This window comes from Pezoporus wallicus, unplaced genomic scaffold, assembly GCF_028554395.1.
Source record: "Pezoporus wallicus isolate ANWC-B61680 ecotype Strahan unplaced genomic scaffold, APGP_CSIRO_Pwel_v1 contig_6428, whole genome shotgun sequence".
NCBI lineage: Eukaryota > Metazoa > Chordata > Aves > Psittaciformes > Psittacidae > Pezoporus > Pezoporus wallicus.
Window position 1 is genome coordinate 28,956 of NW_026639269.1, and position 1,152,271 is coordinate 1,181,226.

At 37.8% G+C, this 1,152,271-nt stretch overlaps 1 protein-coding gene across 1 annotated transcript; it reads right to left on the minus strand.

Moving 5' to 3' along the window:
• Positions 1 to 74,244: 74,244 nt before the first annotated feature.
• On the minus strand, positions 74,245 to 651,833 carry LOC130601751 (CUB and sushi domain-containing protein 1-like). The gene is made up of 6 exons (XM_057414031.1): positions 651,206 to 651,833; positions 430,372 to 430,588; positions 312,243 to 312,355; positions 87,234 to 87,428; positions 74,842 to 75,049; positions 74,245 to 74,281 (listed from the first exon to the last, which is right to left on the minus strand). The coding sequence occupies exons 1-6, from the start codon at positions 651,270 to 651,272 to the stop codon at positions 74,245 to 74,247; spliced, it is 837 nt and encodes a 278-aa protein (XP_057270014.1). The 5' UTR covers positions 651,273 to 651,833.
• Positions 651,834 to 1,152,271: the final 500,438 nt, after the last annotated feature.

Genomic DNA, 1,152,271 nt, shown 5'->3' on the forward strand with positions numbered 1-1,152,271 from the left:
CAGTGGACACTGAAATAAGAAAGACTTCAATAATAGTCTTTGAGAACAAAATTAAAACCCCAGAAATAGACCCAAACTGGCACATGACACAGACTCTGAACAACACAATCCTGCCAGGGCTTCCCTGGCTGCTGGCTCCAAGTAGCCTCCATTGACTGGCCATGGTGGGTGCAGTGTAACACCTGGTAAGGGAGCCTGGACTGCTGCCCCCAGCTACCTTGGCACTGGGACATCATGGATGGAGAGAGGCAACCACAGAAAGGTGGACCATGATCCAGGAATTACTGCTTGCTGTCGTAAAAGTCTTCTCCTTGCTCCTCCAACTCAACCAGTTACCTACCTTTTTGAAGTATCTCCTTTTCCCTTCCTGAAGCCCCACTTACAGGTACGCTGGATGGTTTTGATAAATGGTATCAATTATTAACAGAATTTCCATGTCAAAAGGAGTGATGCTCTATTATGAGAAGAGCAATGCTAAACTGAAACATTTAGGGAAGCAGTGCCGTTTGCCAGGAGGGTTGGTAGAAACACTGTCAGTAGTAAAGGGAAGACAGAGGAATTGCTGCTGGTTTTAGATAATACACTGAAGATGAAAGCAATAGTTAAGACTTACCTGTGGAAGACATACCGAGAAAACAAGTTTTACCATAAAAGTGATTGAAAAACAAGAACTTGGTAATAAGGATGAAGAAAATATATTTAAAGTTATATCTTCTGTTACCATGGTACAGGTGAATGTACTCCTGTTTCACTTGTTTGGGGTTTTATCTGACAAGTGGGAAAAGCATTCACATGAGTGATTTACGACATAAAAATATTGATTACAAATATATTGGAAAAAATATAGAAAGTGAGAGCCAAAAGAATACAAACAAACAAAAAACCCCAACAAGAAACAGGAGCAGTTACCAAGGATTTGTCCTTGCCGGTAAAAACTTATTTTTTTGTTAATAATATACATGTTTTCAAAATCACTTGTCTAATTACATTATCATAAGTACAAATAGCACCGACTCCAATAGCTTGCTCTCATTACCTAACAGTTAATTTTTTTACTTTCTCCTTCTGTAACCCAAATACATAGATTCTCCAGTGTTCTTAAGTATAAACCTGTATATAAATCCAAAATGGGATACTGTTTGCAGAAAGAGAGCAAGAAGACATATAACAGGCATTACTGTCACTCCTTAATGCACTAGCTGATACCTAGAATTTAACAAAGTCAATATATGGAATGTAAGAGTTTCTAGAGAGTATTAGATAACATAGAAAACCCAAAACTGAGTGCCAAGAATGAGAAAAATTTGTTTAATAGTGCTGAAATCTTTGAAGACCAAACACTGGATGACGTCATAAGCTACAGAGTTTTCACTGCTTCCATGACGATACACACTCATCATCATACAATCTAAACATTTTTATGGAAATAAGGCTGAACAGCAGTAACTACTGCACTTCTGCTCACAAAGATTTGTTCTTTAATTTATGTGATCTGGAATCAGAGAACTTTTTTCAAATAACATTATTTTTTAAATGTATTTATTTAAAATGATAAAATAATACTAATTAAAATATTCTACAGTATGTTATGACACAAAACTCAACTACTTCTTTCAATATAAGGATTAATATAATTGATTCTCTGCAGCCTTTCTTAGGTGAAGCCATAATCCAAATCAAAATGTCTTTAATCCACACCTCACCATTTCCAGGGAAAATGATGCATGTAAATGACAGAATTCCAAGTATTCATTATGAATGTATAATGCCCCAGGCCTCCAAAGGCGCGCACATGTACCTACATCTACAATACTATATTAAAAAAAATATTCACCAAATTTATATTTCTATAAAATATTTTAGTTATTCCCTCACACCTATTTAATTGTTTTTGACAGCTAACACCCCTTAGATAAAACATCTATCCACTTCAGCAGTCCAGGCTTCATTAGCTCAAGATGAGTGACTTTTTAGGCATTGACCTCTAAGCAAGCCATACGGATTGGGAAAGTACCTCATAAATGTAAGGTAGGAATCATAAAAAGACTTAAGCTGTGCATCTGAAGTAAGACTTAATCCATTAATGGGAAATAAGCCAACTTTCTTCTCTAGTGTTATGGTCATATATTCTTGTTTCATCATTTCTAAACCCTTGATCCTCAGGGAGGAGCTTTCTGTTCCTTTTTGGCTACTAGCCCAATCTCTTGCCTTCGTTTTAACTGCTCCCACAGTTGTTGGATTACTCTCCCATTCTTAATTTATTTAATTTTAATTATTTTTGCTTATGTATCCCTGAGTTCACACCAGTTAATATGAATCATTTGCCAGAGGGCTCTGCCTCACTCTTTCACGTGTTTGATGATGGGGAACAAGGGTGTAGTGGCAGAGCATCTGCTTTCAGAGACTGCTCACGCACAACACAAAGCTGAAGTGAGACTCTCACCATCCACTCATTAGCTGAAAACTTTTCATATGCTACTCCAGGAATTTACAAGTGATTATTATATACATTTAAATCAAGATAAATTCCTAGGCAATTCACACAAAGGGGAAAAATACTGCTTTCATAATGAATATTATTAAATGTAGCTCCATTAGCAACGAGGGTCAGAAAAGTTTTGAAACATTCAAAAAGTGTCAAACTGAATACGTAACATCTACTTTAAACGGACAGGAAATATCCTTAGGGTTGAACAGTATGTTATGAAGGCTACTAACACTAAAGAAAATGGCTACTGATGAAAGATCACACTGAAATGTAACTTGTTTATAACAGTACATGTTTTTTAATTAAAATATTTCTGTAAAACTTTTATGAGGCAGATCTTATAACCCCTATAATCTGTAAATATGGAAAAGATGCATGAAAGCATCTTCCACAAATTACATCCCACATCTTTTAAAATATAAACAGATCTAATGGTCTTGAAGTCAGACATTTTCTGTGTTCTTCAGATATGCATCTGACAAATCCTTAAAATATTTCAGATATCACATTAGTAGTTACGCTGAAGATGTCTGTAGGAAATTGAATTACCAGGTCACCCACATGGGTCACTTGCAACCCACTGCACCCACAGGCCTGGGCTCTGGGGAGAAGTCAAGGCACAAGAGTGGCATCACACACACAGTGAGGTGCACTTTGCAAGAGTGTTTCAATTTGCGTGCACACAGACATAGACTACTGTAAGGCTCATAAGGGACTGACACCAATGCGTGTAACTAGTTGTAAGACATAATTTGCTCTCAGCAGCAGCTTTCACTGGGAATTGAAAGTGCTCAGCATCTTGCAGGTCTGGACACTGAGGCTGCTTTTGTTAGAACACATGTAATATCAGAAGGAGAAGTGACAAGCTGTGCACAGAGTTTTACCATAAAATTTACACAAATCCAGGATTGGTTTTAGGTATTCTGAGGACAGCCTTAAATAGATCATATGTACACAGAGAATATGGATGTCTAAACTGCAGTAATTTCATTACTGTCAGGCATTAACTGATCAATTTGCTTGCTTTTTCCCTGACAAAATAATGCAAAAATAATTATTTTAGGCATAGTCTACTACTGTAGCATGGTATCATGGAACTAATGGTATGTGGAGCTGTGACACTTCCCAGAGCTAGCCAAAGGCATACCATATGGAATACCGAGGCAATGCAAGAAAAACTGTAGTGCAGGGGAAAAAAAACAAAAAAAAACAACACACACACACAAAAAAAAAAACAAACCCAAAATCCAAAAGATCTACCTAAGATAGAATAATGAAACATTGCTTTGTTGTATCTTAATTTCATCTTTATTAAAAGAAAGGAAATAATATACGCTAAAATATTCCGAAATGCATAGGTTAATCCTCAGCATACTGGGTGTCTACACACGTACTTTCAAACTGATAAGAAGGCCTCAAATATTTGTGACAACTTCTGGGGCAAGCCATTTTTTGGACTGCCAAGTCATCAGCATAAATCAGAACGGCAATTTTCATTTATAATCAGTATTTTAAACCAGGAATTCTCCAAAATCAGGTTTAAAGTAGTAATGGGAACAGGGAAGGCCTCCACCCCGGGATGGAGAAGGGAGAAGCAGGGGATGCCACTTTCCCTCTGTGTCACTGTGGCAACGCCTGCAGTCGCCTCCAGCAGGCTCCTCTGCCTTCTGGGTCAGTGACTGGAGGCAGCCAGGCCCCTTCCAGTAGTTAGGAAACATTTCTGGCAGAGCTCCCTACAAAGGTATCCACGTCACATAAAAAAGGGGGCCCAGCAGCGGTGTGTCAGTGTAGGCATTTCCCAAATAATGCTGCTCATTAACAAGCAACCAAGAATCCTATTAACGGCTGTGCCCTAGGACAGGGAACCTTGTTTCTGCTTATCATATGGCAGCTTTTTGAGGAAAAGGTGGTAAAATGTGTAAAATTTCATTTAATTGTGCACAGAACATGCCGTCCAATCTTTATTTCTCATCTCACACTGTCTTCATGACCTAAACGTTTCCAGTAGAATAAACTTGCAGGATATGAACTTATCTAATACAAAATTAATGACAATGATGTTTTGTTAAACTGCATGCATTTAAGCTTCATCTTGACCACATAACAAAACAAAAGGAAAGCAAAAGGACTGTCAAAAACAAAAGCAAAAGGACGGTCAGATTCTTGGTACATAAGACACACACTTGAAGCTATCTACGTGACAAAAATATACAGATTTTAATTTCTGAGGAAAACAAATGTATTTTTATATACGGTAATTTCAGTCACCTACTGATTGGAAATGGCACTAGCAAATCTTTATCTGGCTTAACTGGTATTTACTGTTTTGTATTGAAGAACTAAGGTATACAGCTGCTCTAAGCAATTATGCAAACATGAAAAAATGTTCTCAACTGTGCTCTTTAGACCCCTCTTACAAAAGATTAGCATATATAATAACATTAATTAGGAAATGTCAGAATGTTTTAATGCTAACAAAGATGAAATCATGTAGCAGAATCACTGTACTATAAATAATTTACTAGAGCATTTTCATTTTTGTTTATATGTCATTTTTTTCTGGTGAAATTCGTGGGAGGGCAAACATCTGATCAGTATTTTCTGCTAGCTTGTCATCCAGAACTGCACAGCCTTGGAGAGGTGACAAATAAATAGTTATACATACACACAAAAAATTAGCAAAAGTATTGATTGAATTTAGATCCTTTTGAGGCTCTTCTGTTTCGATTTAAAGCTGACAGGTTTTTCTATTTCAATTCTAAGAGGTTGTACTACCACCTTCTCAATATCATAGGAAAAAGATGCAGCTTAACATTTAGCTTAATATTTAATACATAAATGTATTAACTGGCAAGCTCAGTTCATGAAGACTAATAAATATGCCTTGAATTTTTTTTTTTTTTTCATGTATATATATATATAAGTACACATTGTGCATGGAATACTGCAGTGCATGATGTTACAACTGATGGCAAGTGACCCATTTGTTTAACAGCCATTTCGAACTTGTTGACATGAAAACACAGTATACTGTTTATATATTAGTTATAAATTAGTTTCTATCCCTCCTTATCTTGAAAAAATGTATCAAAGACACAGAAGACATTTTTTTGTTTCTTATATGAAAAGTTGTTTAGATAAATGAGCATGTAGGAATTGGAAAACACTGCTTTCCATGTGTATAACAAGAAATTATAAGATTGAATTGTATTTACAGTATAGGAAGAGGTATTTCTCGATGGAGAAATAAACTATTCACTGAAGCTCTTGATCATATGAGAAGAATGTCATTTGATATGTATTTATAGAGTAAGAAAAAAGATTTCAGTGGGTTGCTCCAGAAGCTCAGAATAGTCTGTCATCAAACACAGCAGTAATATTGTCATGACTGTAATGCTCTGAGGTTATAAATCAAGAGAATGCATGTATGCACTGAAAGATACTATCTTTTATGACACAGACTATTTACAGAAGAAGCAGAACTTTTTTTTTTATATATATGATTCTAAAGCATTGAATTTGATATTACATAGAAGTTGAAAAAAATAAAAATGGCCTGAGTTTAACTGTTACGTCAATTGGTTCAACAATTTGAAAGAAAAATGTGGCCAAGAGGTATGAAACAAAAGAGGAAACTAAGGACTGAGGTGATGCTATTTCTGCAGAACAGAAGGATAGGTAAATGCTAGCTCCTGAACTTTGAGGTATGACGCACCATGATTCTGTCAAGGTACAAATAGTTCTCCAGCCAGAGAAGTGCAGAATATAGTGGCAAAGATTTTGCATCCAGTCCTGCCCCTGCTACTGTAGACAGCTTTTCTTAAGTTAATCAACCTGCTTCCGAAAACTAGCTTTTTTTTTTTTCTCATTATTTTAATATTCTGGTACTTTCTTTATTTGAGGGCTCCAGAACTTCCACTGATTTCCAGCCAAAATTTAATTATGGTATGCTTATGCACAGTTCTTAGGTTGCAGTAGATTATGCCTCTATTTGGTGTTTTTACCTCTGATGCATTTGAAGAGCCAGAATATAATTTATTATTATGTTTTCACTGTCTTCTGGTAAGCTCTACTACACTGGTCACACTTCTGGAAAAAAAAACGCAAGAAATAACTAACACTAATTGGACTTCTTTTTTCTTAAACATGTGAGAACCAAAATACAAGATTCATTCTAGACTGTTACTGGTGCATTTTTCAGTGGTTCAGCTTTTCCACCGACATCACAATTGTGATCATCATAATCTGCATGAAACTAGTTCTGAGGATAGAATAGTTCAGGTAGGCATTTTCCTGTATGCTCAATATTTACTTCCATTACATGCAATGATCTCAAGTCACTGGTGCCTACAGACCTTGTCAGATATTAGATGCAGGATTTGGTTACTGAAACATACCTGGCTAATTCATTTACAATGCTCCACGTTTGCCAACATAGGCATGCAGTCTGCCAAACTCGACACAAGACTGATAGGAAACATTCTTCTTTAAAAGATTAGTCCAGTCACCTAAACAGAGACATCTAACATCATTTCAGATGCATGGGGTTGACAGGATATTACAAAGAACCTGTGAGAGACCAGCATGTGGTGGAGTAGCACCTGGAGACCAAGCAGGATATCCTAGCATATCTACAGTAGCACAAAACTCCTATTCAGTTTGGGGGCAACTGAAGCTAAGATCTCTACTGCCTACAAGACCCTAGATACCTACCATGTCTATAAAATATAGGTAGAAGGTACATTTAGGTAACCTAAGTCTCTGCTTCCTACCCCTTAGTGACTAATAATCCAATTATTTCATTCTGTATGGTTGTTTTCAATTTTCACTTTATAGCCAATAAACTCTGTGACCTTGAACATTTACTATAAAACTATCCTGTTTCTATTAGTTCAGTCTTCAAGGTCATGTAATTCTTCCTCAAAGTTCTTTTTAAAATTCCTGTGCTTTAACATGCCTCCTGATTTTTGTAACATGAACAGATTTCAAAACCATAGTGATGCATTTTGTGACAAGGTACTTCCTGAAACTCATTACCAACATCAGCCTTAAGTTTTTTGAGGAATTTCACTAATAATACATCCTCATCTAGACAGTTCACTTTTAAAGTGGCATATTTGCTGCATTTACTGCACACCATGAGTGTGTTGTGCCCACAGTTAAAATCAGAAGCCATTACAAAATAGAAATGAAAAATTATTGGCCTCTAGATCAGGCAAGGTCATAATGCTCCTTGAAATTACTTCTGTATCAAAAGGTTTTATTTAATGTGCAATGATTTATATTCCAATAAACATGCACTGGTTTTTATTTTCCATTTTGAACCCAATGTATTTCATTATGTTTTCTTTCAACATGTATTCACAAAGTTGAGGCTGGACTTTGGAAAAATAGTCACTAAAATCACTTCAAAGCATGCGTTTAAATATGGGCACTGCATTTCTTATTATTCTTAATGGTTTCATCCCCATGTTAATAGATTAATTAAAAATCCATTTAAATGACCTGAGATTTCATTCCCTAATTGTAGGATGGAGATTATTTTGTCCCATCCTACTTTGTGAACATTAAACTCTATATGAAGAGTAAGCAAAATTCAAAGTCATTTCCATTTACACATTCCTATTAACAGCCTGCATTTTTCCCCATACTCACTATCACATGAAATAGAAAAATGTAGCTTAATCTCTTAGGTCATATCTAAATTCACAGCAAGCAAGAGCCTTACTTAATAAGGATTTTTTTTTTTTCTCTCTCCCATTACTTTTAATTAGTTTAGCTATAGCAAATATCAGCTCATTCTGATAACTTTCATTTTGGCTCTGTTCTCTCCAACCTCAGTACCATTTGGAACCATGACCAAATAGAAATATTGTCATTTGTGTTGATGCATAGAGCAAAGCAATTGAAATTAATGAAAATGCAGGACAATTTTCTCTTTCTCTCGAAATATTTTTAGGATAACTCAGAAAGTTTATTCCTGTGTAAGAATAAGTAACCAGAAAATAACCTAGCTAGCTACACCACACCTGAAGCCAGTTTATAGATACTGCCCTTTAAGCTTCTTTGTTCTCCTTCAGTTAGTATTACTCACTGAGGAAAAGGGTTTTGTAACAAGAAGGCTGAGGTTTTAGTGGGTTTCTCACCACCTTAATGTCTTTGCTAAATTATTCTACTGTGGATTTCTTTTTCCTGTTTCTTTTTTCTTTGTTTTTTTTTTTTTCCCTTTGTTTTTATTTTCCTTTACTGATTCCTCCTTTATCTTTTTAAAATATAATGAGAATGGTTAATCTACATTCTCAGTGTGATGATGCTAGAGACCTACTTTCACAGATAACATTGAAATAATTAGTACAGATTTTTATATATATGTTATAGCTGCTTCCATTTAAGTTAATAGGGCTTACCCGAAAAGGTTTATACCACCCATTTACTGGAAAATAAAACAATATAGGTCCCACATTGGGATAACAGAGATCCACAGAGAGTATTATTTGTGTTGAACCCCACTAAAGTAAGATCATTTCTCACTCCACTCAGTCTAAGGAAAAAATTAAAGTCTAAAAGAAATAAAAAATAAATAGCAATTTCTTTTCTTCGGTGTTTTGTTTTTTGTTTTTGTTTTTGTTTTTTTCTTCTCCACAGTTATTGCTGGAGGAGGGATTTTTTTGAGGGGTGTTTTTTTTTCCTTAGTATTGCCCAACAGTTACATGTCTTCTAAAATACAATGTAACTTTGCAATCACTTTGATTTACACATATTATTAGCTCCAAAACTGTTTTAGAGGTTTTTTTTCCTAGCAGGTGGGCAGAAATACAGATATGCAAAGTGGACTGTGAAAAATTGAGAAAGATATAAAATTAGATTTTACAGGATCTACTTTTAATCTAGATTTTCCAACTGAACCAGTTTGGGTTGACTAAGTACAGGGTACATGAAAACATCAAAAAAAAATTAAAGCGACTTAATGTTATCCAATGGTTAATACTACAGTGTCACAGTTGAAAAACAAGTTTATGACAATTCCAACCTAAAAAATGTCATTACTGTACTGTTTGCTAGTTCCATTGCTGGAGTAAAAACTTGGGTTTGTTTTTTTAAAACATTATGCATTGACACATTGAAACCAAATCTGTTCTAATGGTTCAAGGATATCGATAATTAGCCTTTTCAGTACTCAAACTTAGGCAGCATATTCAGCTGAGAAAAGTCTTGCTTCTATTTCTCATTCTTTCAGAATTTACTTATTTTTAATTAGGAACATACTCCTGAAAACTAACTTGTGTAAAAGCTTTACACCTGAGCACACAGGTCTTAAAGTAATGAATGATTTCACTCACCTAGACAATTTCTGTATCTATATGGCTTCTCCCTTATTATTTTCCTGTTAGCTCTCCTGCAAAAAAGAGTTTTTCTATGATAACTTACACTTTGGGGAAAGGAATAGATGCAACTAAAACACAGTACTTTAATTAGTTTACTTTGAATTGCAATATGGCCGCCTAAATTGATTTGAAATAGCACGGAAAAACATCAGGACCAGGAGAAATAGCATCCTCATTTAATGCTCGATTAATAAGAAGCACTGATTTAAAGTTCCACTGCAGCTTCTGTCATGGTGCCTCTTACAACCATGCCTGAAGAACAGTTTAATTTCAAAACAAATCTAGTTACGACAATGAAAACTCTTTAGTGAAAATGTTCTTAAACAGGTTTCAACTTTGCTGCAAGGTATAAATTTCAGACACTAAGCTAAATAACAAGATTTGATCCTTGTCTATAAGCAGAGATCTACTTTTTAACAAGTGTTCTTTTATTTGTGCCTTGCAGGTTGATAAAATTGGATTTAATCTCTCTCTGATGAAATCTCTCTCTGATGAAATAGAGATGGATTAAACCTAAGTCTTTGGCTTCTAAATTAGTTTGAAGTTTTATTTCTTGAACTGTGTTTTCTGTGCAGAAGAAAACAGTCTCTGTAATAGACAATATTTTGCAAATACTGCATAAATGAAAGCAAGAGTCCTTCTACATTTGAGGAGATTCAAAACTGCAGAAGTATTCTGACTTTTGTCTAATTTTTAATATTCTCCTGTATTGTAGATATTCACGTTTCATACATATCCAGCCATTAAACACACTTGCTGAAAGTAGTGCTTTCCAAATGAGATAACCTTAAGGTATAAACCAAGGTACTGCCATAGAAATCATACCAGTATCTTTCACAATAGTATAAATCTGTGTGCTGTTAGAGATACAAAAAGTATCACAGGGCTCCCATTTCAGAGAGCATCATCTTCCAACTCTAAAAATTCTCAGTTTGTGTAATTTTGGGCCTTTCAGTCCACAGCTAGGTGTTTGTGCCCACCCTGCCAAGAATGATGAAAACTTAGGTCAATATAATGGAAAACAATACTTAGCAACATTTTTTTATCATTATTTTAATATTACTGATGTCTGAGTTTGAGCATTTTGTGTAATTCCATCGAACATAAAGTCAACATCTCTTTCACCTTTTTCATTCCACCAAATATGCGGGTGGAAAAGGGATCAATGTGTCTAATAGAGATTGAAATGAATCTGACTTTTTGGTTTAATTCCATGTTTTTGTACTAAAATCCACAACACACACTAATGAAATAAAGACATAACAACTTCCTATTATGGGAATAGGATTTGTAGATGTCATTGAATCAACTTGGGGAGATGAGAATAAGCTGCTAGAAAGTATGACAGGTTACAGGGCTGCTTTGTTTACTCTTCCCCAAATCTTGTTATAGTGTTAGGCAAGAATGAGAGAGCAAAAAAGGTACATGACAAATGTTACAAGTGAAAAATTTGTTCTTAAATTGCAGTACAAATATTTTATATGGCATGTCATACTAAACAGCCTTTTGGGCAATCAAAGTAGAACAGAAGACTACACATTTATCATTTATGAATGCACAGTCACAGCATAAGCTTTTCAAAGACTGAGGGTGCTCAGGTAGGCCAGGTTTAGGAAGTTCAGAAGATGCAGGCAGGCTGCATAGATCTGGAAGTGAATTAGGAAAACTAGTACATCTGCCTGTCACTGGATGAAGACCCATGGCCAGGCTTCAAAGGTGACGGAAAGGGAAGATTTTTGTTTTCAATGAAGAATTTTCAAGAATTTATTTCAACCGAAGAAACCACTGAAGAATGCTGGACTGAAAGGAATTACTGTGAGGAAAGGCTGTCTTGCTAAAAATAAAGGGAGTGGATATTTTTCTCAATACCTAGTCTTCCTCATTCAGAAGTTCCAGGTTTTCCCTGTTGTCCTGGGTTCAGCAGTAGCAGTCATTTTTCTCCTTCTTGGTAGCTGGTGCAGTGCAGTGTTTTGACTTTCAGCTTGGGAACAGAGCTGATAGCGATGTTTTGGTTTGGCCAAGGATTCTGTGAGCCTCATGCTCTGCCAGGGAGGAGGGGAAGCCAGGAGGAAGCAGAGACAGGACACCTGACCCAAACTGACCAAAGAGGTATTCCATACCACAGCACGTCATGCCCAGGATGTAACAGGGAGTTACCCAGAAGGGCTGGGAGACTGCGGGGTTGGAGGAGGTATGGGTCGGTGCTTGGTCGGGCTGGGGGGGGGGGCAAGTTATCAGTCGGCTGGTGCTGAGGTGTTGTATTCTTTTCCCTTGTTATTTCCTTTATCATTGTTACTATTGGTGGTAGCAGCAGTGATTTGTGTTATACCTTAGTTACTAAACTGTTCTTATCTCAACCCGTGGGAGTTGCATTCTTTTCGATTCTCCTCTCCGTCCCACCGGGAGTAGGGGGAGGGCAAGAAGGGGGGGAGTGAGTGAACGAGTTACCTGACTGGGTTTAAACCTGTTTACAGTATGATCTTACTCTATTTTACCACTTTGTATTTCACAGAAATTGAAGTTTTGGAGATACTTCACCTTCAGTATAATTTAATATGCTAATTTGGAAAGAAAGGGATGGGCACAGGCAGCACCCAGATAAATCAAGGCTCTTTGTGACGTGGAATCTTTTTGTGGGCAGTTCTCAGTAATCTAGAATCACATGCTTCAGCTCAGTAGCAATTCAAAACTCTTTCAGTCATTGAGTATTACAGTATTTAGATAATATTGTATCATATTTCCTCTGCTACAAAAATTGAGAAAATATCTGACAGTTCCTCTCCTCTTCTCATGCCTTCAGAGTAATTCCCAAATCATGAACCAGCAAAACATTCATTAGGTATAAATGAATACACCTCAAGAAGAAATGGCATTTGACCTTTTACATTAATGTTCATAAACAAAATCATTGTTTTGTTAATGTATTTATACACAAACATAGAATTTTCTCTGTTGATAAATGCAGTGTATTTATGATCATGATCATGACAGTCATCTGACACACTGAGAGAAAAAAAAATTGCAAAAATGCATTATTCAAGCATTGCTATTTCTTACCAACAGAACACTTAGTTTACTTGCCAGTTAAAAATCGCAACATGGCATATGCAGACCTTAGAAAACCATATATTTTCAAGTAACTTCCCAACAAATTCCTTAGAAATTTAAGTATAACCATGTAAGACTCTCTCTCTCTTAACACCCGCTGTCTTCTCTAGGCCTGAGAGAAATGTAACAATCATAGATGCTGGTTTCAGCTAGAACAGCATCCGAAACAAAAAAAGTGCAAATCTCTGTTCAGTACATAACTTCTAATTGTAGACTACATTATGAAAACTCACTTACCTCCTGAAATGTTCTGTGACATCCATATTAAAAGATTCTACAAGTGGACAATAGACATTTTCTTGTATTTTAAAAATATGGCACTTTTATTGAAACTGATTTAATGTTCTGCATACTAACCAATGTTTAAAACAAATGGTTAAAAGGATGCATTCACTGTTTTGCATTCAAAATTCATACAAAGTCATGCATTCAAAATTTACTAGTTTTAACCTTTACAAGCTGAATGTTTTACTGACATACCCTTTGCAATCATATTTTTTTATGTTTGTAACCAACCAAAACAAAGGAGTTTTCCATCAATCTCAGCACCCTTAGAATTATATTAAAATTCCACTGTAGAAACTGCCAAGGCAACTGCTGATAAGAACCAGTTCAGAAATGGGTTTTTAATATAAATTTCTATTCATCAGAAATTAAATTAGTACCAGGAAATTACACTTCTTTTTTCAGAGATTTTTTCATAAAAAAAGGCTTTTAGAAAGTAAAATTGTCCATTAAAACAAAGGAAATGGAAATGTGTTGCTTCCCATTAAAAAGTGACAATACAATTAAAATTTTATTTGGAAACAGTAATATTTTCAATTTACTAAACCTAAGACTTGGAACACATACAAAAATTGGTTTCACTTTCTTTTAAAATGTAATTTCCTAACACCTGTATTTTCATAATACAGGTAAATCCCCTTCTTAAGGATTTTCAGCTTTCAACTCTCCATCAATATACACAATTAATGATAATCATGAAACTCTGTATCTACCTCTGCTAAATGTCTAATATGATTATTAAAAATTGGAGAAAACACCACCCATTTTTTTTGGTTTATTCCCCTGAACTTATTATTTCAAATACAGATTCAAAGTAGAATATCAAATTATTTTATCTTTTCTTTTTCACACCCACCAGCATATTACTTCTGATTTAAATAAATAAGTAAGGGTAGGGAGAGGAACATTTCTTTCACACAGACAGCTAGCTATTCAAAGCACATGGGTTGTCATTTAGTAGAAATGTTTTGGAGAATAACACTAGTCCCAAGGACATAAAGGTAATCGATAAGCTTGCATATGTTTAAGTAAGGGAAATTCAATAGAAACTAGGAAATTAAATTAACACTGAGCAAAGATAACAGTTGGCTTTTTGAATATTAATTTTTACATAGCTGCTATGATTTGGTGCGACTACTACTCCTAGATAAATACTTCAAGTTGAATCATAATCGCAGATCAAAACTCACAGCTTTTATAACTCAAGAGAATCAAGGAACATCTTCCTGATTTTACATTTCTTGCAAACAGTGCAGACTGAATTTAATAGTTGATGAAAGGTGATTAACCACACAAACCTTTTCAGTACATGTAGAAAACAATCTGCTATTTCATTACATAGGTACACTGGGGGGGGTGAGGGAGTAGGGGGAAGAAATACCTTCTCTGTTTTGTGTGGAGCAAGTAAGTTCCTATTCTAGAGTGGTATCATAGAATCACAGAATAGTTAGGGTTGGAAAGGACCCTAGGATCATCAAGTTCCAACCCCCCTGCCATGGGCAGGGACACCTCACACTAAACCATGTCACCCAAGGCTCTGTCCAACAGGGACCTGAACACCGCCAGGGATGGAGCATTCACAACCTCCCTGGGCAACCCATTCCAGTGCCTTACCACCACAGTAGTTAATTGTGCAATGTTAAGATTAATAAAATTTACAGAAATAATGTAATTAAAAGGATATAGGCATACACAAGTTGTAGGGTAGTGGATCTATGTTACTCTTGGACACCTCCTGAAAGGCCAACACTCCCCACACTGACCTGTGTGGCACAGTCGAGTTCTCAGGCAGTGCTTTTTTTTACACAGCAAATCCCCCAAATTCCTAAATGAAACCAGCAACAGCAGCTGTCCACAGGTTGCTGTAATCTAGATAGTAAGTTTTAAAAATTAGTTTCGCCAATTAGCAGGTCAATATTCAGATGTTGTGAACAGGGCTGATTAGGGCAGACTGTCACAACAGTAACAAGCATTGCCTGCTCCACATGCAACGGGCAAAAGCTGTTGTTAATTCTTTAGTTTTCTCTGACTACTGGCTGCACTTCATGCTGAAGAGGACAAATCTTCCCTTGCATTTTCCTTCTCTTTTTTTTTCAGTCATGTTTTAGTACTGTTTCATTATTAAATGGTATCTCTTACAAAGTAATCAGTACAAGAACAGAGACAGAACAGCTATTATACTAACAGCTTCTGAAACAGCCTTGATCATCTGCTTTCCCAGACTTTTTCCTTATCTTTTCACAAAGTGTTGTTAAGCTGGAAGTGCAGAAATAACTGATTACATTGAACTCTGCCACCTATATAAGCTTTTAACTCTGGCAGTCAAGACGACAAAGGTAAAAGGTTCATAATTATACTGAATATCTAAGCAACACGGGTATTTTAAATGTACACACTAAATTAATGAAAAAAAAGAGTGAAATTGCTAATATATGTTACTTCAAAGTAGAATATGCATTCAGCACATTATTACAGATAGTGGAAGAACAGTGAGATGACTGTTTTCCACCACCTCAATGGACTTTGATCTTTACACCTAAGCAAACAATTTAGATCTTCCTCTGTGTCTTACAAGAGCAAGAAACAATTTTTTGTTCATTATATAAATAAATGCTTGGGTTGGTTTTTTTTTGTTTTGTTTGTTTGTTTTGTTTTGTTTGTTTGTTTTGTTTGGGTGGTTTTAATCTATACCTATTTATTGTTAGTAAAGAACCCCCAAGCTAATTTTTCTGACAAACAGGATTAATAATGTCCCTTCAGTTCTGGACACTTGGACCCTTACAGAGATAATTTTAAGTTACATGTTTAATCAGAGATATGCTTACTGAACCCTGAACCAGAGACTGGGGCTAAAAAATTCCATGTTCAAGACAGTGTTCCTTGCCTTCTTCCATTTCCCAGGTGTTCTTAAAGGTCTTTTGTAATTTATAGTAACAATTAGCAAATGAAAAAAAGGTGCATATTAACGAACAAAGAAATGCTGATCCCAGATGCTAGGTCTCCAAAGAAATGGAAAATTTGGTGAAAGGGAAGAAAAAAGATGCTCTCAATTCTTCTAAATAGGCTCCAGTCTATTCACTATTTTTTTCCATATAGAGGCATGAAAATAGCACACTTTAGTGCAAACCATATTGCAACCCACCATTCTTTAGCACTGTTTCAAATTTTAAACACATTACATCTTTAAAAACGTTAGAAACCGTAAGTTAAAAATATTATGTATAGCATTTAACTAGGATTTTAAATTAAATTATTACCAGGTAATTTTTAAAAACAGATACTACCTTATTTACTTGGAGAAAAAACCTGTGTGCAACAATTGACACAACAATTGCCCAGCATGTTAGAACTCCGCATTGCACCACTGAAAAATTTCTGGTGTATTTCTATCTTGTCTACTCGCCATGACATGATGATATACAATAAAAATCAGAGCTCTGAAATGGAACTCAATGGAGACCCAAACACCATGGTATCTCCTGTACTTATTTTTGCCATTACCAGTGTACTCTAAATTCCAAGAAACCCTCTAATCCATAGTCCTATTGAGAATGTGTTTTCCTCTAATGTCACTATCTTCCTGTCCCTTCAAAACTAGCACTTTCCCTTTCACAATCTGTTTATTTCAGTGGTTTCCAAAGATAAGCATATGCCAGCTCAGACCTGTTGACTGTAACATTTTCTGTGTTCACCTAATAGCTAGGGCTGCTTCTAAGGCCTCAGTTTTGGCCAAGTACATGCAGCTGCTAATGGGGCACATTGGATTCCACTCTTCATTCTTCAGGTGCGGTCCAGCTTGTAAAGGAATACAGAATCACAGAATCATGGAATCATATAACAGTTAGGGTTGGAAAGGACATTAAGATCATCTGCTTCCAACCTCCCCACCATGGGCAGGGACACCATACACTAAACCATCTCACCACAATGTCAGATGCATTTTATTTCATTAAGATTTTTTTTTTTTCCCAAAGAGAAATGAGCACTTTATTTTTCCATGAGTAAGACTTCTGACTACGTTAAATTTAATATGGGAATTCTTGTTTCTTTTATGGGCATTCTCAAACTTTTTTTTTTTTTTAACTCACTTAAAATGATCAATGCAAATGTTACACCTATTAAATACAATTTAATTCATTTTCCGCCATAAATTCGTTTACAAATGGTCCTTCAATGTTGTTTACCTATTATCTTTTTAGTACAAAAAAACCCAGCATAGTATTACTTCTAACGAATAGGGAAAACTGCAAAGGTATATCTTAGTGGCTTTACAGATTTGCTCTTTTTTTTTACACATTTTTTTCCCACTTAAACTATATTAATATTAAATGGTCTGATTTGCTCTTCAGAAACTGGTTTTCACTTTGTCCCTTTTGTCAAGCACTGCCTCATGTAAAAGCATTTTTGATCCAAAAGTGATTCTGGTGCCTCTGAGGCTCCATCTCTTGCCTACTAAATTAATCAGGGAGAATATCAAATAGTAAGGTACAGACCTAAAACATGGCACAGGTCTAAGATGCTGACATCCAATCTTCCATACCATTATATTGTCAGGGCAGGCAATAAATCTGGCCCTTTAGTGGGGTTTACTTCTGGAATGAAAAAATTGAATAAAAAAAAAAAAAGAAAAAAATCACCTCCTGTACTGATAAATTTACAAAATGAAATCAAACTGAAGCAGTTAAATTGATGTGGCACAGCAGAATTTACAGACAGATTTTATCACCTCTGGCCAGGGCTTTCTCCTTGAGCACAAATTTTCCACAGAAATGAGTTCTCACAAATATAGTAGTTCATAACACATCTATACGTGCTGATATTAACAAAAGTTGGCTAAGAAATTATGCAAAACTGTCCAGTTTGCATCAGATGGATTGAAATTGTCAATTTTAGACTATAATCTGGGCAGGGTGGGGTAAAGCTTGTGCTCAAAATATTTTAAAACAGAATTCTCATTTTCTATATTTTGAATGAGGAATCATGCATCAAAGTGATTCTTAGATATATGTAAAATAAATAAGAGAACTACTGCAAGCTTTTAAAAATAATCTCCAGAAAACTTTGCAATTCAATTGTATTTCTTTTAAAAAGTCCTAAGCATTTACACCTCAAAGTTCTACAGGAAAAACACAAAACTAAGAAGGCCTTTCTTGCTAACATATTTGCTTCCCTGAACTGTTTCATTGAATTCCTTTGGAAAATAAGATTTTAAAATATCCTAATTAAATATTAAAATGTTTGTCTGTTTCCTCATAACACAATTTATTAGGTTTTGTTAGAAGCTCTTCACCTGAGTGCTGTCACTGAGGAGAATGAAAAACATGAAAAACAAAAGGTGCTTGGTGACAGCCACCATGGCTTCACTAAGAGCAAATCCTGCCTGACCAATTTGGTGGCCTTCTATGATGGGGCTACGGAACTGATGGACAGGGGTAGAGCAGTTGATGTCATCTACCTGGACTTGTGCAAAGCATTCGACACTGCCCCACTGTCTCTCTAAATTGGAGAGACATCAATTTGATGGATGGACCACTCGGTGGATAAAGAACTGGCTGGATGGCTGCACACAAAGAGTTGTGGTCAATGGCTCAGTGTCCAGCTGGAGACCAGTAACGAGTGGTGTCCCTCAGGGATCGGTGTTGGGACTGGTCTTGTTCAACATCTTCATCGCTGACATGGACAGTGGGATTGAGCGTGCCCTCAGCAGGTTTGCCGATGACACCAAGCTGTGTGGTTCGGTTGATAGGCTGGAGGGAAGGAATGCCATCCAGAGGGACCTTGACAGGCTTGTAAGGTGGGCTGATGCCAACCTCATGAAGTTTGACCATGTCAAGTGCAAGGTCCTACACCTGGGTGGGAGCAGTCCCGGGCACAGCTACAGGTTGGGCAGAGAAGAGATTCAGAGCAGCCCTGCGGAGAAGGACTTGGGGGTGTTGGTTGATGAGAAAATGAACATGAGCTGGCTTCAGTTTGCTCTCGCAGCCCAGAAAGTGAACTGCATCCTGGGCTGTATCAAAAGGAGAGTGACCAGCAAGTCAAAGGAGGTGATCCTGCCCCTCTACTCTGCTCTTGTGAGACCTCACCTGCAGTATTGTGTGCAGTTCTGGTGTCCTCAACATAAAAAGGACATGGAACTGTTGGAACAAGTCCAGAGGAGGACCACAAGGATGATCAGGGGACTGGAGCACCTCCTGTATGAAGACAGGCTGAGAAAGTTGGGTCTGTTGAGCCTGGAGAAGAGAAGGCTGCGTGGAGACCTCATAGCAGCCTTCCAGTACCTGAAGGGCGGCTATAGGGATGCTGGGGAGGGACTCCTCATTAGGGACTGCAGTGACAGGACAAGGGGTAACGAGTTAAAACTTAAACAGGGGAAGTTTAGATTGGATATAAGGAGGAAATTCTTTCCTGTTAGAGTGGTGAGGCACCGGAATAGGTTGCCAAGGGAAGTTGTGAATGCTCCACCCCTGGCAGTTTTCAAGACCAGGTTGGACAAAGCCTTGGGTAAGATGGTTTAGTGTGAAGTGTCCCTGCACATGGCAGGGGGGTTGGAACTAGATCATCTTAAGGCCCTTTCCAACCGTAACTATTCTATGATTCTATGATTATCAGTGACCTGTTTTGTTTAAGAAATCCAATTTTGAAGAGAAATATTTTTACTGTGTTATTTCCAATGTAAAAGTTTTCAAATATTGGACAGTGTCAATGTCATCATAAGTGCTTTTCCCAGCAAATACTATTTCTGACACAAATTCTTGGCCATAGTTTCTCTCTGGTCTGTTTGTGACGAGTACAAGAGGGCATAGTTGGGTCATGACTTCTGAAATGTCGAAAAGAAAAGGGAAAGAAGATACTACTTCCAGACTTCTTGATCCAACTAACCTCTACAGCAGAAGCATGTACCCACGTGCAGATTCATTCTCTGCAACTGTGAAGACTAGACAACCCTGATTTAAATCTTTACAAATGTAAAAAAATAGGAGAGACATTCTAAACATGTACTATTGAAAAAAACACACAAAAGGTTATACAACTCTTAGACTGGACCATATAATCAACTAGGCAGAAAGTAAGCAGGAAGTTCACGAATATCTACTCACAACAGAGAGTCTGAAAAGCAATTCTTAGAATTAGCATTATGTTTAGCTCCAACCAAAAAAATAAAACACCTCAGCAGTGCAAATTTAAATAAAAGTTAACACGACAAAATGCCAAAACCATGTGCAAGAGGTAAGAAATGATCACTGAAAACCCCAGCAACAATGTGCACTTAATACCCACAACTGCAGTTCAACAGACATAGGAAGACAAGGCTTCAGGTCTCCTAATGCAGGGAACAGTATTCACTTTTCAAGTAATTTGTAAAAATCCTGGTAGACATTGCATAGGCACTTGGGACAGAACAAAATCATCCTGTATTTAAATCTGTTTAAGAGAATATTTAGTCTGTTCTCATAGCTTATATAATCAAAATGTCAGACCTGAAAACCTGAAGGGTAACATATAATTGTTATTTCTTGCTGAAAATAGTACAGCGAATGAATCAGCTCAAGGTTTGAGTGATTTTATTCTCTCCAGGGTAGATGAAGCAGTGTTCATACATTAAGGGAAACTTACAGGTCCTTCATCTATCTTTTCAGGTTTGCTATGTCTCAGATACAAAATTCATAATGAACACAAAGGGGAAACAATTATCCATTTGATTAGTTATTTATTTTCCTGAATGGATGTATCCTTACTAACCATGTAATCATTGACTAAATTAAATAAAAGCTACCAAGCAAAGAGATTATATAAATACCTTAAAAGAGATCTTAAAAAAAACCAAACCAAACCAAAACAAAAACAAAAAAACACCACAAAGCAAAAGCAAAACCAAAACAAACTGCAATTACTGGCTAATTTTTGAAGTTTCCTTTTAGTTTCTTTTTCTATAACATGATGTAAGAAAAGTGTAATAAAAGTTGTAACATCTGTAATCAATAGTAATAAGCAAACACACAAACATATATACACATGCTAGAGGCCTATATTAAAGGGAAAAAAAAAAACCAAAGTTGCAGAAGCCTGATGGAAGGCTCTTTATTTTAAAGCACTCACACAAAACCTTGAGAAGCCTTTAGCATTAGACAGGTATTTGAGTTATAGAACCAATCTGAACTTTTCAGGTATTTGCTGGTATTTATTGGCACTCCAAGTGACATTTATATTGTTAAATGAAAAGCTAAATGCCTGAAGCTGCCAATGGAGTAGTTATGAGGACTACTGATCACAGAATACTATAAATTACTTGACCATAGCTAGGCTACAAAATTCAAGATCTCCTAATGATCACACTATAACCTTATTGTCTCTATAGTCAATACACAGAAACTCTTCACTGAAACATCTTTATCTGACTAATTCTAAAGCGAATTTCTTCAGTATTTTTTAATCTGCAGTGACTCTTATTCTGCAAAGCCTTAATGAAAAAATCACCAATGCAACAAATAGAAACTATTAGTCTACAGGTCTATGATCTCAAATTTATGAGATTGTTATGTTCTATAATCTTAATAATTTTAGGTTTAGTTATAAATTGTATTTGCTTCTATTTTACATTGCATTTCTTGCAATTAGTATGCTTGATACCTTTATTTTAAATAACATACCTAGCGGTGTTGAAGGCCAGGTTAGACAGAGCCTTGCGTGGCATGGTTTAGCGGGAGGTGTCCCTGACCATGGCAGGGGGGGGTGGAACTAGATAATCTTAAGGTCCTTTCCAACCCTAACTATTCTATGATTCTATGATTCTATGATTCTATGAACTTGTTAAGCTTTGTAAATTAGCAATCTTTAGTATCAGAATTGATGATCTAAGCGTACAGTTTTTAAAGACTATAAGGCTCAAGTCCACAAGGGTCCTTACTGCACATTTTATGTACATCTGTGTTAGTGCAGGACAACTTTCAGCATCCCCATGGCTTGTTATCAGCTGGCAGCGGACTCATTCAGACTGCTGCACACCAGTATGAAATAAAGGGAACTTGGAAGTTCCCCTCTTCTACAAGACAGCGTTATTTTTAAAAGAACTTCAACTGAAATTATGCTAGGTGAATATCACTACCTCTGAAATGGAAGCAACGCTTGAATTAATGTTATTAAAATAAGAGGGAAACTAAATTATGAGTTACATTCACTTGCACAAGCCAGGAATGAAAACCTCTTAAAAAAATATTCACAACAGCAATACAGACAACATTGGTGCCTTGTCTAATCTGTCCGTTATCCCTCTTAAATGGAAGTCAGTTTAACAACATAAATTCCTCTCGCATTTTGCATCATTACATATTAAGAAGTTATTTTTCCCTAAGGTTGTTTTTTTATTTAACTGCAGCTCAAAAAAGAAAAAAAAAGGAAGTGACTGCATTAGTTGTGGGACTAGAGTTTGGGGTTTGAAAATGATATTCAAACAGATATAATGGAAATATAATCCACCTTAACAGCTAAATAAATATTTATGTACATACACTGGCAAGCTAACACTATTTCTTTCCTAGATCATGTTTTGGTTTTTGTTTTCTTTATTATTATTGCAAAATAATTCACTGCCATGAAAATCTGATACATTTTTCTGCTCCCAGAGCATGAAAGAAAACTTTTTTTTTTTTTTTGGCTGTTATTGTAGAAGAACCCAAAAGTAAAACAGTTTTACATCAGCTATTTTTATCAGGTATTTTTAAACAATTATACATCACACTTTCATTTTCTGTGTTTCTTCATTTCCTCAAGGTCTCCAAATGGTAATTCCACACTAGTGGAAGTATGCCTGTCCTTGCATTATTTCCAGGAAGAACTAGACTTCTCAGGTGAATATCTGCTCCATGCAATTTCAAGCCCTCAAAAAGTTCAGAGGTTGGAATAACAGAACTCTGTAATCAAAGGCAGAAGTTTAGCCAGGCATGAGCAGACTCATTAAAGATTACAGCCCGAATGTTTGTCCATTTCTTCACAAATTAAAATCTAATCTAACAAAAATTACTGTCTCTTCCTAAAAGAAAAATAAATCATAATGTGCTGAGCTGATGCTGTGGTTTCAGCAATGGAAGCTATCCTGTCTACATTACTGAATGAACCCTTAATCACTTAATTCACTTCAACCAAGAAAAAAAAAAATACAACAAAACAAAACACAGTCTTCCACCCACAACATCTAAATTGAGTGGTTTTTTTTTTCAGGTTTTCCAGACTGCTAGCACATTAAGATGAAATACAGTATTTGCCATGCTGGAATTGCAACAAAAAAAAAAACCAAAATAAATGTTTTTCCTTTGTCCCAGAAGATGAAAAAGAAATACAGCTGATGAGGAGGCTAACAGAATTAACAATGAAACTTCTGCATGTATTTGCAACCAGCTAACTGGTCTCATCAAGGAATAATACTGAAAATAAGAGACAAAATTCATTATCAGAGTGATAATGAAAACTGTCTATAATCTCGTGTATTACTGACAGGTTAAACCTTTTCCACATAATACAGTTTTCATAACCAAGTTAGCTCAATCTATTTTGTTCTTTAAAAAAGGCACATCCATTCAGTAACCAATACTGCTCCATCCAGCAATGCCAATGTTGCTCTGTTTGGCTTTCCCCTTATCAATTATGTGCAGTTCAAGAAAAATGTAACGCCCACATAGGATTTGCCCTGCTGATTAAATAATACCCCATGATTAACAAATTGCTCAGATTTCAAGATAAATCAGAAGAAAACCACAGGCAAAGCTGTTTGTGCTTGCTTTCTCTGCAGGGATCCTAAACAAAAACACCTGCAACAAGAACGACTAATTTTATTGGCCCAGTCCAATGACAACCATACTGTCATCTCTAACAATTTCCCAACTGTGCTGTATTTAATATTCAACAGAAATATAAAAGAGAAGCAAAAGCAACTTTCTGGAAAAAAAATACACAAAAATAACGCATATTAAAAATCACAACAAGATTTCTTCCCATCAACTCTGGCTAGGTGAGGAAGGCATTTGATACCTCAGCCCTTTCCATGTCGTCTCTCAGCAGGTTCCCTTCCCCATGCACCAGTAGGTCCACGGTTTTCCCTGGTCTTTCTTCCATTGTACTTCTACAGACCTTTCTTGTTGCTTTTATTATCCCACTACAGACTCAAATTCAGGTGGGCTTTGGCTTTCCTAAGCCCACACCTGCATGTTCAGCTAGCATCTCTACACTCCTCCTGGATCCCCTGTTTCCACCTCTTGTATTCGTCTTTCTTTTCCAGTTTATGATGAGTTTTGTCAAGAGCATTTTGTTCATCCATGCAGGCCTCCTGCCATGTTTCCTTGAGCTTCTGCTTATCAAGGTAGCCTGAAGAGTTATTCTTTGAAAATCAGTCAGCTCTCCTGAAATCTTATTGCGTCCAGGACCACATTCCATAGCACAGCAAACCAAAATCTGCTCTTTCAAAGTTCAGGTTTGAGACCTTGTTATATGTCCCACTGTCTCCTCCAAGTATTCTGAAACCCACCATCTCACATTTGATGCAGTTAAGACAGCCCCTGACCTTCACAACCCTGACTAGCTCTTTGCAAAGCATGAATTTTAGCAGAGCATCCCCCATTATCAGCCCCTCAGACATCTGTATATAAACAATGAAGTTTATTGTTGCTCCTTTCTTGCAAATGGACTGAATGACTTAAATATAAACCAAATTCAGCTGCAGAAAATTCTTTAGCTAAAACCAGACAGGGGCTGGAAGACCAGAGGGGGTACATTTCCCATATTTTTGTCTTTTCTGACCTTTCCCTAAGCATCCATTCATATCTAATGGGATAAACAAGACTCTTGCTCTAACCAGTATAAGGAATTTTTATGTTCTTATACTTTTTCAAAGCTGAAAGTTGCAGAATTTCAGAGATTTCTTCACAACCCACTTATGTCTGTGGAAAACTGAGGAATGCTCAAAAGCCTCTGAAGTTGAATCAGTGTCCTCTGGGATTCCTCAAACAATAGAAGAGGCAGCAAGGCAGTGCATTGTCCACTACTGAATTAATTTATTCTCTGAAATGCCAGGAATTCTCCCCCCTCTACCACCTCCAAATACCATGAATCCTAAATGGGTATTTTTCCTTCCCATATTTACGGATAACCCAAGATGAAGACTATCCAGACCAAAATTATATGGAAAAATATTTTCTGGTTTTCTAATTTAAACATAATAGCTTTCAGTACAAGTTTAAAAGATAATTTATAAGACATTAAAATGTGCTAAGCCTCAGGAATAACTAAGAATGGAAATAAGTAAGAAATTGAAAATGTTAGGGCTTTTTAATATTTCTGAAAACAATATCATTTGATTTAAAGAATAGAACTAAAAAAAAAATTAAACTGGTGCATTTTCAGTAACAACCCTTTGAAAGTATTAGGACTGCAGTAAATTACTAAGGAGGGTCTGGTCTGATGTTGAGCTAAATAAACAGGACAAGAGAAAGTATGGGACATGATATAAAATACTGGTGGACCAAATTTAAGGCTCAGACTGTGAAGGATGGCTGAATTTCATGGGTAGTTAACAGAAAGTTCTGGGTGAAGCAGCTGGACTTAAGAGACACCTGAGGGGAGACCTGAGGACGTTTCTCGAAGTATGGTCTTCTAAGGCCAGCAGTACATAGGCAACCACATCAGCTCTACCATGTGAAGCCAAGACTACCTCTGTATAGGAAAAAAACAAACAAACATAAGCATGGATACAGCAAAACTTAATTGTTATCAGGTTGTTTACACCAGAGGAGATGGGGGTGGAAAGAGGTGGGAGGGCATCTGCCAAGCAGCCTTGTACTTGACCACTGCACCCAGAATCAGAGAAATGGACTAAACCCAGTACTCTGTGTGTGTCACATGAGTAGATCTACTTCTGTGGTCTGAGGAGGGAAGGCAGAGAGAAAAGGGGGCAGCGTGTTTTCCTTGGTTAACAAGAGAAGGACAGATCAAGCATCCTGGTCTCAACATGTTGGTGCCCGTTTCAGCCTGATGGTGCTGGCATCTACCAACTGCTTTCTAACACAGAGTGCTAAATTCATTAAAAGTGAAAGAAATAAATGCATATATCAAAGAAAAAATATTTTGGTTGGGTTTGGGGTTTGGATTGCGTGAGATTTTCACGTCAACTGCCCTATTTTCAGCGAAATTATTTCTTACTGGATAAATGTACTACTTAACATATATTTTTAGACGTTTCTGTCTCAATGAACTGAGAATGTCTACAGTGTAAGTGTAGTGTCAAGTATGTGAGTTAGCTACCCCAAAATGCTTTTATAGTCAATGGAGAACAGGATATTTTTGATTATGACTCATATGATTTATTTTCATATCTACAGTAGGCAAGGTGAATCACAACTAGGCATTTTCGGTTTCCCTTTATTACCTGTAAAGGAAAACTGAAGAGATTAAGAGATTACCTCAGCTATAGACCTTTACTACACTTCAGTTGTCTACGTTTGGATAGATGAATCATACCCTAAGTGTCCTTACTTCTCAGAAAAATACCACAAATGAACCAGTTTCACAAATAACTTCGTTATGTTGGAGATCCCTTTTTACTCTTCTCAATCCCTTTATATCCCACCTTTTCCCACAACCCTATCAATTTTTTTTATTTTTTTTATTTTTAATTCAAATGCTTCATCTGGAAATGGGTGAAAAACTAAAAATAATAGTAATTTACAGATAAAACCCTTCCCACTGCTTCTCTTTCTTATAATGAAGAAGAGCTAAATCTATCTGCTTTAGCCATCAAAAATGTTAGTGTGCCTCAGGAACATAATCACACATGTAGACCAGTGATGACTGTAAATATTAATTTCAACAACTCAAAACTCCAGAATCGCTTTTAATACGGATGTATTTATCTCTAAACAAAGCAATAATGACCACACAATGTACAACTAGACTTACAAATGAACTTACAACCATATGATTACACATAGGGTCATACAGAGATATGGAAAAGCACCTAGGAAATTAGGAGCTGATCACCAATGGAGGTCCCCGTCTGCCTGTCTCAAAAATCCTACCCACAACCTGCAGTTCCTAAACAAATTTATGTTTTTGACCATAATATCAATGAATCTGAACCTGTAGAACAACCCACAAATGCGGAGACAAGATGCCTCAGTCACTGTTCTCCAGAACAAAGCTTTTGTCCGTACACTGTTCTCCAGAACAAAGCTTTTGTAAAGGACTTCAGGGTGTGCTGGGAAGAACATATATCTGCGACCAAATAATTAAAGTATCCAGGTTTGGATTCTAGCTCCTATCTCAGGTATTTTTTGATACATACACTGAAGGTTTTATATATAATTAGCCAGTCCTATGAGCAGAGACTGGAAACCTCAGTTTTGGGGTCCTTATGTGAATTATAAAACATAAACTAAAGTTGTGTTTCTCCTTTCATCTTTTATTGCCTACTGAAATAGGAACACTGTACAGTGGCAAAGCTTTAGCAGAAATAGAATGCATTTCCACTTTGAATGGCCACAGAGAGGCCATGTCAGGTACCTGGGAAGTAAGTTTTAGTTTTGACAGCCTTAAGCAGAGGAAGAAACAGAATCTGATTTTCCCGCAGAAGTGGGTAAACCCTCAGCAGTCAGCTAAGCTTGACACTACTACTTACTCACTTCCCCCACACTCGGTGGGATGGGGGAAGAGGAAAGGAAGAGTAAGAACAAGAAAACTTGGGGGTAAAGACAAACTTCTTCAGACAATAAATCTTAATGATGCCTGAACTGTCTATGATGTGGCTTTTAGTTCTACGATTAGCAGGGACTTCCCTCTTCGGTGTGCTCCTATGAACCTTAAAGAGAGAAGTGAAATACTGGCTTAGTAGACATGAACCATGAAATCTTTTCCAGTTGCCCCACAAACAAACAATCTATAATTGACATTGCAATATTGTTAGAAGCAAACGCTTTCTCAACTGGAAATTACAATTGGCAGCACTGGCTTCAGCAAACTCTGTTTTAGAATTATTAGGAAAGGCTTGTATAAGCCCAGCTGCAGCAAATGCCCATACTCTGATCTACTTACTACTTGTTACTGCTTCTCACAGAGACATTGTCTTTAAGGTTAGTGAGGGATTGAGGATGCCATAGCAACATGTGAATCAAAACTGAAAACACATCTTTTAAAGTATTTACATATTTTGCTGTATGGGTATCTTCTCAGGTCACAGGAATGTTCACTAACAGACGCTTCCATTTACAGACATTTCTTTTTCATAATTTCATTTTACCCAGAGTAGGATATTTTTTTTACTGTACATACTGAACTCAGGAAGTGAAGAAAAGCAATTTAAAAAAAAAATGAATGATAGGGACAGTTTACCGTCTCCCCATGAACTGCAAAGAGAATGTTTGCTTTGGTGTGTTTCATCACAGCCTTTCATGATATACCACAGAAACTGATCAGGACATCACAAAGGATACATATTAATTTCTGTTCAAGACTCCTGTTCAAACAGGCACACATACAAAAGTATACACATACTTAAATTTAATTATGCATCCTTTATGCCCCATAAACATATTTCCTGAAGCTGAGAAATCTCTACTTATTTCAAAATTTGGAAAAAATAGTCTGAATTCTCGACATCATTCCCAACTGCTCTTCAATGCAGTGGATAAAAAGCAAAATACCACAATTTTGACCAAAGTTAATGTATAGTCTTCTATGAAGAAGCGAGTCTTCTATGAGATTAATAATGCTTAGCCAACATGTATCAAAAAAAAAAAAAAGTTCCATTTTAGGGTTCAGTTTTAATATCTGTAACACCTTCTTAGTTGACTTGGTATTTTTATTAAAAATCTATCCTGGTCGGACACATCCTGATTGCTTAAGCACCCTATTTTTCCAAACAGATTTGCATATCCCTCATGCCCTTGGTCATTGTGCTTGTAGTAAGCGTGGTTAAAGCCCTTCTGTCCTGGGTTCAGCAGTAGCAGTCATGACTGCTACTGCTGAACCCAGGACACCTTCCCAAATCTTTGCTCGCGAAGCCAAGCCATCAATCAATCTTTTACACTTGAGCTTTAATACACTTAATCCTAGTCTAAAACTTCATTAATTTACAATTAGAGATATCATCTGAATTTTTGACTAGATCTACAGAATAAAAATCTAGACTCATCAGCCACACCTAAAACTCCACTCTGCCAGCATCCTCTCAGCTCACAGTATATTGCCCTCCAGAACACAAACACATTGGGAAAAGTAAAAATTTCTGTCTACCTGCTGTGCTCCCTAAGGTGTAAGGGCAAAGTTCTTAAATGGGGAATTTCACTATATTCACCGAACCAAAGCTCCTACTAACATATGACAGGCACTGAGGGTACAGTCACACAGAAACAGTAAAGGTGAGGACTTAAGAGAGGCTGGAGGTAGGAAGAAGTCAGAATGACTTACCTGTCAGGAATGAATACATTACATAATCGCTTGCAAAGCATTAAAAGGAAACTCTTATTAAAAAACAATAAGTAGTCACACTGATTACTGTGACATTATTCATATGTGACAAATCATCAGCAAAGCTTTTTGTTACCAAGCTTTAAAAATCATATTTCTAGGAATTAGAATTCTAACATTTAACCAAAGAATTTAATCAGAATTTTTATTTTGATTAATCAAAAGATGTCATTTTTCCCTGTAATACTGACCTATCTTTGATCTTCATGAATTCAACTCTTCACATGCAGTGTTAGATCAGAATGTATTAAAAGTCAGTATGGAGCGGAGAGACAGTAATCTTGCTGTAATCAGGTTCTTGTTAGTGAAATATTTTGAAGTATTATTTTCAAGGTTACTTTTGGGAGGATTACCTACTTACCTATCCACCTTTCCAAAGGAAAAATCAATAATAATAGACTCACATATACTGGAGTATATCAAAGTATTTCAGTAACAACTAAAAATACATGAGGAAGGCTCAGATGCATATTGATACATGATCTGTAATATACATTTTGTATATTATATATATATTACATGTATATTACAAATGTGTTATATTTGTATATTACAATTGATGTACAAAAGAACACAGACTGAATGACTTGCCCAAGCCTGCGCAGGAAGACTGTGATAATCAAATCCAGACTTGACTGTAATGCCTTTTTCTATGTCGTGAGTCCACTTGTGAATTCTTTGAGAGACAGACCGACTTCCTTGGAGACCCAGCCTACCTTCTGCCTCTCCAGACTGCCAAAGCTGACCAGCTGCAGGAATCAGTACACCTCCTGGGAGACAAAGTGCTTGAGGGATTTGTACTTCCTCCAACTCAGTAAGAGTTGGAATTAATGTGAATTAATGTGAAATAAGAATGCAATCTGTCGGTCAGTGTGTGCACACAACTCTCACACACAAGGATATGCATTTTCTAAACTTAAACAAAGAATTAATAACTTTTCTGATATTACTTCCAGAAAAAATGCCTAATGAAATGTAAAGCATTATATGTTTACATTAATAGAAATATATATATTAATTTCCATTTTAACAGAAAAAAATAAATTTACCATTTAATAAAATTATATATAAAGCATCTTAAACATCCATAACACCTACAGTCTTTATTACTGTTTGAATTCTGAATATATTTCAGGTTTAAATGTGCAAAGATAGGGAAAAAAAAAATCAGTTCTTTATTTTACAATCCATACTCCAGCCGAAAAGCCTCTTTGTTACACTAAATTACTTCCCAATACTCAGTACACCAATAGTTCTGGTGCACAATCATGACCAAATTCTATTTTCAAAACATCTCTGATGAGTTAGCAACATATGTGAAGGAAGCTGTAACGGATGGGTATTGGAGAATCTTGACCCTTTCTTTTTATACTAGAACACTGACTATGTTTTAAAGTAAGTCCATTCTTTATGAAATCAGGAATCTAAAAGTACAGTAAAACAGTAACAATGGCTGCTGCTTCTTGTAAGCAGAGGGACACAAAGTACATGCTTAGCTAATAGGTATTATTTATATTGAAAGAGGAAAACAGACATTAAAAAGTATAACTAAACAGAAACAGGCTTTAGCATGACAATATGTCAACTAAAGGAAAAAGTAAGCCTTTCAGATAGATAAAAAATCAGAACGCAGAGAGAGACTTACAAAACATGTTCTGGCCCACTTGCATGTTGCCTCTGATCAGAGACTGAAGGGAACTGAAGCACTTGAAAAAACAAACTTTAATCAATAATGAAAATCATTTGAGGTATTTCTATGTGCCTTGGAAAAAAAAAATAAAAAAATACGCTATATCTGAAATAAATGAAGTGCCCAAAGCAGGCTTCATATAGGAAACCAGTCCAACTGTAACATCTCTGCCACCACACTGTGATGTATCACAGTCACTATGATAAAGAAAGATCCCTCTGAAAAGCCCTATGCTCTCTGGTGCACACGCATGACCTAGAGTACTAGAAAATTGCAGACCAGCTATGGAGTGTGTAAACACGCAAAGACCAAAGAGAGAAAAAGAACAATGAAAAGACAGAGCTAACAGACATCAAAGTAAAAACAAAGCAAAATAACCTTTTTCCATCCCAAACCAAACTACGTTGTTGTCCTAGAATAACAGTGAGATTGGTAGGATTTAAGCAAATAGTTGGCTATCACCACAGGATCACCCTGGAGAAAGCCATGAAGGATTTCAGCTTCTCTAGACCCTTTATAGCTTCAATCTGTGACTATATTCATCTGTGCAATTTTGTCAAGAAAGAAAAAACAGTCATCCTCATATCAACATTATGCTGTATGGAAACACGCTGTTGTAATTTTATCACTATCCTGTAAGTCCCAGTTTCTGAGATTAGATTGTTTAGTTGTATCGGATGAGGAAAGGTTGCATCTACCTTGTTTCAGTTCCATAGTGTCTGCCTTTAGGAGGAAGCATAAAACTCACAGTTAAAAAAAGTCTCCCATATCGCTATCAACATAAAAAACCCAGCTCTAATTATATGTCTGAACCTTTATGACCTACATATTTCTTATTTAATTTCCTGCAAAATCATTTTTCTCAAGTTTGATTTATGAAGTGTAATCACTTATAGACAGGATTCAGGTTGCAGTTCTCAGGTACTAAATGCCTGATACAAATAGTCAAGTTTCATTTGGCATTTGATATACAGTTCCCTCTAACAATAATGACTGAAGCCAAAGTTTATATTATGTTCATTTCACACAGATTGTTTTCCTACCACTCTCATCCAAAATCTACAGATATCTTCTATCATGTCTCCCAAAGCAGAGAAAACCTTTTCCTTCTCTTTTCCTTCTCTTTTCTGTCACAGCCTGTTAAATGCTACCTCTTAGAATTGCTCAGTAAGTTCACAAGCTGTAGAATAAGGAATGACTGAATCTCAGTGATAATTTTCAATTCTCTTTTGGTGTGTCCTTACTTGGGAGTTATTATCTTATTCTGTACAGTAGTCCTACTGACTAAAAACAAAACAGGCTTACAAAACACCTAACACTGACTGTAAGCTAGTAATTATATATAAGCAAAAATTTTACAAACCTATGCCAATATAATAACTCTCAATTAAAAAGGGTTTTTCAGAGAATTATCATATAACCCACTAGTAGCAATATCTGTACGTCAGTGCTAATAAAAAAGGCAAAGTTGCTTTGGAAACTGGCATCATTAAGATTCCAGAAAAGAAAGCAGTAAAATGTAAGACAATTGATCCTTTCCCCAGCACTTCTCTCATATATATTATATATATGCTTTATATTATATTTGACATCAATCAAGTATTTGCTCACACAACAACTCTGCTCAGCAGTGCTGAAAGAATGCCACAAAAGATGGTCAAAAAGGATGGGAACCATGACATGATACCATGACAGAAACCTTAGAGACATCACAGATGTTACTCTTTAAACAGTTTAAATGTATCACATTCCCAAAAGCAGTAAATGTGTATCACCAAGAGTGGGTATAGGTTTCATCAAATCCAGAACTGTTTCTTCACTGCAAATGAAAGGCAAAGCCACAAACATAGTGATAATTATACAATCCTGAGTCTTAATTATGAAAATTCAGCTGAAGCATAAGCAAATTACTGCTAGATACTGGAAGACAAGATACGCCACAAAATACACACCAGCAAACAAATATAGTAGAAGACAAACAGGAAAGATTTTATCAAATATCAAAACACAAATTCACCCACATTACATGGTAAAGAAACAGCATAACTGATCAGCAAGTAACTACTCTGAAACAAAAGAAGTGTTTACATATATACAAATGTGCACCTTGATACAGATTTCATGGGTGAAGAAGTATGTTAGCAATATCATATAATGTTAATGCCACATGCAGTTTATGTATTTTGATTTACATTTGCTCCCATTAAATATATGAAAGGGATATGAGTCTAGTTTTTTTTGTACAGGTCCCCTTAATATGGGTGGTGAAAACGAGTAGCATATAGGAAGCCAAGAGTAATGTTGTGAACTGCCTCAGTATTCACTCTTCTACTATTGCTAAACTGAATGCTTCCTACATGTTGAAGGCATTTGTACCTAGATACGTAAAATCCACATACCTACCATGAAACATTTTTTTGAAGGTATCTGTTCATCACTCCCTAGTTTTTGATACTTCAACCACTCTTCTCTATTTCAATTTGTCCTCGTATTTTTATATACAGTTATAGCTGTAAACTTTGGCACCATTAGACAAGACTTGGCTTCCTGTAAAGCTTTTACAGAATCACAGAATGGTTTGCCTTGGAAGGGACCTTAAAGATCATCTAGTTCTAAACACCCTGCCATGGGCAGGGACACCTTCCAGTAGTCCAGGGTGCTCAAAGCCCATCCAACCTGGCCTTAAACATTGCCAGGAATGGAGAACACATGACCTTCCTGGACAACTTGTTCCAGTGCCTCAAACCCCTCACAGTAAAGAATCTTATGTTTTATTCCTTTAAGGTATTAATTTCTCAAAACCTTGAAATATCTTTCTGATGTATCTTTGAAGTCATACAACTTCTATGCCCACTATGATTCTGATTTTACTCCAGCAGTGATTTCATAAATGGCCACAAATCTCTGTCCATGACTCACATAACAAAATAGTAGTAAGATATGAATAAGGTGTGGCTTGTTCTATCTGTGACTCATCTAAATATAGCAGGGCTTTTTTTGTATTATTGTGGTAGTCTACAACTAAGTTTTGAAGGAATTATTCCAAATATACTGGTGTTCTGGTTTTAATATGGAGAAAGACAAATTATTTTAATATACTGCTGTTATGGCTAGTATGCAAGCAGCTCAATATTGCTAATTAAGCTATTTGTCAGATCCTCTGTTCCAGTTTTATTATATACGTGGGCATTCTGTTGTTTTTTAATTGTTTGTTTTTTTTCCTAAACCATTAGGAATATAAAAACAAATCAGGCAATGTTCTGTTAGTACACTATTTACCCCAGAGTACACTATTATGAATGCCGTTAGCTAAGTACAGGATATGAAAGGGTCTCTTAAAAATTTAATTTAATCTAAATGTCTTCACACATGCACCTTTTGTTTGAGCATACCACCGGAGTAAAGTATGGTTCCAGGTATATTGACCACCTAGAAAATACCTTTAGTAATTCTGATTATCAGACAGATATAAAAGAATTTTAGTAATAACTGTAGATTATGAAAGGTCGGTGTTGCTGGCTTTTGTTTTTTAATTAAAAAAAAGAAATGTCCTAGAAAACAAAACCCAGTAATTTTCTATAGCAATATTGGGTGCTAGGATTTCCTACAGGCAAGGAACAAAATTTTAGAATGTAAAAAACTATCAGAAATTTACCTGTTTTCTCATATATATTAGTTGCTGGATAACCATCCCGGTTAAAAATAAAACCAAATACATTTGTAAAGCAGCAAACTAGGTTTATTTGTTGTTTTTTTTTTTTTCTCTAAATAAGTTGTAGTGATTTCAGTGAAGCTTTGCCAAAGATAGCAATAAGTACCCAATTTCTCTTAGTTTTAATGAGGGTGGCAAGGCTGACTTCTTGCAGTTCATACAGAATACTTATTTCTAATGGTCTATACTATACTCAAATCAGGAAATAAGTTCAGCACTTATTATTAAGTGATTAACACTTTTAAGGTCAGTTTTCATGCTTTGTCATTTCTTTTATATCTCACATATTCTTCTTTTACAGTAATTTTTTAAGTTTCTTTCCAAATTATCTATAGACTTAAATGTGACAACACAAAATTTGCAGGAAACGTATAAGCTCTTTCACTGACACAATATATCACTGCAAAGTTGCCATTCCATAGGACAGAAGCCTACAGGAAATAATAATACACAATAAAAAGTACATTATAAAGAATGCAAACAATTGGCTAATGTTTACAGTAAGCTGTAGATTTTCTTGAAACTTAAATTATATCAAGGTTTTGGATTGTTTAGGAGCTTATGTGTACACACAGCTCTAAGGGGAAAAATATATTTTCTGTGAACTAAAAAAATTGTTTAGTATATATATAAAAATAGTGAAATACTACTTATTAATAACACTTATTAGTGTTAATACTTATTAACACTTATAATACCAGTTATTCACTGGTTACACTTATTTGACCTTTTTTTCATCTGAATGACTGAAGGTAAAAAATTTCATCCTGTAGGTACATGGCCAGAAGATATTAGTATCATTTGATGTTAGGCAGAAAAAGTATCAAAGGCGACAATACTGTTCATGCAGCAGATGCTAATTTTCTTTTCCAGTGGCCATTTTTGCTAGGCAGCACATAAAAGAACCAAAACCATTACTTATTGTATTACAGACTGACATAGCATAGAGTATATCTAATCTACTTAAAAAATTTCTCCATAGATAGCAGCATCAGTCTGCTTTTAGTAAACAGAACACTAATACCCTTGTGAAAATGCAGTGATTATTAATATATGATAACAAAATTAGTATGGTTTTGTGCATCCACAAACAGAATGCAAGACGAACAGTTCCATAGCAAAAGTCTGTAAAAGTTTCCCCATTTAATCAATATGGTCTCAAATACCCTTCCCTTCCCCCCACTCCCCCCCCCCCCGAAAAAAGAAAAAAATCTAGATATTATAGCTAGATTAAACATTTGCCAATAATTGGCTGAATTCTATCGTCTGCCGTTCTAGTTAGGTGCCAAAATGCCAAACTCAGCTTACAGACCCCTTGGAATTCACAACAGTCCTAAGGATGGCAATAAACCGTGATGTAAAATGAATTCCCAAGAGCTGATACTACCGATCTCTGTCAATGGCATATCTTTAGCTATTTCTCATCCTTTTCTACTTTTTCACATTATAGCATGTCCATGTTGAAGAACCAAAGTCTGTGATCTTGCCCTGCCAACTCAACACTGGCTGAATGTGTCTGTTTGGTGAGGACACCCTTACATGCACCTAGCAAGCTGCAGCGAGGACTTTGGTTTTTACTTATTTACAGATTTATTCCCACATTCCATTAACCTAAGCTATACAGAGAAGCAGTTAAGAAGCAGAGAAGCAGGTGTTGATACCTTCTTTTGAAAGACAGAAGGTGAGCAGGCATATCAGAGTTCAAATAAATTTGCTTAACTTATTCTAGTACAATTGTCACAAGCCTAGCTTTCCCTTTTTTTTTTTTTTTAATATATCAAACACCCACAGACTGTAGATTTTTAATGGCCACCATTGTCAAAAATTAAAATAAAACTGTTGTAAGCTATTAACAAAAAGCAATATAACATACAGAGACAGCAGTCTTCATTTAAAACTCTCTATGTAGGTAGGAGGCAATGCAAATGGTCAGCTGCTGTCAGTCAATGTGAGAAATTCATTGCTTCAGCCCTTGAGACTTTTTTTTTCTATTGCCATATTCTAACACAAAATGATACACAATTCCATTCCTTTCATATATGCTCTGCTGTGACTTTTTAGTGCATTTTTCTACTGATTCATTTTCTGTTTCTTCAAACTAATTTCCACAGTTAGTCCCAATGATTTATTTCCATACCACCCACTGCAATTTCACTCATTTATTTTTAATCATCTTTCTACTCTTTATTAACCTCCCTTGCTATTTATCTGTTATAATCTACCTTTGTTCTAACTCAGCTTCAGTGATTTGAACCTGAATTAGTTTTCAGGATTTTTAATAATCTAATTAAGGCACCAGTTTAACTTAAATGAAATATCATCCAAAAGTAGTACTTGTGTTAGAAGTACTTGTGTGATATGAAAAGTATCAATAAAGCACTATGTAACTTTGCTTAACCTCCACTCTGAAATTCAGAAACTTACACAAAATTTTCAGCTTGCATTTATATTCATGAAATACTACTACTTAATTCTAAATGCTATTTGGTTTACTATATTCCAGAAATGCTGGAACCACCACAGGAAGTGGTTATGCCTGAGCAGTTCTATTACCCCAGTATAAGTAATAAGATGTACAGTTCACCTAGCTAAGTGCCCTGTCTGTCAGTTGTAAAAAGCAGATGTCACACAAGCAGCAATTTGAGGTTCAGGTTCTTCCAAGACCAAGATAGCTTCTTTGTATTTATCAAAAGACTACACAGTGCATAAAAATAATAGCAGTTTAAGGCACAAAATAAGTCTAATTCTAGTATTTTTTCCTCTGATCCTAGCAACAAGTAATGTACAACAGCAGGGCTGGCCTCTCTCTCTCTGCCTGCATTTGCAACTATTATTCATGACATGAATAATTTCAATGCACTTTACAGGCCATAAAATGCAAATTCACCAGAAATTGGAGAAGAAAAAAAAAAAGAAGTCATATAGTTGGCAATGTCTTGTAGTGTATTTCAGTAACAATTTCTCCTCCATTCTTATTCAGTTAAAATTTCAATTTCAACTAGAAAAAAACAAGCAACAATACTGTTAGGATTGCATTACATTATTAAAGGGTTGTGAGTAACTTTGAAATGCTACAGGTTAACTACAGTTACATTTTCATAGCATTTCTGGGTGATAAATACCACCTGGTGTTACCCTGAAGTTGTTATGAGACAATATCCAAAACATTGAGTCACTTTCAGCAAATCAGCACAGTGTGTACAGTGTCTTGGTGTGAAAACAGACTGTTCTCCGAAGATGCAGCTCTGTTTCAGAAATATATTTTAGTATGTGAAATACCAAAGGATTTAATTTGTTCTGGTTTTAATTCATTACTGAGAAAACAACTGGGGAAAAACCTGGAAAATTGAGGACAAGAATGGACCAACCAACTCAGAATTATATCTCAATTTGAAAACAAATCACACTGCTATCTCAAGAAACTCTGAAAAGAGCAGTATGTTTTTAGATAGATTCACACATTCATGTTCTACTGTGAGGTACAGAAAATGATATAAAAGGTACAAGAAAACAATCTACTTTGAGTATATCTGATAAGCCATGTGATATCTCCATAAAGAGAAAAAGACCTATTAAGAATATTTCATCTATTATGGGGAAGCAAGTGAGTCTGGCCAGTCAACATACCATTCCAATACACAGTTTATAAAATAATAATCCTGTCATAAGGAACTTCAAACCTAATCAAGTCCAAGTAAAGAAAGTATATCTAACACAACAGGTAAATATACTGGATAGAATATAAAGAGAAATGTATTTGTAAGCATAAATATAATTTATGCAGCATCCACAAGCTACATGAAAACCTACCAGAAGATTCCAAAGGCATACAGCATGCATTTCACTAAAATGAAATTATAATTTAATTTTAATAACACTGTGAAGCATACACAGTTTAAAATTTGACAGATAATACTTATTCCAAATGTAATGCCCAATAAGTACCCAGATGTTATAGTAGAATATACTGAAAAAGGGTTTGTGCCCTGATCTATTTATGTATAAATTTCTGAGTTACTGAGATACAATTTGCTTCTGTTCACAGGAGACTTAGTCCTTATATCAAAGGACTTTATCATTCTTTTCTTTCCTTTTTTTCTTCAAACTCACAAAATTTTGTTTGCATGCTCTCTGAACTGTTTCTAAAATGAGAACAACAGACTGAAATAAAACAGCTTTTTTGTAGAGTGAAGAGATTTCTTTTGCTAGTTTAAAGTGCCAGGGAGTTTGCAGGAGGGAGGCAGAAGGTTTCTCAAGTTGAACTATTTAAGTTCTTAGAAGGCAGACATATGCTTTTATATTACAATGCATCCATAAAAATAAATACTGAAGTCATTCATTTGGGAAATTAACCTACGCTACAAATCCATCACTTTGTGCTGAAGATTCCTGTGGGTGTGGTTGTCTTTTCCTTTTTTGTTCTGTGTAATCCTTGGCACCAATGTCAAGTGAAAAGATAAAAAAAGCTAGTCAACACACTTACAGGATTTACAGAGTATCTGTGGATAACAAGAAAATCTAGGGAGAGGCAAGCTAATGAACTGTCTCATTCCTGAATCTCTCTCCAATTATGCACATGGATTATATTCAGTAAGGGAAGTTTCTACATATTGCTCAGCAATAGGAAAGAGCTTCTCATTAGATTATCCCTTCATCCCAGCCAACTCCTTCCTGTGTATCACTGAATATATATAGGCATTAGATCTTAAAAAAAAAAAAAAAAAAAAAAAAAAAAAAAAAGGTCAAAAAGAAGACAAGAGATACTACAACAATTGCAGCTAAGCCTCTATGAGGGGAGCTCTCTAGGACAGATTTGGTAAAAATGGGAAAAAAACATCCTTCAAAGCGAGGATGAAGAAACTGAGTCATAGCATCTGTGGCAGGGCAGGATAAGTAGTAAACTGCGTAAGTTATGTAAGCTGAAATTTAAGTTAAATCATTAGACTTTTAATAGAGTAAACGATGTGCTTGTTAGAGTATTCCTGTAGTTAGGCTCCAGGAAATGCAATGTTGTTATGCTAAAACTTTCATTCGATTTGAATAGTATTAAAACAAATGCAGTGTCTGAAGATGCTTTGCTATAGTTTAATGCAGGAACTTTCATCTGCAAGTTACAGCTACTAAGATTTTGTGAGTGAGCACACAAAGGAACGCAATACCATAACCTCAAAACAAACAAACAAACAAACAAAAAAAAAAAGACAGTGAAGTGTAGACTAAATGGTAGTTACAGATGCTGTTTTGCATTCCTACTTTCCAGTCTCCTACCTTTATTGTTCCAAGGGAGAAACTGAGCAGAGCCAGGAGTGATCAAGCCAACAGTGGATCATCACTACTCCTGGTTTTGCATGAAACAAAATACGAAAACAGGAAAGGAAAATTAAAATACTTGGGTTTACACTACATATTTTCTGTGGGTACCCAGAAGCCTTTAGGAAACAGTATTATTCTGGTATTGCACACCCTCTGCTAAAGGCACTGCAAGCTACCTTCGCCGGAACTTGTGACAGAAATTCTGTGCTGTCACTGATGGCTGAAGGACCTTAGAAATATTACTCTTTCCTGAATTTTCCATTATGTCACCAGTAAAGACAAATAACACCATTTGGGGACTTTTTTTAACTTGAAACAGATGCCAAAGACATTGACATTTCCTGTTGGTATTTCTCACTAACAACAAATCTTGAGCCTGGCAGCAGGCTCTTGATATGTAGTGTCTTAATGCTAAACTTGCTGAAAGTGACAGATGTTAACCTTATTAAATCAACCCGTTCACATAGTTACAGTTCTGCTCATTGCAGCTTCATTATTAATCTGTCTAGCCGGAGCCTAGATACAATATCAGTTTGCACTGAAAACGTTTTGTAAATTAAGGAAGTGACTGATAGAACGAAGTTACAATGCGTAGCTGACATTACTGTATGTTCTTAAAATAGAAAAGATGCAATAAACTGGAAATAATATATACTTTGAAGGTGTTGTTTTACTCCATTGCTTACGTGAAAGTATGTAAGCTGGTTTTATAGGTCATGATCAATTCTAAGACACATTTTTAAATTTATTTTTTCCATGAAGAACATAACAAAGGATCAACACCGCTCTGTCTCTTAAACAGTTTTGTGTTCGATATTCATACCAGCTAAAAGGTTGAATATTTTCTTTTAAAAACATTTATTTTCTTAGTTTCACTTTGTTTTGAAAATTCTACTCAAACTTCATCAGCGTCCTATGTCCTGAAAAAATATGAAAAGAAACTAGGCAGGCAATGGTTATGTCAAATTATAGTGTGCTAATTACTGAAGTTGTAACTAACTATAAAATTACAGAAGAAACTTTAAATTATTGTGTTCTGGACAGAATAACCTATCTGATTAATTTAAAAATGTAGTTTTTCCTCGCATCAACTTCCACAAGTGCAAGCAAGAATTTGTGTGTGTGTGTGTTTGCTCAGTATCACCATATATGTTGAGGACCACTGAAATTTATAGATTAAAATAATTAAGATACTGGTCCATCTGTAGCTGACACAAACACATTTTAGTGCTTGGTTTCACATAGATTTCAAGTGGAGAAACCAGTCCTGAAAAGCTAAAAATCTTTATGTTAAACATCCACCTTATTTTCATAAAGTCATTCAAAATTCTGTGCCTGCAGTAGCAACCTCTGCTCTATACAGGTGATATGTCCTAATAATGTCTGCAATGATGCTTTAAACGCAGGGAAAGGTAAACACTGTGACCCCTATGAAATTAGTAACCAAGTAAACATACTGATGCTGCTTTTGTCTTCCTTCCTGTTCCATTTCCCAATGTTTTCTACACCAGCAATTATGATCCAACACTTAGTTTTAGTTCAGACTTCACTTCTTACATGCATATTTAAAGTTCAGCAGGTGTCAATATGTGGTATCTAGCTCACAGATGATTTCTAATTTTCTTAAGTCTTGCAAATTCAGGATTGCCTCCATTCCAGGCGATTTACTCCCATTATAATAAAAAGTTCACTGAGAGATTTGAATCAGATTTTATTTCTCTGAAGACATTTTAAATTTTTACACATTTCATGCCAGTTCTTTCATTAAGCAACTCTAAAATTTTCTTTCCAGAAATAACAAAGAGTCGAAATGTCTTAATTTTGGTGGTTTTGTTTCTATTGCTTTTTTTTTGTTACTGTGTTCAGTTTTCTAAGCTGTCTTACCTGAGGAACAACTTTTGCAGCCAACATGTTCATAGGCACCATTAAGTGCACACACGCACAAACAGTTTAAAAAGTCACTGGCCTCCAACAGATGTTGGAGAGGCCCAGTAGAGCACAAGGTGTGCATGAACTTTTATAGCATGATTACACTCTGACTTAAAAAGAAACCCCACAAACAACTAACACACCCCCCCCCCCCCCCCCCCCCCCCAACCAACCAACCAAATAAAGAAAAGCAACCCAATGAGAACTCTATTAGCTAACTTCTGGATAATATTGACAATTGATAAAAATATTTCCAGTTTTAGTTAGTGCAGGTGAACTGAAAATATGCTGTCCAGAATGCATTCACAAATGTAAAAGCTTCATATTACTTAGATATACGTATTTCATGAAAAATCTGTTGGTTTGCTGCTCAATAGAACGGGTATCAAACTGAAAAGCCGAGTGAAAGGCCAATAAGCATTTTAAGCACTTGCGAGCCAAAGCTAAATACTTACTTGAGAAAATTAATTGTGCTCATAGATAACATAGATTAGGGAGAGAATTTTTATAAATCCTAGGTATACACAGAGTTCCTTAAACCTAATGAGAAATTAAATTAATTGCTTCATTTAATAAATATTGAAATGTGGATCATAGTTCCTACTATTTTGCTAAAAGTTATTAAAACCAGCAAACAAAACAATCTTCATTTTCAATTCAACTTTCTAACTCTGAGGTAATTAAAATGCTAAATTCTCCTTCCTAATTTGCATGGTAGATCTCCAGCTTTTCTGGTTTCTCTACAACTTTTTTTTTTTTTAACAAATTTCCAAACTCTGAAAGAATTAAACTAGTCTTAAGGAAAAAAAAAAAAAATAGATTGTAAGTATCCCCCTGCTACCAGGCAATGGGATTCACCCAACACTATTTCTGTCAGCCAAGACATCAGATTTGTAGTGAGTAAAATAATGAAGAAATAATTATGACTGAAATAATTACTGAGTAAATGTTTAGCATCTTAGCACCTATCACTTTCCATGCCACAATACAAAGAAGGATAAAGGCAAAAAGGAGGCAGAAAAGATCAGAAAAAGAATATATTTTTTAGGCATATTAATGGGCTATGTATCTAACGGACTTCCCTCCTCACTCCATTTTCAGTTGGGCTGGAAGGTACATATGGAATCAGGGTGGTAGGTCACTGAGAGCAGCAGCTGCCACAGACAGAAGCAGTAACTGGTTGCTGCTCCTTCTCACTTTCCCACAGTTCAACTATCTCCTTCATGGCATAGATCAAGAGCATGTGATTCATAAGTAACCTGGCAATTTTCAAATACATTTTTTAAAAGAGGAGGAAAATAGTAGGTTTTCTAAGCAGAGTGCTTTGGTGACTCCACAGACGGGCAATAAAGAGTAATAGATGGACTAGATGGTGGATAAATTCAGCAGAAATGGTGGTCCACTGGGAAGTAGCCACAGACATAAAGCACAAATTTCCATGACACTGTGAAGGTCTTTAACTACACAAACACTGGTTCAGACTGCAATTTCTGAAGACCAACAGAGAGCAGAACCCTGCGCTGTGAATAGATGTGCTCCACTGAAATGGAACACCACAGCGAACTTCAATCTGAAGTGTTATTTGTGCTGTGAAACCTCTCTGTACAGCTATAGGAATTATCAAACTTGCTTTATTAAAAACCAACCAACCAACCTAACAAACAAACAAACAAAAAACCCCCACAATACAAAAACAACAAAACCAGACAGAAAATCAGTGCTGGAATTAGCAGTGCCATTTAAAGATAACCTCAATTGTAAAAGGGATACAGCACATCATTTCAAAGAATCTCAAACCAGCACTACAAAATATGATTTAACACAAAATATGGGTGTTTTTCCTGTGTTTCCATGACTTCATCAAACTTTGTTCATCCAAATAAAGGAGTTACCCACTCCTTATTGCAAATTACTTTTATGGAATATAAGCATCTCTTTTTGTCTTAAATTTCAAGTCAAGAATAGGCATACATTTTATACATAGATATAGGCTGGGTTTCAGTGCTCATCATTCTCTCAAAAGCAGGCTTAAAGATGTTTTAAACATTATGCTCACTCCAAAAATGCTTATTCTTGTGTCTAGGTTATATTAAGAGTTGGCAATAAACCATTATACCTCTTACATCACTATAGATTTTCTCAAGTTTAAAACTTCTTCTAAAACTGTTAGTGCATATTACTTTCAAATATATATATATTTTGTTTGTTTTGAAAGAGTTTATTGACTAAGCCTTCAAACCTGCCATGCAATCCTGAACAGCATTTCATTTTCAACAGAAAAATATTTCATTTAAATAAAACCCATGCTATTTATTCTAGCATTTTGTACTACATCGCCAGCAGAAAACGTTATCTATCAAAGATTTGAGGATTTCTAAAGAAAGGTTATGACAGTCATTAATTCTTGGAGACAGTATTCAATATTTATACTGAGTTTCTGAACTGAAATTTAAATCTGAATAAAAATGAAGCCAAGGATAAAATGGGTACATGAGACAGGCTTGTCTCCAAATCAAGATCCTCTAGAATGAAAGCAGTAAGAGATTGCTTCCATTCTAGAGAATCTTGAATAATCAAGTATAAACAAAATGTCCTAGATATGACCCCAAGCATATAAGCTGTGTAAATTCCTAAAAGTTTATGAAACAGTGAAAAGTTTGAATGTACAGTGAAGTCTCTATAAATATTTTTCACTCTATTTATGTCTCTAAAATGCAGAAGATTTTTTAAAATAATGTTTGTGTTGTAGAACTACTTTTATAGTTATACCTTAACATTCTTCTGACATTAAAAACGATTTGAGGGAAGCTGATAAGCCATAGGCAGTCCATTAGTGCGGCACAAAGCTTACATATTCATGAAATTTCTTGAGAACACCTTCATCTTAGATCAAAATCTGTTTCTGGAAACCCATACACAAAATCATTGAAAACAAAGACCTCAGAAAATGTCTTTAAATAGAACACATGTGTTTGATATTAGTCCTTCAATTTCTGGCCTGTTGCAACTTCAAGTAGGGTAGAAGTAAACCAGTGTTATTTGTTTGGGGTTTTTTTGCATATTACAGCCTATTAGTTCTATGGTTCAGAGGTTCTACAGACAATTTGAAAATGTTGAAAATGTATTTCTTTTTCTTCTCATCCTTCCTGTCCTCCAAGCAATATTTATTGATCACCTTCTGAGACACAACAGTTCAGCCACAACTAGAGAAACACTCACTGGGACCGAATGTCCTTAGTGAAAATCTTGTCAGCTATCATTCAGAATTAATTCATATAGTCATAGGTAATAAGTCTTCATTCTGGCCAAATCAGTAAGGACAACCCAGTTCAGGAACTGCTCCAGTGTGCAGCAGGATGTGCTTCCACAGAGGATTTGAAACTTTGCAGTAACTCTTTGCAACACACTTGGGCTTTCCTGCTGTTTTCCTGTATAACATTCTGTTTCAGCCTTAAAAATCTTAAGATTTTAGTAGCTGTGAGATAGCATAATGTGTGCTACTGCTTCAGAATATATTTTCTTCATTGTCTTAAATTAGTGATGGTTGCTTGAGACCAAAGGAACTGAACTCAATGACCCCGATAAGCTTTTGTAATACCAGCAGTATGCTAAAAAATGTCATGGGGCTTTTTTTTGGCTTTTTTTTTTTTTTTTTACTTGATGCATTTAATGCACAGCTGTTAAATTATTTACATTTAATGGAAGGGGGAGGGTGGAAAACCTGTGTTTAAACAAAGCTTGAGACCAAAGATCTCCAAGAGCAAGAAGACACGGGTTTTGATAAACAAAACCCACTAAATAAAGTAGTACAGTTAAGGCTAGGATGCACTAAAATTTGATTAAACATTTACTGAACACCACTCATGGCAGACTGTAGCAGCACTGAATTTTGTCAGCCCAACACAGCAAAAAACTGCAACATCAAGGCCTAATAAAATTTGTCAGCATGGACTTTCACTATTTTTTTTTTTTAATCTGCCACATATGTGGGAGTTCTTAAAGTAAAAGCAGAACAAGTACTTTCTAACAATAGAGATACATTACTAAAACAATCTTCTCCTATGAACACATGGCATTTTTCTTTCAGGTAGTTGCAGTTTAGAGAAACAAGTAGCACAAATAAATCCAAACACTCAAGGACCAGAACATGGCATGTGAGATATCACAGAAGAGGAAAGAACAAACATTATGCTAAACATGATACTAAACTTGTATCTGGAAACACACTTAGCTGCCCAAAATTCTACTGCTGGATGCTTTAATAAAACCAAAGCATAATTTTCTTGACAGCTATAATCCAAAGACACACTTCCATTTTGCCTCTAACTTATGTATCATGCCAGTTTTCTTGAAAGCAGTTGTTTAAAACACCTCAGAATGATCTGCTGGCTCCAGTACTACAACACAATGCTCCTCTTGCACTTGCAAAGACAAATCCATAAAATCACATTACCCTCATGCATTTCAAAGGCTGTATACCAACTACAAACTGACTTCAAGGCTCCAGAGAAAAGTTTGTCGCTGACAAATTCCACACCAATTAACACTGTCAATCATGCAGCTGATGTCTGTAAAGGAGGCAGCAGAGAAAAAAATCATAAGCCACCAGCAATATGAAAAGGATTCATTTACAGTTTTATTCATGTGTATGTGTATATTATAATCACAATTTACTGATTATGCTCTATGGCATTAAGATACTTCCTTCTGCTTTAAAATGGTCTGACTTGATGTATTATATTAATTTTAAGAGAGATATTGAATGTATGCTCATGCCTTTAAAACCTCGTTATAAAGGCTCACAGAAATATGAATCACAAGACAGAAGAAAAAGTAAACTTTTCAGTTATTTTCATGTAATAACAGAATGCAGTTCAAACAAGTTCACTGTATCACTGCAAAGCACTGAAGGTCCTGCAGTCCCCAATGGCAAAAGTCACTGACTTCTAAAGAAACGTGTCAGTGAAAGTGTATTTGGTGACACCTCGTTATACAATACAGTCTCAAAATATCTTCAGATATGTGGACAGATCACACAATTAAGCATTATTGAGTACTTGTTTAAAATATCCTAACAGTAGGCATTTTATTTTTAAAGACCTAGAAAGTTATGTCAAATTTCTCTGGATCAGCTTCTCTAGCACGGCACAATAGCTTACAGAGTTGACAGTTACAGAGAAATACTGTATTTAAATTCAGCTGCACAGATGGAGATACATTATTTAGCATTTTATTTATGAATAACACACTTTAAAAAATGTAGATAGACAGTCAGATGGGTGCATAGGTACAGCTCCTCGTACTAGAAGTATCTCTGTGTTTTTAATGTGAAGCTTCAAAGACAAATACTCCAGTGTCTGCATTTACAGCTAGTTAGTTAAAAGACAAAATCATATCAAGAAGACATCACTTTGTATCATTATTTCAGAAAACCAAAACAAAATATGCAGTAACCTATGTTCTATTTCACCACAGAATAAAGGGAGAAAGTTTACTTTGACAAGCAGCTTTGCATTTGTATTCCATACCTGAATTTCTATTTGATTTTAAAATATTTTTTACTTTTTTGAAAAGAAAGCAGTGGGATTTAACAAACACTCACACTGAAGGACTCAAAGGGCTGACAAACAACATAAAAGAATTCATGAATCGCATAAATTATTTTCATCAATACCACAGTCTGAGGTACTTGGCTGAGCAATTTTTCCAAATACCACAGAGAAAAAAAGATCTTACAAAGTAAATTGTACATGAAAGTACAAGAAAAGCTAACAAAATTTGCTTCTTTGATCAATTCCCAAAGAAGATTTGGAAGAAACCATTCTTAATAACAACTGTAAGTTAACATACGATTAACGCTCACTTGTTTATTGTGGTTATCTTCCTCATAAACACGTGCTACAACTATTGCAAATAATGCACTATAATTGAGATACACAAGTTAGTGAACTGAAGTAACACATACTCTATTAATATACACTTGCTTCTTTATCAAATTTGAAAAGTTATAGGTTTGTTTATTTGTTTGATGTAGAGGAGTTCTAAACATACATCAAATTTTCATTTTGGACATCAAAGGTCTGCCTATAGCCAAAGGGGGGTAATTCTGACTGTGACTTTTACGGTTTCATGTATGAATCCCAGAGTGGCTTGACCCTAAGTGCACTGTTTATGGAAATGCCGTAGTCCTTTGGCAGACACCATGAAACTTCCAGACAAAAAACATTCCCTTCAACCCCTCTTGCTTTATGTGTACCAGTTTTTGTATTTGATTTCCTAACTAGAAGTATGCAAGCATTCTTTCTTGCATACTTCTATGCAAGACCTCCAAGTTATCATCTATTGTAAAGCACTGGTTCGGGGGTTGTATTTTTTAGTTTGTTTTTAACTAGCTATTAATAAAATCAGCTTTTCACAGAAAACTTAAGCAATATTTAGAAACTAGTATGATGTTAAAAGATTGCATACAAGAACAGGATTAGATTCTTACTGCACGAACTGTATCACTTCAATGGTATATCTTGCTAGTAGAATTTATTTCCTTAATGTCAGTTACAAATTACCATTTGCTGGTCTCATACAATGCACAGTTACAACCATTTTAGCAATAATCATTTTGTTGGTTTGTTTTTTTTTCTTTTAGATCTTACTTCCCAGACTTCCTAGCTCCTGTTCCTCTACTAACCTAGAGAGTAAAATAGTATGCTTTACTCATATGCTGTTTAGCCATATGAAATACAGATATGCACTAAGATCTACATGCTCAAAAGCACTTCCATTGTCAGCTTCTTCCTTTTCATTAAACATAACTTTGAAAATTTAGTAAACTTCTGTTTAAATAACTATTCCTGAGAAAGGGTATCTTTTAAATGAAGAAAACAGGACACTCAGATCAACCAAAAGTACACAAGCATATGCAGAAAAAAGAAACAAATAATAGAGAAAATAAAAAAAAAAACATAGCATCTAAAATCATGAAAACCACTTGCTTCTTTGTGACGGAGCAAAAACAAGTTTCTCTAAAAGTAGTTTTACTGTATTTTCGTATATGAAGTAATGCAGAATATTTATGTGCTGCAGCATCTTCCTGTGGTACAGTACAGTTAACACAACAGTATCCGATTAAAAGGTATATGAGTGCTAATGCAGAAAATCCAAACTCTCTATTCACAAAAAAACTAATGCTAAAATTCACGCTGTCCTAAAAAGTTTATGATAATAATGATGGTTTTCAAACAGAAACCTACTTGTATTATTAATGATACAATAGGAAAAGATACACATTCTCCTTAAAGGCTTTCTACCTTCTAACATATCCACAAATGCATACATACTTAAAATGAAAAGCAAAGTAACAACTGGCATTAAAAAAAATCTCTGGAATGTAATCCTGTTCATGGCTTTATTTAGGAAACTGCAGTTTCTTTTCTTTTTTTTTTCCTCTTTATTTAGTTTTGGTGATCTCACGAAGCACTCAGAGATTCTACGGTTGCAATTATAATGGTTAGAAAACTATGCTAAGTCACACTTTTCTTATGAGGAGAATTGTTCAATACTGCTTGCATAATGGAAATTTCTCTTTTAAATTAGAAACACTTCTCTGAATAATCTCAGATCCTATAAAACCAGCAAACTTTATTCCCCGGTTTGTTAGTTTTGCTACTATTAGTGTGATGTCCACTCATTCGCATTTCTTTTATACTTGTCTCTGAGAATAATAATAATATAAAAAACAGTGGATCTTACCCATGACACTTCCCAAAATGTACCACATTTCATACAATGCCCGAACTGCATACATAGGAACTTGTCAGTGAAACTAAACAAGCACAGAAGAGCAAAACAAAGTCATGCAGATAACTGATAAGTAAAGAAAACTCCTGTCAGAAATGGCAGATTTATTTTCTTTTTCTTTTTTAAAAAAGAACACAACTACTCTACAGTCAGGATTCTCATGGGAGATTCACAAAACACCTTCTAAAGCCGAGTCTGGAGTCTAAAATTAACAATTCAGGTTGAACATTAAACATCACAGATTCAGAAGAGATATGTTTAAGCAATTCTCTTCCAGCTAATCCCTTAATATTGCACAAAACTATTTTCTCACTGTCTCATACAAACTGACACAATCACTTCTTTTCTTTTTAACACCTGTGAAGGCTGAAAAAGTACCCTAAGAGCTTTTTGCCTCAGATCATTTAAATGGTTAAAGTATGCAAATAAAAACGGAACATCTGTTCTATAGTTTGCTTTCATATTTGCTTCTTCTATCTCATTCCAGAAGAATGGATTAAGTACTCAAGAGTTTATTTTATGGAATGCTAGGACTTAGCCTAATAAAATATATCACCTCCCTCTGAGAACTTTATTCATTTATCCACCAAAAGCCACTGACTTAACTGTTTCAAAAATTAAAAAAAAAAACCCAGCAAAATACCAAACCAACAACAGCTAGTGGTAGCAGCTGAGAAGTCTGTCCCATGCCAGTGTAAAGGAAATTCTGAGTTTGGTGAAAATATTCTGTCACTGATATAGGACTCTAGACAAACATCACAGTCTCTTCTTATGCATAATTCCATATTCATATGATTCATTCCCTCACACATCCTTTTTTTCTTCTCACGTTGTTTGTTCTAACTGATGTGGTTTTTTTGGCTAGGTTTAATAGACATATGTCTTTTAGCTACACACATATATTCCCTCTTTTGTGTATTTTAAAACTATTTATATTTGTGTATCTTTATATAGGATCTACACCTTATATGGATAGAGCTTTTCTTTTGTCTTTTGAGAATACTATAGTACAGGAGGATACAAGGGGAAAAAGAGTCGGAGAGATCACATTTCATTCTGTAGAATCTGACTGCAGGTGCTGCAGAAACAATCTGTAAAATGCTACAGAATACTCTGGGCCCTTGCCATTGCCAGCCTCAACTGCACCAAACTGCTTACAAACATCAAAGTACATTTAGGTAGCTGACCATCAATACAGCTCAGAAATTATTAATCAGTTATCACTGAAAAGAAGATGCTGAAATAAAGCTCCATGGTTTTATGGCATTTAAAGCCTCAGTTTGGCCAGATTATTCTCCAATTACCAATATTTATCATTGCTCAAAAAGGAACTAAATTTGTATCTTAGATCCGTTGTTGGTCGTTTTTTTTCCCCAGCAGTTCAATAAAAATCTGTCAGTAATTAAGTTTCAACAGAAACATGCATTTTCAACTCCTTTAGCTACTCAGTCTGTTGACAGATCACTCTTCAACACAAGTAGCAGTTTGAAAAGTACTGAAAAGAAAACACTACCACTTGATGAAACCACTGAATAAATTCATTGTGCAACTTCAAAAACTGAGGTACCCATTAAGAGATAAAACTGGATGAATGAAATGTATTTATGAATTCAAGTATGTCAATAGCTCTATATAAACTATTCAAGCAGCAGCATGACAACTAATTAGCTTTAACTAAGAAATATATAAATCTGTGAACAATAAGGAATTTTATCTACTTAGGTTTCAGACGAACATCTTAACTGCTCATCTATGACATTTTATGACATTTTCCAAAACATAAAGAAGTGTTCTGCTGAATACTCTGTTTTAAATCATTTTTTCCTATTGAAACATGACTGAATTGTGGTAACTGTGTAATACTACAGCTTTCCTTCATCAAAAGCTGGTTGTGATTCAAAGAATTTAGAAATACATGACACTTACTACTTATCACTTTGTATCTGACACTCCCTTGCTGTCAATATATAAACAGGGGAAGACTTGCATAAGCACCTTTACGTTTTTGCTTCTGGTTCAATGCAAAATTTTGTATTGTACTGACCTGCAAACAATAAAAACCTATTGACAATAAAACAACATGATATATAGGAACTGAATTATTTAAAATGCTTAAATTTTAAAGTCCTTTGACTCATGTTTGAAGGTTGCTAGTCAGCAAACAGGGCTTGTTTGATATTTATTTCAAGTTATAAAGTAAATAAGTAATTAACCTTATAAAAATTAGCATTGAAATGTGTCTGAAACCTAAGTGTTATAAATGATAGGACAATTTTATAGAATTATTTGATGCAATATGTAACAATTGAATACAAAAGTACTGAAATTTCATGGCTTAGCTAATCACAACATCATAGAATGGTTCCAACCCCCCTACCCTACGCAGGGACACCTCACATTAAACCATATCACCCAAGGCTCTGTCCAGCTTGGACTTGGAACACTGCCAGGGATGGAGTATTCACAACTTCCCTGGGCAACCTATTCCAGTGCCTCACCACCCTTACAGTAAAGAACTTCTTCCTTACAGCCAATCTAAACTTCCCCTGTTTAAGTTTTAACCCATTACCCCTTGTCCTATCACTTCAGTCACAAAGGAAGAGTCCCTCCCCAGCATCCCTATAGGCCCCCTTCAGATACTGGAAGGCTGCTATGAGGTCTCCATGCAGTCTTCTCTTCTCCAGGCTGAACAGCCCCAACTTTCTCAGCCTGTCTTCATATGGGAGGTGCTCCAGTCCCCTGATCATCCTCGTGTCTCTCCTCTGGACTTGTTGCAACAGTTCCATGCCCTTTTTACGTTGAGGACACCACAACTGTACACAATACTCCCAGTGAGGAAAGGAATGTTCATGCAGAACTATATGAACCAAATGTAATTAAAAAAAGAAGCATCAAATACATCTTAAATGTATTTTTTGTAAAGAAAGTCATCAACAGCTAAAATAAGCAGAGCCAGCACTACTTTATTACAATGGGGTAAAAGCTAATTATTAGATACAATGATTTGAAACTGAATGGGTATCTCTGGTATTTGAAAAAAGTCATCAGAAAGAGTACTGCTAAGGGAATACTTTCAAGAAAATAAATACTAGTGTGTATCAGTGAATGAGAACATGTATCAGTGAATGAGAACATTTAGTTCTAAATTAAACTTGAAATGGAATGTTTTTCAGCATGATAGCTTCCTGGCAGTAGTTCTGTTAACTGTGACCAGATAATGAAGAAAATAATTAAGAATTTTAAAATAAATAAATAAATAAATAAATAAATAAATACTAACGGTACAGTTGATTACCAAGAATTACCTTCAACTCCATTGAGTAAAGAAATATTTAATTTCTCTCTAGTTTTGCTGGAAATACCTCTAGGGTAAGTTAAGATACTAGCATTTTTGTGTTGGCTCTGGAAACCATTCACTGTTCTGCTGTACTGATCTTTTATCATGATAATATATTCAAAATTAAAACACATTGTTTTAAAACATGTTCAGATTTTCAGTTCCTATCATTTTTATTAATAATGGAATAAAAAGCTCCCACATTGTTTTATTTTGATGTATTTTACATACTTACTGACTGTATTTCTGACTCTGCCTATTTTTTACTATTCAACCTGTGACTTAAATTCTCCTCACCCCTACAAGCACTCTTGAGAGCTTCCACACGATGCAGCTGCTGGGTGGGACAGATGTACTCTATTTCTAGTAACATACTGCAAATAAAAACGATTATTTGTTCATTAACTTTTCATACCCTGTTTTTCAAAATTTACCTTTTCCACACCTTCTGAAAGCTTTGGATCTTACACAACTTCTCCAATAAATCAGGCTTAGTACCTCCTACAAACATCACTGAAGCACAGCCCTCCAGCTGGCAAAATTATCAGTTTCGTTCAGACTGGTGTGGTATTGTTTGTTGTTGGTTTTTTTTGGTTTTTTTTTTTGTTTTTAAATAAAGCAGATTACTACAGCAGTCCTAGAATATATATAAAAAATGGTAGTCATATTATATTATCAAAGTTTGTTTGTCTTCACAGCATAAGATACTAAATCCATATTGACCTTAGCTATTCAATACTAAAGATCCCAGCTTTCACAATATTAGTTGCCAAAATCAGCCACTAAAAATTCAAATTTCTCAGCCGCGGGTAATAAAATCAAGTATATGCAGAAGATGCAGTACTGTATATTTTACATGACTGTTTTCTGTCAGGTTAAGCATTCTTAAATTAAGCTGCATATGAACATGAATATGCACTTTTCAGTATGTTCAGCATAACAGAATATACATGCTCTTTGCAGATGAACAATACTTATCTGTACTGATATGAATGCCAGCACAAAGGCTAGATGCATTGAATATGACCATCTCTGTGCAGCAGGTTACCTCAGTGAAGAAACAAACCCCTGCTATGCATAAAGCCATCAACCATTTGCTATAGGCAAGGAATTACTGTTATTGCTGCACTTCCACAACCGAGTGTTTCCAAAACAAAACATGCTCCTTTAGAGCCAGCAAGTGTTGACAGAAATTAAAGTTGCTGTCTAGTGTAGAAGGTCAGTCAGCTCCAGTTATTCAGATGTTGGCCTGGGTCTGAGGCCAGTGGCAGCTTATGCCAGTGATTTAATGTAGAAAGGTATAAATTCTTCAGGGGCAATATGCACTGCCACAAAAATTAGACAAATTCCATCTAGATCTCTCTATGAGGACAAACTGTTCAACACAACACTGAAGCCAGGAAACTCCAATGCAGTTGCATACTTTCCTACCACTCTATTTGCTACAGACTCATATTCTGGTAAAGCTACTTTGTTTTTCTGTGTGGATTCTGCAAGGAAGGTAACTCCTGGCAAATGATAAGGCGCAGGGAATAAGACTCCCATAACAAAAATGTAAAAATCCATCCCAGAAAGGGAAAATATGTCATTTGCCAGAATGCCTTAAGTTGGAATGGACCACTGGAGGTCTTCAAGTCCAAATTCCCTGCTCTAGCAGGGTCACCTAGAACACATTGCTCAGGATTGTGTCTAGACAGCTCTTGAGTGCCTCCAGGAAAGGAGACTCCACAACCTCTCTTGGCAACCTCTTCCAATGCTCAGTCTCCCTTACAGTAAAGAAGTTCTTCCTCATGCTCAGGTGCAACTTCCTGTGTTTTAGTTTATGCCCATTCCTTCTTTTCCTGTCAGTAGCCCTTTACTGGAGGAGCTCTTTACTCCAGGAGCTCCATGTCTTCCTTATACTGTGGAGCCCAGAACTGGACTCAGTGTTCCCAGTGAAGCCTCATCACGAATGAGAAGAGTGAGAGGATTACTTTCCTCAACCTGCAGTCAACACTCTTCTACTGCAGCCCAGGTTACCACTGGCCTTCTTGGCCACAAGGGCACCTCTCCGTTTCATGGACAGCTTGCTGCCTACCAGGACTCCAGGTCCCTCTCTGCAGAGCTGCCTTCCAGCAGGTTAGCCCACAGAATGCTCTTTCCTATTTCTCAATTTTAGTTTACAATGTGGAGGAGAAAGCTATTTGCAGAGGAACTGAAAAAAATTAACAAGAATAATTACAAAATCAGATATAATTTTGTGAAAAACATACTTTGTATTATGAAAGAGAAGGCTGTAGTATTACTTGGTAACAGTATGTAAGCTCTTACTGGGAACTGGACTCTGGTAATAGCTCTTCAGTTCTTGTAGACAAAGACAGAACAGCACATTATGGCTGGTACCTGAAGCGAGCCATATGCAAGGTTGGAAGCAAGATGTTTGTTTTTAACAATAAGGCTAATTACCCACTGGAACAGATTACAACAGTCTGAAGGTATGAAGAACACTAAATCAGGGGTACATGTAACTTCTTTCCTGAAAAAAATATGCTTTTCTGCAGATGAAAAATTTTTATGATTTATTTCACACAGGTCACAGTTGATGATTAGGGTCTTGTTTCTAATTATGAATTTCAGATCTGTTGCCTGAATTTATCAGATCATGATATCCTAACAAAAGCATACATCAGATTGTCATTAGAGATGCAGAAAGAATACAAGTGGTTTGGTTTGTGAAATCAGTCATAATTCTAGGATAATGAGAATATTTGTCCATATTGCTATGAATTGATGTTACGCTTTATAAAATAGTTTCTTACTAAGAAAAGACCATGAAAAAACAAGCAAGTAAGCTGTAAGACTTCTAAATAATGCAAAAAATGTTCTTGCTTTATGTGCCTTACTTTGCCCAAACAGGAAGTTGTTATTATCATTCCTAAGAAGTAAAAGTTTCTGAAATAATATGCAAATGTGGAACAAACAGGAGCTACAAACTCTTCAAAACAATTTCATATCAAACAAGTCATCTTTCTTTTCAGTCTTCTAATAAATGTATTAAAATCCTTTTCTTTTTTTTTAAAGGATAGATTCTCTTTGGCTGTAACCATGGTGATTAGTGTCTAAAATTTGACAATGACTTGAGGTTCTCCCAGCACAGAACCATTTAAAATGAGGATAAATCCCAAATATAAATAAAACTTATTAATTCAGCTCTCAAGTCTATGTAGATTTGCAGGGCTTTACTGCTACTTACTGTACACAGAAAAATTAACACTTTTAAGAGCTTCATCAAGTCCAATGGGATTGTAGTGGATTCCTTTCAAACACAGCAGCTGAAGCAAACACACTACCCATGTTTTCTATTGCCACATGGCTACCCAGGGGGCAGTGAGCCAATTCTAAATATTTATTGTGGAAACCTGTATATCAGTTTCTAAGAAACCAAGATTTCTCTTGATAGCTGCCCTCTGCAGAAAAGTTGAAACCCTCAGCTTTAGAAACTCTCCTTGAAATAGTGCCAAATTCTGGAATCCCACACCTTCAGTGCGAAATACAAGATTTGCTACTTAGAAGTTTCTTTCCACAGCCATGAAGATAGAAACAATAACTGGTAGAATTATGTCTTCTCATATAGTCAGTCTTTGTATCTAGGTTCCATATTCTAAAACTAGAAATCCTGTTGCTACCCTGGGCTGTACATAATGATTTACATCTGATTACAGCACAAATCAGAGGCAGATCTCCAATTTTAATATGAAGAAATTAGGAGTTGGAGAATTCAGTCAACTTTGAAATTTTCTAAAACACTTAATAAAGCCATTCCTTTTTCAACTGTGGTAACAGATTCAGGTTCTTTGTCTTAATCATACCTACCTTTGTTATTTTAGCTAGGTATGATGTGGATGTATTTACACGCTCTAAACTTTTACCTCTGAAACTGCTTTCTGATGAGACAAGCATCCATTTCTCTATCATCTTTTCCTTCTCTTTTTAAATTCCCATCTAGGTTTCGAACATCCTTTTAAACCTGTGAACAGTCTGGCTCCAGTGCTCTAGTCTAATGCTGCTTTATGTTTACCTTTTTAATACACTTAAAAGTCTATTCATTTAAATACTGTACTGAGAACCATATATCAGGGATTCACATGAATGGCTCAAGCATTCTCCTGGTCTGCTATCACTTCTGTGGTTATGAAGACAAACATTTTCCATACCAGCTGAATCTTTGGCCTCAGTTCTGAATTTGTCAATCTATCATTAAGCTAATTCATGATATAAACATATAATTGGTTTGAAATTAAATTAATTGAATATGAATGTTATAATCCATAAAGCCCTTATATTTGGAAGTCAGTCTCTTCTATCTAGTTCATACATGGGCTGCATATGATCTACAGAAGTTATTTTCCTTCTTTTTTTATTCCAGTCTATTCTTGTAAGATCTTTTTTTAAGTATCAGTCATAGATGAACAGAAGAGCAATACACAGGAATATTGGGAATGACATCACAGTGGTAGATAGCACTTCTTCTAACATCTTCTAGAAGGCAGTATCAAAAGGACATTTTAGTATCCCTTAAATAGATCTAAGCTGGCCATAGATGTTAAACTACAGTTTTGACCACAGTAACAGAAAATGCTACTGGTAATTTTTCATGCTTTCACATTTATTCTTTAAATATATTTCACTCTTCAGAAGCTTCCATAGGAAAACTGTTCTTGGCAAGGAGGGGGGAGGGTAGTGGTGGTGGTAGTGTGTGTTATTGGTTTTGTTTGTTTGTTTAAATTTCCCAAGGTGGAAGGCTATACTTCGCTCTATCAAAATTGACCAAGGTAGATAAAACAAGAATTATGTTTGTTATTCCAGAGAGTGGAAGATGAGTAAATACAGATGTTTATGGTCTTAAATTACATATATAATCACTGTTTGCAGTTTGTGAAACTGATATGCAGCCCTGTTTCCTGTAGAAATCACTCATATTATATGGTTTACAGGAAGAAGAGTCATGAGCAATTCCAATGATACAGCTACTAGAAAAATATTCAAGTTGCAAAGTGGTGTTTTTCCAAATAGAAATTATTTAAATTAATAAATTCCTTAAAAAAAATACAAACAAAACTAATTTATCTGGTTAAACAAGACTGAAACTAATTAAAAAGGGTCCATAAATAATGAATGAAGAGTAAAAGATTTTCTCTCTTTTTAAATGTGCTCTCTTATAATACTGCTGAAACCAGATAATAATTTTGTTTATATTTGCACAATGTTGGAAGATATATTATTATACTATTGCTACTATTTTTTCTTACAGCACAAGAAAGATAAATCTAAACCTTTAAAATACTTATTTTCCACACATGGAACACACTCTCTGATACTGATTTTTTTTTTTTTTCCCCATAAACACTAAAGTCTGAATATCAGAAATAGCACCAAACTGATCTTTATCTGATACAACACACAGTCGCAAGAGAAAGAAATGAAAAAAAAAAATCAGTCTTCAGTACTTGACATTCTGTTTGCTCGGTTCAAGCTCCAGAAGTTGCAACGGAAAGAACTGCTAAAGGAGCTGAACTTAGTTATATGAAAAATGAGGACCACAATACTACCAAGAACTTCCAAAAATCTCATCTGAAGACACCTGTTACCATGACACAGAAACCCTAAGAATAAAGCACGTATAAGACCCATGTCCTCTGTCTGTTGTAATTATAAGACATTCCTTTCTCTGCCTTTAATATTCCAGATAATGCACAAAACTTCTCATTTCAACACATGCAGCAGCAGTCCTGCTAACTAGAGTCTCTTTAAATGCAGAAGAGTAACTCAGGGCACTCAGTCTCAGAGCACAGTGAGAAATGAGAGCATTTGATGGCATAATTAAAAAGCTATGTCAACTTTTAAGTACAAGTGGGTCAAACTAAAGCTGGCATTCTTTGTTCTTGAGTGCTCAACTTTGTAATATATATTTTTAAATGATTGTAAAGTGATATTTTTATGTACACAGAAAAAAATGACAAATGACACTCCTATATATCTGTATATATGCTCTCCTAGAATATATCCTACTTCTGTTTCAGTGTGTATTGTAAACTACAGTGCCTTCCCTTCAGTCAGCTAAAAAAGACAACTGAGGATTACTGTTAAAAAATAACTAAATACACAGTTTATAAACCTCATTTGAAATTATATATATTTACATGCTACTTCCTGTATTTTTTTTTGAGAATTAGGTCCTGCTGTTAACATTTCAAAAAAGGGCTGCAAAAATGAATACAGTCAAGGAAAAGTGGATTTTGTTTTGATATAGAATAATATCTAAAGTTGAGCTTTTCTTTCAATACCTTGTCTGCAGCTTCAAAAACCTCTGAATACAGAATGAAACCATATGCTTGGTTTCCTCCAAATGCAAGGGATCACGTATCTCTACATGAGATTTTGTACGAATTTAAAACTACAAAATTCCACTGTATTAGTCAGATCTTCACATATTTTCCTGCACTGTTTCTAATAAATAGATTTTAATATTTAGGTCACATCATTCTAAAGAAATAATAGTTGTCCTAATATAAGTTCTCACTTTGTGGCCTGAAAGCATCTCTTTTTCTGGCCCTTCTATCTGCTTCACTAGAAGTGGGTGCAATTTTGGCAAATCATATTAGCATACTGAATAGTTTTTAAGTTAATATACTCATCAGCTACAAAGTATCCAACTTATAAAAATAATCATAAGGACTTATGGGTTTAATTCTATTTTAGAGGGTTTACATTTGAAATTCATCCTCTTCATTGTGGTGCTGCTGCAAGCTTGGCTAAACTGTCTAACCAGCAACATCCTTGTTTTTTCTTTTTATCCACAGCAAATTGCCTTCCCTGCAGTTTGTCCTCTCCCTTGCCTATGTGGGAGATGGGAAAAACAGAAGCAGTATCTCAGTCAAGGCTACACATCATGTCTAAACTTTCTGTGCTGTATCTATTGCTTTAAAACATTGGAGATACTAAACAGCACAGTACTTTCTAAGTGCAGACCTCCACAGAAACCCCATTTAGTTAAATTGCTAGCCTACTGTGCATTTAAAAAAAAAGAGTAGCCATCAATACACATTATTTAAATTCGATTTAACATTCTTTTAGAGTCAAAGACATAATTGATGCATTCTGTGTGCTAACTAAACAAGAGATACAAGGGGCCAAAGTATTCATTAACTGTAAGAACAGTTCATTGACAGGTTTAGTCTAAAGTGCTGTAGATTATAGCACTGGTCTCAGCAAAAGAACCACACAACAAACTAATAGTTTAGTTGGCCAAAACAATCTTGCAGTGGAGTTTGAGGTAGTTTTCTAGAGGAGCACGCCCACTTCTGCAAACCTTGGGAAAAAAACCAACCCTACTAACAAATGTTTTAGCTGTTATGTGCCATGTTTTAATAGCTTTCAGAACATTCAGGACAAAAAAATAAAACAAGATGTATATTCATACTCGATTCCTACATCCTAAAATTCTACCCTTTTTAAAAAGATGTTTAATTACAGAAATCATTTTATTTAATGTTTAACTTGCTGGAAAGTAAGAATACATTCAATTCACTAATTCCTACCAGTTTTTTCATATACTCAGGCATTTGAAAACATACTTTTAAAAACTCAAGATGTATTAATATAATCCTACTACGTCTTTTAAAGAAATGGCAATAGCCAGTATTACAATTCTAATATATTTTAAATTTAACATACAAAACCACCAGTTTGATAAATTACCATCCTTCAACCTCACTAATCCTAATTGGAAAAGAGGCCCCTACTCACGCCAGTGCATCTTGGCTATACCATAATTAGTTTTCTTTCTCAATGTCATTCCTAAACCAGTGACAAAACTAGAACTTGGCTTAAAGTCTAGGGAGTAACTGTCTTTCAGTTTTCCAGAATGATTTAATATTCCAAATACAAATATCTGTAATTTGTGATTTGCCCAGATAAACTGAATCAGTATTTCTCTAGCTTCTCTTCAGATTTATATGCACACGCGCATTATCAGAAAGGTTTTCTTCAATAATTTTATTCTTCATTAATCTTTTTTCTTCTGACACAGTAACACAGACCTATACTCCCAGTCTGAATTCCAGATTCTTAAAAAAATGTATTTGGTGGAAAAATCAGGGAGTAGATGCACTACTACTACAGAACTACTGTGATTATTTCACACAAATCTAGAATCACTGGTAGGACTATATAGCAAAAGGGGAGGAAGAGGGAGATTTTAATCTAAAGTTCCAAAAGTCAAAATATCTGTAGGCCTTGTCTTATTTGAAGCTATCTTGAGGCTGACTCCAATGGACAGGTACTGTGTAAAAGCAGTAAATGCAGTTATTCATAAATACCTCTAAGAAAAGCTTCTAATATTACCCGAATACCGTGGTATGAGCTGATTCATCATCAGAATATATTTTCCTGAATCTAACATACAGGATTTTGCGAGAAAACAAGGCTAACAGTATAGATATTCTAGAACACTGCACCAGAACTTGTGTAAGGAAATTTTGGGAACACACTGAATCCCCAGGTTTAGACAGTCTGCTTCGAAAGACAGTAATGCTAGGGGTATTTTAAGCAATCTAAGCTTTCTGTTAATGTATTTAAACCTTGTTCACATGCTTAATATTAAAAGTCTAGTGCTTTTCATGTTATTTTAAATGTGGTGGAAAATTATACCATAGGTCACAGTGCTTCCTTAAGTGAGTTCTCTCACTCTTATGTTCCTGTCAGTTTGTGATGTGGTATGAATTAAGTCTTTATACCTCTTCAGCACAGTAGGCTGTAAATTAATAGGTGCAAAGAAAGCAATAGTGTTCTGTAAATTAAGCATCAATTTACTGCTTCTCTACTTCTCACTTCATACATCATTCACATGCTGGTGTTAACTGTTTAGTGGTTTCTGCCTCTTTACAGCTAACAAAGGCAAGAGACTATATTAGTTTAGTCACTACTATTAGCATGAAGTACATTTACCATCCTATTTATTGTAGGGTCAAAATCCTTGCAAAAGCTTCCACATATTTTTATGCATACTGATGCCAATATATATATATTATTTAGCATGAAGATAATACAAAAGATAATCAATGAATTCCAGGTATGCTTTCTTTAAATGCAAGCCTAAGAACTTTTGCAAGATTTCTCTGTGAGACATTGCCATAAACTGAACATATTTATTACCTAAGTCTTAACTAGATTTGCCTTTGTATCAGGACTCTCCCAGCCTTTTTGTTGCTGTAGTTTTTATTCAGATTATTTCCGTCACCTGCATCTCTGAACATAAGATTAACATATAATCCAAAGGAAAGCTGTGGTCCAAAATGAAGTATGGGAAAGTGTTTTGTTACATTTCTGCCTGAAGCTCTAAGAAGAATTACATACATTTTAGCACTTGCTATCATTATATGAACTAGTATCTTGGTAAAAAACACATGATACTGATACAGCTACCAAGTATTTACTGGGAAAGAAGAAGGCAGGCTAGGCTTCACTGCTGCCCTACACAGAAAAGGTCAATGTAACAAAACAATCCTGTTCTGGGGGAAGAGGAAAGAAGAAGTGATATGACTGCTGGATCACAAGTGACGGTATTCTCTGGGGGCTTAGGATGGTTTTATTGACTCTGTGCCAGTGGGAGGGCTGGCTCTAATACACTTCCTAGGCTCCTTTGGGATATCACTCTGCCAAGGCTCTTCTAATCTGGAGCAGCAAATTCCCCAGTTGCTACTCTGAAGTTCAAATTTCCTGGCCCCTCCAACACAACCTGAAGCTGTCCCCAAACCATTATCAGCTCTTTAAAATCTGTCATACTATCCCCCAACATAGCCGAAGAGACACATTACACAACACATTACATTTCAACTTATTTTTGAAACCACTACTTGCACTCTTAGTCCTTTCCTTCATGATGGTCATTCTGTAAGTAAGAATCTCAAGGTACCTCACTGCAACTAACAGAGCTCATCTCCTTATACAGCTGTATTATTTAATATAGAATCATAGAATTATAGAATAGTTAGTGTTGGAAAGGACCTTAAGATCATCTAGTTTCAACCCCCTGCCATGGGCAGGGACACTTCACACAAAACCATGTCACCCAAGGTTCTGTCCAACAGGGCCTTGAACACCGCCAGGGATAGAGCATTCGCAACTTCCTTGGGCAACCCATTCCAGTGCCTCACCACCCTAACAGTAAAGAACTTCTTCCCTATATCCCATCTACACTTCCCTTGTTTAAGTTTGAACCCATTACCCCTTGTCCTATCACTTCAGTCACTGATGAAGAGTTGTCCTGGGTTCAGCAGTAGCAATCATTTTTCTCATTCTTAGTAGCTGGTGCAGTGCTGTGGTTTTGACTTTCAGCCTGGGAACAGAGCTGATAACACCAATGTTTTTAGTTGCGGCTCAGTAATGTTTGCTCTGACCAAGGACTTTCTGAGTCTCATGTTCTGCCACGGAGGAGTGGAAGCCCTGAAGAAGCAGAGACATGACACCTGACCCAACTAGCCAAAAGGGTATTCCATAGCACAGCACATCATGCCCAGGATGTAAAACTGGGGCAGTTATCCGGAAGGGGTAGATCACTGCTAGGTCAGGCTGGGTGGAGGCGAGGTATGGGTCGGCAGCTGGTGAGCGACTGTATTCTCTTCCCTTGTTATTTCCCTTATCATTATTATCATTATTATCATTGGTGGTAGCAGCAGTGTTATACCTTAGTTACTAAACTGTTCTTATCTCAACCCATGGGAGTTACATTCTTTCTGTTTTCCTCCCCATCCCTCCAGGAGCAGAGGGACGAAGCAGGGGGAGTGACTGAACGAGCTGCGTTTTTTTTTCTGGGTTGCCGACTGGGCTTAAACCACAACAAGAATTCATCCCCAGCATCCCTATAGGCCTCCTTCAGATACTGGAAGGCTGCTATGAGGTCTCCACGCAGCCTTCTGTTCTCCAGGCTGAACAGACCCAACTTCCTCAGCCTGTCTTCATACAGGAGGTGCTCCAGTCCCCTGACCATCCTCGTGGTCCTCCTCTGGACTTGTGCCAACAGTTCCATGTTGACGACACCAGAACTGCACACAATACTCCAGGTGAGGTCTCACGAGAGCAGAGTAGAGGGGCAGGATCACCTCCTTTGACTTGCTGGTCATGCTCCTTTAGATGCAGCCCAGGATACGGTTGGCTTTCTGGGCTGCAAGCGCACACTGAAGCCAGCTCATGTTCATTTTCTCATCGACCAGCATCCCCAAGTCCTTCTCTGCAGGGCTGCTCTGTATCTCTTCTCTGCCCAACCTGTAGCTGTGCCTGGGATTGCTCCCACCCAGGTGCAGGACCTTGCACTTGCCATGGTTAAACTTCATGAGGTTGGCATCAGCCCACCTCACAAGCATGTCAAGGTCCCACTGGATGGCATCCCTTCCTTCCAGCGTATCAACCAAACCACAAAGCTTGGTGTCATCAGCAAACTTGCTGAGGGCGCACTCAATCCCACTGTCCATGTCAGTGACAAAGATGTTAAACAAGACCGGTCCCAACACCGATCCCTGAGGGACACCACTTGTTACTGGTCTCCAGCTGGACACTGAGCCACTGACCACAACTATTTGCGTACAGCCATCCAGCCAGTTCTTTATCCACAGAGTGGTCCATCCATCAAATTGATGTCTCTCCAATTTAGAGACAAGGGTGTTGTGTGGGACAGTGTCGAACACTTTGCACAAGTACAGGTAGATGACATCAACTACTCTACCCCTGTCCATCATTTCTGTAGCCCCATCATAGAAGGCCACCAAATCGGTCAGGCAGGATTTCCCCTTAGTGAAGCCATGCTGGCTGTCACCAAGCACCTTGTTGATTTTCATGTGCCTTAGCATGCCTTCCAGGAGAATCTGCTCCAAGATTTTGCCAAGCACAGAGGTGGGACTGACTGGTCTGTAGTTCCCTGTGTCATCCATTTTCCCCTTCTTGAAAATGGGGGTTATATTTCCCTTTTCCAGTCGTTAGGAACTTCACCTGACTGCCATGATTTTTCAAGTATGATGGACAGTGCCTTAGCAACTTCATTCGCCAGCTCATTCAGGACTCACAAATGGATTTCATCAGGTCCCAAGGACTTGTGCATGTTCAGGCTCTTAAGATGGTCTTGAATCAGGATCTTCTCCTACAGTGGGCCTAAGGTCTTCATTCTCACAGTCCCTGCATCTGCTTTCCAACACATGGGTCGTGTGGTCGGAGCCTTCGCCAGTGAATACTGAGGAAAAGAAGTTGTTAAGAACCTCAGCCTTCTCCAAATCCAGGGTAGCCAGTTCTCCTGATAGCTTCTGGAGAGGGCCTGTGTTGTCCCTAGTCTGTCTTTTATTCACAAAGTACCTATAGAATCCCTTCCTGTTATCTTTCACATCCCTAATCAAGTTTAATTCTAACTGGACCTTAGCTTGCCTTCCAAGACTTGGGTGGTGTGGTCAGAGCCAGTGCAGCCTTTGCTAGTGAAGACTGAGGCAAAGAAGTCATTCAGAACCTCAGCCTTCTCCAAATCCTGTGTAGCCAGTTCTCCCGAGAGCTTCCTGAGCGGGCCTACGTTCTCCCTAGTCTGTTTTTTATTTGCTACGTACGTGTAGAATCCCTTCCTGTTATCCTTAACATCCCTAGCCAAGTTTAATTCTAACTGAGCCTTAGCTTTCCTAACCTGGTCCCTTGTTTCCCAGACAACATGCCTTTATTCTTCCCAGGCCGCCTGTCCTTACTTTAACACTTTATAAGCCTCTTTTTTTCTTTCAAAGTTTCCTCAGCATCTCCTTATCCATCCACGGAGGTCTCCTGGCCCTCCTGCTGCACTTCCTTCTGGTTGGTATGCAACACTCCTGAGCTTGTAGCAGGTGATCCTTGAATATCAACCAACAGTCTTGGGCCCCCCTTCCTTCTAGTGCTATATCCCATGGAACTTTACTAAGCAGGTTCATGAAAAGGTCAAAGTCTGCTCTCTTGAAGTCCAGGGCAGTGAGTTTGCTGCACGCTCTTCTCACTGTCCTGAGGATCTCAAATTTGACCTCATGATCGCTGCAACCAAGGCTGCCCTGAAGCATCACATTTCCAACCAATATGCACTTAAATAATAAAACAAAGAGATTTATACATGTTTTTCTGTATCAAAACAATTCTAACAAAAAAGAAAAAAAAAGCCTTTAGGATGCTGAAAGGAGAAGGAACACAATGTCCAGGGTGGGGGGAAAAATGTAACCCTGTCTTAAAATACTAGTTCCTTTGCAGCTTTGCTTTCTTAACAGTAGTAGTTAGGCTTCATCCTTCCTCCTATAGAAATGTTAGGGAGCGGGGACTATTCTCATCTGTAGATGTACCTGTCTCTTCTACATTGGGTTTTTTTTTTCATTCTATGGACTCCAGAGGTACTAAGCAGCGTTAACTGTATTCTCCCAAGTTTGCTCACAATTTACTTACAAGTGTGGAAAACTAATTTTTTTTCAAGCAGGTATGTGAATGCCTGCAGAAAATCCATTTTGGTACATGAAGATTTTGATAAATATAGCAAACTACAAGATACATCACTGATGAGATCAGCTTATTAATTCTTATTATGGGAAAGCTGTAGGAGTGAAGAAGCTGTTTATCTATCTGCACGTGTTTGGGTATAGCAACTGCTATGCCAAAGAACTGGATATAGATATTGAATTAAAACATGCTATTTCCCACTCAGAGAATTTTAAAAGACTCTGGAAAGCACTACTTTAAGAGCTAGAATACATCAGTTGCCTGTAAGACATGTTTAGCATACATAGCTGGCATCCAATTTTCACTGTGCCTATTTTTCTCCTAAATTCCTTAATATGTCAGTGGGATAATCCTTTCTGAGTCTATGCTTAACAGCTCTGACACCAGTGAAACATTCACTCCGAGACTACAGAACTCCACAGTCACTCATGCTCAGCACACTGTTGGTGAACTTTTTCTACACCATTTTGAAAAAGGATGCGGGGTTGGACATATGTTCTTCAAACCTTAATCTAATAGAAACCAAGGGGAGAAGGACGAGAAGACCTACGACAATATGTCAGCATTTGCCTGAGATAAATTTTACTGGATTTTAAACTTAAACCATTGAACATGGCAGCAAATGCTGAAAGAGAATGCAGAAACAGGACAGACAGGAGAGGAAGGGAACGGAAGGGGAAGGGGAAGGAAAAAGGGAAGGGAGCACAGGTGTTGCTAACAGAAAACAGCTAGGAGTAAACAGGACATACAAGCATCAGCACCAAATGCAGCAACTGATCGGGCTCAGAAGCTAGGAAAAAACAGGTTCCTCTGAGAATTTTAGAGACATGGCATTTGCCATATTGCTTATTTTAGGGATTCTTCTATCATTTATCAATTTGCAGTATGCAAAAAAATACCTGCAAAAGTATGTAAGACTGTATTTTTCAGTTTTACAAAGCTCTTCATACAGACCTTTCTTACTCACTTTAAATGTATCTGTCTTTCCAGTGAGGGATTTGGAACTACATAATGTTCTATGGCAGTCAATTTAAAAACTTCTTGGGTTGCTATGTATATAGATTGGGTTCAATGCTGAACAGCATTAATGTTGATTTTTAAATCTGATAGACTGTGGGATTTTTACACAGTAACTGGAAACTCTGCAATATGAAAGTCAATCGAATTCAAGGGTAACTGTGCAACTTGTTTTCCTGAAAACAGGCAAACAAAAAGAAACATTGTGCATGGCTATCAAATACAGAAGATAATACTTATTGAATTCGGTTTCCTAACCAAAACAGAGAAAAGGAAAAATGCAGTTAAAAGCTACAGAAAAGACCTTCAAAGACTATTAGAAACCAAGAGAACCCTTTACCAGTACCTCCAATAGAAACATACAGCTTTGCAGCATTTCACTGGTGACAAAAAAAGGGGGCTGACTGTCAGAAGGTCTCTAATGAGGCTAAAAAAAAGTAACTAAGTACAAATAAATTAATAAAAATCTGAGGCTAAAAAAAAGTAACTAAGTACAAATAAATTAATAAAAATCTGATTGTATTCTCAAATGAAAAAGCTGGTATCTACCTGCCTTCCTGTTGTTGCATGGCCATGGCACATCCTTTCTTGTCTGCTAGAGAAGGAAAAGAAAATAAAGTCCTATCTTGCTAAGGGTATGTTAGGAGCCATTCTCAGGTACTTAACAACTTTATTGAAGGTGCATCCACAAGCAATGCATCTTTTCACAGTAAATCAATAGATGGTGCTCTTTAGCTGCATAATTATGTAATTCTGAGCTAAATATTCAGCTCGCATGTGTGGGCCTATTGCCATAGGCGTCTATCTAAAAGGTAATTTAGACCATTGCTTAATCTCATGCACCACCTTGCTACAGATCTCTCACACGAGGGTGGTAAAATTAAGACAGATCTCTACAAACAGGACAGAAAACATGCAGGTCAAAATACTACTATTTTGAATTATATCTAAGTGCTTGGACTGGCGTATTTACCTAGGAAACACTAATTAGTACTATGACCCAGCTGTTGTAAGAGTTATTCATTAACACAGAAATAAGAAGTGAGTTTTGGATGACTCCAGGTACTTATGTCAAATTGAATGCCAACATTATAGTAAATCATTATTGCTGCTTCCAAATCACTCTCACCCCCACATATATTTTTATGGCCTTTCACTAGGATATTGAGGTGATTTATAAGGAAGTCAAAATAATCCTGAATGTATTTTTAAATAGTACTAGGAAATTAATCTGGACTAAAATGTATAAAGTGCAGTTCATTCTCTTGTATTGGCAAATACTGACAAAAAATTGAAGGATAATAATTTTAGGTTTAAATAGAAGAACAGTAAGACAAATTAGTATTGTAAGGAAAAAGAGGAAAACAGATTTTAAAACAAAATATGTGCAATATTAGAACTCCAAATTAAAAAAATAAGTGCAGAATTATTCTTAGCATCATAATCATGTTTCATGCATACTGTAATAGTCTAAGATATTTCTTTTGTCAAATACGCTTTTAATCTTGCAACAATTATGGCAAAGCCACATTAATATAGAAAAGCCAGAGTCAGGCCTATCTACACCCACATGAATTGCCCAGCTTTAACTAACCCGTTAATAATAAAATACTCAGGGCAAATTATAAATCAAAACCAAAAGCAACCTCAGTCTCTTCGGAAAGACTCATTAAGGAATTTTCAAAAGGATGCTTTCCTCAAGTTGTATATTCCTAATTTTACTTCAAAACTATATTCATTAAGCCTGGCCTTTTAAGATATTTATGAACACTACCTCTAGATGCAACTTTGATTTAATTTTCAGTACCATATTAAGATAAAGTCTAAAGGGACATGTTTGGAAGTATTTAAAAAGCTGTATTTTTATGTAAAAATTTTTTTAGTACTAATAATTAACAACAGAGGAGCCCTTCAGACTCAAAGGATGCACCACTTGGTGAACTTGGAGTCAGACTCCAGATGTAACACTTTCTGTTATCTTTCTGTTACACTTCCAGAAGTACTGTTCTTGGCATTGCGAGTAAAAGCTCACCAACTCAAACATGTATTTCATCTAAAACTGCTTTAGGTAATAACAAATTAATCAAATTTATTTTATATTTAGCAAATATCAATCAAAATTATTCCAATTCAGAAATATTTATTTCATCTACAGTCAACTAATAATACTTTTACTTCCTCCACAGATTAAAAAGCCTGTTATACCTGCTTCACATTCATTTTGCATTCCATTCAAATTCATGTTCATCTTTATAAGCCCGTTGATATTTATATTGATTCAAAGCAGGGTTAAATATGTGGTGTCCTGGGTTCAGCAGTAGCAGTCATGTTTTTTTTTTTCCTTTGTGTTAGCTGGTGCAGTGCTGTGTTTTGACTTCCAGCCTGAGAACAGTGTTGGTGAAGCCGATGTTTTCAGTTGTTGTTAAGTGATGTTTACCCTGACCAAGGACTTTGTGAGGCTCATGCTCTGCCAGGGAGGAGGGGAAGCCGGGAGGAAGCAGAGACGGGGCGCCTGACCTGGGCTAGCCAGGGAGGTATTCCATACCACAGCACATCATGGCCGGGGTGGGGGGTAACTGGGAGTTACCCGGAAGGACATGGGCTTCCGGGTGGGACTCGTTTCTTGGCCGGTGGTATCGTATTCTCTTCCCTTGTTATTTTCCCTTATCATTGTTGCAGTTGATAGTAGCGGTGGTGATTTGTGTTGTACATTGGTTGCTGGACTGTTCTTGTCTCAACCCGTAGGAGTTGCACTTTTTATCAATCCTCCTCCCTGTTCCTCCAGGAGTGGGGAAGGGGAGAACCCCGGTGGGGGGGGGACACGGACCTCGATTGTTGTCAGCTCGGCACCACTCACTGGGAGTGAGTGAACAAGTTACCTGACTGGGTTTAAACCACGACATGTGGTCATCTATGTATTTCTGCATCTATTCAAGATACAGAGCTATATAACTGATCTTTAATTAGGAAAAAGGACTTTAAAAATCTGTAATAGTTTTGACACTCTAATTGTATCATGGACATAAAATAGTGATGTACTGCCACTTGAATATTTTATAAATTAATTCCATTAGAGTGGACTGCATGAATGATTGTCAAATAATCTTTTAAGAATAAGAAAAGGTAAACAAATCTCTTCTTCCTTTTCAATGCATTGGAAACAAAACAACAATCAGTTATACAACACAAATTAAACGTGCATCTTAAACTTTAGAAACAAGTAAGGCACATAAGTAAAATAACATAGTTAATAATATTTTTATGTAATAAACATAAGGCATATACTAGAATCAATACAATTATATATCTTGTATAGATATTTTACAGATGATTTTTCTTCAGCAATTAGATCTCACTTGTTCTAGCACTTCCATTGCTTTACTTAAGAGTCCATCCAGATTTACTGTAATCATGCTGGAATTGCTTCTAACCTTGCAGAAATGTCTGAAGAGGGTAATCCAGACCTACTGCACCATACACTACAATCAGTAAAGAATCATTAGTCTGAAGTTATTTTCTTTATTCTCACTCTCCAGCTTTGCAACTCTCGTTTAGCTGGCTTTCAGGGCTCTTCACTAGGATTATGTGATTATTTTACAGAAAACGCTCCTTTAAGTGAAAAACAATCATAATTACCAGACCATGCTAATGGAATGTGTGTCTTCTAACACAGAATTACTGTATAAAGCTTCTGACATGATGCTAAAGAAAAAGAGCAATTAAAAAGAAAACCAAAGCAAAAAACAAATTAAAAAAAACAAAAAAAAAACCACAACAAAACCACAGAAAACACACACACACACAAAAAGACACATTTTAAGATTATACACCTCTAGACCACTTATTTCAACTACGGAACAACTTCACATTTAAACAGACAACACATAGCTGATTTTAGCTGATTACAGCATGCACTACATTTAGCATGGCTCTAATGTCACTATGGTAACTGCTCTGGCTTAAATATAGCTGAATGTGTAGCTTCATTCCAAATCATCCAATAATCCATTAAACATTTCTTTTAAAACTTCCCATATTTTATCCACACTTTTATCAGTAATACTAATCTGATCCTGTACTGGTATCAGTGATACCTGTACTGTTTAATATCTTCCTCAATGACACAGACAGTGGGATCAAATGCATCCTCAGAAAGTTTGCAGATGACAACAAGCTATGTGGTTCAACTGACACCCCAGAGGGACAGGATACAATCCATATGGATTGGGACAAGCTCTTTAAGTGGGCCCATGTGAACCTCATGATGTTCAACAAGACAAATGCAAGGTCCTACACCTGGGCTGGCCCAGTATCAGTACAGGCCAGGGGATGAAGGGATTGAGACCAGTCCTGCAGAGAAGACTTCAGGGTGCTGCTGGATGAAAGACTGGACATGAGCCAGCAATGTGCATTTACAGACCAAAAAGTCAACCGTATTCTGGGCTGCATCAAAAGAAGCACAACCAACACAAGGGCAATTCTGCCCCTCTACTCTGGTAAGACCCCACCTGGAGTACTGCATCCAGCTCTGGAGACGTTAGCAAAGGAAAGCCATGGACCTCTTGGAGCAGGTCTGGAGGAGGGCCACAAAAATGATCAGAGGGATGGAAAAGACATGGGACTGTTCAGCCTGGAGGTCCCCAGGGAGATCCTACTGCAGCCTTACAGTACTTAAAAAGGGCTTATAAGAAAGATGGTGACAAACATTTTAGTAGAGCCTGCTGCAACAGGACAAGAGGTGATGGTTTTAAACTAACAGAGGCTAGATTTAGGCTAGATATGAGACAGATTTTTTTTACTATGAGGGTGGTGAGGCAATGGAACCAGGTTGCCCAGATGATAGATGTCAGATAACCCACCCATGGAAACATTCAAGGTCAGGCTGGATGGGTCTCTGAGCAACCTGATCTAGTTGACCATGTCGCTGCCCATTGACGGGGGGTTAGACTAGATGGTCTTTAAAGGTCTGCTGCAACCCAAACTATTCTATGGTTTAACAATTCTATTATCATAGGAACATGCAATAAATCCTTAGCTGTTAGTGATCAGAGAGGCTGCCCAGAAAAGTTGTGGATGCCGCAACCTAGAAGTGTTCAACGCCAGGCTGGACAGGGTTTTGAGCAACCTGGTCTAGTGGAAGGTGTCTCTGGCCACACATGGGGGTTTGAACTATGCGATCTTTAAGGTTCCTTCCAACACAAACCATTCTATGAGTCTACGATTAGAGTTTAACATTATTTAAACAAAATAAAGAAATCTCCAACAGAAAAAAACAAATCTCAGGAAATACAAGAAAAATGTTTTATTCTAGGAGAATAAAACTCATAATTTCTCTGACTTCCAAAGTAACCTTGATCAATATCATGAGATCAATTAGGATTATGGTTCCATTGCTTTCTACTTATATTTTTCTACATCATCTATTACCAGAACAGATATGTCTACGTGACTATCTGTCAATTTATTCCTGTATTTGCATGTTCAAGTCCATTAACAGATTAATTTCTTGCAAAACTCCAAATATGTTGTTAGGTGTCTACTAGAGCCTCATAAACAAAATTAAATAGACAGATTTTTATGTTGTTCATCAATACCCCATTAGCTCTTCCCCTTTCAAGATTTCAGCTTCTGGTCCTTAGAACCCATTGACACTAATGACTGTTGTGCATGTCTGTGCAGGAGAGCGAAACAAAAGGAGTACTTGCACATTGTACTTGAGACACTAAGACATGAGCGCTTGCTTTGACACAAAGCTGCTTCACTGACGGCCATTACACAACTTTTGGTCATGTGGAATGTTAAGAGAATTAGACCCTGACATGAGTAAACTTGTTATATAGATCTAAAAGTACCTTCAAAACAAAGTTTTCACATATTTGCCAAGCACAGTTGACACACTTTTTTTTGATATACATTGTTTCAGCAGATCAGATGCTATCTGGAACTTCACAGTTATTAATACACTGCACTGCCTAGCTTGCTATGACATTAAAATAATAATGAAATTGCTTTAGATCTCCAGAAAGGCATCCTGAAGATAATCATCAGTCAGCTGTGAGTAGCAGATCTGTATTTTTTTTCTAGGCTACACTTTTTAGCAATGGCGTGTACGTCAAGCAAAAGAAATACCTGCATAGGGAGCATGCAAAGAAACCGTTCTGCAACTTAATCAATTGCCATAGACAGAACTATTATTTTTTGCCTAGAATAGAGAACGCAGAATTAGTATTATAATTACTAAGCCCTAATACTGCCAAGCTAACAGTTTTAATCAGCCAACATAAGATAATAATGCTTGCACACATGAGTACACGTAGTAAGATTGAATTATAGCCTGTTTAGAATAAGATGGCGTCTATCTGCTCTCTATATATTCCTGTTTTACTGAGAGGCTGAATTTTGCTCACTGCTTTCATTGTTGGAGTACAATACCCTGATAAGTCATTCAAGACACAACAACAGAAAATATTCTCATAACAAATTCAAATATGTAACATCAATAAATGTTCACTGCTAAGATACCTTGAAAATATAAATCTTGAAAATAGCAGAAAATAAGAAAGATCAAGATTTGGAAAGAAACAGAAGCAAATTACTGTGGTTTTTTCCAGTTCTGGAGGGTAAAAGCATCCAAATGAAAATACATAACAAAATGGTTATTGATAGCAGGTAGAAAATATCTTAAATAAACTTTAATATTTTCAAAATACTCACCAAAAAGTTAAAAACAGAGCAAAGATCTTTACAAGATCTCTGACTTACCATATTGATGGTGCTTCTGTTCCACTGATCTCTAAGAAGTCATACCCTTCCTCTAACTGGAAGTCAGTAAAGACCAAGGCAATAGTATCTCCTGGTTCAGCCAATATGGTCCAGGTGCAATCAGCATTATTTTCATACTCGGATGGGAAGTGAGGACTTGAAATAGTTCCACTTGTCCCACGCAGTGTCCCTCCACAAGCTCCTTCAGCTGATGAACAGAATACCAGTTATTACTGGAGCTGCAGTTTAAACAAGTATTTCTGTCATAGCTAACCCAGATCATCCCCTCTGCGTGTAGAATACCCACAAAACAAAATATTATCCAGATGAATGGAATAGAACAGTTTTTGGCCTTTAAACTGAAGAAATTCTTGGCTTGGATTTTTTTTACTTTTTTAAATTGCTGGTGATACTTTAGTGCCAGGCCAAAGAAGGATAAGATTAGCAGAGACACCTAGTACGAGATCATTTAGAGAACCTGCACTTTGGCTCTGTGAAAGTATGCAGAGAAGTCTAAGAAAGAATTTGGCACAGAATCACAGAAGCATAGTCTCTCCATGATACAAGTTTAAAAATATCACCTTTTCTAAAGATTTCTCTAATTTCCTATAACTATAAAATCTGCTGAAAAAAATATTCTAAATTAGGAAGTACTAACAACATCACACTAGCCATTCTCAAGTTTTTTGTTCTGCATTAGGACATCTGCAGATAGCAAATAAATCCAGAAGGTTTGGTTGCCAGATGGACCTTCCAAATTTCACACATCATCAGCTAATAACATATATTTTTAAATGGTCATTAACCAATTTTAAAAAAAACATACAGAGCACAGATATTTCATGCTAAGCCTGGAATATTGCCTAATGTTGCTTGTTGCCAGACACAGCAAACTTCTTGTACTCGTCCTTGCCCCACAAGACTTCACTGAAAGCTTTAAAGATATGCTAATTATTATTAGTACTGGGTATTAAAACACATAATTAAAAAAAAAAGTCTCATCTATACAACTGATTGGAGTAAAGAATTAAAGATTTGTCAAGTGGCTATCGGTGTGTTGTAATGTGTGTATGAAAGCTACAGCAATAGTAATTAAAAATACTTCAGCATAGGTGAATGATCAGAAGCATTTCATTTTTATATTTCTTACCCATCTTTACTTACTGCTGTTATCATTAGGTATTATTTGCATACTGTAAGTGCATGTGGAGATTTAAAATTAAATACCTTGGAAAGGTCCATGACACAAGGAACTTAAGAGTCTAATTAGGCTAATAGCTGAGTAGTTAAGTAACGCAACAGAGAGAGGCAGGAGTAAAGCTGCTCTTCTCAATCACAGCTGAAAGTGTGTCAGTGAAAGTGAGTTTTAAAGGAAGATTTGAAGCAAAAAGGATTATTCTGAATCAAAAGAAGAGGAATACTGTGCTGGACATTCAAAAAAACCCACTATTAAAAGAGGAAAAATAGCTAATAAGGGACTGAAATAAAAAGAAGAATTGGAAGAAAGGCAGCAACAGAATAATTTAACATTTAAGTATTATACGGCCTATTTATTTGATTAAAAAGAGGAGAAAGCTGCTGAAGAGATTCAAACAGGTAGTTACCTTTACTTTTCTATGTGAAAAGTAAATTTTTACTTACTAAAGAAATGTAACATAACCTTGGCTATCAAAGCCTTATTTAGTTTCATGATTTCTTAGCACACGTGTTTCTTAGAGGAGGGCAGGTCTTTCCAATAAATTTAGTATCTTACTTTCTGGATCTTGATATTTGTATGTTCTTTTTTAAATGAAGGAGATTTAGGAGTGAAATAGATCTACATGCTTAAAAGATTTCCCTTTGTTGTTGAAATCAGGCCACTTCTGTGATCATTTCTCCCTCAATCCCTGGCTTTTTATACAGTGCATATTAAGAGGGCCATTGTGCCTCTGAGGGATGAAAGGGGAAAAGAAGTGAAACTTAAAGAACTCATGGATAAAGCTGAGGTTCAGAGTCAAAATTTCTGGTGCATAATACATGTAAAGATTACAGTAATTTAAAAACTATTCTAAATCTGTAACAAATCAGAAAGGAGAATCAAGATTTCTTCTCCAGTAGTATCTCGAATGATCCTTTTTTCCTTTAAAAAAGAACAAACCCAGAACTGTATAATCTTCAAGCAATTCAGATCATCATCTAAACCAGCAATGAAAAACAAATAAACTTCATACATTCTGTGCCAATGCTTCAGTACAGAAGTAACACTGAGTTACTGATTTCTACTCGTGCCATCACCAGTATCAGAGCTTGAATAAACCACCAAAACCTGGTGTATTCCACCATCTTTTTTGGGAGCAGGGGAGGGAAGGGGACAAGGGGATTTTCTACTTTTTGCATATTTGTCATAACAGTGTGAATTGGCTTGGTTTGTTTTTTTTTTATTTTAAAGAATCAAAATGTGAGAGTTTGAGTTCCATTCAATATGGCATACAGGCTCTCCCTGTATTCTTGAAAGCCAGCAAGGAGGCTTTTCCCACCCAGGGTAACCAGCAGGATGTGCAAAATCCTAAATCAGCCATAACTCTTTGGTACTAGCCACGTGTTGTTATATTTTGTTACGACAACATTCTCAATGACACCATCTCCCACTGTGTTTATACTGACATTAAGTAACATGCTAGTAGTAATTACAATGCTACTTAGTGTTTCTGCTGCACAGCCCTTGAATAAGCTTTGAGCTCTAAAGCTCTGAATTTCACAGCTGACAAGGAAGGCTTATGTAGTTGATTATTTCTGGCAATCACATGCAAAATCTAAATTTATATGCTGTGCATTACCAATGACAGCCAAAGGAGCTCAGGCTACTACAGATATCTGGCCAGAGGAATTCATAGCTTTTTAATCTACTCACAAAAACATTCTGAAGAGGTTTGCAAGAAACTAAGTTAGCTCAGAAATGGAAAGGAAACATTAGTCAGGTAAGACCCCAGAAACAAACTCAGACCAGAAAGTCAGTAGTTTCTATCTGACAGACGTGGATGTCTTATGGAAAGACCATGGTACAAGCAGCTGCAAAGAATAATCTTTCCTCTAACATATTTCCCATGCTACAGGAGGTTTAGGGACCTCCTTCATCATAGTTGGCACATAAGCTAAAGCAACCAGACTGTTGAATGCTAAAATGTAATAAAATGCCTAAGAGTAAGCACAGGCGGAAAGGATGTGGCCATACTTCTTAGAGGGCACAAGACAAATGGTCTGGACATACACTGAGTTTCACCAGCTGTCCCCAGAGCTAGTTGGCCTCATTGGACTAATCACCTTTCTAGGCCATGGCCCTATGTCACGTCGTTGAGAGCTAGAAGAGTACCTAGGACTCTTAATGTATCACTCACTGTGCTTAGAGTAATTTGATAGCAGATAGTGCCTCAGGCTTCATGAATTCAAATTCTAAGTGATTTGCAAATTGCATTTTAAAAAGTGCAAGTAATTAATTCCAAACACTCATGGTTATTTTCAAGTTGTGAGCAACTGCACAAAGTGCTGTTTGTATCAGCATAAATGACTACTTGAAGTATAAAGCTACAAACATTTGGATCTCTCAGTAGTCAGGAATTAAGTGCTTGGAATTTAGAGAAAACGCATCTTCTATAAAGTATACATGCAAACCTATATGCCTAGCACCACTTGACAAAAAACACATATACTGTATAGATTTGTACCTTAAATAAAACACATAAACCTATCCATCAAGTCAATATAGGTAAAAATAAAAAGGATCACTAAGGAACAATGTCAGTCAATGAAAAATCTTACATTTTTCTTCAAACTAGGAGGAGTCATTTCACCAAAAACATCAATATGACAATTTTGGTAAGCTGTGCCTTGCATAAATGCAACCTTGCTTCAAGTGAGATGCAAACTCTGCTAAGAAGATATCCAAGGATGGGGTAACAACAGGAACAGTATCTTAAAAATCTTCCTCATCTAAACAGGTGTGTTTTGAACATTCTATCATTTTCTGATAGAATGTTTTGAACATTCAATCATTTTTACTAGATTTTCCTCTTCTTGCCATATAAATGCTTTCCGGAGTGCAATGTTCTGTATTCTGTGTGCCTTTATTATACAAAAACTAATAAAATGTGTATGAAAGTCTTTTTTTTTTGGTTGCATAATAACAAAGAACAAACATTTTAAAGTGATCTAGTCTTTCAAAATCAATTTAGAATCTGACTTGAAGTGATGAGAATTGGCTATTCAACTTTGGTTTTTACTGAAACCTCCTTATTTGAAATATCATTTTGCTACATTACTGCTGTAAAATAACTGATATAAAACATACCTGTGACTTAAAGTACAAAATTCATAGTAATAAAGTTTCTGTCTTGTTATGTTATCTGTAGCCATTTCCTTACCTTTTTCATCACTAGCAACAGAATAGATGCAATTAAAAACTTGAGTGATATCTTATAAATTGTTATCAAATGACATATTGTCATTTTGTGTCATTTTGTAAGTCGTATAAATTAAAGAAAAACACAGCTTTAGAGGGTTCTAAATGAGCCATGGGCATACATTATTTAGCATGCCTTACTGAAAATAATACTGAAAGAGTTCTTTATTCATTGAGGCTGGAGAGCAACCCAGGGAGAGAGACAGGATCATAGAATCACAGAATCGTTAGGGTTGGAAAGGACCTTAAGATCATCTAGTTCCACACCCCCTGCAGTGGGCAGGGACACCTTACGCTAAACCATGTGACCCAAGGCTCTGTCCAACCTGGTCTTGAACACTGCCAGGGATGGAGCATTCACAACTTCCCTGGGCAACCCATTCCAGTGCCTCACCACCCTCACAGGAAAGAACTTCTTCCTTACAGCCAATCTAAACTTCCCCTGTTTAAGTTTTAACCTGTTACCCCTTGTCCTATCACTACAGTCCCTAATGAAGAGTCCCTCCCCAGCATTCTTACAGGCTCCCTTCAGATACTGGAAGGCTGCTAGGAGGTCTCCATACAACCGTCTCTTCTCCAGACTGAACTGCCCCAACTTTCTCAGCCTGTCTTCATATGGGAGGGGGTCCAGGCTGATGGCAAGTTGAATATAAGTCAACAGTGTGCCCTGGCAGCCAAAAGGACTACCTGTGCCCTGTGGTGCATCAAGCACAGCATCGCTGGCTGGGCATGGGAGGTGACTGTTCCACTCTACAATGCACTGCTGTGTCCCCACTTCAAGTACTGTGTGAAGTTTTGGGTGCCTCAATATAAGAAGGACATCAAACTATTACAGCATGTTCTGAGGAAGTGACCAAGATGGTGAAAGGTCTCGAAGGTAAGACTTAGGAGGAGTGGCAGAGGTGACTTGGCTGTTCAGCTTGGAGAAGGCTGAGGGGTGACCTAACTGTACTCTACACCTCCCTCAAGTAGGGCAGCAGAGGGGAGGTGCTGATTTCCTCTCTGGTGACTACTGACAGGACATGAGGAAATTTAATGAAGCTTCCTCAGGGGAAATACAAGTTGGGCATGAGGAAAAGGTTCTTTACCGAAAGGATGGCTGATCACTGGAACAGGCCTCCCAAGGAAGTGGTCATGGCACCAGGCCTGTCAGAGTTCAAGGAGTGTCTGGACACTCTCGGTCATATGGTTTAATTTTGGTCAGTGCTGTGAGGACCAGGGAATTGGACTCAATGATCCTTATGGGTACCTTCCAACTTCAGATATTCTATGATTCTATGATTCATTCAATTCTTTATTAAATGGCATTTTTCTGCATTTCATTTGTGAAAAAGTAGATAATTGTACCTCATTTAATAAAATTCTTCAGTACAGAAAACACATCAATGAAATAATCATGAATGATTACTTTCATAGATACATACTTTGGATATTTTGGAAACTATTAATATGAGGAGTTAGTTAAGTGGCTTTTTAATGTAAGATTCTCAAAATTACCATTTTAAAATGTCTTCCTGACAAAAAACTAAAAACAAGCCATAATACATCAATGCCAAGTTTAAAAATAGATTTTAGTTTATCAATGCCAACTGTAAAGCTGCTAAACTGCCAGATTCATAAAGACCAAAAACATTGGTAAGTGTTACAATGGTGATGAATTACACATTCATCAGATAACTCATTGATCTAATCAAGTTCCAACTGGCAGCAAGGTCTTTAATCATCAAAATATTCACCTCTACTTGCTAATCTTCTTAAATATTTTAGTTTTTCATAGGCTTTACTTTGAAAAGGTAAAAGTCAACACCTGTGCTTCTTTTTCTGTGTTTTATGAAATGGAAACTTGTAAGAAGGGTTTGTTGTTTTTTTTTTTCTATCATCACTTGAATCCAGATGTACCACATCCCAGATAAGTGCTCTAATCAGTGTGCCTCCCCTTCTCAATTTCTTTCCTTGCTGTTGATCAACTTCACATAAATTAAATACTCATTAAACCATGCATGTAAGATGAATTTTCTTACTCTCTCCAGGGTTTTCAAAGGACACTTCAAAATAATTTGGATTGCTCTCTAAGTAGAATGGGATTATTTTGTTAAAATTTCAGAAATAATTGTGGTTTATGAAAATAGTGTCTATTTCACGTATATTAAAAAGTCAGATTTCTCACTTCAAGTTAATAGTATGTACAAAATAGAAACACAGAAATTGTTGCAATTTGCTTAGGCACCTGTGGGCACCCACTGCAGCTGCAGCACTGCTTTGAACATATTAGCATTGACATTTCACTGACTGCAGTGGGTTTGTCTGTAGTTATTTGCCCTGACGATTCTGGAACAAGTGGAGCAGCCTTGTACTTCCTAGGGCTTGAGACTGGCACATCTTTTTTCTTTGCAAATGCTGTGCTTACCTTAGCAGCCTTTTAAAATTTTATTTATTCTATCATATCAGTTTGTTATACTAGAAAGACCTCTTCCCCCATCATCCACTCTGGAGAGGGAATCTGATCTATTAGTCAAAAATGCTATATATTTCAAATAAGACAGAAATAGGGGTGGACAAACTATTTGCTAATGTGGCAGAAAAAATCAGTTATTAACTGACAGTACATCCTTTAGCAAACTTAAAATCAAAACCCCAGTTTGGTCACCTTTTTAATGCAAAAAAAACTAAGAGAGGATAGCTAACTAAGAGAGGATAGCTAACTAAGAGAGGATAGCTAGATTAAGAAGTTCAGAAATTAATCAACAGTCCGCAATGTCATACTCTTTCTCCCACAGAAATAAAAGATCAGTCTTCTGGATATCCTGTTAAGACTCTCTTCTTTTTCCAGTTAAGTATCCTAAAGTGTTTTGCAGTGATATGATAATACTTCACTTGAGAATATATTTTTAGTGCTGATAATGATCCCTTAAAATAACAGTTGATAACAAATTAATAATAAAGACCTGATTTTGAATGAAAAATAGAAAAGGCTGAATTCTCTCAGGGTAAATTAATGACTCTTGCAGATTTCACATAATAATTAGGAAAGTTAATCCAGTTATTGCCAGAAGTCCACATGCAGTTGTGGCATGCTTCATCTTTTTATGACCATCCTGGGGTCTGCTTTTCATTTTTAGTAAATCACTGTATCTTCCTCTGATGTTAAGTCTGCTTATGTTCCTAAGGGTCAGACTGAAGTCCTCTCTGTCATTCTTTAACTTTATCATTTTGGGTATCTTCACCATGTTTTCATTGTGCTGCTCATCAAATTTTTTCATTTCTTGGTTCTGTCTTCCAGTCAATTTATGGCACAGATGCACTTTGATCTGGCATCTTTTAATTTTTTCTATCAGGCCTACCAATACTCACGTCAGAACAGTTGCGTTAATAAACTTACACACGTGCACACATACAAAAAAAAAAACAAACAATGTAGCTGTGTCCATATCTGTTGCATCAGATCTAGTCAGTCCTGCACAACTGTGTAAGAATTTATACAGTATAACCTATCTGCTTTTCCTGAAACACTTCTTTTGACTTCTTACTTAACAAGTCACAATGAGTTTCATTCAAATTTCATCTCATTGTCAATATTGTAGCAATTCAGATTATTCTGAAAATGAACAAAATTGCTCAGGCAGGAATCTGCTAAGACACTCTAAAAAAGAGATTTGGGAAAATATTCTCACTTTATGATGTAATGCAACACCAATAAGCAGAATTATTAGGACATATTCTTTTTCTTTACCTCTCTTTTTATTAAATTTGCTTATAAACATGGATAAATGATGGGATCAAGACATCTTTTTCTCCTCCTTAAACTTATAAAAACTTACAAAATTGTATTTGTCTGAACCACAGAGGCTAAGAAGAAATTTGATCAGAGAATTACTTGCTACCTCAGAAAGTAAGGAAAACACCAAAACTGTCAATTTCTCTTTGCTAGATGTTTTAAAAATATTAGCTCTGAATCTCTGTAGTCAGTTCCTTTCTCCTTCCATCTATTCTAAGAACACTTTCTTCGGTATCTGTTATTCACCAATGTGTTTCTTAAATAACATTTTTTAAACCCAGAATTGATTAATTATTATTTGACCTTTTGCACCTTCCTGACACATAATCTCTTTTTCTGTTTTGTCTTCTTTATTTATTCTTTATTTTCCCTCCAATAATTTGGTACCTTTTTACTGATAACATATTACATGTTCTTCCTCTCACAGCAATTTTCACTGTAAGGAATAGCTTACCATTGTAGTATCACTAATCCAATTTGTATTGCTAGGGTTAGCCTCATAAAAATCTAGACTCATGCAACTATGATCAACCAGGATTCTCAAAATTACTGAGAATTGAGAACCTAATTATACAAAGTTCGTTTAGAAGTAGTCACATACGATAAATCAGCTACTAGTGGAGTTACCGCAGTGAATGAAATTAACTCGAAAAATGTTTCAGACTTGTACTGCACAGTATTTCAACCTCAAAATAAAGAAGGCAAATGTTCTGGGTTACAGTATTAAGGTAGCCAAGAATGAGAAAAGGAAGACCTTTGTTATCTCAGGACAAACACCAGAACAGAATTTAGGTGGGCCATCAATTCTCCCTGTCAGTTCTTGTAAGCCACAAATGTGGTTTTGCAGCCAACACACAGCAGCTTCTAACAGCAGAAAAGTCCATGGCTGCTCTTACTTACCACATGGAAAAACAGGACTAAGTTTTAATAATTACCTCATCTTTTCAGAATTTGCCTTTGAACTTTTCTTTGGAGGCTGTTTTCTGCTTTTGGGGACTGTTTTCTATCTTTTCCAGTTTGGAAGTTGCCAAATATTCACACAGCAAAAATCATTAAGAGAAAACAGAAAATAAAAATTAAAAGATGAAGACAATGTCTCAATGTCTTGACAGCCAAATTATCTAAACCTTCTAAAAATGCCGTTGTCATCTACCTGGACTTGTGTAAAGCATTCGACACTGTCCCACATGATATCATTGTCTCTAAATTGGAGCGACATCAATTCGATGGATGGACAACTCGGTGGATAAAGAACTGGCTGGATGGCCGCACACAAAGAGTTGTGGTCAATGGCTCAATGTCCAGCTGGAGACCAGTAACGAGTGGTGACCCTCAGGGATCAGTGTTGGGACCAGTCTTGTTCAACATCTTCGTCGCTGACATGGACAGTGGGATTGAGTGCGCCCTCAGCAAACTTGCTGATGACACCAAGCTGTGTGGTTCGGTTGATACGCTGGAGGGAAGGAATGCCATCCAGAGGGACCTTGACACGCTTGTGAGGGGGGCTGATGCCAGCCTCATGAAGTTTAACCATGCCAAGTGCAAGGTCCTACACCTGGGTAGGAGCAATCCCAGGCACAGCTACAGGTTGGTCAGAGAAGAGACTCAGAGCAGCCCAGCAGAGAAGGACTTGGGGGTGTGGGTTGATGAGAAAACGAACATGAGCCGGCTTCAGTGTGCGCTTGCAGCCCAGAAAGCCAACCGTATCCTGGGCTGCATCAAAAGGAACGTGACCAGCAGGTTGAAGGACGTGATCCTGCCCCTCTACTCTGCTCTCGTGAGACCTCACTTGGAGCACGGCATGCATTTCTGATGCCCTCAACGTAAAAAGGACATGGAACTGTTGGAACAAATCCAGAGAAGGGCCACGAGGATGATCAGGGGACTGGAGCACCTCCTGTATGAGGACAGGCTGAGAAAGTTGGGGCTGTTCAGCCTGGAGAAGTGAAGGCTGCGTGGAGACCTCATAGCAGCCTTCCAGTATCTGAAGGGGACCTATAGGGATGCTGGAGAGGGACTCTTCATTAGAGACTGTAGTGATAGTACAAGGGGTAACGGGTTAAAACTTAAACAGGGGAAGTTTAGATTGGATATAAGGAGGAAATTCTTTCCTGTGAGGGTGGTGAGGCACTGGAATGGGCTGTCCAGGGAGGTTGTGAATGCTCCATCCCTGGCAGTGTTCAAGACCAGGTTGGACGAGGCCTTGGGTGATAGGATTTAGCGTAAGGTGCCCCTGCCCATGGCAGGGGGGTTGGAAGTAGATGATCTTAAGGTCCTTTCCAGCCCTAACAATCCTATGATTCTATGATTCTATGACTGTACCTTTATTTCTGTTAAGATTTCGTTCTAAGCCATCAATAAATCTGCGGTTCAGTTCAGCTCCAGCACTCTCCACATGGCTGTATTTTAAAGAGAGAACTTCTGAAATTGAGTAGCAGTCAGAGAAACAAAGCAGATACAAGTCACACCTTCCTGGAGGCTTAGTAATTCACTAGGATTTTTTCTAGCAGAAATGGTATTTGTAAAGATAGACAATGTACAAATTACTGGACACCAGCTTCTGAATACTTCTGAAAATACTAAGCAACAAAATTGAAGAAAATAGTAATTTGCCAGCATCATCAAAACTAATGAAACATAGCACAGAGAACAGATTATGATTTTTTTGTATGCAAACAATGTATCTTTATTTAACTTTGCTGTATTACCTTTCATGGAAGTCATTAAATTAGTTCACGATAACAAGAAAGAATAATACCATCGAGAAACAAAACTGTAACAAAAGGTGCTTTCATGGAAAAGACCAAGATTCTTAGAGAAACAATAAGGGAACCTTTCTTGCTTGAAGATATAGTGAATGGAAAAGGCTACCTCATGGCATGTGTTCCAGATTGATAAAATGAAACAAAATAAGGAATATTTAAAATACCTAGCCAAATCTACATTCCACATGAACCCTTAAATATTCACTGTGGGAATGGCTCAGATCACATAAATCATTAACTGTTACATAACTCTGCTGTTGTGGTACTCATTTCTTCACAGAAAGTACACAGAATTCTTTGGATTTCATTTAAGTTCTACACAAGGCTTAGGCCCCTGCTTGAGTTTTTATAGGTTAAACTGAGTTTTAACAAATTCAGAGTTACAAATTATGAACAAAATTTCAGTCCTGTTAATAGACATTTGTATGCAGTGCACATCTCCAAAATGGGTGTATCATCAGAAACAGAACAAATATTTAGAAGTTGTTGATGACACCATATATTTATTTTTCTGAAACAGGATTACTACCACCTATTAGAAGGATGGAAAACCCATCTAAGGTTAGAGAACTGAAAGACAAAAAATTTTTGTTTTCTTCTTGTTTCAAAGCTAGTAAAAGAAAACTTTGTAGCGTACTGACTGAAATCAAATCCAACAACAGACATGACCCAAATTGCTGTTGGTTGTTTATTATTATTATTATTATTATTATTATTATTATTATTATTATTATCAATTTTTGTACTTATTTTGGAATACACAAATTTATAAAATATTTCTTTGCTGTGAGGAATTACATTATAAGACCCTTCAGTCACAAGAAACCTACAGAGATTGCTACAGAAGACAACTACCCCTGACCTTGTGATGAAGACATTGAAAAGGCAGACCACTCCACGTTCCCTTTGCTTCTCTCCTCAGTAGCAAAGGCTGTTCACAGGCCTCCAAGTTCTTAATATAATGGAGAACTTTTGGGGAGAAAAGTAGTAGCTATAGCACAGGAGAAACAATACAAGGAACTACAGAAATAATAAGGATATGTGTATGTTCGTGGTACTTAATGGTATGCAAGTAAGGGTTCTTGGGGTGCCACAGTGTGAGGCTGCTCTGTATCATCTTTGAAAGGTTGTGACAGTCAAGAGTGATTCCCAATGACTGGAAAAAAGATAATTTTTAATTTATCATTTTCAAAAATCCCTAGGATCCTAGCAACTGTGTATCAGTCATGCTCACCTCAGGCCTCCAGAAAATTGTGGTGAAACTGTTTATGAAAACTATTCCCATTTACATTTAGAAAGTAAAAAAAAAAAACAACCAAACAACAACAAAAAACTACCAAAACCTCATCAATATATTTAATCTGCTGATTTAATACTGTCTTAATATTTTAAAGATACTTCATGCCTTCATTTTTACCTCTGCAAAAAGGAACTGGAAAATCCCATGATGCACCATTTCCAGGACTCACAATACACGTCAACATGGCATGGCCTTCTAGTATGTAACCAGATATACAGCTATACCGGATTTTATCTCCAATGTTGAATCTTGTTCCATGAAGTACTCCTTTAGGTATTTCTCCTGGGTTGCCACAAGTATGACTAGGTAATACTGTCAAAAGAAAAAAGGAAAAATATTACAGTTAAAGTATGCAGAATAAGGTAATAAATACTGGTCAACTGTAATTAAGTAATTGCTTTTATTATTGTTATTAAAAAAACCAAACAGTATTCCTTACACAAATAAGGCAAAATTAGGCTATGGAATGTACTTTCACAACAGATTTCAGTTTATAACAGACATCTTTACTTTCAAAGCTAATTTCAGAACTCAGTTATTGGTTTAAGAGCACCTCATCTAAGTTCTTTACAGATCTATTTTCAAACAAACTATCCTGTAAAACCTGCTGTTTCTCCCAAAACTCTAGCTGAAGTAAAAGAAGATTTTATTTAATTCCTTTTTTAAATACTGCAAAAACATTTATGCAACATCATTATGCATCCAGGCAGTAGAAGGCACTTTATGCAAAGTTTTCATTTTAGTTGATAGAATAGTAATTTAAAAGAATCCAATAATTAACTGCTGACAGTAAATTAAAGTCTATGGTATATTTAGGAAGTTTGTTTTTTCTGCATGTTTTCAAATTACTTGGGTTCTGCAAAACAAATTAAGTCAATCCTTGCTAACAGAAACAGAAAATAGGAAGGTAACTATGACTAGGCAGGCAAACTTGAGCTGATATTAATGGACATACTTATTTTCTTTTTTATTTTATAAAGTTGCTACCATTTGTAAGTATTAGTTATTTGGAAGAAGTTACTTAGACTCTTAACTATTTATAATTTTTAATATACTCCTCCACCTAGGAAAAAAAAAAAACAGTGTGCTGGCGAGGAGGAAAGTGCAATTGTTTTTGTTCTCTATCTCATCTGAAAGGTATTAATAGCATTCAATTCCTTTCATTGAAGTAGCACAAATTAAAATTCTTTAATTTCTTCTACGGCAGAACAAATAAGTGCAGGAAGCTGAAATATGTCATGAACAGAGCCCAAAAGATAAAAGTGTTTAGCAAAGAAGTGGTAGTCTGAAAAGCTTACATGTAATTCAGGTCTCATTTTATTAACCACATATTTCATGGACAAATGCTTTCACTTTATGTTTCTTTTCTTACTCTACCCATCTGCAGAATAAACATAACCATACTAACCTCACTAACCTGCATGTTAAGAGGATTAATTACTCAACACATGGACATCCTCAGAGTGCTGTGAAGCAATATATCAATATATCAATACTAATTAAGCCCCATTATATCATACAACTCCAGTTATTGAATGCACACCCTTAATTCATTACTCAAACAGTCACACTGGCATTTGAATGATCATGATTACACTTATGACCCAAATCATATAAGAAGATTTTGAAAAGGCCAAAAACCACAAAAATTAAAAATTAAGAGATAATGCTTTCACTTACAACATCCTTTTATGATAAAACTCCCCAGATCTTCTATAATATTAACAGGTAACAAAAGCCACATAACACTAATGCACGATGAGCTAGATGAATGTTCTACCAATGTTGCACACCAGAGATCGAAGTTTTCTGTGAATTACAGAAACTACTTAAGGTTGCTGACTGCATAGCTACCAAAGACAGAAGCAAAAAGCCAGATTCTGACTTCTCTGGTGCTGTTTCAGCAGCCTTAATAGAATAGCATATTTATTTATATGTGCTCATTGGAAAGAGAGTCAGTGTTTGACGGACATATATGAGAATGAATATATATGAAATAAAGTGATCTTACAACATTGGAATAATTGGAATAAAAATACTAATTTACATTCCAAAAAGTTGGCAACAATGTTCTATGATACGCTACAGCATATATTGCTATATGCTAGTATATGCTTTATTTCACTATTAAAAAAGCTACCTCCCTCTTGACAAATTTTCCCCTTTTTGCTGCTTTAGTCATGGTAGGTTCATACAGGTAATTTTGCAAGGCAAGTCAAACAAATAAAAAAATCGTTGCATGCTTTAACACAGGATAATACCTGCATTTGAAACAAGAATCTCTCTTTTCTTTTCAAATCAACCATCCTTGTTTCAGCTTGGTCAGAGTTAGTTTTCTTCCCAGAAGCTGGTGCAGTGCTGTGTTTTGGCTTTAATCTCAGAACAATCCTGATAACACACCAATGGTTTATTTGTTGCTAACTAGCACTTACCCTGATCAAGGACATTTCAGTGTCTCATGCCCTGCCAGTGAGGAGAGGCACAAGAAGCTGGCAGGAAGCAGAGACAGGACACCTGACCCAAACTAGCCAAAGGGATATTCCATATCATAGTACATTATTCCCAGTATATAAACTGGAGTGAGTCACCTGAAAGGAGACAATTTCTACTTGGACTGGGCTGGGTATCTCTCAGTGGGTGATGAGCAAATGTATTGCGCCTCACTTTTCTCTCCTGGTCTTTACTAAGTTCTCCAGTTCCTATTGTTGTTGTTATTATTACATTTTAATTGTTAAACTGTTCTTAACTCACAAGTTCTATCTCTTTTTTTATGATACTCCTCCATATCCCACTGGGGAGTCAGGGGACTTAAACCACAACAAAACATTTTTACACATAAACACTGTAATAAGTAGTTTCATCAGAAGATCTGGTATATGCATCAGTATTCCTACATTCCTACATTTCTACAGCATTTATTTTCATAATTAGGTATACGGGGAAAAAAAAAAAGTCTTTCTTCAAAGACACCATGATTTCTAATGAACTGCTTTCCCAAGGAAAACACATCACAGCAAACCTACATCTGCATATATACATGACAACTGGCATTGGCTAACTGCTGAAATTGTATTGCAGTAAATCAGTCTTCTATTTGCATAAATAAGGTCTCCTATAATATGATGGTTTTCACTCTATCTGTCAAGAACCTCAGGAAAAAACGGGACTTTGCATTCTGAAACTGGCATGCATTTTACCACAACCTCCTAAAAACCAGTAAAAGATGAGTGACCTAATAATGACCATGTACAACATTACATGCAACAGTTCACAGGATTGCCAAGATCAAGCATTAAACTACAGTATTTATGTGCTTTTCTAAAACTGTGATTTAAGTATATTGAGGTAACAGCACAATTTCATCTGCACAGGCTTCACTGCTTCTAGTCTGGATCTGAGTTGAATGATCCTTTGAAGGCCCCTAACAGTAATCAGAATAGTTTAATTTTGGGATTATGACAGTTCTAGCTGACCAAAGCTATCATATGCAAAGGTTAAACATGTCCATCAAAGTACCATTCAGAGACTCAATATGACAGTGAATCCAGGAGAACACAATGGATTTTTTTCCCCCCTCAGATGTTACTATCACGAACTAGATCGCAAAGATTGCCTGGAGGCCTTAATAGGGAAACCCTCACACTGTGTATGTCACTTAAAGATAACAGTTTCACCTTTCTGTGAATCAGTTGCTCAGTTTTTACATGTCAGTGGCCCACATGGCAGTCAGAACTTGACAGCAACCATTCAGAAAGTAGCTTAATTGAAATTAAGAAAAATGGGAAGTGAAAAGAGGAAAGGAAGGAGCAAGGTACAAGTTTTTCCGTCACTTATTTTAATAGCTTTACAAGATATTTCAAGGATACAAGGTATTTGTTCTTTTTCCTGTTCTTCCTGAAACAACTGGAGAAGCTTTCCAGACTGAACCTAAGTTCAACCAAATGCAAACCTGCCTGCTTTTTGCTGTTCCATATTCCCTCTGTTACAGACCCCCTGTATGTTTCCTACCACAACCTTCTTACATTGGTGGCTACAGGCAAAACCACACCAAAGGATAAAGCGTAAGTTAGGAGGAAGTCACAGAGTCCCCTGATACTCTTGAGAGTTTTGGAATCACAACATCAGAAGGAATTTCTGTGGAGAAAATCAGGAATACAAAAAAAGTCAAGGCATATATTAGGATGTGTAACAGGCATGATGCATAGTTCATGACACCCTGTCCACATGGCTACAGGAAGTGGTATATACTGTAGTTTCATGCATAAATAGATGATACACATACAACTGTATTCTAGAGCCACAGTAGAAGAAAATACTTTTTGAGATGTATAATAACTAATTATGAAAACAGAACAAAATAAGCTAAGAAATGGGAGAGGAAAAAATGCTACATTTTCTTGCGAGAATGGCACTGAAACTAAGGTTTCTGCTCCAACTCAGAAAAGCACCATTTAAAAAGGTGCTCACGGTGGGGGGGGGGAATAATAGTCTTTCAATCTACCAAACTAAAAGTGCTGTATTGAAGAAAAGATGGACTTAGAAAGATGCTTATATGTATGTGCATATAAAAGTACTTTCTTTAATAAATCTGTTCTGGAAGCAATGTTTCTTTCTTTAGGTGCAAGTAATAAAATTTGCTTTAAAAACTAATACCAAAGAGTTCTGTAGAACTGTATCTGCCATTCCTACCTAGTAATAGACTACAAAATCAATATATTTGATTTTTTTTAGTTTCTAATGTCTTACATTAAACTCCATTAGAGTGCATTCTGACCTTTCTTTTTTAAGTCATTCCAAATACTGAATCAATTGAAAAGCATGTAATATTTCACTGTCAATTTATTAAACAACTTTGTCCTTTCTACTTCCAGGAGCTATGTACAATGAATAGTTAATTGATCTACCAGTGCTGATTTCCACATTAGTATGGAAAACTGTAGATGCATGTAGGTTATTTGTTAGAGGACGTAACATGACAGAAACTGCACAGGCCTATCCTTTGCAAAATTTTTCTTTATTCTCAAAACCAGCATAGACTACAATCTTGCCTTCATGAATATAGCACTTTTTGGAATGCAAAAGAGACACAGAAGCTAGAGCAGATTGCTCAGGCCATATCTGTTTCTGGTTTTAGTATCTCCATAGATGAAGACTCCACAGACCCCCTGGGAAACCTTTTGTAGTGTCTGAGCAACCTCACAGAATAAATAAATAAATACTCAAATATATACATACTGAAAAAAAGCTATGTCTTATGTTTAAATGGAATTTTCAGTATTTCACTTTGTGTCCATTGTCTTCCATCCTGCCAATGACCACTGTGAGAGTCTTACTGCACCATCTTTACCCATCCCTAGATAAGGGAATATACACACCTCAGAAAGATTCTCTTGAGCATTCTCTTCTTCAAGCTGAACAATCCCGGACACCTGTGTCTCTCCTCAAGTCAGATGTGCCAAGCCCTTAACCATCTCTGTAGACTTTTGCTGGATTCACTTCAGTATGCCCATGTTTGTTTCTTTACTGGGGAGCCCAGAACTGGGCACAGCACTCCAGGTGTGGCTCACCAGTGCCGAGTAGAAGTGAACAATCATCTCCCTCAACCTGCTTTGTAACAAGGGCATATTGCCAACGTGTGGTGAATAAGATGTCCACAGGTTCTTCTCTGTAAAGCTGCCTTCTAGGTGGTTGGTCCTCTTTTGTTACTGTTGCCTGGGGCAAGACTTTGGATTTCATTTTAACTTTCTTTGGATTTCTTTTAATTGAGTTCTATGAGATTTCTGTTTGTCTATTTCTCCATCCTGTTAATATCCCTTTGAATGGCAGCCCAACCACCTGGTGTATCAGCCATTCTTCTAAGTTTTGTATTACCTGGAAACTTGCTGAGCATTCATTCTGTTGTCCAGATCATGTCATGTTAAACAGTACTGGGACTAGTAAATAACCCCTTTTGTACTTCAACAGTGACAGACCTAGAGTAAACTGAGTATCTTTTCCAGATTTTAACTTCCAGTTCAACACTAGTCTGTAAGATCCAACATGGAGTCTAGAATCATAGAATCAACTAGGCTGGGAAAGACCTTTAAGATCAATTAACACAGGACTGCCAAAACAACCACTGCATCATGTCACTGAGGGCCTCATCTACACGTGATTCCACCACTACCCTATGCTGGAATACCCTGTTCCAGTATCTGATCATCCGCCTGCTCTTGCACCTTGAGGATTTCATTCTTGAAGAGTGTCCAGCCTTCTGGACCCCTTTGTCCTTCAGTAATGTTTCCTAAGTAATTCTGCTAACCAGTGTCCTGTTTAACAGGACAAAGTCAGCCCTCTGGAAGCCTAAGGTGGAGGTTTTGTTGATGCCCTTCCTGACTTCTCCAAGGATTGAAAATTCAGTCATTTCGTGATTGCTTTGCCCATCACGGCCTCCAATCACCACATCACCCACCAGTCCTTCTCTGTTTGCAATCACCAAATACAGCCAGGCATCTCCCCTGGTTGGCTCACTAACCAGCTGAGTTAGGAAGTTATCTTTCACATCCTATAAGAACCTCCTCGATTGTTTCTTCTCTGCTCTACTGCACTATCAGCAGACATCTGGCAGGTTAAAGTCCCCCATGAGAACAAGGGCAAGTAATCGTGAAACTTCTCCCAGTTGTTTGAAGAATGCTTTATCCATAGCTTCATCCTGTCTAGGTGGTCTGCAAAAGACCCCTACCAGGATATTTGCTTGGCTGGTCTTCCCCCTGATCTTCACCCACAAACATTCAGCCTTCTCACTTACAACACTGAGTTCAAGGCAGTTCACGCACTCCCTGACATACAATGCGACCCCACCACCTCTTTTTCCTTGTCTATCCCTTCTGAAGAGCCTGTAGCCATCTATTGCAGCACTCCAATCATGTGAATCATCCCACCATGTTTCTGTGATGGCAAGTATGTCACCATTTCCCTGCTGCACAATGGCTTCCAGCTCCTCCTCTTTGTTGCCCGTGCTGCAGTGATTCACTATGGGGAATGAAGCCTAACCAATCTGATTGATTGCTTTATGTGAAGAGATGATTGGCTTAGAGGAATAAGGGAGAGCAGAGGATGTTGTCTACCATGCCTTCAACAAAGCCTTTGACAAGGGTTCATAGTAGTCTTGTAACAGATCCAGTGGAACATTAAATGGGTAACTGGACTCTAAAGCAGGAGGGAAATTGCTTGGGCTGAAAGGTTCAGAGTGCTGTGATCAGTAGTACAGAGCTCAACTGGCAGGTAGTTGATTCCTCAAAAGGTTCATAATAGAGCTCATATTCTTTAATATCTTTTATTGCAACTGTAGATAGAATGAACTCTCTTGGAGTTCAAAATGATACCAAACTGGGGAGCAGTCCATACACTGAAGAGGAGGAATGCTATTCCCCAGGCTGTGGAGACATTGTGACACAAACATCATGAAATTCAACAAAGGCAAAAGCAAAGTTTTGCCCTCAAGACAGCCTAACACCTTGGAACTGTACAGTGTGGCACTAGCTCGCTGGGAAGCAGTTTGGCAGAAAGGGACCTGGCAGCATTGTGCTGGAGTAGCAAACGCACGACTGCACCCCATGATGCCGAAGAGCAAGAAAGCAGCCAGCAGACCAACGGAAATTACTCTTCCCCTCTGCACTGCATTTGTGAGTCTGTGACTGGAGTACTGTATCCCATCTGTGGCTCTCTGTGGCTTTCTGGTACAAGAAGGACATAACAGATCAAGTTCAGAGGATGGCTGCCACAGTGGGCAGGATATGAGGCAGTCACAGGTCTTCAGATAGGATGCTGAGGGAGCTGGGTTTCTTCAAACTGGAGAAAAGACTACTTGGCAAAGCAGGCATCTTAATCCTGTCTCCATACACCCAATGGGAGAGTGCAGTGAAGGCTTTTCTCCATAGCACAGAGTGACAAGATGGAACTAAATGGATTCAAGCTGCATCAAAGGAAATTCCATTTTGAATTTGGAATTCTTGAGGTTTATTTCCAACTCGACAGCAGGCAAGGACTGAATTAAATTACCCTGAGAGACTGTGGAATCTGTCCTTGGAAGCAGGCATAACACGACAGGACAAGACCTTATGCAACCTCATCTGACTCAGTCTTTCTTTGGTGGGGGTAAATGGGTGTTAAATCAAACCAGAGACCTTTACCAATTTAAACCAGCCTATGTTTCCCAATTTAAACCAGCCTATATTTCCATGTTCAAGATGTTTGCTAAGAAACAAGTCCCTTTAGAACCACTAGCAGCTACTGCTACTTAATCTGATTATAATTTTTTTCCTATTTTTTATGATCCTGAGCTTCAAGGTTACTCTTGGCTTCTATTATATGCTTCTGGAACACAGATTATGCAAGCACAGACAAAATGGTAATACTGAATGTAATACAGAGATTGGTCTAAAGCTCAGGCCCTGGGATCTACAGAAAAAATAAAATAATTTTATGTTTAAGTTCTGATTATTTAAAAAGCCCCCAGTGTAATAGAGATAAGATGAAGCCACATAATAAGAAAACTAATAGTTGAAAGAAATGCCTCCCACAGGAAGTGTAACTCAGTAATTACTCTACATTGGTACTATAACAAAAGTCATTTTTACTCTACATAATAGTTTCGTTATGCTATTTAATAAAGGCTTCGGTGAACATTCAGGTTTTAGTCTACTTATTTTAGCATAAACATATTATGTGAACGTACACACATACGCACATTAGATCAAAACAAGAAATCTACAGTTTGAATGCTTCAAGTTTCAGGGTTTTTCTTAATAAAAGATCCCAGGATTTCTCCAAAACCTCTTCCAGCAGCTTATATGTATGTCAAAATACAAATCTCACACAAGATACCAATTCAAGGTGACTATTAACCTATTTGTGGTGGAAAAATGAGAAATGTGTGTCATTGACACATGCGCACATACATCTACACAGATACACACTAACCTTGGCAGCTTTAGTCTGCAAGTTACCTAACAGTGGAAATTTTCATCCTTCTTAAAATCTATTTCAACAAAAATTAATGGATTTCATTTGGTTTACTCCTGGAGAAGTAAGAGTTCGCTCACACATACGAAGGGCAAGTTTGTGGAATTTCTGATAATTAAGCTATATTTACACTTCAAGGAGCCAAATGCAGCAGAAACATACACACTGAAAAAATGGCCCATTATTTATCTGCTGGCACCATTTTTGTTCAGAGTGTCTTTGCTGGCCCTACTTGAGAATTGCTTCTTAAAAACAGAAACCAAACACACAAAACCCCACAGCCCTATTGGCTTACAGAAATAAAGCCGTTACGTTTATGATTGTTAGCTGAGCAAGTAGAAACCTGTATTTTCATGGAATCCAAGGACAAGAGAAATCTGTCCCTGTTATGTGTTCTTTCCTGTATTTGTGCAGTCATAAATCACTGCATTATTTTCCAGATAAAATACTTGGACCATATCACTTTTGAAAGCTACAGCTTTCTTGTTTTACAAGCATTTACCCAGCTATGTCTGTCCATCTCTAACGATGTGCTAGATTGCACTGGATTGCACAGCTACAAAAATCACTGGGGAGCGTGCAGCAACTTCAAAACTCTAATACATCTTCCACATTGAGATTGATATTTTAATTTTCTTGTGCAGGTAATAACAAAAGATTGATGGATTTTATTCTTAGTGTGTTTACTTTTATTATAAAGTATGTAATAAATGTCTTGCCGTTGGTTGTAAGACCATAAAAGTCAATATTGTACAAACAATGCCAGAAAACTCTCAAGTGCAAAGGCCATCTGAAGTTAAAGCTAAAACTTTCTATTTCCCATACTTATTTTACCTCAGATGTATTACACACTTTCCTAGATGAGCTAAGGTCAGTGAGCAATATTTCTAGATTTTAGCTCTCTCTTCTTCAAACAGGAGAATGAGTGCAGCATGACAGTCCAGGCAGAGGCTATAAAAAGCATTTGAGGTTCTGCAAAATTTATAAATGGAAACTTTGCCAGCTACCAGAGATCAGAAGTTATTAGTCATATTCTTAAAAATATCAAAATCATGCTTTTTCACCTCCTCTAAAAAGTTCAGTGTCATATTCTTAAATACGAAGGGCAAGTTTGTGGAATTTCTGATAATTAAGCTATATTTACACTTCAAGGAGCCAAATGCAGCAGTCAAGAATCTACATGGCACAGAAACATACACACTGATGTATTCTTAAAAATATCAAAATCATGCTTTTTCACCTCCTCTAAAAAGTTCAGTGTGTTCTGCGGTTTGTCTTCTGGTTTTATCAGTATGATTGTTAGTACAGTCTTCACAAATGTGTGCAACATCTGCCCATCTCATTCTGAGAAAGATCATAATGACCATTTGGCCATGAGGGAATTTCTGTTTTCTCAACTATCTTTCCACAGTGTTACTTGTAAACTGTCAATATAAAAACCATAATCAGAAGACTCCCTCTAATTCACCACCTCATGAGTGGCAACAAAACCACGCAAAAACCTTTTTCAACCAGTCCACTTTTGAGGATTCTGTAAGACAAAAGACCTACACTCAACTCACAAAAACCAAATCCATCCTGTGCTTGAAAGCTCACAAGATATGAAGGCAAAATAAAGGTAAAATAAAAGGATCTCTCTTAAAGATGGTACTGACCAAACAGAAAGAAACTGCTAAGACCTTATCTGGAGGCCTACATACAAATGCAATTACCTGTGTTCAAATAAGGGTAATTCAACCTGAAGTAAATGCAGAGCAGGGATACTAAGGTGATCAAGAGCTGGAGAGTTTTTAGGAGGATATTGGAACTTTTTTTACAGCTATAACCTGAGAAATGAAGATTAAAATGCAGTCACTGTGAAGATACTGGAAGGCAAACACCAGGTCATAAGAAAACTTATACAAACTGAAAGCAAGGCTGGGACAAAAATGAAAACACAGGAATGAATCACAATTACAAGGAGGTTGAAAACAAGAAGCATTCTAAGCAAAACATGAAACTATGGGACAGTTTCCACAGAGTCATACGTTCAGAGGAGACTGGGGGGAGTATGACAAGTCGGAAGCTGACCTTAACTTATAAAACAATTTAAAATAAAAATTACTTCATTTATGTTAAGAAGTCTGATCAATGAATAAAGAAGCTTCCAAATTTGGCTGACCTAACCGGAGACAAAATGTCTAAGAGACCCACTTGCACACACAGGCGTCTGGATCTGACATTTCATTGAGACACTTCACATTGATTTTGACAGTGAATGAGAAAGCTAATTGACTTCTGATTTTGCATGGAAAAGCACACTTATTTCAAGATGGAAGACAGGAATGCACTGAGATACTATGACCTTGATATATGATTTTTAAAATTATATTGCACATTCAAGATTGTTGCATTCTTGTTGCTATTAAAAAAGCAGTGGAACATGAAAATACTTACATATATCTTACCAAGTATATGTAAGTTTTACGCATCTAGCAATCTCAAGCCTATTTTTTCTTAACAGTTGTTTTTCCTGGAAAATCCTTGAAAAAAACAGTCTGACCCATATTGAGAATTATGTTACCAACACGAGAGAACAAGCTCACAATTAATGAGGGCAAGACAACAGAATACATACTAAAACTGTAGAGATGAACTGTGAATAAAAACTGCCGGAGACAGATTTCACAAACAGATATTCTCTTTACTGTCCCCAACATTCTCTGCAATGATTGTCACTCCTAAATCAAATTGGATTTTGAACTAATACGACCTGCCATACTAGGTAAGGACAGTAATTTTAACAGAATGAGGCATGAGCTTGCTCTTAGGTGATAATGTTCTAACCATCTTGCATATAAATATCCTAGATACACTGAAATTATGTTTATTAAATATAATCAAAATGATTTATATTTCAGAAAAATATATACAAGATCAACAGATAAAGCTTAATGGAAAGTAACCAATGTCATGTATTATTTGATAAACTGTGGAACACCTGTTTTCTGCTCACAAAGCCCTGACTTACAGGTCAGGGAAAACCTTATGAGACTGAAAGAGAGACAAGAAGGGAAGTAATGGCAGATTAAATTTGGAAAAAAAAATCAGTTTTGGTTATAGATACACTACTGTTGATTTAATAGAGGCTATAACCAGCTTACCATCATATCTGCAGCTCCTTATTAATAACTAAGGTAATATTCCTTAAAAAAACACTTGTTCCCTTTTCCTTCTTTCTTGCTTTCCCTCTTTCTTTCTTTTCCTCTCTCTCTTCCTCCTGCCCTATCTCCCTGCATCCTTTTTTCCCTTTCTCCCTCCCTTTCTCTGTCTCTGGTCTGGTTAGCATTTGCAGGTTCATACTTTAACGAGGGTGTCGAATAACTTACTCCTTGCTTCAGCAATAGGGAAAAACATCAGTATAAAGGTAGGAGAAGAATCTACCATCTTGAAAGCTTTAGCTGTAGGAGAATTATATATGTCTTGCTACCTGGGAAGTCCTCAGGTAGCATGTTTCAATGTGCAGCATTTCATGGACCTAAATGAAACAAAGGGAGAAGTATTTGCACTCACAGCTACAGTCTGTGCCAGTTAACATAGCTTTGATGAAATACTGATTCTAATGTGAGCTTAGTGAGGTAAGAGTATGTAAGCGTACATGACTCATGACTTCATGAGGAAGAACGGACTCTCAAACAAATTTTTTTTCCTGTGTCAGGGTCTCAACAACATGCAACACAGGTTTTCTGTTTAAGCAGCTAAGGTGAGTCACAGGGAGCCTTTTAAAACAGCAAATTCTGTCACCAAATCTTTGTTTACAACACAACAATAAGAATTTCTGTTGCTTATTTTCAGTACTGCTTTGCACTGTCCTCTTGCTTTCCACAATGGTTTGCATAACCATTTTATGAATAAGCCTAGAGAATTTGATCTGGCTTTGAAAGGAAAAAAAATCCTTCAAATACACATGTAAATGCATGTCTGTCAGGATGTTTAAGCTGGAGTGGTTATAACATCCCAGCTGGACAGAAAAAATATATAAATGATCACGCAACTGAGATGCTTGTTAGCTGCAGTGTGCAAATAAGAATGAAAAGCAGCAAGAAGAAAACAAGTTCATATACCAGAATGAACCACATTATGAAAACATGATTTGAAGTTTCCCCAGTGACACCCACTTTCTGTAAGGTAAGTTTTTTGCATGGTAGTTAGAACAAATGCCTGGTAAAAGAACTGCTGCACAAATGAGAGAAGGAGAAGCAACTAAGGAAAGAAGAGCAAAACCCTACATATGCAACTTGACATAACGCAGAATTTTAAGAGAATTTTAGGGGCTATATAAACACAAGCTTAAACTGTTTCTTTTTTCTAATTTATTTATTTATTTATTTATTCCCCGCTCCAAAATACAGTGGCACATTTAGAACTTCTGGAACCTCTGTCATGTAAGTAGACATTTTAGCACATACTTTTTTGCTGACAAAAATGTGGTATTTCGAGAAAAAGGATCTGTGGCCCATCATTCAATTTTTTTAAAAGCTCCTTCAAAAGCCCTTAAGCTTGAATCATGCCAAGCTGATGTCCCTGTACATTCAGTACATGTGATTCAGCGTGAGCACTTTGCTGAAAAATCCTGCTGCACTGATGGGATAAGGAAGTAGGGGTCTAGAGAAAAAAATGTACCTTGAATCCACTGAAAGTAAATTAAACCAGGGTTGTGCTTGTTAGAAAGGCCTTGTTTTGTTTCCATTTTATATTAAATCAGTGACAAAGTTGCATGATGATATATGGCTTTAAACTGAGAGAGGGATGATGTATATTAGATGCTAGGAAGAAGTTCTTTACTATGAGGGTGCTGAGGCACTGGCAGAGGTTGCCCAGAGAAGCTGCCGCTGCCCCATCCCTGGCAGTGTTCAGGGCCAGGTTGGATGGAGCTTCGAGCAACCTGGTCTAGTGGAAGGTGTCCCTGCCTGTGGCAGGGGGGTTGGAACTAGATGATCATAAGATCCCTTCCAATACAAACCATTTCATGATTCTATGATTCTACAATTCTGTGATACCCGTTTAACCAAATACACAATTCAGAAAAAGGAAACAATGTCAGAGCTGACAGTCTGATGATTTGTGGTTGTTCCCAGGAAACAATGAGACCGATTAGAGTGAAACTCAGAAACATTGTTTATATACTAGAAAGTTGTAAGAAACTGAAGAGCAGCAACAAGTGACAGTGGACAGATTTCTCAAGACGTTTCTTCTGAAACATTTGGTGTAATAATCCCTTGAAATTCCTAAAGCACTTTGATCCTCCAGACTGAATTTGCTTTGCTTTACGTAGCGAGGATTCTTAATGAGTGAAGATTTCCTATCCTGTAGTTAAAATTTGTAAGTTTCCTTCTTTTTCCAAACTTTCAAACTCATTTTGCAAAACTGGCATTTCAGAGTGAACCCAAAAAATATCCTCTATCCCACTGAATTCCACTCATATGTTCAATAATTGTCTAATTAAAATTTACATGGTAGACGACTAACTTGCAGAACCATTTGGATCTAGAGATAACACTAGATTCTCATCTAGCTCTTCGTATGAGCTTGTGGCTGTAACTGACAATTGCAGACAGACACTATTAAACAATTTCCACATATTCTCTACCTCAGTAATTCCTTTGGGACTCCAACACCACCAATGTGGTAAAAAATAAAACAAAACAAAGAAGAAAACCACTAGTTCTTCATACTATTTCTATATAATATGACATTCTGTCCACTTTGGCTGCTTTTGTCTATTTTAACCCTAAGCTTAAAACAGCATACAGAACATCAGAAGGTATTTTCATCGTCTTCAGTTTTACTGCAATCTTGACAGCAAAATTAGCATTGTGGTTATTTGAACAATGAAGCCATCTGAGAGGCTGATGCCATATCAAAGGGAAAGTTTACTTTACTACAATACTTGTTCAATGTGCCGCTAAAGGAGATTTGTCTGCTATTATTTGTCTAAAAGATTATTTACTGGAAGCAATGGAAAAGAGTTTAATGCTGGAATTACAGTATCACAGTATGCTAGAGATTGGAAGGGACCTCGAAAGATCATCTAGTCCAATCCCCCTGCCGGAGCAGGAATACCTAGATAATGTTACACAGGAATGTGTCCAGGCGGGTTTTGAATGTCTCCAGGGAAGGAGACTCCACAACCTCCCTGGGCAGCCTGTTCCAGTGTTCCGTCACCCTCACTGAGAAGAAGCTGCTTCTCAAGTTTAAGTGGAACCTCTTGTGTTCCAGTTTGTACCCATTACCCCTTGTCCTATCATTGTTTGCCACTGAGTAGAGCCTGGCTCCATCCTCGTGACACTCCCCCTTTATACATTTATAGACACTTATAGGGTCACCCCTCAGTCTCAGAATTTATTAATTCTCAGAATTGTCCCAGAATTTATTAATTCCATGTTTGTTTCTGTACTACAAGTGTACAAAGGGGTAAGGGTGATCTTCAAATCTGAAAAACCCAAGTCTCTTCCACTGAAAACCCCAGAAGGCCATGTGTTTTACTGGACACCATGCTGCACTCCCAGAGACTTCACATACACGTGAGTCACTAGATCAGGATAAGGTGACATGCTGCCTACACTATACATTAAAACTGAACATAACTGTGGCCAGCTGTCCCATTACTGTTATACCTTCTGAGCCTGAAAACAGGACGGCTGCATCCAGGTTGCCTCTGGAACAGTTAGCAGGCTATACCAACTTCTGAGTCATTCCCAAGTATCATTCAGGAAAGTGCTACTTGGCCCACACAAAACCTTGCTGCAATTCATCTAAAAGTAGAGATGGCTGTTAGTGCCCATGCCTATATCCCGACAGGGGTTAATATGCTGGTGTAGATGAAGACACTGGGCCTGTATTGATTGCTCACTCCTCCCACACAAGGAAGAGAAACAGTATATCAGCTATTGTGGTAGATGGAACTAAACTTTTGGATGACTACAGGATCACTATCCTATCCCTTTGCTGTCCCTCAGAAGACAGCGCTTCATGCTTGTTTTGCTTTTAAATAATCCATGGTATACCCTACAGCAAATAGAAAGAAGCACTAAGAAGATGAGCTTTCCCTTTACAATGATTATTTCATGGGAGAAATCATAAAAGTTATTTCTGTTGTCACCTCCAACGGAATGGGACAACCTTCTCACACACAGCCAAGAGTTTTGGAGGTTTGTTTTCAACATATAACTATCCCCATCTACTTGGATACAAAAATAAAAGACAATTAAAAATCAGTTAAAATTACAATCCCACAGGATATAAAAGAATGAAGCAAGGACAAATTCTGCACTGTACTGATGGCAAAGATCATATCTACACAAATTCAAAAGACAAAATAGATCAAATAGGCTTTTTTTCCCAAGTCTTTCATACAACTCTGTAGCCTGGAGATTCTAGCCTGTTGAAGAGCTACCTATGGCCTTTTAGGAGTTTCTGAAGTTTGAAAGGCATCAGTTTTCACCACAGTGTCCCTCTAAGCTGCAGCCTGGCACATCAATTTGCTTCACATAAACCCTGGGAGAGAAAGTGATTTTACGTATGTGTCTTAATATTAAACTATTAAATTTTCTCCACCAAAAAGCCATTCTGTAATCTGCCAGTTGTTAAATGACAGAGAAGTGAAAGCTTTATGTTCATTCAGTAATCACAGCAGCTCTTTTTCAGTAAACCACTTTTCCATTTACAAAGAGCTTGTCAAGGTGAGGGGTAACATCTCAAGAAACAAACATGCTCTGCCTTCAACATTCACTCATACTTTTTATGTGATTCCAAGGCTGGCTGTGAAATAATTCTCAATGATCTAAGAAGTCTTTATGAAACCAACAAAATATTTCAATTTATTAAGTGCCACTTCAGTATCTCCAATATGTGGCATTTAAGGGTATTAGAGATCTTCATGTTTTCTGTCAGTTTGAAAATTACATCTAGAGTTTGTTGGAACTTATTTTAGATGCTGAATGATGAGGAATAAAGGCATACTAGTAACACTGGAAGAATTACTACACATTGAATCTCTCCTCAAAATATTTCTACTAAACGCTTAGAACCAGTTTACTGTGTTTTACAAAACCTATTCCTATAAAGCATAATCAGTGTGGCAGACAGTTTAAAAAACTGTAACTGACACAAGTAGGTAACATCACAGATACTTCTCTTGATCTTACGTGACACACCAACAATCTGAAGGAAAATTCCAGAATTTCAGTGCCAGATATGCAACGATGTTCTTGGCAAAATTAAACAGTATAGAATAGCTTATTTGGAAGTAAAGCCTTTTGAGTCTTTGCATCTCCCAATTACTCAACTTTTTCTCAAAACTGTGAGGTGTAGCCTCTGCACCTAGTAGGGTGAGATTCAGAAATCTCTTGGGTTTGTCTTTTATTTGAAGCAAACAAGTCACAATCCAGTGTCATACTGTTGTAAAAGAGTCTGAGCATTTACAATGAAGAATTTTAACCAAAACCTCTTCAGAGCAGCTAAATTCAGTTACAGGCAGAGATCTCAAACCCTTCCCATCAGCAAGCTGCCCAACACATGACATGTTTCAGGTTTTTGTCTAGAGAACCCGAGAGCACCCTCTCTCCTGAAGGTCTGGCTGCTGGAGCTCAGGGTCAGCTCAGACTCAGTGCAGCAGATGGCTGTCGCCTTCCCTTGGGGACTTCACCAGAGTGCTCCACACAGCACTGTGGGCTGATGTCCCAGCCTCACCCTAGACCCCTATCCCTACCGAGCCTGTGGCACAGACAGCCTTGCCTCCTCCTTCATATCTACAGTGAATGTCTCAGGAATACATAAAATCTCCTCGATTTAATTTCTAGAAGTTCTATTTCAAGACAATGTAGGTTGCTTCTTACAGCCAGGGCAGTGTTCTTCATGTACCAGGATAATGTCAGCAATTCAATCTATAATTTTCACACCTGAAAAACTCTGAAGAGACAAGTTATGAGATACAAATCCAAAGAAAAACTTATGTTTACAGAACTGTATGCAACTGTCACGCACCCAGAATATGGGTGTGCTTGTGGGGGAAAAAAAATAAATATCTCCAATGTTTCCCATGTCATCCATTAGAACATAACAGAAAATAGTCAGTGTTTTTTTCACATACCAAAATGAGAAAAGCACTGTTTTTGAATGAAGGAGGCAGGGTATATGGGAATGAGCGTATCTTTCGTTTGATCAGCTGGAATAAACGGAAAGCATAAGGCTTGCTCAGCAAGATCCTAACCTGCAAAAGGGCTTCATAACCAGAAGTTACAAACATTATCAATTCTGACTTTGTTTAATCATTTAGTTTAATTTTGGTTCACGGATTTTGACTGGTTTATATTCATAGCCAGCAGAAGTCCAACAACGCTGCCACCATTACAGATCTGGTATTGACGTAATTAGGCAACATACAAAGATGTTTTTATCTACTACTTTCCAATACACGCACACCCACTTCTTTTGAGAGATGACACTCAAAACATAATCAAGTTGCTATGTGAAACAGAAGGAGAAAAATATGATTCAAAACACAATGGTGACAATTTTGACAAAACTGTAACAGGAAATCTGGAATGAGATGTCATTAAACCATTTCAGAAAAACACATACACCTTGTGTCAATCAGAAATCACATGTCAATCAGAATGTCATGAAGTAGTGTTATGGCTGTTTGCTGAACTGTAGAAATAGTGAAAAAGTGAATCAATGTTAAATGAAATGAGTAGCATGTAATACTTTGATCTGAAGTTTTCTTACATGAAAAATAATTGGCGCTTTTTCCCCCTCTAATCCCCAAAAGCTTCCGAGTCTATCAGTTTACTAACACCTGCAGAGAATGGGGGCAATCAAAATATCTGACTTACCTGTTGCAGTGAATAACCAACTTCTGTTATTTCATGTTCTAAGATTCATTTTGTAAAAATCAAACCTTTTTTGCAGTTTCCTCTTAAGCAAAGCAGTGAATGAATAATAAAGAAAGTAATAGCCACGTGAGCAGCTGTAAGGGAGAGTTCAGTAGAACTCAGATGGTTTTTACAGAAGTGATTCAGGAACTCCTCTTTTAGATCCAAATAACAAATGGACATAGTCATTGTGTGCAGGTCCCATTACAAGCTGGGCACATGCATACACTGTGGAGATAAAAAGAAATCTTTTGCTTCCTCCTTTCAAATATAAACTACGTAGGATCTTCTCAGGATGACTTTTCTCAAAATAGAAATTTGTTAGACCACATTTACTCTTTATAAAATGTAGAACCGTTAACTTAGGTCTTCCTGTGTTTTAAATGGTCTTAAATAACCCAGGAAACTCAGAATTCCTTCTAGCACTACGAAAAGTAAACTTACTGGTTTAAAATGTACTGTAAAGTTTAAAATGCATTTGATAGCCTAAGCATTCACAGGGATTTGGTGTTGTAGATCACAGGAGGAAAGCTCATTTACCCATCAGTTTTACAGCTCCAAGCAAGGCAGCGCTGCATAAAAGATACTTTGTCATTCCTTGCCCTTCATACCAGGCTGATTCCCCTGCTGTTGGGGGACAAGACATACGAGCTTTCATGGTGTACAAGGCCAGAAACAATTTTACATGGAAGATAAAGACATTTTCCTGTCTCACATAGTGAACACTGTTTACAGGCTTTAATTGCAGAATGTCACTTTGGTAATTACAGCCAGCCTGTGATACACCTGCTCAGACAAGGTTGTGCAAGTGATTTTTACTGTTTTTTTAATATTTGCTTTCCAAGACAAACAGCTCATTTCTTCCAAGACCTTTTACCTTTTCATTTAAGCAAACAAGTAATCATACATACAAAAAAAAAAACAGAAGTGAATTTAAAAAGCCTAAAAGACTTAAGATAGTCCCCTTAAGGATACTCATTTAACTTCAGCACAAATCCAAAGGTCTTGGGAAGGTCCCATTTAAAGATAAGCACTGAAATCTAGTAACCCTGAAGTATTTTGTTATACACTACATTTTATTAGAATCAGGACAGAATAAGCCGAAGTGTCTAAGCCACAAAAGGTCTCACCCACAGCCACATGTTTGTAAAATCTGGGGCTGGTATTACCAGCTAAGTGATGATCCAGCCAGGGAGCTGGGATTTACAACTTTCATAGTATTAGGTTTTTACCCTTATTTGTCTGCCTGGCCCAAGCAAAACACCATGGAGTCAGCAAGCTCTTCGCTTATAGTGCCAGGGATGCAGAAGGAGAAATGAGTTTACAGTCATAAACTTCAATTATGCATTAGGAAAAAGTTCTTCACTTGGTGAGATGGTGAGATGCTTGAACAGTTTGCCCAGAGAAGCTGTGGCAATCCCTGAAAGATTTCAAGTTGGACAGGGCTTTTAGCAAGCTGGTCCAAAGGAAGGTATCTCTGCCTGTGGCAGGGGGGTTGGAACTAGATAATCATAAGGTCCCTTCAAATCCAAAGCATTTCATGATTCGAAACTCACTTACTTCCCAGTTTCATGGCTCCAAGCAGTGATGTGCTGCTTATGAGACACTTTATATTTCCTCTGCTTTTTCATTTGCCTTATCTTTGTCATTTTGGGGGGCTGAGGGGGGACTGTTAATTGTACAAATTCCTCATCACAAAGATGACTTCTACTCACATTCATTGGATTGTGCTGACAAAGTATTTTGATGCTCCTTGTGTGTGAAGAATGTTTGGGTTGAAATACTACTATCATGTCTAAAGGGATTGCTGACACAAGAAGGAAGAAAATTCAACAGCATAAAGGATAGCACAACAGCAGTGGCAAGAAATGGTCTAACACTAACACTCTGCAGTGTACTAGAGCCCAATGTGAAAGAAAGTGGGCTAAGTGCAAGATTATATGCATCATGGCCAACATTAAGACAATGTAATGAACTTAAAGACTAGATTCTAGCACTTCAGTGAGTTCTACCTGACTGTAAACATCATATAGTATTTCAGTGTAGTCTGGTGTCTACAAACTAGCATTTCCTGTCCATATGCTCATGCATATACTACACACTGATGAAATTTTCAGAGGGGTTTAGAAAGCACCCTGATGCCCTTTTGAGTGAAGTCTGAGATCTGGAGGCCAGATTCACATGGGGAAGAATGTGGATGGGACAGGACATATGGGATGCCACAAAGCAAAAAGAAACAAACCAACCCCAACCAGTTTTCCTCAGTTACAATACTTTGTCAGAAGCTTTTATCAGGACAATATAAGTTTAATTTAAAACTACTTTCAAGATCGTTAAACTCTTTGGAAAATAGGAAAATAGGATTACAATAAGAAATTAGAAGACTTGCATGGATTTTAGAACAAACGCTGCAGGTGACCTTAACATTTCCCGTCATGACATACCGACTGTTACATAGTTACCCTACTTGAACCCAGATAACCTGTATAGTAAAAGGTAACTCCCAGAAGTGGAGAGACACAACAGGCATAATGCACTGACATTTTATTCCAGTGGTTAATCATCCTTTTAGTTAAAATGTGTATCTAATTTTGGATCTGCATTTTACTTACATTCTCCAGCTACCGTTTCTTGCTAGCAGAAAGGTACATGTACTTTCTAATCAAATCTTTCCCTCAGCTGCATCTGCAGCTGATGGGAAGAGATTGACAAATTATTTTCCCCAAGCTCAATTCTGCAATAAAATACCATTTCTCACTTTCAATTTTTGGTGTAATTTTCTTTTGTCCTCCCCATTCCCAGGTTTTGGCTTCTTCAAAAACAAAAAAAGAGCAAGAGAAAGCTTCTGCACTTTTTCTTTCATTGGGAATTCATGCACTGTGCATCAAAATATGTTCAAATTAGTTCATGAAGAAAGACAGGCTTTAGCTCATATAGTTGTAAGCATCAAAGGTGGAGGAAGATTGCAAGAAAATGGTCAGAAAACTGTTACAATTGCAAATTCATGCTCAAGTAAATAGAGATCTCTTTTTTTCTTGAGAAGTTCTCAAGATTTTGTATTTTTTCTGTATGAATTAGAAGTTAACACAACTATAAACACCATTCAGAAAAATGACCCCTGCAGTTCACAGGGAATATAGGCTGCAGCTGCTGAATTCCCAGTTGAAAATCTTACACTGCTTTCAAAAAGGGCCAATCATTGGTTTTCCTGGAGTGCCATAAGGAGCACAATACAGCCTGCAGTATAGTATTGCTATAAAGGGAATGGAAACAACCAGCTACAGTTAGAATATGTAATTCTCAAGAAAGCTAGTACTGGTAAGTATAAACAAAATGTAAGCTCACTGCTATTTGCAAGGAAAGATGCTGAAGGTTTTCAAAGTCAGAAAAAAGTCAGCAATACTGACACAGCAGAGGGGAATCATTTTTGAGATGACTGGCTGTAGACTGATACACATAATTTGCGCCTACTTTCTATCTTCACAAGAAGTCTGAATACATAAAGTTCAGCAGCAATCATTTTGCATTCCCTCTAAACATGTGGGGGAATAAGTGCAAGGCACTGGTTTTGTTGTCTCTCAATCCTAAATACAACAAAACACTCTGAGGATATATATATCTGAAAATAATTAAATTCCTTGTTCCCCACAACTGGGATTTGGAAAGTAATTTATCCATCTGAGGAAGGACAGTGTTCATCCAGGCTGCTGATAATACAGCTACTTGGTGTCTTTATTACTTAGAGAACATTTTTAATGCTATTACCATTATTACTAAAAGAACACAAAAAAAAAAAATTTAAAAAAAATCTTCAGAGTATTTTTTTTAGGATGTATTACCAAATCCAAGAAAAAACTGATACAAAGATCATACAGTCCTATGGTAAAGAGAGCACGATACAAAAATTAGTTGGCTATCAGAATAAGCTTGCATTGTACATTTCTTTACTATAAGTACTCTATATTCAAAATAAATGCACTATGGAAATTATTCTATATGTTACAGTATCATTTTCATACATTATTAGAAAGCAGTTTTTCACTGTAAGCAGTGCCAAGTTCAGACAGAATAAAAGTGAAGACCAGCAAAAATTCAGAGCACAGGAGATGCTTGGGAGCAAGAAATATGTCCCAGCAAGGACTCCTTCCACTACAGTTAGCATTTTGAAATTTGAAAGGCTGAAATTATTGCATGATCCTGCAGAGTATTTACACAATGATTTCTGAAATATTTTGTTGTTGGAATATAATACCCAAGAGTAAAATCTTAATAGAAATATCACAGGATCGTATCACAGAATCATAGGATGGTTTGGGTTGGAAGAGACTTTAAAAAATTATCTAGTTCCAACTCCCTGGCCACAGGCAGAGATATCTTCCATTAGACCAGGTTGCTCAAAGCCCCATCCAGCTTGGCCTTAAACAGTTCCAGGGAGGGAGCATCCACAGCTTCTCTGGGCAACCTGTTCCAGTGCCTCAACACCGTCACAGTAAATTGCTTACAGCTAACCTAAATCCACCCTCTGTCAGTTTAAAGCCATCATTCCTTGTCCTGTCTGTCACTATATGCCCTTGTGACATCAGTGGGGAGAAGGATTTAATTCAGGGCATTTCACTCTTGCAAGAGCACTACTTGATAGCTCTACCATCTACTGAGAAGTTCCCGTTGCATACTAACAAAGCATCCAATTAAGCTATGGAAAACAAAAAGTTTCAGTGTAGTTCTTGTAATCTAAAAGAGATGATTAAAGACTTCTGAAGCATGCAGAGATACAAATTAGCAAAAGAAAAGTATATTAACAAGGCCAACATTATACAGCTAAAGCACAAGCTACATATCTAGTGAAGATTTGATGTAACTCCTCATCAGATTATAATTAGGGTAAAAAAGCCATACTCATTGCCGATTTTAAAGTTGATGAAGTATTATAAGCTATAAAGCAAAATAAGAACCTACTGTATAAAGAAAAAGAAGTCATTAGACAGCAACCACACACACATACTTTCACTTCAAAATCATTTCAAAAAAGTCAATTAAAGACACAATCAGGACAAAACTAACAGTTTGTGCAGTATTTTCTACTCAAGCCATGGTGCCATTGAAATGAATGGGAACTATGGGTGTGTACTCATTTTGACTTCCATACAGTTAATTCTTTGCATAGCAGCTTCTATGGTGCTGTGCTTTAGATCTGTGATGAAAACTGTTGATAGAACAGGGATGGTTTAGCTGTTGCTGAGCAGTGCTTGCAGAGTGTCAAGACCCTTTCCGTTCTTCACACTACAGTGAGTATGCGGGGGGTGCACAAGGAGTTGGGAGGGGGGACAGCCAGGACATTTGACCCTAGCTGACCTGAGGGATATCCGGCACCATAAGACATCATGCTCAGCAATAAAAGCTGGGGGAAAGAGGGTGAAGGGAGCTATTCATAGTTACGGCATTTGTCTTCTCAAGTAGCAATTACACTTTCCTGCAGATGACTGAACACCTGTGTGCCGATGGCAAGCAATGAATGAATTCCTTGTTTTGCTTTGCTTGCATGCACAGCTTTTGCTTTACCTATAAAACTGTTATCTGAACACACAAGTTTTCTCACTTTCCCCCTTCTAATTCTCTCCCCCATCCTTCTGGGGCAGATGAACTAGTGGCTGGTGGGACTCAATGCTCCCTAGTGCTAATCCGTAACAAGGTGTCTTGTATGAAGTTTGCTCTAACCATTATTCTCTCAACCAGAAAAATGGAGCTGGCCAAAGCCGAAGTACCAGATTTTTGGGGAGCTTTTTTTTTTTTTTTTTTTTGTTAATAAAATTCCTCATAATGAAATAACATAAAATAGACTTCTCCTCATGCCATTTCTAATCAGCACATGGTATGACCTTGCTTTTGATCCCACAAAGTATCAACTTAAACCTCCCTAACTTACCTGTATTGCAATAAGCAAATATAAACAAACTAATAAACAAACAAATACTAAAAGATATCTCTCACTAAGGAAGAATTAACGAAACTGAGGCTAAGCCAGGGTAATTACACCGAAGGGGCAGACTGTACAAAACTAAACAAAAGCCTATGTGGAATTACATAAGCTTTTGGAAAGAACAATCGGATTCTACAAGGTGTCAAGCTGCAGGAATTATTGGAAGGCTAGCTGCAACAACAGCCATAGATACAATATATCCACCTTTTTCCTGGAACAACAGCAGTAGGAAATGTATAAGGAATGAATGATCATTACTTGGGCTTGATTTTGTTAACTATTTCATTTTAGTGGCCTGATTTCATTTATATTAAAATGTATGACTTAGCAATATCTTTTAGATCACAGTATGTTTATACAGGGAAGTCTTGAATATTCTGGTATTATCATATGTTCATATGCAAATTGTATGAACATGCAAGCTATGAAACACTACTTAGTCACAAAATCAAGTACCCAAATCGAAAAAATATATGCTAATTATACAAATTATTCTTTCCACTCCACTCTCCTAAGTTCACAGCATAACCATGCTGTTTATACAATGCAAACTGTGCTTGAAATTAAAACAACTTTTTTTTTGTAAGCACTACCTTGCAGCTACAGCTCCCTTTTTGTCTCAGCACCTACACCTGCAGTTTGTAACATTCTCAAACCAGGAAAAAAAGATAGGTTGGGCTTCTTATTTCTACTGTTTGCACTGAACCTTACAGGAACCAGAAACAGAGCTATAAGGACAGACTGGAGGTTACCCTGCAAAAACTTGTCTTACCACAAACGTCTAACAAAACCAGGACTACTTTGCATGGAATACTGTTTGTTAGGTGACACAGTCTTACATCAGATATAGGTGCTATTACCCTCAGTCATGAGAAAGAACACTGCTTGGCTTGAGCTCTGTACCTTCCCAGCTGTTTTGGAAGAGGATTAAGACAGCGCTGAAGACCATCAGGAAAAGAAAAATAATCTTGTCAAATAGCTTATTTTGGAACGATAAAATTCACTAGTTACCTTTATAATTGATTCTGAAGTCCTATTAAAGTCACCTTTCCATATATATACATATATATATATATATATATATATATACACACACACACAACTTTTCCATCTAAGCTGCATGGCAGGCTTCTAATTGTATCACCTAATGCAGAAAACAGGTATTCCTATACTTAACTTTGAGGGGCTGGTAAGAATGTTCTAACAATGTCATAGTGCAACTGGGCTCCAAACAAAATGTATCTTTTTTTTATATTTTTTATTATATTTTATTGCTATTATCTAGAGAAAAACTCTCCGGGAATTTAAATTCCCTCATTTCAAGCCCCTCTTGAGTTGGAGTGAATTCAACTTTACTGACTTGCTTTTTCATTAAGCGTTTACTGGGATAAAGATAATTGCAGCTTTTCCTGCCAAATCACAGTCACATGACAGAAATGAACGCAGAAGCAATACAGGAAGAAAAGAGAGAGCACCAGAAGCATGGCTTTAAAGCACAGCTACTTGTGCAGGCTTGTCTTTGCTTTTCATTTGGTTTTAGATGAATTTTTAGAGGCAGTACCCACTCAGCTTCAGACACAGCAGAGATCACTAACGGCTAATTGAGAAAAAACAGTCTGAAGAGCTTCAGACACATACAGCAAAGAGTGAATTGCTCTAAATAATTTTGGTGGTTTTTTTTTTTATGATAGCATAAAAATACAAGGCGAAGTCATTGTGAAAGCAAAAAAGCAAGTCTTGAACACATTTTAGAAAGCTTTTTTTTCCTTAGGGAGAAGATTCTGAACTCAGGTATCTTAATTCCCTTTAAGAGCATTAGGTACGTGCTGTATTTTCTCAGAGCTCCCTGGGGGCTATTTTACCTCTGTATCCAAGCAGCATGGGGCCTAAATCTCATGCTGAAGTGTTCACTTTTCTCCATGCTCTGTCTGGAGTTTAGGATCCAAAAATCTTTCACCAGAACCTAATCAGTATGCATAACTCCTCCTCAGGATCTAGCCCTAAGTGTACGCTGGCTCAAAAGCAAGCCCACCTCAGGCAAGTGTTTCTGCAAAAGCTTCACAACATCTCCACAGACAGATGCTCCCCAGTGATCTAGGGGCACCTTCTCTTGGCACCGCTGCTGCACTCCCCATAGTCTTAAATGGCAACTGAATCCATGCAGCTCACTTTAGATTAGACTTAACTCTTTCAAGAGTCAGTACTATTTTCCTACATGTTTCTCAACAGAAATGCCCTTCCTTAGGAATTTTTTCTGATTTGTCTGGAATTAAAATAAATCTGTTTCCCCCTTTCCTACTTTTTTTTTTTTTTTTTTAAGGAAACTAATTTAGGTACTGATAGTGATAAAATTCGGGAGAATTCAGAAGTTTAACCAGTTTTACAATTGTATTCTCAGATCTAGTCTCATATGTGTATGAGTCTCCCCTGAGTCTCTTCTGAAGCCAGTTTAATCTTCAATTTCATTCCTGTAGCCTGTTCTTTACCACCAGGAGATGGGATCACTACAAATCCAACCACAGAGCCATCATGTTTGTTCATAGTGAGAGGTTCAAGTTAGCACACAGCTCCTCTTTCTAAAGTTTTATATCAACAGCATTTAATATTGATAAAATTTAAGTGTTTCACTCAGTAAAGCACCGGTATATTTTATAATTGCAGTTTATATTTCTGAGATCAAAAGATCCTTCTCTTGATCTTATATTCACAAACTTCTAATTGCGTATCACAGAGGGAACAACAGCAGAAAAGACATTTTCTTCTTTGCCTTCCTCAATATGAGGTGTATCCACTGTTGACGTCTGACATTGGCAATTTAATGTGCTAGCCCCACCAAAGCTAGCTCAGATTGTTTCTGTCACAACATGTTTAAAAAGCTCCATGGTCAATCCTGTGCTGATATGAGAACTGTCAGTCATGCAGTGGCATTCTTTCCTGAACATATGACGACACCGAGAAGTTCAACTGCTGAAAGTGTCAGCTCTTCAGGATGCTACAACACAATCTTGGCCAGCATACAGATTGTCTTAACGTTTATATGCTCAACATTCAATTCTTTTTTCTTTTTTTTTAATTACAGAATAACACCGAAGTAATTAATTGTTTGGAGCTTGAACAAACAAGATGCAATCAAGCTTGTAAAAGCTTACAGTATCTCTGAGTGCTCTTAAGAATGTCACAGACATTTAAACTTAGTGTAGTAGAGCTGTTTTAACCAGAATGACTCTGAATATCTTTTTGTCCTTTCTCTTTTGCAATACATAAAATATACAGTGTTAAGGGATATTATAAGTTGCTGCAACTGCTCCATGACCTGGGTGCTCCTCTATCCCACACTGACGGACATGACTGCCGCTTTCCCAATTGCAGGTTCAACCAGCAGCAAAGCAGAGCTCATATCCCTGGGGCACACACAGAAGACACACCACCAGGGTCTGCCACAGAGGAGGCCCCCACAGCCCAGCAGCACCCAGCCTAACATTGCCTGGGCTCACACCAACACAAAAAGCCCCATTCCCTCCTAGGGCTGGCAAAGATAGGAGGTCACTCATGGGTGCAGACATGACACACTTCCACCCCAGAGGTCCCCAACTTGCCAGTCAGTCCAGCTCATTGTTTGCTGCCTACAGACACACACTCATTCCATAGGCATTCCATGCCTGCAGACACTCCCAAATACCTGCACAGACCTTCCATCTACCTGATATACCACTGTCCAGACCTGGGGCCTCCTACTTGCTGGCGAGTTTAACTTGGAGCTTTCTGGCAAATACATGTGAACACCCAGTTTGGGGGTGATACTTGCCACCCCTGCAGCCAGCACCAGGCACATGGGCTGTGAGCCATAGTCCCACTCAAGCCACCAGCATTAAGCACCTCACCCGTTCTGGTCCTTCCAGTAGCTGATTTTCGAGACACATATTTTTCCTATCTAGCAGGTCAAAGACCCCTACCCACCAAGTTGCTGGCATCATATTCTAGGGGCACCTACGGTCCTGCTCTGACTACAGTAGCTGGCCCACAGCCCACTCACACTTGTCCCCCTAGGAGCTGGCACTTCCACACACAGGAAGGAGAGTGAGAATATGCAGAGTTAAAAGAATCTGTAAATAAGGCAGGACAGCCAGTGGTGATCAGGCACAGAGCTCAGCCCAACAAACACATTGACCAGCCAGCCCCATTTTACTCAAGACCAGCTCTGCCTGCCCCAGCTTTGCTCCTCCCCAGTGCCCTTCCCCTAAACATTCTTTTGTAAACTCTGCAGAGCTGCTCAGGCAGCTCCTGAATATCCCAAATACTCACATTCCTTATTTCCCCCTTCTTATCAGTCATGAAGTCCAGGTGGCCCTCCCCAGAGCGCTGCCTGCATCTTTTTAATGGCCCATCACTTTGTAGCTCAAGACTTCTGGTCTTTGGCATTGCTTTCCTTGTCTCCTCAGGTGGGGTCTCTCTGTTCCGGCTTATCCTGCTCCAGCAACAAAAGGATCCTTGATCATATAAGCCCAGTGAAACAAAAACTCCCATCTTCCATGTACCCATACACACAGTATACCTATTTATATACTAATGTAATAACTAGAGCATGATTTTCTTTTATGGAGCTCTGATAACACTTTCATCCATAAGTTGTTATACAGAGCAGCATCCATTTCTGTGTCACGATTCTAATGGCTGCTTACCCAAGATATGCCTTTCATATTTATTAGCTCTTTCATAAAGTGTAGACATTATTATAATTTTTCGTTCTCTCATAGCTTTATTATAATGCTAAACAGAAAGCACAGGAGAATATTAAGTTAGAATAACCTAAGTTTTTCCCAATACTACTAGGGCTATATATACAAGTGTCCTGGGTTGGGATTGGTCCATGCACTAAGAAATTGATCTCTTTCTCTTGGTCTGTGTGTATATGGATGTACATATGTGGGAGAGCGATGGTATACTGAAAATGTGGGATCTGAGCATGACGTGAATGGTATGGAATAAGGGGTGGATAATGTCCTGGGTATAGCAGTAGCAGTCAATTTTTCTCCTTCTTGGTAGCTGGTGCAGTGCTATGTTTTGACTTCCAGCCTGGGAACAGTGCTGGTGATACCAATGTTTTCGGTTGCTGCTAAGTGATGTTTACTTTGACCAAGGACTTTGTGAGGCTCGTGCTCTGCCAGGGATGAGGGGAAGCCGGGAGGAAGCAGAGATGGGATGCCTGACCCAGTCTAGCCAAAGAGGTATTCCGTACCACAGCACGTCATGCCTGGGGTGGGGGGGGTAACTGGGAGTTACCTGGAAGGACACGGGCTGTGGAGACAGTGTTCTCACAGGAGAATGCATAATTGGTACCTAAACTCTGAATAATCCTGAAAGATACAGCAAGGCCATGAGAGGCCCAAAGAAGCTTAAGCAAGAAAGATAAGAAGAAGCTGGAATTCACTGAATTATGAGAACTGTGGACTGTTGGCAAGCTTTCAAGGTCAAATTCTCACACCTGTGCTTAACCAATTATATGTTAGTCACTAAGGGTCTTCGAGACATGTATCCAATCATAATATGCCAAATCAGTGTAAGTGCATGTAAGAGATAGTATATAAGGAGTTAAGGCTTTGTAATAAATTTGGCAATCTCTTGATGTCATTGATCGTCTCTGCGTTGTCTGTGACTCCTGCGTCAAAAAGCGGTGGCCGAACAGGGACCCTGCGATCGGTAACTCGACGAAGACGAGTTTGAAGGTCCGGTGAAAAGGAGGGGGTGAAGAGCGGGCCGAAATTCAGCGCTGCCCCAGCGCTGGGAAGTCAGATGTCTGCAAAACTTTGGGAATCTCTCCCTGATCAGGTGAGCGGCCGGGGAGGAGATGGGGCACTTGCTATCCAAAGAAGAACAGGCGGTGGTGAAGTTCATCCAACACATTCTCTCTAAGAGAGGACTGCAGTATGATGGTGCCGCCTTACAGAGACTGTTAAAGTGGTCCCGTGATCGCAAGCTTAGTAAAGGGACCAAAGATGCACAGAAACACTCTACACTTTGGAGATCGGTGTTTGAGACTTTGAAAGGATGAAATTGGAAAGGGCGGCGGTAGCTTCTGTATTTGCTGCCACAGCTCCAGAGGGGGCTGCCTCCCCTAACCCCCATCATAGTACTGCGGCTATGACTTTTGCACCTCCTGTGGTACCTGGAATGGCACTGAAAAAATCAACGCCCCGAGCCGATGATAGCAAGAGCCAGGTCCGCAGATGGCCACATACCGAACGAGAGACACCTGACAAGAAAGACATAGCTGCGAACAGTGGAGACCCTGAGTTCAACCCAGGATCAGACTCCGAGTCCCCTGAATCCAAGCCAGATTTATATCCTCTGCTTCCAGACTCTGACTCTTCATCTCCTGGGTCAGTCTGCTCAGCTCATCAGCAACTACTCGCTGGGCTTGGAGACGCTCAGCTGCAACAATTGATGAAAAAGCTTGAAGCCCTCGCGACTCGGATTGAGACATCTCCATCGGTGCCTCCACCTTATCCTCTGCAAAACCACTTCCTTAAAGAAGGCAAACGGGGAGGGAGAGGTATCAGGGGGCACAAATCCTGAGCAACGTTGGCACGGGTTAGTCAAAGATGCAATTATTACAGGTGAATTTTCTGCAATGGGCCTCTCTGCATATCCTGTGTTTACTACACAGCAGGGGGGTAAAGAGTGGGAAGCTTCTGATCTCAAAACAGTTAAGGAGGCCTGACAAGTGGTGACCACATATGGGTTAAAATCCTCTTATTCTCAAGCTGGATATGTTATGTTTTTTTTGTTGCGATTGACAGGAGACTTTAATTACTCCCCTGCTATAATACATGGTCAGGCATTAGGTTCAGGTTATATGACTAAAACTCCAGGTATTCTGGTCCAGTACAAGGAACTGGAAACTGGCGTTTGGAAGGGTCCTGTGGAAGTAAAACTAACAGGTTGAGGTTAAAAGTGTGTAAATTGCAGATTCCGGTTTGTGGTGGGTGCCAGCTCGATGGGTGAAACCCTGGAAAGGGTCAGCACCGCTCCAGGACACCCCCCTTGTCAGTGATTGAATGAATTGAAATTTGAGCTTAGGACAACCGTTTTCAGTCCTTCTTAAAGTGAAGGAAGCAACCTTTTGTATGTTAAAGTAAACAAACTAACAAACAAACAAAAATAAAACCCACCACCCACCCCCACGCCCCCCTCCCCCAAACCTCCAGGGAAGCGAGATCAGCACGGGATACAGACGTATTGTGTGATTTTCTGGTGGTGGGAAGGTCTCTTTTATGCTCTTATCAGGGGTATTGGGCATACTGTGACGGACCGTGGACTTGGGACCCCTTATACAACTCATTTGATACAGTCTCTCTGTGATACTCATGTACTAGAAGTTGGTAAATATAAGTATGTCCACGTTTCTGTCGACCTTTGGAGACCTTTGTAGATATTGCTGGCCACTTCTTCCAACGTAGGCTGGACACCTGTGTCGGAATGAGTGTGCATTTTGGTCAGTATAAAAACCCAAGCCTCATGCGATGTGGGGGAGGCAAAGCCTCTGTGGGGACGCCCACTAAGGATGATCCTGCCACCTCGCAGTGCAGTGATGCGTCTCGGAGCGGGTTTCCTCTTAGTCTCCACAGGGTCCTTGTGCCACGTTCTGTATGTGGGACTGTGTAGTGGGAGTAATGATTGTCTGGATTTTGTGCTTCAAATATTGTAGTTGTGTGGAGCGTGCTTGTGGGATCTCATACGTGTGTGTGTGTTGAGGGCAGACGGTGTTCTGTGTATTTTTTGTTGTTGGGTTCATGTAAAAGTTTTTAACGGGTAACAGTTTAACATTTCGGGCATGAAAGGGTTAATGCAAAAGTGTGGTTGCCAGCAGGTATTTATGGTTCCTGCTGAAGCAAGCAGGCAAGCAGCTGTAGCTGCTGCGGAGCAGGCCGGCATTTGTAGCTGTGCAAAGCAGGGTGCGCGACTTCTGAAAAAAAAAAGAAAAAAAGAAAAAAAAAAAAGGAAAAAAAGAAAAAAAAAAGCTGACCTCCGATTCAGCTCCCGGTGCCCCACCGGCAGAACGGCCAGGATGGACGCCAGAGCCGAGGGGTGAAGAAAAAAAAACCAACAACAAAACCAACCAACCAAAAGAAAAACAACAACCCAACCTCTCAATCTATTGAGGTATTGAGGCAGTTTGTAGAGACACCACAGACAAAGCCTAAAGAGCACCTGCAACACAGTGGGTGCATGGTAGGAGCCTTGCTTAGTATGTTTAAGGTAGCCTGGGGGTGAATCCAAGACTTGGAGGAATAGACAGATCGGCTGAAATAAGAACTGCTAACTGAAAAAGCAAGAGGGGTAGTGCAACCACGAGCTTTATGGGCCATCACCTAAGGAGCATCAGGGTGGCAGAAAAAAAAAAAAGAAAAAGAAAAGAGGCAATGATGCAGCAAACTCCTCGACTGTTAACAATGTGCAGTTTAACCTGTCTGCTTCTCAAGAACTGATAACCTGGAGGAGGGGCTATATTTGTGTCCTCCTGCCTACAGGGCCATAGCGACTGCCTGCAAAGTTTGTCAAGCCTTGCCATGAGCTGGACAGACGAGTGGAAAAACCTGATACCTCAGGCACAGGAGCTGACCGTGAATACCCCAAGCAGAATGAGATAGAGGAAGAGAAAAATGAATGATTGCAAAACATCACTTGGGGGCAACTGAAAAATAACAGCCTGAATACGTGTGCTTGTAAAGTAGCTATTATTAGAGGCTGTGATTTTGTGTATAAAACCACCTGTATTTACTAGCCAGTTGCTAATAAGAAATTACACCTTGTATTGTATAGATTTGTCACTTGTAAAAGAGATGTCAGAGTATGGAAATTTGCAGAGGCTGCTAAAAAACGTTAAGGCAAAAGCTGGAAAGATTCTAATACAATGGTAGTGTTATAAAGCAGGTGATGGAACAAATTAAGGGGGTGGGAGAATTCCACTGGTAAGAAATTTCTTTGGCTAGTCCCTCGCTGCCATCAGCATCTTCAACATGCTGCTGCACCCTGTAATAGTTACTCTGCTAATGTAAATTTATGTGTGCCTTGCTGTAGTAGTGACTTGTTAGTGAATGAAGCACGTGAAACTCTGCATTGACAACAAGGTGCAAGGACTGAGGCTGACCAAATGCCTGCTACCACAGTCAAGGGCAAGACTGGGTTGGTCTCTGTGTTTGCCACCAAGAAGAACCTTTAGCTCTGCTGTTGGCTGCAACCCAGCAGGCGTGGAGCAGTGGGGACACATGCCATGCCAGACCTTGATGTGGAGGATGGCCTCCCCTGTTACCAGAGAGCCATACAGCAGAAAAAAGGGGCAGGCCCAGCAGCCTGTAGTTGGCATATATTGGAGATATGATCTAGCCCAAATCCCCTGCTCAAGTAGGGTCACCCAAAACATATATAAAACAAAAAGGGGCAGATGAGGAGACAGTGTTCTCACATTCTCTCAGAAGAATGCATAATTGGTACATAAACTCCGAATAATCCTGAAAGATACAGCAAGGCCATGAGAGGCCCAAAGAAGCTTAAGCAAGAAAGATAAGAAGCTGGAATTCACTGAATTATGAGAACTGTGGACTGTTGGCAAGCTTTCAAGGTCAAGTTCTCACACCTGTGCTTAACCAATTATATGTTAGTCACTAAGGGTCTTCAAGACATGTATCCAATCATAATATGCCAAATCACTGTAAGTGCATGTAAGAAATAGTATATAAGGAGTTAAGGCTTTATAATAAATTTGGCAATCACTTGATCACATTGATCGTCTCTGCATTGTCCGTGACTCCCACGTCAACAACGGGCTTCTGGGTTGGACTTGTTTTTCTTGACGGGTGGTATTGTATTCTCTTTCCTTGTTATTTTCCCTTATCATTGTTGTCGTTGGTGGTAGCAGTGGTGATTTGTGTTGTACATTGTTTGCTGGGCTGTTCTTGTCTCAACCCGTAGGAGTTGCACTCTTTCGATCCTCCTCCCCGTTCCTCCGGGAGTGGGGAAGGGGAGAGCCCCGGTGCAGGGGGGGGGAGACGGACACGGACCTTGATTGTTGTCAGCTCAGCACCACTCACTGGGAGTGAGTGAACAAGTTACCTGACTGGGTTTAAACCACGACAATCATACACTTAAAAATCACACAAACTGAAGTATTATTGCAATAATATACTATTTTTAAAAGGCTTCTGAAAGTACCTACTGAATATACCGTGATCAGTTATGGCACAGTAACTCCACAGTCACTTTTAATCCTTTTTTTCCTGCCATCACAGTCTAAAAGACACACTAGAATCAGACCACACTATTCATATACCACTGTCACTTATTCTTCCCTCCTTACTTACAAAGCCACCAGGTTATCTTTGATAAACAAAAGGAAGTACCCAGGCCTGCCCTCATCGTCTGCTTCGAGACTCCATACATGATACTTACATTAGACTTCTCTCCTTCCCATTCATCATGTTGTCATTTCTTCTGCAGATTTAAACAGTTTTTTTCCCCCATCCCTCCGGGAGCAGGGAAGGTGAGAACCCCGGGGGAAGGGCCTCTATTGCTTTCAGCCCGGCACCACTCACTGGGAGTGAGTGAACAAGCTGTCTGGCTAGGGTTTAAACCATGACAAGAAGTCAATTAAGCATGCCAGTGCTTATTTTTTTATGGTCCTTAAGCTAAGTAGCACAATACAAAAGAAGATGATAACCTCCAAACTGCCTATGAAGTGCTCTCTTGAACTGTGCCAGGAATTATTTGATTGGAGCAAGAAACCATATGAGGGACTACTGTATCACTCTAACTGTTCAGATAATCAAGACTCAGTACTGAGGTCTCCACATCACTTATTTCACTGGTAATGAGATAAACCTCAGGTGTCCATTTTCAGCCAGTAACTATCTTCTACAAACGTATGCTTTGGACAGTCATTCTGCTATACATACCTTATACATGCTTTATGCTGCTGATGCACTTTAAAGGTAAAAAAATAGCAAATATGTTATAGGAATAATTTAACTAGCACATAGGTTAATTTACTTTCTGAAGTCTGTCTTTCTACTATGCTTAATCACAGCCAAAGACAGAAAAAAAGGATAGTAGACTCTGCTAGTAATAATTTATTATATTCTGTAAGTAACTTCTATGGCTTCAAGTAGCTCTAACATTCATATAGCTGCAGAACTTCTTTATTTTATAGAAGAGGCATAATTTCACAAAGATGAAGTTCAAGGGAGCTCAAGCATTTCTGACCTCTCCCCCCCACACCCTTCGGGTATGTAATCTCCTGCCATAAGATGCAATGTTATTAGTACACCTACTATATTTAAATCAACAATATCTTCACTCAGGGCAAAATAATACTAAACACTTGGGACAAAAGTAGGAAAGAGCTGCAGTGCATAATGTCCCTTTATAAACAGCTTTTCACACATTTTGCTTGCCTGAAGCTACTTACTAAAATATCTGACTATCACTTCCATCAGCTATGCAAAGCTCTTCAGCTCTAATGGAGACTTCAGTAAATCATACACTTAAAAATCACACAAACTGAAGTATTATTGCAATAATATACTATTTTTAAAAGGCTTCTGAAAGTACCTACTGAATATACCGTGATCAGTTATGGCACAGTAACTCCACAGTCACTTTTAATCCTTTTTTTCCTGCCATCACAGTCTAAAAGACACACTAGAATCAGACCACACTATTCATATACCACTGTCACTTATTCTTCCCTCCTTACTTACAAAGCCACCAGGTTATCTTTGATAAACAAAAGAAAGTACCCAGGCCTGCCCTCATCGTCTGCTTCGAGACTCCATACATGATACTTACATTAGACTTCTCTCCTTCCCATTCATCATGTTGTCATTTCTTCTGCAGATTTAAACAGATTTTCTTTTAACCTTCTGGCTCACCTGTGCCTGAGGAGCAACAGGGCACTGGTGGGGCTCACAGTGTCAGAGCAGCTATTTCTGATCATGCACCTTTATCATTTATACTCTGATGTATGGCAAAACTCTGTGACATTGTTTCTCTTCCTTTTGAAGGTAATGCCCTTTCAAAAACGTAGTAAGGTGTGTCTTCTTCTGCAAAGTTAACTCATCATTCCCTGGTAAGTGATTTGTGGCAGACAATATATGAGTTTGCTTGGGGTTTTGGAAATCTGTAGCTATTCAGCAGGCTGTCACATGCAGAAACTGCTGAAGTGAATACCAGTCTCAACTGGAAGTAGCTTCTAGGGAGTTGACAAAGACTGGGGGTCAAGAAGCAGAGATTGTCTGCAGGACAAGTGGGAACTGAGAAACTCCTGAGAGAGGGAAGCAGAATGGAAGAGAGAAGTCTGATTTTCACACCTTTTGTTTCTATTTGCTTAACCGCACATTTGCTTCACATCTGGTTATGATATCTTAATTTGTTTCTAATAAACAGAACTTCAGAGCTAAGAAGCTATATAGCTTTTTAAGTTACTGTTTTGAAGGAAAACTGGGGCGCTCGTGGCTCCAAACTCCACGCTCCAGCATACAAAAATTTAACATGACGTCCTATCGTATGCAAAAGTAAAACTTCAAATGAACAATGTTGAAGTGATAAAGCTTCAGGCATATGCAGGTCTTAACACATCTGAGTTTCTTGGGTTTACATCTTAAAGAGATGAGTATTAAGAATCTTTGCAGCATCTAAATTAGTACATTAATTTTCCATTGCACTTCCATAACAATCACACACTGCAGGAAACTCTACTAATTGCTCCTGCACTTCCTGTGTATTTTACTGGCCAAGGCACTAACAGACAGACATGTGCACTGTATTGCTAACCTGTTAAAATGCCCCCTGCTAGAGTTGTGACCCTGGTAGTGCCCTAGGCGCTGAGGATACCTTAATACTGAAGAGAGTTTGGAGTGCAACCTGGCCCCAGAGCCAGCTTTCTGCAGGATGTACATAGCAAGACTGCAAATCTCCCTTGACTCCAGGGCAGCAGCATTCCAACTGCCTGCTGGGAGCAGGCTGTAGTGCATGGGATTTCCCAGACTGTGCTTTGGCATTGTCTGGAGAGTGCTATGGCAAAACTCTGCCAGAGACTACCCAGGCATATAACAGCCTGGGCGAATGAGCTCCGTTGCCTTGTTGGTATCACCTTTTAATTGACTAGTATAGATGCACTCTTTTTGGACAAAGCTCAGTGGATGGTGAAAGTTTCTCCCCAGCATGTAGCCTGTGCATGAATTCTTCCTGCTAAAGGGAGAGTACAGTTTAGCTGTACATCCTGTGAGCCATGACACAGCACTTGTCCTCAGGGCCACAAGATGTACCTTGGCCTGATTTATTTGGTGGCATACACAGAGACTTGAAAGTTCACAAGATTTCTTTTTGCTGTATTTAAATACACCTGAAATTGAAGAAATGTGCTTTGAAATATAACATTTATTATTTCAATGAAGAGTAAAAAATACTAGAGTGACAAAACACTTTTTTAAATCAAAACAAAGACCTCAGATATGTATAATAGAAATCTATTAAGTCTGACAAATCAGTAGAAACAAAATAAATGAATGCATTCAAGTAAGCTATTTTTAGTAATCAATGATCCTGAAATAGCACACTGACTATAAGAAAAAAACATGATAGAAATGGATCAATCAGCAGACAATGCCTTCTTTGAGCTTCAAGTATTTTTAAGTGAGAGTTTACAATATTAGATTCATATGAGATTGCATTACAAGCTAAAACTGATACATCAGCCATCCTAGGATAAATAGACTATAAAGTAATCAATATTGATACTGGTTTAGAACCAAGACAGCATTGGCTGAATGGTAATTATGGTCAGAATCTTCCAATGAGTGGCTATAAGGAATATGCAGTTTAGTAGGGTATACAATGAATAAATACTGAAAGCTTATTTGGAGTAGTAATCTATCATTTATGGCATGCATAACCGTGCAATTATGCAGTAAATGCATGCTGTGTCAGATGCTACTGATTAAACAGACATGACTGCTGCTGAATCACGATTGTATTTCTCTATCCCATCTGCTATTAATAACAGATGCCAATAACTAACAGTAGTGAAGAACTGCACTAAATACAAACAAGAATAGATGGGTAAGACCATAAAAGTGAAGTGTCAGCATCAGATTCAGCATGAATAGAAGATTAAAAAAAAATTTAAATAAATTGATAAGGTTGTAATGTGAAATGAGCCAGATTATCAGAAAAAATCCCACATTAATAAACTGTTGTAGATTACACTGTGCACTAGATTTCATCACTTTTCCCTCCAGCTGCTAAATTAATATTTATGGCTCCGATTTCATTAAAATATTGGCATGGTATAATGCCATTTAAAATCAGATGTTCACTTGTTAAAATACGATTTAAATATCCATACTTACCTAACACCACCTATTAGCAGGAGTTTCAGTGCAAGATGCCTTTAAAAATACACCACGTTCTTGTGACTCCAACTTGCACAAAGATTACTACAACAGAGTTCATAATGCTCTGGGACATCTAGTCTGGGTCATGTTTTGCCTAGAAAGGTTGGGCCAGGTGATCCTTGAGGTCCCTTCCAACCTGGAATTTTATGATTCTATGAATCTTCACTGAGGAAAAAATACGCCTGAATTGGCAACAGTTTCTAAAATAAACTCTACACCTGGGGGGTGGGGGATGGGGGGAAGTAAATTTCAGCTACATACCCTCTTAGCCTTTTAAATGTTCATTTTCCGGTGATGTGAAAAAAAGAGACTAGACTGCTGCCCTCCTAAGGCTTTGCACAGCTGCTTCTCACTGCAGAGATCAATAGCCAGTTTTGTCCTATACAAAGAGAACAAGGTCTCCTTTAGATCACACTTTTTACTATATATATACTGAATTACCCAGTGGGTGGAACACTGGGAATGGCATCAGCTTCTCAATGACTCCATTTAGTTTCATATTTGGGACAAGTGTAACACAGACAAGAGAGCATCCCAGAGAAAATCTGGTTGTTTGCCAAATCCCAATTTACTTACAGAGTGTACATAACGGAAAGCAAGAACAAACCGATTTGATGTTGCTTGTGCTTGCCACCATAACACAGTATGTGGGTGCTGCTTGCCGTGACTGGGTTACAGACATATGTTTCTTGAGGCCAAATCAAAAACCTTAATTTTACATGGGATTTTTTTTTAGGACAAGGCTATTATTTCTGAGGCTGTGGTTCTCAAGAAGTCATTTACACTGGTCTGTGGACAGGTGTTTTTCTTCATTAATACCTGTACTACGAAAGAACCGCTCCCCTAGTTTTCACTTGCCACAGGCACCACTACACCTTGTCTCTGATCTGCTAGCAGAGCTGATCACTGAGTTTGTCAAAACTACTTCTGAAATAAAAGAAGAAAAGAAAATCAAAACATCAGATTCAGAAATTCACAGAATCACAGAATGGTTTGGGTTGGAAGGAGCCTTAAAGATTTTCTAGTTCCAATGCACCTGCCATGGGTAGGGACACATCCCACTAGACCAGGCTGCTCAAAGGGCTTTTCCTTTTTTATATATAAAACACAATCAAACACTGTCTTCAACAGAAGAGTATCAGTGGACATTGCTGTCAACCAAGATAAAGAGAAGCAGAAATATTTTAAGAATCTTAGCTGACATGTGCTAGCACTACAGGTGGATGGTTTTGAAACTGAGGGTAGTAGTAGCCCATCTGTACAGAATTGTCACTTTAATGGAAACAGCCTCCGAATTACAACACATTGTGACACAAAAATCGCATCACCTTTGAAAATTGCATAGTTTATGTATAATTTAGAACCCATTAGACAGAGAATGTAGTTTTCAGTCTGAGGAATTTTCATTTGAGAAATCTTGTTGCATAATAGTAGCATACATAGTAGTAGTGACCTAGCAAATAAATAAAATATTCCCCTTTTAAAACAGCAACTTTACACTAGAATTTAATTTCTGTGTGAATCGCTTGATAAAATCAAATTGTCATACCTCAGACATATCACAGAAACGATTTGTGATAATGATTCAATTTCAGTTCATCACCAAGAACTGAAACTGCTCAGCAGACATAAATTCTATCCCAGAGAATGGCACTATGGACTGTCTGAGTCAAGAATTTCCTAACAGCCTCTTGAGGAACACTTCAGATGCTTTTTGTCTTCCCATAGGGGTTTGTAAGGTCTAGCACCCCCCTTCGGCACAGTCGTTTAATCTGTGATACCAACATGTGAATCTGTGACAGGTCAACATGTGAATGAGCAGGAAAAAAATGAGGGTCTCTGGGAAAGGCTCCAGGTCTCTGTGATTTTGAGTAACAGTGCAATGGCCATTTCATCTGGAACAGTTCACAGAGCACACACTTTGATCAAGGTGAATTCTCAAGTATCAAATATGAGTAGTGCCAAAAAAAGTAGCAGGCCATAAGGTGAGGGAATAGATGTTCAGGTATGTCCCTCTGAAGGCTAATGTCCTCAAGGCATGCGCTTAGCTAGTATTTCCTCAAGATGGCAAGAATGTGAGACCATGTGTTGCAGGAAAAGGCAACTTCAGTAGTTCCAGTTTCTGTTCATCCCTTCCACTGCTAGCTCTCCTTTCTTGAGCACAGAAGATAGCTGTGCACTTAACAGGATTTGCAAGAGCACTAGAAGCACCACACATCCCCATTTTCAGCTGCCAATACTCTCCAGAGTTTCAAGTAGGGAAAATACAAGAAAAACAAGACCAGCCAAACAAAAAGCTCAGGAAAAAGATTAAGCCACAGAAGGGAAATTCTGCTGACAATTCTGGTGTCAGGAGGTGAGGCAGAGACCCTGAAGCATGGGGATTAATTATACCAAATCCCAGAATCAAACAATTTTAGTCCCCTTTTTGAAAATGCCTCCTAATCAAGCACCACCGTTTCACAAATGTCAACTCAGTAACACTGGTCTTACTTTTATCTTGTCACACAATCAAATGAACTGGGCTTACAACCTAGATTATCTCTAAATTCCTGTCCAACCCTAACTATTCTATGATTCTATGATATTCAGGTCATATTACAGACCTTATGCAATGGAGTCCTGGTATATGACAACAAAAATACATGATAAAATTGATGCTGCATCAAGGGGCGTTGTGTGAGATGGAAAACAGTATCACTGTTCTCAAAGTTTCTTTGCCCTGTTTTAGACCTTTCTAAGTAGTGAGTTCTGTGCCTTTCACAAACTGTTCTCTGTAAATCCCTTCCTATACACCATGATCCTGCCCCCAAACGTAATTAAAAGCAAGTATGAACTGAAAAAGATTTTTTGTTGGCTGTCTCTACCTACAAGAAAATAAGTGAAAGCAGGAGCAATGTACTGTAATGTCCATATTATGACTGTTTTAATAAACTATGCACTTGGAACAGTATAAATCATTTTCACCTGAATGACTCTCATGGCAACCCATTACAACACCCACTGTTTGTAACAACTAATAACAGTCTTCATAAGCAGTTATTTACACAAGGGACTAGTATTACTTTCTACTTTCTAGTTGTAGAACAGTTATCAAATAGGCCAAGGTCTTACTGAAACAAAGCATCTTGTATCAGTGGTCACTTCTAGTCACTTCAGCTGTGAATCATGAGCTATTTGAGTGGGGTTTGTCCTGAGAATAGACAGAAAACAAGAATCCTGAAAGGCAAAACACCATATCTGTCCATTAAACGTTATCAGTAACTCAACCCCTAGAAAAGGTATCCTGTACATTATGACACACAATGCATGGCACTAGTAATTCCTCACCGCAAAACCTCTCCGAGCCTTGGCATTGTGGCAGCAGAGGTTAGAGATCCACAGCTGTTCTCTGACAATAAGCTTAAATCATCTTAAAAGCTTTTTCCAGCCAGCTTATTAACTCTGAGACGAGATTAAAGTCAGATTCAGGAAGTCATGGAGCCTAGCTTTTGATGAAACATTCCTAATAACGCTGTGATGTCATTGTCCACTAATGCACATGGAGGTTTTGGTTATGCTCAGAGGCAGAGAGCTTTGGTGTTTTATTATTATAGCTATTCAATTTAAAATGTTTCTATTTGGCTTCTGCAACGGTATTTTTTTTTCCATGCTGTTAGCTATAGCTATGTTACAAATATGTGAGGCATATGACCAGAAAAATAAGTTTAAAAAAATATTTCATTTATAGTGCTTCTTCATATAATTATAGAAAACACGTGTAAGGGGGGGGGGGGGAAATAACTGTTTATTGCTCAAAAGTGATGTTTAAGCAGTATTTCAATTATACAAACCTACCTAGGGTATGAAAATGCCTCTTCTACCTACCTGTGCAAGGAAATAATGGAGTAATACACATCTGGCTGACCTAAAGTGACTGCCCTAACCACAGGTTAGAAAGAAGCACTTGCGGTCCTATTTCCCTTCCTGTACAGATTAGTGAAAGGCAAGAGTTGGCACATCCTGGATGAGCTTGCTTCCCTGTGTGATTCAGCTCTGCAAACTGGTGAGTTTTGTAGAAGGCATTAGACATGCTCTGCTTATGTAGATCACTAATAAATGATTCTCCCTTAAACTAAGGAGGAAACCAGAGAACATGGGGCACAGGAGGCATAAACACAACATGAAGCTAAAACAGGACTTGCTATCACCACAGAGAAGTTAGCTGGGTATAAATTTGCATGATGTTTGTAACTACAGATTTAATTACCTCATAAGCACTTAAAACGCAATATGCATAACCATATATGCAATAAAATCACTTACAAACCAAAAAAAAAAGTAATCAGTGAACTCACACCCAAATGTATACCCTAAAGATGAGCTTCTGGTCACAATCAGATGATCCAAAAGGTAGTGCAGCCTACCTTCTTCCAGCCATGTTGCGGTATTTACCATTTCCAATACCAGTATCTAAATTTTGCTTAACAGCCCCTTTTCCATCATTTTAAGCATTGCCAATGGGGCTACACTGCTCACTGCCTGGCAACAAGAGCCCACTCATGCATGGGGCTGTATCACAAACAAGCAGGAAGAGCGTCAGCTACCTGAGAGACCTCAATCAAAATGAAAGCGTTAGCACATTGCAGCTATCTGGAATGCTGAAGTATAAAGGCTATCTCTGGCTTTCAGAGGAACAAATGCTTTGGACTCACAGAATTAGTAAAATATAACCTGCAGTGGATTGTTTCCTCGTGTCTAAACCCTCTGCTCTAAGTATCTTTTCCAGATTCCAAAACCCATCACTGACCTCTTGAACACTGACCTCTTGCTTCCCTCACATGGATCTGGAAGGTATTGCCAGGTTATATGGCTGCATCTTTAATTCATACATCAGTAGAGGGGAGTGGGGAGGAAGGCAATGATGAGGATTAGTAAACTAATTTCAGCCTTTTCAACAATCATCTGGAAGTCTCAGCTCCAGCATCTCTCTGCTAAGAAGGCATTCCCTGCAAAATGGATTATCTGTGGGCATTAAATTTACACTGGTTACTATTCCTCTTCTTCAGGATTTATTGCACAGCATTTGCATTAGTCTTGTTGGCTTAATAAAGGGATATATCGGCACACTTACTCCATATACATTCTCCAGGGTAGTTTTCACTTTTGTTTTGATTTTATCTTCCTAATATTACAAAGGTATTGTGGCGATGTGGTAATTTTATTCTCAATTTCTATAATATTGAATTTTCAAATAGGTGTGGACACAGGTTTATTATTCATAGTTTGAGGTAAAGTGGGTAGTTAGACTGGGCAGATGCATTTCAGTTGTGCCAGGCAGAAACAGACTTACCTGTTGAAAGCACAGAACTTTTGTGTTAGGAATAGGGTGAAGTAATTAAAGAGATAGAATAGCCACAGCACTTAAACTGGGGTACCACTTGCTTGTTTAAAGACATCTTGCTAGTTGTCTACAATTTGTTTTTACACGTTTCTTTCGATTAGATGCCTTCCAAAAATAAATTTTCTTCTTAATTCTCTTTATGAAAAATATCTATGAAACTTTGAAAATACATTCCCATCTTCTCTTTTGTATTTATTTGACTGAGTGTGCCTTGCGTCTTAACTTTGAACTGGCTCAGACTCCACTGGAGTTTCTTTTAAACCTGCTCTCTGAAATTCTGTTTTCATGTGCTGAACTCCACGTGAGAGCAGTCTTACTACAGCTGATTGATCCTTTGAATATAAGGAAAAAAAATGTACTGATAAACTTGAGGAAGAATGTTAAAATGATGGTACTTTATGTATAGCTATGGTTTATGCAGATTATGCTGATGAACTGTGAAAGGTAATAGAATTAACTGTGGGGACGAATAATATCATGCAGAAAGAATTTTCTAAAAGTTTAGCATTAAAAAAAAAAAAAAGAAAAAGAAAAAGAAGACAATCACCAAAAGCAATTATTGCAATTAGTGTTAAGAGGTTTTTCCTGCTGGCCACTGAAATTACAGACACAAACCAGTGATTTTACCTCCTCCATTAGGTATTTTAAAACTCTCTGTGAAAGGAAAGAAAGTTTTCCTTTATTAAGTCATTTACATGAAAAATTATGATATTTTGGGATTTATGAAAAGCATATCAATCATTAAACTCTTGTCCCATAGATAATGGCCTTTCCAAAAGTAACAATAGCTGCTTCTTGAGACCATATAGCAGATCAAGTAATTCTGGGATACTAGCCATAACTGTAAGGTGCAGGTTCTATTTCCAAGCCACATCACCTGCTCAAATTACTTAGAAAAACACTGTTTAATTCTGTGCCCTTCTTCTCAGTTTGGTTTTCACAAGTCTGCAAATTTTCAGTAGCTGCTGATTAAGACAACTGAGTCTATAGTTGTAGACAACATTAAAGACCACAATCTTGTGGTTTTAGTCATCCTCATGAGATGCTACTAGCATTAAGATCCTTTTTACATATTGTCCTGGACCACCAAGGTAATCAGTGTTCTAGTTTAGATAAAAGGTAACATTAAGGCCTTAAAAGAAAACTCTTCTGCGCTATTAGCCATCATATTCAAAGTAAAAACTTCTTCCATCTCCAAAGCACAATGTGCATCAAATTATACATATAAAAAATGGAAAGTTTCATTTAGTTATTGCCTCCCCGTTTATCTGCATTAAGCGTCACTTCTTCCTTTGCCTATAAATGCTTGAGGGTGTTTAAGAAGCCAGCTGACATACCAAGCCTAAACTGGAATAGGATCCAAAGCTAACTATTCCTTCATCTGCTTTCATAAATGTACAACGGTTTTATTTTTAAAGCAGGCTACACAGACTTGAACCAAGCATCAAGGATCTTTCCTTGAAAACTGAATAAGTGACAAGAATTAAAGATATACTATTATCCCCAAAGTTTCTTACTGAATAGATAAAGCTAATGTCACTGCATTTTTGGATCAAGCTCCAAATATCGAAGAGATTTATTGCTCTGGCAGCAAAACGCAACTTGTCATTTTGGAAACAACAGAAGTTCTGCCATTACCATCAACAATGGCAGAAGATCAAGCCTTTGTTTTCGGTTTTTTTTTACTATTATCTTAAAACACAAGAAATGGAATTTTAAATTGTAATAGTTTCAAAAACAAAACACTTTTCCCTGGCAGTAATAAACTTCTGTATTCTAGGGGATTGTTATTTGGAATTTGTCGGGCTTAACACGTTTATCCATTTACTCTGTTAATGCAGACTTTTAGAGGTTTTATTGCTCTTTGTATCGTTAATAGATTTAGATCAAAACAGGTTTGATGTTAAATTCTGCTGGCTCAGAGAAGTGTCTGCTTAAGGTGGTTGGACCTGTGTTTTCTTCAGGATAATTGTCTTTTGTTCTTTATTTCCCCTGCAAATAAATATTTCTGCTTAGGGTTCTTATGACTTTTCCCTCAACATTAAAATACTAATCTCACATTAACTACAAGAGTGTAATGATAAAATATACTCCTTTTGATTCTCATCAGTTGTTTTTACATATATAGCACTTCAGAGATTCCTAAAATACCTACAAAGTATTCCCTTGCTTTTCTTCAGAGCACATTAGTTTTGCCAGGTTGCACCTCTGGCTGACTGAGAAATTACAAAATGTGATTCAATAAATCTCACATATATGCTGTTTATACTCCATCTTAAACAAAAAGAATGCTGAATTAACTGCTTCAATACATAACAAATTTCCTGTATCAGTATCAAAGAAGAACCTTTACTATCAAGGGAAAAGAACATTCATAATCTATAAAAAAATAAGAATAAAGATATTATTAAACATCAGTGTTCAGACAAGGTGAAGTTGAGTTTTTATCTTGTGCTCTGATGTGTATTATACTTGAATTTGTGTGAAATTATGTTCCTTAACTGTCTAATATGGTCTTTTGTGTCCCTAAACACAAGCATCTTCACATGCTTTGCATTTAACCCGGAAAAGTGGATGAACACCTTCATGACTGAGCCCTTTCCACTTTTGTGCTACTTTTTGCACTATGCCAAGACCAGAATTTGGACAGCTGCACTCTAGCCAAGGCAGAGTCTCTGATTTAACTTTTACCTGGAGAGATACTGCCTATTTTTTTTCTGGGTATCTGGTTTCAGCCAGACTGGTTCACTGATTCATTTTGTTTTGACTAATTTCTTCAGCTGACTAATACATGAGGTGGAAAAGAGTTATGTACTGCAAAAGGAAATCTGAGTAATTTTCATACTTTTTACACTGTTCCTCTGAGTAAACTCCCTTCTTTAAATCTCAATTGGTTCACGGCCCTGAAAGTAAGAAGGAAGAAATAATACTAATTTTAAATACATTATTTTTCATAAATAAGTTTCCTGTTTATCAAAAATGAGAACTTGCCTAGTTCTCTTGTGATCCTATTTACCTCTTTTACCTATACTCAATGGAATATATAAATTAACTAGTCCATTAAAAGCATCACTTACAAAAGTGTCATAAATACACAGCTGCAGAAACTAAAGGGAAAACCTACAATGTTTATAGAGCAATGTAAAGAATAAAATTTCCAGATCCTGCTATTTGGAAAGCACAGTTTTAATGCAGATTTTAAAAATCAAGATTATGAGACAAATTACACCTTACTTGCAATGAGTATTCATAACATCTAACTCAGTATAGACAGTTGGCACAGAGAACTCAAAGGCTTTTGTAAACTTCAGTGTGCGGGTAAGCACATAAATACTGCAATACTGAATGTTAATAACTGACACAAAGAGAAATAGGAGGACTGACAAGAATTTAATAAAGTATGTCATTTACACTGAAATGAATGTTTCTGCTCAATGAATTTCACTGGAAAAACCACCAGATTTTGCTTGTCTACACCTATCTTCTGTTGCTTTATTGTCTGCTTTTGGCTCCACTTAAAATTGCACATGTGACTGCAGTATGCTTAATAAATCATGAATGTTATCAAAACACCTCATTGGTTTCCTTATTGTATAAGAATGACATCGCCGCCTCACCAATTTATACTGAGATTAAAATGCTGTCTGCCAAAATCTGCCATTGCTCAATTACAATTTTATGCTCCTACACACTGATCCTGTAAAGGGTATAGCCTGGGAAACTGCAGGTCAGTTATGAAAAGAATAAACTAGTGTGTTCAGAGGATAAATACTAAGCAATATGTACTTCTTCCTAGTTCATACCAAATATGGAGTAAATTCAGTAAATTCAAAGATGACTGCACGTAAAATGAATAAGCTCAGATTCTTTTTGTGTTGGTTTTATTTTCAAAAAAAAAAACCTTCTTAATGTCTTAATGTAATTATACCTCGTGCTTGGTGTTGAGAAGTTGCTCAGATAAATAGAACTCTGCCTTCGTTCAGAAGACAGACTAACAGGGGGACATTGCGGTAGGTGTCTGCTATAAACCACCTGCTTAGAAGGAGGCAGATAAAGCCTTCTTTAGACAGTAGAAAGAAACCTCATGGGGAACTTCAACCACCATGGCATCTGCTGAGAAGGGAATAAGCTTGGGAGTGAACAAGCCAGGAGGCTTCTGCAGTGCTCTGACAACCACTTCTTGGTGAAGGCAATTGACAAACTGACCAGAGAGATGCTGGACCTGTTTATCACATAACAGGAGACCTGGTGAAGGATGCAAACGCCAGGGGCAGCCTGGGCTTCAATGACTATGAAACTAGGAAGATTATGGTCCTAAGAAAACTAAGTGAAAAAAATAAGCAACAAAAATAGTAGAATTATAAATAACAGGATTACAATCCTGCATTGCAGGAGAACAGATTTTGATCTGTCTAGGGATCTGCTTGGCAGGATCCCATTACAGATTGGAAGGTAAAAAGGCCCACTAGAGCTGCTTAATCTCCAAGGACAACTTCCTGTATGCAGAAGGCCATCTATTCAGACATGCAGAGAGCTGAGCAAGCATAGCAGAAGGCCAGCAAGGATAAACACAGACCTCCTGACTGAGCTTAACTGATAAAGAAGTACCCAGAAGGTGGGGGCAGGGATAAACTACTCATGACAGATACAAAAATGCTGCCATGTACACAGGGTTGGAGTTAAGAAAGTCACAGCACAGCTGGAATTGGAAAAAATTAGAGAGGTAAAATGTGGGAAGAGAGACTTCTACACTTCCTTATGTATTTAGGCAGAGAAGGAAAGACTCAAGAGTATGTGGCACAGTATTCAGTGGGAAAAGTGATCTAATGATTGAAGGACAGAGGAGGTTCTTCATGATTACAAATAAGCACAAATTACTCACTGCTTCAAGAAGGGCAAGAAATATGGAGGGAAATACTGGCCAGTAAGCCTTACCCATGTACATGGGAAGGCTCATGGAGCAAATTTATTTCAAAGCTACCTTTACGTTGAGTGGAAACTGAGCTCCACTTAGAGCTTTGAGATCCCAGAGATCCCTTCCAACCTAAACAATTCTTTGGGTGTGATTTGTGCCTGGAGCCAGCATTGTAAACTCATGCTCACAGATGGAAAGAGGAACTATCATCAGTGGTTCCTGGATTCCAAATTAGAGGTGAGATAAGTCTGTACTCTTTAGTAGCTATGAGAAACTGTAATGGGATAGGTGAAGTAAGAGAAATGTGAGATAAAAAGCTTATGTATTCAATGTTTGAACAGAGATGCATTTTCATGTCGAATATTCCTATTATTAATAATGTGAATACCCTTCAGTATATGTATCTGTGATTAAATCTAATCACACACAAAAAAAATCAGAAAGTATCTTCCATATTTGTTCTCCAAATGAAATTGCTCAAAAGACTAGAAACTGAAAGTGAACCAAAGCAACAAGAAATTATAAATGTCTACATGGTGCAATAGGTAATAAAATAAGCCCTTTAAGCGAGAGTGTCTCTAAATTGTAAGTTCAGGTTCTACGTTAAATAAAAAGGAGGCATTATACGACAGTGATCTTCACTATCAAGAGTGCTAACAAATAAAACACTACAAATATTCTCATACAAGTCCTTCTGAAGGAGCTTCATCAAGTAGAGAAAGTTATGTTTAATACAATCAACTCCCTGACATTATATGTTCATTCCATAAATCATACTCAATCAGCAACCCTAAAATGTTTGCTCTGTCTACGAACAAACAAAGCAATATATCAATAAACAAAGACATCAGCCAACTTAAATTAATTATTTGAAAGTTGGTTCCCAGCAAAATTTCCCCTTAAGAGAATTGTCTACTTTATATGCATCCCAGTTAAGTGAATTCTCTTATGCTAGCTTCACAGAATCAGAATCATAGAATAGTTAGGGTTGGAAAGGACCTTAAAGTCATCTAGTTCCAACCCCCCTGCCATGGACACAGACACCTCCCACTAAACCATGTCACCCAAGGCTCTGTCCAACCCGGCCTTGAACACCACCAGGGATGAAGCATTCACAACTTCCCTGGGCAACCCATTCCAGTGCCTCACCACCCTCACAGGAAAGAACTTCATCCTTATATTCTATCTAAACTTCCCCTATTTAAGTTTTAACCCGTTACCCCTTGTCCTATCACTACAGTCCCTAATGAAGAGTCCATTCCCAGCATTCTTATAGGCCCCCTTCAGACACTGGAAGGCTGCTATGAGGTCTCCACGCAGCCTTCTCTTCTCCAGGCTCAACAGCCCCAACTTTCTCAGCCTGTCTTCATATGGGAGGTGCTCCAGTCCCCTGATCATCCTCGTGGCCCTCCTCTGGACTTGTTCCCACAGTTCCATGTCCTTTTTATGTTGAGGACACCAGAACTGCACACAATACTCCAGGTGAGGTCTCACAAAAGCAGAGCAGAGGGACAGGATCACCTCCTTTTGACCTGCTGGTCATGCCCCTTTTGATGCAGCCCAGGATACAGTTGGCTTTCTGGGCTGCAAGCGCACACTGAAGCTGGCTCATGTTCATTTTCTCATCGACCAACACCCCCAAGTCCTTCTCCGCAGGGCTGCTCTGAATCTCTTCTCTGCCCAACCTGTAGCTGTGCCTGGGATTGAAGGTGTAGGACCTTGCACTGGGCATGGTTAAACCTCATGAGGTTGGCATCAGCCCACCTCACAAGGGTGTCAAGGTTCCTCTGGATGGCATTCCTTCCCTCCAGCGTATCAACCGAACCACACAGTTTGGTGTCATCGGCAAACTTGCTGAGGGCGCACTCAATCCCACTGTCCATGTCAGCAACAAAGATGTTAAACAAGACTGGTCCCAACATCAATCCCTGAGGGACACCACTGGTTACTGGTCTGAGGGACACCACTCGTTTCCAAAGACTGTTTCTATGCCTGTGACTGTATTAGCTATATTTTTCAGGCAAACTGCAATATATACTGTAAACACACAAAAACATTTAGGTATTAACATAATAATGCAATCAATCAATCCTAATTTCATGGGAAGTTTTGAAATTCCACAACATCCACTTTCCAGTTGTAAAACATGTATTTTAATGCCTGAAGTTGAGAAAATTAGATTGCTACTGTGTTTTATGAACGTAGATTGTCTTGATTTTTCAACCTTATGCCATGTTACAGTGAAAACTGGACAAAATTTTGTTACAACTGATTACCAGCCCTTCATTTAGAATGTCAAATTCTAAAGGAAGCAGTTAAATTCCTTTCCAGAGTAATGACTAAACCAAAAGTCACCTCAAGTTGCAGGCTATACTCCAGGCCAGGCAGTAGCTGAACTCAGGAATTAGGAAGGGCAGGTGAAACTGATTGTAAGAAGGTGCTAAGAAAATGTCTAGAGGCCTGAACACAGACTTTGATATGTGAACAAAGACAAGACAAAATGACCTTATTTTGTAAAGGAATGTGGGGAAATGGTTTTCAGAGACACATCTGATCCATCTCTTCCATTTCTCCTTCCACTAACAACAGTTTGCTAATCCCCTTAATACTGGTGTTTCTTTAAATCATATATTTGAATACGTATCAGAATATTCTGGCCAGCTGTCTTGAGCTGCAATTGCAGAATAACGTGCAAAGCACTGAAATCCATTTAGAATATGATTTGTTTACAGTAAAAAAGTGATTGTCTACTGTGTGATACTATTTTGTGGCTCTGTCATTTCACCTTCATTTCTTCTCAAGTTAATTGCTTATCCTCATGCTATAATCATAGGTTCTGCCTGAAATCAGAGCTAACATTCTGCTGAGGCACTTTTACATTGAAGGCTTCTTGTTTCATTCTCCTAGGCCACTTTTTTACCTTTGAATTTCTCTCAGTTAACCAACTCCCTCTCTTGCATCTGCCAACTGCAAAAGGTTAGGATCAGACACTTTCTTGCTGGTCTGCAAAACAGATGTTTCTTGTGTGATTCACAGCACCTCCCTCACATCTTCTGCAGTACAGCGACGTCACTGAGCCGACACTTGTGCAAGAGAACAGCACAAGGAGTATTCTACAAAAGGCTCCAGCAGGTTCCTTCATAAAATCCTCCAGTTTTTTTTCCCCCCATAAGAAATAATAAGCTTTTGGAAAAGAAGATGCTTTCCCATACCAGATATGACAGCTACAAGAATCATTCAGTCTAGAGGTTCAAATACTTTAATTTTTCTGGGATACCTTTCATGGTTTTCCATGCATGAATTTTATGTTTCTCCCTATCACAAAACTCCTGGAGCTGGTGATTGAGTCATCATATTAGCAAGTCTCAGAGACCTCAGGAATTGACATTTACTGTATTACCAAATTTAATCAAACAAACAAACAAACAAACAAAAAGGAAACAATTGAGTTCATGAAAGATAATTATGTTTTGGGATTATTTTCATCAAGAAATCAATGTCTGTTCAGTTCTTCAAATTATTTCCTGGCATAGTGCTTTTTTGAAAATTAACTCAGACTACTGCTATATCTTACCAAACAAATGGGTTATGTGAATCTGCTGCACAATTCTGTGGTTATGATATATCAATATTTTTGCTAAAATGAATGCAAATTTCTCTCACAATTTGCTTTTATTAAACCCTGGAAAGGTGAAATGTGAAAGAAAAAAAGCAACTTTAGGATTTCAGCCAATGAAATCAAAACAGCTAGAACACTATATATGTCCTTATGTGGTTATATAGCCATTCCTAGTTGTCATGACAGCCCTTGATCCTTTTATTATTGCTATTACTACTGTCCCAGAAAGGTAAATGGGATGTGCGAATTTAAGTGTCAGCATCACTTCTGAAAATTGTATTTAATCATCTGCAAAAAAGCAACAGACATAAAATAGAACTCAATATCTAGCAGAGAAGCACATGGAACCAGGGTAACTGACTTTCTAGTTTTGACCCTGTAAACTTTCCATGAAGATGCTGCTTAACACACAGCATTCAAACCTGCAGGAAGCTCGGCAGCTCAACCTTTGACAGGGCTGCACAACTCAGCTGTGCATCCATAAACTGTTCTATATTCAACCACTAAGGAGCCTGAACCGAATGATAGCAGAGCAGTTGCTGTTGTGCTCTCTCTTTTTGATATTCAGGAGCTAATGATGTGTGCACTCGACAGGATATGGAAAATACAACTTTATTCTACCCTCTGCATGACAGAATTCAAACAATTTCTGCAGTACTCAATGCTAACTTGACAACTGAGCTGTTGAGAGGTTTTGCTCCTTCTGCTGAAGATGTACCACTGTGCAAGAAAAACTGAGATTCATTCACATCCATTTTGTTTGCTTTGGTCACATCTTCATGTAATGCCTATTGATTTATGCTAGAAAGATAAGGCCACTGGCAGTTACCGAGATTCTATCCTTGCAAGCACTACAGCAGTTGCCGTGTTTACATGCGGTTCATGCCTGAATAAGTATTGTTAAAGAAGAGCTTGCTAAATTAGTCCAGGGAATCACACAGCAATTTCATCTAATTGCCATTTGTCAGAACTTTATTACAATCACTGAATGTTTTTAATTATATTAAGAAAGGGAAGATGTCAACTTGCAATTTCATAATATGTCAGAGACTCCACAAAAAGAATCTGTAATTCCATGATTTATCATGTTGAACTATGCTCACAGTAGTAAATATTGCTTGCTGATGAAAATTACCATCAGTTAAAAGAAAAAGCTTTTGTTGCCTCTTGTGGTATTGCTTTACTATTATAGTTTTACATATATCAAATTTGACCTGATGGTTTCCTTTTTCTATGTTCAGTTGTTCAAAGAATGCAGACAGCCAGCTTTACTAAATATTGAATGTTTAGATAGTTGAAACTAAAGTGAGATGAATTATATGAAAGTGAAGCATTATCAACACCTCTTTTTCATCTGTGTTTTTAAAGAAAGCTGCTACAACTGAAACTTCTGTTTTATATGTACTCTTAAAAATCCCAGTGGATCAGATTGGGACCCTCACGGAGTCAGAGTCAGAATGCAGAGGAGTGCATTTTCTGGATTATGATCAAGTTAATAGGAATGACAGGCATCAGGCAGGAAAATGATAATACAGTACATAAACTCATGAATTGCAGCATCCACTGTTGACATTACCATCGTATCCCAATAGCCATTTTTTCTGACCTATATATTTCTTACTGAATCCTAAGTTTTTGAGACGAACTGGCTTGCAGATTAGTAATTCACATATAGTAGTGCATTAAAGTATTGGATACATTTTATTTTTTTTTTTATATCACATAGTCCTGAATTGACATTATATCCTAGTAAAACTCTCTGAAAATGCACTAGAAGCTATTTCAATGTTCATTTACCACAAGGTTATTTGACACTGTACCTGGTAGGAAATGAAAATTTGGAACTATTCAGGCCTGAGATCCTGCAGATCTAGGAGCAGACCTGTAGTTCAATCTTTAGCTATGACAATCCAAATTGCACAGTAATTTCAGTCACCTTTTCCTCACATGCTGCCAGTTTAATAATTACTACATTCTGCTGTATGCAGTAAAATATCCTGGTGGGTTCAGTTTGGATGTGTATATTTTAGTTTATGAGTTGATGAAACTGCCTTCAAAATGCAAATGCTTCACTCAGAAATTATTTCTAAATCACTTCCCAGGCAGTAATGATTGTTAAGAAGTAATAATTAAACAGAGATACTGCTCTGCGGAGATCACCGCATTACTCTGTTGAGACCCTTGAGGTTGGAAATAAAGTTAACGTAAAACATCATGGCTACCTGTTTTAATATACGTATTGTGTTAAATAACAAAGTTTCTATTTAAACTCTTCAATTTCTCTGTTGTGGAGCACCTTGATAATTCAACCAAAGGAATCTCATGCACTTTTTTTTCCCAGAATATTGTCAATACACCCACTGGTAGGAAAGACTGTTCCTAACACCAAGATATCATAAGCCCCACCCAAGACAAGGGTCCACTTTGCTTTGATTCATTTGATCATGAGGTGGCACAATCCTCGATCACACCCTCATCTAGAAGTGTGTACAGCCTCTCTGAGGTCACGCCTTGGTGTCCTGTTTACACCACTTCACTTTGCTGCTGCTTGGGCACACTGGGGAAGAACTGGCTTGGTGCTGAATACCTGCTCAACCACACAACCTGGCACATGTGCTGCAACATCCTTTCCTGGGCTTCATCAGGCAGGAAAGGAAGATGAGCAGAGGCAAAGCAACCTTTTCTCCATCATCACACAGCTTTACACGTAAACCAAGTTTCACTAAATTTGCAGTTTATCCACTGCTTTGCCCTCCTTCTTCTACACCTCTACAACATGACTGAAAATAAGCTTGCATATTTCATTCTGCATCTAGCATATATTTACAGAAGAAGAATGCTTTAAGTGTAACTACTGCATTACAGAAGAGACACTGAAACTGTACCTTTACTCTCAATTGCATTTTTCAAGCACCTATTAGCCTTGATTTTTATTGACTACCGTATGCCCATCACTGATAATTACATAAAGCTGTTCCCTGGCACACAGTTATTTAGGGTTTTTTTTTCAGTTTTCTGAAATAAATTTTTTTATCTCAGGGTGGTGCAGAATATAACATTTTAACAGAGAACTTCATGGAAAGGAATATGAAGGGTAACCAAACAATTTCCCTAGTATATTCTGCTTTTTTCCCTTTTTTTTAAAGAGCACAGTGCTGTAGTTCATTATTGATTGGTTTTACTAAAATGTCCACTCTTTTTAACAACATTTGAATTTTTGCAGGAGCACAAAAAAGAATAAAGGAGAGCATACAGACAAGATTGACAACACATTAAACCTCACTGAAGTAAAATTATGTCACCATCCTTACTGAAGTATTGCAGCATGAAAAATAGTAATCATAATTCCTATTGAAATGTTAATGTTTCATTTTGCTGTTCATAGAGATTACTCAAATTAAGGTATATATGGTACCAGATATCTTTTAAAGAAATACTAAGTGAAATGGCCTCAACAAACAGCAATCACAGACCAAAAAAACAAAATAAAGATCTACTAATAACAGAAGTTTCTACAGAAAAAAAAACACAACACAATCATCTCCGATGAAGGCTCAAAAAAATAGTTTGTTCTTATGTGCCCACAGAAACATGAAATATTTTCCTTCCTGTGCCCAAAACTGTGTCACAATCTCTTCTCTCTTATGATGAGTATCTGCATTCCCCATCCTGCCCTTCTGTTTTGCTTCCTTCTCCCATACCATCTCATACTCTTTCATCAGCCTTGAAGGATGAATATATTTCATTCTTCCTTCCCTTTTTTCTTATCCCTATGGTCATTTCTTTCCTTTCTGTTTTTTCCCACTTTGCCTCTTTAAATTCCCTTGGGTATCACTTTCCCCTCTTATCAGACCCTACATGAACTTTGCTGCAAGCACGGTTGTATGAAATGATTTTTAGTGCTGCCAGCAGCTGAGAGAGTATTGCTTTAATGATCCTTCATGTGAAGCAGATTAAAAGCCTCGAGCACAAGTGACCTGTAGTCCAGAACAAACCTTATGTTACAGCCATCATACTCCACACCTTAGCTTTTCCATACTGTAGAGGTCACATACAACAGGACATACAGAGGCTGTGTATTGATGGAGATAAATAGAATCACTTTATTCTAAATTTAAAGCTGTGTATGTCACCCTTGTGAATGCCAAACTCATATTTTAGGAGTTTGGTTTCATGGTTTCATGCAATTCAGTCAAGAGCTTCTCACTTTCTTTCAGAGAAAACACTATTTTGTCAGTCTTCTGCTTCTGAGGATACATTCCCACTCACACAATTCCCCGTGGGCACATCGAGCAATATTGTTCTTTTCCCACAACCTAGCAGAACCGGAAGTGACTGTGCCACATCATTCATTTGTAAATCACAACATTAAACTTCTCTCAGCGGATACATCAAAGGATTTACAGAGCAGTGAACAAAATAGCTCCAGTCGCAAGCTTTCCCCTAAGGACTGAAACACCATGTGTTAGCAGATACTAGATATTTAAACAAATGTCAAAAAGGAGTGCATAAAATCATAATAACTCAAGATAAGCACCAAATTAACACAAGTCTTTTATAAATTAGCTATCTTTATAAAAGCATTCCATTTACTAACAGCTCGGAGTCTGTACACCATTTCTGATACCAAACAATGGATTTAAGTTCCTGGGAGCCTGCTCACTCTATCTGCTAGGTTCAACAGGACACCTTGGCAGCTCTGCTCTGCTGGGGTTATGACAGTCTTGTTCAGACAAAGAGCAAAAGCCTGAGCATAAGAACCATTTTCTCACAGCACTATTTACTCTAAAGGTAAATATGGCTCTGTACATACATGCAGTTCCAGCTGCCTTTTACTGCAGGATCGCTGTTACTTGCTATGTTTGCAAGGAAAGCTGCTACAAAAGAAAAGCTAAATTTAGCATTCTTTTCAGATACTCAGATGGCAATTTTTATATGGTAGAAAATAATTTTCTTCAGATGATTTTCCTAATAGTGCTGTAGTTAATTCCAAATGAGTGTGCTGGATTTTGATACCAGCTTCCTTATACTTAATTGGATGGCTGATCTAAAAATATTCCCAATGGTCAACCATGCCACAGTGTAAGATTACATTAAATATGCCAATCACTGGGTTCAGACAGAAGGGCATAAAGAGCAGCAGAACTTAAGTTCTATTATTAATGCTAAATTGACTATCACATCAGAATAACAATACCCCACGAGCTGCTTGAAATAATAATGCATTTCCTAGTATGAACTCTTATTAGTATGATTAGGAGGTCATGAAGTACAAAATAATACCCAAAGTGAATTCATGATCACTTCCTGTACTAAGCCACACTGGAAAATTAATGCTTAAAAACTAATCAGACATCCTGCTCCAAAATACTGTGCTCCAGAAAAATTCCAGGGAATACGGAAACATTTATTAAAGGTTCCTTACTCAATTTTTAAAATAGCTTGGTAAAAGTATCTAATACTAAGCAGAAAAAGCAGAGAAAGAAGTCATTAAAACATAATCATTACTTTAAAATGTACAACAGTACTGTCTGACACTGCAGTATGAACTGTGGTATAGCAATTCAGCTTCTGGAAATTGTGTGTTCAGGAGATGTCAGGCTTCACAACTGTTTAAATGAGTAGTCACATAGCAGGGCAATGCTCTGGACCAGAGCTTTATGAAAGCAAGTATATACAAAAGCTATTTTAAATTTGTGTATTCTTAGCAGAAAAATACATATCAGCATAGGTCAATTTGCTAGCAACATGATATAGATTAGTGTAAGTGTCCCATGCAGTAGTTTTATTAGCATGCTGATAATACTTACAGTTGACATTACTGAACTTACAAGCTTCTGTACTGCTAAAAACAACAGTATATCTTATGGAAGTTGAGAAAGCTTTTTTTATTAACTAAACTTTTCCTTTACCTCTCTTAGTACAGTGAAGATCTGCTAAACTGCACATCTTGGGAGCAGAGTGAAGGCAGGATGTTCGTGTTTTGTTTCCCTGCATAAACTGGGCAGCCTGGGTTTAATAAAATCACCACATCCCTTTGACAAGTCACTTGACTCATACAGCCCCTGATCATGCTTTTGCACTTCACTACCTGGCCAAGGTTGATATTATCTTATCTACTTCTTATAAGGAATAGATCTTTCCTAAATAATACCATGCGATACTCCAGATAACTGTTTTAGGCTGAGTGCAAGAGGCTTTCTGACAAATGTCCTGAATATGTAATTTTGGTTGGAAGACATATTTTTCTATACAAGCTGGACCAGAAGGCCAAGCTCTGAAGAGAAATTGTCAGATTTCTTTTCCTTCCATTGAATAAATAAGAAGAAACATTGCATAAATAAATAAGATTTTGTATTCTTGATCTTTAAGCTGCTTGCTTTCTGTTAAGTGCTAAATTTTATTAATATAAAATTATTTAGAATGGTCTGACCAGCATTCTACTCATTTAATGAAGCACTTAACAGAAATATGCATTCACCATGACAACTGCCCAATTATCAAATCTATTCTGAAAACTGCAATTCCAATTCCTAAAAGCAGTCTATATCTGCATATATTCAAAGAACCGTGTTCTTCTCCTCTGTGTTCCAGGAAACCTTATTTCAATATTTCCTTTGACACTCAAATAACTTACTTCAGTGTACAAAGAGAAAGACTATTGCTAGGTCTGTGACCCTTGATCACAGACCAGTTTTAACATATAGGTAGTTGCTCCAGGCAAGAACATCTAGATATAAAATTATTTCATGCCTGTGGGCTGCAAGACTGAAGCAATTTTGGTTTGCCTAGAGCAGTAAAATCTTAAAGAGTTCCTATTTTATGACTGCCATCCTCCTATTCACAACTATAAAGTTATAATAAATTATTTGCTTTGCATTGAAAAATGTATCAGCATCAGAAGCTTGGGTCTGACTATTACTCAGACTGAAATATGAATGCCAGTGTACTGGTTTGTCTGGAGCAGATTTAGATTTTTTCAGAACAGCTCACATGGTGCTGTGTTTAGGATTTGTGCTGGAAACAGCACTGACAATACAAGGATGTTTCAGCTATTGCTGAGCAGTGCTTGCACAGTATGAAGGACTTCCGTACTTTTTCACATTGCTCCATCAGTAAGTAGGCTGGAATTGCACTAGAAGGTGGAAAGGGACATGGCTGACTCCAACTGTCCAAAGGGATATCCCATACCATATGGTGTCATGTTCAGCAATAAAAGGCAAGGAGAGTGCCACACATATGGAAGAAGGGGGGACATTCAGAGCTAAAGCATCTGTTTTCCCAAATAAAGGATACATGTGACGGAGCCCTGCTTTCCCAGAGATGGCTGAACAACCACTGCTGGTGGAGAGCAGTGAATGAATTCCATGCTTTGCTTTGCTTGCGTGCAAGGCTTTTGCTTGACCTGATAATCTGTCTTGATCTCAACCCATGCTTTTTTTCTCACTTTTACCCTTCCAATTGTCTCCACCACCCCACTGGGGGAGAACTGAGTGAGCAGCGCAGTGGGACACAGATGCTGGCCCCACAGGGGTGATACACCGCACACCGTGTAACACTTCTGCTGCTCACAACTTCCTCTGGTTTCTTTTAATTACAAATTATGACATTACATCTCTTCAGATAACTAATAAGCATTTTCTTTTCAATTCAAATAACAAGTTAAAATAAATGGTCCCAGAAACTTTACCTCCATTTTAATACAAATGGAATATATTTGTCTAAGACCACTCGATCTCTTTTATATTGCAGAAACAAATGTTTGACAGAAACTTCTGATGAAAACTTGACTGTTTCTAGTTGAAAAGAATTTCAATTGATCACTCATCTTGCAGCTGTAACATTTTTTTCAACAAATAATCTGGAAGAACCTATCTTTTATAGTTTTCACTACAGTGCTAACATGCACTGTTCTGAGAGTATACAGAAGACTTTGGTATTGACATTTTTACCAAATGCAAGCAAGGTAGAAATGCTGAGAAGTCTTCTCATACCTGTAATTCTGCAGAGCTATAAAATAAACTCTGTTTATGACTAAGAATTTACAGTAGCCAACATCATGTTACCTTCTTCTAGCTCAGTGAAAAATATCCATGAATGGACAGACTGTCTCAAAGGAAGAAGAATAAACTGAAACTGGAAGTACTTGCTACTGTGGAACACATAATTGAACAACACATTCAAGGTGATCGCTGAAAAAATTGTTATAGCAAAGCTGTATCCTGCACATCTTTCATCTGCTACACCTCACCATGCTGAGAAGAACCTACTGGCAGAGCTTCACAGATCACTGAGGCACTTCACAAATGAGCAAGACACAGTCAGAGGCAGTGGAATGCAGGTTCCAGATCAGACCACAAAGACCTAAGCTACAAGTCCTCCTTTCAGATGCATGCTTGCACCATCATTCAATCACTGATCAACCTGAAAGCTTTCAGAACTGTAGTAAGACATGAAACACACGGCACAGGATCACAGCATAAGGTTCTCATGTTACTTTATTTAATGCCTTCGATTTATTTCCAGCCTATGGTTGAAATCATGCCCTTGAATTTGCACTGGAAATGAATGCAAAGAACTAATTGCATAAGATTAGAGATCTCTGGTACAACCATCCACATGGCTGATGCAGTCCCCAGGAAATACTACTAAATCCCTAATCTAGGACACCTCCCATCATAAGTGGGGTTGTGACAATCCCCACACACCAAAGACTCTTTGACTTGATCTGATTCTCTAAGTCACTCTTCTCCTGAATGAATCTTTGGGTTAAGTTTTGCTAGTCATGGTTCTCAATGTTCTTTTTTAATTACTTGACTGTGGAAATTGATATTTGTCATATTCTTATGATAGAAGAATAATATATGATAACATGGGTATAATATCTTTTATATGAAGAGTGGTCTGTAAAGTAATAATTGACAATCTTCTTTATGCATGTTTTCTAATATCACATAATTTTATTTTTATTTTAGATAAAATAGTATCTGTTGTTTTCCCATATCACATACCTTTTGCAATCTATTTTTATCTTCTATATTTAATTTGAAATAATAATTTTTAAAGATGCCTACCCAAAGCTTTAAGCTTCCTGACACATCATTAATAACAATACCACTGAAGCTCAGCAGCATACAAGTAAACTAATCTAGTAAATAAATTTTCTTAGTTGTTGGGTTTTCTTGTATTTTAAGGGCTGGTCTAGAAACTTCTGTTATATCTGCTACACTGATATACATTAAGCAACAAACCTGCCTTCACCTAAATTTAGGATTAAACCAGTAATGATATCACCAAAATAAATTCCTGTGAAGAATGAAGGTCACTGCATTCTTACTGCAGCTTTTATTGGTACAAGTATATAGGCAACATCTTTCAAAACCAGCCAACTCTGCACCCTCTTCCCACAGCCACCTCAGCTAACACAAGACCAACTGTGCTGGATCAGACCAACCATCTGCTACTCCAATATTCTGGCTTAGTCAGTGGCCAGTAACAGATATCTAGGAAGAAGTGCAGGAAGGGAGCAAACATTCTGTGATAAAAATTCCTTCATAATCTTTTAGTTTCCAACAATTGCTCAGCAACTTCCTTAAATCATAGGCAGTATCTGTATCTTCAGCAGCCATAAGGGGGGTTGTCATGATCTTATTGGGAATGTCAGGCCCCCTTTTAGTACACATGAAGTTCCATGGGATTTTTACATAGATTAGATATTGGGAGGGGGGAAGGGGCAGCGGGGAAACAACCAGTGAGAAGAGCATTTTTTTTTTCCATTTTAAAATATTCTGAGTATGGGCTGCAAGTTTCCTCTGGTTGCCATCCAATAATCTACTAGTGTGAAGTTAATGACCACAGTCTGCTTCTTAAAGGCAGTTTCATTGGAACATTTGTGCAAAGCAAGAGGTCTTATGTGAATTACAATTTGCTAGCAACTGGGTGCAAACTTCCCCTGTGAATACTGCTAGCAAGGCATTAACATACCTCAAGCTTGTATTAATAAAGCAAGAGAAGCAGCCATGTTCAAAGACTGACTGAGAGCCCATGGATTAGTCATCACACAGAGGTAGGGGCTCTGAACTGTTTTCTACTTCTCCCCAAGACATGGAACCACCTAAGCTTCTTGATTTCAGAGCTATTTGAGTTCAGTGACTAAACTAGGTAGCACAGGTACCTCATCAGCACTTTTAAAAGGCTCTGGGCAAAGTTTTCTTTTCTTTCAAAGTCTAACATTGAAGTACACTGTCCCACATTTACTGTATACTAACAGCATCCTCAAAGATAGCCAGCATGAGGTATATTCTCACACTACCCGGAACTTACATCCCCATAAAAACAAGTCCTTAGTAAATCCTTATCCACACAATTAAAAGCTGCCATTTCATTTATGAGAAATGAAACTTAGTTATTCTTCCATCTAAAAAAGCAGAAAACAAACAAACAAACAAAAAACTATTGAGAAGGTGAACTGCTGCTAACAGCAGACCTCATAGCATCCTTCCAGTATCTGAAGGGGGGCTATAAGGATGCTGGGGAGGCACTATTCATTAGGGACTGTAGTGACAGGACAAGGGGTAACAGGTTAAAACTTAAAAAGGGGAAGTTTAGATTGGATATAAGGAAGAAGTTCTTCACTGTGAGGGTGGTGAGGCACTGGAATGGGCTGCCCAGTTGTGAAAGATCCACCCCTGGCAGTGTTGAAGGCCAGGTTGGACAGAGCCTTGGGTAAGATGGTTTAGTGTGAGGTGTCCCTGTCCATGGCAGGGGGCTTGGAACTAGATGATCTTAAGGCCCTTTCCAACCCTAACTATTCTATGATTTTCTGCTTCCCACATTACAGTACTGTCACTCCAGAGATGTCAGTCAAGCACTATTCATAGACAAATCAATTACTTAGAGACTTTTCTTATTGTAAAAATGCTTTTGTAAGTGAAAAAAAAAAAAATCTAAAGTATTGGTAAAAATGAATCCTTTTAATCAGGAATATTAAGGGCATAAAAACAATTGTGTACATTCAGCTACACTAGAAGTTTAAATTAGACTTCTGTTAGACTCCAAAGAGAGTTGACAAGTGAAGGAAGACAAATATAATGTTCAAATCATTTATTAGACCGAGTAATTAAAGAAAGAAAGAGAAATTCTCATAAGAGACATAAGCAACTGAGTCTACTTTTGGTTTTCTTCTGCTGCATACTGAAATAATATAGCAGACCAGAAATCCATTGACCCTGTCTTCCCAAACCTTCTCCCCCTTTCTCATTAACTCTAAGCTAAGCTGTAAACTGGAACGAGCATGATTTTACTGTTAGTTGTGGAAACTATTTTCATTGAGTAGGCATTTTATATTTTATTTCATAGTTAAAAGAAATTTAAAGCATTCCTACATTTTAACTGAAAGTATATTTTTGATCTTATGCCATAAATTCCTGCAGAGTTTATATATTCATGTAATTTATGCATCACTAATGAGCTACCACAGTCTGTTGTATTAAGGTCTGTGTGTGAAAGAATTGTATTTTTAGAGTTGTCCTGGGTTCAGCTGTAAAAGTTTGTTGGCTTTTTTTTTCTCCTTACCAGTAGCTGGTGCAGTGCTGTGTTTTGGATTTAGTCTGACAACAATGCCAGTAACACACCAACATTTTAGCTGTTGTTACGTATTGTCTACTCTGATCAAGGACTTTTCAGTTTCATGCCTTGACAGTGAGGTGGGGTGCGGGAAGCTAAGAGAAAGCAGAGACAGGACACCTGACCCAAACTAGCCAAAGGGGTATTGCATATCACAGTATGTCATGCCCAGTATATAAACTGGAGGGAGTTACTCAGAAGGCCCAGATAACTGCTCAGGTCGGACTGGGTATTGGTCAGCAGGTGGTGACTGTATTGTGCCTCACTTGTGTTTATTGTTGTTTTCCTTTCCTCTTTTAGGTTTATATACTCTCCCTTTGTTATTTCCCTCATCAGTAGCAGTTGTAGTTTTGTTTTACACTTTATTGATTGGAATGCTCTTATCTCAACAATGTGGGGTTTACATTCAGTTCTCCTCCCCATCCTGCCTGGAAGTTGCTGGGAAAAGAGGAATGGTGAGCAAATGGCTGCATGGTTCTGAGTTACCAGCTGGGTTTAAACCACAAGAGTGAAGCCATTACCTTTTCAGAATTGCTGTGGACCTTCGTCTCACTGTATTTGCTATGTATGCAGACCAGCTCTCCACCTTCAACTGAAAGAAACTGATGGATATTTCCTGAAAGCTAATAAGGTGCTTAAGTGCAGTTTTTCACATCGCCATTTCATAAGCCACTAGTCTATGTTATACCATTGGTGATACATATGCATTTCTTTAAGCTTAAAAGCTAAGTCTTTGTTGCATCAAGAAATAAGTACTCTAAAGCCATTACACCTGGAGCTAGCTTACAGAAATTACTGCATATAGACATGGTTAGAAAGGAGAAGTGACATACATGCATTTTTACAGTTACTGTTGGGGTTTTTAACCACAGCAATTTCTTAGAAAAATGGCATGCAGCTGTTAGCTCCTAGAATGCATTCTCTCAGTTCACATAAACATGGAACACTTTGATTTTAGTTTAACAGCAAATATAATATTTATCTTTACAGGAGTGTGAAGTCACCTATGTGCTTTCAGAAAGTAAATATGAGCGAGCATACATGCAATTAAGGCATTCACAATCTCATCAATATATCGACTTGGACAAACTCTCTCTAGCTGAGTGATTTAGTTTTAATACCCATTTAATATTTTGGTCACTGCTGAGATTCCAACAGGGGTGTTAATTAATGCCAATTGTGAAGCTGGTTTCTGTGCTACAGCCATCTGTCTCACAGATACCAAATCATTTAATTATTTTAAGGTGCAATTATAGATGTCTCAAATCAGTTAAGACCAACCATTCATTATTTTAAAAAAAACAATGTTGCAGTCAGATACTAAAGAGAGGTTTTTTTCCAGATGATAATAGTTTAAGTGAGACACACTAGGAGTGAAGTAGAGCTATTACACTAACAACCTCATAGTAAAAGTCAGAGATGAGCAAAACCAGATTTGTGTAAGAGTACTCCCAAAATGCAAACCTCTGGAAAAACCAAATGCAGAGTACTTTTTGGTTATAATTTTAAAAACTCTTGAAAGAATGTTGAAATTTAACTTTGTTATATGGATTTTATGTGCAATTATTTTGAGTGTGTACACTGTTTTTATGTAGTAGTGGAACTGTATGCAATTACAACATACTAACCACATGACATGATAATATAACTGAATCATATCTTAAAAAAATATAAAAAAACCCAAAACCTTTAAATGCATAAGAGTCCTGGCCCTGGATTTGAAGCATAAAATGCATTTATCTTTACTTTTTTTGTCTTTCACTCTCAGTCTTTCCCTCTCACCTTCCCTTTGCACTGGCCAGGTCTGCTGCAATGGAGTGAAGCCTCCCTTCGCTGCCTTGACCCTTCCAGACAGAAAAGTAGTACCAGGCACATGCTGCACATCCCTTAATGGTTAACTTTTACACTATAGACACCAGTGTCTGGAATATTTATCCTATACTACTGAAGATGTCAAGGAAACAGGATAATATACGCTCCCAATGTAGTATCGTCTTTTTACATGAAATAGACAATGACGATCTGTAATGGACATATACTATATTTTCCTGCATGAAGCAATGTTTCAGAGATGTGATGAAAAACTGGCACAGCTTTTTCCCCACATTAACTTGTGATTTGCAAACAAAGCAATTAGGAAATTATCACATTACTTGGCAATACTAGAGACTGAAGTAAAAAATGGTATAGCTAATTCTACAGAGGAACAAAATAAGATTTCATTTATCAAATTCTCTCTCCTCTTTCATCTAAAGACAGATGGCAGCTAAGGGATCCCCCTTAACCTTTTCAAAACCAATTGAAAAGCAACATGTATTACAAAAGAGCTTTTATCTCTTGTTAAAGTTATAAAAAACATCTGTGGCCAAGTTTGAGGAAATCCAAACCCAATTAGAGAGGATGCTATGGGACACTCTACAAAGCAATGAAAATTTCCTTAAAATGAAAAACAGTTTAAAATTTTAAACAATGAATAATTTTATACAGTCACCATAATAATTAGTCCATTTCTATGTAAATCAATTCATAATTATTAATATCTCTTCACTCCTGAGTACAATTATGAAGAAAACATTTTTTCCACATTGCAGAAGGTAAGAGTTATTAATAAAAGCACCTCTCTTGATCTCTTTTGTTAAATTAGATAAATGAGGAGAAATTAAAATCTGTAATAAAAGATGAGATTCCAAAACGAAAACTCTGCCAAAGGAAGAAAGCAGTTTTGATACTGAATTAAATCGACCTAGATTAAGCATGGACAACCTATGATTTCCTTTTCTCCAGGGTCAGAAAACTGCCCATATAGACCCTTCCAATACAACACACTGGTAGGGTTACATGGATAACTTTGTGGCAATTAGTTTTTAAAAGTTTTGGTGCTTTGCTTTGTTCTAATTTCTGAATAATGCTCTGGCCTGTAATGTTATTCCCTGGACTTCTTGTTTGAGTTATCCTACTGAAGGCAATGGGCTATTTTATATTACACAAAAAGAAAAAAAATACCCCATGTCACCATATAAACTTACATTTTCTTATTTGCATAGCACAAGTCTTTCTACTTTGCCTGAAGCATATAGAGAGCTTTATAGTTCACTACATCTCACAGTTGTTTGCAGTATTTCAGATCTTCTGTAATATGAATATACAATGTATATTCAACACATTTTATCTTGACTTCATTGATTAGCATATCTGTACCTTGTCTTACACAGCTCCTAGTCCGCAGATGAAGTAAATACTTCTTGTGGGGTGTTTTCTCTATTTGATGGAAATAGAGGATGCTATACATCAGATTAAAGGCTGCTGTGCATAATGTAAACTAATTAAACTCCCTCAAATGCAAAAAAAAATAGAAGCACTTTCACAATATGATTCCTCTTAAATTGAGGCAAACGTCTGAATTGTACCTTTTTCTATTTACTGGATATAAAGTGATTCTAAGATTACGTACATGGCCATAGTGCACATGTCTATAGTTACCGCAGTTTCACTCCAAGACACTGGCGAGTCAATGAAAAAGGTGCACATTATCCGGGTTACAAAACTACAACCTGGAGCTCAAGAATTTTGCTCCAGAGTGAACATGAGGAGTTCCACAGACCTCAGTTGAGATCCAACAATTTACGGAGTAACCTAAGGCAGCAGACGCAGCTGCCTGGAGACAGTAATGTGTAAACACTGTGGGCAAAGTTGAAACCTTCTGTCTCCACACAGTGTGCTCAGGGCTGCAAGTCACTGAATCCACCCTTTGGCATTTCTAGGCCTGAGAAACATACTGGAAGTAACCTGCAACTTCTCTACAAAGATCTGGGTATGCTTCAGGCTAGCAAACAGAGAAAACTGAAGGCTCATTCTGTTAAGTCTGGCTCATTCTGGCTCTGGAGGCTCATTCTCTTAATATATAACCTTTATACCAATATCCGGGTTATCAATCTCTAAATATTTTGGACTGCAGAGCTTTTTTAGTCATCTAATAATCTTGCAAAATACTATGAAGCCTTTCAATGTCTTTTAAGCTGAAATCTTCATGAGGATTATACAGTTTTATAGATCGTGAAGTATCCTGCACAGGATGATCACTCATCTAGTTTGGTTCCGTGGTCTGCACAGTAATAAAAATGCAGACTCCAATGGCTCAGCTTGCTCTGCATTGCGCAGATATCCATATTTCTACTGAGAAAGGCAGTCCTAGCCACCAGGATCTGGAGTACCCTGGGCTTGGCGGTATCTGCCACTGTTCCTACTGAAACTCTACAACCATACAAACTCAAAAAAGAAGAAAACTAACAAAAGAGCAAACAAAAACCAGCCAAACAAAACAAAAACAAACAGAAAACTCCCCAAGTAAAATGGAACAATAAAAGGACAGAAGGAAAAATTAAACAGAGTTTTATGGTTAAGGCAGGTGCACAAAAGCAGGGAAAATCACATTCCAGTCCATATGTCTACATTTTTGCATCTTATGAAACTGACTTTTAATGCAAGTATGTAATTTCTCATTCTCCAGTAAGTACTGAAAGGCCTAGAAGCACAGTCATTTCTAGTTTCTGTATTTTTTGTTCTAAAGCAGTAAAGTTTGGACTCCCTCACAATGCTATTATAAAACTGCAAAAATGAGATGTGGAGAAGAAGAGGAAATAAGGTACCTGAGGTAGTTCTGAACAAGCTGGCTCACACATTCCAGAAGCAAAACAGCAATACAGCATGAGAAAGCTAATTAACCCCAGCCTGCTTGCAGTCAGAGGGCTGGTTGATTCAGAACTCAGAGGAAGCTCAGAAATTGCTCTCATGTTATTACAAAGCCCCCAGCAAGAAGGAAAAAGAAGTGCCCAGGTTCTGAGGAGTGGGGTTTTTTATGTAAGTATTGTGGGGTATAAAAACTGTAAATCTACTAGAAGAAATATAAATATTCTGTTTCAAAATAATCTTGAGAACATGGTGATAGCCTAGATTTCAGGAAATGCTGCCTGTAAAGTACCACCACAAAAGTATTCTACAGAGCTGAAGTAGAATATTAAATTCATTTTTATTCATACCAGAAATAGAGAGGAAGTTAATTATGTATTTCCCAGCAGCAAAGCTAAGAAGTCTGAATTTTTTTATGGATTCCTTTCAGTGATGGTCTGCTCCTTTTTTCACAAGAAGGAACAGGTGTTCAGACATCCATTTCACCAGCTTTAATAATGTTTGGCACATGCACTACATCAAAGGTTCATCAGTTAGTTTCTATTTGGTAATGTTCAATAAATGGGAAAAAAAAAAAAATAACCAAACCAAGCCCTCTTTTCCTTTTTTTTTTCTTCCCCTAAGTACTTTCATTTAAAGAATTCTGACTTCAAGTGTCATATGGAGACAAGGTAGAGTTTATCTACTAATCACTTTTTGCTTTAACTGTTTTCTATAAACTTCCTTCTTGACAACTGTAAAAGGAAACCTATTTTAAAATGATATTCTAGCAATTAAAACTTAGCAAACTTAAAAGATCCAGAGAACATACTTTATTTAGCTTATATATGCAATGCTCATTAAAACAACTGAGATCTCAGTATTGTACTTACCGAATCTCTTTCAATTACTTTGGGAACTGCACTACTGAAATAATAACATTAGATCATTTCCAGGTATTAAAAAAATCCCAGCAACTTCATACAACACATCATCTATTTGAATAATTCCTTTGATTATATCTGATTTGTTTTACAAATATATGCCTACTTTGCATAAACCTTTTACTTCCCTACTCTGGATAGATTTGAGAATGAGAGTTGGAAAAAGTTGATCTCCAGAATTTTCCAGTTCCAGTGGCTGATGTTATTGTCTCTGCTGCAAGTAAAATGTTAACTGTCACATAATTACAGCATATCTCCTCCTTCCTTTATCAAAGAGCACAAAAGGGGACCCAGCTCTCCTCTGATGTCAAGAAAGAAGGTGACATAAAATGGGCAAAAGCAATGAAAGAAGTCTCTGTATAGAACATCCAGCATTTTCCAGAGAGTGACACTATTATTATTAAGAGGAATTGAGTGTTGATTGAGTGATTTTTAAAAGTGAGTTTCTGTAGGTGGTCCTGCAAATTGGCAGTGAAAATGCTATATGTATCAATTAGGAAAAAAAAAATAAAATTGAGGATCCAACTATGATGATGCTTAGGCATTTTTCTAGTACAGTGAGGAACTAGCTTTAACATCTAACATAAGGCATAGCTTAACCACAATCACATCACCCTTCCACAAAGAGAAAAGCTGGTTTATCAGAGGTGCCTGAGTGTACACAACTCTGAGATGCATCTTTGATACATCTGGATCATCGCTATTAGCCAAATACTCACATTGGATGTCTCTTCTGGATAGCTGTTAGATGCTCAGGATAAACTGAATAATTAAATCAGTGAGGACCTAGTAAGAATTGCAAAACCCAATGCTGCCATGGTATAGGCTTTGACACTGTTAATAACTGTCGTGATAACACAAGCAAGCTTCTATTTCCATCGGAAGAGAACATTGTCTAATCATAGTAAATAATGATTTTGCTTCAGTATTTTTACACAAGCTGTTACACATCATCATTAACCATTAGTACTATCAGTAGGATGGACATGATACTTGGAAATTAATGCCATCATTCCAAAGGATAGATCATTTGTGGATAACAACTCTCAGCATTCTCCTTCTTAGATCTACCCATGATGGCTTGATTTTATTAAACCATGTTTTGATGAAGTCTTTGTTTTATTTTATATTTTGAGGAAGACGTTTTCATTGTGTCCACTTCTTAAGAAGTGAAAGAAGTGATCTGATGATCCAAATACAGAACATTCATCAAGATTCATACAGCAGAATATAAATGCAAGTAGGGAAAGACCAGTATGTGTCTCATTTTATTATCTAATAGAGAAATCTATTAGACCCAAGTTCAGCTGCTGCCTTTGTAGGTACATTCCTCTACTATTTCAATGGGAAGGAAACCAATTACACTGAAAATCATTTTCAGTGCCTTTATTTCTAATCAGTTATAACAAGCCAGAGTACATATTAAATCTAAATAGGCTCATGTAGAAAAATATTAGTATTCCCTGTGAAATTTATTATTCATACTTGAACAGATACATGTGCTGGACTACTTTGCTTCAAGCTGTTCTATTTTTCTGCATTGCTCTATATTCACCCTAGACTATTCAACATAAATAAAGCAGCGCCTTCAAACAAAAACAACTTACTCGGGTATTACTTTCTTACATACTATAGGTAATAATATAATTGAAAGTGGAAAATACACATTAAAAAGTCTCAAGTTTATGCAGTGTATTTTGTGAAAGGTTTCTGAGGGTTAACAGTTTTATTTATCAGTCTGAAAATGTGGGTAATTGATAGTTCATGTATAAATACACAGAATTACACCCTGCATTTTGGCATTGCCTCTATGCACATCTAAAACAGTTCACTATCTGTACTACGGATGTACTCTCCAGACTTGAGAGAATACTGAATTAATCTTACTTACTGTAGTAAACCACTGAAAAATGCCTGTGATAAAGACAAGTACCTTCACTCGGAGAGTAGCTTGAAAATGTGTAATAGAGGAAGAAGGAATAGAGAGTGGAATGTTTCTGAAGCCTAAAAGGAAAAAAAAAAAAAAAATAGCCTGGTAATAAAACCTGTGAAATAATTGAGGGTAAGACCATGCGAGAACTCACAGAGCAGGAGCAGACTGCAGAGAAGCAAAGCAGTCCTTTTAAGATCAGGAGACAAGGCAAAGTCTAGTACAAGAGAACTGGTCACAGAAAATTGATGTTTTCTTCAGAGAAGATAAGGGTCTGAAGTTATACCTAAAACCTTTTAAAGCGTGAAAGGAAGCACATTGTTACAAATGAGTAAAATTATGAAAGTTGTGATATTAATTTAGGAATAGGTGAATTGGGATTATGGAAGGAGGGGCTGGCCACTTGGGAGGAATATAGGACAGCTGTTAGAGGATGTAAGGAAGCAATCAGGACAGCTAAGGCCTCCTTGGAACTTAATCTGGCAAGTCGGGTCAAGGACAATAGAAAGGGCTTCTTCAAATACATAGCAAATAAAACTAACACAAGAAGCAGTACAGGCCCACTGCTGAACGAGGTGGGTGTCCTGGAGACAGAGGATATAAAGAAGGCACAGGTGCTGAATGCCCTCTTTGCCTCTGTCTTTACTCCTGCAGAGTCTCCTCTGGGGACCCAGATTCCTACAGCCCTGGAAGGAGTCAGGATAAAGGAGGAGTTTGCTTTGGTGGATGAGGATTGGGTTAGGGATCAGTTAAGCAATCTGGACATCTATAAATCGATGGGTCCGGATGGAATACACCCACGGGTGCTGAGGGAGCTGGCGGAGGTCATTGCTGAGCCACTCTCCATCATCTTTGGTAAGTCGTGGGAGACAGGTGAGGTGCCTGAGGACTGGAGGATGGCAAATGTCATGCCAGTCTATAAGAAGGGAAAGAAGGAGGACCTGGGTAATTATAGACCGGTCAGCCTTACCTCCATCCCTGGAAAGGTGATGGAACAACTTATTCTTGACACCATCTCTAGGCGTATCAGGGATGAGCGGGTCATTAAGAGCAGCCAACATGGTTTTATGAAGGGGAAGTCATGTTTGACCAACCTTATAGCCTTCTATGAGCAAGTAACTAGGGGGCTGGATGATGGTAGAGCGGTAGATGTGTTTTTTCTTGATTTCAGTAAGGCATTTGATACTGTCTCCCACAGCATCCTCATAGATAAGCTAAGGAAGTGTGGGCTTGATGATCAGGTAGTGAGGTGGATCAAGAACTGGTTGTAAGGAAGAAGGCAGAGAGTTGTGGTCAATGGGGCAGAATCTAGCTGGAGGTCTGTGACTAGTGGAGTCCCTCAGGGGTCAGTGCTGGGACCAGTGCTGTTTAATATTTTCATCAGTGACCTGGATGAGGGAACTGAGTGTACCCTCAGAAAGTTCGCTGATGATACTAAACTGGGAGGAGTGGCTGACACACCAGAGGGCTGTGTTGCCATTCAGCAAGACCTGGAGAGGCTGGAGAGTTGGGCGGAGAGGAACTTGATGAAATTCAACAAGGGCAAGTGTAGAGTCCTACATCTGGGGAAGAACAACCCCATGTACCAGTACAGGTTGGGGGCTGACCTGCTGGACAGTAGTGAAGGGGAAAGGGACCTGGGGGTCCTGGTGGATAGGAGGATGACCATGAGCCAGCAATGTGGCCAAGAAGGCCAATGGCATCCTAGCGTGCATTAGAAAGGGTGTGGTTAGTAGGTCAAGACAGGTTCTCCTTCCCCTCTACTCTGCCTTGGTGAGGCCGCATCTGGAATATTGTGTCCAGTTCTGGGCCCTTCAGTTCAAGGATTGACAGGGAATTCCTTGAAAGAGTCCAGCGCAGAGCTACAAAGATGATTAAGGGAGTGGAACATCTCTCTCACGAGGAGAGGCTGAGGGAGCTGGGACTCTTTAGCTTGGAGAAGAGGAGACTGAAGGGTGACCTCATCAGTGTTTACAAATATGTAAAGGGTGAGTGTCAGGATGATGGAGCTAGGTTTTTTTCAGTGATGTCCAGTGATAGGGCAAGGGGCAGTGGGTGTAAACTGGAGCATAGGAGGTTCCATGTGAACATCAGGAAAAATTTCTTTACTGTGAGAGTGACAGAGCACTGGAACAGGTTGCCCAGGGGGGTTGTGGAGTCTCCTATGTTGGAGATATTCAAGGCCCGCCTGGACAAGTTCCTGTGGGATGTACTCTAAGTTACCCTGCTCTTGCAGGAGGGTTGGACTAGATGATCTTTTGAGGTCCCTTCCAACCCTTAGGATTCTGTGATTCTGTGAATTGTACAAGCTTCATTTAACGAACTCTACATACTGTGTTTGCATTTCAAGGTGATGTCTGTGTAATATACACAAACTCAAGATGTCATGTTAATGAAGATCAGTATTGGGAAAACACAACCAAATCTGGGAGTTACAAATCTATGTATATTTGTAATTGCTAAAGGACTCTGATACTGAAGCTGTAATAAATTATGTTTTAATTGTCTTTGGAAATTGTGGTTCTTTATGCTTTGTATTCAAATCTATGTGAATCTAAATTGTAACAGCAGCTCTCAAACTGAGAAGTGTAATTTAATTTTTAAAGTTATTTTCTTCCATGGGGAAACATTTTCTGCCTTAATCTAGACCAGCACTGCATTTGAAGAGATTTGCAATGAATCATAATCTTTAAATAGATATCATGGTGCATTAACAGCATTGTACATTGAGCATTTACAATTCTTTACAAATGTAATGTCATTCACTGTGTATTTAAAAGCTGGATTTATGTTGACAGCATCAATTACATATAATTTTTACAGACTTTGTGGTTTGCTTAAAAGTGATCGCTAAAACTCAAGAAACAACAAAAAATAACATCTAATTAAAGCTGTTTCCCGAAACCAGAACATTTATAGGTGTGGTGATTAAAGTCAGGGAAGTATTACTCTTACTTAAGTACCCCTCAAAGAGCCATTCAATTTCAAACTCAGATTGCAGAAAAGTTGTCTCAACAGTTGATGAGTCATTTGGTAGCTAATAAGGGTAAGGTCCCAAACCACACAATTAGCATTGTGGATCTCAGTATATCGTTCTTTCAGACTGCAGTTGCAGATCAAACACAAGAAACTTGCTGGTTTTGTTAAGAACCTGCAAACCATTTTCTAGGATGAAGTAGTGGCCAGACAGACTGTAGCAATGAAGGGAATATATTTCTTAATATCACATGCAGAGAGAAAATTACCCATGATTATCCCGCTGAACAAAAGGATGAACTATAAACCACATATATGCTGGACTTTCTTTTTTGTTTATTTTATCTACTAATACAGATTACACTGATTCTTAATATCTTAAAATAAGTAAAATATGGTCCTCTGTGTTCATCTTTGATGGAATACTGGCACAAAGTTGTTACCATGGATGCATCCATCACTGTTCAACACTATTTAAATAAATTAGATCAGGGGTTTAAAGACCTTAGTCTGCTAGCTAAACCATGGCAATAACATTGCTAAATGTTTTAAATAATTAATATGGAGGAGAGGAGACCACCAAGGAGGGGAAATACTAAGTCCTTGAAAGTACAATGAAAAGAACACTAGTCCTGTTTTAATGATACAACTTATTTATTTCCTGTGAAGAGGGTGTTTTGCTTTTTTTTAATAAGTTCCTGGCCTGGATGTCCTTTAGACCAGACTGAAATTGTACTAGGGTGATGGGAAAAAATGAAACAGGGTGAAAGTCTGGTAAAACTGCATCTGATTCAGTAGTTTTTAAAACAAAAGACACACCAAAGGGGAAAAGTACAAAAGCAAAGAATGAAACATCATCTTGTGATGGAAAAAAAAAGAGATGACCCAAAACTGTATGAACAATTTACCACCAAATTTTGCAAAATAAAAGGCTAGCAGATGGTTTAAAGAAAGAAGGTGTCACCTCAGGTGGTCTCTAAGCACCCAGGGTGGCAGGAGGCCCTGAGAGGAGGGAAGGACAAGGCTGCTGCAAAGGAAGCTGAGCTTTGCCCAGTAAATCCAAGGGACTGCAGTCTGGATGAATGACTAGATCACCTCGGTGGGTCCACTGAATGAATGGGCTAGTTGTGTAATGATCTCCCTGAATTAATCAAAACTATGTGAATGTGTGGCTCAGCCCCCATGGGCATGGGGACATGAAACATAAGGCTCTAGGGTGGGACTATGGTCCACAGAGGTGGTGGCTAAACCACAATACTCTTCGACTGCACTCAAAAACACTGAAGACAAACACCCCCCAGACACTATGCCCAGGGAACGCAGTTTTCTGGCAGAAATGTTTGGCCAAAGATTAATGAGCTGGCATGGGCTACCCCCAGCTCCTGCATCCCATGAAGAGTAGCAGAGATAAGACACAACACGCAAAGCCATTGAAACCTGCAGGGAAGCAGCTTGGCCACCACCATTTTTTCTACAAGACGTGATGGGAGAACAGTCTGTGAGAAAAGCTCTGCCAAAACAAATAGCAGACTGATGCCTTTTTTTTCTCAGACAATGGTACAGCTCATGTCAAAAGGACAACACTTTGATGATTTCTTCAGGAAACTTGGTTAGTAGTGGAGTATCATCTAGTGGTCCCTCAAAGTAAGGACCAGAATGCGAGAAATACATTGTTAAAGAAATAGGAATAGTTGGGGTAGAGAGACTGTGTACCCCAAACAAGCTCCATTGCAGGTTTAAATCAATGGTTTGCTGCTTGTAATGAAAAAGCAAGTTTTATAATGGATCCCGCTAAGAACAAAGAAGTGCAAACAGTGTGCTTCAATGTACAAAGGACTTCCAACCTCAAAGTAATAGGACATTAGATCAATAGAATGGACTTCTAAAATAATAGCTGCAACAGAGTGAATCTGTTAATATCTACCAGACGGGAGTTGGAAATTCACTAAATAAGCAACAAACCCCACGGTAATACCCATTCATAATGGTTTCATGTCAGTAGCTGCACACATTGGTATTAAAATAGAGGTAAACCCTATAGAAGCACTGGAGATGATGCAAACATTCAGCTGGGGACTGATCTGGGTGACAGCTTCATACAGCAAAAAAGTGTATGGAAGGCTATAGACACTGAAGGGAGTAATTTAATAAAAACTGAGGCTTGGATTATGTCCAATAGATGGTCTCCTTCTCTTGAAGGAAAATGTAATGTTACATGATCACCATGGGAACACTGAAATGTGGAACATACATATGAAACCTGTTTCTAGTAGGTTCTGTACTTTCATTAGGATTTAAGTGTGTTGATACATCACTCTGCTACATCAAAATCCCACGTAATGTCAAGTAACTTTGAATGACTAGCTTTGGTATTAAGGCTCTATGTGTGGAATATTTAAAAGAGCCTGGGCAGAAAGTATTTGACTCTGATATAAGGCAGGAAAGAAAAACAAAGATTACCTAATACTGATTGTTACAGAATTATACTCTCAGTTTCTAGATAAAGATTAAACTCCAGAGGGTGATGAAGTATACCTTTGTGACATGTTCTATGTAACTTTTCCAGATGATGATGATGATGGTGAACTAATGCCACAGTAGATCCCAATCTTTTAGAAGTGAATGCAGACAGAAGTCAAGATAATAAATCCTACTTCAAGTTGGGTGTACTTGGTACCAGTGCCAAATTATGATGTCTCATTTGGTCTTTTATTACCCTCCAAAATGGAATGATGGTGGAATCTCCTTCCTTTCATTACTCATACACCACAGGAGATCAGCACTCATCTTGCTTACCAGATAACAGCTATGTGTGGGGTTTATATTCCAACAGATTTTTTCAGTCTTTCCTTTCTAATTAGCCTTTCCTGGCTCTTCAAGAATATTTCGTATAGTATGCCAAATTCAGATGTCATTATTTTGAACAACTTGTTCAAAAGACTGCATGTTGGAAAAATAATAAATATGTTCTCAGCCGTATGATAGCTCTGAAAGAAAATCTGTCTTGGAAAAATAAAAATTAGATACACCTTAAATGTACTCAAAAATCTACTGTCTTTATGGTGTTTTATGTGCGTCTGACTAGACACAATTATATTTATCAATAAAACATGGAAGGAAACTTCATTTTAATTTATCTCTTTACCATTATAGATAAATTTCATTAGTGGCAACTGTCTTTCCGTTTCAGCATGAAAATGTAGAGGATGTTTCATTCATCTTACTGATTAGCACTGCTAATAAGATGCTGTGGATGAAGGTGCCCATTTATAAGAAAAAGAGAGGATCTTTGTGAACCACTTTACAGAAAAGTCCCTAAAAACATTCCCTACTGTGTGTCTGTTTATTTTTATTTATGGAATATAAATACAGGTTTCAGTAGAACTGATGTGTCTGATCAGTGTCATAAAAATGCACTGAAGATGGAAATTAATGGTGTGGGGAGCAGGGCTCCATACTGACAGGAGCCCTTGCGGAAATCTGAATTTGAGAGTTCTCATAAAAAATTCAGTGCAAGGGTTTTCTCATCCCTCTCACATAGCCATCTGGGATTCCTACCCTCGTCACAGGATCTTCTGCATAAAAGATTTACTGATCTGCAGAAAAATGGAAGAGTGCAGAAGGCCACAGAAGTTACCAGGTTACTTTAGCAGTGATGGCAAAAAGCAAGCATTTACCTTGTTTAAACATTGACTAGTAAGGATTAATCATTTATAAAGACTGCAAGGTCAATATCAACTATGTGAAACACTAGAACAACTACAGATTCTCCTGCTGACATTTATTTCTTAGTACATGTAAATAACACCTAAAACAATTTAAAAAGTGCAGCATTTGAAGGGCAATATACTGTTTTCAAACCACTATTTTTTAAATCATTTTAAATAAACTCATTAAAAAATCAAGTTCAGTTTTCTATAATTCACTCATCGTTTTAATGGCAGAATTTGAATAGAATCCTTAAAACCATGTAAAATCAGAGAACAAAATCAATACCATAGTGGCAAGTCCACAGTCACATGTGAGACAAAGCAAAGACAGTAACAGAGAGAGTCCTCAAAGAGTACTACACTGTTTTGAAAAGTAATATACACATCCTGTAATCCATCCCCAAATCAAATCGCATGAAATCAAACCCCATGAAATTTGTACCCTTAGATACATGCCTTAGGCATCATTCAGACAGCGAATGGTTTATTTTTTTTGCACGAAAATGGGGGTTAGCTCTGGTTTAGACTTGGAGTGAGCTTTCAGCCCCTCACAGTCAACAGTCACACGCTACTGCTATTTGCAGTCAGCTACACTGCACTGCAAGTTCTCTCCCAGATATCCTTAATTTTTCATTTCACATCTATTTTCTTCCAATTATTCTACTTTCCTCCTACCTATGCTCTGCTGTTCTTTATTAGACTAAGGAATGAATGAGCCTTCCAGAAGGAAAGGGTTCTGCTCACTATGATAACAAATATTCAGGATTTCTTTAAACATAATTACTGGGACATACTGCAGGTAGAGCTCACCATCATATTAAGTCACAAGTTAATTCTGAAATATATTCCAAACTATCAAAGAAATGACCTTTTCAGATTAAAATGCCATCAAAAATGCTTCCAAGATAACTTTCTCCAGCCAGTTTCAATATCCTTGACTTTCCTAATAATCACCTTTTCCTTTACCTGTGAAATTACACATCACCTTAAAATAAGTGCAAATTCTAGCTGACCGGTACTATGTTTGAAATACACTTGGAAATCATAGGTCATTTTAACAAAGCTTTGTATGCAAGCGACTTTTAAATGTGCATAACATGCACCAAGGAAAATCTCAAAGAGATTAGCAACACATGAGAGATGAAGTAAGTAGTTAGCAAATTAATTATGTGAGGATGAGAACTGTGTGTGATTTAAGGTGTTGCCTTGAGCTCATACTGTACCTGAGAGCTGCTTTCCTAGTTATTTTATCAGAGATTAACTCCTTATAACTTAAATTCACATAACCCAAGAGAGGTTCTTTTCTCACATACACCATGTTTACTAATATCCTCATTTATTGGTTTGAACACAGACATTACATAAGAAACCCTGCCTACAAATATGCTCCTAGTAGTTAAAGCTGTGCTCTACTGAATGTTGAGTACAGCATTTTCCTTCTCCTTAAAGAAATGATCAAAATGCTAGGGAAGTGAAAGCCTCTGTGCTAGAGGGGAGATGATTACTGAAAAGAGCTTGCAACTTGTTCTGGTAACATCAGCTCATCACAACTGGACCTGTTCATGAAAGAAGTGCATGTTTTCTAATACCTCTTTGTGAATTCCTCTCTGATGCATTTTTTCTCTTTTTGGTCCCCAACGCTCATTTACCATTAAAACTTATTTATTCTCATTGACTAATATCAACATTTTCATCTGAAGAAAGCTGGCAGGTCCCATTACAATATGCAAAAGAGTTTTTCAGTCTGCAATAATATTAGCATAGTTTGTGGACTACGAGAGTAATTTAGATTATCATCCTGTTCTAAAATCCAGTAGCAAAACCACATCAGCATGAGAAAAGTACACAGGTAAAGCAGATGTTCTGTGGTTGGCTCAAAAACAGAGACTGCCATTGTAAAAAGTGTTAGGTATTACAGTGTACAGATTTTGTAAACATACAGCAGTGAATCTGCCAAGGGAGGGAGCTTACAGTAAAGGCTGCTATCAATGTGCTTTGGCCATGAAAAGCAGCTTCCTTAAAAGAAGGTAAATCAAATATGGCAACTTTGGGAGGTTCAAGAAGGTTCCTTTGTGTATCTATGGTGAACAATTTTCTAGGGACAGAAGGCTCATCATGGACTTCAGCAACAGAAAAAGATAAACGTTACTTGTACTCTAGCAGGTTTATATTTTAGTTATGTGAATGTCTCCCATCAGTACTGCTGGAGCCACAGATAAAATGTCTCTATTGCCCCAGGACTACAGTAACTGTAGCTTTTGCATAGTCCAGGAAGAAGAAGGAGGCCAAGAACATATTACCACAGTACTGCTATCCATGAAATACACCACTTTTTCCTTCAATAATTTGTACCTTGTCTTGACAAAAACATCTAATGAGCGCTCATCTGGTTCTCAGTTACAGACACAGCCTCCAAATCACACAATAGTAATAAACTCCTGGAAACACCAAAACTGAACTGTAAATTACTGGATAAAAGGGACAGCGCATTAAGTAATTATTAAATCAGGTGCATGAATAAAGAAGAGTTCTGAAGATTTCTTTTTATTTATTAAGTGAGCCATCATGTGATTTCCATGTGCCGTACCACCCCTTTTGATTTCCCCCCTTCCACACCATCTCTCAGATTTTCTCATAGATTTAGCCCAGATCAGATACAGTCACATCAAGTACAGTCAGATCAGATCAGATCAGTATCTGTGTTGTGGTTTAAAACCAGGCAGAGGGCTCATTCACTCACTCCCCCCCTTCTTGCCCTCCCCCTCCTCCCGGAGGGACAGAGAGGAGAATCGAAAAGAATGCAACTCCCACGGGTTGAGATAAGAAAAGTTTAGTAACTAAGCTATAACACAAATCACTGCTGCTACCACCAATAATAATAATGATAAAGGAAATAACAAGGGAAGAGAATACAACACCTCAGCACCAGCTGACCGATAACTTGCCCCCCCAGCCTGACCAAGCACCGACCGATACCTCCTCCAACCTCTGCAGTCCCTCACCCTTCTGGGTAACTCTCAGTTACATCCTGGGCATGACATGCTGTGGTATGGAATATCTCTTTGGCTAGCTTGGGTCAGGTGTCCTTTCTCTGCTTCCTCCCGGCTTCCCCTCCTCCCTGGCAGAGCATGAGGCTCACAAAGTCCTTGGCCAGACCAAAACATCATTGTTATCAGCTCTGTTCCCAGGTCGAAAGTAAAAACACAGTGTTGCACCAGCTACGAAGAAGAAAAATGACTGCTACTGCTGACAATTTGACAGACAAAGAAGGATGCCAAACACCTCCCTAGCCATACTCCATGCTTTGTGTAATGGGCTTTTGGTATGACTCTACAGATAAGGTGTGTTCTCTGTCACTGAGGCATCACAGTAAAATGCACCCAGCTGAAGAAAGGAGGCAGAGGAGAAGCTTCAGCCTCCTTCCACATGCCTACTGTACATCTTCCTGTCTGTTAAGGCTCTGCTGAAACAAGACTGGACCCTAAAAAGGTCTCCCAAAGATTTATTCATTAATTGCTCCAAAGCAACTAACCAAATACTGAAGCAATAGTGTCTCTGGCATCTTTAACAGCTGTTGGAATGAAGTATGTGCTGCCTCAAAAATATCCTCCTTAAGGTGATGACCATAAAGCATCATGCAGTGTTTCTAAACTTTCTGAATACATTATAAAAGATGTGGTTTTTTTTTTTTTTCCCTGTAATTCTGTTTTCTTGTTTGGATTTTATTACAATAAATCTGGACTGTATTCTAAACCCCCTTTGTTTTATATATTAAGCACAGGATCAGTAACATTGTCTGATATGAGGCTTGCTGACTCTCATGGTAAGATTCTGGTTTACAGCCACACTGTTCAATACATGCTGTTCATACAAGTTATACCTTATCAGATTTTACAACTAGTTTGAGTTATTTCATTCCATTTTTGTGCCTCTCCAGTTATGTAAATAAATATCACATTTCTGTACAATTACAAAGAAAAGAGAAGTTTACTAGAGAATGACAATTTTCCCTGTGGTTATGAAGAACAGATTGTAGATTTTCTTAAAGAAATATTTTAGGACAAGGAAAATGGTCTTAAAGGGAAGGAGACTAGCTATAACAACAAATAGGACAGGCTGCATAATAAGAAAGGGAATTAGAGAAGACAATTATAAGAAGCTGGAAAAACTATATAATAGGGAAGGAACTGCAAGTATGATGGTGAATTGGGCAAAAGATTGGGAAAAGTGAGAGAGTGTAAAGAGACCTTAGCCAAGACTGGTTACTGAGCATGGCAACTGAGATCCATGGAAATGCTTGGGAAGACCAAAGCAACTTACAAAATTGTAAAATATCTGGGGGTGGGGAGGATACAAGGTGGGAAGGACATTAGAAACTACGAAACTTTGGGCAAAAGGCAAAATAATCATGTTCAAAGGACACAGAAAGATGGTTGTATGTCTGTTGGAACACATTTTCTTCCAAAACATGGAAAGGAACCCAAAATCCCTGAATCACACCATTCCTCTCTAGGTACCAGCAGCAAGTATCTGTAAAACCTCTTTCAAACCAAACTAGTGATGAGAAAGGCCAGTGTCGAGCTTTTTTTCAGAGGATGGAACTGTTTTTTTTTTTTTTATTTTGAAAAAGTAATGTATTTCAGTATTGAATTTGTAAAGCATAGAGTGCTCAAGGGATGCTGAGCACCCTAAACTTTTTCATTTGATGAGGAATGATTAGCCTATATCCTCAGCGACTGATAGAGCATTATACCCCAATTTATTATTCTTTTAATTCTTGTAGTATTTCTCTACCTAAATTGAAAGTTGAATGAAACAGCTAATGAAACAGAAAAGATACAACTGCAAATAAAGTAAGTGAAGAAACACATGATGTTCCTAACAGAATGGATGTGCCTTAAATATCCTTTATTTATGGAATTTGGATAAAATATTTGTACTAAATGGAAGTAGTTGTGTTCTAAAGCCTGCCTTCTAAACCACTGAGAAACCCCACTAATAAGAAGTCTAGCATCACTAACAGAGCTATTAACCAACTGCCTCAGTATACTAAAATGCCTACAAACATGCTCTCAAAAAGCAATGAAAATATGTTCTTGACATAACACTGATCTACAGACATGGTAGTAAAGATTATTTAAATCAGCACAGCATAAAGCACTTTTTGTGAAATCAGCAGTAATTTCCCAAAACTAAAAGCCTGATTTTGGGGGAATGAAGGTACAAATGCCCTAGTTCTGATGACCACTCTTTTAAATACTGCATAAATTCCTGCAAGAATCACATTCAACTGTTGCGGTTTTTTGGTTTGTAACTTACAAAAATTTGCTCAGCTACAGAAGAGCTTTGGAGAAGAGCAGATATAATGAGTGCTATGCAACAAACACAACAGAAATGTAGACAAAAAAATCTTGGTCACAAGATTGCCTTCACTCATACAACAAAAGCATTTAGTACCACTGGCTGTGAAGGCATGTGTACAACATCAGGATTTATTTTTTTAATGAAGCTACTAAAATCACTAGTTTATTTCATAAAAACATGATGTGAAGAGACATAAATGAAATAAATAGCTCTAATGATTTCTTTTTATCTCAATGTAAGTCCCTAGCGCTCATATGCACACTACATTGTTTGCTCCCTGTCCAGTAACTCGCCCCTGTGGTGTTCTTAAAGGAAATTCAGTATGGAGTCACAGGAATCATTTACTTCTCTGATGACTGACTGTTTCTCTGTTTCAGTGGCCATGAGAAAATCTATCTCTACCATCTCTACCCTCAGAATACACACCTCTGACAAGCAGGCTGTGAAGAGCTTTGATGAAATAGCTTCCTAGTTTCTAATGTAACTGTCAAAAGAAGTAATGAAAGGGGAATTATTATTTTTTTCCTTTTTTCTTGTGCGCCCTCTCATCTCCTTCAGCTTTGTCAAACATCTTCGAACTGTAATACAGATAGTATTTACTGTTCTTTAGCACCTATGTAACATATGCAGGAAAAAATGTAGTTCTGGCAATCTATGCAGAGAATCAGTCAAGTATGGAAAAGATGTATTCACACACCAGTAAAGTAATATGTCAAATTAATTCCCAATACAGTTTAGAAGTCAGTATTTTACACTTTTTAAGGCCAGTATACTGAATTATTTAATCTCTTAGTCTGACCTTTAAAATTACATATACTGTAATTTATTATAGTAATATATTCAGAGGTGCTGAGTTAGGGCTATCAGAAAGCTGATTCCCACTCTAGAATTAATCATAAATTTCTGGAAAACTTACTGATAACTCCCTTTTTTCTTCTGTGGATTTCATTAGAGTATGGTTTGAAAGCAAGAAAAGGTTACTCTTGAAAAGATTTCAAAGTGGAAAACAGATTGTAATGCTTTCTTGTTAGTTCATAATGATAGCAGAGATTTCTGGAAGCATGATTTTCCCTTCAACTGCAATACAATGTTCTAGGGAGACTGGTCCATTTTTCTCTCAGAAAGCAGTAGGAAGATTATGAGAACAAAATAAATCTGGTTTTCAAATTCTTCAGCATGAAGGATTTGGGGGAAAGTTCAGAAGCAGAAGAAATATTGGAAGTTGGTGCTCATACTTAAGCAGTTTAGCATTGCCCCTGCAAAGGTACAGGAAGTGCTGCCAATTTCTGTACTAGTATTATATGTGATAACTGAGATTATTGATACCCTTCATGCAAGGGCAGCTTTAAATGTTTGTGTTAGAATGAGAACTACATTTAAAAGCTTCTTGAAATTCTTTTTCAAAAGGTCTCTGAAAGCAGGCAGTAAAGTAAACCAACAAGTTATTTCAAATTCCTTATAATATATATATATGAGTAAATGCACCTGTAAACATCATGATTCTGTTAATAAGAGTGTATATTAGTTTTAAATCTGTCATGCACTGAATGGGACAGACATGTACCTTTAATAAACAGCAATGTGAGAACCAGCATTTTGTATACCTCATGCTGCTTGCTGACCACTTCTTTTAGTTTAAATACTCAACACAAATAGAAATACCTCTGCTACAACCATGCAATTTATCTCAGAGGCAATATTTCACATTTGCTAAGTGTTTAAAACCTACTGATTCTTAAAGAACATCTCAATAATTAACTAAAGATTGTTTATCTTTGTTTTACAGAACTAAGGCAGAGAGGAAAAATTATGTGACGAGGATTTCAAAGTTAATCAATAATAGTTAATAAACCCCAAAATATATATTACCATTTCTCACAATTCCAAAATAAATGCACTATACCACCAGTACCCTGCTCACAGCAGGGGGGTTAGAACTAGATGATCTTAAGGTCCTTTCCAACCCAAACCGTTCTATTATTCTATATACATATATACTGCTGATATACTGTAATTGAATCTGACAATGTTTTAACATGTGCTGTCACAAAAGACAGCAAACCAACCTTGCTTGAGTAAGTTACTCTTGTTGGTATCAGCATATGCCAATGCAGCTGCAGAAGTGAAATCTAGGGACATATGTCTATGTAAATAAAAAAATAGTTTCATTTAACACCAAACCCACATGAAAAAGCAGAGCCATCCATTAAAGCTTTAGCCAGGAAAGGCTAAAACTCAAGGCTGCCCTCATTCAAACATGTATCCTGATCACTGATCTTCCTTTCCTTTCTTGAACAGATTAAATTCATACTCTTCAATACACAAATACAGAGTTTTGACAGGGGATATGAATATCCTATAGTTTGTAGATTAGTAACTGCCAAATTATGTATTAATTATTTCCAGTTTGTGAACAATTTTTGTGAAGGTCAGGTCCTGCAGAAGAGAGAATCAAATTTCATTTCCCTAGACAACAAAACAGATGCGTTTCCCTAGATAAACGCTTGATCCTGCAGACTTTTGTAACGAATGCCCTTACTTATTTTGGAATTTGGTTAAATTCAAGTGAAACTATTTCCAAGAAACATATAATCACATGAAGTTTTTTAAAATGTCTGGAAACAGCCCCACAGCAAAGTGGTGGCTGACATCCCAGTGCAGATGAAGGCAAAGTTACTGTGAGGGTCACTCTAACTTGTCTACATAAGCTAATTCAACCCCCCTTCTTTTTTTTGTCTTGGGAAATTTTATTAAAAGGTGAAGTTGACAGATGGCCCTGCCTCACTTCTCCAGGTAACAAATGCTGTTTTATTGACCTTCTCATGACCAATGAGTCAGGCTTGGCTGCCTCTAACACAGGAAACAAATGAGATGTATTCTATTGAAATTCTACACTTCACAATTGCTGAACTTCTGAAAGTGTAATTTCATACAGGATGCCCTCAGGCTGCTTTTTAAAATTGTTGTCTGCAAATTGAATTTACTAATAATTTGCTTCTCTCACAATCCTTTAGGAAATCCCTGAAATGTGAAATAGATGATAAAGCAGAAAAAGAATGATCATGAGGCACAGAAAATATCACTATATCACAGGCTCCTAGAGACATAAAAGACAAAGTCAGAAAAAAATTATCTCCTTTATAGTCCTCAGATTTGCCAAAGGAAAATACTGAAATGAACCCTCCTAGAATAAAGACACAAGAAAGCTCCTTAGTTCTTTTTCTTCATACGTAACAACTCTGATTATGGAAACACAGAAAAAGAGACTCTAGATCCATCAAACAACAAGTCATTGCACAACAGCAAGGAATTTATTTTCCTGGAACTGCCTGTAAATAATCCACTACATTAATGAACATTAATCACTAGGGAGCAAAATGCTCTCTGAAAAGAATTTTCATCTCAAGACAAGCCCATTCAAACCCAAGTAATTCCAGTATATATTAGCCCAAAACAATTTCAGGGTAACTTCTTCTCTACAGGCAAGCTTTCCTGAATTCTACTTATGCAGGTAATGTTTGACTTGATGTTTCAAATTAGACCATAATCTCAGCAACAAAGAAAGGATTTTTCTGGTATCCAGTAGTCTTCCGGTTAAAACTACTTGGGGTTTGTGAGGCTTCATGTATTATTTAAGTTACTAAGTCCTGTACTTAGAATTTCTTTAAGAGATCAATTATATTTATTTCAAATGCAAAAACCAGGCAATGTCAAGTGGCCATCTTCAAAAAACTGAAGTACTTTCATTTTTTTCCTGAAATAAATTTAATTACTTCTATTTTTTTAAGGTGAGGTAGGAAAATACTTAATGCTATTTACCATCTTTTGGCAATTGCTACTGCTGCCAAATGTGTTAAGTGGTAGGGAGGCAAAGCAAAGGAGATTGCTTTTTCCCTTTTGGGAAGTAAAACAAAGGAGACTAATTAAGTACACGGAAACCCATTTTCCATTTTTCTGAGGATGTAGGTGCAATGATTTTGCTTGTACGTCTTTGTAGGCAGGACATAACGCATTTCATATTGAAACTGATGCACAAGCTTAAACCCTTTGCATCTGCAGTATTTGAGATAGTAATTTTCTTTTTCTCTGTGTGTACTTCTGTCGTGTTTATCATCAGGGAGTAAAGAAGCATGTTTCCTTTGAGCCAAATGGAGTCTTTTCTGGTTCATCTAAAAATCTGTAATCCTAGCATCTACCTCAGATTCTATCTGAATATCTGAAAACACAAAATTGTCATTCTTTTTCCAATTTGAAAATTATCAGTTGAACTTCCAAACAAAAGCAGACAAAATCAGATTTAAAACGTCTCTCTAAATCAGTTCTCAACTTTCAACTTAGATTTTCATATATTCAAAATCACATCAGCTTACTAGCACCCACAGGATGTATCTGTTGCATGACAATGCAAGATTCCTTCCTACAAAAATTCATCAGACATTTCATACTGCGATTAACAAACCTGATAAATAAAAAGTCCATGAGGTGCCTGATAGAAACAATTCAGGGGTGGTTTCTGTAACACAGGGCAAGCACACAGAAATAACAAGGACTCTCTAGCACACATCTGCTCTAATACTCCCACCCAAGCACAGCTACCAGGTCTACTCAGATTAACTCATGAACTGTGGATCAAAGGTAAAGCTACAGAATTTCTTATACTACACTGGAATACCTAATGGAAAACCAAGCCAAGCAAAATCAGACCCAACTCCCTCTAAAAGCAGAAAAGGATACAGCGATATTTTTAAATTAGAAAAACCTAAATAGGCTTAAATACCAGTACATGAGCATTCACATTGCTAGCACAGTTTTAGGCAGAGTTTTGACCCAAGGCAAACAGCAGTCTCCAAACTGTATTTCCACATATCTCAGGGGTTAATACGAGCCAAGGAACATTTCCAGAAGGTACCTTCAGTGTGGTCATCCTGCTTGGGAGATGGAAGAGAGCTCAGCTTTATGAAAAAGCCAAAACAGCACCACCTGGTCTCAAAGCCAAAAAGCAGCCTCAGAAACTGTTTTCTGGCACATTTTAATGTACTAATATGGTGGCAATCAGAGGTAATATGAACTGTAAGGAATTATGGGACAGAAAAGGAAATGTGCTGGGACCCATTGTTTCCTCTTTGCAAGTCATCTTTAATTAAACAGCAAAGGCTATTTAATTAAAGCTTTGATGATCTGCACTGTCTATCGTTAACCAGCTTTTACCCTTGATGTTTGCTACTTCAGATTTTAAAAAGTTAACTGGCCAGCTTCCTTTCCTTTCAAAGTAAAAGGGATGAAAGAATCTGTAGTGAAATCATGCAAAAGAGATCTCTTTTGTAATCATGAGCAACTCCATCCTGAATTTTTACATCAAAACAGTCATCTTGAGCTTCACTCAAAAATCAGCTGGAGCACAGACAAGAGTAATAACGTGATTTCTATAAAACTTCTACTTAATTAACAAAATCACAATGGTTTTCAACACTTAAGATTTTTTTTCTTGAAGTACAGAATCTCAATAGACCAGAATATGCTAAGCAAGGATTGCAAGACTTGAGAAAAAGAATGCGACCTTATAGCTCGAAGGATATTTTGTAAATGTGCTGAGTAGATCCTTCTTGATGTCTGCATTTTCCATGTGTTAACTGGGATAGGACCTGGACACTGCTCTGTGGGAACTCTGGCTGCAAGACCTCACCAGTCAGCAAAACGGAAAATGACAGCAGAAAACACACTGCCCCTTCAGCAGGTAATGCACATGGCTTTTGATAACCAGGGACATGCCAGAGCACTTCTCGGTCAAGTGAACAGATCCATCCAGGAAAGCACAAAAAAACAACGAGAGAGCCAGGTAACTCTGTTCTTCTCTGAACCCTGGACTATGAGTGGCACTACAGCCGTCAGAAAAAGCTTACAGGTACAACTTGCTTAAAATCTAACCTCTTCTTCCTTTTGCATGATTTAAGATTGCACTGCAATCAAGTTGTTTTAGCATTACAATACACTGTGTGCTGTTTTCCTTGCATCCTAATACATCATGCAGTTTAGTTTGATAATTATGTGTGTTCTCAAAGTATGACCAGTTTAAAAGTGGAATTAACAGTGCTGTTAATTCAGTAAAAGAGTACATGGAGGGGCAAAAAAAAAAAAAAAAAAAAAGCCATAAAAATATTTCCTCTACTTCTTTTTAATTCATGATCAATATACATTTTATGTTTTCATTTGCCAAAGCACTGTAAAAGTGAATTACTATTGATACTCATCATAAAATGTGTTCCCCAATAATTACATACTAGATCCTGCATGGTAAAGAAACAGCATTCATGAAAAGACAAAAGTCATCTATGAACTAAAGAAAATTGTTTGTTTCATACAATATCACACAAAAAACAGTCTCAGCTATGTAATTAACTGTCTAATTGAAAGGTTCAGTCAAGAAGCCAATTCATTTTGCTATGTCTATGCAAAAGAGAAGTGAGTCCACATGAATCACTAAAATACAGCATGATATAGTACAGTTCAGCTCTAGTTGATATTCATCATAAATCAATAGTAGTAATCTTATTCATATACACTGACTGCAGTTGAATCCAATAAGTACAGCATTTCAATGTAGGGATACACAGGATATTTTATTCAAGTATCCTAAATGAATCAGTTCCTTTGCATTCTGTCAAATCCCAGGAAAGATAGATAGCTTCAATCAATAAAGTAAGATTAGGTCTATTCAACACCGAGAAATTTTCAATACCACTGTCCAGAAGACGAGCATCTGGAGATTATTCCAGCAGCACTATAAAACAAAAGCATCAGATGTTGAGCTTTAAATGAGGATAGCAGCATGCTTTCTGCACTACTGCTTTTTTAATTGATTCCCATGAATGACAACTTCCACAGATTCATTTAGTTTCATTACATATGTGAACTTATAAAGCACGCAGTAACATGCCTGTGTGAATTGCTGAATACCTTTTTAGTAATACAGCTTTGCACTCTGCATCATTCCATCAATTTTCTATCCATTTTCGAAAGCAATTCCCCAAATTTCATGTATACAAGTTATATTTATCTACCAACTATACAAACCAGACAGCAAACAAATATGCATATTTTTCTATGACTAAGCTAGCAGATGAGTTTTTGCTTAATAAAAACAATGCTTTGTCAAGTCCAGTGCTCCACCTTATGTGAAGGTTCTTTATTTAAAGAATTTTAAACTGGCAAAAAAGTACCCTTAGTCTTTGACATTATCCTTTTTTTCAACTGAATTGGAAATAAAGACATGGACTTGTCGAAGCAAGTCCAGAGGAGGGCCAAGAAGATGATCAGCTGGAGTACCTCTCCTATGAAGAGAGGCTGAGAGAGTTGGGCTTGTTCAGCCTGGAGAAGAGAAGGCTAAGGGGAGACCTTAGAACAGCCTTCCAATGACTAAATGGGGCCTACAAGAAATCTGGAGAGGGACTTTTTTACGAGAGTGTGCAGTGGCAGGGCAAGGGGGAATGGCTTTAAACTGAGAGCAAGTTTTGACTAGCCATTAGTGCCATGGTTTAAGCCCAGCCGGCAACCCAGAGCCACCCAGCCGCTCGCCCACTTCCACCCTTCCTCCCCCTGCTCCCAGAGGGATGGGAAGGAGAATCGAAAGAATGTAACTCCCACGGGTTGAGATAAGAACAGTCCAGTAACTAAGGCATAACACAAACCACTACTGCTACCACCAATAATAGTAATAATACGGGAAATAACAAGGGAAGAGAATACAACACCTCACCAACCGCTGACCGATAGCCAGCCCGACCTGAACAGTGATCTAGCCCTTCCAGTTAATTGCCCCCAGTTTATATACTGGGCATGACGTGCTGAGGCATGGAATACCTCTTTGGCTAGTTTGGGTAAGGTGTCCTGTCTTTACTTCCACCTGGCTTCCCCTCCTCCCTGGCAGAGCATGAGACTCAGGAAGTCCTTGGTCAGAGTAAACATGACTTAGCAACAACTAAAAACATTGGTGTTAGCAGCGCTGTTCCCAGGCGTCAAAAACACAGCACTGCACCAGCTACTAAGAGGGAGAAAAATGACTCCTACCTCTGAACCCAGGACAGAAAGAAATTCTTCACTACATGTGTGGTGAAGCAAAGCAACAGATTGTCCAGAGAAGTTATGCATAGTCCATCCTTGGAAGTGTCCAGGCTGGACAGGACTTGGAGCAACCTGGCCTAGTGGAAGATGTGTGGGCCCATGGGAATGAGGTTGGAACTAAATGATCTTAAGAGCTCTTCCAGCCCTAACCATTCTCAGTTACAAAGGTGTACATAAAAATGATAAAATGGGAATTACTTTCTTGATAAAATTCTTATCTGGTTTACAAGCTACTAAGATAATTTTCACCGGAAATAATACTTCAGTTTACATCAGTGCCTTTGATTTCTGGCACTTAAAACTATCTGCATACTAGAGATACAGAAAGTAGATGAATTTGCTGCTCTTCATCTAAATTTTTACTTTCTCCATTAAAAAAAAAAAAAAATTAATATGTGTACTTATTTTCTTTATATTAGTGTCTAGATAATTACAAACATATTGCCTGTAGATTGAAAGTTGATTGCTTCACTGTAGTCTATTAACCCATACTACAACAATCTTCAGTCGATAAATACCTGATTAGAATTGAGCAAAGAGCGTATAACCAATTTTTGAAGAACCCTATAAGGCACTAAAAGGTTACTGAAATTCTTTATAAAAATCCATTTTTCAACCCACCCCCCACCCCGAAGATGTATTTCATATGGTGTCTTATGCAATCTGTATTAAAGTTAAGAAAATATGATTCAAAAGAAGTAAATACTATAATTTTTAAAACTATTTGACATTTACTAACAAGTATTACCCAAATAAATTTGAAACTATTCTGCACAGAAATATTTACTTTATGAAAACATCTGTACTGATACTGACTATTTGGACGTGTTTTACAACATGCAGGGCATTTAAGAAACAAGGTATCATATACCTTACTTCTAAGTGATGGTACACTTGCATACATAACACATGAAGAAAACCCTCCTGCAGCCTTTATCCACATGAACATATTTTAGTCATGTAAGTTCTGCTGAAGGCAGTTCAGACAACTAACGTTTAATACTGTAAGAACAGCAAGACAAGGTTTAGAGGGAACATGGAAGTTTTATTCTAGTATGAAATAAGCATCCTGTCACTCAGAATTACAAAAAACTTACTGACCCTATTTAATATTTACCTAGAGATCTACATATGGTTTATTACACAAATAGAGTATTACTGATGTACTGACTGCCCTGTACTGACTGATGTACTGTACTTCTATCTCACTGTTTGCCACACCTAGACAATCTAGGCCTTTGGCAGAAATAGAAAAAAATACCGAAAACTGTTAGTAATAATACCAATTCCATACCATACTTTGGACATATTGCTGCAATACTGCATCATATTTAAATATTCAGAAAGCATTTGGGTAGGTTTAGACCATGGAAAGTAATCTGAAATCTTTCAAAGTATGAAGCTTAACTATTTTTTTTTTTCTTTTAATGATTGCAGTACTAACAATTTATATTTCAAAGGTGTTTTTTTTAAATATTAGTTACAAACATTATTAATCTATAGAACTTCTGGCAGATGTGCCATGTTGCAAACTTGTACTGAAGCCTCAATGCTCTAAAAAAGGTAAGAACTATGTAAGTATAACCAGACTTCATTTCTGTGAAGCATGAATTTTAATACATGTAGTCTTATTACTTCTGTTTAAGTTTAAATAAAGATCTAAATTATTCCCTTGAAGCAAGCAAAACATGAGCACAGACTTAAGTATTTTGATGATTCAGCAGCTGTTCAACTGTGCATAGTTTTCTCTGTTATAATCCTGATAACGATGTCTTCTTGCAAAGATAAAATAATTATGGCATTTACTGGACAAACAGTATGCAGAATACTAGTCATCCTGTATTATTACACACCTCTAGTAATTAAGAACTACTGTACTGTGAAACTAACCTCCCCTTTCTGTTTTCCTTAAAAGACCAATACTGATTTTTTTTCAGTCACTGCACTGCAAAAGTGGTTTCACGCTGAAGGCTGAGGACTACGTTTTTCCTCCCAGCGCGAATGAGGATATGACAATGTATATGTTGACTTAGAGGGCAAGGGCAAGAGGACAAGCCTAGGGGAACAGTTTTATATGTACACCTCCATCCAGATGCAGGCTGTTGAGAAGTTTTGAGGGGAAAGCATGACCCTCTGCTTACTCAAATTCTTCTAGCTCAATCCACCACTGCACCAGAAGGACCTAAAATTTCCTGAAGGCCAGATGAAGAAGTTTAAGCACATACTTGGAAATTCCTGTCATTTTGTGTCTTACATTTGTCTAAGTAAACAATCCATTAAATAATGAAACTGAAAAACGGGACTAGGAAACAATGCATGTGTCTGCTGTGGTCAATATAGTAACTAAAGCACAAATTAAATGGCAAAATGTTATTTGAATGAATTAACAGACTCTCTTTAAACTTTTCCCAGAAAAAGAACATTTACTTACAAGACACGCATTTCAGGAAAGCATCGGTTTCAGATACTGCATAAATACAACTGTAGTTACGAAAAAACAAAATTAGATGAGCTTTTCTGAGCTATAGAAATTGACTTCATTTATGGAGGTCAGTAACAATGGCTAGGTGGCATTTCAGGTGACCACAAATATTCTGGTGAAGAATTTCAGCGATACAAACGACATTTAAAATCTCAACTCACTCATGCAGAAATTGTTGTATCAATATCAACATACAGATACAGGGGCTTTTTCATTAAGACGACGGTGTAGTTCACATCTTAGAACAGTTTGACGATCCAGTGTCAAATCAAATTTCCAAAGTAAGCGCTATCTAGTGCTATATCTGACATAATTTTATGTGAAATGCATGGATGAACAAGGAGTGAATGGACAAATTCAAACAGAAAAAGAAAGTCCTAGAGAGGGTGGAAGCAATGACAGGTAGCCTGGGAGGAATACAGAGAAATCATTCAAGCAGCCAGGTATCATGTTCAGAAAGCTAAAGCCCTTATACATTTAAATCTGGCCAGGGACATCAAGGGCAACAAGGAAAGCTTCAGGTATGTCAGTGATAAAAGGAAGGCTAAGGAAAATGTGGGCCCTATCCTGAAGGAAATGAGAGACATGGTTTCCCAGGATATGGAGAAGGCTGAGGCTCAACAACATTTTTGCCTCAGCCTTCATCAGCAAGAGCTCCAGCAACACTGCCCAAGTCACAGAAGGCAAAGGTAAGTACTGGGAGAATGAAGAATCACCTGCTGCAGGAGAAGATCAGGATTGAGATCATCTAAGGAACCTGAAGTTGCAAAAGCCCATGGGATAAGATGCATCCCCAGGCCCTAAGGGAACTGGTGGATGAAGTGGCCAAGCTACTATCCATCCTATCTGAGAAGCGGTGGCAGCCCAGTGAAGTTCAAACTGACTAGAAAAGGGAAAACATAATCCCCATTTTTAAAAATGAAAAAAAAAAAGAAGAGCCACAGAAGTACAGGCTGGTCATTCTCAACTCTATTTCCACCAAGATCATGAAGCAAATCCTCCTGGAAACTGCCAAGTGTCACGTGCTAACATGGTAAATAAGGAGGTGACTGTTGACAGCCAGCATGGCTTCACTAAGGGCAAATTGCTGACCCATCCCCAGAAGTGCTCAAAGCCAGGCTGGACGGAACCTGGCCCAGTTGAAGATGTCCTTGCCCAAGGCAGGGGGGCTGGAACTGGATTATCTTTAAGGTCCCTTCCAACCTAAACATTCTGTGATTCTATGATTCCATGGCTCAAGAGTAGCTTTGAGAAATATTGCAGATTTACATTCTCAACTGTTTACTGTTTCATTTAACAGTCCTAGATATAACTTTTACATTAGTCAAGGAGGATGAGTGTTGCCCTTGAGTAAAATTAGATTATAATCCATTAAATTTACAGTAGCAGAAAAGAGCAAGTACATGCTTTAGTAACAGTTTTTATTCTATATTACATTTGTTTGAAAATGAAAACAGTAACAGATTGAGTTAGCTGAACAGCAAGATAATTTTTAGGTTTTTTTGTTGTTTGGGGTTTTGGTGTTGGTGGTGTTTGGTGTGTTTTGTTTGGGTTTGTTGTGTTTTTTTTTCCTGAAAGTAGCTGATATCTCCTATTTTTATTTTAAACTTGCTGGAGATTGAAGGCATAATAGTCAAATATGGGGCCAAATATCACAAAGCTTATTTAATATTCAAGCTCCAAACTATCAAAAATATCTCTAAAATGAGATAATGAACCAAGAATCACTATTTATTTCACTTAATGTGGGTTTTGTTACTTTATTTTTGAGCAAAAAAGCATTTTTTCCCTGCATATATGAGGAATTTTAGTTTTCTGGTATTTACAAAATGAGAACTAGTAAGTTTCTAACATCTATTTCATTCAAAGAGTGAAGACTTTAAGAAAAATACTAGGTATCATTCAACTCAACCCATCCATAAGATCTGGAGCACAACATTTGTAACAGGATTCAAACTGCATTCTAATCACAGAGGAAATAATCACCCACTGGGATTCAGCTCTTACCATGAGAAAGAATGCTTTTACAAGAATAGGTTGTACTGAGCCAATTATACAGCATATTTGGCTCAGTTTCATATAGATTTTCACATTAAAATAAGCACTAGTTGCAGTGTCTTGATACATGCAGTGATTTGGTACTTGCTTAGATTATCAAACCACAGATACATACCACAGATTATCAAGCACCACATAAGCCTTTTGATTTGCTCAAGGACCTGGCTTATAGCAAATGACCATAAAAGAAAGGTAAGTCAGTAATACTTTTATCTCAATATGAAACATGAATGGTTATGAAATATATATTGTCATGGATGCAAACAGGGAGAATCTCTCTGAACTTGATTCCCAAAAGAAAAGACGTCCTATGCTGCTTGCTAAATTGATGACTACGAGAAGACAAAATCTATTTAAAATTCATGTCCTGCGCAGTCAATCGAGTCAGAAGCATACCATCCTTTTTTAGGCAGAAAAGGAATTTCAAGGGCATCACTGAAGTATGAATTTCATTTTTCCTTGCTGTAGATACCCCAATAGGTTCCAGAGTTGAACTATGCAGTAAAAACATATGCATGTATAGGAACATTCATCTGTCTTCTGTGAATCTGAATCTGAATCTCTAAGAGACTGAATAAATAAGATTCTTTTCCAGCATCTCATTTTCCTTTCTAGTTTGTCTTGTGTCACACACCGAATGTTCATTCTCTTGTATTACAGTTCATATTTATTAGGCAGCATTATTAATATTTTTCAAAAAACATCAATACATCAAAAAGTAGTCTGAAGTGCTTTGAAAAAAAAAACTTTTTCAAAGCATCACACATACTCCTCTCTAACAAAAAAAAAAAAAGGAAGGTGTGCCTTTTGAATGAAACAATTTAAACAAAACAGTGTGGTGCTTAGCAGATTGAGTTACAAACTGAACGAATAAAGAAGCCTGAACAACAGCCATTCTGTTCTCTTTTCTTAGGTTTGTTTAATCTAACATGTAACTTCCATCAGTTAATAACATGTAACTTCCATCAGTTAACAAGTCTCAGTATAGAATGGGTCACACTGCAGTATATATATTTTACCAATCTTTCAAAGAAGTTTATGATTCTAGCTGTGAACCACGTGACATGATTCTAGAGCTTCATCATGGTGTTTGTTTCTTCATTCCTCCCTCTGTTTCTGAAGGCAAACTGCATGACACTTTTCAAGTTCATTGTACAGGCACATCATCTGAAGCACAATCCTTGAGTAGATAAGAATATAACCTGTCCCTTTCCTGCATGCACTTCTTGTACTACTTCTCATTCATCTCATCTTGAGCCCTTGCATGCTTACATAAGCACAACTGTGTTCATACAAATACATAAATGTCTACTGCATGAACACATGCAGTTAATGACAAATAGAAAGATACCCGATTCCAAATATAACGTTCAGCCAGATTTGTTTAGTCTTTACTTAGAAGTTACGTTTGATTCCGTGATTACAAAGAGAATGCAATCACTGCACTAATGTCACCAGAAGAAGATATAGAGAAGATCTTACTGAAGAAAAATTAAGAAAAACTTTGATAAACTCATTTAAGTTCATATTTTTTCGTACCATTTTTCACACACTTGTCCTTTATATGGCTAGATAGAAAATTACTTAACTAGAAGAAAAATGGAAATCCTCATGAAGAACTTGAAAGACTGGTATTCTTTGTTGTTCATGTTATCTTTGACAAGATATGTGATAATTTTGTATTTAAAAATAAAAGACAAAAGGGCAAAATATGCCCATTAACATTTCATGCAGTATTTTCCTGCACCAGATATGTTCAGGGAGGAGATGTCATGCTGATTCCATCAAGTGATATACACTGTGGCACAGTGAACCACTTGGGCATGGAGATGCTAAGTAGCACCCATATGTTACACAGGCTATGTACTGATTCTCTCACAGAAATTAATTTCACCTCACTGAAAGAGTGGACGAAGCCTGCAGTTAGCTGCTTGAAAATAAAACAACTAGATGCTTCCACACTATCTCATAGTGAGATAGCACCCTGACATAGTGAGAGAGTACCCTGACAACTTGGGACAACCGCAGTTCCCTCTTCCATATGTTATGTCCCGGATCAAAGACATACACGCTTTTTACAGCAGATAAGTCATCTCTATGTAGCATTTCGGCTTGGATGCTCCATAGCAGAACAACTATCTCATACTGCTCAACATCCCAAAACCCACAATCTTCTATAATATCATCCTTTAGCTTATCTGCACTTCACACTCCACTGTTGTACGGGCAAGTAATTAGCCCTGCTTTCTTTCCATGGATTTCTATCCCTCGATTTCTTTAGTGAAAAGGATTAGAAAACTGTTTCTGCTTTCCAGGATGGCAGGATGAACTAGGAACTCTTCCATAATCCTCCAGAGATCACAGGTGAGGACCCCAGCAGTGCTGCTTCTTGAGGTCTGACTGGCTGTTCCTAGGAAAGCTGCCCAAGCTTGCCAGAGCTCTGTTAATCAGAGAGGTACCTATGGAAGTGAAGACATCAAACACACTCTCCCTAGTACCTAGAAATGCAAAATACACTCCACAGTGGTCCAGATCTGACCTCAGGAGACATTTGCAGTGTAAAGTCAAATCTGTGGGTTGGATGCATAGGACATACTCATTCTTTATTTCAATGCAACTCCTTGGGAAAAAGTTCTTACTACAATGCCATTCGCCTACTGTGTACACAAAGGATGTAAAGGACCTATGGGCTTTCTGAGCGTGCAATGTGTTCTTAGCAGACCACACCCTGGGTTGCGGATGAAAAGGTTCAAACAAGAACAAGCAGCAGGAGTCACAGGGCAAGGCCTAGAGGGGCTGACTGCTGCCTAAGACATCTTACTGATGCCACTTCCCATGGCATGTCTCAATAATCATCACTTTTCCTACTGTGAGTTCTTGAAATGTTTTTGAAGCTGTAATATATATAGTACTATAATTATAGTAATATATATATATAGTAATATAATTATAGTACTTTTGAAGAGTTACCCATATACTTTGCAGAGAGAATGTTGCATTTATAGTGACATTTCTTCTGTTTTTAGCACTTTTTGACCAGAAAACAAACAACTGATTATGTGTTTAAAAAAGTTCCCAAGTACACTTTATTTAATGGGACTAGGTCAAATCCTGCTCTCACCTCTGTTTTCACTCATCCAGATTTGCACCAAGATTTTAAAGACACTGCTTTAGCAATCTGACAGAAAAAATGAATTTCCAGTTTAGTACAGGTACACAACTCGGATACAAGTGCCTAATTCAGGACATAAAATTCTCACAAACTCAAATGATACTGTCACTTTCTAGCATGGAAAAAGTACTGTTTCATTAACAGTCCTGTCATCATAAAAACTGAAAAAGTTACCAAGTCCAAGCCTCTTGGCATTACTATCTTGGTTTAGACCAGTGTGAAAGCAATCAGAATGTAGCTATATCACTATGAAGTGAAAAATTACGCTGAAATCCAAAGGACCTTAAGAGCGTATGTGATTCTGGTATTTAAATGATGCTAAATTAACCTCCAGAGTATAAGTCCTCTTCTAAGAAGCAGCTTTATACATTAAAAAGAGGGCACAGAAATAAATATGATTATAAGACACTGTGAGCTTTTCACTGTTTATCAGTATATAACCAGCCAGCAGAAAAGCATGATCAAGGTGACTTGAATTTTTCATACTGACAATATCTAATACCATTAGGATTTATTCATAGTATTTATAGAGGATGACATAATTCCTAAGAACTAAAAAAAGCTCTAAGAACTTCTCAGGCCAGTAGAAATTATGCTTCCTCTGTTTGGTTCTGTTCTAACTACTGCAGTCTTTGCATACTAAAAATAGATTAGACAATAAACTTTGGGACAAATCACTATAAAATACAAAATTTATGGTGAAAACATAGCTGGATGTAATCAGGATTTCAGTGGTCAAATGAGCATACCAATTACTGCTTCATGATATAAATAAACAGAAATATTAGTTAAGAGGCAATAAGTGGCTTGAGCATAAAGGTAAGGGACATCCATGGTACCTAGGGGACTGTGGCAGTCAGTAACATCCAGAATGCTCCAACATGTAAGCCAGGAGGGTGCAAACCAGGCTGTTATCCGTGTGCCGTTTGTGGTTAAGGTGAACAGTACTTATCTATCTACTGACTCAGGAACCATGACTTCCTTCCCAATGACCATGAATCTCAGCTTTCTCATTATGACATGTAAGTGTCATCTGCCAGTTTGAAGAAATAAACTCAACAAAAGACACTTGCATACCCAGCCCCAGGAAGTCTAAATAAGGAAAAATAAAAGTTTATTGTTGATCTAATTATTTGAATGATGTTTGGCTATATCAAACCTCTTCATGTTCCCTGAAGTTCAGATAGTGCCTTATGATCACCTTTTTTGCTAAATCTTGGCACTGTTTCTGATGTAGCTTTTTTTCTTAGGTCATTTCCTATAACTAGCATTCTTTATTACTTTTAATTACAGTAAGTCCTTTAAAGAATTACACCCACATAAACATAAGGAAATACACCCATGGCAGACCAAACTGTTCAGTGTCTGACCTAATAAATTTCCATATACTTACTTATGTATTCAAAAGTTAAATATTTATTCTGCAAGACAGACAGCAGAGATAAACAGTAGCACTGCAAATGCTGAGGGGCGTGTGAGTATCACTCAGGTCACATATTTCAACTCTGTTCTCTCAACAAAAAATGTGTAACCCAAATGACTTCAATGCTTTCCACATAAAATTACTTGCATTGTGAAATTAAAGCAGAGACTTTTAAATTGTGGTGATGTTACGCTATATTACCTGTTACATATTAAAAAAGACCTTCACAGTTTGTCTTGTTACTGTACAGACTGATTTCCAAGCTCACTAGCATTCGGGTTTTTGCGGCGGGGTTTGCGTGGTTGATTGTCTATTGTTATTTGTTTAGCTCATGGGTATTTTAACATTTTATTAGGACCATATCTTCTTTGAAGTCTTGAAGTTCACTTCACTGACAATGAAACTTGAAGTAGTGCAGTGTTAGCTTCTTGCAGTAAACAGCCACATTAAAAACATTCTCTATTTTATTAACTTAGCACACTAATCCATATAACACCTATTTATGTCGTTAGTCTACATATATTAAAATATCTATCTAGAGTATTTTGAAAATAAGATCATTAATAAATCACTGTGTCTTAATTTATGCCTTTGCCATTCAGCGTATTACTAACACAAAAATGACAGAAATAATATGACACTTTGTGAGGACTGTCTCAAACAGTCCTGTTGGTATTTTAAGCCAAAGATGCCACAAAAGAAAGTAAACAGATGATCTGAAAAGTAGCAATGAGTGAAGAGAAAGTGTTCAGAACACAAAAGAAGGAAATCATATTTCTTTCTCCTTCCCTCCTGCAGAAAATTCCTGTTTTAAATGATTCTGAACATTTTATCTTCTCCTGCATAATAAATCTGCCCTGAGGAAATGAATACAGACTTTAATCTGAACTGTGCATATTATTTGGACCTCTCTGGGAAGTAAGTATGGTTAATGGAGGAATATTTTTAAGAAAAATCAGATGGAATGCACTGGAAAATAGCAACCTTTACATTAAATTATTTTAGGAATGAAGTGACAACAGCACATTGAACTTAAAAAGTCTAAACTCAGCCTTAAGTCAGACGTATTATCATCTAATTGATTTCAGTATTTACTTATATTTATTTCCTGCACTTCTGAGTTTGCTACAAGTGTTACATACTACAGTGATTTTGCATCTCTCCATTATAAAGTGGGACCAAGACTACCTTCTTCAGAGATCATTGAAGAGTCAGTACTAAGAATTATAAGAATCTCTGACCTTCACCAGGTTCATTTCAGAAAATTGCTTTAACTGCTTCTGAAAGGATCGGCTTTATTGTAATGTAACTGCTGAGGTGAAAGGTTCTTTATCGCATTTCCAGTGACTGGATACATCCAGCTCTTCCTCTATCACTTCTTTTCTACCTTTTCTCAGTGAGTTTTTTGTTCATTAAAGTACAAGATGAACAGCACTGAATGAGCTAAACAGAGTATCCAAACTATGCAAGTTTCTTACTCCAACTCTACTGATTCATCCTTTTCTCTTGACCTGCAAACTACCTTATTATTCTAGTCCTTGGTCTCCCTTGTGCAGAGACTGTCAATCATACCACAGCTGCAGTGCTTTTTATAAGCTGTGAAAAAAATCAAGATGAAGGTGAGACTACCCAATTCATTTTAGCTATTAGGTCTCCTGTGGAGAAAGAATTTTTTTTTAATTGGCTCCACTAACTTGGGAAATGGTGACAAGTTCCTGTGAATTCATTCAGATTTTTTCCATATAGCACTTTTTCCCACCAAAAAAAAAAAACAAAAAACAAAACCCAACAAATTACATTCATAAAAGTATCTTTCAAAGGAAATATGGGCCTTTTGTGAGATTTTCCTCATTTTCTGGGTTTTTTTGGACACCTAAATCATTCCTTTCTAGACAACTAAATCGTTCAATAGCAATTACAACAGATGATTAATTCTCTAAGCTTTCAGCCACTAGCAGGCTGATAGAATATTTGTGCACATTTGCTTAATATGCACACTGCAAAAAAAAAAAAAAAAAATTCAGTATGTATGAACAATATTTACTAAGATAAGGAAGGCAATTGCCATAGAACAGAAATCCATCTCGCTCTGTCCATCCAGCTAAGCACTGAGTGACAGGATTCTGGTTTTGAAGCCACGGCACCTGAAACTCCTGTGACAAGGGCTAAGTTTGCATCTTTCCTTATTTCGATGAAGTGCTGGCAACCAGTGCTTCCAGTACCTAAAGGGAGTCTACAAGAAATCCAGAGAGGAACTGTTGGCATGGGCATGTAATGGCAGGACAAGGGGGAATGGCTTTAAACTGAAAGAGGGAAGATTTAGGTTAGATATTGGGATGAAATTATTGACTATGGGTGCAGTGAAGCAAAGAAACAGGTTGCCAGAGAAGCTGTGGCTGCCCCATTTGTGCAGTGTTCAACGCCAGACTGGACAGGACTTTGAGCAACCTAATGGTCTAGTGGAAGGTGTCCCTGCCCATAGTAGGAGGGTTGGAACTAGATGAAATTTAAGGTCCCTTCCAACCCAAGCAATTGTATGATTCCATGATTCTATGATTCCAGCCAAGAGCACAATTTAGGCTTCTCCTGGGTCTCGTTCACGCATCAAGCCAGATTCAGGAAACTATGTGCCTTCCCTTGTATGCAACCCAACCAAAAAAGCATGTGTCCTAAGGTACAGGAAAGGTTACCTGGGTCTATTGCTATTTGATAAATCAAGTAGGTTCTCTCACTCATATCAGGATCATATTGACAATTAGCCATTTACAGGCATAACTCCTCTGAGCTTTATCACTCCCAAAGAATTTCAGCCAGCCTTAGGCTTCAGAATTCAGATTACAAGAATGAAAACGAATGAAACAAGTAAGTTCTTAGGATAATGCTTGCCAGGTTAGCTAAAAAAAAAACATCTGCATCCAATGCTATCCTAGTACATCTGTGTCTCTAAACTAACACCAACCAGAAAATGCTTTCTTGCACATACTTAACCACAACTACAAAATACAGGCTAAATAAACAGTGAGGTTTACTGACAAATGACTCAATGGCCAGGCTCAGAGTGTGGTGAGCAGCCATGCAAACTGCAGTTGGAGGCCAGTGACTAGTGGTGTATCCATGATGTCAGCATTGGTTCCAGCCCTTTTTTAACATTTTAGTTAAGGATCTTGATGATGGGGCAGAGTCTACACGCAGCACATTTGAAGATGACTGGGAGGAGTGGCTGATATGCCACAGGGTCTGCCATCCAGAGGGACCTCAACAGGCTAGAGAAATGGGCTGTCAGGAATCTCATGAAGCTCAACAATAAGAACTGCAAAGTCCTGCACCTGGGGAGGAACAACCCCATGCACCAATACTTGCTGGGCACCACTCAGCTGGAAAGCAGCCTGCTGGAAAAGGACTGAGGGTCCTGGTGGATGTCAGGTTGATGTCAGGTGGATGTCAGGTGGATGTCAGGTTGAACACAAACCAGCAATATGCCCTTGTGGAAAAGGTGAATGGTGGGCTGGGCTGTGTCAGTAGGGGGAGGAAGATGCTTCTTCTTTTTTTTTCCAACACCAGGGAGGCCACACCTATAGCCCTGTGTTCAGTTCTGGGCTCTCCCATACAAGGACATACTAGACACAGTCCAGCAAAGAGCCACTAAGATGATGAAGAGACTGGGGTGTATCTCCTATGAGAAAGACTGGAAGAGCTGGGATTGTTCACCTAGGAGAAGAGAAGGCTCATGGGGATGTTACAAATGTATACAAATATCTGAAGGGGGATGCAAAGAATACAGAGACAGGCTCTTTCCAGTGGTGCCCAATGACAGGACCAGAGCAATGGGCAAAATCTGAAGCACAGGAAGTGCCATCTGAATATCAGGGAACACTTTTTACAGTAGGGGTGACCGAGCACTGGCACTGGTTTCCCAGAGAGATCATGGAGCCTCCCTCCTTAGGCAGATTCAAAACCCCTCTAGACACAGTCCTAAGCAACTGGCTTTAGGGGCCCTGCCTGAGTGGGGGGTTTACACCAGATAACCTCCAGAGGTCCCTTCTAACCTCAGCCACTCTGTGAACTAATGTGAAGTAAAGGTGTACTGTACCAAATAATTGTTATTTTCTAAATTGCTCTGGTTTGTGAGTGGTAAGGGTGAAGGAAAAGAAAACCAAGAAGCTAGTCCGTACTTCTTTTTTCTGGTTTTCAATTATACTTTTCAATAATGTGCATAGCTTGCGAAGGCACAGCAACAGTTCCAGTTGCACTCATCAAATGAATTTATAATGTGTTTCTGCAGAAGCAGATCCCAAACTGTAGAATTACCTGGCAGTATCTGCACCATGCTGTACACCTGCAGCTTAAAGAGTGAAAGACACTCCCTTTGTGCTAGAGGGAGCTTTATAAGGCTTGGTGAGAACTGTGCTGCTTTTATTTAATTCTGGTACACAAAACTTTCTGAAACCTAAAGCCTGAACTTGCATAAGGAAACTATAAAGCTTCATCAAGCAGGAAGGTTTTTGAATTTTCAGCGGCTCCTTCCTCATCAACTGTGAGACACTCTAAGTCCTAGAAAAATGGTTTCAGTACAACAGCAGATCATTATCAGTGACTCCATAGTGCAGCAAGGAGGCAGTGGGAAGAGTACTTCTGCAGACATACCTCCCACATGATACACGCTGCAGCATTCGATTTTTTTTGCTCTCCAGTCTGGCTCAAAGAAAGAAGATACAGGCAAGAGACAGTGATTAAAAAAAAAAAACAACACACATACACACACACACAAAAAAAAAAAACAAAAAAAAAACAACAAAAAACCACACACAAAAAATACTGTGGTATTATACAATAATGCATTAAGCATTAATGATGAAGAGCTGCATAAGAGATATCTGACTGTAAATGGTATAACTGAAAGGATCCACGCATCCAAAAGTATGTGTGACCAATAGCAGATATCTAGAAAAATTATAAACCCAGAGAAAGTGAGTAGTAACACTTTCTCAGTACGTAACACATTCTCCATCCCAATAACTTGTAGTTCAGAAGCTTCCTCAACCAAAGGCCCTAAGTGATTTCTCTTAACTTTAACTGTTTTCCTTTGAGCTTCCGTAAATTTTCAGCATCCTTCAGTAAGAAGTTAACTTAGCTTGACTACACACTGTACACCAAACAATCTTCCTGCATGTTATGAACCTCCCTCTCACCTGTGAGTCTGCTCTGATGCTCCCTAAGTATTTTTTTTAAAACAGATCATTTTACTAGTTTGGACATTCCCTGTATATCTGTTTCTTGCTAGTTACAATTTATGGATATTCCTCTGATATTGCCAGCCTCCTACTTTTGACAGACCTTATTTCCTACAATTTTAGTAGTACCAGTAGAATCTATGTGTAACCAAGAAAATGAGGTTGGAAAAACTCCAAACTACTCAGAAGTCAGGCAATATTAACTTTCAGAACTGCTCAGCAGCTACTTGCAAAGCTATCAGAAATTCATAATTCAAATAATGTTGGAGGAATTAAAAACATGTACTCCAGATGCCAGTCTGAGGCATTTCTTCATGCCAACTGTGAAAGACCTGATTTGTGCCCCATGTCTACTACTGAGATGCAAACTAACGATAATAATGCAGTAATTCATAATGATCCTTTGAATCACACGGAAATAAGTAGTTTGGGTAAAGAGTCCTTAAACAAAGAAGATATTCAAGGCAACCATTAGAAAGTAAGGAATATTATTACTCTCTTTTCACTAGTTTGTCAGTTAGCTTCAGAAGGTCAGAAAAAAGCCATAATAAAACTGCTGTTAATGAAAGTGCGTCAACAAAACAGTACACTGGCATCTGGTATTTGATTTGGAGGTTTGTGCTCTTGAGTTAGTCTTACAAGTCTGCCAGTATCTCACTTCCCTTATGTTTATACTGTGCTCAGGTCGCCTGCTGGTTTATAACTCATTAGTCCAAAATTGTAGCAGTTTAAACTTACTTAGGCACATTGCCAGGACATTTGATGTTTGGCCATCACTCTCTTGAATTACAAGTGAAGCAAGTTCCCTGTAGACACATGGTCACATCAGACAGCTATCGCATAGTTACAGAAAGATCTGTTAAAACTTTCGTCTGTAAAAAAGTTCTTCTGTCAAAAGGGCTACAACTGGAACACAATGAAACCTATTTCTGGCCAAGGATGAGATACATTAGCACAGCTATTTAAGAAATGCTTGCATGATTGGAGGGTGGAAATAAAGCTAATTCAGCCATTACTAATGACTGAAACACTCAAGAAAATGCTAGGCATAGATTAAAATGTGTTTGAAGCTAACCAAATTTGGCTCATGTTTGTATGAATACATGATATAAATTATGTACATAATACTTTATTTATATTAGCATGTAAATCATGTAAAAGCTCTGTGAATAAGATGAAAATTAAGAAGTTCCTTTTAGTCTCCTTAGTTGTGTTGAAAATATCATGAGAATTTAATACGAGCAGTAGGATAACACAATGAGCTCAATGTCTCTCCTGTCTCTCCCATTGACTTGCCTCCAAACAAAATCAAATAACATCTGCCAAATGCCAGCCTGTTCAGTTTGCTAATGAGTTGAAAAATTCAGAGTACGACCGTTGCTCAGCAACTGGTAAAGAATACCAGTCACATGGTGCTATAGTTAATATACAAGAGACCTTTACCCCTCATTTTCTAAAATCCTATGAAAAATAGATTATTGGAAACACTATTTTTCAAGGGAATTTACTTGCTGCTTTTTTAGTATTGTCCTGTAATTCATTATAATGTTAACAAACACTAGGATTCAGGTGACTGAAAGGGTGCTCAAGTTTTTCAATCACATATTGTTTAATCCATGCATTTTGCATGGTGGTGGAATTCTATTCAATTCGGTTGTTTGCTGATCATTTCAACAGATAACCTGAGCCAAAACCTGAAAAATGCTTTAAGCCTCAAGAACATGCCAATGAATTTGGCTGACAGGCTGTTAAGCTAAAACTAAATTGAAAACTATAATCAGAAGTGGAAAAGGGGGATCAGAGGACTTAGAAACTGTGGTTTGTGCAGTAGAGATGTAATCAATCTCAGAGAGCAAAAGACAGGAGGGTAACAGTCACCCTGTCAAGCCTGTTTCCTCATCTCTGCTGGACCACTGGAAAAATCTGAAACTGACCATTAATCAATCCCTCAATCAATCAGGCAGTAATCAGCAGTGACAGGAGGTTATAATGGGAAAAATTTAAATGAGACATAATAGTATGTTATTGCACCTGACACATGAAAGAAAGGCTGCAGTTATGGAAATCCTCTGTGCCAGACGAGACTAACATGCCCAAGTTGCATAATTACCTATATTGCTATTTCTCAATGGTGTTTATGCAGGAGTTAAAATGCATTGCTTTGCTAACATCATTAAGTGTCAGTATTTTTACCTTAATATACTTAGACACGCTTAATGCAGATGCAGAACAAGGCTATGAATTCCAGGGTTGTATTTAACTTCTGAAAGAGAGAATGTTTAAAAAAGAGAAAGCTCATCAAAAGGAAGATGGAAGGGGCAACCTGGAAAATTAAATCTTGCCTGACAGCATGGACTTTTCATAAAGAAAGCACACTGGAAACATAGTGGCAACGCACACCACCCCTTTAGAACAGACTGAAAAGGCACAAAGGTACTGAAAAGCCTGGCTAACTAGCAAGGTAAAGGAGGTTATTAGAAGCAAGAAGGCATTTCAATTCACAGCTGAGTTTAAATGTAGAAAATAACTGGCAGATAAGGCAGACCAAAAAATAAGTTTGAGAAATAGCTACTAAAAGAGATCCAGAGGTAATAAGTCTTTTTTTTTTCCCAAACAAATCAAGATCAGAAAGGCTGGCAGAGAGTCTGCAGGTCCTCTTAATGATCAGGGTATAAAAAGAACACTTAGAAAGGACCTGCAACTGCACAGGAGCTAAATGTCTACTTGGCATAAATGTTCACTTCAAAAAAACTGGTGAGATTCACACCTCAATACCATTTCTTGCACAGGGACTCGTCAGAGGATCCACCTGAAACTAAAGTGACTGTAGAAGAGATTAGAGAACAAGCTGACAAAATTAACAGAACATCACCAGGATTAAATGGCATACCCAGGATTTAACAGTCACCCCCTAAGAGATCTTAAGGCTGAAATAGCTGAATAAATGTGTTTGGCAAATGTTGGGCCATCTCCCTTAAAAGAAAAGGATTCTGGGAGAGATCCAAAGAATTGCAAGCCAGTAACCCTGACAGTGGCACTGGAGAACAGAGGAGAAACTATACTAAAAAACAGGTTTCATGGATATTTGCATAAATATTAAGAAGAGTCAAGAAGGCTTTTATCATGAAAAATCTGACTTTAGAGAAGTATTGCTTTGGTGGAGTTTTTTTAAGAGGTCAACAAAATCTTAATAATGAACAATGTTCCTCTACAGGTAAAAGTATTGCAATTTTTTTTAGGAAAACAGAGTTTGTGACTGAAGTTATTTAGAAATATAAAGGATGGTTCCTCAAGCCTCTAACAAGATTCGGTATTCCCTTTTTCCCGCATGGCTGTAAGAAATCAAAGTTTAATACCATGACTTTGCTGTATACAGTAATTCAGGTTTGAGTAGTTTTATCAATTTTCACAGTTTCTCTAAGGACTCTGCAGCTGAAATTCTGCAACTGTGGCAGAAGGTTTTGCAGGTGAAATTAAGGCCTATGCAAATTGCAAAGGTGACATACTGTACAAAGATTTCATTAAAATCATGTATAATTTGGCAGGTACTTGTCATTAAATGAATCTCGAATTTGAGTAATGCAAACAAAATCTGAAATCCAGGCCAGTATTGTATTTCACCTCTCAAATTCACATGTAATTTACCCATATTTTACAGGTAACATCCTTTAATTCATATAAAGCTGAATATAGTGAAACTGGAAAAGACCTCCTGCTAACAAACCTAACACGCACAATAACCTAAAGAAACCTTAGGACTACTGCAAAGGATGACTTACAATCCTTTTAAATCAGCTGCTGTCATAAATCAGGTAGACCAGGTCATCAGCAAACTTCTAGCAGAAGTATTTTTCAGAGAATGGTACGGTTTCTTATCTATTGCATATTTTTAAAGATCTCTTTATTCTTTCACTCAGCCTTGCACTGGCATCAGGCTTTGTCCTTTGATTGAGATTGTGTCTGGACACCACCTAGCACCCATTGATTTTATAGCTCGGTAGCACCTGCCATCTTCCCTACTGCCCTCTGGCACACTTAGGGGAGAAGCAGCTGTGATGTCCCTAAGACACAAATACTAGTGACAAAAGAAGAAAAACATAATATTAATTTCACCAGAAGCCTCCATGTAATGGTCAACGGAAAAAAAAAAAAAAAAAAAAAAAAACCAAACCAAAACAAAACAGAGCTTTCCTACTAGAAGAGAATTACCGGAACTTTTGTAGTAGAGAAACATCTGGTCACTTAGAAATATAGTTAATCTGATGCAATTTTAACTTCAAAGTCAAATGTATTTGCAGGAAGTTAGTCAATGAATGAAACAGATCCCTATAGAGATTAGTCCTGTCTATTTCAGACACCAACTCCAGGATGAAAATAATCACCTGTCAGGAGTTCATGACGACTGAGATGCTTTAAATCCTAGCTATGTAAGTTACATTATTATGAAATGCACCTGGAACAAAAAGTGAGTTGTGGGTACTTGTGTCAAACTGGCCACTTCTGGGTCAAAGTTTTATCAAATTTTAGTTTGAGCAATGAACATTCTACCTCTGACCAATTTAATATGATGTTTCATCTGGATGCAGTATTTTCATGCGCTAGCCTAAATTCAGCTAGGAAAGGCTGCCGGCCACTATTAAGCCAGTTTCCTGTGTCACCTTGTGAGTGGCTGCCTTGAGCCTTTATGAAATACTAATATGTATTTGGAAATGAAAAGCAGGTAGTATGTCAATACGGCAGACAACAGCTTGCTGCACTTAGAGGAAGAAAAAGAGAACAGAGGTTTCAAAGGAACCTTTAGAGTTTAGAATTTTTTTTTGTGGAAGACTTCCTCCACATTTCCTTTCCAACAGCTGCAAAAATATAGAAAGATCAATGGCAGTATTTTCCCCTGGAAGAAGAATTACGCCATGAATTGGTCTCAGAAAGGTTATCAAAACTCTATAAAATTCTGGGAAAAAAATTATATTGAATCACCCTTCAAAAGCTCATAACAAATTTACAGCAAGAGATCTGAAAAGATAAGTGGTATAAATATATTAAAAATGGTCATATTTTTCCCAGCACTTTAACATAACTTCGCAAGCTGGCAATTTTTACAGCTGTACTCTTATATAACTATTTACAAAAATACTGTTTACATGCAGCACTACATCTGCTACACATTACCTATTTTTAGATTATCTATTTAGCACAGAGAATTTTTACAGTAATTCAAACATTTCCAAGTATTTGTCCAAAAATTGTGTAAGCATCTTTGAAAACAGTATGCAGAAATGACTGAAAACTTAAAATGATTTCCCAACGGCTGATGCCTGTCGAGAACACAATGGCTTTCTCTTCTAGGGATGACTGTTTCTCCACTCCCTTTCATGAACACAAACAGGCAATACTTCAAGTGCAACTTCAGGGACAGGGCCTACTCTGTCGGGATTACCAAGGAAGCCAAATGTAATTCTGATTCAGTTCTGTTGCTTTCTGCTGGGCTGGCACAGGGAAAACCATGAAGGCAGCAAAATAACAATACTGCTGTTCCAGATACATGAATAGCAGCTCAGTTCTTTGGATGCGAACCTTGCTTTGAGCGCTGGAGAATCTGAGCAGCATCCAAAGAGGGAACTACAGTAACCTTGTGTCAACAGCACAAGGGCACTAGCGAACTGCAGCCTGGAGGGGGACCCCTTTTCTCACCAAATTTGCTCTTGTAACTTCTGTCTGCCCCCCGGAATATTCTCAGTCTGGTTTTCAGCCATATATAGGGATCTCAGATCTACTTAAGAAGTAAATGAAATCTCTGTATCCAGTAAAGTGAAATTATATCTCAACTACAATTTGTTTTAATGGAAATGTATGTATTTCTCCTCTTTAGCTTTAGCATTAGTTCTTATTTTCTTATCTTTGTAATTTCCTGCAATGCAAAATTATTCATAAGCTGAAGGCTCATGTTAGAATGTTGCTTTTTCAGACCTAACATTTTTACAAGGGATTTGGATTCTTGTTTTCAAATTTATTACTTAGAAATCTTCATGCTCTAGGGGCAGGCATTGGGTTTTCTTTTGAAACATTACGATGTGAATATCTTATCATTACATACATCCACCTTCACTCTCCTACAGAGGCTGTGTGCAGTGCCAAATGTCAGAGCTGGAGCTCTCTTCCTTCCCCATATTCTGTATTCACTAATTGACACAAGGATTAGACTAGCTTGTCTGGGGGGACTGCAAAACTCCAGAGGGGAAGTATTTGGAAAACTGCAGTCATTTAAGCACCTTCGGATCATTAGAGAGATGATTTAAAAAATCCAAATTATCTGAAAAGAATTATTCAAGAATAACAATAATACATTAAGATAAGCCTGAGTACAATCTGAACAATTTAGCAAAGGGATGGTGGCAAATTAAGAAAAGTTTGCAAGAGCACAAGTCAATGGAAGTTTTGATCTTTCATGTCAACAGAATCTAAAAATCTTCCAGGAAATGTTCAAAATCTTAACATTAGCGTTTGGGCACGAAAAAGAAGTAATTTGTTTATGGTCACCTGAAATATTTCTCTGAGTACTCACAGTGGCTATACAAGACCGTAATAGCAGTTAAGAGAGCTCCTTCTTCATTCCTGGAAGTGAATGTAAAGGCTTTAAACACTGAATACCTGATCAGATTTAAAAGATTTGAGACTATTGCTTTCAAACTGCTATGGAAAAGACTGCTCCAGGGATCTCGTAAAAGATTCACTGAAACATCCTCCAAATAAGCTGGACAGGAGAAGCTAGTCAAAGCTATAGTCTTGGAAAGAAATGACAGGCACAGCCAGCTTATACTAACTTGAGTAACCCAGAAGTTGTAGAAGCATATTCCCAACATCATGTTCCACATGCTCATAATTCCACCTTGCAAAACATGTTTTTCAGCCAAAACCAGAAACTATAAAGCTGAAAAAATCCTCTCTTGCCAAATAATAACTCAGAGCATAATAATGATCACAGATTATTTCTTCTTCAATTTCTATTTTCAGCTTTCCAACTTTTCTCCCATAACAGGTAGTAGCTACAGCATGGAAAATGTATCATGTGGCAACTAAACTCAGAGAACAGTTCTTACTTTCAGTTACACTGTTAATGCTCCCACCAAGTTAACCAACACTTACATGAGGATTTTAGCTTTACATTTTCCGACTGATGTGGATTCCAGCATGGAACGCTGAAACCATACTACATGTATACATAGTTACCTGGTTTTCTGCATTATCTTGAACCCCCATGGCAGGGGGATTGGAACCAGATGATCTTATCACATACCCCACTCACATATCCTTTTATGTATTTTACCCATAATGAGTCAAAAAAATATTTTCTCTTCTTTCCATATAAGAGACGTACTTCTTCTCAAGCCATTTTTCATTTTCCTCATTTTCATCTGAATAAAACTGTGTTTACAGATATTTATATACTTTCCTCAGCATTACCCAAGGCTAAGACACTTCATATTATTACCCTGACATTTTCCTTACCACAATGAGCCGTGAATGATAAGACACTGTTGATTGATCTATGTAAATGCTAATAGGAAGCTTCAAGATACTCAATTCAGTGTATTGTCTAAATATATTAAAGTATGCTGGTGACAGTATAACTATTTTAACCCTTTTAAGTATCAAAGAATTTTGTGTTGCTTACACTCCTGTTACTGTGCACATGAATTATAAGCAATCATTCTATATTGTGAGTGCTTGGCACTGTACTGAGAGTAGTTTAATTTCTGTTAAGCTGCCTACAATACCTGCATATACTTTATTAATATACTTTTAAGTAAATAAATGTACTAAATATATGTTATTCATGCTTAGTATCAGTTACAGCACACAGCCAGCCTACTCAAAATATTATGTATCTACCAGAATACATCTATCTGCATATGATTCTATTATATTCAACTGAAATCAGTATTTCTACAGAAATCTGCGCAGTTATTTGATTCTGCACAGGTAACAAAATAGTAGTGTGCTGACTCTCCTGGGGGCACGACCAGCCAAGTTACGGTGTTCACACTTGACTTTGCTACTCATACACAATGTCATCCCACATCCATGTCAAAGACAATTTGTGCTATTCACATTACTGCTATCCTTAAACAGAAGTAAGGGCAACCTCACAATGAGATAACCGATGTTTAATAAAGAAATACATAGTTTCAAATACTGCTTAAGTCTTTTAAAATTGATTCTAAGACAAATTTGTAACTATGCCAGCAGTTATGAACCCCCGAAATGCCATTCCATATATGGATATATTTTCAGATATCTTACACTGGGGGCTAACCTGCTGGAAAGTAGCTCTGCGGAGTCCTGTTAGATAACAAGTTGTCCATGAACCAGAGTGGTGCCTTTGTGGCCAAAAAGGTCAATGGTAACCTGGGCTGCAGTGGGAAGAGCACTGCCAGCAAGTCGAAGGGAGGTAATCCTTTCTCTCTCTGCTCATCCCTGATGAGGCTTCACCTGGAACACTGTGTCCAGTTCTGGGTTCCTCAGTGTAAGAGAGACATGGAGCTCTTGAAGTAAGTCCAGTGCAGGGCAACTAGAATGATTAAGGGTCTGGAGCATCTCTCCTATGAGGAAAGGCTGAGGGAGCTGGTCCTGTTCAGTCCAGAGAAGAGAAGGCTCAGTGGGGGATCTGATCAATGTGTATAACCATCTGAAGGGATGGTGTCAAGATGATGGGTCCAGACTTTTATCATTGGTGCCAGCAATTCTGACAAGCAGCAACAGGCAAGAACCAAACCACAGGAAGTTCTACCTGTACATGAGGAAGAATTTCTCTACTGTGAGACTAAGCACTGGGATAGGTTGCTTGGAGAGGTTATGGGATCTCCTTCCCTGGAGGTACGCAAGAGCCACCTGGGCAGAACCCTGAGCAATGTGCTGTAGGTGACCCTGCATGAAAAGGGACATTGGACTAGATGACCCAGGTGGTCACTTCCAACCTCAACCGTTCAGTGATTTTGTGAATTTTAAAGCCCGATAGAAATGCCCCCTGCCAATGAAGAAAACAGTCTGCAATCATCAAACACAGTTACCAACTGTATGTTATCAATATTTCAGTGTCACACCTACTACTCATCTTTTTTTTATATATTCAAAGTATAGCAGCGATGCTCCAGTTACTCCAGGTTTATAACACATTTGACATTTAAAGATCAATGCTAGACATCTGCAAAAGCCTTATATTACTCTACATTTAGATTCAAATTTTTATTTTTCTCTTCACTTTTAATCAGTCCAAGCCTTCCTATCATTGATTCTTCAATGAGCTTTACAAAGCCTGTCAGACAGAATTACTGCAAGAATGGGGAATAATTCTTTTCATTACCTAAAAAAATGAAATTTGAATGGGTAGTTGTTAGTATCCTAATTACTGTTTTAAATATTCAGTCATTTTCACAGCACATATGAACATAAATAATGTATATATGTGCATGAATTTAGGATTATATGCTCACTTGGGCATGTAAAATGTGCATAAATGTGCACACAATGAAACCTGTGCTGATTCCATCATTTATATTTAAATGCATTTCCAATGAGATAGCTTTATCACTTCTGATATTAACATTCATCAGAACTAATTGTATTTGTTAAAGTGAGTCAAATTTCTTTTCTTTGATGAACAACAGTATTTTAAGTTCACATAATTTTAAATTAGTTGGAGCAGATGAGTCAAAACTCCTGGAAAAATTATCATTTTCTTTGAAATAAGAGTAACCAATTATTTAATCATGTTTTAAACATATACGTGAATCATCAGCACCAAGAAGTTGGTATTTTAAAATTTGCCCACAAGCTAGTAACACAATGTTTTCATTCCAAGTGATCAGAGGAATATGTCAGACCTATTTAAAGGTTCCCATCTTCAGGCTCTTTTTAGAGAAATAGATGTATAATCTTACAGGTTTAGCTTTAGTGCTTTTAAATGCCTGGTTAATATTTAATTGAAAGCCTGAGTTACATTTTACTTAGAAAAAAAGCCAGCTTTAAGGCAGGTAAATATTTTCTTGATTTTTTTTTCTTTTGTTTGCTAAAATTAGTTTATGACTTTTATTTTTCTCATCGTTTCCTTTCTTTTTCTATTTTCAAATATATCTGTAACGTATCACTATTAGCCACTGAAGGAAACATTAAGATAATACTGCATGAAGTAAGGATTTACCATCACATAATCGGCTCCATGTGTAGATTGCCACTAGATGGCAATGCTTCAGAAAATTACCTTCATAAATGCAGAGGCAGCTATAGAATATACATTATTTAAAGGCTCACTGAGTCGTTCTAAATGGATCTGTCAATCAGTAAGGAGACAATTCTTATGCATTTCTTGTAGCCTTTCCTCTAAAGAAGTGAAAACAGTGGAAGACTTGAAGAAACGGAGCAGCTCCAGAAACCCACATCAAGATGGGTATGAGGGAGCTGAGGGGTCAAACTACTTGTGCTAGGCAGGGCAAACGCAGGCTGCTCCTGAAAGAGGAGTAAGATGCATCCTCAGGGATTTTGCAGCTGCTGAGTTGCTGCACAATTATGAAAATCATTCTCAGCTGTGAAGAACTGATACCCACCCACTGCTGCAAGGGATAATTTTAACTAAATCAGGCTCTAAATGTCCACATTCTCAACCCTTTAATTTACACAGAGTATGTTCTGTGAATCTGACAAGTAGGTACCATAGATGTATTTTAAAAGTCGTTTTTAAATTATAAAGACATTATAAAATATTTTGCTTATACAGATACTTACTTTAGAAATATATTAAAATGAAACATGCTTTTTTTTTTTCACTACCATAGTATAAAAATACATGAAATAGGATTAAACGCTCCCAGATAACTAGAAACATTCTAGGTATGCTCCTAGACTGCTCCTATTCAATCTACAAAGTGTTTTGCATCTGTTTATACACCAGGTATTAGAATCAAAGAACTAAAAGAAATTGCAAAGCCTATGACAGCTGTTTTTCCACTTACACTTCTTGCGTCACGAGGAAAGCTCCCTGCAGTAGAAAGCAAAGAAAGTAAACGTCTCGAGAGCTGATTCTCTAAGGTCAGCACTGACAGGGACACTGAGGTCTCAAAACTGTGTTCCAAGGTAATCCCAACCAACATCATCCCTTTGTTTCAATGACTGCATGTTCCACACAGTCCCTTCCAGAGCTCACATGAAAGAAGATCATCTCCAAATTTTAAATTAGGGTTAACCATCATACCTACAGGAAAACCTCTCTAAATACATAGGCAACCCATTCAGAAGCATTTGTGAATGTTTTCAGTCATCTTTTAGGTAAAGAAGATGAACTTAAATCCACATAATATATACACAACACTTATACGGAATATATATATGTATGAGAAGTGTAGGATACTCTATAGTACAGAAGGGTCATTCTTCTGTATTTTGTGTTACTTTAATATTTTTTCTGACTCATTATGAATCCATCACTAGTTACTCAGCTAAAGATGAACTGCTTTAAACTCTTCAATAAAACCACCATGTATGTTATATATGCTGTCTACATTACTAAAAATAATCTCTAAGGACTTTTTCAGATGATTTATTGAGGAAAAAAAATCCCTTTCTGTTTATTAGGTGCTTCTTCTTAATTGGGGTGGTCAATCAATGAAAAGTACATTTTTGGAAATCCAAGCTGACCACCGCTCTGCAAATAAAAATGCTACCACTGCATTTAATGAGGGGCAGGAGGAAATTACCTTGCAGTAGCATTCAGGGTGTTCTTTGACTCCAGCTATTCCCATTGTTCCCCCACATTTTGGAGACAGTGCTGAAGCAAATCACTCATGTTCATTCAGAGCACAGTTTGCAGGTGCTTTTGGTACCAGCTTTGTATCTCTGTTCTGGGAGTACAAACCAGCTGTATGATAGCTTCCCTCTGTGAATCTGCTTGACGCAGGGAAGGAATCCCAGCTCACCAAAACATACACCATCATCAGATCTTTGTCTCTCTGCCTTTGGTAATTCTTAGGAACCATGACTACTCAACAGCCTGTAAAACAGAAAACACTTGAGAACAGTATGGATGTCTTCCACCCTTACTGTATTTGCTTTCTGCTGTCAACAGTCTGCCCATCCTCACTACAGACACATCTAAAGTCACCATCAGCTACAAAATCATCACAAGTTACCACCCAGCTTTTTAAAGCAAATAACTTGTAGTTCATTTAAAATTTCACACTGTGAGCTGCAATAATTCAAGAGGTGACAGATGTACAGTTCAGGTAGTCCTAACGAAGGGATAGGACAAAATGGTAATGGCAGCTAGTTCATTGTCCCAAATAACCCCACACTCCTCAGCTAGAATCTTATTACTGAAGTCAGAAAAAAAAAAAAGACTCTTATTAGTGACATGTGGGTCATCACCCTGTTCCTTTCTGACCAGTGTTTGTTCTGTGGTCTGAGGTCTGAATCAAGTTAGTCTGAGAAAGTCCTAAAACCTCAGGCTTTGCTCTATAAAAAGTACTTTAACAGGAAAATGCTGTAATTATAACACAGTTCTGCAAAACAGCATGAATGAGAATGTACACTTCTGTTTCATGGGTTTTGGAACTTAATATTATCAATGTATTAAATATAGCCTGAGTATGCTTAAGAGATTGGAGATTTAGGTGGAGTCTGTGTCTCTTCCTACTCGGTTTCTATATTGGAGTCAAGGTGGGAGGTGTTGGCCATTTTCTCAGAGATGAACATTTCTGAGCACATGCAAGTTCAGATGTTTAATTCAACTGCAGGAGCTGAATAACTAAAAATGTTACCAGAGTAGGCAGTGTCTGAGGACAGGATCCTGAATTTCTCTTTCAAGTCGATGTGCCTACCTAGATCCCAATTTTGGCAGAGTATAGGGAGTCTGATTTTCAGTGCATGCATGGACATTTTTTCACACTATTACATAAAATTTACAAAAATATGCAAAAAAAAAAAAATCAAGGTACTTTGTTAGAGGGTAAAATAAAAGTTGCTAATAAAAGATCTTCAAACAATTCACCATTTTGAAAACTGCTCTGTTTTTGACAGAATTAGTAAATAGGCTTACAAACAGAAATAAAATAATTTTTAGGCATTTGAAACTAAATATAAATAATCTCACCCTTCATTATACATAATGATAAAGTACAATTTAAGTATAGAGAACTCTCAAAGCAGGCTTCATGCTGAAAACAACCGCCAGCAATACAAAGTGCCTAATTTGCACTGTTTTCTTTTTTCAGCCTTCATAAGTGTTCATAATATAAAATTTTCAAAGGTAACCAAGGTTATTAGAAGTAATTTTCACATTCTTTTCTATTCCCTGAAATATATTGTAACTAACAGAAAGCTGACTCAACCCAGATTCCTAAAACCAAAACACTGTAACAACTTAGCAGAAAATTTTCCATACAAGCTTCAAGAGGATAACAATTCTTAGTCAGAAAAAAGAAAAAAATAGTTCAGAGTTGTCCTGGGTTCAGCAGTAGCAGTCATGTTTTTTTTTCCTTTGTGTTAGCTGGTGCAGTGCTGTGTTTTGACTTCCAGCCTGAGAACAGTGCTGGTGAAGTCGATGTTTTCAGTTGTTGCTAAGTGATGTTTACCCTGACCAAGGACTTTGTGAGGCTCATGCGCTGCCAGGGAGGAGGGGAAGCCATGAGGAAGCAGGGACGGGGCGCCTGACCCGGGCTAGCCAGGGAGGTATTCCATACCACAGCACGTCATGGCCGGGGTGGGGGGTGATTGGGAGTTACCCGGAAGGACACGGGCTTCCGGGTGGAACTCGTTTTCTTGGCCGGTGGTATCGTATTCTCTTCCCTTGTTATTTTCCCTTATCATTGTTGTAGTTGATAGTAGCGGTGGTGGTTTGTGTTGTACATTGGTTGCTGGACTGTTCTTGTCTCAACCCGTAGGAGTTGCACTTTTTCGATCCTCCTCCCCGTTCCTCCGGGAGTGGGGGAGAACCCCGGGGGGGGGGGGACACGGACCTCGATTGTTGTCAGCTCGGCACCACTCACTGGGAGTGAGTGAACAAGTTACCTGACTGGGTTTAAACCACGACAAGAGTTTTTCCAAAAAGCCTCTGACACATTTGATCAGAATAATTTCTATCTGCACTAAAGCCATATTTCTAATGTCTTGTTTGGGTTATATTACTGGCTTGTATTTCAGTTTGATACTGGGGTTTTGCATCTCATTTTTAGTCTTGTACTGGGGTTTTGCAGTGCGAGCCATGCCTGCGCTACTGGCATACAAATCCCCCACCAGCCAAGGGACCACACAAAACAGTTAACTCCTGTGACTGGGAGGTGCTGTTGAAAATGCCACATCTTGACAGGGCAGTCACAGTACAAAATTGTTATAAAAAGATCTTAGCATGGATGACATGAAGAATGACATGCAGGAATGTAATCTTTGTAGCTGAGAAGCATCTACTTTCAATCTGGAAAACACCTTCACACAAAAGTGCACACCGCACTGTCATTCTGTTGACCAGCTCACCACCACTCAATGCACAAACCCGTGCTTATTCATTGCTCTGAGTACACACAGACTTTCCCCTAGCTACTTGTTTTGTGTGTCCCAGCACTTTTCCTAGACAAGAGAGTAAAATTGTCAGGAGCCATGACATCTACACATACTTAATTCACTAGCAGCTTTTGCTGCTGTCTCCCTTAAAAAACGCAGAAGCAAATTCCAAAGCGTTATTTGTAAATCTCACATGTCTCTTTATTATTTATTCAAGCAGATTGATTACAAATGCACATGTTCATTATTAATAATTGTTCAGATTTCACTCTTTTAATCTGACTGGTGCCATGTTGTTTTTTTACTGCACCACTGAATAATGGTCTTAGAGCTCTTTCAGTGTCAATCCCAGTGCCGCTGAGGCAGTCTGTCATTGTACGTGTTTTTTAGAGGTGCCAACAGAAAAGGATTTTCATCTAAAATCTATTCAGCAATTACTAGGTCACCTAAGCTTAAATTTTCCCACATGGATGACATGTACATCTCTATGTATCCGTAAGGGGTTTTGAAAGCAATAATCCAACAATGATGCATGTTTTATAGATGAATAGAGACTACAACCTAGCCAGCTGTTTCAGAACTTTCATTTCTTTCAACATGCATTACCACACATAATAATCACATAAGACAACGGCAAGTGTAGAATATCAAATGGAATCCTTCCTGTTCTCAAAAAGTAGCATTTCACATCCGAATTCCAAGTGATAATAAGCAAATAAACAAAGAAACAACAGCATGCTAGCCAGCATAACCACTAAAGCCCAGCTGATACACTCCATAAGAATGCATGTGATGTCAACTGCAATGCCAGAAAATCGTAGTAGGATACTGGGATATTTAAAGGCCTGTGATGAAAATCAGACAGGAAAAATATCTTCAAACATACTTCCTTTTATAATTGGAAAGTGTCTTAAGCAACAGACAGGAAACAAATTCTGTCAGTTATTTAAATAGAGAGGCAGCAGTATGATGCAACAGCCTGTAATATGTTCTGTAATCTTGCTAATTTAACCAGCCACAGCTACTTGTGTTGTCAGTGCTGTCATACTGGGAACCAGAGCATAAGGCAGTTGCAAATGCAGTACAGTTACTGAGTAACGATAATGAATAGGCAAAAAAGCAAATACGAAGCATTTTTGCTTTGGAATTCTCATGTGATTCAGTACGCAATGGGATGCACTCAAAATGTTGCTCTCTGCATCAAAACAGTAGCAAGTACTAAATCTTTTAAGTACATTTTGTTAGTGCTGCCTTTTCATGCTGCCCCTCATTCAGGCTGCTAAGGGCAGGACCCTGCAGCGCACTTTCTCCCTGCCATCCCACACCATGATGCTAGCTTTGGGGCCATTTAACTTTCTATGAATGAAGCAAAAGCAGTAAGAGAGACCCCATGGAGGATTCAGCATTGCTCTAAACTGCACTCGACAGCAGGGGTGTTGGAGGGCGAGATCACAGAGTCTCGGTGCCAGGATTTGTTTCTTTATTTGGGGCAGGTACAGCAGAAATAATTACTGGGCAGTAAAGTAGCAGAAAAACCAAACCACATTACCTAAAGCCTGAAAGGTCACAATGTGCTAGTTTTCCTTTGAGCTCAGGAGGAATGAAGAGGAAAAAGGTAAGAAATATGAACACTCAAAGAATCTATGACAAGTGCTTTCCTTGTTTTGTTTTTTTGTTTCGTTTTTTTTTTTTTTTTTTGGGGGGGGGGGGTGAGCATTCAGGGAAAGTGTGAAAGCCTGATTTAAATTTTATTTCCTCTAGATTTAGAAGCCTGGCAAATTGTTCATTTGTTTAAAGTCAGTTAACTCTCCAGGTGGGATTTCATCAGTCTCCTTCAGCTCTTTCTGAGATTGAGTTTTGCTTGCTTATTTAGGCAAAAAGTAAGAAACGCCACTGATGAATTAAGAAAGGGAAAAAAAGAAAAAAAAAAAGAAATTCCATGAAGATTTCTAAAAGCTGTCATTTCTAAAGCAGAAAAATCTGTATCCTTTTAATTTTCAGAGTATGCATGCGAAAAAACTTACTTTCACTTCAGAAAATGAAACGCTTATTTGGGAAGCTGACACTTGTATTTGGTTTGAATTATGAGTGCTTTTTTTAAAACAGGAAAAACGTGACATGTAGTTTATTCCCTGGAACAGCCGGAAAGGATATTATTCATTTACTATAGATTAATTCAGCCATTAACTGGAGTTTATGACCACTACAGACAAAGCCATCTGCAAGTGCATTCATCATGTTGTGAACACAATGGCTCTGAATGTTCAAAAGATGCAGTTATAAGCAGTCAATAGCTTCATACTTTATACTGCTGCGATTAATGCCAGGGTGAGGGAATGTTCTCATGAGCTTCCTATTTAGGTGTTTGAAAGATGTGACCAAAAGAACCACTTGGAGAAGGGAGAGGGGGGGAAGCTCAGGCCACATTTTAACAAACAGAAATAATCCAACAATTCAGGATGTATGGATGTGCAAGAAAGATAAACACATTTAAATGATGAACAGAGGACAATGTATTGTGCTATTAACAGGCAGTAAATGCTGCAATACGCTACTTCCATTTTGGAATTTCTCAGTTGCCACTTTTCAAGCCACTGAATTAAGCCTCCACAGCAACTAGTTTACTTTTGCATCTCAATTTCAAAATTATTGATTAGTTTTACTGAAAAGACTGATGGTGGGATGCATCTGTCCAAATCTACATGTTTAGATACCACGCAGACAGCTCTCAGCTAAGCACCCATGGCTCCTTCAATGAGCAACAAGCATGAACAGGGCTTTTTAAGGAGTTATTCTTTCTTAAAGTACATGTTTAAACTAGATCAGATAAATGGTTCTCCGAAAGTGCCCATTTTTTCCTCTACTGACTATAAAAGGAATGTAGGGTAACATCAGCTATAGTTATCTGTGCTGCAAGGTAGGTGGGATGATGGTGTATACATGTCCCGATGGTACAGTTGCATTTTACAGGCAAATCATCAGTAAGGTAGTTACTCATCTAACAAAATTCTCCTTTTCCAATAGGAGGTTAGTGAAAACAATTTCAACACAAAAGCTTATGCAAATATTGAGTTAAAATTGGAATGCTCCTTGCCTATATAAACAGATACTAAGCCTATATATAAGCACAACGTGCAGTGTCACAGTACAAGGCATCTTTCTATCATTTATGGTGGAGTGATATCCAAATATTTCCTCTCATTAGGAAACGTGTGGAGCAAAGAATGAAACCTATTCTGTATACACAGAGTGAAGCCTACTGCTTTCGCTCAAGATACATCAATCTTTTTCTTTATATTTTCACTTGCAGCTGTCCCTCAGACATCTCCCAAAGCTCACCAGGCTGCAATGAGATCTGGGGACTGAGCCTGTGATACCTGGGGGATTAAAGTGTCTGGCCAACCTTGGGCCCAATTAAATTTCTACAAGAATTTCCTGGGAAAGAACAGAAACAGCTCAGCCGGGAACGGTCTTGTCCATATCTATCCTCTCTTTGTGGAAAAGAAACCCCAAGCAATACAGCAGGTTGGAAACATGTTGCTGAATCTATAGAAAAACATACTACTACATTTTCTGAAAGCATGCGTCTGTTTGTAAGGATTTCTTACACATAAAAACGCTGAAGGCTTCAACGAAGCAACATTACATGTAAAAGTTCAGCAACACTGGCATTTAAATTAATCAGAATTAAAAGGTTAATTAACCTGTACAGATTTAGATGTCTGTGACCTAGATCTCCAGATCTAAGATCATTTATCTCATCTGCCCCACAGAAAGAAATACAGATTTCACAGAAAGAAATACAGGTTGATAGGATGCTTCTAGACTAAAAAATGCATTTTGGAAGATAGTATTAAGACACCTAAACTTAGGCAGGTGTCATCCATAATCAATGGAAAAACTCAATATAGTCATGAGAGTCTAAAGAGTAATTTAACTGACAAGGCTGTAGAGGTCTTTTTTGGGGTGTTATAGATAGTTTTGTAGCTATTCTTTGTCTATTGTACTGCTGCCTTGGTACAAACCAGAATTGAATTAGCCTTGGACTACTTAATTGCTCAGCTCATCAAGACAATAAAGCTACAGCTGAGAAACACAACCAAAACAACTGTTGCAAATTCACAGTCAGGTGATTAGACACTGTTTATTAGCATGAAGTTATTATATTCTAAAAGCAAAGTGTTGCTGAATTATCCCAAGGACAATTTACCTATTGACAGAAAATGTGGCAGTTCCTCTGCATCATGTACTGAATTGTTGTCACTTCAATATTATAATAGCCAGATACTGTATAAAACCCAGCTCTTAACTCTTTTTTAGAATGATACCTTATCATCCATTAATAATCTAATATAGAAAAAAAATATCATTTAAGACATATTTTAAATTGATGGGAATATTTAGTCTTATAAGTAACCATCATATGATATATTAAAAACAAAACAACTGAGCTTTAAATTTAGAAATATGAAGAATTATTGTGGAGGCATATTAACCATCAATTTCTTTACTATAATGTTGATATGAGTTAAGAAGCAACCCTTCTTGACTACACTATCAGGGGTTTTATATCTGTAAATTTTCATAGGCGAAGATAATTGTTACTAAGCAGTCATTCATTTAAATAGGTTGTTATACAGATGAGAAAAGATTCAAATCACTCAACTTCAACCATCTAATACACAGGAATTCAATCAAATCCAGTCAATAGCCTCCCTCAAAAAAAAAAATTGCATCAGGCACCTCCAGGGTACTATTTGTCCTATTCTAGAATCATAGAATCATAGAACAGTTAGGGTTGGAAAGGACCAATATGTAGGATCAATTTCCAAATGACCATATAAAGAACTTAGTCCACTAGTTTAAACTTGACACATAACTTTCAGGTGGCTGAAATATTTTTCTGGGTATTTTTTTCTCTGAAGCATCTGTGTAAGTATTCTAGACATATACGGTCGATATCTAGGCTTACTTACACATATCAGACCCTTGATATAGATACACTACTGTAAAATATAAACAGATCAACTTTTTTTTATTCCCAAAAAATTAGTTCTTCCTCAGGAATAATACATCTTCCACAAGCACATCTTCAAATTACTTCACAGGTTGAAGAAAATTAAAACAGCCAAGAGCCTATATAGCTGGAGCTTGCTCCAGACCATAACTAAGCCCTTTAACTCAAAAGCAAATAATTTATTGATGGAATTCTTTTCCTAGGAACTTTCCAATTTCATAAACACAAAAAAACACCCTAGTTGAGATGATTTTTAAAATATACAATAGCAAATTTGGCAAGAAATCACACTGTACATTTTACATTTGTAGTCTCATCAGGCCATCTCTTTTGCTGAAACAGACAGAAGCTACAAACATGTGACTATATCTGAATGAAGAAAACATCACCAGTGTTGAGAAAAGCCTAGTGGTGGCTGTCCACTGAATTTCATACACACTATCTTATTGCTTTAATTCATGATAACTTTTTTATTTGAAGTCCATCTTGGTTTATAGTCTTAATATAAATCCATCCATCAATCGAGAGTACTTGAAATTGGATACATATTCACTGGAGAGTTAACCAATGTATCAGAGGGCTACCAACGTATCAGAACTGAGATTAGAGGATATGATGAAATCTCGTGTGATGAAAACCACATGCTGCACCTCTATTAGGAATTAGAAATTAGTTTCCAGCTAAAATGCAACACAGAAAATACGATCCAATTGAAAGTGAACTAACTGGACATTAGTTCAATTTCATGGAGCTGTCTCCAGCTCCCTCTCTGAGGGATAAGGAAAGAGAGAAAAGAGAACGGTGTAAACAAAAACTGAACTGACATATAGTAAAAAAAGGGAAAGGATATAGACAGCATGGGGAAGAGGAAGTCTTGGTCCTTAAAACTACAGGAAGTGTTCCTACCTTACAATTTCTGATTAAACTTGCTGTTACTTTATCAATTCCAAAATAAGAAATATAACTATCTGAAATAAATATGCTTTTTCCTGTTATTACAGTGATCACTCTGCCTCCATGTTGTAGACCAACTATGATCTTTTGACGTCTAAGCTCTTTCACTCAAGTTAAAAGTAAAGCTATTTCTGATTCATCCCCCACTGCATCTTTACAACATTTTTAAAATGTTATCTTAGTGAACAAAAGGGTCAAATAGTCTCATGTTTACTAAGCACACATTAAAAAAATGTCTCCCCTTTCCCTCAAGTACTGCCATTATTTTGTTATTTCATAGTAAGCCTTGAAATTGCTGAAATTACTAGATCTACAGTCTGATCTACGTCATGGCTGCTTGAAATCATCTGGATGTAATTGTTAAAACATCTGTAAACCTGCTGGGACCAAGTGCGCTTGACATTGATACTCTTTTTGTTTATACTAATTGCCTTAATGGCAAAATAACATGTATTATCTTACCTACTCTGATAACATTTCAAATATCTTTTGTTTTCATTTTTATTGTGTTACAATCGCTCATTAATTGGATAAATTTTGTAATCCTCTAGTATTTCAAAACATAAGATACATATTAATAGTTCTATGAAAGAACACAGGTAATTTAGGGTTATTTATTCATACCCACTGATATCCAGTGTTTTCTTTAGTACAAAGAAACATTGCATGGTTTTAGTTTCCAAATACTTTTCACTTGTCCTTATAATGAAAATACACGATAAGGTTCATTGTATTTAAACTGCTTTGGCATTGAAGTTGGACAGAAATCTAGGTGGCCTGCTTTCAGGACCAAATTACTTAGGTGGCTCCCAAGAATATCCTGTAGCAGTTATAAAGGCTTCTATTAAACCTCTGTGGTAGCTACGTTGTGCAGAAAACTCTCCAGTGACCCTAATTTAGGCAGAAAGTACCTGTGCATGTCCCATGGAGAAGCCTAAAGAGCCAGATATGTTCAGACTATTAACTGATGTGGTGGTGTTGTCATCGTGGTAGATGTGGTCCTGCCCACTTTATACTTCTCAGTCTAGAGCCCTTATTTGGAGAAAAGTTGATCTGCTGGCCCCTTTCAGCATCAGAGACTTCAAGCCTCCTACATCTCTATCAACTGTCCTAATCCCACAGCTAGGACCACTTTCCACCTCTGTCTCTCCTTTGCAATCTAAATCTTCTGGCTATCTCCAGCCAGAAGGAGAGCAGGCAGCCTGGGAGAACAAGCCAGAGACAGAGAAAAAAATATGGGAATTCAGCAGCTCTCAGATTGAGTAAGAGCTATCACTCAAATGCTACATCAGGAGTGCTCTGGCACCATTAGACTATTATACCAGTAGCAAACATCACTCCTACAGACTTGTGCTGAGAAGAGTACAGCCAGAGTTGCCTGATGTTTCTTATACTCTCCATAGGAGAGGCAGGCATGAAACTGAAACAGTTTGGTAAACAACAGTCAGCTATTTTTCTCCCAGACATGCAGCTGTTTGAGCAAGTCCAGAGGAGGGCCATGAGGATGATCAGGGCACTGAATCACCTCCCATATGAAGACAGGCTGAGAAAGTTGGGGCTGTTCAGCCTGGAGAAGAGAAGGCTGCATAGAGACTCATACAGCCTGCCGGTATGTGAAGGGGGCCTACAAGCATGCTGGGGAGGGACTCTTCATTAGGGACTGCAGCAATAGGACAAGAGGGAATGGGCTCAAATTTAAACAGGGGACGTTTAGGTTAGATAGAAGAAAGAAGTTCTTTACTGTGAGGGTGATGAGGCACTGGAATAGGTTGCCCAAAGAAGTGGTAAAAGCTCCATCCCTGGCAGTGTTCCAAGGCCAGGTTGGAAAGAGTCCTGGGAGACATGGTCTAGGGTGAGCACTGCTGCCCATGGCAGGGCTTGGAACTAGATATCTTAAGGTCCTTTCCAACTCAAACCATTCCATGATTCTATGTCATCTTCTATACTAAAGTTACATGTACCAATGTTAAACATGCACTTGAGGTTCTAAGAAGTTTGTTTATTCTAAAAAGTCTTATCTGTGTATTAATTTTGATAAAATGGTTCTAAACACAATTCAAACATATCTTAAAGTAAAAAACTTTTAAACAACCTCTTGATAATTAAAATTTAAATATTACACACTCTTAACAATATGATATATATAATGAATTTTTCTCTGTACCAATTTCTTCATTTAAGCTGACACTGTAATTCACTAGATCTTCTTAAAGATATTTTGAACCCCTTTTTTAAGGTTTAAGTTACCTTACCAATACATTCAGCTTCACTGTTTTTTGTATTTTATTTGTATAGCTATCGTTACTATTAAGTAGTTATGGATAACTGCATAGAACTTTGAGCAGAAAGATCCTAGAACAGATGCAGGTAACAGTTTCTGTACCAAACCTAATTAATACAAAAGCAAAGAACAAAATTTACTTTTTCTTCCTGACTATAAAGACTGATTCATTTTGCAATTAGTTGATGGTCTGCAAGACTGTAACCTTTTTACCTACTATGATTTACAATTATTGCTGTCATAGCTAAGAGAAGATATTACACTCCATTTTTTATCTCCTATGTAGCACAGCCATTTAAAATTTTACAGTACTGTTTAAAGAGTTAATACAAAAGGTCATCATGAACATCAATACAGTATTATAAGCCCACTTTAAAAAAACTCTCTAAAAGACAATGAACAAAGGATTCAATAAAGCACAACAACCTTGAGAGTAAATAAGGAGACAAAGAATTTGATTTTAATGGAATATATAAAAATCCGATATGTTTTAGAATTAAGTATTTAGATCATTCCTACTCTAAGTGGAAATAAAACTTTGTCTACAGATTTCAAAGTACACTCAACAACAGTGTTTAATTCTGTAGCATTTGGAGTATCTTACCCCATCTATTACCTAATATTTTGTTTATGTCCACACTCCAAATCTTACTGACTTCCTGTTTGTTTTCATGGAAAATCCAAGATATCAGAGGTCAGGTGAATGTGAACTAAAAGTGATGCAGCAGAAGAGGAGATTGGAACAACATGTGATTCAGAACATGGTATAAAAATATACAGAAGGGTTGAAAAGAGGGAAGTATGTTCTGCTGCCTGCAGAATGTTAATAAGTGGATATAAATGGCTGGTGTTTAAGCTGTTAACATCAGAAGAGATATAGAAAGCAACAGGAACTCAGAAATAAGACATCCCCAAATTAAGATGCATATCCTAATTCAGGCAATTAAATATAACTTCAGAAAGGAAAGCTCTGTAAATTAGGAAGCAGGGATCTCTGAGGTTCCTGAGTGCTGCAAGAAGGTATGGGAACAATACAGTTTCTGAGAGGCTATCTGTGAGGCTTCAGGACACAAAGATGGGACTGACTGATCTGTTTGAGTTTTCCAAGTTCTTTCATGTAGAAGGATAGTGACATTGAAATAAGAGATGAGGTCATACCCAGGAGCAATTTAGGGTGTTGGCATCACAGAGGAGAATATACTATGGCAGCAGAGACCTTACGTATATCTTGAGCTTGGAAGAAGTAGCAGGTCTGAGGAAATAATTACAGGTCTAGACACTGTCACAGTCTTGCCAAAAAACAATTTATTTTAAAGGAAACAGAAAAGGCTGTAAACACATACAGTAATGAACAAACAGGGTCTCTATTTAATGGATGTCTAGCGTGGGTAATATATGGAACTCCTGTGGGATAATTATCAGATGCACTGTTGTAGTCAGTTAAGAAGGGACCTGGCATTTTACTGTGACAGCTTGTGCTGCAGACATCAAAGCATCAAAACATGAAGAACAAAGTTACTGCATGCATTAATAACGTGATGTTGCATCACCCTTATAGTCTGTACTAATGGTTATAAATTATTTTCTCCAATCTGATCCATAATTGATACAGAGAAATCAGCTAGTGAACTAGTGCTGCTTGCCTTTTACTCTCATAAAGCACATAAAGTTCTTTTTCCTAACTTTCGGGGGGGGGGGGGGGGGGGGGGGGGAAGGATGGTGTGGGGGGGGTGTTAAATTATATTTAATGTATTCTGTGCATCTAAAACTGAAATTGAATATTTAAAATGTATAACTTCTAAAAGATGGCTGGGATCAAGGTTCATTGCAAAACTGAAATAGCAAGTTGCATATTATATTATCTGGTGTTAGAAACAGATAAGTAACGCATGCTAATATAGCTCCTCTACAGCAAAAATTAATATGATTTGAGAATACATTCCTGTGTAAGGACAGAACTGTCTCTTTACCATATTGTACTATTCAGATATATCTTACTCTCCATAGAAATCAGAACTGTGTGAGAATCTATCTTCTAGTAATAAAATATTTTGAGATTTCAAGTACTTCCATAGTCAGCACCAACATGACACTGAATTTTTCGGATGTTTTCTAGAAAAATAAGGGGAAAATTCAGGCTAGCCCATGTCTAGAGGGTATGCCAGTATCCTCAACAGTCTGATACTGGAAAATGCTGTCCTAGCTCACATATACTTTGCTTCTTCAAGAAAAAACACATACCTACAGATCAGATTTTACAGACCAAATTATTCCTTAATTTTTACACACAGACAACTACATATAGAAAAGGTACAGAACAAACTTCTATGACAGTGTAACTCATGCCTGTTATGTGATTTTGCAAGAGTCTAAGGGCATGGATTCTACCCTATGTAAAAAGAGGTGAGGAGAAAGGCAATGGCAGACTAGGCATTTGGATTTCCATCAGTTCCCTAAGTTTGTGTGTATTTGACCTGAATTTGAATTGACTGTCCTAAAACAAGTTCCATAAATTGGCTTTGACACTGTACAGATCCCTTAGGTTTACCTTTTAGTTCACCATTGATTATAAGCTCCTGTTTTATTATGACTTCCTCACATACACCTCCTTTGGGTGAGAATAGTGTTTTTTGTAGACAGGAAATAATAATACACAAAACCTCACTTTGATACTATTTGTATCAATGGCTAGAAATAGGCAATCTTAGAGGCACAGGTGTTTCTAGTCTACTTCACACAATATTATCCTGAAGATTAACGGAAAGCAATACCACAAATGTTCAAATGCCCCATAGCCCAGCACCTGGATTTCTCACCTGCTAATCAATTTCTGTATGTTTTTACAGTAGGTGACTGCTGCTCAGTAAGGCAGAATCATGCAAAAATTCAGCAACTGGCATCCTAACAGCAGGCAACTGTAGCACCCAAGTAACCTATTAAAAGCATACAGATGTTTGAAGCATTTCAGTTAAGGTGCATCTTCCCTGTAGCATTAACCACAGCAGCAAGGTACTGCCCCTAGTCCAGCTCTCATTATGCACTGAAAGCCTCAGAGATATCTTCAGCCTAATTTGTTAATTTAACTCAGGGCACAGCCAAAACCCCAAGTGAGACTTTTGATCAAGCTAGCAAACTGTCCAATTTGCCTCGCAAAGGTAGGCTAAAGCCACTTACGGAGCTGCTAATCCTTCAATGCCTTCTCGGGAAAATTCACCCCAAACCAACCAGGAGCATTCCTATTTCTTAGAGCATTATTCTGCCATTCTTTTCTGCACAGCAGCTTAGGCAAAAATATTACTGATATGAGCAAAAAGGGTTGAGCCCACATGGCTGCACAAATCCACACAGGGAAATGAGCAGGTATCAGGACTTTCTGAGATACCTATTCCAAACGTTAGCAAATTTCAGTAACTAAATCAGTTATTGGCCAGGTACTCACAGTCTTTTCCCTGAAACAGGACCTAAGATTATATCGTGATGTGAATGTGAAGATGACTGACAGGTAACAGTGCACCCAACAGAAAACAAACCAGATGGCCAAAAGAAATATTTCATCACTGGAAGTTGCTTACTGGCCTTTATTACTAACCATAACTTAACTTCTTCCAAGGCCCACTTCAGCCAAAATTCATAAACTGAAAAATAGTTTGCAAGGTCATATACAAGTCATACTATTCATTTCAAATTCCTCTGTTGAGGAAAACTACTTTGTGATATGATTTTCCTATCTTACATTCCAGTAACTAGCTTTTTGGTAAATGTTGCTACATGAGCTTTAGGAGTGTCTGTGCTTCCTTCACGTTACTCAGATTTTCCTTCCTATTTCTTCAGACAGATCATTTCTAAAGAATACTCCAAGGCGATGCAGCTCCCTGCTTGCAGGAGGTACTTTGCATAGATAAAAAGAGTCACTCTCAACAGAAAGGTCATAATCACTTCTCCTTCTTGGTAGTTGTCCTCTCTCAGAGTTCCAGCCTGCATTGATGATACACTGATAGCTCTTAAATCACTGCTAATGGCAAGCATATTTTTAGCAACTGGAATAAAATTCACAACAGGAAAGTGCAGGTGGTTGTGAAATACTGTTCTAACAATTTCTCTGCCAAATTTTCTAGGCTCTAGGCTAATTTTAACATATGCATGATAGGTTTGAGCCTTCTGGAAAAGAAAACACATAGAAGGAAATTGCAATGATTTGACACATTTTTTCCCTGTGTTTTTAATAACAAAGTTGTTAAAAACCCGCAACATGAATACTACACAATTTTTTTCAATGACTGTTTTTGCTTTGAAACTACAGGAAATATGTTCTGTGAAATGAGAGACTAACTCTAACAACAGAATTTTTCATGGAGATGAGATGCAAATGAGTTGATATACAGAGATTAGAAATTATAAAACATACTCTAAATAGACTCTTCATATCTTTTCTTTCCTGGTACAAATGAACAGCAATGCTACTGGGCTGAATGCAAACAGAATCTTAGAATCAACTAGACTGTAAAAGACCTTTTAAGATCACCAAGTCTAATAGTTTCCCAGGACTGCCAAATCCACCATAAATCATGTCACTGAGGGCCTCAGCTACACAATTTTTGAACACTTCCAGAGTGTGACGTAACGCCACCACTTCCCTGGGGAGCCTCTTCCAATGCCTGACTACCCTTTCAGTGAAGAAATTTTTCCTAATATACAATCTAAACCTCCCCTGGTGCAGCTTGAGGCCATTACCTCCACTGTTACAGTGACCAGCTACCTCCTCACTCCATCCTCTGTTCAGGTAGTTGTAGAGAGTGATAAGGTCCCCCCTGAGCCTTCTCTTCTCCAGACTAAACCACCCCCATTCCCTCAGCTGTTCCTCATAAGGCTTGCACTCTATACTCTCCACTAACTTCAGTGCCCTTTTCTGGATCCACTCCAGCAGCTCAGTAGCTCTCTTCTAATGAGAAGCCCAAATAGTCATCATTTAACATATCAAATGCTGTTTTTTGCTCAAGGGCCAATTAAATGAATACTCCCTGGCTCATGCAAATAATAAGATAACTTACAGACAATTTCATTCTAAGTATACTTCATGCTTTGTCCATGTATGGCAGATATTACATACCTAAATTTGCCCTACTGGAAAGGGAAAAACTGTCAAATCTGCATTGTAGTCTCAAAATGCGAAAGCAGAAACACCCCTCTAGTCCGTAAAAAAGGTGATACCAAAGAATTTATAAAGGTTTGATACAAAAAAGTAAGGAACTCACCAAGTCCAGCATAAATATGAACTTGCAGTAGAAGAGAAGAATTCAAAAGATGTTGTGTTCTAAAAGCCACGGTATTTTATGAACATGACAAATTACACATTTACTGGAGAAATAATGTGGAATAATGGTATAATGTAGCTTTTCTGTCTTTTCAAGTTTTCATTCCCAAAGTTATGAGATTATAATAATTATAATACGATCCTACTGTTACTACTCATAATCTGATGATGAAAAGATACTGAATATCGGAAAATTAACAATAAACATGTTTGAAAAGCTTTATTCCCTATTGTTTTTAAGTAGTGATTTCTATTTCTTTCTTCACCTGAAGAAGTAAACCCCTTGCTACTGATTACTTCTCAGGTTTACTGCATCTCTGCGCAGATAAATGCTATCACTTCCATTGTATTTCATCTGAACAAAGTAACAAGGGGAGAGCGACAAATTATGTTATCGGATTTAAAATACTGCCATTGTAAGCTAATAATAAAATGCTATTATTATTTTGCATTTCCTATATTAAAATGTTAATAAACTACTCAATTATGTTCTATGATAGCAATGTTGTATTTACCTTGGGTTTTGGGCACACTCCTGCTATGTGATTCTACTTATTTTACCATTTACTCCCCCACTATTTTTTTAAACAAAATCATAGAATCATAGAATAGTTAGGGTTGGAAGGGACCTTAAGATCATCTAGTTCCAACCCCCCTGCCATGGGCAGGGACACCTCACACTAAACCCAAGGCCTCGTCCAACCTGGTCTTGAACACTACCAGGGATGGAGCATTCACAACCTCCCTGAGCAACCTATTCCAGTGCCTCACCACCCTAACATGAAAGAATTTCCTCCTTATATCCAACCTAAACTTTCCCTGTTTAAGTTTTAACCTGTTACCCCTTGTCCTGTCACTACAGTCTCTAATGAAGAGTCCTTCCCCAGCATTCCCATAGGCCCCCTTCAGGTACTGGAAGGCTGCTAGGAGGTCTCCACGCAGCCTTCTCTTCTCCAGGCTGAACAGACCCAACTTCCTCAGCCTATCTTCATACGGGAGGTGCTCCAGTCCCCTGATCATCCTCGTGGCCCTCCTCTGGACTTGTTCCAACAGTTCCATGTCCTTTTTATGTTGAGGACACCAGAACTGCACACAATACTCCAGGTGAGGTCTCACAAGAGCAGAGTAGAGGGGCAGGATCACCTCCTTGGACCTGCTGGTCACGCTCCTTTTGATGCAGCCCAGGATACGGTTGGCTTTCTGGGCTGCAAGCGCACACTGAAGCCAGCTCATGTTCATTTTCTCATCAACCAACACCCCCAAGTCCTTCTCCACAGGGCTGCTCTGAATCTCTTCTCTGCCCAACCTGCAGCTGTGCCTGGGATTGCTCCGACCCAGGTGCAGGACCTTGCACTTGTTAAACTTCATGAGGTTGGCCTCAGCCCACCTCACAAGCGTGTCAAGGTCCCTCTGGATGGCATTCCTTCCCTCCAGCGTATCAACCGAACCACACAGCTTGGTGTCATCGGCAAACTTGCTGAGGGCGCAGTCAATCCCACTGTTCAGGTCAGTGACAAAGATGTTGAACAAGACCGGTCCCAACACCGATCCCTGAGGGACACCACTCGTTACTGGTCTCCAGATGGACATTGAGCCATTGACCACAACTCTCTGCGTTTGGCCATCCAGCCAGTTATTTATCCACCAAGTGGTCCATCCATCAAATTGATGTCTCTCCAATTTAGAGACAAGGATGTTGTGTGGGACAGTGTTGAACGCTTGGCACAAGTCCAGGTAGATGACATCAACTGCTCTACCCCTGTCCATCAGTTCTGTAGCCTCATCATAGAAGGCCACCAAATTGGTCAGGCAGGACTTCCCCTTACTGAAGCCATGCTGGCTGTCACCAAGCACCTTCTTGTTTTTCATGTGCCTTAGCATGTCTTCCAGGAGAATCTGCTCCAAGATTTTGCCAGGCACAGAGGGGAGATTGACTGGTCTGTAATTCCCCGGGTCATCCATTTTCCCCTTCTTGAAAATGGGGGGTTTATTTCCCTTTTTCCAGTCATCGGGAACTTAACCTGACTGCCATGATTTCTCAAATATGATGGCCAGCGGCTTAGCAACTTCATTTGCCAGTTCCTTCAGGACCCGTGGATGGATCTCATCAGGTCTCATGGACTTGTGCATGTTCAGATTTTTAAGATGGTCTCGAACCAGATCCTCTCCTACAGTGGTCCCAAGGTCTTCATTCTCACAGTCCCTGCATCTGCCTTCCAAGACTTGGGTGGTGCAGTCAGAGCCTTTGCCAGTGAAGACTGAGGCAAAGAAGTCATTCAGAACCTCAGCCTTCTCCAAATCCTGTGTAGCCAGCTCTCCTGAGAGTTTCCTGAGGGGGCCTATATTCTCCCTAGTCTGTTCTTTATTTGCCATGGACCTGTAGAATCCCTTCCTGTTATCTTTAACACCTCTAGCTAAGTTTAATTCTAACTGAGCCTTAGCTTTCCTAACCTGGTCCCTAGCTTCTCGGATAACATCCCTGTACTCTTCCCATGCCACCTGTCCTTTCTTCCACTTATTATAAGCCTCTTTTTTCAACTGAATTTTCCTCAGGAGCTCCTTATCCATCCAATGAGGTCTCCTGGCCCTCCTGCTGCACTTCCTTCTGGTTGGGATGCAACACCCCTGATCTTGCAGCAGGTGATACTTGAATCTCCCATGACTGTATTCTCTGTAAAGAACCTTTTATCATATCAACACACTAATTTTTCATGTTGCTTTGATAGTTCATTTGACCTTTTGGGGGGCTTCTAGGTCTTACAGCTTTTGAAATCAAAGCATAAATTCTGGTGCCGTTTAATTTTCTTTCTACCAAATACAATAATAGAAGTGTTTCTTGTTATGTCTTACCATAGTTTAATCGTGCACACATGGCAAAATTTTAGAAGGTGTCTTAAAGTGGTTACAACAACTCGAATTTCCTTTTTTTCCTGCATTTATTAAGTTATCAAAGTTGCCAGCTTTACAAGACATGTAGCTTGTCACAGTGACAGACGAGGGAGGATATACCTTATGAATGGGATTAAACTGGTGCAAAAAGGTTAACAGACCAAAATTATCCTTACTATTAGCTCTCAGCGCAGGTAAACTTCTGAAACCAGCTGAATTAAATACAATGTTTCATAACTCAAGTCCAAATATTTACACTAAATAATGATATTTGTAACTTAACTGCAAGTTTTATTTTCAAAGTATCTGGATACATGAACTGAACACTTCCAACAGCATCAGCAAATAGAACTTTCAACATGGATGCAATTTACACTGTAGGAAAATTTCTGAGCCTCATGGGTTATACATGTAAGATAACATAGTTACTTTTTACCTCACTAACCATATTCTGTCCTCTTTATCTCAGCCTGTAATAAAGCTTAAATTCTATTAAAAAAATTGACCTCCATTATAACTGAGTAGGGGAGATACTGATTCCTCTTAGCAGCTTTGAATAGACAGTCTTCAATTAAGCATGGATTCTGCAAAAGACTGTGCTTATGTTTAACAGAAATCATGTAACTGATTTCCACTTAAGATTACCTCTCCTTTAAGTGGTTGCGTTGAAGGAAGTCTCACAACGCCACAGTGATGATTTGCAGTAAAATAAACCTTAATTTTCACATTTTGAGGGATTAGAATCTATGCCACATTTCCCTTTCTTGCTGTTTTCCAGTGGAGAATAAGACAATGAATAGCTCCCGGTTTTCAATGATATTGCCGCTGGTTCCTTTTAGCCCTTTGAGTACTTAAATGATTACGTAAATTTAAAAAAAAGGGTACTATTGCAGCCTCACAGTAAAATCCAAACTTGAAAAATGGCATTTTATAACTGCATACGGGAACAACATGAAAATCAAAAGAGGTTTTCAGAGGCTTTAAACACAGCCTGCTAAAATAAACAGGAATAACAAAGCTTGTTGTCAGGTCACAATCTTTATATAAACTATTTATTTTACACTCCTCTAAGAAAAAATCCAATGAAAGTCACTATTAGGAATGTAAACCAAAACATCCACAAAACTTCACAATCTGTCATTTCCACTTTTATCCTTCCTTGTGGGTCAGCTGCAATGGGGATGCCCTCAGTAAATCCTGCGGTTTTTGTATCAGGCTAAACTGGGAATCTGGAAGTATTTTTCACATTTAGTGTGAGGGATGTGGGTTTCCAAAATGCTTTTATGGATTTTGAGTACTCAGACAGTGGCTTTTGGCTGTTTTTTCTCATGTAACTTATCTGATGAAATAACATAACTTTTATTACTTGTCATTGCTAACATATATTTAGATCAGAATAGTCAGAATTGCAAGAACACTCTCCAAGGATACTTTTAATATACTTAAAACATACTTTAATTAGTCAGATGAGCTAACTGATCTTTCTTAAAACTTGCTAAAAAAACCCATATATACTAACATAGGTATAATCCATGAAACATGAGTTAAACATTACAAGAAACAACAATGCATGGATACTTCTATTTTTCTGCTTTTGAAATTCCTGAAATAACTTTTAAGAAATGATAAGCTATTCTAACAATACTTATTATAAAGTATTATGGGTATGCTTACTTACATGTTTGCTGTATTCTTTTCTTCCAGGTAGATAACACCACTAATAAATAATTATTTTTTTTTTAAATAAATACATATAATTGGAAACCCTAAGTTACTACATAGGAGTTATCTTTACCCAAGCCCATTACCTACTTGTAAGTCACTTTAAATTGCTCCCTACTGTAAACAAGTAAAGAGACCACTTCTGGAATGTAGGATGAAGTACTCCACTTTGCTGACCTTGGGATATAAACTATAAGGCAAAATTCTATCTTTTATTTGAAGTTTATGATTCCATTTTTATTATTATTCTCTTTTGACATATTATTCTACAGTCCTTATTAAACTACAGTTATTTTGAATATTATCTGTTAGATTTGACTAAGTTCACACTAAAAATAACCTTTATCACAGATATTACTTGTCTGATCCAACTTCGATGTCACTAATCTGCTTTTCCATTACTTGAAGGCCATTTGCTTCTTAATTAGAAAATATGACAACGCACACATTTTCATCATCTATTAATCTTGGAATTACAGAAAAGTTAATTTAATAATTTATTACAACACCAGTGTGATTATAATATTTTCTTAACTACTTCTTACTGCAGAGCAGTCTATATCAGATTTTTCAACATAGTTATTATACAGCAGAAATGTACCGCTATTAAAATTTGGCATTTTGTGACCCGTAGGCTGTCTGTTACCTATTTTAGTGTATTTTTAATAAGGGTATGAGGCAATATTGCTTCTCTCAAGCCTTTATAATTAAAATGAAAAAATATTTTGTACACATCTGTGTTGAGGCTATTCCATCCTGAGCACATCAGGGAACAGTATAGACAAACTGCACAGTTTGCCCATGGTTTTAGCCCAAGCAATTTGCACAGGCCAATGCTTTTGAGGCTGGTACTAAATGGTCCTATTTCACCAGGGATCCACAACTATAATCAGTCCTTAACTTTCAATAAAGCCCACTTAAAAGCTAAACCATTAAGTCACTAAAAAAGGGACTCAGTTTTTAGAAGGGCTTAAGCTCTGCAGCTGATCAAAACACAGAAATGAATGTTACTTGAAATTTTGTAACGCTTTTATTTAAACAAAGCAAAATACTGACATTACTTTGGTGTCAGTAGCTGCTATGAAAGATACAGCACAAAAAAAGGATTTTCAAACTAACGAACTAGAACAATTAAGATTATCAAAATAGTTACCAATACAGTTATAATCTCTTATGAAAAACATAGATCTACTATGAAAAGTAGAACAGCTATTCAGCATGAATTTTTATCAAACTGGTTACCAACTCCTTTTTGAAAATGCAAACAGTTGTAAACCTCTCCCTAGGCTTTAAAGAATGACATCACTTTTTTCTTTATTTCTTTAAAAAAAAAAACGAATTTTCCAAGGAACGTATACATTTGCTTGGTTCTGTCCTGGGTTTAGCAGTAGCAGTCATTTGTTCTCCTTCTTAGTAGTTGGTGCAGTGTTCTGTTTTTGACTTTCAGCCTGGGAACAATGCTGATAACACCGATGTTTTTAGTTGCTGCTCAGTAATGTTTACTCTGACCAAGGTCCCTCTGAGTTTCATGCTCTGCCAGGGACGAGGGGAGGAAGCAGAGACAGGACACCTGACCCAAACGAACCAAAGAGGTATTCCATACCACAGTACGTCATGCCCACTATATAAACTGGAGGGAGTTACCCAGAAGGGCTAGATCACTACTCAGTGTTGGGCTGGGTATCAGTCCGTGGGTGGTGAGTGGTTGTATTCTCTTCCCTTATCATTATTATTATTGGTGGTAGCAGCAGTGATTTGTGTTATACCTTATATACCTCCCCATCCCTCCAGGAGTTGGGGGGGGGGGGGCAGGGGCAAGAAGGCTGGAGAATGAGCAAGCGACTGTGTGGTTCTGGGTTACTGGCTGGGCTTAAACCATGACAGGTTCCTACCACAACTGGAAAGAAAAGGCAAAACAGAATCCGTTTTTTAAAAACATACTTCGTTTCTATTTCACATTTCTTGGGCTTGTTTGAATTCTGAAAGGTTCTGTCAGCTAGGCTTTCTAGAGGATCTGTGAATCATTTGTAAGTCAGCTGTTGATCCCTTCCTACTCCTCCCTCCTCTCAAAGGGAAGGCTCTATCTGTATGACAGGGGGGGTTTCTGTGTTTTTTCTTAGGGCTGAGTATCCTTAGATCTAGTTTAGGAATTCACTTCGTCCCTGTACAAGTTTTCCCCAAACCAAAATCCTTTTACTACTGGCAACCTATTTACTTTAACAAGTTTTTCTTCTATTTTCCAATCTACAGCACTGCAGCACTAAGATTTTCCAAGCAACATTTCCACTGTATTTTTAAATAGTAATATATATCAGATTGCAGTGAATGTGTTTTATACATTATAGTGTTGATGCCTGCTGTACAAGCTTTTTTATTTTTATAGTATAAATTCTCAAATACCTAACATCCCCCCTGAAAACCACCCCTTCTTCCCAAATTGCTATTTCCCTATCATAACCCCTAAATGTTCTGCAGATCTCTTAGCCTGAAACTGGAACCATATGCGTGAAATTTCTTTTCATTGGTTTCTGAGGGATCTGTCAAAGATCCATCTCAGCAGATCTGATTCTTTTCATCTTGCATCCCCAAGAAATTACACTACTCTCCCGTTTTACTCCCTCTGTCCATCCATCTATGATATTTCTATGTTATCTTCAGTGACCACCATGACTGGAAAGAAAGATCACAGTCAGCATCTCCTTTTTGGTTTGACCATCAGATGAAGGTTTTGCGACTGTATATACTAAGGATACTAGAGGCTAAAAACATATTCTAATCTTTGAGAGCCAATCTTTCTTTCCACTTACTGATTGTGTATGCTAGATGGTCAAAACAGCATCATTTATACTGTACCATGCAATATTTCCTAAAATGTAGATAGGTTTGGATATTTCTACCAATTGCAGGGAAACAACCTTTTAAATCTTTTGCTTTCCAAAGTCTCTTCTTACTCATTATTACAAAATAATCTATGAAGTTTTGTATGTGAATTGATATTTACTTACTGTATTTGAGACAGATCACGCTAAATTTGTCCCACAAAAATAAGTGTTGTAACAATGCAAGGAAAACCAAACCATGCTATTTCACTGTTAAATTGTTCCCTTTATAGATACAGACGGACCTTCAACTTTTAAGTTAATTTGGACAGTATTCATAACTGGGTTTCCTCAAGGCATCTCAAAGTTTTGAGGGTTTTTTTTTTCCAACAGATGTACATTTAATGCCTAGCTGTTCCTTAACACTGCAGAGTGTTTTTTGACTCCATTGCATCCTCTGAACACTAGCACGTTTATTATTAAGATCTATTATCACCTGAGAAATATTTTTGGATTTAAAACATATCTCTACCCATTGAATACAGAGAAGCTCATTCATGCCTTTATCTTTCATAGAATAGACTGCCCTAATATTCTGCTCAGCAATCTGCCAGACAAATTACTGAGCTTCACAACTGTGCGTCACAAAGAAACACAAGCAGACTTCCTTGATGATAGTGTCTCTACATAGCCTTCCCATTTAAAAAAAAGGCAGGAATTTAACATTTTTTTGTTGCACTATAAAGGAAAAGCCTGTAGTAGGTAGAAATGTCAGTACATCTAGTTCTCTCTTCAGTTCTACAGATGTGACTGAATCTCTCTCCAGCCAAACTAAATTCGTACAATGAACTCATAGTATCACATGAAGGAATGGCATTTTTTTTCTGCATACGACACTAGTAATGTTTAATTCTCCCCAATGCAATTAAATTTGTTTCCTATTGAGTAATTTTTCATATAGATAACTGCCATATGAGGAGTGCATTAAATATAAAACTGATTTGTGAAAGTTCATTGTACGTACATTTTCATAGAAAGCTGGAGTCAGTCCTCCCAGCCTGAGCTCCTATTAGCTAATTATAAGTTCCTAACCATAGAATCTTTCTGAAGCAAGGTTCACTCCCACACAATTCTGTACACTTTCATTGTCATTTGATCTTTAAAATAAGTGAAAATAATTTCAAATCTTCTTGTTGGAAACACTGAAGTTTCTGAAATATTGCTTATACCTTTTCTCATTTGGTGGGGGTTATAATTTTATTTCAGAAAGATAACACTTCCTTGTATAAACTAACTAAATTTAAAGACAGAACATAAACAAAATTAACAGATTTCTTGTTCAACAAAGATGTAAAAATTGACTTTTTTAGCTTTTTATTACCAAATCAAGTGTTGTCCTATTTTTTTTTTCAAGTGTTGGCACAAAAATAAAAGTCCTTTCTTCAGTTTTAAATTCAGTTTTAAATCTTTCTACCGGAAGGTCACCAGTATCTTCAAATTGTTAACAAGATATGGTTGGCCTGCTTACTAAAGGAAATTATTAGATGACCCAAAGATACAAATTTCTAAGGGTGTTATGAGTGGTCACAACAAAAACATGATTCTGTTGATAATTTAACAGTTCTCGGATTCACATGATGCAATAAAACCTTGCTAGAGCTCCGTACGTTGTTTCCCTTACACTTTTCAAACATACCAGAAACTTAAGGCTTTTTGCTAAATACAGGAAAAAAGAGAGTAGGAGTACAAAACGTGAATGAAATGTATATAAGCGCGAGGGAACATGCCCTCTCCTGTAAATTATGGGGTTATTCAGACTGGTAACAGTAACCATCTTTTTGTCACATACATTGACAGTAGCATACATTGCTTATCATGAAATCCAGACACAAAGCAGACATCATTTGCATTTTCAGCCTTTTCCTTGTTCTAAATCTGTTCCATACACTTTCCCGTGCCCAAACATGACTATTTTGATGTGTGTGTGTCACTGATGCTGGGAAGGGCAGAGGTAAACCACAGTGGAGTTTGGGGCAGGGTTGCTGGAGATGACCATCAAATATTCTTTTGTGTTAGGAACCTTTCTCGTAAAGATTTCAGATTAAGAAGGGCTCTCTGCAGATTTGTAGACTCATTATACAAACCAATGAAAGATATCCCTTGGAAACTGTATTGGTGATTTCAAATATTACGAGGTTTGATCTGTAACAAAACCTCTTTCCTATGGGCATTCCTACAGTCTACCCCAACACATTCTTCAGCTACGATGTCTCATGTAGAAAGGAGAATATAGTGACTAGCAGGCTGCTTTGAAAAATACTTGTTTCAATTTTCTTTTTTTAATCTATCATAATTGAAATAGAATAATATCAGAAAACTGGAATCAATAAGCCTGGGAAGATGATGTATCTGTGAAGTGAGCAGCAACCTCTTCTGCCACAAAATCTTTTCACTGGAAAGAAATTAATAGGGAAACTCATTCTGAAGTTCACTTAAATCCATTTGATAAGACATTAAAATAAAAGCAGCTTCAGTGAATGTGTGTATCTGTAATAAGTAATATGGCCCAATCTTGTAAGGCTGTAAGCATCTGTACAATGCTCTAAGTCAGATTCAGTAAAGAATCTAAGCAGGTAAAATGGGATACAACTGTTTTAGATTAGACATACAGTCCTAAGATGTAACAAAGAAGTCCCTACTGAGTTGCACGCTACACCACAGTGACTTCTAAAACTCCACAGATACAACAGTCACCCACTGTACAGTCCCTTAGTCCTATGCACAAAGATTTTAGCTTTGACATGATTCAGAAGCTAACACCCAAGCCCAACTAAAATATATGAAGTTCTTAATATCCTGAATCCTTTGAAAGGTTTACCCTAATTGACATGTTGCTTACAATGTTGTACAATCTGTGAGCAAACATCACCTTCACATCTGCCATCCCTGTCCTGCCATTCCCAAATCCTTTCTTTTCCACAGTTCCCATAGCAACTTATACCAGTCATAACTTCAGTAATTCTGACCTCACATGAAAGAAACAAATTAAGCTTTCTCATTTTATCTTTCCTGGTTGCTTTTAAGCCTTTGTTTACAGATTTTTGCATTCCTGTGCGGCTCTGTGCAGCACCTTGAGATTATCACTTCCAGCCTTTTTTTTTTTTTTCTCCAATTCTTTTGAATCTCTCTGCATGGCAATTATTTGTTTCTTCCCCACAAAGGTCTAATTACTGAAATGGTCTATATTTAGAAAAAGTAATAGTTAGTCTTCCACTCCTGTGAATTGCTAGTGCATTAAGTCAGGTACCTGAGAATGGGATAACAGTGTGAATAAGCAAAACTACTGCTAGCATGCTAAGGGTGCAGCTGCTCAGAGCTGGTTAATGAGAAACACTGATGGTACAAGTATCTTCCTTCTTGCCCCTAAGACATCTTATCAGGAGCTGCAGGGAAGTACTCACTGAGTATTTACAACCTGACACCATCTGCTGAATTTAGAAAGGTATGCTTTTTAAATAATCCTTGTGAAATTCAATCCATTGTGCTGGAAATCTTTTGATAAAAGTGTTTCACCCATGAAAAAGAGCTAATCCATCATGGATTAGATGAACAATAGCGGAGGTGGTTTAGTAATTTCCTTGAATATTTTCAACAAATCCAGATGCAAGTACTGCAATAAAAGTCTTGTAAAATATTTATGAAAACAATAAAACTATCTATTTTTGACACTCACATTGCTTTTAATACTGAGTTAAGAACACTTCGTTAATGTTTTTCCCTTTAACGTTTTCTCAAATGTTGATCAGCCACTGTGAATTAATTTATTTTCACTGATATCAATGAAGCAGGGACACTTTTCACTAGACCAGGTTGCTCAAAGCCCTGTCCAACCCAGTCTTGAACACTGACAAGGACGGGGCACCCCATCTTAAAAATTACTCAGTGTATCATTGGCATCTATGATATTTTATTTTCTACATATTTATATTGCCAAATAGCTGAGGGTTTTGTTACTTTTAAATTACTTTATCTGTATAATGAAATGCCTTCTTCCTACTCCATACTTACTTTCAACCTCTTCCCATTTTGTACTGTTTCTTTTCTTCTTCTTGTTGAGAAGCATGTGTAATAAAGAAAACAACACACTCTACACAGAACCAATTCTATTTTCTCATTCTCGCTTTGGAGATTTTATGAAGAACTGTGTTTCCTTCCATACTGCCCTCTCCTCCTTGCAGAAAGGACAGGTGTGTGTGGTACCTCTCCAAACCCGTCATGAAGCCTGTGCTCACAAAAGGGGCTGACAAAATTCTGTCCTGAAGAGGCCTTGAGTCCACAGTGGTATCAGGTGTGACTCAATAAAGGTTTTCATTCTCCACAAGGGCCATTATGCCATTTGAAGGAGGGACATTAGGATGAGAAAATATAACAGACAATATGTACAAGCAGATATCTACTGAGTACATAAACTATTAAGCAGAAGCCAGGTCGGAAGCAAATAATTTTGGATGGCAAGACAGTCTGAACCATACATTTGAGGCAAATACTGAGAACTCCAGATTAGCTTGTAGAAGACAAATGAGACAAAACAGGAAACAAATCATAAAATAGCCTGTCTTCGTGGAGCATGTACCAAGACATATTAGAAGTGTCCCCTAATCCACTAGACAAGCACCATTTCCTACACAGAGAGGCCTACATTTTTGGTAGCAATTCACAGGAGCAAATACCATCTTCTTTGAAAACTGCGGACTACCATATAATTACAACTTTCAGACAACATTCTGCTGCTTTCTCATGGGACTAATAACACCTCTGCAGATTGTGAGCAGGTTGTTGAACTGTTTTGTAGTGCTGCACCACTTTTGCAGTTTCTATTTCAACATTTCTAACCAAGACCAAAACTGGGTTGCCAAGAGAACTGAGAAGTCTGAACTGTAGAAATGTCTCATGACAAAAAAATCAGGTGGTTTCACAAAAACTATTTTAACAGTTGGCAAGATTACATTGAAAATTGAGCTGTTATTCATTTATTAGTATCACTTCATTACATTATTATTCATTCAGTTCCTGGGGCAGCCAGTGCACAGGACATAATCTATGCCTACAGCATACAATACCTAAGAGAACAAGTTCTATAGGAAAAGTGGGAGAGCAGGACATAGTCCATGTGTAATATACATACTTCTCACCTCTATATACTGCTTCCAACCTACTATTATTAATTTGCTATTTTTTTCTCATGAACTAAGTGACTCTTTAGAGGATATCTGAAAAAAATACAGAGGTTCACTACAATGGATTATATCAACAGGAAGTGTCTCTAGGCAGAGGGGAAAACCAAGCACAAATTAAGATGATGCCTATGTGAACAGTGGAAAAGCGAACGGGAAAGCCCAGAATTTTCACAAATGCAAACGGAAGTAACATTACATAGCACAGATAGAAGACAACACCTTTTTTATTTTGTACTATGCTAAGCAACCTCCCCTGAAGTAAGCCCCAACATCCTACTTCATATGGCACAGGGATGGGGAAAAAAAGTCCTCAAATTATGGAGCACTTCAGAAGTGATTTTAATTTCTTGTTGAACCCCAAGTCTAAATGTACATCCAATGACCTGCGTATATGCATGGATGGCTTCACAGAATCACAGAATGGTTTGGGCTGGGAAGAACCTTAATGATCCTTTAGTTCCAACTCCCCTGACATTGGCAGGGACACCTTCCACTAGACCCCATCCAACCTGGCCTTGAACACTGCTAGTGATGGAGCATTCACAGCTTCTCCGGGCAACATGTTCCAGTGTCTGGCCGCCCTCACAGGAAAGATTTTTTTCCTAATGAGATAAAAAGTTTCTGTGCACACTTACGTATACACACAGAAAGAAGCTTTCCCATCTACATGAAAATAAAAGATACTATAGTACAGATAAAGAGAAATGAGTCACACTACTAACAGTCAAACATTTGGCTGCTTCTACACTATTCTGCCTCTTGTAACACATGATAGATAAATATTCTGACATATCTATGTAGATATGCATAGATATTCTATAATCTTCAAAATGGGATTAAAAGCTTAGACATTGCCAAGGGTTATTTAGCATTATCACACTTGTTATGATAACTTCTCAATAAATTCCACCATTGGTTAAAAATTCTAATTAGGAAACTTAACATGCATATTCTCTAATGTCTGTCATCCATCACAGGTTTTAGTGAAGTACATCTGATGAAGAACTCTAGTGTAGAATAAAAAGCAATGTCAGGAATGGCAGTCCCTGTATTTCTGATGATAAAAAGGCTGAGTGCTCGCCAGCAGCAGCTTGCTGTCAGTAAAAATGAATCTGAAACAGATGCCAACCGCGTCAACAGCTTGAGCCATATACATTTTTTATTAGACAAAGACATAAATCATGAGGGAAGTACATAGGTGCAAGGCACATCAAAGAATACCATTCCTATATCTCAAATTCAAAATACAAGGTTATCTAGTCCTCTATTTCTCAACTAGACAATTTTGTTCACATCCAAATCTGTAAAACCAGTAAGTCTAGTGTTAAAAATATGAATTCAAACAGAATGTGGAAAAGGCTGGTATATTTTTATATTTACTCTCTGTCAATCTTGGATATTGCTTTATTAACACGAATGCAAAGATCTATTTACTCACACTGGAGCACAGTTTTTTGTTTCTTTTGTATTTAAAGTTTATATCAAAGTAATGTATATTTACTACTGGATATATGGCTAAAAATCACTAAGCTCCTTCTCTCCTACCCACCCCCTGTTGAGATCACAAGCCTCTACAAGCCTCTAGCTCTGGCTAATGATGCAGGGAGAGGACAGGACCCTTTCAACTGCAGAAACAAAAAATTGACTTCTCAGGATCTTTGTCTTAAAAAGAATAAACCTTGCCTAATCATTTTTCATTGACTATTTCAAAATTTTCCTGTTTTATTTTACATGTTACTGACATGTTCCATTGAGCTAGATACCAAAACATGTTTAGAGATTCCTGAAAAATGTGCAGTTTTGTTTCAAGAGAGAAGTGCCTGAAGACTGGACAAAGAAAATGCCTCCCCCATCTTCAAGAAGGGGAAGAAGCATCCAGGCAGCTACAAGCCTGCCAGCCTCACCATGACCCCTCAGAAGGTAATGGGCCGCTAATCCTGAAAAACTTCTCCAGGCATATAAACACAAGAAAATCATCAGGAGTGGTCAGAAAGGCTTCACCAAGGGGAAGTCATGCTTGATGAACTTGAAAAACTCCAGTGTTTAAGTGACCGGCCTGTAGATTAGGGGAAAGCAGCAGACTCCAGTAAGGCCTTACGGTCTCGTGCAAGACAATAACAGACAAGCTATACAGACTGGTTGAGTAGCCAGTGAAGTGGACTGGAAATCTGACTGAGAGTGGTCCTGCCTAACCTCTTCATTAAGGATCTGGATGACTGGGCAGAGTTTATGCGCAGCAAGTTTGCAAAGGACACCAAATTGGAAGGAATGTCTGATATACCAGAGGGTTGTGCTGCCATCCAGAGGGACCTCAACAGGCTAGGGAAACCAACTAACAGGAACCTCATGAATGGGACCTTATTAATGTATACAGATACCTGAAGAGAAGGTGCAAAGAGGGCAGACAGGATCTTTTCAGTGGTGCTCAGTGACAGGACTGGAGGCAATGGGCACAAACTGAAACACAGGAGGTGCCACTTCAACATCAGAAAACATTTTTTTACTCTGAGGGTTACTGAGCACTGGAAGAAGCTGCCCAGAGAAACTGTGGATTCTCTATCTTTGGAGACTCCTATAGGCAAAATCTCCTCTAAGACACAGTCCTGAGCAACTGGCTCTAGGTGGGCCTGCCAGAGTAGGGGGGATGGACCAGATGACCTCCAACGTCCCTTCCAATACCAACTATTCTGTCCAATTCGGTGGGATCCAAGAGAATGCTAGGGTTTATGAAATCTAGTTTGAGTTCAAATGAGTTTGCATTTCTTCATTTAATGTATTTAATTTTGTTCCAAGGATTCATATTTCCAAAGAATTCCAAAGCACAGAGAAGGGAATGCAAAGGTCAGAATGGACTAAAAATCTTCAACTTAAAATATAAAAGAATATGTAAAAATTTCTGCTATGTTTAAATGAGAAAACTGTTGAAATTTCATGTACGACCTGTTTGCATTTTCAAGGAGTTGGTGGGGATTTTTTTTTGTTTTTGTATTCCCTCTACACCTAATCAGTTGTATCCCCTAACTGCAATCTTTTGATCATAGGTGGCATAATTTTATTCAGAACTACCCTTTCTGTAGTCTGCAAAATGAGCTATATTAACGTGAAAAATTTTCATTCGTATTTTTTCCTGAAATTCTAAAGAAATGTTAAAAATTCAACTTCTAGTTGAATTGCCTGCTACATGCAGCTTATCTCGTCATACTGCGTATTTTTTCCTTCCAAGTTGTTTACAAAACACTTTTTTTTAAATTATTCTAAGTATTCACTGAGAGTGACTGAATGAATACTAATTATACATGCACTTGAATTTTACGTAATTATTCAAAGGAAATACAGCCTATTTCCTAACTACAATGCAAGACCAGTAGCTAAATCTAAGTTACATAACTGTGTCTTCTTCTCTTCAGTGGGTGACCTGCTCTTTAAGCATGGATGCAAAGTATTAATTATACCCAAGCTTCCAACTCACTGAATTACTGGCAGACCTGTTCTATACAGAAATTTCACCTGACCATGACTGGTTGCTATCAGCCCGAATCTGCTCCACAAATTCACCTGCTCATTTAGACTATCTTATGAACGTTTCTATCAAAGAACAAGACTACTATTAAATCATTGTTCTCATGAGGTTTATTTTATTCTATATTGCACAAGAGCATATTTCAACCTCAGGAGAACTGGCAAATTTCTGCTCTTAAGTTACCCCACCATAACAACTTTAACAGATTTATCTGCTTATACCAAAAGGCATAATGAATGGGCTCAGAAGCACCCAATTCAACGCTCCCATTCTGGGGAAAATAAGAGGTTCTACTGAAGTTGACAGGAAACACAGAGCTAGAATTCAGCCCCTTGATGAACATGATTTTAGCATAGTTTAGCTGTATGTTCACTTCCAATTGTGTAAGAAAAGATCAAAATGCTGTCAGCTTCTCTTACCCTGAAATCAGTATACTTCATCAGGAAGCCAGTATCAAACGGTGGAAGATGGAAAGCAAAAGCTAGTGCTAAACTTTATTATGGCCCACACTGGTGACTAAGATCAGTCCAGTCCAACACAGGTGGGAACAATTTAAGCTTTTCCTTCAAAACCAAAGGCACAGAAGTCTTCCAAAGCCTCTGTCTTGACAGAACTGGATGAAATTGGTCAGAAGAGAAAAAAAAAAACAGCTCTTGGTTTTTGGAGGGTTTGTTTTTGTTTTTTCTTTCAACCTACAAAGGATTGTTGTCCTTTTTGATTTCTTTTTGTATTATGGAGTATTTTTCTTAACATCACTAATTTGGCAGGATGTTAAGACTCTCAGAAGAAAATATAAAGCCTAACAAGTAATATAAACCTGCTGATATTCAAACTTGTGGGGGTCTCAGTGACACCCTTAAGAATCAGCAGATATTAAAACTCAGTCCCTAGGTCTCTTTGATTTCTTTGAGGGTCTTAGACTCTGAAGTGATAACCATAACCCTGGTATTTAAAACAGAAAGTCTCTCTCCAGTTTGTTTAGGTCACCCATTTATGCTAACACAAACAGCTTTTTTATTTCAAATCACCTGTGAGCAGGAGGTCCCACTGAAGCAATAGCCTTCCAGACTAGCTGAGGCCTCTGATGGGAACCAGGCAGGTGACAAAGACTGTCTCAAGAGCAAAAATACCCTCAAAATGGGTTACTTTGTTGATTTTGTATGCAAGCTGTCTGCTCATAAAATGAGAAGCTATGCTTCATTAGAATTAGGTAATGGAATCAAGGCTAAAGTAAAATAATTTTGTCCAAAAAAGAAATGTAATTAGCATCAGTCAGAAGGGGGTCTTAGGCTGCCAGGCTGACCTGTCTAGACAAATGTATCAGGAAATGCAATAATGGGTCAAAATCACCTCAGCAACAGCACTACACCAAATTTGTGTACAAATGTAACAGAATTGGCTATAAAAATATGATTAAATACCAGATAAGTGTAGTGGGCCATTGAAAGCAGTTTAGTATTCAAGAGCACTGACTATTTGATTGAGATCGGTTGTAGGTAGAATGTGGTCATAACATGGAAGAGAGACGTAAGTCTTTCTTTGTCATTAGCTTTCCTCTAATGTCTCTCCTGATTTAAGACATAATGTCCCCCAAAAATTTCAACTGAGAAGGAAAGCATCTCTATCCTTATTATTCTGCGGGGATAGGGATAAATATTTAATTGTTTTCTCTGGACTAATGATAAGCCAGACAAAGCTGAAACAACTCTCCTTGGGATGATACAAGTGGTAATGTAGTGCAGCCATGCTGCAAAACCATGGGCCACAATTTATATGGCTCTAATATACATCTATAAATGTTTAATTAAGTTTTTATTATGGAGTTTCAAATGAAAATCTAACAGCTATTTCTCAGAGAAGTACATCTAATATCACTCTAAGATACTTTAGCAGGATCCCAAATCATAGACACAAAGGAGCATATTTAATGCAAAGTAAACAATTCCTGATTTTTTTTTTAAAACATACTTGTTGAAGGCATGTGAAGTTGTAAAGACAAATGCAAGGCAAACAACAGGCAAAGGAAGGAGTACAGTTCATGACTCACTTTCTTATTAGCTTTTTAAATTTTATCATTCTTCGCTGCTTTGCCTACCAAAATACAGTATTGCTGACATAAATCCTTCTGATCTTGTTTTGCCTCCCTCTAAATGTATTCACAGTTCTGAAAGACAAATGGAAACCTACCAATTTGCAGCTACTTTTGCCTATGAGAAAATTTATATAAAAACATTCAAAGGAAAGTTGAGATAATAACAGGACTGAGTACAGAAGTAGTAACACAAACATCATATAAAACCTAAAGATATAATGAGAGAAGTATTTTTGCGAAGAAACCCACTGCATTTGAATTACTGGGTCACCTGTTTCTTTAAACCTTGCTTTTCAGCACAAACATACTTCTGCCTTTATAACAGATAACAGACTTCCTTTTGCTAGAAGAATATACGATACATATTACTGATATCATTGTGTGGGGAAATGGGATAAAACTTTATGGAAGAAAGGATAAAGAAGACAATATATTTGACAAGTTTCTATTATTAAAATAATAAGGCAAACTGTGAAGAACACCTGACTAGTCATAGACGTAAAACCATCAGTGAGTCCCTGTGGCCAAGAAGGGTGTCATTTGCGTAACAAAATAATGAAGATCATATTAACAATTCTCAGAAGATCAAATTAACCATCCAAGTGGAATATGGCTGTACTACATAAACAAAAATCAACATCTAATGAATGGCACTATGTCTGTATTAAATCGTTCATCACAAATTCCAGGTTTTGACATCTTCTATATTTGGTTAGTAAAGAGCAATTTTTCACTTTTAAATAGGACATATTTGTGCATCTCAAGGAAAAGAACTAACTACTGACACAACCACATCAGAAAAAAGACATCGCCACTGACTGCTTTCAGTTCATTCAATGTGAAATGCCAAAAAAGATAAATATGAGTGTACTTTGTTGCTGTTCTTCTGTTTGGCTGTTACAGACTGATTATGAAGACCAGACAACAAGTGACAGAAAGGTTGCAACACTGCCAAACTGGCTTCAGACATACAAAATCATAACAAGTGTCAACACTGTAAAGCTGTTAAGATGTTTTTCCCCATATTTTGTATTCACAGTTGTGTTACTCAGCCGCAGCAAAGACTGCAAGAAACTCATAGATTTCAAGATCAAGATTTTTGCTTGGTGGTGTTTCAGTTTTGGCTGACAGAATTTCAACTATGTTTTCTTTTAGAATTAAAACTTACCAAAACAAAACAAACAAAAAAAACACCACCAAACCCTCCAATATTTATCTTTAGCTCCTGGTAATGAGATACTTAATTCTGTGTCTGAATTTGAAAGCAGATGTGATACTTACACAACACCTATTAAATTTCAAAATGCATTGACTATGTTTTAAGTGGTAAAGATTTCCTAAAAATATACCTTCTATTACCTTCCTGTTCTTGCAGAGGGTGTCAAAGGGTAATGCTGTAACACTGGCATGCCTTGGAAAATACTGAGATTTGTGAAAAGCAGCATATAGTACCTTCTATTACCTTCCTGTTCTTGCAGAGGGTGTCAAAGGGTAATGCTGTAACACTGGCATGCCTTGGAAAATACTGAGATTTGTGAAAAGCAGCATATAGTTTTATATGCTAGGCTATAAAAAAAAAAAAAAAAAGCCAAGATAATGTATATATTATTCCAGTGACACCATGTCCTGGGTTCAGCTGTAACAGTCATTTTTCTCCTTCCTAGTAGCTGGTGCAGTGCTGTGTTTTTGACTTTAGTCTGAGAACAACACTGGCAACACCCCAATGTTTTCAATTGTTGCAAAGTAATGTTTACCCCAATCAAAGTCATTTCAGTCTCGTGCTCTGTCAAGGGGCACAAGAAGCCAGGAAGAAGCAGAGACAGGACACCTGACCCAAAGTAGCCAAAGGGGTATTCCGTACCACAGCACATCATGACCAGTAGACAAACTGGGGGGGAGACCCCCAGAAGGGCAGATCACTGCTCAGGTCAGGCTGGATATTGGTCAGTGGGTGGTGAGCAACTGTACTGTGCATCACCAGTGTTTATTGTTGGTTTTCCTTTTCCCTTTTAATTTTATATTCTCTCTCCTTGTTATTTCCCTTGTAATTATTATTATTGGTGGCAGCAGTAGTTTTGTATTATACCTTAGTTACTGGACTGCTCTTTTCTCAATCTGTGGCATTTACATTCTTTCAATTCCCTTCCCCATCCTTCCAGGAGCAGGGTGGGGAGAAGCAGGGTGGCGGAGAAGTAAGCAAGCAGCTGTGTGGTTCTGAGCTACCAGCTGGGCTTAAACCATGACACACTCTAAGACAGCATGGTTTCATAGCATGTCCATTTTGTGTAAAACCTGACCAGCTGACCAATATGCTCACATTATTTTGTTCTAGAATGTGGCTACCGCTCTAAACAGACTACTTAAAAAACTGTCATTATTAGTAGGACAGAAGTGATTTGGCAGTACACTTATTCAGGTGACAAACTGTCTATGTGTTCCCAATCCACAAAAAAAAAAAAAAAAAAAAAAAAATCAGATTTCAGTCTTCCTTCCCAGTGCAAAGTTTTCTTATACACCCCATCCCTGGCAGTATTCAAGGCCAGGCTGAATGAGGCTTTGAGCAGCCTGGGCTACTGGAAAGTGTTCCTGCCTGTGGCCAGGGACTGGAACTAGATGGTATTTAAGGCCCATTCCAACCCAAACCATTCTACGATTCTATTTGCCTCTGTGTATGGTAAAAAACATACAGACCAGCCTATCTCAGGAGGGATTCACAACTGTACTTAACTGCCATCTCCAAAAGTTTATTTATGCCACGATAGGTCTTGATCTTGATAAAAGAAACTCTTTAGAACAATGCAAAAATATGAAGCAATTAGTTCCTACAAAGTGGAAGTATCTCAACTACAGAAGAGAGAGTCCAGAGAAGACTGAATTAATTATACTGAGTGGAGATATTAAATGCAATAATGTGCAAGTGATTCTATAATGATCTATTTTTCAGAAAGAAGCTTGGCTATAATTGAGTACAGATTAATTTCAGACTTATGTGAATGATCAAGTGTTGAGCCTTTTGCCTTTTGTTCCAGAGACAATTTTCTCTCCATTTTTTTTCTTTCCCTCCCTCTCCTGGGTTCAGCAGTAGCAGTCATGTTTGTTTTTTTTTTTCCTTTGTGCTAGCTGGTGCAGTGCTGTGTTTTGACTTCCAGCCTGAGAACAGTGTTGGTGAAGTCAATGTTTTCAGTTGTTCCTAAGTGATGTTTACCCTGACCAAGGACTTTGTGAGGCTCATGCTCTGCCAGGGAGGAGGGGAAGCCGGGAGGAAGCAGAGATGGGGCGCCTGACTCGGGCTAGCCAGGGAGGTATTCCATACCACAGCACGTCATGGCTGGGGTGGGGGGTGACTGGGAGTTACCCGGAAGGACACGGGGGCTTCCGGGTGGAACTCGTCTTCTTGGCCGGTGGTATCGTATTCTCTTCCCTTGTTATTTTCCCTTATCATTGTTGTAGTTGATAGTTGCGGTGGTGATTTGTGTTGTACATTGGTTGCTGGACTGTTCTTGTCTCAACCCGTGGGAGTTGCACTCTTTCGATCCTCCTCCCCGTTCCTCCGGGAGTGGGGGAGAACCCCGGGGGGGGGGGGTCACGAACCTCGATTGTTGTCAGCTCGGCACCACTCACTGGGAGTGAGTGAACAAGTTACCTGACTGGGTTTAAACCACGACAGTTCTTTTTGGCGCCCAACGTGGGGCACGAGGGGTTGAGATAAGAACAGATCTGACTGGATTGGTAGTCACTCGTCACAATGCTGATTTATTGGCTCTCAAGGTTGTTGATCTCACAGTTTCAGTATATCGTATCTTACGTCCATCCGGTATTTGCTGTATTAGTGGTTTTCAAGTGTGGGGCTTGGGCTAAGGTTTTTGTCTCATTGTACTTTATGGTAATGACTCGTAATACAATAGAATCATTGATCATGAAACTGATCTGGCTTATGTTCCCAGTGTGGTCACCACCTTTATTCTTTGGGAGGTATATGATGGAGGTGCTTAGCAATTACACATCTTTTTTCTCCTTCTCAGGTGCTCAACCTGTGAAGGAGACATCCTTTTACCCTCCCAGTCGTCCCCCCAGACCATTTACATTTGAGAGTTTTGAATTTTTTGAATGGCATTTTAATGCTGTTGAGACTTGTTTACTGATGGTGATGGGAATCACCATGCTAACACGCATACAGAGTGTGTTTTGCCCACTACTGATTTCAAGAGTTAAGCAGAGTCAGGTTTGGGTCTTGTCTGGGGTCAAACGACGATGTAGGAGGACCGAGAGATTTTCCCTGAGGCTGGACAGCCATGAGTGGCAGGGTGTGTGGGATAGTATGGGCAAGTATCTAGGTAAGTGGGCCCCTCCAGTACTTTGGAATTTCACTACCGAACAACTGCAAAATCCAGAAGAATTAGTAAAACACTTAAATGAGGTGTGTGGTCATTCTGGCCATACCAGAGATGGACAAATCATGGCAACGTGCTGGGGCTTGGCCTATGCTTACAGGGCCTTGTTCAACACTATCCAGCACCTTCAAAAGGAAAAGAATGTCGGCGGATCTGAGGGCAAAGCAACAGTCACTACTCAAACTTTGGCTGCAATGAACTGCGCAGCTACCCCAGCGGCAAGTACAGCAGCTGCTCAAATTTCAACTGCAACAGACAGCGCGGTTACCCCAGCTCCAAGCACAGCAGCTGCACCACCCCCAGCAACAAGTACAGTCGCTACTCAAACTTTGGCCTCAATGAACAGAGCAGCTACCCCAGCGGCAAGTACAGCAGCTGCTCAAACTTCAACTGCAACAGACAGCACGGTTACCCCAGCTCCAAGTACAGCAGTTACACCACCCCCAGCAACAAGTACAGTTGCTACTCAAACCGCAGTGATAATCACTGCAGCCAAACCAGAGGACCAATTCGTACCAATATCGGTTGCCCCTGTACGCAAGAGAAGAAGCAAAAAGGAGGCAAAAAGGGTGAAGCGAGATGAAGAACCAATGAATTCACCACCCGGTCCAGAATCTGATCAGGAGTCATCATCACATGACGAAGAAGAAGAAGAAGAGGTAACTTCTCGACCTCGGACCTCAACCGAGCTGCGGAATATGCGAAAAGATTTTACCCGTCAACCAGGGGAGCACATCATCACCTGGTTACTCCGATGCTGGGACAATGGGGCTGATGGTCACGAACTAGAAGGTACAGAAGCCAAGCAGCTGGGATCACTTGCTAGAGAAGGGGGAATTGACAAAGCAATCGCAAGATGGACGTAGACAGATCCCCACAGATGTGATCAACAAGACAACAGCAATGTCTCCACCAACTAATAAGAAAGAAACGCAAGCTTTCTTGGGTGCAGTGGGGTTCTGGAGAATGCACATCCCGAATTACAGTTTGATTGTAAGCCCTCTCTATCATGTGACCCGGAAGAAAAATGATTTTAAATGGGGCCCTGAGCAGCAACAAGTCTTCGAGCAAATTAAACGCGAGATAGTTCACGCAGTAGCCCTTGGACCAGTCCGGACCGGACCAGATGTAAAAAATGTGCTGTACACTGCAGCTGGGGAGAACGGTCCTACCTGGAGCCTCTGGCAGAAAGCTCCAGGGGAGACTCGAGGTCGACCCCTCGGCTTTTGGAGTCGGGGATATAAAGGATCTGAGGCCAGCTATACCCCAACTGAGAAAGAGATACTGGCAGCCTATGAAGGGGTTCGAGCTGCTTCGGAAGTGATTGGCACTGAAGCACAGCTCCTCCTGGCACCCCGGCTGCCCGTGCTGGGCTGGATGTTCAAAGGCAGGGTCTCCTCTACACATCATGCAACTGATGCTACATGGAGTAAATGGGCTGCACTAATTACACAACGAACTCGAATAGGAAATCCCAGTCATCCAGGCATTCTAGAAGTCATCATGGACTTGCCAGAGGGCAAAGATTTCGGAATGTCACCAGAGGAGGAGGTGATGCGCGCTGAAGAGGCCCCACCATATAATAAACTGTCAGAAAGTGAAAAGCAGTATGCCTTGTTTACTGATGGCTCTTGCCGTATTGTGGGAAAGCATCGGAGATGGAAGGCAGCTGTATGGAGTCCTGGACGACAAGTTGCAGAAACTGCTGAAGGAGAGGGTGAATCGAGTCAGTTTGCCGAGGTGAAAGCCATCCAGCTGGCCCTGGACATTGCTGAACGAGAAAAGTGGCCAGTACTTTATCTCTATACTGACTCATGGATGGTGGCAAATGCCCTGTGGGGGTGGTTGAAGCAATGGAAGCAGAGCAACTGGCAACGCAGAGGTAAACCCATCTGGGCTGCTGCACTGTGGAAAGATATTGCTGCCAGGGTGCAGAACCTGGTGGTGAAGGTACGTCATGTAGATGCCCATGTACCCAAAAGTCGGGCCACTGAGGAACACCAGAACAACCAACAAGTGGATAAAGCGGCTAAGATTGAAGTGGTTCAGATGGACTTAGATTGGCAACATAAAGGTGAATTATTTTTGGCCCGGTGGGCCCATGACACTTCAGGCCATCAGGGCAGAGATGCAACATACAGGTGGGCCCGTGATCGAGGGGTGGACTTAACAATGGACACTATTGCCCAGGTTATTCATGAGTGTGAAACGTGCTGCAATTAAACAAGCCAAGCGGTTAAAGCCTCTTTGGTATGGAGGACGATGGTTGAAGTATAAATATGGGGAGGCCTGGCAGATTGACTATATCACACTGCCACCAACCCGCCAAGGCAAGCGCCATGTGCTTACCATGGTGGAAGCAACCACCGGGTGGCTGGAAACATATGCTGTGCCCCATGCCACTGCCCGGAACACTATCCTGGGCCTTGAGAAACAGATTTTGTGGCGACACAGCACCCCAGAGAGAATTGAGTCAGACAATGGGACTCATTTCCGAAATAACCTTATAGATATTTGGGCCAAAGAGCATGGCATTGAGTGGGTATATCACATCCCCTACCACGCACCAGCCTCTGGGAAAATCGAAAGGTACAATGGGCTGTTAAAAACTACACTGAGAGCAATGGGTGGGGGAACTTTCAAGCATTGGGATACACACTTACCAAAGGCCACCTGGTTGGTCAACACCAGAGGATCTGCCAACAGGGCTGGCCCAGCCCAGTCAGAACTTTTACATATTGTAGAGGGGGACAAAGTTCCCGTGGTGCATATGAAGAATTTGCTGGGGAAGACAGTCTGGGTTATTCCTGCTTCAGGTAAAGGCAAACCCACTCATGGGATTGCTTTTGCTCAGGGACCTGGATATACTTGGTGGGTAATGCAGGAAGATGGGGAAGTCTTATATATACCTCAAGGGGATTTGATTTTAGGGGAAAACAGCCAGTGAACTCAATTGTATGCCGTTGCCTGCTGTGTAATGCTTTTATAGCCCATCAACTAGATGTCTCCAGGTCACCAGCGACTGGCCCTGACTTCCCTCCAGCCATCATCCCAACAGAGAATGAACTTGAACATCATGGACCGAATGGACTCGGCAGCATTATAGGGATTGGTCCATGCACTAAGAAAATGATCTTTTCCTCTTGGTCTGTATGTATATGGATGTATATATATGGGAGAGCGATGGTGTACTGAAAATGTGGGATCTGAGCACGACGTGAATGGTATGGAATAAGGGGTGGATAATGTCCTGGGTTCAGCAGTAGCAGTCATGTTTGTTTTTTTTTTCCTTTGTGCTAGCTGGTGCAGTGCTGTGTTTTGACTTCCAGCCTGAGAACAGTGTTGGTGAAGTCAATGTTTTCAGTTGTTCCTAAGTGATGTTTACCCTGACCAAGGACTTTGTGAGGCTCATGCTCTGCCAGGGAGGAGGGGAAGCCGGGAGGAAGCAGAGATGGGGCGCCTGACTCGGGCTAGCCAGGGAGGTATTCCATACCACAGCACGTCATGGCTGGGGTGGGGGGTGACTGGGAGTTACCCGGAAGGACACGGGGGCTTCCGGGTGGAACTCGTCTTCTTGGCCGGTGGTATCGTATTCTCTTCCCTTGTTATTTTCCCTTATCATTGTTGTAGTTGATAGTTGCGGTGGTGATTTGTGTTGTACATTGGTTGCTGGACTGTTCTTGTCTCAACCCGTGGGAGTTGCACTCTTTCGATCCTCCTCCCCGTTCCTCCGGGAGTGGGGGAGAACCCGGTGGGGGGGGGGGGGGGGGGGGACACGGACCTCGATTGTTGTCAGCTCGGCACCACTCACTGGGAGTGAGTGAACAAGTTACCTGACTGGGTTTAAACCACGACACTCCCTCAGCATCCTGCACAGTAAGAGTTATTTTGACAAAATCTCCAGTGAAACTGATACATTCATAACAAAAATATTCTATTTTTTCAAAGGCTACATTCCTTGAATAGGGATTGTAAATCCTATCAATGTAAAGAAACTTTTGCAGGTAGTTACAAGAGTACTAAAAAAAAAAACATGTTTGAGAGTAGTGATTAAGTCACAAACACACTATATTAAAATTGTTGCTACACTCAGTATGAATACACATTGTAACAATATAGTAGACATGAAATAAAAATACACAGTCCCTTTAATGTGGGTTTTTCACTGTGGTCCTTCATATTGTGGTTTAAAAGTGGTCTCTGTGCCAGCAATTCCAAAAGGCTGGAGTAAACTTTCTCTTCAGGGTCATTCTAGAACTCAAAGAACATAGAATCATAGAATAGTTAGGGTTGGAAAGGACCTTAAGATCATCTAGTTCCAACACCCCTGCCATGGCAGGGACACCTCACACTAAACCATGTCACCCAAGGCTTTGTCCAACCCGACCTTGAACACCACCAGGGATGGAGCATTCACAGCTTCCCTGGGCAACCCTTTCCAGTGCCTCGCCACCCTAACAGGAAAGAATTTCTTATATCCAATCTAAACTTCCCCTGTTTTAAGTTTTAACCCGTTACTCCTTGTCTTATCAATACAGTCTCTAATGAATAGTTCATCCCCGGCATCCCTATAGCCCCCCTTCAGATACTGGAAGGCTGCTAGGAGGTCTCCACGCAGCCTTCTCTTCTCCAGGCTGAAGAGCCCCAACTTTCTCAGCCGGTCTTCACACGGGAGGTGCTCCAGTCCCCTGATCATCCTCGTGGCCCTCCTCTGGACTCGTTCCCACAGTTCCATGTCCTTTTTATGTTGAGGACACCAGAACTGCACACAATACTCCAAGTGAGGTCTCACAAGAGCAGAGTAGAGGGGCAGGATCACCTCCTTTGACCTGCTGGTCACACTCCTTTTGATGCAGCCCAGGATACGGTCGATCCCACTGAACACTGAGGGGCACTCTTTCAGAGAAACAAGCTATGAGGCAAGCCGAGACAGAACTCAGCTGGATGTCTCAGAGCTAATATATTTCGTCGGGCCTGTGTTACTTCTGCTTTTTGAATGAGAAACTCAAGTCAAATATGCTCTTTTCACTTTCTATTTTCACTGAAAATCCAAGCATTTTCATACGCACTACAAACAATTTGGTGTTGAAAGGTTTTCCCTTGAGGGAAATACAATCCTCCAAGAACATTGTCACATGGCTTCTCTGAAAGACATTTCCTATTTGTCTGCAGAGCACTCTGGATGACAGAATTAAGTAGACAGTTCTACAGAAAAAGACAGAGAAAATAAACTCCTCTGCCACATGTACTCTAAGACAACAAACATCGTGAGCTGCTGTGAACCAAAACTTCTTTCAGGACTAGAGGAACTATGTAATCTTAAAATCTTTCCATTGCTATTTATGACACAGAAAAGCTATCATTAAAATTGAGAATAATAATAATTCTCAGTCACTCTCTGCTTCTCAAGAAAACTAGTAGACCAATGATACACTTCTTTAGTGTAATTAATATCTAATTCCTAGAGGCTGATATATAATTTGATTTGCAATCTATTGAAAGTAGGAGTCTGAGATCTGAGAGACGTGAGTTAATGGGAAGTTAGCACAGAGCAAAGACACATAATTTATTAAAACTTTCTGGCAACGCAAACAGTATTTCACTTGGCTGTGATTTCACCTTTTTCATCCTTTTCTCTTATTTTCCCAATACTAGATGCACTGTGGCTTCCAGCTAAGATGGGCCCGCTATACAAACTATACAAAAGATCTTTAAAGTAATGCTTACAAAGACATTAAGGTAAAATTTCTCAGAAATGAATTATTTAGAGTTAATTATGAACAGAACTTTGAACCTGGAGCTCCTAAAGCAAAATTCACCACACATCAGATAAAATCAAGGGCTATTTGAAATGTGAATTATGTTGGGTGGCATAAAAAAATCAATTCTTATTCTTGTACATAAGTAGTCAAGAAGGGAAGTATGGCATTTTTAAAGTTCAGAAATGTAGATTGCAAAAATATGTAGACTTATCATTGCATTAGAAGCCTATTTTAGAAGTAATTTATTTGTACATTTTAGCAAAAATTGAGAAGGCTGCATTGAAATACTCTGTTTCAGGCAGAATGATACAAAGTGTATGAGAAACAAAGGCTATTTGCTGCATTTCAGAAAATACTACATTCTACATTTTCAGTAGACCAAGAAGCAGGGCAATAACAGAGCCATTAAAAACACAGCAGACTGAAGGGAAGACAAAGAGACATCATGATTAGCTGTTATCTTCAGGAGCTATAAAAGAAACTACATTTTCAGCTACATTAGAAGTAACACAGCACAGTAATCCAGATGATCATTAGTATTTTAAAGCTAGAAAATTCTGCTAATTTTTTTAAAATCCCATTTTCAAGAAAATGTTCTCCCTGAAGTTTAGTATTTTACACCTCCTAGTATCTTCATTAGAGATTACCATGAGAAAAATTAATTTTCAGGATTATACCACTAACGTAGGTCTGCATTTTCTACAAAAGGTGAATTATTAGAGGAGTTCAAACTGCAGGAGAAAATATTAACTTCAGGAATTTTAGTACAGATCATGTGGCCTTATAAAAAAATCTGTTTCAACAACTGCTCTGTATTTAAAAACTTTTTGCAGTCTTTCCTTATCAGCACTAAAAAAACTTCATAAAGTACAATGAATTTTTGGCATTTTTTTTCAGATATGCAATATAGCGCATATTAGAGAGTTTGAACAGAATATGATCTGAATTGCCACAACCCAGCAATACAACTGTAATTAACTTGACTAAATGATGAAGGATTGGTTATTCGGAGTTATTGCTAATCTTTGAAATAATAAGCATGTTGTGGAGTTCTTGAGTGATTACACTACTTCTGTGTTCTTCAGGTACTGCAAAATGAAAACCACAGATCTAGAGCATTTCACGCATGATTTTTCAAGGCTGTTGCTACTGTGAGGGCAAACAGTCACATCAGATTTACTCCTGTCATTGTCTTCAGTTTGCATAAACCAGATCAACAAAATTTATTCAGTCAGAAATAAAAATGTATTTTGGGTCAACTCAGATACAGAATATGAGAGAACAAAACCAAAAATCAAAACCATGTTACTGTGTCACTCTGTTAACAACAGATTTTGAATGCTATTGAACAATCCATTATGTAGAAAAGTAAGACCTAATCTAAATTCTAACTTACTTCATTTACAAGAAAGTTTCTATTTTAAATATTCTGGCTCTGAAGAAAGACTGATGTTAAAAGGGGAAAAGGAAAGAAACAGACTGAACTGTCAGATTTCATAGAACCACAGAGTCACAGAATGGCTTGGGCTGGAAAGGATGTTAAAGATCCTCTAATCCAACCACCTGCCATGGGCAGGGATATCTCCCACTAAAGCAGGTTGCTCAAGGCCCTGGCAACCCTGGCCTTGAACACTGATAATTTTAATGACAATTTATTGTGTTTCCATTCTTTTCTGTATTTCCTATTTTATAAATTAGCCTGTAGTTTGATATTGAAGGCCACCTGTAAAGAATAACTTTCTTTTCTTTGGAAGCAATGTCAGAAGATGAGACAGTACCTTTTAAGAGCAAATGCTGCTTCATTCACTCCTTAAATAATATAACACTGCTCCTCTGAGGAACTGTAGAATTGTTTGAACATAGCGAACAGTTTATGATCTGGAGAAGAAATGGGTAATTTATGGGACTTTTTTATCTAGAGAAAGGACTGTGACAAACAGCATACAAATCTCTGCTTGTAAAAATACATGAAGAGCTGTGGTATGTCCATAACCTACTGACCTGACCTTTTCTGCCTTTGCAGGATTTTACAGAAGCTGATGCTATTAAAGGAACCCATCCCCTGTATTTTTCTATGATGCCTGCACTACTACACCTAGGAAACACTACTACTGGAAATGATGGTATACTTTTTAAAGCTGTTTCACAATAGAAAGAAGATCCAGAAGGAACCCTTTGTCTAAATGCCCAAAGAATATGCTCTGCCTAAAACAGTGTTACATTTTCTGAAATTACTTGATAGCATTTTTCATTAATTCCTTCTGAGCATTTAGAAATCAACATTCTGCAATGACCCTGTTACACCTTCAGACAGATTTCCCTCAACTGCACTCCTAATAGACATGGCCTTCTTTTTAGACTGAATTCTTCTGCCACATGTATTGTAGATGTAAGTTATGAAAGATTTAAAACATAACAATGAGCAAGCATCTTTACTGACATTTCAGATGTTTCAAACTTCAGAACTGTTTCTAGCAAAATGGAAGAAACTGCTATTAAAGACTTGCTGTGAGAGATCTCTCTGTTTCATGAGGGAAAAGGCAAGAATGAATAAATCTGTATTTTGAGGCTGCACAGAAGAGTTCTGGATATATATAAAATGACAATTTTTCATAAGAAAATCAGTGGTTAGCATCTTCTAGCTAGAACACATTTTGTTCCATATGAAGAGAACAACTGCTCATAATGTGGATACAGAGTCAAGAAATGCAATTTTCAAAATCTGTAAGAAGTACAAGTCATTCTTTTAGTATTCTTTCCTCTTACCTGTGCTTGATCACAGAACTGATGTTTACAATACAAACTTACACATAAATTGCAGAGGAGAAATATTCATAACAAATTCTATTACTTCAAACAGACTTTTTTTTTTTGATAGTATAAATTTGGTGCTGCAAACCCGTTTCTTTCACAATCATAGAAGAGTTTTTAGATTTATTTTAAATGTTTATTATTCAGATATGGCAACAACAACATTAGTAGAATAATGGTGTAACCTTTCCACGACAGACTCCTTCTCCTAGGACATGCCCCAGATCTGGTGGATAAGACCTCAACTTTAGATGTCTTCTTCATGTCATCAGAGAGATGCCTATGTGTGGTTTCCTCCATATCTTACTGCTAATGCTTGGCAGTGAGCCAAAGTGCTGTGTTTTTATCAAGTCAATAAATTCACAACTCTGGATTCCAACAAGCATGACAACCCATTATATAAAAGACCACCGTTTCAAGGGCCTTTTAAATCTCCCCCAATTTTGCTTTGTCATTTCCCGATTTAAAATTAAAACAGAAAGGAAAATGAAGACACAGAAGTTCTACTACTTTGTACGGAAACCTTAAAGTGACATATAAACTGAAACCAATGCAAAAATCACTACACCTCTATCAAATGTAGAGCTATGCATAAGGAGAAATAAAGCAGTTATCTAAAAAGCTATATTGATACCCTACTTATTTTAAGACAAGAGGAAAATAAGAAATCCACACAGGAAGTAAAAGAAGTAGGCAGGGTACCCACAGCAGAAATTGCTGTAGCTGTAATCCGGAGGGAAACACAGGTTCATTACTCTTCAGAAAACAGCAATAGTCTTCTGACAAACATTTAGTACCTTGACACTTAGGTCTCATCTAGAAGACTAAATAATCTCTTGGATCTACCCTGCCACTGTATGTGCTCACATTAGTATAGGACATGTTTCCTTTGAGAATCATGTCCTGTATTTTCTACAGTAAGTGATCTCCCATCAAAGGACTTGCCAGCTTCCCCTGTGAACTCTGAAGAGAGGAAAATGCTGGCTAGAAAGAACAACAACATAAATATTCTGCTTTCACTAGACATCCATTTCTGCTTAGACATTTCTGTTTAAATAAGTCCTCTGAGAAAGCCTGCTGAAAAATGAAAAGATTTAACTTCAGGTATCTTGAAGTAACTCTCTATGCCAAAATGACAGGTCTCTCCAGCACCAATTCAAACTCCTTCCTCTCCTTTTCAACCATAGTCACAAAAGTGTTTTCTCTGAGTATGTTTCTGTGAAATGCTGTCAGCACCTCCCTGAAAGTGCAGCAGAGAATAAAGAAGCAGGGAAGATGGTAAAAGACGGAGACTTAGTAAGGATGGTCTGTTTGCATGATGCAGTAATCAAGACAGGAATCTCGTAATTGCAAGGAGGAATCTCAACACCTCCCTGTAGGACTAAAGGAGATCACTCTGACAGGGCACACTCCGAAGTACTGTGGGCTGCCTCCAGCTTCTCTCTGCACTTCCTGATGCAGTTCTACTCATTTCTGTCCTGCTCCACAACTCAGCATCCAAGGTTGAGCCCTGCCCCAGTCACCTCTCAGCTATCTCTCTTGAACTGCTCTTGGAAGCAATCTGACAATAATTTACCCCCAGAAAATATGTCTTTATTGCTCCTTATCTACTTCCTGAGAAGAGTATTCTCATATCTCAAATTATTTTGTATAATGATTGGTGAAACATTTTGCTTGTTACTGAATATGATCTAGAAGCTTTGTTTCCATACTAATCACTATTCATCATCTTCTGGTCATCTGGCACATTGAGAAAACAAATAAAGACAGCAAAAATCTACTGAATTTTGCAGTATATTTCAAGTATCATGAGAAAGCAAAACGTGAAGGCAGATGTTAAGGTAATCCCAGTAACATTAACTCAGCTCCATGTACCTTCACCATTATTTACTCTTCAGAGAAAGCAATCCTATCAGTTTGAAAAAGGCTGCAGAATGGAAGCGCTGATTTCACCTTCTATGAGTGCGAGCGGCTTAACAGATCAACTCACTCGCAACTTCCTAGGCACACCCCAGCAATCCCAGGCACAGCTACAGGTTGGGCAGAGAAGAGATTCAGAGCAGCCCTGCAGAGAAGGACTTGGGGGTGTTGGTTGATGAGAAAATGAACATGAGCCAGCTTCAGTGTGCGCTTGCAGCCCAGAAAGCCAACCGTATCCTGGGCTGCATCAAAAGGAGCATGACCAGCAGGTCCAAGGAGGTGATCCTGCCCCTCTACTCTGCTCTCGTGAGAACTCACCTGGAGCATTGTGTGCAGTTCTGGTGTCCTCAACATAAAAAGGACATGGAACTGTGGGAACAAGTCCAGAGGAGGGCCACGAGGATGATCAGGGGACTGGAGCACCTCCCATATGAAGACAGGGTGAGGAAGTTGGGGGTGTTCAGCCTGGAGAAGAGAAGGCTGCATGGAGACCTCATAGCAGCCTTCCAGTATCTGAAGGGGGCCTACAGGAATGCTGGGGAGGGACTCCTCATTAGAGACTGTAGTGACAGGACAAGGGGTAACGGGTTAAAACTTAAACAGGGGAAATTTAGGTTGGATATAAGGAGGAAATTCTTTCATGTTAGGGTGGTGAGGCATTGGAATAGGTTGCCCAGGGAGGTTGTGAATGCTCCATCCCTGGCAGTGTTCAAGACCAGGTTGGACGAGGCCTTGGGTGATATGGTTTAGTGTGAGGTGTCCCTGCCCATGGCAGGGGGGTTGGAACTAGATGATCTTAAGGTCCTTTCCAACCCTAACAATTCTATGATTCTATGATTCCTAGGCCTGCTACCAACCCAATACACAACACACCACATATTTGTGGCTAGTTTTCTCTTCCTTTCTCTTTGCTTATCTTTGTAATCAGTTTAAAGTCTTTGATATTCTGAAAAATACAGTCATGCAGCATCTAAGACAGTGAAGCCCAAAATTCAGAGGGCTCCTCTATGCATTGACCAGTAATTTTATAAGCACATTGCATCCTCTACAGCTTCCTTTACTTCAGAAAGCAAAAAGCTTTATAGGTAAGAAAAGAAAGGTAAATTCCCTGTATCCTCACTCTAATATGGCACTGACATTGTTTCACATCAGATTCTCATTGACGGATCAGGAAAAGACTCTGGATCTATAAAATACAAATTAAAAATTAATTAACTTGGTTATGTGACTCAAAGAAGGCAGGTCTGATGGAAGATGATAGTAATTTCCAGGAACACAGAAATCTAAACCATAATAATTACTTCTCTGCTGTGAGTGTAGACAGAGCTGGAAGAATTAGGTTTAAATTCTGCTAAGAACAATTCTGGTAAGAGCAATTAAAATATTAGAAAAGATACAGAAAAGCTGATTGAAGAGACTGTGAATTTAAAAATTATTAGGTGAGCATTTCCTAGCACATACATTTACTGCTCTCTCCTGGATCACAGAAACGCCTAAATAGCTTCTCCAATTCTCTTGCAGCCTTATTTTAAATGATTCTGTAACCTATTTATCATCCTCTGTGATTTTGAATAAGAATATCTCAGAAAAGCCATATTCATTAGTTTCCAAGTCTCTGATGTATTTCAAATTCACATATTCTGGAAGCTCATGCATTCTAGGACACAGAGGTGATGAACAGATAATGGAATTAATTGTAAGGTTTAATTATTATCACTTTGTTAATTAAAAAAACAAAACAAAAAAAACAAAAAAAAACACCTGCAAATAACAGACTCTTGCGCTCTTTTTGAGCTGTACACTTCTAAGGCCATACAAATTTCCCAGGTATTCCTCTCTTAAATGCCTCTCCAGCACGGTCCAATCACATTTTTACGCAGTGAAGAATATATGCATTTAAGTAACTGGAGTTAATAATTCAAGAAGTTGTACAGTACATTTCCACTGTTGCAAAGTTTGCAGAAGTTGCAAAGACAAGCTGGTGCTGTTTTGCACGAACATTTTAAAACAATTTCTAAAGTTGCAGACATCAAAGTAATAGTTAAACTGTTCCTCCACTGTTAAAAAAAAAAAAATTATAAACCTATTGAAATAAAATTAAGCCTGTTTAGTTTCACATGTAACGAAATAGCTGAAATAGCCTTTTTTTTTTTTCTCACTGAAAGGTCTGTGTGAAACAGGATTTAGGATGACAGCTCAACTATTTAAGTTAATTCCTATGAACACTGTGATGGATCTCCCAGTGGTAATCCAGTTCACCCAAATCAGATATCTGTCCTTCCCCGCTGACTGTGCATGGAACCAACAGAAGGCACTGTGTTCTTATAATTTAGGAACAAATCATTCTCTGACTACCTTTTCTGGGCACAAGGAGGATGTGTGTTTTAAGATTACTATATTTCTTAATCTTTTGTCTGTGCTTTTGGCTATCACTTTGCACCGCCAGTTCATTCATATTTTTTATTCTTCTGAACATATATTTAACAGATTCTGATTTTCTATTCTTTGCTCATAAGATATAATTTTTCAGAGACATCGGAAAGTGTCTCACATAGGCTAACATTTAAATTTAAGTTGGGAGGTCAGTCTCCTTAAGCTCCCTGGATCAGCAAAAGAGGAATAGTTTTCTTTAGAGAGTCATTTTTATCATAATGTGCGTGTTACACAAGATCTTAATGTACATGCTTCAAATCACCCTCTGGAGGAACAACTCTCTCTCCTGACTGTACAGAGTGCCAATGCAGCCTGGCTGTCCTGGACATCTTAGTGTGGTTGTCATGCTCATCCTTTTACCTAGCCACCTCCTAGCCTACTGTTAACTCCGTCTAAGAAATCCTGCAAGTATTTTTCCTGTCATTACTAGATCATCTGCATGCTAGAGAATGAAGGCTTAAACAAGCTCATCTAAACGCAGACCAGCCTAACAGCCTGCTGATACTGAAGTGGTCCACCTTTGCCATCTCCTGACTGTGTAGTTCTTCATTGTGTTGGATGCAGCATAAGCCACACTTCAGACTTTTGCAAGCTGTGCTTCACAATGGATGGGCAAACTGAGTGGCTAACCAAGAAAATAAGCATGATTTATGCATGGGAAGGTGCAGGAACATGCGACTCAAAGCCGGACAAGCAGAACTACTGCCTTAGAGGCAATAAGCTGTCAAATCATTTCAGTCTGTTTTGTTTGCCTGCCCTGATACACAAAAATCACCAATGTGTTTAATGATTTCATTATGTTAAATTACCAGTTATAACAATGACGGGGAAAAGGGAGGCCTATATTTAAACTCAAAATATAAAATATGCTTCCCAATATCTTGGAATTTTGAAACCATGTATCCTGTTAATCCATGAGATAAATGTTGTTCAGGAAGTTACAGAGTAGAATGAGGTCTCTGTACTTGCCTGACATCTCTGCATTCCTGCCTACAGCTCTAAGACACTCTTGTTGGGTTCCTGCCTCAGCCTTGCTTCATCCCCCCTATGGTTACATCATGCTCAGTTCCTGGACCTGGTTCTGTAGCATGTATGGGATCTATTGGCTGGCCAAACAGAAAGGTAAAACTGAGCTCACATTAAATAAGGGACAGCAATTAGGGTCTTTTTTCTCCCCACCATTCACCCATTTTCACAACACAGTATCGAATACTTTAGTATATTTTATATCCATAATACTGGAGTTGGAGGTAACCCTTGTCACAGCAGCCCACATGCTGTGTTTTGGATTTGTGACCAAAACTGGACCAAAACCTTGCTAAATATGCTTGAAATTGTTCGGTAGATTCAAAATTACTGATGTGGAGAGCAATACAAAAAGTCTTGTTGCTAAGAAAAAAATCTACCATAAGCACCTCCACAGCTAATACAAACAAAATTATACAAATCTCACTCCTCTAAACAGATGCAAAGGAATAAAATATAACTTTAATTATGAATTTGCAATTTTAAAGAGACAGAAATCTAGAATAATAACAAAAAATAGAAATCTATACCTCTGCCAGTTCCTTTCTTAATGTAACATGGATTTTATCTGCCACTGCCAGATACAAAATTCTACTTTTGTGTGTTATGTTTGCATTTTTATAGCCTCTGAAGCTGCACTTGCCAACCATCTCAAGTTAACATTATTTGCTATTTTTGTAAGGCTCTTTCTTTACTTCAGAAAAGAAAATAAAATCGATAATGCACTTTTTCTTTATAATAAAGTTCCAAGACAACATCACTGCAGTTTTAGAAGTTAAAGCATTTTTCCTATAAGTAATCAAAATACTAGCTAGGTTCCTGAAGTCAACAGTTTCTCAAATATTCTTTTTTTATTTCTGTTTTGGCATTTGTGATAGAAGTTATACAGTCTCATGCTATGCTGAGTGGTACTGTAAGGCCATTGGCAAATACCTGTAGTATAACACCCTCTTTTTGTTTGCAAATAAAATATGTTAAGATACAGACAGTTAACAGAATTAACAAATTGCTGGATTTATGCACAGGCAACCAAAAATTCCAGATGTGCCAATGTATCTATGCAAGTTAATACCATTCAAGCACACCACTAAGACAGAATAAGCCAGCCAGGGCATTTCCATCAGGTGTATGCCTTTATAGCAATAACCTGATTAACACTAGCAGCTGTGCTTAAATAGCTAAATTTATTTAAATAGTTAATAAATAAATATACTTAGTTTAAACAGTCAAATTTACAAATGACTGACAGTGTTACAAAGGTCTTTTTCTCCATATAAATGGAGGCAACATATGCATGCAGTATGCACAAAGGAAGTGCAAATTACATGTTACTACTTCATGTGGTCCAGCATCTGTAGACAAAAAGTTGCCCTGCATTCTTTTTTCTGCTTGAGTTTGCTGATTAATGTAATAGGGGAATCCTAGACTGGTGTGTCAGGAATTCAGCTGAAATCAACATCATAGTTACAAGAAATAATCATAAAGCAATGAATAAAAGTAGTGCTATCTTCATATATGTTACACTTTGAACTTTCAGTTTTGAGCAATCCAAAGAAATCCAGCATTTCAAGCTTATGTTCCAATATTTTTTTCTATACAAATAACAACTGATACAATAATCGAAATGTATACTGGTTTAGGTTTCGATCTTGTCAGCAGTAAAATCTAAGTAACACTGATTTTTTTTTAATAAAAAACATTTTTCTGTGTGAAAACGTAAGTTTTCAACGCCCTTGATGCACACTGCAGTCCTTCTTAATTGGGAATCAAATCATTAGTAGAATCCAAGTCTTCAAATTCAAGATCTGTAAATGCCATACAGTGCTATTTGTGCTAAAATAAGCGCATCTTTTAACACATACTGCATCATTCATCACTCTCCTTAAATCTTAACACTAAACTAAGAATGTTTGGCTTGTTTTGGAAAAAGAAAAACCCAAATAAATACATGAAATTTTTTACCAATTTCCAATGTGCAAGTTTTAGAGAGTTACTTTGAATGCACAAACCTTCAGAACAGAACTTTAAACACTTTCATAATGTTCAGGTCTATGTTTCTGTTCTATTTATGAATAAAACATGTTAACATCTAGAATTAGGTCATTACAGATAATTTATATAAAAAGACCTAAATGTAAATGAAAATATATTTAACTAGAAATAACTGAATTGTTGCTTCTTTTGTCACACTAGTTAATAACACGAAGGGCTCCAAAATAGGAAAACAGCTCCACAAAACTTGCATTTTAGAAGGTGCATTCCATGATGCATCTGTTACAGAAGTTATTCAACCTACAGCAACTGAAGGAATATGCTGTCACTTACATAACAAAAATCAGTCAATAAGCGATTTTCCCCCCGTTTTTACACATACACGCATCCCTCCTGAAAGAAGCTGTGACAAAGTAGTGAGTGAACCAAGATTTTCAGGCAAAGTTTCTGCAGTTTTTCCTTAAACCAAGCACCCCCATGCTGACAAGCAGTAATTTCTGGAGGAAGGCTTTACTACCAGAGACACTGGAACCCAGGATTTCAACAAGGGAACTCAGGATTGAGACTGGCTACAGAAATGTTTAAACCCTGAAAAACCTAGCCTGTCTCTCAGGACTGCTGGATTACAATTCAATGGCTTAGTGTTGCAATATGTACAGTCTCCTCTGTATCCCACTCTCATTCTGTATGTTCTAAGGATCAGGCTCTCAAGCTCACTGTTCTCAAGACTTCCACTCTCTACTTGTGCTGCACACCTTTTTGTTTATTTCTTTTGTTCTCCCTTATTCTCAGCCCACTCTGCCGTGCACTCCACAAACTTCTTTGCTGAGTGTGCAGTTACTGCGAAGGAGAACCATGGTCTTGGGGGCGACACAGCAAATATGCGATGCTTTCTACACTTCCACAGTCTTTAAGTGGAATATATTCATACATTCCCCTTAGATAGATGATACATGTATGTAGATGCGATATATACAGATAGATACATAATATACAATATGCAGACATTAGAAATAAATGAGATACCAAATGGCTTGTAGAAAGAGACAGAATATTTGCTAGACAAATTATCGAATTTTATATAAAACCTAAAAGGTTTGATGAAGGGTTTTTTTTTTTTTACATTTTAAACCACTGACATTCATATGTTATGAAAACTGTAATTTGCTTCAGTTTCTCTGGCTTGGTGAGTTTTCCCTTAGACTCTATTTACCCTCCTAACCATTATAAAAATGGTCTTAATAAGGTAGAGGCTGGAGCAGATAAAAAAATACCTGCAAACAAATACTAGAAAAATTAGTTAAGAAAAAGTACTACATGGTGTATATCTCACTAGCAAATCCAGTAGCCTTCCTCTCAAACTACACCTTCATAGCAAATAACCATCTATTTCTCAAAAGAGGGGAAAGTATTTTAATGCACTATTACCCCATATCTTTAACTTTTCTTTCCTACTAACATCATTCCTCTGATTAGGCTTTTTGATCCATTATTTATCTTAATAGACAGCTGTTGAAAAGCTCACATACAACCTGGGCTGCTCTAACAGACTTCCAAGACTTCAAAGTGCTACTTGGGAATGGATCCAGACTCAGTCTACTCCCATCAAAAAAAATACCTAGGTAGCAATTTCATATAAAATCACTCATACTGGCTTTCTGCTGCTGATGGAAACCCACTTTCACACACACAGATGAGTTCACTCTCAGGCTTATATGGCTGGGCTTTTAGGAGGTTAAATCAATGTATATTAATTAAGCATTATGACTGTGCATTGCAGTGACAAAAAGAACAAACAAAACCAAAACACTGCAAAACTTTAAGGCATTACAACTGGAGACATTTCCATAAGGTCACCATCCAGGCTAAAAATGCATCACAGATCATCATGAATACAGAACTATGACCACAAAATACAGCACTTTCCTAATTATTTGCACATGCAAATAACTGGTTTGTAAATAAAATTCACAGTTACTGTGAATCTAAATTAGTGATAATAAATAATTCTGCACAGTCCTGGATGGCTAATGTTTCCAGAACTAGGATAAATATCTATATTAACGCATTACATGTAAGTGTCACTCTAATTTTGAAAAAAAAACAACAAAACAAACACCCATAAACCAAAACAACTTACAGACAAAAACTATATTTTAAATATACTACTTCTATTAGAAGAAAGACTTTTTCAATAATTTTGTCAATAAATCGCAAGGACAAAAATAAATACACTTTCAGGAAAACTGAAAATTTTCCATTTTCCCCACAAATTACTGTTCTGTAAAAGTTATCATTTACTGTCCACAAGGTAGAGCTATACTTTATGGATATGTAACAAAAAGCTGTTTGTACATATTTCACCAATATACAGTAGTAATTGGCAGTATGGCTGGAGTGTGGCCAGATGCCAGTGCCTTGAGTTATATGATGCCTTAAAGATACTATAACACAAAAATAGGACAGGTAATGAAACGGAGCAGGGAATATAGGGTAAATAAATGCGTCATAATACTTCATATTCTTAGGCAGTGGATATAGTCCCATTTTTTTTTCCAGGGTAATATAATCTTTGTTTATCCTTAATGGTTGTAGGTACTTAACTGGAACATCAGAGTCACCCTAGGCACTTTTTTAATCAGGAGAGGGAGGAAAAAAGCACCTCCAGAACATGATTTGGGTTTCAGAATTCAGTGGTTATCTGTATCTTTCATCAGCTATGAAAACAACCTATGGCAACTGTGTTCCTGGTTTAGATATTTCAGTTCTGTGTCTATGGTATGAAGACAGTCATATCTATGCTGAACACATAAATAAATGTTAATGTTTTTAGCTTCTGCTGGCCTGCTATAGCACATGAATCTTCTTGATCTTCAAAAGATTAAAATAAAAGTAAGTTAAAATATTCCTCAGGGAAGCACACAGGTTGTAGTACTGGCAAGAAAAAACTAATTTGGTCTACACAATTTTTATTACAGGTCACCCGTCACAATGTCGTGGTAGCAAAGGAAGAAAATCAGTTTCCTACATACAAATAGCAAAGTATGGAAACCCATTTATACTCACAGATGTATACAAGGTTACTCAAAGTGAACACACAGAGGGCTCTATTAACCTGTATCAGCATGCTGTGCTCCCAATTTAACAGATGTCTCCTGTTAGCTCAGCATCACTGAATGCCTCTCAAAGGCACAACAGGGGTCTCCGTGCACAAAACTGACCAATCTTTTTTCAAAACAATGTTTGAAATGGAAGCAGTATGCTGACAGCAGCATCACTGGCATCTCAGCTATAACACTGTTAACTCAGTGACATGATTTACAAAATGAGAACTACCTCACTCAGTCCTCTCTGCTGTCTGTCAACTGTCTGGAGAGCCTGAACCACCAACAAACTCCTTTCTCCCCACCCCCACACCTTCCCCCCCCCCCCCCCAAAAAAAAAATGCCAAAAATTCCTTTCCTTTTTCTACACAATACTAAATTAGCCCACTGCTTGTACGTCTGTGGGTCTTCTGCACACTGAAGGTTTTTTTCATGGTTTCAGTACAGCCTTCAATTTCACCATTACTGGATGGTGAATTTTGTCTATCCAGACAAAAATTCAAAATGGTTACATATAATGCTATTTATCTCATTATAGCAGCATATTTCATCTTCAGTATTCAAACAGCAACAGTTTCCGAACTCCTTTGACTTCTTATGCTGCAAAGGCTAGTTAGCATTATTAAAAATCCTGTAGAAAATAAACATCAAATGATAAGTTTCAATTATTACTGTCCTAATCTAACCCATACATTTTGGTAAACCAGAATACTTTCTTAGTGTTGGTGTTATTTATTAAAAAAAAAAGTTATACTTCATAGTTTCATAAAGCTGTTGCAGTATTGCTATAATGTAAGTATCTAAACACTATCTGATAAAATTATAAAAGTGTGTCTCCAGAGCACAGCAAACAGCATCAACTGCAGTTCACAGACTGAAAAAATGCAGATGAATGACCAAGTTACAGAAAAAAAAAAAGACAGAAGAAAATGTGAAGTACTGATTTACAACTTGTTAAGAAACAATAATGAATGCTGGCACAATCCATGAGCAGGACATTCTAGACTCATTGAGAAGACTTATTTCAGGGGATCCTGCCAACAAAAACAAGTAATGCAGGCCTCAGCAATCTCTTCACTTCTTTCAATAAAAAGGCATAACCAATCAATGATATTGTATTCCTGAGGGTTTTGTTCCTCTTTTACAATAAATTCTATTAATAAAGTCATTCTTTGGTTTTCTGTTAAATCAAGACAGGAAAATGTATAGTATCAGAAATCTTCTCCATGAAGGACAGAATAGACAGGGAAAGGCAATATGTCAGAAGAGAGGGAATACTGCATTCCTGGGTTTAGACAACAGAACAGCTTTTGTCTCTTGTAATGCATATGCTGCAGTTAACAAGCCACAGTTCGGAAAAGCAAATGCATAAATTGTTGGTTGGAATAAAACAGTGGATTTCCTCGTTATATTACTAGATGAGAGGCAATTGAATTCTTGACAATTTTTCCCAAATTACGATGCTTTAACTACCAGCTACATCCTAAGAACTCTTTGGGTTTTTTTTTGACCTGAAATGTAATATGCAGTTTGTGTTCACGCAACTTATAATGAAATACTTTCAGTTCCACTCTGTAGCTTCCTTAGTCCGCTCTATGTTGACATAAGAAGGAAAATGAGGAGAGGAACCTGAATCTTCTAATGTGCATGATCTTTCTTTTCTTTAAAAGCTCTGGAAGAACTCTTTATTCTTCTATGTTTTAGCTTCATTTCCATAGCAGCACAATGTGATTTATACTGAATTAAAGAGGAAATCCCTCAGGAAAGGTTCACCTCTCTTGGGTGTCTGGTTTACCATTCTGATTTATTGTAGTTTTGGCCAAGCTTCACACCAACTCCTATGTAACCATCAAATACACTTGCTAAAAATACACATGAAAAATGCTGCCCCTGACTATGTCTGTGCCTGTAATTATTGCTAAAGAGTTCTCTGAAGGAATAAACTTTTCCCTGATAATATACTACATTGAATAGAAAGATCACAGAGGTCTGTATTTTCATGGCTACTGAGAATTATGACAGTATTCTCCCAGCCTTAATTACTGTTTCTGTACTGAACACATATATTAATAACTGATCGTTATGAACTCTGTGAAAATGGACAGAAACCAGGTTAATCAATACCCTTACTTTAAAAGAATTTTTACTACATATAAATCTGGAAATGTAGCAAATGAATTATTTGATAGCACTTTGCAAAAAGATCCATTACTTATTGTCTTGGACTCTCTGTACCACACCTAACAAAATATGAAGTCACAACTGTTGCTGAATTAGCAACAGCAATAGTAAAAATGAGATCTTAAAGGTAGAAGCAGCACTGCCCAAGTGATTCAATGGCTACAGATGAAACCATCAAACACTGACTACTGAAAATCGCAGACTGTAAATCTGATATAAACAGAAACAATAATGCTACCTGTGCATCTCTGCAACACAAGTTATACCATATGTTATTCAAAAGAAGCTGAATTCAAACATTTCAGGAATAATGGGCATTTTGCTAGGATTTCATCATTGAATTATAGACTCCACTAGGTTAGAAAAGACCTGTAAGATCATCAAGACCAACCAATTTGTCATGATACACTAACTAACAAGTAACTGTGTTGGATACCACTTATTGCTTTAAATTGGGATAGAAATGGTTCTAATATGTCATGGATAAAATTATATGTAGTGTTACTATTCCTAGCCTATCAGGAGAACAAGGAGATATTACTAAATACCAGCTAAGCTGTCTCTGGAGACAACATCTATCTATTTGCAGTGCTTTAGAGTAGTGATTTTCAAACTGTAACTATTGATTACCTCAAAGATTCTGTAAGACATCATTAGGAAAACCACTCTGACTAAATGAAGTCTGCATGTGCTAAAAAGCATATGTAATAAATAAAGATCTAAAGCAACCTTAGGTCTAAAAGATACAATTAGTTCAGTATTTTCTCCAAATAAGCAGGGGAGAAAATTGCATTCAGAAGTGTAACCTTTCTTGGACTTAAATTATTCATAAAAAGCCACTGAATTCTTACAAAAGTTCCAGTACTAGAAAGAACTTTTTAGTTTCATATCTCTGGAATCCAAAATGATAGCTAGGACTGAATGCTCAAGCTGGAGAAGCTCTTCAGGTTTACATTACTCACACCAAGACACTGACGACTCAGGTACTGTTATGCATTTTCTGTTTACATGATGCCACACAGGAAAAAAGTGATTGACATGTGTAAATTAACTTTATCACAAAATCTATGACTGCAACTATGCTATTATTCTGATAGATTACTTCATTAAATGACTAAAAATAGGATTTACATCACAAGCCACATCTGCTGCTGCATCCTCCCTCCTATCTACTGTTTTTGTCAGAAATAAAACCACATAAAAATCTGTATCCAATTATAGATCATAATTTACTTTCTTCAAATTTGAAACTTCTCAGATAAAAGAATCTGGCGCAAGAGATCAGAGTAATAGCCTTAAGCCAATAAAGGAATCGATTGCTTCAATAGGATAATGCTTTCTGCAAGGCAATTCATACCCTGCTAACCCAGAGGGAAAATACTAGACAAACTCACTGCAAACTTTTAACAAATTTAGAGAGTTATGAATTTGTACAATGCAGAGCATTTCCAAAAGCAACTTGCTCGCAATTCTTCACCTTTCCTTCTTTAGTTCAAAACTGATTACAAAAGCTAAGTCTGGTCTGTGTTCTGCCGAATTCAGATGACCTCCTATTGATCATACAACATTACTGCGTACTTAGAGAAACAAGTTTTAACATGGCAACAGTCACAGTGGGGAGTGGTGTTTTCTGCCAAGTGCTGATTTCTCAATAATGATGCAAGACAGAAGAGCACATTGTTTACATGAAATGATCTCTGCATTAGCTTTCATTTCTCTTGTCTTGTAAAAACACAAGTAAAAATCCAGCTGCACAGCAACCCTCTCTCCACAAGTTACACACTGGACTTGAAAAGGATCAGAGGAAAGAAAACAGGCATAAGTGCTAGCACATCTTCAAGAGCTAGTGGAATGCTTCTGAAAACTCATGGGTTTTTCTTAAAAGAAACAAATTCATGGTACAATCTAATTTCTCTCACAGTATTAGTCCTACCTATTCTCCAGCAACCCCTACAGTCTCTTTAGGCAAAATTAGCTGATTTAAGTTTCAGCGTTATGGAGATTAATGGCAGCTTTAATTCTGTTCAGACTGAACTTCAAAAATCCAGTGCTACAACCCATACTTTTCTGCCAAAGCTTTAGAAATAAGTAAGATCTAATGTCTCTTTTAGATCTGTTAAAGAATAATCATTCAGAGTTTTGTCTTAGTGCTAATCATGGCAAGCTGATATGCAAGGTCAGAGACGGTTTTGTACTCTCTGAAAGATAAACAAGAAACTCCTCGTGAAACAACAGTGACTTTTTAAAATTTGACAGTCACCAGCAAGTCATCTGTGTTAGTGATGACACTGATAGAAAAAAAGAAAATCTTTTGTTGTTCACGTTTACTTGCATTTGAACAAAAAGGAATCTTCAAAATTACATAGCTATAAGCGTATCTTTTAGATTCCAGACTCCTGAAGACTAGGAGGCTCATGACTTCAGTTGAAAAAAAGTCGTGTCTTCTTCTCTTCAGTTTCACAGACCATTAATAGGGAAATACGATAAACTGTTTCAGATGACCATTATCAAAGAATGATGTGGCTGAATTATGTTCAATACTGTAGGAATTGTATTGGCAACACACAGTTACTTTTCTACAGCAAGTAGACCATTCTATGAAGTGAGGTCAGTGACAGGTGGGAGCCTTGCAAGACTTGCACGCAGTACTGATTTAGTTATTTTCATATACATATTGTTACAATATAATTGAAGCACTGGGATTTAAAGCAAAACCATGCTAAATAAACTTGAGTGTAAAGTGGCTGTCGGAGAATCTCTTGCAAGAGCAATATTTGCACTCAAGTAGCGACAGAGTATTTCAGGCGTGATATCATAAGATGATGACATTATGACCTTTATTCCTGTGTGCTTCAAACTCATAAGACTTTCCTGTATGACTGAAGTATATGAGAAAGACAATTTCAACCTCTGCTCAATATTTCGGTTAGCTCATTAGTATTACAGAAAATACTAATCACACCCTTTATATCAGTAACTGCAAGGTTTGCCTGGTAGCTGTAACACGCAAATGAAAGGAATAAGCAAATATGCCATCAAAAATTTCCCCATCTCCAAATAACCACAGATAATTGAGAAAAAAGATACTAAACTGGATTTTTTAAAGAAGAATAAAAGGAGTAAGAAGAAAAAAAAGTAAAAAATACAGAAATAAGGCAGTTTAAATTTCCACTAAATCACCTGAAGAAAAACTGAGTGGGTTGAAGTATGCACACAATATGGCCTAATCCATTAAACGTAAAAATTGCTAAACTGTGATCAGGACCATAATACATATTGCATTAGTGAGGCTTTGTTGTTTGTTATGTTGCTGTCAGAATCCCCTCCATCTATAAAATAGACAGTTTGCGAATCCACATATTTATAACTCATAAAACATCAAAACCAAAAAATCTGTTGACAAATGCATAAATGTTAAGAGCAACACTGTAGTGAGGTCTCCCTACAATCAACTTCCTTACATGTGCACAGTATACCACACTACAATACAGCATAATATCCTAGGAAATGCAACTTATTAAAATCTATAGATGATCAGGATCTACTTGGGAGACAGTTCCAACATCAGGATTTAGTTATAGCAAGGCAGACAAATGAGATTTTCAACAGATTTTTATCTGGAAGCTGAACTCTGAAATCCAGGCTTAACGTATGTATTACCATTCATAATCAAACTCATTTTACAGCCACCTTCAAAAAAATGGCTTATTTTTATTACTGCAAGGCCACTGGAACCCTGTGGCAACTTCAATCTTTAGTCATATGTTAAGGCACCTAAATATCCTATTCAAGCACATAAGAAAGATTAGCATGGCAGGGAAGAGCACAATGTACTAAGCAGGAAGCTGCCTAAGCTTGGTGAACAGAAATCTTGAGAAGAATTTCTGTTTAAGAAAAAAAAAAAAAAAGAGGCTTGAATGCATCATCTTCTCCCTTCCCTATGAACCCACAGCCATGAATCATGTCTAGGATTAGGTGGCTACACCAACTATCTCTTTCTCAGAGAACTGCTTTAAAAAGTAAAAATGCAGTCCATATCCAAGCCCAGGAACTCAGTGGCTAAGCTACTCAACTAGATAAATGGCGGGGGGGGGGGGAATCAAAACATCTCCAAGATGCCTCTTCTGCCTTATTTCAGGAAGCATTTGAACTTCCCAAGAGAGCACCTAAACTGCTTGTATTTGAAAGTAATTTATAAGTCTCTCTGTCCTGTATTACATGAGCATCTACTCACTGGGAGGATCCCCAGTACTAAATTTGAACACTTGTGTCTTAATCCATTTTACCACAGAGGCAGCTATGCAAACCTTTTCTGTGGATCAGTAAATACCCAAGTGTGAAATCCAGAACACTCTGACAGCAAGAAGAACTAAGAAACTTACATAAGTAACATTTAAATAGCACCTGACACATGTATAACCTCTATTCCAATCCCTAATTAAAGATTTTGTAAGGAAGAGGTGTGAGACTATCTTCAATTATCCAAGATAATGATTTAGTCAATGGGTTTAAAGCAGACCTAAACAACATCACATTACTCAAAAGGCTTTGTACTGGTTTCAGTAGGCACGTCCTGATGAAACCAACTAGGTTATGAAAGAAAGGTGGGACAGCGGAAGACTCATTCTAAATTCTAGAATGACAAGAACCTTTGTTTTATCATGACAGTGGCTGATGCCAGCACTTGCAAAAATACATAAGCATGGAGATCTCTGTGATGCATAGATCAGATAATTTATAGATACCTTCATTTTGGAACAGGAATAAATTAGGAGTTCAGAGCACATAGATTAGAGGTATGCTTCCTTGAGGAATCAATAGCTAATTGCATGTTTAGAGATAGCCAAACAGTTTTCTTTAAAATCACTTTCTGTCACACAATTAGAGCTACACAGCTTCTGAACTATAGATAGTTAACATCCAGTGAACTCTGAGCAGAAGCATAATGAGCCGTCTTCTGTTTGCAGTCATCCACAGAAACACATCCATAATCTCCCTGTAGAACCCTTACTGACTACTTCAAAAAGGAGAGAAGGGCAATTTAATGAGCTTTATTTTGTGCCCTCTATATATTATTTTGTGTCCTCTACATATTAAGAATAATTTTGTTCAGTGAAATAAAACCAGTATTTAAAATGCTTTAACTTCCCTGTGGTGCAGTGGTGTTTCTCTCTCCACTGGTTCTATACTATCTGGAAAAACTCACTAGGTTAAGAATAGTGACACAAAATAACTACGATAGGTCAGAAAGATACAGTTTACAGAAGTGTTTGTATGATCCATATTTAAATTAGGTTACTAGAAAATAGGGGGAAATTAATGGTAAATTAGACTGTGTCAGAGAACAGAGACACGTGCCGATGAACTACCAAGAGAGAACACTTCTGATTATGATTTTCCCCAGAATATGTCAGGGTCTACTTTCAATAGTTGTCTGTGATACAGTGCATAGCAGTAAAATCTCAGCAGAACACAATTCACACATTTTAGCAGATCAGCATAAGTACTGTTAAGTGCCTCTGGAAAAAGTTGGTAAGAGTTACAGATGTCATTACTTTGTGGATGGAATAACAGACAAGAGATGACTTCTGTGTCAGATTCCATCAGCTAGCATTATCATTTACAGATTTATAGCTCTTCAAACGCACTGGATATGCAAATCTGTATGAAACAGTAGCATATTTCAGCTATTTAACAATTCAAAAAGTAATTTCTATAGAGCATACTTTTCACATACTAAACATCTGTATACTTGCCTTTCATTTCTCCCATTCAGATTTAGTAAATGAACTCATTATAGCCTTGAAAACAAAACCAAATAATTTATAACTTACCACAGGTTTATTCATTAAGATATTCAGTGTACTTTTATTAAAGTCTTGGAAATTCCCACTTTAATTCAATGTTCATGTTATAGTTAGAACGATTATAACCGTATCAGCTGTAATTGAATTTTACTGGATTTCACACAGGTAAAGTAGAAACAACGGTTAACACTGGCTTTTACCCCAGACTATATCTAGTCAGCTACTTGCAGACACAGTTTTTTGTTATAGGTACATTTATCACTTCAGTACTAAGGCTACTTCTTTGAATATGACACAAGATAGCACTTTCACTCCATGTTCCATATCCAAGGTGATAGATACCAGTTCACCTGGTAAACCTAATTCTCTCTGAGGAATATGTCATTGTAAGTGTCACAGAGTTAATCAGCACAAACCCAGTATTAGCTTTTTATGTTGACATCAATTTTACCCACAGAGAACAATAAGCAGTACATGTATGGAACTGAATAGGATCTTTGAAAGTTAAACTCCATTCAAGAACACAGCTTAACTATCGGTTGCAAAAGACAAGGATAAAAGCTACAGCATCTAAACTGGTAAATAACTAGAAATAACACCATTTATAACTTTAAAGAAAAAACGACGACACAACTATCAGGCCAACCACCACTGAAAGGCTCTTCTTGTTACAGGCAACTTCTACTAGACTACTGATAACAGATCACTCAAAAGTAATTCAGTAAGGAAGTATACAACAAAGTCATGAACTAGAACCAGTAAATGGTGTGACAAGTGGTTTTCCAGTTGTAAATTTGCTGAAAATTTAACATCAGCATGCTCAAAATTATTTCTGTAAGCAACGTATTTTTTCTTCTTACTAATCCTCCAATTCCATAACTTTGAAGTGAAATATAAATTTTGATCAAAGTACATAAAAAAATGAGGTACTGTACCCTTTTAAGAAGAGGAATTCAAGGGAATAAGTAATTTCTTGGGTCATGGAGTGAGAGTAGACACACCACATGACTGCCCTCCAGGTTACAAAAGCCTAGTCCCATAACTCTGCCCAAACAATTAAAGATTACTGGAACATACACTGTTTATGCCTTTTCTTCCTCCAGCTCTGCCAGTCCAGACTGCTTTCCAACCTACAGTTTCAGTCTTCCAAGAAAAAGGCATGACTATACTAAACCCTATGTGCAGGCACATTCATGCTATGCAGGTCTGGTCACCTCATTTTTCAGTTTGAAGGATACAGCCTGATGGACTCCACTCGCTTATGTGCCTGGGTTCCTATTGGGTCTGCCTGGGTGAGACGGCACCCTCTCACATCTCCCCAGCACTCAGAATAAGGACTGAATGGCAGCCTGCTTGGTGCACACATACACAACTCTGAAACATGAATGTGATGCAGACTTGCTGGAAGAACAGGTGACTAAAAGTGATCATTGGGCAATTTTTCATCAGCTACATTCGTCAAGTTACACTGTGTGGAATAATACCACAACAGCAAAGGTCAGAGGACTGACTGACAAGATAGAGCAACATGTTAATTTCATGATTAACACCAAGAACCTCTGAGCAAAAGTACTTGCAAGCAATAAAGCAAGCATCTGTATCTGAGACCAGTCCTCTAGGTGCTTGTCTGATCTCCACAACTATTTAGAAAGACAAGAAGTGGTGACCTTTTCACCCAGCTGTCAAATATTAGGACCCTAATAGCAGGTTGACCACATCTGCTCACATGCAGATATATCGGCCTCTATGTAAATGAATGCTCTGAGCATCTGGAGGCTTTTCACAGCGCTTGGATCTAAACACACGTGCTTGAGAACTGAATGTGTGCACCTAGCACCTGATCAGTGGTTTCTATAAACAAGCCCTCTAACAATCCATCAACTGGGAAGATTACTAGACAAAGGCTCTGAGGAACGCTGTGCAGTACTTACACTCCACATTCTGAAAGACTATGTAAGTAAACTAAGATTACTGCATTTTTTCCTAGAAGTAATCTAAACATGTAACTGAAAGCACTCCGTGGTGCAAGCACAAGAATATCAAAGATGCTGGTAGAGTTCACATGTGGAATACCAGCACAAAGGTACTGTTAATGGCCATCTTACGTATTACTTCATAACTTCTCCTGTAGTTTGGAACTGACTGTTTGTAACAGCCATGTTGCTAGCAAAAGTCAATCAAGTACTGAAAAAAGAATTTTTTCAGATATTTTTCCCCTCCCACCCATGGGCAAAGAGCGTAGGGAATATGAATGCTATGGCAGCATGGTAAAGAGATACAGTTTACAGACAACATTACTACTTTTTGTTTGTTTTCATTAGAGCACTTTATTGATTATTTGTCTGTAGTTCACACAAAACATTTTAAGGGAAATATTTATCAGATTTAGGCTGCACTGAAAAGGTTTTACTTTTGCCCTTCACACAATAGCACTTGACTTACTAATTTGTGTGACTATAAATGGCATTATGATTAACACCAGTGTTTCTTTCCTTTGTGACCCAGCTTTGATTATTGCTCATCTGGCTCTCAGTAACCCTGCCAGGAAAAAGGGCATGTTTAGAAAGCTGCTTCTAGACTATGCTCATGTGACAGAGAGTTTCATCAGCTTGATACAATGATGTATTGCTTTCTTTTTTCCCCCAGGTATGTAGGTTACAATTTGTTATATTAATTAGTAGCATGATATCTTCACTACAGGATTTATAGGGTTAGATAAGTCACCTTTCTGCAAAACACTTTCTTCCATTATTTGCCGGTCCAAACTACACTGTTTAAATTTCACAAAAATCCTGAAGTGTCTGAAATCTAAAAATTAGTTTGGGAAAGTACAATCCTAACCCATGATATAAATAACTAAAATGCTAAATGAGTACTACATCTTTCTTCTTAAGCTACCGACTTAAGGATGTTCATGCTTGCCATTTAAATTAAGCAGATAGCAGCATTTGGTGTCACCCCAATATAAAGCCTTAAGTAGACAGCACATCTAAGCAACTTTCTTCATGTTGAAGATTTGTTGCTGACTGCTGGGTTTGGATGGGCTTTTTCTCCCTCATTTTATAGTCTCTCCTTCTGAAAGACTGCTTTATTAGTTTATAACTAAGACTAGCTCTACTGAATAGTACAGCACCTGAGACCCCATGCAGTGTATACAAGCTGCTGTGTATTATTTAAAGAAAACTAAATGAGCTTTTAGCCTGTCATTTACTCTATCCCCCTAATGAGAACTTGAAATGCTCGTTTTTCTGTCAAAAGAATTTATAAAGTGCCATTTTAGGTCCCACATAGAATTAACACTATTTTAATAAAGAATATTGAGATTTCCCATAGAAGACTTTTTTTCCTTACCAGCTTCATATGTAATCTGACTCCACAGCAGCCAGTCCTAACATCCATTATTTAGGACTACTTTAAACACTAAAAAATTGGTACAGTATATGATGAGGTTTCTAGCTGCTAATGTTTGAAAACTTGCTGCAGCTATACTTACGAGTGCAAAGACATCAAAGCTAGCTCTAAATAAATCAGCTTAGGTTTGAAAGCAATATTACAGCTTAGTTTGATGTGCTCCTTTGATCCCCTCCTCTCTCTAGTACTTTGACAGTACTTTCTGAGCAGACTTTGTCAGGTCAGGCTTCGAGCAGCATAAAAACCTTTGGGCACAGAGAGGGTTTCCTGGCTGAGCTCACCACCAGACTGGAAATTTCTGCACTGCACACTACAGCACTATGGAGACATTTCAATATTATCTTCTCTAATTTCTAGGCACTGGAGATTAACCGCAGTTGTGGCAGGTGAACAGGAGGAGTTATACCCTACTTCTTTATTTTTTGATGTGCTATGCATTTTTGTGTTATTTATGAAAAAATAATAAGGTTATGTTAATGAAAACAATTTATATATGCATAGCTAACACTGAAGTATTTGTAGGAATAATCATATTGTTCACTGAAATACATTTTTACACAGCAAGTTTCTGTACACACCCATCAGTATGCTAGCTTTGTCCACTGCAGTTCTTCCATGTCGACTTCATCAGCTGAAGCTTACTAGGAATTAATCACAAAATACAACTTATTTTTTCCTATAAAATGAAAAGCACAAAGCCCCTACAGAGCAAAATAAGGCAGTGCTCCAAATATCATTCACTAATTCAGGGGAAAAGAGACAATTATAACTAATCTACTATAGGCTTATTTCCTGCCACCTATTAGTTCACATTTTTTCCCCTCCTCTATTCTGTATTGTCTCCTAGTTTGTGGGGAAGAGAAAACCAGTGAATTCTGCTCCTGTGTAACTGGCCAGCTGAACATCCACCTCGCAGAACCAGTGATTCACTGTTAGCACCATCAGTTCCTTCTGTCACCCACATAAAAATGTACTGTGCTAATACTTGGTGCTGAATATCAGATTAATGATTATGGTAACTCTAGAAGTGAATGTGTCATTCTCTGCTCACTACTTAGTGCGCACATTTACGCAGTTGTATACCAAGACCAAACCTGGTCCACACGGGGTTAAATCTCTCCAGTGTACACATTTGTGCCAGTACCTGAGCTATGGTCAGAACAACTTCAGAATTCTGTACAATCACAGTTGCTGCCAGTTATTATTTCTAACTGCAGTATTTTCCAAGAGATAGAAACTGAATTGTGTTTTTTCTCCCTTCCATGCCTTGCTCTACGCATATAAATTTAAATTAAATAAAAATATAATTTATTTTGCTGTTTGTTCAATATTGTATTTTATCCTTAAGCAAGTTTTCACTTGTAGAACCAGGGATAAGAAAACACCTTTATTGTTTAGAGTAATGGGAACCATTCTTTTTAATTGCTATAGTCTGGAAGAAAAAAAAAAAAACAAAACAAACAAACAAACCATAGTTTTGCCCTATCTTGTAAAGTTTTATATCCTTGAAATATATTTGTTATGTGCTGGAACAGAAATGAAAAACACCACCTTATTTCAATATATTTAATGTGGCAGGTGATTGCCAAGAATAATCCACTTTCAAGTGTAGGTTTTCAATCAAGATATTTAATAGGGATATACAAAGAACAAATTCAATATCTTAATCTTTTTTTTTTTTTCCCTGAGACATCATCATCTTTCTTTATCCTAACACAAAAAAGCATACAAGCATTCTCATTCTGTGACTGGAAAGCTAGTAAGTTTTATCATGAAAAAAAAATCACTAGAGATTGAACTTCAAGAGTCATGGATTTTAACAGAAAATTAGTCACAAAATACACAGAAAATAAGTTTCTCACACACAGTTTTTGAAGGGGGTGTCTAAGTAAAGCACTTAATGTACTGCAAAACCTTTAAACTGAATCATGGCAATTTAGATCTCTTCTAACAGAAATCGAGAAATATGGCCTTGGTGTTTCTCTGAAGTTGGGATTGATAAAATTCAGCCCTCACGTACACACCCCTATTTTAAATTTTAAACTAGTAATTGTGGCTACAACTCCAGTCAATAAACTTCATGGTTCTATAGCCTGTTTCCTGAGTTTGAGTTCAAGCAGCATGATCTGACGAAGTCAACTTTCATTCATCCTCCAGGAGGAAACAGCAACTGACAACAACCATGGCAACAGCACTTGAAATTGAGCTAATTCCCTAATTATGCAAAACAAGTATTCACGACCCAGTTCAAGAGCTGCCAGAGCAGCTCCAACAATTCAAAGCTATAGCTAACAGTTTGCCTACTTGGTTCTGAACCCCAGCATTTTCCATTTAGACAGCTTTTGTCTCCAGTTTCTAAACTATTGCTAGGATTAATCAGGTGTGTTATTTTGTTTTCTGATGAATTCAGTTGCCAGATACCTCTAAATTACAATGATTTGGGAAAAAAGTATTAAGAGCTATGCATTTTCAAAAGCTTTTATTTCCATCTTCGAAATCCTGAACAGTCTTACTTTGTACATAGCCAACCCTAGGTGATGGTATCTTGTCAAAGGGGCACAGACTGAAATATGCTTTGTAACAATTATTTAAGCTCTTGGCTTCAGTATATTTTCCTTTACACTGGCTGTTCTGCATTACAGCATGAAGAAGGATAAGGATCTTGCTTCCTCCAATTTAAATCCTTTCTGAAATTAAAATATTCTAATCATGCCGCCTCTTTACATGGAAGATCTTTCATGTTTTCATGTTGCATTTTTAGGCTTTTTTCTTGAATACATTTTTTAAGAGAAGCAGACAACCTGCAAAAAGTACTCCATGAGAAAAGCAACATCAAGTTCTTAGACTAAAATGTTCTAGCATAAGTTCTCTACATCTTTCTCATGCATCTTAACATTATTTTTATTCTTTTGCTTCTTGATGAATTTTGAGTGGATGATTTGAAAAGGCTATCAGTTGTGACAGGTATTTTCCATCAAGTTCACTGGTTCAGTGATAAGTATCTAATCAATAGTTCAAAATTTCATTTCAAACTTGCATGGCCTCCCAGTAGTCTGCGCCAGCTTTCATTTACCCTGGTACTGCCAGTTTTGCTTAGCTTTTAACATTCCCCACCAGACTTCCCCAAACACCAATCACTATAATAACATTCCTTAGCATGGGTCCTGATACGCACCACAGCAACTGGACAGTGGCCTTGTTATGACCATTTCTCATCACTCTAGCAAGAAAGGGGCTGACCATTGGTTTTTCAGTTCCCCATTTCTACTACATAGAGATATCAGAAATTATGCTGCATGGACAAATCTGTATTTTTCAGGTGGAGTTAATTTCCTGGAGCTGGTCAAATTGTGACCTGAAGAAAACAGTTGCTCCCTGCCACTGTTTTCTAGCTCAAGGGGCTTAATAGCCTCAAAAGTTTATACAAAACCTCAGATTTTCTGTTGTCTGTTTTTAACATGCATACATGGGGAACAGCACCCCCCTGAACTTCTGAAGAACAAGTGAACAACACACATGTTGTCTTGTACTAAAGGTGTTCATCCTTTGAGAAGAACTGAATGAGTTACATAAGTTTACTGACATTAAATGTTTTCTTCTTAGAAGCAGTAGTAGGCACTTTAGAATCTAAATCAACATAATTTGGGGGGGAGGGGAATTTGCTTTTTAACATCTACATACTGGCATGAAGTAACAAGTGAATACTCACATAAGTTGAAAAAAATATACTAAGTATTCTTTTGCTAAACTATTCAAAAAACAAACCAAGCTATGCAACTCTAAAGCAGTTACTAGGTTACTCATAACCACACTGACAGTCACAATATCCAGAAATACCTGTTTGCTTTCAATCCCATTTCCATCAAGAGAAAGGGTACAAATTGTTGCACAAGTTTTCAGCATGAGGGTTTTTAAGAGACTTCTTCATTAAAGATTTCTTCATGAACTCAGAAAAACACATCTTGCAGGATGATTTTCCAAGGTAGAATCAGTCACTGGAATTCCTGATAGACAATTAATCTCTGTTCCACCAAGATGAATAATCAGTTTCCTCATGCAATCTGTTCCAGAGGTGCTTTATCTTTACTGTTAGAAAGTTGGGGTTTGTTTGTTTATTTTTTTTTTCCTGGGGACTAGCCTGCAACTTTCTTGATGCAGTTTGAGCTCATTAAATGCATCTCTCCTTCACTATGAAAGGAGTACACTTCATTCTCTCTAGTAATTATTTATTTGCAGACTACTTTTATGACCCTTACCCACCTCCCCCCCCCCCCCCCCAATAACTTTCCCTTTCTAGTTTTCTCTAAGCTAAAGTTCATTAGTTTTATGCACTGGGTATCAGAACAAACGTCTAGCTAAATCTAAAACAGAAACGTATTCTTCTCTGTGATTTATCAATACACTTAAATTTGAACATAGAGGGGCTGCAATATAAATCTAAAACACATGCCTTTTGGCAAGCTACCAGCTTTCAGTGTTCTTTGACTATGACAAATTCATCAAAGCAAAAAAATGCCCCCAGGAAACTTGCTAATAACATGGCACAATGTTATCTCCCCTAAGGAAAAGAAAAAAGGATGGGAGCCTCTTCCTCTAATTTAATTAAAAATGAAAACTTTCATTAAACTAGTATGTATCACACAGTATTTTAAGAAAAGTAATCTCTGTCGTGGTCATGAATCACTATTGTGTATAAGAAAATTAAACAAGATAAAATTAAACGATAACAAATGGGTACTTCATGGAAGTACTGTGCAGTAAGTTCAAGGTTTTTTTCTTAAGGTAGAAATAAGTTCATCTGACTGTTTCAAGACTCTTAAGGTCTGCTACCTTTGTTTTTCTGTAGGAAAGACAAAGCAAACACAAATCACTAAGGATGAAACATGAAAGGAAAAAAAGCTTCATACTGTACATAAGTGCTACCTTTTTTTCTCTTTTTATTTTGAGACTGAAGTCAGCAATACAAGAGCTGGGTCCTTTCCTCACATAGAAGCTCCAATTTCCACCAGAATAAAACCCAGGATCATAACAACATCATAAGTCATGTATCCAGTCCTCAGCCTGCACAACAAGGCTATGTCTCTTACTACTAAGAAAGGCGGGAAATAACGTCTGGCCCTAGGACCAACCAGAACAGTGTTATGATTAACAGCTGAGGGAACACTGAGGGAACTGGGATTGTTCATCCTAGAAAAAAGGAGGCTGAAGGAAGACCTTGTCACTCTCTACAGGTACTTGAAGTACCTGAAGGGAAGTTCTAGTAAGACGGGTGATGTTCTCTTCTTCCAATTAGCAAGCAATAAGAGAAGAAGAAATGGCTTCACCTTGTGCCAGGGAAGACTTAATCAGACATTAGGAAAAATATATTCACCAAAAACGCTGTCAAGCATTGGAACAGGCTGCCTGGGGAAGTGGTGGAGTCACCATCCTCGGAAGTATTTAAAAACATGCACATGTGGCACTTTGAGACATAATTTAGACTTGGCAGGAATAGGTTTACAATTGGACTTTATGATCTTAAAAATCTTTTCCAGTAGAAAAGATTCTATGATTTAAGAGAGTCGATTACTGGTGTCTTACACAGTTCAGTCAGATGATTTATCTATATAAAAACCTGCAACATTCAAACACTTGACTAAAGGTAAAACACTGTTTAAACGCACAAAAACCAAAACCCTCTCATATATATGGAAGCTACTACACTCTGACCATTACATAAAGTTATTTTCTTTGTCAAAATAAATATATGCATTTCACAGAACTGCAGGCATCAGGTTGGGAGAGTACATCAACCAGCCTTTCCTTTCTTCTAGCATATTAATTCTACACAGTAATAAGCAATACCTGCATGCAACTCACTGACAAAACAGTCACTCTATGTCAAAAAACAGCTAGAAACTGGCCAGTCTGTATTATATACTGAAGTTCTGCCACAATACTTCATCCCTTTCAGCTATTTGCTTACTGCCACTCTCATTAACACAGATTACAAAATCATGTGTACTGTTCTTAGGAAAACTATCTTCAAATTTCTTTCAATTCAAACACAAAAAGTTTGGTAATTAAAATCCACTTATCTTTCAGAAACTTTTTTATTTAAAGCCTTTTTTTTTAAAATATGTACTCCCATATATCTAAAACTTTGTTTGCATTTTCAATTAATCAACATACTACACAAATAATGAGAGCCATTACCCCACATTGTACACAGAGAAACTGAGGCACCAGGAAATAATGTGGCTTCACCAAAGTCATTACTGTAGTGACAGCAACATAGTTAGTCACCTCTTCTCTATTTTTTTATAAGACTACACATTCAGTTAAAACATATCTTTCCTCTTGCCTTAAAGAGGTTTTCTACAGTGTTCCTTGTAAGTCACTCATCACATACAGATAATATATCCAGTGTTCAGAAATACAGTACTAAAAGTGAGGAATGGCAGCAACAGAAGATGAACATAAATCGTTCAGCTACCTGCATAAGTACTATCTACATTGTTCAGAATTTCAACACAAGATTCTTTCTATGTTTATGCAGTCAGTAATGCACGTTTTCTTCATTCATTCATTCATTCATGTTCTCTTCATGTTCTCTTCAATTGCATATAAAGTTTTAAATATGCAGTACCTGAACAAACACTCCTGGAAAAACAACTTCTCCCCTCCTTCTTCCCTCCCCTGTAATAAGACCACTGCATACTGTCACTCTCAAACAAAACATGAAAATAAGTGAAGCTCAGGAACAGAAACTGCTTCAGCGCAGTGCCAGTTCAGTGTAGGAGGTGCAGAATTACCCTGTAACTAAAAAAGGGAGCTGTAAATTTGCCAGTTGTCTTAAAATATAACATCATATGGCAGCAAAGAATTTGACAAGATAGCACTGAAGTTAGTTTAGCAGCAAATTAATGTATAAAATGCTGCATGCCTGAACGCTTTTTAGTATTCATGTATTACTAAGGGAATTTTACACATTTTTGCTTCATATCTGCCTTCTGCTCCTCCCCTCATCTTTTTCAGTCTTAGGAGGGGCTCACAATTCTTACACTCCAGTTTGTACTAATTTCAAATCACACCGTGTGCAAGACAGAGAAAAGTCAGGTTAAATGTCACAAAGAAAATCTGGTAGCATTTCACATCTCTTCTTGTGATTTCTAAGATAATCTGTATCCTATTTCACATCATCATCATCAATAATGAATCTCCATGAGTGAAATGATCCCTTCAAAGACAGCACAGAACACAATCAACCTTCAGTGCATTTGCTGGCTGGGGCTACAATTTGAAATTGGTTAACATTCTGATGACACTGCATGTGAAGAAACAGAACTGAGCTCACTAAGTACTATTTATTCTACTCTCAAATAAAATGCAACAGAAAGCGGGTTTGTTACTGAAATAAGCTGGTAATGAATATATAGTGAGAAAATGAAAGCATTCTTTTTAGAGTTTTGTTAATAGTCTCACACTTTCAACAAAATATGAAGTGTAAGACAGGGATGAGGCATTTATTTGCATAAAACTCTTTCATGAATTGCAAAGCTCCTTGCCCACAGCCTAATTTTGTGACATTTTGCTGGAAATGTGATGATCAGATTCTGTTCATCAATACCATATCAGTTTCCTACTACAAAAAGCAAAGTCATGTACTCTTACTGTTACGTCTTGTTTAACATGGTTAAAAGGCATAAGATGGTCAAGCCTTCATTGAAGGAATAATCCTTTCTCTGCTGTTAACAGCACTTTCCATTTGAGAAGACTTTGGAAGGACTCTTATAATACTATCTGTACAGATGATTTGAAGAGAGATACAAAAAGCTTCTAACCACATTAAACTGAGAGCAACACAAACTCTGTATAAAAATATAGGAGGGATTGTGTATTATCACTTCCACTCCTCTAAGCGATGCAGCAGTTACCAGAATACAACTCTGGAAATACCCTTTTGCTGAACCCATCCATCCGCATGTGGCACACAGCCAGCTGGTGCATAATAATTTACAGAGCACCTTATGAGCAGGAACAGCTCAGATTCTCATATGGTTATAGCACAGGCAGACTAGCAATCTGTAGTTGTGACTATAACTTCTTATTCTCACTAAAAATGCACATTTATACTGCATCTACTCCACAGAACTGTATTTTAAAACTTCTGAAGTCATCACTCAGCCTCTTCACATTCAGACAGCATAATCAATGTTCCAGTTCTATTGCCTCTCTCTGAAACTGCTTAGAACTCATGGTTACTGACCATGATGAACGAAGATGCTTTGTCATCCCACTTTGTAGATGCAGTCAGCACTCAATTCATTCACATCAACAATGCTAAATGCTCCTCCACTGGTGGCAAAGCATCCTCTGCTAAGGGACAAGGGCTTCCTCAACCTGAAACCTGCTCACACATGCTGCTATCTGTTGCCATCACCTCTACACATACACGGTTGCTGCTTTTGCAGCAGATGTGCTAAAGTTTCAGAGGATTTCTTTCATTAGTCACTGTATGTGCATTCAGATACACCTTCATTAAAATTAATTTCTGCTGCAGGTATTTTGTGATGTTAATTAGCTTCCAGCAGAGTATTTTTGTTAGGCACTGATTAGTAGTTTCATTTGCTCTGTGTATCACTGTAGATGTGCCGTGTTACATGCCACAGCAGTCCCACCAGACAGAATTTTCTGTTCCCTCCCCTGCTCCTTTTAGTTCTTCCTGACACTCTTCATCCCCTCTGAAACTAGTTGATCAAGTTTTTACAGTATTATAGACAGCATTATGCTTATGCCACACTGCTGAATTTATCTGGAGAGTAGAAGCTGTAAATTACAGAATCTTTCGAGAAACTTACGTATTGCTGTTACACTTAATCTGACTCTGAAGATGTAATAAAACACAGGTTAATCTAGAAATAGAAGCATTCTGAAAATGGACAGATCCTCTGTCATCTTGTCAATGAAATCAGTTTAAAACCAGCAATTTTAGTTCAGAATTTGCTGTTTAGTAGAAAAAAAAAATAATTAGTATCAACAAAAATATACTAGTATATAGACAGGCCAGACCAACATATTCAGGATACTTCGAGGTGTCTCTGGAACTTCGGGGGAAATGGGCCAGTACAGCTTTAGGATACAGTGCCCTGCTAGAGCTACTGTCAATGTTCGATAGCTGCAGCTGAAACTCAGACATGTAACATCTGATACTCAGACACTAGATGAGCACAGCCTCTACGTATTTCAATTCTCTTGTGAAAAGTGGCCCATGGCAATGGCGGAGGTGCTGTACAGACAATATTGGCATCTCCCCACTGATCTAGGGCATAAAAAGTTTACTAGCATTAGGCAAAAAATTTATGTTAGGATGCATATTACTAGGATAGAGGAAGCAGAACTGGAAATGCATAGAATTAAGAATGGACTGAATACAAAGAGGCAATAATCTCTTCTCCAAACATAAACAGCTACTCCAGCTCTTACATTCAGACCTCTGTGTAACCATGAGAGTAAACAAAACAAAGATGGGCAAAACTAAGAACTGGCTTTGCCATATTGACAGTACTGTTAAATTGAGAACCAATTCCTAAAATAACTTCAGGTTATGCAGGGCAATATTCTAAGAGCTGTTATGGAAGTAACTGCTTGAGTTTTAGGGTATAAGGAAGAGTTTGGTCATGAGCATGCAAGTCAAGCTGCGACATGACAGCCAAGTTCTGGGGCAGAAAGTTGTCCCTTGCATCATCTATTGTTTACTAGTTCAGATGTAGGCTTGAAAGTCTCATAGCACTGTACAGCGGGGAAGGTCACAGGAGGAGATTAAAATATTGTAGCAGGATTCAGAATTTAACTCTTTTTTTAATTCCCTGTGTTCAGCTATAACTAAATATTCTATAATTCTAAATTCACTTTATATTTTATGTGAAATTTTATTTTCCCACATTTTCAGCATAAAACAGTACATAGCAAAACAAGCTCAGAAGAACTTGCACATTTTTCTTAAAGGAATTCATAGGACAAAGGTTAACTCTGATATGCATTTTAGGAGCATTCTAAGAAACAAAGGTTTCAAAAAATAAACTCATTTCCTGAAGTACTGGGTTTAGTGTCCTTTAGTGTTCTACTACCTCATTGCTCTTGCCCCTGCCAATAGCACTGCCAAGCTGCTTCTGCTGGTCCCTGGCCACTTTCTCTTATGGTAACACTGGCTCCTATGCTCCTCAGCTGCTTGTCTACACATGAAAGAAGCAAGTAGCATTTGCTGAGCTTGGTTGGAGAATATGGATTTGTCAGCTGTCCACTCAGTACAGAAATCTCATGGGGCAGCTGTCTACTGCCTCACAGACTGCATTCCTTCCATTAGTAAGGGATAAATAAATACCGGAAGGGAGGCATTTATTGGTTTTCAGTTAGGGTTTTTTTATACATAGTAGAAACAAGCTTGAAGATTGACTTTTGAAAGAACTGACTTCAGGGAGATAAACTGGGAAGGAATACACAAAGAAAAAAAAAAAATCAGTGAGCGACAGAAACCATGACACTCTTCAGAGGCTGAATCAAAGTAAAGAAATCCCCAAAACCAATCCATCCCAGCTGGCAAAAAAAGGCTTGTGATTTAAGAGCAGGTTCTTATTAGCTCCAATTATTTCCTCACAACAGCCTACAAACCAAGTCATTTTATGCATGAAAGTCTTCTAGTATGCAACCAGTTTCAGTGTATATTATCAAAACTAAGGAAAGCAAGACAGGGTGAAATTGAGTACCAACAGCACTGAAATGGTTTTCAATACAAATTTGATCATGGCACAAATGCTTATTATTTCAACAAAAAACATCAAATCCTTTTTGAAGATATAACGCAGAAGTAGTATGATTACAAGAGCAAAGTTTTATGTAACAGCAAATGAAGTCCATATATCCTCTACATTCTAAACAGATAGGGTCTCCTTAGAAACACTTCACATTTATCAAGTCAAAAAAAGAAAGCACGGTTTCTGAAGAGCCAAAATACAACTAATAAAAATAAGAAAAACAGAAAGCTATCTTTTGGATGAAAAAAAAATCCATTTCATTATTTTACATGAATACATTAATCTTTCCAGTTGACAAAATAGTCCCACAGCAACTTTCTATTAGCCACCAACCTAACTACAGATAGAATTTTATATATATATATATACACACACACAGCTTGAACATACATATCTTAAAGTTTTGCAGTATGTTAAGAAGCATTAACAAATTTTGCCGCTGAGTTGGCATTTTTATACCTCAGATGAGTACCAAACTTCAGGGAGGACACAAACTTGATTTTATCACATTAGCAGAAGATAGTTATCCTCAAAAAGTCATCTGATACTAAGGACAGTTACTGGCTTGGAAGTTCAAATGCCAAATGACTCAAACTGTGTACAGTCACACAAATCATCTCCCAGATAAAAGTACTGCATACTCTCAGTAAGTGAGAAAGCTCATGAGAGCATTTCAAGATCTGATACTGGGCATGTTATTCTACTTGCCATTGCAAATCTATTCTTAATACTTCAGTATAAGGGGATGATTTCTACTGCTTAATACCTTGCCTTTTAGAACAAAGAAATCAGCAGTAACAGAACTTAACACCTTTATTTTGTAGTGTACTATCTGATGCAAGCGCTAACACAAGATTCAGCCTGAGTTGGTCCTTGGCCCTAACTGCCCTCTAGACCTAACTGATCTAATTGCCCAGCAAATCAAAGTAGTGTAGTCAAGCACGTAATAACATGTCACAAACTGCTCTGCTAAGCCGCTTATTTTTTTCACCCTCAATAAGTAACAAGAAGCACCTCAGCCCAAGTCTTCCTCCCCTACACCAAACAGGAAAATGGCAAGCTAGTTTGTCTCCAGATCATACAATGTTTATTTTCTCTCCCGAAACTTTTTGAAACATTAAACTGTTCTTAAGTATAGAGGCTATATCTTTGGAGCAGAACAATTTTCTCCAAAAGAGGTCAATACCTGAGTGAGCATTTCAAAATTAATCACTATGCAGTACTTCTGTTCAGACACTAAGGGTAGGAAGATTTCAAAAGAGTCTACTGGATATTTTCCAAAGAAAATAAGTACTAATTTATTTGGGTTGAACACAATGAGGACTTTTAGATATAGGTAATTAGACAGACAGATATGTTTAGATATAAATATTTTTAAGTAATTGTGGAATTTTTAGCACTTCTGAAAATAGGGCCTGAAGATTTTCATATTGGTATGTGAGAAGTTGAAATCTCAACATGATTTTCCTTTTTTTAAATATAGGCTTTGGGGATAGAAAATAAATGGCACTAGAAAATATTCATTTCATCCTAAAATAGTATGCAAAGAAGACTGAAAGCTCCTCAGAGGTGTTGGTTTCTCTCCTTTACAAGGAGGGAGTCCAAATTCCCCAGATTAGATTTATATTACTTTTAAAGATAAGGCTCGGTTTAAGATTAAGAAACTTAGATGATGATGCCTACGGATGCACAGACTGTCAAACTTTTTTACAGTCAAGACAGATCTAATCCATAGCAGAGTGAATCAGCTTACCATACAATTAACACCTAGGACACACTTAAAGCTGCATAAATGCAAGCAATTACTTCCATAAAAATCATTCAAATTGGGAAGTGCATCAAGAACCAACCTCTAGCTCAAAGCACAGTCAACACTGAATTCAGTTTCAGTTGCTGACAACGTTTTCCAGTCAGGTCTTGAAAACTCTCAAGGACAAAAAAATCTAAAACATCACTAGCTCACTGCTGTGTTTCTGACTTCACGCTAATTCTTCTTTTATGCAGCTGATACCTTCCTTTGTTTCCTATTGTAACTGTTGTCTTCCCCTCCAACTGTTTACCCTCAGTAAAGATCCCAGCTCCATCTCACTAGCAACCTCCCTGCATGGTAATAAGGGGCTCTGGCTAGGTCCCCTCGAAGCCATCTCCTTTCCAAGGCTGAGGAAGCCCATTTCCCTCAGACTCTTCATGAAGGATAAGCGGAGCAGGCTGGGCAGCTCTACCAAATCATTCTAGTCTTGATACCTTTCTTGCAACACTAAAAAAGCAAAAACTGGACACAGTACTCCTACGTAAGTTAGTAAGCACCAAGTAAACGGAGTGGGAGGGGAAAATCACTTCCTTAAGCTAATACGCTCCTATTGACACAACCCATTATGTTGTTAGCCTTCGTCATCACTAGTGCACACTGCCAGTTCAGCCTACTGTTTGCCAGGTCCCCAGGCCCCTTTCCAGCAAAGCTGCAACCTGGCCAGTCAGCCCCCAACCTCTACTGGGAAAGGGATTTACTCCATCACAAATAGAGAATATCTTAATATATACTAAACATATAATTAAAATACAGATATTAGTGTATGAATATTAAATATTAGTGGAAAAAGGACAATATAACCCCCATTTCCAAGAAGGGGAAAATGGATGACCCAGGGAATTACAGACCAGTCAGTCTCACCCCTGTGCCTGGCAAAATCTTTGAGCAGATTCTCCTGGAAGGCATGCTAAGGCACATGAGAAACAATTAGGTGCTTGTGACAGCCAGCATGGCTTCACTAAGGGGAAATCCTGCCTGACCAGTCTGGCGGCCTTCTATGACGGGGCTACAGAAATGATGGACAGGGGTAGAGCAGTTGATGCCATCTACGTGGACTTGTGCAAAGCGTTCGACACTGTCCCACACAACATCCCTGTCTCTAAATTGGAGAGAGATCAATTTGATAGGTGGACCACTCGGTGGATAAAGAACTGGCTGGCTGGCCGCACACAAAGAGTTGTGGTCAATGGCTCAATGTCCAGCTGGAGACCAGTAACGAGTGGTGTCCCTCAGGGATCGGTGTTGGGACCGGTCTTGTTCAACATCTTTGTTGCTGACATGGACAGTGGGATTGAGTGCACCCTCAGCAAGTTTGCCAATGACACCAAGCTGGGTGGTTTGGCTGATATGCTGGAGGGAAGGAATGCCATCCAGAGGGACCTCGACACGCTTCTAAGGTGGGCTGATGCCAACCTCACGAGGTTTAACCATGCCAAGTGCAAGGTCCTACACCTGGATCAGAGCAATCCCAGGCACAGCTACAGGTTGGGCAGAGAAGAGATTCAGAGCAGCCCTGCGGAGAAGGACTTGGGGGTGTTGGTCGATGAGAAAATGAACATAAGTCGCTTCAGTATGTGATCGCAGCCCAGAAAGCCAACCGTATCCTGGGCTGCATCAAAAGGAGCGTGACCAGCAGGTTCAAGGAGGTGATCCTGCTCCTCTACTCTGCTCTTGTGAGACCTCACTTGGAGTATTGTGGGCAGTTCTGGTGTCCTCAACATAAAAAGGACATGGAACTGTTGGAACAAGTCCAGAGGAGGGCCACAAGGATGACTGGAGCACCTCCCGTATGAAGACAGGCTGAGAAAGTTGGGTCTGTTCAGCCTGGAGAAGAGAAGGCTGCATGGAGACCTCCTAGCAGCCTTCCAGTATCTGAAGGGGGCCTATAGGGATGCTGGGGAAGGACCCTTCATTAGGGACTGTAGTGACAGGAGAAGGGGTAATGGGTTAAAACTTAAACAGGGGAAGTTTAGATTGGATATAAGGAAGAAATTCTTTACTGTAAGGGTGGTGAGGCACTGGAACGTGTTGCCCAGGGAAGTTGTAAATGCTCCATCCATGGCAGTGTTTAAGGCCGGGTTGGACAGAGCCTTGGGTGGCATGGTTTAGTGTGAGGTGTACCTGCCCATGGCAGGGGGGATGGAACTTGATGATCTTAAGGTCCTTTTCAACCCTAACTATTCTATGATTCTACAATTCTCACTAAAAGGATTTAAGGAAGAACTACATGCAGTCTTGATCATGAAGTAGTGAAGCAAAGATGAGGAAAATGCTAAACTCTAATATCATCATAACTTGAACAGAGCTTGCAGTATACATTCACATATACACATGCCAACTTTCAGAGCAAATGAAACAAGTTATTCAGTCTTTCAATTATTATCTGTGTTACTCCATTTTAGGCATGCACTACTGTTAGAGTTCTTTACATTTTTACTTTCTGTCAAGCACTTAAAATGTTAAAAAGCCACAAACCTGAGAATATAAAAGCAAAGAAACACTTCTATGAGGTTTATAGACACCTCAGCTCAGACTATTTGTGCCTACCTATACATTTTTCTGAATATACATTTACATAGCTTATTTTGTAAGCATTCCAAAATTTTCTGGAGTTATACCCATAAAAAAAGAAAACAAAAACCAAACTTCATACTCTTTAAAGCAAATATATTATGCAGAATCTTCCATCTAACACCTCAGAAGTCCTCAAAGTAGCTGCATCTATATTATAAATTCACCATGTCCCTGAAGTTACAAGAAGGTAACTTTCTACAGAAAACACACAAGAGAAAAACTGAAAGTTAATACAATAATGGTAAAGAAATGGTTGTCATTTTTCCTGAAGCCCCATGCCACCATCTGGTGCCGACTTCATAGATGGCCGTAGAGATGTATTGCTTTTCCCAGCAGACCATGGTCTTGGTCATTACTGAAATAACCACACCCAACCTACATGAAAAATGCTGCTATGGAAGTAAAACACTGACACTTGTTCATTTTCCGATTTATCAGTATTGCACTACCACAGTACAGAGACAGTCCTACAACAGGGTAACTAACATATGTTAACTCTTAAATGCTTGGCAAGGGGGACACCACAAAAAAAAAAAACAACACAAACCCCAAAACACACCAAACCCTCTGGTGTTTTACTATGATATCAAATAATAAACATTTTCTTAGAATCTCTGGTGAAGTATTCCTGATATACTATCGCCCTTGATTCTGCACTAAACAATATCATCTCACATGATATCCCAAATGCCAGGATTAGCCAGACTGGAATGAAAAAGTTAAAATCCTAAGGACAAAAAAAGATTTTGCATTAGCAGGCACAGTTTCCACCCACACAACCTACATTTACTTAAATGTATCCATATGAATAGCTGCTTCAGAAACAAAACACCTGATTAAGAGTGTTAATTTCAAACACTGCAGCACTAACCATTATTCCCCAGGAGAACTTCTACTGACATCAGTGGGAGTAAAATTAAGCTAATACTGTTTTTGAAAATTTAATACTTAATTGATCAACTGAGAAACAATGCAATTTGTCTCCATTTCTTGCTGCATCTGAAGTATAGTGGATACAGCAAGATGAACAAGTCGGAACAAACCATTTCTGCTAAAAGGTTTACTTTTCCTGAAGTCACATTTAGGTGGGTTTGCAAATCTTGATTTCAGTGTGGTTTTCATGTTACGTCTGAACAACTGAAGCAAGACTACTTCAAGCAACAGCGCTACCAATCAAGCAACAGTGTTATCAATCTGCTCAGATTTTCTCCCAGAACTAAAGTTCCGCACTCCTCTCTACCCCCTACACATTCCAGAGAGCATTGATTTACTGGGAATATACAACTACACCACTTTCACAAGCAGTAGTCCAAGAAATCACATTAGTGCAGTCACGGAAGTTTATATATAAAATCTTGTAAACTTAAGTTTGTATGTCTTAGTGCAGATCCTTTGGAGCTGCAACAGCTATTTAACAATACTGTGCAAGAATGAAGGTAAGCTAATTTTAACCATCATACTAATCAAAAACACAGCTGGAAGGAACTACATAACTACACCTATGCTAAGTCTGAATGATGCTTGCTCTGCCTGCCTGTGTGAAAGTCAATTCTCATTCTCTCGTATACTTATTTCTTACATACATAAAGTCCATCACCTTTTTCTCTGGTTGAATTTAGAATTATTTCCTTTAACATTTTGCTTAAGTCATTCTGCTATTTCTTTACTTCTGTCCCTCTTCTGGGGACATTCTTTTCTAAATATTTCTAGAACTGCAGTGCCCAAGCCCTTAGCAGAAGCATACAGAAGAATATTTCAGAATTCTTTAACTCACTTTCCCTCTTCACAGTCTCTAACTGTGGCATTGATTTCTCCCCTTCCCCTAATGACATCCACTCATGATCCATGACTGGCTCCTACACAATCTCCAAGGGTAATTCTAGACAGTCTCTCTTGAGACGTGTAATACATATGCAAAGATTATAATTTCAATGCAGTTAAGGAATTTTGTCACTGCCTTTTTCTGAATGTCATCCTGTTTACTTTGGGAGCTTCTCCTTCACATGATTTCCTCTTTTTATGCTTATACCTTTGAATCCTGTTCCTGTAGCTACTTTAATACTTTTTACAACTAAATGCTACCTTTTCCTTCCTCCAGCTGGTTACAAAACTGCTGAATAGTGCTCAATCCAGAGCAGATATTGTGGTATCTCACTCAGCTTACCACTTCATTTGATGGAAAATTACTTTGCTAATTTGAAAACCATAGTCAGAGTAGCTGTCTACTACTCACCAGTAGCTCTCCACAGTTGCCACTGTTTATTACTAGAACTCATCCAATGGACTACAATTTACTTTTTCTGAAAAAGCTCTATATAAAACTAGAAAAGGGATATGACACCCCTTGAAATGGAACATTGCCTGAAACCTAGGAATTATCTTTGCATTATTTCAAGGACAATCTTCCACTGGAAGAGAGGCATTCTTCTATTTCCCAGTGGTTTGCTACTGCAGAATGAAGAGAAGATCATAATCTCCTTCACTAGTTTCAGGCCTGTTTAACTGTGGATGGGAACCAAGGAGAAGTACAATTACATGTCAGGATGCAAACTACATCACAGTTGTACAAGGACTTCCTTTGTATCATTTAAACCATAAAGGCCTCTAAAGTTCATAGTTTGTTCTCAAATTTTAAATGTAAAAAATAAATTGTACCGCTATGTTAAACATTTTGACTGAATCTTCACAACAAATCAGACTGCTCTAACTTTAACTATATAGCCTCTCAATAAAGGTAGATAAGCATGTTATGCTTAATATTCACAAAGTGGTATTGAAACCAACCTAACTGTAAATTTAAGTTTCTCACCTCCTGCCCTTCTAAAGATATTTTCCAACATAAAACAACAACAAAAATCCTGCAGCATGTATAGCATAATCTAATTCAAGCTGAGATGCAGTAGAAAAGATGGTAAACGAGCAACAAGAAATAAAATGGTGAAGACAATTCAAAGTGACAATCAGAGTGTTACACTAATGGAGAATAGCATATTTTGTAGTTAAGCATATAACAGCTGCATAAACTGAATGGCCAAAATTTATAAGAAAAGCTACATACATTACAGCAAACATGCATGAGGTCTGCATAAACAGGTATACCTGACTCATGGTTATATGAATAATACATGAAGGTCTGAAGAACAGAAAGTGAAGAGACAAAGGTTTTGATTACAAGTCTTACTGCAACACAAACATAGTTCAACAGATCTGACTTCATTTCTTTATTAATGTCACACTGCTGGTGTTCTTTATGGCTGTGTACTGGCTTTCTTCATGTGTGCAAGTGAAACAACAGAAGGCAGGCACACATTTCCATCTGTTTTTGTGTTATTTCCTAAGTTCCCCAAGTATAATGAGTAATCTATTACTCATTCTGAATTATGAATATTTCAGTATAAATGTGAGAATCAGACAGGTATCATGGCATAACGTATCAGATGTTACAGCAACAGAATTTAATTATATGCTACAGTACTTGAACAGATTTTCAGTATTCATGTTTCAGCTAGGGGTTGAAACACCCAACTAGTAATCATAAACCAACTGTGCTGAGTTATGCAGTTTTACTAATTTAGTTCTGTGTTTATAATCTGAGGGAGCATCATTTATCCATTTAAATACTCATTTTAACTAATGGCCCATGCAATTGCTTACAGCAAGCATCTTTACCTCCCTGTTCCTCAGTATCTCTGCCAGTACAAGTAACTAGGAGAAGCAATATGAATTTTAAGACTGAAATACTTTCTTCATTACAGACACACAGCATGTTTTAACTGTGCTTCAACCCTGAAGGTATTAAAAAATTATATTTATAAAAATCTTTAGCATTTTAATGTTTACACAAAATTTACATGTAAGCTCTTATAATTCAGTTTACATAAAATTTTAGGCATACAGAAGCCTGTCCATACAGGTAACTATTAATTATCAGGCCCTTTTAAAGAAAAATGTTCAGATGGGCAGTGATAATAAATATTATGCATTCTCAGATATGAAGACATCAAGACGAAATCAGCTGAAGTTATCAGGAACAATACTCAAAAATAAAAAATGGTACAGGGAATTCAGCCTTTACCTATGGCCATTAACAAAAACACAAAACAGGCAGAAGGAAGTGACTTGTGGTTTGGGGAGAAGGAGTTGGTAATCATTTCGGAACAATGTCCATTACTTTTTTTCCACCCAATATTCATATATACCATCTAGATATCAGTTGCACTTAACAAAATTGCCTCTATGTGTCTCTATTTTTATAGTGAAAAATAGCAAAGGGAAAAAACAGATTAAAATTTCTAGAAAGAAAAAAATTCAAACCACAAACAATGCATTCAATGAGCACATAGATTCTGTTTAGAACCAAACATGCAAGTGCTATGGCAGCAGTCAGCAGATGGTGCTGTTACACACGGTGACTTTTTTTTACTTCCAGTGCACAGTGACAAGTACGCTCTTTTGTGAATAATTTTTTGTGGCAGCCACATGATTTTTCCTCTCTGCTTTGATCAGAGTCCATTCTTATAACTGACTTGTTCAGAGTGAACCCAGGAGGGAAACCTCCCTGTTTCACTAACTTAACAGAATACAGGACTTCAGTTTCTAGATTCACATAAATACTTCTGGCAATGTGCAATGCTGGTTGGGAAAAGTATATTGGAGAATGTCAGTATGAGAGGGAAGCTGTGCTATTACACTGTGCATACTGCCTGGTTCTTGCTCACCAGAAGGTAAAGGCTGTAAAGGAAGAACTTGAGCTCTGCCACAGAGCTGATATTTAAGGTCTTCAACAAGGGGAGAGAGATCTTTTTCTCTTTGTATTTTCCATTCACACCGATTTTATCTTTTCAGCGCATCTACGGAGCGGACCTGTTGTAGACATAGTTCCCTTTTTAACTTAAAATTCTGTACCATAAGCAGCTAAGACTTCAGTGAAACTAGTCCCTAATATCATCTGCCCCATTAAAATTAAACTCAATTCTGCTTAGCATGTCTATAGTTGTGGCGACAGTGGGATGAGGACCTGAGTGGTAAACCAGCTTCTCCATCACAAAAATGCAAACACGCACAAGATCAGTCGAAAGTTAATGGATGAGGAATGGGCTCCAACCACGTTTTATACAACATACCCATCCTGCCACGTCCATGGATTCCCATTACTGTGTGTGTCAAAGTAATTTAAGAGTAAATCTTTGTTAAAGTCGCCTAAATTGTCTAGACTAAGAAACTTGCTCTATTTTATTTATTTAATTTCCTTTTTATTTAAAATTTCCTTCCTCCAAAGTCTGACCCTAAATAAGCTGGAATATCAAAGAGAATGATTTTCCAACATAACCTGGACGTTTTTTTTTGTGTTCAGCTTTTCAATTATTGTATCCTGATGTTTTTCCCCTCCTCCCTTACTAATTTCAACTGTATCAGTTCATCACACAGTGAGTGATCATTTTTTTGATGTGATAAATTTGATCTTCATGTGCTGCAAGTCAGGATACCATAGCTTTGTTAGCATATCTTTTGTCACTTCACACAGTATCAAATGTGGTATAATTGTTTTGCCTTTACTATCCATTCTGCTTAAAAGTAGTAAGAAAACCCAACAATTTTATGTATTTTAAAAGCCAGTAGGTATTCTAAAAGTATTCATGCAAATAATTCACACAAGCATGCATCAAGTACACTTAATAACATCAGCATTACTCGTGGGTTACTCTAACTTGCACAGGTAGACATACTAGTCTTCACAGTTTGGTTTAGTGATTACAGGTTCAGGTCCAAGACCACTCCTTGCATCTACCCCAAAATGCCTACTCCACTAGACCTAATGGGTTACAATATACCTTTTTAGTGTCACCTACAGTCTAATCACCTCACTTTCCATACCTGTTGCTTTCAACACTGTAACATTGTCAACTCAACCTTGTTACCCACTTCTGTTGACTCTTAATATTTAAAACCATGATGACACAGGATTTAGTGAACTTATCTGGGACACCAATTTTACCTGTTACATGAATTTGGAGTTCAGTGGAAGCACAATGCCAAAACTGGATGCATCACAGCACAGAAGTATCAAAGCATCAAAACACAAAATAAGACACTGATTTTTGGACCATCATTCTCATGGCTACCAACAGATTACAACACACTGACTCACAACTTAAAACGTTTTATCCTTTGTATCAGTGTGGGCTGGTCAACTGCTTTAAGCAGTCCACTGATCAGAGGAACTTGCTACTTCTGTTCTTACAGATTTTCATGATGTCAACTTCGATCTGAAAGAATACCCACACTGAGAACAGTCATTTTAATGCAAGATAGATCAGCAGCTTAAAAAATACTGAAACCATCAGTAATCTGTATTTTTTCTATGTTGTAACTCCACTTTCACAATTAGCAATTTGCACCATATTATACTGTAATGAAATCTCTTGAGAGCACTTCAAACTGACCAAGCGAGACACACCAATTAAACCACTGAACTGCAGCTTTATCAGATAACTTAGTCTTGAAACATTGTTAGTTGCTAACCACTAATGTTTATAATATCTTGAATTTTATACAGCATCGAAAACACAGAAATTACATTCAACAATAGTTTAAACAAGACTGTAATAGTATATTTAATTAACATGATGCCAACTAATCATTATTTGTTTCCTACATCTGTTAACCCAGTATTATTTTGGTGTAGAACTGCAGTGCTGTTATCTACATGCCTACAAAGTGCAAACTCAGCTCTGCACTCAAGAAAGGAAAAGGGAGGGGAAGGGAAGGATGTGTTTCAGTGCCTTGTTTCTGCCCATGTCCAGCAGCAAATAGACAGCAGAATAAAATAAATTAAAAATACTTCTCCCAACACATTTTACTAAGTTTTGGCTAAGGCTATAATCAGGTTATATCCTGTACTCACTCCCTGGATTTTAGTATACTACTGTGCATTTATGGCTTATTTGTTTTCACTAGTTTTGTGGTTTGGCTTGTGTCTTGGGTTGGGGAGGGAGGGCTTGTTTTTTTATTAAATGCCTCCACCACTTTTGTTTTTCTGAGTGAAGAGTTTTCAATAGCAGGGTTCAGAGATTCAAAGGTCCCTCAGCTTGTTAGAACCAGTGTCAATTCCACTGATACCAAAAAAAAAAAAAAAATCAAACATAGCTACTTATTAAGAAATAAAAAATAAAAATTAAGAGCTACAGTGAACTGCTTTGTTATTCAGGAATCAGTATTTCAGGAAAAATGAAAAAGAGAAACCTGAGTATAAAAGATTTCAAAATTGATCATGAAGTTCAACTGAACAAAAGCCTGAAATTACTAAGCCTACAAGGAGTGTATTTTCTTCCTTCTCACTTATACTCCCTCATCTCTCACAGACCATAGTACACACAATCTAAAGTCAAACTGCCTTTACTACAGAACTTCTCTTTAAATGCAAAGATTTTGACTTTCCACTAGTTATAAAGTGAGTCTAAAAAATAACTAAAAAAAAAAAATAAAAAAACAAAAACAGGAGAAGCTAGAACAACAAAATGACTTTGAAGTGCTGAGAATGGCCTAAGCACTACAAAAAGCATCACTACTGTGCCCCTTAAATGGTGATTGTAACATTTATTTCTGCAAAACATGTAACAGCAGGGAAATATATATCAGCTTTTGTTTCACTCCCCATTTTCCTTCACAAGCTATATGAAAAACATAAAAAAAAAAACACCTGCTACTGACAAGCATGCAATGAGCAAATTCTCTTTAAAAGTCGCAGTTGCTACGGACTGCAGGTAGAGGGTCTCAGTAACAATGTTGTTAAATCCACAAACAGGCAGATCTTAACACATACCTGACTCCTCACATTCAGCAGTAGGATTTTTCCCTCCTTTCATTTAAAGGTGTATTTTAATAGATACAAACTCACTACTTTCTCCCTCCCTCTTCCCAAAAAAAACCAAGCAAACAAACAAACAAAAAAAAACAAAACAAAACAACCCACCACAACAAAACATAATACATAATGCTGGATCACATGTGCAGCACTGAAATATGTTCCACTTTGTTTTAGTGCATTACTGTTACCATTTGGTAAACTCCTACAGCAGAGCCAACTTGACAGCATTGAGAACTTCAGTATCCTACACACGACAGCTGTCCGATCACCCACTGCCTAATTTTTCTTCTCCAAAATACAGCTCCTCAGTGCTTTATTACAATTGACATTTTTAAATAAAAACAAGCAGAATAAAATTCTTTAAACCAAGAAAGGTATTACTAGAAAAGTCCAGCTCCTCTGTTACAGCCATACTCTTATCAGAAGCTAAAAAAACAGGCAGGCACAAACTCCCTAATAGCTGGCTGATTTAGAAGCCTACTCCAGTTACAAGAAAACAGGACCCGAATTAACTGCCTCCCTGTTGGTGCTCAGCATCACCTAAGAAAGTTAAAAATGATGCTTGGCCAAATTTTCCTCTGCTGTCCCCAGGAAGCTGCACAAACAGGGTACATTAAGTTGGCTACATCTTTTAAGGAATAAGCAAAATTTCACATAGAGCAGAAAGCTCAGTTTTCTCACCAGCTTCTGCTTCCAAAAACAGTTTTTCATCTCAAAACCGAGTGGGAGGGGGAAGCTGCCCCACTTTGTTTTAGAAAGTCTCATGACTTCTCTCCAGCCTCTAAAATAAAATATTCCTAAAGAATCTAAGAACTCAAATCTGTAGAATAATTAAAAACAACCTAAGAAAGTAACATTCTCAAATAAACTATGTTTGAAGTTAAGAGCGATTTCCATCAAGATGACGCATGTTTTTCTACTGAAGGTCCTTCCAGTTTAAATGTTTTCTGTAAACCTGAGCACATGGTCTAAACCTTAGGTTAAGAAGCAGGGACACATACACTAGGAAGAATATAGGCATGCTCTCTGGGAGTGTAGGGTAGGATCAGAAATGTTGAGGCACAGCTGGAGCTGAATTCTTGTAACAGATGTGAATGGTAAAGACAGCTTCTACGGTTAGGGTAATAGAAAAGAAAGACAAAAGAAATTATGCGCCCCCTGATAAATGAGACAGGGGATCTAGTGATAACTGACATGAGAAAACCGAGATACGCAACGACTTTTCTGCCTCCATTTTCACTGGCAATTGCTTTTCCTTCATCTCTTAAGTCCCTGAACCTCAATGCAGGAAATAAGAATGAAGTCTCTCCCATCATAAGAAAAGTCAAAGTTTGAGACCATCTGCAGAACCTGAATGTACACAAGTCCATGGGACCCAATGAGATGCATCTCAGGCTCCTGAGGAAATAAGTAGATGTAGTTGCTAAGCCACTCTCCACCATATCTGAAAAGTCTCAAGAGTCAAAGGCCCCAGCAACTGGAAAAATAGAAACATCCCACCCATTTTTAAAAGGTTAAAAAAGGAAGACCCTGGGAACTACCAACCTCTCAGCCCCATCTCAGTGCCTGATAAGATCATGGACCAGATGCTCCTGGAAGACACGTCAAAACATGCTGAAGGCAGGAAAGTGATGAGCGACAATCAACATGGCTTCATCAAGGGCAAATTGTGCCTGACTTATCTAGGGACCTTCTATGATGGAATGACTGCATAAAGGGACAAGGGAAGATCTACACATCACCTACTTTCTGCAAGGTCTTTGATACAGTCCCCTGTAACATCCTTGCCTCTACACTGGAAAGATACGGATTTAGCAGACTGACTACTCAATAGAGAAGAACTCGGCTGGACAGCCATGCCCAAACCGTTGCAGTCAACAGCGCAATTTCCAAATACAGAGCAGTAACAAGTGGTGTTCCTCAGGGATCCATATTAATATGGATACTGCTCAGTATCTTCATTAAGAGCAGAGAGTGGAATTAAATGCACTATCTGCATATCTTCAGATGACACCAAGCCAAGTGGTCCAGTTGATATACTTGAGGGAAAGAAGGCATGCCATCCAGAGGGATCTTGACAGGTTTGACAAATACACCTGTGCAAACCCCATGAAGGTCAACAAGGCCAAGTGAAAGGTGCTGCACCGGAGCAATCCCTGATACCAGCACAGGCTAAGGAATGAAAGGACTGAGATCAGCCCTGTGGAGAAAGACTTCGGGATACTGGACATAAGCCAGCTATCTGTGCTTACAAAAAAGCAATCATACCCTGAGTGGCACAAAAAGAAGCATAGCCAGCAGGATGAGGAAGCAATTCCCACACTCTGCTGTTGTGAGACCCCACCCAGAGAACTGCAGCTCTGGGGCCCCAGTACTATCAAGTCACAGACCTCAAAAAAAAAATTGTCAGAGGGCTAGAACACTTCTCCTATAGAGGCTGAGAGAGGTAGATCTGTTCAGCCTGGAGAAAACAATCCAGGCAAACTTCTTTGAGGCCCCTTAAACTTACAAGAATGAAGGAGGGAGACCTTTTACCAAGGCTTGAAGTGATAGGGCATATGACAGGGTTTTAAAGCTTTGAGTAGATTTAATTTAGACAAAGAGGGCATTTTTTATAACAAGGGTAGTCAGGCAGTGTCCACACGAACATTCAAGGTCAGGCTGGAGAGGGCTTTGACGAATCTGGTCCAGTAAAAGATGTCCCTGCTCATGATCGATTCAACCCCGTAACAGCCTACACCCCTTGCCAGTTCAAAGGAATAAAAATCTGCAGACAATTATTCTAGATTAAATAGAGATTTTTCTGGTTTATTCTGCAAAAAAAAAAAAAGATATAAAAGCTGTAAGCCATCTTTGCCAGTGGAAGCAGATTTGTAATAAACATGAAGTAGTTATCAACTCTAATGCTTAGTAGGCCACAGGGACCTTTTTAAAAACAGAAATATAGTTTTCATAATAAAGAGTGATACTACTTTAAATAAAGGACAACAGCATAAATAAAAATCAAAAAACCCTGCACTATGACAACTACTGGGAACCACACATCAGACTGGTATGGCAGAAAATGCCCTGCATTATATGAGATGTAAACCCCAATACAGCTTTCCCTCCTTTGTACCAAACACAGAATAAATAACTTTCTTTATAAATAACTTCCATTACAAATGAGATCAGAAATCAAGAAAGCCACAGTAGGACTTTTTCCAAGTTCATTAAAAGCTAGGTGTCAGTTTCATGTGTCTGGGGCAATATCATTAATGGGGACCATTCTGAGGTAAACACTACTGTACATATATGATAATTAGAAAATGAAGTAGGATTTAACTCTTCAGCCAGATAGAAGTCTGGGGATAACTACATTGAGAAACTCCAAATAATTTGGCAGTGCACACAAGACACTGACAACATTTTAATTTTCACATTTGTAAAGAGAAAAAGACCATATTCAGAACTGAAAATGAAGCCTTAACAGAATATAGGCTCTTCCTTTAACTATTGTCATCCTGGTATTTGGCAGCAGTTGCTGTTTAAAATAAACCTAGAATGCAGGCAGGGAAAGACACAGGCTACTTAACTGAACTGAAATCTTAGCTCCAGCAAATCTGGAAGGCTATGAAGTTATTCCCCCCCATCCCAGTTGACTGTAAAATAAACAAGCAAAAATGCCAGCTCTGTTGAGTCACGTTGTATGGCTTGTTTCAGAAAAGCACTTGGAGAAAAGATATGTTCCATATAGTCCTTATATGATTGAATTGAAAAAAAAAATCCAACACAATTACAGAATTATGGGAGTTTTGACATTGTCTCTCAAACAGTTGCCGCATTAAGAGAATATATTTTAACTTTGAAAATTAAAGTCCGAGTAGAAGAACCGCAGCACTTCATAAAGCAAAGCCAGCCTTCCCCTGCTAAATATCCATATTAGTTTCAGCTGCAATAGAGTTAATTTTCCTCACAGTAGCTTTTATGGGGCTACACTTTGAATTTGTGATGAAAACAGTGTTGGTAACACAGGAATATTTTAAGCAACTGCTAAGCAGTACTCACACAGCATCAAGGCCTTTTCTGTCCTGCCAGTGAGTCAGCTGGGGGTTCACAAAGAACTGGGATGGGATACAGCTGGGACAGCTGACCCCAACTGATCAAAAGGGGATCCCATACCATACAATGAAAGTCGGATGGGTGGAGTTTGGCCAGAGCTGCCATTGCTTCAGGATGTTCAGAGCAATGGAACTGGTCTTCCCATGTAAATATTCCATTACCTGTGATGGAGCCCTGCTTTCCTGAAGATGGATGAACACTGGTCTGACAATGGGAAGCAGTGAAATAATTCCTTGTTTTGCTTTGTTTGCATGCACAGCTTTTGCTTTGCTTGTATGCACAGCTTTTGCTTTACCTGTTCAATTGTCTTTATCTCAACCCATGAATTTGCTCTCTTTTCCCATTCTGATTCTCTCCCCCATCCTACTGGTGGGGAATGAACAAGTGGCTGTGTGGTACTTAACTGCCTACCATTGGTACGAATTGGTCCTCTGGTTTGGCTGCAGTGATTATCACTGTGGTTTGAGTAGCGACTGTACTTGTTGCTGGGGGTGGTGCAGCTGCTGTGCTTGGAGCTGGCGTAACCGCGCTGTCTGTTGCAGTCGAAGTTTGAGCAGCTGCTGTACTTGCCACTGGAGTAGCTGTGCTGTTCATTGCAGCCAAAGTTTGCGTAGCAACTGTACTTGTCGCTGGGGGTGGTGAAGCTGCTGTGCCTGGAGCTGGAGTAGCTGTGCTGACTGTTGCTTTGCCCTCAGATCCACCGACATTCTTTTCCTTTTGAAGGTGCTGGATAGTGTTGAACAAGGCCCTGTAAGCATAGGCCAAGCCCCAGCACGTTGCCATGATTTGTCCATCTCTGGTACGGCCAGAATGACCACACACCTCATTTAAGTGTTTTACTAATTCTTCTGGATTTTGCAGTTGTTCGGTAGTGAAATTCCAAAGTACTGGAGGGGCCCACTTACCTAGATACTTGCCCATACTATCCCCCACGCCCTGCCACTCATGGCTGTCCAGCCTCAGGGAAAATCTCTTGGTCCTCCTACATCGTCATTTGACCCCAGACAAGACACAAACCTGACTCTGCTTAACTCTTGAAATCAGTCAAGGGCAAAACACACTCTGTATGAGTGCTAGCATGGTGATTCCCATCATGATCAGCAAACAAGTCTCAACAGCATTAAAAGGCCATTCAAAAGCTTCAAAACTCTCAAATGTAAATAGTCTGGGGGGATGACTGGGAGGGTAAAAGGATGTCTCCTTCACAGGTTGAGCACCTGAGAAGGAGAAAAAAGATGTGTAATTGCTAAGCACTTCTATTATATACCTCCCAAAGTATAAAGGTGGTGACCACACTGGAAACATAAGCCAGATCAGTTTCATGATCAATGATTCTATTGTATTACAAGTCATTACCATAAAGTACAATGAGACAAAAACCTTAGCCCAAGCCCCACACTTGAAAAACACTAATACAGCAAATACCGGATGGAAGTAAGATATGATATAGTGAAACTGTGAGATCAAGAGGAACAACCTTGAGAGCCAATAAATCAGTATTGTGACAAGTGACTATTAATCCAGTCAGATCTGTCCTTATCTCAACCTCTTGTGCCCCACATTGGACGCCAAAAAAAACTGTTGTGGTTTAAACCCTAGCCAGACAGCTTGTTCACTCACTCCCAGTGAGTGGTGCCAGGCTCAGAGCAATCGAGGATGGTCCCCCCTCCCCAGGGCTCTCCCCTTCCCCACTCCCAGAGGAATGGGGAGGAGGATCGAAAGAGTGCAACTCCTAAGGGTTGAGACAAGAACAGTCCAGCAACCAATGTACAATACAAATCACACCGCTACTACCAACAACAAGAGAAAATAACAAGGGAAGAGAATACGATACCACCAGCCAAGAAACGAGTTCCACCTGGAAGCCCGTGTCCTTCCAGGTAACTCCCAGTTACCCCCCACCCCAGGCATGACGTGCTGTGGTATGGAATACCTCCCTGGCTAGCCTGGGTCAGGCGTCCCGCCTCTGCTTCCTCATGGCTTCCCCTCCTCCCTGGCAGAGCACGAGCCTCACAAAGTCCTTGGTCAAGGTAAACATCACTTAGCAACAACCGAAAACATCAGTTTCACCAACATTGTTCCCAGGCTGGAAGTCAAAACACAGCACTGCACCAGCTACCACAAAGGAGAAACATGACTGCTACTGCTGAACCCAGGACATGGGCTTAAACCATAACAACATCACACCGATTCAAATCGGGCAATGACTGCACTAAAGAAATTTTGACACTGCAAAAAAAATTCTTTGACATATTTTTCAGAAGTTAATATTAGTCATACAAACACATACTATGATGGCAGATAAGAACAAGCATTAAGCAGGGTATTAATATCAGTATAGCTGGGATGATGACCTGTGAGGATGTAGATTAGATTCACCAGAATCTCAATACTCAGCAGCAGAGAAAACAAACCTCTGTACCAAGTTACTTAGCTACAAAGAAAGAGGGAAACAATCCCACTACGACTCTGATTCTCTGCACTAGAATGAGCTGTTCTGGTTTAGAACTGCCACCTCATAGTAGCAGAGATAAGCAACTCAGTATTTTCCTCTAGGAAGCCCGCTTTCACCAAGTCATTTTCCTGTTGTGTTTGTGATCTCAAACAGGAGCACAGTTTTGTGGAGGGAGGATACAAGCCCACAAAATGATTACAAGGTATGAACCACCGACATTATGTTTGCTACCGGTTCATGCATCAATGACAATGAATATAGTTCTTAAATGGATCAATAAATCACAAAATAATCCCTTCCAGAATCAGAGGTAGTCAAAAAGACAGTTCCAAGAACCTACTCTAAGACATATAATTCCTTTTCTAAGGGCTAATAGCCACACACAAAGGTTGTCTCTGCATTAGGGATTGAGTTGGGTGAGAGCTGTAAAGTAGGTAACAGCCATCACAGCTTATAATTGGACTAATATAAAGGGCAAGGCTATAGCAAAATAATTCTTCCATTAGATATGAAATTCACTGGTTGATGACGAGTTCTATAGCCATTAATTTTAATATTATTTTTCCAATTCAAGTAGAGTTTATTCCATCACAACTACTCTCATTACAGTGCTTTTTTTTCTAGGAAAGAACTTCCTAGAACTTCCAATTGGGAAGTTTCTCACTGTGGGCAGTTTAGGAAATAACATCCAAGATTCCTGACTCCTGGCTCTTTGAATATCATGGAAATGCAACTCTGAAGTGTTTTACTGGTGAAGGAATTTCACTTCTTTTTTAACTGATAAAGCTATTCACTGTAAGTCCTCATAACTACCAAAAAGCTGTAGAGTATACTTGTTTTAAGTACAGTTATTTCTTCTATGCACTATCTCTTCATGTACTAAAGACTGAAAAGAGAATGCATAAGAGTGCAGTCATCACTTGTCTCTACCAATAAAATTCAGTCTCCCATAAATTCAGCCATTCAGAGCAAGATTTAGATCTATTCACACACTTCAGAGCATTGGCAGAGTATTTCACCTCTCTCTCCTCAGAAAATAACTTTTGTTTTTCTTAAGTTCTCTGAATGCATGTAGCCTTAGAAGTATTTTTATTTAGCCATTATTGATGAAGTGAACTCTTCTGACATCTAAATCACTGATATTCTGGATCAGCTAACAGAGATCACACAGAATACTCTCACAGCACTGCCAGACCTCTTCTGCCCTGAGATTTTGCTGCTACACGTCATGTTTTGACACATGAAATAGCTTTATTTTTAACTGCATTATGATTTCTTTCCTGTATGTCATCAACAGTCATTCAGACTGTATCATTCCAAAAAGATGTTACTTTTATGAAAATACACTAAGAATTTTTTTTTAAGGACTTCGAGTCAAAGAAGAAAATCTATACTGAAATTAATTTGAAAAGAATAAACTACAAAAACATTAAGGAAGAAGCATTTAAAAACACACACACAAAAAAACCCTACTCTATTAACAGAAGTAATGACCAATTACACTAAGAGCCAATGGTAAAGTTGCTAGTTAAGACGTACAGTTGTCAAGATTACAAGAACACCTGTATTTACTACAATGTTAATGTTAGTTTTGTTTTCTTAATGAAGAAATGCTAAAAAGGTAGTTTGCGTCTTCAACATTGAAAGACATTAAGCTCGGATTAAAATTTACACTGCTTCTTTCTCCAAATATCACAGTAGAGGAGGAAATACTTACAGATTTGGGTTCAACAAGCAAAATCCTCCCCAAAAACTATACAACAGAAGAGAACTACAGAGCTCCCAATGTCATCACAAATATTTGTTATAACCCTTGGACCTCTTTCACTGAGGTTCAGGAGTCATATTCAACAGTTCAGATAACTGGAACAATCAAGTAAAATATATTCCAATAGGTAGAACACCACCTATGACTAAGCCATACTAGTTGGCTGGTAATGGCTGAAGATTCAGGAGACTACTTATCTCACACTGAATAGCAGGGGATTGTTCATTAGGCATAGGAATCACACAAAAGTTATCTTCTTGCCAATTTGGCTTCCTACTCTCAGATTATTCAGTTTGTTTTGAACATGCCCATTCCTAGAGAGTAACAACTCTTACCACTGTACCACAGTTTACTGGGAGAACTAAACAGCCATTAACTAATACAGTTAAACTCGCTGACAAGCAGCAAGCACTGTCAGGTGCTGATGCAGTGAAAAGCAGGGTTTCACTCTTAAAACTGTGCAGGAAAGGTATTTTGGTACTTGAGGGGAAACAAAAACCAAGGAACATTAGCTTGAGCCCAGAGGTCTTATCTTGATCGAGTTCACACTGACAGGCAAAATCACAGTCTTGGGAAAGTTATCTTGGTAAACTCACTGAATCAATACAAGATATTAATATTACCAAGCTGTTGGGGAAAGTCTTTCAATTTTGTTTTGGTTTGGTTTAAATAGTTCAAAGATTGAGCCATAAAATCAAAAGAAAAAAAGAAAACCACACCAAACAACAAACATTCAGGGAGACTGTCAGGAGCAGCAACGGAAAAGGAGAAAAAAAAAAAAGAGAAAGAAAATGTCTTCAAAGACATACTGTGAAAATGTATCTCTACTTTCTGCTGCTGATGCTGAAACGGATTTAAAAAGAAGCTTCAGGGATGCATAAGGCAGGATGAGGTGACTGCCAGTATAAATGTTAATGCTGGGTGTGAGCAGAAAGCTTTAAGAACTCAAGAACAAATGAAAAAAGGAAGTATGCCCTGAGGGCAGGTAGGATACAAGGATGTGCAAGAGCTCTTCCTTTGGCAAAGAAAACCTGCTGCTGTAGAACAGAGGTCAAGGAAAGGAACTAGCACATATCAAGTCCAGTACATCTGTCTTGTTATTTAAACACCGTCCACCAATTCTTCATTACAAAATGTGGTTGGAAACAACAAAAAACACCACACAAAGAGAAAACTGAAATTGCTTAAAATGAACCAAGGATTGTTAACATTTATGGGTAGTTTGTTGTTTACTGGCAGGCACTGGAGCAGCAAAATATAAGCTAAAACCCGTGACATTTCATTTTACATTGATGACTAACAATGTACTGTGAATTAAGCTTTTCTACTTTTATTGAATTTTCTGCACTTAACAACTGGGTTCCCTGAATAGCAGGGCACACTACTTTGTTAAGCAAGTCACATAACAATTCACCATACATAAATTAAGTATGTGTGTGTAACACTGCAGATACTGCTGTCATTTAAAGACTGTTGTTCTGCAAGTATTCTATACAGGAGGAATACTTCTGACTTTCCAAAGAAAATTACTATATTGATAAAGCAGTGCTTAATTTTTACTTCTGTTTGTAGGCCTCAGAGTACCTTTTGTTAAAAAAAAAAAAAAGGTCCTTAACCTCATTCTAGAAAATAGGAATTTACTGATTTTTACAGGGAATTAAACAAAATTGCATGAGCACTTTCGTATTCTCCCCATGCACAACCGGCAAAGCCTAAGTATGTCTTACATGATGTAAAGCAAAGTCAATTAAAAAACAAAAACCAACAACCACCACAAATTACAGAAACTCCCCAATCCCAGTGCTGAAAACTTGGTTTTAATTACACAACAATGATAGTAAATAAATGACAGGTTAAATAAATTGACAAATTCTATAAACTGAACTTGCAGGTTCTGAAAATTATAGTACTTTTCCCTGCTATAGAGATGCATATGAAAACTGCATACGTATTCCTATATTCTGGGAATTAAATTAATTCAAGATTCCATCTGTACCAAAAGTTGAGAGTGCTGAAGTGATCACTGAGGAAGCTGTAAGAATTATCAAGTAAAAACACTAGGTATTATCAGAAATCAACATATAAATCTGGTGAAGCACTGATACAGTAAAGAAACCTACATTTCAGCCTAGAAACTCGGCAACTGCCCAAACACATCAGTGACATGTTAAAACTAAATGGTTCTTGCTGGTCTACTGCCACAAATATCATATTTCATCAAGTTTTAATATTCACGTGGTATATGGGTGACAGCAGGCTAAGTCAGGCAAGCACAAGTAATCTTCAAGGGCTTAGAGCATCCTAGTGCTTCATAGCTTCATAGCTCTACAGATTGTAAAAACACAAACAATCTGATTCTATCACTGCTGCACAGGAAGTGAGATCATAAATCAAGAATACACTCAATAAAATGCACAGATCAGAATCTCAGTGGGTTTAACTTCATAGGCTGTTTGTTAGGTCTTCAAGTGGTTCATATGCCTTCTTTCCTGGTCCAGCACCCTACTGTCATTTACCAGGAAGTTTAAATTAAAAAGATTATCTTGCAGACAGCAAAAACCTCCAAACAGAAGCTGCTTTTCTCGGCAAAAGGAGAAGCACAGAATCTAGACCAGTATTAAGTCTTTTGAGAGATAAGAATTGTCAAAACACCAGCTTTTTCCCCACATGATCACACTTAAAATACTGACTTTCAGTAGCAGAGCTAACTTTGAAGACATTCATCAATCAATCTACTTTTTTAATTACATGAAAGTAACAATCCTTATTAGATGAAATTTTTCTATTCAGAAGAGTGGCCTGTCACAAGACCTGAAAAAAATACTAGTGTTGCAGTCTCCCAGAAAGTATATATAAATTAGTTCCTTCATTAGTCCTAAGATTTGACTTTTTCTCATACCTATTTCATCTGCTACTGTAAGATGAGTGGTATAGTTCCAGAATGATTCCCTCTCATAGCGCTGCAAGGCTTTCCCCGCCCCCCTCCCCCAATGCTTTGTCTGTTTGCAACATTCAAATGTTGAGAAATTCTGACTTCTCTAATTATACATCAAAATTTCTGTTACAGATCACGTCCCCAGGTATCATAAAAACACCACAAAACAAAACCAACACAAACCACAGAATTTTTAAACACACTGTCCTTGCCAGCTGATAATGCAGTCAAAGCTTATCGCCATTCAAGATGTTTAAAACACTGTTTATCAAGCTCTGGATTACAACCTCATAGTGTTCCAAATTCTTCGACATCAGCAGTCAGTAGCACTTCAATGCTCCCCATGCTTCCAACTGAACAGCAATGCACTTAAGAGAAGAATTACAAGAGCTGGCTAAACCCAGGGATAAATAGGTACTTCCAGCAGAAGCAAACACGCTTAGAGATGGGTAGTTGGCAGAGCTTACAAAGGCTTCCAGTAACTGGTTTGTATTTCCCTGTCCCAAAGGAAGCTATCACATGCCTTCACACAAAATCATATATAGCATAGGAGCCAGAAGGGGTCACTATTCATAACAAGCAGTTTAGGGAACTGCTACAGGAGTTCTTAAAACTATGGGGCTTCAGTAACTTAACTGGCAAAATCACCCCAAGCCTCCATAAAGAACATCTAACCACTCACTGCTACAAATCCTTCCCAATCCACAAGTCCCCACTACCTATCTGCACACTGAGACACTGTCACCCAAGTGACATTCACCATTTCTTCTGGAGTTGGATGTCATATTTTGAAGTCAATTTAAAGCTCATGGGCCACACCAGGTTTACAGCACTAAATCTGAACGGGGGCAGTGTTGTTTAACCAGAAAGTGGTCCTATCTGTCACTGTTAATTACAGCTCTTCTTGCTGGGGTTTTTATAAGAAAGTAGGCCAGCAGGAAGTGTCATTATATTACAGCCTGTGGCTCTGTGCATGTGTTCTTACATTGACAGTCAAGAGACTGTCCTTTAGCATTCTTCACTGTCTTTTTCAATATGAAAAACAAACTGCTCAGACTGCATAAAAGGATGAAATATGCTATCGCATGCGTCTGTTAGACGAGAGTAATTCAGGTATGTAGAAAGCAACTTCCTACTGAGGTGACAAGAACAGGTCCTGGTGTGTTCATGACTTCTGATGTTCCTTTTCAAGCTTATGAAGACTATTAAAATGAAACTTCCATAGCCTTTCCTCACATTTCAGTTAAAAAAAGACTGATTAGCTGACTTACCAGGTAACAGTGTTGTCTGCCAAAGCCAAGGCAGGAAAAGCTACAAAGGAAAGACATACTGCCGAGCTACCCATCCCAAACAGAGAAAGCTCAAAACAAAGAAATTTGAGCTAGTCATGAGACCTCCTATGCCTCTATCTTTCTCACCTATATAACCCACTCAGTGAGGAGACTGAATTCAAAAGATACTTAAAAACTCTGTGGTTTCAAAACACTAATCAAATATGAAACAAAGCTAAGCATCAATATGGAATAGACTTAGGTACACTCAAGAAAGGGCAGTAAAGTTTCAAGGGACTATGAATATTTCTAGGAGAAAAATGATAAAAGCTTACCCGAGCATTTGAAGATACCTGTGGTCTCTAAGTTACTTTGACTTTTTCCTAGAAGTGGTGACCAATGTAATGGATTTATACACTTGCAACTGCTACTCCTAATAAATAGCTACAAACCATACTATCATCTAGATTCCAAGTTTCTACATCAACCCTGTAATAAAAATTTTAAATTCTGTCACTTCACTGGCTTCAGGCAGCTTTTCCAGAATAAACACTTTCAAAGGATTATACATATGAAACTAATCTGAAACCAAGCTTTCTGAAACTTCTGCTACTCAAAGCCCTGCATTTCCTGTGAAGTTACCCTCCGGACACCCTCATTATCCAGCAACACTAAGCGACTGACTTAATGCCACTGTATCTGGTAATTTTCCCAAACAAAGGGTTGCAGATCTCATAAAGCCTTTTGTACAACCCAAAGTAATAAGGAAATGGTATCAGTCCAGCTTTATGAGCTTAATTCTTAGTAGACACTAGAGTACATGAAATGCTTGACCTTGTTATTTACTTTCTCCCCCTAGAACTGTGCAGCCATCTTCCGCAGAGCCAGTTTTCAACTATTTAGGGGTTGTTTTTTCTTTGCTTTGTTTTAAAATTTACATGTATTATTGTTCTCATTTATCTTGTTTTAGTTTTCCACAAGGAAATCAGTGATTGATTTTCAAGACCAGTTTGTATCTATATCTACTCTCATTTTTATCATTATAGCCCTTAAGTTAAACACTGCTCAAAGAAGTTGTCAAAAAAATTATTTAGGAAATAAGAAAACCATTTCAATGTTTTTTGTCCTGCTTTCAAAGCCTGACAGATTTGACTAAAAACTCCAGCAGATATTAAAGTATGAGTTTAATTTAAATTTCAAAATCAAGACTACTTACAGCTGTGACGCAGTACCATTTAAATAAACTATAAAAAAGTTTATGCAATATTCACTCATGATTCAAACTCCAAACAATTAAAACAGAAACATCACATTTCAACATGAAAAACATGTATCAAGTAGGACAAACACGTGATAGGAAAAGAGTTCTTACCTTCATAGACAGCTTTGAAGCCTTGAGCACTGACAGCAAAATCTGTGGTGAAACAGAGGGTGAGGATAGATCCTGTGCTCACAATAGATGATGGAAGCTGAAATCCAGATAACCTGTGCAAAAAGAAGGCACAAAAGAGTGTAACTTAAAATAATAAAGCACATGAGTACGTGTGATGAGCATTATGACCACCATTGTGTTTCTACATCTGACCTGCCAATGCATGATGCACTTTACCCTGGTGAAGTCTCAACATTCACTGCAACATTTCAAACATGCTCTAGAGCTTTTTAGCCCTCCTATTTTAACATGTCTGTGCACTCTCAAACAGAGCACACACTAAAAGAAAGACCTGTTTGTATCTATTGTTTTGTTGTTTTTTTCCAATGGGATTCCTCTCAAGGTGAGGACAAGTAAATTTAGGATACCTAGAAGTAGATACCCAGGCCATGACTCACAGAGAGATACCTAGCACAGTTTGAAATAGCATGGACTATCTTGTCTCCAGAGAAAGCACTGATCTCTTATGTTCAACGTCATGTAAATTAACTGACCAGAAAACAAAACTAAACAAATCCTTCCATTTAACAGCTTAAGAAAAATAACCTTACATTTCCTATCTCATCAGCAGTCTTAACATAGAAATTGGCACTGTTCATAAGCCATAATCACATTGAAAAACTGATGTTCAGATTATTTTCCAAAATAAACGTTTTGACTCATTTTGAGGATAAAACAGATAAAACCACTTACATCCTTTACTGAAAACCCACTGAAAACAATTCATTAAACCTGGCTGATACTAGTGAAATGTTGGTTTCTTAACAAAAACTTCACATAAGTGAGATGTAAGATGCCAATACTGTCCAAGTGTACTGTCACCTTACATCACCAGCTAATTTCTGTATTTTGAAATAGGGGCACATGACTCACTGCATGCAGACCAATGCACCAATTTTATTCACCTTTTATTCAAACTTCTCCCTGAAAGAGCTTTTTGATTTCAGGCATTGAAACAGCTCATAAAAATAAAAAGCAAAGAAACACACACACATTTTTAATCTGGATGGTCAAGACAACACATGCCTTTAAAACAAACAAAAAAAATATTTTGAAATTTACAGCACAATGATGCTATAGTTCATTAATTGGCATCTGGAACTGCAGAAGATAAATAACTGTAAACAACATACTAGTATAGCTGCATCACTTTCTTTGCAAAATTAGGCTTATTGAAGACTACTCTCATATGTAAAAACCATGGAAAAGTAACCCTATGCTTGAATTAAGTCAGTAAGGTGGTTTCCCATCTCTTTCCAATTTTGAGTTTTGGAAAAGAGACTCATGTGAGCTGGTGATCAAAGCAAGGAGAGCTTTAAATACACATGAAGGCATACAGTCAAGGCAACATAAGTCAGGAAAAAGCTCTCTGCAATTTCTCCTTTCTTTTTAAGCAAGATTGTCTTCCATGTGCTAATTAGCTGCTTGCTCTCATCTTTTCACCTTCTGTGTACTTGTCAACCTATTACTCCTTTTCCACCTCATTTACTCCAATTCCAGAAATAACCAGGTTGATTTTTCCCCCTCAATCCTCAAACTGCGGAACTACCACAAGGCTTGCCACATTTTATGTTCAGAATTTTGTGGGTTCTCTCACCTTCACTAGACATTGCACTTCTTAGGGAAACGTGCCTCTTGTTCTATTTAATAAATTAGAGTGGTTACTACTACTGCCCTACATCTGGAGTCTTCTGTACGAGCTCATTATTAATTTAGGATATGTATTTTCTGATCTTACTTACACATCACTTTGAGAAGGGATTCAAAGAATTGTGGGTTTAGGGAGGTGGGTTGGTTGTTGGCTTTTTTTGACAACACTGCAACTTTTTGGAGCAGAAAACTATCATGCATGGTAGGAGAAGGACGGAAGGAAAGAAGGAAGGAAAATGAGGTTGCGACACACAGAGAGAAGCAGCTAGCCTCAGCACTTGACACTACACAAAGAGAAAAAAAAAAAAGACAAAGATGCTATATGACTGAAAAACCATACAGCTTTACAGCTTTAGCTACTTCAATCCTGATCAGCGTTTGCTCTACTTGGTATGGATTTGGTTCACATAAATGAACTTATCTAACAGCAACAAGCCATCCCAAGTTCTTGTTACAATTTTTAGACCTACCTGCTTTGATTGTGTTACAGTAATAAGTATCATTCCTAAAACATGGATTCTTTATCTGCTCAATAAATAAAATTGTTTCTATAGTATCACCCTTGAAATACTAGAATATTATTCTTTAGGATAACTGACACTGCAATTCACATTAGAAGATGACAAATATACCCTTTTATACCTTAATCAGTACACTTAAAGGTTTTACAGACATAGGAAACAGCAAGTATGTGGTAAACTTCAAGGAATTAGTACATTAACCTGAAATCTACTGGGGGGTTGGTTTTGGTTTTGAATTGTTGTTTTTTTTTTTCCAAATTCTTTACATGACTGTAATCCTAAAAAAGATGGAAAAGTCTTGAATAGAAAAAAAACTCTGCATTTTAGTCATTCAACAGATTACCTGGGTGTACCCTTGTTGCCTGAAGTATTTCTGAAAACATCTTTTCAGAGTATTTAAATAAATTCATTGAGACCAAATGCCATGAAATTGAGTGCAAACAAAAGCTAAACAGCAGATGAAAATTTACAGTGTTAAGACATTTCCAGAATTAAGCCACTGCTAACCTACCTATCTTACTAGCATTTTCAGTAGGTAGTTATAGCTCATGAATCATGCGTTTTGCAGATCCATTTCATCATGCAGGGGAAAAAAAGGGAAAAAAAAAAAAATTACCCCCCTTCACATGTTTCTTTACTTTGGAAATGCACCTTGGCAAATTAACATGTATGCCTTTACTGCAACCAGAAAGGGAACTGTTTAGACAAACAAGTGTGTGTGGTAAGAGAGCAGAATCATTTCAAGTCCCTTTCCTAATTTTTTGACACATTTGACACAACTTGCACGACTTCATACTGAGCATATGGCAGTACTTTAAGCTTAAAATACTGCTACATCCATAACTTTCAGTAGCATTAATCTGCAAAAAATGCACACACTAAAATAGTTTTTCACCACAGATGGAATATATTTAGCTTGTCTATAAAGAAACAGAACTTGTAATAGGAAGCACAGTGCTAGACCAGTACTGAGTTTAGCCTCTGTTTGGGGGAAAAAACGCCCAACAACCAAAACACACATTCGTTTTCCATTGTCATTTCCTAGATCTTGACATTCAGCCATTTCGAGTGACAAGATCTATAAATATATAGGGTGTTTTTTTCAGTAGCATAGCAATAGATCCAGCTGGCTCCGCTCAGAGCTTCTCCACCCTCTACATAAGAGGGCAGATTTTGGGACTTCCTGGTACCAAACACTGTACAGCAAGTCCTCTGGGGGTCAGCATGTGACAATTTTTTTTTCAAGGTTTAACAATTTTCTTGGGAAATTTGGGGGGGGGGAATACCCACCCAAACAACTACGACAAAAAAACTGCATCCATAAGAACCAGTTCTTTTTTCAAATTATGACAATGAAATCTATGAAGACAATTATAATTAGTAGGAGAATCAGATCTGTTAAACACCTTTAAGAATTGTGCCTGACACATACATAGACACATAAGTGTATTTAAAAGTGTAATTCTAAATTCTGATTAAATGTCCCAAAAGCAATTTGGATCCGCACAGTAAACATACAGGTCATTAACTGCCACAAGAAACACTGAAGAGCTGTCTGCAAGCAATGTTGTACCTTTTCAGGTTTTACACACTATCATTAAAATTGTAATTTCATGTAGAGGCCATTCATAAGTTCATTCTGTATCAAACCCACCGCACCACATGAAAACACAGTTATTGGCAGGGGCTACTCAAAGATTGTGATGATCAACCACAGATCAGAAAGACAGGCAAGTCAAAGGGCACCCTGAAAGACTAAAGCTTCAGGCTATTTTAGTTCTCTACTGCATCACAGAAGCTGATAACTAAGTAAAACATACTGAGAATGTTCAAAACAGGGGTATCTCACAGTTGGCTTAACTTGAAAGCATCCGAGAACTACACTGTCAATAAAAAGCAAGAAAACCCCTTCCATGTTTTAGGCATAGGATAGCACTAACAGTCAATAATATGCATACGCAACTCAGCATCTGAAGAAAAAGCTATCAAGATACGCCTCTGGGCACTCCCGCCATGTATTGCTGATTTTATTCATTTACTTAGTACTGCCTTTGCGGTGGGCTGATCTTTGCCAGCTGCCAGACCCGCACCCAGCCACACTCTCACCCACCCTCTTCAACAGGACGTGGGGGAGGGGAGGCAGGGGGTGGAGAAAATATGACAGGAACGCTTCTAGGTTGAGACAAAGACAGGGAGATTAATTACTAATTATTGTCACAGGCAAAACAGACCTGACGTGGGGAAAATCAGTTTAACTCACTGCCACTTGAAATATATTTACATAGTGAGAAACGAAGATAAATTAAATCAAGCCCCGTCCCCCCAGCTCCCCAGGCTCAACTTCACTTCTCAACTCCACTGCCTCTCCCCTCAGGCGGTGCAGGGGGATGAGGAATAGGGGCTGGGATCAGACTGTAACAGTTCAATTTCTCTTCCCTTCCTTCCTCACACTTCTACTTAGCTCCAGAATGGAGTCTGCACGGTCTGCGGCTTCTTCGGGAAACATCCACCTGCTACATCGTCACCTGTTCCACGTGGCACATGGGAATCATTACTCTGTCACCTGAAGCACGTCCTGCCCTCTTTCTGCACGGACCTTAGTGTCCGGAAAGCTCTTTTTTCTCACTTTTTGATCCCTGTTCCCTCCCTCCGGTATTTCCTCTCTTTCCTCACATGCACCTCCCTCCGGCACTCCCACCCTGAGATGCGCGGCTGAGCCCTGGGGTGGGTGGGTTGGATCGGATCCGGCTGGAATTGGCTGCATCCGGCACTGGGCACTGCCCACCTCTCCTCACAGCGACCCCTGCAGTCTCCAATGCTAACGCCTGCGAACCTCCACTAGTACGGCCTCGGGGATACGAGCGGGGGGTACCTCGGAAGCGCTATGTGTTACTGCGTGCCTCAATTTTGTGTATTAAAAAGTCAAATCATTAATATGCTATCTTAACAATTTGAATCAGTTTAAACTTCCTGGACACATCTGGACATAAGAGGAGGTGGCAGCTCCAGTTATGCCAAAAAAAAAAAAAACAAACCCAAAAAAAAAGGCAAAAATAGCAGCAATGCTATGAGAACATGATTACAGGATACCTACACATAACGTGACTTTTATGAAACCATTTGCTATCAGCAACAGGAAGAGTTACCCAAAGGTTCGGACACATAATGGTGCATAAAGCCAAGGGATCAGCATATCCATTCCAGCACACCAGGCTGCTGTTGCCTGCCATGTGTGAAACCACAAACACCTTATCTTAGTAATTTACATCCATTCTGTCACCAAGAAGTGAAGTGTTAACGCTTGACTCAGATACTATCTTCTACATAAAGGAATGAGGTGCTACCATAAGATTAGTACTAAATCTATAATTTACAACTGATTTTCTATTACAGAACAGAACCTAAATATATATATATATATAATCACACTACTCCCAGCCTTTTTAAGTCACAGAAAAAGGGCAGACATACAGAAAAAGTTGTTCAAGGTCACAATTTTCATTCAAAGGTTCCAATGCAGTGACTTTTCTCAAGGTACAGTGACTGTTCCCTTAAAAAAACTACAAGAAACACTGGGACAGGCAGACCCCCAGCTCAGAGAGCACATCTAGTCCTTCACACAAGGATCGCCCCTTACTTCTCCACCTCTGCAGCATAAAGAAAATACACAGCAACACCTCCTCACATTGATGAGTATTATTCACCTTTCTTTCCTAAGGAAAAAAATAAAAAATAATTAACTAAAACTCCTTAGATATCACATTTCTGACTCTGGCAGTACCAGATCTTTCTCAGTGATGTTTTCTCCAGCTTCTCCCAATTTATAAGCCCACAGCAGCACCTCCACAATACTCTTCCAGCCCCACCCCCAAGGAAACTAACCTCAAAGCCACCTCATCAGATAGCTACAAGACTTCTTCCATCAGCTGCCTCACTTACACCACAGCAAACACCTGCAAACCCCTTTAGCTGCTCCCTGATCCCTCATTTGATTAACTAACACTAGGTGCTCCCCTGTCCTACTAACTAGAGGTAGTTAAGGTGTGCATACCTCATTAGAGGAGCACTAGTACTAGCAGTATGCAAAAGGCTTATATTTCGTTTGGGTGCTCGTCTGCATTTTAAGATTTATAATCTCAATAATTTGTTCTGAATAGGCAAGAGATAGACTTTTTAATTCAAGCCTTTTACCACATAGCTAAATACATATGCATTTTTTTGCATCATATGGTCATATGAAAACTTCCTGATGTTTCCTGTGACATTAGCTTAACTAGGAATTAATTGCAGGAATTATAAGATTAATATTTTCCTTGTAATGGAAAGATAGAAGCCATCAAAGAGAAAAGCTCCCTCAGTAAAGTCCAGAAGGTCCCTTATAACCAAACCCCACAGATTTCAGTCACTAAGCGAAAAGAAGCTGCAAGCTTAATAATTTTGACATACTTAGCCTTTAGAAAAAGCAGTTGGTTTTTCTAGTTGCCACCAAACAGCTATAGTAGCAAGGCTTACATCTGCTACAGGCAGCCCTGATGCTCTAAAACAGTAGCCTGCAGTTACTGTGCATTAGTAAGGCAGCAGGAAAACATGAGATGAGTTGGCCAGCATGGAACCTTACACAGTCGTGAAGGGGACCGAAGCGGTGGCAGGTCGCAAGAAAGCAGCAGGGCTGAGGGCTTCAAGGGGACCACAGCTGCTGGGAAAGGCCTGGCAGAGCTGGGCAGCCGGCAGGCTGCAGCCACTCCAGCACGGTGAGATCACACGACAGAACTGAGAGGGCAATTCCCAGACCTCTTGCCGCCAGTGGAAGGGCCTAGTGGGGTTTGTGGCTCATGCTGAGAAGAGGAGGGCTTGCCTAATGGGAAATGACAGCACTTTCCCACAGTCCCAGGCTCCAGAGTAGCTCAAGCTGCAGAAGAAAAAAAGAGTTTATGTCTGAAATGCTGTCTGAAGGACTGGAGCCAGGCAGAAAAATGAACCACTAGACCATGGCACTGCTCTATGACTACGCAGAAATGCCTTTTTTTCCTGGCATACCTTATCATTACACCATGTATTTTCTTATGATTTCTCTCCATTGTACACAAAATTCAGCCTCAGAAATGGCTTCATATGCCTCAGTGTTAAATTACTTTGAAGGAAAAAACAGCTAATATTTGATAAAACTGGACAAAAATAAAGTAGTGCTGTAAAGAGTGCCAAAAATAAAGTACTACCATAAACCATTGATGCCAAAGGAGGAAACACAGTGCTTTGAGACAAATAAGTTATTTCAGTTACTATAAAGCTAATGACTCCTTGTGCTTGAGAAAAAAGCAATTGAAACTTCGAGTAAGGTCATATAATCCAGGTTAACAATTATACAAACAGACTACATTTCTGCCTTCTAACGGTACCCAGGTATTTAGACCAAAGGCACCTCTCGGGTATGAGCCCAGATGGACCCAGTAGAAGTAAAATTACACAGGTGTAAATTAAAATGCAATTTGATTAAATTAATTAATAATTATATTCCAAATAAGTCTTATTTTTAGAAAACTATGTAAACAGGTTTCACAGGCTGAATTAAGTCTTCAGGCCAGTTACCTATATCCCTGTATCTGTTAGCTCACTAATAATAGTATGATGAGTTTAACAATAAAAACAGAGTAGTAAGACCACTATTAGTAATAGATTACATGCAAGATTTAACATATTTTATTAAAAATAAAATAATCAGGAATGGAGTCAGCAAAACTAAGATCTTCAGTGATTTTGCCACTTGAATAAATGAGGATTAATTTTATTTGAAAATTTGCTTTACAGATCCATTATAAGTCATCCATAGTGTTGCAGAGCATATTCATGCAGAGCACTTGTGAGTTGTTTGGAAATGAAAAATGTACAGCACTCTTCATCTGAGGGAGAAAAAAAAAAAAAAAAAGGAAAAGAAACCAAAACACCCAAACCCTCAAAACCCTATCATAGTTACATAAATGGTATTTTATGTCTCTACTAAATGAATTTTAGAGAGGAAGAAGTTTGTGAGCAGGACTCTTTTTCTCTTCACAGGTCAGCCAATAATAAATGAAAAATCACCCACATTTCAACCTCCCTAGGTTTTAGAGGCTCACCTTTTATTACAATATCAGAGCACCTCTACAAAAATCCAGTGAAACAAAGCCAGTCTAAATGAAAATGGAATGATAACAAGTGACATAGAAGCCCATAACACACAAAAATTGCTGGGGGGGGGGGGGGGGGGCATATAAATCAATTTCTGAAGCTTTCTTTTAACATTTTTACAAATTAGATTAGTTTGCCAGCTGAGAAAAAAATATTCTAGCATTTTTGTTGGCACCACTTTAAGCAAAAGGCCTTGAGGAAAAAAAATATATGCTTGCAAATATTTAAATAGGTCAGATTTTAGTACCAAGAGCATAATTTTCCTTTGCAGCAATAGGGAGTTATGTAAAAAAAATAAGTTACTGTCCAAATATGAGTGCATTTAGCAAACCATTTACATAGTGCTCAATGTAGATTTCTGCCTAGAACTTTATTCTGAGAACGTATGAATCTTCAAATGTGGCCTATGTTACACAGTACAATTTTGAATATTTACATGGCTTTGCAGATTTCCATTGTCTGTTTTGCACAGGATAACCTGTCTGGCTTGTTTTTAATGCTCAATTCAAAATACATACTAACATACTAATGACTGAAGTAATTCCCATTAGTCATCTGGGATCTGACTGTTCTTTGACATTTTTATTGACACTTATACCCTTTTGGATTAATGAAATAAAATAGGTCATCTAATTAAATATTTACATGTTTCTAGAGAGTTAGATTTTCTATTTTAGCATTTTCTAGTAATTATTTTTTTCAACTGCTCTTGCCAAAATGGCATTTTCTTCAGCATGTTGCTGATTAGAATTATTTTTAAAAGAAAAAGAAAAAGTGATGCAAAGATAAAAACAGCCTATTAAAAAAAAAAACACAACAAACAAACATTTTTATCATTCTCTCATTCCCTAAGCCAGACTTTAAAGCTGACTTCTATACAGTTTTGCAAGATTTGAGCTTAATTTTGTTTACCTAAATTTATATTCTCAGTATATCAGTCAGATCCAAAATACTAGAAGTTAGATGCCTTAATTTTTCTGTGTCTTAGTTTCCCATTTCCAAAATAAGGACAAAATTACAAACTACAAAATTCTTTTGAATTCAGAGGGCTGGAGCACCTCTCCTATGAAGACAGGCTGAGAGAGTTGGACGTATTCAGCCTGGAGAAGAGAAGGCTAAAGGGAGAACTTAGAGCAGCCTTCCAAGTGCCTAAAGGGGGCTTTTAAGACAGATGGAGACATTTTAAGTAATGCCTGTTGAAATAGGATAAGGGGTGATGGTTTTAAACTTAAAGAAGGGATATTTAGAATAGAGACAAAGAAGGAATTTTCTACAGGGGTGGTAAAACACTGGAGCAGGCTGCCCAGAGAGGTGGTAGATGCCCTGTCGCTGGAAACAGAGAATTTAAAAGGTCAGGTTGGTCAGGTTCTGAGCAACCTGAACTAGTTGAAAATGTCCCTGCTTACTGCAGGAGTGATAGGATTAGATGAGCTTTAAAGGTCCCTTTCAGGCCAAACCATTCCGTGATTCTATGAATTTAAGTACATTGCAAATATTAGACAGATCCAGAGTCAGGAATAATGAAATAGGATGGATACTTTAAGTCAAAACAAAGTTAAAATAACGTGCTATTGTCTCATTTTAAGCAACTAATTTTGGTGAATGAAACAGGACATCTCCATATTGTTTGCAATTTGACTGGAAGTGTTTGTTAGAGCTGTAAGAAAAAACATTCTGTACTTAAGGAAGAACAACTGACGGAGTTCCAAACCCAAAACCTTTTGGAACAATTGAGTGAGACCTTTCCTTCACCTTCTGTGTCTTTCCAAACTATGTATATTTTCAGCTTAAAGAATCTTCTCAGAGTGTTATTATATGTTACACATATTCTGAATATGTCCCTAGAAATCTTTTTGCTTGATAAAAAATGTATCCTGTTTCAGAACTGAGGAAAGGATTTTACTTCACTGTCACCCCATTATGACTTTGCTTTTTTTTCCTGATGCTAATTGCTCTGACAACACTATTTTAAAGGGGTTAGGCTTTGACAGTTTTAGACTATCTGCACAAAGCTCGCTATATTAACTTTCTGCTCCGATGTTTTACTCCCAAGAGTTATGACATTCTTTTTTTCTATGGAAGGCTTTGAAGTCTGTCTATTATTTCTGCCCATCATACTTCAAGTTCCATACAGTACATATCATTTAGTACTGAAATGCCTCCCCTCAAAATGGCTGTCTGGTACATTTGTCCTTTATGAGAAAGAAATCTAGTGGGTATTTCAGTGCATCATAAAGTTCATTTTATCTATATTTAACCTAAAAAAAAAAAAAAAATCTTTTGTAAATAACTAATTTTGATAGTTTCAAATGGCACTTTTTAAAGAAGTGGCTAGTGCTGCTAATATGAAATAATAGTCAATTTTGGAAATGATTGAGAATTTTTGGAGTACTTTGGGCTAACTCTACACTTTTATTATATTAAGAATTGTATACTCATATTTTCCTTCATTATATCACTTGTCATCTCTTTTGTATGTATTTTGCAATATTTAAAACCTTCTGGAAGATAAGTTGTCTGTGTAGGTCAGTGCTTCAATTTAAATGCCATTCTTACGTAGAGCAGGAATAGACTGTAAAAGGAAAGAGGAAGGCACGGCACATACAAGAATATCTGACCTAAGCAATCAAGACAGAGACTTGGATTTTAGCAGTGGATCCATTTACTTTGCAGATAGGTGGGTCTGAAGAGCAAAACAGTGGTGCAGTTTCTTTCTTATCCTGCAATACGGACTGTACACTGTGGCAAAGATCCAGAATCCTTAAGAAAGCAGCACACTTAGTATGTACCAATGAGAACTGATGCTGGTTCTTAGTATATGCTGCAGCCCTTAATTTTGCATCCTTGCTGATATCATTACCCATGTTAAAAATATTTAACTACCACATTTTTAATCTTTTTTTGGCCATTGTATTTCTTTGGTATAGCAGTTAATCTGAATCTCAGAGTACATTGTCTTTTATAACTGTTTTTTTTTTTTCCTTAAATTTTAAAGCAAAAATCATTATGTTGAAATGTCATTTATCATTATTTTCAGAATGATGTAGTATACTGTACTGAATTCCCACTGTGATCTACCTCAAGTTGCTAGCATGCATACAGATTTTAATGATTACCCTCAAAGTGCTCTCTTTATGGTGCCACCTTATCAAAGTGTCCTCTGATCAGCAGATCTTCAACAAATTCAGAACTAATGAAGCAGAATAATCTCCTATTGCATTTCATACAGAACAAATTTTGGTAGCTTCAGCCTGAAATATCACATCCCAAAAGTAGGTTTAGACATATATCTTAATTGAGAGATATTTCATCTTTCCTTTTGAGCATTTTCTGTGATTATATTTTAAGTCACCTCAGTAGAGGTTTGCCCTATGATGCATAATTTGATGCTTGAGCTCCTCCTATCAGAACATTCTATCTTATTTCGCTATCCTTTAATCCTTACACATATATCATTTCAGGGCTTATGATCATCACTGAGATTATCTATAGTAATGTCATTTTTAGTTTGGAACAAATTGTTTCTTATGGATGATTTGCCCTGTGTTTAGGTGAGTCATATTTTGCTAGTTTAAAATGATCTCATTCAAAGTGCTTCTTCCAAAGGAAGTATGTATACAAAGTCTTTTTTTGGTCATACTTTTAATTTCAGCAAACTTTCTCTTAAAAATGTATCATAATATTTATATATTAGGCCTAAGAAATGGGTGGTGCATAGTTACCTGAAGCAAGCTATGTATTAGGTAAATTCTGCTGTTAAATGTGTAATATCTCAGCAGGGAACTGGCAACGCTGTGCATTATCTGTTAGGCTATTGCATCTCACTTACACAGATGATCTTGTGATTCCTGCCTGAAGCTGCCCTTAGTTAACCATGTGTGTCTAGGTGACACAGGATCTTGAATATCTGAACCCTGGTAAGAGTTTTAGTTTTGTTTGCCTTTAACACAGTCTTTGATACCACCAGCACACTCAGGTGGTCTGTAGGGTTTTGACACCCATTTGTACAGGCAGCCTACAGGCTGCCCTTTAGGCAAGAGAAAGCAGGGGCAGACATAACAGTGGTTGAGATGGAGGAAGTTAATACTGAAGGAACTGATATTGCAGCAGAATGTTTTAATTTTATGCAGGTGTGTTGGAGCTAGATGATCTTAAAGTTCTATCCAACCCAAGCCACACTATGATTCTATGATCTTAAGCCATTCAGAACCTGACTCTTGTCATTTTTTCACATGAATTTGAATAGGAGTTTTAGTTAAGCCCATTGCTTAGCATTTCTTTGTATTTGGGTATATTTTTATTGTCAACAGGCTCATATGTATGTAGAACAGTTAGTAAAGTTTAGCTTTCTTTCGTGAAAGTGCTAACTTCTTCTAATTTTTATTATTTTAATATGGAATAAGATAGCTTTGGTAAAATAGCTCACCAAGTCTCTGATGACCTTTGTGGCCAGAGAAAAGTTTTAAGACCAAACCATTGTGAAAGATACCATGTGCGTGTTGCACAGTCATGCTACAGTAGTACTTAGCTATTCCCCTGACAAGGTATTGTTACTGAGATTACCTGGCTCTCCAAGTAATGAGCGGTAGGGAAATGAGCAAGAGAAGTATGAAATAGCTAAGGAGTTATAAGTACTATTCAGATGGATGGTAGAACAAATGCAAAAAAACAAGAGAACTTCTGAGACCAAAATAATAATGGGCTTCAAAGGAGCCAGCTGTGCAAGTGAGAAAGAAAAGCAGATGTGAGTGAAGACCAGTTGTTCAAAAGTGATGAGGAAGAAAGAAGCCATAAGAAGAAATGTCATGTTTTATGAAAAATGATAGTAGCTTTAGTTATTTAACCTTTAGTTAACTCTTAAGAGAATTTGGCTGACTTGACAAAGACTCTCCCACCAATTCTCACGGAAGAACTTACAGAGGACATTAGTAGAGACTGCTGAATACTGAACTGAATGAAAAGAATCCATTTTCAATGGTATTCTTTTTTATTATTTCTTTTTAATGTTCTGGATTCTATTAAGCTGCCTGTAGCAAATGAAGGAATAAGCCATTCTCCAGCATTCAGCTCTTACATTGGATCAACAACTCTGAAAGAAGCCTAGACAGATTAACCTCCACAACTAAAGCTTGCCTTTTTCAAACACCCCTTACAGGAAAAAAAGCCACCTGGGCTGAGAGATGAGATGGGGTTGAGAAAGCAACTGACAAAACTGTGTAAAATGAATGGCAATTCTCTCTGCTAGTGAATTAGAATAAAACGGCAAATGCCAGCTAAAAATATGGAACATGAGCCAAGTGTGAACGCTGCCTTTCTTACCATTGCTGTTAACAAAATCATCATGGCTTACAGAAGTACGGTTTGCTCAGAGGTCAATTATTAATATGAATGCAAAGTCTGTGTTTCAAACACCTAAACAAAAATGAGTTCTGACATTCCAGATGTAAATTCTTAAGGAAAGAGAAAGCAAAAGATGAAAGGAGGGGATAATTCGTAAAGTACCAACCCAAAAATTGGGAAAAGGAATAAAAGGAACAACTGAAAGAAGCAAGAGGAATGCAAAGAAAAATGAGAGCTCTTTGTTCTCTCTCATTATACTTTTTTAAGCTCCCTTCTGTTGTCTTTTGATTTACAGTTCTTTATATTCTTGTATACATTTTCTTAAACAAAGAAACCACCGCTTTGGTGTGGTTTTTGAATTTTCCTATCAGCTGTTTTTTAATTCCCATAATTCCATACTACAATTAAAAGGTTTTATTTTGCTTCTCTCTCTTTCTCTTCAATTAGCTATTTTAATGATGGGGGATAGGGTGTGGGGTGGGAAGGAGGCTGCTGTTACTACATTTCCTTACTAGCAGACTCTAGTGCTTGCAATCTGTCATTATTCACCCTCTCTTCCTTACAAACCTGTATTTGATCATGGTATGAAAGAGGTATATGGACTAAATAACCTGATGAAGAGATTTCAGCCTATCTGCTGCAGATCTGTAGCTGAAGTTTTATTGTTACCCACTGGAGAAACTATCCTGGGTTTAGCCAGGACACAGACACAAAACATACCTTTTATTGATTTGTTGATGGAACAAATCAATATGTGGAATAATGCAGAATAATGCAGAATGCAGAATGAGAGCACTTTCATCTTTTAATATCCATATGTTTGGTAGTATTAAAAGCTTTCATATTACCTGTGTCATTTGATCTGGGATGCATCATTTAATTCTGAAAACCAGCCTATTTAAATAAGCCACTTTTCATGTCAGTATCTATTCTGTAAGTGGTTTCGGCTTTGTTACCATATTAAAGCCAAGAACAATTGATGTGGGAATATAGGTCCTCGTGCAACACTTGTTCTATTTAGGATATCTAAATTTGTTTCAATAATTTCAATGTGTTCTTTATGGCTACATTTCATTTTTGGCTGCTCCTTCTTGACACTTTGGTAAGAGGCTGAGAGACTATGATTCCTTCCTGGATATGTTTACTTGGAAAATATTTTTCTGTTCTATGAAAATGTTCATATTTAAAAATATAAATAAATTCTTTTTTACTTCCTGACAAGAACAAGAATTTGTGGGATGTCATCCTTTTCCTATGACCAGAGGCTTTCAGATTTCGAGGAATAATGAATAAAAGTTGGTCAGATTTAACTCTCCTACATCTCAGGAGGTAATTCCTGAAAAATTGCCTATTCTGATACAGGTGGTTGCAGCTGCAATAATAATGTCTTCTGTTTGTTTTAAGAAAAAAAATAATCCTGAAGTTGGCAGCTATTTCCTTTTCTACATTTTACTGTACAAGCTTATAAAATGTTGACAAAATAGTACTTTTTCCATTGGAAAAAACCTTTCGCTTGAAGACACCAAAGTCATTCTTTCCATACCCTTCATCTAGGAGACAAATTCAATTATGATTGAATAGAATAATACATATAATTTTGCAAATCACAGCATCTTAGATTTACATTAGCTATGTGATGATTGAAAGGTAAAGAATTTAAAGATCCACAGCAGATAATACACTGAAAAAATTGGGAAGTCAGCGAATCTAAATTTCCTAATGATCTAACTACATGAACAGGAGGGAACCTACTAGAAGCGTGTTTGAGTTCAGGTTTTGGACTAGTCTTATGAGAAATTTTTATTAATAGCTGAACAAAATGGCAGGAACATGATAATGAAACAAAACTAGACAAAAATGTTGACAAAAGGGGGGAATACAATAGCTTATAAAATCCAGATATGATTTAAATTATGAGATAACATTGAGAGGTGGATTAAAAAAAGATTGTGAAATAAAATAGACATCTCTTCAGAAAGGATGAATCATTCTTCTTTCATTGATCCTGAAGGATATATACAGAGATAAAATTAGTTGAGAGGACTAACACCTGAGAGACTAATAAAGAGAAATTCGCAAAAAAAAATAAAAAATCAAAAATCAAACCCCACAAGTACTGAAAAACTCAAGTGAGTCACTCCAGCAAAAGGCCATTAAGATGCTTGTGGGCAGAAGGACATGACCCATGTGAGGAAGATGAGGAAACTGGAGAAAAGGAAGATAACCTCAACCAGTGTTTTATGGCCTGTGAGGAAAGGGTTAATGTGGGAGATGGAGACATACACTCTTCTCTGAGGTGCCTGTTGAAAGGATGAGGCACAACAGTTTGGAATTGAATACCCAATGCAAATTTAAGCCATGGTTTATATAGCCTGCTAGTACTGCCACAAGCTGCCAGAAGCAACTTCTTCTGCTTGAATTACAGTGATCTTTCTAGGACCATTCATTGCCTCAATTCATCCTTCAAGAAAACCTCTGATCATCCTACTTTTTTTCTGAGAGGTACCAATCCCTCTATTTTAGGCTAATGATACTAGTATTGTGGAGTATTTGCATAGTAAACACATGCTTTTTTGACTAAACACTATTGTAAGACTGGAAATTAAGCAGAAAAAATAGCAGCTGAAAATGCCATATTGAATATCATATCAGTCTGACAAGTCTGGTCAAACTATTAACCTAAGCCACTGCAACAGGCTGAAAAAGAAATCTCTTTGGCAGCTGCTTTGTCAAGAGAGGAACAGAGGAAAGTTCATATACCCATGCTCAGAGGCATAATTGGCTAATTAGATTTTAAAATGCCTATTGAAAAAAACTAGTAATATTTATTTCCAGTAAAATATTTTAAGTATTACTTATAATGCTGCATATCTGTACAATTAATTACATTAATAATTATATTAATACTTCATATCTGTATAATTAATTTCTATTAATATATAGCAAAACTTGTATAAAACATCTTGAAATATGTACTGGTAGTATCCCGCATATATAACCATAGTTGAAAAAAATCTAATCTATATGAAAATAAGGTGCTAAATAAATGTAAAGTATTAATTATTCAAGTCTAGCTTACCAAAAGCACAAGCAAACCAAACCATGAAAGCACAGTTAAGATCATTGCTAATTAAGCTGCAATTCACCAAGAAGCAGATCACCCAAACCAGAAAGTTCAAACTAGCCACCACCACAGCCAGTGATGGAGAGGAGAAAAAAGAGCTTAATCATTTTACAGTCACATATTTTGCACAGATTCTTACTTTCTATCCACATTCTTCTATAGACAAAGATTAGCGTAAATATGGCATATGGAAATTAAATCCTACCAAGCAAAACTTTTCTTGTTTAATGCTTCTATTTTTTCACTACATCACTACTTATTTTTTTTTTAATAGTCCTTGAATTTTTAATCTAAGATCAATCTATTTTATTTTTGAACTGGCTTCCCTCCAGTTGCTACAAATTGAGTCTGAGGTACAATATCCAAAACTGGATACCACACATCAGCTAAGGTCTTTCCAGTGTGTCCTGGGTTCAGCTGTAAGAGTTATTTTTCTCCTTCCCAGTAGCTGGTGAAGTGCTGTGCTTTGGCTTTTGTCTGAGAACAATGGTAATAACACACCAACGTTTCAGTTTTTGCTTAGTAATGTTTACTCGGATCAAGGACTTTTCAGTCTCATGCTCTGTCAGTGACAAGGGGCATGGGAAACTGGGAGGAAGCAGAGACAGGACACGTGACCTAAACTAGCCAAAGGGATATTCCATACCACAGCACGTCATGCCCAGTATATAAACTGGGGGGAGTCCCCCAGAAGGGCAGATCACTGCTCAGGTCGGGGTGGGTATCAGTCAGTGGGTGGTGAGCAATTGCGTTGTAAATCACTTGTGTTTATGGGGATTTTTTTAATTCCTTTCCTCTTTTAGTTTTATATTCTCTCCCCTTGTCACTTCCCTTATAATTATTAGTATTAGTGGTAGTTTTGTATTATACCTTAGTTACTGGACTGCTCTTATCTCAACCTGTGGCATTTACATTCTTTCTATTCTCCTTCCCATCCTTCCCTTCAGTCCACCGGGCTATTTACAATGGCATTTGAGAATTTTAAAGGTTTTGAATATCCTTTGAATACCATTGAAACAAGCCTTCTCCTTTTGCTGGAAATCAGCATTTTGTTGAATTTAGTTCATGTCTTGTTTAAGGTTAAACAGCTATCTGAGAATACCACCAAAAGATCTTTCCCAAGGCTGGACAGTCATGAGTAGCAGGGTGTGTGGGATAATATGGGCAAGTACCTCAGCCAGTGGGCCCCTGAACAAGTGCAAAATCTGGAATAGCTAATAGAACACTTAGACAAGGTGTGTGGTTGTCCTGGCAATACTGGAGAGGTACAAATCACTGCAACGTGCTGGGGCTTGGTCTATGCCTACCAAGCCCTGCTCAGCATTATCCAGTACCCTCAGGGGGAAAAAGATGTCTCTGGATCTGATGGCAGTGCAGTCAGTTTCAGTATTCATTCTAATACATCCCTTTTACATAATGGTGCAATATTTTCTCTCAATAGATAGAAAATCAGAACTATTTCTTTAGTGTGCTGCTAAAATCCAAATTTACAATCAAGGTAAATTACTCACTTCAAACCGTTAATCCTTTTATCTGAATATTATCTCTGAATAACTCCCGTGAATGCACTCTAGGAGGTAGACAGACAAGTGAGTGGGTTTGCAAAGGAAAGGTATAGAAGAAAGTTTGTTTAAATTGTGATGTGAATTGAGAGTTCCAACCTAGACTCTGCACACTTCAGTGGTATGTGACAGACTAAACATTTCTTCTAATTCTGAAATGGAAGTGTCTGACTAAGGTATTCTATTCATGGATTGAGTTGATACTACTATTATGGGATCTTGTTGTAAGCAGTAGTTTGAAAAGGTCCCTAGTTGTTTACTGTAAAATAATGTTCATACTGTTGGTCCTACTTGGTTGCATTTTTTTTTTATCATTGGAACATGCTTTACCACCAAAATGGAATAGTTTTTGTCTGCCAATAAAGCGATGCACCAAGGTTTAGGTAATCTCTCCAAGTTTCTATCATCAGTCATTCCTTTCTACATTTATGCAAAATTTGCAGGAAAGCTGTAATTTTCATGATTGATAATGATTGCTTCATTTAGTTTGTTTTCTATCTTTGTTAAATATTAATGTTCGGTGTTTGGTTTTCTCTTTCTAACCTTTTGTTTATTAAGGCCTTCACACTATTTCATGTAGGTGGCTGAGCCGATGAAAGTTAATTCATAATTACTTTTCAGGCAAGTTATTATTATGATATTTCTTTTCTTTTTTTTCCTTGTGATCTTCCTGAGCTCTCTTTAAGAACTTTGTTATTTTATTATTTAAATGGATTTACAGTGAAATCATCTGCTACTACTTGATAGCCAGTACTGATTTCAGTGAGGGGTCTATTAAGAAGAATTATAGGTTAACACTTTTACAACTTAACCATGATAGGTTCATCCTGGAGAAGAGAAGGCTTCGGGGAGACCTTCGAGCATCCTTCCACTGCCTAAGTGGGGCTACAAAAAAGCTGGAGAGGGACTTTTTATAAGAGCAAGTAGTGACAGGACAAATGGGAATGGCTTTAAACTGAAAGAGAGTAGATTTAGATCAGATATAAGGACAAAATTCTTAACTGGGACAGGTTGCCAGAGAAGCTATGGCTGCCCCAGCCCTGGAAGTGTTCAAGGCCAGGCTGGGTTGGGCTTTGAGCAACCTGGTCTATGAAAGGTGTCCCTGCCCTTAGCAGGGGGGTTGGAACTAGATGATCTTTAAGGTTCCTTCCAACCCAAACCATTCTGTGGCTCTATGATTCAATGATTTTATCTCCACTGAAAATAAGCCATAAGTAAATTTAAAGAAATGCATATTTCAAATCAAAATAACATATTTTAAGTCAAAACTCCAATAATGTGAAATACCTTGGGGTAAAGCACTATGAATGTTGAAGCATGTTGACATATCTGTGACTAGTTATATATAGCTTTTACATCAAAAAACTGTAACAAATACAAGATAGGACAATAATCTGTGTGGATGGTATACAACCTGTAAGAAAATATAACACTCATGTATAACTCATGGTCAAAGATTATTCTGAACTTTTTTCCTAGTTACTTTCTATGTATTTTGTGGCACTGTGGATTTCACTTTTCTGTTATGCACCAGCATCCTCAAGAATGCTCCCAAGGAAGTTGTGAATGCTCCATCCATGGCGGTGTTCAAGGCCAGGTTGGACAGAGCCTTGGGTGACATTGTTTAGTGAGAGGTGTCCCTGCCCATGGCAGGAACTAGATGATCTTAGGGCCCTTCCCAGCCCTAACTATTCTATGATTCTATGATGAAGATTCAAAAGCTAATGCAACAGCATTTACTGAGGAATGTGATGCTGCCCAGCTGTGTTTTATGTCACTGACTGTATTAGCAAATTGGGTCAGAGAAATAGTGTGATTTTGCTGTGAGCCTGTCATCTTCTCCACTTACCATGTGTAAGTTTGGAACTCTGAGCAGTTTTGATGTACATGAACTAGATATTCCCAGTGCTTCAAGGGGCCATTAGGTTAAAATCCAGCCCGTTAGCTACACCATCACTGACTCATCCAGTGTGCACATACACTTTCTGTCTTCAGTGAACCTTGCATCATATTTAGTAGAAGCTTTTTGCCCAGGAGCCAGACTAAATCTAACTTGAAGCAAAGCCCCTGACCTTATACAATGCAAAGGTGCAGGACTCTCAGCATCAGCCACTTCTCTCTAATAGTCTGCCACTATTCCACCTAATTACTTGCTAATGCAGGATTTCAATGCCCTCAATTTACTGAGTCATTCACAACATATAAACATTTCTACAGGCATAAGGAAGCAGAATGTCCTAAGGTAGTTTTAGGTAAAACATGAACTCACATAAACAGCATAAATTAGCTTGGACTGCATATATTACTTCAATCATTTCTAGAACTAGCTTTTAGTTCCTTTGTGTATATATTTAAAGCATTTTTCAATAGGTTTGTAATAAGTAAATCCTAAACTATTAAGTGGTAATATTTTTTCTTTACAGTTGTGATTATTTCAAAATCATTGTTTCAATTCCTTAGCTTTGCAGGACCTGGTTTAGGTGTCTGATCCCTAAGACAAAATGCAGCTGCATTAGGCATCTAAGGTTCTTGTGTGTTACACAGGGAAAGTTAAATGCCTCAAACCTGAAGATGACAGTGATGCGAGGAATAGTAACAGACTAAGGAAAAGGTTAAGAGTTTTCTTCAAACTATGTATTAATTGTCTTAACTTAGTATAGGGAACAGGTATGTTCTTGTTCTTGCTAGTCTTGTAGTTAAACTATAACCCAGAATAGAATAGGTAACTGAAACACATTGTTTAAAATCAGGGACCCTTTTCCCTCACGAAGATGAATGTCTGACAGGAACTTGTTTCAACTAGTCTCTAAATGACCTGAGGTTGCCAGCTGGGGAAACTGTGCCAAGGGTGAAAAGTGCATAGCGAGGAAGACCTCTTACTCCATCCAGAAGACGCCGGCCCAAGACCACCAGATGGTAGTGCGCAGGCATAGAGGGTAGGGGAATGGTATTAATGAGTTCTTGGAACCAATTGTAATAATCTCCTCCTATGCTTGTGAAATCTGATGAATATATATGTTTGTGTGTAATAAATATCTAACATGTTGAGCTCTTGGTGTGCAAGTTAGGAGGAACGATCCCCCTCGCACCTGGCGCTGCAATAAACATAGCTGCTTTATAACTGTTTGTGAGTTACTAAGTTCTGTTCTGTAAATCAGCAGAAAACAATGCAGGAAGTTAACTGCCTGGGAAAGGTTTCACCATCCTAAGCCTCCTCATACCCAAGGATCTTTGCAATGTCATGTGATAAGAGTGGCTATGTCTGAGTTACTCCAAAAGGATATCCTTGCTACTCAAGTAACTAGATGCCAAAATCTCCTGTAGATAATATTTTCTTTAGGAAGCAAGTGATGTACTCAGTAACTCAAAGCACTAATCTCTGTGTGAGACTTGTTCTTGTCTTTTTTGCCTTTGGTGTTTTAAACCCTGTTCTTTTAATTCTTAGGCGATAACTCCATTAACAAAGTTCTGAACTAGTCAGAAATATTTTTTATTGCTTCCAGATAAAACCATTCCACTTCTCAGAATGGATCTGAAGATGCATGGGTTTGTATGCCAGTAACAACTGGAGCAAGCCAGGTAGCTGAAGGGATTCTGGCTTCCATCCTTTCCTCCAGATAAATCATATGTGAGTTGTATAGCTAGTGTTTCATATAAAAATCATCATCATTTCTCAACGCAGGAACCCAGAAATCCCCTGTGAGCATTACACAGAATAAGCCAGAAAATTAATGCCTGTCTTTTCTGCAATAACCCTGAGGCTAGTCCCCCATCTGGAGTGAGTGGCTTACATTCACAGCTTTAAGAGTTCTTCCTATATATCTTTATGTAAAAAGAGATTGGATACAAAAAGTTTGATAAAAATCTACAGAAATCCTGAAGTAAGGGCTAGAGCCCAGAGTCCCAATTCACACTGTTTATTGCAAATAAAGAATGTTCAGTTCAGTAAACAGTAACTGTTTAATTTACAAAAGGCTGTAGAACACAAACACTGCATTCCTTGCTGTGTAGTGGTAAAGCTTCAAAATGTAAAATGAGGGGAGATGGATGCTTATGTATTTTATAGAGAAAAGTATGAAACTGAAAAACCAAGAAAGCATTCCTGCAGGTCTAAATTCAGGTAGAGATGATCACCCTCTTATAGCTTTCACAAGCAAATTACTCACTCCCATTGGCTGTAAATAGAATATAGGCTCTCAATTTAGGAAGTTGCTATCTTAAAGTATAAAAAGATCAGACCAGATTGCGCGGGCAAACTTGAACCATAGCTGTATGACAAATTTTCAGGTCAGACAAGAAAACTTAACTTTCCTTCACTGGTTTCAGGCAGCAGCTGGGTAGGCATTTTCATACCTTTGGCATTTAAAAATGTACAACTAAATAGCTTTTAGCCACCTACAGTCTTGCCTGGTGTGGACCTGCATGCACTGCACAACTCTATGCTCTTCAGTCGTATTCAGACACAAAAAGTGCCACAGTCTGCAGTAAATCAGCATTGAAAATCTGCTGTAGCCTGTATTTTCTTTGCCTATATCAAAGTTAATACAGTATTTTCTTTGTTTTAGCAGGTTTGAATTAGAACATTAAGTTCTTAGAAACATTCTAAATTCTGGAGTTTTGGATATATTCCAGATTTATTGATAAGCCTTCTAAGCAATATTTCAAATCTCTGTGCATTGTAACAGGGTCCTATGAAAAACCTGAAAACTTAGTAAGATGTATGCCTGGATCTTATGCTTTTTGAAAAGGTCTGTATTTGATACATCACAGTGATAATGTAACTGATATCTTCCTCAAATAGCTATCTTCTTCAGCCTATATCTTCTTCAAATGGTATCTTTTTACATTCTTCAAGGTAAGATATGGTTAAATTTATTTTATTATTTAAAGAGGCAAGAGGGAACTTTTTTGAAGTCATTGTTACGTTGACCACTGGAAGCTGTCTTCTGCTAGGAGAGCTGACAGCATTCAGTAGTGTCAAAACTGGCTCTTATTTACGTGATAGTGAATAATCATTTTAAGGTGTGAGTTTGTTTTGGTTTTTTCCCTTAAAAAAAGAGAAGGAGCAAGGGGAGAAGACACAGAGAGGGAGAGGTTACTTGAGAGAAAGAGAAGCTTTTTTATTCTCCTGTTTGATTCCACTTTTACTTATTCTGTAGACTTACTGTTTCTCTTTTATTTAATTTGGGTAAGTTAAAGATACTCTGCCAGAAAACAGATTTATAAAATAACTCATGCTATAGTTCACAAAATATCTGTACCTTTAAGCTGTACAGAGAAGTATTTGAATGTTATTTAATATAATAAAATCTCTGGTGTGACCTTTCATAAAATTAGCATTTCACCAAATGGGAATATTTCATAAAAGCAAAGCACACCGCAGAGTTTTGCCGGAAGACTAACAGTCTGTATGTACAAAAGCTGCCTTTGCCAGTGAAAAGAGATTTGTGTTTCTTTCAGCCTCTTGACCTTGTCAGCCCTTTGAATTTTGTTTAACATAAGACATACATACCATGTCACTAATTAGATTGCAGCACTCAAGAAATTAGTATTCTTGTCTTTAGTGTGCCTATTTTTCATTTTAATTGTAAAACTTAATAATGTGATATTATGTTGTTCTTCTTTTCTCCTAACTAATGCATTTTAAAAGCCCGAGCATAAAACCAACAATACCGCTCAGTGATTAATTTTCTAATTCATATGAAGGACATGATTATTTCACTGAAAAAAAAAATATATACATATATATTGCACTTGTAGAATTGAAAGGCACATATCTAGATATTAAACTGCAAGACAAATAAGACAGGCTTTGTTGCATCATGGCAATTATGTAATAGAAATATGCGATATTGGTTGGGCAGTATTTTCCACAAGGCCTCCGGGATATAAACTTTTGAACACAACAGCTATCTTCCTGACTGCACAAGCTGAAGTGCTTCCTGTCATCCACTGTTAGATTTGCTATGACTAGTTAGTCTGGCAATGTGCACTCCTGATGGTGGTAGTAAGTAAGTGTAAGGATGTAAGTTTGTACCTTTTGTCAACAAGCTCTGTGTGTGCAGCAAAACAATCAATTAAAAAACAAAGACATGCTAAGCACAAGGAAGGATCAAAAAGGAAACAGAGCCAGTAAGATTAAAATAGTTAAAATTAGCTGCTATCACTAAGACACTGCAACACCAGATTCAGTGAAAATTAGAAATGCAAAGGTGATGATGAATAAAACAATTTGGGGTTTTAAATACTGCTCATTATTTTCTGTCCATGCTTCAGTGCATGAAATTAAAGAGCTCCAGAAGCATAATAAGAAAGTCCATTTTACATTTTTCAGTAAGGTTTAATTTTCCTACTACATACAAACTCAGGCTTTTAATCACAGCAGAACTAGATTCAGCATGAAACCACACCTTGAAGAAATCTTTAACTACATTTCCAAACTCTTATCTAACCTGGATTATGTTAAATGTATTCAAATAATGTTGTTAGCAAAGAAAAATATGTTGTTACAGAGTTTGATTACAGTAGGTTTCTCTCTAACAAGCCTTAGCAGAACTTGAATCTAAGTGTAAATATACAGATTAAAATAAGTCTTATTCATTGATTTGACTACTGTAGTTATGAAGTTTTTGACTGATAGTGGGGAAGACAGAAGGCTCCTTGATTTTAATATATCTGGTTTAAAGGATGCTCTTCAGTGCAGACTATTTCCAAGGGAAAAAATGGCAGCAAAAATTTGTCAGTGAACCTGCATTGTTTAACAACCAACAGAAATATGTTTCTGATTGACATTAGAGCTTTTGCTTTGGGAAAGACTAATTACAACATTGGTGATACTGCATCAACAAGATGCTGCTGGGCAATAGTGTACTGTTACATGTTTAAGGGACAAAACTAAAAACCTTGGAAGAGCTTAGAAGATTTTGTTTAGTAAAATGTCTTCTTACAAGAAAGAATTACATGTGAAAAATATCAGAAAACACTGACGTATGCAGTACTGAAACAAACCAAATCTCTCTAAAAGGTGAACTATTTCAATAATTATTTGTTTAACATTTTAGAGCAACTCAGTGTATCTGAGCATGAGTTACAATAGTATGATACAGGGAATTTGTAGGAAACGTGCCACTGACACAGAGACAAAGCTTGGTTAATGTGCAGACTGTTTCACCAGAGGTAGCAGGGCAGCACTGGACAACTCTCCATCTGTGTTCCTGTTTTCGGTTCTGAGTGTGTTTCCAGAGGGCTGCAACTGCAGTATTCTGCAACATAGATGGATTATCCTTGGGCACTCAACAGGGCCTTTCAGACCCCCTGGCAAGGAAGACGCTTCTAGCACTTGCCCTCTCCCTATGCAGTCTGCAAAACATTCTGATCCATGTTAATACTTCCCAGGAGAAAACTTCATGACAAGTATCATGCATGAAGGAATCAGGACTGAACTTCTGGGCTCACAATCTTTGCAATTGCTCTTCCAAGTTCAGTTTGTATATTTATATGGCAGCCAGCACCACCAGATAACAAGAGTGTTTGCTTCTGCAAGCTTGGCCTGTGTGACTGAGAAAATGAGCCCCTCTCTTGCCTCCTGAGACTCACCCTGCCTGCTCTGTGGCTTGTTGATTTCTGCGCACTTTGCAGACAGCATAGGGGTAGGGCAAGTACTAGAAGTTTCTTCCTTGCCAGAGGGCCTGAAAGGCTCTGTTAAGTACCCTTGGGGCCAGACAGCTTAATTGTGGAATTCATGTCACACCTAGAGACTGTTAGACTATTTGGGGATGGGTTTCTTTGATTTGTTTTTTTTCTCGGTTTTTGTTTGTTTTGTTTTGTTTGTTTTTTTTTAAAACTGGGGTAATATAAGAGTAAAAGAAAGCATGGGACAAAAGAGAGTTTCTTCAGAGAAGCTATTTAAGATAAGACTGTGGCCTTAAAATACATACATTTATTTCATCTCCAAAAATCATTCATTTGTCCAGAATTGAAAGACTTTGTTCTTATCCCCCACAATTATAAAGAGAGCAGGCTTCTGAGCCAGATTCCATGCTTCACTGACTCTCAGTCATCTACTAATTGTCCTAAAGATTTATCTGAGAGGACACTATCTGGACCTTAGCGTATTGGAATGCTCTAAAATCACACATCCATTGGAAAAGCAAACTTAAGGTGCTTGAATCAGAGTCAAGTCAGTCAAATTAAGAAAAGCATCTCTCTCCAACAGCTCTCTACAAAAGTCCTTTTAATTAATTAGCTATGCTACATGTAACAGCAATACCGACCTTAAACTAATACTGAATTCCACTAAGAAGACTACATATCCAGAGGACTGGATATTGAGTGCTTTGGGCACTCAAGCAATTGGTAAGGGGAAACAACATAACCCCCCTCTCACAAAGATACTGGCTCACCAGCTTTAAAATGACTCCTGGAATCAGATTTTGTATGGACATGAACATTTCTGTGATGCATGGAAGTCAAGAGAAAACAGCTATCATACAGGAAATCTCACATATGATCTGACTTGTGGCACAGTGTGTGAGAGGCAACAGGATGGCATCTTGCATTCTCTATCTTGGGGTGTGACTATAAATTTTGAAACAAACCAGCCACTTCTAAATTCAGTAAGTATTTTGTGCTAGTTGACAACGCACTCTGTCACTAGCTGCTGTTGGCCCAGAGATCCTTAAACATCCAGTTTCTATGCAGATTTGGGTCACTGGAAAATCCTGGTCTGATCAGCCATGTTGGAGAAGGGAACTCGACATATTTTCTTTGAAAGCCAAAGGGCTGAGAGGGTGTGGGTGCTGACTACGCTTGTTCACCACTTCAGCAGTTATTCTTGGCCATGTACATAGTTCTTATAGCCGAAATGGGGCTCCTGGCCCCACAGGCTGTGCTGGGTGCCGACCCCAGGTAAGGCTTGGTAGAGACAGTAAGGCCAAGCGATGCCTTCAGAGCCCTGGAAAACTTATGATTAGATTTAAATTCTGAAAAAAGAAGTTAAAATGAAATGTCAAATAATTGATAAGTAAATTGTTCCAACACAGTAATTAAGCTGTTCTGCTCCTTCTTTAACCACTGTTTATTGATGTGTTGAAAAAAGCCTGTTGGCAGTATGTTTTTCAAAACAGACATCAAACAGTGGGCTGAAATGATACTGTTGACCCCACCAAATATTTCACTTTGCAGATATACAAGTAAGGAAAATCAGGTTCCTGAGAGACCTAGCTAATTAGGAGTTTTGCTATTTGGCATAAGAAACCAAGTTACACATGTAGACCTTTTACCCAGAAGAAGCTATAATTAATTGGGAAATTGAGCATAGAACATTGTAACTTGCTTGGCTGGAATATATAGACAAGTACCAGTCCTGATTCAATATCAAGCATTTTGATAAATCACTCCTGAGATAAAGTTGCAATAATGTAAGCATTCCTACATTATTGATGTGGAATTGAAATAAATTACAGAAACTTTTTGCATTGCTGCTAAGAATTAAAAATAAATAAATATATATGTGTAGCATAAGGAAAGAGAGAAATGCTTGGATAGTAAACACGTAAACAGCATTTTTAAAGTCTGAAAAATAGTTTTTCTGGAAATTCCTGGATAGAAATAACAGATTAAACAGTTTTTGTCCTGCTGCTCTGAGTGATGTTCCTTATGCCTGAGTTGGAGACAAGCACTTTGCTTTTAACAATAAAAAAACAGAAGCCGGAGCTTCTCTTGAATGATACCTGTCATAAGTAAATAAATAAACAGCAGAAGTAATAGATATATATTATATCCTATATAATGTGAATAATGCCCTTATCTATGGCATATTTCAAAACCTTTATATATCTCTAGACAGCCAGAGCTGTACACGGCTCAGAAAACTATTTTAAAGAAATTATTTACTTTTGCACCATGGGCTTGTCAGTAGAAAGAACGGACATGAGACATCAAGAATTCCTGAGAACACTAGTCCACATCTTCCCACTGACTTATTTCTACTGCATTTTGGTCCATTGGGTTTTTTTGCACTGAATATTGTGCTGTCACTAATAGAATTAGTGAGATTTTCTGAGGCAAAAATACAACATAAACATTTTCAGCAAGGTGAACAGATATATTTCCCCCCCAGTATCAGTTTATTTCAGTGGGATTTGCTGAAGAGGAATGGTTACAAGTCTATGAACACTTCAGCAAAATAATGGCGTAATATACATACATGAATATATAATACGTACTTGTCAGGCAGAAATGGAAGCTAGGGCTGATAAATAAGAAAAGAAATGAGAGCAATAACTTTATTTCCTAAGACAATGAAGCACAGAAAATTATATGTGTCTGTTTGTCTGCCTGAAATAGTCCTTTGAGAAGTGTCAGCTAAATCTACTAGCTAAATCTGATAAATAAATGTGTGTGGGAGAAGTTATTCAGTTCCTACCAATTTCTTAAAAAAACATTTTGCTTGCATACTGTTAATGCCCTCCTGTAAAAAAACTCCAGATTTTAGTTCACCTCTGTCTTAGTGGTAAGAAAAGACATCATTGACACATCACAGTGGCTGACAGGAAATTTTCTGAATGGAAGGCAAAAGAAAATATTGTGTTGGTAAGAAAAATAAGGGCAGGATATGGTTCATGGTTCATGGTTGAAACATGCAAATGTATGGTCTGAATTTAGGTTTGCACATTCCCATCATATAGTTGGTGGTGATTCTGTCAGTGGAGTAGGAATGGGGTTCAATTCAGGACAACAGACTATATGACTGGTCAGGAGACTGCCCAAACTAGGGTCAGTATTCGTGCCATACTCTAACCCACAGAATCCCACTATTCAACTAGCATTTTAAAACTTCTACAAATTTGTACTGGAGAATTTTATCATACCCTTAGTATGAGCCCTTCTGTGCAAGAATTCCATGGCCTGGTGATAAATAAAAAGAGGTGCAAGGCCACAGAGTTATATTTAGAATTATGCATCACCGGAGAATCCATTTAGTAAACCAATTTATATAGTTGCAAAGAATCAACAATTCCTCCTGAACACATACGGTATTTCACAGCCTCAGTAATGAAATTCAGAAGCATTCATAATATTTCTTTTAACAAAAAAGTTTAGTCACCATCTTGTCTGACTGGAGGCTACAGTCACGCTTACTTCAAACATCTCAGATTTTTAAATCTTAAATTAATTGTTTGGACCAGACACCATAATTAGAATATCCTTAATGCCCTTCATTAGTATAAAAGTCACAACATCTTGTTACACAGAGTAACTTTCTAATGCAATTGCCCAAAACTGTTATAAAAACTCCTCTAGGAATTGATTCTGTTTTATCTGTAGTAATCAGTCTTCTTTATTGTCTGCATTTTCACACAGCAGTTATAAAGCTTTACTCTGTGACTTCTGTTTCCCTTGGGCTCTATTTCAACTTATATCGGTGCAGGGGAATAAGCAAGTTTTCAAGGTAAAAGTTTCTGTTAACCTCAGGGATATGAAAGTTTACAGAAAGGTTGCATTGACCAAGGAGCACTTACATTTGGCTTTTATTTTTTTATTTTGTAATTAGGGTATCAAAACTTAATTAGTTTAAATGTAAAAAAAAAAAGAAGAGATGTATAAAGATACTAAGATGAAGTGAAAATACGGTTCATGTTTCTTATACTGTGAAATTATGCTGGCAATAAACTGTACAGTTCACAAATATACTTCTCTCTGATATAATGCATACTGTATTAAATATAAGGAATATTATTCTTCTGGTGATAAAGACTTAAGCAGTATTTCTGTACTCTGACATCACAGTTTCAGTTTCACTGCTTTGATTACTTTGCAAACAAGCAGTTAAATTAAAAAACAAACAAATTTGAGATAATACTGTTTTTTCATGAATAAACCACTGCAGATAAAAGTCATCTGGATAACCATGCAGGCAGTGTATTTACAGCAATTCTAACCATGGTCAATATGTACCTTTAGAGTGAACTGAGCTGTAAGCCAAAAAAAATGCTAATAATAAACACTCTGAACAATTTCTCCAGGGAGATTATTCCAGGGATTTCTCCTGGAATAATAATAGTCATAATAAAAATAATCACATTTAAAAGCTTCATTCCATGGTTTTAAGCTGGGTAGATTTTGCCATGGTGAATTTTCCCAGATAGATCAAAAATTCCAAAAACAGGGCCTCAGATAGAAATCCCTTAAATTCACTTTAATCCTCACAGTTTCACTGCAAAAAACTAACGCAGTTAATCCCAAAGGTGTCATATAGGGCAGGTAATGGGAGCAATTGTTTCCTGGATTGAAAAAACAGACTTCATTGAGCTTGGAGTATCACGGTTTTGAGGATTGTCACCGATCATCACAGTTAGCTAAGAAGGTTGTCTTTGACAGAGGTTGTCTGTGAAAGTTTTAGGAAGTCTTCATGGGCTAATCTCAACTGTGTGTGTTATAATGGCAAAACCAGGGACCCCCGTCATCAGAAAGCAAAGCATGCAGCTTTATCACAAACTGTAGATGAAAGGAAAACAACAGAAAAAAAGATTTTTAGATGCTGTTCATCTTGCATGGAAAAACAAGGCAATTTGTCCATGGAGGAAAAATGGGGTCAAAGACCTTCCAAATCCCCAGAATATCTTTGATTTTTTTATGCAAAGGCTTCACATCTGGACAAATATTACCTTTTTTTTTTTTTAAATAAAGTAACATCAAGTATTTTAAAAATCTATATATTTCCATTAGCTTCTTCACAAATGTGAGGACAGTAATGCAATTATAAAATATAGGCCTTATAAAAAGAAGTAACAGTATATAAGCTCTCTATGAATGAATGCAACACGAAACCAACTCAGAGCAACTTTGCATAGAGTATGAACAGAGGGAATGGTAAGCTGAAACTTTATGGGATCTTACACATAAGCACCCTCATAAAGAATTAGCAGTTCCACAGCACAATCCTCTGAAGTGTCTTTTAGAGGAAACCAAAGGTTTTTAAAGCAAATACATATATGTATAACTCATGCTTCTATACAGAGAAAAAAAAATTCAGAAGTTAATTTGGGAATTCAAGATGAAGAAATTATGCTTAATTATTACCTAAATCACCCCATGGGAGAACATTTATTTAAGTATATTTTGCAATTTAATTATAATTAGCATGATATTAGCAATTCCAACAACAAACATGTAAATTGGCAATTCAAAACGCTGACTTGATTTCATTTTGTTCAACATAAATGTACAACCTAGAAATATTTCTCTCATTTTGTTTAATGAATTGCTATATTATAATGGAGAAGAGTTGTAACACATTAGACATGTTTGAATCCAAGGAAACAAGAAGCTGAAGTTGCCAGCTGCTTCTCCAAAGTTATTTAGAACTCGGCAGTGGTCAATCCTTAAAATTTAACTATAATTACTACTTGTTTGGTAGTGAGTGAAATGACATTGTAACTTCTCAATGCACCTATTGGGGACTGGCTTCACAGGGCACACTTCACACCGGAGACCAGAGCCTCATATCTGCTGCACTTTTAAGTGCACTTTTCTGGCCCATTTCTCAAAATGGAGCATCTGTTGTTCCTTATTTCCCTGTTCTACTCTGCTAACGTCAGGACTTGGAGCACGTCATTTGCTGCAGTCTCAAGGTGCTTCATTATCCAGGGAGCAGCAGCTAATCCTGTTGCCTCTCCATCATTTCACCCTCCACTTGCTGGTTACTTGTGAGGAATCTGGACTTGGTAGTCCATCTTTTGCTTGAGACACAGCACAGAGAGTGCACACTTTGCCAGCACAGACTAATAGCTTCTCTGTTATTTCCTGAAGGGGGCTTTCACCTTCCTCCTGATGGTACTTAATTCCTAGCCTTTTCTAATTCCCAACTACTTGCTTACTTCCAGGTTTTTGACTTTTCTTTTAATTTGAGGAAAATCATACCATAGACATAGACTGATGCACATTACATTTATGTTTTTATGTCCATACACATTAAGGAACTATCGTAGTAACTTCTTTTTGACTTTCATATCAAGCTGATTTTCTACAGGTCCCGTTGACTTCAACTGTAATAGGAAAAGTCTTTAAGTGTCTATTCAAATATGACTGTGGAATCATATAATTGTAAAATAAAATCATTTATGGCCCTACTTATTATTAAATTTAATTATTATGATTCAGTAAATTGCACTTGCTTTTTTGTATGAAGATGAGGGATGTTTTCAAACGAATATGATGGATATGAAAGTGTATTGAAGATAGACAGATTAAAAAGGAGGGGTTTTTTTTATGTTTGAAAGCCATGGTAAGAATTACTAGAATTAAGCAAATAACTCATTAGAAGATAATTATTCAGCTTACATTGTTTGCTTCCCCACCTGCTGATTGTTCATGTATATTAAAATACACAAATGCTTAAACTTTAAAATCAGTCTTTGGATTGATCACAGTTTTTACATATATTACACATACACTCCTTGAGTTGTGAATCACAAGTAGCAACTAGCTATATCGACCATGTGCTCAGATGGCTGTTGGAGGGAACACTTCTGATAGTGATAACTGCAAATACATCTGAAGTTAGTGCTTGCATGTGTCAATATAAAACTCAAGTTCTGAAACAGGTAATAAAAGCTTTGGTGACTGCATATCACCAGCATGACAAGATAACAACTTGTTCCTTGATGCAAAAAAAAAATTATGACCACATCAATTTATGTAATGCCCTGAATTATTCTTTTGCATTTTTTCTTTGAAATGAAGGTAAAAACAAAGAATCCCCAACCTCTTCTCTAAGTTTTTGCTCTGACGTGACTACAGTTGATATGCAAAATGTAACTACCAAGGTGCAATGGCTGGTAGCTCTGTTTTTTGTAAAGTCTTTTCAAGTTGATGTTTAGAGATTTCAAATGGCCGAAGAAACATGTATGACAAAGTATTGCTTTGTATGTATTAGAAGACACCCAGATTCCCTTCTTTCCTCCAAACTTCTCCTCAGATGTGATTCTAGGGAAGTGTGGTCACAATTTCAGATGAAAGATCAATGGATTTTTTTATATGCCAATCTCAACAAATTTCTTTGATGTTGAACAAGCTCAGGTAATATAAATGATCAAAAAAAAAAAAAGCAATTAGATGTGAATTATTAGGAAAAATTCTTTTGATTTAAAACTGGTAATATTTTTTTCCTTAATTAAGACTTAATTAAAACACAGCCTTAATTAAAAGCATTGCTTCCATCAACAGAGAAATTGCAGCTTTGTAGAAATATGACCAACAGTGCTCAGTGGTGTCACTTTAAATCCACATGTGCTATATAGAAGCCATTAATATTGTCAGAGAAGAGATAACTGAATAGCCTCTGTCAGGGCACCTCTTGCTAACGCCACTAAACAACACGCAGCAACATGATACACAGAGTTGAGTGACACAATAGTTTGTGTCAAAGAGCCAGATGTAAGTACTTTGAGGATGTCAAGGTACATTGAGCTTTTGTGGATGTCGACATTCCTAAAAGCAATATTAGATCACCACAGTATGAACTGGAAAGCACTGTCATCACAGTATAAAATGAAAAGCAGTGGACTACAACAGTCAGACAAATTCTAGTTTCATGTAATGTTCATAACTATAGCTTACATTTAAATAGCAGAATTATGCTGATTATAAATCACAAAGGAAATTGTATCACAGTTCTTTCTTATCTTGATTTACTGCATTCCTATATATTATCATGACCTGAAAAGACTGGGGGATGCTAAGCAGTAAGTACAAATATTCAAGACAAAACTGTACAGATGAAGAAAAAAAAAGTATCGTTGAGATAATAAATAAACCCACCAGTACACTGCAGCACTATAAAAAAACATTGCACCAGGAAAAAAAACCAATAACATAACTGACAGGTTTTGAACATTTCTAATTATTTCTTTAAAATAAAATACTATGGATTTTTTGTTTTGTATTCAATGGGATTAAATATGTGCTTCTTTAAGCTAGACTTTGTTCTAGAGAAACAGTTCCTGCCTCTTCCATTGTCTTTTGGGAAGCAAAAGGACATATTTTCTAGTTCACTCAAGAACCTTTGTGAGTAGGTACAACATTACGAAAAGTTAATGATGGTTATATAAATTTGACCAGGTGTCAGTAAATGTTCCCATTGCAAACGGGCTTGTGCTTATCCAGAAAAGCAGGGCATGCATCTTGGGGAAATTCTTATTTAAAAGGGCTCACTGGCAGGGCCTTGTCTTCTTTTTACTTGGAAAATGCACATTTTATTGGTCACAGTATCAGTAAACTAGTAAATGGTTCATGAGAAAAGCAGTATTTAATTTGATGCTTTATTTTGTTTTTGCATATTGTGAGTGACATAAAGCGTAAAGGTTGGACTATGTGAATCACAACTGTTCCTATGCTGGGCTATTGTTTAGGGCTCTTTAATGCTGCCAGATAGCAATGTGGTCAGGGAGAGAAAAAGGAGGGTGTATTTATGAGATGTAATATTTTGAAAAGTTTTGAAGAATATCTGACTGAACCGTGCCTTTATTTCAGCATGAATTTGAAGTTGTCTTTCCCTCAGTTTAGCACTGTGATCTCCTGAGAGTTCACAGCCCTTCTTTTGGTGAGGAGATCAAGCTCTCAGTTATCAAATTCAGTGCAATGTGTTATTTGTGGTTTAATACTTGAGGGTCAGCACTAAGAAACAGGCCTCTGAGATTTATATCTTGATTTTGATCAAACCTTTCTGTGAACCTCAACAAATCACTTCTCTCTGTTTCAATTTCCTGATCCTCAAAGAACCAGAATTAAAGGAAGGAAGCACAATAGAATGTGAATAAAGAGAGTCTGAAAAAGAAAAGCAATTATTTTCATAATTTTTTTTTTTTTTTGCAGGGGGGAGTGTTGTTTGTTGCTCTACTTCTTTCCGAAGGTCATATTTTCAATTTTAAATACAGTCATAATTTCAAACGTGCAGTGTTTAAAAAGTAACAATTTTAGGGTATTCCCTGTTAGCAACCTGTGAGAGATACTAGCTAGGAAACATTCAAATCATTAAAACATGAGAACAATTTGGTAATTCATGTTGCATAATTCAGAAATCAACACAGCAGTGTTAATAAACAATAGGTTTGCCCTGGGGAGATCTGTGACAGTCAGTACTGTCAGTCATTGCACTAGGAATTGTGACTGGATTTACTGAAGGATAGTGTTTTCCTCAAAGCAGTGTCTTGAAAAGTTCTACATGTTCAGCTTTCCTAAAGCAAAGATATTCTTATTAGTTTGAACAGGGATCAGCCATACTATATAAATTGTTGTACTAGATACAGCCTGGAGATTATTTTCGTCACATTTAGACTCAACAAATTGATTTTGAAAATGATGTTAGTGGAAGAAATTCTACAGAAAAAAATAAGGATACCTATTCACTATGTAAAAAGACAATACAAAAGGCACAAGCTAGCTACTGATTCTGTTTGTCCTTTTCAATTTTTTCTCTCTGTTATAATATGAAATTTCTTCAGGCCAACATCCAGCCTCAATATCAAGGATAAAAAGCCCTCTGCTTCCCACTAACAACAATGAACCTTCTATGGTAATATAATGCAACATATGCACAATAGCTAAACAGCAGAGTGTTTCCTAAGGCAAGTACAATGATCAGTTATTTAAAAAAAACCAACTCAGAAAAGAATACTGTCTGATTTTATCAACACATAATTATAAAGCTATATTAAGAAGTAACTGAACAATGAAATATCTGGGCCTTAATAAAATGCAGTGCAACTGGAAATAGGCCAAAGGATGAACTATGTTATTTACCTTTTTTTCCTTATGCTGAAGAAACTTAAAGCATTTGAATTTGTTGCTATTAATTATGAATTAATCTCACCAGTTCACTCTTAAAAACTTCAGTCAGTCCAGAAGAAGAGCTAGAAATTATTTAATTAATGTACTCCAAATAGTCAAGCTTATATTGTGTTTTGTTGAAAAGTCTCCCCAACTGTTGCTGCTGGCTTCTGGAAACTCAGTGTTTCCACTTACATGTTCAGGGGTAGAGCTAAAATAAGGGGCAATTAGGGTAACATTATTGTTTACATCAAATTAAAGAAGTTTCATGATGCAGAAACTACAGAACAAAGTGACTTGCACATAACACAATGCCTGGAGTGAAGCAGAGCACCACTATAGCATCAGCTTCCTATGAGATGTACAGCAGAACGGCATTAATTTGCTGGTCCTGATATCTAGCTTAGGCAGCTGAGTTTGCCTTTCTTAATTCTGCTGCTTCAAGTGGCAAACATGTTAGTGACTGATCTGATGCTGACATGGACTATATAGGGATGTAAACATCAATGAGGATGTCAAGTAGCGGATTACTTTATAGAGTAACTTGGATTTGGCGAATACCTAACAGAAGCTGGTTGCTTTTAATTCCCATTTTTAATTTTGGATAATTTGGGCAAATTTCAGAACAAGCATATATAAATATATGGTGTTTTAAAACACAACAGAAGGTCCTGATAGGAGTAGGTGTACCATAATTGAAGGGGGTGGGGGGTGATCTGTCAGTTTAAAAAGGCTTTTATGGAATTTCTAATGAGAAGATGCAAGTGATGAAAGTTATTTCCCCCATGGAAGACTCTGAATACTAGCCACCTCTGTCTTCTGCTTTATCATCAAAACTACGTCAGGAAAAGCTGACATCTTCTTTCACAGCTGGAGCTTCAAATTAAGCAGTAAATCTTCAAGACTACAATCTTTCTTCAACACTGTTCAACCAACTGCTTTGTGACAGCAGTTTGCTTGAAAACAAAAACTTCACATATATGAGCAGCAATAAATAAAACCAGTCTATACATGCACTTACATTCAAGACCTATAGAGGTAATGAAAGAATAAAAGATGTGACTGTCTTTCAGCCATGAGAAACCTAGGCTAAAACACCCCAGTAAGGAAAATCACTTGATTTTTTGAACGGCTCTGATTATAATCCCATAACAATTCATCTGTTCCACCAGCTCTTGAAGTACAAACTGCAAAGCTGCAACAGGCAAAGCTGCCTGGTAATGCATGAGGCAATGTTTTACTTAGCTCATTCTGTCCACCAAATAAACATGAAATATCAAATATATTCCCTAACTATTAGAATAAGCACACAAGCACTAATAGAATTTATTAAAAATAATGCTTAGTACAGATTATTTTGATTTTTAAAATGTGCTTTCCCAAAGAGCCTATATTTATTTCATAAGGTCTGTTATTTTTCTGTGAATAATAAAACTAGCCACAGTTTCTGTTGCAGAACCACAGGAAGATGTTCCCAGTAGCTGTCTGTAGAGATGAGCTTTCATATTCACTCTGAACCTAGTTGCGGTTGGCCCTGCCAGTTCGACAGCCTATTTGTTTGCTAAACTCAGAATTCTTTTTCAAGAACACATGATCTCCCCAAAGGCAAAGCAAAGTGAAGTCTACAGGCCGGCAACATGAAAAAAAAAAAACCCAACTTTCAGATGTTTTCCCTGATCAAATAAATATACATTAAACCAACACAAACTAAGAAATAAATGAAGATTAAATACTTTTTTCTGGAAGGATTCTATTTTTTTACTTTCTCGTATAAATTTCAAGGGAAAGAATAAGAAAAAAAAACCCCTCATTTCTTGCATTCTGAAGCCTCCAAAGTGCATGTCTACTATCTGGCTAGTCTGTGATGAATAAAATCACCAGTAGATTTGCACCATGACAGCAAAAGAAGAAAATCCATTAACTTCAATGCAAGAAATAGTTGAGCACACTTCAACAGTGGGTTCACAGCCTTCAAATCAACTTAATGATTTTGAGTAAGTCATATTCATTTACAGTTGTCTTGTATAAATGAAAGATTCCTTTCAGCAAACATCAGAGATGATGAGATACCAAAGACTTTGTCCTCAGTTCCCCTTGAAAAGAACTTTATATAATATCAGGTATCTGAGACCTGAAGCTAGTGTTCATTGATACCACCATAGTAAACCCTTCCCTGCATAAAAGAAAATCAATAAAGATTAACTATTTAAATACTGCGTGCAAGGAGATAGATCCAACTTACATCTCACAAGTATGAAGGATGTGTTTAACATGAATAACCACACAATTATGCATAAAAGAAAGAGTCATAGACATTAATTTAATGAGAATTTCTATTCTTGGCCTTTCAAGTTTTTAAAAATTGTCTAAAGAGTATGTTGGCATAGAATCATGGAATCATAGAATAGTTAGGGTTGGAAAGGACCTTAAGATCATCTAGTTCCAACACACCTGCGATGGGCAGGGACACCTCACACTAAACCATCTCACCCAAGGCTTTGTCCAACCTGGTCTTGAACACTCCAGGGATGGAGCATTCACAACCTCCCTAGGCAACACATTCCAGTTCCTCACCACCCTAACAGGAAAGAATTTCCTCCTTATATCCAATCTAAACTTCCCCTGTTTAAGTTTTAACCCACTACCCCTTGTCCTGTCACTACAGTCCCTAATGAAGAGTCCCTCCCCAGCATCCCTATAGGCCCCCTTCAGATACTGGAAGGCTGCTATGAGGTCTCAACGCAGCCTTCTCTTTGCCAGGCTGAACAGCCCCAACTTCCTCAGCCTATCTTCATATAGGAGGTGCCCCAGTCCCTTGATCATCCTCGTGGCCCTCCTCTGGACTTGTTCCAACAGTTCCATGTCCTGCACACAGTACTGCAGGTGAGGTCTCACAAGAGCAGAGTAGAGGGGCAGGATCACCTCCTTCAACCTGCTGGTCACGCTCCTTTTGATGCAACCCAGGATACAGTTGGCTTTCTGGGCTGCAGGTGCACACTGCCAGCTCATGTTCATTTGCTCTGACCCAGGTGTAGGACCTTGCACTTCCCACAGTTAAACATTGACACAGCAGAATTACTGTAAATTCTAAGTGAAGTAGGAATGTTTGCAAAAGATTGCACCTGATTCCAGATCTTTGTGGTTTATATTAATCAAATGGTGCTTGACCTCGGATCAATAGGATGGGATCAGAAAGATTGTAAAACTGAATATACTCACAGTACAACCTTGGCCCAAAAAGAGAAAATTGCCTAAACAGTTCTGACAGCAAATGAAACAAAAAAAAATAAGAAAGCTGTGTTAACAATGAATTTCAGTTTCCGTCAGTGTCGTGGTTTAAATCCAGTCAGGTAACTCGTTAACTCACCCCCCCCCCCCCCTTCTTGCCCTCCCCCTACTCCCGGAGGGACGGAGAGGAGAATCGAAAAGAATGCAACTCCCACGGGTTGAGATAAGAACAGTTTAGTAACTAAGGTATAACACAAATCACTACTGCTACCACCAATGATAATAATGATAAAGGAAATAACAAGGGAAGAGAATACAACACCTCAGCACCAGCTGACGGATAACTCGGCCCCCAAACCCGACCAAGCTCCGACCGATACCTCCTCCAACCCTGCAGTCTCTCATCCCTTCCGGCTAACTCCCAGTTACATCCTGGGCATGATGTGCTGTGGTATGGAATACCTCTTTGGTCAGTTTGGGTCAGGTGTCCTGTCTCTGCTTCCTCCTGGCTTCCCCTCCCCCCTGGCAGAGCATGAGGCTCACAAAGTCCTTGGCCAAACCAAAACATCCTTGTTATCAGCTCTGTTCCCGAGTTGAAAGTCAAAACACTGCACTACACCAGCTACCAAGAAGGAGAAAAATGACTGCTACTGCTGAACCCAGGACAGTCAGGCATTTTTCTTGTTAATAACCCTTAGCACTTTAATTGCATGGCATTTTGGAAAGCTCACAAATGACCTGCTCCAGACTAGTTGGGCATAACAAAAACAATTATGTAGCCATAATTCATGTTTTATTTTTTCTATTTTTTCCTCTTTTATATGTTAACTATGATAAAAAAAGCAAGTTTTGGCTTTGCCAGTGCTGACATGTAAAGTTACAGCCTTACTGGAAACTTCTTGTCAAGCAAGACCTTGAATACAATTTTGATTTACTGTGTGTATACCAGAGTTGTGGAACTTGCTGTAACGTGTGACTTCACATTCTAGAGTAGTATGTCTTCTGTACTAAAGAAAACAGGTTTACTGTCAATTGAAGCTGATTTTTTGGTGATGATCTTTATGGCCAAAGGAGGAAGAGGAAAGCCAGATACCTAATTCCAGGTAACGTGCTGTGCTCATGCTAAACTAGGTAGTGCGGATGTGGAGGCTAACACTGGCTAAGCTCTCATCCTTAAATCTAGTAAATCTAGATTTAGTAAATCTAGTTCCATTCTTAAAGCATTCTTAGGGATCTTTAAACTTATTTATGTCTCTCTCTATGGTTATAAATCACTACTTTAAACCAATTTAGTGTCCTCTAATGCATTTATTCATGATTTTAAAACACTTGGGACTGAGGAGTCTGCAATTGTGTAGGGAATAATGAGGTTTGAGTTGGGTCAAGAAGAGGCGGTGTAACTCCATTTCAGTCAGAAGTAAGAAGTGAAGTGGAAAAAGTGAGTTTAAAGAGAGAGAGTGCTTGACACACAGGAAGGAGGCTGCCATTCCTACACTGTGGAGTGGGACTATCAAAGGCAGAATAGAAAGCGGATTGGGGGTGAAGAGAACAAACGGAGCAGAGAGGAAAGAAGACTGGGCTGAGCAAAGGCCCTTCAACAGAAATTAGATGCACTGAGGAACAGCACCTGACTTTAAAGATGAGAACGAAGGTTCACATATAAGAACAAAGGTGAAGCCAGTGAGGAGTTTCCAGGGGAAGCAGTGACACACTAGAAAGAATAGATAATTTTATAAGGGGGGAAGAACAGAGCAGGAGGTTAGTTACACTATCTGCAGAAACCCTAGGCCAGGACTGTAGTCCTTTCTAATACTTCTGTAATCTAAAGTCCAGGGAAGAGATTTGTCCAGGGAAGACATTTTCAGGCTTTAAAGAGAAAGACACAGTGCTGATTTTTACTCACAGGGCTATGCACCCATTTGAGAAACCACCCATGCTCAAGCAGTGCAGGAAAGAGACCTTAACTTACCAGTGGAGAGAAGGAATTGTAAACTGTCAAGACATGGAGTAGATATTGTGAGTTATATGGAGGTGCAATAAACAACAGTGCCACTAACACAGATGTTGATTTGTTTTCAGATAAGCAGGCCCTTAACATTACCCTAAACCCAAATGAGTGGTCATGTCACAACAACCTTCAAAACACAATGAATCTTAGAATTTTCTTGATTTTTTCTTTTCTCAGGAAAAATGAAACGTTCATCATAGAGGTACATCTAGAGGTCTTTGAATGCCTGTGCTCAAGAATGAAGACTTTTATTTGTACACCTAACTGAAGCAGCTATCATTTGCAGGAAGAATCACCTTACACAGTTATTTCTATGATTAAAATTTGGAGTGCTCCCAAAAGGTCCCAGCAAGGTACTTGGTATGCCCATTACTGAACAGAATGTGGTACCAATAACACAAGGAGTCTTCATGCAGAACAGGGGGCAACACCACAAAAACTGTAGAAATCGTGATTTTAACACCAAGTTATCTTACTGTCAGATAATGAAAAGGTGACATTTATGTAACACTTTGCAATATTGCTTAAAGCATATTTTCTTCTTTGTGAATGCCTTATGCAGCTGCTTATGGTCTTTTTTGAATACCAGTGTTTGGCCACAAAAGAAATGCTTTAAAGGATTTCACTAAGTTCCTACAGGTCTGATGGGAGCCCTGAAAGGATTCTAATAAGTGGCAAACATTAAAAAGTGAGGACTCTTGACATTAGGTGAAGGACACATAGCCTGTCTCCTGAAACAACCATAAAATAAGCTGAGACATTAATGATGTCTTTGCCCTCCAATACAGGCATGATGGAGCTGTTATAAGCTTTGTCCAGTGCAGTTAAACTGGCTCATATAAAGGCACATTATTAATAAAAGGAAAAGTACTGCATTTGTAAAGGTAGAGCATCTCCCTAAGATTGATACTAAACATGTCACATGAAAAAAAAAAAAGAGAAAGAAAATCTCTTTTCCAATTAGCAACATTCCTGTTATCGTAAATAGAAAAAAGTTCTGCTAATCAGCCTCTCATATGCCCCATTGGAAATTGGCACATTTGGACTTCTTTCAGTCTTTCACAGTTCACGTTTATAACTCCACATCACATCTCCAATTCTTAATACAGTCGTTTATATGCAGTGAAAAACTGGAAGTGGCTGATAGCCATTAAACAGAATCCCGTTTGGGACTAACAGCTTTGGGTGATGGCATCTAAGGCACTGGGCCAGGAAGAAAAAAAGGATGGTGGAGAAAAGGGGGGGTTGAACATGACCATTCATCTAACATAAAAGGCAATCGATTGCCATGCAACTCAATAGAACTGCTGATTTGGAATTCATTCAAATACACAGCCCTGAACAGAATCCTTGAATGAGTAAACAGTCAGCTTTTGTTAAAGACACGTGAGTTCTCTCTTCATCTGACATTAAAAAACAATGCAAAGTAAATATTCTGAGCTCAGGTTAACTACAAAAGAAACTTCTCATTCAGTTTTAGAAACAACTCTACAAAAAAAAAAAAAGCATAATTTCATGTTGAATTGAAAAGTGTGGGCAATAATTTTTAAACATGTTCGAAAGTTTATGAATAATTCCTTTTATAGGTGTTTCAGTCCAAAATTTAAAGGCAGATGTGGGCACCAGGAAAACAACAAAATACAATAGCAACAGATCCACAGATTTGTCATTTTTTTTAACTTACACATATTTAAGAACTATATGGAACTTTGCTTATATCCCAGCAACTACTACAAGAAAATGGGTCTTCTACTCTTTATAATAAGAATATCTCAACCAAAGTGTATACACTGCTTCAAGTAAAACTCATTTGAACATTCAAGGAAGGTTTAAATTGCTTTTTCAAGTTAACCAGATAGAAACAACCTGAAAGACCATTTGACATAATCATATAGAAAAAAATAAAATATATTTATATCTATTGAAAGACTGAAAGAAAACGAAGTTATGAGACAAAAGCAAGTCACTTTTTTACTGCAAGACATTGGCTAGTTAAGCTCAATTTTGTATTTATGAGTAAAATTTTGTTCAAGAAAGGAACCAAGTATATGATTTATCCAAATAGCACAAGTATCTGTGCTAAGTCTCTTGTCTAAAAATTAAAATAAAGGGACATTGAGATTTTAAGAATGTCACATACTGGAATCCCAAAGTGAAACAGATGGTTAGGAAAATTATACACTGCATGTAATAGATTGTTAATATTCACATAAATTTGGGGGGGAGGGGTAAGCTAATTTTTTTTTTTTTTTGTAAAGACTACCTTTGTTTTTTTCTAAGATAGAAACTTCATTCCGAACTGTGAATTTTGGAATCAAAATTGAGGCAGATTTTGGACATGCTTAGGGTAGATCTTGGGTTCTGGATTATTATTAGTAACTCTCTGGAAAAAAAACCAACAACCAACTTTCACAATGATTCTGTATAGGGCTTTCAACAATAAATATGTGTTTAATACAGGAAGAAATATTGTGCAGCATAATTTGAGGGTTTAAGATATTGGCAAATCTAAGTTCATGTTTGGAAAAACTGCCAATCAGTAGTAAAGTAGATGTAAGAATAAAATCATAGAATCATAGAATCGTTAGGGTTGGAAAGGACCTTAAGATCATCTAGTTCCAACCCCCCTGCCGTGGGCAGGGAAAAAAATACAATGCTTTACCTGCAGTATCTTTTGAATCTTGCCAAAAGCATGGTAGAATATTTCAAAAGCAAAGCTCATTCTCAGAAGTCTCTATCCCATTAAGTACATGAAGAAGACAGAACACATTTTTAAAATGTCTGTTGTATAAATCTTACTTAGCTATTCGACAGACCTCCTGTGGCTGCGGCAAAGGCTGCTTTAGTTAGTTGGTTTTTGGTGCTTGGTTTCCAGTGGTTCTTGTAAAAAACAACTGTGTATAAAAACCAGATAAGCAGGAAAAGGAGAGTTACTTAAGCAGGTTGGTGGGTTTGTTCTGTTGTTGTTTTTTTTTAGTTAAAAACTTCTGACGTTAAAATACAGTGTTGGAATCCAGTGTATAATCTAGCTACATTTATAGCAGAATGCTTCTCTGTATTCCTTTAAAAGTTTGTTACTACCTGCCGAACGTACAAATGTGTTACAGCCATGGGAAGGTTAAGTTTCCTCTTGAAAAGCTGTAGGTAAGGCTACAGATAAAATGTAGGTAAAATGAAGAGATAAAGGAATACTGTGTGATAAAGCTCCCAGTCTAAACAAACCTTCAATTATTTTCAGTAACAGTGGGCAAGTAAAACAAGACAATGTATGATATGTTTTGCCTGGTTAGCAACAACTTATATTTATAAAACCCATTCAATTCCATGATATCAACCAATATGCGTGATATATCTCAGAAGGAGATTGTTACTGATGTTGGCGACAATTTAAGCTGGAAATAGGGAACAAAGGAAGTCCTTCTGTTCATATCACTACTGGCTAAAACATTAGGACTTGTCGAGCTGTGGCTGCTGAAAGCCAGTAGCGCCTTGCACTTAACTGCAGTCTTAGTTTTGCTCAGCCTTAGTACAGATTAAAATGTCCAACGATTTCTTTACAGGATCTCATAGACCAGTGTTATTGCCATAGACAGATGTTATCGCCACAGGTCTCCAAAGGGATTAGGCTTTCTGTAGACTAGCCTTGGCCTGCCTAGAGATTTCTTTTGTTTTTTCCTTAGCTTATTACAGTTGTGTGGTGTCAGGCATATTATTTATTTTGTGCCCAAAAGATTGTTACAACATGTAGTTAATTTATGACAGTTTAACTATCTATACTCTATCAAAAAATACATCATAGAGGAGCAAGGTCTACATTTGTCTGTCACATTGGAGAACGTTATTCCCACACATTTGAGTTTTCTCCTATGACCTCTGTCAGACTGATACTTTAATTAATACCATGTTTAGATGATGATGCCTCATATTTTCTGTTGTCCTAAGAATTCCAGTCATAAATTCAAATCAGCTGCATGATGAATTAATGAATTGTTCTTAGTTAAGATTACAAGTGAGGGGAAAAAGATATTATGATTGCTCATAAGAAGAAACAATTTGCTTCTGGCACAGAAGACAGTTTTTCAAAATATGTATGTATATTTTTGATTAACATAAATAATGAGAGTCAACACAATGATGAGGTGGTTTGATGAAACAATATGAGAAAAAGGATTTTGTGTTACTGGTTAAAGGAAGCCTAAATTATTGCACAACTTTAAAATTAATTCAAAATTTACAGAGTAGTTTTTATCCTTAGTTGTTACTGGTTCTCACCTAAAAATACATAACCTTTGACTTCTTTAGTATATGCAAGATGTGACATAAATCCTGCAGCAGAATCAAATACAGGCATTTGAAAGGCTGTCTTTGAAAATACCATTCCTAAAGAGCAAATCTTGGCCAAGTCCTCAGTAACTGAAAAATCCTGGTAACTTGGTTTGTTCTGATCTAGGTAGGCTGGAATTGGACTACCTGTGTAAGCTGTTTGTGCCGTATGGATTTGAGTGCATCCCTGTATCTAGAAATGAGCGGGTAGGACTAGTCCATTTCTTGTGCTTCACGCCTCAAAAAGTCTGGGTTATCAGCTGTTTAAAATAATTCTAATTCAATATTTCTAACTTCATTAACCTAAAAAATCCTACTGATTAATATGTCTATCTTTTATTTACAGTTTATTTTTGTTTTGTACAGTGGTGTAACCTGATAAAACTCTTTTTTTACACTGTGTGTTAAATGTTAGCATCTCACTCCAAGTTACTTGATGCAAACATAGACATAATCATTTCTACTTCTGAGCACAGCAAAAATATCATCTTTTGATAGCACAGGAGGTGAACTGGGGATGGAATGATGATTCTTAGTGACTTTCAGAAAGAACTAAACACTCTTTCCTCATTTTGTGCTAAACCAAAGTCTACAGAAACAAAAAGGGCAATTTCATTTACGAGGTAAAATATTTCTAGATGTAAAACCAACTGAAGTAATTCTAAGTTTCTAAACTAAATTTGCAGCTATAGCACATTCTGATTTCACCTGAGGAGGATAGGAGAGTAAAGCATTAAAACCCTTCCTCTTTTTACGTACTGGGGAGAAAGACCAAGAGATTTCCTTGAGCAAAGCAATAAAGTGGTTTGTGTGAGCTCTTGCTGTTCTAGCTCTCCTGTTTTTCTAAAAGACATCTAGTGATTAGTCATCCCTAAAATATTCTCCCTAGAACTGACCTGCTGAACTATTAGCTCCTTGGAGTGAGAAGAAGGAAAAGGGGGTGTATTTTCTAAAAGTCTGTTTACATAATCTTAGAAAAGCAAAGAGGCAAAGGATTTGTCTGCTCTCCAGCTGACCTTGAAGTCTGTAGGGCAAACCACAAAAGTTATGTAACAATTAAAACAGACAAGAGGAAAGTAGGCAAATCCTTTAGAAACCCCAAATATAGAAATGCTATATATGATTAAACCACCGTTGTTTTAAATCTGCCTAGTGCATTTCAGTTAAAAAATCCCAAATCATCTTTCCTACACCATTCATTTATAACATTGCAATATAATATAAAATAATTGGGAACATACTATTTCCAACACAGGCATTGGAAAATTGAATGGCAGTAAAACTAATTCTTCAATTTTTAGGTTTCTCAAATTGGACAAAAGTTTGAATTTGGTGTCAAATTGTAGAAAATAATTCTGTCTTCCAATCACATTTGATATTTTTTTTCTATTGTAATGGTCATCTGCTATTAAGAAAATATTCAGTAATGAAGAATAGACAGTAGGATATTACAATCTTCATAATTTTGGATCATCTTGAAGTTATTTGACTATTAAGATGAGATCATTCTACAAAAATGCTGATCTACCATAGGATATAAATGGTAATCTGAAGAGACTGTCACTATGTTACAGCAATTAAGGAGAGAGCAGAGCCAGCTTTCCTAAGTTCTAGCCAACAAATTAGCTATATATTTTTTTTAAATGTGCCATTTTTGTCTTTTTATAATTCCAAAGTGCATTAATTTCCACAGTAATCCAACCTGAGCAGACAGAGGCAGATACTAGTAGAGAGCTTCCACAGAGTGGTTTAAGGCAACAATGGTTTCTTTCATAGTCACCTGTACACATTCCTTCTCTGTCCTTAAAAAGGCAATTCAGAAGAGCAGCCTTGAGAGATTACTATTAATTTATTGTTAATTTCTACTTCATATGGGAATAACTGCAGCAGGTACAGTCTCTTCAAAGGGAGAGTAAGCTGAACTCAGGATTGGCAAAATCAGCCAAATAAGTTAAAAGCTTATAGAGTGGCTGTTAGTATAAGATTAAAAAGCAGGTAGCTGATGTATAGGAAGATACTAACCTGAATATAAAATGTCCTCTGAATTACATAGGACTTTCAAAATACTAAATTTTAAAAGAGAAAAAGGGAACATAAGTAAAGCTAGGTGGCGATATGCTACAGCTGTAAAACAGAATATTTCCAGTTTACAACTCCAGAATGATTTACCTGCCAGGCATCACGTCTCCAGTGACGAGACCTTGACCTGTCAGCCTGGATGCATTAAAATACTCTGGCTGGCCTCTAACACTAATAATCATCACAGGGTATGGCATAAAGAATTCTTCAGAATGCTCTAAAGAGCAAGAGTAAAAGAAGAAGTATGACACAAAATGCTTCGTATCACAGTTACAGCCCTGAACTTTTGGTCTGACAAAAAGGTCACAGGGGGTAAAGAAGACAGATATTCAGGAAATAAAGGTGTTGCTTGTTTTCTTCCAACAATATAAAAGGATTCAATATAAAAAAGAAACATTGCTGGCATACAGGACATAAACTAAGCACTTCAGCTCCTTCCTTAGTGCTCTTAGAGAGGTACAATGTGATAAGTACAAAATTGTGATGACAGTGGTCGAAAACAGAATAAAAGAAGTCTAATTTGATGATTGTAAGCAAAATTAGGACACTCTGTAGCCAATCTCTGCTGCATATATTTTGGCACATAAGATCCATATAATTCCTATACCATGGTTTCTTTCCACAAAGGGGAGAGTGCAGGAGAGAAAAAAAAACCCACACCAACATACATCTCTCTTACAGGAACTGGGATACTGCCATTAGGAAAAAACTAGCAATGCATTTTTTAACATTTCCGTTCTGAAAGCATATTTAAGAGCAGTTACAGTAGGCAGAATAATTAGCTTGGCATTTTGTATATTGATAGACATGCATGTGTAGTGCACAGACATGCAGGAGAGACTCAGCACTCTACTGCCAATGTCCAAAGTATATGTGTTCCAGTGAAGGAACTATCAGGGTAGGCTAATTGGGTGAGGAGCTAGGTGCCCTTTAGAGCTAGGCAACACTTTTCAGCCATAATGCTCTCAGGAATGATGAAGAATTTAACTCACTTTGGGAATGTCTTGCAACTTTTCTGAGCTGTTAATGGAAAACCAGAAGGAGAGAAACTACAGGAAGTTGAAACATGCATTTTTATACTTTCCAAATATAAAGTTTGAATTTTAAGCTGAATCCCATCAGGTTCACTACACAACAATCTTACCCTCCAAAAAAAGAAGAGGAGCTACTTCCCTCTCCTCTCTCTCTCATATTCATATATACTCTTCATTCATTAATATTTCTTATCCCTTTGAAACCTAATTATATTTATCCTCCTCAGAGGATTACTCAGTTTGGAGGTTCTAAGAGTCTCTGTTTTGCAGGTGGCAGAACTTGTTACTAAGACGCACTTTCAGTGAGGTCATCCACAGCGGGATCTAGCTGGTAAGCTGTAGGAAGGCAGTTGACAAACTAAGCAGCATCTCAGGTCAGCCAGCTGCCTCCATAGCCAACATCAGAGGAGAGAGGGTTAAGTTATTCCAGCCTAAAAAGTCGTGTCTCAAGTTCACACAACAGTCAGCTCTTGCAGCTTTTGGATCCAAGGAAGAGACTCATCACATCACAGATTGTGCTTCTCTTATCCTACCCCCCCCCCCCCCCCCAACAATGGCAGAAGAAAAGTTGAGGAAATTGATCAGGAGTGTAGTTGTAGCCATAGCAAGGCTGCTTTCTCTCCTTCTTTCTCCAGCTTTCCCCTCCTCCTGGCACAGAATACTAAATGACATTTCCTACACCCACCTGAATTCTCTGTTCTCTCCCACAACATTTCCTTCAAAACCCTCAGGAAACCCATTTGTCCCTTCAGACCACTCACTCTTTCAGCATCTCTTTGCAAGACTCCATTTACTTTCTCCACTCCTGAGCATTCTTGTGCTATCCTTGTTCAAACAGAAGCAAGAAAAATTGAAAACCTACATCTGCAACCACTACTTGCCAGAGAAAAAAGTACCTACATTACAGCATTACTTCGTATTTCACAATCAGAGTAATCAGAGTATATAAGAGAGGATAGGACTGCTGCTGATACAGAATAGCAACTGCTTTCTTTAAAATCAAGCTAGAAGAGGTTCCCTTTACTTTCAAGGAGCTGGAAGATAGTGCACTCACTTTATTATAATAACCTATTTTATGTACCAAGATTGAAACCAATCTCCCCCACCTGCTAGAGGAACATATTCCCTCAAGCTCTAAGATCAGGCAAGTGTTAGAAACAAGCTACTCATGTTTTTTGTTATGTATGAGCTTTGTGCAACAACATGTAAATTGATAGGGCTAGGCAGAATATGTGCGTGGACAAAAGTAAGTGGATTTTGTAGCCTAGTAGGTGTTCAGCTGGAAGACACACCTCTGTTCTTGTTATGAAGGTTTATTCATTTTGTGATGATCATTTTGTGTTCACGCAAAATGCAGAAGTGACTTTCAGAGGGGTAACTGGAATTCAGGTTTCTCTCACCAAGCCAGAAGTACCCAAACCCAGGTTACATAGTAATAGTTCCTTTCCTACCATATGAATCTTACATTTTTTTTTTAAGGTGACAATGCTTCAACAGTTCTTTCATGAAGTCCTCCCATCTACCATACAGGATGGCTTCCTATCCGTCTCAAAATTGTGGTCTCAGACTGTGTGCTGGAAAAATTAGGAACTGTGTTGCCTAAATGCAGGATCCTAAAGCTTTGTCAGGATCTAGCTTCAAAGGACTGTCCTTAAATCACAAACAAACCTGTGGCAAACAGGAAACTGAAGGTTTGAGGTTTAGACAAGCACCAAATTACCAAATGTCTGTTATTGTCCACTTGCTAATCATGCAGTCATAGTTTGGGTTGGAAGGGACCTTAGAGATCATCTAGTTCCACCCCCCAATAAACAATATAGTATAACATCTACCAACTTGCGAGTTACAGCAGAGGGGAAATTCTTCAGTGCAATGCTGTCCATTGGTCTGTCAGAGCAATCTGGTCCTCTTTGTATCCTACTCCAATGTTTCCACAGGGACAACCTCAGTCCTGAGAGTAGGCTCACTTTCACCACTGTGGTATGGCACAAAGAAGAAGACTGCAACCTGCAGCTACACTAAGAAACATCAGGGCAGACACTAAATAAGCACAGGAGGATATAAGGATATGAATATATGCATGGTAAATTACCTTGAGACTGTGACAGTCTCTATTTTAGTAAGTTCGATTTGAAGGTAAATTTCAGAATCACGACTTATGAAAAGAGAATGAAGAGGTAAAACGCAAAACCTATCCTTTCAAATTAAGTGTAAAAGTACATTGGAAATAATTCCAAGAAATATAAAATTGGACATAAACTAACTGACTGATAGACTCAAATAGGCAATTATTAAAGATAGGATTTTCTTAATGATGTGTATATGCCCACATTGACTTGCCACTTCCTGTAATGGCCCATTAAAATATACCAACGCTTTTCAGAAGTTGAATTTCTAAGAAATAACTGAACAGCTACACCTCAGACTCCAAATATTTTCTGAAAAAAACTAAGAAACTCTCCCATTTTAAAAATGCAGTTTCATGTTATTATTGAGGTATTGTGGAGTTTTCCACTCTTGGCAATTCATTTGGATAGAGTAATGATTGTTACTTCTGTTCATTGATTTCTTCATTCACAAGAACACCAGATGAAACATTCTGTGTTGAAAAATCAATGTGAGATAAAAAAATAAATAAATTAAATTTAACTTAAATATATATATTTAAAGTATGTGTAGATGGATAAATTATTTGGATATAAATATGCTTAACTCACAACTCAGAATTATATGCGAACTGTGAAGATCAGAACAGTTGTTTCACTATATTCACACTGTGCAAAAGTGCTCCGTTTCAGAGCAACCAGGAACTTCGAGTAGTATGAAGCTTTGATTACTTTCACAAAATTATCTTTCACAATAAAAGGATATATTATAAAATGAAACTAGAAAACAGTATAGAAGAGGCCTTTGATTCATCAGACTTGTCTGCACCAATAATCAGTCTTTGAAAATAGATATCCTGTATACTAAACTCCTGTAAAACCAGTCCAATTTTGCCCTGAGTAAGACATTCTTTCTATATTCCCTCTTACTGAAACAATGCCCTAGGAAATGCCAGGATAACTTCATCAACAGACTATTGGATGGGCAGTCTGAAGATCAAAAGTTAATGAGAATTAGTCAATGAGAATTGTTATAAGATAGACAAACAGGCAATTTCCCAAACTTCAGATGATCTGGCAAAATTTGGTCAATTGCTGTTGTGCATTTTGAAAGTTCTAGACAAAATGCAGCTAGACACAGCTTTAGTTATTTCTGTTATGCTTGAAGAAAATTAGACATTTTAAAGTGCTGATGAGGCCCTAGAAAATGAGACTGCTAAAATTAGGAACTCAAAAGACATTCTATGAAGATATTCTGAAGCTTCTTATGTAAAACTTTATTTCTCAAGTAACAGAAAGCTAAAAATGCAACAAATCACAAACATATCTACTTTGAATCAATTATTATTATTATTGATATTAGTATTGGAAATATTCAACAAGAGCTCATTGAAAAGGGGAAATTATATCCCAAAGAGATTTTATCAGCTATTTTCCTATCTTGAAAAGAATGTATAAAAAGTGAAAGTAGCAAACTCTTATTAGAAAAGTAGAAAACATCAGTCCAACATGTCAAAAAAAAAAAAAAATCACTTCAATGTTTCTGATTTAAAGAAAAAAGATTTAACTATTTATAGTATGAATATTTAGCACTGGCTTACTAGGGTTTATTCTCAGATGATTCAATAGTAATTTTAAAACTTTGCTGCAGTGTTCCCTTGGTCCTTTGACTTACTTTGTCTCCTATGGAGTGTTGCCTAAGAGGGTTTGCATCTTCTATTGTTATGTATATGTATTGCTGGCCAGTGAGAGATAACTTCCACCCCATAGTGCTGGTGTTTTATATGAGGAAATAAACCCAAGATCAAATCATTTCTATGGGACATAGAGGATCAAGAACCTATTCCGATGGTTCACAGGTGATATAGGTGACTAGCTGGATACTTCTATATTTCTATATTTCTAGCTCAGTTCTACTTTAAAATTCAACAAGGACCTGCATATTTTCCTAAAAAAAGAAAACACTGGTAGGCAGATTTTCGGTACTGACAAATCTACATATATTTTAAAAATAAACAAACAGTAAGAAAACTAATTTCTTTTGTATGCATATGGTTACCACATTAATGCTGTATGGAAAACAATTTCCATTACACTCATACATGCCCTTGAATATTATTTTTTGTTTTTTAGCACCCACCTCAGACTTTATTAGGATTTTGTAGAAAAAAGAGAATGAAATCATGCAAGATTCAAGTAAAAAAATTCCGAATTACACTATTATGTTTTTGCTGAAAACACAACTTGGCACAAGACAAGAAGGCAGAGTATGACATTAATGATATTCATGTGAGTAGAATCAATGCATCATGTTGTCATAAAACTGGCATTTTCATTTCTCACTCCCACAGATATAAAATAGCAGCATCCAATATGCTGTCAAGGTGCTGCATACCAGTGGTAAAATGCATTCAAACTTTCAGATGTGTAAAACAGATGACTGTTTCAGAGTGTCTTAGGAATGCTCTAAAAGTAGCCAGAAACATTTCAACTGCATTAGGTAAATTATGCTTGAAGAAAATACACTGTGGTTTATTGGCAAACAATACTAAGTAGCAAAAAAAATCTGATTTTGCACTTGCTTTCCCTAGGCTAAGAATGAGATGCAAATGAAGAAAACCAGAAAGCCTTATACAGCTGTTACAAAACAGTTTACTTATTTCAGTTTCCCAACTGAAGGATAAAACACTGATCTTTAAGAACCACTATACTGCAGAAGTCAGAAACCTAAAAAGCAAGTCTCAGTAGGTCATAATTACTTTTCATTTATTAGCAAGAGCCTGTCTGATTTTTTTTTCACTGGAGCAGAAAAAATGGTGTTGAGAAAATGGATGCAACTAAAAATGCAGAAAAGACAAAAACAGAAAAGCAGTCAGTTGAGTTTTACTTTTTAGCTCCTCATTTTCTATATGAGGCAGGAAATAGTAATTCATATCTATTGCCCTAATAAACTCACAAAGTGAAGAAAATAGGCAATAAAATATGTAAAGATGTCAAAATATTCCTAAATGTCAATCAGCATCAACAATTTTATCTCAAAGATTTTTTTTATATAGATGAAAATCCACTTATTAAAACTGAGCCATAGAGTTACCCTTCATCTTCGACCTTAGTCAACAGATTCAGAACATACTAACGTAATTTATAGCATAAACTGTGTCCAAGTCCAGAGTTTGTGTGATGCTACAATTACATCATCCATAACTATATTATTATGTTAGAACAAGTTCAAATTCCTTTTTCTTGGCATTCAGTGACCCAGATTACTCAGCCTTAACCTATAACTTTGACCTTGCCTTTTTCTATGTGCTAAGGACATGAGTTCAGCGCTGCTTTAATTTCCTTCTACCATTTTAGCTTCATGGTCTTTTTCCAGCTGTCTCACATTCATGGAATGTCTTCTGAATCCCTATTTACAGACTTTGTTCCCTCGTCTTTCAAATTACTTCTAAAACCTTTCTCCTGAAATTTTCCATTAAAGGAACAGTCTAATGTGCTTGACAATCAAAAATGTGTGAATGTCTGACAGCTAATTGAATAATCCTTTACAAAAATCATAGCCACATTTCCATCACTTTTTTATTTTCTTCTCTTTCTATGTCACATCTGAAGTTAAACTATAACCTCTTCATGGTGGGGATCTCTCTGTTAGCTGCTTCATTATTACTTTTCTCCACTCAGAAGCAAAATAATTTGTTTGCCCATGACACTACAATATTTAGCCATTCTGAAGTACAGAAAATAAGGATGATGACAAGATGCTAGAAGCTGGGAAGAGCACTGTTTTTCTTACAAGGGAGATTTGAAAGTCTCAATTCTTAGACAATATAATGGGGTGTAACTCTGACCCTTTCGACTCCTGAAAACCACAAATAATTCACTCTTACTAAAAAGCCCAAAAGTTAAAACTAATATTTTACAGTGAGAATCATGCTATGTAACATCACCATATGAACAATGTATGTGATGAAAGATGAATGGATTAAATCCATCCATATTCAGGATTAAAAGAAAAGGGCTTCCCTGGCAACAATTTACCCCACCTTAACCAGATGACTTAGAGAGGTAAAATGAATCACAGTCTAAAAGATTAATGTATTTTGAATATCTAATATGTGATTTTCTTCATTATTAAATTCAGATGTTTGATACCACAGGAATCAAGAAGAAAATTATAACTGTTTCAGAGTCCAAGTGGTTTATATAAAAGCAAAAAAAACCAACAACCAACAAAAGGGCGATATTCATATTCTAGTATGTAAGTTATCCTAAATCTTCACCTCTTCACAGAAGCATGTGATTTACTTTTTTAACAGAAAAATTATGAGATTTTTCAAATCGTAAAAATAGGGAGAAGGGTTAAGATACTTTATGTTTAATCAATCATTCTGAATATTTGAATTTTATAATAACTTTCATGTAGCATAAGAGCAGACAACCAGAACTTAAACTATACCAGGAACCTTGTTCACAGTCTTTAGGGTAATTCTAGAGTGAATTTTGTTTGCTCTGATCTCTTTATTCCATGCCACCTAATCTAATAAACTTTTGAACTTCAAAAGTCTTTATTTTTTTTTAATTTTTAATTTTCCCCTGCCCGTGAGTACTATGAATCAGAATTTTCTCAATTTTGCAACTACAATACTCAATTTCTAAAAATAATAGGTCCTATTAGTCAACATAGTACATGAGGTAGGATACCATATACAACTGGATCAGTTCATTGTTTAGCTTATTTGTTACTTGACACAATTGTTCACTTTATCCATTTATGGTTTTGTTTTAGAAATGCATTTATGGATAAAAATAAATTTATGTACATATTTTCCTAAGTATTTAACTTTTATATTGTATTTTTGTGTAGACAATCATGGTATTTAAATCCTGGAGAAATCTGTTTTACAAAAAACATATTCTCTCTGCTTTATAAATGTAGCATAAGCAATAATTTTGAGGCAAACTCCAAATTTTCCAATGTTTATTTTTTCTCTTTTTTGATATCTTCAGATGTTTAGTGTTTAGAACTCACTGTTACCTATGTGCAATATAATCATGCAACAACCTGTTCATTCTTCATATGTGCCATGCGCCAAAGGTGCAAAAGATGCATTTGATTTGCTGACATTTTTTAATGAAAGATAAAATTATAAGAACTACTCGAACTACTCTTTGCAAGACAAGCAAGAAGGCTTTGGTATTCCTTGAACCCCTGTCTCTGATTTAGGGTAGCTGAACCATAATTTATAGACATAGAAGTGCTTTATGTATCTGAGTGAGTAAATGAAAAGTCTAAGCTACACAGTATTTCCTATATTTTGTATAAACCTGTGGCACACAGATGCCGTATGTGAACACCTCAATTATACATTTCTTTTTCAGAAGTGTTTCCTCTGGAGCAATGAAGAAACCCATGCCAACTGCTGTGGTGGATGCCATAGAGCGATGGCACTGGTAGCAAAGGGCATTAATTTTAGGCTGGCTTTGTTTCAATGAAAAGGAGATGAAAACAAATCTGCAGCTTTTATGATCTGGAACAGGAACTCTTCCTGACTGGAATTTATAATAGGAGAAATGCTAGCCATTCACCCGAGGTGGCAGAGATCCGGAAGTATATTCCACACATCCTGCAGGAGGCAACCCTAGGACATGCTACCAGGAGGGTAGAGAGTTTGAAATTTGAATTTCAGGGGAACGTCAAAAATTTTAAATCTTAAAACCCAAGTACAGTTAGTGTGCTTCTGCCCTCAGTATGTTACAGACAGAGAATTCATATTATTCTGAAAGTTAAAACGGCAATAAACTCTTATATATGCATAACCATCAAAATAAACACTTCAAGCTCTGACTACTGTGAGGTATGCTATTATTACTGTACATACCAGGATAAGTGATTGCTTAACTCATGATAAATTATGATACAGAATTACATTCTAAAGTTAGAAATATCCATCCGTTTCAGAACTAATTACTATTTTTTATATTGTTTTCAGTTTTCTGTATTTCCACAACTTAAGCAGTTTGTCCTGCTTATATGATAAAATCACAGAATCATAGAATGCTTTTCATTGGAAAGGTCCTTAGAGCTCATCTTGTTCCAACCTCCCTGCCATGTGCAGGGACACCTTCCACTAGACCAGGTTGCTGAAAGCCCCATCCAGCCCGGCCTTGAACACTGCAGGGATGAAGCAGCCACAGGTTCTTTGGGCAATCTGTCCCAGCTCCTCACCACCCTCACAGGAAAGGACTTCTTCCTTATATCTAATCTAAATTTACCCTTTTCAGTTTAAAGCCATTCCCCCTTGTCCTATGTCAAAGGTCCCTCCCAGCTTTCTTGTAGGCCCCCTTTAGGCACTGGAAAGCTGCTCTAAGGTCTCTCTGGAGCCTTCTCTTCTCCAGGCTGAACAAGCCCAGCTCTCTCAACCTGTCTTCCTGGGAGAGGTGCTGCAGCCTTCTTATGTTTGGGGGCCCAGAGCTGGACACAGTACTCCAGGTGTGGTCTATGAGAGCAGGGCAGACAGGGAGAATCACCTCCCTCAATCTGCTGGCCACCTTTTGATGCAGCACAGGATCAAAGCATCACAGAAGAAGGCTTGTGGTCCAATTCTCTTTTCTCTGTTATTTTCAGTTATTTTGAATGTCTGGTTAAAACGTCTGGGTTTGACAGATACCTCAACCCCTGCAGCAGAATTTTACATTGTTTAGGTAACAGTCTGAAGTCAATAACAGCAAACCCAAATCATGTTCCATTTTCAAAATGTTTCTCATTCCTACCATTACTGCTTTCTGCCAGCTTGTATCCTTCAGCACGCTGATCACTGTTTTAGCAAAGTGCTATAATTTCATACATTGTACTTTTGGAAATCATGTTAATCAGCAGTTGGCCCAAGAATAACTGAGTCAGATGGGAAGTGGAAAGAAAATCAATTGAAAATTGCATGCTGTGTGGCTATTTATGTGATCCTTAAAAAATTCAGATGGGTTATATACCACTCTTTTTTCTGAAGTTTATAGAAGATATCAATGTGATCTTACATTGCAGTAAACGGCCCTTTATTGGTAAAAAAAGTAACTGGGTCTTTAAGGAAAACATTGAACATTCTTCTATTTTGTTTTCAGCACACTAATACTGTTTTTCAGTTTCAAAATATTTTTAGTGCTTATTAGAGAATCATTCTTGAATTCTTTCTATAAAATTTCACTTTTGACACTTTTTTCTGGAAAAAAAATCAAAATAACAATAAAATTAAACCAGATTATTAAAAGAAACAAAATCAAATAGATTACTTCAAGGCTGGCAAATGCCACCTGGAATAGATGATCCCTTCCAACTGGAACTATGCTATTCTAAAATTAATATAGATAATCTAAAAGTCAACAGAAACAGCACTCAGTGTAAGAGAGACAAGGCATTTTCTTTAATACAACTTACATAAAACAGAGGCTATCAAACAGGTTTTGTTTTAAATGCATTTTTCATATAATCATAAACTGTGCAGCATTAAGGTGCATGTATAGTGCTAATCCAGTGAGCAACCTGTGGGTTTGTTTTTTTTCCGGTTTAAGAGATTTTCACTATAGAACCTAAATGCTTGTTTCTTCAGCCTGTCTTAACCTGAGGTATTTTTATTTTACTAGAGTGCTTCTCCTAGCTGGGAGGTCAGCACAAATTCAGCCAAATCCTGTTGAACTCAAGTCTTGGAATCCTAACTTGAAAGGGGTCCTGCAGCATTGTACATGCTCAAGCAATTAGTGTGCATGGGCTGCACAGTAACAGCTTCCAGGTTTGGTATTAATCTTTTCTGTTTTAATAAATTCAGTTTTGGCTTTCCATCTTCTTTTCCTAATGAGAGGTGTGAGCTGAAGGGGAAATGCCATACTCAGGCTAGCCATGAGGGCAAGTAATTCTTCACTTTACCAGCAGTAATCAGACATTCAGTGCGCCTGCAAGGAAAGTTTAGTAATGTCTATGTGACTGCTGTTGAAACTATAAAGGAAGATGAAAGGACTATAAAAATTATAATTCTTTATGATGACATAAAAAAACATGAAAAGTTTTCACTGAAGTTAGATTTTGGATAGGATGAAATGACAGTTGTTGAAAATTGCCCTTGTCAAAGAATCAAAATAACAATCAGTTTGAAGCTCATCTTAAAAAGTGTTCAGGAAAGGAATGTCTCCTGGTTGCAGCTGTAACAGTTATTTTTCTCCTTCCCAGTAGCTGGTGCACTGCTGTGTTTCGGCTTTAGTTTGAGAACACATGGATGTTTTAGTTGTTGCTAAGTAGTGCTCGTCCTGATCAAGGACTTCTCAGTCTTACATGCTCTGCCAGTGAGGGGGGTGCCGGAAGCCATGAGAAAGCAGACAGGATACCTGACCCAAGCCCAGAGCCATGCTGCTGCTTGCTCACTTCCCCCTCTTCCTCCCCCAACTCCCGGACGGATGGGGAGGAGAATAGAAATAATGAAAGCTGGAGCTGGATAAATCGGATAGATCATCTCTCAATTGTTTGAACTCCTGAGACAGCTTTTCCACAGCTGAAATGATGGAAGGGGTGAGATTGTCTTCGAATCCTCAGAGTTGACAAATTATTTCATCCCCCCGCACTGGGAATGCAAGCCAGATCAGTTTCGTGATCAATGAGTCTACTTTATTACAAGTCGTTACCATAAAGTACAGTGAAATGAGAACCTTAGCCCAAACCCACCAGCTGATAAACACTAACACAACAAATACCAGCTATAAGTAAGGTACGACATGCTGAAACTCCACGATCAAGAGCAACAACTTTGAGAACCAATAAATCAGCATTGTGACGAATGACTATATCCGAAAAAATAAAGGCTTATCGCAAATACAATTAGACACACTCCGGTCAGATCTGCCATTATCTCAACCCTTCGTGCCCCACGTTGGGTGCCACAAAGAACTGTTGTGGTTTAAGCCCAGCTGGCAACCCAGAACCACACAGCCACTCACTCACTCCCCTACTTCCTACCCCGGCTCCCGGGGGAATGGGGAGGAGAATCGAAAGAATGTAACCCCCAAGGGTTAATATAAGAACAGTCCAGTAACTAAGGTATAACACAAACCACTGCTGCTACCACCAATAATAATAATGATAAGGGAAATAACAAGGGAAGAGAATGCAACCGCTCACCACCTGCCGACTGATACCCAGCCTGACCTGAGCAGTGATCTAGCCCTTCTGGGTAACTGCCAGTTTATATATTGGGCATGAAGTGCTGTGGTATGGAATACCTCTTTGGTTAGTTTGAGTCAGGTGTCCTGTCTCTACTTCCTCCTGGCTTCCCCTCCTCCCTGGCAGATCATGAGACTCAGAAAGTCCTTGGTCAGAGTAAACATTACTGAGCAACAACTAAAACCATTGGTGTTATCAACATTGTTCGCAGGCTGAAAGTCAAACCCACAGCACTGCACCAGCCACTAAGAAGGAGAAAAATGACTGCTGCTGCTGAACCCAGGACAGCTGGGTATCAATTGGTGGATGGTGAGCAATAGCATTGTGCATCACTTGTGTTTATTGTTGTTTTTCCTTTCCCCTTTTAGTTTTATATTCTCTCCCCTTGCTATTTCCCTTATCATTATTATTATTATTAGCAGTAGTTTTAATAGTAAAGCATTAGTGTGTTAGTAGTAAAGTACAATATGTATAGTGTACTTTAGTTATTAAACTGTTCTCTCAACCTGTGAGGTTTACATTCTTTTGATTCTCCTCCCCATCCTGCCGGGGGGGGTGGGGGGAAGGGGTTTGTGGTGACCAAATGACTGTGTGGTCCTCAGTTACCAGCTGGGTTTACCAGTTCTGTCATGTACCATGACAGAATGTTTCTTTGAAAACAGAGAATGTCACACCAGAAAATGAGAGTGGGAGAAATAAAACCAAGATTCATTAAAATAAGTCTCTCACTAAGGCAATTTCTGGGATTTCTTTCTAGATACAATCTCCTTGAACTTTCAACACTGAAGTAAAGGACACAGCAATATGTCTCAGCTAAAATGCTTTGGGAAAGGGAATTCCTGTATTCATCTATAACTTGGTGCATAAGTATAGACAAATATATATAGATAAAGATAAGTAATAAATACATGCATATATACACATACAGATTATAAAGCATTTGAAATTTTGTCATAAATTTTCTGCAGTATAACCACAGAGAATAACAACCAAAGTTAATTTGTAACATTCTACGTTATTTCAAATGAACAGCATAAACCCCCCACTGCACTAAGAGTCCCCCCACTGCACTAAGGGTTTGCCTTTTTGCAGACAGCGTCTGTTACTAAGGACATGTCATAAAATTTGGGAGATTAAATTAATTCTGTAAATTAATTATGCAAAAAGTGCTAATTTTGAATATGACATCTCTTGCCTGTTTCTTCTTACTTTACCAGCCAAAATAAGATATCATAGTTCTCTTTTCTTTTTGGCACTTTAAAAGTCTAAAGATTTCTAAATTTTATTCTGTCTGATGCACTATGAACAGAATTGTTTCCTAAATTATAGTTACTTACATGACAAAATGCTCTGAAGTCAAAGTACTTTCCAAGTGTCACCAACAGCATAATTTGAACTTAATGTGGTTGTCCAGACATAATTCACTGACTATATTTAACTTACAAGACCTTTAGTAACTACTATTCACAGAAAGAATCAATTTGACTCTGATAGCCACGGCTGACATTGCAAGATATTGTTTAAAATAATTTCATAGTTTGCTTCTTACAGTATCATTTTGATACACAAAGAGTTGTGAAACAAGATACATACACTTTTTAAAGCAAAGCAATGTTCTAAATATTGAAACAATACAGAAGTCTACAATTTTGATAAACATTCATTGATCTCTAAAATGCAAATACAGCTCAATGTATTTATGCTGACCACATTAATATGCATCTATGTATATTAATCGTAAATGTGACAGCTGAAGATGAGTTATTGGAAATAGGCATTTGTCATGTTGGAATAAGTATACATTTTCTTCATTTCTTTCCAAATTGGCCAATGTAAAACAGAATTAAGCTACCAAACTGTCAAACATGCTACTGCTTTCTAATTTTTTTTGCACAGTTCAATTCTCATCTCCAGCAATGTTAGAAATGTTAGAATATATTGCCAAATTACCTTCATAAAATATTTTAGTTTGTAAGTGATCATCATGTTAGTGTCAGTAAAACGTGACCAATTAGGACATGTTGGAATGGTCAATTACCAGATACCACTCTGCAAAATAACTATTGAGGGTTTTTTTTTCTTTATTTAAGATTATTTCATTTTATGATTTTTACTTTATAGTGTTGCTTGTTTCATCTTAACTTGAAGGAGGTAAGGATATGTTCTTTTTCGCAGATTTATTATGTGTTAGCTGCCTTATAAAACAGAAGAAATCTTTTGGGGATTTATAATCTGCTTCCCTGTATTAAATTAATCTGTTCAGTTGGTATGTCTTTATGCTTTATGATCAGTCACATTTCTAAGGACAGGTATCCACTCTCTCAAAAATGGTACCTGTAAAATCACAGCACTTACAGTTAAGTGTGTTTCTGTAAGTCTGTTCCACAAGCAAGCATGGAGAGAATCTTCTTCAACTTTCCTTTTTCTTGAAATGAAGAGTCACTGTTTCTGCTCACTGAGATCATCATTTAACCTCAGAAAGTTACAGACAAAAATAGTTTGGTTTTTAAGCCAAAATGAAGGGTTTAGCAAATACGTGGTGGCTGTCTCACATTCTCACAGCAAAATAAAGAGAAGCTTCAAAAAATAAAAAGAACTAAAGCCAAATTGCAGCCAAAATCACAGCAAGAAACCCAGATGAGCTATACAGCTTTTCATTCAGTTAGTATTGATTTTGACAAGTGATCAAAACAAGGGTTATTGGAAGAAAAAATGTAAGGAGTTTTTCTTAAATAACAAAATCTACTGATAAGATAATTTCCTAAGTAAACTCTAAACACACAGTATATTGATGTGAAACAAGAGTTCATTGCCATCAAAGCCTGTAATAGGAAAAAATGAGAGCAGCCCTGGGGAGAAGACCTTGGGAGTGTAGGTTGATGAGAAGCTAAACGTGACCCAGCAGCGTGCGCTTGCAGCCTAGAAAGCCAACTGTATGCTTGGCTGCATCAAAAGAAGCGTGACCCGCAGGTCAAGAGAGATGATTCTACCCCTCTGCTCTGCTCTCATGAGACCCAACCTGGAGCACTACGTTCAGCTCTGGCATCCCCAACATAAGTAGGACACGGGCCTATTGAAACAAGTCCAGAGGAGGGCCACAAAGATGATCAGAGGGCTGGATCACCTCTCCTATGAAGACAGGATGAGAGAGTTGGGGTTGTCCAGCCTGAAGAAGAGAAGGCTCCAGAGAGACCTTAGACCAGCCTTCCAGTACCTAAAGGGGCCTATGGGAAAACTGGAGAGAGACTTCTGACAAGGGCCTGTAGGATAGAATGAGGCAGGAATAGCTTTAAACTGAAAGAGGGTAAATTTATGTTAGATACAAGGAAGAAGTTCTTTCTGTGAAGGTGATGAGACTGAAATAGGTTGCCTAGAGAAGGTGTGGCCGCCCCATCTCTGGAAGTTTTCAAGGCCAAGTTGGATGGGGCTTTCAGAAACCTGGTCTAGTGGAAGGGGTCCCTGCCCCTCTCAGGGCATTGAAACAGGATGATCTTTAAGATTCTGCCTTGCATTCAGCTGTAGCAGTTATTTTTCTCCTTCTCAGTAGTTGATACAATGCTGTGTTTCGGCTTTAGTCGGAGAACAATGTTGATAACACAACGTTTTAGCTGTTGTTCAGTAGCACTTACCCTGATCAAAGATTTTTCAGTCTTTCATGCTCTGCCAATGAGAAGGGAAACGAGAAGCTGGGAGGAAGCAGAAATGGAACACCTGAGCCAAAGTAGCCAAAGGGGTATTCCATACCACAGCATGTCATGCTCAGTATATAAACTGACGGGAGACCCCCCGAGATTACTACTCGGGTCAGGCTGGGTATTGATCACTGAGTGGTGAGCAACTGTGTTGGGCGTCACTTGGGTTTATTGTTTTGTTGGGTTTTTTTTTCCTTTCCCTTTTTAGTTTCATATTCTCTCCCCTTGTTATTTCCCTTATTATAATTATTGGTGGTAGTAGTTTTATATACTTTAATTATTTAACTGTTCTTATCTCAGTCCATGGGGTTTATATTCTTTTGGTTTTCCTCCCCAGCCTGCTCAAAGAGGAGAGGTAGGGGTGTGGTAAGCGAATGGCTGTGCAGTGCTGAGTTAATAGCTGGGCTTAAACCATGACAGATTCCTTCCCACCCAAATCATTTGATGATTGTATGATTCTGTGAAGTATCTTCTGTCTTCTTCCACTCTACATACCAGTGGAAAAATTCAAAAGACAGCTGATAAATAGATTAAGTTGTATTTGGAAGACTAGTCAGCATTTTGCCCCCCAAGATACGAGTTCTCTGCTACAAAATAAGTAATCTAAACCAAACATCAAATAAATATTTTTTTGTAATAATATAAATAAATGTTGTTTATAAAGAAAATTCACTGAACTTTTAACTGTGTGTATTTTTTTCAGTGTAATACATGGTGCATAAGAAATATTATATATGGGATAGAACTCTCTGATCTTCTAACTAAATTGCAAGGAAAACAAGCCTGTACACAACAGGGCATGACGTTGTATGATTATCGTGATATTGAGAAGAATATAATGCTTCACCAACTATGAACTTTTTTATTGTCAGCGCTGACAGACTGTAACTAACATGTACAGAAGTATCTTCTTTTCCTGCATAAATGGCTTAATAATGCATCAAAGTACATTTTCAGATCTAAACATATATGTGTAAATTCAAGGACTCAAGACTGGGGGAGAAGATTGCCTTCATATATATATACGGGTTTATTTTATCTGTACTTTCATCAGGGAAGTCTTGAACAAAAGACAAAAACATGCACCTTTTCCCAGCACAAAACATTTCCAGCCAGGACCACAGTGTTCAGATGGTGTGGGCACATCACCTTGAATCCAGAACACTCATTTTCTCATTAGTTATTCCATCTTTGTAAGAAAGGTCCTAAATTCAATAACTCTCACTGGCAGGCAAATTTGTTTTTAACAGTTACACTCTTTGTAAGACACCTTGTACTGCAGTCATGGGGTTTTATTCATTTGAATCATATGGCTAAATATAATTGTAGCCGTCAATTACTTTGTAGTTTCAAAAACACAGAAAATGTCTTACATTGTATATAAGGCACCATTAGTGGAATTGTTTCCCTCTAAATTGGCAGAGATTGGAAGTGTTCTACAGGCTTTTTGGATTTCTTCTATGCTTGCCCTTCCCCCTCACTTTTCTTCAGAAAAAGAGTAGATGCATTTTATCCGATGACTTTTAGATGTAAATACTTAAAAGAGCTGTGAGTGCCAATCAGAATATGGGTTATAATAATTTGAAGTAAGGCATTTAACATCTAAAAAACATAGGATCATAGAATTACAGAATAGTTTGGGTTGGAAGGGACCATAAAAATCATCTTCCTCCTGCCCCCCTGCCATGGGCAGGGACACCTTCCACTAGATCAGGTTGCTCAAAGCCCCGTCCAACCTGGACTTGAACACTACCAGGAATGGGACAGCCACAGCTTCTCTGGGCAACCTGTTCCAGTGTCTCACCACCCTCATGGTGAAGAATTTTTTCCTAATATTTAACCTAAATCTCCCCTCTGTCAGCTTATATTTGACCCAGTTAACCTTAAATTCTTAGCTAATCTGTGGAAGAGCTTCAACAGAAAACGTAAACCACCTCCTCCTGAGGACTAACCTACAGCTAATGTGGTTAGGATATTCTGAAATGTCCCCATCAGTTAAAGTCTGTGAATTCAGAATTCCTGTACTCTCACTCTTGGCTATAGTGAAGAGCAGGAATGCATGTGGGGGTGGGGGAGAGGGGAGTGGGACTGTCTGGACATCCCACCTTTTCCTCTGCAGCTTGAAGAGATAAATGAGCCCTGAATAATATGTGGAAAACAAAAGTCAACCTAACCTTTCCTTAATGAAGCAGTCCTTCTAAAGGTACTGCCTAATTACCTTAATTCTCATAACTTAGACAGAATCTCACTCCAGGGGCCTTTAAAATATAGTCTCTTCCTTTATTCTTCAAGCCTGTAGATAGCAGCCATATTTAGCATTTATTAAACTCTAGAAATGAGGCCTGAGCTAGTCACTGCAGCTAGGTGGCATGCAGTCTGCTTCAGCATGTAAGTCTGCGTTCTGCCTAAATCCACAGAAGCACCTCTGACCGCTCAGTTTTGCATTTTATGGGCAGCCTTAGAGCCTTAGAGCTTACCTTTATTCTCAGCGTCCCCCTGGCTTGCTTTCCAAACACACTGACAGAAGACACCTCTCAGTGAATGAACAGGGTGTTTTCAGCTTTACTCTGATTTGCCTACAGGCTCAATAGTAATCTCAGCCGGCACTTAGGTACATTAGTTAACAGCTATCATCTAATGGGTCTATATTTCAAGAGATGAAGCTTATTACTGGATTTCTCTCATCTGTCTTTATACAGGATCTCTGAATTCAGCAATGACTTATCAGCTGGCTGGAGGGGTGGATGAGGATGGATTTTTTTGTGTTTTCTTTATTTCCAGTTTTTTACATCATAAGAGCAGATTTGAGATATTTCTATGAGCTTGCAACATTTGCCATGTTAGCTGTCAGCAGAACTGTGTCACCAAGCATATATAATTTCAATCATTATTAAATGTTTCCAACATATTCTTAGGAACCAATATCCTTGGAGAATATGTTAGAACAAGCTGACCTTCAGATTTCTTTCATATAGCCTGTGATTCAATAATCATGATTTTATTGCTCATCTCTGTAGTGGTAATTTTATTTACTTGATTTTTTTTAATATACTTCCTAGAAACTCACCTGGCAGTCATTGCAAAATTGCATTAAAAATTATAAACAGATGGCTTTCCCAACTTGCTGGCTATCAAATTCATATGTTATCACCTTCTCAGAGGTGGTTAACATAGAACAGAAATGTTCAGCAGCCTTTAATAATCATTGGCTCCACAAACTAGATTAACTATATGAAGAAAGCTTTCAGCAACTCATGTAATTAACTTACAGTGAAAAGCAGCAAACTATTTGCAAACATATTCTATGCAGCCAGAGTAAAAGGGTTAACTATTTGTAGTGGATTTGAATTAGATTCACAAGATTTTAAGGGAGCCACAATGCTAAATGAAAACTTCTTACCTAAAGGAGAATGACCTTGCAATAAAGGATAATATTTTATTTTATTTTAATTTATTATTTGTAAAATATTGGTGTAGAATCAGAGACTTTACAAAGCAGGTCATGCACCTCTTGACTAGTTCCTCAGATTTGAGAAAGAATTTTCAAGAATGTATTTACAGGTTGAATATAAATCCTCTTAACTACCACAAATTTTTAACCACTTAATAGAAGACATCTGAACTAGGCAGTTTAGAAGTTAAATATTGGAATATGACAGTTTTCTGTAATAAATGGAAAATACTGAATTATGTTGTCAGACTGCATTTGAGAAGAGATAGCCATTTCTTTAAAATTTGGATTCTACTTTGAGAGTATTTCCTTTAAAGTAGACACCATTTTTTAATCTCAAATATAACATACATCAAAGCCATTACAGCTGAAAAAAATACAACATACATGAGCAGGTCACTGTTTAAGCCTACGAATTGCAGACATAATATGACAAATCTGTAGTAAATGTAAATTGGAACAGCTCTATTACTGAGTTAAGAAATGGCCTTGCTTCTTAGAGACAAAAGAAGTCCTCTCACTTTTTAGTCCAGGTGAAATAACACAGAGGAAATCTATCCATCTTTTTTGAGAAATGCAGTAGAAATATTTTCACTGAGCTATATGAATTCTGCAATGTGGCTAGCTACCCCCCACCATACCACAATGTATTTTAAAAAGTAATTAAAAAATATGTATAGAATCTAGTGGAAGGTGTTCCTGACATGGCAGGGGATTTGGAACTATATGATGTTTAAAGTCCCTTCCAATCCAAACTATTCTATGATTCTATGATGATAGATATGATAGATAACCTTCTGATCCAGTGTGCTATATATATATGAGTGTCAGGCAACCTGAAAAAAATGCATCTAAAGGATGTGAAGATTAAAAAGCTTTGAAAATACCACTGTTGGGTAAAAGCTGAGCTTTCATCAGGAGCTACTTCAAGTAGGTTTGTCAAATTACTAACCTGTATCAGATAGCAGATCAGTACACAGAACATTAAAATCCGTACAAGGAAACAAAATCTAATAACTGCCTAAAAGATCATGGGAAAGGGTCTAGAAAACTGCTAAAATATACATGTAAGCATCTTTATTTCTTTGTACTAACATAAACTGAACTATCTAGAGGCAAATGATTCACTGGTTTGCACACACCAAAAGAAAGTAACATTTGACAGTTCTGCTTTAACACAGCATTTTAGTCTCCTTCAGAACAGGGACAGATATAGTATTGCAACTCTAACACCTTCTGTCCACAAGAAAAATGCATCTGAAATGTCTATTTTTAATACCCTTTCTTCCTGTACTTTATCCATACTTCACCAAAGAATCTAAAGAACATCATAAAACACAGGATTCTTTGTTGCAGAAAGAAAATCAAGTAAAAAATACTGTCCTACAGATAAGTAGGGCATTAGATAAGGGTGTTATTTTCATATGTAATATCACAGGGCCTTCTTCATTTAATTTTTTTAATGTTTTGGCAATAACCTCTTAAATGGCTAGAAAGAATGGGCAACTTTACCATGCCAGTTCTTAGCGGAACATTATTCAAAACATTTAAATGAGAAAAGCGGATGTGCGTATCTCTGAAGAATATTTGCTATAGTATGTGATTATATTTGGAAATTAACTGTGTATAATGACTTCCGGGCTTCAAGTCTCTCAGACTTCAAAGAACGGTAAGCGACATACAATAAAAAGGTATACAGAAATAGGGCAAGAATTGGATAGAATAAGGGACATTGCCTGAGGCACCCGGAGATGGAGCAGCCTCAGTCACGTAGTGAAGCAGCCTTTGTAGAAGCGTTGCCTGCCCACATGCAATTGAATCTGAGTTTTATGTAGCTGGAGTGGAAAAAACCCCTTACCTGCCAGGCTGATATCCTTTAGTTTTAAACTTCCCTTTTAATCACTGGTCATCAGATGACTTTTACACTAATCTTTGAAGGACAGGGGTATCACACCAGTGCTTGCAGGTATCTCAGCAAATCCAAAAATCTCTTGATATTTCCTTTGTGCCTTGAGCTACAAATGACCTGACATGGACTCCTTATTAAACTTCTTCCACTGGGATAATTGCTTTATCTGCTAAATCAACAAAGTGCTCTTTACATTTCCAGAAGGTAAATGAAAGAAATTTAAGTGAAGAGAAAGCTCAGACTAACAAATATGGGCACTTGCTGCAGAATATGTTTTTTTTGAGAAAATACTGATGCACACTCTGAGTTATCTTGCTCAGACTGAAATCTTTTCTGAAAGCAGGAAAAAAATAAGATTTTTATTACAAACATAGTTGATGTTACATTAACATTTGTTTGATTAAATGACTGTAATGTATAAAAATTGAGTTAATGAATTAGAAAAAGCTCAGAAATCACATGAGATGCTAGCCTAAGAATTAAAAGCTAATTTATAAAAAAAAAAAAAAATCAAAGATTAATCTTGTTTACTGCTAAAAGGGAAAAAAGAAGAGAGGAATATACAAGGGTATTGAATCTAACATTCATAAATGTTTGTGCAAACACACGGAAATACAGTTTTAAAGACAAATAGATTAAACAGTTATTTTAAAAGATTGCAGCTTTGGAATTAAAACATAAACTTTCTTCCTGATGCCTGCATACAGGATGGTTTTGCATATATAAGAAGCCATAAGCAAAACGGGGCAGTTCTCCACTAGGGCATGTGTTTGCAGATTTAGGCACTATGCTGTAGTGCCAAACCATTAGGATTGCACATCAAACTGGGAAATCCCCATCTCCCAAAACTCAGGGTAAGACTCTGAGGTATCCCTGAAATGGGCTTAAGAAAGGAATCTTGTTCCCATGCAGAACAGTGGGAGCAATGGGGAGAATATTAAGAACCTAATTTAAGCACTTCTGAGTTTTGCCTGTGTCATGGTGCTATGGCAGCTGGATGCACTGAGCTCTTATCAGCTCCTGTTCTTACATTCATCTACACTGAAATTGACATTATTAATTAAAACTCACATAATTATTCCAGTACATCGAATAGTCATGATGGCAAAACAAAAATATTCAGAAACTATCTTATTCTAGTTATTGCAGATTAATTTCTTAACTCAAGGCATTAGGTCCCTTTCTTTGAACCTGAACACCCAGATTAATACTTCAGTGACAGTAAAGCAGATAGTATAAACATGCCCTAGAGCTTTTACCACAAATCAGACTTGGTTTTCTGATCTTACCAGCATGAACAGCTTGTAAATGTTGTTCCCAGAAGACTGTAGCTGTCTTACGGCTGGGTAACATTCTGCCTGGAAGCCTCTGTCTGGAACTGCTGACAGGGTTTCTTGCCAGTACATTTCTTCAAGCTTAAAGATCCATTTAACTGTGACTGACTAGTCGGGATACAGAATGGCCATCAAGATTCCTTCAGAGTACTCTTTTCCATTTTTCTTTCTCTATCTAAATAAAATTCTTCCTGATGTTCTCCACAGAGAAATAAAAGGAACAAGTTCTGAGTTTTTAAGTTTATCTTTTGTTTCTTTACTTTCCTTCAAGCTATCAACCTTTGAAAATGTTAAGGGAGGCATCCATTAAGGAGAGACAGGAGTTAGAATGGTCTCTTCTCCCATTCTAATTTTTTAAAAAGCTGGCAACCTATCACCTTGATGACACCCTCTAATGAGACTTTTTTTTCACAGGCCATTTATGTTAAGTGAAAGTACTGGATAATAGAAGTCAATAAATATTGCATTTCTGTAAACTCTTCAGGCATGGAAGCTGGCAAATGAGCCTAGCCATGAATGTGATAAAAGTGTCTGTTATGTAATCAATAATCATTCAGAAGAAAAAGGAAAAATTATTGAAAGAGCAACAAAGTAGAATGCGTCTACTATTCCCTGTATGTTTAGATTAAATAAACTATATATGAAAGGAAATGGAAGAGGATAGTCACAGCAGGTTGCCATTAGAAAGATGTAAGTCTAGACAGAACACTATTGAAAGATCACAAAATTAAACAAGATAGTTTGTTGTTTTGGGCTTGTTTGCCTGCCCAGTTTTTAAAGAAGAATTCCTATCTCTGAGTAACAGATGAAAAAGATACTAGAAGGCAAAAGATTTAAGTAAAGCAACGGACTAAAGGATAATACCAAATGCTGGCAATCAGCAGAAGAAATAAATAGTCAAGTTTAGCAGGTAAACAATTAAAATGATAAAACAATAACTGAGAGCAAGACTCAAAGTCAGATCCAATGGTCACTCATGGTCAAGCACAAATAAAAAAATGTAAGCAAAAGCTGGAAACCAGGAAGGATGGGGAGGCGAGGACGTGATAGTTACAATACTTGGGTAATAATAAGCATAGTACAGAAATCAGGGGACTAATTCTAAATATTCTTCCACTGCAGAGGGACTTTACAATTAGCAGGATAAAATCTATGCTGGAAAACTGTTGTTTTGATTGCAAAATCAAATACGTAAACTGAGGAAGTCTGATTTACACACAGTTGTCTCTTATGTGTCTACATTTTACTAAATGTATCAAGGACCATATTTTAAAAAGAAAACAACATGAAATTGATTGAGCACTGTATCAAATTGATTCCCACAAGCATTTGTGTGGGTGTGGGTTTGGGTTTGTGCGAGTAGACAGAAATGCAGGCAGATTTATTTTCGTAATTTAAATTTTTCTGAGGTTGATTTTCTCACACATTCTTTTACCAAAATTTGGGGTTTTTTTTAGATTTTTCTTGTGTTTTGTTTTTTCCATATGACTTGCTGGCATTTTGTTTTCAGGAAAAATAAAATATCTATCATACGTGTGCATTTTTTGTGTGTATATGAATACATGCATGAGCCCTCACTGCCAGCCCTGCAAAATAAATGCATTCTACTTAAGCCAGATGCTGGATTGTTTTGTATTAGCAGAACACTGACCATATTAGATACAGAGTTACTGAAGGGACAGCACAAATAGGTATTAAGCACTAGGAAATGGCCACTGGAGCTGCATATTGCCCAAAGAAAAGCAGTTAGGAGGATGTCAGGAAAATAGGCATTTTTTAATATAACAACTATTCCTTTAATCCTGTTCCAACCAATGAATTCAGAGAATACGCCTAGAGAAAATCTGCCCAGCCTGTGGAAACTTCTTCCATTGTATGTAACAAACTTTGTATCTACTGTCTAGCTTCCTTAATCCATGAAATACTTGCATATTTCTCACATCTTTTCCTATTTCCTTTCAATTGACTCAGATATTTCTGGTACTGAGGTGCTTAGAACCGTACACAGTAATAGATGTGTAGTCTAGCCAGTGAAATAGGGTCTGCCATCTCTGAACAGTGACGTGATTCCCTTTTTGTGCAGGCTGCATCAATTATAAAATATTTTTTTGAACACTCATTCTATCATAGGGTTGGTGGGAAGAAAGCTTGTCCTTCCATTTCTGCATCTCACCCTGAATACCACTGCAATCAGTACAGTGTAAAAGGAAGAGCATCCAACAAGAACTTGAAACATGGAGATATTTTAATATGTATTTATTAGTAAGCTGTTTATTACTTATATAAGTGGATACAGATGTCAGTTTCTGTGCTACATAAATTTGGGTGATGAATATATTTAATTTTGCCTTTGAAAGCTTTTATTCACAAGATGCCAGATATTCCCTTTATATGGAAATATTAATTGATATTAGGAAATATTGTAAAGATATCTTTGGTGTGCACAGTTAATATTTCTGTCATGATTAAAGCACCTCATTAAGAGTACAGTATCGTGTCAAAAAATGTGTGTAAATGTGTATTATATGAATGACTATCTGAGACCTGATCCACAGCCTATAGAAATCAGTCCAGAGACTACTGTTGCCAACAGAATAATTAGAATAATTATAGCATTTCATAGGTGCATTAGAAGGAGTTTTTTTACCATGTCTACTCAAATAATTGTACTGTTAAATCTCTATTCTGCAAATAAGAAATGAGTATTTGCCTTCATCCACCCTTTCCCTCTCTTTCTTTCAACACCACCTCCCTCTTCCTCCCAACTTAATATCAACTTGAGAAATCTTTTAATGCAATATATTTGCATGCTGTTCTCAAATAGTCTGGCACACTAAAATGCTTCAAGGTAACCGTCAAAGATTTTTATCTCTCATTTCATGACATAAATTCTCTATTCCTATGAAACCTATTACACAGTTCCTGTCTTATATTCCTTTCACTTAATGACAAGGAAATTCCTCCCTCTCTTCCCCTCCCCCCCCCCCCCTTTTTTTTTTTGAAATACTGTTTGGATGGCAACTCCAGGCAAATTACTGTCTTTACTGTACTTTGGAAGAAAACTGTGTGTGGAAGATTGCCAAGCTATAATTTGTGAAAGATGACTCAGCAAGCAAGATATGCTCCAGTCTAGGTAAAGATAATTGTGAGTCAGTTACCAGAGACTACCCTCACTGCAATGAGAATAACGGAAGCACTTCTTCAAAATACCATTTTGAATCAATATACCTGACAAAAACTTTCTCTTGTCCTGAAGAAACATGCTTCAAATTAATGGATTAAAATTTAGCTATACATTTTCATATGCAAATTCAAGTAGAGAAAGCTGTACCTATAAAATATGCAGATACGGACTTATGTGGAGCTTTGCTAATATACCTCATCTAACTGGATGTCACCTTTAAAAGGCCCTGATTCTGTCATAAGCTATTTCAAAACTAAGTAAAACTACAATTGCTATATCGGAGCATAAGATCTGTGAGTCTTGATTTCATATATGTAGTTTTATTATAGCCAGTCATACAAGAAGACTTTTTTCACCCTCTTAATAATATATAATCTTTGATTCTGGTGCTGAATTCACCAACATTCTTCAATCATACTACTGTGTTTTTTTTCTTTTCTATTTTAAGCTACGATAACAAATGTTTTCCAGAGAATCTAAGAAGTATCTTGAGTCTAATATTTTTTAAAATTAAAATAAGGAAATAAAGTGTGTGCTGCTAGGTATTAACAATGCTTAAAACCAAATTTTCCAAAATTTCCTAAATATGCTCTAACAAGAAATTTGTGATTTTTGGAAATCTTTCTCCTAAAAGCATCATATCAGTTGAACGCGCATCATTATAACTGAAAATGTATACTGACCTGGGGAGAGCTAAATATCTAAACAGTATAATCAGAAAACTGAACAATTCTGATTCAGCCTTACTCTCTCATCTAGTACCCGTCTGCAGAGTTGGCAAGATCTACAAGAGTACAAATGAAGGTGTTCTTTGTCACTTACTTGGAACAGCATCTTTATGGTTATACAAAAAAATGGATTAACATCAAGAAAGGAACATTATATTTTAACACTATAATTAGTTGTCTAAGATGTTATTTACAACACATGGCACCATAAAAATGTGGTATAACAGCAATAATATTACAGCAGTTATTATACCAACATTATATGAATTTAGAATGTTATTCTGTGGTTGGAAGAATGAACTCTGTGATTATGACTTTCAGCATAAGCAATTTCAGTTACAAAACATTCGTGGTCTTTTGCATTAAATTTTAATGTATTCATGTAAGGGTTCTAGATTTGTCCTGTGTATTTGATCCTTTCAAATTTGGAAATAACTGCAATTGCAATACATGCACACACTTTGGCAGCTTTTTACATGCAAATTTATGGTTAGAAATATTTTTGAAAATTTATTACATGTAGAAATACTGTATTTTGCTTCTAAGCCTTTTTCTTTTCAAGAGCTCCATGTGTATTGAAACATGGCAGAGTCACATATATAGATAATAGATACATAATGCTCAAAAGGATTCCAGAGAAATCAGTCAAAATATTTTGTATAGTTACACTTAGCTTATTTTTAATTGTCTAAAGTTCTCATGTAATATTTTAGGTGCAGAAGCCAGGCAGAAATTTTGTTCTACAAAAAGCAAGTAAATATTAATTAAGCAGTCTCTATCACTTCTACCAGCACCATCTACATCACAGATGTTCCACTATATAGATATTTAATTTTCTGCTCTGCAAAATAAGTCTAAATATCTTTCATAATACAAGGCAACTTCTGGTTTTGCAAGAAAAAGCTTAAATAATAACAAAGTTAGTGTGTCCCATCTGCTCCTATGGAAAGTAATTGACCCTTGGAATAATTTCCTGCTTACATGTTTTCAAACATTATTGCAACACACAAATATATATTATAGTTAATTTATTCTCTTTCACTCACTTCCTCTGTCCATTTTGTTTCATATTTTACAAATTTAACATTTCTAGATAGCATAATCTCTCTTTAAAATGAGGTTTATGGTTTAAAAATATTTAACTCTTGGTGCAGTAAAGTACAGATGATTATCATTAAATCTGTTCTATTAATAATTTTTCCATTTATAGATAATTGAGTTAAAGGAACTTCTTGAGACATCCAAAGCGCAATTTTCAGTAAAACTTCCCATCTACATTAAATATTAATTATACCATATTACTACAGACTTTTTTTTTTAAAGCCTCCAGTTGACCCTTAAATTGGACTAGATACGCCTCATTGTTACGGAATCTTCTCCTCAGTCGCACAGTCTGGCACATCTGTAGAGCACTCTACAGCGGTGGGGATTTTTAGAGATTTCCTGAGAACAATGATTTTGCTTTTTTTTTGTGTTTTGGGTTGGGAATATTTTTGCAAGTATAAGCATAAGATTTGTAACTTAAAATCTATAGGGAGTAGTCAGAACTGCAGGGTTGCTAAATAAATATGCAGAATCATATGAATCATATGGGAGAGAAGCAGTCTTTAGCACGCATCAGCTATTATTTATACATTTGTTGTCAGGTATTATATCAGACCTAGACATTTACAAATCTAACTCCTACACATTGCTGCTGAAACTTAAGAGGTAAAAGACTGAACTGTGTTCTATTATCACAGAAATACTTAAGAATTAAATGAAGATTTTAATTATTGCTGTCTTTGTTAGCGCACAGCAACATGTGTAACACTCCACCCAGAAAAATGCCATATTTATTGCCTGTTAAAGACCACAGCCCGAACTACGTTTATCCCTGTCCTCCAGCTCCTGATTTTTCAAGGTACAAGCTTAGGCTTTGTAGCTCATCAGTGGACCTGGACATCTACCTCTAAAGGACAAATTGAAAATAATGAAAGTAATGAAAATAAAAGTAATCTTTCTGGATGTTTCTGGACTTTTGCTTCCATCCCATGGGCTGTGTAAGATCATTACTGTGGGGTTAGTCAACAGGAGGCTTTTTGTACCACGTCACACCTTCCCATTAGTTCTGGGAGAGATCAATGGCAGGTAACTAGAAAGCAATGCAAGAAGAGGACAAATTTAAAGTAGTATTTCTATACTTAATTCATTTTTTTCTCTGGAACAGTTGCAGCTAGAGGTAATGTCTTTATATTTAGTCGTATCGGATATATTTTTTTTCCATGAAGTTTTGAGCCCTATAAGATTTTGGCATGCTGTGACATTGAGTTGCGTAGTTTATGCACACTTCGAAAAGTTGCATCTTTTTGCTGGATTGAACCTGCTATAAGTAATACACAGGTGTGTGTCTACATATATGTGTCAATCTGGATCAGAAATGCTCTTTGGAAGCAAACCTTTATCATCCCCACTTAGCAGGTTTGGATTCAGGAGGGCAGGGAAGTCTCAGTGTGCTAAACTGAACTAGAAGATGAGCCCTGTGAAGCCACCAAATACTTTCCACCCACAAAGGGGCATTTCCATTAGATCACATAACCAGGCTAGAGCCAGTCTTAAGTACCCCCTCCCAACCAAATGCATGCAGTAGGGGTCTTAAAAGCCAACTATCTCACACACTGCTCCTCCTACACCAGATTACTTGCTAACTTAAACACAGACTACTTTATGTAGGGAATTGTAGAATAGAATTATTTTCCACTCTGTTTTAGGAGTTTTTCCTACATTTTGCAGTTAAATAGAGAAATGCTTTTCATTTGATCAGAAGCTACTGCGCTCTGTCTTTCTGTACACCAGTTTTGTTCCCTCCCTCAGAGTTAAATAGTATTTCATGCTGGGAGGAGCACCTGAAAAGCCCATGTCTGCACAGAACAGAGGACAACATCAGACATTTACTTTCCTTTTTTCTTCCCTTAGAGAGAAAAAGAGAACAGTATTACTGCTACTTTTACTGAAAGTCTCGGATGGACTGATTTATAACTCGGGTGTCTGACTACACTAACAGCTGTGGAAATGGCTATTTGGATATAATATTCAAGATATTTTGACATCTATGACAGGCTTTGCTAGAGCTTTATCTTTTTTTCCTTTTTTTTTTTTTAATTTTAATGTAACTTTAAGTATATGACAATGTAAATTCTAGGATAGTAAGAAGTCTCACTAGGGATAACAGCAATCCCTTAGAAACTGAACTAGTTACTGAATAACTGAAAAATTCTTACTGCATATGTGGACAAAAGCACATACATTTTCCAGAAGAAAAGAAGTAAACCCAACACCAACTTCTAAAATAACTGATTGAAGATTTTTAACTCTTTCAACAATAACCAAATATCCATCTTCCTTTCTTTCAGCATTGACATCTCATGTCACAGAGTGCTGGAGACAGTGACAAACATTTTCATATGGATTGCATCTTATTCATTAATGTCACTCAGAAATTTCTTCCTTCACTTAAGACTAAGGAAGACAAAATCATAAGAATTGTCAAATATATCAGACTGGCCTAGGTGAAACATTAGCAATGGATCCAACACTAGGGCATTCACTTGACTGGTTCACTAGTAATGCATAGAAAAGACATTATGTCTTGCTGTTATTGAAGATAAATTTAGTAAGCTGGCATCATGATTTCTTTTTAAAATATATTTGCATGATTTTTTTTTTGTATGCTCATATCTCCATGCTCTTGTTTGTTTACAAGAGGCTTAAAGAAGTTTATGAAGGTTTTTTCCTAAAAACCAAAACAAAACAAATACCAAAACCCCAAGAAGATATGATTGCAATTTCACCAATTCATTAAGCAATTCTTATTAATCATTAAATGCATTAGTCTCAGTGAAGATTGCTGGTAGGCAATTTATATCAGTAACTTGCCTATTTCTTGGAATGCAGACCTTTATAACCTGATTTTAATTGAAAAGAAAACTAAAAGGTCAGTGTCCATCTGCTTGGAAGAAGCTCAAAATATGAAAGTGTTACATAGTTGCGAAAACTTTGTTAGCGCCTAGAAAATACTAACAGTTCAGTTAATTATCATAGACACCCTTTTATATTAAACTTCTACATTTTAATAGTAATAAAGAGAATTCCCCAAGGCCGTGTTCTGGAAAAAGCATCTCTCTGGGTTTCACCCACAGTACACACATATGTAAGAGGAATTACATAATTTTGGTGTAATTTTGTGGCTTATTGCAGGGTAGTCTATCAGATAGGTAGAAATTTTACTCTTGTATAAATTGACAAAATGCTTCCTGAAAGCCAAAAAAAAAAAACCCAAACCAAGGAAAATAACAACAGCAACAACAACAAAAAAAAGCGCCAAACCACAAACCCTTCTGGGATGAAGAAAATCTGATATTCAAAATGTAAGGCAGCTAAACACTAACCCTCAGTGGGATGAGGGAGAGAACTGGAAAAAAGGGAAAACTTGTGGGTTGAGATAAAGACAGTTTAATAGGGAGAAAAAAAAGAGAAAATAGTAATGATAAAATATACAATTACATGTAATGCAATTGCTCACTGCCCTCTGCCCGATGACCTGACAGCCAGTCCCTGAGCAACAGGCAGCCCCCCCTTTCCCTGGCCAACTCCCCCAGTTTTATTGTTCAGTATGATGGTATATGGTATGGAATATCCCTTTATGGCAGGCGCAGGCACATCCACCCTAACAAAACCCTAACAAAGACCTGAAAAAGCCCACAAAAAACTCCCCACATAGCTTGTCGCACCCATGTGGTGGTGGTGAACAGATATAAAGGGGAGGAAGTTGGAATCCTGAGCCAAGGTGGGGCTACATGACCATATTGACCACAGATCAGGTTTGAGTAAGATACAAATGGAGCCCTGCAAGAGAGCCATTTTGAATTGGCCCTCCTTGAAGCAGTGGGCCTACAGTCAAGGACTCTCCCCTTGGGTCAGAATACTGTCCAAAGCAGCCCTCTGAGGCTGAGAGCCCTACCTTTATTAGGTGAGTGATTACTCATTTTGGATTGTTTGCTATACACTTCAATTCATTGGTTCTAGGACACTGCTCCCAGCTTCTTGTACCCTTCCATCCTTCTCACTTGCAGGACAATATGAGAAGCTGAAGAGTCCTCGACAGTGTAAGCCCTGCCCAGCAAGAACAATGTGATATCAACTTTATTCTCATCCTAAATCCAAAACATAGTGTTGTACCAGTTACTAGGAAGAAAATTAATTCTATCCCAGATGAAACCAGGACAGCAAGTTATGTGTCAAGAGACCCAAAGTCACCTCTGTACTTCACCACATACTTTGAATCTGTTTATTCCTATAGATCATCCACACACAGAAGCTTCTTTGTGGTAAGAATTGGACTGATGTGGAAATAGCTGATGCTGAGCCTGTACATATGTAAAACCCAAAAATGGATTGCTAAGACAACATATACACAAGTTTCTCTCATCTCTGATGATGGAGAGGGAAACGAAAAATAGATTAGAAGAAAGTAAAGTTTGTGCTTAAAGCAGACAGCGGCTATCAGAATATGAGACAAAGTGCCAAGAAGAAAAGAAGAAAGGAAAAATTCAGGAGATGGTGGAGGAAGAAAGAGTTTGTGTGAAGCAAGAAATTCTGTACTAGCTGAGATATCAAGTTACAATGAAAAAAAAAAAAAAATTACATCCCACACTTTGAAGTCCATATCCCAAAATAGTTTTTATAGAAGATCTGGGAGATGAGAAAAAGAATTCCAGTGACCAGAGATTTATTAAGAATATTTAATGGTAAGAACCAAATTTAGAATCTTGACAAGATTCGTTTGTTTCAGGATTGTTCATTTTACTTAGTAAGTTCTTGTTCTGGAAACTCTGAAATAAATGGAATATCTTACATTACCTTTTCTCTACCTTCTTATTAGTTTCCTGAGGAATTAAAAAAGGCCAGAGAGATAATTGCCCTTAGATGATATGCAAAAATTACACTCATCTGTTTTCCAGGTATGGTGGTAGGATATAGTGTTGTGTAGTTCTAAGGATCAACACTAGTGCCTTCACTGATGATGACTGAATGGCAGTTTTCTAACTCACACTACCAGATACTGTCTCTAAGAATGCAGGACTTCTAAGTCTATTAAATTTCACTATTTATATCCTTTTGTTTATAGTTACCTTGTATCTAAATTTTACAGACTGTGTTTCTTTCCTTTCACATGATAAAATGGCATGATTTCTTTGATGTTATAGACTTAAGTGCATAGGGTTACATGATGGCAAATGAGTTGAACTCTTGTTGTGAACACTGCACAACATACCTATTATACTAATGTCTAGTATTATGTATTTTTGGAAGGGGTGACTGAATAGTTGGGTTTTTTAGATTTGTGAACAAACTGACAAACCATCCTTTTTTACTTTTATTAGCTATTTAAAATATCTGAAAAGCATTTTGATAATTTTATTCGGAAAAAATTCTTAAGTCTTTATGCAAAAATCATTGAAGCTTTATTTCAGCTTTTTCAGAATAAATTTTTCACTTGAAAATCACAACTTAAATTTCATTTTTAAAAATAACTTAATTCTGAACATCATTTTTCAATGTTTTGTCTTTCTCACAGAGATTTTCAAAAAGCAAGCTGATTAGATGAACCTTCCTCCTGTGTTACTAAATAGAAAGTGTCATACTCAATGCTATAAATATTCAGGAAAGATAACAGATTGCATGATACTTCATTCCATATGATAACGCCTTTTACAGAATATTCCTCAGACAAATATGGGGACTATTTAAATACAAAGAATGGACCAGTCTTCATTTTTAAGGCAACTTTTAAGTTACTGTTTAAAATTCCATTCTGTTGATACCTGGATATTTTAATTTAAATTATTATTTTTAAAATTAAATTGCAAGTTAAGAATTTATTAAAGGATCTTTCCACTTGAACCTTACAATAAGTTGTTCCATGATCTATCTATCAACCTTACATCTAGTGTTTCTAGATCCATGGAATCAAATATGTTGCTCTCACTGTATTAAAATATCTGATTTGCAGTATTTGTAATCTCTTTCTAGTTCATTTTTTGCTAAGGGTGTGGAAAAAATTATTCTAATTGAAGAAGTCAATTACATAGCTTGACAAACTCTTTAAATCAGTATTTGGCTCAAGTGGCCAGAGACATTTCTGAATTATAAGTAACTTAATAAAAAGACTTTCGTTTTACACTGCAATCATATTCTACTACCTTGTCACAACCAAAATATTTGTAATATGCTAAACTCCTCTCACAAAGCATCCATTTCCATGCTTTTAATTTATTTTCTAAAATTCTGGAATTAACACAAAAAATGTGGTAAATCTTGATTGAGTGAGCAGTTTCAAAAGTCACAAAAAATAGACAAATATGTTATGCAAATAATCACTCTTTTAGCAGTAAAAATATCGTTGTCATATTTGTTTATGTGTTCATCTCAGTCCACAATATCTTCTGTATTTGATATGAAACAACTATCATTTGAGTACACTCTCTTACAGTCTTCTATGGAAACCTGTTTTGATCAGATGCAATATTTTTTTTTGCTATTTTAAGTGGCCTTACCCATTTTTACCAAGAATGACTATGCAAAAGAATTTGTGTGAACTCTGAACTTGGGTGAATCCTGCCGTTTATAATACTTTACTAAATAGAGTACAGACCACTTTTTGTCAGTGTATACAGGCGTTTTCTGTTTCTTACAAGTGCACTTCTCTTAGAAGAACTGTTGGAAACAGACACAAAAAATACAAATGTTCTGTAAAGTGAGAAATGGGAATCTGCTGGTCAGTTTGTTTTTACGTCTTTGAAATAAAGTAAAAAAATATCAGCATAAGTAGAATAACAGTTGATTGAGTGATTCAAGTGTTTTAAGACAGGAAAGAAGAGGAACATAATTTAGTGGTTAAAATTAATTAGCTACATCATTTTGTACTTCTCATGAATTCACCAGTCCTTGAAATTGGAAGCAAAGGAGTTGACAACAATAACCCCAATATCCAATTTTATATGCATGAGAACTATTTAGGATAAGCATTATCCAAACACATAAGATTTGTGGGTTACTTTTTCTTTTTGAGCTATTTTCATTTAGTTAATTAGACTTTTGGATCTGCAACAGTTTCTTGGGAAAGTTTAGACATTTCACTGAAGTTTTCTTTTTTTATTCAGCTTTCCAATCTTTTCAAAGGACAGTCAAGTTTTTCTAAACAGGTTATTATAACAACTCAGGCAAGGAACACAGGTGTTTTGAAATACGTATTTCAATAAATAATCATTTTACATGTAAAAAAGCAGCAAAAAGTCTTCAGTTTCTAGAAGAACAGAAGTAACAGATAGTGTTCCAAAAAATCAGAACTTGATTCCTTATTTTTGGACTGCATGTCGTTGAAGATGAAATTCCTGCGAAATTCCATAAGCATGAATTGTTAACTGGTGTTTTTCCATACTCAGTCAAAACTATTGATATCTTAAATGCTTATCATCCTTTGATATGTATATATGTAGTAATTCTAATTGTATGAATCAACAGTAAGCCACATTTAGTAGTCCATAATTTACTCTCTATTACGTGCTACTGTTTATCTATAAATTGGTATTTCATTGCATGTAATTAAGGGAGATCATAAACAAAACGCCAAACCACAGCAGTTTAAAGCTAAATCATCAGGTATGCAACATTGCATGTTGTAGCACACAAACAATACTTCACTTAGAGAGAAGGAGATGAAACTATAAAACTGAAATCTTTGATTGTATGGTTCTGATAACAGTTTACAATAATATTCTTCATCTGTAGAATGGAAGTAGTAATGCCTAAAAAGCTTTGTTAAGGATGTTGAGAAGCGTGTGTTCCAGAGTTTGAGGATTGCAGGTGAAAGAGAAACAAGAGACAAATAGAGAACTCTCAACTAGTTTATTAATATAGGAAATTATAGAGATAGTAAAGGATACAGTAAAGGATACTTCTGATGTTTGTTTTTCTCACCAACCCCAAGGACCATGTAATGACGATCAGGAGACCAGCTCTGAGAAACATCATCACAGTGCGAGGTGGCAGGCTCAACCTTAGTGGGTGCCCCCATGGAGGCAATGTTGACTTAGGTGGTATGAAAGTCTGCCTCCCCCACATCGCATGAGACTCAGGCTTTTATACTGACAAAGATGCAAATTCATTCCGAAAGAGGGAGCCAGCCTATGTCGGAAGAAGTGGCTAGCAATATCTAGAAAGGTCTCCAAGGGGTGAGACTTTTCCAGGGAGTTTTAAAGCGGAACATTCTGGGTAGGAACCAAAGCTGGACTTTCCAGGGAGCAGCCAAAGCAGGACTCTCTAGGGAGGAGCCAAAGTGGACAAACAGTACTTTTCTATCTTTCTGTGTTTCACCATAGACCATTATCTATTGTTCCTGACACAGTGTGTAATAAGACAATTCTTAGGTGCAAGAGTCACACATTTTTTTTTAAATATGCATCACAATAACCATAGGGGTGAGATAAGTTTATTAGTACATTTGAATATGTTTCCTTGTATTTTGTCTCCCCATATTTTCAATAATTAAACCCAGCAGTAACAACACCACCAAAGAAGGAGTTTTCTTTTAAATGACTAGGTTGAAATGGTGCTTATTATATTTTTATAGCTAAATACACAATAACTCTTTGGTTTTCAAGCTGACTTGATTCTTTAATTAAGCCTGAATTTAATTCTTGCTTCTAAATTGGACCAGGAACAATGCAAAAGTTATACATAATTTAATCACCTATTACTTTATTTCTATTCTAAGCTGTTCTTCATTAACAACTCAGCTACTGAATTAACCAGCAAGAGACAACCCAAAAATATGCATATGAATCTGTCATTTCAACCAAAAGAATTCTTTTTGACCTCAGAGCCAGGCCTGAAATGCTGAAGTCATGTTAGAAAATGATCTGATCCATGAAGTCTATGTATTTCTTTCTTACGTATTTCTCACTGAGAAGTGATTTTATAACTAGGTTAAAACCAAGTTTGGACTGCCTTAAGAAACAGTTTGGGAAACACAGTTAGAAATAGCAGTGTCTTTGTGTCCCATTTGAGATGCCCAGGTAAAACTGGGAACTGTTTCAAAAGGATTCTCATACAACAGCTGTAAATTTCTTTAATAGAGATATTAATTACTTCTTTTCAATTTCTCAAGGTAAGATGACATTCAAATAATACATGACTAATATATAACAAGCAAAGTATTAAAGGAATGAAATAACCAGGAATTCAATTGTTCTCAGTTTTTAAACTGATTCTCAACACTGTACAAAAAACTAATTTTCCTTCCAGGTTTTAATTTTTTGTTCACTCTGTGTGTATTTACTCATGTAAGGCTGATAAATTTTCTCTGTACAATCACTGAAAGGGGATTCTTTACTTCAGCCTCTCTGGAATTTGTGATAAAAGAAGCATAATTTATGACAATGATAACCCCATGGAATTTCTTTTTTTCCTTTTTTTTTTTTTTGGTGGGTTTAGAAGATGTTTGCAGTTCAAGGATATGTCAAGTGAGGGAGAGATTTTATGTTTTTCAGAGCTCACCGCACTTGGTAATGTCTTATGCTCAAACATATACAAGTTCTGAGGGATTTATAGGAACCACAGTGCAGTGGTTGAGATGTGTTCTGATGTGATGTTTTCTGGAAACAAAGATGTCTCCCAAAATTTGTACCTCAGTGGTACCGTATGGGTATAATTGCAGTTTATACTGTATATGAACTAAGTTTACATCTTTGAAATATCAGCCCCTTTTAAGTTACTATAGAAGAAAAATTGACAAACCAAATAATGTATTTCCTAAAGACAGCATTCAAGAACATACTTAAGCAGATCTTTGGCTAGCTGAAGAAATGTCAGAGCAAAGTGAATGGAATATTATCCAAATGTTTGATGTTTCTAGCTTGGCAAGCATCAAAGAAAGGCAAAGTAACCTAGATGTTGCTTGTCCACTGGATTTAACGTGCAAGGATTGATAACTACCATCCACCAACTCTTATTGAAAGTAATTCTGAGACTACTTCTGTAATCAACTTTTAAAATTTTTGTATTAATGAGTCACTGCAAGGCTGCCCCAGTACAACAGAATAATGGGAAACAGGAATGATTACTTTCATTTTATGCACAGTTAGAAACTTTTTACGGTTTTGTTTGTCAAGAATGTCACCAAAAGTTAATAAAGAAATCAATATGAAACATGTTCTACTAAAGAGCAAATGTGAAGAAGAATGAAGCATAGCTGAAATGATTATAAATCACAATATTAGCAAAAGTAAATGCTTTACACTTTAGTTCTAAAGTCATAGGTACAACAAGCACTGTTCAATTTTGGTTGCTGTCATCAGATGTGTTAATATATCTAGGATCTTTCTCCAAGTTTTAATGTGCAAAATATGAGTATGTTGACCTTTGTGTCGTTTTCTGTGAAATTAAGGTTTAGAAAACTGATCCTTCCTTAATACCTTCTGACAATATTGGCTGATTTCAATTAAATTTGACACAAAACTAGAAATTCTGAAAGATGAGTGCCCTAACAGTAAGCAGATTTTGCCAGGAGCTCCAGCTGTGCAGGCTACTAAAAGAAGAGATGGTGCAAAAACCATTATACTCCTACTGCTTACTGCCTAGTCAGCACACATCCCCTTAGATACCAGAGCATCTGAATGTGAAAGAAAACAGGTGGAAGTCTTACCTGTTTTTCTGGTAGTAAGAGACACTAACAAACACTGTATAGTGGTCTACAAGGTCCTTAACTTGGAAAAAACGAATAAGGCTACTGATTGCTTAGGGGCCAAGGAATGAATTGTCCCTAATTGTCATTAGTTGTCCCTAGCTACATGTCCATGAGCAGCCCAGGATAGCCTTAAATCTTCACAATCTCATCTTTGCCATACCTACAGAAGCATGTAAGACAAGAATTGTCTAGATGAGAAATGTCATATGAGTTCAGTTAGTTTGGTCATATATTTCTCTAATTTGACTTCTGATGACTTTTGTCCTATGACCCTGAGCATCTCACATACATTGTTTCTCCCAGAATATTACCTTGGAAAAATCCGAGGTTTCAACTACTTGTGTGTTTTCCTGCGGAACAAATGCTTATAAGAAATTCATGCAATACATATTACTCCGTACCTATGCTTGAATCTGCTGCTGAATTTCATAGTAGTCTGGCTATGAAAGATGGTTCAAATTTCCTAAGACATTGAGAGATAATATTCAAGCATTAAGATTTCTCCAGTAATTTTTTGATAGCATGGGTTATGATGTCTGCAAACAGCAATATGCTGGAAATATTTTCAGAATTAATTTTTCAAGTCACACAATGAAGTGATCTACATCTGAAATTTCAATGCATGCAGAACTAATTGGATTTTTTTATGATTTGTGCAGTAGCACTACTAGTGATACAATCACCTGTGAAAGTTCATTTCTTTTCCGCAGAATTTAGCGAATGATGCCATTAATAATGTACAATAATAATAAAATCCAGCTCCTTTCATGGCTAATATCAAAAGGACAAAAAGGATCTCCTTCCTAAAAGTAAGTAAACATCCTATCCATGACAAAAAGCTGAAAAAGACTGTTAAAAGGTGCACTTCAGAGACATATTTCATATTTGACAGCTGATTTAGTTGATTTAAGCTGTGTTCAGGAGATGCCTCAATGACTAAAAGTGTTTAATAGGGTATTTCAAAGAAAATAAATTATTTCAGTTGGGAGAGACATATTCAGTGAAAATTTCCATTTTTCTATTTTTTCACATTTCCTTGCCTTTTGTTTTAATATCTTTCTCTAGAAGCCATTAAAGCATTTCCCAGAATTGTTTTTCTCTTTTCACAAAGATGCTTCTAAGGAGCAGTTCACACATTTTAAATGCTTTTCTAAAAGCCATTTATGAAAATAACTTCTCGGGATCCCCGTCAAGTTAAACATCTTCAGTACTGAGGATTACCTCTGTTTCTTTTCTCTATAATGAATGTAAAACTTACTGAAAAAATGCAAAAAAGTATATAATCTTAAAAGTAATTAAAGTATATATGTTTCCTCAGAAATTAATGGAAAACTTCCCACAACTTCAGTTGAAATGATATATGGCTCCCTGTTCTGTTTTTGGCCAGTCAGTTCTGCTACAGAAGTAAAGTAACAAGGCCATTACCAGTGCTCTGCAGTCATCAAATATAGTGATGTATAACCAAGGAAAGAAAAACTAAAAAAATGTGCTAATTTTAATGTCCATTATAATTCAGTGGTGAAAAAAAACAGTATTTTCAACTTACAAATTCTGTTAACTATACGCAATCACAAAAATAATAAATATATTTAAGAAAGCCAGATATATTTCTACAAATAGTACTTCTCTGCGCAACTGGTTCCAGTGCCTCTCCACACTCACAGGAAAGAACTTCTTCCTAACATCTAATCTAAATCCACCCTCTTTCTGTTTAAAGCCATTTCCCCTTGTCCTGTCACTACAAATCCCACAAGAATAAGTGTCACAAATGACGATTTTCAATATTAAAATGCAACAGTTTATTATTACCAATAAAGCATTACCAAAAATGCTCTCTCCCTCCCAGTGGATGGCAGTGGCTATTGATTAGGACATGCTGGGCAAAAGAAGGATTTGAACACTGCCCGTGATTTCATTAGGCTGATGGTTTGGAGGGGACATTGACATGTGATGGGGACCTCATCTGCCCTGATTTACTTGATTTCACCACTCAGGTGCCTTAGTGGAGATCGTACAGGGCTTTTGCAGCACCCACCACCAAGCCAGAACTTCCCAAATGGTCTCCTTTGACAGCTCCTGCCTCGGCTTGCTTGTGTGTGAGACAGATGTGAACTGCATGGGAATGGATATAAAACAAAAGACAGTGGAATGCTTTCAGCAGCCTCATTACCTGAGCAGACATAGCAGACTGTCAATTTAGCGTGAACCACAGGCTGGGCGCAAAAGCAAACTAATGGTTTCTCCATTCACATAGTGATTTTCAGCAACCTGCAGAATCCTCTGAAAAATAGGTGCCTCACAACAAGCATTCCTGAAAAAACATAACTTTTTCTGCAGTTTTCACCACCAAGTATTGCACAAAGGAGGGAACTGGGCATACAAATGAATTATAAATACACTGGCTTGCTCAGATAAACAAGAAGGTAAATCCATCTCTGATTACAAATGACAACATAAGCAAAGAAGCTAGCAGGAATTTTGCTCATGAACCCCAAACTCATAAGCAGGGTGACAAGTTGGACTGCAGCCGCTGACATGGTCTACAGCCAGATGTATTTCAGTACTGCTGATAAATCAACTATGACTGTGTGATGTCCAGTCTATTCAAATCCATGACATGATCTAAACTAAAATTGAGAAAGAGGATTGAGAGTAGTATGTGTTTGTTTACATGGTTTTGATCAAACACAAGGCTGGCCAGAACAGATATGTTAATGCATTCCAAATAGGAGCATGATTAATCCATCCAGTACGGACAGCAAGGAAGAAAATAGATTTGAAATAGTACGACTTGTTTTGGATGCCATGATCATATACAGGAATGCTGAGACATAAGCATTATTACCCAGTACAGAAATGGCAAAAAGCATGTCTTGTGCACAAATCTTGAGTTTCAGTCAGCACTCAGTTCAGGCAGAGCTGTGTGAGAGCTGCAAAATGATGTAGAGGAAGTTAAAAGGACCAGCATCTGCATGCAGAAAATAGCTGTGAGATTACTGCATGACCCTGAGAAACCTACACAAACCAGAACATCTCTCTGGCTCTGACTGCTTGTTCTGTGTTTGCAGATTAGGTTGAAAAACTTTCTGAACAAAAAGCTTAGACCTAGGAATATTCAGTGTGACCTCAGATGCTGAATAGTTTCTAGCTCTGGACACACTTAAGTACCTAATATGTGGAAAGTGAGGGGTAGAAAACACTGGCAAGCAGTGTAAGCTTTTTAGCTTGGTATTCATGCCCATCATTGTTTCAGCTTTTATTGAAATGCAAGTCCTAATCTACTTCACTCAAATATTTCATGAGGTTAGAAAGATGGGTAAACACTGAGAACCTCAAATAAAGTGGGGAAAATGTGCCTTAGAGTAAAAAAAAAAGGTGTGCCTTTCTCTAGAGGTAACTGGTTGCCAGTAGGAGATGGAAAACTATTGAATCGTTTGCTCTCACCTCATCATCCAGCTGTCTAGAATCTCATGATTCCTATAACTGTCAGTATAAAGACAAATTATTTGTTATTTGTCATGACACATTGTAATATTTAAAGCTTATTCTGAAAAAAAGAAGTCTCAGTGAGGATGGGTGACAAAAACTATTTAGAAGACTACAAGAAGGGTCATGTCATGTAGCTGATGTTTCAGTAAGTGTGGTTTGTGTTAAAGGCTGATTTTTGCATTTCTAGCTTTTGTGGAGAGAAGTTTTAGCAGCCAAAATGAGAGAGACATTGGTAAGGTGAGCAGTGCAGTGTTTAGTCTTCCTGTAGGGAACTGCTTTCAAAGAAACACAGTGCACTGGTGTGGTCATGGCTACTCAGAAAAGAGCTGGTAATATGTAGTAATATTTCATTTGGTTTAGACTAGAAATAGCAAAAAGAATTTTTCTGGCTTGTTCAGAAGATTATTTTATGAAAGAATAAGCAAAAGGATTTCATAGGTTTCACCATTTTGAATTATTAAATTTGTTCTGAAAATGGTAGATTGTTTGAAATTCCCCAAAGCACATACAAAGCCCATTATTTCTGAAGAGGAAATCCATAATTCAGCACCTATTTGATGGGACAGTGTGTTTTGAGAAATTATGTTACAAAGCCTATAAGGTAAACACACATTAAAAGGAGAACATTAAGTAGTACCCCAAATCTAGCACACATTTACCTTTAATTCCAAGGCATATGTGAGATATGGTTGTCACGGCAGCTATTGCACCATCTTAGTTATTCTGCAGGCTAAAGAAGAGAAGAACTTATTTTCTTGCTATCTTGGGTCCTTACTTAAGACTCAGCTTATTAGTATTTGTTTACCCAACTTCATACTCATCGTGTATTGAAGAACAAACTAAAGTTGAAATTTTATGTTTCAACAAGTAACACAAAGGCTTTCACAATGCTGTTTTCTTTTTTATTTATTCCCTGAGAGCATTTTCAGAATCATTGTAACATGCAGTTAAGATTCACTTACTGAAATTGCTGCTTACTACAACATCCATGGTATTCTCGATGTTCATCTACTACAGTGCACCTAATCCATACCACCAAATGAAACTCTGCAGCTGTGGTTTGTTGCTTTGCATTTTCTTTTTGGTTGGTTTTGTTGTTTTTGTTTTGTTTTTTTCATATAAGTAGCGGTATGCTTCATACAAGAGTAAAAATAATCTGTTCTCTTGTCTAGGAGGGATGAAAATTTGGCATATGTTTTTACAGCTCTGAGGCAAGGTTAATGGAGTCTCTGCAGGAGCCTGAATGCTAATATGATTTTTATGTTCAGCATTGTATTAATATCCTTATTTTTAACTTGTACATAACAAATTCATTAAACAGTGTGCACTACTGAGTTTCTGTTCTTGTTATTGTGATAAAAGACGGCATAATGCCTTCTGTTGTAGGCTCTTTGTGATTATTAAAGCTCCTTATCTATATGGCTGTACTTCCTTAGAACATGTACAATCAGATTGTCACGTTCAGCAGGTCACCTTAATGGTATAATGTAACATTATGTTTGGATTAAAGCAACTTTGTGCTCACATTCAAGGACTATTAAATTACCAAGATAAAGGAGGAAAAAAAAAAAAGAGCACCTGAACTATATCTTCTATTAGTTTAAACTAGAACAGAACATCTATGCTTGAAGTATATTCTTTATTAAAATATGTACAAAATCGCTGTTTTTCCAATCACTTCTACACAGGATAGCCTCCTTTAGGAAGTAAAATAATTTCCATGTGTGCTCAACTGCACACTGCCTCTAAGTAAATATATTTTAAAATGAATCTTACACTTTAAAGTTATTGTGTCTAACAAAATATGCTAAAGTATCCCTAAGGTTTAATTTAAAGACCCCGATGAATGACACTGTAGACAGCTGTCATTATCACAGAAGTAAATTCCTATTTAAAGAAATGCAAATGTTCTGATCTAGCTAGAAGTGAGAAGTAAGAGCAAGAAAACCAGTTGTCAAAATTACAGCAATTTGAGGCTCCTAAATAAAATTCCCTATTGGCAGAGTTCAAAACAAGCAAAGATTAAGCTAGGCTGGACATCTGTTAGAAACAAGCAGCACTCATTGCCACAGACCAAAGCAAAAAAGGTTTGGTTGAAAATCTACATTTTTCTCTAGCTGGAAAATTCTCTCTTAGCCATGAATAAGTTCGTGGACTATTTTTTGACTAAGTCAGATCATGTTTTGGAAATAGAGTTGAATTTCAAAGTCTGAATTTTTTCATAACTTCAAAATACCCTATCCGTGACAAAAGGTAGTCCTGAAAGGTGCTATTATATCTCTTCCATTGCTTGCAGCTGCTCTAGGTGGAGAAATGTATAATGGTACTAACATTCACGTAAGACCTACGTAAATTGACTCATTCCTTCCATTACGTTCACAAGATTACCTAGAATAGGGCATTTTCTGTTCTGTAATAAAATTCCTAAGTGGTATCTAGTCATCTAAACAAAAAATAGTTGCTGCTGGTGTTCAGAGAAAACACACTCTTCCTAAAAGCCTCTAGTTGCCTGGTTAATTGTTACAGGCATAGTTCTCTCTGTGCATATGTAGAACTGCCAGACTCTTGATTCAACATGCAGTAACTCAAAACTGTATTTCTGCAACTGGAAAGCTCACTCAATCTTGGAGGCTTAAACTAAGTGTGAATGGTAAAGCCTGGGAGACCTGCCACCCTAGGCAGTTAGCTGCATTACTTCTTTCAAAAATTCACCCTGTGGAGTAATAAGAGAAAGACACATACTTTAGCACTGTTTACAAAGCGTTTGTCCCAAAGAATTTTGATACTAGATGAGATTACCCAGGTCACGAATGAATTCTGATTACTCTAACAGAACTGTGACATTTCTACCAGCTATATAGTGAACAGTGTTAATAAATCCCATATTCATTCCTCATTAACTGATTCTAAAGTGCATTCATCAACTCAGTTTAATATACAAAATGAGTCATAACAATTAGAAATTAACTGCAATACAATGAACACTATCTCTGAATTGCTGTATTGTCTACGCTGGATTTCTTCTCTTCTTTGCACTCATCATCAAAACAAAAACACTTCTCCATCTCTGTTCCTTGATTCTAGATCAGCTCTGCAGACTTCAGCCATTTGCAAAGCAGTCAGTTCACAGATACAGGCAGCAGGAAGAATAACATCCTCTTTAGTACAGCTTGCTGTTATTAAATCTCAGTGCAGGCAGCAACATATGAGCTTCTTAAAAATTGGGCAGCCCCATTATCATCACTGGGAATTCTGGATAGTGATTAATGAAGAATACAATTTCCATGAAGAATAAAATGAACAGTATGACTGAGTATTAACTGAGAAAATTACCAATTTTCTAAAATTCTACAGCTGAAGTAGGAAGACATTTTGTCGTGGTGGAGTATTTTGCTTCAGCTTAAAAGGGGTTTCAAAGCAAAAATTTTCCCAAGACCTCCTAAAATAGTCTTGAACTTGAGTGCAAATTTACAGCATGAAGGGCAAAAAAACAGAAGGAGAAGCCACAAAATCCTCCAGGTGGACAGTCATCTCTTTTTCAGGTCTGGCTGTAGGCATAGAGAATGCCTCTGCTAACAGATTTGTACATGGCAAAATGGTCCTTTTACTGGTACACTCAGAAGCTCATTCTTACAACCCAGTATGACAAAATGGGGAAAAAAAAAAAGAAAAATTCTAGAGCTGACATAATCTTTTTTGAGAAACCTCCATCCACATGCAGACAGTGCCTCCCAGCGCACTGGACAAAGTGGAAGGTAAAGGAGGTCAGACTTTTCTGGTAGGTTTACCAGGGGATGCAAAGCTTTGGCTGCATTCCAGCACGCACAGATGAAGCATCTTCTCTGGCTCACATGGCAGAAAAGGAAGCTGCTTCACAGATCCATCCAAACCCTTACATCAGCTTTCACAGCTCCTACTAAACCTCAAGATAAATGCATAAATTACATAGGTTTTATTCTGGGAAAGAGCAAAATTACAAATAGGCAGTGATCTAACATTGCTTCCCACACTGGAAACCTAAACTCACGAGCTGAGAGCTAATTTTAGTGTCATAAATTCTTTACAGATCTGTATCTTTGTTTTGTTTTGTTTTTTTTTCTTTGTAGAAAAAAGGTACTTGGAAAAAGATGGGTTTATGTAAGTTTTTTTTACTTTAGCTGGAAAAGGACTAAAACTGGGACAAAAGCCACAAATTCCTTTGGAACTAGATAATATAGAAACTCATTATTATCCTCTTAGATCACCTTTTGATCCAATAAATACGTACCTGCTGAACTATTAGAAAAAGTTGTTCTTTCTTCTTCTTTCATACTGGTGATAAACAACTGAACAAATTTCTTGAAGTAGTCTTCTTCTATCTAAGAATGGAAAATTCAATTAAAGCCAGAGCCTATCTTGGCCTTTTCAGGAGAACTCAGAAGTGACAGACGATACACTGTGTGGAACCCTTGATAATCAGTAGTGCTGGCTCCTATTTTAGAAATGTTAAGAAAGGAAAGTGGTAACATGCTCCTTTATTGCAGCACCTGTACACCTGGCTCTCTCTCAAGCACAAGGATGGCTACTACTGATAGTGAAAAAAATTACGTCTGCTTCTAACAGGTTCGAGAAATTTGGATGAGTTTCTCTTTACCCAGATGTAGCTCTGTATCCACCATTACAGAAATATTTGAAATACAAATAAAGGATTTTGCCAGCTTTAGAGGCAGATAACATAAGTGCAGAGAACTTAAAATATTGTCTAAAGTGTCTTAGGCATGGAACTGCTGAAATATTTTCTGCAGCTTTCATATTTTTAAATAATTTTAAAAGCACAAGAGATCTCTGTCTCAGTATCCCACACTGCTCCAGACAGTGGATTTGAAGATGAAACTTACATTTCAAGCTACTGTTTGGTGAGATTCATCTTATCTAACTTTAGCTGTTTAAATCAGATACACAAAAAAAGCTTGCCACTGAGATTTCCTCTATAATCAGTGAAGTTAAGCAATTTCAGAGAGCAGTTTCTCCTATAAAAAATGTGTACTGTTAAGGCAAGGTGAATTCATACTACAGAGTGAACTAAGTTATCCTTAATATTTAAGCATATAAATTTAGTAGACTATGATCTCTAAAAAGCTCCCAGCAGTCATGAAAGACCTTTAAATTAGGATACAGAATTGAAGGCTGGTCTCTTATTCTCTGTCAGAATCCAAAACCATGTCCAGAAGTTACAACAGTATTTGGAACTCATCTCAAGGTGTACGTGAACCCACTGAAAGGCACCAGAAGTCTACACCTGGTAAAAAAAATCTTTCTCAAGAAATCAGAAGTCTAAAATTTTCCATAAAATCCTTTCTTAACTGATGCATTTTATCTCCTCATGAAACAGGACATATTGATGTTTTAAATCAAAACTTATTACTTATAAATCTCACAAATGATTTTATGGGTTATGGCACTTAAATCTCTAAATAGGCTTCTTTTTCATTAAGCTGACATGGGAACATTCTACTCTAGGATAGATACTCCTAGATGATTTTCAGGATGGTTCTTCAGAGCTGTATAGCTTAAGTAACAGTAACAAAAGACAGCATTTTAAAGAATATTTTTTGGTTTTGAAAATCAGTGAAAATTTTGTGTTCCATAAACTTCCCCTTTCTTTCCACAAGTAATTAACTTCTCACTATACCCTTGGGAGAACTGCAAAGGAACAAACAATGCAGGGAAAAAAAGAAAAAAATTGATTCAGAGCAATTGGTGATATTTCAGCTCTTCTTTGGATGCTGCTGTTGCTGTCACTTATTATCACTTTCTTGAGTTAGAGACTACAAACAGTTCAAGTGTGAATGTGCATCGTTTTTTCAAAGTGATCCTTGCCCATGTAGAGCATTTATGTGCTACACTCAAACAGTATCGATACTTAGAAAAGTCTAAATGAAAGCTATGCTATGTATCTGTGTCATTCAATTCTCTAAGGTATTTTACAAAAACTTAATGTTTTAAATCCCAAAACTATCTTGAGAAAGAATTACTTTCCCATCGGTGGGGAGGGTTGTGGGATGGGAGGGGAAAGAGTTTTGTGATAACTTTAAGGCCACACAAGATCTTAGAGAGGGAATCAGAAATAAAACTCAAACTTCCTCTCCTTTCTGACATTTTTTTCCTTTCTTTTCAGCCTTTTTTTGACAGCTAACAAAAGCAGTAAGCTTTCCGATATCATTGAAAATAAAAGATATTCAGCTACAAGTAATTCTCTGCGAATTTGTCTTCCAAAGTCTGGTGAACCACAAATAGATTTTTATATTGATGATATTTCTTCTAGGTCTCCACAGCTGATGTCGAGAGAAGACTTGCAGATAGCAAGTCCTATAAATCTAATTCTAACTATGACTGTCCAAAACAAATGTATTTAAAATTTTTAAACCAAGAATAGTTGCAAAAGTGCAATATAGAAGTAAATGAAAACCAGACTGAAAAAAAAAACCACATGAACCCATTTGAAGTACAATACAGACGAATTCTGACACACACTCACACAAATCTCTTTTCAGATGTTTTTCCTCTCTGTAATGATGTTTTATGGAAGTTAATGGTGTTATGAAAGACTGATATACTAAATGGAAGAGATGGCTTGTAAAAAAATGATAGCTGTCAGGTAAAGAAGCTACTATCAAACATGAAAGATACGAGCCTGGCTTAACTTCAATGTGGTCATGAAAGAAAAAAGGGGATTAGGTGTGTGAAGCACTGCAAATCTTGTGTCAGTGAGACCTGATAAATCTCTTCTATATAAGGAAAACCAAAGCTTAGGGAATCTACCTGTTTTAAAGAGGTAGATTTTAGCATTTACTTCAAAGTAGCTTTGGTTTACACTTCAAAGATTTGAAGCAAAACCAAAGGCTAAGGAAGAAGGTGCTTCTTTTACTCCTTTTTCCACACATGAAGAAAGTGGAGAACAAAAGATTCCATATCATATATCAGAAAACGAGAATGTAAAGACAGTTTGAAATTCATTTTTGTTCAAAGCACTTCACAGTGATGGATCTGGATCTTCTGATAAAACTCAGACAGGTCCCTCCACAAAAAATGTATAATTATTAGGAACAAGGCCTAATGGTAATGGAGACAGCCTTATGTTATATGCTATCAGGTACAGCCTAAAAGTTTTCCCATCTCTTGCTCTAGCAAGATCTTTCAGTTTTGAGGCAGCGTTTGTCATATTGTATCCGACCATGATGTTTATAATTAACACTAACTTTTCAGAAATTTATGAAGTTGATACAAACTTTCACAGTGAAGAAATTATATATAAAAAAGAAAAGATCATTAAAATGGCAAGTTAAGACAGTTTTGTTAAATACATGATCTGCACCTCTCAGCAGTACAAACAAATTACTGCTTCTATCTTTGAGCAAGGTCAGTGGAATTGTTTATGTAAGACCAACTTAAATAAGCCCTCAGTACAAGTGAATGTGCTTCTGATCTGTATGGAAATGTAAATTATTTTAGTAGCTAAAAATTTCTCCAGAAATGAAAATGCAAAAGAATTTCCATTTTCATTTGGCGTGAATATGCAAAAGGTTTTTTCTAAACCAAAGAAGCCTGTTAGGTAAGGAGAGAATTCAATCACTTTTTGTTTTTTTCAGTTACAATGTGTAGGGACGGAAGCTCGTATGGAAGGGATTTCCTGGGTATAAGTTTGCTCTTTTTTGCTTCTGGCTACTGCTTCTTACCAGTACTCTTGCTTCCAAGCTTTGCTTATCTTCTAAATAGCAGAAATTCTACCTAGTTTCTAAAAGCTCTTCACCTCACAGGAAAAAAACAAACTAAACAAGCAACAAAGCCCTCTTCCCCCTTAATGAGCTTGTTGGTAGGAATTAGGTTTCCAATACCGATTATCCACTTCTTTACTCACTAATTTCATCAGGTAAGAGCTGTTTGAAAGTTGAAATATGACATTTGCCTCGGTTTCTCCTAAAACAAGATCTTCAAAGGTTGTTCTAGAGCCACAGTAAATGTGTAGGGAACCTGTCACTTTTCTGCAAAGTTCATTCAACAGTCCAAATAATATATCTTTCAGTGTTTTCCAGTAAGAACCTGTTTGTCAGATAATTTCTGATACTTCTATGCCTTATGACACTTTCTCTGAATTTTGAGAGTGCTAAACATGAAAACTGATGTAACTGGAGATAAAGGATATGGATTACACTACAACTGAGCCAGCTAGAACTTGCCTGATAGGGATGGTCCCTCATCGGTAATTTCAAACAACCACATGACATGTGTTCCTTCCCACCTTATACTGATGGCTTGCGTTCTGCTCAATCTGTTATAAATTAGTTTAAGTTTTTAAACACAGACAAAAGAATCACTAAGGGGTTTTTGCCAGCTAGGGAATGGCATAGGTTGTTAGATGCATCACTGCTGGTGCAAGGCAGTGTAACAAGGCATTCATGTACGAACTGAGGACAGAGGAGGACCAGGACCACTTTTCCAGTCTAAGCATAAGAGTTATATCAGCTGAACCAAATTATACATCTATATGCTAGAGACTTATCTACCTGCTGATAAATGTTAACATACAAAAAGATTAAGCACACTATCTGTTCTTCACTGATTTCTCGCTCTTACTAGAAACCAAATGCTAGATACTCTTTTTCTCAAGTCGAGTAAGTTCCTTTGCCTAAAGGCACTCTGTGGTTATGCCTATGAAGGTATTCTGCAGACAGATAAGAGCTGTAGTATGCCCACACTCAGAATCAGCATGAAGCTTTGTAATAACACATGGTGCCATGCTGAGCACAAACTAATTGCCCTTGCTGACAAGCTGTGTAGAGCAGATTGGCCTCTACTCCTCACATGGGGATGTGATACTGCCAGCACTCACTGGGCAGAATGAACTAATACCTTCAATCTCCTGTAAGCAAACCAAGTGTTCTTACTCATCTAGTTAGTACAGAGTAGTGAACGCTCTAAGTTCACACAGTGATTTACCACACCTTAATTTCTCTGGGCAGATGAGCCCTGACATAATCAATCTTTACTTTGCAGTGGTCAAGGGAGATTGATTGTTTGAGTCATAAAAGTCTGAAATTTGACCCAAGTAAAAGGAAGCCAAGTGTAAAGCGGGCAGACAAATGCTTACTATGGACTTTGGGTTTTACTTTAGACTCATGTTACTTAAATTTATATAGAAGAATAAAAAAACCTCAACTACAGTAGAAAGAGCAACAAGCAGAGGAATGAAAGGATGATCAAAATTAAGGTAAATGGATGAAGATGAGAAAGGCAGATTTCTTTTATTGAACAAATGCACCTTATTTTCCAGCGTGTAATTTTGCATGCTAAAATTGGACACTTTAAATGTAAGTTACTTTGTTATTTACGTTACGCACGGATTTCACTAAAAGATTAAGAGATGAGCATGTAAACTGTCTCGTTTCCTGCCTCATCTGGGAGATAATCAGCCAGTAAAATCATTGTGGAAATGCTTTTCCAATTAAAGATAAATCTATTAGTACGGCTATTTAGTTCATAAGCCCTTTGTACTTACTCTTTCACCTTGTTTATGCTCCTGGTGGTGTGTATCCAATTCAGGTTAGAGGTTAATATCTCAAACTTTTCTTGATTTTTGTTTACTAAAAAAAGGTAAGTTACATACTTACAAGAAAAGAAGTATTATGAGTCGAAAATAATTGGATGTTAACTTTTAGGAAAAAACCCACCATCATAATCAATAGACAAATTTATTTGTCACTGCTGTAGTGTTAGGAGGAAAGACACTTAAATCTCAAAACCTGAATACTTATGGATCCTGCTTAGTAGATTCCTCCAAGAGAAGTCAGTACACAACAACCACCAGGAGTGCATCTATCCATTTGGCTTATTTCTTGTGCTATTATAGTTAAGCTAAATTACTTCCCTTTGTCCATACTTTAGAGAAGACTAGTGAATTTGGTTTTGTAGTAAATAAGTCTTAAATAATAAAACTTTTGTGGAACCAATCTTTTTCCCCCCATTTTAATAGAGAACTTGAAAGGGTTTCAGAACAGGTGATTAGCAGTAATCTGGTAAACCAGCAAGGCTAGCAGTGTTTCTAAGAGTTCACCAATACTGTGATGTAGATATAATCCTGTATTTTCTCTTTATCCCTACCTAATCCCTCAGACTGTCTTTCCCTACTCACAATGGAAGAATTCTAAGAGATATCTTTGATCTGCAAAGAAATATAGGGCTCCCCTTCTTCATTGCTGACATGAAGTCCATGCAGAAAATACCAACTAATATTTATTTCTCTGAGAAGGCTTTTGGCTTTGGGCTGTTGATTTCTTCTTTTATTTGGGGTGGGGGGGAGCCTTTTGCTTACTCTAAGGATCTATCCATAAATATTTTTAAACTAGAATATTAGAATTTTAACCACCATGGATAGCAGAAATGTGAGTGATCAAAATACCTTTTATCTTGAACTTATTTCAATCTTCACAATAATGCAGTCCAATAATCAATCCCTGAATTCAGTGCGCTTATTGCATAAGACTGAAAAACTTGTTAGCATTGCTTTGTGTGCAGCTGTTTCCTTCCTGGCCGTATGCTCACAGAAGCTGATCTGACAGCTTCTTACCACATTTCCTTCAAAACTGTTTCAAACAAATTTACATTGTCTTCAGTTGTATCTGCTGACTTTGCACTTCCACTCTGAACCTGGCTCTGAACTTCGCTCTGAAATTCTCTCCACCATAAACTTCATGTAATTAACTAAAACATAAGGATTTTGTCTTTCTGGGATTACAGAATACAAGGCAGTTCAGGCTATGTCCAGCAAGTCTGAGGGCTTGTTTAGTCTCACAGCAGCTCTCTTTCTAATCATCTGTCTTAGGTGAGACATAAGACGCATAAATGGTGGAATAAGTTGTGGTGGAGGAAAGCGAAACATGAGATCCAATTATTCACCTATTTTCTTAATGGCCTCAGAATATCTGAGAAAAGCTTTTGTTCTGCTATGAAGTCTTTCTTTTGGTAGTATGGGGGCACTGCTAATGGTATAAGGTAGCAGGACAGAACAACATTTCCATGACTCACTGGGGAAATGGGAAGATATTTTCCAGTGACACACTGTAGTCTGCCCCAATGCCTCTGCTGTATGCATTCATTTGATGTGAGGTAATATACTTACTGCTCTATATCCGCTTTACTTCCTCTGTTCAAAGACCTAAGAGGTTTTACGTCAAAAGCATGTCTTTTATTGCCCATAAACGTCACTTTACTGTTAGTACAGCTGCCTACATTGGGTCCGTCTTTACAAGCAAAAGACTTGATTTAGCACACACTAGACTGCTTTACTGCTGAGCTGTGGAAGCTCCACATGTGCTGGCAGCTTGCTTCCCTGGAGTACGGCCCCAAGGCTTTAAAAGCCTTTAAGCATAAATAAAGTTAAAAGATGCTCAGAAAATAGCAGAAAATACAGATTTGCATACTTAGTATTTGGAAAGAATTTTCTGAAAACAACAACGGAATGTGAAGACTGGAAACAGCATCTCAGCGCACTTTCATCAAAGGAAAGCAGCTTCATTTTATAGGTATAGAAATCCTGACACAGGAACAGTAATATTAGCTTTCCCTCCCATTCTAATTATATTTTATACTTCTAAAGCTTCTGCTCAAGACCCTTGAGAATCTTATAAAGACTAAAGCATTTAACAAGAGAACACCCATAGATGAAAACACTGTTTTTTTCATAAACAATAAAACAGAGATTAAGTGATGTTTTTAAAAAGAGAAAAATCTTTTAAGAAGTCTCCTGCTTCTAAGGGCTGGCTGACTGAAGCTTTTACTTCAACTTAATCACACTGAATTATGATAGAATGAATGTGAAATTGGCATTCTTTGAAGAAAACAATAAGTTAAATTGAGTTAAAAGGACCACAACCTAGTACTCGATGATCTTGAAGGTCTTTTCCAACCTAGATAATACTACGATTCTATGTTTCAGGACACCTAGATTTAGATTTCTGGTACATGTGGCTTTTTAGGTGCATTCATTAAATAATGTAACACATCCTCTGTCATGTAATGGAATTATTTTCTTCACAGGCTTTTTCTCAAATTGAATACAGTTTTATGAACCACTCAAATGCTTGACCAATTAAGTGATTTCAAATACAAAATTTGAAAGAGGTAACACCATAACAAGTGCAGTCTTTCAATTCTGCAATGAATAAACTTTATTAAACCTTCATAGGAATCAATACCGCATGTTAATACAGACAGTAAGGACTATTAAAACAGGCAAAGATGGCTTATTGGATTAATCTTTACAGCTGTCCACTTGAAAAATCAAGCATAAGATCATTATGTAAATTTCTTATGATAATTAAACCTTAAATTGCATATTCAATATCTCAAACTCTGCCTGCTCATATCAATATTGTACCAGTAGACTTCATAATTCACTTCCACAGTGTGATGTCAAATGCCTCTAGCTATATTAAATATGTAAAATAAGCAAAATAAGCAAACTTAAAGTCATAAATTGATTCTTAAAATATCATTGCCATGAAACAAGAGAGATAGTTCAGCTAAAGCTTTAGCTAAGCAGATTCATCCTTCTTTTTAGGCAGAGTCTTCCTACACATGAGCAACATCTCTGAGCATTGGAAATTAAAGCTTATAGGCAAGAATGTGCTAATGCATTCCTCTTGAGAAGAAGATATTATCATCTCTATCTTGTGCTCCTAAGCTTGCAAAGACTTATTCAGATTGGGAGCAGAAAAAATCCTCTCTCTCCATCAATGACAAGACAGAGGATTTGAAACACAGACAAAGAAAATAGTGGAGCAGTACTAATAACAATAGAATGTATAATATTAAAATAACTTTTCCTTTCTGTGCTCTATATCTTGAAATGCTAAAGTTGACAATCTTTCCTTTTGGCAAAGCCTTTATGCAAAGAAAAAGAGAACCTATGATTAATGGTTGCAGCAACAAAAAATAAATGAGGACAAGACTATATTGTGAAAGCAAGATTGAACAGTTAGTAAAAAGCTGCCAAATATGCTGAATAGCTTTCAAAACTGGCTTTTATAAAACAAATCACTGTGCTCTTTATTATAATGTTAGAAATTAATGCTTTATTTTAAAATTTAAAATGAATAATTTAATAATTGCACAAATTATTTCTTTATCTCAATCCATAGGAACTGCATCTCTTTTTACTTTCTTTTGCATTGCATATTTGTGATCTGTGGTATCATCCATTTCTATGACAGCAATAACACATCGTTCTTTTGCTCCCCTTCTCTTTCTCACCTTAGCAGTGGGAGAAGTGCAGCATTTGAAAATGAGGATTTCAGAAGCAGCTTTTAAGGAGAATTCAGAATTCCTGTCTGTGGCTTTTTATTTCTATCATGGAATCCTTCTATTAGGATTTCATTTAATATAGAAAAAGTGTCTTTTGTATACTTTAGACCTTCCCCAAGATCCACATCTACGTACATTTGAATTCATGTTAGTTAATTAACTGTTCCTTTCATATGTGTTTGTACTTTTCCCTTTCCTCCCAAGTGTCATACTTGAAGTAAACATTCAAAGAAAGCTAGATTCTGAAAGCCTAGCTTGCAAATACAAGACATTTTTCTCCTCTAACTCTCTGCAAGACAAATCCTATGTGTCTACAGAGTTTGTCTGGGTTTTGGTTGTTGAAGCCAAGGCTTCTTGGAATTGAAAAAAGCCCAAAAAATCCCCCAAAAACACAGCATAGTTATCTATAATTTTTAGAGATTCTCAAACTTAGATTATGTCCACTCCTATGCATTCTTTCAGTTCTCCAGGTCCACATCTTCTCCACTGCTGACTCACAATACTCAGGTGTAGAAGACGCTCCCTCAACAAAAAGTGACAAATCAGCATAAGTGCATGAGGGAAGTATTATTTTGACAGCTGTGGGAAGATCATAGGTGGGAAATCTGCCAAAATAAGACCAGGAAAAGACCAGATAGGTAAAACATAAAAGGTGCCATCTAATCCCCAAACTGAGACAAAAGTAGTTTCTTCAGGTAGACAAAGACAAAAGCTCCAGGAAACCTTGGATTTATAGAAAACAAAACAAAACAAAAAAAAGCCAGACAGACCAATTGTGGGGCCTCTGAATGATGAGCAGTGACACTATCAATCACACTACTCTTTGGGCCTTTCTGACTTTGGTCACTGCTGTGCAGCCACTAGCGCAATCCTCTTGCAGCAATATCTGATTTGCACTTTTTCTAAACTGGCACTGAATATTCACTATCTTAGTCTTTATTAATAAGATGTTTAACTGATATCAAGTTTAAAATTCAATTTGCTTAATTTTGTTTCTATTCACAGATGTCAATGCGTGCACTGCTAGGTCACCATGCACTGAATGCTGTGATCAACTGTCTTCATTGTAAGTAAGGAATTCACATGCAAACTTCCTATGCATGAGCCTAAAATTGTCCTGTTTTCAATCTGATATTAGATACTCGTTCACTGCTGGAGTGTAATTTTTTTATTTTATATGTAAATAACTTGCTTCTCTTTCCTCACTAAAGAACATTGAATTATTCATGCTAATGTATTCTTTCATCTTTTTTTTTTTTTTTCTTAGTGGCAACCTCTTCCAAACTTGGAACAACTCACACCGAGCAGAGAAACTAACATCTTTTTCGCACAGCATGACATTAGAATATTTGGCTAAAGGCCCTAAGACATTAAAAAGAAACAAACAAACAATCTTATTCATGATCCTTGTGTTTACTTGTCATGCTCAATTTGCTCTTTCATGCTTGTAGGATACAACAGAAATTTTGATGGCTTGTTGTTTTTCTTTGTAAGGAAAAGGAGTCTTTTCTCAGCTTCATCCATTTTCCACAATTTTTACAGGAAAAAAACATATAATGCTATGGCTGGGGGAGTTTTTCTTAGAATCATAAAATAGAATCATAGAATCGTTAGGGTTGGAAAGGACCTTAAGATCATCTAGTTCCAAACCCCCTGCCGTGGGCAGGGACACCTTACGCTAAATCATATCACCCAAGGCCTCGTCCAACCTGGCCTTCTTGGATTCCAGGCAGATCCTCACATACCGTGTGCTGTGGAACATTTATTGGACTCCACACTGTAATTTTTAACCTCCAGACACTATATTCTTCCTTTCTGTGCAGAGATGCTAATCTTATTCAGTGACTGTGCTTCAAACTTCAAGGTTACTTCACAATTTTTTAAAACCATTTTTCAGTTCTTAACCACTTCCAAGAAAAAGCAAAACTAAGAAAAAGGCATACGTTTTTAAATAACTTTTTCTTATTATGATTAGTATATAAAATGACCTGCAGCATAAAAGTGATTGGTGCAATATTTGATATAGGCACAACAGCCCCACTTTTTGTTTCATAACATTTTCAAACAAAAGTTAGTAATAAAATTTTTTTACTATGTTATTTGTTGGGAGGTACCAGCCTTTGAAAGACGTGACATGCATAAGCAAATGTGACAAATATGAGCTAATATGTTTATTTCCCATCACTGTTGTTTGGCCAGCTTGTATGAAATTATGGTTGCTTTACCATTCCCTAGATATTTTCTAACTTGGCTGCTCATGTTTGTCTCACATATTTAATATCACACATGAATTTTACTCTTCTCTAACCAAAACCCTGTAGAAGGAATTCCTAAAAGTAAAATTTGGACTTTATTTAAAACGTATTTTCATTTAATATCATTGTTTTCTCTAGTCACCACTTCTGTCATAATAAGCAGAAGGAATATTTACTTTTTATGATAATTTTCTGTTGTATAAATTTTAACTATGATTGCTTTCCATAACACCCCTATAACTTTTCATCTCTTGCTACATGAAGTTATGCTACTAATCAATGATGTCCACAGTATTCCATGTTCACCATAAGGTAAATAACTTTTCTAATTTCTTTTCTTAGATGATGCGTAGCCATTTACCATTCAGTGAAATATCTAAGGCAGGTTTTCAAAAATTTCATTCATTGTCACAGAAGAATTTCTGATTTAGTCTTCTGACATAGAGCAGCTTAAATGTAAACACCCCCCCCAATATTTTTAATTGGAAATTTTAACTGATTTTATGATGGCTAATTCATAAACTATGAGACAAGAGGGTGTATCTCCTCTTTACCTTAAATTTGCGAACACATGGTCCAGGAAAATCCATGTGTGGCTCTCTTGGGAACCCCTGCCTCATTACTTCATCACCGTGGATGAAGAAAAGATCTTGTCTCACTTTCCTTGAAGTTCTGAGGGAATCTGTCAAGATTATAACTCTAACTGCTACGATTTTAAGTGTAGTAAAGGATAGCATAGGTCTGAAATACTCAGTATCTATCTCCCTCAGATATTGCTCCTTAACCAAGTGTGTGTTAACAGGCCACTAGAAATAAAACTTGCATATCTATTAAGAACTCTCTTTTATCATACAGGAACCCAGTAAGCATAAGAACAATGGTCTCACATTCCTCTGTTTCTTCTTCATTAAACACATTGCAACATATTTTTCTAAGAGCATATTTTTATAAGGGACTTTTTAAAAGAGCAAGTAGTGATAGGACAAGGGGAAATGGCTTTAAAGTGAAAGAGGGTAAATTCAAATTAGATATTAGGAATAAATTCTTTTCTGTGAGGGTGGTGAGGCACTGGCACAGATTGCCCAGAGAAGATATGGCTGCCCCATCCCTGGAAGTGTTCAAGGCCAGGCTAGATGCGGCTTTGTGAAACCTGGTTTAGCGGTTTCCATGGCATGGGGGTTGGAGCTAAATGATCTCTAAGGCTTCTTCCAACTCAAACAATTCTATGATTCTATGATATGATAGGTGGACATTACACTTTGCAATGGTGTCAGAAGACAAGATTCTTGCCCTAAGAAGCTCATCTAATTTTTACCACACCAATGGATATGGTATGAAAAGAGGAGCAAACATTCCACAAAATGGTATAACTGACTTTTACACAGTTTTCTAATAAAGCAAAATACGGTAAAATTGCATGGAAGATAGGAAGGTGATTCACGTAGCTGAAGTAAAAATTAACATTGTTATAATGGATTGTGAGGAAGGAGAAAGAAAAAAAAGCAGTTTCTGATATGCTTAGAATTGTTTACAGGATTTTCTTGATACAGATAATCTAGTTTAGATTTGCAATACAATGGGGTTCCTTAAAGACTGCATCAGGAAGTTCTACAAGGTATTTTTAATATACTTCACATGCTCTTAAAAAAAATAAAAAGGAAAGCCTGGGCTTTGCTCATTTCACCTCCAAGCTGGCAGTACAAATATTTTCTAGAATTTACTCAAAATCAAATTTTTATGACCTATGAAGAAAATAAGCATTTCTATGGTATAATTCATGTGAACCTAAAATTGATGAGTAACACAATTTAGATAAATTACTCTAAAATTGCCTGTTTCTCTGCATTGACTATGTGGGAAGTTGAGAGTGGCAAGGTAAGATGCTCACTAAGGGTAGACTAAATGAATTGTATCTCTTGGAAAAACAGATCAATACGCAGGAAGGCAAACTCATAAAGGGCCTACTACTTCAAATGTTTGGTGAGATTCTTAGGATTTACATGATTCCCAAATTTCTAAGCTCATTCAATGATGAAGGAGAAGTGACTAAGCTCATTTAGTAACTTCATTTAGGAGAAGTGTTGATGATGTCTTTGGCAGCATTAGACTTGAGTGTTCAGCAAGCAACAGGAAGGTTGTAACTGAGAGACCGTTTGCACTCATTCACTTAGAAAAATGCAATACATCTTGGGCACAAAGGATTTTTAAATTTAGGCAGGTTTTCAGGTAATTACACAAAGCAATAGATTTTCTCCACCTGACAAAAAAAACCCAAAACAAACAAACAAACAAAGAAAAAAAGCCCAAACCAAACAAAATAAAAAAAAAGCTGCATTTAAATCTATTTTACCATTACACATCAGGTCTTACACAGTCATTTCAACCAATTAACCAGGGAGATTAAATCTGCGTTTCCATGCCTCAGGTTAATTCCCTAACCTACCTGTCACTGGCTATTTCAGTTGAAATGCATCATTAAAGTTAAATAAATTTTAAATTCCTATCGTCATTCATGATACATCTGCTGTACTAGAAATCACAGAGTAATAGAATGGTTTGGGTTGGAAGGGACCTTGACAATTATCTAGTTCCAACCACCCTGCCGTGGGCAAGGAGACCTTCCACTATTCCAGATTGCTCAAAGCCCTGTCCAAACTGGCCTTGAACACTGCCAGGGATGGGGCATCCAGAGCTTCTCTGGGCAACCTGTGCCAATTTTCTCCATGCTTGTACAGTCTGTATCAAAATCAGTATCTCAGATATGTAATCTACAATGACATAGGACAAAACCAGTCCTGAGCTACGAGACGCATAGAGTAGGCATGGTAGAGAGATTTCTATAATAAAGTCTTTCAGTATAGGAGTTAGATTACGTATATGTGCCTAACTGCATGGTATAGTGTACCTAGAATCTTTTTAACACATCTTTACTTCTGGTATTCCTCACCTTCTCTTCCTTCTCACCATTATTCCTCAGTTCTCACCTCCTCACCCCATGCGCTCCACAACATTCTTGCTATTCTGTCTATGAGCCCTACGAATATGAAAGGTTTTCCTTACTCAAACAGTAAATAACATAGCTCACTTCTAGGGGTGAGGAAAGGGTGATTGAGAAAATCCTATTGTAATTCTGTTATTGTGGAAAATGAGAGATCAAATTCACTTTCAACAAAATAACACAATGGAAGCCACAGAAAGTGCTGAAAGTTGTTTTAAAAATCCATGGAATAAATAAAAGAAGTACAACTCTCACTCCACTACTCTGAGAGAGGTATCATCAGTGGAAAGTTGTGTCAAAAGGCAAACACAGACACCCACCCCTACTTTAAGGACATTTTTGCAGGGAGTATGTAGGAGGCTATGTTCTGAATAATGGGAAATTTAAAACCTATAGGTATTTCAAAGAACCCTTATAAACAAGAATTACTTTGGATCAATGGGATTATTGTGCCCCTTGCTTTATGCTATTTTTATTATTTATTATTTAAATGGTGCTTTGCTGTCCTACTCTAAAAAAAAATGTCTGTTAAAATCAATTGCTTGTTTAAAAAAATATACATATGGCGCTGTTAACTTCAGTCTTCAGATGTAAATGTTAAAATTTACAAGTTTTAAGCACAGGTTTTGTACGTTTTTCGTTAGACTTAACTTTAACGTACTCAGTAACCAGTCCTGTAACATACTTTTTTCTCTAATTCATGAATTGCAGAATAAGAATGATATAGAAAAATAGAAATATTAACTAGATCTTTATATAGTGTCCATTAATTTGTATTAAAATTCATCACAGTTTTGTTATTTATGGTCTTATTATGTGTATTTAACTTCAGAAGCCTAGATAACTATTCTGTCTTAGCAACTAAGACAGAAATGCAGTCTCATATTGGCATCTGTTATTTTCTTTTCTTTGCCATTCTGTTTTTCTTTTATGACACTGGTCACAGCAGATTCTGCAAAGAAATTCACAGTGCACAGGTGTGTGTTACAGGAGTGGGAGATAGGAAAGAATTATTTTTTTTTATTATCTTTTTGCTGAAAGACAGCAACATATAAACACAGTCTGGAAGTGGAAGAGAAGATTAATAAATCAATGAAGAGTGGACAGTCAACAGCAAGAAGTCTTCTAAGGGCACTGTTCTCTGACAAGTTGGTATTGAGCCTATTATCAAAATTCACCTTCACACCTCCTATCATCAGTGTCACTTTCATTATTCAATATTTCTACTCATTCAGACACCGACTAGTTGGTTTTCTTAATAAATTCATTGAATTGAATGGAGATGAGCATGCATAATTTTCCCTTAAATGAAGATGTGAGTGCAGAAATAACCTGAGACTTCAGCAGAAGTATATTTTAGTCTCCATTAGGTGGAAGAAAAGAAATAATTGTCAGACTCCAAGGCTGTTAATAATTTCAGCAGATGCTTTTCTGAATGCAAACAGGATGAAAACTGGGGAAAGTCTCTAAGTAATATTGAAGGTCCAAGATTATGAGAACACTCGTCTACAAGATCTGTTTTACAATCAGAATTGATTGTGTGTGACCGGCTCACTGAAGACAGGATGCTGAACTTCCACTGCAGTAATTCAGAGCAGAGAGACTGCAGATGCCTGAACAGTTATGATGCTGTATTTGTCCATGATCACTACATCCTAGTCCAGTGCAGGGTGATCAAAAACCAGACTATGATTATTCAGTCAATAATCACAAGAGTCAGTTAAGACTGGAAGGTAATTTCCAGATGACAGATAGGACATGATTCACAGTTTAACCTAATTACATGGATCAGGAATATGATGAATCAGTTAGTTATTACATTTTATAAAGCTTCTTTTTTTTCTTTAATTTGACAGTTAACAGACAAAAGCAAGCAAGAAGTAATTTTTTTTTTTTTATAGCATGCAGGTTATATACTAATTAAAAAGTTATCTATCACAGTTATATAGAAACTGAAAAATTCCATAAAACACATGTACTGAAACTAATCTCAAAAAAGGGCAGATTTTGACAACTGGCCTTTCTTCTCACTGAGGAGTCTCCCTGCTTTTCCAAAGGCTGTAATATAATTATTAGTTTGCACTCAGAATATATGCAAAGGGAAATGACTGATCCCTGACCAAGAGATGTTGGAATAGTCATTGTTCATGCTGCATTTAGAGATGCTGATCAGCAGGACTTCTCTACATAATTACGTCAATTCAGAATGTATTATCTAAAATAAAAAGAAGATTGATTTTGAACAAGATGGGCAATGCAGAAAGTCTGATATAAAATGGTTTTATGTACAATCTATGGGCAACATATATTTAGGATACAGATAATAGAAGTATGTAATTGCCTTCAGTCTCACGAATTACTGTATTTAAGAGTTAAAGTTCCTTACATAACCAGCATAATCAGGTTAATATTATCACCTGTTTAGCTGCAAAGTTGTCCATTGTACCACCAATCTACATTAAAAGATTTTTTAAGGTGCATCCAAGTTTTAAGATCTGTAATTCCCCAAACTGTATCAGCATTCTCAATGGATCCTAGTATCCTATTTCTAAGGATTTTGGGGAATAAAAAGAATGTGAGATTTTATGGGAATTTATCACATGGAAGTGTCAAAAATTGTATAGATTGTTACTACACCAAATCATGGGGTTTCAGGAGATTCAGGAACTGTCATAAATGAAGGGAAAATGAAAAAATAAAACCCTCTCAAAAAAGCATGAAATGCCAAATTGTATACTCAGCAGTGTTGAAAAAAAAATAATCTTAAAAGTATTTGTACTTTGCAGATTGCAAACTCATCAATCTGACAGAATCAAAGAGATTTTCCATAAAATGTTGTAGATCACATGCGCATTCCCCATGCACATCAAGCAAACATCATACTAATGAAGGCAATTTTCTTTCTTATATTTGACCAATACTGAAGTAACATTTAAAGCTTGTTCTAGGTTTTTTGTAAAGCAAAGCTGTAAACTGAGCTCTTCAAAACTCAAGTTCACCTATATATATCCATACCCACACTCACAACTTGCAATTTTCTATGATTTTGTAGCTTAAATACTGGATAATGGACATCCAAGGTGCTCTGTTTTGTAAAATTACTAACCAAGGAATCTATGGGTGTTTGGCTTAGTATGATCATAAATATGATTCTTTCTAGCTGAATAACTAAATATTTGTAATATATCTATACACAAGAACAAATAAAACGCGCAAATGTGCACCTCATCTAAAATCAAAAATCTACTCTAAAACACTGTTTTGTGAAACACTTAGAAGCTATTCATAAACAACCTATTGTTCTCATCAGGCTACTGTGAGGTATCTTTAAATACTGAGTTCTTTATTTGCAAGGTGTTTTTTTACCAATTTTGTATAATCCTATTAAATCAGAATTGGTTGTACAACTATGACACAGCAAGATTACCTAACACATGCTAAAGTTTCTAAAACTGTATAAATCAAAATTTTATGGAGCCACATCCCATCTCTCCCTTTCTGTGTCCCTTACTAGTAATGCTTCTGATTGTGAAACATAACAAACAAATGCACCAAATCACTGCTGTTACATTGGTCCAGCTTGAGAAGTACAGAAGAGGCCAAGAAGCAGCACCTGTGTATGTACTTTGACCAGATTCAAGTGAAAATAAGAGAGAGATCTATCTCCATAGAGGGTAAAGAGATTTAGCACAGCTATTTTCATTACGTTGTCACAGTAATTTTTTTTTTATTAAAACATGCTGACTTAACTACATTGTAAAAAGCTTTAAGCAACTGATGCAGAATTTTGAAATATAAATTCACGCATTGTTTTGATTTATGAAACAGATCTAGTATCTTCTTTTTTATTTTATTTTTTTCCCCAAGAAATAATAATTCCTTAAATGTGAAATGGATTTTCTTAGGTGGGAGTTCCAACAATACTCCATGAGTTTTGCAAAAAACTTGCACTTAACCATCATTTAATATCAGTCTAAACCATGTAATTAATATAACCTATAATTCCTGGTGAAGTAGCTTGTTTTTAGCAACCGGACTCCTTACTTGACTATACACTTAATATTTTTTTCATTAAATCTTTTTAGTATGTGGGTTTGCCAACAAAATTAGCAAGTTTAAGATTTTGAATTGGGAAGCTGAAAATTTGAGGAACAGGATTTTTGCCTTCTATCCACCTACAGGGGGTGGGAGGGGAAGCCACCTATGAGCTAGAACCTGCCAGTATTGCATGCATAAATTACCTCTCCTTCCACTGCATGCTCTTTTTGCCTTTGGCAGAAAGTATCTGTCAGCATTTAGATGATCAGGTCATAGTTTCCTTTCTTTCCATAAATAGATATGTCATATAAAATGAATCACGTTAGCCCACTACTGTAAATGATTCTTTCTTCCTAATACTTTAATAGCAGAAAGAGCCAAGAAAAATCTGATTCAACATAAAAAGGGGAACAATAGTCATTGACAGGTGTCTCAACTGGCAGGAACTCAGTAATCAATTTGCATAATCATACAATAATAATTTTCCTTTTCTTACAGATGTACAAAATACCAGAATATCCAGCTGAAACTATTCAGTAATCTTGTTTCACAAATTTGAAAGCTAGCTCAGTTTCTGTTGCTTTGTGCTGTGTTCTAGGTAAGCTTCAGCTGACAACTATATTTAGTTCTATATTGTTTTCTTCACAAAGTCACCAGCTTACATACACACACACAAATCCTATATGTTGAGACCAACTTGTAGAAAATGATGTGCAATAAAAAGGTAAACAAAATGACATATTTTCATGGTGAAGAAGAAAAAAAAGAACTGTAAATTGCACAAATCTTGCTGCTGCAGTGCCAGCAGTTGTCAATCACCCCCTCATTGCTTCCCTGTTCTCTTGATCCTGGAGAGAAGGAAGAATAGAAATTGTTTTGTGAACAAACAAAGAAATAATAAACAAACAAAAAACAAACCAAACCAAATTCCAAACAAAAAATAATAAAAATTAAAACATGTTGAATATATGATTATATGATAAAACTTGGTTTATTGAGAAAAAAGATGGAAACAGGAGCCCAGAAGACAGTGAATATTTTTTATCTCCATGCTTGGATTACAAAGTGCAGAATATTCATATGGTTTATTGCTTGCTGGAGACAGGAAAAAGTGAATACTCTGTATTAAGTTCCTATTATTTCTACACAATTCAAGAAAGCAGAAGAGACATGTTGCTATTTAACATACATTGTATATATGCTTGTCAGAAAACTTTTGATAAGCTTTATTTTATTACATGGTCCATTAGCAACTTCCATTGTTTGCATTACTGCTCCATTAAAACAAAAATGTGTTTTTCAACTAATATGACTAATAACAAACAGTGTCTTTTGTATTATTACCCAGGCTGCAGTAAACTGTATAATACTTGGAAGGCCTGAGAAACCATGAAAGCAAGCAGACATTTTAAAATCACTTTCCAAATAATATATATCATGTATCTCCAGAATAACTGACAGCTGCGTATGCACACAACAAAAAATATTCATGCCTGTACGTTTGCATCTTCCCATCAGTGCATATAATTTAATTAAGAACTTTTCTGTGTGAGAAAAGAATGAAATTGTTTGGAATCCATTTTAAAGAGTTTTTCAGGAGTGTCTGAAAGATTGAATTGATTATTTGAAAACAATTAATCCAAAATACGTTGCACAGGTCTTCTGCAACTAACCCTTAAGTAAACTAAGTGTGTGATACTAAACCAGTAACTTTTGAAAAGAGAGGTTACAGGATTTACCTGTATTTGACATAGAAAAACATGTGGAATCCCCAGACATAAACTGAGAAGAAGGCAATTGCAAATACAAAGTCTCAGTCTCAGTTCACCATGTTTGTAACATTGGAAGTTCAGGATCTTAACATCTCACTTAGACTCCAACTCACCTCTTCAGCAACAGAGGTTTTGATACGGGCTCTTCTATTTACCCAGCCCCATTGCACCTCTTTGTGAAACCCCTATTCAGGAATTCTGCATATAGGAAAAACATATGCAACAAGACTTATGCTAAGATTAATTAATTCATTTCAGCTGTGGAAGGTAGAGTACAATCAGTCCTGACTGACTTTTGCAATCCATAAACTCCTGAAATGGCTATTTTGAATTCACTTGCTTGTGGCAGGTAGCACGCCTATTGGCGGTAAGCAAGTCAATAGGTCAATATTGTCAGTTCACTTCTGCCTATACACTGAGCCTCTTCAGGGCTGGTGTGTGTCCCTACCCCCCATGTCCTGTTGATAGGTAGAATAAAAACTTTGTTTTCTCAGTGCACCACACTTGTGCCTCTTCTCCCCAAGAGTTTTGTCCACCGAATTCTGCATGCAAATGGTTAACTGTGTGTAGCAACTGACAGTTCCTTTATAATTTAAAATGCAAATAAAACTTACATTTTACATCTTTTAGCACCTTAACTAGAATTTGGTTGTATTTTCAAATCTTTTCCCACCAACTGATAATGCAATAGTTAAGCTTTACAATTGTTTTCTTTTTCAATAACATAGAGAGAGACACCTGTTTTGATTAGAATATACAGTGAAATTAATTATCTAACTTCATGTTTGTTATACATTTAAGACTACAGTATCTTACAAAGCATTATCATGGCAGGTTGCATAAGACTTAAAATTACACTTTTCCTTTTTTATATATAATACAATATCAGAGAATCATAGAATACCAGGTTGAAAGGGGACCTCAAGGATCATCTTGTCCAAACTTTATAGACAAAAGCATGCTTTACACAAGATGTCTCAGCATCCTGTCCAGTTGAATCTTATAAGTGCCCAGTGCTGGGGAATCTACCACTTCCCTGAGGAGACTATTCCAGTGGATGATTGTTCTCATTGTGAAAAGTTTTCTTTTTGAGCCAAATAAGAATCTCCCCAGGAGTAACTTGTGGTCACTACCCCTTGTCTTTTTCATGTGACTCCTTGTAAAAAGGAGTAGCCACCCTTTAAATACTGAAACATGGTGATAAGGTCTCCCTAGAGCCTTCTTTCCTCAAGGCTGAACAAACCCCATTCTCTCAGCCTTTCCTCATATGGCAGGCTTCCCAGTTCTTTGATCACCTTTTTGGCCCTTCTCTTGATCCTCTCCTACCTGTCCATATCTTTTTTGTATAGCAGAAACTAAAACTGAGCACAGCATTCCAGGTGTGTCCTGACAAGTGCCTACTAGAGTGGGGTAATGACTTCTTTATCTCCACTGGTGAGGCCCTTGATGTAACCCAGCATCCTTTTGTCTCTGTCACAGAAGCATACTGTTCACTCATAGTGAGCTTGCTATCCACCAGGACCCCTAGGTCCCTTTCCACGGAGCTGTTCCCCAGCCGAGTAGAACCCAGCCTGTGCTATACTCCTGAATTATGTTTACCAAGTTGAAACATACATACATATAACTATATATTTCAAAACTTATTTTGTGTTTTATGAACTTTACATTGATAAAAATAAAGCAGCTGTCACAATCTTTTCAGGGACAATTTTGGACTTCACATTGCAGTAATTATGCAAAACAACAAAATGCTAATTAGGTTTTATCTAGAAAAATAGGAAGATGCAAAATAGCACTTTTTAGCGCCCTATCTTTTGTTTACATTGTTCTTTCTGCTATTATCTTACTTCTCAACCTCCTCATAACAGAGTTTACAATAACCAGATTACTACCATGTGTAACTTATCCCTTAAATCAGTATATCCTTTATTAATGCACTAACCACAGTGTTCATATACATCTTAACACTACCTGTTTGTCTTTTTTTCCTCCACACAAACAGCATAAAGCAATTTATTCCTTTCTCACATCATTTCAATGTATTTTATATATGTTTCTATTTTCTTGGGTTTTATAATCAATATGTACTGAAAGTATCTTGGTGCCCATTTAGCATACAAAAAGGTCCTTCAGGCAGCACAGTAAACTAGTAGAAACTATTATTCATTTTTATCCAATTTTGCTTTAGCAGCTGAAAAATGCTATACAAAATATGGGATGAATATTACTTAATTATCATAGTTTGTGAGAGCTGTATAGTTACACAGCTATTTTTAAAGAAATCCTCCAGATTTTGCATGATGGCTAAAGAAATATAATTACCCAGAATCTAGTAGTGTATTTTTATCTCTGAAAAGAAAAAAAAAAACATACCCTGAAGCAGAAGTTCCAAGATGCTCCTTGCATTTGCATGCTGTCAGCTAAAAAAACAAGACTATAATTTTCCAATATCTGCTGAGTTTATTGTCTTGAAAAGTGCAGTTGTGGAGGGGGTTCACCTGTGAATGTGCTTTGTGTAACAAAGGGTATGTCACAGGGTGTGAGATGTCAATAGAAACCTGGCATTCAAATTCTTCTTTTTTAACCTCTACATGCTGGAATGCCAATAAATGTTTCTGTTTCTTTTCCTTATAACATTTACGAAGGTAACTGACTTTCAAATATAAGCAGTGATAAATAAAATATTTGCTTCACTGATGGAAGTTGGAAATTAAATCCTTGTTTACTGAAATCAGTGGTAATAGCAATGATTTCAGTGAGATCTCGATCATGCTACATAATTTCTGTCCCCTATGCTCATACCCACAGAACACAAATGGGTGCTATTCCTTGAAACAATCTTCTATTAACAGATTAGTGCAAAACAAGCAGGCTATTGATAATAAAAACTTTTGACTGAAAAAGAAATATTAACCCTTGTATGGAGGTGATGCAAGTACTAAAGGCCAATTAAGTACATTAAATGAAGAACATATGCTGCACCTCAAGCATCAGTAGCTTCTGTACTACCTTCTACAGTTTTCATAACTTTTTGAACTGAGCCAACAATCAATCAGAACACTGTTCTTGTCAAAAATGCGTGATGATACCCACTAAAAAGCTGAACAAATTGGTGATGTTCCCACATTTGTTTTAGCTGTATAATATAAATCAGTGGCGTGTAAAACAGTAATCAGACAACAGAACTGACAGCAGTGTCTTACAGTACTCCATAAATGTCATGCCTGAACAGATGACAGAGCAGCACTGAAACTAATGTTTGCCTTCCAGCTCTGGGGTCCAGATCCAGAAAATGACTGAAGAACCCAAACCAAGATATCAATTAAATTAATGCACCAAAATCTGAAGTTGTGAAAGCTTCAAGATCAAAAAGCTTCCAAAAAGTCTCTTCGTAACTTCAGTGGTATTTAGACATCTAAGACACCCCAGTTTCTGACTTTTAAAGGTCTCTAATTGTTTAATAATTGTATTTGAGAGATGGAAAATAATTTTGATTTTGGCAAAGTCAAACAAATCACAGCTCAACTCATCTGCAAGGTAGGCAATAGTCACTTGAAGGATTTAGTCTCTCACAGATTGCTGTATCGCCCACCAATTCTTCTGTGCCACATTCAGTGACAGACCCCTGCTTGTTAGCATAAGCAGCATACCCATCCTCTGATTCAAATATTGTAGGCATGGTAGAAAAGTAAAATGTGAGCTCAGTAAGAGTTCTTTCAAAAAATGGGTTTCAGGTGCTTCATGGAAGGATCCCTGGGCCAAGTCTGGATTCCACAAGGGGACAAATAAATAAAAATAAGCCACTGCAATGTGGGATACCCCTGTGGTCTGAGTCTTTACCAGAACTGACCTTGAGCTGTACAAGAAAAAGAGAGGTAAAGATAGAAAGACAGAAAGGAATTAAGGAAAAAAAAAAAAAGGCACCTTACCTCACTTTTAAATTCCCTTGCTGTGGCTGTCCATCGTAAATAGACAAAATATCAAAATCTTCCTCAAGGGCAAAAGTATGAAACGACAATTGTATCCTGTTACGTTCTCCTGTGATAATGATCCACGTGCAGTTGGCATAATTTGGATAACCATGAGGAAATCCAGGACTTTCTATAGTACCATTTGGTCCTTGTACTAAGCCTCCACAGTTCTGACCTGAAAAAGAAGAAAGGAAAACATCAGGTATTTTGGTGTTTTTTTCCCCTCCCCCAGTATATTCTTACGTGCCTAATAATAGGTAAATTTAACTCCATAATCATCGAATCATAGAATAGTTAAGGTTGGAAAGGACCTTAAGATTATCTAGTTACAACCCTCCTGCCATGGGCAGGGAAACCTCACACTAAACCATGTCACCCAAGGCTCTGTCCAACCTGGCTTTGAACAGCACCAGGGATGGAGCATCCACAACTTCCCTGGGCAATCCGTTCCAGTGCCTCACCACCCTTACAGTAAAGAACTTCTTCCTTATAGCCAATCTAAACTTCCCCTGCTTAATTTCTAACCCATCACCCCTTGTCCTACCACTGCAATCCCTAATGAAGAGTCCCTCCCCAGCATCCTTATAGGCCCCCTTCAGATACTGGAAGGTTGCTATGAGGTCTCCATGCAGCCTGCTCTTCTCCAGGCTGAACAGCCCCAACTTTCTCAGCCTATCTTCATACAGGAGGTGCTCCAGTCCCCTGATCATCCTCGTGACCCTCCTCTGGACTTGTTCCAATAGTTCCATGTCCTTTTTATGTTGAGGACACCAGAACTGTAAACTGTACTCCAAGTGAGGTCTCATGAGAGCAGAGTAGAGGGGCAGGATTACAAACACCATATAAAATTGCATTTATACAGTTCTTTCCTCCAGACTCTAAATCCCCATAGCTGGATTTTCTGAAACATGTACTATCTTTATGCAATGAATTATTATTTGAGGTTATGTAGTATTAACAGTTTATGACTTATTCATCCAAATGTGAAATTTAAGCATTAGCCTTGATGCCATAAATCCAACAGACTGGCAGTTTTAATGCTGGAGAGTGCTCAGAACTTTTTGGTGATGGCATTTATAATGTTTTCATATAAATACTATCGTATTAGAGTTTCTGCTGTTTTGAAACATACTTTCAACACAGTGAGCAAAATGTAGACACACGTTTATTACACATTTTGTTGCAACCAACATTAATATTTTTATACTTCAAAAACACAGTGTCCTGGGTTCAGCAGTAGCAATCATGTTTTTTCCTTTGTGTTAACTGGTGCAGTGCTGTGTTTTGACTTCTAGTTTTGAGAACAGCGTTGGTGAAGCCGATGTTGTCGGTTGTTGCTAAGTGATGTTTACCCTGACCAAGGACTCTGTGAGGCTCATGCTCTGCCAGGGAAGAGGGGAGGCTGTGAGGAAGCAGAGGCAGGGCGCCTGACCCGGGCTAGCCGGGGAGGTATTCCATACCACAGCACGTCATGCCCGGGGTGGGGGGTAACTGGGAGTTACCCGGAAGGACAGGAGCTTCCGGGTGGAACTCGTTTTCTTGGCCGGTGGTATCGTATTCTCTTCCCTTGTTATTTTCCCTTATCATTGTTTTAGCTGATAGTAGCGGTGGTGATTTGTTGCTGGACTGTTCTTGTCTCAACCCGTAGGAGTTGCACTCTCTCGATCCTCCTCCCCGTTCCTCCGGGAGCGGGGAAGGGGAGAGCCCCGGTGCAGGGAGGGGGGGGGAGACGAACACGGACCTTGATTGTTGTCAGCTCGGCACCACTCACTGGGAGTGAGTGAACAAATTACCTGACTGGGTTTAAACCACGACACACAGCAACATTTCTGTGGTTTTATAACATTTGTAGTGCCATCTTTATTGTGATCAGGAAAATGTTATTTTTAATTTTTTTAGGATTCTTAAAAAATTATACTAAGGGTTTAATTAACAGGCATTTGTGCCTGGTTTGTACATCCTACAGCCCTTGTGGTGGTATGATAGCTCATTAACAGGATGTCCTCAGCAAGAAACCTTGACTTAAGGTGCACACTTGCTAATTTCCTACTTGATTTTGTTAATCCCACACACACCGGCTGTACTGGCTCATAGCTGGAGAGAAGCATTAATGAAATATTTGAACAGAGGAAAGTTTAAGGACATTCTGTGCACTGTAACACTTGGATTATTGCATGCATTTTAAACACTTCAGAACAAGTATAATCCGAGCATTTTATTGTTATACCTAAATGAGGCTGCTATTTTTTTTTAACTTCCCAGCAGTGGGTCTCTGAGACTGAACCTTTTTGAGAGCAGTGCTGTCAAATGATTGCAGGAAGTTTCTTCATAAAATGCTAAAACTAAAGAACTAATAGGTAATCATTTTCTGCTCAATCTCAAATATAATGAAAACTCTAATGAAGAGATAAAAAGGCTATGGGGATTCAAGAAGCCTTTAAAATAAAAGTCTTCTCCAGGTTATCTACCAATTGATTTACATTAATGAAACATTGGTAATATTAAACATTCCTGAAGAAGGAACCTATTACACCATTGTCCTGGGTTCAGCAGTAGCAGTCATTTTTCTCCTCCTTGGTAGCTGGTGCAGTGCTGTGTTTTGACTTTTGGCTCAGGAACAGAGCTGATAACAATGATGTTTTGGTTGGCCAAGGACTTTGTGAGCCTCATGCTCTGCCAGGGAGGAGGGGGAGCCAGGATGAAGCAGAGACAGGACACCTGACACCTGACCCAAGCTAGCCAAAGAGGTATTCCATACCACAGCACGTCATGCCTGGGATGTAACTGGGAGTTAGCCGGAAGGGCTGGGAGGCTCTGTGGTTGGAGGAGGTATCGGTCGGTGCTTGGTCAGGCTGAGGGGGTTGAGTTATTGGTTGGCTGGTGGTGAGATGATGTATTCTCTTCCCTTGTTATTTCCTTTATCGTTATTATTATTGGTGGTAGCAGTAGTGATTTGTGTTATACCTTAGTTACTAAACTGTTCTTATCTCAACCCGGGGAGTTGCATTCTTTTCGATTCTCCTCTCCGTCCCTCCAGGAGTAGGAGGAGGGAAGGAAGGGGGGGGAGTGAGTGAACGAGTTACCTGACTGGGTTTAAACCACGACAACCATGAACTTAGCATGAAAGTTTCAGTTATGTATTGTTCCCTGTAACTTGTCAGCACCGTTGCAGATGCTTTGCATTGTATTCCTCTTCCTACAACCACAAGAGAAATGTCATACCAGTGTCACAAGCAATTTAAAATAATTCAATTATTACAGAAATAATGTTCTGAAAACAGAAAAGTAAAATCATAGTGACAGCCCACCACCCTAATATTCTAATGAGCCACTTTATGTCTTCAACATTCAGAAATTGGTTTGTGTAAATCACATATGCCCTGAAAGCCGTGCTGCGCGGCAGCTTTCCTACTGCTCTAGTGTGAAAGGGCTGCTTTGAAAGAGGAGAGCTACCAAGTCTAAGTTAGCAATTCACCTAAAATTTATCAAAGACAGAAACACCTTTTAGGAACAGAAATTTGTAATTCTGGTGTATAGAGAACATAATGCAACATATGTAGTTGCATATGTAAATGCCGTATGTTCACTACATTTTTGACTTCCAGGGAGACAAACAAATTACCTCCCTAATCTCTGAGGGAATCCTACATCTAGTTTACCATAAAGCTGAATATTGCTGCGGTAGAAAGTGAGCCCTCCCACCCCCAAACCAGCCATAACTCAACAGCTTCCTTATAGAGGCACTTGCTACCTACTTGCAGTTTTTGGAACTGTCAGTGATTGCTCTTTTATTCTAAAAAGGTGCTTTGTATTCCTTACTGTAGATTCAAGTTATTGTGCATTATTTTCCTGGAAAACAACCAAACTAATGACAAACAAGGCAGACAGCATTTTACTCTGTTAAAAAGTATTTCTTATCACGTACAGCCTTTTCTTTCTCCAGTTTGCTTTTGCTCTCCTGTATATATATCCCCCTGGTTCTGAAACTATTCATAAATGTGCTACCTATTCACTTTGTACCCAAGAAATATTATGCAAAGGAGAACCATAAAGGAAAACCATTACTGTGAATTTCTATTTAGGTTTGCTCTTAATTTTATATGCATATATATATAAATACATACTTATTTACTTAGTGTTCAGTAAAGACATCAATAAAAATCCCAGAAATTTAATAGACAGTTAACTCTTAGCAATCTCATTGCTACCCACTGACAATTGCAAAGATCTTGCTTCTGAACTAAGCAATACTCAAAGACATTTTAAGAGCTGTACAGACCCAGAAAACTGACATCCTTCTAGGTCTGTCCCTGTCCAGTTAAAACATAAAGCTTGTTAAGAGAGAAGTATTTGGAAAAAAGGATCAGCTGTTATCTGTATAATACCTATTTTGTCAATATACATAAGTCTAAAACCTTCAGAACTGTCAAATGTTACACCTCTGCTGAGGGGTAAATTCACCATCAAATCACCTAAGAGAGATTCAATAGGAGGATAACTTGGAGAGCAGGAAGAGGCTTATGGGTGACAGCTGGCAATGAGTTGGCAATGCAATATCCCACAAAAAAAGTATTTTCTGACTGCAGTGACATCACCGACCATTAAGAGGACACTGATGAGATTAATTAATAATATTTTGTTTCTTATGGGTGCCTTAATAGCATAAAGTGTCAACAAAGTAGAGAAATAGAACACACTGTCAAGAAAATATTAAAAGAATATTAGTATCAACAGAGTTTAAGTGGTTGTGCTTTGCTGAATGTAAACACAGAAGACAACCTAGGCTGAATATGAGTGAAAACGCCCTAAAAAATTCTACCCATGCAAGTCACTTTTTTTTTCTGGCCTTGTGCCAAATAAAAAAATAAACCTTGCTGTTTTTTCACAAGTCATGCAGTCACTGAGTACAATACCAGTACACTGAAATATTTTAATTTTAAAGGTGTATAAGACTGCAAAAATTTATTAATATGACACCACATTGTTGTTTATATGAATATAAACTACACTGCTAACATTAGCTGTCATATGTTGTTCGTAAGATATTTCAGAACAGCTATTTTAATTTTATGATATAAAAAGTGTAATTTAAGAAAACTGATGCTTTTGTAGTTGAAAATTGTTTACATTGATTTCAGCCTTATTTTATCTTAGGAAGGTTCTTTTCATATCCATACCAGCCCTATTCATAGCTGCTCAGGTTCAGCATTGCTCAGTTGTAACCCCTAAGTAAGAGCTCACCAAGAAAACTTAAAGGACTGCAATTTTGACTTAAACACTGAGGTCAAAAGGGTGATAGAATCACTAGGCATCAATAAAATTTAAGTATGTTTTGTCATAAGATTTTTAATAAACCGCACAAAATACAAACTTATAAAGAGGGTAGATTTAGATTTAGGTTAGATATTAGGAAGAAATTTTTTCCTGTGAGGGTGGTGAGACACTGGCACAGGTTGCTCAGAGAAGTTGAAGACACCCCATCCCTGGAAGTGTTCAAGGCCAGGCTGGATGGAGCTTTGAGCAGCCTGCTCTAGTGCAAGGTGTCCCTGCCCATGGCAGAGGGATTGGAACTACATGATCTTTAAGATTTCTTCCAACCCAAACCATTCTGTGATTGTTTGAAAATATTCTAAAGATTGGATTTCTTTTTGGGGGGCCTTTATATTTATCATGACTATGTTTATCATCTCCTACCCACCTGTTTACCAGTATCTAATAATTAGAACTAGCAAAGTAGAGATTCATTCATATTAATATTTTTTTTTTCAAGTTTCAAATGCTTTGAAGAAAAAAAAGACAACCATTTCTCTTCTTGTAATTCATGAGGAATTTGTGGAAGAGTGATATATTTATACACATATATATGTGTATATATACATAGTTACATAACTTTTTTTGCAAGATGTCGGTTTTGAACAAGCAAACTACAAAATGTGTCAAAACTAGCTGTAGCAAAGTGAGTGATGTTAAAGATATTTTAAACAATCGTCATAAAGAAAGTTAAGTCCTATTTATTCTTCTTGTGACTGAGTAGCATATTCCATTCCACAACTATAGAGGAATGCAGCAATTCGTAACAAGGCTGAGTAGAGTTGTCTAGGAAGATCATATCTCCCTCATTCTTTAGATTCTAATATGAGGTATAGTTTTATTAGTAAATTTAATAAGCAAATAAGAACACCTGCACTTAGCCAGATCAAAGGTTCATTCAGCTCAGTATCTTTTCTCCAACATTAAATCCAAAGGAGATAGGAAGGGCTTTGCCAGAAAACTCCCTTCCCCTTCAAGATCTGCATCTTAGGGATTTCTTAAAAGGGACACATTTCAGTAGCCTCATCTTTCTGTTTAATAGCCCTTGAAAGACTACTTTTCCATGAACTCTTCCAGTCATGCTCTGAGTCTATACTAACTTCTACGATCTTTAATGCATTGTAGAGGGAAACCTAAACCATGAAAAACCCTTCTCTGTGTTTCTCCAGCATCTCTGTCAGGTTCATTTTATGCCTACTAAGCTTTTGTATGAAAAGTGAACATACAGATGATTCTTATTGATGTTTTCTATGCCACTTACCATCCTATTGACCTTTAGCATATCCCAGATTCTTTTTTTTCCAAGTACAAAAGTTCTACTTTATATATCTATTCTTTGTACTAAAGCTATTTTATCCCCTTTCCCTGAACCTTTTGCAGTTTTGTTATACCCTTCCTGAGACAGAACTTCCTGTAATATTGAAAATGTATACATATCACTTAGTGATATTTTTAATCCCTTTTCTGTTCTCCTACAAATTTGATCTGTTCTTTTGCTAAGGCAAGCATTAGCTTGACATTGCTATAGAGCTGTGAACTATAAACAAGATTCTTTTTCTCCAGAGTTAAAGTGAGGCTAGAGCTGTTCATCTTACATGGACATTTAGGATTTTTTCTTTTTTTTCTACTGTAGATATCCTGCAGTTTATAACTATGTGCATCACATTTATCTACTCTGAATTTCATCAACTACACCCCCCCCTTACTTGGTTGCATAAGGCCTTTTTAGTAATTCTTCACAACTGGCCCTCGTCTTCATTAACCCTTAACTTCCTATCATCATGGTCACTTCACTGCTTTCTGCCTCTGTAGATAATTTATGAGTGTTCTGAATAACACAGATGTCAGCACAGATCTCTCTGGGAAGATATGGTGATTCCATCCATTATGAAAACTGGCCATTTGTTCCTATCCCTAAGGCACAACTTTTAGCCAGCCTTTTAACAATGTACAGACATTCTCATGCTCCTGATTTCTTTCCTTTACAGTCTTTACTAGGGAGACATTCACTTTTTGAATGTCTTTTGGAATTCTGATCACCTTTATTCCCATTCAGGCTGACTTGTTCAGAGAACTCCAATAGGTTTGAAAAGTATACAGTGTCAAAATAAAGTCTTGATTCTTCTTGAATACATTACATTTTACTCTGTGTCAATTGACTATTTTATTTAATATATATATTCCTAACACAAGTTTGGATGCTGGAAAGAGACTCTTCATTAGGGACTGTAGTAATAGGATAAGAGGCAATAGGTTCAAACTTAAACAGGGGAAGTTTAGATTAGATATAAGGAAGAAATTCTTTACTGTGAAAGTGCTGAGGCACTGAACAGGCTGCTCAAGGAAGTTGTGAATGTCCAGTCCTTGGCAGTGTTCAAGGCCAGGTTGGACAGGGCCTCGTGTAACCTGTCCTAGTGAAAGGTGTCCCTGTCCATATCAGGGGGGTTGGAGCTAGACGATCTTATGGTCCGTTCCAACCCTAACCATTCTGTTATTCTATTCTAGGATTCTGTTTCAGGTGTTCCAGTCTTTAGTTCCTTAACTCACCCTCATTCTCTTTTAAATATGGGCATCTCAGGTGAATTGAAGCTGGATTTTACATTAGCAATGCAGCAAATTTTTCCTTGATTGTCTTAAACACTGGATAACAAATGCTGTTTGTGACATTGCTGTTTATTGTCTGGGTTTTTTCCATAAAATGTTATACCAATTTTTCTTTAAACAGATGCACTGAGGAGTTTTCCACAGAGAACATTTCAGGCATGGGAATTCTAATACATATATTTATTTTGCTGTCTTTGTTAATCTCCCTTTTATATTTTGAATATCCTTTTGCCCAGCAAGGCTCCTTTGCATGCTACTTGTTGTGTTAAAAACAAGAATAATTTTTAGCTTTGCTATGTTGGCCTGCAATGCTCTCAGACACTAATGTTTTATTTCCAGGAAAGCCTTCAGAAAGGGCCCAGCAGCCTCTGAATCTTACTGGGATCTTGCTGATACACATGCCTTCACCTACCTTACCTTGGGATTAGCTTCTTCTACCAGTCTGCATAAAACAGCATTAATCACTTTCTTTGCATATATAACAGGATGAATCCCTGAGTCCATCATCTCTTTTATCCTTATTTGTGAGGCCTTAATCTTAAGAGTCAGTGCTGTCCTGCACAGAAAATTGAAATGCACACCACTCACATCCCCAGAGCACCTCATGTTTGCAATTATAGGGCAATTATATTATATTATATAACTCCTCTAACTCATGTACATGCACACTTGCAGGAACTGTGGTACTTCAGTAAGAGCCACAAATAACTTTGAGCAGCAAAGTTCATGACAGCGAGTTTTACAAATATGACTTTTAACAAGAAAGGTAAAATCCAAATGTTTCTGATAGTTCAAAGATGCGTTATGCATACATAGAGCAAAATAATGACTTCCAATTGAATTATATCAGATAACTACAGATTTAAATTGTTGTCACCATCAATTGAGACTGCGGAGCAGTACATATCTGTAAGACATAAATAAGTGGTTGCACACCTTGTTGGAATCAGCCCTTTTCTTTTGTGTTTTCATAGGCCACCTTGATATTTTCTCCTTCACTGACGCCCACTGTAAGCTCCCAGCACTTCCTGCCTTCGCCAAGGCCTGCAGGCCCACGCCGGCCCCTGCCATTGCTGAGCACAGGGTCTTTATTGCCTCTTCCTCATCAGTATATCCCAAAGCCATCCTCTGACAATGTTACTACCCAATGAAATTGTTATTTCCCAACTTAACTGCAGTCAAGAGCATGTCCTCAAATGGACAGAGAGGCAAAGGCACTATTTTCTGAGGACTGTTTTAAACAGCATTAGGTTACTTCAAGTGTCGCTTAAAAATCGATTACTAAGTAAAACTCACAACATCATTATAAGGCACTTTCCAATCAGAAAGCACCAAGTTCCTTTTAATTTAGATATCACTGAAGATTATTCACAACTTCAAGCCACTGCCTTTTCTGGCAAATCTGAAGCACATCTGGCTGCAGTGACAGCATAAAGACCTCATGAAATGGCTGGCTGCACCATGCTAGTGTCTGCTTGCTGTGTCTACCATCGCCTTTCAACAACAGGGAGCTGGAGCCTGAGAGCTTCAATACTACAGATATTCAAACATATTCAACACAGTCCCAGCCCAATGTGAAATCAGAACAGTGTAAATTTACTCACTGGCTGGACCGTGGGCCAGGGGCTCATATGCCTGGGTGCCAGGGATCAGGGAGTGACCCCAAGTGCCAGCCACAGGTGGGACCAGGGCCAGAACCTGCCTGGCTGCAGTGCAGCCCTGGGAGCCAGTGTGCATGTGTCAGTGAGTGCGCAAGCGCGGGCTGTGGTCTGTCCTGATCACCTGGCAAGAAGGTGATAATGAAAGGAAGTCAGGAGGGTTTCTCCAAGGATGAGATGATGGGAAGGTGGCTACTGTGGACCAGGGGAGCTGTGGCCTGCTATGCGGGTGGGTGGTCCTCCATCCTGCTCAACCAAAAGACTGGAAATAAGATGAAGCGACTGGTGCTGCTTGAGTTCATGTGGGTGCTGATTGTGTCTGCCTGCATTTATCCACGTAGCTGTATACACATGTATGAGGTGTATACATGTGATATGTGTGTGTGCACCTACTGGGCACACATTTTCAGCCCTGCCACTGCCTGCATCTGGGGCACAGAGATGGGGCAATCTCACCTTTATCTGCTGTCAGATTCAACCTTTTCTAACAATACCAATTGCTTCTGAATCTTTAAATATTCTGTAGCTCGGCAGCTAAAGCTAAAAGTAGAGAAAAAAAAAAAAAAGGCAGCTAAATTGCAAAATTTAGATTGACTTCCTTTCAGAAAGGAAAGCAGATCCATTCAAACTCTGCAATTTTTGTTAGTGACCAGTCCAGGACATTCACTAGGTCCATTTCACATGAGATGAATGGTTGGTAAATGCTAGAATCCATATAATAACCTTAAATTCTGGTGCAAACAATTGCAAAGTGACTGCAACTTCATCACTCTAGAAAACATGTTAAATTCAGACCTTACTTCTAGCTGCAGGATATATATTCATTGATTGTGTTTAGGAAACAGAAAAGCTAGTGTTTTAAAAGTCTCAGATTAGCACTCTAAGACTCAGGCAATAGCTTTGTGCACAGTTTCCTATGTATATTTAAGCCTTTATCCAGTACCAAACTGAAATTATATTGTCCTGAAGGTTAAAGATAACTATTACTATTCAGCAAGAAGTTCTTAAACAAATCCTGCTATAATGGTGGCTTTGCTGTGTACCAGAGCAAAATATCTTAATTGCTGGTATGTGGAAGTTTTTTCTTTATTTTAATGAAGTTCTCAATGCTGAAACCCATATTATACATCAGCTGGATTACAATGCCATTACAAATTGAACAGAAGATATTTCATGCTCCCCTTTCAGTACTGAAATGCCTAAAAAACCCATTAATCACTATTCATACAAGTTAATGGAGAAATAAAATGCAGGAAAATATGTTTCTTTGCAGGAAAATAGTTTTTAAAAGGGCTTTTAAAGCTATTTAAAAAAATCCAGTCTACAACACCATCAATTCTGTGCCACTGGCCAGTAGAGACAAAAAAAATATAATGCCATCATCGTTCTCTCAAGGCTACAGCTTGAAAATCCTTCCTTCTGACATAGCAATAATTTCTTAGTTAAAAGCAACTAGATTATATGAAGTTATTGTGTCCCTTTTTCTTCAAAAATAATTACTTTAACCCAGTAAAGTTCTCTATATTCTCTCTGTTTTTCCTTTGCATTTGCTCCAATTGTTTTTAAGATTCATCAAAATGAAGGAAAGAAAATGTATTAAAAAGAGGAAAACAATGCAAATTGATACCAGATTTGAAGTACATAGCAGACTGTGTTGAAAAAAAGTTTTTACAAAGGGTAAAATACTATATTGTAAAATCCTGAGCTAAAGACAAATATAGTGCCCTTTAGAACAAGACTGTTCTTCATAGATGCAAACCCATTCTGCAGATGGAGATCACTAAGGACAGGGTGCATTTTATTTGTTTACTTTTCTAAAATAAAGTAAAAGAAATTGAGGCTCTATGTAAACATCACTATTACTTTACAGTTGCTTAGCAACAGCTGGTGGAATAAGTGCATGATATATAGCTCGGGTAAATAAAAGGAAAGTGCTGATTTCATTATTTGTGAAATACTGAGGCAGTAATCCAAAATCTCTTCTGAACTTAACTGGAAGAGGAGCAACTCAACTGTGGGCAAGCTACTCTGAGAACTTTATTTCCCTTCTGCCAGACTCTGGCAACATACAGAATAACTGTCTGTGTCAAGCTGATCACTTCAGTATTGTCTTGACTTTCATTTTTTATTGATGCCACTCTTCCAGTCCACTTCGTTTACAGCCTTGCTCACATATCAGGATTTAACAGCAGGTTTTTTTATTACTATCTTTGTCACTGGATGCCTACATCATGAGGCTGAGAAGTGTAACACAGTTCAAACAGTTTGATTTTATACTATTACTAAAAGAACATATTATCAAAAAGCCCACTTCCGAAAGCTGGGAAAAATCCATTTGTCTCATTGTAACTATTCCATGAGCATCGTCTATGTTAACTACCTTTTCTTCCCTGGCAATTACTACTTTGTGCATCGCTTCTGTTACCCAGCAGGCTTTTCAGCATTTTTCATCTCTGCGTGAATAAAGAATCAGTCCAAAAAAGGTTTCAAATTTGTTCATCTCTCCTACTTTAATTTGTTCCTTCTTTGCATATAAAACAGAGAGCAGAGTCAACTGACATCAACTGAGGACAAATACCGTCTTCCAAATTAGATTGCTAAGTAAGTCATAACTTGAGGAAAGAGAATGAGTGGCAATAAGTTCCTCATTAGAGAAGCGCAATTTTCAGAGATGGAAAAGTTTTTTTTTAGAATAGAATTTAGAAAGATCAGGTGACATGACACTGGATTTTACCATTAAAGCAATCAATCATGTTTGTTAATACAAACACATTTTGCAGGAAGAATTTCAGCTTTCATGTTAAAAAATTGGTATTTTAGGTATATTATTTCCTTACACATAATCGTGTTTCTTATTTAGATTTTGTTTTATATAAATCAGAATCTGGGCACTACTTTCCTATGCAATGCACAGATAAGAAAGAAGATTTCTCCTATGAAAAATTAACAATATAACATAGCAAACAATATTACAGCATTAGCAAAAATGTTAATTAGTTAAATATAATCAAAATATAGGTAGCATGACAACATGTGCATGTGCAAAATACAAACTTCACTGCACTTTTGAAGTTATTAAATATAAAACCATACACAATCTATGAGATTCATTAACATTACCAGGGTGGGAATGATGCAACAGACACATATTCCCTGAAGATGATAAATTCAAAGTACAGCTGCACAAAACATTCATGACTGGAACTGAAATGATGTGTTCTAATAATCTTAACCACAGGAAATTTAGTACCTTATGTTTTGTATCTTACAGATATATTTGTACACTATTAGAGTAATTACTGATCTTAATGGGGCAATATAATGGAATGGAGGAAGATGCAGCTCTGTGCCTAAGTTATGATGTCAGTAGTTGACATTTATGGACAGCAATATTTAGAACTGTGTAGCTAACTATGATGTTGCAGCATCAATAACAAACACAATTGCATGAGTAACTACAGGTGTGATTCCAAATCCTCTGCCAAAAATGCTGCCGGTCTGGATTGGTCCGCCCAGTTCATACTGGAGTAAATGACTAAAGAATGATTTTTTTTTTTTTCTATATCTTCATAAGATCTAGTTTTATTTCTCCCATACTAAGCACAGTTTTTCAGTTTTATGTTTTCCACTGTATATATCTCAAGCAATAATTTAGATTTGTAAATAGTAGCAAATAATGTGAACTGTGACAAAAATACAACTAACATTTGCTTTAAGGTACACCACATTAGCATAATGCTATCTAAATAATAGTGTATATAGTACATTTACTAATTATTCAGCTCATACACATGATTCGGACAGGTTACAGAAATAAAACTTTATACAATGAATTAAATTCAAATTAATTAAGAAACTTAGATGGTAATACAAATTGGAACTGTAAAACATGCAAGAGGATATTTATGATATTACATACTTAAGTGATTTCTCCTAACAGTGGAACACTTCACAACATACTGCACTTCTCGCTGGTTTGCCTATATTGCATAATTGTTTCTTACAGAATTATGGTGGGTACTGTTTTGAAATACCAGATGGAAAAATTGCCCAAATATTCAACTATTTATGCTGGGTGAAGCACATGAAATTGCACAAATTGAACTTAAACTCTGCCACAAGAACTTAAGGCCTTTTCACCTCACATTAAGCCTCTGCCCTCACATTTTGCCTGTACATCACAACACACAAGCACTATCTCAGGGACTAGTTCTGAACTGGATTGCTCAAAGGGATTTTTAATCCTTGATTAAGGCACATTTGAAATAGGTAGAAGAGATCTACCCTTTGTTGGAATACTACAAGCATCACCCTGTTAAGTTCATTTTACATGAAATACTGCACAAAAGAAAAAAGCCATCTCCTGCATCACTGACTCATCCTCTGGAGCCTATGTGACTGACAGGAAACCAGAGAGCCAAAAGAAGCACAGCACATCATAGATGTTATTCATGTTGGAACTGCTAAAGCTGGTTGTGCCAGGGTGGGTGAAATGCAGGCTGATCTTCCATGTCAGTGCCAGGTCTCTGTTGCAGAGCTGCCCTTGGACCTGTGACCTATTTTGATGTTCGTAGTTGCTGCTTTCACAAAATGACATGGAGATGGGTTTCTCTAGAAATTTTTTTATTTACCACCTATGGGAGATAGCATTATGGCTCATTCTCCTTAAGTTCTCTTAGAAGGCATTTTCCTCTAATGCCAGTAATTTTCTGGGCAATGTACAAATACACTATTGCCTATTCTTCTCTAGGCCTAAAATAAAAGCTTTCATATTTGTGATAATCTAGGGATCTAACTTTAATTAAAATTGAAAAGATATGGGAGTAATAGATGGTGGAAGAGGTTGATCCTCAGATCCTAGCGTTTACGAACGGTAACACAATGTGTCTGGCTATTGAAGTGTGCAAGAGAGTGATCATACTCCTATTGAAATCGATGGTAAGAATTCTATGGACTTCAGTGAGAAAAGATCGACCGTACATACAAGCTCAGATTCATTATATATCTGACTAGTTTCTAGAAAGAGACAACATCTGAGAGGGAAACAATAGGCAAGGCTCAACAGAAGTGGACACGCCTTTGGGAGATTGTGCATGGCCATCAATAAGAGGAGGATAAGACTCTAAAATGTTCGCTTTCACTCATGTTACGTCAGATTGCATTATGTCATGCTGGTTTACATCTCATCTGGCAGGCACACTTCTGTTACAAAATATAAAAAGAGAAAGCAGTGATTTGAAAACAATGTGTTTATTTTAGTTAATGAGCAGTTATGACAAAACAAGCTTTAACTAGTTTAAGATTATTCTTGTCCCTAAAAGTAAAAAAACCTTGCCAACATTACAGCTTTTATACAAGCAACTATAAGCTATTAATTCAATCCACACTGTACTAGTTATTAGACTGCAGCTGCATGACTTGACTTACTCTAGAAATTCTGAATGTGCGCTTCTATCGTGCCCTTAGCACACCTGAATCCCAGTTTACCCTGTTATCTACAGCTTTCCTTATTCAGGGCAGAATGTAATCACCTGTTTATTAAAAACATTGAACATATGGCTCTTGTGGCAGAAACCACAAAATTAAATTTTCCACAGTGTCTTGCTGGACAGACAGCCAAATGCTTTCTCATGCTTCGGCTATAACAGGGTAACTATAATATCTTTTTTGTGTTATTGCAACCTATACTTGAAGCTCTATAATTCATGGTATGGTTGTCAGCTACAGTCATCCAGTCCATACAATGTTCTTACAATGCCACAGAAAAATCTGAAGTATTAGGATACTTTGAAATAAATGTAAGGTCCACTGTATTGTATAGCTTTAGTCACAATCTGGTGATGAATGACCACACTTACAAAATTTTAATAAATAAAATTATTCAAAATATAATCAAATATTGTTTGTGATTATTGCCATTTGATATAGCAGGTATTTTTCCATGTTCATATTTCTAAAGTGCTGATTTTGTAGTCTATTAGAACTAGAGCCAGGAAAGAAAACATCAAAGGTCACATATGAAAGTATAATCATGTTACAATCATAGCACTTTAAGAACATGAGACACCTCCACACACACTTTCCAAAGGTCCTCTTAGTGCCATTTCTAAAAGAAAATGTCATCAACAAATCAGGTTTTATTATTAAATATCCTTGATTTATCTCAGCATTGCCCTCTTCAAGCCAAATGTCTTTGTGTCGCACTTCGTGGTTTTTCAGTTGATATGAGCTGGCATGTCTTTGCTAGCTGCATCTGATCAAATCAACTACAGCACTAGTTGAATTTCCAACACATACACTGATTCTACCATCAACTTTTCTTCCCTCCTTCTTTCCTTTGGTTTTCAAATACTTACTGGGTAAAGACATTTTATTATTTATTCTTGAGTCTGATCGTCTTCATAATACTCTATTAATTACTTTGACATTTCAATGATAATAAGTTAAAACATTGTACAGAGAATAAGTAAGTAAAGAAAGAGCAAGGAACAGGTCTGTTTACTGTATTTAAATCTTTTCTCTGATTGTTTGTTTAATTCTATGATGGATGCAATAGATACCAAATTTCAGCTGCCATTTCCCTTGTTCTGATTTGCAGAAAGGCTATCTGAAGAGCTGCTGAAAGACACTGTGATACCGAGAAATTCCATGCTGATACAGGCACAGCAATGGCATACCCAAGCAATGCCCATTTTTGCACACATGGCAATGGGCTCTAAACTACCTAATAGGACTCACAAGAACGATCACGGAGTAGCTGGAGTGTTGAGGTAAGGTGTTCATAAAACTGCAAGAATCAAAAAGGTGAACAGAATGTTTAGAATTTTTAGAGGTAAAGAAACAGAAAGTATCATTAAGTCCTGCATATGCTCACTGTCTAATCTGAGTTCTGCATGCAAGTTCAAACTCACAATCTTATCAGAAAAGGTGTAGATAAGAAGTACAAGGATGCTTTAAGGTATGGAATAGTTTGCATTCAGGGAGACTAAATAGACTCAGATTTTCTAGCCTGCAAAGGAGACTGCTGAAGGAGAAAGTGGGAGAGGTCCACAGCTTCATAAGGGTAAGAAAAAGGTTCTTCTTTGTCTTTCCTCTGCTTTCGTCTCTCAAAACTCGATTTCTGCTGATAAGTTCAAAACAAAAGATCTATTTTCACCCAATGCATACTAAAAAATGGAACTCATTTCAACAAGAAAGTAATTAGACTGTATCAAATTAAAAAAAAGAAAGTCTGTCAGAGCATTTTAAAAGGACAGATACAACCTTTGGCTCAGAAAGTCTCCCAGGCATGCATATGTAGAAGAATGAAGGTATATCTTTGAAAGTATGCTTATACTCACAGATTTTCTAGGCATCTCCTATTAGCCAGTGACATAGATAAGATACAAGACTTGATAGACTTCTGTCAGACCCACTATGTTCTTCATGCCACTGTCCTGGATATATTACTGAAGAGGTAATAACCCTTAGCACTCTTAAAGCATCTAAGTTCATCCAAGTCAGATTTGAATTGCATCAAAGGAATAGGTTTTATGCTTTAACACTTTTGTTCTCTTCTTCACTGAAAGACACGAAAGATCTGCTCATTATTAAGGAGAACATCAACCATCTTTAACATTTGGACACTGTCCCACACGACATCCTTGTCTTTAAATTTGAAAGACATCAAATTGAAGGATGGACCAATCAGTGGATAAAAAACTGATGGGATGGCTGCATGCAAAGAGTTGTGGTCAATGGCTCAATGTCCATCTGGAGACCAGTAACAAGTGGTGTCCCTCAGGGATTGGTGTTGGGACCGGTCTTGTTCAATATCTTTGATGGTGACATGGACAGTGGGATTGAGTGTGCCCTCAGCAAGTTTGCCGACGACACCAAGCTGTGTGGTTCAGTTGATACGCTGGAAGGAAGGAATGCCATCCAGAGGGACCTTGACATGCTTGTGAGGTGGGCTGATACCAAGCTTATGAAGTTTAACCATGCCAAGTGCAAGGTCCTACACCTGGGTGGGAGCAATCCCAAGCACAGCTACAGGTTGGGCAGAGAAGAGATTCAGAGCAGCCCTGCGGAGAAGGACTTGGGGATGTTGGTTGATAAGAAAATGAACATGAGCCGGCTTCAGTGTGCGCTTGCAGCCCAGAAAGCCAACCGTATCCTGGGCTGCAGCAAAAGGAGGGTGATCAGCAAGTTGAAGGAGGTGATCCTGCCCCTCTACTCTGCTCTCGTGAGACCTCACTTGGAGTATTGTGTGCAGTTCTGGTGTCCTCAACATAAGAAGGACATGGAACTATTGGAACAAATCCAGAGGAGGGCCACGAGGATGATCAGGGGACTGGAGCACCTCCCGTATGAAGACAGGCTGAGAAAGTTGGGGCTGTTCAGCCTGGAGAAGAGAAGACTGCATGGAGACCTCATAGCAGCCTTCCAGTATCTGAAGGGGGCCTATAGGGATGCTGGGGAGGGACTCTTCATTAGGGATTGTAGTGATAGGACAAGGGGTAATGGGTTAAAACTTAAACAGGGGAAGTATGGATTGGATATAAGAAAGAAGTTCTTTACTGTAAGGCACTGGAATGGGTTGCCCAGGGAAGCTGTGAATGCTCCCTCTCTGGCAGTGCTCAAGGCCAGGCTGGACAGAGCCTTGGGTGACATGATTTAGTGTGAAGAGTCCCTGCCCATGGCAAGGGGGGCTGGAACTAGGTGATCTTAAGATCCTTTCCAACCCTAACTATTCTATGATTTTATGATTCTATATTATTGCCTTCATGGAAAATATGCACAGAGTTAACATGCATTTTCTTCCCTTACTTTGTAAGACCTCTCTTTGCCTTTTTATAGGTAATTAAAGAAAAAAAAGTCATTAGTAAAAGCCAAGCTGATCGGCAGTCATAGTAGCTAATTAATGTTAGCAGTTATAGTATTTAGTACTGAATGTCTTTAACTGCACATTTTTAATAGAGAAGGATTTTCAAATTTGCATGAAGCATTCATACTATGTGAGCTTTGGCAGAGCTGATATTTGCATTAAAATATTTTTATTACTGTTTGTCCCAACAGGAAGCAAGTGAAAGGACTACATGTACATGAAGTAGATTGCCACCATGAGACTATACTAAGCAGTAATTTATTGTGAATAAACCCTTTCTGTTCACTCAGAAATAGTAGTTTCTAAGAATATAACAGTCTTGTATGTAATTTTCATGGACCCTGCTCAATAAACAGCATCTATTATCATGAAATGACTAATTTGTCTCGATTCCTCCAAATATGCCATTTTGTTACACTTACAGACACTATGAATTGTAGAGTGATTGTAAACTTCATTTTGGATTTGGCATTCACATAAGATAGGACAAGGGGTAACGGGTTAAAACTTAAAAAGGGGAAGTTTAGAGTGGATATAAGGAAGAAATTCTTTACTGTGAGGGTGGTGAGGCACTGGAATGGGTTGCCCAAGGAAGTTGCGAATGCTCTGTCCTTGGCGGTGTTCAAGGCCAGGTTGAACAGAGCCTTGAGTGAGATGGTTTAGTTGAGGTGTCCCTGCCCATGGCAGGGGGTTGGAGCTTGATGATCTTACGGTCCTTTCCAACCCTGACTATTCTACAATTCTATAATAATATAACTCCTTTACTGCACTAGCTGGACTAGCTTTAAGTTGCAGAAAGCCACAAAAAAAAGTTTAATAAAACACCACAGTATTTTTTCTGAAAGTCTTTCCCTACAAAGACAAAACACTATATCAATACTAGAGGCAGAATGCATGTTTTTCTCACAAAGGAATGAAGTTTGCTATTACAGGACAGCTCTTCGATTAGTCAATTAAGACACAGCAGGTTTTGAAATAATTGGAGAATAGCCAAATGCACAATGGGAGAAGGTGCCTGGAGCCTTGAAACATTGAGTTTGCATGGTGGGAAGATATTCCTTGAAGCAAAATTTACATGAGACTGCTGTTGTGCTATATAACCTCCTCAAACATATTTACCTTTCAAAAGGGTAGTGACTGAAAAGTCCTTGAACAACACTGGTTTTGATTCATAAGACACAGATTTGCCTTAAGCTGTACCTAAGATGTGTAGTCAGAACTGTGAAACCCATGTATGCCCAAAGTGGAGACAGGAGATTACCTCTTACAAAGACAAAAATACTTGTGCAGAAGAGCAAACAAGTGTAGATGGGCACCTTCAGCAGATGTTTCATTTCCCAAGAATAAGAGTTTCCATAGCATCTGTGCAATTAAGAAATCTGGCTGAATCAGTGTTTCTAAAATAAGCAGCAGGTGATGGCGATATATTCCTGCAGGCCTAATTTATATGTAAGAGCTGATAATCTGTGTGTCATTTCTAACAAAACTATATAGATTTAAGATTGAAGATAAAGAAAACTTTAATAAATGTAATATTTTGTTTCAGCTTGAGCACTTTTTAATGCTTCAAATGAGGATGTCCTGATTTCCTCTCTGGAATAATGATGCAACATTCTTACTACCCTGCCTGGTGAATTTTTGTATTAAGATAGACTCTTTTTTTGGTATTCTTTTTTTGCATTAAAACCAATTGCTGATAAAAGAATTTCCAATGAAATTCCATACATACATATATTTTTGAGTTTATGTGCTATTATTCTTCAAGGATATCTGCAGAAATAACATTTTTATTGTATTTGTTGATGTTACATGACTTTGTGGAATAGCACTATTTCTTACAAGAGTGGAAAGACATGTTTTAAGGCTTTTTTCTTCCAATTCCTAGAATAATATTAAAATCTACTATTTCACTTGAATACGCAAATACAATATATATTTCTTTATCTAGTTCCATGTTCGAAAAAAAATCAAAACTAGAGGAAAATAGTATCTTTTCAATGTTAAAATGTGTTTGGGAGGCAGAGTCACTGTATATCTCTGTTATCTGTATGAAAATATAGAATCACAGAATGGTTTGGGTTGGAAGGAACCTTAAAGATCATCTGGTTCCAACCCCCCTGCCACAAGCAGAGGCACCTTCCACTAGACCATGTCACTCGAAGTTGGAGCAACTGGTTCAACCTGCCTTGAACACTTCCAGGGATATGGCAGCCACAACTTCTTTGGGCAAGCTGTTCTAGTGTTTCACCACCCTCACAGTGAAGAATTTCTTCCTAATATCTATTCTATATCTACCATCTTTTAGTTCAAAGTTATTTCCTCCTGTCCTATCATTACTTGATCTTATAAAAAGTCCCTCTCCAGCTCCCCTGTAGGCCCCTTTTAGGCACTGGAAGCTGCTCTAAGGTCTCTCTGGAGCCTTCTTTTTTACCAGGCTGACTAATGCCAACTCTCTCAGCCTGTTTCCATAGGAGAGGAGCTCCAGCCCTCTGATCATCTTTGTAGCCCTCTTCTGGACTCAATCCAAAAGGTCCATGTCCTTCTTATATTGCAGGACCCAGTGATGAACACAGTACTCTAGGTGGGGTCTCATAAGAATAGAGTGGGAAAATCACCTCCCCTGATTTGTTGGTCACACTTTTTATGCAGCCCAGGATAGATTTTTTTCTGGGTTGCAAGTGCACATTGCTGGCTCATGTACAATGTTTTGTCTATCAGTAACCTCAAGTCCTTCTCTGCAGATCTGCTCTTTCATCACCCAGTTGGCAGATCTGGATTTGACTCCCTGAATAATTTCTGAGTTTTAGCTAATGATCCAACACAGAATGCAGAAGATCTGAGATCCAGGACTAAAATGTAGGCCTTTACCCCACTAGCAGAATTTCAGATGAAGCAAGCTGGAAACAAACCAGTAGCTATGAATATGTAAAATGCTCAGAACACCTCCACTGCTATTATAAGACAAAGTGCATGTACTTCTGTGGGAGAACAGTGTGGCACACAGCTATCTATCATTTCTAGTATTTAAGGCTTAATGTCTGTAATGCATATTCAGCCCAATATGAATTAATTCTCAATATGAAGTATGCATGCCTTTCAGAAACATGTTACATATTTGATGTCTTTTGAAAGAAAATTTCAGTATTTATCATAGCCACCTCTGAAAAAAAATCTTTAGAAACAAAACCCAAATAAATAATGCCAGTTAGCAAATTTCAGTCTCTAGTTTTTCTGTTTTGGACTTATCATCTATCCTTTAGTCTCTAAAATATGTCACATTTTTGCTTTTGATATGTTTTGGCTTTGTTTTCTAAAGAAAATAAATCATGTGCAAACATGCAATACTGGAAAACATATAAAGTTGCATTTAAAACTTACCATTCCTGGTTTATTTTACAAAATTCAAACTCTCCCATAAGTAATGTTTCCTCTTTGTCATGTATCATTTAATCTGTGAACAACATTTCTTCATCACCTGCAACATAATCTAAAGACATTGCTTCAAAACAACTTCAATCTTCTTCAAGCTGAAAATTCTACAGCTATCAGGCCAGTTGACCACATTTCCTTAAAGCCTTCCTCAATGTATAAATTTGTGGTACATAATATATTTTTTTTTCCCCATTATGACTTCTAGAACATACTTCAGACATCATTGAAAGAGCAGTGGTTATCTATACATACATCACTCTTTGCCACAGACTTGATTCTTCCTATGTGAACACAGCAGCACAGTTTTCAAAAATTCTTAATTATGTCAGATTATGCATATATAAAAAAAACATTGTGGATGGGGTTACCCTCGCTTAACTTTAACTACCCAAGCTTAGTCATGTAATTTAAACTAGTCATCAAGGCTCCCATTTTAGAGATACATGAATATTTCATCTAGTAGTAGTGTAATTCATCCATTTTACCTTAGATATAAACTTTATGAAGATATGTCACCTATAAATGTCATTCTCCATTGTCTAGTCAGCAAATTAATATTGGACTAGATGTCTAACTCTTACGTGGCTACCTGGCGAGATGCTAAATACCACCTCACCTTTATAACTCAGCAATATAATTAACTATGCATCCAATATGGAAAATTCAGGTCATTCTATTGCCCTATCCGGTAAACTTCATATGCTCAATTTGGATATGGGATTGACCTACTACCGTTAAAAAGTATTTTAGCACTTCTCTGGGCTCTGTGAAATTGATACAAGTAATTATTTTGATCTAATATACAAACCCTGATGACAATTTTTTTATAATTCATTTTCTTCCCAGGAATGATAAACATTCTAGCAAAAGGAATTAACACCAAAAGGCTAGGTATAATTTTCCTAAATTATAGAGGCAAAGTGATTGCTAAGTACATTAAAATTTAAAGGAGAATCCTTGCAAATCTTTATTTCCTGGGAGACCAGTACTAATAAGATTAAATTTAAAGCAATATAATTTTTTTTTTTAATTCTATGTTTAGAGTTTAAAATTGCTTTAATCTAAGTAAAACAAAAAACATTTTTTTATATAAATAAATTACTGTTGAGAAAGAAGGAAAAGATTATTTGATGTTGTATAGTCTGATGAAGAGACTAAGTAACTAAGCAGGGAGATCTCCTTTGATAGGAAGTTGAAAGTCTGTACTAATTGTATTTTAAAATCCTTTTTTTTTCCTTGTCTATATTCTTTCAAAGAAGAAGCAGCTTTATCTCTTGTCTTCAGCTATGTGAAGGCATGCAACAGCTGTAGTCATTATTCTGAGCAATCTAACCTTTTACTATTTTAATAGAAGCAGTAGTAGTTTTGTTAAAAGTATATGTATTATATATAATATACACACACGCACGTTTTCAGGACTATGTTGGAACAAAAACTGCATTTATAAAATGGTTCTCAGATGTAAAAGAATTCTACAGACTTTTGTGAGGGAAATTATTCCCATTTTTATTTGTAGGAATACCTTCTAATTGACTGCAAACAGAAATTCTTTACTAAATTTTATTGCTGTTACTATATAATACAGTTAGGCATTAAGACCTCTCCAATTCTGGCAAGCATATTTATTTCGGCAGAATGAGAACTGTATCAATTTCTACAGCTGAAAAAAAAAAAAAAAATCAGCAAAAAACAAAACCTTTGAAAGTCCAGGAAAAACCAGAACAGAAACACCCTGGCCATTTCTTTTGTCCATATTAATGAAACTAAATAAAATTAAACAGGGACCCAGGACGAGGAAGCAATTAACCACTGCATATCTTCTAGGGTTGCAAACAATTCCAAATCAGTCTTTATTAACAAAGGGAAAGTTAATTTTGAGTTTTATGAGGATATAAAGGCCATTCTTATGCTCACTTTGATTTTATAAATTCAATTCTATCATTCTGTATATCAATGGCTTTTTGTATAGAGAGATTCTAATCAGGTTGTTTAAGCAAGAGTTTCTTCCTCAACTTTACCTCACTATTCTTGGTTTGAAAATTATTCCATGCTGCAGAAAAGCTGCATAAATATGCTATTTGCAAAAATACTAATTTGAAATTTCCTTATGAATACGCAAGTCTTCAAGGTATTGAGGATTATAGGAAAGATACTGAGTCCTGCAGTCCAGTTAATGATAAAAGGGTGCAAACATACTGTGCTTCTTCCAGATTTGGAAGAGCTTTCCAAAATTTTTCCCCCCCTCTCCAAATTCTGTAAATATAGATGACACCATCTGACTATTGTGACATACAGTGAAAAACAGGAGGTAAAGGTAATATATTATATATTCACAGTTGATACCAGCTGTGTCTTTGCAGACTTAATGGAATTTCATGTAACAGCAGTGTCCATATAATGAATATTGTGATGTCTCAGCCTAAATGTTAGCCCTGAAATTATAATGCACATGACTTCATTGATATCTGAAGCAGCAGTGTGAGTTATTCATCTGTACAGGAAAGGAGATTTGTCTCCTTGCCAGTAGAATGTCATGGTCATTACTTTCCTATTCTGATAACCAAATGATGAAGGTTTTCAAGTAAGAACCTTACAGAGTGATACACCTAGGCATGGGGGTTAGTCATGCTTCAGATGATATACAGGAATTCATAATAATTTCACAGGTTTACACAGGATCAGTTAAGTAGGACTGTGTATTCCACTCTTCAAGGAGCTTGCACAGGCAGTAAAAAAGAAACAGACTTCCCTTTCACTGTTGAGGAGGTGGAGGTTGCCCAGCTGCTTTCTGCTTGTAACAAGACCCTTCAAAGAAAGGACTGGCTTTTTACAAGTTTTAGGTCCTTTTTTTCCACTACATTAAACAAAACATATTGTTTCTACAGCATATTATTATCAATACCTTGGAAGCTATGAAGCTGTGACTTGGTAAGGAGAAACTATCAAACTGTCTGCAAAAGGAAAAAAAAACAAAACAAACCAAAACCAAATAATAATAAACCCTACTCAACTACAAAACTGAGCCTGTGGATCTGTAATTGTCGTGGTTTAAACCCAGTCAGGTAAGGACATGGGCTTCCGGGTGTAACTCGTTTTCTTGGCCGGTGGTATCGTATTCTCTTCCCTTGTTATTTTCCCTTATCATTGTTGTAGTTGATAGTAGCGGTGGTGATTTGTGTACATTGGTTGCTGGACTGTTCTTGTCTCAACCCGTAGGAGTTGCACTTTTTCGATCCTTCTCCCCGTTCCACCGGGAGTGGGGAAGGGGAGAACCCCGGTGGGGGGGGTACACGGACCTCGATTGTTGTCAGCTCTGCACCACTCACTGGGAGTGAGTGAACAAGTTACCTGACTGGGTTTAAACCACGACAGTAATCAATATGGAAGAAGGAATTCAAAGTCCTAACTTAGTCTCAGAACTTCAAAAAGAAGCAAAGTTTTGGCAGACCCTGGGCTTAACGTTTCTAGTTGATCAGTTGGCATGTTTCTAAAGTTTCTTACATGCAGGAAAATTTCATATTTCCTTTATGTCTGCACAAATGCTACTTCTTTCTTTCTGCAAATACTTTTCTAGTCATGAAATGTGCTGGTTTCAGACTAAAGCACAAGGCCAATAACCTAGGGTCACTTATCACTTATGTGTTGAGTCACCCAATATTTTTCTTATCTCTGAACACAGATTTGGCAGGCAGAGGTGTCTAGCTTATTACTTTTTTTTGGGAAGACCGCTGTTTTTTTTTTTTTCTTTGGTTGGTTGGTTGGTTTGTTGTGTTTCTTTTTTTGTGGAGGTTACTACTAACTCTATAGTCTTTATTATTAGCTCTTGCTTGCTGAGCAGATCTTTACTCATCAGCAAAACTGCTTAGTTGAATAAGAGATGCAAGATAAAATAGAGTCTATGAACTTTTATCAATATCAAGAGACAGGTCCAAAATTTGATGGAAACAACAAAAACACTCTTATGAACGTGTTGCTATATCACATATACATCCTTTATATTTTCTAAAACGTTGATGACTTTCTCTCTTTACCTTCATAATTGCTCTCATCCTATAACTACAAATAATTTTTAATTTCTTCAAAAGCCAAATATAAATACATACAAAAGTCTCACAAATTAGTAAGAGATTCCCAACCTAAGACAAGCATTTTTTGTAAGGAGAAGAAATATTTTTTATTATGTTCAGTTACAGCTGGAAAGTGCAGACAAGCTTTTGGACTATGGATCTTTTTAAATGGGTCAGATTTAAAAAGAAAACAACAAAAAACCAAAAACAAAACTCCAATCTAAATGCAGGTTAGAAATGATTGTTCTTCTCAGAGGCAAATGTTAGGGTTAACCTAGTATAAGAAGAGACTGCTAGCAGAATGGCAGGCCTGTTTTCCTCCCCTTCTTTCCTCAGACACCCCCCTCATGCTATTTCTAGAGATCATGTTGCTGTGTCAGTCCAGGCAAAAGCTAACAACATTTTCAGTCAACTAATATCCCATCAGGCCACAGGACTAATGAAATTTGACTCATGGCCTTATGATTAGGTATACGAGAAGCAGCAGAGGCTGCTACAGTGTGGCTTGCACCAAGACAGCATTAAGCATAATGCAAAGCTGCATTTTCAGTTTAACCTGCTTGCACTGATTGTTTTGAAAATTGAGAGGAAAAGATTCACATATCTATGAAGCAAGCAAAAAACTCCTAGACTATTAAACTCTCTAGAGTGCAGGTGAGGGGAGACAGGACACAAACAGAGAAAAAAGTATCAATAAGACATAAAAAACATCCTGGGTACTAAGACTGTGGACTCTAGTGTCCAACAGTTATGAATTTTGAGTTCCCACATTTTGAAATGCAGTTGGTAAGTTTCCTGCAAAGAAAAGGATTGACAGGTTAGGGATGACTATTTTGAAAATAATAACAACTCAGCACTACTAAATGTGTATTTCCATCTTTTCTCTGTTGGTGGTATAAACTTCTCTCACTCACTGTAGTTCTCAAGTTCACATATATCGTTTTCAATCTATGTATTTATAATACATCACTGAGTCAAAAAACCTCCTCTGGCAACCAAAGTCAGTTTCCCTGTGGAATCACAATCTACCTTTCGAAGGTTTTCCAAAATGTATTTCCAAAATGCATATATAAATAAATCTGTAGGAGGTCAGAAGAGAATGGAGATGTCAGTTTGAAGAGCGGCATAGCAGAATCAGCTGGAATAGTTTCAAGTCATTAAAAGGAAAAAAAAGTGAGACCTTCCTAAAAATGAGGCACTGCTTTTCATTTACAAGAAAAGATCCAGTTTTCACTCAAATAATCTGTCATTACATTTACATGCCAGATAGCATGTAAATCCTGTAAATCAGCATACTGAAGCCTTTCTATTTCATAAGAAAAATGAGAAAAAGAGACATGCAAATTAAAAGTTTAAAAAATCTTTTGAAGAATTTCATATTAAAACAAATTCCTAATACAAAAAAATCTTTATTTTCTATAGAAAATAGAGTTTAGATGAGTTTTTAGAATACAAGCATCACTGAAAATATTTCCACAGGAAAACTCAGCTCAAAGAATTGCTACATTTCACAGTATCACAGTATGCTAGAGATTGGAAGGGACCTCGAAAGATCATCTAGTCCAATCCCCCTGCCGGAGCAGGAACACCTAGATAATGTTACACAGGAATGCGTCCAGGCGGGTTTTGAATGTCTCCAGGGAAGGAGACTCCACAACCTCCCTGGGCAGCCTGTTCCAGTGTTCCGTCACCCTCACTGAGAAGAAGTTTCTTCTCAAGTTTAAGTGGAGCCTCTTGTGTTCCAGTTTGTACCCATTACCCCTTGTCCTATCATTGTTTGCCACTGAGTAGAGCCTGGCTCCATCCTCGTGACACTCCCCCTTTATATATTTATAGACACTAATAAGGTCACCCCTCAGTCTCCTCTTCTCCAAACTATAGAGACCCAGCTCCCTCAGTCTTTCCTCATAAGGGAGATGCTCCACTCCCTTAATCATCTTCGTTCCCCTGCGCTGGACTCTCTCCAGCAGCTCCCTGTCCTTCTTGAACTGAGGGGCCCAGAACTGGACACAATATTCCAGATGCGGCCTCACCAGGGCAGAGTAGAGGGGAAGGAGGACCTCTCTCGACCTACTAACCACCCCCTTCTAATACACCCCAGGATGCCATTGGCCTTCTTGGCCACAAGGGCACAGTGTTGGCTCATGGTCATCCTGTCGTCCACTAGGACCCCCAGGTCCCTCTCCCCTACACTGCTCTCTAACAGGTCGTTCCCCAACCTATACTGGAACCTGGGGTTGTTCCTGCCCAGATGCAGGACTCTACACTTTCCCTTGTTATATTTCATCAAGTTACTCCCTGCCCAACTCTCCAGCCTGTCCAGGTCTCGCTGGATAGCAGCACAGCCTTCTGGCGTGTCAGCCACTCCTCCCAGTTTAGTGTCATCAGCAAACTTGCTGATAGTACACTCAATTCCCTCATCTAAATCATTGATGAATATATTAAATAATACCGGTCCCAGTACTGACCCTTGAGGCACTCCACTAGTTACAGGCCTCCAACTAGACTCCGCCCCATAGACTACAACTCTCTGGCTTCTCTCCTTCAGCCAGTTCACAGTCCACCTCACTACCGATCATCCAGTCCACACTTCCTCATTTTAGCCGTGAGGATGCTGTGGGAGACTGTGTCAAATGCTTTGCTGAAGTCAAGGTAGACCACATCCACCGCTCTGCCATCATCCATCCACCGTGTTATTTCCTCATAAAATTTCATGAGAATATCCATGACTTTTCATCAGTCTGGAACCATGGATTCTCCAGCATTTCTCACAAAGGTAGTGCCACTTTCAGTGCTCCCCACATATGCCTGTCCACATCAATACTAATTTTGCAACATTGTAATCTGGGTTAATTATTCCTGAATCCAGATTAAATAGAACCTAAAATACAAATTCTATTTATAATCCAATTGGTACTTCAAGTCGGCTCCCAGGGTAAATTCACAAATGCTTTTAGCAGCACAATGATGTGTCTGGGAAGGAGAGGCTTATTGCTCACACCAAAAGAAAGACATATATATACTCATCCTAAATTACCTTTGAATCAGATGTCTATATTTGTGCATGGAAAATTAACATTATTTATGGAAAAAGAAAAAAAATCTCCCAAGCTTTTATACCTGATCACATGACTCTTTTCATTAATGACTTCATGTAGTATTGACTAGACAATGCACAGATTTTAAGCACTTAAATCAGTAGTGCAATCATATTTTGACCTCTGTTGTGCTTGCAGCAGAGTTAATGGGTGAAAATAAACCAAGACTTGCCCTAGACTTATTCTATAGTCTTTTTAGCACTATTATGCAATCCTTCTATGTATTAAATTCCAACTCACTGAAACCTTGCCCCTAAACTTTTCATATGAAGACATATTAAAGTTACTATATGATCAGAAAACAATAATCTATTTTCACTTTGTTCTCAAGATAATAATTTGTTAAATTTAATTCATTTAATAGTCTTAACTTGTCTTTATTTTGTTCTGTCAAACATGATACTAATTAGCAGCATATTAATGGCATAATTGTAGTTCTACTTAACTGTCATTTAGAGCCATTATTAGATGCAAGGTGGTGTATTTGATTAACGAAGTGTATAGCTTGCGTTCAACTGACTGTGTGGATGAATAAAAGTGCAGCTGCTGTGGACTGCTACAAAACAGGACCAAGTCAGCATGATATTACAGGCCTGAAGATGGTACTGCCAGAGCCTAAGTTGGCAACATTTGCTTCTTATTTTTCAGTTGTAAAAGGTAACTTTTCCTACACTTCGCAACTCAGCATAAGAAAAGGATCAGTGTCCAGAATAACCTATAATAGCATATCATATTATGCATAACTCTGTATTCACATCTGGTCCATCCACCATTTCCACTGCCAGTCTACACTAAGTATGCTGCTTGTCCTGTGTAACTGCGACAGAAGTGTTTTATCTATAGCAGAATAAATACTGATATAGAGTAAGTACTGATACATGCATTTCAACAACATGACTAAAACTGAAACAGCTACTCTTAAGTAGCAACTTGCACATCTTTTCCTTAGGGAAATTTAGAGGCCTCAAAACACAGAACTGACATAAGTTAAAACTGGCTGAGGAAGTTTTATTAATTTTAATAGCATATTATTAAAGGTTATTTACTAACACAACTGCCCAAGAAATCAGTCCAATCAGCCTGAGAGATTCACTGCTATATGCCTTTAAAATAATGCCTTGCAGATGCTTGTGACTTGCTAGACCATTTGATACAAAACCATGTTCCTGCACATCTCCCTTACATGGAGATACAGAGATATAGATACAGATATATGTGTGTTTGTGTGTGTGTGTAATTTTCATCTGCTTGTCAAGCTTTCCGCTGCTTTTTTGTTGCACTTAGTAAAATGGTACCAGTGTATACGAAGTTCCATGCATTAAAAGCTAAGAATTTGTTTTGCTAAACCCTGTGAAGCACTATTTCCTCAATTATCAAACCAAAAGAAAATATCATAAAACTTGCAGGACTACATTCTTCTCAGAGCTGCCAGGGCAATTTGTATGAACTAATATGCCTTTTTGGAAGATATGTCCACAGAATTATTTCCATAAATAATGGACCTGGAAGATGCAAAATGCATGCAGTTAATGACTGGGTATTAGCATGCATTGTAGAGATTCATGTGCAAAACTACCAGGCTTTTAACTAATGGAGGCAATCTAATTATTTTTCATTGCAGCCACTTCCCAAGAAAACACTAATTTATTTTTACCCTTTTAACTCCCTTCTTCTAAAAGTTATGAGAAATAATTTGCATGCCTTCTGTTCAGGCCCTGTCAATTTGTTTCTGCACTACCTACTGTCCTAAGGTTTGGGGAATGGTGGAGTAATCCCATTTTGATCCAGTGGAAGTCTTGTAAAGTGTACTAGATATTCATGGAAAGCTCAACATGTCATTCTGAAAATAAATCAATTTACAAAACATAAAACAGGGTTCTGAAGGTTTCTCTGCTGTAAGTACATGCTGTTTCAATTTATCAGTGGAAGTAATGAACTGATTATCACAAACTGATGATTCTATGCAAGTTATATTCAGCAATACCAAGCCTTATCAGTTACACAGGACATAAATATAATATCCTTTATGTAGCTCTGGGTTTGGGTTTGTTTTTTTTCTTTTCATGCTCCCAAGACCTATCTGAGGAGGAAAAAAATAAAAGGAAAAAAGCATGCTCTTTATTAGCCTAATTAGTGAGGCTAATTACTTACACTAAGTAAACAGCACTGAAGGCAAGGTGATTTGAGTAGTAGTTCACTTGACAGCTCATGCAAGTCTACTTATTGTAGCAAATCCAGTGTAGTTTCTTCATTTTCTCACCTTTACTGTTATTTTAAATTGAATAGATTAAACTAACTTAGCCAACATGAGTTATATGCATTTATCAAGACCTAATTGAGGAACTCCGTTAACATCATTTAAGCCTAACCAGAGCTAGGTCTGTTTTAATGTGGCCATTAGTGATCAAAAAGATCCTCCAGAACACCAAAAATCCCCAGCCATTTGCTGAAAACAAACAAATAAATGACAACAATAACAATCCCCCCAAACAAACAAATAAAAAAGGGAAGTGGGAAAGAGAGAAGAGAAAATGTAAAATCTGACAACTAACCAGAAAAGGACTCTGAAACAGAAATATTTGACCTTTCAGACTGTTGTGATGAGGAGTGTTCCTGCGAAAGGATCATCCCCTACTTACTTCCCTGTCATCCCATCTGTCCTATTTCTACACAATGCCACCTTCTGAGAGACCAGAAATCTTCAGTCTGACCAGCACAGCCATTTTTGCAAATCAATTATCTGCAGTCATAATAATCAACAGAAATTTTTTTTTTTTTAGATTAGGTCTTTTTGCTTTAAGATGAAAACTTTTTGCTAAACCATACACTATTATGAACCACTGCAGCCCAAAAAAGGAATCGAGCAAGTCAATGAAGAATCTAGGAAAATTCAATTAAGACAATAAAAAATCCTAATTATAACGCCTGTGAGTTTGCACAGTGCTTAAAATTTAATCATATCTCCTTCCCTGACACCAAAAGATGCATCAGTGTGCATTCCCAGAAGGTCAGCCACCTTCAGTGGAAACAGCATCTGAACAGCTAAGGTTTTGGGGGATTTACAGACTAAAAACACAGCTGGACCTGATTTGCCTACTTTAAACATGCCTCCCACACACTGATAGCACTAAGCTCAGCCCAAAGCACGGTAATCACAGTCACTTTATATCTCAGTGCCGTTGGGTATTTGCATAATAGCCTATTGGTTATAACACTCAGACTATGTGGGAGGCCTGAGTCCCACTCTTACCTCAACCTGACATGATTTAAATATAGATTTTTCATTCCTCAGCCACTATCCTCTAAAATAGTTATTCTATTTTTATTCAAAAAAGGACTACTGCTCACCCACTGCAGGTCACCCACTGCAGAGCCAAAACTCCAAACAAGCCACAGAGAACCTGACTCTGCAGCCACAGGAAACCTGAGTTTCACCTTGGAGAATCACCCTAAGAATGAGGAAGCCTAAATTTAATTTCTGGGGGTTAGGTAATGTGAAAGATTTGCATATTGTTGTGGTTTAACCTGAAACCATGACACATATTTTGATGGATACAGGATAAAAATCAAAATTGATGAAAACATTTAAACAGAAGAACAGGGTTTGGTACCCAGAGTCTGTCTCATCTTTGAGAAGCCCTCTGACACAGATTTAATCAGCAGATGCATAAACTCCTTGGTATCAATATATCACAATGGTGGTATATCACCGCTGCACTATATAGCTAATTTACAATATTTTATCTCACACTGCTCTTTATACAATGAACTGTTCCATTATCCTTGACCTAGAGTGCTCTAACAAATCAGATAAAAGACTCTTCTTTTTATATTTTTTCCCCAGACATTATAAAAGCCAATAATTTTAATGGCTATGAAAGTTCTGGGGTTTGATTTTTCAATTATTTTTGCTTCCTAAGTTATCTCAGAAGAATTTATATATAACATACATGGTCATAAAGAGTAAGAAAAGAACAAAACTGGGGAGAATGCTGCAATTAGCAAATATTGTGGTTTTTTTTCATTAGCAGGAAATAATTCTTCAAGGGAGCATTGTGAAGAGAACATATTTGGCTCAGTACATAAATGCATTTAATGAACTCCGCCATGGATTTTATGACTAATATGTTAAACATCTTTCAGGTGACCTTGATTTAACTGTATAATTTCCTATTATTCATAAGTTACCATAAAGCAATATTCTTGGTGAGTCAGAAATTTCCTATATTAAATTCCAGGGTAAAATGTGGATCTGTAAATATTGAATCACTGTTTATATGCAGGTTTTTTTCCAGATCTGCAGTTTGTGAATAGTTATCTCATAAAATGTTCAACTTTTAAGTCATGGAGTGATGCATCTTTTTATAGTACCGTACTTTATACAAGAGTAGAAACATCATAAGCTCCATAAAATTAGGTGCTTTGCTCCTCTTTTGCAACTTGTCTGAGTCAAACAGCACTGTAAAGCAGCTCTGTGGAAACGGACCTGGGTGTCCTAGTGGCTAGCAAGGTCAACGTGTCAATATGTGTAAGGGAGGGGTGAGGGGAAGGTGTTTTCAAAATTTGGTTTTATTTTCATTATCCTACTAATTTGAATGGTAACAAATTAAACTCATTTCCCCAAGTTGAGTCTGCTTTGCCCATGTTCAATGAGTGAACGTGTGCTGCTGTGACAAAGAAAGCGAACAGGATGCTGGGTTACATCAAGGGCATCACCAGTGGGGATAAAGAAGTCATTATTCCACTTTACTCAGTCAGTAGTCAGGCTTTACTGTAGTCAGGCCACAACTGGAATACTGTGCTCAGTTTTGGTTTCTGCTATATAGGAAAGATGTGGACAGGTAGAAGGGCCAAAAAGATCAAAGGACTGGGAAGCCTGCTATATGAGGAAAGGCTGAGAGAATGGGGTTTGTTCAGCCTTGAGGAAAGAAGGCCCATAAGAGACTTATCACCATGTTCTTCAAAGAAGATGGAGACTCCTTTTTTACAAGAAGTCCCATGAAAAGATAAGGCACGATGAGCACAAGTTGCTCTTGGTGAGATTCCAATTGTGCAAAAAATTTTCCACAATGAGAACAATCAGCCATTGGAATGATCTCCCCAGGGAAGTGGTGGGATCCCCAACACTGGACACTTTTAAGACTCAGCTGGACTGAGTGCCGGGACATCCTTTCCAACCTGGTATTCTATGATTCCATGGTGGGTCTCCACAAGTGAATAAATATTGTTTTGATTGAGAAAAAGACTAAAAATGTCCAATTTTTGATTTCCTGAATCCTGATAGAACCATTTAAATCCTTTTATAGCTATTAAATCCCATCAAATCCTGATAGAACTATTTAAAATGCAGCAAATTATAATATGCATTTTTAATGATACTGAGAGGATAGAGATTCCCTTATTCCTTATTGTTTTAAATAATATTTTTATGTGTGCTGTAACACATTTCCAAGCCACTTTTACATTTGTCTTCTTATTGACACCTTACTGATTTTATGGATGAAGACTGACACTAGGTATGCTCACCTGAAATCAGCAGATATTACAGGTCATTCTGTGCGTTATTCCTAACAGATAAAAACTGACTTCAAGGGAATTACTTGAAAATATAGTGGATTTTTTTCCTTTTTCCATAGGCTTACATCAAGAAAAGCAGCAAATATGTAAGGAAGTCTTCAATCTTCCCAATAAGGAGAAGACAGTGAAGAAGAAGTTGCCTGTGTAGGAATTTGGCATCACATATGGCAGAACCTTTTAAACTGACAGATGAAACTTAAAAATATGACACAGACTTGAAAACTCTGCAATGATAGATAGCCTTCAGGGTAAGTTTCACTTCCAGATGTTACTATGTTTTAGCTGAAATTATTCTTAAGTATTCTTTTATGTATTCCTCTAGGAGACACATTACGCCACTTGAGCTTAATGCTGGGAATTTACCTATACAAGATTGGAAATGTTTGCTGGTTTTTTTATGTATCAGAACTATCTTGCTATGTTTATCTCTTTTGATGGGAGAAACTTCATCCCATGTTAGATGGTATATTCCCTGCAGCTGTTATCAGGTCCTAAAAGAAAATTCTGGTCAACTTCTGTACTGGATTTACATGGCAAGGTTTTGGTAGCAGGGGGGCTACAAGTGTGGCTTCAGTGAGAAGCTACTAGAAGCTTCCCCTGTGTGCAACAGAGCCAACACCAGCTGGCTCCAAGATGGACACATCACCAGCCAAGGCCGAGCCCACCGGTGCTTCTGGGATAACATTTAAGAAGGGGAAAAAGTAACTGTAAAGGAGCAATTGCATCTGGAGACAGGAGCGAGAGTATGTGAGAGGAACAAATCTACAGACATGAAGGAGAGTCAAGAAGGAGGGGAGGAGGTGCTGCAGTCCATAGTGCAGCCCATGGTGAGGCAGGCTCTCCCCCTGCAGCCTATGGAAGTCCACAATGGAGCAGATTTCCACCTGCAGCCCATGGAGAAGTTGCCAGTGGAAGGAGCTCCCGAAGGAGCTGTGACACTGTAGGAAGCCTGCGCTGGAGCAGTCTCCTGGCAGGCCCTGTGGCCCCATAGAGAGGAGCCCATGCTGGAGCAGGGGAAGTCTGTGAAGAGTCTTTCCCCTGAGGAGGAAGGACTGACAGGGACAATGTGTGATGAACTGATCACAGTCCCCATTCACCTCCTCCCTGCGCTGCTGGAGGGGAAGAGATTGAGAATCTGGGAGGCAAGTTAAGGCTGAGAAGAAGAGAGGGGTGGGGTGAAGGTTTTTTTTAAGATATGGTTTTCTTTCTCATTATCCTACGATTCAATTGGTAATAAATTAAACTCATTTCCCCAGGGTGAGTTTGTTTTGCCCGTGACAGTAATTGTTGAGTGATGTCTTGCTGTCCTTATCTCAACCCAGGAGTCTTTTGATGTATTTTCTCTCCCCTGTCCCGCTGAGGAAGGCAGTGATAGAGAAGCTTTGGTGGGCATCTGGTCAGAGTCAGCCCACCAGAGCTTCAGTTAGCCTGAAGATAGCTGATGAAACAATTCGTCTAGAATCTAACTGGGGATATTTTTAAGAGGATTTTTCATACACCATTTTATTGTGGATGTATTTTCCATGGAATGCTGGATTTTAAATACACATTGTAAAAAAAATAGAAAACCAGATCAGGCTAATTTATGAGAGAGAATTCTGACAATTTCTGCTAAACAAACTGTCCACCTGCAACTTAAACATAAAGACAGTAAAACTGTTTCTACTGTCAGTTATTAGGTCACAATTTTCGGTTAAATGGAGTTTTAGTCTGAATTAATACAGAAATTCATGTAGCCTTAAGATTCCACATAGAAAGAACACAAATAATGTTATTAATCTTTTCAAATTCAGTAATATAAACTATGCAAATTTTTCTATATTTCAAAGTCTTAAAATAATTCTGCTGATACAGGCTGCAGATACAGAAAGTGATGATAAAAAAAGTCCTTTTGTTCCCCAGTAAAGGACTTAAGGAAAATATGAATTCATTCCTTTAGAATGATATTTTCTAGAAGTGCATCATAATTTCAGTCTTAGATCTTTTCCATTTCTTAAATTTGGACCAGCAAGTGTAAAAAGCTGTTCTACTAATGTACATGATGTCCTGTCACCTTTGAATAAATACACTGTAAGTCTTCATTTCAGGTCACCATATCACACCTATCTCATTAATGAGGACAGCTACATAATAAAATCAGGAAAATTAGAAATGTTCCTGAAGTACATATATGAAACATTGAAAGGTCCTACGCACTTTCAGTGTTGCTAAGGAACCATAATATTTATACCTACTATCTCAGACTTAAAGCCAGATTTTGGGAAAGCCTTTTGAGGCTTTAAGCAGGTAATTATTATTTAATAAAAAGTTGAGTGTAAAACATTTCAGTTTATCACTTAAGGGAATAAAATAAAACCAAGGAGCAGCTGCTCTCATAGTTGCAACTTCACTGGCTATTTTTTTCTTCAAAATCTAAAATATTTATATAAGGATTATATGCTTTCCTTTTCACAAATGTACAAAAAGAAAGGCCAGCTTTATTGTGATTGTCTTGCTTTTTATGTTTTAAAAAGACATACACTTTTTTGTCCTGACTTTTTTCAATGAATCACAAGCAAATACAGTTGAACTAACAAAGCTCTAATCACAGATGCAAGTAGCAGACATTACTTGTACAAAGGACATTGTCAAGCTGTGTTACAGCCAGTTTTAGAGGCTTTAGCATCACTGTGTTTGGTTTAGTCCCATCTAACACAGACAGCCTTAAAGTTATGTATTTGATCAAGAAAGATCTTTAGGCTTTTCTATTTAGACAATAAAAAGAGAGAATGTACTAGATGAGTCTGGGTAGTCAAATTTTACAGGAAAAAAATGTGAACCTAGGATAAAGGAATTTGTAAAGTAAATGGATGTATGAAATACAGAGGTCAGAGCATCATGATCTTTCATTGGATTTGTATTTTGTACCAAAATAAAAAAAAAAAAAAAAGAAAACAGCCTAACTTGGGAGAGAAGTTGAACTCCAGCAAGGGTTAATAGCTTTGGAGCATATGTAGAGGTTATGTGTCTCTCTGTAAGAAAAGGACATCAGTCCTCCATGAACATTTGCCTAACTAACTTCTCAACTCTTCCCACAGACTACGTTAGGGAGCCCTTCACTCAGTGTGCTCCATATTCTGGGTTACATCCCTGCCTACCCACTGATCTACATCTGCACTGCAGTGTCTGGGTGCCTGGCATAAGCTGCTGCCTCCAGGACAGCCATGTTCCAACACTATATGCTCTGACACAACTCGTACTATCCCTAGCAGTGAAAGCACACCATGCCATGTAGTATTTATCACTGGTTTATGCTGGACCCATTACAGAAAGAATGCTGTTACGAATACATATTTCCATACCACAACCAGGTTAATTTTTAGAGTATGGTTTTGACTTGGATTATAACCAACATAAATGTTCCTTTGATTTCAACAAGTCTGTCTCAGGCAGGATAAGACTAATGATCAGAAATGGCCAATCAGGAGATTAATACTAAGAGACAAAAGTGCTAACAAGAACATACAATGTTCATAAAGAAACTTGTTTATGCTACAAATCACAATTCCACTGAATATGCATTGGTTTAAAGATAAGCAATCACGTCTTCTTGTATGCTCTCCACCTCTCCATTATAAATATTTTCACTACTCAAAGTTTTTATAAAATTTTTTTTCCATTAGGCAACGTTACAACATCCTTGAGAACAACAACTGTCTTTCAACATGTGCTTTCCAATTCTCTCACAGCAGTTATTGAGCTTTCAGTAACATCTCTGCCATGCATGAGTCTGTGCAAGTTTTCTGAGAGAAAAATTATAGTATGGGCAGTTCTGGAGTTCTTAAACTAAAGCTGAAATCCTTGCCAGGTAACTACATTTTAGCACATAAACATGAGACAGATCCTTGCTGCTGTTCATCAGAGATGAACATGCATATAGCAGCTAGCAAAAGAGAGAGACAATCAAAACCTGGAACATATATGAAAATAGGCATAGACGCTCCCCAAATTATTCCCCAAAAATCTGCTTGACTAATTAGAAGCACTGAGTAGAAGAAACCAGGGACATAGAAGAACTGGTTATTTATCTAGAATTATCTATTGAAATACACAGCTAATCTGCCAGTGCTGAATTCATGAAAGACACATTCTGTTGACCACTTTAAGCCATTGTGACTCACTTAAAAATAGTTTCACTGCTTCTAATCAGGCATAACAAAAACTATAGGTTCTAAATGCTCCAAAAAAAAAAACCACAAAACCCCACTGAATTATAGATAGAAAATGCAGCACAGTCCACCACAGAAATAATGGTGATCATTATCTTCAAGTAGAGACCCCTAAACTTGGTATAAAGGTACTGCTGTCTAACAACATGACTGCTTGTCAGCTCATTGTACCTCTGCTATTATCAGTCCTTCCCAGTAAGATTACATTTTCATTCACACCTCAGAGAAGTCTCTCTCCTTTGGTAGGCAGAAAGCTTCTTCAGCTCTCCTCCATTGCTTTTCCTTCTTTCTAGTCTCCCTACAACAAATAATTCTGTCCTAATACTGCAAGTAGGCTAATTAAACTTTGCTTTTCTATTTGCATTACTTTGTTCTGCTACCAGCCACTGCCTGTGTCCAAATGCATTTTCTGCTTTGTAGACATCAGCCAAGGCTATACCTCAACAGCTACAGGTATGTATTCAGGGAATGAGAAAGACAAACACAAAAAACTAACGTACAACTCCATCCTTCTATTACAAACTTTGATAGTCTGTGACAATGCCGGCTCATGCTTTATTACTTGGATTTCCTAACAGCAGCTTACAGACCCTCACCAGGATATGCCACTGTGAATGATAGGATTTCAGCATGCTAAGGTGGCATGACAACTCTTTAACCACAAGAAGACGATAGAATTGTATGTTAATACAAATGTTACTCAACCAAATTTTTGCTGATGTGAATTTAAGAATTTCCAAATTGGGTTTATGTGGAAAATGGTCTTCAAGGAATAAAGCTGAGCCTTTCAGTGAATCACCTGCGTTAAAGACTTTAATAAGTAGTTCATTCAAGAAAATGCATGCACAATCAGGCTTTTTATACTCTTAGTATATGAATTCTATGTAAATTAGCAACTGAGTTTTCAGACTTCTTTTCTTGATTTCATGTCTTTATCTCAAGGAACCTTACCAAACTACATTGTTGGGGATTGTATTCCTAAGGTTGTTTTCATATTAATTCAACTTTTTGACAATATTGAAAATGTGTTTTTTGTTCCACAATCCAGTATTTGAAATATTTCCTTTCAAGAGAATCTGAAAAATTATTAATAGAACATTAATAGAACAACCACTTATCTGGAATAGGCAGAATTCATTAAATCAGGAATGCTGACATTGATGTATGCTGCCAATAAAGAGCCTAGTCTACCTGCCTGAAAGAAGACAAACATACGCAATACCTCCATTTTCTTTTCCTACATGGAAACAGCCAGATGACATGTGGCATGTTTTGTACATTTAAAAACCAAAAGGAGAAAACCAGCGTATGCTGGTTTGCTTCTGTTTGGAAGCACAGCAAGAACCCCATCTCTGACAAAAATTAAAACATCACAAGTTTAATTCTGCGTGTTTACCTCTCAGGTTAGGCATGCAGAAATAAATTTCTAATCTCTGCCACAATGCTTCCTCATACACACTATTTGGGAAATTAACTCCTGTTTTGAAAGGCTGTAAATGCGTAAATATTGATACAAAATTCTCTTTCTAACGCTTAGTTCTACTTTACCTTCTATGCCCTCTGCCACAAATAGAAATATCATTTTGTCACCTAACATCAATTGGCTTGAGGATCAATATTGAACTGCAATTTTTCTTTCAGAGATGAATAGGAATATTTATCATCCATGAACTTCATGAAGATGATGCAATGTCATACAGAAATAGCCATCTACACATTAAAAATGTTTTAATACTGCTTTGAACTCTTATTTGAGAAACTTCAAATATAAAGATATAAATTAGTAAATTAGGAAAGAAAAGAATAGATCTTGTGAAGCGTACTTATCAAATAGTACACTATACTGGTTTGGGCTGAGATATAGTTATTTTTCATAGTAGCTCCTACAGTGCTGTGGTTTAGTTTTACGGCCAAAACAGTGTTGATAACACAGAGATGTTTTAGTTATTGCTGAGCAGTGCTTGTACAGTGTCAAGGCTGCCTCTGTTCCTCATACTGCCCTGCCAGTGAGCTGGCTGGAGGTGCACAAGTTGCTGGGAAGGGAAACAACTGGGACAGCTGATACAAACTGACTGAAATGATATTCCATACCATCACCCATGGTCAGCAATAAGAGCTGTGGGAAGAAGGAAGAAGGGGAAATGTTCAGAGCAATGGTGTTCATCTTACTGAGTCACTGTAAACTTGTGATGGATCTCTGCTCTACTGGAGATGGCTAAACACCTGCCTATCCATGAGGAGCAGTGAATGAATTCCTTGTTTTGCTTTGCTTGTGCACACAGCTTTTGCTTTACCTATGAAACTGTCTTTACCTCAACCCACAAATTGTCTCACCTTTCTCCTTCCGATTCTCTCCTTTATCCCACTGAAGCAAGCAGCTGGGTGGAATTAAAGCATGAACACAAAAAGATTTTATTTGCTTCATGTTTGAGCATGTGCAGCTTTTCTAATGACATCAGTTTCTGGAGAGTTTGATATGCTTATAAGTATGCCCAATTTTTTTTTTCATACTGCTAAAGTGATTACATAACTGACCTGAGTAATTCCCTCAAAGTTATGAAGTGTAAGGGAAAAGACCGCAAGACAAATTCCTCTATCCCAGAAAAAATTTAAATAATAATCAAAATATGCACTACTCACTTGAACACAACAATTCTTACCCACATTTCAGAAAAACAGCTCCAGATATCCTTTTTAAGTAATGGAAGATATACCACATGATATAACAAAACAGCTTTAGAAAGTGTTTTCTTGAATACTCATAAAAATATTTGGAAATTAAACTGACTACAAGGCAGTGTTTCGGCAACTTCTTTCTCCCCTTACAAAATCTGGACAAATATTTCCATTTTTCCTTTTTTTTTTTTTTCCCCAGTTTTGTTAATCTTAGCATCATTATTGTGACAGTAAAATCTTATTTAGAAAATCAATTTCAGACATCTTTCTAAAAACACGTTAGCAATTTTTCTTTTCTATTTATAGATGAGAATTCAGTTCAGATACTTGATCAATTTCATTTAAAGAACTCAAGTTATGCATGGAGCTGTCCCTGACATGTTACACTTTGATATTTATGTCTGTTTCTACAATTCAAAGCACTTTCTTAGAAAGTGCATTATAAATCTAAAAAAGATTAACTGACATTGATTTTGGAAACAGCCTTTTAGCCTTCTTCCACTATACCTAATTGAGCAAGTATGTAACTTTACAAATATTTTACCATGTTTTATTATATAAATTATGCACGTATTAAGTGTTATAAAGAGAAGCCCAAACAGATATAATGTAAAAAGATACTTAAGTTTAGAATGAAATCCATGGGGTTTTGTTCTGATTTACATATGAAATCCTTGGACAAAAAAAGAATGCTAGAAAAATTCTTCGCTATGAGGGCAGTGAGGCACTGGAAGAGATTGCCCAGAGAAACTGTGGCTGCCTCATCTCTAGAAATGTTCAAGGCAAGGCTGGATGGGGCTTTGAGCAACCTGGTCTAGTGGAAGGTGTCCCTATTTGTGGCAAGGGGGTTGGAACTAGAGGATCTCTAAGGTACTTCAAACCAAAATGATTTTATGATTCTATAAAAATTACAATTAGGAGAGGTAGAATTTCTAGTGCTATTGGTATACCAGTAAATATTAAAGATACCTACTTAGAAAATGAAAAAGATACCTACTTAGCAAATGAAAAATGTTATCATACCACCTTCTCCTCCAATAGGAAATATAGACTGTAAGACCTCTTTAATATAAGGCCTCCCGGAAAGGCTTATGACTCCTAACTGGTGAGATATTAAAAATGCCTAACATCTCAGAGCTGGGTTTTGATGTGTTTTGCTATGTTTTCTTCACAAGAAAGGCTGACATCTACACTAGCTTCTTTAAGTTTTACCAAAGAAATCAAGAGGAAAACCACAAAAACTATTTTTACACGTGTTTACCTTATAGGTAAACAATGTTATAAAAAGGCTGAACTATTCATTCATGTCTAACCAACAAGGTAAGTTATAGCTAGAATAGTGAGAAGAGCTACTTTTAAACTGTACTTCAAAAACTCTACTGCAGCTGAAAAAAGGAGATTGCAAAGATGAAGATAAAAGATAAGACCTGTGGCTGCATGGTTAAAGAAGAAGTTTTCCTTTTTTGTTTTTATTGTTCTACGACCAGAAGAGACTTTCCAACAGGTATTTACATAAATTAAAGTATTTTTAAAAGCCCTTTGTATTTTGTAGCAAATGTAATTCCCTGCTTGATTTTTGTGTCAGTGCTTTGTCCAATCATTATTTACTTCCCTTTTATTTAGGTAATTCAAAATTTTGTGACACTATCCTCTAAGCACAGGCAGTGGAACATTCCAGGTAAAAGCCCTTTCTCCTTCCCCTTCCACCCAGAAGTTTTCATTCTGTTTTGCTTAAGGAGTTTGTGTGTGCAATCTTACAAAATAGAAAGAAAGAAAGAAAGAAAAAAAATGTGCAGGGTTGAGGGGGAAAACTAGTAAGAAGGAAAACTCTAACTTTGCCATTCAAGAACCATAACATGGAACTACATTTTAAGTGACAAAAGAATTACTGTATATATTAAACAAATTATGCTGCATTTTTTCTTATGACTAACAACATTTTCACTGTCTAGCAAGATCCAAGTCAATCTGGTTTAAGGAATGCTATGAAGTCCTGAAGTATCAACTTAGTATACGTGGAACTGGCATCACAAGCTCTTGCTCCAAAACTTCTGAGGTTACTAAAATATCAGATAGGAAAAAAGAAAGGCAGAAATAAACAATACAGTCTGAGGTAGAAACTGATTTTTCTGGTCTTTGATTTGAACATAATATATGTTACAAATTATTCACACTATTGGAGGGAATTTAGGTGCTAATTAATGGCATATAGGACATTAAAGCAAATATAGCAGAGATACAGGCCCTTTGAGATGCGCTTAATCTTGCTAACAGTGTACTTGTGTAGGAACACAATGTCCCCATGACCATTTGCACTTCCAGTCTCATCTAAAAGCTTAAAACCACACTTCCCATTTTATTTAACTGTAAGTAAAAACTCTTTGGCTACGTTTGCTAAAAGCATGTAAATGTAAATAAATTTAACTAAATGAACAGCAAGATCTACAACTGACAGCTGACAATATTGGGAGCAAAAAAAGAAGCAAGAAGCCTTTTAAAACCGCTTTCTTATTTTTTAAAAGAGAGTTTTGATCTACTGATTAATTGTTTTTTATGATCATGTTATTCTTACTTTTGAACTTACAAGCATAGATGTGGTAGGCTAGTTTGACAAATAAACTAATAATGTTATCAGATAATAATTTTTTAACATTCAGAATGCAAAAGAAGATTGAACAAAAAGAAAGCAGAGTTAAGAATAATATTGAAGATATATTACTAGTAATTCAGATCAATATAGGAAATGGAATGTCTTTATTTTAATATTGTCTATTTTAATTTGTTTTAAAGGTCCCAGTTGGTGTGTATTTGTGACAAAACAAAATGAATATACACAGATGAAATACATGAAAGAACATTACAGTCAAAAATCAGCAAGCTTGGCTACTCAAGTGCAAAAATACTGTATCCATAGGCTGAAATAAAGCATAGAAAATGCATTTTAAAATGTATTTACATATAAAAAGTCTTTGTGGAAAACAAATAAGGGAATGGAATAACATTCAACAGAAGCATTTTCTTTGTTCAGGGCTTATAGAAAAAAAAAGAAAAGAGCTAAGAATTTGCAAAAAGCAAATCAAAAGCACTGTTAGCTTCACCTTTGAAAAGCAGGAAAGGATACAAGAACGCTGTAACCCAGAAAAGGATATTTAAATATAACAATAGTGTGGCATAGCTCCTTGGTCTTAGAATTTGACTGTAAGCCAAGAATACCTGAACATAAAGTAGAACACAAGCTCCTATCTTGTGTGCTTTAATCAGAAAGCTACTTCTGTCTGCCCAGTTCATTGCCTGTGAGATGATACTAACTGCATACATAGCTATGAAAAGCAATATGCAGTAATAAGCCTCATAATAATTATGGTGTCTGAATATTGGATTATTTTATAATGATTTCTTAAAGCAGGAAAATAAATGTTGGAATTCTGTTTAACTGATTGAAATCCATAATCCAGTTTTTAAACCAAATTAATTAATCCAGCTCTAATTCCCCGTTTCTTACATCACAAAATATACTCAAACTCAAGTAGAGAAGGTATAAGAAAAGCTTCTGGTAATAACAGAAAGGTTTTGTAAAAGACTTTGCACGTCAGCAATAGCAGTCTAAGAGAAGCTGTGATGTACTGCTAAAATAAACTGAAAACACAAAACGTCAGCAAAAGTAAATGGGTTTACATTCTCAATTTCTGTCTGGAATTTCAGCTGAGTTTTTGTCTCTGATAAATTTCTAACACAGTGCATCGTATGAAAGTCAGTGCTGTGTATACATTCAGAAGGACATTTCTTACCAAAAAAAGCTTCCCTCTGCTCCACATGTTAAATAGCTCTATTTATCTTGATAGTATTTGACAATTTTATCACATATGGAACCCTTTCTGTTTGTACAGATTATTTGGACTTTTTTTCCCTTTTGACTTTCTTCTCTGCAACAGCCACTCCTGGGATCAGATATAATTTATTATCTTGAGATACTGCCACAGGTCACCTTGAGGGATCAAACCCATTTTTTATTTTCACTTTTTTTTTTATAGGCTTTCTATGACTATTGAATTACACAGCTACAGCAAACAGAAACTTCTTTCTGAAAGACTACAGACATTTTCAGTAATCCCTCTCTGAAGTAGTTTTTGAAAGAAATGGACAACTGCAAGTATGGGAAATCTCTCCAAATCTTGCCAACTGCAAGTCAAGTGTGCCCCAAGCAAGAAGTTGTCAAAGCCTTCTGGCTTTCCAACAGCCTTCCAAAAGCTATCTCTGTTCACCTTCTCGTAGACAATGTCCATATCTAGAGAATCAAGCTGTTAAACCAAGACCGAAACAATAAATTAGGTTTATCCATGTGCTTTAAGCTCTAATGTGCAGATGGGCTGTCCTGAGAATCTCACTATAATCTTCCAATGACCACAGTAAATACTACAGCTTGGTATATCAGTAAGGAGCTAAATGGACAGCAACAGGTGAAATGAAGAAGAATCCCACTTATGTCTCCAACAATAAAAGGTATTCTAGCTATAAATAAAATATAACCTACCTATAATTAAGGTAGAAGTAGTTATTGCTGTTCTACATTTTAGGCTTCAGTCATGCTTTCCATGCAGTACAGTAAATTTCAGCTAGATCAAATTTTAGCAAATTCTGAACACTGATAGTCTCTCTCATACTTCCATGGAGTCACCTATCCAGTATTATTCCAGTCAAGGAATGCTAAAATTGGTATACTAAAGAAAGCTTTCAGCCACATGGAATCCAGCTCAACTAATGAAGTTATTAAATTCTTGGTTTAGACAAGACAACAGTCTTCCTATTACTAGAGTGATTTCGTCAGAAACAGCAGTGTGGGTCCTTGATGTGTACTCCAACTTGTGAAGAGTTTTTCTTTCAGGCAGCCTTTTTTATCACATTTCATACGAGAAGAAAAGCCATCTTCAAAGACATTTTACAGAATAGCTGGCTTACCATATCCTTGCTTTTCTCTGGGAAATACTATTATAATCTATATAATGTTACTTTTTATATTTGCCTAAGTTTTCTTGAACTGCTCTGTTGCAGGCTATTAGTATGACCGTTCAATACACAACAGGGCTTTGACCTGTATAAGATGACGTAACACAACCCTGTATTTGGGCCTTTTTGCAGAATCAGCCACCTGACAAAGTAGTGTCACAGCCCTTTACTACGGCTAGTGATAAAGTATATATGGCACAGTGATCACAGTGATCCTGTGATCAGGGAAAATGCAACAAAATATTGTCAAAAAACATAAGAAATTAAATTGTAAGGCTTTGGAAAAAAATAATATCTGACATTGAGATTCACACAAGAAGATATAATTTGCACAAATGGAAATGTTTACAGAAGATGGAATTCATCAGTTTGAAACATGGCCTGCCACTTAATATGACACTAAGTTTTCATGGCATATGGCACATTCAGGTAGATATGGAGATGCACCACACCATAAATATCATTTCTTATTGTATTGTGGGATTGGGTTTCTAATACAGCCATTGGGCAGTTTCAGAAATAGAAAGTTTTGACTGACAAATATAAGGCAACAGGGGACATGTCAACCCCTGATCACTGGTATTCCTCAACAAGGTTCTGAACTGGATTGTACACATGCATCTGTCTAGATGTACTATGGAAGTCATGCAACCACAGGACATTTCATAGAACTGCAACCATTTCTTAGCCTAGGCCTATACTTCATAAATAACATTATAGAAAAGACCTTTTTGTACATGGGAGGTCTAACTGACTGAGACACCAGCCTCTTTCCAGCTTTGAAAAGTGTAGAGAGCATCAAATGAAATGGCAAGCCAACTTTACAAATGAGAAGAATTGAAGAATATGAGTAACAAAGTCAAGCAGTCTTCTCTCTTTCTGAGAAGTGCAGGCTCTCTTGAACTGGAAAGCTATTTTGTTACCTCCACATTAGGCTTTATTCAGTTCTACATGGTTGAAAAAATTCATGGGTTGGGTTCATTAAAAAAAGGATGATGCGAGTCTGCATGAGCAGATGGACTGTGCTTTTTCCCCCTGAGCTATGCTGGATATTCTATTCAGAAATCGATAAGGAAAATTAATTTATTCCCACTGCATGCAAGTGTAGATAAGACCAGCAAATTTAAATTTTAAATAAACAATGGATAAAGTAGATTCACTTGTTTTTAGAAATGAACTAGTTCCTGTGGTGGTGTTGTAAAAGTTCTGACTATATGCAGTTTCTTATTGTATATTCTGTAAAAAAAGAAGGAACCTGGCAGAAGAATAACGTGAGACAGCCAATTGCTTATAGCAGTACAATGTCCTTGTCAGGAAAATAGTTATGTTTAAACCCTAACTATTCATTATACATCTAGCATTTTGAGTAGTCATTTGTTCTGCACTTTTATTGTATGAACATACAGAACAAGGAGATTAATTATAAGATAGAAAGTTCTATTTTAACAAAAACATTAGGCAAAGTTCCAAATTAGTAAGCAAACCTCCCAAGTCATCAAAAATATACAGTAACGTTCAAACACTGGCAGATTTAAATAAGGAAATTTTAATCTGAATGTTATGTTTTTCAGCAGCCTAACAGCTGTGGGGCTGCCAGGAACTTAAAGTACTAGAATATATATTTTATCTATTTATTATTAAAGATATTGTTAATCTGACCGACTAATCTGAGAAATGTCAGCTGAAATGCACACATACAAAACTAGGTTATCAGTCTCCCATTGCTGCAAACACCTGGCCACAGTAAGCATGAAAACACTCTCAGCACACTCTGAAAGTTTCAGTCCCCCCAAAATGCTCTCCCCCCGAAACAAACAAACAAAAACCCAAAACACAACAAACTGCTCTACCCTGAAGAACTGCTACAAATTACTAGTATGGGATTTCTGCCTGTTGCTCTTCTGAAGGAAACTCATCTCCTCACCTCCCTAAGTGTCTATTAGACATTTTTTGAAAAAAGAATTTACTTTGTTCACTTGACAGTCTTAGATTTCAAATTCAGTTCTAAGTGATTATACTGTAAGCTATTGCTTTCTTAAGCAAATGACAGAACTGCAAAAATCTTCTACATTAAAATGGCTTTTGTCCTGGGTTCAGCAGTAGCAGTCATGTTTCTCCTTTGTGGTAGCTGGTGCAGTGCTGTGTTTTGACTTCCAGCCTGGGAACAGTGCTGGTGATACGGATGTTTTCGGTTGTTGCCAAGTGATGTTTACCCTGACCAAGGACTTTGTGAGGCTCATGGTCTGCCAGGGAGGAGGGGAAGCCGGGAGGAAGCAGTGATGGGGCACCTGACCCAGGCTAGCCAGGGAGGTATTCCATAACACAGCACGTCATGCCCGGGGTGGGGGGTAACTGGGAGTTCCCCGGAAGGACACAGGCTTCCGGGTGGGACTCGTTTCTTGGCTGGTGGTATCGTATTCTCTTCCCTTGTTATTTTCTCTTATCATTGTTGTCGTTGGTGGTAGCGGTGGTGGTTTGTGTTGTACATCGGTTGCTGGACTGTTCTTGTCTCAACCCGTAGGAGTTGCACCCTTTCGATCCTCCTCCCCGTTCCTCCGGGAGCGGGGAAGGGGAGAGCCCCGGTGGAGGCGGGGGGGGCCTCGATTGCTGTCAGCCCGGCACCACTCACTGGGAGTGTGTGAACAAGTTGCCTGACTGGGTTTAAACCACGACAGTTCTTTTTGGCGCCCAACGTGGGTCCAAACTTCATAATCTCTACTGAAACAAATCTAGATGAACTTTATATTTAAAATAACAAATCCTCATGTCTTCAAATGTTTTATTATTACTTTAAGTTAAAGGTAGTCATAGCTAGAATTCCTTTAAAATGAATTTTGATACATCTTTAGCCAGTATATTAATTGAACTAGCACAGACACATAGGAAAGAAGTAAGGAAACAAGGTAAGGTTCTTGCTTTCCAGAGCCCACAGTTAATTTAAGTTACAGTGAGCAAAAAGAAAGCTGTGTCCACCATTTCAATTCGAGGTCACCAGTATATATGAATAAAATTAGATAGGAGGCCATCAAAATCCTATGAGAAGGAGAAACTGAGAGAGAACTACATGAATCAGTGATTCAGGCTGACACATCAACGCTCAGAAACATGAAGTGTTGATGTAAACTGCTCACATCACTCATGTATACTGTGCAAAGGCAAATCACATTACATTTATGGCAAATATTTCACAGGTCTTGTTTAAACGTGCAGTGTTGGAGAAGGGGAGAAGGAAGAGAGACATGGAGAACATTCAGTGGGTATTCTAAATCTTGGATGAGTAGTACTAGGTCGCCATGATGATCACACCTCTGGCAGTGCCATTAGGAAGAAGTAACAACAACACACAGGAGGGCAGCACACTGTTCTAGCAAACAGGACATATGATGGTGTCACTACTCTTATACGTTGCAGAAGGGGCTCATAGCTGCATAAGCACAGCAGTACAATGTGATACTGGTTTGCCACAGTCACACCAAAAGGAGAAGGGACTTTATAATCTAAGGGAGTAACTCATATTCATGTATTCATGTCACTTCCAATATTGTTTTAGCTCACTGTGGTAATTGGTTTGTATAGCAGTCTTGAGGCCATGTGTGGGACAAAGACTCAAACCTACTGAAGTCAAACAGTTTTAAAAGCAAGAGGAGAGTTGAAACACAGACTTAAAATGCTATGTCGGGTGATGATATGCAGGAAATACAGTTATTTGCTACCAGTAATTCATCACTTTATTTAATATGTTATATGATTAAAGTAATTTATACACAAACTTCTCTGTTTCAAAAAAACTGATTCAGGACAGTGTCTAAACCAGATATATTCAGATAAAAATATTCAGTAAGGATTTATTTATATTCTTTTACTTCCTGAAGCAACGCTAAACTTCTAAGACTGTTCTGTGCTAAGACAGACACCAGTGGATCTTTTTTAATATTGATAAAAAGTACGGTTTCTGGTACTGGCAGTTGTCAAAACAGCATCCCTATGGAAATTTCAGACTTATTATATATCCCTATTTCATCACTTTCTGAAGAATAAATGACAGTGTCGGTCTTTGAAATGTGTATATAGAAGTCTGGGCCCAACAGGCTTAATTTAGCCACTGAGAAATCACAGCCCACCATTCCCTTCTGATTTTGCCTTTGACTAGTTATAACTACATTTACCATATACATTAAAATCCACAAGATGAACTCAAATGGCAAAGTGAAGAAAAAGAGTTACAATATTCTTGGAGATCACAGTAGTAACACAGGAGAAAAGAAGATTCAGTGCTAGACAATTACATTTCCTATACAGTGCATAGGAGCTATGCTGCACATACAAATTCAGTTTCCTGGCTTTATTTAAATATCCTCAGGGACATAACTGTCTCTTGTTTTCCCTTTAAAATACTTCTCTTTCTACACCTATTGGAACTAAAAATATTTATCTTGCCTAAATCAGAGTTTCAGACACAGATTTCATAAGATTCTGTTTGGAGTTGTATAAAATGATACTATGGAATCAATGTTGCCCTGCAGTTCTTCTAGGAAAAAAAACCATAAAATATATGTTTTGTTTACAACATATGCAGTTTTCTAGAAAGAGTAAAATATTATTTCTGAACACTATTTTTCCTATTTGGTCACTGTTGAAAAGCAAATTTTATGGATTATTTCACCCACTGTCCATTACTAAGTTTTCAGATAGATAATGATAAGGCAGGGACCATTTTCAATATTTTTTATTATTATTATTTTTCTCTTTGGAACAGATTGTCTTAAAATCAGTCTGTACTAAAACTAGACTGCATCAAAATCAAGGTAACTCAGAAATATCAAGAACACAGGCTGAAAATTTCCTAGGTGAAGCTGCAATACAGTGTTCAAGCCTCACCCAGCTGGAGACAAGTGCTATATGTACCTGTTTACTAAACGAGAAGTCAAGACCAGGAGCCTTGCAAAGATACCAATCTTGAGTTGATAAAGAAATAAAACTATGTGTATTATTTGCTAATGATTTCCTAAGAATACACATTTCAGTCTTTCTCTGCAAATATGAGATCTACACCATTTGTTATGATGCAAGCTGACAGTGCAAAATAAATGTATCACTCAGAAAAGAGATGGAGTTCAAGGATAATGACCAGGAGTCAGAAGGGCTATATCAAAATTCTGAGAAATTCAAACATAGAATTTGTTTACAGTTGCACATTTTTTAAAAGGATAAATACGATGTGCAACTTTCTCACTCAGGCTGCATTATTTTGCTCCACAGCTTCCTTTCCAGTGGAGTTATCTCCTTGATACATTCTAGGGCCCTCTCACACCTGAGGATGTGAAAACAGATACTCTGAAGCCAGTTTGCAGCTACTGGCTTTTGACATACAAGACCTCTTACCAGATTGTAGGGAGCAGGAAAGACTTTTCCACACAGAACCTGCTCCTCTCTCCATGGACAACACAAGTAGGAAAGTCAGCTATGACAGTGTGACCTGTTTAATCTCCCACCACTCAAAATCCCCCATATGCCAAATCTATGCATTAAACTGTTACCTGTTATATTTCATTAGTAAAGTCAGATAATTGATTTCATCTGCTGCTTTAGTGAGGAAGTGAAATTGTTTTGTCTGCTCTGCAGTAACTGTACACAGCCCATGTCTATGGTAACACACCTGGACCTTAATTCACAAGAATCAGTGACAAACCCTCTCCTGAAAGGAAAGAAGCAGGACAATTCACTTGTTGAATTAGACACAATTGCTACTCAATTGATTATTGTTTGGGCTGATAATTTTTCTTTCCTCATGCCCAGAAGGCCCATAGACAATGTACAGCAAAACTACTGCAAACTTTAAATAAAAGGTTATAAGAAGCTCTGTAGCATCTTAGCCCTGTATTCAAAGTTTCCTCTCATTTAATTTCTGGTCATAAGGAACACCTGATGCACACTGACAGTATACCTAAGCTATATAACCACTTTCATATAGTTAATAAAACTACATAAGTATATGAAAATCACCACAATGGATCAGACATCTCTATGAAAACAGAGATTCTTCATTGTGGACTGTGCAACAACAGAGCTTGGCAAAATATAAAAGTGAGAAAAAATCCTCCACATTTTGGTATGACAACAGCAGAAGTTGCTTTTCAGATTCCTTATCAAACAGGTATGTAAGGAATAAGGGTAATTTCTTCAGGATCAGAGCATTTGTGATTTTTGAACTCTTATTAGCTCTCTGAAAATAATGGAGAATGAATGTGTAGTTCACCATATTTTCTTTCATTCACTCCAGTGCAGAAAAACATATTTGTGGGGCGCCATTTCATTTCTGCTGTCACTGTAAAACATATTTTTAGTCACTGTTAAGAGCAACACTAGCTATCCTGCATAGTACAGATGAGAAAACTTCCTGATACAGTCTCAAGAAATATACATTCAGTCTCTTGCAAGAAGCATGGCAGAATGCTTACAAAGTCCAGAAGAAGAGCTTTTAAAGTACTACTAATAGGTTTCCCAAATATGCTGCAGCCTCACTTTTCTGTTGGTGATGTGTCTAAACTGCACAAACTGAATCATTGCTACCGAAAATATACAACTGGGTCTGATGCTGGCCAGCATGCCTCCAGGAGGATTTATTATCAAGGCATTCACTCTGTATATGTCACCTTACAAATCTGGGGCCAGGCTTAGAAGCAGCTCAGCACTCGTTAGTAAGTCTGTCAAGTACCGGACAACCCCAAGAGAAGCAAGTTCAGGGTTCTCAGCAGTCAGCAGTCAGAATCAGGAGAGCTGGAAAGCATAATACACATATGCTTGCATAGCCCTTGACAGAGACAGTTTGGCTCCACAAGTATCATTTTTTATGGCTTAGCAGTTATTCTTCTACACTGAGTATTGATCTCTAGAGATGTGTCTTTGCACCACAGGCCTCAGAACTCCAAACTCCATTTGTTATCCTGGGATGGATCCAAATGCAAATGCACTTTGAGAGGGCTACCTTTGATGATGACAAGTTGACATGTACAAGTAACCTGCAGTGCACTGAGAGCTGCACTAGGATATTTTTGCAGAACAAACTCAACCAATGTGAAGTTATTCAGCTGCATTTAGATGACAAGCTGCAGTGCTTCTGGGAAGGTAGTGACACCTGACACAAACAAACTCAGGTCCCAGGCTGATCCAAAATAAGGCCCAAAGGACTTGGCTTAACTGTTTCATGATGCAGAGGAGTCTCAAAGTCTTTGCTGTTTATTACAAATAAACTTATTTTCAACCTAGTTTCCAAAGACATCCCCAATAAATTTATTTGATAGACAACTGTGTACTAGATCTGTACATGCAAACTCAGCTATGTATCAGATTTGAGATAAAAGCTTTGAAAAAGAATATATAGAAGTTATCTAAGAGAAAACTTACTAAAGGAGTTGCTTTTATTAGAAAAATCATTGTGCAAAAAAAAAAGAAATAATAGATTATAATAATAAAGAAGACATACCATTTTCAAAGCCACACCTGCTGCTTTATTAATTTTTATCAAAATTTCTCTCATTATGGGAAATTTATTGGACTGCATTTTAGATTCTTTATAAGGAACACATCTTCACAGTTGGTAAATAAACCTTTTCTTATTTTGTTTCAACTAGTGCAGACTGATCACAAGAAGACAAATTGGAATTGATATTTTTGTTCCCCTTTACTTCCTAATCTAGTGTCTATCTGCTTGACAGTTAAAATCCATCTTAAGCAGAAACAACAGGATTTTCATATTAAAGATTATAAACAAAAAAAATAACATAATTTCCTTATCTACCAGCATATTTGAAAATTCACAGAACCCCCTGAATACAATAATATTATAAGGCAAGAGCTAGCAGTACATCATGGGATTTGTTTTATCTTACGCAGTGGTACAAGTATTTATCTGAGGGAATCAACCCTCCTTCCACTAATTAACAGCAAAAATTGGTTTGAAGGGGAAAAATAATCTTAATTTGTGTCCAAGTTAAACATACACTGTAAATTGTAGTAGTGCTTCCAATTAAATGGGATTTGCATGAACAGATTTTTCATGTGCAAGTGGCAAGGAGGAGGAAGATGTGAACCTGCAATCATCAGTTGTACAAAACAGTAACAGCTTGACCACCCAGATTTATTAGCCATCTCCTACTTTGTTGGCTGGTTTGTTCCTTCAGTATATGGGTACAGAGTGCACATAAACATCCAATAATCCAAGATTTATTAAAGCACAATAACTATCTGATGGCAGACACCAGAAACTTACTTTTAGTTCCTTTTTATTTATAGATTTGCTGTCCCATTTAGAGTCTCCTGCATCAGAATGACTGTCATCTATACAGCTATCATATAAGGCAATGGTGTAACTGTTAGATTATATACACTGAATAGTTTATCCATGCTCTCCAGCACCTGTTCTGGAGATAGAAAAAATGAGATAGTAAAACATTAATAACGTTAAAACCAGGAGGTTTGGCCTATACATGTAGGCAAAAGGAGAAGTAGAGCCACAAATTTCTGATTTTATAAATCCATACTAATACCAAATGTCCAACATTTGGCCAAGTTCTGAACTTCTCAGTGCTCTTAAATACATGGAACTTGCATAACTTGTGGCCAATAAAAAAAAAACATCATCAAGGTGTCACAGAAAAGGCACTCCCTTCCACCCCTTCCCCAAAGAATTTTCTTACAGTGATATACTGGAAAATCTTCTCATGACCTTCAAACTCTCAATCACCAAACTCCAAGGTACAAGTCAGGTTAGAACTGAGCTGCTATTACAAACTGTTTCTTCAATACCATTACATCTATGCTTCATAGAATCGGAGAATCATAGAATCCTTAGGGTTGGAAGGGACCTTAAAAATCATCTAGTTCCAACCTCCATTTCTTTTCTGTCACACTTTTCTGCCATCAAATGCATCAATACATTCCTCTATCTGTGTATCTCTGACTAGAGTAACTGCAGTATATAGACGCTTCTTAAACTCATTCACCAGGTAGTTCTACTGAAACGAATAGAAATTAAACTGTATAGGCATACTATTATATGAAAGCATGTACACAAAACTGCACTTCCAAGAGGAACACCTAATATTGATGTTGATCTTGGTCATCTCATTAAAAGGATTATCAGACACTTTTCTGGAAAAGCAGTGGTTTGAATCTGATATTTCATTAGATCACCCCATAAAGACCACAAGACAAAGCTAATTATTTAAAAATAATCTCTTATTAATCTTTGCTCACAAAACTGCAGATGAGTTATAAAATAGAAGTGGTAATAAAAACTTCCTACATATTTATTAAATTTAGAAGTCACAGACCAACTATTATACCACTCAAAATAAATCTTTCATATTAGATTTTAAAGGAAATATGTATCAATAATCACATCTTCCTGAGCATAAGTCGATCTTTCTTAACTCATACCTTGGCATTTTAACAAAGTAGAGTGATTTTCTGGATGCTGAATTTCTTTACATTATGACCTTAATCTTAGTTCTGGCCAATCCCACTGGAAATGTTTAAATTTAGCAGACAAAACAGGTCTGAAAACTTTTTTTTTTACCCACGAAAAGAGTTTTCCAGCTCTAGAATAAAAGTTTCATCCGTATGGCTTCAGAAACATACTTAAAAATAACAGACTTAAAATCTGTTATTTCCATTAAATATTTAAACATATATCATGTTTACTGTCTTCTACAAACACTGTGTTAACATGTAATATTAAAAATATGTATTCCCATAGCAGATGCTTCTGCAGTATATAATGTATTGTCACTTAGCAGTTGAACAGTTACAGCTCCGTAATTCATTTTCTGTGTTCATACAGGAATTGCACCCTTACATTTATATATTAAAGCTATTAACTTTATGACAGCCCCACAGTTATATGAAAACTATAGCTTACATTTTGAATTTTTTAACATCCATTTCTGGTTTACCTCAAATCTTTGAAACGCATTTTTTTTAAAATGCTGCTGCTTTTACTGTCCCAAAAGCAAGGGTCAAAGGACACATGATTTTTGACTAAACAAATCATGTTTTAGGAAGCAAACCAACAGCACTGTACTATAAAAACACAGACAGGAGTTTTGTGTTTCAGTTGTCCTGTAAGACAGGTGGTTTGCCCTACTCCATTTGTCAGAGTTGATTACAAGATAGGAGCTTTTCCATGTTTTATGCTTGGATGGAGATTTTGCTGATAACAATACCCAAGGTTAATCATTTAATGGATAGTAGACAAGATTTTGCCTAGAGTGTCACTTAACTTAGAAGAGTCCACCATTAAATATTTAGTCATGTCAATTAAACAGCATTTAAATTCCAGTTAAATGCAGCTTTTTGATTTTGTTTTATTTACTTAATTAGTTACAGAAATATCATGTGTTCTGAAAAGGACCTGGGGACATTCTGGAAAACAAATTAAAAGTCAACTCCAGCAATATGAGATATTTCAGATTTGTTTTTTAATTATTTATAATATGTTTGTGTAAACTAAGTTTTCACATCAGCCACATACTCTCAAGTGCTAACTAAAGCTTTAGTTTCAGTGCTTCTCCATCAAGTACTACAGCTCAAAAACTATAGCATGTCAAATAAGCATTAAGAGTACATGCAGAGAGTTTACACTTTAACTGTTTCACTATTTCTACAAAATAACTTATTTTAAGTACCATGGCAATGACCTTTGTGAAACAAGAAACCTTCTTCAGAGCTCTTCCCAATGACAAGGGCCTTTCCTCAGATTTTACCTACTTCCTTCAAGCTCCCTCCTTCCTCTCCCCTCAGTCTCCTGCTCTGTGCATCACTCCTTTCTTTCTCATTGACAACAGCAGTCACTATTAACAAGCCATGACCTTAGTTTCTTTTTAACCATTTAAAGTGGGTTGTTTTTTTAGGGACATTGAAATTGAAACCCCTCTTGTGCCTATCTCACAAGTGTACCTATCAATTATACTTTTCATTATTATTTTAAGATGCTATATGTTTTAATTTACTGATTTCAGCAGTGTTTTCAAGAACACGCTCCTGAAACCATCCTATAAAATCACAGATAACCTTACACTTCCATCTTCTCTATGTTAAAAGCAAATGACAAGAGCTAATAAGGGAAATTCAGTTTTGCTATTTTAGAGTCTTTTTTCTCCTTGGGACCAAATTCAAAATATGTATACAAGTTCTTTGCACTGACTCCAGTGAATCCCACTAGCTCTGTTTTGCAAATGTTGCTCTGTTTCACTTGCATCTGGGATTTCTCGCTTTATAAGCTATGGCTAACACATGTTCTTCTCTAAATGGGAACTGGACATGTCTTTGCTAATGACACTCAGATGCTGATTTACTCCTGCGTGAAGTTCTCTTAGCTTTTACTCAAAGCAGCTGATCCACCATCTCATGTTGCTTGGGTAGGTCCTCTGTTTGTAAAAGGTAAACAGCCCCATGGACCTCAGTGAACTCATACATACTCAGCTAGAGGAAATCCAGTGAATCCCACACAATTCACAATTATGGCTAATGCACAAGCGCCACCTATCAATACAGAAAACCTCATCGCTGGCTATAACATATAGAAGTCCCCAAAGTTTTGTCTGGTGTTTAAATAAAGTTAAACAAAAAGATGAAAATGAAGCGAGATAGACTTCTGAATCCTTCCTTTAGTGAACAGTTCCTATATTTCACATTGATATGCACAGCATTCTTCTCTATGGTTTCTGACTCTCATATCTGGGGTGTTTTGAGGGTCCATTGATCTGTACCATGACACTGAAGTTTTGCATGCAAGCAAAATGTCAGAGACCCCTACTGGCTGAAGAACAAAATTCGTCACATGGATACAGATGTTCCTGCAATGGTATATTCCAAAAGTGTAATGCACTTTTTGTGTACATTCATTTCACAGTTGTTCTGTACTGAAATAAATAAATAATATAAACAAAAGTATATGTAGATTCTTAATTTGTCTGATTTATTTTGCAGTTTGCCTCAATTTCTTTTATTTCATTAATTCAGTGTTGAGATCCAAACTGTAACAAGGCAAGACCGTAGCTAGGCAATTTAAACCTTCTAGATGTTTGAGTAAGCAATTTTTATTTCAAGTATTGTTTAATCTAAATGAATGGCAAAAAAATATTTATATTGCACTCTTGAAAAAACTCAGGTTTCAGATTTTATTTGCCGTATTTCATAACCTGCACTAAATAAAGAAACATGCAGAGAGGGACGGAGTTTACTTAGATATCAAAGTCTTTCCTGAATTTTAGGAGTTATGCAAGAGCTTTTCATAAATTTATGCTAGTGTGTCTGGTTCCCTGCTTGTGCCATTGACTAGTCAGAGAATTTAAACATTTGCTGTTTCACCAGCTAGGTGAATGCTAAAGAAGAATGGACTAAATCTTATCACAGCATTTGCTGTAAGTATTTCAGGCTTTTCAGTTCCATAGAATTTTTCATTACATTTTCTGAACACATTGTTTGTTTCTTCAGAAAAGGCAATTCTAGTCAGCCCTTCTATTGCAACTAGCATATAGATAGGCTTGTAATCTATACATAAGACATCAAGGTAGGAAAAAAGAAAAACCAAAATAGGCTGGGGGGGGGAGAGAAAGTTACATAATTCACACATACCTAAAAAAGCTTTTGTTTTATCTTTATCTTTTTTTTCTTTTTTTTTTTTTTTATGCAGGCCTCAGGCTACCTTTGCTTTTTAATAGTGGATGTGCAACTACAATGGGCTTTAGTTTCTTCTTTCCTTTGAATTTTGCTTTTTAAACCTCAGCGTGCACTGCCTGGAATACTTAAAGCCTTCTAACTGCAGGCTGGATGAAAAACACACTTCTTCTTTTGTTCGTGCCATGGTGTAGTCCAAGATTTGGTTTCCATGACTTCAGCACTTCCTCCATTTCTGTATTTCTGTGACAGCTAGTGATAAAATTTGCATTGATTTCAGAGACAAATTTCAACCAAAACAGTATACTTTCACGAATGCCACTCTGGCTGCCTGAAGACATTAATCAGAATTTACATAGTCTCATTAGAGATGTGGGGATTCTGCTCTGAAATTGGCAGGTTAGGCTGGTTGCTGACTAACAGTCAAATTCATCCAAAAATATCCAACAGGATATACAAGACAGAGGAGCTGGATATTTCTTTCAAAAGCAAATTATTTTTCAGTTAAGGATTTTTCTTTACATTTCTCAAGTGCAAATGTAACAAAATGCAATGTACAAATAAATAACAAAACCACTGACTTACTTAGCAGCAAAGGTACTGAGAATTTGAAATTTTGGTTTACAGATTTTTTTTTTTTTTTGAGAATTTGTACTGCAAAAATCATTCCCATATAGTGAAAATTCACTGGGCTTATGAAAAGGAACACCAGAAGTTTACCTAAAATATACATATGATCACAGAATCATAAAAAGGGTTGGAAAGGACCTTAAGACCATCTAGTTCCAACACAGATTCTATTATATATGCCAGAAAAAAATATATTAGCTGATTCAGATAGGGTGCAATTGAGAGCTGGAGGTGTTCTGGGCAAGCCCATGAGAATAAAGCAGAAAGCTTCAGTGAGCAACAGTGCACACCATCAGTCAAACAGTAAAGTAATATGAGAGTAGAAATAAAAGTTATAAGACCAAAAGCCTGTAGTAGTTAAAAACAAGCTGATTACTTGCTTTATCTCAAGGTCATCTATCCTTGTCTTGTCTCTGTGAGATTATTATTGACTTTTCAAAAGCCATGATCTTGAACTGTTCTCAGCAGAATTTAATTTTGTACATGCTTCTGAGGTGGCTTAGATTTCCAGACTGACTGCAGTTCTGCATTATACAGTACTGCTTTTTTAAACTTCAGAAACCAGCTTCATAGACTGCTTCAATTCTGGGGGTAACATATAAAGCATTTTTATCTAAAATGAAAGGAAAAAATATTCTGGACTCAACAGTTCTGTTTGTATGTAGACAGCTTCAGTAGTTCTGTGAATTCCAGGCCAGTATTTGCACAGATCTCCTTTCCTAAGTAAAGTAATAACTGCTTCAAATTAAGGTGTTTCATGTGACAAGAGACATGCATATGAAACAGCAGGTCACATGAATGTCACTATTATTCTAGGCACTCAATCAACTTTCATGCTGCTTTCAGTATGCTTCAGAAGGAAATGAAAACAACGCTAAATTTAACAGAAGCAGTGCTCATTCTTAGGATAAATAGGGCAGTTATGCAGAGAAAAAGAACTCCTTGAAAAGAATATCCTTTTTCTAATGTTTACAGAGTATTTTTTTTTTCTTGATTGTCTACCATAATTGAGTATAATTACTTTGCACTTCTTTCTTCCATACACTTACCTGCCTAATGTCCAAGCAGGAGTGCATTTAAAATGGCTTGTTCATTTAGAACTCTTATTCAGATACCTGAAAATTATTTTATCTTGCAATATGTCAGTCATGGCAGCCTTTATGTAAGTCTGAGCCTGTGGGTTGGTCTTTTCCTACATGGAAAACTGTAGGTGTAGATAAGTATTTGAATATATTTGTTCCACAAGTATTTCTGAACAGATGGTAAACTGCTGGCATTGGTAGAGATCTGGACAGGCACTAATGACAAGGGTAATAAAGTGGTTTTCTAAAGAAAATTTTAGCACCTAGCACTGAAAAGGTCCAATGTTCTCAGCATGACTAAACAATACGGCAAAGGAAGTCTACTTTTCTCTAAAAGAAGGCATTATAGCCTAATTTTACTTAAGTAGAACTTACTTTCCCAGAAAAAAAGAACATATATTTTTCTATTTCTTTCTTCACCCCCTAAGAGAAGAGAAGAAACATCTCATTCTGTGAACTAGAGACTGGATCTGCTTCAACAGCAAAGGGAGAACCTTGCAGAAATGATAGTAGGGAGTTGTGTTATGGTTTTTTTTATCCTGAAATTAATTTAATTTGCTGACACCAAACATTTGCATTCTCTCCATCGTACTGAGGAAGTAACTTCCTGGTAGCTGCCCTCGACTGTTTATATATCTATTAAGCAAAGGGCACTATTAGAAAATAATCTCCCTAAGACTGTACGAAATTGCAGGGTTAATTGCTCTATCCATCTATTTTTCATGCTTTGCTTTTGAAATGCCTAGGATTTGATACATTATGTCATCATTTTATGTGTGAACAGTCATAAGCTCTCAATGTATTCACCCTACACAGATCTTCCAAATGGAAAAGCACTCTTGAGAAATATCAGCATCACAAAACAGTCAAAACTCAGGAAAAAATCGCCTCACAGAAGAAGTGGGCAAGAGAAACACAAAAAAAAACGGCTGCAGCATCTTTCTTGCTAAAGTTAAAAATAATTTTATATCATAAATTTATCATTAAATTATACATTTAAAACTTGTACAGGCCACAGGAGTTTTAAATATTTTTTTGACAAAGGGGATAGGGGCTTGAAAAGCAGAAATATAAACAGAAACAAAATAAAACAGAGATATAGTTTTACAAGTCTTCACAGAACTGCATTTCTATTCATGGAACTGCATTTCTATTTTTGTCTTAAGAAATGAGAACAACTTACTAATGATTGAAATGAGAACAACTTACCAATGACTGAAATGAGAACAACTTACCAAAAAGAAACAGAAATGGTTCATAACAATGGTAGCTGACAGTAGCAGCAAAAAACTCCAGCAATAAAAAATACAAAGCAAGAAACATGGCATGGCATTGACTGGAGACTCTTACTGCTTTGCTGTAACAGAGGACATTTTCTTTTTGGTAGAGAGACAGCAAGAAGGTGTAGTTTAATTCTGCAAGCCATTTGTGAACAATTTTCCTTGATAGTGTTTCTATTAACTCCTTTAACTGGGAATGCAAAACACTGCTTTCTGGTAATATCACTTTTCATTTGTCTACTTAATATGACTTAGTCTGCACAAGAGAAACTATTGCTTGTGCAGTCAGTCTTAAGTTCAATTCAGAAGAGAAAAGCATTGCAGAAGTCTAAATCCTAATGACCATCAGAAGTTGCGTCAATTTTGCAAAAAAATATGTTCCATAAGCTGAGGTTTGTACCAAGCTTGATTCCTAACAATGGTGGCACAATCTCCTCAAGGTACTTAAGCTCTAGTGAATTTTTGAGTTGGTAGGTACAATAAAATAAGCATCAGACACACGCTATAGCACACTTGCCTAAGGCTTCTAGGAATATATTATGATCTAGATAATCCATTATGAGTAAATGCCTTTGAGCATAAGGTTGTATTTAGCTGAATATGTGCATGAAACTGATGTGCATCTGTTTTCAAATTGAACTAGTTCCACTTTACAGAAGTTAATTAACTTTTCTTTTACACTAGACACTAAAAGTCCCATTTCTATCACCACTGAGCATCAATTCAGCTATGTATTGACAGTCATAAGCTGTCAATGCATTCACCCTACCCACTCTGCATAATGTAACATAGCAGCTGATTCTTTTTTCCTGGTTTGTTCTGACAGAATGACTTTCTTTTTCAATTTCCATTTTGGTTTCATGTAGGAAAGATCAGAATTTAATTGTAGTATTTTGCCACTCCTATTCTTCCCAAATCCAACCCCAGAGAGATTCACAGCAAACACTAATCCCATGTGGCCAAACAAGACATCTGTACACTAGCAAGGAATGTTTAATTTTTATAATTAAACAACTTGAGTTGAGGCTCAAGCCTCAGCCATCAGCCTTCTCCACTGACTACCATCTTTACTTGTCTGACAGCCTATTGTGGTTTAAACCTAGCCAGTAACTCAGAACCACACAGCTCTTCACTCAGACTCCCCCCTCCTTCCTGGGCAGGATGGGGAGAAGAATCAAAAGAATATAAACCCCATGGGTTGAGATAAGAACAGTCCTATAATTAAAGTACAATATACCACTACTACTACTACCACAACTACTACTACTACTACTACTACTAATGACAAGGGAAATAACAGAGGGAGAGAATATAAAACTAAAAGGGGAAAGGAAAAACAACAATAAACACAAGTGATGCACAATACAATTGCTCACCAGCCACCAACAAATACCCAGCCTGACCTGAGCAGCAATTGGTCACTTCCAGGTAACTCCCCCCAGTTTATACACTGGGCATGATGTGTTGTGGTATGGAATACCCCTTTGGCTAGTTTGGTTCAGGTGTCCTGTCTCTGCTTCCTCCTGGCTTCTTGTGCCCCCCTCACTGGTAGAGCATGAGAGACTGAAAAGTCCTTGATCAGGGTAAGCATTACTTAGCAACAGCTAAAACATGGGTGTGTTATCATCACTGTTCTCAGACTAAAGTCAAAATACAGCACTGCACCAGCTGCTGGGAAGAAAAAGGCAACTGATACAGCTGAAACCAGGATACAGCCGAAACCAGGATACAGCCTTTCATGACTTTGCTGATGATGTTCATTGCCTGGTCAGAACAGAAAGTCTGACCTGGTGATGGCAAGAATAGCAGTATAAAAGCTGATTGCACAAACAGCATGGAAATTAGGCAGAGAAAAGAAAACAAAAAACTTTGGGGAGTTTGACACAAATGCTGTGATATATATTCCTGGAAAGCAGCAACAGATGTACACAACAGTTGGAATATCTCATTCTTCTACTGGAAGAAACACAACACAGATGTTTCTTTTTTTTTTTTTTTAATGAAAGTATATGAATGAGATACTGAAAAACTCGGTATTCCCAGATCATTTTAGAAAGACAGTAATAGCCTTCTGTGTCATTAGCATTCATTTACCTGCAGACTTAAATACCCAAACCCTCCTTCCTTGTATTTCTGAATCTCCATGGACTTAATGAGATGTTTGCCAATCATCAAAGACGTAGCTGTCCAAAATGATGGACAAATAGGCCCACAGACATTACACTTAATGCAAGACTGATCACCACCTTTCTGAACAGTTCTGACAAATTATTAGAAATATGGGAGGAACGTATGCCTGGAACTGGGGTTCTCAGAAGCATCTTTCATTCACAGAAAGTAATGAGGTAGCAAAAAATACAAGTATTGCTTGAGTAGAGTTTGAGTTATTACAGCAATGGAAAAGTAGACTTAGGAAACTGCTGCTATTTCATATTATGTTCAGCAAAGCTAATTTTCTGAAAGACAGCAGGTTTCTGTAACAAAACCCAGCAAATTAGTAACAAAGCACCTCTATCACTAATTTCTTTTCAAAAAGAGAAACAAGCTGGCAAAGATTTTGATTTAAATTTTTGCTAGAAACTTAAATTTCAGAAAAATTCTCTAAAAACCTTTTTTTCCCCATATTATAGAAAAATTGATTAAATTCCTCATAAAGGTCATGATGATTATTGTTTCCTTACTACCATGACAGGAAGTCTGATTTGATGGTATTACCCCTTTTTGTGATGGAGACTTAAGACTGCACTTCATATATTTTGTAGTGATTAAAGCTTGACACCACAGAGGAAAAGGCAGGCATAATGTAAGTGAACTACTGTGGCGCAGTATTTACTAATCTCTCCTTCTTACCTCAGATAAATCAATGACTTGGGGTTACAATTTGTTCAGAAGGCTACTGCTGCGAAACATGATCACACTTACACCACATCTCTTACATTGTTTCTCATACCTTTTTCTCCACATTTGGTGAAGGTAAGAAACAGTTTGAAATAAAAGCAAAATGTGAAACCAGAAAGTGTTAACTTGTCCTGGGATAAACATGGCTGCTTCCATAGGGTGCATAGAGTCTCTCTATAGCCCAGCCTCCAAACTCCGCTGCGGCTGCTCCTAACATGAGCCCTGCACGGACCCTGGAACTGCTCTACAACTCACTGGGGGCTATGGATGGTGCTACCAGCCTTTGGCACTGCTCACCCAGCTTTAGTGCTGCAGCACTGCACCTCACAGGTGAGAGCACAGCCTTCTCTGTGGTCACACTCGGTTCCCAGCTCGCTCCCCCTCACATAGCTGCTCCCCAACAGTTTCCGCCCTGAGAAATTGCACACAGATCCTGAAACAGACAAATCTTTTATAAGTAAGTTGTTGAAATCAGGTTAGCTGAATTCTAGTGCATGGGAAAAGGGCAATATTTGCTTGCTAGACAAGGATACATGGTAGTTCTTTCACCACTAGGTAGGACACACACAGTTTAGGGGACTGCCTGTGTTTTGCTAAAGCTTTCATATAATTTCAATAGTGAGAGTTAACAGTCCACCATTCACAGTATCAAGGGAGTTGCCATGATGATACTGTATCATTACATTTATATGGTTTTAATTTTGCTTGCCATCCTGCAGAAAATACTATAAATACAGCAATTCCTGAGCTATAGAAGCAGAAGTTCCTAAATCTAGCTTAGAAAAAAAGTTTAAACATGTTAAAACTTTCTGAAAAACAAAAACATATCAAGTCAGAGGTTTGAAAAAGAGGATGAAATATTACTTCATAATCTAGAATTCTGAAGAAACACATCTCTCAGTGGAGTAAAGCTTCAGAATAAATGTAAGGCCAGAGGTGACAGACTAAATAATGGATTGAAATAATTAAACATTTTTGTTTGCTGGTCAAGAACAATTAAACACAATCCTTAATTCTGCTCAATACTTACCAGACTTTGAAATGACAAGTTCAGCTTTAGGAGTATAAATAAATGTTTTTCTCTTTTCAGTCTACTGTATCGTTTCTGCTATTTCTTACAGTGAACACAAGAGTGTTCTCATCCTTCCTCAAAATAAACAGAATTTTTTAAAAAAATCTTAATTTGATATATATTCTGAGAGAAAAATCTTAAATGGGAAAATCTGGGAATCTGCTGTCCTGCAACTCCCCAAGTACAAATGTACATAACAGAAATACTCTGCAAAAGTCTAGGCCTGGAAAACTCAACTCCTTTAAAATACACGCAGTTATTTTATTGAATGAAAGAAATATTTTTCATAGTCCAAGTGGATGGTCTCTAATATACAGTAGCAGAGATCTGGATTCATTATTTGGATCCATATCTGCTCTGGTGTCTCACATCTGTCAGAGACACCACTTCAGTGCCTGGAGCTGTCTGTTACACCTCACTACTTTGAACACACTTCTCAGTCTTTGCAGATCTGAGACAGGAATTAAGGACAGAATATTTTCCAGACAAATCTGTAAGCAAATTAACAAGCAAATTAAATTTTCTTGCCTCTTGAAAATTTTGAAAATAAGGCAAGCTACTAAAATTTTACTACTAGTTTTTCTAGAAATGAGGAAGTGAGTAGACTGTTCACAAAATTTTATATGCAAACCCTATAAATCACAAAAATGGAAGAAGATCTACCTGAAACCAATAGTAACCACGATTGTCCAGTATCCATATGAGACACAGGAACCAATATGCCCAGAGACGACAGTTCGGTATGATTACAAGCATAGGATAGTCAGTCCTTCAGCATTACAGCTCAGCCTTAAACTGAAAAAGCTAGATGTCATTTCAACATTGACAGCAAACTGGTAATTTAGTTTTCAGTAGCACTGGTCTAGTGTTGAGTCATGTAAGATATCCAATAAGATATCCAGACCCTGTATTTTCAATACACAAACCTAAACCAAAATGTTTAAAGTTAACAGTTTCTCACCAATCAAGCCCACCAATACTGAAGGTCAGAGTCGGAATGAAAAAGTTTTTACTGAAAAATCTATTCTGAAAATCAGAATTTTATTAGTTTTGAGTATTTTTGTAGGTCTGTACTATCATTTATAAATATTTTGTAAGAAAAAAAACAAAGTTTGAATAAAAATATTGCCTTCCACCCCTGGAATGATATGTGTAATTTGAGTCTAACACATTACTGAATTATTCCCTGAAATGTGAATTAATATGTTCACCACCCTGTGCATATACTTCAAAACTGAAATAAAACAGGTATTTCAGCTAAAGCTTTAGAATCATCTTCCTCCCCCACAATACTCATGAGCTTCTAATATAATAACCCTAAATCCTGAAAATCATATGTGAGCCAGTTGAGTAGCTTCCCTGTGTTTGATGTTACGTGCCGCATATTCACAACCTTGAATGGTATGATGTAAGGGAAGCACATCAGGATTGAATTCCATAAACTTTTATATACTGTGAAACCCTGTATTTGGTGCCATTAGACTGAAAATATTATTTATTTCACTCAGACAAACCATGCAATATATTGTGACTGAATAAAAAGACCTGCATATTATCACCAATTACTTCTGTTCTATCCCTCTGCCTTCTACAGCCAGAAGGCACATGGTGTACCTCCACCTAGAAGCAAGCCTAAGAAAGTTTGATTAGTGCTTAAATTATTTCCTTTCCACAGTGCAATTTTAATTCACTTATTTTATGTCAAAGGAAGAGAAAAGAAAGGATTGGAGTGATTTTCTTTACATACTTGTCTTTTTCATATTCCCCAAGAGAAAAGCAAAGCCAAACCTCCTGAATTAGAAACTTGTCATACTGGCAGCCACTACGTCATTTCCTAGTTGTCAGGTGCTCTCTTCCACAGCCTCTAAGTATTTGCCTTTTTTTATTTTCAGGGGCAGGCAGGTTCTTCTACCAAGAAGTTGAGCTGCACTCTTTGCTGTTTTCAACATGAATCAGTGCAGAAACCCTCCTTCAGATCTCAAAGTCAAGCCAGCTAAAAGTACAACCCAGTCACCCAAATGCATCTCTGTTTTCAAACCTACTTACTGTGGAACCGAAACAAAGCGTTGCTTTGTCTTATAAATACTAACAGTATAGCAAAGAACAAAGATGTCAGATATGTTTACTGTATGCTTTATGCAACTGCAAGGCAACAGCTAACGTGCTTTCTCCTTAACTCAGACTAAACTTCCTAAGGGCTAAGGAGAGGATACATTAAACCAGGAGGTGCAGAAATTCACTTGAGTAGCTAGTTGGCACCTGCTGCATTTACACAGCAGCCCAAAAGCTCATTGGAGGTCTCTGACACAGAATCATAGAACCATTTATGTTGGGAAAGACCTTTAAGAGCATCAAGTCCAACTGTTAATGTAATGCTGCCAAGTCCACCAATACACCGTGTCCCTTAGCACATGTAAGTACCTCCAGGGGTGGTGACTCAACTGCTTCTCTGGGCAGCCTGTTCCAGTGCTTGACAGCCCTTTCAGGGCAGAAATTTTTCTTAATATACAATCTAAACCTCCCCTTTGGCAACTTGAAGCCATTTCATCTTATCCTATTGATTGTTACTTGGGAGAAGAGACCAACTCCCACCTCACTACAACCTCCTTTCAGGCAGTTGTAGAGAGTGATAAGGTCTCTCCTGAGCCTTCCCTTCACCAGACTAAAAAACCACAGTTCCTTCATTCACTGCCCATAAGACTTGTTCTCCAGATCGTTCACCAGCTTATACTGCCCTTGTCTGGCCCTACCCCAGAACCTCAATGTCTCTCTTCTAGTGAGGGGCCCAGAACTGAACACAGTATTCAAGCTGCAGCCTCACAAGTGCCAGGTACAGGAGGGCAATCACTTCCCTAAATTCTGCTGGCCACACTATTCCTGATGCAAGCTGGGATGCTATTGGCCTTCTTGGCTACCTGGGCACAAGCTGGTTCATATTCAGCCAGTTATCAATCAACAGCCCCAGGTCCTTTTCCATCGGGCAGCTTTCCAGCCCCTCTTCCCCAGGCCTTCAGCACTGCATAGGATTGTGGTGACTCAAGTGCAGGACTCAGCACTTGACCTTGCTGAACCTCATACAGTTGGCCTAGGCCCATTGATACAGCCTGGCCAGATCCTTCTGTAGATCCTTCCTACCCTCAAGCAGATCAACATGCCTGCCCAACTTGGTTTCTTCTGCAAACTTAGTGAGGGTACACTGGATGACCCTGGTCTAGATCATTGGTAAAAAAAGATATTAAACAACTGGATAGTCAAAAAGCCATAGTGAACTATGTTCTTCCAAGTAGTGTCTTGAAAATTAACTGCAAGATAGTATAAGCTGAGGAACAGACTCAAGCTAAATCTCTTGAGCTACTCATGTAGTAGATGCTGACTAGGTAGCCTGGCTTGGAAAATGGGAGTCTGATAGGCTCCTTGAAAAACAGTGAATTGGAGAAAAATAATGAACTGTAGATTATATTACATTGTCTGAATTCAGACTGTTCTGAGGCATCTATGGATGAAAATGTGTGTATATGAATGTGTACAAGTGCCGAACAACTGCAATTATAAAGAAATACAATTATAATGAAAAGTGCCTCCAGAACATTAAAAATGGAAAAATGGAAATATCAGTGTGGGAAAAAAAAAAAACAAAACCCCACATTCCTTCATTTTCTATCAATTCAGAGCCTTAAAAGGAATGTTTCTACTTTTAATAAATTTTTGTTGAGCAAGACAGTATGGAAAAAGCATAAAAGGGAATATGCTACCTCATTTACATTCAAACTCTTTAGAAGCTGCTGAGAATTCAAGTACTGTGTTTCATATATTCTGAACTGCAACAATGGAATTCATTCCTCTCACACCATGCTTTTATGATCAATAGTATAAGTTAGCAAGATGCTTATGGCTTGTTTCTCTCCATCTTTAGACCCATTATCCACTATCCCTGAACAACTTTTTTGTCAGTAAATCCAATTGCTTTCTAATATCTGTGTTTAACATTTTCTTGATGCATGGACAAATCAGAAGTATTTCCATTAAATAATCTGTTTCATTACCTAGCTGGTCCTTCCAATAGAAAATGAGACAAATAGGACTGAATACCTAAGGGCTCCCTTCCAACTTGAATTATCGGTTACTGCAGTCCTTTCACAATTACAATTCAGCATTGAAAAAATGTAAACAAAATTACAGAAACAAAATTGGGTTCTCCATAATGCATTTCTGTAGTGAAAAATGAATTTCAGAAAACTGCTGGTAATTTCTTAGCTAACAATATCCTAAGTAAAGTTATTTCTAACATTTCTTGACATACTTCAAAGTTCTTCATGCAGCAAAATGGCTGTAAATGGAATGAGGTGTCTTAAGTTGAAGTTTATCCAGAAAATAAGCTTTTTAAATATTTTCATTAAGCTAATAATTTGTCTTACATCTGGGTCATTTATTTTAGTTTCAAACATTAGTTTTCTACTAGAAGAAATCTGCTGATTTTCCACAAGATCTTCTATAAGTTCTCCTCACTGTGGTATTCATGTGCCTCACAATCATTAATGCATTGAAACCCACAAAACCAAAAAATCATTAAGATTTTAATGGTAGGTGGGCTCAAATGACACTTTCTCCTCAGACTTTCAATGTAGTGTTGGCATGTCAGACAGATCCTTTTTTTTCCTTTTTGTATCTGCCCTAACATGTTTCCGCGCCCATGCTTCCACAGAATTCTACAGCAAAATTAAAAAATTCTTAGAAAAGGCTGGGAAGCCTGCATGAAAAAAGTATTGCATAGACTTACTAAGCTGTTATTTTTCTTATTTGTTATGCTGAGTTTTGCTTTTCTTTTTTAAACTTTTTACCACTTGAAAAACCTGGACTGAACGGATGTCAGGTTTTTACCCATCAAAAGATTGTAGCAATCCTTGGTGATCAAAAACTCTGTTTAACAGCAAAACCAAGTTTGTAATCTCCCAATAGCTATTCACACCAACTGCTCACTGAACATTTAGAAGCAAAAACACATACTTCCAATTCTACTCCCCCATTCTGCCCAAGGAGGGGGAAAGGGGAATGGTGAGTGGGTGGCTTCATGGTGCTGAGTTACCGGCTGGTTTTAAATCACCTCAGCAGAGAAGAATGATCTAGAACAACTATATGGCTGATTAAATGTTTTTTAAAATACATTTCATTTAAAATACAGACTAAAGTGGTTTGAACATTTTTTTCAATTTTTCAAACATTTTTCACAGAAAGTAGTTTCATACATGCTATTTTCCACTTATTTTATCACCTTCTACTACAAATCAACAAATATAATCAGTTCTCTCTGAAAACCTTCCCAGCCCATTGCCAGTTTTCTACATTAGATTTTCCTCTGGGGCTTTCTAACTGAACATCAGTTGCCTTGGTAAGTCTTCTTAAAAACTGCAGAAATAACTTTACAAATGTACTTAATTTAGTTATTTTCACTTAACTGGTGATTTTAGTTACCACAATTTACATAATTTTATAATGATCAGATGAACTCAAGGGGTTTATTGATAAATTCATGATCTTTTTAAATTTAACAAGTTGAACAACAATTGCATAACCATAATTTTTACTGTACTGAAGATTTATAAAATATAAATATGCATTAGAAATGTGTACACTCAGTAGCATTTTCCTAAAGACATTTGCCTTCTTCAAACTAGTATAAGAAAACTCTCATCCTCTATGAATACACTATTTCACAGGAAGGAATTCAGAGTGCTGTAGAAAATTACAGTTCAAGACCTAATAATGCAGGCAGACTTACAGTTTCACATTAAAACAAAAAGGAAGATAAGACAGAAGAATGGAGAAGACAGTATATGTTTTCACCCCACAAATAAGTGGTGTCTAGGCATCTAAATTGTATTCTGCTGCAGTATCCTATTCAAAAAAGGGAAAGGAACACCTTTTGACGTGAGTCTACAGGTATGGGCAATGAAAAAGGCCAGAAGTCCAGAATATATTGTCATGGCCACACGTCTTAAAGTGCTTTAATAACTTCTGTTGCATAGAAAATATGCAAGATAAGCAACAATATATTGAAAATAAACACAGAATATCTCATTTTCTGCTCAGAAATATGAAGGGATAAATCATGGGAGAACAGCATATAAAATGGGTGATTTTTTTTTTTAACAGTTCATCACTGCATCTGCTGCTGCAGCGTAAATCTGAGCTCAAGATTTTAAAAAAAACTCAAAAAGGATTTTTTTGTGTTTTTTTTTTTTTAATACAGCAAACAATCAGCTATCGTGTTAGATTTTCCTTTTTATGACAGCTGCTTAATTTTTGAAGTTTTGCTTAATTTTGGACAGATAAAGCTGTAAGATAAGTGTTTAGAAGATAGAGGGAAAATATAAAATGCATTGAAATAAACCACTGGCAGTTGATGCTGAAATAACACGCACTTACATAAAAATAATTCCTTAATTGGCCCTTCTTTAGATACGATTGAAAGGAAATCCTCATTTAAATTTGGAAGCTAAGGGGTTAAAGGAAAAGCAGCATAAAATATTATATTAAAACAGTTCTTTACTTTTGGATCAGGCATAAAGATTTAGACTAAATAAGTAGTGGTTTATGTTTCTTTAAAACAATGTTGTTTGTCTCCTTCAGCTTTCTCTTACATGCTTCTTAAAAGCAACTGTGTGCCCAAAATGGAAGATGAAGACTATCAATACAAAATTCATTCTGCTCATGTCATATAATTTAATGCCCAATTGATACTGTATCTTAAATATTTTTTTAAAAAAGAGTGTCTTTGGGGCTTTTCAAATACTAGAAACTTTATGCTTTGTGGAAACAATTGCCTACTAATTTGGGGATCAAGACAGATGTGAATGTTTCTGAATCAGTTTTGTTCATTATTTAAAAGGTCTGTAGTAAACAAATGAGAAATATGTTTTAGAACAACTTTATTATTGTCAATGACAGTGACTTCAATTAGCTGGAATTTCTACTCTGTAACAACATGCCTGATCCACTTTTAACTCACTAAATCTTTTTGCTCTCCAAATGACACAAACAGCCCTTGAACTAGATTTGGTCTTTTATGTAATGCACCTTTAACCTACTCATTTTTCCTCATAACAAAGCCTCCACAGCAACTTCTTTTGAGTTTCGACCTGCCAAAACATAAACTGTAATTTTGCAGCAAATCAGTGTTTATAAGTGTTAGTTTTCCCCTATCCACTTTAGATTATTCTAAATTATCATGAAGTATTTTAATAGAAGATTAAAATTCTCCCTGCCAAAACCCATGACTGTAGTGTTAGCAGGCACTAAGCTGAAAAAGTTCACTGTCACTCAGAATATGAGAACTAGGACATGCTCCAGATCGCATTAAGGTGAATGAACAAATTCTTAATGATTGTAATGAGCCGGCCAGGTCCCCTCCCTCAGTTGAAATTAATATTCCCCACGAGGAACTTATTGCTGAAATTTTGCAGGTGTGATTTTTTTTTTCCTGTAATCACTCAGCGGTGGGACATTTGAATTAACTTTTTCTTTTTTTTTTTCTTTTTTTTTATAATTTATAGTTCTTCACGTGTACTCAGAAATTTAAAAACCAGCTTTAATCCTAAAAATGTTTTGCTTGACATATACTAAACAGCCGTTCCTTACCTGATGAGTAACACACAGTTAGCCTTTGCAAGTCAATGGATTTGCCAATGTAGAGCAATCAAAAATCACTAGATTTCCATGAAAACCTTTACACTAGAGCAAAAAGTGATGTGGTTCTGAAGTAAAAAACAGTAAGAAGGAAAACTCATACATACCAAGTACTTAAGTACTGGTTATTCTTCTAAATGGCAAGAGAATAACTATTACCAGGCACAAATACTGTATATCACTATAATTCCATATGGAACCCAATTTCCTGACAAATAAAGGAACATTTCTATCAAAGGTCCGAATTCAATGAGGTTGCTGCACTTGGCTTCTTTTTAAGCACAGAAATCAATAAATGCAATAGACTGGTTGTGTGTTTGAAGTTTATCATATAGTTAAACACTTTAATAAAACAGAACATCAGTTTAGAAACATAAATGAGATTTCTTCAGACCTTTGCAGGAAAGCAATTCACCTATACAAGAATTAAAGTTGACAGCGTGAATTTCCACAGACAAATAAGCAAGCTGACAATAACCTAAAGCACTGGTGTTGCTGATTTTCAGCCACATTGTCACAGTGGAGAGAAAAAAGACAAAAAAAAACTATTCATGTTTTTTAAGTATTAAAGGCTGCAACACTAGTAAAATCATCTAAAACCTTAGCATTGTCATCTTTCTCTTCATCATATTCCCTGTTAAAATAATAAGTCAAACAGTCTAAAATCTCAAAAGGTATTAACTTAATGTCTCACAAAAGAAAGGAAGACATTGTATTCCTTAAGCATCCAAGCAAGGAACATGCTAGGTCTTTCTTCATGTCTTAAAATATCATTCTATTAAAGAATTCAGAGTTTCATCAATGTAAATTTAACATTTGCAAATACACTGAATTTATTGAAATAAAAAATAGAGTCATCCAGGCTGAATTGAGTAGGCCACTGCATGTTATGAAAGACTACCAAAGATGTAAAAAAAAAGATAAGGCTTGGTAGCTTTCATATCCAAAAGGAAAGAAAGAAGAATATGCTGATAAAAAAGGCCCACAGAAAGAAAGGCTTTAATAATCTGATGGAAAAATAACTATTTGTGTTAAAGGACAGAGTAACCACCACGCAACATCAAAATCAGTTTCAATGTACAAAGGTTTATGTGACTGTCTATTAAAACAGACCCTGCGAAGAGAAAGAAAACATGAAGGTCATGGCGCCAAAAGTATTTTTATCTTCATAAAATGCCATGAGGATGTTACCTAGCAAACAAAGCAGAAGCCTAAGGCAGTTTAGTAATAGAAGATAAAGTCTGAGAATTTCCGGAGAGGTGAAATAAGCCTGAACAATCCAGGTCATCCACCTTTTAAACTTTCCATTTCCAAAAATACTCTAAGAAATACAGAATGCTTTAAGCCCAGAAATGTAGTAAAGTTCTACAGGTAAAAAAGAATTAACAATCTGAGAATCGCCTCAGTTTAAGCACAGTGAAGTTGGCAATATTTAGGAAAAGATCAAATATAACACATCTTGCTCGCAATTTATATGTTGAAGGATCCTTCTAATTAATACAAGCAAAAACTGCCATGTAAAAATTCCAAATTTACAGGCAACCTGATCAAAATTTTCTCTTATCTTCTTTTTAAAAACTAATGTGTGCATGAAATGCTTGGAATAAATATGACTTCTTTCTCAGAAAAAAACAACCAACAAACCAAAAACTGAAGCTGGTTTTATTTGCCAGTCGGAAGCTGGCTGGTGCTGGTGTCTGATGCTGCATCACTCCCTCTGCAGTCCCTAGCAGTTAGCTAGTAGACAGGTTTTACAGACTGGCATCAGCTTTAGGGTAGATATTATTGAGCCAACGTAAAACTAAACTGGTAGTCAAAATTAAACTTTTTTGGCTCAAGTTTTGGGGCTTTTTTCCCCAGACCACTTCTAAAATGAATAAAATCCACACAAATCTTTCAGAGGAAAAGAATGTTTTCATTCCTAAAAGTCACATTCTGCTGATGACAGAGATCAGAAATGGTGCTGACTTCCCTTCTCCCTCTTCTCCCACCCCTTCTCCCTTACAGCACAGGCAACTGGGATTCTCTGAGTTTATTCTTCCTTGAACATGAGCATACCTTCCAGAGAAAGAAATTACCTTGACAAGCTGTTTGACCAGCTCCAGAAGAGACTTGTTTCTCATATAAAATTGTCATGGTTGAATTTCCAGACTACGGATTATTAAACATTGACCTCTGTAAGAGGTGCAGGTTTGCAGGTGCTGAAGGGGCCTCTGTGACGAGAGGTGAGGGCTGCCCCGTGCTGGACAGAGCCAGTTCCAGCCGGATCCTATCCACTCCCCACAGGGCTTGGCTGAGCCAACGCTGCAGCCCAATTGTGGGGGGGGGAGGGGGGTTGCTGCCTCCGGGGAAGTATATTTAAGAAACATAAAACTTGGCAACATCAGTGAGGAGTTAGGAGAAAAACATGTGAGAAACAGCCCTGCAGACACCAAGGTGAGAGAAGAAGGAAGGGGAGGATGTGCTCCAGGAGTAGATATTCCCCTGCAGACTGTGGAGAGGACCATGGGGGAGCAAGTATTTCCATAAAGCCCATGGAGAGCATCATGCCAGAGCAGATATCCACACAGTAGCCCATGAAGGTTCCCCCACAATGGAGCAAGTGGGTATTTCCTGAAGAAACTGCAGCCCATGGAGAGATGATGCAGGAGCAGGTTTATCGTGAAGGAATGCAGCCTGTGGGACTGACAGCACTGAAGCAGGGAAGAAGTGTGAGGAGGAAGGAGCAGCAGAGAGGAGCTGTTATAGACTGACTACAACTTCCATTCCCCATGCTCCTGCACCACTCAGGGTCACAGAGAGGAGGCACAGGAATTGTCAATGGAGTGAGGTTGAGCCTAGCAAAAAGGGTAAGAGGAGCTGGCCAGCATCAGCCCACAACCACTTTTTAAACAGAGACCCTTGTAACAAATCATTGTAATAAAACTGTGCTCTTATGCGTTTCTGTACATCTATGACATAGATTATTGCCAAACATATCTGTTACAATAACAAATACACAGACTTACCTCCAATAAGAAAATGTTCAAAAAAATCTTACTTGTTACAACTTTTGACTGTGAGAATCTATGAAACTAGTCATAATAGTTAACTGTATGAAGAGCAAATATCAGTCACATTATTTCTTAGAAGTGTCCCATTTATTGCATAATACTTGTTCATTTTAAAAGCTGTATTTTACTTTACACTGCTGCGAAACATCATGCTGTCTCCCAGACAGAGAATCAGCTTTTTCTTCTCAGTGTGGGTACTGGGAACATTATTCTTGTCAATTTATCCCTTCAGGTACAATCCTTTCATGCTTTATATATCATATATATACTACCTACACAGAGGACCAAAATAAAAAAAACTTCACACATGCATACACACTATAACCTCTCTATTTATTTAATGAATTGTTAAAAGAGTTTTAGGTCAAGACCTAAAAAAGAAGGGCCTTTGAGTGGAGCTCCCATGTAACTACTCAACTTCCCAAACATCAGTTACACTCAGATAGCGTTATTTGGTCTGAGCAACCTTGGCATTCCCAAAGAACACTGCCTTTTGCTGATCTGTTCCACATTCATCCTCAGCCAGCAAAATCATAATCCACAATACAAGATCTCATTGGTGTCCATCAGACATCTTCACTTGCAGTACAGTGCTTGGGTAGCTTACATTTAATGCCAGGTACTTGAAGAGAAGCCAAAAAGAACCCAATGTGAACATCTCATAACACCAAGACAAGATCACATTTCTGTTTGCAACCTTCCAACTGAATAGGAGAAATCAGCTAATTCTGTTTTAGAGCATTATTACATTACTGCACAATAGTAATAATGTTGCATGGTTAAATATGGAGTTAATTAGAAAAGTCTACATTAACAAAAGTTTTATTTCTTATCTAGGGGACGAAGAGTGGACAGCGACCTTAAAGTTACCTAAAAAGGCAATGCATCAGAAGAGAAACACACTTGATTTTGTGAAGTAGAACTATGCTTTCTATTCATAAAATAGCTCGTGCACAAGTTGATCACATTGTTATTTAATGTGTCAGATAAGTAATGTCACAGAATGGTCTACAGCATACATCAGAGCTATATATAATGATACATCCTCAGCCAAATCCAGTAATGTATGCAGAGTAAATATGTTATGTGCATAAAGTCTGTTGCCTGACACTGGAAACAAGAGTAAAATTCTGAAAATATTTGTAAAGACATTTGGTTCACAAAACAATCAATCAGACCTGTGAGGAATTGCCCATGGAGATAGTAACAGCACAAAATCTGAGTTGACCAGACCCACACAAGTCACAGATATGACTGATATCACTGTGGAAAACCTGAAGGTTAAAGTGTCTTTCAAAACACTCCTTGATAAGAGAATGACTATACCAGCTCTTTGAGCACTGGAGTGGTATTGTGCTAAGGGATTAGCAGCAAGAAATTTTTGTAGGAGCTAAGTTCAGTAAATCAAAGTAGTTTATCATTGCAATTATTCTAATATACATATATCAAAAACAAACAAACAAAACCCAACCCCAAAACCAAACAAACAAACCAACAAACCAAACAAACAAAAAACAAAATAGGAAAACAAAAAAACAACAAGAAAAACCCAACAAAAAACAAAATAGGAAACACTTTGCAAATCTTGCAAAAGTAAGATTTTCAACCTTGCAATAGGAGCTCTCTGTCTTCTTCCCTTGTTAAATCTGTGATCTCAAATTATTCGTTAAGAATACAACAGCTTCCTAACACAATTATTTTATAGATAATTAAGCTGTTGAACTAAAACCCAACATATCTTATTTAGAACAACAAAATTGCCTTGAATTTCAGTATCTTTCACACCAAAGGTGATAAAATTCAACCTAAAAGTATACTCGTCAATAACCTTTGCAGTACCATGAGATTTCGATTTCCTTACATTTTTATCACCATTTTAAAGTAATCCACAGATGTACGTAAACAGTCCCCTTCCAGCAAGAGGGAATTTGCACTCAGGTACATATCATAAGAAGGTCAGGTGTTTTATCAGTACCACTCTAGCCCAATGATCAGCTAATCAGAAGTTCAAGCAGGAAGAAATAAGAAACACAGATGAGAGTCTGAAGCAGTGAATAAGGATCACTTCATTTCACCAGTCTCACTAGAAGTCTTGTAAGTATTTTATAATTTGACTCTCCCATCTACTGTATACAATCCCTTCCCATCAGTCATTTCGAATCAACTAGTTAACACAGATACAGAGGAACTTGACACCAATCTACTGGTGCAGGTATAGATCATTCATAGACATTTTAAATACAAACAGAAAGGGTAATTTGGGGAGAGGCATACCTCGTTAATTTGTTCTAGTACAAAAGCAGTTACTCAGATATAAAAAATTGGAACAAACTCAGAGAGGACATGTAGAAAAAACCTTAAAGAAGTCCAGTTCTCCTTGCCCTCCCAAAATATGTTTTTTTTATTTTGGAGAATAAGGATATAATTCACTCAGGAACCAAAACACTGATAAACATAACTGGATGGCACTTTTTGCAAAACTCCTGTCATCTTTATTAATGCAGTATTAATCTAATGATGATGTAGGCAAGTATAGCAAATTGCAGAGTAGGATGAAAAAGTGTATCTTAGTACATTAAAATATCAAAGTTAGAATGAATGTTTGACAGAGACAAATCAGTATACCTACTTTGCTTTAAATATAAACCAGAATCTCTCTCTTTCAAAAAAGCAGCCATCAACAAAGAGTCAGAAACACAGATATTAGGTCCCATACAGACATGGAGCTCCAGAAAAAAATTTACAGTGCTCTAATAAGACTTTTTTCACTCAGTACAAACTCAACATGTTTGTTGCAGATTTCTGCTTACAGAATGGTGCTCTGTCCTGCCAGCTGTTCCATTTTATTCATTTTTGAAAAACAAAGTCCACTTTAATACATCAATGCAGTATCTTCCTTTTGTATGTTTCATGTTTTGAAAACATGGTTTAAGTAAACAACCAGTTGTAAACACAAAGGCAGATCATTCAAGAGACTAGTTTTTGTTGAGGCCTGGGGATATTGTTATATGCCGTTAAGAGTTAGGCAAGATTTTTTCCAAAAGATGTAAAGTAATGGATTTCTTTTTCAAATGTAGCTGAAATACCTAAAGTTTAAACCTCTCTTAAAAGCTAATTTAGCACAGCGTAATTCCTAACATCTGTAAAGGTGCTGCAGTCAGCTTTTAGATACTTTTTTTTAATTACCTCTTTTCTTTCTTTTTCCCCTCACCATTTATCCCTCACTTTATCTTTCACTGTCCAACTGAGAATCAGCCATTAGTGGTAAAGAATCTACATTGATTCTAGTTACCAGATTGCTTATAATAGCCTCCCAACTGGCACCTCATGGAGAGCCATATGCCATTTCAACTGAAGAGGATGGCAACATGCCCACTGACTTTATTAGAACTAAAATTAATTTTAGATGCCCAAAACTCAGAAAAATCTATTGCTCTGATTGACTTACTTTTTCTTCACAAAATCTGCTATGTCTTCCTTCGAGCTTCTTAGAGCTAATTAGGTTCCAACTCCTGTGCAGCTGCTAGGTTATTTTTGATCTGGAGGAGGAATGGCTACTTAGCTAGATCTGCACTTAGAAAGGGAAAGCGCCTTATTTCAGAGGTGGATGCAAACTCTAAGAAGCATATTCTGGCCCTCTCATTTCTGCATGTAAGGAACTGTTTTGACCTACTGGAATGAACAGTGATATGGATTGACACGTGATTTAATTTTGGTTTTCCCTATTGTCATATTACATTTGCCACTTACACCGCCTCAAAATAAATGGCATAGATAATAACATGTTATCACATTACTTACAATATCACACAGTTAGCAACCTAGTTTGAGCATGGTTAGGTGAAACTACTTCACATTAGAGAGAGGCCAAATTTTAACTTCAATCACTTCATTCAAAATTACATTACTTGCAACTGGAGATTGACTGGAAAGATATTCTCCCTGTCAACCATCTGGGACGAATTTTTCATTACATTACTGATTTTTTTTCTGCCTTTTTCCTAGGCATATAGAAAGATTCAAGAGCTGGCCTAAGAATCCAAGTCCCACCCATGACGGGTATACTACAGTGGAACTTCCTGATGCTCCAAATTTTATCAAAATCCTATAATTTGTTTGCCTCAAACATAATGGGACAAGGGCAAGTCAAGCCAGCTGGGCTGTACTGCAGCCCAGTAGCTGTGTAATGCTCAAAGTCAGAAAACCTTATGAGCCCCCCATTACAGAGGTATAAATGAAAAGGCAGAGCTTTTCTAGTACATGGCCACACACAATCTATCTTCTTCCCCCACTGAGTCTCTGGTGCTCTTTAGGATTTTTATAGAGGACATGACAGCTGTTTGAAACACTTTCACTTCATTGCTATACAAAATATGAAACTGATAACAAAAAAAATCATTCATGTGTGAGGTTTCTAAACAATACAACAAAGTGCCCATGTGGAAATTCCTCTGTCCTCAAACCAGCTTCTGAGCAGAACATTTAGAACAGCAAAAGTAAAGTAAGATTATCAAGCTGCTTTGCAGCCACCTGACAAATTACATTATATGAAGTTCTGATATACAGTGCCATAGCTTCAAGAAAGGAAACCAGAAATATTTGCAAATAATGTAAATATTCACTTGCTAAATCACAGAGAATAGATATTTAAACACTAAAATTTTATATTTCTATAATTATATGCTAGTTAATAGATTTATGTTTAAAAGCTTTCTATGTGAGACACTTCTTGTATAACACTTTAGCAACGAAGTATTTTAACTCCTAACTTAGAAGGCACACAAATGTATTCCAGGTGAGGCTAAAACCATGAACAGGATCAGAAAGACTTAAAGGGACTGAGAAGCATATTGAGTTTTGCTAGCTGTACTAGCTCCAAATTCTACCTTCCTTTCTTTAGAAGTAGACAAAATCATCACCAGGCTGATATATTAGTATGGTACCAAGATTCCAATCAAGATAATTTGTTGGTTGAAAGAAAAAAGAAAAGCTCCAAAAGTATCTTCTCACTGTCAGGAAGAGGTTTTTCTTAATAACTTTATAGCTTTTAGAATATAAATCTAAAATCTCAGCTTTAGATTTTGGTGATGTGTAGGTGGCTCTGTGTGTGGGTTGCTGCAAACTGAAGTCATAATGTCTATTGTTGCATTATTAGAATGCTGCCATTAAGCAGATCTGTGTACTATCATGCTTGCTGGAGCCCAAGTATAAAACTATATGCTCTCTCACTCCTGGACTTGGATGCCTATGTCAATCAGAGATCACTAAAGCATTTTAGGCTTAAGTAAATGGCATTCAGAAAGCTTGATTTTTCAAAAAAAAAAGAGGGCTATCTACATACTGTGTCAGAAATAAGAATAATTTAAATGGTACCTCCTCCTCTTCTTAATTACTCTGAAGGAGATTGCTTTGAAAAGCTCTTTGCACACTTACAGAAGAAGCAAAATATTTTAATAGACATTCGTAAGTCAGTTGTTTTCCCTTTTAAAGTATGCTCAGTGATTTATAAGGTCTTCATTTCAATAAAAGGTTTATGCTGAATATACTGTCTTCCTTGCCTCCTCTTTGTTAAGTGAACAACAGGCTAGTACACAGCATCGTAAAGTGAAAAATACAGGCAGGGGGAGGATTACAGTAGTGTAAAGTCATGTTTCATCAGAGTGAACAGGTTTGATTGCAACACCTTAACTACAAGACTGGACACTTATGCCCTGTGAGGATGACAATAACACCATTGACACCATCTTTCACCAAATTCCAGTCAACAAAACTTGCAGGACATTTGGATCTGCTACTTCCTATTGCTAGCAATGTCTGAACTGTAGTAATCAGCTCCAAGTTCAAGGTGAAGCAAGGGACATCCTTTTATCATATAATTTTGACTTCTGTTTTGATTCTGCAACTATAACTTGAATTTAAGATGACCCAGAAGAATTATTCCACTTTTATTATTAAAAGGTTCTTTTTATATTAATGTTTCAGGTAATAGCACTTACAATCAAAACGTTGTATTAACAGGGACAGTGATATTTTAACTTAATAATTAGCAGCTCTTAAAACAAGTCTTTTAAAGTGTCTATGGATACACAAACCTGGATAATGTGCTGTTGGTTCTTTCCTAACCACTAGCATCTGAAGCTGTCTTTCCTTTCTAGCCCTGCGTTTTTACCACCTGCAAACAGCAATTTTGGTAATAACATTGCCAGATATAGGAGCAAGAGACTTCAGTCCAAATGAGGTGATAAGTACTGTGGAAAAAGCAAATGAGCACATGCAACAATTGTTCATGAGGGGAAGCTGTTTTAAATACCACAGCCTACTACTAAATCCCTGTGACTTGAGAATCCGTCCTATTACACGCATTATTTATGTGAATTTGTGACCTCCAAAAGAAAGCTTGCATGTTCCTAACAAGAATTGAGTAGATGGTGTCCTGGGTTTAGCAGTAGCAGTCATTTTTTTTCCTTCTTGGTAGCTGGTGCAGCGGTGTGATTTAACTTTCGGCCTGGGAACAGTGCTGATAACACTGATGTTTTTAGTTGTTGCTAAGTAATATTTACCCTGACCAAGGACTATCTAAAATCTATTATTTTTAAATACACTAAAAAAAATTGCAAGCACAGTGATAAGCGGTTGTGCTCTTTTTGGTTTACTAGCTTTCAAGGAACTTAACCCTGCTTTTCAAAGTAGAGAAAGGAAAGGAACTATCATCAAGGAGCAGAAGCATTACCCTCATTCTGATTAAACTATATGTGGATAACTAAATCCTGTCTACTTAAGTCCACTTGCTTAAATAGAGGCCTGGTTGTTTAAATAGCTGCATTCTTTCTCATTAGATGTCCCAAAAAGCTATGAGTTCTGCTACTATGACTAAACAGTTGTTTGTTCCACCAAAAAAATGACTGTATTTCACAAAGTGATCTCCATATGCGTAAGAAAGATACTCAAAACCGTGAAAGGTTAATTGCTATTATTAAAGTGCCCCAATGTGAAAAGACACAACCATTGAGTTGGAATCAGAAATAGCTAAAGCCATGATGAAACAAAGTATGTGTAGAGTGAGCCTGGTATGGGTTTATCTGGAATGTGCTGCACCCTGGGACTGCCAGTGCTGCCGGGCAACTGGTGGGAGGGATGGCAGGCACAAAAAAACCCACATATCTCTATAGTTGCTCTGGCACCATCTTTCTGATGAACTGCTGTTTCAGCTACCGTAGGCTGTGAATATACTCTTTTGGCTTACTTTCCTCTTTTATAATGAAAACTAAGCAACAGAATTAGAGCAAGCATACAGGATTACATTTTAAGTATAGCTAAACGAGATTCTGATTCTCTAGGTTAAAAATGTCACATTTTCCATTTCTCATAGCAACAAAATCTAGAGTTTAGTTTTCTCATGAAAATTTATGAAGAAATAATTAAGAGCTCATTGGATCAGGAGGCACTGGAAAAATCTTTACACTGGCACACTTTAGACAAATGCAATTTTAAACCCTGCAAGTCTGAAAATTACAAACTTCAGGCCTGCAAAGTGTTGTGGATTCAGGGTCCCTCTGATGTCACCATGCTACTCAGATCCATCTTAAATACTGAATAGATAGTTTGAACCCAAACTAACCTACTTTCCAGCAGCACCTTCGTTTTAGAAAACACTTAGGAGTTATGCATAGCCAGAAACAGACTAGAGGGGCTACACAGCATTCCATTATATTCAAATGGTTAAGTGGTGCAAATAATTTCAATATTTATTTTGTATTATATCTGGGCCCCATTATGAATGTCCTTTGGGGATAATTGAATGTCCCCCTTGTCACTGAAGCCTTTGCTTGACATCTGAACAATTATAAAAGGCCTAAAAGCTGACTCAAAGTTCACGTCCTTCTTGAAAGGCATGACAGACATACTCTTTCTGTCAGGCTTTAACCATGCTAACACAGTAACACAGGCCTGTCTGATCACTCTACATAAGAGCTCCCACAGAACCTCAGACTGTAAAGTCACTTTTGCAGAAGTGCAGAGTTAAGGTGTTGTGCTGGAAAGCTTACGACAGCACAGAAGCTCATGAAGACAAATGCCAGTTAATTTAGCTCACTTGCATCTCATGCTTGGAACTTACAGTAACACATGGAATAAATTGTAAATAATTGAAAGCTATTGTGATAAATAGATGAAGAAAATTAATTGTTGAGTAGCCAATGAATCTCTTACTGCCCACTCTTCTCCAGTTTTCAAGTTATCCAGTCGAGTTTTCCAAAAGTAACTTTCTTCTGACCCTCGTTATTTTGCAAAATTAGTTCTCTCTCTGAACTCAACCCAGAAGTAAAGGACTCTCAGGTTGTAGTTTAAAATGAATGGCACCAGTGCCACTTAACATCTTTAGGTTATTAGTCTGAATCGTGTCCTTAGTTCAAGATATTATTCCCTATTACGACTGTGTTCCTAAATAACCTCATTAAATGTCATGTTTGACACTAATGTAATTTAAATACTGCATAGCATATATTGAGGCTGGGACTTGATGATTGCTTTGATAAGTTGAGAATTTTATTTTAATCCTTTTTTTTCATCTAAAACAAAAATCTCTCAGTGTTACCATCAGCAATATAGAAAGATAATAAGTAGGGCTTGTTTAACATGTGATACTAATTTTTAAGAAGCTTAGTCCATGGTTTTTAATACTTCAGCATTCTAAATGACAATAATTCATATCTGAGTAATACTTTATATTTTTCAGGTGTCCAACTACCTTGTACTACATTTTTTGAAAGCCTTAATACGTTTTAATACCTAAATTACATTTTGGGGGTTTGAATGCTTAGATCTTGTCAAATTCCAGCATTTTTCTTCAGAGAGAGAACTATAAGCATAACACCTGAATGATCTTTTAATCAAATTTTGCCTTTCTACTTCATAACAGGGAAATGCTGGGTCACCCTATTACAACACTTCAGTTAGTTGTTTAACATACGCAAATAATATGCTGTTCTATAGAATCTCATTTTGGAAATAACAAACATTTTAAATAGAAATAATAATGAACTCTTAAACAGACGGACTGCAGGGGTTTCTATATATTTATTTATGAATCTATGTCAGCATGTTTGACAACTTCATTTAGAAGGTGAGTCTAGCTCAGGAAAATTTGGCTTAAAAAAGTGAAAGTATATATTACTATTACTGCTACTATTCTGGTAAAAAAAATAGTTACATTCTTACTTTAGCTTTCTCATTTCAATTATTTTTTTTTTTTTAAAGAGAATCACTAGAATGTTTCACTGCAAAAGTTTTATACAAAACATAAATGAAATTTCAGATTAGGATGTTACATTTGTCACATGGGATGTACCATGGAGGTGATATTCCCAATCAATAGAAGTAACATCATAAAGTAGATATAATATACTTGAATTCACATTTGCTGAATGTATTTGAGTATGATGAAGTTCTCCTAAAATAGCCCTCTGAACAGTTCAAGGAAATGTTAATCAAAGATATTTACTGAATTACTTTATGCATTTATTAAATAAAATAGTATTTACTCATTGGATGGATGGTTAAGGAAAAAAGAGGATGGATATTTGAATAGGTCATTAGACAGCTTTTCTAATTAACATGTGAGTGAGCATTAGTGTCACCTCACAGTATTATAAATACAGTGCACAAAAACTATCAAGCAAATGTCACTTTTGAATTGTTCACAATTCAAGAAATGAAAATGTCGAAACTCAGGACAAAGACATTGGTTTTCTTTGCAACACACATCCGTTTTCTTTACCTCGCACAGCAATATAAGGGCTTTACAAAGAACCACCAGCAGACAACAGGCAGAAAGAATGATGATTTGAGGAGCTATACTTGATACCATTCCTTATTTTGTGTGTAATTGATCTACTACTCACAAGGATCTAGTAGTCAAGCAATTAGAGATAATGTGTGTTTGACAGAAAACATTCCCCCATTTCTGAGCCAAGGCATATGTGAAAAGGAATTCTATCTCTAGCCCTGGCATTCTGACTCTGTCTGCATTCACAATCACAAATCATTATTTTCCATGTAGCTGTTCAAAGCTAATTGTATCTTCCAGGATAAATTGAAGGCTTAATATATAAATCTAAACTACATAATTTACATTTCTTACATACACAGCTATGAAAGATCTGTTAGATTTGGGATAAAGAATTATTAAGGTTTCATATGGCTTCCTACTTCGTATTATATTTTTCAAATTTAGATTTAAAAAAGCTTATCTGCCTCCTCTGCTTCTATTTATCTGCCTTTCCTTCTCTGTTTTCCATACATTGATTTTTTTTATGAGCTTTACTTTTCCTTTTTTTGAGACCCCACTTGGAGTACTGTGTACAGTTCTGCTGTCCCCAACATAAGACAATCAGTTGTCAATTAAAGCAGAAAAAACAAGAAAGACATCAACTGCAAAACCCAATCTCATGAGCTTTCTCTAATTTATTTGGTTTCTCTTAGGCCATTTTTCATGGAGTCATCGAATGCAAACTAGTCTATGTTCAATGACAAATGGGAATTTATAATATGGAAATTCAATTAACCATGCGCATAAAAGTTTATTTTAAAAGATTCTGGCTCAAACACATGAACAGCTACAGACGTAATTTGATTAGTAACTTCAATTTTGAACAGAGTCTGATAAATCTGAATGTCAATTATTGAAGAAGAGGTAATTGCATCATCAATACAAACAGTTATATTTTGTAAATACAACTTTTTATGAAGTAAGATATAACTGCATGCGGGGTCTCTGCTATAAATAAAATAAGCACTGCAAAACTCCTTGATGGTGAAATTTCGGCTGTGATCAATGTATGATTCTTTCAATTGTAAAAAATTCTTGCAATACTTTTGCCCAACATAAGGAGGAGCTGAAACTGTCACAAATGTATAAATTGATTTTTTTTTTTAATTATAAAAAGCAGGCTGATGACCTCATAAGTCTTCCAATACACACCTGTAGTGAATAATCTTACACAATACCATGACATATGCAATATACTCAGCTAATCATCACCTACCTGAAATTCTTTCTTATTTCATTTCATTACTTGTATGGCACAAGCTTTCTCAGCATCCCTGTCATACAGCCTGGCCTGTTTTCCTTAATTCTGCCAGTGAAACATTACCCAGGATTATCTTCTGCTTTTTGCTTTGTATTTTCTATAATGGCTGTTTCCCACAGACAATAATTTCTTCTGTTGCTTTCCATGAACAGATTATCCCTGCTTTGGAAGTCTGTCTCATACATCTGGATACTCTTTATTTATTTAAAATATTACCTTAATGCTATTATTATTTTCTTATTTAAGGAAGCTACATAGGATCAATCTCAAAAGAAAAGTTCTAGTCACATTGAAATAGGTTATACCTGAAAACCTCTTGACAAATAAATACCATATATGTTACTTGAAGTTAGCATTTGCATAATGATTTGTATCTCTAGATGGTCTGCAAATATTAAATAATGTGCATTTGCATCTCTATGAATGGGCAGAAAAGAGGGGTTTTTATCACCCTTAGAAACTAAGAAATTAATTAGAAGATGACTATTTAGATGGGTGAGATGCAAAACTCAAACAAACAATCCTGGTACACACTGACCTCACAGACTATCAACTCTTTACATGAGAAAAAGCAAGCTATTTAACACAGGTGCAACTAAAGTATATTTTCTGTGCATATGAATTCCTTCTGTTTCTGAAAGGAGTATTTATGACTATGCTGCAGGAAATAATTCTTCTGCAATTTCTTTAAATTACTTTAGCAAATTTACATTTAGGTAATTGATAACATATGTTGTAATTTTAAATTCATAACTATCAAACAGCTTCACAAAAATCACTTTGCCTCCATAATTGTTTTCACATATATTGAAAAAACCTCTATTGCATCTGAAAATTTATTTTGCATACCTGCTACAGGGTGTTTACCTTTGGTTTTTGTTTCCTTTGGCACCACCTCTAGAACAACAAGGAGTCCATTTCAGGATTGTGGAATGGCTTTAATGTTAGCACACTAGGACTATTATATAGAAAAAGAACTGATATTTTTCTGACTTCCTTTGCTGAATACTACACTCTTATATAAAGAAGGTTACATCATTTGGCATTTATAGTACTCTAGTTTGTGTCTCTGCTGAACACAGTAGATTATGTTTGTTGTGAAGTAAGAAATGTATCACAGGCCAACTCAAGAAGTCATCTTACTGGCTCTAAAAGAAAATACATCGCACAGCTTCATAGTTACTACAGTGCGTTTCCCAAGGATCATCTATTCCTAAAAACAAAAATACTGATTTTGAAGGCATCTGACCCTTCAGAGAATATGACAGATAATCTTGCATCTGATATATTTAAATAAGTGTGAAAATAAAGTTCATAAGAGCCCATGACTGTAATAGAAAAATCTGAAAAATTATGTAACTGCATTGTGGAGCATCTGACCAAGCATGCAGCAAATAGTCTCAAATCAATGCAGTAATTTCTGTAATACCATAGATGAGATACAGCACAATTGACAAGCAAAGGAGCGTAACCAAAAGTTTATGAAATATAATTATCAAAGGTTGCTGTATGGGCATAAGCTGCCTAACTCTCAGGCTTTCTGCAGCTATACTTGGTCAGGAAAGTTTTAAGGAAGAACATAAGAAGGAAGTGTAATAGTTGAGGTTTCACTTTAATAGGTAGCACTTCCCATGCAGAAAACAGACTGCCAATTCCTTATTACACAAAGGATTTTTACCCTGCCTTTCATAAAGGAATAAGAAAGTAACAGAGTTTAATGATGCCAGCTGAAAACCTTATCTATTCTAGTGTGAGCATACGCAAAAAACAAACTATGAGTATCTTACAAGAATTTCCAAGTAATACGGGTTTTGAACTGAACCCATTATAGTCTCAGAAATTTTGTTAAAGACACTTAGTTTTCACATTCTAATATGGAAAGATCAGGTAAAGGATGGTTTATTTTATGGCAAAAATCCTGCAACTCATTGTAAGTGCAAGTATGACAGGAAAGCATGCTGTCCTGGGTTTCTGCCAGATGCCTGCATGCTTTTCCAGAATTTAAGTGATTGCAGAAATTAATGGAATGATAAAATCTATAGAAGGAGAAAAGTAAATGGGTCAGATTTACAGAAGGAAAGCCAGAGGAAGCCAATGATCTATGCCTACTGCCTTGCCGTGGATCAACCAAACATGATTGGGAGCAGTCACTGGGCAACTGATTTACAAAAGCTGTATGTGCACAGGAAAAGAGTCCAAAGCAAGCAGAGAAGAAAAAGAGGATGACTAATCCTTTATTAAGCACACAATCAAAACTTCAACCACACAAAGGACCTGTAGGCAAACACTGTGATTATAAAAAGTTAAGCATAAGAGAGAAAATCGTGGCTTTGCTATATGAAAGGAGGCTCCCTATTCAGTAATTTAAACACAAGCATTCGGAGCCATTTGAGTTGTACTACCATATCCAAATCACATAGCAGACATGACAGTGGAAGAAAAGAAAACCTGCAACTTTCTTGAACAGAATACGAAGGCCAGGTGGAATATCCTAGGGTATTTCAAATATTCCCAGACAGTAAAGCTGAATCAGAGCTGGAATGTCTCTGTTGGCTCCATGAAGCTAGGATTTCATGCCAGCTGAGTGTCTAAGGGACAGCAGACTAAGCAGAGTAGGCTAGGCTTTACTTACGAATCTCAAGTTATTAACCTAAGGGGATCAACTGAATTTGTTATCTCCACCTGCCCTCTTCTCCTAACTACAGGGAAAACATTGCTGCTCTCATAGTTAAGAACACTGAACCAGAAACAAAATTCAGGCAGTGAGAAACCCTAGAAGATCCTCTATCGACTCACCACGTTGGTTGTTTACCTCCCTCAGAGGACAGACAGCTAATGCAGAAATGCTAGCCCTACTGCAAGTGCAGGGAGGAATTCAGGGAAAATGATGGTATCATCTGCCTTTTGCATAATTCTCACAGCTTTACCAAAGACCTACATTTTGGAGTAGAATATCTCCAGTGCTATCAACAAGCATCTCAAATGTGAAGACAACATAATTGGAGTAAGAGCCTTTTCCAGCCAGGAACGTAAGAGCACAGGGTCAAAAATTAGGCAAGCAAAAAACAAGGTTAGCTGCAAGGGCCGGAATTCCAGATCTTTCATTCTTTTTCAATTGTCCGGCCTCTGCAGTTAAGCACAACAGCTACTGCACATCCTTTTGGCAGGAGACAGGCTCTTATCTTCCTATACAGACTGTTTCTCTGCATGCACAGATGTCTTCTCTATGTAATTAACTGGAGCGTTGCACTTAACAAATTACATATTGCTGGGAAGTAGGCAATCAGAATGTTGCCTGGGTCGGACATCTAGGCTACATCTATATTGTTATACTAAATGTACCCAGGAACATTCATGAGCACTAAGGCCAACAACTGGGTGTAAGCTAGGAAAATCTCAGACTCCAAAGCAGGGTGAGTGTAACCAAACTGACAGCTAGATGTGCTTTGATGCCCAAACCATGCCCAGAAATTCCTTGGGAAAGAACTAATTGTTAAAAGCCAAAAGTTAACCCTGGGCAATTCTAAAAAGTACAGATCAGTGAAAGACAGGGCCCAAGAATATTCCTAGATATCATCCAATTTAGTAAAACTGTAGCATAAAAATCCATGAAAACCACAATTTTGGTGGATGTAGCAGGACTGGTCCAGTGACTTTCTTGTGAGTGTTCATGTGTGTGACAATAATCTGCCTTAATGTACTTAACCAGCAACAAGACCATAAAGTGAAAAAAATGTAGCATGAGATTGTGAATAGGACAGTGAGACATATAAAGGAAAATCACTTACACAGACTCTGTGTGCCTGTTTGCCTCACTAACGCTCACGATGGGATTTATACCATGAGCATAACCCAGACAAACAGTATTATTCCACATTTAGTTTCGTGCAAGAATTGAGATTTAGACTGCATTTCTGTATTCACAGAAATGTATACTGGTATAAGAACAGTTGCTCAACACCTCGTAAACATAATTTTCATGTGCAATTATACAGAAAACTGAAAAACTTGTTGTATGTGAATACATGTGTTTGCAGGAGAATATAAGGGACCCAAATAAAAAGAAAATTTTAATAAAAAACACAGGAAAACATTACTTTGTCTTCATCAAAATTTCTGATTTCTGGAATACAAATGAGTTCCCTGAGGGCCACCCCTCCTGCATACATTCTGTTTCAAGAGCAAGGAATTTTTTGTACTGAATTTCTGAGTCATGATTATTCATATGATGATACTGTATATGTGGTTGAAAGATCATTGGATTTTGCCTAGCAACATTGTTAATTCTTTAAAAGATCAATTCCAATAGAAAGATGGTTTTGGAAAGAGAAGACTAAATCAATAAAATAGACTAAAAATTACAGATTATTGCTATGTTAATTTTGGCTTGTGCCCAGATATTCTAAGCAGCTTGTGTAGGAAGCAATGGAAATATATGCACCATTTTAAAAATATATTGGGGAAAAAAAATCAGCAAAATCATTTATGTGTCTGAAATCCACAGAATTATTTAAGAGATTGAAATGGCTGGAAAACATCTCATAATGACCAATTCAGACAGTTGTACTAATGATTATACTCTTCAGATAATATATCTTCTTAGAAAGTATATTTAGAGAGCATTTCATACTTCCAAAATGTGTATAAACATTATCTGAAGCAGTCTCACAGGACTGATAAAATATAGGCAGGTAATATGCTTATTATGAGCAAAATAAATTGTAAAATTTAGACACAGAGAGTTGGTTTGGCTGTTTCCACAGCAAGAAGGGTAAAAATCACAATTTGATCTGTGCTACTGAATCCCTCTAGGGGGACAGTCTGACAACAGCCACAGACCCAGGTGGCTCCAGAAATCTTCCTTAGCTTCTGGGAGGGTTGGACCATGGGGGTAATCTCCAGGCAGAAAGCCAGCTAACTCGCAGGAGTTCAATGTCTCATTAGGCCTCCATGGCTTCAAAGTACATCTGGAGAAAAAATGTCCACAGGGTTAATGCCAAAGAATGAGACAGGGCCAAGATCTAACAGGATTTACTCACATAACTTAGTTTTCCTCAATATATTTCCTCAGGTTCTTCATTTTGGAAAACTGTGACTGAGCACCTAGGTTTAGCTGAAAGGGCAGGCTGCCGAGGCGTGTCTCTGGCCAACTGGCAGGATTGCCTTTTGTTTCTCACAGAACGAGCATAATCGCCTCTACAAAGCACTAAGCATTTACCAGGTCTTGAACTGTACAAGTACAAATCATTTTCCAAACATGAGTCACTCACAGGGAAGTCAAATAAACAGCTTGGCTGGATGATCAGAAAGCTAAGTGATACAAAATCAGGAAGCCTTAAAGAAAAGTAGCTTTAAAGTTATGAGCATTGCAATATTTATTAAATCTCACACAGAAACAAAATAAACATACTTTAAGAAAAGAGACAACGTAACTGTCTGTTGGAAAGGAAGGTGATTTCCTGCGGCTAAGGCTATTTTCTTTCTTCTGAGTGGCTAGATGAGCACTCCACCCTCGAGACTGGTTTGCCATGTGCAGCCGTGCCCCCATCAACTCACAACTCCCTGATGCCTCAACGCAAAGGCAGTTTTAATAGAACAAATAAATATTTGGGATCACAAAGCAGGATAAAATTTTACAGTACAACAGCCGCAGATGATTTCTGAGGAAAAGAAATGCAGATGAGCTTGCTTATTAAAAATATTAAAAAAAAAAAAAAAAAAATCAGTAATTTGAGAGAGTTTCTGCACATTAAAACTCACTCTCCAGTTCACTGAACAGGAGAAGATCAGATGCTTATGAAGCATCTTTGCTTGTTGCATGGTTATTTTTAAGCTTAAAACATGACAGCTGCCTCTGGATGTTGGTACATTGATTAAATGTAAGAAAATGACATGAAATAATCCCTGGCCAATCCCTCTTTTTGTACTGACTTCAGTACAACAGAATTCCCAGAGCAATTCCCAGCCAGATGGCTGCATACTTCCCCCTTTCATGAATGTTTTTCCTTAGTGTAGTCTTACATGGTAATATTCAGTATGTCACTCCCAAAACTATTTTTGATGAGTTGTAAAATAACTCTCAAGAAAAGAAAAAAAACAACAACTTAGAGATATCGTAGTGGTATCAGTAAACACTGTACAAAAATCTTTCATTATAAATTATCGCTGTTCAAAACAATGAGAAGGTTGCTGCTGTAAACACACTTCTGTACCAATTCCACACCACGTAATTATCTCACAATGTAGTCACTAACAGCAGGAATTAAAAAGCGGCATTACAAACTGAATGTCTGCTTTTGGAGATAGAAAGAAACCCCTGTAAACAAAGATGCACAATATATTCCAGATAATACACTATGTCTTGCCACAGAATGGCAATGACACAAAAAAATGCTCTCCTTCTAAAGATCTTAAAGCTTTTTTTGCTATGATCTTCTTCCAAAGCAGAATTTCCAAAGAAGGTTTTGAGATATGTTTGCACAACAGCCGTATATTCACGGTACACTTCCGAGAATTCAACAAACTTATCTGTCCAGGGAACATTTCGTATATTCATTGTCAAAGACATTAATCCCTTACAAAGCTGAAGTTCACAACAACGACATAATCAACAACAAAACCACTAGCATAAAAAGCCAGAAAAAACCAAAAATATATTTAACCCCCAACCCCAACTTTTTAAGCTACATTTTAGGAAGTTGATGGAGTAACTAAAGCAGCAGGACCTAAAACAACATATCTAAGGGATGTAATCTATTAGTTGCAGTTATGAAAACAATCACATACTTGTAAATTGAGTTACACATCTGTGCAGGTGTCTGCACAAAGTGGATTGTTTGGGGCAGTTAGAATTGAATGATGCTACAAGCATTTAAACAGATGCTGAAAAAGTCATGCTTACTCACTGGCATGGCAACACCAGCAAGAATGTAAGAAGTGTTTCTATTTCAAAAGTTATATAATTTCATTACTTAATTTCTTGAATTCAATATTAATGCAGTATCTATCCTCCAGTGTCTGTCTGACTCCTAGTTCAAACTGCCTGGCCCTCCCAGCTGTTGCCAAGTTGAACATGCAGAAGGAGTTTATATGAAGAAGCCAGAGAATTCTACTCCTCCCTCATTAGAAAAAGAACCAAGCTGTCTGTAATTAGATGACAAGGTACAGGCAGGTACTTATCCTTACCTTTCTGCAAAAGTAAGAGTGGAAGTCCATCCTGTGAGCCCAGAACTCAGATTGCCTTTCCTCAGGTTTAGGCTGACAGACAGAGATTTGCAGTGCCATCTAATACATAAAGGAGGAGTTCAGCAAACTTTTCTCCAAACGCGAGGGAAGGAAAAGCCTCTTAGGAACACAGCTACCAGAGTTATTAGAAGAGTATTTAAAGAAGTTTAGGGAGTTCTTTGGGTTTATTTTTTGTAAGATATTACATGCATTCATTTCAAAACAAATCACTGCAATCTGCTTTGGCAGCAAGCTTCCTTTTAAGAAATGTATTGAGTAAAATCTGGTTGTTTTTCTTAACCCAAATTACCCTAGTTCATCTGTCACTATTATCTTTTATGTCTAGCATTTTTCGTCAATTTGAAAAAATGTAAAAATATTCCTAAAATGTTTGTTGCTGTTAATGACTATTAAAACCAGTTAACCTAAGCAATCATATAATTTTACAAAAATTAATTCCTTCATATCCATTTCAATTGGAAGCTCTGTTCTTATATAAAGATATAACCATTGTTTCCTTAATTCACTTATCAACTTCAAGCTTATTGTACCTAAAACTGATCATAAAGATGAAACACAGGCTTCATCAGCATTCTACTATCACCTACATCCTCCTCTGCTTAGGCTACTGAGACATCTCTTTACAATCTGCTTTGTCAGATTTTGGTTTACAGAATTTTGAGCTAATAGTGAAAGCAAGAAACACATCAGGTGTCATATGATTCAAAAGCAGAGTTAGGACGTGTGAATTATAACAGTAACTCTATTTCTATTTGATGACGGAAATATAGTAATGACAAAACAGAGGAGTAAGGGAATCTTCTCTGCAGAAGAGTCTATGAGGGCAGATTAAACAAACCCGGAGTCTTCAAGAAATTATTCATAAATCTCTTGAGAATAAGTTATTCCCCTCTAAATGAAATTTACCTTGTGAATACTATCCTCTGTTTCTAAGCTTTTGTTGTCAGTAGCCCTTGTTGTCAGAGGTAAAAATCCTTACCTCTAGCATTACAGGGAGGCATGGTCAAAAAACAAAGGAACTGCCTCTGGAAATGTGTAGGTAGCATTCACATACTATGATAATACACAACTTTATGAATCACCAAGATTAGAGAAGGAAATATTCTGAAACTTTATATTTGTCTGACTTCCAAAATATTATCTTTTAAGTGAAGATCAATGGGAACCATAGCCATGCTTCTTGGCTATGCCCATCAAATGGAGATGGAGCAGAGGAAAAGGAAATTCCCTTAGAAAATAATTTCAGCAAAGCTGTAACAAAGCAGGTTTTCTGGACAAGGACAGACATTATATAAAGGATAACTGCAGATAGCTGCAGTGTCCAGTTATTCTTACTACACAAAGGAAGTGTAAATACAGATAGTTCAATACTTTAGGAATAAGATTTTAGGAACAAAATCTTAATAAGACTTTAGGAATAAGATCTTAAAATCTATCAGATAAAATGCTGATTCAGATTCTGCAAAATGGACACCTCAAGTTCCCGTTCATAAGGCAGAGAACACTGCAGATAAGCTGAACAAGGCGTATGTAGCAGTGCTGGCTTACATTTAAATAGGCTCTTCATCTACCATTTGCCATATATTTTGCCCCTCTGTAAATTTTAAAATTCCTAATCCTCTGCTTCTACTCCAGCTGATTATGGAATTATTAGCTGTGACTACAAAACACATACAAAAAAAGTCTAGGGTTTTTTCTTTTGTTTTGGTTTAAGGTGCTTTTTTTTTTGCTTTTTTTTTTTTTTAGAAATTATCACAAGTTCTGAAGTCTGTGATTATACAAATAGGATACAGTTTTTACACTGATGATATCTATCTGACTCAAATGAATACCTTTGACAGAACAGAATCTCTCTGGTAGAGGATGTAAACTATTTCAAACAGCCGTTAATCCCTTGCTGTATTTTCATATCCTACCATAAAATGACAATCCAAAGTAAGAGGACAAGACAAATTCCAACTGTGTTTATTTACAAAGGGTCTGAGTTCCTTGTATCACAGTCAAACCTTTAGTAGAAAAAAAAATGGACACTACTGCAATTTACTGCGTGAACAATTTTCCATAGAAGTAATACTTATAGAATTAGTTGTTACCACGGTGGTGAGAAATATCAAGTACAAGATAACAGAAGCACTGCAATGATATGGAAGAACTAGGATGACACATACTGCTGAACAACAGAAATCCACGAAGGCAATAGAAACTACAGATATTACAGCATCAAAATATGTCAACAAGGGGGAGAGAAGCAGAGAAGCTTATTTCTTCTATTTTTCAGCAAAGCTCTCTGTCCCTATGTGTCCAAGAAAAGCAGGGAACAGTACATAACTTGGGTCTGAAAAGTTTTAAATAGCTGTTAACTATTTAAACACAGTTAAATAGTTTTTATTTAAAACTCTGCTCACACAGTAAAGTTAATAGTTTCTTGGTCACTGCTAACTTAATAAACTTTTCTACTCGCTAGAAAATGCTGGATAAAAATGCTGTTTAATGGTTTCAAACCTTATTCTTCCTGAAATGTATGTAGTTCCTCATAAGTGTTGTTCATGTGACCAGGCCTCTATAGAGTGAATAGTGGTGAATTCTGCTCCTCAGAGCTGGCCAGTTGACGAATCTACTCACTACTGGAAAAGTTGTTCCTATGCTTAACCTATTCATTACTTTAAAGGAATCCAGAAGTGATAAAACCACTGACCCACCCCTGTATCTCTTGTCTACACTTCTCAGTCTCCATTCAAATAGTACTCCATCCATTCTCTTTCCTGTAAAGGGGAATCTAAAGAACTACAAATCTTTTCTCCACATATACTTTTTGATCATTCTATCAAGAAATATCAAATCTCTTCTTACATAAAAGACACTAATTTAACTTAAGGCTTTCTTATAGACCAGTATAAGCCAAGAACACATGGGTTTCTTTTTGAAAAAAGTACTCTTGCTTTCCCCCCTTCAAAATTGTCGCACACCAGTCCTCCACAAAGCAGTCGTTCACAGCCCTGGTGGTTCTTACATATGTATGCTCTCCTCAAAGCAAAACAAAGCACTCATAGTCCAGATGGTCTCTCTCCCAAGCTTCACCAGCTCCCATGCCTGGAACAGCTCTGTGATTCTGGTCCTATACAGATGCATTTTCATGAGCAGCTTAGTCCAAATCAGGATGGTAATTTATATTTCATGATTGCATACATTGGTTCATATTGAGGAGCAGATGATATGAGCTGTGTTTGTTGTTTTTTTTTTTTAATGGGGGAAATCCCTCATTTCCTCACACACTGGAAATTTCCTCACATGCTGGGAAAGAACAAGAAATGACACAAAGAAATCTTTGTTTTTAAAGCTCAAAGTTAATTTCGTCATTACTGCAGGAAAATACATCCATTGATAAGAACAAAAGAACTATGGCTGATGTGTACCTTCCACGCTAGAGTTTTCAGGTACTGTGTAAAATACACTGAACTACTGAAAAAAAAAAAAGATAAAAGCTTTCTTTTCTGGTTTTTTTTTTCTGAGTTGTTGTTGAGATTACTACCCTTTCATCAAGGATCTGATTATAATATTTATCACTACTATCTCTGTACCCCAGAAGAACAAAACCTACAACTTACAGCCCTGCACCTTTTACTTTCTGAAGGCATGGGATAAAAATCAGTGTGCAAACACCCTTTAGAAGATGTTAATTCCTGCCTACATTTTTTAATAAGAGAAAACAGGTGTGCTAGTGACATTTTTAGTGCAATTCTGCTTATTAAAAAATGTTTGCATACACACTATGATTTAAACATGTACATTTGAACATGTACTTGATATATTTTCTTATATTTAACACACTAGCAGATTTAATAACCCCCAAGCTACATATTGACAACATAATGACAACCCGACATAAACTATATCTGCCTACCCACATAATTCAAAGAAAATTACCCAGGTGGAATCTTTTATCTCTTGAATATAATTTAAAAAATCATAATCATGCACATAAATTAAACAAAACTAATAAATACAAGTAAACAACAAGTTAAATGTTCACCTTGAACCAACATTTGAAAGTCCATCCATATATTTAAAATCTGAATATTTCAGTGTGGAGTTCTTCAGTCCTATTATGACAAGGTTTTGCATTTTAAAAAGATAAAATTCATCATGCTACTCAAAACACTTTTTTTTTTTCACTTTTAATAGGCATCTGTTACCTAGATACTTTATCAAAATCACACTATGTCTCTTTAAACATATCTAATCTGTTCATAGACATAGCTTCAAATTGTTACTTATATGTTTTATAGTCTCAGAGTCATTAAATTGTTTTCAAACTTAGCTGTTCCAGGAAAAGCAGAGAATTACCAATGACATTATTTTAGCAGCAGGATAAAATACCTATTGACTGTGAATAAGAGTATGGAATCCATCTGCTCATGGGCACCTAGCGCAGCAGGTTTCATGCCTATGAACTTAGTGCAATGAAAAAACGATTTATCTATGCAGAAGTCAATTTTTATGATGCTTATAGCCATCCTAAAGAATGCATCACCTCCCAAGCAAAAAGGAAGAGATAATTTGCAAAAGTGAGCAGCATAAGTGTGCCCATCTTCTGAAGAGCAAAGGCTGAAATTCCTCTAGACTGAAAAAGTAAAATAAAATAAAATATAATAAAATAAGATAAAATAAAAAGGAAGGACAATCCCATTTAGAAAAGGAAGATTAAGATTACATCACACTTGCCAAAAGAAAAAAAAAAAAAAAAAAGAAAAGAATGCATTTGACTTTTTCATTTCATGAAAATAGCTATAATTTTTTTCATTTAGAATTGCAGACCAGGAAAATATTTTAACACATATATCTTCCAAACCTAGAAGGTTTAGAATGTTCTAAGCATCTGAAAATTTTGAAAGAAATTAAAAGGCAACATGTTGTAAAGCCTTAGCAATGACAGTAACCAGCTGGGTAAACTTTGTAATAATTCTGTACCAAAAGTATTACATGTGCAGTTATTTATGAAGTGCAAACAAACAGGCAACATTTTTATCACTTGCAATTGAGTTGTATAATGCATGCACTGCTAGTGAACCCAAAGATTCTGAATGCAATTTCACTTAGCACACAAAATTAACCTTTCATATGAGTGCCTACATTTCCCCTAAGACATCTTTCCTGTCATATTTCACAAGCAATTTGGGCAATGCTTAGTGTTTTAGCCCATCTGAATTATGCATACACCTACACATTCCATAATGTAACTAAAGAATGTTTGCAACTCTTGGGCATGATGCAAATTTATTATAAATAATTGTAAAACCCAACCAACCATACAGAAATAAAACACAACTTACTGAAGTTAATCCCACACATTCTTTCTTCCACTGTCTCAATACATCAAACAGTAATTATCTTGTCTTTAACATAATAGAATGCAGAATATTTAGCCTGAGAGTACTCAAACCAGCTAAATATAGATAAACATCTAACATAGGATGAAAAAAAAATAATTGCTTTTCTTCTTTAAAGGTCACTGTGTAATAATTACTTCGGTGTCATTATCTGGAACGATACACACCAGAGCAAACTGATCCAATCCATATGGATTACAACTGAATTTAAACAACATTATCTGCTTCCTATTGTGAGTTCAAATTGAAATGCAGATTGCTGCTGTTTTGGGGAGAGGGGTTGTCTGCTTATTTGCTTTGCAGGAAAAGAGAAGGAGAAAAGTGAGGAAAAGGAGAAAATATGATAGTTATCATGTAACATGAATGTTACTGGTATTGATCTGAGATACTTCTTTGTTTCCTATTCCTGTACCTTAATGACTTCCAGCCCCTGCATCACTCCACTCTGATATGAAGAGGAATACTAAGCGTCTGACAAACCATGTAGAAAAATCCACTCCATTTTCCATAAATACTAAGATAGTGTACTAATTGCTGTACTCCTTAGCCTTATGTTAGTAAGTACTTCCAACTTCAGCCTACTTTCTCCTGAAAATGTCACTGACATTAAGATGAATATTCTCAAATCATGTTTATAAGCCCTACATTGTCTGGGAACTTTTGAGAGAGATTTAATGGCAGAGTGCTAATGAAAAATTTACGTGGGATTTTCATTCCACAAGCTTTTCTGCCAGAAACCTCACTCCATATATTTACTGTGAAAGTATATTTTCCATGGAATTATGCTACTTTTTAGAATTAGGCAAATAAAGTTGCTCAAAATTTGAAAGACCAGAAAAATCAGATCCACAAAGAATATCAGATTATTGTTCAGTATAATGGATGCACTTGTTAAAACATAATCTGTCCATTAACATCTGTATTGGGTCTTCTGAGGTGGAGTTAACTTTCCCCTCATTGTGCTCATAGTGCTGTGCTGTGTATTTGTAGCTAGAAAGGTGCTGATAACACATCAGCTTTCTGGCTAGTGCTAAGCAGCGCTTGCACAGCATTAAGCCTGTCTCTCCAACATCCTCCCTCACCAGGCTGGGAGTAGACAAGATCTTGGAATGGGAAACAGTCAGGACAGCGGATCCAAACTGACCAGTGAGATATTCCATAGCATAAGATGCCTGCTCAGCAATAAAAGCAATGAGAAAGGAGGAGGAGGAAGACAGACATTCATTGTTACATTTGTCTTCCGGAGTAAGCGCTGCACATACTGAAGCCCTACTTCCCAGGAAGTGGATGGACATTGCCTGTTGATGGGAGTAGAGAATAAATCTTTTGTTGCCCTTTGCTTCCATGGATGGCTTTTGCTTTTTCTTTTTTAAGCTGCCTTTATCTTAACCCAGGAGTTTTTTTACAGCTTATTTTCCCCTTCCCATCCTCCACTAACCTCTCCCCCCCCAACCCTCCTGCCCCCCTTGCCCCATCCTGCTGAGGAGGGAAGTCATGCATTCCAATGTGTATATTAACATCTTGCATGGGAAATCTGGTTATTCCAAATGCTCCCCAGGCAGGTCCTGCTGTAAAACTGATCAAGCTGTACAGTTATTTTTAATCAGTAGAAACCATTCCTGCAGATGAAAAAACAGTCACACAAGACAGTCTTATGTATGCCGTTAGGAGTTATTTTATATGTAGTTTAAGATTTACCATAGAAATAAATTGTGTAGGTACTGAAGTGTCACATAGGACCACAGGCCAACTAGATCATAGGAATCCCACAGAACAGTTCCCAGTGCAGCTGGGGCCACCCTGGCAAGGACCCCTGCAATGGAAACTCCTACAGCCACATGTCCAGCAACCACCTGCACTGTCTGAGAGATATAATCCCCATGCTAAACTCCCAGCAGGTTTGTTTATTTTTTAAACAAACACTCTGTGTATGAATGCCTGTATAACAATGACCAGATACTCAGGTGTACATGACAAACTTCAATTTTTCTTGTACAGAAATCCATGCTTTTTCACCCTGATCTAAATTTTACCTTTTCAAAATATCTCACGAAGTACATCCTCCCACAGTGTTTCAGCAAGTAGGAAAGTGGTGGAGCAGCCTAGCATCTAGCAGTAACACAGCTATCAGAATATAATGTTCATAGCACTGGTATGAAGTAAGCTCTGTAGGTTGTAATTATTGAAGTGTTAGGCTGCCTGTGTTACAGAAGTAAATACAGTTTATAAGTGATACAAAGTAAAGTTTTATTGGAAATTGCTAATAACTGACTTGCAAGTCAAACCCTGCAAACCAGTGATGAACAGTATCTTTGCCTTTTCACTAGTGCCAACTGTCACCCTTTGAGTCGACTTGAATGAATAAAACTATCCAAATGAGCAAGGACTCAGAAAGTCAGTTCCAACCTGAAATTCATTTACTGCAGATTATCAGAGATGATGAGTCAGACTTACATATTGTATCCAGCCAGACTGATAATGAAACTTCTCTTAGGGCATGCCCTGGGCAGGACAAACAGGTTAATTTCTCAAAGGAGTTAAGATAGTACTTTTAGTTAGTTGTACTGGCTGTGGTGTCTGGTTCTCACACTTGTAATGAGACAGATCATCAGGGCTGGTTTGGGAAGGAAATAATTTCTTGAATCTTATTAGGAGAGCTGGATAGATGGTATGGAGAAAGAGAATGGGAGCTCAACTCCCTTAGCTTGCTGCTAGCATTACTTGCATCTATCAACTCAACTGATGTTTCCTCTTGCAGTATGAGGGTGTAATATTAGATACCTTGCTCCTGTCTGTTTTCCTCTCTGAAGTTCAGTATAATCTGTCTTAAGCATTTAAGTTGAACTAAACCTGTAATTAATTCAGGGACAGTTGGGCAAGGTTTAATGATCTACTATCGCATAACTGTCACAGAATCATAGAATAATTTGGGCTGGAAAAGACCTTCAAAAATCATTTAGTCCAAACCCTCTGCAATGAGCAGGGACGTCTTTGACTAGATCAGGTTGTTCAGAGCCCTGATCAAACTGACCCTGAATGTTTCCAGGGATGGGGCATCTACCACCCCTCTGGGCAACCACTGGGTTCCAGCATTTCCCTACCCTCATTGTAAAAAATATCTTCTTTATATGTAGTATAAATCTACGTTCTTCTAGCTCAAAACCATTACCCCTTGTCTATTGCTAGAGGCCCTATGATATATACATATGCACTGATACATCTATATATACACACATACATATACATGCATATATATATGAACATGAGGGCCCTTTTTGCCTTAAACTTTTAAATTGTATTTCAATATAAGGTGTAAAGGCATTTTCTGCTATGAATATTTCATCTTTAACCTTCTAAACCACACTCGAAACGTGCTGATTAGAGACACCCACTATCCATTTTACCCTGTTGCTAATGAAAACAAGCCCTGCATTCAAAGCTATTTTTACTGTTAAGATTTGCATAATATAGCTGTGCTCTGACTCAGATTTCTGCAGATGAAGTAACTTTTTCCTTTTTCATAAAATTTTCTAATTTGAGGGCTTAACAGTAAGATAATTCAAAACCAGTTTTAAGATCCCAGCTCAATTATTCTGCTTAGTTATCAGAAATAATACAACTAATTTACAAAGCTGTAACTCTAGGCAATTTACAGAGCTATGTTTATATTACAGGTTCTCATAAAATTCCCTTTCTTTTAATTAAATTTTTCTTTTTATAAATGTCCATTAAAGAAACTTTGAAGCGCAATAACCTACCTGTTATTCTCCTAAACATATTTATATTAAAATACCAAACATAGGGAAACACATTTCTCAGCAAATAAGATCTCAATTTGCAGAGACAGAGATGTCAAATCCCTCTTACGGCAAAATTGGCAAAAGTTTTCTCATGACAACACATGTTCTGCTCTCCCTAATTTTATTATGAATAGGGTAGTAACAAAGATGTTGATCAGATCTTAACCAGTCATAACAGAAATGGGTATAGTATAAAATCCATGCAGGGAAATTCAGTTGAAGGCTACTAAAATAAAAAATGGTATCTTTGGCTCAGGCAAATATGGGCAAAAATAGCTGAAAGTCAGGATATCTGCAAAGTCTGTGTAGATGTTTTCTCAGTTCTGTGCCCCTCCCTAGGCATTAGATCTCTGGACCAACACAACACAACACAACAATCCCTTCTGTTTGATGATTTAGGGGTTTCTACCCACTCAAGCTCACAAAACCAGTGAAAAAAAATAATCAAAGTAATCAGTTTTCACGTTACCTGTAGCTCTTTGTCTACTATACAATAAAGGATCTAGTCCTAGTTCCAGTACAGCTCAGAAAGCAACACAGGCCACAGTTTGATTCTGTTTATAATTAGCAGTCAATATCTTATCAATGACATCAGTAAAACTTGTGTATCATTGGTTTATTCATTAGAAGGAATATGTGGTTTCATCACTGTGCCATTTGTAGAAACTGGTAAAATTTAAGCTACCATACAAATTCAAAATGTGTTGTAGAAACACCACTTTGATCTGTCCAAACAACGTAATCATTATCATTTAAGTTTGGCTTTACTGACTGCTCAAATACTAGTTTAAAATATCTAACAGTAGCTGTGAAGCACCAGAACAAAAATATTAGGTCAAATGCTTATTATTTAAAATTCTGCATGTTATTCCACAAAACGTCACAGATAGCTTTAATGAGAGTTCAAATTTTAGTAAATATTGATCCTCTAGTGCAAAGTTTACCTATAATAGAGTATGTTCCCAAGTACCTGAACAGCAGCAGTATCAAATTAGAATATGAATAGCAATAATAAACAGGAACCATATAAAATGCATGGCCCCATGTCTGCGTTTTGTTTTCTTCTCTTTCATTTTGAAACAAGGCTGTCACTGCTGAAAATGTGATCTTTTAATTACAGTTCCTAGAACAGTTAGCAGGATTTGGGGGTTCTCCAATATCCACACAAATCTTTTGCAGAAACTGCTGCAGGTGTGCCAACTGAAGGCACCCCAAGATGTATGTGCTATAGTATTATTTCAAGCACGTATTTTTTAATGTGATTTTTTTTCAGATAGTAAATTGACATATAATAAATATAAATTCACTAAATATGAAACAGAAGTGCTGAGGTATATGAGTTTTCACCAGAAAATACAACTGGCTGGACTGCTGCACTAAAATAACTAGAAGATAACATTTTCATTTAGTGTCTGAAAAGACAGAGGGATAAAACTTAATCAAATGGATTAATGCTTAGCTACAATCTGCACGAATTATTAGGACAACATTATTTAATGCTAACTCCTTCTCTGTACATAGGAAGTGTATAATTTGAAACAATTACATTACACATTTAAAAGCAATTATCTTTACTAATTAAACAATTTCCTCTAGAAGCATTGTTCTGAAGAGAAGAAACACATTTCTATATTTCTTCTAATAAAGCTGTTCTGGTACAATATCTGTAAAACTCAGTTCTACACAAGAAAATATATGATTATATGCAGTCTTATAATCAGTCCATATGGTATGATTTCTAGGCCTGTTCTGAAACAGGACAGTAGTCTTTTTAAGTAATCATGTTAACTTCTAAAATATAACTGGGTTTGTATAGCACAGTAGTATAGCACAGGACAAGTTGAAGCATATGGGACAGTCTCTTTTATTTGGGTTTGTTGTTTTTTGTTTGTGGTTGTTTTGTTGTTTGCTTGGGTTTTTTTTTCATATCTGGCTATCTTAAACTGCTAAAAAAAGAAAAGCAAAGGCAAAAAAAAAATGATATATATTAAGAACTCAGCAAAATATCAACATTTCCATAGCATTCTGGAAATATTTTAATTCCCTAAGAATTAAAAAGTCCCTCCCCCTAATTTAAAATATTAAGGAAAAACATTAATTTTGGGATTTAGCCATGTATCATCAGGTATTAGGATAATTTACTTCTTATATCACGATGGGCTTTTAGGCCTCCTTTCATAGTTACTGCCTGAAAGGGAGGCTGTTCAAGATATTTCTATTTCTTTTTTCTATGCCAGTAAAAGCTCAATAAGAACCTCAATAGCTTTACTACCGTTACTAGACCAAACTGATTGTTAAACAGATGGAATATAGTACTAATAAAAATGTTTACCAGCTAGTTATTCAAGGATCCCTGTTGAATCCAGCCATGATGCATGTTTGGTGTGACTGATAACGAGAATCAAAGGGTTCTTCTTCAATAACAGTCTTCTGACTAAATGTACAAAGTTCAGAGGGGTACAAGGGCAATTATTTGTCTCATTAGGACATCAGGGACTATGAACTTGAGTCATCACATGAATTAGAAATTGTAATTATTAATTAGTAATGTCTGTACTGAGAGCTGAAATGCACAAAGGACTTCAAACAGTTTGTGCATTTTAAATATCTCTTTAAATCCAGTGAATTGGTTTAATCTGTGCAATAGTAAATCAACCTTTATTTTTGTTGACCACGGAATAGTCTCTTTTAAATTACTAAAAGAGAACTGATTCTGGAAAAGTTTCAAGTTATACTTCAGCTTTCCATAACACACGTTTTAATTGTCATTATATTGCCAGGATATTTGTTAGCATGTTCAAAAGACAACTCCAAATACCAAAAATTTCAGAAAACAAAGCATTTTTATTCAGAAACTAGGAAATAAACATATGTCTGTATGTTGTTTTTTTACATAGAAGCCATTTCAAATCATTAAATGGTTATTATTACCCTAAATGTGTGTTGACACAATTGCTGAAGGCTGGCCTTAACTGAACATGGCTTTTTTATGTTCATGAGCTAAAACTGTGTTATTTTTCATTCTATTATTTTCATGATCTGCAAACATTATTACCGTGTTTTACAAATGAATAGCTATGACTGCTTTAGACAGGCTGTCGGGAAAACAGCAACATGATTTGAGCTAATGGGGAAAGACGGGCTGGTGGGAAAAAAGAGCCTAAGTAGAACAGACATTTTGAATGTGAGGGGAAAAAAAACAAATCCCCCATGGATTAATCTGATAATGTTTAAATAGGACTAGATTTTCCTTTCCATAGAAAGTGAGACACAATGAGGATGAAACTTAGCAAAATCACATTAAAAAAACCTGATGCTCAACCTGATGCTTCTCCCCAGCAGCAACAGAATCAAGGTGCCTTTCCACAAACAGAAACTGGAAGAGTTCTAGAAACTATACATGGAGATAAATTTACAACTCTGTGTGAACTAGTTTTAAGCCTCCCATTTTAATGGGGCTGCAGAAATGGGCGACATTTTGTTTTCAGGATTGCTGTAGCCGTAGCAGATATAGTTAGTGTAACGGTGTCACATGCTGGGTACATGTAAGAGATCCTTTTTGACCAATACCAAAACACTCTAGAGCCAAAAGTACATTCTGTGACACCCTGACCAAAGGGAACTAGCCTCAAATGAAATTGTTTTCCAAAGTGGAACAGAGGGAAACTGGTAATGAGCATACCCCAGACAGCTACATGTATACTTATCTGTGGCCTTCTCAGACACTGTATAGACAAGCATCCCAAAGCAAGATGTAAATATTCATGTGTCCATAGAAATATTATCACAGGTGCTAGTCCCTCATAAGAAATATTCTCTGCATTTAATTCAAGTGGACTAGCAAGAAAGGGAAAGAAAAAAGATGTGAGTATGCTACCATAACACCTTAAGCTTTATTTCTTGATTTAAATAGCCTTTTTTCCCCTATGGTACAAAATAAAAACAAACCTGCACAGCAACAGCTCTTTTCCATTCAGGATTTACCATTAAAAATGTATGATTGCATGTTTTATTTACATAAATGCATGGTGCTTTTTGGAATGGTTTCAGAGACTCTAAGACACAAAGCACCTAAAAAGTAAATAATGTGTATCAATTAAAAAAAAGCTAGTACATGTTAGATACTTAATTGCTCTGATCATGCATTCCATCTTCTTAACTTATAACTTCTTATCTTAAACTCCAAATATTGTGACCATGATAATCAACAAAAAAATAAAACCGAGAAAGATGACCCTGACATAAGCAAAAATTACTTCCGAACATAGGTTTACACAATGAAACTAAGAATCCATTCAGTTTTATTTTAGCTATCTAAGAATTAGGATTTAACATCAAGATGGTTAATTCATTGACTGTAGAAGAACCTAAAAGCTTCAGGAGATACCTAAGGAAGATACTGAAGACAATGAAGAGAAATAGGAGAGCGATTCATCATACCATAACTGATCACAAAGGTTGCTTCAAGACTGAGTCTTAGTCTTAATCTTCAGATTCTTAAAGACAGACAAGGTGAACCCTACTTCAAATCATCATTTAAACATCACCTAAAAGTTATTCAAATCCAAATATATTCTTCACATGAACAAAATAGTACTAAAAAGCTGAAGAACTCGGAATGAGAAGTTAGTCTATATTACTGTAAATTACATGCTGCAACCACACAGACTGTTAATGAATGAATAACATAAAAATGTTTTAAAATGTGCTTTAAAACAAGTGGAGATGTGCTACTGAATTCTGTTCTGACAGCTGGCAGAGAAAAGCAAGTCTACCTCAGATTCACATCCTAAATTCACTGCCAGTAAATGGCAATTAAACTTATTGGGCACTTTCTTCTACTATCACTACTTCAATAAAATTCAGTGTTGTCTATAGAAAAGCCTCTGGACATTCTCAGAAAAGCTTAAAAAACTGTTAAGTTTGTAAAAAGAAATGGGTTTGGATCTTTTCTGTTGTACCAAATATTGCCTTTCCCTGACAATGCACAGCAAGTTGTTAAGTTCTCCTCCAGGGTACATTCCCATTGAAACCAAAGTGATTGCCTTAAACCGTGACTTGATGATGTAGAGGGTTCAACACTACCACTGGCTTAAGGAGCTGCTCCCTTTTACTTCTTTACAACACTCCTGTCTACTTTTTCACCATTTTCTTGTTTTATCAGATTAAATCCCTGATGCTGTCCATGGGACAGACCCACAAGCGACTGCAATGGTACAAAGTGATCAGTGAGCTGAAGTACAGAGGTAAAAATTTCAATGCAGAAAAGTTAATGAATTTAGTCCTTTAGATTCTGGGTGCAAACAGCTCTAATGTTGTGGGTTAAATTTTGACAAGAGGTATAACCTTTAGCAACAGGGAAAGGCAAAGGTACAGGGCACCTTTCAGGTGCAGGAGTTATGCCTCAGAGGTTCTTCTGCGCAAAGAGAAGACATGTTTTCCTCCTTACTTCCTCATGCACCCTGACACAAAAGAAAGTTTGTAGCAATTTAGAGAAACATTTGCTAGCACACCTGACATTTAGGAGCAACTTTGGAGGCGAAGAAATGATTCTTGAAGGTAGCTTTGATCACAGCATGTAAACTAAATTATAACCTTGTCTCGTTGTTCACTGTGGAAGACAAATAATAATGGGCAAAAGCCAAAATAACCCTTAAAAAAATCCATGATAAAAACATACTTTTGTGGTGTGGACCTTTCAAAGATGGCAGATGTGCCGAAATGCGCATTTTCCTTTCTCTGCAAAGCCAGGTAGGCTTATCTCTGTCAGGTAAACAAAACTAAAACTATACCAAAATATATGGCTGGTATCTGTATCAGTGTTCTCCAGAGCTCTGCTCAATTACAAAAACACCACTGAAGAAAGTTACCACTCAGATCTGCCTAATGAAATAATAGATATTTACAAACAAATTACTAAGCAGCAATAAGGCATTACAGAAAGTCTTTTAAGCACTGGTATTTTTTTGATAAAGGCAATCAGCATGTTTTCAAGTGCCTAATTTGTCTTTGCCTGGATAATCCATGACTTTATTTTGCATAATCCTTCATTTTAGTCCCCTTATGGATATGATAACTCATAAACCGCATGCAAGTTTTAACATACATTGAAAAGTATACCAGTAACTTTACTCTCATGAAAAAAGTCTGCATAAATGACAAAGTAAAAACTGCTGATTGCGTACATAATTTTGTTGCAGCAGTGCTGTAGCTCAACACATTCCTAAGGGACCAGCTATAGAGAAACCACACCTGAAAAGCTGCTTCTGAACACATACCTGTTTTCCATTCCCTTGTGGCTTCCCTCATCACTCCAACCATTCCTTCTCTGAACAAAACTCATCTTCCTCACAGATAACCACTTGTATATGAAATTCAAATGGTTAATTTGGAAAAGCCTTCTCTTCCATTCTCATACCAAAGCACTCCTTTTTTTCAGCACAGCTCACACATAAGTGTGCAGAAATGAACTACACTGAAACATAAGCCTTGAACCCTAACTAGCTCTTTCCTCAGTCCTCTTATCTTGTACCTCCTTCTTCTTCCTCTATTTTATTATAGGAGAGGGAAATAACACTAATTTTTCATGAATAAACAATATCTGTTTTTATTCCCATCAGCTTCATTCAGTAGCATAAATAATACTGCTTTATTTTCTGCTGCAAATATATTTCTAAACTGACAGTTTGACAAATTAAATGCAACATGGAGAAAAATTGCCTCTTCTTATTCATCTACTCATATAAGAACATTTGAATCCTCTATATGTTTTTTTCTGTCAACTTTTATTATTTTCCTACATTATTACATGGAGGGACTCAAGAAACAGCAACTGAATCATGTGATGTTGTACCTCATGGTGCCATCTGTTGAATGATAGTGGCTCACACCATTACACAGTATTATTAGATGGTTGTCTCTAACATGCAGTGGAAGTCATTCTGGCTCCTTTCCAAACTCTAATGGGGACTTTAACCTTCCAGACAGCACTGACTGCTGTTAGCAAGATACAGCCTGCTGGAGATCCTCATAATTTAGACACATAATGTTGTGTAGTCACTTTCAGAAAGTGAAGATCCTAAGGCTATTTCTCACTTAGGAAAGAGAATTCACAGACAATTAATACAAAAGGCAGAATGGAGAACACTTGAAGTCCTCCTCAGGAAGGTTGTGGATTATACATTGGATCCCAGTAGAACAGCAAAAGACCTAAACCATCATTACTCAGTGATGTTATTCAGTATTACATAGAAATGATATTCAGAAAAAGATTATTTTCCCCATTCTATATAGTAAAGCAGCATTTTGTTATTATCAGTTTTAGTATGAGACAGAACCGATCCAAAGGCTATATCTAACTATAATAATGGCACATTTTGGCTTCACTACCTCAAATTTCAACAAGTCAGGGCTGGAGACAGTTTGCTCCAAACCTATCCTTCCCACAGTGATCACTTACCAGTTTCATTGAGACTAGAGATGAACCCCATTCATTGCATATTTATTCTTTGTATGAAATACAGTATCTGTTTGCAACATGATATTCAGTGATGTTTTAACCTTGCCGTGTCAGCTTCTATGGGAATATATCATTCACTCATTCACAAATTACTTTCTTTATAGTCAAGAACCAGGTTACCCCTTCAGTTTTCATTTAGCAGATGGTAAAATGCTGTTTCTAGCCCCTCCTAAGGGACCTTAGGACTTTGACAGTCCAGTGGGAAGTGTTAAATACCAAGACAGAATAACGAGTCTGCGAATTTCAGGGACCTCCCTGGGATGGGGCTGACACTGAATGGCACCTCCAGAAAGCAAAGAGCTTCAGATCAGTGTACTGCATTGAAAGGAACATCTGTTATAGTGGACATCTTAACAAATTGTTTAACAGCTGTAAGGGCTGTATAAATACCCTGAGAGTTCACTGACTAATAAAACACAAAAGAACTATGGCGTTAACAGCTATACAAATGTTTAAATGTTTGGTGGTTGATGGGGGGGGGGGGAAGGAATGTGTGTGTCTGTGTTCCATAAAAAACCTCTATCTAGAGCAGTCATTTCAATAGTCTGCCCAAATATCAAACATATTCATTTTTTATTTAAAAATTTGTCCAAAACATAAAAAGTGGATCTGATGACATCTGTTTTCCTTCCAGATTTGATGGAAAGCTCTCAAGAGACTGGAAACCCACAAATGGGCTTCTAAGGCTCCCACCAGTAAGTGCATGTTCAACAGCTGAGGAAAAATATGGAACAGATTTGGGGGGCTTTCCTGCCCAGTGCACCTGACCAGTCTGAGAGCTGTTAATGTAGCCTGAGTGAAATATTTGCCTTTAACAACCTCTAGCCCTGGTATTCAGGGAATTCAGTGTGATTAAGAGGAGCACTTGAACACACAAGATTTACCACAAATCTGAGAAAATACTGTTGTAGTGTTTTTACAAGGGGTTAGCATATGCATTTAAAAAAAATAAAATAAAATAAAATAAAATAAAATAAAATAAAATAAAATAAAATAAAATAAAATAAAATAAAATCTATGTAGTCCAGTGGTCACATCAGCATCAGATATCTGACAGAAGGGATGATAATCACCATGCAATCCTCCCTATAACCCAGCCTTCAGGCCAGAAGCTCTTTGAGGCAAAGGCAAACTGTCTTTTGTGCCATGTACAGCACTGAGATCTCTGAGTTCGTCATAAAGCAATAATCTGAATCATTTCCTACACAGAAACTCATAGAGTCACATGCAATATCGCAGCACTGAAGAAAGACATTCTCTTGCTACAACATTATCCCTTTGAAAACCTATACTGGCAGCAAAAAAGATAAATATGAAAATATCACATATTTTGACCTGAAGCTATAGCCAAAGTCTTTATAACACAGTATGATTGAGAGACAAGCTGCAGCATTTTACAGAGACTTCACATTTGATAGTTTAAACCATTGTAAAATTCCTACACAGCTGGACAAAATGTAGTGGATGAGAGCTGAAAATTTTCCTTATATGAGGTACACTTTCTCTTCCTTGTGTGTAAATGAGATAAACACAGCTGTCTTTTCAACTGCCTTTTTTGCATCTTTGTGCTGCTTGTCTCATTTCAAGACTGGTATACACAGGGGAACAGCTCCAAACATCCCCTTGTTTCTTTGTTTTGTTTTATTTTGTTTTAATTTCTGATTAGCTAATGCACTAGAGGTCATGTGCAGAAGGAATACATGTGGCTGTTATCATGTATTTTAGGCTTATAGAATATTTCTGTAACAAATTCTTAAAAACCTTCAAAGCTCCCATTATTCAAGCTGTTTATGGAATCTAGGATATGATTTTCTTAGACTTTAAGCAAGGGCACAAAACAAGACGCAGAAAGGCTGTTTCCTGAAAAACAAATACAGAGAATATATGAAATACACCCAAACAGCCTTTCTTTAAGGAGGAAATTGTGTCTCAAGAAGATGCAGATATATGACAAGCATTACTCATTTTCCTGTTGAGTGGCTGACACTGATATAGAATCACAGTATCAACTAGGTGGGAAAAGACCTTTAAGATCAAGTACAACTACTACCCCAGGACTGCCAAGTCCACCACTAAACCATGTCATTAAGGGCCTTATCTGCATGGTTTTTGAATACTTCCAGCTTATCTTATAAAACTCTTAGGATGCTTATAATATTACTTCTACAACCTTAAAACAAAGCCATGTATTTTTCTGACAATACTCATTGTATGGCAAGCCTTTTAAAATATAATTTAGTACTCTTTATCCCCATCAAACCTGGCCCCAATGTTATCAGCACACAAAGAAAGCAAAGCAAAAATGCCTGTTTCCCACGCACTAAAGGCCAGATTCAGATATTTACACAACTGTCTAGATACTGAGGAAGAAAAATCTTACTTGTTTGTTTGTTTTGTTTCAGAGCATGAAATATTAAAATCAGTGACAAAAAAATTTCTGTTGATGAACTAAAAATTGAATACCAGATAATAGCCCTAGTGTTGTTCCTAGGAGTCTGACAAAGTTTTCAAACAGTTGCAGTTACCTCAGAATTAGAAGCCATCAAATATTTCAGATCACTGCATCTTGCAAAAAGTTGCACCAAAAGCATGGTTGTTAAAATATGCATATGTATATGTACATGTATATGTATATGTATATGTATACGTATACGTATACGTATATGTATATGTATATGTATAGTCAGCACTGGTTTGGTAATGATAAAAAAGGTCACCATGATCTGATTATCAAAAAATTGCTGAACTTTCGTATATTAGTATTGTAGCTTCTCCTTTAAAACATGAAGTTAAAGCTGGGCAGGGAATAATCAGGTCACTGGATAGTCCTAAAGAAATTTTTCAAACATTTCTTTCCTCAGATCCTTGTTTTTCTATCTGTTTTTCCTCTCCACACCAGTACTACCATTTGTTCCCACCTAACCAGGTCTTTCCCTACTGCAGGCAGAGTTGTAACACAGTACAAAGTTGTCCAGGCTCTGGTAAGGATAAGTTAACTTTATTCAGTACAGAACAAGAGAAAGTAACAGCTAAGGAATAACCAGATTCTTTACTTTCACTCTTTAGGAGACTGCTTTCAGTAAGCTAGAGGGTTTGAAAGTACTCATTACCCCAAGCTGTGCCATACACTGCATCATCACGCGAGTGCCATCCTCCCACCTTCCACTCGCAGCCCACATGACTCAGAGCCGTCGCTGCAGGGACACAGCAGCACTTAGGTAATTTAGAAGTTCTAATTTAACTGTCTTAATGCTTAGACATCATCAGCTTAAGCCAAATCTCTTCCTCCCAGGATTTTCTGCCACACTGACTGTCTCTCCACGTGAGGAATTAGATTTTTAGCAACAGCAAAGATCTTGGTTTCAACTTATCTCTGACACTCACTTCGCCTGTGAGCCAGGTAGGAGTGCTGGACACAGTACGGTCAGAGGCAAAACTTCACAGTGAGCATCTACACTGGCCATTAAGTACCAATATTATCAGAAATCTCCCATTTTCCTGTGCAATGGCAGTTCATTCCAGTTAGGCATACCATTTTTAGCAATATAGAAACTCCCCAGCCACAAAGAGATGATATTTATAAGAAGCTGTTATGTTTGATACCCCTCACAGCAGGAAGAACAGCATTAAACCACATGGAAAATTCTTGCTAACCTTATGAAAGACACTGAAGAAAACTTAACAAAGGAAACACCTCTTTCTTGGTGGCATCTTCCCGTATCGAAGCCTTATATAACTGGTTGACTGAAACTTGATGAAGGTGAAGGTATAGATAGGTATAGACTCCCTCCAAAATATTTTGGTACTCCCTCTAGCCTCTTTGTTATTTTTATCCCCTTATTTTTATGTCAGAGGATAAAAACAGGTCTCAAAATTCTCAGTATATTATTTTACTGTAGATTTTTATTTTAATTTTTCCTTTCTTGCCCTCAGTTAAACAGCTGAGCCTGTAATTATAAATATTGAGAGATTACATCTGAATAGGCAAATGGAAGTGCCTTTGCCAGATTTTCCAAATGAGCTTAGAGGAGCTTGTGATTCGGCATCCAAATCCTTGATGAACAGCCTGCTGTAACACTTCAAGATTCCTGATGCTTTAATACCTTAGATCTCCACATTGTAAAGCAGCAGATGAATAAGTGAGATTTCATGTACAGTCCTGTGAGATCTATATCATGTACCACACACTAATCCTATTGTGTTTCTAATAGGAATAGTGAGATCAGCAGAGAAAAGCTTCCTTTCAAAGTCCAAAATCAGTCCTGGCTCTTCCCCTCTCCAGATTGCTACTCCACCATCAGAGTCCTGGGAAGTTTTTTTTTTTACACGGTGAGCTTTTCCTCCCAGTTACAAAAAGTTCATGGTGATGACCAAACACTACTTATCTAATTGTTGATGGAACTGAGACACAGATGGATGCTAAACAGCTTGTCCAAGCTCATGTTTGATAACAGTCACATCAAAGAGTGTTAAGAAAGAAATATCTCACCTCCAGCAAGTAATAAGAAACAAAGTTCCTTTCCAAAATGTGACCTATGAGCGTCTGATCAATGGCAAATATGGAGTGGTCTTTTAAGAAGCAAAACCAAATTTGGCTGGTTTATTTGTTTTGACTTGGAAGGGGAAAAAGGAACGGAAGGCAGAAAGTTAGTCCTCCTCAGCAGGCAAGTGCTTGTCTGCCATAGCAGACATAAGAAAATTTCATTACAATTTAATGCCTCACATGCAATAAGACTCAGTCCAGTTGCCAATGAACAGGAACCCAATTTTGCAAGCCTTTCCCACCATGATGGTGCAATATTTTTTTCCTCTCTTCAGTTTGTGAGCTTAAAAAATTAGTCACAGCATGCAGAACTGAGATTAATTTCATAAAGATATATTTCAGTTACTATCTGTAGTTGCAACACTTCACTCTATGAGATAGTATAACAGAATTTTATAGCTTTAGAAGAAATAGAATAGGAAAAAAGTTTACTGGGGATCTTTCCTACCAATAAGTAAGTAGCAGTGATTACATGAGGAATATCAGCTCCAAGGGCAGGGTAAAAGTTTAACCTCATAGTTACAAAGTATCAATCTCAGAATGGAAGAATAGAAGAGTAATTATTTTATTTTTTTAACAGCTAAGATTCATAAAACTATTGGTTTTATTTTCATTTCCAAAATTATCTTATTGGTGGCAAAAAGTTTTTTCTATGCTGTGAATTTGCTAGAAATGTCTTCATAAATAACCATGCTTAATGTACTGCACAGATGAAATACAGTATCAGCAATATCTTCATGGTAGCATGGAAAGTTCTATAGCCATTATGAGTTTCCATTATATAAACATAAGAGAAATTACATTCAGGATTTTGTGAGAACAGCTAAAAATACTAACAAAAAACTTCCTTACTTTGATGGCTGATATTTATTAACATGACACCTCAATAATGGCCACGTGGATAATGCACATCTTTAAATGCTTTCTTTCCATTGAGTTATTTAAATGTAAATGAAAGAAAAGAGCTCCTAAGAGCCAGAATATTGCTTTTCAATTATAAGCAACTCTTTTGAGGCCTGAACTCAAAACACAAATACCACTTAGAACCTTCACAAATAAGGTTATTACTGTTACGAAGGCTAACATACATAAACACAAATATCAACATCAGCAGATGACAGGCCAACAGCGCAGTCCTCAGTTCAAAATATAATTAATAGGAAACGAAACCATCACCATAATGAGCTATAAAGAACTCTCCACTGCTCATCACTAGAAATTTTTTCTTATCATTTACAGGCCTGATTCCATTAGATTGAATGTACCAAGGAAAATCTCATTGCTATGGAGGCTAAGTTCAAATGACTTGAATAGGGCTGGAGCACCTAGGTGGATTCATATTTTCATTCACAAGACAAAAAAATCGTTAATTTCAATATTTACAGCCTCTGGCATTCAAGACTAATGACTTTAAGCTTATAACATCATAAAACTGGTTTGAAACAAAAGCAGGATTTAAAACAACACCAGTTTTTTTTTAACAGTTTCACTTAAGCTTCTGAAGATCATCTTTTAAGCTCTACACTAAAACCATAAAGGATGACACTTCCTATTAAATGTAATTTGAAGATACTATGCAACAATACAATTTTTTAACTTTTTAAAACCACCAATATTGTGAAATAGTTACAGTAACTGCAAACAGTACAATATGATACTGCTGGCGAATGAAGTTGCTAAGCCACTTTCCATCATATTTGAAAAATCAAGGCAGTTGGGTGAAGTTCCCAATGACTGGAAAAAGGGAAATATAACCCCCATTTTTCAAGAAGGGGAAAATGGATGACCTGTGGAATTACAGACCAGTCAGTCTCACCTCTATGATTCTATACCAATTATGACACATTAGTATGTCCTGAAGACCCTAAATGGAAGTCTGGGGGAATCATCAGCTCCACAAATTTCAAGGCAAAAAAGCAAGCATACAAATGAAAAATTGCCGTAGTAAAACTAAAGAACACAATTATTTTGCTTGCCTTGTGGGAGCTATCATTAACCCATTTACTGGTCAGTGGTTGCTTTGCTCAGTGGACTTCAATTTTTTTTTAACCCTGCCATTTCTATCATCTATTCCAGTCCCATCTTCACCACCTTGCCTCAGGTGGCTGGAAGACAGCCTCATGGAGATATTCTTTCCCTTTCTCCCTTTTCTGCACAGGACTGTCAGGAAATAGACAAAAGGTCCAGTGGTTCCCATCAAACAATTCTCATAGCAGGTAAACTGGAAACTCTTCTGGTTCTGATGGTGTGGAAGGAGGGAGTGGGTCAGCAGTGATTTACGTTAGAAACCCGTCACATTTTGACAGAAAAGAAGCAGTGAAAAAAAAATGGGGAAGTATTCTCTCTGCCCTTTCTAAGCTGCACTGACTGGGAGATCAGTTTTAGGAGGTGGGATGATTTGAAAAACTGACAGCTAAAGAAGACACCCATTTCCTCCAGGCAGCGTAGACACTAGTCAGAGCTGCAGCTTTCCCAGTCATTGACAGACTGGTATAAATCAAGGTAGAGACCAAAACCTCAGTATCTGTACAAACACAAAATGTGAGTGAAGACATTATTGTATGCTAATATATAGGTAGCGGTTGATCTGAATTATCCACTGCCCAGGAAACAGGGGAAAAAAAAACAACAGAGGAATTTTAGCACAACATTAATGTGTGATAGCTATGCTGTGTAGAAAACAAGATAAGGTCAAAGAAGATTGTCCCTTCATCTGTCAAATGCAAAAACTTTTGTTCCCTCGCATGTGAATTTTAACTGACATAAAACTACAGCATCAAAGTAAAGAAGTAACCCTTCTGCACTACTTTATTAATTTTTCATATGACTATGTATAGCTCTTGGAATAGCAGCAATTCACCAATTTTTGCTAGAAACCAGCATTACAAACATTCTAACAATTGCAACTCAAGTCTAACATAGCTCAAAGTAACCCAAGGCATTCGGAGCCTAGTCTAGCACCTCTCAAGGAACACAGTAAGAAAGCGGTGCCCAAAAATATGCATTAAGATTTGATCCTCTGTTGAATATGAATATTCTCACAAATCTTCCCCTTCTCTGGATTTAGAGTTATATAAATTCTTTTATGCAGAACCAGTGTGAAAATCATAGCGATAAACACATGTAAATTCAGTAGTTTTTAAAAGTAATAATCTTATTGCATTAGAATTTAAATTTTCCTCCAGAATAAAACTCAGGAACTGTTGTGTGTTTGTTCTCTTAAAGATGCTGTCTGTGACGAAAGAGACTGTAATCATATTTTACAGAAAATCCTCAGATTTTTACATTAGAAAACTAGGTAAGAGGAGGTTTTCTTTCCAGTGTTTACAGAGATTCCAATTTCAGTCAAAATGATAACTTTGACTAAATAATGAAATAGATAAATTATTTTTTTTTTGCCAACAGTAAATACTAAAATACTAATTAGCTGACATTAATCTATATTTTAAATTGCATAATTTTGTTTACAGTAGGATCAATGCCATTTAAGCTATTAAACAGATGAGGTGCTGTTGACGTATTTACAGTTAAATTACTCATAGGATAGCATATATTGTTCATGACTATGATATCACCTATTGAAAGGTGATATCATAGTTTAAGAAGGTTAATTTTTTAGCTTGCTTACTGACAAATAATGATAGACTACATCTATTCATCACATTCCCATTCAGCAGTCTGAGAATCAGGAACTGATCAATGACCTCATGTTCTCTTGAAATTCAGGCAGCAGATATTTTGTTCCTATTGCACATACAAGATTAATGAATGTCATCTTAGCACAGGAGCATTCCTCTTTGTACTCTTTATGAACTTTGTCCCAGTTCGTAAAAAGATCAAATTTGCTCTGTAACTATACATCTATAACAGATCTGGTTGTCACTGCTGCAGAAAGTGACAATAACAAGAAACATGCTTTTCAAAACATATTCATATTTTTGTGCTGGAGCAGCCATTAAAACTTTTGTTTGAATACATACGATTTTGGAATACTTCCTGGTGTTCAAATCTAGTACTGAATTCTCTGGATGTATTAAAGAAAGACTGCATAAACAAAATGTTACACCCTTACAAAACTACTGGGAGGCACATATGACCTCCTCCTCTGTCTGTAAAAAATCCAGCCATGAGCTGATCAGTCACAAGTTGATTCCAGTCACCGTTACACATCCTGAATAACAAACTCACCTGTATGGATCTCTACGCCACCAAAGGTGTTCTAGACTTCTTCACAAGGGCAGCTCATGGAAAAATTTTTAAACTTTGGGCGATTCAGCTGACTTAACTTTATACATCTCTAGTATCGATACCAGCTGCTCATCTTGCACTCTTTTATATGTCAAAGGAGAGTGTCCTGGGTTCAGCAGTAGCAGTCATGTTTCTCCTCCTTGGTAGCTGGTGCAGTGCAGTGTTTTGACTTTCGGCTCGGGAACAGAGCTGATAGAGATGTTTTGGTTTGGCCAAGGACTTTGTGAGCCTCATGCTCTGCCAGGGAGGAGGGGAAGCTGGGAGGAAGCAGAGACAGGACACCTGACCCAAACTGACCAAAGAGGTATTCCATACCACAGCACGTCATGCCCAGGATGTAACTGGGAGTTAGCCGGAAGGGCTGGGAGACTGCAGGGTTGGAGGAGGTATCGGTCGGAGCTTGGTCGGGCTGGGGGGGGGCAAGTTATCGGTCGGCTGGTGCTGAGGTGTTGTATTCTGTTCCCTTGTTATTTCCTTTATCATTATTATCATTGGTGGTAGCAGTAGTGATTTGTGTTATACCTTAGTTACTAAACTGTTCTTATCTCAACCCGTGGGAGCTGCATTCTTTTCGATTCTCCTCTCCGTCCCTCCGAGAGCAGGGGGAGGGCAAGAAAGGGGGGGAAGTGAGCGAACGAGTTACCTGACTGGGTTTAAACCACGACAGAGAGAAACAGAAACAATGCAACTGAGCTGTTTTGCACATAAAAATGAGGTGATGTTTATGCAAGTAGCACCTACTCATTCTGGTAATTTTAAAGAGACCCTCAGATTCAGAAACTAAGATCTGCACTTACTCTAGCAAATCATTTGTTTCAACCCTAAAAAGGAGCCAATCAATCATACATGGAGACCTAAGTAAGTAGGGAATAAAAGGACACGGTCTAGTTTTCACAGGGCTCAGCTTTATTTATTAAATATTATGAAAGTTATCAAAACATCCTTTTACACAGATTATAAAAACATTTGCTTTCAGTCAATTATCAAAGTGCCTGTACTATGGCACATGGATTTGTAACAATATCAAAGTGTTGCAGGCACATTATAAATACATCCATATTCTAGACAACTTTAGCATCTTCAAAGTACGTGACCATAAGCCAATTACCTGAATGCACAAGGGGTAAGCACTGAATTTTGGTGAGACTAGGAAGAAACAGTAGGTGTTCACACTGTTTGAAAACAAGTCATTCATTTTAAAACACATTTGAGGGACCCAAACTTGAATACTTCTGACCTACTTACTAAACAAGAAATCTGGATGGGTTACAAACTGCCTTTGATTAACTGACAGGACTAGTAGATTCTATTTTCCCCTGAAAGTAGACTTTTGTCTACAACAAAATAAAAGTTAAATGATGAATTTGTTCAGGTCAGATTACAAATCAACCGAAGCACCTGAATATTGTCACAAATGGAAATGGGAGGATTCACAAAGAACTTTGCACAAGAAAACAAGCAGTTCAGGAGCCACCTGAGGAAGCAGTACACAAGGCACTATAATACCATCAAGCACAGTGAAATGCTACTGTGCTGCATCAAGAGCTGTGTTGTAACTGGAAGATCATAAACCAGCAGATAACATAATTATTTTTAAAAATCACTATAGGCAGGACCTAGCTAGTACACTGTAATACTTCAGTCTTACTGCAGGTTACAAAGCTTTCTCTAATGAAGCATGAAGTAATTTCTCAGAAGATTATAAATTTTAAATATTAAATATTTTCCCTGATAGTTTTTCATGTCTCAACTAACATTGGTTTTATCTTCATTCATAATGAAAGCGAAGTTTAAAATGTCAGAATTTTCAGGCAGAGTTATTTCAAATTTAGTACAGTTTAGTTTAACATAAAAATAAATGTACACACAGAATTTACATCTTTTATTGAGCTAAGGGGCACATGGAAAAATTGGGTCTTTTGGTTTTATTAGCTTGAACTGTTTTTTAATACGTACATTCTGTGATGCTGAGGGCATAAACCAGACAGAATCATGAAGTTTGTCCTGAAGGATGAAAAAAAATTTAGACCTGAATATGTTCTTTGGGAATATTTTCTCTGCTGTGGTAGAGAACTGAGAGATATTTTGTGACAGTAAGTGATACTCATGACAATATAAAAATATTTATGTAATGCTTTTTGTTTATTATGACTTTTTTGAATCATGATGATAAATTTTACTCTTGCACCACATCTTTTTTGCTTCATCATCATGTTCTCCTTCTCCAATCTTATTTTCTTGACATGTTATTGCAAATAGAAATGCAACGGCTCTTCGTCATTATATTTAAACCTCTATTTGTAAAATAAGTTTGGGGGTTTTGCCTTTTCTTGGGTTTTTTGGGTTTTTGTTGTTTTTTTTTTGTCAGAATATTATTGTTTCCTCTTTCACAGTACCTAGCAAAAATTCATTTTTCATTATCTGCCACAACATAAAAATAAACCTCCTTCAGCTTCCATATTTGGCTTTTTTTTTTTTTTTGCAAATTTAATGGATAATATGGTCTCTCAGCATAATCTCCTTTGTATATTGTCACTTAATAACAAGGTGGTCCTAATATTGCAACTAATTCATAGTCTCAGTGGCACATAGCCAAGGGTTTCTCAAAGTCTGTGTCAGTGTAACAGAGCAACATCACAGTACACCACAAATGCCACGTGAAACAGAAGGATTTATAAAAAGCAAATTATGATGTGAAATTCAAGACTATTTTGAAAGCATGGAGAATTCATGCCTCTAGTTTAATTCTGTTACCACTACTTATTTTCCTTCTAGTCTTTATTTAATATCACAATGAGAATGCTGAGGAGCATCTAGTAATGAAGGAGTTTTTACACTTTTACATAGTCTCTCATTAAGAATCAAGATTTTCAAGTGCTATCCCACCTGTAATAGATTTTCAATCCCTTTCCAAAAGCAGGATGGTCACACATTTTCAGAAACTGCCCTGCAAAATCATTGCGTCCTTTAGAAGGCACATGAGAGTGTTCTCCAAGAACAGAGAATATTTTTATAGCTGTGACTAAGATCAAAACGTAAGATACAATTGGAAGAAAAAAAAAAAACAGCCAACAAACCAACCAAACATTTGCAAACAAAATTATCCCCTTCAACCTTATGCATGAGTAATTTTAAATTGAAAACCCATCCTAAAGAAAACACAAAGCAGTTACATATCTGAACATTTTTCCAAACACCTTACTTAAAGTTAAGAGGTAAAAATAGCATAACTCTCGGGGACAGAAAAATCTTTTCGGCACTGCTGCTTTTTTTACCAGCCATGACCAACAACATTACTACCTAATTTTAATGCTGGAGGCAGGATTGAAACCTTAATTTAAATACAGTATGGTTCACTGTTGAAAATCATAAAGTTCATTTACGAATCTTACCCAGTGAGGTTCACCTCTCCTAGACTAAGCTGTCTGATAAGCCAAAGCATGAAGTACCATATTTTGCTGTGGTGTTTTAGTCTTCTTCTTTCTCAGAACTGGACCTCAAACTGAATTCAGTTCTTTACAATAAGGACCAATCTACTGAAATTCAGAGCACTGAACTTAGATAAAAGCAGGTCATTCAAAAAGCGGTGAAATGTGCTTTCAGAAGCTGTAATGATATTATTTTTTAGATGGAAAGCAAGACAAACCTATCTCTTTAACAGTGTATTAACTCCTTAACAATAAAAGCTTTTCCTTTTCAAGGCTTCTTGAGGTTTCTTATAAAAATTTACAGAAGGTATAACATTGCAGAATAGCTTTTATTAGCTACTGTGTACTTCCAGTTCATTTCCCCTTCTACACTTCTCTTGTCTTGTCTTGTCTTTCCATTGTTTTCTTTCATAAGGGCATTACATAAGCAACCAGAGCTTTTATGCAAAGAGAGAAAACACAGCCCACATGAGCAGAATTACCTTTAATTAGATTACATGGCAAGTTTTTTTGCTGAAGAATCATGTGAAAGTGTCTAAGACTGTAATGTTCCAGGCCTCTGAGACTAGATCCCTCTAAAAATAAAAAAAAAAAAAAAGACTAAATATCAGAATTTATTTCACTTAAAGAGTTGAGGGGCAAAAGACAATATTATTCATTATTAGGTCGGGCATTTTGAGTTAGAAAATTATTTTAGAGTTACAAATGATTATTCAATTACTGTAATTTCTGTGATTTTTCTGTATTTTAAAACATCTAGGTTTTTTATTTTTTTGGGGTTTATTATTAACAACTCAGAGACCTTTGAGCTTTCTTTGTTGTACAGGAATAGAGAAGTTGTTTTGTGACTTCTTGGCTATAAAATAAAATTCATACAATTCACTGTGTTCTAAAAATGAAGGGAAGCAGGAGGGAATTGTTTCAGTTATTGATTTATCAAGCTTGCTGACTGAAGATCAGGTGCTAAGACAAAGTTTCTGAAAGTGAGTCATGATGATGAGGTCAATACCTTTGAGGAGGGATTTTTAAGCAGTTTTGGTTTTTTTTTACATCTTTGAAAAAAGTATACCTAATAAGAAAGAAGAAATGGTCCACAGCCTATTGAAGTTTCTCAACATCCCTAGTTTCTTGAAACAAGTTGTTTCTTCTTCTTTTCCATCTGACATGGGAGACAGCCTTGAAAGCCTTTGAGAATCTGTACTGATTTTCTCTTAAGGATGGATTAGGAGAATGCAAGCCTTGAGGTAAACAGCTGCCATTTCTCTATAGTATACTTTAAAAGAAAAGAAATCCATTGTGTTCCTACTAGTTGATTCCAGTGTCAGTGAGTAATAGCCCCAGAATACCTCCCAACAGTCAAAACTAAGAATGAGACAGGAGACTCCTGGTCATACCGCTTATCTTTGTTCTACTAGCACAGATCTATCTTGATGCTGACAAAGTGGATTTTAGCAAATGCTGAGACATTTACACCCTTGATGTCATGGATTACTTGATCAATAGGTGAAGGAATTACCAATGCCACCTTATGGGAATACCTGTATATTTCCCTATTTAAAGTAGGTGAGTCTTGTTCTACTGTTGTTTGAGTTTTATGTCACCAAACATTTTGTCATGTAAGGGTTAAGTAATCTTCATTGTGAAAATACTGCATTACTTAGTTTTTTTAAGGACCTGGACCATTCACTGACTAAAATTGAGATATTTCTCTGGGTTAATTACCATTGGTGAAACAGCATCATATTAATAGCATCCATCTGTGGTGTAACAATAGTTGTCATTTGTCTCATTATAGACATTAGGGATATTCCCATCTAGGTGAAAAGTTGAGATAGAAATGCAATTTAGTGGTTAAGCATCTGGTTTGAAATAACTCAACTCCCTAGAAACACAGACTTCAAATCACTTGGGCTTTCAAAGTAGCCAACCTAAGTATCATCCAATTTACTCTGTAGGGATAATTAGACTAGTATTTGAAACTGAAGTTCAATCTGCTCTGCAGGGTTGCTAAAGATCCAGTGATAGTATCCATATGAGAAACCTTAATCACTCAATCACTCATATGGTCCACACTAACATTTGTATGTTGTTCATGATAAGAACTGCATGCAGTATAGAAGGAAATCCAACAGCATGATAGGCACAAAGTTACTAATTCATTTTAGGTTCAATTTCCTGAATGATTCTGTGCAAAAAAAAAAATGAAGCTTTAAAATCAACTCTGAACAGATTCACAGATGGACTCAGAAGCAAATGTCTACAGTCAAACTCTTAAACATCTGAAGTTTTTTCAACTGGCTGGTGTCGTATCAGGAGTATTACCCTTGAGCTGAGACTCCAGAGTGATCTGGTAAACCAACTCCCAGCTATACATTTATATGTTTTTTTTTTATAATAAATATAGTTATTTCACCCTTGGAATTTAGCAAATTCCAAGTTTCATATAGAATTTAGTTCCAGTTCCCACCTTTTTCATTCTTCTGCATTTTATCACTTTTTTTTTAATTTATTTTTTTCCTAATCCCATACAATTCAACTCACACATGTAAATCCACCTAAAATTCACCTAGCAGTAAGGAGTGCTAGTACCAACCCACCCACAGACTACAGACTGCAGCACTGGCTCCTTTCCCTCTCTCAGCTACAGGAATTCTCAATCCTGAAGAGAAGATCACAACCTACCTCAGTTTTCAAATGCACAGAGAACACTCTGGAAAGGTCCTACTGTGATTCAGGAAAGTGAAGCAAGTCATCCAGTACCCAGAAACTTCTTTCTGTAATGACACTAAAGAAAACTGAAAAAAACCCCACAACATCCTAACAGTATTTTATTTTTTTTTTCCTGATTTTGTAGTTCATTTGGCAATGGAGTATAAACTTCCAAATATCTAGGCATAGAGTCTGGGCCATTTTAAAGCAATACCAGAGCTCTAGATATTCAACTGGCTATGCCGATATTTGGCAACGACAGCTCATGCAGACCTGAACTTACTATTCTGATTTTATTGGAATATACCATGCCTTATTTTCTTTATTGTATATTGGTTTGTAGGAATATAAATATGACTGTGCCTAAAGGTGGGTCTGTATTTTAAAGAATGTGCAAGCAAACCAGTTATGTCAGTAACAATGTTTGAAATATTTTCTCTAAGATCATTGCTATACAATTGCATTTCGGCTAAAAACTTTTTAGTGTAGAGCACTGACATACCGGCCCAAAGTCTTGAGTACACTTTCACAGCATGCACCAATATTTTTTATTTCTAGCATAGTGAAACTGTGGTAGTTTACACACCATTGCAGCTAGGAGGTATTACAGTTGCTATGCCACAACATAGTCTTAATCTGTAAATCAAGAAATTTTAAAACCTGTGCAACATCTGGCAGTAAGACTTAGACAGTATTAAATATCAAAATAGATATGCACATTGTTTGAAAATTAGCTTCTTTTAATAAAGAGAAAGAAACAAAAGAAATACAAAATCGTCTTACATTTGAATCAGAATGGATAGGGCTGGAAAGGACCTTAGGTTCCAACCCACCCTGCCATGGGCAGGGACACTTCATCCTAAAACATGTTGCCCAAAGCTCTGTCCAACCTGGCTTTGCACATTGCCAGGGAGAGCACTTACAATTTCTTGGGCAACCTCTTCCACTGCCTCAGCACCCTCACAAAAGAACTTTCCTGGTTTTAGTTTAAACTCATTGACCCACGTCCTATCACTACAGTCCCTGATGAAGAGTCCCTCTTCCAAGCATCCTTGACAGCCCTTTTCAGATGTTGCAAGGCTGCTGTGAGGTCTCCACATAGTCTTCCTTCTCCAGGCTGAATAGCCCCGACATTCTCAGGCTGTCTTCTTATGGGAAGTGTTCAAGCTCCCTTATCATCTTCATGGCCCTCCTCTGGACTTGTTCCAACAGTTCCATGTCCTTTTTATGTTGAGGACACCAGAACTGCAAACAATACTCCAGGTGAGGTCTCATGAGAGCAGAGTAGAGGGGCAGGATTAACACCTTTGACCTGATGGTCACTCTTTTTTTGATGCAGCCCAGGATACGGTTGACTTTCTGGGCTGTGAGTGCATTCTGCTGGCTCATGTTCATTTTCTCACTGACCAACACCCCCAAATTCTTCTCTGGGATTACCCAAACCCAGATGCAGGACCTTGACTTGGCTTTGTTGAACTTGATGAGGATGGCATTGGCCCACCTCACGAGCATATCAAGGTCCCTCTGGAAGGTAACCCTTCCCTCCAGCTTATCAACTGAACCACACAGCTTGGTGTCATCAGCAAAATTGCTGAGGGCGTACCCAATCCCACTGTCCATGTTGCCAACAAAGATGTTGAACAGGATTGGTCCCAACACCAACCCCCGAGGGACATCACTTGTTACCGGTCTCCAGTTGAACATCGAGCTGTTGACCGCAACTCTCTGCATGCAGAAATCCAGCCAATTCTTTATCCACCAAGTGGTCCATCCATCAAATTTATGTCTCTCCAGTTTACAGACAATGATGTCGTGTGGGAGAAAATTTGCTGTCATAATGTTTTGAAACATTAACCATATAATAAACAGAGCTTTGTGGTGGGGTACTTCTTAGAGGAACAGCATTCTAATTTTGAACACTGAGTAAATTAAACTCTTTTAGTGTAAAGCAAGAGTAGTCTGGCCAAAAAATAAAGAGTGAGCGAGTAAGTGAGTACTTAAAATATACAACTAGATGTTTTCAAAAATCAGTGTGAGAGCAGTTGACCTTATCTAATTTCAACAGATACTCTTCAGCAGTAATCTTGGGCTATATATAGTCAATGCAGAGATAGGTGCCTCCAGAAAGCAGTTGGTCTGACCTTTTTTAGACATGTCTGAAGATGCCTATTTCTACCTGTGATTATGAATGGAACCACACTGACTGCCATAAACTTACAGAAGTAGCATCAAGCAAAGACAGGCAAATTCCATCTGAATGTACTTTCAATTCCTCATACAGTCTGTGCAAATTCCATGTCCTCTATGTTGCACTTAAGCATCAATATTATTTGATTTGGTAGCTCTGTTCTATCTCATTTAAATTGGACTTTAATTAGATCTTACATAGGGCAATTACCTAGGACAGAATTTCATCCTGTGTGTCATTTACATATGTCCTTAGATTGTTAAATGAAAAAGAGCCCAAGCATTTCCTTCCCTTTAGAAACTGTAAAATTCCATGCATTCCCATTTGAGTTATCTTGAATCACCTCTTTTCGCTAACAGCTTGAATGCTGAATCAACATCATACAGTGCTGAGAGAGACCTAGTAGAGTTAGACCCACTAAACCTCTCAATATTTTATTAAAAATTGTCACTTCTATAAACACAAGTTTTACAAACAAAAAATGTTATAAGACTTGCTACAGAGAGCAACAGGAGACCACAAGGCAGAGGCAGATTTATATACATTCAGAGTTATACTGACAGTACTACATGCACAAAACCTAAAGCATTTTAAATTATATACTTAAATTCCATTTTGAAAAAATACTTTGCAAAGCAGAATAATAACATAGCTCAACAATGACAAATGCAGAGTCCTATGCTGGGGACAGAATAACTCCATGCAACACCTAGACCTGTGGGGAACAAGTTGAATATGAATCACCGATTTGCCCTTGTAGTAGAGTTAGCCAACCACGTCCAGAGCAGATTTTAGTAATTGTACAGCCAACAGGTTGAGGAGAGTAATTATTCACTTCTATTCTGCACTTGAGAGACAAAATTTGGACTCCCCATGACATATAATACTCTACCTATAAATCAAGTATCCAATGACCAGCAAGTCTTGTATTTTACTAGAGTATACAGTATGAGACAAAACAGAGACGAAAGAATATTTCCACTAATCTGTTTTTTCCCTTGGGGTCATGTAATAAAACTGCTGTTTCAGAGCTTGGAGCATGGACTTTCCAGGCAGAAGTAATGATGCAAACCATGACATTTACGTTACAGCAATACATCCAGAGCAGAACATTTTATCAGACTGACAGGTCATCTCAGCTTAAGGTTATAATCTGGACCCAACTTAATGCTTGTTTGTATTTGCCAGTCCAAAATCCTGAAGCATCTACAGACTTGCATCTTGCCCTGTAGAATTTCTAACTACTGAAAACTGGTTGGCCTCTTTTGGTCTACTCAAACACTTACACTAAATGCAAGAACAGTGTTATTAGTAGACTTTCAGAAGACCCAAATCCGTCTTGAAAGACTGAGTGTAAACAAAGAGCATTCTGTGGTATGTGTATGGATGACTGAAACACTTTCTTCAGTCTTCTAAATTTAGAATAGATGTAAAAGAGAAATCAGAGTTTTTCATTTGTATTTTATTCAAAGCATCCTTTGTTACCTGACAGCATAAATAGCTGTTAATAAAAAGTGATTGTTAAAATTTTAAGACATTTTAGGTCTCATGGATATTTCCTTAGTTCTACAGAAATAGAAAAGCAATGAAAGAAATAATCTTTTTCTGCAGTGTGGAAGACTTTTACCCACAAGTCTAGTGGACCTTTATAAAAATTCATCTGTAGATAGTCACTTGTCCAGAAAGTAGAACATTACTCTAGCCAATAGCACAGGCAAATCTAAATCTAAAATAAAGTAAGCAAAATTATTATTTTTTAGGCCAATTATGAAAAAATACTGCAGAAAAGAGCAAGTGGAGATGGAAAGAAAACTATGGACAAAGCATAGTCTGTCACATTTAGATAGGGAAACAGAGGGCCAAAGTCAAGCCATTTGCTGAGGGTCACCCTGTCAGTTAATGTCAAGACCTCACAACAGTCACTCAACATGCAGCAGTACTAAGAGCTTGGCAAAAGTCTTCTGCACTCCCTATTTCTTGAACTAAAGACTGTTCCAGTAGCCTTAGTCAGCAAGCCCTAAAATGAAATTAAGAACACATTTTACATGGAGATTTTTTCCTTCCTATCCTTTATGCAAGGTTAACATAGTGTGTAAATTTCATCATGCTTAATTTCAAAGCTATGCTACTACCACCACATATAATAGTGGGAAAGGTTGCAGTTCTTAAAAAAAATAATTTCATAGTGTATGCAATCTACACTTCAATTACAATTATCCTCTTTACATTCATTTCCACTTTGGCTGAACTGAACTGCTACACGAAGCAGGAGCAAAACTCAGGAAAACAGCTTTTTGCCCTTAGTTTCTGATAAGCTCTCTTAACTTAAAGGCAACACTCACACTATACAAATATACTCTCTTCAGTAATTTTAATGGATATTTTTCTTTTTTTAAGAAACCTATATAATCACAGGACAGTATTTCCACAGCAAGAAGCTGTCATGACCAAAATCATAAGGAAGAAAACTATGATATCCAGTCATGAAAGAAATGTGAGCAGAAGAGACTCTTTATCATAAAACTTGAGGAAATGGATTTAAAAAGTTATACTGGGTATTAATAAACTTGAAATGGGAAAAGAATTACCTATTTGCTAAAGGAACATGTATGCATAAAAGGTATGAAGGGCTAAAGATGAAGAGGATTTATTTGGCAATGTGGTTAGGTTTCATTTTCTAAGGTAAACAAAATATGCAAAAGGCAAAGCAGGTGAATAAAGTGAGGGTGTTGCTGAATTAGACTGTTTCTTACACATCACTTCACAACTAACATACTGCCACACTTCTCAACTTATTAACTTAGTGTTTTAGTTACACCAAGATAAATCCTAAAGACACCACTAATGAAAATTTTCATTAATTAGAATGGAACCTTTCCCAGGAAAAGACAAATTAAAAACTTTACATGACTCTCAGGATCTGACAGATCTTTTTGTTTTCAGAATATTCATAATCGGTATAATGTTTTTCTTCCCTTCTCTCCCCATTGTATTCTAATTGCTTGTAATTCAGCAAAAGGTCTCTGTGTTTGCTATTTCCTAATTTGTTCCTTATGAAATTAATAAGAAATTATTTTTAAGGAGGGCACATTACAGAAATGAATTTAAAGCAGATGGAGAAGACAGCAGGAGAGGAACACCAATAGGCAGCAGGTGAACAACACAGTAGGAGATATTTTATTTCCTTGACTTTTTTTTCTTGCTACTGAAGAAGAGAAAATATGCAAAGAAGATTTGTAAAGTCAATATTCTATTATTCCTCAATAAGTAATTTCTCTATTTCTGGCTACTTTTAGCATTCCCAGAAGAGTCACTGCAAAGCAACACCGAATTTCTCATGCCTGTTTCAAATGGTTTGCCTCACAATCACTGCCACCAGACTGAGTAATGCTGCCCACTGCATGGTTTACTTGTCAGTTTTGATACTTGCTGGTTTTCTGGTTGGCTGTTTCTGTATCCTTCTACTGTCCTCACAGCATTAGCTGCAAGTGGGTGTTCATATCTCACTTAACTGCAACTTTCAAGTTTTACACAATGTTCCTTAGAAAATCATATCCTCTATGCGCTACCTGCTGGATTCCTGGTTTTACAGCCTAGTTGTTAGAACAAGCTGGTTTTGATGACACATTGTGTCGTGTTTACCTTACCATAATGTTGTTGCTTGCCCATTCCTGTGTGTAAGACCTGATTCCAAACTCTGTCACAAAGCATTTTGGTTGCTCTCAAATTGAGAAACTTCACTATGGTGTCTGGTTTCTTTATCTCTCTAGCTAAGTATGTTACTACCCATAAACTCTCAGACTCTCTCATACACTCTACACACACTAAAAACTCTCAGAGAAATGTTTTTTCAAACCTGCTGTTCAAAATCAGCAGGAGAATTTTACATACCTGCAAGCTGAACTAAAGCCTACACCATAGCAAGCAGTTGCATTTTCAGATATTGAGAACCAAAGCTTGACTTGCTGTGTAGACATTTTCTATGCCTAAAGGTTTAAAATGTTTCATATCTCAAAGAGTCCAAGGAATTTGTGATGTTATTTGAAAAAAAAAAGGTTAAAATTCCTGTCCCATTGAAGAATTCTTCCAAACTCCTCCCTGGATTTTTAGCTAGCTAATACATTAAAAGCATGTCCTTTCTGTGAATGAGCTTTCATCACATGCAGGATAGTAACAGTAAACATGAATTTGCCGAAATTCCTTTGACTTTGACCACTGTCCATGCATATCTTAACACCCTTCCATTCCCATCCACCAGTCTTGAAATGTAAAATCATCCAGCAAATTACAATTGTTATTCTGTATATTTAGGATTTAGCCTCATATTTAAGTTTGTTTGTACCCGTGTGGGGCCATGTGGAGATAGTTGTAAGAAGACAGACACAAAAGTGTAAGTAAGTTGATCATTGTTTAAAAAGTTTTAGTTACACTTTTTCTAAAGCCCTGACTTTCTTCTTTTTGGTTTGATTCCTGGTTTATCCATTTCTCATTCATCCATTCTTAATTATACTATGACAGCTGTTGAAAAAATGTTCCCATTTTACTTGTCTTCTTCTACTTCAAAACAACAAATGGAAAATATTTCTGCCATACATGCTGCTGTAACTGTTAATCAAATGCTGTAAGAAATATGGAGTTTAGCGGTTCTTAGAAAAGTTGTATCTTGGGCTCATTCACACCAGGCACTAGAGTAGGGACCCTCGGGACTCAACCTAACTGTAACAACTACATTTAAAAGATTAGTATTATGTCATATGAGGTTGCTAAGTTTATGACACCTTAATGGTTCTCTGCCTGCAGGTACTATCAATAATAGTAATCTAACTGCCACCACTAATTCAAAGAGGCTGGAATTATGTCATACCTAACTGCTCACTTTATGACATCAACATAAGAGCTGTATGGGGACTGAAATACCAATTTAAGAATAGCTGAAAAAGAGGCACAGGAAATTTTTATGGTCAGTTTGCTTTTCTCTAAACTTTGCAGGTACTCCAGTAGTTCACAGCAGCCATCTAACATTCTGATACACAGCAGTCATTTCATTTTCTAAACAATGAAATGAAGAGTTAATTTTCAAAAAACCTGTGTTCCTCTTAGGAACGCTTAAAATCATGCTTTGACTTGATTAGGCACTTTGAACAAACACGGGATTTAAAAGGAGGATGAGACTTATGTGTGCCTCCTAAGTGGCATACAGCCTATACATGCCTGTTAGGAGTTTCATCCTATATTCAGCAGGAGTTAGGTATTAACTTCAGCACCTAAAACCTGATCTTTAGGCTACAGTTCTCAGTTAAATGTTTATATATATCTCTTCTAAGGATGCAAGTGAAAGCTCAAATCTTTTACAGTAGACATGCTACATGCCTAGGAAATATATCCAAACCTCTGCAGGAAAATGCTACTCAACCTGAAGTCCTACTGTTACTTCCACCAGGCAAATAACATTTGTGCTACATAAGATCAAATCACCGTTTAATCAAACTTTTGTGAAATCAGTTTAAAAAGGAACTTGATGTTTCTCCAACCTCTCCTTTTTCAAGAACACATATCTCAAACTGTGGGGAATAAATGAGGCCCCACAATAGGCAGAGCTACTACACAGAAGGAAATGTGTACTGACATGTCAGTTATAATTCCTCCTTGTATAACCTATATACAAGACTACACAGGAGACAATCAGAAAGTCATTGTTATGGCATTGTGTTACTGTGATTCAAACTATGACAAAATTCCTCAATTGCTTTTTAGTCTGTCCTCTCATACCAATATAGCACAAAAGCAGAAATGCTTCATCTATCTTGTGGGGAAGGGGAATTGTGGTAATTAGGCATAAGAACATCTTTCTCCTTGCCACTCAACACTAAAATAATTCCTTTAAGATAGTAACTATATGGTACTTAACTATAAATTACTTCTGCATTTCTGAAAACCATAACACAAACAATCCTAATCTTCAGCTGAAAAGAGAAGACAAGACTCAGTGGAAGCAAACAGCTGCACAAGTGCTTTACAGTCCTTGCTGCAAATAGACAAGAAAACTAACACAGATCCTAGGGAAGATAGAAACTATTTTTGCAAGGAGAAAGAAGGAGATGAATAAAGCACAAAACTTCCAGGAGGCCTAGATACTGTGTCTCCATCTCTTAACAGTAACTGAACATCTGGTGGTGCCTGCAAACATGTAGTTCAGATGAGACTCAGTGGAGCTCTAGAGATTTAGGATTACTACCTGAGGAGATTTCTGTGACATAGCGGAGATCCTACCTGATGCTTTGTATTTTTGCCTATCTTAATAAAACTAGGGGGAAAAAAAAAAACAAAATTAACCCAAATCTGTAATTTTAAGCATTGCTGTGATGCCAGGTCTCCATAAATATCCCTTCATGTTATTGATGTTTTAAGTGTTGAAGGGAAGGGAAAGGAAGGGAAGGGACCTGCACCATTTCACATCAATGCTTGTGTTTAGTGGCTGTGATCAAACCACATCATTTTTCCTCCCTCTCACTCCAGGGCAGAGGGAAATACTTGAAAGATTTTTCTTACCTACAAGTTTTGCTTATATTTCTTGCAGAATTCAGAGAAAACTTTGTTGCTGCTGACTTTACTGCTTTTGATAAAAAAATTATGTGAGATTTAGTTTTGGAAGTATGTGTAATCACATATATTTATTTGGCACCTAAGCCTATACCACAGCAATTTCATTGCTCTCAAGAGCCAAGGCAGATAAATTAGAGCTAGCTGGAGTTATAGGTGATACCATCGCCTCCTGACTATAAATGCAGTCAGCCACTGGAAGTCAGGATCAAATCATCTCCTTCACACTTATTTGCAGACTTACCCAGCTTAGTGCTATAAATGTTTCTTATTAAAAATATTAACGAGACAATTGAACAACTAATAGCCTAAATCTTATTTGCGAACTGTTTAAACTCCACAATGTTTTATGAATGAGATGCTATTACTACAGTTAACTGGTGGATGACTGACACTTTAAAAAATAATTTAAAAGAGCTCTACCAGCAAAAATTTTAAATGATCGCTTAGGTTAAATGTCACAAAAGTTCTAGAATTTTGCATCTCATACAAATACATCTAACAGCTGTGCCAGGTTTTTTCTTTTTAAATACCTGTGGACTTCAAATGTTTGCCAGAAAAAAACAAAATAGAAAAAAAAACTGGATATTGGTAGGAATTTGAAGAAATCTTGTAACTCGTCCTTTTCTTCCCTTAACAAAAGGTTTACCAGAGTAAATACCCTATTTTTAACCTGTGTGTCATAGCAATGACCCAAGCATTTAAAAAGAATTAGCAATACAACATTATAAATCAACAGTATACAGATAATACTGAAAAAAAATTTGAAATCTTCTGAGTGACATGCTTTCTAATACACCCTTGTAACCTAGTAGAAAAGAGAAATTATTGTAGCACAGAAGATTAAGTGCTAGAATTTAAACATACTTCCTAAGTATAGACACTACACTGAGACAAGACACCATACCGAGGCTCCCGCAAAAACCCTCCAAAATACAGTTATTCTGAACTCACTCCAGCAAACTGAGAGCTATACAGAAGTTACAGCTATTACATATCTATATATCTCTATATCTACAAATATATCTATAGTAGAATAAAATAGAGGTAAATAAAATTCATTTCAAAATACTACTAACAGCCAGCCAAATCTAAGATGTCTGAACATTTGCAAAAACTCCTGTGCTAAAATCCAGTTTGTTATTAAACAAGGCTGTCATTTTAGAAGGTCTGCAGCAAAAAATAAAAATCTATATGCAAATGAAATTATGATTCACATAAGTGAAAACAGGTTTCTCTGTGCAGCTCTGATGTCCTTTTATTGTTTGAGTCTGAATATTCTGAACTTTGTGCAGTTACTCTTGGTGACTTTGACAGGTGTTAAAGCAGCTTTTACATACCAGCTGCTACTTGCAGAGATGACTGACACTGAGACTTGGATGTGAAATTACTAAGAAAGTAAGGTTGAGTAAAGCCTAAGAACTAAGCCTGAGAACTAAGACCCATTCTATAGACAATACTCAGACACTTTCTTAAGAATTGTTGTGTAACACTGCTTAGACCAAGGTCATACAGAGTGATTAAAAATGCCTGAGCTCTGTCTATACTATATCTTAAAAAACGTTACTACCAGAACAGCACTATTGGGAATTGCTAGTTCAAACAACCCTAGTCCAGGCTTGAATCATTTATCAGCCTCTGTCTTGGGAGTTCCCATACTGTGCTTGCATATACACTCACAATAACAAATCTAATTTTATGGTTCTTTGCTCTACTCCATCCACATTTTCCATCATTCTCTCAAGATGTACTTCATTTTTTTTGCCACCACAAATTGTTCTGCTCTCGTAGTATCAACCCACAAAGCCCTAGAGATCCTGCAAGGCAATAATTGCATTAAATCTCACATTGTGTCATGGTTTCTAAGTATTTTATTATCTTCTAATGTATTAATACTTCAGGGCATGTTAGACAGTCATGTTAATGCAATTTAACATAGACAATCAGAACAAGATTTACATTCTCTGCATAAGGCATTAGCAATGACCCAGCTATAACAACACAAAACTCAGTGCCACAGCTAGCTCACAAAGTGGAAATTACCCTGTGCTGTCTTCACGCAGGTCTAAACGGTGTCTGGTGCTGGAGCTCTGTGCTTCAACACTATCATCTCAGCCATGGCTATGCTACCATGCTCTCCTTCATGGTGAAATAACCAGATTCTCAAATCACTGGTTCTCACATGAAGTTTCATAATGACACAGCTATCTACCTGGGGAAGTGTATGTCACTTTACAGACACTGCATGTAAACCCCAGTGACAATGCTTGATAGTCAGCTTAACTCAAGGCTTATAAGCATTTGTGCAAATAAATTTCACCCTCTTTAGTGGGCTTACTCCAAGTGTTTTGTTTGCTACAGAAGGTTCTTTTCTGTATGTGCATTAACATCCACTGTTCCTTCTATAAAATACAGGTAAATCACCTTCCTTTCTTTTTAAGAAACACATGCATAGCACATTTTAATATTATTCTGCAGCATTTCTATGGTAAAGCATCTGTAAACTTCTACATATACACTGCAATTAACAAAAAAATACTAGATGGCATGACAAAGAAGTATAACTTGAATGAACATATTATTATACACAAACTCCATCTTCACCTATTCAAGTGCAAAAAAAAAAGACAAAAATGTGTATAAGTGTGATATTAAGGCTGAAATTTTGCACGCATCAAGTCAGGAAGCTGCATGTTACAGTTTCCATAGCAACCATAATTCAAGCTCCTTTTGCATTTGTGGTAATTTTTAGCAATGTATTTGATGTAATTGTCATGTGGGTTCCACTTTGCTTGAAAAAATTGTGTAATTGCACACTGGATTGTCTTTACACGTAGGGCTCTGAAGTCTCTACTAGCACAAAACTCACCAAGATGTCCTTCTATGCTTGTGTTGGTGCAGATGGGTGTCATATGGAACATGTGGTTGCAGAAGATACACACAAAATTTAAAATCTTTGAAACATCTGACCTAGCTCACCCTGAAGAACGCTTTGATTGACTTTTCTGAAGACACCTCGTGTAAATGCATACTCACAATCATTACGGCTTGAACATTTAATCTTTGGTAATTATTTCATAAAAATCTACTTGCGAATACAATTCTTTGGAATGGAATTCTCAAAGGATTTTCATGCCTTAAACCAAAAGTATTTCCTAGTCAAAGTAGCATGTGAACTATTTCACTAAATAAAGCTGATGTTCTGACAACTCGAGAACAATATTTTCTTTCCAAGGAAGGGAGCAAAAGGTTCAGGAGAGCATAAAACATTATCTTCTCTCACTGGATAGTATAAGTGTTAAGTGTTGCTTTTTAAAACCCAGTATCTTTTCTAATTTATTACTTAGCAAAAATACCTACATGGATTTATAAAAATAGCTCGTAGTACAAGTCTCATTACATACCAACATCTTACATTTTTATGCAAATGTTCTTATGGCTTCTGGATCCAGAAGTTCACAGTTTGTTCCTGTTTTACTTAGAAGTGGCCAATAAATATAAACTAAAATGTATAACAAAAGAAGATTAATAATAATTCTTCCTGCTTTGGAAACTACTATGGTGAGTTTCATGTTGAAGTAAAACACGAAGACTGAGTAACAAATTTTTAAAATGTGATCTGTATGTGTAAAAGAAATATCAAATTGCAATAAAGTAGTGAGATGACTTATTTTACAATAACTTTTGACCATCCTTAAATATATTATTCTGCTCCAGCTTTAAAAGCTGTCGTGGTTTAAGCCCAGGCCATAAATCAGAGCCACGCAGACTATTCCCCCTTCACACCCTCCCTGCCCCTTTCTTCCCCCTGCTCCCAGAGGGATGGGAAGGAGAACTGAAAGAATGTAACTCCCACAGGCTGAGATAGGAACAGTTTAATAACTAAGGTATAAGACAAATCACTACTGCTACCACCAATAATAATGATAAAGGAAATAACAAGGGGAGAGAATACAATACCACACTCTGCCCGATACCTAGCCCTACCCAGCAGTGGTCTAGCCCTTCTGGGTAACTCTCAGTTACATCCCAGGCATGACGTGCTGTGGTATGGAATACCTCTTTGGCTAGTTTGGGTCAGGTGTCCTGTCTCTGCTTCCTCCCGGCTTCCCCTCCTCACTGGCAGAGCATGAGGCTCAGAAAGTCCTTGGTCAGACTAAGTATTCGAGAAGTAACTAAAAACATCGGTGCTATCAGCGCTGTTCCCAGGCTGAAAGTCAAAAACACAGCACTACACCAGCTACTAAGGAGAAAAATGACTGCTACTGCTGAACCCAGGACAACAGCTAATTACACAATGACCAGGTGGCTACTGCCTAATTTGATTTTAGCTTTAGTGTAATCATGTGCTATAATGACTACAAGCATTGTAAATGTGGTATATTTCTTTAGCTAATAATAAGCAGTATTAGTTATTCAGTGTAGAATGAACTGTGGTTCTAGAATGATAAAGTTGTACACTGGAGCATAAGCACAGGATGACAGCAGAGACCTTGAAGGTACAGGCACAGCCTGACTCTAGGGACCCAGTGACTTTAGACACATAATCAATCGCCAGTTACTGGTTACTAAACTAAATGCATCTTGGGAACTAGAAAAACAATTTTTTGGACGTAACCACAAAAAACAAGTATTCACTATATATAATGAGAATTGTGGGCCCACGAAGTGAAACTATCAAAAAAAACCCAAACGCATCCACGAACAAAGAGGAAGAAACCTCCAAATAAGTTACTTGGTCTCTTCAGGAACCTGCTTAGTAAGATTCCATGGGATGTAGCCCTGGAGGGCAGGGGGGCCCAAGACTGCTGATTGATATTCAAGGACCACCTGCTACAAGCTCAGGACTGTTGCATCACGACTAGAAGGAAGTGCAGCAGGAGGGCCAGGATAGATAAGGAGCTGCTGAGGAAACTTCGAAGGAAAAAAGAGACTTATAAAGGTGACAGCAAGGACAGGTGGCCTGGGAAGAATACAGGGATGCTGTTCGGGAAGCTAGGGACCAGGTTAGGAAAGCTAAGACCCAGTTAGAATTAAACTAGCTAGGGATGTTAAGGATACCAGGAAGGGATTCTATAGGTACTTTGCGAATAAAAGACAGAATAGAACAGTGTGGGGTCCCTCTGAAAGCTTTCAGGAGAACTGGCTACACAGGATTTGGAGAAGGCTGAGGTTCTTAATGACTTTGCCTCCGTCTTCACTGGCAAATGCTCTGTACCACCCAAGTCTGGGAAGGCAGACACAGGGACTGTGAGAATGAAGACCTTAGGCCACTGTAGGAGAGGATCTGATTCAAGACCATCTTAAGGGCCTGAACATGCACAAGTCCATGGGACCTGATGAAATCCATCTGTGCATCCTGAAGGACCTGGCGAGTGAAGTTGTTAAGCCACTGTCCATTATATTTGAAAAATCATGGCAGTTGGGTGAAGATCCCAACGACTGGAAAAAGGGAAATATAACCCCCATTTTCAAGAAGGGGAAAATGGATGACCCGGGGAATTACAGACCAGTCAGTCTCACCTTCATGCCTGGCAAAATCTTGGAGCAGATTCTCCTGGAAGGCATGCTAAGGCTCATGAGAAACAACAAGGTGGTTGGTGACAGCCAGCATGGCTTCACTAAGGGGAAATCCTGCCTGACCAATTTGGTGGCCTTTTATGATGGGGCTACAGAACTGATGGACAGGGGTAGAGCAGTTGATGTCATCTACCTGGACTTGTGTAAAGCGTTCGACACTGCCCCACACAACATCCCTGTCTCTAAATTGGAGAGACATCAATTTGATGGGTGGACCACTCAGTGAATAAAGAACTGGCTGGATGGCTGCATGCAAAGAGCTGTGGTCAATGGCTCAATGACCTGCTGGAGACCAGTAACGAGTGGTGTCCCTCAGGGATTGGGGTTGGGACCGGTCTTGTTTAACATCTTTGTCGGTGACATGGACAGTGGGATTGAGTGCACCCTCAGCAAGTTTGCCGATGACACCAAGCTGTGTGGTTCGGTTGATACGCTGGAGGGAAGAAATGCCATACAGAGGGATCTTGACATGCTTGTGAGGTGGGCTGATGCCAACCTTATGAAGTTTAACCATGCCAAATGCTACAGGTTGGGCAGAGAAGAGATTCAGAGCAGCCCTGCAGAGAAGGACTTGGAGGTGTTGATTGATGAGAAAATGAACATGAGCCGGCAGTGTGCGCTTGCAGTCCAGAAAGCCAAGCGTTTCCTTGGCTGCATCAAAAGGAGCGTGACCAGCAGGTCGAAGGAGGTGATTCTGCCCCTCTACTCTGCTCTTGTGAGACCTCACCTGGAGTATTGTGTGCAGTTCTGGTGTCCTCAACATAAAAAGGACATGGAACTGTTGGAACAAGTCCAGAGGAGGGCCATGAGGATGATCAGGGGACTGGAGCACCTCCTGTGTGAAGACAGGCTGAGGAAGTTGGGGCTGTTGAGCCTGGAGAAGAGAAGCCTGTGTGGAGACCTCATAGCAGCCTTCCAGTATCTGAAGGGGACATATAGGGATGCTGGAGAGGGACTCCTCATTAGAGACTGTAGTGATAGGATAAGGGGTAGTGGGTTAAAACTTAAACAGGTGAAGTTTAGATTGGATTTAAGGAGGAAATTCTTTCCTGTTATGGTGGTGAGGCACTGGAATGGTTTGCCCAGGGACGGTGTGAATGCTCCATCCCTGGCAGTGTTCAAGACCAGGTTGGACAAAGCCTTGGGTGAGATGGTAGTGCAAGGTGTCCCTGCCCATAGCAGGGCATTGGAACTAGATGATCTTAAGGTCCTTTCCAACCCGAACTATTCTATGATTCTATGATTATCCTCCTAGCGGAGAACCTGGGAAGTAAAATGTTAGTATATATGTAGGACTTGTACTTTGGGCTCTTTTTATATATCCATATATATACTAAGTGATAAAACAGTAAAACTATTGAGTTTTGCAAAGCAGCACTTACAGTTTATAATAGCCAGTGAAAGAAGACAGTGTCTCACGCACTCTCAACATTTTTCTCCCTTTCTTGGAAAGAAAAAACTTTGTATTTTTAGTCAGGTTCTTTTGGTCTTACTATAGCAATTTTTTTCTGTCTGAAACAAAGCAGGAAAATTGTCCCTTGCAAAACCCATCATTTTGGCTATAAGTGTAGCCTGACTGTAACTGGAGTAATAACTTCAATGGAACAAACAATCCCAGGTTCCAAATAGGAGTCATGCTCCCTCTGCCCACATTACCTGCACTAACAAAACACTACTGGACCAATATAAAATATTTGACTCTCCACTATCTTTTCATACACAATATTAAGAAGTTTGCAAAAAGTAAAGTAGATTGCTGCTTTTTTTCCCCTCCATTTAGATGTCTATATTAGATCGCATCTGAATCAGCCTTTCCACTGAAATATTAGATTTCTATCACCATTAAAATTGTAGGTTCTGTCTCCATACATCTTAAAGGTTGAAGTGTATTTTTTTACTTTATCCCTTTTTTGGATATTCAGTTTATAAAAAAAAAAAAAAAAAAAAAAAGGAAAAAAATTGAAAGAGTTCTTTGCAGTTAAATACTATTTTTCATATATTCCAGGGACTGGTCTACCAACAGGATATCCCATAACTAGTGTGGAATTGCACAAAAGTACCTCCAGCTTAGAATATACTTCAGGTTATTTTTATTGCTTTGGATTGCCATTTATATATTTGCTGTATCTGAAATCTGATTTAGTAAGATTAATATTTAAAAAAATCCAAATTCTTTTTTATGTATGTTTATAAGAAGGGAATCTGAGAGGCTCTTATTATTTTAAACCTAAACCATATTTACTCATATGTATTCATAACATGTTGAACCAGGTTGATTTTTCTGACCTCTGAATCTTTCAAGTCTGTAGATACTTAAAAGATCAACATGCAAAAGTTATATGCTTAAAAGGAAGAATTATATGCACAACCAAGAAAAGTAAAAGGACAGTCTGCATCATTTCATGATGTGTTAAGCATCTTTCATTTAGAGTTTTATTGGTCTATAAATAGGTCAACATGTTCTAGAAGAGGCTGATGATTTCTGGAAGAATGTAGGCAAAATTAATGCAGAATCAGCTTTCAAGAGGAGGATAAAAATAATATTGCACCTGAATAAAAGCATGTTCAGATTCCCATGGCAATTTCATTACCAAAACCAACCCTGTTATAGAAAGAACAGAGTAAAAGATATCCTTCCACACTGAAAAGATAAAGGAGAGAAGGAAAACAAATTCTTGAATTAGATATGGGAAATCAGAGGACTTTGTCTCCCTTCTTCTACTGCAAACCCATGGCAGAAGTCAATCTTAAAAGAGCATCCACAGACTTATAATTTGCTACTGGTTTACCTTCAGCATCAGCAGGAGCAGAACCTGCATGGCAGATGGGATAGATAAGAATTTACTTTGGATGTGGAACACCCTTGGAACACTTCAGAGCTATTATCCCTCTCTAGCAAAAAGCACAGTTAGCTCAGAGGAATGCTATAGAGAATTCATCAGTGTTTTGGAGGCAGAACATCATCTTTTATCAGAGTACTTCATGTAGATGTAGCACCTGCTAGTATTTGCTTGCTCCAAGGTACAAATAGTCTTAGGTTACAACAAAGTATCTGAATGCAAGTGCTATATATACAACCATAGCCCTGATCTCAGAGCTGTTCAACAAAAATATTTGGTCAAAATATACAGTTTCAGGGTGGGTACATAAGATGATCCTGCCTTACATCTCAAATCACAAAGGGTATGCATTTGGATACAAGCCCAGAAAGTATTCCTGGATTCTACAGTTTAACTGATAGCCTTACTACATAAAGCAATTTTTTTTTCTGGCTGAAACAAAGCAGGAAAACTTTCCCTTGCAGAAAACTGCGCAAAATTTTCAAAGTACTTTGGCAACCTGCCTCTTAATAACATCCAGTAAGAACATGAAGAAAATCCTGGTTTTGTGGACTTCATAAAGAAAGGTATGTTTTGATTTCTCCACCATGTCTCTATCAAGTCTAAGAACTTGAAATTGTAGGCTAGTGCAAGAGAACAGGGAGAAATGGTCCTGCTGTTTTCCATTTGTTTGAAAGTATTCAGGGCAGCATACAGACAAACAGTTCATCAAGATCAGCAGACCTCTATTTTTAATGTATCACCAGCACTTAAAAGGAGAAATGAAAGACTGGCTGGTCCTTCAGGCAATTTTACAAACTGAATATTGTAAATTCTGCAACAGTCATTTTAAAAGATATTCAGAATTTGGAATACTAGTAAGGAGTAAAAGCTCCCTCAGAGTGATCAGTAGACTCGAAACACAGAACTGGGGTAGCTCTAAGGACTGCTCAGTATTAAAGAAACTAACAACTCACTAGATTTTTTTCCTAGCTAAAAATCACCATTCAAAGTTACAATTGCTGTCCCACCTACAGCCGCCAATGGGTAAGGCACATTTTAGCTGCAGTTGTCTCATCCTATTATTTTATTAAACAGGGTATTTGATCAGCACTTTTCTACAAGCATTTCTTACAGAATTTGTCACACCCAGTTCAGACATTAAAGATGAGCCATAGAGCTTCTGTTAATATTAAAGCACAGCAACCGGCTAAATTATCCCACACCGAAAACACTACCTGGCATAAACCTTCAGTTGACTCTCAAATATTTCAGTTTAGCAATTTATCTTTACAGTAGAGCAGAGAAACAACATGACTAATATTAATATGACAACATTTTCCTAAGGAATTATTTAGGCATTGAATAAGACACCATCATATGCACTTTTAAGCCTGCTCATATTCTAGTTCAAAAATTTCAAGGCGAGAGTCATTCCTTCAGCTATTGGATCCAAGGCAAGATTTGGGGAAAACTCATTTTCAGCCTTTTTTTTTTTTTTTTCCCTCCACACATGAAAAAAACAGCCTCTATAATTTTAGATAATTTCTGTTTACCCACACTGTAGCCAAGTTTAGATTTCTTGTTATTCAGACAGTATATTAAGAGTCACCTAACTAGTTTATCTCAGAAGGTAACAAAAAATATCATATTCCTTTTTCCTCATCTACCTCTCTCCACTACAGTTCTTTACATGTAATATAGCTATTTTTGAAGTCCAGTTTGGTAAGGAACCTTTCCATAGGTAATGCCGAGTGCTATTACACTTGGCATTATGCAGTACTAATAGCATAATATCTTGCCCATAAAAATATAATGCAGACTGGAGTCATAACAAGTCAGCATATTACAGAGTATCAGTTTTATAGCTTGCATTCCCTCCACCCTCTCCCTCTTATAAACCTAGCTTCCTTTTCTGAGGAATGACTGCTGAAATTATTCAAGAAAAAAATTATTCTGAGAAGCACTGTGCAACTGTACTTGTCATTTTAATGTTTTATCAGAGAAAAAAAAAATAAGATTTTTGGGAAATGATTGGGAAAAATATCAGAGATGTGTTTGAATTTTTCTCACAAATTCTGATACATTTTAAAAATATTTATCTGAGCACAAATATCTTCTCAGTGCCTTTCCCAAGTAAACAAGTAAGATGTTGCAAGACATTGCTAAAGAAGCAAGAAGAAAGCTGGAATAAGTCTACCCCAAAAGCAGAACAGACTATGGAGCCTCTTAGGCTCTTCTCATGGGGAAAAGGTCAAGAATCCTTTCAAAAGAAGAGCATAAATCACAGCCTGAGGATTTGTTTACATTAACAAAGAAGAATCTCAACTCAGTGCCACCTCTTGCACATCCTACTTGAAAGCTGTCTTACTGAATTTTAGAAATGCACCTTTTCTACTGCCAAGAAACATGTAAAACCTTTTTCAGATGTGGCCCTGAAACATAGGTTGCACAGAACTATGGATTTGAACACTATGTATGAATATTAGGCATTCTAGAACTGGTGCCCATGTAGAACTGCAGCCAGTCATGTTGTTGTTCTCACAGAGTCAGAGGGCACCTGATTCTGTCAATGCCAAGTCACGTTTTAGTGCAGGATAACAGTTATCATATTAAACATGATGCAGAAAGTGCTGCATTCCAGAATTTTAATGTATACCATTTCCCAGCCTTATAGTTTTGAAATATATTTTGCCTATAAACCAGCCAGTTTACTTCTGCTGGTACCGGCATTCCTTACTTCAAGCAAAACACATGCAGGTTTTCTCTTACTTCAGTATGTCCTATATTTTCTAAAGCAGCTGCTATAGTATATTAGCAGTACTCCTGTTTTCACTGAACACTGTCAATTCAGAATAATCGCATTGTGTATGGTAGTATCAGAAAGTTATAAAGCATGGAAAAATAATTAACTTCATGAAGAAGAAGCTTCTTTTCATTTCGTCCTTCAGTGCATATAAAAAGATTGATTTTACGGGTGATGAATGTAATATAAGTAAGATCATGTAAGGATATTTCCACTAAACGAATCTATTATTTTGCATACTTTATCCCTAATATTAATGCCGAGGATGTGCAATGCCCCTGACACGGTACCAAGTTAAGCGCTACTCCTCTGGAGAGGATGAAGAGAGCAGAGAGAAACAAAACCAAAAAGCAGGCCTGTAATAAAACTGGTATAGATTTTTTTACTTGAGCTGTGTCACTGAACAACAACTGGGATGACTGATTTTGAAGGAATTATTGCAATTTTACTTCTAACCCTGACAGAACATGAATATTAGCGTACATTCAGTTGTACACATTTGCACATTATTTTACAAACAAGGTTGTAGGCAGGAAGAAATTTTGTTATATTCTACTACAGCTGACTAATTAGAATCCAAACTTCATGTATGCACCTCTTCTTCTCAGTCAACTGGGAGGTCTTACCTTCACATATTCTTTAAATTAATCATACAGGTTTCTGAAGACCTAAGGCTTTTCAGTTACATTCAGCAATGAAATCAGCAGCTTACAAGCTGACTGTGCTCTTAAAAACAAATCTGCTCTTAGGTAGTACTGTTTTGTGCAATGCCTGCAGCTTGTTTTCTTTCCCCCTGTGAAAGATGGCCTTGCCCTGGTGATAACACTGCAATCTTCCAATGCCACAGAAACGGTGTTTAGAAAACGACTGAGATTTTACATCTCACTTGGCATCACCCTCAAGTCACCCAACTCAATTTTCAGTACTCCCATTTAAAAGATTCCAAAAGGTAAAGAAACAAACACCGAAGCAGCCGAGCATTTTAGCCAGACTGAGCTGCAGCTCCGGGTTGGCGGAGCGTTCTGAGCAGCACCTTCACTTCTCATCTAGCACCATCTACTGCCCAAGCCCGGCAGGAGCCGGCGCCGGGGCCCAGCGCCGGCCGGGGGCGGCCACGGAGCCGCGGCAGAAACTGGCGGGGGCCAGCGGAGGCGGGGGGCAACGCCGTCCCGCTCTCGGTGATCGCCTCCTCCTGGACACCGACTTTCTCTTTCAGGGCTTAACCCCCGACGATGATCCAAATTCATACCATATTCCAAAATCGGAGGGATTTCTCTCCAGGTTGCTTTGGACAAACTGATCCTCTCTCAGATTTCTCTATTCGTGCTTGATGCTGCTGTCACCATTGATTAAAGGGTTTACTTACCCTTGAATGATACTGTATAAGCCACAGGAGTGCCACCCGAAGCTGGTAAGATTTCCAATGCAGTTTCACAAAATAGAAAATAAATGAGGTAGGAAGGAAAAAATAGATGGCAACTACAGTTCAGGGAGGAACTACAGGTGACTTTTGAGTAAGTTAAGTACCACAGGTGGGCAACAGCACAGCTGTCACCAAACACAAGGAAGATCGCTTCCAGGAAAAAAAAAACAAAACACCTTCCAAGTCATCCATGACTGAGGTTTGGATTTACTTCCTAAGAAATGACAGAATCACTACATTATGATCATGCTGGTTACAGCTGTGCTAAATGCAAGCATCTAAACCCAGCATTTACAGCAAATATGAGAAATCGGTGTTTAGAGAATCAATGTGCAGAGGACATCACTACTTTGGAGTACTGGCACACTGATGTCTACAATATTGATTAATATTCTGCAGAGAAATTACCAAATTATAAAGATGTATTATGTAATAAAGCTTCCTCCAAACACCTCATTGTCTTCATCACAATGGCAAAGCAAATTGTATATGTACGTGCTACATATACTTAAAACACATTATGAGGTTACATACATGTCCTTCAGTTTTCACTGAGTTCTAAGTACTTGTATGTAATAGATTGTGTGAGTTTATTACTGAAAAAAAAATAAATACTAAGCAAAACGGATGTCTTTTAAATAAAGTACGTTGACATTCACATATAGAAATTAAGACAGTGAAAGATCACAGCTGCAATTCTCTCCCAGTGGGTTACATTGCTGGTTTACACAGTCCCACCTCTAGTGGTTTGAGAATTCTTTCCTCAGCTATAACTGGTTCAAATACTAGAAACTCAGAAATACAGGACCCACATAGCAGAGAAACTTCAGGAAACCCAAGCCAGAAGGCCTGAAAAACTCCAGTTAAACTAGTCAAAAAAATCAGTTGAGTGGAATGTGGCATATGACATGACATATTTTGCTGCCAAACTCCTCCGTTCCTTTTTAACATGGAAAACTACAAAATTAAAAAGAAACTGTAGTAATAAAAAGAATTCTTCTGAAAAATACAAAGAATGACAGGCTGAAATAGTCACACTTTTTAAAATGGCTCTCTAACAGCCTGCTTTTAAAATGTAGCTATGAGTTGTTTCCTACTACTGGTAACAAAAAAATAATTCTTCAAAATAACCTACAAAATAGCCAAATACATGGTTTGCTGACAGCAGCATATTAATGCAGACAGAATATATACAAACAAAATAAAATACCAAATTACAAAAACTGAGGTGGCAGTAGAAAAGTCAAAGTTAAATGTGCTTAATGAAAACCATCTTTGCAAAGGTATGGAACAATATTAATCGACAAAGTAATCATGGACATTGTATAAAATGTTCAACATCTAAATATGAAGGAAATGACTACTATATAGGTTCAACATGAAACTGTGAACATTCTTATAGGAGCTCCTGGCATTAAACTAGGATTTCATTTGAGTAACAAAACCTTTTATGTTACTGAAGAATTAAGTATCCTATCTCAACTGGGTTTAAGCCACCTAAGAATTGCTCTATCAAGTAATAAATTAAATCAGAAGGTTTGACAGGCTGAACAATGACTTCATACATACGACTTAATCTCTGATCATGAGTTGAACTTAGAGGGTATCTGAAGGAAAGGTCCAAATGAAAAAATACAGTCACAATATAAACTGAACATATTGGGATACTCAAAGGTAAGCAATAGTATTCCATAGGTTTTTCATTAAATAGTAGTGCAAATCATACAATAGAAGTGCAAAAGTGATGTAAATGCACCACAGAAATGGTAAACTCTCTAAATGCATTTAAATGAACAACAGAGTTAATAGACAGCAAGTAAGAGCACCTCCATGAAAAAAAGGCACAGGGAAGTACCTACTTTTTGTCTTTATTTCTCACAAAAACATCATGCCTCTCACATATTTTAACCAGATCAAAGCAGAAGAAAAACAAAACTGCATAAACTGTGTAAAATCTATTGGTGCTTTGAGATCTGTTATTTACCAGTCTTGGTTGAAATTAAGTCCATCTCCTTTCATGAATCAGCACCAACAGAATTGTTTCTTCAAGTAACTTGGGGGCAAAAAGAGCTTCTACATTCTTAATCAAACTGCATTAATGTTCTATATGAAATTTAGATGTTAACAGAGAGAAAGAAGGGAAGGAAAGGAATGGGAGATTGTGAAGGAAAGGAATGAGAGCTTGATGAATATAATTTTAATTTACTAGAATAATTGAAATGGCTATCTCTTTATGTATCAAAAAGTAAAAATACTGGACATCAAGGAGGAATATGCTTATGACTAAGAAAATTGATTAGGATGCATCCATATTTAGGTGTTAGATACGGTTGCCTTAGGAAATCAAGAGCAGATGTAATTTTATTCTTCAGTAATCTCTAATTATTGATCTACTTTTTTGTTTTACTCCTTCATACCTATAACAAAAAAAAAAAAAGTATTATTTTCCTGTCATTAGCAGAGAGAACTTTTCAGAGAGCCAGACTCCCCTCAACCACATAAAACAGTTAACTAGATGCCAGACTGTGGTCTGCCACAAAGAATACCATTCTTCCTACCATTCTGCTATAAAAAACAGAATTTATCAGTAGGGTGGTTATCCATTGAAGACCATCAACTACTTAGAAACAGAGAGAGAGCTGTTTTGGCATTTAACGACCTGAAACATTCCTCTCGCAACCTCTCCTGCAGGTGGGCATGCTATGCTGCTTCTTTGTGCTGTTGACAGTGAGGATAAGTCCAGAGCAACAAGGAAAGAGTGCAGTCCACATTATCGCTGTAGCGGACCCTTTACAGGGAAGGGGTAGAGGGAAAGCCTTCATAAGGTTCTGAGTAAGGCATCAAGTGTTGCTTCAATGCAGTTCTGCAACTCAGCCTCTCCAAACTCCCTGCACCATGTTCCAGAATCTAGCCATTAGAAAGAACATTTGTCAAGGGTCTCTATCCTTCCCGTATTTCAAGGTAAGTGGAAGATATGGAGAGATACATTCTCAGATGGAGTTAGCAATAGCTGAACTACATTTGCTTTCTGAAGTATAAAGGGGGGTTGGGGCTCGCTCTGCTTCCAAAAAAAACCCAGCGTGTGCTAAAATCATCGTCAGTTTGCTTGAAATCTCATTGTACACATTCCCTACATAACACCTGCTTCTAACACTAATATGTTGTTATATCTCAGGATGGAATCTACTGGTTTACAATGTCTAAGCAGAGGTGATCCACCTTTTAGAGATGATCCACCACTTAAAATATCCCCCTACCCAGACTGATTTATTTCAGCATTAAAGATCATTCAGAACTCTCTGTACTGTTAGATTTCACTACCTCTGCGTGCTGCAGCTTCTCATACTCACAGCTGCCTCTGAATGTCATCCGTTAATTTCTCCCCTCATCCTCTGCAGAACTCTTCCTACTGCTGTTAATCAGGCCATTTTGTTTTCTAATTTTAAAACTGTTATAAAACCTTCTCTTTCCACCCCCAGTGCATATGGGCAGGTTTTCTTTACTGCAGAGCTCTCAGATATCAAATTGAGACCATTATTTATCACTAACATTGTCTAATTCCTCTACCATTACTTGCATGGTGAAGTTATCAAGAAAAGGAAACAAACCTGTGCTTTCCCTCCTCCACTGCTTAGACCTGTTTTAAAGGAATCAAAATGTTTCCTTAAGGCATAAAGAAAGTCAGTAACTGAACTCATAAAGATACTTGGACATTCAAGCAGCAGATCTATAGATCTGCACAGGGCACCCAGCATCACAAATACCATTTGCAGGGTTAGACATGTACAAATTTTTAATGACCTAGTGTAGGCAGCAGTGCCAGTAGTAACCTGTGAAAAACACATCTTGTATGTTTTGGTGCTTCCCAAGTCACAGCTTGGAATGTCACCTTAAAGGTAGATGGTTTTGGCCTTTGTTTTGAAAACTGACAGAACACAAGGTTTTGTAGATTTCTAGGCATACCTTTAGCCCTGCAATTGTCTTTTCAAGAGTTCCATTTAAGCATCTATAGTTCTTGAGGGTCTAGCCTGAAGGCACTACTTTTCCAACACATTTAGTAACACAGAGGCTCTAATAATTTCAATTTAGCCTGACCTGTCCCAGTCAAGGAAATATTGACGTTATACGGAGAACAACTCAGCCTTGTGCTATGCTCAGTCTCAAACCCTGGTCATTTCTTATGCAATCAATGGCTTTGATAAGAAGATAGCTAGACAAGACTTGAGCAGTGCTGACAGCATGGTAGCTTTATGAATTCATAGCACAGAAAGTCTTTCAACATGAGACAAGTTTTGATGGATGGTCATTATGCTAGTCACATTTTTCTGAAAAGGAAGAAACCAGCTAATTGGAATTCTACCAGTAACTTGCTAAATCCTTTTGGTGAATCAGAATGGAGGGGTACACAAGAAGACTATCAAATACAAAGTCTCTGCTTTTGTAAACAGAAAGTGTTCATTGGTATAAGCAGCACTGTTCATATGACATCACTAAGCAGTGAGAGAGCTAGTGGAAGTAAATTTAGTATAGGAGCAGACCATCACCATTTCCTGTCCATGTAGAAGATACAACTTCAAAACCTTAACCTCTGATGTATAATACTCTGAATATGGTGGAATAGATATTCAAATCAACCAGCTCCATTTGCAAATGGGAACACAGAAGACAAAAGGCATGAGCCATTTTTAAGAACCTCATGCAATCTGAGCACAAAGCTTTCACTGTAGCAAAAGAAAACCCAGAGTTTGAACTAATGAAAATAATGCTCAAGAGAATGTTATTGAATGTGATAAAAGACCTAGAACACAGAGACAAGGGGAAAATTTTGCTGAGATGTTTACCACATAAACCAACACAAATTCTGCCTAAAAAGAAAAAGAAATCCTTTTCTCCTGTTATTGGGAGCATATATTATGAAACATCATAAAAATTAACAACCACTGGAAAAAATAAATAGAAATCAACTGCAGTGGGTAGGAAATTCCTGCCCACTTAATCTATTATTAGCCCATGAATGTTTAGAGCATTATGCCTGCAATAGACTATAGTCTTTTTCCTTTCTCTACCTTGGTTTCAAAAATGCAGGCTAACAGAATATATGCTCTCTTAAAGCTGTTTTAGAGACAGCTCAGGCATGCTACAAAAATAGCATACAGCAGCGATTTAATCTGAATTGCTCTTAGGAAAATACTACTAATTGCCTGTTTTGCACACTAGTGATTTAACATCTTCAAAAAAAATATATCTTTGTTTTGGTTCATTCATCTTACCTTTCTCGCGATTTAACAATTGCACACAGCATACAAATAGATCTTTCTTTTCAGGCCTTCCTAATTTATTTCCAAACAGTACGTCTTCAGAAAAAAAGAGATACTGTATGTTACCTTTCTGGTCTTTGAGAAGAAGTGGTGTGAAGGTACTCAGTAAAGATTCAACACAGTCTTAAATGTAAATCAAAATACAGTTCATTCAGCCATAAGATTCATTCATTTTTTTTCAGTATTCCACCCAAACCAAATAAGTTCTTCTTTCCTGCTAGATTAGAGAAATCTTGCTTGCTATTTTGAGGTAGATGGATATTTCTTTTGGATATTTAGCTTGCCGGTACACTAATATCCTAATATTCGCTTTTATTCCAGGAGCAAGCATTTCTCTCTGGGAAGATGCTTATTATATTTTAAATGGGTTGCTCTGCTCTCTAAAGCTAATGAGAACTATTGCCCTCCAGTTGTACAAAAAGGCCAACCCTTAAACAGTAACCCGCGCATGCATAGCAAAACCATTTGTTCCACTGTTAATCAGGTATATGTAAGTGGGGGTTTATTTTTAGTTTAAACATATTTCAACAAAATTAAAAGAACATCAGATGCCATGCACTGTACACACCAAATACTTTTCTTTAGAAGAAACTACCTGTATGTGTTTTTATCAAAATAACTGTTCCCTTTATATCATTTTTCCTGTGCATACACCAAAGAGGTGAAAAAGTTACGAAATTTCTAACTACTTTTGCAGATAATTCTATTAAAGGAGAAAAAAAAAAAAAGAATTTGCACCATTTTTACACAGGCTACGTAGCATATATTATAAATGACCATCACGTGAGTATCCAGGTATTAAATACGTGTACCTAAACAAAGATGCATTATTGGTAGTGGTTCAAAAGCATCTTTATTCTACCAAACTTCAGCCACATTAACTATTCTTCACCTATGATTTCAGGAGCCATTCAAAATCCAAGTGACATGTAGCAGTAATTTTCTTTTGTGGGCTTAAGAGACGTTGACCAGAGGACACAGTGAAATTTTTTCTCATGTCCCTATAAGCATTACAAAAGTGCTTACTTTTTACAACTCTGACTCCCTTATGCCACAAGAAGTAATTGTAGCTATCAATATGCATCATGCCTCCCTCAAATAAAGACTAATGGGGTGGGAATGGTTTGAAGCAATGACTGCTGCCACTTGTTCCAGCAAAATTAGAGATCACAAGCAGGTCAGTATCATTTTCAAAAAAACCCAAAACCAAACAAAACCAAAAAAAACCTATGAGAACATACATCACAGAAATGCAGGATATATTGACACTTCCTGAATCATGTTAGCATTCAAGCTCTCCTATGTCCACAGTCTTAGTTCAAGCACTTTGGAAAAGGGAGATAATAAGTAAAAAAAAGAAAAAGTACTCTTGACAAGCTCTTACATTGCCATGTCAGATACCTCCTTTCCACATATTATGTGGATATTTAGTGTCTCCTCCCACAATATAGTCACTGCTGACACAGTCAGTGAGCTGTCGAAGGATGGAAATCAGCAACTAGCCAAGCTGGAAGAAGTGATTTGTAGGAAAATAGACTGCCCCCAGCAAAAAATAAAAAGGGAGAGTCCAAACCCAGTACATAATCATAGAATGGTTTGGGTTGGAAGGGACCTTAAAGATCATCTAGTTTCCAATCCCCTGCCACAGTCAGGGACACCTCCCACTAGGCCAGGTTGCTCAAAGCCCCATTCAACCAGGCCTTGAACGTTTCCAGGACAACCTGCTCCAATGCCTCATCACCCTCACAGTAAAGAATTTATTCTTGAGATACTAAATTAATCTCATTCAGTTTAAAGCCATTCCCCCTTGTCCTTTCCCTACATGCACTTGTCAAAAGTCCCTCTCCAGCTTTCTTGTAGGCCTCCTTTAGGTGCTGGAAGGCTGCTCTGAGGTCTCTCTGGAGCCTTCTTTTTTCCAGGCTGAACAATCCCAACTCTCAGCCTGTCTTCACAGGAGAGGTTCTCCAGCCCACTAATCATCTTCGTGGCCCTCCTCTGGACTCATTCCAATCCATGTCCTTCTTATGTTGTGGGCCCCAGACCTAGATGCAGTACTCTAGGTGGGGTTTGAGGAGAGCAGAGCAGAGGGGGAGAATCAGCTCCCTCGACCCCTTTCTCTAATAAGAAAGATGTAAACTTACAAATGCCTTGTCAGGAAAAAGGAGTGTTTTGAGCTATAACAAATAGCAAACAATAAAAAGGTGAAAACTAAAATGAAAGCAGTATCAGAACCATTTAGAAACCTTTGGATATGGACTGATCTAAAAGGCGAAGGTCTACATGGCTGGACACTACAGCCTCCTAAGGAAGTAAATCAAACTGATGGAATAGCAGTAGGTGGTAATAATTTTTTTTGTGTCTATTGATTAAAGTAGATTTGTCCTCCCTATAGGAATTTACAGAGTTTGAAATGTATAAAGGAAATTAAAAAGTACTTGTACTTGCAGGCATTAAAACTAATTGGCTGTAAACCTGACATCTTTCATCCACAGTATCCATATGGTTTAAATACACCTAGAAGCTCTGTAAAAAACAAAACAAAACAAAATAATAAAGAGACTGTATTTGCTAAAAAGTGTGACTTTTCCAAAGGATATCATATGCAGCAAAAATGGAAAGCAGCAATGAAAAGTCAGATTTACAACCACTCAATTTTAGTAGCTGCAAACCCCTCTTATCAATCACATCCTTCCAAATCAGCCAGTGCAGCATCTCAATAGAAAAAGCAAGAGCTCTAGGTTATGCTAAATTTATGTTGAAAATATTGTAATTCTTGCATGATGAAATCCCCAGGAGATATTTGGATATAAAGTGTAGAAATACACTTGGCAAGGACTGTGAGCTGTAACAGGGGAGATGGGCATTTGTTGCAAGGGAAAGCCACTCACAAAATAAGCACATTTAGCGCTACAATAGGGAACCTGTTACTTAAAAAGCCTAGTAAGAATTCTTTTCACTAGAAGAGGCTTCAACAACAAAAACCATTTTTCATCCTTTTTTTTTAAAGACCTAGGGACTGACTGAAAACTGATTCTCAGGAAAATAGTATTACAAAGTGCAGTATTTGATTAACAAAAAAACCCAAGAGTATACATGCATGAAATTCACAAGAGACTGTTTTTCTGTTCATACAGAACAGTTTTAACATTTAGGTACTTTGTTCCCTGATAGGAAGTGCACATGCAGGCCTGCCAAATAAGGCAAAAAGATCCTTTCTTTTACTCATCTCTTTTCAGACACAGCCAGAGGGGAAGTGAGGTTGCTATTGGTCCCAATCCTGTTTCAAGGTCCATTTCTGCATTTTATGTAATGACTGTTTAATATAAGCTTCATAAGGGATGATAGCAGGAAGGATGAGACCTACTATTCAGCAACTGTCTTAACCATCAGGCTGTATAATCTTGCTCCTTGCCTCTTTTTTCCCTACAGCAATGTTCTAAAAGCTGAGTTGGAATAACTTCAGGCTGTGGAGTAAAACACCTATTCCAGTTCTGTTTATACAAAGATGTTACACAGAAGTCTATGGGCTAGGAGTGCCTTGGTTTAGAAGAAAGGAGTATAAATAAAAGTGCAGTTGTCTTTGCACTCTGCCTTGTGACTGTGCAGTAAGTTTCTCATGTTCTTAAATGGAACCCCTTGACATGTATTTTCTGGGTCTCAAATGGTCTTCCTACCACACTGCTGAACCCACCAGACACTTCTGCACCTCTGCTGTGGCTCCGAAAATACTTTAAAAGGTGAAGAATCTGTAGCTTTTAGAAACCACAAAGACCAGGTGCTGGCTAAAGAGTGTGTCTCGTGTTTGGAGTTCCAAACTTAAATGTCAGCTTTTTTTTTTGGTCTGGCCGACCAGGACTAAAAAATACATTTTGCAAACACACTGTAACACATCGGTCACTGAATGGGAATTCCTTTTAAAAAAAACAAAATATTTCAGGAGTGATAAGAAGTTAAGTGTGACTTAAATGGTTACTAAACTGTAATTAAATGCCAAGTTGAACTTATTCATGTGGTCAAATTCCCTGAAGATGATGGTTCAATTCAGTCTAACCTACATCACGAACTTCATAAACTTCAGGTACTATATACTTCTCAGTTATTTTTTTAGCATGTATTTTAGAATTAATACTTCCTTCTGTCCTTTTCAGAGTCAACCCACAGAAACACTTTTAGGCAGTTCCAGTCTGCTTGCTAAAGAAGATATAAGGGTGGGGGATTTGAGGGAAGGGAGGGTTTTTTTTATTAGTTACCTCAGCAGTCTTTTCTATTGTGTAAATGGAATGCAATAAATGTCTAACATACATCTTCCAGCAGGTTACCTGTAATTAAACAGTGATTAGTTGATGCTGATGCACGTAAATCATAGTTTCTTTTTTTTTAAGAAATGAATTCTTAGAGGTCTTCATGATCAGCAATAAAAAGATAAAAATAATCCTCATAGATATGAAACTCTACTATAATAGGGGACTGAAAGCCAGATTTTATAGATATGTGGTGCACCAAGATTCAGATAGATACCTGGCATGTTTTCAAAAGTGCCTAGATGCATAACTGCTGTAGTTTCCTGGAAACAGGTCTTGTCGAAAATTCTTTGATGTGATGACAGGCTTACCTGGTAAAAGTAATGGTGTAGATATAATAAACACTTGCAAGGCTTAGCACTACATGACATTCAGAGTAAAATACTTGCACTATTTGACATCAGTAAGGCATGTGTTTAATGGATGCAGAACTGGCTAACCAGCAGTCTCCAAGAAGTCAGAGATGACATGGACTCAGCAGTCACTGCAGGCATTTTGAACAGAAATGATGTAGAGCTACACCCTGACCAGCAGCAGCTCTCCTGATTTTTGGGCGACAGTGACCCCTTCCTTCAGCACACACCATGAAGCAAGAACTGTAGAGTTCCTCTTTCCAGGGCCTTTGGTGGATGGCCTGGTCCGAGGGGGCTGTGACCACCCCAGGCTTACGAGGGAAACACACCTGGAACGGATTTTTACCTCTGGTGGGGATGGGGTAAAATCACCCCTGCTCCTCACCACACACATGGTACTAAAGATGGGGCAGCTGGCCTTTGGGGCTACTGCAGGAACACTGACCTATTCACATGTAATAGCTGAATAAAGAGAAAGTCTAAGTTACACACCGAGCAACCAAGTAAGGCAGACTGAAGGCAAAACACTGACCTGGAGAGGGCAAGCTGTTGGACGACTCCAGGAAAACAGCCAAGACCCTGGGCTTTCTTGCAATAACCTACCTGGGACAGGCTCACTGTCAGGCACCTCAAAGCCCTCACAATCGTAGCAATGCAGGGATGGATTGGGCTGATCTTGGGCCCTGACCCAGCGCATCAGGTCTTCACATCACCTCTTTCCTCACGGGAGCTCACAGATGAGACCGAACGTGGCTACCATACTCTCCCCTCAACGACAAGCGCAATAGTGCTGTCTTAATTTTACAGGCAGAATGACATGAAAAGTGATTAAACTCACTGGCTGCAGTCAGCAGAGCTGGGGAGGTGTCCTGGGTTCAGCAGTAGCAGTCATGTAGGGCATCCTAACTCCCAGTGCTGCAACCACAAAACCACCACTCTTTATCACCACAGAGATGGTGCCGAGCAGTTGTCTGGCTTCAAAAATAGTTAAGGTCATGTTTGCTGACATTTGTATTCATTCTGACTCTTTTAATTAATTGAGCCACTTTTCTTCCCTGAACAGCAGGCATAATTTACTTAATACTCTCCAGAGAAAAGCCATGTCCAGGCTTTCCATCAGGGGCTGCCCAGTGGCAGGGTGCTGCTGGAGATGCTGGAAGGAGGAACCTGCCATGCAGAGGCTCTGCATGAGGAGATGGTGAGGCAGCCAACGTAACAGGGCCCACTCTCAAACATTTAATGCTGTAGTTCCTTCAGGTATGATTGGAAAAGGACTGTAAACTGGCTTGGGGTATGAAAGGCACTGCCGCTGTCAGCAGAAGCCCAGGCAGGGAGGTGACATGTATCTTGACATGCTCTGTGAGATACCAGAGGCAAAACCGCTGTCTTGAATCGCTGGAGGGTCTCCCCAGGGACTTCGTCATAAGAGAAATAATCCAGCCATGGAATAATGTGTATTACTATCTGAGGAGACACCACTGGCAGTCAGATGTTATTTTTACTTATCTACCATTCTTTAAAAAACCAATCTTATTATTCTTTATCTGTCTCACTGCCTGGCAGCCAGAAAATACCAGTGGCATGTGAAATTAAAATGTTACCTTTAGACATTTATTAAATACAGAATTACAAAAACTGCAAGATTTCAACCTTATAAGCAACAAAAAAAGTTCAATTTACAGATAAGAGATAGCTTGCCTGTGGAGCCTTTATCTTCTATATTTACAATAATATATCACACTTAAAGCAGCAAATTATAATGATAAATTGAGATCGTATATAATGTGAGTCCATAAACATTACAAGAACATCAAGCAATAACAGCAAATGTGTACAAGCCCATAAAGATCAGAAAAATAAAAGATTTGAGCAGTAAAATGGAAATCTATAGACCAACAGCTATAATAAAATACAACGGAGGGAGAGTATTGCATACTCATTTTCAGAAGTAATCAGGTGAAGAAAATAAGTTTTGTGAATAAATAAGATTAGTGAATAAAAAGCTCAAGTTAAAATTTCTGCTTTTCATAGAATCTTCCCCCCCCCCCGTAAAATTCTGATGGCAACTAATTATTTAAGTCTTGTTAATTAAGACAGTGCTATAGATGCCTATCAGAAGTGCATTATTTGCTATTCAGCAATTATGTATCTCCTGTTACGAAGAAACAACTATTCAGTAAACAATAGATGGCCAGTCCCATAACATAAAAAACTTGACAGTGAATTACTGAAATAAAAAACTCAAAGGCAACAAGTACAGAAAATTTCTATCCTAATCAGTTCATAAATACTTCAGAGCAGCCAACACAAACATGAATGGGAATGCTTTGTGATTTATTTGTAAACCAGAAAGAGCCAACACTCCTATGGTGAAATCCTGGCCCTATTAAAAATCTCCAGGAATTTTGCCAGTTACATCAGCAGTTCAAGGGTTTCGCCCCTGAAATCTCATTTTTATTGATACGATTTAGCCAGCTGCAGAGTCAAGTTTCTGTTTTCATTAAGGCAGGTTCTCAGTGTCTTCTACTTACAGCTGATGCCACCATGCTCTCTGAGGAACTATTCATGAAGTCAAATAGCATCTAACAAGTGAAAATGAAAGAATATGAAGTTTTTCCTATCATCTCATATTTTTAAGGAATAATCTCTGTGTCAGTTGGTCCTTCAGAATCAGACAGTCTAAGGAGATGTGTCTGGTTTTTAGCCTGGTTTCCTCGAGGAAAGAAAGTTATTCTGCTGAAATCTATCACCCTTCTCTTCTTGATATATTTTAGGCCTACTTCATAAATTTAAGCAAATTTAACAAAGTGGTAGTGGAATCAAAGACAGTAAGTTCCAGCAAGTTTCATGAAAACAGGTAGAGACAGAGTAACATGCTATTAATTTTTCCACTTACCCTGCACTCAATCCTTTTGAGATATCAAGAAGTGCATACAAGTGACTACATTTGAAACATAAATCCAGGCAAAGCCAATCATCATTAATACTGATTCTGATTGAAACTGTTCATATTTATTAGCTGAGCTTTTGTGAGCTAGGTGGATAATTTGTTCTAAATGTTTTAGGCTATAATGTATTTCCTTCTCAGTCTAGATTTTTATGAGTACTGTACTCATTTATGAAAAAGAAAATTAGAAAGTCCCCTGTCTAGACACCATGCTCCTGTGTTACTAAAATTTATTTCTCAGTAAAAGATATTCAGAGTTTAAAGGAAGCTAGAAGCTGTTGAAAAGGCCAAGAGTTCTGTTTGGTTTTACAATAATTAGATTAGAATTCATAAGTTTCTTATCTAATACTATTTCAGTTGCTAGAAAGAAAAATTACTAGCTCTTAACGTGTACTCGGATAGAAGCCTTTACAAGTCAGTACTTCTGTAGCACTTCTTCCAGATCTTGCAGATATCAGGCCAGTCTGTGGTAGACACCAGCTGGCCAGGGAGCTACAACTCCGATCTCCTGAATAGTCAGTTCCTTTCTTGCCAAATCCATATGTATACTGATAAAACCAAAAGATAGTAAAAGGAAAAGTGACACAGCATTGATTTAGGGAAAAAAAAGCAGCAATAAATCAAGCTTCTGTTTATCTGTTTGGAAAGCACACCTCTGCAGAACAGTAGGGATCAGACCATTGTTTCAGGTTTCTTGCCCAACTGTGAGCATATGAAAACAGCAGAAGAGGCATGCTGGGTCAGACCAGGAGCCCATCTAGCTCAGAATCCTGACTCCCATCAGTGACTGAAAGCAGATGTCTACAGGAGGATGAGAACTTCTCGTTCTCTTTGTTCTCTGTTCTTCCATAGTAACTGCTAGCTTTTCATTTGCTTTCTTAATACTTCATGCTAAGCTATCTGTCATAATTCTAAGATTTTGCTCCAGAACAGAAACCACTGGCTCAAAGCCTATAATTTTGCAAGCTCTTTGTTTTTTTTTCCCAGTATTTATCATATTTTGTTTTTCTACACTGAAAGATGTTTCCCCATGTTACACCCTTCCAGTACATGTGACAGCTTTTATTTCCAGTACTCAGTACCATTCTAGCATGCATACTAGATTCTCATACATCTTTTATCATAACATGATGCCTGTGCATGTAGAGGTACTTTGATGTTGTCTCAGCACAATTTCTAACTGCCACAACCTCTAATCATAAATGTATTGATGACCCACCCTCTCTCTCCATGCTGTTACTCCTGGCTGCTGTAGCTATCTGCAGTATTGTCTTTAATCACAATGCTGTTGCCTGTAGCTAGCAGGTTACCCCTGTACTGGTGGTACCTCTTGCTATGCTATTCCCACTCAACACAGTATCACTTATGTGATGATTTAATTTTGTTCAAATGCATTATCACCCATTGATTTTAGTTCTCCATTGGTTCATTAAAGACAGCCTTTAATGAAATTCACTCACTAATGTTACTGTCATTAGTGACTTCAACAAAGATCCACCATCATTTTATCTCTTGCTATTGTGGTAGACCCAGTTATGATGCTCTCTCAGCTCTCATGATTTCCTTTCTCTGAGTGAGGACTAAAAGGGAATAATCTAAGCAGCTAACTAGATTTCGTTAGTGATTCATCATGCAGCTTCACTGAAGAGCCTCCATCCCTCACAAATATTACCAGCTATCATTATACCTTGGATCTCCATCACAGACAGGCTCCTTCAGCAACAAGTTACTACTTCCTGGAAAACAAAAAGCCCCTCTTTAGCTTGATAATGTCTCCATTTTCAAGAAGACTAAAATAAGAATGATTATACTAAATCATTCATTAAGGACCAACTAAACACAATATTGCTGTTCTTTACTTGTAGAGAAAGGGTATAACACTTCATCATAAAGCATGCATTAATTTCAATCAATACACTCCAGTGGCTGCACTGGCATACTTTGCTCTAGCTTTCTAAATGAGGTACATTTATTTCAGTTTATCCAGAAATGTCAGCAGAAAACTCTTTCATCTCAGATCCGCCTTCTGACATCTCTGCTTGTAAGACTTTTCCTAAAAATATGTCCCAATGGCAGTACTTAGGAAGTATTTATAATCTATGCAATGAACAAGTGTAGATAGAGATTATGCACACTCCCTGTTATTATATTTACAACTATTTATTGTGAGCACCAAAACCAATACCTGGACAGTTGTCTATATGTGGAAAAGTGCTGTTTCTTAAGCACAAAAATAATTAAAAAAAAAAAAAAAAAAGAGAATATACTTCTGTCAGAATTGTAACAACAATTAGGTAGAAAAGAACTGGTATATATGCATATGTGTAAATGAATATACATATATGCATATTGTATTTTAGCAAATTACTGGCATGTGTTATTGTGCATTGTGACTTATGAATCATGAATCCAATTCACAGCTTATCATTTCCCATTAAATTAGTGCTTTCCATATGGTATCTCCAACGCAAAGCCTACAACATACTTATTGTGGTTAAAAAAAAAGAGATTACATCAAGAACACGGCTCTGGGATTTGAAAAAATTTTTAAAATCAAATTATTCTACTATGTCTAATACTGTTCCAAGATTTAAGCAACTTTTATTTTTTGGTATTTTATTTTTAGCCTATCTATTGCAAGTTACATGCTATATCTCTGTACTACGGGACTAGCATGAAACAGAAGCAATTATCACAAACTGGAGAGGAGTCTCTAGTACAGAGTCATCTTTACCCACAAACAACCTAGTAAATCAAACCACCTTGTCCTTTTGCTATGGCTGTGTTAATAACATACTGTGAGTATTGTAACCAGTTCACTTTTGTTTTGAATGCACACAGTGAACTCTTTTATTAACTTAAATGAGAATCTCATGTGTGAAATCTTGCCCCTAGGTTCATACTTGAAAACAGCTTTCTACACAGTACTTTTATTAGAAGTTGCATTGTAGGTGGTTCACAATCGTATTTCTTAAAAAAAAAATAATACCAAAAATGTATTTTATACAAAAGCAGTTTTGTTTCTTTTTATTTCTGAAAAATCTGTGAACACTTTTACAAAAGATACTACTGAAATAGTTTACCATATCATCAGGGTTGGGATTTTGTGTTGTGGTTTTGGGTTTTATGTTTTCTATGCCTCACATTCTGAGTAAGGTCTACATAGAAATAATCAATTCTGACTGAATAAACCCATTACCTTTGCAGAATTTGGACATTCATTCCAGGACTTCTGATCTGAACAAATTCGATCAAGGGATAGGGCTGGAATATCATTCCCATTTTTAAATGAAGTAGGTTGAGAGCTTGCTACTGTAAATAGGGCTGGTTCTGAATATTTTTGATCAGTAAGCTGGAGCATATGAGACTTTCATTGTTCCTGAAAGCCCTTTATAGCTCTACCATGTCTGCAGCTGGTCTCCAAACTGTTTATGAACTAAGCTGAATAGATTTTGTTTTTTATGTGCTCTCATTTCTCTGCCTGTTTCATTTTTGTAACTGGACAGATAGCCAAAATGATGTTCACTGGCCATCCAGAGGAAGAGTTGTTTCAAATCCACTACTTATCTGTGGTTCACGTAGTTCTTATTTTATTACTTCATCACCACTTCAGTCTTTGCTGCTGGCACTTTTCCTGTGCAAGTGACATTCACACTATATAATTGAGCTTTATTCATGGAACTGTGAAACAGACGGAAAGTATTCCTAAATAACAAAAAAAAAGTCCCAAAACTAAAAACAAACAACCTCACCATGACATTTTCTTTGCTTCTTGGCACTGGCTTGCTGGCAGAGGAGTACTGAATAAAATGTAAATCCATATGTAATGAAGAGTTATATCAGTCAGGGCTAATAATAACAGTAAGGAGTTAGATAAATCAATACAGATAATAAAATCTATTTTTGAATAGTATGGTGATCTGTTTGCAATACACACACATGTAAATTTTATATATTATCAGCCAATAAATACATTACCAAAATCAACTGGTGTTTGCTATTATCTTCAATAGGCTACAGAGAAATACAGATAATGTATATATTTAAGTGAAAAGTGGCCACTCACCATTTTGTGCTTTCTAGTTCTTGGTACCCCTTTCGGCAAGGGCATCTTGGTAATTCTCCCATGGAGTCTATCTGAAAGATCCCTGAGAATTATTTTTACTAGAGATTTAGTGCATAAAACTGGGTGATAATGAAGCTTTACTCTCTCAGATAGAAAAATCACACAGTTTCAGTGGTCTAAAATCATTGTATCAACTGAGACAATTTAGCAGTGAGTCCAGGAATCAAACTAGCAGTAGAGCAACTTTCCTCCTCTGTGTTGGTCCCTTAGCTTTCCCTTTTTGGGAAATCTTTTTGAGAAGATTATTATTTTCCATCAATGCTGCTTGACATGTCAGCATATGGATAGCAAAATGGCATTCAATTTCTTTTTGCTGCAGTTTGGCCTTGCAAAGTCGCTTCTGATTTTCTGCTCACTGTCTCCTGAATGTCTCCTTCGACGTTACCTCGTTTAGATTTTTCTTTCCTTCTGCCTATTTCTCTTGTGTAAAATTGCATTTTCTCCATATGAATTTTAACATTCTGCTTCTACTTTCCTAATTTTCATGTCTCTGGCTTCCTTTAGATGATTTTTCACTTTTCATAACACTATCTGGTCTTTCAAAAGAAAATTATTATTAACAGTTTTGATAAATTATTTTATTATCTTCATTTTTAAATATGAATACATTTAACAAAATCTAACCTTTAGTATAACAGTATGTAACAAGATGCTTTCTGTCACCACTAACATTTTAGATAAGCTATTAAAATAGGAAAAAAAAACACTAACTATTAAAGAGGAAACATGAACATGAACCATGTGAAGAAGTGTTAAGTTGGAACAAATGTTGGAAGATTGGAGTCATAATACTGGAGATGATGCTTCTGTATTAGGGACACAGAAATTCCTACTCCGATTGCATACATTTTCTAGGATATCTTTCCCACAAAGCTACAGAATATTCATGGATGGAAAAAGTACTCTATCATTTATGTTAGCATTAGTCCATTTTATACATGCAATTCTTTCTTTTTTGCAGTCTCAAGAACATAAGAGCTGCTGTACACTTCAGTTCAAGGGTCCATCTGGCCAGTCTTCTGTCCTAACAGTGTTTAGAGATAAACGCATAGCAAAAAGCAACAAAAGACTAAGTATATGGACATCTTCCCCTAATAATGCCCTGAGCCCCCAGTTATTTTCAGAATGGGGGATTTCCTGTATTAGATGTCATTTGTTCATTTAATAGCTGCCAGTGGAGCTCTCTTCTCAACTACTCATAACCTTTTTTCTGCTAGGCAAGGGTGGTGTTTTTTTTTCATTCCCACTCTCTGCTAAGGAATTTGACAGGACTATTACCTATGTAGTGTAGAAACACTTGCTCTTGTCATTTGAATATCACATGCCTCCTATATCTAGGCAAACAGGTCTAACCATTTTCTAGAGAGCAAAACAGTTTCAAGAAGAACAGATGAGGAAATAGAACCTTAAAGCGTTCTGTTGATGAAGAAACATCTGAAAGAAATTACAGTTCAAACCTACTTTTTTTTTTTTTTCTATTTGAAGGTGGAGTTTTGAATCCTGCTATTAATTAGTATACCCTAATAAATAAAATACAGAATGCAGTCAAGTTTCCTCACTCCCTTGTGAAAAATATTTGGTTAGTCACTGACTCAGGAAGTGAAAAAGAAAAAACAATTCTGCCATTGACTCTATCATGTCAGTTCCTAGTGCATGCACCATAGGGCTTCTCTTTCAACAAAATCAAAATATTAGCAGCAGGAAGTTGAATATTGTGTCTTCCAGGGGTGATATGCTGCCCCTTGAAATCATGGGCTTTGGCCTTCTCAACAGACAAAATAATCAAGCTTAACTATACTACAACCTTGATGGATCTGAGCTATTGACAGACCACTAAGCAAAGACTTTGTGCTACCTTGAAAGCAGCTTTCTTCTGTCAAAAAATTAATTTTAGATCAAAGAAAATATTTCATGTTGACTAAAACATGCTGCATGATATTAGTAAGAACTTATAAAAACTGAAATGTTCTATGTACGCTTTTATTTAAGTCTGTCTGCAGAGAAATATTACTATTTCCACAGCCCTGAGAACACAGTCATAATGAATACATCTGAACCCCCAGTAGAAAAGATCCAGATGAAGTAATTAGGTAAGTCTGTTATATATAGTCCAGCTCAAATCAACTCCAATTTAGCATTAGTTAATAGACATATGAAAGAAAATAATTTTTCAAGCCAAACTTGCATTCCTAGAGGAGACAGTGTAAAAATAAACTGTGCAGGTGTATATTAACCACCCCATTTACCTTATTCTCACTTCTAAGCAGATTTTAAACTTTGGGAAGAATATGGTACTTTAATATGCATTAGTGAAAATATTTTAAAACTAAATCCCTTACATGTAACTTTCAATTATACTTCTGTAAAGTCAAAAGCAATCATCACACTAGCACTTTGTGTTGTTTGTCCTAGTGCAATTAGATAAAAATCAGTATTCAAATGTATATATGATCTCACATCTGACAAAATTCCTACAAAGGTAACTTCTGCAGCCACTTTGAAGCTAGATATTCCAACAGTGAAAGAATCCAGATAGCTGGAGACAAGAAGCATAAAAATAACAAGAATTATTGTAGTTTAACTATAGACATCAGCAATAGCCACAGACAAATTATGGCTGACAGTTTGCTTACTAAGGTTACAAAAAGAGCTAAATGGCAATCAAAGTGCTATATAACATTTTTATTCTAGGAACCCTCAAAAGGAAAAAAAAACAAAACAACATTACAAAAAAAAAGAGAAAAAAAAAAAGGAAAAAACTGGGGTGTGAGGAAAAAAAGAAAACGAACAAAGTAGCTGCAGTAATTTCTGACATTCATAACTTGTCATAAGTATCTATTCTTTAAAACTGCTGCTGTAATTTGAAACGCCACCCTCCTGATCTAACCGTCAGGCTAATGTAATGACTTGACTAAGAACCAGGAATGTATATCTTGCCATTATGTCAGATTCACTTGGATTTTAATGCAAAATTCCCTCAGGAAGACCTATGATTTAATGAAAAACATTGTGTTTCACTGTTCAGCATAGCACCTGCAGCATCACTTAGCCTGTGAATCTTGATTCCCTAGAGTGAATTGCAGCTGACCTTTTTGATTTCCATTTAGCAATCACTTTGCAGATAAAATTTCAACTGTTTCCTATTTAGCTCTTCAATGCACTTCTGTGGCTCCAGCTTTTGAATTCTGAAGTTTTTCAAAGCACTATTTCAAATTTGCAATGATTTCTCCCCTCAAAATACTGCTGCTATGAAAAATACAAATAGGAGAAATAACAGTCACATGTGATTTAGAAACTTGATTCATTCAATGGAATAGAAATGCTTCTGTACAGAGCTACATGAAAGAGTTTTCAGTTGAGTTAAAGCAATGTTCTCAAAGAAATGGTCACCAAACATACTGAATTATAGCATAACCTTGTATGATACAGTATTTTCTATTCTAAGCTTCATAATCAATAGGGTGCTTTGTCCCAGTTCCTTTTATGCACAGGAAATAAGTCAAGGAGTTGGAAAGAAGCCCTAGCTAGGCAATATTCCAGACCACGAAAATATGGCAACATGGAGATGTTAAGATAGGTGGCTTTATGAAAATCATCACATTTTTAGTTACAAAGAGGTAATCATTCTACACTTTTTATCACAGTGAAAGAGTGCAGAAATGCTTCTGCTCAAGACTGCTGCTGGACTTGGCAAACCCACTGTTAAAAGAAGCAAAAAAATTGAAACATATTACCTCCTTTTACTTTTGAACAGACTTGTCTGCGTTAGGCAGTGATCTGTACATAAACAAGAAAATTTCCAAAGGCTATACAGTTTATTTACATTTAATTTCTGACCAGCCAGCACCACAAATACTTCTGGTGGTAACAGCATACAATCAAATACCAAATTAGATGGTAAATTAATTGTGGTTCTTCATTAAGACAGTTTTGCACAGTGGCAACCTGACAACAAAAAAGTTCGTAGCTTTTATCCCTGTAAAACTGAGGATATCTCAAAGGCTTCCGAAGACCAGCTACTGCAGTGCTCTGTGAGGTCATATTTTCACTCACTAAGCACCTTGGAGAAGCCTGAAAGTAGGCTTGGGGCTATTCACCTATTGGACTTTCATGTTTGGATTTTTGGACTGCAAACACTGAAGAATTCTTTTCTGGCCATACATACATCTACTGCTCCTGCATATATTCTGACCAATTAGCTTTTGATGAATTAAATATTTTAAATTCTTTATTAACAACACAGCTCTTAAAAGAAAGGACAAAACCTTTAATTATGCTGAGAATAAAACTACCAAGGTCTGATTTACTACTGCCTGTAGTAAACACATTACCGTTGACCAGATGAAGTAGATTTATGAGCATGTTGCGCCACCGGCCAGTATATATCAGACTGGGTGTACAGACAAACCTGACCTCTAATTTCTAAAAAAATAAAAAAAATACAAAAATATTCTCACTAAAAAGGCTTTTTAAAAGAGGATACCACAAAATTCCACAGTAGTTTTTTCCAGTGTGGAACTCAGATTCAGGCTTTTATTCTGACATAATGTATACAAGATCTAAAAAAAAAATCCAGATTTTCAAAGCTGCTTTCTCACCTTACTGAATCAATCTCAGCCAAAGTTTAATCAGCATAACCTCTTTGCCCTTTACTCCCTAGGAAAATGTTTTTCTTTGCTTCCTGTAAAACACGCAACCTACTTCTTAAAAGACACAAAATAATTAAACAATACAGCGTTGGAAGAGATAATAAATCTTCTCTGAACTACTCCTGCAAAATTTCACATTTTTAAGAATTTACAATTTCAGAAGGAATTGCTGAAATGCAATCTTATTTTTCTTTCATTTTGACTGTTCACCATGTGGCAGATCCTGTGGTCAGACACTAAATATAACAGTGAGCTGCAGCAGTGAAGAAACAAATAAAGACTTGGTAGGGCTGGTATGAATGGCATCATTTTCTTCAGTCTGCATAGCAGCCTGTTTTTCAACAGACATTGGTACAATACAATGGTACAATACAAGGACTGTCCAAGGAGTTACCTTGTCATTGCAGGCTTCACCTAAGGCCCTAATTTAACTGATAACAATTATAATAGTACCATGGGTGTTACGTCCAGCAGTGCTAGGACGGAAAAAGATAAAAATGTGACAATGCCTTTCAGTTCTTGATAACAACTAATGAGAAAACTCCATCAGATGGGAAGACAATTTTGCATGTTTAGACCTACACAGGGTGCAATGTAGCTTTTGTCTACTCTTCACATGGAGAAGTATTTAACTGACCTGACTGACTGCTAGCCCAACTTGAGTCTGATATCATATGCAGTATCAACCCTGGATCTCAATCATAAAGTCTTGGCAATCTGTCCCATTGAGATGACAATAATTAACTCAAAAGTTGCTATTTCATTGCTTAGAATGAGGAGGTTAGTTGCAAACAGGCACGATAGGTCTCAGTATGCTCTCAAAACAGAAGTGACTGCTTAAGAGGTAGATTGATGCAGATAATCTAAGTACTGTTTCAAACCTTCACACAGAATTTGAAAAGAAACTTTTTTTTTTAAGATGAATTTTCAATGGATTTTAAAAGTGCTCTTTATATCCTTCTTCATATCCATGCTTCTTGGTTCTGCCAGAAAAGCATACTTAACTATTTTGAAACACAAGAGATTCAGAAGCTCTTTTTAGTTAATACAGTGCAGCTCTAGATTGGCTTTTATGCAGCTCTTTAAACAAATGTGCATAAATTCAAGACAAACAGTCATTTAAACATTGCTGGCTGACAATCAAACCCTCAGCAAACACACTTACTCCATAACTACCTGGTGTCTTGGCTACCCCTTCTGTCCTTCTGTCAGGATGGCACCCTGCCTGCTCCAAAGTTGGTTGAACTCCTGTAGTAAGGCATGGGTGCCAGACAGCACCAACTTCTGCAGAGCAGCCTTCTTCAACCCACACGTGCTATCCCCTCTACCGGAGATCCTGCTTTCACGCCAGGCATGAGGCATTGGCACAACGCCCCCCCTCACAATTGATCCCCACCTGTTGATACTTACACAGGGAGAGAGGAGAAAAAAATAAAACTAGGAAAGAAAGGCAGACAGGCAATTCTGCCAAGAAGGCAGGTGGGATAGCAGCAGGTGTCTGATCAACTCAGGAAGATAACAGAGTGTCAAAATGTTTCTAACGGGCAAGTGCAGTACTTCTTGCAGGACTCCATCCAAAGACAATCAACATATCCATCAGTAACTTCAGGGGGCAGCCTTTTACATTCTTTGGTGATATGTTAGAGAGAAAATAAGTAAATAGTGTCACAAAAGCAATTAAAATATTTGGCTAAATATTGCCAATAAGCTGTGTCGCTGTTCTCTTTTCACCAACAAAAGAATGTCACATAGAGCATGAAGGGGATGCTAGGAAGCGTTTAGATTTGACATACATGAGGACTTTTTCAAGCCCAGATTGGAAAATACTTGAGGGAAACCCTGATCCTGCTGAAATTGGCCAGGGCAAAATTTTATCTTTTGCTCTGACTGATGAATAATTATTGAGGTAAATAAGCTTATAAAATGTCAAAATATGAGCCACAGATCTCATATTTTTAGCTCAGTACAAACAGGAAAGGGGAAGGGAGTTCCTTTAGACTGAATGGATCCTTGAAAGAAAATGCCAATAGCAAAGTCCACGTTCCTTACAGAGATATCTAAAAAGTGCCATCCAAAAATCTGTTCAATTTGCAAGGCTGAAATGTCCTTTTGAGGTTAAAATTAGTAATGCATCTGTCTCTAAATAAATAAATGAATAAAAATCCTATCATTAATTATTATCTTTTCATCAGTATCTGGGACAGCTTCCCAACTGGCTGAAAATCTTTTCTTTTTTCTCTTTCTTTATGGAGCCATCATGCTGTGTGGTCAATCCTGGCTGGCTGTTACATGTCTGATTGCTTTTCCTGATGGGATAATCTTAATCCCACAATTTCTTCCCCTTTGAAATGTATATGAACAAAAATTAAAAACAAAACCAAAACCATATTATCTTTCAAAACTAATTATGTGAATAAATATAAATCAGAATTACCTTTATGGCAGGAGTTTAGGACTTTCAAAGGAACCTGCCATCCAAATGCAGAATTTACATCATAATGATACGTTTCATTGCCTGATGCCAAGAACAGAATCCAGAACCTCTCTTAATTTCCTACGCATGTTTATATATATCCAATGACAGTAAAATATAGACGCAGATCTGGGAGGCAAAGCCCGTATCTAGGACTTCCCAAATGCAGAAAAATAGACTATGGTGCAGAGTTACAATCTTATCTTTTTTTGCTTGGGTGATTTAACCTTTTAGTATATATGTCCATGCTTAAATGCTCTCCAGATGCCACTTTAGACTATTAAATGCTTTATTTGTTCTGGACACCATTTTCTCTAAACTTATCCTTCCCTTTTAAATTCATTTGGATTTGGGTGTTTAATTGACTCAGACTGTGAAAAAAATGCAACCAAGACTGAATGAACTCTCATTAAGTCACAAGGTTTAATAATCAGGCAGTGCCAACAAATAGGAACATTATTGGTTGCATTACTCTGATTGAAAGGAATGGAAATATCCTGGCCCCCTCCATATAGTTAGTGAGAGGGGCAAGATTTCTGGGGTGTGTTGCCTAAACATAGGCATCTGATTTAATTTTAGGACATGATATTTGATTTGGAGTTGCTGCTCCAGAAAGGCGTATAGCTGTCCATGTCATGTCTTTCAACCTATGCAAGTGTATTGAGGGATCCAAAGGCACTAAAGCAACACCTCACATGAACATCTAGTGAACCGCGGTCACTCCTCATACATCTTCATTGCACACATGAGGCTTCACTGTTTCTTTGCCTTTGCTTGAAATCTCTGTGTATATTTTCCATTTCCATTTCTTCTCTTGAAGAAAGTTTAATCAAGACAAAACAAAATCCTGAGAGATTAATAAATACTTTCTGTTGGAACAGAGATGAGAATACAGGTGATGTTTCCTTATTCTGGCAAAGGAAATATCACCTTACAGACATTTTCTCGCAGAAAAGCGTATCTTCACATTTGTTCAGATCTCATACCTAGCACTTTCTGATCTGACTTCCAATAAGCTACCCTTATTCTGTAAATAGCTGCATAGCTTCCCCTGTGTGAAAGGGTGTTTTGGAATTAATGAAAGACCATCTGCAAAATTCAAAATTTTTAACTTAATTATCGATAATCTGCTAGTTTGCATGTCCTTGGCAATGCAGAATACTGGAGCAGTAAAGCTACCCTTTTGTAGGTATCAACAATATTAATAATTGTTCTTATTCTGGAACACTATTATTATTTTATTATTGTTGTTATAGTTGTATTTATAAAAATGCTGAGGTGTCTATATGGGACCCCATCTGTCTTACTCAAATCCAAAAAGACATGTCATATTTGGACCATTCTTCACACAAAATAGATCCCAAAGGAAGTTTTTTTAAGACTTGCTCAAAAGATTTTTTTTTTGCTTCAAACTAGACTTCTTCTCAAACAAGACTTTCTTTTTATTTCTTTTTTATTTTTTTCCCCCACAAAACTGTCATTGAATTCAGGTACCTAAACTACTGGATTTCTGAAAATATGATTTAAATCATAACTAAAACATCTCAATCACAAATTCATCTCAGTTGCCATTCTTTTCTGTTGGACAGAGCTCCCAGACACATTTTTTTGCAATACATGGCACAGGGGAGACCACAGTATGCTCAAGATTTTTTTTCAGAGATCCAACAACAGAGGTAGCTCTACATGAGCTGTCATTATTGTAAGCCTAAAAGTATCCATCAAATTGTTTCAAAATCCAAGTTTTGCTCTCATCTGATTTACTGTGAATTTCAATATTTAATAAAGAATTAAAATTTAAATGGTGAAAGAGATGAGACCTGCTGTGACTATCTCTCATTTCTGAGAATGCCGAGGGATTTTTGGTGATATATTGAAAATAAGACCAGATTCTTAAATTGTAGAAATCATCATTCCACATGTTTAACAACAAAAGATTTCAAAGGAAGTATGTCAGTTTACAGAATTTAAAGATCAGCTTTACAGATTTGAAGATTTACAGGTTCAGATCAGTACTTCAGGAAACATAAATGTGTTCAAAATAGCTATGCGCCAATCCCTCTAAAATTATGTTCTTTCCCATTCAGCTGAATTCAGTGACAACTAAACTATGTTCCATTACATGCAGCTTTTAAAGCAAAAGAAGATGAGTTTAGCAGGATTAAACATAATAACAAATTTTAGCTGAAAATTTAGTCCTGTAAGAAAGGTCAGAGGAAGTGGAAAATGACGAGATCCTGGTAATTCTGAGGCTTTTGAACCAAAGGGTGGAGGTTAGTGAGTGCCAGAGGGCTATGAGTTTAATCATCACATGTGAGTGTGATGATTAAACACTCCAGAAAAGGCAAAATAATTCCTGCATGGGTGGAGGCATGTCCTGCAAGGGAAGCCTTCCACAGTGGAGTGGCATCATACGTCAGAAACCTGTCTGCTTTATAGATAAGAATTTGTAATTGCAGACAAGTAGGATGGACTTAATGGACAGGAGGGTGTACATTTGTGAAGTTACGTAAATTAGATCCCGAGAATAGAAAAGTGTCATGAAGTCCCACACCCTGTGAATGAAAGTGTATGAGAATACTGTACAAACAGGCTGTCTCTGACTGTCTGTAAGCCTGCAGAGCTACAGGATTCAAATCTGAAATAACAGAAAGGACCTGACTTGAATGGAATTGCACCTATAACAGGCTTGAGTTATGCCTGTATCATTCCTCCCAGCGAAATAGTGAAGGACATAAGCTTACTGTATGCTCGCCTAAAAGTTTTCTCCGTTCCTCCTTCTATCTCCTCTCACTGCTTCTTTCTTCTTAAGCCACATCATGCTGTTTTAAATGCTTTCTCTTTCATATCTTGAGCCTTCTTTCCTAGTAGGCAGAACTCCATTCTTTTTTACTCTTCCACATGCTTTGTGCATAGTAAGCTTTTTCATACTCTTAGGGTAATTCCTCCTCACAGCCAAAGTACCTTGTCCTCTTGTTTCCTTCTTTCCCTTGTCTATCCTCCTTCTCACAGGTCTTTCTGAATTCTCTTTTACACTTTTACTTTCTGCTCAAATACTGCTTTGAGAGCATTTTTTCCTACTGACAGACTTCTAAGTGAGGGAGGAACTGAATCATATTCCATGCCCCTTACTGCTTCTAGTCTTCCTCCAAGAAAGCAAGAGTGTATCTCCTTTGCAATTTGTTCAAGTGGAAGTTGGGTACTTACTTTGATTTAATGTGTTCTACAGGTAAGATGTACTTTCCAACAGGCAAACTGGGAAAACACTTGTGTTAGTTATAACTCCATCCCTGCAGCACAGCAATATCACATGGACCCTCTTCTATCAGACCAGTTGGGAACAAAAGAAAGGACATGCAAAAACATTTATACCAAGTAACACAGCCCTTGATACTTGGGCAATTCAGAAGGGAATTCAAACCAGGCGGTGTACTGGACAGGAATCATGCCATGTAGCCTGTTCAGTGAGTGGCTGTGCTGAGGCAGATAGCTGGGAAACAAAAAAAAAAAAAAAAGGAATTGACTGTAGATCTGATACCTCTCCTGTCACTGCAGTCAGCTATCTCAGCCCATACAGAATCTTTTCTGTAAAATCTTCTCCCAAATGTATAGTCATCTACCTATAGTAATTTTCCCCAAATACTCCTTTTGAAACTGTAGGAGGTGGGAGAGGGCAAAAAAAAAAAACCCGCAATATAGAAGAGCTGCAAATTTGGAGTATTTCTTGACAGTGGAAAAACTCAAGGTCATTTCTTTCTTTGGCCTAAGGTAAATGAAACCCACATAATATAATTTTATAGATTGATACTTCCTTCCATACTTCTCATGCTGAAGTGATCCTGCAGAAAGAAAGTCAAGTGCTTCCGTGAGTCAAAATGCAGCATGGATTTGTAGTTCGTTGCTATGAACTGTCACCTTTGGTGTTGGTAAAATCTGCATTTTCTCCCTGACTTGAAAGACTTTCTAGATTTTATGCAATGTCCGTTTCCTACCTTCCTGATGATATTTATTGTTAAAGAAGTTTAACAAAAACACTGATCTGTAAACAAAGGCTAAAGAGTAACTACAATTATAAAAAGCAAACAATGAGCAAGGAAAGAGTGTTTAAACAGGCAAAACTGGCACTGATGCCCAGCCCCCAAATAATTTCTTTGTCTTCATGTTTAAACACAGAAGGTAACAACCCAGAGGATGAGGTAGAATTTCCTTCAGGGAGAAGGAAGACTGAACTGTTCAAAGCTTTATCATTTCATTAGAGTGGATAATTAGGTAATTAGAATGATTAAAAGTTGACAAAGCAACAGACTCAGATGAATTATAACCCACAATCCTAAAAGTAGCAAAGGGAAAAGGAAAGCGTCTGGAGCTCAGCTGCTGATAATCCTTGAATGACAAAGGTTAACAGTAGGCGAGATGAGGGCAAACGCTGTTCCTTATCTCCCATTCAAAGTACATTTCTTTAATCAGAACCTCCCAGGCTAACATAAGGAAGAGGCTGTGGAAGGGAACATCACCCTTTCTGGAAAAGAGCCTGGAAACACTTCCTACAGACTGCAGCCTGGTTTGTTCCAAACACTCTGTTCTTCAAAGCAGCTGAGAGCAAGGAGATGTGATGGAGCTGTATCTGGGACTTGGGTGACCTCACTTAAGAAAGATAACTCTTTGCACCTCTTCAATTTGAAAGAGTTTCAGGATAGAGTTCTGGAAAATGTTGGCATTGTTTTCCCAATATGTAACTAAAGCAAATTACTCAATTTAATGTAATTTGGACCTTGATTTTGCCTCTGTATTAAATGTCAGTAATATATATTCTTTATCTACATTTAGAGTTGTCACTTTGTAGTTCCAATTTCTACTAGCCTTTGGATACCAATCCTGGAAGACTTGCTGGTTGGGGGGAGAAAATGAGAAATTCATCATCTGCTTCTTCAACAGATGCAAGAAGCAGACTTACAGCTGTTGAACAATTCAACCAAAGCTACCCTGACAGGGCTTCTCTGAAGGGGAGACAGCACTGAAGTGCTTAATGGATGTGCTGAATTAACATGTTTCCCGAACAGTCTTCATCTTACAAGAAGCCCGAGCTGCAAGTAAAACAGCTCTCCCCTGGCAAGACCACAAGAAGGTGTGAGTAAAAAAAAACAAAAAAAAAAACTCTATTCTTATTTAGGGTAGAACTTTTATTACAGTGGCACCCCAAAGGGTCTCTTCAGGGATAGAACTAACTTTGATAGGTACCTCAAAAATGTGCATTAAAACAGTCTCAGTCCATATGAGTCATAGCCATTAAATACATATTTATTATTATTATTATTGCCATAATTAATGTGGATTCATAGACATATTTTGTGCTTTTTCTAGAGCTAATTTTGCAATTTATTGTAAGGTATTTATGCCCTGAAAAGCAGGATCAGGATACCAAAAGAGTATGCTCACAAGTGCATGTGTTTACATATGCAAATAAATCAATCTGTAAATCATTGTTTCTTCCACTTTCACAGTCAGAAGAAGATATAGTGCCAGACTTTTCACAGGATCAGATACTGGCTGCTTGGCTTACATAGACCTATATGTACAACTATAGTCACAAACAAAGTTTAGTTCCTTCTGGGTAAGACTGTGGCTGTATTTTACCAAACATTTTCAAAAGAAAATCTATCTTTACTAAATTATCATAAAGGTAGTATAATTCCAAGTAGTCGTCATAAAGAAATTCTTTGCATTTTTGAGAATAGAGACACTCAGCCAATTGAGGTCGTATGGAGCCAACATATGCATTAGCAAGGATAAGTGGCCTACAGTTCTATAAAAAGATGTCTGAAAAATATATGTATTATCAAAAATCCTTAAAATAGGTGCAAATAAGCTGAAAAGCAAATAAGCATGCAGCTGCTAATTTGATCTTTGAAGTAACTCTGAAGTTCTGATGCTTTTACACTATTTTTATTTTCACATTTAAGATTTCTGTGGTAAGTCATGGGGGTTGTTACTGTCTCACCACATTGGTTTCTTATTCATGATCCTCATTAAAAAAAAAAAGTTTTCTTAGGTTTTAATCTGTTACTATCTTTTACCGTAAGAACGCTCTTTATTTCCAATTTGTCACCTCTTTCTCAAGAAAAAGTAATGGGCTACCTTTGCATAAGAAATGGATAAACTTAATATTATGTTTTAAGCCTAGGTCTAAATCCCAGCTTTTGGCCTGATGAGCACTCTTGTGGATTTCAGTGGGCTGGAGCAAGGCAGAGCAGAAAGAAGGGGAAAGTTATGGGCAAAACCTGGTATTAAAACCTGTTTAATATTCAATTGAAGCCAATTAGTTACTAGGAATAGTCTGTTAATTTTACATGTTGGAAATTACCAGGTTGTTGTTTTCTTTTTTTTTGGTTATTTGCTTTTTTTTTTTTTTGTGAAGAAAGATATTACAATTATTAGGATGCTGTGTAAGAAATGCAAAACCAGATTAAATTTCCTCCTCTAGTATTGATTTGTACTCTCGGGCAAAGCCCCAAGTCTACCCCTGAGTGGCTAATGATATCTTCAAAATTTTTCTGCCAGGGCCTGCTTTTCCATTACTCACTATAATCATAGCTGCTGATTGATGATGCTGCTCTTCCATGTGTCATGGTTTAAGCCTGCCGATAACACAGAACAATGAAGCCACTCGCTCACTCTCTCCTTCCCCAGCCTCCTCCAGGCAGGATGGGGAGGAGAATCGAAAGAATGTAAACCCCAAGGATTGAGATAAGAACAGTCCGATAACTAATATAAAGCTACTAATACTAATAATAATAATGACAAGGGAAATAACAAGGGGAGAGAATACAAAACTAAAAAGAGAAGGAAAACAAAAAACAACAACAAACATAAGTGACACACAGTACAATTGCTCACCACCCACCAAGCGATACCCAGACCTGAGCAGTGATCTGCCTTTCCAGGTGACTCCCCCCAGTTTACCTACTGGGCATGATGTGCTGTGGTATGGAATACCCCCTTTGGTTAGTTTGGGTTAGGTGTCCTGTCTCTGCTTCCTCCTGGCTTCTTGTGCCCCTCTTCACTGGCAGAGCATGAGACTGAGAAGTCCTTGATTGGGGTAAACAATACTTAGCAACAATTAAAAACATAGGCATGTTATCAGCATTGTTCTCAGACTAAAGTTGAAAACACAACATGGCACCAGCTACTAAGAAGGAGAAAAATAACTTACAGCTGAACCCAGGACACCATGAAACAGGAATTTATGCCTGCACAGAACTGGAAGATGTGGACCAGGAGCTGTCCCACACCCTCACAAAGTGATCTTCCTCTGTAATGGATTGGGTGGGAGCACTTTTATAGGCATCCCTGTGATTAGATAGTTCATCTAGGTCTGTTTTAATACGTGTTACATATGTGCATTACTATTTTCCTGTTTATTCAAAGTGACCAAGTTATGCTGAAAACTCAAATATTTAGATCCTATGGTTAGTAAGTGGGAGTGATACAGATAGGGCATTTTGCATGTATGTGTGTATCCTACTTCTAAGTAGCCTATGAATCCAGTCTGAGCATCCATGTATGTAATGGTATGTACACAATAAAATAAGAGGAGACATTATCTTTCATCAGAGACTATGTGTAAGTAGCACTATTGATTTAATTTCTTTTTATATTCCTAAGGAACAGGAAAGATTATATTGCTTTCCAAAATCATTATTTCCAATATCAGTGAAGACAAATTACTGGCATATCCAGCTCTTAAGTGTCCTGCATCTAGGTCAAGGCAACCGCTGGTATCAATGCAGTCGGGGGGACACAGGGATTGAGAGCAGCCCTGCCAAGGACTTGGGAGTACTAGTGGATGAAAAGCTAGACATGACCTGGCTATGTACACTTACAGCCTGGTAGGCCAACTGTATCCTGGGCTGCATCCAAAGAAGCATGACAAGCAGGCCAAGGTAGGTGATTCTGCTCCTCTACTCCATTCTGGTGAGACCCCACCTGGAGGACTGCATACAGCTCTGGAGTCCTTAGCACAGGAAAGACATGGACCTGTTGGAGGGGGTCGAGAGGAAGGCCACAAAAATGGTCAGAGGAATGGAGCACCTCTCCTGTGAACAAATTAGGGGTGTTCAGCCTGGAGAAGAGAAAGCTCCAGGGAGACCTTATTTTGACCTTTCAGTACTTAAAGTGGGCTTATAAGAAACTGGGGACAAACTTTTTAGCAGGGCATGTTGTGATAGGACAAATGGCTTTAAACTAAAAGAGATTATAGATTTATATCAGATATAAGGAAGATTTTTCTTTACAAGGGTGGTGAAACACGGGAGCAGATTGCCCAGAGAGGTGGTAGATGTCCCATCCCTGGAAACATTCCACATCAGGTTGGACAGGGGTTTTGGCAACATCATGTAGTTAAAGATGTCCCTTGCTTATTACAGGAGGGGGGGGATTATGTGATCTTTAAAGATCCTTCCAACCCAAACCATTTAATCATTCTGTGACGATTCTATCCTGGTCAACTTGAAAAAAACACATCACCCCTGCCTACCTTAAAATCTCCCTATTTACTGGAAAGTGTGGAAGAGGAATCTTTTAGTATAATACAATCTCTAAGTGAAGAAAAAAGATTTGGCATATTTTACTGTGGGCTTTCATGCACATATTCCTTTCCAGTTCCTGGAGCTAATCAGAAGCAGAAAGTAAAAGCTGAAGAACTACAAGTAAATTCCAGCTAATAAAAAAAAGACCTCTTAGTTGACTTAGGAAGTTTCTTTGCCAGTTGCCTCCAGCAAAAGAGAATTATTATATTCCCAGTGAAACATTATTATCAGGTGCATTCTTAACACAGACTCTTCAAGACCTGAAGGCAGAGTCTATAAAATTTGAAACCTTAGAAATACTAGGTGAGGAGATAGCTATTGTCTTCATTCTTTTCTTCAAGAGGAAAGGAGAAAAATCCAGGTAAATCAGAGATTTTCAACTTCTGTGTCTGACATTTCTCACAACATATGGTTTTCGTATTTCCACATTCAGACTCTTATGATAACATTGCTTTGAAAAATAGAATGCTGCACAGTTATCCATGTCCCCTTGCTCAATATTATTCTGTAAACAAAAGTCTCGAGCCTCTATTTTCTCAAAGAATCACTTTTACTCACTTGTGGAATGCACTGAGACACTACATGACTGAAGATTTGCAGCATTATTTTTTAAACGTTCTGAGCTGACCCTGTCATCATTCTTCACAGAAGATTTTATTTTTGAAGTCGTGTATTTGGTACACACACTTCAAAGTGTATTTGGAGAGCTTCTGAGATGAGACTAATCTACAAGAAAGACTTTTTTCAGTATCTCTGCCCTGTGTCGTGCAAGTTGCTAAGTGATAAATAATCCTAAGAGATGTTTAACTACGTTATTCAGAGAGCAACACAGTGGTACTAACCACTATAGTTACCTTTCCAACTGCATTGGTGTGGAAATGGGCTTTTTCACAATTACTAATTAAAATCATTTTCTGAACAGCCCCACTCAGCACAGAAAAATTTTAAGAATAGATGGTATTGTCCTTTTCCAAGTCTGAACTAAAACAAATAGGCAAAGAGTTGGAAATGTAACTCTGCTAGTGAAACTTCAGAGCAAAACTGAAGGTTTATGCTCATTTCCATAAAATGACTGGCAGCTTCTCAAGCAGAGATTTCAAATTCTGCTATTTGCAGTAATATATCTACAAGCTTCGTGATGTATTCTACTTCCAAATATTCTTGGAACTTTACATTTTAAGATAAGATCTTCTGTTAACCTATCCCATACAAAGTTAAATGCAAAATGGAACAAAAGGAAATTAAACTAACCTTCAAGCTCCTGTTAATCACAAGTAAAAGGAAAGACAAAATAAAAACACTGATATCCTCTACCTGTACTATTAATTCAGCAATCTGCTTACATACTTATTCAGTATAAGTGGTAATACAGGAAACTGTTCATTAAGAATAAATTGTTTGCAACGTATCAGCACCATGTGTGAATATCTCCATCCCTGATAACAAAACATGTAGGAGAAAGGTATATGGCTGCAAATCCCCACAGAAATCAGAATGATTTCATCCATATTTCAGTTGTGCATTGTGTGATTTTTTTTTTCTTCACAAGATGAGACCGTGGGAGGGACCATTAAGACTTGTGGATACAGGGAATTTTGGTATCAGGGATTAACCTGGTTACTGCTGCAGTTAAGACCTTTCCATTTCCTTTCTTTCATGTGAAGATACTGAAAGTATGCTTATAAGCTGTAAGACAGTATACAAATAAATTTTCATATTCTCTTGACATTGAATAACTACAAAGGCTCTGAGACAATCTAGGTAGCAAGGGTAGAATTTTGTGGTTTAGTAGTAATTGGATTCTAAAGATTCTAGATTTTGGAAGCAGTCAGGACTATGAGTTCCTGTGGTATGTCCTGTTAAGTATCATTAATGTACTTCATTATACTATTTTTTTTATGAATAAATCAAATAGCATGAGTTCAGCTACTATTTAAAATCTTGGGTTTTCTAAATCTTATTTTTCAGAAAGACACTATTTTTGATCTGAAATATATGGAATGGGGACTCAAATTCTGAAGATAGTTTGTTCCCTTGTTTAATCACCATAGAGTTAAAAATGTCCTTGAGTTCAGCTTTCAGACATTGAGTCTCATTATGCTTTTCTCTTTTAGACTAAAGAGCCATTTAGCATGGCATATAACACCATAGAAGATACCACTAATTCTTAATACATCAGCAAAGGTAATTGTTTGTCACATGAACATCTTCTTCAGAAAAATGTTGTTGCTATTTTCTATTACATTCTACTAATTTTCTATTATTTTTAATGAATATTCAAACTGTATTTATTATTCCAGTACTGTTCCCCTTCAACACCACATGTGGAAAAATGATTTTGCTATTCCAATTTGCTACCCATGAGGAAACCAACCCTGTAGCTGTTGTCAATGGCACTTGCGTACTGGGAGCTCGTTTGTCTTTGCACCAGATTTCAGGCACCACTAACTGCCTCTCAGTTAACCGTCCATTCAATGGGATCCAGAATTAGCAAAGCTTTGATATGGATCATATTAGGCCTTTCTGTACAGTGAACTCCCCCAACAAGATCAAAAGGCTTTTAAAACTGAAAAAGAAGTCAGGCTTTAAAATAACATAAACTATAATTCCTAACATTTTAAGAAGAGGAAACTCAAAGTAGAATAACCATAATAAAAGTTTATTACAGCTCTCCTCTGCTCCTTTTCATACTAGTCCTGGCATCCAGGTTTGGTTTTACTCAACTGACTGCCCTTCGAAATTGCACCTGACTCATATCACTCCTCTACCACTGCAGGAAATCTCTTTCACCATCTCAGAGACCTTGTATCTTCTCTCTGTCCCTCACAATGGTTTCTCAGTTTTCCTTTGAGCTTCCATCTCTCCCTCCAGGCAATCTCCCTTGCACCTTGCAAGCCCTGCAGGCTTCTTTCCCTGATTGTGCTCAGTAGCTCCCCAAAGAAAGGAGCAATCCCCACTCCAACTTCATTCAGTCTTAGTAAAGGCATATAAAAAACCTGGAACCAGAGACACAAAGTATCTATCTATTGACTGTCAGTTCTCCTTTCAGTAGTAATTTTACATATGGCTGACTTATAATGCCTTTTGTTTTGATTAGATCAAGTTTACTAAGCCATCTACTTAGATGTCTCCTAGAGGCTGAACAACTAGGCAACTCTTTCCAGAGTGATAAGCATAGCTCAGGTGGTCCAGAACAGCATTACTCCAGTGAGAACTTGCTCCAGTATTAAGCTTGAAATACTATAATATCAGCATCAGTTTTATAAGCAGATTTATTATGCTTGTGCAGAGGCAGTTATGGTTTAAGTTAATTTGGAAGTTCATGTAAACAGGATTTAAATGCCTGCAATCTAAAAAAAGCTGATAAATATATATGTTAAGCAAACATTAAGGTGCTGGTCTACCTGTCTGCCTGGTATACTGATCATATTTTTTAACAGTCTATATAACAAGTACATTTTTATTTGTGCCAAAGAAGACACTGTCCCTCTTTCTCTGTTGTTTTTTTTTTTTTGGGGGGGGGGTGTTTTTTTATAAGATATGCTAAATAAATGCAGTGTCACTGAAAGGTAAACAGGTTGGAAAAGCAAGTCAATACCACCACCAAAATAAGGACAGATTTCACCTTCGCAGCTATAATGCATGACCTCTGCAAATGCAGTATGAGGAGCCAGCCCTATTGACAGGCAAAGCACACTGGCAATGTTATGCAATACCAGAGATGGAATAAACAAAAACAAGTCTCAGCAACCAGCTTGTTCTCAAAACACCCAGACAAAAGAAAACAAAATAATAATCCTTCATTAGTACCATTACACAATAAATATTAAACAGAATTAAAAAAAACAGATACAGACATACCCTATAATCTAATTAGGAGTATATTAGAATATAGGAACATATTCTACTTAGTTATATAGGAGCATAAGAAAAGTAATTTATTTAATGCAAGAAACCCATTTATTACAAAACTGCCCATTAATGTTGATTATTGTTATATTAATCAAACAATGTGATCTAAAACTGTGTTAAAATGAATCCTGAGAATGTTCATTTCTTTAAAAACTTCTGATTTGGTAAGATTTGTTTGGAAGTTAATTTTGTCACTCACTAAGCAGTCACAGTTGTTCTTTAGGAAGTCAGTAAGCATCGGAAATATGTTGAAGAGTTGCAGGAAGTCTCCTATTGTATCACACTGACTTCCTGCTATGCAGAAAAGAAGGGAAAGGATAATTAATTTATATTTGTAATCCTTCCACCTTCCTGAAAATTATGAAAATTCTGCTATACAGGTGAGTCACTCCAAAAGCTCTAAGTAGATAAATGCCACTTGTGGTTTTATTTAGATTAGGAGACTCTAAGTTTGCATAACTGCAGGTTAGATTAGAATACAGGATAATCTTAATGTTTCAGAATTTATAAGCATGGTAAGACTTAAGTAGCATTTATTTAAACACTTCAATTAACTACTTTTGATTATGGGGACAGACCCTTTGTAAAACCTTTTTTACTAAATTGTAATGAGGTTTAATGTCCAGAGAAGGGCCACAAGGATGATTAGGGGACTGGAGCACCTCCCGTATGAAGACAGGCTGAGAAAGTTGGGGCTGTTCAGGCTGGAGAAGAGAAGGCTGCGTGGAGACCTCATAGCAGCCTTCCAGTATCTGAAGGGGGCCTATAGGGATGCTGGGGAGGGACTCTTCATTAGGGACTGCAGTGACAGGACAAGAGGTAAAGTGTTAAAACTTAAATAGGGGAAGTTTAGATTGTATATAAGGAGGAAATTCTTTGCTGTTAGGGTGGTGAGGCACTGGAATGGGTTGCCCAGGGAAGTTGTGAATGCTCCAACCCTGGCAGTGTTCAAGGCCAGGTTGGATGAAGACTTGGGTGAGATGGTTTAGTGTGAGGTGTCCCTGCCCATGGCAGGGGGGATAGGAACTAGATGATCTTAAGGTCTTTTCCAATCCAAACTGTTCTATGATTCTATTCTATGATTCTATGATAAGTTATATTTACATTAAGAATTTATGTAGAGGAGCTGCTCTCACAGTTTAGTTTTCCTTTCAATGGCTTAGCTATGTTAGAAAAGCTGGCAAAAAACATTTTTGTCGTTTCTGTTTTGGTTTGTTTTTTTAACAAGAAGCAATCCCTCTGTGCTTGGAGAAGAGGCCAGCCAACAGCTCTGCCAGGGAAACACCTAATGCTACTGGAGGAATGGTAATTAAATTAGCATCTGTAAAATGAAAGCAGGATCAGTACTGGCAATGCTCAGATTTTTCAGTATAGAACTGTACTAAATGTTTTAATTGCTGACTAAAAACAACTGCTTTTTTTGCCAGTTGTATGTAGTGATTACAGAATGACTGATAATCTGTTTCGTTGCCTTGTCCCATTGAAGTTGTAGCGTCTGGCCTATTGTAGCCCACTTCCCACCAAAACTGTTTAATACTTGAGAAGCTTACACTGAGTGCCATCACTTTTCTGGAATATGCTCAGTGCTTGAATGACTTTAGAACAGTGTATGGGTAAGTTTTATCAGATCAGCCAAATGGAAAATTTGGTACAAATCCATTACAGCATAGGCATATCAAGAAGCAGCCTGTAGTAGAAAATGTCCTATTTTAAAGGATTATTAAGGTACCATGAGCTTTTAAAGGATTATTAATGTACAATGAGCAAGTTGTTAGAAATCCATAGAAGGAAAGAGAAGGTGCAACACAGGCATGCTCCCAAAAGTACCAAGGGCCAGAGTCCAACTGAACGTGAACAAAATGTACGTAGACATATGTTAACATTTAGAAATGTATCTATGCTACTGTTCCTTCAGTAGTGTTTTAGTCACCATATGTTCATCTGTTCACTGCATGCTAAATCAATAAAGACAAATTAATCTTGCTTTAATCAAAATGATACATCTTAATGAAGTTCTTTAGTACTGAACCATTTAAAATATGTAAAGTTTGTTATATAGAGCTGTTATGCTAAGATAAGAATTCCAGCAACAATAACAACATTTATAATGGAAAAGAAGAAGAAAAAAAATCAGTCTTTTTTCATGGCAGGAGGGTTGGAACTAGATGATCTTAAGGTCTTTTTCCAATCCTAACTATTCTATGATTCTATTCAGTATGCAATATTACATAATATTGACAATATTCATAAACTGAGAATCTGGTCTTTGGAATTGTTAAGGCCTGATTGTATCTCCCATTGATTTTCAACTCTGTTGCCTGCATCCAGCACTTCTAGAAACCCCATTGGATGACTTCCTGAAGGTATTTAGACCCAGGAGGATGCATGCAGACTGGGATTTTTCAAATTCCTTCTTGATTCAAAGGGAAGACCCAAGGCAGATAAATGTCTAATGATATTTTTAAAGCACTTATCTTGCTTCAGGTACCCCAAAACTCTGAAAATCTAATCCTTGACACACAGAGAATTCAAGTGTATTTTTGATACAGAAATCTCTGCTATTTATCTCATTAAGCTCAATTTTCATTAAAATGCAAATAGAAATTAAAAAGAGATTAGATATAACCTAATTTTAAATATCTCTATTCATGATGTATTGTGTCTTTCAGAGGTCTAACAACTTATTTATCTAATTAGGGTGGCAGCACTTTATCAACTTTACAACTTCTCCTTTTGTTTCAGGTACTTGCAACAGGTATTACAGTAGGGATTTTATTTTAACTGCTACACGAGAGTGTGTTAACATAGCAAGCAACTGACGACTCTGTGAGCAGGATTTTCACACTGAAAATCTGGAAGTTGGCCTGCCCCTTTTTTTTCACAAGCACCTGAGGGAAGTTGATAGGCAATGCTAGGCATAGCAATTAGCTTATCCAGCATGAAACTCAATAGAAGCAGGTGTAGAAAAAAGATTTGCCAAAGAAAATATCTCCCTTCTCCTTCCTTCTCTCTGCTGTGCCACAACAGCTCAAAGGTGGTACCTAACCAGGAGTAGAAAGCCTGTCCCATGTTGTTTACCGATTCTACAATATTGCACTGATCTATATCATCATCACTGATGCTTTTAAAAGCCCTTAGCTAATAAAGTTGAGAATGAAGTAAGCTCTTTGCATGCTGGACTGTGTTACACCATCTGTCCTATGCTATCAGCTAAGACAGCTGTGGAAGAGTAATTTCAAAATACTTCCAGATTACATTGTTCTGAACATTATTTCTAGGAAACACAATAAACAGCAAAATCCTGCTCTCATTTGAGGATTCTGAAAGTCTGTGGCTAGCCAAACCCTTTCTATGTGTTGAAGTGTCAAAACCTTTACTGTCTTTGAGGAAAAATACATCTATATAGACAAATTAAAGCCTTCTTTATTTATAGATGCATTACTCACATTGTTTAGATGGCAGATATTATTTTATTAACATGCCTTCAAATTCTGTTTTCTGTTTGGGGACTGGACTTTCTAAACAGTTGCTTGGCTGTTGAAATCACAGTTAGTCACTTCAAGTCTCATGTGTTTTTCCCTTTCTGTGATTTTAAGTCTTCTGCTATGAAGAGAAGTCATGCTTGCCAGCATTGTTGAGGTATGTGTTTTCCTTGGAGATAATCGGTAAGGCTTAGCTATCTTTATCAATACACTTTTGTTTTGTTCTGTAGTTGTTCAGTGTTTCCTTGTATCATTTCCGTGATTAATCAGTCACAAAAATAGGTATAAAAGAAATACTGCAAAATTAGCAACATCCTTGATATAAGTGTTAACCCCAAGTTTTAAATGGCTGTAAAACTTCCATACCACTATTGTACAAGTAATAAAATAAATATAGAGGAGTATGATATAACCACATTCTTGCAGAGAACATAATGATATATTTTTGGTGTTGAGGAGGAAACTGATGAATAAGGCTAACGTATGTGCTTTAAATCACCGCTATTTTGCTGCTTGTATTCACAGATATCAGGTCTGAGACAGCTAAGCTTTATATTCAGACTTCGGTATTTTATTGCTAAAATGGTGCCCTGTGCCTCTGGAAGTGAGGGCAGCAAAATGTCCAATAGGTCATCCAAAATATGAGATGTAAATCTCAGTGCTGTAAATACTATCCCACAGATTTCGTAGACAAAGCTGTAACTGGATGGAGAATGGTGTCCTAGTCTCGTTACTCTCTGTTCTGCTTTCCATAAACGCAAGATTAGACAGTCCTTAATTCAGCTTGAAGCTAAGCTTATTACTAATAAGAAGATGCAGCTTATCTCACATCTCAGCACGTGATACTCAATCTTGATCAGACATATCACATGCTGGGACCTGCTGCAAGTTTTGCTGATTATTCCTCTGTATTAACAGCTGTAATATACTTCATTTTATTCACATCGCTCAGGCTCATAAGAAATTGCCAATTCAACCCACAGCTGGGCAAAGATCTGGCATTCTGACAATACTCCATCAGAAATACATAGGCATGCTGATACCACCCACAAATGAGAAGGCATATTTACAACCTTCCTGTGAATAAGTAACTGCTGGAAGAGAGAAGAGACAGATCAGAAGTAAAGCTGCAGCACCAATACGAAGATCTTTAGTGAAACACTCAAGCTCTATTGAAAAGTAGACTCACAATCAAGAACAAGTGGGAAAAGTAAAGAGAAGTGATTGACACAGCTTTCGGGGCCTGCAGGTGTGGAAAGGAGCAATCTCCAAGAGTCACTAGACTTTGGTTAGTAAAAATTTGTGTTTGATTCTGAAAGATGCTTAAAAAAGGACAATGAAGAGAAGGGCTATACTGCATGGTATTTTACAATTTCTATGTATAGCTCTACAACAGCCAACAACAATGCCGCTACTGCTAGAAAGTGAAATGAGAAATTATTTGAGGCAAAAGCAAAACTTTTACAGAAACATCACTGGTGTTGCTGTGTATATGCTTTTATTGCACTTCTGAGTATGCTTCTATTTCACATTGCTTATGTGCATTTGCATGCTCTCTAGTTGGAAGCAAATAAACAAGTTTCCTGGCAGTGTTAGGCTCTATCATTCAATAACTGATGTGCCTACTTATTAAGCAAAAAAGTCTCCTATTGGAAAGCAGGTCTCTGAATTAAATTTTTCTGGGTTATGTTTCTAAATTACTTGACCCACTGCAAGTGAGTAGATGATACCTACAGATTGAAGCATTCACCTTCACTATTCATAGGCTACAGAAAATTGCAAGGTTTAAAAGTTCACTGTACTTGCTCCATTCTGAGGAAAATATATTTCTCACGTGTGAAACAACGTCAGATATTTCCAATCTACACATTCTTATAATTCAAGCCCTGAATATCAATTTAATCATGTTTCAGTATGGTAATAAATTTTGCAATTCATGTAAATGTATGACATTCACATAAATACTAAGTAAAGTACGCGTGTTCATCTTTAAGTGACAAACTTGGTTATCTTGCAGTCTTTCAGACACAGGACACTTACACTAGATTTGATCTGTACACTCAAATTCAGTTTGAAGACCCTAGTTCCTAGAAATTTAACTCCTCGTATTGACAAAATAATTGTACGTGCAGGCTTGCCACTTGGTATTAGCTAATAAACTCAATCTGGAGATGAAGATGTCTCCGAACAGTTGAACAAATACCCATCTCAGACAGTGATTAGGAGTTTATTTATTTCCTTTGTATACCTAGCCACCTAAACCAGTATGGCACAGATCAATATATACTTTGAATTGATACTAATTAAACTTGAATTAATTTAGACACTTATTTTAGACCTTTTTTTTTTTAAAAGGCATTATTTGAGCTGACTGTAGACTGTTAGTCTAAAGGCCCTGAATAGTTTTCAGAAAACCAACTCAATGATTTGTGATTTTCAAATGTCTTACTTTTGAATGTACAATTTGATACAGTTTGAAGTTCCTCACCGTTCAGAAAGTCCTGAGCAAGGCTTAAGCATCTGGGATGTGCAGAGAGCTTAACACCATGTTGCTCAAAATACAGGCATTCAAAAAGGTCAGAACATCTTGCCCCTATAGCCCACATCAACTTTCATCTGATAAATAGTGGCACATTTTACAGAACTTAAAGACTGCATAGAGCTGTCGTGGTTTAAACCCAGTCAGGTAACTTGTTCACTCACTCCCAGTGAGTGGTGCTCAGCTGACAACAATCAAGGGCCGTCCGTCCCCCCCCCCACCGGGGCTCTCCCCTTCCCCACTCCCAGAGGAACAGGAAGGAGGATCGAAAGAGTGCAACTCCTACGGGTTGAGACAAGAACAGTCCAGCAACCAATGTACAACACAAATCACCACCGCTACTATCAACTACAACAATGATAAGGGAAAATAACAAGGGAAGAGAATACGATACCACCGGCCAAGAAACGAGTCCCACCCGGAAGCCCGTGTCCTTCCGGGTAACTCCCAGTTACCCCCCACCCCGGGCATGACGTGCTGTGGTATGGAATACCTCCCTGGCTAGCCCGGGTCAGGCGCCCCGTCTCTGCTTCCTCACGGCTTCCCCTCCTCCCTGGCAGAGCATGAGCCTCACAAAGTCCTTGGTCAGGGTAAACATCTCTTAGCAACAACCGAAAACATCGGCTTCACCAACATTGTTCCCAGGCTGGAAGTCAAAACACAGCACTGCACCAGCTACTACAAAGGAAAAACATGACTGCTACTGCTGAACCCAGGACAAGAGCTTAAACCACAAATCCAGTTACCTAAAAACTATTTTCCAGCTTTTTATATTACCATGTAATACACAAATATTGAATACTATTGACTATTATTTTTAATCTATTAGTATTATTGAATATTGAATATTAAATATTAGGTATTTGATATTGGATATTTGGTTTTGAAAACTGAATAGAACTACCAGACCTGCCATATGCTTAGCAATATATAAAAAACCTAATTATTTGAGAGAAAATGAAACAAAGACCTACTTTAATTCTTTTCACCTGTTCCTAACCTTACTGAAAGTGAAAGGAAAAGGAAGAGTTAGATCATCTTTTTCAGTGAAGTTGGGACTACCTCACCTCAGAGCCATAACAATAATACAGCAAAAGGTAATCCATTGACTTTGATAACACACAAATGAACTAACTAATGTTTAGATGCATGAGATTTTATTTCAATTAAACAATACTTTCTTATTTCTAACATGGTCAATGAAAAAGATGAAAAAAAAAAAGGTAAATTAGGATAATCCTCTTAGAAACAAACCCCTAATTAGATAGCCAAATTGTATACAGCCAGTCAGACTTCAGTTGTTTGCCAAGACCATTATTGGTAGTGAAACTGCCACCTGTATTTGTGCAGCTGTAGTAGATGCACCTTGATGAAGTCTAGAAAATTACACTAATGAGCCTTGCAGTGATTTATTAAGACAGCCTGGAAGGTGATTTAGTAATCTGTCATAGAGAACTCCTCATACCAGTTGTTTTACACATCACAAGAGTATTTCCAATAATGTACAAGACACTTCTTAGAAATGAGGTTCACATTTCAAAAATTACTGATTTGTTCCAGAGTAAGTGAATTAAGAAGACAGTATTTTGACTTTCCTCTTCTCTTGTCCCCTCCTGACAGGCAATGTGAGCATCTCAAAAATACTGAAGGAGTGTCGTAGCTATGACACTTCCTCACTTATGTTTGATTAACCAGGAGTATTACAAATTCAATATCCTTTGAAGTTTGCATTATATACACAGTTGTGCCCTTTAATGAACATCTGCAATCCTGGTATCCTAGACATTGCTTAACTTTAGACATTGGCTAGCAGCATTGAAACAGAGAATTTGTTACTAGATCAGAGAAACTTTGGTTAAAATTCCCTTTGTTAAATTTTAATAAAACTACTTTCTTTCTGCTACAGATTGGCGATAAGTCACAACATTAATAATTTTCTAGTTTTAATTGTATGTGTGTGTTATTATTCAAAGATAATTATATGATAGCTTAAAATCCCAGTGGTACTATTCAATAATTGTTTTGTCACCCTATTTCTAACAGCGTATTTCTTAGGCATGCTTTGTCTAAACTTTTCTGCAATAAAGGATAATAAAATTGAGAAAAAGACAAACACATTAGAGATTATTCCAGCCTGGCACTTCTTCATACAGGAAAGCAGCAAGTAGCTCAGGTAAGAACAGTTTTCTCACCATAAAAAGGTCATACTACTTCTTTGAAATAACAGTTCCATTTTGCTTTCCAGTGACACCTCTGGCCATTTCTGGAATAACAATGATAGACTTGGGTAAAAAAACAGTCATCTCAGCTGGATACAGGTTTGTCAGAGGATTCCACAGGGAAAGCAAATAACAAGGACAAAAGCTAGATTTGTTTTAAAAATAAAAAACATCCTATTCTTTCATGGAAAAAAAAAAAAAAGATTCATGTGAAAGATTCATTGTAGAGTAATTGCACCATTCTATACCAAAACCCAACACTTTTGTCTCATTAATGGAAGAAATAGAAATAAGATATTGGGGACATCCAATGAAAATGATCTTTTATAGACCCCCTCCTACAATTACATGGTTTCGTATAAATATAAAATAACCTTTCCTTCTTTCCAGAGACAGTTATATAAAACTAGCTATAAGAACACAGAGCTGGTGGCCTGTCTCTGGAAGCCAGTCCCTGGAAGCAGCATACACATTAGGTACTATACTGAGGCATGCTGAGAATTTCGAAGGGCTACAGAGAGAGGAGAGGGAGTTAAGATATGCTGCCTCTTGAGAAAAGCAGGTCATTCGTTCGTTTTGCTGAAATCATTAGTCACACAGAGCCTCATTCCTGAGTGGGATCTGTAGCTATAATTAGTGTTCAAACTCTCATTTGCATTCTTGCTATAAAAGTTAATATTTTACATGTCAAATAACCCAGATGGATTCATTTTTAACACTAAAAGCTCTGCTGTTCATAATACATATGAAGAAGGTTTTATTATACATATTAATGTCTTGTACCAGGTATCTTTTGTGTTAGGATAATGAAATATGACTTATTAATGCAGTTGTGAACCTTTTCGTTAATAGTCTGATTATAAATGTGTTCATTCTACACAATTTTAGTACATTATGAATCACCATTAGTCAGAAATATACCTTTCCCCCCCTTTGCACAATTTAGCCTTATATTTTCTTATAAGTATCCTGTTCTGTCACTGCAAGTGATGCCAAAAATATTTGTAACTGTTGAGTCTCAGCAAAAGTGTGAAGACTGTGTCTGAAAATGGATCTCTCCTCCATGAAGCTCTATGGCTGATCAATTCCTAGACATGCAGGATTCAGAATCTGAGTCCTAGAAAATGTTGTGTAAAATGAAACCTATTATTGTTAAAGTTCTTGGTGTACAACCCCCCACTTATTTTGAGCTCCTCTTCCGTATAGCCAGAGCTAAATCAGTCAGCTGGGAAGTGGAAGGAGATCATTTCAAACCCAATCTTTGTGTAAGTATCCATTAAAGGATCCTAAAATTGCAGTTAGTGTAAGTCCTATAGAAACACCTGTGACATTCATATGAATAGCAAATGAATTCTTTATGATCAGTGCTATTACAATGAATATCAACTGAATTCCCTATGACCAGCACTGCTAAAAAGAATATCAAATAAAACCACAAAGAGGTAATTCTTCAACTGAAGAGCTACTTCCAAAGAGTCTACCTATCACAAACTCTAGCACAATAACAACAGCTAAGGCAACAATTATTGAACATATTGTAAGTGCAGAAAAATCAACAGCAGCCTGGTAATGTATTCTGAACAATGAACAAACAAAAGACATGACCACCTTTAATTTATTTTAAGAGATACTATGAACCTAGAGCATTATTACTATGTGCTGCTTTTCATTCTGACCATCTCAGATTTTCTACATCATTGTTCTATGCAAAACTGCCAAAATCATCTCCCTCCCTCAGTTCAAATGTACTTGTCAGAGTGATTGAAGGGTTAATACAAGAGAAGCATACAGGACAATCAGATGGCACTGAGCACTTAATGGAAGGGTTTGGTAAGTTACCATCTCTACCATTTCTACTGGCCCTGCAAGCTGGAGGGCTAGCTTATAGATATTAATGTACTCAAAAGACTAATTCTCTTGTTGGCAAGGCTCGTATGGTCAGAAATTACAAATACGGTAATTAGCGGTGAGTGTACAGATCTTCATGGTGCAGATCAGAGTCACACTCCTCAAGGCCATTGTTTTTTTGGCTGGAGGGAGGAAACTGGAAAGAAAGCATCAATGGAAAGAAAGAAAGGCTGTGTTCTAGAAAATGTGAATCAGTGTGGTGATGCTGTTGTTTTTTCAGTATAAGGTAGTGCAGCAACTGGTGCCAAGAATCATAACATGGAGAGAAGAAAAAAAGAAAAAAAAGACAATTTGTGAAAGGATTTTTAATACTGTTCCTGTTAAAATCATACAATAGCTTGTTGTGCTTTAGAGTCTGCCATCCTACATTTTTGCTTAGGCTTTTTACGCCTCTGCTGTGTGCCCTGCCATAAGAGCGCGACATCCCATGCCAAGGCTTCCATGAGGCTGCGTGAAAGCAAACAGCACTACTGCAGGGTACCCACAGAAATCTGCCTGTCTGCATTTAAATAACTTCAGCAAAGAAATCAAATACAAAAAGCTGAGTTACTGCATGTGCAATAATGATATGTTGCTCTAGTTAATAATACTGTTACTAAATATGGATGGCACTTAGCACAAGATAAGGGGATAAGTACAATGCCCTGATTGTTGTGCAACCTAAGAAGTGAACACTTGATTAAGTTACAGTAACTTAACAAATCACTCCCACATCAGCCAAGTTATCTCTATCCTGTGTGTACTCTCAGAGAGTCTTAGAGAGATGATCTGTATTGATTTATTACTTTAGCTCATGTTTGGGGTGAACTAAGGTATTCAGTTGCCTTAATTCAGCTAATGGGAAGTTTCTCATAGTGCCATGACTATTCACATTGTAGATCCATAGCATCAATTTTAATTTACAAGCTAGACAGTTTTCATTAAGAATGTAAAGATAGTCTGAGTAATTTACATTCCTAGAATACTTACGCTGAAAACTAAGATAATGCAGAAGAGGTAAATCTCTTAAAACTCTTAACTCAGCCTGATGTATATATCAAAGAAGCCACTAACAATACACGATATTAATTCACTGAGGTCAATTGACCTGATTATTTTCCACTAATTTGCATTATTAACACTCATGAAAATGGTTATAAGAAGTCAGTATTTTGATTTAGTAACTACTTAAACTGATGTGTAAAAACAGAACAAACAACAATGCAGAGTGGTAAAACAAATAGTATTTAGCAAATGAAGTATCAAAAGAAAGGTAGCTTTTAAAGACTGAGTTAGAGTACCAAAAGAGTAACTCCACATAGGGGCTTAATCACTAGCATGAGGGCAAAGGATTACTCTGCTACAACATCATCCCTAGGCACCATGATTTCATATGAAAGTACCCCAGGTACATACTGGTCCAGTTCTGGGCAAATTCAAAAGCATTTTAGTACTGACCATTTCAAAGCCTAATAAACAAGAATAAAGAAAGATGGTCTTTCTCCACCTATACTATGTGAAAGGTCTGGTCTGGTTAGTGTTATTACAGCACTTCAACAAATTAGACTGTGCATAAAATAAAGGTACATGAGTTCCCAAGCTTTCTACTTCTAGATGTGCCTCACTGACCCAAGGTATCCTGAATTCTTTTCTGCATAGTGGAAATGTTTTGGCAGGAAGCACAACCCACATGCCTGAGATTAATTGTCAGAATAACTTCTAAGTGAATAAGAAGTATAGATATAAATCTCCTATTGTGTCAAAAAGAAATGACATTTGGAGTATGTTGCAGCTAATCAACATTGTATAAAGACTACAGTATTACTCCCTCATCTTCTGGCACCAGTCCTTTAAAACGTGACCTTGACTAGTTTTCCCTAAAGAAAACATTTAGGCACCCTAATTAAGGAGAAGTTTCTGTAGCTAACTTGTAAAAAAGGATATGTGATTCTCTGATGTTCTGAGGGACCAACATATTCTTCTGCTGCCTGTTGGATGCTACCCATTCAGTCTGCTGCTGTTTGTGACTCTGTTCGCTCACATTTAGTGCTCCCTACACAAGTGTAGAGAGTCTGGTTCTAGGGAGAGTCTTTTGATTGTACTCATTGTAGCACCTGAACCCTTTCATGGGACTTACTCTGAATGCCCAAATCACTTCAAAAATAAGATTTTGAGTCCTAAACCACCCAGATGGATTAACATTTTATAACCGTTAAATCCTACTTTTAAAAATTTACTTCACTGTCCACTGAGCTTCACAGGAAATTGTTCCTGTTCTTCATAGAGTGGTCAAAAGGTCTTTTGTTTTGTTATCCAGTAAGTGAACTTTTATATGTATCTAGGAAAAATTAACAAGTTGTATAATCATACTCTTCCTTCTGGAATATCACCTTTTGTACTTTCTGATCAATTGGTATCCTTTCCAATGTGTCAACTAATATCCAGTGGAGCTCTGTTATGCTAACAAAATCAAGCAGGGAAAACAGACAGGGTCATAGTAGTATTTTCTGAAAGCAAGCAAGAACTCCACTTTGAGCTTTTAGGGTATGTTTGGTTTTTTTTCATTCTCAAACTAAAAAGCTGCTCATTTTATATGAAAACAATGTGTCTGAAACTTTTAGAACTGTTTCCAACTACAGGAAGAGTTGAGATGATTTAAGTAATTTCTAAAATCATACTTTGTATACTGAGTAGGCCATGAAATCACACAGCAAATCTTTGTCAGTGATCAATCATGTTTTGAAAACTATGGAAATTCTGACATGCAGAACTACTGTAAGATTTTATTTCCTTCTGGAGCCTAGACAAATCTATAGCCATATCTTTGCTTTTACAAAGTACAAAAGCTTAAAAACTTTGCTAGATAAAGTGAATTAATAAAGATACTAGGGTTTTAAGAGTTTTCCAGATGCATATTTCTCAAAGAATTTTAACTGAGAAAAACAAGGAAGGCTGTCACATAAGCAATATATCTTCGCTTGAAATCCGACTTTATGCTGTCATGACACAGTAAACAATTTATCATCTTTCTTTCTTAAGTAAATACAGTTTGGGAGCATGACCTGAAAAGAATTCACTGTTTTTTTATATAAATAGCTAAGGTAAATCTCTAAAGCTGAGTGTTTTAAGCAGCAAATAATTAATAAGTTGTCTACCACAGGTGATATTCTAAAGATACTCATAAAGAAAAAAAAAGTTTTAGTTGACTTCAATGTTAACAGAATAAATACATAAAGAAATGGTAAACAGAAAATAGTATGCTGCTTCTTGTCTCAGCTGTAACACCCTGCATCAAATAAATGTACTCATTTTCTTCTTTTCAAGAAACAGCTTTCGCTGTCAGTGTTCCATAAAAACTGTTCTGCAAGATGTTAACCTGGATTTCTTTTTGGTTCAGAAAAAGACTATTCATTATCCAATCATAAAATTTAAAATGCACTTCTTGCCTCAGAAAGATCATTTCAAAAACTCCAGTCCTACCTATAGTAAAGTCAATAGCCAAGTGGATTGATAAGAATCAGGCCTTTGCCTCCGACAGCAATCAGAACTGCAGACCTCCCTCTGACTCTGCATCTCATAACAGAGAAGAAGGAAAGAAACCAGCCTCCCTGGCTGCTGCCCTCCCCACTGGCCTCCCTGCCCATCAGCCTGTCCACCAGCATCCCTGGCCACCAACCTTCCTACTGGGCTCAGTGTGCTACTTGGCCATGGCTTGCAGCATTTCTTCTGCCCATCTCATGGGTGCTGAGTGCCTTGCCCTGCACTCATGAACCAGCAAGGTAGCACCTTCCTTGCTGAAAAGAAGGCTATAGTTTAACTGGAACAGAAGGCCCCAAATTAGTGCCCTGAAAACTATTTCTGCCTGAACCTGGAGGCACTAAACTGTATGATGTTTAAGTCTTTTCCAATTACTTCCAGATCTAAACTGTAAAAAAATATTTATAGCATGTTTTAGAGCCCCAAACTTTCCACAAAGCCCCACCAGATCAGTAGGATATCATTATTCTCTCCCAAATCCTCCATGGCAGTCTTGAATTGTTTTAATCTAAGGGAAACAAGCCCTAAAGGAAGACTGTTCTCCATCCCTACCTGTGTTTATGTTCAGGATTGACATGAGAAAAGACAGACACAGAAAATGCCTCTGACCCAAGTTTCTGGGAGTGCCTTGCCTTCAGAATGCACCTCCCTGCATGCGCTGCAATTCCTCAACAGCAACTACAAATGCTAGCAACTACAGCAGATGAGTCAGTTCAGAACCATTAGTGAACTAAGGCCAACCAATGCTTTCATATTGAACCAATGTTGACTGACGTTGCCTCTGCAAAGTTTTTTGTAAAGCAAATTTTTCTAAGTAAAACTTGTTTGGACTGAAGGATCAGGAGTATTTTACATGAGCCTGAACTTTATAAAGAATAACATGAAGGTTTAGGAGTAGGACCTACAGTTGCCACCAGACAGGTGTCATCTGGGCAAAGAATGGTCAATCTTGGTCTCAGTTTTTCATGCAGTTTAGTATATAGGCATATTCACTGAATTCATATTATAAGGAGGTGCTAACATTTTGCCTGTCTTTATTTTGGCTAGTAAAGATGTGTTACCAGAGGCACTCTCTTTCTGATCTGTTCCTTCTGCCCTGAGAGATGTAGGCACTGAAGAAACAAGGGTGCTATATCCAAAACTGTATTGCATTGAAAGTGTGAAAGCCAGATAAGACTCTTCATGTTACTATATTTTAAAATTAAAATTACAATGGCTTATCTTATGGTTTGTGAAGAGAGGACAGGAGAGGAGGAAAGTGGAGGCAAGAGAAGTAGAAAGGAGGGAAAGAGAGGAGAGAAGCAGAGAGGAGGGAGATAGCTATGAAGATAGACTCTAGAAGGAAAGGATTGCAAGGATGAATGAAATCAGTACTTCTTTCCTAGAGAAATAAGAGAAAGGGCGTATTGCATGTACTGCTATGAACACCCTGCTCTGTGCCTATTTACATTTCCACTCTCTCCCAACAAGAAATAAAGCTTGACGCAGACTTCTAGTTTCAGGTTTAAGGACCAGATATTTGAAAGTGCTGCTACTAGGAAGGGCTCCTAGTGTTGTAACAGCAAAGTCACTTTTTGGGTATTGCCCTAGCTATAAGAGTGAATCTATGTATGAAAGAAAAGATTAAATTTATGAACTTCAAAATTATGAGTCATGAAACAAAGAAACTTTCCATAAGCAGGGAGAAATCCTGATCTTTTGAGAGTATTTTTCTTTCTTAGCATACATAGGAGCATAAGAAAGTCATGAAGAAAGAAGACCATTTTAGCAAAAAAAAATCTGTTTTTTTTTTTATCTTGTTTAACTCATTTTTCTCACATAAAAGCAAATGCCTACTGCATTGACTTGGATTTGTTATTTAATTATTTTCACTTGAAAATTAATATATATTCTTTACTCTGGAATTCAGATACTTGGGAATGAATATAGAGAGTCCTTAAGAATTTAATCTAATCTTTATTAATTTGAATAGAGGTCTGTGGAATCAGTGACTTAAGTTAAGACCTGAATAAATGCAGAGTAAGAATTTTCTATTTCTAAGCTTATATATATTTGTATAAAAAGGATAATCACCTAGGTTTTCTACCCCATATTAGGCAAAACCCTTATACCTATAGAGGGATAATGTAACTCGTTATATATAATATTGACCTGGGACTCATGAAATATGAATCCTAGATCATAATTAAGGCACAGACCTTCTTTGGATAAATTACTGTGTCCTTTGTGTCTTTTTTCTCCCTTGCTTGTATAGTTAAGCTGTTTTATTATAACCTTCTTGGCACATTATGGTGCTGTCTCCCATTAGAATGCCTAACCCTACAGGACCTTAATTTTGATTAGAATCCCTGGGTCCTACTATAATAAAAACATCCATATTTTTCTGGTTTACAGTAAAAAAATCCCTAAGTTTCTTTAACATTCTTCACAGTTCAGCTATTTGGGAGCTTATACCCTTTGTTTTCCTGCAACGAATCCCAACACGAATACCATTTTCCCTGAACAACTATTAGTGATATTGTAGACCATGTTCTAGAGATGCTTTTACTACAGTTTTGTGTACACTCACAATATTCTTTATTTTCTTTGATATGTTTTCTGTCTTCCAAATCTTTGCATCTTTTTGACCTTTTGAAATGCTGCTTTGCTCTGGGCTGATGGCTTCAATTTATTTCCTCAATAATTCCTAATTTGTCTTCTTGCTTAGTATATAGGATGATTGTTTTATGTAGCATTTTCTAATTTGTTTTTGTGTTCCTAGATTAATTATTCTATATTTTCTTAGCCAAATTATTTATTTTTGCCATACAAGTTATATAGATGATACAACACCTTTTGAGTATGATCATATTGCTCTGAGCTTCTAGATATGCTTTTAGATCCCACAGAAGCTTCAAATTCTCCCTCTACAAATTCTATTACTTTCATTCAGACATACATAATCATGAACAACAGAAAGCCTAACACTGACACCTCAGAAACTGTTCAGATTTTCAGTTTGTGGCTTACACTTAAACTAGTCTCCCATCCCACAGTCTCTTTGCTTTCATGATGATTTCTCTTATCCATTAATCTCAGATGTGGTGCCTTGTCAAAAGCTTACAAGTAGACTACATCCGTTGAATTGAACTTAGTTACAGTGGCAGTAATATCTTCAAAGAACTCCAGTGGGTTAGTTAAGCATGACCTCCCCTGCCTGAGTCTATGCTGGTTATCCTTAATCAAACTGATTTTCAAGCTGTTCCTTCACACTTCCTTATGGTAATTTAATTTTCCTCACACTCATTCAAATTCACACAAATGCACTGATGTAGAGTTTCTTGGACTGTCTTTAATCTATTTTGAAGATTTGCTTGATTTTCAATCTGCAGAAAGCATTCCTAGACAGATCTGGTTTAAATTTTGTTAGTAAATAGCCTTTTGTCCCTCTGGGTTCTTCACTAGCTATTTAGAAGTATGTTTTCAAAACTGGTTTTGATGAGAAAAAAGTCACAAAATGCATGTACTTCATGCATTTCTTTTGTTGTTGGTGGTGGATTTTTTGTGTGTGCCCATGTATGTGCTGTTTTTCTACATGTGGTAAAATGTAAAAAACCTATTGATGTCAATACAGAGTGGTAAATTTGAACAATTTTTTGTCACTTTGCATCCATGAAGGCAGGGATGAGCTTTTCATGGTGCTGTAATAGTTAATGCAGTGGAATAGCTATCAAAAGCTGCTTCAGATGCATTCCTCCATTTACAGGGAGCCAAAATGCATTGTGTTATCCTCAGGTAAATGTTTTTAGTGATAAAGTTACACATCTGTGGCCTTCAGTCTCGATTACATGTCTCTCTATGCCTTGAGTTGAAAACCCATGTAATGTTGCATCTGATAAGCAAGGCAATACACTGCCAGCGCATCATTCCAGTATTTCAGAAATCCTGGGTTGAAATTCAGAGTCATTGGCTTGAGCTGGAGAACTTGAATGGGGTAGGGTTAAGCATTTCAGACAGGACATCTTCCTGTGTGGCAGCAGCTTGCTCTGACTGCTGCACTCATAACCACAGGGAAAGCTTTCTACATGATTAGAAAAATGGACAAAACTTTAAGAACAGTGAGCAGTAACTAGGGGACTACCTCCACAAGAGATTCAAATGACTGCAATTCTCCCTCTCTCTCAGACACACGTACACACATGTATTTATACCTTATTCATTACTATGGTAACTGGGCATGTTCAGACTAATGAATGCAAATTCAAATGGGAGTGGTATACCTAGACCTAAATTTTTTCATGTCTCCAGTATCATTGATGATGTCAGCAGAGGTAAAAGTGGCAGATATAAATGGCACTGCAAAGTTTGTACTAGAAGAAAATAAAGAAAAAAAAGAAAATTTTGCTCACACTTAAGTAATTATGAACCACAGAACAATTCTAACAATCTCCCTGACAACAGCATACCTCTCTGTAGATTTCTTTGTAGATTTTATTTGAAGAGCATAATATGATGATTGTTAAGTTCCTAAAGATGAAAGCTATTGATTATTTCCTAAAATGAGCTGAAAATAGGTATTTCAGCAGCTGTCTTTTAGGTACTTCCTGGCAAAGGAACCCCTGAGCAGTATTATGGTGGACTACTTACAGCTCTACTTTTTATACAATAACTGAATATTCACTGCACAAGACAGAAACCCAGTCATACTGCTGGCATGACTCTGATGTGGCGAGTAAGGCTCTCCATATAAGAGGGGACCAGCAGGAGGCCAGTTACTGTTCCTGCAGATTTTTTAACATTTTATATTCAGTTCCTTTAAGCAAGGTTTGGAACCCAAACCTTCTACATCCAAAGGAAACTTTAACTGGAAACCTTCACAGCATCAACAGGGGAGACCCTAGGGCAGTCACAGTATATGCCAGAAAAAAAAGGATGACACAGGCTAGCACAAAGGAAAAAAAAACATGACTGCTACTGCTGAACCCAGGACACTTTCTCAGAAGAAGCAGCTTAATGTAGATTTTTCACAATCTAGCCAAGTGCTCCAACTGTTAAATTACTCTCTCTACTGTGGGAAAATGAGAGGGCACCACTTCCACCCCCAGGAATATCTTACGTAAGGCCAAAGTTGGCCGGCACACTTAAAGAAAGCCAAGCAGTTTTATCCCTGTGGAAGAGCATCTATATTGAAGATTACAGTGACTGTTCAATAACAATCTTATACAAATTGTCAGTATACAACTGTTCTGAGTGTGCCTAGAAATGCAATTTTAGGCTCAAAGGAAATTTTCTAATGAAAAATAGATGTGTAAATTTGGGTGTTTCTGGGGTTAAAGTAGCCGTTGAGTAGTAGTTTAGTAACCAAAATACTAGATGTAAATATCTTGACAATAAAGAGAGAACTTACTGCTTAAATTCTTCTGTGTATTTATTTACTACTGAGTATCCTCAACAGCCATGAAATTAATCAGGAACCAGACGTTCAGCACATCTCAGATCTAGCTTTTGAATTAATAAGTTATATTGAATTAGAATAATCAGCATGTTTCTATGTTCTGAAATTGTCAGGTACATACACTATACTAACCAAAAATGATTCAGGCAGAAAGAAGAAAAGATAGATATTGAAGGATTATGCCAACAACGGAACAGTAAGGAATCTTATAGTTTATCAACAAAATTTCTTTAAATAATTTTATCTGAAGAAACTCTGTTCTACTAATTCGAGCAACTAAATGTACATGCCATCTTCAATCTTTCAATGTGAGTGGTTGAGATATTGTATACAGCATTTTTTCTTATAGTCAAGTGAGTAATTATTAAAAGAGGCAAGCTTAATACATAAACACAGGACTATACTAATATTTATGTCATCCCAAACCAGCATTAAAGTATTGCTACCTAAAATGACCAATTAGTTTTTAATTAAGCACAGTGTTTATTTGCAAACTCAATCTGGTTCTTCATCACAATCTTTAGCTGTTCAGGCATTTTCTCATTTTAATAAAGGTTCAATTTTTTTCTAGTCAAGCAGAAAATAAAATTTGTTTGAAAAATGATTTTGTTATCCCATTAAAACAGTGCTACTCAAACCACTCAATCTTTCTCTCGTCTGCTGGAAATTTAGATTGCAGTATGTCAGATATATCACATCTTGTTCGGATGTAGTCCTTTTCCAGTCATCTTTCTGAAACCTGTGCTCTTGTCAGTTCTCAAAAGCCAAGCAATGATTTTGTTTGCACAGGACAGAAGTAATTAATGCCTTCCTTTCCTGAATAGACTCTATCAAGAAATATTCAGAAATTTCTCTTTTATGGAAATGAAATGGAGCCTTTCAGGATGAGGGAGCAAGAACAGTCATGGGAGGCTTCTAACACTGAAGAGATTCTGTTTTCTTCTATCTATGTTACTCCTGTTCACAATGGTCAGCTATACTTTTGCTAATTATTTATTTGCATCACTTTGTTTTGCTTTTATGATACTGACAAGCTTTTCTACAAACAGTCCTGAGAGGAATAAATAGAATAAAGGGGAAGGGCAGCATTTGTACATCTTGCTCATAGCCAGCTTAAACGCATGCAGGAAGGCTGCTGTGGCAGGGAATAAGAGAAACAATACTTACTCATAAAGTAACAAAGTTTCAAACATGAAACTAAACCCCAAAACCTATGAATCAAACCTTTGTTAAGGTTTGAGATAAGCCTCTATCTAGGGGCAGAATTTTCAATGTTATTTTTTATATTTTGGAATTTGTTCTAGATCTGGTTCTTGGGAGAGGGGAAACTGGCTGATTTAGAAGGATAACATGGTTTCAGCATTCTCAGTATAACAAAGCTTTTCCCAAACCTTTTCTAGCAGAAATTCTTGCTGTGTTTCCCTAATCTCCATGGAAACCCAGTCCATCACCAGATCCCATCAGTAGCTTGTCACAGTCCCCACCAGTTCTCACCAGACTTTTTGGTTATTGTCCCAGGGAAGAGAACAACATCAAGGTATGACTTATAACCACTAACAGGCAAACAGCATATATAAAGTGCATTTTATACTATCAATGAGCTACTAACACATTCCATGGAATTTGATGTCAGAGGGAGAGGAGATCAGTAAGCATCTGGTTTGCTGTATTCATTTCTTACCAGGACTTAATTTTCTAAGCATTTTCACAGCTGTTCCTCCAGAAATCTCTCATAGGGCAAAACACTGAACATCACCATCATTCAGATGGTCACTATGTATTGGAAAGTACACAATCAAAATATTATTGATGACTATAAAAACTAGATAATGAGATGATGGGATAGAGGGAGACTATTACTCTTTAAGTAAGGGCATCAGCAACACTGACTACATCATGATCATTGAAAATTATGAGAATTCCTTTTGGGAATTATGAATTAGTATTACTTGAAGTTGTTTAATATAAATATCCATATGGAATTTTTAGGCATATGTAGGACAAGTATGTCATTTACAGATTCACATCACCCTTCCTATCAGATCCAGTTTTGTGCAGGGTGAAGTATTTCTGAAGAGCTGGAAGTGCTGGGAAATGAGCAGGTAGCAGCTTCAAAACAAGCAAAATGCAGTGCTTTTCTACACAGCAGGAATTAAAGAAAACATTGTCAGATAGTGTGGTAGTCTGAATTATGAATGGGTTCAAGAACAGATTCATGAAGATTAAATTTATTGGTGGATGTGCAACATGGATGCAACCTCTAGGTAAAGAGTTCCCTAAACTGGCCAGAAGCTGATAAAAACTAAGGCTGTCTATAACTTGTTTCCTGCAGTTTTTCTATGCATTTGCTAATGGCCATTGTCAGAGAGAGGTTATTTTGGTCTGATTTGATGTGACACTTTTTGCATTTTTAAATATGTGAAGACTGAAATTTAGCTAAATTCATGGGACAAGAACAAAATCTGGGCACAGCTTATGTCCCTGACTTAGCTCTTCCGGTTTTAAGAGTGTCCTGTGCCCATCTGCAGTGTTTCTACTGGCTCCCCAGTGCAGGAGTCATCACAGATTAGACCCTGGGTGCTTTCTTCCATGGGAATGTTAAACAGCCACTTTGGAGCATAATAAAAAGGTGTCTTATACTCCTTCAGCAGAGGAGGAAATTGTAGAATGACTGGAACAAGAAAGATAAGGTCTGCAAAAGGAACATTTTAAAGAAACAGTAAGGGGAAAGGGAAGACAAATAGTGTTTAATGATGCAAATCTGATGGTGCTAGCTCTGCCAGTCCTATGAGATAAAAGCCATTATTTTCAGCACATCAGCATAAAGCCTGTGTATCAGCTCAACAACTGGACTACTATGCCCATGAGGGCATCAGTCATTAGCAGACCATATCAGACCTTCACAGCAGTGGTCTGAGGGCTTCTAGTGAGGGCACTTGCCAGCAGACATTTCAAGTTTCGAGCTGTATTACCAGTTCTGCTTAGTGAGACTACACCAGTATGCCTATGTTACTGGAGACAGTAAGGGAAGGTGGTTACGCATTGCTCTTCAGTAAGACAAATACCAGTAATGGAGATCAGGAAAAAAAAAAAAAAGAATAAAATGAAAAAGAATCATTCTTGATGGATGTGAGTGAAATAATCTGGGCTATGTCCTCTGTAAAATACAGGAAAGCATGAAGCTGCTCTGTGGTTTTTCAGAAGATTTTTTTTCTTTTTTTCTTGATTCTGCTCATGCAAGAAATAGCATTCCCTAGATCTGAGTTTCCTGTCATGATATTGTCCATGTTGTTAATTTGGGTTTTTTTTTTTCATGTTCATACAATCCTTTGTGTGATGAGCCCTTTACCCTAGGATTACCATAAAGCAGATTAATAAATCACACTAGACATGTCACTGCCTAATGAACTTTCATTTTAAGAATAGATAGCACAATAGATAAAATATCCACAAAAAAAAAAAGAGTGGAAGAAGGCAAATGAGGAGAGTAAGGATTGATTTAAGAAACTAAAATAGTCTTGACTGAAACCCACATTAAATGCTGTCATGTTTTTTCATATGTGGGTTCTTTTCTGAGCCAGGTTACCTTCCTCAGTGGTACTACTGGAAAGTGTGTCAATGAAAAGTAAGACTTATTTCCATCAGCTGCCTATGCTGTCTGTGCTGAATGCCGATCCCTCATCTGACACAGTCTGTCACCACAGTAGGTTATTTTTTCATAGTGGGCAGTACATTATCTTTCTAGTGTCAAACATCAGGGTTTTTTTTTTTTTTTTTTAATTGATTCTTTCCCCCCAGCAGACCTGATCCTCATGCACATCGCTCTTTTAGGATAGTACCTAGACAACAGCAGAGTGACTGAGCACATCTGAGAGGCAAACTTCTGTTGCAACAGTCATGCAAAATGCTTCTGCTTTACAAAACTGTACCTGAAGATACCAGTGTTATGTGACTGTGGTGGGTTGACCCTGGCTGCATGCCCGATGCCCAAAAAAGCAGCTCTATCACTGCCATCCTCCACTGGACATGGGAGAGAAACTACAAGAAGTCTCATGGTTTGAGATAAGGACATGGAGAGATCACTCACCAATTACCATCACAGGGAAAACAGACTCAACCTGCGGAAATGAGTTTAATTTATTACCAATCAAATCAGGAGGATAATGAGAAATAAAACCAAATCCTAAAAACACCTTTGCCCCACCCTTCCCTTCTTCTCAGGCTTAACTTTACCCCCAGATTCTCTACCTCCTCCCCTTCAATGGCACAGAGGAACAGTGAAAGGGGCTTATGGTCAATTCATCACATGTTGTCTCTGTCTCTCCTTCCTCCTCAGGGGGAGGACTCCTCACACTCTTGCCCTGCTCCAGCGTGGGGTTACTCCCACGGCAGACAGTCCTCCACAAACTTCTCCAGTGTGAGTCCTTCCCACAGTCTGCAGTTTTCAATTAACTGCTCCAGGGTGGGTCCCTTCCATGGGTGCAGTCCTCCAGGAACAGGAAGCTCCAGCATGGGCTCCTCTCCCCACAGGGCCACAGGTCCTGCCGGGAGCCTGTTCCAGTGTGGGCTTCCCATGGGGTCACAGACTCCTTTGGGCATCCCCCTGATCCAGCATGAGGTCCTCCACGGGCTGTAGGTGGAAATCTGCTCTACCATGGACTCCATGGGCTGCAGGGGCACAGCATGCCTCACCATGGACAGCACCATGGCCTGCAGGGGAATCTCTGCTCTGTCACCTGGATGCAGGAGACATGGAGGTGGAGCAGAAGAATCTCTCTGTTCCACCTCTTCTCTGCTCCACCTCCACGTCTCCTGCACTGACCTTGGTGTCTGCAGAGCTGTTCTCACTCCTCTCTCCAGCTGCAATTGCTGCTGTGCAGTAACTTTTTCTGCTGCTTAATTATGTTATCCCAGAGGTGCTACTGCCTTTGCCAATGGTGGGTAGCAGCAGGTCCATCTTGAAGCTGGCTGCATTGGCTCTATCTGACATAGAGGAGGTTTCTAGCAGCTTCTCACAGAAGCCACCCTTGTAGCTCCCCTGCTACCAAAACCTTGCCATGCAAGCCCAACAGTGACAAAAACAAAAAAGTGACACATTCAAAGCATTTGCACAAATCCGTCCTGCCAGTATGGTCTGCAGGCAATGCGCAATAATATCCAAAGAAGTTTGGTGCCTATCCTACAGTGGTAAAACTGTGTGGATTCCTTTTTTCCACCAGAGCCTGCATCTCCCCTTCCAAACATTCTGTTTCTCTGAAAGAAAAATGGAGCCCCAAAGAACTGCAATTAGTTTACCATCAATGTGGGATAACTGTAGAAATGATGGATACTCTTAGAGGAAATAAAGTGGAGGTGGAGCTGCTTGTTTTTAATTCTGGGCTAGGACAACAGCCTCCATTATACAATATAGCCAGCAGTCTATGAGCTGGCTTCACTCCAAATTCTGATTTGCTGCTGCATTTAATGTTTGCTTTGTTACCACAAACATTTTGTTCCAGGGTACATCAGATCCAGGGTCTTTTTTTTTTTTTTTTTTTTTTTTAATACACAGAATTACTTAAGTACAACCATTTTAAAGAAAAGCAAACCACAACTTCCCTTGAGGAATCCTAAAAAAACCCACAACAACTGTGGGAAACTGCTTAATTCAGACACTACCTGGGGGATAAGTATAGTAAATGCTGAATACTTTTGTCTATCTATTCTCTTTACAGCTCTATACTGCATTCAGATGACGATGATTTTCAAGTGTAAAAGTAAGTTCAGTACAAATTCCTTGATGTTCAAAAATGCTGAGGTCTGCAGTTCTCTTTTATGGCAGTGGGAACTGCAGATATTTGATACTCCTGAAAAGAAAGTAAAAATACAAATCTAGGCTCTTGACAGTTATCAGCACCTTCTGTCCCCTTCCCAGCATCCTTGAACTTGACGCTATGACCTGTTTTGTAGGTAAATGAGCTCAGATGAATGCTTTTATCGTTCAGTATGTACATGTTGTTTTATTCAATAAATGCATCTCCTCTTCCATCAGATATTTTGGAAAAAGAAGGTTGTTTTTCATGCTGAATGGAATGTCTATGACTTGCTATCTATCATAAGTGTATTCCATCCACAAGTCTGTTTCTTTATTAAATATTCACATAAATAAGTACTGCTTTACCGTACCACTGTTTATGGATACACTGAGATGCGTTACCAGTGAAGTGGACTTATAAAGCTAGTAAGGAAATAAGACAGAAATGAAGATTCCTGTACAATATGAAATCTAATCTTGAGGACACATCCTATAGTCCTTACTCATCCAGTTCCTGCTCCGAAGGCAAGGGGGTAGAAAGGCTTTCAAAAACAACCATACTTGCAGAGGTTGAAATTATTGTGGTACAACCTAGCTTAGCAATAAAATAAATAGTACTTTATAGAAGTACTTTATAGAAGATGCGTGAGGATAACAGAAAGAAGAATCCAGCTCCGTCACCTTTTCCAGTATGGAGAAATTACAGATCTGTACTTAACCATTTCTAACAACAGGAATTTGGATTTATGGACACAACAAGAATCAACACAAAAAAAAAACAACAATCCATTAGGTGTCCCTGTTTAAAGAGAAATAATAATTTGAGTATATATGAAAAAAAATCAAAAGAAAAACTGAATTAACTTTGACAAAACAACTTCTCAATTTTCCTTCTAATGTGATATGACTCATCTCAAATCTATTGCAAAGCGGTAAACAAACTACACCAACTCAGTAGGCATCATCTGCCAGGAACATTTTAAAAAGAAAACCATTACTGAGCTACTTTTCTTGTCTTCTATACAGAGAAACTTATTTTCCCAGCAGAAACAGCACTTTGCATTATCTTCTTTTCGTTTACTAGGTTTCCCTCACTGCTCACAGCACCCTAAGAAATACCTCTTTAAGCCAATAACTTATTTCTTAAGAATTAAATTAAAATAGTTTGGGCCAGGTTTAAGTATTTTCAAAACAATCCATTTCACTTAAAACTAAGCAAAAGGGCAAAGTCCAGCTTGATTAGTAATAATATTGTATATGAGACGTAACTTGAATAGCAATTTCAATATGTGGACAGCAGCCTCTTGATTTTATTTCTCATTCATTGAACTAATTTTATAATTGGAACTGTAACAAAACAATTAGTTTTTGTTCTATAATCCTTCTGTAATCTAATTTCCTTAAAATAACATGCAAGATAAAATAGTCATGAAGATCAAAATGACTCATCATTATCCATTATTGGTTTATGATTACTATTTATTATTATTATATAGCAAATTAAAAAAAAAAAATCTAAGTCACCTGAAATCAGCTTCTCTGCTGGTGCAAATCACCAGAGATCCATGAAGAGGGTTCCATGATGTTATATTTTTTGCAATAGTTCTTGTTTGTGGATTTTAAAAAATTATGGGTCAGGCCCTTCACTGTGTTAAATGACACTAAATTGAAAAAAACAGAGCAACTTCAATTTCCAAAATATTCCCTGATTCATTGCTTTAAAGAAATTACTTCAGTGCTTCTCAAAAGTTGACAGGAAAAATCTGAATTGTCATGGCAACGTGAGTTGAAGAAATCCTTCTTTGCTGTTTGCATAGATCATCTCCATGCTATCAGTCTGTTTACTAAATGTTGCAAAAGAAAGCAATTAAAGGCTAATCTCTCCTCAAAACCAAATAAATTATATAACTAGTGAAAGCCAGTGGAGTGAGATACAGACAGATAGGTCAAACAAATTGAGACATCATGTATCTTCAATGTAAATGACACCAAGCTGTTGACACGCTGGAAACAATGGATTGCCCTCCACAGGCACCACCATCTGGTGGGCCCATGCAAAACTCATGGGAGTGCAACAAGACCAAGCACAAGGTCCTGTATATGGGTCAGGGCAATCCATGCACTATTTGTTCTGCAGGTTGATCAGAGAATGGACTGAGAGCAACCCTGAGGAGAAAGACTTGGGGGCGTTGGTTAATGAGAAGCTCAACGTGACCCAGCAGTATGAATTTGCAGCCCAGAAAGCCAACCTCATACTGGGGTGCATCAAAAGAAGTGTGACTAGAAGGTCAGGGGAGGGGATTCTTCCTCTCTACTCTGCTCTCATCAGACCCCCACCTACAGTACTGCATCCAGCCCTGGGGCCTTCAAAATAAAAAGGATATGGACCTGTTGGAGCAAGTCCAGAGGAAAGCCACAAAGACGATAAGTGGGCTGGAACACCTCTCCTGTGAAGACAGGCTGAGAGCATTGGGATTGTTCAGCCAGAAGAGAAGGCTCCTTAGAAGACCTTAGAGCAGCCCTCCAGTATCTAAAGGGGCCTACAGGAAAATTGGAGAGGTACTTTTGGCAAGAGCCTGTTAGGGATAGGACAAGGGGGAATGGCTTTAAACTGGAAAAGAATAGATTTCGATTAGATGTGAGGAAGAAATTTTTCACTATGAGAATAGTGAGACACTGAAGAGGTTGCCCTGAGAAGGGAGACAAGGCCAGGCTGGATGAGGCTTTGAGCAACCCAGTCTAGTGGAAAGTGCCCTTGTCTGTGGAAGGGGGGTTAGAACTAGAGGATCCTTAAGGTCCCTTCCAACCCAAACCATTCTATGATTCTAAACGAATTTTCTGTGATGGTTTGCATAGCATTTTGTATTAATAATAACAAAGAGTTTGAATTTTCTTTATGATTGTTAGGTTTGTTCCAGCATCCTTGTTTTAATGCAAGTTCTATGTGTGATATGTAGCTATAATAAAGGCCAGATTCAAAGTCCCTTAAGGTTAATGTGATTTTTTTTTTTTCTGTCAGTTCCCCTGCTTCTAGATCAGGTCTTAACTGGTCAGAATTCGACCTAAAGCAACCCAAACTATTCAGCTGATGACTAGTGTCTATGCCTAACATACCAAGTTCTGCATAGCAGAATGCTTTTTCTCCACAAACTGGCAGATTTGTCTCAAGTTAACTATATTATGGACCTGTTAAAAAGAAAGAAAAAATTCAGCATTTCATTTATGTTGATTAAATACCATGATAAAGCCTTCCCCATATAGGTTTCATAGGAGAGTAAGACAGAAATGGTGGAGTATATATAGCTCACAATCAAAATGCTGCTACTGCTGCCACTGTTGACTTCGTAAAATCTATTAACACTACATTCTTCAGTGTTAGAGACACTGCAAACAATGGGTCAAAATGTGCACTCAGGATATTTACATGCTATGATAAAGAAAATCAATTTAATTTCTCAAGAGAGATGTCTACATGTGCAGAGGGTCATAGATTGTGATATTAGCAGCTGCTTAATAGTACCGAGGTTCTAAAAGTGAATTATAAAACAGCTCTCCCTCCCACCACCCACCCCCCCAACCCCCTCCCCAAACATGCTTGGTATGACTCAATCTATATATCATAAGAAATATCAGCAGGATACCAACAGAGGATCTGGCTGCTGGGGTAAAGCTAAAACAGTATACTTAGTCACTTGGAAGCAGTCAGGTTCTGCATTGATATCTCACAGACACTAGTAAGAACAGTGTGATTTGTCATGACCATTTGTTTCACAACCAGAAGCACGTAAAATTACTCTAAAAATAAGTTAAGCACTTTGCTTTTTTAAATTGATTTAATCAAAGTGGCCTTTTCAAAATCCTCACTGTTGTTCAAGAAGCACTCTTCTTTCTTTTTTTCTTATCCTCAGAGTAACCTGTTTTGGTTTTTTTTCTAAGGTTCAAGGCAAGGCAGGTTCCATGAGCTCACGTGTATTCCTGTGATATCCAGACACTTCCTCCCCAACATCAGCCGTTTCCTGACAATATCACTTCCTTGCACCTCTAGCTGTGCTGGATACCAGCAGTGTGATGTGGGTCCCAAGCTACATGGCACATGTTGTACACAACGGGTTCAGACTGAACCCTGATGCGCTCATTCAAGGCAAGTTCTAGATCAAGCACAATGTCCAAAGCCAAGCCAAAGCTCTTGTTCATCTATTTTGCATACACTAAACAAACTGAGCCAAGTTCCCCATCCATTTCAAGCTTCAAATACAGAGTAAGGCTGGCTGCATTTTTGTTCCCAGTGTACCTTACATTGATAGTGTTTCAGCACCAATGAAGGCAAAATATATGTAGCCATTTGATCTGCAAATCATAGGATGAGGAAAAGATAGACCCTAGACACGGATTTGCTCTGTGCGAAATATCAAGAGTTTGCTGCAAACAACAGAATTGTAAGAGCATTTAAACAAAAAAAAAACAACCCTCCAATATAGGTTTAGAAATTTCTAATAAAAAAAACATGGAAAACTTTCAGCCAAGAAATAAGGAAAACTTCATGTTTGGCAAAACTGCATGAAAATGTCATTGCCTTGAAATGGAGAATAAGGCACAAAGCAAGTGCTGCAAAATGTAATTTTAGAATGCTGACCATATTTTATGCAAGTTTGCAAAACAAACCCTGACAAAGTTTTAGTCATTATTATTTTTTCAGCTCCGTGTCAGCTGCAGTGCTGCAAACGTTTCTTTTGGAGAGCCAATGTGCAACAGAGACATGAACACAGAATGTGATTCTGTACTTTAATAACCATGGAATACTGTAAAAAAGAGACATAAAAAAATCCAAAGACTAAATGGTTCTAGGTTTCTCTGTAAATTGTCCTTCATAATTTTTTTAAGGAAAAAGCAGAGAAAAAAAAAAGATAATACCATGCTTGGAGATACCAGAGATACTGTTTAAAACCAAATTACTTCAATAAATATATCTATTTTTTTAATATTATCAAGTTTGGTTGCTCAGATTTATCCAGCTTTCCTTTTTCTCAGTCACACATGGATGTAAACATTGTCAGAAGTTCTTAGCCATGACAGCTCATATTAGACAGGGTTTGGCTCCACTGTTCATAGAGTCATAGAATTACACCTGCATTATTCAGAGTAGCAATCTTTTCAAAACTGGACAGTCCAACTGCTGCTGAAATCAACAGAAATTTAAGTTTCCACTGTAACAGAATAGGGCCCTCACAACTGTCTGAAGTTAGCTTTTTCTTGACAGTGTAAGACAAAAAATGAATTTGAAAGAAGTGAAATCAGTATTTAAAAATATGCATGAAGGTACTGCTAAAATGCATAATCTAATAATTACAAGACTATAACAAACTGATTAATTTTATGATGGAAATTAAAGCATTACTGCAATTGCAAGAAATTATGATTTTTATTTTTTTTTCTTATCTTTTGCTAAAAGCAAATCATTGATGATATTCTGATTAATCAAGAGGAATCCTGGTTAATCATCAGCAATATAATGGTGATTAAATCTTTCTCTGCCCTGTTAACTGAATGTGCCTTCCAGGTAAAAATGGCAATGTTGTAATTTTCTCTCTTATTTTTTATTTTCCATATGAATAAGAAATGCAGAAAAAATAGTCTCTGAGCAAGTGAGACTTGTTATTGGCAATAAGATGCATTACTACTCTTGTAAGTTTTCAGTGCATGTATGCCTCCATTTACTATTCAACTACTAAATGCAGACAACTGATAAATGTTGCCTTTGTGTGTGAACATAACACTAGCAATAATCCGAGTAATTTGTTTAAGCAGTTATTCCATTGAGAAATGTGTATAACAAATATAGTATAAATTTTCTTACACGCAATTGAAATGTCATATGGTGAAGTCTTTCATCCAGCCAGACAAAGCAAGATCTCACAGTTTTCCTCAGGCATTAATGGCATTCATCCCTATTTCAAAATTTGCTGGTTGATAAAAATGGCTTAAAGGAAATTGCAACTGATATTGAAAAGTAAAACATCTAAGTCAAAGAAAGTGATTCATACGCATTAGGAGAATTTCCGTATGATCCTTATTCCATATTTGGAAGAACAATCAATTTAGCTCAGTCTAATCTGGGTAATTTTGCAGCCATATGAAGAATTAGACATCAGATTCTTATTCGGTGATGTTGATTTAAATCCAGTAGTATGATCAACCTCTATTAAAGATTATGTCTCGTACTTATGCTACGGCTTGGGAGTTAAACCAACAGAGTTAAACAGAGTTAAACCAACAGCTCCCTTCTCCACACTGCATCCCTCTGCTGGTTACAGGCAGCCTCCACTACACTGCAGCATTGGTGCTTACGCTCAAAACTGTTTACTAGCAGAATAATGTTATCATGGTCAAAGAAACGTGACAGTTCAATAACGATTTGAGCAAAATGAAATTACACCTTATCTTTAAATTCATTGGAGGTCTTGTAATGTCACACCACTAAGCAGTTACTTCTCTGAGGAAAGGTTACGAGTAGTTTATTATGACGGTGCACACATTACATGTCTTTAAAAAGCTGAAAACAGTGATCCCTAAGGCTTCTCAGCCCTTCTAGAAAGCATGGCAAACCTTAGACACATTGGTTTCTGTTCAAAATAATTACAGTTTCAGATTGTTCCTAATTTGGTGTGGTCAAAGTTTTCAAGAATATAAATATATTGAGGCCACAGTCCCATAGATATCTTTAAAAAACTTGCATATGTCAAAGCATAAGTATTAATACTACCACATAATGAGTAATAAAAAGATGAGAGCTAGATTCCATGTTTGTATAGAAAAAACAGTCTGCAGGGACAGGAAATACAACTGCCCCCTCCCCCCAAAAAAGCCCATGCCTGATCAAAGTCAGACACGCCTCTATAAAGGGACATGGGAGTGACAGTAAAATAAGCAGAAAACAATCTGCAGAATGGTTCCTATCTATACAGATTACAAAAGATGCTGAAGTGCTCTCAGAGATTTCAGTACATTCTGAAGTTCCTGAGTACTCACACCTGCTTGTATGCCATCTCCAGCTCCTCACACCAGTATCCTGCTCCTCACACTCCAGAGGAGCTGATAACCTTGTACTGCCTGACGATGGGAATTCAAATCTCATCTACACGTTCAAAGGTCTAAAATGAGTATTTGGGGAATCTCTGTTGAACTGATAGCCTCTCCACTGTATTATTTTCAAATTGACCATACTTCCTATTCCTCTACAGAGTTAAGGACACTATGCTCGCATCTTGATGGAAAGTTGGGAAATACAGATCGTGCCAAGAAGTACATGCATTTTTACATTAAAATATTATGTGGTCAGAGCTGGCTGTTGTATTTTCTGTCTTTATATGGTAAATTCCTTGCTGGGCTAGGGGATGGAGAATGCATCCATCAAATACTTGGGTTTGCGTCTGGGTATTCAACACCTAGCTCTGATACTCTTTTAAAAAATACCCTTTTCCAGCCCATTTTCCCTAGAATCGCTTGAGTCTTCTCTGGAAGAGAATGAAGCCTCTCTAGAGACCAGCTTCAGAGCCTGAGAAACACTGCTTTGGAGAGAGAAAAAACATGGCTTTAAAAGAGACAAACACTCTCAGTCCAACAGGATTAGGCCTTAAACACAGTGGTAAACTTGTGCGATGTACTCATGGCAATTATTTTGACAAAGTGATAGCAACAAACAGAGGGTACATAAAATGTTTTGGGGTTTATTTCTTTTTCTTTAATAAAAAAAAAATATAAATCCTAAGCTGTAGATGTGGGAGTCCTTTCACTGTCTGGATTCAGTTGAAAAAGAGAAATGTTTTTCCTTTGCTATTTTCATTAATCTGAATGATACCTCTGTGCATAAGCATGTTTATGTAGATTTAGTTTGAGGCAATTAGATGCCAATGAAGGTGTTGCGTTTGGTTATCTGAGAGTCCAGAGAATTATCTTGGAAACATGTACCAGGACAATTTTAAGTATAAATAATTATGCATTTCTACATTGAAAACAGGTTGTCCACAGAAGTCAGGTCACAGCAGAAAGATGTATTAATCATTTATCTTGAATTTTAGTCTGAGTTCAGTCTAAATTTACCATTTGTTGCTTAGCAGTATGTTTACAGAAATGATAATGACGTGTTTCATATTTCAAGCAAATCCATAGGTTTCTTATGTTTGCTTTTGCTAGGCTGTAACGTACCAGAATTAGCGAATGACTCTATAAACAAACCCATCTTAACATGCAGAGCTGAACACAGTGCTGCCTGTCTTGTTGACGCCTAACTGCTATGATAGGGTAGTTTCTAGGAGTGTGGTTCCTTTAAATGACTCCATACTCATTTCCCTTGATGGTTAAAGCATGATGGACAGGGAAGAATCCCCCAGATATTTTCCAAAACACTCAGATGCATCAAGTCAGACAAAAAGAGTCCAAAGAAATGTATAGAGCTGCACTTCATCTACCACAATGAATGGTGACGCATGTTCACCTTCGTCTTTTCTTGCTCCTTTAAAAAGTTATGAAAAATTGCACAGCAAAAAAGGGCTTCCATTTTATTTCATAATAAGGAACAATGTGGAAAGCAACTCACGTCTCATTTTCCTAAAATATATGGGAAAGCCTGTGGCAACACCTCCAGAAATTCACTTTTATTTTTTCCTCATAAAACTCCAAACCAACCAAACCCTCCGTGAATCCTATCACAGTGACTACCAAACGATTCGATCGCCAAGAGGCTGGGAAAACAAAGAGTTCCGGGGATCTATTAATTAAAATTTTAGGTGCTTCTGAAAGCCTAGGCTCTTCATGTTACAAAGGAAGGAGCTGCTTCTCTAAACTACGAATGCAATTTCAGCCTCAGGATTACATTTGCCTAAATACAGATAACAGTGCTCGATTGCCTGGTAATGGGTAAGAAGGTAAATGGGACAGAATTATGTCAAATATCCCCGCTGGTTCCCCCTTCTACCTGTTGTTCGAATTCAATATTAAGTCAGTTTGTAGCCTTTAAGTTGGTGTGTTGCTGATCCACATTAAGCGAGGTATAATTACATTCTGCAGAGCAGCATCGGCGGCAGTGCCCAAATGTTCCTGGCAAAGCCTTTGTATGCAAGCAAAACACGTCGGATCTCCGCTGAATAACCATGATCCAGCCTCCAGATTTTCGTATGTGCTGTCAGCCATGAAAAGAAAACACTTAAATGTCAAACGACAGAACCAGCTACAGTATATTTAACAAATGAGTCGCGGGTGTCGGGCCGCCCCGGGAGCCGGCGCGGCAGCGGCTGCAGCTCGTCCCGGGGCGACCGGGACCTTGCGCGGGGCCAGCCCCGCTCCCGTGTGTGCGGCCGGCCGCACCAGCGCCTCCCAGCCCGGGGCAGCGCCAGGGCTCCCGGCAAATCTGTGGGCTGGGGGCGGTTGCCAGCCGCGGGCGGGGGGGATCGGGGGCCACGGGGGGGTGGGGGGGCGGTGCTGGAAGTTTGGGCAGGGCGGGCATCTCGAGAAGCCCCCGCCCGCCCCGGGCTGTATGTATCGCCGGGCACAGTCCGGTCTCTCGGAGCCGCCTGCCTCAGAGCCCAGAAAACACCGGCTCTGCTCCTTCCCCGCTCTCCATTCCCCGCGGAGGCAAGGCGACCGGGAGCAGCCGGGTGGTGTTGCCTGGTGAACGGGGGCAGCGGCCGCGTCCGGGAAGAGAAGCGGTGCTACCGGGCAAAGCTCCCTGCCTGCTGCCGGCAGACGGGGCTGGCCTCCCACCGCCTCTCCCTGCGGATGGCGGCCGGAGGCTGCCCGGGGGCCGGGCATCCTTCAGAGCCGCCCGGGAAGACGAGGGGCCCTGGCCGCGGGCACCCGCAGGATGGGGAAGGCTCCGGCAGCGCCCGCCAGCCGGGCTGCGACCGGTTCTCCCCGCACCCTCCTCCCCGCTAAAGCCACCTCCGCACAGAAAAAGAAGCGGTGAGAAAAATAAAATGGTGGAAACGTTGTAATTTGCCTTGGGAGGGTTAAGAGAGGCTCAGACAGCACAGACCGCAAGGGGAACCGTGTTACCGAAGGCAGGCAGAAACAGCCGGGAGCGAGGTAGGAGCAAGCAGGGGCTGTAATGGGGACAGGTGCTCAGTTGCTATCAGCCTTCCTCCCTCTCACTCTCCCGTTTGCTCTCTTTCTCGCTCCCTCTGACATACACTCGCATCTCCCAGCGTGAAAAAGCGCAGGGCTAATGAGAGTCAAAGTGAATAATGGGGAAGTTGTGTCCAGCTATGAGGCAAGTGATGGGGCTGAGGCCAGCACTGAAGTTGTGTAACCCAGTTTTCCACCGTCACCCCCCTCGTTTCTCCTCCCTCCCCCCATTGATTTTAAGGAGAAGCCCAGCTTGCGGGTGGGAGTCGCTCCCGAGCAAAGGGGCCCTCATCTCTCCGGAGCGGACGGGTTCAGGGGGACCCCAGAGCCGCATCCCCGCCTCCGCGGAACTCTTAGGGCGCGGAGCTGGCTGAGGCAGGCCGGGGGCAGCTCTGCGCGGCCACCCCTCCACGCTCCCCCCCGAGCATGGCAGAAGCCGGGGAGGCAGAAGGAGGGGATAGCCAAACTTGCCAGCCCGGGGACCGTCCCTCGCACAGCAGCGAGTGCCGCGAGAGCGTGCGCGGAGAGCGAAGTGCTCCCAAACTCCGGCGCTGGCCAGACGAACAGATGTGCCCGGCTGCCTTCGCAGCGCCGCAGCGGCGGCTGCCCAACGCCCGGGGGCTGGTTTCTCCCAGAGGAAGTGACCGGCCGACTGAAAACCGAGCTCTCGGGGAACACCAGCGGGAGCTGACAGGCAGGGATAAGGGAGACCGGGCTCGGGGAGCCTGCTGTTTCCCGGCGCAGGAACGAAGCGAGGGAGAGAGCTCAACCGATCGGCAGAGGTTTAGCTGGGGGTTGGGGGGGAGAACCAGTGTCATCACCACAGCCTACACGAATTCAGTGCAAGAAACCCAAATCTTACCCTGAGCTGCAGTGAGGAGCCCCGCGCAGAAAACCAGCAGAGACTTGAATTTCCTCCACGCAGTCATGTCTGCAGTTATTCCACACACACACACACTCACACAAAACCCCGGTGGCTCTTCTCGGCTGCGACCGTGTCCTCCGAGCGGCAGCGGGGCTAAGGACAGCGCCAAATAACCACCACGGGGCGAGGAGAGGCGGAGAGGAGCGCTCCGGGTCCCGAGCGCCGCGCAGCTCCCGGCGCCTCCTGCAGGACTGCGCGGGCGGCTCGCTCCGCTCTGCTCATAGCATCAGTCCCGAGCCGCGGCGGGGCTGCGCCGCTCAGCGCCCGCGGAGCCCCGGCGCCGCCGGCCCGCCGCCCGCCCAGGGGAGGGGAGGAACGGGAGGGAGGGGAGGCACGCCCGGTGCCGCGGGCAGAGCGGCATCCACGGCCGCCGGCGTGCAGAGCCGGGCAGCGACGGCAGGAGAGGGATGCGGGGAGTGCGAGGAAGAGGAGGAGGAGGAGGGGAGAAGGAGGGAGGGATCGCCGCGGGAGCAGCGCAGGCAGCGCAGCGGAGCGGCTGCCAGCCACACGAGAAGTCGCTGCTGCCGCCGCCGCCGGACTCAACCATCACTTCCAACGGAGAGGGGAAGGGGCCGGCGTTGCGCAGTGGGCGCACGTTAAGCCCGCAGCCGCCCCTCTTCGCCGGCCGGCCCCCGCACGACATGCCCCCCCCGGGGCGGCAGCGGCCCCCCTTCTCCCCGGCCTGGGCCCGGGGCTGCTGCCGCCGGACCCCGCAAGAGCCCGCGGGGAGAAAGCTTTCCCTCGGCGCAGGGAAGGGCGGTGTCTCTAGGGCTACTACACCTGCCCAGAGGCTTTTGCTGCGCTGCCCTGGCGCCCTGTGCCCCGACGCCCTGTCTCCCGGCGCCCTGTGCCCCGGAGACCTGTCCCCCGGCTCTTCTACCAGCACGGCCCCGGCTCCTCCGCCTGTGTGTGGGGTGCGGTGGTGTGGGCACTAGGGTAGGGTGAGAATCTCTAGTCCTAGGTGAAGCTCTCCGCTTCTCTGGTCCCTGCTTCTGAGATAGGAAGGCTTTCGGATCCAAAATGTGCCCCACTCGTTCTGTCCAAGTTGTTCGTCTGAACAAGCTGTTGTTCCTGAGGGGCAGGAGAGGAACCAGCGTCTCCTTAAGGACCACTGCTTTGTCTTTACGTTTCCATTCCTGAGCGCTCCCGTTGCCAAGAGGAATTTCTGCCATTAACTACCCTTTCCAAAACAAGAAATCCCACCAGAATCAGGCATGTCGGAATGCAGGAAGAGGCTTCCCCGACGCCACCCTGGATTCAGCAGGGCTTGTTCCCCGAGCCGAGGGAAAGGAGATGGTGACCCAGGGCTGGCCTGTCTTGGGTCCCCATATTCTTCCGCGGCCGTGGCAAGTGATGCCCTTTGCCAACAATGGTTTTGGTGCCATGCCTACCTGCAAAATGGGTGGCAAAAAAGTGCCCAAACCTGGCTTTCAATCCAGTAAGAATTGTAAAGATTAGCACCGCCACCACTGTGCACTGGGCCTGCCTCTATAATTAATGCTTACCTATATTCATAATTAAAATGCAAAGGCTCATAGGAAGGAAAGACAGAAATGTGAACACCTTTGGAAAGGTAGTTTCAAGGTTGTAATTACTCACTTATGATGAGTTTTCGTGGTGAAATATGCAAAGTTGTTAGTTGTTTTCTCATTGTAAGTTGCAAGAAGGTGGTGAATGGACACTGAACAAGGTAGGCTGACTTTGTAATAAGCTTGTATTTATGTATAAACCTTGCTCTTCTCAGTCAAAAAGGCGGGGGGGGTGGGGGGGGGGTGGGGAGAATAGGAAACCCAGGCCCAGACAACCTGCCGGGAACGACGTGGCATTGCTGCCATCTCGTGGCAAGCGCTCCCGGCCTTTCTGCACTCCGTTTCCCCGCGTTTCCCCATCCGCTCTTTCCCCTTACCTCCCAAGCTCACAGAGCTCCGGAGCCGGGCCTGCCAGAGCAGTGAACCAGTCAGTATTCATCCATATTTTAAAAACGCCTCGGGGAGTCTTTTTTTTTGTGTTCGTGAAAGTGAAATGATGCTAATACTTGTTAGTACCAGATACGATGTAGTCAAGCTGCTGCGCAGAATTCCCCAGTCAGATCTGGTCAGGCTCCATGTATACACCTCTCCTCTTACTCCATGTCAGTGGGCTAGTGGGCTGGGAATAATTCGCTAAAGATTTTGAGAAAGACAGAAAAGGTCACTAAGCTTAAGCTGAGACTTTTCCTTTCTGGCCTGCAGTAGTCTGAGGCTTAGATTTTTTAAACAGAGTTTTTTGCATCTGTTCTAAGAGATCCCAGTTGAGTTTAGGTTTATTTCATTGTATTGTCTGTTTAGTTGGAATAGTTAAAAAGTTATAAATAAACTCCATTTATGGTTTCCTGAGTCCAACTGAAAACAGTAATGATAGTATAATTTCTTGCTGTGCTGTTTAAGTAAGCATTCTTAATTTGAGAAGTTGCTGTTTAACCCTGTTCATAGCAGATTCTGCAGAAGCTCCAGTATTAATATAATAAATATAATAATAGAATAGAATAGAATAGAATAGAATAGAATATATAATTAAAATGTGCTTTCTTGGTCTTGACTCACTGGGGTTAGATTTACTCTTTCCGGAGGCTTGCCGATCTTCAGAGGATTTTCTAGCCTTTACTGAGCTTTTGGGACCTGGTTCCTTCTCTGTTGAGCCAAACAAGTGGTAATTTCTTCCCATCTAGATAAGACCAAATAACTGGATACTGCTAAACAACCACTATCACTGCAGAAGATACGTTCTCTCCTTTCTCACATCACATGACTAAACCACATGCATAAACGTTGTTGGACTTTAGTACATTATCACGTTACCTGAGTTAGTGCCTTACTGAGGTAAATGGGACAGCACAGTTCCCTCAGCTGACATTTCAGGCTCCCTGCAGACTCAAGTAGCTGTCACAGTGACTTTTAGAAACCCTGTGTGACTCCAGAGTTTTGCCAGACCTCAATGAGATGGAAGATAACTGTGGAACTGAAGCTTGGCGTTCCAGGAGGAATCTCCACCAACGAGCTCAGCATGGAACTTCAGTAGCTAAACACAGCAATTACAGAAGATGATCTAACCTAATGACTGTAATCTCTCTATTGTATTTTAAGTACCTAATGTACTACCATAAAATGTGCAAATTTATAAGTTTGAACAGAAGCAATATTTCTATTCCCTATAGATAGTATGGGGGAGTGTATATGTCAAGACTGTTTGTACTAATAAGGGTGATTTAAAGGTAACTTGACAGGGATTTATTTTTAACTGAGAGCATGTCCTTTTGCTTCACTATGCCATATATATATATATATATATATATATATATATATATATATAAAAGAAGTCTGAAATGTTAGTTTTCCCCCCTTCTTTTCGTTTTTCCCAGCTTGTTATGTTGATAATTTGAATCCACCTTTCTGTATTGTCACTTTCAGGGAAGAAGAAGCATCCTTTTGTAAGTTGCAGGGATTTTTGCGCATATTGAAGCATAACTACCGATTCAGAACATAGCTGAAAATGTCCTGTATACTCATTAAAAAGGGATGCTTGGGGGAACACATAACTAGAATTTGTACTTGCCAGTGGAGAAAGAAAGCAGTAGTTTTCTGCCAGAAGGTTATTGTGAAGTGTTAAGTTAAAAAATGGGGATATCTAAAATTTGAAATTGTATGTTGGGGAAAGAATGCTATAAGTGAAATCTTCAGAAGAACACAGATTTAGGGTGAGGAAATCATAAAGTAGAAGTCTTATCCATAAGCAACTTCATCAAAATGTTTTTTTGTCACACAAGCTCCTTAGTTTTTAGCAAAAACAGAGAGCAGAGTTCTGAATACTCTTACTTAACACACTCTCTTTTCAATACCTCTGTTTTCAGACTTTAAACATTTAATGATTTCTTTAGTTGTAATAGTCTTCCGAGCTGGAACAGTAAAAAATGTTTATATTTACATATGTTCCTTACCGCAATTTGTTATACCATAAAGAATAAAAAGGAGGCCATTGCTACCCACGGACTTTCTACAGTTAGAAATTTTGTTGTCTGGGTTCAGATTTGGCTCTGCTTTCTTTTTGTTGTAACACTCTGTCCAAGCTAGAAGTTTCTCTTGTAAGATTGACAATAATGATGACTATAGCTGCATCAACTACAGCTGCAACATCAGCTACAACTACATCATTGTTTTATATACTGTACCAGCTCAGGCCTATAAATGCAAGTACAAAAGTCTTCTAAGCTGGAAATGGAGAAAACAGGAGAGAGTTTAGGGAAAAGATGGTTACAGACTGGCAGGCAGGATACTTTAAGGAAATATTGGTCAGCAAGAGAGGATGTTACCATACTGTTGTTCAAGAGGGTCCCTGGGGCTAAATTAATTGTTCTACTATACTGTATTCCCTCTGGAGTGCTTATTTTAGGGGGAAGAGTTGGCAAGGCTGTGGGGGAAGAGGTGTGTTGCCAGTTTTAAAGTACCCTCAAGTATTACTTATCTCCCCCAGGACAGGCTCCAGCACACTGTGTCTTTCTAAGCACCTACACTGATCCCGTCTGTCCTTAAGTTGACAATAATTGATGTTAGGAAGATGAGACTTCTGAAAGACATTTGGGCCTTTGAGGGAAGGTGGGACTTGTAGATGGTAGCCTTCAGGCTATAGGAGAGAACATCAAGGTCATTTCACTTAGGTACTTAGGTTGCTCAGAGGTTTAACCATTTTGATTTTAGAGGGTTGACAGAGGAAAAGGAAACTTTGTTAAAGAAGTTCAAGGAAAAGAAGGTATTTATTTTCTAGTTAAGCAAGAGGTATACTATGCAAGAAAGTTTGAAGCAGCCAATTAACATGGTAACTGTAGCTACCATTATGGTTTAAAGACAGGCAAGTCAGTATCTTGATAATGAGCAAAACGTGACAGTAACAGCAAGCTTTGAGAATGAAGAGCAGTAACTCCTTTCAGATGGAGAGAGAAGGAAGAATCAGTGGAGGGAAGCAAAGAATAGCTCAGAAAACAATCTTTTTGGCAGCAATCTGATTGGATACCGGAAGGGCAAGACTGCATTTATCAAAGCTGGAAATTGTTGTTGAGAGAGAAGAATAGATGTTTGTTTGTGAGGAGACTTTGGTCATACCTTTCAGGAAGGCTCCATAGCCACGTGTACTGAGAGTCTGATATAGTGACTCTTAGTTACTTCTCTTGAGATGTTTTGCCTAAGAGTGGCCACGGTGCTCTTATGCAGTGTCTTAAGTATGAACACATGTTGACTGTATTAACAGAGTGCTTGGTTTAGCATCTAGTGAATTGCTGTTACTTGAGCTACTGTGGGTCTCCTATACTATTTGCTTAAACATTTGCAAGAGTTTTCGGCCTAGCTCTCTTTGTGCAATCTCCTTGTGATGAACCATGCATTTCATTTAGTCTTCATAGAAACTGGAGATTTTTTTGTCTATGGAAAAAGACACAAGTTAAAATCTTGACTTATATTTTGAGCTAACTGAGAAAGAAAGGTCTGGTGCATGGGAAAGGATAAGCTGTTTGTTTTATTCATGATGAGTTGGAGATGATGGCTACATATACATGAGGAGATGTCAGAAAGGCAGGCTGAGATTTCAGTTTGGACATAAGGAGGTTAGTGTAGAGTAGACTAGTATATCTGTGAGTCATTAGCAAACAGATGGCAGTTGAATTTGTATTTGCTGATGAGATCACACAGAAACAAGGTGTAGAGGGAAGAGAGAAAGAAAGCAAGGACAGAAAACCCACACAGTAATTTGAAGAGTGGATGAGAAGTATTTTCTCAAATATACCACCCTGGTAATCAGACAAAGAGAATTGTTGAAGACATGGACATACAGTATTCTAAGAAAATCTGTGTGTCAGGCCTGAGTGGATGAAAACAGTGTCTTCATGAACTTTATATAGAAAGTCTTTAGAGATTTTAGAGTGAATACTTTCACATGTCTCTGAAGAAGTTTAAAACTAAATCAGAGAAAGCAAGTTGGTTGGAATGGATTTCTGATAGTGTTATGGTAAGAACTATTGTTCTCATGTTCTTGTTCTCTCATGAAGCATGAGATAATAGCTGGGAGATGAAAGTGAAATAATGGGAAACATACATAAAATCATAGTATTTCTAACATGGGAAAGACTAATCCATAAATCATAGAATCATAGAATAGTTAGGGTTGGAAAGTACCTTAAGATCATCTAGTAAGGGGTGAACTGTCAGAAGAGAGAAAAGAGGACAAGAAAAGTACAGGTCATGAGAAAAATGCTGAGAAGTTATGATACTGATTATGAAAGAAATCAGGTGGCTGGGTAGAATGGAGGCACTAAAGAAGCTAGAGGAATCAGAGGCAAACAGGGAAGAAACTTTTGAATCCATAGAGTAAAGGAAAAGAAAGGGAAGGAAAGGGAAGACAGTTAATGGTGAAAGGAGGAAAAAAAGAGGAGTAAAGCTAAAGCAAGAGTAATTTTGAGCAGTTCTTTAGAAACTGTCGATGATCACCTCTTCTAGCTAGCTTACTTGAGATCTTCATTCCTTATTAGATATTGCTCTCATTTAAGGGTTGACCGTTATCATGATGATGGACAGTTCATATATGGAAAACAAAATATATTGCAATAAAAAATCAAACATATCAACAAGAACAGTCAGTCAAGCATTTTACATCTCCTTTTTTTTATCACACCTTGAGACTGCTTGGTTGGACTTAAATTCTGCCAGATTGCTAAGTGAAAGTAATTCCAAAGATAGAATCAGTCCTTCTATCTTGACATTGCATTTTTTTATTTAGATTTTAATAACAGGGTCGTCACAAGAAGTGTTAACAGGCATGATAGAAAAATGGGGAGGATGCACAGATAACCAGGTGTGCAATCATCAGTGCTTTAAAAATAATCACTATCAACAAATTACACTTAGACTTAGAAGGGCCTTGACTGAAGTGACTTAATCTCTAGAGATGTATTCACTTTGGCAGGTGCTCCAGGAAATGAGTTCCTATGACTTACACTAACTGAACATTTTGGCTACATTTCGCCCAGTCATAAGGAAAAGTTACTGCAGCAAAGACAGAGAGTATTGCTGTGAGGTTTTTAGGAGGAAGATGTTGCTGCAGTTTTCTGAGCTCTGGGGATGGGCTCATGAGGTATGCTAAGCTGGAAAGTAGTAATAGTGACAGTCCCAGTAGAATATCAGAGATACGAATAATCTTGTGAAGCCCATATATATATTCTTAATAGAGAATTGCAGAAACAGCTTCCAACACACCTCAGAATATTTCTTCAGAGTAGATGAATTTCACCCATGTACCTTATCACCTAATTTGTGCCTACCTGTGCTTCAGAAATCTTCTGATGCCGGAGCTCCTTACACAGTAAAGTGGTCTGTGCAGGCCTGCAGAGGGACACTGTTTAGGTGCTTGCTGGATTTCACAGCTAGTTATCTCTCTGTATTGACTGGATAAAAGAACTTGATGGTCTGGTTTAAGCAAACTGCATGACAAAGTTAGGTCTAAAGTTACCTAAATGTGTCCAAACTGTTTCATTATGTGGTTTTTCATTTATGTATTAATCTGCTTCTAATTCCTATTTCTGTCTATGTGGTTGCACAGAAGAGTGCAGCATCATGAATTAGGCTGCTTATATGCATGTAAACTAAAGTGATTTCTTTCCCATGTATGTATTCTGACCCTTCATTAAAGAGCAAAGAGGTGTATTCCACTTTCCTCCAAAGGAAAACAGCCTCAGAATTCCTGTAAAGTAAGAGAGTACACATGAGTGTTTATGCAGTATCCAGTGATACCTTTGCATTCTGGGAATCTGAGCTAAGTGTCACCCTTTCCGTTGACTTCAGTGATGATAGGATCATGTCCTAAACAAGTAACAAGACTAGAATCTTGACTGAGAAGGAGATATAAAATTAAAGTATCTTTTGCATTCAAGTTTCAATTGCAAAGCAGTGTTACTCTTAACAGCTCTCTAAAAGCACAGGACAAGAATATCTACTGGTGGAAATTTTTACCTGTAAAGGAAGAACTGGATGTGTTCTTCCTGCAGTAACCCATTATCAAGATAATAATATTCTCCTCACAGGAAAAAAATCCAAGGGGCGCATCACCAGAGTAAGGTGATTAGGAAGTAAACATGTAGTCTCATTTCTCTGGTCAGTCACATAATGACCAAGCCAGATGGGGACCAACAAAGTCTTTGAAATGCAAACATTGCTAGAATTGACCCATCAGCATAACATCAGTTATCTTCCCAGATATTGGGTGGCCTGACATTGGACAGTATTGGCTTTGCTATTGTCATCCAAAGGTAGGATTTTGAGAAAGAGACTAACCGCTGCTTAAGAAAAGCTGACAAAATGCCCTTCTGAAGAGAACCATTAATGATCTTCATCCGTAATGAGCTGAAGTGTCTCTGCTTGCTTTAATCAGCCATTAATTTTTTTCATTTGGAAAGATGTAAAGAAGGCAGAACCATGTTCTGCCATTCATGAATGAAACTAAAGGGGGTCTAGCCTTTTTCACTAGATGAATTTTTTTGTTCTTTGCCATCTCATTTCCTTATTGAACAGTATTTTAGCCAGCTGTTATAAAACAGTGAGTTCCAAGCAAGGATGACAGAATCATAGAATAGTTAAGGTCAAAAAGGACTTTAAGATCACCTAGTTCCAACTCCCCTGCCATAGGCAGGAATGCCTCACCCTAGACCATGTTACACAAGGCTGTGTCCAACCTGGCTTTGAACAGTGCCAGGGATGGAGTGTTTACCACTTCTTTGGGCTACCAGTTCCAGTGCTTCACCACCCTCACAATAAAGAACCTCTTCCTTATCTCTAACCTGAACTTCTTCGTTTAAGTTTGAACCCCTTACCTCTTCTCCTGTCACTAGGCCCTCTTCAGGTACTTGAAGGCTGCTATTGAGGTCTCCATGCAGCCTCCTCTTCTTCAGATTGGACAGCCCCAACTTTCTCAGCCTGTCTTCACACAGGAGCTGCTCCAACCCCCTTATCATCCTTGTGGCCCTCTTCTGGACCTGATCCAACAGGTCCATGCCCTTCTTATGTTAAAGGACACAGTACTCCAAGTGGGGTCACACAGGAGCAGAGTAGAGGGGCAAGATCACCTCCTTTAACCTGGTCATGCTTCTTTTGATGCAGCCCAGGATACAGTTGGCTTTCTGGGCTGTGAGTGCACACTGCCAGCTTGTGTTAAGTTTCTCATCTACCAAAACCACCAAGTCTTTCTCTGCAGGGCTGCTCTGAATCACTTTTCTGCACAACCTGTAGCTGTGCCTGGGACTGCCCCGACACAGGAGCAGGACCTTGCTCGTGGTTTGGCTGAACTTCATGAGGGCATTGGCTCTCATGGGCTCACCTCAACTGTGTTAGGGTCCCTCTGGATGACATCCCTTCCCTTCAACATATCAATCAAAACACATAACTTAGTGTCATCAGCAAACTTGCTGAGAGTGTTCTCAATCCCACTGTCCATGTCACTGACAAAGTGATGATCTATCCTTCTTCCTTAGTCCTTTACAGTTCATCTACTTGCTAAGCTTCCATTGCCTTTCCTCTCCTAGCTTCTAAGTTAGAGTTCCTCTGTCAAAAAAGATGTGAAAGAGGGGCTTTTCTTATTGAGAACATTGGTAACCCAGTCTGCATATAGGACTTAAGCAATAAGAGAACTTACCACAGAAATAACCTGCTTCTCACATTCACCTTTCCCTTTCCTGTTAAGTCTCTATTCCTGTCTTTGCAGGGAGCATAGCTGCTGGACTGCAGACCTGAAAGAATCAGATGAAAAGATAGCATCATTATCATTTTTCATATGGGCCTATTTCTGCTTAAATTAGTTATTGTCTTTGTGTTACATGCAGACTGTGTTTACCTGACATTGCCTAAATCTCTGTATTTTAAGCCCACCATAATATGGTAGTAGAATGGAGTGAATGAAAAGCAGAACAAGGAATTTCACTATCATCTATTCTAAGCATGCAGTAATTTCATGTCTTTAAGTATTTTTTAAGGAAATTACTAAGAAACTGAGCAATTTGAAATTTTATTATTTGTGATGATTATTGTTAGTTCTGGGTGTTATTATCTGTGGTCCATGCTTCCTTGTAGGAACATGAGTCTTCATATTTCAGCCAGCATAAGAGTTCTTTGAAAATTTTGGGAAGTAAAACAAAACTCATTTGATCCTCAAAAACACCCCCCACATTCTCATGATAATGTGCTGGAGTCAGTGTGGAATACATAAGTGCCTGGGAGGGAACTGACATATCATAAGTCTTCTTGAGCCCATGAGATTGAACTGGATCACTTCGTTAAATACAGTTATAAAAAATGATCATTAAAAGGTAATGAATACTTCCAATTTAGAGTTTGTTTGAAATAGATTCTGTCAATCTGGAAAGACCTTCATGAAGCATACGTGGCACAGTCATCTTTTCTATTTTTTTCCACAGGACCTTGGTGCTCAGTCATTTACTCTTAGTTGTTTTTTGTGTAGAATATACAGAAGCAGGTAATAATGATGTTCCTAGTTCACCGTATGTGCAGGAGGTATTCACATGCTTCCAAATCCCTGGAACAGAGCCTGTTCTGCCTGTCTGGTCAATGGAGAGATGCAGAGATTAAGACCCATATTACATAATTTTAGGCACCTAGCTGACAGCAAGAACTCGGGTGGCATCTGATTATGTTCTGTATCTGAGAGTATGTTCTGTGTCTGTTGTCTAGGTAGTTTACAGAAATTATATGCCTAACATTAGGTGAATGGCCTTGGTCCCTTTGTTAAGTGGACGAGTGACTCTCCCCAGTCATCCATCCACAGTGATGGCATGTACTTCTTTATCCCGGCTAGACTGCTGTGCTTTCCACATTAGAAGAAAGGCAGGGTTCCTTGGGGGGTTGTGGGTGTGGTATGAACCCTAGTGCTGTTAAAGAGAAATTCTTGGTATCTTTTTCATGTTGCATATTCACCGAAGGGTCTGTCAGTCGTCGGCTTTTATTCCACTGGTTTTAAAATGCAGTCTATGGAAAAACAAGAAAATGCTGTGTTATAGAATAGTTAAGGTTGGAAAAGACCTTAAGATCATCTAGTTCCAACCCCCCTGCCATGGGCAGGGACACCTCACACTAAACCATGTCACCCAAGGCACTGTCCAACATGGCCTTGAACACCGCCAGGGATGGAGCATCCACAACTTCCCTGGGCAACCCATTCCAGTGCCTCGCCACCCTTACAGTAAAGAACTTCTTCCTTATATCCAATGTAAACTAAAGAACTTCTTCCTTATATCCAATCTAAAGGCATTCCAGTGCCTTGCCACCCTTACAGTAAAGAACTTCTTCCTTATATCCAATCTAAACTTCCCCTGTTTAAGTTTGAACCTGTTACTCCTTGTCCTATCACTGCAATCCTTAACGAAGAGTCCCTCTCCAGCATCCCTATAGGCCCCCTTCAGATACTGGAAGGCTGCTATGAGGTCTCCACGCAGCCTTCTCTTCTCCAGGCTGAACAGCTCCAACTTCCTCAGCCTGTCTTCATACGGGAGGTGCTCCAGTCCCCTGATCATCCTTGTGGCCCTCCTCTGGACTTGTTCCAACAGTTCCATGTCCTTTTTATGTTGAGGACACCAGAACTGCACACAATACTCCAAGTGGGGTCTCACGAGAGCAGAGTAGAGGGGCAGGATCACCTCCTTTGACCTGCTGGTCACGCTCCTTTTGATGCAGCCCAGGATACGGTTGGCTTTCTGGGCTGCAAGCGCACACTGAAGCCGGCTCATGTTCATTTTCTCATCAACCAACACCCCCAAGTCCTTCTCCGCAGGGCTGCTCTGAATCTCTTCTCTGCCCAACCTGTAGCTGTGCCTGGGATTGCTCTGACCCAGGTGTAGGACCTTGTACTCGTCATGGTTAAACTTCATAAGGTTGGCACCAGCCCACCTCACAAGCGTGTCAAGGTCCCTCTGGATGGCATTCCTTCCCTCCAGCGTATCAACCGACCCACACATCTTATTTTATGATATATATGATTTGCTTAATTTTTGAAGTGAAAACAGAATATGTAATACAAAGTCAGCATTGAGATGTTTTGTTATACTCGAAGTTTCTGCGGGAGATTTTCATAGGCATGAGGGGCTTAGAAGCCAAGTTCCCTTTGGCATTTAGTGGGTGCTGAGCATCTACCTGCCTATTTCTGCTTTTGAAATATTCTCCCATAGCCACAAATGGTTGAATTAGAATGGGTAAACCAACAAAAAATTAGAGTGGTCTGTCTTTTTCTGACTATTAAAATGATGGTCTTTGAAGAATAAAGTGCTTAAAACAGAAAAAGAAGTATCAGTGGATCTCTGAGCACTGTGGACTCTATTTATGCCTTGCAGTGCTCACAGAGCCTGCCTTAATGTTAAGAATTATTCAGACATATAAGGGGTGTGTAATTGATAATATATTATGACTGTTGCTTAGAATAAGTCTCCTAGGAGAGTCAGGCTGTAGGAGAGGTTTCCACATATTTCACCTTTAGTCACATGAATTAGCTTTTTAAGAAAAATTCTGCCTATTATGAGAATGTAATCCTTTTTTTATAAGTGCCTAGTAGGCTGAAACCTCCCTGAGTAAGTGTCACAGGCCAACCTCTTCCAGAAGCACAACAGCATAACTCTGGATGCAGCACTACATTGCTCACATGCTCTGATCTCTCTTAACCCTCACCAAAAAAGAGCTACAGGGCCCCTATCCTGTCATTAAAAGGTCAGCTTCCATTTCTCCATCACTATTATCAAACAGTAACTACAGCAGAATATATTGTCACTAAAGACAAAGTAGGTTGCAGTCAGATTTTACAGCCAGACGAAACCTCAAAGGCACATAATGAGACCAAACACCACTAATGAAACCTTAGACCAGATTCTGTGATACAGCTCCCTTTCACACTAACGAGGTGATGCTTGCGTAATTAGTTACACAGTGCAGGATACCGCAGTACCAGTTCTACACACCTGATTCTGAAAAGATCCCTCACGCTGCTCTGTGGGGTTTGCTACAGCTTTATGTGTCCAACTTAGAGGCTGCACCACATCTGCCATGAATTATGGTAAATTTTGATGGCTATCTGTATGTTTAAATTACAATAATACTTTGATCCCTGTTCAAGACTAACTGATTAAAATTGATTTTTGTTTTCTTTAAGTGTGTTAACACACCAGTTCTGTGGACTACCGTTTAATCTGTATTTTCTCAGATCCATCTTGTTTACATTGTGGACCATCCATTCTCAGACAATCTGGTCACCCTTGAAACAGACACATTTTTATATAACCTGGTAATCTGTGGACTATCCTACCAGTCATGTTTCATTTCAAACACAGACTAATATTATTCTAAGACACCGGACCTGAGTGGTGTTTTCTTCCAAGCAGGATTCAAGGGAGCCTTGACATATTAATGCAGGCTTATATTCTTACTTTAAAATTCCCAAGCTTCTTAGAGTTTTTAGAAATTTCTAGAATCTATAGGTGTGACTGTTTAGTAACTTTCTCACTTTTGCTACTAACATCTCAAAAATCTGATTATGGCAATGTTAATAGTAGTTATCAAAATTTGATTGATACTCTTTGATCTGCAAAGAAACCTTTTTCTAAAACATCTGTACCAGAGACTTCCCATATGCTTGGAAAATGCACTGATTTCCCATAGCAATGTTCCTGACTATAAAATTTCCTTTACAGCACCAACCATGTGGCAAAGGTGTAAACCTGAGTACATTCATGTTAACCATGAGAGGAACTGTAATTATTTGATGCTTCTCAGTTCTATAGCAGAAACTGATTTGTATTCTGATACCATGAAGCGGGTTAAGCAATATTTTGCTAGCCAAGGTATTTAGATAGATTCTTCTTTCTTATATTTCATAGAATCATAGAATCTTTTAGGTTGGAAAAGATCCTTAAGATCAAGTCCAGACATAAACCTGACACTGACAATGTCCCCACCAAAGCATGTCTCTAACACCATGTTCACAATTATGTGCCTGAGCAGTTTAAACAAAAAAAACCTCAACAACAAAAAAAATCCCTAACCCCCCCAAAAAGAAAAAACCCAGAAATCAGCATCATAATTATGTTACCAGTTTCATTTAATCATTGTTTCTGAAAATGTAAGATGTATTTGTTTGTTTTTTTTCACAAGTTTTCAATCAATCCTCTTATCCGAAGAAAAGATGTTTACTGTTCCTGAGCTACAGCAATACTTTCTGTATCCAGTTGTGATTTTATTGATTAGTAAATTAAGGTGATTTATATTGTTATCTGTCACAAGTGACTTACAGCTCCACTCCTTTATCACTTTTTCTCACCCTAAGCAAGACTAACTTTGTTTTGTTTTTTGTGGTTTTTTTTATTATTATTATTTAGGGAGAATTTGTCATCATTTAATGACATTGACTCTGCAAGGCAGGTCTGGAGTCATGGGGAGTAGGACTGGAGGGTACCTGAATTTATTAATAGGGCTATTTATAGTGTTTTTTTTATGATTTCCACAAGTTACTATAAGGTGTAAGTTCCATTTTGATGTCTGCTTTATATGTAAAGTTATGCAAATATTGTGTTTACAACATCCACCAGCTTTCATCTGCTTACATACTGAGACAGCTTCATGCAGGTAGATTAATCCATCTAAAACTGCAGTTATACCCAGTTATACCCAGTACATCAGTTTGCAATTCTTCTGTTTAGGATGGCATAATGACTTTAGAGTGTAGACTAAACTGAGATATTCTTTCAAACCTTGTACTGAGAAATATGAATGTGGAGATCTACACTTTTTCTGGCAAAGAAAGACAAAGGCAGAGGTCTCATCTGGAGATGAGTTGTATACTATAAAAGAACAATTTGCTTTAAATGTCTGTGAAACAATGTGCAGTCAAGGGCAAAGTTCTATCCACCCTGAGGATCAGTTTGTTTTTACACATCCATAATCATAATTAATAAAAATTGCGAGTAGAGTTGTGCTTGAGTATTCTTCTGTAGCAGAGATCTGTATTTGAAAATGTTAGTGTTCTGTGCCTAAATTATTCCTAGTATTATGTACCTGAAGTTTTTTGTGGGCTTTATTACTATTCCCATGAGTTCTGTGTGCAGATAAGAAACAGTAAACACCTTCGAGAAATTGCAATATTGCCTCTTTTGGTCTAAATGAAGGGCAGTGCAGTTAGATCAACGAAGTTGTGACCATTTACTCTTTAGAGAGTTTATTTCTTAGCCTTCTTAGCTGGGATACAGCACAAAACATCTCCAGTTTTAAATGTGTTATCTCCCTTATGCTCTAACTCCAAGAAAAATCAACAACAATTTTGATATATTTTTGTGTCCTGACTTACTTCTGTGATCAATGTGGGGACCAGAATTTTAGGTGACAGAAACTGAAAAATCAAATCCATCGATTTCATTTGAATTCTGGTTCACATGACTTGTGTATTCCTGTCCCAAAACAAATAGACTAGAACAATTTTTCCTGTCTCTTGGCAGTAGCTTTATGACTGCGTGCCTCACTGTATTGCTGTCATTCAGTTCCTATTCACCTAAAAGATAGCGTGATACAAAACATTTATTTCTTATTCTCCAAAGGAATCAGCTCTTTTATTCATAGGTCTGACTGGTCTCCATGCTCGCCAGGTCTCCAGTCTTGAAAGTACTTAAGCACTTGCTTATTTTTACTGGAGTGTCATTGAAGAAGTTTGCGTAATAGCACTGAAGTGTTTGCAAGGATGGATGTGAGATACAGTGTAAAAGATGGGAATTGGACTAGGAGAACACATGCAGCTCAAACAGCCAGACATTCCATAATAGTTTGCTAGACTTACTCCCTTTGAAGGAACTATTTAATACAACAGAATTATGTTGGAATAACAATGAAAGCCAGGTTCCACTGTTAGAGTGAGGCCTCAGAAAACTTACCTGGATGTGTAAACGTTAAAATATTCCACTAGGTGTAACTCCCCTCAGTACAGAGTGATCAAGATTGAAGCTCCATTGCTCTGGAGGCACACTGTGTCAGTTCATGAATGAAAAGGCCCCCAAAAGCTATTCTCATTATTTTTGGATCAGCCATTTAATGACTGAGTTAATTTTTGCTTAACTACTCTAATGACTAAATCTGACTAGTACTCTTAATCTTGCTTGAATTTCCTAAAACAACATCACAAACAAATCAAACTTTCAAAATTGACTAAATATTTGTCATTAAAATGTAGTCCAAGACAGTGCTTAAATTTCCATGTTAGTACAATTAACTTTTGTTGTCTCTTTTAGTAGCTGGGCCTTGCAGGGAGGCTTAGGATCTCTGAGCGTGTCTCTCACCGTGGTAGGTGGACACACACACACATGGCTGTACGTACAGCTGAAGATGTACCTCTTGAAAACTGCCACTGGTGGGACTAGGACACGATTTTATGAGAGAGACTGTCACCCCAGACAAAACCTGCTTGTGGTACACTTCTATGGCATGCATAACCTGAGCTGCTGCATTAGTTACAGCAGGAGTTTCACTATAACTTGCTAGCATTGACCTCCATGGATTCATTCTGATGTACAGTGGTATAAATAAGACTTCGCTAAGACCCCAGAGTTTGCAATATACTGTCTACTAATATTTTGTATTTTATTTTAATACTTGCAGATCTTTTCCCCCAAGTTAATATTTTGGGGCTTCTCTGAACAGTGCAAAACCTCTTCTATCACTTTCCCAGAATTTTAATACATTCTTTCTGTTAGTTGCAATATGAATCTGAACCGTGTTATTTGGTCTTGTTTGATATAAAGTATGCATTGCTCTGAGTCACTATTATGGAGGAGTCACTAACAGGCATACCATTCTAATAATCTGTAATAAGTAACCTTTGCAAATTGTGTCTGATGCTTTCCATACAATTACAATGCTCAAATAATTTGCATCACAATTAGTTAGTTTTCCTAAAAAAAAAAAAAAAAAAAGGAAAAAAAGAAGGCTTTTGTTTGATCACTTAAGAAGTCTTTTGCCATTCTGCCTGTGAAATATCTGGGAGGTGATGAGTACAGAACTATTACAGTGTAATGTACACATTTCTCCTTTCTCATTTATATTCTTGGTCAAATTGCAGTTAAGGTTGCTATAGTGACTAATACCCTATACAAAACATATGACAAGAACAAAACATTGAAAATAGCCTGAGAAATAGAGAACATAAAAGGAGTCATTTAGGGTGTGGTAACCTTTGTATCACAGATTTAAGAGCTATGGAAGGGCTCCTGCCAGTGGAACTCGGAGGATGAAGGAACTGAGACTCCTCTGAGGAAGCACAGCTAAAGACACCTAGTCTGTCAACAGCCTCATTCCTTCCTTACAATACCTTCTGTTTTCTTTTTTGAGACTTAACACGTGATGACATTTCTCTTGTTTGTCTGTCGTTGCCTACAAATAGAATGAGTTGTAGGCACCCATAAACAGCCTCCAGCATGGCACAGCCTCCATTCGCATCTCTGTCATTATCTTAAATAAGCTTGGCACCATGAAAGATATATGCCCCAGAGAAAAGTAAAAGATAACAGTAAGGATGAGATGAGTGGAACAGCAGAACTAGCAGAAAGAAAGCTATATAAAACCTTGAGGAAGCGGAGAATGGGAGAGCTGGGGGCAGGTGAGAGGAAGAAATGGGAATTGGAGAGAAGTAAAAGGCACATAGCCTATAAAATTAGGGAAATGGGGAGAAGGCGAAAAAAAAGGAGAAGTATACTGAGTGTATCACAGAGGAAGAAATGGGAAGACAGAAAGTCCTTGGCTTGAAATAGGCAGTGGATGTTTCTCTTACAGGGGAGGTGGCTTGAAGGACACTCGAAGCACCTGGTACAAGCATAAGTGTTCCCAAAATAGAAGGGAAAAATCACATGCATGAGAAAAATAGATATTTAGTGTTCTTAGTCTACAAGCAGCAAAGGGAGTGATGCTGAATTCTTAAAAAATGAATCACTGGTTTTCTGATACAAAAGCTGTTTTTCAGTTCTGGCCTTTGGGAAGGATTGACTTTCCCTGCTCATGGTCTGAGCGGAAGTTGTCTTCCTTATTTTCTCAAAGGCTGTAGATCTCAGCCAGGTGCATCCATGAGGATGGTTCCCACACTGACTGAGAGCTCACTGACTGTACCAGAACAGGAAAATTCGTCTTCTTGCTCCTCATTCATCTCTCTTCTGCTGGCTGCCTTCTCATTCTTCCACACTTTTTTTTTTTTAAGGGATTCTTCTTTTAGCTGTCCTCCAGGTCAGTCATGATCCTTCCCCTCTTAGTTCCTTCTGCAGTCTGTGAAAGACAACATTAGCTTTCCTATACCATAAGGGATCTGTCAGCATGCAATTTTACAGCCGCAGAAGGTTTGGAAGTATGCCACTGGAGAAGAAGTCTGTCCCCAGGAGCTGCTAAGAACTGTCAAACTGCCTTTCTGCAGAACCTGGAGCTGCTTGGGGTAACAACCCCAAGTCTGAAAAGTAGAAGTCTTTCCTGTTTTCTTTCTGCGAGATCACTGGCTTACCTCTCAGTGCTCTGCATTTGGAAAAAATAAAGCAGAAATTTTGACATCAAAACTGTTTATTTTACACTTCAAGAGAAAAATCTTTGGGAAAAAATAAGACTACAGACTACTATTTTTTATCTGTCCATTCTCATGGAATAAAGACAAAATAATTAGCGCATTTGCTTGTTTGATCCAGTTAAGATAAATTTAACTAAATTTTTGAGCATTAAAAAACCTTCTTGTTTGAGAGTTCAAAAATATGATTAGCACTTTTGAAACATTTTTGGAAATAAAACACTACAAGGAAAAAATTTTAAAAATAAACTGTATAATTTGAATTATGGTTCTCACTATCATGATCCAGTGTTCTTGATCCAAAAGCCCATTCAAGTAAGTGAGAGCCCTCTATTGAGGGATCAGGCTCTGATGGTGAACTCATGGACTCATGGCACAGGTACATGGAAAATCTAGTGAACTGCAATCAAACAGGTAAAAAATTGTATTTGGTTGTTGGGGTAGTTTTTTATGTGATATATGAATACTCAGCTGTGGAATATGAAAACTCAAGGAGCCGCTATGGCTATTTAGAAACTTTAAGGACAGTACTTGATAGATTTTTTTAGTTCCTGTGTAGTGCCTTTAAACTACTAAACCTTTAATTTTTTAACTTTTTTTTTTTTTTGAGCTGTCAGTATACTCTAGATCTAAAATTCTTTCTCATGAAATTTTTTAGGCTTTTTTTATTTGCAAAAGAACAAGTATCTGTGGTTTTCCTTCTTTCCTCCTCCTCCCTCCAACCCCGCGGTTTGGCCACACATTACATAAATCAGTTGAGTTAAATTTGCTCTTTTCTAAAGCATCAACCACAATGGTGTTTTGTGCAAATAAAGTGAAAATGTCAGGCTATTCATGGTTTTAAGTATCACGAACATAAGATATGGGAACTTTGTGTGTGGCTACACAGAAGTGCCAGCACTGTTTGGTTACTTTGCATTTTCTTACTGCTTGTTTATAAAAAAAGATGTTTATTTTTTGACATACATATTGCATGAGCTCTGACAAGAGATGATCATGCCAACAATTTATCTTCCTCAGGATCATTTTGAAATGAAAGGAAATGTGAAGAACATTTTTGTACAACCTTTAGATGCGTAACCTTTACAGTCACACTTTGCAATGGTATCAGGATAGTAATTTAATTTCCCTAAAAAGCAGTTCCCTGATTCCCTCTTCTTCTATCTCTCTTTTTCCTTTAGGATTGTAACTGACAGAAAGCTGATGCCAGATTATAATGTCTCATTTTAGCTGCTTGTTCAGAATGTTTCCCTTCCAAAGCTCTCCTGTTACTCTGATAGAGCACTGCATGGTTGCTGTAATTGGCACCACAGAAGCATTGCAGTACAGAAAATGTACTTCCACAGAAAAATGAAAAAGTTCTCTGGGTTCAGAAGTGTAGAGGGGACATCTCTTCCTGAGAGGGACTAAGGCATGACTGGGAGGTCAGTAAAGCACCATGAGACTTTAGAAACCAATTTTAAATTTTATTTAGGCCCTAAGCATCATGTGAACATTTTTGTCTCTTACAGCCTCAGTTCTCCCAATGTAAACTGGAGGCAGTGCCCTTTACTTGGCACACAGGAAACCAGAATTAAAGGTAGTGTGTCTGTGTACACAGATGAGCATGGGTGGACATGAGCTCACTTGCTGAACACTGAGCTGGCCAGACAGAAACCAGCAGTTCTGCAGAAGCCATGTAGCTCCATCAATTGAGTGGTGTTCCAGGGCTAAAAAAACTCTGAAAAGAATCAAACAACTATACTAGAGCATGGCAGTAATCTCATATGACAACATTATTTATGGGATGGCACCCATCATCAGAAGCATAAGCAGAGGGAAGAATAAGCAGAGGGGACCTGTTGTCCCTCTGCTCCCATCCCCACCAGAATTAGTCCAGAGCAACTGGGAAGTACTGCTGCTGTGGGCAATCATAGAATCATAGAATTGTTAGGGTTGGAAAGGACCTTAAGATCATCTAGTTCCAACCCCCCTTGCAACACTCCCTTTAATGGAGCCACAGGGATTGGTATATCCCTTTGTACAGTTCTCCCTAAGTTATGCCTCTGATTCTGTGAGGCTTTGCAAGACATCAGAATTACTGGTTTGGCCTTTATATACCTGGCTCATATCTCTGCTTCATATCTCCCTTACAACCTCAGATTCCTGGGAAAATTTCTTGTTTTCTGTCATGCTGGATTTTAGTTTGCACATTTACAAGAAAACTGAAGGATGACTCTGGAAATTAATCTTACCCAAGTTCCTTTGGGTAGTTAATTCACATGGATATCAGTTTGGAATTGATCTTATCAACTAATGAAGCTCCATAGCAAAACTGGGGTTGGACTTCTATTGTCCCCACTCGTTTGCTTAAAATGATATCCCAGGATTCAATCTCTTGGTGGTTATGTATTGAATTTTGTAATCTAGATTTATCCCTGTTCTGTTTTTCCTCTTTTGAGAACCAGTTCATGACAGATTTTTGCTTTCAGTCATAAAGTCCTAATTGAATTACCTTAGTACTCAAGGTCACCAAACCTTCCTACATCATATTGCTGTTACCCTCTCTGTCACTGGTCTTTTGTGTAACGTCCACATTCACATTCTCCTATTTTTTGTACTAAGGTCATGGATGATGGTATTTAACAAAATTGTTTACAAGGCTGATCCTTAGGTCCCTGAGGTCTTACTCAGGAGTGGTGGTGACAGCTCAGATCCCAATATTGTACATGTGAAGTCATAGTGTGTCACATTGCATTTACCTATGTTTCAAATCTACTTAATTCCATCTGCCATTTTTTTGCCAGTCACTCACTTTCACAAGGTTCTTTGCCACTTCTTCACAGAATTCATACACCATCTTTATACTTATGATAAATTTTGCATCATTAGGAAATGTTGTCACCTTATTTTTCACCCTCTTTTCCAGGCTGAGTAGCCCAAAGATTGTTGCATAGATATCTCTAGGTATCCAGTGAGTCCTGCTTCTGCAATGAGGACACGGTGTTCTCGTTTCCTATCTTTTAATCAATTATTTACCTCTTTAAAGACCTATGCTTTCTTCCCATGGTTGCTTGGATTATTTAAAAGCATTTGAAACAGACTTTTGCTAATGCTTTCTTGAAATCCAAGTACACTATGTCAACCAAATCTCCCTCATCAGCCTCACTATTAACCCATCCAAAGAGCACTGACTGTGAGGCAAGAACTAATTCTTGCCCTTCAGTCTAATACTTCTCCTTTCATCCAAAATATATGTTATCTTTCCTTTACATTGTTCCTTAGGAACTTTTACAGGGAAGATTTTTGGGGTTTTTTTGCTTGTTTTCAAAAGTTGTTGTTATCTGAAAGTTGACCTAAATTTAAAAAAGGAAATATTAAATAGGAGTTTAGGGAATGCCAAACGTAAACCAAAAATTTTATTTGAGGTTTTATATAACATATTTTTATCTTTTAAAATAACCTTTTTGATGTAAAAATATCAATATCACTTTACTGGTTCAGCAAAAACCGCCTTTGATTTGGCAATGTAAACAAAGTAACTTTAATGATGTATCCAATATTTCAAGAAGAACAAATATAGAAGAGAAAGAGACATTCTTGTTTTTAGGAAAAGAAATATTCGAATGTGTATACTTTCAAATTAATAAAATAAATTCCTTCATCAAATAATGTTCTTTCTTCATCTTACATATTCACCATCACTGTGCTGACAGCAATTGTATCCTTTCCTTCTATATTTATATTCTTGTGCCTTGGGACTTACGTACAAAGTCTGACTGCCCTCTCTGTACCTAAGTTTTCTTTCAGTGGAAATTATTAACTCTTAAATGCACTACACCCTTAAGTCGGTAATAAAATCTGCAGCTCAGTGTGTAATTGAGTGTTTCAGCATTCTGTTTGTGTCTCATTCTCTCATTTTTTTCAGAGATATTTAATATGCCTTGATACTTTTTAGCTGCTGTATATTTTAATTTTCCCAGGTTATTTTCTAATTTCTTGATCTAACATATTGACATTTATAGCTTTTACTCTTTGCAATAACAGCTCCAGCAACAGCAAGCAGAACCTGGCATACTGCAAGGGATGCATTAACAAAAGCAAGGCAGAATGGTTCACTGTATTTATTCAGAGACTTGCATGATGATGTCCTTTGCACATTTACAAAGGTGCAAAATAAGGAGAGAAGTGGGTAAGCTCAGTGCTGTTTAACTGTTTCACTCTCTGTTTAGCTCCAGGGATAAATCACATCCGTATCACACATGAGTTGATTTGTTCCTGGGCCCTAATCTGGAGCCAGGTTTCCTTGATAAGGAAAATTATTTATGGGAGAGAAAATAGTTTGCTTCAGGCTTTGAATTTTAGGGTCAGGATACACAGTTAGATGGTCTGAACTACTTGACCAGGAGAGATCCCTTGACGAAGGTCACATAGGTTATGCAGAAGTGCCTATTACACTACCAGAAAAAGGGAAATAAAGCTTTTTATGCTTGTCTTATTATGGTGTAAAAAAAAAATCTGGAATCATGTAAGGAAGTGGGAAATATAAAGTTCAATGTTTAATTAATTCTTCCTGTTTACTACCATCTGTAGTCTACGTTTCAGTGGAAGAACAAATAACAATTTACATAGAGGGTGTTGTGATTTAACCCCAGCCATCAACTAAGAACCATGCAGACACTCACTCACCACCCACCCCACACTACTGTCCAAGTGGAATGAGGAAGAGAATTGAAAAAAGAAAAACTCATTGGTTGAGATAAAAACAGTTTAATAATTTAAAGGAAGTAATGTAGAATAATAATAGTGAAAAAAAGAGGAAAGAGAGAGGAATAAAACAAGAAAAAACAAGTGATGCACGATAAAATTGCTCACCACCTGCTGACCGGTGCCCAACCCATCCCCAAGCAGTGATCAAGGGCTCCCAGCCAACTCCCCCCCAGTTTATATACTGGGCATGATGTGCTGTGGTATGGAATACCCCTCTGGCTAGTTCTGGTCAGGTGTCCTGTCTCTGCTTCCTCCCTGCTTTTTGTGTCCCTCCTCACTGACAGAGGATGGGAAACTGAAAAGTCCTTGACTTACGATAAGCACTACTTAGCAACAACTAAAATGGTTGTTATCAACATTATTCTCAGACTTAAGCCAAAACATAACACTGTACCAGATACTGAGAAGAAAATTAACATTATCTCAGCCGAAAACAGGACAGAGGAGTTACAACCCCTCCTCATCTCCCCTGCCTGTCTTTCCTAAAGAATCTGTATTCCTCCATTCAGCACTTGAGTCTTAGGAGTCATCCTGTCAAATCTTGTGATGCCAATAAGACCATAGCCCTGCAGGCATGCACACATCTCTAACTCCTCTTGTTTATTCTCCATGCTACCTGAGTTTGCATGAAGGCATTTAAGTTGGGTCCCAATGAAGCTGAAGCTGGTTTACTGGCTGGAGTGCCTGGAATTACTTTGCGCTGCTCTTCAGGTGCTCTCCTAACGACCTTCATTCCCTCTCCAGCCTCTGGCCATCCGTTGCTAACACTGATATCGAACTGGTAGTAGTTTAAAGACCTCTTATATCAACTTGAAATTAATTTCAACTGCAGACACTTAATAAAAACACAGAGACTTAATAACTGCAGACCCTTTAGAGTACAAAGCATGGATAAAGGAGGAAAAGGAATCAAATTCTTTTGCTTACTTAAGACATGGTTATTTCATGAGTTTATGTCTCATAAAAAGTACGACATTTACTAACTTGAGTACTTTTTTAACTCAGTGACCAAAAAACTTGCAAGAACTTTCTCTATAATCCTAGAGAGAAAACAAAGCAAAACAAAAACAAAACAAAAACAAAAACCAAACCCAAACCCCAACCCCATTACCTTTGTATTTAGGATATTTTATATATAGAAAGTAAAGGATTATTGCAAAATCTTTCAACACACAGACATGGTGTTTGAGGCTTATCAGCTTTACTACGGCAGATAGGTTTGCTTCTTCATATACAATTTGTAAAGATTTTGCAACACTCTGTATACGGCAAAAGAAAGTAAATTATATCATCTGCAGATATAAGTAAAATATATAGAACCATATTTTTTATTTTATTTACCCTTTGAGGGTTTAAATGAAAATGAATGTTGGTTTTGCTATAGTCAGCAGACAAAAGATATTTGGCTAAAAATCTTAGAGCTCTATTTGCCTCTAGTTGGTTTTATGACTTGGCTCTCAGAGTGCAAATACCATTTTAATAAAACATTTTGTCATTTTAATAACTGTAGAAAAAACAGACAACACTGGAACTCTGTCTAATGATCACACTGTCCACAAGGTAAGTATGGGTATTAGGGGTATTATTAAAGGGAGTCTACTGAAATTTTGTTTCCAGAATGTGAAGGGCATGCAGTACTTTTAACCCACACAGACCCCCAGTGGCTTCAGTTGAAGTTTGATATAGGTACAAGCTTTGATTCATCTATCTTTTTTTTTTACATTTGGGGTAATTTACTCTCTGATGCTGAGCATTAGCTACATATAATGTAGTGGGGATCTTTGAATCCTTTTAAAAATAAGGAAAATATGAGTGGCATTTTCAGATGAGTGGTTATGAAGATCTTTTGCAACTAAATTGTATGGAAGCCACTATCCGCTATATTACAGAATATCATTACTCTGTGGAATACCATTATTGATATGGAATGTAGCCTAAAGAAATAGCCTAATATTTTATTTTTTTCTTCTTCTTCCCAGTCCTATTTTGCCATATTCTTTATATTGTCAAAAGTCCTATCTGTAGTCCTTTATCTATCCACAGTTGGGGAAATTAATCTCTCCCAACTTGGGCATTTAAAAAATTAGCTGTCAGGGTTCAACCAGCCACCCTAGATCTGCCTTGTAGACAGTGGAAAGAATGATCACACATTCAAGTTAAGTGTCTAAGTTAAGTGAGACAAATTTCTCCTGGCAGTGCATACTCCTCTTAGATGCCTAACCTGGAATTTGATTAATAATTTTCTGGTCAGGTAAAAAGACTGGCTTCCATAGATAAGGTTCCTAGATATAAGCTATGTATTTAAAAAGTATGCATGTCATTCTTTTTTTCTAAAATCAGACCATGTTTAATATTGAGCTGAGCTTCTTTATGCTTACTATTACATGTGAATATAGATAATTTCTATATGAAAAGATTGCTTTTTGATTGATTCGGAATAAGATGTTTTCTGTTATCCTTGTTAACTTTTTTGAGTTGACATTGATGGATCTTTTGATGACTCCCTAAACAAATAAGAAACAGTTACAAGGCTGGCTGCAAAGTTCACTGTAAGGAAGAACACAAACATGCACAAAGTCTCACGCTTCACAGACTTCAGAAAGTGCCATTTTCTTGTTCTTTTAACATAGCAGATTTTCATTAATAGCCCTGCAAGTTAGCTACTATGTAGTTCTTTATTTAGTTGCTAAGTTCTATGATCTTCAGTTAACATTGAATTTTCATCTAAAACACCACGATGTTTTATAAGCAAATAGTATTAATATATGTGTCTTTGGGTCAGGGACTAAATTAGAAAAAATGCCAAAGAGTACAATAATAAATACAGAGAAGAAGATTAGATTTGTGGAATTGATAGGGATAAGCACGTTTTTGTAAGTTTATCCAGATCCTGTGGCCAAAATAACTGAAGCACAGGCTTAATTCCTACTAAATTAAATGATACTTCTTACATGCTAAAGGACTACGCATTCTGAGGGACTTTGCTCTTTATAGGCATTGCTCTCCTTGCCTCTCTTACAAACACATGCATCTTGACACTCTCTACTGAGAGCAAAACTTAACCTGACTTGTTTACTGTAATCCCACAGACAGTATGCTAATATGAGTACACAGTGCAACCTGAGTTGATGGAGACATATCTTTCCTTATTACCAAACACCGGGCTAGTGCAAATGCACATACTACATATCAACATTACAGAGGCATCTTGTAATTTATTTTGCACGCAGACTTTCTTATGAGCTCAATCTTACCTACAGCATTCTGACACTCAGTAATCTAGAGGTACCATTGCAAATCAGTATAGATCATTGAAAACCTCATTTTGAGCTATAACAAGATTGTTTTCTAGAGGCCTTGGAGAAACAAAAGTAATGATATTTTTAAAGAAAACAATACAGAGAACACAGGTCAGAAGAGGTATCTTTTTTTCTAAATTTGCAGTAATATTTTTAATTTACGCTGAAAATCTCCCTGCTGATAGAAATATCTTTCAAACCACTGCAGAGTTGGAAGGTGCCTATTGTTCCTGCCTCTAGGACAACTGATGATTCCTTCTGTTGTCCTCAGACAAATCTGTCAGCATTGGAGCTCTTCTTTATTGCTAGAGTGAGGAGAAGAAACCAGGTAATACTTGCTTTCTATAAAAGGTGACTTGATTGCACTGGATGTAGAACAGGAAGAAATCTTGTAATTTTAGGAGAAATGGGACTGCTAAATAACACCTCAAAGAAGGGTTCTGTAACTGAAAAAGAAGGTATTTTTTTAGCCTGGGGAAATGTTTGGTTTGCGTTTGGTATCACACTTCCTTGCTTGCTTGTTTTTTTGCTTTCATGCTTTGTCTTCCTATTAGCTATTTGTTGCATGGTTTGATACAGCACCTTAGCACAGGATATGTGCAGTACATCTACCTGTGATACTTCACCTGTGCACCTGAGCCTAATTTGCTATATAGCTGTAGTGAAGTCAGTGAGAAAGTGATGATACTGAGCTTAGATCAAGTCTACTCAACTCAGCTCTGCAGTGGTGCACAAGTGAAGGTTCATTTTATCTAATTTTAGATGTCTGAAATCTTGTTCTGCAGAGAATGGAGAGAAAGGTATATATACAGGGAATGGTTCACATCATCCTGAGCAGCAAAATATGAATCATCATCTGAAGCTTCCTCTTTCTAACCTCTGACTTTAAAGTGAGATGAGGATGATTAGCTTTTACTTAAATAGAGTCACATGATGTCTATAAATTGCTGTAAAGCTAAGAGTGTGTAGGAACATTGAGGTAATGCTGTCATGTTGAAAACACTTAAAATTACCAATTGGCATAGACTGTTATTAAACTTATCTAGGTTCACTAAACTTCCATTTGAATTTGGCCATAAGTCAACTACAACGAGTATATTGTGAATGAAATGAAGTGTGCCTTCATAACATAAATCTCTTTGACAGGGGAAACTGTTCAATCAAGTTAGAGAGAAAATTAGCACCTTTAAGTTTCATTTTCTCTCGTCTCTCAAAGAAGTTTCATTAGGACTGACAGAACTGGTGCTACTGGATTTTAAAACTGGGGACTTGCCATAGTTGATCTGTGAAATTATGGTTGTGCTTCAGTCTTCTTTTCTGTTGATAATTAAATCTGGTTACCATTAAATTAACTATTTCAGATTTTCTTTAAATTGTGTAGCTATGATTAACATAGACAGTATGTTGCTGCCTACCTTACCTATCTGATTGATTAGAAAAAGAATGGAAAAATCATGATCCCTTCTTACCTCAAGCAATTTATCAACAAAATTCCAATTTACTGTCTTGATATCTGACTCAGAGGCTGGAAAAGCCAAGGCATGGTTTCCTTCTTCTTATACACTGTGCCATGAGATTTCAGCCAGAAGCTGAAGCAGGTGCTTTCCTGTGAGGCAGATCATCCTTTGCAAAGACATGCTTTACTTTCTCTGTGATCTGATGTAAATAGGCTGTGGTTTTATTAGTAGTAGTGTCATTGCAAATATTATTCCAACTGGTGCTTATAGAGTAGGTTACTCTGTGACTCTTATGTGTTTCAATTATCTGGAAAGGGAACATTCCACTTGAAAATCAGTTATTTATAGACTATAAAGCACACATGCACATATTGTGGGATGACTTTACAATAGAAAATGTTAAATTGAATTTTTCCCACGTCCTTTCAAAGTGTAAAATGAAATTAGTTTAACATGCATACTAATAAGATTCTGCTTACTTTCTTTAGAGAAAGTATGTACTTTGAAAATGCTTCTTCTAATACCAGTTTTTCTACCAACTAGATCATTTCTTCCATCAACAATTAAAACTCAGTCTCTATGCTTGTAAGCTTGCCTTGTGTGGATGAACACTCATGTCTTAATAATGATACTATTCTGAAATATCTTACTGGGAAAACATAGCTATCTAAGAAATGTGTTCATAGATGGACAGATAGAAAAACTGATGAAAAATATTATTCATCTTCATCTCTAAACCCAGGAACATTCACAACTGCTCTACAGTTCAGTATTGAGTGCCCTAAAGCAAAAAATGTTTTTGGAATTTAATATTTTTCCTTACTAGTAAAGACATTCTGATGCATCAGAAAAATATAGCATATTATGTGATATTTCTAGCAAGCTGCTCGTATCTTTTTGCTGCAGCAATGGTCCATATGTTTGACATTCTTTATGTAAACCAGTGATACATCATTAATTGTAATTTCATGCCAGGGCGATTGGCAGCCTCTGTGGACAATGACAACAACTACTGCCTCCTAAAATTCTTTGATATCCTCTGGGGAAATTTTCATCTGTGTCTTTAATGTAAAAAAATGTATAGTGTTCACAGAGTATCACATTCTTGTACTTTAAAATGAAAGCAGCCTGGCGATGGGTGAAAAAAAAAAAAAAGATTCATATGAGCCACAGAAAGAATAGAGAAAAGCATCTCTTTAGAATCTGCAAATTATTTCCTGTAGTAACTGGAACTGCTATTAATTTAAAATTCAATCCTCATTTATTAGTCTGCAATATCCTCTAGGGGATTTTTTGTTAATAGTCACTAGCATCCTCAAAAAACAAAGCATAATCCTTTCTTTTCCTTGGTCCTTAGTTTTCTCATGCACTTTAAAAATCTCAACCTTGACAAGGACTTAATATTTTTACTTGTGTAAGAAAGCAGTCAAATCTCTCACGTTTCTGGCATCCACCCAGTTGTTGATACATACGATGTCCACAGCACAGAAGATTTTCTGAAGCCTGTGAAAAACTGTTTCTTTTTCCTTTATTCTTTCTGTCTTGTACATCTGAAACCTTTCAAAACTTTGAATGTAACTGTAAGTCTGTGAGAAGTCAGCAGGCTAGATGGCAAATTGAACTTCAGACAGAAAGAGGGGGTTTGGTAGGTAAAGGGCAGCCAGATTCAGGCTTATGTGTGTTTCTCTTTGCCCCAAATTATTTCCTTTCTGTTAAAGCTTAAAGCATTCATATTTGCTTGATAGTTACAGCTGAGGTAATGACTTTAAGTATGCCAATTTGCACCAACTGAAGATCTGTCTATTTTCAAACTTGTTTTCCAGCTCTCGTATTGGTCTGCACCACACAATTTGCTGACTGTGTTCTCACTACTTCTCTGGTTTAAAACGCAAAGATTTGCTTCACTTCATGAACAGAGGTTGCCACTGAAAGAGAAAAATAATGCTAGGCATGCAGTCTTAGCATGACTGTAAGGATGTACCAGTTCAATGCTAATTATTGTAATACAGATGCTTGCCCTGCCTACATCTGTAATTGTATGCCTGAAAGTGCCATATGATGTCTAAATGGGTTCAGTAATTTACTAGCCTCTTAAGTGAACATGAAAAGCAAAGAAAACAAACTGATTTAGGTTTATTTATTGAATTAAATACAGAAAATACATCTATGTTCTTTTATTGAGTGGCTGTGGGATGAAATGCAACATACCTTTGGGAAAAACAAATCAAGGATTATTTAAGTGGCTGTTTACTTCAAGAAATGCAAAACATGCTGTTTGAGAAGCTGAATCATTAAAACAATTGCAGTGGGACACAATGCTTTTTGCACTGAGATGAAAATCTTTATGCAGATCATCTAATCTGTTTATACCATGTTTTCCACCAAGGTATCAGATCATCATGGTACTGAACTTGAATTCCATATAAAGTGCTGGTCAGATTGACCTAAAGCTAATTACTTCATAATATTTTACAAAAAGATACTACCTTAAATTAATTTTGATATTATACACTTGTAGCTACACTCCAGTCTTTCCTGAAACTGGGTGTATATACGAGGTGGTGGCAGGGGTGGTGATTTTTGCTCACAGTATTTGATTTTATTCTGAAGGTATGAATTTTATAGTTTGCCTTGAAGATGGGTAAGCTTCATGGCTTTCTCCATCCTTGTGTGGAGGTGTGCTCCAATACTCCTTCTGTCAGCATAATTGCCTGCCTCGCTGATAGCTTCATCACCCCTGAGGTGTGGGTCTTTTCACACAGTGAGAAATGATTATCCCTGAAGTAACCTAATCTAGGTCTTTGAAGATCAGGATTAGAGCAAGAATTATGATTTAGCATTCACTCAAGAACCAGCATAGTGTTCGCAGCCCTGGGATGATGTACCAAAATTGACTTATTTTGCTTAGCAAGCAGAGTGATGAGTTTTGATCAGCTGCCCATTGAAGGCTATTTTTGGCATGGCCAGCACAGAATACTGTAACTGTGGAGCCTGGAAGCCATGAATATGTACAATGCTATTGCCAAGTCAGCATCTGAGAGGATGTACATAGGAACAGCCTGCTGGCTCATTGTGGATGGGAGAATTTATTTCTGACAGATTTCATAACTGGGAGGATGTCAGCTAACCCTGAGGCTGTGAAGTCTCTTGACAATCAGAAACCAGACCCCTCATTTGAGGATGTTGTCATGGCTTTGGCTAGTTCTTCAGAATGTTACCCTTTTCCTTCTAACCTCATTTCTGTCTTGTTCAGATTTAGTTTCAGCCAACTGAATTTCAATTCGGAAGCTGATCTCCTGTAGGCAGTGAGGCAGATGGGAAACAGTGCTTTTAGGGTATGATGTGAAAGATGGTTTGAACTGCTAGTCAGTAACACACTGTTCACTGCAGTGTTTCAAAAATATCTCCCGGTAGTTTTACATGTATGGTTACCAGAACAAAGCAGAAGACTGGAGAAGCTCACCAGCAAGGGGCCGAGATAAGAGGTACTGTTACCAGTCACAAATGTTTTGGATCATTCACAGTGGAATGATTTGATTTGGCTGTATGCAGTTCACTCGTTGCTGCGTGACGCTGCATGTGATGGCTAGTACAGCAAATGTAGCTTCAAGATCCAGCAGCAGAAGTATTGGAATGTTATCACAGCCTGGGAATAACGTGTTGTAAATGTAAAAAAAAAGCCAAGTCATTCCCTAATGATCCCTCTTTCTTAAATACTGCTTGAACCGCATTCAAAATAATATGATGGTGGTTTTATGTGAAATTAGTTAATTGCCTTTTGTCACAGTTTCCTCTGGGAGGTGGATTGCAGCAAAGGGAAGGTATAACAATCACATCCAAAAAGCTGTTCTGCCATCTGTTTGTTTATTTTTGTAATTCTGTGTATTACAGATTTCTGTCTGAGAAGAAGAAACACTATTAAAACCTGTTAAAGTTTTCATTTCTTCATCTATTTGCATTTCAGATTAATATGGAATGTAACATTGACAATAATATAATAAACTGATCAAAATTGACAGGAAAGAATGTCTTAAAATGTCAGATTTTTTTATAGATAACCAATTTTCAGTCCTGTAGACCTACAAATCAAGAATAGATTGGATGGGATAGAATTTTGTAAATACGTGAAGTAAAAAAATTGCTTCCTCTGAGTACTAGCCTCTTCATTTCTGAATCTAGAACAATTGTTGAGGAACTGTTGATTTGAAAACACAAAGAACAAGTAATGTTACACTTGTTTAGTTAATCCTTTTCCACACGGAAAAAAAAAGGGAATTTTAGAGGTATACATGCAGAAAAAGTTTAGATCTTTTCTCAGAAAAATAAATTTACATCTCTCTGTGAGGGAAGTGACAAAGATAAATAGATCTAGAGACTATGTTACAGACCTAGTGTAGTCTCACCTAGATGACTGTACGTTGTTCTTGTCCCCTGATGATGAAAGTTAGTTTTACTAGTTGGCAGAGCTGCTTATGAAATCCTGCAGTGGAAAAGAAAATACGATATGAGCTCAGAAAACGCCTCTGAATTGTTTCTCAGTCCCAAAGTCCTAAGAAAAGACCTGCAGAAAAAGAAATGAACCTGCTAATCTGTAAAGCAGAGATGGCCCAGAATTTTCTTAATCATCCCTGAAAGCAGAGATGCCAATAAGGTCTTCCCAGCCTTGTATTCCCCTGCTAACCACTGCCACTAAAAAAGCTTATGTCAGCTATAGTACATGTCTGTGAGCTATGCTTTCCACTGATTTTACCTATTGAGTCCAAATAATTGTGGGCTTCTTGTTTGTGCTTCTGTTTTGTGTCCAGTGGGGCTAGATGAAGGGACTGTTAGCCCTGTGAAAAATCAAGGATCTGCTGACTGTTTCTACCTGAATGACATTCTTCAAAGACTAGACATGTATCTACCTGAAAAGCTGTATAATTTGAAAAAAAAAAGAAAAAAGGGGATATAAAAAAGGTGTCCCATACAACAGATCATTGCTGGTCTGTGCACTGAACAGACACATATCACACAAATCACAGTAGGACTTCATACTGTTAGCAAGAAAAGTATTTCTTAGATTAATAATTGAGAGCAAAAGTTACCTTGCTAAAGCATTGGAAGGGCAAGACAAGGCTAACCTGCTAAGATCGCAGGGTTAACAGAGGCACCCTCACATGATGGAATAACTTGTAGATTACAAAACAATGACAATAAATTTGAAGAAATTTGAGGACAATTCTGGGAATTTATCAAAACTTGAAAATAGACCATGTATGTAAATACAAAAGATTAAGACACTCTGACCCTTGCATTTGCCTCTCCTTTTTTCTCTCAGACATCATGCTTTGGCACACAAGCAGGTAAAAAAAGAAGGTACAGTTTCAGTGGTTCATTTCCAGTGCAAACAGGAAGAAAACAGCAATTTGAATAGTGCTTCTGCATAGAGATGATACTTCTCATTCTGCTATTAAAAAATACCCTGTATTTATTCCTGTTTAATATTTATTATCAGTCTGGTTTACTTGTTCTTTCTGCATTTAGTGGAATCAAATTAATTAGCCATGTGTGGGGAAGACTACATTGCAGAGTATTTGCAAAAGCCATTTGGGATCAGTCTTTGCTTTTGAAGGATACATGCGTCACATAATGATGGTCACTCTAGTGCCACATGAAGCAAAATTTCCTTCTGACTATTTGTATCTGATTACTGAACAGAACAGAATGCAGGTGGCACTGTAAAGATGTACAACGCATTGGATGATATAAATTTGATCCTGACATAATTTCAAAAGATTTGGCCAAGATTCCATTCACCTGATTTTAGTGTTGAGTAGTTCAACAGCCTTTCCATCAGCTACTGAGGAAGCCCAGAACAATAAAAATCCCAACTCAGTTATGTCCCTGATATTAGTTTAGGTGAATTCTATCTTTATAGCTTAAGTCAGCATGGCAAAACAAGAGGGCTGTGTGGCAAATAAAATACAAGATTTATGCAAGACAAGTGGTGTACCAAGAGGAAAAGTGAGCTCAGCAAATGGTTCAAGAAACAGTGGACACAAACAGCAGTGATGTCACATTAGCAGTGACTCCAACTGGAAACATGCAGAGAAGAATAATCAAAAGTCTCTGTTCACATAGATCGCCTGTAACTAGTTCAGAGCACACGGTAGACAGACAAGTTATTCTTTTCATAGTCCACTAAAAGCAGGGATAGGCATGCTATTATAAAGCACATTACAGTTTCTTAGGAGTCACTATATATTTCTGTCAAAAAAAAAAAAGATGTGCTTTTTATACATCACTTCTGGCGTGGAAGATGTCACTTTTTAACTAGATACTTTTAAAAGTACAGGACTGAAATGGAACCGAGGTGCTTATATCCAAAAATAACAGCCAGCTGCTGCCTGATTCTAGTTTAACCCTAAATTCCATGTCTCTGCTTGGCTTCCTAGACTCCCCTTGCCTGTAGTAGTACCTCTCTGTGAGGCTAAACATCTTGAATGCTTAAGTTTAACTGCAGTCAAAAACTACATATTTTTGTAGGATCTGAGCTCTGCATTTTCTTAACATGCTAAGCTCCTTTAGCAAGCAGTCTTTAAAAAGATCAGCTATTCCGCTTCCTATCTTAGTCAACTGTTGTATTACTCACACAGAAGTGGAAGAACCTGTGTTTAATTGATTCTTCAACCTGGAGAAATTCAAACCACTTGTTCCAAAAGGCTGTCCTAAGCACTAAGAATTTGTCTGTGACAGATGTGGGAAAGTGCAGGTGGAATTAAAGGTGAAGGGAGGCTTTTCCTGTTGGAGCAGAGGTATTATGCAGCAATGAATTTATGATTCATTTGTCAGAGTACAGAAAGGAGGATATGACTACCCAAGAGCTACACTCCCTTTTCTCATGAGTCTTTAAAATTTTGGATAAATATTTCTAACACCCAGATGAGTACCTTAGCCTCCATGCCACGGATTCAAGTAATCGTTTTTCCCTGTTTTTCCCCTCTGCCCCCCACACCCCTCATTTAATTTCATTAACCTCAATATATTATGTAAATGAAATTGAAGGGTTGCTCTGAGTTTTCTTGCCTTACATTGGCATTCAACTACATGCTACAAGATAATTCCAAAGAGGATAATAAAACTGGTAGCAAGGAGAAGTAAACAAATATAGAGCATGGAAAAATCCAATATTGCTTTAGGACAGAGTGACATCTAAGATGTCAGTGGAAGTTGGACTATTAAGATCTGTTAGCTAGGAACTCACCATAGGAAAAAAGATGACAATAAATAATCACAGACATATAATAATTTAGGCTGAAAGTGACCTCTGGAGGACATCTGGCTCAATCTCCTACAGCTCAAAGCAAGGGTAACTTCAAAATTAAACCAGGTTGTCCAGTTGAGTTCTGAATATTTCCAAGCACAAAGACTACATAGCCTTTCTAGACAGCCCCATCCAGGGCTTACACACTATCAGGATAAAGAGTCCTTTCCATGTATTTTCTTTCCTGTAACTTGCAATCATTGTTTCTTGTCCTGTCACTGCACATTTGGCTTCTTCTCTATAATGGAGTCTGGCTACCTCTTCTTTATTACCTTTTCCAGGCAGTGAAAGGTTGCAGTTAGATACCTTCATCTCCCTTTTCTCTCCAGGCTGAACAAATCCTGTTCCTTCAGGATCTCGTCATATATGTCCTATGTCCAACCTCCTAAATATTTTAGCATTTTTCCTATAGACTCTCTCTAGCTTGTGGATAGCTATCATTCCCAGTAGTGCCTCAAACCAGACATGATATTCTAGAAGCAAGTACACAGGTTCTGGGAAGATGGAATAAACACTTTCTTTGATTTGCTGACCATATCCTTAATAATGCAGCAATCCAGTATAGAATTAACCTTCTTCACCACAGGGGTGCCTGCTGACTCAAGTTCCACCTGCCCCTCAGGTTCTTTTCTGCAGTTATCCTTCCAGCCATTCAGTCCATACACAGTACTGTTGCATGCTTTATTCAATTCCAAGAGGAGGACTTCATTGCCTTTGTTGAATTTCATAAGACTTTTGTCAAGCTGTTCCTCCAGCTTGCTGAGGTCCCTCTGCACCCCAGCATATCAACTGCTGCTTCCAGATCTTAAAGATATATACATAATTTAATACTTGAATTCAAGAGCCTCTTCAAATGAAAATGTCACAATAAAATATAGCAATAACAATTAACAATAAAAGATTTTGACTGAATGCTAAAGTCAAGTGAAAGGCCATTTTGGTATGGTAGAAAAATATGTGTCTCTTAGACAGTGGTATGTTTAACTTTGATTTTTGGGGAATGAAGGATCTTATTTTACTTTTGTGTTTGTGTGTGTGTGTGTGTGTGTATGTGTGAGCAATATTGATGTGCTTCTTTGATTTGGCTTTAGTTTAGAATTACATTTTGTTTATGTCTCTGCTCATGTTATTTTAGTTCAGAATGTTTCTGACCTTTCCTTAGATTTCTCAGTTTCCAACTAATCACACACATCCCTTGTAACAGCTTTTCCGTAGTGCCTTCAAATTACAATCTCATCTACCACTGAGTAGTTTCAAATAAGATAAACCTCTGTGAAGCCTAAGTCTGAATTTTAGTACCCTTCTCTTGAGAAATCTGAAAGGCCAATTTCTATTAAATTTATAAATGTCAATTTTCAGCTGCCTGAGGACAGCCACCTTGTGCTGTTTTGGCACTGTGGGATATCATATCCAGCTTTCCGCTGATGTTCTACAAAGATGTGGGTCTCATGTTTATTCTATGGCACATTTTTCAGGTCTTTGTAATCATCTTAGATACACTGGGACAGCTGAAAGGGTACCAGATATTTGCTCAGCCAAATGAATTCAACTCTGTGTGTTGGCTATGTTTCCACTAGTTACAATGGAAGCCTACATATCTAGCAGATATCTAGACAACTGCGTTGCAGACAACTCAAGTGGAATTCACCATCAGATTAAAACATGTTAATGTAGACACCTACAAGTAGAAGCATAAATATGAGCCAAGTTTACAAGTCCTTTTACAGATAATGGAGATTCAGGCCTTGCTTCAGTTGCCTACACACTAGATGACTATCTAGTAATATTTAAGAGTCTTTGGGTGCTGCCTTACCTCCAGCTGCCTCTCTAGAAGGCATAACTGTTTAGTAGGTCCTATAATATTGCCCTGTAAAACTTTACTCAATGTCCTACTATATGTCAAACGGTACCAGATGCCCATGCTAAGGCAGCTGAATCAAGCCTGTAGACATTTCAATAAATGAAGATGAAAGAACTATTCAAGAGATCATAAAGCACATACTGAAGGCTTTCTGGACCAAATCTGACTGCAAAAATTAGCTGCACTGAATAGTAACAATTATGTCAGAAATACGACCAAATGACCATTGTTGGTGTCTACCACAACAGACATTTCAGATGCACAAATGCTTGTCATGTATTTTTAAAGGTAACCTCTTGATTCCTCAGTCATAGAATAATTCTTTACCCTGTAGAATTTTCACCCTTACAGATGTAATTATACAGTTTTCTTTTACACAGTTGTCCTGTTTTGGTTTTTGTTGGTTTGTTTATCTGTGTAGGAATATTATTTTATTTTGCTATACTGACCTGTGTACTGACCAACAGTATACAGGTTATCACAGTTTTAGGCATTTGTCCTCTGTACACTACAGTAATGTATTTACTAAGATCTTACAGCCTTTAAATTAAGGGTCATGGAATGAGACAATCTTGGTATAACTACTCTTTGGCATAATCTGTGCAGTACCCTGTTGCTAGGGTGATTATCATAGCCCTGTTTTCTTTCGCATGCAGCTTCTTTTCAAGATCATTTTAAACCCAAGAAGGGTATACTTACTTGTAGCTCCAGTGCAAATTCCATACACAGGCACAACCTTTTTTACGCCTATGATGTAAAAGCTACAGCCTTCTTCCCTGTATCAGAATATTAACTCAGAATTTTTAGGTGCAATGAGGTGAAATATGTAATATCCAATTCAGATCATATTCTGTTTTAGTGGGGATAAATTTTTTTCTGACCACAGTAAATCTAGAGCTTCAATGATTTATTTTGTGCCAAATATGTTTTTCTTAAAGCAATGCTATTACCACTGCTTCTGGAAGCACATTAGCTTGTACACTCATATCCAACTTGAAATTAGTATCTGTCTGATTTGTTTTTGTGAGGATACAGTCATGCAAGGCAATGTTACCCATTACTCCTCCAAAGAGTTCTGCTTAACTAGAATTGATATTGTCATTCCTTCTACTTATGCCTGCAGACTCCTGCTGTGAAGCATAATTCTTTACAGTTTTGGCTTTTTTTTTTTTTTTTAAGGCATCTCCATGTCTCATTTTTGCAGACTGTCATTTGAGTTCTTTCATATGGTACTCTTCATCAAGTGTCTTTTATTCTTCCATATTGGATACTTTTGCACTCACAGCATCAGATCCTTGATCAAATAAGCATTGCTACATGACTATTTTATCTTAGAACAATCTTGGAAAAATACTCATTTTAGGTAGTTCCCATCTCTGTAGATGTTTTTCTTTTTCAATTCTCCTTCCCACTGTGTTTTGGTCTCATATCAAGAGCTGAAAAACCTCCAAACTGTTTTTCTTTTGATGAATAATAACTTTTCTCAGTATCTTGAGTGTGATTTTTACCTTCTTTTTGTACTTTTTAGTTTCGCCTATATTGTTTGCCTCTTGGGCTTTCTGAAAAGCCTTATTTTGCTAGTGAAAAGGATGTGAAATTTTATTAGTTGTTAAAAAAGAAAGCGGAATTGTAGCTTTAAAAGGCACCCTAATGAGAGTTTAGTTGCCTAGCTTTCTGATACCTGTGTTACAGTAGATAAATTCAGCTGTAGATGTCTTGTCCAAAATAGTTATCTAGTCTTCCTTCATAGTGAAAGGAGAGTACTCAGACTCTCCATAAGATAATTCAATTTACCTGTGTTAGGATGATTTTTTAAAGACTCCCTGGTGCCAAAACCCACAGATGTCCTCAGAAGTAAAGCAAAAACATATTTAGAGACCAAATTATCAAATAAATTCATATCTTTTGTCTTGCTAGTGTTTGGCACAGTATTGCATATGATAACAATATTTTAAGTGTATGCAATATAACCACTACCAAACGCTGTATAAGATAGGCTTACGCTACAAAATCCTGTAAGGCGTAGATGCAAACTTAGTGCTCTTATTACTGAATAGTAAGATTAAGAAGTCTGCAGCATAATTGGACAAGAAGAACACCTCTTTTCATGCATAATTCCGTATCTGTTGTCTGTAGGTTGAATTTATCTCAGTGTCTGTATCACAGATGTAACTAGAGGTGTGTACATTAGACTTCTGAATGATCTCACTTGACATAAAATATAACAAACCAACTTATCTCAGCATATTTGAAAAATTCCAAACAGCTCTTTTAGTATTCCTAATAATTCTTCTGAGAATAGAAGGAATGGGAGAGGATTATTGCAAAAGGAGAATAGAAAATGATTTAAATTAAGAAGAATATTTAGAAAATACAAGTTTTTGTATTCCACCTTTGTTTGAAGCAATTATTATAATTGCTTTGGGCAGCTGACTTGTTGAAAGCAAATTACTGAATTAAATTAAGTATCAGAAGATCCAGCTTTAGCAATGATTCTCAGTGGCAACTTTAATTCCAGATTTATTGACTTCTTAATGGTATGATATTCCTTTTTGTTTGAAACTGAAAAAGAAAAGACAAAAGAACCAGGATAGATCTGAATATTGCAAAATATGTGCATAATATTTTCAAATCTTAATAAAGAAAGAAGTAGGTTTTGACATCAGAACATGAAGTGGTTTAAGGAAAAATATCTGAAATAAAAGTGACACACTGTGATTATCAGTATAAAACTTGAGTGTCCTTCTGGAGATGTCAGTGTTATTTTGGAGATGATCCACCTGTAATTTTCACACAAAGAGTTGTTCAGCAATAGTCAAAAGCTTTCTGAAATACATGGAACCAATCCAAGAATGTTTAACAGTTAGCTAATATGGTCAGTGCTCAATCACAGTTTATAATACTTTTATCTCTTAAAAAATAGTCCAATAATATCTTGGAAAGACAATGTTGGCCTGTTTGCATTCTTGGCTAATTAGCATGTTCACTTGCACAGCAACAAAATCAACTATCAGAATGAGAAATTCTAACAATGTGCTTGAGCTGAAGATCTGCCAACAATCTCACAGCAAATCTCAAGCGGAATTCCAATGGCCAAAGTCTGTTTCATCAGGAAAGTCACACTCCAGAATTACTTTTTTGTAAGATACCTTGACCACAGATGTGTTATACAATCAATATTGTGTAAAATTAGCAGGGTTAATACTGGTATTCTTTGAACTCTTTTCTGGGAAAAACTGTGTTGTGTAATCATTCTTTAAAAAATCCTGGTTTAATAGAGTGTTAGAAATATTGGAATAATCTTGGCTAATGCTGCATAAATGGATCGGGTTTCTATTACCCTGATGCTTATTTTCATTTCCCAAATTAAGATATCAATCTAAGTAAAATTGAGTAGCTGTGGCCTGGAATAGAGAATGTACAGGGAGGAAAAATACAAATGAAATTACAATGCAACTTTATGTTTATCAAATATTTTGCTGCCAGAACAAATTGACCAGAAATAGGATGTTGATCCTAATTCTGAGCTGGCTTGTCTCTGCTGACTTCCTAACAAACCAGTGTAATACATGTATTTACAGAGCAAATGCTGGAATACACAAATATGAATTACACTCTGGCAGAAAATGAATTATAGCTGAAAAATTGACCGCTGCAGTATGTAGCAGACTAAAAGGAAAAAAAAAAGAAAAAAAAAAGGAAAAGAAAAAAAAAGGTATTTAAAACCATTTCTTAAAACATGAGTGTGCAGTTCTGGTTAGGTTTACCTCTCTTTTACAAAACATGGTGATTAGTACATGAAGACAACGATTAAACCAACATGAAAACAACATGTAAAACAAAGCTGCTCCAAAAAGGGAGGCTATTTTCGTTGGCTGTATTGCCATAATGTGTATTAGTTTCAGAGTTATATTAAAAGAAATCAATAATTATTAATATAATTTAAAACCCAGTAAATTTGAATTAGGTTTAGGTATTTAATGAGCACACGTGTAAAAACATTAAAACCAGCTGTCAATATAATCAAAGACTGTAGATTAATAATTTATAAGTTCATTCATAAGTAGACCGTAAAGCCTATATGAATCTGTTTTCCAGGGGTGCTTGCTTCACTTCACTTTGATCCCAGAAACAGCTCTGAAAATAATCGTGAGGAAATATGATAGTCATCAGTTAGCACAGCCATAATCCCAGGGCACTTTAGAAAATGTTTGCATTTATGATTTACTCAGCCTGGCAAATATCAAGCAGCTCAACTGAGGTCAGTGAAACAGTTTAGAAACTGTAAATTACTGTAACTGTTGTCTTAAACTTAGTTGGTACTTTGGTTTGCTGCACTAATAATTATTTTCAGAGACCTTTACTTACTATATTTAGTCATCTGTGGTGAATGCAGTTCTATTGGCAACTAGATGCTCCTAATGTTACCTATCATTACACAACTTACTGCTCAAGTGTTTTTAAAACAAGTTATTTGCCTAACATAAAATGCTTTTTGTGCCTTAGCTCATTATAACCATCTATAATTTTAGTCTATGTGCTCAGGATTTCAGCAGAGGATGACTACACAATTTCAGAATTCATGCAATAGAAATAAAGGTATACAAAGAGCCTTTGAGTGGTTAAGTCCAGAGTTATGAGCCCACCTATGCTCATCCCTACATGGATCGTCTTCCAGTAAGCTTCATTAAAGTGTTGTTGAATATTCTATCTTCCTTATATTCGACTCAGGAGTGATTGAAGATGCATCATATGGAAATTTCTTAGTAATTTCTTGTTGTCAATAACAAATGTCTGTCCCTACATCACTTAGAGAATGGAATTGCATGCACCAAGTAAAGTCTGATGTACAGGTCAGTATTTACAAAGACTGAAATTAAGAACAACAGCAAAGGTGGTGCTTTAGACACAGACATTAGGCATCATCATAAGCCACTTTCACTAAAAAAAATAAACAGAGCCACAGCACTTATTTTTATACTGTTAATCTGGGAATATTGTTTGTTTAGCTTCAGTTGGTACAAATATGTTCTGCTGAAATGCTAAATTGGGGTCTACAGAAGTGGCTGGGAAATTAGATGTCATTACCTTCAGGTCTTGCTCTTCCTGCTCTGCAAGTGCAACCATCTGCAAACAACAGCTCTCTAACAAAGACTCTGATGATGCACACAAACAAGAAAACAAGACAGCTTAAAAAGTTTGTATGAGTGGATTCTAATCTTTACTCCCAGGCTAGATCATGAACCACATGACCTAATTTTAGTGCAAAGGAATCTTCAGACAGTGATGGCGCAATGAATCATCCAACCAAACCACCATGCCCTTGTCAGATAATATCGGTCTGCTTATTTAGCTAATCATTACTTTTTTTTTGGTAGATACTGAATGCAAGAGCAATTGACATGTTTGCTCTAAGTCTATAATGAGCACAGACTTCTGCTTTTACTGCCCTGATATGTAAAAAGATCTTGGCAGTATTATTCTGCTGTGAATGATGAATTGGCTAGATGCAAGGATGTTAGTACCAAATATTTTTGCTTTAGTTTGTGCCACCTGGTACAACTTAAAGTCCTCACACACCATCTCAGAACAGAGAGCACACACACACCCAAGATAAATAGATATAGGTTGTAACAGGAGTACAAGATAGGCCATGGCAATCAAGTGCAGGCTCAGTTACCTGTTTTTGCTCATCCAGACCCTGATCCTATTTTCCCTCTATTTTCCCCACACTTTTTCCTCTTCAGTCCATCTTGATCATTCCTGTTCAGATCCTTAGGTTCTTCTTCTATATGTCCAACAATGATTTGCACACAATCCCCAAATACTCTTCCTCTTGCATGCCATAATAAATCCTTTAGCTACCTAGGCTTTAACCTCTTAAGTCAACATGGCATTCAGGAGAAAGAATCCTTGGGCAACTTGGTAAGTTTCACACCAGGCTCCTCCTGTAGTCTTAGGAGCAGCCGGGACAGTATGTTTCACATTCACATATTAGATTACTATTGCTTCTCTGCTTGATGCTGTTTCTTGAAGCTTAGTGAATTGGTACGAGACTTTATGCACAGGTTCTGTCTGCCATGCTGTGTTGCTGTGCTTAGACTAACACCAATGCAGGGAAGCTTCACTACTCAGACTAAAAGAAGCAGGTAGCTGTGAAGACAAATCAATTACAGAGGCAGGGCTCTTCAACCTCATTGATCAAGCCATGCTCAGTAGTCCAATTAACCCCATTTATTACTTTTTAGATCCTTATGCTTCTATTTTTATCTTTCCTTGGATAAATATTTTCAATTCTTTGTCTTTGGATACTGTAGTTAAATTATATAAGAACATGGTTTTGGGGTCCTTTTTTGAAGTAGCTGCCAATAAGGTCGCCTTTATTTGCAGTAGATTCGTGTTTGTATTGGCCTTTATTTGGCCAATGTCTGAACAGGATTATCTAGCAGGGTGAAAAACAGGGGCAGGATTCTGAATACATCCTGCAATATCTATATTTTTACAAACACAGTGTGATGACATACTTTTTAAAGTCAATATATTCAGCTGAAGAAATGCAGGCTGTGTAAGGACTTATTTTTGACATGTAGTGAGGTGGAGTGGCAGAGACACTGCTTCTTTCTGCACTGCATCCTCTTCAAATTCCCTAGGAGTCTCTGCTTGTCTGAATGGGTTTCAAGGCTCAGTAGAGAAATAAGAGAGAAGCCTCACAAGGAAACCTCCTCTTAGATACTTCACATAGTTCAACACTGTACAAACCTAATTTATGTCATTGCTTTAATCAAAACTAAAATCATAAAGTGTCCATTGGTTAACTTAGAACATTAGAAAGAGAGCAAACATTTTCAAAAGGACCATATTCTGTTCTTTGTTACTCCAGTGTACTTTTGATAAGACTGTTCACTTACAGTCTACTAGGGGGGCAGTGCAACTAATAAATGTGAGAGTTTGGGAATTTGCTTTAAATCTTCTTTAAAGCAGAATTATGTTAGATGTCCAGAGGAAACAGATGCTGTTTTGTTATGCAGGCTGGATAGGGATTATTGTTCAAATAGACCAATAAAACTCTTGGTCAGGTTTAACCCTCTGTGCAGGTAATATCTCTCTAAACCATCTCTCTACGCAAGCAGTAAGTTTTTGTGCAATAACTAATTCACTGCATGAACTGATGTATAACTCATGTATAGAAACATACAGTCTGATAATTCACAGTTATCTGGGATCATTTACCAACCAACAGCAGTAAAACACTGCAGTGCTAAGAGATGAAAGCATCATTTGCAGAACAAGACAAGGCAAAACAGTGTAAAAAATGTAACAAAATGATATGAACACATAAAGAGGAAATTAATTTTCACCTTTTCCCTATGAAACTGCCAACCTGATTTGTGAGTCAGTGGACTTTTCAGAAATACTGAACATGTATTCTTTAGTTTTAAATCCACAGTATATTCAAACTGTGTATGTTAACTTTCACATGACAGAGGTAAAGGTGGCAGGTAAAGCTGCTGTCACTATTTTACTTAGTGTCAGTTTAATGTCAGTTTAATGATGCTTAACACTGTATGAGTTCAAAGTCAGGTAGATTTGCTTTTGACACATATTCCTTGTAAGGTGAGTAGATACCATTATCCTGGGATCACTGATAAGATACTTAAGAAGGATTCTGAGTCACTTAAGAGCCAGATTTTGATTCAGTCTTTTTTTTTTTCTCTTTGTTATTATTAACATTGAGGGACATGTCTTCTTGGTTTACAGTATTAAAAACTATGACTGCGATCAGGATCTAACCCCTGAGTGATGTGCGCAGGGCTACAGAGTAAGTCAGTGGTAAAGCTCCCCATCTGGAATTCATCTTGTACTTGCTGATACTCAAAACCAAACTAGTTTCATTCCACAAACCTCACTGTCTAGCTAGCCATATGTCTAAATACAGCCCACACTCTATAATGAGTACTGGACCCCAAAAATGAAATAATTTGTGATGAGATGTACCTTACAAGGAAATAGGCATTTCCTTCAGATTTAACAAGCCACTGAGTAGCTGCAGTAAACAGAAACACAAGTGCAGCTGGCAAACGTGCATTGCTCTATGGTTTATTATAATGAAAAGGAGCAGTACACACAGCTTCTTTGGGCTGTAGACTTTGTCCATTAAAGCCTTTGGTACCTCAGAGAGTACCCAGAGACAGCATAGCAAGCCTGTCGTGCACCAGCCTCCTTTTCAGCATGCAAGGAAACCTTCCTGCCTTGTGCACCTGTGTTCTGAGCAACCCAAAAGGGAGGCAGACTCAGCAAAGTTAAAAAAAAAAAAAAAAAAGAATCTACCCTGTAGGATTTTTCTTGTACCTTTGACATTTACAGAGTAGTATGTCTTAGTATTTATTCTAATATTTAGAAAGTCCTTCTCCAAAGAGTCTTGTCATTGCTTGACAGACGTGTGCACTGCTGGTAGATAAGAATACATCTATAGAACTGGTTTGAAATATATCTTCAAAATATTTTAATAGCCTATTGATTTTTTCCACATTAACCTATCTTGAAAAGAGAGAGTGAAAAGTGTGGCGCTGGCTAGTATACTTTCTGTGCAGAATTTAGAAGTAAGTTGATGCCTTCAAATTTCTTGCATTTCTGTTACCCCTTAAGTGTGTCCTCCAAAGTTACTGTGACAGATAGGTATTTGCATTTATATTTCAGTTTTTACACCATAGAAATTATCTGTTTTCCTCTTTCTCCCAGCTGGCTTACATTTACATTCTCTATGTTTTCTGAAATGTGGATTCTCTGTTTTTCATTATGACAGAAGGAAGCTGATCCCTCAAAGTCAGATTCTGCATTTGAGCAAAGAGCTGGCAATTGTCACACTTCCTCAATTCACCAGGTCTTTGGCATGGCAGCAGAGCAATTCTGAGCACTGCCTCACAAACATACATTATTTCCCAGTGCCTCATCAACTGCATCACGCACTGAATACAAATTAATAGCAAATGCCAATCAATGCTGGTTTATGGTTCCCCATGCTGCCATTGTTGTTCCTCTGTGCTCTTACTGGATTTTTGTGTCCAACTGTATGTTCACCCCCATTTTGCCTCATTCCCTGTGCATGAATGAGTAATGAAGGCATTTCTATTTTTGAATCTGGCAGCTCTGCTACACACTGACTCCTGTGTAAAAGCTACATGGGAAAAATGAAGAGTGGCTGCGTAAGTCTTCTGGTTTTCTTCTTTTTTTTTTTTTTTTAATGTTTACAGTTATATCTGTGCCATACATAACTAGCTTATCCTATGGACAAAGTAATTTGTTTATGCAGAGGTAATGCACTGCGCTGATTAAGCCTTGCCCCAAATCTATTGCCATGAATAGATTCTCATCAGTTCCTCCCCCTTGTTCAAGTTAACAGAGTAGAATCTTTTAATACACAAAAGACAGGAACTGAACATGTTTGTCAGCAACTATTCATAAAAAAACCCACGTCCCAGCTAGCCTTATTCTTTTTAAGTCTTTCTATGCAGCTACTGTTTGCTGAAAGTGATAAAAATTAGCTAAGTTTTCATTCTGAGAACCATATAAATCTTTCATTATAGCAGGAAGGTACATTAAAAAAAGTTATTTGCTAATTCCCTTTAATAACATTCTTTTAGATATTTAAATTTACAACCAAATGTAATCCTGACCATTGACAGTCTTACTGAATCTTATGACCTTCATTGAACTGAACGCCAGTACAAAACACATTCATCTTGTAGCTGTTCTCTAAGTAAGTGCTGCACATGCCTCCCCAGTGTAAGGCTAAGCTCTGAGACAACACTCACCTACAGTTCCACCAGCCATAAAGATCAGTATTGTAAACCAGGACAGACATCTGATGAGGCAAACATTATTTTATTTGGATTTTGATCAGGGTCTGGATCCCATATTCATTAATCACCCACTTTTAAACTATTGAACTCAGAAAGTCTGCGTGGAAGTCAATCAAAAAGAGGCAAGAAACCTTCGCTTCTGAACCACTTCAAGTGGATGGAGAAGTTGTTTATGGCTGGAACTTCTGTAAAGAGAAAACGTTCCTTATAATCAAAGGAACAGTCACAGAAATTTGTTTGTATCCAGTCTAGATTAATCCTGCCTGGACTCCACCTGCAGAAAAGCAGATCAGTTGGACAGTGTGTTATGAAGCTTCATTGTTTCCTGTGAAGAACAAAAGATGCTGTGCAGCTCCTTAACCTGCCATTTCTGAACGTGTGAAGGCTGTTCTTCTCAAGCCAGTGCCGAGTGTCAGCAGGGTAAATTGCAGTTGCATTAAGAATAGAGAGAACTTTTGTTCTTATTGAAAATAAGACCTCAAAGGTGACTCACAGAAATACAATCAGTCCAAGAGAAATTAGTTCAAACATCATAAAAAAACAATGCACATTTTCACTTCTGAAAAATTAAGTTCTTAAGTGCCAGGAAAACAGCTTTCCTCAAGAACTGTTCTGGAAAAACTGCAACCAAAGAGATCCTCATTTACAACAATTGTTCAGGATAGAACGTATTTAAATTGCCCACACAGCAAATTTGCAGTCCTGGAGCTATACAAAATTATTCAGCCCTTTTTATCTTTAATTCTTTATCTCAAATGCTTGCCTATTATATTTTGAAAATATTTTTTTGCAGCTAAGAAGAAAAGATGCTTTTTGAGTTGAATCAGTAACTCAGATATTTCTGCAGGTAAATGTTCAACATATATTTTTCTGATTCATGCTGCCTTAGCCATTTCCTGGAACTGTGGCTGGAAACAGCCCTTTTATTGCTCATTTCTCACTGCTAAAACTCAATGAAATTCAATTATCACAAAAACAGTCAGTAGGCCTCAATTTTGCGTGTCCTGTTACTTTTTAAATTTGGAGTACCTCCCGATTGCTGTCACAGCTATTGCATTGTCTAAATCAATTGCCATGCATGCTCACTAAATTGAGAAATGTTGTTGTGAATGCCTAAGAGGTCTCAAGTATCAACAGAACCAGATACAAACAGGGAGAAAATAAAAGGTAGGGGAATTTTTCACCTGCTACGAAACCTCATTCCTTTGTTTGATTTCCTTTGAGGATTCACCAAGGGACAAATAATACTTCACCTCTTCTGCCTGCATGTTTGTGTCAAAACTTCTTAAGCAGACAAAAGTACTGTTAAAGCAGTGATTCAAAGAGATGGCTGCAAGTGGAAATTTTATGGCTTCAGGCCTGCAGATTCTTTTTCAAACTGAAATATTGTGCTTTTTTTTCCAGAGTATATTTACAGAGAGATGTACTTACAGTCAGATTGTGTCTTGCATATTCAGGTGCTTATGGAAAAGCAAAACCTACAAGAGACTGGACATGTGCTTGCAGGACTATTTCCACCCTATTAAAGGGCTGGCAAAGCTGAAAGCTCCACTTTTTCAATACAATTTTAGCTAAAGGTGGAGTAAAACATTTCACCTCACCAAGGACATATCCTTCAGCCTAGCAGCTGCAGAAGTGCTCTCTGTTCCTCTGAACAAAACCCAAAGAAGCACAAACTGCCTGGCCAAAGTCACAGGCTGTTGTCATTTACCAGCTTTAAGAGCATATACAGGATTCCAAGAAGCAGCCCAAAGCATTTGAAACTAGAATTCAGTTTCCACAGGGACACACACGTATGATTTCGACTTAGTCACACAGCAAGTGGAAAATGTACACAGATGTGTATAAAAAAAATTGTCAAAAATTACAAAAGGTGGGCACCTTTGTTATCCTGAAGAGAAACAGCCTAAGCTTCTTCTATAGAGCACAGGGGGAAACAAACAAAATAGCTCTCATCTGAAAGTATAAATCTAGAATAGATCAGATGTACTGCAATGAAAACAGGACAGGAATTGTAGACTGAGTGAGTAAGAAAGCAATCTGGGACTGGCAAGGGACGGACGAGTGTCCAAAAGACTGGAGATGTGGATCCTGGTTTGTGGATGTGAAGCTAAGGCAGAGGTTGATTGAGAAGTTGGAGTGGAAAGGTTGGAGTAGGAATCAGTGAGAATGAGTAATGATGTGTAGAAATAAAGAAAAAGCAGCAGGTGGAAATAAGATAAGGCACCCTTTATGAAGGAAAGGAGGCTTAAAATGATTAGATGAGGAGAATGGGAATGGCAGGCCAAGGGGTACAAGTAACACGAGGAGTATCAGAAGCATGGTGGACCAAAATGGTTTACACTGCAAGAAAACTGAAAGGAAGCTCTTGCTAACAAGACCATATTCCTGACATAGCCTGTAAGTAGTCAAGCTTACAGTAGTCAAGTCTTACCTTTCCTCTGGTATCAAAACTGTAAATATCTCCTCATTTTCTGTCTGCTATAATTCCCTGAGTTTGAAGAAGTGTCTCTGCAATAGATTTAATAATTCTAGCCATGCTGGTGAAGAGTTGATTTATGATCATACATAGGACAGGCACACACAAAAATCTTAAAAGAACTGCATTTTGTTTGCAAAGTCAATTGCTTAGATTTTAGGAAATGTCAGGATTGAGATTGCTTGAGAAATTCTCATTATTTTCAATTGACAAGGCAGTCTTGCCTTGATTGCTAGTGATTTCTTCTGCAAGGTTCCTGCATAATATAGAGTGCTGAGTAGTAGAGTTGCTGTGATATGGGTTAAGGTCATTCAAGGAAAGCCAATTGTTTTCTGTATTATTCCTTCTTCAGAAGGTGAAATAGTAGAATGTGGTAATTTTTGAATTAGACAAATGGTAAGAGGAAAAGCAACAACTTAAGCCTCAATTAAAGCAAACTAATCCTTCCAGGATAACTGCGGTCTATCTGTGATTCTGAGGGACAGACTCCTACGTCTGGAAAGTTCATGTAAACCAGAATTAGTCTTAGACCTTAATAACCATGATTTTCTGAGACTGAATACTCAAGATCAGCTAAAGGTATTACTCTTCATACCTCTATGTTTGTCTTCTCAGTTGCTAGAATGTTGATAGCCTCAAATCTCACATGGCAGACATTAGAAAATGATTCACAGAATAATTCACTCACAAGCTATAATGGTAAATGACCTTGAAAAGACCAAGAGAAAAATATGCTTGTTTTAAGAAAATTGTTTGAATCATTAATAGTAAATAGAATGTGGACTTTACAACAAACAATGAAGGGAAAATACAAGATTAAATAACTATCATTAAGAAGCATTTGTTTCAGATGACTGAAAACTACTGTGTTAAAACCACAATTTGTGAAACATTAATTAATAATAAAACAGGGTGACTTAAGGTTACACTGGAATTTCCCAACTTTTCCAAAATTTAGGAATGAACTTTTAGCTTTGTTATGAGTTCTTTGGAAACTTGGTATTTATTATTTTTAAATACAAATTTTAAATTAAGCTAAGTAATCCAGTTACATTTCCTATCTATTTTTTCTTAACTTGTGCCAAAATCAGTTTGAACTTTGTAAAAAATAAAACAGGCAAAACAGTTACTGTGTTCCCAGGTGGGATTAATCTAATATCTGTGGATTAATTGTTTTTTTTTCAGTAAAACAACTTAACTATACCACTGAACCAACATAGCTCTTCTGCTTCTTTGTTCACACCCAGTTCATTCTTTTCTACATTTCATCGTGCTATACAGTACAGAAACACACCGAACATGTGAATTCTGATTCTTAGGCACCTTCAAGAAAAACAGGAAAAATAGCATATTTCTAATTCTTCTATATTCCAGGCTCAAGGGTCTCTAGGTTTGTGTTACAATAGCCATGTGTCTACCCTCACTAACTCTTATAGTGGGGCACAGCTGGACCAGGGATCAGCAGGAAATCTCATATAGGGAAGTTACACCTCCTTGCTTCCTGCCTGCGATGAGGCAAAAATGGCTTTGTATTTGCTTCTGTTACTGCAGTTCTGGTATACTGTTAGGGTGAACGAAAAGCCCACTGACTTTAGATACTGAAAAGAATTCACTGTGACTGCATAGGTTTTTAGCAGCAGTTTCTAAAACCAGTGGTAAGCCCTGGGGCTGAGAATCAGCTCCAAGTTATTTCTGTGAGTACTTGTAAATAACCTTAGTGGGTGTCCGTGTAATGCCTTGTGTAATCAACTGTCAAGAAGTCTCAGGTTTTGTCTTCCAGTCCTTCTAGCTTCACAGAGGTTCAGGTGTGGAGCAGTGTGTATAAACCTTCCCAGCAATCACACAGGGTGACAGATTTTCCCTGGGAGGCAGGTGGTGTAATGAGCATCACTAGTCTATCATCTCCCAGAGGGTCAAAAGGACAGAGATGCAGCAAAAATTTGCACTATATAACTTGCGGAGTTTAAAAAGATAGATACCCTATTTTTTGAGAAGTTAAATGTAAAATGCTTATAGGCATGACACTTATTAAAGCTTTATTTCAATAGCCACCTTTCTACCAGCTTTCAACCTAAGGAAGCCTAAGATGTTGTACTTTCTGCTACCTTACCTTCCCTCTCCTTCGTTACCCTGGTGCTGTGCTTGCTTCCCATTCCCTGGCAAAGAAGGAGCTGTGACACTGAAAACCCCTTATTATACCTGCATGTAGCCCTGGCTCCTATCAGTTGCAAATGATTTTCACCAAGTCACAAGGAAAAGAACAAGGCTCAGAATGATGGATGGGAAGGCTGTGAAGAAACAGAATTCCTTTAATGAAGTGCAAACTGTTATAGTCCAGTTTTTCAAATAGGCTTGTGCACTGTTTCATATATCTGATTGGAATAATTCATTTTATTTGTGCCTGTTAGTGGATGCCTGTAATTACACGAGGAGTAAGTCACAAAGGTGGTGTTCTGGTGCATGCATATATGCATTCCTGTTTGAATAACTATGCACAAACATGGCAATTAAAGGTGCCTGGAAATCTATGATGTCATGCCATACGTTTGTTTTGTTAAATGTAGTAAAGATGGTGTCAGACTTAGGAAGCAAAGCTTGTAAAGTGATCAAAGTGAGCACCGTATTTTGTGAGGACATTTCATATTTCTTTAAAACCCTGGGAGTACTCAAAGGTGAGGGATTACTGCTGTAAGAAGATCTGCTCTTTGCCAATACTCTGACTAAGGAAAGTTGTCTTTTATGAGGGCTTGTGTCTTTTCAATGATTTTACTCCTTCAGCTGTTGGAACCTAAACAGTAAAGTAGGTATACTGGGAGAGCGTTCTGTTAGTATTGCCAAGGGCCTGCACTGGGGCAGCAGTTGTAGAAAATACTGTCTCTAATCCATGTCATATCAGCATGCAGACCTAGGCAGCAATGCAAGTACAGCACTTTCTTAGCATCTGCACATGGTGAAGAGCTTAGGACCTTTCTTTCAAGACACGGATCTAGCCTCTATTATCCCTGCCTGAGATTAAGTAATTTTTTTTTGTTTTCTCCATATGTTTAAAGACTAAAGCTCTGCCCTGTAAATAGTACAGTTATAGTCACAGTCATCTGTTTGCTAGCAGGTGCAAGAAGCACTGGGTCATTATTCTGAATATAACCTCCTGCACCTGCTTTGGGGCACACAGCAGCTGTGCAAAGAATATAGCACAAACTAAGCTATAGGATCTCTTCTCAGTGCTGGATTTTATAGGCCTTAGTGGGGGTGTACAGGTAGAAGAAATGAATGCCACCAGAAATACAATCCATCTAGGTAGATCAGATACACTTAAATACTCAACAAACAATTGCTGTCATAAAAATCTGCATCTGCTATGCTACTATATTTCTACAATTTACTTGGATTACAGGGAAAAACAAACAAAAGATGCATTTTCATGTAGTCCCTCTAAACTTTGAAAACAACCCTCAGAATGACCACATACACATACCAGATTAATAATGAAGTTACTTGTTTGGATTACATAACTGTTTCTTCTACAGTCTAGCAGACTGATGGCTGTACACCGTGCAGACAGGTCCTCCTTTTTTTAAGTAAGTTTCTAGTGTTTATTGCCAATTGCAGTAACTGACATGTAAATGACCCTGAACAACTCATGGTAGGGTTTTAGAGAACCCTGGGCAAAGCAGCTCCTACCACTTCTAGCATTTACAAGTGTGTGGCAGCTTGGGGATAAATCCTTTTTTCTGTCATGTTAGAGGGCAGCTGAAAGGAACCAGACCTCCTTTGTCTTCTTTGTACAACAATAAGTGTCCTGTTGTGTAAAGCCAATGTGATGAAAGGAAGAGAGCAAGAAAGGGCTAAGAAACACTGCAGAGAGGCTCCATTGTTAAGTACTTGTCCATGCAGCATTTTGAAAGGGCATCCAGGTAGGAGAATTTTATACCATACTCAGACTTGAGGATTACATCACCCCACACTGCTTTCCTTTGTCTCTCAGCTGTATTTCTCACATTCATGGCAATTTAGATCCTATTAGAAGGTGTGTTTTGAACATTATTCCCCTCAGTCAGTGAGTGTCTCCCTTGCTACTTGTTGGACAGCTTCAAGATACAAATGTCAGTACCTACAATGGCATTTTTTCTAGTAAATTGCCCTGTACAAAGTGCACTCATGAATCGAAATTGCACACGCTTGTAAGGTACTCTTGGAAGGAATTTTATGAATGGAGGATAATGGCATTTAACTTATGTGTTATCCCATAGGTCTCTAATTTAACAAAGAAACGACTGATTGCTGTAACTTGTCCTGAAGCATAACAATTCAGTTATGTAGGTGTTGTCTAGAGCTCAGCAGAATCACAAGACATCCGAATGCTGCATATTTTGGCTTTAGTTCACTAGCAGTAAGCATTTTTATTTTTTTTTCCAGCATGAAAAGTGAAGAAAAAAATCTATTTGACATTTTTTCTAGCATATTTTTCTTGAAATTTAAAGTAGATGCATGTCTTGCAGTTTATGTGTTCTTTAGTGAAAACTTGATATGTATCTATTTAGGCAGAAGGTCAAGTCTCCTTCCTTTAGCTAGCTAATACAGGTAATAAACAATAAGACTTGCCAATGTTTTCTCTAAAATAGGGTCATCCAGAAGTATTAATTTAGGTATAGATTAAAAATTCTTTATAAGAAGTAGGTATATATTTTGCTTTTGGATCATTTGGAAGTGGTAAATGGAGAGATATATGTCTCACACTCCTGATAAGATGTAAAGATTTGTCTTTTCCATGAGATCTGCAGCTATCATCTGTCTGTTCCCATCCAACACAAGCAACCTTCTGATGGCTGTTTCCTCCTTGGTGTCAAGGATTTAGCCACTCAGTTTCTCACCTTGTATTTGTAAAAAGAAGATTAAATCTTTTTCTGAACCAAATTCTCTTTGATTCGTCTGCTCTATGCTCTACAGATAGATGTTTTAGCATGTGCTTCTCTCTCACAGTGCCCTCCTCCATGAAGTTAATAAAAGCTGAGGACTATAAAGATGAGCCTGTAAGGATGCTGGGGAGGGACTCTTCATTAGGAACTGTAGCAATAGGATAAGGGGTAATGGGTTAAAACTTAAACAAAGGAAGTTTAGGTTAGATATGAGGAAGAAGTTCTTTACTGTAAGGGGGGTGAGGCACTGGAATGGGTTGCCCAGGGAAGCTGTGAATGCTCCATCCCTGGTGGTGTTCAAAGCCAGCTTGGACAGAGCCTTGGGTGACATGGTTTAGTGTGAGCTGTCTCTGCCCATGGCAGGGGGGGTGGAACTAGATGATCTTAAGGTCCTTTCCAACCCTAACTATTCTATGACTCTTTTGCAGATTCCACAATGGAAGAACTTCAGCAGAAGTCTGCTGCAAGATCTCATGCATGGTCATTAAGTGAGCAATATAGCCCCTGCGTTCTTTGTATCTTGTTATGGCAGAGGCTCCTGTACCTCCTATTCTGCTTTTTGAATTCTCTTGTTTCAGCTCCAGGCTCCAAAATGTGCTGGCGAAGCTAGTTGAAATGAAGGGGAGAGTGACCTGTGCTAAAGCATAGTAGTACTCTATTCTACAGTTCTTAATAGACTACCCTGTAGCACTAGGGAAGCTAAGTAAGGACTAAAATACCAAGTGATAAGAAAGTTTACTGTACAGGAATGGGTCTCTGATCACCATGGTTTTAGCTAAGAAATCACCCTGTATATAGAATGGTCACTAACAGAGAGAAAATTCTGTTCTATGTTTAAGGAAATTGCAATCAGCAGTTGTACAATGGTTAGATGAGGTCTGAAAAATCAAAAAATAATATTTCTTTATTTGGGATATAGCATATAGTCCTTGACTGTTAGTCTAGTCTGTACTTCTCTGGCACTACTAAAACTGCATTTGCATTGATTTCTGTTTTTCCTTTCCTTTAGTCACTAGTACCAGTGAGTTGGCGTGCTACACAAACTGCCTCCCTACCTGAACTGAAAGACAACTCATTTGGGTACCTTGCTAAATCTTTAAACTTTAGCTGACAGCTCCTCTTGCTGTAACATAGCTTTAGTTGGTAAACTGTATGTGTTTCCTTCATCCACTTGGTTGTCAGAACTGACTCCCAACAGCCAACAAACCATGAAGAACAGAAAAAAAAACCTCAAAGGTTCCAAACTCCTCCTAATGGAGGGAGGCAGACTTGGTTGGATTGCAGCCACAGTCTGATCCTAGAGCTGCAAACAGCTTAAACTATTTTCTTCTTTTACAAAATTTTAGAGGGGTGAACAAATATTTTTGCTATCAACTAGTTAGCAATTCCCAGTGAAAACCAATTGAGTCAGTTTTATCTCTGTATGTTTCCCTATAAATGTTTGAGTAAATTAAAAGTTCCTGACTGCTTTTGCTAGTGGAAATTATTTGTAAATGCAATTCAGTCCTTGACAATGAATAGTCGTAACTCAGCTCTGTCACTTAATAGTGAATGGTACAGCACCAAAATAATAGGCTACTGGTGTAGTGTCTAGATTAACTAGGCATGAATATCTTTTTATTTTTTCTCTCTGGATCTGAAAGACCTCTTTGATTCCATGTGCCACAATTATGATGGATGACCACATATAGTCCAACCTGTCCTCCAACCTGTCCACCACTGGAGCAGCTGTACCTGTGCCAAACCAGAACTACAATTTCCAGGTGAGGAAACTTTTGACCTGAATAAGCTAACTTAACCTTCACCATTGCCTAGAAGATGATAAACTGAGGCAAATGGACACTTGGTGGAGCAAGCAGGTGAACAATCACTGGCAGAAATCAATTATAGTTAGCTTACAGAATAAGATGACAAAAATGGAAGAACAAATTGAAAATATTCAATCAAGTAAAAGTGAAAGTAAAGATCCTTCTAAAACTTCAGCTGCAGCACCTGAATTTCTGTACCTAAGTGTAGTGTCCAGTGCTACTACACCAGTCTTATACCCATGTCCTGATTGTTCTGTAGATCTCTTGGACACGGGATCCCCCCAGACACACTTCCTTAACCTGTAGCCCAAACAGCAGTACCAGTTCAAACTCTGTATGAGGCAGATATCCCTGTAATTACACTAATGATGCCAGACACCCTACCTTATACCCATGTGCTGCATGGTTACAAGTAGATTCAAATTTGGAGTAGAATAATATCTCTCAAATTGATTCTACTGTCACTTTGCTTGTCAGCAATACCCCTCTTGAAGTCCTAATTGATACTGGAGCTTCTTTCTTCAATATCCAGAGCTCAGAAAGTGCAGGTCTGAAACCAGCTGATAATTATTGTTGCTGAGCATGGTAGAAACGTCCCTCATGTTGTATCTGAAACAACTCACTCACATGCTCCTCTGCCACCGAGTGAGGAGCATACCTTCCTTTTCAGTCCAACTTTCAATGTGAACCTGCTAGGAATGAACCTGTTGTGCAGATTGGGAGCCACAATTGGTTGCTCCCCAGATGGTGTCTATTTGGACATTCCACATCATCAGACCAGAAAATGGGTCACACTGCTAATTGCTGAAGGGCTACAGTCTGAAGGCAGCTCCACTGACTTGAAGTTCTTCCCTCTGTTTCCTTCCAAACTGCAGGCTTCCCATTCTAATGACGTGAGAAGACTCTTAGCAGCTAATAACCAGTAAAAACTAAGTGCAAAACAGTCAAGCATTCCCAGCAGTTCTCCAATACCCACATGCTTGAGAAGCTGAGGATGGCATTTGCCCTGTCATCCTCTACTTAAAGAACCAAGATGTCTTCATGCCAACCAGGTCACTCTGTAACACACACATTTCACTAGAAAAGAAAGATGAAAATTTGACGAAAAAAAAAAAGACAAACATGAAGGCTTGTCCAAGATCTGTGAAAAATCAATGCTTTTGTTGTCCTGAGTCACTCAGTTGTTCCTAACCCTGTGACTATTCAAACCTCCATCCCTGCAGAGGCTACTCATTTTGCTGTTATTGACCTATGTTCCTCCTTCTTCTCTATCCCTACATACCTCAGTTCACAGTATGTGAACGGTATATGCCTGTTGCCTTTATTTAACAGGGATCACAGTACACCTGGACCAGACTTCCTCAAGGGTACTGTGAATCTCCTATTGTTTTCTCTTAGTGCTTAAAGCAAGACCCAGATTATGTTGCACTCCAAAATGCCTCAGTCTTGGTACAGTACATGGACAATCTTCTGGTAGCTGATTATTCTTTGGGGGCCTGCCAAAAAGACAGACTCCATCTACTGTGTTTCTTGGCTGATAAACGACAAAAAGCATCCCCTAAAAAGCACCAGTTCTGCAAGAGATTGGGTATCTGGGTCTTACAGTTTCGGAAGGGAAATGACAACCGACTCTCGAATTTCTACTGTCTTATTGATTTAACCTCATGCTCTTTATAGACAGCTCTTTCGTGAGACAAATTAGTTGCAGGATGTGCTTTTTGCTCCCAGTTCAAAATTCCTTCCCTAGAGTTTTGAGTGCACAACCTGCTGAGCTTGTTGTACTCACTCAAGTATGCACCCTTGCTTTGGGAAAAGTGCAAATGTCTATACTGATTCACAGTATGCGTTTAATGCTTGTAACTCTACAGGTCAGATCTGAAAGCACAGATGATTTATTACCTCCTCTGGAGCCTGCTTTTCTCATGGACCCCTAATCCTGGAGTTACTATATGTTGTTACACTCACTAACGCTATCTCTGTGGTGCATTGTTCTTCTCACATAGGTGCATTAGCTGAAGTAAGCCTTGGCAATGCATATGTTGATGCTGCTGCCAACCAGGCTGCCCTTGAGGGTACTGCGGCAACATTTTTAAATATTGCAGCTCTTAACCCTGACCTCTCCATTTCTATTGAACATCTGACCAAATTACAGGAACAAGCTTCAGAATGAAAGAGTTTGTGATTTCACTCAGCCTGAGTGTTACACTTGGAGCATATATGGAGATCTCATGGCTGCAGACCTGTAGCTCCCCTCTTTGGTTCTTATTCCTACATGGAAAGTCCACTGAACTGGCCACTCATGCAAGAAATGCGTTCCATTCTGTAGTGTCTTCACAGGTGCAAGATTTGCTTACTGTATCAATCGCTGTGCCACAGACTCTGTCATCACATTTAACTCCTGTTAGCTGAATTAGAAAGATGACAGGTTTAAAAGTTTTATGCATTTTCTTTTGCTGTGATTCTAGCAAAGGCTGGCTGGGAAAATATTCACTTGTTAAATTATCCCAAGTCAGGGAAAATTCTACTAACCTTACAAACAGTTGGTTGCATATTACCCTCCCAGGGACCATTGGCATTGCTTCTGTTGGCTTTTCTGTTGGCTGAGGACACCTGTTAATGCTTCTTGGAAGTATAACTCAAGAAATTGATGGGCAGAGTTTCCATGAAACCCTGAACCATTGGCCACCAGAGAGTCCCTGTATGTACCCATTCCTAGTGGACTAAATGCATGGATAATGCATAAGGGGGAATTTGAAAGACTTTCAATAATGAATGTGTGTGAATAGTAACTATTCACAAAAGGAAGAAATGGAGGGGAAATTCAAATGATAACTCCTCAGTAATAATAATTTGTGACTTGAAGAACTACCCAGTTTAACTAGCAAGAAGGCCTGCCTGACTACAGAACCTGGTTAACTGGCTGGAAGTGGTAATGCTAGTGGGGAAACAATTCCATACAAAGCAGCATAAATTCCCTTACAGACAGAGTGATAAGTGCCACAATATAGATTTGTAATGGTATCATTGGTGCTGGTGCAAGTGTACATCAGAGGTTGGCTTGTGACACATCTTTTCAGCCTTCCTGCAGAACAATGTATGATGGTGGGGCTCTGCCTAATGCATTGCTTATTAAATCTCTTTATTCTTAAATACAAGCATGTGTTTAATTTGCTCAATGGATGTGACAAAAATCCACAACATTTGCAATTAAAGTAAAAAACCCCTCATACTGCTGATTGACTTGAGAATGATTCTTTGATAACCTTTAGAGAGCTCTTTTCTTTGATAGTATTTTTAGTATCAAGTTCTCTAAGAAGACTAAGCCAATGTTGTCATATGGCTCAGTGCCAGCAATACTTTGGGGGGTAAATTTCCAGCCATTGCACTTAAAGCTGTAATGAGTATGGAAAGTGTAGTGATAATGGTTTACTGTAGTAATTAAAAGTCTGTTTCCAGCCTTAGGGACTATTGTCCAGTGCACATCCTAAAGCTGCCTTGATAATTCTTTATCTGCCAACACTGGTTTATCTCATTATTCCATATGGCAGAAAAGAAAGTCTGTGTACTCCTTCTTTGTACTACTTTGTACTACTCCTTCATACCACAGTTTCACCACTTTCGCACGTGCCAGTACCATGTTCTGCCAGTTTTCTGAGGTATACCCCCAAAACAGTAATTGTTGAAAAGAAATCTTCCTGCACCACAGAAGAATCACAGTCCAAGCTCTCAGTCTTAGAATCTGAGTCCTCCCCACAGTGGTGAGTAAAGAGTCATTTGTGTGGAGTGTCATGACTAAAACTGCCATTTTCTACATCTTCTTCCACTTTGCCTCATTGACTTTCAGATATTTTATCCCCCTTCGTTCCTCATGGAGCCTGTGGTCTATCAGTGCTGCAAAAAGCCCAAGTCTGGGAGTATTAACCCCAAGGTACCTAGTACTAAACTGCATGTGAGGCTCAAAGGAACACTTTGAAGAGCCTAGCATCCTCAAGGCTTGTATGGCCCACCGTTCTTTATAGCTACTATTCACACTTACCCACAGGTTTTTACCTGTTTCATCACACTTCTGTTCTTCTCATATTTTTATCCCAGCAATGATAAAATTCTTTCTGGCCACCACTACTTTTCTGAACAGCTATAAAGATTTCTGGCAGCCGCTATGCAAGAACATATAGTTACAGAAACTTTAAACAGCAAGAGCATGTATCGGGATTCAAAATATTCCCATGCTGCATAAATCTGCTGCCCATGCTCTTGTTTTCCTTCAGCTCCCCTTTCTTTTCTTCTTATCTCCATAGTGCAGTCTATGCAGGTATTGTCTTACTGATTAGCCACTTGTGAACCTGGTCAGAGCAGAGCCCTCATTACTGTGCATAAAGTTCACAGCAAATATGCTTGCTCTCTTATTTTGCCCTGCTCACATTGCTAGGCTTAACCTGCTTTCATAAGCTTTCTAGACAAGCACAGAGAGGACATGCCTCTGTGAACTAAAGAAGAGCTAAAAAGGCAGAGAAAAGCTCTCTGTGGCTAGGAATTAATTCTGAAGGCAGCTGGTCATGATCTGACCTCTCTCTTTCCTGAGAGACTATTGTTGCTGCTCTCTCTGAAAATGGCAGGCAGCTTATTTTCCAGAGTCCATTTCAATGTTCCCAATTCCAGGTTGAAAGAACCCTTAGATTTCTCATTGCATAAGTTGCAGTAATTCTGAACAGAAAAGCTCTTGTCTGTGTCAATAGCCATTCTTGCAAACAAATTCTTCCAAGACAAAAGAAACAGTATAATCTTCAGAAGTGCTCTTGATCCTGTAAAGAGTCTGGAAGCATCTTCTTTTCTGTCTTGGATAGCTGGAGTTCAAAGGATCTGCAGATGATTCTTTCACTATGTTCAGTACATGTATTTGTCTGAGAAAAAAACCTGAGTTGGGCCATCTCCAAATTAGGCTCTGGAACAGGCCCAGCCTTCAGATAGGAAAATACTTTGATGCTAGATTTCTGTGGACAATTTTGTCTAGGAGAACTGCCTAAATTCCTTGTCAAACTAGTTCATTAATTTGATTTACAGATCAGATTGGAAGGATATTTATTTTTGATTGGGTTTCATATTTTTCAGAACAATTTCTGGTATCAGAAGGACAACTACTTTGTGAAATGCCTTCTTATACTTCACTTTTTTTTCGTGGGGTATTCCAGGATAAGCCAGTAGACAGACACTTTTTGCAGTAACTTGTGTGACTTCAGGAATTTTAGGTGGAATTAATGTCAGGGGAGTACTGCTTGGGGGGTGCTTTCTCTAGGGATCTATTTTTGTTCAGAGCTTGAAGGATTATAAGAGAAAAAATTGTACTGGAAAAAGATTAGGCTTTTTCTTTGCTTTTCCCAGGATAAAGTATATATGTCATAGAGTGGAAAATATGCCATCTTTTGTCTTGGTTACCTGAGAAAGAAGACTTCTTGCTCTCAAATTCTCACTGCCCTTTTCGGCTCCTCCGAGTCTCTTTGTATTTTGGAGTAGTGTTCTCTTCTGCCATTCCTGTTGGTTTCCCTCAAAGCAGTGGAAAAGTGGGGCCTCTTGCAAATAGCAGGAAGATGTGTCCACAGAATATGCTAGCAAGCCTTGGCAGTGGATTCTTTAGGGGATCAGTGAATATCCTGTTCTCATGTCACTCAGGTGCACCAGATGAATGAGGGCATTTTTTGTCTGAAAGACTGATGCAGACAGGCACTGAAAGACACATATGTACAGTCCTGAGCTTCATTTCCCCTTCTTCCCAGCTTGTGCTAATATGTGCTAGAAAACAATGATGAAAATAGCTTAATATGCATTTATTTGGTGGTGGGCACAGGGGGAGTACACAGGGACTATCTGATGAAGATCACACAGAGAAAAAACATATGCTAGAAGAATGTAAATTACGGGGGATTGTGTGGGAGTTTATGTGAGATCACTGCCCATTTCATGTTCCTCTAAAATGTTCCTAGGGCTTGCAATATGAACGGGGAGAACTTGTTGTAGTCTGGGGCTTTTGGAAGCAACCTGATGTAACTATTATGTTTGAATTAATGTTAAATTTACAGTAGCTAAATTTAGACACATGTATGTGAGTATTTATGTGTGTGATGAGTGTCTGAACTCCCATATTACGTTGTGGAGATGCAGTCAATATACCCAATGGGTCCTAGAGAGCTATGCAGCCAACCAAAACCTAGAGAAGGGATGCAGTTTCCTAAGTACAGATGCCTGCTGTCAGTTAAGTTATTAAAGGGTTTCTAAACACATTTATGGGGCTTCCAGATATGACACATGCCTATAGGAGTTTCTAAGACTTATAGATTTTCTGCTGAGGCCAAGTAGGACAGCCTAAATTGTCTGAAATGACACCAGGTCTCCAGTTAATACAGTCAGTGGAGATTAGAGAGTCAGTTATCAGACACTAGAGTCTTAATTACTTGTTCACAGGTAGGCATCCAGTGTCATTTAGGATCAGGTTTCATGCTTGTTTACTCAAATGCAAGTCCAGATGGTGAGGTCTTACCAATGTCTTGAACTGAACTTGCCACCTCCAACTGAATATCCAATAGTCCAGGTATTCTAAGTAAATAGTTCTAGGTAAGTATGTGTGGGCAACTGAGCTGAGCACATAATACTAATAATTTATAAACATAAATGTGCCATTTATAAATATATACACTTTACAGATTATTAAAAACACGTGGTTTAGCTGTAATTTTAATAACAGGTTATTCTCCTTATATGGAAAAAAGACAAATTCCTGCTTTCTATCTGTTATGCTCAGTGACAACTACATACACATAGTTTTCTTCCATCTTTTATCTTCCAGGTCCCATCTTTAGTGACTGCAAAAATGTTCTGAAGCATCATTGTGAATGCCGCTCATATAAAGGAAAATATACTTTGCCAGTGTTACGCTGATTCCTGGGATGATTTTAATATTACTCTTCTCCTAGAATAATAGTGTATTCCTTATAGTCTGTATTAGAACAGGAATGTAACAGGAAAAACATCACTAGCAACTTTAGCATGCCAGCAACAATTCCTAATCTGGACACAGATGCATTGGTTTTGGCTGGAGTAGTTAGTTTTCTTCACAGTAGCTGGTATGGGACTATGTTTTGGATTTGTGCTGAAAATAGTGTTGACAATACAGGGGTGTTTTAGTCACTGCTGAGCAATGCTTACTCATTGCCAAGGCTTTTTCTGCTTCTCACCTCACCAGTGAGTAAGCCTGGGGTGCACAAGGAGTTGGAGGAATACACAGCCAGCACAGCTTACCCCAGTTGACCAAAGGGTTGTCATCCCAGACCATATGACATCATGCTCAGCTGGGGCAAGAAGAAGGAAGGAGGGAATGTTTAGAGTGATGGCATTTTGTCTACTCAAGTAACCTGTGATGAAGCCCTGCTTTCCTGCAGGTGGTTGAACACCTGGCTGCCAATGGGAAGCAGTGAATTAATTCCTTGTTTTGCTTTGCTTGTGTAGACTGCTTTCACTTTACCTATTAAACTGACTTCATCTCAACCCACAAGTTTTCTCACTTTTACTCTTTTGATTTGTTCTCCCATCCCACCAAGGGACAGTGAGCGAGTGAGTGGCTCTCTGATGCTTAGCTGCTTTGTGGGTTTAAACCACAACAACAGGTCAGAGGCTGACACAGTGGTCAGATTCCTCAGATTTCATATAATTTTTTATATGTCTTTTCTGGTGATTTATTTATTCAGACTGATTCTTTGACACGTATTTTTAATTTAAGCACTTTTATAATGGTTTTGATTTCCACAGTTGAAGAGAAATCTAAATCAAATTATTATTCAATACTTTTAATTAATTTGCTGGTTCTACCTTTTTGGAATAATTACCCTTATTGAAGATATATTGCCTTTGAGAATACAATTTCATCCATGTGCTCATCTCCACAGATGTGAGAATCTCCAGAGTGAGAATCATAAAAGAGAAAGCTCATCCTTCTTAATGACTGAAGCTTGTTTAGCTCTTTATAATTTAGCAAGTGGTTAGTATTTAAACATTTTGAATACTAACTGTTTAAGGACCATAGTCTTGAGTTTGGAATCAAGGTGCACATTCTGACACTGACTTGCTTCACGACCTTACACCAGCCACTCTGGTTATGGCAGTGGGAGCAGCAGTGTTTCCCACACAGTATCTGCATGTGTGCACTAATTATGTTCTGGGTAAAAACTGGAAAAAGATGTAGATGTTTATATTACTCTCATGCAGCCTTCTCTATCCCACACATCTCCCACAAGCTGTTGATGTTCATTGAAAGGAACTTCTCTTAGGCAGTCCAGAGAAAATCATGGGATATCCTGGACTTGTCCTTACTGTGCATGTAGTACTGATATCCCAGAAAACACTGTCATTCACGCTAACTCTTTGTTCAAGTGCAGCATTAAATTGGAATTAAATCTCTTGTCTGCAAAAAGGTAATAATCCACCTTGTAGTGATAATGTGTTTGCCAAAATTTAGGATTTCTCATCATGTGTGTACAGTTATATGCAACATATGAAGCACCAGCAAGTTTTACTAATATGAAATTAATTCCATTTTTATATTAATATCTCTCATTCTAAGATACTGATTTTTTTGACATTTGATTCAAAAGAATATGCTAAAAATTTATGCATCTTTGTCACAAACATCTCCCTTATAAAAAACAATAACAATGACAACAAAAATTCTAAGTCATTCAAAGAGGAAATTCAAAATTATTAGTTTTTTTACTCTCTCAAAGAAAAAAGATATTTTTCCCTTGTGGGCTTCTTACTAATTACATGGCGTGAAGGTAAGGGAAATAGTTTAAAAAAAATAAAACCTCTTTTCTATTTCTACTATCCTGCATTTTTTATATTCCACCTAGCGTTAACATCTTTCAACATTGTATCTCACAACCACAAATAATCTCTTTGCATTTACTGTAACAATAGAGACTCTCTACTTATAAATAAAAGGTTTATGTTATTAACAAGTTACACAGAAGAAAATCACATTTTATGAACAACATCCTAGAAACTTGAAGGTAGACCATATATTTATGTCCCTTAGTCCAGCAAATTATTTTTCATTTCCCCTTTTTTTCTTAATAGGGGTATCTATCTAATATAGGTAATCCACTATAAAGCATATTACATTTTTGTTACTTCTTCATGTACCTCTATTCACAGCAGCGGTGTCACTTCACATTAAGATGTCTCATTATGGTAATTAGCCGGAGATAGAGTTATTCAGTTTTTAAGGCAAAAACCTGCAGTAAGATCTCTGGTCTTTGAGTTCTGGAGCAGCATCCTGCGCTCAGGTCTCTCTCAAAGACAGAGGGAGCCTTGCTGATTGAACCTCTTTTGCTGTGTACGAGCAAATGCATACAGTTTAGGGTACACGGCCTGGGAGTTGTTTCACATAGTCACTATGGATGGGACTGTCCATTTTAGAGGAAGGAAGAGATTTTAGTAGTATGGATATGATGTGACCTGGGTCATGTCATTTTTCCTCAGGGCCATTTCAGTAGTACAGATTTAACTATGACAAGTAACATTGGAGGAAAATTGCTTTCTCTAATTTCAATGGTACACCATGACTGCTCATTACAAATGGACTAAAAATCAAGCACCCAACACTGGTAATTTAATTGGGGCTTCCAAAAACGACAAATGGAACTAGAAAAAAACAGTTATTAACTTAATGTAAAAAGTAGACTTTAAAGAGAAAAGATGTGAGGAAGGCATTGGTTTATAGGTCTTGCAGTCTGTTTTAGCTATACCACTGATTTTCTGTCACACTTCTGGCAAGTCACTTATTCTTCCTAAAAAGAAAAAAAAAAAAAAAAAGGAAATCACGAAAAGGAGTCATTAAACCAATTTCAGTTCAATATTGTGTGTAGAAATTGCATGCTTTATTAGAGTTTCTACTTTCCTTATTGTCCTTGCAATCCCCAGTCCCAGTCTGTGAAATTGTGATATCACTTTAGTGTCCTGCAGGAATGTTGTGTCTCAAAATCCACAAATGCAGACATCAGTTCTTATGGTGATAAGCAGTGTAAAAACCCAATAAATAAAACAATTAAAAAGATGAGGCTAGAGATATAGATAAAAAGCCTACATCACTAAATATTTGAAATCTTAGACTGCCCTAGCTGTTATTTCTAGGGAAACACAGAAAGAAAAAAGGGTGAAAAGGAGATATTCATGGAATGCAATAGAGTCATTTGCCCTTCCTTTTGCTATCAATATAACATGTGAAAGATGTGAATAAACTAGCATGACTAGTAAAACAAATACAGTATTAAATGTAGCAAAAGAGCGGGGATGTTCCAATAGAAGAAAGAACTGTAGAATAAAACATGGAGAGGGAATGATTAAATTCAGTAAAGTTTAAAACATTTCATTTTAATTAAAACAATAAGTGCATTCTTTCCAAACTGTTATTTCAGTGAAAAGTGTTGGTTTCTGGTTTTGATCCCAAATAAACTTTAATAAATCAGAATCTTCAGGGAGGTGGAATACAATTTTTAAACTAAAAAAAGGCATAAGGAATCAAGTTTGTTTAAAATCCTATTTAGAGCTATATAAGCTCTGTTTTAGAACTGAAAGGAGGAAAATCCACACAGCAGCTCTTTCTGCTGTGCCGGGTGTGTGTATGCATTGTTCATGTTTCTCCATATCCTTTAGTACTGAATAGCCAATACCTGAACACCTTTAATGTATGTATTCTCATAGTGTGAGAATATTCTTATTAAAAATTTACTGACAGAGCATGGAAGTTCTGTGTGACTAAATGATTCCCCAGTGATCACCCAGACAGTTTGAAGTCACCTGCTTAGCAGGAAATTGAATCCTGGTATTTAGATTTCCAAGCTAATTCCCTAACTTAATACTGGGTTCCCTGATGCTGGAATTATCCTTCCTTATTTCATCCTATACAGGAACTAGTATGCTTTCTTTTTCTCTTTTGAACTGCAAAGAAGATTGGTTCTCTGCCTTTCCCTGTAGAGATGTGGTAGATATAGAGCTCATAAACTCTAGATTGTGTATTTTACCCTGTGTGTGAAAGGCACATATGACCAAGACAGAGCTCATTAATTCTAGGATATATATTTCATACTATGTGTAAAGGATTTTCCTAGCAAAGAATTAAAACGTATGTACTGTCCCACTCTCACACTGTCCCAGTCCATGACAACATGTCTCAAGTAGCTTTTAGGGTAATGGAAATGTGCTGCCATTCGGGGGAGTTACATTTTGAGGTCTGCTGTATAACACTAAACTGCTGAGAAACCCTTACACGGCTGCATTCTTACCTTAATCAAGACACAGCAGGAATATACTGAAATGAAGAAAAATTTAACTAGATGTTGTAATCATTGCCCTTTTAAGTAGACAGACCACCCTAGAACAAAGTCATACCACTGGGAGAGAGAAGATAGTTTGGAAAGCTGAGTGCTTCTTAGATGTCAGTGATTTCTGGTTTGGACTTGCTGAAAGCAGTGAAAGTGCTGACTCCATGTCCATGTGGGTTAGCTGACTAGATATGGGACTGACCTAAGAGTGGCCTTCTATTTTGCACATAATTAAGTTAAAGCTGTGCAGATTTTGCCATTTATCACTCCCCTTTGTTCATATCTATGTTCTAAAAACTGCTTATGCTTTAAATAAAGTGTATTTGCTTAGGGGGGTTGGAGATACCCCTAGAGATGCTCAAGAGCTGTCTGCACACAGTCCTGGGAAACTGGTTCTAGGTGGCCCTGCTTGAGAAGGGGTTGGACCAGATAACCTCCAGGGGCATATTCAAACCTCAACCATTCTGTGATACTGTGAATTACCAGAATAATTCTTAATCATGTCTCTGTGCATATTACTTCCATTCATAAAGCATTATGTATTCTTTAAGTCCAGAATCACATGGGAGTTTGAAGCTCAATAAGATTTCCAGGGAGGCATTCAGCTGGGAGGCGCTTTCATTTGCTACTTAAAAAAAAGATGAAGAAATATCAGTGTTTGTGGCGGGTTGACCTTGGCTAGCTGCAAGGTGCCTGCCAAACTCCTCTTTCCCTCCCGCTCAACCGGACAGGGTAGAGAAAAATATGAGGAAAACCTTGTGGGTCAAGATAAGAATTGGTAGATCACCTAGCAATTACCAGCATGGGCAAAACAGACTCAACTTCAGGAAATTATTGTGATTTATTGCCAATTAAGCTGAGAAGGATAATGAGAAATAAGAACAAATCTTAAAAACACCTTCCTCTCACCTGCCCTTCTTCCCAGGCTCAGCTTCAGTTCTGATTTCTCTACCTTCTGCCCGAGTGGTGCAGAGAGACAGTGAATGGGGTTTTGCTCCTTCCTCTTTGTGTTCTTCCCCTGCTTCAACGTGGGGTTCCTCCCATGGCAGACAGTCCTCTATGAACTTCTCCAATATGAGTCCTTTGCAGATGCTGCAGTTCTTCATAAACTGCTCCAGTGTGGGTCCCTGCCATGGGTACAGTCCTTCAGGAACTCATGGGATCACAAGTCCTGCAGTAAACCTGCTCCAGTGTGGGATCCTCTCTCTATGGGGCCACAGGTCCTGCCAGGAGCCTGCACAGTTTTTTTAACCCTTGCTTAAATATGTTATGTTGGAGGTGTTTGTGATGTTTGTGATGGGCTCAGCTTTGGTCAGTGGTGGGTCTGTCTTGGAGCTGGCTGGAATGGTACTGTTTAACATGGCAGCAACTTCTGGCAGCTTCTCATAGAAGCAACTGCTACTGCTACCCCACTACCAAAACCTTACAATGTAAACCCAATACAACGTTTAAAATTAAATTCAATCAAGAGGTTATGCCAAAACTATGTCAAAAAAATCCACCCTCAAAGCCATCCAAGCAGGTGCCCATAATGATGGGAAAATTAGGCAAGAAAGACAAAGGCAAATCAACAGAACAAGATGTCCCATAATATGGGGTCAAATGAAGTCAGACAGATGACAATGAAAAGAAAGGTACAAGAGAGGGAGACTGAGCACACTAACATGACATATAGAAAGACATATTTAGACAGAGTAAGTAAAATGCTCCAGTGAAGTCACAAAGTATTGTAGAATATTAATGCGCCTAAAATTTATCTTTTTATTCTATTTCTTTTTTAATTGCTATTCTCTATTTATTATTAAATATTATTGAAAATGACTTTTAAATGATTGGTAATCATGTGTGCTTAACGGACAAAATACAGATATAAGTATTCTAAAGAGTACTGGAGATAAAATTTGTATTATTAATAATACCATTTCAACCAAACTCTAAAATCATGTGGAAAAATATGTCAGGGATTTATGGTGCAGTTACTTCTAACATTTGTCTGGGAGAAACACAGATTATGAACTTTTACAGTTTGAAAAATTTACAGAAGAGAAGTACATTTTTCTGACAAGGTTGTGTTTTTTTGTATGTTTGCTTTGTTGTTCGCAACACAAATTCCAGAGTCAAAAGGTTCCCATTGACCTCATAAAGAATTGTAGGTTTTTCAGGCCATGTTTCTATTCCTCATCTGTAGCATTAGTGTTATCTGAAAGTGAGACTGAAACACAGGTCTTGAAGCTATTTTGTGCTTTTAAGACTTCATGTTGCTTGAAATGTAACCCCCTGTCCAAGCTAAGTTCTGCAAACTAATGTTAAGTAGGATAGACATCCAAGATACTGACTATAGGCAATCTAAAGTACATTTTACATTCTAGAAATGAGTCCATCTCTTTTATACTAGAAAATATTTCAGGATACTTTCTGTTTTGCAATCTCTGTAACAGCAAAATCCATTCTATTTCACTCTGCAGGTCAAAAGTAGCTGGAGTTTTTCCTTATACTACCTTGTATAAATCTCAGCAGGAGAGAACAGGTGGATTAATTCAACTTAATGGAAATAAAATGACATCTTTCATGACACAGATACGTTTTGAGACTTGTCACAGTTGGTCCTGGAAGGTAATGCAAAGATTAATACAATGGGGTGCCACATGAGATGCATTCTAAAAAGGAAGTTCTCCTTCTGCACAATGCATCTTTAAAAGTATGCATTCAAGGAACTTTTTTAAATCTCTGCTTTATGACTGCAGAGTTTCTTTTAGCTAGAACAGAGGTTTGGGACTTTTCTCTGAACTCTTACCTCTTGTGCTGTGTACTGGGCTGCATGATGTAACCTGCATGACATGTTGTCTGGAGGATAATTGTGTGACTTGTACTGCCATAATGGATCATAGTATGCAGTCAAATTGTTGAGCCTGCTTGAAAAAGTAAGCGTGGAGTGTTCTTTGAAGTGTCTTAGCTGGGTTTGTCCCAGTTAACATCACATACCAGATAAAATTTTACAGAATGATGCAAGCAAACTGAAACTTACAGGCTCTTTAAAAACTAAATTTTAATGCTTGCGAAGTGTGTTTCAAAAGCTCAGATAGTCCCTGGGTAATATCGTTTTCCTTGAACTTTGCTTTCAGACTGTCTGTTTTCTGAAGTCATTTCCATCAGGATATTCAGATTACACAGTATTAATCTATAAATGTCATTTAGCGTTAAACTCTACTGTAGTAAAACAGTAATTAAGAAAGATGACACTAGTTTGTCATCCTTGGCTTGTCTGCAAGACAAATTATAGTGTTGACTATTAGTAACCGTTATCTGCTCAATAAGTAAAAATTTCAGTGGTTTGAACAAAAGACATGTTAAGAAGATTAATGTACTTTTAAAGTCTAGGGGGAGAAAAGAGACTATTGGTAAAGTACAAAAAGATGTAATTATTAAAACCATTTTTTACTGAGGGTAAAGTAGGTAGTGCAGTACTTCTCTGACAAATTTACTAAATGAGCTTTGTCTCTGAAGTACTTTTTAATTTTCATAGCTTACTATTTTCTACTAAACTGCAAAATTTTTGTATTGGTACCTAAATCAGTTTTATCTTTAAATAAAGTACTTTAAGTACTCTTAAAATATTTATGTAAAAGTGTGTATTATAATACACTTGTTTCAATCAGAGGAAAAAGAAAGCTTCAAACCACTTTATGTCATTGCATTTCAAGGACAAATAAAGCAATTTTACAATCATTGCATCTATTTGACCATAGTTTTTGTATTTTGAACCCTCTTTGAGTGAACACTTACAGTCTTACTGTTCTCATCTAGGGTTCCAGTTTCAATGTTGCAGATGTAACAGCAACATTGTTCAAAAAAAAAAAGCAACACTTTTTTTGTTTTTTTATAACTGTATTGACAATAGACAGCCTACCATATTTGTCTCACACAAAAAAAAAATTGACATATGTAAACATAGTCCAGAAGTCTGTGACTAGTTGTTGGTCAAAACTGCTCTCAAACACTTATGTGTATGGAGTTTCACTGACTATTTTATTAAAAGATCTCCAGTTCTGGAGATCTGTTTTGAATGACAGTCCTTCAGTTCTAGCAATCAGGAAATGCTTGGGCCCTTCCTGACTTATTCCCATTAGCAGGGAAAAAGGGTGACATGAGTCATGTATTTTCTGTGGGGGTCATTTCTGTTCTGGAATAGATATTAATGTCTTTTCCCTCGAAACTTTGGGGTCAAATAACAGTGTGCTTCTTTGCATACAATTCAGTCACCTCTTCCTTCAATCTTACCCCATGCTCACAAGTGTTCACTGTCTCAGAAAATCACGTGGTTGCTTTTCTCCCCTTCTTAATGCCTCTTGGTTTTCTGATTACTTCTCTGTCTCTGACAGATGTAACGCACACAATTGGAAGTCTCATGTACTAAGAATTAACAATGGCCTGTGGTGGCTAGCTACAAGCTAAGTGGAGCTATTCAGAAATGAGTAACTGGTTTCCATGCTGCAGCTTCTGGAGACGGTAATCTAAGAAAGGTGTGCAGAGGCACAGTGAATATAAATGGGTCAGCAGAAGGTGTTCATACTGGAAAGTATGTGATCTCTAGGCTTGTATTAGTAAATGAGTTACTGGCTCACGGTATGGGCATGACCCATTGTCCATGCAGTGTCTCTGACATAGTTCTTGATGAGGACAAACTGCATTTTAGGCAGATGACACCTTGTACTCACTTGTGCAATGGTAGGGAAAAGGCAGCATTCCTAACTGGTAGTTTGGATGCTGGTTAGAGAACTTAACGGGCAGGTGTTACCTGTGTCAAAAGCAGAGTTTTACTAGTTTTATTTAAAGTCACAGATGTAGCTTATGAGTCCCAGTGGAGAACAGGTCCAATGCAATAATTTTGCAGCTGTCTTGTCCTTTCAAGCAAAACACAAAAGCAGATACACAAGATAGACACAAAATCTGTAGAGATCTGAGATCAGCCTATAGCTGGGATAAAAAACTCCCGACAGCTAGAATAGCCAAGACCCTGGAAAAACAGCTCAAGATCTGTTTCCTGTTCAGCAGCTTCCGGCTGAAAACCAGCATATGAAGTATGCCTTGTTCTAAGGCATTAAATTGTAGCCTGCTCTTACATGAGATATTGTGTTGTTACAGCTAATCAGTCAGTTCTCTAGCCTTTGTGCTTACCACCATCTTTGCCCATACAACCCAGCATGGGTTAAGAGACTAAGGAGATATTAGGCTGCACTGCCTCAGATGCTCCTAAGAAAAACATTTTTAATTTCTTCTCCACCTTGCCTAAATGAATTGTGAATTCCATGCTTGTCATTATTAATGAGGTCTATAAAATACCTTGTGATTGATAATTGTGATTACCGTTTTCAGACAAAACAATACATTTAATCCTGGGCAAATCATGCAAGCCATGCAACCTCATTCTATTTAGTCTAGAATTTAACTATTTTTTCCATTTAGAGACTGTTTTCTCATGTGCTATAAAACAGATTAGTGTTTCTTTTCCAATGCATTTCCCATCCTTAGGTATAATACTTTAGTATATGTTCTTCAATATGTAATTTATACTATAAGCTAAAATATACAATGTCTTCCGCAGAAACATTTTACAGTCATTTGTTTTCCAATTAAGTGCTAAATAAATACTTTTGTATCTAAAAAAAAACCTACCTTTTCACTTTAAACATTCAGTTCTTCAAATGTGTTTGTCAAACATCAGTAAATGAGACACTCATAAGTCTCATAAGTTGTTTTTTTTATTAACCATAAGCACTTTGTCTCCTTCTGTCCATTTTCATGCCTACCTCTCTAGTTATCAAAAAGTAAATAGTCAAAATCAGTCTTTGTCCGCCCATAATCGGTGGAGAAAGACAGGCAACTCCAGAGGGTGATTCATTCTCTCCCAAAATAAAGGGGATGAATCACCCTCTGGAACTGCCTTCTCTTTACCCTTGATTGCAGAGGGAATCTTGATGACTGCTTTATAAAAAGGCATGATTATGCAGTAATTTTAAATGAATGTAAATTTAGGCTGTTGTCAAAAGTGTTGTCCCACCTTGTTCCATTGTCTATGCTTATTTCCATATCTTTTTTGGTGTTATGGAAGTCAGAGCTGGTAAATGAGTGGTTATAAAACTGGATATGGACATAGATAAGATTATGGATTTTTTATTTTGGGGTGTTTTTTGGAAGGGTTTTTTTTTTACAAAGTTAAGCTTCATTCAGTTATATTCCCTAATTTGGCTCCCATAGTGATTGCAAAAACTTAGCACCAATACAAGCATTTCTCGAAGCCATAACTGGCAATGCTCACTGCTCAAGACATATAATTAAACAGCAAGTAAAGGGGCTTTGGGCCAGGGTTATAAGTGGGACTCAGGCACCTCTTTAGGTGCCTCATTCTGACATCCATTCATCACATTCATTCACAAAACCCTGCTCAGCTGCTGTTGAAGTTAACAGAGCATACATTCCCTTGGCATCTAATTTTGTGCTAAAGATCCCACGGCATTTACCTTTTTCTGCACAATCACCTAGTGGCTGATTGCGCAGGTTACACCTTTGCTGTTACAGGATTAATTAGGTTAGCATCTCTCTGCCTGTCTCACCTATAAAATTGATGTGGCCCTTACATTGTCAGCTGAGTTGACAACAGAACCTGTTTATTCCTAGAGCAGAATATTTTTGTACAAAATTACAGTAATAAAAAATTATAAAGCCTATCTTTCCTCTAGAGACAAAGTTGGGAAGCCTCCCTCACAAAGCTGAAAACTTTAAAAGCAAAGAGGCAAAAAAAACCCTTTGCCTACAACTAAAAAAGGTGGTGGGGTTTTTTTTGTTTGGCGTTTTTTGGTTTTTAAATAAAACCCCAAAATACATACAGAATGACAGTGAAACCTGGTTGCCTACTGGAAAAAAATAATTAGCTTCTGTTCAGAGAAATCTATTCAATCTTTTCAAAGATGAAAACACAATTCCTGTATCAGATAAGTAGAACAATAGAACCTCTCTCATCTATTCTTATTTGCAAAGACAGGGATTCTGACAGGCACTCCATCACATTTTAAAGTACTATTGGCAGCAAGAATACAGACAGCAGTTCCCAGTGTAGCATCAGAAGTATGGTTTTGCCTGACTGAGCTGCAGAGGCATGCCCTGTTCAGTACAACTTCGTTTTTTGAAAAAGGTTGTCTGAAAAGAAAATCCCATCAGAGCACATTTGCCTGCAAGATTCCTTACAGATTTCTTATTACAAAGCCTTCCTTTTGGGAGACAACAGGCAGAACTTCAGGTGCTGAAGGAGCTGGAGAATGAAGTTTCTAAGCCACTGGCCATCATATTTGAAAAATCATGGCAGTCAGGTGAAGTTCCTGATGACTGGAAAAAGGGAAATACAACCCCCATTTTCAAGAAGGGGAAAATGGATGACCTGGGGAATTACAGACCAGTCAGTCTCACCTCTGTGCCTGGCAAAATCTTGGAGCAGATTCTCCTGGAAGGCATGCTAAGGCATATGAAAATCAACAAGGTGCTTGGTGACAGCCAGCATGGCTTCACTAAGGGGAAATCCTGCCTGACCAATTTGGTGGCCTTCTATGATAGGGCTACAGAACTGATGGCCAGGGGCAGAGCAGTTGATGTCATCTACCTGGATTTGTGCAAAGTGTTCGACACTGTCCCACACAACATCCTTGTCTCTAAATTGGAAAGACATCAATTCGATGGATGGACCACTCGGTGGATAAAGAACTGGCTGGATGGCCGCACACAAAGAGTTGTGGTCAATGGCTCAATGTCCAGCTGGAGACCAGTAACGAGTGGTGTCCCTCAGGGATTGGTGTTGGGACCAGTCTTGTTTAACATCTTTGTCGGTGACATGGACAGTGGGATTGAGTGCACCCTCAGCATGTTTGCCGATGACACCAAGCTGTGTGGTTCAGTTGATATGCTGGAGGGAAGCAATGCCACCCAGAGGGACCTCGACATGTTTGTGAGGTGGGCTGGTGCCAACCTTATGAAGTTTAACCATAAGAAGTGTAAGGTCCTACACCTGGGGTGGAGCAATCCCAGGCACAGCTACAGGTTGGGCAGAGAAGAGATTTAGAGAAGGCCTGCAGAGAAGGACTTGGGGGTGTTGATCAATAAGAAAATGAACATGAGCCAGCTTCAGCATGCTCTTGCAGCCCAGATAGCCAACCGTTATCCTGGGCTGCATCCAAAGGAGCATGTGCAGCACATCGAAGGAGGTGATCCTGCCCTTTTACTCTGTTCTCGTGAGACCTCAGTTGGATTGTTGTATGCAGTTCTGGTGTCCTCAATATAAAAAGGACATGGAACTGCTGGTACAAGTCCAGAGGAGAGCCACGAGGATGATCAGGGGACTGGAGCACCTCCTGTATGAAGATAGGCTGAGAAAGTTGGGGCTGTTCAGCCTGGAGAAGAGAAGGCTGCATGGAGACCTCATAGCAGCCTTCCAGTTTCTGAAGAGGGCCTATAGGGATGCTGGGGACGGACTCTTCATTAGCGACTGTAGTGACAGGACAAGGGGTAATGGGTTAAAACTTAAACAGGGGAAGTTTAGATTAGATATAAGGAAGAAGTTCTTTCTTGTAAGGGTGGTGAGGCACTGGAATGTGTTGCCCAGGGAGGTTGTGAATGCTCCATCCCTGGCAGTGTTCAAGGCCAGTTTGGACAAAGCCTTGGGTGAGATGGTTTAGTGGGAGGTGTCCCTGCCCATGGCAGGGGGGTTGGAACTAAATGATCTTGAGGCCCTTTCCAACCCTAACTATTCTATGATTCTATGAACCCACTGTAGCCCATGGAAATTAGCAGATGAGGTGGGCAATCTGTTACATGTAAAACCTTTCCCCTGCTGCCTGGGTGTAGGTACAGATTGGTAGCAGGTTGTGAGAATATTTCCAGATTTGAAACTTGAGCTTTCCCAGTTGTTCTGCAAACTTAGTCTAGATTTAAGCAAATAGTGCTCAGGAAAGAGGGCAGCAAGGAAAAATGTGAAAGAAAGCTTGTAGCTTAAGTGGCAAGTACTGAATATGTATTCTTATTCCATAGAAAGTTTAGAAGCATGATGAACCCAGAGCCTATTCTTTAGGAAAAGCGTTCCTAAAAATGCTGAGTAAAGACCTGGGGCTCTAATATCTGTGGGTGATCCCTCATCAAGTCTGGGACCAACACTGGATAATCAAGATGCTTCATAGGATCCTCCTGGTCTTTCCCATAGGGAATATGGCTTTATAGCTCTCAGTTAAGGTAATTTTATAAAATAAATTTTTATCAGAAGCTGCTTGCAACTTGCGCGTCAGGGATCAGAGAGAATCTCATAAGTAAAAATATCAGTCAGTGTTATCGGTTCAGGAAACTGTTTTCTACCAGCCTAGGTACTGCTCTGACGAATTATGATCATCTTGATCAGACTGAATTTTGTTTTTAATTAGCTCTGTGTTAGTAATAATCTCTGGAACAGTGGCTATTATTTGCATACATTTTAAGTTACCAATTATAAGCATACATACGGATACTTAGAGTTGATTTCTTTTTCTCTTTTTTTTTATTTATTTTATTTTGATAAGATGCTATTTCCAGGAAGGTTTTATCTGAAGTTCTGCAGAAAAGGATAGTGTTACAAAAATATCCATTTCCCAGATGGATGAAAGATACATAGAACAAGACTAAGACTTCTATAATTGAAATATTTGAAGACCAGCAAACCCCAGCAGAGTTATAATAATCAGTTACTAAGGTGAGTGTCTAAGGTGCCAGCACAATCCACAGTGGAATGCTTTAGTACAGTGCACAGGAGGGTTTCACAAACTAGGGAAACCTCAGGGGATCTGGGAGAGCTGCCAGGAGCCTGCAGCTCTTGTGACAGTTGCTGGCAGGACCTGGGGAGGGGAGCTGGGAGCAATGGCAGCCAAGCCCCTGTGTGTATAAAAGAAGCCCTTAGGGATCACCAGTGACCAGAAATGCTGCCAACAGTGTGGGCAAACAGGGCATGGAGTGTGGCAGTTCACACAGAAGGGTGTGCAGGAAGGTGCTGAATCTCTCTGCCAGCTTGACTAGGGAGCAGTGGTATCTACCCTGCAGAAAGCTATGGCCTCTCTAAGCTTGCATCCACCACAATGGTCACAGCTGCCCAGGCAGAGCTCCGGTGGGAGCACTTTGCCACCCTGGCGCCAGCTGCAGCCTGTGCCCTGCTCTTACGTGATAGGAAACAGCCTCAAGTTGCACTAGGGGAGGTTTAGATCAGATATTAAGAAAATTTCATCATAGAAAGGTCTGTCAAGCACTGAGACAGGCAGCCCAGGGAAGTGGTTGAGTTACCATCCCTGGAGGTATTTAAAAGATATGTTGATGTGGCACTTAGGGACATGGTTTAGTGGTGGACTTGACAGTGGCAGGCTAACAGCTGGACTCAGTGATCTTAAAGGTCTTTTCCAACCTGAGAGATTCTATGATTCTCTTAATTACTTTTCAGTAAAGAAACTCAGAGGCCTTGAGAAGATTTGGAATGCTAAGTTTAGCAGCTATATGCATACATCTTACAGCAGGATCAAGACCTTTAGTACCAAAATCCTGAGGGTTTCAGCAAAGCAGAAATGTTAATGGCAGAACATTTTTATAAAATCAGCAATACAGGTACAGTTTGTGAGTTCTATAATGTTCTATAAGGTTCATAAATATGCTTTTTTCAATAATTGCTTACAGAAAAAAATACTGGAGCTCACACAAAGCACATCTATTAATTTTTCTGCCTTTAATTGTGATCTGAAAGTTAATGCATACATTTATGTAAATCTCAGCTCTGTTTCATGAATTTCACATTTGCTTTTTGAATCTGTTCTCCGCTGCTATACTTCTGTTCAGCAGAGCCTCCCTGACTGTTTTGGAGATGCCGCCCATCTTTCTACCTAACAGCTACATAAAAAAGATTATATCACTCTATATTAGCTTCCATAAAGTAATTATTTGATAGCTGCAAAGCAGAAAAAAATTTAATTCCGTATATTTGGCTATTTTGGATCTCCAGGTATTGTAAAAATAATCTTTGACTATAGTTTACTACTATTTCCAGCCACACTTATCACTAGAACTTCAGTGTTTAGCAGGCACTGCTGGGGGATACAAAGGAAATAATATGATACAGTTTGAGGAAAGCAAACCACTTACAGAAAAGAATGTGTGCTGCCACAAAGGCATCAGAGCTGTCTGCTAATCTCATACTACATGCGGCATGGGAAATAGAGCTTCCCTAATGTGCTGGTCTTTACCGCTTTAGTGAAAGAAGACTTTCCATTAGCTGCCAGTAGATAAGATTTTCTGGAGGAAATGGCCAGAAGTCAATTGATGTTGGCAGAAATAAATACAGCCCTTTAATACCAATACAGAGCTCAGACTACATTGTCTTTCTAGTTTCCTACGTCATACATAATTCACACTGGGGCTGCAAACTCACCAACTCCTATTTACAAGTATACTAGCAAGTGTGTATTTGCTTATATTTTTAGCTCATATTCATAAGGAAAAAAGACTTACTTATGTAAGTAGTTACGAAAGTACTTATGTACTTATAGATGAATCTTTATGTGTTAGTGTCCTTAGAAAAAGTTTTTAATAATTTGGACAATTTTGACAAATTTCAAAGAAGAAAAGAGGCTTCCAAAATTAGTATTTCCTGCAAGTTTTGTGAAAAGCTAGGAAAGAGAAAGAAGAAGTCTGCCAAAATCCATTCTGTTTAAAGGTATCCAGAAGGCATCCAGCTGCACCTAACATCATCATGTGAGAAATCTAGACTAGAATAACATGCATTATGCTTTTCCCAATAGGGTCTATTTGAATTTTGTGAAATACAGAGATATTTTCTGAAATTTCACAAAATAGGAAAATCTGAATGAATTCTTCATCAGACTAAAAGCCCCATACAATTTCATTTAAAAGTAAATATTGTAGCTGAATTTTATTTTCCTTTTGCTGGTTAGGAATAATTATTTCAAATTGCGTGTTTCCCCAGACAAATTATTGTTATTTCTTTAAATATACATTATTAAGCTACACATATATGACCTTTATCATGTCTCATCAGTTATCCATAGGTGTTAAAATTGTTATTAGTCAAAGGAGACCAGAGAAACACTGAAAGAATTAGCAAGAGTATTTCTTCCATAAAACATCAGATGAACTTTTCTGCCACCATTAGCTAGCATTAGTTAACAAAGATTGCTGAATTTTATTTTTTTTTTCCTTTTCATCTGCTGCTTTTGGGATTTCTTGCATCTATGTGATTTCTAGCAAGTTCTGAAAAGTTGAGAGAAATAAGTTCTGAAAAATTTGTTTCGGTTTGTTTTTTGAATAAGTCTGCAAAAGTCCTGTTGGCTGCATAGATTCACAGGAGAAAGCATGATGTGAACTTTTTCTGTGCTGCATAACTATCAATCTGCAATTTTTAAGCAATTTTTCATAAGATCATGTTTTGCAGAATTTGAAGGATTTGAAGGCTTCATAATGCAGCTTTATAGGTATTTAACTTGGAAACTTCAGTAATTTAAACCACAGCTTCATAGGTATTTAACTTGGAAACTTCAGTAATTGTATATGGCTCTCTTCTTGAAATTTTCAAACTTCAGTTGCCTAGGATATATATAGTGAGACCTTTCCTCTGCAGGAATGAATGACAAGATTATCAGAAATCACTAGAAATTTTTATATAAGTATTCACTGTTATCCTTAGTGTATTACTGTCTTACAATTTTAAATCTGAAATTAAAATCAAATTCATCCCAGATGGTTACCAAGGGACTCCTTAAATTGGATAGCGTGTGAATGTCTTTTCTTGTCCCAGTCTTTACATGAAATTTAGAGTAGTTTATGCCGGTGCAGCATTTGCATACAAAGTCATCATATAAGACAAACCTCAAGCTTGAGCATTTCATAAATATTAATTTGTCAGATAAAAAAAAGACCAGTATATCTACGATAACAAAGTTCAGGAAGTTTCCTGAAACTTTGAAAACAGAATATCTATACTTAAGCTGACAAAAAAAAAAAAAAAAGGAAAAGTATGCTATGAGCACCTAAGGTTGAAGAATGAAGTGAACGTGATTTTATCACTGATTCTTTCTTCATACTTTGGCAGACTGTAATTTCCATCACACAAGTTTACCAATTAACTTTCTGTATTTTAATGGCTCTATAACTTCATTTATTACACACATGAATTGCTGAAATTGGGCAATATGGAGGAGAATATACTTGGGTGTAAAAATGCTACTGGAGCTGTTAAAGTAGGATTTAAGTGAAAATTAGGTGGCTTAGCTTAAGAAATAAATTCAGAAAGCTCATGCTTTTGCTGGGCTTTATCACACTGGAGATGACTGGATTCACATAATTCCCTCCATGTGATCTGAGATTTACTTACAAGCCTGTATGAGACTGTCTAGAAGAACATGGACAGCCTGGTGCCTGACTTCTTCCAAACTTCCAACATCATTCAGAAAGAAGTCCTAAACTCTTGAATGTAAAATAGCTGTCAGTCTGCCGACACCTAATACAGATGGGTACCCCTGTGCTCAGCACAAAGGAAGCTGATCAAAAAAGGTTTCTATTCCAATAAAGAGGCAAAGGAGGCATTTGTTTGCTTCTAATGGCCTATTTGTTAGAGTACTGTACACAGGAGGGAAACTTGGCTCTATTACATAAAATCCAGAATAAGGTGTAGATGAATTTAAAACTGATTGCCTGTGAGATCAGATAATCATTCAGTATTACATATCCAGCATGAGCTGTTGAAACCCGTTTTCTCCTAATCTGTAAAACAGCCTGCCTAGTTTTCTGGTTTGATTCCTGCTCATAAAATGTACCCTGACACATCAGAACATGATGTAGAGAGTCTGACTGTGGAAGAACTTGCCACCAACCTAGGCAACACTGTTTTAAGATAATTACTTTAACTACCAAAAAAATGTGTTTGATAAGTCTGAATCTGTTTAGCTCCAGTTTCCAGCCACGTATAATTTTACTGATAAATAAAGAAGCCTTTCAATGTCATTTTTTTCCTCACATGCATGCTTACAAATGGTGATTGTTAGTCATTATCTTTTTTGGTAGGTCAAATAAACTGATCTCTGTGAGATTTTTACTGCATGACATGTTTCATATCTTCTCATGGTACTTTACTAAACCACGACCATTTTACAATATTTGTCTTGAACTGTAGATGTTAGAAATAATCAAGGTATGCCCAATATTGGCCAAACCAGTAGAAACATTAAAGTAGCATCATCCCTTTATTCCTATTTAATATGTGTCCTTTCTCTTGTTCTGTTGGCCAAGCATCACACTGATGAGTTAATATTTGCTGATTATTCACCATTACCACCAAATCTTCCAGGACTTAAACATATAACTTATGCTGTGTGTTTTGAATTTAAACATCAGAATAATTGCTAAGCTCACTAAATGCACAATTTTAATGGGAATTACTTTTCTAACTTACTTTATTGTTGATTAAAATATCATTTGGTGCTTATTGGCTCCTTTTCTACCAAAACAACTTTGAAACATATATTTCCACAAAAGAGTTAATACCCTTTAATTTCCTTCGATGAGATTTGAGGTGCATCTTGCAAGAAAAAACAAAAAGGAGAAAATTATATTAAATATTTCTTAAGTTGCTTTCTACATCCCAAATAAATTGAAGCTAGCAAGACTAATTCACATGAGTGTTGGATCCAGATCTTATCAAAAACTCACAGAACTCAGAAGCAGAATCCATTTGCTCTTTCATTTACTCATCTTTTCAGATAGTCATGCTTTTTGCTGCCAACAGGTTATTACGACCTTATTGAACTCGAAATGTCTGATAGAAGAGGACAACCTCATTCAGTGCTAGAAGAAGCCATTTGAAACAGTATCCATTAAAATCAATTATTCATAAAAAATTAATGGTATTAAATATCTAAATACAAATCCAGAAAGTTTTTAATCATTAAGCCAGAACAAAAGCATTTATCCATGTGCTATTGACAAAGTAAACTTGTAAGTGCTTTTTATGGCATTTTAAAATATTGATAGTATTATAGATCGAGGTGGTATATTTGAGGAGCCTTACAGGAACAGACCAGTTTAATACCCTCAGGTTCTTTTATTGCAAATAAGCTAACGGTATGAAAGAAAAAAGTCTGCATTATTTTAATGTGGGTAGATATTGAGCGTAGAAAGAACAAGCTGTACTGTCTCTGAGATAGCCGTCTAAAGGGACAAACATCTATATTCTGCACTTTTCAAATTTTCCATGTGGCTTTCAGCGGCATCCCAAAATATTGTCTGCACTGTATTGTGTGGTCTTTGACAGCATAAGAACTCTACATTCAGAAGTGCCAAAAAGCACTAAAAGTAGTAAAAGTAGCATCTCACCTGCTACCACTGAACTCAGAGTTAACAAAAAGCTGCTGTGCTCCACAAACAAGCTGTCTCTTGTTGAGTATAAGCTGGGAAGTACAGCCACAGATTTGATATAAGGAATGAATTAGTGAAACTTTTATTCAGAAGTTCTTTAAGGTTGAGGCAGGGAGAGAAGAAAAGGAAGGAGTAGAAAGAGTGACTCATTTAGTGATGCTTTCTGTAGAAGATATTCATTAAAAACTGCCCATAGGAATTGGGAAACAGAGAGTTAAGTGCTTGACTTAAACTATGTAGAGCATAGACATATGTTATTACTATTAGCAATTGACTGCTTTGGACTGGATTCCTGATTTTTGAGAAAGATTCACAGTTTTTGTAATGTACCAGTCTGGAGAGGCAACATTTTCATAAAATTCATGAAGTTTAATGGATGAAAAAGCACTTCCAACTCTGTAACCCATATTTCTGAGGCAGAAAGAAATCACTGTATTCTTCAGGAATATATACTCTCTCTCAGAGAATTCAGTCCTTCTGCATCTGTTCGGTTATATTAGCACTCACTATCCAGTAAAACAAAAGACTGGTCTGCATTCATTATACATAGTATATATATATATAGTATATATGTATATAATATATATAGTATATACATATTATATATATGCAAGCATACATATTATATATATAGTACATAATAGTACACAGAAGTACTTTTGGTTTTATTGCCATATTTAATATGAATAATTTTATTAGAATAAATCAGAACTCTCAGGTGGGCTAAAGCCAACTCAAAGTGATAAGCATACTATTTATGAACTTTAAATATGGAAATATTCTTTGAATACCTTGTGCTTGTCTAAATTGTGTTAGAACTTCACCGCTTATTATTTTTGTGCAATAACATTGAATGGTCTTTGTTATTAAAGTTTAAAAGACAGATTATCAAAAGAAATCAGCAACTCAGCAACTCCTGGTTTGATATCAATATAAGAAGACAGATTGTCCGAAAAGTTAATTTCCATTTAAACACATAAATGAACCAGAGAGATATTCTTAAGTATTAAACTCTCAGCATGTCCCACTGAAAAAAATTGATCTGTTGGACGCATGCTCTTGAGAATAGAACTGCTTCATTTAGGCATTTAAATCAGAGCTGAATTCTTTTGACAGCCCAAAACATTGTTCTGTTACAAGAGACACATTAATAGTAAGATTTTCATAACACTATGTTAACTTACTGCACACAATTACGTGTATCTTGCTTATATAAAACTATAAAGCTAGGTGATGAAATATGTAATAAACTAAAAAAAAAAAAAAAAGGTTTTGTATTTTCCCAAAATGTGTTTTTCTATCTAAAGGGAATTTTCTCAACAGTGACCCAGTCTGCTGGGCCCTGTGGTTGGATTTCTAAGGATATCTGCAATAGATTGAGTTATAAGCCTAGGGATACAAAAGTATTTCTTTCTTCTTAGGAGTACAGATTTTGAGATTACTAAATATGTATATGCAATTCCCTACTGAACCTCTGTGGATTTACTGGGAACTGTTTACCTCCTTGAATATACCTTTATAGCTTAGATTTTTTTAGAGCAAAATGATCCTAGTCTAGTGGCTTCTATATCACCCATAGAAACCTTTCTCCAAGTCACTACTGCTTTGGACACATTTATTTGGAGTTTGTTCCAGCAGGATCTCACCGGCCATGAGTTGTGTTACACCTTTGTGGCTTTAAAGCTGAGTGGCAGTTCCTGTACAGGAACAGGGGTATTATACTTATGTGATTGACAGCAAAACAGCCATAAAGTATTTCTTCCTTTTGAGTGAAGGGAGGACAGCCTCAAACAGTTTTAAGGATACAAACAGTAAAGTTAGATTTCTTCAGTTTTCCCCATCTTCCATCTTGGAAATACTGAAAACCTCCATTGTCTCAGAGAACCCTTTTCATCTTTAATTGCTCACTAATGGGATGTAGAATTTGTCTTGAGCATCTGCATTTGGATTGCCACAGCCGATGAGATAATGAACCAAGTGATGTAAATCATTTCTACATGTCCATTTGCTTTGACTTTTCACATTGCAGCCATTTTCCCATACCAGGAAGGCATTACCAAATAGCGCTAATTGGATTTGGCTCTGGACTGAACAGGAAGACAGACAACTTGTGTCAGTAATTCTAGTTTATTCTGAGAACTTCTTAACTGAGCTCAAAGAAAAAAATGAGGTTCCCAATGCGGTGTTCCATTTACCCAGATCACCTCTTGCTTATTTTTTTCAAGCATAACTCTCTGTGGGTAAAAATGCATATTTTAAAATCATAGAGTACTACTCAAACCTCTTCAGGAAATAAGACATGAACCGTTATGACAGATAAAATCATTATGAAAGTAAGGCTGAGGATATGCATTTTTAAATGAACAGTAAAAAATTAAGAAGAGAACAAAGGTTGATCAGGAAAGTCTCCATTTATGCATTAATTTAAAATAATTCCATGCAGCCTGACATTTTTTTGAGAAAATTTTCCCTGTCTTCTCATCTCTTTATCAGATAAAGGAGGAAACAGTCGAGAAAATTTCCAAGATTATACTGTACATTTCACAGCTGCATAAATACTTATGGAATCTTGCTTTGACTTTTCCTTGCACTTTTTTTGGTGCTGCTAATGTCAGATGTTTATACCATAAACAGTCATGTAAAACATAGACAACTGAATTAAAAATAAGAAGGTCTTAATGCAGTTTTTTTCTGGTGTTCCTTTGTTTTATTTTATTTTTTATTTTTCTATGTTATTGTTGTCACGTCATTAAGACTAGACATCTGAAAAAAAAACCCCGCAGTTAACAATACCTTTAAAAAAAAGATTAACAAGTTACTCATCTGTGGGAGCTGGCACATAAAATAATACAAGAAGCACAGTGAATCAAAACATTTAGTATCATTCTTACTTGTTTGTTTTTTTTTTTAAATGCCACTAATCTGTTTTTCCTAAGGAGCTCATTTGTACAGTTTGATTAGGTCCCTTCTCACAAACCCAAAACAGCCCATGATATTGGGATCCTTTGCTTCTCCCTCATATACTTGTCTACCTAAAGAAATGCTTTGATTTATCGCAATAGGCATCTAGATATGCATGTCAGGCTGACATTTTAGAATAGGAAAAAGGGGTCTTATTCTTACTTTTTGTTCTTTGAAATTCATAATTTTTACAGCCTTATGACAAGTTTGTAGCAGACTCTTCAGAAACAGGGGCCTAAAGGATCCAAAAGAAGCAGCTTTTTAGAGAACAGCATTCAAGGCAAAGATGGGTGAGCTAGCTTAGATGAAGGCATAAAACTGGATTTTTAAACCATGTGGAAATTAAATGATAAAAGGTGTACAATGAAAAAAGTAGTGGAAAGAAACAAGAAATGTCAGGGATGTTGCAGGCACTGGAGCTTAGACTGTCCTAAGCCAACACTAACCAAAATGGTAAATCCACACAGAGCAGCAGCACAGACGTGAAGATATACCTCTATAGGACATGAGCTGACTTACACAGAACCTGCTTGGGTTGCCAAAGGAGCAAAATTAAGCTAGAGCCTAGCTTATCTACCCACAGAGAACAGAGAGTTACCTATAGTTTTTTTGGTAAATGTAATAATGAAAAGGGAAAATCCTAAGGAAATAATGTACTCCTACAGCTGAGTGAAGCAGAGGCTGTCTTCTGTAAGCAATCCCTATTACAAGTGGAAAAGAAAAAATGGAAACCTAGGTACACCTCTGAAATATTATATCTCTGCAAATCGCTTTTTCTTCCAGGTATGAAAAAACAGACCAAGGTTTTCTATGAGACAATTAAAAATACTTATTGCATGATCATTGATAGCACTTGTTATCTACCAAAGGATCATTTTCCAAGTCTCATTGCAGTGACTGGTATTTTTCAGGCTGTCTTCACTGAGCTTTGGATCATGCCCATACACACAGGCCAGAAGCACAGATGCTTGCAGCTGTGGAAAATACTTTTCAGTAATCTTCTTAGCAATCATTCTCAAACCCCTGACATTCTTTCATTTTTACCTTGTCATTGGTCTCTGGCTTCTCTGTCTCTCAGCTTTTCCTTGATTTTCCAGAGCTTTATCTCCAGTCTTTTGAGGATTTTCTGTTGTGAAACACCTTTCTCATGGAATCTGAAATTCAGCTTTATGTATGTTTAACAACATGAAACCATTCAGTCAGCACCTGTGTACTTGTTTGCAGAATAGCTGACTTCATTTTTTAGTATTTTTCTACTGTCTTGTGAATAGACAATTTAATTTTATAGGAAAAAAAAATAAATTCACTCGTGTGTGACTCACATCTAAATATGGATCAGCTTAAAAGTAATCTCTTTCCCTCTTCCAGAAAAGAAAACACTTTTCACAATTTAAACATTTCTCAAAATACTGTGCAGTTCATTTATTCTTGATAATGGCTAAATAAAGTCCTAGAACTTTTATCATTCACTTTGGGTGAGATTAATCCCTGTGGAAATTCTCAGGACTACAGTCATAGAGTCATAGAATCATAGAACAGTTAGGGTTGGAAAGGACCTTAAGATCCTCTAGTTCCAACCCCCCTGTCATGGGCAGGGACACCTCACACTAAATCATTTCACCCAAGGCTCTGTCCAACCTGGCCTTGAACACTGCCAGGGATGGAGCATTCACAACTTCCCTGGGCAACCCATTCCAGTGCCTCACCACCCTTACAGTAAAGAACAATACATTGGAACTGCACAGGTGACAATGACACATGGACAAATGTACAGTCTTTCACTTTATTATGCATATATACCTGTTGCTCATGATTTCAAACACTTAATAAAATTAAATATATTGTTAGTATTTTGTCTTTAAAGACAAATGATTTATTAATAGTTCAGGTAATCAGCATTTTTACATGCTCTGTTAAGTGCTCTGTTAAGCATCAGCAAATCCTCTAAAAGGAATTATCTTTATGAGATAGATGAGCTGATTGAATGTATACCACAAGAAACGAGCTCAGCAAAATTAAGCACTGACTAGGGAAAAGGTAATTCTAGCAGGAAGATGTCATGACTGCCAACTTATTGACAACCGGTGCAAGAAACTCGCTGACCCAAAGAGCAATACAAATGAAGCATGTGGACTAATTAACATAACAAGCAAACGTTGTTTAGGAAATAGGAAACTCAGTATTAAGTAATGAAAGAGTTATGTAACTTGTAACCAGTGAAGGCTGATGTCTTTGTTGATGAAATGTATAAATAGAGTTTTGACAGATGGGGAAACAGATACTCATGGGTTAGCACCTAGCTCCCTTTTCTTGTGCAAACTAGAATAAAAGAATAGAAATAAATTCAGTGTGTGAATTGGTGCTGTGCACTGAATAATGGGCTCATATCCAGACAACACTCAGAGCTTATTGTCTTAAAACTACTTATCTACTCACTTCCCCCTGCTACTCTATTGTCATGTGCGAGATCTCCTACCACATGTACCTAGCTGACACTATACTGGCTTTTCTTCCCTTTTGAAAACAAAAGATGAGCTGTGTTTAAGGTGTTTAAATGTGGTCTCATTGCTCCTCACTTGCTATTCAGTACTACATAATTTTGCTCTGATGTTGCCTCAGTGCCCCTGAAACAGTCCTGTTGGATTAGAAAAGGACAAACACTAAGACTGCCTGTCTTCTTGAATGATCTTTTCATAGGAGTAAGCACTTCATCCTGTCTTGACTGTTTTTCTGGCAACAGCAACTGTTTTCTTTGCTTGTAAGTGACTGTACTGCTGTGCTGTCTACCAAAGTGGTGATTTTTTTTCTGCTGATTTGGGTAGCCTTAATGTGACCTCCCTTCACTTTTCCCTCAGGTGCCAATTACTTAAAGCATTATTGGAATGGACTCTGCTGGAAAACATATGCCAACTAGGAAAACAGTGATGCTTCCAACTACTTTCCCCACATGCTTCTAATGCAAGCAGGTATTTGTTCAACTTTAGGTCTTTGGTTGATCTGTGCTTGGCACTGTTAGCATTGCCATTGCCACCTGCCTGACCACATGAGACATTCAGATAAGTAACATCTGAGAAAACCTGAGCTAATTTATATTGAAAATTTCTTTTTGCTGTGTCTAGTTTAAACACTGAATCATTCGCAAACCTATGGCCTAATTCTATGCCATGGAACATTAGCGAAAGCTTGTCACTGAAAGAAATGGATCAAGCCCAATAGCTACTCTTACAAAGTTCATTTATATATGTAAGTACTGCATAAAGTATGTTTCTGTTACGTTTGCTTCTAAGTTCTTGCACAGCCATGTTTTTTATTGAGGGATTTTTCTTGTATTGTTTGCTCATCTTTCTGCTCCTTTGTGGAACTCTTTGATCCACTCTCTGCTTGTTGTCTATTTAATTTTTGCTTGAGATTTATAAAAGTAATCTGACTGAGATTTTGCTTTTAAATATTGTATTCTAAGTTGTTTCCAAATCTCTCTCAGCCATGGAAATAAACACAGAAAGCTGAAATACTTGCCAGGATGTGATTGAATCTTTTCAGGAATAGTTTTTTTGCATAGTGCAGACTTTATGAAAGCAAGAGAGATGGAGATATACACATTACACAGGTCAAGCCAAGTTCGAGCTAAATGGTTTCTGCCTGCTTTTGTGTCATGAATTATTTTCTTTCTCACATTCATGTGCTCCAAGAAATCCTTAGATTCCAGGCACTCATACTTTTTGCACAGGGCTATAGAAGTATTTATCTGAAAGATTAATGCTGAGAACCTTTGGTACAGACCTGAAAAATACACTTGCCCTCCCTGTTTGATTGAAACATTGATCTGTGCTCCTTGATGTCTGTCAACTCTTCCCCTCTTGGTCCGGTGCATCCTTCCAATTTATGCTATATTTTGAAAACATTTCCTAACCTGCTGATCATTTTCAGAAATAGCATCAAAGCTTGGAACATTTGAGAGGCAATATCTTTCCTAGGTAGCTTTAGTGCTGACATTGCATTTCCCTCTATTACACCCTTGTATATTGCTTTCATGTATCTTCTGTTGCACAAAATCTAGCACCTATATTCAGACTGGGCAGAGTCTCAGAAGGTCTAGCTTTCAAATCTGAATATAATGAGAATGAATGGCGGTGCTAGAAAAGGTGTTAAGGTGAATCATATCTTCTTTACTTCACACTTTTCTTTCATTTAGGTATTTATCTCTTGGGATCTGTACTTTTGTCCATCCTGGCTACCACTGCGAGGGAGAGCAGGTTCTCCTGCTGCTGCCAGGCTTTTGGTTACCAATATGAATGTTCCAGCTTGCCTTCATGTGTGGCCATGGAGGAGCTTTCAGCTCAGGCTCAATACATTTACATCATGATAAAAGGGAAAATGATGTTTCACTTCAACTCTATCTTTTCTTACAGAATGATGCTTCTTCCATTATATTATCTTCATTATATTATTTCCACTATTTTATCCTCCATTATATATATCAATATATTATCACTATATTATATTATGGTTAAAACATTGTGTGGAAGAAGGTTTACATATTGGAGTCTTATGTACCAGAGGATGTAGTATATCTGGGTTCAGGACCTTCCCAATATGGTTAGGAAGTGGATGTCAAGGCAATATCTAAGGACAGTACCCTAACTATTCAACCATAGTGTCTTCCATACTCTGAGGCAAAGACTTTCCACCACCCTTAATTCTAAAGTCCGAGTTACTACTGGCCAGGAAGGCAAGAATTATGAATCCAGATGAAGAGCAGTGGGATCCCCACAACATCCAAATCTCAGTTACTAGTGACTAGGAAGGTACTTGATATCATCTCCAGACTGAAGGTGGCTTTGAATCCTTGGTGAATGTTGTAACCACAAGACTGTTAGGCAGAAGATGGACATAACATGATGCTTATCTTTTTAGGATACTCAATGGGATTTATGTGTTTTTTATAAAGAATATATGACAGTGCATTCAAAAAAGCATTTTGAAGGAACAGCAGTTGGGACACATATTTGTTTTCCCAGAAAAAGCACTTCTGAAAATGTGAGCATAACTATAAATTATTTAGAGAATTTCTGGGTTGTGAAACTAGGTGTCTTGTTTGTTAATTTATTCTGTCCAGGTTATGCAGTCGTGTCAAATATGTTGACTGGATCATACCCTGGAGCATATGAGGTTTTTGCTTCTGATGTCCCCCTTTTGCTTCTAATTTCATAAACATAAATATAAACTCTGTTTTCTTATTAGCAATTTTTATCTCAAATTTGAATTTATATGTGAAGAGAATAATATTAGGAAAATCTAGCAAATATCCTTGACCCTCTATGCTGTCCCCTGAACTTTTAAAATCTTTTGCAGGGTTTATCACACAGACTAGAAGTGAAATCAGTACTCAAGATACAGGAAAGCCATGGATTTATAGAGTGATGTTATTATATTTTGTTTCAGAGTGAGTATTAAATTCTTCCTAAATGCACTTTAGTTTTGGAAATTTTAAATTCTGAATAAGAATGTGGTGTAGAGAACTGGAGAAGAGGTAGATTCTGTAGGATGAGCTGACAAACCCCTTCAAATGTTCTTTTTTGAAAACCTTTATTATTGTTTTAGGAATGCATTTTGAAATGAATTGATTTTTATGACAGCATCTTCTACTCTATTAAATGGTAATAGAGCTTTAACAAAAATTTATTGCCAAAGAACAATATTTATTCTATCATGAAAAAATATATTATGGAAAAATCATCATGAAATGGCAGGGCTTAATATACTGATGATGTGATATCAAAAAACATAAGAAATTTAATTGCAATAAGACAATGTTTTATTTGGAATCAAGAATGTAATGGAATGTTTTTGTTCAGCAGACACCAGAGATGAATTTAAATCTCCAACTGGAGTGATGGAAAATTTTGTCACTAACTTCAGTTCCTGATTGTTGATTATTGTAAGACATAATATGCAATCACTATTAATGGAAAGAAAAACAAACAAGACCACCTCAGAGAGAAACTCAAGTCAGGAAATCCCTCGTACGTAACAGCTGTTCAAGGGGTGAAGACCCCTTATAAGAGAGACAGAACAGCACGTTGGATCAATATCATTTAAACGTTCCTAACACTGAAGCAAAAGAAAAGATATAGCAAGGTTGTTTCTGTTCTACACTGAAGCAAAAGAAAAGATATAGCAAGGTTGTTTCTGTTCTAAATGCGTTTTGATGGTTGTCCACTGCTTGTCACTACGCAGGTCCATGATTGAGCTCATCTGTTCGTGACTGGTTGTTTTACAAAGGTACCCAGGAATGGGTACCATCTATTTAATATGTTTATGGTATCCAAGAATGGTTGCCATCTATGTCCAAAACACAGTTTGTAGCAATAACCCTCAGGGATAGGCTCTGATAAAAAATCCATGGGATTAGAGAACTGCAGAGCATTTGAAAAAAAAAAGGCTATATTTTCCCCCTTAACAATGTTTATACCTAAATGAAGTACACTTACACATGTAGAAGCTTTGCTGGATATCCAACAAAGGTGTTAGACAGCAGAATGCTACTAGAAAAAGTACAAGAAAAAGATTTATTGAATAAATTATCAATGGAAGCTTGAAGTCTGGGCTTAGTCAAACTCAGTTGTAAATTGATGCTGCATTTAGCAAACATTTTTGGCAGGAAAAAAAAGAGAAAAAATATGTGAAGGTTGAAACATTTAATTTTGACATATTATCAAGTGTGTTAAAATTAATATATAAAGATTTAATTCTAATAAGAAGGTAAAGAAACCAAAAATCAATTGTTTCATTTGGAATCTGATTAAAAATTTTTGTTCACCTAGAAAGAACAACAATTAAGAAAAAACAGGATTTATTCAGCAACAAAACCTAAAGAATTCAAAGAGCAGGTAGATCCCAAACAATTTTATGTTTTTTAATTTAGTCACTGTGCTGAAAACTCAGTTATTCAGACCATTCTATCCTTGAGAACTTTCTAACTTCCTGCTGGCTTTCATGTGAAAGCTGCAATGTTGATTTTAATTTATAAAGCACTCAATGAGAGATTTTTCTCTCTTTTCATGCTGTCAGCTTGAGCCACATTCCTGTCATGATAATGAAAGCTTGATCCTTCTCTTTGCAAAATATATGTGATGCAATATTAAAGTCCTTTTTTTTTTTTTTTCTTTTCTTTAAGGATGCTTTGTTCATTGGTGTCCTAAACCATTTGTTTCTTGTCTTTCTAGGTAGGTTTCAAATCCTGTTTGCATGAATGTTGGCATGGGCATAAGGCAGATAAAGATTAGATTTTTATGATCAAGAAATATAAAGAGAAACTTTAAGATTTATTTGGCTGTAATTCTTTTTATCAAATGATATGTCCAAAAACAGAAGCACTGTGTTAGAATTTTCACTTATACTACCGGCTTTTGATTTCTTTTAATTCTAGCAGAAGTTTACATAAACTTTGAATCATTCTTTTTAGTGAGGAATTCAGGTAAAAATCTGAAACAAATTCTAAACATACCTGAAAGTACTGTTCAAAAACTAATATGACCCCTATATTTTGAGCAGTTCTAATAAACATTTTGATCAGGACACATGAGGTCTTGAACCCGCTTTCTACGGCAGAGAGCTGGACATTGAAGAAGGCCATCAAACTAAGATGACTGAGCTTCGACATACATGTTACATGACTCAGTTCAAGAAGGATAATCAGAAAAAAAAATCCTCACTACTGCAAATTGGACAGCCATTGGTGCAAGCACTGCTGGGTAAAGAAAGACTGTAAAGATGTTGATCTTTAACAACATAGAGCAGACCAAGAGGTAGATGAAACACAGGGTTGTTAAGTGCAATAAATTTTTTTATTATTTTTTTTATAATTTCCTCTGTCTCAGGTCCAATGACAAAGCAAACACTGCTCTTCAGTCTATGGTGTTGTAAGTTGCTGCATCTTTACATTAGATGATCCCAGTCAACATTTTTGGCTGCAGCTATAAATGTACAAAACTGCTTAATTTCCAAGGTGCTGGGTAACCATAGTTTCTCCTGAGAGCTCAAGGTAACATATTTGTTGCTGTAAGGCAGGGAAGAACAGAGCAAGATATAAATGGAATGTATTCACCTTTCACTGCCTAGTGGCTACATCAAAATGTGAGATTATTACTGGTTGTCTTCTCAGGAATTTAAGGGTATTACATCATTTATTTATGCTCCAGTGAACACTTCTTAAACTCCCCTCAAAAACACCTCTGTGAAACTATGAACTTCTCCATCTTTAATTTTGAGACAGTTTGATTAAGGTCACCTAAGTACTTTAAGTAATCACTGTAATTTAGGTTTTCTTTTATCCATTCTTGTGTCAGTATTTTGTTAAATATATTGTAAACTATGCATTTTAAAGAGAGGTGTTTGATGTCCCTGCTTTGATCATGCACGAGAATGAAGTACATCTTAAGACAGATACATGCCTACAATTAAACCAAGATGAATTTGAATGGTTTGAGTAAAACTGCAAGTTTACAGTGATGTAAATGAAAGGACAGTTTGTCAGTTTTTGCACAGAGTAGAATTCAGAATTGTATGTTATCAGAGACTAAGGACCTCGACTCATTCATATTTCAAAGTCCTACATCTGTAATATTATAGATTATGTTCAGAAACAGTTATAATTAACCAAGTTCAATGTTACTAGCCTACTTATGAAAGCTAGGCATATGAATATTTGTAATGAGGTGAGGCATGAGGAAGAGTGTGGCATTGCTTCCTTTTCAGTAAGTTTGTTTATCTTATTGAGAGGACATAAATGATGGGAAGAACAAAATTCAGGTCACATAGCAAGTATGCATAATCATAGAATCATAGAATGGTTTGGATTGGAAGGGAACTGGAAGATCACCAAGTTCCACCCCCCCTGCCATGGTCAGGGACACCTTTCATTAGACCAGGTTGCTCAAAGCCCTGTCCAACCTGGCCTTCCACCACTTCAAGGGAAAGGACATCCACAACTAACTGAATACAAGGAGTAGAATACACAATAGAGTACAAGAAGTGTTTAGCCAGGTATATGGAGGGCTAATATGCATAACTATGTTCAGGATTATTTATTTAGATCTTTTTTATTCTCTAAAGAGTTTTACATTTCATCTGGAGACAATATTTATGCTACTGATTGCCTGCTAATTTCTGCTACTGAAAGAGCACATCCTTCAAACAATTTGGTCATAATATTTAAGTTGTAACAGGCAGGGATGGAAAGAATACAATTAACAGAAGACTTTCTTAAAATAAAGGACTGTTTGTATAGTGTTGCCATGTAAATAATATTCTGATCAGGTTAAAAAGAAAAATAATTGAAAAGAAAATAAGTATTTGGGATATTTTGAAGTTTTTACTCTAGAGTCCTCAATTACACAGTTACTGTTGATTCACATTTCTCAATTTTTTTAAATGTTTTTTTACATATGGTCTCAGGGAAGGAGTGCTTATGTTCTTCCACACTTCTAACTGTTGGATAAATAATCATTTTTAAAATAAATCTCAAACATATTTACTTAGGAAAGGTGATTAATTATGGAATTTCCAGAGTGAAAAATAAATGGAAAGTAAGGGAAAAATGAACAATTACAGATTACATGGTGTTCTGTTTCTAACCCATACTTTTGTGTGTGTGTAAAGAAATTCAGATTATTATGTGACAATCAATGCATCCTCAATGTACTGATCTCAATTGAGGATGTTTGAAATTGGAGAAATAGTTCAAAAACACGAAGCCATGTTGAAAACACCTTGCTGCATTGTTTCTGTAGAACTCTGTCTTAAGCAGCAAAATGTTGACTGAAGAATATTATTAGTTCTGCATGAAACTAATCAAGTGAAAGGTTCTGCCCAGCCTTCGACATTAACCAAAGGAAGGATCAGGGTTTTGAATGTTTCCAAGGTTAGAGACTCCATAGTCTCTCTGGGTAGCTTCTGCTAGTGGCTAGTCACCTTCACAGTGAAAAAGTGTTTCCTGATGTTCAGACAGGGTCCCCTGCATTTTAGTTTGTGCCCATTGTCTCTTCTCAGTATCACTGGGCACCAGTAAAAAAAGCTTGGCTCTGGTTGTTTTACACCCTTCTCCTCAGGTATTTATATACATTGGTGAAATCTCCCCTGAGCCTTCTTTTCTCTAGGCTAAACAGTTGCAGCTTTCTCAGCCTTTCCCTTATGAGACATGCTCCAGGAAGGTACAAGGAAAAACCTGTTTTCTCCTTTACTCTCTATGATCCAAATTGTATTTTGTTGCTTGCACACAGGATTTTCAGGCATGTTGCTCCTTCTACATCAATTCTCTTAAAATCTAAGCAGATCTCTCTCAACTGTAATTGTTGCAGAAGTGCTGCTGACATCTCTTTCAAGTTCTCAATTTCTGTAACCTTTATCCTTTCATCTGAAATCTCATTAACTTGTTCTTTCCTTTAAACACTGTTCTGTTACAGACGGATGACTTACAGGCCTTTGGGTCTCTGCAAGATGCTACTGATATCCAGGAAACGTGTTAGGAAGATGCTTAAACACTTCCAGGGAGAAGTCTTTTCTTGCCAGTGTTTCTTAGCTCTGTATTCCCAATGCTTTATCAGTCCATAATATCTGGAAGATGCCTTCCATCTCATTCCCATCTAATCCTGAATCACTTGAATTCTGCTGTGACCCTTTACTAGAGTGTACCGTGTTACGTATGCTTTAGTCCTTTGGTCACAGGTCTTTCCTGAGTGTCTTCTCCAAAGACTGCTTCCACAAAATGCAATTATAAGGTATCATGATGTGGGTAGAATGAGTGAAGCTAAGAAAACATGAATACCATATGGAATTCTTAGAAGTTGAGAGACATTGAAGATTATACTTGGGGGCTGTGGGAAAAAAATAGTTCAAGTGGTCAGTTTCCAAGGTTCCAGGGAAAGCAGACAAAACCATCTGCTGGTTTTGGGAGGATGATGAAAACACTATCATTGTTTTTTGACAGTTTGAACCTGTCATCTTTGCAGTGCTTGGGAACTGCTAAAACTGATAAGCCATTTTTGTTTTGTGGGTGCATTTCTTTCTAAAGACCGACCACAATGGAGCTTTAGGTGTTCTGGTTAACCACTCTGTTCTTTAGACACGTGTTATGTGGTTGTTTAACTTAGTGTGCTGCAAATGCCATGCTGCATTATGCTATGTTAACATGTTAAGGATTTCGAGACTACTGATAGCTGTGCACCCAATATGAAAAAAATTATTAATAGCTTTTGGCCTGTATTGTTTTGAACTACTTTGGTTTCTGTCTGTATATTACTATGGTTCCTAAACAGTAAACATGCATAAACAAGGGATCAGCTCTGATCAACTTCAACCTCTCTGAACTCAAGCCTAACATCAGGCTTCCAAAGTCTATTTTTATTTTGTTGCCCTAGAATACCATGGTTCTGGGCACAGTTTTTCTTGAAATCTTTATCTTTTAAACCACCAAGAGTGTCAGATACAACTGTGATGGCTGCCAAACCCTTTAGTGTTTGATCTAGTATACTTTGGAGGTTTTGTGTGATGTCTACATAGCATGACCAGCTACTGGCGCCTATGTTAATATGATGACAAGAGTTGCCAAAAGGGTGGTTTATTTAATTCAGTATGCCAGAAATAATCTTGATACATTAAAAAGGAGAATATTTGCACTAGGATAAAGTAAGTTTGCATTTCTTATGCCTATGGATTATCTAGTGAGGGTAAGATGAGGCTTTTATTTAATCTTTGCCTTCCTTGCTCTCTTGAGATTGCTGGAAGAAATAAGCATGTTTGCATTTAAGGATGGTCTGTTTTTTGTGTTCTGACCAGTTGAGTACTTTGTGTTGTTCTGCTTCTCTACAGCTAGCAGTGCTTCTCTCTGTCAGCTACTCCAAATGGCATTGCCTCTTGTTTTATGGTGTCTTAATGACAGCTTGAATTTTCCCAGTAGCCTCAGATAGTTTTAGTGTACATCATTATAACACTGTCATATTTCTAGGCTTATCAGTGTTACTAGGATTACATTGTGGCTGGCTCCACAATCCATCTGGGATAAAATTGGTCATTGATCTAATATTTCAGTTTATCAGTGTTGCTTGGATTACATTGCAGATGACTCTGTGTACCATCTGGAATTGAATTGCTCATTAATCTAATAACATCATTGTAAACGTGGCAGTTGAATAGTGGCTTCCTTCTGTTGTTTCTGTGTAGTGGATTTCTCTTTATTTGCTAGAGTCAAGCTCCAGATATCTTCTTCAATTGATACCTGTTACTGATGAATAACTGCTTGGATTTTTCTTCTCTTTTTATTTCAGAAGTCACTTTAGGACAGAAAGTGATTTTGTTTAAAAAAAATTTAGGTCATGACTCAAAGGCAAGGCATTGTTCTGCTTCTTCTTTCCATGCTAGTTCCCAGTGTAATAATGACACTGAGAAAAATCCTTTATTTCATCTACTATTAATAATTTAAAATTGACCTGTTGAAGTAAAATTTTAGAACTTACTGTCAGGGGAAAGAGATAGGCATTTTTAGAAAGCTGTTAGTCCCACTTGTCTTTGATTTAGATAGAAATGATTCACCCAGTAGAGGAACCAGTTTTCTCCATTAACTAGAGATGACCAGTTTAGAGTATGCCTAACTTTTTAGGTGGCTAATATTTGACGTGATGAATTCCCTGTTCTGTTTCCTTGGTTCCTTTAATTTAGTCTGTATATTTATTGTAAATCACAAGCTGCTTTGGTTTGTTGCTCCTCCCAGACAGTTCAGTCAGCTCTGCTCCAACAAAGCATTCTCTGTTTCTCAAGAATACCTTCCACAAGCTGGAGTCTCTTGTACCACAATACCTTTGAAAAAAGATTTCTTAGAGAGTTATCTGCGGGTGTTTTAGATCTCAGATTTGTAATATGTCTACTATCTTGTGCTTCTTGGTTTGAAGTAAAATCTTCTAGTTCTGCAGTCTTGCTCTGTCTGTTATCCAACACCTTCATCAACTGTTTCAGGTTCCTCTTCATTACTTCTGCAACAGTTTCTGTTCCCACCCACCCCTAATATCCCATAAAGGAACTTTGCCTTCATTTTCTCATTTTTATTCACTGCACAGAATTGTTTGCATGTTTGGGCATTGTATTCCACATACAAGTTCGGCTTTTCTTGAAGACTAGGTTTTGGTATTCTCTTTGCTTGCTCTTCTGGATGTTGTCTTGTCTGTGTGTTTGTCTTAAATGTCCTGCTGAGGCTAACAGTACAACAAGTTCAACCATGCTCCTAAAGCTGAACAAGTTCCTTTTTAACACAAAGTATTGGAGAATACTCTAAAATGCAGCTATCTTTGCAGCTACATCCACGCATTTTGTGCTTCCACTAGATTCTTTCTTCCTGAAAGCTGTGCTGCTTCACGAACATTCTGCTACTTTCTTGCTTGTCCTTAGGGGTAAGCAAAGTCTCTGGCAATCCTCTCTGCATTGGGAGAGAAGAGAAACACAAATCTAGTAATCTGTAGAACAATTCCAAATGTATTCGTCAGGCAAGAACACACAGCATAAAAATAAGGCTGATCAAGGATTTATCCTGCATAGTTTCTTTTTACAGGCAAAGTCTTATCAAATGGCATTATTTAGGCAGCCACTCCAACAGACTAGAATTTATTTTTCCAAATGAAATAGCAGTTCTCTCTACTTAAATTTTTGCTTGCTTAATTTCTCCTACAATAAGAATCTAGAGAGAAGAAAGGAAATTAACTAGGTTTCTCCTCTGTCTTGGTAAAGGAACTGAAACCATGCACATTTTGCGTATCAAGATAATTTTTTACATTATCTTGATATCTCAAACTGTCTCTTCCTCCAGCTGACAAAGCAGTCTCTTTCAGGAATGAAAACAAATCATTCAAAAACCTGGCTTTGTAATAAATAAAAGTAGCATATATTCATTTAAATTCTTACATTTTAATATTTTTTCTGTAGTTTGTGTAATTTTGTTGCTGTGTTCAGGGAAAATGTTCTCATTATTAGTAGATCACACTGTTTTTTTCCCTCTTCAAGTGCTTTCCTTACCTTTTCATAAGTGTTTTATTGCCTTGTATAAAGTTTAAAATTAGCCAGATGGGGAGAAATATGTATCTTGGTCTCTTATGCCTCATCTGTTTTTACTTTTCAATTTATTGTTCACTGTTCATTAGAAAGTGTTATTTATCTCTACTTTGAGAAGTCTTCCCAGTACACCAATGTATATGGTAATCACTATTGGGAATCCACAGAAAAAAGAAATAAAATTAAAACTAAAATTGTTAACATTTTCCAGTTGTTTTTTTCGGTTCTTGTTTCTAAACAGTACCTTAAATTATTTTCAATGACAATATACATTTGTTACTGGAGGATTCAGACCTCGCTTCAAATACGAAAGCTTCAGAAGGGTAATGAGGATAATTCCACTGATATGAATCCAGTGTAATCTTTTTACTACCAAAGTGGGTAAACAGGACTTGAATTAATATGAAGAAAAAAAATAATGAATTAGAGTCTGGCTAAATAACTGTTTTCCTCTACTAGAAGACAAGTTAACAGGTGAGCTTATTAAAAGTTGGGTACTACTGTGGAACAGTAAGAATGAAATACTGCTCTCCAATAATGGCAAAGTTAAAGCTCTCTAAACCCACAGTGATTTAAAGATATAAATATTTAACCAAGCTTACAACTTTGCAAAAATGAATATAGTCTAGTCTACACTGGGACTTTGGGAAAATGTATCTTTTTGATAGATTTAGTCTTCTGACTTCAAAGATCATGCTGATAGGTGAACATCTCTTTATCCACAAATGACTCAGCACACAAGCGGGAACTATCACCTCTACTAAGTCAACAAAAAAAGATAGGATAAATTAGCCTAGGTGTTTACTAGTTCACAAAGATTGCTTCAAAGTGCAGGTGGAATCTTAGTCAAGACCCTCCTGAAAAACCAGATGCATCTGTTTCCAACTATAGTTTTCTCATTCTGTGCTGCTGAAAATCACCCTGTCTCCTGAAAAGAGGACTAGAGGAGAAAAGGGAGAAAGGCAGGGGAGGCAGATCTGTCCATTTTCTTTTGGAAGCCTGAAAGGTAATGAAGGTTTCTGGAGAAATGTAATCCCTCCTCACCTGCCACCAGCAGCAGAGTGCTCAGACACATGTCCTAATGAGAATCATTCCTTTCAGAGGACCCCATCTAATTTATTTGCTAGCTTCTTTATAGCATGTCTCTCAACATAACAGTTCACAGTGGTACAATGACACAACTCAGGGTAACTCCAAAAGAAGTTATTGTCCTTAAAAATAGAACTATTTGAAAATAATCCGAGTGATGCATTGCATACAGTGGTGGAAGTAGCTCCATCTAAATGGTGAAAGAAGGGACTTGTAAAGCTGCAAACTCATTGCATGGGAAGGACAACTTCCATGCCTCTCTTTCCCTATTAATCCTTCCCTCAGCTTATGTTGCTGACACGTTGTCCTATGCAGATACTGAGGTAAAATAGCAAAGCTAAGCATGTTTGGAGATGTCTTTGAAAAGTAATGAGAAATAGAATCTGCTTGCTTATTCATGTGCTTAATGTTGCATGAAGTTGCCACTTAGATCATGGCCTAATATCTTGGACCACATGTAACTGTTTAACTTAACAGGAGCAAAGCAGAGTCTGATTAACCCTTTATTCTTTGCTGAGCCTAGGACATTTCTTTATCAGCAAAATTTATAGAAAGAAAATGAAAGAAACAATTGATTCCAATGGCAATTCTGGCTCTGGTGAACCTCCTTAAATTTCTTCCTTAAGGTGGCTATTTTGCTATGAAAGGGTTCCACTCTGTTACTTTAAAATGAAAACCATTTGAAACTGAAATAAATTAACATTGGCATATGAACAGCTTGGGGAAAACAACAAACCAAATGAAAAAGAGCTGGGCAGCCTGCTATGTGGAAAGAGAAAAAAATCAAGAAAGCCATTTGCAGAAATAAAAGCATTAAAGGCAGCAAAATAATCAGGCTAATGGAAAAAAAAAATCAGATGAATGTGGTATTAGTGGAAGATGAGGATGTAATTCACAAGTAAGATGAAATTGTTAAGAGAGTGGATCAATATACATAAACGCTAACATCACAAAGTAGGCTAACCTCAAAATGTTGAATATACCAAAAGAAACAGGAAACTGGACAGAAGAGAAAAAAAAAATGGAGGAGTTAAAAGATCCAAAAGAGGATATCATTGATGAGAAGACATAGTGAAAAAAAGTGCTGTTATTATGAAAAGAACTAGGTTACAAAGGATTTTGTCTAGTTCATAATGCACAAATTTCAGTCTTTTGTTCTAAGATGAAAGCTTTTGTGGGAACAGAAAGGAGCTGTTTCCATGTCTAGGGTATGACCATTCCATTCAAACCAGTAAACTGTTAGCAACCAATCAGCTATTCTTAATTCTCTCTAACTCTCTAGGTATAACACCCACATGGAAAGGCGGGATGTCCAGGTCACTGCTCAGTACCCACAATGGGGTCCTTCACACTGGCATCTTTGTTGGGGACACGAGAACTTCACAGGCAGAAAATAACATTTTTGAACGGTTGGGTAAAGGTCTTGTTGTGATTTAAACCTTAGCCAGACAGCTTGTCCACTCACTCCCAGTGAGTGGTGCCGGGCTGAGAGCAATCGAGCCCCCCCTCCCTCCTGGAGGAACAGGGAGGAGGCTGGTGCATGGTAGGGGATGTGATATACCCACTCAATGCCATGCACTTTGGCCCAAATATCTATAAGGTTATTCCGGAAATGAGTCCCATTGTCTGACTCAGTTCTCTCTGGGGTGCCGTGTCGCCACAAAATCTGTTTCTCAAGGCCCAGGATGGTGTTCCTGGCAGTCGCATGGGACACAGCGTATGTTTCCAGCCACCCGGTGGTTGCTTCCACCATGGTAAGCACATGGCGCTTGCCTTGGCGGGTTGTCGGCAGTGTGATATAGTCAATCTGCCAGGCTTCCCCATATTTATACTTCAATCATCGTCCTCCATACCAAAGAGGCTTTAACCGCTTGGCTTGTTTAATTGCAGCACATGTTTCACACTCATGAATAACCTGGGCAATAGTGTCCATTGTTAAGTCCACCCCTCGATCACGGGCCCACCTGTATGTTGCATCTCTGCCCTGATGGCCTGAAGTGTCATGGGCCCACCGGGCCAAAAATAATTCACCTTTATGTTGCCAATCTAAGTCCATCTGAGCCACTTCAATCTTAGCCGTTTTATCCACTTGTTGGTTGTTCTGGTGTTCCTCAGTGGCCCGACTCTTGGGTACATGGGCATCTACATGACGTACCTTCACCACCAGGTTCTGCACCCGGGCAGCAATATCTTTCCACAGTGCAGCAGCCCAGATGGGTTTACCTCTGCGTTGCCAGTTGCTCTGCTTCCATTGCTTCAACCACCCCCACAGGGCATTTGCCACCATCCATGAGTCAGTATAGAGGTAAAGTACTGGCCACTTTTCTCGTTCAGCAATGTCCAGGGCCAGCTGGATGGCTTTCACCTCGGCAAATTGACTCGATTCATCCTCTCCTTCAGCAGTTTCTGCAACTTGTCGTCCAGGACTCCATACAGCTGCCTTCCATCTCCGATGCTTTCCCACAATACGGCAAGAGCCATCAGTAAACAAGGCATACTGCTTTTCACTTTCTGACAGTTTATTATATGGTGGGGCCTCTTCAGCACGCACCACCTCCTCCTCTGGTGACATTCCGAAATCTTTGCCCTCTGGCCAGTCCATGATGACTTCTAGAATGCCTGGACAACTGAGATTTCCTATTCGAGTTTGTTGTGTAATTAGTGCAGCCCGTTTACTCCATGTAGCATCAGTTGCATGATGTGTAGAGGAGACCCTGTCTTTGAACATCCAGCCCAGCACGGGCAACCGGGGTGCCAGGAGGAGCTGTGCTTCACTGCCAATCACTTCCGAAGCAGCTCGGACCCCTTCATAGGCTGCCAGTATCCCTTTCTCAGTTGGGGTATAGCTGGCCTCAGATCCTTTGTATCCCCGACTCCAAAAGCCGAGGGGTCGACCTCGAGTCTCCTCTGGAGCTTTCTGCCAGAGGCTCCAGGTAGGACCGTTCTCCCCAGCTGCAGTGTACAGTACATTTTTTACATCTGGCCCAGTCCAGACAGGTCCAAGGGCTACTGCATGAACTATCTCGCGTTTAATTTGCTCAAAGGCTTGTTGCTGCTCAGGTCCCCATTTAAAATCGTTCTTCTTCCAGGTCACACGATACAGAGGGCTTACAATCGAACTGTAATTCGGGATGTGCATTCTCCAGAACCCCACAGCACCCAAGAAAGCTTGCGTTTCTTTCTTATTAGTTGGTGGAGACATTGCTGTTATCTTGTTGATCACATCTGTGGGGATCTGTCTACGTCCAGTAAAAGCAAACTGTGGCCTGCACTCTGCTGCCAAAGGAATTGAGAAAAATGCATTGGCAATATCAATCGTGGCATACCACTTGGCTGCCTTTGACTCTAGTTCATGCTGAAGTTCTAGCATGTCCAGTACGGCAGCACTCAATGGTAGTGTGACTTCATTCAGGCCACGACAGTCTACTGTTAGTCTCCACTCTCCGTTAGACTTTCGCACTGACTATATGGGGCTATTAAAGGGCGAGCGGGTCCTGCTGATCACTCCCTGACTCTCCAGTCTACGGATCAGCTGATGGATGGGAATCAGGGAGTCTCGGTTGGTGCAATATTGCCGCTGGTGCACTGTTGTGGTCGCAATTGGCACTTCTTGTTCTTTGAGTTTCAGCAACCCCACAGCAGAGGGATCTTCTGAGAGACCAGGCAAGGTGGACAGCTGCTCAACTTCCTCAGTCTCCAAAGCAGCAATACCAAAAGTCCATCGGTACCCTTTTGGGTCTTTGAAATACCCTCTCCTGAGGTAGTCTATGCTGAGGATGCATGGAGCCTCTGGACCACTCACAATAGGGTGCTTTTGCCATTCCCTCACAGTCAGGATGATTTCAGCCTCCAGCACAGTCAACTCTTGGGATCCTCCTGTCACTCCAGAAATATAGATGGGTTTCACCCTTGATAGCTTGATGGCATCAGGGTACACTGTGCACCGGTATCTACTAGAGCCTTATACTTCTGTGAGAGTGATGTGCCAGGCCATCTGATCCACACAGTCCAGTAAATCTGATTGTCCCCTACCTCCACCTGGCTGGAGGCAGGGCCCCTCTAATGGTCATCACAGCGTTGGACACTTAAGTCGTGGTGAAAGGGATTATTCTTCGTTATCACAGGAGCTGGAGTAAAATCAGCTCTTCCATTCCATCTGGGAAACTGCTCACCAGAGACTGAAGCCGTAGCTCTCATGGGACGATCAGTCTTGGCCCTTGCTCCCCTCTTCAGTTCACTCACCCGTTCCTCCAAAGCTGAAGTAGGTTTTCCATCCCACTTTGTCATGTCTTCTCCATGATCCAGCAGGTAAAACCATAGGGTACCCCGTGGCATATACCTCCTGTATCTCCTCTCTCGAACAATAGGACGCCTTTTGTTAATAGCTGAGACGTGTGTTGGTACACGTGAGGAGCTGGATAAATCAGATAGATCGTCCCTCAATTGTTTGAGGTCCTGGGACAGTTTTTCCACAGCTGAGATGATGGAAGGGGTGAGATTGTCTTCGAACACTCTGAGTTTATGAACCATTTCATCCACTGTTAGTGGTACTATGTCATTCCAGGTTACTGTTGCCAATGAGTGGGCATATGATGACGGTGCATTCCGTGTAAGTTTTCGCCACATGGGTCGTGTACATTCAACTTCATCTGGATTTATGGGTGTATCCCCATTATTCGGCTTGATGTGATAGATCATCTCTACGATGGCTGATTCCCTCAGGGACTGGATGCCTTTGTCTCTAGTAGTTCACTTGGCCGAACGACTCATAACATCATCCTTGTATGGAGATCTTTCTTTCACAGCTGCCAAGAGCCTCCTCCAAAGGCTGAGGGACTTTTTCTCTTTTGTGATTGCTTTGTCAATTCCCCCTTCTCTAGCAAGTGATCCCAGCTGCTTGGCTTCTGTACCTTCTAGCTCGTGACCATCAGCCCCATTGTCCCAGCATCGGAGTAACCAGGTGATGATGTGTTCCCCTGGTTGACGGGTAAAATCTTTTCGCATATTCCGTAGCTCGGTTGAAGTCCAAGGTCGAGAAGTTACCTCTTCTTCTTCTTCTTCGTCATGTGATGATGACTCCTGATCAGATGCTGGACCGGGTGGTGAATTCATTGTTTCTTCATCTTGCTTCACCCTTCTTGCCTCTTTTTTGCTTGTTCCCTTGCGTACAGGGGCAACTGATATTGGTACGAATTGGTCCTCTGGTTTGGCTGCAGTGATTATCAGTAGCGACTGTATTTGTGGCTGGGGGTGGTGCAGCTGCTGTGCTCGGAGCTGGGGTGACCGCGCTGTCTGTTGCAGTCAAAGTTTGAGCAGCTACTGGACTTGCCACTGGGGTAGCTGCTCTGTTCATTGAGGCCAAAGTTTGAGTAGCGACTGTACTTGTCGCTGGGGGTGGTGAAGCTGCTGTGCCTGGAGCTGGAGTAGCTGTGCTGACTGTTGCTTTGCCCTCAGATCCACCGACATTCTTTTCCTTTTGAAGGTGCTGGATAGTGTTGAACAAGGCCCTGTAAGCATAGGCCAAGCCCCAGCACGTTGCCATGGTTTGTCCATCTCTGCTATGGCCAGAATGACCACACACCTCATTTAAGTGTTTTACTAATTCTCCTGGATTTTGCAGTTGTTCGGTGGTGAAATTCCAAAGTACTGGAGGGGCCCACTGACCTAGGTACTTGCCCATACTATCCCCCATGCCCTGCCACTCATGGCTGTCCAGCCTCAGGGAAAATCTCTTGGTCCTCCTACATCATCGTTTGACCCCAGACAAGACCCAAACCTGACTGCTTAACTCTTGAAATCAGTCGTAGGGAAAACACACTCTGTATGAGTGCTAGCATGGTGATTCCCATCACGATCAGCAAACAAGTCTCAACAGCATTAAAAGGCCATTCAAAAACTTCAAAACTCTCAAATGTAAATGGTCTGGGGGGACAACTGGGAGGGTAAAAGGATGTCTCCTTCACAGGTTGAGCACCTGAGAAGGAGAAAAAAGATGTGTAATTGCTAAGCACTTCTATTATATACCTCCCAAAGTATAAAGGTGGTGACCACACTGGGAACATAAGCCAGATCAGTTTCATGATCAATGATTCTATTGTATTACAAGTCATTACCATAAAGTACAATGAGACAAAAGCCTTAGCCCAAGCCCCACACTTGAAAAACACTAATACAGCAAATACCGGATGGAAGTAAGATACGATATACTGAAACTGTGAGATCAAGAGGAACAACCTTGAGAGCCAATAAATCAGCATTGTGACAAGTGACTATTAATCCAGTCAGATCTGTCGTTATCTCAACCTCTCATGCCCCACTTTGGGTGCCAAAAAGAACTGTTGTGGTTTAAACCCTAGCCAGACAGCTTGTTCACTCACTCCCAGTGAGTGCTGCCAGGCTGAGTGCAATCCAGGTGTGTTGTCCTCCCCCACCCACCCCGCCCCCCCCCGGGGCTCTCCCCTTCCCCGCTCCCAGAGGAACAGGGAGGAAGATTGAAAGAGTGCAATTCCCACAGGTTGAGACAAGAACAGTCCAGCAACCAATGTACAACACAAATCATCACCGCTACTACCAACGACAACAATGATAAGAGAAAATAACAAGAGAAGAGAGTACGATACCACCAGCCAAGAAATGAGTCCCACCCAGAAGCCCGTGTCCTTCCGGGTAACTCCCAGTTACCCCCCACCCTGGGCATGACTTGTTGTGGTATGGAACACCTCTTTGGCTAGCCTGGGTCAGGAGCCCCGTCTCTGCTTCCTCACAGCTTCCCCTCCTCCCTGGCAGAGCATGAGCCTCACAAAGTCCTTGGTCAGGGTAAACATCACTTAGCAACAACCAAAAACATCAGTATCACCAGCACTGTTCCTAGGCTGGAAGTCAAAGCACAGCACTGCACCAGCTACCACAAAGGAGAAACATGACTGCTGCTGCTGAACCCAGGACAGGTCTCTATACCCTGGCCATTTAGACAGAATGGGAAAAGAAACACCAGTGGAAAATGTTAATTGTCCAGGATAAAAAGCCCCAAATGAGCCAGCTTGCTTGTCACTTCAAATTTTAAGACAGTATTTGTGTGGTCCGATAGTTTCAGTGTGTGATTGATCATAATGTTTATGCTAGTTGTTCACTTCAGGCCTGGGATAAGTGTGTACAGATCACAGGTTTACTGTGTGCTGGATTAATGTTCTTAGCTATGTACTGAACAAATATGTGATTACATGATTTTACATTATAATGTTTATTTCTGTATATTTCGCACAAACTGAAGCAACACAACAGAAGAATCAAGGCTTCGCAAAGTCCAGAGTTACCTAAATGAGTAGCCTTGGAGAATGCTGGTAACGGATGCCCTTAAAATCAGTGAAATATATCTTAATTTCTGGTCTGAAGAATTTCAATACTCCTATTTTCAGAGTAACATTGGTACTGAGTGTTCACAGTTTATTCAGTTGATGTCATTGAGCTATGTGAGTGCCCAGTATACTGTCTGGCACCACTGTAAACACAGTCCTCACAACAAATTGATGCTGTGAGGAGTTAATGATTTCTCTTCATGACCAGCGAACTGCACCCCACTGTCACTATAGCGATAATTCACACTCTCCTCACATGTTCAAAACTAGCCCAGCTGGGAGTCCCACCACCATAAGTGCCTATACAGTACAACTATTTTGTACATGTACTTACAGAGTTTAAAGATTAAATTTATTAGATTAGGCTGAGGGAACAAAAGAAAAAAAAAGGGAAGGAAGGACTTCAATCTACTGAAGAATTTACTTGTTCCGTAACATCACAATGAATATAGTTCCTTTGGTGACTCTCTTCCATTATTTGTCTCCCTACCTCAAGTTAAAGGACTATCTGCAGGTTTTGCCTGTCTTTTGGTCTCATGAGACAGTATGTCTACTATGTCTACCTCCAGTGGGATTTCTAATTGCTGTGTGCACTGAAAAATATTTGCTTTACTATACTGTAGCATTTTATAGGTGTATCTGATATAATAAAGAAATAGATTGCCCAAAGAGCTATAGGACATTGCTTCAGTGAATTCTCAGTTGGGAAACCCCAGGAAGTATATTCTGCGCTGGTAACCATGTATAGAAAAGAGAACATCCTAAAAGGTGTTTCCCAGAATTTGTGGGGTAAAGAAAGTCAACAAGAAAGTGTTTTACCATATCAAACTTGTTGAGAAGAATGAACATAAAGCTAACATAAATCCAACATGGTACCAAAAATCTTTTTCCTTAAAGAAGTTCCCAGTTAAGATTCTGTGTGATTTTTTTAATTCCTCCTTAGAGAGAAGGGAGACTTCAGATGTACCTTTCAAAAAAAAAAAAAACAAACTCACAAATTTTAGTATAATAATAGAAATTAATAATAATTAATAATTAATAATAAAAGAAAAATAAAAATAATATGGAACTGTTGGAACAAGTCCAGAGGAGGGCCATGAGGATGATGAGGGGACTGGAGCACCTCCTGTATGAAGACAGGCTGAGAAAGTTGGGGCTGTTCAGCCTGGAGAAGAGAAGGCTGCGTGGAGACCTCATAGCAGCCTTCCAGTATCTGAAGAGGGCCTATAGGGATGCTGGGGACGGACTCTTCATTAGCGACTGTAGTGATAGGACAAGGGGTAATGGGTTAAAACTTAAACAGGGGAAGTTTAGGTTGGATATAAGGAAGAAGTTCTTTACTGTTAGGGTGGTGAGGCACTGGAATGGGCTGCCCAGGGAGGTTGTGAATGCTCCATCCCTGGTGGTGTTCAAGGCCAGGTTGGACAGAGCCTTGGGTGAGATGGTTTAGTGGGAGGTGTCCTTGCCCATGATAGAGGGGTTGGAACTAAATGTTCTTAAGGTCCTTTCCAACCCTAATTATTCTATGATTCTATGAAATTTACAGCAAGTTAATGATAATATAAATTTTGCTTGGAATAGTACAGTGAAAAATAAATTTAAAACAAATTAAAAATTGAAATTTAAATTTGTCTCAGCAGTATAGCTTGCTTTACATCAGAAAAACAGAAGCAGATTTAATTTCAGTTACAAACATGTGAACAACTTTCCCTACAAGTAAAGATCTCTTTGGGACACCTGTAATGTTAGTGAATAGCCTGTCAAGCAGTTCTCCTACTTTGCCTTTTTGTGTGTTGATGGGAGTCTTTATGTCCTCTTTATATAGGTCAGTCTTCCTCCTGGGTCAATGCTTCTCAGCTCAGTAACTTCTGTTTTTCCAAATTATTATTAATTTCTGGAAATCTATTGGCTTGCTATACTGTAATCCCCAAATCAGTTTATTCCAGTAATCATTGGTTCTAAAATAAACCACTGACATCATCTTAAATGTCCAAGGTTTCAGGGAAAGTTAAAAAACAATGGCTCAGAAAAAGTTTTTGCTGCTGTTTGAATGTTACATTTGGCTGGCAGTAACTGCTTACATGTCTCCAAGAACTGGATTAATTTGTATAGGTGTTTTTTTTTTTTTCTTTATTCAGTGCCTCCATGCTCTTATTTTTTTTCTACATGGGTCCTCAAATAAAAATTATTTTAGGGCATAAATCTATATATGCTGCATAACATACACCAACATCAATAACTGTTCACGTCATTATTTACTACGGAGGAGGTATTCAAAACATGATAACTGCAAATGAAAGCTGAGTGCTTAAACAACATTTGGGCTTATAAAAATCACCCCCTGGATCTGCTTAAAACAAAATCTATTTTCTGTGGTAATCTGACTTTAAAATGGTTGTAAAAATTTGATGGAGTTAATGTAATGCCTAATGAAAGACATAAATTGTAGAAACCAGTCAGTTCATTACTTCATACGTGGACGTTTCGTTTTAGTATATTCAAATCTGAAAGAAATTACTTTTTTTTCTATTTAAAAATAAAATTCATCAGTTAGGTTTAGCAGAACCTTTTTTTTTTTCTACTGTTGTAGAGATGGAAAAGCTATGAAGCAAATGGCAAAACTTGGCAAAATATATGAACCACAAATACAGAAGCCTATCAGTACACCTAGATCAGTATACTGGGATTGTAAGAGCAGGTCTTTGTCCAGTTTATGGTTGGATGGCCTCCTAGAAATCTTAATTACTGTAGGCAGGAACAACAGGCTAAATCAACTCTACAAAGTACTTCTGTACTTGCTGAGTTAATGGATGAAAGAAAAGGGCAGAATGTGCTGGAAACCGAGCGGTGAAAAATGATTGTGATTCAAGAACCGTGATAAGTACTCGCTAACCATGAGGAAACAGGTTGAAAAGGTGAAAGGTTAGAAAAGAAATCCTTCATTTTTTCACCAGTTTGCTTTCATCCTTAATCCTTGAAACTTGAGCCTATTATCCAAAAAATCCTAACAAATTCATGCAAATTCTTCAAAGTCACAGAGGAAATCAGAAACACAGAGATCAACTGGATGATGAAAATAAAACATTTTGACCATAACCTATGCTCTATTCCTTGTAGCTATTCTACTGCCTATGTATCAAGGTGATTCTGATATATATATTTGTGCAAGGTTTCTATTGTTTACTTACATTGTTTATTTTTCAGTTCTCATTTTCAGGAAGGAAACTGAAACAAGCTGTAATGCTTGTATAAAAAGTGACCTTGTTTTGTAAATATTTCAGGATATTTTTACTAAGAGACACAGCATCAACTCTATAGATTACAATAGTGAACGAGTAAACTCCTGTCAGTAAGCTCAAAACAGCCGTGATTCTACAGATGGTTGAAAGTAAAAGTTTGCAAAAGACTCTAGAAAACATTAAAGTGGGAGAGAGGGGAATCGTATGACTTGAAAGGAAGCATCATAAGGATCAATTGATCTGAACTTGTCTGAAGACTCAAAAGAAGCCATGTGAGTAGTATCTGTTTTCTGCATCCTAGAAAGGCTTTTATTCTCTGTGGGAGATGTGTTCAGGCTTTCTAGTTTTATTCACTTATTTATTTAATGATAATGGCCAGCAAGTCCTGATTTTAAGTGAAGGAGTTGATGGAAGTCTGATGTCTGTGTTCTAAATCATAAGCTTGTTTTGGTTTTAGTGGATTCATGCTCTTGAATTTTACTTATCAACAAGACTGCAGGATTAACTTGCAAGAAACCTTTCTAAAACAGGTCAACAGTGAACGATATGATATCCAGGTTGGCTGGAACACACATGACTAGTTGGTATTTCCTAAGTGCTATGGAATAAGTTGCTGGAAAAGTGTGGTGCAGAGTCCGAAGAATCTGGAATAAAAGATATGAAAAAAAAGTATTAATGGTGATAAATTAGCACTAGTGCAAGCCCCCCTCCTCCTCCAAATCAGAAAAATGCTTTAAGCTATCTGTGAATGAGTAAATCTTATGCAGAATCCTGGCAAGTTTAAAAGCATATCCCATGTTACAAGCAGAATCTCTCTAACACTATTGTCCATCTTTCAGTTATTTAAAGGGAAGTGTGCCATTTTAGGGCCTTTTTTACTAAACAGTACTCTGTGAGAACATGACTTCTTGTGGGAAAAGGTGTTTGCCTGCCCTGATTCAGCAGACCCTGTCTGGACACCTGCTGCAGTTCTAGTTCAAGGGCAACTTCACCGGACGCATGAATCTCAAATTTTTCATCATACACATGAAGCAGTTGATTTCACAGTGGAGATGATATAGATCCGAAAAAAAACTGTTTCTGTTTCTTACTCACATATATACAAATTAATTGAGAAGGAAGGAAATCCTTTATTTTGATGTAACATTCAGGGAACAGCATCACTAAAGAGTATTTGCATATTCCCCCAAGACATGTTCCAACATAGTAGTTTACCCGAGTGTTGTCAGTGTGATACATGCACAGTGATTGGGAAAATGCTGTCAATTCCCTTGCTTCAGAAGAGTCAACTGACACATCTGAAGCATGAGGAAACTTAAAACACCTGCTCAAAGATGGGGGAAAAAAAATCAAAGGGAAATTAATGCAACACTTTGTGTTGTATTTTTAACTCCTAGGAAAGTACACGTTATTCAGGAAAAAAAAAAAAAGAAAGAGGGAGAAGCAATTCCTCTGACTCACAAAGAAAACGAGAGCATCTCGAGCTAAATAAATAGAAACATGGATGCAGGGTTGTTTTGTGGTTTGTTTGGGGTTTTTTTTGGATGCTGAGACAACTGTAAAGGCAATGTGATTTTAAAAACCATAATGTAGTAGAAAATAATTTCGGTTCAGCTTTGGATGCAAATCTGATATAACCAAACCAAAAATATTTCAAGAAAGCTGTTTATAGAATCACAGAATCATAGAATAGTTAGGGTTGGAAAGGACCTTAAGACTATCCAGTTCCAACCCCCCTGCCATGGGCAGTGACACCTCACACAAACCATGCCACCCAAGACTTTGTCCAACCTGGCCTTGAACACTGTCAGGAAATTCCACCGTTTGGAAATTGGTTTTTGTTTTGAAGCGCAAAAAGCTGGGTGTGAGGGGTAATTCAGATGTCAAAAATTTGAGTCACACAAACTGCTAATGAAAACAGAACTTTACACAACAAAAAGTGTGGAAAGTAGAAGTCATTCACTCCTGAAAAAATAAACAGCAACCATTTCCAAAGCTTAATAACCTGATATTTTATGCCTGATCTATGCCTCCTACACCTTTAAGCATTGAACATTTATTTAGTTCTGTTTAGAAAAATTCTAGGAAAAAGATACATTTCAGCTTGAACATAAGCACCTGAATTTGGTTTACTTCAATAAAGACAACTCTGAACATTACAAAAGTAATGCTTCTGGTCGTTTTAGTAACAAGAGTCTGATTAAACTGATTTCAGTAAATAATTGGTAAATTCTGCTGTTTATTTTCATAAATATTTTGTGCTTTTAGAAATCTTCCAAGTTTATTTTGAGGTTGAATTATGTAAACGTGTATGAAAACTTAGATATTAAACTTAGATATTTTTTCTTCACAAGATTTGCAGATAGTTTTATAGATGGAAAACACCAAATGATGCAAGGAAATATAGAAACCAGTGAAAAATTATCACTAGCAATAAAAGTCTGCATGAACAGCTGCAAATGAATGTCAATTTTTTATGTCAATTTTCATTAAAACTAAAGCTGAATGCTAGATATGATTGACAGCTTCTATTATCAGTTCTAAAAATTCACATAACTTTATTTGATAGTCATCAGTATAAAAGTAATGCATATTATGTTATTACTTTCAACTTAAATGCTACTTGAGTTTTCAGAAATAAGGGATAGGCAACTGGCTGACACCCTGTGTGGACCCATGTGTTAGGGCCACACTCTCGCTCTGGTATAAATACATTACAAACCTGAATGAAGATATATTCAAAAGTGGGAAATTATTCTGTCTTCCAATTCATATTTGGAGAAATAGCAAGAGAAATAGGTTGAGTGATGAGCTGTTCATAGTCACATACAAAGGCCAAGACAACTTCTCTAGAAAAAAAAAGCCCTCTGGAAAAAAAAGATGCAATGCTCTAATGGCAAGTACCAATTTCATTTTAATTACTGAGATTTCTTATGATGATTTTGTACTCTACTGTCAATGGTATAATCAAAACATACTGTAGAAGTATTTGAAGCTATTGTAAGTAATTCAAAACACCAGTGGAACAATCCTCCAGTATTTTCTGGCTCTTTCCAATCTACCCTGACCAAGAAACATGCTCTTTTCTGACCATATTATCCCTCAGATTTTGTTTTGTAATGAGGAAAAATGAATTGCAAAAAGGTTGAGTAAGCCCCCATTCAATGAGGGAGAGTTTCATCCAGTTTAAAATAGGTTCCAGAGACCTTGAGGCCCTTGTCAGACATCATATGACTGCTGGTGTGACTGACATGTAACCTCTTCAAAGAATACTTTTAAGTGACTTACTGAAAGGGTTATAGCTGATGTCACTGCAGAGCTGAACAGCAAAAAGCACCATGGAGAACAGGAGAGCATGTTAGTCCCAAATGCCAACTTGGTTTCTAGTATTAATGAGCTACACTAAGGGAATAGCATCATCCCTTCATTTCTGTGCTTCATTAGAGGAAGTCTCAAAAGGCTAGAATAAGATACAAGAGCTTAAAGAGCTTGTGCCTTGGTTGTGCTTAAAACAAATGCAAAATTATGGTGGATCTCTGTTCTCCTTACAGTTTATTCATAATTAAATCTGACCTTAAGGCACAGTTGGAGGGAAGTAAAAGTTACCATTCACTAAATAGTTCTAAAAAAGAAAACCCTCTGGTAGGAATTTTTCCTCTTTTAAATTAATTTCTGACTTGCTTATGTTCCCTGTGGGCTGGTTAGAGAATTCGAGTTTACTAGAAAGCCAGTTCAGAGAACCCTTTCATTTCAAAGGAAACTTGTAAAATACTGATAAAAATTGCATTTTGATGCAGCCAAGATGATGGTTTGTATTAAATATACGTATATATATATATATATAGTACCAACTAGGGGACATATTACTGAATAATGTGCTTCTCACAAGCCAAGAATGATCTTTTACTTTGTGTTTAATTCTCACTATTGAAAATAACTGAGAAAACTGAAAGCTATTCAAACATAATTCTAGAAGAAGGATGAGATCGGTCATTAAGTGCAAAATATTTTTCAGATATGCACTGATTCAGGAAGAGATGTAAAGGACATGAATTTTGCAGTTGATTTTAAAGTTCAATGAACTTTTCCATCCAATACCTGAAAAAACTGTGCCTGGTTTAAGCAGGGTCCATGAGAGAACCCACATTGGAGATCTACATTCCCTGTGCAGTCGATGAAGAGATGATGGTCTTTGTTGAGGATCTCCTGGCAGATGCCATACACAGGGATTTCAAGATTTAAGATCCTCAGTTCACCTGATAACATAAGTGTTTTTCTCCTAAGGATGAAGCTTTTCAAGGAAGAGCTCATTTATTTTGAAAGATCACCAAACACTTGCGATGCATACCTTTTCTGTAATATCCCACTGGTTCACATGCCATCTGGGAACAGCAAGTAGTATTCTCCGCGAAAACTCTTCGTTCCTGTATAGAAGTATAAAGACTATTAGGAATAATCTCTTGAAATTGCTCTTCAGAAGATGCCGATTCAACAAATGGAGGTGTTTTGAGAGAATTCATGTCATGAAAAATCATGACTGAAAATTACTGAAGCAGTTTCTTCTTAAAAAGATTGGAATAGCTTATATATAAGTTTATGATAAATATGGCAATCAAAAAGGCACCTGTTGTTTATCAAATCCAACATTAAATATCTGTTTTCCACATACCTTATGCATCATCGATGTGAAATGTTAATAATATAAAGCAAGCAAACATGTTTTAAGTCAAGGTTTAAATAAAACTTTCATCTGTGTGATACTGTATCAACTTTGCAGCTAATTTAGCAGTTTTCTACTCATTTGGAAATAGCATGGTTCTTTTCATTCTACAGTTATTTGAAGGAAAACTACCTACACTGCCTAGCTGCTATGTACAGTGTAGGCATTAAGCTTTTTATTGCTTTTTAAATCCAACTAAATTTAATAGCTAATTTAGCATTTGAAGTTTTGGGATTTCCAGAGAAATCTCTAATACTGTTCTCTGCTAAAAGCAACTCAAACACTCAGCTGAGATTTTTTGAGTATAATGATTTATTTTAAGTTGTGAATGCACATTGGGGAAGTTTCTCTACGGTTCCACACCCGCCTGCCATCCCCCCCCCAACCCCCAAATCCCATTTCTCCTCCTGTTGCAATTCTGAAACCTCTAGAAATGATGAGATTTCTGGTGTTGGCTGACCGCTGGTGCTCTAACTCCCTGGATAGCTAACTCTTTCCAAGGGAAGTCTTAAATAGCAAATATAAAAAAAAAAAACACAGTTGTGAGGCCTTGCTAGGTCTAGACTCCTATCAGTATATTCTCTCTGCAGCTTAAGGAGAGATAGGCACAAGGCCAGAGTCATCTCTCAGCTAAATTGGGCATTACATCTCACTTTTAATGCTTTCAGAGTTTCAACCTTTCACTCTAATTGAACTTTACAGTTCATTTAACAGTATAATTAAAATTAGATGCCAGTGTTTCTACCCATTCTTTAGTATTTTCCTCTACACTCTAACTGCTGCACCCTTTACACTTTTCCCATGATCTACTAATTTTTTTATAATTTTTCTTCTTCCACCTTATTCTTGCTTTTCCTTGCTGTGCAGCCACTCCACATTTTCTTTCATTCTGGATATAATGTATCCATAAACTTTCTCCTGCCTTCTTATGCTCCAATTCAGTGACAATATGCTCCTAACCTCTTTCTCTCAGTTGCAACATCCAGAGTTGCACCTTCATAACCACCCACCCCTCCCAGTTCTTCATTCCTTTCCCATAATTTAAAACTCCTGTTCCACCTGTTTCATAATCTTTCATTGTCTTTTTCTATTTCTTCCTTCTATTTACTTGCTTTTCTGTAATCTTATCCTGTCCTAGGCTTCACCTCAATCATTTGGAGCTGGTAGAACCATCGGTGTGGTCCATCACACCCAGCCTCTCCTAAACTTTTTTTTTTTTTTTGTTAATATATAGTCTCACCCCTTTCCTTCTGTAGTTTCGACTTTTCCTCACTGCACAGATCTATTCTCTCTGGTTTCAAATATCTTGTGAGCATATAACTCTGCATTTGTTGTCTCCCTTCCCTTAGCACTGAACCTGAGCTGGATGTAGACAAGCTCTTTGCTTCACTGTGGTCCCTCTCACCTGGGAGGTTGATTTTTCTCCGTTTTCTCTCTGTGTCCTTTTCTACCTTACTCATCACACTCCCAGAGCTGCTTACTTTGCCATACTCCCGCTCTACTCTGAGCTCTCTGGGAGTTCTGTAATGTTTTTCTCTCTCTTTTCTCACATTATGTTGGCAAGAATCAAACCATTCACTGTCTTGTCTTTCTTCCCTCAACAAGTTTACTATGCTGTGACAGCAGGTAAAGGTAGTGCAAAGCCAGCAGCATATGGAACATTAAGAAGGGTAGAAAACAAGATAGTGTCTACTTTGCTTTATTGACATCCCTTTAAGAGTTTAGGAATTCAGAAATAACATGAAAAGACTATACTCACAGCGCTGTGCTGAAGTGACTTTAGTTTTGAGGTGCTCTCTTTAGCAAGAAATTGACATCAGAGACAAGCAAATTGTTAAGAACAGTTTTGTAACAAAGACCTAAAATATTTACTGTATTAAAGGATTCAATCCTTAATATCTAAATCTTTTTTCAGCTCCTGCTTCATGTTGCTATTTCTAAAGCAAATAATTTCCAGCAATAGAAAGGACAGTTTACCTGGTTCAAATGAAAAATATAATTTTAGCATTAAAATAATTCATAATGATGGACATGACAGGGTTGTGCTAAGCAACCTCAGCCACAGTAGAAAGAGATCCTGCTATATTATGGTGTCAGCTGTCACTAGGCAGAAGGTGGCATTGATCTGTTAGCAAAAGCCAAGCTCAGAAAGGATTAAAGGTCCCAGCCCTCCGAATTTACCCTGCAGATGTCTCAAGGAGCCTTGGTTTATGTAGCACCAATTACCAGTCCTTGAGGAGCAAGAGTAAAGTCTTGGCTGCATGTTATGAGTTTGTATTTAGTCAATAAACCGGTTAATGGTGATTTCTCCAGACAGCCCAAGAATATATCTTAGTTCAATTCTAGATGAACTACTTCCCAGGTAATGTAGCTTCCACAGCCAGTTGATATTTACTCTTGGCAAACACTGTTAAATAATGCCCAAAAGGAAGAGTTAACTGCAACAGCATACTGCCAATATTTTATCAAGCTGTTATTGCTAAAGTGTCCCTCCTTACCTGAGCTGCTAGATGTTTGCCTACCCATGTAAATACAAGGGCTTATTCCTTCTGAAGATCTAATAAACATAAGTTGGCAAGACAACTTGCATTGATTGCATTCTGCTGAGACATATATTTTCTTCTGATAAATTTAGTTGTACCACATTGTTCATTAAGCAGAATTTGAATAAAGCAGAAGCAGCAAGTAGGCATAGAGGGAAATGCAATGATTTAATGATCTCAGAAAGGATCTTAAATATTAGGTAACATCTCTTATTCTCAGAATCCGGTATCAAAGCTACACTGGAAATGCTTCTTTTCAGTGATTCATGGCTTTGCACCTCTCCTGTTTCAAAATAGAAAGGGAGTCAGCTCTGCTATTTTTGACTAAATAGGAGGTAAGAACAGGAAAATGTGGTAGAAAATAATGTGGTTTCTGTGCACAGCTCATTCATAAACTGCTATGGGAAAAATCCAAGACACTGGTTCCACATTGCTCAGAAAGATTCAACATGTCTTGCAACTCTTGATTATGAAAGCACTCCAGCGAGCAAAGAGTATTTCCTTGTGAGTGTCATAAGAGGATAAGCATCTGTTTTCTCAACTTGATTCCACCCACGAACTACTGAAAGAAGAAAGAATATGAAAGTTACAGTTATTTTTAATTAGGTTCATCAAACAGATGCCTTCATTTAAAAAAAATCAAAGAAAAAGCAAAGAATACCTACAAGGAAAAAAAATAAATATATATATATATAAAGAAGAAAAGGAAGAGAAGGGAAGATAAAAGGAAAAGGAAAAGGAAGGAAAGGAAAGGAAGGAAAAGAAAAGAAGGAAAGGAAGGAAAAGAAAGGGAAAGAAAGGGAAAGAGAAAGAAAAGAAAAGAAAAGAAGAAAAAAGAAAAGAAAAGAAAAGAAAAGAAAAAGAAAAGAAAAGAAAAGAAAAGAAAAGAAAAGAAAAGAAAAGAAAAGAAAAGAAAAGAAAAGAAAAGAAAAGAAAAGAAAAGAAAAGAAAAGAAGAAAAAGAAAAGAAAAAGGAAACTCTTTTCCCTCCCTCCACCTCTGTGATACAACAGACAAGTGCTTACCATTTCGCATTGAGTGCTGTTGTGAGATTATTCAGTCCTTGATTACTTCTTGACTTTCAAAGTGTTTCTCTCATGAGTGAAGCATTACAGGAATGAGACAGGAGATATGAATGATATGGCATCCTACTACCTTGTTTCTTGTGCAAAAGTCACATTTTCCATGCCTTGAACAGTTCCTACAGTCTCTACATTATTTGCAATCAGCATTAGGATTTAAAGAGAAAATTGTTCCATTGAGACATGTAGCAGTACTGCAGCTTTAATTACAATCACAAACCGACTTCCAAAAAATATAGCTAGATTTTCTGAGCAAGTACAATATGTATGGTGAAAAGAAGAGCATTTGAAATAAACGAGAAAATAGAGAAAATATTATAGATAATATCATGGCCTTCTAGACTGTTCAATTTTTGGGTTAGTTTGATTGCCTCTGATGTCTCTGCACTTATTAAGAACACCTGGCATTTTTCTAAGCATTGTCTTTTACAATTTGAGTTATATTTCTAGTTATATTTGTAGTGCATGTAATATGCTTTCTGTAGTGCATGTAATATGTTTTCTGTAAATGAAGTAAGGATACTTTCTTCTTTTCAGAAAAGTGAAAAAGGCTAATTTCATTTTCCATTACTAACTAGAACATTTTCCAAAATAACTATAACAGGCAAATCAAATTTAGGAAATGAATGCAAAATTCTTGCAGATGTCAAATGATACAGAAAAAACAATAGATAAGATAGTTACAGCAGATTACCTGCAATCTGTAACTAAAAACAAAAGATAAAAGGGCCTCTTCTCTTTTACCTCTATTACCTGAGAGATAGGCACATACATTTGGTTTCTGCTTTATATCAGAATAATCTCTTAAATAATTAATACGTAAGCATTTGGGAACAGAAAATTTAAAGACCAGTGTTTTCACAACAGAAAATGATAATTGGTTTATGGAGACTTGTCTCTTCAGGAGTCTTTTTCAAAATTAGTGTTTAATACAAGGAACATAGTGCTTGCACTAACATTGAAAAATTTTACTAGTTTTTAAGAATATTCCACCTTCACAGAAGCTACCACTGCAGCCCCCTGTACCAAAACCTCGCCACATAAGCACAACACAACAGCCTAAAATGTTCAGCTCTCCATTGTCTATTATAAAGAAGAATGCTGAATGCAGCAGAAGAATATCAAAGCAACGATTCAGCAGAGAAAGTAAGCACATTTGTAAGTTACCAGGACTATTCAAGGACTTAGAAGACATGTATGCGCAAATGCCATGAAGAGACTGGGCAAGAGGTTCTTAAATATATGATTCACCTTGGTTAAGTATAACATAACTTATATAATGATTCCAGAATGATAAATTAAGAAAATAAGACTATTAGTAAATGTTAACACCCTAGACTTATTTTTACAACTCATTGATTGAGTTCCTGAAATATTACAGTCTGATTCATATATAAAAAAATACAGTGAGAAAATAAAAACCACTCAGTACTTCATTAAACCATGGATAATATATGAATTTTTTAAAGAAAGTTTTATTCTTGATTTAAATCACAATTACCTTTGCTAGTGCCACACCGTTAGCATGAAAAACCTCTCTAGCTGAATATTTGCAGTCATCCAACTACTGGATCTTGTGACTTAAGTTAATTGTGGAGCTCATTTATGTTCCAAGGGACTTATTCAAAGGTCTTTAATGAAACTTCTATGCCAAAACTCTACAGAATATATTTATTCTTCTTGCCATTTTTCAGGGCTGAAGAACAAGCTTCTGCAAAACTTAAGGCTTTCTAAAACATTCAGGATGCCAAATTCTTTGGCTTCAGAGTTGCATGAGTGAAGCCAGAAAATATCTGGATCTGACACTTTGGAAATTACCTAAAAATAGAAATATTATAAAAGTTGCACATGTGCAATAATAATACTTGTTCTGACAGCAGGAACAGCATGTATATTGTACTTTTTTTTCTTCCTTTTTTCCTCCTTTGAAGATGTAAGCTCAGTCAACCCTCCTAATTGTAGGTAACTAACTCAACCAGTTCTTTCTTGCCTTCAGAACAGCAAACTGGATCAACTACCATACAATGAAACCTCACCATGTTAAAAATCACTTACTAAAATAGAAGTGAACATTAATCTCTTGCTGCCTCTGATACTTGCACATCTATTGCTTCCACAAGTCTTTTCCACACTTCAAAGTTCCATTTTTCTTTATTTTGCCACTGAAGTAAGTTGCTCATTCCCTTTGACAAAAGCTAGATACTTATCTAGGTAATGTGAACTTTCATTAACAGCCTAGAAGCTGCAGAAATGTTTGGAATAGTGAAAACTTTTCTATCATAAAGGAGGAAAAGAGTTCTTGTTTTCCATAGAAATTTGCCAATCAGTCACTATTTAACGCCTGGACTTCAGCGGAATGAATTCTGGGTCTTTGACAATATTTGTCTGGCAACTCAACCAACTGGGGTTTTAAGTTAAGTAGAAAGATGAATTCAAAGCTGTGTCCTGATCCCCTGTATGATCTCCACAAAGAGACATGATATTTATACTTCATTAAATACCATCCCAAGGATAAGTGCACAGTTCTACCCAATGTTTTGTGCTGAAGGAATGAAAGGAGTAGCAAACCTGTTCCTCTGGACCAAATGTGTTAGAATGTGAAAGGCGTGGTCATTATAGTCACACTATTTTCCTCTTTCCTTTTACCAGGCTGAAATATCTTTCCTTGAATGTCTGACTTCTGTGGTTTGAGAGAAACAGCATGAGTAAGAGAATATAGAAGAGAGAAATTCTCTGCGGCAAAACTTTCTGTAATTTTTTAGCAAATCCAAATATTCCCATCTGTTTTCCTAATAAAAACATGAAATCATTACCATAGATATACGTCACCACCTCTGAATTGCAAGCTTGATAATCATTAAAAAACTGTTGTGTAATATTCATGCAATACTACAATGACCTGATACTGTGCACTATTTCATGACACATCCAGTTCCCATTTCATCTATGCTTTTCACATGTCCATTCATGAATCTCTTAAACTGTGTGCTGCTAACCTTGGTTTTTTGCTATTTAAAATTTGCATTATTAACATGTCTGAAAGTTTCAAAAATTTTGCTCCCTTGCGCTAGGTGCAGTATACACATATAGTAAATGACAGCCTGCTCACAAAGAGACTATTACAAAATTGTACATTAGCATCCAGGAAGAGTTTTTCTGAAACTATGTAAACAACAGAAGAAGTGGTAGATGTTGGAAAAAACTAAACAGGTAATACATAGTAGTTAATAATTAATTTGCTCACAGAGTATTTCTGTGGGACAAAAAAAAACCCAAACTTTGACACTAATATATGAAAATATCAGGGTTATACTTTATCACATGTGATCAAACATCTGCATTCAGGATGTCTACTACTGAAATGGGAACAGTCCATTGGTGAAGAAAAATTGGTTGAAGCTGAACAGAAGTAAGGATGATGTCAGACAAGAAAACACACAAGAGGGCATGTTGAAAAGTGTGCAGAAATGGCACAACTGTCTCTTCTTGAATAGTAAGGGTAAAAACTGCTGTGCAACAGCAGATGGGAGGGACAAGTGAGAATACCTGAGCGAAACAGCCCTGCAGACACCAAGGTCAATGAAGGAGGAGGAGGAGTTGCCTCAGATGCTGGAGCAATGATTCCCCTGCAGCCTGTCAGGAAAGTCAGGGTGATGTAGACTGTCCTTCTGCAACCCATGGAAGTCCACTGTTATCCAGCTGCAGCCCATGGTGGACCCCATGTTGGAGCAGGTAGATATGCCCTGAGGGCAGCTGCAGCCCACGGAGAGCCTGCGATGGAGGAGGCTCCTGGAAGGAAACTGCAGCCTGTCAGGAACAGGTTTTCTGGCAGGACTTGGGACCCTGTGGGGGATCTATGCTGGAGCAATCTGTTCCTGAAGGACTCCACTCTGTGGAAAGGACCTATGCAGGAACAGCCCTTAAGAAGCTACAGCCCATGGGAAGGACCCATATTGGAGTCATGAAGGACTTTCTCCCATGGGTGGGACCCCACATTGGAGCAGAAGAATATGAGGAGGAAGGAGCAGCAAAGACAGAGTTATGAACTGACCTTAACCCCCATTCCCCATCCCCTGATCTGGGGAGGAGGTACAGAAGTCAAGACTGAAGCTGAGCCTGGGACGAAGGGATGGTTGAGGGGAAGGTGTTTATAGAGTTGTTCTTATTTTTCATTATCCTGCTATTAATTGGTAGCAAGTTAAATAAATTTCCCCAAGTCAAGTCTGGTTTGCGTGTGACAGTAATTGCTGAGTGATCTTGTCCTTAATTCTACCCACAAGTTTTTCATCATATATTAGTCCCCTTGTCCCATTGAAAAGTGGAAGTTATAGAGCAGCTTGGTGGGCATTTGGCAGCCAGCCAAAGCCAACCCACCACAACATGTGCAGTTAATCCTAAATTAGGTAATCTTCAGTGATCCTAGAATCAGTGATGCAGTTATGTGACCCTTCTCATGCAGTACTGCCTTTAGCTTCATTATTGAGGCCCACGAATCTTGTCAGAAAATAACCTGACTTCAGGGATTCACATGCATCACACTTCTTCTGAAGTAACTCCATGTTAACTCCATGTATGTTAACGTAACACCTAGGAAGTTCCAACTAGTGTAAAATACTCCAGCACCTTTTCTCCACAATGCAAGCAATCACAGACATTAGCACGTTTATTTTTTCTACCTTATTTTGCATCCTCACAGATTATCAAATATTCAAGGTCCTTGTTCTTACACAAAAGCTCTTCATGACCTGGACCAAGGCTATCTATCTAACACTGCAAGCAAAAACTTTGAGATAAACACCATTTCTCTGGTAAAGTGGAAGAGGATTATTTGTGTGGAAAACATAATTTTACATTGGCTGGTAGGACTGTGGAATAAACTCTCTAGAAACTTCAGGCTTCACTAGTCCCAGTACCTTCTAGACAAGCTATCTTGCTACTTGTACAACTAAATAATTTTTGTATAGTCAAAACATCTGTGTGCAAGCTGCTGGATAATTATCACTGTAACTGAAGAGTTGAAGGGAAAAGAGCTGGGCTTGACAAACATTTTTATGAGCAGGAAATGTTCGGATCAAATTTATACATTCATCTTTAAAATTTGAATTTGCAATATATACAATATTCTGTCACTGAGTGGTGATATATATATATGTAAGCAAAATGATATTTTACACTATTAATGTTATAGATGTTTTAAAAAAAAATCTTCTATTTAGCTTTTAAAGAATATAAGATGAAAGTCATAGCAGAAAGCCATCATATGATGGTTTCAGCTGGACATTAGAAACTGTACACTTAGATTGATTTTAAGATTCCTGTTTTCTGAAGATCAGAGGTCTGTGAGACTCCTAATTAAAAAGACAGGTAATCCTTGTTCCATTTTCTGTGCAAAAAGTGAAGTAAAAAATGCATCCCAAGAATGATTGTTTTAAAAGATTTTTTTAAAAATCAAAGCATAAATTACTCTGACATTTTTAAAAAATAAACTTAGCTTTCACTGCATGTCTTGTAGGCACTCAGATCCTTTTAATCATAGGGAAATCAAAATGAAATCAGACTATAGATCTTGATGAAATTATGGTAAGTAGAAATTATTGGACTCTAAACATGAGTAGTATGAAACAGCCAACCAGCCTCAAAGGCAACAATCCAGCACAGCAGTTAAGCACAGGTTTAATGTTTATTTCAATGAATTTACTCAGACTTTGTTTGTAATGTCCTGTGCTGTGTATTCTGGTCCTGATCCAGCAAAAACACTTAGAGAGCTTAGAGAAAGTGTATGCTTAAGATATATATGTATTCAACTGAACATCTTGGCGTTGCATGCTCAGAATTAAGCATGTACTCAAATATCTTTTTCTGCTGCTAAACAACCTAATCTTTTTTTAGCAGAGAATATTGGAATTTTGCACACAAATGAGAGCAACCAAATTTGTAATACTCTGATAACCACCAATAAAGTTACTGTACAAACTTGAAATTCAAAATGTTACGTTGAAGAATGGGTTTGACTGTTAATAGACTAAGCACAGTAGTCTATTGACTGCTAATAATTGGCATGACAAAGATGTTAAAGTTTTTTTAATACACATGGGTATTACGTAAGCATTGTTTGTTGTATTAATAAAAATGTAATGTCTATGAAGATTCAGTGACTGTAACAAGCAGTACAAGAGCAGTTTTCTAGCAAACTATTGCTGATGGAAACCATCTACTAACAGTACTGTATGCTATGAACCATTTTAGTGAGTCCCAACTGGTTATTTAATCTCACAAAGACAGTGAAGATTGTTCATGAGCTTCTGGGAGGCTTGTTTTCAGGTAACATATTTGAGGGATTTTATGGTCTGCTTCAGTAATTCTACTGACAAGACCAGCCTGGGGGGCTAAGTGAACAAATTCAGCTGAACAGTTACTGTTGTTCTTGTGTTTTCTGTTTATGTATAAACAACTTCACAAAATTTGCTGCAGTAGATTTCTTATTTGTCATTATTTTCAAGCAATCTTGCTAATATGTTGTCCTAAAAAACATTTGTTCGCAGTTTGCTCTCCACCAGAACCACTTTCAGCCTAATCATAAGCCTGTGTGCTATAGCAATTACCATCTCCCACCACTATATAACAATTTGGCAGACTTTATGAGTCCCTAGAGAACAGTTATATAAAAATATACACGAACAAATTTTAAAAGAAGTACTTAAGATGCTTCAAAAAGTAAATGGAAATAAAAATTGCAGTCTGCCATAGGTAATAGGGGTCAGCAAAAGGACTTTTACTTAAGCGTCTCCAGTTTCTTAACAAAATTATTTTCCACTTTCCATTTTGAACAGAGACAATTTAGGGATAAGGTAGTGCAAAAAAAGCCATGAGTCTCAGTTTGATTCATGCCTCCCTACAGCTATTTTCTGGGTCCTGGGGTACAACGAACTATATCTAGGAAGGATCTAGAGACAAAATAGTAACGACAGCCATTCTCTATCAGAAAAACCTAATTTGGAATATGAGTTGAAGAAGGTGTAAAGGAGGCCTCTGACATCTTTTGCTGGCTGTTCTCATCCTCTTCTGCTCAGCAGGAAAGACAAACTGGGAAAAAGTTTCCAAAAGCACCATGCTGTGCTTTTACTAAAAGAAGAAACTAAACCACAGAAATGTGCTGTTCACAGGATATTTTGCAATCTAATAAGCTCTAGACGACACTGAGTTCATAGGTACTTTGAGTTGTTTGACCAAACACATTGTTTATAAGCCGATTAATTCAATCTTAGCATGTCCTTGTTCCTGACACAGAGGCTATGGGGTTTTTTATTTGCATAAATTCTCAGAACTGTTGTTATTTCAGCTACATTTTTCATTTCAATGGTCTACATTGTTAAGTTTGTTTTTGTTTTATGGTAAATAGGACATAAAGACAGCATGAGGAAAAGTCAACATATACAGTGTGAGAAGAAATAAACTACCTTTCAATGAAAAAGTTTAAACAAACTTGTACCACCACTTTTGAAAGATCAGTGGTCAGAAACCCAGTAAAAAGAGTAGTTAAGCAATGCTCCATAGATACAGTGCTGGCAGCAATGATGTACACAGTGGAGAAATCAATTTAACTGATTGGGGATCCAAAAACAATGCTGAAGAGAGTCTTAAAGGTAGCTTACACACACCCTGTAGAGAGTAAGGGAAAGACTGTCATAGCATGCATTTGAAGAGTGAAGTCAAAAGCCTGCTGGAAGAGTCCCACCTGCATATTGACTTACTGAGAGGGAGAAAAAAAAACAAAGACACCCTCACTTCGGCCTTCTCCTCAATAGGAGAATTTTTGTTTTCTTTTTCTAAATAGAAAAGAATAAACTGGTAGGTCTCAATAATCTGATACATTTATGTAAAAGTTAACCATTCTCTTGCATTGTGACGTGATGTAGGTGCTTATGCTTATTTTTTAGCTGCTGCTATCCTGATACTTGTTACCATTTTCACAATATGGTGGTTTTCATGATTAGCTGATGATAGTAGACTCTTAATTCACAGCAAATATTAAATAAAAAAATACAAAGCTTCCTTATGGAACAGAAAGCTGAAATAACAGAGATGATGCTATACAGCTCCTGAGCTGTGAAAGGCCTTCCTTGCTTTTCATACACCTAACTTATGAAGGCACAGGTTTCATCAGGGCTAGATAGGGAAGGAGCTGAATATAAGCTTTGGTAAGAAAGCTGCAGGCATGTGTAAGACGGACAACTGGAGAAAGTTGTTCAGTAACATCCAAGGGAATACTTCGCAGGACAACCTGGTGAGAAGCTAGTAAAAAGAAAGTACTAGACAATTTTCTGGATAGAAAAAAAGCCTTGAGATTATGAACAAATTAAGGAACCTTTTTCAATTTAGCTCATGCAAACTTCAGCTTTTCCTGACCTCTTTCAAAAAAGTGTGCAAAAAACATACTTTGTGATGTATTCATCGCTTGCTTCCAATCAAAACGAAAACCACAAAACAGAGTAACAAACTGATCAGTGAAGATCAGCCAAACAATTACAAAACACTTTTAAAAATCTGATTCTGTCTTAGTCTTCTAATATCCGTGTTTTGTCTATTAAAATCAAGTGTGTCCTACAAAAGAAGCCCTTCCCACAAAACAGTTTCGAGTTCATTATGCAAGTCTTACATTGTCTGTGGTCTTGCAGGTTCTTTATCCTTATTTATCTTTAAATCTTTACCCTTATCTTTGTTATTCTCTGTTTCCATTTCACTATATGTATTTTGATCAAACCATAATGTTGGGTTTTTTTTTAACCAAATTATAGATTATTATTGCTTAGTCTTGTGCACTACCCTGAGGTGCTATGTGCATTTCTATACATGTCTTTGTATAGCCAAATTTCATCATTCTTATCTGTCAAGTGAACTATATAGCCACTGATAGTAAGTAGGTAGATACAGTGTGATAAGAACATAGTGTAGAGACAGAAGTGATACTGTCCTCTTGTAGATAAATATATGGTGCTTTTTTACAATATTACAGATGCACTTATAACTTTGTAATTTACTTCATTCTAAAACTACTTTCTAAAGGTGACTATTTCTAAATATAATAATCACCTCGCCTCTTCACAAAAAAAGCTATATCCTCTTCGTAGCTTCTCCATTTTCAGAAAAGGGAACAAGTAAGTAGACAGTAAACAGCAGTTACACAAGTACAGGTGCACCATATTGCTAAAGTCAATTCCATTTGGTATTCCAACAGAGGTTTGGCTGAAGTCATATCAGTGCCTATATTTTCTTAGAAAAGACATTATATTCACTTCCCATCCTTGGGCTGGGGTTTTTTGGCTGAAAACGTATTTCCTTGGAAGCTATTAGAATAGGCCTGTCAGACTGGGCAGAAGAGGGTATAAACAGATAGATCTTGGTCTATAATGAAGTGTTAATTCTATTGGCTCTGGACTGCCAGAGCATAAACCTTGGGTAAGGGGTTCACATCTTCAGGATACCTGTAAGGATACCTAGGTTACAAAGACATGTGGTCTGTGGCAATATCTGTTTAACCACTATTCAGCATAAAAAAACCCAAACGAGAAATAGGAAAATAAATTAATCAAACACACATACAAAAACTCTAATGAGAGTAGACAATGGAGACTGTGACGAAGATCAGAGGTCTCTGGTCATTGAAGAAACAAACCACACTGGTGAGTATCAATCAGAACTTTATACCTCATGAGAAGGAAATAGGGTTATTATGTGTCTGATGGGAAAGAACAAACGTACTCTAGAATGTTCAAGGGGGACTTTGTTGTGTTTAAAACTTGATCTGGGATATTTTAAAAGGATTGTGGGAATGTGCAAAGCTTATTACAGACTGCAAAGGAAGAGCCAAAGGGACGGAAAGAGGAGCCCCACAGTAGAATGGGGAGCTACAAACATCTGAATTAGAGGGAAAAAAAAAACAGAATAAAAAAGGCCATCTGTGTGCAAATGGGCTGATTTGCACTCTTGTCTGACTAAGCCTTGCACCCGATCACCCGAGTCTGCCCTATCTTCTATTAAACTCTATTTGCCATATGACTTTGCTTTCTATTTCACGACTGTTGTGATTTGCTAGTGAACTTTAAGCTGTACTAGCCAGTGAGGAGACCAGATTATGGGAAAACTAAGGTCAGAGTCATAGAGAGGACAGGAGACCTGGGGGGGCTGCGCATAGATTCTGGATTGACTCAAAGCCTGGGCTGGGTTTGAAGATCCATAGGCGCTTGTGCTTGAAAATCAAGAAAGTGCAGGGATGCATGCTTCTCACTGAGGTATGCAGTGCTGCACTACTGGCTGGACCTGGGAGTAGAATACAATAGCCTCCATTTAACAGACCAAGAAGGAGAAATCCTCTGGGTCTTAACAGAAAGACTCTTTTTTATTTACTGACTATAAGTTAAAACAATGGATTAAAGGACTTCATCATTTCATAAATGAGGTTATATGGTAATGCAATAGCTAAATACAAAGGCATAACTTGTGTTAATGCATATTTTTAATAGAAATTACAGTTGCACCGTACCATGCCAACTGACTTCACTGGCTCTATTTTGCTTTGAGCCTGAGGCAATAGCAGTTATCATTTAGAGGAATAGTCCCTCTATGTGTGCAGGCACTATGTTGCACAGTGCAATATTGTACAGTTGTTCTTTCTTTTGCCCTGAAATGTGGTTCCTTGGAGGTTATGGTACAGATGTTTTCTGAGCGTGCTTGTGTTCCTCACCTTGGAACCTTAGAACTGGGAAAATTTGAAAAACACAGATCCCACCAAAAGGGAAGGGAGGTAAATGGTGACAATCACACTCTGTGTTTACTGTGCTTTTTCATTTACTGGAGATGTCTACAATTTGAGATTGCAGTGTCTGTCCACCAAAAAGCATTGCAACACAACGCCTTTAACTTTGCCTTTTAGTGATTTTTCAAGTAACACATCAGACTTGATGTCTTTCTAGTAAAAACAGGTTTGCCATTTAAATGTATCATAAAGTGGGATAAACATGTATTAGCATACATTTCCCTAAAGGACAGGAAATATGTATTATCAGATCAGCAAAGATGGGCTCACTAGACATGTGATTTGATATGACTTAAAACATTCATTTAGATAGTGTAAATTGTGTAAATGAACACAATTATCATTGCAGCTAGTTAATGATAACGATAACACAGTAAAAGGTTATGCTGCTGTATGCCAAGTTTCTTTTGACTAATCACTTAAGTGATTTTCTGATGTAAATTAATATTAGGCTTTTAATTTACACCAGCTTTTGAAAACTGACATGCAAATTTACTAGTAGGGGAAAAAAATCCATTAACACTACTCTTGATAACAGTGACCAGTAAAAATAATAATACTTAGATATTTTAATCAGCTGTCAAAGATGGCCCATTTAGTCTGAATGATTAGAATTTGAAAAGCCAGATTTAGACAATGCTTTGTTTAAAGTCAAGGCAGGAGCTAGCAGAAAATTTTCAGATGCAGATTTTAAATACTGCAAACTCATAATCACTTTTTGTTTTGAATTTATATTTGAGTATTTTTTCAAACCACCCTAGACTGAAAATTAAGAAATATATTAAAATAAGCTATAAAATGCATTGGATCTCAGGGATCCCAAATGAAGTTATACAGTAGCTTGGCACCTAGGATTCTCAGGGACTTCTACCAGTACTGATTTCACTGTTTATGTCACTGTTTGGGCCAAACATATCTGTTAGTTAAAGTGGTGGATCCCATGGCTGTTATTATGTCCATTGAAGTGCAGCTTGGCTTTAGGTGATTTTGTATTTGCTCAGACAATAAACTGTGAGAATAGGGTTCTCTGACAAAAAGGACCCTGGGGTTATAGTCATCTGTCTTGGAAGAAATACACAACAGTTACATTATTTTAATAATTTCAAAATTTCTTCCTAAATACACAATGGCTGAAGATGCAAAAGATCTCTTGATTTACCAAAACTATCTCTTGCCAAGCACAGAGGTTATGTCCAGGAGACATTCATTTCCCACTCATGAAAAATGAGAACTCATACATACAATATATCCTTTTAGAATATATACATACATGCATACATGTCCACCCACAGAAATTAACCTTGACAGACACACTCAGTACTTGCACAGACTCAGGTAAAACCAGCGACCTCATTCTGTTTCCCCTCTCTGGCTGAGCAGCCTGGAGCTTTGCAGGTGAGGCCCCGATTCCACCTGGGGCTGGCACTGGGGTCACTCACTTGGGTTTCCACAGTCACCGGCACCCAGGCGCATGGTCCAGCCCAGCTACTGGCACCCCAACAGACACCTGAACCCAGGTTAGTGCTCATGGGCCCGTATGACCCCTGTGGGATCATGGACAGGCAGGCCACTATTACACATGCAACCAACTCTGTTTGTTCCCTCACGCCTCTATTTTCTCACAGCTGTTCCTCCCTAAATCATCTAAATCCACCCCCTTCTATACTTCTGGTTTCTTCCCTGAGCGTCCTGTAATAAAAGTCTTGTGCAATTTCAACAAGCTTTTCCCTGGCATCCCATAACATATCCCACACTTCAAGCAGCAATCCCACAAGTCTTAAAAGTGGATCTGGTGATGTTCCTCTTAGACCATCATGGTGGGTGTCTTATCTAGACACTGCGGCTGAGACTTGCCTGGGACAGGCTTTAGGTTGGGTTTCTGCCTGCCCTGGGGCCCTGTCATCCTCTGGGCATGTGGAGATGCAGCTCTGATGTGCTGATGGCTCCTGCGATGCATCTGGGAAGAGCTGGGGTGCTGTTGGAGCTGCCCCATCTGCCATTTTTGCACCATATAACATGACATAGCCAGTACAATATTTGATACTAAAAAAAGTCTATTAAAAGTAATATTTAGAAACTAAACATTTTGCATAAATACAACTTAGCAAAGCCTGTTTCATTCAATATCTTTTTTATTAGTGCCAGACAAAGCACAACTTCAAAGGAAAGTCAGCTTGAAGAAGAAACAAGTCAAGATTTAATATGAAAATTGCAAACTTTATCACACAAATATCCTATAATTATCTTCAGCCATAAAATGTCGTATATTGAGTCTATTAAGATCCACAACAGAGAATATGTTTTAATCAGTTCTTTACATTCTCAAATGTTTTCTGTGTTGCTTTAGTACTGTTACCACTTTTTTTAAAAAAAAATGTGTATCTCTGAGCTTCATGCCAAATTTTAAAAGAGGTTTTGACAGCATGGTTCAAAGATGAGAATTAGGGGAAATTCCTATTAATTTCAAGCATACCAGCTAAAATGGCTGCAATTAATCCAACATCTGGCTGCAGACAGTGAGCTGTAACATCTAAAATCCCTTGAAAACACCGGAAATGTAGGAAAATTTGTTAGTGCCCGATGGACAGCTGTGGCTGCACATTACTCCTTCAGAAAACAGTGGTGAAAGGCAAAATCCATATAAAGAGCTGTCACAGAGACAAGGAATGATTTTCAAATCATCTATAATTTTTTTAGATGTGATTTCTTATTCATAAGGAAAACTCTGAGGGCAATACCATGTGTCCAGCTAGATGTAGACACGGTATTACGTACCCACATAGTAAAACTGGAATCTCTTTGAAAATCATTTTTTCACTATCAGCCACGAGGAAGCCATGGTACTGAATCCACCAAATCTACCGAGATGCTCTAGAGAGCTTTTCAGGGAAGCAAGCAAAATAATCTTTAACAGCCTTCTCTGTCTAAGCTTCCTTCGGTCCTTGACGTACTTCTCTTTGAGGCCAACACTAGATAGTACAGCCCTACTCTCTGGGGCTGAATCCTTTGAATCTTGTTTATTTTTATTGCCATCTTATAGCCTTGTATCAATCTTCTGATGACATTTCAAAATCTACTAAAATAATTTCCTGAACTGTTGTAACACTTCGTACAGAATCGGGGCAGGGGGCACCAGTGTTTTCACCTCTCGTTGTTTTGTTGATGGGTTTGTTCATTTGTTAGTTTGTAGATCTCAGTTTTGTCTCACTGATTTTTTATTTTTTTGCCCTTCAGGGTAATGGGTACTGAGGACAGCTAAACTCAGGTATATTTCTTTATCTGGAACAGATACTAAAAATGCTCTCAGAACTAATATATCTTTAACTACTAGCAGAAGTGCAAAATAACCTCCTGGAGATGTTTTATCTCTGCATGAAATAGCATGGACGCTACTAGCAGGAGAATCTCCGTTTTCAGGTGCATGAACAAAGAAATTTGGCAAATATTATGTCTTCTCTGCCTCCTTTTCTAACAAAAGAGTTGTGCACACACTTTCATCCAAACATAAATTAATAAAATGACTTATAAATTCATGAATTAATAATGGAAATATAGAGAAGTGTTTGTGAAAAAGGCAAAAATACAAGACAGAGGAGAGTATAACAGATTAGTTTTATTCATATGGGACAAGTTTGATTATGCCATAGTTGCATATATTTATCCTGGAATTTTAAGTGTTTATTTTTTAAAATACAAATATCCCAGATTTTACAAGTTATCGAATGCCTGACACCTTAAATGTTTTTTTCCAGGTCTTTCTTTCCTAGAAATGGTTTTAAGAGACTGTAATCTTGTTCCAGGGTTATGATGGCCCATGACTTCACCTTCATTGCCACTTGAGAGCTGGAATATTGCTTTCTTCAACACTACCGTCACTTAATTCACATGAAAACCCACAGAGCTTCTTCAATGTTATTACACAGAAACAATCACCCGGATCAGTAGAAAGGATTTAAGTAAAATCTCACCTAAATTTAGATAGCTGTGATGTTTATCTGTAAAAGTTACAGAGTACTTAAATGCAGCAGCATACAGTTGCCTTTTATGCTAGCAGGACATACCCTCACATTGTTAACAATGATCATATTCAAGCTTATGAATAAGCTTCTAAAAATTAATTTCTTTCATGTGCATTCAAAATGTAATCTATGTAATCAAAATCAGCTGTGATAGTACTCTATTTGGCAAGTAGAAAGCTTCAGGGAACATCCCACAGTTTCACAAGTGTGAATGGATGGAAGTGAAAATTGAAAATGTTTTCTGCTAACCAGGTCTGTGCCTTTAGGACGTAATTTGGCAAACCTTTTACTCTGGTCGTTCCTCTTTTTTAATTTTCATTTGACTCAATTCCAGCCCAAATAAAGTCCAATTAGGTCCATTTGGATTATGTGGAAAAGTTTACTGAGTGTGAGATAAGAAGACGTAAAAATGTTGCCTAAAATAAATAAACTCAACTGTGCTACAAGCGAGAACCAAAAATAAATACTCAGCAAAACTGAGTCCTGCTTGTAATTCAGCAAGAAGTCTATACTAATATAGTTGATATCTTGGGGAGGGGGGGGGAATAATCAAGAAATCCAGAAATAATTTTCATTTCTTTCCTATAAAGAGAAATTTGAGCATTTCAAACTACTTCTAATATTCCCCGTCCTTTTCTGAACTTGCCTGATCAAAGCCTCTGCATGCTTAACGTTGTCTCATATCAAAGATTATTCTGGAAAGAAGTTGGCAGGTTCCACACTGGTTCATTTTAGAAGTATGAATACCATTCATTAGAATAGCTTTTGAAATGAATTGCTTGCAGCATTTGGGTGAATGACGCGTTTGTAGCTGATGTAAATCATTCATTCTTCACTTGGTTAGTTTTACATCCTTTTGGAGATGGCTGCAGTCCATGGCTCGAACCCCTAAATGTAGTAATGGTGGTACAGTTAATAAAAGTGATATCATGTATTGGAATCCTAGTAACAGAAAACCCAGCAGATAGTGCTTCTTCTCAATAAATTTGACAGAAAGTACCTTCACATTGGAAGAGAATTATTTGAGAAACTGCATTGCATAAACAATCCTGAACCCAGTTTTTGGCAGTCTATGATTAGTAATCAGCTCATGATCATTAGGCATACCCCAGGAGATAATATGCAGGAATTTGTTAAGAAAGGCAAATCGAAGTCACTTGGAAAAATGCACTCACAATCTAAAAACATAAATCCTAATGTGAATGCATCCTTAATGCTGCAGAAGATAAAGTCCATCACACAAAGGTGTGGTTCACACCTTTGCCCAATTTGTATTCATAGACCCCTCAAAAAGATAGTCCAAACCACTAATTCAAAGAGAAGAAGCTTTAATTCTTGTTTACCCGGGCAATTTCACTTTGCAGACCTAATTAAACATGCACTGGAACAGGGACTGGATTTAGGATCACTCACTTCCTAGGTGAGTGTGGTAAATTAAATATTCATTATGTAAGAACATCTGCTGTTCATATGAAACAAGCAGAAAATAGGTCTCATTTTATTTTTTTTTTTTCTATTTTTATTTTAAATGTCCTAGCCAGGCCACAGAATTGTTCTTAATAAATAAATATATTACACAACGTGATTTCTCTTCAACAGGATAAACTGAGAACTTGCTGCAGAAGACCTGAAGGAATAGTGTTTAGGATCCTCAGACTTAATCTACAGCACCAGCAATAGGAGAGAATAGTATTTCCAAATTCAGGTACAGACTATACTTTAATGGCTTGATTAGTTTACTGCCAGAATGGAGGTGGATTCAAATTCTCTTAAGCAGAAAAGCGTTTGAATTCAAGTAACCTCTATAGACACTTTCCAAAACCAGAGGTACTTTCTGGTCCTCTGCAGCTGTGTGTACCTCATGCTCCATCTCCTTAGTTTTTTGCACACCCTTCACAATGGGATAATTTTTTTTTCCACTGTAACTTGGATGTTAAAGTATAAACCACCAAAATGAAGGTGATGTTTTTACCTCTACTGAGTCCTTATGAAACTGGGTTTGTTCAGAGTCTCTTTCTTCCTCATAATTACCATCAAGTTCAAGGCAACGAAGGCATATGGAGGAACTGAATATTACAACATATCATTTTACCTACCTTAATGTCAGGAGTGATGACAGGGAGGTACACAACAACCATATTTAGTCATTGCGCCCATAAGCAATATGGATGGTATAACTGGTATTTTATGAAATTATATTCAGTTTAATTATTATTGTACTTGCAGTGCTGTTTTAATAAATAATCATTAAGATGTATTGCAGTTATGTATCATTTTTATCTTAATATTTTTAATTTCATTATCTTCACAGAAGCCTCAGAGCATTTTTAACTAAGAAGGTAAGTCTAATTTTGCATAATAGGATGAATACTAACATCAAACACTAATACTCTGGGATCGTAGAGCCTTCATATTTTCCCTACCTTGTGCTTTTTCCTCTTCATAAATATACAAAAAGCCATCTCGCTGCTCTGTTTGAAACCATTTCTTAGCATTTTGTTCTTCTGAAATGCCTTGAAAAACCCAGGGAAATGACTAAGGAGTAAATGTGCTATGACCTCTGTTTTTCATGGGACTCTTGTAATTATCCTTACAGTAGGTATTTTATACTGTATCAAATTTTCTCATCTAACACAGCATATAAGGAAACAGATTTTGCCTAGAGGGTTTTCAGAGCACAAAACCTCTTCCAGCACAGTGCAGCCAGGGCAAACTAACCCCACTGTGACCAGCAGGCACATAGTGCAGCTGTGGCTGCATTCATTTACTCACATGAAGCCAGAGCCCCCCACTGCGTACCCTCACCTGGTCATGCCCTTTGCTGCTCCCATGTGGATCAGAAGTGGGAGGTCAATCAAGCTACAAGAAGGATAAGGAGCCAGCAAGAAGTTGTGGTGTTTCTTTGACAATTCAGGAGCACCAGTGTTGTGGCAGGGCAGCACAAGGTAGGGTTTAATGGGGAGGTAAAAGCCTCCTGGACTCTACTACAGGGCTACAGTGTGTATACAGGGTGCCTCCCCATGTGTCTCCCTGTGACAATGATAATTGCCTCCCCCACAAGCAGAATGTTTTCCTATTCCTACTGCTCCTTTACAAACAGTGAAGATAATTTCTAATGTCTCATACAACTGCTAAAAGCAGTACCCATGTCATGAATGGTGAATCTTCTTCCCCATCAGATTAAAATTCCCATTAAAGGTAGATAGATCAGATTTGCAGTGTTTTTCACAATTAAAAAAAAAAAAAAAGAAGAAGAAACCTTGCAGATATAATAAAGTTCATAGTTGCATTTTTTTGAATGCAGGAACACTAGCAGTACTATGTATGTCAGCACATCTCTAATTCTCTGTTGAAAGTTCAAAGGAATTTCTTTAATTTATTGTGCTTTTGAATTAAAGAAATATATTCTTATATGTTTAAATATATTTCATCTTTTGGTTGAGAATGGCCAGTACTCAGTGTCCTGGGTTTAGCAGCAGCTAAACCCAAGACACTCAGTTTAAAATATAAAACAAAGACCTACAGGATACAAATGCTATGGATACAAGATCAAGCGCTAATTTACTCAATGAAGTTGAAAGAAATCTTTTTTTTTTTTTCTAGATTTTTACTAGTTGTTAGTAAAGAATTTTTGTCAGTTATTTTTTTTTCCTCCCAGAAGTGCGAATTTCTTCATGTCAGCAATTATGCTTGCTTTGCACAGTGGAGGACAGCATGCATTTTCTTCTCTTACTGCTGACTCTACCTACATTTTGCCTGATATGCTTTTCCATCCCTACCTTCACCTTTTGCACCCTGGGAACATAAAAGATAAAAAATAGATTAAATGCAAGGAAGCTGAAGAAACTGAAGTGATCACACAGGTTTGTTTTCCTGAGATAAAAGTAGTATTGTCGCTTTCTCTGGTAAAAAGATTTCTCATATACATGAGGTCTTTAAATGAAAGCGTATCATTACATTACAAAATGTCCACTTTTTACTTAGCCCCTTATTATTAAAATATACCAATTGCAATTAAAAGTAACAATTGACATACGTAAAAAGAGCAGAATCTGACTAAAAATATCTCTGCAACATGCAAATCTTGTGTATCAAGCAAGATTGTTATTTGAGCAGGCTGTTTTCAGACTTTTCTAAACACTCAGATTCTGTAATTATACTTTTAATCCCTATTGCAAAGAAAACCTTTATTTTGCATAAGAGAAAATATTAATCTTCAGATTTCAGTGTTTGATTCCCTAAAGAATTACTTTTGTCTTTGTATCTTATAGTGCAAACAAAATTACTTTTTTTTTTTTTCTCATAAAAGATACTTTCTTTCTCATCATAACAGAAATAGAGGTGTCTATCAATATGTGTTTTGGCATTGATTTTTGCCAGGAGTGTTGATTAATGTACTGCTGTAGCACAGACATTCTCATTGTGTCCGTGTACGTGTGTTTGCCTCTCCGAGATAGAGACCTTTTCTCTCTCTCTTCTCTCTCTCTTTCTGGCAAGCTGAGCATAAGGATCTATTTTTTGACAGGCTGCCATTCTCAAGAGGGCATAAAATCTGCATTTCCTTTCATCTATCTGGTTTAGAAGATTATCCTGCAGTCTGCTTGGTGACTGAGATACTTTATATCTTTGAGTTCTTAAAACTAACATAACAACAGGTGTATTTCTAAGATTTGGCATGTGTTCGAGAGTGAGAGGTTTTATCACATGGCTGATTCGTATCTTAAAATCACTTTTTTTTTTTTTTCACAGAGACCTCATTTTAGCAACCAACAGTACCATAATAAGGAAGTCACGCTTTTTATTTTTGCTTCATTTTGTGATAAAAGCACATCAAACAACAAAGTTGGAAGTCTGCCTTTACCATTTGATCCAGTTTCAGAAGGGAGAAGGCACAAGAGAAGAAAAGAAAGGAATTAATTAGAGCAGAAAAAGCTGTGTAAAGAAGAGGGTTTGTGTGATGCTCTCCAGTGTAATGCTAGAATAGGAAACAAAATTTCATTTTAAAAACAAAACAGAACCTTTAGAAGAAAGTGCTGTTCCAGTTAACTGTCTTCCAACTTCCAAACTACTTCTAACAGGTGTAAAATAAAGGACTTGCTGATGTCCTCCACAGCAGCTGGAAAGAGCAGGTGAGGGATCTTGCCATTCCCCACTGCCAGCCATGCACCACTCACCAGGACCCTCACCATGACCTAGACAGCTTCAGTGAGCCTTGACCAGGTTTCCTGTGGTAGCACTAGGTTTTTTTCCTTCAGGTGTTTCAGCAATGTACTACTAGCAAGTGGCCAGACACAGTGATCAAACAAACAAAGAAAAATTAATGTGAAAAAAAAAAAAATTCACCTACAGAACAGGTTTGTAGAGCCTTATTATAATACTGGTTATCAGCAAGGTTGAAATATTTCTTTCTCTCAGTCTTTTATTTTCAAATCAAACCCATCTTTTATTTTTATACTCAGTTGCTAATCTATTTTGTCAATTGATTCAGCCATCTATCACTATATATGAGTCAATGAACTTCTTATCTATGTTTCCCACATGCCTTATTATTTCACTTTTTTTGGGGCCTGGTTTCAGCTGAGATAGAGTTAGTTTTTTGTCCAGTAGCTGGTACAGTGCTGTGTTTTGGATTTAGAATGAGAATAATGTTGATAACACAGAGATTGTTGTTTCTGAACAGGGCTTACACTAAGCCAAAGACTTTTCAGCTTCTCAGACTGTCCTGCCAGTGAGGAGACTAGAAGCGCACAAGAAGCTGAGAGGGAGCATAGACAGGACAGCTGATCCCAACTAACCAAAGGGATATTCTGCACTATATGAGATCATGTTCAGCAATAAAACTGGGGGGAGTTGGTGGGGGTGTCAGCTCTCTGCTCGGGGATTGGCTGGATATTGGTCAGTGAGTGGTGAACAACTGCACTGTGCATCTCTTGTTCTGTATATTTTCTTAGCATTGTTATTATTGCCCCGCACCTTCCTTTTCTGTCCTATTAAACTGTCTTCATCTCCAGCCAGGAGTTTTACCTTTTTTCCAGTTCCCGCCCCCATCCCACAGGGGCTCATGAGTCAATGGCTGTGTGGCGTTTAGCTGCCTGCTGGGTTAATCCACAACATTTTATTTCCATATAACTTCTAATGATCCTAAATCTTTTCAAATGGCCCTGACACATATTCAATTCTTTCTGTATGTATATGTCAATAAAGATCTAGATACAACTCATCTAGATGCTTTATGTGCAGTTGGAGCTCAACTGAGATTTACATAGCATCTAATGTATGTCCTGTACCTGTCTATAACTGCGAACTTCGTTCATTGCGCCGTAGGCTGAAAGTCCCTGAGACCTTTCAGGAAACTTATTGTTTTGTGTAGTGCCAGCAAAGTATGAAGCATTTTTAGATACTCAGGACCATGCAGTCACTACCCAAAGAAAATCATACAGTCTAAAGGGAGCAAGTTCAGAGGAGAAAAGAACAAAGGGGTGTTTGCACAAATCTTCTAGTTCTCTGTCTGAGTAGCAAGCTGTAATGTTCTGTATTCTCAAGCTAGGGATACAATAAATAAGGAAAAATAAATGTTGTTTTGTAATGATGTTCAATGAATTTACAATGTTTTTTATTTCACTTTATAGTTTTTATTCCTTAAAACAGCTAGGTATTATTTTTTGTTCTCCTTTTTATCAAATGGAAAATGATAATAAATGCTTTGGAAATTGATTTAGGTATTGATGATAGAAGACAATTGCATGCTTGAATTTTAGAATTCCATGAGCATAACTGAAACATGAAAAAGGATTTCAGTGGCAAGCCAAACTAAATAAAAGTGGTTGATGGGGAATAAAAAACTCCATTTTTTAGTCCTGCCAAGATGAGAAACAATGACCGCAAGTTTTAAATCTGAAAATAGATTGCTATAGCATGGGCATAACATATGGCATAGACAGCAGCCTAGAGAAGGAAACAAGATGTAAGACTCAGGCAGGTGAAATGAGAGTTAGCTGTAAGTTCACTAGTCTTTACATTGATATTCCAGTCTGAAACCAGCAATATGACACTGAAAGCAATGAGAACATAAAAAAGTGAAGAAAATGAAAGAACGGAAATACTCTTTAAGAATGAGAAAGAGGAAAGGACAGAAAGTCTCCACCAGTACAGCATGAGAAAGCAACTCAAATAAGAAAAGGGAAAAGCTAGAAAATCTGTCTTATCATGGAATTGTTAGGGTTGGAAAGGATCTTAAGTTCATCTAGTTCCAACCCCCCTGCCATGGGCAGGGACACCTCACTTGTCCTTTGAGACACATGGACCACCAGCAAGGGAATGAAAAATACACTGAGGTCAAGCAGGCTAAGAAGAAGGAATAGTCATTCACTGCAGCTGCAACATTTAACACTTGGCAAATTCCTGTGTCACACAAGAAAATGGCCCAAATAACTTGCCAGTCTGGACCTAGCAAGATGGTTTGCAAAGTGACTATTACGTATTTGGACGGAAAAAACATAGCTCAAATATTTTAAAGTGCATTAATTTGCTAGCATGCATTTCCTTGACATTGCTGCAACATAATTGGGATTTTGTGCCGAGATCGGTGTTGAAACCTTGAGGACACTGCAGTGCTGTGACAAAACTAACAATGAAAAGTTCCATTTTAAAAATACAGAATGTTCACTGTTTTCCTTTTTTAACTATCAGCTTTATCTGGCCTTTGTTATAATGAATTTGCATTATGTTATAGGGATTTATAATTAATTCCAAATGTAAAATAAGCAGTTAATAAATTGGAAGATAGGTGGTCCCATGAGAGAACTGCATTGAAGATGCAAGAAACCTCAAATTGTGAGAAAAAAATCACCTGTTATTAGGCTAACAAATGTCTACTTTTAGATACTGCCAACAGCTCTGGGGGCTAGCTCTACAAGCTATGCTGCATGGCCTGACTAGTTACTAACTCCCCTTTGAATTTTCCTAGTCAGCAGACAGAGAGTATGCTAAGTCCACAAAGGCTAAGAAAGGTATCTTACATTCTTTAGGTTTATGGAAGGTATCTCCTGGAAGGTAAAGGGTTTTTCTTAGACATAAGATGCATCTCAGTAATGGCTTACTACACAAGGCAGCATGTTGTTATACATGGGGATGACTTGCATTTTAAAGAGACTTCATGATGATGATGGAAGATCTTGCAGCAAGGTTTCAAGCATAAGCATGTCCATGGTGTTAATGTGTCCAAAGCAATCTAGAGAAACTTACAAGAGTAGTGAACAGAGCAGCATAATGTCTAACTTTAGTCCCTGAGTTTCAAATTTGCAAAATTTATGACATTTTGAGTTTTAGTTTAAAAATAACATTTCTTTCTAAACTTTCCTCTGACATGTTTTATCTTTCTCATTTCCTTTAAACCAAACATTCTAATAAATTAAAAATCCTTTTTATTTTAAATTTGATATTGAATTAAAGTAACAAACATTTCAAATTAAATAATTTTATATCAATATATAGGTTAGGTATATTAACAAACTCACAAGTCCATTTTCATTCAGTTTTACTCCAAGGCCCTTTTCAAGTCAATGCTTTACACATAACTATTCCCCACTCCATAAATATGATGTACGTTCCCTTTTTCTTGTTTCATGACCTTGTATATGTTCAAATTAACCTTACCATCTCTTTACCAAGTGACGCATAGCAATCTTTATTACTGACCTGCCTCTACTATTATTTACTGCTCTACCAATGTTCGTCACCTACAAATTTATCTTCATTGATTTTATATTTTCTTCTAGAACATTGATAAAAGCACTGAACAGCACTGGTCCCTGATGGATGCACATAGCAGAAGAGTTTGTAAACTATAAGCACTCTGTAAGTGCTTATAGTAAACTATGAACAATCAACTAATTAGTTTTTGATATATTGAATATGGGGGTTGTGAATTTTGTGCAGTAACATATTTATAGTAGCTCGTCATGGCATTTTAAGACAAATATTTTTGTGTTCTATCTACATTATAAAGTCCTAGTTACTATCTGAAGCCAAATGTAATCTCATCAGAAAGACATAATTTGTTTGATAAGTTTGTTTGATATGTTTATTTTCTATCTTTCCTGATTTTATCTCATATTATTTTCTATTGCTGCATAAGTTGAAAGCCAAGCTAGTTTTCAGAATCCATATTCTTAAACTTCCTTAAATTTCAGTGGAACAAAAAAGTACCAATTGTTCTACTACTTTGAGCAAGCAAATAGTAGAGGACTGGAAGGAATACCCTTGGCCAATTCCAGCTGTCACAGGCAATCAAACTAGGTAGTGTTTCTGAATGCATATTGATCACCAGCTTAAAACCAAATTCTTTTTTTTGCCCTCATTACTTCATTACTTTTATTAGAAGTTTGTGCCAAATTTTCTCCGTAGCCATCTTGCATATTCTTACCTTTAAGCCAACATTATCACTTATTGCCAAAGGTCAAACTCCTTCCCAAAATATTTATCCTGCTCTTTTCTGAAGTATTTATACTGTTCTAAACACCAGTCTTAGGTCCTTCATCTTTTCTTTTGCTAGGCTAAGCATTAATCTATTGATAGTCCAACCAAGATATATTCCCATTGTACCGATCATAGTATTAGCTTATCTCTCCATCTGTTCCACTTTGAAATAAATTTTCTTATGTGTGACCAAGCTGTACTCAGTATTCAGAAATATGTGTACTGTTTTGCATTTTTCCTATTTTAACTGGAAATGCATGACATGAGCTGAAGTTTATATTTTTTTATTCTTCCCTAGACACATTGGATTGCTGGCTCATAGGTATTCTGTGATCAACTAATACACTAGCTCTCTGTTCCTTTGTGTCGTTTCAAATGAATGAGGCCAGTTAGTAGCTCTGATTCAAGATCAGCAGTTCACAGCCAATTCTATTCAGTGATCCAGTCCTTTGATTTAAAAATGTTTAACTTCTTTAATGAATGCTGTTAATCATCCTCTCAAACTACTAATAGAGAAGAACATATCATTTTCTCTAGAAGATATAAATACATTAACCCACTTCTTTCCAAAGACAAAAATAGGTGGATCAACCAAATATTTCAGACTCTGCTGTATCATGGGGATGATCATACTTGTCAAGATCTTAAAGCAGACTTCTCTCCAAAACTATGACGGATCTAATCCTCCTGATGATAAGCCTTCATAAATAGCATCACGCAGTTTTGTCATCTTCTTACTTGGGTAACAAGAAACAATATAAAACAAAAAGAATGGGAATTGAGGATTCACAGAACTGCAGAGCTAAACAGTCATGATTACCTAATGATTTAGTTTTAGACTCTTCTTCTGTGTATCAGAAAAGATGAGGAGTGTGAACATTTGAGCTCTTTTAAAAAAAACAATCCCTGGTTTATGTGTTTTGGTGTTTCTATTTTTCAATACCTTTTTTTTCTGAAATAAATGGAACATCCCTGTATCTATTAAACTTGCAACCAATCAAAAAGCCTTTCTTAAAGTGATATTTGGGATTTCCACTACAGACATTGGAAAATGTACATGGTGGCAGTAGCAGGTGGTGAAAAAAAAAAACACGAGCTGGAAATGAAACATCAGTTCCAGAAAAAATTGATCATAAAAGATGGCAGAGAGATAAGGGATCAACTTTTTTCTTCTTTCACTTTCTGAACATGATTAGTCATCTATTGTACAAATAAACAGAATAATTAATCTGTATTTGTTGCATGGCAGAGCATAAAACTATGACACCACTAACATGGCAGCTGGTTTCCCTTTTTAATTTGCCACTTAGGCACTTTCTATTAGTGATTTTCTTCCCTTATCACACACATTTACGAGCTGGGTGACTATTGTCTGTTAGAGCTGGTTACTGTGGTTTGAATTCTCATTCTTGACAAAAAAGAGGGGCAGAACCTGACTAGATGCATGGGACCAGCCCACTGATGTTATTAAAAATGTTTAGGCATTTTTGGTGAAATAATCCTGTCCAATAAGAATACAACTGCTTACTGAAAGCTGCTTAAAACCTTAACCACTTTTGCCTTCGTCTGAGACTAGTAGGTAGCATCCTTGAATGTGATCCTGTAGGTGACAAGCACTCCTATGTTTTACATAGTAAACCTCACAGTCTTTTTACACAAGGCTCTTCAACAAGAGGAATTAGAGATGTGTGCACGTCTACGGGGGTATGATATAATAGGCATCACAGAAACATGGTGGGATGGCTCCTATGACTGAAGTGTTGGAATGGAAAGTTACAGGCTCTTTAGAAAAGACAGGCCCGGCAGGTGGGGAGGGGGAGTTGCCCTTTATGTTAGGGATAGGCTGGAGAGTATGGAACTCTGTCTGGGGACAGGTGAGCAGTTAACAGAGGGTTTGTGGGTCAGGGTTAAAGGGAATATAGCTATGGGGGACATTACTGTGGGGATGTGTTACAGACTGCCTGACCAAGGAGAACCTGCAGATGAAGCACTCCGTAGACAGATTGGAAAATCCTCATGGTCACAGGCCCTTGCTCTCATGGGTGACTTCAACCACCCTGACATCAGTTGGAAGGACTGTACGGCCCGGCACAAGCAATCCAGGAGGTTCCTCGATTGTGTGGAAGACAACTTCCTTCTGCACGTAATAGAGGAGCCGACAAGGAGAGGTGCCATGCTTGACCTCTTGCTCACCAACAGGGAAGCACTTGTTGGAAATGTGACGTACCAGGGCAGCCTTGGATGCAGGGATCACGAGATGCTCAAATTTGAGATCCTCAGGACAGTGAGAAGAGCGCGCAGCAAGCTCACTGCCCTGGACTTCAAAAGAGCAGGCTTTGCCCTCTTCAGGAACCTGCTTAGTAAAGTTCCGTGGGATACAGCCCTAGAGGGCAGGGGGGCCCAAGATTGTTGATTGGTGTCCAAGCATCACCTGCTACATGCTCAGGAGTGTTGCATCCCAACCAGAAGGAAGTGCAGCAGGAGGGCCAGGAGACCTCCTTGGATGCATAAGGAGCTCCTGAGGAAAATTCAGTTGAAAAAAGAGGCTTATAATAAATGGAAGAAAGGACAGGTGGCATGGGAAGAGTACAGGGATGTTGTCCGGGAAGCTAGGGACCAGGTTAGGAAAGCTAAGGCCCAGTTAGAATTAAACTTGGCTAGGGGTATTAAAGATAACAGGAAGGGATTCTACAGGTACATAGCAAATAAAAAACAGACTAGGGACAACGTAGGCCCCCTCAGGAAGCTCTCGGGAGAACTGGCTACACAGGATTTGGAGAAGGCTGAGGTTCTGAATGACTTCTTTCCCTCGGTCTTCATTGCCAAAGGCTCTGACCAAACCACCCAAGTCTTGGAAGGCAGATGCAGGGACTGTGAGAATGAAGACCTTGGGACCACTGTAGGAGAGGAACTGGTTCGAGATCATCTTAAAAATCTGAACGTGCACAAGTCCATGGGACCTGATGAGGTCCATCCACGGGTCCTGAAGAAGCTGGCGAATGAAGTTGCTAAGCCACTGGCCATCGTATTTGAGAAATCACGGCAGTCAGGTGAAGTTCCCGACGACTGGAAAAAGGGAAATATAACCCCCATTTTCAAGAAGAAGAAAACGGATAACCTGGGGAATTACAGACCAGTCAGTCTCACCTCTGTGCCTGGCAAAATCTTGGAGCAGATTCTCCTGGAAGGCATGCTAAGGCACATGAAAAACAACAAGGTGCTTGGTGACAGCCATCATGGCTTCACTAAGGGGAAATCCTGCCTGACCAATTTGGTGGCCTTCTATGATGGGGCTACAGAACTGATGGACAGGGGTAGAACAGTTTATGTCATCTATCTGGACTTGTGTAAAGCGTTCGACACTGTCCCACAAGACATCCTTGTCTCTAAATTGGAGAGACATCAATTTGATGGATGGACCACTCAGTGGATCCATCTCTGGATGGCCGCACACAGAGAGTTGTTGTCAATGACTCAATGTCCAGCTGGAGACCAGTAACGAGTGGTGTCCCTCAGGGATCGCTGTTGGGACCGGTCTTGTTTAACATCTTTGTCTCTGACATGGACAGTGGGATTGAGTGCGCCCTCAGCAAGTTTGCCGATGACACCAAGCTGTGTGGTTCGGTTGATACACTGGAGGGAAGGAATGTCATCCAGAGGGACCTCGACATGCTTGTGAGGTGGGCTGATGCCAACCTCATGAAGTTTAACCATGCCAAGTGCAAGGTCCTACACCTGGGTGGGAGCAATCCCAGGCATAGCTACAGGTTGGGCAGAGAAGAGATTCAGAGCAGCCCTGCAGAGAAGGACTTGGGGGTGTTGATGGTGAGAAAATGAATATGAGCCAGCAGTGTGAGCTCCCAGCCCAGAAAGCCAACCGTTATCCTGGGCTGCATCAAAAGGAGCGTGACCAGCAGGTCAAAGGAGGTGATCCTGCCCCTCTACTCTGCTCTTCTGAGACCTCACCTGGAGTATTGTGTGCAGTTCTGGTGTCCTCAACATAAAAAGGACATGGAACTGTTGGAACAAGTCCAGAGAAGGGCCACGAGGATGATCAGGGGACTGGAGCACCTCCCATATGAAGACAGGCTGAGGAAGTTGGGGCTGTTCAGCCTGGAGAAGAGAAGGCTGCATGGAGACCTCATAGCAGCCTTCCAGTATCTGAAGGGGGCCTATAGGGATGCTGGAGACGGACTCTTCATTAGGAACTGTAGTGATAGGACAAGGGGTAGTGGGTTAATACTTAAACAGGGGAAGTTTAGATTGGATTTAAGGAGGAAATTCTTTCCTGTTAGGGTGGTGAGGCACTGGAATGTGTTGCCCAGGGAGGTTGTGAATGCTCCATCCCTGGCAGTGTTCAAGGCCAGGTTGGACGAGGCCTTGGGTGCTATGATTTAGCATGAGGTGTCCCTGCCCATGGCGGGGGGGGGGGGGGGGGGCCTAGATGATCTTAAGGTCCCTTCCAACCCTAACTATTCTATGATTCTATGATTCTATAGCATACAAAAGACAAGCAGTGTCGGAGCTCTGTAATGAAGTGTTCCTAGACCGGCTCATAAAATACTGCCTTATATTCGATACTGGGATTAAACTTTGAAACTGCAGATCAAACACATGACTCTTTACTATGAGAAGATATAACTTTCATGCCTGTGAATAAAGGCATCATTTACCCCAGGTCCAGGTCATTCACCAAGATTGTGAAAGACCTGACTCCTTCCTTTGCCTGGTTTTATATGAATGCGGAAGTTTTCATGTGTCATAAGAGAGTGACACAATTACTGTCCTTTTGGAGAGAGGTGGGAGTGAGTGGAAGATGCTTCACTTCCTACAGATAAATAAACAATAAAAATACTGAGTAGTTATCACTAGTGCATGGTATAAAGTAACATCAACTCACTCAGGATAAAGCATCACTGGATATGACTGTCTTCTTCAGTTTCTAGTAATTTGCACAAAAAAAAGAATGCTTCCTACATAAGGATGAATGCATTTTGTTCCAGCGTATTGAGTATTCTGACAGTAATTTTTTTCCAGAAAACAAAGGACTAAGCTCAAGAAATGAACAGGGAGAGGGATGTAACATTGGTTCTTACCTCTCATTATACTTTTGACTACAGTGTGCAACTGTGGGTGGGAACTAGGCAAGAAAAAAAATGCCAAAATTTTGTGAAAAGAATGGTGAAACTGTTCTCAGCTGTGTGAATGGCTGTGTGAGACAGATGTTGTTTGGCTAGAGGTTGCCTGGGCTTTGATGGCATCACTCAGTAATGGTGCTCCAGGCACCTGTCCTGGGTTCAGCAGTAGCAGTCATTTTTCTCCTTCTTGGTAGCTGGTGCAGTGCAGTGTTTTGACTTTCGGCCTAGGAACAGAACTGATAGCGATGTTTTGGTTTGGCCAAGGACTTTGTGAGCCTCATGCTCTGCCAGGAGGAAGGGAAGCCAGGAGGAAGCAGAGACAGGACACCTGACCCAAACTGACCAAAGAGGTATTCCATACCACAGCACGTCATGCCCAGGATGTAACTGGGAGTTAGCTGGAAGGGTGGGGAGACTGGAGGGTTGGAGGAGGTATCGGTCGGAGCTTGGTCGGGCTTGGGGGGCGAGTTATCGGTCAGCTGGTGCTGAGGTGTTGTATTCTCTTCCCTTGTTATTTCCTTTATCATTATTATCATTGGTGGTAGCAGTAGTGATTTGTGTTATACCTTAGTTACTAAACTGTTCTTATCTCAACCCGTGGGAGTTGCATTCTTTTCGATTCTCCTCTCCGTCCCTCTGGGAGTAGGGGGAGGGAAAGAAGGGTGGGTGTGAGTGAACGAATTACCTGACTGGGTTTAAACCACGACAGCACCATACAGCATTTTACTGCTAGAAATCTAGCTGATAAAAAAATGAGTTCTGGGCTAGATGACACCTGATTTAGGGTTCTGGTTTTAAACCGCTAGCAAGACCTTTTCCAGTCTTTCCCTCTACTATTCCCTTATTAACCTAGTTGTCTGCATTCATATGAGTAATTGAATCACTGAACATTTAAGGGATATATTAGCTTCCACTTTCTTTTTTATCACTTTATGTTTACCCTATGACAGCTGGAAAAACTGTAACTTGAAAAAAAGTGAATCAACACTTCTGGAAGCATCTCCACCTTAAGATGCTGGTTTAGAAAACAGGTTCAGCACTGTGGGGTTTTGTATGTCAGGATGACTATTTTATAAATCTCTTTGCTAGAATACGATTACATCTAGAAAAAAAGAAAATTGAGCACAATGATAAACAGTTTTTCATTGTATCTTGTGCATTGCTGTTCAAGAATTCAATGCATGAGCAAAGTCAATATAAGCTAATAGTACTGCTTTGCAGGGCAAAGTGCATAATGAACTGCATAACATACAACCGCAAATCACACTATCTTGTACCACACAATTCTTGCTATAATCATATACTTTTCTAACATAAAGAGATATAGGAAAATGGATCTTCTTGTTTGATCTCCTAATATTTAACAGAAGCATGGTAACAGAATTAGCTCTGAGTTACTTGACAAAACAATAACCAAAAATTCTGATATACGCATGTTTAGGACCTCACATATTTTATTTTTTCTGTTCCATTTGTTTTCAGTTTCGGTGTTAGTATTGTTCTTTTTCTTTCAACCAGGCTTTCCTGACTATTTTAACCATCCTGAAATCCAGTTTGCCCTCATCCCTGGTAGCTTGAAAACAGTTTTTTCAAAAAATTGCCTGCTTTCTTAAACATTCTTACTACTAAAAAGATTTGGAAACTCAGAACCCATGCGGCCTTCAGTCTCATGAAAAATTCATAGTGATTTAGACATAGTAAGAATTGGACCACAGAGATATGACAAGTTTTCTTACTGTAGTTCTCCTTATGATTAGAAATGATTGCTGCTACCTTTATACACCTTTGTTTAATTAAAGTTCACAGAAGTCATATGAAGTAAAAATGGAAATAAGATGCAACTTTTTTTATCGTAAGGATAATTGACATTGAGAAAAATGAAGATGCAATAAGTAGAATGACTATTTAGAAAGTATGCTCTATTTCAAGCACAAACCAGTATATTTGCTAGAAGAAATAGCAGGTATTAGCACGTGGTTAATCTTGGGCTGATGGACAAATTAATGCTGGATTACACATTTTCTATTTTGGACAAAGAATCAGAGTTTTTTTGAAAAGCCTCTTTTACAAATGTTACAGTGGTTGTGGGAATTTGTATAATTTATATTAAACCCATATAAATACAAATAATATTAAAGTAAAATCCCTAGCAATATATGCACCCATACTCATGTCCTAAAGCTTAGTTCTCTTTCTTCTCTAAAGCAGCCTGGAGAAATAGGTTGACATCATGGTGCGCCAGAAGTAATTTATGCTGTTTGTGCTTTAAGAAAGTTCATCAGTTGACAAGCTTTTTTTACTGAATGGCCTGATAAAACTTAATAGCTTCAAAACAATGAAAAAGATGTAAAACTAACTTCAGTGATTTTTCTTCAGCTAAAGAAAAAGCTTATGAGTAAACACTGTTTTTTAGTTTGTTTGGTTGTTGGGGTTTGTCCTGGGCTCAGCAGTAGCAGTAATTTTTTCTCCTTCTTAGTATCTGGTGCAGTGCTGTAATTGATTTTCAGCCTGGGAACAGCGCTGATAACACTGATGTTTTTAGTTGTTGCTCAGTAATGTTTACTCTGACCAAGCACTTTCTGAGTCTCATGCTCTGCCAGGGAGGAGGGGAAGCCGGGAGGAAGCAGAGACAGGACACCTGAATCAGACTAGCCAAAGAGGTATTCCATACCACAGCATGGCATGCCCAGGGTGTGAACTGGGGGCAGTTACCTGGAAGGGGTAGATCACTGCTTAGGTCAGGCTGGGTATCAGTCGGCGGGTGGTGAGTGGTTGTATTCTCTTCCCTTGCTATTTCCCTTATCATTATTATTATTGGTGGCAGCAGCGGTGGTTTGTGTTATGCCTTAGTTACCGGACTTCTCTTATCTCAACCCGTGGGAGTTATATTCTTTCAATTCTCCTCCCCATCCCTCCAGGAGCGGGGTGGGGGGAAGGGGGGAAAGTGAGACAGAGACTGCGTGGTCTGATTTACGGCTGGGCTTAAATCATGACAGTTCTTTTTGGTGCCCAAAGTAGGGCACGAAGGGTTGAGATAACGACAGATCTGTCTAGAGTGTGTCTAATCATATTTGTGTTAAGCATTCATTGTTTTGGATTAAGAGTCACTCTTCACAAGGCTGATTTATTGGCTCTCAAAGTTGTTGCTCTTGATCTCACAGTTTCAGCATGTCATACCTTACTTACAGCCAGCATTTGCCGTGTTAGTGTTTATCGGCTGGGGGCCTCGGGCTAGGGCTCTTGTTTCATTGTACTTTATGGTAATGACTTGTAATACAATAGAATCATTGATCATGAAACTGATCTGGCTTATGTTCCCAGTGTGGTCATCACCTCTATACTTCGGAAGATATATAATGGAAGTGTTTAGCAATTACACATCTTTTTTCCCCTTCTCAGGCAGTCAGCCTATGAGGGAGACATTCCCACACACCCTAGGGACAAGTACAGCAGCTACTCAAACTCTGACCCCAGCAGACAACGCAGCTACTCCAGCTCTAAGCACAGCAGGTACACCAACTCCAGTGACAAGTACAGCAGCAGCATTTGAGAGTTCTGAAGGTTCTGAATGGCCTTTGGGTATCCTTGAGACCTGCCTGCTGATTGTGATGGGGATCAGCATGTTGCCACACATACAGAGTGAGTTTTACCCACGACCATTTTGTCTGATCTCGAAAGTTAGGAAGAGTCATCTTTGGGTCTTGTCTAGGATTAGACGACGATATAGGAGGACCAAGAGATTTTCTCTGAGGCTGGATAGTCATGAGTGGCAGGGTGTGTGGGATAGTATGGGCAAATGTCTAGTCCACTGGGCCCCTCCAGTGCTTTGGAAGCATTGGAGATAGAAGGCAGCTGTATGGAGTCCCCAACGACAAGCTGCAGAAACTGCTGAAGGGAAGGATGAATTATTTTGAGCCTGGTGGGCCCATGACACATCAGGCCATCAGGGCAGATATGCAACATAGAGATGGAGTCATGATCGAGGGGTGGACTTAGCAACAGAAACTATTGCCAAGGTTATTCATGAGTGTGAACACTGGACACAGCCTCTCCTGCTCTGAAAGACTGCTACAAGAAATGGAGCCCAACATCATGGACCAGATGAACTCAGCAGTTTTATAGGGATTAGTCCATGCACTATGGAATGATCTCTCTGTTTGTGTGTGTGTGTATGTATATATATGTTTATATATAAGTGTGATGGTATATTGAAAATATGGGATTTGAGCATGACATGAATGGTATAGAATAAGGGGTGGATACTGTCCTGGGCTCAGCAGCAGCAGTCATTTTTTCTCCTTAGTAGCTGGTGCAGTGCTGTGGTCTTGATTTTCAGCCTGGGAACAGCACTGATAACACTGATGTTTTTAGTGGTTGCTCAGTAATGTTTACTCTGACCAAGCACTTTCTGAGTCTCATGCTCTGCCAGGGAGGAGGGGAAGCTGGGAGGAAGCAGAGACAGAACACCTGAATCAAACTAGCCAAAGAGGTATTCCATACCACAGCACGTCATGCCCAGGATGTAAAACTGGGGGCAGTTACCCGGAAGGGGTAGACCACTGCTCAGTTGGCTGAGTATCGGTTGGCGGGTGGTGAGTGGTTGTATTCTCTTCCCTTGTTATTCCCTTATCATTATTATTACTGGTGGTAGCAGTAGTGATTTGTGTTATACCTTAGTTACTGGACTTCTCTTATCTCAACCCGTGGGAGTTACATTTTTTTGATTCTCCTTCTCATCCCTCCAGAAGCAGGAGGAGGAAGGGGGGGAGTGAGAGAGCAAGCTGTGTGGCTGGGCTTAAGCCACGGCAGGTTTTTTTGTTTGCTTGTTTAGGTTTTTTGCCTATTTTTTTAACTTTTTTGGTTGTTTTCTTTAAAGGAGTTATTGAAACCCTGAGGCAAATTTACCATTTATGAAAAATTTTCATGGGGATTCAAACGCTCCTCATTCCAACAATATATGAAAGAGAAAACTCTGGTCTTTAGGTCTTGTACACATTATTCAGAACTGTGTTGAATCTAAGCCAGTATATCTGTACTTGTAAAATTTCCTACAGTGGAATGAAAACTCGCTTGTTTCAGAATAGGAGTCTCTACTCATCTATGGCAGTGCAGCCAGTTTAACGGCAGTAGTATTGTTAGAATTTTCTAAGCAAACAGGCAGTTTCCTGGATATATATAAAGTTTCCTTGCAGCAAGTGCTTAATCTATGACCTATCTAATGCTCTAGAAACAGCAGAAATTTGTAGAAGAGACTGTCACTGCAGGTTCCTTTTGGCGGTAAGTGGTGCTTTCACATTTACCAGGGAACAGGCTTTCTCCCAGGTCACTGGTGTGTGTTTGCTCTTGCCAGCTGATAAATTTACAAAACCAAGTTAATTCTACATATTCACTGCCTCCAGATGAAATAGCTTATTTATCAGCCTGTCTCTTCCTTGCATGGACTATGGTGTATAGATCCCTGAGCTAGCAGAGATGCAACTCAGTAAATCCACATGGTGCAGATCAGCTCTATGGCTGACCTAAAAAGCTCTGCTTTGCAGCTATCTTTGTTAGCTTGAATGCACTGCTGCACAAATGTGGCTTAGCCTGCAGTCAGACCCAAGCTGATTCACATCCAGTCAGCTCAGGAAGCTCTGCACCATGCACTCACTGCATTATCAACCCTGGGAAAGATGCATTTGTAACAGTGTTGTAGAGAAATCTATACGCCTATGTGGAAGCTCATATGAAAAACACACCACTGAAAGGTATTGTTTTCTAATGCAGATAAGGACCAACATTTCAGCTAGAAAATTTTTTTGTTTCTTGGGAACTTTGATATTTGAAGAATTAATTAAATGTAATTAATTTATTTTATTTAATTAAATAATCTCTTAATAGCAGAGGTGTTCACGTAGTATTACATTTTTTATATCTTTAATGCAATATCTTTACTACTAATCCACTGGCAACCATTCCCCTTGACAAAGGACAAGGACAAGTACAATAGTAGCTGTTTCTCAGCATGATTTTAAAACTGATTTTTAAACTTATAATTTCTAGGACTCCTAGACAACAGAAGGTTAAAACTAGAAAGACCTACTCTTTAATTAAAGCCACCTATTCCTTTCCAACCTACACAATACCCATAATTTCATGCCAATTTTATGATTTTCAACTGTTCATGGAATCTGTTCATATAATTAAATGCAGCACAACAATATTTCTAAGAGCTCAGAGATATCACTATGAACCATATATATCCTGCTGTGGTGTGTAAACCCTGGCTGGACACCAGGTGCCCACCAAAGCTGCTCTATCACTGGCCTCCTCAGCTTGGCAGGGAGAGAAAATATGAGAGGCTCATGGGTTGAGATAGGGGCAGGGACAGATTGCTCACCAGTTACCACCACGGGCAAAACATACTTGAGTTTAGGAAATTAATTTAATTTCTTACCAATCAAATCAGACTAGAATAATGAGAAAATAAAACCAAATCTTAAAACACCTTCCCCTAATGGCTTCCTTCTTTTCAGGCTTAACTTTACACCCAAATTCTTTACCTCTTCCTCCACAGTGGCAGAGGGCGATAGGGAATGGGGATTGTGGTCAGTTTATCTCATGTCTTTGCTGCTCCTTCCTCTTCAGGGGGAGGACTCTTCACACTCTTCCCCTGCTCCAGCCTGGGGCTCCTCCCACGGCAGACAGTCCTCCGTGAACTTCTCCAATGTGAGTCTTCCCACAGGCTGCAGTTCTTCACAAACTGTTCCAGTGTGGGTCCCTTCCATGGATGCAGTCCTTCAGGAACAGACTGCTCCAGCCTGGGTTCCCTGTGGGGTCACAAGTCCTGCAGCAAACCTGCTCCAGCATGGGCTTCCCATGGGGTCACAGCCTCCTTCAGGCATCCTCCTGCTCTGGTGTGGGTCCTTCCCTGGGTTAGAGGCAGGTATCTGCTCCAACATGGACCTCTATGGGCTGCAGGCACAGACTGCCACAGCATAGTCTGCACCACGGGCTGCAGGGGAGCCTCTGCTCTGGCACCTGGAGCACCTCCTCCACCTCTTCTGCACTGACCTTGGTGTCTGCAGAGCCGTTTCTCTCACATGTTCTCACTCCTCTCTCTGGCAGCTGTTGTTGTACTGTTTTGGTCTTTTCCCCCCCTTCTTAATTACGTTATCCCAGAGGCACTACCACTGTCACTGATGGGCTTACTCTTGGCCATTGGTGGTTCCATCTTGGAGCTGGCTGGCATTGGCTCTATCTGACTCAGGGGCAGTTTCTAGCAGTTTCTCACAGAAGCCACCTGGTAGCCCCAGGCTACCAAAACATTGCTGTGCAAATCCAACACACCTGAAGAACCCTATCAGAACTCAGAGAACAACAATTTTTCAGCAAATATTGTCATTTGATACAATGCATCAGGTGTGAATAACTTAATGCAAAGAGCTTGTTGATTGCTTCTCATAAAGTTATAGAGAATGATGGTAACATAGGCCTTTGTTAAAGGCCTGTGTCCCTGGAGAGATGGCATTCAATATAAATGGAAAGGAACAAGCTGGCCTTGGTCCAGCCTCTGAGTGTTCCTGCTTTAAAACCCCTGCAATTAAATTGGTTAATGAGAATCATGTTAAACACGAAGTTGTTCATGCCATAAAGTCGAGAAAGAATCATCATGTTCTAAGTTAACAAGGGAAAAAAAGATGAATTAATCCAATCACCCCTTTTTTTTGTTGTTCCAGGGAAAACCAAATTCATTCACATTCAGCATCCAATGCATTTCCCTAATTAATGCAATTTGATAAGATGAAACAAATTCATGATGTCGTTATCTGAGTTGTGCTTAATGAAGTTGGGCTGTATGAAACATTAACTGCTATATTGAATCCATTTCCTTGGACTGGGAAATATGCATTTATCATTTCAGTACATTTACTCTGGAAGTTCCAATCATGAGGCCTTATCACCATAATCATTGTGTCCTGATAAATCTACATAATATTATCATTTTGATCAATGTAATCGTTAAGCTCAGACTATAAAGAATTCTATCACTTGGTAGCATGGAAAGCTAAATAGGCTCCTTGACAACCTGAGCTCTTTACCAGTCAAAGGCAAGAAGTTGCCTGACAGACAACTGTCAAAGTGTAAATGGAAATAACAGTACTTATGTCATCAGCTTTGTTTAGCTACTTCTTCTTCCACAGAGGTCTGCATATTAAAGTGACGTCTGTAATATTCATATTCACACAACAAAAGACATATAAACTTTCATTGATAATGAAGAGTATTACCAGAGGTACATTTAAGAGAATGAACCTTTCATAGGGACATTCGTGTGGGAAGGAGTGATAAAAATTTAGCATTGTTTCCTCTTTTGTTTATGCATTCAGGGGTTTTTATTAAGAATATGCTATTGAAAATGTGAAAAGATTCAAGCCTGCTGCCTAACACTAAAACATTTGTTCATGTAAGGCCTCCTTGTTTATTAAAATCTGATAGAATATAGTATAAGCAAACGTTATCTATATACAGGTTATTGGACCAAGAGGGAAGTGTCTGATGTTATGAACTTTGAAACTGAATCTGATGAACTGAAGCAGAAAATTGTGCATGATTTTTCTAATGAACATGGTGTCATTCTCCACTCAAAAACTTAGGTTGCAGAATTCCCAAAAGGGAAACACCAGAATACTGGAAATTTGTTCCTAATATTAGGCTATCCTGCACACCTAATGGAGCAGAAGAGATGGGACAAATCATACTCAGAGATTTGCAGAAGAGAGTGGAAAAAACATTTCCTAGAACTGGCCCACAAAGGATGTTTAAAATTCAATGACTACAGAAAAAAAGTTATATGATTATGGAATTGTGAATGCACTGATATATATATTTGAATACACCTGTATCTTATTTCCCTAAGTTTTCACTGGTGTACAGCTGTATAATTTCAGTCTTATGGTTTAATAAGACACCAGCATATTAATTTGTTTTCATAGAGTGAAATTGGTCTAATGAAAGAAATTAACACTCAGTTATACATAAAGAAGGAATGAACCACCAGTGTTCAAGTCATAAGCAAGCTCTACAAAGCTTTATAATGGCAGACTGCAAAGTTTTATTTATTAATTGACTTCATTTAAATTATTGTCTCAGTTTAATTTTCATTACAGTTTAATAATACTATTGCAAGGAAGAGATCCATAAAACTAAAATTTGAAACTGGATGTTTGGCTTGAGCAAATCATTGATATCCGGAGCAGCAGAGCCTGATTAATAAAATATTTACATATTATTTACGCTAAAAGAATTAAGGTGGAAAGCATATATTTAAACTTCTTTCATTAACTGAATACTTATTAGCCTTTTGCTAAAATCAAGTGTGGGATACAGTCACTCCCAAGGAGAAAACTGTGGACCAGAACTTACAGACTCTGAGTAATTCAGCCTGTAAGTGACACTTGTTTCAGATTTGTGTGTTGCCTTGTAATGAAAAAAATTACTTGCAGGCAATTTACATCTTAAAATTACAGTTCAGTGTGCCATGTAAACTTTTTGAATATTAGACAAGTCATACAAAAGGGAAAAATATCAGATGATAAGGTTTAGTTAATTTAAAAAATCTAGGTAATTGTACAGTTGTTTGGCTGTTTGGTTGGTTATATTAAATATTAAAAAGTGACATTTTCAGAGGAAATTTTCAAATGCAAGGTCACCTCATTTTGAAAGTGATTATAACATCATTTTTTCAATTTCAAATAAAATGTAAAGAAAAATATCTTGGTGTAAATTCTAATATTTTCCAGATTTTCTAATTTGCAAAAAGCTTGCATTATCTACAAATATTTTATTCTCTGGAAAAAGAGAAATTCGGGCCACTGCCACATCATCAGGTTAGGGACAAAGACTTCCTGGTAGCCTGTTTTCACTGACTTGTTACAACTCCAGTTGTGTTTTGTAATACTTCTTTTGACAGCCTGTTAGTAAGTCTAAAAAAACCCAGCAATAACAGTCACAACACAGTTATGTCATTTAAATATAATCCTTGAAAAACCAGTGTTTTTACAGTTCAACTAGTAGTTTGTTTCATCTAGTTGTAGCTAAGCAACCAGCATTTTGACAAGATTTTGCTGCCACTGTTAATGTCCCCAAACATATGGTTTTCCAAGGCTATAATTACAATTTAGCAGTGGTAAAACAACATGGCAACTATCACGGGACACAGCCTTGCAGATCTTCATGCTACAAATTAAGCCAATGGTAATTACATTACCATTGCCAGAAGCAGCCAATCCACTTTCTTACATAAAATCAAATGCTAAACTATGTAGTTTTAGGATAACAATTTCAACAGTTATTTGCATAATGTATACTGAATTATATTAAGTTTTCATAACACTCCTACTGAAGTATTTTAGAAAATATTAAGCATCATCTAATCCCAGTAATCCTCGACATGTCAGCTTTATATTTTTAAAATCAACAGAAAACATGGCTTGGTCCTATTATATGTACAAAGCTAGGATCTGTAGTACACATTCTTCATGACACCTACTATGCTGCAGTAAATTATCACAAGTGGCCCCATTAATCTTTCTTACCAGAAGGCCCATCCTAACACGTAGTATAGTTGTGTTTTAAAGTATTCAGTCTGTGTTTTTTTCCTTCTGTATGAAAAACCTGCTGTCTATAACCATCGGTCTGTCTTCATTTTAGGGCAGATTCTTAGACAAAATGTGCAAAGTGAGGGACTATTCCAGAAAACAGGAAACTTCATTCAGATTTCTGTTCAGTGGAACCTGAGTGGAGATGAACATTCTGCATATTTGACCCATATATATTATCTTTAGGAAGATTATTAAATCAAAAAGGCCATTATCATAGAGCTGCAGGTTATTGTGAGTTTAACTTGAAGCGTATGATTAAATCCCAGTGACTTCAAAGTGCATAACAGCAACAAAAAGTCACTATCATGTTTAACTTCTATTACATTTTCTAAGGAAAATATACTCTTGCAAATTTCTATATTGATGATAAAATATTTTATCTCTTGACAAGGGCAAAACCCCCCAAGACACAAGTACATTTGTTTTAGCAGGTATATGATATCTATTTTGAGTAGTTCAGCTTTAAAGTTTCATAAAAAATCTTCTGCAGTTCTGCCTCCTTGAATGCGATTTAAAAAATAATTGAGTCAGACCTTTATGTAGCAGTATTTCCAGAACATCAAATAAAGTAGTAACTGAAATAACTGTAGGATTCCTAAGAGTTTAGGCCTGAATCCCAGACTTTACATCTGCCTCTAAACTCATAGTGAATGTTTTCACTCATAGTGAATGTAATTTGCTACATCAAAGGATCATCTACAAGGACCTTTACATTGTCTGTTTTTTCTTTGAGGAAGTCAGATAATGCAAAATTCAATCTGAAAGAGCCATAGTTCCTGGGGATGCTAAGTAAAATACAGAAACAAAGCTGATTTCTAAATACCTAAATTATCTAAATATTTTAAGGCTATTTTGCAATTGCAGGCTGTGAGTTAATATTTTGAACCATAACATTTTAAATGTAACCAAGGTGGGGAGATCCATACACTCACACAAGCTTGCACGTGTTTTCTACATGGTGGGTTAAAAGAACACTTGCTTCCATTTCTGAACCTTATCTCACCATTGCTCAGTGTGTAGGTACCATACTGTGCCCTAAGTGTTTATTTAAACAGTTACAACTGAGGCTTAATTCACCACAGACATTGCTGTTAAAAAAAAACACTTAGATGTGAAAATAGCTCAGTGGCCTTCACAGTGCTAGTTAGATGTGCAGGAGGAGGTAGTGGCAGAATGTGCTGTGCCTCTTTGAAATACAGCCATAATACAAGCATTGTTGTGAAAACATTGGCTGAACTTGTAAAAAGAAAATAAATTCATGCTTCTGCTCTGGCTTAGCTGTGTCCATTGAAGTTTTATTTTCCCTTACACATTATATGAAAAATGCTAAGAAACAGCAAATCTTTACTTGGAGTTTAGCCAAAGTACTAGCTGCTCAAAAGAGACTCGTTGAAAGCAGGTAACAGATGCCACTTATACCATTCACACAGTTGCCTCTATTGCTTCATTTCCAAGCTTAATATGTAGCTCAGGAACTTTCAGCTCTCTTTATTTTAACTGCCTACATCTGGAGTAAATTAAGCACACAGTTTAGTCTTCTGTCCTTTTTAAAACCAGATTTCAGAGGAGTCACTCCATATTGCCCATGTAGATAGAGGAGCTTTGCAGATTTACAATCTGCAAATGCTCATACCTCATTCTAAGCTGTTTACTTCAAATTATTTCTGTGACATTGCAGCATGATGAGAGTATTTTCCCAGAAGCTAAGAATAACCTATTATCACTTATTGTTAGCTTTATTATACTTTACTATAAATAAGTTTGTTTTGACAGAAGAAAATAAGGTTACAAATTGCATATTTTATCATAATTTTGTCTTCTTTGACAAAAATGACCTCTTAACTATTTTATAGATATATACTTTATTATTCCTGTAGACCTTTAATTGTTCCTCTGACAAAACAGTGTCCTAAGCACCTTGATGATTAAAGTGGAGATAAAAACTCTATATTTTTTATGGAATTGAAAATATAAATAAAATTTTCCAAGTTCATCATATCCTTTAAGATATGATTAAACTTACACACAGATGAAACCCTGACAGTTTTTTGAATAATCTTTTAGTTATAAAAAGGAAAAAAAAGACTGATGCAAAAAAACCAAACTAATAGCATACTCTTTTAAAGCTAAGCATGTAAGTTAAGAAGAGGAACTTTTAAACATTGAAAACTAAATGTTTTTAGTTTTAGAATCAAAATTTGGGAGATATTTTTACCTAATAATAAATAGTTGTGAACAACATATTGTAAAAAGTCATTGGATTAAATATTTTTATTATTTACATATATATTGTTTAGAAATGTATATACATTTTTCACCTGACAAAATCAGCTATATAGTGTCCAGAGAAGAGCAACAGTTTCTTAGAGCAGCTAAGCCTGAAATCAGTTTTCTTCATGGCTCTGTCTGAGACAAAATCAACTTTATGAAAACCTCATGATGAAACATTAAAGTTCCCCCAGCAATATGACTATTTTTTCTGCTCATGTACAAACCTCCTTTTTTATCATTTTCCTAGCAGAGTGGTTAAAACCAATCAAGCTTTGCCAGATAGAGATCATTTGCTGTGTCTTCCCAGAGGGCTGCTCTGGAAGGATTTTCTGGAGCATAGCTCTGCAGTCTGTCAGCACGTAGATGGTAGTGATCACATCTACTTCCTATTGATACAAGCCTGGTGAAGATTTGTGCCACAACTTCTCAGTTATTTAATTATGTAATTAGAAGGCTCATGCAAGAGAAAAGAAAGCCAGATTCATTTTTCTCCTGATGTGAAGGGCTTGAAACAGCCCCCTCTTAAAATTTACCTTAAGAACAAACCCGATAAGTTCCACCATTTTTTAGGTGCTGCTCATCTTCCACCAGACAGACTACTGCTGGTGCCTCTGCACTGCCTACATCTCATGGAAGAGGCTGGTGGAGAGAGCACTGCTGCACCATCCCGTGAATGGTGTCATTTAGACTGGGGCTGCATCTGCTCAAAATGTGGATGGGTGCTCTAAGGTAAATATGCTGTACCTCTCCATTGGTTTAATTTTTAGGGCTTTTCTTCACTCCCAGAGAGAGGTTTGGATTCTGAGTGGAGGAAGATGTTACTCCTATCTTTGTATAATGCCTGAGATCACAAAATCACAGAATGTTTGAGGTTGGAAGGGACCTCTGGTGGTCATCTAGACCACCCCTCCTGCTCAAGAAGAGCCAACTAGAGCCAGTTGGCCAGAACCCTGTCCAGACAGGTTTTTGGATATCTCTGAGGGAGACTCCACTCCGGGAATCAGTGCCAGTGCTCAGTCATCTTTATAGCTAAAAAGTAATTCCTGATATTCTGATGACACCTCCTGTTTGTGTCCGTTGCCTTTTGTCTTACCCCTGGACACCGCTGAAAAGAACCTGGCTTTATTTACTTTGCACCCTTCTTCCAGGTATTTATACGTGTTGATAAAATATTCTCTTCTCTAGGCTAAAAAGTCTCATAGTCTCACATGAAGTGGCAGATGTACTTGATGATATTGTTTTGTCCTCAGTGATCTTTACTTGATGGGATAGGTTTGTCCTCAGTGTCTTTAGGCACCCCTGTTCAACAAGTTGATCTTTCTGGATACTTTTCTCACAGTAAGACTGCAACGAGATTATAGGAAAAGAGAGTACAGAGAGTACAGGTACCTAGTTTTGAATTCTTTCACACAACCAGCTCTTAAGATAAGCCACACCACACTCTATTAAGACCCAAAGCCTCATTTTAGACCTCTCCCTTCATGATCTTTATTTGTTTTAACTGAGAATGTAATAGAAGGTTAAAATTTTCAAAGGGCTAGCCAAAATGATGAAGTGTTAAGAAGTAGCAATGTATTTAAAGACAGCACTGTAAAGGCTGAGGCAAAACACATAGTGGTTAATAAATCTACAAAAGAAGACTTTAAAAAGAGCACTCCTCCACAGTCATCTTATTTTAAAGAAAAAGCACTCTGTGTTTGCAGTAAGCAGCAGCAAGTAGCAAGATAAAGGAAGCTATTAAATGTAAGAAGAGAACCTTCAAAAGCCATGTCCCACTGAATAAAAAACAAACAACCAAACACGAAAGGATTTAAACACTGTGGAGTTAAATGTAAAAATATAATACAGCAAGTCATAATAGATTTTAATGAAAAACATGTGGATGGCATAAAAGCTAACATCAATTCATTTCTAAACAGATCAGAAGGAAGCTTACCGGACAATATGTAGAGCCAGTAAGTGTAAAAGAATATTAAAGAAGCTAATGTTGTGGCAGAAAAGCTAAATACTTTTTTTTGCATTTATATTCACAATGGAGGATCTAAAGAAGGTACTCAGATCAGAACACTTGTTTGTGACCAACTTACTGGAAGATCCAGCTCAAACTGAAGTGTCTTTAGGAAAGATTCTAGAATGAACTAGTGAAATGACTTAAGTTAACAGACCCAGATGGTATTCTTTGAAGGATAAAGTAGCTGACCTATTTAACTATGGTGTGCGTGCTATCTGCTAAAATTGTTTCAAAAGAGTTGAAATAGAGGATGACAAACATAAGGGCAATTTTAAGAAAAGTACTCTAAAATAAATCCCCCAAACCTGCAAATAAGAAATCTGATTTTTATACTGGAAAAAATAATGGTGGAAAGTCTAATAAACAACAGACTGTACATAGCTACACACACACAATCACAGCAACATGTGGTATGTTTGGGAAGAACCGCCACTGATTTTTGAAGAAAGGATTCACATCCTGCAAATCTACTAAAATTCTTTAAAGGAGTCATTGTGCACAAGAGCACGAGTCACCAAGTTGCTACAGGCTATTGCAGTCTCCATAAAGCTTTTGACATGGCTTTCAGCAAAACCTCTGAACAAAACTTGAATTGGCATGGGATAAAAGGGAAGTTCATCAACAGCATTCTTTTAAAAGAGTAGACTTTAAAAGTAGGAATAAGTGGTTGTCAAGTGTAAAAACTGAAGCCATCATTAGAATCCTATGGGAATTAATGCTAGGATCTGCTGTTCAGTTTGTTCATCAATGATTGTTAAAAGGATGTGAATGAGATGCAAAGGTTTCTAAGTTATTCTAAGCTAATTGGTGTAGTAAAGATGAATATGGACCAAAAAAGTCACAAATAAACCATCTGATGCCAAGTGGCCGAGAAAGAAAATGGCAAATGAAATTCAGGTTTATTATGGTTTATTATATAAAATGTTTTTTATAAGGAAAACCTATCCTAATTTCAAGTAACAATGATAGGATCTGAACTATGAAAAAGGTTTCAGTTGTGAGGGAAATAATTTTTATACAAATATCAGCTTAGTGTTCAGTAATTATCAAAGAAGCAAGTAATATGCAATAAATTATTAGGAAATAAACGTCTGATAGAACAAGATACATTCTTATATCATTATACATTGTACAGCACACCCATGTCTTGATTACTCTTCAGGTTAAGCAATTTTGAACAGGATGTAGTTGAACTGAAGGAGATGCACAGAAGAGTGAATTAATTTATATATAAGGAACAAATAAACAGACAATTGCTGAGGTGAGTAGCTGGAGAGAGGATGTCTTCAACACCTGAGCGGGGGGAAGCCCAGCAGCCAGGAGCCTCAGCTCAGAGCCGTAAAAGCCACCGACGGAGCCTCAAGTCCTCGACAGGACCTGCCCAGGAGCCGGCAGCTCAGCTGACGAGAGCGAGCAGCTGACTCACAGGGGGTGGAGCCAGGAGGGATGGCACCAGCCCTGAGTGGGTAAAAACCTGCCCCAGGGAGCGCGAGTGACCAGGAGTGGGTTGAGGTAGTTTGCGCTGACCCGGCGGTGGCCAGCGTAGGCACCCACACAGAGCCGATGAGAGGGGAGGCTGCAGTGCAGAGCTCGGAGTGTAGCGAGTGCCTGCACTGGTCTGGTGAGGGGAGGGTGCACAATGGGCAGGGCTGCACTCGGTGCTCCCTGGTGGAGGTCCTCCTGCAGCAGGTGGCTGAGCTGCGGGATGCTGTTAATAGACTGCGAGATGTCAGGGAAGCTGAGAGGAAGCAGGAATGCCTGCTCCAGGCCCAAACTGTGCAGGGGCCTCAAGCGTCCATTGTAGCTCATGGAGGAAAGAAGGAGGCCATTAACCCAGGAAGTTGGGAAATAGTAACAAAAAAATGAGGAAGAGGACAATTAAAAGCAATGGGCTTCCTCCTAAATCTGTTGTCCCTACCCAGAACCATTTTCCTGTCCGGCAGGGGTCTAATAAGGAAATACGCCATGAACAGCCGGCTACTGCACTGGTAAAGAAGATCTCTACTGGTGCTGCCAGGAAAAAGCAGCTGGTTGTAGTAGTAGGGGACTCTGAAAGGGATAGAAGCACTCGTCTGTCGGCCTGACCCAGTCTCAAGGGAGGTGTGTTGCTTATTAGGGACACAGATCAGGGATGTTGCAGAGGCTGCCTGCTCTAGTAAGTCCCATGGACCATTACCCACTTCTAGTGATCCATGTGGGTGCTAGTGATATAGGTAGCAGTAGCCTGGAGAACATAAAGAAGGACTACAGAGCCCTGGGAGAGGGGGTTAGGGGCTCTGGAGCTCAGATAGTCTTTTCATCAATTCTCCAGGATAAAGGGGAGGACCTTAAAAAAGGGTGGGTGGATTTGCCGTGTTAATAAATGGTTAGAAGGGTGGTGACGTAGTCAGGAGCTTGGGTATCTAGAACGTGGGACTCAATTTAGTAGGCCAGGTCTACTGGGGGCTTGTGTAGCTGGTCTAGGGAAGAGCGGTTTTGGTAGGAGGCTTGCCAGGTTGGCCAATGAAGCTTTAAACTAGATGTGTTGGGGAGGGGGGCATCGTTCCATCCCAACACTCCCAGTCAGTTGCCAGCGCATATAATAAATGTTCAGAGCAATGTAGAGATATTCCAGCTGCTCCAGCCAATGAGCCAGCTTCAATTGATGCTTCTATACAAATGTCCGTAGCATGGGGAACAAACGAGGAGCTAGAGATGTGTGCATGTCTACAGGGATATGATATAATAGGCATCACAGAAACATGGTGGGATGGCTCCTATGACTGGGATGCTGGAATGGAAAGTTACAGGCTCTTTAGAAAAGACAGGCCCGGCAGGTGGGGAGGGGGAGTTGCCCTTTATGTTAGGGATAGGCTGGAGAGTATGGAACTCTGTCTGAGGACAGGTGATCAGTCAACAGAGAGTTTGTGGGTCAGGGTTAAAGGGAGAACAGCGATGGGAGACATTACTGTGGGGATGTGTTACAGACTGCCTGACCAAGGAGAACCTGCAGATGAAGCACTCTACAGACAGATAGGAAAAGCCTCATGCTCACAGGCCCTTGTCCTTGTGGGCGACTTCAACCACCCTGACATCGGTTGGAGGTATGGTACAGCCTGGCACAAGCAATCCAGGAGGTTCCTCAATTGTGTGGAAGACAACTTCCTTCTGCAAGTAATTGAGGAGACAACAAGGAGAGGTGCCATGCTTGACCTCTTGCTCACCAACAGGGAAGCACTTGTTGGAAATGTGATGCACCAGGGCAGCTTTGCTTGCAGAGATCATGAGATGGTCTAATTTGAGATCCTCAGGACAGTGAGAAGAGTGCGCAGCAAGTTCACTGCCCTGGACTTCAAGAGAGCAGATTTTGACCTCTTCATGAACCTGCTTAGTAAGGTTCCATGGGATACAGCCCTAGAGGGCAGGGGGTCCCAAGATTGTTGATTGATATCCAAGGATCACCTGCTACATGCTCAGGAGTGTTGCATCCCAACTAGGAGGAAGTGCAACAGGAGGGCCAGGAGACCTGCTTGGATGCATAAGGAGCTCCTGAGGAAAATTCAGTTGAAAAAAGAGGCTTATAAAATGTGGAAGCATGGACAGGCGGCCTGGGAAGAGTACAGGGATGTTGCCCGGGAAGCTAGGGACCAGGTTAGGAAAGCTAAGGCCCAGTTAGAATTAAACTTGGCTAGGAGTATTAAGGATAACAGGAAGGGATTCTACAGGTACATAGCAAATAAAAAACAGACTAGGGACAACGTAGGCCCCCTCAGGAAGCTCTCGGGAGAACTGGCTACACAGGATTTGGAGAAGGCTGAGGTTCTGAATGACTTCTTTCCCTCGGTCTTAACTGGCAGAGGCTCTGACCAAACCACCCAAGTCTTGGAAGGCAGATGCAGGGACTGTGAGAATGAAGACCTTGGGACCACTGTAGGAGAGGATCTGGTTCGAGACCATCTTAAAAATCTGAACGTGCACAAGTCCATGGGTCCTGATGAGATCCATCCACGGGTCCTGAAGGAGCTGGCGAATGAAGTTGCTAAGCCACTGGTCATCGTATTTGAGAAATCATGGCAGTCAGGTGAAGTTCCCGACAACTGGAAAAAGGGAAATATAACCCCCATTTTCAAGAAGGGGAAAATGGATGACCTGGGGTATTACAGACCAGTCAGTCTCACCTCTGTGCCTGGCAAAATCTTGGAGCAGATTCTCCTGGGAGACATGCTAAGGCACATGAAAATCAACAAGGTGCTTGGTGACAGCCATCATGGCTTCACTAAGGGGAAATCCTGCCTGACCAATTTGGTGGCCTTCTATGATGGTGTCCTGGGTTCAGCAGTAGCAGTCATTTTCCTCCATCTTGGTAGCTGGTGCAGTGTTTTGCCTTTCAGCCTGGGAACAGAGCTGATAACAATGATGTTTTGGTTTGGCCAAGGACTTTGTGAGCCTCATGCTCTGCCAGGGAGGAGGGGAAGCCGGGAGGAAGCAGAGACAGGACACCTGACCCAAACTGACCAAAGAGGTATTCCATACCACAGCATGTCATGCCCAGGATGTAACTGGGAGAGACCCAGAAGGGCTGGGAGACTGTGGGGTTGGAGGAGGTATCGGTCGGTGCTTGGTCAGGATGGGGGGAGGTGTTGTATTCTCTTCCCTTGTTATTTCCTTTATCATTATTATTATATGTGGTAGCAGTAGTGATTTGTGTTATACCTTATTTACTAAACTGTTCTTATCTCAACCTGTGGGAGTTGTATTCTTTTGATTCTCCTCTCCGTCCCTCCAGGAGCAGAGGGGAGGAAAAGAAGGAGGTGGGGGGGGGAGTGGGTGAGCAAGTTGCTTGACTGGGTTTAAACCACAACAGATGGGGCTAAAGAACTGATGGAGAGGGGTAGAGCAGTTGATGTCATCTACCTGGACTTGTGCAAAGAGATCAACACTGTCCCACACAACATCCTTGTCTCTAAAATTGGAGAAACATCAATTTGACAGATGGACCACTCAGAGGATAAAGAACTGGCTGGATGATGCACGCAAAGAGTTGTGGTCAATGGCTTAATGTCTGGCTGCAGACCAGTAGTAAGTGGTGGCATGGACACTGGGATGAGTGTTCCCTCAGCAAGCTTGCTGATGACACCAAGCTGTGTGGTTCAGTTGATACGCTGGAGGGAAGCAATGCCATCCAGAGGGACCTTGACACACTTGTGAGGTGGGCTGATGCCAACCTTATGAAGTTTAACCATGCCAAGTGCAAGGTCCTACACCTGGGTGGGACCAATCCCAGGCACAGCTACAGGTTGGGCAGAGAAGAGATTCAGAGCAGCCCTGCGGAGAAGGACTTGGGGGTGTTGGTTGATGAGAAAATGAACATGAGCCGGCTTCAGTGTGCTCCATATCCTGGGCTGCATCAAAAGGAGCATGACCAGCAGGTCGAAGGAGGTGATCCTGCCCCACTACTCTGCTCTTCTGAGACCTCATGTGGAGTGCTGTGTGCAGTTCTGGTGTCCTCAACATAAAAAGGACATGGAACTGTTGGAAGAAGTCCAGAGAAGGGCCACGAGGATGATCAGGGGACTGGAGCACCTCCCATATGAAGATAGGCTGAGAAAGTTGGGGCTGTTCATCCTGGAGAAGAGAAGGCTGTGTGGAGACCTCATAGCAGCCTTCCAGTATCTGAAGGGGGCCTGTAGGGATGCTGGGGAGGGACTCTTCATTAGGGGCTGTAGTGATAGGACACGGGGTAATGGGTTAAAACTTGAACAGGGGAAGTTTAGACTGGGTATAAGGAAGAAATTTGTTCCTGTAAGGGTGGTGAGGCACTGGAATGTGTTGCCCAGGAAAGCTGTGAATGCTCCATCCCTGGCAGTGCTCAAGGCCAGCTTGGACAGAATCTTGGGGGGCGTGGCTTAGTGTGAGGTGTCCCTGCCCATGGCAGGGGGATTGGAGCAAGATGATCTTGAGGCCCTTTCCAGCCCTAACTATTCTATGATTCTATGACAAAGTCTCCTCAGTCTGGAAAAGACATTAAAGAGGTCTTTAAGAACATGGAATAGCCTGAAGAAATTAAATAGAAAACAATTATTTCCTGATCCTCATAATAATTAATGGAAATAAAATAAAATTATGAGATAGCAAGTTTAAAACATACAGAAAGAAGTACGTTTCCATGGCATATATCAGTTGTTTTAAATGCCAAAATTTTACATAGTTCAGAAAGCAATTGGAAAATTCATGAAAGCAAAACTCATAAAAGGATATTCAATACAAAAATTTTAACCACTAGGTCAGAAATATAATTCTAAAGAAATCTTACTAAATGAATGCTATTTCTTATACCCTTTCTTAGACATCTATATGGACACCAGTTCTGGCTGATTTCTGGTTTTATGTGGCATAACTATTTCTACTTTGTTGTTCTTGTGTGGTTTTGATAATCAGAAACTGTTTCTATCTTACGTATTACATGAAGGTAATAAGAAGATGAAAGCATTAAAAAACAGAAAAGAGTTGGCTTGTGCAAAAAAGTTTAATACCAGTACATCAACTTGACTTACACTTTTTAAAATGACCCCTTTGAAATACTGAAGGGATTGCATTATTTGTTTTCAGCTTTTTAGAAGCTATGCTGACTCATAATGAATGAATGAATTCACAAAGTGGTCTCTCTAAAGTAGGATACTTAAAAAAAAATATTTCACCCCATATCTATTTTTCTCCTCTGTAGATTTTATTTCATATTCAGGAGCTTCATGGGCAATGTACAAATATTTACTGATGTTCCACACAGCTCTAGGAAACAGCACATTAAGAATATTCTCTCCTAGCAGGGAAACAAAACGCATTATTTCTCTACATACACTGAATTTATAACAACTTTAGCACTAATTTTTAGGCTTGATTTTCTTTCTAATAACACTTTTTTCTTTCTTTTTTTTTTGTCTCTAAAAACTAACCAATGCTTTGCAAGAGTCTGAACTAGGTCTCATGAAGCAGAGCTCAAGTCATATCAATGTCTCTATATGCATCTGATTGAAGAAAATGGAGCTTTAGTTCATAGCTCATTCCTTTTACACCTGTCTGCATCAAATTTCACTTGTACCTGGATATGACATTGGCTGAACCAACATCCTCTCCTCAGCTCACTTCTTGTTACTTAATGTCAAGCACTATTATTAGAAAAGTACCAGCTTGAGGCTGGGAAAACCGTTGAAGTGGTTTCCAAATGAAGATTTCAGATCACAGCAGATATACAGATTTTTCATACTTAGTGTGTTTTGACATAAAAATTTGGTATTATGGGCAGTTAAGTACACCTGCTCAGGTAGGTAAAATTTTCCATTTCATGTGATTCATGGAGTTTAAATTTCCCAAGCATTTTGAGATGTGTTTGTAAAAGAAACTCATACTGTCTACCATGACAGAGTCCACCCTTCCCTTGGCAATTCTGAGTTCTTAGCTGGGATTTACTACACTAGAGTGATTTTTATTTTGAAGGTGCATTATTCTGACACAGTTGTTACTAACACCTGCCCAGAGAAGTTGTGGATGTCCCAGCCTGGCCTAGTGGAAGGTGTTCCTGCCCATGGCAGGGGGGTTAGAACTAAATGGTTTTAGGATCCCTTCCAGCCCAAACCCTTCTATGAATCTATGATGATTCCCTATGTTGCATGCATTTGCATAGAAGCATTTAAGTTGGGCTGTATGAAGCTGATTTAATGGTTGGAGTGCCTGGAATTCCTTTGTGCTGCTCCAGGTATTCTCGTGCTCTGGGCATCACTTGCTGTCACTGGCATAAAACTATTCAGAGTGCGATGGATTGAGGTTCCTCTCCCGCAGCAACTCATTTAGAGTTCTGACAGATGGATATCATCACCCCCCATCAGCCCAGGTTTCTCAAAGTAAGTCCCACAACCTAAGTAGCAGAGGCCCTGGCTGTGGCACCAGTCCTATAAATAGTTGATTTACCAGATTTGAGTGGTCCTGTCAAACCCCTTCCCTTTGACAGGGAGGGAACACGTGTCCAGACACGAATGGGTGGAAATCCTCAATTTCTTTTCTAGTTAGCTTCTGTATATAGCATAAGAACTATGATTTATTTGGTGTGTATAACCGCATGCTTTTTAACTATCTGTCACTGAAAGATCACCAGCTTTCTGTCACTTTGGAATTCTGTGTATTGTGGAATGTGCCCGACTTAGTTCCTGTTAGTAAAGAGCTGTGAAAATGATCAATAGAATCTGTACATGACTAGAATCTTCAGTTCTAATCTACAAGGGCCCTATAGCATAAGCATTCATATAAACCAGGCACTGAGATGATCTGCATAGGCAGATGTATTCTAGCAGAATTGCAGTGCTTAGTTTAGTGCTTAGGCTAGGATGTATTCTAGCAGAATTGCAGTGCTTAGTTTAGTGGCTGAGATTTAGGATGGAGTTCCATCCACCTAATTTAGGCATTACTGTGTGTCGTGGTTTAAACCCAGTCAGGTAACTTGTTCACTCACTCCCAGTGAGTGGTGCCGAGCTGACAACAATCAAGGTCCGTGTTCGTCTCCCCCCGTCCCTGCACCGGGGCTCTCCCCTTCCCCGCTCCCGGAGGAACGGGGAGGAGGATCGAGAGAGTGCAACTCCTACGGGTTGAGACAAGAACAGTCCAGCAACAAATCACCACCGCTACTATCAGCTAAAACAATGATAAGGGAAAATAACAAGGGAAGAGAATACGATACCACCGGCCAAGAAAACGAGTTCCACCCGGAAGCCCCTGTCCTTCCGGGTAACTCCCAGTTACCCCCCACCCCGGGCATGACGTGCTGTGGTATGGAATACCTCCCCGGCTAGCCCGGGTCAGGCGCCCCGTCTCTGCCTCCTCACAGCTTCCCCTCCTCCCTGGCAGAGCATGAGCCTCACAGAGTCCTTGGTCAGGGTAAACATCACTTAGCAACAACCGAAAACATCGGCTTCACCAACGCTGCTCTCAAACTAGAAGGCAAAACACAGCACTGCACCAGTTAACACAAAGGAAAAAACATGACTGCTACTGCTGAACCCAGGACACTGTGCCAAGGGGAATAACCCATAGTCCATTCCTCTTAATGAAAGCATCTAAAGTCTGTGTTCAGGGGAGAAGGAAACATCTCTAGAGATTCCATTTTCTCCTAAATATAGTTCTTTAACTGGAAAATTAGAGACTGAGGATGGGTGTATTCCAGTACAGCAGTGCTGGTCTGAAGACACCCATACACTAGTGCTGTATTGGTCCTTTGAGCCTTTTATTTGCAATAAATGTGGTTTTTAAATTAGAGCAATTAGACTCTTACTGGCTCATAAACAGAAAATGTCACTATTTCCTAAGTACATCTAGGAGATAGTCTAGTTTACAGTCAGACTGTAAGATCTGTTTCACAGATTTTTCAAAGACATGAGAAAGCCTAATGGAAAAGAATTAACTGTGTAAGTGTCTCATAAAGAATGATATGAAGAGACAGAGAATGGGATGTAAATAGGACTGAATTATATAGTTAATGAAGAAGTAATGCTGACAGCATAATGACCTTTAGCAGACAAATTCTGTCTTTTGCAATTTTCATATTCCAGCATGTTTCTCCATATCTGTCTGACCTATTGTTTATTGTTTCAATGTGTGTGGTTGCATTTTCAAACACCAAACCAATACTGAAGATATATATGGATGATGGTTGCCTCACCTCAACCTTTTTTTTTTTAAGTTTCTGCCACATTCAAGAATGTGATAGGACAACAAATTGCTCTAGGTTAAAACCTCCAAACAGAATTTTCTTCAGGAAGACATAGTTTGAAATTGGACTTTAGCGGCAGGCGAGAAGGGAAAGGAATCTTCAGTAGGATACTTTTTTACTTGTTCTCTTACTATTCAGCAAAGTTTGATGTAACTTTAATTCCCTGAAGAAGAATTTTGAACACATGCTCAGTGAAGATTTGCTAAAAAATGGTAGCTACATTCTCAATATAGTCCTATGCTATGTTCTTCTTCCTACATCTCTAAGGACTTTTTCTGTAATTGTCACCATGTATAGGTGGGTACCTAAAATGAACGGGCACTGAATGTTCTCAGTGATTCCTCCAGGACACGTGAAAGAAGAATCTGTCTGACAAAAATTCAGATAGACTGATATAAATTCAGACAGACTCATCACAGTGTATGTGTTGAGGGAAGTAGACTTATTCCAGGAAAGATGGAATAGGAATATAGGGACTAACAGTTGATTTAGGAGAGAGAAGCCTTTATGGAATTGGTATTTGTTAAGAGTCTTGAAAAAAGAGTAGGAATTGAGATTTGAGGAGAGAAGTTGGAAACCCGAGGTTCTGTGGAATTGCTTGTCTCCCCTTACTGCATTTTGGCAAATTCCTGATTGTTTTACAATGAGCATATTTTGATAAACTGTTTGGGTTAATTTCTATCTGCCTGAAATGTTCTTGGAGGGCAAAGGGAAACTTTGTAAAAGTGTCTTTCCTCAAAAATTCCTCCCTCTGTAATGGCACCCATCAAAGAGGTCTCGTACAGTTCAGCATTTTATCCCTGACAGAGAAGTGGAGAATGCTGGTGGCTGTCAAAATGGATATAGAAAAGAGAACAAAAAATTTGTCTTAGATATGTGGTGTGGCATAAGGACTTTTGACTGTTAAAATATTTTTGTTTCTATCATTTCAGAGAATGCAATATCCTCAAACCTCAACATACATAAGCTTTAAAATATACTGAAGGAGAAGGAATAGAAAATCTAATTTAAAGCACAACAACTTGGATCTCTGCTTGTTTTTTTCTCTGACTTCTGGACCTGATTGAATTTTCCATTTTTTATTTTGTTTAGCAATATACCTGACAGAAGTACAACATGAAGCACAGAGTAAATATTCTCTCTGTTCAGTGGTCAAAGATTTTCCATTGCATCCATCTTTTACAACTACAGCAACATCTCTGCAGCCTATACATCAGCCCGTATTCCAACAATCTATAAAAGCTGCTTTTTGTGTGTATTTGAGACATACTAGCACAAACTACTACATCACAAGAGGTTTTGTACAAAAAGCCTTCTACTTTTACTGTTTGAAGTGAGCTTTGGTAATGTAGGACATGGAATTTATAGCTCTATTAAAGATGACTCTTTTTGAGGGAGGAATGCAATGGAAACAGGAAATGGAATTTTAATGACCAACAGCACCTGCCTTTTGTTTAGTGTTTGACAGGGTTATCGCTCCTTAGACTCTAAGTCTGACAGTTCTACTGAGTCTCCAGGTCTGGGAGGCAGGGGAGTATTGAAATATATTTTGAACTGAAAAGATAAGTTTCTGGTATTTTCAAGAAAAGCCTACAAATATTGTGAAGGATCCCCCTAATGTGAATATCCCAAGACAAAACCAAACCAAAACCCAGGAAATACTCATTAATTTCATAGAAGCATAGAATGGTTTGGATTGGAAGGGACCTTAAAGATCATCTAGCTCCATGCCCCCCACCATGGGCAGGGATAGCTTCCTCTAGACTAGGTTGCTCAAAGTCCCATCCAGCCTGGCCTTGAACACTGCCAGGGATGGGGCAGCCGCAGCTTCTCTGGGCAACCTGTGCCAGTGCCTCACAGTGAAGAATTTTTTCCTAATATCTAATGTAAGTCTCCCCTTTTTCGGTTTAAAGCCATTCCCTCTTGTCCTGTTTCTACATGCCCTTGTAAAAAGTTCCTCTGCAACTTTCTTGGAGGCCCTCTTTAGGTACTGGAAGGCTTCTCTGAGGTTACCCCAGAGCTTTCTCTTCTGCAGGCTGAACAAACCCAATTCTCTCATCCTGACTTCACAGGAGAGGTACTCCAGCCCTATAGTGATCTCCATGGCCTTCCTCTGGACTTGTTCCATAGAGTCCATTTTAAGGAAACCCTCATGCATTTAAGCCAGTCCTTGGATTCTGACATTATTTTAGGATCTTTGCTGTTACGAATGCTAAGAAGGGCAGAATTTCAGCTCATAAGAAATAAAAAACATCAGGAAAAAAATAATAAGCTGCATAATGGAATCTTTCTTGTATTGCTTATGTTTTCCTGCATAGTCAAAGCCTGGACATTTTTTTGTCCAGTCTCTTGTTTTCCTTTTGGGATTAGTCTTACTTGTGTTCCTTTTTATGGGTAAAATGACCTTCATTCAGAACAACTTTCTTGCTTGCTCATCATTGCACCCACAGGAGAAGACAATCTTTGATCCTGTTTATGGAATGGTTTTGTTGTATTCATTTGCTAAATCATTTTTCTGGTTAGCATACTAACAGTTCTTCTGTTTGCACCACAAAAACTAACATACCTTAGCAGAATAAATTTGAAGCTCTAGGACAAAAACTATGAAAAATTTACATTAAAAAAAAAAAAAAGAAATTCTAAGGAGTAATTCAACTTCATACTTCTAATTTCCAGAGCGCTCCAGTGACTTCCACCCACAAAAAATCTCTTCTGACTTTGGCATGTATACAATAACATTTCCTTTGGAGCAAATTCATAAGGTAATAACCCTTCATTTTAGGTAATGTCATTTCTAATACAACTGCTTTTAGAAAGGTGTTGAAAAACCCTTTTGAGAAGGCTCAACCACCAAAGTTTGAAAGGCCAAGGAAATCATCACTTCCTTATTTATCTTGCACTGAGGTAGTAAACTGCCTTTTCAAAATAAAATAAATTTAAATAAAATAAAATCATATTTTTTTTTAAGAATTAAATTTTCAAATTGTAGTAAAAATCACTGCTTGTGTTTTATTGCAGAAAGGGATAACTGGGTCCATTCTTATATATTTTTGTGCCTGAAGTGAAGTATTAATGTTCTTTGTCAAGAAACAAAAAATAATTCACAGTTGCTGCATAGAAGGTGAGTGATGATTTGCTCCTAACAGAGGGATGCCAGGTTTAGATCCAGATAGATTTACAGTCTCACAGTTATATGGTAAAGCCCTGCCACACAAAACTGTGTCTGTCTCACCAAGAAAAGCAAGTGCCATTAGGAAAAACATACAGATATTATTAAATGCAGGTGTATATTTTTCATGCGAAATCCCAAATCAGATTTGAGTCCGTCTTTCTTGCAAAAGGTTTATAATCAGACAGAAGAAGTGCTGTTGATTTAAATGAGTTTTTGTAGGAAGATATTGACTTTGGGCCAGCAGATGCATACAGTCAGACCACTATAGCTCTGCTTGCATTAACAGGAAAATCAGCAAGGGTAGAAAATTTGGCTATTTCCCTCTGAACAAAGGTTTTGTAGTGTTGCACAAATATGTTACTATTGCTGTATTTCCACAGCAAGGGTTTTACTGCCCAGTAAAGCTGTGCCTCAAGTCTAATTTACAAATTTATTGTATCAGATGTTATTAATGTAACCAAAGAAAAAAAAGAAAGAGAAATTCCTATAGAAGCATAGTATGCTTTCAAAGTGGTTTGGACTCAAATGATTTCCAGCACTATAAATAATTGGGTCAATAATATAATATTTTAAAGTATCAGGACTCTGTCTCATTTAGTCTATTTTTCCATCCCTGACAGTGTGAACTAGTTACAAAGCTGCTCATTGAAGATCTCATTCAAATTCCTAATAGCTAGATATCTGCTTAAATCAGAAACAGGATTATTATGTAGTTGTGGTATAAACAAACCTACGCAGGCTTTGAAACACCTTTTCAGCTTTTTGTTATCACTCAGCTGACACAGACCGATGCTTCTACAGCATGGCTGGCACATAGGATGTGTGTCTGTACTCTTCTAAGATTACTAAGATTGTCCTAATGCAAATCTACCTTCAGTGGTGATGTCAGCTTGTGTGCTCACATGTGAACCTGATACACAGCCCACGCGCCATTCTGCTGAATCTGCTGTAATGTTGTTATCCCCAGCACATGGTAGAAACCTGGGTCTGAGGAGCCAATAACACTCCAATCATTCTTCCTCACACTTTGCCTCTGCTCATTAACTTCTTGCACTTCAGAGGATTTATTGGAGTCACCACCTCTGATCACAAAGTCAGTGATTCATACTATACTTCTGTCGTGGTTTAAACCCAGTCAGGTAACTTGTTCACTCACTCCCAGTGAGTGGTGCCGAGCTGACAACAATCGAGGTCCATGTCCCCCCCCCCACCAGGGTTCTCCCCTTCCCCACTCCCGGAGGAAGGGGGAGGAGGATCGAAAACAGTGCAACTCCCACGGGTTGAGACAAGAGCAGTCCAGCAACCAATGTACAACACAAATCACCACCGCTACTATCAACTACAACAATGATAAGGGAAAATAACAAGGGAAGAGAATACGATACCACCGGCCAAGAAAACGAGTTCCACCTGGAAGCCCGTGTCCTTCCGGGTAACTCCCAGTCACCCCCCACCCCGGGCATGACGTGCTGTGGTATGGAATACCTCCCTGGCTAGCCCGGGTCAGGCGCCCCCGGTCTCTGCTTCCTCCCAGCTTCCCCTCCTCCCTGGCAGAGCATGAGCCTCACAAAGTCCTTGGTCAGGGTAAACATCACTTAGCAACAACTGAAAACATCGACTTCACCAACACTGTTCTCAGGCTGGAAGTCAAAACACAGCACTGCACCAGCTACCACAAAGGAAAAAAAACAAACAAACATGACTGCTACTGCTGAACCCAGGACAACTTTCCTCCATGAGATGCTTGTATCCATTCCACCTACAGAGTTTGCTGCCTGGGCACAACAGTCTCCTAAACTGCATCAATCTGATCACACATACTGCTTTTGATCTTGTTGTTGGTCCTTTCCTACACTAATCAGCCAGCAGAAGACCAGAATATTTAGTTTTTAAATATTATTTTTTTTTAGTCTGGCATTTCAGCATATATTTAGTTGAATATGCAGGCTGAAATATTGTGTTCTCTGGAATTTTAAATTGTGGTGTTAATATAGCAGACAGTTATATTAACTCTAAACTGGTCTCCCTGGTGACCTTAACAGGACTTGGTTTTTTTCCTTTTGACAGAGGTACCTCCTTCCTATGAAGTGTTAAGTTGAATAATATTATTGTGATAAGAGTTAATAACTGTTTTTTCTTGTTTGTAGATTATGCACTCGTGAAATTTTTATAGATTACCATAATTGTTGCGGATGTGAGGTCATTATCCAATGCATGACATACACATTGATGACAAACAGTTTAATTTACAAAACTACAGTCTCCCTACCTTGCATTTCAAGACCAGGCAGACATGCGCCAGCAGTCAGAACATCCTGTTCTTCAAATCTATTGTCTTTCCCTTTATAGGACATCACAGGGACTGATCTAAATTTGGCTCCCATAAGAAGTGTTTGATTTCTCTATATAAAAAGGACTTGCCTTTTCTGTCATCATTGACTATCGGAAAAAAAAAAGCTAGAATACAGCAAAATTTTAATGTTCGCAGCAGGAATTAATGTACGGAATATATATCATTCATAACTGAAGTTGCCTGGTTTTGTTGGCATGGAGTATAGTGTGTTTCTTTCATGCAGTAATAATGTTACAACACAACCAGAACATCCTTTTATTTTAGAAAAAATACACGCATTAAGAAAAATAATTCAGGTAAAAAGGAGGCTGTATAACTCAAGAGAGGAAAAGTCATTATTGAGTGTCTTTGTGGTAGGAAAGCATAGCAAAATGAAACCAAATTTGCAATGTAGAAAACTGGTCATTAAGGGAGTCATAACAGAATTGATAAAGATTGTTTCCCTTGTTTTGGGTTCTATGACAGCAAAGCTAGTTTATCATCGCTTTATTGTATTCTCTGTGAAATAGAAATTAAATGAAATTGTAACATAATGAGCTTTATCCCTCTGAAAAGAGAAACTGAGTCAGTAACACTATCTCTTGAAGACAGATTTTGCAGGTGAGTAACTCAAGAGCCATTATTGCCCCAACATGATTAATTACTGTAGTCTTGTGTCAGTCAAGACTCACTAAAATGCAACCGGAACAAATCTAATTTATGTGAATCATGTGCGTTTGTCATTTCACAGGTTACTATAAAATAAAATGCTCAGAATTTGAGAAGATACATCACATTGTAATATTTCTGTCACCCTTTGCTCTGCTTTCATGATGAGCCAGCTGTGCTCCAGAAGCTACATTATGGCTACTGCTAAACTAAATACAAAGGCCGTTAGTATATTTACTCCTGAGGAAGGCTCAGCCTGGGATCACAGCAGGCAGAGCTAACTTGCTTACTGTTTATCAGATAAGTTTGCTTATAGCTGGGCAGTTTGGGGCATAGGTGAAAACCAATTTGTATTCATAATTGTGTATAAGCCCCATGTTATTAAACATTTCACCCTTTTGTATGAATGACTGAAATTTTCTGGCAGATTTTTGTCTTGCTTTAAAAAAATTCTTGTATGCATTTATATTAGAAATTTAATTTAATTATATTAAATTAGACATTGATTTTTAATAAATTGCTTAAAAAATTTCTATGTCATGGACATACCACAGGTTTTTCAAGTGGCACAAGGGATTTATTGTGTTTTCACCTTCATCAGCTCTAAATTTTCAAAGAAATCATGCACCTCCATGCCAACAATTTTCAGAAAGTTTGGCATTTCCAATAGAGTTAGATCAAAGAAAGTATTCGGGTGTTTTTAAGTAAGAAACTGAGAGCACTGGGCTGTGTGTGAAATTGTACCCCTCTCCTGTTGTTATGTCCAGAAATTAGGTAGGTCCACCTGGCAAACTCTGTAGTTTTCAATCTTTACATCTTATCCTTTGAAAGAATAAAATCACCATTTTTGCCTCTGTTTCTCAGAACACAGTTGGGAAAAAGAGCTACTGCTTGTTTTGAGAATCAAACATGAAAAATAAGATACCCTTAATTTACTGTGTTCTTTGGCTTAAATACACCTTATCCTAAACCTAAATGGGAAATTTCTCTGATCTGGAAAGCACCTCAATTGCTAGGGTCTAGAGCAAGTTGAAAGGATGACCCCTTCATCCTTCCTTCTGCTGCAACTATATGGCTGTCAAGAAATTAATCACAACATTAATAAGAAGATAGTGTGGGATAGAAATATCTGGGAGTAAATGAAAGACTGAAACTGATGTCACACCAGAGGGAGGGGAGGAGTCTTTAGTTTTTGTTCCTAGTTCTAGGGTTGTACATTCATTTTTTTATTAAATTGATATTGGTGGGGAAAAGGAAGTAGGACACCCTCTTTAGACCTACTGTCTAACCTATATTTGCATCACCAGGAAGCTCATGGGGGGGAATGTAACTTAATTCTTCAAGCCTCCAGTTGAAACCTCCAATTTCTTGGGCATATTTCTAATCATCAGGATACTTTTCTACCAGTTCTGTTTTGAAAAGGAAAGCCACAAGCAAATATACATGCAAATATACAGCCGTGCCATTACTTGATAATTCTGCTCAGAGCATATGCGTTTTGGGACCTTCACAGGAGCAAAGCAGAACATGAAACTAAAACTGAATTGGGACTGATCTGAAATGCAGCCTAGATACTTGCGTTCAGACAGCTCTTGGTCTGCAGAGGAAGAATTCTGGCTGAGTGCACTCAGGCCCCTCAGGCCTCCATGGATCCAGGAGGCACAGTGGGTTTAGAAATTCAACCCTTCAGGGTTAAACTTTAGCTAAATCTGGGTTAAAAGTCTGCCTAAAATTTTCCTGTGATATTTTTATCGGCTACAGCCTATATATGTAGGATAATCCTGCCTCATTAAGGTCATCCCAGGTATTTCTTCTGACTTCACTAAATGAAATTTAGTGAAATAAATAAATCTGAAGTGGAATATGATGTATTTTTAAACCCACACTACCCTTACCCCACAGATGTTATGTCAGAAATTTGTCCAATCAATCTCACTAACCACAAATGCAAGGGAAAAGGTTTGCTGATTTGCAATGGTTAGCACTGGTCACTACAGATCTTCAAACTTGGGTCTCCCCATGACTTCAAAAAGGGAAGTTGTCTTCTTACTTTTTTCTGTGCCTGAATTTACATGTGGATAAACCAAGAATAGTCTTAACTTGAATATTGTACAGATATTATGTAAAACATCTGATTAAGTGTCTGTACAGATTACCTTTTTATATTAAAAGTTTGCCTCAGGTATTTTTTATGTTTATGTTGTTGCTTTTCATTTGTACATTTGCACCAATCAGTCTTAATAAACAGGGCTGCCAAAAGCATCTACTATAAATAAGATTCATTGTGCAAGTGTCATGTATTTCTCTATATATGAGGTAATAGTTTCTTGTTTCTGCCACAGTTTCTATTAGATTTTTTTTTTCTTGTGCTTTAAGCATTTCCCAATAAACATAGAAAGGAATGAAAGTAGCTGGGGAAGGTTAACATCAACAACATCAAGAATTATTCTCTCTTGCATTTGCAGATAATGAAATTCCTTGCATAAATTTCTAACATGATATTAATGAGGTAATATTGAATAATTATTATACTAGACTGTTGAACCATTTATGGAATTACAAAATGCAACTTTGATTTGACTGGGCTATTAAGAGCACAAAAGAAATATTTTGGCTGTTTTTAAAAGCAGAGATTTTCCTTATTATACTTCAGGGTGAAATATTCTTGAAATATTCCCAGGGTGAGATATTCTCAAAATTAAGAATTTATTAAATTTATAATGGAAATGCATTGTACTCTTGCATGTTGTATGTTGACATACTTTCTGTGTGGTGTTTTACCACATAATACAGTAATATTTTGTTCATGTTTCAAGTCTTTATGAAACATTCATCTTAGACTCTAGAGAACGATAAAGCTTCATGGTGCTCGTGAAAAATAGTATTTAAGTTGATGAAACTGGAATGAAATATGGGGTTCCAAGCTTCAAAATCCGTGAGGGTTGTGTCTGTATTGATGTTTTGAGAAGTTGCAGCTCCTAGTGCACCCTGGGTCTTGGTACCCTGCAGCTCACAACAGAGTGAAACATGCTACAGCTGTGTATGCACATTCCAGTTTCCTTCCAAAGTCAGACCCTGGTCAGATGTCTACCCAAAGAGGACTGTGGAACTTGCATTCCATGCACCACTGATTCAATTCGTTATTCTGGTGAAAATGCAATATTGCTACCCACCCCTAATGTTATCATCAAGGTCTTCAAGACTCAAAAGCTAGGTGGGCTGTTCTCATGCTTGAGAAGCCTCTCCTCAAGATATCAATCTACTAGGTGAATCTATGCTCAGAAGCATGTGTAACAAATAACAACAGACCTGAGTTGCTCAAAGCACAGCGTTCATTGCCTTTTTCATTCAGAAAGGTTTTCAGACCTTTAATGGCCACACTGATCTCTAACTTACAAAATTAGAAGTTCATGTCATTTCCTACAAGGAATGATACGTGGGTTCAGTTCCTTTCTGACTGACTTTATAACCTGCTAATTATGTCAGTCCTTAGCAGCTAAAAATGTGTCAGCAATGGATTTCTGCATTTTAAATTATAAACACATTTTATAAAAACAATCATCTTTCTGAACAGAGAATGTGAATCCTATTCTCTTCACTGTAGGCCTAGGGACTGTAAATGGCTAATACAGCATCACAGAAGCCACTTCAGTCATGCATGTCTGAGCTACACTCTACTTCCTTATCACATTTTTTGTTGTTGAATAACAGTAAGAGATCATTCCTGCTGGTTGAGCATTCTAACTTTAAAACACAAAACATTTGTTATAGAACAAAGAGTTAAAATTGTTTTCCATTTTATCAAACTAATCCCCAGTGCTTGGCTTGCAGAAAGCCTACCTTGGAGTAAGCTTGACTTCCCCTCACAACAACATTTCCTGGCTTTCTATCCTCAAGACCATGGTAATTTTGTAATTTTTTTTTTTTTTTTGGTTTACAATTGCAAAAGAAAATCAGTGTGACACTGTGCTATGGATGGTAGAAATCTAGGGGCAAAATATGTCTTTTGTCCCAAGGAGTTTGTAATCCAAGTGTAAGAGAAGAAGGGATGTGGGTTAGTAGGTGGAATTGATGAGACACAATATCTTCTTACACCATCACCTGAATCAGTGAGCATCACAGCTGAGGAAGTAGCTCTGCTACTGAACTACATTAGAGATACAGACATTTTTACATGAAATCTTAACTAATGGATTTTACTATTTGATAACTTATGGACAAAATACCCTTCAGGGCTAGCTCCAACAGAGCTGGGGGCCTCTCTATGACAGGCATTTAGTCATAACACCTTTATACACTTAATAATGCCACATCAAACCAAGCAGAATTAATTGGAGAAAGAAAAATAAAAGACAATAAAACCTCCAGAGTCCTTTCAGTAAATCAATCAATCAAGTAAATCTCAAACAAGTAAATAGTTCCTCATTGTTATCAGCAATTGGTATATTGTTGGAGCAATCCCAGGCACAGCTACAGGTTGGGCAGAGAAGAGATTCAGAGCAGCCCTGCAGAGAAGGACTTGGGGGTGTTGGTCGATGAGAAAATGAACATGAGCCAGCTTCAGTGTGCCCTTGCAGCCCAGAAAGCCAACCGTATCCTGGGCTGCATCAAAAGGAGCGTGACCAGCAGGTCGAAGGAGGTGATCCTGCCCATCTACTCTGCTCTTGCGAGACCTCACCTGGAGTATTGTGTGCAGTTCTGGTGTCCTCAACATAAAAAGGACATGGAACTGTTGGAAGAAGTCCAGAGAAGGGCCACGAGGATGATCAGGGGACTGGAGCACCTCCCATATGAAGATAGGCTGAGAAAGTTGGGGCTGTTCAGCCTGGAGAAGAGAAGGCTGCATGGAGACCTCATAGCAGCCTTCTGGTATCTGACGGGGGCCTATAGGGATGCTGGGGAGGGACTCTTCATTAGAGACTGTAGTGATAGGACAAGGGGTAATGGGTTAAAACTTAGGGGAAGTTTAAGCAAGAGCCAGGTCTGCAGATGGCCACATACCGAACGAGAGACACCTGACAAGAAAGACATAGCTGCGAACAGCGGAGACCCTGAGTTCAACCCAGGATCAGACTCCGAGTCCCCTGAATCCGAGCCAGATTTATATCCTCTGCTTCCAGACTTTGAGTCTTCGTCTCCTGGGTCGGTCTGCTCAGCTCATCAGCAACTACTCACTGGCCTTGGAGACGCTCAGCTGCAACAATTGATGAAAAAGCTTGAAGCCCTCGAGACTCGGATTGAGACATCTCCATCGGTGCCTCCACCTTATCCTCTGCAAAACCACTTCCTTAAAGAAGGCAAACAGGGGGAGGGAGAGGTATCAGGGGGCACAAATCCTGAGCAACGTTGGCATGGGTTAGTCAAAGATGCAATTATTACAGGTGAATTTTCTGCAATGGGCCTCTCTGCATATCCTGTGTTTACTACACAGCAGGGGGGTAAAGAGTGGGAAGCTTCTGATCTCAGAACAGTTAAGGAGGCCTGACAAGTGGTGACCACATATGGGTTAAAATCCTCTTATACTCAAGCTGGATATCTTATGATTTTTTTTGCAATTGACAGGAGACTGTAATGACTCCCCTGCTATAATACATGGTCAGGCATTAGGTTCAGGTTATATGACTAAAACTCCAGGTATTCTGGTCCAGTACAATGATTTGGAAACCAGCATTTGGAAAGGTCCTGTGGAAGTAAAACTAACAGGTTGAGGTTATATGTGTGTAAATTACAGATTCCGGTTTGTGGTGGGTGCCAGCTCGATGGGTGAAACCCTGGTAAGGGTCAGCACCGCTCCAGGACACCCCCCTTGTCAGTGATTGAATGAATTGAAATTTGAGCTTAGGACAACCGTTTTCAGTCCTTCTTAAAGTGAAGGAAGCAACCTTTTGTATGTTAAAGTAAACAAACTAACAAACAAACAAAAATAAAACCCACCACCCACCCCCACACCCTCCACCCCCAAACCTCCAGGGAAGCAAGATCAGCACGGGATACAGACGTATTGTGTGATTTTCTGGTGGTGGGAAGGTCTCTTTTATGCTCTTATCAGGGGTATTGGGCATACTGTGACGGACCGTGGACTTGGGACCCCTTATACAACTCATTTGATACAGTCTCTCTGTGATACTCATGTACTAGAAGTTGGTAAATATAAGTATGCCCACGTTTCTGTCGACCTTTGGAGACCTTTGTAGATATTGCTGGCCACTTCTTCCAACATAGGCTGGACACCTGTGTCGGAATGAGTGTGCATTTTGGTCAGTATAAAAACCCAAGCCTCATGCGATGTGGGGGAGGCAGAGCCTCTGCGGGGACGCCCACTAAGGATGATCCTGCCACCTCGCAGTGCAGTGATGCTTCTCGGAGCGGGTTTCCTCTTAGTCTCCACAGGGTCCTTGTGCCACGTTCTGTATGTGGGACTGTGTAGTGGGAGTAATGATTGTCTGGATTTTGTGCTTCAAATATTGTAGCTGTGTGGAGCATGCTTGTGGGATCTCATACGTGTGTGTGTGTTGAGGGCAGACGGTGTTCTGTGTATTTTTTGTTGTTGGGTTCATGTAAAAGTTTTTAACGGGTAACAGTTTAACATTTCGGGCATGAAAGGGTTAATGCAAAAGTGTGGTTGCCGGCAGGTATTTATGGTTCCTGCTGAAGCAAGCAGGCAAGCAGCTGTAGCTGCTGCGGAGCAGGCCGGCATTTGTAGCTGTGCAAAGCAGGGTGAGCGACTTCTGAAAAAAAAAAGAAAAAAAGAAAAAAAAAAAAGGAAAAAAAGAAAAAAAAAAAAGTTGACCTCCGATTCAGCTCCCGGTGCCCCACCGGCAGAACGGCCAGGATGGACGCCAGAGCCGAGGGGTGAAGAAAAAAAAAACAAAACCTACAAAACCAACCAACCAAAAGAAAAACAACAACCCAACCTCTCAATCTATTGAGGTATTGAGGCAGTTTGTAGAGACACCACAGACAAAGCCTAAAGAGCACCTGCAACACAGTGGGTGCATGGTAGGAGCCTTGCTTAGTATGTTTAAGGTAGCCTGGGGGTGAATCCAAGACTTGGAGGAATAGACAGATCGGCTGAAATAAGAACTGCTAACTGAAAAAGCAAGAGGGGTAGTGCAACCACGAGCTTTATGGGCCATCACCTAAGGAGCATCAGGGTGGCAAAAAAAAAAAAAAAAAAAAGAAAAAGAAAAGAGGCAATGATGCAGCAAACTCCTCGACTGTTAACAATGTGCAGTTTAACCTGTCTGCTTCTCAAGAACTGATAACCTGGAGGAGGGGCTATATTTGTGTCCTCCTGCCTACAGGGCCATAGCGACTGCCTGCAAAGTTTGTCAAGCCTTGCCATGAGCTGGACAGACGAGTGGATAAACCTGATACCTCAGGCACAGGAGCTGACCGTGAATACCCCAAGCAGAATGAGATAGAGGAAGAGAAAAATGAATGATTGCAAAACATCACTTGGGGGCAACTGAAAAGTAACAGCCTGAATATGTGTGCTTGTAAAGTAGCTATTATTAGAGGCTGTGATTTTGTGTATAAAACCACCTGTATTTACTAGCCAGTTGCTAATAAGAAATTACACCTTGTATTGTATAGATTTGTCACTTGTAAAAGAGATGTTAGAGTATGGAAATTTGCAGTAGCTGCTAGAAAACGTTAAGGCAAAAGCTGGAAAGATTCTAATACAATGGTAGTGTTATAAAGCAGGTGATGGAACAAATTAAGGGGGTGGGAGAATTCCACTGGTAAGAAATTTCTTTGGCTAGTTCCTCGCTGCCATCAGCATCTTCAACATGCTGCTGCACCCTGTAATAGTTACTCTGCTAATGTAAATTTGTGTGTGCCTTGCTGTAGTAGCAACTTCTTACTGGATGAAGCAGGTGAAACTCTGCATTGACAACAAGGTGCAAGGACTGAGGCTGACCAAATGCCTGCTACCACAGTCAAGGGCAAGACTGGGTTGGCCTCTGTGTTTGCCACCAAGAAGAAACTTTAGCTCTGCTGTTGGCTGCAACCCAGCAGGCGTGGAGCAGTGGGGACACATGCCATGCCAGACCTTGATGTGAAGGATGGCCTCCCCTGTTACCAGAGATCCATACAGCAGAAAAAAGGGGCAGGCCCAGCAGCCTGTAGTTGGCATATGTTGGAGATATAATCTAGCCCAAATCCCCTGCTCAAGTAGGGTGGCCCAAAACATATATAAAACATAAAGGGGGAGATGTGGAGACAGTGTTCTCATGGGAGAATGCATAATTGGTACATAAACTCTGAATAATCCTGAAAGATACAGCAAGGCCATGAGAGGCCCGAAGAAGCTTAAGCAAGCAAGATAAGAAGAAGCTGGAATTCACTGAGTTAATGAGAACTGTGGACTGTTGGCAAGCTTTCAAGGTCAAGTTCTCACACCTGTGCTTAGCCAATTATATGTTAGTCACTAATGGTCTTCAAGACATGTATCCAATCATAATATGCCATATCACTGTAAGTGCATGTAAGAAATAGTATATAATGAGTTAAGATTTTGTAATAAATTTGGCAATCGCTTGATCACATTGATCATTTCTGTGTTGTCTGTGACTCCCGCGTCAACAGAAGTTCTTTACTGTTAGGGTGGTGAGGCACTGGAATGTGTTGCCCAGGGAGGTTGTGAATGCTCCATCCCTGGTGGTGTTCAAGGCTAGGTTGGACAGAGCCTTGGGTGAGATGGTTTAGTGTGAGGTGTTCCTGCCCGTTGCAGGGGGGTTCGAACGAGATGATCTTGAGGTCCTTTCCAACCCTAACTATTCTATGATTCTGTGATTCTCTATAACAAATCTGAGAGAACAGGATCAATAACTAATTGGTAAAGTATTAATCAAAAGCAAAGCTTATCAAGGAGGTGCTTCCCAAACTCCAAATACTCTAGTCAATTTTGAATAATGTATATGACTCAGATTCATTGGGGAGGGAGCTGAATATGTTGTTCCATGGTACTGTGGTGCAAAAGCACAGAGTAGAAATTACAGGAACTGTTAATGTTGACTTTTTAAAAGTCTGCTTTGATTTATCATTAAGTAATCAATACACAGAAATCAGAAATGAAAAAAATCCCAAAATTTAAAACTATAAACAAAAAAAAAAAGAAAAACCAACCAAACAAAAAAACAAAGCAAAAAAAAACAAAAAAACATGCAGAGACTGCAAACTCTTGAAACAGGGTTTAATTAGGTGATAGGACAACAGAAAATGTCTCACTTCAAAGTGAGAAAATGACCAGAAACTTAGGGAGATTTGGTTGAAGAAAACAGGTGAGAATAAATAATCTATTTAAGCCTAAGACTTTGTGCGTAGTTATTAAAGCTTTCAAGTGTACACTAACTTATACAGGAGGTCATCCATATATGCTTGAAGCATACACAAGAAAGGTGCAATACCATATTTTGACATGTATTCGGTTACTATATATCAAAAATGTTGAATAGGAACGACAGTTCCCAGGAAATGTTCCTTCCTTTGCTTCTAAAACACACTGTGAACTCAGGCAATCCTTCATCTTAGGTGATACTATTTTTCCATTTCTAACATAACATTCCTAACAGGATTTTTCTGTTTGAGAATTTATATAATATTTCTACAACTTTCTGGTACTCTTTAATGAAAAATGAGGTACTAAAAATCCAGGTATCAGTAAACCCAATAAAAGAAATCACCTCTGGCATGAAAAGAAATACTGGAAGTACATTTTATTTTAAACATTTGCTCAAGTGTTTTTCTAAGCTGGTTCTGTAGCATAAAACTTATTTTATTATTCTGTATTTTAAGACTGGTATTTGGAAGTTGTGGGAGATACTGAATATGTAGGCAACCACATTAGCATATTTTTTTTTTAATTTCTTTTCCTGGAAGACATTGGAAAGGCCTTTGGCAAGTAGATAGTCTATGAATATGTATGTAAAAGAAACAGACTGTAGCAAAGTTTTTTTTCTGGCTAAGGTTTTCCTTTTTTATTCATTATGTGTAGCTCATTGATATAATTCACAATTTCAGTTCATATCTTGAATAGGAAGACTTAAAAAAAAAAACCAAACAAACCCAAAATAATCCAAATCACCCCACATTTTTCCTGTGCAAAATATCAGACACATTGCCATGCATTTCATGATCACTGCACTAGAACATCACATATCAATGGATAAATCCATTGTATCTACAGAATAAAAAGTTAATAAGAACAGAATAGTTGCTTTCGTTGTTGCTCTTGTTGTTGTTTTAAGAAAGTTCTCCCATCTGTTGCAGCACAGACATGGATTCGATTTTGTTATCTCAAAAGCTCTATAGAAATTTGAAAAATAACACTATATTTGAGAGTAAGAAAAATGAGTACTTTAAAACTAGTAAAAATAACAGCAAAATGATGCATTACTTAATCCATAATCTCTGCTTGTCAACAAGATACTAACAGTGAACTAATAACTTATGTAGGTTAGCATGAAATCCAATTTGCAGTAATCAGCCAGAAGCAAAGGGGACATGAAATAAAATACTTGTAGTAATTTTTTGGTTTATGGTATATATTTGCCCACCATACAACAAATGGAACTCAGATCTGCTTAGATCTTGTTCAAGTAATAAACTTGTGATGATTCCTACTCATTTGAAATGGTTTCATTTTCTGCAGAATATATTAAAATCTATTGCAGGGACAATCTGGAGTGTTCAAGTGGCCTGTCTATTTCCAGGGTGGCTAGTTCAGACTTAAAAGAAGTTTGTATATAAATATGACATGTACTAATGGACCCTTTTCATGCATTTTGCTTTTCCTCACTTGTGCCTATAATTTACATATATGAAACAGTACAGGAAACTTTCGGAGTTCTAGGTTGAATCTACTTAATGCAAAGGATGATACATTTTATGACCTTTTCCCACCAAATTATTTACTGGTTACGCTGCTCAGTAGAAAATCTAGTTATCTGAGTAATATTTACACAAATTCATACAGAGACTTAATAATCAACACTAAAGCAGTCTAGATATTTGAGATGGCAATCTAACTCTTCCTTTGTTATTAAATGCAAATGGGCTGGAACCAGGTGAACTTTGAGGTCCCTTCCAACCCAAAACATTTTATGTTTTATGGAAAAAGGGGAATATAACCCCCATTTTCAAGAAGAAGAAAACGGATAACCTGGGGAATTACAGACCAGTCAGTCTCACCTCTGTTCCTGGCAAAATCTTGGTGCAGATTCTCCTGGGAGACATGCTAAGGCACATGAAAATCAACAAGGTGCTTGGTGACAGCCAGCATGGCTTCACTAAGGGAAAATCCTGCCTGACCAATTTGGTGGCCTTCTATGATGGGGCTACAGAACTGAGGGACAGGGGTAGAGCAGTTGATGTCATCTACCTAGACTTTTGTAAAGCTTTCAATACTGTCCCACACAACATCCTTGTCTCTAAATTGGAAAGACATCAATTTTATAGATGGACCACTCAGTGAATAAAGAACTGGCTGGATGGCGCACACAAAGAGTTGTGGTCAATGGCTCAATGTCCAGCTGGAGACCAGTAACGAGTGGTGTCCCTCAGGGATCACTGTTGGGACCGGTCTTGTTTAACATCTTTGTCGCTGACATGGACAGTGGGATTGAGTGCGCCCTCAGCAAGTTTGCCGATGACACCAAGCTGTGTGGTTCGGTTGATACGCTGGAGGGAAGGAATGCCATCCAGAGGGACCTTGACATGCTTGTGAGGTGGGCTGATGCCAACCTCATGAAGTTTAACCATGCCAAGTGCAAGGTCCTACACCTGGGTGGGAGCAATCCCAGGCACAGCTACAGGTTGGGCAGAGAAGAAATTCAGAGCAGCCCTGCAGAGAAGGACTTGGGGGTGTTGGTTGATGAGAAAATGAACATGAGCCGGCTTCAGTGTGCGCTTGCAGCCCAGAAAGCCAACCGTATCCTGGGCTGCATCAAAAGAAGCGTGACCAGCAGGTCGAAGGAGGTGATCCTGCCCCACTTCTCTGCTCTTCTGAGACCTCCTTTGTCCTCAACATAAAAAGGACATGGAACTGTTGGAACAAGTCCAGAGAAGGGCCACGAGGATGATCAGGGGACTGGAGCACCTCCCGTATGAAGACAGGCTGAGGAAGTTGGGGCTGTTCAGCCTGGAGAAGAGAAAGCTGCATGGAGACCTCATAGCAGCCTTCCAGTATCTGAAGGGGGCCTATAGGGATGCTGGAGACGGACTCTTCATTAGAGACTGTAGTGATAGGACAAGGGGTAACGGGTTAAAACTTAAACAGGGGAAGTTTAGATTGGATACAAGGAGGAAATTCTTTCCCGTTAGGGTGGTGAGGCACTGGAATGTGTTACCCAGGGAAGCTGTGAATGCTCCATCCTTGGCAGTGTTCAAGACCAGGTTGCACAAGGCCTTGGGGGATATGGTTTAGTGTGAGGTGTCCCTGCCTATGGCAGGGGGCTTGGAACTAGAGGATCTTAAGGTCCTTTCCAACCCTAACTATTCTATGATTCTATGAATGTCTCAGGTTACATTTCTCAAAGTTAGACGTCAGAACAAGCAGATTAATTTTGAGAATAGATATAAATTATTCCTTTTAAAATATGCTGCATTAAATACACCCATCATTTCTCTTTAGGAATGAATGATTAAGGATAAACAGATGTGGGTTAGGTTTTTTTGTGTGTGTTAATTTGTACTAATAGTATTGATGAGCCTGCAGCAATAAATATTAAAGGTTAACCAAAAAGGAATCACACCCAAACACTTTAGTTTTGCTTTTGGTTTAGACCTCCTAAATATTTCTGAAGACCCATCTACATCACTCACAGTAGTTCAGAGGTCAGCTTCAGCATCAAACTATATGAAAACTGGAAAACTGCCGAAGGAAAAGCTGGACACAGCTAAAACTTAAAATTACAAAAGTACAGACTTTTTAGATTTTCGTGTTCATCAACCTAACCTGGGGTACAAGTGTATCCTATCACTTCAGAAGTTAGAGCTCTGTCCAATGTTACATCAGTAACATTTATCAAAAGAGCATTTCTTTTAAATAACAGATTAGTGTCACTTCCGACTGCCAAGTATAGAAAACAGCTATGGTACTGAATAACACCAAAGCTCAGTCTCCTTTCTTTTTCTCATTTTCCACCACTACTAAGGAAAAAGAATGCCATTAAAAGATCAAAAGCTCTTATAAAGGTTAAAGAAGTGAATAGTCTGCAAATTAGCCTTAGAAAGCAATTTCAATACCTGTACCTGTATAATTCTACTTTAAAAATCTCAGCCTACTTGCAGCTCATGGAAGCTTAGTTTAAGAAAAAGGAGAAGGGTAAACACTGAATCTGTCTAGGTATTTTTTATCATTATAAACAGTTAGATAGGAGGGGCCAAAATATGAAAGTTGGGGAAATTTTTCAATTTAGTTTCTATCAAAACTGGATTGAAATCAGTCTTTTCCAAGCTTATTTTAAGATGGATATACAAAACCAAATCCCGTGTTTGGCAACACTGAAACAGAATATTTGTCGAATTAAGTAAGCCCCCATATCTTTTCAGCTATAAAATCAAATGTGCCTCTTCCTTCCACCACAGCATTTATCTCCTGTCGTAAGATTGAGAAAAGTGAAAACTGTAACCAGTGATTGCTGTGTGCCCACAATTGCTGTGTGTCAGCAGCTCTAGACCAGCTCCTCCTTGAATTGCACCTGGTAGATGAGGGCCAACTCAGATTTCTGGTGCCAGGGCAGAAAGCCTTGCACCACAGCTTCCAGCTTTTTGTGAGCAGGGGGAGCAGGCTTGGATCCAAGACAAGACACTGATGGTGCTAAATTTAGCAGCAAGTTCTGTGAATTTGTGCATCTTATTGCCCCAGAGCTGTAGGTCATGAAGCATCATGATCTCTAGTGTCCCTCACTATTACGGGCAGAGAGACTGTGAAAGGAATGAAGCAACATACTATAAGGTCACAGAAAAGTTCAGAGATAAAACAGAAATGAAGTCATCTCTCTGAAGCCTGTGGTAGTCACTAGAATAAGGACACCACCATGTCAGTTTGTCTGTGCAAGCCATTCCATGTATGGTGCTTAGCAGGTTTATGCTCTTCTAAATAAGAAGTCAAGCCAACAAAGTAAAAACTCTCTTCTTCAGATCTGGCTGTCCAATATCTGGCTGTCCTGATCTGTTCTGTTCAAGATCTGTCTTCAGTTCAACACTGCTGGAAGAAGGAAACTGTTAACACTATTCAGTAAAGAGACCCATTCAATAGAGTTTAATCTTGAAGTGCATACAATCCTGACAAAATAACAAAGATCAAGACAAGTTGCATAGTCATCATTGGAACCTGTGGAAAACACCAAACCAGATCATTTTTTAAGCAGTCATTGATGTCACACAGCACTGTGCCAAGGAACTCACCAGTCTGGCCAACATTTCTGAGCTATTTGAAACATCTGTTTACAGAGTCAGCCAAAGGCAAGAGGGTAGATATCTGAGACATGAATTATGAATTAAGGGAAAAACATGGTATCAAGTGGAAACAATCCAAGCAACGTAACAGATTTAATACAGCTGGTCCCACTCACAGAACCACAGCATTCAGATTTTGTCCCCCAAGTCTTTCTCAAGATGTTTTCAAATGGGTTGATATATAAGAGGAGAACTGTAAAGGTTTTAAGATAACAACAGTATCTTCAGAGTTTTAAGGGTTTTTAAGGCAAGCAAGCGAACCACTGGTAAAATACAGAGACTTATATGCACAACATATTTTAAAGACTTGCCATATTGTTTTTATATTCACAACTGCATGTCAGTATCATGTGTCACAATGCATGGATATTTCTTCAGTAGTAATGAATGTCAGGTGAACTTTTAATTTGGTAGAATTAAAAAAAGAAAAGTAAAAAAGCCATATTACCCATGTATATAAACTTAGATTAAAATACATTGTGGTTATAATACTTGCCTGAAGCAAAGTTTATTTGAGTTTTCATTGTATTAGATGTTTATTCAATTAGCTAGGGGGTTGAGAGAGCATATTAATGCTATTTAAAACTATTTGTCTTAGTATTCACATCAACTCACATCGGCTGAGTAAATTATCATATTAATGTACAAAGACACAAAGATCTTTTCCACAATTATTCTCCAAGCAGTGTCAGAAATATCATGGGTTTAATGACCTGTAGATCTTTTGCACCCATACTTTAGTCAACTTTGTTTCTTGCCTATCTGCTCTCTAAATGGTGTTTGGGACACCACAGGAAGAAAATATGACAGAAGTTTTTAAGCGAATACCTGAAGTTCACATGCTATAATCTGGGACATCAATTTATTTCAGCTATATCTGATTTTTGAAATGATGGTTTCTGACAGTGTCATATTCCATTTTACAACCAGCTTCTGTTGCAGGCAACTGAAATAGATAACATTTCTTCCTTTCTTCCTGCTGAATTCAGTTAGCTTACAAGCTTAAAATGCCATCAAGTTTCTCTTGTTCTCGTATTAAAACAGTTTTTTTTTCCTTGAGTGTTTCCTCTACCTTGTATAAGACAATGTTTCTGCTCTGTAAAACCTATCACTAATATTATTGTGTATCTGTTCATTTTCTTTTACTGTTAACCTTTTCTCATCTTTTCAATGCCCATTTAAGAACAAGACTTCATATATTTGTAAGAATTACTATTTTCTTTCTATGATCATCCCCGTAATTAAATGTTAAATTAACTTTTTAGACTATCGTTGAGAAAGCAGGGACACTGTATTGTGCACTACATTTAACAATTACATCTGCTTTTATCTTTCTACTAGGAGGTGTATTCTGCATTGTATAATGTATGGGAAACAGTAAGCTAACTTTAGCAGACAAAAGTAATGCAGTGCATAGTAGTTTCTTGTTGAAAAAATTGTTGTTAGCCTTTTTTGCATCTGACAAGTTAGCCAGAGTCAGGTTTTCTCTGAGCTTTCCCCATGAGGAAGAGAAATTGCGGAAGTCTGCAGTGCTTATTTCCTATGAAGGTATAAGCTCATTTTCCTAGAACATAGCAGAAACCTAAGGAAGGACTTGTGTCTCTACATCATACATCTCCAGCTGCACTCAGCACCCCCCTCTCTCGGGAACAATTGTTTTTTTTATTCTCATCTGTAGAGGCAGAGTTCATGTCTGAGCCAATTGCCACTTTCTGAAAAGTCCCTCTGTGCACTCAGATCACAGGTGGAGAGATACTTGGGTCTGTAGGCCAAGGGAGTTTGGACTCTACTAGTGACCTGCACTGTGAGGTGACATAACATTATACCGAGGCTTTGTCTGTCTGTATCAAATTTGACTACCTGCATAAAACGGGAGTTGGTGAAACTGGTGACTCCACATGACTTGGTGCTTCTTAGTCATGCCAGATTTGTGACTGGTGATACAAGGTAACCGATACAACCTACATTAAAAATTCTTAGATAAGAAAAAGATTGTTTTTAACCTGCTGACTTCAGAAACCTAGCTTATAGCATGAACTCGCAAAACCCAGCATTGCTGGAAAAGAGGGGACAGCATTTTGTAGAGCCAGGAGCAGGCAGCCAGGGAATAATGCTGGGGGACAAACTAAACTGGATTTGCCTAAATTAATACTGACTGAGATTATTCACATGGTTTCATGTGCTTTAATATATGCACAATAACTTCATAACTGTAGCTATTTGACTCGATTTTCTTGAGCATCTCCATACAAATAAGTTTTAATTACACCAGTCAAAACACTGCACTGCACCAGCTACCAAGAAGGAGAAACATTACTGCTACTGCTGAACCCAGGACACCAGCCTAAGCTGAAAAATGAGAAACCTCTGGTAAACATGGTTCTAGGGTGTCATATCACGATTGTGAGAAAACTCAGGAAACATTGCTTCCATATAACATATATGAGTAAGTAAGAGTGACAGAAAAAACAAAACCAAAAACCCAAACGACAAAACCAAAATAATATGTAGCTGAAAAGAAACTACCTAAATTCATTTGAAACCAGTAGCTATATTTGACCATTAACTGGAATAGTAACATGAACTACAGTCAGAAATGTTATGCACAAGGGTACTTTTGCACAACTAGATCAAAAACAACAAGAAAATGTGTCAGTATGGTACAGAATATCTCCAGGGGGAAATTGTTCGTCCCTAGACTGCCTTTACATTGGCAAGTCAAACATTCCTACAATCACTTTCTGTCATAAATGCCAAAACACAATTAATGGATCTTGTCTCCACTATTAAACTCTCTCATATGCAAATACAGGGCAGCCACCTCCAGACTCCCTGTTGTGAATAAATGCTGGCTTACATGAAGCCACAATCTCTGCTTAAGAACTGTTTTGTAGAGTGCTAAAGTAGCCCAGTCTCAAAGTCAAAAAGCTTCCCCATTAAAATAAATGATTCACAGTGACTGGGAATGTTCCTCTTACAGCCATAACCACCGGACAATTATAATATATGCCTAATGTTTGATGTGAGGTAGTGGAGAAAGAATTAAGTCACAGTGGTTCATATTATTACTCTAATACGGTAGTAATTATAAGCACTAGGTAGAATATAAGCTTCAATCAATTTATAGTGTTAAAGCAGCAATATTTTTGTTAGGAAGAAAGGAGCCTTATCTTCAGCATGCACCCAGCTTCCTTTAGCTGAGGCTTCCGTACCTACACCACCTTCTACCTTCCCATCCCAACGTGCTTAAGATATTCTACATTAATACAGTGTAAGAATTCATTAGTACTTAAGTTCTGCCTGCTTTTGTTACACATACCAAAGGAATGGGTGACATTTTACTTTAAAGTGTCAACGCATTTCACAGTTATAATAAAGAATAATAAATTAGATGTTTTCAGCAAACTTGAAGCTACAAGACCAAGTTCTCTATTATTTACAATTTTATTGTCTATAGGGTATACTAAAAACATAAAGTTACTTTTGTGTTTCACAAGTGCTTCAGGTCATGAAGCTTGAACATGTTGAAGTTGTGCAACAGAAAGACACAATTTTGAAGGCTATTAATACTTTAGTAATAGTCTTTCTACCTAAACAGAGCAAAAGTAGATTTGCATGTGATTCAGGGTAGTGGAATATGGATTGTACAATCGCACAGATTTTTAGTATGATTGCTTTTGACTCTAGTTTAATAGGGGAAATGAAACTTCGGCATAAGTATTCATGTTCTATGTTTGCAAGTTTGATGACACCATTGAAAGATTTATGGAGTAGGTAAGGCATTAGGTGGATCAATACAATCCTCTAAGTACCCAACAGTACTATCTTCTCTACTCTAGCTCCTTCTTGTAAGAGTGCTAATTGTACCCAAATGTGTCATGGATTTAAGATTTATATTCTACTGAGGAGTGGTCTATGGTTTAATGAGTATAGTGTAATCTAGTTAAACCCACATGTGCTACTTGATTTTTATTTTAAACCAAATTTCAGACTCCTACACCGTTCAGTTTCCATTACCAGCAATCTTTGAGTCTCACTATCAGCACCTGGCAGATAGCTGGAAATGTGCAAAGACAGAGATTTCAAAGTATACAGCAATTTCTCCTGGAAGAGTTAAAAATACATACAGTACATTGGGGGCAGTTTATACTGTAGTTTATTCCATGTATTTATGCAATTATTCCAACACCAGCCCTCTGTTTCCTGTAAGACATCTTTAACAGAGGAAAGAAGATTGCTCCCTCTTTGGATAGCTCTATATTATTGAGAAATTAAAGAACACTTTTGTGATATGAAAGAACAAAATTCCAGTCTAATGTCTAAATTAGCATAAAGTACCTCCCAGAGCTGTAACTTTTAACCTTTTTTTGACCTGCTTTTGCTGAAGAGGTACTTTTTTTTTTCTTCTAGAGAAAAGGTAGCTAAATATATTCTGTTCTTTTCAGCAGCATACAGATTTCAGGAAGATGAATTCCCAGTGTATGGAAGGGCATGATTTTTCAAAGCACACACAAGAATCAGGCTTACTAAATGACTTCTTCTAACCAATTTTTGTAGCTGCACAAAGTTTTACAAGTGCTTCCCCCAAATTATGGCTTTTAATGAGCCGTTATTATTTAAGTATTAACAAGGCTTGGTTATTTGGGGCTTTGAGAAACTTGGTCTAGTGGAAGGTGTTCCTTCCCATTGCAGGGCGTGTTGGAACTAGATAATTTTGAAGGTCCTTTCCAACACAAACCGTTCTACAATTCTATGATTATTTGAAAGGCATAATTCAGTTGGTATAAGACTACTTGTCCAGGATAATCTTAAAGGCTTTTCAGTACACCAGAACTAACAAGGTCTCTTTTGAACCCTTGCAGATCATGGGGTCTATTGAAAAGATAGCCCTCATCACAATTTTTGAGGCACTGTGTAGAGTGCGAGAAAATGCATATCAGTTCAAACACAGTCAGTAAATCAGTACTTTGAAAGAGAAGAAGTATTTTGAAGAAAATCTGTTACAGAAAATGGGATTTATTTTGCAGACAGCTGTCTGTAAAAAACCTTGCAATTGGAAAGTAAGTTTAAAAAGCATTAAGGAAAAACATCTGCATTCAACGCAGTATATTCTCATTACACTTTCACAGCCTTGGGAAAGGATTTATATCAAGGCAATTAGGGTCCTTACTGGCTCACACTGGCATGAGTTAGTCAGCTAACAGCCCAGTACCATCATACTCCTTTTTTCATATCTATAGTTACTGTCTTTTTGCATCCTAAACACCAGTTTCCCTACAGATCAATTAAGCTTTTGGGCTTTGTATCATTTCTGAAAGGCTAGAGTAGTTCTTTTAAGGAAGGTCTTTGAGAAAATCAAATGTATACTTCATTTTTTTTAAACTAGTGATTTAGCTGTGGCAGTGAGGACTTGCACAGCACTGAGGTCAGAAATTTGAGTGGGATTATATCTCTCAATCTAACCCATTAAGAGGGAAAAATACATAGAAATTTAACTCAAGAAGTCCTTTGGGGACGGTGGAATTTCAAATATATATTTTGCATGTGAAATCTATCCTATTGCTGAGGGAACAGTTAAAAGTGATTTTTCAACTATTTTCTTTTCCTCCCTATTTTTCCAAGTTCCTTTTGTTCATTTACTACCATCACATATACTCCAAGCTTCAGACACCTATACGCATCCCAGTATATTCTTAGATTTGTAGCTCCTTGTTATAATTAATCTCACAAGGTTAACCCCCTAATGAGATCCCTATTTGGTTCTCTCCATGCAAGGATTAGCCCACAAAAGTTCCCCAAATCATCAGCTAATTTCTTACTCCAGTACAGCCATGTGTCACCAGTTGCATTTGGTATGGACTGTTAAGGTTCAAATCAGAAAAAAGGGACCCTGTGAAATGACCAAGAAAATGTAACTTCAGAGAGGAAAAGTTTGATGCTTTTTCCTCTCTTCTCTGTCACCTACTTATGTGGTTTCTGCATTTCAGAGGAAATGAGCATCTCTTTATGCAAACATTTCCCAAACAAAGCTTTCTAACTCTACCAAGGAGTTGAAGAAGAATTTGAGGAAGATTTGTTGTCTCCTTTTGCCATGTCTCACTCCTATGGTCTAATGAACCTGTTCTTCCCTCACATGAGCCATTCCTAATAAGTTTCTTCCTCAGAAGCAGGTCAATTCCTCAAGCTTTTCTTTTTTACTATGCACATGCATGCATGTACATGAAAGCTACACGGGATTGGGAAACTGGTGAAAAGAGATTAAGAAGTAGAAAAGGAGAGTCAGGGATCCTTGAAGCTGTGTCTCCAAGGTGGGAAAAGGGGTTTCAGTGCATACTGGGAGCTGAGCAGGCTGAGTGTTTAAGGTCACACAGCCACACAGGCTGCCCTGAAGGGCATAGTGCTTAGTGCAGGACACAGTGGTCTAGGAAATGTAGTCTTGTGAAGCAATATGCAGCGATAAACTTGCCTGACCTTGTAGTCATACAAAAGCTTTATCAGATTTAAGACCTTAACAAACAAAACTGCAGTCTAATACCTCATCCTAAAATTTTAGAATTTTCAGAAATATTTCATAGGATACTCATGCCATCCACATCAACGATGTTACAGTCCTGTTCTGTTTAATTACCAAGTGTCACTCCAGCAGTTAAACAGTTCCTTAATTACCTAATTATTTAATAAGAAAGTAAATAAAGAATTTTTATTTGATTTAAAATGTCAAGGGAAAAAAACAATCAATTATACTTAATTCAATAGTTACTTACTTAGCAATAATTTACCAGTTTTAGAAATGTTGTTAGGCTTCAGAGTCAGTTTTGTTTGGGTTAATTGCATACTTTTAATTGACAGCTGAACACAATCTTTTATAACTTTAAACACAACCCCAAAGGCAGCACTTGGTTAAAAAAAGTTCAAAGAAAATTAGTATTTGAAGTACAGAACATACTCCAATGGTTTGCCAACTGAATTAGTAGAGAGGTTAATAATCACACTTTAGAAATATTGACATAAGTTTAATTCCCTTTTCTGGATGAGGTTACTAGTCAAATTAATTGGTGCCAGTCCCTAAGAAGAGCAAAAATAGTAACTTCATTATTTATAATAGCATTTCACAGAGATAACTCTAAATAGATGCAAAGACTATACTCTCGGAAAGTTTATGTTTTGCTACTGTAGCATGATAAAATTACATTATGCTTCTTCAGAAGACATGTTAATATTATCTGTTTACAAGCAAAAATGCTGTTTCCTACAGAAAAAAATCCAAGATGTGCCAAACATGTAAATCTTCAAACATTTCCCAAAGATATTGAATCACTTAAATTATCTTTCCTGCCTTATTGATATCCACAAATACAAGTCAAAATGAAATTTTGTTTGTAAAAGTGTTCAGGCAAACAAACTTCATGTTTGTTCATAAGAAGGGTGCTCAGAAGTCACATTGAAACAGTGCCATTTGGAGTATGAAAGGGAAAACATAAAGTGATAAAGGGCAAGCCTATGAAAATGCTGCTGTCTGGATATATTTACTCTTTATGACAGTCCCTAACATGTTCATATTTAGCCCCTCAGTACAGGATTTTATAGCATGTTTCAAACTTACAAGATTTGAAACACCCTTTGGAGACTGAGGGACAGCGAAACAAGCCCTACCCATAAAACATTTCTGGTTTGTAAATGAAGTTTTTGTTTCCTCTGTACAAAGAGTATCTTCAGATTTTTTTTCTCTGGTGTCACACTGATGCCAATGCATACCTTCTGAAATCGATAGAGTCACTGCACACCTGAATGGTGCTTCAAACTTTAATTGTTGAGTTCCAAACTATTGTATTCCTTATGTACTGATTCACACTCTATTTAACAAAAAAGTTTTAGTTCTGTAAGCTCTAAACACAGAAGAGACCCTTGGGTCCCCTAACTTATCCTTCAGATTTAGGATAATAGAATTTAAAGAAATGCATTCAGGTATTTCTCTTTGAAGCCTAATAACTGGTGTTTCATTGAGGCATGGGTATGATGTGAATTCAAGAAAATTAATTTCTGGTGTGAAAATATAAAGATACTTAGGATAAAAATGTTTCCATTACTTTTTTGTAACTACTGTTTACCTTTGCAATTTAAAAACTCTGACATTTTTTATATAAATTAAGTTCTATATCATGAACCTCCTTTTGCTTTTATATGTCAGGTTAAAGATCGGATTAAAGATACATTTTGTATACAGAATTTTCTGCCTATGATGATGCTTAAAAAATAATCAGATCACCTCTCAGTCTTTTGTTCACAACATATAAAGAATGAGTTTATAATTATGTAACTTTATATAATCTCTGAATTATATAAGAATTTATTTTGAAAAGAACACTGCAGTTCATTTAGTCTAAGCACCTGCTCAAAACAGTGGTATCTTTGATATTGCTGACCACATCGGTCAGAGTTTGTTCAGCCAAGTTTTGAATATCTTGAAAGAAAGATCCCACAGTCTCTTCTGGCAGCTTATTTTAATGTTTGCTCACTCTTACAGTGAATTATATATTTTTTTTTTTATGCCTATTGTGGTATTTCCTCTGTTGCAAGTGTGCAATTCTGCAACTTCCTCCTTTTAAGACATCATCTCTAGTGCTGAAATCATGTTTCATATTACTTTTTACACTTTTCCTGATTTCTCAAGAACTTGGAAAACATTTCTGGTCACCACAACACTAATGCTCTCTTAGCTCTGTTTCTTGAGTCACTAGTGCTGTAGATGTTGCCAAATCACTGAACTGCCTGTATATTTCCAGTCTGCATCCTTCATTTTGCCATTATGCCACCATAGATGCATTTGTTGTGTTTCATGGCCACTATGATTGTCATAGCCTATTTGAGTCATTGTTCTTGGGGTTACATAATCCATAACCCACCACAGTCTGTAGTCACTGACCTTGAATGTATAGCTTTGTCTTTTTGAAAACACATTTTGTATGAAGACTCCCAATTATTGAAAAAATCTGGGATTGTTCAATATGGTCACAGAGATTCATTGCTATTCATCACTTTATTAAGTCTAATTTCATCAATAGTATTTTAAAATGCATCTTATTTTCAATAATAGCAATTTTATATTTACTTCCAACTCATTCACAAAAGTGTTCAATAGCATTTTTCCCTGAACCCTGAGAAACATCAAGTAGAATCTAAAACCATGTTGATTGACATTAATGATATTCTTATAATTCAATTCTCTATTGATTAAATCCTAAATCAACATTTTCAATATTTTCCTTTGGTCTGATGCCAGCCTAAGTAACCTATAAGTACAAGACTTGTTTTTAAATAGTTATGTTTGTGCAGTCTTGATACCTATTCATCTGTGACCTGTCAGAATTGTATGTAAATATTACCAACACATTGCATTCCATGTTACTGTAATCTGTGTGTGTCTACCTTTTGTAACCATATTTGAAAATGGAAACATTATTTTTCTAATAAAAAGTACACACGTTATTAAAAGAAGTCTATAGCTATTTAGACTGCTTATGAAAAACTATTTGGATATGCTACTATGATGCTGAATATAAATATTTTAACAAAATTCAGGTAAGTAAAAGGTGTGTACTTCAGCTTATCTGCCAGATCACACAATTATATGACATGTATTACTACCCGTAATAAGAAGCATACAGTTGAATACTTTATAAACTTGGCTGTGACACAATACTTTATAAACTGGATAGTGATACAAGGCAAAATGTCCTTTTGCTTAGTTTGGGATTTGATTTCCCTAGTCCATGTTCAGTTTTATGACTTGAAATTACATTACTGAAGAATTATGTAGTCAAAAATATTAAACTAATCTGCACTGAACTAAAGTTAATTTTTTTACATTAGGTGTTTTAGTATATGTTCATTTGTAATTGTCACTTTTATTAATGACTTACTTCAATATAAAACCACAGAAGATCAGAGGTCTAAACTTGAGTGTCTGCAAGATACTAGTACTTCTGAGAAGTTTTACTTTACAGGAAAAATCTTAGAGGCATTTGACTATTTCCCCATAGTCATTATTTCTTAAACAGCCTTCTTGTTATCACCAGCAAAATCAATCCAGAACTGGGTGAAAACCGGAAAATTATTTTTGCAATATCAATGCTTAGAGTTTTATCTTTATGTGTGGAGAACAAATGACAGTTTGGGTGTTTTAGGATCCCAAATAATAGCAAAATTTAATATACTTAATTCGTGAACAGCAGAAGTTCTGATCCTGTGGTGTCCTACTTCCTGGTAACACCCTTAGCATCAAGGAAAGAGCTGACAAGAGTTTGTGGAATCAGTCCAGCTCATCTAAGAATGAAAGATAAAATGAGTGTGCAAATTGTTGTTCCCTTCTGCTCTTGCTAAAAGAATTTGATAACCAAAGAAGACTCATGTCTTTGCAAGTTTTGAAAACATACTGGGTTTCAACCAAATTTGTTTTGCCAATTAAGATTTTATCTTTCCATTGTGACAGCCAGTTAGATTGAAAAGGAGAAACTGAAATATGTGGCATATTTGTGCTTATATCCAGTGATTTTCAGGAATATTTTCTGTATTTGATAGCCGTGACATGTTATTACTTTATAATACTGCTTTGCTGTGTATGACTGTTGCCTAATTATGTGAAAGTACGAAAATTAAGAGAAATTATATAAAGAAAAATTATGCTACCCAGGCCTTCTTTCATTAGTACAGTATTGTTCCTAGTCATTAATTAATTTTGCAGTTCAGAAAGATTAGGAAGAAGGGTTTTCTTAATTGTAAAGACTGCAGTGGTATTTCTATATTCTGTTAAATGGAAAGCTAAATCGTTTACTCCTTACAAAAAGAAAGATAAGGCTGCTGGATGCAGACCAAAGGATAGTCAAGCTAAAAACTTCAGGAAACTAAAGGCTGTGTAAATGCCTTGAATATTCCAAGTCATTAGCCTGTTCAGCTTCAATTATTTAATCTGTCAGTGGGTACCCCTAATCAGAAAGACTTAATACCTCTCTTTTTTTCAGGTAAATGTTTTATAATTCAACAAAATACAGATTTGTATTACAGTTAAAATGCATCAAATTACCATTCAACTCCAATTTAAATTAATAATTGTATATTTTATGCACTCAGACTAATTTTTAAGAATCAAGATGCTGAAACAAAATAAAACATTACTATCAAAAAACTGCCAGAGTTGTGGCAGGTTTGGAAGCTAGTTCCTTAGAATATTGGATGAGGTACATGCAATTAATCATCCTTTAATTGTCAAATGTGTCATTAACATAGATTTGTTATCCAATGAAAGTTTTCACTACCTGGAAGGACCAGCATTTACTGAAAAATAAGGTTTGCCTTTCATCTGGTCTACAAAAGAAGTAATTTGTGATTTCTAGTAGAACATAGTGTAGTAGTATAGTAGAAAATGGATATTTCAATATAAATTATTTGTCCTTTATTGAAAATATTCGCATAAAAACGATATATAATAAAGGATACAATTAACTCTTACAATACAATAATAACTGTATATAAATTTCTAATTTAATTGAAAACAAATCTTCAACTGGGATACTGGTTGCATGCTTGATTCCTTTTTTACATGTGTCTGAGCAACACCTGGCTTTTGATATTGATATATATAGACATTCATGGCTTTACATTTTACCATCAGCACATGATCTTGCATCTGAATGCTGAACAAAATTAATATTCAGTCAACCAATAATGAAGGGATATTGCCAGATGGATCCTGCCAGGTGTTAGCAATTAATTATTGATATATTTTGGGAACTGTTTAAAGGGATATTGAACTATGACCCTCCTGCGTGAGATTTCTGCATTATATTGATAGTTGCTAATTGTATGAGTTTTCCTTTTCTACCTTAAAGAAAATGTTCAAAACAGATCCTTCTGAAGAAATCGAAGACATCCCCTCTGGCAAGTTATTGTGGCCTTTTGAAATCAGGGTTTAGAAGAGGTGATTTCAGAATGTGTTTTAAAAAGGAATAATAATCACACAGAAATGCATTTTTCATTCTCCCCAGCTTGTTTGCAAGTTTTTCTCTGCTCTTCTCTGTAAATGTGCATTTCAATACCGACCATAAGGACCCCCCGCCAAAAAAAAAAAGGAAAAAAAAAATCAAACCAATAAAATTTAGCACGACCTCTTGTTAATAGTCCAATTATGGTTTTGAAATGTTGAAGGACAAGTAGAAGTGCAATTTACCCAACCTATGATTTAGAAGGTATGATGCAATAGGTCAGCTGACAACATTTATGATTGATGTCTTCTGTTTCACAGAGTTGGGAAAGCAGTAGAAGTCACTATAGAGACTTATTCATGCTGTATGAGTAATGCAGTGTTTATGAAACCTGTCCTTGGTACCATAGCTCATTCTTTGCCAGCTCAATTTCAGAGTTGCAGCTGGATGGCAAACAGCAGTGACAGGGAGGGGTTTGTATGAATATTTGGCTATAACATCTAAGCTGTGGGAAATTAGATCACCTCATGTTTCCAATCCAGATTTCCTGAAAATTTCCTGAAAATTTTGAAAGCTTTCAAGCTTGCACTGAAGGTATCCCAAAGTAAGGAATTTTCTCAAAACAGAACTGCTCTAATGTGCCAATATATTGGAGAGGAGTTAATTGCATGATCATAGTCTGTTTTTTTTCCTACTCTGGCTCACATCATTTAATGTAGAAATTAAGCAATAAGCAAAAAATATCTGAAGCAGTATGGGACCATACGAGATATGTTTCTCATCATATATGTATTTATATGATGATGATAATGCCAGTGACATGTAAATGCAGCAGAGACTTATTTAACAGATGATTAGAAAGCAATTCATCATTGCCTCTTTTGTTACCTGCACTAAGATCCGATGGAAAAATACTATAGGTAGAAATACATAGAGAGAGAACAGGGAAGGAATATTAAATCAGTATGCACAAGAGTCATGATTGAAAAGACAATTTTAACTTAGGCATTCATTTACTTTTAAACATTTTGCTCTGCAGCATTCAGGTTTCTTGATACAGCTGTTTATATAAAATCCACAAGAAATATTTTCCTACCTCTTATAATTTAATTCATATACATCCAGTGAAAAACTCTGTACGTACTTTGTGTTAGGATTAAAGGATATTTTAAAAATTTTAAAATTCACCTTGAAGTATCCATGTTGTCATGGAAAAATAATGTATTTAGAAAGTCATATTTAAACCATATCTGATGTGAGATAAGATTTTTTTTTAATGTTTTTCAGCTGAAACGGCTGTGACTTGTAAGATTTAGAAAATGATCAATTTTTAAAACGCCAAGACAGAAAAAAAAAAAGATTTATCTCTCTCAGACCTATAAAAATAGAAGAAATAACTTTCTCCCATATTTTGCTTTGTGTTTTGCTTTAGTTTGTTAGGGCTTTTTCAGAATATTAAGTACCAACTGCAAACAGATCTTGTCATACCATGTATATCTTGGTATATTGTGTATGTATCAGTGAAGATTTATTTCCTTTAAATCAACTTCATTTACTTCTGCCTGATAAAAATCAAGGCTACTACATGTAGTTACCTTAAAATATCATACGTAGAATTTTTAAACCAAGAATATATGCTAATATATTTTCCTGATTTGATATTTTTAATGCACAGTAGAATTAAATTATTTGAGCTTTGTTTTCAATAGTAGGACAAATTATGACACTTCTGCAAAGCAATATTAAAAAAATTGCTACATAATAAAAAAATTTAGACCCTCAGGTGAAATTTAAAATGTGACAGTGAACCAAAAGTGACATTAAGAGAGTTTGATTTGAATATGCAAATAGCCATCAGAAAAATGACACGTGAAAAACTATGGCAACATGACTTAGGAACCTTTGTGTCATCTACTGACTAAAATTAATGGAGATAACCATCTCATAGATAAAGGTAATTAACTAATGTAAGAGGTTTATCCAGCTATATTTTTAAAGAAGGTTTACCAAAAAAAGCATGAAACCATTTTTTTCATAAAAAGCCTTTTCAAGTGCCCACTAAAGCCAGTAAGACTCCTTCCAGTGATTTCAGGCAGCTTTATTTCCAGTCTTGCAACAAAATGTCAGGGCATTAATAGAGAATAAAAGCTGGCACCAGAATATTATTTATTTATTTTTTGTCAGGCAGAAGTTTTACACAGTAGGCTGACTCTAACTGCTCATCTATTACCTGGCACTGCAGGTTCTTGAGAAAAGGATTTAATCATACTGGTACCACCATTTGTATCATTACCACTGATGCCCCCCCCCCCCCAATGTTACTGTGACACTAACTTCCTTAACCCTGAAAAACCCATGGTAACTGTGAATTCAATAACTGCCTGCCTAATTTTCTATACAAAATGCATTGTTTAAGCTAACTCGTGTTTGGAAATTCAGTTGTTAGCCCAAACAATCCATAGTTAAAGAATTCAGTTGCCTTGCATACATGTTTGTATTTGATCACATATTTAGTTTAGCATGCATACAGTGATGATTCAAAGTGAATATAAAAGTCTCATATATTAACACACCAGAAAAAGTAAATCCACGAATACTTAAAAATAACTGACACTGAAATATTGATTTTTTTCTGTTTTGGCTGATGCATTAAATATTCCAGTAAGGGCCAAAAAGTCACTTAAAAGTCAGTGTACCTGATGAGTGAAGCTGAGCTTGGAAAACTAAAGGAAATTAATTAATAGAATCATAGAATGATAGAATAGTAAGGGTTGGAAAGGACCTTAAGATCATCTAGTTCTAATCCCCCTGCCATGGGCAGGGACACCTCACACTAAGCCATGCCACCCAAGATTCTGTCCAACCTGGACTTGAACACCACCAGGGATGGAGCATTCACAACTTCCCTTGGCAAGACATTCCAGTGCCTCACCACCCTAACGGGAAAGAATTTCCTCCTTATATCCAATCTAAACTTCCCCTGTTTAAGTTTTAACCCATTACCCCTTGTCCTATCACTACAGTCTCTAATGAAGAGTCCGTCTCCAGCATCCCTATAGGCCCCCTTCAGATACTGGAAGGCTGCTATGAGGTCTCCATGCAGCTTTCTCTTCTCCAGGCTGAACAGCCCCAACTTCCTCAGCCTGTCTTCATACGGGAGGTGCTCCAGTCCCCTGATCATCCTCATGGCCCTTCTCTGGACTTGTTCCAACAGTTCCATGTCCTTTTTATGTTGAGGACACCACAACTGCACACAATACTCCACATGAGGTCTCAGAAGAGCAGAGTAGATGGGCAGGATCTCCTCCTTCGACCTGCTGGTCACGCTCCTTTTGATGCAGCCCAGGATACGGTTGGCTTTCTGGGCTGCAAGCGCACACTGAAGCTGGCTCATGTTCATTTTCTCATCAACCAACACCCCCAAGTCCTTCTCTGCAGGGCTGCTCTGAATCTCTTCTCTGCCCAACCTGTAGCTGTGCCTGGGATTGCTCCCACCCAGGTGTAGGACCTTGCACTTGGCATGGTTAAACTTCATGAGGTTGGCATCAGCCCACCTCACAAGCCTATCAAGGTCCCTCTGGATGGCATCCTTCCCTCCAGGGTACCAAACAAACCACACAGCTTGGTGTCATCGGCAAACTTGTTGCGGGCACACTCAATCCCACTGTCCATGTCAGCAACGAAGATGCTAAACAAGACCGGTCCCAAGACCGATCCCTGAGGGACACCACTCATTACTGGTTTCCAGCCGGACATTGAGCCATTGACCACAACTCTTTGCGTGCGGCCATCCAGCCAGTTCTTTATCCACTGAGTGGTCCATCCATCAAATTGATGTCTCTCCAGTTTAGAGACAAGGATGTCTTGTGGGACAGTATTGAAAGCTTTACAAAAGTCCAGGTAGATGACATCAACTGCTCTACCCCTGTCCATCAGTTCCGTAGCCCCCATCATAGAAGGCCACCAAATTGGTCAGGCAGGATTTCCCCTTAGTGAAGCCATGCTGGCTGTCACCAAGCACCTTGTTGATTTTCATGTGCCTTAGCATGCCTTCCAGGAGAACCTGCTCCAAGATTTTTGCCAGGCACAGAGGTGACACTGACTGGTCTGTAATTCCGCAGGTTATCCATTTTCCCCTTCTTGAAAATGGGGGTTATATTTACCTTTTTCCAGTTGTCGGGAACTTCACCTGACTGCAATGAGTTAATATGTTGCTTGATTAGTTTCTTTTACTGTTTATTTATACATAGGCTTTTTATTTTTGGTAATAACAAAATTTCTGCTTTATAGGTGAATAGAAAGTAACCCAAAAATTGCAGTCACTTACGTATCTATTAACTACTCCTTGTTTTTTCCTCAGAATAACTATGATGCTTCAATTTTTGTTTCTATTTGTCCTTAACAGAATTGATCCCTTAACTCTGCAAATTCTCCTTCACTTAGGTATTTTAGGCAGCATAATTTGCTTCAGTACACTTCTTACATACATTTGACATTTGTCAGCTGGTAAATCAGAACATCTATTAAGTGTAAATGAGCAATCATCACTGAAAAACCTTCTTCCCTGTTGATCACTCGTGGATGGATATGTTCTGTATTGTAGTGCAGGCATTGATACTTTCCTTGTGATATCATGTGTTTGAAAACAATGCACATCTAAACAGTGCTTCACTCTATTTTGCCATTTTCACTTTGTTTTTGTGGTTGTTTTTTTGTGTGTGTGTTTTCTTTTTCTTTTTTTTTCTGATTTTCTAATTACAGATCTACCTCTATTAGTCTGCCTGATGAAAGCAAGGCTGTTTACTGTTCACATCAGTATTGTCTCTCTACTTATATAAAATTCATTCACACTAACAGAGTGGTGTCAAAACAAGGCCTTTTACCTCCAAGGTTTTTTTTATGGCATTTCGACAAAAGTTAAGCTGTTTCCTTAAAAAGCATCCTAGGGTAAAAGTGGCCTATCTTAATCCAAGAGTTATTCCAGATATTCTCAATATCCAGACAGACACCGGAAGCAACAAAGGGGGAACCTCCAAACTGTAGCTTTATAGTGATTTTGAATGCTATCAATACAAAATTAAGAACCCGTATTAGTTAGCAAGAATTAGAGCTCTCTTTTATTGTCAAGTTCAGTTAAAATCTAACTGGAGCGTTGTTTGCAGTCTTGTGTGTTATACTTTCCAATCTTTTGGGAGGAAGCGGGCTTAAGCAGAGCATAAACAGCAGACTAAAGCCAAATATGGTATAAATTTCACAGATCAACATCTGAAAACTTTTATCTGTAAAAATATAATGTTCATAGCAAAAATTCATTGGTTTGTGGAGAGGAATAAATGACTCCGTATGTCTCTCTCTCCCCCTCTCTCCTCTTATTCTTGTCATTAGGAGACAATACTGAGATGCTGAAGAACATTTTCAGCAATGGAAACTTACAGTTTATAAATATTTCACACAACCAAATGATTACACTTGATTAATTAGTTTTCAAGAAGCAAGTTGAAAACATCAACAAAACTTCTCTGAATAATTTCTCAAAGAAAATCAGTAATCAGAAATCCCCTTTAAAACATCAGTATTGCAAATTACCAGGGCTACCTACCTAACTGTAACGTATGTGGCCAAAAAAAAAAGAGAAAATTTTAGTATTATTTTGATGGCTATTTTACATAATAAAATACCTGCACTTACCCTGAGAGAAAAAAAGCACATCTTTACCAGAACATGAACAGGAATGTTCAGCACTTTTTGGGCTGAATTTTAATTTTAGTTCTAAATTATTTTTAAAATACCATCTGTTCCATTGTTGGAGCCATCTTCTGTCTTAAATTCACATCTGAAATTTCTTAAACCCACTCAATATGTATGATAAATATTGGTAAAAAATATTGGTGAAAATTGGTGTTTTTCCACATCTACCAGGATGTTCAATATCCAGTGCACCATTCACATGGAAGTCCAGTAACAGATAAAAGTGATGTTAAATTCCAAGACACTACAATAAAGGTGCATTTTTTTCTTGCTTAAAACAGAAATTTAAAGAATATAAAGTAAAAACAGGGCTGAATTTACAATGATTTTGCTGCTGTTTGTTAGAAAATTAGTTTTAATTAGGCTTAGTGCATATGCCTTATTGAAGGCATATTGAATCTTAAAGACATGTTGAATGCACTTTGAGCTCCAATTTTTGATTCTTTAAAGGAAAGACTAATGATTCCACAAGTTTGCAAAGAGAATACAATTCAAAGATAGTATTTTTGCTTTCCCATTGAGCCAGGAGCAGCAACGTAAGAGGCAGGACCTTCAGCTGCACTAGCTAAAAGATTCAGCTTCCTAACTAAAAAAACAATAAAAGAGGGCAAAACTCATTTTATCTTAATACAGAATAAGAGCTACTCTCTTTTCTAATTAGTGAATAAACTAATTTTTAAATTTGCTAACACCAAAAGGAATTTTCTTGATAGGGAGGGAAAGGAGAATGTAACACTTTGTAGTACATGCATACCTGTAAAATCCTTATTTTATTCTCAAGAAGGAAAAAATCTGGTATAGGAGCAAAATACATTCTGGCTTATTTAATAGTTCAAATCTGGAGGAGAAAGCTTCTCTAGAGGTAATGCCCTGTAAATCTGATGAACTGGATTCTTGGGAAATACAGTTCCTTCTCTTTCAATAGCAATTTTTCTTCCCCAGCTAATTCATAGAAATAAGCAGATCTTCAAAATTGGAAAAAATTGCAATCAGAGAAAGAAAACAATGCAAAACAATAGTCAAAGGTAGCGGGCAGTTTTCCTCCTATATATTTCATTGCCAAAAGAAGCTATGTTCAATAGATTTAAGCTAGATTTAGCCAAATGCACTTAGATTTATTTATTTCTTTTTTATAAATCCTCTCAGATAACAATACCACTGTGTCTACCACTAAAAAATATCATTGTCCAAGTTGTAAGCCACCCCTCTGAAATGTTCCAGCAAGTCCTAACATGGTCTTCTACTCTCCAAGGCTGTAGAGTCTGTAGGTATCCCTGCGCATCTACTGCCTCTCCACATTCTACTCACATGCTATGCATGTATTCTATGTACATACTATGTAAATTCTGTATTCTGGTTTTCTATTACTCTCAGAGTTTTACTTCCTTACTTGAGCCCTGCCTTTCATCCTTTATTATCTAAATGCCTTCTGTCTCAGTGTGGCTGCACTTCAGTCCCTTCAGAAGATTTTTATTGATGCCAGTCTTGGAAATATTATTGAACTGATTCACTTACATAAAACAGATTGCTTCAGTAGTCACTGATAGCTTACACAAGCTAAGGATTAAGTAAGGTAGACTGATCCAGACTTTACTGTTCCCAAACTGGAAGCAAGAAGAGAAATACAAAATGAAAAGGTAGCAACATATATTGGCATAGTACAACTTGTATTTCTTCTTTGATCGGAGTTACTGATAGAAACTGAGAAACTGAGCTCTGATCTTTCCTATTGAACAAGTGCCCTATTATTATCTGGTCTCCTCTGTAAACTTCAGCAATCACATTTTAAGCTCACATGTTCTGCATTTATACGTTATAAATTATTTCTAATATCAGAAAGCAGAGGTTCAATAATTGCTTAACAAAACAGAAAACTGAAGAAGTGGCATCTGGAGGAGCATCCAGTGGATGACTTATATTTGATACAGAACTGTAGTTTGAGAAAAGAATATGTTAAAAAGAAGAGCACAAACCAGACAGAAAATGTACCTAAGCAGCAGTAGGAAAGGGATTGAAGTGCCAGAACTGCTACAAAGGATTCAACATAAAGCAAAGAAAAGATGACTGGAAAATGGGGAAGGTGTTCCAAGTACAAAAATTTCTAGTTACAGTTCTGGTTCATTACTTTTTCATTACTAAAACCTTATTATTGTCTGGGATTATAGTGTAAGAGGGAGCAAAAAGCAGCAAACAAAACCTAAACTGTAAGCAAATCAGTCATCAGTGTAGTGGTTGAAAATAACTTCCTATCTCTTCTCATCAGCTACTAATGCAAAACCCTTCCAATGGACATAAAGAAATTCTGTAAGAGATCCATCAAATACACTATCTTCTCTCAATGAATATACAAAACTATTTCAATAGCAGGTTCAAGGAATTTTGCAAAGTCTTTTATGAAGATATTTAATGGTTAGACTTATGCCTTGAAAAAGCGAAATATATCTCTAGTTCAATGTATCTTATCTATTGGGTAAATATTCTCAGTAATGATACAAATTAATTTTATTTTTACTGAGTTCAAGAAAATCACTCCTGTTAATTAAAATTGTGTTAAAAGCAAGGTGAACTTTTATTTTTTACTTGAGTTTCTACTGTCACATTTTCCTTGCACTGAAATCTTTTTCTTGTATTACGAAAATGTAAACTGGGACTCCCTACAATCCCAGTCTTTTCAGTCTCTCCTTGGATGGAAGCCTTTCCATGTCTGTATCTTAATTCATGCTTGAACTCTCCACATGACAATTTGATCCACCCTAAGCAGGTTACCATGCCAACCTTCTTAACACTAACCTTTGCAAGAAACCACAGAAAAATTTCCAAATAATACGGGTAGCTGTTCTAAAATAAGAGCAATACTTTAAAATGCTACCACCTGGTGGTATCTGAGTAGCAAGACCTTGGCACATGCTAAAAACAGATAACCAAATTTTGCCTCGGACTAAATACAAATTCAGACCTTGCAGGGTTTGCAAACTGGTAAATGGGAGCTAATGCGATCATACTACATTACGCCTACAGTATCCTGTAGCTATGCTCAAGAGAGGAAATATGAGATACCAACCCTTGTACAACCTAGTATCATGTGTTATGGGCTTTTGTACACTTCAGCAATCACATTTTATGCTCAAAAGTTCTGCATTTATATATTACAAATTATTTCTAATATCACAAAGCAGAGGTTCAATAATTGCACTTAATTTTACATATGAATCTGTGGATGGAAAGCCTAAATCAAAGTCTCCTAAATAAGATAGTTATTGAGGTGGTCCACTACTTAGTATTGAATGAGTAGACTACTTGTCCCACTACAGAAAAAAAAATGCTATAATTACACAAAAAATTAAAAAAAAAACCAAAACAAACAAACAAACAAAAAACAAACAAACAAAAAAAGGCAAACAAGCAAAAAAAAAAAAAAAAGGCAAAAAAAAAGAAAGAAAAAACCAACCAACCAAACGTAACCACCAAAACCAAAACAACCAGAAAACCAGCTGCATTTTCTGCAAGTGTAATTGCACTGACTTCAGCAGACCTACTGGTGCAGGAAAACTCCATCGTTCCTTTAGTGAATGGATTATATAACATGAATCATGCATTAATCAGTAACTAAGAGAAGGTAAAGGAGACAAACATTTGTTTCTACAAGTATCCAGTGACAGCAACTAAAATTTTTACAGTTGCCACTTTCAAGTAGTGAAATATCCATTCTCTGAGCAGGGAAACCAAAAATATGAGTGCTTTGTCAAACTCAGACAGGCAAAGTAAAGACTATTACCCCAAAAATCATGGACCTGGGCCTGATCTCACACTGAGTTAGTGAAAGGCTGACTGATGGCTTTAGCTGAACTATTTCTGATTTATATAGGACTGAGATAAGAAAAAAAAGTCTTCCTCCAAGCGTAATTAATCATAGAATCATAGCGCATCTCAAGTTGGAAGGGACCCACAGGGATCACCAAGGCCAAATCCCTGCTCCTCATGAGATTACCTAAGGCTAAACCATATGGCTAAGAATGTCTCTCAGATTGTCTCCTTGAACTCTGAAAGGTTGGTGCTGTGACTGCTTTCCTGGGGAGTCTGTTTCAATGACTAACCACGGTCTCAGCGAGGAACCTTTTCCTATTGTCCAAAACTTCCCCTGACACAGTTTCATTTCGTTTCTGCATGCATACTGTGTCTGAATTAACAGTCAACATTTGATATGTATGCATTAAAATTTCCCTATTAACTCTGATGATAGAAGCATATGCGTGTTTCACAGAGTGCTGTGCTTCAGGGTACCTGGAGAATATGGGTTTAGTTGGTACCGACAGATCATAAGAGAAGATACCCACAGGTATGAGAAAAATGCCTGGTAATTTGCATAAGCATCTGGCAGTATGCTCAGCGGGCCAAAAGCTCGCAGCACATCTGCAAATCACCATCAGATTGCTCTGCCCTGCTTCTGAATGGCTGCTGCATCACATATAGAACACTACAGAAACTACAGTATCTTTTTCTGACATTTAAAATTTCAATAGGCTTAGAGGTGAATGTGCTATTTCTTCCCCTTCCCTCAGAAGCAGGAAACTCTTCCTTATATGTGACAGCTTCTTCCCTTTTAAGGACATGGCGTTTTGTTTTTTTCTTTCTAGTACATTCAGTTTCCTGATCCATAATCATTAAGTTGATTGACAGATGCATAATAGCCAGAAATGCGTGGTGAAGTTGAAAAAGAAAATAACCTTTGTTACAGTATAACATTTCATTTAAAAAGCAGTTGTGATACCTCATATTCCCTATATTATTTCCTTTACTTATGACAACATATAACTGTGATATCTATTTGCACTTACATTTTATGATTGCCACTGCAGAACTGACTACTGTGAAGCAGCATAGCTTGTTCAAATAAATAAGGAAACATTTCAAATAAGAAGATCCTTGCCTTTTTTTTCTGGAATAAGGGCAGTATTCTAGCCAATCTTTTATGTCTGTCCAGTTGATTATAGTTTATTACTTCAGATGACACTAGAATGGTAGTAACATGTACAAAAGCATCAGATCCTTTCAATTATTTTAGCATATGTTCAGTCTGAGTATTTGATTGGGACTGAAGTGGAAGGTGATTTGAACATCCATTTGTTCTTTATTCTTCATAAGTAGCTGCTGCTAAATTCATCTTGGTAATCAAACCAGCTTTTTTCATGGTTTTTGCTCATACTTCTGAGAAATGATGAAGACATAAGAATTAGACTTTTTTTGACAATATCAGTTCTGTTGAACTCCTAACTGTAACTGGTGTTCATTTGTACCCGCAGGATAATAGACCATTTCTTTTCAAACTTTATTTTTCTCTGGAAAATCATGAACTACTAAATGTACTTAATATTCTCAGGTGGAATGTTTTGTAAACCTGTGTATTGACCTAGCTTTCCCTCAGGTGACAGTATGGTAGTTCTTTAAGAGCCTTACTGAGTAACTAAGGTAGTGATGGATTGGAAAACAAAGCCATTTCAGTCACCTCCTACACACACTCTTCAACCATTAAAGTTAGATTAAGTATTTGCAGCTTGAAGTCTGGCTGGTAAAAGGTCTGATTGCCCTGCAGTTTGTAAATGCCCATGAAGCAGAAGGAAGTATGCATCCAGAAAGAGGAATGAAATCACTGACAGGAGCCACTGGTTCTGTCAAAAATCAGGAACTATGAGCTTATGAGATTGCAATGTGATTAAAATCAAGATAACATAGCTGGCACTAATAAACAAGAGCCTCAGGAGGGACAATCAAAAGCAGTGTGAAGAGAAAAGGAGATGAAAATGATGAAGGAAAAAAGAATGCCATGATTTCAGAAAAAGAAACAGAATGTTATGTTTGAATTTGAAATTCATGAACAAATGAAATTATTTCACAAGCACTGTTATACACATGCTCCTGGATAAATCTATGACAGCCATGTGATGAGAAAAAAGAACCTGCAAACAATTCTTTTCTCAAACAGTGAAGGACTTAAACAGAATTTAGGTCAAAGCACCAAATGAGTGGTAGGAGAACCAAGGGCATGTTAAAGCAGAAATATTTGAGATGTGCAGCAAAAATTTGGAGCTAAAAAAGGCAGACATACAAAATATCACTCCAATCCTTGATATAAGCAAAGCCAGAAATCAGCCAAGGATACAGATATGCCATTACAAAAATAGAGTATAATGTGAAATGTAGTGGAAAACTCTTTAGAAGGGTGGTTGTAGAGGATGAAAGGAGTTACTCTAATAATGTCTGTGTGTAGTATTTTTAAGTGTTTCAGAAATAGCAGGTCATATGTACATTCTTCATACATACAGAGACATCAGAATGCAGAAAAGCCATATGGGAAATACTGTAATAAATTGAAAAGAGAGGAACTATGGTGTTAGCTGCAGAGTTAGAACAGTATTATATAGCTGCATAGTTAGTAGAATTTGGCCTCACAAGCAAGCTGAAGACATTTGATAAAAAGAAAAAAAAAAAACAGAAATAAAACATTTTATAGCAGCATCAGCCTCAAGTACCAGATACACTTTTCATGACTAGTGCTTCAAGGAACCAGATGCTAAATGCTGTATCTTGCGAAGCCCTTAACCCACAACACATATAGTTTTATAGAAGGATCATGCAATAGCATCTTTTTAAATGGTGTTTCTCCACAAAGGAGCTATTTGTCCTGATTTGTCAGCCTATTGCTTTGTACCTAACCTAGCAAAAGTAAACCGATCATAAGTGAAAAAACAATTCAAAATGCTGACCTATTCTTCAAGGAACTTGACTCCAGGGATTTCTATAAAAGAAAATAATGTAGATCCTGCAGATGAAAATTCTGCAACCAGCCCCACAAAGAGTGAGGTTCTATTGTATTTCAGCCTACAACTCTCAGCAGTTGTGACACAACCAACCAGGCAAGTAACGTAAAATTCTAAGCAACTTGGCCAGACTGATCCTTGGTGTAACTCCATTTATTTGGAGGAATTTGTATCCCAAACAGCTGTTGTATTGAATCACATTCAAACCTGATGTAAGCAGGTTCAACTCCCTTGATATCAATGCAATAAGGCCAGCTTAGCTTAGGAGGTCTGAATTTGGCATAACATGTCTGTTGCAGTGAATTGATTTTGCAAAACACCACACTTTGACAGCCCTTTTGATATCTCCAGTCTCAAGAGAACTGCCCCCTTCTAGTACTGCATTGATTCATTGCTGGGTTGACCTTTACAAGTGGACCAGAATAGAATGGAATTTAGTTTATATAATGTCTTTCACTCAGGAGATGTATCCAGTCACTGATAAACCACTGATAATATGAAAATAATGTATAGGCAAATATAAAAACGGTTGTAAATTAGTCAGCAATACCTATATTACTTTTAATACAAGGCTATTACAAATGAAAAAACATTTTTTTGCTTGCATTTGAGAGTTTTCCCCCTTCCCATTTAAAGCATGATATTGTAAAATTTATTTTGAAGGCTCTGAATATACTAAATTGTAGTATAAATTCACATGTAACTCATTCTTTTGCTTTTAAAACTCTTCTTTTTCTTACAGATAAAAAGTATGTCTTTTTAATTGCTTTCCAGATTTAGTTTCAGGCAAATCTATACAGTTGTTTTGAGTTATGTGTGGGGCTGTGCTTTGTAGGCCTTGACTATCTGTCTCTACAAAGATTCCCATTGACCATAGCAAATTGTTCTTTTCAGCTCCATTACTTCCTATTTCCTGATACTCATGAGGTTCCACAGAGGTAAAGAATTATCATCCTGCTCTTCATCTGAAACGCTGAAAATGCTCTAAACAATACAGCTGTATGCTGATACATTAAAAATATTTGTGAGGCTGCAAAACCAATATCTCCCTTACATGCCTTTGTATTCACCCTGAATTGTACCATGCTTAATAGGACTTACAGCAGCTGAACTGCCTTATATGCTTGGGATCCCAGGGAGCTATAGCATGGCAACAGAGAGGACATGAAGCACTTGTTTTGCTAGAAATGCAAAGGGCAAACATTTGAAACAGCAGTCTATGAGCCTGGGAAAAAAAACAACAACAACAAACAAACAAATAGGGGAATGCAAGAAATTCAGTTTCAGGAAGGCTAATTTGGAGAGATTTAGAAATGCAAACTAGCTTCTTCTTTGCCTTGTACCAGCTGTGGTTATCCAACATCAGACATTGCCATTATGATGTATGTGTTATATTTTCTTTCTAGTAGTAAATATAACCCCAAATGCTTAATGCATCATCAAATGCCTTTGTGGAAGAATGTTGAAAGTACTCAGAAATACCTGTCTTGTTCCTAAATACCTCTTTGTAAATCCGTTTTGTCAGTCAGTGTATTTCCTACTCCTTTGCACCAGCTAATGGGTAGCTATGAAATGCCAAGAACTGGTGCATTCAGACCTCTCTGAGTTTAGGGAACTTTTCAAATATAGACTTTTTTTGAAAGTAGATTGTAGCAGATGGCTCATTCTGTCTGGTAAATCCTTCTTCATTCGTGGCTCATTGAACTAGTAGTGTCATTACTGTCTAGCATGTTAATTTAGAATCCATGTGCTAAACTTCATTGCAAAATTTTATGATGAAAAGATTTGTGTACACAATAGCTACTACTTCTTATTTAACATGGCAAAACAGTTAAAGTCCCCTCTGCATATCTTTTAAAGCTGGATTTTAAAATCTCTTCTACCATTTGATTGGAAAAAACAGATTTCATGAATCTGTGTTTAGTTCTAGGAGGTTAATGTGGGCTTATATATTTTCCTAGTGACTTGGAAACAGATTAAAAAAAAATCCCGTTCTCAAAATAATTCTTCTAACATTAAATATATTTTACATTTACAGCTGTATCTTTCAATTCTTTGCAACCGTTTTCTCAGCACAGGAGTTGTTGAAGAACTTCACATTTCACATACTGCACTGTTCATCTCTACAACATAAGGCAATCTGCACTGGAAGCATACATTAAAAAAACTTAGAAATTAATCTTCAACATTATGTAGTGGATTTCCACAGGCGTTTTAGTGATTAAAATTTTAATCACCTGATGATTAAAGGTTTCATTACCAGGCAATTAGCACTTTAAGTGCCAGGCATTTAACTCTCTTTTGGAAGTAGAATAGTCAGTGGTTGCGGATTGCAAAGTCAGATGGATCATAAGGCAGCAATGAAGTAAGAGCAAAGGGGCCAAACAAGGTCAGAGACAAGGGGAGGTTTCAGGGTGCAAGTGCATGAGCAGCATGAAGATCTCTCAGCAATTTTCGGCAAAAGAAGGAGATTTAGGTCTAACAAAGAAGATAGCAGGGCCTAGTGGGAGCCAGTAACTCCCTGGGTGCCAGGAGCTGGGCAGCTGGGGGAGCAGCAGGTCAGCCCCAGCCCCAGGCACTGGGCACCTCCCTGGGGATAGGGAAAGTTGTTCAGTCCTTTCATGATAATGTGGATCTTGAGACAGGATAAAGCTTGCCCAGAAATTGGTCACAAAGAATGTTTGTTTAATCTCTGTCTTTTGAGAGAGAATCCACTGTTGAAAACCCAGCTATTTATTGTAGTACATTTTAACACATGAATCATTATTGCTGCTGTTATCCACAAAAAGATATATTTAGCTGGAAAACTTTATTACCCTAAGCAAAATGAACTGCAATTTAAGCAAGATGCATTTGTTTGAGTTTATTTCAGGATTGTAGATTTTGCATATTGGCACTGAGTGTTGAAATGCCAAGCTGGAAGCTGATTAGTTCTTTTCTTAGCTCTTGCTAGCTTTAGCTGCGTCTTAAACTTTTTTTTTTTTCCTCACTAGCAGGAACACTTTTTTTAGTCATAGAAGGGTTACACAGTCTTTTTCCCAGTATAAATATCTAGTATTGATTTGTCTGTGAACAAACTGAATCTGTTATTTCATTATACAATATGTTCAGTAGATGCTAGAACTGGAGGATGTTAGAATTATCTGATCTGCCATAATAATAGTAGTAGAAAAAAAGACCAGATTTAAGAAAATACCTAGTTCTGACTCAGCACCATAGCTCACTTTGATATTAGAGGAAGCTGCATTCATGTATCAGAGTCTAGACTATAGAGCTTAATATATTCCCTCGAAGTTGTCATGCTATTTGAAGATAACATAGAGGTTTAAAACTATAAGCAGTCATTCAGAAAGATAGGAAGAACACTTTTTTTTTTCTTTTTCTTCTTCTCTTTCTTCACCATTTTAGCACCATTCCAGTGACTAAAGTCATTGAGATGCTGAGCAAGTTGCTCAACAACATAAAGTCCATCGTGCTTGTAGTAGATTCAGTAAATACATGGGGAAAAAAATCAAAATTCTTCCCTGTGCATTACTTAGTTGCTACATTTGGTAGAAGAAAAATGTAACAAGCATTGGACTAAGTCCTGTCCTTAGTCCTGCTGAAAAGCCAGATAGCAACTGAACAAGGAAGCATCAGAATAAATCAGGCATTAAAGAGCTATGTATAAGTAGGAATTAAATGGTGTGTATAAGCTGAAATAATTATTATTTTTTTTTTAGGATTCGGTTAAAAAAAGCACAGAGCAATGTAAAAATAGAGAATGAATGCTGATTTCAATCGGGTGTTTTGGGAATAGGAAATAGTACACTGAAATATTCTATTACCTGAAGAAGTAATGTCAACTAACAAGCAAAATCCTCCTTGGAGAGCAACTACTGAAAAGATTCTAACCTGGAATATAGTATTATTTTTTTCCTTTCTGTGGCTGGTAAAAAGCATGAAGACTGCATGTGTCCTTATATACATTTTATTTAAAAGGTGGCAATTACAATGGTCTCTGCTTACATGAATAATTGCACTGAGACAGGCCAAATTCCAGTATGGAAGTGAAATCTGAATGCTGGTTTTGTTTATTGTTGATTATGATAAATCCCTGCCAATTTACAGCAGAAAATTCTACAGATGTTATAGGCACAGCTGCAGCATTTCAAAGATAGGTCTATATGGCCTATCGAGTAGGTGCGTAGGATTTGTCTCATGTTTATTTTAGCCGCCTGTAGAAATTCATCATAGTTTTACCTACCTCCCTAAGGAGATAAGGGATTATGTCCTTGAGGTGCTTATTTCTTTCCACTGACTGCAAAATGGACTGACTCAGACATGTTTGCATTGTGGATATTTATGTCTGATGAGAGGAATTTTATCCTTAGGAGTATGAAGTTCTTCTTTGGGTGTTCATGGTCAGCTTTCATTTTTATACACCCTAAATAAATCTAGATCATCAGCAACTTGTTGTATTACTGCTAGGATAAAATGAATCATGCCCTGAAAGTGATGTGAGGGGGGTGTTTTTGTGTCTGCGTGTGCGTTTGTTTTTTTTTTTAATCCCAGCTCATGACTATGTAGATTAAAAATCCTTAGAATAATGTTGTTGTAAACAAATTAGGTGGGATGAATTCAGGCCTGAGTATTTTCTTTTCTTTAACAGTCAGCCTTTATGCTTCTGAGCTGCTAACAACACATCTTAGAATGGAACGAATTGTACAACACTATCTGCAGCTCCCCATAAGCCTTAATGTAGCAGTTTAAGTGAAAGGAATTGCTGTACTGGCAAAACTGACCTCTGTACCTTAAGAGGAGATTTATTTTTTCCACTTTTTTTGCTTTAAGTAGAAGGCTATCATGCAGGAGTAAATGGAAAATTTATAATATTTTTTTATTACATGCTTGGTTTTGTATTGGTTATAAAATGAAATCCTGATGAATATTAGTAATGAAAATGATAGAAAAACCAAACTCATGTATTATTGGAGTTGAATGGTGAAAGAAAATCTTGAGGCACTTAACAAGGATTATCAAGTTGAGCTCTTTCTGACTGGTTTTTGATGAAAATATTGTTTGAAGAAACTGTTTGGATAGAGTCAGGGCCAGTTTTAAGGAAAATACAGTCATGATCATAGAAAAAGGCACAACCAGTTAAATAGCCTTAAGGAGGGAGTACCTTGTCAATTGAATATAACTCTATGGTAAACTAAATTAACAGGGGATCAGACTTTTATATGGCTATAGTCTGTCTTTGTTAAAAAGAACTGGCTGAAAATTATGAAAAGGAGAATATCAAAAGCACTTTGAAAACTGAATTATTACATTAATGAGTATAAGCATATGGAATGAAAAAGAAATTGGGAAATTTAAAGCCTACACATACATTTATTCAATTTGTGAAAGTACAAGAAGACCAAAAAGGACATGTAAAATTATCTATATATTGCTCACATTTACCATGAAAGGCAAAAGAATTTAGTTCCACTTAATGCATTGGTCCATGACATCACCTGCATACAGAAAATTTGTTCTAGGACATTTCCAGTAGCAATACATCTTAATTCAGGAGATTATGTGATTTTAGCAGTGTTGCAAGTGACTTCCTGTATAAAATTGAGAATGATCTCTCAATGAATTAGAAATAAATCAGTGATCCATATTGTAGCAACACAAAGTCATGTGTTTAAACATTTAAATCCAGGGAAGATACTTAGTAACATTAGAGTTGACATGCAGGGACCATACGGGAGCTGTGTCAATATTAGAACCTTCTTTGGTTCTTCCTTAACTTCTAGTAGCTCAGGCTTGATTCTGGGCTATCTGAAGATGGAAAGACAGAGCAATGGAGAAAAGTGACAAGTGTAAAAGGGTCTAAGCTCTTTGAAATATAAATGTTACAAAATACCTGTTAATTTTCCCCCTTTTAATGCATCCAGATACTTTCATATTCTTCCAATCAGCAAGTTCCCCTGTGTTGCACAATGCTACATTTTCATTTGATAGCATTCAAATTAGCTTGTTTTAATAGACCACCATACTATCTAGATTACATTCTGTAGCTGGCCTTGCCTAATCATAACTCATTCTTCAGGTCTTTAAATCACTCAGAGATCGTAAGAGCCTCCCCTCGCCCCCCCCCCCGCCCCCCCCCCCACCTGCCCAGTGTCTAATTCTAGCCCATTTTGATGGCTATTGAGTGATAGCAACATCATTCCTTGTCTACCCACAGCCCCACTAGAAACATGCTCATTCACAATTTCCACTTGTTAGATCTTGAGATCTGCCCATCACCTGCAATCCAAATGTCTTGAAAATTGCTGATGCTGCATCATGCTACCTTCTTAGTCAGTATGTGATAGGACACTAAACCAGAAATGTCACTAAAAAAGAAAAAAAAAGAAAGTGCATTGATGTACATATTTATCTTCTTGTTGTTGCTGTTTAAACCACTGACAAGGAGCACAACACAGGACAGGACTGTATGTCTGAATTTTGTCAGAATATTTGACCTAGTTCCACTAGATGCTTGATTAAAAATCTGCATTATACAAAAATAAGGAAGACTAAGATAGGTTTTCCCAAACATAGTTGTTCATGGAAATTCATCAGTTTGTGGGCACATATCTCAAGGGATTGGTATTGTGCCAAGTGCTATTCAATGATTTTGTCAAGAATGTAGACAATGATATAAAATCTCGACTGAGTTTAGAACTGACACAATGATAAATAGGAAAGCAAATAACAGAAGTGGTTACCATTATGGAGTGATCTGAATTTTTCAGTTAAATGGTTACTCTCCAAACAAGCTTGTTTTCAAACAGATGTAGATAAGGTAATTCATCTGGGGAACAAGGAATGAATGTTCTAGATAAAACATGGGAATGCTATTTTGGAAAACAGTCATTCAGAAAGCACACTGGAGTCATAGCATATGAGTGTCCTAATACAGAAAAAGGGGATGTGGAGTAAAAATATGTCACTGCAAACACAATTAGTGAGACTATTACTGTACTACTGGGACTATCCCTGTTGACTGCATCTAAAGAGGATGTTAGAAAAAGCAACATGTGTAGCTAAAAAACAACTCATAAATAGAACCTTTAGGGACTCAATTTATACAACTAATCAAAGTGGAGGTTGAAAGGTGATTTGGTTGCTACATGGAAATACTTACTTCTACTTTGAAATCAAATCTGATCATAGGAAAAACAAAAAAAATTCAGTCTTACAGACAAAAGCATAGCAATATATGCATATTCAACCTTGAAACACAGGCAGTAAATGTAATTAGCAATTTATCAGGAAAGGCAGTAGATGCACTGTGGCTGTAAAATGAGATTAGATATCTTTCTGGAAAGCATGCTTCGACTCAGTATCTGAGAAAATTATATACATTATAGACTATGTGATCATAATGGTCTGCATATAAAGGCTATGAATCTATTTGTCAAATGAGAAGCACTGGCAAAGAATAACAAGGGATAACCTGCCAGAATTTAATCCTGTCATGCAGTTTTGAAATGGCAATATTTTTCATTCTTGTACTGGGTAAAAGTATCTGAAATGATGTGGCAGATCTCCTCCAGCAGGTGGAAGAGTACTTGGGTTTGTTATGACAAGGAAAATAACCTGATTACTTCAACAGAGAATGGATGAATGTTTTAAGTACAAAGAGTGCCCTAGGACAGATGATATGTTGAAAGAAAATGGGGTTTGGGTGACTGAAGAGGGCTGGTGAAGAGATGACTTCATAGATGGGTACTCTGCCTGAAAATGACCCTAGAACTACCTGAAGGAGACTGCTGTAAATGATACAATCTGACCTGAGTGGTTCAATGAGCAATTCCTAGGTATTATTTGGCTAGCAATGTCAATGTCATTTCAATGTAAGCCAGCACAGAAAACCTTTGAAGTAAACCAGTATACATATACTAGCCATACAAGTAGATAAATGCATGGAAACAGGTTGAAAACCAGGCAGTTAAAAACTTTAACAGAGCTGAAAGCAAATTTAATCAAAATGGAATGAAACTAGTAGATCAAATTAAATGAAATACTACAGGATATGGTATTGTACAAAAGGCTATTATGTAAACTATTTGAAAAATGAATTAAGGCAAAAACAGTCATTAAACCAAATAAGAGCTGAGAAGCAGTTAAACTATACTACTTTGAGCCTTTTGGAGGTTTTTCCCATCACTTGGTCATATTAATCAGCATGACCTTTAGTAAGAAATAAACACAAATATCTTGCAAATGTGGTTAGTGGCACTTAATAGTCATTTGGTAAAAGCTTGAACAGCCCTGTAAGAACTTCAGCAACAGAGCAGCTTGTCAAAATAAAACTTTAAGCAGATGGTTCTAAATCACTGGAACTCTACTGCATATGCTGAATGCTTGAGCAGTTCCATGAATAACAGAAAGCTGTCCACAAACACAGATGAAAATAGCAGATGTGTAAGGCTGATGTTACCTGATCTCCATCACATGGAATCCTATTGCTGTCAGAAGTGCTGTCTCTTGCCTGCTTGAGAAAGTGACTAAAAAAGTCCCCATTGATGAAGATGTTCACAAGAAATATGTCCCTTTTTAAATACTGTACCTCAGCCTGTTGCTGTGAAAAAGGGGAACTTATGCTAGCACAGTCAGAAAGCAGCTAAAACAGTTCCAAAGAATGTTTTGAAATCTCTTAATCTCCAATTTACATGTCAACGTGAATTTAATGCTTACTTTCTGTTTTTGTATACATGCATTTCCCTTTCAACAAACAGAGCATGTCCTAGTCATTCCTCTTCATGAGTCTCTGTTTTCTGTGTCCCTGTAGAGTCTTACTCTAGTGTAATGCTCTGAGGCATCAATTGTTGAACCTTTATTTAGCATCTCAATCTCTAGAGTCCTGGTCACCTCAGAGAAAGAGAACTGAACCTGGTCCCTATTCCCAATACTGTTTCTTTGTTTTATTATTTTATATACTATTTAGTATAAAGAATACAGCATAACTCTGTCTTTCTGTAGTAAGTGCTACAGCCTTTGGCCTCCAGAGCTCTAGTTTCTGAGGCAGTTGGTTTCTCTGAGAAACGAAGTACCCATAGCAATAAGATTTGTTTCTGGTAAGTAGTAATGTTGTGTAATCCAGAAAATAGAATCTTTGGCTGCTGGTCTTTCATTCTCTACATAAATAGGGATCAGTTGCACTTGGAGACCTTTAAGCATATATTTTTTCATAAATGTGAATTGATTTTACCCAGTATTTTGTATTGGTGGAAGCTGCAGGCAGCCTTCCACTCCATTACTGAAATCTGTGTATCATGGTGGAATTACTGGTGTCCCCAGAAACCGTTCTTGTTTGAATTATAACCTTAAAACTGCTGATAGTGATTTTCAAAAAAATATATGGCAGAATGCAGATCGTCATCTGCATGAGGATGTATGTTATGATACTATATATATTATCTGTCATGTTACTATATCATACTGTAATGATACTGTACTATCTGCAGAAGACTGTGTATTATCTGTAAAGTGCAAGAATATCACAGAAACTGTAGTTTCCATATATTCCAAGAATACATAAAATGAGATATTCTGAGACAGTTTTAACTTATATAATCTTACTTCTGTTTAAAGTAAAGAGTGAACCTATGCAAACTGAAAAGAAAGAAAATTATTTTGGATATGCTTACCTGAGAGTTTTATTGCAATGCCATTCCAAGTAATTTCAGTATCTGTCTCTCATCCTAGAAATTGACAGACTGACTAAGATCTTCAGAGTCCAGAGTCCAGACTCCAAAGGTGCCTTTTGTTGGATTTCAGAAGTCCAAGCCAAACATCAAGAACAAAGTGCATTTTTAGCATAGCAGGTGATTTAACATCACTGATTAGGATTTTGTTAGAGAACTGCAAATTAAACATTTCTGAGAGGTAATGTTTGGGTTTCAGGTTGGGGTTTTTTTATGATTTAATATAATACATTATGATGCTGAACTCTTCATTTGGGTCATCAGGGGCTCTGAAAGATTTTGGGGCTCAAAGTAAAACATGAAGATCGTATGTTTTCTGTAATATTTATAATTTTTTTTTGTGTAATCTGGAAGAAGTCTACTGAAACTGAGAGTTCTCCTCTGTAGTTACAGTAATTTCATTTTCTATTCTTTCTGACTGTATCAATAGAAAGCTTACTCTTTTTTCTTTTTTTTTTCCTTCCCAAAAGGGAGCTGCTATATTTTCTGGTGCTTGACAATTTGGGTAAGTGGTCTGATTGTAACTGAAATGTTATTTCATTATTTTTAGTGCAATAACCTCAGAGCACAAGAACAGACATAGCATAAGCTTCTGTTGGAAGGTAAAAGCTTCAAATTGTATCATTAGCTTACCAGAAGCTTTAGTTCATGATCTGCATAACGGTACCAAGAATAAAGCATATGGAATATTGTCAGTTATTTAAATACTGGTACCCCAGTATGTACCATTTTTCCCTCCTCTCTTAATTTGTAAAGGAAAATCCAAGGAAAGGGACAGTTACCTTTTCCTCTTAAGATTAAGAAAGCTAAATATAGATGCCTTTGTACAGTTATCTAAAGAACTGTGTGGCTAAGCCACCATTATAATCACTGGATAGTTGAGCTCCATTTAACCAGTGGCCAACAAGGTTAGCCTTGACTAACATCCCCCCTAGGACATCCAAAGGTTCTCATGATGCCCATGCGTTGGCAGCTGAATTGAGCTACTAGTCACTGTCCATCTGATTTATTCTTCAGGTTCTACTGATGTTATTGATTTATGACCACACCCAACTCTTCCCTTGTAGGCTAAGCTTAACTGCCTTCTCAGTGGATTTCTCACCCTCTCTTTCATTGGCCTTTCTCATCGTTTACATACCATAATTCCTCTGTTTACATGGCCAGAGGTTCGTGGGCATTGCCCAAGTGCTTTCATGAGAATCTTGGTCATGTAATTCTATATCTCATTCTGTTTATGAAAGGAATCCAACAAATCCAACAAGACATGATCTTACATTACATTCTATATATATTGTTTCACAGTATGTTTCCCCACCAAACTCTCTGAATTACTTCCAAAGTGTTAAGCAAAGTGACTAACATCTCAGTTGTGCCTTATTGTTTATCTTCTGCTCCCTGTGTGCAGTGTGCAGTGTGCAGTTTTTGTTTCAGTTAACATTGGTTCTTATGTTTTTTATCTATGTTCTTTCTTTTAATTTTAATTAAAATATTATTAGGAATTTATATTGAAAATTACTGTCAAAGGAACACACTTGGCAATTGCAGCAGAAAATAATCAGGTGTGATACTGTCATTAATCTCTGGGGAAAGCTCCTTCTGTAGTCGCACAGAAGACATCTCTAGCAGAGATGAGCTTTTTATAATGGTAGAAAATTCATGCACCAGTGGAATGAAATTGTTGGACACGATTTCAAGACTACAGTTTAATCATTTTTTTAGATCCAGAAGAATAAAACATTTTTAAGCAGGAATTTGAACTTAACTCATTCTAGAAAACAGTAACATCAGAGGAGAGGACAAGTGAGTGTGCAGCAGCTAGGGGTGTCAAGGGAATTGATCTATGACTTCACAGTCAGAGATTTTAAAGCTGAATATGACTGCAGGTGGTGTAGTCTAACTTCTTTCATATTAGAGGCCACATAATATTCTGTTGCCCTCTAGTGAGTTCAGCAACTGTTGCTCAACTGAAATATATTTTCTAAAACCTTTTTCAGGAGACTGAGGCACTATCCTGTCTTTCAGATCCTATTTGCTTTATTGAGGCCCATTTTTGTTCTGTAGGTGTGTCTGCTTTTACACTAGTAGTTATTGAACTCACTGGCTGCTTGAAGCTGAATTTGTCTGGAGGTGGAAACTCCCAGAGATACTAGCATTAAAATTGACCCCTAGGTAGTGGAAAGAGGCAATGTTAATGCTTCTAGTGAAGGAAAGGCTGCAACATAAACTTATCTCTTTAGCTGGCAGCGAGGGAGGGTGAGGGAGAGGTCACATCCACCAAACTATAGTGGTTTTGATTGGACTGTAGTCCTTTACAACTAACTTTGTTGACTTCTGGAATTTCCTCAGAAGGTATCTGTGTAGAATGGATATGAATCAAATGCAGATGCATAATTTTTCTCCTAGACTCCATAAGAAAACGAAAGCATTGGCTTGTCCAGTGCAAGTCCTGACTGTTAAAGGAAGACAGAGGGACAAAATTTGGTGTACTAAGTGTCCTCATAGGAGACTTGCGTCTTTCTATTTGCAGTATAAGGAACATAGGGGTTTACACTGGCTTCATAATCTTATATTTTCAATGAAGTGAGGCCTAAAATGGGAACATAAATTAGATGATGATACATTAAATTTCAGTCTGAGGAATCTGCTCAGGAGAGGAATGTTATGAAAACTGCAGAACAGAAGTGTCAGTCAAGCCTTGTAATTTTTAGATACCAGATACATCAATCTTAAGGAAATAGAAAAAATGGTTTCCTTACCAGTAAATTCAGTTGAAGTGTTCCTAATTATCTTCTTTTTAGATCAGGACAATAACAATTACTTTTGTGATGATGTTTGAGAAGTGTTATACAAAAGTATTTTTTTGTTTCTGTATCTTTCCTGACTTGATTACAATATTAACTCATTAGTCAGTATTTGTTCAGTTTTGAAAACGTGGCTGGATATATTGGAAAAAAGCAGCAACACTTTGCACTTGTCTGCAATTCTATGTGAATGAAGACTATGCTAATGTAAATTTATGGTAAATTTTCCACTTACTGTGGGATTTTGTTATCCAGAATCTAGGGCTATAAAATACCTTTTCCTGGATATCATTAAGATTGTGCCAGATAGTCAGAAAACACTGAATTGACATATGCTGAGAAGAAATTTCCATTTATTTTTTTTGGATATGAATATTCATACTTGGATGGAACTAGCTACTTCCATGGAAGCAGAGATGTGTCTAGGGGTTAAATCCAGTTTTCTCTACTTAAGTCTCAGCCAACGCCACCTGGTGAAGTCTAGGAGCTATAAGGGTAGGTTCCATCAGTCATATATTTGATTCGCCTGCTGGGGAATAAGAAGTAGATGCTATTTGGAGAAGTGGTAGGCGAGCTTTGCTAAAGAAAATACTTGACAGTCACTGAAACTGCTTTTCATCATGTAGCAATAGGTTCCTTTTGGAGGCAGAGGGAAGAAGTTATGGTAAGCTGATTCCAGCACTGTTCTAAGTTTCCTTTTTTTGACTTAAAATGGCTTAGCAGTACGTTTGGTACACTGTGCCTGAACTTGGTAATGGGCAAAGATGAGATGCTTGAAAATAGATGAAATACAGGAAAAGTGCAGCAGAACTGAAATCACACATTCCTTTGCTTCTGAGAAACCTCTTTGGGGTCTGTAGTACTGGTTGACTGCTCTATTACCAGTAAAGCTTCACACAGAATTGAAGGTATATATGTCACAAGCATCAAGGTTTGTGAGTATAGGCAACTGTGACATCAGTATATCAGTGACATTTAGCTTTGTGCCATGATTCACTCTTCCCAGTGTCTTTGAGCAGCTAACTTAACATCTAGCAGAAAGAGGACTATTGGTAATAGCTAGCTTTGTCAGGCGCTGCCTAAAGGACACAAAAGCATCTTTTGTATCTTAAAAATTATGCCAACATCTACCAATGAAGCCATTGTTTTCAATTGCTGTTATAAGGCAATATCTAGAGAATCATCATATGCTTGCATAGAAGTGGTTAACATTCAGCTTTAGCCCACTATCCAACAATAATGAGCAATACCAGGTAAGTAAGGAGCATTAAAAATTACAAATTTACAGTGGTATTTATCCGTGTGTTAATAATTGCTATACGTAGGTATAGCATGTGTAGAATGATGTTTGTTTCTTTGCTTTTAATGCTGTTAGTTTTCCAGCCCCAGAATAAATTCATACAATCTCCAGCGGCCAGTTTATTCCTCCAGGAGGTTAGAGATGATGATTCCACACTAATCGCATAAAAAATCAATAGTCTTCATCTATAAGACTATAGCAGTGGAACTAAGCTGAGATTATCCAAAAACAAAAGGAATATTCTTTCACTTCAAAAGTCATGTTACTGATGAGAGGTCATCAGCTTTCTAACACGGTTTTTTTTTTTCATTAGGTCCACTGGGGTCCACATTTGAGAACCTTTAGTTTCTTGCTAACCTTGACTGTTCTGAGACACTGAACTGACAAAAGACTATGGTCTAAAAAACCTGTGAGCTCAGGAAAGGAATTTCCTGTAATAAGAGCATAGCCTTGATTTTTTTTCTATGTAAAATAAAATAAATATGTTATAAATAAATATGCATTAATCTATTTCCTTCCTAGGAATACAGATGACATTAATAAGATTTAAAATATACAAGAATTGTGCTGCTGTTCCAAATGCATGTTCCAAAACTCCAGTGAAGTAGAAACCTTTGAACTCAAATGTGTTGCAAGTCCAGAAAGGTGATTTCTGAAGTCACCAAATTTAAGAAGGAACAACTAGCGTTCAAATAAAGCTGAAGTTGGAAATCAGAACTAAGATGCTCAGGAAATCATCTTTAATATTTGTCCAGTTTTGAAATAAATCTTTCATTCTTGGACTGTGTGAGGACACAGCCATGTTTATGCACCCACTTAATCCCTGCATGTGTCAGGAGCTGTAAGAACTCAGCAGCAAGGAATGGTTCTTTGTGATTGTCTCAGCTTCTGTCCAGTCTGATTACAAACAAATATTTATAGACAATGCCATTTTTTTAATATTATTTAAATGTTTACAATAGGATTTTTCCTTTTTGGAAGCTAGATGGAGTACAGCTCTATGGGCTGAGTTCTAGCCAGTTGAGTGCTGCTTTCATTCATAAAATCAATACTGTACATTGGCAGTAACATATGCAAGTGTCCTTACCCTGTCCTGGTGCTGGCCTGACAGAAAAATCAGTAAATGGAACAAATGCAACCCTTTCTGTGAGCTATTTTTTTCAACTTCTTCTCTGACTCCCAGTGCAGTTTTAGCACTTTTGATAGCGTGAACATATGGACCTATATCCATGAAAGGACCCACAATGTCTTCTGGGCTCAGCAGAAGAATGAATGGGGATTGCAGGAACATAGACAAAGAAACCAAAGACTTCATGATGCAGTGCAACAGTTGCTCTCAATGATTTTGCCCCTTCCTTTTCAGAAAAATGGACTCTTCTACTAACTTACATAGTCATGTTCACCTTAGCTTTTTGGCTTAATAGCTATATATATATATATATATATATATATATATATATATATCAAGCAATTCCTGGACCAAAGTAAGCAGGAGGGATTACAAGTCTATCTGCACTGGGAAAAGTGTGGAGACTACAGGAACTTAAATTTGATTCCTTTCAAGAAATAAACCTCTAGTCATGAATACTTTAGCTGGAGTCTCACTCATTGAAACACTGAACGGATGAGGGTCCTGCTGTATCACCCCCTGACAGAAATCAGCACAAACTGCTATGTTTGTTTGACAGGCACTTGTTTGGGCCCACTTATAGATTTGAATCCTTAAGAAGACAGACGGAAAGATGAGATAGGTGGAATTTCCAGTAACTTTTATACATGATGATCTTAGTGCTCCAAACAGGAAAATTCTGGCTTTCCCCAGAACTGAAAACAATTAAAATAAATTAAAATCTGGGGTACCTCTGCACTGTAGCTAGTTCCAGGGTAGACAATGGCTGAACAGAGATTTGGAAATTGGAAATTAGTCTCCAAACATTAGATCTAAGTGGGACTTCAGTGCACAAAAAGAACATACCTCAAATGAGCTAACTAGAGAAGGTGCCCTGCTTTACCTGCTGTGAGAATGGAGAAGGACTAGTGGATGACGTGATGGCTGGAGATTGTCTTGGGTATAGTGATCATGAAATGATAGAGTTTTCGATTTTTCATGAAGGGAGGAGGGGGAGTCAACAGAACATTTACCCTGGGCTTTCAGAGTACAAACTTTGGACTGCTTAGGAGACTTCCCATGAATCCCTTGGGAAGCTGGATATGCTTCAAGAAGAAAATCTTAAAGTCATAAGAGCAGGTAGTCCCACCTGCTGAAAGATGAGCAGTAGTGAAGACAGCCAGCTTGGCTGAACAGAGAATTTTGGCTGGAAGTCATGGAAAAAAATGAGAGTTTTATGGTCTTTGGAAGAAGGAATAGGCATCTCAAACTCAGGAGGACTACAAGGATGTGAAGTTATGCAGGTGGAAAATTAGAAAGGCCAATGACCAACTAGAACTTTATCTGGGTACTGCTATACAAGACAACAAAAAGTGTTTCTAGAAATACAGTAACAACAAAAGGGGGTCTTATCCTTTATTGGTGGGGGGAACATAGTGACAAAGGAAAAGGCTTAGGTACTTAGTGCAGGTACTTCCTGTCTCAGTTTTTCATGGTAAGACAAGCTGTTCTCCAGTACCCAGTCCCTGAGATGGAAGACAGGGATGGGGAAAAGAATGAACCCCCCATAGTCCAAGCAGAAATAGTGACCTGCTACACCACACAGACACACAGGTCTATGGAGCTAGGTGGGATCCACCCAAGGTTACTGAGAGAGCTGGCACAAGTGCTCACCAAGCCCCTTTCAATCATTTATCATGAGTCCTGGCTGAGGAGGTCCCAGCTGGCTGAAGGTTATCAAATGTGGTGTCCACACACAAGAAGGGCCAGAATGAGGGTCCAAGGAATTACAGGCCTGTCAGCCTGACTTTGGTTCTGGGAAGGTAATGGAGCAGATGATCTTCAGTGTTCAAGGCCAGCTTGGCTGGGGTTTTAGGTAACCTGGTCTAGTGGAGGGTGTGCCTGCCCACGTAGATGTAGGTGATATGTATATGTGGTGCTTGTTAACATGGTCTAGTGGTGGCCTTGGCAGTGTTAGGTTAAAGGTTGGACTTGATTTTCAAAGTCTTTTCCAACCTAAACTATTCCATAATTCTATAAATCTTTTTTTGTGGATCTGTTCTTTCTTGCTAGGAGATTGTACTGATATTACTATACCCTATCCGACATTAATCAGGTGGTAACAGCTTTCAGTTGTTAATGATCTATAAGGGATGAAAGGCTGTTTGATGTTTCCTGTTACTTATTTTTGCCTTTTTCCAAAGATCTGTCATATGCTTATGAACACGGCACCTGAGTATTAATACTTCAAGTATTTTGAACCATTCACACCAATTGGATTTTTATGTTTTGAAACATGATGTTCTGCGCATTGATTTGCATGTTGTTCAGGAACAAAGGCATGGCTGTTTGAAATGACAAATGAACACACTGATTTTTTACTATCCAAAATGGATTGAAGCTCCCAGCCCTCTGAGCTGGATTTTGCCAGCTAGCACATTGTATGGCACAGTGGATTCTTGACTATGCCAGCTGCAAAAGAAATGCTTAAGAGCTGGGTAAATTATTTATTTGGGTAATGCTTTTCCTCAAATAATACAAGTTCTGAGTAACATATCTGTGTTTCAGGACCAAGTTCTATCTTTGAAATGAAAATTCACATAGATTTGTCAAGTGGATATTTGGCGGAATTCTTCAGGTCCTTATTCATGATTCCGAGGTGGTGTATAGCAGGTAAACATTCACTAAATTTAACAGCAAAATGCTGGCTTTTAATACTAGAATTGCAGACTGCTCAGTCTCTCCTCCAAGAATGCCATGGCCTTTAATAAACTGCTTGGAAGAGCTGTCCAGTGTCTTTCTGGACATTCATTCAGTTGTCATTTCCTACAGACCACAAATGAAGCAATAACAGCAAAAGTAAATCACTACTTGCAAAGAGATACTCTCACTTTTGTGGATTGCTCAGTAAGTGTGGGTGTTTAGATGAAAAAAGTCAAGCAAGAAATAACACAGGAGCCACAGGAAGAGCTGGGAGTAAATCTAAATATACATTTTAAAAAGCTGCAGGTGGGCTTCATAAGCAGGTGTAAAAAATATTACTGTGGGGCCAAAACTTCTGTTCTGAGTAAACAGTGCATATTTTGATCTTATACTGTGTGTATGGATGGGGAAAAATAATTCAGAGATAATAGCCTGTATTTAAGAGGGTAGAAAACTCTATTCCTAAAATTAAAAAACAAGAAAGATCCAAACATACCATATAGATCATAAGTCTGTAACTCAACCAAGGCTTAGGATATAGAATTACTTTGAAAGGGAAACATACTCATCCAGTAGGCTTGTTTTTACCTGTTAAATGTCCTACCTATTGAAGGTTTTACTGTCCTATCCACTTTACCTATTCTATTTTTGAGTTTCCAGTAATTTTCTTTTTTTTTTGTTTGTTACTCATATTTAGGGTAAAAGGTGTCAGTTATTCCATCAACTACACCAAGTAACAGTTGTTGAAATAACTGGAACCTCTTCAGCTGATATTGCAACTGATCACAGGAACTCCTTCTCCTTTTCCTTTTTGGGTGATTTGACATGTTAATATCTGCTCAAATATGAACTTTCTGGAACTAATAAAGGGGAAACTATTCCAGGTTGGTAAACTTAATAAAAATATTCTTTTAACTTTTTTTCTGCATACTTTTAGGTAACTTAAGTTTCTCCACTGTAAACCAAAGTGTCTTGAAATGACTTCTAACATGGGGCCATTGACCTGTGAAATGAATTTGGCAGTCTCAGTTACCAGGTGACAGGTTTCTACACCATGCACAGCTGAAAACCACTGCACAGCTGGCATTGACATCCACCTTTGGCCACACTCCTAAAGCAGAGGCCAAACACTGAATCAGATGTGAGAAATGGACTATCCTGATGGCTTATGCAGTTCAGGTTTCAGGCTTATTACCAGGAAAACTTCACTGTCACTCTTTGCACTTGTAACCTTTTCTTCCATAGAAAGGACACTCCAAAGAACAGAATATATTCTTCAAGGCCATGTAGCATAACCCCCAAGAGACATCCACCTAAGGAAATTGGAATCTCTTAAGTGGAATTTCGGTATTTCAATGTTTCCTTGAAAAACAAGGGATCTGAAGGAAGAGCAACATAAGAAGACTGGATTTTGCTTGTATACATTGCAGGATTTATATTGGCTTGGGAAGTAAATCCTTTTGTTCTGAACGGGAAAAAAAATGTTTTCAATTTTGCAATTTAGAAAGAATGTTTTTTCTGCTCTGAGAGAATAAGTATTCCAAGACCCTGAGCTATTTTTACTCTGTGTGCAAGACAAATAATTTTGAGCCTCACCAACAAATATTATTAAAACATCGAGCTCTCATACACCTTTCTTTTAGATTACTTTTACAGTTTCTCTTTTCCTCTGGAATCAGTGTACAAAAAAATTTTGATGTTTATTTTAGATGTTAAAAATCTTGTTACTTCTTTTCTACACCCCACAGCTCCATACATATTGACATCTTCATTTTTGTAGCCCATTACATCGGAAGTCTTAGTATTAGGCAGTATAAATTTTATCTAATCTCTCTAAAATATTAAAACTGAGGGCATGACTGTCATTATGGTAGCAAACAACAGGCAAATCATCAGTTGCAGATGTCAGGAGATTCATCCTATTTTTTTGGGGATTCCCAAGACGAAGGAATGCAAATATAACTGCGTAGAGAAATAACACCCTAACATTATCCAGATTTGCAAGCAAAATTAATTATTAAAAGGGGAAAGTAAACACAGTATAATTACAAGACCCTAGACACTGATATGTAGACACTGATATGCCTTTACCATACATCCTCAATGGATAAGACAAATTATTCACTGTAGGAGTAGCCTTTGATGAAAGCATTTTTTGTCTCTCTAATGACTGTGTTTGCCTTACCATCTGAAATAACTTCTTTTTCTCAACACCATTTCTTTCCGTATTAGACATTCTCATAAGTTTGGAAGCTGTGCAATACCTCCTATTTAAAAGCAAAATAAACCCCATAAAAACAACAAAATCCCATCCAACAACAAAGACATCCAGAAGATGCTAACCAGCAGATTATTTTTCTTGGTTGTATAAATCCAAGCTCAGTTTCCTCTTCTGACTATTTGCAGTCAAATATTTTAATCCCATAAGGCAGGAGAATGACTAAGCTATCAGTCTATTGCCTATTCAGTGTAGGATACGTGATTAAACAGTAATTTAACTATAATATTAGATTCACTCTTCTTCTGCACACTCTGAATACAAGTATATCTGAGCAAATTAAACTGAAGGGAAGTGAATTTTGGCACAACCTATGCAATAATAGTTGTTTTCTTTTCTCAAATGACATATTGCTAGATAACCATGACTGTAATAACACTTTATCTGTTACTATAAAGTATATGACTCAACAGTGCAGATGTTCTCTCCATCACTTTAAGTTTTTGCATGAAGTTTGGCTATTTTTCCAGCAGATCTGTATTTCACGAGAAAGGAAGTATATCCCTGTTACAGAAATCGAGGAGAAGGCTGTGGATGTTGTTTACCTAGACTTTAGTAAAGCCTTTGACACTGTCTTCCACAGCATTCTCTTGGAGAAACTGTTTGTTCCTGGCTTGGATGGGTGTGCTGTTACTGAGTAAAAAAAAAAGCTGGATGGATGAGCTTAAAGAGTGGTGGTGAATGGAGTGAAATCCCATTGGTCACAAGTGGTGTTCCTCAGGGCTAGTTCTGTGTCTTTATCAGTGATCTGGAAGAAGGGATCGAGTGCACCTTCAGTGAGTTTGCAGATGACACCAAGTTGATCTGCTTGAGGATGGATCTGCAGGGGGATCTGGACAGGCTCCATCAATGGGCTTGGGCCAATTGTATGAGGTTCAACAAGGTAAAGGGTCCTGCTCTTGAATCACAACAAGCCTGTGCAATGCTTGTGCAAAAGTGGCTGGAAAGCTGCTTGGCAGAAAAGGCCATGGGGGTGTTGGTCAACAACCGGCTGAGCATGAGCCAGCTTGTGCCCATGTGCCCAAGAAGGCCAATGGCATCCTCACCTAGATCAGAAATAACATAGCCAGCAGGGCCAGGGCAGTGATCATTCCCCTGTACTTGGCACTAATGAGGCTGCACCTTGACTCCTGTGTTCAGTTCTGGGCCCCTCACTGCAAGAAGGACATTTTGGTGCTGGAGCAGGTCCAGAGAAGGAAGCTGGTGAAATGTCTGGACCACAGGTCCTATGAGGAGCAGCTGGGGGAACTGGGGTTGTTTAGTCTGGAGAAATGGAGGCTCAGGGGAGACCTTGTCATCCTCTACAAGTACCTGAAAGGAGATTGTAGTGAAGTGGGTGTCAGTATTCTTCCAAATAACAAGTGATAGGACAAGAGGAAACAGCCTCATGTGCCAGGGGACATTTACATTGGATATTAGGGAAAAACTTCTTCAGATGAAGGGGGTTGTCAAACATTGGAACAGGCTGCACAAGGAAGTGGTTGAGTGACCATCCCTGAGATATTTAAAAGACATGTAGATGTGTCGCTTAAGGACATGGTTTAGTGATGGACTTGGCAGTGTTAGGTTTACATTTGGGCTTGATGATCTTCAAGGTATTTTCAACGAATTAATTTCTATTGCCACTGTTTGAGGGCCAGAAGAATAGTGTCTCATCATTTTCACACATGAGAAAAAAATCCAGTTTTGTAATGATGTCTGGACATTTTAAACAACGATGGCCACTTCATGTAATTCCTGTTGGTGCATAAAAACCATTCAAAGTCCATAGGGCTCTATAATATTGAGGTTACCTGCTCATGTAGAAAAGTCTGCTGAATATGAACCCTGAGTGTACACTAATTTCCTCAACTCTCTTTTGCTGTCATACGAGTTGCATGTCCAGTCATTGGTGAAATGTGGCCTGCAACACATCCTGCAACACATGAAGGCCTTCAAGATTTTTCACGTCTTATAAATAGATAGACAGATGGTAACTAAGAAGCAGACTGCATTAGACAATGTTCAATGTTAATTAAAACAGATGCTCCATACAACCATGCAAGTCTTGGATCTTTCATTAATTAAGAAACTATTGTTTTCCACTTTGTTTTTAAAAATACTTATTACATGTTAGTGTCTATATTTTCTTTCTTACATTCTGTAATCTAAAAAGCTCTGGTTGATAAGGCTGTGTCTGTAAACATGACAAAGTTATTTGCTTTCTTGTTTAGATTCTTAAGAGATGGATAAGATGCAGAAAAAGTATGGCTTCATTATATCAGTATTATCATGCAATGAAAATCTATGCCATGACGAAGGCAGAAAGTAGTTAAAGCATTTATGATTATGTCCTTCTTCTCTTGCAGCTTTTCTCCCATGTACCTTTTCTTATATCCACACCTAGATTTTAGAAGGCTTTGCACTTTAAAGAGCACTGAGCCTTACATCCTGTACCAGCTGCCATTTTCTGGGTTGCCCTTCTTACAGCCAAGCAGCAAGTTGGTAGCAGAGCACCTATGCAGGTGACACAGGTCACATGTTCCTCCAGAAGTGCTCCATGTGCTGTGCATGCACAAAAAGAGTGCTCTCTGGGAAGTGACAGATTTCCTGTACCTGTACAACAGATCCAGTCATATTGTCAGGCCAGGCGAGTTCCAAGCCCTTCTTTTGCTAAAACAAGCCCTGCTTTTTCTAAAACTGGCTGTCCTAGTCTTATGCTTCCCACAAGATGCTTGCTGCTATACAACTGCTGATTTTATTTTTTTGTTGTTGTTAATTAGTGAGAATACGTATGACACTGTTTCAGGATTTAACACAGTCTGTGCAGAGATCTAAAATCTTACACTTTTGTTTCCATCCCTTTTTCCAAAAATGTTAGTTGAAGCAAGAAAATTTCATTTTGAGCAATGACATATCCCATTAATTACATACAAACCCTAGTTTCTTTGGCATTGTTAGGAAGTCTTGACAAAAAAAAAACCAAACCAACAAACACGTAGGTATAATATTATATCAACAATAATGTGTCACAGTTTATTACTTGAGAAACTTAGGAACATTCAAAAGCATTTGAAGATCATCTTCAGTAAAAATTAATTTGGTATTGTGAGAGTATTCAGTTTCACATTATTTGTCTTTACTCTTTCACGGTTCAAAAATAGAAAACTATTTTGAAGTCTTCACAAATTCCTTATTTATAGGTTCATGGTTTTCATAACCAATATTTTTACTTTTTCTTCTTTTTGTTGGCAAGCTTATAAAACATCCCACCAATTCTTAGTTATCTGAAATTTTCATTTTCCAGATTTCATGTTTTACTTGTGCATTTTCTAGGTAGCTCTGTTGTCAAAGAAAATAGTTATTTCTCCCAGAGTTTTATGAATTTACCTGAAGACAAGATACAGTACAATGGCAGTGCCAGCAACTGAAGGAGGCAAAGCAGAGATATTAATATACATAGCTTATTAGCACCTTGTTTAGATCAATTGTAGGCCTGAACTATGGCCTTAAGTCAATTCAATTATTTCCATTAACTTCAAAGATCATCAGATGAAGCCCTATGTGACAGATTCAAGTAACTCTCAAAAGTATATCAATAAAAAGGAACATGAATGGTATTATGTACTTTTTTCTGACCTCCTGGCTAGGGATTTCTATTTAAAAGAAGGATAATATCTAGAAATATCATCCTCGGGTCTGACATATTTAACTATTAAACTACTGCATGTTCTTCCCTAATGTGACAGTTCATGTCACAATTGCCCTATTTACACAAGTTAATGCCCCTTTCATATTGAACAATACTGAACCATACAAATAAGGCGTCTGGCATGATCTCCAGAAAGCTGCTCTTCTTGGTCATATTCTACAGATGATGCTCAAGTTTTCCCATGCATTAAAAAAAAAAAAAAAAGAACCATAAAAAAAAAGACGTTTAAGAAGGCATGAGAAGTATCCAATATATTGAAGTTTGATAAAATATAAAACAGTGAGTACTTGTGTATGATGCAGAATTCCAGAAATAACTCTGGAAAAGACTGAGATAGATGCAGCTTCAAGGGGAGGTACAGGGTAATATGAGCAATAATAAACTGCTTGGATGTAACTGAAGCAGCCTATGACATGATCTTTCTGTTCTCTGTCTATTCCTCTGCTAGAGGAAATCTCCCTCACAGCTGGGGCAGCTGGGGCAGAGAAAGTTATGTGAAGCATCCTAATGCAGAGCATGGGATGAGCCTGGGATGTGAATGCCAGGAATAAGACAAGTTTTTTTTGGTCTATCAACTGGAAAGCCCATGCATGTCTTGATAAACCCTCTGGAGAATGCAAGATGCTAATCCTGCTGTTAAAAAGGAGAAATGCCCCCTCCCGGCCTTTGCAGCTCCTCTTTTCTGACAGACGTTGTGTATGGTATGCTGATACCCACCTATTTCTTTGTTGGAAGAAGTCACAGGGCCACCAGTTTCACAGCGAGAGGAGGGTAGCTGCTGCTGCTGCTGAATTGCTTCTAATGCTGGTCTGCGTCAAAACAGCACATCTGAGTCCTTTGAAATTAGTTTCGGTTGTTGGATGTGACCGTGCTATAGGCAGTCTAATGGCAAGGGGAATAGTGCAGAAAACAAAGGATCTGTGATTTTTTAAATGGGTCCACAAAGCTAAACACAGACAAGATTTACTAGATAACAACACATGCTGTTCTAAACATGTGCCTCTACTCAACTCATCATGCATGTAGAGGACAAAAATATTTAATGAAGATTTTAGACATGCTGTAACTGTCAGAATTTTCCTTCACAACATAAAGTTGTTTCTCTCAGTGGAGCTGCCATTTTTATGCAGCAGAGGTCTGCTTTGATGATGCAAAAATGAATGAAAGGATTAACTTTGCCATCAGGAAAGAGGGAGAATCAGAAAGTTTAACAGTTTCATAAGGACATATTCTGTAATTTTAAAGCATTTTTGGTTAATCAAACAGCTTATTTTAGTTAAGGAACTTACCTTTCAGCACTGAACTTCCTCACTGCTAGCTCTTTCCAGAGCTAAGCCTGTCCTTTCCAACTTACTTTAATTAGCTTTTGCTTTCTCCATTTTTAAAGGAATAATATCCTTTCCTGGGTTAATCCCTTAACTACAATATCAGCTTAGCCTAGTGGGATTGAACATTATCCTTGCTAATGCTGTAGATGTTCTTTCCTTCTCTGCTGGCCCTTGCAAAGGGCATTTCTTCATAACTGTCTCACTTTTTGGGTTATACAATGCTTGGCAGAGCCATGTGCAGGACAGAGAAACAAGACCTCCCTGCAGGCAAACAACAAAGAGCAGGATGCTTTCATCCCTCTCTGATACAGCAAAACATGGCAGAGACAGCACACCCTGCTGTGGAATTCCTGGACTTAGTGGTACATATTTATGTGGTCACTCAGCAGATGTAGAGCAGGCTCCCCTTCGCAGTTTACAGTGGTGCCTTTGAGCAAGATGGAAATGTACTTCACCTTGCCATTATTTTTGAAGCCCAAGTTTTCTCTGAGTCTTTGGGTACTGTGAAATTATTTTAAAATAGCAAATGTCAGTTGCTTTGGAAATCTCTGTAAGCACTAGGTGTGAGGCTATTTTATTCTGACACTTGAATCCATTGAATTTGCCCAGTCGTGAGAACCAGTCTGCTGGAATAATGAATTCATGCATAACAAACTGCCTAACTGAGCTTACAAAGACCAATCTCTTCCTTAACACTGTGATAAAAATTACATTCAATCTTTGTTTTGTGCTATTACCGAGTAAGACTACATGTATGATTTATATAGCTTGATATCAAGCTTATTAGAAATTTATTAGCACTGAGGAATACATTTCAAAATCTACATAGAGTTTCACTTAATTTTAATTTAGGGTCTGATCAAAGACTACAGACCAGCACTCTTCTTCTTTTGAGTAGTATTACCGCGTCGTGGAAAATCTCTGCAAGATTCAACACTTAGACTTTCCTGCATATTCGTCTGGACTCTTTTTTTTTTCCTTTCCCTCCCTTTCCCTTGCCACCTCCAAGCAAGGTGGTTTGGTCTCTAAGTTTCAGGTCAAAAAGGCACAACAGAACCATAGGAGTATCTGAGCCTGTTCCCTCTGTGATTCTCCTCCTGTAAGCACAGCTCTGCAGTACTGCAGTACACTTCATAATATGTATAGGTTCCACACCTTCTGCTGCTTTACAAAAGCAGGTATAGGGGTATACAGTTCAACAATATAGGTCAGTGTTCTACTTTACTGTTGCCTGTCTGACACAGCACATACAATTCTAGCCAGCCTCAGAAGCCTAGTATGTGAGTAAGCACTATATTTTTTCCCCTGTTCTCTTTTCAAAGATCTATAGAAGATCTCATGGTTTTGACCAGTTACCTGCATTCATTCTGAATATCTCTTTTTTAAAAAAAAAAATGTTGTGCTGTTGGATCAATATAAGCAAATTTCATTAAATGCTCTGCCTCTGCAAGATTGAAAGCAAGGGTTACTTAATAATGTAGACTTGCTTAATGAGTTTGGAAGCATCTGTTGCATTGCTACCAAACTCTGAATCTATTCTCAGTAGCCTGAGAGTATGAGGACAAGTTTTCTGTCTGAAAACATGAGTTAGGTAGCTTGATATTAGCACTTGAGACAAAAAAAGACTTTTGGTGTGTCAGCTATCTTGTTATCATTTGCATATGATATAAAAAAAGGATCACTGAGAAATAAAAAAGTTATAGCAATAGTGAAATAGCAGACTATTGTTGTAATACACATCATATATGTTAATGTAATGTGAAATAATGAAAGCTTCCTGCGTGAACAATAGAAGCACATTTGGTGTGAATTATTTAAATGTAGCTTGGTCAAAGCTATTGAAAATGCAGCAGTGAAATGATTCTTCATTACCCATGTGTTGTGGTGTAACCCCAGCTGGCAGCTATGCCCCACACAGCTGCTCTCTCACTCCCTCCCCTGGTGGGATGGAGGAGAGAATTGGAAGGGTAAAAGTGAGAAAACTCCTGGACTGACGTAAAGACAGTTTAACAGGTAAAGCATACATGCACGCAAAGCAAAACAAGGGTTTCATTCACTATTTCCCATTGGCAGGCAGGTATTCAGCCATCTTCAGGAAAACAGAGCTTCATCATGTGTAACGGTTAACTGGGGACAAACACCATAACTCCAAATATCCTCCCCTTCCTTCTTCCCCAGCTTTTCCTGCTGAGCATGACATCATATGGTCTGGGATATCCCTGTGGTCAGCTGGGGTCCTCTGTCCTGGCCATGTCCTCCCCTCCCAAAACCTTGTGCATCCCCAGCCTGCTCGTTTGTGGGGTGGGGTAAGAAGTAGAAAAGAACTTGACCCTGAGTAAGGACTGCTCAGGAATAAGTAAAACTTCAGTGTGTTATCAACATTATTCTCACCCTAAGTCCAAAATGCAGCACTATACCAGCCACTGCGAAGAAAACTCTATCCTAGATAAAACCAGCATGCCGTGAGATGGACAAGATACCAAACATATCGTAAGAGCTTTGTTATTGAAATACTACTACTAATTTTTGAGTGTATATAGTGCATGTAGAGGCCTCATGAGACAGTCATGAACAAAACTATGCATACACAAAACAAGAAACGATTTCCATAAAAATGTTACACAAGACTGAGCAAGCTCTTCACAGCAGCTCACAGACCCATATTATCCAGTCTGTAAAGCTGTATGACCTTTTGGGATACAAGCCAGTACAAGCCTTCCATGGAAATAGAAAAGGATGTTTTGATTTAATAGCTGATGCTTATTTTATGATCCATCATTTTAGGTTTTAGCTTATGTTGTTGTATTTTAGAAATTTTACCCAGCTGAGATGCACAACAATTTACCACACAAGACGTCAGATTGTATTCAGATTCTAATTCAGTCTGAACAGTAATACACCTGTTCTAAGTGAAGTCAAATGTAAAGTTCCCTCAGCTTTAACAAGGATGAGATTAGCCTGCAGTTCTCTTTGGTCTGTTCTGGCTCTCAAATATCTCAAATCCAGTTCCATCTCATAGCAATATGGCAAGTCTCTGCATATTTCAGATTTTAGTAAATAAGAAAAGAATATGAAATAGTATTGTTATCCTTATTTTAGAGCAAAAATGTTGCTTAAAAAAAAGAATGAGTATCAATTTCAATTAGGTAGATTTTTCACATTTGCAGATACTTCACATTTTAACTGGGACTGCTAAACTTTTTTTTTTTTAACATATTTTCAGATTAGCCTCATGACTGACATGACCTTCAATTAAGATTAGATACCATACATTCCTCACAAGCAATTTACAAACTGAAATGGCAGTTGATCCTCTCAAAAGAAGTCCTTTCCAGATTATCAAAAATTAACTAAACTAAGGGTAGCTCTGAAATGATGCACCTCACACTTGCCCTCTTTTGAAGAACTCTGTTATAATAGGCTGTCTTTAATACTCTGTGAGGGTACTTGGTTCCTAACTGTGATAAATCTTCCTATAATCACTCCTTTTAACAAGATCAAACAGCTTAGAACATCCAAACCACTTAATTCCTTCAAGTTGATTGCATTTATCATCAAAGAACATGAAGCATATTTCATGACATTTGGAAAATAGTTTTAATTGCCCTTTTATTCATTATCAGTTGTAGAACATAAGAGTGAACAGGAATATCATAGATCCTACAGTTTTCAATAGACAATAGCAGTATTTAGAGTTTGAACCAGATGTCCTCCAGGTAATTTATTCTATGATTTTATGATTAACAATTACATATATGCATGAATTGCATGCCAGAGAAGGTGTCAGACACTTCCTTATTTATGGAAAGAGATGTGCATCTTCATCCATGAAGAAGCAACATGGTTATTGCTGCATAGGGTCAGGTGTACTATGGTTTTAAGAAAGTGCAATTGGACAGGAAAGGGAAGAATGAGAGGAAAAGCGCTTGCTGAAAGTGCTGCAGGAGAAATGCCTTACAAAATGGGAAAGAAAGCTAGAAAGGCAATGGAAGTCCTAAACTCGATAGCTTGGAAATGGAATTATGCAATATATCATTAAAATATCACAATAAAAATAAGGTGAAAATTTGGAGAATTATGAAAGATGCATTTCAAATTGAAAAGCAGCATAGACAATAGTTGTGATTGGAAGGAGACTAGAGTGGTGTTCATTTCAGAAAGTATTCTGACAAGAAAAAGACAACTCAGGTCACCTCACGTTGAACTAACACTAAAGTGAAAGAAGAGAGTAGTTATTTAAGCAGAACCATTGCCTTCAGGTAAGTGGAACAAATTGGAAGATTTGTATTGTTGTGTGAAATATTTTTGCATCAGACAGAAGTGCCAGATTTACATCCTGTAAAGTAGATGGCCTTGAATCTGACACTGAACCATACATTCCAAGCATGTGTTGCAGAAGTCTGTGGGTTCACCCACATGATTCTGTCATACTGGAGTATTGCAGAATTATTTTTTTTTTTTTCATACCTCTTTTCTGAGTGAGGCTTCTTCTCCCCAGTTTGATTACAGCTGACCAGAAGTGTCTTTTGAAGGGGGAGGGAAGTAGCAGGTGGTGAGTAATTATTCATGAATTTAGGTCAAATATGGCAAGTAGCTCAAGCTAAAGAAAAATTGAAGACTTAGAAAAGTCAATTCTTTTTTGATGAAAAAATCAATTTTTTCTTGTGACAAAAATTTTTACAGACTATCAGAATTAATCTAAAACTTCAAGTTAAAGTAAAGAAAGTGTTCATCATAGATTTTTTTTTTCAAGTTTGTTTTGCTTTTTCTCCTATGAAAAATTACTTACACTGTGTTAACCATGAGGCCACCATAGCTCAATATCTCCAGCCAAATAAAATAAACATTTTCTTTCAGGTCCTTCCAATAGCTATGTTCATTCACAGAGTTGCTGCTATATGCAGAGAACTTGTAACTTCTACAAGGCCACCATAGGAGCAGGGAGAGAAGAATATTATAGAAGCATCTCTTTGCCACTGCACTAGGACCAACCTGCCAAATACTCATCATATCACAGTGTCAGTCTGAACAACAGTTATGTGTGCCAGCAGAAAATATATGTGGCTGACTCATTCTGGCTGTAAACACATGCCAACTGGCACTGTCTGGGAATTTTTCAGCAAAATAATTTTGACCAAAACCATTGATTTGTCAAAACTAAAATACTGCAGTGGGAATGTACATACCAATTTCAGCATCCAGACACTCGTCTGCTACAGGATAATCAGTATCATTATGGCAGGGTTATCCTCTGACATACAGAGGTCCTGCTCTGCATAAACGTATAAAAATAAAACTAAGTTTTTCTGCATTGATTATATATTGAGTCTAAGAAAACTGATTATCTAGGTTATGTATCTAACCCTGTGAACACCTTCCCACAGTTCAGTCTTTTCAACCCTCACTTGAAGGGAAACCTGTTCATAATCTCCTAAATATAGATGAAATATCAAATGCTCATCAATGACACACCAGCACACCAGGTGTCTTACAAAGCTGACAGCAAATATTTGAAACATAAAAGGCCTATGAGGAATTATGGAGTGAGATTTTTATTTGTGTTTTATGATTCATCAGTTGAGTTCTTTATTTGAGCTTCCATAAAGAATTAGCAGAAAACAGATTTTTCACTATTTAAAACTTTTGAGAATTTAAATGCTTTCCTGTGTTCTTTTAAGATAAAATCTGATACCTTACAAATGTGGAAAAGTGTGAGAGCAAAGACTGAATTTAGCCCACATTTGGAATTTGGGAAATTCTAGTTCAAATCTCTTACTATTTGGCAAATGTTTACACAGTTGGAAGATACCCGGAGATGCATAATGTTACAACAGTCAATATCGTGTTCAATAGAGAACTCACCTAAGCACTGGTAATTTTAGCTTCTCTGATGAATCCAATGGAACATGGAGTATACATACTTTTAATTGGTCCCCAAACAATCCAATTATGTCTCTACTGGTATTTCCCTAGCAAACAAGATTTTATGCCTTTCCTGCCCATTTGACATTTTTCTTACTGAGTTGAGAATATCCAATTCCTATAAACAGTATTTTGAAAGAGCAGCATCTTCTACCAACAGAATGTACGCAATTGAAAATATCAAAAATTTTCCTACTAGCGCTGATTTCTTTTGACTACTACAGAATGTTCTTAAATTCCTCCCAACTCTTACAGATAAACTGAATCCTGAGACAGCTCTGTGCACAAAGCTTATATCCCACCTCAACTTCCAGATTGCCCAAATTTGCTGTAAATATAATCTCTCAGCAAAAATAGGCTATTTGCTTCAACTCCAAGCAGAAAGAATGTTCTATCCTTTTTCATACTCACTTGTGCTTATGTACTCTTAGAGCAGATGGCAGAAATTTGCTTTAGCAGTAATCTCTTCAGTTTGGATCTCTGTAGGCAGACAGGCACCTTAAATTATCACTTTGAGCTTCAGTGGAAAGAAAATGAAAAATATGAAAATAATTCTCATTGAAATACAGATTTTAGCTGAAACTTCTCTGTTGAGTCTTATTCTTCCTATGACTGTAAATTTTAATCTGAACACCTGGAATAAAATTAGATATTGCTATGTTATAGTCATTCATCCGTTCTCATCTTGGCCCTAACTTTGACTAAATCCTTTTCTTTTTTTGGCATTGGTTACACCAATGCCACACTTGAGCTATTCATAAGACAGAAGCAGAGACTTCAATTTGTCAGAGTAATTTTATGAGGTTTTCTTCTATCTGTCTGATTTTGGTGTAGCTCTATAAATTCCTGCTCTAATCTGTCTTTCTTTACATGTGTGATCAGACCTGTATACAGTATTAGAAACTAGTTTTCCCTATTTAATTTAACATGTATAAATTACTTTGTATGTGTATTAGAAATATATTAATATAATTAACAAATTTGTCCTCTTAGGAAATGTGTTTCATGAGTAGTTTATAGTCTTTTTATAGCCCTATATTAGTCAACTAATATAACAATGTTTTTCTTCTCTTTTGTCAGTCCAATGGCCAAGCAACCAGAAATTTTAGCTTATATCCCATATGTACATTATCTTGTACTTTATACTTTGAAAAATTAACACATTGCTGTTGTTCCTTTCCCCAAAACAATTCACTTTACAGTACAGTATTATCAGTCCTCTTGTGTGTTGGCAATATTTTTTAGCTTTTAATCACATCTGTTGTTAGTAGCAGTTCTTTTTCTTCTTTTTTTTTTTTTTTTTGTCCTCACACAATAAATGAAAATATTGTCAGACAATTTCAAAGAACAGACATTTAGGAATATTTAACCCTTGTCTGAAAGCTCCAATTTTTGCTCAAACTATGGTCACCTGTTCTTTATCTAACTCCTAGCCCAAATTCAATTCTTCTAATAAACCTCATCTTCAGTATCTTCAGTTTACTAATTTCCCTTGTAGCCATACAAAATACTTTCTGAATTCCAGCCAGGACAAACTTGCTACATTATTTTCATCTTTAAATAAGTTATCTCAAGAAAGAAAGATGCAGTTGGATAAAATTTATCCTTGGTGAAATATGTATGAACTGGTATTTATATTGGTTTTCTACTTTTTTTTAGTAATTTTGTCTTTTTCCTTTAAAAAAAAAAAAGAAAACTTTCATTTTACTTTGGTCTGAAAAAAAAAGTACTCTTGCACTTGTTAGGAGTACTTTTTACCTTTTCAACAAGCATGTTATTTTCCCATCCTACAGACTTGGTAGGTTTATTTAAAGGCAAAAACAGGACCTGTGGATCCATATGTAAGTTCTTTCTGCATTTGAGTTGTGAGGAATTTGACCTTGATTTTTGTAAGTCTTGTTTTCATCTTGAATTTAGCTAGTTTCACTAAGCCAAATGTCAGCCCATCCAACATATCTTTTTCAGTAAATTTGCTAAGGATGTGTTCTGTCTCATCACCCAGGTTATTGACAAATATATTAAATACTTCCGGCTTCAGTTTCAACCACTAGGATATTCCATGTGCTACTGGTCAGCCACTGAATTTCAAACTGTTGAGTACAAATCTTTGAGCTGGACATTCCAGTCAAATTTTAATTCATCTAGCAGCATTAGCTGTTAGTTCCTCTACTTCCAAATTAAACAGATGTAAGAGATGGTGTTAAGAGCCTTACTAAAGTCAAGTCACATTATATCCACCACTCTTCCTCATTCACATAGCCAGCCATTCAATCTCAAAAAGCAGTCCTGCTGATCAAACATGACACAACCCTCATAAACCCATGTTTCCTGTTCCTGATTGCCTTCTCATCTTTCATGTGTTTGGGAATGGTTTCTAACATGATATGCTGTTGCCTTAGAGCCCAAGAGGAAGCTGACCAGCCTATTATTTCAAATTTCAGTCTTTTTGTCTTTTCAAAAAGTGAGTATAAGATGAACCTTTCTTTTACCAATTATCAGGAAACTCCCCTGATTGCCATGACTTTGCCTAAAGAATGACAATGACCATTCTCGGATGAAACCCACATGGCCCCATAGATCTGAATATATGCAGTTTTTGTTGGTAGTCTTACTAAATGTTTCAGTTTTCCTACAAGGCTGAAATCAGAAATCAGATTGATCTTTGACAGGTTGTCTCTATGCTCATCTCTTGACTCTCTAAATATAGTGTTCTTTGCTGATCTGTCTTTTTTTGCCACTTTTTTTCCTAGTTCTATGCTCCTAATACCATTCCCTTACCCCCTATCTCCAAAATTATTCATTTAACTCATTCTGGAATCCTTCCATACAGAATTTTTACCCCTTGCCTTCATGACATGGAAAACCTTCCATTACAGTTTTTACTCTCCTTAGCATACAAATATTGTTGACATTTCTAGTTAGGTTTCTTTAGTAGCCCAAAATTTGTTACCACAAAAACCATTACATATGGACAAGCTTTATTAAAACATCCTTCTGATGTCCATAAACACTTGATCTAAGGGTGCTATCTACAATTCCACATCTTCTTTGAGTTAAAACTGACAAAATTACATCTAAAATTTGATGATTACAAATGAAAATATTTTGGTTATTACATCTAGGAACTAGCTATCATGTATGGACTCTATCAGTATTAGTAACATTTTTTTTAATCTAATCTCTCTCGGAAGTTTAAATAACACAACTCCTAATAGTTTATCTCTTTTAGTACTCTTGCAAAAAGTAACCTACCTATCTATACAAATGTATTTTTAGTAAGGCAGAAGCCCCTAGAAATATTCTTTTCTATTGTAACTAATACATTTAACTAGATTATAAAATCCTAAGAAATCTATGTGTACTTATGTGTACAGAGATCTATATATACACCATACATGCATATATACTTTTTTTCACATAAAAGATCTTCATCCTGATATTTGAGCATTAAAAAGGAATATTTTTAAATATGTCACATTGTATTGAAATATTTTTGTCCTGAATTACATCATCTTTAAAGCTGTACTATGAAACATGGATGAAAATTTAACTGGCTTTCTAATGTAACAGACTAAGTAATCTGTTGACAAATTATCTTTTTCAAAACCAGGCTTCTTCAGATCCAGTTCTTTGCCCTTCTGTTGCTTCTGAAGGACATAGTATGAAGACATCATTTTATTTTTACTTCCCATATCCTTTACTCAATAAGCATTGAGAGTTGTCAGGAATATGCTTGTTCACTGTGTTCAAAATTGCAAAATTTAGTAATTTTCTTTGGTCCATAGTACTTGTTATCCATTATTTATTGGTTGCCTGTTAATACATTTCTGACACGAAGAACTGATGACAGGCAGCCCACCCAATTTTGCTGAGAAAGTTTGGGAAGAATTAGTTGATTTAAATTTATATTTTAAAATCTAAACATATCGCTTGATCCTCTTTACACTGAATCTCATATTTGAACAAGACAACCTTGGAAATAATTTTTGTCTAAATGTAAGCAGAATCTCATTACCTCATAGGACTGTAAAATACTTGCAGTTTCTAACAACTGTAAAACATGGAATGAAAATAAAATGTATCTAATCATGATTAGATTAAATTTGGTATACTAAAACAGCTGCTGAAAGCAAACTCTCTCAATGTAGCTCTATATAATAATACAATACTCTTTTCATCCATGCAGCTTTTAAAACCACTAAAATTGAGTGGCATATATGAGTGATCCAGAAGAATAATTGCACTGATGAGTGAAGGACATTTTACAAGCTGCAGTGGTGCATATGGTATAAAATTCACTAGAACACAGATTCTGTGGGAGGGACTGCCCCTATTTGTATGTATTTAATAATAAAAATCTTTTATTTTTAAAGTCTACATCTTGCAAAAATTTCAGGGGATAAATAAAAAGAGATATGGGTGATCTGACAAAATATACTTCTGAGGATAATGGAACTTGACTGAAAGCCACTGAAACAGAGAAGGGATACACTGGATGCTAAATAACAAGAATTTAGGGCTCCTATGAGTGAAGGTGACAAAATGTCTTGAACTGAATACTGAATCTGCACCATCTAATGACAGATCAGATCTCATTTCCAAAACCTGAAAGAAAAAGTTGTTTTCCCTTTTTTTAAGAGGCTGAACTAGTCCTAGCCATAAAGCCAAGCATTTAGAGAGTAGTGTTTCCATCATAGAGACAAGCACATCCATATTTCTGTAGATGGAATTTGGAAATCAAGCCTCAGTCATGAATGTGAAATAAAGAGCACTTCAGGTCATCAACTAGCAGGTAAAAACCACTGTCAGTACTGCAAAATGGGCCTGCAGGGTAGAGGAGATAGAAATTAAGGCAAAAGCAGCTCAGACTGGGAGCAGGTGAAGTGTTGTAATCGAACCACCAGGCTTCCCATCTGACACATTGTATTGAGGCTGCTGCTAAACATCACTGCAACTTTCAGCTTGAATTTAAGTTGACCCTTTTGGTCTATTTACTCCTCTTATGGCATACTAATCTTGATCTTTTTTGTTCCCAAACTTTTATCATATGAGCACTGGGATCTGCACTGCTGGAGAAATTAGGCCTTTCAGTTCCTTGCTTTGAATAAGGTGTTTGCCATAGCTGCTCCATTCATTTATAAAGAAGAACAGAAATATAAAATAAATTTTCTGTCTCTATTAAAATATTTTCAGTTTCTGAATATATTATTTGCCTAAATACAAAGCAGGGGCAATGGGACTGCTTGAATGGTTTTGTACAATCTAAATACTCTTTTGGTAGAGCCCTCTTTTTCATCCCCTCTATTGAATCTTTCTAGTTAGTATTTACTCTCTCCTGATAAATCCTTTCTACAGCTCCTTTCTCTGGCAGCAGCAGCAGCCTGCAAGTGTCAGGCACATTTACCCTCCTTCTATATTTACCCATAGTCTTTGTAAATTGTGTAAAAAAGATACCTAAATCAGACTGAAAGAGGTAAGGAGGGAAGATAGCAATTCAGAAGGAGAAGTAACCGCTGGAGTAAGTGGGTGCATTGTCAGGATCAAACAGGAAGTTGGTAAAATTCGGTAGGGAATCTGATAATCTGTGAACACTTGGAACAAAGAGAACTTGAATCACCTCCAGGTTCCTTAAGACAACTGGGACTTCTAAACAACAGATTGATTAGGATTTCTTAATAAAACTGTAAATATCAGCTTAATTTTACCTAACCATGCAGGTACCTGGTAAAAATAGTCTCAGAAGACAGACTGTCTTTTTATCTCACTTGCTAACTGCCCACAGCCCAAGCTACCTGCTTTGACAATGGCTTTCTTCAGCAAGGACGAATTTGAAGATCTGAAAGGATAAGGTCACAATTTGCTAGGTTACTGCAATTCCCTTAGACTTTTCATCAATACTAATAGGAGTCGCATGGATCATATTCTTGTTTTAGACAAACAGCCCTGCAAAAATGTATCCAATTCCATGATGAACAAGGTGTGTAAAGATGAATTTCAATGGTTTCAAATACATATGAGCTGAGAGATAGGATTCCATAAGAAGAGGGACTAGAATATTTTTCTATGCTTTACCTAGTAGGAAAGTAGATAAAATATACAGTGAAATCTGCATATGCTTTCACTTTGGAACACCTTAGGGAAGCACAGGGCTTCAGCTGTGGCACAGTTATTTTTTATTACACTGTCAATTCTAGATATTTCAATCATGAATGAAAAAGTAGTAAATTACAGGCTAACCCTATATGCATGAAACATACATAGTTATTACATGCCTTTAAAATCTTATTCCTCTCTAAACAAGGAGGACTTATACTTGTAAATTAAATAGTATCAGGACACAAGCATTGGTACTGAAGGTGAATTTCTTACGCCATTACACTGTTTGGTTACTTCCTGAGGTGCTCACAGGACATACCAACCAGCACTCCACCAGCAGCCGTTCCCAAGAAGCTGGTTGGATCACACTACCCTGGAGGATGAAAGAGTTTTATAACTAGGAAGTTAATGAAGTTTGCCAGAGGATACACATTGGTCCTGTTTAGTTTACACGTACAAATACCTCCTTAGTGTCCTAGACACACCTCAGATGAGATGCTCATCTTTACCTGTTTTTTTGTTAGTCTTTTTTTAATGTAGTTTGGGAAAGGAGACAAGCAGCAAATGTGTAGAAATCCCACAGCGGATACTTATTTTTTATTATTGTGGTGGAAAACTGAGTAAGAAAAAGAGTTGTGATTCTCTTAACTGTTTTCAGTAGCAAGACAGGTTGTGTGTGGGGGTTGAACGTATAAAATGATAATGCATGAATGTGGAATTTTACTGAAATGCCTGCATGTTTCATTTCATTATTTCTTCAGGTTTTGACAAGCTGTACCTAAGAATCACTATGCTACGTACAAAAATGTTACTCTTCAAGCACTCAGGACGGAAAGTGTTTTCCAACTCACTTGTAATGGGCATTTTCCCACCACATGAAAGCATTCCAGCCAACCTGATCTGAATATCTCCCTAGCCTTAATTCTAGCTGTTCCATCTTCCTTTGCTTTCACCGACCTCACAGTGCAACACAGAAATGGAGCGGCACTTATCAGATCTCAGAAAACCAGTTGAGTTTAATGAGTGCAAAAATAATCTTACAGTCCAAGCTCATGTGCTGTGCATTGTAAGCAGACCACAGAAGTTCTAGCTTTCAGATATCTGATGAAATATTTTCTTTTCTGCAACACTATCAGCAATAGTGGCAAGGTTTCAACCATCCTTTTAGGAGGAAAGGCAGTGGGAACTGTGGCTTGCCAAACCTCCTAGCCAGTACATGGAAAAGGCACAATTTGGAACTGCAATTTTTCTTGGAAAATTCAAGGGCTCATAGTAACAGAATAACATTTATTGTCCACAGAGAACTTTGGAGCAATACAAGGAGCTAGAATACATTTTTCTTTTTTCCTGGGATTGTAATTCGGGTGGAGAGTTGATTTTGTTTGTTAATAGCAAACCGCTCTAAGTAGCAGTTACTGGGAAAGTACAGTTTCTAGCTTAGATTTCAAGTGTCGTTTAGCTGGGCTTCTGTATTACACCAGTAATATAATGTCTAGACACCAATAACTAAATTGGATTCAGTAAGGGACAATCTAATGACTTATTTACTAAAGTTCTTGTGGAAGCACACGTTTTCCTTAGTCTTCCTTTTGCTACTGATGTCCTTGACATCCCTTGCCAGGCTTATTTCCAAATGGACCTTACCCTTCCCAGCTGCATACCCTGACAACATTCCTGTCTTCCTAAGTTGCCTGTCCTTTCTTCCACATTCCATAAACTTCCTTCTTCTGTTTGAGTTTTGTCAGAAGCTCTATGTTCATCTATGCAAGTCTCCTGACCCCTTTGCTTGATTTATTACTCATAGGTATGCACTGATCTTGAGCTTGAAAGAAATGATGCTTGAATATTAATGAGCTCTCTTGGTTTCCCTGCCTTCTGGACCCCTAACCTATGGGATTCCTCCAATTAGGCATGTAAAGAGGCCAAAGTTACCTCAAAGTCCAGGGCTGTAATCCTACTTATTGCCCTGCTTCCTCCAGGCAGGATTCTAAGCTCCACCATCTCATGGTCATTGTATCTAAGGCTGTCTCCAGCCTTCACATCCCCCACCATTCTTTGTTTGTTTGTACAAGGTCCAGCAGCCTTGTACCTCTCCTTATTGTCCTCTCCACCACCTGTATGAAAAAGTTATCATCAATGCTTTACAGAAGCCTCTTGGACCACGTGTTTTTAGCTGAGTTGCCTTTCCACCAGGTATCAAGGTGGTATCAGATAAGAACTCATCAATTTCATCCTCCTGATCAGGTGATCTATGAAAACACCCACAACAGTGAGCTGTCAACTTGTTCTCAATCCACCGCTGTGCAGAGCTCAATACATTCCAGGCCTGTCTTTCCTAGAAAGCATGTAGCCATCCATGGCAGCCTTCCAGTCATGCAAGCTATCCCACCATGTCTCTGTAATTGCAATGGCATCATAGCCCTGTGACTGCACACACATCTCTAATTTTTCCTGTTTATTTCCCATGCTGAGTGTCCTAGTGTACCTGCATTTCAGAAAGGTGATTGAGCATGCAGCTTTCGCAGGAGAGGTGCAAGAGGATCCACCATAGTAATATACACCTTTGAGGTGGCTAGCCTTCTGATTCTCATCTTGGGTGGCAGCTAAGGAACATTGGTCACTGCTCTGCTTGGCCTGGCTTTGAAGTGGTACCACCGGTAGATAGAACAAACAGCTGCAAGCCATGGTATTTTCCATTAATTTATCCAAATATCTGTCATAACAGAGTGGAAAGGGGTATGTAATAGCAAAAGTATGAGAAATCTAAATTTAGACTTACTGTAATTTTATACCGAAGATGGCTACCGCCTGAAGCAAAGACCCAATTACTAAGGGCCAGATGTTGCAACTCAGAAAACACATCTGTAACATGGGAAAATAAGTAGGAAATCCTCTCAAAGATAAAAATGCCAGATGAAAAGGTATTTCAAAATTTAATTAGTTTTATGACATGTGGTTATGTTTGCAGAAATATGTTTTGAATAGCCTAAGTAGAGGGTGTTGACCAAAATTAAATCTGTTTTTAGAGGCAACTGTTTACCACATATTTAAAGTAAAAAATGCTTGCTAGTTTGAAATAAAAAAAATGGGAGAGGCTGTTTTTTCAATGAAATAAAACTTGAGCACGATCCATCTGCTTACTTGCTGTGCATTGAAAAAATCTAGGATTATTTAAAAAGAAAAACAGAAAGAAAGAAATCTGACATGTGGTAGACACTTCTCTGATGACATCTCTGCTAGTAAAGATGGAAACCAATAAACTTCAATTTCCTTCTGTTACACCTTTTGTTCTCACTAGAAAATTGTATGTTTTGCACCATTTTCAAGTATGTGAAGGAGAGGGGAATTATCCTCTCAGGGTCCTGGTATAAATAATTAAATCAAATGTGCTAGGAATCTAGACCAAGAATACATTTGAAGCCACAGGACAGACTTCACATGCAATGATTTGCCCGTATGCATTACTGTTTACATTTAGCTGATATGACTGCACACCTCAGTCATGCTCATAAAGTACAGAATTCTTTTATCTTATTATTTCTTACTTTTTACCCAGGGAATTACAGACCAGTCAGTCTCACCTCTGTGCCTGGCAAAATCTTGGAGCAGATTCTCCTGGAAGGCATGCTAAGGCACATGAAAAACAACAAGGTGCTTGGTGACAGCCAGCATGGCTTCACTAAGGGGAAATCCTGCCTGACCAATTTGGTGGCCTTCTATGATGGGGCTACAGAACTGATGGACAGGGGTAGAGCAGTTGATGTCATCTACCTGGACTTGTGTAAAGCATTCGACACTGTCCCACAAGACATCCTTGTCTCTAAACTGGAGAGACATCAATTTGATGGATGGAACAATCAGTGGATAAAGAACTGGCTGGATGGCCGCACACAAAGAGTTGTGGTTAATGGCTCAATGTCCAGCTGGAGACCAGTAACGAGTGGTGTCCCTCAGGGATCGGTGATGGGACCAGTCCTGTTTAACATCTTTGTCGCTGACATGGACAGTGGGATTGAGTGCACCCTCAGCAAGTTTGCCGATGACACCAAGCTGTGTGGTTCGGTTGATACGCTGGAGGGAAGGAATGCCATCCAGAGGGACCTTGACACGCTTGTGAGGTGGGCTGATACCAACCTCATGAAGTTTAACCATGTCAAGTGCAAGGTCCTACACCTGGGTTGGAGCAATCCCAGGCACAGCTACAGGTTGGGCAGAGAAGAGATTCAGAGCAGCCCTGCAGAGAAGGACTTGGGGGTGTTGGTTGATGAGAAAAAGAACATGAGCCGGCTTCAGTGTGTGCTTGCAGCCCAGAAAGCCAACCGTATCCTGGGCTGCATCAAAAGGAGCGTGACCAGCAGGTCGAAGGAGGTGATCCTGCCCCACTACTCTGCTCTTGGGAGACCTCACCTGGAGTATTGTGTGCAGTTCTGGTGTCCTCAACATAAAAAGGACATGGAACTGTTGGAACAAGTCCAGAGGAGGGCCACGAGGATGATCAGGGGACTGGAGCACCTCCCGTATGAAGACAGGCTGAGGAAGTTGGGGCTGTTCAGCCTGGAGAAAAGAAGGCTGCGTGGAGACCTCCTAGCAGCCTTCCAGTATCTGAAGGGGCCTATAGTGATGATGGAGAGGGACTCTTCATTAGAGACTGTAGTGACAGGAAAGGGGTAACGGGTTAAAACTTAAATAGGGGAAGTTTAGATTGGATATAGGGAGGAAATTCTTCCCTGTTAGGGTGGTGAGGCACTGAAAGAGGTTGCCCAGGGAGGTTGTGAATGCTCCATCCCTGGCAGTGTTCAAGGCCAGGTTGGACGAGGCCTTGGGTGATATGATTTAGCGTCAGGTGTCCCTGCCCACGGCAGGAGTGTTGGAACTAGAGGATCTTAAGGTCCTTTCCAACCCTAACGATTCTATGATTCTGTGATTCACTGTGCTCTACTAACTCCATTTTTATAAGCAATGTACAGTTTTAGACAAAGTTGCTGATCTTTTTTAAAGGCTTTTTCTTCTAATGGTCTAACTTTATCATTAGTCAGCCAATTTCACACAGAGCAGTCATTTATATTATTTGGCAGGACCAGGAATAGGATTTGCCTTAATCCACTATAATTAATTTTGAGAGATTCTATATGTCACATTTGCATTAATGAAGATATAGGAGAAGAGGGTGAAAGAGAGACGACCTGTAGAAATTAATTTTTTAAACAGGTGCATTAAACATGACTAACACAAACCCTATCATCATTTACCCCTGGCTTCTGGCATTTTTGTGATCTTCAGGCTATAGGTTTGTAACAAGAACACATGCACACAAATAGCTCTGGTCCTAGTTCCTCTTTAAATAACCAAATCCTTCAGTATGGCTTCACCACAGGACAATTGTTCCTGACTAATGTGGTGGCCTTCTACAATAGAGTGGCTGCATCAGTGGACAAGGGAAGAGCTATGGATGTGACCTATCTAGACTTCAGTAAGGCCTTTGGCACGACCCCCACATTATCCTTACCACTAATTCAGAGAGACAGGGGTTTGATGAATAAACTGTTACATAGTGTCTTGGTTTAAGCCCAACTAGTAACTCAGAACCACACAGCTGCTTGCTCACTCCCCCCCCACACACACACATTTCTTCCTTCCCCCTCTCCTGGAGATATGGGGAGGAGAATTGAAAGAATGCAACTCCCATGGGTTGAGATAAAAACAGTCCAGTAACTAAGGTATAACACAAACCACTGCTGCTACCACCATTAATAATAATGATAAGGGAAATAACAAGGGAAGAGAATGCAACCACTCATGACCTGCTGACCAATACCCAGCCCGACCCGATCAGTGATCCAACCCTTTGGGGTAACTGGCCCAGTTTATATACTGGGCATGATGTTCTGTGGCATAGAATACCTCTTTGGTCAGTTTGGGTCAGGTGTCCTGTCTCTGCTTCCTCCCGGCTTCCCCTCCTTCCTGGCAGAGCAGGAGACTCAGAAAGTCCTTGGTCAGAGTAAACATTACTGAGCAGCAACTAAAAACATCGGTGTTATCAGTGCTGTTCCCAGGCTGAAAGTCAAAACCACAGCGCTGCACCAGATACTAAGGAGAAAAATTACTGCTGCTGCTGAACCCAGGGCATATGGCTAAGGAATTTTCTGGATGGTCTCACTCAAAGACCTGTGGTCCAACAACTCATGGTCCAAGTCATACAATGGTATCCCTCAAGGGTCTGTACTGGGACCACTACTGTTTAATATCTATATATCAGGCATTGACAATGGGATTGAGTGCACCCTCAGCAAATTTGCATGCACCAAACTGGGTGGTACAGTTGATTTGCTGGAGGGAAGTGATGTCATCCCAAGGGACCTTGACAGGCTTGAGAAGTGGCCTTGTGCCAGCAAGACAAGTTCAAGCTCCTGCACCTGAGACGGGGCAATCCCCAATATTAGTACAGATAGAGGGATGAACTGCCTGAGAGCAGCCCTGCAAAGAAGGAGCTGGGGATACTGGTGAATGAAAAATTGGACATAAGCCAGACATGTGTGCCTGTAGTCCAGAAAGCCATTGTACCCTGAGCGCAATAAAAACCCCACCTTCAGTATTGCATCCACCTCTGGAATGCACAGTACAAGAAAGACATGGGCCTGCTGCAGTGGGTCTGGAAGATGGGGCAACAAGAATGATCAGAGGGTTGGAACACCTCTCCTATGGAGAGAAGCTGAGAGATTTGAGGTTGTTCAGCCTGAAGAAGAGAAGGCTCTGGGGTGTCCTTGTTATGGACTTTCAGTATCTAAAGGGGACCTACAAGAAAGCTAAAGGGAGACTTTTTACCAAGGTCTGTTGTGATAGAAAAAGAAGCAGTGGTTTAAACTGAAAGAAGAGAGGCTTAGATTTGGCATAAGGAGGAAATTTTTTATTATTAGGGTGGTGAGGCACTGGAACAGATTGCCTAGAGAAGTTGTGGCTGCTCCATCTGTGGAAGAGTTCAAGAACAACATGGTCTAGTGGAAGGTTAAATGATCTTTAAAGATCCCTTCCAACACAAAACATTCTGGTATTCAATTAATATCTTTTAGATGTCTAGCAAACCGGGATGGTTTCCCAAAACGTCTCAGTGTATTCTAGCTAGAATAGCTGAGAGACTGCTGAAGATTCAAGTGACCACACAATGTTGCAACAAGAAGTGGCAGGAGCATATGAAATACCTAGCAGGTACTTTTACGGGGTACCTTGAAATGAGTGTCTTCAAATGAGGAGTACTATGGCTAAACTCCATTACTGACATTGCTTGAAGTCCTCAATGAGTCCAGAGCCACCACATTGTAACAAACTTCAGTGCAGGGAGTGAAGGGTGCTGTGATAGTCTTTGTCTCTTCTTATCCTTCCCATCATCTAAGGATAAGAAGAATATATAGAATTAGAATTGTGTGTGGAAATACAAAAGGAATGTGTCAGAACCCAAACGGAAATCCTTAGTTCTCAGAAATATTTTGGCTATTGGACGAAACTGTACATCAGGGTCAGTCATATACAATGCTGGACAGTGATGTCTGCCAAAAACACCCATAGGTTCTTGTTTTCAAACCCAATTTTCTGAGCTGGTGTTGATTCCTTAAAACATACATTTTCACCATCTATTAAACAGTGTTTCATAATGCCTAAAATTTCCCATCATCTGTTTTTGATAAGTCTGTGCATATTTGTCAGATAAAACCATAACGCTTTCTCCTTCCCACAGTGTACTGAAGTTTACAATACAGTGCACTGGGCATTTGTTGGCTCTTCAGTTTTAGTATAGTAAAGTTAATGTTGCATACTTTTATCAAACAGACAATAAAACTAATTCAGATCATGAGCATTAAGAAAATCCTGTCTTCTGGAAAATGAGAAATATTTCTCCTGTGGTTTTAAGAAAAAAATGAAACCTAACCCCATACTTTTCTCCTGCTCTTTGTTTTCAGTTTATTCATCCTTCAACGGTTTTCTGGTCAAAAGAAAAATTATATCCCTCAGTTTCCAGTGTGCACAGCTTCTTTCAAGAAAGTCTATGTACTGCTGCTTTAAAATTAACTCTCACCTTGTGGCAAATGGAAACCAATGAAGCAATCAGACTCCCGTAACTGCAGTGGAATAGCTTTCACCAACTTTTTATTAGGAACAGGAAAACAGTAATTAAAGTGCTGAAAATGTACTTACAGGAAACACAAGGGTCTTTGACTGACATAAGGAAAAAATCAGAGTCTTTCTGCTTTCCCCTTGCTGAAGATAAGGGGCTGTATAAATAAAATTGATTAATTTGGGGAAGGATTTAGGATCCTGAGTTCTCTGAAAGACAATGGGATTTATCCTAAGTCTTTTAGTTACTTCTGGGAATTTCAACCTGGAAAAAGATCATTATTGTTGTGTTTGTTATTGTTGTTGTGGTTTTGGTGGGGTTCTGTTTTTTTTTTCCATAGCACATGGCAGGTATGTTTTTTCATTATTAATCAATGGTACATTCCCTACATCTTATACTCACATGGGTATTTTCATTGACTTTGAAATAAATATCTTAAAGAGCATGATCTAAAGCTACTGTAGAAATTACTTTTCAGACGTAAAAATATTACTTCTTACCAGTATCTGTTACAATTCTGCAGCATGCAATGACATAACAAAAATAAAAGTTTATTCATTAACATAGCCTATAAAATGACAAATAGACACCAAGTTTGACTGTATACTGACAGTTGATGCTGAAGAAATACAGCTTGGCCATTTGGATTTTCTCAAAAATGTGAAATTTATCTATAGATCTTTCTTTTTTATTGGAATAATGGTCCCTAAGCTTACAGCAAGAATTTGAAGTTTAAGGGTGCCCTTGAGAAAGAAACATAACTGACTGCAAATTATCAGGCTGTCACGGGGGGGGGGGGGGGGGGGGGCGGAGGAGGGGGGGGGAAGAGGGAGGGGGATATGGAAGAAATCTGGTCATTATGACCTGGGACTAGGGCCATCATTGTGGAAGCCAAATAGATGGTCTGAGGAGAGAATAGCTGTCACATTATGTGCAGCTATTTGAGTGACAATTTTTGAATGCATAAGAGTGAGTGAAGGCACTGAAATTTTTCTGACTTTAGCTGTCTCCCTTATCCAATTTATCATCATTGGTTCTCATCCTTTATTTTCTACCTTCACCTCTTTTTAACAATATCTTCTTTTTTTTTTTTCCTTTTTTTGGAAAATCTTCCATTGGCTTGGTTTCCATTATAAGAGCTATTCAGATGGAAGTACATTGGAAACATGTCTACCAACAGTGAAAGGCATTTTTTTCCTGGTATGGTTAAGCCATCCCTTGGAGTGACAGATGCTATACCCAGTAAAAGGTCCATTTGCTTTTGTAAATTTCACATACATATTGGTGCTGAATAGTGTTGGTTTGAGATAAACCTTTCATGTCATAGTAATTGCAGGACAAAGTACACATTTTTTGTGTACAAACTAACAAGTCTTGACTAGAAACAGCTTTGTAGTATATACATAACTTCTGAGTTTCCTTCCTAACACAATTGTTCTCTATTTTTAATTTCTGAGTATTTATCTCTTTCTCCTGTCAAAGTTATTTCTTCTGTAACACTTCTGCCCAGATTTTGATACTTGTCTCAGGAAGTGTAACTCAGGCCTGTATATTCTGAAAATATTCTGAAATTCAACAAATGTTAGAATCAACATACTGATATAACCTAGATGGTCTATAGAATCATAGAATGGTTTGCTTTGGAAAGGATCTTAAGATCATCTAGTTCCAACACACCTGCAAAGGGCAGAAGCACCTCCCACTAGACTCAAAGCCCCATCCAGTCTGGCCTTGAGCACTGCCACGGCTGGAGCATTCACAATTTCCTTGGGCAGCCTGATCCAGTGCCCCACTACTCTCACAATAAACAATTTCTTCCTTATATCCAATCTAATATACAAAAACAAGAGGGTAAAATGTGGCCAGCAATATCTTTCAGTAGCTGATAACTAATGCTTCACTATGCCTGACTGTTCCCAGGTTTTGCAGAAAATATGTCCTTCGTAATACTGCTAAGGGGAATCAACATAGAAAACTAAAATGACAGGTCTTAGCTTTGCTTTTCTCCCTTTTCTCTCAGTTCTTTCTTTCCAACTAAAGTCAGAGGGAAATCTCAGACACAGCAAGGACAGAAACCCCAGCCCATCTGAACCAACCTGTTCTTATTCCCTCAAAAATAACAAGTAATGATGTGTCCAGCTTTACTGAGATCATTTTTTTTTTCAATGAAGTCAAATATTTCTTTGCTTCATCCCCATTTCTTTTACAATAAAGAAGCCAACAGGAAGATAAAGAGTGAAACTGCTTTATAAAGCAACCAACTTTCCATTTATTCAAAAATAAGCGCTCTTTCCAGTGTTATGCTTTGTATTTCTCTCTTGGCATGCAGACATCTGGTTCCTTACAGGTTCTTAGAAACCTGCAGCCAGATCAATGACTCTGACTTGTGTGTTTTCAGGCAGCGTGTCTGTCTTCAACAAGCTTCCCTCTGCTCTGCGCTTTGATCTCTGTCATTACAACATGAGATTTTGTAACAGTTTACTTGAAAGGTGTGACTAGCATGTATCGTCTCACCATGTCAGACACTGCCACCACCAACCACCAGAATCTACAGCTGCTTCTCTGACTTTTCAAAATTCTGCTAAACAGAGGTTCTTCTCATCTATTATATACATTATGTGACTCTCCTAATTCAGAGTATAATGCCTTTAAGTGAAAAGACTTCCTCATAATACAGGTATGTACATGGGGTGGTGTGGTTCTAATCTCAAATGGTGGATACCTGCATTCAAGTAAATTACTAATGCAAAATAAGGATTTTGAGTAAATACGGAAGCAGTACCAGCTCCTTGTGTAAAAATACGCAGAGTTCTTCATAGACTGTAGAGTAGGACCTTGAAGTATTTAATGCTTTTGTACAAAAACTTGCATTTCCCTTGTGGTTTTGATCTTGATTTCCAAATTGTTATATAAAATATATAGCTGTTCTATAAAGTGTTTTCCAGCACCAGGCTCAGTGTCTGGTACCCAGAGTTTGCATTAGCTAGAATAAAATAGGAATTTGGGGAAAGGGGAACAAAAACAACAAAAAAGAGCACCTCAGAGAAGGATAAAAGAGCAAAGTAAAAAAATAAAAAAGAAGAGAGAGAGAAAAGAGAGACAGAAGTATGGATGGGCATGCAGGACTAGGAATTTGTAATATTCCCCTGTTGCAGAATCTGTCACTGCCTGAAGCACCATGCTGATATGCGAATTGCACCTTTTCAAGGTGAGAATACTTAAGGCACAAAATGAGGGTGGAGTGAGAGTGAGCAGAATTCACACCAGACAGATGTGTGAACTCACAGAGGGAGCAGTAGAGACAAAGGTTCCTCTCAGAAACATTACAGCCAAGGCATAATAAAGCTATTAAGAACATGGAAAATGAGAGCATAGTTTAAGTTCTGCACACATTACTTTTGAAGAGTCTTTCACAATTTCTGTACAGTATCAGCAACCTTACATATTTTTGACATTTTTTAATATGAATTTGAGCTTCTGGTGTATAAAGAAAAATATATGAATAGCATTACAAACCATGACATAGTGGGATCGATGCATTTTAGCATAAGCTTTCTTATTTAATTTCTAGCAAACATCCCTGTTCTCATTGCTGACAGCTTCATTTACACTGGCTTGACTGAAAGACGAGCACCCAAAATTGCCGCAGCTCTGTACTGTACCTCACAGCATAGAATGTAAAGCAGAAGTGGCAGCTTGAGCCAGGAGAAATCACAGGGATGGAAGAAGAGGGACATTTCTCAGAAATGCTTATCTCTCACCAACTTATTTTCAGATAGAAATCATATCTTGATGTTTAAAAGCTTACCCACTACTGGAAAGAGAAACTTCTTTTATGAAAACAAGTAAATGATTGCCTCCACCACACACTCCTCTCATCTATTCGAATCCTTCTGCTCCATTCACCGTTTCAGTTTAGTGCATTCTCTAAGACAAATACAGCAATTTCAATCTCTCTTTCTCCTAGTAAGAAACGTTGGAAATTAAATTGTCAGTAATGAAAACGGTGGTGCCTCCTATGTATTCAGATATTTGCTGAAATGAAGTGAGCCAAAATGAAGTGAGCCCTATCTTTCAGTAATACACTATGTTCCATAAGTAATCTGATGGTTTATTGACCCTATATACAGAAGAAGAGCTCCTAAAATTAAGCTGCTGGTGGCATTTAGAGTGCTTCGACCTGGAACCTGATGAAAAAGTTCAGTCTAAACTTCTTTACAGGTTCAGCAGTGCCAACCTATGAATATTGTACAAGGCAAGGGGGCTATTGTCTGGTCCTGCCTAGTTTTAGCTGTCACATTTTATTTATATGTTGCACAACCTTACGCTGAATGGCATTGTTGATAGCAAGTCCGGTTGCTCCTCTAGTAGTATCTAGTTTTTACCAATATATTTCTGATGAATAGGTTTCAGGGTTAATAGGTAGGTAGATACTTCAGGCTTCACCGACAACTCAGAGACCCCAGGATCAAGCATAAAAAGTTTCTGCAGTCAGCAGTTTTAAAATGTGAAATCCTGAATGGCAGCTGCTACTCTGAGCTGTGAGAGATTACAGGTGAAAGGAAAAGCAAAAAAAAAAGAGTAATCTCATGGCAGACTGCAGTGATTTGGGGTTTCTTGTATGGACAACAGTGGGGCTAAGTCAAGCTTAAATAGCTTTATGTGTTTTTCTATCCTAGTAAAGCCACACAGATTCTCAAGGCTCCTCTGCCTGTGGAGAAACTTCAAAGGTAGCACTTGCATTAACTTTATCTCCTCTACTGATGGGCTGAAAAAAGCAAACCTAGTCAGGCAGGAAGAGTGAAGGCAAAAGAAGTCTGTTGCAGGCACATACAGCCTTTTGGCAGATTAGCCTCTGAAAAAGAATACCATATTTCCTAGATGGTCCACGGAGAAGATCTGGTCTGCTCAGTTTAGGGGCATAAGCTTTGACAGCCAGGATCTCCAACTCAAGATCTCAACATCCTCACTGTTCTGCAGAGGGAGCATGAGCACCCACCTCAAGTCCCAGACATACTTTGGTCAGGAGAAATCATTACGGAAAAATAGCAATCATCCTGTAGCTGAGAGACTGCTTACTCTAAAACCCTGTCATAAACTGGCTGGCAAAGAATATCTTGAAGGAGTTTTGTATTCATAGGGTGCAGAGATAAATGAGTTCTTTCCCTTTAAAGTTTTGTCCTTCACCCACAGGCAGACCTTTGCTCTTTGGAGAGCTCAACTGAAATCTGTGTCGTTCATCAGGGGCACAGGGCTTTGCAGCACACAGAGTTGGAGGATAATTAAGGACAAGGCACAACAAGTGCATTACAGAAACTGGAAGGCAATAAGAGAGAAGGAAAAAGATTACAAGCAATCTTGGCATTATGTAGGCCAACAGTGTGCACAGCTTGACAGTTCAATATGCAACTTGTAAATGATATACAATTTTACAGTTCAAAAATGTTATACTGAATCAGTGCTTCAGCAAATCCTACTAATCCTTGCCTTGGATCTAACAGTACACCCACAAAAGCATCAAACTGCCTTACTCCTTTTGAGGTGTCTGGCATTTTCTGAGTTCCAGGGCAGGCAAATTCTCTCAAAGCAATAACTTTTCAGGTCCCAATCCTTATCCTCTTTCCACAAAAACAGAACCACACAAACCCACAGCACTTCAGCGGAGTTTCAGTGAGTAACTCAGAATCACATCTGCAAAGCCAGCTTCGTGCCCTGTATATCTTGGCTACCAGTTAAACAATGCAGAGCTGAATATGTTTGTGGAGAAGGTGAGGATACATTCTCCCATTGGGAATAGCAGCTGCTTGTGTATAGAAAACTACTAATTATAAGAATAACTTAGGAAAAGCATAATCTCAAGTTGTTGTGTTGAAGCTGCCTATTACTGTCAATTACATCAAGTAAAATTACTTGGCATTTGCACGTAGTGAAAAATATCACTGTAGAATTCTGACATGTTGCTATAGGTTATCAGTCCTTGTCTAGCTTGCTACAGAGAAATGTTAGCTGGAGATTATGATGAAGAGGAATAAACAAACAAACAAAAAACCACTAAAACCATAGAATCACAGAATCACAGAATGGTTTGGGTTGGAAAGGACTTTAAAGACCTTACAGTTACAACCCCACTGCCACAGGCAGGGTCACCTTCCATTAGACCAGGTTGCTCAAAGCCCACCATCCAGCCTGGCCTTGAACACAGAAAATGAAAGTTTCTACAAAGCCTATAATAGATTTCTTAAACAAAACTGGGAAGATTTTGTTTTATTTTGGCTTTCTGTGATCTGTAGTCCATGAGAAATGGAGGCCCAAAGAGAAACCCATGTATTATGGATTAGGTATCATGTGTGGCAGAAGCTGCCTGCAAGTATCAGGGTTGGTGAATGACCAAAGAAAATGTCTGTGTTGCTAAGGACTTAATATTTGTTTTGAATTAAAGGAGATGATGATGAAAGGTGCTGAAAAAATCCAAATTATAAACTATACGGTAACTGTAATTGTAGTTCATTCAAGATATTTATGAATCTCTTTATATTCCTTCTGTGTTTTAGCAAGCACAATTATCTCAAACATTTCAGTCACAATTTAATTCAAAATGCAAATAAATTATCCTAGAACTTCAGAAAAGAGACCTCATTATTTGAATAAAATCATTAGTAGATAATAAGTGTAATTTTGTAGAGAAGATGTGCAAAATCAAGCTGTGCATTTTAAAAACTGTGTGTGGATCCCTGGCCCTAATAAGTCAGCAGAAATTTGGCAGCTTATTTAAAAGGGAACAGGATCCCACTAAGTATCATTATTTTAATAAAACATATGAGCTCAAGTCATGATGACAAACATGAAATAGTTTAAAGCTATAGAAACTCTCCTAATTCTTATTCCCACGATAAAAAAAATCCAGGCTTGCTAAATGCTCTCATTTGAATTAATAACAATTCTTTTATCTTAATAATATGAAAAAGGATAACGATCCAAAGGACTCTCTTCTTCCTGTAAGACATTAGAATATAGGTGCTCTCTACCTCAAGATAAAGCTCTAGAAACTCACAGTGCACTCTCTGCTCATGCAAAAAGCCATCTGCTGCAAAATTTTTCTCTTCATTTTCTCAATTTGAAATGGTACCTTGGTGTTGGTTGTGTTTTATCAGTTCCTTGAATATAAATATTGAAAACAAATAGATGGATTTTGTAAGATGTCCAAATCATGTGTATTATTTTTCCTAGTGAATAGTAAGTAATCTCTTCATTCTCTGTAATATTTGTCACAGTAACTTGGCATCCACTCGCATTCAGACAGCACTAGGGTGAATATAGTGTAACAGTTTGCTGATAAATGCTACCACCCAGATCTGGACAATCACCTGCTCTGCCGCAAGCATAGGATCAAAGACAAATATGTTAATATATCTTCCAGAAGAGATATACATTTTTATCCAGAAGCTGTTACAACTTTTCTAATCTCCCCAGTGATTTATGGCATCACACAGAAAACATCATTCTAACTTGCAAATGCCCTTCCAGAATTTGAAGTACTGCTGAATGCAGAAATACCAGAAAGTCAAATGGATCAGTCTGGATGGCTTCATTGTATTAATTTTCTCACTTTATTGCTGCTGACTAGATTGGTTATAGGACTGTTCACTGATCACTAAGCTGGCTATTTCTAAATTCATTTTCTCACCTAACTTACTCTATCAAACCTTCCTTATTGAAAGAATGTGTTTTTAAGAGATGTGGGATGCATTTGGTTTGCCAATCTAGTAAATTTGATAATAGCCTGAAAAAGGACCTAGATTCCTTTCTCTTAAATTTCTTACTCATATATTAATTATATATAGCATTATATTACTGTTTAATATATGGTAAAAATATATAGTCTCATTTTAATCTGAGGTACAGTGACTCAGAAGTTCCCCATAATGACCACTAAGAAGCACTGTAGCTGGCACACAATGTCCACATTCTTTCACAAATGCCAGCAGGATTGCTAATATTAATGTCTTTTTGTATTCTGTCTCCCACAAAAAAGCAGTCTGCACAGAGGAGGCATTCAGAGTGCACTAATATAAGCAGAGTGGCCAATGCTAAAGGGAGAATGCACCCCCGTCTTTCTCCCAAGGTCTCCAGGTGGGATGGAGCCAAAAGGGAAGCATTGATCTGTTTGTTTCTCATGACGTGAAAGAAAAAGAAAATGAGTCAAGGGGCAGGCCTGATATATGACTGATTTATATGTCTCTCACTGTCTTTTATGACAAGTGAGTTGCCTCTGTTAAGAGTAAGACATTTGACAATATTGAGAAAGATTTAATAATTTTATGAAGGTGTAGAAATGTGAGACAGCTAACTATGTCAGACTGCTTGTTAACTCTTTGCCCTCCATTAAATCAATCACTTGCCACATAGGGTTGCTAATGCTACAGGTTTAGAAAAACATCTAGATGAGAGAGTCTGCATATGGGATTTCTTATAGGTGAAAAACTCTTGCGTACTCATTGCACATCTGTTCACAGTGCATATATCACTATGGACCCAGACTTGTTAGCAAAGGTGCAGTGGCACTGGGAGAGCCTTTGAACACTGAGTGAGATGGGATGGCGAGACAGCTGATGCTGCAGAGCAGCTCTGCCTGGGGTGAAACCTCTCTGCCCTGCAGGGTAAACAAAAAAACCTGTGGGACTTGACAGTCTCAAATTAGAAAGAAGGCGCTACTGCAGAGGCTGGGAAAGAGACAGGTGCCATAACAGTTGTCTTACCAAGGAGACAGAGAGAACTGTGAATAGTTACCTAAACTATGGAGAAGGGGCAGTCATGTGTTTTCTTTATGTGCACCATCTTCTTTCAGTAACAGTTCTTCAAGCCAATGATATATTTGTGACTGCAGGAAGAAAATTAACTGAGCATCAGGCAGCTCAGGTTTATACTTGCAGACTTGGGGAAGGCTTGAGCTTGTCATTATTAATGTTCCCAGAAATTTAAATCCAGACTTACATAATGACCATCAAGCACAGGGGTTCTGTGAAGCCAACTAAGCAAAACCTTAAGGATGAGGGTAAGTTTTTGCATTTTTGCCTGTTCAACTCAACTGAGTTAACCAGCCAGCCAAGAAAATAAACTCTCTAACCAGAGCTTGTTTGTCTCAAGTCCCAGCATATTCACTGTGGATCTGTAAGGAATTTACCTAAACTTACCATCATAGCTTTTTAACACAGGAAGCTTCCAGAGAAATAAATACATCCGTTTTCCACCTGTTTTATCATCCATTAACTGTAAGGCTTAGAAAATGAACAATCATTTTCAGGTAAATGTAACCTGAAAAAAAACAGCACCATTCAAGGTTTTTTTACCACTCCATATTGTAAGGCTGAGTATGTACTGCACAGGCACACCACAATTCAAAGTACAATTCTACTTCCAGTTGTTGTATTCTTTCATGAAGGCTCACAGACTTTATAAAGTAATCTTGGAGGAGATGAAGGCTCACTGTATAGGGCTGTGCTAAGATTCTTCCAAAAATAAATAATCAATAGAGAGCTACCCTACTGAGTGAGAATATTGCAGGGAAACACCATGTTATGGAAAACTACATCATCATTTTGTACCTAAGCAACAAGAAAAAGAAAGGAAAGATTGTTAAAACTGCAGGATGTGCAGGAAGACTGTCATCAGAGCAGGAACTGGTAAGTGAAAAATATTAAACTGTCTTTTTTCAGACAGTTATGGGGTTTGAACAGCTTCCTTTCGACACCCTCTGAAGGCATTAGTAGTGACAAAGAATGCACGATCAGGAGCCTGCAGCAAAACCAGGGCTTAGCTCAGCCACTCAGGGAATTTTTGTTCTCTCTGCTAAGATAAATTAAAATAACAAATATTGGGAGAGACTAGACAGGGAGCTCACGTTGTTAAGTGGTTACCATTTGTGCCCCAAGTAGAAACATAAAGTAACAAGATTATGTCTGATTTACAAACAGGCAAATATTTACTCTACTTGGAAGAAATAATGATGCATTGCTGTCTACATGCGCACCTTTAAGTCTGTACTCATGTAAGAGCTAGACTTTTTAAGGCAAAGCTTTAATTCTTTAATTCATTATTTATATTAGTTTTAGCATTAATTTTTCATAGCCATCGGCCATCTGTAAGATAAAAGAGAAACCAAGTTTTAAAGTCAGAGAAGCAAATATATAGCACTGTATTTTTAAATATAAAATTGCTACATTAAAAAAAAAATGCAGAAAAAGTTCATGATCTCTGCATACAAACTTCATCAGTAATTCAAAAGCTAAGTTAACAAATCCCAAAAGTCACAACTTCCAAGTGACCTAGCTGACCTTGGAATCATTCTGTGGACCTCTCTCAGTGCTCTTAAGTAAAGTCTCCTGGGCCTTAGTGGTATTAGATCTTTTAAGCCTGGCAGCTCTCATCTTTCTCATTTCTCTCCTGAATCATAGAAGAACTCTGCCAAGACACACTGGATATAACCATGGCTTCCTTTGCTCATTATGTAAAACTGTAAAACATCTCACAGAGCTACCACTATGCAGTAGGTACTTATTCAAAGTGATCACCTTTAATTTTTTCAAGAATTAGACCACAGCAAATAGAACTAATGCAATGCAACTTTCTTATCTGAGCTTCAAGATGTTTTCACAAAAGACAACTTAGCCACAGAGCCCAGATCAAATAGCACACCAAAGCAGCAAATATCTGAGACACTTTCATTGCTGGTGCTGCTGCAGCTTCTCAGTCTGGAGCAAGCAGGTCCAGAGAAGGTAGCTGTGGCAGCTGGCAGGAGGCAGAGGGCCAGCTGCCAAAATGTCTTATTGTGGTCCGTTACAGACATGCTTAGCTTATCCCATATTTGATATCATAACAGATAATTTTCTGTTCAGTTTAAATATAGGACTCCAGATTCCCCCTTACTGTTTTAATGGACAATCTTTCAACTTTGCATCTTCTGAATCTAGCTACTAAATTGAGTGAGATGACAAAGCATGATTTTCAATTTTAAACTGTAGGGCTGTAGATGTATATTATTTGCACGCAACCTCTCATAAACACTCTTGGTTCTCAATTAAATCTCTAATAATCCTTTCTTAGAACACTGTGTAACAGAAGGTAATAAGAAAACTAGTAACTGTCATGTGCATGTAATAGACCACCAACTGTGACATAACATCAACAGTTGTAGGCATTGACTTTAAACATGAAAATCAAAAGAAAAACCTGTCAAAACCATGACTATCTGGATTTTTTTTTCTCATAATGTACGAATTTTGATGTACTGTACTACAATACTGTATAATAATGTACAATACTACAAACTTTAATGGGCTAATCTTTGGGGAGATTACCATGAATGTTTGTCATGTGTTATGTGATTAAGATTTGAGTCCAGCTTCTCAGAGCAATCTCTCCTTATTATTACTTGTAAAAGATTTAATTTTTATGGGGCTTTCACTGACCACTGCTTTTACTCTACAGAGGTTTTTCTGAGAGAAACTTACTTTCAAGGAGGACTAACAACTCTACAATTGCTTCACTGACCCAATTATTTCCTGGGACATTCCTAATTTTACCTGCCACTCTCAATTAACTTCTTTCTCCTTGCAGTTATTTAACTAATTCAAGCTTTTCTACCAAACAATGTAAAATTCACCTGACCAGACATAGACATCTACCTTATACTTAACCATTCTCTAATTGCTCAGGAAAAATAGGCAATTCTAGGACTCAAATCATCTCGTTCTAATGTAGATGCCCAAAATAATGGAGTAAACTGTATTCCCAAAAGTACCCTTTTCATTCTCAACTGAAAATAAAGGGAGTTTGAGATGGCTGGTTCAGTGGAGGTATCTACAATCTAAACCACTAGCCGAGGTGTTTAGATTTCTTTCAAATCCAAATTCTTTAAAATGAAGTATTTTGCCTCTTTTTCATGATGAACCAAGAGCCATTTAAGTGTGATCATTGGTTAGGTGTTTGATCAGCTTTGCACCATCACACTCCCAAGGTATTAGAGAGTTCTCAGTGGAAACCGTGTACAATTAACCTGGCTTTCAAAACTCATCAGTTTACTCAGTTACAGATCTATGGTTACTAGGCAGAAGTGTACACTGGAAAAATGCCTTTTAAGTTATACAACACAGCAGGCTGGAGGTTTAATGCTTTATCCGTCCCAGAGGCTAAATTGGGAAGTATATCACTGTATTAAAACAGAAAATGTAAGTAGAATTTTAAAGTTTAAGGACTCAGGTGATCAATATAATCTAAAGGCTCAAGAACAGGAGTTAGTATGTACTAAATGTATCTCAGCAATAATGAATTAGAATTAGAATGTAAAATAATGCAATGATACCTCAATAATGAGATTAGTCTTTGACCCTCAAAAAACTATTACTGTTTTCTTTTCTTTTCTTTTTTTAAACAGTTCTGAAGTAAAAAGTAACCTGAAAACAATTATTAAATAAAACGGAAACAGGAGGTAATAAAAACTGCCTCAGCAAAGAAATATCTGATTGAGCACCCTGCATAAACACACATAAGTAGATCTAGATGGAAAACTTTTACTAAGTACCTGTCAAATGGTGGTGTATTTCTTAAAGGCTTCTCTATTAAGGAGATATATATTTTTATTGGGTTTACATGGCAGGGGGTTGGCAGCAGGATAACTTCTGTGAGAAGCTGCTAGAAGCTTCACTGAGTCCAATAGAGCCAATGCCAGCCAGCTCCAGATAGACACACCACTGGCCATGGCCAAGTCCATCAGGGATGGTGGTAGCACCTCTGGGATAACGTATTTAAGAGGCAGAAAAAGTTACTGCCCCAGGAGCAACTGCAGATAGAGAGGACCGAGGACATGTGAAACAGCTCTGCGTTCACCAAGGTCAGTGAAGAAGGAGGTGGAGAAGGCACAGAGCAGAGATTCCTCTGCAGCCCACGGTGCAGACCATGGTGAGGCAGACTGTGCCCCTGCAGCCTATGGAGGTCCACAGTGGAGCAGATTTCTACCTGCAGGCCATGGAGGACCCCATACCAGAGCAGGAGGATGCCTGAAGGAGGCTGTGACCCCACATCTCCAGTGAGGAAGCCTGTGCTGGAGCAGGCTCCTGGCAGGATCTGTGGCCTGATGGAGAAAGGAGCCCACAATGCACCAGGTTTGCTGCAGGACTCTCGACCTTGTTGGAGACTGCACACTGAGCAGTTAATGAAGAACTGAAGACCCTGGGAATGACATTGCAAAAGCTCATTTAGGACTGTCTCCCATTGGAGGGACCCTACAATGGAGCAGAGGAAGAGTGTGAGGAGTCCTTCCCCTGAGGAAGAAAGAGTGGATGAGACAATGGATCATGAACTGACCAAAACCCCCATTCCCCTCTGCTGCTGAAGGGGATGAGGTAGAGAACTGGGGAGGAAAATTAAGTCCAGGAAGAAGGAAGGGGAAAGGGGAAGGTGTTTTTAAGATTTAGTTTTATTTCTCATTATCCTACTCTGGTTTGATTGGTAATAAATTAAACTAATTATCCCCAAGTCAAGTCTGGTTTGCCCACGACAGTAGTCGGTGAGTGATCTCTCCATGCCCTTATCTTGACCCATGAGGCTTGTTGTAGTTACTCTTCCCTGTCCAACTGAGAGGGGCAGTGATTGAGCAGATTTGGTGGGCACTTGCTGTCCAGCGAGGTTCAACCTGCCATAAAATCATAATTCTTCTCCCCTCTTAATCCTAAACCATAAAACCATGATTTTCACCTATCTTTTAAAGTTTAGAAATCAGTTACCTGATCTTTTAACAAAATCTTTGACAAGCTAGAGGCAATTCTGTCTTTGTATTGTTGTTTTTAAATCATTCAATGTGTTTTTAAATAATTTCAACATATTCGGGTATGTTTATTTAATACATTTCCGTGACAGAAATAGATGGCAGCAGTACTATTTGTCTGATGGTATGTCAGCTGTCTCTTCCAATGAGCTGGTGAGAGAAGACCTAATTTCTTATAACCTCTGATAATGCTTGGAAAAGGAGTCATCCCCATGCTTTAGATAAAAATACACTTCGTAAGGCAGTGAAATACAAATTTACCTTGACAGTTAATTGACTAGCAGCAAAGCTAAATAAATGAGTTTATAGATTGAAATATATCCCTCAGCAGTATGTTTGCCAATGACCAACATTCTCTTTAGATTCCAGGTAAGCCTTACTTTGCAGGCTTATTTGAGATTTCATTATGTCTGGCAGAACTCTCAGATACAAAAAAGTCACCATATACTTCAAAAGTGAAATCTGCAAAGTTTACATTGAAAATATGACTCCTCGAAATGAGAGTCATAAACCACTAGGATAGCTTATCAGCGAAGGTGATAAATTTTCCATTACCTGGACTCCTTATGGCCTTGTTTTAGCAAAGCGCTTAAGCTTCCATATCCATAAATTCCACTGTATAGGTGTAGTCACAAACATTTCTGTCCAGGAAGATGGGTTTTGTGGACTCTCCAGACAAGAGTATAAAACTGCCTTTGCAACATGCTCCAGGGGGAGCTGCAGAAGAGCTCAACAGAGCTGAAACCCTACTCCTTTGTGCAATATCTGGTATAGAAAAAGTACGTGTGAGTCTGCTGAAATGCATGTAGCAGTGCCTGTGTATCTCATACATTCAAATTGGCCTACACACAGCAGCTGTAGGCAAGCAGTAGGGCTACAAGGCACAAGGAGACATAGAATCAAGGAGGAGTGGTGTGAAGATGAATCCTCTTGGTTATTTAATTGGATGAACAGAAAGCAAAGCAGATTTATGCATGACTGCGTGGTAGGTAGTCCACTTCTCCCTATTCCTCAGCATAACCTTTAGTAAAGCAGAAGCCAGAAACTTCTTTTTTAAATACAAACCACTAGAGTTGCAGGGATCTCTAATACGATTTTTCAGAATTTATGAGCATGACCATACCTCATAGTGCAAGCCATTCTGCAGAAAAACAGCATTTTAGCATTCTGCAGGTAACTCTGCCAGCAAGCAATCATGGGGGCCACAAATGCTCTAGCTTTTGTGTTAATATTTGGTGAAAGTCTAAATCCTCTGTCCAAAATGATAGAAATTCAAGGGTCAATGTATAACACAACTCTTCTCTGGATCTCTGTAGAGATTTAATTCTGTAAGTTCCAGTTAAACTAGTTAAGAAAATGTCAAATCAACATGCATTCTCTCTTCTCCTTTTAGGAAAGATAGAATTACAATTTAAAGCAGGTAGCTACACTATCTGCAATTTCTACTCGTATGTCGTTTCTGGAGATGACAGCCACTCCTTATTTATCCTGCTGGCTTCTGAATGCCTGTCTAAATCCTTCCCTCTGGGTCTTTCAAAAGCGCAATATCATAATAAGCTGCTGTTTTGGATAAATAAGCATTGACAGCGCAGAGTCTGATAGAGATTCATTTGCCTTTACTACCAGGAAGTTTGTACACAAAATTTTCCTTTGCTTACAGGTTTTGCAGTCTCTCAAAGCAGCAAACTGGTGTTCATCTAACAATCATTTATGTATCAGGAGTCAGTATTCCCAAACTTATTTTCCCATAAACAAAAATGCCGTGCAGTTGAGCATAGGTCCTTAGTTCTCACTGGCAATAGCGCAGCTCCATGACCAAAGCATCTTCAGCTTTGCCATTTTACAGCCATCCCACTAACACAAAATCCATCAGTTTGGTTGCATTCATAAGCAGGTACACCTGTCAGAAATCTACATCATACTGTTAATCTGAGTGAAGAGGAAGTTAGGTCACTGCTTCAAGAAGTCCATTACAGTTTGAAATGCATAGCTGGTTTGCCAACGTGACACAGATCTTCTTCCTGGCTTTAGATAAATCACCCAATCATTCCAGATTACTAGCACTGTCAGCAGCAGACCTACTTTAAGCTCCTCTGTCCAGACCCTCCTCCTTTCCACCTCTCCTCTATTAGAACTTACTTCCCTCTCAGTCGTACAAATTTAGCTGTTTATATAACTGTGCTTCACACATATATTCTTTGTGAATATATGTTTTGCTTTTCCTGTGTTGGAGTTTTCAGTTTCAAAATTTGTATAGTTGCATAAACTGCTTTAGAGATTGGTTGCCTGAACAGGTACAACTGAGGAATGTCAATTTCCGCTGGGAGATTGCAACAATGTGCAACACAACAAAGTGGGAGCCTAACAAACTATTAGAGAGGAGCTGCAGTCTTAGTTTTTTCTCTGGCTCCAAACCCATATCTGTAAAAAAAGGGTAGCCTACATTAAAGACAGTATGATGCTAACATATTAGAGTAATTATTCACCCAGACTGCATTCATGAACATATTGTCTGTTAGAATCCACTTACAACTGCCACTGGTACTTCCTCAGGAGCCTTTTTTTGTTTTTTTTGCCTTTTTTATTTTCTGCAAAATAACGTGCTAGCACTACAGTATGATGTAGCTTTGCATGTGCCTGGTATATATTATGGGACTTATGTTGTTTTCCTGAGGTCCATCTTAGATGACGGTGAGAGAAAGGTATGAAAGATTCCAGTGGAAATACCTGACTATCAGTTCAGGCACCAAGTACCCAGACATGATCTGCCTATCTGATGGCTTTAGAGGCACATACGAGAAAGTTGGGTGATTAAATTAGAAATCCCACTTCAGGATACGTACATCAGCTCAGAATATGTAACATTCCCTTTGTTCTGAAAAGACAAAACATTTCACTATTTTTATGTTATTATTATGCACTTCACATCCTTGCCATTTATCACAATTTTCAACATACCCTCAGATGCACAGCACTGCCTATTAGCCTGTAAACTTTCTTAGCAGGAATATTTTTCAGTATTAATTGCATCCTTTATACCATATTTACATAGATTGATGCACCTGTACATCTGCAAGGTTGGTGGGTATTTTTCCTAATATTTCAATAAATGTGTATTAATTAACCTTAACAGATATTAAGAATTATTATGTAAAAGCTAGAAGCTCAGAATTTGATTTACCAAGGAGTTTGAAGACACTGTGAATGGTGGTTACCAAAAGCTGTAGCTAGTGAATGCATAGATAACTCTCTGCTTTGACAAAATCATAGAATCATAGAATCATAGAATAATTAGGGTTGGAAAGGACCTTAAGATCCTCTAGTTCCAACACTCCTGCCATGGGCAGGGACACCTTACACTAAATCATGGCCCCCAAGACCTTGTCCAACCTGGCCTTGAACACTGCCAGGGATGGAGCATTCACAACCTCCCTGGGCAACCCATTCCAGTGCCTCACCACCCTAACAGGAAAGAATTTCCTCCTTATATCCAACCTAAACTTCCCCTGTTTAAGTTTTAACCCGTTACCCCTTGTTCTATCACTACAGTCTCTAATGAAGAGTCCCTCTCCAGCATCCCTATAGGCCCCCTTCAGATACTGGAAGGCTGCTAGGAGGTCTCCACGCAGCCTTCTCTTCTCCAGGCTGAACAGCCCCAACTTTCTCAGCCTATCTTCATATGGGAGGTGCTCCAGTCCCCTGATCATCCTCGTGGCCCTCCTCTGGACTTGTTCCAACAGTTCCATGTCCTTTTTATATTGAGGACACAGGAACTGCACACAGTACTCCAGGTGAGGTGTCACGAGAGCAGAGAAGAGGGGCAGGATCACCTCCTTCGACCTGCTGGTCACGCACCTTTTTGCTGCAGCCCAGGATACGGTTGGCTTTCTGGGCTGCGAGAGCACACTGAAGCCGGCTCATGTTCATTTTCTCATCAACCAACACCCCCAAGTCCTTCTCTGCAGGGCTGCTCTGAATCTCTTCTCTGCCCAACCTGTAGCTGTGCCTGGGATTGCTCCGACCCAGGTGTTAGACCTTGCACTTGGCATGGTTAAACTTCATGAGGTTGGTATCAGCCCACCTCACAAGCGTGTCAAGGTCCCTCTGGATGGCATTCCTTCCCTCCAGGGTATCAACTGAACCACACAGCTTGGTGTCATCGGCAAACTTCCATCCTAATGAATGCAGTAATTGATAGCAACAGGACTCAGCACCATACGTGTTAGATCCAAACCTTACTGGCCAACAATATTAAATACTAGAAAGGATGTTAAGCACCTGTCTTCTTATTTAAACTTTCTGACAGTATACTTAGCAAAAAACTTACTTTAATCTCGACTGCAAGATTTTTTGGATACAGGGATCAATGCTCCAATTTCCATCAGACCTACTATGTACATTTATCATCAACTTTTAAGTAAAAAATAAAGTTCTGTGAGCTAGATATTACTTACTTTAGATTAGCGTCATGGAACATAACTGGCGAACACATGCTGTAAGATATTTGCTTGCTTCCCCTGTCCTACAAATCACTTAACACAGAAGACTGCCTGTGCAGGAAGCATCAATAATTATCCCATGTAAAAGATTCACTGAAAATTGTTTTAATACATTTAATACGGAACTGATGGACAGGGGTAGAGCAGTTGACGTCATCTACCTGGAATTGTGCAAAGTGTTCGACACTGTCCCATGTGAAATCCTTGTCTCTAAATTAGAGTGACATCAATTTGATGGATGGACCACTTGCTGGATAAAGAACTGACTGGATGGCCACACGCAAAGAGTTGTGGTCAATGGCTCAATGTCCGGCTGGAGACCAGTAATGAGCAGGCAGTGTGCGCTCACAGCCCAGAAAGCCAACCGTATACTGGGCTGTATCAAAAGGAACGTGACCAGCAGGTCGAAGGACGTGATCCTGCCCCTCTACTCTCCTCTCGTGGGGCCTCACCTGGAGTATTGTGTGCAGTTCTGGTGTCTTCAACATAAAAACTGTATCTGAAGGGGGCCTATAGGGATGCTGGGGAGGGACTCTTCATTAGGAACTGTAGTGATAGGACAAGGGGTAACGGGTTAAATCTTAAACAGGGGAACTTAGATTGGATATAACGAAGAAGATCTTTACTCTAAGTGTGTTGAGGCCCAAGGAAGTTGTGAATGCTCCATTCCTGGCAGTGTTCAAGGCCAGGTTGGACAGAGCCTTGGGTGATATGATTTAGCATAAGGTGTCCCTGCCCACGGCAGGGGGGTTGGAACTAGATGATCTGAAGGTCCTTTCCAACCCTAACTAGTCTATGATTCTATTTGTTTTTACAAAATTGCTGTGTTGTTTATAGGAGCCCACTATGGGAGGGCTGTAGAGGGTATATATAGCTATTGCTACATTCATCATTAAATTACTTATAATATTTTGTTCTGAATTAGATTAATGAGACTCCTGAGACTATCAGAACAGGTTTCAAAACTGGTGCCATTACCTACTTTCATGTATTCCAAATGCTGTTTTAAGGAATATGTTCATAGAATGTCTAAATTTCCATTGAAAGTAAGTCAAAAAGCATAGGGTTCCTGCAAACTACTTTTGTTAATAAGCAGACTTATTTTAACTTATTTGCCTTTCTTGTGTTACGTTGTACACAACACCTTGTCAACAAATGTCTAAGATAACTACTTGTCTTCAGTAAGCTTTATGTTAACCAGGAGAGAGCATACCATAACAGATTCTCAATGAGAGATTCTCTTTAATGTTGGTTTCTCTCTGAGGGTTTGTAAGGAGAGCAGCTTTTGGATGGTGATTCTCATTTCAGTCACAGCCCTACAGTTGAAGATGGTATATCAGCTCTGCCACAAGAAGTTGAATGACTGTTGGCATTAATTTGACCACAGCTTTACCAACTGTTCTAGAAAAGACAGAAAAAGAAAACAAACAAAAAAAAACCAACAAAAAAAAAAAAAGAAAGAAATTGTCTTGGATGGTTTATAATTTTTTCCATGTTCATGCCCACATATTCTTACACTGTTTAAAAGGAGGTGGCCATTAGTTTGAGAAAGAGTTTTCTGTTTGGAAGAGACTTGCCTCTTCTGACCAGCTGATGTTTGCAGTGAGAGCATCCTGTTCTTTCCCTTATCACCCCAAAAGAAAGGATGTAAGAACCCACCACAACTTTTGTTGCTATCAACAATAAAATAGCCCATAGCTTCCAACCTGAGATTGCTATCAGTGCCTCTCAGTGTGTGTGCTTCACACTGCCAGTCTGATCAGATCTAATACCCTAGATTCATGTAAAGATGTTTCCTATCTGAAATATCCCAGCAGTGTTGAGCAATAGCCAGGTGTTTATCACACTGGGAGTCTTTCTGCTGCTCTCAGCGCAAGCACGTACCTCTTTCCTCCAGTGAAGGAGTCTCATGCATATGGAAGAGTCAGAGAGCATCACACTTAAAAACCCAAGGGTCATCCCTGCAGCTGCAGGTTTCACCACCTTTCTGAACCAGCCTGCTGGATAGAGACACACCTGGATACTGAAGCCCTCTTTACAGGCAGAACAGGTACTCTGAAGGCAGCAGCCAGCCAAGCCACTTGCTTAGTGGTTCAGATCAAAGCTAGATTTGAAACAATGTTCTAAGTCACTGAAGCTCTGCAAGGATGTGCCTTGTATTTACTGTTCCAGACAACAGATCACGTATAAGACGTGGTGTTAGCCCCTTCCTTCCAGCTGCGGATCTTGACACTTTGGTGCTCAGTGCCTGTCTGTGAAAAGAGATCTTGTATTTGTTGCCAAAAGCTCAATTATAACCAAAAGGACAAAGAGCATCATTGTGAAATGACATGCTACCCATTTAGAGAAAAACCTGTCATGGGTATGGTATCTGCATAAGCTGTCTGTTTTAACTCTTTCAGTCCAGCTGGTGTAATCCACCACTTCAAGCAGCAGCAATGAAATGAAAGGAATTGCCCTACTGCTTCACAGTCAAGCTCAGAGGCACACGGTCAAGTGTAACATGACATAAGTTTTCTGTGCTCTGAGTGAAATCTATATATCTGCTACAATTATACCGGCCCTTCCCTCCAAGGAGCAGCTGGGAAAGCACTATTCCTAATGGCTACATTCTCATTTGCCAAAGGGAAAATGAACATTGTATTTCTTCCTTGGGAAGCATTATGTTGTTCATTATTTTACCCTTAGAGACAAAGTAAACTAAAACAAAAAAAAGCTGATTTGCAGCACAGAGATGGAGTACCAGGAAAAATGCCGATCAGCTGAGAAAGTGAGATATCACATTAACTGAGTTGACCAACGCATACAAATTTTTTATGAAATTTTCCACAAGCTACCAGGCAAAATTATCTCAATTACATAAAAATGTACAATTTAGCAATGGATGGCTCACTGAACAAACTGATACCACCGCAAGGACTGTTCAAATTATCAAAACTCATAAGCATAAAGAAATAAAATACCGATTAAATGCAAAGCTATTATAAACTGTAGCTACAAGAAGAAGAAGGAGGGGGATCAAACAGAGATTCTCCCTCCTTTTTGTTTTTGCAAACCACTGAAATACATTATCATCTGATCAGTCCAGATTTTTGTAAGCAGTAGAAGATAAATGGCTGGGTTAAGTGCTGCTCCTCGTAGCAGCAAGAATTCTCCCCCACTCCCATAAGCTTTATTACTATTGTTTAGCATATCTTGAAATACACAGTTAGTTTTACTGGGAAGGAACTAACCAGGCAATCACCTGACAGGCAAATTCAAATAATACCCTCTAGCAAATAAAAAGAGTGACCGCCTGCCAACCTCCAATATAATTTTCTCAGCAGAGCAGCAATTCATGAGTAATTCAATCAGGTATTCAATAGAAAATTATTCCTGTTTTACAGACTGCCATCCCTAACAGTGGGGCCTGATTTTGTTGCTTTACCACATCTGCCCACAACCAAGGAGTGTGCAGTTTGGGATTTTCTCGCATGCCATTTCAGTAACTGTGATGTGAAAGGAATGAGACAGAATCCAGAAATGTGGATAAAGACCTTTGCATGTTGCTACAATATAACCTGCATTTCCATAATAATTTTCAAAAGATTCTTAAGTGGGAAATCATTAATTAAAATTAATAGTAGGCCCACATGGGGAGCATGGTGATAATGCGTTATAGCTGTGACAGACTAATATGCAGTTATTCTGTGCTTCAGGGATGTCCATGAACAGAACTCAGAACATGGCAGACATACTGCCTCTTATAGGAGCACAGACTGACTGAGTCCTTCCAGGAGCAATCCTGATGATAGAAAATACACCTCCGCTCCCAAAACAGTGGAGTCCAAGACCTTCCGTGTTGTAACGGTAGATTGCAAGGAGTTGCTCCCAGGGCAAGGTAGTCCTCTGCCATCCACTTCCCTGAGCAGCCTGCAGTTAGGCTGCTGCCACTCCCATGGTGTTGATGTTCTGCAAGCCTCTCTCCTGTCCCTGGCTGATTCTCCACACACACATTGCTTTGCTAACAACCTTCACTGTCTCCCACTCTCTTACCTACAGCATGCACTGTGCACAGACCTAAACTCTTACTGTCAGCTCCTTAAGCAGCCTCTTCTGTTTTCCTTTTCAGGGAAAATACTCTAAATACTTGAAATATAATGTAATTTATGATATGCCTTCTTTTATCATGCACATGCCCTACCCAAATGTAAGGAACAGCAGCAAATGCCTCTAAGCCTCCCTTGATTCCTCTCATCATCCCTTTTTTTACAATCTGTAGCCAACAAGAAGGCTCTTCCTCTGACTCCTTCTGCCTAATGAAACTCTAGACTTACACACTGGTAGAAGAGCAATGCCCCACTACACACACACACACACACACATATATATATATATTTTGTAATTTATGGTGCGTCTGTATCTGTGCATCACAGACTGACTGCTCCTTTAGTCTTACAAAAACAGAAGACTGCAAAGTAGGCCATTTCAGGACCAAAAGGTCCTCTGAACATCTGTTCTGTTTAGCGCAGGCTATAAGGCAACTCCATCTCCTTAGAGTGAAAAAACAGGCACTCACATTCACCAGTTTAAATTACACAGGACATGCTCACTGGTCCATGTGTTTAAATATACAAGAACTTTCAAGCCCTGACACAGGTTAAAGTACAGTCCATCTAGCCTAATAGGCTTACCCAGCTTTGGAAAGGATCTGGAATATTGAAAGTATTTATACACAGGATGGAAATTCTTTCCTGATTATTGCACCAAGAATTATAGCAAGAAGAATAAAACTTGATTCTCTTTCATATCCCTGCTTTAGCTTTTTTGAATTCCAGTTCAAGTACCACATGAAGGGCTAGTATCTTATTCTCAGTAGTATCATGCTGTAGTATCAACATTTTTGTCCTCCGTGGTACTCTTCACCATGACAAACAACCACAGAACTTTGTTCCAAATGATCGTACCTATTTTTGAGTTCTAGAAAATGTTAAGATATTAGAAATCATTTTGATCTGAAATGTTCTAGCAGGATTTCATTGTCAAGGGAATGCACTGTCAGAAAGAATCACCCACTGGAAACAGTCAGAAAGCAGCCCCTGTCTAATCACAGTCTGTCACTTTTTTAAAGTGCAAAGCCTACAGATGAATAACACTGACCTCCAGATTTTAGCTGGGAAAGCAGGAGTTCAAGAAAGCTACTCCAAGGAGATTAGGCTTTCATGGTAGCAAACAAGAATTTTACTTTACAACATGTCGTGCTGTGTAGATATGGCATGGCAAATTTATGTATTATAATGGTGCATAGGAGATATATGTAAATGCCAAATAAAAATAATAAAAGGAATAAAGGAATTAGATTTGGAAAATAAGGAGTAAAAAAATTGAAGAAATGTTAGTAGCTAGATTACATCCTGAGACAGGTATTTTATTGAATTTTCCAAGTTATGGGAAAGGATTTGACTTCTGCAGACTGAAATATGTGCCTAGAGCAGGTGCAGATGAATGCAGTTGGGTGTCAGTAATGTAATATAAAATATCTTAAGATAATCAGAGATGACCTAGTCCCCCTATCTTAATCTAAGAATGATAAAATGTTTATTAGCTGCTCATTCCTCAAGTTATTTCTTCTAAACTATTTTCTAGGGCAAAATGTCTTTCATCTCTGATATTTCTGGTCATAAAACTTCTCAGCCTAAAAAAAACTAAGTTTGCATGAGCTACCCCAATATTTTCACATATGTTCTCAATACCTAAAAGAATTAGGACTGTATAATAGGTCTGAAACGACAACTCTTTAAAGACCCTCTGAGGTAAGAGCCATTAAAGAAAAATTTGGACCACAGTTAATAAAGAACTGTATTCTATTTTGGATTCTTTTCAGAGATGAAGGATTTTAATTTGCAAATAGCAAATCTATATCAAGCCACCTTAAGCCAGTTCCATGCTGATCTCTAAGGCCGACAGAGTGAGAGGCTGATATCTCACCTGCGGTTCAGGAAATGTGAGGAGAGATTTCAATTCAAACCTCTGCAGGAGCAGAAAAGCCTTGTTTGGAAGTTTCGTTCTTAGTGGTCCTTACACAAAAGAAAACTCCTTAAAAGAGAACAGATTTTGATTTCTCATTGCAGAAGGGGTCTTTTTAGTTAGTTTTACATTGCAGAATGAAAGCTCCATGCAAGCTAACATCTACAAATAAAAAGTAAAGAGATTTCTTTCCCTAAAACATGCTCCTCATTAAAATTTACAGCTTGCATTTTTTTTTTTTCCAGTGCCACTGCTATACTGATGCTGTCTGCTTCATTCCTACAGCAAACATTTCCCTTATATCTGTGATGGAGTTTTTATATTAATAGTCCTCATTTTATCAGGTAGCTCAGAGAGGGTTGTTATGGATTCATGGGGGAGAGAGAAGAAAGTGACTGTAAATGTATAAATCATACACATATAGAGATAGCATAATTACTCAAAAAAAAATATGGTTTCCTGCCAGAAACAAAAAGTAGACAGTAATAGGAGCAGAAATAAAGTGCAAGATGCACTACAAATCCCAGAGAAGATTTACAGAAGTGGGAATAAACTCCTACAGATTTTCCGTTACAGTGGGATAACTTTAAAAGCTTCAGCATTGTAAAAAGACATACAGGAGAAGAAATAAAAAGCATTGAAATTGGTTTTTGCATGTAAACATCTGCTTCTGATGAAAAGAATACTCTCTAATAGACTGTTATGGGAGGAGTGGTAACAGGTCCCTGTGAGTTTATGAAGGAAAAATAGTTCTCATTTTGTATTTGCAGAATGTTTCTCTGGTGATGTTCTGTCAGGTACCTGGTACTGTGTACTTCCAAACTTTGCAATGTTTTGACATGTTAGAACAGTTGAAAATGAAAAAATACTTTGGAAAACATTAAGTGGAAAAGCCATTCTCCCTTTAAGAGCTGAAATTAATATTTTTGTGATATCTCAAAATTTTATCAAGACTATGATGAAGTATTTTTCAAAATGTATAATAAAAGGGGTTTCTATAGCCAATCCAAATTCATTTGAGGAAGTAGAGATAACTGAAAGGTTCGCATCTTCAATATTAGTTATAAATTTTTCTGACATCTAAAATGAAGACTTCTTAAAAAAACTTTGTTTAAAAAAACAACCATTCAGCCTTAGGTTTCAGAAAAGTAAAAGAAGGTTGACTGAGTCAACCTCCTAGGAAGGACTCTTCCCATAAGTTATTTCTGTGAAAGAACAATTCATATAGTTAAACTGCCAGCATGCCTAACTTCCAAACAAAATCTATAGTCAATAACTTATCATTTCTTCCAATGTTCATCAAATCCCACAGCACTTTCTGCAGCAGCAGAGTGCTCAGTCCTTTAGGAAAATATTTATAATATCAACATTTTTGGCCCAGAAAATCTAGTCTGTTATATCTTTTATGTGTGATTCACCCAACCTAATCTCAGGGCCGTGTCTGGAAAAGGAAAAAAAAATGAATCTGTGTTTGTCATGGTGACACACCACTAGGTGCCCAATTCCTTGCAGTTCAGAGAGGAGCTAGTGTACTCAGCTTCAGAGCTTCATCTTCCTGGCCCTTCCTAGTCAACAGACTCAAATTCTGGACATTTAGGAACTGTAATACTTCTAGAGGTATCACAATTTTTCTTTTGTTTGTAAATAGAAACTTAAGGAGACTGAGGACCTGATTTATACACTTCTGTTGAGTGGCAGAATTTAGGAGGGGTGAATCTTAACCTGAAGTCACACTGCCTAGAATTCCAAACAGGACCAAATTACTTCAATAACTGAATTTTGTTCCACTTTCAGTATATCTGAATCTATATTGGTAGAAAGAAAATGGAACCTTCAAGTCATTCAAAAGTGAAGAAAAACTACTGTTGATTTCAGGGTTATCTGACTTTCTGCACATCTCTCATCATTCATAGTTTTCTTTGCTATGTTTAGTAATGTTGTTTTTTTCCTGTAAAGTTTGTCAGAGCTAGATTGGTACATGACACAGCATATTTATGACACAGTACAGAGCCAGTGATACAAGTCAGCTTTACACTAAGTAATAAAAAGAGATAGGAGATAGAGCAGCTAGAATTTAATAAGCTATTTGTTGCTGAGAAGCCTGTTCCATGTTTCCTGATGAGTCTGACGAATATTATCATATACTGTATCTGAAATTTGCCAGAGATCTTCTTTTCTTTACACTACATATAATCCCTGTGGCTTCTTTTTTATGCTATTGGGTAATAACCTTTCCCTGAGCAACCAAGATCACTGAAACTGTCCTTTCCAATCTTGTGCATCTCACAGTGGGATCTGAAAGACAACCTTTTGTTCTAGACTCTTCTTCAGAGGATACTTACCTTGAGAGAAGCATTACAGGGGTTCTAAACTTCAGTCTTTTATAAATCTTAAGATTGCAGTAATCTCATAGGATTTGTATTGAAAGATGGCCTTTACTCTTTTTGCAGTAACTTTCAATTAAAGTGCCAAGTAGCCCCCAAACCATTGGAATAGTGGTGAGTCATTGTAACTAAAGGTCTATAAATAAATCATATAGTTCAGTGTTTGTATTATACTGTACTACAGGGTCCATCCAGAGCAATCATTACTCAATGAAAGAATTGCTATTTCAGTTTTTTACTATCCACTGAAGGGTACTTTTGAGAGTATTCATAGACAATAAACTGCCAAAAAACACTATTTGGCAGCTAGTAACAGAGCGATTGTGATTCTAAAAAAGTGCAGTAAGTTTCTGAGGGAGTTCATCATTGTATATTAGTGAATTCTTCATTGCAGCAATTTTCCACCTGATAATTCCACTAATTATTGTCTCTGGTACAGAACAAATAGCTATTGAATAACATACCTGATATTTCCCCCTGCATCGAACTAATATTGAGTAGCACTAGTATAGTTAAATAACATATTTCAAAAAGATGAAGATTTTACTGTAAGAAAAAGGCCTCTCAAATGATGAGGCTGTATTCTTGCAGCAAAAGTAAATGCAGGGAGTCTGTCCAACAACTAAATTTCAGATTATATATGTTATTATATATGCATTTGTATAATTTCATATACAGCTGGTCTTAAAGTGACTTACAGATATTACTGAATAATGTTAATTCACATTAGTAGTCCTGTTCCACAAGTAGATACAATGAGATACAACACTGATTAGGCTAGCACTATCAAATCACTGTATCCAATTTTCTCAAGCTAAGCACTCATATTTATAGTCCTAAATCAGTGGGCTTGATTCCCAAAGAAGCTGAGGGAGTTCACTCCTTTTTGAATTCCCTGCTTAATACATTAATTATATTTAAACATCCAGCCTTTAAAATGTTGCCTTAATTGGCTTACGAGTCAGAAGAATTTAAAGTTGGAGCTATAACTGGTCATATTCTGGCTCCTGAGATTTTTATCTTAACACTAAGAAAAAAGTTCTGTATTCTGTGGCAAAACATAGTATTTCTTATTTTTTTTTCTCCAATTTCCAAAAGCCAGTATTAAATTCAAGTTTTCATTGAATACATCACCAGTCTTCCCATCTCTATCAGATTTAATTATTTTTGCAAATCTACTCAAATTCATGCATGACACTAATAACAAATAGATGTTGTGACGCTGGTTTTGATGTAACCATGTAAACAGGCGTATCATTCTGCTTTTTCTTGCCTACCAATGGGCCACTGATTTCAGAAAATCATTATTCTTTTAGAACTCAAGATCCTAAATACCAGTTATCTGTTGAAAAGCATATTACTATGCACACATACCTCCACCCCAAGCATTGTCTTTTATTGCCAACAGTAATGCTTTTAGTTCCAATTTCTGCAGTGAACTTGACAAACTTTCCAAGCCCTCAATACCTTGATTTATTGGTCATGCCAACACTGAGGAATGAATTCTTATGTTGAGATGACAATGGCATGTGGTCTGTCTGTGTGCACTGGGGTAGCATTGCACAGCTGAACACGATTCTGCAGTCATGGCCCTGCATGGCTCATGTGGCAATCCTGTGACAAGGCTGGCTGGCAGCCAAGCTTGAACATCTCTGTACCTCACTCCACACTGCAGTTGTGTCCTTATTCTCCTGGGTTTAGAAAGGCTGAATGGTTCCCAGATCTAGATTATGGAGAGCTGTTTGGGCAGGGGCCTGTCTTTCTGCAGCTGTGCTGGCAAGCTTCAATAAATGTTAATTTCTGTCAGTTATCAAAAACCTTCCAGAAAGACACCTAAAAAGCCAAAAAATGCCTTTGTGGCTCACTCACTTCTTAAAAGCTTCAGGTCCTGAAATTTCACCAATCTTCCCCCAATTCTTTTTTTTTTTTTTAATTTTCATACCCACTGGAGGAACAAACTTTACCAGTGTAGCTCTTTTCCCAACCAAAATCACCTGTGTTTCATTCAGCTATGCTAATGAATGAATGAATTTTTCACATCTGTAGTGACTTTGAGTGAAGGGGGAAATTCTAACCAAAATATTTCAGCTGGCCTGGAAGATTCTGGGAATCCACATAATTTGATCCTGCTCTGAGCACCAGTGGTACAATGAGATGGATGCAAAATTCAATTAGATTTGAAGGGCTCAGCTGGCCATCATTTTAGAACAGCATCAAAGGCATTAGGATCAGCATATCACATTCCTTTTGACAGCTTCTGGAAAAGCAACCAATGAGAGAGTACAAAATGTCATCCTGGCACTCCTCATATGTCAGTATGAGACCAGGACCCCAGGAAACCTCATCTATAGAGTTGTTGAAGAGGAACAAAAGACTTTGCAGAAACATTGCAATCCAAAATTGAAAACTCATGCTCTTTTGTCAGAGGAAAGTTGAGAGCAACTACCACTAAAATGATATACGACTATGTGGGAAATGTTTAAGTGTTTCACAATCCTAGAAATAAATCAGAATCCTGACCTGGAAAAAGCTTCAAATGAGCTTTATGTGGTACTGATACAAACAAAATATATGGTATGTAGAACACAGCTACGTAAAAAATTAAGCCAATTCCAGAAGACTACTGAAGGAAATCACAGGGGGAGAGGAGATTAGGGATTTAACTATGACAGCCGAGAATGGAATGGCTGCAGTAAGTGAAGTTCTCCAGTTGAACAAAACCAACAGTCTCTAACTCAGATTTCAAAACAGAAACATAAAACCAGCAAAGGTAAAAGATAAAGAAAGAAAATCAACCTCAGAGGCAAAAATCTCCAAAGAAATAAGGGTGTTCATCAAATCAGTTTTTTTGTTGGAAATATGAAAATGTCCTGTCAGCAAAAGGTGTTCTGAAAGTTTGATTTGTACCATGTGTAATCTGTAAATTACCTTTTTTTTTTCCTTTCTGTTCTAGGTGGCCAATAATGACAGTCACTGTAGTGGACTCTGCTTAAAAGGAGGTGCTATTAATACTGGACTGATGGCTGCCGTTCATTCAGAACATGTTAATGTTCACAGCTTTAAAAACTGCAGCTATTACACAAAATACTGGCTGCCCATATGGCTGATCAGAAACCATGTTCATTGAAGAGATTTGTCTGTTTACTTGGTGGAGCTTTCAGTTTGTGTGTACTAGAAACAACCCAGGAAACTTCAGAAAAGGTTGAATTCAGTCTGGAGACAGAAGTACTTGCCATTTGATACTTAAATGTAGAAAAAGCTTTGCAGATAAGCTGCTAACTGAGAAAGTGCCTTGGAGTTGCGGGAGAAAAGCCATACCCTGCTGGTTTATTTCTACTGTGTATAGGAAAGTGAGAGCTTGCCTATTATTTTCTGAGCTTAAAATAAGTTTTACCCAACTCTATATAGCCCTCTTTCTAGCTGGTGAAACCTTCAACACATATGTACTGGCAAATTACTGGACACAAAAGGAATAACAAAATGTCCTATTATAGGCAACTGATGCATAATGGAACAGGCATTTGGGGACAGGAGGCCAAAACAAGAATTCATTTGGTTAATTAGGCCATTGTTAAAACTCACCTGTGTATTGGTCTTTGAGAACACCTGCTTAGCCTGTAAATCTCCCTATCTAACTCAAAATATGCAAATCCTTCATATCTAGATTTATTCACGGTCTGATCAAGACAGAAAATTCTGGGTCACATCAAAGTTTAACAATCCCTTTTCGTAATTTCATTTCTAATGTCATTTTTTTTGTTTGGTTGGTTTTTGGGTTTTGTGGTTTTGTTTGCTTTAACCACCTTCTGTAATTAATCATTCACTCCTAGTAAAGGTCGCCATTAGCAATTCGCCAGTCTGTTTACTGTGGCTGCCATTACACTACGTTCACGTACTCTTGTAATTCCCTTGGTTATTACCAAACACTGATTGGATAGATGGCAGCACTAGTCCTCTGTCATACTTCCTTAGGAAACATATTCTGACTTGTCCCTTAGCACAAACAGGATCTCACAACTCACATACCCTAAGCCCTCAGGACCAATGCTAATATCAACAAAACACAGGCACTTAAAGTATATGCACTGCAATGCCTAAATTTCTGAGAGAAACTGAGCATCAGTGTAGTTCTTAAATAACGTGTCCAGATGGGAAGACTAAGAATAAAATTGGCACAGTTACCAGTTATGAATCATCCGTTCTTAGCTTCTAGAGAGTTTTCCTAAAGAACAGGCTTAAATTGAAAGCATAGACTTTGTCACACTCTTCTGTGTGATGCTGGTGTGGCCAACACCCATTCTGTAAGAAGAAAAAGTGAAACTTAGTCATTTTTCCTTCCGTCCAAGTTACACTTTTTTACTATGAGTAATACAAGCATTTTAGGAATATCCACATCATGAGTTAAATACTCAATTTATTAGTATTTATTAATTTCAAACAACATGAGGTGCATTTTAAGAATACAAGTGCTTAGAAATCAAAAGGAGTTAAATTGGTGGTCTCAGCAGAGTCACACATCTTGGTATGACACTTTGCTGGTTACACACCAGAATGTTTTTAGGAAGTTGTACCAAGTGAGCACTGGTGAGACTGTAGTAGACACAGTGCTCCAGAAGTGTCCAAAAGTGAAATGTCAAATCTAGAAAGGCATTTGGGGAAGGTCTCTGTTACATGTTCTCAGCCAGCTATTTTTTAATGGAGCTTTCAACTTGGAAGTATCATTGCAACTCTACAGTGCAGTAAATTCTAATAAGATTTATGAAAAGAATATAATCTGAATATTTCTCACCATGACCATCATGTTACCTCTACTGATCCTATTTGTAATTGGAAATAAAATTCCCTATGCAAATTTGCAGGCAGTGCTGAAGGAAAGATTTATTGTTTGACTAATTTGTGAGGGACCCCATGTTTAGCTGTATAATTACATTACATTAGCACAGGGATTACCCACATGACAGACCTCTGACTAGTCTAAACATTTGAAATGATGTAGACCACTTTCAATAGTAATTCGTAATGCAGTATTTCCAGATGCAGAGCAAGATGACAGTTAAATATGGGATGCATATACACTTAGATGGTGAATCTCAGCTCCAAGCAAGATGCCTTATTTATCCCCACAAACAATATCCAAAGAACTGCATAAAAGCAGATATTACTTGGCCTCATATCTTTTTAATTTTGTGACATTAAAAACATTTCCATAGCCTACTTTTGTCCCATCCCACTCAGCAGGTCCAGTGGGAGTTGACATTTTACAATACTTTGAACAGTCCACAAGAAAAACCACAGGCCCTCCAGAGGCTATAAACTTCCTAAAATTGTGTCAGGAGATAATAGGCTCTTCTCCTTACAAAAGGCATGAAGCAGAAAAGGACAAAGACTGAAAAAAAAACAGAGAAATATGATGACCAACCTGGGGATCCAGAAGCATCTTTTCAGTCAGCAAGTGGAAATTCTTTCAGTTGTACTCCTTACATCATTAATGGGCAATGAACCTCCTAAAGCAGAGGATGATCACCATATGATTATAGGACGGCTGACTCTTTATAGGGTCAGGCTCTCTTGGCCCTCTCTCAGACCTGAGGCTCATCTGCAAATCTGGTGAGCCCCAGACCCAGCTCACGCTGTGCTCTAGCAGACTCTGCAGTGTCTGTGCTGCTGTCTTGGGGCAGTTGTTTCACTGCCGGGCAGTTTGCTGCCGGGCAGTTGATCTTCGCGGCCTCAGGGCAAACACAGGGAAGCATCCCTTGCCTTCGGGGAGCAGGATCCTGCTCTGCCTCTGTTGTCAGAGCGACAACGAACTGTCAGTTTCTTCTGTCTTTTGAGTTGTTTTGACACAAACACCAAAAAGGTCTCGACCATCACAATTTAGCAACAGAGGCTTTTATTATTTGATATGAAGAGGGATTAATTCTACAAGGACTTGTATAAGGAGGGGTTTTTAAATATAAGGTAGATTCTCAAACCACAAACTATGCCCACCTAAAGATATTCTGCTGGAGTTCAAAACAGCACTGGGCTGCTGGATGAAGAGTGGGCAGTAGACCTGGATGACCTTGTCTGCAGAAATTGAATAGCTTTGAGTGGTGCTCTCTTTTGGTGTAAGTAGACTGTGTCTACCACATTGAAATGATGTTTGCTATATCAGAACTTTACAAGGTTAACAGCTATTTTTCCTCTACACTATAGTTTACAAAGGGTGCCATAAGGAAACTCTACCACATTGAGCTAGACTTAAAATTTAATAGATTTATAGTTGTAGGGGCAGAGTATTTCATCTTGCTGCTTGTATGACAAGAATGTATCATTCCACTGTCTAGTTTATGAACCAAGACAGCAACCTCTTGTAGTGGTGGAGAGTACCTGTTTTGATAGAGAGCCAGGCTCAGTACAAATTCTCCTAGCAATGAAGAACCTACCATAACTTATCTGCTTTCAAGTAAGTCATTCTTTATACCTAGACAAATGGCCATTTTCCATAGTTTGAATTAGTCTACCTCCAGCTTCCAGCCAGTGAGGCTTACAATGACTTTTCTAATCAAGGTGGTCTCTGCTGTCAGATACCTTCTTTTCGTTTCAGTTCAAAAGAATCAAGTCATCTTACACCACAAAGGTAAAAGCCATGTTCTCTCTTGCCTGCCTTCTGCCCCACCGAGCTCTAGCTACAGTCCTAATGGAGTACATGTGTTGGCTTCTGCTAACTTTTATGCATTTCATATGAACTGTAGAAGGTCAAGTGGATACAAAAGGGAAGGCAAGGTTTTCCTGGAGCCTTATGTACAGTTTAGGAAGTAGGGTCATTGAAAAGAAAGCATATATGTTCCTTCTAGCTGCAAGTCTTAGACTGCATTATACTTCCCTCAGCTGCAATGAAGTTGGGGTACAGAGTTCTCTGCCTTAAAGGTCTCAATTTTCTGTTTAATGGAAGTTGGGGAATAATAATGAAAATAGAAAAGTCTTGTGGCTTTCAGCAGAGTAACTTTTTTTGGCAGAGTTAGCTCCATTAATCCACTCTGAAATCTAATCACATAACCAGACAAAGAAAAACATCAGGTTTCATTTGAAGCAAGGAAATGAAAAAAAGAAAATGAAACAGCGTATACCTCTTCAAACTATCTAGCGACCTCTTCACTCAGATGTTACCCTTAAAAGGTAAATATTACATTTTATTTTTTATAAATTTGAGAAGCATAACTACAGGAAAATCTGGGTCTTAAGTGAACAGCCTTGTTAGTGTAGATTCAAGAATGACATAACATGCATGATTGAAGTCACCAATAGCAACTGCATACTTCAATTTGCTACAGGTATTATACCCATAAACTATATTCTTTTCTCATTTTTCTAAAATAAATCCTTCTGACTTTAAATCTGTAAATCTTAGTGTCAGCTAAAACTGAATTTATTTTGGAAAATGTGACCAACATCCCATATCTAATAAATATATCTTTCATTAATATTTAATGTTATTTCACTGAAATAATAATAGATTCTTCTGTACCTTGATTAGGTCACAATGTCACTTCATGCTTTTCACTAATGAACTTTTATGTTAAGAGTCATAGCTAAATTATTTTGTCTAATTAGAAGACAAGTTAATTCCTTCATGTCCACAGTCAACATTTCTCAGTTCATCTTCCTGCCAATAACAGGCTGTGCTAGGTATGCTAGGGAGTATTTTTCTTTTGGTAAAATCACAGGATCAGGACTCAAGAGATCTGGCCCCTGTGCAGACCCTCTGTATGACGTTCAGCCTTTTCTGTTTGATAAATCTAGGCTAGTAAACATGAACTGCTTACTCACAAAATTCATTTTTATATAAGTACCTGAAAAGGGAAAAAGGTTAATTAAAGACCTAAAGTTCACAGTTATGCAAGTAAATTCATTAAAGCTATAAGAACAAAAGCTCTTTGTATGACTGCAGGACATTTTTGTTGTTGTTTCGTATCAGAGACGTCAACTTTACCAGTCTATCTGGGCATTCTCACAGTAATAATATTCAAATCACATCTCTTGACCCCTTGCCTACTGACACAAACTGTGCTCAGGTATGGAAGTATTAATGCCATTAATATTGGTAAGACTTACTGTGAAATCCTGCATGCAATCACCAAAGCTCAATAAAGTTGATTCAAAAGGCATGAGAAAAGGTCCATTAAAATGATCAGTATGATATATATCTTATTTTGCATTAGTAAAAAAATATAAATAAATAAAATTAACATCTTCAGCCTAGCAGCAAAGCCAAGGTTGAGTGAGGATATCATTGTTTCTATAAATATGTCAGAGGAATAAACAGCAGAGAGGGGAGTTCAGGCAAGAAATGCTATTGCCTAAAATGAGCAAAATAACTTTTTATGGTAAAAAGGCAGTGCTGGCACAAGAGCAAATGAGTAAAATCTACCTGTGACTCAGTTTAGCCTACAATTAACAAGGTTTTGAAACACTGAAAAATAATATCCTGTAACAATATTCTAACAGGAATACTGAGCAAGAAGCTTTTTTTTTTTTTTTTCTTGTCTTTCTTGTCTTAGAGTTTATTACAATCAGGAAGATATGACTACATGATAAAAACTGTAACATATGATTAGGCATCATGATCCTAGAATCCTTATGTTCCTGTTGCAGATGTCTAAGACATGTAGCCAAAGATGGCTGCTAAAATTGCAGAACAAAGATTTATTTTAGCACCATTCATAACATTCTTCCATATAAACTCTAAATTTAATGGCATTATTATTACTTCTGTAATTTTTTTCTTGTTTTGTAAAGTTAGCACCAGAATACAGCAGTGCACAGCCTCATACTCTTACCCACAGTCCCATTGCAGTACAAGCTGTTGATATCTACATGCACCTACCAGTTTCTCCTGTATGTATATTCAAAGTTAAAATGCCTTTGTCCTAAGAGATGGCTGCTATCTGTACCTACCTGTTTAGCGTTCTCTGTACCAACTGCACAGCAAGGGGACCATGTGTAACAAGAACTTCATCTAATGGGATGGTAAATATTTCTTTAGCATGAACTCTGAAGAATAAGGATTGTACATTTTTTAATGTCATAGTAATATTTAATCTTTTTTTTAACTCAGATACTACCTTGGTAATCGTGTAGCTAAAAATTACTGACAAATTTATTTCGCTTGGGAGAAGACAACAGAGAACGGTGTTGCAGAGGCCCCATCCCAGTACAACATCAAGTAAGGAGTAGCTACACACATGGAGCTATACAGCATGAACCAATAACAACTTATAATTAAACCACTGGGTTAAATCCATCACACAAGCCTATTGTGGAACTCCTGTGCCATCAGTCAGCATTACTTTAGTGAGGTGTTTTTGTTCTTCAGCAAAACTGCCTCCAGGAACAAGTTACATCCCTAGCTTTAGTAAGGTAATCCCCTACAGTAAAGTAATAAGATTGCAACAGCCTCATAGGTACAATGATATAACCTGTTTCTCCTGGTATAGGGTCTTCAAAGAAAGCTATAGCAGCAGGTCTACAGCAGAATATTTTTACCACTGTCATTATACCAGTGAATTTCTATGAAAATTGCTAAACCTCGTTTGGAATGGGATATCTGCGATCCCATTCTCCGTGGCTTCCTCCTCTCCCTCCCACCAAAAAACAATTTAAAAATGCTGTGCCAATCAATTTGGCTATGCAGACAAGCTCAAAAAGTCCTCAGGCTTCAGAAAAATAAAAGACCATACTCTATGGCAGTAAACCAGAGATTTTCTGATAGTCAACAGTCAACAAGCAGTAGTGCCTTTGAGAGAAAATGGCAAGCAACTGAGGATACAATATTTAAATCTGTTTGCATAGCATTTCTACTGCAGAGTAGGTCAACACTGACAGATGCAGGCACACCTGAGCTTACAGTGTCTTGCCAAACCCATAAAGGCACACCTTGAAGTGAGCTGGCAGAGTTGTCTGTGCTTGCTCTACCAAATGAACTTTCTCTCCTGGGCCTCAGCCAGGTGAGGGGTTTATGTACATTGCACTTTTTATTAAGTACAGCCTAAGAAAGCACATCCAAAAGTCATCTTGATCCCCATATCATCAATGAAGGGAACAACCAAGATCTGAACATCCACAACATATCTATTATAAATTACAGCAGATTGATAGACATTTTATTGCAGAGGTGGCTTTCTGGGCTGTATTCATAGGAAGGATCTCTAAAAATATCTTAATCTGCTCTCCTGCTGCACAAAAAGATCAGTTATAATTCCCCTTAGTATTTGTTTGGCCTGTTCTTAGAAAGTCCTTTAATGGCTATTCCATAACCTTCTTTTACACAGAAAAAGTCATCCAGTTCTAAGTGTTCACAAGCTGTTTCTCTGCTACCTTCCTTCCCTATGATTAAGTTTATTCTTCTCCACATGAGAAGGAAACACTGCATTACATGACACCTTCTTATACATCTTCACCTTTCAGTTAAGCATGGGCCTTCCAGGTATGGAAGGGCCTCTATGTTTTTATTATCTCTGGCACTTCATCTCCTACATTGCTGTGTATGAACAGGTGCTGATTCAGTGCTTGTGCACTTTCCATCACATGCTGAGAAGCTGTGGCATTATGTGAAGACTGCCAGCATTTTGTTCTGAGGTAGATGTTCATTTGTCAATTCACTATGTGGCAATGGCACAAATCCTTTATAGAAGTGGTGAGGTTTAGCTAAACTTTAGAGATGGCTTCTCTGATTTGAAGCAGCAGCAACATCCTGTGAAAGGCTGCTAGTCCAGCCGAAGCTTGTTGTCACCCCATCATTGCAGTATGGTATTTTTTTTTCTGTCACTAAAAATACACCAACAGTAGGTAATCTTTGCAGTAAAGGACATAAAGGAGAAAGAGCTGTGGATCTGGCTCCTCTCTGGAGTCCTGCAGGTTCTAACCCATGATTACCTTAGCTTTCCAGTTTACAAGATTGCCATTTTGGAAACACGTCCATAGAGAACGCACTATCCTGAGACTATGTATATATATACTTTTTTTTTTTTTTTTCCTCAGAACAAACTTTGTTTTCTGTGTAAGTAAATTATTGTAGGCATATATTGTGTAAAATGATATTTCTTTTGTAAAAACGTGTGGGTACATGTAATTGAATCTGTTGAGTTTTAATTTATGTGTGTTTTCATCTTTTGCTTTCGTAAGGGATAATCAAGAGAACTTGACTGACCTTCTCCACAGTAGGAACTATTATTAGTGCTGGTTTGTTATATATTCTCTCTTGCTTATTATTTCCATAATAATTAGCTGTCACTTCTTTAATCTCTCTTCATATGGAAACTCCCATCAAAGGCTTCCACAGAGAAATGGATTTGGTCTTAGAAAAGAAAACTTCTGTTAAACTAATCGAGAACTTCTTTGAGGAAAATGGAACAAATGTGTCAAGATAAAGGGGGAAAGCATATAAAATTAAAAGTAAGCTTCCTTTTCTTTGCATACTGGAAATACCTCAGGCTAAGAGCTTATTGAACAGGGCACATGTATTATTATCTCCTTCTCAAGGGACTTGCTACCAAAGGCTCTTTGTCCTCACTATTAGTTATGTTGGCAGGTGTTCCTCACGGCTCAGAACTTGGCCATTTGGAAATCGTGATTTAAGTTATATCAGAATCTCAGTCTCCTGACAGGTGCAATTTGATGTCATTCTGTGCTACACAAAAATATATTTCTTAAGTGCAACACATTGGGCTGCCACTTTTTTCGTGGCATAGAGCAGAACTTTACTGAACACTACCATTTCATCTCAGCACATAGCTTGGAGATTGATTGATTGTTGCTAACATTCATCTTATTCTTGTAACTTGTCTCTGCTATTATATGACTTTGGTTTAATCTCACTAATAAACCCATACTTTTAATTTTAGAAAGCTCACCGCTGATTTTACAAAGTCAGATTTCATGTTCCCTTGAACCTAAGTGTTTAGATGAAAAGAAAGTCCTGTCTGTGCATTGAAGCTCCTCAGAGCACAGACATTGGGCTAGATTGTGTCATACAGTGTTTTGGTAAAAGCTAACCATGGATTTTGTTGCACGGTATATTTTCCAGGACAATTGCAGATGACATGTTACGACCTTTCTGCCAGGCGTAAAAAAGTTAATAAGAAGTAGTTAAATGCCACCAACTGGAACCTCTTTCAGGAGTCTGGGAAAACATGTCACCTGAGCACTCCAAAATGAGAAGGATTTCCCTATGTGAGCCCATGTCTTTAGGTAAAGGAGCTGAAGAGTTAGAGTTTTGTGGAGTGGGGGAGGACAGAGAAACATACTGAGGCAATTTGGAAAACCTAAATAATTGAAAGAATGGAACATTGTCACTCCTGGGCTTTGTTCATAACCAGCCTGTCCTCTTCCTACATCTGTCAGTACATTGGCAGATTGCCCTTCTCCTTCCTGGGCTATTCGCCACTCACAGTTTGTGAGCCTCAGAGAAATCCAACTGTTTGGCACAGTCATCTGCTGTTTTCCTACATGATGTGTAGTTTCCTGGGACTCTATTAGCAATATAATCTGAAGCACTTCTGAGTAAGGAGCACCAGACTTCCTGTCCAAGGCTGCTGTTTTGGGGACCTCAGCCTCAACAGCTGTTTTTTTTTTACCCTTTGTTCTCAATTGCTGTTCTGAGACATATGGAAGCATGCTCCTTGTCCTGTTTCTACTCTTCTGGCTACCTTTCACAAGAAGTTCTGCAGTAATTCAGCTTTTGTTTAGGATTCCCTCCTCAGACACTTGGCAGACCTCTTATCCTAAGAATACTGTTCACAGTTTTCTTGTCCATCCACTATGAAACAAGAATACAAATGTTATGTTCACCTTAACTTTACAGCACTGTCTTCTTTTCCAAGCTATCATGATAGCTCACATAAATGCAGATGATGGATGATGCTGGAGGGATCTGTGTGTGTGTGACAACATGTGCTGGCAGCACAACCCTTCCCTCAGAGGGATGTCTGTCTAACTGAAGTTCTCAGGACCTATAGATTGCCCTTTTCTCTTCCCCATCAGATGTCAACAATTGGATCTTGCCTTTAGGCTTACATCTGGGGTTGAGACATTTCAAAATTAGATGAACAGGCCAAAACCACACATAAAATATGACTGAATTTTAACACAGCCACATTTTAACACTCTGCTTATGCATATATGCCATGTTTTCAATATAGAAGGTGTATCTCTGCGTAGCAGAAGATCAAATCCACTTTCAGTTTATCTTCTTTTAGACACAGTTTTAGAGTATCTTCCTTAAAGTCAGTCAAGCTTACTTTTAAACAGTCATAGTATTTTAGAAAAAAATATATCTCAGTGGCTTTTTGGTAGAAACTTTTCAGTATTGTGAAGTCAGAGGTTTTCTCTGATGTTAGAACACAACACTAGAAAAGGTTGACTGACTGGAAAATGAGATTTGCCAAATCGATCAAGTCATTGATTTATCTACATGGGTAGCTCACCTCTTGCAGCAGCCAGCAAAAGCATTTCCTAAGAGGGTAATGCACCAGTCCAATCAGCCGTTAGCTGTTTATGTTGGCTTTTTTGGCATGCTATCTATCAGAGAGAAATATACACATTTCTTACCCAACCTCATCAGATGCTAGTCTTTTTCCCGAGGCAAAAGGCTGGATGTTTTATTCTCTAGCAAAAAGAACTTTCTTAGAGACCTAACTTGAAGTAGTCTGAAAACAGTTTTGAATGGACCTGGGAAAGAATCCTGTCCAAAATTGCAATCTTCCTTTTTCCCAAAATTGTGGTGTTCTGCTGATGAAAGCAGACCTGTGCCTACATGTCAAATGGAATAAATCACTACCTTGTATAAGCTTAACATGACCTATGTTTAGGTACAGTGTTGATTGTATGCTTCTCTCCTTGAGATAAGTGAACGATGTAGGAACTAAGTAAACCCATGCACATAATACCCATTACTCAGTAGTCATCAGAGCTGAATCTTTTGAGCAGCTGGTGAAGGTTATTCCTGTTCAATGAAGAAAAATAGAACACTAGAGAAACTGTGTATTAGAAGAATGTCTTTAAGGGGATGCTTGTTACTTCTCAGGATGATACACCACTCATGACTCAGCTCTCCGTTAAAGGTTTAATGTACCCTAAGTGTACATCAGCAATTAAGAGATATAAAAAAGGTAGCCTTGATCATACATCCCTTGAAAAAAAAAAGAAACCAAAGCAAATCAAACAACCCTTCTCCCTTCACCCAGTGATAGTAAGTAAAATATTCTTCTGAAAGTACTGAGTAAAAATATGGAGGATAAAAACTGTAGAAATGGCCAAGATTGGGAGACACATTTTCTCTTTATAAGAGAAAAAATGTTCCTTGTACTGCTTTACTTTCTTTAGTGATCTATAGTCCTTTACAACAACTTGCTAGATTTATGTACTATTGAGTGTGATATTGAAAATGATTCATGTTTTTATTGCTGATTGGATTACTCCTGTCTCATATAGCCTATCTTAAGCACACAGCATGCTGTTCAGAAGTCTGCACTTCATATTCTTTTTCCAAGAATTATAAGTTCAGCATCCACCATGCAAACTTATTTCCCATCTTTAGGGTTTTGAGTGCATTATAGTTGGTCTACTGTGGGTTTTTTTAACTTATCCCTTTATTTCTACCACATTCCCATAAAGTTTATCTCCACAAAGTATTGTACTCTAACCATGACCTTTTTCTATTTTCAAGTTAGGAGTGACCATGCTTGGACTTCGGGTAGGTATGCAATAACAAAGACAATAGATAACCATAGAATTAAAGAATCATAGGCTCATAAAGTAATTCAGGTTGGAAGAGATCTCCAGAAGTCATCTAGTTCAACCCCAGACTCAAAGTAGGTCGCGCTGCTTAGGACCTTGTCCTGTCCAATCGTGAACACCTGCAAGCATGGAGGCTTCACAACCCATCCTGACAACTTCTTCCAGTATTTGATCACTCTTACAGTTAAAAAATCCTATATGAATATTGAATCAGAATTTCACATGTTGCAGCTTGGGCCCATTGACTCTTGCCATATTGTAGTGCACCTCCAAGTGTAAGGATCTGTCTCCTCTGCATCCTCCAGTCCTCCAGCTGTAGGCAGCAGTAAGGTGTCCCTTCTATTTCCAGTCTGCAGGCTAAACAAACCCACATCTCAGCTTACCCTTGTATAATGTGTAATCCTCCACTGGACTCCCTACAAGGTGTCAATGGTTGTATGTAATCATGAAAAAGGAAACACTTTTTTCAAATAGGATGGAATTTCTGTTTTGGTCTGGAGGAGTGAGAGAGGGGACATCAGGGAGAAAGATCTCAGTGTTTCCAGCCTTGGTAGAAGCCTCCCTGACAGAGTACCAGATGACAGCAGTGTTGGGCCCAAGCTTCAGGACCTATGTTTTAATTTGTCCTAAGCAGGCAATAGCATTGCTTTGTTGTTGCTTTGGTTTGGGTTTGGTTTTGTTTGTTTGTTTTTTCCCCCCAGTCCAGTCTATTTATTTTGTCAGAATTTCATTACTTGATCCCTACAAGCAAAAGGTACTGACCTTTGAAAGAACCAAACCAATTTCTGCCATAACCCCATGGGAATCAAATCCTATGGATCCTTGGAATCGCTAGTTAATTATTACAGACTATATGACAGCTGAAACACATTCCACACAGATCTTTAAAAGTACCTAAAATCATATCAAATATGATGTATTAAAACAAACAACAAACATTATTTTACAATGTGAGAAATAGAAAAAATAACATATGCTCTGTTTTCCACATTTCTCTAAACACTGAATTTATGGATGTTTTGGATCTGTGGGACCTGGTGGAGCATTTATCATCCTTTCGCAATGCTTAGAGTGTCTTACGTGTCACAGAATCTCTCTTTCTCTGCTGTTCAACTGTCAGTCTCACTGTTAACCTAAGCCTTCTATATACATCGTCTACATTGTAATTATAAAGCATTCAAATTTTACTGAACAACATCATACTTACTTTGTTCTAGCTCTTAAAATTTTTAATCCACAAACTCTAGTCTTTCATAAGGTATTTTCTAAGTTTATTTTCAGAAAGTCAAACAATTTTTCCTCATCTTAGGCACAAAAGGGCCTCTGTATACCAGAGTGAAGCCCTGTCTGTAAGTGCTGTTGAGTTCATTTCCCTTTCCCTTTTCTCAGAGTTCAGAAAAAAAAATAAAATAATTTGATGGGAAAAAACAAAACAAAACAAACAAACAAAAAAAAAAAACAAACCACCACAAACCAAGAGAATTTTTTACTTCAATCACTTTTCCTAAATAGAATATTCATTTCCTCAGCAGACTGGAACCCACATGCAAATGTCTCCCCACTTAAGATGCATGTAAAGCTCTTCTCCCAAGAGAGGGTAATAAGCAGGATCATCTAAATGTGGAAGAAAAGGGGCAAAGAATAGAATTTACTACAGTTCAAAGGAAAAAACAATGGAATTGGAAAAATTATGGTGTAGGAGGAATTTTGTTCCCTAAGATGTTTGTAGGGAAGTATGTTTAGGACAGAAAGTTTCCTGTAAATTGTCATGAAATTTTACTTGAATTTTATCTGAGTCATTCTTGATTTCACCAGCATTACCTTCAGCTTAGCCTTAGAAAATCTTGTCCATAGATTTTTCCCAGTACACATAGAATTTCTTGATGCAGAATTTCCATGAACCTGGATACATATGCACATACTATCAGGGGTCTAAAGGGATATGACAGATCGAGCCGATATAATTGACCATTATCAGCCCTTGCATGAGAGTCTAGAAGCTCTTCAAGCTGAATCTCTTACTGTGACCAAAGGTTGATCCTTGTCATGTTTATAACTCCTTGTGCTTTAACTAATTATCTCTGAGGTAAGAAGAGGAAAATATTCTCCCTCTACAAGTTAACAATACTATCCTCAGTTTAATAGATACTTAAAACATACTGGTGCTAAACTTTAGTGCAACTGTTCACAAAAGTAGAACAGGCTTTATGTGGTGATTTCTATTTCTTACTGAAAGAACTGTCTTATTGTCACTTTGAGCTTTCTCATGTTTGTTGTTGTGTATGCCTATTATCCCATTTTTATTCTACTTTAGCTGTTTAAAGGATGTCTTTCCATGACATGCAAATACAGCATCCAGCAGAATGACTCCTGGCTGGGAACTACAAGAAACTACTACAAAGCACTTAAAGACAACACTAGCAACATCAACAATAATCACAGCAAAAACAACACCAGTTAATATTTAAGAATAGCAATGTGAATAGTGTTAAGGGTCATATTATTGTTACCACTATTGTTATTACTACTTGACCACTATTGTTATTACTACTTGCCTATACTTTGGGCAGTTTCTCAGGTATCTGGAAACAAGTAGGGACTTGGAGGCTCAGACCTATGCTTTGTTTGAGTACACACTGTTTCTAGTAAAAAGTGAGAAGTTGGGATAGGTGATACACCAAATCTACTGTTGTTGAAAACTGTCAAACTTACTTCCAGATCAGCAAAGAGACTGAAAGCCTAACAGAATACTTTTTAGGACAAAGATATTTTGTCCAGGATTGATGATTTTCTGTTGTGGCTAAGATCAACTTCATAAGGGAAAGAGTAAAAACATAGCTAAGCCATTGGATACCTTGCAAGTCCCTTAGAAGCACACCCACAGATTAAGAAATTGGTCTGCCCGTAAAAAGAGATGAACTGAAAAGAAAGCCGCTTTGCAGAAGGGAGCTGCATAACGTCCATCTGAAAGGAATGTCAAGGAGAAAATGAAGATGAGTTATATGATGAATTCCAGAAGAGGATTATGTGTTTCCCTCTGCTTGGGATCTGCAGCTAGAAACTGCCCTAGAGTAGAGCAATGTTCCTGCTCTATTATTTTTTTTATTATTTATTCTAAAATAATAGTGATGATGTTTTTCCCTTCAGTACATATTAAGTAGCTGGAATACTGTGGAGTGTGAGCAGATCAGGTTTTGTTGTCTAATCTACAGTAACAATTTAAACCTGTGTGTACAAAAATGCACAAAGCTCTGGCCTCTACGGGAAAGCCTCTTGCTTTTCAAGAGAGGAATTCTTCATTCATCCCTGTTGAAGTGCTTCTATTATGCAAAATAATTACACTTTCGTGGAAACAGAGCAAGACTGAGAGCAACCTTACAGCCTCTATTTTGGTACTTCTTTGAGATACTCAAGTTCAGTCTTGTAACCTCCACTTAAAATTTTGTAGAAAAATGAACACTCCAAAGTCAGAATTATTTAAATCTGCCTTTTCTGCATTGCTGCATTGCATCAGTAGTTTCTTGTAACTGTTTTGGGAGGGCTAGGGTTCCTGCCTGTGATTTTCAGTGAGGTACACTAAGAAATGCCATACTTGTTCATTACACAAATCTGGCTTACACAGAGAGACAGAGTGAGACAGGCCCTGAGATACTCAGGTGTTCCAGTTTGTTTAGTGATATACAGACATAGCTGCTGAAATCTAAGCATTTGGACCAAGAAGCAGAGAAGTTTTTAACATCCTGAATCACTCACCATTTCTATTACTCTCAGTTAATTAAAAGCTGGCACGATAAATCCCTTTGGGGATCAGCTTTCTAGCAGCTACAGGCTTTTACAGCTTAGCTACTGGCTGAGTAAGGTCTTATAAATGCTGCTGGCACCTGGATTTTAGAAACCTTTAGGTGTTTGAAGTAAAGAGCTTAATTCAGTCTTGTCAATCTAGTGCCTTATGCCTATCTTTAATCTTTTTTCATCCTATCGGAGCTGAAGTTTCCTCTAGGATAGATTTACATTTGTGCTCAGCCTATATTTGTTGGTAATAGTTATTTCGTGTTTGAGGACATACAGCTGGTACTGAGAGTTGTGCTGTTTATGTTGACAACGATTCCTTGGGTAATAAACTTTGAAAAATGTTTTTGTTTAACTAACTATTGTATTATCATTAGTCTTCACTAATGTGGCTTTACTATCAATCAAATATGACTTCATTCTTCGGTTAAACTACAAGGCTGGGTACTAAAAGAATGTTTTGATATAATAGATTTAGATTTCTGTAGGATATATTTTTTTTTTAACACTTCATGATATTTCAATTTAGAAGAAAGCACTACACAGTGTCATTCAGGCACATGCTAAATGACTTAAGAAATAGTTTCCTGGATATATTTCAAATAGTATCTGTGGATGGGCAATCATCAAACAGAGATAGTCCTAGCGGAGGTACATTTGAATTAATATGTAGAACTAACATTTTCACCTGCACGCAGTTGTAGAACTACAACTCATAAAATACATGGCTGACACACAAAGTGGCAAACTAATAAGGAAAAAACAATTGTACAGAGGAATTAGAGCTTTTCAAACAGTCAAGACACCCTCATGCTAAAGGTAAATGAAAACTATGTAGTGAAGAACTAGGAATTTTGCCCATGTCTACAGAGTAAGATATTGTCACCAGAAATATAAGACTTCTGAAACATGAACTTCCATCAACACCATGGCAGAAAAAGCTCAAGTTTGGACTGGGATTTGAAGAAATATTTTATCACTGTATGATGCGATGCATTGCTGGGATTAATTTAAGAAAACAATACATATGATTATGTTGTAACTGCTGAGACTGACTTCATAAATTACAGACATGGTTCTGTTGTATTTCTCCTTTTAGAAAAAAAAAGATAGTGGGAAATCTGAAAGCATACAGAAAAGAGCTATTACAATTATCCAAAAGCTGAAGAAAAGGCCTTACTGATAGACTTAAAGGAATCAGTCTAGCTTATAAGAAAAAAAAGATTGAAAGGTATCTTCATTATAGTTTATAAGTATCTTCCCAGGAAGAAAATATTGGGTTTAATGGATTCTTTAATCTGCTGGAGAAAGATAGACATAATAAATCCCCTTAATCAATCACTTTGAGCAATCATTCACTCACCAGTAAAACATATATACTTCTGAATGAAAATATGAAAATTAGCAATGTTCAAGAGCAACAGAGAATAATTAAGGGTAGAAATAAAGCAGGATGTTATGGGCAATTAAAACTAAAAGAGTAATTTTGCTAGGGAGGATATAATTTTTCCAAATGGATTTTCTCAGAACACAGGGCCACAAATTCTTAGCCTTTGTAAAGCCACTTTATAAAGTATCACAGCTTCTTTAATAACCAAAGTGGTCAGGACTTCTATTTCCTGTGCCACCCAAAATGTATTCTTGTAAATGAGGTGTATTAAGTGTCACGATGAGAAATCAGAGCAGTATCTTTTTCTCACACGGGTTTCTCTCAAGGAGTGCTCAGCTCTCGAGGCACTGATATTCTGTTCATACAACTGTATAGCCACATCAGTAATGACTTCTCATGGCTGTGACAGGTTTTGCACAGAGGAAACTATTCCCAGTGGTACATTGCATCTCATTGTGTATGAACACCATGTCATCATATGCTCTTGGGGTGTGAAAAAATATGAGTAGCTGCTCATATCTGTCATTTGCTGGAACAAAGACTAAGCTGACAACTGATATAGTGGCTTGTGTTAATTTGACAATGTTCACTTGAGACTAAGACTAGAACATTTATCTGTTATATACGCCAAACTCCTGTCATACAGCTGAACAGGTAGGGCATTCATTGTTTTTGTGTGCCTTTGTCCCCTAAACATTGCAAGGACAAAAGAGCAGTAACTGTTTTATATCCACTTTCTGCCTCCCTCAAGCAATGATCTGAGTTTGACTCCAGTTGCCTGGGAAAAAAAGAGACTTTGTTTTTCTAATAAAAAATAATTTTGTGATGAAGTTTAGAAAGTGACAAAAAGATCTTGATGTCTACACACACTGATTGCTCTCACTGAATTAAAGCACAGTCCTTGGGGAGGGGGGAATGTGGAGCAAATGGCTATACAGGCAAAATAAATGAAGAAAGAGATCAGAGAAGGGACGTTTATAGAGAGAGAGAATAATAGGGAGGTTTGGACAATGTCAAAGAAGGCCTTTATATCTATCTCAGACGGATGTGGAAGTGATGTCCCTGTAGTCTGAGCTCTCAACTGCAGCAAAAGGATGGTACTATAAGTTAATTCTCCTACCCTTTCCTATGGAGAAAAACATTCGAAGAGAAATGAAAGAATTTACCTTCTCATTAGTCAGTGTGCACATGACGGCCCTATGTGACAGGCTGAGACAGGCTGGACAGAGAAGAGATTCAGAGTAGCCCTGCAGAGAAGGACTTGGGGTTGTGGTTCATGAGAAACTGAACATAAGCCAGCTTCAGTGTGCGCTCACAGCCCAGAAAGCCAACCGTATCCTGGGCTGCGTCAAAAGGAGCGTGACCAGCAGGTCGAAGGAGGTGATCCTGCCCCTCTACTCTGCTCTTGTGAGACCTCACCTGGAGTATTGTGTGCAGTTCTGGTGTCCTCAACATAAAAAGGACATGGAACTGTTGCAACAAGTCCAGAGAAGGGCCACGAGGGTGATCAGGGGACTGGAGCACCTCCGGTATGAAGATAGGCTGAGAAAGTTGGGGCTGTTCAGCCTGGAGAAGAGAAGGCTGCATGGAGACCTCATAGCAGCCTTCCAGTATCTGAAGGGGGCCTACAGGGATGCTGGGAAGGGACTCTTCATTAGGGACTGTAGTGACAGGACAAGAGGTAATGGGTTAAAACTTAAACAGGGGAAGTTTAGATTGGATATAAGGAAGAAGTTCTTTACTGTTAGGGTGGTGAGGCACTGGAACAGGCTGTCCAAAAAATTGGTAAATGTTCCAACACTGTTCAAGGTCAGGTTGGATGGAGCCTTGAGTGACATGGTCTAGGGTGAGGTGTCCCTGCCCACGGCAGGGGGGTTGGTACTAGATGATCTTAAGGTCCTTTCCAACCCTAACTATTCTATGATTCTATGTCAGGATTTCTCTAAATCACACAAACATTTAAAATCTCTCCAGCTTTACTCCCAATGAAGCAAACCTTTGATATCTCCAACACTGTCTTTTCAATCTTAGTATGAACATGAATTAATGAAATAAAACCACAAGTACTTTGTGAGCATGACATTTACCACTTAGTTTTTCTAGTGCTTAAAGTTTTCTCTAGTACTTTCTAGGGTTTGTTGGTTTGTTTTATATTTTTTTCCTGCAGTTCTGATGACTAGAACTTATTTGTAAAACTGCACTTTAACAAAAACAGTTTTTGCAGACAGCAAGACCCCTGAGGTTAGGCCTTTTGAAAATTCATGACAGTTATGAAACACAGAATAACATCATGAGGCTTGCCTGCACAGAAAAATGATCTTCATGCTTTTGTCCCAGATACCTAGGACACCTACACACTCTTGCTTGTAGGTTCTGCATTTACAATCATAAATTTTACTGACACATTTAAAATAACATATTTCTGATTTGTTCAGCTGAGGTTCGATTCAAGAGTTTTCTCAAAAAAGTACCCTTGACTTGGGAACTCACTTCAGACAAGAGGTAGATATTAAAGTTGCATGAGGAAAATACATCAGAAAATCTTGAGATACAGTCAAAAAAAGCTTTGGTGATGTGAAGAAAAATCTTCCCTTATGTCTCTGGTTTTCTTGGATTCTTTTCTCCACTCTAAATTCTTTCTGGTTTTGGCCATTGTTTGAGTTCTAATTTAATTCAATTTGTTTATTGCTTGCTTTTTCTTAGCATCTCAGATTTCAGCACAATGTGTCCCACAGTGTTATCAACCTCAGCGTGTTTATATGCTGTCTTTTCTATTCCTTGTCAAGAACTAATCACAAGCTACAAGCAGTAGTTTTTTTTCTAAGTTGTTATTATTATGTGGTATATTTATGAAGCTTTATGTCATAAACTGCTTCTATGTCTGGGTTCATAAACAGATGTAAATCTGCTTTGTTTACCTTACAGTGAGGAAAATGTGCCTTCCAGTCCTATTAAAAGGCTTATTTACAGCTGAGAGTATCTGAGAAGACAAACATTTATTTGGCAAAAGTCTTGGTGTAAGATAGGCCTACTCTTCTTCCCCTGACTATATCGGCATGTCCTTGTTTGTACAATTTGAGTAGTTTCTGGCAGGGTCTTATAAACCTTGCTGAATGGAGGTTGTTCAAATACCACTGAGAAGCCAAATCAGTGTCATTGGACGTTTCATGTTTGAGATAGCAAATGTTTAAAGCATGTTGTTGTTTCAAAATACTGTTACTTTGCACTTTTTTATTTGATCATTTCACTTCATTGGTATCAAATAAATTTATTTCCACCTTGACGAGAGAGACTTTGGCAACTCCAGGCATTTTTATTGCTCAGAGAAAACCCAAGACAGTGTTATTATTCCTCTCACACCATGGTAGTCAACCCAAAGAGTCAACTCTCCAGAGTCAATAGAACTCTCTTTCACTATCTCACAAGGGCCCCTTTGGTTTCTGACCACATCTGACTGTTCTTAGGAAAAGCAATCCTTAATTACAAGGACCAGAAGAGCAATGGCCCGTACCTCAAAAATGTAATTAAAAAAACAAATCTTATCACTTTCAAATCCTCATGGTTTTGAATGTCATCTTCTTTCATCTCTGCTCCTAGAAGAAAGTAGGCTGGAACATTAGAATGGGAAGGAAATTGTTGTATGGTATATCAGTTAATCAGTTTCTTCACATAAGATGTCTTCTTTCTCCCACCCATGTTCAAGCAAAGGTGCACATCATCCACTACTCACAAGGGAATGGGCCTGTCACAAATATTACTGCTTACCCACTGCGATGCAGGGGGATTCGGGAAAACAAAGTTTGCTTCTGCTGCCTTAGAGTATTTATTAATTTCATGTTATAATACTACAATGTCTGTAAAGTTCAAGAACATTCGTAAAACTGTTTTCCTGGGAATTATTTTTTAAAATCTTTGTGAATATTTTTTTCAGCAGCCACGTGTTTTTCAGAGATATGAGGATTCAAAGCATACTGGACAGTTCAGTGTAAGAGCTAGAGATCATAGAAATCAACTGATTTATTTTGAGTAGCTAGGAGAAAGCAATTGAAAAATATGGGGCTTATATTTTGCTGGTATAAAATCAGCCGCTACAGCTTATCTCTTCTTTAGGTTTAATTCTATTAATAATAAAATTAAATATGTACATGTTAAATGAGAAAACACAGCCTGAAATTTCTGCACACTTGAGTTAAGGTGGCTTCATTCCATCCTGTAGGCAAAGAAGGTCATGTAGGCTGAGGCCTGTTAAAATTGTTGTCATTCATAGAGGTTAAAAAAAAAAAAAAAGGGTTATTTTTGAGAGCTTTTAAAAATGCCAGAGGTGATAGATTTTCTACTCCTTTACTTTTAATGCCTTGCTTACCATGTATCTAAATGTGCATAAGACAAAGAAGTAGACAAATAAACCTCTAAAATTACTTAAATACTCTTGTACACTTACAATGTTCTATTTTATAAGTTTGATGTTGCAGGCCTTTCTGACTGGTAAGATTATCTTTCTGGGAAATGATGAAGGTCCCTTTTGTGGTACTGTGGATTTCCTACTGCAGAACTCCAAGAAAATACACATTACTGTTCTGATGAGCTTTATGGATTGGAAAACAGTTACTGAGTCAGGATGCAATCCTTCTAGATCCTGTGTCTATGATAATTTTAATTTTGGAAGAAAGTTTCTAGCAGTAGAAGAAGAAACAAAAAAAAGAGCGATTTATTATTATTAGACCTAAACATTATATGAAAAGTGAGACAAATCATGTAATTTAAGACAGAGCAGCAAAACTGGAAGGAACCGAGGACAGTGATAATATGACCAGAATCAAAAGGAGTTCAGTGGTGTGCACAATGGAATGATTTGGGGGAAAGGCCTTAAAACCTATTTTCTTTATTTAATAACATTTCTATTAAGATTATGGAAAAAATCTCTTACAATTGCATCTGATCAGCTGTCCAAATGTTACCAGTCAGTAATTTCTTCTGAGCACAGCAGCCATTAAGACTCCATTTCAGAAACGCCAGTCCTTTCATGAACTCTTTGATAAGGTGTGGTTAGTACTGTACATAATCTATGAGCTTACACAGGACCTGTAGGATGAACACAGCCATATGAAAGAGCACTACTTGCATGTGAGTTCAAAGGTATCCTCCTTGTTTCTACTTGAGTTACTTTTTCAGAGTGAAATTTCACATAGCAGGACTGTACCTCAAAATCATGTTTTGTTTTATTTTTCTGTTTGTTTGTTTTTTACCTCTGGTAAAGCTTTTGGTCATTTTGAACCAATCTGGATAAATGAAGCACATAGCAAGGAAGAAAGGAAGATTAAATGAGAAGCTGGTGCTGGGAAAGGAAGCTGTGTGACAGGAGACAATGGGTCATGGTGTGATGAGCAGTGAAGCTGGACTGATGTGACCTGCTCCAGCAGAGTGTGAGACTGGGCAGGTGGGGATCAACAAACTAGGGAGGAAGAAGGTAGTGGCAGTAACAGAAGAGATAAGTTCACATGAGTATGTATGCATATATATATATATATATACATATAAAATGTCTCTGAATGCTAACAAACAGTGGTAGGACAGTCTTAGGCATCAGACTCTCTGATGTATTTTAGAAAACTACTGTATTTCATATTGACTGTTGTCTAGGAATATGTTAACATGGGACTCTTCTGTGGGTAATTTAATAAATGTGTGATGTTTAATAAATTTGTGACTGAAATCAATGAAGGAGTCATTGAAACAGAACAGGATAAGTTTGAAATATATAGATATTATAGGAAAAGGGGTAGCATCTCACTTTTGTGATATAAATGCTTAAATTCCCCTCTAGGTGGATAGGTCAAGTGTGCCACATTCTGGAGCTATAGTTGTACTCACAGTCATGTCGATGCAACCAATTCCCTGGAGGAACTATTTTAATTCAAAAATTCTCCTGAACACCTTCCTGCATATATTGAAAAAGCCATATTTTTCTTTTGACTTTTCTTATACCAGCTGTCTATATGGTCTCTCAAACTTTTTCTGCAGTACTTTCTGTTATACATTTAACACTCTGCAGAATATGCTTAGATTACCTTGAAGTAATAGATTAATAGGTTCATAGTTTACTACCCTTTGTGAGAATCTGTCCCTTGCTTTTGTTCAAATATTTTGAAATCATCCTCAATGTAAGCCAGGTTAAGTGCAAATAGTTCTTAGTTACAACATATCTGCTCATAGAACAGATATGAATATAGACTATTGTCATGGTTCAAGTGCAGTCAGTAACCCACTCAGCCTGCTCGCTCACTCCCCCCCTCCTGCCCAGCCCTGGCTCCCGGAGGGATGGGAAGTAGAATCAAAAGAATGTAACTCCTGCAGGTTGAGATAAGAACAGCCCCGTAACTAAGGTATAACAGAAATCACTGCTGCTACCACCAGTAATAATAATGATAAGGGAAGAGAATACAATACCACCATCAAGACCCAGCCTGACCGAGCAGTGAACAAGACCTTCCAGGTCACTCTCAGTTACATCCCAGGCATGACATGCTGTGATATGGAATACCTCTTTGGCTAGCTTGGGTCAGGTGTCCTGTCTCTGCTTCCTCCCAGCCTCCCCTCCTCCCTGGCAGAGCATAAGACTCACAAAGTCCTTGGTCAGACTAAACATTTGAGCAGTAACTAAAACCATCGGTGTTATCAGCGCTCTTCCCAGGCCTAAAGTCAAAAACACAGTGCTGCACCAGCTGCTAAGAAGGAGAAAAAATGACTGCTCCTGCTGAACCCAGGATGTAGATATGAACATAGATATGAAGATAGCTGTTCAGCCTGAAGAAAAGGCTGCGTGGAGACCTCATAGCAGCCTTCCAGTATCTAAAGGGGGGCTATAGGGATGCTGGAGATGGACTCTTCATTAGGGACTGTAGTGATAGGACAAGGGGTAATGGGTTAAATCTTAAACAGGGGAAGTTTAGACTGGATATAAGGAAGAAATTCTTTATTGTAAGGGTGGTGAGGCACTGGAAGGGGTTGCCCAAGTGTCGTAGTTTAAACCCAGTCAGGCAACTCGCTCACTCACTCACCCCCTTCTTTCCCTCCCCCTATTCCCGGAGGGACAGAGTGGAGAGTCTAAAATAATGCAACTCCCACAGGTTGAGATAAGAACAGTTTAGTAACTAAGGTATAACACAAATCACTACTGCTACCACCAATAATAACAGTGATAAAGGAAATAACAAGGGAAGAGAATACAACACCTCACCACCAGCCAACTGACACCCCCCCCCCCCCCCAAGCCCCACCAAGCACCAACCGATACCTCCTCCAACCCCCCAGTCCCAGCCCTTCCGGCTAACTCCCAGTTACACCCTGGGCATGACGTGCTGTGGTATGGAATACCTCTTTGGTCAGTTTGGGTCAGGTGTCCTGTCTCTGCTTCCTCCTGGCTTCCCCTCCTCCCTGGCAGAGCATGAGGCTCACAAAGTCCTTGGCCAAATCAAAACATCATTGTTATCAGCTCTGTTCCCAGGCCAAAAGTCAAAACACTGCACTGCACCAGCTACCAAGAAGGAGAAAAATGACTGCTACTGCTGAACCCAGGACACCATGGGAGTTGTGAATGCTCCACCCCTGGCGGTGTTCAAGACCAGGTTGGACAGAGCCTTGAGTGACATGGTCTAGGGTGAGGTGTCCCTGCCTATAGCAGGGGTGTTGGAACTAGATGATCTTAAGGTCCTTTCCAACCTTAACTATTCTATGATTCTTTGATTCTATATAAAGTAGGCAACAGAGTTACAAATATTTAAGAAATTTCAATGTGGAAATTAAAAATTTACTTAAATTGTGACAGGATTAAACAGAAAAGGGTCCTGCACTTTTTTTCAGTCACTGTTGCGTTTCCTGACACCTACCTGTGAGGTGTTACTCTTCAGGTCATGATCATCACAGGGAATTCCAGTGCCCAATAATTGAATTAAAAAAAAACAAATGCAATACCACACCACTCCCACAGAAGCCTGTTTTTTAAAAAGCCCAGGAAATTCTACATACATGCAAACCTTTAAATTGTGGTTGCAAGCATAAGCATTCTGAATGTAGAAACTGCTGAAATTAAGGATGCCTGAATAAGAAAGTAGAATGAGAAGGAGGGAAGTTATTCTCCCAGATGTATAGTGCTGGGAAGAAATATATTTTATTTCTTTCTCAGAATTCCTGCATTATAAACTCATCACTACAGCCACATTTATCAAAGAAAATCAGTAAATATTTGATTCATCTACCTTAAATTTAGATATCTAAAATGCCTATAGTCAGTGGAGCTAGGCATTTTCAGAGGGGGATTCTTCAAATCCCTTTTAAGAGGACGTTGAATGGCATGAATCATCCTACGGATGTTCTTATTAATCATGACTGCAACAGACGAATTTAGGCCAAACACCTAACTTTTAGACCTCTGCCTTTGCCCTTGCAAAGAATGAGATTCATCTTACCTAGCTTCAGCCTAAAAGGAAGGTGGATTTTCTCTGCCAGAGCAAATGAGCACCTTCAGAAGGCAGTTAATCCTATTCTAAAGCTCTTTTCTAACAATGTAGGTAATGACTCCCTTGCACTGCCTGTCACTCCATTAACCGGAGAAGGAAGAAGTTTAAACAAGTAGTTCAGATTAGATGCCTTAATATTAAGTAGCTAAATTTTAATTAATTTCAACACGTTTCCTTTTTCAGCTTGAGATTTGGATCCTCATTTGCTGAAGTTTTGAGTGTTAATAGATGCAGATTCAATCAGCAGGAGGCACAGCACACTGAGCAGGAGAAATGACTCCACATATTCAGTGCTCTGCAAAGTGTGCAAAGAGATAATGCAAAGTGGATCCACTAAAATTAGTGTGGATAATTATTAGGATCAAAATCACTATGCTTCATCTCAATATTTCTGAAATAGGCTAATGCCAGCCTTTCACTATGGAGAAACTTTGTAGAAAATAAAGCAACTGATATCTGAACAGTCTAATAATGTGTCACAGAATGGCTCCTGAACAAATTAGTAACTACTGTTAGAGCAAGATTTTAATATTATGTGGTAAACAAGCCCTGAGAGAACTACAAAATGTGAAACAGCCATTCACTGAGAGCAATGAGCACATCATATGAGATAGCTCTCCTCTGGGAAAAAAAAAAAAAGAGTGGTCTGACTCTTAAAAGGAGATTGCCTTAAGGTAAATCAGTTGCAGATCTACTTAAATTTGGCTTTATTTATCTTTTCTTGCCTCATTTGGTAATCTCAATAAAGGTTAAATACTACTTTAGTGTGTATTATATTACTTTTGCATATAGATAGGTAAAATGCAGGTATATATGCTTATTTATAAGGACATCAATGTAGATGTACACTTTTTTTATATGTATATCTACAAATGTGTATACATATACATTTGCAATTGAAACTGTGCTGAGGTTTAGAAGGTTAGCTTAAGTCAGTGGAGATGATTTAGTGTACAGCTGGAAGCTGACATGGTAGATGTGAGTGATAAATCATGTCTGGCATTAGCTATAACTTCCTGGCAGCTAGAATATCTAAATAAAAATATGGTTTAAGATGCCATTATTCAAACTGCAGAAAAAAATCCAGACATCCATGATTAAAGAATAAGCATACAACTGATTGCTGTATTATTAGATGACATGTTTCACAAAGTAAACTAAACTAAAGGAAATTTTTGGCCTGTAGTAATTTTAGAATTTGATATTGTTGTTGTTAATTGTTCATATAGTTTAAACCTGTATAGATATTTCTATTGTTTTCTCTCTTGCAGTGCCTAAGTATGCACTAAATAAATAACACAGTAAGATCATTCAGTAAAGAGTCATGGAAAAAAAAATCAGTCATATATGATGTTTCAACATGTAATATTCACGTAAAAGGCAAAATTATCTTCAAAAGGTAGCAGTCTTTTCAGAAAACAATTACAGAGGAGTGTGCATATTTCTATTTAAAGAGCTATTTATAACTTCAAAACAACATTTTGCCAAATGGCTAGTTAGAATTAACTTGTGTTTCTGCCATGAGAAAAACATGCTCACTCCTCTACAACTGTGTGAAAGTCTGATTTAGGCAAAATAACTGCCTGAACTGCAAAAGAGCAGCTAATATGTATACAGTATATACACTGACCAGGCATAAACTGATACTTGGGTTAGCCCTCCCAGCTGTACTATTCATCATGAAGAATTTGAAAGAGACAAAATTTGAACTAAAGCTCACCATACCTGTTAAAATCAGCTACTATTCTCTGAATTAGGAAGAAAGATATGAGATTCCACCGACTAACTTGACTGTACCTCCAGTCAATTACATTTAAATTACAATAAAGTAAGAAATAAAGAAAAAAGTTAATGTCAGAAAATGAACTCATGAAAATTACCATTACCCCACAGTAGTCAAGGTTGTGGCATTAAATTATGAAAAATGAAGAACCAGTCCATTCTGTTCATATTGTAAACCAGCTGACTAATAAGCAGCAGAGCCAAGAAAGCCCTTTTCCATGTTTGTTAACACATGCACAAAATAGGTTTTCTCGGTTACGTTTGCAGTGCTCTAGTTGTGCACCTTCTCCTTTAAATCATAAGAAACTCAGCTGGAGAAAAAAGGAAAGTTATACTGGTGCAAATGCAGGGGAACAGAGAGAACCATAAAGTCCCAGTAGTTTGACCCTACTCTAATTGAAATGAGTTAAAAATAGTCCCAGTGACTTCAGTGCTGCAGAATCAGCCCCTAACCATTGAGAAGCCAACAGATTTTACTATCTCTGAATGCTGAATGCCTCATTTGGGATTTAAAGAAATATGTGATTAAAATCTAATTTTGTCACAAGACGTACTCAGACTGAAGCTGAGCAAATAATTGATCATGAATAATTTATCTGAGGAAGTTCATCTCTTTTCTTTGTCCCTGAACATCCATGAATAGATCATCATTTCTTCAAATTCACTTTTGCAGGCCTTCTTGATTCTGAATCAACTGGGTGCAGTTTTCTTCACACATAGATTACTTGATCTTCACTCTTTCAGCTGTGTTAATTATTTAGGATTAATCAGAAACCTCATGATGTATCCATCTAATAACATTTCTAGCACAGATACTCCTTTACAATTAAATTTAATTTAAAAAGAAAACCATTTGCACAACAGCTCAACAAAACCTTTTTTCCTTTTGTCGTGGTTTAAACCCAGTCAGGTAACTCGTTCACTCACTTCTTCCCCTTCTTTCCCTCCCCCTACTCCCAGAGGGACGGAGAGGAGAATCAAAAAGAATGCGACTCCCACAGGTTAAGAACAGTTTAGTGACTAAGGTATAACACAAATCACTACTGCTACCACCAATAATAATGATAAAGGAAATAACAAGGGAAGAGAATACAACACCTCACCACCAGCCAACCGATAACTCACACCCCAGCCCGACCAAGCTCTGACCCATACCTCCTCCAACCCTGCAGTCTCCCAGCCCTTCTGGCTAACTCCCAGTTACATCCTGGGCATGACGTGCTGTGGTATGGAATAGCTCTTTGGTCAGTTTGGGTCAGGTGTCCTGTCTCTGCTTCCTCCTGGCTTCCCCTCCTCCCTGGCAGAGCATGAGGCTCACAAAGTCCTTGGCCAAACCAAAACATCATTGTTATCAGCTCTGTTCCCAGGCTGAAAGTCAAAACACTGCCCTGCACCAGCTACCAAGAAGGAGAAAAATGACTGCTACTGCTGAACCCAGGACACCTTTCTTGGTTCAAAATGCAAGTATGAAGAGTCATAAACACAAGCAAAGTTTTCTTTATTTTAACTAAGTAGTCACAGATTTTCCTTGTCTGACTTTCCAACATATCTCTAGTTAAGAAAGTTGTGCAGAAGAGGATTATATGGAAGTGAGTTGCCTGTCCCTGTGTATGTGATATTGCAAGATTGAATGCTATCTTTTCTCTTTCTAAAGCATTGTGAGGCGATGTTATCATCACTTCAATTTATACAGATATGCTAGTGTTCACTTTTTAAATTGCATAGATCAATCATTTATTCCCTATATTGTTAATAAGGTTGTTAATATTGTGAATAGTTGATATTATTAATAATATTGTTCATAAAGTTAATTAGCTTTTGAGACATATAAATTAATCGATTTCCTATCCTCTTTCAAATTTCCCTGTAAGTTTAATATGTGTATATTATGTAAAAAAAAAACCTATAACATTTCTTCCTTAACTTTCTGGAACCCACACAGAAGAAACTCTGTATGGTGAATGTGAAGTGAAGAAATTCCTGGTGAATATTTACTTGACAAAAAGTAAACCAGTGCTGTTAATGGACAAAACTTGTAAATAAAAACAAACTTCTGTGAGATCATAATTTTAACTGTCAAGAAATACATTAACAGTCATCCAAAGATGAGAATGAGTCATTACATGTTTAGAAACTGCATTCTGAAAGCATCTGGAATTGATCAAGAAAAGTCTGATGCAAACGACTGTTCTGAAACTATGAATCTGAAAAAAATTGAAATGTAACAAATGGCCATTAAACTAAAACCTGTAGGCGTTGTGTGGCAAAATTTTCATATTAGTCCTTTTTAATAATTTTGTTGTCTCGAAATTCAGTATGAAAATGTAACAGTGAAGATAATATATTCTTACATGAAATTAGATCACATGAAACCAAAGAAGTACCGTAATTATCATTCTTAGACCTCTATTCAAAAAATAAATTTAGTTTTATTAAAAATCAATCCACTATTAAACCAGACACAAACTGCAAGGAAGTTGAGGAAAGGTCTAAAAAGTTTTCTAAAAATAAATAAAATTTAATTTAATTTAAAAATTATTCTCCAAGAAAATTACAGAGAATGAGAATTTCTGGGCAGAAAGATTAGGAAAGGTCTTGGAAACTAATCAAGGCAACTTATTAAACAAAGCAATAGGGTTAATTAAAAATAGTTTAGCTGACTTTTCAGTTGGGCACTGAAAGAAACACAAAGACAGCTTCAGTGTAGCTGCAAACACCAGCTTAACTGTGATCAGAAGGACAAGCTGAAGCATTAGATTACCATTTCTAGTAAAACAAAGGAGCACCAAAAGTCCAACAAAAGCAGGTGGTATAGGTTTGTAGATAGTATGTGTTACTTTAGTTGTTCTGATATGATCCTACTACTACCTTAAATTGATCCTCCCATGGGAATAATGGAGGAGTTAAAGGCACTGTAAATTGAAAAGGCACCCATTTGCACAACTGAAAGATACAGGGTTAAAAAAAAAAAAAAAAAGGAAACAAGACAGTGGAATTAAAAAGCTTTCAGTTAAGATGGGGGAAAAGTAATTTCTCGTAAAAATTTCTCATTCAGGTGATGAAGAAACACTTCTATTACATACACAGAATCCTTATTTTGTCCTGATTTGTAACTGATCTAATTAGGGATATATTTTTCTTAGAATTATTCGTTGCTATTGGTTTTGATACAAATCCTAATTTACCCTATTTGACTCTTTCTGCAGGAAAGTATCAAGAAATATTTAATTGGGAAATATGTCTCAAAATGTTACCGTGTGAAAAAAAGTGTTACAAAGACACAGGTGTCCCCCCAAACATCCCATGGGAATGCCCAACAAACATGATAAAAATCCCTTTTCTCCAGACCAGAGAATATGTTCTCATTTATACTTAGTTTAAGAAAAAAAAAAAAAAAAAAGAACAACACAGAAAAAATCTAGATGAGCTGATTTATTTTGTAACTAATAATTGAAGCTCACATTTATTTCAGAAAGAGAATGTATTTGTTTATCTAAAGAACGAGGAGGATACCAGAAAGGAAGACTTAAGTTTGCTCGTTTCCCAGTAGCTAGTATCCTGCTGAGGAAAAGCAAGAAACAGCAAATAGGTCAAAACCTGTGGGTCTTCCCTAAATCTTCACTGTTACTTCCCTGTGTTTGTCCTGGCAAGACTGGAAAATATTCTGTCATGTTATCCTCAGAAGTGGGATTTCTCTAATGCAGCTGGTAAAAAATGGAGGTCTGATGATTTCATAGTAGAGCCCACAGTACTCAGATGTTGAGCTGATGATGCTGGCAACATATGTTTTCAGATCCTGCTCATCTAAATGCAGAGTGATTAATAAGAAAAATCTTTGTTTTCCGATCAGAAAAGAGACCTGGATTCAGATCTTTACCCTGCTAGCCTTTGTACAGACCTGTAGAAATGTCAGCATCCCGACTAGTAATTTATCTTCTTTATTTTTGTCTCAGTCTGTTATGAAAATAACCTTCAAAAGTTGCTAAAAACATTAATGTTTTCTTTTAAATACATGCTAGGTTGCCCCTCGACATGCATACGCCACAGACAGTGTTACACTTTTTTGATGACCTATAAGGAGATGGTTTGCAATGCACACTCATTGAATGTGACAGAGTGATTTTGTATTGTCTAAAGATTCCTTGGTGCTTTATCTTTCTCAATGCTTGAATCAAAGTGTAATTGAGAACCAGTATATATAACTATCCATTATAGGTGTCTATTAAGGAAGCACAGTTATACTCTGGTATAATTTTAAGCAAAACAAAAACAAGAAAAACCACCCAACTAAAACACAAAACCAGACCAAGCTGTCTAGTTAACCCAGCTGGTTTTGCCAGAGTCATATTAGGAAGCTTCCAAGTTAACCACTGCCGCAAAACTGTGGAGGCAGTAACTTCCAGGAAAATGACAGTAGCAAATAGCATGGGGAGCAGCAATTACTTCATCCGGCATCTACATCTGAGGAGCTAGTGGCTGCCTGAAAGGTTGGACTTTGTGCCCTCCTGAGTTCTGACAAGTCTCAGAAGGTATGCTAGCTAAAAAAGGCTACAACTGAATGAAGTTTTGCTCCTATTTCACAAAACTGCAAGGAAAAGCATCTTCACTCAGCTATTAGATTCCACTGGTCTGGAATCTATTCTTTAACCATTTCTGTCTGAGCAGTTCCACTGACTGAAGTAATTTAAACCTACAAGATGAAAGGGCCTTTTGGCAGTTTCCAACCTCTAAAACTTTCAGACACCCTGGAGATGAATGTTTTTTTTGGAATATATTAAGGAAATATAAAACCTGAGACATGTTGCATGGTTAAAGTAAATCCATAATAATTATTTCCCATAATTCATCCCTTGTGGCCCAGTGGCATTAACAATAATGTAAATTTAGCGTGTTTTAAAAACATACAATAATGTTGCAGAATTAATACAAAGACATCTTCATACACATTCTGATATCCGTCATAAGACCAGGTAATAAAAATCTAGGAATAAAGGAAATTTAATAATTTCTGTAGGTCAGTGATCAGTTAACATTGGTAACCTGATGTAAAACTAGATTTAGCACAGACGGGATAGGTTAAACATTTGAGTATATGTATGCCCAAGATCATAAATAACTGTCAGAAGCTTACAATAGATATAATTCTCAAAAGGACTTTTGTAAAACAGGAGTGTGAGTCCCATTGAAAATCTCATTTAATTCCAAGGTGTTCTCTCAAGATTTATATTCCATTAAGTATTTACCATTTGTGCTTCTCTGAATCAGATGGCTAGAAACCCTGTCGAATTGCCAAAGGGAGATGAACGCATTTGCTAGCCTGTAAATGTCTCTTGTTGACTTGGAAGTCACGCACTATGTGATCTACGGTTTGGAGGCTGCTAGTGGAATGGACATCGATCCATAACATCAGAATGAAGAGGAAAAAAATTACTTTTCTGTCAGTACCTTTGTCATTTCTGCTGTCAGCTGTTTCAGGACTGTCAAGAGTATAAGAAAAATAAGATCATGTCCCTAAATTGCAATGCAGAACGAGAGGTAAGTTTCACTGATTAGAGCTTGCAAAAAAAACTTTAAACAGAGCCATTTCCACAGGAGAGTACCATGTACGTGACTGGAAAGCTCATGAGATTTAATCAACTTCACTAAATTTTAATAAAAATATTTAAATCAAAGCAAATTTAAAATTAATTACCTATTTTAAAGTTTCATGTTTTGTCTTTCATATGATAATATTGGTCCTTCATTGTACTATTCATATATTATGTTTAACAATTTTTTTTTTTTAAATACCATGAAATAAAATTTCAGCATTGAAGCAAAATATTTCAGCAATATAATATCTGATTCCAAAATCAAAGTGGTTGGAATTTCCATTCCCCAAATAAGTGGAAGTTTTGTCCTTTTTACAAAGAGTCTTGAATTCTGAAATGCCAGAGTATCCCACCAAATTGAAAATTCTGCTTTCTGTACATCTCCAAATTTTAATTTCTGTATGGGATTATTAAGGTCTTAATTATTATCAGAATCCTTTTTCAAAGTAGCAATCATAAAACTTTATGATGTATACAGAAAGCATTAATTAGAGCACAAGAAATGTGGCAGAGTATGATGGACATCATCAGGAAGATCTAGAGCGAAGGTTATAAACTGTGACTTCAGAACTGTAGCATTTTCCATTTGTGCTTTTATTATAATGCATGTTGTATGCTATGCTTTCTGTATTAAGGTTTCTGAATCCTGATTAATGCAAAATCTATTAATGAAAAGGAAAGAGAAGTTAGGAGAAGTTTGCATGGTATTTCGGTATGCCATATTTGTTCTACATTGGGAAATGCTTTAGATATAACAAAGGTATTTTCCTAGTCCAAGACTATATTTGCATACCTGGATAGGCTAATTTATTTATCAAAACAGTACCATAAATCTTCACCTAGATACACTGAGCTTTGATTCTACAATGTATTTCCCTCCAACCTGCTTTCTACAGTTCCAAAACTCTGAGGCTGACATTTTTCTTTTGATCTAAAAACATCTCTTTCCTGCTGTTACTCCCATATTAACAAGGGGGTGCCTTGGGAGCTACTTGGGACATTTTTCCCACACCTTTGGCCGAGGGTGCTCAGATAATATGATCCCTCTTCTTGTGCAGCTGTTTGGGCCTGAAGCTGCTCAACCACCTTCAGTGAGGCTTCATTCTGCTTGTCATATTCGAGCAAACCTCCTGCAGGCTCTCTTATTTCTCCTGCCCTCTGCTTAAGAAACAATTTCCTCAGTAGAGCTTTGGATGGGCAGTGGCACCGGAGTGTTCATCAAGCTGTCAGTGGTCTCCTGCAGATTTTTCTTTCAGCTGCTTGGTGAGGGCAGCTAGTTTAACATTTTACCGCTGGATCCTCTCTGCCTCTTTGCATGCTTCTGAAGAGCTTCCCTTTCTCAGGATGTGGTTCTCCATCTCAAGGGCACTGAGCTGCCCATCCAGGTCTTCCAGAACATGCAGAAGGATTCATTTCCATCAAGGGAGCAGGGCTCTGCATCTCCTGATGGCCCTTGCACCCAGGAGGGCCTTTGAACTGGGTTTTATTTTATGAAGTCTCTTGTCTAGCTGCAGCTCATTCTGGCAGATAAACAACTTCCTAGCTACCAATACACAGCACAGCACTATGAGGGCTACTATGGGGAAAGTTAATTCCATCCAGCCATACTCAATACAGGGAATAAATATCTGCATGTGCTGTTAGTCACTTTGAGCATTCAAATCTCACATAGCCAGGTTTTTGCAAGACTGCACCCTGTATCTGTACAGCAGAAACACTTACAAACCAGAACTTTAAGACCGTATGTAGACCTACAAGTGTTTTCCTCTGTGGCACACCCACTTTTGTCAGAGCAGCTAATGTTTACCCTGTTACTAACCTTACCCGGTTAGCTGCACCTCTCAAGTTTTAATGTTTTATTTAACAATGTGTAGGGTAGCAAGAGATGACCCCAGAGCATCTTGAGTAGTATGAGAAGAAAAACTTTATTTCAGGCTGTAAGATCTTTACTATAGCATCTAACTAAAACCATAGTTCCCTGTTTCCTGGCTAAGGCTGCGAAGGTCCAGGTCACCTTGCTGTGACATCAGATCATGGTGTACACAGACAACATGACTTTGCACTGCATAAAGGCATGAAATTCTCCTTTTTGAGTGCAACATGTGTGTCAAAAAACAGCTTCTCCAATGGGAAAATAAAGATTGCATGAGTACATGACTAACTTACTTAATCACTCATGGAGCTGCCACCCATAGGTACAGCTGAAGCTGTGACATGGGCTCAGTAGTTGGCCATGCAACACCTGTGCTCCATTCCTTTTCTAAGAATGCAACTTTCACCACCATTAATCTCACTTTAAAATATCATATAAAGTGGGATCTCTGAGCTGCAGAATAGAAAATAATGCATCAATACTGAGTTTCTTTCATTAGTCACCATAATCTGATTTCCTCTTCTCATGAGAAATCATACTGTGACAAAGTTTTTGAAACAAGACTTACCATGACATACCATGTGCATTGCTAGTACCAGTCACAGTAAAAGAAAACAGTTAAAATAAATAATACAGGTAAAATAGAGACTTCTCTTTTGCATGAAATTTTGAATGCAATGCATTTGCTGTAAGGAGAAAGAAATATTGTCAATAATTACCTGTGAATACCATAAAAGATCATATTTTTCTACTTCCCTTCACCAGAATATAGTATATTTTCTCCTGTATATCTACTGCATGAGGTAGTTGTAATTCTAGCTGCCAGCTAACCTACACTTGAGGACATTATAGACAACCCAATCTCCTCCCAAGCCTCACCCAGAGACAGATTATTATTTCAGGGCAATTGCTGTTTTATTTAATATACTAATTACATATTTAATCTGGTCTACAATACTGTCTGTACAATTCTGTAGATAGATGTTTTAGTCTCTGTGGCATTAAAATGTAAGGGAAAAATATGATTAAATAGTAACTATTTATATAATATACCCAATGTTCTTTATGAAGTAAAAGGAGAGATAGATTCCATTTGTCCCATATCTGTATTTAGGAAATAAATAAGGCTCATTTTCACCCTTAGTATTCTGATGTAAGTGTTCTGTCTGGGACCCACAGTCAGGGAGAAGGGACTTGGAGGAGGAGATATGATCTGATAGACAATAAAGAAAAAAGTTAGTCATGGTGAATAATGTAAGAATATAAGAACTGACTTCCTGGAACATATGAAAGAAACATCCCTCCAGACCATATTTTGACAGTAGATAAATCAGTGGAATTGTTGTTTGCTTTGAAAGCAAAAGGTGCAGAGTGATAAGATGAAGAGAGTAATAACAAGGTGAAGAGACACCTATCTCAAGTGTATGTACACAAATACATACAGGCTGGTGAAATAGGAAGGAGGAACTGAGGCATCACATATGATCACAAGACTGTGACGTTCCAGGAATAACAAATGTGATGGGGTAACTCTTGTAGAGAAGGGATGTATTCTCTATGTGAAGCAGCAGCTCAGATGTGGGGAGCTCTGGTACAGGATGTGCAACAGGCTGGCAAAAGTTTCTGTGTCGAAATCAGAGAAGAGGTCTCTGTAGGTGAAATCATAGAAAGCCTGTGCTATGGACCACATAATGCAGGTGAGAAGCCACTCTCAAGGAAGTGTCTGGATCACTCTGTTCCTTCACAGGGATCTTTAAAGTCCCTGACATCTGCTGAAGGACAAGGATGCAAGAAATCCAGGGAATTTCTGAAAAGTTTCAAGGATTGGTTCTTGATAGCAGCACTAGATAGACAAACCAGTTGTGCCAAACTGGATTTATTATTCAGAAATGAGGAAAAAATGTCTGGGGGTGTGAATCTCAATGGCAGCCTTGTCTGTAGTGAGCATGAAATAATGAAGCTGAATATGCTGTGGGAAGTGAGGAGCTGGCAATGGAAATCACATTTACATCATGGTTCAAATGTATATTCCAAGTGCCATATTCTGCCAAGTGTAGTGTATTGCAATTTCAGTACATTGCTGTATTACTCTGCTAAACCAAATCCCATGTAACATATACAAATACGTAATTGTATATTAGATATTGAATCCTTCTCACGTAGAATATCTCAGTGAAGATGGTCAGAGAATACTGGACTCTGACAAAGGCCCTCAACAACATATTTGCCTTAGCTGTCATCAGTGACTCCCAGTTCCCTGTGCTGAACAAAAGAGTTTAAGGAGTTCAAGAAAAACTATTGTCACACAGGATCTAGTTCAGCCAGGGGGTATTACCAAGATGGTGGGGCCAGAGCACTTGCCCTGTTTGGAAAGACTGAGGGAGCTGGGCTTCTTCAGTCCAGACATGTCTTCAAAGAGATTTAACTGCAACCCCTAGTGCCTACAGGAAGTGTTGAGGAGACGGAGCCAGGTTCTTCACACTGGTGCATGGTGGGAGGATGAGAGGCCAAAGTTGTAAATCACAGCAAGAGGCATTCAGGAGAAACTTTTTCACCATAAGGGCAGACCAGCAGTGGAGTAAGTTGTCCAGACAGGTTTTGCTGGCTCTATCCTTGGAGGGTTTTCAAAGCGCTGAGCAACCTGGTTTGATCCCACAGATGACCTTGCTTTGAGCAGGAGGTTGGGTGGGTGAGAAACCTCCTGTGGTCCCTTGCCCCCTAAGTGAATCTATGATTCTGTTCACTAGGTATACATGAAATAATGAGAAAATAAAGTGTGGTATTAGACATTCCCAGTCTCTAGAAACCTTAGGGGGTGTCCTGAGCTAGCAACTGTGTTTTTATTTTTTGCTCAATAATCTTTCTTCCCTGAATTAGTCTAATTAATTTATACTTTCTACATTAAGACTGTCAAGACAATCCTGTGGCAATAGCACTAAAGGCTCTTTGCAGAAATTTGTTTGCAGCCCATTGCCTGCCAACTTATTCAAGGCCCCTTTTGTATTATGAGAAACTGTAATTAAGTATTCTTTACTCTTCAATGCCTTTATGATTTTTTTTTGGTGGAGTTTTTTTTTCCATTTTTTTACTCTCAGTTACCTTAATGAATCCTTATCCAACCAATAGCTTTGAACATAACTCTGGCCCTTCTCTGAAACTTTGCTTAGCTTTACTATACCTTTTCTGAAAAGGTGGTGATGAAGACAGCATTCACAATTTGGATGCACTGTAAATGTACGCAGCAACATAATAATGTTTCCTGATTTGTTTTCTCTCTCTTATTAATAAATCCTAGCTTGCTTATTTGTCTGGTACAGAACACTATGTTGTTGTAAGATATTTTCATAGAATTATCCATAACAATGATTTCTCCTCTGAGTGGTAATAGCCTATTTAGAAGCTATCTTGTATGCATACTTAGTCTTATTTTCCTTTAGGTGCATTATCTTGCATTTATCAACATTGGATTTCATTCACCACTTTATCATGTAGCCATTCAGTACCATGAGACTCTTCCCTAATTTTTTCAAGCTGGCTTTGAATTTTAATACCCAGAAAATTGTTAAGCTATCAGGAAACTTGTCATTTTGTGTATCTTCTCTTCCAGACAAATGAGTACACTGAAAAACACAGGTCAAAGAATAGTGTACTACTGTATTTCACTGGTAACTCCCTACCCCAGCAGATCCTTTAATTTCCTTATAACAGGCTCCCTTATAATTATAATTCCTTTTTGTGAAGCTTGAATTCTTACAGAAGGCTGGGGAGGATTTTTGCTCCTAGAAAAGTTACATTTGAAATCACAATTGTCACCATGACAGTGTCTCTTAGAAAGGACCTCACAAAGCTGGTTTGTTTAACAGCACCTGTTTAACAGAATTTACTTCCACCCTTACATCAGTCTTTCCTCTTCTGCCATTTGTAAATCAATTTTTTCCTGCTGTGAGGGTATTCTCTGGACTGTGTTTCTCCCATCAAATTTCTAATTCTCTTTATGTCCACATCTTTTTAGCTCCACCTTATTTTTAGACTTCTGGCATTTGCCTAGGCATCTTGTCTTTTTCTGGTTCCCTATTTTTATGTGTCCTGTTTTCAAAGGCCTTTATTTGTTGAGACTGCACTTTGACTATATTTTACCTGAATTTTATTCACACCTGCCACAGATGTGGCAGGTGAGATGTATAGAGCTATCATAAGCCATAGGATACTGTGAGCATATTTCTGTGTGCAGCTGGAGGTATCACACATCTTGAAGCATAATCCCTGCCAGCTCCCTCCTTCCCCTGTGCCTGAAAGTCTGCCTCTGCATTGCTAATTCCTTGGATTCTGGTGTGACTGACTTCATAACACACAAAGTAAAACATAACACAAACATGTAGGAAGACCGATCAAGGAGGTTTAAATTCTAGGGTTAATGGAAATCTCCAGGCAGTGGGACACACTGAGCCTTTTAGACAATATCTGGGAGCTGACTGGAGTTGCACAAACTGGAAATTGCCTCATCTGTTAAAATATGGCATTATAACAGCACTATGCCTGATTATTTTTTTATTTTTATTTTTTTTCCTCAGGATTACACAAAATCTTTCTATACATAAAATCACTTTATGTCGTCATTCTCATACTCAGTCAAACATTGCAAGGGCACCAGGACTTTTTTGTTTTGCTCTAGGGAAAAAAAGGAGGTATAAAAGGGAAAATGACCCTTCGAGCATGACAGGAACTATCTTTATCTTCACCAGTCAGGGATCTTATCGACCTTTAGGAAGAGCAAAATTAGATTATTCTCTATTGAGAGAAAAAACATTAATTCCATCATGATCCAAACACCCAGGTTTCATCTGCAGCAGGTTTAGAATTTTCGCCCCAATATAGAATTAAATTGAACTCATAAAACAAATGTTTAGAGTGGAAGCTATCATTTTGTAATTGTGTTTAAGAATACCCACTGTTTTCAAGCCTAGTCATTTGGGAGCAAATATGACAGGAAGCCCAGTGCCTAATAAAATATTCTTTCCCCAAACTGATACTTCCTTCAGCTGCTATTAGAGACAAAGTATCTAAAAGAAAGAGATACTGTCTAACAGCATGAAATATTTTACATATTGTAAAGCAAAACTAAAATGGACTATCTTAAGCATTCTTATAATGTGGGAAAATCTCATGTAATTCAATGAAACAGGGAAAATAATCTCCACAGAATCTTGTTATATTGGCTTTTCTGAAAGCTCAAGCTTTTCCACAAAAATGCATTAAAAAAATCTTCAGGAAATTAAAGCAGATAATCTGTAATTTATAAGTGTTTGCCCAGACCAATATTTGTTTACAGGCCTTTAACTGAATACTTCCCCAAGCAGTCTGTAAAATGTACCAGAAGCCCAACTCAGGAGTCAAAGAGGAAGAACAGTTATTGCCATTATGACAGTGTAATATCTCAAATTAGATTTACTTTACTGATGCTTGCAGTTTTGATCAGCAATTGCTCCTTTAAAGAAAAAAAAAGAAAAAGAAGTAGAAACAACAGAAAGAGAATTATAGTTAGCACTTACAGAATATTTGTATTTGATGGGAGGATTTTAAAGACACATGACAGAAGATGATCTCTATACTACTTAACACTGTAAAAGTCCTCAGTTGTTTATTTCAAATACTACCTATAGAGAAAAGGAAAACTTTTACATAGGTATTTGTTGTGAAAATCTTGCCTTATGCAGCCACTAAAACCAGTGTGGAAAGGATGGGGTTCCTAGTCTTCAGCTATACAAGACACAAGCTGCCTTCTTGTTGTATGACTGGGAGAAAGCACTCAAACTTTAAGGAAAGAGTCCAGAGACAAATTCCTTGTAAGAATGGTTTACATCAGTTTAGACAGTCAGAAATGATTACACCAAAGTCACATTATATACTGTATTTTGTGTGTATTTTTAATATAATCTAATTGGTAGAGTGACTTTTTACCTACCAAGAGTTCAGTATTGGCTATTCTGTGACTGCTTCATTGCGGTAAAAAAACAGTAGTAATTTCAGGATAGCTGTTGCTTAGTGTAAAATGGAGTTAGCAGACAATAACATCATAGTTTAGGAGAATTTGGAGAACGGAACTCTGAGACAGAGGTCATTACAGCAATGTGTTACCATACAAGAGGTTGTCAAATGTTTTAATGGCTTTGAAGTTGTCTTTAGGCGACAGAATGTCAACTTCTTTGGAACATTTCTCTTGTGTTTTCTTCTTATATAGTTTGTTTTGAGATTGTTTCTGTGGAAAGTAAAATAAATATTCTATGACCCTCACAAGATTAATGCCTATGTTTGTTTTCTTTTTTAACCAGGTCACACCACTGTTTTTTCCTCAAGACAATTTTACATCTTTAGTTTTAAAAAATGCTTTTTTATTTTTACATGCTGTTTTTCCTACCCAATGCAATTTTGCTTGTAACATATAATTCAATACGCCTAATAGGACTAAGTATGAAAAGACAAACAGCAACGTTATTATCCATGCTAAGCACATTTAGAAGTGTTCATTTTGCTTACTGATTCTTTGAAGCAAGACATTTCCTTATTTGTAAGGCTGGCAGAGTCCACAGTTTTAGGTGTTTATCAGTCACAGCACTCCCTCTTATGCCAATAGGCTGTTTCTTTGATCATTTGCTAGAAGTTTCAAAATATCAGGAAAAACAGCCCAGAGGTATTTTGGCTGGATCACAATGCAGACTTAAAAATATCTTACCTCCTTGCTTATTGGTGGCACTTTACATCAAGAAAGACATTTAAAAAAACATGCTGGCAAAGACAGCCATCTAACTTACGCCTCTGTTTTGCTTATAGTGAAATGGCTGACTGGCCATACCCAGAGGGTGGTAGTATATAGCTCTTTTCAAACCTGTTACTACTGGGGTCCACCAGGGATCAATATTGAGCCCAATGCTGTTTAATATCTTCATAAGTGATCTGGAAGATGGGATCGAGTTATCCTAATGTGTACCTGACAAAGTTTGCCAATGATACCAAACTCAGCAGTAATATAGTAAGTAGTCACACATAGTTGAGTCTTGTTGAATCTACTGCAACCAATGTCTTAAATCAGCAGTCCCAAATAGCTACTACCAGAGTTCTGTAAAAATACAATTCCACACAGTTCACGTGTATTTTATCTTCTTTGTATTTCACATGTATGTGTGTCCAGCTGTTCGCATAAAAGGGTGTACTTTTAAAATAAAGCCATATCTTGTACCCTTTCTATGCCACTAGGTACATGACTTGTCTTTCTCATCCACATCTAGGTCCATCTAAGTCCATCCACCAAATTACACAGACTGGTTCAAGTTACACTGTTTATGCCCTGTTACATAGCAGCAGAAATTCAAAGTTGCATAACAATTGTCCAAGAAACTTGTGTCAGATCATTCTATTCTACAGTTTATAGCATTCCTGTTGACAATGGCTGGGGCAGCTTTGTTTTCTTTAATTTGTGCTTCATCAGCCGTGTGCAGTCCCTCATGCGGGTCATCATGACGCCTTTAAGCCTTTAGACAGACAAGGTTGTTTCCCACAATGGGAGTTTTGTAACCATATCCTGAAAAGACAAGGATTTCAAACAGACCCTGGATTCCTGGGTTTCACTTGAAATATCACCTGCCAGCTCCAAAGGTCTTCTAAGTTGGTTCTCTGAAACCAACAGCTAAACACCAGGTTTTCCAGTGGGAATTCCTTTAAAGAAAAACAGAGTACACAAGAAAGGAACTGGAAATGCACAGTACACTGCATTATTCTCCGTGTGCAGTTTCCTAATGTGCCAAGAATTCAAGACAAAAACTGGGAACTTCATAGGCTAAAGCCATTCTTCAACAAGCAGTGCTCTAGCAAAATAGCATGGAGAATACCTTATGTAGGATGACATTATTATATTTCTGGACTTTAAGAGATTTTAAGGGCCTCCAGCTCATTCCTAGTCATCTGTAAATGCAGCAGTCAGTTTATAAAAGTATAGGCAGTACAAATGAGAATAAGAAAAAGAAGTGAAGGTCTTTGCCACCTGTGTCAAGGACATTTTGTAACGGCACTTCCTTGCTGTGCCTTTGCGGTATATTCTTTGTTGCAAGTGAACCAAAGTTCCTTTGTGCTTTGGGTGTCTGTCAAAAGTTAGTTGGGCCTTTAAGATCAAAACTGGAAAGCAATCCCTACTTGCTGAGAAGCTGCTTGCTTTTCCATTCCTAAATTGTACAGTGAGCTACTGGCAACACTAGTTACCAAGAACTTTCCATCTGGTTCATAATTACACAGAATTTGTCTATCTGTCTCACTATGAGGGATTTTCCACCTGCTGTGATACAGTGATGGTGTTCTTCATCCTCTCCCTTGTCCTCCTGATACTATTCCCTGTATCCAGAATTTATCTATAGGAGAAATCAAGCAGACTGTGTTTCATCCTCACAGTTCAGAGGTTGTCTCTATGCTCCCAAATTTATCACCAACTCTGCAGTAATCCTTTCAAGCCTTGCTTCAGATATTGTCATCAATGGACTACCCACATCGTGGGTGTGTCCAAAAATGTGGCTTGACAACAGGGAGACAATGGAATGAGGCAGGTGAATGGGGTTGGAGTTTTTGTTCATTTCTCTACAAGCTGTCTCTCCAGTCTATTTCAAGCTATGGAGAGATTTGCATTTTTGTCATTTAGTTGTCGAATACTCAGTTATACAACCTGCAGGTACAACCACAGTACTGTACAATAGAACTGATTTGGACTTACCAGGGGACAAGATTTCTGCACTGAAAAATTTTATATTCCCCTCCACCTGTATAAGAGAAATCAGTAAATTATGTGCTTAAAGTAGTTTCCAAACATTAATAAGTACTGTATATTACTAAAGACTGAAAAGGAAGAGCTGTAATCTATATTTAATAAATCCCAATTTGATTTGCTGAAGTTATGAAGTTCTGGCCTGGCTCTGAATAACCAAATTAAAAATAGCTTAAAAATAAATTTAAAGTATATCCATATCAGTGACTTGTTTAAACATCTCATGTAGTGGAAAGAAAGTGAATGTGTAACACAAAATCATTTACAAAGAATGCAAGGGATTAAGGGAACTCACAAGAAAATTGAGAGTTTATGCCAAGAGCCAGCTCAATCCCTCTAGCAGAGGCTTTATTTCTGTAAACAAAAGGAACTTGAAATACACCAAATTTAGGTTCTAAGTATCATGCACTTCAAATTAGCCATTTTACTGTAATTTTAACTCATCATATGACATAGCAAATCCAAATGAGACAGTTATGGTCCTTCTACTAAGGGCTTCGTTTCTGATTACCATGATCATCTGATAAGCCCCAGCCTTAGTTTTCAGGGGACAAAATGTTTGGAAGTAAAATAGCCTGACTAACCTGATTTAATATAAGACTGAGGGCAGAAGATTATAAGAATATAATTTGCCATGATATGCACAAGCCCCAGAAAGGCAGAACACTGTCATGAACATTTGTGAAGGTGTATGGGCTTTGATGGCATTGGAAATAGTAGGCAATGAGCAGGAAGCATCTCAACGGCAAAGTATATTTTAGCAACTTGAGAAAACTATTGAACAGTTAAAGAGAACTTCAGTGATTTTTAATATATCTCTCAAAGACAGCAAAGAATGTAAATTTTCAAATTCTGCAGGAAAATTTTTGTAGCTAATCACTCTTATTTAGAATCACACAGAAAACCTTCAGGTTTTTATCAGCTCCATGTTTAGCATGGGCTGAAAAACAGGATTAAGTATGATGTTTTCATTTTTTTCCCCTAGAAACAGGGATTAACATAATTGTTACATATTTCTGAAGAACAGAAATTTATCAGAATACATTGAATTCAATACGATTCATATTTCTTCCAATGCAAAACACATAGTAAGCTTTACATTCCAAGTTTAATCAACAAGTTGTATTGCAAATAATTTGTTAGGGAATGTTGGGAGCAGCTGTCACCTTCAGCAGCTCTGGCTCAGGACTCCCTCCTATCTGAATACCGAAACCCAAATGGGTGCCCTGGAGACCTGGGGTCTCTGCTGTGGCTGAATGACATGTCTGCTGCTTTCCTGTTAGCAGTTTCATCCAGCAGGGAAGCTGAGCACATGCCCTAGAGACATACAGACAGGACAGCTGACTCACCGACTGGTCCAGCTCGATGCTTGTTACAAACAGACACACAAACTCACACACTCATCCCATGGTTGCCCCACAACTACTTGTCTCCCTGAATACCCATGCAGACACTCCACCTATCTGAGACTCCTAGCTGGAATCAGGGCTTCCTACTTACTGGTGAGTCCAGCTTGGATTTTACTGGTGAATGACACACGCACACCGCACACACATCAGGACTGGGGCAGATACAGACACTTGCCACCCACAGCAGCTGGCATCAGGCACTTCGACTGTGACCTGTGCTCATGCTCCAGCCCCTGGCACTGAACTACTCACTCACTTCATTCATGCAAGTCCCTCCCAGTTCCTGAGGTTTGGTTTTCTTTGCCTTATCATCTAATTTGGTCCTTGAACACATGACCTTAAGGGAGCAGGTGCTGTCTTTTTCCACAAGCCCTTAGTTTATTAGGCTAAGCATCACAGAATCACAGAAAGGTTGAGATTGAGTGGGGCTTCTGGAAATGAGGACCTTTACTCTTATGTCATCTTATCTGGTCTAACCTTCTTGCTCAAGCAGGGCCACCTACAGCTGATTGCCCAGTACCATGTTCAAATGTGTTTTGTATATCTCTAAAGATGGAGACATTCAAGTTACCTGTAGATATTCAAGTAACCTGTAGCTTCTTCATACAAAGATGAGCTCTCACAAAGCCTAAATTTATACACTTAAGTGCCTTAAACTAAGTAATTTCTTTAGACTTCTCTTTTAGCAAACTAAAAGACAGTATGTAAGCCAGGTGCCCAGAATTTCCAGGGATGATGCAGAACATCCTAGGGAACCTGGCTGCTTATGCACTGAGTTCAGTTCCTCTTCTATGCCATGTGAATCCTCCCTATCTTGAGGACAAGTGGTGTGGCATGACTCCTGTTTGCAAAGCCCTTTTCTCCATCCTTCTGCAAAGTTGGCCATGTCCATACCACTTATTGACCTACGCTGCATCCAAGCTGTGCTTTTCTGGTTGGTTGACCCAGGCCAAAACTGCCAGAGAGCATGCTAACCAGCAAATAACATGGTTGATCACATACCAGTCCTCAAACCATGTCTCACACTGTTTTATTTACTATTATTAGGCATAGTAATGGAGGCTGCTCCTCTTACCATCCTTCTAGGCATAATCATAACTTTTGTACGTCATGCCACTTATGTCACGAATTCACTTATTTTGCAAACTGCTGTAGCCTATGAAGACTTTGCAGCTCTCAGTCACTGCCAGAGGTCACTCTTTCCAAAGCTCTTTGAGAGGAAGGATCACACAAACCCTCTCTCATTCTCTTCAGGCAAAGTCAGTCAGGTTAACTTAACCTGTCAATGAAAGTCGTTTAAGCTAAACTGACTAACTTTGCCAAAAGCAGATTAAGGAGAATTCACATGATCCCTCCTGCTAGCAGGGCTTGGGTGGTCAGAGTCATCAGCTGGAAGCCAGCAACAGGCCACTACTAGAGAAGAAACATGAGGGGTAATAAAACTCTTATACGGTCTTGGAAGGTAGCCTTTGGAGATCAGGCACCAAAATGCAAATAAATTAAACCTTGTGTGCAGCTGCTTGCTTAATGAATGTCTGCATGCAATAATCAGGCTGTTTTCTGAGAAAGCAGCAATAAACTAATATAAGCCAGAGGTAATTATCAAGTGAGTGAAAAGTTCACACTGATGGGTAAGCCAATTACAGACTAATGTGCGTTTAAAGATCTAGTGACACAAGGCCATCAGTGATTTGCTTTAAACAGAGGTTGATGCCATTGCAAATCTTCTGAGCTCCATGCAGCTAAAAGCTTTGCAATGAACACAGCTCTGCAGTCCTGTAGCTGCCATTTGAATAAGAGTCTCTTTTTCAGGGAAGACGACCTTGCCTCTGGAAAGAAGTTTCGAGTATACATGTGCACTGTGGCTGACAGCTGCTGGTAGCATTAAGCCATTCTCCTCTTAGTCTTGCTGATGCAATTACAGATAATATTACATACTGATGCCAGTGGTGCTCAGCTGACAATGACCAAAGTGGACACCCCAGGTGCACTGACACAGAGGAGGAGATAGATAGCCCCAGATGAGAAAACCTACATCTTCAGCAGAGTCAAAGGGAAAAGTTTGTGTTTTACCATCTATACAGCATCTAGATAAGAAAATAAAAATGAAAAAATAAAGAAAAAAGGAAGGGAAGGGAAGGGAAGGGAAGGGAAGGGAAGGGAAGGGAAGGGAAGGGAAGGGAAGGGAAGGGAAGGGAAGGGAAGGGAAGGGAAGGGAAGGGAAGGGAAGGGAAGGGAAGGGAAGGGAAGGGAAGGGAAGGGAAGGGAAGGGAAGGAAAGGGAAGGGAAGGGAAGGTCTTTGGTATATTGTCAGTAAGGATTCGCTCATGACTATCTTTTATCCATAATGTTGCACTGTAATTCTGATTTCAGAAGTCACATTTGCCTTCATTCCCAGTGCCATGGCTCAAAACCCACTAATTTTAGTGCTATAACTCTTAATTTTGGTTTGGTTTTGGTTATAAGCAGCTGAAAGTTTCTGGGGTTATAATAGCGTTGTGGTCACATGCACTCTGTTTTGTCTTTCCCCACCCACCAAATCTGTTGTGTGTTCACTCTCACTAGAGGGAATCTAGTAAGCAGATTTGCAAAGGGGCCAGCAAGCAGTTGTGTCAGCACAATGATTAGGAATTATGAATTGCCAACAAAGGGGAAGCAGGTTTCTCAAACTAAAAAGGAAATGAAAGAACCCTGCTGCCTCTGAAAGAGCAACAGTGATCAGAGGCCAGGTATTAACTGCTATTCAGCCATAAGGAAATCTCAATTACTTTGTACTGACAGCACTGAGTTGAAAAACACCAGCTGAGCCTGGATGCATGCATTTGTAAAGACTGTGTTCTCAAGTTTACCTTAACCAATTTTCAGAAAGCATCAGAAAGGCTCCATTCTTTTCCATTAATGGAAAGGATCCATTAGAGATGGATCTTAAAAAAAAATGGAGAATACTTAGTTTTGGAATTAAATCAGTCTGCAGTTTTCAATCAAAGACACTCAGTATTGAACTCTTACATTCCTATGGGTGGTCAGAGGCAAGCTGCAGCCACTGCTGTTTGCTTATGGCATTCCTGGGCTTTGTGCAGTATTTGTGAGAAACAGGTAGCCTCAATAAAAGGTGAAGCTGCACCACAGCCCAAATTCAATCTACTTCCACAGCTCATGACTTCATGCCCTTGTTTTGCCTGGTGTTGAAACGATATTCTCATTCAAAATTCAAGCATCAGGTGTATCACTTATTTCTTCTTTCATATCATGTTAATTCATTGCTACCAAGACCGCCGTTAAATGCATTTAATTTGAAGTAGAGAATGACAACACATGTAGTCCTAAAATTCGACACGCTCTTTCAACTAGATAAAAAGACAGCTGAATCACAAATACTGCAGGGCAGCTTGTTCCCAGATCCAACATTTGCTCACAGCCGGATAGATCTTGTATCTGTGATAGAGTTCATGGTCACTTTCAGAAGAAACAGATTTTCATGAAAAAAAAAATCCAACTCTGGAAAAAAACACATTTCATTGTCAAAAAAACACCTCTATGCTGCTGCCAAGGCACTTTACTTCCTAAGGTGGTACTCCTGAAAGTGACATTTAGCTTAACAGATCTCACTTTCACTTTCTTTTAGTGCACAGGTCACAGTGTTTCCTGCTGATTGCCAGGCTGCAGACGGCTATATTTGGATTAGTGTGTCTTTTATAGAACACTGATCTTTCTGTTATCAGTATTGTTAGTACAAATTGCAGGACGATCTTTCTGGTCCCCTGAGAGTCACTAAGAGAATTATATGAGAAATTAGATCTAAGTTAAAGCTTAAATACTATAAAATATTAACATCACTTTTTGAACAATTTTTCTTATGTTGAGAATATGGTGAAGAAAATATACAGTCATTGTATTAGAAGTATAATTTTTCATTAATCTCAGAATAATACGCTCACCGCAGTTCTTTTTATAATGCCCTCCCATTTTCATTAGGAGCAGACTTAGACAATTTGAGTGCTGTAATTAAGGTAAATGCGCTTTTCAGGTAGGTAATCCCCTTATGTTTATGCCCGCTAGCTACATATTGACTGTTCGCATTTGTATTAGCACACAGGCACTGTATTTTAATCAAGTAAATAGAGTTTCCAATTTGCAAACCTTAATACTTCACATGTTTGGCCTAATCATTTGAAGTTCTCCAGGAATGTTCTTTATCATTCAGTTAGTTTTCCATACTTGTCATGGCAATTAGGTAGGTCTACTAACAGTTTACTCAGCAATCACTCAGTGACAATGTCCATGTCAACTGAAATACTTATTTGCTTTTGCTGTTAACAAAGGAATTTATTGAAATCAGGAAATATTCTAAGATCCTAACATATCAAATTATACATTATAGAGTCATAGAATCATAGAATACTTAGGGTTGGAAAGGACCTTAAGATCATCAAGTTCCAATGCCCCTGCCATGGGCCCGGACACCTCACACTAAGCCATCTCACCCAAGGCTCTGTCCAACCTGGCCTTGAACACCACCAGGGATGGAGCATTCACAGCTTCCCTGGGCAACCCACTTTAGTGCCTCACCACCCTTACAGTAAAGAGCTTCCTCCTTATATCCAATCTAAACTTCCTCTGTTTAACTTTGAACCCGTTATCCCTTGTCCTATTACTACAGTCCTTAATGAAGAGTCCCTCCCCAGCATCCCTATAGGCCCCCTTCAGATACCAGAAGGCTGCTCTGAGGTCTCCATGCAGCTTTCTCTTCTCCAGGCTGAACAGCCCCAACTTTCTCAGCCTATCTTCATATGGGAGGTGCTCCAGTCCCCTGATAATCCTCCTGGCCCTCCTCTGGACTTGTTCCTACAGTTCCATGTCCTTTTTATGTTGAGGACACCAGAACTGCACACAGTACTCCGGGTAAGGTCTCACAAGAGCAGAGTAAAGGGGCAGGATCACCTCCTTTGACCTGCTGGTCATGCTCCTCTTGATGCAGCCCAGGATACAGTTGGCTTTCTGGGCTGCGAGCACACACTGAAGCTGGCTCATGTTCATTTTCTTACTAACCAGCACCCCCAAGTCCTTCTCTGCAGGGCTGCTCTGAATCTCTTCTTTGCCCAACCTGTAGCTGTGCCTAGGATTGCTCTGACCCAGGTGTAGGACCTTGCACTTGGCATGGTCCAATTTGGCATGACATTGAAATGCAATTGAATTATATACCTATTAAATTGATTCTGGCATATATGAAAATAGTTTCTTGCTCCAATCAATAAAACACTTCAGCACCAAGAATTGTGGGGCCAAGCTCTGTTGTCCATAAGCAAACGGAACTCGCATCTGCCAGCAAATATCTGCCTATGTAGGAAACCCCATGTGCGGAAAGACATTTATACTTTATGTATAATACAATGTGAGTTAGCTGCACTGTTACCTGGAAACCAAAAGTCTATCATACTCATCTGGGAAAGATGTCACAAATGGTAGTAGACACACTTGTCAGACTACAATCAGGAGTAACTTTGTGTCTGGGATGTCCTGATAGTGGCCTTTTGCCATTTGCTGTGTACAGCACTAGAGAGGCAGGAATGCTCAGAAGTGTTCAGAAATGTTTAGGATTGTTCAGATGAGCCCACCTTTCTATTCTAATTTTAATTTCCATAGTTCCAACAAGAAAAGCAAAGATTCAAGGGAAGATGCAGAGAATTAGAGAAATTCTTTGTCTTCTATTATCTTTTCGAAGTTAGACCTTCTTTTCAAGTCAGATGTTTGAAATTAGACTCCTGATAGGCACAAAACGTCTATCTACCTATTGAAAATTTGGTTTGTATTCATATTTAGAAATGAGAAAGTGGACATAAACTGCCCTACAATATTGCCATGTTCCCTTTTTTTTCTACATAATATACAAAGAGTATAGAGGAAGAAGTTTTTGATCAAAGTAGATTGTGCTTTCAATTTTTGGATGGTAAATAAAGGGAATAAAACAGTCTCCTACTACACCTGCTTGTAAAATAGGGAGACAAATTTATAAATTTTAGCATTTCTGATCTGTTTCACCTTTTTTTTTCCTGATATGATACATTGTCAAATAAGAGAATTAAAAAAGCTTTTATAACAACACAGAATTGCAGATTTCATAACACATTCTTCTTCTCTCTCTAAGGCTGACCCTACATCAGTAATCTTAGACCCAATGAGATGTAGTTTATATACCGAGCTGCTTATTTTAAATAACTAATAAACTGTCACACATAGATTAGTGTATTATCTGATATCGTAACTCCTCATTCTATGGCATGGTGAGGAACATGTGGAAATGAGTTAGTCATTTCTTACTTTTGAATTAATTCTTCCATTGCTCATATTTACATACATGCTTCTTCAAAAGCTGATTAAGACTTGGTCCACTCAATAGAATGTCAGATGTGGTATACTGACCTATACTTTATAGTTTTAAAACACGTATTATTATTGAATAATGAGGTGTTCCTGTATATCTGGTGAGAGCAGCTTCTTACTACCAAAATTGTTACAACCCCAGAATTTTGCAAAGGAAAAAAGAAAAACTTGACAAAGGAACTAGGATGACTGAGTGGAAGAAGCTTGAGAAGCACTGCATAAATATACCATCTGAGGTATAAATCCACTAAACTGAATGACTATGTACCTGTGTACATGCAGATAATCACCCCCGAAAATGTAGCAAAAGGTTGTTACAAGCATCATCTTATAAACTGATCTCAACCATAGAACACAATGAGAATTTGATCAGTGGGTCCATTTAAGATAGAAAAATGGACATACTTAAGCTAGTGAAGCTTCCTTCCAAATTGTTTGCATCTGATTATTATTTTAGCTTTTTCAATTTGAAAATTTAAATAAGTATCCGTGGCAAGCTTGAGTCACCTGGATGCAATAGCTGGCATCATTAATTTGAAATGATGTCCTGTCCTATACAAAATATATGTAAAACATACAATATTTCACATATCAAACAACAGGATTTGTACAAACTTCAGTGCTTCTGTGCTGTAACTGAGGAGGTAAAAAGATTAGCTTTACAATCTGAAAAATTAATTGAGCATTGTCTTGGCAGAAAACACTAATTTTAAATCCCAGGATCTGTCATGAAGGTTAAGAGGACAGGAGTTTCTGGCAGCACTGTCCTCTCAGTAATGACAGCATTAGCAGATCATAACTGTTCAGCATGTCACCATGACAGAGAGATGCACTTGGATCTCACACAGCCTGAGCTTTACATTTGACCTCCATCCAGAAACAGTCACCAGGGATCAATGATGCACAAACACAAAATACCTCCTATGCGGTGCAACAGCATTTTGTTTTCATTCCCACTTCCATTTTAGTCTAAAGACCCACAAAGAGTATATTATAGCAATTTTATCTCAAACTCACAGGGACACAGATCTCTGTGGCAAAGGATACCTTGAAGTAAAAGGGTTATGCTCTCCTTATCGGCCATAGCTATTATTAGCTGTTTTTCAAGCAAATGTACATGCTGTAGTGGTACACCTTGGATGTGCCTCCACTGAGATACCCAGACTGGCTCTGAATGAGTTAGGTTCAGAACTGGAAGTGATGCAGCTACAGTGCATGGACTAATCATCCTCCTATTCAGGAGCTACTCATTGGGCAGTCAACATAACACTGATGCAGGTATATTGTTTCTGTGAGACAAGCTCTTTGCTACTCTGCAGTGCTGATAAACTAGTTCACATAAAGCTAGCTTCATTGCTGGTATAGTGTTGACTGGATGGAGAAAGTAAGACATTTATCATGAAAAACACCCATTTGAATAACCCAGTAATGCTTGCCTAACCTATCTGGATGTGCCACATCAAGCCAAATAGTAGCTTTTAAATTGCATGATCCACAGTGGTGAAATATTCCACTTATCTAGAAAAGCTCTAAAGCAGTAATGATCAACTTCTTGTGCAGGATTTTAGATACTTTGGTAATAGAAAAGAGCCTTGCTTATGGTGTATAGAAAGTGGACTTGTTTTCATGACCTGTCCCAAGATACTGACAAAACCAAAAGCACTTGGTCACTGTACCCTTGCATTAGGCATAAGGGTATGCTAGATGTTTAAGCAAGACACACTAAGAGCAAAATGCTTCAATGACTTCTCAAGATAGCCGCTGACATTAAATGGAATAGTCTACTGTCAGTTAAAATTACCCAGCATAAGTCACCAACACCACCCACCCTTTCAGAAGAGGAATCTAGACATTTCTGTAAGCCAAAATCTTGGGCAGAATTTTACAAAGAAAACTAGTTCTGAGGATATGGATACAGCACTCACTATAAAATGGTAGTTCCAAGCCCCCTTCTTTTTTTGCTTAATTCAGCACAAATTCCATAGGGTCTTCATTATTCATGCAATTCAGGGGTCCCATCCTTAAAATTATAAATGTTGTTAACATTATTAGCCACTGGCATTGGATTAATCTGCGTAAAGAAAAGAGACACATCTGTAGTCACTGAAGCTTGTTTTCCTGAGAACTATTACAAGGTGAAAACAAAGGAACTGAAAACATATTTTGTGTCCTTTGCTTGTTCTTGTTGAGCTAATTAATGCACCTTGTTCTTTCACTGCCATTAAAACAAAAACTGGGAAGAATAATTCCATGACAGCTCAATAGCTTGCAATGGGTTCATGATAACGTGCCTCTTTCTAGCATAAGAAACAGAGACCTTTGATTTTACTTGAATCCTTCAGGGTCTGGAAGGTAAGGGAATTCAGTCTACTGAACAGGTCCTGTTTTGCTTAGTATTACTCAGCAGGTCTGCTCAACAAGAAACCGGTATTGTTTGCATTCATAAGAAATACATGAAAAATAAACTGACATTTTCTTTTAAATATACACAGGATAATATGATTTTTGTATTGGTAATGCAACTTTCTTCCTTTTCAACTGTACATCGTGTTTTATCTTTCATACTTTCTCCTTTGACTGCAAGTACAGACTATGGATGGTGTTTTTAATAAAATGCTACTATTCTATATAGATAACTTATGACATCTTCATACTTCAGGATATTTATGAATCGAACAATTAATTTTAAAAGTTACTTTTTTTCTTATGCTAATTTTTTTAAACAAATGAAATAAATAAATAATGTCCAATTTCTTCAGCTACTTTAATTTGAAACATAAATTTTAACAGCGCAATTTTTTCTCATCTTTTGAAACAGAAGAGAGGCTGATGATTCATTTTGCCTCTTTCTAAACGCATTAATAGAGAAATACAGATGCAAGTAGATAATAGTCACTGTTAATTAATAAACCAGGCAAGGAGACTCATTATAGAATTACTGCCCCTCACAAATCAGAAATTGAGTTTAGTACTGCAAACACATATGACTGCAAAAGACCCAAGTGCAACACTCACAGGTCTGCACATGTCTTGGAGTGTTTTAAGACTGAATCTTATAGACTAAAATAAAACATTAATATCTGGGCTTCATAGTCAGTGTGGATGCCATGCTAGAGCACCATCTTATATCTCCTTTAATTAGTTTTCTAGCCTTTTGAGGAGGCAAAGCTACTGTTCCATTCCAAAGAAAAGCTGTAGAGACACTGAATGGAACTATTCCAGCTTTAATTAACTTGTCTAAATACTAATTTAGGTGGGGGAGTTGTATTTAATCATTCAGGTTTGCAAATCATACCTGTGAATGAGATCCAGAGAGCCCATTTAGGTGCTTAAAAGAGTGAGTCATGTATTTTCAGGAAGTCTATTCAGAAAGCCAGCAATCTCCAGCTGTAGCTAGCCAGCCTTGCAGCATCTGTATTATTCATCATCTACATTTTGAATCGCAGACATTCCCTATGCGCATTATATAAGTACTCCAAGACTGTAACAGTGTAGGTATGATATGTTCTAGTGATACCTAAACTCTACCTGCTTTCCTAATTAATCCTACTCAATGGATATTTTCAAGCCTTCTTAAAATACATCAAAACCAACAAGCCCAACATAAAGCACTGCATTACTGGCTAGTGACCTGGTTATGACAGTCATTTGTCAAGGAAGAGAAAACCTGTATTCCAGCCTATGTTTCATATTACATGGATCCTGGTCACCAAAAACAACCATGGGTACTAGAACAAACTACCATGGGTAGGAACCTTTATTCTCCTGCCTCCATGACAGAGTGATGATGTTTCTTGTTTGTTCTTCTTCTGACACAGCTCCAGCAGGATCAGTTTGGGGGTGTCCCCCGCATATTCTCCAAGCAATTGGCCAGGTATCTATTCTGGGAACTAGCAGATACACATTTGCAAGGACTGCTGTCCAATTTTCTGGCTAAATTCTCTAACCACTGATATTTCAGGAAGAAAGTGCTTTGCCTAGATAGATACACATGTACACATACACGCATACAGCATGGGTATCTACAGTAGATGTGGATCTGTTCAGATAGCAGCAGAAAATGGAGTTTCTCCTTGAGGGAACAAGTAAGCTACACATAAATAATATGTTCTAGGTAACACTCTGGGTTTTCTGTGTCCTGCATGTTCCCTGAGGTGAACATTTTTCAGCTTTGTCACTGAACTGATTTTGGCTGAGGTAGAGTTATTTTTCTTCTAGGGATAACTATTAGCTATAGGGTAGCTAGTAGGGACTGTTTTGGATTTGTGCTGCAAACAGTGTTGAAAACATAAGGATGGTTTAGCTATGTTTTAGGTTTAGTTATTACTAAGCATGTGCAGCTTTTGCTTTACCTATTAAATTGCCTTTATCTCAACCCATGAGTTTTCTCACTTTTACTCTTCTTTCCCCCGTACCACCAGGGAAAACATGCCTAAACATGCTGGCTTTTGTGATTTTTGTTCTCCCATTCACCTATTTGCCTCTTGCTGCTTTTGAGATTTTATTAAACTACAGGTTTGCAGCAAGTAATAATTATTTTTTTAAATATCATGTTTCATTCTCATGCTGTGAGCCTTGGAGATACATTATTAAAAATGCACATTTCTGGTGATATGTAGCAAGGCCCATCTGCTTCTGCTAACCTTTGAAGAGCAGTTGGTTGTTTGAGGTATAGGCTGGTGTATGAGCTGTTAGAATTTCACTATGTGCTGCAGCTTGGAGGATGACAAGTTGATCTTACAGTATTCGAGGTTTGTAATTTTAAGTAATTGGCAGGATGCATTAAGTCCATATGTTAGACCTTTTATTTCATTTTAAATCCAAAGAAAAAGTAGAATAAACATTCTCTTTTTTAAATAATATTGCATCATTGTAGTCAATCAGATGAATAGTCTATCAAGAAGTCTATCAAGACTAATATCTTACCTCTATCCATGACTTAAACTTTTGAAAAAGTAAATATGTGTGCACATATGCACATAAAGGGGGTGCGTGGGTGAATGCGTAAGTGAAAACTTACTGTGTAAACACATTACGGACAGCAAACTGTGTTTAATACTCTGCACTGACCTAAGAATTGTCCTCAGTTTTATGGCACTTCAAATCCAGTTGGAGAAGGCAACTGCATAAAGTAGTAGAATAATCTGAACCTTTTGATTTTCTGTGAGATATTTTATTTAACTTACCACTATGTGTAACACTATATATATGATCAATAAAAGGCATGCTAATAAAGGAGAATCTGGGTGATGAATAGACATTCCAAAGTAACTAGAAGTGGGAAGTCATTTTTCTTGTAGGCTCCAGTTTTGCCTTAATGGTATTTGGCATCTTTAGCAATGATCTGTAATAAAACTACTACTAATAAAATCCAATGATGCCAAAAAAATCATTGACTAGGCCATACCAATAAGTCACTTATATAGATCTAAGATAGCATGCATATTTGCATATTAGGAAGTAAAATCATTGTGGCGACAGAGTCATACAGAGTTACTTCCCTAAAAAATGACTTAGGTAAAGAGAGGGCTGATGGACTATACCCTCTCAGCATAATATGCTAGCAATGAGTGCTAACACAGTCAAGGCATGACTAAACTGGGACTAGCTGAACAAGAGCATGATTCTGGAATAAATCTAGAGAAGGGCACTAATAACTGCTAAAACTGACTCAATGGGTCACTCTATCTAGCTCTGGCAGTCACATTTCAAAAAGGGTTGAAAAATGGGGTAATATTCAGTGAACTGAAAGACAGATTTTAAGTTCCTCTCTTCTTCAAGGCAATGAATCTGCTTTCACACCTGTACCTGCACAGACTTGCCATGTTAAGGGATGTACCACCCACGAACATTACACTAGTCATAAAATGAACCAGCTACTTCTCAAATCTAGCTCTGATATTTTATTCTATGACATCCTGTGCTATGAATTCCACATGCTGAGACTAGGTATATCCATAAATAACCTTAATAACCACTGCTGAAACGTAAGTGTTTAGGGAGTTTTCAAAATATATTTTATTAACTTGAAATACAGCAGGAGCTCTGTTGTGTACAGGGAAATCTGATAGACCTTAAAACTTGCAACGTAAGGTATTACAAACCATAATAGCCACAGAGAATATACCCAGCTTCTTCTAAAATTAAATGAGCTAAAATATCTGTCTGCTGTATGGAAAAGTCATTAAACGTATTTTTGTGTTGTATCTCATAGCAGCACCACATGTATCAATTTGTAATGTGTTATGAAGTTAATATGGGTATGCACACACAGTTATAAATGATATAAAAAGTTACTGTGTGCATAAATTAGACAGTTTTCAAGTGATAATACTTTTTCCTTAAAAAAAAAAATCCGTAATATACTGATAGAAGCCAGTACTGGGAATAAAGTAATTTTCTTTGACTGAAAATAGTTGTCTAGTTGAAGAAAATGTTGACAGCTCACTTAATGTAACTTTAAAAAATAAATAGGAATTCTGCAAGGAATTAACAATGAAGGATATGAAAGAACACAATGAAAGAATAAAATTCAGACATAACAGAATTGTCTTAGGCCAGTAACTTCCGTGAATTTACATGGTAGATCATGTGCAATGTTTAAGTGCTTCGTAGATTCAATATATGTTCACTGAATATTTCTGTACTGTTAGAAATTTCATTGCTGGAAATTTCAAAAGTAAAATAGCATGCAAAAAAGGTGACCCTTCCCCAGGGAAAACAAACCGAAGTATAAACTACTACCTGCTGCTGGTCTTCCAGACAGGTGAGGAAGAAGCTGCTTCCCACAGTCTGAGGGGGATGAAGAAAGACTACAGGGCCTTGGGGAGGATGGTGAAAGAGTCTGGGGCTCAAGTGATCTTCTCCTCACTCCTTCCATCTTCCATTGATGGTGTGGGACGGAGTGGGGAAAATCAGTCCATAAACGATTGGCTTCAAGACTGGTGCTGCAGGCAGGGCTTTGGATTCTTTGATAACAGCTGGTTTTATAGGGCACCAGTCTGGACAATGACAAGTGGGAAAGGTTTATCTCACAGAGGCAAAAGGATGCTGGGGCACGAATTAGCAGGGCTCATTTGGAGAGCTTTAAACTAGATTCGAAAGGGGATGGGGTTGTAGCTGGGCTTGCCCCAGTGGGGCAGCACTCCAGAATTGATGAGGACTGGGAGGCCTCCTATAATCCTAGGGTGAAATCGGTGTGCTCAGCTCGCTCCCTGGAATGTCTGTACACCAATGCTCGCAGCATGGGAAATAAGCAGGAGGAGTTGGAAACCTGTGTTAAGTCAGGAGACTATGATCTGGTGGCAATTACAGAGACGTGGTGGGACAGCTCACATGACTGGAATATAGTCATGGAGGGCTGTGTCCTTTTCAGGAAAGACAGGCCAGCCAGGAGGGGTGGTGGGGTTGCTCTTTATGTGCGGGAGCAACTACAATGCACAGAGTTCTGTCCAGGGACAGATGACGAGCGAGTTGAGAGTCTGTGGGTGAGAATTAAGGGGCAGGCTGGCAGGGGGGATACTGTTGTGGGTGTCTGTTACAGACCACCAGATCAGGGTGAGGAAGTTGACGAGGCCTTCTACAGGCAGCTGAGAGCGGCCTCACAGTCACAGGCCGTGGTCGTCGTGGGGGATTTTAACTTCCCTGATGTTTGCTGGAAGGACCGCTCGGCAACCCAGCCACAGTCCAGGAGGTTCCTCCAGTGTATGGATGATAACTTCCTCCCGCAAATGGTGGATGAGCCAACCAGGAGAGGAGCGCTGCTGGATCTCATCCTCACTAACAAGGAGGGTCTGGTCGAAGCAGTAAGGGTTGAGGGCTGCCTTGGTTGCAGCGACCATGAGATGGTGGAATTCAGGATCTTGTGTGGTAGGACTAGTAGAATACCAAGTAGAATTGCAACCCTGGACTTTAGCAGGGCAAACTTTGGCCTTTTCAAGCAATTGCTAGGGGAAATCCCATGGGCAAGGCTGCTTGAAGGTAAAGGGGCCCAAGATGGTTGGTTAGCATTCAAGGATTGCTTTTTCTGAGCTCAAGATCGGAGCATCCCAACACATAGGAAGTCAAGGAAGAGGGCCAGGAAACCTGCGTGGCTAAATAGGGAATTGCTGGGTATGCTCAATTGGAAGAGGAGAGTTTACAGGTCATGGAAGGAGGGGCTGGCCACTTGGGAGGAATATAAGGCTGCTGCTAGAGGATGTAGGAAGGCAGCTAGGATGACTAAGGCCTCCTTAGAATTAAATCTGGCAAGAAGAGTCAAGGACAGCAAAAAGAGCTTTTTCAAATACATGGCAGATAAAACTAACACCACAGGCAATGTAGGCCCACTGATGAACGGGATGGGTGCCCTGGTGACAGAAGACTCAGAGATGGCAGAGTTACTGAATGCCTTCTTTGTCTCTGTCTACTCTGCTGCAGGCAGTCCTGAAGAGCCCTGTACCCCTGAGACCTTAGATGAAGTCAGGTCAACGGAGCGGTTTGCCTTAGTCGATGAGGAATGGGTTAGAGACCAGTTGAGCAATCTGGACATCCATAAATCCATGGGTCCAGATGGGATGCACCCGCGGGTGCTGAGGGAACTGGCGGAAGTCATTGCTAGACCACTCTCCATCATCTTTACCAAGTCTTGGGAAACGGGAGAGGTGCCTGAGGACTGGAGGAAGGCAAATGTCACTCCAGTCTTCAAAAAGGTCAAGAAGGAGAACCCGGGTAACTATAGACCGGTCAGCCTCACCTCCATCCCTGGGAAAGTGATGGAACACCTTATCCTTGGTACCATCTTAAGGCATATCAAGGATAAGAGGGTTATGAGGGGCAGTCAACATGGCTTCACCAAGGGGAAATCATGTTTGACCAATCTCTTAGCCTTTTATGAGGAAATAACACGGTGGATGGATGATGGCAGAGCGGTGGATGTGGTCTACCTTGACTTCAGCAAAGCATTTGACACAGTCTCCCACAGCATCCTCACAGCTAAATTGAGGAAGTGTGGACTGGATGATCAGGTAGTGAGGTGGACTCTGAACTGGCTGAAGGAGAGAAGCCAGAGAGTTGTAGTCTATGGGGCTGAGTCTAGTTGGAGGCCTGTATCTAGTAGAGTGCCTCAAGGGTCAGTACTGGGATCAGTATTATTTAATATATTCATCAACGATTTAGATGAGGGAATTGAGTGTACTATCAGCAAGTTTGCTGATGACACCAAGCTGGGAGGAGTGGCTGACACGCCAGAAGGCTGTGCTGCCATCCAGCGAGACCTGGACAGGCTGGAGAGTTGGGCAGGGAATAACTTGATGAAATACAACAAGGGAAAGTGTAGAGTCCTGCATCTGGGCAGGAACAACCCCAGGTTCCAGTATAGGTTGGGGAACGACCTGTTAGAGAGCAGTGTAGGGGATAGGGACCTGGGGGTCCTAGTGGACGACAGGATGACCATGAGCCAACACTGTGCCCTTGTGGCCAAGAAGGCCAATGGCATCCTGGGGTGTATTAGAAGGGGGTGGTTAGTAGGTCGAGAGAGGTCCTCCTTCCCCTCTACTCTGCCCTGGTGAGACCGCATCTGGAATATTGTGTCCAGTTCTGGGCCCCTCAGTTCAAGAAGGACAGGGACCTGCTGGAGAGAGTCCAGCGCAGGGCAACTAAGATGATTAAGGGAGTGGAGCATCTCCCTTATGAGGAAAGACTGAGGGAGCTGGGTCTCTATAGTTTAGAGGAGACTGAGGGGTGACCTTATTAGTGTATATAAATATATAATGGGGGAGTGTCACGAGGATGGAGCCAGGCTCTACTCAGTGGCAAACAATGATAGGACAAGGGGTAATGGGTACAAACTGGAACACAAGAGGTTCCACTTAAACTTGAGAAGAAACTTCTTCTCAGTGAGGGTGACAGAACACTGGAACAGGCTGCCCAGGGAGGTTGTGGAGTCTCCTTCTCTAGAGACATTCAAAACCCGCCTGGACACATTCCTGTGTAACCTTATCTAGGTGTTCCTGCTCCGGCAGGGGGATTGGACTAAATGATCCTTTGAGGTCCCTTCTTATGGATGATTTGTCATCAGCATAAGGTGATAAAACATACGATGTGTAATAGAGAAAATGTTATACAACCTATTTTTGTACTGCTAAATACTGTCGTGTACTGCTTTCTGCAGCTTCTGCTTCACACTTAGCAATGATACTGACTTTTACCTCAAAATTAGTGACTGCTGTTTTTCAGATTTAATAAACTAATTCACATCATTGAAAGTATCAATTACCTGATAGCTGTTTAGTGACTGCTATTAGTCCTTCCTTCTTATTCTGAGAATGATTTGCCATATGCAAAAAGTAAACAAGTTGATCCAAAAAGTAAAAAAGTTGATCCATTGAAATGATCACATTTAGTATCTTGCTCCATATACCTGGGAGAATAACGAATTACCAGCGAGGACAGGCATCTTCATTTTGCCTGTGATAATTCTGAAGTCACTGAGGTGTTCCTGGTTCAGAATTGAGTGAGATGAAACTTTTATTTTATGTATTCATTCCTTTAACCTGCAGGAACAGATAGGAAGATGGAAAGTAAAATTAATAATGGAAAATAAGGTGAAATTGGTGCAAAGACTGGGCAGAATGAAAAATAAGGTAAGAGAGTCTCTGTATACAAACAGAGATAGAGAGAATGAGAAAAAAAAATAGCAGTAGAGATGCCAACATGAAGTCTGTACACAAGGAAGAAAATGACAACATCCAACAATTCATACCACAGACTCACAAAAATTCCATGAGATTTACTACATTCTAGTAACAGCTACTACACTAGCGAGTAAAACTGGCACAGAACTAAGCCTTCAAAAGTCGGGGTTCCAGTCTTCTGCCAAAGACCAAGGTTTATAATTGTGCCAAGAACACCACTCAGGTTTTGTTTATATTTCCTTCCAAATCCTAGGTTTATCCTTCATAACTGTAAGTATAAACTTCTGAATCTTACACAAGATAGGCATCTTACAAACACTCTAAATAACAATAAAAAGTAAAATACAGAAACCTATTTTTAAAAAATCCCATAAAAGAGATCCTGCAAACTTAAGAATATTGCCTGAGGAGAAAAATTCAGCTCAAATATTTTCTTAAAAACAAGTGCAAGATGGAAGGTGAATTATGTTTGGATGAAAACAGTTACTTGGATCAGAGGAAATTCTGCAAGCATGTTAAATGGTAACGAAGGATACAAAGAAACTTATTTATAAAATAGAAGCATTGCATTATGACAAATATTTTGCTCAATTTACATTGGAGAAGCATGAAGCACACTTTGGTGTTTCAGAAATTGCTGTTCTTTTGCCATTTTACCCAAAGTACTCTGAGCCGTATAAAAAGCCATTCAGTTAAAAAAAAGAGCCAAATCAAATATGATGATGTGAATGCAGACTACAGAAACAGTACCAATGAGTACTCTATAAACCCAGGGTACAATTAAGTTTTAATCATAAGTTTAACGTTTGATAATAACTTATTTATAATCTTTAGACATACTTCTTGAAAATATCCTGAAAAGGAAAGTTCTGAGGAACAATTATATATTTTTCATTCCTGTTTCTATTTTGGGAAACACATATATAATGACTAACAGTTTCTGAATTATACAGAATCCTGGGTATTTAAATGAAGCTGCTTGTGCAAGACTGTCGTGGTTTAAGCCCAGCCAGCAACTCAGAAACCATGGAGCAGCTAGCTCAGATTAGGTGAAACACTGAGTCCAAGAAAGCTGCTAATAGGTTCTTCTTTAGGCTTTTACAACAACAGTATTTTCTTCCTTACAGCTTGTTTTGTTTTGTTTTGTACAACCTTAAGCTGGACTCATACCTCAGTCTCACACTCCAGATTTAGACACAGAGGTTAATCTGTGGAATGAGACTCCTGTATCCATGTTTCATTTTAGCAATGATCTTATTTTTTTGTCAGTTAATTTGCTGGGAATACTCCTGCAGATGGAGGCATGTTTGACATGAGGGAGAATTACAAATATGTGTTAATACTTAGTTCAAGTGGATCTTAAAGTGCGATCATAAGGTACACACCTCCTATGTACATCATTCTTTTGACCCTGCAATTTTGCTGGCAATTTGCATGTGTGCAGCAAGTTGAACCACCTTAAATGACAAGCAGCAAGATCACATTGCCATGCTGCATTGCCTGGAAAGCCAGCCCGTCCACAGGTAAGAGGCAGTGTCACTCACAGGGGGAATAAATCACGTCCTTACCATGCTCCACTCTGATGGGAACTTCTCTGTGCATTCCAAATTCTTGTACTCCAAGGAAACAGAAGTCCTTTTCTTTATTTCTGCAGAGTTTTTGCAGACATACGTGAATCTGTTACTACTTTTTTAAAATATGCATTCTTGGGAAACTGCATTTTTGTGAATTGCAAAGAATTTTGACACAATTTTACCTCAAAAGTACAATAGCTATCCATGAAATATTGAGAGATCTTACTAAAATTTGTGCTCTGGCTTATTTTTTCTAAATATTACCTTACAATCCTGAAAAAAAAATTATCTTGTAGTTTTATGTTATCAAAAATTGGATCTGATTGCTATTTTTAAACCATTGACATCCATTTTTAAATAAAATTCCAGAAAATGCAGAGGAAATAAACTTAATTTCAAATCTTTTGAAACAAAGAGCTTTGAAATATCATTTTAATATTGACTTTTTCTTTTTCCAACCAACATTAATTCTATGTCATTTTGCAAATGAAAGTAGCAAAATTTATACATTCTATGCCAAAGTAGAAAAAATATTGCTAGCAAAGCAAAACTGTAGTTTTCTGTTATCCTGTCCTGAATAAAATGGTTGAAGACTGGTGTTGCAAGTTTTCATCTGAAAAGAAACTTTAGCATCAAAGGATATATTAAAGACCATGATTTTCATTTACTGTTTCTCCAAAATAGTGTCAATTGTTTTGAGGAACATATGTAATAGCATTTATTGAGAGAAATGAGAACTGCTGGTAAGATCTGCATTTTCTGCCAAGATTTCCCATGAGTTCAGAAAAAAATCAGATTTGCATATTTTAAATTTCCTTAGCTTTACATTTTTTGATGTGCCAACCTCATGATATCAAAGCAGTGATTCAGCTAGTCCAAAGTACTGGCTTTGAGAGCTCTACAATTTATAGGAACCACTTATGAAACCGAAATCTAGGGAACTTCAGTTGCTGGTTCCCCTGCGCTCAGGAAAGTTAGAGATAATTCATTAACTTTCTTTTCAAGTAATACTTACTGCAGTTATCAATACTCTTTTTATCTAATGCAAAACCAGAAACTCCCAATTGTGCTAAGCATGGGTAAGTTACACTGTTGTTCCAACATTTGTGGTGTTATTGCATACTTACATGAGTATAGTAAAGGATATGCTATGTTTGCACAATTTTAACTTCATTTTGCCTTTGAGAATGTTGCTTTATCCAAAGCTGTGATTTTCACTGAGCTGTTATGCCCTAGACACACACAAGACAACTATACTGTTCTTTACTGAAATTGCTTTTCATCTTGACAAATTCCAGAGTAGATGGAGCAGGGCGTGAGTGAGGTCTTCAGTATTTTGAACTGCAGTGAATCATGTTATCCCTCTGAGATTAACTGTGGTGCTATGGATAGAGGAAAGTCTCTTCATTTTTCTGGTTCATATTTCATCACTGTATACAGCTTGAGTAAGTGTTTAAATGCATGCCTACCGTACTGCACCCTTGTTCAGGTAAACTGGTGTAATTACAAGCGATATAACTGCTAAAGTCTTAAAGTGTCAAAGTTTGTTTTCAGTCAGAATCTGTCCATTAGTACAGCTAGCTTGAGACTGTTCATACATTTGTTTCTCTTTCACACTTTTTTAGGGTTTGTATTCTTTATGTATGACATATCCAGGATTGGTTTGATGTATTTAAAGCATACAAAATCATATCCTTATATAATACTGGCATAGGAAAGAAAGTATTTGCATTCAAATAAGGATTTTATCTTTCCATATATAATAAGGTTTTAACTTGCATTTACCTAATTAATAGTCATAGTTTCTACAAGATCCCAGGATTCCCAGTTTATTGTATACAACTGAAATTCCAGAATTTGCACTCAGCACAAGTATGTCTCACCTTTTCCCCAGTGATGCCATACAACACCTACAAAAGCACCTGCACCACCAGTAGACACGGTCTACCCTTATCAGTCTAAAGTCTTCTCCCACACAAAGTGGATTTCTTGCAGGGGACTCATGTGCATGCTTGAATTTTAAAGATGTGAATACCATAAACAAAACAGTCCAACTGCCTGTCCAATTCTGGGCTGACCAAAATGCAGGATTACTCTCAAGGGCAGTGATATTGCTTACTCATTTTACATATCTACCTCTTTTCCTCTATGCTTCATTTTCTGAGGAGTGTAGAACAAGGACTCCTACTAGTTTACATGTTCTAAATTTCTGGGCAGACCCTGTTTCTCCCAGGAACTGGGGTACCTGGAATTATCTGTGACTAACCTGCTGTGTGTTTAGTCTTTACCTCCGGATTTAGTGTAGATATGGTGGTGATAGTATGTCATTAATCTTTTCAAAATAGCATTACTATTCCTAGCACAGCTTTGAGATCATTGAATCAGATGTCCGAAAAAACATAAGTGGGCTTCCTAGTAGTACATAGATAAATACTGTACAGATAAAGATCTGTGAATTAAGAAGGAATCCTGTAAGACATGAAAAGAAGAACTACAAGGAAGAAAGGGAAGAGAACAGAGAGAAGCAATAAGAAGAGAAAAAGTTAAAGCATGAAAAAGTCAGAAAAAGTGGCTTTTTCTCAAAAGCAACTAGGGATTTCGAGAATATTTAGATTTACCTGTTCAAACTTTAGGTGGTTAAAGGACCTTGATTTTAGGGCAAAGTACATACTCATTCTTGAAAACTGTATTAAGATGCCTCTGGTTAAATAAACAACTCAAAGCAGGCAGAATCACTTGTAACCTTTGAGCTACTGAGTCCTAAAGTCTTGGCTAAAACAAGGAGAGGCTGCACAAAACAAATAATAAGTAAATAGAAAATGTCATGGTTTAAACCCAGTCAGGTAACTTGTTCACTCACTCCCCCCCTTCTTGCCCTCCCCCTACTCCCAGAGGGACAGAGAGGAGAATCGAAAAGGATGCAACTCCCACGGGTTGAGATAAGAACAGTTTAGTAACTAAGGTATCACACAAATCACTGCTGCTACTTCCAATAATAACAATGACAAAGGAAATAACAAGGGAAAGAATACAACACCTCACCACCAACCAACTGATAACTCGCCCCCCCCAACCCAGCCAACCACCAACCGATACCTCCAACCCTGCAGTCTACCACCCCTTCCAGCTAACTCCCAGTTACATCCTGGGCATGACATGCTGTGGTATGGAATACCTCTTTGGCTAGCTTGGGTCAGGTGTCCTGTCTCTGCTTCCTCCCAGATTCCCCTCCTCCCTGGCAGACCATGAGGCTCACAAAGTCCTTGGCCAAACCAAAACATCCTTGTTATCAGCTCTGTTCCCGAGCTGAAAGTCAAAACACTGCACTGCACCAGCTACCAAGGAGAAAAATGACTGCTACTGCTGAACCCAGGACAAAGTAGTAAAATATAGGAAAGTAAACCAATAATGCAATAGGTTTTTAAAAATCATCTAAACAAATTATGTTTTTCTTTTAACATGTTTTGCCCTTAAAGTCTACAGAGCAGCCATTAAGCTGTACTATTCTTAAACTAACAGGAAACTAAGAGCAAATCCACCATTTCCAATCAGGGATCACAGACTACATGCAGACCCTTATTGTCAAGCCTATATGGAATATTAGTTACTTGTAAACAGCAAGTAAACATCTATATTGATCATCCTTTTCATTTAATTGGCCTTGATTATGTTTTCCTAGAAGGCCAACAAATGTAAGGCCAGTCCAGATGTATTTTCTCTCTGAAACAGATTGTCAGCTCTATTTTCCCAGCAAATGCATTAATCCTGTCTTTTGGCAGCCAATAAGAACACTTGCTCCTATATCTAAATACTCCTATTAGCAGCCAAAGTCAGGATTTAGGACACAGATTGCTGATTGCCTTATTCACAGACTTTCCTCAGACCTTCCAATCAGCTTTGGAGACACAGGAGCAAAAACTGAAAAAAAAATCAAATGAATGGAGAAGAAAAGAGGCTTGTTTTTATAACAACATTTGAAGCTGCCTGTTCAGATAAGGAAATGTGCAGCACACTCTGTGGCCTGGCCAGCCTCCAAATCACACCATGAATCCCTGGCCTAGATCCCAGAATTTGAATTTGAGCAGGGTATGCCTGGAAAGGACATGCTGCTGGCCTTCCAAGAGAAGAAACTATTCTGATTTGGGTAAGGGGAGATAATGTTCTAAGGAAATACAGAGGTGCTGCCTCTGAAAGGAAGCTTACAGTGGTGAAACATCAATAGGTCATCTTACTCATCTGTTACATCCATCTTTCCCTACAATACTGTAAAATGCATGTACAAGGCAACTTACTTTCTTTGCACATATCTGGCCTGCCTGAGTATGCAAAGGAACGAATAATGGCATGTCTTTGTTGCATTTAGGCATCATCTACAAACAAAGTTTCAACATGCCAGTATGCCAGTGCTTGTCAATCTGAGAAAGCCACCAACACTTTTAAATCACATTAAGTCTCCATCCATTTTGTAAGAAGGTAATGAACTGAAATGAGATAAAAAATAAATATGCAGGGATAACAAAATTTAACTGCATTTGGTGCTATGTAGAAGGAATAGAGCAGTTAGGGGAAGAGCAAAGCTGCTTAGCAGCTGTTACAGGAACAGAACAGCCAATTAAAATTCCAGCTGCAGAGGGAGAGAAACGTTCAGTCTTGAGTAATAATAATAATCAGGCATAGAGAATTTTAAAGGAAACATTGCTTTTGGTCCCAAATTAGCTGGTGTTTTTAAAGGTCAACTGAAGTGTGTATGACTGAGCAATCAGCACTCATACTTAAAACTATAGTTCTTATCTTTTATGCCACCACCTAGCCTAGAGAAACAGCCTGTGCTGATCATTGCCAAATGGTGCAGCGCTCTCACATTAGAAGAACTTTTACTGCTTTTGAGTCTCTGTCGAAAAAAGGAGGATCACCGTTCTACTAAATAGTATGTTCTACTTTCAGCACAGAAATAGCGCAGTTGAGTCTCAATAGAGACATAAAGATCCTTGTTACCTGTAATTGAGGTGATCTTGCAACTATAGGAAATAATCTCCTCCTTGTTAGCCAAGTTCCCCTCAATACCTTCTTCATCTTCATTTGCAACAACTGTCATAGCTTCCAGGCTCATCTAAGCGGATGGACCAAGAAACAACTCCAGCTCTTCCCTGACTTTATAAAACAGGTCAGGGAGGGACTAACTTCTTTCCCCACCTCCCAGGCAAACTATGTTTTCCTTGCAAAGAAATGTGTGTGATTTTAGCCAGAGGTTCCTCAGCATGGCCCATTTCAGCTGAGGGGATCCACAGGCCTGGATTTTTAAGGAAGGCAAGCAGCTACCGAGAGGATTAGCATCTACGACTTCAGCTTGATATTGTTTCAGTCAGTGACCCTCCATGAAATAGTTTGTAATCCACCTCACAATTCTCATCTCAGTCCATCATGGTATTAATGCCTGCTTCAGTGGTAATCCTTGTGAAGGAATATACACATTGGCCTACTTTGTTTAGTACCTTTAAAAATCAGACTGATCATTGTTGATGAGACCTATTCTAGAATCTTACTACTCTGAAAGACATCACCAAAGAGCCTTAAATGCAAGTGGGAGAAAAATTACTAGCTTTGTTTGTTTGAAGCAGATAGAGAGCAGTGCAAGGAGTATGGCATACTATTGTCAGAAACAGGTAAATGGCTCAAGGTATGTTAATTAAAAAAACAGTGAAACAAAGAAAGGTTTGTTGTTTCTAGGAAGCATTTTTCACCTATAGGAATGCAGGAAATATTTCAGGCTCTGTAAATAATGGCACAATAGCCGTCTAGTTAACTGTCATAGATGTTGCGGTAAATCTACAGTAATGATGTTTCTGGACTCAAGAGAGGATTTTACTTTCAGGGGTCTATGCTTTTGCCTACAGTATGTAAAGTATCATGTCAGCACTTTGCTCAAGAGACTATACCATTGGCATTTTGCTGTGCTTCCTTTCTACATCACTTTCCATTCCATCATGTAAGAGTGGTTTGCAGCAGCATTCACTCCAAAATTCCCAAGCACCACTAACAGTGTTGGTTTTATTACTGGATTTATTTTTCTGCTGATGTAGACCGTGATTTCTGTATTTACAGTCCCATGAGAACGCACCCTTATAAAACCCTAAATGATGATTTTGTCTGACAAGCTTTCAACCTTTTAAAGAGCCTTCTTTCCCACATTCTTCTCTTTCAACATTTCTATAATAATATTATTTTCTCATTCTTTTACTCAGTAAAACAAAAAAAAGATTTTTTTTTTGCATCCTTTTTTATTTTCTTTCTTTCCCTGAGGACTTCAGAGGTCTTGATGCATTAAATAAACTTTAGAGGATCACTTAAAATGAAAAATTAAGTTGATTCCATTTCACACATTGCAACATTGGAGATTAAGGAAGTTAATATCCGCTTATTAAATCTACATACAAAAATGTGCACACAACAACTTACCCATAAATTTAACAAAGATATTTGGCTTGAAGAATTTAAACGTAGATGGAGAGAAGCTGATTGTCAAAGTTCATAACAAATAAGCAGGTCTCTTCCTACTAAATTTAGAGTTAGGAAAATTCCCAAATCATGCACAACTTGTTCAAGAGGTATGGGTGGCTCTATCCATTCTACATTTAAAAGTTTATATTCTAGATCATTTATGCAAGAACTGACAGAAATGAGGTGCAGAATCTTGTCTTGTGTTATACTAAAAGCCAGCTTTCCTGCACACCATAGTAGAACACAGCAGCAAACAGCTTGATGGATAGCATGAGTAAAGGCATCATTCAGAACATTTTCATCTAATAGGTGAGAAATTTAAGGCGCTTCTCAGTTATATTACAACTAAGAATGGACACAAGAAAGAGGGCTGGAGAATGACTAAAACCTGTTCCAGTTTTAGTGTGTTTAAGATATCTAAAGTCATCTTTTAAATGAGTAGAAAACATTTCTAGAGAAGTCAAAAGTGCTTTACGTAATTCTTAGAGACACAACTAACAGAGGTGTAGATCTAAGCTGAATTGTAAATTAATCAGCATATTAATATCGATCTAAGTTTAATGACACTTAAATCATGTAAATTTGATAGAAAATTTGTCATCTGAAAATCAACAGATTTGTAGATACTAAGAGAATGAACTCCATTTAAATACCATTCATAGAGGATCAGTTCTTCTACACTTCCCCTTAATGTAGCTTTGCTAGATTTTTATGTCTTATTCATATCACATAAATTAAAATGGATATTCTGTAACTGGTGAATCTGTTACAGATCCTAGCCCTTGTTAGGCAATGCACATTGTTCCCAAGTTCTCTTTGAGGAGCTGCACTCACAAATATATTAGCACAGTATGGCAAATAACCATAAAGGCCATGAAGATACTGATACATTGTACAGATTTCCTGACAAAATAATAGAAAGGGTAGCCTCAATTAAATAAAATGAGCTTAATAGTTTTGTTTTTACCTAAATAGGCAGTGCTCTGGAGACATTGAAGATTCTTTGCTGCAATTAATTGTTTTATAGCATTATAAAACAAATATTTCTGTGGTATTAACAGCTTGTTCTTAAGCCTGCTAAAATATATGTAGATCTCCAGGCATAGATCAAGACATAGAGAATATGCACAAAAGATGAATATATTGAAGATGTTAGAAAGATGATATCAAGGATTAACTGATTAACCATATTTTATTTGTACTACTTCTAGAATTTCAGATAAAGGAAAACATTACAAAAAGCAATACCAGTCATTTTTTTTTCTTTATGTGTAATTCTTTTGGAACTGTTTAAGATAACTTATATCGCTAACAATATAAAGATGACAAAAACAGGCATGTTTCTTAATCAGTGTTATTAGGGGAATTAGAGCTTCCCCAAGCAAAGCAGTTATAGAGATAGACATAATCATGCTGCTGCCTTATTTGTTTTTCAAAACTGTCAGCTGTCATTTCTATGCAATCCACCTATGAATCTCTGGGAAAAATGAAAGCTGGGGTCACACTTGTGACACAGAATTTGGTGGAGACACAATCTCCTCTACATGCACTTTCCACTTTGTCTTTTGTGTTTAGCTATTTGCCAAGTCAGAAACTATTATACCAAAGAACCAATTTACTTTGGCTATGTGAAGTACCGTAGCACAAAACACAATCGAAAAATAAGCCTGGAGTATTAAACCAAGTAGACATGCAAAAAATGACTGAGGTGCTCCGTCTTTCAGAAAATTACTTTCAATGGCTAGAAATTATACAGCAGAGAAAAGGAAAATGTGAGGTAGATACTCAACAGTTGCTTCACTTTGTTCATTCACATCGGTTTAGAAGGCCTGACAACACTTTTTCATGTGATCAAATCTAGATTTTTATTGAAACTGAAAATCAATTTGCTTTGTGATGGACATTAATTTCAGTAGAACAAATATAACAGCTTCACACCTTTCACTGATGCCTGAATTAGACCAAATTAAAGGACTTGATATGCTTGATAGAGTGGTCATATGCCACTTGTCAATATTACTATAACAAGCCATACTGAAAATCACGAATTAGTAACACTGAAAGAGCATAGGGGAAATTGCTGCAAGATATTTTGGGTAATGATATTTTGTAATGGTATGGCAATAGGTGTGGCAAATTATGAGAATCACATGCAGTTACACTAAATCTATGATTAGACTTTTGACCCAAATTTACATTAAGATGAAAGTTAAAGTAAAAATCAAGGTAAAAATAATCCAATTTCCATATCAGAGAGATCATAAAAATAAACAGTACCTTCAAATAATTCATCTCCTGGCCAACGCTGAAATGTTGACACAGCATCAGCTGGGCCCTTAAAATGTACATTGCAGTGAGTAAGATAGTAACAGCTTTTTTATTCACATTGATTAATAATTTCACTTACAAGGAAGTTTTCAGTCATTTACAGTTTCAGAACTTCAAATGTTTGAAATTATATTTTCTTTGTTGAGTATTTTTTATTTTAGTTGTTATTTCAACTGTATCAGCAAGATTTTTCTAAGTATGAGGCCTAGGATAAATTTGATTTTCACTGAGTGCTGTCTTGGGGATTTTCTAATATTTTTACAATTGGCTATTTATTCTTAATGCCATTTGCTTATTGTTAAATCATCAGGGTGATAAATGAGAGAGTGAGAAAAGAGCTAATTCAAGATTAAAAAAGTAGTCAACAGAAAAAATTATGAACTAGTCATGAATAAACTTTGGCTGGATTTTGCCCATCTAAAGAATGAAATCTTGGAATTGTCTTCCACCTAGACAGAAGAACAAGAAACATAGCCCATTTCAGCTGTCTAACCCTGTAACACAGAAAATTCAGTTCTATAGCTCATAATGTCTTTTTCTTTTCTTTAAATGTTTTTTTAAGAGTTATTGTTCTTTTTCTAGTAATGTTGCTTAGCAAAGAACCTAATAAAACCCACAGATTCTCTATTGATAATATCCCTCCCCTCCATCCCCTGTTCATTAAGAACCAGTCTGTATTCAGGAAGGCAGAGTTCCTTCTTCATCAGATACTGGCTCAACTGTAAGCTAATGAAAATGCCTTTCAAAAGCATTAGTTTGGGTTTTTTTTCCTACTTTCTGCCTCCATTCCTCAGGACACATTGTAGAGTGGTCCAGCATATAATCAGAGACCTCTTCCATGTGATCTGCTTGCCAGATAACCTGGATCTCTTGATCAGGTGCCAGCTTTTCTTTTTTGTTTTTCTATTTGGACCAATCCTCTGTTCCTGGCTGCATAGGCACTCTTCTGTGAATACTAAACTGTCAGGCACAAGGACAACAGAAAGGGTTAGGAGGCTGCACCTTAAGGCTGGAAAAACTGACTTTGATTAAGATAAACAACACCCACTGTTTTATAGAGAACTCAGAATTTGTTGGTAGGCAGGTCTGAATTGTCACAAAATGCAGTCAGCAGCACATTTTAGGATTAGGCATTAAAGCTGGGAAGCAGGCTGTGAAGCAGAAAAATAAAGCAACCAAGCTTTGGCCACCAAAGCGTGTTTGCTTACTTAAGGAAGTACCATATTTCACTAATTGGATTTTCTGTCCTGCAATTTTCACGTTTCAAGCAGCCCAATCAATACTTAAATGTGTAGAAAATCAGTTAATTCAATGTTTTTTTCCCAGGTAATTTATCCTCAGCAAGCCTGATTTCTTTCTGTTGAATTTTACTTGTTTCTTAGCACTTTGGGATCCCAGTATTTAATTGTTTCTCATACATGTAGATCCTAAGGTCAACCTACACAATGCATTAATGTCAGATCAATTTTATTGAAGTAGAAATAAGTAGAACTATCTGAACAGCATTATAGCCACAGTTCAGGGTAAGCTGTATTTGTTGATCCATACTTGTATCCCTATGGATGTCCTTTTCAAGCAACAAGTCCATATAATGCACAATTACTTTCCAATGTTCTGTCTCTGGCTAAGGTGAAGTTAACTTTCTTCATAGCAGCCCAAGCACATACTCAGGTCTTGCTTCCCAGGGAATGGCTGGGCATCTGGTTAAGGATGGGAAGTAGCAAATATTAAACTGCCTTTATAGAATCACAGAATCATAGAATAGTTAGGGTTGGAAAGGGCCTTAAAAGATCATCAAGTTCCAACCCCCCCTGCCATGGGCAGGGACACCTCACACTAAACCATATCGCCCAAGGCATCGTCCAACCTGGTCTTGAACTCTGCCAGGGATGGAGCATTCACAACCTCCCTGGGCAACCTATTCCAGTGCCTCACCACCCTAACAGGAAAGAATTTCCTCCTTATATCCAATCTAAACTTCCCCTGTTTAAGTTTTAACCCATTACCCCTTGTCCTGTCACTACAGTTCCTAATGAAGAGTCCCTCCCCAGCATCCCTGTAGGCCCCCTTCAGATACTGGAAGGCTGCTATGAGGTCTCCACGCAGCCTTCTCTTCTCCAGGCTGAACAGCCCCAACTTTCTCAGCCTATCTTCATACGGGAGGTGCTCCAGTCCCCTGATCACCCTCGTGGCCCTTCTCTGGATCTCAACCCATCCATCTTTTCCATCTTATTTTCTGCCTCTGTCCTGTTGTGGAGGAGGAGAGACAGAGCAACAGGCTGTGAGTCTGGCAGCCAGACAAGGTAAACCAACCACACATGATTGACCCTGCTTTTACAGCAACTCACAGGCAGAATTACAGGAGCCATCTCTCTCCAGGCTCAACAAACACAGGTCCATCAGCCTCTCCTCACAACGCAAGTGATACTGTCCATGACCAAACTTGCTCCAGTTTATTGATGTCTTTCTTGTGCTCAACAAATCCTGGGTTACAGTACTTCAGGGAAGACTACGCTTTCACAGTAAGTCTGACTAAATTCAGGCATCTGCAGTTTTTCTTTTTATGACTCAGACACAAGCCATACATAGACAAGTAACAGCCTTCTTAAAATGTAAGTATTAAGCTATTGTAACAAAGCAACAGCATTTCCTGGAAGAGAAGCTGGCATGGTCATCTGTCTTTAAATCTTTTGATCTCCTGGTGATAACGAAGCTAGCTGTAACTTCTTCTGGTCCCACAGAGTCCCATTTCTCAGCTGGTTATTCCAAGATAATTACTCTCCAAGGAGCAGGTGTTAATTTTCAGACCTGCAAGAGAGTACTTTTGATCTCCCGCATGCCAGGAACCTTTTGTGTCCTGCTTCAGAGCAGTCTCTCAGCTCAGTGTTTTCACAGACAACGGTACCTAAGTAACTCTTATTTCCTGTGCTCTGACTTAGCTTGAACGATATTTTTTTTGTGTGTCTTTAAAAGAAGAAAGAGCCTTGTGATCTACTAAATGAAGACACTCATTGAGAAAATTTATCAATAATCAGTTCAATATACTGAGCAAATCACTTATTATAGATGCACTTTAAATATGTAACTTGAGTCTTCCAAGCACAAGAATGGAACAAATGCTTTAAAGAATTTCTCAGATCTCCTTCTGGGTTATGAACTGGAATGCAATATTAGTATTTATTTTCATGTGCATTCCCACGATATCATGCTACTGGCACAGAAGGCACTTAGTCAGCAGTTTGGTATTAGGTCTTTCACACATGGGAAATGTTTTGTGAGCAGCTGAGCACAAGTGTAAATGAGATATCTTGGAATGAAGAAAGAGAACCCACTTTAGGCACTTGCAGCACTTTTACCCTTAAAGCACCTCAATATATACTTATTTGCAACATGCTCAGAAAGTAAAGATATATTGGTCCAGGCTTAGAGATAAGGGACAATGACTAAATAAACTTGAGTGCTTCACCTGAGTTACACACAAAACAGATTAATCTTATTATTGTAATAACCTAAAGTTACTGCATTTAGTGGTAATCCAATTGAAGCAAAAACTCTCTATAATGTAATTTAATCCTGATCAGAACAATTTGAGGGGTTTAAACATTTAACTGTGAAGGCAGCATAGCCGTTGTTAAGCAGTGATTCACTGTTCTTTAAATTGTTCTTCAAAGCCAGTAATAAGCTATATATACCTTTTATACATGTTCGCATCATGTATTTTCCCAAAGCTTTAGGCTCATAAGACAAATACACGTTTTGCTTTAATAGAACAGAAATAATTTAAAAAAAAAAACGAAAAACTGACACAGTGAAAGATTAATTTCTCATCAAAAGTACCAAAAAGCCATCTGTGGGAGGAAATATTTGCTAATACTAGCCCACTAAACATAGGAGATAACTCCTAATGAAACAGTTTTATCTATATATCTTTGGATTTAATTAAGTGTGGATATCTCCACATGCTGAAAAGGTGCACTAAGTAATTGTGTTTTAACTATAGGCATGACATGGAATAAAACATAAAATGTAAAGGTCCTCTCTCTGTGCCCAGTTGCCATTTCCCCATCTTCCTGCCCAGTCCAAGGATGCTGGAAGGTATCTGGGAGCCCTCTTGAGGCTAGAAGGTAAAGGAAATCACAATACCTCCCAGCTCTGCCTTTTAATGTGAAGGCTCAGAACCTTCCAATAGCCTGATCTGAACACTAAGAAATTATTACAGAGCAACTCCAAAGAAGTCTCACAATTTTTGACTCTTGTTCCCATAGGGGATTCCAACCTACCAGATGTCTTCTGGAAATACTGTACAGCAGAAAGGAAACAGTTTCCGAGGTTCCTGGACTATGTGGAGGATAACTTCTTGACACAGCTGGTGAGTGAGAGCCAGCTAGGGAAGGCTGGACCTGTTGTTTGTAAACAGGGAGGGACTTGTGGGTGATGTGATAGCTGAAGGCTGCCTTGGACACAGCAATCATGAAACAAGAGTTTTTGAAAGCTGTCCAGTGGAAAAACACCTGGGGGTGCTTATTGACAACTGCTGAACATGACCCAGCACTGTGCCCAGGTGGACAACAAGGCAAATAACACCCTGGCCTGCATCAGAAATAGTGTGGCCAGCAGGGCCAGGGCAGTGATCATCCCCCTGTACTCGGGCACTGATGCGGCTGCAGCTTGAGTACTGTGTTCAGTTCTGGGCCCCTTATTGCAAGAAAGACATTGAGGTGATGGGATATGTCCAGAGAAGGGCAACAAAGCTGGTCTGGAGCAAAGGTCTTACAAGAAACCCCTGAGGGAACTGGCGTTCCTTAGTGTAGAGAAAGGGGGGCTCAGGGAAGCTTTATCACTCTTTACAGCTGCCTGAAAGGAGACTGTAGTGAGGTGGGTGTTGGTCCCTTCTCGCAGGTAACAAGGGATAAGACAAGAGGAAATGGGCTTAAATTGTGTCAGAGGTTGTTTAGATTGGATAATAGAAAAAATGTCTTCCCCAAAAGGGCTATCAAGCATTAGAACAGGTTGCCCAGGGAAGTGGTTGAGTCACCACCCCTGGAGGTACCTTACAAAGTGTGCAGATGTTGCACTCAGTGGCAGGGCTTACTGGTGGACTTGGCAGTTTTAGTTTAATGGTTGGACTCCGTGCTCTTCAAGGTCTTTTTCAACCTAAATGATTCTATTAGTCTGTATCAGCAATAAAAATGATCTAATGAAAAAATCAACTTGATCAAACATGAGGTTTCTTCTGATGTTGCTTGAAAGGCAGAAATAACTGCTTTAATTTATAAGCTAGTGGGGTTTTTTCTGAAGAGTTTTGGGCTGTGCTGGCCTATCTCTTGCAACATTAAAGATACCAATAACTAGATTCTAAACGCTAATTATTAAATTCTAAATAGAAAGTAACTAACAATAATTATATTTAAAAATAATTAAAAAAACCAACTTCATTGAGAATTATTTAAAAAGAAAAGTATCATTCACAGGGTGTAGTTATTCAAAACTCTTAGTGGTGATGGAACTGTGTTCAGCAAAACCAATGCCCTCATAGGCAGGCTTGGAGTTTCCAGGCCTCACAGGAAGTAAATGTTATCTTCCCCAAAAAGAGGTGTTAAATGTACAAAAATGGCCCTCTGAATTGAATGGAAGTTATCACCCTTATCAGGTCAAATAAAATAGATGAATTTGTGAAGCCAAAGGCACAAGACATTGTGACAGGGTTCTGAGCACCAACATTGCTCTTCCTTCCTGAAATAAGATGGCTATCACACAGGAATATTTTGAGCTGAATATAAAAATTCATAAATTAGGTCTTTTTATTTCAGGAAGGCAACACAGTGCAGGCACTGTTGTCTGACCAGCAATGACTGCGTATTCAGACAGCTCTTTGATAAGTTAAATATGCTCAATTTGTCTCTGAAGAGATGAGATTCAAATAGTCTGAAATGACAGATAAGTTATCTGTATTTCAGGAAGCTTAGCCTGTGGGAGGACAGGAAAGAATAGAAACAATGACATAACCTTACTTGATCTTTTTGTGAACTTCTGTAAAAATTGGAATGTATGTGGATGCCATGAAAACACATGCAACTGAACACTGCAGGCTTAGAAAACATGATAGCTGACTGTAGAGCTGAGTAAGAAGTCTTTCCCATGTAGCATATTTTAGTTGTGTTTCTCTGATCACCAAAGATGCTGATAAACATTTCTATTGACTGTACAATGAAGATAAAATCAGAGGCACTGTATTAGATGTTGCACTAAAAGAATATCCCTATTGACATGGGTTTACTGCCATTTGGATCTGTTATGAACATATAGCTCTCTATATGTCTGTAATATTAAGCAAATTTCAGACGTGATTGCATTTTGTAAATTATTAAATATATGTTATATAAATACTTACCTAAGGACAGGTTGATTGCAAAATCACATGGAATAAGAGAGAAGTTACATCATGGATTTTAGATTGTTATAATAATAATATTAGCTGGCTTTGTTTGCCAAAACAGCCATTAGTGAGAACAATGTCAATGTCAAAACTTCATGTAGGATAAGACTACCCTAACTGCATGTAGGATAAGACTACCTTAACTGCATGTAGGATAAGACTAGGACTAATTTGTCATCTAAATTGTGCATTCATCCACTGAAAATAAATGAGGAGTAAATAGATCTGAGCATACTATTAAGTCAGGATGATTATGAGTTACCAACATGACATGGCTGTTAAAAAGTAAATGTAGAAATACAAAGGATGAATAAAACCTCATCTGCAAGATCACCTGTTGTTCTTTTCACTCATATTCAAGGAAAGGGAAATCTTGTGCAAACGAGCATGGACAAGAGTGTTCAGTGGAAGATAAAAAAAAGTACATGCTTTGCATAAGGAAGAAGATATGATATTATTGACTGTGATAAACAGAGGAGGAGAGCTATTGAAAACCAATGCTAATGCAAGACCAATAGGATTGCCCTGGTTTTGGCCGGGATACAGTTAATTTTCTTCCTAGTAGCTGGCACAGTGTTTTGGATTTAGTCTGAGAACAATGCTGATAATACACCACTGTTTTAGTTGTTGCTAAGTAATGCTTACCCCAGTCAAGGACTTTTCAGTGTCTTATGCTCTGCCAGTGAGGAGGGTCACAAGAAGGCAGGAGGGAGCAGAGAGAGGACAGCTGACCCAAACTAGCCAAAGCAATATTCCATACCACAGCACATCATGCTCAATCTTGTAACGGATGGAAACCTAGCCAAGAGCTGTTTCCCTCTCATGACTTAGAAACATTACAAAGTATGTTTTTGTTAAAGTGTATTAGGTAAAGTATGTTCATTGTGACATTGTCAGAAAGAGTCAGGGAAACATAGGTGTGCAGCTGTTCTGTGACCTCCATACTTGGCCAACCAGGGCTCTGGCCAGTGCTCTCAGTACGGACAACAGTGAGACCATTTGAAACTGAGCAGCCCCACAAGTAAACAATTACAGATCTGCCATAAACCCAGTTATTTTCCTAAGGGTATAAAAGCAGGACCCTCTTGTGGCTGAAACCAAAGTCTCACCTATGGGTATGAATGGGCTGCTGTTAAGTTCCCCCAAAGATCTCTCTTCTCCAAGCCAAATAAACAGTTTCCTCAGCCTCTCTGCACAGGGTAAGGTTATCAACACTTGTGTTGCATGGGGGAAGTTGGGGAGGGAAGGAAACCTAAATGCTGTATTCTAGATGAGGTCTAATGAGTGCTAAGTAAGAAGGCATAAACGTACCCTCAATCTACAGTGTTGAACGTGTGCTGAAGTTGAGAAAATTGACACCCACTACTTTCTCTCTACCCTTACATCCAGTCATTTATTACAGAAAGCAATCACATTGCTCTGACATAATTTATTCTAGGGGAAATCCATGCTAACTATTCCCATCACTTTTTTTCCTTCTGATATCATGGAGAAGTGTGTTCCAAAATGACTCATTCCATGATTTTTAAGGGTACTAAAGTGAGACTGATCACTTAGCAATAGCTCCACAGATCATCCTTTGACATTCTTTGAGCATGAGACATGTGCCAATCTTTCTTAGACTGCTGCATTTGGAAAAAAAGTTTATAATTCGAACATATGCAGCGATTGTATTTTAAATCACTATCCATCAGATCTTAACTGTGTTTATATCTTGAGTCACTATTACATCCTACTTCTTATTACATGGTTCCTTAGCCTGATATGGGTCCATAAGGTGGAAAAAAGCTACAAAGGAAACTTCTAAAATAGTATTATCACATTTATAAGCTAGAGCAATTTAAATCTTTTGGGTAGGGTTGTTTTGGTTTGGATTTGTTTGGGGTTTTTATATTTATATAATTTCTTCTCCTTCCATATTCCAGACAGATATTTCTAGTTGCCTAGAACTAAACACAGAGATACTTTAAAGTCAAAGTTGAAGTCAATAGGGTTTTTTTTCCTAATGTTTTTCATGGATTTTGAGTTGTTTCAAATCAGATATGAATGCCATTGAAAAAAAGTACACATTTTGACCTAAGGAATAAATGGCAGAGTGGTTGTTAATGATAAGAAATGTGTTCAAGAGTTGCATTCTCTTATCACTCTCTTCCTATCCATGTTTATGTCTAAGAAATGATGGTGTGCACATGCTGCTAAAGAAATACAAAGGCCAGCAACCTGTGTTAAAATGATATTGCACTCTACTGCACTCAGGTTTACTCAGTAAGAATACATTATTACAGTTGGATATTGTGCCTGTTCACAGTTATAATTTCAATTGCATCTTCGTATTGTATTCATCAGCCAATTTTGTTTTCAACAAGTACCTTCTCTTTACTTACTCACTGAATAAGACAACCCAAAAAAACCTGATGTGTCTCAAAGCCACAGTTTGAGAGCATTACATCACAGGTTCTCTTCAAAGGAGCATCTATGAGAGGCAGTGATTTTTGATAGATGCGCTTTTGCTCGACTGTCAGAAAGAGAAATCACATCAATACCAACCTGTCTTAATAGTCTGACATGCACTGACATTTTTGACAGAACACCAGTGAGGGATGCTGCTTTTTTCCTAGATTTATCCCATTCAGGCTGGCAACAATGAATTAACAAAGCTGGGTAGAAAAATCAATGCTGACCAGGTAAGTGAGCAGTGTGGATGAGAAAATCAGTAGTGGAGGAAAACCCTACCAGGCTGTGTTTTCCTATCTGGTTTCTGATAGGGCTGGAGAAGTTGCTTATTTTACAAGGCTGTGCAAAAAGACTTGCTCTGATGAGTGGTGGCTCAGTAGCAATCCAGTCAGCAGTGCATGACAGGGTGAGTTGTATGTTGTGGTATTCTGTCAGAACCTTATTCTTGTATCCCTTCTTACCTCTTTCAACCAAAAATATTCAAGAATCTTCTCTAAAAGTACGATGTCCTAACAACTGTTGAACAGAATAACCTCACAACAGCTATGAGAAGTGGCTTTTTCATTAAAACAACTGCAATTCTTTGCTGCTTGTTCAAGTTTATTATTCCATTATTGATATTGGCCAAATTTTACAAAACATGTTACAAAGTGGTTTTGCTGCTCTGTACATCTGTCACCCCAGTTACGCAAAGCAAGTAGTTGACCACAAAACTACATAAAAACTGAATTAGGATTTCTCATCCATTTATATAAGAAATGCCAACACAAAATATACACCTGTTTTGTAGTAGAGGTACTACATTGCCGCTACTACAGAAAATTAGACCCTTATGTCTGTATCAGAATGCATTTAACATATGAAAACTATTTTTATTATTTTGGCCAATACATCAATTGCCGTTAACAATGTCACACAGAATGAGCTGTTAGAACTTCTACCAAAACAATCTTCTTGCCCTATCATTTTTTTCTCCTTCTTCATATTAGATAACAGTATGTCCCATGGATAGCCTCACTAACATCAGTAGAACTCCTTGGGGTTTAAAGAGTTATTGAGAGTGATGGGATTCAAATTTCTCCATAACTCCCTCAATCAAGTTCTTGATTGCACCACAGATGCCTACATTTTGGTGAGGATCCAGTGAAGCCAGGTAGTAAGTTGAAGTTTGAGTTCATTCTCAGTGCAACAAGCAAGCCAGAGAAAATTTCAGAATTCTTTGGTACTTCCTGGATTTCAGAGATATTGGATAAGAAGGTTGTTGAATTTCCGTCACTAAAGATATATAAGAATAGGTAAGACAAATCTTTTTAGAAAGAGGGCAAGATATTTTATCTGGTCCTGGGACAGGCTGATGGATAAGATAAGCTCTTGAGGTCACTTCGAGTGCCAGATTTTATTATTCTATGACCTGTGACAGAAGACCATAGCTCAATGTCATTCACATTACTAAAATACAAATCATCAGGTTTCATCCTGAATGACTAGCCTAAAGAGAAATGTGACATTTTGTTTTACAATTGCAGGACTGGTTGTGCTGTATACTTTCTGAAGAGGAAGAACACTTTCTCATTTTCACTAGAAAGCGAGTTATGAAACTCGGTAGTTCTTTAGATATTTTGGACATATTTTCAGGGCCTTTTCTAATGGAACTTATAGAATCTTCCTGTCACAATTTCAGATTATGATAGTTTTCTCTTTCAATATCCATATCAGCTGGAGTCATACTAATAAACATACCATCTCAATATCTTTTCTCTAGGCAATAGGAAATATTGAGGAAAAAAAGAAAATTAAATCGTTAGCAACATGAAGAACCTCTGAGAATCTTAAACATGGGAAAAGCCACTCAAAATAGCACTTATTTTTGCCATTACCTGTAGATGTATATTTCATAAATTTGAAATAAACATCTACAATCTCCATAAGGTACGTGAGAAGGTACAGGCATGTTTTCATAACATCTACTTCCATAATGAGTGGAAAAAAATCAAGCTCTGGAATGGATGCACCTGAAATGCTGCTTAGCAGAGCTATTTCCAGTTCTGAGATTCTCTGACCAGAAACACTTGTTAGATTAAGACTGTGTACTGTCAGCTGGATGATTCATACCTTTGTAAAAGATGGCTTGCCTGTCTATATAAGATGTACCTAACATACTTGAATAGTGCTAGATTATTTGCCAGGAACTGAGACACATGATATGCAATTACATTTTGTGCAAGTCCTCCTACATCTGAAACCACTACAAACCACATCTTTTTCTCCCTGTCTGCGTTATAGCGCTAAATATGAGCCCAGCAGTATGTCCACATATTTACCAGGTACACTTCACTTCTCATGAGGGAATGCACAGCCAACATTATAATTTCATGAGGGTGAGAGAGAACATTCCTGGGTTCTGGTTTCTACTTCTAAAGACATTTATTCATCTGGCTTTGAAAGATTCCTTGACACTATCTTTCAGCAGTGCTGAAATACATCCCCAAGTATTTCTCCTTTCCAGTAAATATACATATTTTAAGTAAGCACTGATTTGGAGATAGCTTCCTGCTCACTTGTCCCTTGTGAAACTTGCACTCTTTGCTATACTGTGTTGCAGCCTGTCCTGGGTTTAGCTGTAACAGTTATTTTTCTCCTTCTTAGTAGTTGATGCAGTGTTGTGTTTTCAGCTTTAGTCTGAGAGCAATGCTGATAACACACCAGTGTTTTAGTTGTTGCTAAGTAATGCTTACCCCAGTCAAGGACTTTTCTGTCTCTCATGCTCTGCAGTGAGGAGGGGCACAAGAAGCCAGGAGGAGGCAGAGACAGGACACCTGACCCAAAGTACTCCAAGGGGTATTCCATACCACACCACCTCGTGCCCAGTAGATAAACTGGGGGAAGTCATCCAGAAGGCCCAGATCACTGCTCAGGTTAGGCTGGGTATCGGTGAGCTGGTGATGAGCAGCTCTATTGTTCATCACTTGTGTTTATTGTTTTTTTTTTTCTTTCCTTTTTCAGTTTTAGATTCTCTCCCCTTGTTATTTCCCTTATTATTATTATTATCGGTGGTAGTAGTAGTAGGCTTGTATTATACCTTAGTCACAGGACTGTTCTTATCTCAACCCATTCTTTTGATTCTCCTCCCCATCTGTCCAGGAGTGGGGAGGAAGAAAGCAGGGGGAGTAAGAGAGTGGCTGAGTGGTTCTGAATCACATGGCTTAAACCATGATATAGCTACAATGGGAAGACAGGAGAAAATGTCTTTCTCAGCATAGTCTTGAACTTGACAGAAAAAAAAAAAAAAGATGTTTTTAAGGAGGTAGAATGTGGATATTTAATTTCTTGTGCAGATATGAAATAAATTAGATAATAAAAGATTACCCTTCTCCATCCTCACTGTCATTTCTCCCTACTATCAGTAGGCAGCACTACCTTCCCTAACTGTGTTTTTAAATGAAAACAGCCACATTGCATGTTTACGCTGAATTTAGTTTGGTGAGTGTTTGTAAGGTGTCTTCTGAGCACACTTATGCCTGGGGACTAAGAAATTCCTACTTTTCTGAATGGTGAGCAAGCCTGAATGTTAAGCAGATGGCAGGACACTGGTGAACCACGGTGGCTTAGTCACTGCAGTACTTGGAGCCCTTGGCTACTTCACCATCAAAAATATCTGAATCTCTCTTACATCCTTTATCTGGGTAGACATAGGGGTTTTTAGATATAATTTTTGGACTCACATTCCTAAATTCTATCAAAGTTGTTCCGTAGTTGGCTAAGTCCTTTTTTCAGGTCTGGCCATTTTCCAAGTAGATATGAAATAAAAAATGCAAATTAAAGACACAAATACTGGGAATGGGAAACTCAAACTAAAAATAGAATAAGACTATTAAAATACACCATAAATGTCAGTGAATAGGTCAATTTCTGTATTTTCAAATTTAATTTGAACATAACAAGTTACAGATTCTGGCAGTCACACGTGTTCACTATTATTACAGGCTCATGTATATCCCTGTGTATTTCTGGCTTTTTGGATTTCTGAAACCTAGAGTATTAAAACAGAAATATTCAAAAAGCAGGACATTATTTACAAATCCTAAACTTCGTTTTCTTGCTTCTTTTTGGATATTTCCACATGACACACATAATAAGATATAATATGACTGATCTTGCACATTGAGGAAAAATAGTGTGTACTTCAGAATGTATTGCTTTAGGAATCATTTCTTGGAAAATGTTATTAGCTGGATAAAAAGGAAAAAAAATTAAGCCACAGTGGAACAGGCATCCAGGTTTATTTTACCAGGCATATAGCCTCAGCTTTGGAAAAAAAAAGCTATGTTGCAGCTAATAGCAAGCTTTTCTCTGGTTTGTGGATTCTAAACATTTACAGCAGTACATAGTGCCTTCTTCAAACTAACTTTGGCACAAGAAAGGAAGAAAACCGGAGAGAAGGCAATTTACAAGCAAACCTCCAAGGAAGTACATAGCAAGAGTAAAGTGAGACACGATCAAGCAACAGCAAAGGCCATAGACCTTTTGGGTGTGGTAGTGATCACTAAATCTGACCACTGACATAAAAATGAACTGGCCATGTAAGTCTATCAGTCATCAACTCCTACTGTGTACCTCAATACCAATTTCAGCCCATCACATGTGTTTATAATAGTTGGGTTTAACAGCAGTGATATTTGTAGTCTTGTGATCTGGTAGACAACATTAAACAAAGACATCTTTTTCATCTGGGTTTAAATATGTGGAGGAAATAGATTATGATACCAACCAAAGAGATTAAATTTGATGTAGGTGTTTGAATAAAATGTTTTGGTTTATATACAGCTATGGAAACACGGTATTACTAAAATAGACTGCTGAGTGAAAAGACAAGTACTAGTTTTCCAAGTGTTTTGCAGAATATTAGTGCTCTCCTATACAGAACTCCCTGGACTACATCATCCCTCCATCATCATGAAGTCTTTTGAGATGAAAGGTAGGGAGAGCTATGAGTTTAGCTTGCCTCACCTCAACAAAACCCTGCTCTAAGTCCTGTAGCTTAGACACTTAAACCAGAAAAAGTTGAAGCCATACAGGTTCAAATATCTTTAATTGTTTCACTTTTCTAAGTGAAGAAAAAATTGAATGTAAAGTATTCAAGACAGCTAATAAATCTGGTTTATAACTTTATTGTTTCCTTATCCAGGAAGCAATTCTAAACGAAAAAGAAGATAGAAAAAAGAAGATAGATAGGTTTTTAATGTCCTTATATTCCTTTGAGCTATAGCTCCCTGTTCCTAAAATATATTTCTACCCTACTATATTCCTGCATGTTAGATAAAAGCATATTGTTCTAAAAAATAGGCAAAGAATAATTCTGCCTTTTTTAGAACTCAGTTAAGGGACAAAAAGATGCTACGTATTTTATTTTGCTGTTCAAATGCCAATCAAATAGGAAATTCCAAACATTCACCCCAAATATTGAATATATAGTTCTATATAAAATTGTTTATGTCAATGCTTTTGATAAGAAAGTTTGTTCCAAAATGTGAGTAACAAAACAAAAAAATCATAAGCAATTTCTGAACAGGACTAGACCACTTTGACAAATACATTATTCATAGCAAACCATCAATTTAGAAATTTAGACTTTGTCTTGAAGTACCATATTAGCAGTCAATCAGTTCTGCAACTGTACTGGATGTCACAGTAAGACTTCTGTGTTTATTTTGCTGTATAACTTCTTATTTTGATTGTTTTAATACCAAGAAGTACAGAAAATGGCATTACCTGATAATGCAGTTGAATATTCACAAATAATTTCAAATAGATAAAAAAATAATCTTCCTTTTTCATCTCACTTCATTTTTCTTTCACTTATTGTACTTCAGGAGTCATGATTCTCCTTCGAGAATGATTCTTCAATTGACACATTGAAGAAAACACAAACTTACATTACTATCTGAGTAGGATCAGAACTGCCTTTTATTGAACATTTTCTCTGAAACACTTGATAGTAGTGTGATACTTATCAAACTATAATTATCAACAGGGAAGAGCATCCTACACAGCCCTTTCTAAATGTAGTTTGCTTAGGTAGGAGCACTAATGACAGTATTGGCAGCAAAAGCTCCTGACACTGTGCTAGGCTGGGTACGTGCACAGGAGTAGCTTGCATATTACTAGTGTGATGGTTATCACAGCTTGAGAGCTCTGGCCCAGACCCATCTTTATATTTGGATGACGCTGGTGTAAGAGTCACCTTAGTCGGGTTATGAGACAGAGGTAAAGGCTGTGTCTCTAATACCTTGTGCCTCACTGGGTATACAGTGTTCGCCCATTACAAGTGCAAAGTAAAATATGCTACCTTAAAATATCTCTGCTAAACTGAATAACTGAATCATTCTGGACCAGGTGTGCACCCCAGTGGTTATGGATATGTCAAAGGGGAGGCTTGTATTAGCAAGTGAAATATTTGTGCCATAAATATGCAAATCTACCCTACTCTAGGGAAAAAAATAATAGAGGTGATAAGGATCATCATCTTAGTTGTTCATATTGCTTAAAAAAAGACTTGAGTGTATTGTTATTGCATTTTAATTGCTATTGAGCAACCCTGTGGAGAAGGACTTGGGGGTGCTGGTTGGTGAGAAAATGAACATGAGCAGGCAGTGTGCGTTTGCACCCCACAAAGGCAACCATACCCTGGGCTGCATCAAACGGAGCATGACCAGGAGGTCGAAGGAGGTGATCCTGCCCCTCTACTCTGCTCTTGTGAGACCTCACCTGGAGTATTGTGTGCAGTTCTGGTGTCCTCAACATAAAAAGGACATGGAACTGTGGAACAAGTCCAGAGGAGGGCCACGAGGATGATCAGGGGACTGGAGCACCTCCCATATGAAGATAGGCTGAGAAAGTTGGGGCTGTTCAGCCTGGAGAAGAGAAGGCTGCGTGGAGACCTCATGGCAGCCTTCTGGTATCTGAAGGGGGCCTACAGGGATGCTGGGGAGGGACTCTTCATTAGGGATTGTAGTGACAGGAGAAGGGGTAATGGGTTAAAACTTAAACAGGGGAAGTTTAGATTGGATATAAGAAGGAAATTCTTTCCTGTTAGGGTGGTGAGGCACTGGAATGGGTTTCCCAGGGAGGTTGTGAATGCTCCATCCCTGGCAGAGTTCAAGACCAGTTTGGACGAGGTCTTGGGTGATACGGTTTAGTGTGAGGTGTCCCTGCCCATGGAAGGGGGCTGGAACTTGATGATCTTAAGGTCCTTTCCAACCCTAACGATTCTATGATTCTATGATACATAGAAGTCAAAGTAGATATACTGCAACTGCTAACATTTAAAACAGAAAATAATCGTTTGTTAGTTTCAAACTAGGTTATATTACAGTATATTAGGAGATTTCTTTGTTAACTATTTTAGTTTTAGTCATGTTCAGAGATCATACATTGCTTTCTAAATTTGACAGCTTATGGTAAACCAGTTCAAAGTTATATAACTCTCCAAACATAATTGTTCTGTGTACAATGCTAGCTAACAAGTAATTACAACTATTAGCTCCTCCCAGCTAGCAATATGCTTGGGAAATTCATATGTTTGGACTTGTCAATTTAGGTTAAATTATTTGAGAAAATGCCTGACTTAAGAGTGCCAAGACAGTGTTTCCACTGCAAAGGATTGTATAGGACATGCTGCTCTTAAAATGGAATAATTTTAAATGTAAATATTTTAAAATTCACAATTCCAATGTTAATTTGTCTCAGAAACTCAGTTTGGGAAAACATTATATCAATAACATTTTGATAAAGTACTGAAAGATCAACTCTGGGAGCATATGCCAGGTGGCAGGGGAGTTACATGGTTTGCACCTGTTTTTAACTAAATTACTACTTTGAAGTCAATAATTGTATAGTGATCTTGGATATCAAAAGAAGACCTTTCTAGCATGTAATCATGCTTAATATCCACTTACTTTCAAAGTAATGCAAGTCTTCATTTAAGCACTTCTGCCTTCAAAGAATATCTTTAGTACATTTGATAATGCTTGGAGATTTTTTCTTGATTTTTAAAACTGTTAGTATGCTATTTTTTAAACTCTAGGAAACAATTAACAAAGTATCAAAAGAAGAAGAATCTTCAAGATGCAAAAAAGAGCAGGAGACTGGTAACTTGAACCCCTAATGTTCTGTAGACACGAAAAAATCAGTAGAGCAGGAACCTGAGCATTGAGCTGTTAAAACTATTAAAGTGACATTTTAGCAAACAATCTAGTGCTGATTTTAGACCAGGACACATAGCTCAGAAGAAGCAGAAGCTGTCATGACTCTAACTGCTTTGAGAGGACTTTCAGCTTTGGGGTTTGATCAGATCAGCCATCAGTGCAGCAGAACAGGTAGTGCCAGAGAATAATCCACGGTAATACTCAGAGACCAACAAGCACCAGATCTCCCCAGGAGCTCCACAGCTATGTGCAACTGCCTGTATATCAGTCAGTGTCTTTACTCCTCAAAGCCAGGGTTTGTATGTGCCCTTTGCCATTCTTCCATTAGCTAATTTCACTACGATTTTAAGCATGTTATATTTATTTGGATTTATACCAAGGTAAATGGGACTGGACCAATAGTCTAAGCAACGAATGCTAAGAAGTAACATTAACTATTTTGCCACAAAATATGCAAGCATATTACAGCATTGTACCATAAGGTGTCACTTCAGGCAATCTGAGATAGATGGAAAGCCAATGAGAACATTAAATTTAAGAATGTGTACTCACTTTCTGGATTTTTTTTTTCATTCTTCTAGTACATGCAGTTGCATAGTGTCTTTCAAAAATACATAAGTTAATTTTAGGAAGTACATTTTCTGCACCAGAAAAACACTCCTTTCTGGTGTTGCTTATTGTTCCAAAATGCCTTCTTTACTTTATCAGGTCTCCCTCTGTGAGCTCAGAAATATTACTTGTTGTACTATAACCCCGTATTTTTTCCAGCTATACCCACAAAGAGTTTTGGGGTTTTTGAATGTCTTGTTTCACATAATTATCCTTCACATTGCACTTCAGAAGAATGAAAAATCTCCTCTGCCATTTAGGGCAGCATCTTTAATAACTTCATCCCAACAAAACCTGTCATTTTAGAATAGACATTGCAACACTATCAAAGTATTTTTCCTGCTGAATTTGCTTTCTCAATCTTCAGAGATTTCATCTTTACTCAGGAAAAGAACAGTCAGATGAACTACAAAAACCACTCAGCTTTCATGGGCAGGTTGATGCAAACCTGGTGGGCAGCCTTTACCTAGATGTTCTGGTTGTTACAAAAGAAAAGAACAGAAAAACACAAAAGAAAATAAAAACCTTTTTGTCTGAGATATTTTCTGTTGTTTCATTATTTGTTTGGTTTTTCTCAGTGTAAATTACAAAATACACATTTAGCTCACACTGTGCATACTTCTCTGTAGAAATGTATACGCCCAAGTATATCTCACTTGGCACAGCATTGTATTAGTTCTATCACATTTAACTGCTTCTTAGTTCCACTGTGTTGAGCTTTCAAGTCTTCTTTCTTTGATACACCTTCTAGTTGCTGGTTCTTGTTAAGAATTACTTTAAAAGACTGCTAGAGCCATCATACCTCAGAAAGGCTTTAATAAACCAAAGGATGCGTACTCACACTGGCGGAGTTGATGCAACCAATTTCCTAGGTATCCTCAAATTAATTGTGTCCTTTACTTTCCTTCCTCCTTTAAAACATGACCAATGATAATATCATATCCATCTGGACAAAGTTTTGAGCCCTTTTCTGAGGGTGGTCATGACTTAGTTCTCATAGTAGTCACCAATGTGTTCTCCTAGTGCCTTAGCTATAACCGAACCACACTGTCACCTAGTCCTCTCCCTTTCAGAAATGATCTCCAAAGGAATGTGTATAAAGGAGAATCGCACCACTGCACTTGTACCTGGTTCTGAGCCTGAAAAGAGACTTCTATTTTTTCTGCATCCTTTCACTCCTTGAATTCATCTGGATAAGTTATGTACAGTTTATAAATTATTGTAGAGCTAACAGTATGAAAGTAACAGCATTACCAGCAGATAGGTAGACCCAGCTATTCAGACCCACATAAAATGTTTAAGTTCCTTATTTATGGCAGAAAATTATTTTTAGTGAAATCCATTGAAAAAGTGGTTTTAATAGGATCTTTGACCTCTTTTAAATTCAATACTCTTCAGAGAGTTTGCTGGAGACAGTCTCTGACAAGGCTATCCCATAAATAGCTGACAGGCAAGAGGCAATTCCTACTAATGCAAAATTTGTGAAGGGCAGCCAGAAAGATATTGAAGCCAGGGACAGAAGACGATATGAAGCTTTAGGCTGCCTGAAAAAAAAATTGTATTCTTGGTGAGCCTGACAAATCTCTGCCTCATTAATAACATGGAAAGTGATACCTCAGTACAGTGTCACTGCACAAAGTAATATGTCTTCACTCACACTGTGTTCTGAATATCAGAAATCTAAGAAATGTAAGATAGCAATCTATGTTCCAAAGCATGGAGCACACTTTGCTGAGAAAAACTTGTGAGTCCTGGTAGTGCAGTTTGTAAGCCTCCATTCACACTGATAAAGTACTGACGTAACTAATCTTACCTATCCCATCAACTTTACTATCAATATGGCCTTGAGTTTAGAGCTAATAGATTTTTTTTTTTTCTGGGATGATTATAACTGCTAAAGACACAGGTTGTTTTCACCAGGTAAAAGAAACTTTAAATGAGTGCAGGACTCTATTTTGGCAAGATGCAGTTTTCCTGAACAAGCAAATCTTCACTTGGGCTTGGTTTCACATACGATATTTTTAGCCAAGTTTGTAACCTAATTGTGTGAGAGGAGCACAATTAGCTATTTCACTTGAAAAGGGCAGCTGTTAGTTCAATACTAGGCTTTCCCAAAAAGTGTTAATGTTACTAAGGAATGAAGATTTCCAGTAAAAGTTAAAGAGCAGAGAAGAAAATAACAGGGAGTTATTTCAATGTTTTTAATAATTTATTTGAGGTTTACACATATCACTGTACCTAGTTCAGTCATTTCAGATAACAAAGCACAATCCTTGTCCAGCGCTTGCGGGTGTCATTCAGATCTTTAGTACAGTATAATATGAACATTTTCTAAAGTTAATGAAGCATTCTTCTCCTTCCACAGCAGAAAACTATTCTGGTACTAAGAAAAGGGAGATGTATTCAGTCAAACGTTTAGAGCTTTCAGATGAATCAGCTGTTAAATAAGCACAATCTGTAGTTTTCACTTTCTGCTGGTTATTCTAGTTTTAAAAACAACAACCCCTTATAGTGTTTGGAGAAAATACACAGTAGAAAGCCCAGGGAAGATGCCAGAAGCTCCTTGTGATTCTGAAGTAGATTCAGAAGTTGCCTTATGGATTTTCAATACATATGACAAAAGAGAGGGTTGGAGACTCAGGCTGGATTCTTTTAGCTACAACTGAAGAGGGATCTGAGTCACATTGTACCATTTTGGCTTCATGAAAACTGTAGTATGCTGTCAGCCTACACAGAAGTCCAGCCTTTCATCTAAGTCAATCTAACTGCAGCAAATGAGCCAAGTCAATGTTACGATGTATGGGAGAAATCTTGGATTCAAGGTCCTACATGGAGGCTCACTTTGGGAACGCACAGAAGATTCTTCTTGTGCTAGACAGCACATACAAACGGGGGTAAAGTAACACATGAGGATTAGTGTTAACATCTGTAAAGGTGGAACAATTACAGAATATTTCACACAGTACCATCAGAAGACATCTTATAGCTATAAAACCATCACAAGCAGGTTTGAACTAATACATATGTACCACAAAGCCTCTTCGTATATATAAATCTACAAAAGCTCCTAAAAAAAGGGCAATTGGCATAGGTATTAGTATTGTAATATGGCATCCCCTTTACTTCTAGGAATGGGCTGTGTGACACTGACAGCCTATAGGATGGGACTAAAGTGTTAGCTAAAAGAGAACAGGGATAGAAATAAGCACAAAGTAAAAATGAAGAAGATCCTTTTTTTGCTCTCAGAAAAAAGGAAAAGGAAACTGATTGTGGACCTAGGAGTAGCTGTTTCTGTTCTGTTTTTCAGCAGATCTCATATCATTTCAGAAACTCACTACCATGTTTGCCCACCAGAAAGATGATTACTGAGTCCTACGACCTTAGTGTCAAGAGCATTGACAGAGAGGGAAGGGAATGGAAATGGTGGGACCACAGGAATAGTTAGAAGCAACAAGCTTAGCAAAGGGAAGATGTCTACCAACACCCTTGAGATTTATATTGAATTCTCCAGCAGTTTACTGAAGATTATCCCTCGTTCTGAAGATAAATAAATAGTAAATAGGAAAAGTGAGAAGGCAGTAACAATCTCTCTATCAGAGGGTATCCAAGACAAGCTTAAGAAGATTTTGATGGGTTTATTTATGAGCATGTGGATGCTACTTCTGAAATTACAAGAGATGCATCAATAGAAACCAGTTCATATTACCATTTCACCAGCGCAATTTCTAAGATGAATGAAACATCACAAGATGATGAATTATAAGCAAGACAGTACTCCTGCCTTACAGCAATTCAAAGCAAGATATATTACCTTTCTGGCTCCATGGTGACTATTAGAAGATTGTCTATTCTTTGAGAGTCAGATAAGCCCATATCAGTTCTTAAATCCTGAAGATGTTAATTGCTGTTGTTGCAGTTAATATCTACTGAGATGTGTAAGTAATGACAGTGTGAAGAAGAGAAGCTGTCAACTATCTCTGTTGGAAAGGCTATACTGATGTCAAGCTAAGGAACAAGAAGGCCTGTAGCTGTCTGTATTGGGTTTACATAGCAAAGATTTGGTAGCATGGGGTCTACAAGGGTGGCTTCTGTGAGAAGCTGTCAGAAGCTTCCCCCATGTCCAATGGATCCAATGTCATCTGGCTTCAAGATGGACCTGAGCCCATCAGTGGCAAGGGTAGTGCCTCTGGGATAACACAGTTAAAGAGAGAAAATTACAGAAGCAATTGTAGATAGAGAGCGGAGTGAGAATATGTGAGAGAAACAGCTCTGCAGACAGTAAGGTCAATGCAGAAGGAGGGGCAGGAGGTCCTCCAGGTGCCAGAGCAGAGATTCCCCTGCAGCCCGTGGAGGTTCGTGCTGAAGCAGGCTGTGCCCCTGGAGCCCATGGAAGCCCGTGGTGGAGCAGATCTCCACCTGTAGCCCATGGAGGACCCAATGCCAGAGCAGGGGTATGCCTGAAAGAGGCTGTGACCCTGTAGGAAGCCCGCACTGGAGCAGGCTCCTGGCAGGACCTGTGGCCCCATGGAGAGAGGAGCCCACACTGAAGCAGGTTTGTTGCAGGACTTGTGACCCTGAGGGGACCCATGCTGGAGCAATCTCTTCCTGAAGGACTGCACCCTATGGAAAGGACCCACACTGGAGCAGTTTAGGAAGAACTGCAGCCTTTGGGAAGGACTCACATTGGAGAAGTTTGTGAAGTCTGTTTTGGCCATGATGGTAACTGATGAGTGATCTCTCCCTGTCCTTACCTTGACCCATGAACCTTTTAATATATTTTCTCTTCCCTGTCCAGCTGAGAAGGGGGAGTGATAGAGTGGCTTTGGTTGGGTAACTGGTGTACGGCCAGGGTCACCCCATCACACTGTCATGGTCAGTTTTTGTTCAAGTGAAGCCATGACCCACCCCAGCAGCATGCTGTAGGAACCTTTCTATAGCTGCAGCTGATATGCTGCAAAGATCAGTAGCACAATTGGTTATTACAGGTCATGCAAGAGCAAGGTAAAAGTTTGAAAACACACAAAGTTGTCGTTGACACATCACATTCATATAACTCTTACACAAGGGTCAGCTACACTTACCCCAGACTTTCTAAAAAGCCCCAGTGAAAGAAATGCCCTAGGAAGTCTGTTCCAGTGTTTCATTAGTTTTACTGATATCCAACCCGCGTATTCCTTTCTGCAATTTAGTAAAACAGCCTTGGTTGTTATAAAATTTTCCTATTCATCAATCTCTAACTGCTTATGCTTATCCTCACAGATGGAGACCTTAAGGTTACACAACAGAGCCTTGTAGGATGTGTGAGAGGATGACAGTGCACCAAACCCCAATTACTCCTTGAATCCTGGAAAAATCTTTGCTTTGATGAATCAAGCCAAATGCTACAAATTGTTCCCAACTGATAACCCAAGTAGTTCTTGCTTGTTTTTAAATACCATGCATTTAACTAGGTAGTGTTCAGAAAAAAAAAGTTATTAATTCCAGTATTCTCAATGAGCTTCCTGTTCTAAGACCTTCCTGTTTCTGGATGGAACTCACAATTCTGGGGTTTCTTTACACATTTCTACTAACATTAAGTACATTATATTAAACAGAGAAATGATGGTGCTCCTCTAACATGTTAATGCTGTCTGTGGTCCTTACCTCCATGGTTGTCTTCAGTTTATAATTAAGATCATGTCAAAAATCCTTAGACAAGACAATAGAAGACCCTTAGAAAACAGCAAAGCTGATTTCACTTGCACTACCACCTTGTCTAAAATTAATCTGAGTAGAATTTACACGGCCAAACAAATGGAAGGAATTAATATAAACATTAAATGAAACAATTCATGTACAGAGGAATCTGAGATTTTTAATCACATACAAAGATGTGCGAAAAAGAAGCAGCTTTGACTGAAGACAGATCAAATTTGTCAAATGTGAATGCCTCATATTTGGCATGGATATACATATCTGGACAAATAGATGTTTATCTGTTTTTCATAACTGTTGAGCATGCGCAATCCTTATTGATTCTGTGACAGCTAAACAATTTGATATTTCAGAGATGATATTTTTATTCAGTGACTGTGTTTGAGTAATATTATATTTGTGCTGCTAAATTAATTATTGTAGTACCATCAGAAGTGGTTTCACTAGTTACACACAGTCCCATAAGCGCTAGTTTGCTGCACTATCCAAAACTAACTCCATTTAAACAACTCTGTATTTGAATACTTCCTTGGTTCCTTCATATTCATTGTAGGATTGCATCTGTTTTTACTGGGTGAACATGAAGCAGGATTACTGACATGATAAACTGGGGGGTGCTCTTAAGATCTTTCTTTTGTGACACAGTTCTACACAAAACTAAATCAATGACACTTTATATTACAGGCCTTACTCACAGTGAGGGCCCAGAGGTCTATCTGCATGAGGACTGAAGAAGCTGGTTTTTTAAGCACTAGTACTTTCAGTGCTACTAAATGGAAGGGAATAATAAAATAAAAATCCTATCAAAAAACACCTAACAGCACCCCGAGAGCAACATTTCATTCCAGCAGTTATGCAGAAATCTGATTTCCTTTGCTTTGTGTCAGGCACTTAGCATTACTGTTGCAGTTAAGGGAACTTTATGAGAGTGATTAAAAGAAAACTTCTTGGAGGAGAGGTGCCACAGGAGACTGCAGTATCACCCGTGAAGTCATTTATCTGCTCTGAAAACACAGGTCTCTTGCTTTATTAAACATCTCTGTACAAGCTCCACTTGATATCTGGGGCCAGATATTCACCTGGCACAATTCCATAGAAATCAATGGACCCATATTGATTTACACAAGCTGAGAATTTAAACCTCTGAGTTTATTACAGCATCACTATAAACTGTGATTAATTGTAGCATGGCATCACAATGTGATAATAATGTTCCAAAACCTCGCCAGTGTGGAATAGAAGTACATTATGTCTTCCTGCAAAGCATTTGTTTCATGCAGGCTACCTCTTTTTCAATTGTTTGTTTGTTTGGTTTGTTTTAAAATACAGGTGGTAATCTTCTTACCATCTAAGGTTTACTCTGCAAAATATATCATGACAAAGTAGTAGCCTTTATTTGTTGAAATAATGATTGCCACTGGGCTCCAGGTACATAGTGGTCGCCTTGAAGAAGAGTTTGCATTCTCCGTTAGACAACAATCTATGGAAGATATGGCCTCCCTGTCCTGCAGGACAGTCAAGTCTGGGCCCTGAGTGCACCCCCAGTATCAACCTCTGCCCCCGCTCCAAGGTTAGCTGCACATACTGATGGTCAGTTATGATACATGGCCAGCTTAGCACGGCTGACTAAGCTGGGATCAGGCTGATGGGAAAAAAGCTATGCAAGAGAGCCACAAGAAGCATTGTAAGGACCTCCCATTGCTTTATTCATCCATTTAAGGTTTAGCTGTTGCCCTTGGTCCTGGCCTGAGCCATGTTAGAGGTATGCCTGTGCCTAACCCTCATCCTGACTTGCTGACTTGACCTCAGACCTGCCTCATCACCGGAGCCTTGCCTGGGCAGTGACTGACCCTGGTTTCTGTCACCAGACCTGCCCTGCTCTCCTTGGTCTGGCACGGTGGGACTGTTCCCTTGCTGGTGAGGACAGTGCCCTGTCACATTGCTCCTGGCTCACATCGCCTGGCAAGCAGCCCACTGATAAAAAGATGAACCCTTCACTCCTATACATACTCTGCTATTGGCAACAGGCACAAATGAAAGAGCATATGATGTTGTTTTCGAAAAACAAAGATGAAGAAATATGCTTTACTGGACCATTCTTATCTAATATTAAATTTAGCAGAAATGGTGAAAATTGAGCCTCTTTTTTTTTTTTTTTTTTTTTTTTTTGGTTTTGGTTTTGCTGCTCAGGAGTCTCCTATTTACTAAGAGTTTATAACCTGAGAAACTGAATGGCAGAGAGAAGATTGTATCCAGAGCACCCCAGTCTCTCTGCATTTAGTTATCTGTAATAATAGAAGTGGGATTTGTCACGTTTCCCAAACTACAGACCTATCAGCTGTCATGCAGAAGTGTGAGACATACTCAAGGTTCACCCCAGCCTATGGTATCCTGCAGAATCCCTGTGGCTCACATAGTTGTGATGAAGTGTCCCTTTTCTGAGGAACAGAGAGACATCATGTGTGAAGATACAGAAAGGCAGAGCAGACCAGGCCCTGCGTTGTATGAAAGGTTGGGCCTTTTCATGCAGCATCCCACGCAGAAATCACAGCAGAAGACACACTTACCCCACTGTAGTTTTACACTATCGTTCCTGTCCTGTCACAAACTCAGCATGGGGAAATGAGCTGAGCTGCTACAGAGGACCAGGGATACATCCATCACAGGATCAACCTTACTGAGTCTCACAGGCTAGGTCAGAAGAAAAGTGAAGGTCTGCATAAAACCATCCTTGACTGGCTCATTTCCTAATTCCCTGCTTCATGGCAGATTTGGGTCAGGAGACTCAAAATGGAAAATGTAAATGCAATGAATTTAAAGCAGAAGGCTTCAGTCCTGGCTTCTCATATCTGAAGTCCTCACTCATGAAATTACAAAGCCCAAAGCCCAAAGCCCACTTATAGGCTGTTAAATAGTCAGCAACAATATAAAGTCAAAACAGCTTTAACAGACAACTAACTCTTAACGTAATTAAACTGCTGAAAGGACAAACTCTATTTTCACAAAGTAGTTTACTATAGGCCTGTACATTCACCTTAGCTGCAGCACTAAATATTAATAACATGAAGAAATTAGGTGCAAGTCTGATATTTTGGTGTCAAATTTCTGAACGGCAGTGGCCAGGGTACAGATCCATCCTAACACAGCTGCTGACATGAAATGGTGATGAGAAGTGTTTTGGGGAGCCAGGCTGGCGGCACCAGAGTCACCCAGGTCCCACGGCACAACAGACCCAGGGCAGTACGGTTCGGTGGCTCATTAAGCATTTCAATCATGCCCAGTAGTTCTCTGAATTGTTGTCTTTTCAGTACACAATTTTTTTTCTCTAATTATATTAATTTTAGCAAATTGCAGTGTCCTTCTGTTATTTTCGACTATGTACAGCAAAAACTTGGAGTGTGAGAGGAAAAACAAACTCATTGTGCATTAGCATGTTATTTTATACCATTAGATATTTCATTGGACAAAACCAAGACTTCAATGCTAAGAACATATGAAAATATTGAGGTTATTACAAAACTAAACAGAAGATAAGATTCTAAATGAATATAGACCTTACATTTATCATGCAGAAAAAAAAACCAAAACATGCTTAATTGTCTGAAGCACCAGCTATGTAATTACATTCTTGTTTATTTTCATTTGTGGAGGGTGTAATTGCCTGTGCCCAGCTTTATCTTTGGGTCATCACAGCAGAGCGACCAAGCTGTGTGTCTGCACCTGCCATCTGCAGGCTGTCCTCCCACACCAGAGACCTGAATGCTAACTCACTTTGCTGCCTAAATCACATCTTGGTGAGGCAGGGAGCTACTAAAACCTGCTCCGTTAATTAGGGGCTGTCATACAACCTCTTGCTAACTGACAAAACAACCCCTATCCTGTTTCTTCCCAATGTACATAAACTTTGATTCTCCCCTACACTTTCATTTACAAAATATTTCAGTAATGGTATTGCTGAATCACATGAGAGGTAGAACATCTGTACTGGTGTAAATGCGCTTCAGTCTGTGCAGCTAAATATTATAGCAACCACCCTTCATGGTGGGAAGAAGAGAAGGGGTATTTGGGTGTTTGGGGAGTATGCTTCTGTTCCTGCTTCTCTGAACATTTAACTCATCTTTGTGAATTATTTGCTAATACAAAATAATTGAGCGGCTCTGGGAGCTAAGAACAAAGCCCACAGTGAGTGCTTTAACAAGCCAGCCAGTACCAAGAGAATTTTAAAGGAGAGTTAAACCCTGGTCCATTCACTGAAGAATGTACGTGCTACATACAGCCATCTGCTGCTTTTGTGGATGTATCTCCCACATGATGGGAAGTACCTAGCTCACCACTGCAGATAAATACCTTGGCTTTAGAGAAGGATACAATACAGATATACGTCTTTCTGCAGTATTCCCTTCTGGTTAATTCTAAGATGCTCTTAATTCAGTGCTTTTATTCAGTCTTTATTAGAGTAAACCGGTACTTTATTGGATTTAGTTCCAAAATACTAGGTTTTTCAGCAGTCATGATAATATCTAAGAAATGTTTATTCTTCTGTTTATTGTGGGAAAATTAATACATGTTCATGTAACTGGAGTTAATCTAGCATTTAGTAGGCAATTTACTCTTACGCTTTCTGACCTTTTTATTCAATATAAAAAAAAAAAGAGAAGGATACAGTCTATAGTCAGTTATATTTAACTATTGCCTTGGGTATGTTTAGCCCTTATCCCAAGAATTTTAGGTATGTACAAAAGGCAAAATAATTTACGCAACTGTTAGAAGCTTGAAATGACATGTTTAGGGGCACACCACGTTCTTTATGTTTGGAAATCCCCTTTCTTTGCAACCCAGTAGACACCTTGGCAGGATTTATTAGACTTAGCAGCTTAATAAAAATGTGTAACATCAAAACTTAATTTGAAATCTCTTCAGGTAGTTGCTACCCTCACTAAAAATCAATTGACCAGATGTCATACATCTCATATATATCACCAAAATTCTAATAAAATCAAAGAGTTGTCTTAATATAAGTGAGGAAGGTATTTGCCCAGTGGGAATGTTCATTGAAATAACCACTGCAGGCTTATGCCTATCCTTGTAAAGACTCATCAGTTACTCAGCAATGTCAATTAATTTATTTCCTTTCAAAATGTTTTCCCCATCAGTGAAAGAATTCCATGAAATAAGTAATCAAAAACTACTGTAAATCATTAACCTGTAAAGATAGGATAAGTGTCTTCTATTGCGGGCTGCACTCTGTTTCTAAAGGAATTGAGAAATGCATTGGCAATATCAGCTGTGGCATACCATTTGGCTGCCTTTGACTCCAGTTCATATTGAAGTTCTAGCATGTCCAGTACAGCAGCACTCAATGGTGGTGTGACTTCATTCAGTCCATGATAGTCTACTGTTAGTCTCCACTCTCCATTAGACTTTTCACTGGCCATATGGGGCAATTAAAGGGGAGCGGATCCTACTGAACACTCCTTGGCTTTCAAATAGATGGATCAGATTATGGATGGGAATCAGAGAGTCTCAGATGGTACAGTATTGCCACTGGCACACTGTTGTAGCAACATCACTTCTGCTGAGAACTGAATAGCTGAATGCAAGTTGAATACAATTATTATTTGTACCAATAACTGTTTCTTAATAACAGAAGTGTTTTCTATTCTGTTATACTAGTTCCCAAATTCAATAAGGTGGCTGTAATTTTATGACAGAAATTACCATATTTAAGGTAATAAATACGACATTTAGCAGCTGCACTTCACCTAGAAATCAAGCTACAGAGAGTGATGCAGAGGATAAGTATACTGATATGATTTGTAAATATTCATTAATTGAACATTACCATAATACTCTGAAGATAGTAAATATTTTTATGTGGATTTCACAGATATTTTTCCATCTAGGTGAAGTGGCTTGTTAAAAGCAATATATATATGTAAAAAAATAAAATGAAATAAGACAATGGAAAAAGAAGAATTAAGACCCTGACCCTCCTGAAATTATTTTCAGATTTGGAGGAACTGGACTTTCAACTCACTTTGTAGTTTAGCTTAAACCTAAATGTGATTTTTTTTCATTCAGTTTGTATCTGTCCAGAAAACTTATGCCAAAAGAAGTATAATAGTCATTCCAGATATGTTTATTTTCTCCTTTTTCTGTACTATGTCATGTTTGACAATCAATCACACTGAATTATCTAACTGAAAAAATTCTTTACCCACTTTATAAATTTTAATATATTTCCCATGAGAGTAAGGCGAACTGAGATTAAATTCTACCAGCAGAAATATTTGAAAATACACAAGAAAAATGTACAAGGAGAATGAAATCAGGCCCTATTCTTACTACTGCAGTTGACTTTAAATGTATTCTTGAACTAAGTAATCTGATGTTAAGATTGTCTTTGTGGAAAATAAAAATCTAAAAATGAAGACATCTTGTGAATTAAAATTGATTAATGCTAAATGAGAAGTACCAAAATGATTTTGTGTGAAAAAGAAAAATAATCTATAACTTATAACAGCCCTTAACTCTTTATGAGCTTTATTAACAGCTTTATGAGTTTTATCGAAACTCACACAGAGATGAGGGGGGTTATCTCCAAGAAATTCACAAACAAAACTATTTAGGTTTGGAGCTGTTTTAAGGGATTTTCAACTCAGTAATTTTGGCTAGTGTATTGGGCTTGTGTGGCAAGGTTTCAGTAACAGTGGGTGCTATAGGAGTGGCTTCTGTGAGGAGTTGCTAGAAGCCTCCTCTGTGTCTGACAGAGCCTATGCCACCTGGCTACCAGATGGACCTGCCACTGGCCAATGCTGAGCCTATCAGCAATGGTGGTAGCACCTTTGGGATTACATATTTAAGAAGCAGAAAAAGTTACTTCACAGGAGCAATTGCAACAGAACACAGGAGCATTTCTCCACCTGCAGCCTGAGCGGGACCTTATGCAAGAGCAGGGTGATGCCTGAAAAAGGTTGTAACCCTGTGGGAAGCCCACATTGGAAATACTTCCCCACTATTTCTACAGAAACTCCTAACTGCTTTCCTAACTACCTTTTCACTCTAGAAGTATGCAAATTATCTGGGGCTCAGCAAAGTCAGCTGTTTCCATTTCAGTCACTTGCAAGCCATCTGAAGTCTTTCTTCACACTGAAATGTCATTATATAAACAAGTGACATATGTCACCTGGAAGAAATAGAAAATTTGTTTTGATTTTCCTGCAAGGTCATTGTGCAGTGATGTTGTGGTTCAAGCCCAGCCGTAAATAAGACCACTCAGTCTCTGTCCCACATCCCCCACTTCCCTCCACCCACTCCCGGAGGGATGGGGAGGAGAATCGAAAGAATGTAGCTCTCACGAGCTGAGAACAGCCCAGTAACTAAGGTATAACACAAACCACTACTGCTACCACCAATAGTAATAATGATAAGGGAAATAACAAGGGAAGAGAATACAACGGCTCACCACCCACCAACCGATACCCAGCCTGATCCGAGCAGTAATCTGGCCCTTCCGGGCAACTCCCCCCAGTTTATATACTGGGCATGTTGTGCTGTGGTATGGAATACCTCTTTGGTCAGTTTGGGTCAGGTGTCCTGTCTCTGCTTCCTCCCGGCTTCCTGTCCTCCCTGGCAGAGCATGAGACTCAGAAAGTCCTTGGTCAGACTAAACATTGCTTAGCAAGAGTTAAAATTACCAGTGTTATCAGCGCTGTTCCCAGGCCAAAAGTCAAAAACACAGCACTGAATCAGCTACTAAGGAGAAAAATGACTGCTACTGCGGAACCCAGGACAAGTGACTTCCTACATTTGCAGTACTTTCCTTATATCTAGCAGTAATTACTGTTGTCACACCACCACACACACACAGACCACTGACACCTTTATGGCTGTACTCAGTGGTTGAATGGAACTGTTGAGCTGCTAGTATGGAAACTGTGACTACAAGTACAGCTAATGCCTTCCCAGTGCTGCAGATGGACATGCTGGCAGTGCCAATGCCTCATGAATCCATTTGTCCACTCCCTTTATGCCAAACATAACATCCAAACAACAGAGCATTGTAGAAACATCTGTTACTACACTCTCAGCTTCTCTGAACAATTTTTTTCATGCATAGTTAGATAAGTTCATTTGAAAAAGGCATTGGAGATGATATTAGGATGCTCTTTCTTTCTCCCTTTGTTTCTGCTCTTCCATATGTGTAAAAGTATGTATATACTAGTCTGAAGTGCTGTGACTTAAGGATGCTTTTGGAAAGTTTTGATACATATTTATCTCATTTCACCTTGTCTAATATGAGTCTTCATTTGGGAAGACAAGTTAAACATAAGCAAAGCAAGAAAAATCATTTCTTAACAATAAGAAGATTATGAATACACATGTACAGTATCAAACATATTCACACTGCCTTCCTATCCTGAGTCATACTAAAGCACTCTCCTCAAGCACTTTTCCTAAACGAATTTTAAATTTGGCCCTGTGAGCTGTCTGAAGAACAGACTTAGTGATATGTAGCAGCATGAATCATGTTAGGTTACAGGTCATATAACTAAATTGCTTTTGATTTTTGAAACATGCAAGCTGCCTTTGCTGGCATAAGGATGCTGCTGGAAGGACCTGCTGGCATAAGAATGCATATTTAATGTGTATTAAACATGTTAGTTACACAAAAGAGAATCACGTAACTGTTATATTCACAGATGAAGACCCAGAGCTGAATATGGACTTACTTCTCCAGAGTGATTGGTTAGGATTTTGTATGCAAAATTTGAGCCAAATTATTAAGGACAATTTATTTTCCATTTCAGAATAGAAAGCTTTATTCATCTATCATTAAATATCCTAATATATTATAAATAGCACCCTTAAAAACAATTTTAATATTTCTTGTGAACCTTGCAGATGGGTTAGGTGAACTTAAACTTTAAAATTCCTTTTGCTTTCCACTGTCAAGTGCTGTTCTCAAATAACAATAAGTAATGTGAGCAACTCCATCCTGCAGTAACCTGTGGTACATCTGACGATATATTGCCTGTTAACAATAAACTTTCTGTCAAACTGTTTTGGCAAGCATCATTTTCATGGAGCTGCCAAGAAGAGGGCCTTGGTGCTTCAAACCGTCATGAGACAGCCCTGTGAAAAAGACAGGTTTGGCTTATGCTATCTAGTGAGTCAGTGACCAAGGTCACAATGCAGCTAAAGGGGCTTCACAAAGCAGAAGAGGAAGGTCATTACAGTGACTTTTGTCCAGTTAACAGTGACTTTGCTTTTTTATTCAAAATCCCAGCCAATCTTATTCTATGAAGGACACGGTGCCTGAAATACAAGCTTCAAAGCTGAGTTTGTAGATCTTACTAGCAGAACTAATAATAAACTAGATGCCTCTTCATCACACACCAGCTCCTTATGCTAAGAACAAAGGCATGTTTCCTTATTCATACCCAGTAGCCAAGGAAGGTTGACGCATTTTAAATGTTGATCAGCACGTGGTTACGTCCCTTCAGAAACTTCCTCAGTCTGTGTGTATTTGCCCTTGTAGTGTTGAATCTTGGCAAGGATGTTCCCCAGAAATTAGTATGTATGGCTATTGCTCCTCCATATTGCTCTTTCATATCTTTCTTCTAAATTCACTTATGCTGAATGCCTCAGAGAAATCACGCAACTACTAAAGGTTAGGTTGTGTGTTATTTATTTATTAGAACATACTTTCAGATGGTTCAAGATCACCACATTGTGCAAGCAGCCAGCATAAACTACTGCTCACTTTTTTACTGTCCTTATCCTCCAGTTTCCTTCCACCATCACTCTGTGTTACAGTTTCTTGCTTCAGCTTGTGTCCAAGCATTATATATTATTTCAGATATGAACTTTTCCTGTTTATAAGGTTTCTGGAAGCCTTTGGAACAAAAATGCTAGACAAAAAAATGGTAACAGTTGATCACCAAATCAGAATTAAACTGCCCCTAAGACCAGAAATACAATAGTCCAACCAATATGTTGGCATGCATATAATAGTTTTGAAATTGCTTAGTAATGAAGTAGCTATGCTTTTAACAAAAATATGTAATTTCTCATAAATATCTAACCCTAAAAAGAAGGAAAATGCCAAGATAATGCATTAGTCACAGCTTGTTGTTCACACAGCATGTTTCCATACAGCAAAAACTTCTGAGTCTCCAGAAGGAATTTTCTTCTGCCTCCAGCTGATAATGAAACACACTGTACACAACACATTAATCTCCTCACAGAACAGCACAAAACCTTACCTACGACCTCAACAAAATAACAAGTACTCAGCCTTGAGATGTTTGCCAAGATTAGTTGAGTAGTGCTATACTGTAACACCTGTTACAGTAAAAGACCCCAGCAGATGTTTTGCATTGCAGTGTGAAGACCTACATGTAGTTAGTGTTCATGGAAGATCTAAAGCATCAGCACCTTATCAAGTGCAGATCCAAAAGGAAACTGAGTGTAGAAACCTCCCTGACTCAGTTTCTTGCATCCCCAGTTTTCCCATGAGATATAAACCACCCATAACTCAGTCAGGTCTGAAGAAGAGCCTGAAAGTGGGCACTTACCTCAGTGACCCTTGTTGTATGCTATGTTATGACCTCCTTAGAAGGCCCAACTTCTTCAACCTTGAGTGCATAAGGTGATTGACTTAAAGGTTAATCAGATAGTGCTAGACTTGCTTGCCCCAATCCTGCCCTTAAGTAAGGGCAAGCATTTTCCGCAGCACATTCAAGAATCTTCCTAATGCTTATACCTGCCTATGATCGTGGGTGCAGTATGAATTCAGAACTGAATGTGTCCAGGGTTTGTGCTTAAAATGTTTTATTGATCCACCTAATCCTATCTCTTATGCTTTTACAGCTGCAAGATCTTGCTGCTCTTTAGGGTAGTGTTAGTATAGTCTGTCTTGGCACATTTGGTACTATTAACTGTGCCCACTGAAAACTGATTCAGGTATTACTATGTCCCGGTGAGCTATATGCTTCAGAAGCAAATAACTATAAATAGTTGCAACTCTGTTAATATTTTACCAGGGTGAAAATTATCTCTGAAGATATTTTTCAGTGCGGAAATTTTTAATCTATTATTCAAGATAATGCAATAGAGTACATTCATTTTTCATTTTCCTATCACTGCTTTAAGTGGTGGAAAAAAAAGCTTATAATTTAGATGGGCCACTTCTAGAACTGTCAGACACAAGCAGTTATAGATGGCTCAGACAGATGGGATTTTGTCTCAAGTATGCAGGTCCCAGCTATCTCACATACAAACCACCATGAAGAACAAAGGAAGAACTGGGCATTATAAGGACTTTCTTAACAGGTGCATTTTTGTAAGTCATTTTTGATTTACACTGAAGTAATGGTGGTCTGGTTGCTCTACAACAAGGATAAGCCAGTTCATTAGTGGCATTGGAGCACTCAGTCACCAAAACACGACCATGTCTACATGTGATGCCAAAAGCACATGAAAATAGTATTAGTTCTCTCAGCGGAAGCAGGATGTTAACTTGTTGCCACTTAGCTGGATAGCCTAGAGATATGATGTGTGAAAAACAGCTAGTGTGTAGTCCAGGTAAAGCATAGCCAATTCAGTATATCCATCACTCAGGTCATTGTGAATGGAAATGAAATAGTATTGTTAGCACTTCCCATCTTCAGCTCCTGAGGATACTGCTTCATACAAAGTTTCCATTTCCTACTTTAACCCATTAACTGTAGTCATGCCTAAGGGCTCAAATGGAAGCATCAATGAAAATGAAAGGGCCCCAGCAGACCTTGTCAGACAAGAAACCAAAAGAGGACTCACCAGTCACATGTTAGAGATGCTCAAAATTCCTTCATTTTCTTCTTCCGTGTCCACCTTTGACCTTATGAAAACTTCATTTGACATGTAGTGCCCACCTTTTGATATATATGGGCTTTGTATTTCCACATTATGGATGTAAGTGACCATTTTGTATGTGAGCTAGTTGAATCACTCCCAGCCTACACTCTGCATTTTCAAAGGGATTATAACCACAGAGAAAGAAAACTACAGCTTAGCTTTATTGGAAGTGCTGTATCTGGCTCTAGTTAGTTAGCTAAGTGAATAAATGAATGAACATACAAAAAACTGGAAATGACATTTCAGTTATTTTTGCTAGCTTGGAAGCTGTTGATCTTGTAATTAAAGGGTTTGAGATTTGAAATTCTATTACAGTATATCTGACAATGAAATATTTCCACAATAGCTCTGGGACTAAAACTCAGGCAGGTAAGAACCATCTTGATGATTTTCTCTCCATCCCGAGAGATTCAAGCTGGGACCAGTGTGCCCTCAAGCACTCATTGCAAGTAATTACCCTGCAGAGGGAACACAGCCAGAGAAATGTTACAGCATTACTATTATTACTTTTTTGGATTAAGTAATAAATATTTAAGAGTGCAAAGCTCGCCCACATGAAAGGACAAATGAGCACATGCCAAAAATCCCACTTACTTCTACCTGAAATAAACAGAAAAAAAAGTATATAGTATTATGTTCTCCATCCTAGATTTATACACATTTCAAAACAAACTTTGTATTGCATGTAGCAATAATAAAAAAGATCTTCAAAACACTGAACCTTTTTCATCCATATGTTAATCTGATTGATTTAGATGAAAAGCCTGTTTTGTTAGCAGTTTAAAAAATATTGACAAAATTATTGGTGTCTAGTGAAAATAATCTATGGAAGGCAAAAATTGCACAGATTGTAAAGAACGTCTTGCGTATTTTTCTATTCATCATGCAGGAAGGGTAATCTAAATACTGGGTGTATATGAACTCCTTTAGGTCATGGATACAGGAATGAAGAAACCTGTGGTGTGTTGCTGATGTTTCTAAAATGCCAACACCTCAGGCAATCCCCTGGATGTAGCTTAGCCCCATCTTAACTATGACAAATTTACCCCTGCATGAATCAGAGGTTCATGTGCCATTCTTCCAAACATCTGCTTTTAATTTTGCAACTCCTGCTTCTTTAAAAGCACTTGTCATGTAATCCGACCCAATTTTATGCCAGTTATTTCCTCTTTTTTTTTCATGCATCTACAACTAAAGAAAACTTTTTCAGACATAAAAAAATCTTCTACTATAGTAGAAAAATACCCTAAGAAATAAGACACGGAAGAATTGTCTTCTTGTTTGTTTATACCATTACAGCTTTGCTCTAGAAGATTCTGGGGAAGTTCTTATTTCAAGTAAATATTCCTGTAAGGAATCAGAACATGGCTTTCACATAGACTGATGTCTCTAATTAGAAGACTGTGAGGAAGTTCAGGAACAGTAAATCCAGGGATACAAGGATATAACCTATTTCTGACAAAACGTACAGTGTGGCATAGCAAAGGTGCTGATAAGCATATGAAGTATAACTATTATGCTCTGGAAAACCAGAAATTTTCTTGCCTTTGACTCCACCCTACAAAGGCAAATCCACATCTCTTTTGAGAGATCCAGCTAAAGCCCACAGAGAAAGCTTGAACACCTAGAGGCGGACTCTACATCTCATTTTGATAAAAAAGGATGCCTTAGAGACTCTTTCCCTCAGAGGTATTGATTGAAAGACACATTAAACAGAGAACTTGGTTACTCCTTGAAAAATACAGCTTTCCAAGTTCAGACTTAAAGGCCTTCAGTAAGAGAAAATCCTATCTCTTTAATCTTTTAGAGGTGGGCTGGATTCTGGGGGCTGGGTTAATAAATCAATATGTAATAGTAATTGCTAGGCCATTTCCGAGCATAAAAGAACACTGAGACATTGATTAGATTCTTATTTCTCAGGGCAGAACTCCTATCTCCTCATAAAGCTAAAGTTAACAAAATGACAGACATCACTTAAAACATTTTCCAGTTTCATGGTTCTAAACTGGACACAAAGCTCTAGGATTAACCTGTCCATCCCTGTGGTGGTACCTGCCTGCATAAAGTCCATGGGTGCTCCATACAGCGTACATTCTCCCAGAGCACTTGTCTCCCTGGGCTGTCCTACAAGGCTACCCTTTTCTCTGGTTTTATTATAAAGAAACTAAAAGTAAATTTTGGCAAGTAGATACCATATTTTACACATTTTCTCCTTTTTTTTTAATTAATATTTTTTTTTGTTTCTTTTCAGTCTAGCCTTCTTATTGGCAAGGACTAAGTTTTGACATATGGGACCTTCCATGTCCTGAATAGGCTCAAGCCAGCTGGGTACTATGGTGCCATAAATATTAGACAATAGTTCCTGTCTCTATGTGCCATAGGAGTGAATCTTGTCCCAGACATTTCCTTTGTAGGAAGCTCTTTAAAATGTATTACAACTTCAATCCATATTTATTTAATTCTCCACCTCCAATGTTGTATGATCTATAGAACTAAATAAAGCTTAAAGGGTTTTTTATATCTTTAATACTGTGAAAACCTAAAGCTGGTGTGTGCTGGGAATGGTCTAACGAATTGTTTAGTATGAACTCGAGCAGCTTTGAAAGAAAATGTAATATTTTCAGGCCAGTTTTATGGAATTTTTCTTCAAAACTTAAGACAAAAAACACCAGAAGTAGCATTTAAAAATACATCTAGGAACTAATGTCCAGTCACTTTTTAACAAGCAATGAACACAGCTACTGAGGTACAGTGAAATGAAGTTTTTTCCTATAAACAGAAGTCCTACCTACGTAATCAAACCTAGTTTGAAAACTAATTTATGTAACCTGACGGAAACTTCTTGGTGGGTATTCCTGCAGTGGTTCAGACATGGTTTATAATTTTTACTTGTAAGTTTACAAATTCAACCAAAACAACATAATCTGATCTAATTTGGGTTTGGACTCCACAGAGGAATTGTATTGTAAACAAGCCACTCAAAATACTCACTTTTTTAAGCCATAAAAGGGTATAGCTTTGTGCATAGATATGACCTAAGGTGTCTAAAATTTTAATCAGTGCTTTGACCCACACTCTGCTAAGATTTCATTTTTATGAGCTCCATACACCAGAAGAGTTTGTTGTAAGATCTCTCTGCAGCAGGGGCCAGAGGGGAAGGTATTCTATTCATTTAGATCTACTGTTTGTGGCTTATTTTTTTACCTCCTTCTGTACAGAGACTGACAACAGTAAGTCTGACCCAGAGCTCAGCATAGTTCTCATCTGTGCAACTCAAATGCAAAACTTTATTCAGGTCTTAAGGCTTTTTTTGGTATAACTGGAAATATTTGGGCTATACTGAAGACTTAATAATGGGACCAATAGGATTTAATAAGAGATAAGCAAACAGATTTCAGTTCAACCAGAGAAGAACGCTCTTAGGTCTGATTGACAAAAACTGCATGCAGCCTTATTATTGGTGGCATTAATTCACCAAAACAGAAGGGAGCCTGAAACTTCTATTGACCAGATACTAAATCTAGGAATATTAATGCATGCAGAAATAAAAAGAACATGAGATGGAATTCAAATTACTTCTGACATTCATGAAATGTCTATTCATAATACCTTGTCAGGAAAAGAAGAGCTTGCATTCTGTGGAGTATCAGTGCAAAAAGTTTGCCCTTACAGAGGCTCTCATTTAAATTATTATTTTGTATTATTATTTTAAACTTTTTTATTACTTATACTTTATTGTTATCTCTATAGGGTGTTTTTAAATTATTTATTTATAGTTTCAAATTCAATAATCAAACAGGAAAAAAACCTGAAGATAAGAAAATATAGCTCAAGGGATGAAAAATATTTGCCATAGCTCTGTTGCAAAAATGAACTTATGGGAAAAAAAACAAAACAAAACAAAACAAAAACTAAAAACCTGTAATGGAAAAAAGACTTTTCCTAACTACAAAAATTTCCATTTTCAACATGAACTCTTGCAAACATTGAGATACCAAACAGGAATGTTGTGAGTTGCTCCACTATTACCATAGCATTAATAAATGTCCAAGCTGAGTTCTAGATGCATAGAGCTAGTTGACATTTTTAGTAACACTTTGTTCAGAGAGAATCCCACTTTCAGCAGTGAAATTTCACAACCTAATATTTAATATTTCCACTAAATTTTAGCACAAATAAGGAAGAAGAAAGGCTGTGGAAACTACTAATTTATAGAAAGCATAACACGTCAAGTCTTCTTCCAAGTCTGTTACCTACCTTGGGCATTTTTCCCTTCCTGCTCAAAACACACAGTTAATACCTGAGTAGATGGGATTTTCCCTCAAAAGTCTCTACTTTTCTCAAAGAAACGGTGATAAGGAAAAAAGACGTGGGGACAGATAGATTTTAGTTTCTTTCATTCTAATTCATCTATTTTTCTGAACAGTTTCTGTACAGTAGTATAGAAGCTGGGATGTTTGACCTTTCTCAAGTGGTCAGAGGAGAGGGAGACAAGTGGTAGGTTTCAACAGATGCACTGTGATACTCCTGGGTTTACCTCTCTCCCTGCTGAAAAGGCCAATTTGGAAGAAAAAGAGAAACAAGAAAAGTCAAAACCAGATACATTTAGAAGCATTTCACAGTGGCAGTTCCTGGTATATGGTACTATAACATTAACAACTCCTCTTACAGATTGGTAATGTAGGGTTTAGTCTAGATTTTTCCATACTAAAGTTAGTTGCCTTGCCTAGGTAATCATGCTGTTCTTTAGTCACTGAAAGGACACATGCACTTCCCAAGATGATTGTTTCCATTGCAAAGAAGTGCTTAAGACATGGGCAATGAATCACCTGGGTCAACGTCAGCAGGGACTCCAGAATGGTGGGCCATCAAGATCCCTCAGGGACTTGATCATCAAAACTTTCCTTTTCTTCCCAAGGGAATCTAGAAAGCGTACACTAGAAACTCCGCAGCTAATAGATTAAATGGAGCCTGCTTTTTATCCGATATTCAGTGGATATATCTTTCTTATAGTGATTCCCCTAAGCAACACAAAAAAAGCACTCAAATGTAGGAAGCCTCTTGAAGGAAAAGTCAGTCCTATTCTCATTCCAAGTTTCCGTATTATACCCCTCATGTCTGCCCTGTGTGCACAAAAAGGCAGACAGTGCTAAGGGGCAGGAGCACAGGTCACTATGATAACCCTGCATTCCAGTAATACTCAAAGGGACTGGGTCACAGCTGAGGGCACTACTGGAAACTTACTCCTGCATGCATTACAGCAATGAGGCAGCGGGACATGGCTTCCTTTCTTTTTCTATTCCAAGCCATACAACAGCACATAACAGCCTTGGCATTCACATGAAGGAAATGAGCTCAGATTGTTACCAGCAGCTCTTCTCTTTCTGTGCCATTTCTGTTTTCCTGTCACATCTAGCACTCTAGCCAAGGATGAACGCTTATAGTTTGATTTGACCACTGCCTCTAAGATCCCAGCTTGATCGGTTGACATGATAATGAGTAGATGTTGGTAACAAGTTACAGAAAGAAATCCGTGATTCCACCACTGAGCACTGACTGTTATTAGTAATAATTAAAACACTGCTTTGGAAGCTACTTTCTCTGTCCAGCTGAGAGCTCTTGCCCAGAACTTCTGCAGTTGTGTCCAGCTTGGCTTCCTCTGAGTCTTTTAAGAATTAAAATGCTCAGAGTAACCTCTATCTCTGGACCAAAATTCCTGCATTAGAATAGCAAGCGCCTATTCTGGAAGTATGTGGGAGCTTTATGCACATAGCCCAGTTTCCACAGTGAAATACTTACAGAAAGCCCTGAAAATTACGTGAGGTAAATCTAACAGGGCTAAATAATGGTTACAAGATGACAAAATAAACACAGGGAAACAATGAAATAATACAGGTCAGGAAGAGAGTGCCATAGCAAGAGGTAGAGCGCACACAGCCAAAGTTTAAAGTGAGGGAGTTGCAAATATCTAAGCAGCAGGAGCCACCTAAGAAGAGGTGGTTGCGTGCGATTTTTTCATTAACATAGGTCTTGAAATAAAAAATGCATAGATCTCAATTTATACTAACATTTCACTGTGGCATAAATTTACATTTTGGGTGAAGAAAAAGAAGAAAATGCAGGCAAGGTGGAGCTAACTATCACAGCGGAGTACAATAAGCACTACAGTGAGTAAACAGCCATCCTACTTAGGCTGTGCGGAGTCCTAATAGAGACAAATAGCACTGCTGTCTGGCATGATATGTGAAAAATAGGTTCAGCATTTCACTGAATCATAAGAGTTTACCTAATGTAATGACTGCAGAGAAAAGTTATCTGATCTAAAGAAGCATTTTATCTCTGTGGGATTTTTTTTCATCCCAAAAACTGTCAGAGCCACCAGCCACCTGAATCCCACACCCTATTCATTTGAATTGAAGAACCAAGCATCATAAGTGTCTTGCCTGTCCTCTGTGTTCAACAATAAAAAGTGTCTTGTCCAAAAACCAAGCAAAGTGCCAACCTTGCAAGTCAAACCAAACTTGACTTAATTTAAGGGCTTTCAGTAGGTTTTTGAGCAGTTGCAGTTTTAACCCTACACATCCTTCACAACCACTTTTAAGACAGAAGTAATAAATTAACTCTAGTCCTTTCACACACATCTAGTTCAGTCCCTGCACTAGCACAGAAAGAGTAGATCCTCTTCTTCCATCCAAAGTGCAGGAACATTTCAACACAAGAAGAAGAATCTTTCAGCACAGTTATCACATACGACTATCCAGTGGTCTGCAAGAAAAACTTGTTTTCACAATGGGTCAGGTTTTGTGTCATGGCAGTTCTGGCCATTGACAGCATACAACATGGTAGAAAATACAATCTTTGTAAAAATGCCTGAAGTGAAATGTATAAATAAGTTAATACAAGTCGCACTGATTAAAGGGTACTCAGGGGCTTCTCTCTTTTTTTGTGTGTTGAAAAATTAGTCATCTTCTCATCTTTCAAAAGATCAAAGCCGCTGGTTTTCCTTTAACAGCAGTTCTACAGGTACAATGAACTGAATCAGTACATGAAGTTGCCACTATTCCCCTGGGACGACAGCTGAAATCACACGTCAATTAAAATCTCTCAATGGGTCCACTTAATAGCAAAATATTACAGCAGCCTACACAGCCCCGTAGTGTTCCATATACAAAAATAGCTTTCTAGAAATAACTACTCTGCTGTACTGGAATTACCCAGAGGACCAGTTACTGTTGTTTTATATGTTAACACACTTGCTGTAGAGTGAAAGTACTGAACCCAAATACATTAACAGTAGTTTGCTTATTGCCTACAAGTGGCATTTAAGCAACAGTAATACTGCTTTAGACTTGAAAGGCTTTTGCTTTTGAAATTTTGGCAAGTTGTTGGAATAATTCTGTGCTCCATTCCCAGTTCATAAATCTCAACACAGTGGGTATATATTCTCAATCAAATTATCGTGAGGGGAGGAAGCCATGCAGTTGTCTGAATGCAATGAGTTTGGCAAGATAGCTCTATTATTGTACTTTTTAATCTGACATTTTTTTCACTGCTCAGCAAGAGCAAGTAATCGGAACAGAAAGTGATTCCAAAATACAAATTAGGGTGTCTGATGTAGAAACCCAGTGCATATAAAAGTCTTGTATTGAAAACATTTCCTTTTCTAGTTCATGGCTGGCAATCAAACCTTTGACATTAACGAACAGCTTTTCTAATCCTGGTGTTATTTAGTGTTTCTTTTAACAGTGCAGCACATGGACACACGCATAGCATATATCTTTGTTTAGAGGCTGCAGCTTCTAAATTTAACTTTTTTTTTCCTGTGACTTTAAATATAGGTTAGCTTGAAAGCAAGGGTAATTTCTATTAAATAACATAAATTTCTACAGAAACATACAAGTTAAAGATGTCTGGCAGAGGTGTGGCTACGAAGTGAAGTTCTTATAACAAGGCATAGAACATGGAACGTGACTGCTATCGAGACATCCTAATGCAGGATTAACAGTTTAGACTTTTAAGCTAATGAAGCACATATTCCAGACAGTTAAGACTGCAGGTCCTTCAGTCACTGCATCTTGAAAACATCAGTACAGTTATTCTAATGAAGGTGTTAAGAGTTCGGAATCTGCAGGATCAAACCTTCAGGAAATGTTGGAGGAATTGCTTGAAATGTTGTTCAGCCCTCTTCAAGATTTATTTTGGCATAGAAATTTCAGGTTATGGTATTTAAATAAAATGGAATTAAGAACAGGAGTTAAGCATATACTGTTAATGGTTCAGAATACTTTATTTAGAATATGCCTTCCAATGTTGCTTAATTGTTAATTTATAGAAAAGGGGCAGTTAATGTGCATGTAACATCATTGAAGTATACAGACTACAAAGGATAAAAGTATTTCACTCAATAAATATGGAAGAGTGGATCAATATACTCACAGAGATTCACTGAAGTCAGTAAAGATTCAAGTATAGATCCGATTGCAGAAGTTGAGCTGGAGTGCTTGTTTTGACACAGCTCCATGCAATACATGGAAAATAGTTGATCCCTATCCAATATATTAGAATCCCTGTATATCCAGGAACATGTATTGCTTCACTGACTTTGCTGTAGCTATGTACAGACACTATTATAATTTATTATTTGCATTATGGTAGCTGTCATCAAAGACTAGGGCTTCAGTTTGCGAGTCATTATAGAGACATTTACAGACATCACAGTTTTCATGAGATGCAGTATATCAGAAAAGACAAGCATGATTGGGAAGGATGACATTATAAATGAGCAAATTGAGTAGGTAAGTCTACTGAAATCACACTCATTGTTTCTGTGTGTAAAGTTACAATCATCCTAAAATATACTTCAAAATGGGTTCTGCATTAGACAGAAAGGAAGGAGATATACCTACAAAACAGAAGATCGTAGGTATTCTTGTTTATACAAAGTACATCTAACTTCTATGATTTTTTTTCACCTGTTATAGTTGTATGGAGGGTTTTTTCTAAACTCATTTCAGCTTTAACAGATCATGATTTGTATTTGGATCATATGGAGAATGAATCAATCACAGTCACCTAAACTAATTTTTCTGTGGTTTTTTTTGTTTGTTTGTTTGTTTTTTAATGTGGCACTATCATTTTCCTTGATTTATTATCATTAAGCACATAACAGTTTTCAGAAGAAAGTAATGTTTTATTATGGAGAACAATAAATACCAAACATCATATATATGAAACAAGCATCTATCTCATCTCCTGTTTGTGTTTAATAGGAAAGAGGATGCTGAATAAAAGACATTTAGCCTTGAACCAAACAATGGTACTGGGAATAGCTGATCATTATTTTGTTCAATGTGATCTTGAAAGTCAGGCATTTGCCCTGAATACAGTGTGAAGCAAAAAGGATGTCTTTCAAGTGAAACAACAGCATGCTCCTGTAACAGAATTGTCAGCAATAAGGACTAGAAGCATGGAAAGAGTGGAGCTCTGCACTTGGTGTCATGTTAGCACAAGGAAAAAAGTTCAAACTTGAGAATTTTGTTTATTAGAGTTAGTAATGCTCTTTCTTTGACTGTATTTTCAGCTATGCTTTAAGATAGTTAAAGTAGCCTAGGCTAAATCCCCATATTTAGATTCTCTGAAGTATTCAGTGTGTTTGGAAATAAAATTTAAATCCAGAACATCATTTCTGAAGTTAAAACACTAAATCAATAGAATATCTTCAATCCAGATGCTACTGTAGTAGTATAACCTTGACCTGATTTCAATTTTGTGGATTTTGCCAAGCACAAACTCCTACAAACTGTTTCAAGTATGATATTCAAAACTTACTACCATCTTAGTTATGAAAACTAAAAGCCAAGCTTCAAATTTATTTAAAATTGGCTTTACTACCAATATTCACTGTGCAAGTGTAGCTAAAGTTATCTAAATCAGCAAAACTGCCATTTTTACAGTCTGTCTTTTACCTCTTCTTTCAGACGTCACAATTATGCTTCATGCAATTTGGAAACTTCAACAATAGATTAAACTGTCTCCATAGATAGAGAATTTTTTTTCCCCCAGCAAATTAATGACCCTATAAACGACTTCTATAGCAGACAGAAAAATAAGCAAAATGGAGGGAAAAAGAAAAGTCAAACAGTACTTAGCAATGTTTCTGGTTTTATAGTGAAACTCATAGAGCTGAGATTTAACCATAGTTCCTTGGTTATATGAAAATCCTAGCTTTCTTATTCTTCTTTAAAAAAAAACATAAGAAACATTTCTGTTGCTAGCTTCCTATTCGTGTAAAAAATATTGCAAATGTATCTCTAAAAGGCTCAAATCCTGTATGTGCTTCAAAATAATACGAGTATTTCTTACAATCCCATTACTTCAAAGCTACGGCAGTAACAAGAAAGGAAGGAAGTTCTGGAGAGAAGATTTAGTCTGATTTCAGTAGTTTGGAGACATTCCAGGGGCTGGGTTTGGAAGACATAGAAAATGACAAAATAGGCAGACACACTATTCTCTGACATAGCAAACGCTCAATTTTTATTGCTATGTCTTCACTGAAGACAAAATCTACTGAATACCAGAAATCTACTAACAGGATATTCACAGAAAGCTCTTACATATATTCCTGTGGTGGTATTTGCAGCAAAGCTGAAATGGTTTTCAAAAATTATTTGTACATATGAAGCGATACATAAAACTGTGTCTTAGAGCTTCAGTTTCAACATTACCTGTGTAACTAAACCACGTGCACTTTCTCCAGACATATCTACAATAATATGTTTGCAAATGCACTTGAATTTCAAGGTAAAAAGCAGAAAACAGACATTGAAAATTATTAACTAACACAACTTTACTCAACAAATAACATAGTAAGGCACCATCTGCAGGTATTTTGTGTATTTTGCTATGGGCTCATACAATACATGAGGAAGAATTCAAAAATTTCAGCCTTCCTAACACTGAAATTAATAAAATTTTAAAAAAGCATAAGCAGGTCCTAATTCAAGTGCTGAAGATAAAAGCCAACTGATTTTAAATTAGTATTTCCTCCTACTTGTGACTTTTATTCTTAGAACGCTTTCTACAGGTAGCTGAACTATATTCCACCTAAACATCTTCTGGCGCAAGGCTGAGAAGCTTTGAAGAGGGTGACCAGATTACATGTTTTGCACTCAACAAAACAGTGTAAATATTTCCAGAATGGACAGGTTTGTAAACTGTTACTAAAGGTTCTATAGGCACTATGCTAAATAAATGGCAAATTTCTGTTTTGATAAATTGAAAAATATCCTGTCACATTAAGTACTATCAGCACAGTTCCGCAGAATTTGTGTCAGGGAACCATTTCTTTAGATCAGTAGTAAATCAAACCAAAGAAAACTTGCAATTGAATTTTTTGAAGAAAATCTTGGGTGCTCTTCATTTTTACAGTGGCAACAGCCAATCGTTCTGGAGATTCTCTCTGAGGCATAGAGCTGCCTGGAACCTTGCCAACATGTTGAATCAGAGGACTTCTCATGAATAAACAAAAAGCCATTTCTTCTGACTCTTGAGAAAAACATATTAGAGAATCATTCAGCCTTCCTGTGTAAATATAGTTATAGCTAGTTAATTATCATATATTGGTCACTAGTTCACTTCTCAGTATTTCCAGGAGCAAACACATGTCAGGATTGGCCTAAAACTTGAGGGATACAGATCAGGTAAATTATTATCTGTGGTCATTGTGATATAGGATCACAGCCAAAGGAAAAATCTGTTAATTTCTTGGACATGTTTGTGCAGACGTCCTGGGTTCAGCAGTAGCAGTCAATTTTTCTCCTTCTTAGTAGCTGGTGCAGCGTTGTGTTTTGACTTTCAGCCTGAGAACAGAGCTGATAACACCGATGTTTTTAATTCTTGCTAAGCAATGTTTACTCTGACCAAGGACTTTGTGAGTCTCATGTTCTGCCAGGGAGGAGGGGAGGCTGGGAGGAAGCAAGCTAGCCAGAGGTGTATTCCACAGCATGTCATGCCCTGGGAGGTAACTGGGAGTTACCTGGAAGGGCACTCTCGCTTCTCGGTTGGGCTCGTTTCAGTGAGTGGTATTGTATTCTCTTCCCTTGTTATTTCCCTTATCATTATTATCATTGGTGGTAGCAGTAGTGGTTTGTGTTATGCCTTAGTTACTGGACTGTTCTCATCTCAGCCCGTGGGAATTATATTCTTTCAATTCTCCTTCCCATCCCTCCAGAAGCAGGGGAGGAGGAAAGAAAGAGGTGGGGGGAGTAGAAACTATGTGGCTGACTGGGTTTAAACCATGACAGCAGGCTTCTCCATAAATTTGAATACCAAACATTTGTTGAAATGTAACAATTACCTCAAGATCTTTAACAATATCAACCCATTGTTATTTTTATGACCCTACAATTTATAATATCTAAAACAACTGTATTTGGGCAGATCAGAGTAGAATAAGCATCTTCAACATCAGCTGAGACTCTACTGAATCACCTTCAGCCACATCCATCTCTGTTTAATTGATATGAATTTTCATACAGCTGCAGTACATGTTAGTCTTAGAATAGCACCTAAATTCAAATGCACATAACATTTTGTACTGGTTTTAATTCAGTACTAGACAAAGAAGGAAATTAAAAGAATACTTATTCTCAAGTTTGCCACTCTTTTGCTGTGAAAATAGCTGGTCAGTGAGAGAAATCTTTTCAAATAGGTCTAAGGGCAGTGAGCGCCACTGAAAAGTCAGGTTTTAGCTTTTAGTGACTGAGAAATTTAGATGTGACAAAACACTTCTATGCTTGGACTTTTTTCTATTGTAATGTACTCCAAATCTGCAAAACACAAATTCTGGTGTGGGATCGGAAGAAGTAATCTAAAATCAAACACCAAGACCCAGGCTATTTAGGATCACCTATTTTATCTTTGTTATTTTTAAGTACATTGAATCTATATACATATATTCAGAGTCTCACAAGAGCAGTCCTCTTGCATTTTCACTTCCTTATTTTGCTAATGCTTGGCTTTTACAGGTCTCACAAAAGACTATTACTTAATAAACTCGCCTATCAAGGCTATTAGTGATAACTGCCTTTTCCCTGCACTTGAGAATGTACTTGGCTTATCCAGAAACTTTTTCATAGTTTTGATTATTTCTGCATTGGTTTTAATAAGGGCACTGGAATCAGATGTAAAACAATAAAAGGTTTTTAAACGAATGCTTTTCCCTGATAGTTTTTCCCTCTGGGTCTGTGCTCAGACTCTTGTATGAATTACCAGGTATATCATGCTGTTACTACCCTTTATGGAATTATTTTCATTTACTTCCCTGAAACATGGATCAGACTACAAGTTATACAACGTAAAGTTTCTCAAGGAAGAATATTTTATTGTTAGCAAATACAACTTCTTCACACAGTTCAAGACAAAGCTAGGTATTAGCAAATAACAATAAATGATTAATTCTTACTAGAACTCCTTGTCCTCATTGTAGGTTCACATCTAATAGCCATTGGCTGTTGCCTTACAAGAGAAAAAAATGCAAAAACTACTCTTGAGAACTGTTGACCATATGCCTCTAGGAAATGCCATAAAACATCAGTTCCCACTTTAGAGCGCAAACTTAAAAGTAACACTTTTCATGTTCAAAATTCATAAATCCTAAATTCTGGCAGGAAAATAATATATAATGCAACTTGTTTTCAAGTCCTTCTAGACTGCCATATCATTTGGTGGTTGGCCCAACATCACAGCATTTTGCTAAAATTTTAAGCCTGCTCTTTACTCATTCCATGCAGCATAGAAGCCTACCACTGCCTCCTCAGTAAAATCTTTTCCTCAGTGGACTTCTGGAACTAGCAAGATGAAGATACACACGTACTGTATTGGAAAATACCTGGTTCATTTGATAGTAAAAAAGAGGAAAATGAATTTATATTAAGACCCTCCTGAAACTTTTAACTGGAAAATAGCATTTGTGTTCTGGTGAGAATTTCAACAACTATCTATTCTTCTATCCTTCTGTTCTTTGATTCTTAGATTTGAGATCTTAAAAAGTCATGTGATAAATCATTTAAATAAAATTCCTGTTGACATGGTATTTCATTCACTAGGAAGACATATTTTTTGAGAAAGAGGATTATAACATTTTTCACTTCTTTGTCTGTTATCACTTGTGCAAGAACAATTTCAGAGAAAGATGAAAGTTGGCTTACCAAAGATATAAGTGAGCTCCAGGAGAAGAATACAAATATCAAAATCCAAAGAGAGTATTTAAGTGGTGATGGATTAAAGCAACTGAGAATGTATGAAAACAGGGAAATGTCAGAGACTGGAATATGAGAAAATTAAACCCAACTGGAAATGCAGAGGAAGTTACTGAAGGGATTCAACAATTAAGGTAATGTGGACAGATAAGGCAATTTTATGTCAGCATTTCAGAAACTGGATTCTAAAAGGAAAGAAATTGCTGCAATGTGGGACCACAGTAGGTCCATGTAGTAAGGTAAGGAAGAATGTAGGGATATTTTTATTGAGTAATCAAGTGTAACACATAATTCAAATGTGTTGGCAGAATTCACTTTGCAGTTAAGTTACGATTCTCACACATGGTAGGAAGCTTAATATTGCCTTCAAGCAGATATAAAGACATATATTTTAATTTTTATGCCTCTTGAAGATTAACAATTTAACAAGTAATTTAACCATTTTTTTCAGATTCTGTTTTTAATTCAGTTTCATTATTCAGATGAAAACTACTACTTTTCAATTTATTTTTAAAAAATGCCAGAAATGCAAGTGATGAGTCCACAACTATTATCAATAGATGTGTGTTTCAAAAATTTCTGAGGACTACCCTGAAATGCATGTGAGAATCAAGCAACTGTGTAACAGAGGCTTACACAATTACAAGAAGGTATACAAAACTATACTCTAAGCAAATTATTCTTATGTAGTCCATAAGCAATACTACAATAAAACAATACCAGTTAGTGAGCAAAATCAAAACTCATTCACACAGAGAAATAAGTTTACTGAATTACTTACATTAGGCTAGAGAGTTATGTCTTTGCATAAATGTAGGTCAATTAAAACTTAACATTTCCGCAATTTCTTTCACCTATTGAGGGACAAACATAGCTATATATCTTTCTCCAATAGATTTTTTTGAGGGCCCAGCATAAGAAGCAAATGCCCAAGAGAGAGAGGTGGGAATCCAGAGCGACTCATTGCTATAATGCAGAGAAATAATGAGGTGAATCAAAAGAACACAGAAAAAAGAAAGGTATGAGAGCTTGAAGCTTCTAAATAGGCAGTATCATAGGCAGTGGCAATGTGAGATGGAGAGGAAATAATAAGTAGAAAACTCCATAGCAGCATTCAGAAGTCTTGAATAAACTGATTACAAAAAACTGCACAAAAAAACAGAAGTCTGAACACAAAAATCAGAGGAATTCTACATAAACAGCAAAATAATGTAGGCAAAAAAGCAGGAAAGATATGTTTTAAGATATACTTACCAAGACACAAAGAAAGCAGTATGAAAAGAAAGAATATTATATTTCATTAGGAGTAAGATGAGAGAAAATATAGAACAATTATTTAAGAGGGAGTGTGAATAGATATTGAATAATACTAATAAATTAAAAATATTTACTACCATTTTAGTATGACCCTTTGGAGAAAAAGACTAATAGCAACCAGTCATGTAACACAAAATTTCCCAGGCCAGCAGAGGAAAGAACAGGTTACAGAATACTTAGAAAAATGAGATATATTTAAGATATTCAAGACACTAAATGGGATGGATTTCAATCCACATTTTTAAAGTAGCAAAAGTGATCCATGAGTCATTTGCAATTAGTTATCTAAGACAACTTGAGAGGAGAGAGACAGATGTGACAGTAAACACTGGAAGACTGGAGAGCAGTAAATACAGTCTTTTTTTCTTCAGAATGAGGAAAAAGTAGAACTGTGCGTAATGAACCTAGGAAGATATCTGGAAAAGTATTAAACAATCATTTAATTAGCACCTGAAGGAAATATGATAGGAAACATATCAAAAGGAAGTACAGAAACATACCCTGTCAAAATCATCTCATCTTTTTTGACAATGTAGAGTCAATATGGAAAGAAAAAGATATTTCATATCTTTATTATGGAAATGCAATGCAACTAAAATTATCCTACAGTAAGACTGGACAAAAAATCTGATCAAAGTGTAGTGTTCAGTAGTTTCTGGCTATTTTTTGTGGCTGTACCTATAAAATTCTTTTATAGGCCTATCCTGGGTTTTTACTTGAATGCTGGAGGAGAGAACACACAAAAAATCTGCATTAAAAGCAGGCTGGATGAGTAGGAGGCACTTTAGGCAAGGCAACCATTCTCAGAATTATTTTGCTCAATTGACAAAACAATCTAAAGTTAGTAAGATAAAATAAAAATTGAGGGAAAAAAAGGACAAAATGGGGACTAACTTAGAGCTCCTAAGAAGGAGTTCTACAGAAAAACCTTAGGTCTAATAATTGGTTTTAAGTGTAATAGGAGGCTAAAAGTAGTTCAATAAATATTTTAATCTAAAGATGTAAATCAGTCATGCCATTGCTCTTCTGCTGCCACATCCTTTTTCAAAGGAAAAACATTGTTGTAGCTATCCTGTAAACCAAAGAAGCAATAGGCAATGCAGCTGACACATAACTTTTTAGCAGATTAGTTTTCAGTTAGAGAAGAGGGATGCGGACAGAGGGAGAGGGTGGCTGCAGTAGGACTGACTTATTCCAAGCTAACATTTACTCATATGTTAAAGCTGGTTTGACAATGTGGCACGTTTTCTAAAAAGTGATGTGGAACGTCTTGAAAGGAACATTGAATGTAGGAAAAGAAAGGCAGCAAGTCCCATCAATGAGCACCTGCTCTCCAGCCCTCCACCGCCATTCAGGAAAGCACAGGATATCCTATCTAAGAAAGGGGTAGATGGTGTGGGTAGAGTCTTTGAAAGGACTGAGGATCTTCTAGTATTGTCGGGGTCAGGGCTGGATCAGCATCTCTGTCTTGGTATGCTAGATCCTATTTCAATTTCCTCAGGTTCCTTCTAGGCATGTATTCTATAATTGCAAAATGTTTGGATTTTTTAAAGAAAATACTTTCGTCTTTTAATTTCTCTCTATTCTACATAACCCAGTAACGTCTACCACCTGTCCAGACAGCTATGAGTTACATTCCAGTAGTCTATCAAAATAATCTTACCTATGCTTCTTCATTTCCTGATTGCTTTTCAAATGTTTCAAGACACAAAAAGAAAAACCTAATCACTATAACACAGAATTTAAATCAGGCTATTTTTAATTGTCTTTAACCACAGAGGTTGGGGCAAAATTTCCATAACTCAAACTTGAAAAGGACAGAGTTTAACATCAGAGTTTCCAGAGAGCTTCAGGGAAGACAGTGATATGGGCAGAATTGTGATATTTTGACTTTTGCAGCTGCTAAGAGCAGATTCAAAAGGCTGTTGAAGTAATGACTCCAAATTCAGGTGAAAGGTAGTCTGCTGCCACTGAGTAAACTTCTTGGGTAAAAAAAATCATTAGCAGCTGCATGGAAAGATTTTTCTGTGAAACCTGTGTAATTATTTTTAGTTCACTGTTCATAGCCCCTTTGTGGGACATACAGGAAAGAAAAAATGAAGGAGAAGACCTTAGACATGGTCCCCCACAACATTCTTCTCTCTAAAATGGAGAGATGTGGATCTAATGCGTGGACTGCTAAGTGGATGAGGAACTGGCTGGATGGTCACAACCAGAGGGTAGTGGTCAATAGATCAATATCCAGGTGGAGATCAGCGATGAGTGGTGTCCCTCAGGGGTCTGTACTGGGAACAGTACTTTTTAATATCTTCATCAATGACATAGTCAGATTGAGTGCCCCCTCAGCAGGTTTGCAGATGACATCTAAGTATCATCTGCTGAGTGGTGTGGTTGACATACCTGAGGGATGGGATGCCATCCAGGGGGACCTGGACAAAGTAGAAGTAGACCATGTGAACCACATGAGGTTCAATAAGGCCATGTGGAAAGATCTGCACCTGGGTTGGGGCAATCCCCACTATCAAGACAGGCTGGGGGATGAAGGGATTGAGACCAGCCCTGCAGAGGGTGCTGATGAATGAAAAGCTGGACACGAACCAGAAGTGTGCAATTGCAGCCTAGAAAGCCAGCTGTATGCTGAGCTGCATCAAGAGGAGTGTGGCCAGCAGGCCAAGGGAGGTAATTCTTGTCCTCTCCTCTGTTCTTGTGAGACCCCACTTGGAGCACTGCATTCAGCTCGAGTCCTCAGTACAGAAAAGACACAGACCTGTTGGATCAGGTCCAGAGGAGGGCCCACAGAGATGATCAGAGGGATGTAACAACTCACCCATAAGGACAGGCTGAGATAAGTGATTATTTTAAACTAAAAGAGGGGAGATTTAAAGTAGATATAAGAAGCAATTTTTTACAATGAAGGTGGTGAAACATTGGAAGAGATTGCCCAGAGAGGTGGTAGATGCCCCCACCCCTGGAAACATTCATGGCCAGGTTGGATAGGCTAATGATAATGAAGTATGTCAAGATTGAAAAACATTTAAATTAATAATGTGATATACATTTATCTTACACAACTATCATGCCATCTCAGCAGTCAGAGTGTGGAGAGTGCAGTAAATGATGCTTTTTCTGGCCTGCAAAGCTATTGTGCATCTTCTTAGTGTCCCAAAGAAATGTCATCTTTCTTTAAGAGAGTATTACAGGTTTAATTTCAAATAAAAACAAACAAAAAACCCAAAACAAACAAAAAAAAACCACACAACCCAAACTTTATTCCTTGCTGATTTTACTTGAAAGAATGATTTAGACCATCGTAAACATACAAAATGTCTATTATTTCCTCTAATCCTGAAATAATATTCATTTCAAGTGCTGGGTTTACTCTTTCAGAGACTCACCACTAAAAAGCCAGTCCTTTCAGAGCTGCCCACATGTGGAACACATTATGTAGATCTTAGCTGAGTCATGATAGAGTCTACTAATGGCTATTTGATACTTTGCTGTAAAATAAGCAGAAAATGCACATGAAAAAATAATTTAATACTTCAATATTTTATGGTAGTCTGCATGCAGGAATTCCAGACTGAGTTCCTACCAGTCCTGGTTCCAACTTCACACTGCAATTTACTTCTACTAAGGTCCAAAGTTTTGCATAGCAGGGTGGAAAGAAAACATGGCTTCCCAAAGTCATTGATATCCGCACCTTGCAAAGATTAACAGATTTCTAGAACAACATAGCTTTTACTTAGACCCAGCTTTTTTCAAATTAACTAATTAATTCTTGTGGGGTTTTTTGGTTTGGTTTGGTTTTTTTTATAGGTATTAAGTACATTTGTATTTTCCTGGTGTATGCAAGAACCAGCAACGCATCTCTAGGAATGAATGACTAACCTCAGTTCATCACCTTGAATGTTTTATTGGATCTTGACTATCTTTGGAATTTCTTTCCTAAGTGTAGAGACCTGATTTCAAACTTTTAGTCCTTATATAAGACAGCAAGAAAAAGAAGAAATCATCAATTCACACAATACTCCAGATGTATGGAATGAATTGACTATGAAGGCCCAGGGGTACAGAATTCCAGTTTTGATCATTTTTAACTGCTTTATATTTTCTTTCCCTTAAACTTCAAAAAAAAATATATAAAAATCTAGTAAAATTACCTTGGAAATGTCATCTATGGATCATAGGAAAATTCTGAAATTTTCTAAAATTTTAAGATAGTGCCATGCACCCACTATACCCTATGAATTTTCAAAATAAATTTGAACTCAACCTTCCACATCATCAGTAACCACTTCTTCAAGGCTTTCACATAAAGTGTGTAAGAAGTCATAAGTAAATGGACCTTAAGGCTTTACCAGTTAAGTCTTTGTTATAGCTCTTAGCATGAGGGAAGCTATGAGGTCGTTCAGAAATGTTCAAATCAATTGCAAACCTCTCTGAGCTGAATGGAGCTTTTACTATCTTTTGCTTTTACATACTTTGCTACCAAAGAAAAAAAATCAAAATCCTCTACTCCCACTCTTTGGCTAATTTTAAAAGACAACATGACATAATGGAATTACTTCTCATTATCTCAGCATCCCACTTCAGCATAACATAGTTATGTTCAAGTTACTGGCTTTGATGGATAAAATGCTGGGAAATTTGCACTCTCCTTTGGAAGGGGAAAAAAAAAAAAAAAGGAAAGGAAAAGGGAAAAAAAAAAGAGAGAAAGAGAGAAGAAAAACTTAATAGTTTCCCTAAGGAAAAGAGACAGAAAAACAGAGAATCACATCTCCCAGTTTACTACAAAGTGCAGTGGATAATTATATTTCAAGGGTTCAGTCTCCAATTCCTATTTCTGTAGTTTAACTTCGAAGTATGCAAAAAGTATCTTCAGAGATACTAAATATAAATGTGTTCAATCACAGAATGCTCCTTCAGCTATTGTTGACAACTCTGCAATGAGGCTATTCTGTTGGCAACTGTTAGAGCTGGATCAATAATTATCTTTGTACTAATGCTTTGCTTAAATGGAAGCAGAATGCCTCTTTAATGAAGGAAATAGCAAAACAAATAGAAGGAGAAACAGACATTTTATTAATCATAAATATTAATCAAGCTGGTGATTACCATAATACTGTTGAGTATTATAATAGTATTAAATATTCTCACTGGAGGGCTGCTGGGGTTTCAGAAACCTGTTGATAGAGAGGAAGGTCTCTCACTCTTCTCCACCTGAGAACATGTTGCTGTCTGGGTCATCTCACTGGGGATGCCCTGTCTCTGAGTGTAAAGGAAACTACATGAAGGGAGCTACCAGAGCAAGGTCCTCACGGACCACAGAAATACCCCCCCCAGCACTCCCTGCTGTGAGCAGCAAACCCCCCAAGACCTCATTAGCGGGAGAGCTCTTCTCTGCTATTCTGTGCTGATGCTTTCTCTGCAGGGCAAGGAGGAGAGTTGGGAAAATTAGGAGGAAAAAGGAGGTAAAAACACAACATGGCAGCTAATAATTATTTTGTACTAAAAGAAGGTTACCTTGGATCTGTGCAGGGAGTGTTAGGGAGCTTACAGGACCAATATCCCTTTAGTATAGGAAGTGCAAGTGATTTTGAGTTAGCAATTCTGCATCATTTCTCTGTGACTGCTTTGAGCTGAGCTGGGAAAAGCAAATGCTCATGAGTCTGAAATGCTGGCCAGGCCCTGAGGACAGTAATGGACCTGCCTGTCCCTGCCCAGCTATTTAGGATCTCTCACACACCCTGCCCATGGCCCAGAACCCCATTTCAGCTCCCAGGGCCCTCAGCCCCTGTGCTAGCGATGCCACAGAAGGGCTGGTCTGCATCTCCTCACTGCCCTGCCCTGCCTGGTCATGGGCTCTGTCAAGCTGGGCTCACCCACAGCCAGCGTCTTGGCTCAGCCTCAGCCCATCCTCATCCACAAGGAGGTGCCCAATGCCTGGGGCTGGCCTGGTGCACCCCAGCTGCTCTACTCCTGCCTGGTGTGGTGTGATGGTCCTGGCTCCCAGGCCCTTCCTGTACGGATGAGGTCTCAATTGACTCCCAAGAGAGCTTAGACCATTACCTCATATGTATGTAGACAGCTACGTTGCAGACACCTAAATGCAGATGCTCTAGTCCGAAGCTAACTCGCGTCCCTGATGGTCATTCCAAGAAAGTATCTGGTATGAGAATCCCTGGACAAAATGTAGCTTTGACTTTGACTAATGTGAACTTTTTACTGGTGATAAGAAACTTGATCTTGCACAGTACTGCTTCACAAAACCCGCCGGTTTTCCTCTTGGCAAAATAACCAGACTTCCGAATCATTCAGCAAGATGACTAACATGACCCTGTCAATCAGCTTGGTATCTTTCAGAAACCCCTAAAAGTTTATTAAATTTATGAAAGGTAATAGTTGCTTTCTAATTCCAGCAGAGGCTTCGTTGCTCTGAAGTGACCAGCAAGAATACTGGAACAGATGTTTCTTAGAGATACAGGTGAAGTAATAAATGGATAATGATGACTTTTCCGTGACTGATCATGTTTTCTGACAAGTTTCTGCAATGTTCTCATTTAAGACCATCAGAGCTCTATATTTCAGTTGATACTGTTTGTGTTCCTTTGCGTGTAACTATTTTGTAAAATAAAGATCTTATCTGGATACTGCAATCTGCTCTCAAAATGCATTGACTCTTGGGCAGAAATAGACCTAACATATATTTTCAGTCTAAATGGCAAGGGCTTTGCTAGCATTTCATTAGGCATAGGTAAAAGACAGCACTGACAATTTTCCATCTGACATGTCACTCTTTTTCTTGTGTAGGAGAACAGTAATTGTACCACTATAATCAACTGGTGTGGTTTCATATTCCCAAATGGATACAAATCACAGTTTATGCCCATGAATAAATGCTGCAGCACCATAATTAAGAGGAGTGAGAGGCAATTCCTTTATGGTCTGGTGAGTGGTGACTTGAGCTGATGCACAGCTTTTTGATTTCTTCTAAAGATGGTGGTGCTGCTAGCACTTGAATAGTTTCTGCCTGCATTTTTTTTCTCAATTGCCCTCTGTAGAAGGTTAATAGTGGGTTTAGAATGCCAAAGTTTTCTAGCCAGTGAATCACAATTACAGATTTGTCAGTTAATGATGTGAAACCAGCTTCTATTTTAAGTGGAACACTTACACACTCACTTCCCCCCACACACACACTCCACAGATGCTCTTCAGTTGTATGAAGAAATTGATCATTTTGATCTGCAAGTCTTCAGAATGTCACTAATTTCTTACTTACCACAAAATTTTCATCTTATGTAGGTTACACTGTGGAACTGCTACAGCTACCCTATATGCTCTGCACTGATCTCACAGCTGGATAATGAAAGAATGAATGATATCCAGCAGAGAATTAAAATTCATGTCATAAACATGAAACTGCATCTTGTCTGCAAATATCCTGTAATGACACTGTGAATTAGTATACTTAAGTTACTTCTAGGTTAAAAATTCATTACTCCTGCTATGAAGAATAACTTACAGATTAGTAAAACCAGGCTGATTTTACAATTATTATTTTCTTCTGACAGTCATGCTATTTACATTTTGTGTTTCCCTTGACCTAGACAACATTTATTACCAAATGTCAGCCCAAAGCAGCCGCAGAGTCAGCAGCTCAGATTTCTATTGGTTTCCTAACATCTTCTGTGGCTTTTCTGCTCCCTGCTGCACATTACAAATATTAACATAAAGAAGAAAGATTAAGTTTTAGACATTTTAATCATCCTCAGGAGGAGTCAGTGTCAACAGGATTTGGCCAAAACCTTTTTATTCTTCAACCAAAGAGGTAAAAGCCTGTCATTACAGAATACCGACATTTTTAATCCTGCTTGCTCTTTTTTTTTCTTCACCCTTATTTTTACGATACTACATCATACATGCTCCTCTGATCTCCAGTTTCCCTCTGCTCACAGATCATTCTACATTCAGCTTTCTAAAGGTCATTGCAGCAGTGTAGAATATAGCCATAGTTCAGCAGCTAAAAAAGAGTCATTTTTATAGATAATGGAAACACGTCTACTTTAAAACAAGATCTGATTCCGCAAAAAGAGCTATAATTTAACTGGTTAATTAAAGAAAATGTGAAAATGTGTTCCCAAAACTCTAACTTAAAAATAATGGGCTATAGTTAGCTTCTTCATGCTTCAGAAGAACAATATAACCAGTTACTCAGCCTGAAATAAGTCTCTGCATTGTGTGAGGGAAAAAAAAACTCCTAAAAGTGGTGAGATCCATGTAATGCGTTTACAGTGTTGCTACCTCTTGCCTTGTATTCAAAACTGAGTATCAATAGCAAGCAGTTGAAGCCCATCAGCTTAGAGACTTTAAAGTATTTCTCAAAATACAGTCCAGATTTCAAGGATCCACTGTTGATGATCTGCAAATCAATAGAAGAGCTAGAAAGTATACTTTTCTGTCTTACATCCATCACTAACACCTAATATTATACATAAAAATTTCTAATTCAACCGGAAGACATCTTGCAAATGTTAAATATTTACCAAGGCCAAATAACAGGAATTTAAACTTCTCTCTTTTTCGTGCAAAACTAACTCTGAAAAGACTAGTTAAAACATACTCAAACCAATATTATCTCTTCTCACTGCACAATTTTATATTCTGTTTATTGAAACTGACACACCATTGAGATCTGAACAAAATATTATTTATGCATAATATTAGCACAGGAATATAAATTGTCCCAGCAAAAAGCATTTAGTATAAAAACTGTTAAGCTAGTCATTTCATGAATATTGAGAATTTCCAGAAAATACTACATATGTCAAAAAGTAGAAGCACCAGATACATCATAGCAGTATTTCAGCAAAATAAAACAAGTATTTGATTTCCTTTTAAACTTATAGATTAGTTCATTACAGGATTGCTTGTCACTCGCATTGATGGAGGATAGATATCCAAAAGCCATTGGATTGATTCCCCACTTAAAAGTCAGCATTTATAGTTGCTTTTCATAATTTCTTAAGTTTTCTGACTTGGACTAGCAAGAAAATATTATTAAAAATAGACTTTTGGAAAAAGTTTTACCTGTATGTCATTTTTTTTGTTTGTTTGGGTTTGGTTTTGTTTTTCCTCATCCTTGTAGATCCTGAAAGTACAGAGGCAGATGAAATAGCCAAGAATAAAGTTTTCTGAACCTTAGGAATGTTTTGTCTGGATTTGAGTCAAGGTTAGGGTTGATTCTTATTTCACACAAATGAGTTAATTCCTCTCTATATACCATGTCTGGCAATGTAATACACATCCTAATGGGGACACATACTTTAAAATTATTGATGTTCAAATTAGTAATGATGTGTTCAAATTAGTAATTATGTAAATAGCTGGTATGGGGAAGGGGGACGTGGGGAGAGGGGTAGTTGTATGTACCAGCTACAAGAAGCATCTGAGATACAGTATGAAGAATATGTGGCTGATCTGGAATGGCTTATTAATACATTATATTGCTTAGTTGTGGGATGGTGTGACTGTATTATCTTGCTAGAATGTTTACTATATGAATATGTTGATTTAGTTTTATAAGACAGTAGTAACTGCCAAGTAAGCAAAATAAAAGATTCTCAGTAAGTACCCTGCTGGTAAACATTTCAAAGGCACTGTGAAACAATACCTGAATTATTAAGCTATTCCAGGGACCAGCTAGGTAATTTATTTTGCTAACACTGAAAAGAATAAAATTAGAACATTAACATGGTAAAACAGTCATTCCAGAAAGAGAGTGGAAGCTTTATACTGCAAGATTAACCTCTGAGCTTCTGACAGTGATAAAAGGAGGCAAAATCTCTAGACAAAAACTTTCAATAAGCATCTGGGCTCCAGTGAGGATGTAACGGACCATAATTAGCTTTAATATGGTTAAATTAACACTGTGAAGCTGCTGGATCCTGACCTTATTTGGAAGAAATAAATATCACTTTTAAACTCCCCTTTACAGATCAAGGCCATTTTTAAGAAGGTGTCCTGGGCTCAGCAATAGCAGTCATTTTTCTCCTTCTTAGCAGCTGGTGCAGTGCTGTGCTTTTGACTTTAGGCCTGGGAAGAGCGCTGATAACACCGATGTTTTTGTTGGTGCTCAGTAATGTTTACTCTGACCAAGGACTTTCTGAGTCTCATGCTGTGCCAGGGAGGAGGGGAAACTGGGAGGAAGCAGAGACAGGACACCTGACCTAAACTAGCCAAAGAGGTATTCCATACCACAGCACATCATGCCCACTGTATAAACTGGGGGCAGTGACACAGAAGGGCTAGAACACTGCTCTGGTCAGGCTGGGTGTCGGTAGGTGGTGAGCAGTTGTATTCTCTTCCCTTGTTATTTCCCTTATCGTTATTATTATTGGTAGTAGCAGTAGCGGTTTGTGTTGTACCTTAGTTACTGGACTGTTCTTATCTCAGCCCATGGGAGTTACATTCTTTCCATTCTCTTCCTCATCCCTCTGGGACCGGGAGGAGGAATGGGGGGGAGATGGGGGGTGAGATGGTGGCTGCGAGGTTTTGAGTTACCAGCTGAGCTTAAACTATGACAGAAGGTCAAACACATCAGTAAATGCAGACAATGTCTTTTGGAAAGCATTTTGATCTTTCCAGCTTAAGTGATCACTAAGACTGAGGACCAGTAAAAACAAATGGCACTGCAATATGAAAGGAGGCACATTTTTTTTCTGTTTTTGCATTGTTACTTTTTTTCCTCCCTGTTGTTTGTAGTACCCTCTCCGATGCTTAAAAAGGAAAACTGCTGTCATGGGTTTAATGACTTTCCATGCTCAGACTTTCCCCTTTGTGAAGCAGACTGCCAAACAACATTACCGCCCTAAAACTTTGATAGAATGGAAGTGAATTTTATTGATTAATATTCATAAGATTTTTTCTCAACACACACAAGTTCTAACAAATGCCTGGACCACAGTTAAAATTCAGGCATAAGAGCCACTCAAAATCCTGTGACTAGCAGCCGTAGCATCTTTTTAAACAGGTAATGGCAAAGGAGTCAGAGGCAAGCAAGCATGAATTAGTAAACACAAGCACCTTCAGCAACAAGTAATCAGCATCACAACAGGGAATATTCAGGAAACAAGCAATTAATTTTGAATGCTTCAGTCCTCTAGACCAACAAAACAGTCCACACACTTCAGCATATGCTTGTATTTACTTGCGTGAGTAGTTCCAAGTCCACTAGAGAAGTGCAGAAAGTTAAAGAAAACTTGCAGACATTTCCAGGAGCTGTGCTGATGTTCCAGTGGCAGCAGGATCAAACAAGCACACAAATTCTGTGAATAAAGCCTAGCACGGTCAGCATGGATGCCCTTCAAATCACAAGGAGTCTCTGTTAAGTGCATAGGGACAGAAACACAAATTCAGTACACAGTACAGTCAAAAAAAAGGAAATTAAATTAAAAGACCTAATACTTTACAGTGACTTTATGAAGTGCTCTGTAGCATTGTCTCGGGAGGTAGGCACAATCTTGTGTAAAAGAACAAGAAAGGCAAAAAAAGGTCCCAAACTCCAAAGTATTTCTCAGTAAGTCAGTCACTTTGGCCAGAAAGCAGACATCAAAACTCTGTGAAGACAAACAAAAAGAAAGTAGCTGGTAGGTCATGAGGTGTCAAAATATGTACATTAATTAAACACTTCATAAGCTTGAGAGAAAACTGGGTACAGAAAAGATATATCCAAAAGGCCTCTGGGATTTTATAGGAGACTACAGTATTTTGATCTCTGTCAAAATTAGTGCTGCTGGATTCACAAGTGAACAAATAGTAGAAAACTCACACTGATTATAACTTCTTGAAAGTAGGATCTCAGCACCGAGAATGACAGGGACTTTGCAAAAGCAGAATTATCTGAAAGCATACGAATAAGGTAATTCAAAACTCAAAAGGAGATAACCTGACTGAGTAAAACATACCTAAAAGGTTCAGCTGAGACTGTCACACAGTATTTCAGCAGCTTTCTATACTGCATATTGTACTGACCTGCATTAACTTTGGTTTTTACTTTCTCCTGTATGATTCCTCTTGAGGAAGCATGACAGACATACAGAATAAGCAGGTGTTACTATGTGAAAACATTGAGCAAGGTCAGCCTGTACTGTGCTGAAAGAGACATTAATGGCATCTCTGTATCCTCCAATAACAACATCATTTATGTATGTCATCAGCGGTCACAGCAGTACAGCAAAATTAATCAATATGCAATGTACTGGACTCCGAGTAAAATTTTAGTGCTGTTTTTAAAGGTACCTTGAGGTATGCTTTGGTAAATGGTACCTTGCTAAAGGTAGCCGGAAACCATAACAACACGATAAACACACTTGCTTAATTTTCCTTTCAAAAGACTAAAGTACAAATAGAAAAATATCTATCATGCTTTACCTAAGCAGCAATATCCCTTGTGGATGACAAAATACATGGAAGGTATTTCTTAAACTCAAGTAGCCTGCAGTCAAATATAGATAGAAAATTGTCTGCAACTTGCTCAGAAAGGGAATAATTTCCATTAGGTCAACCTAATGTGATGCCCCTGTTGACTTACAGGTTATACCTTAAACTCTCTCCTATTTCTTGTACTAATTTCGGGCTCTTGAATGCTAGCACATAGTGGAGGCAAGTGTGAGGACACTGACTAGAGGACACTGCAACTTTTTCCAGGAATGCCACTTTCTAGTAATACTATACAGTATCCAAACAGGACATGTGTTCAAGGTAGATTGGTTTCTTGATCCCAGTCTGACCATGCATGTAGGTACAAACAGGCAGTAAAGTGTATATAAATATATATATAAAGTATATATATAAATATGCACTATATTGCCTTTAAAGGCACTAGTACTATTGAAACCAATGGAGTTATCAGTGCACTGAATGACTTTTCTGTACAGGGGACAGAGTAGTTCTTTTTTTTCCCAATAGCTGACAACCTCCTGTTATTTTCTGAGGGCCAAACACAACATATATAGAGGTACATAAGACTTCTGCCAGAAGATTGGCTTCACATTTAGCTTTAGACTTCAGAGTATGGGCTGCTCATGATATAAATTCCCTTAGTAGGCATGACAAGTGCTGCACAATTAACTTCCTCATGTCCCATTCCCTTTTTTTCTAATGCCCACAGGAATCCTACTGTTTTCCAATAGGTTTAAACAAAGATGCCTTAGGACACTGTTTCTGTCAGCCCCATGAAGTTTTCAAATGGGCATTGATAAGCACATGTTTTACTTAAGATGACTAGGCCTTTGCTCCAAGATCAGTATCATACTTACATGCTTTGAGTATGACTTACTGACTTACTCATTTACAGTTACTGGTTTATTCACTGATAACTACTCCTGATGAGTTGCTCTGCAGTAATTTTCTACCTTCCATTCTCCCTCTTCCCTTCCCTACTCCCAGGTGTTTGTTTTTATTTCCACACTCTTTGTACGATATCCAAATTCTTCCTAGGATATCTGTCTCGTCCTGCGTCATAGGAAACACAAACGGGCAGGTAGCATTCCCAACATTAGACTGGAGAGTCAGGGGTTCAGGAGACATCTCCACCCAGTCAGAATACAGGTTTGGGATCTCCCCTAGGACAGGGTAAAGAGGCTCTTCAGTTCAGGTCTCTGCTTCAGTAATTACTATAAATAGTATGTAAGGTGACAGCACTATCATTAAAAAACAAGCATCTTTGAAAGAATAATGGCAGATATCTATTGACAAGTTTTTGTAGCTGAGAGTTGGAACAGAGAGAACTTGGCTTTTTCTTGAACTCTGGAAAAGGATGTCAGCAAGAACTGTGTTTTAGGGAGACATTGACACCTTTGGGTAGGATGTTGGGAGTTTCTGCCCCTTGTTTAGTATTCCCTGCACACTTAACTGGAGACAGAAGCCCAAGTCTCGGATGCAGATTCCTTTCAGGAAGCCACAACAATCTCTGATTTCTGATGCACTTAGATGTTCTACTTGAGCAATTCCCTAACCTATAGATGCTATCATGAAAATTAACAAAATGGAAAGACAAATAACCTCTATTTATGTTAAAAAGAGGATTTTTATCCTACTTGATTGTGTTTTGTTAAATCAAAATCTGTAACAGTAGTTTTACCCTGGTGCTTTATGTGTCATGTACAATGGGCATAGCACACTTTAAAACCTTAGGGAGTTTACTGCCTGATAAGAAACAATGCCAATACGGTCACAATACTCTTGACACTTTAAATTAGTTTAAACTTGGGAAAGAAAGGCAGGCAAAGAACATGAAATGGGAGCAACTACAACAGCAGGCAAAAAAGCAATAGACTCTACTTTTGGAGAGCTGCCAGGTTGCTTTCTTTCACTTTCTGCACTTTCCTTTCTTCCAGTACAACCAATCTCTTATCTAGGCAGCCTTTGTGTCAACACATTCACTTAGCTGTTCAGAGAATTCCATCCTCTCTTCAGCAAAAGACTAGCATTTTTTACTTATTAAATGTTCAAGGACTAACAACTTAAGCACAGTTCTTCTGTTTAAACAACAGAAACTGCTTAATCTGGCATAACAGTAACTAGGTCCCCAGCTAAATTTCAAAATCTGGCTAATAAAGAGATAAAGGATTCACCTTTATTAAACAAAAGGTTTGTTTGACCATTAGGGAATAGAGAAAATAAAACAGTTAAGAATCTAAGTTTAATGTACATGAAAGGAAGAGAAAAGAGGAAGAAAAGAGGAGGGAGGTGAGAGAAACATAACCTTTGCAAATATTCTGGGTTCTTTCTAAAGCAAATAGAGTATAAAGTACTGTATGCATCTGAGCACCATTGATTTGCATCACCCAACTGTGGTCAAAGCAATTATTTACCAGAATAAAGTCAAATGCACACTGAAGAGTTTACAACATAGGAGCAACAAGATGACATAAAGTACAAGGCAGAGTCAAGAAAAGCAGGGCTTCAGCAACTGGTCTGATTTTTAAAAGGAAAACTTGTACTGCTGCAACTAATGAGGAGTTAATAATTTCCTCACTAAAACCTTTGCAATTTTGCACGTGTTACATCACCAATATTGCCTTTCAACACAATAATCAGTGCAAACTTTCAACTGCAATTTTAATGTCATTTACTCTGACAAAAGTGGGGGGAGAAAGGTCAGATACCTAGTTCACAAAAAAATTGATAAACTTGCAGCCAAAATCATTAAGATGAGCATTGGAGGCTGACAAATTCCATGGGGAAAAGACACGATCTCCTGTTCTCCTGGAGGGAACAACTGCAACTGCAAGGTCACTAAAAGGGCCTTGGAGCAACTGAAGAAATAAATTACCAATAACTTTTAAATTTTATATTAAATTTAAAATGAAAATACTGGGGGATCTAGAGAAAAGCAGCATTGTGGTTTAGTAATTTGGAATAAATTAATAAATTGTGAAGAAGCATTTGGACTAAGTATTATACTCCTAACATCAGCATAAGCACATTCTTTGAGAATACTAAGATTAACATTGTCAATGACTAAACTTCATCGCTCTGGCAATGGAATGTAAATGATCTCTCTGAAGCAGGATACTTTAAGTGATAAACCCATCTCTTGTCAGAATATATATGTTATTTAGTCTTTAAAATAAAGACATTGATTCAAAAATATATTGAGAACTTTAAGTGCACAGAGAACACTAGACTATTAAATTACATGGTTGCAGAAGGGGATGTTGCAAGCTTGTGCCATGAGATAAATAGTTTCACTTCCATCTTGTTCAAATTCACTTTAAAAATAAGGTGCTTGGTTCTGAATTTCTGCCAAACACTGTGACAAAGCACAGGATGCAGCTGAAGTGCTAGGAAAGAGAGAGAGGGAGCTGGGACCCATCAGCAAGGCAAAAGAACATTGTACTGTGATGTTGAACAAAAGAAGTAGGAGACAGCATATTAAAAGAAGAAACTGTAATGGTTGTTGGTATGCAGAGCCCTGGGATGGAGCCAGAAGTAGAATAAAAAGGAAAAAGAGGAGGGAAGAAATGAGTCAACAATTTAATGATGTCCTCAAAAATTTTAACATAGCCTTGCTAAGGCTACAAACAGTTGCCAAAGTGGCAGGAAAATATGGTTCAGCAGCACAGAATATTAATTATGGCACTGACTGGAAGGTCTGGTTTAAAGTAGGAATTCATATGCTGTAAGAAATAACTAAATACAATGAAAAAGAAATAGGACCTCCAGGAGAGTATAAACAATGACTCAGCAATTATATGAAAATAAGAAAAATAGTGGTTTTCTCTTGTCTTATTGGCATGCAAATGATCTGTCCCATTTGCAGATACAGAATGGAGAACAATCATGGAAAACTGACAGCATGTAATATCAGAAAAGTTAGCCTAGGGTGGCAGTAGGTAAAGTTTGTTACTGCTCACTGAACAGTACCCATTGGTATATGAGCTACGCTGGCAAAAACCATTTTCCTAAGTGACAAGACAACACCCCAAAGTCACCAGTGTGAATTTGTACTCATTAGTTCTTCATGTTTTAGTCAGGGTCAGAAAAGAATGAACACTAAATGGACATGAAAAAAAAATGAGCAGCCCTTTCTTGCAGGCAGTATGTGTGAATGAAGAATGCAGCACATGGACAAAAGCAGTAAGAGGAATCCAGCACTCCTGTTGACTGCAAGATTCTCACTTGTGCATAATACGGGATGGATGGTTGGGCAAGCACCCTGCAAAATATGTATTTTTGTTTTATTTTACAAATAAATTTTTAAAGGACTACAAAGCACTTGATTGTAAAAGCCTTTTACAAAGATTAACAAATAACAGCTACCAACACAATATCATCTCATCAGCAAGCAACTGAAAGATGAGTGTCATTCTTGCTGAATCCTACTAAAAGGTAGAGAGCTGTGAGATCTTTGAAGGATTTTATATTCTGATCCAGCAAAGGACTTGCAGGAAGACCAGTTAAATATCACACACATGTGGCCTGAGAACAGAGCCCAGAGCCAGTGAATGACAGACTGGCTCACCCATGCAGCCCACACTGAGCAGGACTCACTCTTCTCTTGACTGTTCACAGGGGAGCTTCACATTTCACATAATATAGCTGTCCAAAGGGTGGGATGTTCATCTCGGGTAAGGAACCCAAAATCCATCATTTTCCTTAACTGGATATCCTACTGCCTTACAAAATTACTTGGTGCACATACATGCTTCTCCCATCTGTGAGAGCACTCCCACCAGAAAGAAGCTAAAGCAAAGTGTGCAGTATCACTGGAGGGAATGGTAGGAGGGAGACAGACACTAGGAAACGAACTGGGAGATGTGGTGTTTTTCCTTTCACTTTTAGCAGGAATTTGTTAGATTTAGTTTGGGCTTTTTGGTTGGTTTTTTGGGGGGTGGGCAGGAGGTAATTATGTTTTTTGTTTGGTTGTTGTGTGTGTTGTTTTGTTGGGTTTTTTTCCCCAATAACAACTGGAAAAAGAATCAAATTATAAACAGCCACTTGTTGACGCGGGTGTCATGGACAACGCAGAGACGATCAATGTGATCAAGCGATTGACAAATTTATTACAAAGCCTTCACTCCTTATATACTATTTCTTACATGCACCTACAGTGATATGGCATATTATGATTGGATACATGTCTTGAAGACCCTTACTGACTAACATATAATTGGTTAAGCACAGGTGTGAGAACTTGACCTCGAAAGCTTGCCAACAGTCCACAGTTCTTATTAACTCAGTGAATTCCAGCTTCTTCTTATCTTGCTTGCTTAAGCTTCCTCAGGCCTCTCATGGCCTTGCTGTATCTTTCAGGATTATTCAGAGTTTATGTACCAATTATGCATTCTCCCGTGAGAACACTGTCTCCACAGCCAATGATGAAAATACAATGATAAACACTTCTGCCAGGATATAGGACATGTGAAATTAGTGCTACCCTCAAAGCAAGAGAAAATTAAGGGTGAGGTTACTGGGATGGCACTCTAATCATGAAGCTATCACTTGAGGTGGGCACTGCTACACATAAACTGATAGTGCATGGTATTAAGGGTCTGCAAATGCCTACCAAACCAGACCTTTGAGGACTCTGCAATCTGTTCAAATCATTTCTGCATCATAATCCTGCTTAATCCTAAAGTGCGTGTTGATCTGCTCAGCACAGTGCAGTTCTACACATGCTCAGAGGAATGGTCAGTGCCTAGAAAACTAGAGGTATGAGGAGATAACAATTAGGACAGAACACACTGTGTTTAAAACTTACAAGGGACTACATCTTATAGAAAGAAAAAACGTATTGCAAATACATAGTAACACAGCCTGGGTCATTATAGCATTAAATAAGTCATCAGCCACCTTATTTTGTTTTTTCATGCATTTCCCCAAAACCTTTAACATAGGCACTTCAAAAATGTAGGCATACAAAGCAAACTTTGCGTGTGGATTGAAGTTGAAAAAAGCAAATGTGTGTCATCTCTAAAATAACCTAGAAATAAATAAAAATTAGATAAATATATATAAAACAAAGCTGATGGCTGCACAAAAGACTGATCCCAGAGAGTGAGACCTGATTTTATAAGTTATATTTTGCAGGGCACAGAAACAAAGATAGAATTTAGAGGGAATGTGTTCCCCAGTTCAGGTGAAAAAATATAATGAAAACAATTTTACCTGGGTCAAAAAATGTCTGCACTTTAACATCCAGAGCAAGAAGCATCAGAACTCAAATGGAATCAGTTGTCTCTTGAAATAAATTGCTTGCATGTTCCTACAAATATGGTTACTATCAACAAATGGAAGTGTAGGATTTCATGAGCTGTCAAATATATATATATATCTATATACATCTTGTCAGAAGATCCTGGAGGTGACCTAACCAAACTTTATTCTGTTCTTCAGCACCTGCAAACAGCAGATTCCAGAATCTTATCTTTATCTACAAAATAAAATAAAAAATTTATCATTTCAGTCAATGTTTTACAGCACTAATGTCCATATCTCATCTATATTATTAATAATAATATACATTAATTAATATTATTATGATTGTTGTTATCAGTATCATCACTTGTTCTGAAAATTAGACTAGAATATTTGGCCTCAAAATATTTTCTGTACTAAATAACTGCTTGAAGAAAAGGCTGCATGGAGACCTCATAGCAGCCTTCCAGTATCTGAAGGGAGCCTACAAGGATGCTGGAGAGGGACTCTTCATCAGAGGCTGTAATGGTAGGACAAGGGGTAACAGGTTTAGATTTGAACAGGGTAAGTTCAGGTTAGGTATAAGGAAGAAGTTTTCTACTGTGAGCATGGTGAGGAACAGGATGCCCAGGGAAGTCGTGAATGCTCTATCCATGGCAGTGTTCAAGGCCAGGTCAGACAGAGCCTTGAGTGAAATGGTTGTATGAGGTGTCCCTACCCATGGCAGGGGGGTTGAAACTAGATGATTTTAAGTTCCTTTCCAATCCTAACTATTCTATGATGCTATGATTCTATGATTCTATGACTAATGCATGCCCATGTTGATATAATATGAAGCATGAGCAATGCACATTCTGCAAGTAGGGTATCCAACCTGACTCAAAGCAATTACCTTTAAAAAGCGTTCAGAGTTAGAGAAGTAATTATCCAAACGTGAAAATTTCATTTTACTATATGCGGGGGCACAAATAAAATAAAATTTGAATTGTATTAAAAAATGTATTTTGTGAAAACAAACTAATAAGATACTGGGCAGGTGATAATTTCGGGTAGAATTTCTTTTCTGTAATTTTAAATAGCTACAATGTGAACATTTACATCTTAGTGTCTCACTCTGGCCTTCCTATATAATCCATGTAGAGCAACAGGCACATTCAGAGAGACATTCATCTGATTCATTTCCAGTGTGTACTATAGGATAACATACATCACACCCTGGGGAGGCTTATTTTTCTGCAATGACTATAAAGGGAGCTTCAGGTGACTAATTCACAAAGTACTATAGGTATCTATATTTGTTCAGATGAAATCCACCCTAAATGTGTTCTTGAAGAGGAACGTGATGTATCTTAAGTCAAAGAGAATTATGTAGAAAAAGAAAAAGAATATATTGAGGAAGTAGGTTGGAGGAAGAATTTAAATTTCCAAGATCAGTTGCTATGAAATTACCATAATCAAATCTCCTCTAAGTTCTGAACTATATCTCATTATATTATCAAAAATCAACTTTAAATATGTGCTTATTAGTTTACTCTGGCAGCCACAAACTGGTAAAATGCACAGAGACAACCTGGAAAGGTGAGACAGAATCCATAAGGAGCAGCTGGAGTAACCGCTGTACATCCAGGTATGAGAAATAAAGACCATATACCAGAAGAGGCAGGGACACTTACTTTTTGATTTCTATTTGAAGACTGTGTAAAGAAGGGCTTCCACATTGTTAAAGATATCAAATGTGCTCCTTCTTAAAGATATCAAATGTGCTCCTTCTTAAAGATATCAAATGTGCTCCTTCTTAAAGTTATCAAATGTGCCAGCATGATCAAATCCTGAAATTTTCAATAAAATAAATACAAATTTTACGGAAACACTTCAGGACAATGTAAATAAATTTGTTTGCCTTGCTTAAATCAAACAGTACACACTTACTTGGTAAAAGGTAGGCAGTGCATGAATGCCTGCTGGTGAGGACCTATCTATCTGCTATGGGAGATTCAATTAGTTGGTAAGGAAGGAGGAGCTCTGACGGCAGCCAAGCAATGGAAGAATTTTCCCAGAGGAGTTGTTCTGTGTCTGATTTTGGAGGTTTTCAAGACCTGATGGGACTAAAGAAATTCCCATAGTCCCTTCCGACCTATAGGACTGTGAGTCATATAGGTTGAGTGTGCTTGTGAGGCTCTCAAATACACAGATATATATAAAGCTATTCTGATTTATAAATTGTACCAACATAAATTTCTGATTTTCAAAGAACAATGCGTAGAACAAACCTTCTAAATAATATATGGGCAAAAATGTAATCAGCTAGGGGCAAATGAATATAAAACCTCTCTCTGACACTGTACCTTTCCTTTTGTCTAACACAAAAAGTGATATTGCCAATAAGGACTAAAAAAGTCATACAGCCATGCTTTTGTTGCATGTCCACACACAAAGTTAAAATATAAGACTTATTTCAACTACTTACAAGCTGTGAGTAATCTTCGTTTCTGTTCTTCATGTAAATAGAGAGATGGTCTTACAGCCAGCATTTAATTTATAGCTACATTTATCAGAACTACCAAAAGTTTGTAAATATTGTCCTGATTAGGTTTATTTCTCTTCTACTTAATTCTTTTAGGTTATCTTTATTGCCATTTTTTCTAAAGGACAATTCGAAAAAAATCTATATCCAATTTACATTCCTGTATAAAAATGCTACTCATTCAAAAGGTAAAATCTTGAGCTCTGTTTAATTAGTCATGTGAAGACTCTAAAAAAAACAGGATATAAACCGCCAATCTTGTAAGCACACTAAAAACCTGTCAGTAACTTCATTCTAGAGGAGCAACATTTTGTTTTGCAAAAGGTACAGATTGTATATAGACAAACTCTAACATACTTGTCTCTATTTAATTTGGCAGCCAAGGATTAATGAAACATATAATACTTTTGAAATTTTAAAACTTGGGTATGCAGTGTAAATAATGATATGGAATGACAGCAAGGAAATCAAAGTACATCTTTAAACATCCTTGCTTAATTAAGGGTTTTTTCCTGAGAACAGTAGTGGTTTTTTTGTTTCTTTAAAATGTATATAATTTCATGGACCATTGCTCTATATTAACAAATAGTAGGTCAGAAACATCTGTAAAGTTAGAAAGGAATTTGCATTTTATCATTGGAGTTCTCATGATTTAAGCCCAGCTGGCCACAAAGTACCATGCAGCCATTCACTCACTCCCCAACCTGGTGGGATGGAGAACAGAACTGGAAAAACATAAAACCTGTGGGTGGAGATAAGAACAGCTTAATAATTGAAATAATATAATAATAGCAATGGTAATAATGATAAAGGAGATAACAAAAAAAAAGAGAGAGAAATAGAACCCAAAAAGTACAATACAGTTGGTCACCACTCACTGACCAATGTGCAGGCCAACCCCAAGCAGCAGTCGGCCCCTCCTGGCCACGTCCTCCCAGTTTATGATGTGAGCATGATGTGTTGTGGTATGGAATATCCCATTTGGTTAGTTTGGGTCAGGTGTCCTGTCTTTGCTCCCTCCTGGCTTCTCGTGCCCCTCTTCACTGGCAGAGCATGAGAGACTGAAAAGTCCTTGATCAGAGTAACTGCTACTTAGCAACAACTAAAACATCAGTGTGTTATCAGCATTGTTCTCACTTCACCAGGTACTGAGAAGAAAATTAGCTCTATCCCAGCAAAAACCAGGACAGAGTTGTAAATATTTTTTGTGGGATCTGATTCACTACCACTATTCACTACCACTGTAGTGAAACTAACTTTAATGGTATTGCACATGATATTTTTCAGGGTACTAACAATATCAGCCCCTAAACAGTTGCATTCATTACGTAATGGTGGTCCACTAGTTAAATCTGAGAGCCAGATTCCATTGACCATTTATTTCAAAGGTAAAAGTCTTTCCAAGACAACTGGTTTAATTTTGATTACTGTAGATAGAATTCATCCAGTTCATTTTAGATGTCTGAGAAGTAATGCAGGTGTCTAAAAATGGGTTTCTAGAGCCATTTCAGATCTTCTAGGATATCTAAGCCACCTACACAGAGTTAGCAGGAATGACACAGAACCTACTAGAGACTCATATTTTTCTTCACTAGCAACTGGAGACGGGGATGCCTAGGACCCTTGAGATGACATGTAACACCTACGTTCAGGCAAGAAAATTCCATTTTGAAAAATATTTATTAGTATCAGTATTAGCATTAACATTGGTATTATTTAAATCTGAACTACTTTCATTAGTGTCCCTTTATAGTCAACAGGAAGAAACAAACACTTAAGAATATAATTCTTATTATTTTGAATATCTACACCTAGATCAAATGACACACCAGAAGTAGTAATTTCTTTGCCTTGAGTATAAAGGAAACCCCAGCAATTGCCTGTCACTCTGTGCTTTCAATCCCTTTTACATCTACTAAACATATAACTGAAAGCATTATGATATTATACGATTCAAGTAACTTCCTTTCGTCTATATAATCTAAATAAACCGTCCATTTTTTACTATAGTACTGCATGATAAACATAGAGGAAAAGAGGAGAGAGCTAGTTAAGAGATGTCTGGTTTACACTGATAGCACACTTGAAAAGAGAGAAGATTCATAACAAGGATGAAGGGTGTATTTATTCTACTGCATCATGTGTTATGCTACACAGAAGCATATTCACAATGGTATTACCAAAACAAAATTTATCAACAAATGCACAGGATCTCCAGGTGCAGAGTTAATGTTAGTGTGATACATGAGACAACTGATAGTCTCAAGTGTACCTTTCAAAAGGGGCTATTTAAGATATTCTGCTCCTAGATGAAGCGTTTGTGATCACATGCTGGTTGGTAAATAGTTTACATTGAAATATTTTTAAATTAGCGTTTTAATACAAGACACTTTTCCCATCAAAGACCTTCATTCAAATCTTGGTTTAAATAAATTGTGTTTGCTATGTCACCTTAACCCTCTGTGGATACTGACTATGTCACATATGCTAGAAAATTGCCACCACTGGCAATCCAACAAGGTAAGTCAAGCTCTGCTCATGAGTGGGGGATGAGGACTGGTGAGATAAAATGAACAGTCCAGGCTCAGATGAGGACACTGATTCCATTCTGCCAACAGAGGTACATTATCGATCTCAGCAGTTTAAAAGAAGAGCATGTATTTGATGTATCTGGCAGCAGCCTTCCACTTAAATTGCTCTTCAGCTGGCAGACTATTCTGTGAGTTTTGCTGTAGAGTGGATCAGTAAATGCACACATTTTTGTGTCTCTCACACTAGCTAAGGCATTGAGTAACCTGAACAACTACTTAAACATTTTCAGTTACTGCCTTATAGAGGTGTAAATGGACCCTGCATGCATGGATCTTGCTGCTGCAATGACTGGTCAGGAAAAATTCACTGCACCCAGTGTGGTCTTCCATTCAGCCCAATGAGATGTCAGAGAACACACTACAGGGGAAAGCAGTGACTCTGTCATACATTTTGGCTTAAAGTGCTTGGGGGAAAAAGCTTCCTTTTAGGATCGCATGTTACTGGAATGTGATGGGCTTTGGTTCAGGTAGTTCATAGATTCCCACTGTTAAAGATGCAGTCTTCTTCCTCTCTTTTTCCTGTCATTCAAAAAAATCAAGAAGGGAAGAATACATAGATAAGAAAGCTTCTCCTAAAATGCAGAAATGTAAAATAGTGCCAGAAAAGGATTATGAAGGAGGTTGATCTGAAACTTAAAGATACTTCTGTGCATCTATTTGTACCAGCTCCTTACAAAACCACTCCTGCCTCACATGTTGTTAATATAGTATGGATAAAATAATTAAAGCATGGGCTTTAATGAAATTATCCCATTATTCCCTAAATTAATTCCTAGCTGAGGTCTGAAGAATAAGATCACAAATAGGTAAAATCTGAGGGAAAGCTGAGAGAAGAGAAATACAAGGGCTATGCAGAAAAGGTAGCTGTCCAAGGTCAGAGAGGGTGAAGAGGCTCAGAAAAAAAGTAGCAGTTAGGAGCAGCCTCTGAGAAGGAAAAGCCCAAAAGACAGAAATAGCTCTTAGAAAAGGGAATGGAAGCACAGACAGGAAGAAGAACAGCCCTTATACAAACCCTTTAAGGAGGGCATACTTTCTGTATCTGCAAGAGATTTTCTTGCAGGAAAAGCTTAATGGATGGATAAGGAATCCATTGATGGAGACAAATACAAGCGGTGTCAAATGAATCTCCTGGGTATAAATCTACCACCCTTACAAAGAGCTCCCTTTGAAGTCGTAGATACATTTGTTACTGTGGTCTACATGGTTATCTGAGCAGACACCATGTTTTTATTTTGTGTGTATTTAACACCCTGGGGACCCTGATCAGTAGGTAGACCCTCTCAGTGTTAACAGGATACCAGTGATAACTAATAGAATCAAATTCAGCCAGCAACTGAATAGCAGGAGAAAGGTGGGGACTGGATGGCTGTGTAGATATTCTCCATCCAAGCACAGCATAAAAAACCTTCTCTTACAGCTCCTTCTTGGTCCAGGAAAGCCACACCTGTAGCAGTAAACGTTACTGCAGTAGCAGAAGGGGTTTTCTTACCCTTATCATCTGCTGGGTAGGAACTAGGACAGTGATGTGCCACACGTTTGTAAGTGCTTATAAGATGATTATAAATGTAAGAAAGTAAACAGCATTATTATGTCAAAAATCACTGTACTTTGCAGAAAGGGAAGCTGAACACAGATATCCTAGGAGCCAGTTTTCATGGATGCTTGTCACAATGCAAGTACATTGTGCCATGTCTTTCAATTGTTACTCTGCAGGAAACTGAAACCTTCACAAGCAGGGTCTAAAAATTTTGGCTAATCTATCATTTCCAATTGTGTTGTGTGGCCACCACTGTTAACTGGCTGACATGACGCTTAACCTCACCAGAGGATAATATCTCAGCATGCTGCATGAAGCCCACTTGAACTGTTCTGGCAAGATCAAGTGAGTCATTAATTATCCCACAGCTGAATCTATTGAAGACGTATTAACATTAATTCACAAGAAGGGGATTTGTTTGATTCCCGGCAGGGACGGAGAAGCTGAATTAGACGGTTGTTAAAATGCTCCTAATATTAAGGCAGTGCCTCCCAAAGTAAAGCAATTTTAAAGTGATATTAGTAAGATCATCTGAAATATCCTTGCCATCTCTATAAATATTACTGTTGTATTACTATGTAACTACTGTTCATTGCCAAGCCAAACTTTCCTTAACTATGACATTTAGAATAACCTTTAGAGCACTAAAAATTATCTGAACTTATTCCAGTTATTCATGGCCAAAGGTTAAATCTGCCTGTTAGGATTTCTTTAATGCTTATTTTAGATATTCAAACTGATTACCATATAGAAATCTGTCATGAATTAATTTAGAAGGAATTAAAGAACACTTGCAAAATAATTGAAGGAATAATTAAATACTTTTAAAAATTACTATCACTGGCAATTTAAAAAATGCTGTCTTTGGAAACCAGAAAGCAGAATAGATACTAATTATGATGATGATAGTTAAGAATTTATCTGGACTGTGAAAACCAACAGAAATAAAAGTTCTAGGCTGAAACTGGAAACAGAAGCTGGAAATGCATTTTCCCCTGATACTTTAGGAAGTTTGAAAACCCAACAAAACACTGCAAAGTTATGTTTTTATTGTATATTTGTGTTACAATAGCAGTTTCTGTTCTAGTTGCTCCTGTTTCATCTGTGTAAATCTGCATGCAGGCAATATTTTGGGCTAAAATCAACTTTACATGTTTTTAATCAATAAAAAAGAATCAACAAGAAATATAAAACAATTTGGAAGTCTACAATGAGATACAATTTCCATTTCTTTGAAAATGCATCTTTAGAACATTAATTGAAAATACATTTTTAAATATTTAATAATAAAACTACCCTAATGTTACTTTTTAAATTAGTCATTGCTTAAAAACTTTACACTTATAACTATATATTCCCTGACATAATTCTTTAATACAGTCTGGTGCCCGCTGTCATGTTTTGTGAAAAGCTGGAAAGCCTAAAATGGAGCTAGCTGAAACTAAAAAGTTGCTGAAAGTTGCAGTCTTGAAAACTCTGTAGATGATGCAAAAATTGCAAAATCCTGAGGAAATTGCCAATGCACTTCACTTTTTAATTAAAAGTTTTCAAAAATATTATTCTGGCCCTTATCATCAGCATTCATTCAGTCTTATGAGCAGCTTGGTACAAAGTTCATGCCTGACAATGAAACATTCCTTTGATAATATTCATTAACAAAGTATTCTCAGGGTATCCTTAAATAGAGTGTCTGTTTATATGCAGTGCAGGGGTTTTGGGTTTGGTTTTTGTTTCTTCCTTCTTGAAATGCTGATGAAAAAAATGGTCCCCAGAAGAGGGTGGCATTCAGACACTTAAACCCTTTTCGTTTCTTATACTTCTTGTGCTCCTTTAGAGAGGCTGGAAGCATTAGCCTACTAAGCACATGTCCTGGTTTTAGCTGTACCACTTATTTTTAATCCTTCCCAGTAGCTGGTGCAGTGCTGTGTTTTGGCTTTATTCTGAGAACAACGGTGATAACACACCAATGTTTTAGTTGTTGCTAAGTAATGCTTATCCTGATCAAGGACTTTTCAGTCTCTCATACTCTGCCAGTAAGGAGGGTGACAAGAAGCCAGTGAGGAGGGGTACAAGAAGCTGGGAGGAAGCAGAGACTTGACCCACACTAGCCAAAGGGGTATTCCATACCGCAGCACATCATGCCTACTATACAAACTGGGGGGCGGATCATCTGGAAGGCCCAGATCACTGTTTGGGTTGGGCTGGGTATTGGTCAATGGGTGATGAAAAACTATTGTCCATCACTTGTGTTTATTGTTGTTTTCTTTTCCCTTTTAGTTTTATATTCTCTCCCCTTGTTATTTCCCTTATCCTTAGTAGTAGTAGTAGTAGTAGTAGTAATAGTAGTTTTCTGTTATACTTTAGTTATCGGACTGTTCTTATCTCAACCAGTGGGGTTTACATTCTTTTGATTTTCCTCCCCATCCTGCCTGAAGGAGGATGAAGAAGGGGAGTGGGTTGGTGAGCAAACGGCTTTGTGGTGCTGAGTTACCTGCTGAGCTTAACCACAACAGCATACCATACCCTGGAATCCTGTCCTGTGATGCCTGAATCCTGCCCTGCTAGGAGCCTCCATGCCTGACACATAGCTCTGGGGGAAACTTCGAGGAGCAGGCTAAAAGTCAAGTTCTTCCAAACTTACAGACTCAGTTCTTCTTGTTTTTAAATGAGATCAATTGCCTGACAAAAGAGAAAATGTTCCTTGTAGGATGAAATAACATTGTCATTTGAATCACAGGGTTGGGTTGTCGTTTGTTTTCGGGGTTTTTTTTTGCATCCAGGTAGATTTCATAAGGATCTTAATCATACAGAAAATGTGGACAAACACTGCAGTTGGCAGCTGGATTGACATAATGCTGTATTATGGCATGTGGAGTCAATACCCTGTAACACTCAAAGCACTATTTATATAGTAGAAGGCTGTGGTTCTTTAAAAGAGATAGAATAATCACTTTTTAAATGTGAATAAATGGTTAGAGAACAACAAAGATTTCTCTGAGTGGTTAGGAGAGCCTCATAATAAAGTGATTATGTCTGGCTGTCTATTATAAAATCTTCATATTACTAAACCATTGTTAATATCCCATACTGAAGCTGCACACTCAGGACCTGCAAGCATTTCCAAAAGTGGCCATGAATTTTCAAACTAATTATAGCAACCTGACAGAGGCATTGTTAAAAGCTTGACCCAGCAAAAAACCAAGCTATTTTCTAAGGAGGTGGGCAGCCTCAAACTCAATAGTTTTTTAGGGAGAGCTGTGGCTACTCACTGAATTTTAGGAATACTCAGCATTTTGTAAGATTTAACTCTGAAGATCCTAATTGAAAGTCAATGAGAGTTAGTTTCCTAAAACTCAGTGTCTCTAAGATATTTCAGTACTTGAAATCAATGGAGTCAGCTCCCTGAGTGCTTTTGAAGCTCAGCATTTTTACTTTACAGAATGCAGTGCCATGGTGCCTGGCTCCAGCATAAGTGTCTGTAATATCTGAAGGATATACTGATGGATTTGCATGTCTGCCATCTTCTGCAACATATTTGTAACTACCAAGGCAACGATAAGTTGGGGGTGGGAAGAAAGAAAAGGCCCTTAGTAATAAGCAAGACAATTAATATTTTATATGTGTTATTTGTGGAAGAGACGTCACAATTATGCCGTGTTAAAGGAAAGTAGAATGGAGAAAACAAGATAAAGTTGACACTGTAAGATGACAAAGGAAACCTGGTTTAGCTACCCAGGTCTGCTTATGCTCCTTATAAAAGCAATAAGGATGCATTACAGTTATTTCACATGGAAATAGTATACTATTGCTAAAAATTTCAGATTTTCTTTGAAAAAAAACCCACATCACTACAGTACTTTTCTGTAGGTAATACTAGAGCCAGGCATTCAACAGATATGGCTTATTGCCCCAAAAGGAGTAAACATATGAAATCCGTGTAACATTTGACAGAAGAAGATGTGAATGCACCATCCCTGGAAGTGTTCAAGGCCAGGTTGGACAGGGTCTTGGATGACATGGTTGGGGGTGAGGGATTGGAACTAGATGATCTTAAGGTCCTTTCAAACCCTACCCATTCTATGATTCTATACAACACTCCTGTGTTTGAAGAGTCTGATAATGCATTCATTGATGGCACCAGCTCCATGTCCTTCATATTCCCTGACTCCCCTCTTCAGCACTTTGCAAAGCAACTAGAAGGGAAAAGGAGATCATCAGCACAGTGGAGAATACAGAGAAAGCTGAAGTCTCTCCAAGATAGTCTCTAAGGGTCTACTTGGCAGATGGACCAAGCTTCATCCAGAAGCTTACTCAAGACCTGTCTCCTCCACTCACACTCCCAGCAGCAAAGGCTTTCCCCTACATCTCTCAAACAGGGAAAAAGACCACAATCCAAATATTGGTAATCCAGTAGAATTGCCCCAGCAAGGTCATTATTACTCAGAATATTTTACAAAATCTTTGTTAGAATATACTAATAATCCATGCTGTACCTGTGCCAAGCCTTAGAGAAAGAGTTTGGGTGTTAGTCTGTGTCGTGAGTTCAGCAGTAGCAGTCATTTTTCCCCTTCTTGGTAGCTGGTGCAGTGCTGTGTTTTGACTTTCGGCCTGGGAACAGAGCTGATAACAAGGATGTTTTGGTTTGGCCAAGGACTTTGTGAGCCTCATGCTCTGCCAGGGAGGAGGGGAAGCCGGGAGGAAGCAGAGACAGGACACCTGACCCAAACTGACCAAAGAGGTATTCCATACCACAGCACGTCATGCCCAGGATGTAACTGGGAGTTAGCCGGAAGGGCTGGGAGACTGCAGGGTTGGAGGAGGTATCGGTCGGTGCTTGGTCGGGCTGGGGTGTGAGTTATCGGTCAGCTGGTGCTGAGGTGTTGTATTCTCTTCCCTTGTTATTTCCTTTATCATTATTATCATTGGTGGTAGCAGTAGTGATTTGTGTTATACCTTAGTTACTAAACTGTTCTTATCTCAACCCGTGGGAGTTGCATTATTTTCGATTCTCCTCTCTGTCCCTCCGGGAGTAGGGGGAGGGAAAGAAGGGGGGGGGGGGGGGGGGGAGTGAACGAATTACCTGACTGGGTTTAAACCATGACAGTCTGTTTCTAATTAAGCGATACACCACACGCTGAGGCACCAAAAGCACTAACCTTGCAGGAGCCCCACCCTGGCTGCCCTCCCCAGCTGTGTCCTTGACAAGAACCTCTCCAGGAACAAGAGGAACATGGAAGCTAGCTGAAGTTATGAGTTTGCAATGCTTTTCTCTTTACAAAAGCATAGTTTAGCACTACAGTTTTGGATTAATTTAGAATAAGCATTTTGTCACTCAATTAAAATGCAATTAGACTACTATCCTCTTGCAATATTTATATTATTTATGATCTGCTGCTGAACTCAAATTATTTCAACACGATCTCTCTCTTGATTCTTTTTCCAAATACTACATTTTATTACCACATGTATTTTTAGGAGACATCTGAGACCTCACTTGGAGTACTGTGTACAGTTCTGGTGTCCTCAACATAAAAAGGACATGGAACTGTTGCAACAAGTCCAGAGGAGGGCCATGAGGACTGGAGCACCTCCCATATGAAGACAGGCAAAGAGAGCTAGGGCTGTTCAGCCTGGAGAAGAGAAGGCTGCGTGGAGACCTCCTAACAGCCTTCCAGTATCTGAAAGGGGCCTATAGGGATGCTGAGGAGGGACTCTTCATTAGGGACTGTAGCGAAAGGACAAGGGGTAATGGGTTAAAACTTAAACAGGGGAAGTTTAGATTGGATATAAGGAAGAAGTTCTTTACTGTGAAGGTAGTGAGGCACTGGAATGAGCTGCCAAGGGAGGTTGTGAATGCTCCATCCCTGGCGGTGTTCAGGGCCAGGTTGGACAGGGTGGCATGGTTTAGTGTGAGATACCCCAGCCCATGGCAGGGGAGGTGGAACTTGATGATCTTAAGGTCCTTTCCAACCCTAACTATTTTATGATTCTATGATTTAATCTCATTTTAAGTAAAAAGAAAAGAGAAAGTGAGTGCAATACATATGAAAGCAGACATGAACCGTTTAAGCAGTAAAACGAATCAAGGTACAGTCAAGATGACGTCAATAGCTATATTAGGAGTATATGAAGGATTATCCTGCATGGCAATGTGTGATTTGTTTCTGTTTCCCAAACTTTAGCATCTGGACAAAACCAAACATAGTCTATGCTCTCAGCAAATAAAAACCAGAGCACTCAACACCAGCAGAAATGCTCAGACACCTCAAGCACAGGAATGAAGCTATGGTTCCACCTGCCCTACCTTGTCAGCCCACAGAGCATGGTGCTCCCTGTGAAGGGTTGTGGCAGCTGTCACTGCTCTGTTCTTTCCTTCAGGGACATTGTATTTGATTTCGGATAATGCTTCCATCAGCTGCCACAAGAGCTTCTCTTCACACAGTGGATAACAACTTATAAATAAGAGTTGTGAAGTTACAGTTTATTGCTGAGAATTTGTGAGCTCAGGTATCACCTGAAGACGATTATTCAAATGAGCCCTAATATGTGAATCTCATCACTTAAAAATTCCAGCCTATAACCAGTAATATCTAGGTCTGCTCCATATGCTTGGAATTCACCACACAAACCTCACCAGATCAAGCTATACCTCATCTTGCAGCCCCAAGTGGCTAGGAATTAGAACAGGAAAGAACTCAAAACTTAAGCCTAATTATCTGAACTTTGACCGAGCCAGCATCACTTTCTTTTCACTTTTAAAAGCAGGAACAAATCTTTTCCAATTAATTTAGAGATACTATTTAGGTTTTCTGTTCTCCAGTATATACAAGTCACATTTGAGCCTATAGTTGTGCACTGAAGTAATATTTTTAATATATCTATTTCTATTAATCCTTTTTTTATATGTACATTTGAAAATATTTACATAATAAAAAGATTTAAAAAAATCCAACTGCATACTTTTCCAGTTTTACCTCACTACATGATAATCTTTAAATAAGTGTACATACAGTAAGTGTACATACAACTAAGCAAGACTAAACCTGAAAAGCTTACAGGCTTGGGAAAAATACAGCATAATTTGTATTGCTTTCATTTTTTTAAATGATTGTGTCAAAGGAGTTCTCTTGTCAGGTTACAAAGTGCCCAAAAGTGTCCCATCTGCTCTTCAGTTGCTTGTCAATATGTTTATTTACTGAAAAAACAATCTTTTCACTATAAATCTACTGTTGGGGACAGATTTTGTGCACGATAGTGAAATTTTAATGTTGCTTATATATTTTTCAGGAAAAAAAAAACAGCCATCTTGTACCCATTTTAGTGTTGTCTTCTACATAAAGAATTTGTAAGGGTGGTTTGAAGCACATGGGATCAGCAGGCAGTTCATTGTGATGCCTGTGAAGAGATAGCTAGTACACATTGATTTTAATTTCTGCAGTAATAAACACAGTAAAGTTCTGGGTTGTTAAAAGCCAGGATGCTACAGAAAAGGAAAAAAAAAGGAAAATAATGTTTAAAAATTAGTTATAGATTTTTCAAGGCTAATGTTCCTTGCTTCTGTCATTAAAAGCATTTCACCATCCAAAGAAGTTTTATTTCCGCTTTATCTGTTAGCAAAAATAACATGTAATGGCTTCTACAGACTCAGGTAACAAATGTAAGACTGTGTTCCTAAACAAGCACAGCATTACAAGAAGGACTAGAGAGCCTTGATCTAGCAGTGAGTGAGACTGAAGTAGCTGCAGAGAAACAGAATGGGGAAAAAGCAGAATCTGAGAAACAGGAATGAAAATTCAAGGAAACTACGTATTCATCCGAGAGTGGAGGTTGGTGTTACAAGAAATATCTTCAGAAATGCCTTTGATAGATGGAGTCCCATGCTTTAAATAAAGCCATAAAACATATTATAAAAATAGTGAAATGTGTTGAGGGGCAGCTGAAGCAGCAAAGTATTCCTAGTGTTGTTCATGAGAAATATATTTTCAGAATTGAACACAGGAGGCTCAAAATGTTACACACACCTTTTTGTATTGGCAAGTGGTACCTGGTGTCAGATTTACCCCTAAAGTATGTCAAATAATTTCACAGATTTTGGAAAGATTACCTGCTAAAATCCTAACTGATAACAAAGATAAATTTTGCAGTGAGCTAGAAATCACATAGCACAACACTCCAAAAACTGGTCTAATAGAATATATTTATGTCAGGCATAATATGACCTGTGGAAGCCAATAACCAGGCCATCAAATTATATGCCAGGGTTAGAGCTAAAGATTACAAATATTGGCCTTTGTCTGTAGTACCACCTAGTGTCAAAAACTTATCTCTGAGCTGAAAAGAGCTGTATTGAAATCCATCTATTCTCCTTTATTTCCTCCATCCAAAACAACACCAGACTATGTGCCCAGAGGGCCTTTTCCATGATGACGAGCCCAAGGAAGAGTCTTTCATACTTTCATACTTTTGCTTGCTTTACAGAAGAAGAATTTTTGGCCTAAAAGGAGTTTTTGGCACATCAGACAAAAAATCCCCCAATACTACACAAGATTTTAAATATGGTTAATTTTTTTCCACTGTATAAAGTAAAATAAATGCTGTAGGGTGTCTCTGCACTAGAACTGAGAGAAACCCTCCAGTGAGCTAGGCTGTGGTAGCACAGTCCACGTGCTGTTTTGCATTTGTGGGCAAGCCCCAGAGCAGTATCAGAGAACTCGCAAAGACAGGCACTCTGCCTGCACACTGAGGGAGTCCTCACGCAGAACAAAAATGAGCCAGCAACACACTGCAAATTCATCCTCCTGCTCTTCATGTCTTCATTTGCCTGCATACAATTCCTTTCAAACCCAAAGTGTTCTCCCGGAGATCCCTGGTTCCCAGACAGCCCAGGGAGGTGTCCGTGCAGGGAGCCTGCCCATCTGCCTGGGGGAGCCTGTGCATCTGCCTGGGGGAGCCTGTGCAGCACAGGAGCAGGTGAGCTGGGCAGCCCCAGAGCCAAAGCACGCGCCTGCCTGACAAGACAGGCGACCTGCCTGCCTTCCAAAGCTGGACCCCAAGCAGTCCCTCCAGAGCAGGGAGCTCCCAGGCAGATGGCAGGCTACAGGAGCAGGGCAGCCTGCTGTCCCTGGAGCCCTGGGCTGGAGGAGTGCGAAGCGGAAGGTGCTGGACTTGGTGGCCACACACTTTGGGTGCTGCCAAGGAGTTGGGCAGCTCCTGAGCCTGGGAGCTGGGAACCAGACATGCAGGCAAGGTGGCCAACTTAACCAGGGCCTTTTGTATCTCTCCCTCAAAACGCTCCTAGCAGAAACTGGCTTTGCCCCAGAATTTCTCACCTGCTCTATTTGGGACTTCCCAAAACATGGTATCTATAAGTTCATAAGTAGACTGTAGGCACACAAAGCTCAAAACATGAATTCACTTAGCTAGAACAGATACAGCAAATGGGAAAGGATACACAGCAGGCATATTTACTAAACCACAATGGAGTGTGTTGATGGTGAATTCCCCAGAGATACAGCTACCCTATGTACATAGGCCTCATGTGACAATTGAGTAACTGCCATGACAGCTCCATGTAGATTTAGTTATAAATTTAATACAAGAGCAGGCCAGACAAACAAGATAAAGATTAAATATATAACAAAAAATTTGTAGCAACATCAGCTAATTGCACAGCTGAGGCAGGAGGTGTTAATTACAATTATAGATGAGCCAGCTAGTAATTCACATTAGTGAGCATAGAGCAATTATCAACCTGCTGGTTTTCTTGCTACTCATAATATACATGTTTTCCCATTTTTGATGGAACATAATAGCTGTATTGAACAATGTAAAAGAACAGTAATGGATATAATGCCTATTTAGGTAACCTACAGCTGTGATGTGCAGTATTATCACGAAGATGTTCTGTTTCATTTGGAATAAGTCCCTATCCAGAAGGCTAAGTATTTCTATTGCTAGACTTGAGCAGAAAAAATGTCATGGGCATTTCACAAATGGACAGACACACTTTGTTTCTTGCATTAAGGTTTACAAATACAAATTAACCTTGACTGGACCTGAGGCAAAGTAGAGTTTAAATTATGCATTAGTAAAAAATTAAATCTAACAGTAGTCAACATCAGTACATCTGCTTCTAAGTGATAAATTAGAATAATTTCAGTGACATTTAATTGAAGAAATATAGTCTCCAAGCCTGGCAAATGTATTTTTCCTATGAGCTTCCAATTGACTTGGTTTAACATGGCTCACCCAGGAAAGACCATGCCGTCATAGTATTAGCAGCCCTACCATAACACACTATGGTATGGGGTAAGTTAAAGACAAGGTGACCTTCTAAAGAACAGGTCACCTAGTGCTTACAAGTCATACTCACAATCTCCACTATGCGTTGATTTCAGTGTGAAGGCACTGGATGCACTTTCAGTGCACAGCTTCCCAGTGGAAGGCAGAATGCTGGTATAACCCAAAAGTCCTGTAGATAGGGGACTGGCAAAACTATCTTTTCTCCATTTAAGAAAGAAAGGCTCTATCTTACTCTACCAAAACTTTGTGCTTTAGACTTCTTCAGGATGAACTCTGCACATTCATACTTACAAGATGCTCCAGTGGTATCTCCCTGACAATGCCTTACCTTTGAACACTCAAGCCTTAAACAAATGTTTAAAAACCATTATTTACTTCATACTGAAGCAGAAAATAGTCACAATTTGAAGATGTAAAACTGTAATTTCACATGCTTTCCAGCCATTAGTTCAGTCTGTCATGGTTTAAAACCAGTCAGGCAACTCATTCACTCACTTCCCCCCCTTCTTGCCCTCCCCCTACTCCCAGAGGGACGGAGAGGAGAATCAAAAAAGAATGCAACTCCCAGTTACATCCTGGGCATGGCGTGCTGTGGTATGGAATACCTCTTTGGTCAGTTTGGGTCAGGCGCCCCGTCTCTGCTTCCTCCCAGCTTCCCCTCCTCCCTGGCAGAGCATGAGGCTCACAAAGTGCTTGGCCAAACCAAAACATCATTGTTATCAGCTCTGTTCCCAGCACCAGCTACCAAGAAGGAGAAAAATGACTGTACTGCTGAACCCAGGACATTATCCACCCCTTATTCCATACCATTCACATCATGCTCAGATCCCATATTTTCAATATACCATCACTCTTATCTTAGTGCATGGACCAGTCCCTATAAGGCTGCTGAGTCCATCTGGTCCATGATGTCAGGCTCCATCTCTTGCAACAGTCTTCCAGAGCAGGAGAGACTGTGTGCAGTGTTCACACTCGTGAATAACCTGGGCAACAGTGTCCATTGCTAAGTCCACCCCTCGATCATGAGTCCATCTCTATGTTGCATCTCTGCTCTGATGGCCTGAAGTGCCACGGGCCCACCAGGGTTAAAATAATTCACTGTCCCCTTCAGCAGTTTCTGCAGCTTGTTGCTGGGGACTCCATACAGCTGCCTTCCATCTCCAACTCTTCCAAAGCACTGGAGGGGCCCAGTGGACTAGATATTTGCCCATACTGTCCCACACACCCTGCCACTCATGACTGTCCAGCCTTGGGGAACACCTCTTGGTCCTCCCATATCGTCATCTAACCCCAGACAAGACCCAAACCTGACTCTGCTTAACTTCTGAGATCAGACAAAATGGTGGTGGTGGTACACAGTCTGTATGTGTGCCAACATGCTGATCCCCATCACAATCAGCAGGCAGGTCCCAAGGATACCCAAAGGCCATTCAAAACCTTCAGAACCCTCAAACGCTGCTGCTGTACTTGTCACTGGGGCTGGTGTAGCTGCTGTGCTTGCCGGCTCTCCCACCGCCAGCTTCTCTTTTCCTGAGTCCAGCTCTTCCTCCTCTGCCTTGCTGGGAAGTGCTGCGTGGTCTCCTGCATCCTCCTGGGGCTCGGCGGGTGGCTGCCGGGGAATGCTCTCGGCCGTCGCGGGGCTCGGCTCGGCCGCGGGGCTCAGCTCCTCCGCGGGGCTCGGCTCCTCCGCGGGGCTCAGCTCCTCCGCCGCCTTCTCCCTCTGCTCGGCAGCCGCCTCCTTCCGCTCCTCGACCGCCCCGACCTCCTCCACCGGCAGCCGTCCCCTCGCGGCCTCCGGCCGCGCTCCCGCCGCCGCTTGGTCCCCGGGGCCGCTCTCCCGGGCCGCTTCAGCAGCCGCCGGCTCCCGGGGCCGCTCCCCCTCGGCTCCCCGCGGCCTCACGAAGACGGAGGCGAGGGCGAGGGCCAGGACGGTGAAGAGCAGCCGGACGGCCAGGTACAAGTCCACGGCCACGTCCGTCCCGCCCTGCTGCTGGAGCCCGCCCGTATTACAAGTCATGGCCGTAAAGCACAGTGAGACAAGAGCCTTAGCCCAGGCCCCACACTTGATAAACACTAACACAGCGAATACCGGCTCTAAGTAATGTACTGCATTCTGAAACTGTGAGATCAAGAGGAACAACTCTGAGAGCCAATAAATCAGCATTGTGACCAGTGACTATTAATCCAGTCAGATCTGTCGTTATCTCAACCCTTCGTGCCCCACGTTGGGCGCCAAAAAGAACTGTCGTGGTTTAAACCCAGTCAGGCAACTCATTCACTCACTTCCCCTCCTTCTTGCCCTCCCCCTACTCCTGGAGGGACGGAGAGGAGAATCAAAAAGAATGCAATTCCCAGTTACATCCTGGGCATGACGTGCTGTGGTACGGAATACCCCTTTGGCTAGCTTGGGTCAGGTGTCCTGTCTCTGCTTCCTCCCGGCTTCCCCTCCTCCCTGGCAGAGCATGAGGCTCACAAAGTCCTTGGCCAAACCAAAACATCAATGTTATCAGCTCTGTTCCCGAGCTGAAAGTCAAAACACAGCACTGCACCAGCTACCAAGGAGAAAATTGACTGCTACTGCTGAACCCAGGACACAGTCCCATTGAAATTCAATACAAGATATCAAGCAATATGATTTTTGTCTGAAAACTAGTATCTGTCTTTGCAGATGTTTATCGATTACAGGTACAACTGGGATATTATAAGTAAGTTACACATTTTCTGCTTCTTTAATGATAACTGAAGCAGTCTTGTATGTGCATTGAGAGCAAATTAAATCCCTCCTAGGTTAATGTGTAAAACAAAGTTTCACATTAGCAACACTATTTTCTTACTATTCAGGACTTGAAGTATTTGTAAACTTCAATGAAAGGAATAATGGATAGAACCACCTAAATATTTTGAACAAATTCCATGGTTATTTGCTCAAATTTTAAAGAAATTTGTTTCAAGTTGCATCTGCACCAGTTCTGTGTTTCATTTCTGGATTAAATTCAGCAAAGACACCTGCCCAGCAGAAGATTTGTGTAATACATAAGTCAACATAGCTGCTATTTTGAGAGCTTAGCTGAGATATAAAGAGAGCATACCCTTCATACTTTCTATGCAGTAATAAATATACCTAGAAATATGATATATCTATGTGTGCTTCTTCCAAGTATGTATAGGTTATCTCCCTGTCTTAATCTGGTATTTTTTGATCAGTATGATTGAAAAGAAGTCATCAAATAGTTCTGACACTAGTATCATCCTGGAATTCCCAGATCCCTGAAGGTCTGACGGTGGAATGGGGATCACATTAGTGTCGTAAGATGATAAATACTTATGGGCAACTGTTAAATATCCAGCAAGATTTTGTTACCAACTTGCTATTGATAGTCAAGCATCAGAGGTGATCAAATATAAATAGAGCTTAAAGATTAGTACTGGTTATAGCTCAGATATAAATACTTTCCTCTTTATCTGAGCACTGCCCATTCCTGGAAATAAAACCCCACATTGATATATGTAACAAAGGAATAATTTGTCACTTTTTCCTTCATGCTTGTTCAGGTAAGAGTTACAGCTTCCAAGGTGTTTTATAGTGAATGAAGTCAACTTTAGCATCCTTGGATGACTCCCTCCCTTGAAGAAATTTTGATGCCTGTAGCTATGCTAGCTGAGTCCACCCCAGCCATTAGTTCCTTAATAACATTCCCAACAGCTTCTTGTTCCCCTGCCTTTCAGTCCTGTGTAAAATTTTGCCTCCTATTTCCCCAAAGCTGAAAGGAACTTCATATTGCTGTTCCCAGTTCTATTTAGCTTTGCAGGTCACCAGATAGTTATAATTCTATGCACCTGAGGATGTGGCCCCAAACACAGCTTTGAAGACCACCACACTCACATACTAGCATGTACATGGAAGGGAATAGTCCAAGGACCATGAGTTTTATACATAATTATAATGCAATCCTAGGGCAACTATGTAGACCATCTAATGAGTCCTTAGTTTGGTGATATAGCACAAATTCTTTGAGGAAATTCCAGAGCAGAAAAACCCAAACAGTTTTGGAGTCACTGAAGAAAAGCTTGTTCTCCAGCAATTCATAATAGACAAATTCTTAAAAGCTTTCCATTCTGTGTGCTGCTCTGATTAAGCTCCAGAAATTCTAGACATAAACTCCATAAACTAAGCATAACTGCCTTCAGAGGGTGATGCATGAGAGGCAAGATAGTGCAGAGCCACAGGGAACTTTTCACACAGGTTCTGAATCATAACACATGGTATTTTTCCCTTGTGAACATCACATAAAAACTGGGAAAATTGTTGTTGGTGGTCTTTTTAATTATTTTTGCCTTTTGAAGGGTAGGAAGAGATCCACTGTTAAGGATAGGTCCCATGTAATTCTCATGCGGTGACACCACAGATGATTACCAGCTAGGGGTTCCCAGCATTTGAAGACATAAGATTATCTACACTATCCTCTTTTCCTTTACAGTGTTAACAGCAAAAAATGGTGACACTTTGCATAGTTTGAGCACTTTTCTTTCTGGGATCAGAAAGAAAATTGGTAAGAAATCAGCACCTTCTGGTGCAAAAAAAAAAAATACAATGTTTTCTTTCTATAGCCTGTGGTAGGAAAGCAAGATTGTTTCGCATTTGTCTAAGTTTATGGGCTTCATTTTGATTCATTTTCAAACTCCTTAAAATGTATCAGAAGCTCGTTACTAGAATAAGTCAGGTGTTAAGGGAGACAGCAGTCATTGGTGTTTTCTGAGTATTCAAACTTCAGTTTTGCCAGCACTAGAAAATAGAAATGTCATTTTGTTTTAGCTCCTTGGCACTTATGATCACAACATGTCCAATTGCTGGCAGAAAGTCAGGCAACTGAAAAGCCCTGACACACTGTAGTACAGGCATCCATTATTGTGTCACCTTTCGCTATCACCTTTTATTCAAAACTAAATTAGAAGACTGACTTAAATGCTATCAAATTTGGTCAAAAGCTAACCTCTGGCCACAAATCTTGCATGCAAATTTTGAAGTAGAAAGGACAATTTCTAAGGATTTTTTAGGATAAGACATGGAAGGTAGGCTTACAATGAAAAACTACTACCCCTCTTCATTGACAGTGGTGTGAAGCATTATTAGCAGCTCTATTTATAGTATGGGAAAAAAAATAGACCAAAAAAAAAGATACAGGAAGTTTCAAATAAAACCAAACAGGAGCTTTGTACCTAGGATAACTCTATTTCACTCCAAAAGTTTGAAAGTTGAAGTTAAAAGTGGCTGCTAAAATAGGTATTCTTTTGATATAAGACAGGGTGAGAGGAAAGATCTAAAGTAAAACATATTTTCAGATTTTCTGGAGCTTACCATGGTATCATTTTTGCTATTAATAACTATTCAGAGATGCACAGACACTGAAGCCCTAAGCATTTTACTGAGTGTGCAGAACAGCATAAATACCATGTCTCAAGTTGTTCTCTTTCCTTCTCCCCTAGTTCATGGGAGAAAGAAAATTAGATCTATTCAGGACCATCACTGGTAGCAGACTATTAGCCCTTGATACACTTCCTCAGGTGTTCTAGGTAGGACTCTGCAGGCAGAGATAAGAGCCTGACCAGCAGGTCAAGGGATTGAGGGACAGGATTCTCCCCCTCTACTCTACTCTTGTGACACCCCACCTGGAATACGGAGTCCAAATCTAGGGTTCCCAACATGACTTGTAAGACAGAGCCCCTGCCCTACCACTGTGCATACAATACTGACATAAGACTCCATGTATAAGTCAAAATGTTCGTCCCAGGTAGCTTTACAAAGCAGGTCTGAAGGAAACACTTTTTTTTATTATTTTATGTATTTCCTTTTAGAAAAATCTGACTATGACGTAAAATACTCAGAGAAGTTCAGAAAGACTTTCCATCAATCATTTGTGTTTGGGTGAATGGGGTGGGTTTTCCCACCTTTTTTTAATAATTATTTTTAAAAACAAATAGAAATTTTATGTTTTAAAAAGAATTAAAAGCACTAGAATCAAATCACTTGTGCTCCTGACTCTTTTCTGATGCTCTGCAAATCAGTGAGAGGTGGTGACAGAATGGATGCCATCACACACCTCTCTGGGGTGCAATATATAACCAAGGGAAGAAGGAAACATCTGCCAACTGATTCATTTCCTTGTGCTCACAGTGTATGTACATGCTTATGTGTGTGCTTAACTATTACATTTGACTAACATACTGTTTAGTTAACTATGCTTCACTTTTACGTGCAAAGTTACCTGTGCTTTGAAGTGGACTACTGGACAGTGGTGGAATCACCCTCCCTGGAAGTGTTCAAAAACCGCACAGATGAGGCCCTCAGTGACACAGTTGAGTGGTGGACTTGGCAGTTCTGGGGTAAAGATTGGACTTGCTGATCTTAAAGGATTCTTAGTTGATTCTATGATTTTGTGTTGATAGCTATATTGGCACAACAGCACTGGAAACCAATACCTTTCCAAAGGAGATACAAAAACTATGTCCAAATTAGAAAGTCTTTAAGACAAACAGAATATCTGTAGAGTGAAACTGTGGGAGGGACTGGATATCCATGGCTTTTTCATATTGCACTTGCCTTAATCTGGTCCCATTGCCCAAATGCTCATTTGCAACTGGACCTCATCTTCCAGTTTTTATTTAATCTAAAATCTATTTCATGTATACTAAGGCCACCCCACTGTATGAACTGAAGAAAGCAATCAGGAGCTGCCAGGAGATCCACTTCAGAAGTTCTTTCTTGATCTGAGCTAAAACACTATGTTCATATTGTCCATAAAAATAGAAGGAGTGTTGCTGCTGATGTAAATTTATGTCCTCTTTAAATGGCATAAAGTCCATTATATTCTTCTTTGCTCACACAAGAGATGAGATTTTTCATGCCCATATTAAAAGCCAACTTGCTTGTACTGGCAAAAGTATCTGGTATGCAAACATCAAAGGCAAATCACCACAAAGTGTTTGTAAACATGAGATAAAGATTCCTGCATGCACATCGCTCTTGTAAAAGTGATAGATGTATTCATCATGTCACAGACAAGCAGAGCTGCTGACACTTACTGCCATTTTGTATTTTCTGAATTTATTAACATTATGTAAAATGCAGCATCAACTATCCAATGCATAAAATTTTTATTTGTTGGACATGCAGGAGAAAAAATTAATAGAGAACACAAAGCCTCAATAGGCTTGTGTATGTACATAATCTTTTAAACTATGGTTTGCACTGAACCTATCATTAATTTTAGAAGTCATCCAGTCATATTCTTCCACAAAGCTTCGAGAGTGTAAAAGTAAGCTCACATGTATACAAGAATGATAAATACATTCCTCGGCCCCACAGATATAATTTATATTCACTAATGCAGTGCCCATCACTTTTATGTAATGTGATGAATTGCAATGACTTCTAAGTAAATAAATACTTTAAAATAAAATAAATCAGAGAACTTCAGGTAAGACCTTGTTGGAATTCTTCAGTGAAACTTTTATCATGTGGGAGAGCCCATTTATCATAGGTTCTTGTGTGATTAACATGAATGGCACTTACTGGGAAAGGCTTCTAATATTTAATATGGACATATTAGAAATACAAAAAGAAACGTGGGTGACAGAAACCCTTGAAATTGCAGGAGGTCTTTCTATGCATCAGACTCTTAGGAGCCCTTCTTTCTCACGATACTTTTTTTCTGTGGGTGGTACTATTCTTTAACTATTAACTATTTATTAGTCCAGACAGAAAGAAAGGCTGTCACACATACACTAGAGCAGTGGTCTCCAAACTGTTCTGATTGTACACTCTTATCAGTAAAAAATTTCTGAACACACATAGAATCATGGAATCATGGAATTGTTAGGGTCAGAAAGGACCTTAGGATCATTTAGTTCCAATCCCCCTGCCATGGGCACGGACATCTCACACTAGACCATATCACCCAATGTATGTTAATTTGTTTATTTAGAAATTAAATACATTTACTCCCATACTAATATATTACATATATTGGAGGGGAAAAAAATATTATTTATCAATGGTAAAAAAATATTTTCTTCCTGCACCTCAGTGGGTTGCCTTGAGCACCACTGGGGTGTGCGCACACCCTACATTGGAGGCCACTGAAACAGAGTACCCACCCCAAAGACATGAGTCCAACTGATAATAACACCAAGCTGGGTGACGCCAAGCAATGTAATGACACCAAGCTGTGTGGTGCAGTCAACATGCTGGAAGGAAGGGATGCCGTTGCAGAGGGACATTGACAGGCTTGAGAGGTGGGCTCATGCAGACCTAATGAAGTTTAAAAAGGCCAAGGGCAAGGTCCTGCATCTGGGTCAGGGCAATCCCAAGTACAAATACAGGCTGGACAGACAGGGCTGAGAGCAGCCCTGAAGAGAAAGACTTGGGGGTGTTGGTTGATAAGAAGCTCAACAAGAGCCAGGAGTGTGTGCTCCCAGCCCAGAAAGCCAACCATATGCTGGGCTGCATCAAAAGGAGCCTGACCAGCAGGTCAGGGGATTGAGGGCCAGGATTCTCCCCCTCCACTCCACTCTTGCAAGACCCCACCTGGAGTACTGAGTCCAACTCTGGGGTTCCCAACATAGAGAAGCACATGGGCCTGTTGGACCTAGCCCAGAGAAGGGCCATGAAGATGATCAGAGAGCTGGAGTCCCTCCTTTGGAGACAGGCTGAGAGAGTTGGTTTGTTCAGCCAGGAGAAAAGAAGGCTCAGGGGAGAGCTTAGAGCAGCCTCCCAGTACCTAAAGGAGAACTACAAGAATATGAAGAGGAACTTTCTATAAGAGCATGTAAGGCTAGAACAAAGGCTAATCATATTAAAGTGAAATAAGATAGATTTAGATTAGATATTAGGAAGAAGTTCTTTATTGTGAGGGTGGTGAGACCCTGAAACCAGCTGCCCAGAGAAGATGTGGATGCCCCATCCTGGAAGTGCTCAAGGCCAGGTGTGATGGGGCTTTGAGCAATGTGGAAGATGTCCCTGCCCATGACAGTGGGGGTGGAACAAGCTGATCTTTAAGGTCCCTTCCAACTCAAACCATTTCCTGATTCTCTAATTTCAGCTATCACAAGTCTTGATTTTTTGCAGGACAACTCACTAGATTTTCAGTATGAAGAAGTAACAACACACCTATATTCAGTAAAACTGCTGTTATTCAAAAGAATGATTTAAAAGAGTTATCTGTCTATTCCTGCAAAAGCATCAGAATGACTCCCAAATTATTCTAATTAGCTTTTACATACACTCAAATAGCTTTCAAACATAGATAATTGTTTTTAAAGTTGCACACAAGAGAGCTTATTTAGTCGTGTTTAAGCTCAGACATGATGGCTTAATACCCATTTCTAAGTCCCAAACAGAAATCCCCAAAAGCATATCAGTATTTTTTTACTGTCTCTGCCTGCCTGATTTCCTAGGTGCTCCATTCAAGTCCCTAGTATGGGTGCTGAGTGCCTTTTCCAGAGAGATATGCTCTCTCTCCCCTAATGGGCAATTGCTAACCAGGGTTAGCACACAGGAACCCAATCCCTATGCTTTGAGAAGCCTGAAAAATTAGTTGTAGTCAACAGTGGAAGAAATTTCATCTGCTATGATGGTAGGTTGTACACCATTTGTATAATGACTAGCTGTTAGAGAACTCACCAAATGGTTAGAAAATGGAGCAGCCTTGAGCTCATCCTAGGAGGTGTGTGATGAACCATCTGGTTTCAGTTATTGTGAGGTGGAAGATATAGCATTGTCTTCAAAACTGATCTGCTGAGAACAAAATAGTCAGAAGGTGGGCCAGGCTAGGCCTTATCTCCAATAGCTAGAAAATTCATGGAACAAACACATTTAAAGCTTTTATTATGGTCTGGAGCCATGACTCTAAAGTCTTTTTTTTTACTAACAAGTCTTCTCACTGCTACTTACCCCTGCTGGATCTTCATCTGGTCCTGTAATACTCTTCATTATGTATGGGTTCAAGATGCAAGAGAAGGCATAGAAAGTTCATTTATTCATATTGGAAAAGAAAATAATGCTACTTTTTGTCAGTAAATGTTGACACATAATATATTAATACAAAAAAATGAGGAGACTGCTCTTCAATTGTGAAATACCAGATATGATGCAAAGCTGTAACTTAATCATGGCAGTAATATCATTACCTTTGGTAATCAATTAACACAACAACTTTTACACTGCTGATATAAAATCATTAATGTATCTTGTCATTCCAGTGTATCAGCAAATAGTTTAAGTTGCTATAGAGTCATCCTACTATGCTATGCCAGCTAAGAGGAAGCTTGCTCCAGGGGTTCTTGTATTGTTTATACTGGGGCTTTTGCTCCTAATGGAGAGGCTGGTTCCAGGCAGGTACTGAGTAGTCTGCCTCCATTTTAGGTATGTAAAATCGTAGAGTTTTAGCTCCAAATACAGGAAAAATGTGCTATTTAGAAATTAAAATCTACTTCACATAAGTTCACATTATTTTTACAACTGCCTTTTTGGACATTTAGGTAAGCAAAGCTCCATCTGTAAAAATGCCCACAGAAAGCCACTTCTGAATCCATAAAATCCATTTATTTTATTTTGGTGTCAAAACAATAATTGTTTAATTGAATTATTAAGTGAAAGTAGAAGTGGAGATTTGTTTTATGCTTCAGAGTAAAATAGAAACAGTAAGATAGGTGCTGGCTGACCAGTCATAGCCTGCATATAAGATTGTGTTTATTAATTCCTGAAGGAAGAATACACCATTCTAGTCCTCCACAAACTGGTGTCATCACATGCTCCTTGACCACTCTGAAATATCAAGAATTCTGTTAAAAACCACTGGCATGTACATTAGGTAAGTAATGAATAGGTAAACTGTGCCATCACAATAATAAATAAGCCAGAATTCATTCTCTGCCACAGAATCTTGTCTAAAATGTGATCACACAGAGAAACTCTGGAGTTGTATTTTTAGAATAAGGATGACTTTGGATTACTTTTCTCCCATACCAGACTTCCTGAAGCCCCATGAAAGTATGAGACAAGATGGCCAATGGCCCATTGTATCACACAGGTCTTCTTATACAAAAGCACCTAATAAATATAAATTAATCACTTCAGACACCATCAGAGTATAGCAGTATATAGGCCAAATTTGGGGGAAAACATTTCAGTGTTTGCATATTTCCTACCTACAATACTGAAATTAACCTCAGTATATGTTTATATACACGTTTTCATGCTTACACGAATTTTCAAATGAAGCTTTAGCTCCTCCTGCTTGCATTTATTCTATGTATTTATTCATGTTATTACACATTCTATGTATTATTCACTGAACACTCAGTTTCCATAAATAAAAGCTTTCTTCCACTGGCAATATGTATATATGTTTTATTGCCACAGCTAGCTCCAACCAATTAGCTCATTCAGTCCATCTCTCCCATCCACACGTCCCTTGAAGCTAGTCTCTGATCTTCCTCATGCCTATCTCTGATCTTCCTCAAGTAACTAGAGTTCTGATTCCTTCCTCCCCAAAGGCTGTGGAGCAGGTGATGAACATCTCCCCTGTTAGAGGCAGGGAGCAGCAGCAAGAAGGAAATCAAAAACATGTAAAGGATTTGGAAGTTAATGGACAGGAGGACAGTACATCAGGTGAACTGCAAAGTATCAAGGATAATCAGGAGCTTATTTTTTGAGCATTCAAATTTTCAAAAATAAAAAGTTATGTATTAGTTGCTTTCAGAGCAGATCTCAGACTGTTGCTCAAAATACATATAGACATACACACATTCCTTTCTTCCGGGCACTTCTTCAGCGCAGTCTATGAAGCTCAAAGAAATCTTCAGTGCTGAGAAAATAAAAGCACCTATTGACACAATTGTATCTAGTTGAGCTCCAGGAATCATGGTGATGCTCGGTCTCACTGACTGCAGTAGCAGTCTTTACTGAAGAACTGCTAATTCTAAACATAACATAAAACCCTGGTTTCTCAAAAATGAACATGGAGGGAACAGGGGGAAACAAAGACAGCAGGCACAAGCAGCGGACCACTACTTTAGCAATCTTCTGAGCACTCAGAAAGACATTGTTAGTACACTTCAAGCCTGGACTTGAAAACATCCATGGCCTCTGCATTGTGTCAGTGCAGATACTGGTGATGGTTTCTTGAATGTTCAGGGATATGTCTCCTAATATGGTTTACTCAAACTTTCATGGTTAAAATATTTCATAACAGTAAAGTCAGAATATGTTACATGTTATTTGTATTTGTAATGTCAGAATTACATAATAAACCAAAATGACATTTTTCTGTTCCAAATTTTTCTCCAGCAGCAAGCCACAGATTTGCAACAGCAACTGACACTGTGATATTTTTTTTTAGATCCATTTGCAGAAAATTAAATATGTGGTTTATATCCACTTTTATGCTTAAAATAATGGCAACTACATCAAAAAGTTAGTACAGCTATGGTTCAAGCCCCCATACATTATTCTCCAGATGACAGAACCAAGTCCCATAGAAATGTTTTCAAATAAATACAAACATTTATTTAAAGTAGTTACTCATGGACAGTTTTAGGTATTTTTCAGAAATATTACCTGCAGTCTGTTTCTAGAAGCAGCATCTTTGCTTTAAGTGGTTTCTGTAGCGTTTTCAGACTCTTCAGACATACAGTCCTTTGCGAATACAACTGAAGCTGCATATTGTGTTATCCTAACCAGCCTGTAGTGTTGCCTACAAACAAAAGTAAAAGTCAGACCAGTTATGGCTTGAACACTACCAGTGTCACACTGATAACTCACTACCCTTCTTCGTTCTTGTAACAGTTAGAAACAACACATTATTTTTAATATTATCTAATAGGACATACTTCTCTTCAAAGGTCCAGTCCAGTCCTGACCTAACAGCTCTCATTCAGTTAGGAAATGATAACTTTCACCTCCATTTGTTCCATAAAGTCAGCCTACAGTGACCTCACTGTCAGACCTCTGAATCTCCACTCTACTCAATTTTCTAACATTTTCACCTCGTCCCATGTCAAAATCATGCAGAATTTTCACTAGGCATTTACAAAGACTTTCTTTCTCCTCCTTCAAGTCACCTGTTGAAACTCTGATTTACAGATCACTGTGTCTTCAGCATTCTTTCTCCTGTCGCACTGCAAACTGCTTAGGCATTATCTTTTGTTCTGGGTTTGTATCCTACCTGACACACAGATTATGACTAGCATTCCTCTTTGCCGATAATATATGATAAAAAATAATAATTTTTGTGAGAAACATCAAAAAGAGGGGCATTCATAGAAGAACAGGCATTACTTTATAACGCCTCGCTGAGGCTTTCGATCACTAACTATCCCAAAAGAAGAATGCCATATGCTGAGATGACATTTTACTTAAGACAGGCAAACCTACATAATATGAGGGAAAAAAAAAAAATTCAAGATAGCAAGGCAGAAGAAACAAAGTGTCAGAGAGTGTTTTTTAAAAAGAGCTCTTTTGTTTATCTAACATAGAGCTACATCTTATGAATCTGAATTATTCCACATGGTTATCCCACATTTCTACCAAATTACATGGAAAATAAAGAGCTTATTTAATATAGTCATTGTTTACAGTGCTTAATAATTCATTGACACACTGTGTAAGCCCACTTTCTGAGATTCATGCTAAATGCTCTTCCCTGAAAACAGTGCTACACCTGCATGAAAGAAAATTTGGTATAAATTGGGACAAAAAAAAGGTGCAAATGATGTGTAGAACTACTTCTGCACAATATTTACATGTCTCAACTTGCACTAAAGAAAATACTATAATTAAATAAAGATGGAGCTTATCAGAGCAATTTATGTTGTAACAATAACAAGTATCAGACATGTGGTGGTACACAACAAGAAGCAGGATGTTCTGCAGTTCTTACTGTCTGTGAGTCCTAGTTGTATGTCTGTTACACAGATTGTTCTACAGAAATAATAGAACAGATTCACTGGGTTTTGTTTGTTATTTTTTGGAGGCGGTTTGTTTTTTTTTTCCAAAAGGAACACTTTAAGTATCAAGCATTCTTACAGAAAGCATTAAGTTAATATTTGAGGGCAGCATTAGAAAGGAATGACCAATGGGAAGAATAACAGTTTTCTCTTTTATTTATTATAGTAGCATTTGGGGATCCCACACTTAAACCAGACAACCATTGTGCTTGGAACTGTGCAAGAATAATAGAAAAAAAAAAAAAAGGAAAGAAAACATTGCCGAGTCTATAACCCCAACTTCATCGTGACTTGATTTTGATTTTATAACACATAGGTATACTGAGCTTTGTACTCCACTCAGAATGCAAAGCACAGGTGCTCTTCGTAGTCAAGTGTGGGGTTTTATGCTATATTCAAGCTATAATAGGAAATGTCTCCTTATATGTACAAGCACCTCCAAAAGGTTTAGATAAAAGCATCTCTCTTAGGTAATTTATAATATGTTTTACACAACAAGATGAAATAAGTTTGCTTCCTAGAACTGGGACAGAACATCAAGAAGGCATCTTCTATATGCAACCTGAACAATTCTTTAATATTAAAAATAATGAAAATCTTTAAAATGTCTGAAAACATTTAAAACATCAGGCATGTCAACCCTCTTTGTTTAGAACATAATACAGTAAATTCCAGCTGTAGTAGGCCTTTACCTTTATGATGATATAGCCAAAATATTGACAAAAAAATGTTACGGCACCAACCTGAATGTATTAGTAGACATCAAACTTGTTACATACAGCTAAGCCTGGACTTTGCGTGATGGCAGAAATATTTAAGAAAAGAAGAATGTGAACACATGAGGTAAGTCAATGTGCAAGACTGAAAAGTCCTCCAGAAATTTCATCAGGAGTGCTGTTTGCTAAAAAATCTGTCAAAAAACAGTTTTCATCACCTTGGAGCTTTGCTTACTCTGTGCCTCAACAACTCCAGAAAAACAAGATTCTCTGCTTAACTATCTCTGAACACATGCAAAACACTGATTTTAATTGCCACTCAATAAAAACTACTACTCAGTTTTGTTGAAGTTTTCTTCATGCTTGCAATACTCTCATAGCAAATACTGCTCTATCTTATGTACAGAATGTTTTCTTTTTCTTGTCTGTGTAACTATTATTTTCAGAGTGGGCACAAAGAGGAAATGACACTACCTTCAGTGAATAACTTGCTATCAATAAAATAGTTGCTTTCTGGAATTTGGCACAGCAAAACATCAAAACTATAATCCTCTGCAGTGGTCATAACCTGAATTAGAAAAATCACTATAAAGATGTAAGCATCCACACTAAATTTATCTCACGGTTAGCATTTTATTCATATGCTCAGCACAGTAAACCATGCATAGCTGTTAAGTTCCCTTCTCGTATGTGATCAGGCTGTGATATTATACATCATTTTATGATCATGTTAACCGAGTTACGATTAGGACATTATTTAATGCAGTCTGCCCATCTGCCTACTCACTAATTAGGGGGAAAAGATGAAAGTAATTACGGTGAAAAGTATCATAGATAAAAGGAAAATGCAAAGCTACTTCAAAATCATGAACATTCCAAGTCAAATGTTATTGCTTCTGAGATACTGATTTTCAAAAGCAGTGTTTGTGATGCATGTTGCTGCAATACTGTCTCCTTAAGGGTTAGGAGATTGGTAATTATTTTTCTGGTCAAATCAACCACTCAAGTCTACAAGCAGCAAATATTTCTTTCTTGCTGCTAGTTTCCTTTGTCACTTTATCTTGGCTGATTTCCCTTTCCCTTCCTAGCCAGCAGCTATTTGAATAGCATACTATTGCAAATGTCAGTGAAGGTTGTTTTAAACTTTTCCAAAGGTGTCTCTCTTTTTTCTTTTGCTGGTCAGACAAGTTAATTTGCAAATTTGTAATTAAAATTTTAAGCAAGACATGAGAATAACTGGAAAAGAAATCAAGTGCTAATAGTGTGATTAGCTCCGATACATAGTATTCAAGACAAACCAGTTTCTTCCTACTCTGTGGACTGATTGGGCATACAGAAGGTTAAGATACCAATATGGTTGTTTTGGTCAAGATTCTTTCTTTGGAGCAGGTAATGACACTCACTGATACATTCCTAACATCAGCTGGGATGGCTCCCCAGGAATCAGCAAAAAGGTTGCTACACACTCTTTACTGGGCTCCTTCCACTAACAGATGGAAGTTTCTGTCACACACATTTCTCCCTAGTGTGAAACTCAAAAGAAGCTGTGGTAGCCACGCATTTTACCGCCCACTACAGGGTACCAGAAAAAGCAACTTTTGCCTTATGAATGTGCTATGGCGTCTTTTTCAAACTGAGTTCTTTAGGTTTAGTTGAGAATGCCTCCAATGTCTGTGCACTGTGCTCTCTTAGGTGACATGATGTCCTGATTTAAGCCCAGATGGTAATTGACAACCATGCACCCGGTCACTGACTCCCCGCCCCACTCCCAGAGGGATGGGGAGGGGAATCAAAAGAATGTAAACCCCACAAGTTGAGATAAGAACAGTCCAATAGCTAAGGTATAACACAAAACCACTACTGCTACCATCAATAATAGTAATGACAAGGGAAATAAAAGGTGAAAGAATATAAAACAAAAAAAGGGAAGGGAAAAAAAACAACCATAAACACAAGTGATGCACAATAAAATTGCTCACCACCTGCTGATCGATACCCAGCCTGACCCAACGAGTGATCTGGCCTTCTGGGTGGCTCCCCCAGTTTACATACTGGGCATGACACGCTGTGGTATGGAACATCCCTTTGGCTAGTTTGGGTCAGGCGTCCTGTCTCTGCTTCCTCCTGGCTTCTTGTGCCCCTGCTTACCAGCAGAGAATGAGAGATGGAAAAGCCCCTGATTGAGGTAAGCATTACTTAGCAGCAACTAAAACATCAGTGTGTTATGAGTATTGTTCTTAGACTAAAGTTGAAAATACAGCACTGCACCAGCTACTAGGAAGGAGAAAAATAACTTACAGCTGAACCCAGGACACACAGTTCAAGAGGAAAAGGCAGATTCAGCACAGCAGAACCCTCTTCTCACCCAGAAAGCCATCTCCAGTAGCTACTCCTTTGCACATGGGCAAAGAAAGGCATACTTTTGCAAAATTATCCAGGCGATGAAGTCAGAAAAAAAGCATCTAAGAACTGTGTGGACAACAGTAGTTAACATTTTGGATGGATCAAAGATATGCTTTCTTTATAAACTGCTCAGTGAATGTAAGTTGAATGTAGGCTGAATACAAGCTGAATACTCAGTGAACACATCCGTTACTTAACTGATGTTTCACTTGAAATGTATACCCCTCAACTAATCTATCGATGTCAAGGAATTTTGTGAGTAGTTTACTTAAACCTCTTTGGAAGTATTACTTACTCTTTTGGATTAATTCTCAGCCCTGATTTACACCTTTGCAGCTGCTAACCAAAATAACTGGAGTTTTGCATACTGGAAATATATTTTTCATTCAAAATTGCCAGTGTCTCTCTTTTCTTGCCTCTTTTCCTCTAAGACGTTTTCACTATCATGTATCAAATACCTGGTTTGACCATTTACACAAAAATTGCATTAGCTTTTGTTTTCATTTGCCCTTCATTTCCCTGTACTTCGCGAATTTACAAGGAAAGATGTGTTGGGGAGCAGACAAAGGAATATATCTGGCATATCTATTTCTTTTTGGCTCATGTTAGGAGTGGAGAGCCAGGAATTAAGTGATAAGCATTAGAAGTACTGCATTTGAAACATTATTTTCAAAAGCAAAAAATTAAAACTTCAGCTGAAGTTGTGAAGCCTTTGAATGGGTATCAAAAATCAGACCATGCAGCCCTCACTAGTACTTTATTATATTTTGTTCTTCCTAAAGATATGCTGCTAAATCCATCCTCCCATGCACAATCACACACGCACAAAAAAGAAACCCAACATATTCTAGTCTAGTGATGGAGTAAATCCCATGGCTAAAAAATGCAATATTCAACTGTGAGCAAGCGATAAAAGTACTTGCCATCTCAGCTGTAAAGGCATGTAGGAGGGTTTTTTCCTCCCTGTGGAACAATGTGAATAGGGTTGTGATTGCTACCTGAGGAGTTCTATCACATAAAGCAAAATGCCCATGTTGTGTTACAACATTTCATCAGTTTCTCATCACTCTTTATTGGATATGTAATGACTGTTAAAAACAGCACGGCAATCTTCCTTTGAAACACAATAGAAGGCTGGCAACATTTTAGTTCCCTCCCTCATTTTAAACCGAAAGCACTGTCCCACAGAAGTTTAATGTGAAAAATTCCAAAGCAAGGGGTTTGTAAAAAGAAATGCTGATTCACTGAACTCAAAATATTTAGGACAAGCATCTTTCTTTCAACAATGCATATCACAAACACAAGTGGGCTTTTAAGCAGAAAAATATCTGGTTCTGATATCTATTGCTTCAGAAAGGCTAATTTTACAAAGCTCGAAAAATATCAATACAGGTAGAGCTGTTTAAAAGTATTCCAAAGGAAGGTCTCACTAGCGTAGTGTACTAGTAAGTATGGCACAATACTTGCCTTTCTTCATTGGAAATACTTTACCATATACATGCTTGCATTATGTGCCCTTTTCACACCCTTGCCCTATTGTCACACCCTGGCTGACCCAGATCATTCTCCTTTTTTGTCATTTCCCTAAATGCATGACCCGGCACTTTTCATTATTAAATGTAATCCTATTGTAGTACTGCAGTCCTTGAGATCATCCAATTTCTTCTTTGTATTGATAATACTTCCCAAATTTTGTCATCAGCAGATTTCATTACCACATTTGTACTATTTCAGCCAAGATCATTAATTAAACTATTCTATTCTGTCAACCTCCAAAACCAGTCCTTGAGGAACTATAAAGGCAATTTCTTTCCATCACAAGTCTTTCTGCCAATGTGTTGTCATAACATCTTCAGCTAGTTCTCCTGTATTTCTATTCATTTTTGCTATTCTTCATTTTAACTAATATCTTCCAAATGGTGGTGTACTGAAAGCTCAGATGAAGATCAGATAGAATGTATTGAATTTCCATTACTTTCTGAGTCATATGGGGTGATTGATAAAGAGCTTTACATTGGCATTGCTCATAGTCAGGAGTCTTACACTGGTTAGTTGGCAAACCCAGTATGATCTATGCTTATATAAAAACAACAGGAGAGTAGGGAAAATTCAGAATAGATGTGTGATCATCTCAGGTAATAGCCTTAAAGAAACACATTTTTAGACACCTGAATAACTAGATTGTCATCAAAACCAAACAAAATTGTGGAGAAACCCAAAAACTAGGAATGCAGTTAATGTCAGGAATTTCAATTTTATGGAAAACAGACCTCATCAAACAAAAGTGATTTCATTCTTTCATAAGACTTACGAATGGAATTATATATACCTAATATAAAGACTTGGAAAGCATTTGATATGCATTGCATTACATTGTGATTAATAAATGAGCATCAATATCAATAAAGCACATGGTAAATAGGTTAAAAGATACCATGGACAATATATACACTGAATCTTAGGCTGACCTTGGAGTCACCCAAAAGGCTGTGCACTGTCCTCTCTGGTCTGTGTTATACATTGTATTGCCCAGCAAAGCCACCCAGGTTACAGGGCAGCTATTCTTTTTTTTTTTATATTTGATACAATGGAATCAAGAGAGATGAAAAGAGATTACATACAGTGCAAAAATGCCAGAATTCATTGTTATTTGGAACTTCTAATACTCAAAGCTCACATATGCAAGTGAGCTTGAAATAATATTTGAAAATGTATTAATTTATCAAGCAAGCAAAGTCAGACTCATCCTGGAAATTCAAGAGAGTCTCTGAAATGAGGCTGGACCATCCCTATCATCAAGTTAAAGGTCTGACAGACAGGGAAGGCTAAGAACTTGGACCCAAGGGCAATCTGGTTAAGATTTGTTATAAGATGCTATATAAATGAAATACCTTCAGGAACTGCTATCATTGAAAAGTTTTCCATTCACTGGGAGTGGTTTTAAGGCAGTCCTAAAGGAACTGGTTCAAGGCCTCATTCTATTCAATATTTCTGTTACTCAGACAGTTAAACATTATTAAACATGACCACACAGCAGAATGATAAATAATCATGAGAAAAAGAAATTATGCAGAACAATGTCTCACTTGCAAGATTCTCCTTCATCTAAACAGCATATAATTTGGTAATGCAAAATGAAAAGTAATATTTGTAGAAACTAAGAATAGAGGTAAAACCTACAAGTATGACATACCGTATGCTGAAAAGCAGTGACTAAAAAGCATCTAAGAATCATAGTAGGCTAGTAACTAAACATAAACACCTGGTGCATTGCTATCACTGTGCTATATACAGTACTAGTGAGAGTAATCCAAGCAGATTGCATCGAGATCTAGGAGTTATGTCTAGAAAAAATTGTTGAAAATTCAGCAGTGTAAAAAAGAATACAGAATAATTTGAGGGTTGTAGAAAATGCCTTTTCAGTGAGAGACAGAATGGATCCATCCAGTTTTATAAAGAAGATGAAGCTATGAAAATATGACAGAATGTAGGTGCATTTGCAGGGAGAAAACGCCAGGTGCAGAGGCTATTTAACCTAGGAGGAAAGCAAAGCAAGAACTAGTGGCTTGAAGCTGAATCCACAGAAAGCTAAGGCACAAAATTTCAGTGATGAGAATGAGTAACCATTGAATTTTCCCATCACTGACAAAACTCTTCAATTACAGATTTTATCTATTTTCAAAATACGTGCCTTAGAAAAACAATGACCTGTTATGTGCAAGTAGATGACTTAGCAATTTGGCCTTAAATCTATGCATGCCAAACAAATGACAATATAATCTGTCTCTCATCTCTCAGACATGCTTTGTATTTCTTAGACTTTACCAAAAAAAAGACTATGCAAATATTTTTGGATGTAAGAAATATTATTAGTGTTACTTTCATCCTTCTCCAGCAGTAAAATAAATTCTCTAATATCAGCAGTATAACCGTGCAGATATCTAAAGAAGAGTGAAACTATCACTTACACATTGTAGAAATGTAATAATTAAACACAAATTGCTTTTTCACACATCATATGACAAGTGTAAGGCCTGATATTTCAGCAGTGATGTGACTGATAGAAAGTGCTGCACACATTCCATTTCCCTTCCAATGGTCTGTCCTGCCAATGGTATACAGCTCCCATTTCTACACTGATGGATCATGAAATACTGAATCTTAATCCTGTCACTGGTGCATTACAGAATATTGCCTGTCCTGGGCTTCAGGCCATATTGAAAGAAATTCAGCATTTGCGGTGGAAGCACAAAGAATGAAATATTTGTCTTTCAAAATCTTTTTTGCCCTGCTTTTCAAAAGAGAAAGTGCATCTTAAAAGTAATCAGTAGCTGAGAATGCTTAAAGAAATCTCAGCAGAACTTTATGGGCAAAGTGGTGTAACAGAAATAAGTATCGGATGAATATGACAAATATCATCATCTATGGTATAAGGCAGACTTACAAAAGTATGTGTTTAGACCTTAAAAGAAAGTCAGTGGAAACATATGAAATGCAAATGAAGTACAGAATTACTATTGATAGTAACATTAGAATAGAATAGACCAGACCAGACCAGACCAGAACTGAACAGAAGAGAATAGAATTATATTTTCTGTTGTAAGGGACCTAAATGATCATCTAGTCCAGCTATCTGAGCAATTTAAGGCTTACCCAAAGTTAAAGTATATTATTAAGGGTGTTGTACAAATGCCTCTAAAACTCTGACAGGCTTGGAGCATCAACCACCTCTCTAGGAAGCCTGTTGCAGCATTTGACCTGCTTCTTGCTAAAGAAATGCTTCCTAATGTCCAGTCTAAACCTTTTCTGATGCAGCTTAGAAACATTCCCACTTATCCTATCCAAGGATACCAGGGAGAAGAGCTCAGCACCTCCTTCTCCATTTTCCCTCTTCAAGAAGCTGTAGAGAACAATAAGATTGCCCCTCAGCCTCCTTTTCTCCAAACTAGACAAGCCTGAAGTCCTCAGCTGTTCTTCATAGCACATTCCTTCCAACCCCTTCACCAGCTCTGTTGCCCTGCTCTGGACATATTCAAGGACCTTTACATCCTTTTTAAATTGTGAGGCCCAGAACTGCACATAGTATTCAAGATGAGGCTGCGCTAATGCAGAATGCAGCATGATAGTCACATCTCTTGACCAGCTGGTTATGCTGTGTTTAATGCACCCATCCTATTTGTAAAATGATGCAAAAAATCACATAGAAAAAATGCAACAGATGCAATAGATTGTGATGGGATCCACTCCTGAGCAGAACAGCAAGCCAACTTAACACAACACCCTGCCTTACTAACATGCTTTTGAGAATCCTCATGTCAGTCCTTCACACTATGCTTATAAGGACAGATAATATTTGGAAGCAAATGACATTAACAGTTTTTTTGCAAGGTCAGTCTAGGAAGCCAGAACTAATTGTGTAAAGCACTTGCCACTGGTTAGAGGTCTCACATTCAAGGAATACATTATACTAAATATTAATACTTAACAAAAGGCTTAAAGTACCTCGAGCTTGTGCTGGAATTGATTAAAAGACATTAAGACACTGTGAAACATATAGATGTACTTTTATGCTTCTCTTGAAAATTCACCTTAAATTAAATGCTTTATAATTGGTAAATTATTTTTGTTTCTTTTTCTGAAGTTAATGTTTGGGTCTTTTTCTGACAGATTTACATGCACAAAGATCCACAAGGTCTGTATCAAAGGCATATAGCAAACTTAACAGCAAAAGCTACTTTGGGGGAAAAATAAAGGGGGGCTAGCAAGAGGAGGAAGAGAGAGAAAAAGGGAAAGGGGAATGGAAGACTCCCCAGTGGCAAGCTGAGAAGTGATGGAAGATTCCAGGCTGGTGTCCTCCTCTAGAAGTCCAGCAACTTGTTTGAAAGTTTACAGAGCTGCAAGTGAAAAGCAGATTGAGAAACGGAAAGAGAAGGCCCTTAGTGCTACAGAGGCTAAGGGACCTAAGGCACTGTGCAACATCACCGATATCTGCCAACATTAAATTATGGGGAAAAAAAAATTTCAGTAATTATGAGGAGCAACAGAATTTCAACTTAAAGAAAGTTTCTTGTGCTTATCAATTAATTCAACAATTCCAGGCATTGGGGAAAAAATGTGTCTTTTCATTTGGTTTCTCAGGTACTAATCAATTCTTAATTATCTTTAACTGTATTGATCTACTCCCACTGTTTATGCCATATAGATTAATGAATGACATTTTAAGGAACACAGTACCACAGTTGAAGAGCAAAGGATTCATGTATTATTCACACTAAAATACGTACTGCTGCCTCTTTTTGACCTAAGCGGTTAGCTAGACTTCGGGGCTGGCAGGTTGCTTATGTGAGGAGATGCTGATAATGTAATCTTGTTTATTTACATTAAGATTAAAAAAAAAAAAACCACAAAATCCTTTTTGTGTGAACACAGAAAGAAATAAGTCTTTTAGCTTATAGCTCTGCCCTGGAATCTCAGTCTCAAAAGCTGCCTTTCTCAAGACCCCATTCACCCCACTGATTCAGGCTATGCCTGATACTTCCTTGGTAGCTCCTTTCTTTCCTCCTCTGAGTTTTCTGCTTTAAAAACACAACCAAAAAAAAACCTCACCAGCCTTTCATCTGTTTTTCTTTCATACCCAGACATACGTACCCAGGTTTGGGACCGAGGGTGCAGTCTATTTCTTTGAAGAACTGTGGGGTTTTTTTCCTTCAGTGGTTGTGCTCCTCCCTTTTGATGCAGAAACAACACATTTGGAGGAGGTGAGGGCTTCAGAGGTCAAAGCACAAAACATAAGGGGGAAAATGCTGTTGTGTAGGCAGAGTAGGGGGGAAGACAGAAGAAGTCACTGTACATAAACAAAGAAAAAAACACACACCTCAGGAAAACCCAGGAAAGAAAGAAATAAAATAAACTTGAAGACATGAAAAGGAAACTGGAGATTCATTTGAGCACTTGCCCATGTTCACAAGTCTTTTTCTCCCATGGTGACCACAACCAAGTGCAACAAGCTTGCAGAAGACAATCCCTTTCAAAATGCTATACTGAAAAAAAAAATATTCCTAGCTTTCTTTGTAATGTTGAGAAAAAGGGGAAGGATATTCTTAATATGTGCTTTGCTCAGCTGAAGATAGAAGTGCCTTTCTGTTTTCTGCTGCCTTGTTCTTGAGCTAACCTAATTTCTCCTGATCAAAGCTTGAGTGATTTATTCGGGCTTCTGCCAAATGTCACGGTAGCCAACAATCTGTCAAAGCCTACCCTTGCCTCTTCCATGCTCTGCTATTCCTAAGAGGCCAGCTGGGACAGGTGTTTGGAGAAGGGTATTCTGACTTTATGGAAAGGAAAGGTTGGGGTCCTTAGGTCACATTTTTTTTTATACAGCTTTAATGGTTTCATACCAAACAGGAATGGAATCTGGCTATAAGAATTAGGATGGATGAGTCCTTTGTCTGACTCACTGATCTGGACAGGAGTGTGGTGAGAGCTGGTCTAGCATTTTAAACCAAGGTCCATAAAACGAAGAATTTTTTTCTATTGATGTAAATAAAAAAGGAGGTTACATGGAGACACACCAGATACACAGAAGACTCAGCGATATAAATGTGCACAGAATGAAAACAAACTGCACACAGGAAAAACAAAGAAAACAAAACAAACCCACCAAATCCAACAAAACCCCCAAACAAATAAAAAAAAACCTGTCTGACCTTTATGCTCATTTAAAGCCTATTTCAATAGATGAGGTGGGATTTGAGTAGGTACTTAAATTTGGTGCATATCCTGTCCTGAGGTCTACTCTAAATGTGCAAATTACTCTAGTTCTCTTGCACAGAGTACAAATGCAGTAATACCTTTCAAAGACTGCAAGGTAATATCATGCCAGGAGACATGTCACAAATAAACAGTGAATCGAAAAAGCATTTGTAGCACCTTGATATATCATGCATTGATCCAAGTACTTCTCACAATTTAGAAGTTTAATCCTGAGCTGTATATATTTTCAGAATTTATTACTTTGAAAGGGATAAATTCTTCATCAACTATTGCCTTATTCAAAGCCTTGGACATTTCCAAGGATAGACACATATCTTTGTGTGTGGTGACATGAATGGTTATAGCACAGTTTACAAATCCCTCTCCAAAGCAGAGATGCTACTCCTTACTATGGATTTTCCAATGTTTTAAGTATCTTCTAATATTCTGTACCATGCAGCCAAACTATAGGAATATGGGTGCTTATTTTAACTGTTACTGCATCAGGGCCCATATGCTTGCTTTACTGCATGGGAGAACAACTGTGCTATTTTAATCCTCTCCTTAATTGCTTTCATCTAAAGGAAAACATTTTCCTCTTCAGGTCCATAACTAAATACATAACCAGAGTTACTATAACCTAAAGAGAAGTGAAATATGAGGGAAAATGAGGATGTGTCCAGGGGAAAACACAAAGTGGGAGATCCTTGCAGTCTACTGCTAAGTAGACTGCTAAGGCATTGGGAGCCTGTGTCAAGTGCCTCCACACAAACTGATGCAGTGTGGGAAATGTCAAGTCCTTGCATATCTGTAGAGAAGTGATACCACTGGGATACAGAAATGTGGTGGGGCAGCTCACACAACAAAATAATTTTTTTATCCATTTTTTTTCCATGAGAGAACAGACCCACATGGGTGACATTGTGGTACGTACATGTTACATACACATATGTATTCCTGAATGAATATGAATGAATACACATTTTGTATTCCTACATATCACCCAACTAGGAATACAAAAAGATGAAAGCTTCTTTAGATGTATCACTTTCATACACCCCGGTATGCATGGGGCCTTCGGCCACCCTGATACCTGGTGGAAGGACATACAGCTGGGCACAAACAATCTGGGAGATTCCTGGAGTGTGTTGATAATTTGAGCTCTTCCTGATGAAGGTGATAACTGACTAAGGAAATGTTCTGCTGAACCTCACATAAAAGAGGATTGGCCAAAGGTATGAAGGTCAAGGGCAGCCTTGGCTGCATTGACCTTAAGATTGTGGAGTTTAAAATTCTAAGAAAAGTGAGCAAGACAAATAGTAGAATCAAAACTCTAGGCCTAAGGAGAGCAAATTTCAGCTTGTCAGAAATCTCCTTGGCAGACATTTTCAAACAAAACTGAAAACTTGGGGAAGCGGCTACTTACTTTGTGGAATACTTACACTTTTATGAAACTTCTACTATGTGATGTCCATACTCTAATGATAATAGTACAGAGTAAGAGAATCATTAATCACCACCTACTCAGGTCTTTAAAAATATAAGCTGAAATTAGAAGCCTATGCCAGGATCTTAATATGAAGACTAACTGGTGACGAACATTTGCACAAGATATATAATACAGGCAATTTGGACAATATGGATTATGTAACACATACAATTATTATAATGAACATCTAATAGTATATATGACAATTTAAAAAAGGCATGTATTATAGTTGAGCCCTAAATATATACACAATCATGTATACCAAGGGGGAAAGGCTGTTAAGAAGATAAAACACCTGTAAATGTTCACCAAAGTGAATTTTGCGCTTTCAAGATTTTTGAAAGACTAGTCTTTGTTAAAATATAGATTAGGAAATAACCTCAAATAAGCAAGTATGGACAGAGGGTGGGGATTTTACTTCTCTAGGGTTGAATACAGTAGAGGGAGAACATTTTCTCTAGAAACCACCTCAGAGCAAACTAAACCGGACTGCTACTCAGAAGTGTTTCATAAAGGGATCTCTAGCAAATACTAAGGAAGCCTAAAGAAATTAGCCTCCTGTGTCTGAGGTTAGTCATTGTAAATACCCCCCAGTGTCCTGCTTTATACTTTGTTTTTATATAAAAGTAGATCAGATAATTGCACTGTCATAAAATATGGCAAAGGTACTTATGCTGGTAAGGAAGGCTTCTTTCATGTAAATCTGAATTTTGAACTATAGGAGATGCATGATAATATTAAACTACATCAGAAAGAATCCCTATGGTGGTAAAGACAAACATAAAAGTGGTGTACGGATTTATTCTGCCTTCATTTCTCTCTCTCTGACCATTAGTTGGAATCCTAAACTAATGAGTAAAGAGAAAAAATCCTAATGATAATACTTAAATATTGATGTTCTCTTACTTTAAAAAAGTAGTCTTTTCTGCTTCCATTTTTTCATTCCATTTGTGTAGGGAACGATTAGACACTTCTTCTAGGATATTTACGAAGACAAGAAATACACATGTAAACTTTGCTTGGGTACAAACTGCAGGATGGAATTCTATGTAAGTCAGAATTTAAAGCAGAAAAAAATAAAAATCTGCCAGACTGTAAGACAAGTTAGCTAAATGTCGAATGAAACTTGTTTACAGAGCACTGTAATAAAAATATAGGTGTTATGTATGTGCACCCTAAGCACACAATATCAGCAGTCTAAAAAACTATAACACCCTGAAGGTCCTTTAGGCAACAGTTTGAAGCCAGTTTTTTGCTTACTCTGTTAGGTTGGGTTGGGTACTCCCTCTGTGCTTTCCATATTAGGAAATATATTTTGGATATGTATCTGTTTTATCTTTATTTGAAAGAATTTCACAAATGGATAGTTTTATACTTGTCTTCATGATCAAAAGAGGGAAAGACCTGGATAAGCTATGATCAAAAGAATTTTAAAATAATCCCATAATAATTAACTTGAGCATAAACAAACAAACAAATAAATAGATGTGAGTCAGATAAGACTGAACAGATAGATGGCAAATAAAAATCATAAAGACATAGCAATAAACTTCTGACTGTGCATAAGACCTTTCATGCAGTACAAAGAATCTACAAAGACAAAACAGAAGCAAATAATGCTTTTACTTTTTCTATGTAAAATAAAATTTTCTGCTTGGAATTAAAAAGATGTTTTGTAAAGATACCTTGTTCTGCAATTTTTCATGGACTATTGCATACCTATTATAGCTTGATTTGCAGAACAATTTTTACAGAGGAAAAACATCAAATAACCAGCATCCATGTGATAGAAATGTCCTTGGATTCAAAAAAGAAAAAAAAAAGGCAAAAAGAAATAGTGAAATGACAGTATCCTGATAGCAGCATTTGCTCTAAACACATTGAAAATAAATTACTGGTAAGTGTTTAAGCTGAGCAATTGATTCAATATTGAATACTGTTTCAAAGCCTGTTCTTTTGTCTTTAGGAAGTATGACAGTGCAATACATTTCAAACCTGTAAAGATTTAGGGATATATTTTAATGACTAATTATACTAAATTTCATGGAAGGTATGGGAGAAAAAAGCTTTATGTTCCTTATTTTGCATGCTCTAAGGAAATTACAATGCTGTAAATATTCAGTAATTTAATATGAGGGTAGACCAACAATTAAGTCAATCAATATGAGAAACAAACTCATTGTCCAGTATTTACTTACTATTTTAAATAATTTCTAATATGACCTAGACAATCACCGTATTATGACATGGAATTCACTCAACATCAGATAGGGGATGACTTATTCATGTAACAGGTGAATTTAAAAGCTTTGTGAGAAAAAGCTCTATGGATTCTTTCTAAAAGAAATGAAGAAAAGTTCTCAAATGAAAAACTTGAGCAGTTTAATTAGGGTCTAACTCTGAATCATTCTAGAAGGAACCTAACAATTAGCTATAACAAAAGCTTAGGGAAACTAGGGAAAAATAGGTGTTATGAACATCTCCCCTCTGTCAGTATAAAATTGGAACTCTCATTGCTGAATGGTTATAACAGTTTAGGGTGCAAAACTTTAAATTAATAATCATTAGGTCTGAAAAAGAGAGGGGAAAAAAAAAAACTCTAAGGGTATTTCTAAATGGATTAAAGCAGAATAGACAATAAATGTTTACTCACATCTTGTCCTGAACTTCAACATAATGACTAGGGAATGCATTTCCTGTGATGTCCCAAGTAATTTACAGATTTATCTTTCTTCCCCAATATTAGCATCACCACGGAACCCTGAGGCCACTGTCAGACTGTTCAACAGAAAGTGTTCAACATCTTCTATAATTTAAAGACAAGGAAGACAAGTAACATTAGAGTGTGGGATAGAAAACTAGAATCATATACATGTATGCTAAAATACTTATCTACATCTTGCAATTTCTTGCATTTTTATAGGTAAGATTGGTAGGACTGCTTGTTATACAGGTTGGTGGTAGGACCGCTTGTTATTCAGGTTGGTTGACATTTCCTATTATAGTAATCTGCATTTAGCTGCATATAAACTTGCAGAATTTTATTGGTTTCAACTCAAACTTTTTAATTCAGAGGCCAAACTCTTTGGGAAATATTTGTTGAGCTGATTTATTTTCTCCTGAGGGTAAATATAGGGTAAGTTCTACTGTAAACTCAAAGGGTAAGTTCTATTGTAAACTCTAAGGGCTATTTGCCCTGTAAAGATCTGGCACTCAAACGCTTTAACTTAACGCATGTTTCTGAAGTGTGTCATTCTAACTTCATGCAAATATATCTAAAACTGTCCAGGCTGGAAGACTGAATATTGTCCTTTACACATGCTCTGTAGAAACTTTTGATCTTTACAGCTTTGACTTAATGTAGATGCTTTCTTTGGTGGGGAGCCTGCTTCAGCTACTGCAGAGTAATACTTTCTATGCAGCTACTAGTTTAGATGGCTATGGGCCATAAGGAGCCCAGGAGCAAACTCTGTGTATCTGTATGTAAGCAGGAGTGCTTTCCTCTGCATTCACTGAGCACTGAGGAACTATGGACATCCAAAACTGGAAAAGAAACAAGCTAAGATTAAATGGGTAGGAGAGTGAATTAGGGTTAAAAAAAAAAAAAAACAAATAAAATACCTGAGTGAAGGCAGTACAAAATTGGAACTAGGAGTGCTGTGGATAACAGCTGCACAATGGTAGAAACTAGAAAGCGGGTTGGCAAAGACACAGCAAGATGAAGAAAAAAAACAAGAGCCAGGGAACAGGATCCAAGTAGGTACAAAAAAAAGAACCAGAGGGATTAGTGAGCAGAATTACCTGGCAAGGCACTAGGGCTGAGATTAGGAAGGGAACTGGAAAAGGCAAGTGTGAGGCAGAAGGACAGACCCCAGGAAGAGCTGGGGTACTGGAGGGACCCAGGACAAGGCACGGCACGTACCACGCTGTGGCTGTACAAAGGAGGCACAGGAGAAACAGGAAGACTAATTGAGAAGCAAAGACAGACAGGCCTGGAATTAAGCAAAGAAACTGGGGGAAAGACAGGGTCTCACTGCACCAGAAAAATGAGAGTGTGGTAGAGAGCAAGGCAGAAATCTGGAGTAAGCGGAGTAGCTGTAAAATGTATTGCTGCATCCTGTCTACTGTGCAAAAAGGCAGATGAAGAGTTCTGGGTAAAGCCTACCTGGTCAGTTGAACAGTCTCCTAGTTATTCAATAAATTACCTAACAAAAAAGTCATTTGATCACCAGGTAATGTAGTCAACAGGCCATAGAAGGAATGCCTGTTATTTATGTGCTAATTTCAATGCTTTAAGGATAATATCTCAGGTTCTCAACTTGTTAAAAAAACTCTGGACCCCAGTGCCAAGATAGGGGTCTACAAGATTGAAATTCAACCCAGTATCCATGACTGGCAGTGGCAAATGACCAGTACTGGTGGAAAAACCTAATATACTACTTAATCACAAATTACTATAAACCACTACTCTGGGTGGCTGAGGAAAAGATGTTACAAGTTTCAGTTTGATCGGCTTATGAACATTACTTGACATGGTCATCAGTAAAAATAGGAAGCAGCCTTAGTGGCAGCTTGACAAATTCTGTATTCTGCTTCTAGTAAAATTATATAGAGCTACACTTTTCCTTGGAAAATAACACACTTCTCAAGCACATGCAGTAGCATTTTCTCATGTTCCTGTTTTATACTAGGGATTTATTTACCTTTCAGTATGATGAATAACAACTTCTACACAACTTTGCACATTAAATGATGCCAGAGCATAAAAGTGGCAATGTTGCTTCATATTACAAGAATATAAATAGATAAAAAGTACAATATTTCAATGTGTTTTCAGGAACTTTAAATTTTATTATTGATATGTAAATAAGTGGCAAAACATGACAAAGATAAGCAGCTTTCCATGCTATAAAATTTATACAGACCGAATTATTTTCATATATATGTGAGAGAAGGAAGAGGCAATGCCTCACAGATCAAATGCATTACTGTAATTTTCTACATGCCCTAAGATACCTACACTGACACAGTAACTTTCATTCACTTATTCAAAACACTTCAGCTTTCTGACAAAACAGCTGAGAAATGCATTCCAAATTTCTCTGTAAAACTTCCTTTCTAATACTCCAAAAGACTAGCTATCTTATCTTTCTACTATGTTAAAAACAAGAAAGAGGGAGGGGGGAGGGAAGGATTGTGCATTACTAAGACAATAACATGAACCTCTGGCTCTTTCTATTGCTTTCCATCAGTCTCTTTGAATATCCCTGCCTGTAGGTTTTTATCTTGGCTGTTAATGTTCCCACTAAATATCTATACCTACCAAAATCTGAGAAAGTAAGCACAACCTGCCTTCATAACACGAATTTCATATAATGCATAATCTGGAGCACATAGTAAATTATCAGAAAACAGAAAAACCCCTGTTGTCTCCACCTTACAACGGCCTAGCATTTTAGGAGATATTTGGAGTTACACAATTTTAAATTGAGTCTATGATTGCCAAGTTAATGGCATCTCTTTGGATTTCCTATTTCATTTAAAGATAGTTTAGGCTTTAGGCTTGGTTCAGATAGTGTCACTGTTGCAGGATTTTCCCCCTCTTTGTGGCTGTAACAAGGATTGCTTTTTTAAAAGCCACATAATTGATTTGCTAAAACCTGTTAGAGTAAAATCTTTTAACAATGTTTTAAATGTATTTTTAAGAGGACTGCTACAAAGTATTATACTTATGTTACAATACATATATTATCCTGCTAAGCTCTTAATTTACAGTAAGAAAAGGATGTAATGTTTTACAAAGCAATTGTTCTATGTTAAATTACAACCTTAATTGCAACTCAGCAAATGTTTCTGCATCTGCAACAGACATTATGGACCACATAATTCTTACTGCACATTTTTGTCTATAGAGATTATATCTTCCTTCTGTAGTTCACCTATCCTGCAGCCCTAACAAATTCCAAAGCAGAGGAGCACCATCTAGTTGCTTCTGCAACAAAGCTGCTGCCCTTTTCTTTAAAAGTGTGTATCTTTTGTGATAGTATTCTATTCACGCATTGTTTTTACCAAGTGTTTTTAACACAATGTTTAACAAGTAAGATGTTAAACAATCATAATTGCTTTAGATATATTTAAGCATGAGCTTCCTTTGTGCTGTTTAATATTTATTTTTACATGAATGCAAGAAGATATTCAAACAAGGAAGAACTTGGCATATTCTATTTGCTTGGTTCTACTGTGTGTGCTTGCAAGTCAGATTTGTTGGCTAGACAGAGGACACTTCAGCATCATACACTGGCAGGAATGATCTCAGGAATTCCTGTGTCCTGCTCTCAGAGATGTGAGTGAAACCTGCTAGCACAGCCAGCCTCTGTCAAAGTCCCCAGCAAAGGGGAAATTAGCGTATGTATGAGATACAGCTTGCTAATGTGGGATATGCCCCCATGGCTCTTAAGATTTTCCTAAAGCAAAAGTCCATCACCCAGGTGGGTTTAGCTTTTTCATTTTTAAATGTAACTGTAATTTTTTTACAGTGTTTAGAGCAATACAATTGGGATTTTTAGTCCTAATTTTAGCAGCATTCTCCTTACTGAATACAGCATTGGTATTTTATGCAGACTGTAAAAAAGTGCACAGTCAGGATCTTCATTGTAAGCAGCTCACCCGCAGACTAATACTACAGACCATCCACTAAAAATTTAAAATGGTTAATTCTACCTATGAATCCTATAGTTTATCAGCATGCTTCCATACAGTATATGTATTAGTACCAGAAGAAAAGAAGTATTTGGCAAAATGTAATACTTAAAGAGACCTATATAAGTCTGCCTATGAAAGAGTCTGGCAGGAGAACTAAGAAGGTTATTGTATCATTTTTACAGTTTCCCAAGTGAAAATTACCTTCATTCTGAAAAACTTCCTAAGGCAGAAGGCACCTGGAGACCTATACTATATTCTAGACATTAATTTAAGAAATCTAAAAAGACTGTAAGGCACAAAAGAAAAACTATCTTGTCACAGGCATATTCCTTAGCCCTTGGCCATTAAAAAAAAAACACACCTCTGAGGTACAAACTAAACAGGCTTGGAATCGTTGGACTGGGATGAATAAAATCAGCTATGTATTGACCTATTTTCAGAGACAATAGAATATAAGTAGAGAGCAGTGTAGGGGAGAGGGACCTGGGGTCCTAATGGACGACAGGATGACCATGAGCCAACACTGTGCCCTTGTGGCCAAGAAGGCCAATGGCATCCTGGGGTGTATTAGAAGGGCGGTGGTTAGTAGGTCGAGAGAGGTCCTCCTTCCCCTCTACTCCGCCCTGGTGAGACCCCATCTGGAATATTGTGTCCAGTTCTGGGCCCCTCAGTTCAAGAAGGACAGGGACCTGCTGGAGAGAGTCCAGTGCAGGGCAACGAAGATGATTAAGGGAGTGGAGCATCTCCCTTATGAGGAAAGACTGAGGGAGCTGGGTCTCTATAGTTTGGAGAAGAGGAGACTGAGGGGCGACCTTATTAGTGTATATAAATATATAAAGGGGGAGTGTCACGAGGATGGAGCCAGGCTCTACTCAGCGGCAAACAATGATAGGACAAGGGGTAATGGGTACAAACTGGAACACAAGAGGTTCCACTTAAACTCGAGAAGAAACTTCTTCTCAGTGAGGATGACGGAACACGGGAACAGGCTGCCCAGGGAGGTTGTGGAGTCTCCTTCTCTGGAGACATTCAAAACTTGCCTGGACACATTCCTGTGTAACATTATCTAGGTGTTCCTGCTCCGGCAGGGGGATTGGACTAGATGATCTTTTGAGGTCCCTTCCAATCTCTAGCATACTGTGAAACTGTGTGAAACTGTGAAGTAAACCAGAGGTGGAGAATTCTGCGCAAGTATACAGACTTAATGAGGAAGCTGCTATGGGCCAGCAAGTAAAAACACTAATCACATTTATATATGTCTTCAGTGTTATGTTAGAGCTCGTAAAACATTAATTGACTGAGGGAAAAAAAAAAAGTGCTAAAGAGCTTGAGAAATGACACTCCAAGGCATTCAAGGTAGAAGTTTGCGTTAACTTGTTATATAATTTACTTTATAAGAGCTGGTACCCTGGGAAACAGATGGATGCCACAAATTCAGTTCTTTGCAGGAACTGTTAGAAGCAGCTTTCCATACTGCCAAGGTTTGCCAATACAGCCAGGGTTTAATATGAAATAAGCTAAAGCATTCTAATATTGGGGAAAAAAAAAATAAAAATTTAAAGTTAAAATAACCAAAATATGTTTCCACAAACAAGTGCTAACAGTAGGTATGCTGCCCTTCTTCAGCTTTGTTTCTCTAGGAACCACTAAGCTAGAGAGACTGCAGAAACTGAAATAAAATAATACTTTAAAACAGCAGATGGCACCTTCTTTTTTACTTGAATCCTGGAACCCTGCTGAACTTTCATAATCTGGATCCTGAAAATTACCCAGACTTGTCAGATAAATACAAATTAAAATAAGTAAATTTAATAATAATAAACACAAATACAGAAGAGCTGCTAATTTCACATTTAGAAAAGTTAAAATAACATTTTATAAAACAAAAATGGCACAAGGCTTATTGAGCAAAACCCTACTATGCTTCTTAAATCAAACCCTGGTAACCCTGAATTAGTTAAAAAGAGTCAGATAAATAAACAGAGGAAATATTCCAATATCGATATCAGTCAGCTACCCCTACTGGAAGTGGAACAGTGTGTCAGAATACTAAAACAAATTCACTGGCAAATGTCCAAGATAACAGCTGTACCATACCCAGCAGAGCCATGAATCAGAACAATCTCTGGAGGAATAGAGACCATCTAAATAAATGGTTCCGATTCTCAGCTTCTTGGGAAGATCTAGAATGTTAGCCAACACTTTGTTAGGTTGCTTTTGATGATCAGCCCAGCCACGGTGCCTCAGATCATTATGTGCTTTCTGCATGCATGCAGCAATTCCTTTGAACTTCTGATTTAAATCCAAAGAGTGGGCACCCTTGTAAAGCATAGTCTTCCACAGATATCTGTAAGATGCAGCAAACCCTTCCTTTTGCTTTGTCAACTCTTTTTTGTCTGTACTACACAAATTAGCTGTTTCACCTCGCTGTTCCAGATGCTGCTGCCTTTCACCAACTGCACTGACCACATTGTGTTAGCATATGAAAAAAAAGTCAATGTGTGGGGAAAGTTGAGAAAGTCTGAGCCCCAAGAAAGCTCTATCTAGAGAGAAGCAAAGTCCAGTATAGTAATGTCTCATTTTTTCCCCACTCCCCAGTCTTTATTCACAGTGAAAGGTAAGAATTGTGCCATGTATCTCAAATTGTTCACTAATTCCACATCTACTACCAAGTTGAGGAAAGCGTATCAACCTTGTTGCAGTAAGAGACTACAGTACAGATCACAAGCACTCAGAAATGCTGTAGATACTAGAAACAAGTTCAAGCCCACTCTGTGGGCATCAGGTTCATGCCATGGCACCAGGGTTACATTTGCTTTGAGGAGAAAAGTTGTCACTCCAGGCGAACTATGAAAGAAGAGAAAGAACCTAGTGTTGAGCTGGCCCTAGGGTGAAAATTTTCTGCCTAAACTATTGGTATGCTTATCACAACTGTCTTACTTTTTGTTTACATGATGCAGTCTGCTGCAAACTGATATTTACCCTTGGGTCCATAGAAGCAGCCTTGGCAAGGAGAATGAGTGCTCTAGAACTGACCTCCTCCCTCCCACATCTTCCCCTTCCAGCTGCTGGACAAGTAGGGCAGGAATTTGAAGAGGAACTGGTGCTGCTGCAGCTGCTGCTTCTGGTCCAAATTCTTTCATTCTTCTTTTTTCTTCTTTTTTTTTTTTTGTCTCCTCTCACTTGTTTTTCAGGAGGGAAAAGGCAAGACAATAATCAAAAGAGGTCAAAAGACCAGCAAGGGAGGTGTTATGGCAGTGTGCCAGAGGAAAGTACACTCAGTATTCTGGCAATGGGTGACAGCCAGCTCTACTCGGAGAGTAACACTAAAATTTTTGGTTGATATCTGGGTTTGGGGGTGGGGGTGGTTTATGGTCTGTACAAATTCTCTTGTTAGCTTGACTTACTGCTACAATGTTTGTTTAAGGAAAGATTTGGTTTAGACCTATAGTAGCCACTACAGTGAGTCAGAGACTGATCTCTTTCAGGCGAGACAGAGAGGTGGTATTGCTGGCGGACAGGAAGTATCAAGAACATCATTGGTTGTGCCAGGCAATATTAGCACATGCAATTTAACACTTTTCATTTCCAGCACTGAGAAAAGTGCTTTTTTCTCTCCTTTGTATCTTAGGAATTTAGATGAGAACTCATGCAGTTAGTAAGTATTGGTTTTGCTTTGCAAATGTAGTTGGCTAATTTAGTAAGTGTAGTACATGGCTGATGATTCTAGTAATATTTTTATTTTTCCCTAACATTTGGGGGATTTTTTTTTTAATGTTCATGTAGAAGTGTAGTAGCCAGCAGTCACTGCCAAAGACTTGCTTCCTTACAGTCTTACCTGGACCTCAGCCACGTTCCTCCCCAGCTACTCTCTCATTTCCCTGAAATCATCTTGCTCTCTCTTATTGCTCTTTCTCTGTTGCAAATACTGTTGATGAGAAGAAAACACTGCCTCCTTAAAGAATACAGACAACTCCATCCTGTTTACTTCGTTCAGACTGACCTCCTGGTCAAAATAGCAGGGCTGCACCATTTTATCACAATAAATTATAGCCTCTTGAACAATGAAACAAGTTGAAATGTTTCTGCTGAGTATAACAGGACATAAGGGCACCTAGGAAAAAAGCAATGAACAAACATTAACTAATGAATTCTTACAGCATTCTTATGCTACAGGGAAGTAGGAATGATTAAAACAGACTAAGAAAACAGATGCATTTCCTGAAAACACATCATTGCAGGTTCCTCACATTAAAAAGTAAAAATGTTTACATGAACTCCCCACACACTAGCTTGTTGGTACTGCTTTGTATTCAGAAATGAAACCCTTAGGTCATTATCTATGAATCACTTTGGTTACCCTTGTATTTAGTAAATAACATCTTTATCTCTTGGTCAGATAGCCTACTTTCAGAGCAGGGGAGCAGAAGCAATACTTTTACCTATGTTGTAAAATAAAACTATTGCAAAAATTGCTAGCTGTGTTTCCTTTTTAGTTTCTGGTTGACTTCCGAAACTTGACCTAAGTTGAAAAGTATGTAAGAATAGCTTTTAAAAAATAAGATACTGCTTTCCCTGCAACATTTCAGATTAATGATGTTCATAATTTTCTCTTTGTGAAGAAGGGAAGAATCATCAATCAGCTTTGATTCATGTAAAGATTATCTTCTAGTGGATCCTTTCTTGGGATGTGACGGATGTAATCTAATTTTCCATGACTCAATATGCTTGTTTTACTAGCAGAAGCTTTTTTCTTGATTCTTGCTTCCCCCCTGCATGCCTTCCCCCCTCCCCAATTATGTACATTTCCTGTTTTCACCAATCAAGCATAACTTTTGATGAAATACATGCCATATCCTGGCTTCATAGCTTGGGTGTAGTGATCCTGATGTTATGATCACAGACAGGTCTGGGAGAAGGATATGTTTTTCCTTTTTTCTCTGAGAGGGCAGATATTAATAAAGTCCTGGATTTTTTTCCCATACAACATAGGGTCACAGTCTGGAAAAAGCAAGGATAATGCAAAGAAGATGCTGAATAATGCAAAGAAGAGAGGCTATGTATAACTCAGCTGTCAAAAATGAGGCTGGAGTTCATAATATAAGGTCTTCAACAACGAAGCACACTTAACAAGTTTCTCAACCACAAGAGCTCCTTCTGGCCCCTCCCGCTTGATCTCAATCAGATCACTAAAATGAAATAACATTGTACCAAAAAATTGGGTCTTGGAGAAGAAGACATTACCTTCAGCCTGAACACAGCCAATAACACATGAAGAACAACTAACAGCTTACTGCTACTAAGAGAGGACAGCAAGCAACAATAGTATTACTATCTGTGTATAGAAAGGATAATTTCTGAAGTCTGTTTCACCTTCAAAGATATTTCATAACAGATAAACTGTGTGAAAATTATGTGTCCGACTACATGCGGTCCCTGCATTTAAAGCAAGAGGAGCCAAATGTTATCCCTGGGGTTGCTGTGAAGTTCAAAATGCCCCTGACATTCACCATACTGAGAATTACAATAAGCCTAATTTGTAGTAAACTTGTTAAACTGTTGGAAAGCATGCATCATCCCAGTAATATTTTGCCCATGATTCTAATAGTCATATACCTACTGGATCCAAAGTTCTCCCCTCACAGGGAGAGAAAAAGGCATAGACCTTACTCATTGTTGTTTCTCCTGAGTTTTGCTTCTCCTGAAGTTTCTGTCTGTATGAACACTTTGTGTCTTCCTCAGCTTCAAAAGACATTGAAATCCTTTTTATAACTCCATATATTGCCAGTAAGAACCTCCCTGTTCCAACAGGAAGGCAAAGAAGATGAATTCCACCTCACAGAGTATACTCTTAGAGTATGAATCTTTTTACAATCCCATTTGAGGTTTTATATACTACTTTTTATTGGAGCAAGTATAGTGATGCAACTTTTGCCTAATAATATATTCACTTCCTTTTTGTCTGACACAATTTTGCTGCTATCTGCAAGTCCTACATGACAGTACAAAGAAGTATCTCTTTGCTGCAACATTCTGCCATTTCTGAGAATGTTAGGTTTAGGCCTAATTTTTCCAAACCAATTAACAGTTTCAGATGCTCAATCTGAACTTCTTTACAAGTCTTGTTTCAGGGGAAGGGTATTGTTTCAGAGGAAGGCAGATGATATTTTCTAAGACTATCAGCAACTTAACAAGATAAAAAAAACTTAACATAGGCCATAAACATCCAATGAATTTGTCATTCCATTGCAGCAATTTATGTACATACTTTGCCTCTTGTAAACATTTTCTCACCCATTGGTAAGAAAGCGTAATCAATCATTCACTTGGTTGTAGGTAAGAACAGATCCTTTTTGGCAGTTATTGGACAAGGTTCTGTGCTGTAAATTAACAGATGAATTCCATAGTGACCTTTCTGTAGGCCTATACCTTAACAACAATGTTCTACATAGTACCACACTGAAAATTAGGCACCAAAAATTATAGAAAGTGTAATCCTGGGTCTTGAGCCTACTACTCATGCCCAAAGTGATTTTACTGCTAGCCATAGCCTCATGAGTCTCCAGCTGTCATTTCTTGCCAATAAAAAATGATATGAAAAATTCAACTAGATGAACAGAAATCAGTTTCAGAAATGCTGGGTCGCGCTGGGCTTCATGAAAGAGTAACTTCTTAACTTTACCAACAGGCATATGGCAATGTAACATATGTGTAGCAAGTTCACATGATACAGCAAGAACAAAGTAATCTTTTCGTTCCCATGGTGTCTAGCTTTGTGTTACACATGTATCAGAACTGAATACAGAAACTAAAGTAGCTAGATAGCCAAAATAGCCGTTTCAAAAATACCTCATTCTTGAACTTTGTCCAAAACATTTGCTTTAAAACTTTGGGCTGACTTACAAAAGTCAAATAACAGTCCTGTAATCAGGTCTGTGGATCTCTACAGCTTTGCCAGAAGATCTCTCTTCCACTTGAAATTTTCACATCCATTGGCTAACTGCATAACAAATACTGTTCATGCTGCAAACCCTAATAAATCATCTATGTACCTGTAGCTCACTGGGTAGAAACACCATCATAATAAATATAATTCCTGTAAGTGTTCTGCAAGCATTACATAATGACACCGATCACTCTTAAACAGGGAACACCCTTTTACCTTGTTTCATTATGTTTGGAACAGTCTGACAAATTTGCTTTCTCTTCTGATAGGTTTTGGTGTATTCTGGTGATCCGAATAGACTCTATCTTCTGCCTTGCTGAAACAGAAACTGAATCCAGCTTCAAAAAGATGAAAAGCAAATGGGTTAATCTTTAGGGCTCCCAAGTCTCCCATCACCATTTACGTTTTTCCTTATAATCCATTTCTGAATTTTATTCCATTTACTATTAGATGGTCCATATTCATTACTGGCTTCACTAGAATTGCATAAAAGATTAGTTGGATCCCTGATGACTGAAATCAGATGATGTATGGGCTTGCTCTACTTGAACATAAATGGACGTTTATTGAAGATTTGTCATTTTTTCTTTTGCTGTTTGCCTGTAGTTTGGCTTGCACATGTAACAGTACTTAGAGTTACACTTAGCTCTGTTGCACTTCTTCCATCCAGCTACTGTGATAACAGGTTAACTAAGCAGAACTAGATGCATGCAAAATAAAACCTTTTTGCAGCTATATCTAGATTCTATGTAAATGTATTTGAAGAGGAGGGGAGCAAAAGGGACAAGCGCAATCAAAAAAAGGAAGGAAGGAAGGAAGGAAGGAGGGAGGGAGGGAGGGAGGGAGGGAGGAAGGAAGGGAGGAAGGGAGGAAGGGAGGAAGGGAGGAAGGGAGGAAGGAGGAAGGAAGGAAGGAAGGAAGGAAGGAAGGAAGGAAGGAAGGAAGGAAGGAAGGAAGGAAGGAAGGAAGGAAGGAAGGAAGGAAGGAAGGAAGGAAGGAAGGAAGGAAGGAAGGAAGGAAGGAAGGAAGGAAGGAACCCCAAAAAGCCCACACACAAAAAACCAAAGAAAAAAAAAATCAAAAGTCCACCAACTTTCCATATCAATCATTTTATCAGAACATACAGCACAAAAAGGCATTAGATAATGAGAACTTTATCAACAGGTTTTATAAATTTTGCACTTAAAACTATGCGCTCCATGAAGACAGCATTCCCCAGGGTGATCTGTTCATAGAATCATAAAACAGCCCAAGTTGGAAGGGACCAATAAGAATCACTGAGTCCAACTCCCTGCTCCTTGCTACCCAGAAATAAACCAAATGAATAAGAATGTCTCCAGATGTTCCTTCAACTCTTGGCAGGCTTGGTGCCACAACCACTTCCCTGGGGACTCTGTTCCAGTGACTGACCACCCTCTCCATGAAGACCCTTTCCCCCTGACACAACTTCATTTCTAAATGTCCTATTGCTCGTCACCAGAGAGAAGAGATCAGCACTTCCCCTTCCCACTGCCCAACTTGAGGAAGTTGTAGAGTGCAATGAGATCACCCCTAACCTTTGCCTTGTAGGTCTTTGGACATTCTATCCCAAGAATTGATGTTCCACAACCTCTCTGGGAAACCTGCTCCATTGCTTGGCTGCCCAGCTCCCTCAGTCTCTCCTCAAAGGACACATGCTCCAGCCATCCTGATGGCCCTTCACTGAACTTACTCCTGTTTACCCATCACAGTATCACACAGTATCACAGTATGTTAGAGATTGGAAGGGACCTCGAAAGATCATCTAGTCCAATCCCCCTGCCGGAGCAGGACTTGCTTATACAGGAAGAACCCAAACTGGATTGTGTTACTGCCAGAAGTCCTTCCTGCCCAGGTGTAGGCATTTGGGTATAAACTTGTTGAATTTAATGAGGTTCCCATTGACCAATTCAGGTCACTCCGAATGGCAGTGTTACACTCAGGAACACTGAGCCACACACAGAATCATGCACAAAGTTCATAGATTCCTTTCTTACAGCATCAAGGCTTTCACAAATTGGAACTTAAGAATCATAAAAATATGTCTTCTGAGTGACAGTTTACCTAACCCAGTTTTGTGGTTTAACCCCAGCTAGCAACTAAGTACTATGCAGCCACTGGCTCACTACCCCTCTCAGTAGGATGGGAAGGAGAATCAGAAAAAGGTAAAACCCACAGATTGAGATAAGAGCAGTTTGATAAAGTGTGTGTGTGTAATGAAAAGGGAGATAACAAAAAGGAATTGGTTTTTTTTTTAAATTCCTTTTTGCTCACCACCTGCTGACTGCTGCCCAGCCTGACCTAAGCAGCAGTCGGCCCCTCCTAGACAACTGTCCCCAGTTTATATATTGGGCATGATGTACTGTGGTATGGAATAGCCCTTTGGCTAGTTTGGGTGAGGTGTCCTGTCTCTGATCCCTTCCAATTCCTTGTGCCCCTCCTCACTTGCAGAGCATGAGAGACTGAAAAGTCTTTGACCAGGGTAAGCGGTACTGAGCAACAACTAAAACATCAGTGTGTTATCAACATTATTCTCAGACTAAAGCCAAAACCACACCACTCTGCCAACTACTGGGAAGAAAATTTTCTCTATCCCAGGTGAAACCAGGACACCCAGTAATCTGTCTCAGATAGAGTCCCAACCTATTTACAGCTTCAGGATTTCCTGAACTAGGCATAGTTGTGATATATTTAGTAGTCCCCAGCATATTTTCCTTCCAGCCTCCATCTAGATTCTGTGAGCACCTCTGTAATCTACAACTCCTGGCTGCCAGTTCCACAGTTTTGATTACTCTTGCATGGAAAACCCACTTTTTGTTATGAATCTGCCTTCTGCTGATGCCTTTCTATGCCCCTACTTCTTTTTGGGGAAGAGAAAGTGAACACCCCCCCCCCTCCCCTCCCCCCTCCCCCCAATCGCCCTCTCTAGGCCACTCATCATTCTGTACACCATTTTTTTATATCCCACTTCATTTGACTGTTTCAGAGGGCAGATGCATAAGCCTTCTGCTCCAGCATGGACAACACGGACACCTGCTTATTAGCATGTTGTTGAGATGTGCTCTCCAATCACACTATGGGCTGTTATTTTTCAGCATGGTGCTCTGTTTTTCTTTCGTGATAGGCCTTTGGGGTCATAGCATGTCAAAGACATCGTCTTACTGGGTGAGTTAAAACTTAACAAGAGCAGGTGTCTATCCTATTATCAGTGTTTCACAAACTCAAAATAAAGCTAGTGCTGTGTCAGCAAATTAGCTGTGAACCTAAAAAAAAAGGGGGATGATTTCTTAAATTTCAGGATAGAAAGAGAAAATAAAATTGGTGTCACTGACTCAACTGAAAGAAAAAACAAAACAAACTGTTTTTTCCTTTCCTGAAGGTCTCATACTTACTTCATGTTATTTTCTTGATCATGAACATCAGCTTTGGAAAAGGAACAAAGTAATCTCACTGACGAGAATATTTAACAATTTTGTAAGACTACATGATCCATAATATTACACTTTCCTTACAGTAAGAAATAAATGTCCCTCATAATTTTTTCCACATTCCATTCCAAATAAGGAGTGAGACTATTAGTAAATGTTTTTGACAATGATAAATACACATCCATCTAACAAGCTCATGCAACTTTTTTTCCCCAATACTGCTCATAACGGCTGTTGAAAAACCTAAGTTTTTTGCTTGTTTTACTAATATATACTAATACTCTACACAATGTATATTAAAATAAACAGGGAAAATATGAGATAAGAATTTCCTCTTGTCTGTTTTTGTTGACTGAATTACTCTGCAAAACAGAAAAGCTTTCATTGTTCTGTGGAGCAGAAGTGGAAAGCTAAAACATGCTCTTTTAAGCATCAGTCAAAGGTGGAAAAAAGGAAAACAAACACTGTTGGCAATCTCAGGAGGCATTCTGCTTGTGAAGAAGCAATGAGACTAGAATGTCTTCAAGACTACTGAGGCATGACTCCGATACCTTATTTACAACAGTTCAACACAAACTACTGCCAGCATGTGTGTCAGATTACTATGTGGTATGAAAAATGGCAGTATGAGTCTCACTAGTGTGGCCCCAATTTCGGGCTATATTAGTACCAATTTCAGATGGTTTCCTGCCCTGTAATTCCACCGTGTGTCATCAAAATTCAGTTCTAACCAGCTGGAGATGGCCATTCTCGGGCTCAAAGTTGTGTTCCTGGTGCTAACTGCTCAGGAACAACTTTGTTGAATAGGACAGGAGAAAGGAAAAAGCATTTAGGGACAATGTATGGCTTAGGGAAAAGACAAAACCTGACAATTGCATGTAACAAGATACTTTGTATCATGCTAGCATATACCTCTTTTCTATAAGATAATAGTTTGCTAGACAAAGGTGACAAAGACCAAACCCATGTTGCTTTAATTAACCATCTGAAATATGTTATTACTGTATATGTAGAAGCCCAATGTTCAAGAAGTCCAATGTGGGGAAGGTAGATGGGGATAAGATGGGATACAGGAGTGGAAAAACTAAAGATTCTAATGGAGATCCTGAATGAGCAGTTAAGACCCAGTTAAGTCTTAAAACCAGTTAAGATCCCATCTTACTTAATATTTGAATTATGAGCTTGGAAATAAAGTAAGTGTGTGCATATGAAATTTGCAGACGGCCTCAACAGAGGCTTTATTAACATTAATATTCTATTGTTTTTTCCAATTCTGCTGCATTATTAACCTTGTCTGTGTGTTACAGCCTCACAAAATATCACCCCAAAGATCATTCCAAATTTGTATAAGTCAGTTAAGGGAATCTTTTGAATTACCAAATAAATACTTGAGAATACAGCTCCTTATTTTATTTAATGTTGGAAAATTACTGTGTTGTGGGGGTTTTTTCAGTTTTTCAAGACTGGATGCCTAGGAAACATTCAGGTGTTCATAGGACTTTTACTTTGGAACTATTACTTCTTCTTGATCAGGAGATCAACTGAAATATAACTCTCAATGGTCCTTCCTTTTTTCAACATAATGTAACCTGTAAAACTCTTTCTTCCCAGTGCAGTATTCTATAGCCTGTACATCCCAGCAAATACTCACTGTACAGAAACCATGTCAGCCTAACAGACTTTATGCTCCATTCCTAGCTTTATAGACACCATGAAATTCTGCATCATCAAGCCAAACAAGCCTATTAAGAGGGCACTTACATTACTTCCACCTCATTTGCTGTCATTTTCAGGATTTCATTATGTCACAAAAGCTAAAACAGCTTGATGTATTCAAACTGGTAAAATAGCAGCTGTAAAAATATATTGCTGCTTTCTGTAAGAACGACAGGATGATAAACAATAAGGAGGAACTGACAGCAAGACAATACTGGCATAAAATCAGACAGCTATTAACTACCAGTGGAATTTTGAAGTTTTATCACCATGCAAGAATGAAATTCTTGTAAAACTTGAAGTAACTGTGAGATCAAAACTGTAAATCCATGAGATATTTTTGGTGTTGTATATAGCTGTCTCTGTAATAAAAAGGTGGGTATCCCAAGTTCAGTTCTCATTACTAGTCCCAGTCTACTCCAATAATGAGCTGCACCACCTTCTTGAAGCTACAATTCTCCATTGTCTCTAGCCATGTAAGATCAGAACACACAGATATAATTGTACGTTTCCTCATACTTTCCTTTAGAGTCTATAAAACCTGCTACTACTTTTCAGTCAACAGCTCAAACACAGCCTGTGTTACACAGCCTGTGTTTCTTCCACTGAAAGTCTTCAGACTCGTATCCCAGATTAACTAGTATGCCTGTTCACATACCTACAGATTAATGCATTTAAATGATTCTGAAATTTCCTTCTCTCAAGATTTTAATTTCATTAAAACTGCTGGCTGTAGGAGCCTGTTGTTTGTGTCAGCTTTGGTCATGCGGATTGAGCTGAACTATCCCACTGACACAGCTCGAAACTATTCAGAAAAACATCATGTTCATAGATATGGTGAAGGTAGTACCATGTTTTCTTATTGTGGTACTACCTTAGCTATCTTACATTACAGTTTCCCATCCCATCCCAAGCCAAAGAGCTTGTGTGGGTGTACCCAATTTTGAACCAATGTTATTTACACATGCTTAACAGAATTTGATCTGCTTGCTAATCTCCTGAACACCCCAGTTTTATTACATAGGTTTCCAACCTCCACTGAAAAGTCACAGCTACTTATTCTACCCATAATCACTAATTTAGAAATGGTTCTGAATCTAAGTACTAACTCAGGGACAAGACTTCCACTAATTTAAGTTGGGCCAGAGTTTTAAAGGTTAAATGCTGCCTCTTTTATGTTATTTCTGTATCCACACACACCAGAGAGCTCTCACTGCACAGGAGATTATCTCCAACAGCACTAAGAACTGAATTTCTCTGACAGCACACATTTGAACCTCCCTGCCTCCACTTCTGGAATTGCCTTCAGACCAACCTTCATAGACACTGCATGAAGACTAGACTCCCTTTTCCTTGAGCAGTGATTGAGAACCTTTGTAAAAATATTTCATTATTGCTTATTAGAGAGTTCTGTAAGAAGTACAAAGGATAACCATACACAAACATATATACATAGATTGACTGGCTACTTTATTCACATAATAAATACATAAGTGAAAGGAAGTCTGCTGCAGGTTCAGAAGACAGAGGACCAAAGAGCTTGTGCTCAACACATGCCATAGACCTAGGGTTGCATTTAATGCTCTGGAAATGAAATAAACTGTATCAATACTAAAATATTATATACTAAAGATACCTTAAACAGCACTGGTATAGCCATCTGCTTGGTAAATTCCTAGGGCTCAAGATTTAAGTTTTTGGCATAGTGGACCACACCAAATCCTTTCTATGTCAACACTGTTTTTCCAGTGGGAGGTGACGGAAAAAAGGATTAAAAGAAAATCCCAGAGCGTTTGCTACACCTTCTCAGAGTCCAGCAATCTGCAATTCAGAGCTTTACTGAGGTAAAAGTGGTTTTGTACACTTCTAATAGACCCAAAATGGAATTCACTAATTTGCTGAATTTCCTTCCAGAAACCAGCCAACACTCTGAACACACTTCTACGGCCTGATGAGGCACAATGTGGAAACACCTCTTCCAAGAACACCCCATCTTCTAGTTTCATTTGGAGCCTGCTAATTCTCATTGAGAATATACTGCTCTATGTCCACCTCCATGTGTTCACAATTTTAGAGACCTCTAGTACATCTGCCTTTCACCATTCCTTTTCCAAGCTAATGAGTCTTTGTCTAAATAGATACTTCTCATACGGAAATCAAGCAGTACCCTTGTTTTGTATCTCTATGTTTTTTTCCATTTCTACTGCATTATTTTTCAGATGAAGAGACAAGGATTTCACATCAAAGATTTCAGAACAGCACCAACTTATACAACCTTATAGCAGTGCTAGTGCTTCTGAGCTGAGTTGCGTAATAAAGCTGTGCAGCATCATTTTTCTTTAAAAAAAATGCACTTTATGATTGTAAATCTCCTTATACTCATCAATTCTATTATTTTATTATTCATTATATCATTTTTCCTAGGGAAGCACATTTGCTACACTCCAGCCTTCCAGCCCTAGAGCCACTTCATGCAAGGGTGAACATACTACAGTTAATGGTAGAGTTGCCCTCAAGTAATTGTGGGTGCTTCTGTAAATACTGCTTGGCCATGCCCATTCCCTAATCCCAGC

Coding starts and splice junctions, on each gene's coding strand:
- LOC130601751 (XM_057414031.1), bottom strand. CDS start 651,272: ATGACTGCGTGGAGGAAATTCAAGTCTCTGCTGGTTTTCTGCGCGGGG. Junction 312,356..430,371: donor CAAGGGAATTTAAAAGTGAG/GTAAGGTGCCTT, acceptor CTTTTTGCACAG/GTTATCTGGATTTCAGCTTC. Junction 75,050..87,233: donor TCCAGTTCCTTTTTGCAGAG/GTAAAAATGAAG, acceptor TCTGTTCATCAG/CTGAAGGAGCTTGTGGAGGG.